Raw genomic sequence first — 1,026,683 nt, forward strand, 5'->3', positions numbered from 1 at the left:
ACTGGCAGCAAGTCAGCCGTATGTACCCCGACGGGCCGAACGTGGTATTGGCATGTATCCCGGGGTTTTTCCAAGGAGGACTTGGTACCATCCGAGGGGCCTCCACCAAGATCTCAGTAGCCAGAGAACCTGCCACGGTATTTTCAGGCCGCCCTGTCCCTTATGCACTGAAACCAAAGGTGGATGCAGAATTGTACCGCCTCAAGCAGTTGGGAATCATCTGCCCAGTGCAATTCGCGGATTGGGCTGTGCTGATTGTGCCAGTAATGAAGCCTGATGGTTCAGTCCACCTTTGCGGGAATTATAAGATGACAATCAATCGAGAATCCCATTTGGATCGTTATCCGGTACCCAAGATTGAGGACCTATGCGCGAGGCTCAGCGGAGGGTATACCTTCACCAAGCTTGACATCTGCCACGCTTATCTTCAATTAGTCCTGGACTCAGCCACAAGGAAATATGTAACCATCAACCCACACAGGAGTTTGCAAGAGTACACCAAGCTACCATTTGGAGTATCTTCAGCATGTGCCATGTTCCAACGAGTGATTACCAAAGATAGGAGTTTACCTGGATGACGTATTAATCACCGGTTCTCCCAACCAGGAACTCATAGAAAACCTAGAGGACGTGCTGTGTCGATTTGATGCAGTCGGGTTCCGCCTACGACGTAAAAAGTCCGTATTTCACTCAAAAGAGGGCGTCCACGTAGGCTACAGGGTGGACAAAAACAGGTTACACCAGGTGGACAATAAGGTCTGGTAGGCACCTATGCCCAAGGGTCAAACAGAAATCTGCTCCTTTCTTGGGCCGTATAAATTATTACGGCAAGTTCATCCCAAATGTGGCAACAGTGTTTGAAGGGCCAACATGAGTTTTGGGACCCGCCACAGTAGACAGCGTTCGGCGACGTAAAGCGATGACCATCATTTGTCACATCGACCCGTCAAAATCTTTATTGCTAACAGGCGATGCCTCACCCTACGGCATCGGGCCCATCCTGGCGCACCAGATGGATAGAGGCATGGAAAGGCCCATAGCATTCGCTTCACGCACTTTGGTGGCAGCAGAGTGAAATAATGCTCAAATAGTGAAAGAAGGGTTGGCGCTGGTTTTCGGAGTAAAACGGTTCCACCAATATGTCTATGGATCACAGCTTATACGGATTTTAAGCTCCTATTAGGAATGAAATGAAATAAAAATTGCTTATTGTCACAAAGCCCCTAGTCGCCACATTCCGGCGCCTGTTCGGGGAGGCTGGTACGGGAATTGAACCCGCACTGCTGTCCTGCTTTAAAAACCAGCTATTTAGCCCTGTGCTAAACCAGCCCTTAAAGCCCCGAGTCGCCACATTCCGGCGCCTGTTCAGGGAGGCCGGTACAGGAATTGAACCCGCGCTGCTGCTGGCATTGTTCTGCATTATAAGCCAGCAATTTAACCCACTGTGCTAAATCAGCCCTCCAATGTTCAAAGAGGACAGGGCAATCCCCCGAGTGGCATCCACCCACATTCAGATTTGGGCTCTGCTCTTGACAGCATACGAGTTCGTCTTGGAACACCGCCCAGGGATGAAGATTCCACATGTGGACGCCCTCAGCTGCCTCCCCCTGCCCACCAGTACGCTAACGGCAACAGTGTCAGATGAGATGATCATTGCCCTACACTTTATGGACTCTTTATCTGTGATGGGGGCCCAAGTAAAGGCATGGACACAGACAGATTCACCATTAGCTAGGGTCCGCCACATGGGGTCCAGCATCGCGCCCTCCCAGAAGATCTATGTGCTTTTACCACAAAAGTGGCCGAATTCAGCGTGGTGGATGGCATCCTACTGTGGGGTTCCCGAGTGGTCCTTCCTGAGCGCGGACAGGGGTTGATCTTACACAACCTCCACAGTGGACACCCGGAAGTCCCTAAAATGTAAATATTGGCCCGAAGCTATGTGTGATGGCCCAGAATGGAAGCAGATATCAAGAAGTTAGCAAAGCAATGCACACGGTGCCAGGAACATCAAAAGTACCTCCCGGCAACTCCACTTCACCCATGGAAATGGCTGGGCCGGCCATGGTCCCTCATCCATGTGGATTTTGCGAGGCCTTTTGACGGGGCGATGCATCTAATCATCATGGATGCATATTCCAAAGGGATAGATGTTCACCGAATGGTCTCGACGACATCCTGAACTACCACTGAGTGACTCCTGTAATCCTTTAGTGTTCACGGACTCCCCGAAGTACTGGTATTGGACAATGGCACCACCTGTATAAGTTCCGAGGTCGCAGATTTTCTAAAACAAAATGAGGTCCGTCATGTTCGAACCGCACTTCACCACCCGTCATCCAATGGGTTGGCCGAACGAACAGTGCGATGTTTTAAGCTCGGGATGCGGAAACAGATCTCGGGTTTCCCAGAAACCCGCATCGCACATTTCCTTTTTTACTCTGGAACCACACCGCACGAAACTACCGGGATAGCAGCAGCAAAGCTTTAGATGAGCCTTGTTTCATAGAACATAGAACATAGAAAATACAGCACAGAACAGGCCCTTCGGCCCACGATGTTGTGCCGAACATTTGTCCTAGATTAATCATAGATTATCATAGAATTTACAGTGCAGGAGGCCATTCGGCCCATCGAGTCTGCACCGGCTCTTGGAAAGAGCACCCTACCCAAGGTCAACACCTCCACCCTATCCCAGAAACCCCACCCAACACTAAGGGCAATTTTGGACACTAAGGGCAATTTATCATGGCCAATCCACCTAACCTGCACATCTTTGGACTGTGGGAGGAAACCGGAGCACCCGGAGGAAACCCACGCACACACGGGGAGGATGTGCAGACTCCGCACAGACAGTGACCCAAGCCGGAATCGAACCTGGGACCCTGTGAAGCAATTGTGCTATCCACAATGCTACCGTGCTGCCCTTAAGAACAAATTGATCTACACTATAGTGTTCTACCGTAATCCATGTACCTATCGAATAGCTGCTTGAAGGTCCCTAATGTTTCCGACTCAACTACTTCCACAGGCAGTGCATTCCATGTCCCCACTACTCTCTGGGTAAAGAACCTACCTCTGACATTCCCCCTATATCTTCCACCATTCACCTTAAATTTATGTCCTCTTGTCATGGTTTGTTCCACCCGGGGAAAAAGTCTCTGACTGTTTACTCTATCTATTCCCCTGATCATCTTATAAACCTCTATCAAGTCGCCCCTCATCCTTCTCCGTTCTAATGAGAAAAGGCCTAGCTCAACCTTTCCTCGTAAGACCTCCTCTCCATTCCAGGCAACATCCTGGTAAATCTCCTTTGCACCTTTTCCAAAGCTTCCACATCCTTCCTAAAATGAGGCGACCAGAACTGTACACAGTACTCCAAATGTGGCCTTACCAAAGTTTTGTACAGCTGCATCATCACCTCTCGGCTCTTAAATTCAATCCCTCTGTTAATGAACGCTAGCACACCATAGGCCTTCTTCACAGCTCTATCCACTTGAGTGGCAACTTTCAAAGATGTATGAACATAGACCCCAAGATCTCTCTGTTCCTCCACATTGCCAAGAACTCTACCGTTAACCCTGTATTCCGCATTCATATTTGTCCTTCCAAAATGGACAACCTCACACTTTTCAGGGTTAAACTCCATCTGCCACTTCTCAGCCCAGCTCTGCAGCCGACAACAGCCCTCTTCACTATCCACAACTCCACCAATCTTCGTATCGTCTGCAAATTTACTGACCCACCCTTCAACTCCCTCATCCAAGTCATTAATGGAAATCACAAACAGCAGAGGACCCAGAACTGATCCCTGCGGTACGCCACTGGTAACTGGGCTCCAGGCTGAATATTTGCCATCCACCACCACTCTCTGACTTCTATCGGTTAGCCAGTTCGTTATCCAACTGGCCAAATTTCCCACTATCCCATGCCTCCTTACTTTCTGCATAAGCCTACCATGGGGAACCTTATCAAATGCCTTACTAAAATCCTTGTACACTACATCCACTGCTTTACCTTCATCCACATGCTTGGTCACCTCCTCAAAGAATTCAATAAGACTTGTAAGGCAAGACCTACCCCTCACAAATCCGTGCTGACTATCCTTAATCAAGCAGTGTCTTTCCAGATGCTCAGAAATCCTATCCTTCAGTACCCTTTCCATTGCTTTGTCTACCACCGAAGTAAGACTAACTGGCCTGTAATTCCCAGGGTTATCCCTAGTCCCTTTTTTGAACAGGGGCACGACATTCGCCACTCTCCAATCCACTGTTGACAGTGAGGACGAAAAGATCATTGCCAACGGCTCTGCAATTTCATCTCTTGCTTCCCATAGAATCCTTGGATATATCCCGTCAGGCCCGGGGGACTTGTCTATCCTCAAGTTTTTCAAAATGCCCAACGCATCTTCCTTCCTAACAAGTATTTTCTTGAGCTTACCAGTCTGTTTCACACTGTCCTCTCCAACAATATGGCCCCTCTCATTTGTAAATACAGAAGGGGCAGCACGGTAGCATTGTGGATAGCACAATTGCTTCACAGCTCCAGGGTCCCAGGTTCGGTTCCGGCTTGGGACATTGGCTGTGTGGAGTCTGCACATCCTCCCCGTGTGTGCGTGGGTTTTCTCCGGGTGCTCCGGTTTCCTCCCACAGTCCAAAGATGTGCAGGTTAGGTGGATTGGCCATGATAAATTGCCCTTAGTGTCCAAAATTGCCCTTAGTGTTGGGTGGGGTTGGGTGAGGTTACTGGGTTATGGGGATAGGGTGGAGGTGTTGACCTTGGGTAGGGTGCTCTTTCCAAGAGCCGGTGCAGACTCGATGGGCCGAATGGCCTCCTTCTGCACTGTAAATTCTATGTAAAAAAAAAAAGTACTCGTTCATGACTTCTCCTATCTCTTCCGACTCAATACACAATCTCCCGCTACTGTCCTTGATCGGACCTACCCTCGCTCTAGTCATTCTCATATTTCTCAAAAGTTCAACTGCACTCTCTCCCTATTCCTAGCCTCGCTATCACGTGGCACCGGCAACAAACCAGAGATGACAACTCTGTCTGTCCTGGCTTTTAACTTCCAGCCTAACTCCCTGAACTCGTTTATTACCTCCACACCCCTTTTCCTACCTACGTCGTTGGTACCAATGTGTAAAAGGCCTTGGGGTTTTCCTTGATCCTATCCGCCAAAGATTGTTCATGCCCTCTCTTAGCTCTCCTAATCCCTTTCTTCAGTTCCCTCCTGGCTATCTTGTATCCCTCCTTTCTGAACCTTGTTTCCTCAGCCTTACATAAGTCTCCTTCTTCCTCTTAACAAGACATTCAACCTCTCTTGTCAACCATGGTTCCCTCACTCGACCATCTCTTCCCTGCCTGACAGGGACATACATATCAAGGACACGTAGTACCTGTTCCTTGAACAAATTCCACATTTCACTTGTGTCCTTCCCTGACAGCCTATGTTCCCAACTTATGCACTTCAATTATTGTCTGACATTGTATTTACCCTTCCCCCAATTGTAAACCTTGCCCTGTTGCACGCACCTATCCCTCTCCATGACTAAAGTGAAAGTCACAGAATTGTGATCACTATCTCCAAAATGCTCCCCCACTAACAAATCTATCACTTGCCCTGGTTCATTACCAAGTACCAAATCCAATATGGCCTCCCCTCTGGTCGGACAATCTACATACTGTGTTAGAAAAGCTTCCTGGACACACTGCACAAACACCACCCCATCCAAACTATTTGATCTAAAGAGTTTCCACTCAATGTTTGGGAAGTTGAAGTCACCCATGACTACTACCCTGTGACTTCTGCACCTTTCCAAAATCTGTTTCCCAATCTGTTCCTCCACATCTCTGCTACTATTGGGGGCCTATAGAAAACTCCTAACAAGGTGACTGCTCCTTTCCTATTTCTGACTTCAACCCATACTACCTCAGTAGGCAGATACTCCTCGAACTGCCTTTCTGCAGCTGTTATACTATCTCTAATTAACAATGCCACCCCCACCTCTTTTACCACCCTCCCTAATCTTATTGAAACATCTATAACCAGGGACCTCCAACAACCATTTATGCCCCTCTTCTATCCAAGTTTCCGTGATGGCCACCACATCGTAGTCCCAAGTACCGATCCATGCCTTAAGTTCACCCACCTTATTCCTGTTGCTTCTTGCATTGAAGTATACACACTTCAACACATCTTCGTGCCTGCAAGTACTCTCCTTTGTCAGTGTTCCCTTCCCAACTGCCTCACTACATGCTTTGGCGTCCTGAATATCGGCTACCTTAGTTGCTGGACTACAAATCCGGTTCCCATTCCCCTGTCAAATTAGTTTAAACCCTCCCGAAGAGTACTAGAAAACCTCCCTCCCAGGATATTGGTGCCCCTCTGGTTCAGATGCAACCCGTCCTGCTTGTACAGGTCCCACCTTCCCCAGAATGCGCTCCAATTATCCAAATACCCGAAGCCCTCCCTCCTACACCATTCCTGCAGCCACGTGTTCAACTTCACTCTCTCCCTATTCCTAGCCTCGCTATCACGTGGCACCGGCAACAAACCAGAGATGACAACTCTGTCTGTCCTGGCTTTTAACTTCCAGCTTAACTCCCTAAACTCGTTTATTACCTCCACACCCCTTTTCTACCTACGTCGTTGGTACCAATGTGCACCACGACTTCTGGCTGCTCCCCCTCCCCCTTAAGGATCCTGAAGACACGATCCGAGACATCCCTGGCCCTGGCATCCGGGAGGCAACATATCTTCCGGGAGTCTCGCTCGCGACCACAGAATCTCCTATCTATTCCCCTAACCATTGAATCTCCTACTACTATTGCTTTTCTATTCTCGCCCCTTCCCTTCTGAGCCCCAGAGCCAGACTCAGTGCCAGAGACCTGGCCGTTAGGGCCTTCCCCCGGTAGGTCATCCCCCCCCCAACAGCATCCAAAACGGTATACTTGTTTTGAAGGGGAACGGCCACGAGGGATCCCTGCACTGTCTGCCTGTTTGTTCTCTTTCCCCTGACTGTAACCCAACTACTCTTGTCCTGTACCTTGGGTGTGGTTACCTCCCTGTAACTCTTCTCTATCACCCCCTCTGCCTCCCGGATGATCCGAAGTTCATCCAGCTCCAGTTCCCTAACACGGTTTTGAGGAGCTGGAGTTGGATGCAAGGTATAGTCAGCGGGAACACCGGTGGTATCCCTCACCACCCACATCCTACAGGAGGAGCATGCAACTGGCCTAGCCTCCATCCCCTCTTACCTTACAGAATATAGCTGCCCTGTGGACCAACTAAACCTCCGCCCTCCGACTCTGCTCCCAGTCAGCTGCACTGTCTGTAAACTCCTGGCTCCCTTCTCGCTCTTTGTGGAAATGTAGGAAACAAAATGAAAGGAGCACCTGACTCCCTCCTCACCTAACTCCCTCAGTCACCAAACTCTCACTATAACACTCAAATGCACCAAATTCAGCATTCCCTCAGTCACCAAACTCTCACTATAGCACTCAAATGCACCAAATTCAGCACTCTCTCAGTCACCAAACTCTCACTATAGCACTCAAATGCATCAAATTCAGCACTTCCTCAGTCACCAAACTCTCACTATAGCACTCAAATGCACCAAATTCAGCACTCCCTCAGTCACCAAACTCTCACTATAGCACTCAAATGCACCAAATTCAGCACTCAGTGCAAACAAAGTCTGCACTGTAGGTGGATCACTTTTATACTGTGAATCTAGCCTCTGAAAACTGGCCTAATCCAATTAACTAATTAACAAGCTCCAGCTGCAAGTACCTACAAGTAGAACCTTTGTTTAAAGCTGATTGAAAATTCACCTTCTTTTAAACCAAACAGCAAATTTTAAGTTAATTAACTAAATAAAAGAAAGACTAGACTTTAGATAAAAATGAAGCCTTTATATCCCTCAGTCACCAAACTCTCACTATAGCACTCAAATGTTTTGCTGGACATTGGGGAATGGATTCGCAACCAACAGGAACACGTCGTAACAAAATGAACCAGACCCATTAGGGAGTTTGTAGCGGGTAACGCCGTTTACGTCCGTAATTTCACAGACGGAGCATTGTGGATCCCGGGAACGGTAATAAAACAGTCCGGTCCAGTCTCATATTTGGTACGGATACAAGGAAAGGACTCAAACTGACACATGGACCATTTCTGAAGCCGGGTGGTACAGCTGCCCGAGGACTGGCCAAGACACCCAAGGCTGATGATCCCCCTTCCTCCAGAACAACCGCTGTTGATTCCCAGCGAGGTGGCAGAGCCCCTCGATTCAGAGATGCGGGAGGTCGACTCGTTCGACCCAGAGTCAGACTTAGAGATTTTACCCACAGAAGTCGAAACAGGTCCGGTGATGACAGCAGGACAAAGCACAACAGAACCACCCAGACTTTTGGCCCGAAAATGACACTCCCCAGCCCATTATACCACTCCAGAACCGGAACAGCGGACCCTGGATAGACAGCCCCGGTCAAAGGGAGCAAAAAGATTCCCTCTCCTGCCGTTGAAGTGGAAGGTGTATCAGACTTGGGGGGGGGGGGGAGGGGGCTTAAAACCATCCAGGAGGCCCAGGGATCTGCAGCCTCAGAGTCCCTGTGGCCTCACATGAGTATGATCTACCCAGTTTTGGGGGGGGGGGGGGTCTGGACTCCCCCTTCAACCAGAAACTGCTGGGACATAAATACCCCGGGTCAAGTGTGGGCCGAGCGCGGGAGACCTTCGGGGAGGTGTAAATATATAAGGAAATAAATCTAACTATTTCTACAGTTGTCGCCTCTGATTGGTCGCTTGCCTGAGACTTTACAGCAGGGGAGATTGAGGCGTGGGCTGATAGGGGAGGGGGAGATAGGGGAGTGAGAGATGCGTGAGGGGGAGATGGAGAGGTGTGGAGGAAGGAGATGGGGAGGGGTGGAAGGGAGATGGGAGAGGGTTGGAGGGGAGATGGGAGAGGGGTGGAGGTGAAATGGGGAGGGGTGGAGGGGAGACGGGGAGGGGAGACGCAGTCAAATGGGGAGGGGTGGAGGGGAAATGGGGGAGGGGTGAAGAGGGGAGAGATGGAGATGGGGGAGAATGGGGGGGTGGGAATGGGAAAAGTTTTGAGGGGGAGATCGGGAAAGGGCCTGTAACCCTCGCAACCGGGTCACGTGAGGGAGGGACAGAGTGAGGGAGGGTCAGTGAGGGAGAGACAGAGTGAGAGAGGGACAGTGTGAGGGAGGGACAGAGTGAGGGAGGGACAGAGTGAGGGAGGGTCAGTGAGGGAGGGACAGATTGAGGGAGGAACAGTGTGAGGGAGAGACAGTGAGAGAGGGACAGAGTGATGGAGGGTCAGAGAGGGAGGGACAGGGCAGCACGGTGGTGCAGTGGTTAGCACTGCTGCCTCACGGCGCCGAGGTCCCAGGTTCGATCCCGGCTCTGGGTCACTGTCCATGTGGAGTTTGCACATTCTCCCGGTGTTTGCATGGGTTTCACCCCCACAACCCAAAGTTGTGGAGGGTAGGTGTATTGGCCACGCTAAATTGCCCCTTAATTGGCAACATTAATTGGGTACACTAAATTTATAAAAAAAGAGGGACGGACAGAGTGATGGGAGGGTCAGAGTGGGTGGGAGGGTCCGCTCCTCCTGCTGGAGCCGGGCGATGCTGAGAGTTGGTTAGAGGGAGAGCGGGAGGCGTGTCCGGGAGCTGGGCCCAGTCACCATGGCCATGGAGGACCCGTTCTTCGTGGTGAAAGGGTAAGGACCGGGACCGGGACATCTGGATAGAGGGGGGGGGGGGGGGGGGGGGAGAGTCGGGATGGAGGGAGGGAGGGAGGGGAGTCGGGAGGGGAGTCGGGATTGGGCGATCCGGTAGTCTGAGATGAGGGATCCAGCTCTGGGGTCTGGAGAATCCGGGTGGGGGGCCGGCCCTGGTCGGGTCGGCGCTCAGGGGCTGAGCCGCGGTTCTCAGTCTGGCTGAGGGCCTCTGTTGTGTGAAGTTGGACAGAAACCGGGTCCAGAAGAGCAGACAAACCTCTCCCTCCCTCCTACCCATCCTGCTAAACCCCAGCTCCTCATCGTCATGGATGTTTTCCTAACCTCTTGTTATGAGTAAATCTACCGATGATAATTAATGGAGCGTCCCTTTCCTTTAAAAAAACCCTAACGGAGCTAAAATGTATTTTCTCTGAATGTCCCACGGAATATTTAGCATTGTCCAGCCCTGGCTGACCTATCTGGTTGCTGTTGTGGTGTTACAGTTGACTTCACTGCCCGCCTGTTCCTAAAGGGCAAGGTTCCAGCTCAGGTTGTTATGCATTGATTCCTGCTGTGGTTAGTGAGGGTAGTATTGTGTTACACCCACACCTATGTGTATTTTTCCAGCATATTATTTGCAGACTGAATAGTTTGACTCTGCAACCACCTTTCCTTGACGGACCAGAAAATGTGAAGGCAGAGTTGGGCTAAAGCAATGAGTTGAAATAAGATAAACATTCAAATTATCTGGGGGGGAATAAGTGGGGAGCACTTGGGCAGTAGTGATCAGAAACCAGGGTGTGACCTAATTGCCTCGTCGTGCCTGACTCAGTGAAGCGACAAGGCATTTAAATTTTGCGAGAGGCCCCTTACCTCAGAACGCCTCGCAAGATCGAACTTTAAATCTAGGTGTTAAAATAAAAAATTGTACCCCAGGATTAGAATGAAATGGAAAAGGACTAGCAACAATCAGGCTTAAAAGGCTCACTAGAGGAGAGGATTTTTTTCAGTCAGAGAAAGAGACTTGCATTCCTATACCACCTTTCACGACCACAGGCTGTTCCAAAGCACTTCATAGCCAATGACGTGTATTTCACTATTGTTGGAAATACAGCAGCCAATTTGTGCTAAGCAAGTTCTCACAAACCACAATGTGATCATGACCAGATAATTAGTCAGAACTCTCCTGCTTCCACCCGAGAAGGAAGATGGGAGCCTCGGTTTAATGTTTCGCCTGGAAGACAGTGCCTCTGACAGTGGTGCACTCCCTAGATTGTTATGGTCAAGTTCTGGAACGGCACTTGAACCCACAACTTTCTGACTCTTGAGACGAAAGTGCAAACAACTGAACCAGAGCCGAGGTGGATTGGAATCAAAAATTTGGTCAGTAAAACAGTGATTTAAAAATGAAAGAGGAAATGGTTCAGCTACAGACTAGTAAGACACATTACCACCAAGGGGGCAGGGGATGGAAAGGGATTCAAAGCTAGAGCTCCTGAATCACTAAAGATATAGCAACTAAAATAAAACAAAAAAAGGAGGTTCAGAATGAATGTCTGGTTCACAGAAGAGAACCAAGATTCATACAAAAAGGTACATAAAGATAAAATTATATTTAAACATAATTAGAAAAAAATAGTTAAAAGAAAGGGGCCAATGTAGTTTCAGCAGGTGAGACGGATCTTGTCCAGTTAAATTGGAATCAAAGAATAGCAGGCAAACCTGTAACAGAACCAATGAGCTGCCTTTAAAGAGGAGATAGTTCAGGTGCAATTGAGGTACAGCAATCGAGGTACATTCCCATGAGGGGGAAAGGGAGGACAAACGAAGCCAGCGGTCCCCGGATAAGAAAGAGATAGAGAGTAAAGTGAAGCAGAAGAAGGATATATATATACAAATCGAGTCTCTCAGTCTAAAGGACAATTAGGGATGGGCAACAAATACTGGGCCTTGCCAGTGATGCCCACATTCCATTGAAAGAATAAAGAAAAAAAAAGATGAATGGTAAAAGAACCCAAGTCATGAAGGAAATCTGGATTATACAGCGAATGGTTAGGATCTGGACTGCACTACCTGAGAGTGGTGGAGACAGGGTCAATCATGGCTTTTGAAAGGGAATTGGAGAATTATCTAAAGAAAAAGAATTGGGGAAAGAGCAGGAGAGTGGAGCTAGCTGAATTGCTCTTTCAGAGTGTTGGCAGGGACACAAAGGTCCAAATGGCTTCCTTCTGTGCAGTAAGCATTTTATGATTGTATACATGTGGAGCTAGAGAGTGGTCCTAAATGAGTGCTTTACATCTGGTTGAGAGTGGAGACGGGACCTCAGGTTAATGTTGTCTCTGAAAGACAATTTGATACTGCAGCACTCTCTCAATACTACACTGAAGTGTCAGCCTGGTTATACTCCTATTTCTGGAGTAAAGACTTGAAACCATAACATTCCGACTCTTGAGGAATAAACATTATCCACTAAACCACAGCTGACTCTAAAAAGCTACTTAAAAATGCACAAGTGAGATAATGAGGATATGAGCACAAGATTTGTACTAGGAGCCAATATGTACCAGTTTCATACTGTCCTCTTTCTTCCAGAGAAGTGCAGAAAGCAGTGAACACTTCTCAAGGACTGTACCAGCGATGGACTGAGCTCCTGGCAGAGCCCTCTTCGGCCAGCAAGGAGGAATGTGACTGGACAACTAATGAGCTTCGGAATAGCCTCCGTAGTATCGAGTGGGACCTGGAGGACCTCGATGAGACTATTAATATCTTTTAATTACAGATGTTCAGAGTGAGGGGTCCTCCTTCAAAGCCCCAGCAATGTGACATTTTTATCTCCGTGACATCGCAATTGCTAATTACCATTTGGAGTTTTCTAATGTTTGTATCAACCATGCGTGCCCAGTTTAGCTGATCTACTTTAAGAGGCCATGTTGTCTATAAAGCCAGAGTGCCGTGGTCTGATGAAACCTCCAGAGTTTTGAAAGCTAACTTTTTGCGGGGTTACAAGAGGCTCGTTGGGATTGGTGTATTTGCCACGCTGGTTAGTGCAAGTCAGGCCATGTGTTTACTTGTATATGTAGCCAGCTGCAGGTGAGTTTCAGCACACAGTGAAAGTGGCAACATGCAGGTATAGCAAAGGAACTGAATACATCTCAAACATTAGAGTTTCTAATGGCTAATACTTGGCAGACGAGAATAGAGCCTAGAACTAGACCACTTTCCTATTAAATGTGATCTTGCAACAATACTGTGACAGTACTTGTGATTCATGAAACAAATTGAGCTTCTTATTTATTTATTTATTTTTTAATTTTTCCAATTAAGGGGCAATTTATCATGGCCAGTCCACCTAACCTGCACATCTTTGGGTTGTGGAGGTGAGACCACGCAGACACGGGGAGAATGTGCGAACTCGACAAGGACAGTGACCCGGGGCCGGGATTAAACCTTGGTCCTTGGCACCTTGAGAGAGCAGTGCTAACCACTGCGCCACTGTCTCCCTCAAATTGAGCTTCTTGATAGTGCTCATGAAGTGAGTTACTGCAGTATAGTTTGGGAACAGAATGGATCTCTTACCAGGTTATCAGGTGGAAAAAATCAATGGTTAGAGCAAATTAATTTTCTGCAATGGTGGTTATAACCCGAGGTGAAATCGGATTTGCCATCTTTACAGTAAGTAGTTTGCACCATCTTTGGTGCCCTCATACCATTGAGGAGGTTATGGGGTGGGAGTCATCAACGAGTCACCGTCTTATGGACGAGCTAAGGACAGGTCTTGAGAGAAACAACTTGAGAGAAGTTACCTCTTGCATCCTTGACTGGGAAGATTTGTGGTGCGGAAAGAGGAAGGGAAAAGCAGCATTGGAAGATTGTGTTAAAAGTATGTGCACACATTTTGTAGTGCCACTGTTGTGCCAAATTGCAAAATTTGTTTTGGATTGTACAAGGTGCTGCAGTTATCCAAGTAATATTTTTTTTGTTGGGTCTGATTAAGCTCCTTGAGGCATTTAAAAAAAAAAAAATTTAAAGTACCCAATTCTTTTTTTCCAATTAAGGGGCAATTTAGTGTGGAAATCGACCTACCCCACACATCTTTAGGTTGTGGGGGGAGACCCAAGTAGACATGGTGAGAATTTGCAAACTCCACACGGACAGTGTTCCGAGCTGGGATGGAACCCGGGTCACTAGTGCTGTGAGGCAGCAGTGCTAACCACTGTGCCACCGTGCTGCCCCTCCTTGAGGCATTTTGTCACAAAGGTGCTTTGTCAATGCAAATTATTGAGGATAAAATTGCTATCCACTGTAGGTACACCATTCTACTGTAAACACACGATTTGACTTAACTGCAGTGTACGTATTGTGGAGACGAATCCTCGGAAGTTTAATCTCGATCCAGCAGAACTGAGCAAAAGGAAAGCATTCATCACAAGTACGAAGCAAACTGTAAAGGTAAATCCTGTTGATGTGTTGCAGGCAAACAAGGAAGTGAAGATAACTAGAAGCAATGATCCAGAGGGACTGGAGCTATGGGAATATTCGCTCTGGTTCCTCTCACTGCTGGGGACGGGGAAGTTGGAGATGCAGAGCAGGACGCACATGCTTTTCTGGAAAGGCAGGAGGCTTTTGTGGTCTCATTTATATCTTTTTTTAAAAATCCTATATGTTTGTATCTGAAGTTTCCTATATGTTTGTATCTGGAGTTTATTTGGAGAACGGCAGTGTAGTGGTTATGTTACCAGATTAACAACCCAGAGGTTGGACTAACAATCCATGTGCGCTCAAATCCCATTTTAGCAGGTACGATACTAGCATCAGTAAAAATGTCCACAAAGTTGTTGAATAGTTGTTAAAAACCTCAACTGGTTCACTAACGCCCTTCTGTGACGGGAATCTGCTGTGTTTACCCAGTCTAGCTGTGCTGTGACTCCAGTCATGGATGACTCTTAACTGCCCCAATCTTGCTGTCCACTTCAGTCAACCATCAGGGCAATTAGGGGTGGGCAATAATTGCAAGACCGAGTGTGAAGTTGGAAGATCAAGTTTCCTGACGTTGTATGGGTGTCTTCACTTTTATGTCTCTTACAGGAGACAGACATAGCTGGGAAAGCCCTGAGCAGATGTCATGTCTTCTGCAGTCGGGTTTGCATGGATTTCATATCATTTTTTTCTGAGCATCACACCACTCGAATGTGGGTTTGTAGCCATGATTTAGTCTTACAACATGAGGTTGAGCTTTCAGACAGCAGAGTAATGAGCAGAGAGAGAAGGTATGAAAATCAGAGGGCATGTCACTAAGTGCCTGATCCAAAGTTTCTGGGAATTGTTATGGAGAGGTTGAATGAGTATTGGAATGCTAGCCGCCTGGGTCGTTTCACAGGAAGATCTTGTGTGAAATGCAAGAATGTCATTAATGCAGTAGAGATGTTGGGTGGCACCGTATTGGTGACTATGTGCTGCCGGTGGTGGAGAAACACGGTAACTGCGTGCTGCCGCTAGGAACGCTGGCAGGGAGACGTTCATCTGATGCAAATGGGCCAACACTTAGCCCACATGCAGCCCGCTGGAGTCTCGGGCCCGCAGGCAGCTAATGCGCTGGGGTCGGGATTTGCATTCAGAGCCTGACAAGCTGGGGCAGCTTCTAAGCGCTCCACTCAGCACAGACCGTCATTCCAGCCAAGAAGATGGCTGCTAAAAGACCAGCACCAAGGTACCTGGATCCTGACATTGAACGTATGCTGGACAGTGTTAAAGAGCGGAGGGACACCCTCTTCTTCAGGGTGAGGCAGAAACTCCTGCCCGCTATCCTAAGAGAGGCCTGGGATGAAGTAGCACAGGCTGAGTGCTTGCAGCCTCACCAAGGGGACCGGCATGCAATGCAGCAAGAAGATGAACGACCTTCGAGCAGTTCAGGTGAGTAACATATGAACTCGGTAAAGGAGTAGGCAATTCAGGCCCTTGAGCCTGCACTGTCATTTGATACGATCATGGCTGATTTCATCTTGGCCTCAACTCCACTTTCCTGCCCATTCTCCATAACTCTTCAGCCCAATTCTAATAAAAAATCTGTCTAAAGATAAACGGCGGGATTCTCTGTTAGCCGGCGCCGAAATTGGGAAAGACGTTTGGGCGGAGAATCGGTTCCGACACTGAAATCGCGGCAGGCGCCGATTTGACAATCGCGATTCTCCATCACCTTGAAAACGGCGTCAATGTGTTTCCGCACATCCAGTAGGCACCATTTGAATATCATTAGCGGGCCCAACCCAGTACTCTCCGGGGCCTCCGCGATTCTCCCCCTCCGATGGGCCGAGTTCCCGATGGCGTGGTTCACTTGTGCTTTTTAAAATCGTGAAACCGGCATGGTGGCTGCTGAGGGAGAGAGAAGGGATACGGAAGGTGTCCAACATCGCCATAGTTTGCTGACAGTTGTGCTGCTGGCTGGGGGGAGTAGTGGGAGGTGGCCAGGAGGTGGGCTGTGGGGTCGGGTTGATGTGCACGGAGCACCATTGCCACAGCCGGCCACGCAGCTCCGCACAGAACTAACAGTCTGTTTTGAACCTGGTGCCATGGATCGTATAGGTGTCCCCCCCAGGGCACTCCCCTGGGTGCCCTCTGGACCCAGGCGACCCATCAGATGTATGGATGCACCGCCAGTGCAATCTTTTTGTCTTGGATAAGTGTGTGTGGGGAGTGTCATGTGTATGTGCGGCTGTAGCTTGTCAGCCTCCCAGTGACAGTCGTGGACCTGGCGAATCCCGCACCGTTTTTCATTGGAATCGATTGTGTTCCACACGGCACCTGTGCTAGCCCCTCAGCAATAATGGAATCGGTCCAGGTGCGGCGCCGGTTTTTCTGCTGTAAAAGTCCAAGGATTCTCCGTTGGCGTCAACACTTAGTCTCAGAAATGGAGAATCCCGCCTAAAATCTGTCTCTCCTTCTTACATTTACTCAATGCCCTGTCATCCACTGCACTCTGGAATGGTGAATTCCACAGATTCACATCCCTTTGAGAGAAGAAATTTCTCCTCTGTTTTAAATCTGCTACCCCTTATCCTATGTTCTCTCACTGGACCGGAATTGCACCAGTTTTTCAATCCCCTTGTGGTAATAAAGCAGGATAGAATTCTGTATCCCTTGCCATGAAAGAATATGCATGGCATGGAGTACGATTGAAAATGAAATTAAATGAAAATCGCTTGTCACAAGTAGGCTTCAAATTAAGTTACTGTGAAAAGCCCCTAGTCGCCACATTCCGCCGCCTGTTCGGGGAGGCTGGTACGGGAGTGATTGCAATGCACTTAGTGCTTGAGAAGCACTTTCCTCTCTTTGATGTGGTCATTGTAAACATTGGGGTTTTACAACTTCGAGTCATTGAAGGTGAAGGGAAATTAATTGATCAAAGCTGCAGACTGTGTGGGGAAACTGTCAATCACAGCCCACGGCAAGAACGTTTTAAAAAAAATAATTTTTAAATTCGACTCCTTTTTCACATTTTCTCACACATTTACATTCATCAACAATAAACAATAGTCAGCAAGATTGGGCAGCACGGTAGCATTGTGGATAGCACAATTGCTTCACAGCTCCAGGGTCCCAGGTTCGATTCCGGCTTGGGTCACTGTCTGTGCGGAGTCAGCACATCCTCCCCGTGTGCGCATGGGTTTCCTCCGGGTGCTCCGGTTTCCTCCCCCAGTCCAAAGATGTGGTTAGGTGGATTGGCCATGATAAATTGCCCTTAGTCTCCAAAATTGCCCTTAGTGTTCGGTGGGTTTACGGGGATAGGGTGGAGGTGTTGACCTTTGGTAGGGTGCTCTTTCCAAGAGCCGGTGCGGACTCGAATGGCCTCCTTCTGCACTGTAAATTCTGATTCTGTGATATGTCAATCCCCATAATAACAACGATCCCATCTACCCACTGACCCCCAAACCTCAACCTGCATGTTTACATAAATGACAAAAAGGAATCCGGGATTACCCGTAGTCACCCTTAATCTTACACAGCTCTCTCTCTCTCTCTCTCTTCCCCCCCCCCCCCCCCCCCCCTCCCCCCCAAGTCTCCAGCTCCTCCCGTCCACTGCCTCTTGTAAAACTCCTCCTCCCAACCTCGGTTCCTCCCCCCCCCCCCCCAACTTTCCACCCCGGCTAGACCACTCGGACCCTGTTCTGCCAGGCTCCGATGGCCGCAGCCCCTCCCCCCACCTCCCGTTCACTGGCCGGCTTAAGCCGGCCAGCGTGGAGGCCCCTGCCCGGGTCCCCTTCCCCCTTGCCCGGCCCTAGGAAAGCCCAAAGATCCCCTTTTAGCACACAAACCCCGCATATCCACCTGCACCCCAAAGAACTCTCATTTCGAGTGAAAGTCCCGTCCCTTCCCTTGTCCAAATATATACAACATTGGCTCCTTTAGCCTCTACACCTGCGCGCAGTGATACAAAAAAGAAGAAAATACAGTCATGAGGTTACATCGGCACATGGCCATTCCTCAATTTGTCAGTTCTGCCACAGTCCTTCTGCTTTCGCAAACTCCTCCGCTGTTTCCGCCGTTCCAAAATAAAAGTCCCTGAGCTTGTAAGTCACCCTCAGCTTCGCTGGATATACAATGCCGCACCGCACCTTGCTAATGTACTGTGCCCTCTTCACCAGGTTGAAGGCAGCCCGCCTCCTCGCCAGCTCCAACGTAACGTCCTGGTATACACGTATACCAGCTCCAGCCCACTGCACCACCCGCTTCTGCTTGGCCCAGCTCAGGACCTCCTTCACTCTGTACCTACGGAAGCACAGAGTCACTGCCCTTGGTGGCTCACTCGCCTTTGGTACAGGCCTCCACGACCGATGAGCCCGATCCAGTTCATATCGGGAGGGATCCTCCCCCTCCCCCAATAGTTTTGCCAGCATCGGGGCAAAATACTCAAGTCGGCTTCGGTCCTTCAACTCCTTCGGGCAGCCCCACAATCCTCAAATTCTGTCGCCTGGATCTGTTTTCCAGGTCTTCTATTTTTCCTCGCAGATCCTTGTTAGTGCCCATCACCTTCCGCATCTCCTTCCCATTCCCCATCGAGGCAAGTTGATCACCGTGCTGCAATAACGTCTCCTCCACTTCCTTCAGCGCCTCCCCTTGCGCTCGCACCTCCGCCACTGCGCTCGCTACCTCCGTCCTCACCGGGGAAACCGCCTCCTCCACCAGCACACTCACAACCTCCCTCATCTCCTTCCTCACGGTCTCCATGCATTTCGCAATCTGCGCCAACTGCTTTTCGAATTCCGCCGCCATCACCTTAGTTATTTCTTCAGCCGTAAGCAATGCGGCCTCCCCTGGTGCTCCAGCCTCCATTTTCCTTGGTGACCCCGCGGTGACCTTTCCACTCCCCGACAGACCTTCAGCTGTTTTTTTCACGGCCGTTTTTTTGCTCACCCTCGACATTTTTCTTTTTCCCTGTGCCTTCACTGTGCCTCCTCCGTGCCTTCTCCCTGCTTCTGGCGCCTCCGTGGACCCTGGGACCGGGCTTAAAGCCCCAAAAATGCCGTTCCCGAACGGGAGCCCTCCATTGTGCGGCCGCCTCCCGCCCGCCGTCACCGGAAGCCCACTACAAGAAAGTTATGAATAGCTTGCAGCTCATGGACCAAGTGTTCTCCTTCCAGGAATGAACTCGTGGAGCTTCAAGTGAAGTGTTACAGCTGTAACCCCTGTCTGGGCTGCTCTCTTAACTTCTAGACAGGGGTTTCTTTTCTGGGTGGGGTGGGGCGGGGGGGGGTTAGTCCGGGGGTCCCTTTAGTCAGGGGGTCCCCTATTATAGTGGTCCCTGGGCGAGGTCTCCCTATTACAAGGGTACCTGTGGAAGCGTCCCTCATTACAGGGGTTCCTAGGGGCGGGAGGGGGTGGATCTGGTAGAGGAGGCATAGGTAGGCAGTGCATTGTTGGGACGGGGAGGTGGCCCTCAGAAGGGCTCAGATGGTCTCCCAAAGTGACCCTGGAGTGATGGACCTCACAGTGGGCCAAGGGGACACCATGAGGTCCACATCAGGTTTACAATTGTTGAGACCACAAGAGATCTGCGCCCTCCTGATTCTCGGCCATAGGAACCGAAAATCACATGTGGCCAGAGAATAGGGTGCTGGGCCCGCTAAATAGATGCACATGGGTCATGAAGACCCATTTGCATTTATTTACATCCCCCTGCCAGCACTCATTGTGGCCATTGTTCACGCCGCCAGCTGGGGGTTACAGCATCATGTTCGGGCGCCAATCCCGATTTTTCCCATGATGTCCGATTCTCCGTCCCATCGAGGAATGCATTCCGGGTGTCCCGGGACTGAAAATCCCACTGCCCCTCATCTCTGGAATTAATTCTAGTGAACCTCCTCAACTGCCTCCAGTGCAACTACAGCCGTCCTCCAATAAGGGAACCAAACCTGTACACAATACTCCAGGTGCAGTCTCACCAATGTTGTGTACAGTTGCAGCAACATTTCCCTGTTTGTATACTCCTGGAGCAACACGGTAGCATGGTGGTTAGCACAGTTGCTTCACAGCTCCAGGGTCCCAGGTTCGATTCCCGGCTTGTGTTACTGTGCGGAGTCTGCACGTTCTCCCCACGTCTGCGTGGGTTTACTCCGGGTGCTCCGATTTCCTCCCACGGTCCAAAGGTGTGCAGGTTAGGTGGATTGGCCATGATAAATTACCCTTGGGTTAGGTGGGGTTACGGGGATGGGGTAGAGGTGTGGGCTTAGATAGGGTGATCTTTCCATGGGCCTGTGCAGACTCGATGGGCTGAATGGCCTCCTTCTGCACTGTAAATTCTATGATCTATGATTCCTTGAAGCATAAATGCCAAATTTCCTTTGCCTTATTACCTGCATACTAGTTTTCTGCGATTAATGCACAAAGACACCCAGATTCCTCTGCACTGAAGCATTCTGAAGTTTCTTTGCATTTAGATAATACATTTCCAATGCCACGTTATTATCTTCACACCTATCCATGTTAAACTCCATCTGCCATCTTTTGGCCCACTCAACTAATCTATCCATATCTATTTGTAAATGTCTTATTTCCTCATTGCAACTTACTACCCCACCTATTTTAGTTTCATCTGCAAATTTAGCTAAAGTAACTTCTGTCCCTGTATCCAAGTCATTAACATAGATTGTAAATATTTGGGGCTGAGGACTGAACCCTGTGGCACCCCACTAGTTACATCCTGCCATCCAGAAAAATACTCATTTATCCCGACTCTCTGCCTTCTGTCGGTCAGCCAGTCCTCTATCCCAGCTATTAAATTACTTCTCACTCTGTGATCTTAATTTAACCTTCTGTGTGGCACCTTATCAAATGCCTTCTGGAAGTCCAGATATACTACATTTACAGGATCCCCATTATCCACTTTGCTTGTTACATCTTTGAAGAACCGCAGAAAATTTGTCAAACATCATTTTCCCTTCATAAAACCACGCTGACTGATGGATTGTGTTTTGACTTTCCAAATGTCCTGTTATTACTTAATAATGGATTCTAACAATGTTCTAAGATGTTAAAGAATTGGTCTATAGTTTCTTACTTTCTGCCTCCCTTTTTGAATAAGGGCTTTACATTAGCATTTTTCCAATCCACTGGAACCTTTCCCACATCCAGGGAATTTTAGAATATCATAACCACTAATCCACTATCTGCTGGCACTTCCTTTAAGACGCTAGGATGCAGGCCATCAGACGCTGGAGACCTGTCTGCCCTCAATCCTAATAACTTGTTTGTTACTCTTTCCCTATTGATGATGATTGTTCAAAGTTTCACCCTTTCTATTGCCTCTTCATTACCTGCTACTATAGGGATGGTACAAGTGTTCTCCACTGTGAAACCAGGCAGAATATTGATGTCTCTGCCATTTCTGTGTTCCCCACTATTAACTCCCCGGTCTCAGGGCAGCGCGGTGGCGCAGTGGTTAGTACTGGGATTTCGGCGCTGAGGACCCGGATTCGAATCCCCGCTCTGAGTCTCTGTCCGTGTGGAGTTTGCACATTCTCCCCATGCCAGCGTGGGTTTCACCCCACAACCCAAAAAGGATGTGCAGGTTAGGTAGATTGGCCACACTAAATTGCCCCTTAATTGGAAAAAAAATAATTGGGTACTCTAAATTTATTTTTTTTAAACTCCCCGGTCTCAACCTCCAAGGAATCAACATTCACCTTTGCTACTCTCTTCCCTTTTATATACTTATAGAAGCTTTTTCGATTAATAAAAATAAAAATATATATATATATTTTGCGCTAGTTTTCTTTCATAATTTTTCATAAACAGCAGGGGCTGTTTAGCACAGGGCTAAATCGCTGGCTTTGAAAGCAGACCAAGGCAGGCCAGCAGCACGGTTCAATTCCTGTATCAGCCTCCTGAACAGGTGCCGGTATGTGGCGACTAGGGGCTTTTCACAGTAACTTCATTTGAAGCCTACTTGTGACAAGCGATTTTCATTTCATTTTTTTCATAATTTACCTTTGCTTTTTTAATTGCATTTTTAGTAACCTTTTGTTGATCTTTAAAATTTTCCTATTCTTCCAGCCCCCCACTGGTCTTTGCCATATTGTATGCCTTAGCTTTTGTCTTTGTGTTATCTTTAACTTCCTTGTTTAGCCATGGATATTTTTCCCCCTCTTACAACCTTTCTTCCTCTCTGGAATACATTTTAGTTCAGAGAATCATAGAATTTACACTGCAGAAGGAGGCCATTTGGCCCATCGAGTCTGCATCGGCTCTTGGAAAGAGCACCCACTTAAGCCTCCACCCCATGCCCGTAACCCAGTAATCCCACCTAACCTAAGGGCAATTTAGCATGGCCAATCCACCTAACCTGCACATCTTTAGACTGTGGGAGGAAACTGGAGCTCCCGGAGGAAACCCATGCAGACACTGGGAGATCGTGCAGACTCCGCACAGACAGTGACCCAAGCCGGGAATCGAACCTGGGACCCTGGGGCTGTGAAGCAACTGTGCTAGCTACTGTGCTGCCCTCAAGTTGGGAGGAATTGAATATCTCTTGAAACAACTGTAATTGTTCATCAACTGCCCTGCCCAGTCCACTAGGTCCAAATCTGTCCTCATGCCAATGTAATTACCTTTGTTTAACTTCAGAATGCGAGTGTGGGACTCCAGTTTTTCGCCCTCAAACTGAATTCAGAATGCGAGTGTGGGACTCCAGTTTCCCGCCCTCAAACTGAATTTAGAATGCGAGTGTGGGACTCCAGTTTCCCGCCCTCAAACTGAATTTGACATTCTATCATGTTATGATCATTCTTCCCTAGAGGATCTTTAACTATGAGGTAATTAATTAATCCCTCCTCATTACATAGTACCAAATCCTGAACAGCATGCTCCCTGGTTGATTCTAGACCATATTGTTCCAAGAAACAATCTGATGCATTCAATGAACACTCCCTTGAGGCTACCGTACCAATTTGATTGACCCAGTCAATATCCATATTAAAATCACCCATGACTATTGTCGTATCTTTCTCACCAGCCCCCAGTATTTCCTGATTTATACTGAGCCCTATTGTGGACCTACTGCTTGGTGACCTATAGATTAATCCCACCTGGGAATTCTTTCCCTTGCTGTTTCTTATTTCTACCCAGACTGATTCCATTTCTTGATCCCCAGTGCCCATGTCATTTCTCACTACTGCACTGACCCCTTGCTTTACCAGCAAAGCTACACCACCTTCCTTACCTTTCGGTCTATCCTTCCAAAACACTACGTACCCTTGGATATTCAACTCCCAGACCTGGTCTTCTTGTAACCATGTCTCTAGTAATCGGCTCCAAATCATGCTACTTTGTCTCTATTTGCGCTGTTAACTCATTGATTTTATTCCGAATGTTTCATGCATTCAGATACAAAGTCTTTAAGTCTGTTCCATTATCAAATTTCCCGACTCTTGCATGATTCCTCGGTGAAATATTTTTGTACATTCTGTCTCTTTTATTTTTTGGTTACAATCCACCTCATCACTAATGTGCACTCCTACCTTCTCCTTTAACTTTGATTTTCCAATTTTCCATGCAACTGAACCCTCCCCACCACTATTTTGTTTAAAGCCCTATCTACAGCCCTAGTTATGCAATTCACAGGACTCTGGTCCCAGCATGATTCAGATGAAGACCGTCCCATCGGAACAGCTTCCTCCTACCCCAGTACTGGTGCCAATGTCCCATGAATTCAAACCCATTTCTCCCACACCAACCTTTGAATTTACCTCTTTAATCTTATTGAAGTTGTGCCAATTAGCCCATGGTTCAGGTAGTAATCCAGAGATTATTACCCTATTTGGTTATGCTTTTTAATTTAACCCCATGCCACTCATATTTCCTCAAGCAGAACCTCTATCCTTGTTCTATATATGTCGTTTGTACCTATGTGGACCATGACAACTGGATCGTTGCCCTCCTACTCCAGGTTCCTCTGTAGCCCAGATGAGATATCCTGAATCCTGGTACCAGGTAGGCAACACGACCTTCGGGATTCTCGATCCTGGTCACAGAGAATAGTGTCTATGCCCCTAACTATACTATCCCCAATTCAGACTACATTTCTTTTCTCCCTCAACTTGACTGCCTCCCTGTACCACGGTGCTGTGGTCAGTTTTCTCATCCTCCTCATAGTCTTCGCTCTCGTCCACACAGGGAGCAAGAATCTCAAACCTGTTGGACAAGGATAAGAGCTGAGGCTCCTGCAACCCTACCTCCTGGATCCCTCTACCTGCCTCACTTGTAGTCACACCCTTCTGTCTCTGACAACTGGCCGAATTCAAGGTAGTTATTCTAAGGGGTGTGACTGTCTCCTGAAACACAGCGCCCAAGTAACTCTCCCCCTCCCTGATGTGTTGCAGTGTCTGAAGCTCAGACTCCAGCTCATCAATCTGAGCAACCAACACTTGCTACAGATGTGTTCACTGGGAAACACAATGGAGTCCACCAGCCCCCACATCATGTAGGTACAACACACCGCCTGGCCCTGCATTATTTTAATTAGTTTTAATTTGCTTTTGTCTAATTTCTGATAGGTCTTTAGTTTTTTAATCTGTAAAATGTTTCTCCTTTTTACCTATAATCTGAAACTGAAAGCAATTTAGAGTAGGTAATTCAAATTAGCAGTTACTTACCCTGTGCTGTTCTCACTCTGAAGCTGCTCTCCCGCCGCTGTTTAAACTCACCTGGCTCGCCTTTCTCCCTGCTGTTTTGCGCTCTGAATCTGCTCTTTCTTCCCCCTCGGTTTTAACTGGAATGGGCTGTCTCGCTCCATGTTGTTTCTAGCTCTGAAGCTCGTCATAGAATCACAGAATTGTTACAGTGCGGAAGGAGGCCGTTCGGTCCGTAGAGTCTGCACCGACCTTAGAACATAGAACGATACAGCGCAGTACAGGCCCTTCGGCCCACGATGTTGCACCGAAACAAAAGCCATCTAACCTACACTATGCCATTATCATCCATATGTTTATCCAATAAACTTTTAAATGCCCTCAATGTTGGCGAGCTCACTACTGTAGCAGGTAGGGCATTCCACGGCCTCACTACTCTTTGCGTAAAGAACCTACCTCTGACCTCTGTCCTATATCTATTACCCCTCAGTTTAAAGTTATGTCCCCTCGTGCCAGCCATATCCATCCGCGGGAGAAGGCTCTCGCTGTCCACCCTATCCAACCCCCTGATCATTTTGTATGCCTCTATTAAGTCTCCCCTTAACCTTCTTCTCTCCAACGAAAACAACCTCAAGTCCATCAGCCTTTCCTCATAAGATTTTCCCTCCATACCAGGCAACATCCTGGTAAATCTCCTCTGCACCCGCTCCAAAGCCTCCACGTCCTTCCTATAATACGGTGACCAGAACTGTACGCAATACTCCAAATGCGGCCGTACCAGAGTTCTGTACAGCTGCAACATGACCTCCCGACACCGGAACTCAATCCCTCTACCAATAAAGGCCAACACTCCATAGGCCTTCTTCACAACCCTATCAACCTGGGTGGCAACTTTCAGGGATCTATGTACATGGACACCTAGATCCCTCTGCTCATCCACACTTTCAAGAACTTTACCATTAGCCAAATATTCCGCATTCCTGTTATTCCTTCCAAAGTGAATCACCTCACACTTCTCTACATTAAACTCCATTTGCCACCTCTCAGCCCAGCTCTGCAGCTTATCTATATCCCTCTGTAACCTGCTACATCCTTCCACACTATCGACAACACCACCGACTTTAGTATCGTCTGCAAATTTACTCACCCACCCTTCTGCACCTTCCTCTAGGTCATTGATAAAAATGACAAACAGCAACGGCCCCAGAACAGATCCTTGTGGTACTCCACTTGTGACTGTACTCCATTCTGAACATTTCCCATCAACCACCACCCTCTGTCTTCTTTCAGCTAGCCAATTTCTGATCCACATCTCTAAATCACCCTCAATCCCCAGCCTCCATATTTTTTGCAATAGCCTACCGTGGGGAACCTTATCAAACGCTTTGCTGAAATCCATATACACCACATCAACTGCTCTACCCTCGTCTACCTGTTCAGTCACCTTCTCAAAGAACTCAATAAGGTTTGTGAGGCATGACCTACCCTTCACAAAGCCATGCTGACTATCCCTGATCATATTATTCTTATCTAGATGATTATAAATCTTGTCTCTTATAATCCCCTCCAAGACTTTACCCACTACAGACGTGAGGCTCACCGGTCTATAGTTGCCGGGGTTGTCTCTGCTCCCCTTTTTGAACAAAGGGACCACATTTGCTGTCCTCCAGTCCTCTGGCACTATTCCTGTAGCCAATGATGACCTAAAAATCAAAGCCAAAGATCCAGCAATCTCTTCCCTGGCCTCCCAGAGAATCCTAGGATAAATCCCATCAGGTCCCGGGGACTTATCTATTTTCAGCCTGTCCAGAATTGCCAACACCTCTTCCCTACGTACCTCAATGCCATCTATTCTATTAGCCTGGGGCTCAGCATTCTCCTCCACAACATTATCTTTTTCCTGAGTGAATACTGACGAAAAATATTCATTTAGTATCTCGCCTATCTCTTCAGACTCCACACACAATTTCCCATCCCTGTCCTTGACTGGTCCTACTCTTTCCCTAGTCATTCGCTTATTCCTGACATACCTATAGAACGCTTTTGGGTTTTCCTTGATCCTTCCTGCCAAATACTTCTCATGTCCCCTCCTTGCTCGTCTTAGCTCTCTCTTTAGATCCTTCCTCGCTACCTTGTAACTATCCATCGCCCCAACTGAAACTTCACACTTCATCTTCACATAGGCCTCCTTCTTCCTCTTAACAAGAGATTCCACTTCCTTGGTAAACCACGGTTCCCTCGCTCGACGCCTTCCTCCCTGTCTGACCGGTACATACTTATCAAGAACACGCAGTAGCTGATCCTTGAACAAGCCCCACTTATCCAGTGTGCCCAACACTTGCAGCCTACTTCTCCACCTTATCCCCCCCAAGTCACGTCTAATGGCATCATAATTGCCCTTCCCCCAGCTATAACTCTTGCCCTGCGGTGTATACTTATCCCTTTCCATCATTAACGTAAACGTCACCGAATTGTGGTCACTGTCCCCAAAGTGCTCTCCTACCTCCAAATCCAACACCTGGCCTGGTTCATTACCCAAAACCAAATCCAACGTGGCCTCGCCTCTTGTTGGCCTGTCAACATATTGTTTCAGGAAACCCTCCTGCACACACTGTACAAAAAACGACCCATCTATTGTACTCGAACTACATCTTTTCCAGTCAATATTTGGAAAGTTAAAGTCTCCCATAATAACTACCCTGTTACTTTCGCTCATATCCAGAATCATCTTCGCCATCCTTTCCTCTACATCCCTAGAACTATTAGGAGGCCTATAAAAAACTCCCAACAGGGTGACCTCTCCTTTCCTGTTTATAACTTCAGCCCATACTACCTCGGAAGAAGAGTCCCCATCTAGCATCCTCTCCGCCACCGTAATACTGCTCTTGACGAGCAGCGCCACACCTCCCCCTCTTTTGCCTCCTTCTCTGAGCTTACTAAAACACCTAAACCCCGGAACCTGCAACATCCATTCCTGTCCCTGCTCTATCCATGTCTCCGAAATGGCCACAACATCGAAGTCCCAGGTACCAACCCATGCTGCCAGTTCCCCTACCTTGTTTCGTATACTCCTGGCATTGAAGTAGACACACTTCAAACCACCTACCTGAACACTGGCCCCCTCCTGCGACGTCAAATCTGTGCTCCTGACCTCTATACTCTCATTCTCCCTTACCCTAAAACTACAATCCAGGTTCCCATGCCCCTGCTGCATTAGTTTAAACCCCCCCAAAGAGCACTAACAAATCTCCCCCCCCAGGATATTTGTGCCCCTCAGGTTCAGATGTAGACCATCCTGTCTATAGAGGTCCCACCTTCCCCAGAAAGAGCCCCAGTTATCCAAAAATCTGAATCCCTCCCGCCTGCACCATCCCTGTAGCCACGTGTTTAAATGCTCTCTCTCCCTATTCCTCATCTCACTATCCCGTGGCACGGGCAACAACCCAGAGATAACAACTCTGTTTGTTCTAGTTCTGAGCTTCCATCCTAGCTCCCTGAAAGCCTGCCTGACATCCTTGTCCCCTTTCCTACCTATGTCGTTAGTGCCAATGTGGACCACGACTTGGGGCTGCTCCCCCTCCCCCCTAAGGACCCGGAAAACACGATCCGAGACATCACGTGCCCTTGCACCTGGGAGGCAACATACCAAATGTGAGTCTCTCACGCTCCCACAAAATCTCCTATCTGTGCCCCTGACTATCGAGTCCCCAATTACTAATGCTCTGCTCCTCTCCCCCTTCCCTTCTGAGCAACAGGGACAGACTCCGTGCCAGAGGCCCGGACCCTATGGCTTACCCCTGGTAAGTCCCCCCCCCCCCCCCCCCCACAAGTATCCAAAGCGGTATACTTGTTTCTCAGGGGAACGACCGCAGGGGATCCCTGCACTGACTGCTTCTTCCCAGTCCCTCTTACAGTTACCCACCTATCTCCAATCTTTGGTGTAACTAATTCCCTGAAGCTGCTATCTATGACCCCTTCTGCCTCCCGAATGATCCGAAGTTCTTCCAACTCCAGCTCCAGTTCCCTAACTCGGTCTTGGAGGAGCTGGAGATGGCAGCACTTCCTGCAGGTAAAATCAGCAGGGACACTAACTGCATCCCTCACCTCAAACATCCTGCAGGAGGGACATTGCACTCCCTTCCCTGCCATTCCTCTAACTTTCTACCAAGATCTGGCTAACAACTAAATTACATTTTTTATAAAAAATAATAATAATATAATAAAATATGGTACTTACCTCAGACCAATGGGTTTTATTATTAGGTTAGAGGAGGAGGGCGGGTGGGAGACACTACACGTGTAGTGTCTCGGGTTTCCTCTCCACCAGAATTTATTGCTGAGGGTCTTCCCAGACGTCCGCGGGTCGACTTCCTGTTCCCGCCTAAAAAACTCCCAGCAACCTCCTTCCGCAATGCTCCCGCTGAAACTGACTCACCAGCTGTTCTCCCGCCGAAATCGACCTTCTGAAAGAGCAGACTACCTAGGCCCATTCCCGCGCCCTATCCCCGTAATCCTGTAACCCCATCTAAACTTTGGACACTACGGGGCAATTTAGCATGGTTAATCCACCTAACCCGCATATCTTTGGACTGTGGGAGGAAACTGGAGCACCTGGAGGAAACCCACGCAGATACGGGGAGAAACTGCAAACTTGACACAGGCAGTCACCCGAGACCGGAATTGAACCGGGGTCCCTGGCACTGCAAGGCAACAATGCTAACTAGTGTGGCATCATGTCGACCGTTCTCTTCTCCCTTCCCCCGCTGTTTAGACTCACCGGGACTGCCTCTCTCCGTGCTGTTTCTCGCTCTGAAGCTCCTCTCTCTTCCCCCGCTGTTTTAACTCACTGGGCCTGCCTCGCTCCGCACTGTTTCTCTGTTACCCGGCATTACTCCTGTTCCTCACTCCTCATTTCTGCCCCCAATCCCTTAGAGGCCAGTAACACCCCACCTGCTTGCCCCCTTACAATCCACCCTCCACAAACCCCCAACAAATGTATTGCCCTCATTGGCCAGGAACCTTGCACACACATGCCACCAGCAACAAACCCCGCATAAAACACGCCTCCCATCGACTCGCTATTTCTTTTCTGTGTCCCCAAGGATAAAGCCGGCCATAATCACCGGGAGCACCAGCAGACGGCATCCCTGATATGCAGGTCCGAACCCTCTCTGAGGAAAGGGCTCTGCAACTGGTCAGGGAGGTTGAGGAGGGGGCTGTGGTTGGAATGGAGTTCGACATGCACCGAACAAGTGAGAGCCCAAAGCAACACAGTCCCTATATCAAGTGAGTTATCCTCGCCCACAGACCAGTCCTTCCCAACATCTTACCCCATGTCTTTTGTCTTTCACGATCCCACTCAGACGAGACCGGGCCATCCAGGGTTGTTGCCCCGCATCTACACCCTCAGAAATCCCCAGAGCATGACTCCGGGGAAGACACCGAAGTCTTGGCATTGCTTTCAACTGCACCATCTACCATCGCAGAGACTATCACCTTGCTGGGTAATGTTAGCAATCAGGCTCCTGGGACACCTGATGAGCATCACAGACATGCTGCAGCACATCAGATGGAGGCAGGCATTCCCGAAGGAATGGACGGTTGGACGGCTGCCTGATCCCAGGGAACCGCTGTCGTCCATACAGGTGTCGCACTTCTGGAAAAGATGATCCCATCACTGGTGCAGATACAGAAGCAGAGCCAGAATTTACAGGAGTAAATTGCAGTGCCTGCAATCCAACTGAAGGAGTTCACTCATCTTCAGGCGCAGGAGATGGTGCCGACAATGTGTGGCACTCAGACCAACACTGAAAGGGTCAGAGACATGTGTCAGGACACCCAAAGCTTGGGACACACTGTGCTGTCCACGGCTGAGGCGCAGGACGGTTTGCCCAGTCACAGGCGGACATGTCCGGACGTAGCTGTGGGACTCCAGAGCTTGGCCCATTCGCAAAGGGCATTGAGAGTATTGGCTGGGTGCTGACTGACCTTAGCCAGTCACAGGGGGACTTGATAAAGGCAGTGAGGGACATGGCTCACTCACTGAGGGACATGTCCCAGCCTCAGTGCGCCATGGCTGAGGACGTCGACACCATGGTTCAGATGAGGACGGGCCTCCAGTACTGGCAGCGCCAGGTGGCAAAGGGACCACCGGAACTTACTCTGGCCTCCCCTTCGTTCCATGGAGTAGCCCACGGGCCAGCAAACACCCCAAAGGAGGAGGAAGTGATGGGGCCCATCTCTGGAACACCTCAACCCTTCCAAATTCCTCCCACCTGACATTGGCCCATCTGCTGGGCAGCGGGCTGAACAGACTGACACGTCGTCACCTGTGACACTCAAAGGTTGGCCCGGCCCATCCAGCCCCAGGCCCTCCAGAGGATAAGCGACAAGAGCATCACAGGGCAGAAAGTGAGACACGCAGCAGGTTGCCACCACTCCTGATGTTCTACCTGGGGAAATATGCAGAAGAAGCGGTGGGCCACGAAAGATAGATGACATCTAAGTTGGCACGGTGTAGTAGATAGTTAGTGGGGAAGGGAACACTTATTGTAAATACTCACCATTAAACACTTTCTCTACCAGTCCGATGTGCCTCTAATTTTTGTCTCACGGGAGCGAAGGACGGGCTGGGGCAGTGTGTTGAGTTCTGGCCAACCGGGTGGAAGCACAGCACGCCCCACTCGGTTACACCCTCACTGAGAAGTAGCAGGGCATGTCGGCAGCAGTGTGAGCCCATCTTGTATGACCGCATTCTAGTGAGTGAGCCCTCACTGGGATCATCCGGCCAGACAGTGGTATGTTATCTTAAAGAGAGGAGTCAGACTATGTCAGACACAGAGATCACCAGAGCTCATCTTGCAGCGAGTAGTCATCATCCTTCCTCTGTGGACAAGACCACTGATCAAGCCAACCCAGGGCCATTAACCTGTGATGATCCTGATTTGACCTTCGGAGGGGAGAGGGAGAGCTGTAGTAATGGGAAAGAGTGGATGGCTTGGGGGAAGAGAAGGGGTGGAAGATCTAAGGGAGCAAAGGGTTGAGAGGCTCAGGGAGATTTTGGCTGGGGTGGGTGTTGAAGTGGGGATGAGGTGCGCCACCATCTGGCACAGGTCTCCTTGGGGAGCCGAAGTCTTGGCGACAAATTAAGTCTAGCAGCTCCTCGATGGACCGGCGCCAATGTATACACATGGCTTGATGCAGCACCACCGTTACACCTCCTCCTCGACTTGGTAGATGGCTGCCACTTGAGCCTCACCAGCTGGTTCCTGCTGGTCTGGGGCAGGCTACTCTCGGGCAGGGTCATCTCTGGGCTGGCCCTGGTGCTCTCGTCACTGTGCAGCCATGACAGCAGCAGCGACCAGATAGATAGCTACCATTGCTGGCTGTACTCTAAAACCCATGTCTCTGCTGGTGAAGAGGGGAGAGAATGTCAGAAATATGAGGATTCACTTGACCATCCAATGCCACCAGGTTTCATGGTTATCCTAAGTTGTACTGCTGCGCCACCCTCAACATATTCCCCCCCCCTCAATCCCCAGCTCCTTCGAGATGATGCAGTCCTCACTGCGTCCCTGTCTCTATCGGTGACTGGCACCCGGCCTGTGATGTGGGGAGCCTCTCTCCTTACCACCTGTCCCTTTGGAGTACCAGTGGCTGCCGCAACTGCTGTTGGCGATACACTTTATGGCCCATGTCCTGTTATTCCCAGTGTGGTCTACAGTGGGTCTCGCCACCGGTGAGCCTTGTGCTCTCCCACCAGAAGGGTGGCAACTGGTTGCATGTTGGAGTCCTTCATACTGTGCAGGCATGCGGCTCAAAGCTAAGAAACCTGTGTGTAGACAGGCCCTCCAGATGGGTGTGAGTTGCAGGGGGGTTTAAATGAAATTATGCAGTAATGGGGGTCCACGTCAGGACACCCTAATCCTGAGGGGGATACCCTGAGTCCACACATTTGCACCCAAGTCATTCCCCTCAGGCCCAGGCTTACATCTTCCGGCAAGCCCCAAAAGGTTAAATGGTTTGCTTACCTCCTTGCTTCCCCCTCACCTGCCATGGCGCCTGGGCCCCACTTTCTTTTATTCGTTCAAGGGATGTGGACGTTGCTGGCTTGGCTAACACTAATTGCCCATCCTTAATTGCCCTTGACTGGGCAGTTGAGAGTCTGCCACATTGCTGTAAGTCCCAAAAGACATGTTTGTTAGGTGAATTGGACATTCTGAATTCTTCCTCTGTGACCCGAACAGGCGTCGGTATGTGGTGACTAGGGGCTTTTCACAGTAAGTTCATTGCAGTGTTCATGTAAACCTACTTGTGGCAATAAAGATTATTATTATCATGACTGATGTCACAAGGAGACCAGACCAGGTTTGGACGGCAGATTTCCTTCCCTAAAGGGCATTGGTGAACCAGATGGGTTTCTGCAACAATCGAAAATGGTTTTATGGTCATCATTCGACTTCTAATTCCAGATTTTTATTGAACTTCAATTTCACCATCTGCAATGGTGGGCTTTAAACCTGGGTCCCCAGAGCATTACTCGTGTGTCTGGATTAATAGTGCAATGATTATGCCACTGTCTCCCCTTGTAAATCATTGCACCAAATCACCCCCCCTCCCCCCGTGACTCCTGGCTGTGAGGGGTGGAGCATCATGGGCGGGGGGGGGGAGGTGGAATCGGGCTTCCAGCCCACTAATCCGATTTAAATACATGCAGAATCGCGGTTTTGCACGGTGGCACCAACGGTGGGTGGGCAGCTCGCTGCTGCTGCCAGAAGGAGATCCTGGCGCAATCCCGTTTTTTTGGGTGATCGGAAATCCCGACACCGCCGTTGGGCATTGAAGAATCTACCCCATTGTTGTGCTGCATGTTTCTGAAAGAGTGTAAAAAGAGCCTTACTGTATATCTAACTCCGCGCAGTACCTGCTCTGGGAGTGTTTGATGGGACAGTGTAGAGGGAGCTTTACTCTGTATCTAACCCCGTGCTGTACCTGTCCTGGGAATGCTTGATGGGGACAGTGTAGAGGGAGCGTTACTCTGTATCTAACCCTGTGCTGTACCTGCCCTGGGAGTGTTTGATGGGACAGTGTAGAGGGAGCTTTACCCTGTATCTAACCCCGTGCTGTCTCTGTCCTGGGAGTGTTTGATGGGACAGCGCAGAGGATGGAAAGTATGCACGGTATTCTTTTTTTATGATGGGGAGTTTAAAAGGAAAAATTAATGATTTTATAAATGGGACTGAGTGGGTGGCTGTTGGTTCAAGACGTGTAGATATAAGCCCTAGACTGTGAGAGTGAGAGGCTGGCCCACTGCAGTTGTTCATATTCCTTTTTGATGAATGTTTCCATTATCTGTTAGAGTGAATACCAAACCTGTAATTGCAGGAGATGAAGGATCACATGTCCAGTTCCTCAGTGCAGGCATTGGCGGAACAGAAGAACAGACAGGTGAGTGGTCTGCTTTTAACTCTTATCACCAACCAGTGTCATGTGGCATTACAGGGGCAAACTATGAAAATTCACGAGGACTGGTCAGCAGAGCTGCATTTCTAAAGGTATTTTGCAGACGATAAGATATCTCAGTGGGAAAAATGCCAACCATGGCCTTTCAGTCGGTTTTCCAGACTGGATATTTGTGGATACTGTCAACATTACCGTCAGTAATTCACAGATTGGCCAAGAACACCATTCACTGAGTGGGGAAATAAACGTTTCGCAGTGTGTTAAAGATTTGAAGAAAGGGCATTCCTTCAGACACACATACACATACGCCCCACCCCCACATTGAAACTCAGGTAGACTCGCACTTACTTTGCAGATCACTGAGCAACTTTAACCTATTTAGCAAAGTTAAATATACTTGAAATTTCATCGACATGCCATTCTTAACTCCCCTGTGTTTTTCTTTGAGAGGCACTCGGACTTGAGGAACTCCTTTGATGGTCCAGCACAGGCTGATGTGGTATCAAGATACCAGAAATGTTGCAGATTCGATCCCTTGGGCGAGTTGACAGATTTCAACTGGGCAGCGGTTAGGTGCTCGAGTGGGGAAAATGCGGTGGATTTTCTTGCTGCCGATTACCCCTGCGTGAAATGGTGTGCCACAGAACTCTGGTGAACCTCCACTTCCTGTCACGTGCTGGGCATTATTTCCTCAAGCCAATGCCACTAAAACCAGATTGTTTGGTCATTAATATGTCGGTCATGGCACAGGAGGTAGCACTGACACCTGTCTCAGAAAGTTCAACTCCCACCCCAGGAACCTCCGCATATAATCCAAGGCTAAAGCACTCCAGCACTGAGCATGGTGGTGTAGTGGTTAGTGCCTCACAGCACCGAGGACCCGGGTTCGATCCCAGCCCCGGGCCACTGTCCGTGTGGAGTTTGCACAATCTCCCCGTATCTGCTTGGATCTCACCCAACAACCCAAAGATGTGCAGGATGGATGGATTGGCCACGCTAAATTGCCCCTTAATTGGAAAAAAAAATAATTGGGCATTTTAAATTTAAAAAAAGTGTCAGAGGTGCCATCTACAGGTGAGATGTTAGACTAGGGATGGGATTCCCTGTCCAGCGATGCCGAAATTGCAAAACCTGAGCCGAACATTTGTGGCCGGCGCCGGGCGCCCGAAGGAATGCCAGTGCCTTGACAGTGACATCAATGCATTCTACTGCACAAGTACAGTAAACGCCGTTGGCATATCATTAACCGGCCCAGCCCGGTATTCTCCAGGGCTCCCGCCAACAGCAAGGTTCACTTGTGGTTTTAAAAACCTGGAAACAGGCATCTTGGCTTCGGAGGGAGAGAGAGGAGGTGGGACATGTTCCCAGAGGGACGACCGTGGGCTGCCGGTCCAGCTGCTGGCAGGGCTGGCTTGGGGGAGGGGCGGTGGGGGATAAACCGGATGGACGTATGCCAAGGTCGGCGGGGGAGGGTGGAGTAGCGGGGGGCAACCTGACGATGGACCATGACCACCCACCATGGTCTCTGGTTGCACAGACATCAGTCGTCTGGTGCCCCCACTGCACTATTTCCCCCCCCCCCCCCCACACACACACACAGAAACGGGCGCCATCGCGGCCCACCCAAGGGCAAAGGCCACAGTAGCCTCTACAGGAGGGTGCAAGACAGGTAAGCATACCTCTTACATGGGTAGGGCCATCCACTGGTACCCTGCCAGCAGGGACAGGTGCTGGGGCCAGTGGCACCTGCGACGCCGGGCCCCGCTGATGCCAAGTGTGCGGTGCTGAGGACAGAGTGCCGGGGGAGCTGCTGGGGTTGGGTGGGATGGAGGAGGATGGGGGTGGTGTGTGGTGGAGCTGTACATGCTGGGGCACTACTGGTTGGGCACAGGGATACGCACCATGCTAACCTGTCTGCCTTTCACCCCCTGCAGACAATAGACTTCGGAATTCAACTGGGAATGGTGGCCTTCATCATGGCCGCCGCAGCCCTGGGGGATGCACTGAAGCGGTACAAGCAGGAACTGCTTGGGCAGGAACCTGCAGCAGCAGAGCTTGCCCCAGGGGAACAGGAGCCAGCAGGTGAGGTTGGAGAGCCGGCCGCCAATAGGCTCAAGAAGGAGATGGGAGGGAAGTGACGCATCAGGCCTCATCTGTACCGGCAACACCTGTCATTTGAGGACCTGCAGGATCGGGTATGCAATTGAGACTCCGGCTGAGCAGGGGACTGGGTGGCACATCTGCCAGATCATAGCGCACCGTGGGGGTATGGGGAGGACAACCGCTCGCAGTGTCTGCCAACGCAGCGATTTCCCTGAGCCTTTACGCTACGGGGTCCTGCCGGGCGCTGAATGGGAACCTGTCTGCAATCTCAAATTCCTTGGTGCACAGGTACATCCGCGCTGTCGCAGAAGCCCTATGTGCCTGGTCAGCACAATATATCAAATTCCATGTGGACCGAGCTCACCAGGATGCCCGGGCAGCGTGGTTCGCTGACATCGCCGAGATCCCCAGGTCCAGGGACACATGTCGCCCTATGAGCACCGGCCCATGATGGACCGGTTTTCACAAACCGAAACGGGTTCCACTCTATGAACTTGCAGCTGGTGTGTCTCATGAGATGCACTGCATGCACGTCTGTGCCCGATACCCGGGCAATGAACACGACGCCTTCATCCTGACTCACTCAACGGTTCCTGACACCTTTTGAGGTGCACCCTGGGTGAGGGGTTGGCTCCTGGGCGACAGGGGCTATCCGCTACGGTTGAGGCTGATGATACCTACACGGAGGCCACAGACCCACGCGAAATCCGCTACTACGATGCCCATGCAGCGGCCAGGGGCGTGATTGAGCAGTGCTTCGGCACCTTTAAGATGCATTTTAGGTGCCTGGACCACTCTAGAGGGGGTTTCCAGTATATCATTCGGAGAGTCTCCTACATTGTGGTGGCCTGCTGCGTCCTCCACAAGATCGCAGAGCAGATGGACGTTGTGCTGGAGGAGGATGATGAATGCCAAGCCTTGTCCGACGAGGAGGATGCAGAGGGGTCAGGATGGGCAGGACATAGGGCCCGGTTAGATACAGGAGCCCGCACAACGTGTGCGCCAGGGCCGGCGCGCATGGGACACTAATCGTCTCCAGGTTCTCTGCCCCCCCCCGGCAACTTCCTCCTTGATTCCTAACCAGGTGTGGGCCCTGGGCTGGCAGTGACAGCGGGTCTGGTCCATCGGATCGAGGATGATGACGACCTTCTCTGAGCCATAAGCCGTTGTGACTGGGCCAAGCTCTGGAGTGCCGCTGCAATGTCCAGGTGGCCCTGGTACATAGCTGCCTGTGACAGGGCAGCCTGGTCCTGTGCCTCGGCTACCACCCACTCAGAGTGTCCCAGGCCTTGGACATCCTGACTCATGGCCAATGCCTTCGACCTAAGGCCTCCAAGGGCACGGTGCTGACTACTCACCCTGGCTGCCCTGAGGAAGTTTTGCAACTTCTTCCTGCACTGCTGTCTATTCCTGGCGGTAGGGTAACGGCTCTCACAGTCTTGCCTCCTTTGCCCAGGCCTGGTGTACGGTGACAAGTGGTAGCCTCCTTCCCACCCCAATCATGAAACCGCTCAGTCCATCACGCGAACCTACCTCCCATCCATTGACTATGTCGGGATGCAAATTGGTTTTATGCCGACCTCCAGCAGGTTTCCTGATCTGCCATGGCGGTGACCAACGGAAGTTGCTGTGGGAAATTCACATTGGCATGAAACCTATTTTTACACTCGCGCCAAATCCATCCCCCCCAGCCCCTCATTGAACCCACCAGTGGGGGCATTGGAGAATACCACCCATTGCCATGCAGAACAGAAAAGCTCAGTCTGCTATTTACCAGTTGCTGGCAGCCTGACAGAAAAGGAGCTCTGCCCCATGTTGAACCCCTGTCACCATCTACGTTGCTTCTGCTGGAAATTCTCTTCTGCTGGAAATTCTCTTCCATTATCTTGTACACGAATGAATCATCTCGGCATGCCTCTCTCATGTGACACCAACATCCCTGGAAAAGTGAATTATCCAGCATTGGTTTCTAGCCCACCGGTTTCTGTGAATTGGATTTTGATTCTGGACTCTGGAAGACACAGGAAACAATATTTATTTTCTCTGTGGTCTCTGCACTGTAAATCTTTCTTTTCTTTACTGCTTGAGTGTGGAGGATTGTGACCCTCCTTTTGCATTTTGATAAAATAAACTGACCCTTGGAATTCATCCTTCCTTTCTCAAGTTTGCTGTGGGGTCATGAATATAGAGTTGGATCACACCAAAACTGGGAGGTTGGGAAACACTCCATCACTTATAAACAAATCAAAAACACCTTTCTGTTTATGAGTGGGTGGTGAGGGGGCAGCACGGTGGCGCAGTGGGTTAGCCCTGTTGCCTCACGGCGCCGAGGTCCCAGGTTCGATCCCGGCTCTGGGTCACTGTCCGTGTGGAGTTTGCACATTCTCCCCGTGTTTGCGAGGGTTTCACCCCCACAACCCAAAGATGTGCAGGTTAGGTGAATTGGCGACGCTAAATTGCCCCTTAAGTGGAAAAAATGAATTAGGTACTCTAAATTTATTTAAATTTTTTTAAAAAATGAGTGGGTGGTGAGAGGAGGAATTATTACTGTTAACCCCCCCCCCCCTCACATACATGAGCGGCAAGGTAGCACAGTGGTTAGCACTATTGCTTCACAGCGCCAGGGTCCCCGCTTGGGTCACAGTCTGTGTGGAGTCTGCATGTGTGGAGTCTGCACATTCTCCCCGTGTCTGCGTGGGTTTCCTCCGGGTGCTCCGGTTTCCTCCCACAAGTCCCGAAAGACGTCCTGTTAGGTAACTTGGACATTCTGAATTGTTCCTCTGTGTACCCGAATAGGCGCCGGAATGTGGTGACTGGGGGATTTTCAGTTTCATTGCAGTGTTAATGTAAGCCTACTTGTGACAATAAAGATTATTATTATAACTGGATATAAAAGATTCTAAGCTATTGGGCAGGTTTTGCCAGCCTTCCAGCTGCGTGTTTCCCGGCAGCAGGAGGTGGCGCACCATTCGCTGGCGACGGGATTCTCTATTCCCGCCTCTGTCAATGTGAATTCTCGTTGAAGCCACCCCATGCCGCCGGGAAACCCACAAGTGGGGGGTGTGCTGCTGGTGGGACCAGGGAATCCTACCGCCAATGAACGGCCAGAGAATTCCGGCTGTTATTTCAATGAAGAGTAGCTATTTGGAACCTTACTGTGTTGGCTGCCAATTTTCCTTATGTGACACAATGACTATCGGAAATCCTTCATTAGCTGTAAAGTACTTTGGCCTATCCTAATGTCGCAAGCATGTGTTGCCCTATTATGTATTTTCTTTTTTCTTTTCATGTGCTTAATGATCTGTTGAGCTGATCGCAGAAAAATACTTTTCACTGTACCTCAGTACACGTGACAATAAACAAAATCTAATCCAAGCAGCACTATATTAATGAAAGCTCTTCTCAGTGTAATGAAGGATCTATTTGCGTGGAAAATAGCGACAGCAAATTAATTCACCTGATCATGATTCACAGCATGAGAGAGTTAACTGTGGTTTCATAAGTACAAGCTTTTTTCTTCCAGCCAGTGAGATCCAAGGCCCATATAGTCCATTGAATGATTTTAATTTCATTTTGGATGTCTGTGTGCAGACCCTGCTGAGCACCAAGGGAAGCCAGGGACTCAACTCCACTTCAGACAAATACAACAGGCTGGACCAAGAGCTGCAGGCAGTGAATTCACATTTCATCGAGGACCAGCACGCCCAGCAGCAGGTACCTGGACCGGGAATGAGCAATGTGTCTGCAAACTGAGAGCTGGGCACAAGACAGGAATGGAGGAGTAACAGCCTGGGTGAGGTCAGTGCAGGTACTGGGAGGGGAAGGGGAGATGGGTGACAGCTTGGTAGGTGTCTTACTAACTTAATGGAATATCTTGAGGAAATAAGAAGAAGAATTAATGAGGGTAGTGCGGTGGATCTTGTCTATATGGATTTCAGTAAGGTATTTGACAAGGTCCCACATGGCAGATTGGTCAGAAAAGTGAAATCTCATGGGGCACAGGGAAAGGTGACAGGTTGGACCCAAAATTGACTCATTGACAGGAAACAAAGGGTAATGGTCGATGGGTGTTTTTGCGAATGGAAAACGGTTTCCAGTGGTGTTCCATAGAGCTCCGTGTTGGGGCCCTTGCTGTTAGTTGTATCTATTAATGATTTGGATTTAATATGGGTGGCATAATTGTGAAATTTACAGTTTACACAAAGATTGGCCATGTAGTAGATAGTGAAAAGGATAGCTGTTGACGCCACAATTATATCAATAGTTTGGTGGAGTGGGCAGAGAAGTGGCAAATAGGACTTAATCCGGAAATGTGTGAGGTAATGCATTTGGGAAGAGCAAACAAAGCAAGAGAATACTCAATAAACAGGAAGATAGTGAGAGGGGCTGAGGATGTGAGAGACCTTGGAATGCATGTCCACGGGTCCTTAACGGTGGCAGGACAGGTTGTCAAGAAAGCATATGAAATGCTTTCATTTATTGAGCGAAGTATTGAATACAAATGTAATAATGGAACTGGATAAAATACTGGTTAGGCCACAGCTGGAGTTTTGTGTACAGTTCTGGTCACCACATTATAGGAAGGACGGTGACACAGTGGTTAGCGCTGCTGCCTCACAGTGCCAGGGACCCAGGTTCAATTCCGGCCTCGATTAACTGTCTGTGTGGAGTTTGCACATTCTCCCTGTGTCTGCGTGGGTTTCCTCCAGGTGCTCTGGTTTCCTCCCAAGTCGAAATATGTGGAGGTTAGGTGGATTGGCCATGATCAATTGCCCCTTCATGTCCAAAGGGTTGGTTAGGTACGGTTATGGGCTACGGGGAAAGGGTCGGGCCATGAGCTGAGGTAGGGTGCTCTTTCGAAGGGTCAGTGCAGGCTCGACGGGCTGAATGGCCTCCTGCACTGTAGAGATTCTAGACATAATTGTTCTGGAGAGAGTGCAGAGGAGATTTATAAGAATGTTGCTAGGGCTTGAAAATTGCAACTATTAGGAAAGATTGGATAGGGTAGAGTTGATTTTCTTAGAACTGAGGGGTGAAGTAATAGAGGGGTACAAAATTATGAGGGACCTAGACAGGGGTAGTCAGGAAAGACTTATTTCCCCCAGCTGAGCGGTTAATAATCAGGGGGTATAGATTTAAGGTGATTAGCAGGATTAGAGAGAAAAGGAGGAAAATCTTTTAAACCCAGAGGGTGGAGGTTGAGGCTGAAATGCTCAACTCATTTAAAAGGTACCGGGATCTGCATTTGGAAGTACAGTGACCTGCAATGCTACAGATCAGCTGCTGGAAAGTGGGATTAAAATGAGCGGCTACGTTCTTTTTTCTCTTTTTTTTAGTTGGCGCAGACACGATGGGCTGAATGGCCTCCTACTGCATCATTACTTTTCTGTAGTTCTATGGTATGACCCCTGTCTCCTGTCCTCATACAGTTGATCACGGAGCAGCAGGATGATCAGCTGGAGCTGGTATCGGGCAGTATTGGCGTGTTGAAGAACATGACGCAGAAGATTGGCAATGAGCTGGACGAGCAAGCAGTGTGAGTCTCGTTTCAACCGTTCTCTTGCTTTACGTTCCACCCTTATTCCGTCAAAAATGGGTTTTGCCCGGAGTGAAAATTGTCCCTCCCTTGCATGTAGTTTTCTCCCCCTTTTGCCTGAAGGGACTGAGTGACTGACTGATGTGGGTTGGAGTTTAATTTCACAACTCTTAGCTGCACGCTGATCAGACAGCACTCTAAATAGCAAGTGTTGGCAGGCTATTTGATCAGCACACCCCAATCTTGCCCTATTCTCATTCATTGCATTCGCCAACACCCGCGTGCTTTTCATTAGAGGTTCTGGATGTTGTCTTTAATGTAGAGAGACATCCCAAGGTGCCGTATGGTTACTGTATAAGGAAAGTGATGGTGAGTTACATGGTGAAAGTCGAAGAGGGCTGACTGAAAGGCTTTGTGTGGGTTCTGTTTGGACGCATGGAGGTTTAGAGCACAATTTCAAGGGAGTAGGCCCAAATGGGTTCTAACTTCTGCCTCCAGTGAAGACCTGAGGGGACAGGAGGAATATGTGGAACACTGGATGCGGTGCATTTGGGAGGAAATTTAAAACTGGATGCAGGTGACAAGAAACATTGAAAAAGTTTATAGTTTTACGAGGGTATAAGTTGTAAGGCCAACCAGGAGAGCATTAGTGTCAAATGTGAGGTGCGGGAGATACAGATGAGGGTTTCTGTGGCACAGGCAGGATGCGGGTGAATCTATTCATACAGACGGGAAATATTTCTTCACAAAAAGGGTAGTGGCAATCGAGAACCCTCCCTCGGGGGTTGGGCTACTGGAAACTTTCAACACTGAGATTGATAGACTTTTTAAATGTTCGGCAAAAGCATTGAGAGTTACAGAACCAAAGTGGATACATTAAGATACAGATCAACCTTGGTCTAACTGAACGCCTGAACAGGTTGAAGGGACTGAATGGTCTCCGCCTGTCCTTGTGACCCTCCTAAGGTGGAAGTAAGCATTGTTGGTTTCAGAAAGGATGTTGGGTTTAATGTTTGGCTCACGTTAAAGGGAGCGACGGTGTTGATTGTGGGTGCCGGGGTTGTGGAATGGAGTTAATGTCCGGGGTTGAAGAGAGTTGGTCGGGAAAGTTGTGGCACATCCCAGAGTGGATGTCAGTCCTGGTGCACAGAAGCGACGTAAGAATAGTTAGAATTGGGTATTGTCAGCGTGCGTGAGAAAACTGAACTTTGTCCTGTGGGTGAAGTCACAAAAGACTTTTTGGTGCGTACCTCCGTTGGACCTGGTTGGGCACGGGGGTATGCACCATGCAAACATGTTTGCCACTCACCCCCTGCAGACAATTGAATTTTGGAATCAAACCAGGAATGGTTGCCATCTGTCTTGCCGCCGCAGCCCTGGGGGATGCACTGAGGCTGTATGAGCAGGAACTGCTCGCGGAGGGTCCTGCGGCAGTGGAACCTGCCCCAGAGTTACAGGAGCCAGCTGGTGAGGATGGAGGGGCCACCCAACAGGCTGAGGAGGAGGTGGAAAGGAGGTGCCGCTATAGGCTTCGCCTGTCAATCGAGGACCCTCCGGACCTGGCAGGTCGTTGAAGACACCCGCTAAGCAGAGTGACCGTTCGGCACATCTGGCGCATCTAGAACTGTGGGGTATGGGGGAAGACACCTGCTTCCAATGACCATCAGGGTGAACCTATTTGCCACGGGATCCTTCCAGGCGCCGAGTGGGGATCTGTCTGGGATCTCGCAGGCTTCGATGCACAGGTACATCCGCGCAGGCCTTATATGCCTGGTCGGCACAATATGTCAGCACCAATGTGGAATGAGCCCACCAGGTTTCCCGGGCAGCCCCAGGTCCAGGGGTGATCAATGTCATGTCCCCTTATGAGTGCCGGCGCTTGAGGGGTTGACTTTACAAACTGAAAGGGTACCACTCCATGAACGTGCAGTTGGTGTGTGACCACGAGATGCACATCATGTACATCTGCGACCGATATCCAGGCAGTGTGCAGGGTAGGGTGCGAGCAGACTGCTGGCGGCTGGACTTCGGTCGCCCTTTTGGGGAGGGGGGGGGTGGTACTGGTGTGGGGGGGGGGGGGGGTTGTGTCAGCGGCACAGTGTTGGTTACTCACCCTGGCTGTCCTGAGGAGGTTGCGTGGCGTTCTACGCCACTGCTAGTTAGTGATTGGTGACAGCCTCCTTCCCACCCCAGGGAACAGGGTGCCCCGCCTCTCCTCATTCGGCAGGGTCTCGAGCTCCGCATTGGCAAAACGAGGTGCCGCTCTTTGAGGTGCCATCTTCATGGCTGGATGGACTGTGTGTGGGGAGCGGAGTGCTGCAGCTTGTCAACCTCTCGAGTGTCAATCCCAAACCCGGTGAATCGGACACTCTTATGCATTGGAACTGTACTAGGTCCACGTGGCATTGGTGCTAACCCAATAACAGATCCTGAATTGCTCCGGGTCCGACTCCGCTTTTGGGGTTGTCGAACATCACAGATTCAGTCCCAGCGTCAGCACTTAGTCTCCCAAACAGAGAATCCCACCCAATTTGTTTGTGTATGGGGGCTGAGGAGGGCATTTGTTTCAACTCTTGATACTTTTGTCTAACATTAAAAAATCTTACAACCTCAGTGTCAAAATTTTCCACTGATAACCCCCCCCCCCATTTTCCCCCACAGCCTCGGCAGATTTTTTAGGGAATTTGTTTTTGGGGTATGTTATGGGCCAGGGTTTAGAGAACCCCAAAGTGTATCATGGCGTTCACCTGACCCACAACATTTACTAGATTGTGGTTTGGGAGCTCACGGCCCACTCTACAGGTATGGTACAGCAGAAATGGAAAAGTATTTTTTAAAGCAAAACAATGTTTATTCTATGAACTCAAGTTAACCTTTTTAAAACATACAGTGAACATCTTAGCAACCATTAATTCAAATACAACCCCAAAAGACTACAACACTGAGTAATCCTTTAAACTTTCCTTTTAACGCCCATAAGACTGAAAACACCTTTCACCAGAAGCACATTAGGTTCACATTCACTACTGAGAACATTTATAATTCTGAATTCACCAAATGATCAAGAGATAGTCTTTTGATGGCAGAGAGAACAGCAGTACACCTGCTTGGTCTGGCTTCAGCTCCAATGCTGAAAATGAAACTAAAACACACCCTGCAGCCTGTTCAAAAACGAAAGTAAAAATCTGACAGACAGCCCAGATCCACCCACTCTCTGACATCACTGCAATAGTAAACACCCATTTCTTAAAGGTACACTCACTACAGATATTTATATACACACCCACTTATAAACACCCATTTCTTAAAGGTACTCCCACATGACGACACCCCCCAAGAAGAAAAAAACATCAACTTCAAGATGGTTTCATTTTTCACCTTTTCACCATCCTTTAAGAAATGCACACAGTAAATATACTTTATCATTTCAAAAACAACACACACAAACAGGTATAATAATATAGTCCATTTTTTTTCGTTCTTCCTCCAACTGAAATCCTTTTCGATTGACAGTCTCTTTGAACAAGAAGGTCTCTGCACAATCCGTCCATTTCTCTACACCTCGGCATGATACTTTAGTTCAATCTGATCACAGAGTCCCTTGTAATTCTCCAACACATGAGCATGTGGCGGCTAGGGGCTTTTCACAGTAACTTCATTTGAAGCCTACTTGTGACGATAAGCGATTTTCATTTCATTGGTTATCACAGCTTTCAGGCAGTCAAATGCCCGTTGAAATTCCGTTGTCCACTGAAATTTTTTACGCTTCGTCAGCAAGTCAGCAAGTCTATCAGTGGAGCAATCGCGCTACAAATCTTTTGCACAAATGTTCGATCAAATCCACTCAAGCCAAGAACTCGCATTATTTCCCTTTGTCTCGAGGGTATTGAAAACTCCTCAATAACTTGGTTTCACATCCCGTGGGACCATTCGACCCTGTCCGATTGTATGGCCAAGGAAAGCGACTTGGGCCTTTCCAAATTCACTTTTGACTAGGTTTATCACTAAACCCGCCTCCTGAAGTCGATCGAATAACTCCATCAGATGTTTTAAATGTTCTGTCCATGTCTGGCTGAAAATTACCAGATCGTCGATGTATACCGCACAATTGGGTAATCCTGAAGCAACTTTGTTAGTTAACCGTTGACATGTGGCTGGTGCATTTTTCATGCCAAATGGCATAACTTTGAATTGGTATATACCATCTGGAGTCTCAAAAGCTGAAATCTCCTTTGCCCTTTCGGATAGAGGTACCTGCCAGTAACCTTTAAGTAAATCCAATTTGGAAATAAAAGCTGATTGCTCCACTTTCTCAATGCAATCCACCAAAAGTGGGATAGGATAAGAGTCCGTTCTTGTAACTGCATTAACCTTTCTATATATAGTCCACACACAACCGTTGGGTACCGTCTGGTTTAGGTACCATCGCTATGGGTGAGCTCCATTGGCTGCAACCCACTTCAATTATGCCATTTTTAAGCATGCTCTCAAATCTCTTTGTTAACCTGTGCCAATTTTAAAGGAAGTCTGTATGGATGTTGTTTAATTGGAACAGCATTTCCCACATCTACATCATGTACAGCCATTTTAGTACTTCCCAATTTATCTCCACAAATATGCCCCTGTGATATCAATAAATCTTTCAGGGCAGTCCGTTTATCCTTTGGGAGGTAACTCAACAATTTATCCCAATTTTTAAGAACATCCTCGTTTTCCAATTTAATTTGAGGTATGTCAAATTCACAGTCATCTGGATTTGGTTTGTCACTTTGAGTTAGAATCACTAAAATCTCCTCCTTTTTCGCCCCTTCCATTTCAAAGTACCTTTTAACCATATTCACATGACACACCTTGGTGAGTTTTCCTTCTGTCTGGTGTTTTTACCACCTAATTCGCCTCACTTAATTTCCTTTCAATCTGATAATGTCCACAAAACCTTGCTTTTAAAGGTTCACCTACCACTGGTAACAACACTAAAACTTCATCTCCACTGGCAAAATTACGAATTTTGGATTTCTTATCTGCTACCGTTTCATCACATTTTGTGCAACTTTTAAATGTTGTCTAGCCAATTCACCTGCTCTATTTAATCGTTCCCTAAAATTTGACACGTAATCCAATAATGTAGTTTCCGATTTCTCACTCACCAATTTTTCCTTAATCAATTTCAGTGGTCCTCTTACCTCATGATCAAAAATTAGTTCAAAAGAACTGAATTTGGTTGACTCATTAGGTGCATCCCTAATTGCAAACAGTATGAATGGAATTCCTTTATCCCAATCCTCCGGATAATCTTGACAATAAGTCCTCAACAGTGTCTTTAATGTCTGATGCCAGCTTTCTAACACTCCCTGCAATTCTAGATGGTGCGCAGTTGATTTAAATTGTTTTATTCCTAAGCTATCCATAACTTCTTTGAATAACTTTTGAGGTAAAATTTGATCCTTGATCCGATTGTATTTCTATGTGTAGTCCATATCTAGTAAAGAATTTAAGTAACTCCTCCACAATCTTTTTAGCTCTAATATTACGTACTGGAATACATCCATTATCGTCAAAAGATATTGATTCCCACTTTTTGTTTTGGGAAGCAGTCCTACGCAATCAATTAGGACACTTGTAAAAGGTTCCTTAAATGCTGGAATGTATTAAGGGTGCTGGTTTTATCACTGCTTGAGGTTTCCCTATCACTTGACATGTGTGACATGATTGACAAAATTTAACAACATCTTTATGTAGTCCAGGCCAATAAAAATGTTTCTGGATTTTAGCTTGAGTATTCCTTCTTCCCAAATGACCTCCCACTGGTACCTTATGTGCAACTCGGAACACCTCCTTTCTATACCCTACCGGCAATACTACTTGATGAACTTCTGCCCACTTTTCATCTGCCTGCATATGTAAAGGTCCCCATTTTCTCATCAAGACATCACTTTTATGTTAATAACACTCTGGTATACTCTCTGATTCCTCCTCCGTATATGCTTTCTGATACATCCATTTTATTTCTATTTTTTTTGTTGTAACTCCGCCAATTCTCCTGAACTAAAAATATCCACCTGATCCTCCACCTGTTCTTGTTCTTTTTAAACCATCTGATCAAAAATCGTTTCTGATAATTGCACTTCAACGTCATCTTCACTCTTTGATTTCTCCTCTTGTCTTAACCTGTGATTTTGCGACCTTGTTACTACACAATCCGGAAAAATCCCAGGTTCGTCCTTCAACACTTCTGTTGTCTGATTTTCCACTGGCTTATCAACCACAGTAGTCATCGCTCTCACCTGCGATCCAGCTATATGATTACCCAAGATAAACTGTATTCCTGGACAAGATAGTTTCTCTATTACTCCTACTACCACTTTACCACTCTTCACTGGACTTTCCAACCTTACCTTATATAATGGAACACTACTCCTCGCACCCTGAATTCCACATATTACCACCTTTTCTGGCAACATTCTTCCCAAACTACATGGGTGGAATTCTCCCGCCCCCTTCACGCCGGGTGGGAGAATTTCCGGGGTGCCACCGTGTCCCGCCAAGCTGCCCCGATGCCCGCTCGCGATTCTCCCACCCCCCAAACCGGCGCGGCGAGAATCACGGCTGGCTGCTGGGAGAATCGCCGCGCGGCGTTTGCAACGGGCGAGCGGCGATTCTCCGGCCCAGATGGGCCGAGCGGCCTGTCCAATACGACAGGTTCCCGCCGGCGCCGTCCACACCTGGTCGCTGCCGGCGGGAACAGCGTGGCAATGCTGAGGGGGGGGGGCGGCCTGTGGGGGGGGCGGTTCCTGCACCGGGGGGGGGCCTCAAATGGGGTCTGGCCCGCGATCGGTGCCTACTGATCGGCGGGCGGGCCTCGCAGTTTTAACCCTCTTCTTCCACATGAGTTCTCACTACATCAGGAATTGAATTTTTAAACTCCTCCAAAAGTATAATTTCTCTGAGAGCTTCATACGTTTGGTCTATTTTCAAAGCCCTTATCCACCTATCAAAATTACTGAGCCTTTCAAACTCCATGTATGTTTGACCAGGTTCTTTCGTTAAATTTCTAAACCTTTGCCTGTAAGCTTCAGGCACTAGTTGATATGCACCAAGGTGGATTTTTTCACCTCCTCATACGTCCCAGATACCTCCTCCGGTAGTGATACAAACACTTCACACTAGCCCTACCTACCAGCTTTATTTGAATCAGTAATACCCATATGTCCTGTGGTCATTTCATTTGTTTAGCTACCTTCTCAAATGAAATGAAAAAGGCTTCTACCTCCTTCTCATCAAACCTTGGCAATGCTTGGACATATTTAAATAGATCCCCACCAAGCCTTCGACTATGACGCTCTTTCTCACTATCCTCATCACTATCATCCAACTGTACGTTTCCCTTTACACCTGCCAATTTTAACTGACTGTCATGTTTCATGGCCATTTTCTGAAGTTCAAACTCTCTCTCTTTATCATTTTCCCTGATCTGTATCTCCCTTTCTCTTTCTTTTTGTTCTGCTAGGGCTATTCTTTCTGTTTTCCTTTATTCTCTTTTTCCTCTCTCTTTTTTCATCTCTCTCTCTCTCTCTTTCTCTTTCTCTTTTTCCTCTATCTCTCTCTTTCGTATTCAAGCTGCTTTAATTCTTTCTCATGTTCCATTTGTTTAATTCGTAACTGAATTTTTGCCATTTCCAATGAGTCAAACTGTATCTCAGGCAACTTTAAATGCTTAGCCACCGCCATAATTACCTCATCTTTTTGCATTTTGTCAGGTAATGTTAACTGCAATGTTTTTGCCAAATCTAACAGTCTGCTTTTAGTCTCTGTCCGTAAGGTACTGCGTGTGACCGTCTCCACCCTCAAAAACTTCAGAGCCTCTGAAAGAGCCATTGTCCACAACACACTCACTACTTAAACTTAAATACCACACCTGAAAAGCACCCACAATATGCTCGCCCCTCACTGTCTTTAAGTTCATTAAGCCAATACAATAGATAGAGTTTTATCCCAGACGAGCCCCCAATTTGTTGTGGGCCAGGTTTAAGAGAACCCCAAAGTGTATCATGGAGTTCACCTGACCCACAACTTTTAATAGATTGTGGTACGGGGAGCACAAGGTCCACTCTGCAGGTGTGGTACATCAGAAATGGAGAAGTATTTTTTAAAGCAAAACAATGTTTATTCTATGAACTCAAGTTAACCCTTTTAAAACATACAGTGAACAACCTAGCTGGGGGCGGGGGGGGAAACTGGGTTGCTGCTGAATTGGCCAAAGGGGAGCTGGAGCCTGAAGAGGGAGTCAGGGTGGGGCCTGCCGCTGGGTGGAACGGAGAGTGCGGGAGGCACGGGCACGTGACTGGCCTAGAAAGGGAGATGGCTAAGCGGCAGGAGGGGGGGGGGTGGGGGCGGGCAGCCCCCTGACCTGATCCAGCTGATAACTTGGAATGTGAGAGGCCTGAACTGACCGGTCAAGAGGACCCGTGTGTTCGCGCACCTGAAGGGACTGAAGGCAGATGTGGTCATGTTCCAGGAGACACATTTGAGGGTGGCAGACCAGGTTAGGCTGAGAAAGGGATGGGGAGGGCAGGTTTTCTATTCGGGGTTGGACGCAAAGAATCGAGGAGTGACTATTTTAATGGGGAAGCGGGTGTCGTTTGAGGCGCTGAGCATCGTGGCAGACAATCGAGCTAGGTATGTGATGGTGAGCGGTAAGCTGCAGGGGGTGCGGGTGGTCTTGGTGAATGTGTATGCCCCGAATTGGGACGATGCCGGATTTGTGCGGCGCCTGTTGGACCAGATTCCAGACCTGGAGGCAGGTAGCTTGATAATGGGGGGGGGACTTTAATACGCTATTGGATCCAGCATTGGACCGCTCTAGGCCGGGGACAGGTAAGAGGCCGACGGCGGCCAAGGTGTTGAGGGGGTTTATGGACCAGATGGGAGGAGTGGACCCATGGAGGTTTGTTAGGCTGGGGGCCAGGGAATTCTCTTTCTTTTCCCACGTCCATAAAGCCTACTCCCGGATTGACTTCTTCGTTTTGAGCAGGGGTCTGATCCCAAGGGTGGAGGACACATTCGGCCATAGGCATCTCAGACCATGCCCCGCACTGGGTGGAGCTCAAGCTAGGGGAAAGAGAGGGACCAGGGCCCGCTGTGGCGCCTGGAGGTGGGTTTGCTGGCGGATGAGGAGGTGAGCGGGCGGATCAGGGGGTGCATTGACAGATACCTAGAGGTTAACGATAATGGGGAGGTGCAGGTAGGGGTGGTCTGGGAGGCGCTGAAGGCGGTGATTAGGGGAGAGCTAATCTCCACTAGTGCCCACAAGGAGGGGAAGGAGAGGAGAGAGAGGGAGACGGTGGGGGAGATTTTAAGGATAGATCAGAGGTATGCAGAGGTTCCCGAGGAGGGACTACTCCAGGAGCGACGAAGCCTCCAGGCCGAGTTCGACCTGTTGACTACCAAGAAGGCAGAGGTGCAGTGGAGGAAAGTGCAAGGGGCGGTGTACGAATACGGGGAGAAGGCTAGCCGGATGCTGGCACATCAGCTTCGGAAGCGGGAGGGAGATTGGGGGAGTTAGGGATAAAGGGGGGAACACGGTGCGGAGTGCGGTGGGAATAAATGGGTTATTTAGAGACTTCTATGAGGGGCTGTATCGGTCTGAGCCCCCGACGGAGGAGGGGGGGATGCGTCGTTTTCTGGACCAGCTGAGGTTCCTGAGGGTAGAGGAGGGGCAGGTGGCGGGGCTTGGTGCACCGGTAGGGCTGGAGGAGCTGACTAAGAGGCTGGGGAGTATGCAGGCGGGGAAGGCACTGGGGCCAGATGGGTTCCCAGTGGAATTTTACAGGAAGTATATGGACCTGATGGGCCCACTACTAGTGAGGACTTTCAATGAGGCGAGGGAGGGGGGGGGGGTCCTACCCCTGACGATGTCCAGGGCGCTGATCTCGCTGATCGTGAAGCGGAACAAGGACCCTTTACAGTGTGGGTCGTATAGGCGAATCTCGCTCCTCAACGTGGATGCGAAGCTGTTAGCGAAGATGTTGGCTACCAGAATTGAGGACTGTGTCCCGGGGGTGATCCACGAGGACCAGACGGGTTTCGTGAAGGGAAGGCAGTTAAACACCAATATGCGGAGGCTCCTAAATGTAATCATGATGCCTGCAGTGGAGGGGGAAGCGGAGATAGTGGCGGCTATGGATGCGGAGAAGGCCTTCGATAGGGTGGAGTGGGGGTACCTGTGGGAAGTGTTGAGGAGGGTCGGGGAGGGGTTCGTTAGTTGGGTTGGGTTACTGTATGAAGCCCCGGTGGCGGGTGTGGCCACAAATCGGAGGAGGTCGGAATACTTTCAGCTGTACCGGGGACGAGGCAGGGGTGCCCCCTATCCCCCCTGCTATTTGCGTTAGCAATTGAACTTTTGGCGATGGCTTTGAGGGAGTCCAGGAACTGGAAGGGGCTGGTGCGGGGGGGGGGGGGGGGGGGGAAGGAGGAACACCGGCTTTCGCTGTATGCCGACAACCTGTTACTGTATGTGGCGGACCCGGTGGGTGGGATGCCGGAGGTGCTGCAGATCCTCAGGGAGTTTGGAGACTTTTCCTGGTATAAGCTCAACATGGGGAAGAGTGAGCTATTCATGATACACCCAGGGGACCAGGGAAGGGGGATAGACGAGCTTCCACTGAAGAGGGCGGAAAGGAGTTTTCGGTACCTGGGGATCCAGGTGGCCAGGAGCTGGGGGCCCTACACAAGCTCAACTTGACGAGGCTGGTGGAGCAGATGGAGGAGGAGTTTGAAAGGCGGGATATGCTGCCACTCTCCCTGGCGGGTAGGGTGCAGTCGCTGAAGATGACTGTGCTCCCGAGGTTCCTTTTTATATTCCAGTGCTTCCCCATCCTGATCCCTAAGGCCTTTTTTGAGCGGGTCAGCAGGAGCATCATGGGGTTTGAATGGGCGAAAAAGACCCCGAGGGTGAGAAGGGTGTCTCTGGAACGGAGCAGGGACAGAGGGGGGCTAGGGTTGCCTAATCTCTGTGGGTATTACTGGGCTGCCAATGTGGCGATGGTACGCAAGTGGGTAATGGAGGGGGAGGGGGCGGCATGGAAGAGGCTGGAGATGGCGTCCTGTGTGGGCACGAGCCTGAGAGCGCTGGTGACGGCACCGCTGCCGCTCATGCCGACAAGGTACATCACGAGTCCAGTGGTGGCGGCGACCCTCAAAATTTGGGGGCAGTGGAGACGCCACAGGGGGGAGGCAGAGGCTTCGGTGTGGTCCCCGATCCGAGAGAACCATCGGTTTGTCCCGGGGAGAATGGATGGGGTGTTCCTGAGCTGGCACAGGGCAGGTATTAGAAGGATGGGGGACCTGTTTATAGATGGGACGTTTGCGAGCCTTGGGGCGTTGGAGGAAAAATTCGGGCTCCCCCCTGGAAATGCCTTCAGGTACATGCAGGTAAGGGCGTTTGTAAGATGGCAGGTGAGGGAATTTCTGCTGCTGCCAGCACATAGGATCCAGGATAGGATGCTTTCGGGGGTGTGGGTTGGAGAAGGCAAGGTCTCGGCGATCTACCAGGAGATGCAGGAGGAGGAGGAGGCCTCGGTGGAGGAGCTGAAAGGTAAATGGGAGGAGGTGCTGGGGGAGGAGATAGCCGAGGGTACGTGGGCGGATGCCCTCCTCTTGCGCCAGGCTTAGCCTGATACACTTTAAGGTTCTGCACATGACTGGGGCAGGGCTGAGTCGTTTTTTTTGAGTAGAGGACAGGTGTGTGAGGTGTTCGGGGAGCCCAGCAAATCACGCCTACATATTCTGGGTGTGCCCAGCGCTGGATGGGTTCTGGAGGGGCGTTGCGAGGACGGTGTCTAAGGTGGTAAACACCTGGGTTAAGCTGAGTTGGGGGCTCACACTATTTGGGGTATCAGATGAGCCGGGAGTGCAGGAGGTAAAAGAGGCCGGTATTCTGACCTTTGCGTATCTGGTAGCTCGGCGGAGGATTCTGCTACAGTGGAAGGATGCGAGGCCCCCAAGCGTGGAAGCCTGGATCAGCGACATGGCAGGGTTCATTAAATTGGAGAGGGTAAGATTTGAGGGTCTGTGCAAGGGTTCTTCAGGTGGTGGCAACCGTTCCTAGACTTTCTAGCGGAGCGTTAGGAGGTGGACAGTAGCAGCAGCAACCCGGGGTGGGGGGGGGGGTACTTTGTGTTTACTACTGTGTTTATTATTGTTTAATGGGGGGCTTGTATATTGGGGGAATATGTGACAGAGCTATAAGATGTTTATTTATGTGTTCTTTGTTTTTTCTCATTTCTGTAAGTGTTTTGTTGAAAATATGTAAAAATTTGAATAAAAATATATTTTTAAAAAACATACAGTGAACATCTTAGCAACCATTAATCCAAAAACGACCCCAAAAGAATACAACACTAAGTAATCCTTTAAGCTTTTCTTTTAACATCCATACGACTTAAAACACCTTTCACCAGAAGTACGTTAGGTTCACATTCACTACTGAGAACATTTATAATTCTGAATTCACCAAATGATCAAGAGATAGTCTTTTGATGGCAGCGAGAAAAGCAGTACACCTGCTTGGTCTGCCTTCAGCTCCAACACTGAAAACAAAACTAAAACACACCCTGCAGCCTGCTCAAAAACAAAAGTAAAAAGCTGACAGACAGCCCAGCTCCACCCACTCTCTGACATCACTGCAGTAGTAAACACCCATTTCTTAAAGGTACTCTCACTATAGATATTTATATACACATCCATTTATAAACACCCATTTCTTAAAGGTACTCTCACATAACAGGTAGTGGATGTTTTTGTGACGAAGATATGTTGGTGTGTTTTGAGTGGGGGTTGTAGGTGTTTTTGTGTGGAGGGGTGGTGTTTGGGGAGGCACTGGGCTATGTTTGTGGCAGGGTATGTCAGTGCGTTTTGTGTGGTGGGTGGTTGTATGGGGGGATATGTTTGTGTATTTATGGGGAGGGGGGGTTGGTTGGTGACATTTTGCAAGGGAGAGGAGGGTTTATGTTTGGGTTGGGTAACTTATTTGTTTGTGCCATGGTGAGGGATTTCTCAGAGACTTGATAAGGATATTGGAGAGGAGAGGTTGATCCACTTTGTAGGTGAGAGGTCCAGTTTGGAGAGTAGCAGGAGTTAAGAGTTAAATTAATTAAGTGACAATAAAATTACTCTGTAGATTATTACCTGAGCCATGTGCAAATATTGCATAGAGATAAACAGATTAGGATGGTGAACATGTGGCTGAAAGAATATTTTAGGGAAGAGGCATTTTATTTCATGGGACAAGAAGGAGCTGTAGCATTGGGATGGGTTCTACCAAAACTGCCGGGTCCAGGGTCCCAGTGGAAAAGATAAATAGGATGTTCACAGGGACCTAATGGGGAGGCAGAGAAATCAGGTGTAAAAGGTAGTATAATAGTTTGAAAACAATTTAAAGTGGGAGTAGCATAACAGATTGAAACTGTGCTTTAAACACTGCCGATGAAGGGAAAACTAAAGTTGTAAGGCGAGAGAAATAGATACGCCCAAGTGAAACATTGGAGCTGGAGGACAGATGAGGGTGTGGGGCCCAATTAAGCATTCTTGATCTAAATTCACAGGTATGAGGAACAAATTGAATGAATTGCAGGAGCAAATTCAGCTTGGAGGGTATGACATAGCCATTTTGACAATGTATGGCTGTGAAAGCTGGACCGCTAAGAAGAGGAATAAGAACATTTGAAATGAAAGGACTCCGACGGATATCAGGCACGTCCATGGACGGCCAAGCGGCAAAACGAGCGGGTGTTCGAGAAAGCTGGTGTTAAGAACTTGCTTGAGGCAGTGATATCAAGGAAGCTGACATATTTTGGACACGTGATGCAAATTGGAAGTAAATGTTTGGAGAAAGAGGTGATGCAAGGCAATAGAGCTGGAAAATGTGCACAAGGGAGACCCAAGATGGCATGGATGGATAATATCAGAAGGTGGACTGATCTCTATTATGGGACAGGCAGTGAGGGCAGCAGAGAATAGAGCTCAGTGGGGAAGGATTATTCATAGTACAACCAACCCCCGATACGCGGAAGGATGAAAGAACAGGCGAGATTGTAAGGCAGTCGGGTCGACAGGGGAAGTAGGGAAACTGGTAAAGAAGCAGCCTTATTTATAAAGGATAAGATCACTTCCACCTTAAGTGAGGGTGTAACGAGGTAAGCCGGCAATGAAGACTTTTAAGGGTAGAATTACGAAATATAAAGGATATAAGACAGTAGTGGGAGTTGTGTATAGGTCTTCTGGAGGTTGCTGTGAAGAGGTAGCTTATATAAATGCTGAGACTAAAGTGGGTTTTAATGAGGGGTTTTGGCTTTCGTATAGATTGAAATAAACAGACAAACACATGTCAGAAAAATGGTGAATTTCTTGAGTGTGTGCAGGATAGTCTTTTGCAACGTTGTGCTTAATTCGATCTCGAGGTAGATGGGTTAAATTCAGGTCCAATATATCCTGCAACCAACATAAAATTTTGTAATGAGTCAGATATAATTAATATCCTCCAAAGCTACTAAGATACTAGATTTAGGTATGGCTGATTTCAGTAGGGCGAGACAGACAGAAAATTTCAGAAGATCAATGGGACGTGCTTAAAAAAGAATTTAACTTGATGCACATACAATTCCTACCCATAAAGGGCAAGAGTTATACTTGTCAAACCAAGCATCCAAGGAGACAAGCAGGGAAAGGGACAAGATTAAAGAAAAAACATACAAAAATGCAAACAATTGCACAAGTTGTAGTGAATGGGAAAGACAGAAAGAGCAGCAAAAGATGACAAAATTGAGCGAGGGGACCTCACCTTGTCTATTTTTTATAAAATAGATGATACCCTCGTGGCTATTTCTAAAATTCAGAAAACCTGGACTAACTTCAGAAAACCTTTTGAAATAGCTGAAACTATGCCTGTCTGACCCTCGAACAAACCCAGTGGATAGTCAGAGACTTTTTCCCAAGGTAGAGGGGTCAATTACTAGGGGGCATAGGTTTAAGGTGCGAGGGGCAACGTTTAGAGGAGATGGGCGAGGCAAGTTTTTTTTTTTTTTTTTACACAGAGGTAGTGGGTGCCTGGAACTCGCTGCCGGAGGAGGTGGTGGAAGCAGGGACGATAGTGACATTTAAGGGGCATCTTGACAAATACATGAATAGGATGGGAATAAAGGGATACGGACCCCGGAAGTGTAGAAGATTTTAGTTTAGGAGGGCAGCATGGTCGGCGCAGGCTTGGAGGGCCGAAGGGCCTGTTCTTGTGCTGTACTTTTCTTTGTTCTTTGTGATGGAGGCAAAGATCACATAACATTTAAGTATTTAGATGTGCACTTGTGATATGACTATATATTTCCAAATCAGGATGTTGAGTAGCTTGGAGGGGAACTTCCAGGTGATGGTGTTCCCAGGGCAGCACGGTAGCATGGTGGGGGCAGCACGGTAGCATGGTGGTTAGCACAATTGCTTCACAGCTCCAGGGTCCCAGGTTCGATTCCCGGCTTGGTTCACTGTCTGTGCGGAGTCTGCACATCCTCCCCGTGTGTGCGTGGGTTTCCTCTGGGTGCTCCGGTTTCCTCCCACAGTCCAAAGATGTGCAGGTTAGGTGGATTGGTCATGCTAAATTGCCCTTAGTGTCCAGAATTGCCCTTAGTGTTGGGTCGGGTTACTGGGTTATGGGGATAGGGTGGAGGTGTGGGCTTGGGTAGCGTGCTCTTTCGAAGAGCCGGTGCAGACTCGATGGGCCGAATGGCCTCCTGCACTGTAAATTCTATTAAAAAAAAAAAAAGATGACCTGGCAGTATAGCAGAAACACGTATCTCGTTATCCCTAAAGAGACTCTAACTGGGCTTCACAGATTAAATTCAAAGAGAGCTTTATACAGACCGTCTGCATTTTAGAACTCAGGTGGGCCAACCAGAGTCTACTCTTCTGCTTGGACAAAGGACCCCGCAACCTTCCTTTCAATTCTTAATAGTTGAGATATTTGACCAACTCTGGGACCGAGGCAAGGGATGCACCCCCTTTGTTAAAGCTAGAGTGAAGAGCGATATAGACCCGGCTGTGAACCAGTAATATTGTCTTGTTTAACTGGTAACTGAGTCTGATGTTTACCATCCTCGAAGCAGACTCACAGAAAATAAGCTCTGCCCAGAAACACTGGCCCTCATCTATTGGAAATTCTGTGTCATCGTCTACAAGACTGATTCATCTCTGCATGCCTATCTCATTGTGTGAAGTCAACACTATCAACCTCGGTTGTCAGCCCACTAACCTCCATGAAGGAATACCTCATTGGATTTTGATTCTGAACTCTGGAACCCGTATTAAACAATATTTATTTTCTCTGTGGTCCCTGTACTGTAAATATTTATTTTCCCTATCCCTCTTTCACTGTATGAATGCAAAGGAGAAACACTGTGACCCTCTTTCCACATATGAGAGTGTACAAAGCAACTAACCCTTTGAGTTCATCCTGGCTCAAGTTTTCTGTGGGATTATGAATAGAAAATAGATTGCACCAAAACCGAGGGGTTGGGAAATATGCCACTGCTTATAAAGGGGCAATAAATCAAAGTACCTTTCTGTTTACAGATGGACAGTGAACGGAGAAATTAGTACTGTTTATATGAATCCCATTCCTGTCCGTAACAACTGCTAATAAGAGATACTAAAAAGTAGAATGAAAATAAACTTGCAAGGAGGGCTATTAAAATCAATTCTCAATACATTTACAATGATATTCAGAAAAAAGTGTGACCGGTGAAAATGAGGAAATGGTGGATACGCTGAATAATTAATTACTTTGTGTCAGTATTTACAGTAGAGGAAGAGGTCAGCCTGGCAGACATCCTAAGGAAACTAGTATTGAATTGGGGACAGGGATTCAACACGGTTAACGTAAACAAAATAACAGTAATGCAAAAAAGTAACGGCACTAAAAGTGACATCCCCAGGTACAGATGGTTTTCATGCCAAGTACAAAAGAACAAAGAACAAAGAAATGTACAGCACAGGAACAGGCCCTTCGGCCCTCCAAGCCCGTGCCGACCATACTGCCCGACTAAACTACAATCTTCTACACTTCCTGGGTCCGTATCCTTCTATTCCCATCCTATTCATATATTTGTCAAGATGCCCCTTAAATGTCCCTATCGTCCCTGCCTCCACTACCTCCTCCGGTAGTGAGTTCCAGGCACCCACTACCCTCTGCGTAAAAAACTTGCCTCGTACATCTACTCTAAACTTTGCCCCTCTCACCTTAAACCTATGCCCCCTAGTAATTGACCCCTCTACCCTGGGGAAAAGCCTCTGACTATCCACTCTGTCTATGCCCCTCATAATTTTGTATACCTCTATCAGGTCGCCCCTCAACCTCCTTCGTTCCAGTGAGAACAAACCGAGTTTATTCAATCGCTCCTCATAGCTTATGCCCTCCATACCAGGCAACATTCTGGTAAATCTCTTCTGCACCCTCTCTAAAGCCTCCACATCCTTCTGGTAGTGTGGCGACCAGAATTGAACACTATACTCCAAGTGTGGCCTAACTAAGGTTCTATACAGCTGCAACATGACTTGCCAATTCTTATACTCAATGCCCCGGCCAATGAAGGCAAGCATGCCGTATGCCTTCTTGACTACCTTCTCCACCTGTGTAGCCCCTTTCAGTGATCTGTGGACCTGTACTCCTAGATCTCTTTGACTTTCAATACTCTTGAGGGTTCTACCATTCACTGTATATTCCCTACCTGCATTAGCCCTTCCAAAATGCATTACCTCACATTTGTCCAGGTTAAACTCCATCTGCCATCTCTCCGCCCAAGTCTCCAGACAATCTAAATCCTGCTGTATCCTCAGACAGTCCTCATCGCTATCCGCAATTCCACCAACCTTTGTGTCGTCTGCAAACTTACTAATCAGACCAGTTACATTTTCCTCCAAATCATTTATATATACTACAAAGAGCAAAGGTCCCAGCACTGATCCCTGTGGAACACCACTGGTCACAGCCCTCCAATTAGAAAAGCATCCCTCCATTGCTACCCTCTGCCTTCTATGGCCTAGCCAGTTCTGTATCCACCTTGCCAGTTCACCCCTGATCCCGTGTGACTTCACCTTTTGTACTAGTCTACCATGAGGGACCTTGTCAAAGGCCTTACTGAAGTCCATATAGACAACATCTACTGCCCTACCTGCATCAATCATCTTAGTGACCTCCTCGAAAAACTCTATCAAGTTAGTGAGACACGACCTCCCCTTCACAAAACCGTGCTGCCTCTCACTAATACGTCCATTTGCTTCCAAATGGGAGTAGATCCTGTCTCGAAGAATTCTCTCCAGTAATTTCCCTACCACTGAAGTAAGGCTCACCGGCCTGTAGTTCCCGGGATTATCCCTGCCACCCTTCTTAAACAGAGGAACAACATTGGCTATTCTCCAGTCCTCCGGGACATCCCCTGAAGACAGCGAGGATCCAAAGATTTCTGTCAAGGCCTCAGCAATTTCCTCTCCAGCCTCCTTCAGTATTCTGGGGTAGATCCCATCCGGCCCTGGGGACTTATCTACCTTAATATTTTTTAAGACACCCAACACCTCGTCTTTTTGGATCACAATGTGACCCAGGCTATCTACACCCCCTTCTCCAGACTCAACATCTACCAATTCCTTCTCTTTGGTGAATACTGATGCAAAGTATTCATTTAGTACCTCGCCCATTTCCTCTGGCTCCACACATAGATTCCCTTGCCTATCCTTCAGTGGGCCAACCCTTTCCCTGGCTACCCTCTTACTTTTTATGTAAGTGTAAAAAGCCTTGGGATTTTCCTTAACCCTATTTGCCAATGCCTTTTCATGACCCCTTCTAGCCCTCCTGACTCCTTGCTTAAGTTCCTTCCTACTTTCCTTATATGCCACACAGGCTTCGTCTGTTCCCAGCCTTTTAGCCCTGACAAATGCCTCCTTTTTCTTTTTGACGAGGCCTACAATATCACTCGTCATCCAAGGTTCCCGAAAATTGCCGTATTTATCTTTCTTCCTCACAGGAACATGCCTGTCCTGTATTCCTTTCAACTGACACTTGAAAGCCTCCCACATGTCAGATGTTGATTTGCCCTCAAACATCCGCCCCCAATCTATGTTCTTCAGTTCCCGCCTAATATTGTTATAATTAGCCTTCCCCCAATTTAGCACATTCATCCTCGGACCACTCTTATCCTTGTCCACCAGTACTTTAAAACTTACTGAATTGTGGTCACTGTTACCGAAATGCTCCCCTACTGAAACATCTACCACCTGGCCGGGCTCATTCCCCAATACCAGGTCCAGTACCGCCCCTTCCCTAGTTGGACTGTTTACATATTGTTTTAAGAAGCCCTCCTGGATGCTCCTTACAAACTCTGCCCCGTCTAAGCCCCTGGCACTAAGTGAGTCCCAGTCAATATTGGGGAAGTTGAAGTCTCCCATCACCACAACCCTGTTGTTTTTACTCTTAAAGTATTTAAAGGAAGTAGGTGAGAGCATTGCAGATGCTCTAACTATGATCTTCCAACGGTCTCTTGATTCAAGAATAGTTCCTTTAACTTGGAAAATTGCATTTAAATAAGGCGACAGGTGGAAACCAGGGAAATATAGACCAGTTAGCTCAATATCTGTTGTAGGGAAACCATTAGGGTCTGTAATTAAGGATAGAGTGACTGAACACTGTGAACATTTTCAGATGATTAGAGAGAGCCAGCATGCATTTGTAAAGTATGAGTTACGCCTGACAATTTGATTTGAACAGATGACTAAGGGATTTTCTGCACATGTGAACATAAAATCAGGAACAGGAGTTGGCCACTCAGCCTCTTGAGCCTGCTCCACCATTCAGTAAAATCATGGCTGTACTGATTGTAACCTCAACCCCAAATTGCCACCTGTCCCCGATAACCTTTCACCCCTTTACTTATCAAGAATCTGCCTAGCTCTGCCTTCAAAGTATTCAAAGACCCCGCTTCCACTGCCTTTTGAGGAAGAGAGTTCCAAAGACTCAAGACCCTCAGAGAAGAAGTTTCTCCTCATCTCTGTATTAAATGGGCGACCCCATATTTTTAAACCGCGACCCCGAATTGTAGATTCTGCCACAAGAGGAAGCATCCTTTCCACATGGATGGTTTTGCATATGGACTTCTGGTAGGCATCTGATAAAGTCCCTCTGTTAGCTAAACTCATAAAACTGAAGGTAGATTATTGACCTGGTTAGGAAATTGAAAGGAAGCAAGATAGGGAGGAGCAATAATGGGCAGGAACTGTAATTGGCAGATGTGAAGAGTAGTGTCCTGCAAGGATCATGTTGAGACCTGAACTATTCACTGTATCTATTAACAACGAGATGATGGGAAGAAAGTTGCATCTCTGATTTAGCGATGACTCAAGATAGGCAGTATTGTGAGCAGTGCAGAGGGTAGCAAGTGATTTTAGTAGATTAAGTGAATGAACGCAACCATAGAAAATGGATTTCTGCTCAGCGTAGGCAAATGTGAGGCCATCCACTTTGGACCTTAAAACAAAAGGTAGACCAGGGTCCAAAATGATGGAAAGTTAGAAATAGTGGAGGCCTACAGAGACTTGGGGCGCGATTCTTTGGCCTCGTTGTACTCTCGCTCAAGCAAAACGCAGCCAGAGAAGAGCAGGAGAGGCCGAAAACGAGAACTGTGCCAGGCGCCCAACAGATTGCAATGCAACCGACCCGCTTCCATAGGCAAAATCGAGCTCGCGCCATAGCGTGGCAAGAAACCAATTATCACCACTTAAGCCCTATTTCCATACAATTAACGAGAGCCAACCCTCATCCAACGGCTTCCCATCATTCAGCGGCCTCCCCAGCAGGTGGTCATGCTGGCACCGATTAATATTCCGTTTGAAAACATGAACCTGGCGGAAGGGCTTCTGTGGGAAGCCAAGGTGGTGAGTAGCCATCTTTGCTCACATTTAAAAAGGCCACGGGTGCGGGGCTTGCCACTCCAGTGCTTGGCAGGGGGTGGGGGACCCTCCACAGGGGTAGGCCATGGGGAGGGATTGGGGGGTGCAACCGCGCACAGCACCAGCATGCCAATCCCTGGGTCGTGTGTACCCGTTCCGGGGGCAACTCTTGTCCCTACCCGTCTGCCCCATCGACCACCCCTAATCCCCACAGACTGCCGAGGCCTCTGGCCATGCGGCTGAAGGCTATTGTTAATAAGGAATTGGCAATTGTGGTTAAGTGAGCACTACACACAACCCAAGTGGATTCCCTTGGGTGGGCGGGCCATGTAGCATGTGCAGCTGATTGCCTATTATCCCAATCACACCTTGATGCTTGGACACTGCTTGAACATTGCGGGAGGCACCACCACACACGCAGCAGCCAACATCCGAAACACCAGGGGATGGGACACAGCTTGGGGGACTGTCCATGGCCGTAGGGTGGGTGAGTGCCATGGGGAGGGGGAGATACCTGGAGAGATGGGCCAAGTGTTCAGAGGTCGGCCAGCATTGCAGAAGAAAGTGACGAGGCATGATACCATTTGTGCACAATGGTATTTATTAAGTGTAACAATTCCCCACGCTCCCGATAGTGCCCCCCCCCCATCTCCACCCCCTTCTGCACCCCAACTTTCCCCCGGTGCCCTCAGTGATCCTCAGTGCCTTGCCTTCCTAGCTCTACCACCACATCCAGGTGTGTCCCCAGAGCTGCTTACCATATCCTTCGAAGCCCCTGGCGGGACTCCTCTTGGGCCGGAGGGCCCTGACTCACTTGTCGGCGGCACATGCACAGCCGTGCCGCCCTGTCCCATGTGCTGACCCAGAAATGCGGCCTCATCAGAGGAGTGAAACTCGAGCGGGCTGGTGGCCACCGTCACCACTCCATAGGATGGGTCCCTGTTGGCACCCAGTACCCACTTCTGCTTGGTGCCCATAGGGCCCTGGGGTTCACCTTGGGATGGGGAGGACAGCTGGTTCAAGCCCTGTCTGCCCCGTATCATCTGGCTCTGCCAGCCCTGACAGTTCCCCGATGTCTGCACCAGTGTGTTGACGCCCTCGGCAATGCTCCTCAGTGATTGGGACATGCTCTGCAACACTTTGACAATGCCCACCTGCGACTGGGACAAGCTCCGCAGCGCCTCGGCCATTCCCATCTGAGTTAGTACATGTCCCGCAGAACCTCATCAAGGTCAGCCTAGTACTTGGTCACATCCCCCAGCAAGTCAGATATTCTGCTGAGACCCTCAGCCATGACTGCGCAACACCTTGGACACATTTACTAATGGTGCCGGTGTCGTGCACCAGGCTCTCCACTGTGGTTGCCACCCTAGCAGTGTTGGCCATGCATTGCCGGCGACATCCTCATTCGCCCGTGGCCTCTGGGACTCTGCCAAGCAGCTATGGATCTGCTGGAGTGTCACTGACATTTCCCTCTGAATGTCCCAGCCACTCCCTAACGTCTCCGGGATAGCATGTCCCATAGGCTCAGCATCAGGCTGGGACCCAGCTGGGTCCTGGGATCTAGCAGACCTCCGACTGCTGTCTCGCATGGGGGTTCCTGTGTCTACTCACTCGTGCTGCCTGGTGTACGTCATTGACCTTTTTCCGGCACTGGAGGCCAGTCCTGGTCACCCTCCCGTCACTCATAGCCGCCGCTACTTCGTCCCAGGTAGCACTGGCTGACCCTCCGGGACCCTCGGGGGAACAGGGCATCCCTCCTGGTCTCCACTGCATCTGGCAGCCTCCCCAGATCTGCATCCCCGAATCTTGGGGCTGGTCTGGGTGCCATTGTTGAGAGCTGGCTGAGCAAGTGCTGCTTAAATGCTGCTCGACCTCTGGGCAGCATGGTAGCGAAGTGGTTAGAACAGCTGCCTCACGGTGGCGAGGACCTAGGATTGATCCCGGTCCCAGGTCACTGTCCGTTGGAGCTTGCACATTCTCCACCTCTCTGCGTGGATCTCACCCCCACAACGCAAAGATGTGCAGGGTAGGTGAATTGGCCAGGCTAAATTGCCCCTTAATTGAATAAAAGAATTAGGTACTCTAAATTTTTTTTAAAGTGTTGCTCGACCTTGTTAGCAGGGGGGGCTGGTGAGCGTGGTGCCACTGAATCAGCTGGCGAGCCTTCGTTTGCGGCGAGGAGCCCGTGCTGCCTCGTTAAGTAGACCAATTAGCATTGCCGCCCTTGCTAGGCCAAGCGCCGGGAAGCTCACGGCATTTCCCGCTCACTACAACTTTCCGGGAATCGCACCCTTGGAAACTTTTCAGTTAAATTGCGTCCTATTTCTGAGTATGTGTGAGTGTTTTGGAAGTGAGGTCTTACTTTATTGTAAAGTGGCCCTAGGAGAAGCATAGTAACTAGGTTTCTTATCTGAGCGAAAGAAGAAAAATTAAATACAAATTGGAGCCGAGAGCAAGTTCTCTAAATAATGCAGCGGCTTTGAAGGGTGAAATTGGAGCCTGCTCCTCAGTTTTGTGTTTCAGCTTGTGTATCTTCTGTTCTCCCACAGTATGCTTGATGAGTTCTCCTATGAGTTGGATAGTGCCCAGTCACGGCTGGATAATGTAATGAAGAAGCTGGCCACGGTATCTCACATGACCAGTGGTAAGTTGGAGATGACTGAGCCTTCATCGTAAGTTGATGTGCATGGGTGCAGGCACTTGCTTAACTCTCATGTTCCCAGGAATTAAAGAAATTATGTCAGAAAGTTTGTTGTTCCTAGGCCTTTCCCTCCTGAAGAATGTGGCAAGGAGGGAGGGCGAGATGATGGCGGTGGGGGGGGGACACAAATAAAATAAGGCACGGTGGTGGAGCTGGCCCTCATCAACATGTTCTGCATGTTGCAGTACCTGCGCAATATTTAATTTTGTGTACTAAACCTTAAAATGAAAGGAAAATCTACTTACCAACCACCAGCCAATCACCTACCTGCTGGTCGAGGTGACTGAGTTGACTTCTCCCAGAATCAATCCACTGACCGTGATATCCTTCACCCTTGCTTGTCCTCCTCACAGTGCCTTTTTTTTTTGGTTAGAGGAGGAGGGAGGGATGGAAACACTAATGTAGTATTTCGGGCTTAACCGCTCTGACACCAGTTTTTCGGCTACCCAAAGTACAGTCGAGGTGACTGAGTTGACTACTCCCAGAATCCCGCCACCTCTATTGGACAATAATGCATTTTCCCAATCCACCTCAACCAATTTGCCCTTCACAATTTTGCAACTTTAACACCCTTTAAGGAGTTCGCGACAGAGTTGGCGCCACATTTAGTGGAGATGTTTAGCGAGGCACTGGTGAAGGGGGGGACATACCGGAGACACAGATCCAGGCCTCGATGCCGCTAATCCCGAAGAAGGGAACGACCTGTTGGAGTGTGGGTCATATCGGCCCATTTCACTGCTAAACATGGATGTGAAAGTATTGGCCAATTAGTGGCGGGGAGGATGGAAGGATGCATTCCGGGGGTGATCGCAGAGGACCAAACGGGTTTCGTAAAGGGCAAGCAGCTTTCCAGTAACATCAGGAGGCTATTAAACATGCTCATGACCCTGTCGATGGGGCGGGTACCAGAGGTAGTGGTCTCTATGGACGCGGAGACGGCTTTCGACCAGGTGGAGTGGTGGTATCTGTATGAGATTCTGGGGGGGTTCGAGTTTGGCCCGAAGTTTCTGCCATGGGTGCATCTGTTGTATGTGGCCTCGGTGGCGAGTGTACAGACAAGTGAGATGAGATCATGGAGTTTAAAGTTGCACAGGGATTGCACGGGTGAGTAAGGAACGCCGGTTGTCGCTATATGCAGACGACTGCTGCTCTTTGTGTCGGATATATTGGAGAGTATGGGTAGGATTATGGACATACTGGAGAGATTTGGGGCCTTCTCGGGTTATGTTAAATGTTGGAAAGAGTGAGGTGTTTCCGGTGAATGTGGCTGGTCTGGGATCCAATCTGCGGGGGGGCGGTCTTGCCATTTAGGTTTGCCAGGGACAGGTTCAGGTATCTGGGTGTCCAGGTGACTGGGGAGTGGTCGGCCACACACAAGTGGAACCTGACAACGTTGGTGGAGGAGGTCAGGGGGTATTTTAGGAGATGGGTAACGTTACAGCTGACATTGGCGGGGAGGATCCAGGCGGTTAAAATGAACGTCCTGCCGAGGTTCGTGTTTGTATTCCAGACCCTCCCGATCTTCATCCCGAAGGCCTTCTTCTGGAAACTGGATGCAGCGATTTCAGAGTTTATATGAGTGGGGAAGGTACCTAGGGTGAAGAGGCCCCTGCTACAAATGCAGAGACAGAAAAGGGGATTGGCGTTACCAAACCTGCTGTATTACTACTGGGCGGCGAATGCAGAGAAGGTGAGGAAGTGGTGGGAAGGAGAGGGGTAGAGTGGGTTCGGACGGAGGAGGAATCCTGTGGAGGGTCCAGACTTAGGGCCATAGTGACGGAGTCACTTCCGCTGGCACCGAGGAGGTACACAGTAAGCCCAGTGGTACAGTCCACGATCAGGGTGTGGAACCAGTTGAGACACTTACGAATGTAGGGGATATCGGTGCTGACATGGTTGTGTGGGAACCATGAGTTTAAGCCGAGGGAGACAGATGGCATGTATAGGAATTGGAGGGAGGTGGGGCTGGTGAGGGCGAGGGATCTACATCTGGAGGAGATGTTTTCGTGTCTGGAGGAGCTGCTGGAGAGGGTGGAGCTGCCGAATGGAAGCGAGTTCAGGTATATGCAAGTGAGGGACTTTGAGTGGAAGGAATGGGGAGGGTTTCCCAAGCTGACGGAGAATTCCCTGTTGGAGCGGTTGCTGCTCCTGGATGCGGAAGGGGAGGCTAGAATTGGTGATATATAGGGGGGAGCGCAGGTTGTCAGGATTAAGAATAAATGGGATGCGGAGCTGGGGGGGAGGTGGGGGAGATAGGATGGGGAAAGTGGAGTGAGGCGATGCACAGGGTAAATTCGATCTCGACCTCCTCGTGTGCGAGGATGAGTTTCATCCGATTTACAGTGGTGCATAGGGTACATATGACTCGGGTGAGGATGAATGGGTTTTTCTAGGGGGTGGCAGATTCGTATGAGACGTGTACGCGAGGACCAGCAAATTAGCCGCATATGTTCTAGGGCTGCGAGAAATTGGAGAGATACCTGGTGTCGGTATTCGGGTCGCTCTCTAGGATAGTGGGGGTAGAGGTCAGGCCGGACCCAATGGTGGCGATTTGTGGGGCATCGGAAATGCCAGAGCTGATGGAGTGGAGGAGAGCTGATGTTTTGGCCTTCGCCTCTCTTATTGCCTGCCGAAGGATATTGTTGGACTGGCGATTTGGCAACGCTGCCCGGTGGAGGGGGGGTGGGGGGCTGGCTGGGTGGCCTGTACGACATTCTCCAGCTGGAAAAGATCAAGTTCGAGTTGAGGGGATCAGTGGAGGGCTTTGAAACACGGTGGGGACTGTTCATGACCATGTTTGAGGAATTGTTTGTCGGGGGAGAAGGGGGTGAAAGGGGGAAAGATTTGCACAAACTGTGAACTGTGTGGGTGTTGATAATGTTTTTTGACTTCCTGTTTTTGTACGTTTGAATATGTTTGGAATAAAACATATTTAAAAAATAAATAAGATTAACACCTGAGCCCCACACAAATAGGGATAAGTGGGTTAGAGAACCAAACACGTGGCTGAAAGTTGTGGAATGACAGGGGGCTGGATTGTCCGGTCAGCGATGCCGAAATCGCGTTTGGCGACAGGCCGGAGAGTCCAAATTCCCGACAGAATCGGGGGCGATGATTCCGTGATGCTCTGCCCCCTGCAAAGTGGCGTACTCGCCACCTATCCACGGCCTCTGGCCATTAAGAACATAAGAACTAGGAGCAGGAGTAGGCCATCTGGCCCCTCGAGCCTGCTCCGCCATTCAATGGGATCATGGCTGATCTTTTTTGGACTCAGCTCCACTTTCCGGCCCGAACACCATAACCCTTAATCCCTTTATCTTCAAAAAACTATCTATCTTTATCTTAAAAACATTTAATGAAGGAGCCTCAACTGCTTCACTGGGCAAGGAATTCCATAGATTCACAACCCTTTGGGTGAAGAAGTTCCTCCTAAGATCAGTCCTTAATCTACTTCCCCTTATTTTGAGGCTATGCCCCCTAGTTCTGCTTTCACCCGCCAGTGGAAACAACCTGCCCGCATCTATCCTATCTATTCCCTTTATAATTTTATATGTTTCTATAAGATTCCCCCGCATCCTTCTAAATTCCAACGAGTACAGTCCCAGTCTACTCAACCTTTCCTTGTAATCCAACCCCTTCAGCTCTGGGATTAACCTAGTGAATCTCCTCTGCACACCCTCCAGCGCCAGTACGTCCTTTCTTCGGTAAGGAGACCAAAACTGAACACAATACTCCAGGTGTTTCCTCACTAACACCTTATACAATTGCAGCATAACCTCCCTAGTCTTAAACTCCATCCCTCTAGCAATGAAGGAAAAATTTCCATTTGCCTTCTTAATCACCTGTTGCACCAGTAAACCAACGTTTTGCGACTCATGATCAGAGGATTGGATAGGGTGGACAGTGAGAGCCTTTTTCCTCGGATGGTGATATCTAGCACGAAGGGACATAGCTTTAAATTACGGGAAGATAGATATAGGACAGATGTCAGAGGTAGGTTCTTTACTCAGAGAGTAGTAAGGGTGTGGAATGCCCTGCCTGCAACAGTAGTGGACTCGCCAACACTAAGGGCATTCAAATGGTCATTGGATAGACATATGGATGATAAGGGAATAGTGTAGATGGGCTTTAGAGTGGTTTCAGAGGTCGGTGCAACATCGAGGGCCGAAGGGCCTGTACTGCGCTGTAATGTTCTATGTTCATGCACTAGCACACCCAGGTCTCGCAGCACAGCCCCATGTTTTAATATTTTATCATTTAAATAATAATCCCTTTTGCTATTATTCCTACCAAAATGGATAACCTCACATTTGTCAACATTGTATTCCATCTGCCAGAACCTAGCCCATTAACTTAACCTATCCAAATCCCTCTGCAAACTTCCAGTATCCTCTGCACTTTTTGGTTTACCACTCATCTTAGTGTCGTCTGCAAACTTGGACACATTGCACTTGATCCCCAACTCCAAATCATCGATGTAAATTGTGAACAATTGTGGGCCCAACACTGATCCCTGAGGGACACCGCTAGCCACTGATTGCCAACCAGAAAAACACCCATTAATCCCTACTCTTTGCTTTCTATTAATTAACCAATCCTCTATCCATGCTACTACTTTACCATTAATGCATGCATCTTTATCTTATGCAGCAATCTTTTGTGTGGCACCTTGTCAAAAGCTTTCTGGAAATCCAGATATACCACATCCATTGACTCCCTGTTATCTACCGCACTGGTAATGTCCTCAAAAAATTCCACTAAATTAGTTAGGCACGACCTGCCCTTTATGAACCCATGCTGCGTCTGCCCAATGGGACAATTTCCATCCAGATGCCTCGCTATTTCTTCCTTGATGATAGATTCCAGCATCTTCCATACTACCGAAGTTAAGCTAACTATAATTACCCGCTTTCTGCCTACCTCCTTTTTTAAACAGTGGTGTCACGTTTGCTAATTACCAATTTGCCGGGACCACCCCAGAGTCTAGTGAATTTTGGTAAATTATCACTAGTGCATTTGCAATTTCCCTAGCCATCTCTTTTAGCACTCTGGGATGCATTCCATCAGGGCCAGGAGACTTGTCTACCTTTAGCCCCATTAGCTTGCCCATCACTACTTCCTTAGTGATAACAATCATCTCAAGGTCCTCACCTGTCATAGCCTCATTTCCATCAGTAACTGGCATGTTATTTGTGTCTTCCATTGTGAAGACCGACCCAAAAAACCTGTTCAGTTCCTCAGCCATTTCCTCATCTCCCATTATTAAATCTCCCTTCTCATCCTCTAAAGGACCAATATTTATCTTAGCCACTCTTTTTTGTTTTATATATTTGTAGAAACATTTACTATCTGTTTTTATATCTGAACAAGTTTATTCTCACAATCTATCTTACTCTTCTTTATAGCTTTTTTAGTAGCTTTTTGTTGCCCCCTAAAGATTTCCCAGTCCTCTAGTCTCCCACTAATCTTTGCCACTTTATATGCTTTTTCCTTCAATTTGATACTCTCTCTTATTTCCTTAGATATCCACAGTCGATTTTTCCTCTTTCTACCGTCCTTCCTTTTTGTTGGTATAAACCTTTGCTGAGCACTGTGAAAAATCGCTTGGAAGGTTCTCCGCTGTTCCTCAACTGTTTCACCATAAAGTCTTTGCTCCCAGTCTACCTTAGCTCGCTCTTCTCTCATCCCATTGTAATCTCCTTTGTTTAAGCACAAAACACTAGTGTTTGATTTTACCTTCTCACCCTCCATCTGTATTTTAAATTCCACCATATTATGATCGCTCCTTCCGAGAGGATCCCTAACTATGAGATCATTAATCAATCTTGTCTCATTACACAGGACCAGATCTAGGACCGCTTGTTCCCTCGTAGGTTCCATTACATACTGTTCTAGGAAACTATCGCGGATACATTCTATAAACTCCTCCTCAAGGCTGCCTTGACCGACCTGGTTAAACCAATCAACATGTAGATTAAAATCCCCCTTGATAACTGCTGTACCATCTCTACATGCATCAGCTATTTCTTTGTTTATTGCCTCCCCCACCAGAATGTTACTGTTTAGTGGCCTATAGACTACTCCTATCAGTGACTTTTTCGCCTTACTATTCCTGATTTCCACCCAAATGGATTCAACCTTATCCTCCATAGCACCGATATCATCCCTTACTATTGCCCGGATGTCATCCTTAAGTAACAGAGCTACACCACCTCGTTTACCGTCCACTCTGTCTTTTCGAAAGGTTTGATACCCTTGGATATTTAACTCCCAGTCGTGACCATCCTTTAACCATGTTTCAGTAATGGCCACTAAATCATAGTCATTCACGATGATTTGTGCCATCAACTCATTCATCTTATTCCGAATACTACGAGCATTCAGGTAAAGTACACTTATGTTGGCTTTTATACCTCTGTTTTGAATCTTAACACCTTGATCAGTAACCTCTCCTAAGTTATTTTTCCTCTTAACGTTTCTCCTAATTTTCCTTGTTGTTGAACCCATATCTTCATGTAACAACCTGCCGTGTCGCTTTCCATTTAAGTTTTTACTTCCCGTTTTATTCCTTTTAGTATTACTGGGCCTATTCACTGAGCTCCCCTCAGTCACTGTACCTTGTACTGTCGCCCTTTTTGATTTTTGACAATGGCTTCTCTGCCATACACTTTCCCCCTTACTGCCTTTTGTTTCTGCCCTTGTTTCACTACCTTCCGACTTCCTGCATCGTTTCCCATCCCTTTGCCACATTAGTTTAAACCCTCCCCAACCGCTCTAGCAAATAGCCCCCCTAGGACTTCAGTTCCAGTCCTGCCCAGGTGTAACCCGTCCAGTTTGTACAGGTCCCAGCTCCCCCAAAACCGGTCCCAATGCCCCAGGAATCTGAACCCCCCCCCCCCCGACAACATCCCTTCAGCCACGTATTCATCCTACATATCCTGTCAGTTCTACTCTGACTAGCCTGACATTGCCTGAGGCCCACCCCCCTGATGCTCCGCCCCCGACCGGCCGAGTTCCCGACGGCGTGGATCTCTCATGGTCTCATCCGTCGGGAACTCGGTGTGACGGCTGCGGACTCAGTCCAGCGCCGTCACAGTCGGGGGAGGGCCGATCCGCGGGCGGGGGGGGGGGGGACGGACATTATTCGGGGCTGGGGTCACTGTGGTGGGGTGGTCCGGAGTGCGTGAGCCGGCCGAGGGGGGGGACTATTTCACGGGCTGGTCCCGCGAGCGGCATCCGCCATGAAGCATGGCGCAGCCACGGACCCGGCAATTCTCCAGGCCGTATATGCAGCTAGAGCTGGGTGCTCTACACTGGCTTCCTGCTAGCCCCCAGCAAAACGGGGACTCGGTGGACACTTTACGCCAGTTTACACCGTTCCCATGCCAGCGTGGGACATAGTCTCCAAATCCAGCCCAGGGGTTTAATTTGTTGATATCATATGGGAGAAAAAGGAACGGGCTCCATTTAAAACAAGCTGAGACTGGCATCCTGGATAATTGTATAACTTGATTGTGGATAGGCTTTAGACTAAAAATAGGGGTGGGTTGGGAGCAGTGAGGTGAAGGATGATTTAGAAATATAAAGAGTAAAGTTGAGGCAGTGTAGCCGCACCAGAAAACGAGTGCGACAGGACGGAGAATCCTGCCCATTTTGTTAGCAGATATGGCCCATGCATAGAGTGGTGGTTATAAAATAAAATTAAAAGCTCTTATTACAAATGCATCATGCATTCAGTTAAAGATAGAGGAACTAGCAACTCAAGTAATGATAAGCAGGTTTGAATTGATTGCCATTACGGAGAGAGTGACCAGCATTGGGAAGCACCTTCCAAACCCACGACTGCTAGCATCTAGAAGGACAAGAGCAGCAGATAATTGGGAACACCACCTCCTGGAAGTTCCCCTCCAAGTCACTCACCAATCTGACTTTGAAATATGTTGCTGTTCGTTCACTGTCACTGGGCGGGATTCTCCGACCCCCTCGCCGGGTCGGAGAATCGGCAGGGCTGATGTGAATCCCGCCTCCGCCGGTTGCCGAATTCTCCGGCACCGGATATTCGGCGGGGCGGGAATTGCGCCGCACCGGTCGGCGGGCCCCCCGGCGATTCTCTGGCCCGCGATGGGCCGAAGTCCCGCTGCTGGAATGCCTGTCCTGCCGGCGAGAATCAAACCACCTCTCTTACCGGTGGGACTAGGCGGCGCGGGCGGGCTCCGGGGTCCTGGGGGGGATCCTGGGGCGATCTGGCCCCGTGGGGTGCCCACACAGTGGCCTGGCCCGCGATCGGGGTCCACCGATCCGCAGGCGGGCCAGTGCCGTGGGGGCACTCTTTTCCCTCCGCCTCGGCCACAGCCTTCACCATGGCCGACGCGTAAGAGACACCCCCCACCTGCGCACGCGCGGGGATGACGTCAGCAGCTGCTGACGCTCCCGCGTATGCGCGGACTTCCGCCGGCCGGCAAAGTCCTTTCGGCCCCGGCTTGCGTGGCACCATAGGCCTTTCCCGCCGGCCGGCAGCCCGCCAACCACTCCAGCGCGGGCCTAGCCCCTCAAGGCCCCTAAAAGTTCGGAGAAATCCGCGCCTTTGGGGCAGCCCGATGCCGGAGTGGTTCCCGCCATTCCATCCCGCCGGGACCCCCCGCCCCGCTGGGTAGGGGAGAATCCCGGCCAATGTGTCCAAATCCTTGAACTCCTGACCTACACCTCAGGGACTGCAGCGGTTCAAGAAGGCAGCTCACTAACACCTTCTGAAAGGCAACTAAGGAAGACAATAAATGCTGGCCTGGCCAATGACTCCAACATCTCTTGAGTGAATTTTAAAAATGTAATCACTCCAGGTTAGATATTTCAATAAGATAGAATGGGATAGGAGGAGGAGTAAACCGACAGTTAATGATAACATTCGGACAGTAATAAGAAAGTATCAGAAGATCAGCAAGTAGAATCTTATTGTTGAGATTAGGAAAATAAGGATCACAGATCTCTGGTGAGAGTAGTTTATAGGCCTCCAAACATAGAACATCATTGACATTTTCCCACACAAAGAGATTGTTTGGCTCATTGTGTCCATACTGGTAGTTATTCTGTTGGGCAGAACATTATACAAGAAATAATTGGAGATTGAAACAAAGGCAATGTAATAATCACGGGGGATTTTAATCTTCATATGGACTGGACAAATCAAGTTAGTAGAAGGTAGTCTGGAAGATGAGTTTGCAGAATACTTTGTGACAGTTTCCTGGAACAACTAGGCATAAAGTTACTTTAGGTCTAATATTTTGTGATGAGGCAGGGTTGATTTGCCATCTGAGGAAAAAGTGATCATACTACAATTGAATTAATTGCCTTCCATATTAAGCTTTAGAGCGACATACTCAAGTCCAAAACAAGAATCTCAAACTTAAACAAAGCCAATTGCATAGATATGGGGCTGGATTCTCCGTTGTGAGTCCGCTGCTAAGCAAGGATGGAGAATTTGGCCGTGCCATTCTCTACTCCCGTCACTTGTCAATGGAATTTCCCATTCAAATTACCCCTCACCACTGGAAAACCCACGGAAAATGATGCGCTGCTGGTGGCACCAGAGAATCCCGCCGCCAGCGAATGGCCAGAGAATTCTGGCCATGAAGAGAGACTGGCTAAGGTTGATTGGGTGAATAGACCCATTGTACCATTGTATAGTGATCAATAGACAGTGGAAAACACTTGGAGAAATTATTCAAAATGTTCAACAAAAATATGTTTATTCAGAAACAAAAACTCAGCAAGAAATATCCATCTTCAGGAAGTTAAGGATAGTAGTAGATTAAGAAAAGAGATTTATACTATTGCAAGAAATAATAATAATCTTTATTGTCACAAGTAGGCTTATATTAATACTACAATGAAGTTACTGTGAAAATCCCCGAGGCGCCACATTCCGGCGCCTGTTCGGGTACACAGAGGGAGAATTCAGAATGTCCAATTCACTTAATAGCACGTCTTTCGGGACATGTGGAGGAAACCGGAGCACCCAGAGAAAACCCACACAAACACAGGGAGAACCTGAGACTCAGTGACCCAAACCGGGATTCGAACCTGGGTCCCTGGCGCTGTGAATCAGCAGTGCTAACCACTGTGCTACTTTGCCGCCTGTTGGTAGTGAGCTTGAGACTTGGGAGTTTTCGAGACCCAGCAAAAGGCAACCTAAAAGCTGATTAAAAGAGAAAAAATAGAGTATGAGAATGAACCAACCAGGAATGTAAAAACTGATTGCAAGTACTTAAAAAGGAGAGAGAGTAGCTAAATTAAATTTGGTCCTTTAGAGACAGGAGAAATTATGGGGAATGAGGAAATGGCAGAGATGCCGGACAAATATTTTGTCTGTCTTCACAGTAGAAGACACAAATTACATCCTAGAAATGGTGTGTAATCGAGGAGTTAATAAGAATGGAAAGAAAAGAAAGATTTTCATTTATGCAGCATTTTTCACAACCACCGCATGTCTCAAAGTGCTTTACAGTCCACAAAATGCTTTTTAAAAAGTGCGATCACTGTACAATGTAGGCAACTCATGTACACTCAGCAAACTCCCACGAGCAAAAATATGATTATGACCAAACAACCTGTTTTTATGATGTTGATGGAGGGACACATGTTAGCTAGGACATTGTAGATAGCCCCCGCTCTTCAGAATAGTGCATGGGACCTTTTGCATTCACCTGTGCAAGCGATTGGGCATTCAGTTTAACGTCCCATCTGAAAGTTGACACCTCCAACTGTGCAGCACACTGTTGCCATTTACTGGAGTGTCAGCTTTAATTATTTCACTCAGGCCCTGGAATGGGACTTGAACCTGGAGCCTTGTAACTTAAGAGGTGAGAGTGTTCCCAACTGAGCCATGACCGACTTGGGGAATGGGCAACTTAATTAATGTCAGTAGAGAAAAAGTATTGGGGAAATGTAAGGGACTAAAGTTCAACAGCTCCCCAGGACTTAATGGCTTATATCCAAGGCAAAAGAGAGAGTTATGATGCACTAGTTATGATTTTCCAAAATTCCCAAGGTTCTACAACTGTCCGCAGAGTCTGGAAGTTAGCAAATGTAACATCGCTGTTAAAGAAATGGGAACAGAAGAGAGCAGAGATGTACAGACCAGTTAGCCTGACATCATTCATTGGAAAAAGGCCAGAGGATGTTATAACCATGCACATGGATCATCATAGTATGATCAGACAGAATCAACATGGTTTTGCATTAACAAAATCATGTTGACAAATTTACTGGGTTTGTTTTGAGGATGTTACCAGCAGGGTAAAGGGGAACCCGTAGATGTACTATATCTGGATATCCAAAAGTGCAAAATAAGGGCTCGTGTTGTGGCTAATTTATCAGCAAGGATTTGTTAACGGACAGGAAAAAAGAGTGAGTAGGGAGAAACAGGTTCTTTTCAAGTTGGCAGATTTTGAAAGATGGAATAGTGCAAGGATCAGTGCTGAGGCTTCAGCTATCTATAATATAAATGACTTGGACAAAGTCACAGAGTAATGCGTCCAAGTTTGCCATTGATGCAATGCCATGAGAGGCATGTTGGTGCTAACATGAGTGTGCTGAGTCACACAATACAAGAGTTTTTTTGAGGCTCAGCTCGAAGAAAGGATTAAGCTAGACTAGAAATACGTATTAGAATTAAAACAAAAATCTGAACAGGTCAGACAGCATCTGTGGAGAAAGTAACACCGTTATCATTTCATGTGGATGTGCTCCTGTCAGAACTGTAAGAAGTTGGAGATTAAATGAGGGCCCGGGTGGAGAAGAAGGAGAGGAAGGACTGTAATGGAGTTCTCGACAGGAGTATTTCAATGACAGAAGGATGATGGTGCAAGAGGAGATGGCAATGGGACAAGGAAAGAAACAAAAGAAGGGTCCAACAAAGTGTCAATGACAACAGCAGACACATCAGCTATCTGAAAAGCTGGGAGCGAGGTCATGATCTGAAATATTTGAAATCAGCGCTGGAACAGTGTAGCAGGCTGAGGATAGTGAGAGCAGCACAATTGCTATTTTAGTCTCTATACAATTAGAGGCTGTTTAGCACAGGGCTAAATCGCTGGCTTTGAAAGCAGACCAAGGCAGGCCAGCAGCACGGTTCAATTCCCGTACCAGCCTCTTCGAACAGGTGCCGGAATGTGGCAACTAGGGGCTTTTCACAGTAACATCATTTGAAGCCTACTTGTGACAATAAGCGATTTTCATTTCATTTCATTTCTTAATCTTGGGTGGGATTCTCTGTCCGTTCACGGCAACGGGATTCTCCGGTCCTGCGCAGTGAATGGGAGATTTGGCTGAGCGCCAAATTCTCCGTCCTCGCCAGCAGCGATAGCGAGGTGGACTCGCAACGGAGAATCCCGGCCCTTACCTCTCTGTCTTCAGTGAGGTAGGGAAGAACATGCTGGCCTCTTTGGTCTTGTGGCCTTCAGGACAGGAAGGAAGCAGATTGAAAACGAGAAATAAAATCCTGTTGGTTATTACCGAGAAAGAAGCAGCAGTTCCCTCCAATTAAAACTACTTCTTACACCAGTAATAGAAACGGTGTTTGTTGTCATTTATGCCAACAAACTGTTGTATTTAAACTCACTGAATGGGGGAAAAGAAGGAAACTGATTTGCTTGTTTTGCTGTGAGAAGTTGATGTCAATAAGATTGACTGTCAAATGTTTCACATTAATGTGGTTTCTGCGTTCATCAGGTCTGGCTCAAACTTCTGATAGAGGGGAGTTGCTACGTGGTGTCTGCTCAGACACCAGGAATGTGTAGGCTGCTGCTTGGAAATTCCCCTAATATGGTGCTGGTTTTGATTCAGAGAACTGAACCACAGACGGCAGGAAGTTGTGGAATGGAACAGGAAATGTGAAGGGGGAATTTTCCAGGAAGTGACACCGGGGCGTATGTGGTTTGTTTTCAGCTTGGTCGTTGACTCATTGTTTTTTTTTTATAAATGTTTTTTATTGGGTTTTTGAACAAAGTATATTTACCGTTATGTACACAGAATAAGAAAAACACAAACATACCAAAAAGAAAGTAAGAATAAAAAAGAAATACAATAAAGTTACTGGTAAGGTATTATGCACCAGCTCAACAGCAGCAACTCTGTACAATTGGCAATATTATTTACAATACATAAGTAGGCATAAGTCTCTGTCTGAGAAACTTGCAGCAAGCAGTGGTCTCATTGCAAAATATACCAACTAACAGTACAGACACAGGCTCTAATGCTATGACAAGGATTGATCAAGATTTGGGATTGGGTTACTCTCATTTTCTTGTCCTTTTCTGGACCAATGGGGCACAAAGACAGCATGTGATATCATACGGTTGGGTGCTCCTTGGGCCGGGCCTGCTACATCTATTCCTGATCGCTGAGGAATCCTGCTGGAAAGATGCAATTTTGCATTGTATGAAGAAACGTACAGCTCTGTCCCCACATTGATTGCATTGCCTGCTGCCAGGTAACTGGGGTTACTGTGTGAAAACTAGTGATTTCTGCAAAGCAGTGATGGCCCGCTAGCAACTATGGAACTGTTACCCCAGCAGGAGATCACACTTCAGGGAAAGCAGTGAGGGAATTAAACTTGGGGCAGCGAAGATCCACTGGCATCAGTAAAAATGTTCCCTGGAAAGGAATAGGCATCTCGAAGGAAAAATTAAAAAGATTAGAGGGAAAAATAAGAACACGACCGTGTCAAACCTCACTGTTTGTAATCTCAATATAAACACTATAGTGAGGGTCCAGTCTGTGTTTGTAATCTCAGTATAAACACATAGTGAGGATTCAGTTTGTTTGTAGTCTCAGTATAAACACTATAGTGAGGATTCAGTCTGCGTTTATAATTTCAGTATAAACACTATGGTGAGAACTGAGTCTGTATTTGTAATCAGTATAAACACTATAGTGAGGATTCAGTCTGTGTTTGTAATCTCAGTATAAATACGATAGTGAGGATCCAGTCTGTTTGTAGTCTCAGTATAAACACTATAGTGAGGATTCAGTCTGTTTGTAGTCTCAGTATAAACACATAGTGAGGATTCAGTCTGTTTGTAGTCTCAGTATAAACACATAGTGAGGATTCAGTCTGTTTATAGTCTCAGTATAAACACATAGTGAGGATTCAGTCTGTTTGTAGTCTCAGTATAAACACTATAGTGAGGATTCAGTCTGTTTGTAGTCTCAGTATAAACACATAGTGAGGATTCAGTCTGTTTGTAGTCTCAGTATAAACACTATAGTGAGGATTCAGTCTGTGTTTGTAATCTCAGTATAAACACGATAGTGAGGATCCAGTCTGTTTGTAATCTGAGAATGGACACAGTAGTGAGGATCCAGTCTGTTTTTGTAATCTAAGTATAAACACCATAGTGAGAATCCAGTCTGTGTTTGTAATCTCAGTATAAACACCATAGTGAGAATCCAGTCTGTGTTTGCAATCTCAGTATAAACACCATAGTGAGAATCCAGTCTGCGTTTGTAATCTCAGTATAAACAGTATAATAAGGATCCAGTCTGTGTTTGTAATCTCAGTATAAACACTATAGTGAGGATCCAGTCTGTTTGTAATCTGAGAATGGACACAGTAGTGAGGATTCAGTCTGTGTTTGTAATCTCAGTATAAACACTATAGTGAGAATCCAGGCTGTGTTTGTAATCTCAGTATAAACACATAGTGAGAATCCAGTCTGTGTTTGTAATCTCAGTATAAACACTATAGTAAGAATCCAGTCTGTGTTTGTAATCTCAGTATATAAACACCATAGTGAGAATACAGTCTGCGTTTGTAATCTCAGTATAAACAGTATAATAAGGATCCAGTCTGTGTTTGTAATCTCAGTATAAATACTATAGTGAGAATCCAGTCTGTGTTTGTAATCTTCAGTATAAACACCATAGTGAGAATTCAGTCTGTGTTTGTAATCTCAGTATAAACACTATAGTAAGAATCCAGTCTGTGTTTGCAATCTCAGTATAAACACCATAGTGAGAATCCAGTCTGCGTTTGTAATCTCAGTATAAACACTATAATAAGGATCCAGTCTGTATTTGTAATCTCAGTATAAACACTATAGTGAGAATCCAGTCTGTGTTTGTAATCTCAGTATAAACACCATAGTGAGAATCCAGTCTGTGTTTGTAATCTTCAGTATAAACACCATAGTGAGAATTCAGTCTGTGTTTGTAATCTCAGTATAAACACTATAGTAAGAATCCAGTCTGTGTTTGCAATCTCAGTATAAACACCATAGTGAGAATCCAGTCTGTGTTTGTAATCTCAGTATAAACACCATAGTGAGAATCCAGTCTGTGTTTGTAATCTCAGTATAAACACCATAGTGAGAATCCAGTCAGTGTTTGTAATCTCAGTATATACACCATAGTGAGAATCCAGTCTGTGTTTGTAATCTCAGTATAAACACCATAGTGAGAATCCAGTCAGTGTTTGTAATCTCAGTATATACACCATAGTGAGAATCCAGTCTGTGTTTGTAATCTCAGTATAAACACCATAGTGAGAATCCAGTCTGTGTTTGTAATCTCAGTATAAACACCATAGTGAGAATCCAGTCTGTGTTTGTAATCTCAGTATAAACACCATAGTGAGAATCCAGTCAGTGTTTGTAATCTCAGTATAAACACCATAGTGAGAATCCAGTCTGTGTTTATAATCTCAGGAAAACACCATAGCGAGAATCCAGTCAGTGTTTGTAATCTCAGTATAAACACCATAGTGAGAATCCAGTCTGTGTTTATAATCTCAGTATAAACACCATAGTGAGAATCCAGTCAGTGTTTATAATCTCAGGAAAACACCATAGTGAGAATCCAGTCTGTGTTTGTAATCTCAGTATAAACAGCATAGTGAGGATCCAGTCTGTGTTTATAATCTCAAGAAAACACCATAGTGAGAATCCAGTCTGTGTTTGTAATCTCAGTATAAACAGTATAATAAGGATCCAGTCTGTGTTTGTAATCTCAGTATAAACACTATATATAGTGAGAATCCAGTCTGTTTGTAATTTTAATATAAACACTATAGTGAGGATCGAGTCTGTGTTTGTAATCTCAGTATAAACACTATTGTGAGGATTCAGTCTGCGTTTATAATTTTAATATAAACACTATAGTGAGGATCGAGTCTGTGTTCGTAATCTCAGTATCAATGCTATAGTGAGGATCATAGAATTTACAGTGCAGAAGGGGGCCATTCTGCCCATCGGGTCTGCACCGGCCCTTGGAAAGAACACCCTACTTAAGCCCCACGCCTCCACCCTATCCCCTTTATCCAAGTAACCCCTCCTAACCATTTTGGACACTTAAGGGGAATTTATCATGGCCAATCCACCTAACCTGCACATCTTTGGACTGTGGGAGGAAACCGGAGCACCCAGAGGAAACCCACGCAGACATGGGGAGAACGTGCAGACTCCAGATAGACAGTGACCCAAGCCGGGAATCAAACCTGGGACCCTGGAGCTGTGAAGCAACTATGCCAACCAATGTGCTACCATGCTGCCCCTGTCGAGTCTGTGTTTGTAATCTCAGTGCAAACACTATAGTGAGAATCCAGTCTGTGTTTGTTTTCGTTGTTGGAGCTCTCTGGTGGCTGATAGATTTCCTCTTTAGTCGGCTTTCTCTTCAGATTATTGGAGAGGATGGCCAACTATATCATGAAATAATATTGTTTCGACATGATGCAGTGGGAAATGTAATTTCAAAACTGACAGCTGTCTAGCTTTGATGTTGAAATTTTCATTGAATCCATAGAATTCTTACAGTGCAGAAGTAGGCCATTCAGCCCATCATGTCTGCATTGAGCCCCTGAAAGAGCACCCTACCTAGGCCCACTCCCCTGCCCTATCACCAGAGCCTAACCTGCCAGGATTCATACAATCATTGAATCCCTACAGCGCAGAAGGAGGTCTTTCGGCCCATCGAGTCTGCACCGACTCTGAAAGCGCACCCACCTAGGCCCTCACCCTGTCCCCGTCACCCCACCTAACCTTTGGACACCAAGGGGCAATTGATTTTTTGAAAAGTATGTAAGTATGTTTATTGGAATTTTAACACTTAATATCAAAATTCACATGACACATAAATAAAAAAAGATAACAGAACAAGAACATCAACCACATGAACAACATCTATACCCCAGGTTGTCACTGCGTCTTTGACCATAGTCTTCATAAGCATGTTTACAATAGTGTACATAGTTACAAAGGCAACATTTTATTTACATTTACCATGACGGGAAGAGTCATGTAAAACCGTTGATTTTTGAGGATGAATAGGATGTTCTGCTTCCCCGATTCTTTACGCCTGGGAGGGGCCTGTGTCCATCCAGGCGTAGGGCCCCACTCCCCGTCTCTCCACTGTGTCGTGCGTGTATTTCCCTCCTCCCTGGCGGTTCTCCCCCCCCCCCCTTCCCCCCCCAGTTCCTGTTTACAAACGGGTCCTCAAAATGTTTGGTAAACCTTCTCCATGTGTCATGGACTCTCCCCTCGGACCCCTGATTGGGGATTTTATTATTTTTTAGCTTGTGGAATTCAGCCAGACCTGAGAACTATTCTGCGGCTCTGCGTGATGCTGCCGCCCTCCATCCTAACAGAAGTCTCCGCCGGGCGATCAGAGAGGCAAAGGCCAGGGTGTCCTCCCCTTTCCCTGTGAAGAGCTCTGGATGTTCTGACACCGTGAAGACCTGGCTCCATCTTCACCACCACAACCCTGGCCATGGCCTCGAAGAAGGCTGTTCAGAAACCATTGAGTTTGGGGCAGGACTAGAACACGTGGCTGTGGTTGGTTGGGCCCCCCTGACACCACACACTCTTGTCCTCCACCTCCAGGAAGAATCCACTCCTCCTTTTCTCGGTTAGGTGTGCTCTGTGAACCACCTTGAGCTGCACCAGGCTTAGTCCTGCAGATGAGGAGGTGGAGTTGATCCTGTGCAGTGCCTCGATCCAGAGTCCTCCCCATCTCCATTCCCAGCTGCTCCCCCCCCCATTTCCCTCACGTTTTGTCCAGTGAGATGCTGACCTTTTCCACGGGTTGTCCGTATATGTCGCCACATTTGTCCCCCCCTAGCCAGTCCAGCCCTCCCATTGTGTCAGAGTGTGTGTCTGGGTAGCTCTTTGTCTCTTTGCGGAGAAAATGGCACAGCTGCAAGTACCGAAGCTCAAATTGAACCCGGGTCCCTGGCGCTGTGAGGCAGCAGCGCTAACCACTCCACTGTGCCGCCCATAATCCTAGCATATATGCGCTGGGAGGCCGGGAATGAGGCGGTGGCCAGCGCCCGGAGAGACGTCTCTGTGCAGGAGATCTCCTGCATTTGGACCCAGCCCTGAACTTGGCTTGGGCCATCTTAAAAGCAGTAGTTCCTCCAGCTCCGCTCCTCCCCCTCAGGGACTCACCGGGAAGATTTTGCTTTTCCCCAGGTTGAGTTTGTAACCTGAGAAGGCGCCGAACTCCCTAAGGAGTTCCATTATCTTGCCCATGTTTTCCACGGGCTTTGACACATAGAGGAACAGGTCATCTGCATAGAGTGAAACTCCCTGCCTCCTCTCTGAATGCTGGTCTACCACTCTGCCAATCTATGGGTGATTGCCAGTTGCTCAATTGCCAGTGCGAACAGGAGCGGGGATAATGGGCACCCCCGCCTCATTCCCCTGTGCAGCTGAAAGTACATGGGAGAGCTGTACAGAAGTTTCACTCACATGGTGAACCCTGCTCCAAATCAAACCGTTCAAGCACTTCCATGTAATAATAATTGCTTATTGTCACAAGTAGGCTTCAATTAAGTTACTGTGAAAAACCCCCAGTGGCCACATTCTGGCGCCTGTTCGGGGAGGCCGGTATTGTACTTCCATTCTACTCAATCGTTTTCTCCGCGTCCAGGGAAACGATCACTTCTGGTGTCTCCTCCTCGGATCTGGTCATTATTATTTTCAAGGCAACTGATGTTTGCTGTTAACTGGCTGCCTTTGACAAATCCAGTCTGATCATCTGCAATCTCTTCTGGCAGGCAACTGTCCAGTCACCTCGCCAGTGCTTCGCCAGGACTTTAACATCAGTGTTTAAAAGAGAGATAGGTCTGTATGACCCACACTCTGTTGGGTCCTTGTCTTTTTTGGGGATCAGTGAGATCAAGGCCTGTGGGCGTGGGCGGCAGGTCCCCGATCGACAGTGAACCGTTAACCATCTCCCTGAAGTGTGGGGCTAGCGCTGAGACGTCCCAGTTTGGGGCGTATATATATACCAGAACTACCTTTCAGGGTCCCACTGACCATAACGAATCACCCCCCTGGGTCCAGCAACGTATTCATCGCCGTGAATGAAACTGTCCTGTTAACTAGTATGTCCACCCCTCTTGTCCCAGTGTCGAAGCATGCATGCAATGTTTGTCCCATCCAGTCTTTCCTTACTTGCAGTCGGTCCCTCTCTCTTAGTTGGTGCGCCAGCATGCGGCTGGCCTTGTCTCCATGTTTGTAAAAGGCCCCCTGTGACTGGTGGAGCTGGTGGACTGCTTTCCCCGTGGAGAGCAGAAGAAATTCCGAAAGCGGCTTTTTCCTCTCTGCCAGTAGTTCCATGATTGGGGTTGTGGAGTACCGCCGATCCAACTCCAGTATGGAGTCGATCAGCCGCTGCCTGGGTATCCTCTTCTTCTTTTCCCTAAGGGCCCGATAAGCTATTATTTCCCCCCTGGTCATCGCCTTCTGTACCTCCCAGAACGTGGAGGGTGAGACCTCCCCATTCTGGTTGCAGGCTACGTAACCGTCGATGGTTTGTACAGAATTCCTTATCGGCGCGGAGGGCAGTATCCAGCCTCCACGGGGAACATTGGGCTCGGCCCTTCTCCAACTTCATGTGCATGTAGTGCGGCGCGTGGTCGGAGATTACGATTGCGGAGTATTCTGCCTTTACTAGCCCTGGAAGCACCATTTTCCCTACGATGAAGAAATCTATACGAGTGTAGACCTTGTGTACGTGGGAGAAGAAGGAGAATTATTTTTCCCTCGGGTGATTGAACCTCCATGGCTCTCCCCTCCCCCCTTCCCCCATCTGCTCCATAAAGGAGTAGATCTGTCCATTTTTGGGTCCTGCACGCAATTGAAGCCACCCCCATGATGAGTCGGTGGGTGTCTAGGTTAGGGATTTCGGGCATAGTTTTCTTGACGAACTCTGAGACATCCCAGTTTGGGGCCTATATATTTCCCAGAACAACCGTGGCCCCTTTCAGGGTCCCACTGACCATAACGAATCACCCCTATGGGTCCAGCAACGTATTCATCGCCGTGAATGAAACTGTCCTGTTAACTAGTATGTCCACCCCTCTTGTCCCAGTGTCGAAGCATGCATGCAATGTTTGTCCCATCCAGTCTTTCCTTACATGCAGTTGGTCCCTCTCTCTTAGGGCGTCTCTTGTAAGAAGGCTACATCCACCCTTAGACTTTTGAGATGGGCCGGGACTCTGGAACTTTTCATTGTCCTGTTGAGGCCTCTCACGTTCCATGTAATTATGTATGAATGGGGAATGGGGGGTCAGCCATACTCACCCTACAGCCCTGGCCCTATTCGTCCACCCCACCTCTGCCCATCCCCCTGCCCTCCTTGGCTCTAGACCCTCCCCAAATCCCCCCTGTGCCCTCCCTTCTTGCTCTTTGTTTGCCCTGGACATCTGTTTTCCCCTCCCTCCCAAGAGGTGCGCCGCGGCCTCCTCCATTGCTGTACCTCCGTACACCAGCCTGTTTGCCAGAGTAGCGGCTCGCCTCAATGATCAAATTCCCCAATTTAACCCCACCTACTTCTCTCCCCCTTCTTCCTTCACCCACCGGCATGTGATCCCTGTCCATCTTGAGTACCTAAAGCCCACGCTACGATCATTGCCTTCTACTGCCGTTTCCCCAGTTCATTTTTCTTCATAAACTTGTTGGCCTCCTCTGGGGCGTCAAAGTAGTCCTTATCCTGATAGGCAATCCATAGTTTGCCAGGGTAGAGCATGCCAAACCGCACCTTGCTTTTATCCAGCTCGAATTTGGCGCAGTTAAATTCTGCCTGGTGTTTGGCCAGGTCTGCTCCAATGTTTAGCACAGGGCTAAATCGCTGGCTTTGAAAGCAGACCGAGGCAGGCCAGCAGCACGGTTCAATTCCCGTAACAGCCTCCCCGAACAGGCGGCGGAATGTGGCGACTAGGGGCGTTTCACAGTAACTTCATTTGAAGGCTAGTTGTGACAATAAGCGATTTTCATTTCATTTCATTCACGTCCTGGTACAAGCGGATTGACTGTCCTTCCCTTTTGCACGCTTTTGCTCTTTTCGCCCACCTCAGGATCCGCTCCTTATCCAGGTATCTGTGGAGCCTCACAATCATCACCTAAGGTGATTCCCCAGCCTTGGGCCGCTGCCGGAGCGGCCTGTGGGTGCGGTTTACCTCCGGGGGCTTGGCAAAGCCCTCCTCACCAACCAACTTCCCGAGCACCTCTGCTAATTACTCCATGGGGTTCCTCCCCTCCATGCTCTCTGGTAGCCCCATGATCCGCAGGTTTTGCTGACATGATCATGGGCTAAAAAGCTGGCTTTTAAAGCAGACCAAGGTAGGCCAACAGCACGGTTCAATTCCCGTACCAGCCTCCCCGAACAGGTGCCGGAATGTGGCGACTAGGGGCTTTTCGCAGTAACTTCATTGAAGCCTACTTGTGACAATAAGCGATTTTCATTTCATTCATTTCATTTCATGATCCATTTTCCTGGTCATCTACTTTTGATGATTGTGGAAAATTTTTGTGGGCAACACGGTAGCATAGTGGTTAGCACAGTTGCTTCACAGCTCCAGGGTCCCAGGTTCGATTCCCGGCTGGGTCACTGTCTGTGCGGAGTCTGCACGTTCTCCCCGTGTCTGCGTGGGTTTACTCCGGGTGCTCCAGTTTCCTCCCACAGTCCAAAGATGTGCGGGTTAGGTGGATTGGCCATGCTAAATTGCCCTTAGTGTCCGAAAAATGTTAAGTAGGGGTTACTGGGCTACGGGGATAGGGTAGATACATGGGCTTCAGTAGGGTGCTCTTTGTAAGGGCTGGTGCAGACTTGATGGGCTGACTGGCCTCCTTCTGCACTGTAAATTCTATGATTCCTTCAGTCCTTCCTGAGTCCTGACCAGCCTCGTCCCCTTGGCTTTGAATGCTGCAATTCGATCACCCTGATCCATGGCAGCTTTCTAGTGGTCTCGCGTTGTCACCTCTTCGGCCGCAAGCCTTCGCTCCATCTTGCCCATGGCCTCATTAATGGGGGCCGTCGAAGCCTCCACTGCTGCCCCCAAGGCTGCCATGAGGTCCTACTTCATTGCCTCCCTGTGTTTCTGGAACTTGGAGGTGATGAAACTCATAATTTTTCCCATCAGCACCTGGGCCTGAGCTGGAAATTCCATGGGGATGGCAGTCGCTGGTTCTGTGTCGCCATGCGGGCTTCCTTGCTCCGAGGCTGAGGTTTCTCTCTCCTCGTTTTTGCTGCTTTTCCGGCTGGGTTGCCCCACAGTCACCCAAGGCCAGAAAATTGAACCCATGTCCTGTGAGGCAGCAGCACTAGCCACCATGCCACCCTAAAATCTTTGAGGTGAAAATTCAGTTCATGTGAGGTGAGAGGTCAGGTGTGTCACATAACAGGTGCGATGACTGCCAATCAGCAATCAATCTGAGCAAAGCCAATCGGGGGGTTGGGCATGAGGTAGCAGCCAAGGCCTCAATCCTCTTTGGAGTCCTGGTTGAGAATACCTGTTTTATTATATTGTTTCTAGGTGTTTTCCTGTTACTTCTTTGAGAAAGTGTTCCATTATCCTTTCCACTACTGTTGTTTTTGTTTTTTTAAATGTGAAATAAATTTAAAGTTTCCAATTCTTTTTTTTCCAATTAAGGGACAATTTAGTGCGGCCAATTTACCTACCCTGCACATCTTTGGGTTGTGGGGGTGAGACCTATGCTGACACAGAGAGAATGTGCAAACTCTATATTGACATGACCCGGGACCGGGACCGAACCCAGGTCCTCGGCACCATGAGGCAGCAATGTGTGCCACTGTGCCTCCCACCCCTGATGTTAAGTTAATTAATGCATAGAATGCACTTGTTCTATTTCCCCTTTTGAATATAGGAATTGCAGGGCAGAAGCAAATGTTATAATCCCGGGAAGAAACAGGAATATGTTTAGATATTTTTTTAGAATCCAAAAACCCAGGTATTTATTCAAAGAATGAGGCCACAAAGTTCACTTTATAAATCAAAAGAATTTTACTACATAAAAATCAAAGAACATGAATATTGATAACTTCATTCTGTCTAAATAGTCAATTACATTAGAGATAATAGGCGCAATTCTACCACTGCGTTGCGACTGGCGCAAATCTGGGCACGCCCGGTGATTCGCAGGAGAGGCCAAAATTGAGATTCGTGCCGGGGGCAAACCATTTTGCAATTCACTTGGCCCACTCCCAATGGCTATTCCAGATCTCGCCCAAAAATGGCGAGAAGATCATTAAGCCTAATTTACATTCATTTCAGTCTCATCAACGAGATTGAAGTCGAATGCAGCGGACTCCCAGGAAGTCACGCGGGTGTCGTTTAGTACTCCTCGACAAAAACGGGGACCTGGCGCAGTGGCTACCGAGGGGAAGTGAGGAGGTGAGTAGCCCTTTCCATTTGGCAGCATGCAGGTCAAGGTCACCAGAACTGCTGCCACAGTGCTGGGGGAATGGGTTCAGGGGGATCCAGGGCTCGAGGGGTCAGGTTGAGGATCGCCTCTGGGCCTGGGGAGGGGGGGGGGGGGCGGCGGGGTGCGGTGCCTTACTTCTGTGAGGCGCCTTGCTTCTGTGAGGCCTTCAAGCCAACTTTAGATATTGTGGAGACCCATAACAGGGGCAACCACAGCTGCAGCCTGTCTGCCCTACCAAACTCTTCCAGGACACAGCTATGCTGCAACTTCTCTCCTGAAAGTCAATTTCACCCCATTTGACTGTGAGCAACCTCCAGCTTCACAGCTGAAGGTTCTTTCAAAGGAAAGATTAGCCTTATTAGTTGTGATAGCACTTCTGACTCAACTCTCAAGTGCCTCTTCGAAGGCACAGGTGCCATGTCTGAGAGGATGATTCGTGGACTGGATGTCCAGCACTCTTTAATGCCTGAAGAGTGTGCCAGAAATCCAGGAGCATGAGCACCATGGAGGCAGCTGCCAACAATCAAACACTAAAGAGCAGGGCACTTTGGACCACTGAAGACACTCCCGCGGCTACAGGGTAAGTGTCTGGATGAGCAGAGGACAGCTGAGCACAAACTCCCGAATGTTGCTGGCAGAGGTCTGGGCTCTAAGGGTTTCTGATCTGGCCGGGAGTGAGAGTGCAGAGGTTTGCCAGCACAATTGGTTCACTGGATGGCACTTCGAGAGAAGGCGGGACAGTCATGGTAAGGGTGGGGGAGGCTTGGGGGAATTTAAAGGTCCTGGGATGGATTGTTGGTCTCTCTCCTTTTCCAATTCCTTCCAGATACAAAACTGTTTGCTGGTGTGTTACGTTCTAGTGCATTGCAATGATTGAGTCACTGCACAAAAGAACTAGTTTATGACTAGTTAAGGTTTATTAAATGACAACCTGAGTGCAGGTGCAATTTCTCATTATTGCCTAACGAGTATGGTGCATTTTTGTTTGCCTCTTCTTGTTCTTTTCAATTCATGTTTATTGCTCACACTTTTGACCCTCTGTCTTCCTCTTGCGACATCCAGGTTAAGGACAGCCACTTTTGCACCAATGGAGATTCCACTCTCCTCCCATAAAACTGAGGCCGGTGCATGTTACAAAGAAAGGACTTGTGTTCCTGTAGCTCCTTTTCCTACCGCGGGACAGCCCAAAGCACTTCCCAGCCAGTGAAATACTTTGTGAACTATGGTCATTTTTGGCAGCCAATTTGTGCATGGCAAGATTCCACAAACAAAAATGTGCTCTTGACCAGATTTTTTTTTAAGGTGTTGGTTGAGGGATAAATACTGGCCTGGAACACCGGGGAGTCCTCTGCCCTCCCCAAAGTCATGCCATCTCCTGGTAGAAGTGAACAAAAAGACAACTCTCCGAGTCTGATTATGGAAAAAAATAGTCTGGAAAATCATCCTGAAGCAGTTCAGGAGATAACATAAATGTTGTCTCAGGTTATATATGATGAGATCTCTGGCGCAGTAAGAAACCGGCCCAGCTCCCTTTTGAAGGCCTGCAGAGGTGTTGTGAGGAAGATTAATAATGCATTCAAATGTCTTTTTTTACATTGCCTTTTCTTTACTCCTTCAGATCGGCGTCAGTGGTGTGGAATCATCGTTTTACTTGCCATCCTGGTCGTAGTGCTGATATTACTCTTCACAATCTAAAGCAGTGCAGCCGAACTTGAGCTGTTTGCCTCAGAGAGAGAGAGGAAGAATACATGAGGGGGTGGAAAGAGGAAAAACAAAAGAACAGCCTTCCATTCTGTGGGGCATGCTTTCCATGTGTTAATCAGTCAGACCAGGCCGTGGGCATTCTCACGGAGTGTGAAGTGTTTCTCCAGTAACTGTGTCCTCCTAGCTCTGACCATTGGATTTCCCAGCTGCAGAATATTACGGAATTTGTTTTGTTATATTTCAAACTGGTCATTTGCAGAAACGAGGAAAGGTTAAAGCATGGTCTCACATGCGGGCACACAAGATCAGTGATCAGACTGCCTTTCTGGAACTTGAAGCAGAGGATTTCTATCTTTTTAACAGTTTTCTCATGTACGTCACTCTTTCTGGGTTAAGGAAGCTGCCAGGCCATTCAGACCACAAGGCCTCCCAGTTTTGGTCCTGATTTTCCCCGAGTCTGCTGATCTCAGTCAGGGCTGAACAAGGGGAAAAATCGAGACCGGGCCCCACTCGCTATCTTGCTGGATTGTCTGTGGGTGTGAGCGGCAGACACAATTGGGCTAGGTGGCGAAGCCTTTCAAATAGTTAACTAACTTGTCAACGCTCACACCGTGCAAAGTACCTGAAGGCTGCCATTCGTAGAACAAAAACACCCCCGGCTCCATCTAACACCTTCTGCATTGGGTATTGGAGCGGGAGAGATTGGGTTTGGACTAGTCTCCATTCGGGCAGACTCGGGGGCGAGGCAATGTCCAGATTATTGAGGGGGAGTGTGAATTCAGTGAAGAACATGCATTTCTTGCAAACCTCTGGCATCAACCAGTTCCCACTTCAAGTTATCGCCCAATTCCTATTCAAATTATTGCGCATTTTTAAAAAAAGATGCATTTCAGATCAACCTTTTTTAGTGCCTTTCTGGTGTCTCAAGGCAGTGAAATATATAATTCCCAATTGTAGCTTACTATAGCCTGTGAGGACTGTGTGTCTGACCTGTATTGTACAGTCCATTAGCGTTTGAATTCATGCGATCAGCAGTGAGCGTTTGGCTGTTTCTGGCTGCATGGCTGATAAGCCGTCAACAACTTTCATGCTTTCAACCTTGGCTAACCTGTTCTCGAGAGGCACAGGGTGAGTGGGGAACAAGCAGCAGAAAGCTGTGGAAGCATCCCAGGGCTCCTAGGTGTGACTGACATCTAGGTGTCCACTAGGTGTACATTCTGAGCACGGGGGAGGGGGGGGGGCATGTACATTCTGCAATCCCATCACGCTTTTCTTTATCTGCATTGGGAAGAGCTGATATTAGTCAAATATACACCTCCATAAAACCATCTCACCCTGTTGCCCACCATAGTTAAAGATCAACTAGGTTATAATGTGGCACAACCCTTTAAAAAGCAGGGGTGTAATGAGCGAGTAATATTATGGTGGGGGGGTGGGGGAGGGATGGTGGGGGAGTGCAAGTGGATTATTCTGTGTTTGTTGCATTTCAAGTAAAAACTTGAGCAGAGGTTTAATCTTCAAATGCCTACTTCACGTTCTCAACCAACTTTCCCCTTCTGCCCGCCCCAAAACTCCTCTTTCAGACGAGTAAAGTTCAGCCATAAGTTGTTCTGCTGTGATGTTTGCCTTTGTAATCAGCTCTTATCTAGCCGTTCAGATTTCAGAGGGTATTGCAGAATATTCCCGAGAGTAAACCTTTACTCTGTACACAAAACTCCACACTGCAGTTGTCAAAATTAAGATGTTCTTGTGATTAGACTTTAGCCGAGTGTGTGTGTGTGCCGCCTGCACTTTGTACTTTGGTTTTGCACTGACAGTAATGCGGCACAATATTTTTCTGTTATCTTTGTATCTCTCTGTGGAGAAATAGCAGCCAAAGCAATTCTGCTGCCAGTGAATGCCACTTGAAGAACTTTCCTTATCAGGGCCGGTTTGTGCCTGTCCGACCATCCAGTTTTCTTCTTTTGTCACTTGTAGTCTGCACTAAAACTCTTCACTGCCACCCTCCGCCAAACCCCAGTGGCTTCCAGTGCGTAACTAGGATTGTTCCCAGTTCAATCTCAGCTTTGTACATACCTCAGTGCGACAGTTGAGGTGCCAAGATTTTCTTCTGTGTACCTTGACTTTGGAGAAAGAGAAGTGGTGAGAGGAGGTTACATTAAGCCAACCAGATTGTCCACTGCTGACCATTAGCCTAGTGCACAATGCGTCTGGACTTTGGGGGTGAGCAGGACCAGGCCTGTCTGTAAACATCCTTCGGATGAATGCACGCAAGATCATGACCTTTAAAATTATAGCTGCTTTATTTCGCTGTGAAGTTAGGAAGCACCTCCCTCACATACACAGTGGTGAAAATCTGAAACTGTCACACAGCCTCAGCAATGTTTTGGGATTCAATTGAAAGATGATTTTTTTTTTGTTAGGCCAGGGCATTAAGGGTTATGGAACAAGGGGGTAGATATAGTTAAGATAGGGATCAGCCACGATCTAATCTAATGGTGGAATTAGCTTGAAGGGACTGAAAGATCTATTATTCTTGTTATTCTCTTTTTACCAGAATAAATGTTTTAACTTTTCCAATACAGTATTCGCAGCAATATTCAGCTGTTTAATTTTTTTGAAATAGTGTTAGGATTATTGCAATAAATGGAAAATTTAAATCATTCAAAGGTATTTTAATATGGTCTAAAGCTCACGGCACAGATGTGATGATCCATTGCATCACCTTTGGGTCAGACCGTAGATGGAGCTCGATGACGTTTGTCTCGAGTTTTGCCAGTCTAAGGGGCTCATGCGCCTAAGCACTAAGTAAATACCTGTGATCCCTGCAGCTAGTTGGAGTTTTGGTGGCTGTTTTTTTGGCAGGGAGGAGAGAGGAAATATCAGCAAATTCTGACAGACACTCCAAGCCACATTGCAGATGTTTCACCCAGGGAGTTTGGTGGGGTGCTGGAGGGTCACAGACTTGAGAACGGCGCTGTTCTGAATATTTGTGGCTTGTAACCCTGATCAAAACATACCCCTCAACCAATTGCTTTTTTTGGGAGGGTCCTTATGTTAACTGTTCTCAAGCAATTGTCCTCCATTCAGCCTTGACTAATTCCCACATGCTGTATGTTAAATGGGTGCCAGCTGTGAGACTGGATAGAAATCTCCTCTGAGTCAGATTGTCATGGGTTCAATTCCCACACCAGACACTTGAACACATAATTTAGACAGACACTCCCAGTACAGTGCCGAGGGAGTGCTGCACTGTCAAAGTACTGTAATTTGGCTGAGGTCCTAACTGGTCTGAGGAGGACCCACTGCACTATTTTGAAGAGCAGGGTGTGAACTGGGCAATATTCATCTCTCAACTAACAACATTTTGAAAAGAAAACAGGTTCTATGGTCATTTTCGCATTGCTAAATGTGAGAGCTTGCTGAGTTCAAATACATTACAAAATGACTACACTTTAAAAGCACTTAATTGGCTGTTACAATGCTTTGGTTGTTCTCGAAATTGTGAAAGGCTTCATATAAATGCACAATTACAAGATTACTTTGCATCTTCTGATCTCCATGTTCACAGTCTGGTGTGTAAATAAATCTTGTACAGTAATATCCTTCTACATTTTATCCTGACTGTCCATCGATACACTTGAAAATAAATTTCTAGGGAGTGAGGGGCAGGAACAGTCAGATGTAGTGGGCATGATTCAGCACAAGGTGACAACCTCACAGACCGCATGGACAATGTGGGAAAAGGCCTCATTTTGCAGCGTCCCCTGGGGGTATAGCTCTTTGTAAAAGGACATTTACTCTGCATCTAACTTGATTGCTGACTATAGCAGGACCCCTCACTCACAATTATTGTACATGGAATTCACCATAATTCACTATTATTGTACCAGAGACCAGCATTGGAGGAGTTTTTACCCTTGCTAATTGCCCTTAAGTGCCAAGAACTCTGACGATAGTAGGGATGGATGAAGTTACAGAGGCTGGCTGGAAAGGGCTGAGGAATTGCCGTGCCGGGAGAATAAGAACAGAGAAATACATGGGAGCAGGAGCAGAACATTCAGCCCTTGAGCTGACTGCAGCATTCAATAAGAGCTGGTTTTCCATCTCCGCTCCAATTTGCCATCCAATCCCCATATTCCTTGATTCCCCGAGTACCCAAAAATCAATTGATCAAGAGTCCCTGTCATGGCTCCCCTCAACAACTCAACATCCACAGCTTTCTGAGGTGGAGGATTTTTAACAATCGCAATCATTCCAGTGAAGAGATTGCTCCTCCCTCAGCCCATATTCCGAAATGGCCAATCTTTATTCTCAAACAGAGGTCCCCATGTTTCAGATTTCCCAGCTATGGGAAACATTCGCCCGGCATCCACCCCATAAGAATTTATTCAGCAGGATTACCCATCAGCGTGATTCCCCCCCTGGCCGCACGCCCGCGCGATTCATGATGGCATGGGGTGGCCCACAATGGGAAACACCATTGGCCCGCTGCAGGAATGGAAAATCCCGCTGACGGTGGGGCACGCGCACCAGAAACGGAGTTGGTGGGATGGAGAATCCTGCCCTATGTTTCATTCTCTCATTCTTCCAAATTCCAGGGAATAATGCCCCAGTCTACTCAATCTCTCCTCATAAGACAATCCCCTAATCAAAGGAACCAGTTGAGTGGAATATCATTGTACTTTCTCTTATGTCACTATCTTTCCTGAGGTGAGGAAGTCCAGACTGCACAGTACTCTCGGTATGGGACGGGATTCTCCATCAGCCGACGGCGGAATCGGGGAATTCAATTGGGTGGAGAATTGGTTCCGATGCCGAAAGCTGCAGGGATTTGTTAGCTGAGGAAAGTTGCTCACGTAAGGTCTCTGTCTCTCTTTGAACCACCTCTGCCCTCTGATTGGCAGAAAGCTGGATCTGGGTGGCCGCTTTCACGTCAAATCGCAATTCTCTTGTCGCCTCGATAGCGGCGTCAATGTATTCCAGAATGCACGTGCAGTAAATGCCGTTGGCATATCATTAGTGGGCCCGACCCGGTATTTCCTGGGACTTCTGTGATTTTCCGCCTCTAATGAGCCAAATGCCCGACAGTGACGTTCACCATTGCCGCAGCCTGAAAGGCAGCCATGCAGCTGCGCACGATGCTGTCTGCATACTGTGAATTTAGGGCCACGGGTCATATAGGTGTGACCCCAGGCCACCCCACCAGGTGCCCTCTGGCCCCAGCCGACCCATCAGCCTTATGGGCGTGCTCCAGAGCAGCTAGTGTCATCTTGTTGGCTGGGATGGTGTGTCTGGGGAGTGAAGTGTGTATATGCGGCTGCAGCTTGTTGGCCTCCTGAGTGTCAATCCCGAATCCGGCGAATCTGGCACCATTTCTTATTGTAATCTATTTTGTTCCACGTGGCATTGGTGCTAGCCCCTTAACAGTCACTGAATTGGTCCAGGTGCGGTGCCAGTTTTGCTGTCGTGGAAGTCCGTGAATTCTGCCCCGGCGTCAACACTTAGTCTCAGGAACAGAGAATGCAGCTGATGTTCTCATCAAGGCCCAGTGAATTGTAGTGATACTTCTCCAGTCCTATTCCAATCCCTTTTGTAACACAGTAAAGGATTTCCTCATTGGTTGCAGGATGGTAACTTTCTCTTGAGTTGTGTACAAGGACACGTAGGTCATACGAATACCAACATTTTCTAGTCTCAGTAAATAATCTATTATTGGTCAATATTATCCCCAATCCCCTTAGCTTTAACCTTGTGCAACCATTTCTTGTGCGCCATCTTATCAAATGCCTTCTGAAAATGCAAATATATAATATTGACTTTCTCCCTTATCTCCTGTGCAAGTTACATTTGTCAAGATTGACTCGGAATATAGGGACAGGGGCAGACCATTTAGTCCCTCAGGCCTGCACCACCATTTAACGAGATTATGCCTGATCTAAAAATAACTCCATCAAAATGAGGGGCATAGACAGAGTGCATTGTCAGAGACTTTTTCCCAGGGAGGGGGATCAATTACTAGGGGGCATAGGTTTAAGGTGCGAGGGGCAAGGTTTAGAGATGTACGAGGTAGGTTTTTTACACAGAGGGTGGTGGGTGCCTGGAACTCGCTGCCGGAGGTGGTGGTGGAAGCAGGAACGATAGTGACATTTAAGGGGCATCTTGACAAATACATGAATAGGATGGGAATAGAGGGATTCGGACCCCGGAAGTGTAGAAGATTTTAGTTTAGACGGGCAGCATGTTCGGCGCAGGCTTGGAGGGCCGAAGGGCCTGTTCCTGTGCTGTACATTTCTTTGTTCTTTGTAAAACACCCTTTGTTCCATTAAAATAAACACTGCTGTGGTTGGATTTGAGCTCACAATCTTCTGGAATAATTAATATTTACTAGTCCAGCATATAACCACTACACAAAGCTTGTGCTACCTTTTTGTATGGGCGACCATAATTCAAACCTTTTCTCACTCAAGGGGCTGATGAGAAAGTTCCAGAAAGATAAAGTTTTGCAAAACATTAAAAAAAAAAAATTTTTTAAACTAAAGTATGAAAAGAAACAGCTTGGTGAGCAAAAAATCAATGAGTAATTAATAAAGATGAGAATTGGGATGAGAGAGTGGGCGGGATTCGCTATCCTGCCACACCTGCTTCCTGGTGTGGCGCGCTTCTGCCCGTAGCGGGGTTCTCTGTCTGCCAGCCAGGGTGATGGATGTGTGTGTGGGTGAGGGTGAATGAGAATGAGCCAGACTTACAGACACACTCCTCTCACACTCTCCTTCCCCTCACCCTCTCTTGCTCCCCTCTATCCCATCTCACCCCCTCACACTCTCAACCATCCCCCACATTCTCTCACTAACCCCCCCCACCCCCAACACGCTGTCACCCACCCACACTCTCTCCCCTCCCCCACACTCTCACACAGCCTCCACTCACTTAATCAGTTGCCTGTGGGCTCCACTCCTGGCTGTCTCATTTCACTCTCCAGCCCACGTGGGCCCTGCTCTGGATGCCTGGGCTTTGGTCCCTGGCACCTCTGCTCCCTGGACCCCAGCATTTATACTCCCTGGGGTCTGCGCCCTGGAATTACTGCTCCCTGGGCCTTGCTCCCCAGCTTTCCAGACTTTGGCTCCCCAGACCCTGCCCCTTTGTTCCCTGGCCCTTGGCTCCCTGGCTCTTAGCTCCCTGGACCTTTGTCCTTCACTCCACGGTCCTTAGTTCCTTCAGTCCTTGATCCCTCACTGTACGGCCTTTAGCTCCCTCAGGCCTTGCTCTTTCGCTCAGGGCCTTTAGATCCTCAGCGCGTCTCCTCAGGCTCCGAACTCACTGCCATTGGCGTTCACTGCTCCAATTGCAGATTGTTTCTCTCCCACATTTGCTCACTAGTGAGCCTATCAGCAGCAAACATGGGAAAGAAACAGCCCTGTGGCTGTAGGAGCAGCTCCTTGCAGAATCTTTCATTCAAATTTACCCATTTGACTGGAATTTTGAAAATTGCCTCCAGCGACCTTGTAGATGGCCTTTCCCCGCGGGCAGCACATTTATTGTTTATTGATAACATCTGTCACGTACCAAGTGAAAAGTGTTATTCTACACAGAGACCTGACCGATCACTCCATACATATATACATAAGTACAACATACAAAAAATAATTACAACTGTAAAATAGGAAAAATGCATCGAAAGATCAATTTATTATATGGATGGGTCATTCAAGAGTCTAGTAGCAGCAGGAAAAATGCTGTTTTTGAATCGGCTAGAACGAGTTCTCAAGCTTTTGTATCTTCTGCCCGATGGAAGAAGTTGGAAAAGAGAATAACCAGGATGGGAGGAGTTTTTGATTATGTTGTCCGCTTTCCCAAGGTAATGAGGAATACAGACAGTAAATAGATGGAAGATGAGTTTGCGGTATGGATTGAGTTGTGTTTACAACTTTCTGTAATTTCTTACAATTTTGGCAGAACAGTTGCCATCCCAGGCTGTTATGCAGCCAGATAGAATGTTTTCTATGGTGCATCTATAGAAATTGATATGATTGTGGACATGCTGAATTTTCTTAATTTCCTGAGGAAGTAAAGGTGTTGATATGCTTTCTTAATCGTAACATTGACTTGGGTGGACCAGGACAAATTATTAGTAATATTCACACCTAGGATCTTGAAACTGTCAACCATCTCCGCCTCAATATCATTGATATAGATAGGGGTTGTGATGATAGGTAGACTATCATCTGTATATAATATGAGTAGATCATCATTATCTGTATGTGCATTATAAGTTATATGTTTTACTGTGTAGTTCTAGCATCTGACCAGCAAGTGGTGCGAGTATGCAGGCACGTGACCGGGATGCAGCATGTGTTCAAGGCAAGGTGTTAGTAAGGAATTGACAGCAGTCGCATATTAGAGTCCTGTAGTATCTTAGTGTAAGTTAGTGTTAGACCATTATTTTCAACTGTATTAATCTTCGATATTATAGTAATCCTTTAGAATAGTGCTAGTAATAAATAGTTTTGTTGTAAAACAAAATCTAATGTTCTTTGTTAACATTACCATATCAAGAATCAACATCAGTATAATCAAAGAACATTACATGGTACCTAGGAGTGGATGTCGAAAGAGAACAGTTAGGTACGGCGAGAAGACACAAGAAAACAATCGAAGACTCGGAGAAAATTGGCTGCAAAACAACATACTACCTATATTGTCGAAGCGAGATGGAAGCATTGAAGACTCCCAGCCAACAGCTCACGATTGGTAATGTAGATGCGAACTGGCATCCTTTCAAACAACAGTTCACTTTTTACGTGCAAGCTCTTGGTCTCCAGGAAGCTTCAGGCTTGAAAAAAATAGCGCTCCTAATGACAATCCCCAAGCAATTGATCTGCTTAATACTTTTCAGTTTGCTTCGGAGGAAGACAAGAAGAGCTACTGAAAAGTAATCAAGCAATTCGATAACTATTGCCATCCGCAAAAAAAAACTTTTGAGCGTTATGCATTCAGGATGAGACCGCAAAAATCGGGCAAAACCTTTGACTGTTTTGTCACGGATCTAGGTCTCAAAGCACAATCCTCCAATTTTGAAAACCTCCATGATTCATTGATAAAAGACCAAATTGTATACAGTCTGCAATGTGATAAATTGCACGAGCGATTGCTGAGGGAAAACGATTTAAAACTAGCTGATGCCATAAAAATATGCAAGGCCAATGAGATTGGACAAAAGCAAATCACTGAGACGCAGGCACAAGAAAGTGGTGAGAAAAAGGAGGGCACGGCCGACGCCATGTTTGCTGTGTCACAGCGGGATCCGAAACGTGGTCATGGCGGCAACCATTTTCAGAGAATGCCATTTTGTGCTGGAGGTGCGGCAGAACGCACAGTCCGAGACTCAGGCCACAACTCCGCACACAGGAATTACAAAAAAGGTTCCACTGAAACAGTGGACCTAGAAGATACGGGTGCCCTCGAGAGTGTGAAACAATGCATAAATACAAAGTTGGACGTCGACAGAAACAAAGTCTTCAAAGCAAAGCCAAAGGCTGCTTCAGAAGATGACTCTACGGATTCTGGAGGCAAATGTCTCCTCGAAAAGAAACACGACGGTGATGTCCCCCATCATTGACGACGGGTTTGAACAGTAAGAAGTCTTACACCACCAGGTTAAAGTCCAACAGGTTTGTTTTGAATCACTAGCTTTCGGAGCACTGCTCCTTCCTCAAGTGAATGAAGAGGTGGGTTCCAGAAACACATATATAGACAAAGTCAATGATGCAGGACAATACATTGAATGCGAGTCTTTGCAGGTAATTAAATCTTTACAGGTCCAGACGGAGCGACTGGAGAGAGGGATAATCACAGGTTAAAGAGGTGTGAATTGTCTCAAGCCAGGACAGTTGGTAGGATTTCGCAAGCCCAGGCCAGATGGTGGCGGGTGAATGTAATGCGACATAAATCCAAGGTCCTAGTTGCGGCTGTACTCATGTGTGCGGAACCTGGCTATCAGTTTCTGATCGGCGATTCTGCGTTGTCACGCGTCCTGAAGGCCGCCTTGGAGAACGCTTACCCGAAGATCAGAGGCTGAATGCCCTTGACTGCTGAAGTGTTCCCCGACTGGAAGGGAACATTCCTACCTGGCGATTGTCACGCAATGTCCGTTCTTACTTTGTCGAAGCGTCACGCCTCGGGACATCCTTTCCTGCAGCGTATGAGGTACACAACGTTGGCCGAGTCGCAAGAGTATGTACCGCGTACCTGGTGGGTAGTGTGCTCACGTGTAATGGTGGTACCCATGTCGATGATCTGGCACGTCTTCCAGAGGTTGCCATGGCAGGGTTGTGTGTTGTGGTCACTGTTCTCCTGAAGACTGGGTAGTTTGCTGCAAACGATGTTCTGTTTGAGGTTGCGCGGTTGTTTGAAGGTAAGTAGTGAGGATGTTGGGATGGCCTTGGCAAGATGTTCGTAGCACAAATGGCTAGCACTGTGGCTTCACAGCGCCAGGGTCCCAGGTTTGATTCCGGCCTGTGTGGAGTCTGCACGGTCTCCCCGTGTTTGCGTGGGTTTCCTCCGGGTGCTCCGGTTTCCTCCCACAGTCCAAAGACGTGCAGGTTAGGTGGATTGGCCATGATAAATTGCCTTCTAGTGACCAAAAGGATTAGGAGGGGTTGTTGGGTTATGGGGATAGGGTGGAAGTGAGGGCATAAGTGGGTTTGTGCAGACTCGATGGGCCGAATGGCCTCCTTCTGCACTGTATGTTCTATGTCTTCATTCATGATGTAGTTTTTTTTTTAACAAACAATTTTATTGAGGTATTTTAGGCATATAGAAAAAGTACAGTACAAAAGCAAAGAAGTCAAGACACAAATTAAACAAAGCAAACCACGACACTGTTCACGCAAGGACCTGCCTCAATATCCCCCTACTCTACCCTAGTCCCCCCCCCCCCACTGACGCTTACTCCTCTGCGAAGAAGTAAATAAATGGTTGCACCTTCGGGCGAACCTTTACCGCGAACCTCTCAAGGCGAACTTGACTTTCTCTAGGCCAAGAAAGCTCGCCATGTCCGATAGCCATACCTCAGCCCTCGGGGGCTTTGAGTCCCTCCATGCTAACAGTATTCGTCGTCGGGCTACCAGGGAAGCAAAGGCCATAATGTCGTCCTCTCTCTCTTCCTGGACTCCCAGGTCTTCCGAAACCCCAAAGATTGCCACCTCGGGTCATTATCACCCCAGTTTTCAATACCCGGGACATGACATCTGCGAATCCCTGCCAGTACCCCCTGAGTAAAGGGCACGACCAGAACACGTGTACATGGTTAGCCGGCCCTCCAGCGCATCTAGCACACTTGTCCTCCATCCCGACGAATCTGCTCATTCGGGCCACCGTCATGTGGGCCGGTGCACAACCTTAAACTGGATCAGGCTGAGCCTGGCGCATGTTGCGGTCGTGTTTACTCTGCTCAGGGCTTCTGCCCAGATACCGTCCTCCATCTCGCCCCCGAGCTCCTCTTCCCACTTAAGCTTCAGGTCCTCGGTCTGCGTATCCTCAGCTCCCATTAGTTCCTTGTAGACATCTGAGACTCTACCCTCTCCCACCTCTCCCCTAGTAACTACCCTGTCCTGCCTCCTCTTCGGCGGGAGACGTGGGAAGGACGGCACCAGTCTGCGTACAAAATCCCGCACCTGTAAGTATCTAAAGTTCCCTCTCGCCAACCCAAACTTCTCCTCCAGCGCCCTCATGCTCGGAAAGCTCCCTTCCAGGAACAGATCCCCCATCCTCACAATCCCTGCCCTCCTCCACAGTCGATACCCCCTGTCCATGTTCCCCGGGGCAAATCAGTGGTTGCCGCAGATTGGGATCCACACCGATGCTCTTACTTCCCCTACATGCCTCCTCCACTGACCCCAGATCCGAAGAGCTGCCACCACTATCGGGCTGGTGGAGTACCGTGCCGGCGAAAGCGGCAGAGGCACCGTGACCAGGGCTGCTAAGCTAGTGCCCCTGCACGAAGCAGCCTCCAGCCGCTCCCAAACCGACCCCGCACCCACCATCCATTTCCTTATCATCGCTATGTTGGCCGCCCAGTAATAGTTGCTGAAGTTCAGCAATGCCCTTCTCTTCTGTTCCTTTCAAGCATCACCCTCTTCACCCGCGGGGAATTCCCTGCCCATACAAATCCCAGAATAATTTTATTCAGCCTCTGAAAAACAAACAAGAACCGCGGGAGAATCGTCCTCTTAACAATCTGCACCCTCCCCGCCAATGACAGCGGGTGTGCATCCCACCTCCAGACCTCCTCCCGGACTCGTTCCACCAATCGGGACAGGTTGAGCTTATGCAACTTGCCCCAGTCCCGTGCCACCTGAATCCCCAAATATCGGAAACTCCCCCCCCACTAGCCTGAACGCCTGCCCCATCTCCTGAATTACAATCATCTCGCTCTTAGCCATGTTCAGTTTGTATCCAGAGAACCAGGGTTGCCATAATACCATCCATCCCCACCATTGAGTCCGATACATATAACAGCAGATTGTCTGCGTATAACGAGACGCTATGTTCCACTCCCGCCCCGGACCAGCCCTTTCCAGCCCCTAGAAGCTCTCAGTGCAATTGCCAGCAGCTCTATGGCCAGCGCAAACAGCAGTGTGGAGAGAGCGCAGCCCTGTCTTGTCCCACGATGCAGTCTAAAGTAGTCTGATGTCGTCCTGTTTGTCCTTACACTCGCCTCAGGGGCCTGATATAATAGCCTAACCCAGTCGCTCAACCCCGCTCCGAACCCGAACCGTCCTAGTACCTCCCACAGATAGTCCCACTCGACCCGGTCAAAGCCTTTTCAGCATCCATGGCTACCACTATCTCTACCTCCCTACTCTCCGTGGGCATCATAATCACGTTGAGCAGCCTTCTTATGTTGGCCAGCAGCTGCCTCCCCTTTACAAACCCGGTTTGGTCCTCCACAATTACATCCGGTACACAGTCCTCAATTCTAGTCGCCAAGATCTTGGCCAGTAAGCTGGAGAAGTGGAGCATCGTGAAGTTGTCCGTGGGCTTGCGGTAAAGCGAAGTGCTGAGGTGACCGTCCTTGATGGAGATGAGTGTGTGCAAGAATGCAACTGATTCTGGAGAGTAGTCCATGGTGTGTCTGACGGTGGGATGGAACTTATTGATGTCATCGTACAGTCGTTTCAGTGATTTTTCACCGTGGGTCCAAAGGAACAAAATGTCATCGATGTATCTGGTGTATAACGTCGGTTGAAGGTCCTGTGTGGTGAGGAGGTCTTGTTAGAACTTGTGCATGAAGATGTTGGCATATTGAGGTGCGAATTTGGTCCCCATGGCTGTTCCGTGCGTCTGGATGAAGAACTTGTTGTCGAAGGTGAAGACGTTGTGATCCAGAATGAAGCGGATGAGTTGCAGAATTGCACCTGGAGATTGGCTGTTGTCGGTTTGAGTACTGAGGCTGTTGCAGCAATGCCGTCGTCATGGGGTTGCTGGTGTAGAGTGCCGAGACGTCCATTGTGACAAGGAATGTTCCTGGTTCAACTGGTCCTTGAGTGCTGAGTTTCTGTAAGAAGTCAATCGTATTGCGACAGAAGCTGGGGTTTCTTGTATGATGGGTTTCAAGATGCCCCCAATGTAGCCAGAGAGGTTCTCGCAAAGGGTTCCATTGCCTGATAAGATAGGACGTTCTGGTGTGTTGGCCTTGTGTATTTTTGGGAGGCAATAGAGATCTCCAATGCGGGGAGTGACTTGAGAGCACGTAGCGTGCTCTGAAGGTCTGGATCCAAGGTCTTGATCAGTCTGTTGAGTTGACGGGTGTGTTCTTTGGTCGGATCTGCGGGTAACTGTCTATATTGTTCCTGGTTGTTGAGTTGTCGGTACACTTCATTGCAGTAGTCCGTTCTATTCAGTATGGCGGTGGCCCCTCCTTTGTCTGCTGGTTTGATGACGATGCTGCAGTTGGTCTTGAGAGCGCGGACGCCGTTACGTTGTGATTGGGTGACGTTTGGGGCTGTCTTGTGAATGCAATTGATGAATCTGGCATTGATGCGGGTTTGAAGGCAGGGAGGCTCATTAAACCCAGCTGGCAACTTTCCCACTGCCAATTTGCCTGTCCCCACCGCAAATGTGCCAGCGGCGGGGGTGCACACGGGTGGCCTATGTTGTCAGTGAGCCAATTTGGGCATTTAAATGGCTAGTTAATGCCCACTTCAGGATCTCACCCCGCCAATGCCAAGATTTAATTGGTGGGTGAGAGGCCCACACCAAGCAGTCAGCCCAGCAGTTTTCTCTGAGTGGACTGGTGGTGGGTGGACAAGTTCCTTCTTTAATGGGCTCCTTGGGCTCATTGAAGGGTGTGGTAGTATGTATTGGGGGTCATGTGGGACTGGAAGCCCTAATGTCATTGGCTGACAGATCCCGGGTCCTGGTTGGCCGTTGACCTCATACTCCGCCCTGAAGGCGAAGTATAAGAAGCCGGTGCCTTCCCCCGCAGGCCAGTTTACTATCGGGCTGCTGGGGAACAGACACGCTTAATAAAGCCTCATCGACTTCACTCTGTTTGTCTCACGGAGTCTTTGTGCGCCACAATTTATTAAGCGTGCCTAAAAAGGACTATGGAGCTCAGGATCATTCCAGAATGCCTGAGGATCAGCCCCCACGCAGTGAATGCAGCAGCAGCCTTCAAACACTGGCAGACTTGCTTTGAGGCCTACATCACATCGACCACAGGCCGAGTCTCAGATGAACAAAAACTGCAGGTCCTGCACTCGAGGGTGAGCACGGAGATTTTCACCCTCATTGAAGACACCCGCGATTTCCAGACGGCGTTCGCAGCACTGAGAAGTCTCTACGTTCGCCCAGTTAACCAAATCTACGCTCGCTACCAGCTCGCGACGAGACGGCAAGCTCCCGGAGAATCGATGGACGAGTTCTACGCCGCGCTGCTGATTTTGGGACGAGCCTGCAGCTGCCCGTCGGTGAATGCAAACGAACATACGGACATGTTAATGCGCGATGCTTTTGTTGCAGGTATACAATCCTCCCAAATCCGCCAAAGACTTCTAGAAAAAGAGTCACTAGGACTCTCAGAGGCACGGGCCCTGGCAGCCTCGCTGGACGTAGCCGCGCGTAATACCCGCGCCTACGGCCCCGACCGCGCGGCAGGCCATTGGGCCCCGTACGTACCCGCCGCGGCAAACCCCCTACCCCCCCCCCCGGACACCCCACAGGCTTGCGCAGTCCAAACGCCGAGTCGCACCGGGGGCGCCCGCTGTTATTTCTGCGGCCAGGCGAAGCACCCCCGACAACGCTGTCCGGCCCGCGCAGCTATCTGCAAAAGCTGCGGGAAAAAGGGCCACTATGCGGTGGTGTGCCGGTCCCGCGTGGTCGCCGCCGTCCCGGGAGAACAGGGAGCCCTACAGGCAGTCTATGCCTCCCAACCCCCCCAGCACGCCATGTGCGACCCCCAGGCGCCGCCATTTTGGGTCCCGACCACCGCGGCCCCGGGAGAACTGGGAGCCCTGCACGCCGCCTACGCTCCCCAACCCCCCTCCCCGCAGCCCATGTATGACCCGCCGCCGGCGCTCCCGATTTGGGTGCCAGCCAACACTCTCCACGGAGAGGAAGGGGTTTTCCGTATCCCGAACGCCACCCTCACCCCCGTCCCGCGCCCCACGCCTGACCCGCCGGCGCCACCTACCTTGACCCCGACCACCGCTGTCCCCGGCGAGGGAGCTCCGCGCGGTGCCAGCGCTCGCGGCCCCACGACTGACCCGCCGACCTGGGCCCTCGCCCCCGTCCCGCGCCCCACGCCTGACCCGCCGACCTGGGCCCTCGCCCCCGTCCCGCGCCCCACGCCTGACCCGCCGGAGCCGCCGACCTGGGCCCTCGCCCCCGTCCCGCGCCCCACGCCTGACCCGCCGGAGTCGCCGACCTGGGCCCTCGCCCCCATCCCGCGCCCCACGCCTGACCCGCCGACCTGGGCCCTCGCCCCCATCCCGCGCCCCACGCCTGACCCGCCGACCTGGGCCCTCGCCCCCATCCCACGCCCCACGCCTGACCCGCCAACGCCGCCGACCTGGTCCCTCACCCCCGTCCCGCGCCCCACGCCTGACCCGCCGGCAATACAACTCACCTGGACCCCGACCTCCGTCCCCGGCGAGGGACCTCCTCACTGTCCCAGCGCTCGCACTGACCTGCCGGTCCCCAGCGAGGGAGCTCCGCGCGGTCCTAGCGCCCGCGGCCCTGGAGCTCGCACCAAAGGAACTCCGCGCGGTCCTAGCGCCCGCGGCCCGGGAACTCCGCGCGGTCCTAGCGCCCCCCAGACCCCCCAGCACTCAATGTGCGACCCGCAGACGCCGCCATTTTGGGTCCCGACCACCACGAGGGGAGGAGGGGACCCGCCATCTTGGACCGCCCCCGACCTGTACGACGCGTGGGGGCGGCCATTTTGTCCACCCCCGACGCCATCTTGTGACCCCTCATCTACGGGCGAGGTATGGGGGCGGCCATTTTATCCATCCCCGACGTCCTCTTGGACGGCAACAACGGACCCCACCCCACTACTACAACCACGGCTCGCTTCGGTTACGCTCGATCAGGCTCGGCCCCGGACTCTCCAGACGACGACGACAACGGTCCTAATTAACGGCCACGAGACGCCATGCCTAGTCGACTCCGGGAGCACGGAAAGTTTTATACATCCCGACACGGTAAGACGCTGTTCCTTAACTACCTACCCCAGCGCACAAAAGATTTGCCTAGCCGCAGGATCCCACTCCGTACAGATCCAGGGATTCTGCATAGTTACCCTAACGGTACAGGGGAGGGAATTCAAAAACTACAAACTTAACGTCCTTCCCCAACTCTGTGCCCCCACCTTGCTGGGCTTAGATTTTCAATGTAACCTACAGAGCCTTACGTTTAAATTCGGCGGCCCCATACCCCCACTCACTATCTGCGGCCTCGCCACCCTCAAGGTGCAACCCCCGTCCTTGTTTGCGAACCTCACCCCGGATTGCAAACCCGTCGCCACTAGGAGCAGACGGTACAGCGCCCAGGACCGGACCTTCATTCGCTCCGAAGTCCAGCGGCTACTAAAGGAGGGCATAATCCAGGCCAGCAATAGTCCCTGGAGAGCGCAGGTGGTAGTAGTGAAGACAGGGGAGAAACAAAGGATGGTCATTGACTATAGCCAGACCATCAACAGGTACACACAACTAGACGCGTACCCTCTCCCCCGCATATCCGACATGGTCAATCGGATTGCCCAGTATAAAGTCTTCTCCACCGTGGACCTCAAGTCCGCCTACCATCAGCTCCCCATCCGCCCAAGTGACCGCAAGTACACAGCCTTCGAGGCAGACGGGCGATTATACCACTTCCTAAGGGTCCCTTTTGGCGTCACAAACGGCGTCTCGGTCTTCCAACGGGAAATGGACCGAATGGTTGATCAACATGGGTTACGGGCCACGTTCCCGTACCTCGACAATGTAACCATCTGCGGCCACGATCAGCAGGACCACGACGCCAACCTCCAAAAATTCCTCCAGACTGCCAAAGCCTTGAACCTCACGTACAATGAGGACAAGTGCGTTTTTAGCACCGATCGGCTAGCCATTCTGGGCTACGTAGTGCGCAATGGGATAATAGGCCCCGACCCCGAACGTATGCGCGCACTCATGGAATTTCCCCTCCCGCACTGCCCAAAAGCCCTGAAACGCTGCCTGGGGTTCTTTTCATACTACGCCCAGTGGGTCCCCCAGTACGCAGACAAGGCCCGCCCCCTAATACAGACCACTGCTTTCCCGCTGTCGACAGAGGCTTGCCAGGCTTTCAGCCGCATCAAAGCGGACATCGCAAAGGCCACGATGCGCGCCATCGACGAGTCCCTCCCCTTCCAGGTCGAGAGCGACGCCTCTGACGTAGCTCTCGCGGCTACCCTTAACCAAGCGGGCAGACCCGTGGCCTTTTTCTCCCGAACCCTCCACGCCTCAGAAATCCGCCACTCCTCAGTGGAAAAGGAAGCCCAAGCCATAGTGGAGGCTGTGCGACATTGGAGGCATTACCTGGCCGGCAGGAGATTCACTCTCCTCACTGACCAACGGTCGGTTGCCTTCATGTTCGATAATGCACAGCGGGGCAAGATCAAGAACGACAAGATCTTGCGGTGGAGGATCGAACTCTCCACCTTCAACTATGAGATCTTGTACCGGCCCGGAAAGCTGAACGAGCCGTCTGATGCCCTATCCCGCGGGACATGTGCCAACGCACAAATTGACCGCCTCCAAGCCCTCCACGAGGACCTCTGCCACCCGGGGGTCACTCGGTTTTACCACTTCATCAAGTCCCGCAATCTCCCCTACTCCTTAGAGGAGGTCCGTACAGTCACAAGAGACTGCCACATCTGCGCAGAATGCAAACCGCATTTTTTCAGGCCAGATGGAGCGCACCTGATTAAGGCTTCCCGTCCCTTTGAACGCCTCAGTCTCGATTTCAAAGGGCCCCTCCCCTCCACCGACCGCAACGCGTATTTCCTTAATGTAGTGGACGAATACTCCCGCTTCCCTTTTGCCATTCCCTGCTCCGACATGACCGCGGCCACAGTCATTAAAGCCCTGAACAGCATATTCACACTGTTCGGTTACCCCGCATACGTCCACAGCGACAGGGGGTCCTCTTTCATGAGTGACGAGCTGCGCCAGTTCCTGCTCAGCAAGGGTATAGCTTCAAGCAGGACGACCAGCTACAACCCCCGGGGGAACGGGCAAGTAGAAAGGGAGAACGGCACGGTCTGGAAGGCCGTCCTACTGGCTCTACGGTCCAGGGATCTCCCAGTTTCACGGTGGCAGGAGGTCCTCCCGGACGCTCTCCATTCCATCCGGTCGTTATTATGTACGAGCACTAATCAAACGCCTCACGAGCGTCTCCTTGTCTTCCCTAGGAGGTCCTCCTCTGGAACGTCGCTGCCGACCTGGCTGGCGGCCCCAGGGCCCATCCTGCTCCGAAAGCACGTGCGGGCACATAAGGCGGACCCGTTGGTCGAAAGGGTTCACCTCCTCCACGCAAACCCCCAGTACGCCTACGTGGAGTACCCCGACGGCCGACAGGACACGGTCTCCCTGCGGGATCTGGCGCCCGCCGGCACCACGCACACACCCCCGGCACCATCAACCCAACCGCCCCCCTTCCTGCCACCGCCGCACCCCGCGACCGCCCCCTTCCCAGGAGGATCAGCCCCCCTCCCCTTTGCACCGACAGCTAAAACCGTGCGGTTCCCGGAGGCGACAACGCTGGTACAAGCACTACCACCACCGCCGGGGCCGAGGCGATCGACACGGACGACCAGACCGCCCGACCGACTCGTGGCGTCGATGTAAAACAAAGATGGACTGTCCAATGAACATTTTGTTTTCATATCTCCTCTGTAAATAGTTGTAACAGGACGATACTGTCCAATACGGTCCTACCATGTAACTGTTCTCTCCTCCCAGGACCAGTACTGTAAACCCTTACCACCATACGAAGCATCACCCCGCCGGGTTCATTTTTGACAAGGGGTGAATGTGGTAGTATGTATTGGGGGTCATGTGGGACTGGAAGCCCTAATGTCATTGGCTGACAGATCCCGGGTCCTGGTTGGCCGTTGACCTCATACTCCGCCCTGAAGGCGAAGTATAAGAAGCCGGTGCCTTCCCCCGCATGCCAGTTTACTATCGGGCTGCTGGGGAACAGACACGCTTAATAAAGCCTCATCGACTTCACTCTGTTTGTCTCACGGAGTCTTTGTGCGCCACAAAGGGCCCATCCAAGGTTTCCCTGAGCCACTGTCTCCCAATCCCTAGCCCCACATCTCCATAACCCCTCTCGCTCCCCTCGCTGAAGTATGCCAGCTTGGCATCCAGCGAGACCCCCCCATACATTAACCCACACCCCGGTGCCACATTGCAGGCCTCTGTCCTGAAGTGCTGGAGAATCGTTGGCCTCGGAATGCCCAGCAGCTCTCTCTAAGATGGGTCTTCAGAATCTGTAAGGGCAGAAGTCCCGCCTCCAGCCTACCAATAGCCAATGAACTGTTAAATACCTAGAGGGCAGCTGTTCCCTTCACCATTGCCCACCATGCCAACTTTTTAACTGGGGCGGGAGGTGGAGAATCAGGCATGTTTCCTGATATAGATTTCAGCACTTTCCCTACAACTGATGTCAGGCTAACTGGCTTTTAGTTCCCCTCTTTCCTCTCTCCCTCCTTTCCTGAATAGCAGAGATGTGTTTGTTCCCCTCCACTCCATGTGGATTGTTCAAAAACCAAGGGAACTCTGGAAGATCAAAACCCATGATTCCAATATCTCCAGCTACCACTTTTAACACCCTGGGACATAGGCCATCAGGTCCAGGGTATTTGTTTATTTTTAATTCCATTAATTTCTCCAGTACTATTTCTTTACTAATGTTACTCAATCTCACTGGACACTTGTTTCCCCATATTTCCAAACTGTTATATGCTTTCGACGAAGAAGACCAAAACACAGTATTAATGTCCTTGCCATTTCTATATACTCCATTCTAACCTCTGCTGTCTCTTCTATGTTTACTTCTGCTAATCCCTTCCTTTTTACATAACTGACAAAACTTTTACTTCCTTCATTTTAACTTCTAAAGGGAAGTATAATTGTTGTAAATTAGGAATTATTTTTTTAAAGGTTTTCCATTGACTATCTACTGTTACAACTATTAATCTTGATATCTATTTTAGTCAATTCCCCTCATTCCTACACAGTTTTCTGCAGCACAGTGGCTAGCATTGCTACCTCACAGTGCCAAGGACCCAGGTTCAATTCCGACCTTGGGTTACTGTGTGGAGTTTGCACATTCTCCCCGTGTCTGCGTGAGTTTCCTCCTGGTGCTCCGGTTTCTTCCCACAGACAAAAGATGTTCAGGTTAGGTGGATTGGCCATGCTAATATGATCCTTAGTGTCCAAAGATGTAGAAGTTAGGTGGGGTTACGAGGCGTGGGCTTAGCTGGAGTGCTCTTTCAGAGGGTTGGTGCAGGCTTGATGGGCCAAATGGCCTCCTTCTGCACTGTAGGGATTCTCTGGAGGTTACTTTGTTCAGCATATGGTCTCTGTATGTGGACAACCTGCTGTTATACATTTCGGACCCATTGGGTGGTATTGACGGTATTATGGGGATTTTGGAGGACATTGGTCCACTCTTAAGGGCATTGTGAACAGTGCCTCTGCCGTTCTTTTTGGCCAGGCACTCCATGAGCCCAGTGGTGGTGTCGGCCTTGAGGGTGTGGGGGCAGTGGAGGCAGCATTTGGAACTGGAGGGGTGGGCCTCAGTGTGGGCAGCGATTTGTGACAAACATAGGTTTGCACCGGGGAGCGTTGGATGCAAGGTTGCGGGGGGTGGCGGCAGGCAGGGATTGATAGGGGACAGATTTGCAAAGTTGGAGGGCCTCGAGGAAGAGTATGAGTTGCCCAGGGGGAATGGTTTCAGGTACTTGCAGGTCTGGGATTTCATGAGGAGAGAGGTGTCGACTTTTCCTGGACTACCGTCCGTGAGGTTGCAGGATAAGGTACTATCAAAGGAGGAAATAGAGGAGGGGAAGGTGTCAGAGATCTTCAAGGAGCTGGTGGATTGGGAGACGGACCTGATGTGGGATATAAAGTATAAGTGGGAGGTGTGGCTGGGTGCGGAAGTGGAGACCTGGACGTGGGCTAAGGCCCTGCGGAGGGTGAATGCGTCCTCGTCGTGTGCCTTCAGTTTAAGGTAATTCATAGAGCACATATGATGATAGCATGGGTGAGTAGGTCTATTGAAGGGGTAGAGGACAGGTGTGGGTGGTGCGTGGGGAGGCCCGTGAATCACGTCCACCTGTTTTGGGCATGTCCGAAGCTAAGGAGGTTCTGGCAGGGGTTTGCGGACGTAATGTCTGAAGTGCTGGGAGTGAAGGTGCCCCGAATCCAGTGGTAGCGATATTTGGGGTGTTGGAAGACCCGAGAGTCCAGGGGGTGAGAGAGGCTGATGTCTTGGCCATTGCCTCCTTGATAGCCCGGAGACGGATCATACTTGGATGGAGGGACTCGGAGCCACCGGAAGCAGGGGTGTGAGTGACCTGGCAAAATTCCTGAGACTGGAGAAGGTCAAGTTGATCCTGTGGGGGTCGTTTAATTGGTTCCCTTAGAGGTGGAAGTCGTTCATTGACTTCTTTAAGGGGTCGGTAAGGGGGCTAAAATGGGGAAGGCAGGATGGGAGAAGGGGACGATGGTGGGGAGCAGTGGGGCGGAAGTGGGTGTTGGTTATTTATAATGTATGAGTTTTCTCTGCTTTGGTTTGTTGTTATGAAAATGCATGAATAAAATATGTTTAAAAATAAATACTCCACCAGAAAGTAACCGATGGTCAATTTACATTCCTCAATTGGCTATAGTGGCTATAGTGCAAGTGTGGGCAGAAAGCGTTATTCTCTGAGCCCGCTTCTGTTTCTTTGTGTTTCCTGGGCCTACCTACAGTTTACATGTTGTCCGGGTTCTGCGTGGTCACCTGCTATCCTTGGTATTTGGAGCCTATTTCCCCTTTTCCTCTCTGTGATGAGGGTGTTCTCCCTCCCTATCTCTTGTTGTTCTTCCCTTCCAGGTCCTTAATGTGGCCACTATCACCGGGCTCCTCGAGTATGTGGTTGGTGGGGGGTTGGAATTGTGGCAGTAGTCAGTGCCCGGAGGGACATCCCCGTACAGGAGGCCTCCTCCATTTGTACCCATTCCGCCTCCAGTTTTCCCAACCATCCCCACACCCTCTTTGTGTTCGCTGCCCAGTGGTAGAATAGGAGGTTTGTGGGGCGGTTTTCTGTATCCTAGGGTTCTTTCCCACAAGGCCATGATTAGCTTGTCAACCCTGGTGAAGAAGGATTTGAAGATGAAGATATGGAGTGATCTGAATAAGAAGAACCTTAGCAGCACGTTCATTAAAACATTTTTTTTTACAGTACACAATTCATTGTTTCCAATAAGGGGCAATTTAGCGTGGCAAATCCACCTACCCTGCACATGGGCAGCACGGTAGCATTGTGGATAGCACAATTGCTTCACAGCTCCAAGGTCCCAGGTTTGATTCCGGCTTGGGTCACTGTCTGTGCGGAGTCTGCACATCCTCCCCGTGTGTGCGTGGGTTTCCTCCGGGTGCTCCGGTTTCCTCCCACAGTCCAAAGATGTGCAGGTTAGGTGGATTGGCCATGATAAATTGCCCTTAGTGTCCAAAATTGCCCTTAGTGTTGGATGGGGTTACTGGGTTATGGGGATAGGGTGGAGGTGTGCCCTTGGGCAGGGTGCTCTTTCCAAGAGCCGGTGCAGACTCGATGGGCCAAATGGCCTCCTTCTGCACTGTAAATTCTATGATAATGTATGACATCTTTGGGTTGTGGGGAAAAACCAAGGCAAACACGGGGAGAATGTGCAAACTCCACATGGACAGTGACCCAGAGCCAGGATCAAACCTGTGACCTCGGCACCGTGAAACAGCAGTGCTAACCACAGCCACCGAGCTGCCCACAGCACGTTCATTTTTATCATCTGCACCCTTCCAGCCAGGGAGAGCGGGAGTGAGTCCCAACTCCGCAGATCCCTCTTCGTCTTCTCCACCAGGCCAGGCAAGCCGCGTCCAGTCGTGAGTTTTCTGGATTTCCAGGTACCTGAATTTGGTCTGGGTCAGTTTAATGGTAGTGCTTCCAGCTCTGCTCCTCCACCCTGGGGGTTCACTGGGAAGATTTTGCTCATATTCAGGTTGAGTTTGTATCCTGAGAAGGCTCTGAACTTCCTTAACACATAGAGCAGCAGGTCATCCGCACAGAGTAAAACTCTGTGCTCACTACCCCCTCTTTGAATGCCTGTTCACCCCTTCGATGATCTAAGATTGATGGCCAGTGGCTCAATTGCCAGTGTGAGCAGCAGCGGTGACAATGGGCACCCCTGCCTCATGCCTCTGTGTATTTGGAAATATTCAGAGCTGGTGGTGTTTGCCTGTACGTTCGCCATGGGAGCGCTGTATAGATGTTTCACCCAAACCCAAACTGTTCAAACACCTCCATTCCACTCGGGAAAAACATTCCTCAGCGTCCAGGGAGACGATCACTTCTGGTGTCCTCTCCCCAGGTGGGGACATAATCACGTTCAGCAGGCATCTGATGTTCGCTGTTAGCTGTCTGCCCTTGACAAACCCGGCCTGGTCTTCCACAATCACATTTGGTACGTGGCTCTCCAGTCGACTCGCCAGAGCTTTCACCAGAACAATAGCATCTGTGTTTAGGAGCGAGATGGGTTTGTATGACCCGCACTCTGCCAGGACGTTGTCTTTCTTGGGGATCAGTGAGATCGAGGCCTGTGCCATTGTGGACGGCAGGACCCCCCCCCCCCCCCCTTTGACAGTGAGTGGTTGAACATCTCCCACAGGTATGTGGCCTGTGCCAGCGTGGACGGCAGGACCCCCCCCCCCCCCCCCCCTTTGACAGTGAGTGGTTGAACATCTCCCACAGGTATGTGGCCAGTGCTGCCGCAAATTTCTTGTAGAAGTCCACTGGGAACCCGTCTGGTCCCGGTGCCTTCCCTGACTGCATGAATTAAGACATTCCATGATCTCTTCCTGCCCTAGTGGCGCTTCTAGCTCCTGTCTCCTCTCCTCCCCCACAACTGGTATGTCCAGCCCCCCTCCCCCATTCCCTTGCTTGCCGCCCCTTGTCCTCCCTGGTTTTTCGCTTTAACCCACCCACTCTTTTCTGGTGCTCCCTCACTCCCGGGTGATGCGCCACCGCACTCACCCCCTTTTACTTTCATACACCAGCTTGTTCGCTAGTGTAGCGGCCCCCCCAGAACCAAATTTCAATTTCTACCTCCCCGTCTGATTCTCCCCTCCCCTCCACATTGCCTAGTACCCTTTTCCCGCCTGGATTGTTGAAGTCTACATTTAGTTTGTTGTCTTTTATGGCTGGCTCCCAAGCTCGTTCTTCGGAATGAACTCGTTAGCCTCCTCCTAGGAGTCAAAGTAATGTCGCTTTACCGGTATGTGACCCATAGTCTGGCCAGGTACAGCATACGAAAACACACCTTACTCTTGAACAGTGCGGTTTTGACTCCTGGCCCATCCTGGCCAGGCGCTTGCCCAGATCTGCTCCAATGCTCGGTACAAGCGGATGTGTGTCCTTCCCTCTTGATTGACTGCCTGTTTTTTGCCCACCTCAGAATCCACTCTTTATCTTGGAATGTATGGAGCCTCACTTTCATCACCCGTGGTGCTTCCTCCGATTTGGCCCTCTGCCGTAGTAACCTCTGGGCCTGGTCCACCTCTGGGGCTTGGCGAAGCCCTCCTTCCCGACCAGATTTCCAAGCATCGATGCTGCACACTCTGTCGGGTTCCTCCCCTCTGCGCCCTCCGGTAGCCCGGCAATTCTACCAGCGGGGCCTGTTCTCTTGGTCATCGGCCTTTCCCTTCGCTACCTTCTGGGTTGTGACCAGCCTCACCATCTTGGCTTCAAGTGAGATGATTCAGTCGCCCTGGTCCATGGCGGCTTTTTCTAGGTCCCACACCATTGACTGTTGCGCCTCCAAATGCCTCCTTTATGAGGACCATCGTGGCCTCTACCAATGACCTCACCATCGCCATGAGGTCCTCTATCATTGTTTCCCTGTGCGTCTGTAGATCTGTTGTGATGAACTCCAGCACTTTCTTCATCATTGTCTGGGTCAGTGTTAGGGATCCTGTAGAGTTAGCTCCCGTGGATCTCCCTGTTCAGAGACCGAAGTTTTCCTTTTCCTGCCTTTTGGGGGGGGGGGTTAAATTTGGGGAACCTTTTGACCTTTTGGTGCCCACTTGGCGGGGTTGAAACGTCTAATCCAAAGTTCCTAAGCGAGAGCCACCTTCCACTCAGCTCATGGCCGCCACCAGAAGTCATGTTTCACGAACTTACAGGAGCTATACGAGTGGTGCCTCTGTACATAATTTAATGCGACCATTTGCAGAGTTGTGGCAACTGTTTACAGCATGCAAAGGGTTAACCATGAAATAAGGAAGCCTGGCTCTGCCAATGATATCAATGCCTGAAATGGAAATGGCCCACAGCAGGTGAGGGCGGACTTGCAAAGCATCAGGATCGTCGGGTGAGATCGACAGCCAGCAGCTGGGGCCCAGGCAACAGCCACCTACCCACCCCCCCCTACCTCACGTCCTCTCGAGACAGCAGGACAAGCTGTCAGGCCAGCTGGGTTCATTGGCATTGTTATGCAGCCGGAGGGGGTGGCTCAGAGTCGCTGCATGGCATTCGCTGAGAGGCACTTCACTGACACCCCAGCCTCTGACCCTGGGGCATTGTCAGTGTCTCTTCACTCCCAGCACCTCGGGCTCCCACACATCTGTCGCCTGCTTCCTTCTCTCACTCGGGCATCACAATATACGGACCGTTGTAACCATTAATCACAGAATAACATAGAATGAAGAGTGCAGAACCGAGCCAGAAGTCCCATTCTATTCCGGTATTTACACCCAGCACACCAGCCTCCACCAACCCCACTTCAACTCATACCCTTATATTCCCTTCTGTCTCATCTACCTGTCCAGCCTCCCTGTAAATACACCTAAACTATTCACCCCAGCTGCTCCTTCTGGTTGTGAGTCCCGCCTTCGCACCACACTCTGGGTCAGGATGTTTCTCCTGAATTCCCGATTGAATTTATTAGTGGGTGCTATATATTTACCCCCTCCCCAGATTACGTCTATGCACAGCGAGAAACTCCTTCTCCACACCTACGCTAATTGAACACCATTTTAATTTTAAAAAGATCCAATCTTGTCTGGGCCGGGAGCCAGCGGGTGGAATAGGGTGGCAGGTGCCACCGATAAGGCAGCCGGTGCAGCCTGGCCCCAGGCCCTCCAGAGGATGCCCGTCAGGGGCATCAAATGCGACAGGGCGCAGTATGCAGCAGGCAGTCTCCACCTCTGATGTGTACCCTGGGGTGACACCTAGTCATAGCGGCAGAATATGGAGGGCTAAGATGATTGAGGATCGCTGAGTGGGCACCGGGGAGGAGGAGGGGGGGGGGGCATCGGTAGCTCGGGACGGATAGGGTTTCGATTTTCACCATTAAAACATGTTACACCTGAGACCTGTGAAGCCTCTGTCACGTGATTCCGTACTGTGGGCCGGCCTGCAACCCCCCTTTTGCCCTCTGCTCTCTCCCAGCCCCTGCCACCTAGGCACAGGGGTCCTGGATCTGGAGCCCCCGAAGCAGACCATGTGCAGGTGATGGATGTGCGCGCATTGTCAGCAGAAAGACAGGGAAGACCAGAACTTTGCTCACAGTGGGTTATCATCATCCTTCTGCCTTGTATAATGGCCCACGGACAGTGCTGACACAAGCCCATCACCCTGGTGTGATGCTACACAGACCCTGGGAGGGTGAAACAGAATAGTCGGGTAGAGAGGGGGGAATGGGTGGGGGTGGGTGGGGAATGGGTGGGAGGTGCGGGAAAATGGGTCAGAGGGTAGGGATGGAGACGGGTGGGAAGGGGGTTGGAGGGGGAGCGATGACAGACAAAGCTCCATTCTATGAGAAGCGGGTGATGATGACGGCCTCCCTGGTCCTCCGGGCATGCCAGATACTCACCGCTGCCTGTCCTCCATCCACCGGCTTCTCCCTCGGGTCCTCTCTGGCTAGTCCTCCGGACCCTCCTTGTCTAGCTCCTCCTCGACCTCCTCAGAAAAGGCTGCACATCCCTCTTCCCCCACCTCCAACATGTTGCCCTGCTGCTGTGCCAGGTTGTGGACACAGCAGACCACCACAAAGCAGGCAACCTGCTGAGGGGTATACTGCAGTGAACCACCAGAGCAGTTGAGACATGGGAATAGCATTTTCAGCAGTCTGTGAACTGCTCAATGACAGCAAGGGTGGCAACATGGGCCTCATTGTATCGTGTCTCCTCATCAGTCTCTAGCCTCTGTACTGGTGTCATTAGCTGGGACCTCAGAGGGTACCCCTTATCTACCACGAGCCAACCTGTCATCATGGGGTGGTCCTCGAAGACGCCGGGATCTCCGAGTGTCCCAGGGTTTAGTTGTGATGCACACTCCCTGGGAAGTGTGCACACAGGTACATGATCCGGAGGTGATGGTCGCACACGAGTCGAACATTCAGAGAGTGGAACTCCTTCCTGTTAATGAAGGGCATGCCCTGTTGCCGCTGTACACACAAGGTGACATGCGTGCCATCAATTACCCCCTGGACCTGGGGCATCCCGGCGATGGCGGAGAATTCTGCTGCTCGGGCATCCTGATTAGCTTGGTCCAGCTCGAAGTTTATATAGTCTGAGGCCCAGGCATACAGGGCATCCAGGGAATTCATGGATGCACTCGTGGGCTATACGTTGGGAAATGCTGCACAAGTTTCTGCTTGAGTCCTGGATTGAACCCGAAGCATAGAAGTTCAGAGCTGCGGTGACCTTGCCCGCCACCAGGAGTGGGTGTCCTCCTCTTCCACGTGGTGCCAAGTCCGCAAGGTCATGGCACAGGTGCCCCAGCGTTTCCTTGTTGAGGTGGAGTATCCTATGGGGCATGCTGTCTGACATCTCCTCAAACAACTTGCGACACCTGTACACTTTGGGCCATCGTTGCCCTCCCCCTTGGAGTCTCTCCCTGGCCTGATGGTGTCCGGGTCCTCAGGCTATGGGGCGGACCTCTGCACATGGGCTGCCGCATCGAGCCTGCTTTGACACTGCTGCCGCCGTCTTCTCCGGTATCTGGCCGCCTGGACTGCCACCATGACCACAAGAGCAGCTGCTGCAGGGTCTGCGACACTATCCAATGTGATATCTGTAAGACCATAAGACATAGAAGCAGAATTAGGCCACTCGGCCCATCGAGTCTGCTCCGCCATTCAATCATGGCTGATATTTTTCTCATCCCCATTCTGCTGCCTTCTCCCCATAACCCCTGATCCCCTTATTAATCAAGAACCTATCCATCTCTGTCTTAAAGACACTCAGTGATTTGGCCTCCACAGCCTTCTCCGGCAAAGAGTTTCACAGCTTCACCACACTCTGGCTGAAGAAATTCCTCCTCATCTGTTTTAAAGGATCGTCCCTTTAGGGAATTGGGGAAGGTGAAAGTCCAACAATCAGTTATGGTTTCCAGGCCCCCAGGCTTCCCCAACCCTTACATTTCCCTCCTTCTCTCTGCCATCCACCCAGTCGGTTGTGCAGGACCCCAGACCCTGGATCCCAGATCCCTACCAGGAACATTTCTTGGACCTGGCTTAGGTTCCCTCCCCGCTCCACACACTCACCCTCTGGTCGCGGGGATATCCCAAGGGCTGAAGCCCAGCTCTAGAGTGTTTGATTGTTGGCTGCTGTCTCTGAGGTATTACATAGAACATACAGTGCAGAAGGAGGCCATTCGGCCCATCGAGTCTGCACCGACCCACATTAATCCCTCACTTCCACCCAATAACCCCTCCCAACCCTTATGGACACTACGGGTAATTTAGCATGGCCAATCCACCTAACCTGCACGTCTTTGGACTGTGGGAGGAAACCGGAGCACCCGGAGGAAACCCACGCGGACACGGGGAGAACGTGCAAACTCCGCACAGACAGTGACCCAGCGGGGAATCGAACCTGGGACCCTGGCGCTGTGAAGCCACAGTGCTAATCACTTGTGCTACCGTGCTGCCCTATTGATGCCTTCAGAGTACAGGCAAAGGTGTCCGGCCTGACAGTTTGATTGGGATACTAGGCATTGTGGCTGCTGAGGGGGAGAGAGGAGGTAGGACACAGAGAGCAACGACTGTGGGCTGGATGTTGGCCGGACTGGCTGGGGTGGGGAGAACCCTGCCAGGGAGTCAGGGGTGAGGGGGGGAAACGGCTGATTGGCCAGGGTGACCCCCCCATGGGACTGGGGCGGTGTCCAGGCACGGACCAACATTGCCGCGGCCTGCACGGCAGCCATCTTGCTGCGCACCCCACTGACCACCCACCTTTGTCCCTGGTTCTGCAGCGTGACACCAGCCTTATGGGTGCCCCAGCCCCCCCAACTCTGCACCCCACCCTCCGTCGCACACCCCCCCCCCAACCGGCCGTCACCCTTCGGCGGGGCATCAGACAGCCCACCCTGGGAAATGCGCACAGTAGCCCCTACGAGGATGCCGGCCAATGGTACCCCTGGCATCAGAGATGGGCGCCAGGGCCAGAGTCCCCACGGTGCTGGGCAATGATAGGGGCAGGGCAGAGCCCGCCGCTCGGTGTAAACCGGGGCCACCATGTCGCCTGGTGGATCTGGTTGTGCACGGGGGTACGCATCATGCTAACATGTCAGCCTTTCACCCCCTGTGGACAATGGATATTGGAATACAACCAGCAATAGTGGCCTTCCTGCTGGTCGCCGCAGCCCTAAGGCTATACGAGCTGGCACTGCTCGAAGAGGAGGAGGAAGCTGTAGCAGCAGAGCGTGCCGTAGAGGGACAGGAGACAGCCGCCCAGGATGGTGAGCCGGCCGCCAAACAGGCCGAGGAGGAGGAGGTGCAAAGGAGGCGCCGCCTGAGGCCTCATGTGTACCAGGAGCGCCTGTCATTCGATGACTTGTCGGACCGAGCATGCTGTCAAAGACTCCGGCTGAGCAGAGAGACAGTGCGACATATCTGCCAGAACATGGCACACCTGGCACCGCGGGGGTATGGGGGAGGACACCCGTTCCCGGTGGTCGTCAAGGTGACGGTCGCCCTGAATGTTTACACCACGGGGTCCTTCCAGGTGCCGAGTGGGGACCTGTCCGGGATCTTACAGACCTCGGTGCACAGGTGCATCCGCGCCATCACAGAGGCCCTATATGCCCAGTTGTCTCAATACATCCATTTCAATGTGGACTGAGCCCACCAGGATGCCTGGGCAGCAGGGTTCACCGCCATCACTGACATGCCCCACGTTCAGGTGTGACCATTAGCTGCGCATCATGCATGTTTGTCCAGGCCAGTATGCACGGCGTCTTCATCCTGGCACACTCGCGATTCCTGACATGTTCGAGACGCCTCCCCACTGGGGGGTTGGCTCCTGGGCGACAGGGGTTATCCACTGTGGGCATGGCTGGTGACACCTAACCAAAGGCCACAGACCGACGCGGAGACCCGCTACAACAAAGGCCATGCTGCAATCAGGGGCGTGATTGAGCGGTGCTTTGACCTTCTGAAGATGTGGTTCAGGTGCCTGGACCGCTCTGGAGGGGCCCTCCAGTATGATGCTGAGAGGGCTGCCTGCATCATGGCGGCCTGCTGCGTCCTCCACAATATCAGGCAGCAGAGGGGCGAGGAGGAGGAGGAACACTAGGCCTCATCCGACAAGGAGGATGCGGTGGAGGGGGTGGATGTGCAGGACATGGAGCCCAGGTAGGCACGGGAGGCAGCACAACATGTGCGCTTGAGCCAACGTAAACGGGACTCTCTGATCGCCTCCAGGTTCACCAACTTGGGGGTGGGGCGGGATCGGCGAAGGGCACAGACACTGCATCCCACCCCTGCACCTCTCCCCTCCCCTCCCCACTCCCAGCCACCCCCCTGCCTCCAACCCCCTCCGTGATACATACCTGCCGCACTGCAGAGTGCGGGCCCTGGGTTGGTAGTAACACCAGTCTGGTCCATGGGATGGAGGATGATGCGTTCTGGAGCTCCGCATCGTTTGACAACATCTGACTCCTGCGCACTGTAGCATTTTCCACTGTTCTCCTGGGGAACCCCTGCATGCGAGCTGGCCATTCCGTCACATGGTGTCATCGGATCACTGGAGTGGCAGTGGTGGGGATCCTGCCCCAACATCAATGATTAGTCTCAGGAATGGAGAGAGTGTGTGTGGGGGGGTGGGGTGGGGGTGGGGGGGGTGAGGGTGGCCCTCAGATGTACTTTGGGAGCAACTTCCTTAAGGAGTTATTCCCTTCGCCCACCAAATGATCCACCATGTCAGGGCCACGCTGGGGAATACCAGTAGTAAATCCTGCCCATGTGATCCCCAGCCCAAAGGACTGGGGAATCACACGGGCCTGGAGTATGGTGTCCGGCCCGCTAAGTGGATGCAAATGGGTCATTCAGATCCAATTGCATCTTCCAGCTGGCATGCGGGTGCAACCCCTGATCACGCTGCCAACAGGGGGCTAGAGCATCACAAACAGGCATCAAACCCGTTTTTACCCTGGACGGCCAATTCTCCGCCACATCGGGGACCCCATTACCGGCAGCGGGCAGCAGAGAATCCAGGCTAGTGTCTCATTCGCCCATGTCCAAATCATCTGCATGTATGGGGAGTGCGTGGGAATTCCTCACCTGCTCCGTGTTTCCAACATTTTCTGTGTTTATTTCAGAATTCCAGCATCTGCAGTAATTTGCTGTTGTAGAAGTACAACTATTTCTTTCCATTCATTGAATAAGAGGCTGTCGCCATTGCTGTTGAATAAATAGCTGCTTTATTTCATGAGTAATGTATTTGTGATGGAGTTTTTAAAAGTATTACTGCGAATGGAGAGGCAGTTTCAACAACGAAACTACTCCGACTGTATGCATAAAGGAGCAAAGTCTGAAGGTGAGAATGTGTGAGGATCTCTTATTTTATCAAATTCAAAAGGATGGAAATGATGGTTCACAGTAAATCAATGTCCCCTCTTTGACAATTCTGACCTTGGCTGTCTGTATGGAGTTTGCACGTTCTCCCCGTGTCTGTGTGGGTTTCCTCCGAGTGCTCCAGTTTCCTCCCACAGTCCAAAGAGGTGCAGATTAGGTAGATTGGCCATATCTTTTTATTAAAACAATAAAAAATATATACAAGGCCAAACGGTACAAATACTAATTTTGTGTTGGAGAAACAGGAGGGGGGGGTGGATACTAAATTGCCTCTTAGTGTCCAAAGATGTGCAGGTTAGGTGGGGTCAATGGGGTAGTGCAGGGGAGTGGGCCTGGGTAGGATGCTCTTTCAGAGGGTTGGTGCAGACCCGATAGGGCTCCTTCTGCACTGTAGGGATTCTAAGGAGGACGAGAGCTCAGTGCTTTTGCCCGGCCCTAAATCCTTAATTAATTTTGTCATTAGTGTTGAGTTTCACGTAGTCTGTGAGGAAGGTACAATCCTGGTCCATTCTGTGTTTGGGTTCATTAAAATCCTCAGTGCCAAGGGATTAACAGAAAGGATGCTTGGGAAATACAAGGGTCTGTCTGAGTGGTGAGTGCAAAAAAAAGACCCAATTTCTCCAGAATTAGAAGATGATGTTCAGAACTGAGAAATCAGAACTGTCTGCGCAATCAGACATTGAGGAAGGTTTCAGAGGTTAGGAAAAGGAGCTAATTCAGTTACCTACTCAGGGTCCTAGCCTTTGGTAGGGATGCCGGAATGGAAACTGTTACTGTCTCTTTCCCATGTTCCAGGTATGAGAATTAATGCAGATAAATACTGGATTTAGAAGCACCAGGGCACGTGGTCAGGTTAGAGGTGATTTTCATCCTTGTGCATCTGTGTGTTGTGAACACTGATAGTACTTTTAATGAACAACTTGCAGTGGCTGTAAATCCAAGCCATGGAGCATTATTGTTACTCTTCATGTTGTTGTCTGGTCCCATTGTGTCTTCTGATCCAAAGGGACACAGTGCTGTCCTGTAGCATCAAAGTGTTCACCTCATTGAAGCTGAGATCTTCAACACGTTCCCTGTTGATCTCCAGAATTTCATCCCCCAGCTCCAGCAATCCAGCGTACAGTTTCTCAGCATATTGGTCTGCCATTTGGTGAATAAATAAACCTAGAGGCAGGAGACAAAAAAATACACAAATTAACTGTGACAAAAATGGTGCAGCCCAGTGCCCGAATTTCCGCTGAGTCGTGGAGAGGCCACGGACCTTTAAAAATGGTGGATGAGACCCGGATCTGTAAGTCCCACCCCAATTTCCAGTGGACCCCATTCTCACTGGTTGTGGAAAGGAGGTTTCCCTCATGTGATTCACTCAAACACAAATTCAGCAGGGCCACTGGGTGGCATGGTGGCACAGTGGTTAGCACTGCTGCCTCACAGTGCCAGGGTCCCAGGTTTGAGGGGGTGCAGACCCGATGGGCTGAATGGCCTCCTTCTGCATTGTAGGGCTTCCAAGATTTGAACTCGGTGCTGAATTCTATCAGACCCCATTTTCACTGGAGCTGGGGCCTTAACCCCAGAGTATAGGAGGTACGCATTTATGGAGTAAACATAAATTCTGTTGAAGGGTGGGTAAACTCTGTAGAACTGTCCAGCTGTCAACTTTTAAAAATCTCCAGCCCTTTAAAATGAAAATTAACAGGCTGATTGTGTCTGTGAGAGGTTAAAAACACTGTGGACTTTTTAAATCACCAGTCCTTTAAAATTGAGAGTTGAAAAAATCTGTTCCCACAGTTATGTTTGTTCACATTACCCCAGAGGATTAATTTTTTAATTCATTCATGGGATGTGGCCGTCGCTAGCTGTGCCAGCATTTATTGCTCATCCCTATTTGTCCTTAAGGAGCAGTTATGAGTCAACCACTTGCTTCTGTGGATCTGGTGTCACATGGAGGCCAGACCAAGTAAGGACAGCAGATATCCTTCCCTCAGGGACATTAGTGAACCAGATAGGTTTTTACAACAATGGACAATGGTTTCATGGTCATCATTACATTTTTAATTCCAGATTTTTATTGAATTCAAATTAGACCATCTGTAGTGGCGGGATTTGAACCTGAGTCCCGACAGCATTACTCTGGGTCTTTGGTTAACTAGTCCAGTGACAATACCACTACGCCATTGCCTCCCTGTTATGTCATAATTAATACATGGCTGCTTTCCACATTTTCCCTATCATTATATCAGTAGGGGGTCCTAAGTTCACAGTTTGATTGACAGCACAAAGAGGTTATTAAAAGATTAGCTGTCTTTGATTTGAGGTTATTTCAGTTTGCTTGTTTTTATAACGGATTAAGTACTGGGAACATTTAAATATTTTTAAAATATATAGTAAAGGCTGTTATAGATATTTAGAACAATTTTATTTTATCTCAACATGCCCCTGAGTTCTGTCCATGGTGGATACTGGGTGAGATGACACAGGGGGTGTAACATCAAAGGGTAATGGTGGGCCAATTTGTATGCGTTGGTAATAAGTTGGCATGCAGGCTACATGTAGCCATGGGAGTTGTGTGTGAGGCATGAGTTGGCAAGGAGCATATGAAGGGCCGTTCAGGGTGGGTGTGGGGCATGCGTTGGCATGGATGAGGCATGGGGAGTGGGTGGGAGGTGAGTGGGTGTAATGGGTGAGAGCTCGAGGGCCTAATATTTAGCAGAACAACTGGGCCCAAGACTGAGAACTGAGGCAAGCCTTTTAAGCAGCCGACCTCCATAGGCAGACCATATGGCCACCTCTGATCTGCATCAAGGGGCAGCAGGCTTGACTCCATCCTGCCTCCAGTCCTCCCCAAAAGCAAAGGTCCCACTATTCGGGTAAGTTCCCCGGCTCAAGCTACCCACCTCAGGAGTAAAAATCCACACCAATATTTGTTTCTCAGACTGTACCTGTGTGAGGCCTGCAGTAGGTATTGTTTGATATATACATTTGTAATGGAGATGATAGTGGAAATGAAAAATGTAACAAAAGCATTGCAAAAAATCTTGTTAGTAACTGATTTTAAGGGTCCCAATACTAATCGCTAATACTAAATAAAATCTGGTGCAGCAATTTCTGGGTGTAAAATAATTTCATAGAAAGTCAGGCAACTGGTCAGTAAGGAGTGTCTTTGGCTGTGACGGTAGATGAACAATCTAGATCACACAGCTGTAGACTGTACATAAGGTGTGGAAATGGATTAAATGGGTGTGTAGAGACTGTGATAGGGTAGAGTGCACATGTGGTGTGGAAGGGGATTAAATGTCTGGGTAGAGTCTATGATAGAGTAGAGTGTACATGTGATGTGGAAGAGTATTAAATGGGTGGGTAGAGTCTACGATAGGATAGAGTGCACATGGGTGTGGAAGGGGATTAAATGGGTGGGTAGAGTCTACGATAGGATAGAGTGCACATGGGGTGTGGAAGGGGATTAAATGGGTGGGTAGAGTCTATGGTAGGGTGGAGTGTACATGGGGTGTGGGAGGACGAGATGCTGGTGGGAAAAGTTTTTAACCACCATGATAAGGCACTGCAAACTCAATATAAGCAAGACTCGCAGCATAGGATAAATGTCCGGATCTGGGAAACGCAAAGATTTTAACACATTAATCGGACCAGAGTTGGGAGACCTCCTGGTGCCTGGCCAAGATTCCTCACTCAACCAAACAGCAACAAAAGCTGATCAGTTGAGCATTCACCTCACTGCTATTTGGGTTCCTGCCATATTTCCAGATGGAACTGCAGGCAGTTCAATTAATAAAAAATTGTGTTGAATGCTCTGATATATTTCTACATGAGGTACATAAATGAAATGACTGGTTTTATAAATGTATATTTATTCTGGGATGTGGGTATCACTGGCTAAACCAGCATTCATTGCCCATCCCTAATTGCCTTTGAGATGGCGGTGGTGAGCTGTCTTCTTGAACTGCAGGTCTACAAAACTATGAGGGGCATAGACAGAGTGGATAGTCAGAGGCTTTTCCCCAGGGTAGAGGGGTCAATTACTAGGGGGCATAGGTTTAAGGTGCGAGGGGCAAGGTTTAGAGTAGATGTACGAGGCAGGTTTTTTACACAGAGGGTAGTGGGTGCCTGGAACTCGCTACCGGAGGAGGTGGTGGAAGCAGGGACGATGGTGACATTTAAGGGGCATCTTGACAAATACATGAATAGGATGGGAATAGAGGGATAGGGACCCAGGAAGTGTAGAAGATTGTAGTTTAGTCGGGCAGCATGGTCGGCACGGGCTTGGAGGGCCGAAGGGCCTGTTCCTGTGCTGTACATTTCATTGATCTTTGTTGTTTGCTGCAGTATCTGTGGTGTAGGTACACCCACAGTGCTTTTAGGAGGGAGTTCCAGGATTCTGACCCAGCGACAGTGAAGGAACGGCCATTTATTTCCAAGTCTGGATAGTGAGTGACTTGGAGGGGAACCTCCAGGTGGTGTTCCAATGCATTTGCTGCCATTGTGCTTCTAGATGTTAAAGTCGCGAGTTTGGAAGGTGCTGTCGAAGGATTTTGGTGCATTGCTGCAGTGCCTCTTGTAGATGGTACACATGGCTGCCACAATGCGTCGGTGGTGGAGGGAGTGAATGTTTAAGTTGGTGGGTGGGGTGCCAATCAAGCGGGCTGCTTTGTCCTGGATGGTGTTGAGCCTCTTGAGTGTTGGAGCTGCACTCATCCAGGCAAGTGTGGAGTATTCCATCACACTCCTGACTTGTGCCCTGTAGATGGTGAACAGGCTCTGGGGAATCGGGAGATGAGTTACCGCAGGATTCCTAGCCTCTGACCTGCTCTTGTAGCTCGTGTTTATATGGCTGCTGCAGTTCAATTTCTGGTCAATGGTAATCCCCCAGGATATTCACAGTGGGGGTTTCAGCGATGGTAATTCCATTGAATGTCAAAGGGTAATGGTTAGATTCTGTCATGTTGGAGATGGTAATTGCCTGGTGCTTGTGTGGTACAAATGTTACTTGCCAATTATAATGAGGGCTCATCAAGAGGCATTCTGATATATCAACTTCAACAATTAATGGGCAGTGTCGCTGAGACCCCCATTACCCTCAAAGCAAGACCATGATGTCTTCAAAATCAGACAAAAGATGCACTTCCCACAGAAATTTGGGGAAGAGGAGATGGCACTAATCAGACCGTGTACCAAACAACTGCAAGATTCTGGGAGGGGTGGTCGTTCTGCAGGCTGTATCCATAACCATGGAATCTAAGAGAGAAGACATAAAATAACCAGAAGTGTGGAGTGGAGACATCAGCCCAGAATTTTGCTCGAGTGTTCTTCCTCAGAAAAGTGCTCACAACTTGAATGTGCAAGTTCTTATTGAATGGCAGAACAGGCTCGAGGGGTCATGGACAAACAGGATTTGTATCACACTTCCCAGTCAAGTTACTGCGGTGCAATGGATCAGTGCCAAGAAAACCTCAGGCCATTCATAGCTAATAGATGGTCCTATAAATGAAAAAAAACCTTAGGTCTTTCACGGGGGCTAAACTCCGCATCCCAGTACTCACGTCCACACGATCTAGAGATGAGAAATCCAAAAGGTCCATGGGCCGGTTTGGACAGTTCAAGAATGAAGCTGGCATCAGCGAATGTCTGAGTCACTCTTGGGTGATTGGGCAATCTAGTGTCTTCCACTCTGAGCGATGTGATTGACCTGTGGCCAGAAGGCTTGGCCTCGCTGTCAACAATGGAAAGAAGACATTTGCACAAAGCATACACATCACAACACAACTACGCCCACCTCCAATGTCCTGTGTAGACCCACCTGACTAAACATTATCTTCTTGTGAGACAGAACCACACAAAGGTGTTGGTGTCTCCGTGGCACGGACACAAACCCACATTGGCACAGTTACATCATTTCCTGTTGCGTTTCAAGCCTACCTTTGGAATCCCAAGGGAATAAAGCGGAAGAGCAGAAGGATGGCCAAGCCACTCCCTGTCCAATACTCCAATAATGCTAACAGCAGCTGCTGGCCTCAGAGATCAACAGGAAGGCTGAGGATGTAAACCCAACTGTGAAGCTGTGTGGCTTGATGGGTCATACTCTTGCTTTGGAGTACAAAGGCCACGGGTTCAGGCTGGCCTCCAAAGCCTCAAGCACATGACCCAGGCTGACCCTCCAGTGCAGTGCTGAGGGAGTGCTGCATAGTCGGAGATGCTGTCTTTCAGATGAAATGATAAAACAACGATTCCTGTGCCCTCTCTGATGTAAAAGTTCCCATGACACATCCCACGGAACTAACTTGTCAGGGCGCTGGGACCCTGAGAGAAGGTACGGCAGGAATAGATGCACAGCCAAAATTAGAAGAAACATCCAGTGAGTCAGGAAGGCATTGAATGTCTAGACCATTTAAATCACCAGGAAGATAGGCAAGATTGGATGGTATTTATTTTAATGCAAGATGTCTGACGAACAAGGCAGTCTGAGTCTATACGGGATAGACCATTTAGGACAGGGATGGAGTTGAGGCCAAAATACTGCATGTTTTCAAGAAGGAGTTAGAAATTGCACTTAGGGTGAAGGGGATCAAAGGATATGGGGGGAAGGCAGGATTAGGCTATTGCGTTGGATGATCAGCCATGATCATAATGAATGGCGGAACAGGCTCGAAGGGCCGAATGGCCCCCTCCTGCTCCTATTTTCTATGTTTCTATACCAGTGTTTCTAAGGCAGATGAATTGAGGGTGCAAATTAAAGCATGGAGATATGATATCATTGCCGTCACTGAGACATGGTTGAGAGAGGGGCAGGATTGGCAGCTCAATATTCCAGGATACAGGATCTACAGGCGAGATAGGAAAGGAGGTAAAAGAGGAGGTGGTGCAATTTTGATCAGGGCATTAATTACAGGACATGCTGTTCGGTAATTTGGACATTCAGAATTCTCCCTCAGTGTGCCGAGACAGGCGCCGGAATGTGGCGACTAGGGGCTTTTCACAGTAACTTCATTGCAGTGTTAATGTAAGCCTACTTGTGACACTAATAAAGATTATTATTATTATTTTATAGACGGGCTGGTCAGATGGGCTGAACAGTGGCAAATGGAATTCAATTGGACAGGCGTGAGGTGATGCACTTAGGCAGGACAATGGAATACATGATAAACGGCAAGATCCTGGCAAGCACCGAGGATCAGAGAGGGACCTTGGTGTGCATGTACACCTGTCCCTTAAGGTAGCAGAGCAGGTGGATACAGTAATTAAGAAGGCATATGGTATACTTGCCTTTATTAGCCGAGACATAGAGATTAAGTGCAGGGAGGTTATGCTTGAACTGTATAAAACGTTAGTTAGGCCACATCTGGCGTATTGTGGCAGTTCTGGAATCCACATTAAGGAGAGATGTGATAGCACTTCCAGTGCCAAGGAGATTTACCAGGATGTTGCCTAGTCTGGAGAGTTTTAGCTCTGAAGGGAGATTGGACAGACAGGGGTTGTTTTCCTTGGAGCAGAGGAGACTAGGGGGAAACATGATTGAGATGAATAAAATTATAAGGGGCATAGATAGAGTCGGCAGCTATAAATATTTCCCTTTGGTGAAGGGGTCGGCGACAAGGGCGATTTAAGGTAAAAAATAGATGTGGGGAAAACCTTTTTACCCAGAGGGTGGTGAGAGTGTGGAACTTCCTGCCTGAGAGGGTGGTGGAGGCAGAGACCCTCATAACAGTTTAGAAGTGTTGAGATGTGCACTTGTGATGCCAAAGCATACAAGGCTATGGGCCAAGTGCTGGAAAATGGAATTAGAATGGTTAGAACATAGAACATACATTGCAGAAGGAGGCCATTCGGCCCATCGAATCTGCACCAACCCATTTAAGCCCTTGCTTCCACCCTATCCCCGTAACCCAATAACTCCTCCTAACCTTTCCCTGCTTTGTGAGGCAGTCTTAAGTTGCCTGGAATGCTAGCAGCACTGTTTGGAGCTGCTCTTGTGTATAAGTTATTGCAAATTATTACTGGTGTGGTGACGGAACCCCTGCCTCCTGTGGATTAATACAGGGATGAAGGCTTAACTGAACCCCGAGAGATGGTGGTGGTGGGACTTCATCTTGCACTGTTTGTATCTCTGGAGCAATGAACACGCTCAAGAGAGAGACTATTTTTTTTCCAATTAATGGGCAATTTAGCGTGGCCAATACACCTAATTGCACACCTTTGGGTTGTGAGGGTGAGATCCATGCAGACATAGGGAGAATGTGCAAACTCCACATGGACAGTAACCCAGGGCCGGGATCGAACCCAGGTCTTTGGTGCCATGAAGCAGCAGTGCTAACCACTGCGCCACTGTGCCTCCCCCACCCCCAAAGAGAGAAACTAAAAGAGAAATAACAAGGGTAAATAGTCACAGTGGGCTGATTAGGCCTGTAATTCTCCTGCCTTACATTAAATAAGTGGATTTGTTAGGTACTAGTCTTAGCATATTGAGGGACAGTGGGTAGTGCCTCTGCCCCTGAACCAGGAGCTCCGGGTTCAGGACTTGTTGGCCAAGGAAGGTGCGGTCAAACAGATTGATTATCAACCTGCAAATCCTTCTAAACATGCCAATGGCAGATGGGGTAAGAGTGCCAATCCTCAGTAACGGCAGTCTGCATCCTATACTCAAGTCTCCAAAGCGGGAGTTGAACCTACAACCGCCTGACTGGGTGGTTAGAGTGCTATCACCGAACCCACAGCTGACACCAGTACCATGGATCACTCTCAAGAGGAAGTTTCAGCCAATCAGAGCTTGAGTTAGGAAACGCTCTCCCAGAAAGTCTCAAACTCATGGACAGATGCAACTAGGAAATCCCCCTCAGGAAAATATTCTACTTTACTTTACTGAACCCCGGGTTAAAAAAAACATCTCCAGCCATTGATAACCCATCAACTCTCACCATCTGGGCTCAAATCTACAAGAGGAGGTGCCAGGTAAAGCTGCAGCTCACCCCAGCCATTGAGCATCTGAAAAAAGGGGTTGGAACTGGTCAAAATTGAACTGTGGATGTTAAATTAAAACGGTGCCGACAAGGCCTCAATGGGGGTGATGCCCCCTTCACACTGAAGCTTAAACTGGGCAATGCCAACATTAAAATTGGGGAAGTGTAAGAATTGGAGGTGTGAGACATTTTGAAGATTTGTTGGGCTTTAGGCGATAGAGATAGAAATATAAAGATAGAGATAGAGGCAGTTACAGATGCCATGGGGAGGATTTGAAATCCTCAAAGGCTCCTATTTTGGGGGCAGCACGGTGGCACAGTGGTTAGCATTGCTGCCTACGACGCTGAGGGCCCGGGTTCGAATCCCGGCCCTGGGTCACTGCCCGTGGGGAGTTTGCACATTCTCCCCGTGTCTGCGTGGGTTTCACCCCCACAACCCAAAGATGTGCAGGGTAGGTGGATTGGCCACGCTAAAATTGGCCCTTAATTGGAAAAAATAATTGGGTACTCCAAATTTTTAAAAAACGGCTCCTATTTCATCTTTGCCTTTCCCATGCCTTCACCACGACTCAACCTTTACTGGCACCACCGACCTACCTGCGTCCCAGGCTGGTCTCTGCCACCTCCCCCACCACGTATGAACTATATCGATTCTTCTTCTGCAGGAAGTGAAGAGATTGAAAAGATGCAGTTTTCCTCAACTGGGCCAATGGGGACACCTAGTGGGAGATAACAGAACCGCATTATCCAGCCAATCCATGCATTTTCATTCATAGAGCCATAGGCTGGTATTCCCGAGGCCCACCCGTCAGCCGTAGGATTCACAATGGCCCCCTGAATCCCCCAGCGGGCCAAGATCGGGCATCAAACTGGCCCTGAGACTCCCAGCCCACCCCGCCCACCATAACGGGTTTCATAATGTCCCCGACGAGCTTCCTGCCCCAACCCAGTGGGAACGTGCAAATAGCTCATTGGAGCCGCTTTGCATGCATATACAAGCGGCGGCCAATTCACCCTGCCTCCTGGGATTCGCCACACCATCACCACCCCCCCCCCCCCCCCCCCCCCCCCCCAAACCTGAGAATCCTGCTGGTGTGAATCGGTACAGGTGCTGAGAAACATAGACTTACAGTCCAAGGGGGGGGGCGGTGTCCAGAACCAGGAGTCACAGTCTGAGGATTCAGGGTAAACCATTTTGGACAGAGATGAGGAGACATTTCTTCACACAAAGAGTGGTGAGCCTGTGGAATTCATTACCACAGGAAGTAGTTGATGCTAAAGCATTGAATATATTCAAGAGGCGGCTAGATATAGCACTTGGGGCGAATGGAATCAAAGTTTATGGGGAGAAAGCAGGACTAGGCTATTGAGTTGGATGGTCAGCCATGATCGTGATAAATAGCGGAGCAGGCTCGCAGAGCCAAAGGCCTCTTCCTGCTCCTATCTTCTATGTATCTATGTACCTCCCAACAATTTCCTCCAGGGTACCGAGGAGGGCCCTTCATGGAAGGTGGGGGTCAGGGGGCTTGTCCTGGGCTGGAGGGGCTCAGGTCAGGGGCCTTTCCTGGGATGGGGCTCGTTTGGCTGCTCTCCCCATTCTGCAGGCTTTAAAATCCATTAAAAAAGTCATTCAGTATCTCAAAAATACACGTCTCTCACAATAAAGTGAAAGTAATTCTATCTGTACCCCTAAACCTTTTAAAACGTCTGTCAGCATGCCACATTCAAAGATCTTTGAGATGAAGGTCAAAGTTATCCCTTTAATGTGGTGAAAACCTTTGAAGTAATGTTCTCAGTCAATTTCATTGCCCTTTAAAGTATAGAAGCCTGTTTGTATGTCTAGAAGGCTAAAAGCTTTGAACTGCATTGTTTACATTCAATTTCACGCCCCCCCCCCCCCCCCCCCGCCCCCCACATCCCACACACACACACATGGTTAGTGACCTTCCTGCCACTGGAAACTATTTCTCCCTCTTATCAAAATCCCTCCTAATTGTAATCATCTCGATGACTTTGTACTTAAGGAGATTTTTCCCAGCTGGAGGTGCCACTGTAACAAGGAGATGTTGAATTATTTGGATTGTGTAACACACAAACAGGACATTCGGCCTAACCAGTCTCGGTGTTTATACACCACACAAGCCACCTCGCATTTGAATGATCTCTTCCCACCCAGCCCCCCTCTGTTCTCAGTCACGTCCACATCAAGCCTTCCCTGGAACACCTCGATGAAATCTCTTTCTACTCTTCAAACCCGTGCCCCTTATTTTGGACTCCTACCCCATCTCCCTGTCAGAGTCCTTCCTCATTTTAAAGGCCTTAATCAGACTTGTCAGCCTCTTCCTTTCTAGAATAAAGAGCCCCTTCACCCCCACGCGCCCCGACCCCCACCATTCAATCTTTCCTGAGATTGGCATCCAGAAATTCTGGAGGGTAGAGTTTATTGTCTGCACCTTTTTCAGTACTTTTCCAATGTTGGAAAGACAGGATATCCTTGAGGGGAGGCAAGGGCAGAATCCATTTGGTTAGAGTTGAGAAGCAAACAATCACGCAATCTGAGGGCATCCTATAGGCTTCAGAAACAAATATGCAGGGAAATGATAAAAATATACAAGAAGTGGTGATTGTGGTGACTTCAATTCCCCAAATACTGATTAGGATAATGTTGGAGTAAAGGGTAAAATGGAGTTGTAATTCCTGAAATGTGCTCGGAATAACTTCCTTGATCAGCAATTCTTGGCATAACTGGAAAGAATCTGCTGTTGGAAAATGAGGTGGGCCGATTGGACCGTGTGCCTGAGGGGGAACATTTGGGTAAGAGTGATCAGGGTTTAGCATAGTAACAGAGAAAAGCAAGGGACAATATAATATAGAATTTCTAAATTGGAAGTGGGTTCATTTCAGTGCAATGAGAAGAGATGTAGCAAGAGTAAAATGGAAACCAGAACTGACAATGGGTGGTCTTTAAGGAAGAGATACTTCAGGTAAAGGCTAGGTACATTCCAACAGGGTGAAAGGTAAGGGAGCCAAATACAGGGTATCTGGGATGATGAAAGAGATAGAGATTATTAATAAACAAAAAAATATTGATGCATGTCAGGTGAATTCTTCAAGTGAGAACCAAGGTCAAATACAATAGGTGAAGAGGTGATATGAAGAGGAAAATAAGACAGACAAAGAGAGAATATGAGAATAGAATGACAATCAACACAAAAAGGAATCTAAAAACCCTGGTTTAAAATACATACAGGCAGTATGTATGATAAAGCAGTAGTTAAGGTGTCGTAAAAGGTGAGGTCATTATTCATTCCAACCACTTGGTTGGTTACAAATAAAGAGCTAATGGAACATAGTTTATATTTTGGATGGTTCCCTGGAGGGTAGATAATTTATGAGGGAATGTATTTAGTTCATAGAACTTAGTGGGATACAGATGGTATAATTAATGGGTGGAGCCAGGTCTGTCTGTAGTTTTGCAGTCTATTATAAGATTTAAAGTTGAACAGCAATTTTGCCAAATGCTGTTAGGTTGAGAAGTTTGCCACAGGAGTTGGGTCTGACAAGACAGAGTGTGCTGGATTTGTTCTGGAAAGGGTCTCTCTTTAAAAGTATTTATACAGAAGACCGCAAGTAAACCTACTGTGTTAACTGTATTTATAAGTGGAACTATATTGGGTTGTTTAATTGGAATTAATGGCAGGTGTAGATAGTAAGCTCAAGTTTTTCCCTTTTATTTAAGAACTGTTCAACTGATCATTTTAAAGCTATTTATTTGATGTTAATGTGGTTATCTGTGTTTCAATTAAAGATTATTTTAACATAAAAGATACCTATCGATCAGAGTCATCATTCCTAGGGTGAGGTATCCTTTCCTCACAGTTTACAAATAGAAAAATTCTTTGGGGCTCTCATTCTAACAAAAACTGGGGGCCTGGTTCGGTATCCTAACACTTAATACAGATGGCTTGCATCCCAGGTTGCTAAAGGAAGTGGGGGTGGAGATAATGGATGAGTTTGCCATAATCTTTCAATCTCTCCTATACAAGGAGCTCACCCCAGTCCAACGCCGGCATCTCCACATCATACAAGGAGGTGACAGAGGATCGGAGACTGGCAAATCTGATAACAGTCCAAGGAACTTGAGAGCAGCACGGTAGTACAAGTGGATAGCACTGTGGCTTCACAGTGCCAGGGTCCCAGGTTTGATTCTCCATTAGGTCACTGGCTGTGCGGAGTCTGCACGTTCTCCCTGTGTCTGCGTGGGTTTCCTCCGGGTGCTCCAGTTTCCCCCCACAGTCCAAAGACGTGCTGGTTAGCTGGATTGGTCATGATAAATTGCCCTTAGTGCCCAAAAAGCTTAGGAGGGGTTATTGGGTTACGGGGTTAGGGTGGAAGTGAGGACTTAAGTGGGTTGGTGCAGACTCAATGGGCCAAATGGCCTCCTTCTGCACTGTATGTTCTATGTTCTATGATCTACATACCAATTAATTTAACTTCAGTGACGGCTAAGGTTTTGAAAACCATAATCAGGGAAAAGAAAAATCAACAAGCACTCTGCGAGATTTAAGTTAATTAAGGAGAGCCAGCATAGATTTGTAAAAGGCAGACTTAACTAATTGAATTTGTTGATGAAGTTACATAAAACTAATTAAACTCCATAGCATAACTAAGGATAATGTTGAGTGATATTTTTTTTTTTTTAGTTTAGAGTACCCAATTGTTTTTTTCTCCAATTAAGGGGCAATTTAGCGTGGCCAATCCACCTAACCTGCACATCTTTGGGTTGTGGGGGTGAGACCCACACAGACACGGGGAGAATGTGCAAACTCCACACAGACAGTGACCCGGGGCCGGGATCGAACCCGGGTGCTCAGCGCCGTGGGCAGCAGTGCTAACCACTGTGCTGCCCGATTGAGTGATATTTCTAAAATGAAAACCTAATTAAGTAAGACATAATAAGGATGGCAGGACAGGTGACGTGTTGCCGCTGTAGCATGTGGGAGCTGCTGGACACCAGTGTCATCCATGGTGACAGTAAGTGCGGCTCGAGGAACTTCGGCTCAGAGTTGATAAGTTGGGGTCTGAGCTTTGGACAATGCAGTGCATCAGGAAGGGGGAAAGTTACCTGGACACTTTGTTCCAGAGGGTAGTCACACACCTTAGGTAAAGTATTTCAGATATGGTCGATAGTCAGGGACAGTATGGGAACCCAAAAGGTAGCAATGGAGCAGACTCAGCCCTTGTTATTTCACCAAGAGGTTTGACGTTCTTGCAGCTTGTATGGGCGAGGGCCAGGGCTGCAGGGAGGATGAGCAATCTGACTACGGGACCATAGTTCAGATGCCAATCACATTGGGGGAGTAAAAAGAAATGTAGTTGTGGTGGGGGATGGTATAGTTAGGAGGGTGCCTGTGAGAGGAGGTTTGGAAAGTTAAAGAGCAAGAGTAAAGCGATAGAGCAAGACAGAGATACAGGTAATGCTAACCAGAGTGTGACAGGAAGGGCCGAGTGTACAAGCAGGAGGGTGCACCAACAAATAAGGTCAGAGCAGGGACAAATGGTTGAAAGACAGAATTAAAAGCTCTTTATCTGAAAGGTGGATACATTGACAGAGCAAACAGAAATGAATGTATATATGATATGGGGCTAGATTCTCCTTTCTGGAGACTAAGTGCTCCCGCCAGCAGGGACTCATGACTGGTCTCCACTGGCACTAGGAGTGGCGTCCAGGTGCAGTTCATTCTCCTTTTCCATGCTAATTGATGCCGGATTCCCAGCAATGGGCCGCCATAATGCAAATCCTGCACTCCCCCCTGCGCTGCCAAGTAGGGGTATCCTCCCCTCCCCCACCACAACTGGAATAACGGGTCAGCCACACATGCATGAGGGTGGCTCAACCCCTCCCCAGCCACCCCATCAGAACCCCCATCAAAGAACCCCCAACAGAGTTGGGAGGTCCAAAACGTAGGACCTCAAAGGTAGTAATCTTGGGATTGCTACCAGTGCCACGTGCTGGTCAGAGTAGGAATGACAGGATAGACAGGGTGAATGCACGGATTGAGAGATGGTGCAGGAGGGGGGATTCAGATTTTTGTGACATTGGAACTGGTTCTGGGAGAGGTGGGACCATTCCAAATCGGACGATCTACACCTGGGCAGGACTGGAACCAATGTCCTAGCCGGGTTGTTTGCTAGCGCTGTTGGGGAGAGTTTAAACTACATTGCAGGAAGTCGCAGGGTAGTAAAGAGAGGATAGAAACAAAAGTCAGTAAGGAGAAAAGTGGAAGGCAGAGAAATAGATTGAACTGCATTTATTTCAATGCAAGAGGCCTAACGGGCAAGGCAGATAAACTCAGGGCATGGATAGATACATGGGACTGGGATATTATAGCTATTACTGAAACATGGCTAAAGGAGGGCAGGACTGGCAGCTCAATGTTCCGGGGTACAGATGCTATAGGAAAGATGAACCAGGAGATAGGAGAGGTGGGGAGTTGTATTATTGATGAGGTACAGTATCACGGCAATACAGAGAGAGGATATATCCGATGGTTCGTCCACTGAGTCTATATGGGCAGAACCGAAAAATAAGAAAGGTGAGATCACTTTGAGAGGACTGTACTATAGGCCCCCAAATAGTCAGCGGGATATTGAGGAGAAAATATGTAAGGAGATTACAGATAGCTGCCGGAAAAATAGGGTGGTAATAGTTGGGGACTTTAACTTTCCCAACATAGAACATAGAAAATACAGCACAGAACAGGCCCTTCGGCCCACGATGTTGTGCCGAACCTTTGTCCTAGATTAATCATAGATTATCATTGAATTTACAGTGCAGAAGGAGGCCATTCGGCCCTTTGAGTCTGCACCGGCTCTTGGAAAGAGCACCCTACCCAAACTCAACACCTCCACCCAACACCAAGGGCAATTTTGGACACTAAGGGCAATTTATCATGGCCAATCCACCTAACCTGCACATCTTTGGACTGTGGGAGGAAACCGGAGCACCTGGAGGAAACCCACGCAGACACGGGGAGGATGTGCAGACTCCGCACAGACAGTGATCCAAGCCGGAATCGAACCTGGGACCCTGGAGCTGTGAAGCAATTGTGCTATCCACAATGCTACCATGCTGCCATTAAGAACAAATAAATCTACACTATATCATTTCACCATAATCCATGTACCTATCCAATAGCTGCTTGAAGGTCCCTAATGTTTCCGACTCAACTACTTCCACAGGCAGTGCATTCCATGCCCCCACTACTCTCTGGGTAAAGAACCTACCTCTGATATCCCTCCTATATCTTCCACCTTTCACCTTAAATTTATGTCCCCTTGTAATGGTTTGTTCCACCTGGGGAAAAAGTCTCTGACTATCTATTCTATCTATTCCCCTGATCATCTTATAAACCTCTATCAAGTCGCCCCTCATCCTTCTCCGTTCTAATGAGAAAAGGCCTAGCACCCTCAACCTTTCCTCGTAAGACCTACTCTCCATTCCAGGCAACATCCTGGTAAATCTCCTTTGCACCTTTTCCAAAGCTTCCACATCCTTCCTAAAATGAGGCGACCAGAACTGTACACAGTACTCCAAATGTGGCCTTACCAAAGTTTTGTACAGCTGCATCATCACCTCACGGCTCTTAAATTCAATCCCTCTGTTAATGAACGCGAGCACACCATAGGCCTTCTTCACAGCTCTATCCACTTGAGTGGCAACTTTCAAAGATGTATGAACATAGACCCCAAGATCTCTCTGTTCCTCCACATTGCCAAGAACTCTACCGTTAACCCTGTATTCCGCATTCATATTTGTCCTTCCAAAATGAACAACCTCACACTTTTCAGGGTTAAACTCCATCTGCCACTTCTCAGCCCAGCTCTGCATCCTATCTATGTCTCTTTGCAGCTGACAACAGCCCTCCTTACTATCCACAACTCCACCAATCTTCGTATCGTCTGCAAATTTACTGACCCACCCTTCAACTCCCTCATCCAAGTCATTAATGAAAATCACAAACAGCAGAGGACCCAGAACTGATCCCTGCGGTACACCACTGGTAACTGGGATCCAGGCTGAATATTTGCCATCCACCACCACTCTCTGACTTCTATCGGTTAGCCAGTTCGTTATCCAACTGGCCAAATTTCCCACTATCCCATGCCTCCTTACTTTCTTCAGAAGCCTACCATGGGGAACCTTATCAAATGCCTTACTAAAATCCATGTACACTACATCCGCTGCTTTACCTTCATCCACATGCTTGGTCACCTCCTCAAGGAATTCAATAAGACTTGTAAGGCAAGACCTACCCCTCACAAATCCGTGCTGACTATTCCTAATCAAGCAGTGTCTTTCCAGATGCTCAGAAATTCTATCCTTCAGTACCCTTTCCATTACTTTGCCTACCACCGAAGTAAGACTAACTGGCCTGTAATTCCCAGGGTTATCCCTATTCCCGTTTTTGAACAGGGGCACGACATTCGCCACTCTCCAATCCCCGGTAACACCTCTGTTGACAGTGAGGACGAAAAGATCATTGCCAACGGCTCTGCAATTTCATCTCTTGCTTCCCATAGAATCCTTGGATATATCCCGTCAGGCCCGGGGGACTTGGCTATCCTCAAGTTTTTCAAAATGCCCAACACATCTTCCTTCCTAACAAGTATTTCCTCGAGCTTACCAATCTGTTTCACACTGTCCTCTCCAACAATATCGCCCCTCTCATTTGTAAATACAGAAGAAAGGTACTCGTTCAAGACCTCTCCTATCTCTTCAGACTCAATACACAATCTCCCGCTACTGTCCTTGATCGTCAATCTCATATTTCTCACATATGTGTAAAAGGCCTTGGGGTTTTCCTTGATCCTACCCGCCAAAGATTGTTCATGCCCTCTCTTAGCTCTCCTAATCCCTTTCTTCAGTTCCCTCCTGGCTATCTTGTATCCCTCCAATGCCCTGTCTGAACCTTGTTTCCTCAGCCTTACATAAGTCTCCTTTTTCTTCTTAACAAGACATTCAACCTCTCTTGTCAACCATGGTTCCCTCACTCGACCATCTCTTCCCTGCCTGACAGGGACATACATATCAAGGACACGTAGTACCTGTTCCTTGAACAGTTCCACATTTCACTTGTGTCCTTCCCTGACAGCCTATGCTCCCAACTTATGCACTTCAATTCTTGTCTGACAACATCGTATTTACCCTTCCCCCAATTGTAAACCTTGCCCTGTTGCACGCATCTATCCCTCTCCATTACTAAAGTGAAAGTCACAGAATTGTGGTCACTATCTCCAAAATGCTCCCCCACTAACAAATCTATCACTTGCCCTGGTTCATTACCAAGTACTAAATCCAATATTGCCCCTCCTCTGGTCGGACAATCTACATACTGTGTTAGAAAAGCTTCCTGGACACACTGCACAAACACCACCCCATCCAAGCTATTTGATCTAAAGAGTTTCCACTCAATATTTGGGAAGTTAAAGTCACCCATGACTACTACCCTGTGACTTCTGCACCTTTCCAAAATCTGTTTCCCAATCTGTTCCTCCACATCTCTGCTACTATTGGGGGGCCTATAGAAAACTCCTAACAAGGTGACTGCTCCTTTCCTATTTCTGACTTCAACCCATACTACCTCAGTAGGGTGATACTCCTCGAACTGCCTTTCTGCAGCTGTTATACTATCTCTAATTAACAATGCCACCCCCCACCTCTTTTACCACCCTCCCTAATCTTATTGAAACATCTATAACCAGGGACATCCAACAACCATTTCTGCCCCTCTTCTATCCAAGTTTCCGTGATGGCCACCACATCGTAGTCATAAGTACCGATCCATGCCTTAAGTTCACCCACCTTATTCCTGATGCTTCTTGCGTTGAAGTATACACACTTCAACCCATCTCCGTGCCTGCAAGTACTCTCCCTTGTCAGTGTTCCCTTCCCACTGCCTCATTACATGCTTTGGCGTCCTGCATATCGGCTACCTTAGTTGCTGGACTACAAATCCAGTTCCCATTCCCCAGCCAAATTCGTTTAAACCCTCCCGAAGAGTACTAGAAAACCTCCCTCCCAGGATATTGGTGCCCCTCTGGTTCAGATGCAACCCGTCCTGCTTGTACAGGTCCCACCTTCCCCAGAATGCGCTCCAATTATCCAAATACCTGAAGCCCTCCCTCCTACACCATTCCTGCAGCCACGTGTTCAGCTGCACTCTCTCCCTATTCCTAGCCTCGCTATCACGTGGCACCAACATTAATTGGGACACCCATAGCACTAGGGGTTTCGATGGAGATAAATTTGTCGCATGTATTCAGGAAGAATTCCTCAATCAATATGCGCTGGCCCGACTAGTGCGGGGGCAAAACTTGACCTCCTCTTGGGGAATAAGGAAGGGTAGGTGACGGAAGTGTTAGTGTGGGATCACTTTGGGACCAGTGACCATAATTCCATTAGTTTTAAGATAGCTATGGAGAATGATAGTTCTGGCCCAAAGGTTAAAATTCTAAATTGGGGCAAGGCCAATTTCGATGGTATTAGGCAGGAGCTTTCAAAAGTTGATTGGGGTACCTGTTTACAGGCAAGGGGGCAGCTGGTAAGTGGGAGACTTTCAAAAGTGTGTTTGCTAGGGTTCACATTCCTCTTAGAGTGAAGGGTGAGGCTGGTAAAAATAGGGAACCCTGGATGACTCGGGATATTAAGGCCATGGTCAAAAGGAAGAAGGAGCCATATGACATGCATAGGCAGCTGGGATCAAGTGGATCCCTTGAAGAGGATAGGGCTTGTCGGAATAGAGTTAAGAGAGAAATCAGGAGGGCAAAAAGGGGACATGAGATTATGTTGGCAGATAAGGCAAAGGAAAATCCAAAGAGCTTTTACAGACACATAAAGGGTAAAAGGGTGACTAGGGAGAGGGTAGGGCCTCTTGAGGATAAACAGGGTCATCTATGTACGGATCCACAAGGGATGGGAGAGGTCCTAAATGAATATTCCTCGTCAGTATTTACTGTTGAGAAAGGCACGAATATTAGGGAAATTGGGGAAATAAAAAGTGATGTCTTGAGGAGTGCACATATTACAGAGAAGGAGGTGCTGGAGGTATTAAAGCGCATCAAGATAGATAAATCCCTGGGACTTGATGAAATGTATCCCAGGACGTTGTGGGAAGCTAGGGAGGAAATTGTCGGCCCCCTAACTGAGATATTTGAATCATCGACAGCAACAGGAGAGGTGCCTGAAGATTGGAGGCTAGCCCAAATTGTGTGCCCTTGGTTTAAGAAGGTGTGTAGGGATAAGCCTGGGAACTGCAGACCGGTTAGCCTTCCTTCTGTAGTGGGTAAATTGTTAGAAGGTATTCTGAGGGACAGGATCTACAGGCATTTAGACAGGCCAGGGCTAATTAAGGAAAGTCAGCGTGTCTTTGTAAGGAGAAAATCATGTCTCATGAATTTGATTGAGTTTTTTTGAAGGAGTAATCATAGATTATCATAGAATTTACAGTGCAGAAGGAGGCCATTCAGCCCATCGAGTCTGCACCGGCTCTTGGAAAGAGCACCCCACCCAAGGTCAACACCTCCACTCTATCCCCATAACCCAGTAACCCCACCCAACACTAAGGGAAATTTTGGACACTAAGGGCAATTTATCATGGCCAATCCACCTAACCTGCACATCTTTGGACTGTGGGAGGAAACCGGAGCACCTAGAGCAAACCCACGCAGACACGGGGAGGATGTGCAGACTCCAAGAAAGTAGATGAGGGCAGTGCAGTTGACGTTGTCTACATGGACTTTAGCAAGGTCTTTGGCAAGGTACCGCTTGCTCGGTTGTTGCAAAAGGTTAAATCTCACGCAATCCAGGGTGAGGTAGCCAATTGGATACAAAATTGGCTTGGCGACCAAAGCCAAAGGGTGGTTTTGCAGGGTTGTTTATCAAACTGGAGGCCTGTGACCAGCGGTGTGCTTCAGGGATCGGTGCTGGGTCCACTGTTATTTGTTATATATATTAATGATTTGGATGAGAATGTAGAAGGCATGGTTAGTAATTTGAAGATGACACCAAGATTGGTGGCATAGTGGATAATGAAGAAGGTTATATAAGATTGCAACAGGATCTTGACCAATTGGCCAGTGGGCCGATGAATGGAAGATGGAGTTTAATTTGGATAAATGTGAGGTGATGCATTTTGGTAGTATCAAATCAGGGCAGGACCTACTCAGTTAATGGTAGGGAGTTGGGGTGAGTTACAGAACAAAGAGATCTAGGGGTACAGGTTCATAGCTCCTTGAAGGTGGAGTCGCAGGTGGACAGGGTGGTGAAGAAGGCATTCAGCATGCCAGGTTTTATTGGTCAGAATATTGAATACAGGAGTTGGGACGTCTTGTTGAAGTTGTACAAGACATTAGTAAGACCACACATGGAATACTGTGTTCAGTTCTGGTCACACTATTATAGGAAGGATATTGTTAAACTATAAAGAGTGCAGAAGAGATTTACGAGGATGCCCAGGACTTGATGGTCTGAGTTATAAGGAGAGGCTGGATAGGCTGGGACTTTTTTCCCTGGAGTGTAGAAGGCTTAGGGGTAATCTTATAGAGGTCTATAAAATAATGAGGAGCATAGATAAGGTAGATAGTCAGCCTCTTTTCCCAAAGATAGAGGAGTCTAGAACTGGAGGGCACAGGTTTAAGGTGAGAGGGGAAAGATACAACAGAGACCAGAGGGAAAATTGTATCACACACAGGGTGGTGAGCCTCTGGAACAATTTTCTCCTTTAAAAAACAGTTGGACAGTTGCATGGGCAGGGTGGGTATAGAGGGAAATGGGCCAAATGTGGGCAAGTGGAACTAGCTCACTGATAGAAACTGGGCGGCATGGACAAGCTGGGCCGAAGGGCCTGTTTCCATGCTGTAAACATCTATGACTCTATGAACAGAGACCCTGATCAGACCCCCCTATCAGAGATCTCCCAAAAGAGACCCCTCCAAAAGATACCCCCCCAAAAACGACCCCCCCAACAAAGGGCCCCATCGAACTCCCTATCAGAAACCCCTTAACAGAGACCTCCATCCTAGCTGCCTGATGACCAACTATATTATAAAGCAAGAGTGCCTGTTCTTATAATATCCAGCAGGTGGAGCTCATGTGCTATTTATATTCAAGGCGAGCAAATTAACAGCAGGGACAGGCCATTCAGCCTTTATAATCCACACAAGCCTCCTCCCACCGTCTCCCCCTGTCGCCCTCTCAGAATATCTTTCTATTTCTTTCTTCCTCGTCTGTTTATCTCGTCTATTGGATCATTGTGTGATAACGAGTTGCACATTCTCAGGGTAAAGAAGTTTCTCTGACTCCCCAATGGGATTTATTCATGTCTATCAAAGGCCGGCTGCAGAGAGTTATGTTGCAGATCTTTCATCATCAATTTTAATGCAGGGACAGGCTCGAGGGGCTGAATGGCCTCCTCCTGTCCCTAGGATCCTATTTAATGTTTATGGCCCCGTCCCACAGCACAAGTGGAAACAGGTTACCTGACATTCTCCTCTTTCCCAGATCTCCAAATGTTCCTGATCGTTATGTATTCTCAGTATCACACTTGTCAATCTTGTTTATTACCTTCTCCAGTATTTCAGTGTCCTATTTCTAATAAGAGCTCATTGTCTGTCAAGTGTGACGTAACTAAGATCCCAAACCCAGTTTAACAGAATCTGGTCTGTACTTTAATGCCAAGTCTAGGTGAAAGTGAGAAGTCTGGATTACCAACCAGCCGAAGAGATTGTAGGGAGGGGGTTTTCCTCAGGGTGGCTTGAATCTCCTCGCACCTTAGTTCCCCAGACGCACTGTCTGCTGACCGGCTGTTAATCTGCTCCAGGCTGGATGAACGGAGTCTGTTCAGTTTACTGACCGTGCTGTGTCTAATCGTGGAGAAGAATGCCTTCAGGGAAGAGCTGGATTTCTGGTGGCTCTTTGGACTGTGCCGAGCTCCAGACTGACTCTCAGCAACACTGAACAAGAAAGCAGAGAGTCAGCCACATGATGCTCACACACACGCTCATCAATGCTTTACATTAGAGACAAGAAAGGCAGTGGTCCCACAACCCAGGCAGTGGGCAGCAGGATGGGTCACACAGCGGGTCAGGGTCGGGGTGTGGGTCACACAGCGGTTCAGGGTCGGGGAGTGGGTCACACAGCGGGTCAGGGTCGGGGTGTGGGTCACACAGCGGTTCAGGGTCGGGGAGTGGGTCACACAGCGGGTCAGGGAATGGGTCACACAGCGGTTAAGGGTCAGGGGGTGAGGGTGGGTTACACAGGGAGTGAGGGAATGAGTGTGGGTCACACAGGGAGTGAGGGAATGAGGGTGGGTCACACAGGGAGTGAGGGAATGAGGGTGGGTCACACAGGGAGTGAGGGAATGAGTGTGGGTCTCACAGGGAGTGAGGGAATGAGGGTGGGTCACACAGGGAGTGAGGGAATGAGGGTGGGTCACACAGGGAGTGACGGAATGAGTGTAGGTCACACAGGGAGTGAGGGAATGAGTGTGGGTCACACAGGGAGCGAGGGAATGAGGGTGGGTCACACAGGGAGTGAGGGAATGAGTGTGGGTCACACAGGGAGTGAGGGAATGAGTGTAGGTCACACAGGGAGTGAGGGAATGAGGGTGGGTCACACAGGGAGTGAGGGAATGAGGGTGGGTAACACAGGGAGTGAGGGAATGAGGGTGGGTCACACAGCGGGTCAAGGATGGAGGGTGGGTTACACAGGGAGTGAGGGATCGAGGGTGGGTTACACAGGGAGTGAGGGATCGAGGGTGGGACACAGGGAGTGAGGGATCGAGGGTGGGTCACACAGGGAGTGAGGGATCGAGAGTGGGTTACACAGGGAGTGAGGGATCGAGGGTGGGTAACACAGGGAGTGAGGGATCGAGGGTGGGTCACACAGGGAGTGAGGGATCGAGGGTGGGTCACACAGGGAGTGAGGGATCGAGGGTGGGTCACACAGGGAGTGGGGGATCGAGGGTGGGTCACACAGGGAGTGAGAGAATGAGGGTGGGTCACACAGGGAGTGAGGGATCGAGGGTGGGTCACTCAGGGAGTGAGGGAATGAGGGTGGGTCACACAGGGAGTGAGAGAATGAGGGAGGGTCACACAGGGAGTGAGGGATCGAGGGTGGGTCACACAGGGAGTGAGGGAATGAGGGAGGGTCACACAGGGAGTGAGGGATCGAGGGTGGGTCGCTCAGGGAGTGAGGGAATGAGGGTGGGTCACACAGGGAGTGATGGATCGAGGGTGGGTCACACAGGGAGTGAGGGATCGAGGGTGGGTCACACAGGGATTGAGGGAATGAGGGTGGGTCACACAGGGAGTGAGGGAATGAGGGTGGGTCACACAGGGAGTGAGGGTGGGTCACACAGGGAGTGAGGGATCGAGGGTGGGTCACACGGAGTGAGGGATCGAGGGTGGGTCACACGGAGTGAGGGATCGAGCGTGGGTCACACAGGGATTGAGGGAATGAGGGTGAGTCACACAGGGAGTGAGGGATCGAGGGTGGGTCACTCAGGGAGTGAGGGATCGAGGGTGGGTCACACAGGGAGTGAGGGAATGAGGGTGGGTCACACAGGGAGTGAGGGTGGGTCACACAGACAGTGAGGGATCGAGGGTGGGTCACACGGAGTGAGTGATCGAGGGTGTGTCACACAGGGAGTGAGGGATCGAGGGTGGGTCACTCAGGGAGTGAGGGAATGAGGGTGGGTCACACAGGGAGTGAGGGATCGAGGGTGGGTCACACAGGGAGTGAGGGATCGAGGGTGGGTAACAAAGGGAGTGAAGGATGGAGGGAGGGTCACACAGGGAGTGAGGGATCGAGGGTGGGTCACACAGGGAGTGAGGGATCGAGGGTGGGTCACACAGGGAGTGAGGGATCGAGGGTGGGTCACACAGGGAGTGAGGGATGGAGGGTGGGTCACACAGGGAGTGAGGGATTGAGGTAGAGTCACACAGGGAGTGAGGGAATGAGGGTGGGTCACACAGGGAGTGAGGGAATGAGGGTGGGTCACACAGGGAGTGAGGGATCGAGGGTGGGTCACACAGGGAGTGAGGGATTGAGGTAGAGTCACACAGGGAGTGAGGGAATGAAGGAGGGTCACACAGGGAGTGAGGGAATGAGGGTGAGTCACACAGGGAGTGAGGGATCGAGGGTGGGTCACACAGGGAGTGAGAGAATGAGGGTGGGTCACACAGGGAGTGAGGGATCGGGGGTGGGTCACACAGGGATTGTGGGAATGAGGGTGAGTCACACAGGGAGTGAGGGATCGAGGATGGGTCACTCAGGGAGTGAGGGATCGAGGGTGGGTCACACAGGGAGTGAGGGATTGAGGGTGAGTCACACAGGGAGTGAGGGATCGAGGGTGGGTCACACAGGGAGTGAGGGTGGGTCACACAGGGAGTGAGGGATCGAGGGTGGGTCACACAGGGAGTGAGGGATCGAGGGTGGGTCACACAGGGAGTGAGGGAATGAGGGAGGGTCACACAGACAGTGAGGGATCGAGGGTGGGTCACACAGAGTGAGGGATCAAGGGTGGGTCACTCAGGGAGTGAGGGATCGAGGGTGGGTCACACAGGGAGTGAGGGATCGAGGGTGGGTCACACAGGGAGTGAGGGATCGAGGGTGGGTCACACAGGGAGTGAGGGATCGAGGGTGGGTCACACAGGGAGTGAGGGATCGAGGGTGGGTCACACAGGGAGTGAGGGATCGAGGGTGGGTCACTCAGGGAGTGAGGGATCGAGGGTGGGTCACACAGGGAGTGAGGGATCGAGGGTGGGTCACACAGGGAGTGAGGGATCGAGGGTGGGTCACACAGGGAGTGAGGGATCGAGGGTGGGTCACACAGGGAGTGAGGGATCGAGGGTGGGTCACAAAGGGAGTGAGGGATCGAGGGTGGGTCACACAGGGAGTGAGGGATCGAGGGTGGGTCACACAGGGAGTGAGGGATCGAGGGTGGGTCACACAGGGAGTGAGGGAATGAGGGAGGGTCACAAAGGGAGTGAAGGATGGAGGGTGGGTCACACAGGGAGTGAGGGATCGAGGGTGGGTCACACAGGGAGTGAGGGAATGAGGGTGGGTCACACAGGGAGTGAGGGTCGAGGGTGGGTCACACAGGGAGTGAGGGATCGAGGGTGGGTCACACAGGGAGTGAGGGAATGAGGGAGGGTCACAAAGGGAGTGAAGGATGGAGGGTGGGTCACACAGGGAGTGAGGGATCGAGGGTGGGTCACACAGGGAGTGAGGGAATGAGGGTTGGTCACACAGGGAGTGAGGGTCGAGGGTGGGTCACACAGGGAGTGAGGGATCGAGGGTGGGTCACACAGGGAGTGAGGGAATGAGGGTGGGTCACACAGGGAGTGAGGGAATGAGGGTGGGTCACACAGGGAGTGAGGGAATGAGGGAGGGTCACACAGGGAGTGAGGGAATGAGGGAGGGTCACAAAGGGAGTGAGGGTGGGTCACACAGGGAGTGAGGGAATGAGGGAGGGTCACACAGGGAGTGAGGGAATGAGGGAGGGTCACAAAGGGAGTGAGGGTGGGTCACACAGGGAGTGAGGGAATGAGGGTGGGTCACACAGGGAGTGAGGGATCGAGGGTGGGTCACACAGGGAGTGAGGGAATGAGGGTGGGTCACACAGGGAGTGAGGGTCGAGGGTGGGTCACACAGGGAGTGAGGGATCGAGGGTGGGTCACACAGGGAGTGAGGGATCGAGGGTGGGTCACACAGGGAGTGAGGGTGGGTCACACAGGGAGTGAGAGAATGAGGGAGGGTCACAAAGGGAGTGAAGGATGGAGGGTGGGTCACACAGGGAGTGAGGCATCGAGGGTGGGTCACACAGGGAGTGAGGGAATGAGGGTGGGTCACACAGGGAGTGAGGGAATGAGGGTGGGTCACACAGGGAGTGAGGGAATGAGGGAGGGTCACACAGGGAGTGAGGGAATGAGGGAGGGTCACAAAGGGAGTGAGGGTGGGTCACACAGGGAGTGAGGGATCGAGGGTGGGTCACACAGGGAGTGAGGGAATGAGGGTGGGTCACACAGGGAGTGAGGGAATGAGGGTGGGTCACACAGGGAGTGAGGGAATGAGGGAGGGTCACACAGGGAGTGAGGGAATGAGGGAGGGTCACAAAGGGAGTGAGGGTGGGTCACACAGGGAGTGAGGGAATGAGGGAGGGTCACACAGGGAGTGAGGGAATGAGGGAGGGTCACAAAGGGAGTGAGGGTGGGTCACACAGGGAGTGAGGGAATGAGGGTGGGTCACACAGGGAGGGATCGAGGGTGGGTCACACAGGGAGTGAGGGAATGAGGGTGGGTCACACAGGGAGTGAGGGTCGAGGGTGGGTCACACAGGGAGTGAGGGATCGAGGGTGGGTCACACAGGGAGTGAGGGATCGAGGGTGGGTCACACAGGGAGTGAGGGTGGGTCACACAGGGAGTGAGGGAATGAGGGAGGGTCACAAAGGGAGTGAAGGATGGAGGGTGGGTCACACAGGGAGTGAGGGATCGAGGGTGGGTCACACAGGGAGTGAGGGAATGAGGGTGAGTCACACAGGGAGTGAGGGTCGAGGGTGGGTCACACAGGGAGTGAGGGATCGAGGTTGGGTCACACAGGGAGTGAGGGATCGAGGTTGGGTCACACAGGGAGTGAGGGAATGAGGGTGGGTCACACAGGGAGTGAGGGTCGAGGGTGGGTCACACAGGGAGTGAGGGATCGAGGGTGGGTCACACAGGGAGTGAGGGATCGAGGGTGGGTCACACAGGGAGCGAGGGATCGAGGGTGAGTCACACAGTGAGTGAGGGAATGAGGGAGGGTCACACAGGGAGTGAGGGATCGAGGGTGGGTCACACAGGGAGTGAGGGAATGAGGGAGGGTCACACAGGGAGTGAGGGAATGAGGGTGGGTCACACAGGGTGTGAGGGATCGAGGGTGGGTCACACAGGGAGTGAGGGAATGAGGGTGGGTCACACAGGGAGTGAGGGATCGAGGGTGGGTCTCAAAGGGAGTGAAGGATGGAGGGTGGGTCACACAGGGAGTGAGGGATCGAGGGTGGGTGACACAGGGAGTGAGGAATCGAGGGTGGGTCACACAGGGAGTGAGGGATCGAGGGTGGGTCACACAGGGAGTGAGGGATCCAGGGTGGGTCACACAGGGAGTGAGGGATTGAGGGTGGGTCACACAGGGAGTGAGGGATTGAGGGTGAGTCACACAGGGAGTGAGGGAATGAGGGAGGGTCACACAAGGAGTGAGGGATCGAGGGTGGGTCACACAGGGAGTGAGGGAATGAGTGTGGGTCACAAAGGGAGTGAGGGATCGAGGGTGGGTCACACAAGGAGTGAGGGAATGAGGGTGGGTCACACAGGGAGTGAGGGATCGAGGTTGGGTCACACAGGGAGTGAGGGATCGAGGTTGGGTCACACAGGGAGTGAGGGAATGAGGGTGGGTCACACAGGGAGTGAGGGATCGAGGGTGGGTCACACAGGGAGTGAGGGAATGAGGGAGGGTCACACAGGGAGTGAGGGATCGAGGGTGGGTCACACAGGGAGTGAGGGAATGAGGGAGGGTCACACAGGGAGTGAGGGATCGAGGGTGGGTCACACAGGGAGTGAGGGATCGAGGGTGGGTCACACAGGGAGTGAGGGAATGAGGGTGGGTCACACAGGGAGTGAGGGATCGAGGGTGGGTCACACAGGGAGTGAGGGAATGAGGGAGGGTCACACAGGGAGTGAGGGAATGAGGGAGGGTCACACAGGGTGTGAGGGAATGAGGGTGGGTCACACAGGGAGTGAGGGATCGAGGGTGGGTCACACAGGGAGTGAGGGAATGAGGGTGGGTCTTACAGGGAGTGAGGGATCGAGGGTGGGTCACACAGGGAGTGAGGGAATGAGGGAGGGTCACACAGGGAGTGAGGGAATGAGGGAGGGTCACACAGGGTGTGAAGGTCAGTAGGACAGGTATTGTGGTCACCATCTCATTGTTGTTGGATCTTGCTGTGCACATTAGCTGCCCCGATCTCTGACATTGCACCAGTGACCATATGTGAAAAAGAATAAATTTTCTATGAACTAGTTTGGATTATCCTGAGGTTATGAAAGGCAAAAAATACAAATCCATTATTTAAATGCATGAATTGCCATGACGATGAACTATCCATAGTGCGATGGCTGTTGGTGAATATAAATTTTTAAAATAGATCTGGAAATTTAAATCCACGGTTTGTGAAGTGATCGTGCAGCTGTCATGTTCTGGGGAAGACCCAAATGAAATCTGCCACTCCTACTATTGCCCATTCCTAATTGTCCCTTGAGAAGGTGGTGGTGAGCTGCCTTCTTGAACCACTGCAGTCCATTTGGTGTAGGTACACCCACAGTGCAGTTAGGGAGGGAGTTCTAGGATTCTGACCCTGCGATAGTGAAGGAATGGTCGATATATTTCCAGGTCAGGGTGGTGGGTGTCTTGGAGGGAGCTTCTAGGTGGTGGGGTTCCCAGGTATCTGATACCCTTATCCTTCTAGCTGGTACAGGTTGTGGATTTGGAAGGTGCTGTGAAGGGGCCTTGGCGAGTTCCTGCAGGGCATCTTGTAGATGGTACACACGGCTGCCACTGAGCATCGGTGGTCAATAATTGTGAACACCTCGATTAAATTCCCTCTCGACCATCCCTGTTCTGAAGAGACCAAGCCCAGTTTCTCCACTCACTCTCCACACAACTAACGTACCTGTCAGTAAGACGCCCCCTCCCACCCCCCAACTACAGGATTGGCATTCCTGTCACGCCTTTCACAACACCAGGATCGCCTCCAAAGCTCTTTCCAGCCAATGAAGTAATCTTCGATGTATAGTTTCTACCGTAATGCAGGAACCATGGCAGCCAATCTGCACACAGCAAGATCCCCCAGACAGCATTGAGCTATCCCTTTTGAAGAGACACTGTGTCAGGGGAATAATGACAAGTCCCGGAACCACCCCCCACTGCTCTCCAAAACATGTTCAGGGATCGTTTACATCCACCTGAGAGGGCAGAGTTTTGATGCTTTGTCTGAGAGACAGCCCCTCTGACAGTGCAGCACTCCCTCAATACTGCACTGGGGTCTCAGCCTGGATTACACGCTCAAGTCTCTGCAGTGGGATTTTGTACCCCGTGGCACTGTGACTCAGAGGCGACAGTGCTCCCTGCTCGAGGCAGGGCAGCCCCAGTTCCGGATGGTGTTCACCGTCACTGAGGTGTGTTTCGTACAGGGCTCTCTCCAGTACCTCAGCCAAGCGTCCATTATCATCCGTCCACCAAGGCAGCAAGTGTCTAACTGACATCCTAGCCAAGTCTGCCTCGACCCATTCAGACAGGGCCGTTGATCATGAACCACGATTATTTATAATCCATTCCTTTTGCCCCTGCTGTTGCCAGACTCTAGACCAATATTAACTCATCCACCGCTTCCGGGCCTTAAGATAGGCCTGGGATGGAGCCTGAGGCCTACTCAGGTAACAGACCGACTGTCTTCACCATGTGGGGCGGGGGAGAATGAATTGGAACTGAGACTCACACTGGTACCCGATGGCCCTCTGAAGGCCCGCTGGCTGGGTGCTGGCTGGGCCCCTCCCCACAGCAGCCTGCTCGGGTCTCGGGTTCGCTGGCATTGGGTCCTGGCCCAGGAGGCCGGGCCAAGCTCCGGTGCTCTCCCGGGTCTGGAGCTGGATCCTCCTGACAGGTAGTGTTGTCCTGGATCTGAGCTTTCACCATCGTGGTATGACTTTCTGCTTAAAGGATAGAGGGAAACAGAGAGAGAGAGACTGTAACAAAATGTGATCAGGATCCCGTGACTTTAACTTATTGACAATGGAAATACGTGGTGGGCAAATGGAGTAGAAGCAATTTAATACTCGATGTCCAACTAAACCTCTGGGCCACAATAATATTTCATCCTCTCACTGAGGTCCCCAACTCTGGCTGAATGTACTCCCCAAGGTTTCATCACAGAACAGGGGATGGGGGGAAAGAGTAGGGGAGTAGGTTGGTTAGTCATTCAACCAGCCAGCAGAGGTACAATGGGCTGAATGGCCTCTCTCTATGCTGAGGAATCTATAATTCAGCCACCTCCTCCATCCAACCACCCTCCATTGGTCAATGACACATCCGTGTTTGTGATGTCCCACCTTCTCATAGCCAATGGGAAAGCTAACAGCCCTCTAGGAATGGACCTGGATCATCGGTCAAACCACACTTTCCTGCCACCCTCCATTAGGAAGAATTGTGTAAAAACAAAATGGTTCTTTGTAAAGCCCATTATAGTTTTCTAATAATCAAAACGCCGCAGGTGCTGGAAATCTGAAATAAAAACAGAGAATGCTGGAAAACCTCCGCAGCATCTGTGGGGAGAGAGGCAGAGATAACAGGCTGGATTTGCGCCTCAGACTCGTCAGGTGCGTGTTGGACCCTTTAGCGACTTCAGAGATGCACACTCAACTCATGCTGACTTTGACTGGGGTTTTCGTTCCTTCACGCGAGGGCAACGAGCAGCGTGCAAGCTGTGGTACAGTGCAGGAGGAGTCTGGGTGCTGAGGTGGCCTGGTGAGAAGGCCAGCCTCACAAGACCAGCAGCCAATGTCGTTCCAATGGTCTCTGAAGCTCGTTGCGCCCTTCCCTTCGCCGCCTACACAGCTCTCCCCATGCCTCCTCAATGCTCCCTCATATCCACCACGCCAGTGCACCTTAAAACCCTATACCCCCTTCATGTCACGCACCAAACCATGTGAATAATGAGATTAAGGCTGAAACATGCAAATAAAAAGAAAGATAATCTTGTTTTAGGTTTTGGACAACTATTGTTCATCATTCTTCCATTCACCCCTCCTCTTGTTTCTTTACTAGTCCTGTTCACATGCCCCTTGGCTATTCCCACCAACTCTTTTGCCATTTAATATCTCTAATCTTCCATCATATCAGAATTTCCCTCTGTCCTTTTTTCCACCCTCCTGCTTTTGTCATGTGAGAGTACCTTTAAGAAATGGGGGTTTATAAAATAGCTGTAGTGGATGTACCTTTAAGAAATGGGTGTCTATCAGTGATGTCAGAGTGTGGGTGGAGCTGCGCTGTCTGTCTGCATTTACTTTCACTTTGGGCTTGCAGCTACAGGGTGTGTTTAGTTTTGTTTTAGATTTGGAGAAGCTGCAGTCACAGCAAGATGTGTATGAATCTCTGCAAGCTAAAGAATGTTCATTTGGTGATTTCAAAGTAGTAACTGTTCTCAGTAGTGAAGTTGAACCTGATGTCTTTCTGTAAAATGGTTCTTTTTGTCTTATGGATGTTGCAGGGAAAGATTAAGAGTTACTTAGAGAGTACTGTATTCTTTAGGGGATTTATTGGTGTTGGTAGTTGTTAAGATGTTTACTGCGGGTTTATAAAGTGTTAACTGGTTTCATAAATAAACAGTGTTTTAATTTAAAAGTACTGTAGATTTTTGTTCAATCACACCTGCAGAGTGGGACCGTGTGCTCCCCATAACCACAATCTATTCAAAGCTGTGGATCAGGTGAACTCCATGATACACTTTGGGGTTCTCTAAACCGTGGCCTATTACAAATTGGGGGCTCAAGGGGGATACAAGTCTATCTATTGGATTGGCTTAGTGAACTTAAAGACAGTGGGGGGGTGAGTATATTGTGGTTGCTTTTCAGGTGTGATATTCCAGTTTAAGTAGGGAGTGTGTTGTGGACAATGGCTCTTTCAGAGGCTCTGAAGCTTTTGGGGGTGGAGACGGCCACACGCAGTACCTTACGGACAGAGACTAAAAACAGTCTTTTAGATTTGGCAAAATCATTGCAGTTAACATAACCTGACAAAATGCGAAAAGATGAGGTAATTATGGTGGTGGCTAAGCATTTAAAATTGCCTGTGATACAGTCTGACTCATTGGAAATGGCAAAAATTCAGTTAAAAATTAAACAAATGGAACATGAGAAAGAATTAAAGCAGCTTGAATATGAAAGCGATAGAGAGGAAAAAGAAGAAGATAGAGAAGAAAGGAAAACAGAAAGAATAGCCCTAGCAGAACAAAAAAAAAAGAGAAAGGAAGATGCAGTTCAGGGAAAAAGAAAGAGAGAGAGAAAGAGAGAGAGAGGAAAAAGAGAGAGAGAGTTTGAACTTCGGAAAATGGCCAAGAAACATGACAGTCAGTTAAAATTGGCGGATGTAAAGGGAAATGTACAGTTTGAGGATAGTGATGAGGATAAAGAGAAAGAGCGTCAAAGTCGAAGGCTTGGTGGGGATCTATTTAAATATGTCCAAGCATTGCCAAGGTTTGATGAGAAGGAGGTGGAAGCCTTTTTCATTTCATTTGAGAAGGTAGCTAAACAAATGAAATGGCCACAGCAGATGTGGGTATTACTGATTCAAACAAAGTTGGTAGGTAGAGCTAGTGAAGTGTTTGCATCACTATCAGAGATGGTATCTGAGTCGTATGAGGAGGTGAAAAGATCCATCTTAGGTGCATATGAACTAGTGCCTGAAGCCTACAGAGAAAGGTTTAGAAATTTAAGGAACAAATTTGGTCAAACATACATGGAGTTTGAAAGGATCAAACAGAGTAATTTGGATAGGTGGATAAGGGATTGGAAAATGGACCAAATGTATGAAGCTCTCAGAGAAATTATACTTTTGGAGGAGTTTAAAAATTCAATTCATGATGTAGTGAGAACTCATGTGGAAGAGCAGAGGGTTAAAACTGCGAGGTTAGCAGCAGAAATGGCAGGTGATTATGAATGAGTTCATAAATCAAAGTTTGGTTTCCGACATCAGTTTCAGCCTGTGAGGGATGGAAACTGGGGAAAAGAGAAATACTCAAGTGGTAGAGGTAAAGGTGATCTGATGGGAAATAATAAGGAGAGTGTACCTCAGATTAAAAAAGAAATCCAGGAGGGTGGAAGAGACATGAAAAGTTTCAAATGTTTTCCCTGTAATAAACTAGGCCATGTAAAGTCGTCGTGTTGGTGGTTGAAGAAAAACACTGGGAAGGCTGATGTGGTAAAACAGGATAAGGCAGTGGGGTTTGTTAAAGTAGTAAAGGAAAGCCCAAGTGAAGCGAAGGAGGTGCAAAAAGTTGTACAGCCTGGTCTGGAGGTGATTGATAAGAAGGTGCCAGATGTCTTTAAAGAATTTACTTGTGTGGGTAAAGTTTACTCATGTGTATCACAAGGAAAAGGTAAAGAAAGTCACAATTTAAAGAGATACGGGAGCTACTCAATCTTTAATGGTAAAAGATGAGGAGTGAGGAGTTATGTAGTTTGGCAAGAATGTTGCCAGAAAAGGTGGTAATATGTGGAATTCAGGGTGAGAAGAGTAGTGTTCCATTATATAAGGTAAGGTTGGAAAGTTCAGTGAAGAGTGGTGAAGTGGTAGTAGGAGTAATAGAGAAACTATCTTATCCAGGAATACAGTTTATCTTGGGTAATGATATAGCTGGATCGCAGGTGGGAGTGATGCCTACTGTGGTTGATAAGCCAGTGGAAAATCAGACAACTGAAGTGTTGAAGGACGAATATCCTGGGATTTTTCCGGATTGTGTAGTAACAAGGTCGCAAAGTCACAGGTTAAGTCAAGAGGAGAAATCAAAGAGTGAAGATGAAGTTGAAGTGTCATTATCAGAAACGATTTTTGATCAGATGGTTGGAAAAGAACAAGAACAGGTGGAGGATGAGGTGGATATTTTTAGTTCAGGAAAATTGGCAGAGTTACAACAGAAAGATATATCAGAAAGCATACAAGGAAGAGGAATCTGAGTGTATAACGGAGTGTTATTACCATAAAAGTGATGTCTTGATGAGAAAATGGAGACCTGTACATATGCAGGCGGATGCAAAGTGGGCAAAAGTTCATCAAGTGGTATTGCTGGTAGGGTATAGAAAGGAGGTGTTGCGAGTTGCACATGAGTTTCCAGTGGGAGTTCATTTGGGAATTAGGAAAACTCAAGCTAAAATACAAAAACATTTTTATTGGCCTGGACTACATAAAGATGTAGTTACATTTTGTTGATCATGTCACACATGTCAAGTGATAGGGAAACCTCAAGCAGTGATAAAACCAGTGCCCTTAATACCCATTCCAGCATTCGAGGAACCTTTTACAAGGGTCTTAATTGATTGCGTAGGACCGCTTCCGAAAACGAAAAGTGGGAATCAATATCTTTTGACTATAATGGATGTGTCTATTAGGTTTCCAGAGGCCATTCCAGAATGTAATATTACAGCTAAAAAGATTATGGAGGTGTTACTTGAATTCTTTCCTAGATATGGACTACCCACAGAAATACAATCGGATCAATGATCAAATTTTACCTCAAGGTTATTCAAAGAAGTTATGGATAGCTTAGGAATAAAACAATTTAAATCAACCGCGTACCATCCAGAATCGCAGGGAACATTAGAAAGGTGGCATCAGACATTAAAGACAAAGTTGAGGGCTTATTGTCAAGGTTATCCAGAGGACTGAGATAAAGGAATTCCATTCGTACTGTTTGCAATTAGGGATGCCCCTAATGAGTCAACCAAATTCAGTCCTTTTGAACTAATTTTCGGCCATGAGGTAAGAGGACCACTTAAATTGATTAAGGAAAAATTGGTGAGTGAGAAATCGGAACTTGCATTGTTGGATTACGTGTCAAATTTTAGGGAACAATTAAATAGAGCAGGTGAATTGGCTAGACAGTATTTAAAAGTTGCACAAAAGGTGATAAAACGGGTAGCGGACAAGAAATTAAAGTTTGTAGTTTTCCCAGTGGAGATAAAGTTTTAGTATTGTTACCAGTGGTAGGTGAACTTTTAAAAGCAAGGTTTTGTGGACCTCATCAGATTGAAAGGAAATTAAGTGAGGTGAATTATGTGGTACGAACGCCAGATAGAGGGAACACTGGTGAGTGTATCATGTGAATATGCTGAAAAGGTACTTTGAAAGGGAAGGAGAGCAAAAGGTGGAGATTTTAATGATTCTATCTCAAAGTGACGAACCAAGTCCAGAATACTTTTCATTTGACATACCTCAAATTAAATTGGAAAATGAGGATGTTCTTAAAAATTGGGATAAATTGTTGAGTTACCTTCCAGAGGAAAAACGGACTGACCTGAAAGAGTTATTGATATCACGTGGGCAAGTTTGTAGAGATAAATTGGGAAGTACTAAAATGGCTATACATGATGTAGATGTGGGACATGCTGTTCCAATCAAACAACATTCATATAGACTTAACCCTTTAAAATTGGCACAGCTTAACAAGGAGATTGAAAGTATGCTTAAAAATGGCATAATTGAAGTGGGTTGCAGCCAATGGAGCTCACCCATAGTGATGGTACCAAAAGCGGAAGTACCCAACAGTTATGTGTGGACCATAGAAAGGTTAATTCGGCTACAAGAATGGACTCTTATCCTATCCCACGTTTGGAGGATTGCATTGAGAAAGTGGGACAATCAGCTTTTATTTCCAAACTGGATTTACTTAAAGGTTAATGGCAGGTACCTTTATCCGAAAGGGTGAAGGAGATTTCAGCTTTTGTGACTCCAGATCGTATATACCAATATACCATTTGGCATGAAAAACGCCCCTGTCACATTTCAACGGTTAACTAACAAAGTCGTTTCAGGATTACCCAATTGTGCGGTATACATCGACGATCTGGTAATTTTCAGCCAGACATGGAAAGAACATTTAAAGCATCTGATGGAGTTATTCGATCGACTTCAGGAGGCGGATTTGGTGGTAAACCTAGTCAAAAGTGAATTTGGAAAAGCCCAAGTCACTTTCCTTGGCCAAACAATCAGATAGGTCCCACGGGTTGTGAAAACAAAAGTTATTGGGGAGTTTCCAATACCCTCGAGACGAAGGGAAATAATGCGATTTCTTGGCATGAGTGGATTTGATCAAACATTTGTGCCAAATCTTTGCAGCGTGGTTGCTCCATTGACGGATTTGCTGAAGAAACGTCGAAATTTTAAATGGACAGTTTGTTTCAACAGGCATTTGACTGCCTGAAGGCTGTGATAACTAATGCTCGTGTGTTGGAGAATTACAAGCGACTCGGTGATCAGATTGAACTAAAGTATTTGACTTTAAAGAGAAATGCTGAGGCGTAGAGAAATGTGCAGAGACCTTCTTGTCCAAAGAGACTGTCAATCGAGAAGGATTCCAGTTGAAGGAAGAACAAAAATGGACTATGTTATTATTAAATGTTTGCATGTTTTGTTTTGTTACAAAAATGTGTATTCATTGTCCATATTCTTTAAAGGAAAGTGAAAAGATGAAAAATAGAACCATCTTGAAGTTGATAGTTTATTTATTTTTTCTTGGGGGGAGGTGTCATGTGAGAGTACCTTTAAGAAATGCAGGTTTATAAAACAGCTGTAGTGGATGTACCTTTAAGAAATGGGTGCTTATCAGTGATGTCAAAGTGTGGGTGGAGATGGGCTGTCTGTCTGCTTTTACTTTTGCTTTGGGCTTGCAGCTACAGGGTGTGTTTAGTTTTGTTTTAGATTTGGAGAAGCTGCAGTCACAGCAAGATGTGTATGAATCTCTGCAAGCTAAAGAATGTTCATTTGGTGATTTCAAAGTGGTAACTGTTCTCAGTCGTGAAGTTAAACCTGATGTCTTTCTGTAAAATGGTTCTTTTTATCTTATGGATGTTGCAAGGAAAGATTAAGAGTTACTTAGAGAGTACTGTATTCTTTGGGGGATTTATTGGTGTTGATAGTTGTTAAGATGTTTACTGCGGGTTTATAAAGTGTTAACTGGTTTCATAAATAAACAGTGTTTTAATTTAAAAGTACTGTAGATTTTTGTTCAATCACACCTGCAGAGTGGGACCGTGTGCTCCCCATAACCACAATCTATTCAAAGCTGTGGATCAGGTGAACTCCATGATACACTTTGGGGTTCTCTAAACCCTGGCCCATGACACTTTTCATCTCCTTCAAATCTGTTACATTTCTAACGGGTCCCAGTTGTATTGAAAAGTAATTGACTCGAAACATTAACTCTGTTTACCTCGACCTAGATGTTGCTGGGTTTTCCCAGCAGTTTCCTTTTTGGAGAACCGCAGAATTGGTGCTGGGACCCCATCTAATCACAATGTATATTAATGACTTTGATTAGGGAACTAAATGTAATATCTCCAAATTTGAGCGTGAGGAGGATGCGGAGATGTTTCAGTGTGATTTGGACAGGTTGAGTGAGTGGGAAAATGCATTGCAGATGCAGTATAACGTGGTTGAATGTGAGGTTATCCACTTTAGTAGCAAAAATAGGAAGGCAGTTTATTATCTGAATGGTTATAGAATGAGAGAGGGGAATGTGCAGCGAGACTTGGGTGTCCTTGTGTACCAGTCACTGAAAAGTAAGCATTCAGGTGCAGCAGGCGGTAAAGAAGGCAAATGGTATGTTGGCCTCTGTGAGAGGGTTCGAGTACAGGAGCAGGGATGTCTTGCTGTAATTATATAGGGGCTTGGTGAGGCCACATCTGGAATATTGTGGGCAGTTTTGGTCTCCTCATCTGTGGGAGGATGTTCTTGCTATGGAGGGAGTGCAGAGAAGGTTTACCAGACTGATTCCTGGGATGGTGGGACTGACGTATGGGGAAAGATTGAGTCAGTTAAGATTATATTCGCTGAAGTTCAGAAAAATGAGGGTGAATCTCATAGAAACCTGTAAAATTCTAATAAGACTAGACAGGGTAGATGCAGGAAGGATGTTTCTGATGGTGGGGGTGTCCAGAACCAGGGGTCACAGTCTAAAGATGTGGGGTAAACCATTTTGTACTGAGATTTTAAAAAAAGATTCAGAGTACCCAATTCCTTTTCTTCAATTAAGGGGCAGTTTAGCGTGGCCAATCCACCCACCTGCACATCTTTTTGGGTTGTGGGGGTGAAACCCACAGAGACACAGGGGGCTGGATTCTCCCAAAATGGGACTATGTCTCCACGCCGGTGTAAGAATGCTGGCGTTTTACTCTGAAGGTTCCTGGGAAAAGGTGGAGCTGATTCAATGACCTGCAGGGGGCTAGCAGGGACCCAGAGTAGTTCACACAGCTTTAGCTATGGGTACGGGCACCTGTACTTCCAGTTTTGAGTCCGCGCATGCGCACGGCAGCGGCCTCCAGCGGCCACGGCGAGCGCCATGGTGGACTCAGTTTGCGGAGGCAAACATGGAAATTAGAGTCCCCTGATCGGCCGCGCGCCCGAGGATCTGACCGTGCGGATATGGCCCCCGGCCGCCTATAAGGGACCCCCCCCTCACCCAGTGTCCGATCCCCCCATCCCCACCAGGGCAGCTGCGGACTCTGCCTCTCGAGCATCCCGACCGGCAAGCTTATTTCCAGGCCGTCGGGAACTCGGCCGGTCGGGAGCGGAGGATCGCTGGGCGGGCCTCTGGCAATGGGCCCCCAGTCGCGCGGAGTACTCCGTGATCACGCCGATTCTCGGGTCCTGGAGAATCGCCGGGCCCGATTTCGGCGTGAAATTGGATTCTCTGCCCTCATGCCGAACGCGGTTTTGGTGCGGGGCTGCGGAGAATTCAGCCCAGGGAGAACGTGCATTTAGTACTGAGATGAGGAGAAATCTTTTTACCCAGAGAGTGGTCAGCCTGCCGAATTCATTACCACTGAAAGCAGTTGAGTTTTCCAGCAGGAGTTAGATATAACTCTTGAGGCTAAAGGGATCAAAGGATATGGTGGGAAAGCAGGAACAGGTAACTGAGTTGAATGATTAGCCATGAACATAATGAATGGCGGAGTGGGCTCGAACCTCAAATGGCCTCCTCCTGCTCCTAATTTCTATGTTTTTATGTTTCTGTTTTCATTACTTATGTTGCCTTACGGACTTGTTTGATGTCTCAATTGATCAGATCTTGAATCTTGTATGTTTAAACATGAATCATTTATTTTTAATCTTTAATTACCTACAGTTCCCAGATAATATCATGCATGGTGCTGCTACTGCCATGCAGGCTGCTTTTAGAGTGTTCGATCATTCTATTACCATGTGAATCTATACATCATACTATCGACAGTGCTATTCTTCAGTCCCACATTAACCCTTTACATGACAATGGCATGCAGGCACATACCACATCCAGTTGGTGGACAATTAATCAGCTCACTGGAGGAGGAGGCTCCACAAATATCCCCATCCTCAATGATGGGGGAGCCCAACATATCTGTTCAAAAGACAAGGCTAAATAGAAGTCATAACAACCTTCACCAGAAGTGCCGAGTGGATGATCCATCTCGGTCTCCTCCTGAGGCCCCCTGCATCACCGATACCAGTCTTCAGCCAATTTAATTCACTCCACGTGATATCAAGAAATGGCTGAAGACACTGGGTACTGAAAACGCTTTGGCCCCTGATAATATTCCGGCAATAGTGCTGAAGACTTGTACTCCAAAACTTGCGCTCTCCTAGTCAAGCTGTTCCAGTACAGCTGCAACACTGGAATCTACCCGGCAATGTGGAAAATTGCCCAGGTATATCCAGCACACAAGAAACAGGACAAATGCAATCCAGCCAATTCTCACCCTATCAGTCTATTCTCAATCATTAGCAAAGTGGTGGAAGAGGTCATCAAAAGTGCTATCAAGTGGCTCTTACTTAGCAATAACCTGCTCACGGACACTCAGTTGGGGTTCCTCCAACGTCACTCAGCTTCTGACTTCAATACAGCCTTGGTTCAAACATGGACCAAAGAGCTGAACTCCAGAGGTGAGGTGAGAGTGACGGCCCTTGATATCAGTCATTTGGTCAGATACGGCAGCAAGGAGCCCGAGAAAAACTGGAGTCAATGGGAATCAGGGGGGAAACCCTCTGCTGGTTGGAGTCATATCTGGCACAAGGAAAGATGGCTGTGGTTGTTGCAGGTCAGTCATCTCAGTCCCGGGACATCACTGCAGGAGTTCCTCAGGGTAGTGCCCTAAGCTGAACTATCTTCAGCTGCTTCATCAATAAACTTCCTTCCAACATAAGAAGTGGGGATGTTTGTGGGTGACTGCACAATATTCAGCACCATTCACAACTCCTCAGATAATGAAGCAGTCCATGTGCAAATGCAGCAAGACTTGGCCAATGTCCAGGCTTGGGCTGATAAGGGGCAAGTAACACTCACGCCACACAAGTGCCAGGCAATGACCATTTCCAATAAGCACCTTTACATGACAATGGCACATTGACATGCCACATCCAGTTGGGAAGTTGGTGGCCCCATAACATTCAATAGCACTACCCCATCCCTGCATCCCCCACTATCAACATCCCCATCCCTGCATCCCCACTATCAACAACCCCATCCCTGCATCCCCCACTATCAACATCCCCATCCCTGCATCCCCCACTATCAACATCCCCATCCCTGCAACCCCACTATCAACATCCCCATCTCTGCATCCCCCACTATCAACATCCCCATCCCTGCATCCCCCACTATCAGCATCCCCATCCCTGCATCCCCCACTATCAACATCCCCATTCCTGCATCCCCCACTATCAACATCCCCATCCCTGCATCCCCCACTATCAACATCCCCATCCCTGCATCCCCATTATCAACACCCCATCCCTGCATCCCCCACTATCAACATCCCCATCCCTGCATCCCCCACTATCAGCATCCCCATCCCTGCATCCCCCACTATCAACATCCCCATTCCTGCATCCCCCACTATCAACATCCCCATCCCTGCATCCCCCACTATCAACATCCCCATCCCTGCATCCCCCACTATCAACATCCCCATCCCTGCATCCCCCACTATCAACATCCCATCCCTGCATCCCCACTATCAACATCCCCATCCCTGCATCCCCACTATCACCATCCCCATCCCTGCATCCCCCACTATCAACATCCCCATCCCTGCATCCCCCACTATCAACATCCCCATCCCTGCATCCCCCACTATCAACATCCCATCCCTGCATCCCCACTATCAACATCCCCATCCCTGCATCCCGACTATCAAAATCCCCATCCCTGCATCCCCCACTATCAACATCCCCATTCCTGCATCCCCCACTATCAACATCCCCATCCCTGCATCCCCCACTATCAACATCCCCATCCCTGCATCCCCCACTATCAACATCCCCATCCCTGCATCCCCCACTATCAACATCCCATCCCTGCATCCCCACTATCAACATCCCCATCCCTGCATCCCCACTATCACCATCCCCATCCCTGCATCCCCCACTATCAACATCCCCATCCCTGCATCCCCCACTATCAACATCCCCATCCCTGCATCCCCCACTATCAACATCCCATCCCTGCATCCCCACTATCAACATCCCCATCCCTGCATCCCGACTATCAACATCCCCATCCCTGCATCCCCACTATCAACATCCCCATCCCTGCATCTCCACTATCAGCATCCCCATCCCTGCATCCCCCACTATCAACTTCCCCATCCCTGCATCCCCCACTATCAACATCCCCATTCCTGCATCACCCACTACCAACATCCCCATCCCTGCATCCCCACTATCAACATCCCCATCCCTGCATCCCCCACTATCAACATCCCCATTCCTGCATCACCCACTATCAACATCCCCATCCCTGCATCCCCCACTATCAAGATCCCCATCCCTGCATCCACCACTATCAACAACCCCATCCCTGCATCCCCACTATCAACATCCCCATCCCTGCATCCCCACTATCACCATCCCCATCCCTGCATCCCCCACTATCAACATCCCCTCCCCCTGACTTCCGGGTGCGGCGATGACCAGCTGAGTCGCACGTTTCGGCAGCTCCCTGTGAAACGGACTTTTGGGCTCTTGATAGGAGCCCCAACGGCAATTTTGACGGCTAAAAACACTGTGCGGTAAACCAGAAGGGAATCCCCCCTGGATACGGATGGAAAAAGGAGGAGAGAGTGGCCAGATTGCAGTGGATCCTTTAGAACAGCGGCAAGGAAGGCAAGCAAAAACCAAGATGGCGTCGGAAGGTGGCAGTTTAACATGGGGCCCTGAACAACAAGAGTTCTTGAAATGCTGTGTGGAAGAGATCAAAAAGGAAATGAAGAAAGAGCTGTTGGCCCCGATACTACAGGCGATCGAAGGGCTAAAGGAGGAACAAAAGACCCAGGAGCGGGAGCTTCGGGTCGTGAAGGCAAAGGCAGCCGAGAATGAGGACGATATACAGGGCCTGGTGGTGAAGACGGAGACGCAGGAGGCACATCAGAAACGATGTGTGGAAAGGTTGGAGGCACTGGAAAACAACGCAAGGAGGAACAACCTGAGGATTCTTGGTCTTCCTGAAGGTGTGGAGGGAGCGGACGTCGGGGCATATGTGAGCACGATGCTGCACTCGTTAATGGGGGCGGAGGCCCCGGCGGGTCCGTTGGAGGTGGAGGGAGCATACCGAGTGATGGCGCGAGGACCGAGAGCAGGAGAAATTCCCAGAGCAATAGTGGTGAGATTCCTCCGTTTTAAGGATAGAGAAATGGTCCTTAGATGGGCGAAGAAATCTCGGAGCAGTAAATGGGAGAACGCGGTGATCCGCGTTTATCAAGACTGGAGTGCGGAGGTGGCGAGAAGGAGGGCGAGCTTTAATCGGGCCAAGGCGGTGCTTCATAAAAAGAAGATAAAATTTGGAATGCTGCAACCGGCAAGACTGTGGGTCACATATCGAGGGAGGCACCACTACTTTGAGACGGCGGATGAAGCGTGGACCTTTATTGTGGAAGAAAAACTGGAATGAGCGGGTTATTAAAAAGAACGTTCGAACAAAGTGGTGGGGCGAATGTGGGGGGCAAAGAGGGGTTTTATGTACTAATCCTGCGATGTGGTAACTTTTCTCTCTCCCACAGGTGGTGATGGGGGGAGGAGGGGAGGTGGAGGAGATGGGGCGTTGGCCATTGGGGGCGGGGCCAAGGGAGAAGCGCGGGCTTGGTTCCCGCGCTATGATAATCATGGCAGGAATAGAGAAGCAGGAAGGAGGGGGCGTCGCACGGTGCGAGCCGAGGTCACGGGGGGAAGCCGAGGTCAGCCAGAGTTTGCTGACTTCTGGGAGCAACATGGGGGGAGTAATTACGCTAGCGGGGGATCTAGCGGGGGGGGTGGGAGGGGGGAATTACTGGGTTGCTGCTGCTGGGGAGAGGGGGGAGCTGGTATGGGAGAGGATGGGCGGGGGGGCACCGCCTGGGGGAGATACAGCTGCGTGGGAACCGGGTGAGGAGCTGGAAAAAGGTGATGGCTAATCGACAAGGGGGGGGGGTAGGAAGCCCCCCAACTCGGCTGATCACGTGGAACGTGAGAGGGCTGAACGGGCCGATAAAGAGGGCACGGGTACTCGCACACCTTAAGAAACTTAAGGCAGATGTGGTTATGTTACAGGAAACGCACCTGAAACTGATAGACCAGGTTAGGCTACGCAAAGGATGGGTGGGGCAGGTATTCCATTCGGGGCTAGATGCGAAAAACAGGGGGGTGGCTATATTAGTGGGGAAGCGGGTAATGTTCGAGGCAAAGACTATAGTGGCGGATAACGGGGGCAGATACGTGATGGTGAGTGGCAAACTACAGGGGGAGACGGTGGTTTTGGTAAACGTATATGCCCCGAACTGGGATGATGCCAATTTTATGAGGCGGATGCTAGGACGCATTCCGGACCTAGAGATGGGAAAGCTGATAATGGGGGGAGATTTTAATACGGTGTTGGAACCAGGGCTGGATAGGTCGAAGTCCAGGACTGGAAGGAGGCCGGCAGCAGCCAAGGTACTTAAAGATTTTATGGAGCAGATGGGAGGTGTAGACCCGTGGAGATTTAGCAGACCTAGGAGTAAGGAGTTCTCGTTTTTCTCCTATGTCCATAAAGTCTACTCGCGAATAGACTTTTTTGTGCTGGGTAGGGCATTGATCCCGAAGGTGAGGGGAACGGAGTATACGGCTATAGCCATTTCGGATCACGCTCCACACTGGGTGGACTTGGAGATAGGGGAGGAAACAGGAGGGCGCCCACCCTGGAGAATGGACATGGGACTAATGGCAGATGAGGGGGTGTGTCTAAGGGTGAGGGGGTGCATTGAAAAGTACTTGGAACTCAATGATAATGGGGAGGTCCAGGTGGGAGTGGTCTGGGACGCGTTGAAGGCAGTGGTTAGAGGGGAGCTGATATCAATAAGGGCACATAAAGGGAAGCAGGAGAGTAAGGAACGGGAGCGGTTGCTGCAAGAACTTTTGAGGGTGGACAGACAATATGCGGAAGCACCGGAGGAGGGACTGTACAGGGAAAGGCAAAGGCTACATGTAGAATTTGACTTGCTGACTACAGGCACTGCAGAGGCACAATGGAGGAAGGCACAGGGTGTACAGTACGAATATGGGGAGAAGGCGAGCAGGTTGCTGGCACACCAATTGAGGAAAAGGGGAGCAGCGAGGGAAATAGGGGGAGTGAGGGATGAGGAAGGAGAGATGGAGCGGGGAGCGGAGAGAGTGAATGGAGTGTTCAAGACATTTTATAAAAAATTATATGAAGCTCAACCCCCGGATGGGAGGGAGAGAATGATGGGCTTCTTGGATCGGCTGGAATTTCCCAAGGTGGAAGAGCAGGAAAGGGTGGGACTGGGAGCACAGATCGAGGTAGAAGAAGTGGTGAAAGGAATTAGGAGCATGCAGGCGGGAAAGGCCCCGGGACCGGATGGATTCCCAGTCGAATTCTATAGAAAATATGTGGACTTGCTCGCCCCGGTACTGACGAGGACCTTTAATGAGGCAAAGGAAAGGGGACAACTGCTCCCGACTATGTCTGAAGCAACGATATCGCTTCTCTTAAAGAAGGAAAAGGACCCGCTACAATGCGGGTCCTATAGACCTATTTCCCTCCTAAATGTAGATGCCAAGGTCCTGGCCAAGGTAATGGCAATGAGAATAGAGGAATGTGTCCCGGGGGTGGTCCACGAGGACCAAACTGGGTTTGTGAAGGGGAGACAGCTGAACACGAATATACGGAGGTTGTTAGGGGTAATGATGATGACCCCACCAGAGGGAGAAACGGAGATAGTAGTGGCGATGGATGCCGAGAAAGCATTTGATAGAGTGGAGTGGGATTATTTGTGGGAGGTGTTGAGGAGATTTGGTTTTGGAGAGGGGTATGTTAGATGGGTGCAGCTGTTGTATAGGGCCCCAGTGGCGAGCGTGGTCACGAATGGACGGGGATCTGCATATTTTCGGCTCCATAGAGGGACAAGGCAGGGATGCCCTCTGTCCCCATTATTGTTTGCACTGGCGATTGAGCCCCTGGCGATAGCGTTGAGGGGTTCCAAGAAGTGGAGGGGAGTACTTAGGGGAGGAGAAGAGCACAGGGTATCTTTGTATGCGGACGATTTGCTACTATACGTGGCGGACCCGGTGGAGGGGATGCCAGAAATAATGCGGATACTTGGGGAGTTTGGGGATTTTTCAGGGTATAAATTGAACATGGGGAAAAGTGAGTTGTTTGTGGTGCATCCAGGGGAGCAGAGTAGAGAAATAGAGGACCTACCGTTGAGGAAGGTAACAAGGGACTTTCGTTACCTGGGGATCCGGATAGCTAAGAATTGGGGCACATTGCATAGGTTAAATTTAACGCGGTTGGTGGAACAGATGGAGGAGGATTTCAAGAGATGGGATATGGTATCCCTGTCAATGGCAGGGAGGGTGCAGGCGGTTAAGATGGTGGTCCTCCCGAGATTCCTCTTTGTGTTTCAGTGCCTCCCGGTGGTGATCACGAAGGCTTTTTTTAAAAGGATTGAAAAGAGCATCATGGGTTTTGTGTGGGCCGGGAAGACCCCGAGAGTGAGGAAGGGATTCTTACAGCGTAGCAGGGATAGGGGGGGGCTGGCACTACCGAGCCTAAGTGAGTATTATTGGGCCGCTAATATTTCAATGGTGAGTAAGTGGATGGGAGAGGAGGAGGGAGCGGCGTGGAAGAGATTGGAGAGGGCGTCCTGTAGGGGGACTAGCCTACAGGCTATGGTGACAGCCCCATTGCCGTTCTCACCGAGGAACTACACCACAAGCCCGGTGGTGGTGGCTACACTGAAGATTTGGGGTCAGTGGAGACGGCATAGGGGAAAGACTGGAGCCTTGGGGGGGTCCCCGATAAGAAACAACCATAGGTTTGCCCCGGGGGGAATGGATGGGGGATATGGAATGTGGCAAAGAGCAGGAATAACGCAACTGAAAGATCTGTTTGTGGATGGGAAGTTCGCGAGTCTGGGAGCGCTGACCGAGAAATATGGGTTGCCCCAAGGGAATGCATTCAGGTATATGCAACTGAGGGCTTTTGCGAGGCAACAGGTGAGGGAATTCCCGCAGCTCCCGACACAAGAGGTGCAGGACAGAGTGATCTCAAAGACATGGGTGGGGGATGGTAAGGTGTCAGATATATATAGGGAAATGAGGGACGAAGGGGAGACTATGGTAGATGAACTAAAAGGGAAATGGGAAGAAGAGCTGGGGGAGGAGATCGAGGAGGGGCTGTGGGCAGATGCCCTAAGCAGGGTAAACTCGTCGTCCTCGTGTGCCAGGCTAAGCCTGATTCAGTTTAAGGTATTAGACAGGGCACATATGACTGGAGCACGGCTCAGTAAATTTTTTGGGGTGGAGGATAGGTGTGCGAGGTGCTCGAGAAGCCCAGCGAATCATACCCATATGTTTTGGTCATGCCCGGCACTACAGGGGTTTTGGATGGGGGTGACAAAGGTGCTTTCAAAAGTAGTAGGAGTCCGGGTCGAACCAAGCTGGGGGTTGGCTATATTTGGGGTTGCACAAGAGCCGGGAGTGCAGGAGGCGAGAGAGGCCGATGTTTTGGCCTTTGCGTCCCTAGTAGCCCGGCGCAGGATATTGCTAATGTGGAAAGAAGCCAAGCCCCCGGGGGTGGAGACCTGGATAAATGACATGGCGGGGTTTATAAAGCTAGAGCGGATTAAGTTCGTCCTAAGGGGGTCGGCTCAAGGGTTCACCAGGCGGTGGCAACCGTTCGTCGAATACCTCGCAGAAAGATAGACGGAATGGGAAAAAGAAGGCAGCAGCAGCAGCCCAGGATCGGGGGGGGGGGGGGGGGGGGGGGGGGGGGGGAGGAGGAACCAGAAGGACTCTCAGGGTTGTTAATATATACTGTATAGTATGTATAGGTCGTTGCTACAGATAATGATATATTGGACTGTTAAATTATATTTTTGGAGAGTGTTACTTGTGACAAGGCAGTTGCCAATTAGGGCTAGTTTTCATTTTTGTTATTTATTATTTATTCATTTTTTGTTTATAAAATAGGTCATTGTTATTTGTGTTGTTATAATATTGTGTAAAGGATGCACAATGTACTGTGTTGGTTGACCAAAAATTTTCAATAAAATATTTAATTTAAAAAAAAATCCCCTCCCTGCATCCCCCACTATCAACATCCCCATCCCTGCATCCCCCACTATCAACATCCCCATCCCTGCATCCCCCACTATCAACATCCCCATCCCTGCATCCCCACTATCAACATCCCCATCCCTGCATCCCCACTATCAGCATCCCCATCCCTGCATCCCCCACTATCAACATCCCCATCCCTGTATCCCCACTATCAGCATCCCAATCCCTGCATCCCCCACTATCAACATCCCCATCCCTGCATCCTCCACTATCAACATCCCCATCCCTGCATCCCCACTATCAACATCCCCATCCCTGCATCCCCACTATCAACATCCCCATCCCTGCATCCCCCATTATCAACATCCCTATCCCTGCATCCCCCACTATCAACATCCCCATCCCTGCATCCCCCACTATCAACATCCCCATCCCTGCATCCCCACTATCAACATCCCCATCCCTGCATCCCCACTATCACCATCCCCATCCCTGCATCCCCACTATCAACATCCCCATCCCTGCATCCCCCACTATCAACATCCCCATCCCTGTATCCCCACTATCAACATCCCATCCCTGCATCCCCCACTATCAACATCCCCATTCCTGCATCCCCACTATCAACATCCCCATCCCTGCATCCCCCACTATCAACATCCCCATCCCTGCATCCCCCACTGTCAACATCCCCATCCCTGCATCCCCACTATCAACATCCCCATCCCTGCATCCCCACTATCACCATCCCCATCCCTGCATCCCCACTATCAACATCCCCATCCCTGCATCCCCCACTATCAACATCCCCATCCCTGCATCCCCACTATCAACATCCCCATCCCTGCATCCCCACTATCAACATCCCCATCCCTGCATCCCCACTATCAGCATCCCCATCCCTGCATCCCCACTATCAACATCCCCATCCCTGCATCCCGCACTATCAACATCCCCATCCCTGCATCCCCACTATCAACATCCCCATCCCTGCATCCCCACTATCAACATCCCCATCCCTGCATCCCCACTATCAACATCACAGGGGAAACTGAACTGGACAAACCGTATAAATATTGTGGTACAAGGGCAGGTCAGAGGTGACAAATCCTGTGGTGTGTAACTCACCTCCTGACTCCCCAAAGCCTGTCCACCATCTACAAGGCACATGTCAGGAGTGTGATTGAAGACGTCTCCAACAACACTCAAGAAGCTCAACACCATCCAGGACAAAACAATAACTTGATTGGCACCCCATCCACAAGCATTCACCCCCTCCACCGACGAACAGTGGTAGCAGTGTGTACCATCTACAAGATGCACTGCAGAAACTCACCAAGACTTCTTCGACAGTGCCTCCCAAAACTACAATCTCTACCATCTGGAAGGATAAGGGTATCAGATACCTGGGAACCCCACCACCTGGAGGCTCCCCTCTAAGTCACTCACCATCCTGACTTGGAAATATATCGCCGTTCCTTCACTATTGCTAGGTCAGAATCGGGGAACTCCCTCCCTCACAGCATTGTGGGTGTACCTACATGGACTGTAACAGTTCAAGAAGGCAGCTCACCACCACCTTCTCAAGGACAATTAGGGAAGGGTAATGAATGCTGGCCCAGCCAGTGATGCCCACAACCCGTAAAAATGATTAAAAAACATTAGCCAACAAGTTATGAATTCTGCTGCATTTCTCACAGCATTGACGTGGAGATCAGTTTTGCAGAAAACAGGGGTAATCCTGGAAGGGTTTGATGATCCAAACCAGTGCGAGTATTTAAAACGGCAGATTACTGATAGCACAAGGACTCATCTAACTGGAGCAAAGTACCATGAGGCGGTCGGTAAGGAAAGGAACTGTACCTCAGCCAGAGTCACACTGTGGGGAGTGGAGGTGCGGGGGGTGGGGGGGGGGGGGGGGGGGGGAGGGGGGGGGGGGGGGGGGGGGAGAGAGAGATCGAGGAGTCTACCAGGAATTTGGAAACATCAACAACGTAAGTAAGCGGGCAGAGGTTTATCTCAAACACATCCTGCACAAAATGAGCCACAGCCAATTTGTCAGCAATGGGCCCCTTGCCAGCAAACTGTGCTGTGACTAAATCTGTGCTAATTGCAACACATAATTTGTAATTTCGTGTCACATTTGCAAAATTCCCTCAGACAAGCCTCTAATGAAGTTTACACCTGTTATTTTGGTTCCTGCTCTGCTCCAACAAGCTGGCGAACCCACCTGAATACAGCATGAGTTTGGTATACGGTCTTCAATTCAAACACATCCTCCCAATTCAATGCCTTTACCAAGTTCCCCAAAATAAATATTCTGGAGCTTACTATTGACCAGAAACTGAACTGGACCAGCCCTACAGCACATGGACTGTATCGGTTCAGGCTGACAGCTCACCACCACCTTCTCATTAGTAATTGGAGATGGGCTGTGAATCCAACAAAAGGACCTCCCAACGACAGATGAAGAACATCAGGATCAAATAATGATGCTTCCACAAAACATGGACCAGGTCTCTACTTAAACCTCTTGGCAAACTATAACCGCACTGACTTTGGGACACACTGCAATCTAGCACTGACCTTGGGAAACACTGTAATCCAACACAAACTTTGGGGCACACTGTAATCCAGCACAGATTCTGGGTACACTGTAATCCAGCACAAACTCTGGGGTACACTGTAATGCAGCACAAACTCTGGGGTGCACTGTAATCCAGCACAAACTCTGGGGTACAGAGTAATCCAGCACAAACTCTGGGGAGCACTGTAATTCAGCACTGACTCCGGGACACACTGCAATCTAGCACAAACTCTGGGGTGCTCTGTAATTCAGCACTGACCCTGGGACACACTGCAATCTAGCACTGACCCTGGGAAAAACTGTAATCCAACACAAACTTTGGGGTACACTGTAATCAAGCACAAACTCTGGGGTGCACTGTAATCCAGCACAAACTCTGGGGTACACTGTAATCAAGCAGAAACTCTGGGGTACACTGTAATCAAGCAGAAACTCTGGGGATACACTGTAATCCAGCACAAACTCTGGGGTACACTGTAATTCAGCACTGACCCTGGGACATACTGCAATCTAGCACTGACCCTGGGAAACACTGTAATCCAACACAAACTTTGGGGCACACTGTAATCAAGCACAAACTCTGGGGTACACTGTAATCCAGCACAAACTCTGGGGTACACTGTAATCCAGCACAAACTCTGGGGTACAGAGTAATCCAGCCGAACTCTGGGGTACACTGCAGTCCAGCACAAACTCTGGTGTACAGAGTAATCCAGCACAAACTCTGGGGTGCACTGTAATTCAGCACTGACTCTGGGACACACTGCAATCTAGCACTGACACTGGGAAACACTGTAATCCAGCACAAACTCTGGGGTACACTGTAATCCAGCACAAACTCTGGGGTACACTGTAATCCAGCACAAACTCTGGGGTACACTGTAATCAAGCAGAAACTCTGGGGTGCACTGTAATCCAGCACAAACTCTGGGGTACAGAGTAATCCAGCACAAACTCTGGGGTGCACTGTAATTCAGCACTGACTCTTGGACACACTGCAATCTAGCACTGACACTGGGAAACACTGTAATTCCGCACTGACCCTGGGAAACACTGCAATCCAGCACAAACTCTGGGGTGCACTGTAATTCAGCACTGACTCTGGGACACACTACAATCTAGCACTGACACTGGGAAACACTGTAATTCAGCACTGACCTTGGGACACACAGCAATCCAGCACAAACTCTGGGGTGCACTGTAATCCAGCACAGATTCTGGGTGCACTGTAATCCAGCACAAACTCTCGGCTACACTGTAATCCAGCACAAATTTTGGGGCACACTGTAATCCAGCACAGATTCTGGGCACACTGTAATCAAGCACAAACTCTGGGGTACACTGTAACCCAGCATACATTCTGGGGTACACTGTAATCCAGCACAAACGCTGGGGTACACTGTAACCCAGCACACATTCTGGGGTACACTGTATTCAAGCACAAACTCAGGGTACACTATAATCCAGCACTAACTCTGGGATACACTACTCCACCACTGACCCTGGGACACACTGTAATCCAGCACTGACTCTGGGACACACTGTAATCCAGCACAGACCCTTGGATACACTGTAAACCAGCATTGACTCTGGGGAACACTGTAATATAGGACTCTCTCTGGGGCACACTGTAACCCAGCAACAACTCAGGGCTACACTGTAAACCAGCATTGACTCTGGGGAACACTGTAATATAGGACTCACTCTGGGGCGCACTGTAACCCAGCAACAACTCTGGGCTACACTGTAAACCAGCACTGACTCTGAGGTACAATACAATTCAGCACTGACTGTGGAGAACACTGTAAACCAGCATCGACTCTGGGGCGCACTGTAGCCCAGCAATAACTCTGAGCTACACTGTAAACCAGCACTGACTCTGAGGTAGAATGCAATCCAGCACAGACTTTGGAGAATTCATAGAATGTACAGTGCAGAAGGAGGATATTCAGCCCATCGAGTCTGCACCAGCATTCGGAAAGAGCGCCCCACTTAAACCCGCATCCCCATCCTATCCCCGTAACCCAGTAACCCCACCTAATCTAAGGGCAATTTAGCACGGCCAATCCACCTAACCCTGCACATCTTTGGACTGTGGGAGGAAACCAGTGCACCCGGAGGAAACCCACGCAGGCACGGGGAGGATGTGCAGACTCCGCACAGACAGTGACCCAAGCCGGGAATCGAATCTGGGACCCTGGAGCTGTGAAGCAACTGTGCTAACCTCTATGCTAACGTGTTACAGAACACTGTAAACCAGCATTAACTCTGGGGTACACTGTAATCCAGCACTGACTCTGGGATATACCATTAATCAGCACTGACTCTGAAGCACACTGTGATCCAGCACTTGTTCTGGGGTACACTGTAATCCAGCACTGGCCCTGGAATACACTGTAATCTAGCTCTGACTCCGGGATACACTGTAACCAGCTCTAACTCCGAGGCACATGTAATCCAGCAGTGACTCTGGGGTACACTGTAATCCCGAACTGATTCAGGGGTACCCTGGTTTGAATTTTACAGGAATACAGAACGTTTGGGATATTCTGGGACACACTGAAATCCAGCCCTGACCCAGAGATGCACTGCAATCCAGCCCCAACCCTGGGACACACTGTAATCCAGCTCTGACTCTGTGATGCACTCTAATCCAGCTCTGACTCTGCGATACACAGTAATCCAGCTCTGACTCTGCGATACAGTAATCCAGCTCTGACTCTGTGATGCAGTAATCCAGCTCTGACTCTGTGATTCACTCTAATCCAGCTCTGACTCTGCGATACACAGTAATCCAGCTCTGACTCTGTGATGCAGTAATCCAGCTCTGACTCTGTGATGCACTCTAATCCAGCACTGACTCTGTGATTCACTCTAATCCAGCTCTGACTCTGCCATACAGTAATCCAGCTCTGACTCTTTGATGCACTCTAATCCAGCTCTGACTCTGTGATACAGTAATCCAGATCTGACTCTGTGATGCACTCTAATCCAGCTCTGACTCTTTGATGCACTCTAATCCAGCTCTGACTCTGTGATACAGTAATCCAGCTCTGATTCTGCGATACAGTAATCCAGCTCTGACTCTGTGATGCACTCTAATCCAGCTCTGACTCTGTGATACAGTAATCCAGATCTGACTCTGCGATACACAGTAATCCAGCTCTGACTCTGCGATACAGTAATCCAGCTCTGACTCTGTGATTCACTCTAATCCAGCTCTGACTCTGCGATACAGTAATCCAGCTCTGAATCTGTGATGCACTCTAATCCAGCTCTGACTCTGTGATGCACTCTAATCCAGCTCTGACTCTGCGATACAGTAATCCAGCTCTGACTCTGTGATGCAGTAATCCAGCTCTGACTCTGTGATGCACTCTAATCCAGCTCTGACTCTGTGATACAGTAATCCAGCTCTGACTCTGTGATACAGTAATCCAGCTCTGACTCTGTGATACAGTAATCCAGCTCTGACTCTGTGATACAGTAATCCAGCTCTGACTCTGCGATACAGTAATCCAGCTCTGACTCTGTGATGCACTCTAATCCAGCTCTGAATCTGTGATGCACTCTAATCCAGCTCTGACTCTGCGATACAGTAATCCAGCTCTGACTCTGTGATGCACTCTAATCCAGCTCTGACTCTGTGATGCACTCTAATCCAGCTCTGAATCTGTGATGCACTCTAATCCAGCTCTGACTCTGCGATACAGTAATCCAGCTCTGACTCTGTGATGCAGTAATCCAGCTCTGACTCTGTGATGCACTCTAATCCAGCTCTGACTCTGTGATTCACTCTAATCCAGCTCTGACTCTGCGATACACAGTAATCCAGCTCTGACTCTGCGATACAGTAATCCAGCTCTGACTCTGTGATTCACTCTAATCCAGCACTGACTCTGTGATGCACTCTAATCCAGCTCTGGCTCTGTGATACAGTAATCCAGATCTGACTCTGTGATGCACTCTAATCCAGCTCTGACTCTTTGATGCACTCTAATCCAGCTCTGACTCTGTGATACAGTAATCCAGCTCTGATTCTGCGATACAGTAATCCAGCTCTGACTCTGTGATGCACTCTAATCCAGCTCTGACTCTGCGATACACAGTAATACAGCTCTGACTCTGCGATACACAGTAATCCAGCTCTGACTCTGCGATACAGTAATCCAGCTCTGACTCTGTGATGCACTCTAATCCAGCTCTGACTCTGTGATTCACTCTAATCCAGCTCTGACTCTGCGATACAGTAATCCAGCTCTGAATCTGTGATGCACTCTAATCCAGCTCTGACTCTGCGATACAGTAATCCAGCTCTGACTCTGTGATGCAGTAATCCAGCTCTGACTCTGTGATGCACTCTAATCCAGCTCTGACTCTGTGATACAGTAATCCAGCTTTGACTCTGTGATACAGTAATCCAGCTCTGACTCTGTGATACAGTAATCCAGCTCTGACTCTGCGATACAGTAATCCAGCTCTGACTCTGTGACGCACTCTAATCCAGCTCTGAATCTGTGATGCACTCTAATCCAGCTCTGACTCTGCGATACAGTAATCCAGCTCTGACTCTGTGATGCAGTAATCCAGCTCTGACTCTGTGATGCACTCTAATCCAGCTCTGACTCTGTGATACAGTAATCCAGCTCTGACTCTGTGATTCACTCTAATCCAGCTCTGACTCTGCGATACAGTAATCCAGCTCTGACTCTGTGATGCAGTAATCCAGCTCTGACTCTGTGATGCACTCTAATCCAGCTCTGACTCTGTGATTCACTCTAATCCAGCTCTGACTCTGCGATACACAGTAATCCAGCTCTGACTCTGCGATACAGTAATCCAGCTCTGACTCTGCGATACAGTAATCCAGCTCTGACTCTGTGATGCACTCTAATCCAGCTCTGACTCTGTGATTCACTCTAATCCAGCTCTGACTCTGCGATACAGTAATCCAGCTCTGACTCTGTGATGCAGTAATCCAGCTCTGACTCTGTGATGCACTCTAATCCAGCTCTGACTCTGTGATTCACTCTAATCCAGCTCTGACTCTGCGATACACAGTAATCCAGCTTTGACTCTGCGATACAGTAATCCAGCTCTGACTCTGCGATACACAGTAATCCAGCTCTGACTCTGTGATTCACTCTAATCCAGCTCTGACTCTGTGATACAGTAATCCAGCTCTGACTCTGCGATTCACTCTAATCCAGCTCTGACTCTGCGATACAGTAATCCAGCTCTGACTCTGCGATACAGTAATCCAGCTCTGACTCTGTGATTCACTCTAATCCAGCTCTGACTCTGTGATACAGTAATCCAGCTCTGACTCTGTGATGCACTCTAATCCAGCTCTGACTCTGTGATACAGTAATCCAGCTCTGACTCTGTGATGCACTCTAATCCAGCTCTGACTCTGCGATACAGTAATCCAGCTCTGACTCTGTGATACAGTAATCCAGCTCTGACTCTTTGATGCACTCTAATCCAGCTCTGACTCTGCGATACAGTAATCCAGCTCTGACTCTGCGATACAGTAATCTAGCTCTGACTCTGCGATACAGTAATCCAGCTCTGACTCTGGGATACACTCTAATCCAGCTCTGACTCTGTGATGCACTCTAATCCAGCTCTGACTCTGGGATACACTCTAATCCAGCTCTGACTCTGCGATACACAGTAATCCAGCTCTGACTCTGTAATTCACTCTAATCCAGCTGTGACTCTGCGATACAGTAATCCAGCTCTGACTCTGTGATTCACTCTAATCCAGCTCTGACTCTGTGATACAGTAATCCAGCTCTGACTCTGTGATACACAGTAATCCAGCTCTGACTCTTTGATGCACTCTAATCCAGCTCTGACTCTGCGATACACTCTAATCCAGCTCTGACTCTGTGATGCACTCTAATCCAGCTCTGACTCTGCGATACAGTAATCCAGCTCTGACTCTGTGATACACAGTAATCCAGCTCTGACTCTTTGATGCACTCTAATCCAGCTCTGACTCTGCGATACAGTAATCCAGCTCTGACTCTGCGATACAGTAATCCAGCTCTGACTCTGCGATACAGTAATCCAGCTCTGACTCTGCGATACAGTAATCCAGCTCTGACTCTGCGATACAGTAATCCAGCTCTGACTCTGCGATACAGTAATCCAGCTCTGACTCTGGGATACACTCTAATCCAGCTCTGACTCTGTGATGCACTCTAATCCAGCTCTGACTCTGGGATACACTCTAATCCAGCTCTGACTCTGCGATACACAGTAATCCAGCTCTGACTCTGTAATTCACTCTAATCCAGCTGTGACTCTGCGATACAGTAATCCAGCTCTGACTCTGTGATTCACTCTAATCCAGCTCTGACTCTGTGATACAGTAATCCAGCTCTGACTCTGGGATACACTCTAATCCAGCTCTGACTCTGTGATTCACTCTAATCCAGCTCTGACTCTGCGATACACAGTAATCCAGCTCTGACTCTGTGATACAGTAATCCAGCTCTGACTCTGTGATGCACTCTAATCCAGCTCTGACTCTGCGATACACAGTAATCCAGCTCTGACTCTGTGATGCACTCTAATCCAGCTCTGACTCTGCGATACACAGTAATCCAGCTCTGACTCTGTGATGCACTCTAATCCAGCTCTGACTCTGCGATACAGTAATCCAGCTCTGACTCTGTGATGCACTCTAATCCAGCTCTGAATCTGTGATGCACTCTAATCCAGCTCTGACTCTGCGATACAGTAATCCAGCTCTGACTCCGTGATGCACTCTAATCCAGCCCTGACTCTGTGATGCACTCTAATCCAGCTCTGACTCTGCGATACACAGTAATCCAGCTTTGACTCTGCGATGCACTCTAATCCAGCTCTGACTCTGCGATACACAGTAATCCAGCTCTGACTCTGTGATGCACTCTAATCCAGCTCTGACTCTGCGATACACAGTAATCCAGCTCTGACTTTGTGATACAGTAATCCAGCTCTGACTCTGTGATTCACTCTAATCCAGCTCTGACCCTGCGATACAGTAATCCAGCTCTGACTCTATGATGCACTCTAATCCAGCTCTGACTCTGTGATGCACTCTAATCCAGCTCTGACTCTGTGATTCACTCTAATCCAGCACTGACTCTGTGATACAGTAATCCAGCTCTGACTCTGCGATACACAGTAATCCAGCTCTGACTCTGTGATACACTCTAATCCAGCTCTGACTCTGTGATGCACTCTAATCCAGCTCTGACTCTGCGATACACAGTAATCCAGCTCTGACTCTGTGATGCACTCTAATCCAGCTCTGACTCTGCGATACAGTAATCCAGCTCTGATTCTGCGATACACAGTAATCCAGCTCTGACTCTGTGATGCACTCTAATCCAGCTCTGACTCTGTGATTCACTCTAATCCAGCTCTGACTCTGTGATACAGTAATCCAGCTCTGACTCTGTGATACAGTAATCCAGCTCTGACTCTGCGATACACAGTAATCCAGCTCTGACTCTGTGATGCACTCTAATCCAGCTCTGACTCTGTGATACAGTAATCCAGCTCTGACTCTGTGATGCACTCTAATCCAGCTCTGACTCTGCGATACAGTAATCCAGCTCTGACTCTGTGATACAGTAATCCAGCTCTGACTCTTTGATGCACTCTAATCCAGCTCTGACTCTGCGATACAGTAATCCAGCTCTGACTCTGCGATACAGTAATCCAGCTCTGACTCTGCGATACAGTAATCCAGCTCTGACTCTGGGATACACTCTAATCCAGCTCTGACTCTGTGATGCACTCTAATCCGGCTCTGACTCTGGGATACACTCTAATCCAGCTCTGACTCTGCGATACACAGTAATCCAGCTCTGACTCTGTAATTCACTCTAATCCAGCTGTGACTCTGCGATACAGTAATCCAGCTCTGACTCTGTGATTCACTCTAATCCAGCTCTGACTCTGCGATACACAGTAATCCAGCTCTGACTCTGTGATACACAGTAATCCAGCTCTGACTCTTTGATGCACTCTAATCCAGCTCTGACTCTGCGATACACTCTAATCCAGCTCTGACTCTGTGATGCACTCTAATCCAGCTCTGACTCTGCGATACAGTAATCCAGCTCTGACTCTGTGATACACAGTAATCCAGCTCTGACTCTTTGATGCACTCTAATCCAGCTCTGACTCTGCGATACAGTAATCCAGCTCTGACTCTGCGATACAGTAATCCAGCTCTGACTCTGTGATACACAGTAATCCAGCTCTGACTCTGTGATACACAGTAATCCAGCTCTGACTCTGTGATGCACTCTAATCCAGCTCTGACTCTGCGATACAGTAATCCAGCTCTGACTCTGTGATACACAGTAATCCAGCTCTGACTCTTTGATGCACTCTAATCCAGCTCTGACTCTGCGATACAGTAATCCAGCTCTGACTCTGCGATACAGTAATCCAGCTCTGACTCTGCGATACAGTAATCCAGCTCTGACTCTGCGATACAGTAATCCAGCTCTGACTCTGCGATACAGTAATCCAGCTCTGACTCTGGGATACACTCTAATCCAGCTCTGACTCTGTGATGCACTCTAATCCAGCTCTGACTCTGGGATACACTCTAATCCAGCTCTGACTCTGCGATACAGTAATCCAGCTCTGACTCTGTGATTCACTCTAATCCAGCTGTGACTCTGCGATACAGTAATCCAGCTCTGACTCTGTGATTCACTCTAATCCAGCTCTGACTCTGTGATACAGTAATCCAGCTCTGACTCTGGGATACACTCTAATCCAGCTCTGACTCTGTGATTCACTCTAATCCAGCTCTGACACTGCGATACACAGTAATCCAGCTCTGACTCTGTGATACAGTAATCCAGCTCTGACTCTGTGATGCACTCTAATCCAGCTCTGACTCTGCGATACACAGTAATCCAGCTCTGACTCTGTGATGCACTCTAATCCAGCTCTGACTCTGCGATACACAGTAATCCAGCTCTGACTCTGTGATGCACTCTAATCCAGCTCTGATTCTGCGATACACAGTAATCCAGCACTGACTCTGTGATGCACTCTAATCCAGCTCTGACTCTGCGATACAGTAATCCAGCTCTGACTCTGTGATGCACTCTAATCCAGCTCTGAATCTGTGATGCACTCTAATCCAGCTCTGACTCTGCGATACAGTAATCCAGCTCTGACTCCGTGATGCACTCTAATCCAGCCCTGACTCTGTGATGCACTCTAATCCAGCTCTGACTCTGCGATACACAGTAATCCAGCTCTGACTCTGCGATGCACTCTAATCCAGCTCTGACTCTGCGATACACAGTAATCCAGCTCTGACTCTGTGATGCACTCTAATCCAGCTCTGACTCTGCGATACACAGTAATCCAGCTCTGACTTTGTGATACAGTAATCCAGCTCTGACTCTGTGATTCACTCTAATCCAGCTCTGACTCTGCGATACAGTAATCCAGCTCTGACTCTGTGATGCACTCTAATCCAGCTCTGACTCTGTGATGCAGTCTAATGCAGCTCTGACTCTGTGATTCACTCTAATCCAGCACTGACTCTGTGATACAGTAATCCAGCTCTGACTCTGCGATACACAGTAATCCAGCTCTGACTCTGTGATACACTCTAATCCAGCTCTGACTCTGTGATGCACTCTAATCCAGCTCTGACTCTGCGATACACAGTAATCCAGCTCTGACTCTGTGATGCACTCTAATCCAGCTCTGACTCTGCGATACAGTAATCCAGCTCTGATTCTGCGATACACAGTAATCCAGCTCTGACTCTGTGATGCACTCTAATCCAGCTCTGACTCTGTGATTCACTCTAATCCAGCTCTGACTCTGTGATACAGTAATCCAGCTCTGACTCTGTGATACAGTAATCCAGCTCTGACTCTGCGATACACAGTAATCCAGCTCTGACTCTGTGATACACTCTAATCCAGCTCTGACTCTGTGATGCACTCTAATCCAGCTCTGACTCTGCGATACACAGTAATCCAGCTCTGACTCTGTGATGCACTCTAATCCAGCTCTGACTTTGCGATACAGTAATCCAGCTCTGACTCTGTGATGCACTCTAATCCAGCTCTGACTCTGGGATACACTAATCCAGCTCTGACTCTGCGATACACAGTAATCCAGCTCTGACTCTGTGATGCACTCTAATCCAGCTCTGACTCTGCGATACACAGTAAATCAGCTCTGACTTTGTGATGTACTCTAATCCAGCTCTGACTCTGTGATACACAGTAATCCAGCTCTGACTTTGTGATACAGTAATTCAGCTCTGACTCTGTGATTCACTCTAATCCAGCTCTGACTCTGTGATACAGTAATCCAGCTCTGACTCTGTGCTGCACTCTAATCCAGCTCTGACTTTGCGATACAGTAATCCAGCTCTGACTCTGTGATTCACTCTAATCCAGCTCTGACTCTGCGATACAGTAATCCAGCTCTGACTCTGCGATACACTCTAATCCAGCTCTGACTCTGCGATACACTCTAATCCAGCTCTGACTCTGTGATTCACTCTAATCCAGCTCTGACTCTGCGATACACTCTAATCCAGCTCTGACTCTGTGATTCACTCTAATCCAGCTCTGACTCTGCGATACAGTAATCCAGCTCTGACTCTGCGATACACAGTAATCCAGCTCTGACTCTGTGATGCACTCTAATCCAGCTCTGACTCTGTGATTCACTCTAATCCAGCTCTGACTCTGTGATTCACTCTAATCCAGCTCTGACTCTGTGATGCACTCTAATCCAGCTCTGACTCTGTGATTCACTCTAATCCAGCTCTGACTCTGCGATACAGTAATCCAGCTCTGACTCTGCGATACACAGTAATCCAGCTCTGACTCTGCGATACACTCTAATCCAGCTCTGACTCTGTGATGCACTCTAATCCAGCTCTGACTTTGCGATACACAGTAATCCAGTTCTGACTCTGTGATGCACTCTAATCCAGCTCTGACTCTGCGATACAGTAATCCAGCTCTGACTCTGCGATACACAGTAATCCAGCTCTGACTCTGTGATGCACTCTAATCCAGCTCTGACTCTGCGATACACAGTAAATCAGGTCTGACTCTGTGATGTACTCTAATCCAGCTCTGACTCTGCGATACACAGTAATCCAGCTCTGACTTTGTGATACAGTAATCCAGCTCTGACTCTGTGATGCACTCTAATCCAGCACTGACTCTGTGATTCACTCTAATCCAGCTCTGACTCTGTGATGCACTCTAATCCAGCTCTGACTCTGCGATACACAGTAATCCAGCTCTGACTCTGTGATGCACTCTAATCCAGCTCTGACTCTGCGATACAGTAATCCAGCTCTGATTCTGCGATACACAGTAATCCAGCTCTGACTCTGTGATGCACTCTAATCCAGCTCTGACTCTGTGATGCACTCTAATCCAGCTCTGACTCTGCGATACACAGTAAATCAGCTCTGACTCTGTGATGCACAGTAATCCAGCTCTGACTTTGTGATACAGTAATTCAGCTCTGACTCTGTGATTCACTCTAATCCAGCTCTGACTCTGTGATTCACTCTAATCCAGCTCTGACTCTGTGATTCACTCTAATCCAGCTCTGACTCTGTGATACAGTAATCCAGCTCTGACTGTGATTCACTCTAATCCAGCTCTGACTCTGTGATGCACTCTAATCCAGCACTGACTCTGTGATTCACTCTAATCCAGCTCTGACTCTGTGATACAGTAATCCAGCTCTGACTGTGATGCACTCTAATCCAGCTCTGACTCTGTGATGCACTCTAATCCAGCTCTGACTCTGTGATTCACTCTAATCCAGCTCTGACTCTGTGATGCACAGTAATCCAGCTCTGACTTTGTGATACAGTAATTCAGCTCTGACTCTGTGATTCACTCTAATCCAGCACTGACTCTGTGATTCACTCTAATCCAGCTCTGACTCTGTGATGCACTCTAATCCAGCACTGACTCTGTGATTCACTCTAATCCAGCTCTGACTCTGCGATACAGTAATCCAGCTCTGACTGTGATGCACTCTAATCCAGCTCTGACTCTGTGATTCACTCTAATCCAGCTCTGACTCTGTGATTCACTCTAATCCAGCTCTGACTCTGTGATTCACTCTAATCCAGCTCTGACTCTGTGATGCACTCTAATCCAGCTCTGACTCTGTGATTCACTCTAATCCAGCTCTGACTCTGCGATACAGTAATCCAGCTCTGACTCTGCGATACACAGTAATCCAGCTCTGACTCTGCGATACACTCTAATCCAGCTCTGACTCTGTGATGCACTCTAATCCAGCTCTGACTTTGCGATACACAGTAATCCAGTTCTGACTCTGTGATGCACTCTAATCCAGCTCTGACTCTGCGATACAGTAATCCAGCTCTGACTCTGCGATACACAGTAATCCAGCTCTGACTCTGTGATGCACTCTAATCCAGCTCTGACTCTGCGATACACAGTAAATCAGGTCTGACTCTGTGATGTACTCTAATCCAGCTCTGACTCTGCGATACACAGTAATCCAGCTCTGACTTTGTGATACAGTAATCCAGCTCTGACTCTGTGATGCACTCTAATCCAGCACTGACTCTGTGATTCACTCTAATCCAGCTCTGACTCTGTGATGCACTCTAATCCAGCTCTGACTCTGCGATACAGTAATCCAGCTCTGACTCTGCGATACACAGTAAATCAGCTCTGACTCTGTGATTCACTCTAATCCAGCTCTGACTCTGCGATACACTCTAATCCAGCTCTGACTCTGCGATACACTCTAATCCAGCTCTGACTCTGTGATTCACTCTAATCCAGCTCTGACTCTGCGATACACTCTAATCCAGCTCTGACTCTGTGATTCACTCTAATCCAGCTCTGACTCTGCGATACAGTAATCCAGCTCTGACTCTGCGATACACAGTAATCCAGCTCTGACTCTGTGATGCACTCTAATCCAGCTCTGACTCTGTGATTCACTCTAATCCAGCTCTGACTCTGTGATTCACTCTAATCCAGCTCTGACTCTGTGATGCACTCTAATCCAGCTCTGACTCTGTGATTCACTCTAATCCAGCTCTGACTCTGCGATACAGTAATCCAGCTCTGACTCTGCGATACACAGTAATCCAGCTCTGACTCTGCGATACACTCTAATCCAGCTCTGACTCTGTGATGCACTCTAATCCAGCTCTGACTTTGCGATACACAGTAATCCAGTTCTGACTCTGTGATGCACTCTAATCCAGCTCTGACTCTGCGATACAGTAATCCAGCTCTGACTCTGCGATACACAGTAATCCAGCTCTGACTCTGTGATGCACTCTAATCCAGCTCTGACTCTGCGATACACAGTAAATCAGGTCTGACTCTGTGATGTACTCTAATCCAGCTCTGACTCTGCGATACACAGTAATCCAGCTCTGACTTTGTGATACAGTAATCCAGCTCTGACTCTGTGATGCACTCTAATCCAGCACTGACTCTGTGATTCACTCTAATCCAGCTCTGACTCTGTGATGCACTCTAATCCAGCTCTGACTCTGCGATACACAGTAATCCAGCTCTGACTCTGTGATGCACTCTAATCCAGCTCTGACTCTGCGATACAGTAATCCAGCTCTGATTCTGCGATACACAGTAATCCAGCTCTGACTCTGTGATGCACTCTAATCCAGCTCTGACTCTGTGATGCACTCTAATCCAGCTCTGACTCTGCGATACACAGTAAATCAGCTCTGACTCTGTGATGTACTCTAATCCAGCTCTGACTCTGTGATGCACAGTAATCCAGCTCTGACTTTGTGATACAGTAATTCAGCTCTGACTCTGTGATTCACTCTAATCCAGCACTGACTCTGTGATTCACTCTAATCCAGCTCTGACTCTGTGATGCACTCTAATTCAGCTCTGACTCTGTGATTCACTCTAATCCAGCACTGACTCTGTGATTCACTCTAATCCAGCTCTGACTCTGTGATACAGTAATCCAGCTCTGACTGTGATGCACTCTAATCCAGCTCTGACTCTGTGATGTACTCTAATCCAGCTCTGACTCTGTGATTCACTCTAATCCAGCTCTGACTCTGTGATACAGTAATCCAGCTCTGACTGTGATTCACTCTAATCCAGCTCTGACTCTGTGATGCACTCTAATCCAGCACTGACTCTGTGATTCACTCTAATCCAGCTCTGACTCTGTGATTCACTCTAATCCAGCTCTGACTCTGTGATGCACTCTAATCCAGCTCTGACTCTGTGATGCACAGTAATCCAGCTCTGACTTTGTGATACAGTAATTCAGCTCTGACTGTGATACAGTAATCCAGCTCTGACTGTGATGCACTCTAATCCAGCTCTGACTCTGTGATGCACTCTAATCCAGCTCTGACTCTGTGATTCACTCTAATCCAGCTCTGACTCTGTGATGCACTCTAATCCAGCTCTGACTCTGTGATGCACAGTAATCCAGCTCTGACTTTGTGATACAGTAATTCAGCTCTGACTCTGTGATTCACTCTAATCCAGCACTGACTCTGTGATTCACTCTAATCCAGCTCTGACTCTGTGATGCACTCTAATCCAGCACTGACTCTGTGATTCACTCTAATCCAGCTCTGACTCTGCGATACAGTAATCCAGCTCTGACTCTGCGATACAGTAATCCAGCTCTGACTCTGTGATGCACTCTAATCCAGCTCTGACTCTGTGATTCACTCTAATCCAGCTCTGACTCTGTGATTCACTCTAATCCAGCTCTGACTCTGTGATTCACTCTAATCCAGCTCTGACTCTGTGATGCACTCTAATCCAGCTCTGACTCTGTGATTCACTCTAATCCAGCTCTGACTCTGCGATACAGTAATCCAGCTCTGACTCTGCGATACACAGTAATCCAGCTCTGACTCTGCGATACACTCTAATCCAGCTCTGACTCTGTGATGCACTCTAATCCAGCTCTGACTTTGCGATACACAGTAATCCAGTTCTGACTCTGTGATGCACTCTAATCCAGCTCTGACTCTGCGATACAGTAATCCAGCTCTGACTCTGCGATACACAGTAATCCAGCTCTGACTCTGTGATGCACTCTAATCCAGCTCTGACTCTGCGATACACAGTAAATCAGGTCTGACTCTGTGATGTACTCTAATCCAGCTCTGACTCTGCGATACACAGTAATCCAGCTCTGACTTTGTGATACAGTAATCCAGCTCTGACTCTGTGATGCACTCTAATCCAGCACTGACTCTGTGATTCACTCTAATCCAGCTCTGACTCTGTGATGCACTCTAATCCAGCTCTGACTCTGCGATACACAGTAATCCAGCTCTGACTCTGTGATGCACTCTAATCCAGCTCTGACTCTGTGATGCACTCTAATCCAGCTCTGACTCTGCGATACAGTAATCCAGCTCTGATTCTGCGATACACAGTAATCCAGCTCTGACTCTGTGATGCACTCTAATCCAGCTCTGACTCTGTGATGCACTCTAATCCAGCTCTGACTCTGCGATACACAGTAAATCAGCTCTGACTCTGTGATGTACTCTAATCCAGCTCTGACTCTGTGATGCACAGTAATCCAGCTCTGACTTTGTGATACAGTAATTCAGCACTGACTCTGTGATTCACTCTAATCCAGCTCTGACTCTGTGATGCACTCTAATCCAGCACTGACTCTGTGATTCACTCTAATCCAGCTCTGACTCTGTGATACAGTAATCCAGCTCTGACTGTGATGCACTCTAATCCAGCTCTGACTCTGTGATGTACTCTAATCCAGCTCTGACTCTGTGATTCACTCTAATCCAGCTCTGACTCTGTGATACAGTAATCCAGCTCTGACTGTGATTCACTCTAATCCAGCTCTGACTCTGCGATACACAGTAATCCAGCTCTGACTCTGTGATGCACTCTAATCCAGCTCTGACTCTGTGATGCACTCTAATCCAGCTCTGACTCTGCGATACAGTAATCCAGCTCTGACTCTGTGATGCACTCTAATCCAGCTCTGACTCTGTGATGCACTCTAATCCAGCTCTGACTCTGCGATACAGTAATCCAGCTCTGACTCTGCGATACACAGTAATCCAGCTCTGACTCTGTGATGCACTCTAATCCAGCTCTGACTCTGCGATACACAGTAAATCAGGTCTGACTCTGTGATGTACTCTAATCCAGCTCTGACTCTGCGATACACAGTAATCCAGCTCTGACTTTGTGATACAGTAATCCAGCTCTGACTCTGTGATGCACTCTAATCCAGCACTGACTCTGTGATTCACTCTAATCCAGCTCTGACTCTGTGATGCACTCTAATCCAGCTCTGACTCTGCGATACACAGTAATCCAGCTCTGACTCTGTGATGCACTCTAATCCAGCTCTGACTCTGTGATGCACTCTAATCCAGCTCTGACTCTGCGATACAGTAATCCAGCTCTGATTCTGCGATACACAGTAATCCAGCTCTGACTCTGTGATGCACTCTAATCCAGCTCTGACTCTGTGATGCACTCTAATCCAGCTCTGACTCTGCGATACACAGTAATCCAGCTCTGACTCTGTGATGCACTCTAATCCAGCACTGACTCTGTGATTCACTCTAATCCAGCTCTGACTCTGTGATGCACTCTAATCCAGCTCTGACTCTGCGATACACAGTAATCCAGCTCTGACTCTGTGATGCACTCTAATCCAGCTCTGACTCTGTGATGCACTCTAATCCAGCTCTGACTCTGCGATACAGTAATCCAGCTCTGATTCTGCGATACACAGTAATCCAGCTCTGACTCTGTGATGCACTCTAATCCAGCTCTGACTCTGTGATGTACTCTAATCCAGCTCTGACTCTGTGATGCACAGTAATCCAGCTCTGACTCTGCGATACTGTAATCCAGCACTGACTCTGTGATTCACTCTAATCCAGCTCTGACTCTGTGATTCACTCTAATCCAGCACTGACTCTGTGATTCACTCTAATCCAGCTCTGACTCTGTGATACAGTAATCCAGCTCTGACTGTGATGCACTCTAATCCAGCTCTGACTCTGTGATGCACTCTAATCCAGCTCTGACTCTGTGATTCACTCTAATCCAGCTCTGACTCTGCGATACAGTAATCCAGCTCTGACTTTGTGATACAGTAATTCAGCTCTGACTCTGTGATTCACTCTAATCCAGCACTGACTCTGTGATTCACTCTAATCCAGCTCTGACTCTGTGATACAGTAATCCAGCTCTGACTCTGCGATACACAGTAATCCAGCTCTGACTCTGTGATTCACTCTAATCCAGCTCTGACTCTGTGATTCACTCTAATCCAGCTCTGACTCTGTGATTCACTCTAATCCAGCACTGACTCTGTGATTCACTCTAATCCAGCTCTGACTCTGCGATACAGTAATCCAGCTCTGACTCTGCGATACACAGTAATCCAGCTCTGACTCTGTGATACAGTAATCCAGCTCTGACTCTGTGATTCACTCTAATCCAGCTCTGACTCTGTGATTCACTCTAATCCAGCTCTGACTCTGCGATACAGTAATCCAGCTCTGACTCTGTGATGCACTCTAATCCAGCTGTGACTCTGTGATACAGTAATCCAGCTCTGACTCTGTGATTCACTCTAATCCAGCTCTGACTCTGTGATACAGTAATCCAGCTCTGACTCTGTGATTCACTCTAATCCAGCTCTGACTCTGTGATTCACTCTAATCCAGCTCTGACTCTGTGATACAGTAATCCAGCTCTGACTCTTTGATGCACTCTAATCCAGCTCTGACTCTGTGATTCACTCTAATCCAGCTCTGACTCTGCGATACACAGTAATCCAGCTCTGACTCTGTGATTCACTCTAATCCAGCTCTGACTCTGTGATACAGTAATCCAGCTCTGACTCTGTGATTCACTCTAATCCAGCTCTGACTCTGCGATACAGTAATCCAGCTCTGACTCTGCGATACACAGTAATCCAGCTCTGACTCTGTGATACAGTAATCCAGCTCTGACTGTGATGCACTCTAATCCAGCTCTGACTCTGTGATTCACTCTAATCCAGCTCTGACTCTGTGATGCAGTCTAATCCAGCTCTGACTCTGTGATGCACTCTAATCCAGCTCTGACTCTGTGATTCACTCTAATCCAGCTCTGACTCTGTGATGCAGTAATCCAGCTCTGACTCTGTGATTCACTCTAATCCAGCTCTGACTCTGTGATGCACTCTAATCCAGCTCTGACTCTGTGATTCACTCTAATCCAGCTCTGACTCTGCGAGACAGTAATCCAGCTCTGACTCTGTGATGCACTCTAATTCAGCTCTGACTCTGCGATACACAGTAATCCAGCTCTGACTCTGCGATACACTCTAATCCAGCTCTGACTCTGTGATGCACTCTAATCCAGCTCTGACTCTGCGATACACAGTAATCCAGCTCTGACTCTGTGATGCACTCTAATCCAGCTCTGACTCTGCGATACAGTAATCCAGCTCTGACTCTGCGATACACAGTAATCCAGCTCTGACTCTGTGATGCACTCTAATCCAGCTCTGACTCTGCGATACACAGTAAATCAGCTCTGACTCTGTGATACAGTAATCCAGCTCTGACTCCGCGATACACTCTAATCCAGCTCTGACTCTGTGATGTACTCTAATCCAGCTCTGACTCTGCGATACAGTAATCCAGCTCTGACTCTGCGATACACTCTAATCCAGCTCTGACTCTGTGATGCACTCTAATCCAGCTCTGACTCTGCGATACACAGTAAATCAGCTCTGACTCTGTGATACAGTAATCCAGCACTGACTCTGCGATACACTCTAATCCAGCTCTGACTCTGCGATACAGTAATCCAGCTCTGACTCTGCGATACACTCTAATCCAGCTCTGACTCTGTGATGCACTCTAATCCAGCTCTGACTCTGCGATACACAGTAAATCAGCTCTGACTCTGCGATACAGTAATCCAGCTCTGACTCTGCGATACACTCTAATCCAGCTCTGACTCTGCGATACACAGTAAATCAGCTCTGACTCTGCGATACACAGTAAATCAGCTCTGACTCTGCGATACACAGTAATCCAGCTCTGACTCTGCGATACACTCTAATCCAGCTCTGACTCTGCGATACACAGTAATCCAGCTCTGACTCTGCGATACACTCTAATCCAGCTCTGACTCTGCGATACACAGTAAATCAGCTCTGACTCTGCGATACACAGTAAATCAGCTCTGACTCTGCGATACACAGTAATCCAGCTCTGACTCTGCGATACACTCTAATCCAGCTCTGACTCTGCGATACACTCTAATCCAGCTCTGACTCTGCGATACAGTAATCCAGCTCTGACTCTGCGATACACTCTAATCCAGCTCTGACTCTGTGATGCACTCTAATCCAGCTCTGACTCTGCGATACACAGTAAATCAGCTCTGACTCTGCGATACAGTAATCCAGCTCTGACTCTGCGATACACTCTAATCCAGCTCTGACTCTGCGATACACAGTAAATCAGCTCTGACTCTGCGATACAGTAATCCAGCTCTGACTCTGCGATACACTCTAATCCAGCTCTGACTCTGTGATGCACTCTAATCCAGCTCTGACTCTGCGATACACAGTAAATCAGCTCTGACTCTGCGATACAGTAATCCAGCTCTGACTCTGCGATACACTCTAATCCAGCTCTGACTCTGCGATACACAGTAAATCAGCTCTGACTCTGCGATACACAGTAATCCAGCTCTGACTCTGCGATACACTCTAATCCAGCTCTGACTCTGCGATACACAGTAAATCAGCTCTGACTCTGCGATACACAGTAAATCAGCTCTGACTCTGCGATACAGTAATCCAGCTCTGACTCTGTGATGCACTCTAATCCAGCTCTGACTCTGCGATACACAGTAAATCAGCTCTGACTCTGCGATACACAGTAATCCAGCTCTGACTCTGCGATACACTCTAATCCAGCTCTGACTCTGTGATGTACTCTAATCCAGCTCTGACTCTGCGATACACTCTAATCCAGCTCTGACTCTGTGATGTACTCTAATCCAGCTCTGACTCTGCGATACACAGTAATCCAGCTCTGACTCTGTGATGTACTCTAATCCAGCTCTGACTCTGCGATACACAGTAATCCAGCTCTGACTCTGCGATACACAGTAATCCAGCTCTGACTCTGTGATGCACTCTAATCCAGCTCTGACTCTGTGATTCACTCTAATCCAGCTCTGACTCTGTGATTCACTCTAATCCAGCTCTGACTCTGCGATACAGTAATCCAGCTCTGACTCTGCGATACAGTAATCCAGCTCTGACTCTGCGATACACAGTAATCCAGCTCTGACTCTGCGATACACAGTAATCCAGCTCTGACTCTGTGATGCACTCTAATCCAGCTCTGACTCTGTGATGCACTCTAATCCAGCTCTGACTCTGTGATACACAGTAATCCAGCTCTGACTCTGTGATACACAGTAATCCAGCTCTGACCCTGCGATACAGTAATCCAGCTCTGACCCTGCGATGCACTCTAATCCAGCTCTGACTCTGCGATACACAGTAATCCAGCTCTGACTCTGTGATGCACTCTAATCCAGCTCTGACTCTGTGATGCACTCTAATCCAGCTCTGACTCTGCGATACACAGTAAATCAGCTCTGACTCTGTGATGTACTCTAATCCAGCTCTGACTCTGCGATACACAGTAATCCAGCTCTGACTTTGTGATACAGTAATCCAGCTCTGACTCTGTGATTCACTCTAATCCAGCTCTGACTCTGCGATACAGTAATCCAGCTCTGACTCTGTGATGCACTCTAATCCAGCTCTGACTCTGTGATTCACTCTAATCCAGCTCTGACTCTGTGATTCACAGTAATCCAGCTCTGACTCTGCGATACAGTAATCCAGCTCTGACTCTGCGATACACAGTAATCCAGCTCTGACTCTGTGATGCACTCTAATCCAGCTCTGACTCTGTGATGCACTCTAATCCAGCTCTGACTCTGTGATTCACTCTAATCCAGCTCTGACTCTGCGATACAGTAATCCAGCTCTGACTCTGCGATACACAGTAATCCAGCTCTGACTCTGTGATGCACTCTAATCCAGCTCTGACTCTGCGATACACAGTAATACAGCTCTGACTCTGCGATACACAGTAATCCAGCTCTGACTCTGTGATTCACTCTAATCCAGCTCTGACTCTGTGATTCACTCTAATCCAGCTCTGACTCTGCGATACACAGTAATCCAGCTCTGACTCTGTGATTCACTCTAATCCAGCTCTGACTCTGCGATACAGTAATCCAGCTCTGACTCTGCGATACACAGTAATCCAGCTCTGACTCTGTGATGCACTCTAATCCAGCTCTGACTCTGTGATTCACTCTAATCCAGCTCTGACCATGCGATACAGTAATCCAGCTCTGACTCTAGGATACACTGTAATCCAGCACTGACTCTGTAATACACTGTAATCCAACACTGAATCTGCAATATACTATAATGGAGGACTGACTCTGGGGCACACTGTAATCTGGCACTGACACTGGGATACACTGTAATCCAGCATAGGCCCTGGGACACAGCCTTAATCCAGCTCTGACTCTGGGTGCACTGTAATCCAGCACTGACCCTGTGATACACTGTAATCCAACACCAAATCTGAAATATACTATAATTGAGGACCGACTCTGGGGCACACTGTAATCTGGCACTGCCACTGGGATACACTGTAATCCAGCATAGACCCTGGGACACAGCCTTAATCCAGCTCTGACTCTGGGTACACTGTAATCCAGCACTGACCCTGGGATGCAGTGCAATCCAGCACTGACCCTGGGCTGCATTGCAATCCAGCACTGCCCCTGGGGTACATCATAAACTAGCATTGACACTGGGATACACCGTAATCCAGCACTGACACTGGGGTACATCGTAATCCAGCACTGATCCTGGGGTACATCGTAATCCAGCACTGACCCTGGGGTACATCGTAATCCAGCACTGATCCTGGGGTACATCGTAAACCAGCACTGACCCTGGGGTACATCATAATCTAGCATTGACACTGGGATACTCCGTAATCCAGCACTGACACTGGAGTACATCGTAATCCAGCACTGACCTTGGGATACATCGTAATCCAGCACTGACCCTCTGGTACTCTGTAGTGCAGCACTGACACTGGGGTACACCATAATCCAGCACCGACTCTGGGCTACACTGTAAACAAGCATTGACTCTGGTGCACACTGTAACCTACCACTGATACTGGGGCACACTGTAATCTAGCACTGACACTGGGGTACTCTGTAATCCAGCACCAACACTGGGCTACACTGCAAACAAGCACTGACACTGGGGCACACTACAATCTAGCACTGACACTGGGGCACACTGTAATCTAGCACTGACTCTATGGTACAATGCAATCCAGCACTGACTATGGGGTCCTGCGTAATCCAGCATTGTCACTGGAGCACACTGTAATCCAGCACTGACCCTGGGTTGCACTGCATTCCAACACTGACCCTGGGGTATACCGCAATCAAGCACTCAATCTTGATCACACTGTAACCCAGCACTTACCCTGGGACATACTGCACTCCAGCACAGATTCTGGGTACACTGTAATCAAGCTCAAACTCTGGGGTACACTGCAATCCAGCACAAATTCTGGGGTACACTGTAATCCAGCTCAAATTCTGGGGTACATTGTAATCCAGCACAAACTCTGGGGTACACTGTAATCCAGCACAAATTCGGGGGTACATTGTATTCCAGCACAAACTCGGGGTACACTATAATCCAGCACTAACTCTGGGATTCACTGTACTCCACCACTGACCCTGGGATACACTGTAATCCAGCAGTGATTATGGGGCACAGTCTATCCCAGCATTGACTCTGGGGCAACAGTAATTCAGCACTGACACTGTCATACACTGTAATACAGCACTGACACTGGCATACACTGTAATCCAGCACTGACACTGGCAGGCACTGTAATACAGCACTGACTCTGGAATACACTGTAATCCAGCACTGGCATACCCTGTAATCCAGCACAGACCCTTGGGTACACTGTAATCCAACACAAACTTTGTGGTACACTGTAATCAAGCACAAACTCTGGGGTACACTGTAATCCAGCACAAACTCTGGGGTACACTGTAATTCAGCTCTGACCCTGGGACACACTGCAATCTAGCACTGACCCTGGGAAACACTGTAATCCAACACAAACTTTGGGGTACACTGTAATCAAGCACAAACTCTGGGGTACACTGTAATCCAGCACAAACTCTGGGGTACACTGTAATCCAGCACAAGCTCTGGGGTACAGAGTAACCCAGCACAAACTCTGGGGTGCACTGTAATCCAGCACAAACTCTGGGGTACACTGTAATTCAGCTCTGACCCTGGGACACACTGCAATCTAGCACTGACTCTGGGAAACACTGTAATCCAACACAAACTTTGGGGTACACTGTAATCAAGCACAAACTCTGAGGTACACTGTAATCCAGCACAAACTCTGGGGTACACTGTAATCAAGCACAAAATCTGGGGTGCACTGTAATTCAGCACTGACCCTGGGACACACTGCAATCTAGCACTGACCCTGGGAAACACTGTAATCCAACACAAACTTTGGGGTACACTGTAATCAAGCACAAACTCTGGGGTACACTGTAATCCAGCACAAACTCTGGGGTACACTGTAATCCAGCACTGACTCTGGGGTGCACTGTAATTCCGCACTGACTCTGGGACACACTGCAATCTAGCACTGACACTGGGGTACACTGTAATCCAGCACAAACTCTGGGGTACACTGTAATCCAGCACAAACTCTGGGGTACACTGTAATATAGCACAAACTCTGGGGTGCACTGTAATTCAGCACTGCCCCTGGGACACACTGCAATCCAGCATACACTGTAATTCATCACTGGTACTGGGGCACACTGTAATCTGGCACTGACACTGGGGCACACTACAATCTAGCACTGACACTGGGGCACACTGTAATCTAGCACTGACTCTATGGTACAATGCAATCCAGCACTGACTATGGGGTCCACCGTAATCAGGCATTGTCACTGGGGCACACTGTAATCCAGCACTGACCCTGGGTTGCACTGCAATCCAAAACTGACCCTGGGGTATACCGCAATCCAGCACTCAATCTTGACCACACTGTAACCCAGCACTGACCCTGGGACACACTGCACTCCAGCACAGATTCTGGGTACACTGTAATTAAGCACAAACTCTGGGGTACACTGTAATCCAGCACAAATTCAGGGGTACACTGTAATCCAGCACTAATTCTGGGGTACATTGTAATCCAGCACAAACTCTGGGGTACACTGTAATCCAGCACAAATTCTGGGGTACATTGTATTCCAGCACAAACTCGGGGTACACTATAATCCAGCACTAACTCTGGGATTCACTGTACTTCACCACTGACCCTGGGATACACTGTAATCCAGCACTGCATCTGGGGCACACTGTAATCCAGCAGTGACTATGGGGCATATTTTATCCCAGCATTGACGCTGGGGCAACAGTAATTCAGCACTGACACTGTCATACACTGTAATACAGCACTGACACTGGCATACACTGTAATACAGCACTGACTCTGGGATACAGTGTAATCCAGCACTGACACTGTCATACCCTGTAATCCAGCACAGACCCTTGGATACACTGTAATCCAACACAAACTCTGGGGTACACTGTAATTCAGCACTGACCCTGGGAGACACTGCAATCTAGCACTGACCCTGGGAAACACTGTAATCCAACACAAACTTTGGGGTACACTGTAATCAAGCACAAACTCTGGGGTACACTGTAATCCAGCACAAACTCCGGGGTACACTGTAATCCAGCACAAGATCTGGGGTACAGAGTAATCCAGCACAAACTCTGGGGTGCACTGTAATCAAGCAAAAACTCTGGGGTGCACTGTAATCCAGCACAAACTCTGGGGTGCACTGTAATTCAGCACTAATCCTGGGACACACTGCAATCCAGCACAAACTCTGGGGTGCACTGTAATTCAGCACAAACTCTGGGGTACACTGTAATCAAGCAGAAACTCTGGTGTACACTGTAACCCCGCACAGACCCTGGGACACACTGCAATCCAGTACAAACTCTGGGGTACATTGTAATCCAGCACAAACTCTGGGGTACACTGTAATCCAGCACAAATTCTGGGGTACATTGTATTCCAGCACAAACTCGGAGTACACTATAATCCAGCACTAACTCTGGGATTCACTGTACTTCACCACTGACCCTGGGATACACTGTAATCCAGCACTGCATCTGGGGCACACTGTAATCCAGCAGTGACTATGGGGCATATTCTATACCAGCACTGACTCTGGGGCAACAGTAATTCAGCACTGACACTGTCATACACTGTAATACAGCACTGACACTGGCATACACTGTAATACAGCACTGACTCTGGGATACAGTGTAATCCAGCACTGACACTGTCATACCCTGTAATCCAGCACAGACCCTTGGATACACTGTAATCCAACACAAACTCTGGGGTACACTGTAATTCAGCACTGACCCTGGGACACACTGCAATCTAGCACTGACCCTGGGAAACACTGTAATCCAACACAAACTTTGGGGTACACTGTAATCAAGCACAAACTCTGGGGTACACTGTAATCCAGCACAAACTCTGGGGTACACTGTAATCCAGCACAAGCTCTGGGGTACAGAGTAATCCAGCACAAACTCTGGGGTACACTGTAACCCAGCACAGACCCTGGGACACACTGCAATCCAGTACAAACTCTGGGGTACACTGTACGCCAGTACAAACTCCGGGGTGCACTGTAATCCAGCACAAACTCTGGGGTGCACTGTAATCCAGCACAAACTCTGGGGTGAACTGTAATCCAGCACAAACTCTGGGGTGCACTGTAATCCAGCACAAACTCTGGGGTGCACTGTAATTCAGCACTGACCCTGGGACATACTGCAATCCAGCACAAACTCTGGGGTGCACTGTAATTCAGCACAAACTCTGGGGTACACTGTAATCAAGCAGAAACTCTGGGGTACACTGTAACCCAGCACTGACTCTGGGATGCACTGCAATCCAATACAAACTCTGGGGAACACTGCAATCCAGTACAAACTCTGGGGTACACTGTAATCCAACACAAACTTTGGGGTACACTGTAATCAAGCACAAACTCTGGGGTACACTGTAATCCAGCACAAACTCTGGGGTACACTGTAATCCAGCACAAGCTCTGGGGTGCAGAGTAATCCAGCACAAATTCAGGGGTACACTGTAATCCAGCACAAACTCTGGGGTACACTGTAATTCAGCTCTGACCCTGGGACACACTGCAATCTAGCACTGACTCTGGGAAACACTGTAATCCAACACAAACTTTGGGGTACACTGTAATCAAGCACAAACTCTGAGGTACACTGTAATCCAGCACAAACTCTGGGGTACACTGTAATCAAGCACAAACTCTGGGGTGCACTGTAATTCACCACTGACCCTGGGACACACTGCAATCCAGCACAAATTCTGGGGTACATTGTATTCCAGCACAAACTCGGGGTACACTATAATCCAGCACTAACTCTGGGATTCACTGTACTTCACCACTGACCCTGGGATACACTGTAATCCAGCACTGCATCTGGGGCACACTGTAATCCAGCAGAGACTATGGGGCATATTCTATACCAGTACTGACTCTGGGGCAACAGTAATTCAGCACTGACACTGTCATACACTGTAATACAGCACTGACACTGGCATACACTGTAATACAGCACTGACTCTGGGATACAGTGTAATCCAGCACTGACACGGTCATACCCTGTAATCCAGCACAGACCCTTGGATACACTGTAATCCAACACGAACTCTGGGGTACACTGTAATTCAGCACTGACCCTGGGACACACTGCAATCTAGCACTGACCCTGGGAAACACTGTAATCCAACACAAACTTTGGGGTACACTGTAATCAAGCACAAACTCTGGGGTACCCTGTAATCCAGCACAAACTCTGGGGTACACTGTAATCCAGCACAAGCTCTGGGGTACAGAGTAATCCAGCACAAACTCTGGGGTGCACTGTAATCCAACACAAACTCTGGGGTGCACTGTAATTCAGCACTGACCCTGGGACACACTGCAATCCAGCACAAACTGTGGGGTGCACTGTAATTCAGCACAAACTCTGGGGTACACTGTAATCAAGCAGAAACTCTGGGGTACACTGTAACCCAGCACAGACCCTGGGACACACTGCAATCCAGTACAAACTCTGGGGTACACTGTACTCCAGTACAAACTCCGGGGTGCACTGTAATCCAGCACAAACTCTGGGGTGCACTGTAATCCAGCACAAACTCTGGGGTGAACTGTAATCCAGCACAAACTCTGGGGTGCACTGTAATCCAGCACAAACTCTGGGGTGCACTGTAATTCAGCACTGACCCTGGGACATACTGCAATCCAGCACAAACTCTGGGGTGCACTGTAATTCAGCACAAACTCTGGGGTACACTGTAATCAAGCAGAAACTCTGGGGTACACTGTAACCCAGCACTGACTCTGGGATGCACTGCAATCCAGTACAAACTATGGGGAACACTGCAATCCAGTACAAACTCTGGGGTGCACTGTAATCCAACACAAACTTTGGGGTACACTGTAATCAAGCACAAACTCTGGGGTACACTGTAATCCAGCACAAACTCTGGGGTACACTGTAATCCAGCACAAGCTCTGGGGTACAGAGTAATCCAGCACAAACTCTGGGGTGCACTGTAATCCAACACAAACTCTGGGGTGCACTGTAATTCAGCACTGACCCTGGGACACACTGCAATCCAGCACAAACTCTGGGGTGCACTGTAATTCAGCACAAACTCTGGGGCACACTGTAATCAAGCAGAAACTCTGGGGTACACTGTAACCCAGCACAGACCCTGGGACACACTGCAATCCAGTACAAACTCTGGGGTACACTGTAATCCAGTACAAACTCCGGGGTGCACTGTAATCCAGCACAAACTCTGGGGTGCACTGTAATCCAGCACAAACTCTGGGGTACACTGTAATCCAGCACAAGCTCTGGGGTACAGAGTAATCCAGCACAAACTCTGGGGTGCACTGTAATCCAACACAAACTCTGGGGTGCACTGTAATTCAGCACTGACCCTGGGACACACTGCAATCCAGCACAAACTCTGGGGTGCACTGTAATTCAGCACAAACTCTGGGGCACACTGTAATCAAGCAGAAACTCTGGGGTACACTGTAACCCAGCACAGACCCTGGGACACACTGCAATCCAGTACAAACTCTGGGGTACACTGTAATCCAGTACAAACTCCGGGGTGCACTGTAATCCAGCACAAACTCTGGGGTGCACTGTAATCCAGCACAAACTCTGGGGTGCACTGTAATCCAGCACAAACTCTGGGGTGCACTGTAATCCAGCACAAACTCTGGGGTGCACTGTAATTCAGCACTGACCCTGGGACACACTGCAATCCAGCACAAACTCTGGGGTGAACTGTAATCCAGCACAAACTCTGGGGTGCACTGTAATCCAGCACAAACTCTGGGGTGCACTGTAATTCAGCACTGACCCTGGGACATACTGCAATCCAGCACAAACTCTGGGGTGCACTGTAATTCAGCACAAACTCTGGGGTACACTGTAATCAAGCAGAAACTCTGGGGTACACTGTAACCCAGCACTGACTCTGGGATGCACTGCAATCCAGTACAAACTATGGGGAACACTGCAATCCAGTACAAACTCTGGGGTGCACTGTAATCCAACACAAACTTTGGGGTACACTGTAATCAAGCACAAACTCTGGGGTACACTGTAATCCAGCACAAACTCTGGGGTACACTGTAATCCAGCACAAGCTCTGGGGTACAGAGTAATCCAGCACAAACTCTGGGGTGCACTGTAATCCAACACAAACTCTGGGGTGCACTGTAATTCAGCACTGACCCTGGGACACACTGCAATCCAGCACAAACTCTGGGGTGCACTGTAATTCAGCACAAACTCTGGGGCACACTGTAATCAAGCAGAAACTCTGGGGTACACTGTAACCCAGCACAGACCCTGGGACACACTGCAATCCAGTACAAACTCTGGGGTACACTGTAATCCAGTACAAACTCCGGGGTGCACTGTAATCCAGCACAAACTCTGGGGTGCACTGTAATCCAGCACAAACTCTGGGGTGCACTGTAATCCAGCACAAACTCTGGGGTGCACTGTAATCCAGCACAAACTCTGGGGTGCACTGTAATTCAGCACTGACCCTGGGACACACTGCAATCCAGCACAAACTCTGGGGTGCACTGTAATTCAGCACAAACTCTGGGGTACACTGTAATCCAGCACAAACTCTGGGGTGCGCTGTAATCCAGCACAAACTCTGGGGTGCACTGTAATTCAGCACTAACCCTGGGACACACTGCAATCCAGCACACACTGTAATTCAGCACTGATACTGGGGCACACTGTAATCTAGCACTGACACTGGGGCACACTACAATCTAGCACTGACACTGGGGCACACTGTAATCTAGCACTGACTCTGTGGTACAATGCAATCCAGCACTGACTATGGGGTCCACCGTAATCAGGCATTGTCACTGGGGCACACTGTAATCCAGCACTGACCCTGGGTTGCACTGCAATCCAAAACTGACCCTGGGGTATACCGCAATCCAGCACTCAATCTTGACCACACTGTAACCCAGCACTGACCCTGGGACACACTGCACTCCAGCACAGATTCTGGGTACACTGTAATTAAGCACAAACTCTGGGGTACACTGTAATCCAGCACAAACTCTGGGGTACACTGTAATCCAGCACAAGCTCTGGGGTACAGAGTAATCCAGCACAAACTCTGGGGTGCACTGTAATCCAACACAAACTCTGGGGTGCACTGTAATTCAGCACTGACCCTGGGACACACTGCAATCCAGCACAAACTCTGGGGTGCACTGTAATTCAGCACAAACTCTGGGGTACACTGTAATCAAGCAGAAACTCTGGGGTACACTGTAACCCAGCACAGACCCTGGGACACACTGCAATCCAGTACAAACTCTGGGGTACACTGTACTCCAGTACAAACTCCGGGGTGCACTGTAATCCAGCACAAACTCTGGGGTGCACTGTAATCCAGCACAAACTCTGGGGTGCACTGTAATCCAGCACAAACTCTGGGGTGCACTGTAATCCAGCACAAACTCTGGGGTGCACTGTAATTCAGCACTGACCCTGGGACACACTGCAATCCAGCACAAACTCTGGGGTGCACTGTAATTCAGCACAAACTCTGGGGTACACTGTAATCAAGCAGAAACTCTGGGGTACACTGTAACCCAGCACTGACTCTGGGATGCACTGCAATCCAGTACAAACTCTGGGGTGCACTGTAATCCAACACAAACTTTGGGGTACACTGTAATCAAGCACAAACTCTGGGGTACACTGTAATCCAGCACAAACTCTGGGGTACACTGTAATCCAGCACAAGCTCTGGGGTACAGAGTAATCCAGCACAAACTCTGGGGTGCACTGTAATCCAACACAAACTCTGGGGTGCACTGTAATTCAGCACTGACCCTGGGACACACTGCAATCCAGCACAAACTCTGGGGTGCACTGTAATTCAGCACAAACTCTGGGGCACACTGTAATCAAGCAGAAACTCTGGGGTACACTGTAACCCAGCACAGACCCTGGGACACACTGCAATCCAGTACAAACTCTGGGGTACACTGTAATCCAGTACAAACTCCGGGGTGCACTGTAATCCAGCACAAACTCTGGGGTGCACTGTAATCCAGCACAAACTCTGGGGTGCACTGTAATCCAGCACAAACTCTGGGGTGCACTGTAATCCAGCACAAACTCTGGGGTGCACTGTAATTCAGCACTGACCCTGGGACACACTGCAATCCAGCACAAACTCTGGGGTGCACTGTAATTCAGCACAAACTCTGGGGTACACTGTAATCCAGCACAAACTCTGGGGTGCGCTGTAATCCAGCACAAACTCTGGGGTGCACTGTAATTCAGCACTAACCCTGGGACACACTGCAATCCAGCACACACTGTAATTCAGCACTGATACTGGGGCACACTGTAATCTAGCACTGACACTGGGGCACACTACAATCTAGCACTGACACTGGGGCACACTGTAATCTAGCACTGACTCTGTGGTACAATGCAATCCAGCACTGACTATGGGGTCCACCGTAATCCAGCATTGACACTGGGGCACACTGTAATCCAGCACTGACTCTGGGTTGCACTGCAATCCAGCACAGATTCTGGGTACACTGTAATTAAGCACAAACTCTGGGGTACACTGTAATCCAGCACAAATTCAGGGGTACACTGTAATCCAGCACAAATTCTGGGGTACATTGTAATCCAGCACAAGCTCTGGGGTACACTGTAATCCAGCACAAATTCTGGGGTACATTGTATTCCAGCACAAACTCGGGGTACACTATAATCCAGCACTAACTCTGGGATTCACTGTACTTCACCACTGACCCTGGGATACACTGTAATCCAGCACTGCATCTGGGGCACACTGTAATCCAGCAGTGACTATGGGGCATATTCTATCCCAGCATTGACTCTGGGGCAACAGTAATTCAGCACTGACACTGTCATACACTGTAATACAGCACTGACACTGGCATACACTGTAATACAGCACTGACTCTGGGACACAGTGTAATCCAGCACTGACACTGTCATACCCTGTAATCCAGCACAGACCCTTGGATACACTGTAATCCAACACAAACTCTGGGGTACACTGTAATTCAGCACTGACCCTGGGAGACACTCTAATCCAGCTCTGACTCTGGGATACACTCTAATCCAGCTTTGACTCTGCGATACTGTAATCCAGCTCTGACTCTGGGATACACTCTAATCCAGCTCTGACTCTGCGATACACAGTAATCCAGCTCTGACTCTGTGATGCACTCTAATCCAGCTCTGACTCTGCGATACAGTAATCCAGCTCTGACTCTGTGATTCACTCTAATCCAGCTCTGACTCTGCGATACAGTAATCCAGCTCTGACTCTGGGATACACTGTAATCCAGCACTGGACCTGCAATATACTATAATTGAGGACTGACTCTGGGGCACACAGTAATCCATCATAGACCCTGGGACACAGCCTTAAACCAGCTCTGACTCTGGGTACACTGTAATCCAGCACTGACCCTGGGATGCACTGCAATCCAGCACTGACCCTGGGCTGCACTGCAATCCAGCACTGGCCCTTGGGTACATCTTAATCCAGCACTGACCCTGGGATACATCGTAATCCAGCATTAACACTGGGGTACATCATAATCCAGCACTGACCCTGGTGTGCATCGTAATCCAGCATTGACACTGGGATACATCGTAATCCAGCATTAACACTGGGGTACATCATAATCCAGCACTGACCCTGGGATACATCGTAATCCAGCACTGACCCTGGGGTGCATCGTAATCCAGAATTGACACTGGGGTACTCTGCAATCTAGCACTGACACTGGGGCACACTGTAATCTAGCACTGACACTGGGGCACACTGTAATCTAGCACTGACTCTGGGGCACACTGTAATCTAGCTCTGACACTGGGGCACACTGTAATCTAGCACTGACCCTGGGGTGCATCGTAATCCAGCATTGACACTGGGGTACTCTGCAATCTAGCACTGACACTGGGGCACCCTGTAATCTAGCTCTGACACTGGGGCACACTGTAATCTAGCACTGACCCTGGGGTGCATCGTAATCCAGCATTGACACTGGGGTACTCTGTAATCTAGCACTGACACTGGGGCACACTGTAATCTAGCTCTGACACTGGGGCACACTGTAATCTAGCACTGACTCTGGGGCACACTGTAATCTAGCTCTGACACTGGGGCACACTGTAATCTAGCACTGACCCTGGGGTGCATCGTAATCCAGCATTGACACTGGGGTACTCTGCAATCTAGCACTGACACTGGGGCACCCTGTAATCTAGCTCTGACACTGGGGCACACTGTAATCTAGCACTGACCCTGGGGTGCATCGTAATCCAGCATTGACACTGGGGTACTCTGTAATCTAGCACTGACACTGGGGCACACTGTAATCTAGCTCTGACACTGGGGCACACTGTAATCTAGCACTGATACTGGGGCACACTGTAATCTAGCCCTGACACTGGGGCACACTGTAATCTAGCACTGACACTGGGGCACACTGTAATCTAGCACTGACACTGGGGCACACTGTAATCTAGCACTCACTCTGCGGTACAATGCAAACCAGCTCTGACTATGGGGTCCACCGTAATCCAGCATTGACACTGGGGCACACTGTAATCCAGCACTGACACTGGGGCACACTGTAATCCAGCACTGACACTGGGGCACACTGTAATCTAGCACTGACCCTGGGGTGCATCGTAATCCAGCACTGACACTGGGGTCCACCGTAATCCAGCATTGACACTGGGGCACACTGTAATCCAGCACTGACACTGGGGCACACTGTAATCTAGCACTGACCCTGGGGCACACTGTAATCTAGCACTGACACTGGGGCACACTGTAATCTAGCACTGACACTGGGGCACACTGTAATCTAGCACTGACACTGGGGCACACTGTAATCTAGCACTGATACTGGGGCACACTGTAATCTAGCCCTGACACTGGGGCACACTGTAATCTAGCACTGACACTGGGGCACACTGTAATCTAGCTCTGACACTGGGGCACACTGTAATCTAGCACTGATACTGGGGCACACTGTAATCTAGCCCTGACACTGGGGCACACTGTAATCTAGCACTGACACTGGGGCACACTGTAATCTAGCACTGACACTGGGGCACACTGTAATCTAGCACTCACTCTGCGGTACAATGCAAACCAGCTCTGACTATGGGGTCCACCGTAATCCAGCATTGACACTGGGGCACACTGTAATCCAGCACTGACACTGGGGCACACTGTAATCCAGCACTGACACTGGGGCACACTGTAATCTAGCACTGACCCTGGGGTGCATCGTAATCCAGCACTGACACTGGGGTACTCTGCAATCCAGCACTGACACTGGGGCACACTGTAATCCAGCACTGACACTGGGGCACACTGTAACCTAGCACTGACCCTGGGGCACACTGTAATCTAGCACTGACACTGGGGCACACTGTAATCTAGCACTGACACTGGGGCACACTGTAATCTAGCACTCACTCTGCGGTACAATGCAAACCAGCTCTGACTATGGGGTCCACCGTAATCCAGCATTGACACTGGGGCACACTGTAATCCAGCACTGACACTGGGGCACACTGTAATCCAGCACTGACACTGGGGCACACTGTAATCTAGCACTGACCCTGGGGTGCATCGTAATCCAGCACTGACACTGGGGTCCACCGTAATCCAGCATTGACACTGGGGCACACTGTAATCCAGCACTGACACTGGGGCACACTGTAATCTAGCACTGACCCTGGGGCACACTGTAATCTAGCACTGACACTGGGGCACACTGTAATCTAGCACTGACACTGGGGCACACTGTAATCTAGCACTGACACTGGGGCACACTGTAATCTAGCACTGATACTGGGGCACACTGTAATCTAGCCCTGACACTGGGGCACACTGTAATCCAGCACTGTCACTGGGGCACACTGTAATCTAGCACTGACACTGGGGCACACTGTAATCTAGCACTCACTCTGCGGTACAATGTTTCACCTCCTCCAAATCGGCGTTATCGGGACACGCGCCGCACACGGTTGCGAGGCCATTGGCGCGTCATCAGCCGGCCCATCTGCGATGCTCCGTCCCAGATTGGCCGGGTTTTCGTCGGCGCGGGCCACGTGTGGTCCCAGCGGTCGGGAATCTGGCGTGCCAGTGCGGACAGTGTTCAGCGCCGCCACATTCTGGGATCCGTGCTGCTGGCCAGGGGGCTGCTGCTAGGGCTGGGGCAGTGGTGGGGTGTAGCCAGGGGGTGGGCTATGGGGTCGGGGTGGACAGGTTAGGGTTCCAGCACGGCCAGCACCATGTTGTCTGGCGCGACTGGTGCTGCTCGTCAGGCCTACACATGTGTGGCCCTGGACTCAGCGGTTCTGTAGCCGTTTTCTGCGCGACCCACGGGTGTTCCACGTGGCGCCGGTGCTAGCCCCACACCGGTTCCAGAAACGGTGAGGGGTTCGCACCGATTTGCCCGCGTGAATCACCCGTGGATTCTCCGATGTCACCCAAAGACCCTCCCCCGATGCTCCGCCCCGATGGGCCGAGTTCCCGACCACGAGGTTGACGTGTGGTCACAGCGGCCGGGAACCCAGCGTGGCGGCTGCGGACTGTGGTTCTCAACTGTATTTGCTACCTGACATTTGCCATAAGCATACTTTGGCTTCCTTATCTTAATTTCCATCCCCCTTGTCATCCTGGGAACTCTGGATTTGTTTGTCCTACCTTTGCTTTTTTAAAATAAATATTTTTATTCTCCTTTTTCACATTTTCTCCCACATTTACATCCATCAACAATAAACAATAATCAGCAAGATATGTCAATCCCCATAATAACAACGATCCCATCCTCCCCCCAACCCCCAAACATCAGCCTGCATGTTTACATAAACAAATGACAAAAAAGAATCGGGGATCACCCATAGTCACCCTTAATATACACAGCCCCCCTCCCCACCCCCCCCCCAACTAATGTTCGATGTTATCCAGTTCTTGAAAGTGCATAATAAATAGTGCCCATGACTTGTAGAACCCCTCCGAGCTTCCCCTCAGTTCGAACTTAACCTTCTCAAGGGTCAAGTATTCCAACAGGTCCCCCCACCACGCCAGGGCACTGGGTGGAGAGGCTGCTCTCCATCCCAGCAGGATCCGCCTTCGGGCGATCAACGAGGCAAAGGCCTCCGCTCCCGTTTCCAACCCTGGCTGGTCCGACACCCCGAATATGGCCTCCTGGGGACCCGGATCCAGTTTCACATGCACCACCTTGGAATTTACCCTAAACACCTCCTTCCAGTGCTCCCCTAGCTTTGGACAGGACCAAAACATATGAACGTGATTCGCACACCCCACCGCGACGCTCACACACATCCTCTGCTTCAAAAAATCGGCTCATCCTCGCCCTCCTGAGGTGCACTCTATATACCACCTTCAGCTGTATCAGCCCCAACCTCGCACATGAGGTGGAGGCATTCACTCTCCGGAGCGCCTCACACCAGGCCCCCTCCTCTATAGCCTCTTCCTCCCATTTTGCTTTGATCCCTTCCAGTGGTGCCTTATCCTCTTCCAGAATAGCTCTGTACACCGCTGACACTGCCCCCTTCTCCAGTCCCCTTGTCGTCAGCACCTCCTCCAGCAATGTGGAGACCGGTTCCTCTGGGAAGCTCTGTATCTCCTTCCTGGCAAAATCTGAACCTGCATGTACCTAAACTCTTCTCCCTGCTCTAGCCCATACTTTGCTTCCAGCTCCCTCAATCCTGCAACCGACCCCGAAGAAACAAATCTTTTAGCGTCTTAATCCCCTTCTCTTCCCATTTCCGAAATCTTCCATCCCACCTCCCTGGCTCAAATCTGTAGTTCCCCCGAATCGGCATTTCCCTTGACCCTGCACCCAACCTGAAGTGTTGGCGAAACTGCCTCCAGATTTTCAATGAAGCTATTATTACCGGACTCCCTGAATATTTCCCAGGAGCTATCGGGAGCGGCGCTGTTGCAAGTGCCTTCAGCCCCGACCCCCTGCACAAACTCTCCTCCATTCTGACCCACTGGGAATCAACCCCTCTGACCCAGCTCCGCACTTTCTCCACATTCGCCGCCCAGTAGTAGTACAACAGGTTCGGGAGACCCAAACCCCCTGCCTGCCTGCCCCTCTGTAACAGCACCTTTCTCACTCTGGCCACTTTCCCTCCCCACATGAATGAGGTAATCCTTCCCTCAATCTCCCTGAAAATAGACTTTGGCAGGAAAATCGGTAGGCATTGAAAAATAAACAGGAATCGCGGCAACACATTCATTTTAACCGCCTGTACCCGACCTGCCAGTGACAGAGGAAGGCCGTCCCACCTTACCAGATCGGCTTTCACTCTCCCCACCAAACTAGTGATGTTGTCCCTGCGAAGCCTCCCCCACTCCCGGGCAACCTGCATCCCCAGTTACTTAAAATGAGTCCCTGCCCTACGGAATGGCAACCCCCCACCACTGCCCCCACCCTCGGCCGAGACACCACAAAATACTCACTCTTGTCCAGGTTCAGCTTGTACGCCGAGAAAGACCCAAATACCCGCAGTAGCTCCAATATTCCTCCTATCGACACACTCGGTTCCGACACATGCAGCAGCAAGTCATCGGCATATAAGGACACCTATGCTCTATCCCCCCCCCCCCCCCCCCCGCACTATTCCTTTCCATGCTCCCGAACTTCCCCCCCCCCCCCGCACTATTCCTTTCCATGCTCCCGAACTTCTCAATGCGATGGCGAATGGCTCAATCGCGAGTGCAAACAGCAGGGGGGACATAGGACATCCCTGTCTAGTCCCACGGTGGAGAGAAAAGTATCTCGAACTGAGATTATTTGTGCGGACACTCACCTTCGGCTCCTTATATAATAGCTTTACCCAGTTCACAAATCTTGGTCCAATCCCAAACCGCTCCAGCACTGCCATCAGGTACCCCCATTCTACCCGATCAAACGCCTTCTCGGCATCCAATGCCACAACAACCTCTGTTTTCTTTCTTTCCACCGGTGCCATAACAACGTTCAAAACCCTCCTAATGTTCGAAAACAGCTGCCTCCCTTTCACGAACCCCGTCTGATCCTCCCCTATTACCTTCGGAAGGCACTCCTCCAGCCTACCCGCCAGTACCTTCGCCAACACTTTTACGTCCACATTCAGAAGTGATATGGGCCGATACGACCCACACTCCATCGGATCCTTATCTTTTTTTAGCAACAGGGAAATCGATGCCTGTCCCAAGGTTTGCTGCAACATCCCCTTCCCTATCGCCTCCTCAAACATCCCCACCATCAGGGGTGCCAACCTATCCTTGAATTTTTTATAATATTCCACCAGAAACCCATCCGGCCCTGCCACCTTCCCTGACTGCATCCTCCCAATCGCATCCTTTATCTCCTGCTCCACTATTGCTCCTTTTAATGTAGCACTGTCCCCCTCCCATAGCCTTGCGTACTCCAACCCATCGAGAAGTTCCTGCATCTCACGGTCTCCCCCGGGTGGCTCTGACTTGTACAACCTCTCATAAAACTCCTCAAAAACCTTGTTAATCAGATCCGGAGCCACCACCAACTTCCCTGCCCTATCGCTCACCTGAAGAATTTCCCTTGCCGCTGCCTCCCTCCGGAGCTGACCTGCTAACATGTTCATAAACTGCACCCCTTGCTCGTCTCAGTTGGCACACCGCCTTCCTGGTGGACAGTCGGTCGAAGCTCGCCTGAAGTTCCTTCCTCTTTTCCAGCTTCGCCGGGTCCCCATCCTCTGCATACCTGCTGTCTACCTCCAACATCTCATCTATTACCCTCTGCCGCTCCAACCTCTCCTCCTTATCCACCCTAGCCTTAAACAAAATTACCTCACGTCTCACCACCGCCTTTAGAGCCTCCCAGACGACTGCCTTCGACACCTCACCCGTACAATTGAAACCTACATATTCCTTAATTACCGTTTCAATTTTCTCACAGAACACTTGGTTCCCCAAAAGCCCCACATCCAGTTTCCACCCCGGTCTCTGCGCTGCCCCCTTCTCCAGCACCATATCCACCCAATGTGGAGCTTGATCTGACACTGCAATTGCAGAGTATTCCGACCCCTTGACTCCAGCCAGCAAAGCCTTCCCCACCACAAAAAAGTCGATCCGCGAGTATACCTTATGGATTGCTGAGAAAAACGAGTACTCCCGTTCCCTTGGGTGCAGGAACCTCCAAGGGTCCACCCCTCCAATTTCCACATATCTACCCCCCTGATCTGCCACCACCTTCTCCATCTGGAAGCGTACCCTTTTGCTGACCAGCACCGCTACCCCTCGAGCCCTTCCATCAAATCCGGAGTGAAACACTTGGCTAACCCAGCCCTTTTTAAGTCTCAACTGGTCCTTCACCCTCAAGTGAGTCTCCTGCAGCATTGCTACATCGGCTTTCAAACTTTTAAGATGTGCAAGCACCCTTGACCTCTTGACTGGACCTCCTAGCCCTCTCACGTTCCACGTGACTATCCTTACTGGGGGTCTCTCACCCCCCCCCCCCCACCTTTCTTATCCCATATCACCATACCACCGGGCACTGCCCCATAAGCCTGACCCGCCCCTGTCCATTGTTAACATCAAACTCCTTCCCCCCCTCCCAAGAACCCCCCCCTACAAAAACACCCCCCAACATCCATCCCTCCACCCCCTCTTGCTCGCCTCGTAGGCCCATTGAAGCCTGCTATCCAGGCTCCAACGTCCGCAGTCCTCCTCTCACCTCACCTCCATTCACTAACTGACTTTAGTTAGCTAGCGCAGGTGGCTCCCCCCACCAAGACCTCTCGCCCCCTTCCACCCAGTCCCAGAGAAAGAAACACCAAACCAAACCCAACAATCCAACCCCTACAATTCACTAACATAACATTTAACCGTCGCAACACAGAACGCCATTAACTTGAACTCTGTAACAATGCAAAGAGAAGTAAATTCCAATACAAATCAGTAAAAAGAAAGTTGTAACATCTGTACATTTTCCAGCCGCTCAAACACAGTCCACAGTCTATCTTCCAGTTCCGCTCTTCACATCTGTCTCAAGCCTTCTGCCCTCACGAACGCCTCAGCCGCCTCCGCTGTCTCAAAATAAAAGTCTTTGGCGTTATATGTTACTCTCAACTTCGCCGGGTACACCACACCAAATCGCACCCCCTTCTTGTACAAAGCCGCCTTCACTCGCCCAAATGCCACTCGTCTTTTTGCCAACTCCACCGTCAAGTCCTGGTAGATCCGAACCGCAGTACCATCCCACAGCACCTCACGCTCCTGCTTCGCCCAGCTTAATACCTTCTCCTTCATGCAAAACTTATGGAAGCAGATAATTACTGCCCTTGGCGGCTCGTTCATTTTGGCCTTTGGCCTTAATGACCGATAAGCTCGGTCTAGCTCGTACAGGGTGGGGCTCTCACCCTCCCCCATCAGCTCCGCCAACTTCTTAGCGAAGTATTGCGTTGGCCTTGGGCCCTCTGTCCCTTCGGGCAAGCCCACAGTTCTCAAATTGTGCCGCCTTGAGCGGTTTTCCAAGTCTTCCAGCTTTGCTCGGAGCCCTCTGTTAACCTCCACCACCCTCCGCAGCTCGTCCCCCATCGAGGTGACCTGGTCGCTGTGTCGTGTCACGGCCTCCTCCACCTCCTTCATCTTCTCGCCCTGCTCTCTCACCTCGGCCAATGCCTTTGCCACCTCCACCCTCATCGGGCCGATTGCCTCCTCCACCAATGACCTCAACACGACCGCCGTCTCCTTGCTCAAGGCCTCCATATGCCTCACAAACTGTTTTTCCAGCTCCACCGCCATCACCTCGGTCATCTTCTCCACCGTAAGTAGTGCGGCCCCGACTTGCAGTTCGGCTTCCGCCATCCTGTCAACACTTTTGCTCGTCTTCTCCTTCGGCGGCAAACCCACGTTTCCTCCTTTCTTCGACGCTGCTCTTCGCATCCTTTAGCGGCTTATTGTTTTTTATCTTCTTTCTTTTCTCCTCTCTCCCCCTTCACCCTCCTGTCCTTCACCAATCTGACATTCTTTTTTTTGAAAAAAAAAAGGGGGGGGAGAGAAAAAAAAACTTTCACCAAACTTCCTTAAATCTTCTTTCTTTCTCCTCTACATTCACCTGGGACCAGGCTTCAACCTTCTTTCTTCTTCCTAGGTGGGAGCCATCCGATGTGGAGCACCCTCCCTACATAGTGCCCTGGCCTGGCGCCTGCCGCCTCGGCCTCCTCGTAGCTGCGCCCCCGCTGCTCTGACCTGCCGCGCCGAGCCCGGCGCCTCAGCCCCCGCCGCCCGACACCCGCGCGGTGTTCTTCGCCGGTTTTTAAACCGGCCCTGCTGGCTGCTCGTGGCGGCCCCAAAGGCCGACGATAGTCGGGGGGTGCGTGAGGACTCGGGGATTTCTCCGAAATTCGCCGCGAATCACGGCCATCGGCGGGAGCTCTTGTTGTTGCGGCCGCCCTGCTCGCCCACACCCCTACCTTTGCTTTTTAAGGAAATATCCCTTGACTGCGTCCAGATGATTTCTGTTTTGAAGTTAGCTCATTGTTCAGTTAGTGTTTCCCACCAACCCTTTAGCCAGTCTATCCGACCAAGCTCCGTTCTTGCCCCATTGCAGTCAATTATTTTACTCTGGATTGCTAACTTTTCTTTTTTTTCCTTTTTAGGGGCAATGTAGCGTTTCCAATCCACCTCCCCTGCACATCTTTGGGTTGTGGGGGTGAGACCTGCGCAGGCACAGGGAGAATGTGCAAACTCCACATGAACAGTGACCCGGGGCCAGGGTCTAACCCGGGTCTTTGGCGCCGTGAGGCAGCAGTGCTAACCACTCCGCCCTTATTTTCCTTTTCTATCATCATCCTAAATCTTGCAAAACATTGGTCACTGTCTCCTCTAACACGTGATCTACTTGGCCCACCTCATTTCCAAGAACCAGCTCCATCAGTGCATCCTGTCTTGTTGGACTGCACACAGACTGCTGTAGAAACTGTTCCTGAACACAATCTAGGAATTTTTGCCACTCGCCGCCCTTTACAAGATCACTGTCCCAGTCTATATTTGGGTAATTAAAGTCCCCCATTATCATTGCACAATAATGTTTGCATCTCTCTGTAATTTCCCTGCAGATTTGTTTTTCTACATCCTCCTCACTAGTTGATGGTCTATAGATGGCACTGAGCAATGTAATTGCCCCATTTTTGTTCCTTAGCTCCAGCCAAATCGATTCTGTCCTTGAACACTCTGGGACCTCCACTTTCCCCAGCACTGCAATATTCTCCCTGAACAATACCGTCACCCCACCCCCCCCTGTTGTCCTTTCCTATCTTTTCTGAACATATTATACCCAGGAATATTCCTTGAGCTAGATCTCTGATTTTGCCACAACGTTATATTTCCACACTGCAATCTTTAACTCACCAATCGTGATGTAATACCCTCACGAGACCCATGGGGACACCCCAATTGATCTCTTTGTGGAACTCATGGGATACGAGCTCTCCCACTAGTGGGCAGAGGCCCATCAGCTGGGGATCGTAGAAATCGCCTCATAAAAGCCAGCCCAGGCTGGGGCCCGCGTGGTCGGAAGTCCCGATTGGGACCTTGGAACTATAAGCCGCGTTACGGCCCTTATTTTTGTTGTCGAATTAAAGTTCTTTTGGATTTACCTTCTCAACTGGATTATTGTGTTTGAGCCTGAGCACACAGACGTCAATGCCTCGGTAAGGGTGATGTGGAGATTTACCAGAATAACACCAGGCACAAGGGACTACAGTTACGTGGAGAAACTGGGGGAGCAGGTCCTGTTTTCCCTGAGTTGAGAGGGCAATTGGAAGGAAAGGAACATGGCGGTAGAGGTGACGATCATTTGGCTTTTCGATTAGCATAGTTTCCTGATCATAGCTGGCGTCATGACAACTCAATGTGGCAGAGGGGGCCTCAAACAATGGTTAGGCCCTATTATTTACATATACAAGGAATGTAACATCTGTTTCTGGGAATAGACACCTGTGTACACTAAATCAGCGGACCACCTACTTCCTAGCTGCCATCTTGGAAATACAGGATGCTATTCAAAACCCCAAAACAGGTAGTTCACATTGAATTTCAAGGCCATAAGCTCCATTTTTGCATTGATGATTCAGCAGATGTGGTACCAATTGTCCACTTACCTGTTTTATTATTCTGTTTTCGAGCTTCCTCTTCAAGAGAGGAGATTGTCTCAGCACTGGCACTGATAGGACAGTTTCGGTTCTTGGTGGCCTCGATTGAATCATGGTGCTCAGAGTGCGACAGCCTCCCATTTGGTTTGATTAATTTATTGGCTACCTGTGAGTTTCTCACCCTGACCTCTGACCTGCAGTTTCCTGAACTTTGACCTGTGCCATTGGTCACTGTACTCCTTGGCAGTCGAATGGCAGGATTTGATGGACAGTGAGCAGGAATGTCTGAAGCACACAAGGCAACTGAATGGTCATTTGGCATTGGTTGCAGAGGTTGGAGGGAAGAGGTTTCTGGAACAGCTGGCCTTCCATCATCCGATGGGTCTAAGTGAACGAGCCGGTACTGAGGAGATGGGCAGGTATCAAGGTGTGTTACAGGTTGGCTCCTCAGGGTTAGTGGCATCCCGCTCTGATGGGCACTGGGTAGGATTGTCAGGTTAGCTTTGTTGATCATAGGCCTTTTGAGAAGTGGCTGTTGACAGGAAGTCTCATCTATAAATTGTGGGTCGGTCAGATGTGAGTTTAGCACGCTGGGTCTGTCTTGGGAATGGAGAGCGGGCGGGATCTCCTTGACCTGACCCTTTCTCTGAGGAATCACTGGGCCGTGTACAGTGGAGCTCTCCCTACTCTGCCTCGAGTTTTGATCTGACACTGGAGTTGGGGAATGCGGAGTAGGTTGGTGCCCATAGGAGATCTCTGGAACCTGCCCTGAGTTTGGATTTGCTCCGTGGCTGTCCTTTGACACACAAACACTGACAACTGCCTTGGGATCAGCAGAGCTCCTCAGCTCCTGCCTGCTCTCAATAGGTCCCTCTCTTTGACAGTGGATTTGTTGGGCGTAATCCCCCCCCTTCTCCATGATTTTCCTTCTAGACTTTGATTTACAATCAGCTGCAGTGCTTACAGGTTCAAAGGTGACACTGTCCTCCCCAGTGCTTCCCCTTGGACAATCAATGTCTTTGGCATTTGGCTCCAAACTATCTGTTGTCCTCCCAATCTTGCCGGACACTATGGCATAGTAGTATGGCGCTGAGACCTGAGTGCCTTTTCTCTCAGCAACATTGTCTTGGCAAGAAACAGACACTACTCCACCATCCATCACAGAAATGTCATCAATGGAGGTCACATCTCCAATATACGTTTCCTTAATGGGTTCGATTCTGACCCTGTGCTCCGATGGAAGGACCCAGCATGGAATGGCTCTGGGAGTAAAAGACCCAACATCTCCAGCATCCACTGTAAGGTTAGTCTTCAAGCCTAACGCAGTATCTGGGGGAGGTTCCTTGTCTTGGGGGATGATCCTAACATCTGGAAATTTATAAGATGGAGGCTCACAGCTTCCAGCTTTGGAATCTGATATGATGTAAGACCCACAAGAACTGCACTTGCCATCAATGCAGATTGCTGTGTTGATCTGGGGGTTATTTGCCCTATAAGTCACTCTTTCTCCACTGGTTACTGGATTGCTCCCACTTCTCCAGGCCATCTGTCTCTGTGTATTTTTACAGTAAGGTCTGCTGGCATCTCCTGAGCCAGCCTTCAGCAAGCATTCCTTCCTGGGCAACCCATAGGCTGGAAGGCCAGGCTTTGGTAGCAACCCCCTTGGGCCACGACGGACTGAGTACTCAATGCCGCACTTCCTTCGCAACTGGTAGCGGACTTCGGCCTCCTGTGTGGACTCGTCCTCGAATCTCACGCGGCTCGGTGACTGGCTTCGCTTCATCCGCAGTCTGCAAAGCGACTCACCGCTGGAGGAGTCGCTGAGGTTGCCGCTGTTGTGGAGGTTTGAAGAGAATCCATCTCTGGAGAATGGACCTTTGTTCGGTGAAGAGGTATCATTTATACTGGTTTCCCTGTGGAGTGAGTGGAAACAAGTGGTTATTTTACCAGGCTGCACTATTATTAAACCAAGAGTCCAGCTTGGGGAAGTACCGGGGCAGGTCGGTGGCATAATGTGGGTGACAACACACAGTGCCACAAAGTGGCAATACATTGCTTGTGATGGTTACTCCCTCGCACTCTCTTGGAAAGTCACAGGATCAACTGGGATTAATGGAATAGAGAATGGAAAGACTATTATTGTTCATTAGTCGTGGCACTTCTCTTGCCTCTGAGTTAGAAGGCCATGGTGTCATGTACTCACTCCAGACCCGTGATGGGCAACCTAGGCCAGTGACTGGGCCGCATGAGTGGCCCTCCTTCATCTCAGTGGGTCACAAGATTGAAATCGGGCATGTACACTAACCATGACCCCATGAATAAGATTAAATACATTTAATACAGGCTGAATGTTTCGGTCTCGGTCTACAAAATTATGAGGGGCATAGACAGAGTGGATAGTCAGAGGCTTTTACCCGGGGTAGAGGGGTCAATTACTAGGGGGCATAGGTTTAAGGTGAGAGGGGCAAGGTTTAGAGTAGATGTACGAGGTAAGTTTTTTTACGCAGAGGGTAGTGGGTACCTGGAACTCACTGCCGGAGGTGGTGGTGGAAGCAGGGACGATAGGGACATTTAAGGGGCATCTTGACAAATACATGAATAAGATGGGAATAGAGGGATACGGACCCAGGAAGTGTAGAAGATTGTAGTTTAGTCGGGCAGCATGGTTGGCGCAGGCTTGGAGGGCCGAAGGGCCTGTTCCTGTGCTGTACTTTTTTTTGTTCTTTGTTCTTTGAATATTTACTAGCTCAGTTTTTGAAAATGCTTAATTATTTCTATATTAATAGAACTGTCATCAACTTCAAATAGTAAAAACAAAAGAAATATTTACACTTTGGATGGAGAGTAAGTGCACGGCTCCCACAGTAAATGTTGTGAGCAATCAGCTTGCACCTCACTTCACTTGTCCTTGTTCTATGTGTGAATCACTTCGGTCAAACCAGCAGGAACAAAATGACATGACTGGAAATCAGCAGAATGTGACAACCCTGTGCAAGGGCAACGATCAACAACATGTCTCGTGGGCGGCACTCTGGACCCAGATGGGCCACATGAGGCCCCCGGGCCACAGAATGCCCACCACTACTCCAGAGACTAGGCACAGAAGCTAGGCTTAAATTCACACTGCAGTACTGAGGAAGTGCGACACTGTCAGAGGTGCCATCTACCAAATTAAACATTTAACCTAGGCCCGTCTAACCTCACAGGTCAATGTGGATCCTGAGCCACTATTTCAAAGATGAACGAGTTTGAAAGTAAGGCCCTCTGTCTGCCAGTCTCATTATCTTCATTAAGCTTTCCATCGTGTGAGGGAACAACAGTGGCAATGATAATTGGAATGTAAAGACAAAAAATGTACCTATTCATATTTCAATTATCCCATTTTCAAATCTATGTAAACAACATCACCCTGCTCATTGCAGAAATATATTTTTGTGTACAGAGTCACACACATCTCCAGTTCCCACTTGTTCAATCAGAAAAATTTAATTTGCATCATGGAAGAGAATGGGCAGAAAGCAAAATGATCGCATCCCATTTATAGAGCCAGGGACCCCCAAAGTATGGATTGTCTTATCCTTAATGAGTTTCCCTGTCATCCGCTGACTCTCACTGGGATACAGTTCCATAGACCCCACTTCCCTCCTCTCCTGAAGGTGCTGACTCTCACTGGGATACAGTTCCATGGACCCCTCCCTTTCTGAAGGTGCTGATGCTCGTTGGGGAGCACAGGACCTCGGTTTAACATCTCATTGAAAGACATTGCAGCACTCCCTCAGTACTGCACCACAGGTATCAGCCTAACTTATGCATCTTGGAATATCTCAGACATGGAGTAGAGAAAGGACACAAAGCTCATAGAGTGTCCACCCCCATAGCCTGTGTGCTGATACACCAGCACTTTGTAAATGGTCACAACTAGAATCATAGGATAAAACAGCACAGAAGGAGGCCATTCGGCCCATCCAGCCTGCTCTGCCATTCAGTAAGATCATGGCTGATATGATTATGTTCTTGATGCACTATCAATTACGGCGAGATGAGAGTAGAGAGTAATTGAGGCTTTATTACACAGAGATGTGTGGCCTCCTACAGCTGCTGCCGAAATGGCTGCAGTTCGGAGAGCACACACATTTATACTCTGCCTACTGGGCGGAGCCAGCAGGCAGGGATCTACGCCCGTACCTGTAGTACAGGGGCCTTACCGTAATACCCTCGTATGCAGTGCAGTATATACAATATAATACAACAGTGGTGACTACCACAGTTCTCAACTCCATTCCCCCCACCCCCCCAGCATAACCCTCACCTCCCGAGACCATCAAAAATCTGTCTGACTCAGCCTTGAATCAATTCAATGCCTCAGTCTGCACTGCTCGCTAAGAGAGAGAATTCCACAGACCCACTGAGGGAAATAGAATTCTCCTCATCTCCATCTTCAAAGGGAGGCCCCTCCTTTTAACCGGTGCCTGTCCCCTGGTTCCAGACACCCACATGAGGGGAAATATCCTCTCAGCATCCACCCAGTCAAGGCCCCTCAGGATCTTATGCCTTTCAAAATGTCACCACTCGATCTTCGAAAGGGCTTTCTTATTCAACTGTACATCCAACCCATCTGAAAGTTATTACTGAACCTACGTCCGGGTACTCTGTTCCAGATTGTCGTAACAAGGCACATCGCCAATATTCACTCAAAGCTGTGTGGCCTTGTGTCTTCCACGACAGGCCACACACAAAACAGCCCCTTTCAATTGCTGCATGTGAGGAGCCTCGAACAAAAAATTTAAAGGACCCACGACCTTAAACAAATCAGTCACTCACAAGAAAAGTCAATCAAGCATGTTGCTATGATCGTGTTACAGCCTGCAGACCTCTTCCCAGCAGTCTTATCAGTTTGATCAATTACGTTGTGATTTAACGGATAACAGTTCCCTCAGAGTTTACTTTCTGTTTCCTGCATCCTCCCCAAACTCTAATCCCTCAGTCATCAGGGCACCAGCTTCTGCCACAGTGGTAATGTCTCTGGACTAGGAATCCCGAGGCTGAGGACACGAGTTCAAATCCCACCATGGCTCTGGTAGAATTTAAATTCACTGAATACAAATCTGGGATTTAAAGACAGTAGTGACTCTGATTTAAAAATAAACCCCATCTGGTTCACTAACGTCCTTTTAGGGAAGGAGACCTACCACCCTTACCTGGTCTGGCCTACATGAGGTGAACTCTTAACTGCTTAACTGCCTCTGAGATGGCCAAGCTAGCCACTCAGTTCAAGGGCAAATAGAAATGGGCAATAAATGTTTGCCTTGCCAGCGACACTCTGCAACCCAGGAAATAAAAATAATTGGCCACAACTTTAATAGAACCTCTGATGGGGAGAGACCATCACCCTAAGTGAAAGGTTACTGTTCACGATTATGCGCTGCAATCAAATCCGCACAGGTATAACAGTAGCATGGGAGCTGTCAGTCGGAGTTAATTGTGAAGCTGCCCTCACAGCGTCGCGATAGGGCAGTGGGGGTGAGGAGGGTAGTACATGTGGCTCTCTCGATATCTGCCTCCATCAAGGGGGGCTCAGCAGTTTAAAATGGCCTCCCCCCGTTGCTAGGTTATAGCCCAGAGATTGCTCAATTTTAGCTTGTGGTTAGCGATTGGTCGACTGATGTTAGTAGTCTTACTGGGGCCCACCTACTAAACCTGACAAGTTCACCGGGATTGAAGAAAGCTAAGACTGGCACTTACAGATGGCTCCTCTCTATGGGTCGGATGCTGTGGTCAGCTTTGAGAGGGCTGGCTCGGGCCTTCATTCGAGCTCTCTCCAGGAGTCGCTTGGCCTGCTCGTGTCTGCGACTCAGTGGCAGCTGGCTGGACGACACAAAGACTCTGTCGGGAAGATTAGGTACACACAGTGATTAGCAGAGTTAACAAAGCTACAAGGCAGCATACACACACACAGACACACAATCTCAACAAATCTTACAGGCAGAAGAGAGCGAAAGAGAGAACCAGGGGCTCAACGTGGAGAAAAGTGAGGACGATTTAATTGCCGATAATCGTTACTTATCTAAATAAAGAAAGGCAGCAGGTCAGAGAAAAGCAAGGCAAACAGGCAGCTTAACATACAGAGAGACAGGCCTCTGGCTGCAGGAGAGATTCATCACACTGGCTGCTTTCGATTGGACTCAGGATTTAGCCTAAAACCCAGGAAACCATCACTGCCCAGTGAGTTAACAGGCTGCCTGAATTACATCACGGTAACGTCACTGAAAAAAGCAGCAGCATGGGGGGGTGGGGAGCAAATCCAGAAGTGAGCATTCACACATTTCAGGGTCCCCGAAAACACTCAATCCTGGATTAGACTGTATACACTGATACGCAGTCCTGGAATAGAATGTGTGTACTGATACATTATCCTGGAATAGGACATGTTCACTGACAGCCAGTCCAATATTAGACTGTGTACACTGACATCTAGTCCTGGATTAGACTGTGTACACTGAGACCCAGCCCTAGATTAGAATGTGTACACTGATACGCAGTCCTGGAATAGAATGTGTGTACTGATACATTATCCTGGAATAGGACATGTTCACTGACAGCCAGTCCAATATTAGACTGTGTACACTGACATCTAGTCCTGGATTAGACTGTGTACACTGAGACCCAGCCCTAGATTAGACTGTGTACACTGACAGCCAGTCCAATATTAGACTGTGTACACTGACACCCAGTCCTGGATTAGACTGCGCTCACTGAGACCCAGTCCTGGATTAGACTGCGTACACTGAGACCCAGTCCTGGATTAGACTGCGTACACTGAGACCCAGTCCTGGATTAGACTGTGTACACTGAGACCCAGTCCTGGATTAGACTGCGTACACTGAGACCCAGTCCTGGATTAGACTGTGTACACTGAGACCCAGTCCTGGATTAGACTGCGTACACTGACAGCCAGTCCAATATTAGACTGTGTACACTAACACCCAGTCCTTGATTAGACTGTGTACACTAATGCACAGTTTTGGATTAGACTGTGCTCACTGTTACGCCATCCTGGAATAGACTGTGTACATTGATACACAGTCCTGTATTTAGACTGTGTACACAGATACACAGTCCTGGATTAGACTGTGTACAAGGATACACAGTCCTGGAATAAACTGTGTACATGGATACACAGTCCTGGAATAGACTGTGTACACTGATACGTATTCCTGGAATAGAATGGGTACATGACATCCAGTATGCACTGACACCCAGTCCTGGATTAGTCTGAGCTCACTGATATGCAGTCCTGGATTAGACTGTGTACATTGATAGGCAGTCCTGGATTAGATTGTATACACTGATAAGCAACCACTGAATAGAATGTGTACACTGAGATCCAGTCCAATATTAGATTGTGTACACTAACACTCAATCCTGGATTAGATTATGTACAGTGATACGCAGTCCTGGGTTAGATGGTGTACATTGATATTCAGTCCTGGATTAGACTGTGTACATTGATATGCAGTCCAGTATTAAACTGTGTACACAGATACACAATCCTGGATTAAACTGTATACACCGATACACAGTCCTGGATTAGACTGAGTACACTGATATGCAGTCCTGGGATTAGACTGTGTATACTGTCACGCAGTCCTGGATTACGCTGTGTACACTGACTCCCATTCCTGGATTATACCGTGTACACTGATATATAGTCCTGGGTCTAACTGAGTACACTGATACGCAGTTCTGGATTAGAATGTGCACACTGACACCCAGTCCAAGATTAGACTGTCCTCACTGATACGCAGTCCTGCAATATACTGTGTACACTGATACGTATTCCTGGAATAGAATGCGAACATGACATCCAGTCCAATATCAGACTGTGTGCACTGACACCCAGTCCTGGATTAGACTGTGCACACTGATTCTCAGTCCTGGATTAGACTGTGCTCGCAGATACCCAGTCGTGGATAAGACTGTGTACATTGATGCGCAGCCCTGGATTAGACTGAGTACACAGATACACAGTCCTGGAATAGATTGTGTACATGGATACACAGTCCTGAAATAGACTGTGTAAATTGATACGTATTCCTGGAATAGAATGCGTACATGACACCCAGTCCAACATTATACTGTGTGCACTGACACCAAGTCCTGGATTAGTCTGAGCTCACTGATACACAGTCCTGGATTAGACTGTGTATGTTGATATGCAGTCCTGGATTAGACTGTTTACATGGATACACAGTCCTGGATTAGACTGTGTACATTAATATGTAGTCCTATATTAGACTGTGTACACTGATGTGCAGTCCTGGATTATACTGTATACACTGATACACAGTCCCTGAATATAATGTGTGCACTGAGATCCAGTCCAATATTAGATTGTATACACTAACACTCAATCCTGGATTAGATAGTGTACAGTGATACGCAGTCCTGGGTTAGATGGTGCACACTGATACGCAGTCCTGGATAAAACTGTATATATTGATACACAGTCCTGGATTAGACTGATTACACTGATATACAGTCCTGGGTTAGACAGCGTACACTGATACGCAGTCCTGGATTAAACTGTATACACTGATGCGCAGTCCTGGACTAGAATGTGTACACTGACACTCAGTCTGGGATTAGACTGTGTACTCTGTCATGCAGTCCTGGATTACTCTGTGTACACTGACACCCATCCTGTATTATACTGTATACAGTTATATATAGTCCTGGATTTGACTGAGTACACAGATACACAGTTCTGGATTAGAATGTGCACACTGACATCCTGTCCTGGATTAGACTATGTACACTGACACCCAGTCCTGGATTAGACTGTCTACATTGACACACAGTCCTGGATTAGACTGTGTACATTGACACCCAGTCCTGGATTAGACTATGTATATTGGCACACAGTCCTGGATTAGACTGTGTACACTGACACCCAGTCCTGGATTAGTCTACGTATATTGACACACAGTCCTGGATTAGACTGTGTACACTGACACCCAGTCCTGGATTAGGCCACGTATATTGACACACAGTCCTGGATTAGATTGTCTACACTGATACACAGTCTTGGATTAGACTGTGTACACTCACACACAGTCCTGGATTAGACTGTGTACACTAACTAACACACAGTGCTGGATTAGACTGTGTACACTGACACACAATCCTGGATTAGACTGTGTACACTGACACACAGTCCTGGATTAGTCTGTACACAATGACACACAGTCATGTATTAGACCGTGTTCACTGACATAGAGTCCTGGATATGACTGCATACACTGAGACCCAGTCTGCGATTAGACTGTGTACGCTGGCACAAAATCTTGGATTAGACTGTGTAGAGTGAAACACAGTCCTGGATTAGACTGTGTACACTGACACCCAGACCAGGATTAGACTGTGTACACTAACACCGAGTCTGAGATAAGACTGTGTATATTAACACTCAGACCGGGATTAGACTGTGTACACTAACACCAATGCTGAGATTAGACTGTGTACACTGACACCCAGACTGGGATTAGACTGTGTACACTAACACCAATGCTGAGATTAGACTGTGTACACTGACACCCAGACTGGGATTAGAATTTTGCAATGTAAGGAATGCCACAGCAAAGGTGTGCACCGCATGATCCCGCAAACAGCAATGCATTCATCAGAGGATCTGTTTTGGGTTGCCCGTGTTTGATGAATTTTGCCCATGATATTGGGAGCTACCACCTAGCAGGACAAGTACTGCAGATACCTGGGATCACCACCACCTCCAAATTCCCCATTATCCAATCACTGCCCTGACTAGGAAGTATATTGCTGTTCTTTCACTGTCACTGGGTCAAAATTCTGGAACTCCCTCCCTAACAGCACTGTGGGTGTACCTACACCACATGGACTGCAGAGGTTCAAGATTCTCAAGGGACAATTGGGGATGGGCAATAAATACTTGCCTGGCCAGCGATAACCACATCTCAAAAATGATTATAAATAAGGCTTTGGTGATATGGCGGCTATGTGGTCCGGGTCTCATCTCAGAGTCCAGTACAACATCCATGTTGGAAACAGAGTGGTTCAGTCAAGGCAAGGGATGTGGTCATAGCCAGGCAGCAGAGTTATTGTCAGGGCCCAGATATCAGGAGGAGGGAGTTGGGGAGTAATGCCACTGGACTAATAATCCAGAGGCCAAGGTCATCCTCTGGGGACACACGTTCAAACAAAGGGAAATCCCGGAGTGCAGGGGCTCACCCTCATGGCGTACACATGGATGGCGGCCATGTTGAGCGGCCCTTGGACATCGGGAAACCCCGGAGCGCAGGGGACCCGGCCTCATGGTGTGTACGGTGGCCGTGGCCATTTTGGATGGCCCCCTAACAAAGGGAAACCACGGAGTGCAGGGGCACATCCTCAAGGTAATTATGGTTGATCCTGCAGGAGAGGGAGGGACAAAACCTTCCATCAGAATAGTCACCTGGAAGCAGGTTCTTTGGTGTAGAAGACAGGTGTGCAAGGTGTGCGGGGGGACCAGCAATCCATGTCCACATGTTTTGGACATGCCCAAAGCTCAGGGGATTCTTGCAGGGTTTTGCAGACGTCATGTCCACGGTGTTAAAAACAAGGGTGGCATCGAGTCCAGAGGTGGCGATTTTCAGGGTGTCAGAAGATCCGGGAATCCAGGAGGAGAAAGAGGCAGGCGTTCTGGCCTTTGCTTCCCTGGCAGCCCGAAGACGGATATTAGCTTGGAGGGACTCAAAGACCCCGAAGTCAGAGACCTGGCTATCGGACATGGCTAGCTTTCTCTGTTTGGAGAAAATCAAGTTTGCCTTGAGAGGGTCACTGTTAGGGTGTACCTACACCACATGGACTGCAGAGGTTCAAGATTCTCAAGGGACAATTGGGGATGGGAGGTGGCAACCGTTCGTCGACTTCTTCGCGGAAAATTAATCATCAGCAGAAGGGGGGGGGGGGGTTAGTTTATCTTAGAGTAGGGGGTTACTAAAGGTAGGACTTGAAATGGAGGGAGATGGCTTTTGCACTATGGTTATAGATTTATGTATATTGTTTATTTTGTTGTTATTGAAAAACCAAAAATACCTCAATAAAATGTTTATTAAAAAAAAGAATAGTCACCTGGAAAGTCAGGGGACTTAACAGCCCAGTGAAAAGATCCAGAGTCCTCGCCCACCTGAAAAGCAGACTTCCTCCAAGAGACACACCCAAGGGAGAAGGACCGACTGCGCGTACGAAAGGGCTGAGTGGGACAGACTTAGCATTCTTGCTATGGGATGAGAGCTAGGAGTGGAGCCATACTGCTTAATAAGTGGACGATGTTCACAGAGACGAGGATGGATCCGGACCCAGGGCGATGGTATGTTATGGTCAGTGGGGTCCTGTACAGTTCTAACTGGGACGACGCAGAGTTTATAAAGAAGATCATGGTGGAAATCCCCGACATAGATTTTAAAAAAAACATTTTATTAAGACATTTATGATTTTCTAACAACAAATACAAATGTAAATGTACCTCAGTAAATAACACTTTCCCCAACCAACAACCATACCCAACCACCATGGCTTATACACACAGGCCGGGATTCTCCGGTATCCGGCGGGCAGGCCGTACCGGTGCCAAGGAGTGGCGTGAACCACTCCGGCGTCGGGCTGGCCAAAAGGTGTGGGATCCTCCACACCTTTGGGGGCTAGGCAGGCACTGGAGTGGTTGGCGCTGTGCCAACCAGCGCCAAAGGGCCTCCGCCGGCTGACGCGAGTTGGCGCATGCGCAGGAGCGCCAGCGTGTTCCCAGAACCACTGCCGTGTTTCCTGCGCATTGCGCGGGGGGATTCTTCTCCGCGCCGGCTATGGCAGAGCTTTACACAGGCCGGTGAGGAGGGAAAGAGTGCCCCCACTCGGTGGGCCCCAATCGCGGGCCAGGCCACCGTGGGGGTGTCCCCCCCCCTCGGGGCTGGATCACCCCGCACCCCCCCCCCCCCCCCCCCCCCCCCGAGGACTGAGCAGGCCGGCCTCAGAGCCAGGGCCCGCCGGTACGGACCTGGTCTAACCCACGCCGTCGGGACTGCCGAGAACGGGTGGCCGCTCGGCCCATCGGGGAACCGAGAATCGCGGGGGGGGCACTGCCAACGGCCCCCGACTGGCGCAGCGCGATTTCCGCCTCTATAAGGCACCTCACAGGCCATAGATTGGTATATTACCAATAACCAGAATGGGAATGTCTCATCCTCCACGTTCTGGGAGGTGCTGAAGGCTGTGATCAGGGGTGAAATTATCGCCTTTAAAGCAAATAAATACAGTGAAGCGAGGGTGGCTGAGCAACAACTGGTCGGATCCATACTGAAGTTGGACCGGCGAAACTCTGAGGCCCCGACCATAGAGCTTCTGGTGGAGACGAAAAAGCTACAAATGGATTTTGACCTGCTCTCCGCTAGGAAGGCAGTGCACCAGCTCCGCCAGACATGGCAGACCCTCTATGAACACAGAGACAAAGCCAGCCGCCTGCTGGCTCACCAGCTGAGAAAGCAGGCAGCCACCAGGGAAATAGTACAGATTAGGGATAACAACGGCAGGTGTGGTGGTATGTATTAGGGGTCATGTGGGACTGTGAAGCCGAGATGCTATTGGCTGACAGATCCCGGGTCCTGGTTGGCTGCCGACTCCTGGCTCCACCCTGAAGGCGGAGTATAAGAACCCGAGCTTCTCCCCGCCGCTTCATTCTGTTGCTGAGCTGCTGGGGACAAGCATCGCTTAATAAAGCCGGAATCGACTTCATCACTTCTCATCTCTCGTAAGTCATTGTGCGCTACAATTTATTAAGCGAGCTTAAAAGACTATGGATCTCTGGATCGCCCCGGAATGCCTGCGGATCAGCCCCCACGCAGCGAACTCGGCAGCAGTATTTAAACACTGGCAAGCATGCTTTGAAGGCTACCTCCGAACGGCCCCCGGCCGGATCACAGAAGACCAGAAAATGCAGGTCCTGCATTCGAAGGTAAGCCCGGAAATTTACCCTCTCATAGAAGACGCAGAGGATTTCCCAACGGCGCTCGCATTGCTGAAGAGCATCTACGTTCAGCCTGATAACCAGGTCTACGTGCGCCACCAACTCGTGACGAGACGGCAAAGTCCCGGAGAATCGCTAGAGGAATTCTACGCCGCGCTGCAAATTTCGGGACGGGGCTGCAGCTGCCAGCCGCCGGTGAACGCGATCGGACATGCTAATTCGCGATGCATTTGTGGCAGGTATGAACTCTCCCCAAATCCGCCAAAGACTTTTAGAAAGAGAGTCGCTAGGACTCTCAGAGGCATGGGCCCTTGCAGCTTCCCTAGATGTGGCCTCGCAAAACGCTCGCGCCTACGGCCCCGACCGCGCGGCAGCCCCTTGGGCTCTGTGGACCCCCGTCGCGACAAACTCCCCCCTCGCAAGCTTGCGCGGTTAAAGCGCCAGACCATCCCGGGGGGGCCCGCTGCTATTTCTGCGGACAAGCGAAACACCCCCAGCAGCGCTGCCCGGCCCGCGCAGCTATTTGTAAAAGCTGCAGCAAGAAGGGCCATTACGCGGCAGTGTGCCGGTCCCGGGGGGTCGCCGCAATCCCCGGAGAAGAACGAGCCCAGCACATCCCAAACGTTCCCCAACCCCCCCAGCGCCCCATGTGCGACCCGCGGGCGCCGCCATTTTGGGTCCCGGGCACCACGAAGGGAGGATGGGCGCTGCCATCTTATGACCCCCCCAGCCACGTGCGATTCATGGGGGTGGCCATTTTGTCCACCCCCGATCACGTGCGATCCATGGGGCGGCAATTTTGTCCACCCCCAGCCGCGTGCGAGTCATGGACGCCACCATCTTGGATGACAACAAAGGACCCCAGCATCGACGGCTCCACGGGGTCCGAAGAAGACGCCGAGACACTACTACCACGACTGGCTTCGGTGACACTGGATCAATCGCGGCCCCGGACGCTCCAGACGACGACAACAACGGTGCTGGTCAACGGATACGAGACGCCGTGCCTTATCGACTCCGGGAGCACTGAAAGTTTCATTCACCCCGACACGGTAAGACGCTGTTTTCTGATCATACATCCAAGCACGCAAAAGATTTCCCTAGCTGCAGGATCCCACTCCGTAGAGATCAAAGGGTTCTGCATCGCGAACCTAATGGTGCAAGGGAGGGAGTTTAAGAACTACAGGCTCTACGTCCTTCCCCAACTCTGCACGCCCACATTACTGGGATTAGATTTCCAGTGTAACCTGCAGAGCCTAACATTCCAATTCGGCGGCCCAATACCCCCACTCACTATCTGCGGCCTCGCAACTCTCAAGGTTGAACCGCCATCCTTGTTTGCAAACCTCACCCCGGATTGCAAACCTGTCGTCACTAGGAGCAGACGGTACAGCGCCCAGGACCGGATATTTATTCGGTCTGAAGTCCAGCCGTTGCTGAAGGAAGGCATAATCCAGGCCAGCAATAGTCCCTGGAGAGCCCAGGTGGTAGTGGTAAAGACCGGGGAGAAGCAAAGGATGGTCGTAGACTATAGTCAGACCATCAACAGGTACACCCAGCTAGATGCGTACCCTCTCCCCCGCATATCCAACATGGTCAATTGCCCAGTATAAGGTCTTCTCCACCGTGGACCTCAAGTCCGCCTACCACCAGCTCCCCATCCGCCCAGGTGACCGCAAGTACACCGCCTTCGAGGCAGACGGGCGTCTATACCACTTCCTAAGGGTCCCATTTGGTGTCACAAACGGGGTCTCGGTCTTCCAACGGGAGATGGACCGAATGGTTGACCAGCACGGGTTGCAGGCCACGTTCCCGTATCTCGACAACGTAACCATCTGCGGCCACGATCAGCAGGACCACGACGCCAACCTCCAAAAGTTCCTCCAGACCGCTAACGCCCTGAACCTCACATATAACGAGGAAAAGTGCGTTTTTAGCACAAACCGGTTGGCCATCCTGGGATACGTAGTGCGCAATGGGATAATAGGCCCCAACCCCGAACGCATGCGCCCCCTTAGAGAATTCCCCCTCCCCCACTGCTCCAAAGCCCTGAAACGTTGCCTGGGTTTCTTTTCATATTACGCCCAGTGGGTCCCCCAGTATGCAGACAAGGCCCGCCCGCTAATACAGTCCACTACCTTCCCCCTGTCGACAGAGGCTCGCCAGGCCTTCAGCCGCATCAAAGCGGATATCGCAAAGGCCACGATGCGCGCCTTCGACGAGTCCCTCCTCTTCCAGGTCGAGAGCGATGCATCCGACGTAGCTCTGGCGGCCACCCTTAACCAAGCGGGCAGACCCGTGGCCTTTTTCTCCCGGACCCTCCACGCCTCAGAAATCCGCCACTCCTCAGTGGAAAAGGAAGCCCAAGCCATAGTGGAAGCTGTGCGACATTGGAGGCATTACCTGGCCGGCAGGAGATTCACTCTCCTCACCGACCAACGGTCGGTAGCCTTCATGTTCAATAATGCACAGCGGGGCAAAATTAAAAATGACAAGATCTTAAGGTGGAGGATCGAGCTCTCCACCTTCAACTATGAGATCTTGTATCGCCCGGAAAGCTGAACGAGCCGTCCGATGCCCTATCCCGCGGCACATGTGCCAATGCACAAATAGGCCGCCTCCAAGCCCTCCACGAGGACCTCTGCCACACGGGGGTCACTCGATTCTACCATTTCGTAAAGTCCCGCAACCTCCCCTACTCTGTGGAGGAGGTCCGTACAGTCACCAGGAACTGCCACATCTGCGCAGAGTGCAAACCACACTTTTTCAGGCCAGATAGAGCGCACCTGATCAAGGCTTCCCGCCCCTTTGAACGCCTCAGTTTGGATTTCAAAGGGCCCCTCCCCTCCACCGACTGCAACGCATACTTCCTGAACGTGGTGGACGAGTACTCTTGTTTCCCCTTCGCCATCCCCTGCCCCGACATGACAGCGGCCACAGTCATTAAAGCCCTTGGCACCATATTCACACTGTTCGGTTGCCCCGCGTATATCCATAGCGACAGGGGGTCCTCCTTCATGAGTGACGAGCTGCGCCAGTTCCTGCTCAGCAAGGGCATAGCCTCGAGCAGGACGACCAGCTACAACCCCCAGGGGAACGGGCAAGTAGAGAGGGAGAACGGCACGGTCTGGAAGACCGTCCTACTGGCCCTACGGTCCAGGGATCTCCCAGTTTCCCGGTGGCAGGAGGTCCTCCCGGACGCTCTCCACTCCATCCGGTTGCTGCTGTGTACCACCACTAACCAAACGCCCCATGAGCGCCTCCTTGTCTTCCCCAGGAAGTCCTCCTCCGGAACGTCGCTGCCGACCTGGCTGGCGGCCCCAGGACCCATCTTGCTCCGGAAACATGTGCGGGCGCACAAATCGGACCCGTTGGTCGAGAGGTTTCACCTTCTCCACGCGAACCCGCGGTACGCCTACGTGGCGTACCCCGACGGCCGACAGGACACGGTCTCCCTGCGGGACCTGGCGCCCGCCGGCAACACACACACACCCCCGATGCCGATCATCCCCTCCCTGCCACCGGCGCACCCCGCGACCGCCCCCTTCGCGGGGGGATCGGTCCTCCTCCCGTGCCCGCCCAGGAGTAAAACAGGAACAAACACCGAAACGCTCCCGGAGACGACAACGCCTGAGCAAGCACCTGCACCACCACCGGGGCTGAGGCGATCGACGAGGAAGACCAGACCGCCCGCTCGACTTGTGGAATCCGCGTGACACCAAGAATGTTGTTGTAACAAAAAAAAAATGTTTTTGCCAGTATTGTAAATAGTTCTCACAGACTTGTACATAGCCCAGTGTAGGGCTAAAACTGTAGTAACACTGTCCGAAATTTTCCTTCCAGGGCCAGCCTTGTAAACCCGTACCACCATGCGAACCACCACCCCGCCGGGTTCCTTTTTAACAAGGGGTGAATGTGGTGGTATGTATTAAGGGTCATGTGGGACTGTGAAGCCGAGATGCTATTGGCTGACAGATCCCGGGTCCTGGTTGGCTGCCGACTCCTGGCTCCGCCCTGAAGGCGGAGTATAAGAACCCGAGCTTCTCCCCGCAGCTTCATTCTGTTGCTGAGCTGCTGGGGACAAGCATCACTTAATAAAGCCTGGATCGACTTCCGGGTGCGGCGATGACCAGCTGAGTCGCACGTTTCGGCAGCTCCCGGTGAAACGGACTTTTGGGCTCTTGATAGGAGCCCCAACGGCAATTTTGACGGCTAAAAACACTGTGCGGTAAACCAGAAGGGAATCCCCCCCTGGATACGGATGAAAAAAGGAGGAGAAAGTGGCCGGATTGCAGTGGATCCTTTAGAACAGCGGCAAGGAAGGCAAGCAAAAACCAAGATGGCGTCGGAAGGTGGCAGTTTAACATGGGGCCCTGAAAAACAAGAGTTCTTGAAATGCTGTGTGGAAGAGCTCAAAAGGAAATGAAGAAAGAGCTGTTGGCCCCGATACTACAGGCGATCGAAGGGCTAAAGGAGGAACAAAAGACCCAGGAGCGGGAGCTTCGGGTCGTGAAGGCAAAGGCAGCCGAGAATGAGGACGACATACAGGGCCTGGTGGTGAAGACGGAGACGCATGAGGCACATCAGAAACGATGTGTGGAAAGGTTGGAGGCACTGGAGAACAACGCAAGGAGGAACAACTTGAGGATTCTTGGTCTTCCTGAAGGTGCGGAGGGAGCGGACGTCGGGGCATATGTGAGCACGATGCTGCACTCGTTAATGGGAGCGGAGGCCCCGGCGGGTCCGTTGGAGGTGGAGGGAGCATACCGAGTGATGGCGCGAGGACCGCGCAGGAGAAATTCCCAGAGCCATAGTGGTGAGATTCCTCCGTTTTAAGGATAGAGAAATGGTCCTTAGATGGGCAAAGAAAACTCGGAGCAGTAAATGGGAGAACGCGGTGATCCGCGTTTATCAAGACTGGAGTGCGGAGGTGACGAGAAGGAGGGCGAGCTTTAATCGGGCCAAGGCGGTGCTTCATAAAAAGAAGATAAAATTTGGAATGCTGCAACCGGCAAGACTGTGGGTCACATATCGAGGGAGGCACCACTACTTTGAGACGGCGGATGAAGCGTGGACTTTTATTGTGGAAGAAAAACTGGAATGAGCGGGCTATTAAAAAGAACGTTTGAACAAAGTGGTGGGGCGAATATGGGGGGCGAAGAGGGGGGTTAAAAAGGGGGGAAAGAGGAGTTTTATGTACTAATCCTGCGATGTGGTAACTTTTCTCTCTTCCACAGGTGGTGATGGGGGAGGAGGGGAGGTGGAGGAGATGGGGCGTTGGCCATTGGGGGCGGGGCCAAGGGAGAAGGCTTGGTTCCCGCGCTATGATAATCATGGTGGGAATAGAGAAGCAGGAAGGAGGGGGCGTCGCACGGTGCGAGCCGAGGTCACGGGGGGAAGCCGAGGTCGGCCAGAGTTTGCTGACTTCTGGGAGCAACATGGGGGGAGTAATTACGCTAGCGGGGGATCTAGCGGGGGGGGGGTGGGAGGGGGGAATTACTGGGTTGCTGCTGCTGGGGAGAGGGGGGAGCTGGTATGGGAGGGGATGGGCGGGGGGCACCGCCTGGGGGAGATACAGCTGCGTGGGAACCGGGTGAGGAGCTGGAAAAAGGGGATGGCTAATCGACAGGGGGGGGTAGGAAGCCCCCCAACCCGGCTGATCACGTGGAACGTGAGAGGGCTGAACGGGCCGATAAAGAGGGCACGGGTACTCGCACACCTTAAGAAACTTAAGGCAGATGTGGTTATGTTACAGGAAACGCACCTGAAACTGATAGACCAGGTTAGGCTACGCAAAGGATGGGTGGGGCAGGTGTTCCATTCGGGGCTAGATGCGAAAAACAAGGAGGTGGCTATATTAGTGGGGAAGCGGGTAATGTTCGAGGCAAAGACTATAGTGGTGGATAACGGGGGCAGATACGTGATGGTGAGTGGCAAACTACAGGGGGAGACGGTGGTTTTGGTAAACGTATATGCCCCGAACTGGGATGATGCCAATTTTATGAGGCGGATGCTAGGACGCATTCCGGACCTAGAGGTGGGAAAGCTGATAATGGGGGGAGATTTTAATACGGTGTTGGAACCAGGGCTGGATAGGTCGAAGTCCAGGACTGGATGGAGGCCGGCAGCAGCCAAGGTACTTAAAGATTTTATGGAGCAGATGGGAGGTGTAGACCCGTGGAGATTTAGCAGACCTAGGAGTAAGGAGTTCTCGTTTTTCTCCTATGTCCATAAAGTCTACTCGCGAACAGACTTTTTTGTGCTGGGAAGGGCGTTGATCCCGAAGGTGAGGGGAACGGAGTATACGGCTATAGCCATTTCGGATCACGCTCCACACTGGGTAGACTTGGAGATAGGGGAGGAAACAGGAGGGCGCCCACCCTGGAGAATGGACATGGGACTAATGGCAGATCAGGGGGTGTGTCTAAGGGTGAGGGGGTGCATTGAAAAGTACTTGGAACTCAATGATAATGGGGAGGTCCAGGTGGGAGTGGTCTGGGAGGCGTTGAAGGCGGTGGTTAGAGGGGAGCTGATATCAATAAGGGCACATAAAGGGAAGCAGGAGAGTAAGGAACGGGAGCGGTTGCTGCAAGAACTTTTGAGGGTGGACAGACAATATGCGGAAGTACCGGAGGAGGGACTGTACAGGGAAAGGCAAAGGCTACATGTAGAATTTGACTTGCTGACTACGGGCACTGCAGAGGCACAATGGAGGAAGGCACAGGGTGTACAGTACGAATATGGGGAGAAGGCGAGCAGGTTGCTGGCACACCAATTGAGGAAAAGGGGAGCAGCGAGGGAAATAGGGGGAGTGAGGGATGAGGAAGGAGAGATGGAGCGGGGAGCGGAGAGAGTGAATGGAGTGTTCAAGACATTTTATAAAAAATTATATGAAGCTCAACCCCCGGATGGGAGGGAGAGAATGATGGGCTTCTTGGATCGGCTGGAATTTCCCAAGGTGGAAGAGCAGGAAAGGGTGGGACTGGGAGCACAGATCGAGGTAGAAGAAGTGGTGAAAGGAATTAGGAGCATGCAGGCAGGAAAGGCCCCGGGACCGGATGGATTCCCAGTCGAATTCTATAGAAAATATGTGGACTTGCTCGCCCCGGTATTGACGAGGACCTTTAATGAGGCAAAGGAAAGGGGACAACTGCCCCCGACTATGTCTGAAGCAACGATATCGCTTCTCTTAAAGAAGGAAAAGGACCCGCTACAATGCGGGTCCTATAGACCTATTTCCCTCCTAAATGTAGATGCCAAGATCCTGGCCAAGGTAATGGCAATGAGAATAGAGGAATGTGTCCCGGGGGTGGTCCACGAGGACCAAACTGGGTTTGTGAAGGGGAGACAGCTGAACACGAATATACGGAGGCTGTTAGGGGTAATGATGATGGCCCTACCAGAGGGGGAAACGGAGATAGTAGTGGCGATGGATGCCGAGAAAGCATTTGATAGAGTGGAGTGGGATTATTTGTGGGAGGTGTTGAGGAGATTTGGTTTTGGAGAGGGGTATGTTAGATGGGTGCAGCTGTTGTATAGGGCCCCGATGGCGAGCGTGGTCACGAATGGACGGGGATCTGCATATTTTCGGCTCCATAGAGAGACAAGGCAGGGATGCCCTCTGTCCCCATTATTGTTTGCACTGGCGATTGAGCCCCTGGCGATAGCGTTGAGGGGTTCCAAGAAGTGGAGGGGAGTACTTAGAGGAGGAGAAGAACACCGGGTATCTTTGTATGCGGACGATTTGCTACCATACGTGGCAGACCCGGCGGAGGGGATGCCAGAAATAATGCGGATACTTGGGGAGTTTGGGGATTTTTCAGGGTATAAATTGAACATGGGGAAAAGTGAGTTGTTTGTGGTGCATCCAGGGGAGCGGAGTAGAGAAATAGAGGACCTACCGTTGAGGAAGGTTACAAGGGACTTTGGTTACCTGGGGATCCAGATAGCCAAGAATTGGGGCACATTGCATAGGTTAAATTTAACGCGGTTGGTGGAACAAATGGAGGAGGATTTCAAGAGATGGGATATGGTATCCCTGTCACTGGCAGGGAGGGTGCAGGCGGTTAAGATGGTGGTCCTCCCGAGATTCCTCTTTGTGTTTCAGTGCCTCCCGGTGGTGATCACGAAGGCTTTTTAAAAAAGGATTGAAAAGAGCATCATGGGTTTTGTGTGGGCCGGGAAGACCCCGAGAGTGAGGAAGGGATTCTTACAGCGTAGCAGGGATGGGGGGGGGGCTGGCACTACCGAGCCTAAGTGAGTATTATTGGGCCGCTAATATTTCAATGATGAGTAAGTGGATGGGAGAGGAGGAGGGAGCGGCGTGGAAGAGATTGGAGAGGGCGTCCTGTAGGGGGACTAGCCTACAGGCTATGGTGACAGCCCCATTGCCGTTTTCACCGAGGAACTACACCACAAGCCCGGTGGTGGTGGCTACACTGAAGATTTGGGGACAGTGGAGACGGCATAGGGGAAAGACTGGAGCCTTGGGGGGGTCCCCGATAAGAAACAACCATAGGTTTGCCCCGGGGGGAATGGATGGGGGATATGGAATGTGGCAAAGAGCAGGAATAACGCAACTGAAAGATCTGTTTGTGGATGGGAAGTTCGCGAGTCTGGGAGCGCTGACCGAGAAATATGGGTTGCCCCAAGGGAATGCTTTCAGGTATATGCAACTGAGGGCTTTTGCGAGGCAACAGGTGAGGGAATTCCCGCAGGTCCCGACACAAGAGGTGCAGGACAGAGTGATCTCAAAGACATGGGTGGGGGATGGTAAGGTGTCAGATATATATAGGGAAATGAGGGACGAAGGGAAGACTATGGTAGATGAACTAAAAGGGAAATGGGAAGAAGAGCTGGGGGAGGAGATCGAGGAGGGGCTGTGGGCAGATGCCCTAAGCAGGGTAAACTCGTTGTCCTCGTGTGCCAGGCTAAGCCTGATTCAGTTTAAGGTATTACACAGGGCGCATATGACTGGAGCATGGCTCAGTAAATTTTTGGGGGTGGAGGATAGGTGTGCGTGGTGCTCGAGAAGCCCAGCGAATCATACCCATATGTTTTGGTCATGCCCGGCACTACAGGGGTTTTGGATGGGGGTGACAAAGGTGCTTTCAAAAGTAGTGGGGGTCCGGGTCGAACCAAGCTGGGGGTTGGCTATATTTGGGGTTGCACAAGAGCCGGGAGTGCAGGAGGCGAGAGAGGCCGATGTTTTGGCCTTTGCGTCCCTAGTAGCCCGGCGCAGGATATTGTTAATGTGGAAAGAAGCCAAGCCCCCGGGGGTGGAGACCTGGATAAATGACATGGCAGGGTTTATAAAGCTAGAGCGGATTAAGTTCGTTCTAAGGGGGTCGGCTCAAGGGTTCACCAGGCGGTGGCAACCGTTCGTCGAATACCTCGCAGAATGATAGATGGAATGGAAAAAAGAAGGCAGCAGCAGCAGCCCAGGATCGGGGGGGGGGGGGGGGGGGGGAGGAACCAGAAGGACTCTCAGGGTTGTTAATATATACTGTATAATATGTATAGGTCGTTGCTACAGATAATTATATATTGGACTGTTAAATTATATTTTTGGAGAGTGTTACTTGTGATAAGGCTGTTGCCAATTAGGGTTAGTTTTCATTTTTGTTATTTATTATTTATTCATTTTTTTTGTTTGTTTATAAAATAGGTCATTGTTATTTGTGTCGTTATAATATTGTGTAAAGGATGCACAATGTACTGTGTTGGTTGACCAAAAATTTTCAATAAAATATTTATAAAAAAATAAAAAATAAAGCCTGGATCGACTTCATCACTTCTCGTCTCTCGTAAGTCATTGTGCGCTACAGCAGGCTAGTAACCGAGCTGAAAAAGTTCAACAAAGCATTCAAGGCCTTCCCCCGGGGACTGTATACCTCCGAGCCCGAAGGGGACTCGAGGATGAAGTAGTTCCTCGATAGACTGGTCATGCCAGTCGTGGGGGAGGATAGAAAATGGGGGCTGGAAGCACCATTAGAACTGAGGGAAATGATGGAGAGCATTAACTCCATGCATGGTGGTGTGTGTGGTGTTTGTGGGGTCTATGTGTGTGTTTGAGTGGTGTGTGTGTGATTGGTGTGTGTGTGTGTGGTGTGTGTTTGTGTGTGTGGTGTGTGTGTGTTTGTATGCTTGTGTGTGTGTGTTTGTGTGTGTGGTGTGTTTGTGTGTGTGGTGTGTAGTGTGGTGCGTGTGTGTGGGAGTTTGTGTGTGTGGGAGTTTGTGTGTGTGGTGTGTTTGTGTGTGTGGTGTGTTTGTGTGTGTGGTATGTGGTGTGTGGTGTGTGTTGCCATGGTCTGGCCCTTGCAAACCTGCAATACTACCACGGGTCCTCACCACAGCAACACCCCCATCCCCGCCAGCCAAACACTCTACAAGCCCAGTCATAATAGCCACGCTACGGACATGGAGCCAGCTAAGGCTACACTTCGGTCTGATCGAAATGTCCAACACGGCCCCCATCTCCAACAACCACAGGTTCGCGCCAGCCACAGTGGATGCCACCTTTAAAAAGTGGAGACAGGACAGGGGGACGCTGACAGTTAGGGACTTCTGCAAGGACGACAAACTAGCGACATAAGTGGAGCTGACGGAGTGGTTGTAACTGCCCAAAGGGAATGAACTGACACAAACTTCTGCCGTAAGGAGACAACAAAATACCCATGGCACCAGTACACTCAATGATAGAGGAACTGTTGGATGCGGGTGACCATGGAAGGGAAACTGTGGGCACCTGTATGGGCGACTGTTAGAAGAGGCATTTTCCCCGCTCGATGAGACACAGGATTAATGGGAGGAAGAATGAGGGATAGAAATAGGGTGGGGACTCTGGAGCGAAGCACTGAACAGGGCAAATTCCATCTCTACATGGACAAAGCAGCTGAAAGTGGTTCACAGAGCGCACCTAACTGGAACCCGAATGAGCAGGTTCTTCTCGGAGGTAGAGGACAAGTGTGAACGGTGCCAGGAAGGCGCGGCCAACCACACCGACATATTCTGGGCATTCCCTAGACTTGTCGGGTTCTGGAACAGCCTTCTTTGAGGCAATCCAAGGTTGTGGGGATGAGGATGGAGCCACGCCCGAAATGGCAGTCTTTGGGGTATGGGACCAGCCAGACCTCTTCATGGGGAGGGGGGGCTGATGCCCTTGCCTTCACCTCCCAAATCGCCCGCCGAAGTATCTTACTAGGATGGAGATCAGCAGCACCACCCAAAGCTGCAGACTGGCTGTCCGGAATTTCTCCAACTGGAGAAGATCAAACTCGCCATCCGAGGGTTGGAAGAGGGCTTCCACAAGAAGCCATTCACCAACTTGTTCCAGGGCCTGTTTGCAGCCAATCAGCCAATAGAGCGGGGGGGGGGGGGGGGGGTCAAAAACCCACAAGAAGACCCTGAAACACAAGAGGCACAGCCACATTAGGTTGACCCAAGGGTAAAAAGAAGACCAGAGGGAGTAGCAACAAGTGGGCAAGCACAAGCCAGGGCCAACAACAGGCAGGGCAGCAGAGGTAGACCGGCCAAATGAGGCCCACAGCCCCCAAAGGGAGACAAAGCACTATATGTAAATATGTAGCCTCGCCTGTTGGTACTTGGGTTGACTTTTTAATTTTCTCTCTTGTGTAAACCAGAACAATACCGATTGCCATTGTAAAATACTGCACACGGGTACGACACCTGTAACTCAACTTTCAAACTATAAATATGTAATATAAAACATGAAAACCAATAGAAATATTTTTTTAAAAAGAAGAAACCGATATCAGGACCAAACCAGTATAAAGATGATTTCTTGAGGTATGGCATTGTTAATTTTGCCAATGCAAATCAGGATGCCAAGCCCGTGAGTCTATGCAGCCTCTCCTGATAAACCATCAAGTCCCGGTAGCATACCAGTAAATCTTTTCTGCACTCTTTCTAGTTTAATAATATCCTTTCTATAATAGGGTGACCAGAACTATACACAGTGTGCCAAGTGCGGCCTTACTAATGTCTTGTACAACTTCAACAAGACGTCCCAACTCCTGTATTCAATGTTCTGACCAATAAAACCAAGCATGAGAGTGTCTTCTTCACCGCCCTGTCCACCTGTGACTCCACTTTCAAGGAGCTATGAACCTGTATCCCTCGATCTCTTTGTTCTATAACTCTCCCCAACTCCCTACCATTAACTGAATAGGTCCTGCCCTGATTCGATCTACCAAAATGCATCACCTCACATTTATCTAAAATAAACTCCACCTGCCATTCATTGGCCCACTGGCCCAATTGATCAAGATCCCATTGCAATCCTAGATAACCCTCTTCACTGTTCACTCTGCCACCAACCTTGGTCTTATCTGCAAACTTACTAACCATGCCTCCCACACTCTCATCCAAATCATTAAAATAAATAACAAATAACAGTGGACCCAGACTGATCTCTGAGGCACACCGCTGGTCACAGGCCTCCAGTTTGGAAATCAATCCTCTACAACCACCCTTTGTCTTCTGTTGTCAAGCCACTTTTGTATCCAATTGGCTACCTGACCCTGGATCCCGTGAGATTTAACCTTATGCAACAAGCGCGGCACTGTTGCTTCACAGCGCCAGGGTCCCAGGTTCCATTCCCGTCTGTCTGTGTGGAGTCTGCACGTTCTCCCCGTGTCTGTGTGGGTTTCCTCCGGGTGCTCTGGTTTTCTCCCACAAGTCCCGAAAGACGTGCTGTTAGGTAATTTGGACATTCTGAGTTCTCCCTCTGTGACCCGAACAGGCGCCGGAATGTGGCGACTAGGGGCTTTTCGCAGTAACTTCATTGCAGTGTTAATGTAAGCTTACTTGTGACAATAAAGATTATTATTATGAAAACACCTACCTTGTCAATGGCCTTGTAAATATACACTTCTCTCATCTACCTTCTTGGTTACCCCTTCAAAAAACAAATTCGTGAGACATGATTTTCCACTCACAAAGCCATGCTGACTGTCCCTAATCAGTCCATGCCTCTCTAAATGCCTGGAGATCCTGTCTCTCAGGATACCTTCGAACAACGCACTGCTCTGTAGATCCCAGGCTTTTCACTGTGGCCCTTCTTAAACAAAGGCACAAGATTTGTTGCCCTCCAATCTTCAGGCACCTCACCTGTGGCTGTTATATTATGAAATTTGAAGACACTGGCTCCCCTAGTGGACACAAGGTATAAGCATATATTGCACCATGGCATCATCTAAGTGTCATGTTGACATAGAGGGTGAGATTTTCCAGCCCTTCCTGCCAGCGGGACCTTCTGGTACAGCTGAGACCAGGACCCCTCCCCCCCCCCCCCCCCCCCACCGTGGTGGGTGCCTCTGCGGCAGGGCGGGCGAGCCACACAAAATGCCATAGACTTCAGCGGGAGTGGAAGATCCCACAGCACAAACATCAAAATTATGGGGGAAGGGCTTAAAGAACTACTAAAACCGTTGCAAGAAAGGATTATTTGCAAAGTTGAGAGGTGACTTTGTCGAATTGAAGTGTTTAAGATGCTTAAAGGACAGATGTCTGGTGGGAAGTGTTGTGTTATGCTTCTTCGTGTAGCATAAGCTGCTTCTTTGATGTATGCTCTGACAAAGGAAGGTTCAGACTTGGAGAGAGGTTTAACACATTTATTGAACAGTTAACAATTCTCCTACTTGAGTTCGACTGTCCTGCTATCCTTGACATAGTAACTTAGTCTAACTAACCAGTCTGCTCTAAGCCATACGTGTGGGTGTGATGCTTCTGATCTGCCCCTGTCCTTCTCTCTGAGTGTCGCCTGTGGAAAGAGAAAGAGCATGTGTGCCCTGTCCTTTTATATGGGTTGCCCCCTTGTGGTAGTGTCACCTCTAGGTGTCTTGACTGCCCATTGGTCGTGTCCTATTCGATGTGTTCATTAGCTGTATGTCTGCATGTCATGATGTCTCTGGTGCTCCCTCTAGTATTTACTTAGTATAGTGTATTTACATTAACTCCTTGTGTATTTACAGTGATGCATATCACCACATCCCCCCTTTTTTCATGTTACATATTTTCTGTACAGTACTGAAGAAAATTGAACAAAATAGGTAGATAAGTGATGACATATACAAAGCATGATGACAGTGATGATTATACAATGCCAAATAATATGTATAAGTCCAAAGTTCATGAATTTATATGGTCGAGTGGCTTTCTTGTTTTGTTATTGAAGTGTTGATGTTGATGTTGTCATTCCCTTGTGAACGCCGTCAGTGTCCCTGTGCTTAAGGAACCAAGAAGTCATCAGGAGGTGTGCAAATGGTCAAATCACTTCGTTGTCTGATTTGGACTCTTTTTTTTTCTATGCTTGTGGTGGCGATGCAGTATGTCATCTGTGTTGTCCGACCTGGACTGTTTCTTGTGATTGTGATACTGATGCAGTATGTCATCTGCCTTGAAAGCTGGTCTGCTTGTTCATAGTGGAGCAAACTCATCTGCCTTGAAAGCTGGTTTGCTTCTTTGTAGTGGAGTAAACTTTAATCGGTGAGATTTGCCGTCATGCCATGGTATGTCTGTACTCTTGCCAGTGTTAGGAACTATGTTGTTACATTGTCCTGCATTTGCAGAGTTGTGTCATGTTGTACCAGTCGTTGTTCCAGTGTAGTTGTTTTTGTCGTGCTTGTTGTTAGCGTTGGTGCCTTTGGTACGCTTCTTGTTGTTGTCTGTGTTGTTGTTTTCATAGGTTTTGTTGTTGTGTTTGTTGCGCTCAATGACCACACCGAGAGGAGAATTCGAGTCCTTCACAAAGTTACTTGTGGCACTGTCCTTTGTGGCATCTGCTGTTTCATTGAGTGTTTCGACTTTGATTCCGCGGCACTCCCTGTCTGGAGTCATGTCCGGTTCACTAGAATCATCTTTGGTTTGTCGATGCTCCCCGTCTGGAGTCCTTTCTGGTTCACCTAATTCAGCTTTGGTTTCTTGATACTCCCCGTCCGGAGTCATTTCAGGTTCACTTGAATCATCTGAGGTGTCACTTGAATCATCTGAGGTGTCTTGATGCTTCCCGTCCGGAGTCAAAACGTTCAGGAATGCATTTTCTTGTGGAGAGGCTCGAGTGGATGAGGTTTGAATTAACGTGGTGTCACTGGAGTCACTAATAACCTCACTTTGATTGTCGAGTGCCTCTGTACATACTAGCTGAGATCTGTCAGTCTCGCTGAGATGTTGCACATCTTGTATGGGAATTGTGAAGCCTTTGTCACTTGTCGCACATACAGTGGGTAGACCTTCAGTGTCTTCTTGTCGGTTAGATGAGCTGGGTAGACTGTCAGGGTCTTCTTCTGGTGGCTCAAATAATCTGGGTAGACTGTCATAGTCTTTTTGTTGTTCACGTGAGCGTGGTAGACTATCATGGTCGTCTTGCTGTTCATTTGAGCGTGGCAGACTTGCATCGTCTGCTGCTGGTTGCTCAGATAAGGTTGCTAGACCTTCATGGTCTTGTTCATGCAAGGACTGCGCTCTGGAGTCTTGCGTTGCTTCCATCGTGAAGTCTGTCAATGAGCTCGCTGTGGAGGCTTGTACCGCTCTCTCCGTGGAGTCTGGCATCATTCCCTGTGTGGAGTCATGCAGTGGTCTCGCTGTGGAGTCGATCTGTGTGCTCTCAATGTAGCCGTGCAGTGGTCTCACTGTGGAATCTTTCTGTGTTCTGTGTGTGGAGACGTGCAGTGGTCTCGCTGTGGAGTCTGTCATCGCTTTCTGTGTGGAGTCGGGGACACTTTGTGGTGCATGGACCACCTTTCGTGTGGAGTCGGGGACTCTTCGTGGTGCGTGGACCACTCTCTGTGTGGAGTCGGGGACTCTTTGTGGTGCGTGGACCACTCTCTGTGTGGAGTCGGGGTCTCTTCGTGGTGCGTGGCCCACTCTGTGTGGAGTCGGGGACTCTTTGTGGTGTGTGGATCACTCTCAGTGTGGAGTCGGGGACTCTTCATGGTGCGTGGACCACTCTGTGTGGAGTCGGGGACTCTTCGTGGTGCGTGGACCACTCTGTGTGTGGAGTCGGGGACTCTTCGTGGTGCGTGGAGCACTGTTTGTGGTGCGTGGGCCACTGGTGTGGCGTCAGGCCGCTCTCTGTGGGCTTGTACCTCTCTCTGTCTCTTGGCGTCAGGCCGCTCTCTGTGGGCCTGTACCGCTCTTTGTCTCTTGGCTTCAGGCCGCAGCAGAATCCTGTACTCACGGGTCAGGATGATGTCTATGCTGGGCTGAGGATCCTCAAATCCGAAGAACTCATCCATGCCTGTGTCGGATTCTGTAATGTACACATCATCTCGTTGTGGTTTGGATTTGGTACTGAGGTTGCCATGTCCAATGATTAAATCATCTTCCGAGTCGTAGTCTTCAAGGACCATATCATCACTTTTTGTGTCGGAGCTGTCATTGTGCTCGCTATTTCCAAGGAAGAAATCAACGTCTGAGTCGTAGTCTTCAAGGACTAAATAATCTCTTAGGGCGGTGCTAACTGCTTGTTTCAGGGTTCTGCGGAGGTTACTTTCAGCTACTGGTCGAAGTTCAGGCATTGTGCTGTTGCTCCAGGTGAAAGAATTGTGTTTTCCAGCTTTAAATTTTTTTTCTCACTATTTTGGGACATTTCCCCTTTAAGTGGGCATGGTCCGGGGCCTCTGACTTCATGACGATTGTGACATAGAGCGTAGGAATGGATTGCGCTTGCGCAGATCGCTTTTCCTTTACTGTGTGCTCTTTGCGGAACTGCGCATGTGCAGCTTTTCGCGCATGCGCAAAACACTGTTTTGCCGATTCGCGTCTTCTGAGGAACTGGGCATGTGCGGCTCCTTTCTCAAGATGGCTGCCAATCAAAAAGCCTACCTTTGCCTCGTGTTGAGTATTTGCGCCAGTTTAACGATTGCTTCTGTTGTGCTGACCTCGCAGTAGTTTTTAAACTTGTCCAGGACTGTCTGGAAGTCTCTCTTGTCTTGCCCTTTTGAGTATCTGAAGGAGTTGAAGATTTCTGTTGCACTATCACCCGCAATGGTGAGTAGAAGCTTTATCTTCTCAGCATCTAGGTCGGATGCTACCATGTAGATCTCAAATCTCTGTTTGAATGCACGCCAGTTGGCACTGAGATTGCCGTGGTACCTGAGCTGCTGAGGAACCGGAATCTCGATCATCTTGCCTGGGTGCTGTTGCTGGTAGTCACGGATCTTGCTGAGTTGAACTATATCGATTCAACAGGCACTGCTGGTACCATGTTGTGTTATGCTTCTTCGTGTAGCATAAGCTGCTTCCTTGATGTATGCTCTGACAAAGGAAGGTTCAGACTTGGAGATAGGTTTAACACATTTATTGAACAGTTAACAATTCTCCTACTTGAGTTCGACTCTCCTGCTAATCTTACTATATTAACTCAGTCTAACTAACCAGTCTGCTCTAATCCATGCGATGGGTGTGAAGCTTCTGATCTGCCCCTGTCCTCCTCTCTGAGTGGAAAGAGAATGTGGGCCCTGTCCTTTTATATGGGTTGCCCCCTTGTGGTAGTGTCACCTCTGGGTGTCTTGACTGCCCATTGGTCGTGTCCTATTTTATGTGTTCATTAGCTGTATGTCTGCATGTCATGATGTCTCTGGTGCTCCCTCTAGTGTTTACTTAGTCTTAGTGTATTTGCATTAACCCCTTGTGTATTTACAGTGATGCATATCACCACAGGAAGGTACAGAACGAGGCAGCACAAGTTTAATATTAGAGCTCAGCTGCTCAGGAGTAAAATGAGAAAACATTTCTTGATGTAAAGGTTACGAGAAATCATAGAATCACTACAATGCAGAAGGAGGCCGTTGGGCCCATCGAGTGCACTGACCCTCTGAAAGAGTTCCCTACTTGGGCCCACGGCCCCACCCTATCCAGTAATCCCACTTAACCTTTTGCACACTAAGGGGCAATTTAGTATGGCCAATCCACCTAACCTTCACATTTTTGGTCGGTGTGAGGAGCGGAGCACCCGGAGGAAACCCACGCAGACACGGGGAGAAAGTGCAAACTCTCTAGCACCATCTTCCATGATGGGTTATCAGACAATGTTGGGTAAGGATATAAAGATAAATGGAGTAAATTTTGGTTAATATGTTTGTGGATCAGGCTTATGAGTACGAACCATCTACTTCACTTCCTGTAGGTGATCCCATTAGAAAGATTTCGACATCTGGCAGAGTGCACTTCAAACCCTGAAAATAGCATCAACAGGCCGACAGCAATATTCTCCATACCTCATTCCTCGATTAGACTCCTGCAGTGAAATCCCTGAATCCCAGTCGCTGTCACTCTGCTCCGCCCTGCAAACTAGGGGGAAAGGACACAGAAAAAAAATGCATTGTTCAGATCAACAAATTGAACCCGGCATTGAGGATCACAGTGTAGAAAACACCTGCCATTATGAAGGCAGGATGTGGAGATGCCGGCGTTGGACTGGGGTGGGCACAGGTTTGTTTGGAATCACTAGCTTTTGCAACGCAGCTCCTTCATCAGGTGAGTGAAGAGGGGGGTTCCAGAAACACATATATAGACAAAGTCAAAGATACAAGATGGTACTTTGAATGCGAGTCTTTGCAGGTAATTAATTCTTTACAGGTCCAGATGGAGGGACTGGAGAGAGGGATAATCACAAGTCAAAGAGGTGTTAATTGTCTCAAGCCAAGACAGTTGGTCGGAGTTCGCAAGCCCAGGCCAGATGGTAGGGGGGGGGTGAAGGTAATGAGACATGAATCCAAGGTCCTGGTTGAGGCCATACTCATGCGTGCGGAACTTGGCTATCAATTTCTGCTCGACGATTCTGCGTTGTCGCGCGTCCTGAAGGCCGCCTTGGAGAACGCTTACCCAAAGATCAGAGGCTGTATGCCCTTGACTGCTGAAGTGTTCCCCGACTGGAAGGGAACATTCCTGCCTGGCAATTGTCGCGCGATGTCCGTTCATCCTTTGTCGCAGCGTCTGCATGGTCTCGCCAATGTACCACGCTTCGGGACATCCTTTCCTGCAGCGTATGAGGTAGACAACGTTGGCCGAGTCGCACAAGTATGGTGAGTCTGATGGTGGTAGCGCACCCCAATACGACAACATCTTCATGCACAAGTTCGAACAAGATCTCCTCACCGCATAGGACCTTCAACCAACGCTATACACCAGATACATTGATGACATTTTTTTCCTTTGGACCCACGGCGAAGAATCACTGAAACGACTACACAATGACATCAATAAGTTCCATCCCACCATCAGACTCACAATGGACTACTCTCCAGAATTGGTTGCATTCTTGGACTCACACATCTCCATCAAGGACGGCCACCTCAGCACTTTGCTTTACCACAAACCCACGGATAACCTCACAATGCTCCACTTCTCCAGCTTCCATCCTGAACACATTAAAGAAGCCATCCTCTATGGAAAGGCCCTTCGTATACACAGGATCTGCTCAGACAAGGAGGAGCGTAACACACATGTACAGACGCTGAAAGACACCCTCATAAAAACAGGATATGGCGCTCAACTCATCGATCGACAGGTCCAAAGCGCCACAGCAAAAGAACGCACCGACCTCCTCAGAAGACAAACACAGGACACAACCGACAGAGTACCCTTCATCGCCCAGTACTTCCCCAGAGCGGAGAAACTACGACATCTTCTTCGCAGCCTTCAACATGTCATCGATGAAGACAAACATCTTGCCAACGCCATCCCCACACCCCAATACTTGCCTTCAAACAACCGCGCAACCTCAAACAGACCCTTCAGGAGAAACCAGCCTTCATGAGAACAGCGACCACGATACCACACAACCCTGCCGTGGCAAATTTTGCAAAAATTGCCAGATCATCGACATGGGTACCACCATTACACGTGAGAACACCACCCACCAGGTACACGGTACACACTTGTGCGACTCTGCCAACGTTGTCTACTTTATACGCTGCAGGAAAGGATGTTCCGAAGCGTGGTACATTGGCGGGACCATGTAGATGCTGCGACAACGGATGAATGGACATCGCGCGTCAATCACCAGGGAGGAATGTTCCCTTCCCGTCGGGGGACACTTCAGCAGTCAAGGGCATTCAGCCTCTGATCTCCGGGTAAGCGTTCGCCAAGGTGGCCTTCAGGGCGCGCGACAACGCAGAATCGCCAAGCAGAAACTTATAGCCAAGTTCCGCATACATGAGTACGGCCTCAACCGGGACCTTGGATTCATGTCTCATTACATTGACCCCCCACCATCTGGCCTGCAAAATCCTACCAATTGTCCTGGCTTGAGACAATTCACACCTCTTTAACCTGTGATTATCCCTCTCTCCAGTTGTACCGTCTGGACCTGTAAAGACTTAATTAGCTGCAAAGACTCGCATTCAAAATCTCATCTTGCATCATTGACTTTGTCTATATCTGTGTTGTGGAACCCCCACTTCACTCACCTGATGAAGGAGCTGCGCCCCGAAAGCTAGTGATTCCAAACAAACCTGTTGGACGTTTACCTGGTGTTGTAAGACTTCTTATTATGAAGGTAGGATGCGGCATCAGAAAACAGTGGTTGGGCATGTGAAAGGCTTCAGGAGGACAAAGACAGGGTGGAGAGTGGGCAGGCTGGTGGCAACAATAAGTCAATGAGGAGAAGTCTACAGTTTGAGGGTGTACTCAAGAATGGAAGTAGACACTCAATGTCAAGAGGTGTGCGAATAAGCACAGGGAGCTGAGATCTCATTACATAGAGGTAGAAATCAGTGTACACCATGCCCATTTATTCAGTGTACAATGGGCAATGTGGGCTCACAGGCTTTTACCCCATTGCTGAAGTTGTTGGGCCCAGTTGTTAGTTGATCTGTACGTTCAACTACCTAGGCCGGCCTCAACTCTGGAATTCCCCCTCAAACCTCTGCACCTCTCTATCTTCCTCACTTCTTTTAAGATACCCCGTACAATAAATGTCAACCCCACCACCTTCTAACTCATGGGGCAATCTTAAAATCAAGAGATTTGGGATAAAAATCATGAGTGTCTACTTTTTTCAAACATAAACAAAGACAGGTTGCTTGTTGGTTTATAAAGCTCATTAGTGGCTTACTTAATCTCTGCATCTGAAAATGCTTGATGAGAAAACATCTTAAAAATCTAACTTGTTACCCTCCTACATATGAAGGAAGGGATCCTAGCAGTGTAAACATTGAACATACCAGCTGTCTCCTCCCAGGTAGGACCCTACTCCATGTGCCCCAGCATTAATACATTCAAAATACATCAACCTATGGAGGAGTAACTGCTCACACTTCTACATTTGAGTTATTCAAAAAATGATAGCTGCAGTTACATCAATATACAATATAAAAATTAATGGACAATTTAGCGTGGCCAATCCACCTACCCTGCACATCTTTGGGTTGTGGGGGCGAAACCCACGCAGACACGGGGAGAAGGTGCAAACTCCACACGGACAGTGACCCAGGGACGGGATTCGAACCCAGGTCATCAGTGCCGTAGGCAGCAGTGCTAACCACTGTGCCACCGTGTTGCCCTAAACGAATAATAACTAATATAATATCAAATCTATGCCACCCAGTAACAATATCTTGCACATTACATTTTCCTTATCAATTTTTAATTTATAGGAAAAAAATTAACAGATTTACATATATCAACCATAAAAAATAGAAAAATACAACAGCCCCTCACAGAACCAACCCCCCCTTTCTTTCTCCCCCTCCTCCCTTAACAACTAATGGTGATCAATTCCTTGAAATAAACAATAAACGGCTGCCATCTCGGTAAAACCCCTCGATTGCTCCCCTCACCGTGTGCTTGACTTTCTCGAGGTATAGGAACTCAATCATGTTCCCCAGTTACACCAAGGCACTGTGTGGAGATGGAGGCCTCCACCCCAGCGGTACTCGCCTCTGGGCAAACAGCAAGGCGAAGGCCAGGACATCGACCCCCACGCCCATCTGCAGCTCCGGTGAGTCTGACACCCCAAATATGGCCACTAAAGGACAGGGCTCCAGCTCAATCTCAAGAATCGCTGACATGGTGCTAAAGAAGGAGACTCAAAAACCCACGAGCTTGGGACAGAACCAGAACATGTGCGCATGGTTAACCAGACCTCTTGAACAGTGCTCGCACCTGTCCTCCACCCCTAAAAAGAAGCAACTCATTCTGGACTCGGTCAAGTGTGCCCTCAGAACTACCTTAAATTGGATCAAACTAAGCCTCGCACACGAGGAAGTGGAGTTCACCCTGCGAAGGGTCTCACTCCACACCTCATCATCTAATATGGCCTCCAACTCCTCCTCCCACCTAGCCTTAACCCCTCCACTGACACCGAATCTTCCGACAAAATCCGTCCATAAATACCAGCAATGCCCCCTTCCTCCAACTCTGCAAGCGGAATGACCCTCTCCATAAGAGATGTAGGCGGCGCCAAGGGGAAATGTTGGGAAAATCCATCTCGCAAAGTTGCAAACTTGGGGATATCTGAATGCATTTGACCCCGAGTGCCCAATGTTTTCCTGTATACTGGCAACTACTGGAGTCATGGTAGCACAATGGTTAGCACTGTTGCTTCACAGCGCCAGAGGCCCAGGTTCGATTCCTGGCTTGGGTCACTATCTGTGCGGAGTCTGCACGTTCTCCCGGTGTCTGTGTGGGTTTCCTCCGGGTGCTCCGGTTTCCTCCCATCAATCCCAAAAGACGTGCTTGTTCGGTAATTTGGACATTCTGAATTCTCCCACTGTGACCCGAACAGGAGCCGTGGTGTGGCAACTAGGTTCTTTTCGCAGTAACTTCATTGCAGCGTTAATGTAAATGCCCCTCTAGGAACAAATCGCCCACTCTTTCCAGCCCCTTCCGTTCCCACTCCCCGAATGTGGCATCCAATCTCGCAGGCTCGAACAGATGGTTAGCACAAATGGGAGCCAGCTTTGACGTTGACCCCAATTTAAAATGTTGTCAAAATTGTCTCCATATCTTTAAAATGGAAACAACCACTGGGTTTGACAAATACTTTGCCTGTGAGAATGGGATCAAGGTTGTTGCCAATGCCCCCAGATCCCCTACATGAACTTGATTCTATCTGCACCCACATAGCCCCTGGATCATTACACCAACCCAACACTTCTGCATTAGCTGCCAGTAATAAAATATCAGGTTCGACAACATCAGGCCCCCGGACTGTCTATCCCTTTGAAGGACTCCCCGACAAATCCCCGGGGTCTTGCCATGTACAGGATGATATCAACTTCTCAACCCTCCCAAACGTTGCACATTACATTGCTCATTACCATAACATGTAAAGATTTCAATTACCAGTATCAATCATGAGTTTTAATCATTATTTTCATTTTCAATATCTTCAAATGATTTAATGCAACAAATGTCTGGATGAGTGTAGCTCCAACAAATTTCAAGAGGCTCAACACCTTCCAGGACAAAGCATCCCGCTTGACTGGCACCCCATCCACCACCTTCAACATTTACTGCTAACTGGCAAAGATCCAGACAGGGGAATCATAGAATCCCGACAGTGCAGAAGGAGGCCATTCGGCCCATTGTGCCTGAACCCACCCTCTGAAAGAGCACCCCACCCAGTCCCACTCCCCCACCCTATCCCAGTAACCCCACCTAGGGGCAATTTAGCAGAGCCAATCCACCTAGCCTGCACATCTTTGGACTGTGGGAGGAAACCGGAGCACCCGGAGGAAACCCACGCAGACACGGGGAGAATGTACAAACTCCACACAGACATTCACCCGAGGTCGGAATCGAACCCAGATCTCTGCCGCTGTGAGTCAGCAGTGCTAACCACTGTGCCACCGTGCCACCCATAAATGTGAATGTTCTTTTTACACAGTGAGTTAGTCTGATTGAACTGCCCTGCAGGTAAAGGCAGATTCAATACTGAATAAATAGTTGAAGGGGAAGAATTTGCAAGGCTTAGGTTGACTATCTCATCCAGAAGATGAGGTAGCTGCCGCTTCACATTCTCACCTACAGGGAGACTGACCTTCTGGCAGTCCCTTACCCCCACCAATGGAGACCACAGCTGCCAATAGGACAGTCACCATAATGAGGCTCGGATGTAGATGGGAATGCAGTACAAACATAAACAACAGAGTGTGACAGCGGAGGCTCAGTGTACATACAACTCTCATGCCTGAGCTAGATAGATCCTGGACTCAAGTTCCACTCTATAGACTTGAGCGCATAATCCAGGCTGAGAGTCTCTGAATTTATTACTGAGGTAGTGTGGGACTGTCGGAGGTGCCATCTTTCATTAAATCAAGGCCCTGTCAGGTTATTATGAACAGTAACATGGTTCTCACTTGACCAAGAGTAGAGGAATTCTTGGGCAGCACGGTGGCGCAGTGGTTTGCACTTCTGCCTCACGGCGCCGAGGTCCCAGGTTCGATCCCGGCTCTGGGTCACTGTCCGTGTGGAGTTTGCACATTCTCCCCATGTTTGCGTGGGTTTCGCCCCCACAATCCAAAGATGTGCAGGGTAGGTGGATTGGCCATGCTAAATTGCTCTTTAATTGGAAAAATGAATTGGTTACACTAAATTTATTTTAAAAAAAGAGTAGAGCAATTATCCCCAGTGTCCTCATCAATATTTATCCCTCAACAAACATCAGTCTGGTCACTAACTCAGTGCTGGCTGCGGGATGTTGCTGTCTTCACATTGGCTGCTTCATCTCCTGCCTTACAACAGTTCAAAAGTGCTTCATTGGGTGTGAAGCACTCTGGGATGTCCCGAGGTTGTGAAAGGTGCTATAGAAATGAAAAGCTTTCTTTCAAATGAGTGGAGACCTCTGTGGGGCTGAGTGAATGGGTTCAGTTCAGCACTAATATTTTTGATTCTTTTCATGCGATTGGCTCGACCAGCATTTTGGGAGCCAATCAAGAGGCCGCTTTGATCTGGATGGTGTTGATCTTGAGGGTTGTGGGAGCTGCACTCATCCAGGCATGTGGGGGCTAATGGCTAAAATGCAGGAGTAATATCTGAACAAACTCACCTTTTTGTAAAGTTAGATTTTCACCTTGCATTACAGTTTGAACATAGTGTGGAATGTTGCCCAATTTTAATATCCATAATCTGCACTATTGTTGACTCTCTCTCTAGTTTATTTAAGCTCCCAAGGGCCACTGAAAGGCAGCATCAATTTCCACTGCGTCAAAGGCAGAAAATTGTAGCAATGGGTCTTCAGTGACGCTGTTAGGTAGGGAATCCCAGGATACCGACTCATACAAAAATACTGAAATGACTGCATGGTAGTAGTACAGTGGACGTATTGTCCACAAACCCAGCTAATCCATTGAAGAAGACTTGAATGTTCTAGACCCTGACAAGCACTATTTACCTTGCTTGATACATGTGTTCCCAGGTAAGATGTCATCCAGTAGATCTGGTTGGAATTGGCAGCCAGGTGCTGCGAGTTTCTCCTGGGGCAGACTTTCAACATCAGAGCCCGGTTGGAGAGGAGCAGATCTTAGTGTACGCTTGAGGATGGAGCGGTTCAGCTCCACTCTTTCTGTCAGAGATAACAGACTAGCATTACTGCTGACACTTTCCCAACTGTCTGTCCTCCAAAGGCCCTCCAGATGGCTGAGTTTGCGTGCATTCCAGTTCTCTGCAGTGCACTCTCCATATCTGAGTATGGAACTGTCAAAGCTATCAGCCCTCGTCAGCTTCTGTGCTGGACCAGATCCATTGCTGTAATCTGCATTGGGATGCTCTGGGCCATTGCCATTCCAAGTTTCCTTCTGGAGAATTTGATTGTTAAAAGGGTCCGCCTTGTCACGTGACATTGCGCTTTCCGATCCGAGAACTTTCCAGAACCCTTTTGGCGGACTCCAATTCTTCGCATTAGAATTTTGAGGAGGAAGATTTTCCGAGTTGACCATTTCTGCTGCTCCTCTCAACACACCCTGTGTGGTGTACATCCCTAAGGCACTTTTGCCTCCTTCGGGTGGACCCTTCTCACGGCGAAGGATCCGTTTCTGTAAACAGGGTGGCAGCTCTCCCTCCTGGCACCTGTCTCTCTGACCAACTCCCGAAGGGATACTGTCTCCTGGTTTGCCCGGTTCAGGACAGCCTCGATTCTCTGACTGTTGGTTGGCAGCTCTGCCTGCTGACGTGTTAGCTTTCTCGAGCCGCTGACTGGGCTGCAGGGCCAAGACGTTTGGACCCGGCATCCACTGGCAGATTCCGGGGTCGTTTCTGGAGAACTCCCAGGATGGGTTCATCTCTGACTCGCTGGCAGAATTTGTCACTCTCTTCCCTTTGTGAGGAGCGATGCCAATGGTACCCCTTCGGTCATGTGACCTTGGAAGCTGCCCATTGGGCGAGACACCACTCTCTGCCATCTTGATATCCCACAATCTCTGATAATGACAAGGCTTAGAATGGTTTAAATGTACCTGAAAAGAAAACAGACAGAAATCAGGTACAGGTGAAGAAAAATGTTACTTCATTTATAGGTTATAGCTGCTGGTTTTCAGGAACCCCTTCTTATTAAATGCTTGGCACTGTAGGACCCGAGGACCCGGCTAGTGGATTGAGCAAGTGAAGCAGGCTGGTAGTAGTATGGTAGTATGGAGGCAGTTAGTATTGGATCATCCGATACCAATCAGATAGAAATTCCTGCTGCAAAAAATGCTTTGGGATAAAGTGCATGAGAGATTTGAGACGACATGTGGTAAGTGCTGGGGATTCCTTTTTCCAGAGTTACAAATTCTGGGAGCTCTCCTAGTCTTTATCACTTGTAGGCAGGTGTCATGATTAGTTAACAGTTCTGTTAGTGTATCGTGCATCTATCAGGATGGTCAGACGGTGAACTAAACCGACCTTGGTCTTTTGCTGACTGACAATTCCTATATAAATAATTTTAAAAACATTTCCTGCTGAATTCCTCCTGCCGAGGGACAGTGTTGAGTTCATCGGAACTGCACAGGAACAGAAAGAATTTTCTCAATGTTCTGAGTCTATAAGCCACATCTTGATAAGCATACTTCGGGTTCTGCCATACCGAGTTCACAGAGCAAATATTCCCTTTGATTTAACAGCTGTGTGTCAGTAGGCAGCATTCTCACCTCTGATTCTGAAAGTTGTGGATATAACTCAACCACATAATCTGGGCTAAAGCTCACAGCGCAGCACCGAGGGTGTGCTGCACTGCATGAATTACCGGCTTTCTGCTTGCAGGGCCTTGCTGAGCCCAAATTACAGCAGCATCTATACTTCTTAAGGAATTGGCTAATAATAATCGCTTATTGTCACAAGTCGGCTTCAATGAAGTCACTGTGAAAAGTCCCTAGTCACCACATTCCGGCGCCGGTTCAGGGAGGCCGGTACGGGAATTGAACCCGCGCTGCTGGCATTGTTCTGCATTACAAGCCAGCTGTTTAACGTTCTGTGCTAAACCAGCCCCTAACGCATTGGGACTGTCTCTAGTTGTGCAAGGTGCTTTATAAATGCAAACTCTTTCTTATGTTACGGACAGGAGTAGCTATTAATTTAAACAGCCCTGATGTCACCTTTCACTACCCGTGTGTAAAGAAAAAGGTGTTTTTGATTTTTCATATCCCCTGTATAATTGTAAATATAATTATGTTCCCTCATGCTTCAGTTTGGAGTGTTCCAATTCTTTATGAATAAAGTAAGGTCGCCATAGCCTCAGATGGCCTTCGGCTGCTCTGCTTTCCCCTTTGAGGGGGAGAGCTGACTGGTTGTGATTTAACCTAAGGGTCACCACACCTCAGGCAAGGGGCAAGGTTGAGAAGGAATAACCTCAGTCAGTACGGGGATTGAACCCGTGCTGTTGGCCTCGCTCAGCATCACAAGCCAGCTGTCCAGCCATTTGAGCTAAACCGGCCTCCTAGGCCACGGCACCAGTTTCCAATGTTCCAGTGGTTCACAGTGTGGTTGAGGGCCAGGAGATTGTACCTGGGAAGAACTTCTTCTACTGCTACCTGTTCTTCAATGATAAGATGGTAGACAGACACAGTCTGTAGTCCCGCCCTCTTCGGAGGTCAAACAGATACTGAAGATATGACAGACTGTGGGGGTAATGGGTAATTTCTCAAATTGGCAGGGGATGACTAGTGGAGTACCACAGGGATCTGTGTTGGGGCCTCAATTGTTCACACTATCCATTGATGGCACAGAAAGTCATATTTTCAAATTTGTGGATGATACAAATTTAGGTGGCATTGTAGACAGCCTAGATGATAGCATAAAATAGCAAGAAAATACTGACAGACTAAGTGAATAGCCAAATTTGTGGCAGATGGAATTTAATGTAAGAAAGTGTGAGGTTCTCCATTTTGGACCCAAAAAGGAGAGTGCACAGAACTTCTAAACAGAAAGTTTAGGTGCAGTGGATGTCCAAAGAGATTTGGGGGTTCAGGTGCATAGATCCTTTAAATGCCAGGAGCAAATGCAGAAAATAATCAAAAATGCTAATGGAATGCTGGTCTTTATATCTAAAGGATTGGAATATAAAGACACAGGGGTTATGCTGCAAAACCCTGGTTAGACCCCACTTGGAGTATTGTGAGCATTTCTGGGCACCACACCTTAGGGAGGATATTTTAGCCTTGGAGGGGTTGCAATGTAGGTTTACAAAAATGACACCTGGATTACGGGGTTGAGTTACGAGGAGAGATTACTCAAATTAGACCTGTTTTTGTTAGAATGTAGGTGGTTAAGAGGTGATCTGATCAAAGTTTTCAACATGTTAACAGGGAAAGACAGCGTAAATAAAGATAAACTGTTTCCATTGGTTGGAGACTCTAAAACTAGGAGACAGAGTCTAAAATCTAGGGCGAGACCATTCAGAGATGTTCGGAAGGACTTCACTCAAAGGGTGTGGTTTGGAAGTCTCTCCCACAAACACAGCAGAAACACAGCAGTTAAAGCTAGACCACTTGTTAATTTTAAATCTGAGAGAGATAGATTTCTGTTAAGCAAAAATATTCAGGGATATGGGCAGGTATAGGTCACAGATCAGCCATGATCTCATTGAATGGCGGCAGAGACTCAAGGGGCTGAATGGCCTACTCTTGTTCCTATGTTCCTCGCCAACATCTTATTAATTAAAAGAATTCAGATAGCTCAAATCTTGGTCGGCCTCAGAACCCCGGGATCGACGATGACCTCAAACTTCTACCTCTTTCGATTCAGACATTTATTGAAATGCAATTCAAATGTTGATTTGTGTTCCGTATATTGAGACCCAGGGTTTTCAGAAAGAAATACTTGCCTTTACACAGCAGTTTATCAGGGATGGAAACTCTCAAAAGGAGGTGAATTTTAAGGTTAAATATTAAGTGGACAGTTATAATCCCCATGAGGAAACAATGACCAAAATAACCAAATTTACTGAAGAGAAGAAATTATCTACAGGATTTCACTTTTTGTAACTTTTACTGAAACACAAATCAGAACCAATGCAAGCTGCACATGAATTAACAGGCAAATTATATTTCAGATAAAAAGGTAAATTTCACTTTAAATAGTTGATACAACAATGATATATCTTATGCCACAGCAAGAACCTGCATCACCCCATGGACATGTGACACCATGTGCAGCTCCAAGGTTTTCTAACTTACTCTCTGGTACATTGGATCTCGCACTTTTACACTGATTCGGCCCTTGAGTCTCATTCATAGAATTTCATAGAATTTACAGTGCAGAAGGAGGCCATTCGGCCCATCGAGTCTGCACCGGCTCTTGGAAAGAGCACCCTACCCAAGGTCCACACCGCCACCCTATCCCCATAACCCAGTAACCCCACCCAACACTAAGGGCAATTTTGAACACGAAGGGCAATTTTGGACACTAAGGGCAATTTTATCATGGCCAATCCACCTAACCTGCACATCTTTGGACTGTGGGAGGAAACCGGAGCACCCGGAGGAAACCCACGCAGACACAGGGAGGATGTGCAGACTCCGCACAGACAGTGACCCAAGCCGGAATCGAACCTGGGACCCTGGAGCTGTGAAGCAATTGTGCTATCCACAATGCTACCGTGCTGCCCTGGCAATCAAAGTCCATTTGAAATCCCTGGCTGTTACCCGAATGGCACATTCCTACAGAACTTCCTTAGCTAGGTTCACAGCAGTCTTGATGGCACAGATTACCCAGAAATTCCTTTATCTGACCCTTTTAATCCCATTAAACAATCTGGGTGGCTCTGGCAAAACTGAAGGAGTAGCAGTAAAATTGTCCAATTGGCAATCCCTGCTCTAACCCTTTCTTCTGCTTCTGTCCTGTGCAGAGGAGATTTACCAGGATGTTGCCTGGTATGGAGGGAAAATCTTATGAGGAAAGGCTGATGGACTTGAGGTTGTTTTCGTTAGAGAGAAGAAGGTTAAGAGGAGACTTACTAGAGGCATACAAAATGATCAGGGGGTTAGATAGGGTGGACAGTGAGAGCCTTCTCCCGTGGATGGAAATGGCTAGCACGAGGGGACATAGCCTTAAACTGAGGGGTAATAGATATAGGACAGAGGTCAGAGGTAGGTTCTTTACGCAAAGAGTGGTGAGGCCGTGGAATGCCCTACCTGCAACAGTAGTGAACTCGCCAACATTGAGGGCATTTAAAAGTTTATTGGATAAGCATAAGGATAATAATGGCACAGTGTAAGTTAGATGGCTTTTGTTTTTTGAATTCCCATGTCGGTGCAACATCGTGGGCCGAAGGGCCTGTACTGCGCTGTATCGTTCTATGTTCTATAACTGTATTATGCACACATGCACACGCTCCTTTTAAACGTGCCTTCTCTATTCCCTTCTGTCTGCAGCTCTCCTTTATGTCTGGCCACAGGTTTTTGGTCGGAACCCCCTTCCTGTTCATATTGCTTCCATGTCAAGTGACAGATGGGCCAATATTTCCTTTTATCAAACAAGATCATGGTCGATCTTTTTACAATTGATACAAACTCTTAAAAGTTCTTTTCAAACGTTCTTCAAATCTGTTATAGTTTCCACAGAACTTTTGAAGAAATTACATATTTTCCTTACAGTACTACCTGGGTTAAAGATCGTCACAACAGTGAGTGTTATGGGTGGGTAGCCCACGATCATCCCATAAATGTATGCTTCCTTTGACCTCAACAAAATAACTCACTTTTAGCACTAGGCCCGAATTTGAGCCTCAGTCCTCGTTAAAATTAAAGGTGCAGGATAATGAGGCCTATAGCTTCTCCACAGTCAGCTTGCCCTGTTTGAAGAAATGAATTTCAAGCCAGCTATCTCTCCAAGTTTAGGTCCCAGGAAGATCGCTCCAACAGCTAAGATTTACTTCTGGTGACGGTCGCCTAGCAACCATTTATGAACCCCAACCAGAGCAGGCCCAGCTTCTATATTGTTGAATATCGGCGGATGGGCCTGAAAACAGGAGCTAGGCCCTTCATTTACTTACACCTCCATCAGCAATGCCTGTTAATATGGCCCAACGCAATAATGAGTTGGGTCACACAACGATGCCCAATTTTATCTCAAAATGTTTCCATCAAACTGCACCTTTATAATTCTGATATTTTAAATCACCCCCACCCATAGCCTTGACTCTATCTCTATGACCACCTCTAATTGAGATCAACAGTGTCTACATTTTAAAAACATCAAGGGATACGCAATAGAGCAGGAACTTGGAGATTAGTCATGATCTCATTGAATGGTGGAGTGGGCTTGAAGGGCTGAATGGCCTACTCATGCTCCTACTTCGAATGTAATCCTATCTCTCTCTCCTGTGCATTTACTCCTAGCCTTCACTCGAACAGCGGCTGCTGAGCCTTCAGTTAGAATTCCCTTTCTAAACCCCTTCTACCTTCATTTGTTTCTTTGAGAACCTTCCTTGCGAAGCCACGTCTTTGAGCAGGCGTTTAATCTGTCTGCCCATACAACTCATTTCCAACTTGGCAATGCATTTTATATCCCATTGAACTTGTGAGGGGCTTCTCGGGATACTTTTCAATGTTAGGGATAGGCTGCGCAGGCATCCTAGTTTTTCATTAAATGTCCCCACGTTTTCCTAAAAATAGTCAAATGTCCCGGTTTTCACCCTTTCCCAATTGTCAGATGCAATCTGGGCCTGGGGAGGAAGAAAGTCTGTGTGAAAGGTTGTGCTTGTAAACACCCAGCATGTCACACTGGTTTTGATGCTGTAGGCCTGTATCCCACCTCCCACCATAACCCCCTTGACATCTCCAAGGGAGTTGTCACTACCCCTTTTGGCCCCAGTGCTGAAGACGTCTTTTAAACGATCTACAGGAGAGTGTCACCAACTCTGACTGGGTATATGCCAGTAGATGTAATCACATGACCTCCCACCTTCAACTGCTCCTCCCCCAGACTCCCGCCGTTGGTCTCCTGTCATGTCAATCATCATGGAGCCCTGCCTTCCCGAGGCTTTTTCAATGTTGTTCTGGGTTTGCCTTTTGAAAATCTGGCCAGCCTAATTGGAGGTGATTTATAAATGTTGCTGAGGGAAGATTAGGCACGGCGTGATCAAAGTACAATGTTTGACTGCACATACACATGCAAATACCTTTGTTAAAAAGAAGCCACACAAGCTCTTTACCTGGGCCTTCTGTTCGTTTCAGTGGTGCGAGCGACCAGTGACTCCTGATCGTGAGAGATTTCTGGTGAACAGCCAAGTCAACATTTGGATCCGCTCACACAAGCTGCAGTTTGTAGCCTCAGTTACTGTCACGCCAGCTATTCCGTTTTGCAGATTTTCTCTTCGTGTTCCGCGCACACACACACCTGAGTAAAAGCCATCTCACCTTCAGCTCCTGTGCACGGCACAGTGGATCCCTCACCATTACCGACAATCGTGTCTTTTCAAAACAAACTGTTTTTCCAGTGGCTGCAGGCATGCAATGCATGTGTGAGAGAGAGAGCGAGAGAGAGTAGCTGTATTAGTTCAAACTGCATACCAACGCACCCAACTAATACCCAAAGGGGAAGAAAAACCTACTGACTATAAAAGGCAAAAAACGTGTGTAAATCTAACTGGTCTCCATGGTGACAGGCAAAACTGACACGGGCAGACGATTGGAGGCAGCCCAGAGACAGCCTGAAAAGTTCAGCTGCCAACTAATTCATTTCCTGAGAGTGCTGAGGTTCAGTTTAAGGAGTGGTGTTGTTGTAATTCTATACCTGCGGGCCGAGTTTGCTACTAGCAATGATCGAAAAGGGACTGCACTTTGAGATTGCTATGTAAATGAATCCCGCCTTTGTCACAACGGTCACTGGGTTTCGCAACTGAGGTTTTTGACATATTTCATACTTTCTCTTCTGATTGTTTTTCGGAGCCTGCAGGACAGACCCAGAGCCGGCAATAGGCCCGAAGTCTGCAGGATAGACCCGCAACCTGCAGGAATAAAGGTCAATCGCTTGGACAACTCTGTAGGCCAAACTAAACACAGGGAGAGGAAACTTGATGGTGATTGGATAGCAATTAAGTGTTTATTTTAATTTCTTTGCAGGTTTCTGTTTATTGATTATAAAATATCAAGGGAGAGGGAAACTGGCTGATGAATCTCTGGTAGTGTGATCCCTTTAAGGGAGCAGACTTTGCGGTCAATGTGACCGGCCTGGGACTAATCACGCAGCAGCAAGCAAACCCCAACCCATAGAGAAAAAGCACAGGGATCCTGGGAGCAGGGGCCCAGGCAGTGTGGACTCCGGAGCTGGAGAGTCAAGACTTATCCAACATTGCTCTGTGCTTGTATATAGATCCCTTTGCCGACTGTTGATAAACCTCTTTTAGTTGTTGTCATGTTCTTGTACACTGGCCGGTAGGAATAATGCACAACAGAACTGTAGTGATCTCTGTATATGTAAATACATAAAGGGTTAATGTGTAGTCAGTACAGTCAGATGATCACTAGAGGGCAACACTAACAGGGGGTATAAATACAACCTCAATCTGTTTTCCCGCACTCTTCGGGTGTGTTATGGCTAGAGAACAGAAGTGTATAGTTAGCTCAGAGTGCAAGTATAATATTCACAGTTAATCTAATTCTATCTTGTTTAATTTAACTACTGGTAAAAGTATTGAATAATCAAATTCACAAGTTAATTGATTAGTAACTCAATAAATTATTTGTTCTCACTGGACGACTTTGAGTATTCATCATCATCAACGTTAAGAACTTTTCGGCATGAGTAGCACATATTACTTCAAGTAATATAACAAGAACATCTAGTTCTTGACTAGTTAAAATAAGTTATTATAAAACAAATGTGTGATAAAGATAACTGGAATAAATATATTACAAACTACTAACACTAACAAATTATCCTAGAGCTCCTGCTAATATGACTATCCACCAACACAACTTACTCTCAACTCCCCCAGGAGTCACATAGTAGGTTTACACTGCCACCTGCTGGTCGGAGGTTGTGTACATTATCAAATAGAAAATTGCTTATGCATATCATCACAGTTGTTACTGGAAGTCTCCAGTGTATTGAGCAATCACATTGGTAACAAGGTAAACAGTTTGATCATTAGTCTTCAGCTGTTGAGGATTTGAGGGGGGAAGGAAGAAACCACCAAAGTATAATGATAATCTTTATTATTGTCACAGGTAGGCTTACATTAACACAGCAATGAAGTTACTGTGAAAACCCCTAGTCGCCACACTCCAGCGCCTGTTTAGGTACACTAAGAGAAAATTCAGAATGTCCAATTCACCTAACAACACGTCTTTCGGGACTTGTGGAGGAAACCGGAGCACCTGGAGGAAACCCACGCAGACATGGAGAGAACGTGCAGACTCCACACAGACAGTGACCCAAGCCGGGTATCGAACCTGGGACACTGGAAAATTAGGTCCGTTCGACCAGGAAGCCAAAAGCTGGAGACAGTACATCGAACGGCTCTGCGATTTCTTCACAGCGAATGAGATATCATGGGAAGACAAGCAGAAAGTCATACCTCTGACAGTTTGTGGGCCTCATACCAGCATCTTGGCAGCAATCTAACCAAAGAGACTGGTTTTTTTTGAGAGTTTGTCACTTTATTTGAAAAAGCTCTAAGTATTGTACAGTTTTTATGGCTTCTGCCTTTGTGTTCTGTGGAGTGAGGGAGGAGGGGTTGAGTTTGGGGGTTGAGGGGCAGGGGGGATGTTAGGAGCTGGGGGGAAGAAGGGCTAAGGTTGGGCGGGGGCCCAGGAATGAAGGTGAGCAACTTCCGGGTGCGGCGATGACCAGCTGAGTCGCACGTTTCGGCAGCTCCCAGTGAAACGGACTTTTGGGCTCTTGATAGGAGCCCCAACGGCAATTTTGACGGCTAAAAACACTGTGCGGTAAACCAGAAGGGAATCCCCCCTGGATACGGATGAAAAAAGGAGGAGAAAGTGGCCGGATTGCAGTGGATCCTTTAGAACAGCGGCAAGGAAGGCAAGCAAAAACCAAGATGGCGTCGGAAGGTGGCAGTTTAACATGGGGCCCTGAACAACAAGAGTTCTTGAAATGCTGTGTGGAAGAGCTCAAAAAGGAAATGAAGAAAGAGCTGTTGGCCCCGATACTACAGGCGATCGAAGGGCTAAAGGAGGAACAAAAGACCCAGGATCGGGAGCTTCGGGTCGTGAAGGCAAAGGCAGCCGAGAATGAGGACGACATACAGGGCCTGGTGGTGAAGACGGAGACGCATGAGGCACATCAGAAACGATGTGTGGAAAGGTTGGAGGCACTGGAGAACAACGCAAGGAGGAACAACCTGAGGATTCTTGGTCTTCCTGAAGGTGCGGAGGGAGCGGACGTTGGGGCATATGTGAGCACGATGCTGCACTCGTTAATGGGAGCGGAGGCCCCGGCGGGTCCGTTGGAGGTGGAGGGAGCATACCGAGTGATGGCGCGAGGACCGAGAGCAGGAGAAATTCCCAGAGCCATAGTGGTGAGATTCCTTCGTTTTAAGGATAGAGAAATGGTCCTTAGATGGGCAAAGAAAACTCGGAGCAGTAAATGGGAGAACGCGGTGATCCGCGTTTATCAAGACTGGAGTGCGGAGGTGGCGAGAAGGAGGGCGAGCTTTAATCGGGCCAAGGCGGTGCTTCATGAAAAGAAGATAAAATTTGGAATGCTGCAACCGGCAAGACTGTGGGTCACATATCGAGGAAGGCACCACTACTTTGAGACGGCGGATGAAGTGTGGACTTTTATTGTGGAAGAAAAACTGGAATGAGCGGGTTATTAAAAAGAACGTTTGAACAAAGTGGTGGGGCGAATGTGGGGGGCGAAGAGGGGGGTTAAAAAGGGGGGAAAGAGGAGTTTTATGTACTAATCCTGCGATGTGGTAACTTTTCTCTCTTCCACAGGTGGTGATGGGGGGAGGAGGGGAGGTGGAGGAGATGGGGCGTTGGCCATTGGGGGCGGGGCCAAGGGAGAAGCGCGGGCTTGGTTCCCGCGCTATGATAATCATGGCGGGAATAGAGAAGCAGGAAGAAGGGGGCGTTGCACGGTGCGAGCCGAGGTCATGGGGGGAAGCCGAGGTCGGCCAGAGTTTGCTGACTTCTGGGAGCAACATGGGGGGAGTAATTACGCTAGCGGGGGATCTAGCGGGGGGGATGGGAGGGGGGAATTACTGGGTTGCTGCTGCTGGGGAGAGGGGGGAGCTGGTATGGGAGGGGATGGGCGGGGTGGCACCGCCTGGGGGAGATACAGCTGCGTGGGAACCGGGTGAGGAGTTGGAAAAAGGGGATGGCTAATCGACAAGGGGGGGGTAGGAAGCCCCCCAACCCGGCTGATCACGTGGAACGTGAGAGGGCTGAACGGGCCGATAAAGAGGGCACGGGTACTCGCACACCTTAAGAAACTTAAGGCAGATGTGGTTATGTTACAGGAAACACACCTGAAACTGATAGACCAGGTTAGGCTACGCAAAGGATGGGTGGGGCAGGTGTTCCATTCGGGGCTAGATGCGAAAAACAGTGGGGTGGCTATATTAGTGGGGAAGCGGGTAATGTTCGAGGCAAAGACTATAGTGGCGGATAACGGGGGCAGATACGTGATGGTGAGTGGCAAACTACAGGGGGAGACGGTGGTTTTGGTAAACGTATATGCCCCGAACTGGGATGATGCCAATTTTATGAGGCGGATGCTAGGACGCATTCCGGACCTAGAGATGGGAAAGCTGATAATGGGGGAGATTTTAATACGGTGTTGGAACCAGGGCTGGATAGGTCGAAGTCCAGGACTGGAAGGAGGCCGGCAGCAGCCAAGGTACTTAAAGATTTTATGGAGCAGATGGGAGGTGTAGACCCATGGAGATTTAGCAGACCTAGGAGTAAGGAGTTCTCGTTTTTCTCCTATGTCCATAAAGTCTACTCGCGAATAGACTTTTTTGTGCTGGGAAGGGCGTTGATCCCGAAGGTGAGGGGAACGGAGTATACGGCTATAGCCATTTCGGATCACGCTCCACACTGGGTAGACTTGGAGATAGGGGAGGAAACAGGAGGGCGCCCACCCTGGAGAATGGACATGGGACTAATGGCAGATGAGGGGGTGTGTCTAAGGGTGAGGGGGTGCATTGAAAAGTACTTGGAACTCAATGATAATGGGGAGGTCCAGGTGGGAGTGGTCTGGGAGGCGTTGAAGGCGGTGGTTAGAGGGGAGCTGATATCAATAAGGGCACATAAAGGGAAGCAGGAGAGTAAGGAACGGGAGCGGTTGCTGCAAGAACTTTTGAGGGTGGACAGACAATATGCGGAAGCACCGGAGGAGGGACTGTACAGGGAAAGGCAAAGGCTACATGTAGAATTTGACTTGCTGACTACGGGCACTGCAGAGGCACAATGGAGGAAGGCACAGGGTGTACAGTACGAATATGGGGAGAAGGCGAGCAGGTTGCTGGCACACCAATTGAGGAAAAGGGGAGCAGCGAGGGAAATAGGGGGAGTGAGGGATGAGGAAGGAGAGATGGAGCAGGGAGCGGAGAGAGTGAATGGAGTGTTCAAGACATTTTATAAAAAATTATATGAAGCTCAACCCCCGGATGGGAGGGAGAGAATGATGGGCTTCTTGGATCGGCTGGAATTTCCCAAGGTGGAAGAGCAGGAAAGGGTGGGACTGGGAGCACAGATCGAGGTAGAAGAAGTGGTGAAAGGAATTAGGAGCATGCAGGCAGGAAAGGCCCCGGGACCGGATGGATTCCCAGTCGAATTCTGTAGAAAATATGTGGACTTGCTCGCCCCGGTATTGACGAGGACCTTTAATGAGGCAAAGGAAAGGGGACAACTGCCCCCGACTATGTCTGAAGCAACGATATCGCTTCTCTTAAAGAAGGAACAGGACCCGCTACAATGCGGGTCCGAAAGACCTAATTCCCTCCTAAATGTAGATGCCAAGATCCTGGCCAAGGTAATGGCAATGAGAATAGAGGAATGTGTCCCAGGGGTGGTCCACGAGGACCAAACTGGGTTTGTGAAGGGGAGACAGCTGAACACGAATATACGGAGGCTGTTAGGGGTAATGATGATGGCCCCACCAGAGGGGGAAACGGAGATAGTAGTGGCGATGGATGCCGAGAAAGCATTTGATAGAGTGGAGTGGGATTATTTGTGGGAGGTGTTGAGGAGATTTGGTTTTGGAGAGGGGTATGTTAGATGGGTGCAGCTGTTGTATAGGGCCCCGATGGCGAGCGTGGTCACGAATGGACGGGGATCTGCATATATTCGGCTCCATAGAGGGACAAGGCAGGGATGCCCTCTGTCCCCATTATTGTTTGCACTGGCGATTGAGCCCCTGGTGATAGCGTTGAGGGGTTCCAAGAAGTGGAGGGGAGTACTTAGAGGAGGAGAAGAACACCGGGCATCTTTGTATGCGGACGATTTGCTACTATACGTGGCAGACCCGGCGGAGGGGATGCCAGAAATAATGCGGATACTTGGGGAGTTTGCGATTTTTCAGGGTATAAATTGAACATGGGGAAAAGTGAGTTGTTTGTGGTGCATCCAGGGGAGCAGAGTAGAGAAATAGAGGACCTACCGTTGAGGAAGGTAACAAGGGACTTTCGTTACCTGGGGATCCAGATAGCCAAGAATTGGGGCACATTGCATAGGTTAAATTTAACGCGGTTGGTGGAACAAATGGAGGAGGATTTCAAGAGATGGGATATGGTATCCCTGTCACTGGCAGGGCGGGTGCAGGCGGTTAAGATGGTGGTCCTCCCGAGATTCCTCTTTTTGTTTAAGTGCCTCCCGGTGGTGATCACGAAGGCTTTTTAAAAAAGGATTGAAAAGAGCATCATGGGTTTTGTGTGGGCCGGCAAGACCCCGAGTGTGAGGAAGGGATTCTTACAGCGTAGCAGGGATAGGGGGGGCTGGCACTACCGAGCCTAAGTGAGTATTATTGGGCCGCTAATATTTCAATGGTGAGTAAGTGGATGGGAGAGGAGGAGGGAGCGGCGTGGAAGAGATTAGAGAGGGCGTCCTGTAGGGGGACTAGCCTACAGGCTATGGTGACAGCCCCATTGCCGTTCTCACCGAGGAACTACACCACAAGCCCGGTGGTGGTGGCTACACTGAAGATTTGGGGACAGTGGAGACGGCATAGGGGAAAGACTGGAGCCTTGGGGGGGTCCCCGATAAGAAACAACCATAGGTTTGCCCCGGGGGGAATGGATGGGGGATATGGAATGTGGCAAAGAGCAGGAATAACGCAACTGAAAGATCTGTTTGTGGATGGGAAGTTCGCGAGTCTGGGAGCGCTGACCGAGAAATATGGGTTGCCCCAAGGGAATGCATTCAGGTATATGCAACTGAGGGCTTTTGCGAGGCATCAGGTGAGGGAATTCCCGCTGCTCCCGACACAAGAGGTGCAGGACAGAGTGATCTCAAAGACATGGGTGGGGGATGGTAAGGTGTCAGATATATATAGGGAAATGAGGGACGAAGGGGAGACTATGGTAGATGAACTAAAAGGGAAATGGGAAGAAGAGCTGGGGGAGGAGATCGAGGAGGGGCTGTGGGCAGATGCCCTAAGCAGGGTAAACTCGTCGTCCTCGTGTGCCAGGCTAAGCCTGATTCAGTTTAAGGTATTACACAGGGCGCATATGACTGGAGCACGGCTCAGTAAATTTTTTGGGGTGGAGGATAGGTGTGCGAGGTGTTCGAGAAGCCCAGCGAATCATACCCATATGTTTTGGTCATGCGCGGCACTACAGGGGTTTTGGATGGGGGTGACAAAGGTGCTTTCAAAAGTAGTGGGGGTCCGGGTCGAACCAAGCTGGGGGTTGGCTATATTTGGGGTTGCACAAGAGCCGGGAGTGCAGGAGGCGAGAGAGGCCGATGTTTTGGCCTTTGCGTCCCTAGTAGCCCGGCGCAGGATATTGCTAATGTGGAAAGAAGCCAAGCCCCCGGGGGTGGAGACCTGGATAAATGACATGGCAGGGTTTATAAAGCTAGAGCGGATTAAGTTCGTTCTAAGGGGGTCGGCTCAAGGGTTCACCAGGCGGTGGCAACCGTTCGTCGAATACCTCGCAGAAAGATAGATGGAATGGAAAAAAGAAGGCAGCAGCAGCAGCCCAGGATCGGGGGGGGGGGGGGGGGGGGGGGCGGGGGGAGGGGGGGGGGGGGGGAGGAGGAACCAGAAGGACTCTCAGGGTTGTTAATGTATACTGTATAATATGTATAGGTCGTTGCGACAGATAATTATATATTGGACTGTTAAATTATATTTTTGGAGAGTGTTACTTGTGATAATGCAGTTGCCAATTAGGGTTAGTTTTCATTTTTGTTATTTATTATTTATTCATTTTTTGTTTATAAAATAGGTCATTGTTATTTGTGTTGTTATAATATTGTGTAAAGGATGCACAATGTACTGTGTTGGTTGACCAAAAATTTTCAATAAAATATTTATTAAAAAAAAGGAATGAAGGTGAGCCACTAACTCTAAATCCGCCTTTGCTTGTCAGTGTAGCCTTAAATTCCTTTCTCCCAATGTGCTGATCTCGCTTTCCCTGAAATGAATTTATGTCATCGACTATCTATCCTAGTGGTAGTGCAACAATAAGTTTTACTGATTTTTTTTCAAATATTTCCAATGAAGGGGCAATTTAGTATGGCCAATCCACCTACCCTGCACAGCTTTGGGTTGTGGGGGTGAGACCCAAGCAGAAACGGGGAGAATGTGCAAACTCCACACAGACAGTGACCCGGCGCTGGGATCGAACCTGGTACCTCAGCGGTGTGAGGCAGCAGTGCTAACCATCGCGCCACCATGACGCCCGTTTTACTGCTGTTCTTAATGGTTTTTTAAAAGTGTTTTTATTGGTATTTTTCAGTTTTTACAGAGTAACGGCTCAAGTGTGTCTGATATTTACAAATAAAATTGTTTCTTATTTACACAGCTTTTTACATGTGGTTTCCCCCATCTGCCTCCCAACCCCTGCTCACTCTGCCGCCCCACTTCCTTTGTTGGTGGCTTGGGTCCCTCTTAGTGATGCCTTCTGCCTTTGGCGTCACACACTGCGTTCCGTTTCTTTTTATTGCGGTCTTTAGTTTTTTTGTCGGTGGGGGGAGGGGGTCTGAGCGGCCCCTCCCCTCATCTCCTTTTACCCCCTGTGTTCCACTCTGTGGCCCCCTTTGGATTCCCTTCTTCCCTTCCCCTCCTCCGCTTCTTTCTCTTGTGTGTGCCTTCCCTTGTCTTTCTCCCTCTTCCCCCCACCCACCCTCGTCTTCCTAGTCACTGTTGTAGTGATCTCTGTAGGTGCATGCACACAAGGGGTTAATGGGTAAATAGCAGCACCACATGATCACTAGAGGGCTGGACCAACAGTGGTATAAAAAGCAGCCACACAGGGTCTCTGGCTCTCTCTCTCATGGGTGCACTGTGAACAGGGTAACATCAGAGTCACATAGATAGTGGAGTTACGTTTAGTTATTATTGTTAAATCTTGTTAACCAATTCCTAGTTTCCATGTTAAGGTAAAGAATTCATGCATTAATAATTATAATTACTCAATAAATCTTTGTTGTTACCGGACGAGTTCGAGTCTTCTTCAACAAGATTCAGAGACCTCACCATCAACCAAGGATTGAGTAACACATGTTATCGACCACACAGGTAACATAACATGGTACCAAGGAGTGTTGGCCTTAACAACAAAAACAGAAACTAGCTAGATTAGGTTCGACAGACAAAAAAAGAAGAAAACCTCGGATAGATATTCGACCTCGGAAGGCATCGCAGCAGTCGGACCTCTCGGGCAAAAATAAACCCGGTAAGATGGACTCACTTCCAGCGCCAAAACTTACCACGAGGCAGAGGCAGGATCTCCCTCAATGCAACAGCACTTTTTGCTTGGCAGCCAGCTTGAGCGAGAGCGTTCCGGCCAGTACGCACCTGCGCACTTCTCAAACAGAAAAAACAGCAAAATACACTTGCGCGCATGCGCAGTTGCGAAAAGAGTGCACAGTCGATTCCTACGTGTTACGTCACGGGCATCATGACGTCAGAGGACCCGGACCATGCCCACTTAAAAGGGAAATGCCCAAAAATTGCAAATCAGAAATTTAAAGCTACAAACCACAGATTTTTTCCTCGAACGACAAAATGAAGACCGAGCCTCCACCCACAGTTAAAGATTACCTCTGCACCACCCTGAAACATACAGTTTGCAACACCCAAAGAGAAGAGCACAATGACAAATCAATAGCAAAAGATTTGTTCATTGACGATGATTACTCAGGAGATGAGTTCCTCATTGGACAAATAGAGCACCATGACACATCCTTGACAAGAAGAGATGATTTGCTCGCTGACGAATGCCACTCAGCCATGGATCAGTTCTCTGGATCTGATGGTCATTGCAGCAGCAACATGGGTGCCAAGTTCCATGCAAATCTCATGGTGGGAGAATCCAGTACCATGACAGCTCGTCGACAAAATGGATGACAACCACTTGTCACATATCCTAGCAGAAGGCGACACCATGCAGAGAGCACAGATTGACTCCACTGAGGGAGTGATACCGGCCTCCATAGCGAGCTCGTTGACAGGCTCCAGAATGGTCGCAAACAACGACTCCGGAGCGACAGCCTTGAATGAGGAAGACTATGAAAGTCTACTCAGCTCATTTAATCGGCAAGAAGACACTGAATGTCTACCCACTGTATGTGAAAACTGTGACAAAGTGATCACACTCGACATACAGAGTGTGCAGGATCACAGCGAGACTGACAGATCTCAGCTCGACTGTACAGAAGCACAGAGTAGGACTACTCTTGAGTCCAGTGAGTTCACATCAATTGAAATCTTGAAGATTTTAACTCCTGAAGAGGAGCATAAAGAGATCACAGATGATTCAAATGTACCAGAAATGTCTCCATCAGAGGAGCACCGAGGCAGCAAAGAAGAACAATCAAATCCACCACAAATGACTGATGTCACCAACATCAATACAACATCAGATCATTCTCACAGTTCTCAAAATGAAATGCTCAATGTAACTGACACCAATAACTGTGACAATTACTCAAATTATCCACACGGGACACACATTGAGCGCAACAATAGTACAAACATGCCATGGCATGGCAACAAATCTCACAAATTCGCAATTGCTCCACAACAAACAAGCAAACCAGCTTTCAAGAAAGATGCAACACAGAATCGCTACCACAAGCATAAAAAAAAGTACAAATCAGACAACAAAGTGATTCGACCATTCCGATGTCTCGTGATGTCCTCACGGACACACATCAACACTGACGGTGGTCACAACAACATGACGGCATCAACACTGCCACCTCAACGACAGTTAACGAGATCAACCCACTTGATCAACCCCATACAGTCTGGACTCACAAGGTTTTTCATTAGGAATGGACATTTTAAACGTTGATTGACTTTGTACAGTCATTATTACCATCAAATTCTGTACACACCATTACTTGTTTTATCTGTTCCCAGTTGACTTAATTCATTATGTTTGTTCAATTTTTGTTACAACATACAGAAAATCTGTAACACATTAAAAAGGGGGAGATGTAGTGATCTCTGTAGGTGCATGCACACAAGGGGTTAATGGGTAAATAGCAGCACCACATGATCACTAGAGGGCTGGACCAACAGGGGTATAAAAAGCAGCCACATGGGGTCTCTCTCTCTCTCTCATGGGTGCACTGTGAACAGGGTAACATCAGAACCACAAAGATAGTTAGTGGAGTTACTGATGCACTATCAATTACTACAAAGACAACAATAGTGAATAATCGAGGATTTATTGAGCAAGGATGTGTGGCCTCCTGTAGCTGCTACCAGAATGGGAGCAGCACCGGCGAGCACACACATTTATACTCCGCCTACTGGGCAGGGCCAGCAGGAAGGGATTTACCCATGTACCTCTAGTACAGGAGTCTTACCGTACTACATCTAATATGCATCTAATACAGTTAGTGGTGACTACCACAGTTACGTTTAGTTATTATTGTTAAATCTTGTTAACCAATTCCTAGTTTCCATGTTAAGGTAAATAACTCATGCATTAATAGTTATAGTTACTCAATAAATCTTTGTTGTTACTGGACGAGTTTGAGTCTTCTTCAACAAGATTCAGAGGACCTCACCATCAACCAAGGATTGAGTAACACGTGTTATCGACCACGCAGGTAACACAACAACTGTCGGCCTTGAACAGGTCTTGGAACAGGCTGATGAATGGCCCCACACTTTGTGGAAGCTCTTGCCCATCCCTCGGATGGTGCATTTAATCTTCTCCAAATGGAGAAATTCCAATAAGTTTGCCAGCCAGTCTGCAGCTGTGGGTGGCGCTGCTGATTGCCAGCCGAACAGGATTCTCCAGCGTGCGACTAAGGAAGCAAAAGCCAGGGCGTAGCCCTATTCCCTATGTATAGCTCTGGCTGTTCCGATACCCCGAAGACTGCCACTCTTGGCACGGCTCCACCCTCACCCCCACAACCTTGGACATAACCTCAAAGAAGGCTGCCCAGACCCCGACAAGCTGGAGCAGGCCCAGAACGAGTGGGTGTGGTGGCCGGGCCTCCTTGGCACTGTTCACATTTGTCCCCCACTTCCGAGAACAACCTGCTCATTCGGGTTCTGGTTAAATGAGCTCTGTGCACTACTTTAAACTGCATAAGGCTGAGCCTAGCGCAGGAAGAGGTGGAGTCGGCCCTTTCCAGTGCTTAGCTCCAGAGTCCCCAGCCCACTTCCGTCCCCAATTCATCCTCCCATTTCAGTCTGGCTTCATGCAGTGGTAGTCTTGCCCTGTTCAGCTACCGTCCATCTTTGTTCCCGCAGTTTCCCTCTCCTTACTGTCCATGTTTATTAGTTCCTCCAGTAGTGTGTCTCTCGGGGCCCTGGGGTATTTTGCCATCTTCTTGCGGAGAAAGTGTTTAATTTGGAGGTCTCGGAGTTCCTGTCCTGTCGGCAGGTCCAGGTCCCCCGTCAGTTCGTCCAATGTCGTGAGTTTGTCTCCTATGTAAAAGTCCCTGACGATTAGCGTACTCCTGTCTCCATTTTTAAAATGTGGCGTCGAGCATGGCTGTTGGGAATCTGTGGTTGCTCAGATGGGGCCATGGGGGACATCCCAGGTTGTGTACTTTGTTGGGGGAATGGGAGTGCTGCCGTGGCGAGGACTCAGAGGGTCGTTCCCTTGCAGGAGGACTCCTCCAGCCTCACCTATTCCATACTGTGTCCTCGTATCCATCCCCTCACCCTCTCTGCTGTGGCTGCCCTGTGGTAGTATTGCAGGTTTGGTAAGGCCAGGCCGCCCATGTTTTGTCTCCTTTGCAGTGTCGTCTTGCGGATTCTTGGGTTCCTGACCCCCAAGCAAACACCAAGATCATTTTGTCCACTTTGCGGAAAACGGCCTTGGGGATGAAGATGGGTATGGATCTAAACAGGAAAAGGAACCTCAGCAGCACGTTCATTTTGATCGGCTGCATCCTCCCTGCCAGGAAAAGCGGGAGCGCATCCCATCTCTGTAGGTCCTTTTTAACTTCATCCGCCAGGCTGGCCAGATTCCACTTGTGAATCCGTGTCCAGTCATGGGCGATCTGGATCCCCAGGTAGCGGAATTTGTTTGAGCTTGTTTGAATGGTCATCCCTCAAGCTCAGTCCCTCCTCCCTGAGGGTTCACCGAGAATGCCTCGCTGTTGCTCAGGTTGAGCTTGTAGCCCAAGAAGTCCCCAAACTCTTCCAGAGGTTGCATGATTGCTTTCAGGCCGTTCTGTGGGTCAGAGATGTAGAGGAGCAGGTCATCTGCATGGAGTGAGACTCTGTGCTCTCTGTGTCCTCTTTGGATGCTCTTCCAGCTTTTCGCATCTCGCAGGGCAATTGGGGTTCAATTGCCAGGGCGAACAGAAGCGGGCATCCCTGCCTTGTGGCTGGAGATATTGAGAGCTGGTGGTGTTGGTCCGAACACTCACCTTGGGAGCGTTGTACAGGAGTTTCACCCACGAGGTGAATCCGCCCCGAGTCCAAATCGCTTTAGCAGTACTTCCACTCGACTCTGTTGAAGGCCTTTTCTGCGTCCAGCGAGACAATCACCTCGGGTGTCCTCTCGCTGGAAGGCATCATTATTACATTCAGCAGCCACCTGATGTTTGCAGTTAGCTGCCTACCCCTGACTAAGCCCGTCTGGTCCTCTGTGACCACCTCTGGTTCTCCAATCACTTGGCCAGAACTTTTGCAAGTATCTTTGCATCTACATTGAGCAGCGAAATGGGTCTGTGTGATCCGCATTCCGTCGGGTCTTTGTCTTCCTTGGGTATCCACGATATCATGGCCTGTGTTAGCATAGGAGGCAGGGTGCCCCTCACTAGCATGTTTGCGAACATGTCCCGTAGGTGTGGGGCCAGGGTTGGCGCGAATCCCCATCGGGTCCTAGCGCCTTCCCTGCCTGCATGGAGCTGATGCTCTCCATGACCTATCAGTGATTCCAGCTCCCTCCACCTATCGTAACCCACAACTGGCATGTTCAGTCCATCGAGGAACTGTTTCATCCCTACCTCCCCGTAGGGGGGGGGTTGGAGGTGCACAGCCCTTGGTAAAAGATCTCGAACACTCGGTTGATCTCATTTTGCTCAGTTACCAGTTTGCCTCTGCTGTTCCTCACCTGAGTTATCTCCCTCGTGGCTGCCTGCTTTCTCAGCTGGTGAGCCAGCAGGTGGCCAGCCTTTTCCTCGTGCTCATAGAAGGTTCCCCGTGTCTGGCGGACTTGGTGACTCCTTTCCTGAAGCAACGCGGTTTCATGACTCCTCTCCCTGCCATGCTCCTGGCAAACGTCCAAGCGATCGAAAACAAGCTGGATGAACTTAACGCCAGACTTACTTCTCAGAGGGAAGTAAGAGGCTGCTGTGTGCTCTGTTTCACAGAGACATGGCTCACCCCTGCCTCACCGGACTGTGCCATACAACCTGAAGGCTTCTCAATTCAGCGAGCGGACCGCATCGTGTCATCAGGCAAAGCGAAGGGCGTAGTGAGGTTTGCCTCCTCATCAACTCCTCCTGGTGCTTGGGTGTGGTGACCTTGGCGATCTACTGCTCCTCGGACCAGGAATACCTGACCATGAAATGCCGCCCATACTATCCTCCACGTGAGTTCACTTCAGCCATTATCACAGCGGTCTACATCCCACCCCAGGCAGTAGTGAGGAAGGCGCTGGACGAACTATACACAGTTATAAACAACTACGAAACAGAACACCCGGAGGCCTGGTTCATCGTGGCCGGAGACTTCAACAAGGCCAACCTCAAGAGTGTACTGCCAAAATTCCACCAGCACATCTCCTGTCCCACTAGGGGTGACAACACTCTTGACCACTGCTGCTCAAATATCAAGGGCGCCTACCGTTCCAGACCCCAACCGCTGTTGTGCGATTTCTCTTTACGATGCTCTTTACTGTGGCTCTGTTCCAATTAGGGCAATCAGTGAATTTACCTTCTTTCTATATTGTCTATGGCCGAATGCTTAGTGTCGCCAGGTCTCGAATGATACCACCACAAGTTTCAACCGGATATCGATCAAAGAGCCAAACATCAGTTAGTTAGTTCAAGGTCAAGGGTACTTTATTTACAGACAATCAATCATGCAACACGCACACAACTAGTTAACTACACCTATTACTAAGACAACCTGTACTTAACTTCGGGCACCCGGTTTAGGTCAGGAAACAGTGGCCGCTGTTCAGGATCTCTTGGGTTCGACGTGGTAACTGCTGCTCGGCTGGGCTCGTCCTTCTGGTAGTGAAATGAAATGAAATGAAAATCGCTTATTGTCACGAGTAGGCTTCAATGAAGTTACTGTGAAAAGCCCCTAGTCGCCACATTCCGGCGCCTGTTCGGGGAGGCTGGTACGGGAATTGAACCGTGCTGCTGGCCTGCCTTGGTCTGCTTTAAAAGCCAGCGATTTAGCCCAGTGAGCTAAACCAGCCCCGTTGAACTCGAACTTGCTTCTGGTGTTGCTGCAGTTGGCAATGGCCGTGACCGGGGTACCAAGGCCAAAAGAGAGCGAGAATATGGCAAACTCTTCCTTTATACTGGGAGGCTTTTGCGCTCTTTTGGGTGGTCCTCCGGTTTGGGCCCCACTAATTGGGTGGTCCCTGATCACTCCGTTCGATTCCTTAGCCAATAAGTGGGCGGGGATCTGGATGGCTGAGTGTGTCTCAAGCGATAATTGGCCCCGTTGTTTGTGTTTCCCTTGGACAGGGAGTGGCGCCAAAATGTCTGGGACTGTCCCGGTTGCTGGAGTACCAGTCCTTTGTGTTGGGGGAGATGGGCCATCACCTGCTATTCAGCTTGATTAACATGGCTAATGGGACGGGGTTTCGATACTGTCTGGTCTTTGCTGGCAGATATGCATTTCAGGCTCAGAACCTGCCTGACTCTTGGCTTGTCCATTTTACCCATCAGTCTTTGCGAGTTGCTCTGTGCTTAATTGGAAGTGGCCATGTCAGATGGCTACACTCCATCCTCTTGATCCACAACCCGAAGCGTGAAGGATCACAATACTGGGTCTTCTTTGTTCTCTTGGGATACCGGGTACCCTTAACCAAGGACAGGTTCTACTCTACTCTGTCCTATGGGTCCAAAAACATTTACCTAATTTCTCTAAGAATCTCTCGGGGGCCATTTTTACATTCAGTAAAAGGGGAACCTCTAACTGCCTCTAACTAGACTACCCTCATGCTGCTATTTACAATCCAAAACTTATGTTACAATACAAAAAATATCCGATAGCAGCATCGCATTTCTTCCTATCACTAAGACTTACATACACAGAAAAATAAACTTTATTCACAAAACAACAACCGTGGAATTTATTAAAGAAAAGGTTCAGAAAGTGTGTGGGGTCTGTTGGGGTATGAGGAAAGGGGCTCTGAATATATATACTGGGGGGCGGGAAGCTCTCCGGTTCCATTTCCGCAATCTAATTGTCTGAGTGACGCTGTACAATATGGTTATTACTCGTAAGGCTTCCACTGTGTAGGGCAGGGAATACCACTTGATGTGGTTCTCACACCATATGGGGGTATCGGTGGCTGGGTATGTGTGGTGGGTGGTCGTGTTCGGGGCCTGTGTGGTGAGGGGGGTGGAGGGGGTAACACGCGCAACTGGACTGTTCCAGCGACGATCATGATGCCGATCATCAGGGCCGTCTTCATCTTGTTTTTGTTTTCCTTCACCGTCGAGTGTCTTTGTATCTCTCTAAGGGAACAAACATAGTGTCTGTTATCATCGCGTTGTTTAATATCTCGTATATCCGTCTGTGTCTCCTTAACGTCAATTCTCCCATTATAATCGGCACCATATGTGACTCCCTCATTTATTTTTTTTAACAACCATTTGTGGAGATAAGGCATTCCAAAAGTTCCGTGTCACAGCGCGAGCACTCTCGCAGCCTGTGGTCGATGAGCTGAGAGGGCGGACAATTTCTCCGTCCTCTGCAAACTTATTTTTCCAACCAAGTAATTAGTATGTGGGGGGAATAGTAACCGAAGGGTTGCCAGGAAGGGCAAAAGTAGTGGCAAAGTGCATTCTTTAAAACAACAGGACTAGAAAAGAACAGAAAGAGTTTAGAAACCAAGTAGTCGAATGGGGTGGTGCGTATGATCCGCGGCAGGGCAAGAATGGGTGGGATCCCTGGGTAGGGCGGTGATCAGTGCCGTTGCTCCACTACCCGGGCTTGGCTGACCAAATGTATAGGGGGTCCCCAGGCAGGGCGGGGATCAGTGCCGTTACTCCACTGCCTGAGTGACCTTCCAAGAGCGGAACAAATTTGTACCTATATGGGTTGCCGCCAAACTTGTTTCACTAACTGCCATGTGGCGTCAGACGAGTAATTATGACTGTATCAAGAACATTGGTGTGAGACCGAAAGAAGAAACTGTATCAAGAAATTAAGTGAGATCGAGATGAGTAGTTGCACAAATAAACAAACATTCAACATTTAAAAATAACAAAGTAAAGGAAAAAAACGTGCAGGCTCCATCAGGGTACAGGACACCGTAAATCACCATCGGTTCCTGACTCTCATTGTCTGGACACCTCAAGATTCCATTCCAAAAAGATTTGCAAAGGGGTTACCATGGTGGGAGTCAGACTCGTAGCTGTCTCCATCTCCCGGGTGCCAAACTCTTTCACGGAGTTTGCGTGCTAACGCGGCGTGCGCCGATGTGGGGTCCATTTCATCATTTCTCATCAAACGACAGGAATTGTCGCGGTGCCAGTGCTTCATGGTCCGTAGAGAGGTTGTCAGGGGGCGTGTCGCTATCGTCGGGTGGCGGGTCAGGTTCCGGAGTGGGCAGATAAATTGTTTCAAAGGGGCTGAGTGTATCATCGTCAGGGTCTCTGGCCTGTAATGACTAGGGCCTGGTTCGTGGGATCTCTGTTCGGGTCTCTCAGGGGCGTCAATGGTGCTGTCGCTGTCGTTAGCAGCCAAATCAAGCGTCAGGGTGAAATTTGATTCTGGGGGCGTGGTCAAGGTCTTGTCTGTGGACGTGCTGCTGTTGCTGGGGGAGGGGGAACTCGTGTTGTCAGTGGGCGGGTCCTCATTGTCTGCCTTCACCAATGAGAGGTGGTGCGAGTGGCTGCACTGCGTTCCATAAACCTTACGCTGATTTACATGGAACCATCCTGATTTTCCGTTGGGAAACGTGATTTTGTAAACCGAGGGGCTTGCCTTGTCTGAAATTGAATAGGGTCTTGCAAATTTCGGGGAGAGGAACGAAGTAGGTTTGTACAAGGTGATCATTACCTGCTGTCCGACTGTATACTCCGTTGGGTGTACTGTTTTGTCAAAGCAGGCCTTACTCTGCTTTCGTTTAGCGCCTAGTCGAACAGCTGCAGCGAGCTGTGCTGCTTTAATATTCTCTACCATGTGCTGGACTGCTTTCTCATGGGTCAGGGCGGTGACTGCGGGGCTGGCCAAATCAAGTCCGAATATGTTTTCGGTACCCTTCATGGATCGTCCGGTCATGAGGGTATGGGGGGTATATCCTGTAGAGCTCGACACTGTGTTCCTAATAAACATCAGTGCGAATGGGAGCACCGTGTCCCATGTATTGTGCTGCTGCACCATTTCCTAAGGGTGGCTTTTAGCGTATGATTCATGCGCTCCACTATGCCGCTGGACTGCGGGTAATAGGCAATGTGGAACTTTTGTTTAACTCCAAATATTGTCATAACATTTTTCATGATTCTTCCCGTAAAGTGGGAACCTTGGTCCGACTCAATAGAACGGGGGAGTCCCCATCTTGTAAAAATCTGTTCTGTTAAGACCTTTGCGGTGGCCTTGGCTGTGTTCGTTCTCACTGGGAATGCTTCGACCCATTTTGTGAATGGGTCTATCACTACTAAGACGTACTTGTAACCATTTTTGCAAGGGGGGAAGGGGCCAATATAATCTAATTGGAGGTTTGTCCACGGGCCATTTACAGGGGGGGGTGTCGTAGCTGGGCTTTCCTCGCATACGTATCGGGGTTGTTTTGGGCGCAAATTAAACAATTCTCGACGTAGTGGGACACGTCGGTTTTCAAATCAGGCCACCAGCAGAAGGGTCTGAGGTGGGCAAGGGTAGATTTGATCCCTTGGTGTCCATGTCCGTCATGGAACTTGCAAATGATCTCATTCCTGTCCTGGGTGGGGATTACATAAACTCCATCTTTTAAAACAATTCCCTCATGGACCGTCAAAGAATTTCTAAACCTTTCACAGGGAGCTGGGAAGTTTCCTTTTAAAATCTCCTTTAATGCTTCGTCTTCTTTTTGTGCCTGAGCTAAGTCTTGGATGTTGGTCTGTGAGACCTGAACTGCATGTACTGGGGCACTCTCGGGGGGTTGGCAAAAGTGGCCATGTTGTGAGCCTGCTTTCCCTAGGGCGTCTGCTTTCATGTTACTGGGTGGGAGGAGCGATGGTGACTTCTTACTTTGATGATGCCGTATTTGCTGCCTTTAGCTGTCTGAAGGATATATTTGAGCAGTGGGGCTGAGGGTAGAGGTTTTCCGTCCGCGGAAATAAATCCTCTCGATTCCCACAGGGGTAGGGATTCTGTCAGGCTGTTGCTGACGTACAAACTGTCTCAATATATGTCCGCAGGGGTGGGGAATGAATCGGGGTGCTGGACAATGCAAGCGATGGCCGCTAACTCGGCTGCCTGCGAACCTAAGTGTGCAGGCAACTTTAAAGCTATCTCTTCTAAAGTGCATCCCTGCGCATCCTCTACATAAATACCACAGCCTGTTATCCTTTTTCCCTCAAGGACTGTGGAGGATCCGTCTACATAAATTCTTAGGGCATTGTCTGTGGGCTGGGGTCCGATACCTGTCTTTCTTGGCACCCAACTGGGAACAAAGAGGCCTGTGCTGTGCTTGGAGGCTATGATCTCGCACTCATGTGGGGTTCCTGCATAGTGCAAATTATCAGGCAGAAATGTATGCGTTTTGGTCCGTTTTACCGGGATGTCGCGTCCCTGTGGGAGTAGGGTCCATCGTGCTGCTCAAATTTGGCTTGCTGTGCCGTCTTTTAGTCTGCCGTCCAATAAAAGCTGTGTTGGGGTGTGCTCGGTCAAAATGGCTACTGGGTTGAGTCCGGTTCTGTACGAGAAGTACTGTGCCGCCCAGAAAACTGCCAACAGGTGCCTCTCGCAGGCTGAAAATCCTTGTTTACCGGATCTAAGACTCATGAAGCGTAGGCCACGGGTCCCAGACGATCGTGCCTTTCCTGCAGGCGTACAGCCAAAAGGGTGCGATCTGTGGTCGCTACCTCTATCGTGTACGGGGATTTACTAAAGAAACAGGCACCATGGACCTGGGGCTTGCAAAGCGGGGGCTGTGCTCAGGGCGCGTTTCAATGCATCCACGGCATCCGTGTGCTGTGGAAGCCATTTCCATGGGGCCTATTTCTTTAGTAAATCGGAGAGTGGGGCTGCCTTTGTGGCGAATCCGTCGATATGGTTCCGACAATAGCCAACCAGTCCTAAAATTGACTGGAGGGCTGTAACGTTCAGGGGCAAGGGCAAATTTACAATGGAATCAATCCATTTGAGTTCTATTTCACGCTTCCCAATGAGTGATGACTGTACCTAAATAAGTGACCTTTCCCTAAAGAATTTGGGCTTTCTTGGGGTTAATTTTGCATCCAATCGTTGTAAGGAGTTCCAATAATTCCGAAAGAAGCGAGATGTGCTCTTCTTTGGTGTCGGTCTGTAGGAGCAAGTCGTCCACATACTGAACAAGAAAGGCATTCAGGGCGGGAAAATTTAGATAATCCGTTTGCCAATTGTCTGTGAAAAATGGAGGGGGTGTTGTGGAAGCCTTGTGGAAGGCACGTCCACGTGTACTGCTGTCCCTGGAAGGTGAACGCAAATTTATACTGGCATGCTTTGTCCAGTGGTATGGACCAAAAGCCATTACTGATGTCTAAAACGGGAAAAAATTTCGACTGGAGTCCCTGTCTCAACATGGTCTCGGTTCTCGTGGCAATAGTGGGGGCTGCACAAGGGGTTACTTTGTTCAATTCCCGGTAGTCGATGGTCAGTCGCCATGATCCATCGGGTTTTCTTACGGGCCAAATCGGGGCATTTTTTGTCGATGCAACAGGTCAAATGATGCCTTGCGTCAATGAGCTTTGGATTACCTTGGCTATCTCTCCCTCGGCTTGCTGGGGGAAGCCGTACTGTTTCTGGGGCTTGGGATCGGGACCTGTAATGTTTGCAACACCTGGGATTTTATCGCAGTCGTGCTTGTGCTGGGCAAATGCTGTCTTATGTCTTTTCAAGACCTCTCTAACTGCTTTGTCTGTGGTAATGGTTTGTGGATCAAACCAGTACTCTCCTACTGAGCTGATTCTATGGGCATAATCTCCTACTATGAGCGTGGCGGGGGCTCGTGCTGCTCTAGTCATTTTCCAGATGCATCGGTTAACTGGGTTGAATGAGAGGTTGTGTGTACTCATGAAATCGATGCCTAGAATGTGTTCTGCTGCCTGGGGCAAATCTACTAAAACAACCCAGTGTTTTGTCTTGCTATTCCGAGCTGTACGTCCACAGGGGCTGTGATGTGTCCATGCTGGAGGTGACCTGTACAGCCACCAAGGATAATGGTATCCGTCGTGGGCCATATCTCTTTCTGGAACATGGTGGAGGAGTTTAACGTGGTTCGGGACCCTCCTGTGTCCCAAAGGAACTCGAAGGATGTCCCCGGACTGTGCCTGCAATGACCGGTCTTCCGGACTTGTCCCAAAGGGTATCGCAGACCCATAGAACATAGAACAATACAGCGCAGTACAGGCCCTTCGGCCCACGATGTTGCATCAAAACAAAAGCCATCTAACCTACACTATACCATTATCATCCATATGTTTATCCAATAAACTTTTAAATGCCCTCAATGTTGGCGAGTTCACTACTGTAGCAGGTAGGGCATTCCACGGCCTCACTATTCTTTGCGTAAAGAACCTACCTCTGACCTCTGTCCTATATCTATTACCCCTCAGTTTAAAGTTATGTCCCCTCGTGCCAGCCATTTCCATCCGCGGGAGAAGGCTCTCACTGTCCACCCTATCCAACCCCCTGATCATTTTGTATGCCTCTATTAAGTCTCCTCTTAACCTTCTTCTCTCCAACGAAAACAACCTCAAGTCCATCAGCCTTTCCTCATAAGATTTTCCCTCCATACCAGGCAACATCCTGGTAAATCTCCTCTGCACCCGCTCCAAAGCCGCCACATCCTTCCTATAATGCGGTGACCAGAACTGTACGCAATACTCCAAATGCGGCCGTACCAGAGTTCTGTACAGCTGCAACATGACCTCCTGGCTCCGGAACTCAATCCCTCTACCAATAAAGGCCAACACTCCATAGGCCTTCTTCACAACCCTATCAACCTGGGTGGCAACTTTCAGGGATCTATGTACATGGACACCTAGATCCCTCTGCTCATCCACACTTCCAAGAACTTTACCATTAGCCAAATATTCCGCATTCCTGTTATTCCTTCCAAAGTGAATCACCTCACACTTCTCTACATTAAACTCCATTTGCCACCTCTCAGCCCAGCTCTGCAGCTTATCTATATCCCTCTGTAACCTGCTACTTCCTTCCACACTATCGACAACACCACCGACTTTAGTATCGTCTGCAAATTTACTCACCCACCCTTCTGCGCCTTCCTCTAGGTCATTGATAAAAATGACAAACAGCAACGGCCCCAGAACAGATCCTTGTGGTACTCCACTTGTGACTGAACTCCATTCTGAACATTTCCCATCAACCACCACCCTCTGTCTTCTTTCAGCTAGCCAATTTCTGATCCACATCTCTCAATCACCCTCAATCCCCAGCCTCCGTATTTTCTGCAATAGCCTACCGTGAGGAACCTTATCAAACGCTTTGCTGAAATCCATATACACCACATCAACTGCTATACCCTCGTCTACCTGTTCAGTCACCTTCTCAAAGAACTCGATAAGGTTTGTGAGGCATGACCTACCCTTCACAAAGCCATGCTGACTATCCCTGATCATATTATTCCTATCTAGATGATTATAAATCTTGTCTCTTATAATCCCCTCCAAGACTTTACCCACTACAGACGTGAGGCTCACCGGTCTATAGTTGCCGGGGTTGTCTCTGCTCCCCTTTTTGAACAAAGGGACCACATTTGCTATCCTCCAGTCCTCTGGCACTATTCCTGTAGCCAATGATGACATAAAAATCAAAGCCAATGGTCCAGCAATCTCTTCCCTGGCCTCCCAGAGAATCCTAGGATAAATCCCATCAGGTGCCGGGGACTTATCTATTTTCAGCCTGTCCAGAATTGCCAACACCTCTTCCCTACGTACCTCAGTGCCATCTAATCTATTTACCTGGAGCTCAGCATTCTCCTCCACAACATTATCTTTTTCCTGAGTGAATACTGACGAAAAATATTCATTTAGTATCTCGCCTATCTCTTCAGACTCTACAAACAACTTCCCATCCCTGTCCTTGACTGGTCCTACTCTTTCCCTAGTCATTCGCTTATTCCTGACATACCTATAGAAAGCTTTTGGGTTTTCCTTGATCCTTCCTGCCAAATACTTCTCATGTCCCCTCCTTGCTCGTCTTAGCTCTCTCTTTAGATCCTTCCTCGCTACCTTGTAACTATCCATCGCCCCAACTGAAACTTCACACCTCATCTTCACATAGGCCTCCTTCTTCCTCTTAACAAGAGATTCCACTTCTTTGGTAAACCACGGTTCCCTCGCTCGGCACCTTCCTCCCTGCCTGACCGGTACATACTTATCAAGATTCCCCGCTGGGTCACTGTCTGTGCGGAGTTTGCACGTTCTCCCCGTGTCCGCGTGGGTTTCCTCCGGGTGCTCCGGTTTCCTCCCACAGTCCAAAGACGTGCAGGTTAGGTGGATTGGCCATGCTAAATTACCCGTAGTGTCCATAAGGGTTGGGAGGGGTTATTGGGTGGAAGTGAGGGATTAATGTGGGTCGGTGCAGACTCGATGGGCCGAATGGCCTCCTTCTGCACTGTATGTTCTATGTAATCTATGTAACACGCAGGAGCTGATCCTTGAACAAGCTCCACTTATCCAGTGTGCCCAACACTTGCAGCCTACTTCTCCACCTTATCCCCCCCAAGTCACGTCTAATGGTATCATAATTTCCCTTCCCCCAGCTATAACTCTTGCCCTGCGGTGTATACTTATCCCTTTCCATCCTTAATGTAAACGTCACCGAATTGTGGTCACTGTCCCCAAAGTGCTCACCTACCTCCAAATCCAACACCTGGCCTGGTTCATTACCCAAAACCAAATCCAATGTGGCCTCGCCTCTTGTTGGCCTGTCAACAAACTGTGTCAGGAAACCCTCCTGCACACACTGTACAAAAAACGACCCATCTAATGTACTCGAACTATATCTTTTCCAGTCAATACTCCACCCATGTTGGGGAGCCCGAACACCGTCAATCAGTGCCATTCATGGCCAAATTATCTGGTCGGGCGCTAACTCTGTGAATGGATCGGATATTGTTTCTGGGGGGGGGGCGTTTGGGTGCTGATTCCTTTGCTGCTTCGGGGGGGGATTGCATTCTCGGGCATAATGTCCTTTGTGTCCACAATTGTAGCATTCCTGTGTCTTGGGGTGCTGCGCTGTACCTCTGCCTTCATTTACCCATGCGGGTCTTGGTGTGCCTTTACTGGGTTCATGGTGGCATCTACTCTCTCATGTTTTGTCTTTTTCAGTGCCAACTGTTCCCAAGGTTTGGACAATCGTTTCAGAACCCACACTTCATTGTGTGCTGGGTCTGAGGGGTCATAATTGGCGCAAGCCTTCTGTCCTGCCTCTGTGGCATGGGACACTAACGTACGGGTCCACTTGGCCGTATTGTCTGCTGATAAATGGGCGCGGGCCAACTCACCGAATACCGCAGTGAAATGGATCCAAAGGCGTCCAGCAAACGCTGTTGGGTGCTCTCCCTTTTTCTGCCTGCAACGGTTGAGTCTGTCTACCGGATCTCCTCTGTTATATCCTTTGGCGTCTAAAATGGGGTGGTGTATACAAAATCGGGTTGGCCTTCCGTAGTAACCCTGCACTGCATGGTAATGGGGTTCATTGGGTTGGGTGCTGCCTGTGCAGTCGGTGTGGGTGCTTTTCTTTTCGGGGCCTGGGGGGCTCTATTTTGATTCTCGGTCTCACTTACATACCATTGGGCCGTTTCACTGAGTTTCTGCCAATCGGGGCCGTCTTCCTGGTCTAGCTGTGGGCCAAAGGTGTCTCTAAAACCATTTTGAACTGATAGCAGGGATTGCAACCTTGCAATTCTGCCTGCATTTGGCATGATCCACCGAACTCTGCCTCTGTTCCGTGGTGGAACTGTGGAGTGCTCGGAGGGCTGCTTTTAAATCATCGCATTGTTTCTGTAGGATCTGTACCTGATTCTCTGTCTCTTCTCTAACCGTACAGCACGCTGTGTGTCCTGTTAGGCCTTATCATATTGGGTTTGGTAGCTGCTAAGGTGAGCGAGACAAGATTGATGTGTCCTCTTGACATCATCCATTTCCTTGTCCCTTGTTGCTAACTGCTCCCGGAGCTGTACATTTAATTTCTCGCATTCACTTAAATCTCCCTCTCTGCTTTTCTCCTTCTCCTCAAGCTGCTTGCGGAGCGTCCTCACGACCTCCTCTGTGCCTCGCAATTGTGCCAGACAGGACACGATTGCCATCGGCTTACGAACCTACGCTAAACTCTTTTTATGGATCTCGGTCAGGCTGTCCCACCAAGTCTGTCCTATGCTGCCAGGACCTGTCTCTTTGTTCGAGCAAAATTCCGACCTTAGGGGCCATCCTTTCCCCTTTAGGTATTTCCTAATCCCTTCTTCCCATATGGGACATTGTTCTGATCTCTTGGTCGCTGCGACCTCGGGCTCTTGTGGATGCATAAGGTGTTCCATTGCCTTCATGGCCATCCTTACAAATGCTTCTTTCTACTGGAAATTTGGAACAAGGGGGAATAAAGCGGGGTGCAAACGCGGGTATGGCTTACGCTATTTTCCGGTTTACGCAACTCCCGAAAGTTTCATGCAACAAAATCTATCGAGTTTACCTTCTATCCCTTTGTTAGTACGCATGCAAATTACACGCTCCTGAATTCTGGGTGTTTGATCGATACTGGTTTCGCTTGTGGTTTCTTTACTTTGCCAATTTGGATTCTAATTCAAATGCTTTGGTGGGTTCTCGCGGAGTGACACGGTCACTTCTGGGTCGAGTCCCGTCAGATGTCGCCAATAACTGTTGCCGATTCCTCTTTACAATGCTCTTTACTGTGGCTCTGTTCCAATTAGGGCAATCAGTGAATTTACCTTCTTTCTATATTGTCTATGTCCGAATGCTTAGAGTCGCCAGGTATCGAATGATACCACCACAAGTTTCACCACAGGTATCGATCAAAGAGCCAAACACCAGTTAGTTAGTTCAAGGTCAAGGGTACTTTATTTACAGACAATCAATCATGCAACATAAACACAACTAGTTAACTACACCTATTACTAAGGCAACCTGTACTTAACTTCGGGCACCTGGTTTAGGTCAGGAAACAGTGGCCGCTGTTCAGAATCTCTTGGGTTCGAAGTGGTAACTGCTGCTCAGCTGGGCTCGTCCTTCTGGTAGTGGGTGTTGAACTCGAACTTGCTTCTGGTGTTGCTGCAGTTGGCGATGGCCGTGACCGGGGTAGCAAGGCCAAAAGAGAGCGAGCATATGGCGAACTCTTCCTTTATACTTGGGGTTTTTGCGCTCTTTTGGGCGGTCCTTCGATTTGGGCCTTACTAATTGGGTGGTCCCTGATCACTCCGTTCGATTCCTTAGCCAATAGGTGGGCGGGGATTTGGATGGCTGGGCGTGTCTCAAGCGGTCATTGACCCTGTTGTTTGTGTTTCCCTTGGACAGGGAGTGTTGCCGAAATGTCTGGGACTGTCCCGGTAGCTGGAGTTCCAGTCCTTTGTGCTGGGGGAGATGGGCCATCACCTGCTAATCGGCCTGATTAACATGGCTAATGGGACGGGGTTTCGATACCGTCTGGACTTTGCTGGCAGATATGCATTTCAGGCTCAGAACCTGCCTGACTCTTGGCTTGTCCACTTTACCCATCAGTCTTTGCGAGTTGCTCTGTGCTTAGTTGGAAGTGGCCATGTCAGATGGCTACACCGCACTTTGGAAAATCAGACCATAAGACGATGCTCCTTCTCCCGGCATACAAGCAGAAACTCAAGCGGGAGAATCCAGCTAAGAAGGTTGTGCAGTGCTGGTTCGAGGAAACAGAAGTGTTCTTACGTGACTGCTTAGAGACAGTGGACTGGTCCATATTTAAGAACTCAGCGACCAACTTAAATGAGTATGCTACCACCGTCACAGACTTCATCAGCAACTGCGTGGATGACTGTGTGCCAAAGAAAGCAGTACGTACGTTCCCCAACCGGAAACCATGGCTCAATCGCGAGATTCACTCCCTATTGAAGGACAGGTCTGAGGCGTTCAAGTCAGGCGACCCTGACCTATACAAGAAATCCAGGTACGACCTCCGCAAAGCCATCTGAGATGCCAAGAGAGAATATCAAACCAAGCTAGAGTCACAGACAGACTCTCGGTGGTTGTGGCAAGGCTTAAACAACATAACATAGACAACAAAGTGAAGCCGAGCAGTATCTCCAGCAGCAGTGCACCCCTCCCCAATGAACACAATGCATCCGATGCTAGGTTCGAGCAGGAAACCAACAATCCGCTGTCGAATGCCCCAGCAACCCAAAACACACACATGCCCACCATCACAGCTTCCGAAGTCAGATCGGCCTTCCTGAAAATGAACCCTCGGAAGGCGACGGGTCTGGATGGGATCCCTGGTCGTGCACTCAGAGCCTGCGCGGACCAGCTGGCAGAGGTGTTCGTGGACATCTTTAACCTGTCCCTACTCCGCTCCGAGGTCCCCACCTGCTTCAAGAAGACCACCATTATACCGGTACCAAAGAAGAACCAGGCAACGTGCCTCAATGACTACCGACCAGTGGCCCTGACTTCAGTCGTAATGAAGTGCTTCGAGAGTTTGATCATGAAGCGCATCACCTCCATACTCCCACAACACCTTGACGCACTGCAATTTGCATACTGCCTCAACTGGTCCACAGCAGATGCCATATCCCTGGCCCTACACTCATCCCTAGAGCATCTCAGCACCGAGACTCCTACATCAGACTCCTATTTATTGACGACAGCTCTGCCTTCAACACCATAATCCCAGCCAAGCTCATATCAAAGCTCCAAAACCTCGGACGTGGCTCCCCATTCTGCAACTGGATCCTCGATGTTCTGACCTACAGACCACAATTAGTAAGAATTAACAACACCTCCTCCACAATAGTCCTCAACACCGGGGCCCCGCAAGGTGGCGTACTTAGCTCCCGACTCTACTCCCTGGACACACACACGACTGCGTGGCAAAATTTAGTTTCAACTCCAGCTACAAGTTTGCTGATGATATGACCATAGTGGGCCAGATCTCGAATAACGACGAGTCAGAATACAAGAGGGAGATAGAGAACCTAATGGAGTGGTGCAGCGATAACAATCTATCCCTCAATGCCACCAAAACTAAAGAGCTGGTCATTGACTTCAGGAAGCAAAGTATTGTATACACCCCTGTCAGCATCAACGGGGCCGAGGTGGAGATGGTTAACAGCCTCAAATTCCTAAGGGTACACATCTCCAAAAATCTGTCCTGGTCCACTCACGTCGACGCTACCACCAAGAAAGCACAACAGCGCCTATACGACCTCAGAAAACTAAGGAAATTCGGCATGTCCACATTAACACTTACCAATTTTTACAGATGCACCATAGAAAGTATCCTATCTGGCTGCATCACAGCCTGGTATGGCAACTGCTCGGCCCAAGACCGCAAGAAACTTCAGAGAGTCATGAACACAGCGCAGTCCATCACACAAACCTGCCTCCTATCGATTGACTCTATCTATACCTCCCGCTGCCTGGGGAAAGCAGGCAGCATAATCAAAGACCCCTCTCACTCGGCTTATTCATGCTTCCAACTTCTTCCATCAGGCAGGAGATACAAAAGTCTGAGAACACGCACGAACAGATTCAAAAACAGCTTCTTCCCCACTGTCACCAGACTCCTAAATGACCCTCTTATGGACTGAACTGATTAACACTACACTCCTGTATGCTTCACCCGATGCCGTTGTTATGCAGTCACATAGTGTACCTTGTGTTCCCTATTGTGTATTTTATTTTATTTTATTTTCATGTACTTAATGATCTGTTGAGCTGTTCGCAGAAAAATACTTTTCACTGTACCTCGGGACATGTGACAATAAACAAAAACAAAATCCAATCCAATCCCTGTGGATTGCAGGTTAAAGTCCATTTGTAGCTTCTTTCCTCTCTGCCAGAAGCTCTACGGTCAGGGCATCGGAGCACTTTCTGTCGACCTCCAGAATGGAGTTGATCAGTTGCTGCTTGGCCACCCTCTCTTCCCTATCTGTACGTGCCTTGTAGGCTATAATCTCTCCCCTAGTCCCCGCCTTCAGTGCCTCCCAGAACATGGAAGGTGAGACCTCCACGCTCTGGTTATTTGTGATGTACTCGCCTATGTCTTGTGATGTTTTCTGGCAGAAGCCCTTATCAGCCAGTAGGCCCCTGTCCAACCTCCACGTGGGGCATGGGCACGGCCAGTCTCAAGCCTCACATCCATGTAGTGTGGAGCATGGTCAGAGATAACTATTGAGGAATATTCTCCCTCTCCCTCGAACGCTCGTTCTTCTCCCTCAGGTGTGTATCCTGCAGGAAGACTATGTCTTCCTTCAAACCTCTGAGGTGGGTGAATGGCCACGGTCCCCGGCCTCACCATGAGGTCAGGCCCTTGTGCTCCGGGGTTTCCCTTTTCCCAGGGACCCTCCAAAGTTGCTGCTTGAGGCACTACCTTCTTTCCTCAGCCCGTTCCTCACCCGCTGAAGCCGATGTGAAAACCAACCCATTCTCCCTGTTCTATTTATTTTGAGCTCAACCCCCTGCCCCACCCTCCTCATACCCCCACAGCCCCTGCCCCTTCCCTATTCCCCCCTTCCTAGGATTGCAATTTCCCTGTCCCCCCTGTGCTTTCCCCTTCCTTGTCCCTGTACACCCGCCCCTCCTCCACCAGACGCTCCCTCCCTGCTGGGGGTGCGCCGTGGTCCCCCTTGCTTTCCATCTTCCTGTGCGAGCTATTTCTGCTAGTGTGGTAGCCCCCCTCCAGGGGCTGGTCTCACCCCTTCCTCCTGCCTGCTGACTGCCCATTTTCCCTGTTTAAACCCTCACCTGCCTTCTCCTGACCTCGCTTCCTTCTGCAACCCAGTCTTCCCATTTACTATCAGAGCGGGGCTCATAGTCCAATGGGTCTTTGATTTTCCCTCTCACAGTCTTTCTCTGCACAATCCTCACCTTGTCCAGACCATTGTTTTTTCCGAATTTGTTCGCTTCGTCTGGGGTGTTAAAGTAATGTTCTTTATTCTGGTATGTGATCCAGAGTTTGGTCAGGAACAGCATACCGAAACATACCCCATTCTTGAGCAGGGTCAACGTCGCCTGGTTAAACTCGGCCCTTCATTTTGCTAGGTCTGTCCCAATGTCCTGATCGATAAGGATTTATGTCCTTGGATTCGGGCAGACGTTCATTCAAGGAGTGGAGGGGGAAGGCTGATGCTCGGGTCATTGGTCTCCCTCTCTCCTGGGGGAGAGGCCAGGGCTCCTTCGCCTTGTGGGTCTATCACCTCGTCAGCCTGATACTCGTGGCTTTTTCCACCATTTCTGCCATCCTTTTGGCCCCTCGAGTTTCTATTTGCCGGCATACTCTTGTGGTTGTTTTCTTCTCGTTGTTGAGGTAGTTTAGTCTTCTGATCTTGGGCAAAATTTGACTAAAAGTGCCCTTTTTGGTTCTGGTTTGGAGCAGCACATCACCATCACCGGAAGTCCAAAGAGTCCGTTCTGGGTGGGATTAGAGGGGTTGTTCCTGGTACTTGTAATGCAGGGAACAACCTCTCTATCTACCAGAACTCATCCATACAGATGCTGCCAGACCTGCTGAGATTTTCCAGCATTTTCTCTTTTGATTTCAAATTCCAGCATCCGCAGTAATTTGCTTTTATCCAAGGTAAATGAGCTTGTTGCGCACATCGAAATTGGCCAGTACGATGTTGTGGGCATCACAGAGACGTGGCTGCAAGGGGATCAGGGCTGGGATCTAAGTATACAAGGATATGTGTCCTATCAAAAGGACAGGCAGATGGGTAAAGGAGGCAAGGTTGCATTGTTAGTAAGGAATGAAATTAAATCGAAAGCAAGAAGTGATATAGGATCAGAAGGTATAGAATCTCTGTGGGTTGCGTTGAGGAATTGCAAAGATAAAAAGACCCTGATGGAGTTATGTACAGGCCCCCTAGCAGTAGTCAGATGTGGGGCAGAAAATAAATCAGGAGATAGAAAAGGCATGTAAAAAAGGCAATATTGCAATAATCATGGGGGACTTCAATATGCAGGTGGACTGGGAAAATCAGGTTGGTAGTGGATCCCAAGAAAAGGGATTTGTGGAATGTCTAAGAGATTTTTTTTTAGAGCAGCCTGTGACAGAGCCTACTAGGGAACAGGCAATTCTGGATTTGCCCCGGGTCTGATAAAATATTAACCGCAGAAAATCACAGTCTCTTATTGATCAACACAGCAGTCTCCCCTGCCCTACATTCAAACCTGAATGATATACCTGCCCCACCCAGCCCTTCCGCAACGTTGTTTGATCTTTGATTCTTAAATTTGTCTCCTGTAAAAAAAAAACACATCAGTCTTCAAACCTCTCAGGTGCGCAAACATCCGGGACCTTTTTGCTGGGCCATTTAACCCCCTCAGATTCCAAGTTACATGCACCCATGAAATGAACTTCTGCCCGAATCCAAACCTCCCAAGAACCTCAATGAGGTACTCCCAGTCCACCCTGTCGAATGCTTTCTCTGCATCCATAGATATAATCACCTCCAGCTCAGAGGCTGAGGTAGGTGGGAGGACAACGTTCAGAACCCGCCGTATATTAGCCAACAGTTGCTTACCCTTCACAAATCCTGACTGGTCTTCTGCAACTATACCCGGGTCACATGGCTCTAACTGCAAAGCCAGCACCTTAGCCAATACCTTGACATCCACATTCAGCAGCAAAATGGGCCTGTCAGAACCACACTCCATGGGATCCTTATCTTTCTTTAAGATGAGGGAGATGGAGACCTGTGACAGTGTATCAGGCAGGGAACCTTGAGCTAAAGAGTCATTATATATCTATCATTAATGGCACTAGCTGGTCTGAAAATTCTTTGTAAAACTCAACAGTATACTCATCAGGGCCTGGAGCCTTATCCGTCTGCATCAACCCAATCGCCCTCAGCACCGCCTCCAAGCCTAGCGGAGCCTCCACCTCCTCCCTCTCTACGTTCGGGAAGGACAACCTGTCCAGAAACCCCACCATGTCTGACCCCCCCCCCCCTCCCCCCTCCAGAGGCTCTGACTTATAAAGATCCCAATAGAAAGCCTCAAATGCCGCATTGACTTCCCCCAGCGTAGTCACTAAGCTGCCCCTTGAGTCCCTGACCTGTACACTCTCCCGGGAGGCCACATGCTGCCTCAGCTGGTGCACTAGCAGACGACTTGCCTTCTCCCCATGCTCATACTGCACCCCTCACATGGCACAGCTGTCTCACAGCCTTTCCGGTGCATACTAAGTCAAACTACATTTAGAGCTGCTTCCTAGTTGCACTTTATACCAAATTACTTCTCCTCTTATCACCAACTTAAATAATTTGGAGGGAGAGACCAATCCATTCCCATTAAACCCAATGTACTCTTCCATGGCTACGGCTCTGTGTTCACATACCACCTTCTCCGCCAGTAGCACCACATCCAATCTCCAGGTGCCCACTGGGTGGGATCTGTCCCCAGCTCAAGGTCCACAAAATGGAAAGCATGATCAGACATTACTATTGCCGAATACTCCAACTCTCTGACCCCACCAGGAGCAGGGACTTACCCAACAAAAAATAGTCTATCCTTGAGTAAACCTCGTGCACATGTGAAGAAAACAGGAATTCCCGATCGTGTGGGTGCAGGAATCTCCATGGGTCTGCTCCCCCTATCTGCTCCATGAGGGTCTGAAGCACTTTTGTCATCCCTGCGGGACTCAACGTTCTTTAGATGAGAAAACCCTCTCTATCTCTTCACTGGGCCACCCTAACCCCTGATGTACCAGGCAACAAGCCGAATTGATCAGCCATTTCCACTGTCAGGAACAAACAAACAAATTTTTCAAAGGTATCAGTCAAAGATCCTCCCAAGATGGCAGCCAACTCCACACCCAGAAAAAGAATGTTCCTGATCAACCATCAGCCAGCTAACCCCTTACCCTTACCCCATCCCCCCTTATTCCCCCCAAATCCCTAAACTGGAAACAGACCCACAGCTTCAGCACTCTTTCTCCACCCTGCCCCCCCCCAACCCCGACACTAAGCACGCCAAATCAGATCGAACTGGTTTGAGACAATAATAATAATCTTTATTGTCACAAGTAGGCTTACATTAACACTGCAATGAAGTTACTGTGAAAAGCTCCTAGTCGCCACATTCCAGCGCCTGTTCGGGTCACAGAGGGAGAATTCAGAATGTCCAAATTACCTAAAAGCACGTCTTTCAGGATTTATGGCTGCAGTTCCTCCCCCCGCCTCACTCCCACTCGCCAACATTATACACCGCTAGCAAGGTAGCTCCCACCAGGACAATGAAAAGGACAACAGCATTGCTCAACATGGGGATCAACTATTCCTCAAAAGAAAAGGGACCCATAAATCATACAACATCGAGAATCCCCCATCATCCCCACAAACAGAGAAAACAGACTTCAACAACAGAATGTCAACAACTATATACAGAATATCTCTACTACCCCCTTTAGCCGCTAACCCTCACAGGAAACCGCAAAGAAATCCACCATAAATACCTTTCGTTTATTTGGACCTCAGTCCATGTTTGTTAATAAAATCCTCCACCATCTCAGGTGTCTAGAAATAAATGTCCTTAGCCTCGTGTGTGGCCCGCAACCTCCCTGGGTACACCAGTCCGAATCGAACGCCCTTCCTGTAGAAAGCTGCCTTCACCTTGTTAAAGGCCGCCCGCTTTCATGCCAGTTCTGCCCCCACATCCCCATAGATCCTTATCAGATTTCCTTCCCATTTCGTGTTGCGCTGCCCCTTGGCCCACCGCAGGACCTTCCCCTTATCTCGAAAACTATGGAACCGGATGATCATCGCATGAGGTGGCTCATTTGGTCGAGGCTCTTCCTGAGCGTCCGAAGGGCCCGATTGAGTATCGGGAGGAGGAGAGACCACTGTCGCCCGGCACCTTCCAAAACATCCGTGCTAGATATTCGGTGGAATTCAGGCCCTCCACCCCCTCCAATAGCCCCACAACTCGGAGGTTCTGCCTCCTTGACCGTTTTTCCGGGTTGCCAACTTTCGCCTTCAACCTTTTATTTTCATCAGCCGCCATTGCTATCCCGGCCTCTAACGATGCAAGTTGCTTCATGAGCGCCTCCTCGACACCTTCCAGAATCTCACCATGTTTGTCACCGTCACAACGGCGTGATCAAGCTCGGACCAGGCCCTATGCTTCTTCAATTGACTTACATATTGATGCACGATCAATTACACTCAAGACGAAGTAATTTTATAACTGAAGGCTTTAATCGACTAGAACTTGTTCCCCTGCAGCTTCGGTACAGAAAGGGAAGGCTGCTGGGACGGCACCGGTTCTTATACTCGGCCTGTCAGGGTGGAGCTACGTATCAATGGTAAACTCCTAGATTTAACCAATGGTCATCAACCTCTTAGGTACCGCAATACCTGATAATACCACATTCACCCACTGTTAAAAAAGAGTCTGGCGGGGGTGGTGGCCAATGGTAACAGTCGCCTTTAACATGGTATGATCAGCTATGGAGGTACCGTGATACCTCCTTACAGGGCTGTCGAGAATATTTACAAAGTGTTCATTTACGGTTAACGTCTCAGCGAGAGCAGTCAGTTGATCGGGTGGTCTGGTCGTCCTTCTGGATCACCTGGGCTTCGGTGGTGATTCTGGTGGGGGTCCAGGTGGTTGCGATTCCGGGAGCGTGGTTTCGGCCTCCCTGGCAGCTTTGTCACCCCTAGGCGGCGCTGTTGGGGCAAACGGTTGACACGGGGGGGGCGCCTGTAGGGGGCGTCGCTGGGTGGCGGGCCTAGGCACAGGAGCGGCGGGAGTACTGACCCTCCAGTGAGGTGCTGTGGGGGGGGGGGGGGTAATGGTTCGGGTGCGCGTGGGGTTCCGGCGGGCGCCAGGTCCCGTAGGGAGACCGTATCTTGCCGGCCGTCAGGGAACGCTACGTAGGCGTACTGGGGGTTAGCGTGCAGCAGGTGGACCCTCTCGACCAACGGGTCCGACTTGTGCGCCCGCACGTGCTTCCGAGGCAGGATGGGTCCGGGTGTCGCTAGCCAGGTTGGGAGCGAGGTCCCGGAGGAGGACTTCCTGGGGAAAACAAGGAGACGTTCATGAGGTGTCTGATTTGTGGTTGTACAGAGCTGCGACCGGATGGCGTGGAGGGCCATCGGGAGGACTTCTTGCCAGCGGGAGACTGGGAGATTCCTGGACCATAGGGCCAGTAGAACACTCTTCCAGACCGTTCCCTTCTCCCTCTCCACCTGTCTGTTTCCCCGGGGGTTGTAACTGGTCATCCTGCTTGAGGCAATGCCCCCGCCGAGCAGGAATTGACGCAGTTCATCGCTCATAAAGGAGGACCCCCTATCACTGTCTATGTAAGCGGGGAAACCGAACAGTGTAAAGATACCCTGGAGGGCCTTGATGACGGTGGTTGTGGTCATGTCTGGGCAGGGGATGGCGAATGGGAACCGGGAGTACTCATCAATCACATTCAGGAAATACGTGTTGCGGTCGGTGGAGGGGAGGGGGCCTTTGAAATCCATGCTGAGGCGTTCAAAGGGACGGGAAGCCTTTATCAGGTGCACCCTCTCTGGCCGGTAGAAGTGCGGTTTGCACTCCGCGCAGATTTGGCAGTCCCAGGTGACTGTCCTGACCTCCTCGATGGAATAGGGCAGGTTGCGGGTCTTGATGAAGTGGAAGAAACGAGTGACCCCCGGGTGGCAGAGGTCCTCGTGGAGGGCTCGGAGGCGGTCCACAAGTGCTGCGGGACAGGGCATCAGGAGGCTCGTTTAGCTTCCCCGGACGGTACAAGATCTCGTAGTAGAAGGTGGAGAGTTCTATCCTCCACCGCAAAATCTTGTTATTTTTAATCTTGCCCCACTGTGCATTATCGAACATGAAAGCAACCGACCGTTGGTCCGTGAGGAGAGTGAATCTCCTGCCGGCCAGTCTGTCTCAATGTCTCACAGCTTCAACTATGGCTTCTGCCTCTTTTTCGACCGAGGAATGGCGAATTTTGGAAGCATGGAGGGTACGGGAGAAGAAGGCGACGGGCCTGCCCGCTTGGTTGAGGGTGGCCGCCAGAGCTACGTCGGACGCATCGCTCTCGACCTGGAAGGGGAGGGACTCGTCGATGGCGCGCATCGTGGCCTTTGCAATGTCTGCTTTGATGCGGCTGAAGGCCTAGCGGGCCTCCATCGACAGGGGGAAGGTTGTGGACTGGATCAGGGGTCTGGCTTTGTCTGCGTAGTTAGGGACCCACTGTGCGTAATAGCTGAAAAACCCGAGGCAGCGCTTCAGGGCCTTGGGGCAGTGAGGGAGGGGGAACTCCATAAGGGGCGCATGCGCTCAGGGTCGGGGCCTATAACTCCATTTCGCACTACGTAGCCTAGAATGGCCAGACGGTCGGTGCTAAATACGCATTTATCCTTATTGTACGTTAAGTTAAGGATTTTCTCGGTCTGGAGAAATTTGCGGAGGTTGGTGTCGTGGTCCTGCTGGTCATGGCCGCAGATGGTGACGTTATCCAGATACGGGAACGTTGCGCGTAAGCCGTACCGGTCAACCATTCGGTCCATCACTCGCTGGAAGACTGAGACCCCATTAGTGACACCAAAGGGAACTCTTAAAAATTGATAGAGCCGCCCATCTGCTTTGAAGGCAGTGTACTTGCGGTCACTATTACGGAGGGGTAGCTGGTGGTAGGCGGACTTGAGATCCACCGTGGAGAAAACCTTGTATTGCGCGATCCTGTTTACCAGGTCGGCTATACGGGGGAGAGGGTACGTGTCCAGCTGCGTAAACCTGGTGATGGTCTGACTGTAGTCATTGACCATCCTATGTTTCTCCCCGGTCTTTACCACCACTACTTGAGCTCTCCAGGGACTGTTGCTCACTTCGATAACCCCTTCCCTCAACAGCCTTTGGACCTCTGACCCGATGAAGGTCCGGTCCTGGGCACTGTACCGCCTGCTCCTGGTGGCGACGGGTTTGCAATCCGGGGTGAGGTTCGCAAACAGGGAAGGCGGGTCGACCTTAAGGGTCGCGAGGCCGCAGGCAGTAAGGGGAGGTATAGGGCCGCTGAATTTAAAGGTCAGGCTTTGCAAGTTACATTGGAAGTCCAGCCCCAGGAGGGTAGCCGCGCAGAGGTGCGGCAGGACATACAGGTGGAAATTGTCGAATTTCCTGCCTTGGACAGTGAGGGTCGCTAGGCAGAACCCCTTTATCTCCACCGAGTGTGACCCGGAGGCCAGGGAGATCCTTTGGTTTACAGGGTGGGTTACAAGTGAACAGCGCCTTACCGTGTCGGGGTGAACAAAGTTTTCCGTGCTCCCAGAGTCAATCAGGCAAGACGTCTCGTGGCCGTTGATGAAGACCGTCGTTGTTGCTGTTGCAAGTGTCCGAGGTCGACTTTGGTCCAGTGTCACCGAGGCCAGATGAAGCAGTTGCGAGTTCTGATCAGGCAGCGTGTAGTCGGCCGTGCTGGGGGCCTGGGGCCCCATCCAAGATGGCGTCTCCCATGGGTCGCACATGGTGGCCGGGGTTGGACAATATGGTGGCGGGGATGGACAAAATGGCGGCGCCCACCCGTCCAGCATGGTGTCCGGGGGGCAAGATGGCCACGCCCGTGGGTCACACGTGGCCCTAGGATAGGGGGGTGGCGGTGAGCGCTGGCTGGTCAGGGCCTGAAGGGGGGGTTGCCGCGGCGGTCCGGAGTTGCTGGAGACCACGGCCACGGAGCGGGCCTGGCAGACCCCCACAAAGTGGCCCTTCTTGCCGCACCCTTTGCAGGTGGCGGTGCGGGCCGGGCAGCATGGGCGGGGATGATTCGCCTGCCCGCAGAAGAAACAGCGGGGCCCGGCGGCGGGAGCGGGCCGTCTCGCCGTGCAGGCCTGCGGGGTCAGGGGGAAGGTCTGTGGGGCTGCCGCTGTGGGATGCCATGCAGCCAAGGGGGCCGCCGCGCGGTCGGGCGCATAGAACTGCACGTTTTGGGAGGCTACGTCCCTGGACCCTGCCAGGGCCCGTGCCTTTTTAAGTCCCAGGGTGTCCTTTTCTAGGAGTCTTTGGCGGATCACTGAGGAGGTCATACCTGCTACGAAGGCCAGCCCTGATTAAAAGTTCCGTGTGCTCGCTCCCCGAAACTTGTGGGCAGCCACAGTTTTGGCCCAGCACCAGTAGCGCCCGGTAGAAATCCTCCAACGATTCCCCGGGGCTTTGCCGTCTAGTTGCAAGCAGGTGACGTGTGTAGACCTGATTTACAGAGCGGATATAATGTCCTTTTAGCAGTTTGATCGCGGCATCATCGTCCTCCGCCTCCTCGATAAGGGTGTAGATCCCAGGGCTGACCCTTGAGCGCAGGAGATGCATTTTCTGTCCTTCTGAGGGGGTGCCTCCGGCCGTCTCGAACAAAGAACAAACAAAGAACAAAGAAATGTACAGCACAGGAACAGGCCCTTCGGCCCTCCAAGCCCGTGCCGACCATACTGCCCGACTAAACTACAATCTTCTACACTTCCTGGGTCCGTATCCTTCTATTCCCATCCTATTCATATATTTGTCAAGATGCCCCTTAAATGTCCCTATCGTCCCTGCTTCCACTACCTCCTCCGGTAGTGAGTTCCAGGCACCCACTACCCTCTGCGTAAAAAACTTGCCTCGTACATCTACTCTAAACCTTGCCCCTCTCACCTTAAACCTATGCCCCCTAGTAATTGACCCCTCTACCCTGGGGAAAAGCCTCTGACTATCCACTCTGTCTATGCCCCTCATAATTTTGTATACCTCTATCAGGTCGCCCCTCAACCTCCTTCGTTCCAGTGAGAACAAACCGAGTTTATTCAATCGCTCCTCATAGCTTATGCCCTCCATACCAGGCAACATTCTGGTAAATCTCTTCTGCACCCTCTCTAAAGCCTCCACATCCTTCTGGTAGTGTGGCGACCAGAATTGAACACTATACTCCAAGTGTGGCCTAACTAAGGTTCTATACAGCTGCAACATGACTTGCCAATTCTTATACTCAATGCCCCGGCCAATGAAGGCAAGCATGCCGTATGCCTTCTTGACTACCTTCTCCACCTGTGTTGCCCCTTTCAATGACCTGTGGACCTGTACTCCTAGATCTCTTTGACTTTCAATACTCTTGAGGGTTCTACCATTCACTGTATATTCCCTACCTGCATTAGCCCTTCCAAAATGCATTACCTCACATTTGTCCGGATTAAACTCCATCTGCCATCTCTCCGCCCAAGTCTCCAGACAATCTAAATCCTGCTGTATCCTCTGACAGTCCTCATCGCTATCCGCAATTCCACCAACCTTTGTGTCGTCTGCAAACTTACTAATCAGACCAGTTACATTTTCCTCCAAATCATTTATATATACTACAAACAGCAAAGGTCCCAACACTGATCCCTGTGGAACACCACTGGTCACAGCCCTCCAATTAGAAAAGCATCCCTCCATTGCTACCCTCTGCCTTCTATGGCCTAGCCAGTTCTGTATCAACCTTGCCAGTTCACCCCTGATCCCGTGTGACTTCACCTTTTGTACTAGTCTACCATGAGGGACCTTGTCAAAGGCCTTACTGAAGACCATATAGACAACATCTACTGCCCTACCTGCATCAATCATCTTAGTGACCTCCTCGAAAAACTCTATCAAGTTAGTGAGACACGACCTCCCCTTCACAAAACCGTGCTGCCTCTCACTAATACGTCCATTTGCTTCCAAATGGGAGTAGATCCTGTCTCGAAGAATTCTCTCCAGTAATTTCCCTACCACTGAAGTAAGGCTCACCGGCCTGTAGTTCCCGGGATTATCCTTGCTACCCTTCTTAAACAGAGGAACAACATTGGCTATTCTCCAGTCCTCCGGGACATCCCCTGAAGACAGCGAGGATCCAAAGATTTCTGTCAAGGCCTCAGCAATTTCCTCTCCAGCCTCCTTCAGTATTCTGGGGTAGATCCCATCAGGCCCTGGGGACTTATCTACCTTAATATTTTTTAAGACACCCAACACCTCGTCTTTTTGGATCACAATGTGACCCAGGCTATCTACACCCCCTTCTCCAGACTCAACATCTACCAATTCCTTCTCTTTGGTGAATACTGATGCAAAGTATTCATTTAGTACCTCGCCCATTTCCTCTGGCTCCACACATAGATTCCCTTGCCTATCCTTCAGTGGGCCAACCCTTTCCCTGGCTACCCTCTTGCTTTTTATGTACGTGTAAAAAGCCTTGGGATTTTCCTTAACCCTATTTGCCAATGACTTTTCATGACCCCTTCTAGCCCTCCTGACTCCTTGCTTAAGTTCCTTCCTACTTTCCTTATATGCCACACAGGCTTCGTCTGTTCCCAGCCTTTTAGCCCTGACAAATGCCTCCTTTTTCTTTTTGACAAGGCCTACAATATCACTCGTCATCCAAGGTTCCCGAAAATTGCCGTATTTATCTTTCTTCCTCACAGGAACATGCCTGTCCTGTATTCCTTTCAACTGACACTTGAAAGCCTCCCACATGTCAGATGTTGATTTGCCCTCAAACATCCGCCCCCAATCTATGTTCTTCAGTTTCCGCCTAATATTGTTATAATTAGCCTTCCCCCAATTTAGCACATTCATCCTCGGACCACTCTTATCCTTGTCCACCAGTACTTTAAAACTTACTGAATTGTGGTCACTGTTACCGAAATGCTCCCCTACTGAAACATCTACCACCTGGCCGGGCTCATTCCCCAATACCAGGTCCAGTACCGCCCCTTCCCTAGTTGGACTGTTTACATATTGTTTTAAGAAGCCCTCCTGGATGCTCCTTACAAACTCCGCCCTGTCTAAGCCCCTGGCACTAAGTGAGTCCCAGTCAATATTGGGGAAGTTGAAGTCTCCCATCACCACAACCCTGTTGTTTTTACTCTTTTCCAAAAACTGTCGACCTATCTGCTCCTCTATCTCCCGCTGGCTGTTGGGAGGCCTGTAGTATACCCCCAACATTGTGACTGCACCCTTCTTATTCCTGATCTCTACCCATATAGCCTCACTGCCCTCTGAGGTGTCCTCTCGCAGTATAGCTGTGATATTCTCCCGAACAAGTAGCGCAACTCCGCCTCCCCTTTTACATCCCCCTCTATCCCGCCTGAAACATCTAAATCCTGGAACGTTTAGCTGCCAAACCTGCCCTTCCCTCAACCAGGTCTCTGTAATGGCAACAACATCATAGTTCCAAGTAGTAATCCAAGCTCTAAGTTCATCTGCCTTACCCGTAATGCTCCTTGCATTAAAACATATGCACTTCAGGCTACCAGACCCGCTGTGTTCAGCAACTTCTCCCCGTCTGCTCTGCCTCAGAGCCACACTGTCCCTATTCCCTAGTTCTCCCTCAATGCTCTCACCTTCTGACCTATTGCTCCCGCGCCCACCCCCCTGCCATACTAGTTTAAACCCTCCCGTGTGACACTAGCAAACCTCGCGGCCAGGATATTTATGCCTCTCCGGTTTAGATGCAACCCGTCCATCTTATACAGGTCACACCTGCCCCGGAAGAGCTCCCAGTGGTCCAGATAACGGAAACCCTCCCTTCTACACCAGCTGTTTAGCCACGTGTTTGTCTGCTCTATCTTCCTATTTCTAGCCTCACTGGCACGTGGCACAGGGAGTAATCCCGAGATCACAACCCTCGAGGTCCTGTCTTTTAACTTTCTGCCTAGCTCCCTGAACTCCTGCTGCAGGACCTCATGCCCCTTCCTGCCTATGTCGTTAGTACCAATATGTACAACGACCTCTGCCTGTTTGCCCTCCCCCTTCAGGATTCCCTCTACCCGTTCGGAGACATCCTGGACCCTGGCACCAGGGAGGCAACATACCATCCTGGAGTCTCTTTCACGTCCACAGAAGCGCCTATCTGTGCCCCTGACTATAGAGTCCCCTATTACTATTACTCTTCTGCGCTTTGACCCTCCCTTCTGAACATCAGAGCCAGCCGTGGTGCCACTGCTCTGGCTGCTGCTGTTTTCCCCTGATAGGCTATCCCCCCCGACAGTATCCAAAGGGGTATATCTGTTCGAGAGGGGGACAACCACAGGGGATTCCTGCACTGACTGCCTGCCCTTTCTGGTGGTCACCCATTTCTCTGCCTGCACCTTGGGCGTGACCACATTTACATAACTGCGATCTATGACGCTTTCCGCCACCTGCATGCTCCTAAGTGCATCCAATTGCTGCTCCAGCCGAACCATGCGGTCTGTGAGGAGCTGCAGTTGGGTGCACTTTCTGCAGATGAAGCCATCCGGGACGCTGGAAGCCTCCCGGACCTGCCACATCTCACAGTCAGAGCACAGCACCCCTCTAACTGACATTGCGTCAATTAATTAAAATTAAAATTTGTCTTTTTTTTTTATAAATACTTTTTTTTTAAATTGCAAAGTTACTGTCAACTATCTGTTTCCTAGCACTAGATTTCTAATAGAAATGCGATAGCTAACTATAATACTCTCCGATCTCTGGCTTAGATATCCTCTAAATTATAATTAAGTTATTATGTTTAATTAGTTCCCAAATACTCAAATTTTTTTAAAATTTAGGTTAGAATCCCAACCAGCCACTCAGGTCACAGCTTTTCTGTGATGTCACTTCAGTTTCCCCCCGACACACACAATTTGAAAAAAGGTATAAAAGTAAAAATCACTTACTTACCTTCTTACCTTCTGAGTGTCTGAGATGTTCTCAGGTTCTCTCGCTGACAGAGACTGCTCCTCCACCTCCGATCCTTGACCTGCACAATGCTAATAATATAATATGGCACTTACCTTACACCAATGGGTCTTATTATTAGGTTAGAGGAGGAGGGCGGGTGGGAGACACTACACGTGTAGTGTCTCGGGTTTCCTCTCCACCAGAATTTATTGGTTGGGCGGGGGGGGGGACTTGCCAGAGGTCGAACTTCCGGTTCCCGCCTTATATAAAAACAAATAAAACAGAAAAGAAGAACAGACACGGGACCAGGCAAGGCTTTTTAAACTCACTACTCACCTCCCAGAAGGCCCCTGCGCACCGCTGCCGCCGAAATCCAAAGGGCTGCTCCTGTAAAGGTAAGAGCTTTTAAACTCACTACTCACCTCCCAGAAGGCCCCTGCGCACCGCTGCCGCCGAAATCCAAAGGGCTGCTCCTGTAAAGGTAAGAGCTTTTAAACTCACTACTCACCTCCCAGAAGGCCCCTGCGCACCGCTGCCGCCGAAATCCAAAGGGCTGCTCCTGTAAAGGTAAGAGCTTTTAAACTCACTACTCACCTCCCAGAAGGCCCCTGCGCACCGCTGCCGCCGAAATCCAAAGGGCTGCTCCTGTAAAGGTAAGAGCTTTTAAACTCACTACTCACCTCCCAGAAGGCCCCTGTGCACCGCTGCCACCGAAATCCAAAGGGCTGCTCCTGTAAAGGTAAGAGCTTTTAAACTCACTACTCACCTCCCAGAAGGCCCCTGCGCACCGCTGCCGCCGAAATCCAAAGGGCTGCTCCTGTAAAGGTAAGAGCTTTTAAACTCACTACTCACCTCCCAGAAGGCCCCTGCGCACCGCTGCCGCCGAAATCCAAAGGGCTGCTCCTGTAAAGGTAAGGTTTTTAAACTCACTACTCACCTCCCAGAAGGCCCCTGCGCACCGCTGCCGCTGAAATCCAAAGGGCTGCTCCTGTAAAGGTAAGAGCTTTTAAACTCACTACTCACCTCCCAGAAGAGGTAGCCTTTAAAGCACGCCAGCCAGTGTTTAAATATTGCAGCCGAGTTCTCCGCGTGGGGGCTGAGTTGTAAGCACTCCGGTTTGATTCAGAGATCCATCCTTCCAGCTTAAGTCTAGTCGATGAAATTGATGCACGATCATTTACACTCAAGACAAAGTGATTTCATAACTGAAGGCTTTAATCGACTAGAACTTGTTCCCCAGCAGCTTCGGTACAGAAAGTAAAGCCTGCTGGGACGGCACCGGTTCTTATACTCCGTCTGTCAGGGCGGAGCTACGTATCAATGGTAAACTCCTAGGTTTAACCAATGGTCATCAGCCTCTTAGGTACCGCAATACCTGATAATACCACACATAATCTCTCCGAGACCAACTTCCACGGTCTCTCAAAGTGTATATTAAATTCTTTAGCCAGCGTTTCCGAGAGCATGTCCATTGTAATGGGGACAGCCGATGACTGCATCTCTGCCCTCACAATCGTAGCTATCAAGGAATTCCATGAGGCCCCCAAGATCATAGAAGGAATATCTACTCCAGGTTTCCTGGGTTGTTCCCCATTTTGGCATGAATTTGGCCTGTTGTACCAGTCTAAAATGTTTTCTAACAAAGATCACCCAAATAAACAGACGAAAATGCCTCAAAAATGCAGGTCCCAGTTGGCGTTACCAAAAGTATGAGCTTCCTCTTACATGGCAATGTGCCTCAATGACTACCGACCAGTGGCCTTGACTCCAGTCGTAATGAAGTGCTTCGAGAGGTTGATCATGAAGCGCATCACCTCCATACTCCCAGAACGCCTTGATCCACTGCAATTCGCATACCGCTGCAACCGGTCCACATCAGATACCATTTCCCTGGCCCTACACTCATCCCTAGAGCATCTCGAAAACAAGGACTCCTACATCAGACTCCTATTTATTGACTACAGCTCCGCCTTCAACACCATAATCCCAGCCAAGCTCATATCAAAGCTCCAAAACCTAGGACTTGGCTCCCCACTCTGCAACTGGATCCTCGATTTTCTGACCAACAGACCACAATCAGTAAGAATGAACAACAACACCTCCTCCACAATAGTCCTCAACACCGGCGCCCCCCAAGGCTGCGTTCTTAGCCCCCTACTCTACTCCCTGTACACACACGACTGCGTGGCAAAATTTGGTTCCAACTCCATCTACAAGTTTGCTGACGATACGACCATAGTGCGCTGGATCTCGAATAACGACGAGTCCGAATACAGGCAGGAGATAGAGAACCTAGTGGAGTGGTGTAGCGACAACAATCTCTCCCTCAATGCCAGCAAAACTAAAGAGCTGGTAATTGACTTCAGGAAGCAAAGTACTGTACACACACCTGTCAGCATCAACGGGGCTGAGGTGGAGATGGTTAGCAGTTTCAAATTCCTAGGGGTGCACATCTCCAAAAATCTGTCCTGATCCACCACGTCGACGCTACCACCAAGAAAGCACAACAGCGCCTATATTTCCTCAGGAAACTAAGGAAATTTGGCATGTCCACATTAACCCTTACCACAGCCTGGTATGGCAACCGCTCGGCCCAGGACCGCAAGAAACTTCAGAGAGTCGGGACACCGCCCAGTCCATCACACAAACCTGCCTCCCATCCATTGACTCCATCTACACCTCCCGCTGCCTGGGGAAAGCGGGCAGCATAATCAAAGATCCCTCCCAACCGGCTTACTCACTCTTCCAACTTCTTCCATCGGGCAGGAGATACAGAAGTCTGAGAACACGCACGAACAGACTCAAAACAGCTTCTTCCCCACTGTCACCAGACTCCTAAATGACCCTCATATGGACTGACCTCATTTACACTACACCCTGTATGCTTCATCCGATGCCAGTGCTTATGTAGTTACATTGTATATGTTGTGATGCCCTGTTATGTATTTTCTTTTATTCCCTTTTCTTCTCATGTACTTAATGATCTGTTGAGCTGCTCGCAGAAAAATACTTTTCACTGTACCTCTGTACACGTGACAATAAACAAATCCAATCCAATCCAATCCATGTCGCCACCCGGTGGTCATCCAGGATCAAAGTTGAGGACTCCCAGGGCAATTCCCTCCTGACTGCATACTTCTGTGCTGCCACCTCTGTTGGGTCTGTCCTGCCAGTGGGACAGGACATTCCAGGGAATAGTGATAGTGTCTGGGACATTGTCTGAAAGGTATGATTCCATGAATGTGCCTATGTCAGGCTGTTGCTTGACTAGTCTGTGTGACAGCTCTCCCAATTTTGACTCAAGCTCCCAGATGTTAGTAAGGAGGACATTGCCGTTGGTAGGTGCCTAGGTTGATGCCGAGTGGTCCACCCGATCTCATTCCTTTTATACTTTGTCATGGTTTGATACACCAAGAGGCTCGCTAGACCACTCCAGAAGACAGTCAAGAGTCTTATTGCTGTGGGTCTGGAGTCAGGTGCAGGCCAGCCAGGTAAAGATGGCAAATTTCCTTCCCTAAAGGACATTAGTGAATGAGATGGTTGTTTGCAACAATTGACAATGGCTTCATGGGTACTGTAATGGAGGCTAGCTTTTTATGCCATGGTGGGATTTGAACCGCTGCTCCTAGAGCATTAACCTGGGCCTCTGGATTACCAGACCACTGCACCACCTTCCCCGTAGTGATGGGCAATACATGCAGGCCTTGCCAGTTAATGGCCACATCCTGAAAATGATTGAGATATGAATGAATACATTTTTCTCAAGCTGGGAAGGAATGAACACTCTGGACATATGAACTGTTTTGAGACACTGCCTATGTTGTCCTCTGTGGGGCAGTGCTGATCTCTGACTGAATGGGGCACATGCATTAATAAAGAGTTAGTTTGGTTTCCACATTTTGGGAGCTATTTAATGATCGCGTTGCGCTTAAGTGAGAGCACGAAAGGGCAGTACGGTGGCGCAGTGGGTTAGCACTGCGGCCTCACGGCACTGAGGTCCCAGGTTCGATCCCAGCTCTGGGTCATTCTCCCCGTGTTTGCGTGGGTTTCGCCCCCACAAGCCAAAAATGTGCAGGCTAGGTAGATTGGCCACGCTAAATTGCCCCTTAATTGGAAAAAAAGATTGGGTACTCTAAAAATAATATATTTTTTTAAAAAGTGAGAGCACGAGGAGGCCATTAGATCGCGGGAGAGGCCAAATCCACACCCGGCGCCGATCTGTTTGCGGTCTAACCGGCCCGCTCCCGTTGTCGAAATCAGCCGTAGCGTGGTGAGCACCCAATAATCACCACTCAAGGCCAAACTCCATGCTAGTAACGGGAACGACCCCCTATCTATCGGCCTCCCGTGATCTAATTGCCTCCCCAGCAACTGGTCACGCGCCGCTGATTAGTACTCCATTTTAAAAACATGCAGTGCCCGGTCCAGGTAACGTTACGTGCGGGTATCTGGAGTACAGGAAGTGGGGTCCGGTGAGCAGGGTGTGTGAGTAGGGTGTGTCAGATGGCAGGGGATGTGGGGGTAGGGGGAGCAATGGGGAAATGGGGGGGTAGGGGGAGCAATGGGGGTCTGGGGTGTCCTGGGTGGGGGACACCGCTGGTCGTCAGTCTCTCATCACTCCCAGTTCCTCACAGATATTACATACAATGGATGATATCTTGGACCCTGCAGAAGCTGTCCTCGTGCTGCTGCTGACAGGCCAGGCAGCCAGACGGTGGAGGAGGCGGCAGCAGCAGCGTTGACAGAGACCCAGGGCGGCGGCCCATGTGCGGGACCCCACCCCACATCCTGAGGACCCGGCCGCCCATCAGGCCAGATGTCGAGCGTGGTCACGAATGAACGGGGGTCTGCGTATTTTCGGCTCCATAGAGGGACGAGGCAGGGATGTCCTCTGCCCCCATTATTGTTTGCACTGGCGATTGAGCCCCTGGCAATAGCATTGAGGGGTTCCAGGAAATGTAGGGGAGTACTCAGGGGAGGAGAAGAACACCGGGTATCTCTGTATGCGGACGATTTGTTGTTGTATGTGGCGGACCCGGCGGAGGGGATGCCAGAGATAATGCGGATACTTGGGGAGTTTGGAGAATTTTCAGGATATAAACTGAACATGGGGAAAAGTGAGTTGTTTGTGGTGCATCCAGGGGAGCAGAGCAGAGAAATAGAGGACTTACCGCTGAGGAAGGTAACAAGGGACTTTCGCTACTTGGGAATCCAGATAGCCAAGAATTGGGGTACATTGCATAGGTTAAATTTAACGCGGTTGGTGGAACAGATGGAGGAAGACTTCAAGAGATGGGACATGGTGTCCCTGTCACTGGCAGGGAGGGTGCAGGCGGTTAAAATGGTGGTCCTCCCGAGATTCCTCTTTGTGTTTCAGTGCCCCCCGGTGGTGATCATGAAGGCTTTTTTCAAAAGGATTGAGAAGAGTATCATGAGTTTTGTGTGGGCCGGGAAGACCCCGAGAGTGAGGAAGGGAGTTTTGCAGCGTAGTAGGGATAGGGGAGGGGCTGGCACTACCGAGCCTAAGTGAGTACTACTGGGCCGCCAATATCTCAATGGTATGCAAGTGGATGGGAGAAGAGGAGGGAGCGGCGTGGAAGAGATTGGAGAGGGCGTCCTGCAGGGGGACTAGCCTACAAGCTATGGTGACGGCGCCGTTGCCGTTCTCACCGAAGAAATACACCACAAGCCCGGTGGTGGTGGCTACTCTGAAAATTTGGGGGCAGTGGAGACGGCATAGGGGAAAGACCGGAGCCTCGGTGTGGTCCCCGATAAGAAATAACCATAGGTTTGCTCCGGGGAGAATGGATGGGGGATTTGGAACATGGCAAAGAGCAGGAGTAACACAATTGAGAGATCTGTTTGTAGATGGGACGTTTGCAAGTCTGGGAGCGCTGACCGAAAAATATGGGTTGCCCCAAGGGAATGCATTCCGGTATATGCAACTGAGGGCTTTTGCGAGGCAACAGGTGAGGGAATTCCCGCAGCTCCCGACGCAGGAGGTGCAGGACAGAGTGATCTCAAAGACATGGGTGGGGGATGGTAAGGTATCAGACATATATAGGGAAATGAGGGACGAGGGGGAGATTATGGTTGATGAGCTGAAAGGGAAATGGGAAGAAGAGCTAGGGGAGGAGATTGAGGAGGGGCTGTGGGCTGATGCCCTAAGTAGGGTAAACTCATCGCCCTCGTGTGCCAGGCTGAGCCTGATACAATTTAAGGTGTTACACAGGGCGCATATGACTGGAGCACGGCTCAGTAAATTTTTTGGAGTAGAGGATAGGTGTGCGAGATGCTCGAGAAGCCCAGCGAATCACACCCACATGTTCTGGTCATGTCCGGCACTACAGGGGTTTTGGGTGGGGGTGACAAAGGTGCTTTCGAAGGTGGTGGGGGTCCAGGTCGAACCAAGCTGGGGGTTGGCTATATTCGGGGTTGCAGAAGAGCCGGGAGTGCAGGAGGTGAAAGAGGCTGATGTTTTGGCCTTTGCGTCCCTAGTAGCCCGGCGCAGGATACTGTTGATGTGGAAGGAAGCCAAGCCCCCGGGTGTGGAGACCTGGATAAATGACATGGCAGGGTTTATAAAGCTGGAACGGATTAAGTTCGTCCTAAGGGGATCGGCTCAAGGGTTCACCAGGCGGTGGCAACCGTTCGTCGAATACCTCACAGAAAGATAGAGGGAATGGAAAAGAAGAAGACAGCAGCAGCAACCGGGGGGGGGGGGGGGGGGGGGGGGGGCGGGGACTCTCAGGGATGTTAGTGTATAAGTATAATATGTATAGGTTGTTGTTATAGGTAATTGTATACTGGACTGTTGAATTGTATTTTTGGAGAGTATTTATTTGGGACAAGGCAGTTGCCATTTAGTTTTGTTTTTTAATTTTGATGTTGTTTATATATTATTTATTTCTTGTTTAAAAAACTGGCCATTGTTATTTATATTGTTATATTACTGTGTAAAAGATACACAATGTACTGTTATGGTTGACCAAAAATTTTGAATAAAATATATATTTTTAAAAAACTTCTCCTGGGGGGCACAGAGGGGGCATCGTGAGTTGCACATGTTGTACATCGCGGAGGTGTTGAGGTGGGTGGTTTCGATGGGGGTGAGAGATGGGGCATTTGGGAGGGTGGGGTGTATGGGGGATTGGGACACTCGGCGGTGGGGGATATGGGGTTTGGGCCGGCGTGGGCGGCACTGTTGGGCAAGGGTGGGCAGGCAACAGAACGGTGCTGGGCGAGGACGGTGCCGGGCGCATTCCCGGAGGGGGGGGAAGAGGGGTTTGGGGTTCCGGTACCGATGGAGGTCATTGATCTTTTTTATGGCACTGGGTGCTGGTCCTCCTGGTCACATTCCCCGAGCTGACGGCCGCTGCTACTTCTTCCCAGGCGGCACTGGCTGCCCTGTTGCTGACTCTCGGAGACCCTCGGGGGAACATTCCGTCTGGCCCCGGCCATGTCCAAATAGCTGCCCAGGTCGGCACCCCGAATCATGGGGGTGGTCTCCTTGGTGGCATAGCTCCGAGTTGTGTGGGGTTTGCTCTGCAGGGTTTGTTTAAGTGCTGCTCCTCCTCGTTAGTGGGGGGCTGATGAACGCGTTCCCGGGGAATCAGCGGTGGGACCATCATTTCTGGCATGAAGCCCGTGGGGCCTCGATAAGTGGACCGATTAATGTTATATAGCAGTGACGGCCTCATCGGTCCGAGTGCCGGGAAGCTTGCGGCAGTTCCTGCTGATACTACACTTAGAAACATCTCGGTTAAATCAAGCCATCATCTTAAAGCAATTAATGAAGGCCAATTCCAACTAATTAACAAGCATTCTCCACATGTCAAGAAGCCGCTACATCAACGTACTTTTAGAAGATTTTTTTCGTAGAAGTGCATACGAAATTATTCGATTAATCCATGTAATAATTTTTACCAATTAGCTCCCACAATGCCAGTCACTCTGGGCTAGCACACCTGACCCTGACTCTAAACGCCCAGGGTTTGAGCTTAACTCCAAAGACCTGAGTACAAAATCCAGGCTGGCAATTCCAGTCCAGTACTGAGGGAGGGCTGGGCTGTACATCATGCTATCTATTAGATGGAATATTAAACCGAGATGCATCGGCCTTCCCAGGTGGAGCTGAAAGGTCCCAATCCACTATTTTAAAGAGGGGCAGGGGGGTTTGGTGGCCAATATTAATCCACCTGATCATCATTACCACCACAGATTAACTGGTCGTATGTCTCATTGCTGTTTCAGGGAGCTTGCTGTGTCTCCTACATTACGACAGTGACTGTATCCCAAAAGTAGAGTCATCGGGTTTTTACAGCACGGAAATGTCCCTTTGTTCCATTGTATCTGTGCTGGCCATCAAACACCTATCTATTTGTATCCCACTTTCCAGCACTCAGTCCAGAGCCTTGGACATTGGCTGCACAGCACGTTGGAATGCCCTGACATCATGAAAGATGACAGAAAACTTGTGCTTTTTCTTTGGGTCTCACTCTGTTGTTTCCCTTCCTGTTCGATGATCTAATATATCCCAAACACCAGCGTGTCTTGAACAGAGAAGTGAATATTGCAGATACTGACCATTGCACCAGAGCCACTTAGTTGATCTGGGAGGCTGCACTTGTTGAGAGCTTTGGGATTCTTGACCTCAGAGGTTTCTAGATTCTCCATCGTTGAATATATTGCAGGCTGGGATTGACAGATTTTTGGTCTCTTGGGGAATTAAGGGATACGGGGAGTGCCTGGGAAAATGGAGTTGAAGACAAAGATCAGTCATGATCGTACTGAATGGTGGAGCAGGCTCGATGGGCGGAATGGTCTAATCTGTTCTTCTGTTCTTGCCCGTGTGGGCAAGGAGAATATTTAGGTACAAAAAACTGGAAGATACTGCCAATGAACGGGACTTAAATAGGGACAGGAATAAAGGGGAAGGGTGGTGGGGGTGTGGACAATACTGAGATGGACGGGAGGAAATGATTGAATGGCAGTAGTGACCTGCACATGAGAAAACAGAAGGTGCAGCTGGCAGTAAATTGGACTTTGTACAATAATGTGAAATGGGTGATATTGATTCAGACTGCCGGTATACAACTTGGCTGCCTTCACTTCCTTTGACTTCAGTTAGGCATGATGTACAACATTCAACCAAATCAATATTATTTTATTCTTCTGTTCAGAGTCAAAATGACCTCCAGCTAGAAAAAACAATGAACTGAAAAATGTATATAGGACACAGAACGTGGTGTTATTACCTTGACCCGACTGGTGGAAGAGAGGCGGGGATAGTTAAGGGGGTGGGGTCAGCACTCGAATGTTTTAAATTCATTCTGACAGTGTGGGTGTGACTGGCAACACCATCATCTATTGCCCGTTCTTCATTGTCCTTGAGCAGGTGCTTGTTGAACACCACACGACGGCTGATTGTCCGGTCCCCCAGCCGCGTGTTTCTTGGCGGCACGCCGTTTCCCACGGCTTGTCAATGGGTTTCCCATTGAAGACGCCCCACGCCACCGGGGAACCTGCGGGTGGGGGTGTGCTGCCGGGGGGAAGAGAATCCCAACGGTCGAAGAATTCGGGCCAATGTGGTTGCAGGCCATCTCAGAAGGCAGTTAAGAATCACATATAGACCAGACCAAGTTTGGACTACAGATTTCTTCCCCTAATGGACATTGGCAAACCAGATAGGATTTTGGCCACAATCCGGTTATTTTATGGTCACTATTACTGATACCTGCTTTTTAATTTCAAATTAATTGAGTTAAATGAATTTAAATTCCTCAGCTCGTAAGGAAGGATTTGAACTCACGCGTTCAGATCATTATGTCCGAGCATTTGGATTACAAGTTTAGTAATGAAACCACAATTCTACTGCACCACCCACCCCTCTCCTGCACCTTCCAGCAGATGAAGCAGCCCAGGTGTCTATGGAGGGGCGGATGGCTGAAACCAGTGTAGATGAAGAATGCAGACTCTCCTGTCGGTGTCCCGTTAGAAATGATTGGTGGTCTCCACCACAAAGACCCTTCCAATGTCCTCAGCTCCTGCAATGTGCTGCTTTAAGTTTTAAAAAAATTCAGTTACGGGATATGGGCCTCGTTGGCAAGACCAACATTTCTTGCCTATCTCTAGTTGCCCTTCAGAAGGTGGTGGTGAGCCCCCTTTTTAAACCACTACAGTCCCTAAGGTGTAGGTACACCCACAGTGCTGTTAGGGAGTGAGCTCCAGGATTTTGACCCAGTGACAGTAAAGGAACGGTGATATATTTCCAAGTCAGAATGGTGAGTGACTTGGAGGGGAACCTCCAGGTGGTGGTGTTCCCAGGTATCTGCTACCCTTGTCCTTCTAAATGGTAGAGATCATGGATTTGGAAGGTGTTGTTGAAGGTTCCCTGCTTACAACCCTGTATAGCTCTGCAAATCCTCACCATGCAAGAGGTGGTTGCTAACAGCAACATTTAAATCTCCTCACTGTGTTTTGTGGGATCTTACTGTGCACAACAAGGTTACCATTTTAACTCCGAGAACTGTACTGATAATTACTATGTGATAATAAATATGTGATAATTACTATGTGATCATTTAAAAAAAATAAATTTAGAGTACCCAATTCTTTTTTTTTCCAATTAAGCGGCAATTTAGCATGGCCAATTCACCTACACTCTTGTGGGGGTAAGACCCACGCAGACATGGGGAGAATGTGCAAACTCCACACGGTCTGTGCCCTGGGGCCGGGATCGAACCCGGGTCCTCAGCGCTGTGAGGCAGCAGTGCTAACCACTGTGCCACAGTGCCGCCCTGATAATCTTTATTAGTGTCACAAGTAGGCTTACATAAACACTGCAATGAAGTTACTGTGAAAATCCCCTAGGCGCTACACTCCGGCGCCTGTTCGGGTACACAGAGGAAGAATTCAGAATGTCCAATTCACCGAACAAGCACATCTTTTGGGACTTGTGGGAGAAAACCGGAGCACCCGGAGGAAACCCACGCAGACATGGGGAGAACGTGCAAACTCTGCACAGACAGTGACCGAAGCTGGGAATCAAACCCGGGTCCTTGGCGCTGTGAAACAACAGTGCTAACCACTGTGCTACCGTGCTGCCTAATTACTATTTGATAATTATTATGTGCTTTGAAACATTTGAAGGTCACGAGCGAATGCTGATCGATGCAAATTTATTTTGTATTCAGGGAGAGTTAGAGACAAGGGATTAATGGCCTTTCCATATTACACTTCCTCTCATGATGCCAGGAATCTTCTAAGGAAGGCACTGACTGGCCAGCTGAGTACAAAAGCTGTCAAATCACCTTAGATTCATGTGGCAAACTGATGGAGGTGAAAAACATGAAGTGAAGTGGTTGCTGTTTTAATTTTAAAACCTCAATTTGTTTTTAAACCTGATTCTATTCATTGCATTCAATAAACTGAGATATATGAGTGTCATCTATTCGAGGCGTGCTTACATTTTGGTGTCATTTTAAACACAATGTATTTTCATGTGTACAGCTTTATGTAGCATTTTCCAGGTGTAGAAGATTGATTCTGTTAAGTCTTTTATCAAAGAATAACTGGAAATAAAGAAGCCTTGTTGCAATAAAAAAAACTACTTGCAATAGCACCCTCTTATGGCAATTGTGTGTGCATGTATATCCAGTCAAACTGGAATAAACTAGTGCACATGGGGCAGTGGACCAATGGCGGTTCCTAAACCCCGGTGAGAAGGAATTCTCTTTCTTTTCGAAGGTGCACAGGGTGTGTACCTGTATTAACTTTGTTGCAGTGGGGAAATCGGTGCTTCCAGAAATAATGTGGAGATGCCGGCATTGGACTGGGGTGAGCACAGTAAGAAGTCTTACAACACCAGGTTAAAGTCCAACAGGTTTGTTTCGATATCACTAGCTTTCAGAGCGCTGCTCCTTTCTCAGGTGAATGAAGAGGTAGGTTCCAGAAACATATATATAGACAAATTCAAAGATGCCAGACAATGCTTGGAATGCGAGCATTAGCAGGTGATTAAATCTTTACAGATCCAGAGATGGGGTAACCCCAGGTTAAAGAGGTGTGAATTGTGTCAAGCCAGGACAGTTGGTAGGATTTCGCAGGCCAGATGGTGGGGGATGAATGTAATGCAACATGAATCCCAGGTCCCGGTTGAGGCCGTACTCATGTGTGTGGAACTTGGCTGTAAGTTTCTGCTCGGCGATTCTGCGTTGTCACGCGTCCTGAAGGCCGCCTTGGAGAACGCTTACCCGGAGATCAGAGGCTGAATGCCCTTGACTGCTGAAGTGTTCCCCAACTGGAAGGGAACATTCCTGCCTGGTGATTGTCGCGCGATGTCCGTTCATTCGTTGTCGCAGCGTCTGCATGGTCTCGCCAATGTACCATGCTTCGGGACATCCTTTCCTGCAGCGTATGAGGTAGACAACGTTGGCCGAGTCGCACGGCATGTACTGCGTACCTGGTGGGTGATGTCTTCACGTGTAATGGTGGTATCCATGTTGATGATCTGGCACGTCTTGCAGAGATTGCCATGGCAGGGTTGTGTGGTGTCGTGGTCACTGTTCTGAAGGCTGGGTAGTTTGCTGCAAACAATGGTTTGTTTGAGGTTGCGCGGTTGTTTGAAGGCAAGTAGTGGGGGTGTGGGGATGACCTTGGCAAGATGTTCATCTTAATCGATGACGTGTTGAAAACTGTGAAGAAGATGTCATAGTTTCTCCGCTCCGGGAAAGTACTGGACGACGAAGGGTATTCTGTCGGTTGTGTCCCATGTTTGTCTTCTGAGGAGGTCGGTGCGGTTTTTTGCTGTGGCACGTTGGAACTGTCGATCGATGAGTCGAGCGCCATATCCCGTTCGTACGAGGGCATCTTTCAACGTCTGTAGATGTCTGTTACGCTCCTCCTCGTCTGAGCAGATCCTGTGTATACGGAGAGCTTGTCCATAGGGGATGGCTTCTTTAATATGTTTAGGGTGGAACCTGGAGAAGTGGAGCATCGTGAGGCTATCCGTGGGCTTGCGGTAAAGCAAAGTGCTGAGGTGACCGTCCTTGATGGAGACGAGTGTGTCCAAGAATGCAACTGATTCTGGAGAGTAGTCCATGGTGAGTCTGATGGTTGGGTGGAACTTATTAATGTCATAGTGTAGCCGTTTCAGTGATTCTTCGCCGTGGGTCCAAAGGAAAAAAATGTCATCGATGTATCTGGTGTATAATGTTGGTTGAAGGTCCTGTGCGGTGAGTAGGTCTTGTTCAATCTTGTGTATGAAGATGTTGGCGTATTGGGGTGTGAATTTGGTCCCCATGGCTGTTCCGTGCGTCTGGATGAAGAAATTGTTGTCGAAGGTGAAGACGTTGTGATCCAGAATGAAGCGGATGAGTTGCAGAATTGCGTCTGGAGATTGGCAGTTGTTGGTGTTGAGTACTGAGGCTGTTGCAGCAATGCCGTCATCATGGGGTTGCTGGTGTAGAGTGCCGAGACGTCCATTGTGACGAGGAATGTTCCTGGTTCAACTGGTCCATGGGTGCTGAGTTTCTGTAGGAAGTACGTTGTGTCGCGACAGAAGTTGGGCGTACCTTGTACGATGGGTTTCAAGATGCCCTTGATGTAGCCGGAGAGGTTCTCACACAGGGTCCCATTGCCTGAAACAATAGGACGGCCTGGTGTGTTGGCCTTGTGTACTTTTGGGAGGCAGTAGAGATCTCCAATGAGTACGTAGGGTGCTCTGAAGATCTTGATCCAAGATCTTGATCAGTCTGTTAAGTTGGCGGATGTGTTCCTTGGTCGGATCTGCGGGTAACTGTCTGTAGTGTTCTTGGTTGTTCAGTTGTCGGTATACTTCTTTGCAGTAGTCCGTTCTGTTCAGTACGACAGTGGCCCCTCCTTTGTCTGCTGGTTTGATGACGATGCTGCGGTTGGTCTTGAGAGCGCGGATGGCATTGCGTTGTGCTTGGGTGACGTTCGGGGCTGTCTTGTGAATGCGACTGATGAATCTGGCATTGACGCGACTCCTGACGGCTTGAGCATGCATGTCGAGTCTAGGGCAGCAGCCTTCCGGAGGGGTCCAATTCGACTCTTTCCTCTTCGGTTGCCGCACCGCAGATCTCTCGGTCTGCTGTTCCGGTTCATTGATAGTCTGCTTGGGTTCGCTGTTGGCCTTTTGGGGTCTGTGGAAGAATTCCCGGAGCCTCATTCGCCTGATAAATTCTTCCGTGTCTGCCGCAAGACTGATGGGGTCCATTTTGGTGGTGGTGCAAAAATTAAGCCCTCTGCTGACGACTTCGATTTCGTCTGGTTGAAGGGTGTAGTCCGACATGCCCTTTATGAACCCATGCTGCGTCTGCCCAATGGGATAGTTTCCATCCAGATGCCTCACTATTTCTTCCTTGATGATAGATTCCAGCATCTTCCCTACTACCGAAGTTAAGCTCACTGGCCTATAATTACCCACTTTCTGCCTACCTCCTTTTTTAAACAGTGGTGTCACGTTTGTTAATTTCCAATAGTCCAGAAATAGTCAGAGCGGAATATTCCACGATAGTCATCTCTGACTATCCACGCTCCACATTACATGGATGTGAGGTTGGAGACTGGCCGTGTCAAATACCCCACGTGGAGGTTGGGCATGGATCTCTTGGCAGACAAGGTCTTCTGCCGGAAAACATCGCAGGCCGTAGGTGAGTACATCACTAACAACCAGAATAGGGATGTCTTGCCTTCCATGTTCTGGGAGGTATTGAACGCGGTGATTAGGGGAGAGATTATAGCCTACAAGGCATGTAGAGATAGGGAAGAGTGGGCGACCAGGCAACAACTGATCCATTCCATCCTGGAGGTCGACAGAAAATACTCTGGGGCTCCGACCATAGAGCTTCTGGCAGAGAGGAAAAAGCTACAAATGGACTTAGAACATAAGAACATAAGAACTAGGAGCAGGAGTAGGCCATCTGGCCCCTCGAGCCTGCTCCACCATTCAATGAGATCATGGCTGATCTTTTGTGGACTCAGCTCCACTTTCCGGCCTGAACACCATAACCCTTAATCCCTTTATTTTTCAAAAAACGATCTATCTTTATCTTAAAACATTTAATGAAGGAGCCTCAACTGCTATACTAGGCAAGGATTTCCATAGATTCACAACCCTTTGGGTGAAGAAGTTCCTCCTAAACTCAGTCCTAAATCTACTTCTCCTTAATTTGAGGCTATGCCCCCAGGTTCTGCTTTCACCCGCAAGTGGAAACAACCTGCCCACATCTATCCTATCTATTCCCTTCATCATTTTATATGTTTCTATAAGATCCCCCCTCATCCTTCTAAATTCCAACGAGTACAGTCCCAGTCTACTCAACCTCTCCTCATAATGCAACCCCTTCAGCTCTGGGATTAACCTGGTGAATCTCCTCTGCACTCCCTCCAGCGCCAGTACGTCCTTTCTCAGGTAAGGAGACCAAAACTGAACACAATACTCCAGGTGTGGCCTCACTAACACCTTATACAATTGCAGCATAACCTCCCTAGACTTAAACTCTATCCCTCTAGCAATGAAGGACAAAATTCCATTCGCCTTCTTAATCACCTGTTGCACCTGTAAACCATCTTTTTGCGACTCATGTACGAGCACACCCAGGTCTCTCTGCATAGCAGCATGTTTTAATATTTTATCATTTAAATAATAATCCCTTTTGCTGTTATGCCCACCAAAATGGATAACCTCACATTTGTCAACATTGTATTCCATCTGCCAGACCCAAGCCCATTCACTTAACCTATCCAAATCCCTCTGCAGACTTCCGGTATCCTCTGCACTTTTTGCTTTACCACTCATCTTAGTGTCGTCTGCAAACTTGGACACATTGCCCTTGGTCCCCAACTCCAAATCATCTATGTAAATTGTGAACAATTGTGGGCCCAACACTGATCCCTGAGGGACACCACTAGCTACTAATTGCCAACCAGAGAATCACCCATTAATCCCCACTCTTTGCTTTCTATTAATTAACCAATCCTCTATCCATGCTACTGCTTTACCCTTAATGCCATGCATCTTTATCTTATGCAGCAACCTTTTGTGTGGCACCTTGTCAAAGGCTTTCTGGAAATCCAGATATACCACATCCATTGGCTCCCCATTATCTACCGCTCTGGCAATGTCCTCAAAATATTCCACTAAATTAGTTAGGCACGACATGCCCTTTATGAACCCATGCTGCGTCTGCCCAATGGGACAATTTCCATCCAGATGCCTCGCTATTTCTTCCTTGATGATAGATTCCAGCATCTTCCCTACTACCGAAGTTAAGCTCACTGGCCTATAATTACCCGCTTTCTGCCTACCTCCTTTCTTAAACAGCGGCGTCACGTCTGCTAATTTCCAATCCGCCGGGACCACCCCAGAGTCTAGTGAATTTTGGTAAATTATCACTAGTGCATTTGCAATTTCCCTAGCCATCTCTTTTAGCATCTGGAATGCATTCCATCAGGGCCAGGAGACCTGTCTACCTTTAGCCCCATTAGCTTGCCCATCACTACCTCCTTAGCGATAACAATCATCTCAAGGTCCTCACTTGTCATAGCCTCATTTCTATCAGTCACTGGCATGTTATTTGTGTCTTCCACTGTGAAGACCTACCCAAAAAACCTGTTCAGTTCCTCAGCCATTTCCTCATCTCCCATTATTAAATCTCCCTTCTCATACTCTAAAGGACCAATGTTTACCTTAGCCACTCTTTTTTGTTTTATATATTTGTAGAAACCTTTACTATCTGTTTTTATATTCTGAGCAAGTTTACTCTCATAATCTATCTTACTCTTCTTTATAGCTTTTTTAGCAGCTTTCTGTTGCCCCCTAAAGATTTCCCAGTCCTCTAGTCTCCCACTAATCTTTGCCACTTTGTATGCTTTTTCCTTCAATTTGATACACTCCCTTATTTGCTTAGATATCCATGGTCGATTTTCCCTCTTTTTACCGTCCTTCCTTTTTGTTGGTATAAACCTTTGCTGAGCACTGTGAAAAATCGCTTGGAAGGTTCTCCACTGTTCCTCAACTGTTTCACCATAAAGTCTTTGCTCCCAGTCTACCTTAGCTAGCTCTTCTCTCATCCCATTGTAATTGGCCCCAGATCCGCAAGGTGGCCACCACCATAGTGCTGGTGGAGTACCGAGCCGGCGGGAGCGGCAGGGGCGGCGTAACCAGGGCTGCCAAACTGGTGCCCCTGCACGAAACAGCCTCCATCTGCCTCCAAACTGACTCCGCACCCACCATCCACTTCCTGATCATCGCTATGTTGGCCGCCCAGTAGTAATTACTAAAGTTTGGCAGCGCCAGTCTCCCTTCCCCTCGGTTCCTCTCGAGCATCAATCTCCTCACCGCAGGGACTTTCCCGCCCACACAAATCCCATAATCATTTTATTGACCTTCTTGAAAAAAGACCGCGGAATGAAAATGGGGAGACACTGGAATACGAACAGGAATCTCGGCAAGATTGTCGTTTTAACCGTCTGCACTCTCCCCGCGAGTGTCAGTGGGAGCGCATCCCACCTCCGGAACTCGACCCTCATTTGCTCCACCAACCAGGATAAGTTCTACTTGTGCAACCGGCCCCAGTCCCGCGCCACCTGTATCCCTAAGTATCTAAAACTGTCCCCTACTAACCTGAACGGCAGCCCCCTCAGCCGACCCTCCTGGCCCCTCGCCTGAACTACAAACAACTCACTTTTTGCCATGTTCAGTTTATACCCCGAGAACCGGCTGAATTCCCTCAGGATTCCCATGATTTCATCCATCCCAGCCACTGGATCCGCGATGTATAAGAGCAGGTTGTCAGCGTACAACAAAACTCTGTGTTCTACCCCCCCCCCCCCCCGTACCAGCCCCTTCCAACCCCTAGAAGCTCTCAGGGCAATTGCCAGCAGCTCGATTGCTAGCGCAAACAGCAGTGGGGAGAGGGGGCACCCCTGCCTCGTCCCTCGGTACAGTCTAAAATAGTCAGACGTCGTCCTATTCGTCCTAACACTAGCCTCCGGAGCCTGGTACAGCAGTCTAACCCGGTCGATAAAGCCCTCCCCGAACCCAAATCATCCCAGCACCTCCCACTCAACCCGGTCGAAAGCCTTCTCGGCATCCATTGCCACAACTACCACTGCCTCCCTACTCTCCGGGGGCAGCATGATCACATTCAGCAGCCTTCTTAGGTTGGCCACCAGCTGCCTGCCCTTGCCGAACCCGGTTTGATCTTCCATAATGACGTCTGGCACACAGTCCTCAATCCTAGCCGCCAAGAGCTTGGCCAGTATTTTAGCATCTACATTGAGCAGAGAGATCGGCCTATGGGACCCACATGCCTCTGGGTCTTTGTCCCGTTTCAATATCAGGGAGATGGTGGCCTGTGACATCGTCGGGGGTAAAACCCCTCTGTCTCTTGCCTCATTGAAAACCCTAACCAGCACCGGCCCAGTAGTAATTACTAAAGTTTGCTATGACAGGTGAGGACCTATCTCAGAACTTTTTATAAAACTCTACCGGATACCCATCCGGCCCCGGGGCTTTACCCGATTGCATGGCCCTCAAGCCCCCCAATATTTCTTCGGTCCTAATCCCATCCCCAGCCCGTCCACCAACCCCCTACCCACTTTTGGTCCTCCTCCTGTCTTCTCCTGCTCCTGGCGGTTGTGCATGGCCTTCTCCTGGAGGCGGAGTGGGGGGGTGACAGTTTTAGATAGTCTGACTCATGCGGCCCAGGGTATGGGTAGCTGGCGGCCTCAGTGGTCAGGGCACCCGGCCATGGTGGCCGGTATGGGTATTGGCATGTGGGACAGAATGGGGGTTTGGCCACCCTCCGGGTTGGGGGGGAGGGTAGGGTTACAGGTGTGTGGGACATGGGTTAGTGGCAGGGGCACAGTTCTGCTTCTCACCCTGGACGCTTGAGGAGGTTATGCAGTTTCTTCCGGCACTGGTGGCCGGACCGGACGGTGTTGCTGGTGGCGCTGGTGGTGATGACCGCCTCTGCCACCTGCATCCAGACACGACGAACGGCGGCAGCTGGCAGCCTCTTTCCCGGGCCGGGGTACAGGGTCATCCGCCTCTCCTCCTTGGCGTCCAGGTAGGTCTCCAGCTTGCTCTCCTTGCTGCCATCTTGTTGGCTGGGATGGTGTGTGTGGGGAGTGAAGTGTGAATATGCGGCTGCAGCTTGTCAGCCTCCTGAGGGTCAGTCCCGAACCTGGCGAATCCCACATCGTTTCTCATTAGAATCGATTGTGTTCCATGTGGCGCCTGGCCAGCCCCTTGACGGTAGCGGAATTGGCCCAGGTGCTGTCGTGAAAGTCCATGAATTCTGCGTTGGCATCAACACAGTCTCAGAAACGGAGACTCCCGCTGCCTGTGTTACACACAGCCTCTTTTCTGTCCTTCAATGATACCACACTACCTTGTTCACAATTTATTTTTACCAGTCTGTGTGACAGCACACAGAGAGGAATGTGCGGCTCAGGGAGGATAGGAACCAATGATCCACGTACAGCTGCCAATAGTTGGTGATGATGTGTGATGTGAGGAGTGGTGCTGATGGAGAAAAAGAATAGTAGAAGGTAAGGGGAGTCTAACAGTTACTCTGGCTGGAGAGATTAGGGAGAGGAGGAGACAGCATGATTGGTGTCATTAATGATGGCAGCTGGGTTTGGGGGAGTCACAGTTAATGGAATTCAGAAAGCAGCAGAAGGTATGGGGAGCCCACAAACTAAGCTGCCCTGGCTGGAAGGATTGAAGGCGGGGGGGGGCTGCCTGTCATGGGGGGTGAAGAGGATTGCACTTGCTGCCCACAATGTGGTCTCCTCCACATGGGGGAGACGAAATGCAGGTTGGCCGACCACTTTGCGGAACGCCACTATACACTCCATTCAAACTTCTGATCACCTGCCATTTTAATTCTCAGCCCCACTCCCACACTGACCTCTCTATCCTCAGTCTGTGACGTTGTTCCAATGAAACTCAATAAATAATACTTTATCTTTCAATTCAACATTTTACCATTGTTGCAAACTCATCATTGAGTTCAACAATTTCAGACTGTGATCTCTGTCGCCATTTATTTTTTATACTTCGTGAGTTTGGGCGGCAACAACAGTGTTCATTCTGATTTTCCCAAGGGGTGAGAATACGCGTGCGGGAAACAGAACAGACATGATCAAGGGTCAAACCATGGCGGAAGGAATCCCCAATGAGGGCAAAGTGGATTCTTCTAATGTGCCAGCAAACAACATTACTATAACAAATGATCTGGTCATTATCACATTGCTTATGTGGGATTGTGCTGTACGTTTTTCCCACACTGAACAGTGACACTGCACTTCAAAAGTATTTCGCTGGCTGTGGAGAACTTTGGGATGTCTGTGCAACATAACAGGCCCTTCTTTCATTCATTCAATATTACTGTATTTAAAAATAAACCATAGAAATTGTGTTATATCAAAGATTGTGAGGCAGCACATCAGAACATTTGATTTAGTACATATTAATTTATGTTGTACCGAAGGGCACACAATGTATTAGTGGGAAATATACTGTGAGTCAAAGTTATGAGATGGACAGTGATGAATGTATTTTTCACCGTGCACTGAATAACACAAACAGACATCTCATTTTAACAGCTGTGTGCTCAACAATTTATGTTCCAGTCTGATCTATGTTTGAAGTTTCCCTGCAACCAGTGAATACAATGCTTGCATTTGAGAGACAAGCGAACTACTGTGGATGCTGGAAATCTGAAATGAAAACTCAGAAGAGGCTTGCGAACTCGAAACGTTAACACTGCTTCTCTCTCTGCTGCCAGGCCTGCTGAGCTTTTCCTGCATTTGAGAGGCTGTCTGGTAGTCTGCTCTCTAGCTCCTACACCCTTGCTCAGTCACAGTCCTTCTTCTCTCTTACGCAATGAACACCACTGCAATAAAACCATTCCTCCAAACTAAACTCTGTTGATCCTTGTGTTAACCCTCATGACGATCATGAGGATTCACTCATTGGTCTCTCTGTGGGGCTCATTGGGTACGAGTTTCCATGGTAACGGGCTGAGGCCTGTCCAGCTGAGACTTGTTATCGAGCCTTTCAAATACGGTCCCAGGCCCGGACTGGGAGTTCCTGTTAGTCCCGGGCTGGGACATTAGTGTTGTATGCCTCGAGTGCGGCTTTCCTTTTGAGTGAAAATAAATTTGGGTTCACAGCGTCACGGTGGCACAGTGGTTAGCACTGCTGCTCCACAGCACCAGTGACCCGGTTCAATTCTGGTCTTGGATGACTGTGTGGAGTTTGTTTGTTCTCCCCGTGTGTGTGTGGGTTTCCTCCGGGTGCTTCAGTTTCCTCCCACAGTCCAAAGATGTTAGGTTAGGTGGGTTATGGGGATATGGCGGGGGAGTGGGCCCAAGTAGGCTGCTCTTTCGGAGGGTCGGTGCAGACTCAATGGGCCAAATGGCCTCCTTCTGCCCTGTAGGGATGCTATTATTCTTTATCTTCATGTCTAACCATTTACTACAAACCACTTAATAGATTTTGTGTCCTACCTTCATCACCATTTTGATGTGGAATCCTTGTTTGTCTTTGTTTTCCCAAATCCTTAGCTGTATCAAAAATAATAAGCTGAACAGCACCAATTAATTCTTCCTGATTCTCCATTTCTTATTCTTGCTGTGGGCTGGAATCTCCTATATATTGTATACAGGATGGGTAAGGAGATCACATTTTCTTCACTGAAGAACATTGGTGAATCAGATGCGTTTGTACACCAATCCAAACATTTTCTGATCACTTTTTGGAGAAATGTCTTAACACACGTTGGCTTGCCGCACTCATGTGACCACTAATGTCGCCTTTTGTAAATAAAGGCTTTGAGGGCAGTAGCCATTTTACATGAGACAATCACCATTACCCGGGCTGGGTTTTTTAAAATTATGCAAGACTTTAGTTTTAATTAATCAAATTTAAATTCTCCAGCTATGATGGTATTTGAACCCATACCTCCAATTTATCCAGGCTTCAGGATTGTAAAGTCAACAGCATTTCGGCTATACCACTGAACAAACAGGAATTGGTACAAGGTCAGAGATGCCAACACATGTACAGTCAGGCATTTGGGAATAAGGGCACTTTATATCTGTGTCATCTTTTTACATGAGGTGTTTGCTTGAGCTCAAATTGCCAGCCATTCCTACAAATGGCCTTGTGTGGCCTCTGATCCAGAGTGTAATTTTTATCTGTCTACTGTCGAGATAAGTGACAGAGCAATCCAGCAATCATAAACAAAGCACTTAACTCTGATCATATGTGAAGTCACTTCTCTGAAATGCTGATTGGATTTCAACCAAATTACATTTTGGGGCTCATGCAAACAGGTGATTTTATTTGGATCAGATAGTCATTTATGGCACAGAAGGAGGCCATTCAGCCTCTTGAATCCATGCCAGCTTGCTGTGGAGCAATCTATATAATCCCAATTCCCTGTAGCTCTGCAAGTTTATTTCCTTCAAGTTCCCATCCAATTTTCTTTAGAAATCATTGATTGTGTCCATTTCCGTCATCCTCGTAGGCAGCGAGCACCAACTCATTACCACACGCCATGTAATAAAAGGTTTTCCCCACCTTCCCTCTGCATCTCATACTGCAAATCACTTTTCCCCCATCTCCCAGCCCTTGTACCATTATAAGGGGACAGCTAGAATATTGTCCTCCTCTATTAAATCTCCCCTCAATCTCCTCTGCCCCAAGGAGAACAACCCCAGCTTCTCCGACATAACCTTGCTGGAGATGGTCGTTTTCCAGCAGTTGTGTGGCACAAATGTTACTTAATGTTAAGGTTATTAGCCCAAGCCTGAAACCAGAGAGAATCTAACCAACACAGCTTGACATTCAGTGGCATTGCCATCACTGAATCCTCCACTATCAACATCCTGGGGGTTACCATTGACCAGAAACTGACATGCACTAGCCATATAAATACTGTGGCTACCAGAGAGGTCAGAGGCTGAGAATTCTGTGGTGAGTAACTCACCTCCTCACATGCTCCAGAATTTGCCACTCCCCTAGCCAAGCTGCCCCAGTACATCTGGCACCTACCCGTCAATGGGGAAAATTGCCCAGGTGTGTCCTGTACAGAAAAAGCAGGACAAATCCAACCCGGCCAATTCCCGCCTTATCAGTCTACAGTCCATCATCACTTACACTGCAATAACCTGTTCACTGACGCTCAGTTTGGGTTTGGACAGGGTCACTCAGCTCCTGGTCTCATTACAGCCTTGGTTCAAACATGGGCAGAAGAGCTGAAGCCAGACGTGAGGTGAGAGTGACTGGCCTTTACATCAAGTCTGCATTTGTCCGAATGTGGCATCAAGGAGCCGGAGCAAAACTGGAGTCAATGGGAATCAGTGGGAAAACTCTCCATTGGTTGGAGTCATACCCGGCACAAAGGAAGCAGGTCAATCATATAAACTTCCCATATAGCACACAGAACAATATTAGAGGATTTAATATGTCTCATGTAACTTCTACTTTCAATCTGACAGTGATCACCTACTTTAGTATCAACAATCATTATAGAACGTATTATTATTCTTTTAGATTGATCAGATTTTAAATCAACCTCTACTGCAAAGCAACATTTCAATTTTAAACTTCCCATAAAATCTGTCCATGGCCTCACCCTTACTTAACTTTGTTGTCTCCTGGAGCCCAGAACCCTTGGAAATAGATGGAGCTGGATTCTGTGGGTCCCTGCTAGCCCTCTGCAGGACTAGGAATATCAAAGTGCAGGAGGAGGCCATTCGGCCCATCGAGTCTGCACCGGCCCTTGGAAAGAGCACCCTACCTAAGCCCACACCTCCACCCTATCCCCATAACCCAGTAACCCCACCGAACCTTTTTTTTGGACACTGAGGGAAATTTAGCATGGCCAATCCACCTAACCTGCACATCTTTGGACTGTGGGAGGAAACCGGAGCACCCGGAGGAAACCCACGCAGACACGGGGAGAACGTGCAGACTCTGCTCAGACAGTGACCCAAGCCGAGAATCGAACCTGGGACACTGGAGCTGTCAAGCAACTGTGCTAACCACTGTGCTACCGTGCTGCCCATGGCTGCAGATTTTCTGACGTGAAAGTCCACAGTTTTTACGGCGGCGTGGGGACATAGTTCCAACAACAGAGAATCCAGCCCATGGTCTTTTGCACATTCCCATTGCCTTGGTCAAACAATTGTCGGCCGTGCCTTCAAACTGTCCATGCCCAAATCTCCGGAAATCCCTCTCTAAGTCCCTCAATTTTTCAGATGACCCTTTAAAACCACCTCTTTGACCAAGCTTAGTGTCATATTCTGCCAGACAACACTCTGTGAAGCATCTTGGGGCTCGTTACTTTATTAAAGTTATTGTGTAAATGCACGTCAAGTCACCTGAACTTTAATGCTACCTGTTAATCTGTATATTGGTGCCTGTTTGAGAAAGTGGTGAAGTTTGCCTCATGTCTTGTAAATCCTGCAGCATGCTATCTTTGGAAAAATCATCGACTAACCTGTCCTAATCCTCGTCTCTGGCACCAGATGGCTATGGCTGCTGCAGCCTAGGAATTTTCTCTTGGAATTCCAGGGTTGGGTATTTGAGATCGAGTTCCTGGCAATTCCGAGCAAACAGCTTGAATGTTCCTGGCAAAGAGGTGGAAGTTTGAAAGGAGAGTGAACTTGCATTTCTATAGAACCTTTCATACCTCAGGTCAATCATAAAATGCTTCACAGCCTGTTGGAGAATTTATAAAGTGTGGTCACTGTTGTAATGTATGAGATGCGGCAGCCAATTTGTGCACAGCAAGATCCGACAGACAGCATTGTGATAACGACCAAATAATCTGTAGGTTATGGGGTAAATATTGAATGGTTCTCTCTGGAGAACTCCCTTACTCTTCTTCAAAATGCTGCCACAGGGTCTTTACCATTTACTCAAGAAGCAATGAAGAAACCTGCTTTTAATGTTTCATTGGAAAGTGCTTTTTAGTCAAATCCAGCAGCTGTATGCACTCCTGCCTCTGGTGGAACATGTGATAGGCACAAACGCAAGATTAGGTGGTAGAACACATTAGCCCAGCAAGTGCGAAAAAGGATGATGGATCCAAACCCTGATGTGTTCTGCGTGAGATGAAGACACCATAGGCAAAAGCATATTTATTAAGAGCTTTGAAGGTGGACAGCTGGTGCAATGAACTGAAGGGGTAAACAGGAGAAGGTGTTATCAATAAGAACGTATTGTAGGACTCCAGCATCTTTTGCCGCTAGTTCTGCAGCTGCCCTTCCAGCCTGCCCTGTTATGCCAACATGATCTCATGGCTGCTATTCATTGCTTTCCCCTCCTGGGTACTCCATGGTAATGGTATCGGCCGCAGCTCAATGGTATCACTCTCACCCTTCGGTCAGCAGGTTGTCCATTCCACTCCAGAGGCTAGAGCTCATCATATAGATTGGCGCTCTAGTGAGGACGTTCTCTGGAGTCAAAATCTACCATGTCAACAGAGCTTCCAATGCTAACATTGAGTGAAATCCATCACATTGTCCACCATGGCGGCTGGTGGAATTGAAATTCAATTCAAATAAAGTCTGGAATTGAAAGCTAGCCTCAGTAATAATGACCATGAAACTATCGGTGATTGTTGCAAAAACCCATCTGGTTCACTAACGTCCTTTAGGGAAGGAAATCTGCTGCCCTTATCTGGTCTAGCCTACATGTGACTTCATGCGGTTACTCTCAACTGCCCTCTGAAATGACCTCGCAAACTGACCTCAGTTGAAGGAATGCCCATATCCCATGAAAGAATAAATGATTTTCTTGCACAAAGCATTCAGCTGTTGTTAGGTAATGGGCAGGGAACAAGCACGAGTGATCCCTGCTAATATTTCATTCTATTACTCGACACTCATTTCAGCGACTCAGCGGATTTGAAAACCAGACCCTATTATCTCTAAAATATCCAGCATTGAACTACTTCACCCCCACCGTGTTCTCGCTGCAGTCAGATGGCTGGAATAGTCGTTCAGGCAGCTGCCTTATTATGATTGCTAAAGCGAACTTCACAACTGTAAATGATCGACCAACGTGCCATTATGGTTCAGGGGGCAAGACAGGCCACCATCAGAAAGCTTTTACCTAGGGATTTATTGCAAAGCACATCTATCAAAACTGTTCACAAATTGCACATCACACACAACACCACTGGCAGAAACTCTGAATGAGCATAGCATTCAAAATTGGACTCATTTTCCCCTGGCATCAGCCTGCACTAAAAGATAGCCTGAATCATTTTCAGCAATACATTTCAGATCAAGAAATCTCTCAACAGTCCAACCTGCTTCATTACAAATTATAGAGGATGCTGGAAATATAAGAACAGAAAATCCAGCAAATATGAGGCAGCATCCGTACCAGCCTCCCCGAACAGGCGCCAGAATGTGGCGACTAAGGTCTTTTCACAGTAACTTCATTGAAGCCTACTCGTGAAAATAAGCGATTTTCATTTCATTTTCATTTTCAACTCTAAAACTATTTCTCTCTCTATCGATGCTACCTGACCTGCTGAGTATTTCCACTAGTTTTGGTTTTATTAATTAAACCCCTGCAGATGTTCACAAAGTGGAGGGGAATAGATAGAGGGGACAGGGAATAGGGTGTCCTTATATGCGGACGACCTGTTACTGTATGTAACGGACCCTTATTCCATTGCAGAGGGGATAATGAAACTTTAGCTCCTTTTCATGATACAAATTGAACCTGGGTAAAAGCGAATGTTTTCTGGTGAATGCCTCAGTAAGTGGAGCCGACATGAGAAAGTTACCTTTACGCCTGGCCAGGTCCAACTTTCGTTATCTGTGTTTTGTTATGCTCTTGTCGTAGCATAAGCTGCTTCCTTGATGTGCACTCTGACAAAGGAAGGTTCAGACTTGGAGATAGCTTTAACACATTTATTAAACTATTAACAATTCTCCTCCTTGGATTCGACGCTACTGTTAATCCTGCTATAGCTACTCAGACTGACGAACCAGTCTGCTACAATCCATGTGGTGGGAGTGATGTTCAATCAACCCCGTGTCTGTATTCACTGAGAGTCTCCACTGGAAAGAGAGTGAGCATGTGTGATGTGTCCTTTTATATGGGTTGGTGTAATGCCCTCCTGTGGTAGTGCCACCTCTGTGTATTGTGACTGCCCACTGGTCGTGTCCTATCTTACTGACCTATTGTTTGACTGCCTGTGTGTCATGTCTCTGGTGTTCCCTCTAGTGTCTAGCTAGGTGTAGTGTATGTACATTAACCTTTTGTGTACTTATAGTGATGTATATCACCACAATCTGGGGGTCTAGGTGGTCCACGACTGGACCTCATTACAAAGTTAAATATTGGGGTCCTGGTTAGAGCGGTGAAGAAGGCCCTGAAGAAATGGGATAGCCTCCTGCTGACTGGCTGGAAGGATCCAATCGATTAAAATGAATATCCCTCCAAGATTTCTGTTTTGTTTTTGTGCCTTCCAGTTTTCCTTTCGAAGTCTTTTTTTTCCTGGAGTTAATAAGATGATTCCATCTTTTATTTGGGCGGGTAGGCCCCTGCGGATCCATAGGAGGTTTTTACAAAGGAATAATCAATCAGGAGGCCTTATTATCGGGGGGCGGCGAATATTGAAAAGGTGCAGGGATGGCATAGAGGGACGGAGTCCATGCGAGCACGAATGGAGAAGAATGACTATAAAGGTACCAGCCTGATGATATGGTTCTGGCCCCCCTTCCATTTTCTCCAATGAAATGGACTGCCAATCCAGTGGGCACCTTGAAAATATGGGGACAGTTTAGTCGGCACTTCAAACTGGGTGCTGTGTCAATGTTGGCCCCAATCTGTGGAAACCAATGTTATGTGCCGGCGATTTTGGATTCGTCCTTTGGGGTTTGGAAGGAGGAGGGCTCGGAAAGGTTTAGGGATCTGTTTGTTGGTGGTAAGTTCCTGAGTTTTGAGGAGTGGCTGGAGAGGGGCAAGCCCTCAAGGGCTAGCCAGTTTTAATATTACCAGGTTAGAAACTTTGCGTGCAAGGAGGTTGCTTCCTTCCCATTGGCTCCCCTCCCTCATTGATGGGCAAAGTTCTTTCGGTAGCGTGTAGGGGAGGGAGGGGTGTTGGAGATCTGTGGTCAGCTGATGTCGACGGATCAGGTCCTGTTGGACAAAATTAAAAGAAAATGGGAAGAGGAATTGTGCCAGGAACCTGAGGATGGGGAGTGGAGTGAGGTTCTATATCGAGTGAACTCTACCTCTTTGTACGGCAGCACGGTGGCACAGTGGCCAGCACTGCTGCCTCATAGCACCAAGGTCCTCATGGCTCTGGATCACTGTCCATGTGGAGTTGTATATGTTCTGGTCCTGCCCTGGGCTCTGAAACCTTTGGGTCTGTTTCTTCAGCACCATGTCAGGCATTCTTGGGTAGACTTGGAGCTAGGCCCTTTGGTGGCTATTTTTGTCACAAACTTGCCTGAGTTACAGACAGGGTGAAGGCAGTGTCATAATATACACCAGTATATCATGGTGCAGACACACACTGATGGACACACAGTGGGACCAATCAACATACACAACACCGCAGCCAATCACCAGTGAGAGCACACACACTATAAAGACAGGGGGCATCAGAATTCCCGCTCATTCGAGTAGCAGCTAGCTAGGCGCACAGAGCTCACAGCCTGCAACACAGACATTCACCATGTGCTGAGTGCATCAACTGGTTAGGACAAGGCAAAGGTCTTTAGTTAAAGCTAGTATCGTATTTACCCACAGTACATGTATGTTTAGATAGTTAACCTTTTAATAAAATAGTGTTGCACTACTTCAAGTGTTGGTGACCTGTATGTGATCCAGAACACCCAACACATCAGGCAGATGGTCTTGCCTTTGCTTCCTTGATAGCCCATAGGGGAATCTTGTTTGGCTGATGGTCCTCGTCCCCACCCAGTACAGCAGCTTGGCTCAGCGACCTGATGGAATTTTTACACTAAAAAAGAATAAAGTATCTAATGAGAGGGTCGGCTGAGGGATTCTACCTCAGGTGGCAGCCGTTTATTTCATTTTTCAGAGTGTTGGTCACCATCAGATGTTGGGGGGGTGGGGGGGGGGGGGCTTTGGGGATTGGTTGTTGTTTCTTTTGGGTTTGTGGGGGGGGGATGAAAAGGTTGGAATACTGTTCACTGTTGTACATAAATGGTTGTAATGTTGATATTCTGGAAAATTGTTAACAAAATAATATTTTTTTAATTGGGGGTATGGGTTGGGGGCTGGTTGAATATTTTATATGTTTGTACATTGAAAATTTGAATTAAAATATTTATTTAAAAAAACATCTGCAGATATTCTCTATTTCCTGCGCCTCCACCAAAATATAAATACCCACCCATTTCAGCTATATGTGGGATTGTATAAATGATTTTCTATCAGCTTTTAGGTAGTGGTTAGAATTTGTGATCAAATTTTATAATAATAATCTTTATTGTCACAAGTAGGCTTACATTAGCACTGCAATGAAGTTACTGCGAAAAGCCCCTAGTCGCCACATTCTGCCGCCTTTTCGGGTGCACAGAGGGAGAATTCAGAATGTCCAAATTACCTAACAGCACGTCTTTTGGGACTAGTGTTCATTGACCCTTTTGGCCAATTTTGATCAATTTGGCCCTAAAAGCTGGTCTTCTTTTACCTTAAGCATTGGTATTGCGTTAGCTGGAAATAACCACAATCATGCTATGCTTTGAATACATCCATGAAAAATTCAAGAATTGATCAATACCGCAAAATGGCATTTTGTTCACAAAGTGAAAAGTCATTCCAATTTCATCTAGCACATAAGCACTGGCTACTTAATCAGTTATCTGCATCTCCAGGAGCGGGATTCGCTGATCCTGAAGCTAAGTGTTGACGCCGTCGGAAATGCTGTTGCGTTTCTCGACGGCGTCAACACGGCCCCAGGATCAGCAATTCTGGCCCCTACAGGTAACCAGCACGGTGCTGGAGAGGTACACGCTGCTCCAGCTGCTGATCCGCCTGTGGAATGGGTGCCGGGGGATGCGCGCATGGGCAGTAGATCTGGCGCGAACCTGCGCAGTCCCACCGGCGGTGTCTCCCTTGTCCTCCCCAGCCCAACGCAACATGGCGCGGGAGTACAGGGGCCGACGCGTTGGAAAGGAGGCCGGGAGACAGAGAGGCCGGGCCAGGCCTTATCGGAGACCCCCCCCCGGGGTCGGACCCCCCTCCCCCGCCACAGGCCGCCACCCAATTCTTCAACGCTGAGTTCCCGCCGGCTGAGAGCAGGTGAGGACGCGCCAGCGGGACTCTGCGTTTCCACGATGGCCGCTCGGCCCATCCCAGCCTGAGAATCGGCGGGCCGGTCGCATAGAGCAGCCTGCGACTGGCGCCACGCCAACCACGCCACCGCCAATGGCGCCGATTCTCCGCTCTGCGCGATTCGCGCTGGTCGCGGGGATTCTCCGGCCCGGCCCCGGGCTGGGAGAATCCCGCCCCAGATCTCCAAGTTACAACAGTGATAGCATTTCTCTTACCATTGTCCAAAGGTTCTCAGGTTAGGCATACATGAGGGGCATGAGACATTGCCTTTGACAAGGGATGTGTATCCCTCGTCTGGGCTCTCAAGATGGTTAAATGTCTCAACCATTAAGAATGGCAGGTGGTGCGGCCCTCTGCCTAGAAGATGGGTAGACCCTGATTGACCAACCTGGGTTATGAAATGCAGAAGGCCTTTTTATAGTTCTCTTTGAATTTGGTCTGTGCAGCCCACAGGGATGTCATTAGTGTCTCTTCAGAGATAACGAGGTGCAAGTTTCTTTGCTACTGCTGGGGAGCTCCTTTCATTCAAGAGTCACAGGCAGACATAACTTTCGTAATTTTAACAGTTTTTTCACCAGTTTGTATAATTTTAGAAATAGCTATGAGGGTATGAATGTCTATTTTTAAAAAATTTACAGGTTCTTAGTCCCCTGACAGGAACTTCAGATGCCAGGGCTAATGCAGGGTTAATGTTGTTGCAAGGTTGTTAATTGATGAACACCTGGCAGCATTGATAGAAATCTTATTTCACTACCTTCTATGGGCTTCTAGTGATTTTGATTCAATAGAGTGGTCTTTGGATTAAATCAAATCTGACAAAGGTATTCATGGAAGTGCTCCTGGATTATTGTTACAAATATGAAATTTGTAAGATTGTTGCATTTTAGGACTGTATTTATTTTAGGGTAAAATGGAGGAACCTGCCAGTAACCTGCACTGAATTCTGCCCAACAGGTTGCCTCAGTGGCTTTGTTGCTTTGGGAATGGTGAGGCCCAGGTAATTTTATTGTCCATCAACGGACAATAGCAAGGTCATTTATGAATCATCTAGGCAGAGTGTTAGTCTTCAAGTCTCACAGAAAGATGTTATGAATACCAGGCTCTATAAATGGTTAAGCTTTAAACTGTCTATTTAATTCCAGGGTAAAATGGAATTGTGGATCTGGGGGATAATAAATTAGTATTTATACCTGGATATAAGATGCATGTAATTCACGTTGCCATGGAGATGGCCAAACTGCAATCATCAGATAGAGAGAGAAAACGGGAAAGAAAGAGAAAAGGAGAGAGAGAGAGAGAATAGAGAGTAGTCTCCATTATTCACAAGGCTATGCAGGTCAATCTCACACTCGGATTGAAGAGACCAAATTTGTGAGGATTTAAAAGAGGCTGGAATATTTACCTTTGGCTAGAGGGAGGAATTTACAGGTAATCCCTTATTGTGAAAGTCAGTTTGTGGATTAAATGCTACCTGGCTAGAAAAGGATAAAAAGAAGTAACCCCTCAGGAGCTAAGAATCACTTTGGACTGGTTTCGGGAGACTGCTGTGTTCACCTAAGTGACAGTGCAAAATACAACTGTAACATGGAATTTTTGGTCATTTTAAAAGTTAAATGTAGTTTAATGTATAAATTGCCTGTGAAAATAGTGTTTATTCAATGTTCCTTTTAATTTGTTTGTTACAGTAAAGAGTCTTAACACTTAAAATCTTGTTGTATGATCCTGTCAGTCAGTCACTGGATGTTCTAATTTCTTTTCACAGATTTCACAGAAGTAACAGTGCAGAAGGAGGCCATTCAGCCCATCAGGTCTGCACCAGCCCTTGGAAAAAGCACCCCACCCAAACCTACGCATCCACCCTATCCCCATAACCCAGTAACCCCAACTAACCTCTTGGACACGAAGGGCAATTTAGCATGGCTAATCCACCTAACCTGCACATCTTTAAACTGTGGGAGGAAACCCATGCAGACACAGCGAGAAAGTGCAAACTCCACACAGACAGTCACCTGAGGCTGGAATTGAACCCGGGTCCCTGAAATTGTGAGGCGGCAGTGCTAACCACTGTGCCACTGTGCTGCCCCGTCAAAATGCGGCTTGCAACAAATTGGAGACTTGTTGGGATCTCGAATCAGGCTGAGACGAGTGCACTGCAATTTTCCAGAGTTTAAACGAACAAGATTTTACATGAACTTTGCTGTGTGAATTGAAAAGTTCAAAAGGCTATCTATTGCATTCCGAGAGAGAGACAATTCTGTAAGTTCCTTGCAACTGTTAACTGAGGTTATTTTGAAGGCAATTGCAGAGAAGTTGAAAATAGATTTAAAAGTGGGTGCAAAAAGACAATAATTGGTTCAGTCTCTGGATCCTGAGGAGGAAAAATCTAATGCAGATAGCATTCAGATTGAGCTGCCTAGGATTGAGTTAAAAATGGAACTCAACAAAGAATGGGAGATGCAAAAACTTGAATTAGAATTCCAAAGAGCAAAATTCAGAGAGAAAAATAAAGAGAAAAGGAACAATTAGAAAAGTAAGTTTTCGAATTTCAAAGAGAAAGGGAAGTCAAAAATTTGGACTGGATAGAGAAAGATTTTGATTACGCGAATGGGAATTGTGAGGCAGACTGGAAGATGAGTCAGCCATAACCTTTGGACAAAATTTGGCAAGGAATATTTGTTTAGTGCCTAATTTCAGTAAGGATGGAGTTCAAATTTAGTTTGTATCATTTGAGAAAATTGGTAAAAGGTTGTAATGGCCAAGAGAAATTTGGACCTCCCCTAACAAAACCATGCTGACTGCTCTTGATTAATCCTTGCCTCTCCAAACACAGATTAATTCTGTCTCTCAGAATTGTGTCCAATAGTTCCCCCACCACTGAGGTTAGACTGACTGACCTGTTGTTTAAAGGTTTATCCCTTCTTGACCAATTATGATATGCTTACGGCTGTTGTGCTTGATGCGTAAGTATGAAATCCAGAAGGTCACAGCCACAATTTTAGAAATCTGAGGAAGACCTCTGTGGAATTTGCGAGAGAAGTATAAATGGTATATGACAAATTGTACAGAGCTATGGACCGTGAGCAAGATTTTGAAAACTTTGAGGTGTGGGCCGGAATTCTCAGGCATTTGGGATTCTCTTTACCCGCCGGCATCAACCCCCTCCCTGCCCGTGGGTTTCCTTGCTGGCGTGAGGCAGTTTCACTGGGAAATCCCATTGACAAACGATGGGAGAGGAGAATCCCGCCACCAATGAACGGTGCGCCACCAAGAAACATGTGCTGGGGACTGGGGTACTTCACCTGTGATGTTAATGGAAGAATTTCAAAACAGTATTCCTTTAGAAATAAAATCCCGCCTAAGAGTCTATAAAACCGCTAAAATAAAAGAAGCTGCAGTTGTTTCTAATGGTTACGAACTATCCAACAAACATGTAGGTGGCAAAAACCATTGTTTGCAACCCCCCCCCCACCCCCCCCCCCACACACACACATAAGCTGGAGAGACAAGAGATAATGAACAGAACATCAATTACATCAGAGTAGTTAAAAAAAGACAAGATGTGAGATAAGTATGATTCATGGGGCCAACATGTTATTTTTGCCTGAGGACAGGGCATGCAAAAGCAGACTGCCATAAATTAGAAACAAAGCTGGTGGAGTTTCTAGGTATGTTTGGTGTTTTTTTCCCAGAAAATGTTGTACCAGTGAGTGAATCTTGTGATAAACCAATATCATCTAATGTTTGTCAGTAAATCAGAACATAAAATATTAGGGGAGTTTTATATTTGAGGGTGAAGTAACTCTATTTCTGTCCGATAATAGGACCAAAGGGATCACTATTCTTAGAAATACGGGTTCAGGCCAATGTCTGATGTCAGCAAAAGATGTGAATTTCTCCTCAGAATATTTGCTAAATAAAAGGGCTAAGTACAGGACATTGATAGGAATTGTTTACCTGAGTAGAACATAGAACATACAGTGCAGAAGGAGGCCATTTGGCCCATCGAGTCTGCACCGACCCACTTAAGCCCTCACTTCCACCCTATCCCCGTAACCCAATAAACCCCTCTTAACCTTTTTTGGACATGAAGGGCAATTTAGCATGGCCAATCCACCTAACCTGCACATCTTTGGACTGCGGGAGGAAACCGGAGCACCCGGAGGAAACCCACGCAGACACGGGAAGAACGTGCAGACTTCGCACTGTTATGGGCCAGGGTTTAGAGAACCCCAAAGTGTATCATGGAGTTCACCTGAGCCACAACTTTTAATAGATTGTGGTATGGGGAGCACACGGCCCACTCTACAGGTGTGGTCCAGCAGAAATGGAAAAGTATTTTTTAAAGCAAAACAATGTTTATTCTATGAACTCAAGTTAATCTTTTTAAAACATACAGTGAACATCTTAGCAACCATTAATTCAAATACAACCCCCAAAGAATACAACACTAAGTAATCCTTTAAGCTTTCCTTTTAACATCCATAAGACTTAAAACACCATTTACCAGAAGCACATCAGGTTAAAGTCACTACTGTTTTAGTTTTAAATCACCAGGGTCAATTTACAGTCATTAGATTACAGAGAGAGACTCTAATACACTTTCTGGCTGTGACTGCAGCTATCCAGCTCTGAAAATGAAACTAAAACACACCCTGCAGCAAACAGCCTAAAACGAAAGTTAAAAGCTGACAGACAGCCCAGCTCCACCCCCTCTCTGACATCACTGCAGTAATAAACACCCATTTCTTAAAGGTACTCTCACTTCGGATATTTATATACACACCCATTCATCAACACCCATTTCTTAAAGGTACTCTCACATGACACCTCCCCCCCCCAAGAAAAAAAAAACCCATCAAGATGGTTTCATTTTTCACCTTTTCACTATCCTTTAAGAAATGTACACAGTAAATAAACTTTTTCATTTAAAAAAACAACACACGCAAACAGGTATAATAATATAGTCCATTTTTTTTTTCGTTTTTCTTCCGCCAACTGAAACCCTTCTTGATTGACAGTCTCTTAAATCACCAGAGGAGACTGCAGGTTACAAAAATAATAACAGGAAAGACTAAAGGCTCTGTATCTGAATGCACATTGCATTTGAAAGAAAACAGATGAACTGAAATAAATAAGTACGATCTGACAACCATTACAGAAACTGCAGAATGACTTAAGCTGGGATCTGAATAATGAATACATGACATTTAGGAACGGCAGGAAGCTAGGAAAAGGTGGCTTTGTTAAATAATGATTGTATTCGCGTAATAGAGTGGCATGACCTCTAATGCAGGAAAGCAGGATGTAGAAGCAATTTGGGTAGAGATGAGAAATAATAAAGGCAAGAAGTCACTTGTGGGAGTGGTGTTCAGGCCCCCTAACAGTAATCACACGATAGGAACAGGTGGTACGGTAACACAGTGCTTAGCACTGTTGCTTCACAGCTCCAGGGTCACAGGTTCGCTTATTCCCGCTTGGGTCACTGTCTGTGCGGAGTCTGCACAGTCTCCCTGTGTCTACGTGGGTTTCCTCCGGGTGCTCCAGTTTCTTCCCACACTCCAGAGATGTGCAGGTTAGGTGAATTGGCCATGCTAAACTGCCCTTAGTGTCCAAAAAGGTTGGATGGGGTTACTGGGATAGGGTGGAGGTGTGGGCTTAGGTAGGGTGCTCTTTCCAAGGGCCGGTGCAGGCTCGATGGGCTGTAGGGCCTCCTTCTGCACTGTAAATTCTATGATTCTAGGAAGAAATAATGGGGGTTTTAATCTATATATAGGCTGGAAAACTCAGATGGGCAAAGGTAGCCTAGATGAGGAGTTCATAGAACTATCATGGGGATAGTTTCTCAGAGCAGCACATTCTGGAGCCAATCAGACAGCAGTCTATACAAGATCTGGTATTGTGCAAAGGGATATGATTATTTAATGACATCATAGTGAAGACGCCCCTAGGTAACAGTGATCATAATATGACTGAATTTTACATTCAGAAGGATCCAAGACTAATATTTTAAATTTAAATATGGGATATTATGAGGGCATTAAAGAAATATATAATTATGCAAAGGTGGAATAACATGGATAGAAGATTGATTGACTAACAGGAAACAGAGAGGAGGCATAAATGGGTTGTTTTATGGTTGGCAAAATGTGTTGAGAGTTATGCCATAGGGATCAGTGCTGGAGCTCAACTTATACAATACACACAATGACTTGGGAACAAAGGTGTGGCTGCTAAATTTGTTGATAGCACAAAGATAGATGAGAAAGTACGTTGTGAAGAGGACATAAGGAGGTTACAAAAGGATAAAGTTAGGTTAGGTGAGTGTCCGGTAAATGGAGTATAATGTGGAAAAATGTGTGGTTGTACATTTTGGCAGGGAGAATAAAAATGAAGCATAATATCTAATTGCTGAACTCTGAGATGCAGAGGGAACTGGGTGTCCTAGTGTGTGAATCACAAAAGGCCAGTGTACAAATACAACAAGTAAAAAGGAAAGTGAATAGAATGTTATCATTTATTGTGAAGGGAATTGATTACAAAAATTGTGAGGTTATCCTTCAGTTGTACAGGGCACTGGTGAAACCACATTTGCTGTACCGTGTACTCTCCTTATTTTAGGAAAGATGTAAATGCATTAGAAGCAGTTCAGAGAAGGTTTAATAGACCAGGCATTGTCAAACACAGGGGTGTGACCCGCGGGTGGATCGTGGGCGGGTGTCGGGAGGGTCGCGGAGCCGTCCGTCGCAGTGCTCCCGATTGTGCAAATCCGCGCGCAACAGCCGCAGCAGCCAGCTTTTAATAATGACGGCTGCGAGCGGCCTTCAAAATGGCCAGGAACAGATTTAAAAAATTCGCCCAGCCTGCGCATGCGTGCCCAATCAACGTGCGCAAGCGCAAAACTGTGGCCGCCTTTTTTTTATATGGTCGCAGCCTTTTTTTTTCAAGTTCGGGGGGGCCAAAGAGACCAAAGGGACAAAGGGACCATTGGATTGGGGCCAAAGGGACCCAAAACCATTTCCTCCATTTTTGTCAGCAACAAACAAGGGAAGAGAAAATGGTGGGTCATGCAGGTCGGCCTGTGTGGGCCGCGAAGGTTGGCCAGCGTGGGTCGCGAAGGTCGGCCGAGTTGGTTCCCCGAAGGTTGGCTGGTTAGTAAAAATGGGTCCCCGGAAAAAAAGTTTGAAAAACATATACTAGACTAATACTTGGAATGGGTGGGTTACCTTATGAGGAAAGTTTGGACAAAAGAGGTTTGTATCCGCTGGAGTTTAGAAGCGTAAAAGGTGGCTTATGATTGAAACATAAGAACTTGAGGGGATGACAGGATGAATGTGGAGAGGATTTCCTAGAACTAGGAGTCACTATTTACAAATAAAGGGTCACCTATTTAAGACAGAGATATGTAGTAGTCTTCTCTCAGAGGGTTGTGAGTCTTTGGAACTCTCTTCCTCAAAAGGCAGTGGAAGCAGAATCTTTGAATATTTTTAAAGTAGAGTTAGATACATTCTTGATTAACAAAGGGGTGAAAGGTTAGTCATGATCTTATTAAATGATGGGGCAGGTTTAAGGGGCCGAGTGGCCTACTCCTGCTCCTTGTTTATATGTTTGTATGTTCCATTTAGTCAATTTAAACTGTGCTTTAGTCAATGGTTGTGACATTGTGTGAGTGGTTTCACAATTGCTTATTAATAAAAGAACGCAAGGGACAAGCAGGAGGGACAAAGCCGCAAGGGACGAGAACATCGAACATAGAACATTACAGCGCAGTACAGGCCCTTCGGCCCTCGACGTTGCGCCGACCTGTGCAACCACTCTAGAGCCCATCTACACTATTCCCTTATTGTCCATATGTCTATCCAATGACTATTTGAATGCCCTTATGTTGGCGAGTCCACTACTGTTGCAGGCAGGGCATCCCACGCCCTTACTACTCTCTGTGTAAAGAACCTACCTCTGACATCTGTCCTATATCTATCTCTCCTCAATTTAAAGCTATGTCCCCTCGTGCTAGACATCACCATCCGAGGAAAAAGGCTCTCACTATCCACCTTATCCAATCCTCTGATCACCTTGTATGCCTCAATTAAGTCACCTCTTAACCTTCTTCTCTCTAACGAAAACAGCCTCAAGTCCCTCAGCCTTTCCTCATAAGATCTTCCCTCCAAACCAGGCAACATTCTGGTAAATCTCCTCTGCACCCTTTCCAATGCTTCCACATCCTTCCTATAATGCGGCAAGCAGAATTACATGCAATACTCCAAATGCGGCCGCACCAGAGTTTTGTACAGCTGCAACATGACCTCATGGCTCCGAAACTCAATCTCTCTGCCGATAAAAGCTAACACGCCGTACGCCTTTTTAACAACCCTCTCAACCTGGGTGGCAACTTTCAGGGATCTAAGTACATGGACACCGAGATCTCTCTGCTCATCCACATTGCCAAGAATCTTACCATTAGCCCAGTACTCTGTCTTCCTGTTATTCCTTCCAAAATGAATCACCTCACACTTTTCTGCATTAAACTCCATTTGCCACCTCTCAGCCCAGCGCTGCAGCTCATCTATGTCCCTCTGTAACTTGTAACATCCTTCCGCACTGTCCACAACTCCACCGACTTTAGTGTCATCTGCAAATTTACTCACCCATCCTTCTACGCCCTCCTCCAGGTCATTTATAAAAATTACAAACAGCAGTGGCCCCAAAACAGATCCTTGTGGTACACCACTAGTAACTGGACTCCAGTCTGAACATTTCCGAGGGCAAGCAAAGGCCCAAACCAAACTGTAAATCAACGCTTGTAAATAGTGTTTTAGCCATATTGGGCAATGTACAATATGTATGTCGACTAAAGTGGGGGTCACGGCCATAGTTGTAGTGAAGATACTTTCTTGTGAATATATGTGATGGTTTTTGGCGTGGTTTTGTAATTTATAAATTATTGGATATAAAATATGAAAGCTCAATAAAAACACTTTTTAAAAACTGCTTATTAATGATGTTGATCTTAAGTTACTGAACCATCTAACTAAAATGACTTTCTGCCTCCGGGCATTTCCTCAAAATCCATTGAGATTGTTAAAGATAAGGATGTTTCAGCAGGATCAATGAACTTGGAAAAACATATGCCTGCCTTTGAATCTCATGTAAAGAACAATGGCTTGACTGGAGAGGTGTCAAAAGAGTCAAAAGCTCAGACTTCTGGGATTAAAAAGACACTGAAACCTAAGACAGAAAACAAATAGTTCAAAAGGGCTCTAAATGAATTGAAGTTGCCTGAATTCAGCTTGCTGGCAGAACCAAAGTCAAAGATTTCAAAGTAGAATGCAACAGTGGCACTCCAGGCTGATAATAAACAAAGCAAGGTGTGCTTTGGACAAAATGACTTGGCTGTACCTATTGCTGATACTGTGGAACTACGAGGGAAAAATTAGAGCTCTAGAATTCAAATTAAAATTTCAGAATGATGAAGCTGTTGCTCTTGTGAGGGAGGAATTGAACAAAATTCATGCTGAGTGGGAGAAAGAATTTAAAATAATTTGTGAGCATGATAGAAAAGAGCATCAGGATTCTCTGACAATCATCAACGTTTCTTTTTATACATATTTTTATTCCAACCATGGCAAACACACACCAAACAACTCGTGAGCACCAATAAAACAAGGTACATATAGTGCAAATAGTTTGTATCCCCCTCCCCCTTCCTCCTCCTCCACACCTCTTCCTTGTTTCGTCCAGTTAGGCGTTTAATAATAATAATAATCGCTTATTGTCACAAGGCTTCAATGAAGTTACTGTGAAAAGCCCCTAGTTGACACATTCCGGCGCCTGTTTGGGGAGGCCGGTACCGGAATTGAACCGTGCTGCTGGCATTATTCTGCATTAGAAGCCAGCTGTTTAGCCCACTCTGCTAAACCAGCCCAGCAGTTGCCCATATATGTCTGAGCTCCTTCCCTTTCCCATCTCAACCTGCAAAATCAATCTGCCCAGCAGGATGTGCTTAGGCAGCTGAGGGTACGAGAGGGGCCTCCCTGCGGAGAAAGTCCCGCATCTGGAGTTATCTGAACTCGCTTTCTTTCACGGTTGAAACATTTCCGTTAGTTTCATCAGATTTGCCAACACGCCGTCCATGTATATGTTCCTAAACCTCATCAGCGCACCTCCCACTTCCAGGTTTTGTAGGTTGTGTCCATTCCCGCTGGTATGAATCTGTGGTTGTGACAGATTGGTGCTGAGACGGACATGCCCCTCAGCTTGAAGTGGTGTCGTGAGTTAGTTCCAGGCCTTTAATGATGCTACCACTGTCGTGTTATTCACCTTGGGGTAACAAGGACTGCAACATGATGCAGTGAAATGATCAAGCATACACCAAACGTAGGCGTTGGTTCAATAAGATTTATTGAACTTCAGTAACGAAGCACACAGCTGCCTGTGGGTTGACTCTCTACTACTCTAAGTAAACTAACATTAACTATCTAGACCAGGCTAGCTCTGATCCACGTGTAGAAGGTGCTGAATGATTTGTACACCCTGACTGTCACTACAGTTGTCACCAGTAGAAAGAGTCAGAGTGCTGATGCCTCGTGTGTTTTATAGTTGGAAGCCCCCCTCTGGTGTTCTATCTGGTGATTGGTCGTGTTCTGTTCTGTATGTTGATTGGCTCACCTGGGTGTCTGTCACTGCCTGATTTTACCTCATTATGTGCATGGGTCCACAACCACCACCGGGTTCGTTGAGAACTTGGTCGGAGAGAACCGGAGAGGGGCAGTAACCAATGCCCGCAGAGAGGTCCTGAGACACGAAGCTTCCTCCATCTGCACCCACTCGGCCCCCAGCTCCACAAGTCAACCCTGCACCTTTTCTACGTTCGAAGCCCAATAGTAATACAGAAGGTTTGGTGGTGCCAGACCTCTCAAGCGTTGTCCCCTCTGCAAGATGGTTCTACGTATCCTGGGATTCTTCCCGACCACACAAAGGCTAAGATCAGTCTATCCACCTTGGCAAAGAATGATTTGGGGAGGAAAATTGGGAGCAACTGAAACAAAAACAAGACGTTCATTTTTATCGTCTGCACTCTCCCCATCAGGGAGAGTGGGAGTGAGTCCCACCTTCACAGGCCCCCCTTCACCCCTTCCACCAAATTAGTGAGGTTCAATTTGTTGAGCCAGGCCCAGCTGTGGGCTATCTGTATCTCCAGATACCTAAACTTAGTTTGGGCCAACTTGAACGGCAGTGCTCCCAGCTCAGCCTCCTCTCCCTGGGGGCTGACCAGGTTTAGTTTGCAAACCCCCTCAGGAGCTCCATTATCTTTTCCATGCTGTCTAGGGGGTCTGAGATGTAGAGCAGCAGGTTATCCACATAGACAGAGACTCTATGCTCCCTGTCTCCTCTCTCAGTGCCAATCCACCCACCTGATGACCTGAGCACAGTAGCCAGTGGCTCAATTGTCAGAGTGAACAGCAGCGAGGACAATGGGCATCCTTGTTACGTGCCTCTGTGCAGCTGGAAGTATTCTGAGCTTGTGGCGTTCATCCTGACGCTTGCCATGGGATCGCTGTAGTTTCAGCCACAAGGTGAACATTGGCTCAAACTGTTCCAGTACCTCAAAGAGGTACTTCCACTCCACCCGGTCAAAAGCCTTTTCTGCGTCCAAGGAGATGATCACCTCAGGTATCGCTTCCCTGGGTGGGGACATGACCACATTCAGCAGTCATCTGATGTTAGCCAACAGCTGGCAGCCTTTGACAAACCCAGTCAGATCCTCCACAATCACTTCTGGCAAGCAACTCGCCAGTCATCTCACCAGAGCATTCACTGGAACCTTCGCATCGGTGTTCAGGAGTGAGAAGGGTCTGTATCGCCCGCACTCCACCAGGTCTTTGTCATCCTTTGGTTATCAATGAGATTGAAGCCTGTGCCAATGTGGATGGCAAGACCCCATTCGACATCGAGTCGTAGAACATCTCCAGCAGGTCTGGAGCCAGCACTGCCACAGACTTTTTATAGAAATCCACCAGGAACCCACCTGGTCCCGCCGCCTTCCCGATTGCATCGAGTTAAAGCACTCCATGACCTCCTCCAGACCCAACAGTACTTCCAGTTCCTGCCCCCTTTCCTCCTCTACCACCGGGAAGTCCAGTCCACCCAGAAATTGCATCATCTTCGAGTTCCCCCTCCGGGGGCTCAGATGTGTACAGCCCTCGGTAGAAGGTTCCAAAGGCACCATTGATCTTCCCTGGAGCCGTGACCAACCGTCCCCCCTCGTCCCTTGTCCGTGCTACCTCCCATGCGGCCGCCTGCTTCTGCAGCTGGTTAGCCAGCAGGCGGCTGGCCTTGTCCCATATTCATAAAATGTCCGCTATGTCCGGCAGAGCTGGCTCACTGCCTTTCCGGTTGAGATTAGCTCGAACTCCATTTGTACTCTTTTCCTCTCCGTTAACAGCTCCAACCTTGGTGCTGCAGAGTACTGCCGATCCACCTCCAGTATGGAGTCGATCAACCACTGTTTAGTTGCCCTCTCCCCCCATCCCTATGCATCCTGTAAGCTACTAACTCCCCCCCCCCTTGACCGCAGCCTTCAGTGCCTCCCAGCGTGCGGAGGATGATACTTCCCCGGTTTGGTGCCAACTCACGTAGTTGTCGATGGCCAGTGCCATCTTTTCACAAAATGCCTTGTCGTGTCCAACCTCCACGGGGGGCACTGGGTCCGGCCTGTGCCCAACCTCACATCCACATGCTGTGGTGCATGGTCTGAGATCACTATTACTGAGCATTCCATCCCTGCTACTCCTGGGAGCACTGATTTTCCCACTACAAAAAAGTGTATTGGTGAGCAAGTTTGCAAACGTGTGAGAAGGAGAACTCCTTCTCCCTCGGTGGAGGAACTTCCAGGAAATTAACCCATCCCCCATCTGTCCCATGAAGCCAGTCAGTTCTTTCGCCATTCCCAACCTTGCAAATGACCTGAGATCCCACCCTTGGGTCCAGGACACAGTTAAAGACACTCCCCATCTTCCGGGTGCGGCTATGCCTAGGTAGGTCGCACGTTCGGCAGCTCCCGCCGGGAACGGACTTTTGGGCTCTTCAAAGGGGCCCCAACGGCAATTGTTCAACGGCTCCCAGTGTGGGAAGGTGACAGCAAGGTTCCCCCGACATTATATGGATTGGACCAGGAGTGGAGCGGTTAAAAAAGTGATCCTGGTGCAGCGAAAAGTGCGAGGGTGGAAAAGCAAGATGGCGGCGGGTGGAGACCAAGCAGCATGGGCTCAGTGGTCGCAGGAGCAGCAGGAGTTTCTTAAACGCTGCTTTGAGGAGCTGAGGACAGAAATGCTGGCGCCAATGAAGGCGGCGATTGAGAAGCTTGTGGAGACCCAGAAGGCCCAAGGGGCGGCGATCCGGGAGGTGCGGCAAAAAGCCTCGGAGAACGAGGACGAGATCTTGGGCCTGGCGGTGAAGGTGGACGTGCACAAGGCGCTGCAAAAGAGATGGGCGGAAAAATCCGAGGACCTGGAGAATAGGTCGAGGAGGAAGAATCTTCGGATTCTGAGTCTCCCTGAAGGAGTGGAGGGGCCCGATGCCGGGGCATATATGAGCACGATGCTCAATTCGCTGATGGACGCGGGAGCTTTCCCGAGGCCCCTGGAGCTGGATGGGGCTCATCGGGTCCTGGCAAGGAGACCCAAAGCCAACGAGCCGCCAAGGGCTGTAGTGGTGAGGTTCCACCGCTTTATGGACAGAGAGTGTGTCCTGGGATGGGCCAAAGAAGAGCGGAGCAGCAGGTGGGAGAACACGGAGATCCGAATTTAACAGGACTGGAGTGCGGAGGTGGCTAAGAAGAGGGCTGGTTTCAACTGGGCTAAGGCGGTGCTCCATCGGAATGGGGTGAAGTTCGGGATGCTGCAGCCAGCGCGATTGTGGGTCACATTCCAAGATCGGCACCACTATTTTGAAATGCCTGATGAGGCATGGAACTTTATACAGACTGAAAAGTTGGACTCAAACTGAGGGTTTGTCATGGGGGGGATGTTTACTGTGTTTACTGCTTTTGGGGTATGTTCTTTTTGTTTTGGGGCTGGGTGGGGACGGGTGAATGGATTTCATGTGGGGGCAGTGGGAGAGTGTGGGCGTCGGTGTTGGAGGGGCAGGGCCCCACGGAGGAAGAGGGGGAGTGGAGGTGCGGGGATGGGGAGTTGGGGTAAGGCCGTAAAAAGGAGCTGCGCCAGAGCGGGCGGGGCCGGCTCAGGAAAGCGCGGGGCCCGCTCAGGAAAGCACGGGCTTTTTCCCGCGCTAGGGAAGGATGGGGGCGGGGCCGGGGGGAAGGGCGGTGCTGAAGAGGAGTGCGCACTGACTGCCAAGGGGTGGGGGGATTCTCACACTGGGGGGTCGATGGAATGGCTGGAGAGGCCAGGGTCAGCAGGAGTCAGCTGACTTACGCGAGTGTCATGGGGGGAGCAAAATGGCTAGATGAGGATCTAGTGGGGGGAGGGGGGGGGGAAACTGGGTTGCTGCTGCATTGGCCAAAGGGGAGCTGGAAGTAGGAGAGGTAGTCGGGGCGGGGGTCCACCGCCTGGGGGACTGGAGGGTGCGGGAGGCGCGGGCACGTGGCTGGCCTAGAAAAAGAGATGGCTAGTCTGTAGGGGAGGGTGAGTAGCCCCCCCATCCAGCTGATAACTTGGAATGTGAGGGGCCTGAACGGGTCGGTCAAGAGGGCCCGGGTGTTCAAGCACTTAAAGGGACCGAAGGCAGACGTGGTTATGCTCCAGGAGACACATTTGAAGGTGGCAGATCAGGTTAGGCTGAGAAAGGGATGGGTAGGGCAGGTCTTTCATTCAGGGCTGGAAGCGAAGAACAGAGGGGTTGCAATACTGGTGGGGAAGCGGGTGTCGTTTGAGGCACTGAATATTGTAGTGGATAATGGAGGTCGATATGTGATGGTGAGTGGCAGGTTGCAGGGGGTGCGGGTGGTACTGGTGAACGTATATGCCCCAAATTGGGATGATGCCGGATTTATGAAACACATGCTGGGTCGGATTCCAGACCTGGAGGTAGGAAGCTTGATAATGGGGGGGGACTTCAACACGGTGCTGGACCCAGCACTGAACCGTTCTAGGTCCAGGACGGGTAAGAGGCCAGCAGCGGCCAAGGTGCTTAGGGGGTTTATGGACCAGATGGGGGGAGTGGATCCATGGAGGTTTGCCAGGCCGCTGGCCAGGGAATTTTCCTTCTTTTCCCACGTCCATAGAGCCTACTCCCGGGTAGATTTTTTCATTTTGAAAACGGCGCTAATCCCGAAAGTGGAGGGAACAGAATATTCGGCCATAGCCATCTCGGACCACACCCTGCATTGGGTGGAGCTGGAGTTGGGGGAGGAGAGGGACCAGCGCCCACTGTGGCACCTCGATGTGGGACTGTTGGCGGATGAGGGGATGTGCGGGCGGGTGCAGGGGTGTATTGAAAGATATTTGGAGGCCAACGACAACGGGGAGGTGCAGGTGGGGGTAGTCTGGGTGACGCTGAAGGCGGTGGTCAGGAGAGAGCTAATCTCCATTAGGGCCCACAGGGAGAAGAGAGAGGGGTGGGAGAGGGAGAGGTTGGTGGGGGAGATTTTAAGGGTGGAGAGGAGGTATGCAGAGGCCCCCGAGGACGGGCTACTTAGGGAGCGACGGAACCTCCAGATGGAATTCGACCTGTTGACCACGGGAAAAGCAGAGGCACAGTGGAGGAAAGCGCAGGGGGAGACGTATGAGTATGGGGAGAAGGCGAGCCGGATGCTGGCACATCAGCTTCGTAAGAGGGAGGCAGCGAGGGAGATTGGTGGAGTTAAGGATAGAGGGGGGAATACGGTGCGGAGTGCGGTGAGAATAAACGAGGTATTTAGGGACTTCTGTGGGGATCTGTACAGGTCTGAGCCCCCAGCGGGGGAGGAGGGGATGCGACGATTCCTCGATCAGCTGAGGTTCCCGAGGGTGGAAGAGCAGGAGGTGGCTGGTTTGGGGGCACCGATTGGGCTGGAGGAGCTGGTTAAAGGATTGGGGAGCATGCAGGCGGGGAAGGCCCCGGGGCCGCATGGGTTCCCGGTTGAATTCTACAGGAAATACGTGGACCTGCTGGGCCCGTTGCTAGTGAGGACTTTTAATAAGGCGAGGGAGGGGGGGACCTTGCCCCCGACAAAGTCCAGGGCGCTGATTTCTTTGATCTTGAAGCGGGACAAGGATCCATTGCAATGTGGGTCGTCTAGACTGATCTCATAGATTTCATAGATTTCATAGAATTTACAGTGCAGAAGGAGGCCATTCGGCCCATCGAGACTGCACCGGCTCTTGGAAAGAGCACCCTAACCAAGCCCACATCTCCACCCTATCCCCATAACCCAGTAACCCCAGCCAACGCTAAGGGCAATTTGTCATGGCCAATCCACCTAACCTGCACATCCTTGGACTGTGGGAGGAAACCGGAGCACCCGGAGGAAACCCACGCACACACGGGGAGGATGTGCAGACTCCGCACAGAAAGTGAACCAAGCCAGGAATCGAGCCTGGGACCCTGGAGCTGTGAAGCAATTGTATTAACCACCATGCTACCGTGCTGCCCTGCAGGTTCTCGCTCCTCAATGTTGACGCTAAGTTGCTGGCAAAGGTGCTGGCTACGAGAATTGAGAACTGTGTCCCGGGGGTGATTCATGAGGACCAGACGGGATTTGTGAAGGGTAGGCAGCTAAATACAAATGTGCGGAGGCTCCTCAATGTGATTATGATGCCGGTGGATGGGGAAGCGGAGGTAGTGGCGGCTATGGACGCAGAGAAGGCCTTTGATCGGGTGGAGTGAGAGTATCTTTGGGAAGTGTTGCGGAGGTTTGGGTTCGGGGAGGGGTTCATCAGCTGGGTCAGGCTGCTATATAGAGCCCCAGTGGCGAGTGTGGCTACGAACCGGCGGAGGTCGGAGTACTTCCGGCTGTACCGGGGGACAAGGCAGGGGTGCCCCTTATCCCCCTGGTTGCTTGCACTGGCAATTGAGCCGTTGGCCATGGCACTAAGGGAGTCCAGGAAATGGAGGGGACTGGTCCGGGGGGAAGAGGAACACCGGGTGTCGTTGTATGCTGACGACCTGTTGTTGTTTGTGGCGGATCCAGTGGAGGGGATGACAGAGGTCATGCGGATCCTTAGGGAGTTTGGTGACTTTTTGGGGTATAAACTCAACGTAGGGACGAGCGAGCTCTTTGTGGTGCATTCAGGGGACCAGGGAAGGGGGATAGACGAGCTACCGCTGAAGAGGGCAGAAAGGAGCTTTCGGTATCTAGGGATCCAAGTAGGTAGGAGTTGGGGGGCCCTGCACAAGCTCAATTTGACGCGGTTAGTGAGCAGATGGCAGATGGGATATGCTGCCACTCTCACTGGCGGGTAGGGTGCAGTCGGTCAAAATGACGGTCCTCCCGAGGTTTCTCTTTGTGTTCCAGTGCCTTCCCATTATGATCCCCAAGGCCTTTTTCAAACAGGTAAGCAGGAGCATTATGGTAGTACCAGGTATTGAGGTACCTAAGAGGTGGATGACCATTGGTTAGACCCAGGAGTCTACAATTGGCTGTTGTACATAGCTCCGCCCTGAGAGGCGGAGTATAAGAACCGGTGCCATCCCAGCAGCCTTCACTTTCTGTATCAAAGCTGCTGGGGAAGGGTTCTAGCAGATTAAAGCCTTCCGTTATGAATCACTTTGTCTTGAGAGTAATTGATCGCGCATCAATTTAATCTGCTACAACTTCAGTTGGAAGGATGGAACTCCGTATCAAACCGGAATGCCTTCAGCTCAGCCCCCACGCGGACAACTCTGCTGCTATTTTTAAACATTGGCTGGCGTGCTTTAAGGGCTACCTCGACACGGCCGCCGACACCCCCATGGAAGGACAAAAGATGCATCTCCTACGCTCACGGGACAGCCCTGGGATCTACCCTCTTATCGAGGAGGCGGAGAATTATGCTGCCGCGATCGAACTGCTAGAAGGACATTATATCTGCCCTGTGAACCAGATCTACGCTCGTCACCTACTGGTGACTAGGTGGCAAAGCCCCGAGGAAACGTTGGAAGACTTCTACCGGGCGCTGCTGGTGCTGGGCCGAAACTGTGGCTGCCCACCAGTTTCGGGGAGTGAGCACACGGAACATTTGATCAGGGATGCTTTCGTGGCAGGTATGAACTCCCCCGATATCCGCTGAACACTCTTAGAAAGGGACACTCTGGGACTTACTGAGGCAGGGTCCATGGACGTTGCCTATAAAAACGCGCAGTCCTTTGCGCCCGAACGCGCGATGGTCCCCTGGGCTGCGTGGCACCCCGCAGCGGCAGCCCCACAGGCCTTCCCCCTGACCCCGCAAGCCTGCGCGGCGAGATGGCCTGCTAACGCCTCCGGGCCCTGCTGTTTCTTCTGCGGGCAGGCAAATCATCCCCGCCCGCGCTGCCCGGCCCGCACCGCCGCCTGCAAAAGGTGCGGCAAGAAGGGCCACTTTGCGGCGGTCTGCCAGGCCCGCACCGTGGCCGCGGTCTCCAGCGACTATCGGAAACCCCCCTTCAGGCCCCGACCGCCCAGCGCTTACCGCCACCCCCCTATCCTGAGGCCACGTGCGACCCGCGGGCGCGGCCATTTTGCCCCCCGGACACCATGCTGGACGGGTGGGCGCCGCCATTTTGTCCCTCGCCGCAGCCATCTTCTTCATCCCCGGACACCATGTGCGACCCATGGGTGATGCCATCGTGGATGGGGCTCCAGGCCCCCAGTACAGCCGACTACACGCTGCCCGACCAGAATCCTCAATTACTTCAGCTGGCTTCGGTGACTCTGAACCAGAGTTAGCCCCAGACGCTTGCAACAGCTACAACGACGATCTCCATCAATGGCCATGAGACGTCTTGCTTGATTGACTCTGGGAGCACGGAAAGCTTTGTTCACCCTGACACGGTGAGCCGCTGTTCTCTTGTCACCCATCCTGTAAATCAAAGGATCTCCCTGGCCTCCGGGTCACACTCGGTGGAGATAAAGGGTATCTGCCTAGCGAACCTCACTGTCCAAGGCAGGGAATTCAACAATTTCCGCCTGTACGTCCTGCCGCACCTCTGCGCAGCCAACCTCCTTGGGCTGGATTTACAATGCCATCTGCAAAGCCTGACCTTTAAATTCGGCGGCCCTATACACCCCCTTACTGTCTGCGGCCTCGCGACCCTTAAGGTCGACCCTCTTTCCCTGTTTGCGAACCTCACCCTGGATTGCAAACCCATCGCCACCAGGAGCAGGCGGTACAGTGCCCAGGACCGGACCTTTATCAGGTCCGAGGTCCAAAGGCTGCTGAGGGAAGGGGTCATCGAAGCGAGCAACAGTCCCTGGAGAGCTCAAGTAGTGGTGGTAAAGACCGGGGAGAAACATAGGATGGTCATTGACTACAGTCAGACCATCAACAGGTTTATGCAGCTGGATGCGTACCCTCTCCCCCGTATAGCCGACCTGGTGAACAGGATCGCGCAATACAAGGTTTTCTCCACGGTGGATCTCAAGTCTGCCTACCACCAGCTATCCCTCCGCAATGGCGACTGCAAGTACACTGCCTTCGAAGCAGATGGGCGGCTCTATCACTTTTTAAGAGTTCCCTTCGGTGTCACGAACGGGGTCTCGGTCTTCCAGCGAGAGATGGACCGAATGGTTGACCGGTACGGCTTACGCGCAACGTTCCCGTATCTGGATAACGTCACCGTCTGCGGCCATGACCAGCAGGACCACGACACCAAGCTCTGCAAATTTCTCCAGACCGCGAAAATCCTTAATTTGACATACAAGAAGGATAAATGCGTGTTTAGCACCGACCGTCTAGCCATTCTAGGATACGTAGTGCGAAGTGGAGTCATAGGCCACGACCCTGAGCGCATGCACCCACTCATGGAGTTCCCCCTCCTTCACTGCCCCAAGGCCCTAAATCGCTGCCTCGGGTTCTTCAGCTATTGTGCACAGTGGGTCCCCAATTACGCAGACAAAGCCCGACCCCTGATCCAGTCCACAACCTTCCCCCTGTCGACGGAGGCCCGCCAGGCTTTCAGCCGCATCAAAGCAGACATTGCTAAAGCCACGATGCGCGCCATCGACGAGTCCCTCCCCTTCCAGGTCGAGAGCGATGCGTCCGATGTAGCTCTGGCGTCCACCCTCAACCAAGCGGGCAGGCCTGTGGCTTTCTTCTCCCGTACTCTCCATGCTTCCGAAATTCGCCACTCCTCGGTCGAAGAGGAGGCCCAGGCCATAGTAGAAGCTGTGTGACACTGGATCTTGCGGTGGAGAATAAGGCATCTTGCGGTGGAGAATAGAACTCTCCACCTACAATTACGAGATCTTGTACCGTCCGGGGAAGCTGAACGAGCATCCTGATGCCCTGTCCCACGGCACTTGTGCCACTGCGCAAGTGGACCGCCTCCAATCCCTCCATGGGGACCTCTGCCACCCGGGGGTCACTCGTTTTTTTCATTTTATCAAGACCCGCAACCTGCCCTACTCAATCGCGGAGGTCAGGACAGTCACCAGGGACTGCCAAATCTGCGTGGAGTGCAAACCACACTTCTACCGACCAGAGAGGGTGCACCTGATAAAGGCTTCCCGTCCGTTTGAACGCCTCAGTATGGATTTCAAAGGCCCCCTCCCCTCCACTGACCGCAACACGTACTTCCTTAACGTGATTGATGAATACTCCCGGTTCCCATTCGCCATTCCCTGCCCATACATGACCACAACCACCGTCATCAAGGCCCTTCAGGGTATCTTTACACTGTTCGGTTTCCCCGCATACATTCACAGTGATAGGGGTCCTCCTTTATGAGCGATGAACTGCGTCAATTCCTGCTGAGCAAGGACATCGCCTCGAGCAGGATGACAAGTTACAACCCCTGGGGAAACGGGCAGGTAGAGAGGGAGAACTGAACGGTCTGGAAGACCGTCCTGCTGGCCCTACGGTCCAGGAATCTCCCAGTCTCCCGCTGGCAGGAAGTCCTCCCTCCACTCCATCCGCCACTGCTCTGTACAACCACAAGTCAGATACCTCATGAACGTCTCCTTGTTTTCCCCAGGATGTCCTCCTCCGGGACCTCGCTCCCAACCTGGCTAGCGACACCCGGACCCATCCTGCTTCGGAAACATGTGAGGGCGCACAAGTCGGACCCGTTGGTCGAGAGGGTCCACCTGCTGCACGGCATCCCCCAGTACGCCTACGTAGCGTTCCCTGATGACCGCCAGGACGCAGTCTCCCTTCGGGACCTGGCACCCGCTGGAGACCAACGCGCACCCGAACCATTGCCCCCACCCCCACCCTCCCCACAGCACCTGACTGGAGGATCAGTACTCCCACCGCTCCTGCCTAGGCCCGACCACACACCGACGCCCCGTACAGGCGCTTTCCCCCCCTGTCCACCTTTTGCCCCAACAGCGCCGCCTAGGGGTGACGAAGCTGCCAGGGAGGACGACATCACGCTCCCGGAGTCGCAACCGCCGGGACCCCCATCAGAATCACCGCCGACGCCCAGACGCTCCAGAAGGACGACCAGGCCACCCGATCGACTGATTGCTGCACTATGAACATGTTGTAAATTCCCTCGACATCACGGTGCCTCCATACCTGGTCATACCATGCGAAAGGCGACTATTAACGCTGGTACCACCCCCGCCGGGCTCTTTTTTAACAGGGGGTGAATGTGGTAGTACCAGGTATTGCGGTACCTAAGAGGTGGATGACCATTGGTTAGACCCAGGAGTCTACCATTGGCGGTTGTACATAGCTCCGCCCTGAGAGGCGGAGTATAAGAACAGATGCCATCCCAGCAGCCTTCACTTTCTATATCGAAGCTGCTGGGGAAGAGCAGCACGGTAGCATTGTGGATAGCACAATTGCTTCACAGCTCCAGGGCCCCAGGTTCGAATCCGGCTTGGGTCACTGTCTGTGCAGAGTCTGCACATCCTCCCCGTGTGTGCGTGGGTTTCCTCCGGGTGCTCCGGTTTCCTCCCACAGTCCAAAGATGTGCAGGTTAGGTGGATTGGCCATGATAAATTGCCCTTAGTGTCCAAAATTGCCCTTAGTGTTGGGTGGGGTTACTGGGTTGTGGGGATAGGGTGGAGGTGTTGACCTTGGGTCAGGTGCTCTTTCCAAGAGCCGGTGCAGACTTGCTGGGCCGAATGGCCTCCTTCTGCACTGTGAATTCTATGATAATCTATGATAAAGTTCTAGCAGATTAAAGCCTTCAGTTATGAATCACTTCGTCTTGAGAGTAATTGATCACGCATCAATCATCATGGGATTTGTGTGGGCGAGTAAGACCCCAAGGGTGAAGAGAGTGTTTCTGGAGCGGGGTAGGGACAGGGGGGGACTGGCGCTGCCGAATTTGTGTGGCTATTATTGGGCAGCCAATGTAGCGATGATCCGTAAGTGGGTAATGGAGGGAGAGGGGGCGGCGTGGAAGAGGCTAGAGATGGCGTCCTGTGTGGGCACGAGCCTGAGGGCGCTGGTGACAGCACCGCTGCCGCTATCGCCGACAAGGTACACCACGAGTCCGGTGGTGGCGGCGACGTTGAAGATCTGGGGGCAGTGGAGGCGACACAGGGGTGAGGTGGGAGCCTCGGTTTGGTCCCCGACTTGGGAGAATCATCGGTTCGTCCCGGGAAGGATGGATGGGGGGTTTTGGAGCTGGCATCGGGCAGGGATTAGAAGAATGGGAGACCTGTTCATCGATGGGACGTTTGCGAGCCTTGGGGCGCTGGAGGAGAAGTTTGGGCTACCCCCGTGAAACGCTTTCAGGTACATGCAAGTGAGGGCGTTTGTGAGGCGGCAGGTGAGGGAATTCCCGCTGCTTCCGGCACGTGGGATTCAGGACAGGGTGATTTCGGGTGTATGGGCTGGAGAAGGCAAGGTTTCGGCGATTTACCAGGAGCTGAAGGAAGAGGAGGAGGCCTCGGTGGAGGAGTTAAAGGGCAAGTGGGAGGAGGAGCTTGGGGAGGAGATAGATGAGGGTCTGTGGGCTGATGCCCTGAGTAGGGTTAATTCTTCCTCCTCTTGCGCCAGGCTCAGCCTAATACAGTTCAAGGTTATTCACAGAGCGTATGTGACAGGGGCGAGGTTGAGTAGGTTCTTTGGGGTGGAGGACAGATGTGGGAGGTGCTCGGGGAGCCCAGCAAATCACGTCCATATGTTCTGGTCGTGCCCGGCGCTGGATGGGTTTTGCAGGGGATTTGCGAGGACTATGTCCAAGGTGGTGAATGCCCGGGTCAAGCCAAGCTGGGGATTGGCATTATTTGGGGTATCGGACGAGCCGGGAGTGCAGGAAGCGAAAGAGGCCGGTATTCTGGCCTTTGCGTCCCTGGTAGCCCGGCGGAGGATTTTGCTGCTATGGAAAGATGCAAAGCCCCCGAGTGTGGAAGCTTGGATCAATGACATGGCAGGGTTCATCAAGCTGGAGAGGATAAAGTTTACCTTGCGAGGGTGTGTGCAGGGGTTCCTCAGGCGGTGGCAACCGTTCCTAGACTATCTCGCGGAGCGTTAGGAGGAGGTCAGCAGCAGCGGCAGCCCAAGGGCGGAGGTGGGGAGGGAGGGGGGGGGGATTCTTTTGGGGGGCGTTTGGGTGAAGGTGTTTTTTTTCCCCTATTTGTGTTTTTAAATGTTATATGGGGGGTTATTGTATGTGGGGGAAATCCAATGTATAATTTCTGATTGTTGTGTTCTTGTTTCTTTCTTTTTGTTGGGGGGGGGGTGGGTTTGTTGAAAATTTGTTGAAAAATTTGAATAAATATATATTTTTTAAAAAGACACTCCCCACAATCAGTTGGTGGGAGTCAAGGTTGGGGATCATTGGCAGTGTGTTCTGAATAAGCTCTGTATCCTCCCTGTTCAGGGGGTACACGTTCACCAGTACCACTGGAGTCCCCACCAGAACCCCACTCGCCATTATGTACCATCCCCCCAACCCACGAGTCCATCACCACATTGGTCACCGTAAAGATTATCCACGATGGCGCAGTGGTTAGCACCGAGAACCCGGGTTCTATCCCGGCCCCGGATCACTGTCCGTATGGAGTTTGCACATTCTCCCCATGTCTGCATGGGTCTCACCCCCACAACCCAAAGGTGTGCAGGGTAGGTGGATTGGCCATGCTTAATTGCTCCTTAATTGGAAAAAAAAAGAATTGGATACTCAAATTAATTTTTTTCAAAAAGGATTGCCACCCCTCTCGTCCCCGCATGAAAATTCAATTTATACGCCTGCACCTCCCAGCCCTTCCTTAACCTCATCTGGTCCTTGATACTCATGTGTGTCTCTTGTAGAAAGATTACGTCAGCCCTCATATATTTCAAGTGGTAGAAGACTCAGAAACTTTTGACTGGGCCATTGGGCCTCCTCACTTTCCAGGTGACTATTCTGAGTGTGTGTGTGTGTGTGGGGGGGGGGGGGGGTCTCTCTGCACTCCTCTCTTTTAGGGTCAGACATGGTCGCTTCGTGGGCCTGTCCCTGCATGCCTGGGCTTACCTTTGTCCGAGGTCCATTCAAGATGGCCACTGCCCGCATTCACACTGTTCAGCCACAAAACCTGTGTGACCAGCCTTCTACCGTCGCCCCCCCCCCCTTCAGCTAAACCGCACCCTCCCCCGCTCCCCCCCTTGTCCCCTTCAATCGGACAGTCTACTACCCCCTCTCTGTGCAGGCCCTTCCTTCCTCCCCCCAGTTCCCCAAGGCCCCAAACCACTGACGCCCCCCCCCCATTCCCCCTCCCTCACGCATTACTCCAGTTTACTAGTATGCTCGGTTGCATGGTGCCCCCCCACACCCGGAAACAAAGCCCATTAACCCCAACCTGGTCAATCCCCAACCGCCCCGTACCTCCTTTCTTGCCATTTAAATGTTTCTGTGTTGGCAGAGGAATACTCCAGAAGTGCCAGACTCCCCTTTGCCCAGATGGACTGCCCCTGACAACTGTAGGGTTCAGTTGTAACCTCAGACAGCAAAAAACAACACAATCTAGAGGGAAGAAACCAGAACAAATACAGGTGGAAATTCCCGACTCAATACATAAAAAAAGGAAAACAACAGGATAGAGAAATATCCATGGTTTTACACCCCTCCGCTTAGTTCTTTCCCATTTCCAGTTTATTCTTTTGTACAAAGTTTTTTGACTCCTCCAGCATGTTAAGGAAATGGTCCCTGTCTTTATAAGTGACCCAAACTTTCACCGAGCGCAGCCTGCCAAATCGTACTTTGCTTTTGAAAAGAGCCTACTTAGCTTTGTCAACATCCGCTCACCATTTAGCTAGGTCGGCCCCAATGTCCAGGTAGACATGAATGGAGTGTTCCTCCCAGTCGCAGGTCTGTGTGGTTTTCGCCCAACCTAGGATACATTCCTTGTCTTGGTACCTGTGCAGTCTCACAATTACTGTCCGCGGTGGTTCCCTGGCTTGTGGCGGAGCGACTTGTGGGCCTGGTCAATAAACCCTCCTCCCCGACCAGCTTCTCAAGCATCTTTGAGATGTACTTGGTCGGGCTCTTACCTTCTGTGCTCTTGGGCAGCCTGACAATCCGGAGGTTCTGGTACCGCAGCCGGTGCTCCTGGTCATCTACTCTGGGCTTCAGGAATTTTTAAGTTCGCCGCTAACATTGTTCATCCTACTCCATGACCAGTTTCCCCATTTCTTGGATATTGCCTCTTGGGCTTCCAGCCACTGCTCTATCCTGTCCATCTGCCCACATAGGGAGGCCATTGCAGCCTCGATAGCCAACTGCATTGCTGACAACAGGTTTCCTTCACTGCCTTTCTGTGCTCTGGGAGTTCACTAAGATGATTTCCATCAGCCTCTCCATCAAAGACTGGGATTGCATCAACAACTCAGCAAGATCCAGCATGCTCGGAATCACGCTGCCACATGGGTCTACTGATTCCAATGCGGGGGTTTCATTCTGTCTGCTTTTGTTTCCTTTGGATCTCACTTGGTAGCCCACTGATACACCAAACTGGCCGAGCTATCAATGAGGGTCAGGTTAGTATGTTTTTTTTCAGGTTTGGTGTTGATTCCTCAGGTTAAGAAGGTGCAAAAAACGAGTTTCCAGATGGGAGCCACCTTTTATGTGACCGCTTACTTCATGGCCCCACCAGAACAAGAATCACCAACATGACTTTCAGCATATTCTTAAAGCAGCAAGCGAACCATAATCCTGAATTTAAACAGGAGGAGAACAATTCAATTGTTATCTCATGCTGACACTTTTTTGACCGACCTGGACAATGGTAAACCTCAAGTCATGAAAGTGAATAGAGCTCCAGAGTTAAACCCTGAGCACGCTGTACTTAAATTCAACACCCCGTTGATAAGGCAATGCCTTATTCTAAATAAGAACAAAAAGACCTACTGAAGCCAAAAGACACGTTGTCATGGGAGATTTCACCTCAGATTACAGTTTTCACTTGATCGAACTGTCAGCAAGTAACAGTGTCGTTCTTGACAATGTTACCCAGGTTGAGCGAATTGTGCTAGATTTTGGACGGCATGGTAGCACAGTGGTTATCACTGTTGCTTCACAGCTCCTGGGTCCGAGGTTCCATTCCCGGTTTGGGTCACTGTCTGTGTGGAGTCTGCACGTTCTCCCGTATCGCTCCGGTTTCCTCCGGGTGCTCCTGTTTCCTCCCACAAGTTCTGAAAGATAGGTAATTTGGACATTCACCGCCCAGGGACCCAGATTGCACATGCTGATGCATTGAGCCGTCTTCCCCTGCAGGTCGAATCCACAAACTCTCCTACTATTTTTCTGTCCTGACTTTCATGGACTTCTTGCCCATCATTGTCTCGTGTGTACGCGACTGGACACAAACCAACCTTGTACTTGCCAAGGTGCGTCATTTGTGCAATACAGTGGGCAGCTACCAGGGGAGTTGAAGGTGTTCACCACAAAATTGTCAGAGCTGACTATGGGGCACCAGGATTGTAGACCCAGCAAAGGACCTTCACAACGGACATCCCGGAGTGTCCAAAATTAAGATGCTGGTGAGAAGCTATGTCTCATGGCCGCGTTTGGACACAGATAATGAGACATTGGCCCAACAGTGCTCCATCTGTCAAGAGCACCAGAAGCTCCTTGCGACAGCACCCCTACATCCTCGGGAGTGGCCGGGACGCTCATGAGCCGGCAAGCACGCTGGTTTTGCTGGTCCCTTCTTGGGTTCAATGTATCTCGTCCTGGTAGAAGCCCACTCAAGTGGCTGGAGGTCCACAAGATGGCATTGATCACCTCCTGGGTGACCATCGAGCGATTGTGCATTTCATTTTCTACCCATGGAATCCCAGAGGTCCTCTTTCACGAGTGAAGAGTTTGCCACTTTTGTTAAGAGCAATGGGATTTGCCACATCAGCACCACCCCATGCCATCCAGCATCGAATGGTTTTGGCAGAGACGGTTGTGCAGACGGTTAAATTGGGGCTCAAGAAACAGACGTCCGGCTCAATGGGCACAAATTTGGAGTTTTGGAGATTAAAAGTTTTAATCTCCAGTTTGGAGATTAAAAGTTTCCTAGCTTGAAAAGGTAAAAGATAGACAACCCTCAGGAGCTAAGAATCACTTTGGACTGGTTTCTGGAGTGTACACTTAAGAGAGTAAAATACGAACGTAATGTGGGATTTTTCGTTGTTTTAAATATTAGATTCATAGAATCATAGAATTTACAGTGCAGAAGGATGCCATTCGGCCCATGAAGTCTGCACCGGCCCTTGAAAAGGGCACTCTACCTAAGCCCACATCTCCTTTTCTGTAGTTTAAAGTATATGTTGCCTGCAATGTTGTTTTTCATTCATTTGTTACAGTAAAAGTCTCAAGAGAAATCTTGTCATGTAATCTCTTCAGTCAGCCGTTGGAAGTTCAAATGTCTTTTTAAAAGTTATTGGTCTCCATTGGGATCATAACAGTATACCACTTGGCACTGGGCTCCTGAGGTCAGGAGATCAGGATATCATCTGCCAGGCTTCACCATTTGTGTGTCCTCAGGTGACTCAACAGGCTAATCCTGGAGCCACTGTTCTTTGGCAGAGAGGACGAGAGTTGTCCTGTGGGAGGGGTCTCAAGCTAGGTTTCTGATCTATCTGCTTTCACTTTTGGCCCAACAAGGTACAAAGATAAACACCAATGCTGCGAGTAAAGAGAAGTGAAAGATGAGGTCAAGGCTCTTATGCAGTCAATGACCAGCACAGAAAGCTCAGTTCTGCAGCCATTTCATTCACAGATATCACTTGAAGATTCAGCTTTTTTAAGACTCTGGTTGCAAATAAATTCTCAAAGCTCACTCATGCATCAGTGATATCACCCTAACTTAGGAAAATCTTCCAGCCCGAGCCATTCATGGCATGCAGAAAATTAAGGCATCCTTTACATTCTCCGGGGTTACATCTGGCAGTACAATAATGTAGGCACCACAATAAAGAAAAATGGAGCTCGGGCAACTTTCAGTGGTTTCACATATCACGACAGATCTGTAAACTCTAACATGTTAGTTCATCACTTACCAGAAACACAGCTCTTGAACACCTCTTGATGGATGATGGGTCAATGCTTTGTCAATAGTTGATCAGAGGTTCAGGGAATCTCACATCCAGGGAGAATATGGTTCCTCCATTCCTGTGACTCCCGAGTTGTTGAGAAAATGCGGCTGCTTTAAGGTAGTGGGAGGAGGGGTTTTCAAAAGGCATTTGAACACCTACCAACGCAAGGCTTTCAACACCCTATCTGGCAATTTAGACATATTAATGAATCAGTATCCCCACTATACAAAGTTCATGATTTTGCTGACTGTTCCTCGATTTCCGCCTGACAATGTCCTCTCCTTGCTCCTTTCTATCAGCAAGTGCCAGAATACCCAGTTGGGTCTGCTGTAAGCTTAATATTTTTGATTGGTTTACTAATCCCTTAAAATGTTGTTGGGGATTTGTGTTTTTTTTTATTCCCAGTGCGCTGTTGCCTGAATTACTTTAAGCTGCTCTATCAGTGAGAGCCTGTCATTTTCTCAAATTCAATTTTAGTCATGAAAACTGATTTTCAAAAATGGCTTACAGCTTCCAGATAAAAGAAGCTGCTGTGTGCCATCTGGTACTGTCCTCAAAGTGAGTGACTGAAATTGCCCACATTAATGAATTAAGGAATGAATTTCCTGTTCTCTCTTGTTTTTAACTCACTTCCTATTTCGATCTTGGTCTCATATATCTCAATATTGTTCTGCCATACAAAAAAATCAATAAAAAGATATTGCAACAGGATATTGTTGATTTGGTTTTATTTATAGAAATTCCGAGTTCATGATTGTCACCCTGCACCTGGCAGGAGGAAGATGATCTTTAGTCCTGCCTGGCATATATTCCAATAGCCGTGTTGAATTGAATAATAAGGAACAGACATTGAACAAAATGAATGAAGGACCAAATCCATTTTGCTCTCGACTGGCCTCATTTCTTTTTTCAACAAAGCTGTGCTATTTTTAGTGAGGATGATGCTGACCATTAACCATCTCCAGTAAAGTATAAATCCAGTTAATGAGAATCCTACATCTGTGGGCACATAAATAGGCCAAATCCTCCAGGAAAAAGAACTGCGAGTTCATGATATGCACTATCATTAATGTGCAAATTAGCCAGCAAGTCCAGGAGTTTAAGAGGTACAATGTGAGTTATAAATCTCCAGAACTTGCTGGGTGATGTACATTGCTCAGTTGTTTGCCTGTTAAAGATAGGGCATCTGACTCTCAGTTGCCCCATTATTTTCAAGTACTTGTTGAATTAATTCAGCATTAATTGCCCATTAAACTCACCTCAGGGCTTATACTTAACAGCGTAAGTACCTTTTAAATGATGTAACAATTATTAATCCAATGCCAATCATTATCTCTTGTGGGGAATGGGAACAATTTAAACTGTTAAACCTCATTCCTTAAGGTCTAAAACTCTTAAATATTTTTTGAAAGGTAAATTTAAATGTAAATTTTTTTTGTCTTAGATTTTGGTGTCTCTATTTCTCTTCGGTTCTTGATTAGACTCAAATGTGTTTCTGTTACTTTCCTGATCTTTGTCATGTATCTGGGAATGCATTCCTGCTGGTTTTCCATCATGCGATATGTCGTGACTTCAGCAGAATATTTGTGTGGGGTTTAGGCAGTACACCATCTTTGATTGTATGAGTAACGCCTCTTAATAAACCTGTCATCGTATTTTACAAGAATCCAGATTGTGAGCACCTCCATACTTTTTTTCTTTACGGTAACAAAGAAATAGAGCAGAAGAGAAAACCGGCGACGAGGATTGAGGCAGAAGAATTACATGAAAAAAATAGTTTTTTTAATATTCATTTTTTAATGGGATGTGGGCTTCGCCGACAGTGAAGGAACAGCGATATAGTTTCAAATCAGGGTGGTGAGTGACTTGGAGTGGAACGTCCAGGAGGTGGTATTCCCATGTACCTTCTGTTCTTGTCCTTTTAGATGGTAGTGGTCATGGGTTTAGAAGATGCTGCCTAAGGAGCCTTGGTGAGTTCCTGCAGTATATCACTTAGATGGTACACACTGCTGCTACTGAGTAGTTGTGTCTGCCAATTAGTGAATGAAGCTCAAGATCGCTCAAAACACAGTGTAACCGAGCTGCTGCAAGTGCTAAAGCTGGGTCTTGTCAATGTAGGGTAATCAACTACATTTTTGAGCATATCCAAAACTCAAAGTCATGAAATTAAAATGGAAATGGAAATGGGTACAGCAGTGTCGCTAATACCTGAGATAATTTATCATCAAAAGCTGAAGTACCTGTCTTTAAATCCTATATGTAAAATGTACACTGAAGATGTTGTACCATTAAAAGGATGCATTATGGTGAAAGTAGAGGCAAATGGAGAGACAGCTAAGTTACCTCTTCACGTTGTCCGTAGACATTTTCCACTCTGTTTGGCAGAGCATGGTTGGTTAAGATTAGGCTTAACTGGGAAGCAGTAAATCAACTGGTGGATTCAAAGAGCAACTTGCAACAACTTCTGATGAAGTATGAGAAGGTGTTTGAAGATTCACTCAGGTCTATGACTGGAGTTGAGGTACACCTAAAATTCAAGTCAGACAGCCAAATGTGTCAAAGCTAGAACAATACCATACGCCATCAGGCCAAAAGTTGAAGAAGAACTAGAAAGACTAGTATGAACAGAAGTCATTGAACCTGTTGCTACAAGTGACTCGGCAACATCAATAGTTCCTGTACTAAAACAATGGCTCAATGAGAATTTGTGGAGATGTTAAAAGAACTATTAACCCAGTTTTGTACATAGATCATTATCCACTACCACTTATTGAAAGCTTGTTTGCTGGATTTTCTGGAGGACAGAAATTCAGTAAAATTGATCGTTCACAGGCATATCTGCAGGTGAATGTGGCTGCTGAATCACAGCCACCACTCACCACTGTGACGCACAAAGGTCTGTTTCATTACAGAAAACTTCCTTTTGGGAATAATATCTGAACACGCACTTTTTCAAATATCCATGGACCAAATCCTAAGTGGGTTGAATAGAGTGCAATGTCATTCAGATGACATACTCATCACCGGTTCGAGAATTGGAGAATTGGGAAGCTACCTTGAAGTGATTACAAAGTCACAATCTGAGAGTTAAAAAGGAAAAGTACAACTTTTTCAAGCCATCCATGAATTACCATGGTCATACTATCGACAAAGATAGCTCACACAAGGAGCCAAATAAAATGTAAACAATCTTAGAAGCACCAAGTCCTCAATTATGACACAATTAAGGTTATTTTTAGAATTGATCAATTTTTATGGTAAATTTGTACCAAATTTAGCAACATGATTGAAACCTTTACACAGTTTGCTATGTGTCAAACAGGCATGGCAGTGGTCAGAAGAAAGTGAAAATGCATATAATGAAGTAAATGAAGCTTTACAGAAGTCAGAGCTGTTGGTTAGTTATAATCCAGAGCTGAAGTTGCAGCTTTCTTGATGCCTCATCCCATGGGGTTGGTGCAGTTGTCTAGCACATTGTGCCTTCAGGAGAGGAACAACCAATAGCATTTGCTTACATGACCTCTTATTAGTGTGGAAATAAATTACGCTCAACTAGAAAAAGAGGGTTTGAGCATGAGTTTCAATATAAGAAGGCCAGCATTTTACTCTTTTGACAGATCATCAACCCTTGACTACAATCTTTGGACTATATAAAGGTATACCTTCTTTGGCAACTAGTAGAGTGCAAAGATGGTTATTGATATTATCAGCACACTGTTACGATATCCAATATCGTAAGTCAGAGCAGCATGCAAATGTTGATGCTTTGTCATGATTGACATTACAAGTCAGGCATGACCCTGAAGAACATTTTGCCAGTATTTTGTATTTATCTGGGTTTATCTGGGTTGAAATGGACCAGCAAGGCCGACAGCTGTTTGACCTGATCAAAAGACTTCCTCAGGGAATCTTCCCACTTCCAACATTGATGGCTTCTTCAGCAGTTGACACCGGAGTGCCAAACAGTAGTCAGATTTGGTAAAAAAAACGGCAGTGATAATTGACCTTCCCTAAAAAGGACTTCAATTCTGACATATTTCTTTGTTCAGGTACACCTTTTATTGCCTTTATCTTATCTTCAAGTGGGTTAATTCCTTCGCATCAACTCTAACTCTGAAACCTAAAGACACCACTTCATCAGCCTGAAACGAGCCTTCTCTCACTTTAACCGAATACCGGCTTCTTTAAACCTTTTGAGGACTTCTTCCAAATTTTCTCTGTGTTCCTCTGGTGTTGCCCCCATCATTAGGACATTGTCCAGATACACAACAACCTTCGAAATTCCCTGCAAGTTCTCTCCATCGTGCGCTGAAATATAGTGCAGAGAGATGAAATGCCAAAGGGAAATCTTGTATATTGGATCAAGCCTTTGTGGGTATGTATGGTAATGAGCTTTTCTTTAAAAAAATTAATTGATTGAAATTTTTATTTTATAACCAACACCACATCAACATCAAACAGCCCAGAAAACTAATATTACACAGTACAATATCGCAAAAAAAGAAAAAAAAACCCACAACTGATCAGATAAATTCCACCCAAAGAAAGACAAAAATAACTTGCCCCCAATAATAATAACCCCCCTCCCCCGCCACACCCACTCTTTACAGCTGATGGTGACTAACTCTTTAAAGTAGGAAATGAATGGCTGCCACCTCAGGTAGAACTCCTCCACTGACCCCCTAATGGTGTACTTGACCTTTTCCAGATATAAAAATTCCATGAGGTCACCCAACCAGGCCAAGGCACTGGAAGATCCCCATCCCAGCTGAACTCACTTCCGGACTATCAACGAGGCAAAGGCAAGAACATCCGCCTTCACCTTGGTCTGCAGACCCAATGGGTCCGACACCCCGTAAATGGCCACCAACGGACAAGGATCCAGATCAATGTTCAGAATCGCTGACATTGTGCTAAAGAAGGGGACCCAAAATCTTACAATCCTTGGACACATAGAATATAGAACATACAACATACAGTGCAGAAGGAGGCCATTCGGCCCATCGAGTCTGTACCGACCCACTTAAGCCCTCATGTCCACCCTATTCCCGTAACCCAATAACCCCTCCTAACCTTTTTTTTTGGTCACTAAGGGCAATTTATCATGGCCAATCCACGTAACCCGTACGTCTTTGGACTGTGGGAGGAAACCGGAGCACCCGGAGGAAACCCACGCAGACACGAGGAGAACGTGAAGACTCCGTAGAGTGACCCAGTGGGGACTCGAACCTGGGACCCTGGCGCTTTGAAGCCACAGTGCTAGCCACTTGTGCTACTGTGCTGTCCACTGGCACAACCAGAATATGTGGGTGTGGGAGCGGGCCTATGAGACCACCGCTCACACCTGTCGTCCACTCCCATGAAGAACCCACTCATCCTAGCCTTTGTTAGGTAAGCCCAATGTACCACCTTGTGTTGAATCAGGCTGAGCCGTGTGCAGGAGGTGAAGTGAAGTTCATCCTACGATGGGTGGTCGTGCTAATGAAGTCAACGGCCACTGAGCAGACCATTGAGAAACTAAACAAAATATTCACAAGATTTGGAACACCGGAGCAGATTGTCAGTGATTAAGTTTACTTCAAAGGTGTTTGAGGATGACTTGAAGGGAAACAATATACACGATAATCAAGACAGCTCCATATCATCCTGCAGCAAATGGATTGGCAAACGTTTTGTGCAATCATCTAAACATTCTATCCAAGTGTCAAAGGGCTGGGGGACATTATCAAGAAGAGTAAACAAATTTCTAATATCTTGCTGGAACACTGGACATGCTCAAATGTAGAGTTCACCAATGATGCTGTTGTTCAGGAAGAAACTACAAATACAGTTTGATTTGTTAACTCCATCAGATACTTCAGAGATTGTCAAACAACAACAACAAACACAAATTGCTAGGAGGGAGAAAATCACTAAAATGCGAGTTTTTGACCAGGGAGAGAACATGTTTACTGGGAGCTACACAACCAATGAGAAATGGGTACCTGCTGTGATCCTAGCAAAGACAGGTCCAATATCAGACACCATATAGACGATGGTGAAAGAGTTTGGCGACATTATGCAGATCAGCTACTTGCTTCACGAAGTGAGTTCACAGAAACCTCTTAAGAGGCTCTTCCCTTGGCAAATCTAGAGAGCAATAACAGAGGCCAGACACAGTGACGAGTTCAGATTCTGTTTCTGAGGACTTTTCAATACCGACAGTGACAGATACTGGAATAATTAGCCAGGAAGTACCATCTACAGAAAGGAATGAGGACACTTCCGAGGTCTCAAGTAGCCAAGTTGCAGAACGTTGAATTCCACCAAAAAAGAATCGACATCCATTACCAAGACTGTTTTATTGAATTGTATATATGTACAAAAATAATACAGAAGGGGTTCTGTTGTATAAATGTTATTCATTGTTGCTGCACTAATGAAGGAAAGGGAAGTGATGTTATGTATCAGAGAGCACATGCCTGCTGGTTTAGCATCACTTGATGTGTAGTGACGTCCGCAGAGTGTTTGTGTGGGCTTTAGGCAGTTCTCCATCTTTGATTGTATTGAGCAGCACCGCTTAAAAAACCTCTCATCATGTTTTACAAGAATCCTGAGTGCGAGCACCTCCATATGAGGCAACAAAGAACTATCACAATCCTGAAATCTTATTGGTTCAGGAGGTAAACTGTTGGCCCCATTGTTCACTGAGGTCCCTGATACCCCATTGCCCTCACCATTGTATGTTTCTGCTTCCAACAAGTTACAATGCAAATTGTATTGCACTGACGGGTACAGGAAACACCTGAACAAACAGCACATATACATGAAATATCCCATCCCATTTGCCCTAATTATGGATTGGTCGAAGTTTCTGTGTCTGTCCCCCTCTCCCTTCCATGTACATATCTCATTGCCTCTCTCAATGTGCTGTTTGTTGCTCTCTCCATGCCTGTCCGATTACATTGTTTGATTTCTCCATGTGTGTCGCATTCACAGTTTTCTAACCATTTACCTGTCGGTGTTTTCCTATTTTCGGGCCACTCTTTCTGCCCTGTGAAAAAGAGGAGCAAATTCCTTCTCCTACTTTTCAAACATATTAAAAGTACATTTGAAACAATGGTAAGAGGGGCGTAGAATGGTATCAGTAATCCAGAGGCCCAAGTTAATGCCCTGCGGATATGGGTTCAAATCTGCCATTTCATTTAAATTCAATTAATAAATCTGGAATTATTACAACTCAATTGTTGTAAAGATTCAGCTGGTTCACTAAATGTCCTTCAGGGGAGGGAATCTGCTGTCCTTACCTTTTTTTAAATTTAGAGTACCCAATTATTTTTTTCCAATTCAGGGGCAATTTGGCATGACAATCGACCTACCCTGAACATCTTTTGGGCAGTGGGTGCAGTGATCTCTGTGTATGTTAATACATGATTAGTGAATGTGCAGTCAGTACAGTCAGATGATCTTAGATGGCAACACTAACATGAGCCATACAAGGAGTTTCCCGTTCTTTCTGTAGGTTAATGATAGTGCAGCTCTAGAGTATAGATGTGACCAGTGTGGTGTTGGGTGCTCTGGTGCACAGATGAGCCAACACAGTTGTATGTGGTACAACTCTATTTTATTTGAACTCTTATAATACAGTTCGTTCTGGATACTCTGCACGTGCTGTCTCCCTGAGTGTGTTGTGTAGCAGGTCTGTCCTGGTCCTCCTCTCCAGCTAATACTGACCACCAGGTGTCGTGTTTGTGCTTTTATATCTTTCTGTGATTGGTTGTGGTGGTGTGTGTTCTGATTTGTCTGTTGGTGTGTCTATCATGATGTGTGTGTTTGAATATCATGACATCCCCCCTTTTTACAAAGATATGTGCCTACGTGGTTATAAATATAATCGTGTCGTGAGTGCATCTAAGAGTGTGTGCGTGTGTTGTGTACAGCGTGTGTATATGACGTAACTATTTACATGGGGCGATGTCGGGTGCGTCACACTAACAAGGTTGTACCATAACAAAACATGAATGCGAGAGAAAAAAAAACAACTTGAACAGTGGTCCGGTCAGACGATATCTGGAACGATAAACAACAACAGGTTATAATACAGAAGTGTTTGACTTTTTGAACGTATGAACAGCGTTATAAGTCCAGTCTAATGGGTGACCGCCTCAAGAATAGGCTGGTCCTCAAGCCGGTTCAGCTGTGGAGATTTGGGTTCACACTGGTTCACCTTGGACTGTTGGAGGTGATGCTGTTGCCGAAGTCTCTACTTTTCCATTTGTTGTACTTCGTGCAGTGCTTGGTTTTTCATTCGTGCAAATATAACATTCAACATCTTTGTTAGTGTTGCCTTGGCTGTGGTTTGGTTCTGGTGGCGATGGAAGGGGCATGATCCGTGGCATCTCCACGAAGTCATCCTTGGGAACCAGTGGAGGATCCGGCGTGTGCATACGGTTCAGTTGCGAGCGTGGAAGGCGGCGCAAAGCTCGCTGATTGCGCCTACGCACCAATCCATCCGCCCTGCATGCCAGGAACAAGGTGGAGTCTTTTTTCTTTTTATGTTTGTGGTGGATGGCATCTTGTAGCCGATGGGTCGTTGCCATCGAAGTAGCACCATCACTAATATCATGCAAGGCGATGACTGTGCCAGATGTGGAAGTTGGCCGAGACCGTGCACGCTGGTTCCGGCCACCTGCTGTGCCGGAAGGGCGACTCCGCAGAGAAACGTCGAAGCATGTCGCCTTGGAGAGAGAATTGTTGCTCGCATCAACGCCTGGCGATGGCGGGAATTGGTGTGTCCGTCTTGGACCGCCGGTGCTGGTCGCCACTGCCGACCCAGTGGGACTGCCACGCGATCCATTCCCTGTCGCCGTGGCATCCGCCGTCACCCTGAGCGTGCCATCACCGAGGCCGCGACACCGACCGTCCGGAGCAAGGTCTGGCGTGCGCGAATCAGAGTCGGCGCTTGGCTGCTCCCCATCTGGAGTCCGGTCTGCCTTCCGTCGATGCTCCCCGTCCGGAGTCCCAACAGGTTCCCTGGAGGCAGCCGAGATTCCCTGAAGCTGCACTTCTGGAGTCGGAACATGCAGGAATGCACCAACCAGTGGAGAGGCTCGAGCCATCGAGGGTGGAAGCGGTGCGCCGCCACCGCAGTCGTCAGTGGTCCCACCGTGATCGTCGAGTGCCTCGGTACGCACTAGGCGAGGTCTGTCACCTTGCATCTTTTGCATGGGAAGTGGGATGCTGTCGTCACTCGTCTCACATCCCGTGTATAGATCCTCATTAGTAGCTTGCTGTTCACTAGGGTTGGGTAAATTGTCAGAGGTTTCATCTGGTGGTGCACACCATGTCGGTGGACTGTCATTGTCTTGCCGTTGTCCTTCATTTGGGCTTTTCTTCTTTGGAATTTTAAATCTTCCCCCAGACATTGCAGAACCTTGGGCGTCATTCTCCGACCCCCCGCCGGGTCGGAGAATGGCCGTTGGCCGCCGTGAATCCCGCCCCCGCCCCCGCCGAAGTCTCCAAAGGGAGAAAAGTCGGCGGGGCGTTAATGGCGCCGCTGCCGCGGAGAATGTCACGGGTCTGCGCAAGGCAGCCGATTTTCGGCCTGCCGATATTCTCCCTTCCGGATGGGCCGAAGTCCCGTCGACGTGATGACCGTTCACGTCGACGTGAATCAAACCTCCTTTTCATCGGCGTGACCCGGTGCTCCAGGCTCACGCCGACCAGCGAGGAGGTGAGTGACGGCCTGGGGGGTTGGCTCTGGGCAGGAAATGGCGTGGCCGCAGACTGATTGCCTGAGGAGAGGTGTGTCTTGGCTTGTGTGTGTGTGTGTGCGGCGGGGGGGGGGGGGGGGGTGGTTAGAGTAGGCTGGGCTCCGGGGGAGTGCAGGGAGGGGGTCCGTGCCGGGGTGGAGGTTGGGGGTTGTGGAGGGGGTCCGTGCCGGGGTGGAGGTTGGGGGGGGTCCATGCTGGGGTGGAGGTTGGGGGGGGGTCCGTGCCGGGGTGGAGGTTGGGGAGGGGGTCCGTGCCGGGGTGGAGGTTGGGGAGGGGGTCCGTGCCGGGGTGGAGGTTGGGGAGGGGGTCCGTGCCGGGTGGAGGTTGGGGAGGGGGTCCGTGCCGGGGTGGAGGTTGGGGGGGGGTCCGTGCTGGGGTGGAGGTTGGGGGTTGGGGAGGGGGTCCGTGCCGGGGTGGAGGTTGGGCGGGGGTCCGTGCTGGGGTGGAGGTTGGGGGTTGGGGAGGGGGTCCGTGCCGGGGTGGAGGTTGGGGAGGGGGGTCCGTGCCGGGGTGGAGGTTGGGGGGGGGTTCGTGCTGGGGTGGAGGTTGGGGGTTGTGGAGGGGGTCCGTGCCGGGGTGGAGGTTGGGGGGGGGGGTCCGTGCTGGGGTGGAGGTTGGGGGGGGGTCCGTGCTGGGGTGGAGGTTGGGGTTTGGGGAGGGGGTCCGTGCCGGGGTGGAGGTTGGGGAGGGGGTCCGTGCCGGGGTGGAGGTTGGGGAGGGGGTCCGTGCCGGGGTGGAGGTTGGGGAGGGGGTCCGTGCCGGGGTGGAGGTTGGGGAGGGGGGTCCGTGCCGGGGTGGAGGTTGGGGGGGGGTCCGTGCTGGGGTGGAGGTTGGGGGTTGGGGAGGGGGTCCGTGCCGGGGTGGAGGTTGGGGAGGGGGTCCGTGCCGGGGTGGAGGTTGGGGAGGGGGGTCCGTGCCGGGGTGGAGGTTGGGGAGGGGGTCCGTGCCGGGGTGGAGGTTGGGGAGGGGGTCCGTGCCGGGGTGGAGGTTGGGGAGGGGGTCCGTGCCGGGGTGGAGGTTGGGGGGGGTCCGTGCTGGGGTGGAGGTTGGGGAGGGGGTCCGTGCCGGGGTGGAGGTTGGGGAGGGGGTCCGTGCCGGGGTGGAGGTTGGGGGGGGGTCCGTGCTGGGGTGGAGGTTGGGGGTTGGGGAGGGGGTCCGTGCCGGGGTGGAGGTTGGGGGGGGGTCCGTGCTGGGGTGGAGGTTGGGGGTTGGGGAGGGGGTACGTGCCGGGGTGGAGGTTGGGGAGGGGGTCCGTGCCGGGGTGGAGGTTGGGGGGGGGTCCGTGCTGGGGTGGAGGTTGGGGGTTGGGGAGGGGGTCCGTGCCGGGGTGGAGGTTGGGGGGGGGTCCGTGCTGGGGTGGGTGTTGGGGAGGGGGTCCGTGCCGGGGTGGAGGTTGGGGTGGGGGGTCCGTGCCGGGGTGGGTGATGGGAGGGCAAATGAGTTGGTCCACCTGGTAAGGTGCCAGCCTCCAACAGTTGGACCCATGCGGTCCATGCCACCTGGCTGGGGGGAGGAGGGGATATGGGGAATATGGGGGAGGGGGGATATGGGGGATATGGGGGAGGGGGGATATGGGGGAGGGGGGAATATGGGGGATATGGGGGAGGGGGGATATGGGGGATATGGGGGAGGGGGGATATGGGGGAGGGGGGATATGGGGGATATGGGGGAGGGGGGATATGGGGGAGGGGGGGAATATGGGGGATATGGGGGAGGGGGGATATGGGGGATATGGGGGAGGGGGGATATGGGGGATATGGGGGAGGGGGGATATGTGGGAGGGGGGATATGGGGGAGGGGGGATATGGGGAATATGGGGGAGGGGGGATATGGGGGATATGGGGAGGGGGGATATGGGGGAGGGGGGAATATGGGGGATATGGGGGAGGGGGGATATGGGGGAGGGGGGGATATGGGGGAGGGGGGATATGGGGGATATGGGGGAGGGGGGATATGGGGGAGGGGGGAATATGGGGGATATGGGGGAGGGGGGATATGGGGGAAATGGGGATATGGGGGGGGATATGGGGAGGGGGGATATGGGGGATATGGGGGAGGGGGGGTATGGGGGAGGGGGGGGGATATGGGGAGGGGGGATATGGGGAGGGGGGATATGGGGGATATGGGGGATATGGGGGAGGGGGGGGATATGGGGGAGGGGGGATTTGGGGGAGAGGGGATATGGGGGATATGGGGGACGCTCACCCTGCCTGCTCTGACGAGGTCGTTCACCTTCTTGTGGCACTGGGTGCCTGTCCGTGGTGTTAGGGCCACAGCGGTGACGGCCTCTGCCACCTCCCTCCACAGACGCCGGCTGTGGCGTGGGGCAACTCTGCGGCCGTGCCCGGGATACAGGGCGTCCCTCCTCTGCTCCACCGCATCCAGGAGCGCCTCCACATCGCGTGACTCGAACCTCGGGGCTGAGCGACGGCCAGCCATCAAGTCGGGTGTTGCGGTCGGCTGTTCCGGTCGGGTGGGGGGGAGCTGCGCGGCCTTATGAGCCGTCACGCCGTGCAGCGCGTATGACGCTGCACGGCATGAACCACTGCGCAAGCGCGGATCCCGTTACGTCGCTGCTAGCCCATTTCGGGCCGCAGACTATCGGCCCATTTTTATGACGTGACGCAAGTGGGATTTGCGCCGTTTTTTGCGCCGATCGGCGGAGTTTCCGCCGATAACGGAGAATTTCGCCCCTTGTTTATTACCCCCAAATTCTCCCATATGTATGGTCTCGAATATAGGATCCAATGTTTCTATCGACATTGTACTATTTTCCAAAGAACATTCCGTTTCACTTTTCTTCTCAGGTACCTCATATGTATCTTTGTCTAATGTACATGCCTTCATGGTCTCTGGGTCTGATTTTGCTGGGACTGGCATGGTCACAGTCTCTCTTTTACTGTTCTCAATTGCCACATTATACTCCCCATACATAACTGCTTAATCACTGGGGTTAGTGTGGTACAATGGATAATCGGGTCGACCTTATCTGCATCTTCACCATTAGTGGAAAGCACACTTGGTTCACTTGAAACTGCTGTGGGTTTTAAATTCGTTATCTGGCTACTCGATGTCGGTGTCCTCAGGATTCTTGCTCCAATGTTCTGCTCATTTATCAGTGGAGTGTGTATAGGTTCAATGCAATTAATGTTCCCCTCAAGGTTTGAAGAGTCATTACTGACTAACTGCTGGTCTCCGAAGTTGGGACTTTGCGGCGTTGTGTTGAAGGGAGACATTTGTCCCTGCTGTAGATATGATTCAGGTTGTGTTGTTTCCATTACCTGAGGATCAATGTCTTGTCCATTTTTTCGATCCGTACTAAAACACTGGCAATTCTCAGTCTGCTCCTTGCAAGTTAAACATTCAATTAATTTCTTTAGCAAATCCTCAGCATCCTTCTGTGACCGTGCAGCATTATTAATCTCTGTTCGGCTATAATGATCCTGAAGGTCAGCGCATAAACCTTTTTTCTTCGGGCTTGGAAGAGGCGATTCCTTTGGCTTGTCTTCAGTTGGGCTTGAACAGTCTTCAGCGCTGTGCCCTTTATTGTAGCATGAGAGACCGTCATGGTCATGCTGCTGTGTAGTGGAGCATGGTAGGCTGTTATAGCCTTCTTGCTGTTCACGTGAGCATGGCAGACTTGCATCGTCTACCGCTGGTTGGTCAGGAGAGGTTGGTAGACCCTCATGGTCTTGTTCCTGCAAGGACCGCACATTGGAGTCTTGCGTTGCTTCTATCGTGGAGGCTGTCCACGAGCTCTCTGTGGAGGCTTGTGACACTGGAGTCACTTCTTGTTCGTGCAAGGACTGCGCTCTGGAGTCTTGCGTTGCTTCTATCGTGGAGGCTGTCCACGAGCTCCCTGTGGAGGCTTATGACTCTGGAGTCACTTCTTGTTCATGCAAGGACTGCGCTTTGGAGTCTTGCGTTGCTTCTATCGTGGAGGCTGTCCACGAGCTCTCTGTGGAGGCTTGTGACACTGGAGTCACTTCTTGTTCGTGCAAGGACTGCGCTCTGGAGTCTTGCGTTTCTGCAATTGTGGAGTCTGTCCATGAGCTTGCTGTGGAGGCTTGTGACACTGGAGTCACTTCTGGTTCATGCGAGGACTGCGCTCTGGAGTCTTGCATGTCTTCTTTCATAGAGTCGGGAACGTTGAACGGGACGTGGACCACGCTCTGTGTGGCAGCAGGGCGCTCTCCGTGTGCTTGCAGCGCTCCCTGTCTGTTAATGTCAGGCTGCAGCATCATCCGGTACTGATAAGTTGGGACGTCATATCTGCTGGAATGAAGATCCTCAAATCCGAAAAATGAATCCGCATCTGCGTCGGATTCAATGTGGGGGCCGCCAATGTGCAACACGAAAGGTTCGTCCGAGTCATAGTCGTATAGGACCACGGAGCTATCATTGGGCTCGCGAGGTCCGGAAACACTGTAAAGATCGTCATCGAAGTATTCGAGGTCGGAATCATCGGCTTGTGCGTAGGTAACTGCTTGTCGGAGGGTTCTTCGGAGGTCAAATTCATCTCCTGGGTCAATTTGCGGCAATGTGCTGTCATTCCAGGTGAGGGAAGGTTGTTTTACAGCTTTAACAGATTTTTGTTTTTTTGATTTGGGACGTTTCCCTTTAAAATTGGATTTGGGACGTTTCCCCTTTAAATTGGTGCGGTCTGGGGCCTCTGACATCCTGACGCTCGATATGTAGCACGTAGGAAGCGACTGCGCATGCTCAGATCGCTGTTCCTTTACCGATGGCCGTTTTCTTGACTGCGCATGCGCAGCATCTCGCGCATGCGCAAACGAAACTTCCGGTTCTGCGCACTGCTCGCGCAACTGTGCTAGCGTGATACCTTTAGCAAGATGGCCGCCGACCTCGACCCAGCCCTCTCTCAGGCCTGGGATTTCGGCCTCTGGGAATTCGGGCTCCGGGATCCCAGCCACGAGGTGAGTACTGCCGCTTTTCTTACCTTTACTTGCCGATTGGATTGCGTTTTCTTCACAGTACTTGGAGAATTTGTCCAGGACTGCCTGGTAATCGTACCTTTGCTGCCTCCTGAAGAACCTGAACCTTGTGAATATTTCTCTTGCCCTTGCACCGGCGATGGTGAGGAGAAATTCAATTTTTTCGCTGTCATCCAGGTCTTGGAGTTCAGCTGCCACCAGGAACAATTCGAACACTTGCCGGAATCGCCGCCAGTTTTCGCGAAGATCGCCGTAGCACTGGAGCGGCTGCGGAACCGGGAGCTCTATCATTTTGCCTGGGCACTGCTGGTTGTCTGTGTACACTGAGGTATGCCGGCAGGTATCGATCCACTCCTGTACCATGTGGTGTTGGGTGCTCTGGTGCACAGATGAGCCAACACAGTTGTATGTGGTACAACTCTATTTTATTTTAACTCTTATAATACAGTTCGTTCTGGATACTCTGCACGTGCTGTCTCCCTGAGTGTGTCGTGTAGCAGGTCTGTCCTGGTCCTCCTCTCCAGCTAATACTGACCACCAGGTGTCGTGTTTGTGCTTTTATATCTTTCTGTGATTGGTTGTGGTGGTGTGTGTTCTGATTTGTCTGTTGGTGTGTCTATCATGATGTGTGTGTTTGAATACCATGACAACCAGCTCAGAGTGTATTATCTTAATTGTTAGTTTAATCTAATCTTAGTTAATTCTATTACTAGTCAAAGTATTAAAGTGAAAGAACTCACAAGTTTATTATTTTGTTGCTCAATAAATAATTTGTCATCAACTGAAAGACTTTGACTGTTTATCATCAAGTTAATTACAACTCGGCAAGACAAATGAGTAATATCTATATTACATTTCTGTAATATAACAGTGGGGGTGAAATCCACACAGACACAGCAAGAATGTGCAAACTCCACACGGACAGTGACCTGGGGCCAGGATCGAACCCAGATCCTCAGCATCGTGAGTCAGCAGTGCTAACCACTGCACCACAGTTCCACCCTCTGCTGCCCTTACCTACACGGAACTCCAGAATCAGAAAACTGTGGTTGACTCTTAACTGCCCTCTAAAATGGCACAGAAAGCCACTGAGTTCAAGGGCAATTAGGGATGGGCAATAAACATTGGTCGAACCAGCAATCACACATCCCATGAAAGAATAAAGGAAAAAAAAACTTGCTGATGGCCAGATCCTCTCCATGCACACCCAGAATAAACATGAAACAAGCCAACAGCCAGGCCAGGTTTCCATCACTTTGTTGTGTCCCAATCTCTGGGGAAAAAAATCACATTAATATGTACATAGCTGCAGGTGATAGAAACTCTGAGAGGAGCACTGTCCGCTGAGCACGTCTATCTTAAATACCTGTATGTTGATTTGTAAAGCAGATGAGTCCGAGTAATGACATTCTGAAGATATCATGGCTCGGTTATTTTTTCAGTGAGGGTAAAAACCGTGACAAGATTTCCAAAGGAAGGGACATCAACAATGACCTATTCTTCCCAGAAACATTACATCAGATGATTTAATTTTTATTTAGTGGTATTATGGGAACCATAAATAAAGTCTGTCTCACGCAGCAGTGTTCTAATCTAAAGGACAAGCAGGGCAGCAATTGAAATGATTGCGAAAGGATTTATGAGTTTAGATCAAAGCCATAAATCCTCTTCCATCGTTCAAATAGGCAGAAATCTTTAATAAACAGATCAATGTTTTCAATGCATCAAAGGATAACACACAAGAGAGAGACAGGCAGAGAGACAGAGAGAGAAAGGGAGAGAGGGAGAGACACACGGAGAGAGGCTAACAGAAAGATCAGTAACCAGAGGTCCCAGGTTTAAGGTAATAAAGAAAACTGGAGAATCATTTGGGGGGAATACTTCTTATACAATGAGTTGTGACCGCAAATGCACTGGCTGTAAGGGTGGTGGAAGTAGGTTCAATAGTAACTTTCAAAAGGGAATTAGATAAATACCGAGAGAAGGAAATCTGAGAGGGGAAAAGGGTAGGATTAATTAGCTAGCTCTTTTGAAGAGTCAGCATACGTTCAATGGGCTGTGAATGGGCTCCTTCTGTGCTCTGTGATTCAATTATGATTTTGTGAAGCAGTTCAGCATGCAGAATGCTCAGCAAATTGAAAAGCATTACCACCAAATGCCAATTCATGTCAGGGACAACCCTCCGGTTCATCGCCCAGGAGGCCCATTTATCATTAATGTGGTTCGCGCAGCAAATGGCTGCAAGCTATTTGTGGTAGCGTGGCCCCTTTAAGGGGGTGACCTTGCAGCCCATGTGATTGGCTTGGGGTCTATCGCGCTGGAGCACGTGAATTCTGACCAATAAGGGATCAACGCACTTCCCGGGGAGCGGAGTTCTAGTCGGAGTGAATCTGGGACCACAGTGTTTTTAAAAAAAATCTTTTTATTGGCATTTTCTAAATTTAGAAACAGTTATGTACCTTGTTGGCCGTGATTATTCACTGTATTATACAGAAAGGTTGAGCTTGTCCTTCCCTTAATTTCACCTATTTACATTCTGTCGCCCTCTGGCTCAGCGTGTGGTCCCTCCTCCCCACCCCACCCCCACCCCACCCCCCCGAGCCCACCCCTCCTTGCCCCACCCTCCTTGTGTTCCCCGATTGGTTTTTGGGGGCGGTCCCCTCCCTTTTTCTCCCCTTCCTCCCCCCCCATTTCCTTTCTTCCCCCATCAATTTTGGCTGTGTTTCCCCTGTGATTGGGGGGGGGGGGGTTGCCCCCTCCTTCCCACATTGTCCCTTTTTTGTCCCTCCAGCCTTTCCTCCTCTTCCCCCCACCCCCTCCCCGCTGGGTTGCGTGTTCCGATCGTTTCCCCCTGTCTTTCTTTTTCTTTTTCGCTCCCTTTTCTTTCTATCTTTCCCGTTTCCCCATCTTGCTCGTTGTTGCTGGCCTCGAACAGGTTCTGGAACAGGCCGCCGAACAGCCCCCATGTGTTTAGGAAGCCTTCCTCCGACCCTCGGATGGCATATTTAATCTTCTCCAGGTGGAGAAATTCCGAAAGGTCAGTGAGCCAGTCTGCAGCTGTTGGTGGTGCTGCTGATTGCCAGCCGAGCAGGATTCTCCGGCGTGCGATTAGGGAAGCGAAAGCAAGGGCGTGAGCCCTCTTCCCCATGTGTAGCTCTGGCTGTTCTGATGGAAGCAGAGTGTTAACAAACACCTATAGTAGAGACTCTGTGCCTTGTTAGTTGCCAGTGAACACTTCATTCTTCTTTACCATCTACCTGGTATTGCCTCGAGCTACCACACTATTGGGCTGCAGAAGTGTCACAACCAAGTCCACACGCTTGTCCACACTGTGAGCAAGATGCTCACAGGACAGCCATTAAGAAGCTAGGCTAATTTCTCCCTGTCCTAACACTGAAGTGCTGAAAGAAAGAATATACATTTATAAAGCACTTTTCACAAGTTCAGTGAGGCCCAATGCATTTTACAGTCGAAGGGCTTCTGAAGCATAATCACTGTTGCAATGTAGGAAACTTAACAGCTGATTTTCACACAGCAAGATCCCACAAACAGCAACATGATAATCTGTTTCAGTTGGTTGGGGGATGCATAGTGGCCAGGATGCCAGGGAGATCTCCCTCGCTCTCTTTTTGAAATTGTGCTACATAATCCTTTACGTCCACCCGAGAGGTAAGACAGAGCTTCAATTTGGCATCTCATCCAAAAGATGGCATCTCCAGTGGTGCAGCACCCAATCTGTACTGCACTGGAGCATCAGCTTGGGTTTGTGCTCAAGACTGGATATGAGTGTGGGGTGTTGGGGGGGGGTTGCAAACAGGCTAGGGAACAAGAAGTGTCAGTACATCTGGGGGAATTAGAGATGCAAAGAAATGCTAACATATCAAGGACCCAAAAGAAACCAGCCGACTTCTGAATTTCACTGGTGCCCTTTTGAAAGTGTAGAGTAAATCCTTGTGGGATTTAAATATGTTTACAACCAACTGACCGACTCCCTAAAGTCTGTCCACCATTCACAATGCACGTCAGCAGGGTGATGGAATATTCTCCACTTGCCTGGATGGATCCACGGTTAAAAATCCATTGAAAAAACGGTTAAATGGTGAAAAGGTGCAGCATGCTGCTGTGCAGAGGGACCTGGGTGTCGTTGTGCGTGAATCGCAAGAAATTGGTTTGCAGGTGCAGTAGGTAATTGAGAAGGCAAATGGAATTTTGTCCTTCATAGCTGGAGAAATGGAATTTAAAAACAGGGAGGTTATTTTGCAGCTGTATAGAAAGCAGGCACGGGGGCCGGATGGCCTACTCCTGCTCCTCGATCTTATGTTTTTATGAATCAATACAATCCCTACAGTGCAGAAGGAGGCCATTCAGCCCATCGAGTCTGCACCGGCCCTTGGAAAAAGCACCCGACTTAAGCCCATGGCCTCCGCCCTAGCCCGTAACCCAGTAACCCCACCTAATCTTTTGGACATTAAGGGGCAATTTAGCATGGCCAACCCACCTAACCTGCACTTCTTTGGACTGTGGGAGGAAATCAGAGCACTCGGTTGAAACCCAAGCAGACACGGGGAGAAAGTGCAAACTTCACACAGCTGAGTGGAGCTCCAACAACATGCAAGAAGCTCGGCGCCATCCATAATATTAATAATAATCTTTATTATAATCACAAGTAGGCTTAAATTTTTTTAATAAACACTTTGTTGAGGTATTTATGGTTTTATAACAATAACAGAAGAAACAGTGTACATACAAATATAAACATGGTACAAAGGCCGTCTTCCTCCCTCACAGGTCCTACCTTTCTTACACCCTAATCTAAACTAAACTAAATGCCAACCATCCCCTCCTTCTGCTAATTTTCCCCAAAGAAGTCAACGAAAGGCTGCCACCTCAGGACAAACCCTAACATTGACCCTCTCAGGGCGAACTTGATTTTCTCCAAACAGAGAAAGCTAGCCATGTCAGTTAGCCAGGTCTCCGACTTCGGGGGCTTTGAGTCCCTCCAAGCTAATAATATCCGTCTCCGGGCTATCAGGGAGGCAAAGGCCAGAACGTCTGCCTCTTTTTCCTCCTGGATTCCTGGATCTTCCGACACTCTGAAAATCGCCACCTCTGGACTCGGTGCCACCCTTGTTTTTAACACCTTGGACATGACATCTGCAAACTCCTGCCAGAATCCCCTAAGCTTCTGGCATGCCCAGAACATATGGACATGGTTCGCTGGTCCTCCCGCACATTTTGCACACCTGTCTTCTACCCAAAGAACCTGCTCATCAGGCCACTGTCATATGGGCCCGGTGAACGACCTTAAACTGTATCAGGCTGAGCCTGGCACATGTTGTGGACGCGTTGACTCCACTCAACGCATCCGCCCAGAGACCATCCTCTATCTCTCCTCCTAACTCCTCTTCACATTTGTGTTTCAGCTCCTCAGTCTGTGTTTCCTCTGACCCCATGAGTTCTTTGTAAATGTCCGAAACCCTTCCTTCTCCCACCCACATTCTGGAAACTACCATGTCCTGTATCCCCCTTGGTGGTAAGAGCGGGAAGGTTGAGACCTGCCTGTGTAGGAAATCTCGCACCTGCAGGTACCTAAACTCATTTCCACCCGTCAGTTGAAATTTCTCCTCCAACTCCCTCAGGCTGGGGAAGCTCCCCTCTATAAACAGATCTCCCATCCTCTCGATCCCTGCTCTTTGCCATCTCTGGAACCCTCCATCTAGCCTCCCCAGGGCAAACCGATGGTTATTGCAGATTGGAGACCAGACCGATGCTCCCTCTGCTCCCACATGTCTCCTCCATTGCCCCCAGACTCTCAGGGCTGCCACCACCACGGGGCTGGTGGAGTACCGTGCCGGCGGGAACGGCAAAGGGGCCGTTACCAATGCCCCCAAACTCGTGCCCTTACATGATGCCACCTCTACTCGCTCCCACAGCGGAACCCCCCCCCCCCACCCCCTCCCCCCCCCACCCCCTCCCCCCCCCACCCCCCCCCCCCCACACCCCCCACCCCCCACCACCCACTTCCTAATCATGGCTATATTTGCCGCCCAATAATAATTGGGCGCTCCAGCATCCTCTTTTTTACTCACGGGGTGTTACCCGCCCATACAAAGCCCGAGATCACGTTGTTGACCCGTTTAAAGAAGGACCGTGGAATAAAAATGGGGAAACACTGAAACACAAACAGGAATCTCGGGAGGACCGTCATTTTCACTGTATGTACCCTACCAGCCAGTGACAACGGGAGCGCGTCCTACCTTCGGAAATCTTCCTTCATTTGTTCTACTAGTCGGACCAGATTTAACTTGTGCAGCCGTTCCCATTCCTGCGCCACCTGGATGCCTAGGTACCAAAAGCTTCCCCCATCACTCTAAACGGCAGCTCCCCCTGTCGCCTCTCCTGCCCCCTTGCCTGGATCGCGAACATCTTACTTTTCCCCATGTTCAATTTATAACCCGAAAACCAGCCAAATTCCCCCAGAATCCTCATAATTTCTTCCATCCCTTCTAGTGGGTCCGGAACATATAGGAGCAGGTCGTCTGCGTATAGCGAGACTCTGTGTTCCACCCCTCCCCGGACCAGTCCCTTCCAGCCCCTTGAGGCTCTCAGCGCGATTGCCAGTGGCCCTATGGCCAGCGCAAACAGCAGTGGGGAGAGGGGAGCATCCCTGCCTTGTCCCCCGGTGCAGCCTAAAATAGCCCGACGTCAACCTGTTCATCCAAACACTTGTCACTGGCGCCTGATACAGCAGCCTAACTCAGTTGATGAAGATCCGTCCAAACCCAAACCGCCCCAGCATCTCCCACAGGTAGGTCCATTCCACCCAATCAAGTGCCTTCTCTGCGTCCATTGCGACCACTACCTCCACGTCCCTACCCTCTGGTCATGATCACATTCAGCAGCCTTCTAACGTTGGCCGCCAACTGCCTGCCCTTAACGAATCCCGTCTGGTCCTCCCCAACCATGTCCGGAACGCAGTCTTCGATCCTAGAGGACAAGATTTTGGCCAACAGTTTGGCGTCTACATTTAGTAGGGAGATCGGTCTGCAGGACCCGCATAGCTCTGGGTCCTTGTCCCGCATCAGGATCAATGAGATAGTGGCCTGCAACATCATCGGGGGAAGCATCCCTCTCTCCCTTGCCTCATTAAATGTCCTCATCAACAGTGACCCCAGTATCCCAGAGAACCTTTTATAAAACTCCACTGGGTACCCGTCTGGCCCCGGGGCTTTACCCGACTGTATGGCCTTAAGCCCATCTGCTATTTCTCCCATCCCGATCGGGCCCCCAGCCCTTCTACCAACTCTTCGTCCACCTTCGGGAACCTCAGCCCCCCTAAGAATTGCTTCATCCCCTCCGGCCCAGCTGGGGGTTCCGACTCATACAGTCTGCTATCAAACTCTTTAAACGCCCTATTAAACCCTGCTGAATCTCCAACCAGGTTCCCATCCCTGTCCCTTACTTTCCCAATCCCCCCGGCTGCCTCCCTCTTTCTGAGCTCCTGCGCAAGCATTCTGCTGGCCTTCTCCCCATATTCATATATCGCCCCCCTTGCCTTCCTCAGCTGCTCCGATGCCTTCCCTGTAGTTAATAAGCCAAACTCCGCCTGTAACCTCGGTCGCTCCCTTAGAAGCCCTGCCTCTGGGGTCTCCGCATATCTCCTGTCGACCTGGAGTATTCCCCTTATCAGTCGGTCCGTCTCTGCTCCATCTACCTTCTCCCTTGGGCCCGTATCGAGATCAGCTCCCCTCTGACCACCGCCTTCAACGCCTCCCAGACCATTGCAGCCGAGCCGAGACTTCCCCCGTATCATTAACTTCCAGATAGTTCTGGATACATTTCCTCACCCGCCTGCACATCTCCTCATCCGCTAACAGACAGACATCCAATCTCCAATGCGGGCGTTGGCCATCCCACTTGCTCACCTGTAGGTCCACCCAGTGCGGGGCATGATCTGAGACCGTGATCGCTAAGTACTCAGTCACTGGAGTAGTAGTACTCCACTACTCCCGTCAGTAAAGCCCTGTTCAAGATGAAAAAGTCGATCTGGGAGTACACTTTATGCACGTGTGAGTAAAAGGAGAACTCCTTCACTCTCGGTCGCCCAAATCTCCATGGGTCCACCCCACCCATCTGCTCCATAACCCCTTTAGCTCCTTTGCCATTGCTGGCACCCTGCCTGTCCTTGAGCTCGACCAGTCTAGCCTTGGGCTAGTGTTGAAGATCCCCCCCCATGACCAACTTATGTGAATCCAGGTCCAGGATCTTCCCCAACATCCTCCTTATGAACTCCACATCATCCCAATTTGGCGGGTACACATTCACGAGTACCACCGGCAGCCCCTCCAGCTTCCCACTAACCATGATGTAACGGCCTCCCACATCCACAACTATTCTACCCGCCTCGAATGACACTCACTTATTAATCAGGATCGCGACCCCTCTAGTCTTAGAGTCCAGCCCCGAGTGAAATACCTGTCCGACCCATCCCTTGCTTAATCTAATCTGATCAGTTACCCTAAAGTGCGTCTCCTGCAACATTGCCACGTCCGCCTTCAATCCCCTCAAATACGCGAACACATGTGCCCTCATAACCGGCCCATTTAGCCCTCTAATGTTCCATGTGATCAGCCTGGTTGGGGAGCTTCTCGACCCCCTCCCTCCTCCATCAATCAGCCATCGCCTTTTTAGGGCCAAGCTCCAGCCTGCGCCCCACGCATCCGCAGGCCCGTCTCCAGGGCAGCCTCCATCCCTGACCTCCCTTTTGTCCCTCAGCAAAATTCCTCCCCCGTCAGCAGAACAGTTCCCCCCCTCCCCTCCCCAATAACAGCACTATGCAAACCATCCCCCTTCAACAAGCACAACATCTGCTCACCCCCCACTGCGCTTCCGTGAGCCAGCCCGCCCAGCTAGCATGGTAGCCCCCACCCATTGCGCCAGACATTTTCCCACCTATTGTTCCCCCCTCCCCCACTCGGCCACACATATGCAAAAGAAAACAATCCCAGCCCAGTTGGCCGAAAGAACCACAAAGAAAATCAAAAACCCCACATCGAAAATTCACACCTCCATCCCCCATCAGTACAAATGCAAACTTTAACTTACACAAATATGCGGCAGCCCCAGGATCAATACAGAAGGCATTACAGATAAACTCCAAAAACAAAAACTTTTTTTACATGAACGCTGCAGCAAAGTTCAGACACCTCAGTCCCCTGCCAGCCCTTTCCTTCTGGCGAAGTCCATTACTTCCTTGGGCGACTCAAAGTAAAAATGTTGCTCCTCATAGGTGACCCAAAGACGGGCCGGATACAGCAGTCCAAACGTGACCTTCTTCTTGAAAAGGGTCGACTTTATTTAGTTGAATCCCGCTCTTCTCCTGGCTACGTCCACGCTCATATCTTGGTATATACGCAGGATGCTGTTCTCCCACTTACAGCTCCGTGTCTGCCTGGCCCACCATAAAATACACTCCTTGTCCAGGTGACAAAATACAAATTTCTTTACCCGTCAGTCTGGCCTCAATAAAAGTCGAGATGGATTTGCAGGTACAGCATTAGTTATTTTATTTGGCTTGCAAGCTTGATTCATTTCACAGAGGCATAAGACACATCCAGTCTCCTACACCCCGGAAAGCAAATGAACAAAGAGACAAAGGGATCTCTGCAAATCAATTCAAATGGTATCAAGTTTCACATACACGATTCCCATAGGTCATCCTATACCCCTCCTGACCTGGTCATACATTCTGATTGGCTCACTTCCAATCCCTTCCTCTGGCCCCTATTACCCAGCATCCTTTTCTCCTCCTTTGCTGGACACACCTCCTCCTTGCTTTGCCATGCGGTCTGAAATCCTTTGTCTGTGAACTCACCAGAATGAGACTGGCCTATCTCTACATTACAGTAACTAATATCTCTAAAGTAACTATTTTATATCACATTCGTCACAGGTACCTGTGGAATCTCACCACCATCGCCCTCGGGGGGGTCCCCTACACGCAGCTTCCTCGCGAGAGATCTGTGAGCCCTGTCCACCTCCAAGGGTCGGATGAACGTCCCATCCCCCATTAACTTCTCAAACATGCCCTCTATATATGCCCCTGCAACCGCTCCTTCGGACTCCTCCGGGAGACCAACGATTCTCAAGTTCTGCCGGCGGGACCTATTCTCTAGATCCTCCACCTTCTCTTGGAGCCTTTTCTGTTGGTCTCTCAGCATCCCCACCTCCAACTCCACTGCAGCTTGGTGTTCCTCTTGCTCAGTCAGTGCCTTCTCCACTTTCTGGATCGCCCGATCTTGAGCATCTGGTCTATGTTCCAGCCGAGCGATCGATTCCTTAATCGGGTCTAAGCATTCCTGTTTCTGCTTGGAGAAACCCTCCTGTATGAACTGTATCAACTGCTCCGTCGACCGCTGGGTCGTAGAGGCAAGACCCCGGTCCTCTGCCATGCTTTCTCCCGGTGCAGCTTCAGCCCAAGCCTTCCCTGTTTGCCTATTTCTTCCTTTGCAAGCTCTCCTGGTCCGCCTTTCCATGCACTGATGTAGAATTCCTCCTTACAATTACGTCCACCATCAATTTTCCGAGTAAAATCAGAGCAAAAATCGGGCAAAAGATCCAAAGGTCCGACCCGAGTGGGAGCCACCAAATTTGCGACCTACTCCTTCATAGACGCCACCGGAAGTCCAAGTAGGCTTACATTAACACTGCAATTAAGTTACTGTGAAAATCCCCTAGTCGCCACACTCCGGCACCCGTTTGGGTATACTGAGGGAGAATTCAGAATGTCCAATTCACCTAACAAGCACGTCTTTCGGGACTTGTGGGAGGAAACCGGAGCACCTGAAGGAAACCCATGCAGACACGGGGAGAAGGTGCAGACTCTGCACAGACAGTGACCCAATCTTGGAATTGAACCTGGAATCCTGGCTCTGTGACGCAACAGTGCTAACCATCCATTGGCTCATCAAAACCCTTAGTTACTTGCCTTATAAGTCCCATCTTGTAGTAATTGGATTAGTTGGCCCACCCTCCTGTCAATCACCCAGGGAGGCAACACTAAAAATGTGGCTTTAGGTAGAAAGGTGGCGACAAGCAGGCAAGCATCGCAATGCGTGTTCTCAATAAAAGTTAAGTTTATCTGCTCTTCCTTCAAGTTAATACATATCTGTAAATAATTTTTCATTCTAATCATAGAATTTGCAGTGCAGAAGGAGGCCATTCGGCCCATCGGGTCTGCATCGGCCCTCTGAAAGAGCACCCACCCCAAGCCCACACCTCCACCCTATCCCCGAAACCCAGTAATCCCACCTAACCTTTTTTTTGGACACTAAGGGCAATTTATCATGGCCAATCCACCTAACCTGCACATCTTTGGACTGTGGGAGGAAACCGGAGCACCCGGAGGAAACCCACGCAGACAAGGGGAGAACGTGCAGACTCCGCACAGGCAGTCACCCAAGCCGGGAATCAAACCTGGGACCCCGGAGCTGTGAAGCAATAGTGCTAACCACTGTGCTACAGTGCCGCCTATGTGGATTGACTACCCATAACAGTTACTTCAGAATAAACCCCAAACTCTCACCAATCATCCAATCCCTTTGTTTTACCTCTCTTATTACTTTAACCTCCAAAATTGCACGATCGTGAGGATTTCTGCTTCTAGTTTTGTTCTGAGCCTTTATTTATTGTTTAAACTATTCAACCTACCATCTCTACTTGCACTTTGATCTCATCCTATCACACTTTTGAAGATCCTTCTCCATATCTTGGCCATCATCCTGAATGTTCAACCGATATTTAAACTTGTCAAAATATTTTCCAGCACATCCCACTATTGTTGCATCCCTCCAATCATTTGACCCTCTGGGCCTTGGTCGAGCATGTTCTGTTCCTATGGACCTTTATCTTAAAGTACACAATTATTTGTGGTACCATGTGCCTTGATTATTTCTGTAAGCTGCTCTGGGCCCAAGATATTGTAATTAATCACAATTAATCGCATGCTTGATAAGTACTGCCTTCCCATCATGACTCATGGCTTACCATGGCCTTTCCATTCCTGGGGCGGGATTCTCCGATATCGGCGCAATGTCCGCCGACTGGCGCCAAAAACGGAGCGAATCAGTCCGGCATCGCGCCGCCCCAAAGGTGCGGAAGTCTCTGCATTTTGAGCGGCCGAACCCTCACCTTGAGGGGCTAGGCCCGAGCCGGACTGATTTCCGCCCCGCCAGCTGGCGGGAAAGGCCTATGGTGCCCCGCCAGCAGGCGCAAAACTGACTTTGCCGGGCGGTGCATGCGCAGGAGCATCAGCGGCTGCTCACGGCATCCCCGCGCATGCGCAGTGGAGGGGGTCTCTTCCGCATCCGCCATGGTGGAGACCATAGCGAAGACGGGAGGAAAAGAGTGCCCCCACGGCACAGGCCCGCCCACGGATCGGTGGGCCCCGATCGCGGGCCAGGCCACCGTGGGGGCACCCCCCGGGGCCAGATCGCCCCGCGCCCCCCCCCCAGGACCCCGAAGCCCGCCCGCGCCGCCGTGTCCCGCCGTCCCAAAGGTGGTTCAATCCACTCCGGCTGGCGTGGGTTGACAGCGGCGGGACTTTGGCCCATCGCGGACCGGAGAATTGCCGGGGGATTCCCGCCGACCGGTGGCGGAGAATTCACAACACGGCGGGGGTGGGATTCATGCCGGCCCCCGGCGATTCTCCGACCCGGTGGGGGGTCGGAGAATCGCGCCCGAGATCTCAGTTCGCTGATCGGTTTCTGATAGTTGACTTCTCGAACTGAGTGACACATACTGTTTCCAAATGAGAGACAGGAAAGAGAGCCCAGCTTTTCAGCTCATTTCCTCGGCTGAAATGTTTCTTGACACTCCCTGTGTCACTTGCAATTTCTCTGCAGTGGTTGCAGACTGGCCTATGATACGTCACCCATCCTGTACTTTGGCTGCGCCTGTCCGTTGCAGCCATTGGGCGGAATCCTCCCAAAAAAGGTTTAGTGTGGTCTCCAGTGGGAAATGGGGTATGATCCCTGCTGGGTGGATCAGCATGATCCAGATCACAATCCATCCACACCTAGCAGGGAAGGGGGGAGCAAGCAGGAGCATCCCGGGAGAGCGCAGCATTCCATTACAATCCCACAATTGAGATTGAAATGGATGCTGGTGAGTTCTGATTGCGTTCTCACCGTTCCTGGGTGAGAACCTGATTTCGCCAGGGGTGGGGGATGCAGGCCAGGAGACCTGCGATGAGTTTGAAGCCCTGCAAGATACCTGTTTTGGGCCTCACACCTGATTTCATGTGCCAGCGGGAATCCCAGGTAGGACTAACGGAGAATCACCTCCATTGCTTCAATATCCAGCACTTTGCATTTTAATGTTACTTTCTTAGACAACGCCGGGTTTTGATGGAACTTTGAATTATAGGACTTCGTGTGAAATGCCACTGAGGATGCCCAATTTGCTTTCGCACCTTCACCTTGGAAGGTGGCCTTGCATTTTCAATAGTTGTTCTGTCTCATTTCAAATTGCAAAATTTCCAGTCAGTTGAAAACTGAAAAATTATTTTTCAAAATTCAACCTGCATTGTGGCAGGTTGGTTGTTGACATAAAAAACAAACCCGACACCTGCTCTCTGCCTCTAACAAAACTCAACCCAGAAACACTCATAGAATCCCTACAGTGCAGAAGGACACCATTCAGCCCATTGCATCTGCACACACCTTCCGAAAGAACGCCCTTTCCCCGTAACCCCACCTAACCTTCTGGACACTAAGGGGCAATTTAGCATGACCAATCCACCTAACCGGCACATCTTTGGACTGTGGGAGGAAACCGGAGCACCCGGAGGAAACCCACGCAGACAGGGGGAGAACGTGCAAACTCCACACAGACAGTCACCCAAGGTCAGAATCGAACCCGGGTCCCCGGCACTGTGAGGCAGGAGTGCTAACCACTGTGCCACCCTTTTAAAGTGCAGCAAACTTGGTAGATGGCAGTAAAAGACAGCGTATTGAAAAGAAGTTGATCTGAGAAAGATAGAAGTTCTTCAAGTGAAGGTTTGTGAAATGCAGAACTTGGTCTTCAGATGCGTACCTGATATCAGTCACAGGACCTAAGGAAAGAACAAATAACATTTGAGAATATGCTGATTGTATAAATTACATCAACATTGCCAATTTGGAAGTAAACCCATGGGTATTTTATTGAAACAACTCCCCACCCCACAAATTGTAATCTGTGGTAGGACAGCCGTGTAATAGCTGGATCTTGCAGATTAGTTTCATATTTTCATTGATAAGCTTCGCCCATAACTGAGAAATTAATGCAATATCAGATCGTAATAAATTTTTGCAGATTTTCTAGACTTAGGAGTGGCAGGATGCGCTGTGAACCTGTCCTACTGAAATGAATGTTCGAATTTCCGAAGTTGTGGGACACGAAGGCAGAAAGCCAGAGTTGTTACTCTCTGCACATTAACGTCAACGGGCAACAAACCATAAGCTGTGCAACTCTAATTTTCCAAAACGTCGCCAATTGTGTATGAGGCCTTACTGCATGATATGAAAAACTGAATTAGACCAAGGACAAAATATTTTCTGTCAGTGAAGCAGTGTGACTGGCAATCAGAAAATGCACAGGAGCGTAGGTTATTAAACCCCTTGAGCCAGTTCCGTCATTCAATTACTTTATGGCTGATCTGAGACGTCTATTGTACATACTGATGTAAAGTAATCATTCAACACATCCATCATTTCTTTATTTTCATTAATAGTGTTAACATCATCAGTTTTTACATTGCTCCTGACAACTCTCTTTCTCCTATTATAATTGTATAAACTTCTGCACTAACTTTGACGTCCCTGGCAAATTTATTTTCATATTCCATTTCTTGTAACTCTTACTATCTGTTTTGTCACCCTTTGCTGTTTTTCGTATCTTTCCCGTTGGTCTTCTTTGTGTCTTGCTCCCATTTTCAAGGATTTGTATTGTTTTTTGCATTTTTGTACGCATTGTCTGTTAGTCTTATACTGGCCAGGATTCTCTGTTGCGGTGCTGCTAGCGAGGATGGAGAATTTGGCTAGCCGTTCACTGGTGGTGAGATTCTCTACTCCCGCTGCATGTAAATGGGATTTCCCATTGAAGCCACACCATGCCACCGGGAGACCCTCAGGACTGCCAGCGGGACCAAAGAATCCTGCCGCCAGTGAAAGGCTGGAGAATCCCACCCATAGTTTCTGACCTCTTCAGTCGTCCATGGCTGTTTCTCATGCCATATAGCTCATGCTTCTTTTTTTAAAAAAAATTTAGAGTACCCAATTCATTTTTTCCAATAAAGGGGCAATTTAGTGTGGCCAATCCACCTATCCTTCACGTCTTTGGATTGTGGGGGAGAAACCCACGCACACACGGGGAGAATGTGCAAACTCCACACAGACAGTGAGCCAGAGCCAAGAGAGCTCATGCTTCTTAAGGCTATAAACTTTCTCTGTATCATGTGATACTCTTTTCTGAACACAGCCCACTTATTTTCTGTTCTATTATCCAGGAACAGATCTTTCCAATCTAAATTGGACAGTCTCTGCAACTAGAATCTTAGTTGTTTCATCTTTATCCTTTTCGAACACCATGTTGAACTTAATCATGCCACCATTAAATAAATGTTCATGCTCTGTAAGCTTGTTAATCATAACAAAAGGGCCACTGCACATATTTGTTGTTTGTTCTGGGACATACTATTACAGAAACACACTCACAAAATGTACCACCTTTCTGATATGCACTAGTCTGCTTGTCCCAGTTGATATTATCCCCCTTTAAAACCACTCAGCCTTAACTGCCACATACTTGCTTGATCTCTGCATTTAAAATATATATATTTTTATTAAACTTTTGTCATTTTGTACCAAAATATACACAATATAAAAAATACCCAAACAACAATAAACTAATGTCAGGAAACCCTCAATGGCCGGCAGGGTGGGCACGGAAACTTACAATGGGTCTGCAAATCCCGATTTCAGTCTGACATGGGATTCTACAGACCATCGCGAATCCCGCTTCAGGTGGGCAGACCCGGAGGTTTTGGCCATAATGTTTCCACTACTTATTAAAACATACTGAATTCAACAGTTTGCTACTGTAATGTTCTTGTCGGATATCCTGATTTATATTACAAGAACACTTGTAATATAGTTAGAGCTATAAACAATTTATTGACATTAACTGTGGGTCAACTATATACAAAATAATAGAAGGAAAACAGTATGATCATGCACAAGCAACCTTTCTCCCAGCTCTCCAGTCAGTGTAAGGTCACCTGACTCTAACATTCACTTATATACTAATGAGACTCCTAATGGTCAGTCGGTGAATTACAACACAACCGTGGTATCACTACATCCCCTTTCCTTTGAAGGCATAAATTAATACAGTATCATCAGTATATTTACATGTAATATCACAAGCTTGTGAGTCTAACAGCATTGCTTCAAAAAAAATAATTATATACACACACATACACACAAGAACAGCAAGCATAGTATGTACAAGTAGTCCAAATCTACAAATTGAGTCGATCAGGTTTACTTCTGACTCTGGTTGATCTTCTCAAAGTTTGACCTTGCTGCTCAGAACTTGTAGATTCAATGTTCTCCATGACATTCTCATGTTCAGGAACTGCTGAACTATTTGACACTGCAGCTGACGTTGATTCTGACATAGGTTCGTCATCCATGACATTGTTGTGAAAGTCTTCTCTGGTTTTCAAGAGTGCGCAATGATATCTTCTAAAAACCAACCCGTCCTCTGCCTGTACATTGTAGGAACGAGGTGCTACTTCTTCAAGTACAATGGCTTTTTCCAAGCAATTGCCTGAATCTTCTACTCTCACAACATCATCAGTACTCAGAGGTGGTAAAATTCTTGGTGCTCTATCATAGAACTGCTTTTGTTTTGCATTTCCTGCAGTACCACTGCATTCTCCTCCTTTGCCAAGTCTGGAAGTGTGGTACGGAACCTTCCATTCATGAGTAACTCTGCTGGCAATCTACCATGTGACAATGGTGACGCTCTGTAACTCAATGCTGCGAGATATGGATCAGATTGGCTAGCCATCGCCTTCTTCAACAATTGATTAACAATATGTACACCTTGTTCGGCTTTTCCATTGGCTTGAGGGTACAACGGACTCGACGTGACGTGATTGAAATCATACGTGACTGCAAAGTGTTGCCGCTCTTTACAACTAAAACATGGGCCGTTGTCACTCACGACAACTTGAGGAATTCAGTGCCTAGCAAAAATTGACTTGGTATGCAGTGTTTCACTGCTCGCTGTCATGCTTGACAGTAGAGCCATTTCGGGATAGTTTGAAAAGTAATCCATGATGATTAAATAATCTTTCCCTCGAAGGTGAAAGAGATCAATAGCTATTTTCTGCCACGGTGCCGTAGGTAAATCAGATATTTGCACAGGTTCTCTTGTTTGCTTCCAATGATGCGTCTGGCATGTGTCACAACAACTGACCATCCTGTCAATATCCTAGTTTATGCCTGGCCAGTAAACAGTGTCATGAGTTCTCAGTTTACACTTCTCAATCCCGAGATGTCCTTCATGTGGGGCAACACGGTAGCACAGTGGTTAGCACTGGTCCTTCAAAGCTCCAGGGTCCCAGGTTCGATTCCCGGCAGGGTCACTGTCTGTGCAGAGTCTGCACATTCTCCCCTTGTCTCCGTGGGTTTCCTCCGGGTACTCCGGTTTCCTCCCACAAGTCCTGAAAGATGTGCTGTTAGGAGCACACAATGACTTACGAGAGAGACGAGAAGTGATGAAGTCGATTCAGGCTTTATTAAGTGAGACTTATCCCCAGCAGCTCAGCAACAGAATGAAGCGGCGGGGAGAAGCTCGGGTTCTTATACTCCGCCTTCAGAGCGGAGCCAGGAGTCGGCAGCCAACCAGGACCCGGGATCTGTCAGCCAATAGCATCACGGCTTCACAGTCCCACATGACCCCTAATACATACCACCACATTCACCCCTTGTTAAAAAGGAACCCGGCGGGGTGGTGGTTCGCATGGTGGTAGGGGTTTACAAGGCTGGCCCTGGAAGGAAAATTTTGGACATGTTACTACAGTTTTAGCCCTACTGGGGCTATGTACAAGTTTGTGAAAACTATTTACAATATTAGCAAAAAAATTTTTATTGTTACAACAACATTCTTGGTGTCACGCAGATTCCACGAGCCGAGCGGGCGGTCTGGTCTTCCTCGTCGATCGCCTCAGCCCCGGTGGTGGTGCAGGTGCTTGTTCGGGCGTTGTCGTCTCCGGGAGCGTTTCGGTATTTGTTCCTGTTTTACTCCTGGGCGGGCACGGGAGGAGGACGGATCCCCCCGGGAAGGGGGCCGTCGCGGGGTGCGCCGGTGGCAGGGAGGGGATGATCGGTATCGGGGGGGGGTGTGTGTGTTGCCGGCGGGCGCCAGGTCCCGCAGGGAGACCGTGTCCTGTCGGCCGTCGGGGTACGCCACGTAGGGGTACTGCGGGTTCGCGTGGAGAAGGTGAACCCTCTCGACCAACGGGTCCGATTTGTGCGCCCGCACATGTTTCCGGAGCAAGATGGGTCCTGGGGCCGCCAGCCAGGTCGGCAGCGACGTTCCGGAGGAGGACTTCCTGGGGAAGACAAGGAGGCGCTCATGAGGCATTTGGTTAGTGGTGGTACACAGCAGCGACCGGATGGAGTGGAGAGCAACCGGGAGGACCTCCTGCCATCGGGAAACTGGGAGATCCCTGGACCGTAGGGCCAGTAGGACGGTCTTCCAGACCGTGCCGTTCTCCCTCTCTACTTGCCCGTTCCCACAGGGGTTGTAGCTGGTCGTCCTGCTCGAGGCTATGCCCTTGCTGAGCAGGAACTGGCGCAGCTCGTCACTCATGAAGGAGGACCCCCTGTCGCTATGGATATACGCAGGGCAACCGAACAGTGTGAATATGGTGCCAAGGGCTTTAATGACTGTGGCCGCTGTCATGTCGGGGCAGGGGATGGCGAAGGGGAAACGAGAGTACTCGTCCACCACGTTCAGGAAGTATGCGTTGCGGTCAGTGGAGGGGAGAGACCCTTTGAAATTCAAACTGAGGCGTTCAAAGGGGCGGGAAGCCTTGATCAGGTGCGCTCTATCCGGCCTGAAAAAGTGCCGTTTGCACTCTGTGCAGATGTGGCAGTTCCTGGTGACTGTACGGACCTCCTCCACAGAGTAGGGGAGGTTGCAGGACTTTTCGAAATGGTAGAATCGAGTGACCCCCGTGTGGCAGAGGTCCTCGTGGAGGGCTTGGAGGTGGTCTATTTGTGCGTTGGCACATGTGCCGCGGGATAGGGCATCGGATGGCTCGTTCAGCTTTCCGGGACGGTACAAGATCTCATAGTTGAAGGTGGAGAGCTCGATCCTCCCCTTAAGATCTTGTCATTTTTAATTTTGCCCTGCTGTGCATTATCGAACATGAAGGCTACCGACCGTTGGTCGGTGAGGAGAGTGAATCTCCTGCCGGCCAGGTAATGCCTCCAATGTCGCACAGCTTCCACTATGGCTTGGGCTTCCTTTTCCACTGAGGAGTGGCGGATTTCTGAGGCGTGGAGGGTCCGGGAGAAAAAGGCCACGGGTCTGCCCGCTTGGTTAAGGGTGGCCGCCAGAGCTACGTCGGATGCGTCGCTCCCGACCTGGAAGGGGAGGGACTCGTCGATGGCGCGCATCGTGGCCTTTGCGATATCCGCTTTGATGCGGCTGAAGGCCTGGCGAGCCTCTGTCGACAGGGGGAAGGTAGTGGTCTGTATTAGCGGGCAGGCCTTGTCTGCATACTGGGGGACCCACTGGGCGTAATATGAAAAGAACCCCAGGCAACGTTTCAGGGCTTTGGAGCAGTGGGGGAGGGGAAATTCCATAAGGGGGCGCATGCGTTCGGGGTCGGGGCCTATTATCCCATTGCGCACTACGTATCCCAGGATGGCCAACCGGTTTGTGCTAAAAACGCACTTTTCCTCGTTGTATGTGAGGTTCAGGGCGTTACCGGTCTGGAGGAACTTTTGGAGGTTGGCGTCGTGGTCCTGCTGATCGTGGCCGCAGATGGTTACGTTGTCGAGATACGGGAACGTGGCCTGCAACCCGTGCTGGTCAACCATTCGGTCCATCTCCCGTTGGAAGACCGAGACCCCGTTTGTGACACCAAATGGGACCCTTAGGAAGTGGTATAGATGCCCGTCTGCCTCGAAGCCTGTGTACTTGCGGTCACCTGGGCGGATGGGGAGCTGGTGGTAGGCGGACTTGAGGTCCACGGTGGAGAAAACCTTATACTGGGCAATCCGATTGACCATGTCGGATATGCGGGGGAGAGGGTACGCATCTAGCTGGGTGTACCTGTTGATGGTCTGACTATAGTCTACGACCATCCTTTGCTTCTCCCCGGTCTTTACTACTACCACCTGGGCTCTCCAGGGACTATTGCTGGCCTTGATTATGCCTTCCTTCAGCAACCGCTGGACTTCAGACCGAATAAATATCCGGTCCTGGGCGCTGTACCGTCTGCTCCTAGTGGCGACGGGTTTGCAATCCGGGGTGAGGTTTGCAAACAAGGACGGCAGTTCAACCTTGAGAGTTGCGAGGCCGCAGATAGTGAGTGGGGGTATTGGGCCGCCGAATTGAAATGTTAGGCTCTGCAGGTTACACTGGAAATCTAATCCCAGTAATGTGGGCGCGCAGAGTTGGGGAAGGACGTAGAGCCTGTAGTTCTTAAACTCCCTCCCTTGCACCGTTAGGTTCGCGATGCAGAACCCTTTGATCTCTACGGAGTGGGATCCTGCAGCTAGGGAAATCTTTTGCGTGCTTGGATGGATGGTCAGAAAACAGCGTCTTACCGTGTCTGGGTGAATAAAACTTTCAGTGCTCCCGGAGTCGATCAGGCATGGTGTCTCGTATCCGTTGATCAGCACCGTTGTTGTCGTCGTCTGGAGCGTCCGGGGCCGCGATTGATCCAGTGTCACCGAAGCCAGTCGTGGTAGTAGTGTCGCGGCGTCTTCTTCGGACCCCGTGGAGCCGTCGATGCTAGGGTCCTTTGTTGTCAACCAAGATGGTGGCGTCCATGAATCGCACACGGCCGGGGGTGGACAAAATGGCCGCCCCCATGGATCGCACGTGGTCGGGTGTGGACAAAATGGCCACCCCCATGAATCGCTCGTGGCTGGGGGGTCACAAGATGGCGGCGCCCATCCTCCCCTCGTGGTGCCCGGGACCCAAAATGGCGGCACCCGCGGGTCGCACATGGGGCGCTGGGGAGGTTGGGGAGCGTTTGGGATGTGCTGGGCCCGTTCTTCTCCGGGGATTGCGGCGACCCCCCGGGACCGGCACACTGCCGCGTAATGGCCCTTCTTGCCGCAGCTTTTACAAATAGCTGCGCGGGCCGGGCAACGCTGCCGGGGGTGTTTTGCTTGCCCGCAGAAATAGCAGCGGGCCCCCCCGGGATGGTCTGGCGCTTTAACCGCGCAAGCTTGCGAGGGGGGAGTTTGTCGCGACGGGGGTCCACAGAGCCCAAGGGGCTGCCGCGCGGTCGGGGCCGTAGGCGCGGGCGTTTTGCGAGGCCACATCTAGGGAAGCTGCAAGGGCCCATGCCTCTGAGAGTCCTAGCGACTCTCTTTCTAAAAGTCTTTGGCGGATTTGGGGAGAGTTCATACCTGCCACAAATGCATCGCGAATTAGCATGTCCGTGTGTTCGATCGCGTTCACCGGTGGGCAGCTGCAGCCCCTTCCCAAAATTAGCAGCGCAGCGTAGAATTCCTCTAGCGATTCTCCGGGACTTTGCCGTCTCGTCGCGAGTTGGTGGCACGCGTAGACCTGGTTAACGGGCCGAACGTAGATGCCCTTCAGTAATGCGAGCGCCGTCGGGAAATCCTCTGCGTCTTCTATGAGAGGGCAAATTTCCGGGCTTACCCTCGAATGCAGGACCTGCATTTTCTGGTCTTCTGTGATCCGGCCGGGGGCCGTTCGGAGGTAGCCTTCAAAACATGCTTGCCAGTGTTTAAATACTGCTGCCGAGTTCGCTGCGTGGGGGCTGATCCGCAGGCATTCCGGGACGATCCGGAGCTCCATAGTCTTTTAAGCTCGCTTAATAAATTGTAGCGCACAATGACTTACGAGAAGTGATGAAGTCGATTCAGGCTTTATTAAGCGAGACTTGTCCCCAGCAGCTCAGCAACAGAATGAAGCGGCGGGGAGAAGCTCGGGTTCTTATACTCCGCCTTCAGGGCGGAGCCAGGAGTCGGCAGCCAACCAGGACCCGGGATCTGTCAGCCAATAGCATCACGGCTTCACAGTCCCACATGACCCCTAATACATACCACCACATTAGGTGAATTGGACATTCTGAATTCTCCCTCTGTGACCTGAACAGGGGCCGGAATGTGGCGGCAAGGGGATTTTCATTGTAACTTCATTGCAGTGTTAATGTAAGCCTACTTGTGACAATAAAGATTATTATTCTTATTATGTATCCTCTTTAGTACATCCTTGCGAAGAGATTGAGGTATAACTATAGTGTTCAAAGGACGTACTACTCCATTAATGATACTGAGTTCAGATCTTATACTGTAGAACTCAATACATTGACCTCTGGGCCAGTGTGACATGGACTCGCAACCATGGTTACCTGGGCCACTCCCAGGGCGCATCGCGACTGCCGGCAGAACATTTTGGTGTTCCTCGCGTACAACGCAGTTATGGGCCACCCTCTCGATCTCGGAGTCTAATCCAGGCCACCAAATATAATTGCGAGCCAGCATTTTCATCTTCGCCATGTGGAGGTCGTTCAGCAAAGATGCGCACCCCTGCTTGAGCACAATCGCTTGCATCCCCCACAAAAGGACGCTGTCCTTAACATTCATTTCCGGCAACTTTGAGGTGTAGGCCTTCAGTTCGTCTGGAAGTGCCCTATGCTGGGCGCCATATTGGACATTGAGCCAGACCCGTGATAATTTCAGGTCTGTCTGGGTCCACTCTTTTATGCGGGCTGCCATTACCGGCAGGGTGTCTAAAAATTGGAGGGCTGCTATCACCCCTGCGGCCATGGCAGGTGCTGGCGGTTTTGTGGAGAGGGGCAGGCGGCTTAATGCATCGGCGAGCAGAATCCTTATGCTTGGATGATGCTCCAGGGTATATTTGTATGTGGCGAGCAGCAACGCCCATCGCTGGACCCGGGCAGACACAATCGGCAGGATCACTTGGTCCTTTTTAAACAACCCCAGCAGGGGCTTGTGGTCCATGTACATCGTGAATGTGTATCCAGAAATGTATTAGTGGAAGTTTTGCACCGCAAAAATGACGGCCAAACCTTCCTATTTCACCTGCAAAGTTCAGTTCGATGCCTGCAAGTCAGCGGAACGCAAAGGATATCGCCCCCTCTGAACCAGGACATGTGGTGTACCAGGACCGCTCCGACGCCATGTGGTGAGACATCATACCCAAGTAACAACAGTTTTGATGGGTCAAAATGGGCCAGTAAAATAAATCTTGATTATTGTCACAAGTAGACTTACATTAACACTGCAATGAAGTTACTGTGAAAAGTCCCTAGTCGCCACATTCCAACACCTGTTCGGGTACAGTGAGGGACAATTCAGAATGTCCAACTCACCTAACAATCATGGGCAGGATTCTCCGACACCCCACCAGGTCGGAGAATCGCCGGGGGGGGGGCGGCGTGAATCCCACCCGGCGGCCCCGACGTCAGCTGCCAAATTCTCCGGCGCCGGGGTTTTGGCGGGGGCGGGAATCACGGCGCGCTGGACGGCGGCCGTTTGCAGTGGCCCCCCCCCGGCGATTCTCCGGCCCACGATGGGCCGAGCGGCCGCCCGTTTTTGGCCGGTCGCGCCGGCGTCAATCAAACCAGGTCCGTACCGGCGGGACCTGGCACCACGGACGGCCTGCAGAGTCCTCGGGGGGTGCCCCCACGGTGGCCTGGCACGCGATCGGGGCCCAACGATCCACGGGTGGGCCTGTGCCGTGGGAGCACTCTTTCCCCCCGCACTGGCTGCTGGCAACCTCTGCCATGGCCGGCGCGGAGAAGAACCCCTCTGCGCATGCGCTGGGATGACGCCAGCACACGCTGGCGCTCCCGTGGATGCGGCAACTCGCGCCGCCCAACGGAGGCCCTTCGGTGCCGGTTGGCACAGCGCCAACCCCGCCGGCGCCGGCCTAGCCCCTGAAGGTGCAGAGGATTCCGCACCTTCCTGGCGGCCGAGTGGTTCACGCCTCTTCTCGGCGCCGGTACGGCCCGCCCGGCCGGGTAGGGGAGAATCCCGCCCCCTGTCTTTTAGGACTTGCGGGAGGAAACTGAAGCACCTAGTGGAACCCCACACAGACACGGGGAGAACATGCAGACTCCACATAAACAGTGATCCAAGTGGGAATTGACCTTGGGACCCTGGTGCTGCAATGCAACAGTGCTAACTACTGTGCTACCCTGCCTCCCATACCTCATCCGATGAAAGGCACCATTTTACTCAAGTCGCATCGCTGTCCTTTCTTCAATAGTTGGCGAAGCGGGCTGAGCAACATAGCCATCCAGGGAATTCATTTTCCGTAAAAGTTCACCAGACCTAAAAAAGGGCAGAGCTCAATCAGATCACGAGGGACGGGGACTTAACGAATTGCCCCTACCTTTTCTTCCACCAGATGGAGGCCCCTGCTGTCTACACGGTAGCCTAAATACATGACCGCAGGCGCATGAAAAACATACTTCTCTCTCCGGAGGCAGACCCCGGCCTGAGCAAATCGCTGGAGGACCTCGGGGAGGTTTTCCATGTGTCCCCTGTAGGAGGTTCCGATAAAGAGGACATCATCAGGTAGACGGCCATCGTGGAAATCCGCGTAATATGTTCTCCATGACATGCTGGAATATGGTGTAGGTCGAGGAGACCCTGAATAGAAAATGTACTCGTACAGACCTCGGTGGATGTTGATCGTTATATATTTCCGTAACCCCAGGTCTAGCATCAACTGAAGGTAAGCGTGGCTCATGTCCAGCTGTCAGAATGCCTTGCCCCTGCTGAGCCTGGTGCAAACGTCTTCGGTCTTCAATTTGAGAGACCGGGTAACGGTCGAGACGGGACGCTAAGTTGACAATCATCTTGTAGTCGCCACATAGTCGCATTGACTTGTCGGGCTTCATTACTGGGACCACTGGTGTGGCCTAATGATGTCCAACTGTTCCAACCATTCTAGTTCATGGTCGGCCTTGGGTTCAAGTTCGTATGGCACAGGGCGGATGCAGAAATACCTGGGCTGAGCGTTCTCATCCACACTGACTGCTCCCTTTATTGTACCGAGGCCTTTGGAAACATCCAATGAAAATTTAGCCAGCACCCCTTCTAGCCCACGGGGGGTACATCTGCCAATCCAGTCACATCCAAATGCACCACAATAGGCTTGGTCTTTCGCCGCTTACATAGAACATAGAAAAATACAGCACAGAACAGGCCCTTCGGCCCACGATGTTGTGCCGAACCTTTGTCCTAGATTAATCATCGAATTTACAGTGCAGAAGGAGGCCATTCGGCCCATCGAGTCTGCACCGGCTCTTGGAAAGAGCGCCCTACCCAAGGTCAACACCTCCACCCTATCCCCATAACCCAGTAACCCCACCCAACACTAAGGGCAATTTATCATGGCCAATCCACCTAACCTGCACATCTTTGGACTGTGGGGGGAAACCGGAGCACCCGGAGGAAACCCATGCACACACGGGGAGGATGTGCAGACTCCGCACAGACAGTTTGACCACCAATGGTAGGCACACGGACTGATCTCCATATACCATGGGCACATGTGCAGTGCCCTCGATCGCCAAAGACTTCCCAATATAGGTGGCTAATTGGGCTCCTGTGTCCCAAAGTTCCAACGTCTGGAGGCCGATCCAGATTGCCATGAATGTGTGGTGGCTGATGACGGAGACTGCCATCCCTGTGGCCAGCTCCATCTCGGTGCAGTGTCCATTAGTCTGTACAGTCACCCAGAGAGGAGTGGTCCTGGGGTCATGACATAGTGTAGTGGCAGGGGTGGTTCCTCAGCCTCCAGGTCTTCCAGGAAGTGTGTTTGGCCACTCAGGAGGAGATAACGACTGGCAGTTTGCTGGGAATGGCTCCTTCATAAGCCTCGTTCCTGGCCGCAGTGGCCCACTCGATGTGGACGGCCGCCTTCTGTGAGTGTTGGGTTGGGGGACGCTCTCCGGTCACTCCGGGGCAAGTCTCAGGGGTGATTGCGTGACCTGTGATGGCTCCCACCCTGCAATGAACCCGGCTGCTCGTTTCCGGGAGCTGTCTGCCGGTGGCCCTGCCGCCGCTTACCAATGTTGAGGACTGCTAGGCCCTAGAGCTCCTGGTACCCACATTAGGCGCTCTCCCAGGAAATAGCTATGTCTATGGCCCTCTGGAGGGTCAGGGGTGTCTCCATCAGCAACTTTCACTCCGTCTCCCGGTCCCGCAGTCCACAAATGAAGCGGTCCCTCAGCGACTCAGCTAGGGTTGCTCCGAACACGCAGGGAGCGGCGCAATCCCACAGGCACGTCGAATATTCCCCGTTTGACTCAGTCGAGGCCTGTGAAGCTGTATGAAACCGATACATCAGACCATGATAGGGGGCTGCAGATTCAGGGGAGGGCTGACCAGGTCGATCAGCATTGCGAATTCTAGTTTATTTGGTTTGTCCAGGTAAGTGAGGTTGTGGTGAATGTATTATACCAATAATCCACCATTGTATCAGTACCATGCTTTGCCTTTGTATTTGCATCTACACTATGCTGTTGCCCTGGTGGGCTCCACCTATGGGCCATTGTATGGCATTATCCATAGGGGAACATGTTGGGACGCGTATGGGCTCCGCCCAGGGCTCCTCCCCTTGAAGGAGGGGTATAAAGAGCAGTCGACCTGTAGGCGGCGCACAGTATTGTGTCAGTCGCAGGCAGGCACTGTTCTAAGTTGATTAAAGCCACGATTTACTTTTACTCTTGTCTCGAGTGAATTTATGGTCGCATCAATTTAATCAACTTTAACGCCCTCAATCGGCCCTCAAACCTGACCGACTGGAACTCAATCCGCAGGCCGTGGAGGCGAAATAAATTTTTTTGCACTGGCTTCGATGCTTTAAGGCTTATCTCGCAGCCGCCTCCACGCCTTCCGTCACTGATGAACAGAAGCTTAGCCTCCGCCACGCACGGGTGAGCCATCAAATCTCTGTTCAACTCGACGAGGCCTCCTCCTACGCAGACGCCCTCGTGATGCTCGAACGGCTCTATGTACGACCCGTGAACAAGGTCTACGCGCGACACATCCTCACCACTCGCCGCCAGCGTCCCGGGGAGTCGCTAGATGACTACCTACGTGATCTCAAAGCCCTTGCACACAGCTGCAACTACCAGGCCATTACGGCCACTTAACATATGGAACTCGCCGTCCGAGACGTCTACGTGGCGGCAGTCCGGTCTAATTACGTGAGACAGCACCTACTCGAAAAGGGGGCCCTGGATCTGGATGAGACGGTAAAGTTAGCCTCCTGTCTGGAAGTGGCGTTCCAGAGCCTTACCGCGTTCCCGGCTGACCACGCGACCCCCTCGTGGACCCTCAACCACAGACTACCCCAGGCCTGTGCCACACGGCCGCCCGCCCACCATGGGGGGCTACCCTGCCATTTCTGTGACAAATCAAATTTCTTTACCCGTCAGTCTGGCCTCAATAAAAGTTGAGATGGATTTGCAGGTACAGCATTAGTTGTTTTATTTGACTTGTAAGCCTGATTCGTTTCACAGAGGCACAGGACACAGGACTAGTCTCCTACACCCCGGGAAAGCGAATGAACAAGGAGACAAAGGGATTTCTGCAAATACATTCAAATGATATCAAGTTTCACATACACGATTCCCATAGGTCATCCTATACCCCTCCTGACCTGGCCATACATCCTGATTGGCTCACTTCTCATCCCTTCCTCTGGCCCCTATTACCCAGCATCCTTTTCTCCTCCTTTGCTGGACACACCTCCTCCTTGCTTTGCCATGCGGTCTGAAATCCTTTGTCTGTGAACTCACCAGAATGAGACTGGCTTATCTCTACATTACAGTAACTAATATCTCTAAAGTAACTATTTTATATCACATTCGTCATCTGCGGCCAGACCCAACACCCCCGGCAGCACTGCCCGGCCCGTAACATGAACTGCAGCAGCTGCGGGAGAAAAGGACATTTCGCCAAATGCTGCCTGGCCAGGTCCAAGAACTCTAACTCACAGGCCCGATCCTCAGACTCACAAGCCCGCAGACCCCACAGCGTGGCAGCGTGTCTGCCGAATCCGCCCCCCTCATCAGCCTCGTGCTATCAGTGGGGGCAGCCATCTTCCAGTCCTCACAGCACGTGCGACTCACGGGGGCCGCCATCTTGGCCATCCTCCCCCACGCGGCCAGCCACGTGCAATCCATGGGGGCCGCCATCTTGGACGCCATCTGCTACGCCGCTCGACACATACGATCAACATGGGCAGCCATCGCGGAGCCGCCTCAGCACCTCCGACCACGCCGGCTACCCGCAACTCAGTGTGGTCACCCTGGACCAGTCGCGACCCAAGCACCTCCGGAGCTCCATGATGACCGTCCGGGTTAACGGGTACGAGACGCTTTGCCTCTTCGACTCTGGGAGCACAGAGAGCTTCATTCACCCGGACATGGTAAGACGCTGCTCGCTCCCAATTTTCCCGGCGCACCAAACAATCTCCCTCACCTCTGGGTCGCACTCGGTGAAAATCCAAGGGTGCACTACTGCAACCCTAGCGATACAGGGCGCTGAGCACGCTAATTTTCAACTATATGTGCTCCCAGACCTCTGCGCTCCTCTCCTATTGGGAATCGACTTCCAATGCAACCTCAGGAGCCTAACCCTGAAGTTCAGGGGGCCCCTGCCCAACTCACCATATGCAGCATCCCGACCCTAAAAGTCGACCCTCCCTCACTCTTCGCAAATCTCACCGCCGACTGCAAACCAGTCGCCACCAGAAGCAGGCGGCATAGCATACAGGACAGGACTTTTATTAGGTCCGAGGTCCAGCGTCTATTGCGGGAGGGGGTCATAGAGGCCAGCAATAGCCCCTGGAGAGCTCAGGTGGTGGTCATCAAGACCGGAGAAAAGTTCCGGATGGTTGTTGATTACAGCCAAACCATAAACCGGTACATGCAACTCGATGCGTACCCCCTTCCCCGGATTGCAGACATGGTAAACCAGATCGCACACTGCCGTTGTTCTCCACCAGCTCCCAGTCCGCCCGGAGGACCGCCATTACACGGCTTTTGAGGCAGACGGCCGCCTTTTCCACTTCCTCCGGGTCCCCTTTGGCGTCATGAACGGGGTTTCAGTGTTCCAAAGAAGAATGGACCGAATGGTGGACCAGTACGGGCTGCGGGCCACATTTCCGTACTTGGACAATGTCACCACCTGCGGCCTTGATCAGCAGGACCATGACGCCAACCTCCATCGATTTCTCCAAACCACCCAAACCCTCAATCTCACCTACAACAAGGAGAAATGCGTTTTCCGCACGACCAGACTAGCCATCCTCGGCTACGTCATGGAAAACGGGGTCCTAGGGCCCGACCCTGACTGTATGCGCCCCCTCCTGCAACTCCCTCTCCCTCACTGCCCCAAGGCCCTGAAGAGGTGCCTCGGGTTATTTTCGTATTATGCCCAGTGGGTCGACAACTATGCGGACAAAGCCCGCCCACTAATCAAGGCCGTCATCTTTCCCGCAAGGCCTTCAGCTGCATCAAGGCGGACATCGCCAAAGCCGCGATGCGCGCGGTAGACGAGTTCATCCCCTTCCAGGTGGCGAGCGATGCATCAGAGGTCGCTCTCGCCACTACCCTTAATCAAGCAGGCAGACAGGTGGCATTTTTTTCGCGCACTCTCACCACCTCTGAAATTCGACACTCCTCGGTCGAAACAGAAGCCCAAGCCATTGTGGAAGCCTTACAGTACTGGAGGAACTACCTCGTTGGTAGGAGGTTTACCCTCGTCACCGACCAACGGTCGGTAGCCTTCATGTTCGACAATACGCAGCGGGGCAAAATCAAGAACGATAAGATCTTGAGGTGGAGGATCGAACTCTCCACCTATAACTACAATATAGTATATCATCATGGGAAGCTCAACGAGTCCCCAGATGCCCTGTCCCGCCAGCGCCCAAGATGACCAACTACGGGCTATCCACGATGACCTCTGCCACCCGGGGTTCACCTGGCTTATCCACTATATCAAGGTCCACAACCTGCTCTACTCCACCGAGGAGGTCAGAGCCATAAGAACATAAGAACTAGGAGCAGGAGTAGGCCATCTGGCCCCTCGAGCCTGCTCCACCATTCAATGAGATCATGGCTGATCTTTTGTGGATTCAGCTCCACTTTCCCTCCCGAACACCATAACCCTTAATCCCTTTATTCTTCAAAAAACTATCTATCTTTATCTTAAAAACATTTAATGAAGAAGCCGCTACTGCTTCACTGGGCAAGGAATTCCATAGATTCACAACCCTTTGGGTGAAGAAGTTCCTCCTAAGATCAGTCCTAAATCTACTTCCCCTTATTTTGAGGCTTTGCCCCCTAGTTCTGCTTTCACCCGCCAGTGGAAACAACCTGCCCGCATCTATCCTATCTATTCCCTTCATAATCTTATATGTTTCTATAAGATCCCCCCTCATCCTTCTAAATTCCAATGAGTACAGTCCCAGTCTACTCAACCTCTCTTCGTAATCCAACCCCTTCAGCTCTGGGATCAACCTAGTGAATCTCCTCTGCACACCCTCCAGCGCCAGTACGTCCTTTCTCAAGTAAGGAGACCAAAACTGAACACAATACTCCAAGTGTGGCCTCACTAACACCTTATACAATTGCAGCCATGTCCAGGGACTGCCAGATCTGTGCGGAGTGTAAGCCGCACTTCTATCGACCACTTAAGGCCCACCTGGTAAAGGCATCCCGGCCCTTTGAGCGCCTCAGTATCGATTTCAAAGGGCCCCTCCCCTCCAATAACCACAATACATATTTCATCACTATTATTGATGAATTCTCCCGCTTCCCCTTTGCAATTCCTTGCCCCGATATGACCACGTCCACCGTCATTAAAGCCCTACATAGTGTCTTCATCCTGTTTGGTTTCCCCAATTATGTCCACAGTGACCGGGGCTCGTCGTTCATGAGCGACGAACTGCGTCAGTGCCTGCTCAGTAAGGGCATTGCCTCGAGCAGGACTACCAGTTATAACCCCGGGGGGAAACGGGCAGGTGGACAGGGAGAACGTGACGGTCTGGAAAACCATCCTACTGACTCTGCGGTCCAGGAATCTCCCAGTTTCTCACTGGGAGGAGGTCCTCCCCGATGCGCTCCACTCTATTAGGTCCTTACTTTGCACGGCCACAAACGAGACCCCTCATGACCGCCTATTTGTTTTCCCTAGGAGATCCACCTCAGGGGCCTCGCTTCCATCCTGGCTGAAGACACCGGGGCCAGTCCTACTCAGAAAACACGTCAGGAGCCAAAAGGCCGATCCTCTGGTAGAGAGGGTCCAGCTCCTACACTCAAACCCTCAGTACGCTTATATCGAACACCCCGATGGCCGACAAGATACAGTCTCCCTCCGGGACTTGGCGCCTGCCGGTTCCACCACCACCACCACTACCACCACCACCAGCCCTCCACTTTATCCCGCCCAACCTACCATGATCACTGCCCCGCCCCTTTATGGCTCCCGCCCGCCATCCCCCCTTCACCGACCCACAGGAATGAAGCTCCAGAAGAGACGATCCCGGAGTCCATGTCTGTACCCGCACCGGTGCCCCCACTACCGATGCCAGCACCGATGAGCTCGACACCCGGGCCAGCACCGACGCCAGAGCTTCGGCAATCACAGCGCACAATCCGTGCGCCGGACCAGCTGAACTTATGAACCCGTCACCCCTGCCGTACTTCATTTTTTTAACAGGGGGTGAATGTATTATACCAATAATCCACCATTGTATCAGTATCATGCTTTGCCTTTGTATTTGCATCTACGCTCTGCTGTTGCCCTTGTGGGCTCCACCTATGGGCCATTGTATGGCATCATCCATAGGGGAACATGTTGGGACACGTATGTGCTCCGCCCATGGCTCCTCCCCTTGAAGGGGTTATAAAGAGCAGTCGACCTGTAGGCGGCGTACAGTATTGTATCAGTCGCAGGCAGGCACTGTTCTAAGTTGATTAAAGCCACGGTTTACTTTTACTCTTGTATCGAGTGATTTGATGGTCGCATCAGAGGTTTTTAATTAAAGCGTAAATCAGACTGCCGACAGCGATCCCCAGGTCGCTGTTTATACCCTGTGGGGGATCCTCCAATTGGGAGGAAGCTCCATCCCCTAATCACCTGGGGAGTTCATATTCCAAGGGGTAGGAGGGGAATCCGACACAATGTAGGTTCAAACCCCTTAGGGGGTCGTAACAGAGTCCTAACCTCATCTGCCTTTAACAGGACACTTCCATCATGCTACACCCTTGAAATCCCCACTCACGTGGTCCACTTCATGACAAATATAAGTAGGAAACGAAAAACATCCTACCTTGATGTAGCTATCACACTGATGCCGAAGCTGTATCTTATTTTTATTCACTTTAACGCCCAACATCTTCAGACATTTTCCTATCTCACAGGAAAATGCTTTTGGTGGTTTGAATATGATAACATTAACCTCATCGAAGCAACCTGCTACAGTGTTACGAAGTGGAGATTTATCTCTTCCCTTGTTTGGAAGTGAAAACTGTAACAAAACAAATCACACACAAAAACAAGCTATTCAAATGTACAACAGTTTGCTTGTCTATCTCTTATTTAAAAATAATTTTAACTTGACCTTGTCTCATTCAGTCAATAATGAATCAAAATTAAATTGCGTAATGATTGATTGAAGTATACAAGACCCTGAACAGTATTTACAAGGTGGACGTGGAAAGGATGTTTCCTCTTGTGGGTGAGTCCAGAATTATGGGACACTGATTTAAAATGAGGGGTTACCCTTATGGGACGGAGATGAGGAGGATTGTTATCTCCCTGAGGGCTGTGCGACTTTGGCACTCTCTGCCTCAGAAGACAGTGGAGGCAGCGTCACTGAATAGTTTTAAGGCAGAGGTAGATAGATTTGTGTTAGGCAAGTGAATCAAAGGCTATCAGGGTAGATGGAAATGTGGAATTTAAAACACAAGTTGATCAGCCGTGATCTTATTAAATAGCAGAGCAGGCTTAAGGTCCACTTCTAGAACCATAGAATACCTATAGTGCATGAAGCCGTTCGGCCCATCAAGCCGGAACCAACCCTCCGAAAGAGCACCCTACCTAGGCCCACTCCCCCACTTTATCCTTATTGCCCCACCTAACCTACGAGTCAATTTCATCATGGCCAATCCACCTAACCTGCACATCCTTGGATTTTGGGAGGAAACCAGAGCACCCGAAGGAAACCACGCAGGCACGGGAAGAATGTGCAGACTCCACACAGACAGTCCCCGAGGTCAGAATTGAACCCGGGCTCCTGGCGCTGTGATGCAGCACTGCTAACCACTGTGCCATCGTGCCGCCCTACTTCTGCTTCTATTTTGCATGTTTGCATGTATATAAATACTAAGAAAGGAACAAGCACTTATATTATGCTTTCCACCACCTCAGCTCAACCCAAAGCACTTCACAGCAATTAATTGATTTTGAAGTAGTCGCTGTGGTTTTTCTGGCTACTAGCGATGTAACAATGTGCCTCTGCTGTAACAATTTACACCTCCTCTGGACCTGCCTTTTATTTCTTTACTTGTTTCATTGCTCCCCCATCCCCAACTCAGTCAAACATTTTGCTATTTAATCATTGTTGCCAAACACAGACCTAACCTTAGTTCTTTAGCAGACTGCCCCATTTCCCAGGCTCTGCACTCGCTTGAAACCTGCTAATTATCAATGTCACAGTAAGAAGGAGAAAAATGGATAGAACAAAAATATGGAAATGACCTACATTGGTCATTATATTGGTCAATGACCATGGCAGCAATCAAAAAGGGAAAGACTACTATGATTCTACCAGATCCAGATGGAATTCATCCAGGGCTGCTGAGTGAATTCAGGGTGGAAATTATGGAGGCTCCCAATCTAATATTTCTTTAAATGGGAGTGCTGCCTCAGTAGAGAATTGTACACTTCCGTTCGAAAAAGGGAGTGGAATAATCCTAGCAATTTAAATGCCATTCAGTCCAACACCGCTTGTGGAACGTTTTTAGAGATAATAACCTGGGTCAAAACTATATTCTGCTTGGAAAAATATGGCTTATTAAATGAAAGTCAGCACAAGCAAGTTCTTTTTGACTAACTTGATTGATTAAGTAACAGTGAACATTGGTGGCCTTTTCAAAATGATGAAGTGTCACATAATAGTCTTGTTGGCAAAACTGAAGGGTGGGATTTTCCGGTCTTTCCCACTGGCAGGATCTTCCGGTCCCGCCAAAAGCAACCTCCCGCAGCAGGTTCCCTGGTGGCAGGACGGCCGAACCACCTCAGCAACTGGAAAAGACGCCGCAAAGTTCATGAGATTGGAGGGGCAGTAACTGTGTGGAAACAGGACTGGCTAAGGGACAGGGCGTACAGGTGAGTTTTTTTTTTTGACTAGAGGGAAGAGTGTGCTGGTGTCCCCTAGGGGACCACTTCTCTTTTTAATCCATACTACTGACCTGGATTTTAGTATAATATACCAGGGCATAACAATTTTAGAGTTTTCACATGAAATGCAACTTGGGATAGTAACAGACCTGAAGACTGGAGAAATAGACAGAAACGTGGCAGAGTGTAAACGGTGCAAATTTTTAAAAAGTTATTTTTTATTTTTTCCAATTCAGGGGCAATTTAGCGTGGCCAATCCACCTACCCTGCACATCTTTGGGTTGTGGGGGTGAGATCTACACAAACATGGGGAGAATGTATAACCTCCACACGGACAGTGACCCGGAGCCAGGATCGAACCTGGGTCGTCAGCGCTATGAGGCAACAATGCTAACCACTGTGCCACCATGCCGGCCTGTAAATGGTACAATTTTAAGGGTGCAGAAACATGTACACAAGTACTGGAAGGTGGCAACACAAATTGAGAAGTCTGCTAATAGGGATGTCAAAAACAGTGGGCGCGATTCTCCACTCCCACGCCGGTTGGGAGAATCGCCTGGGCCGCCAAGATTTCCGGGGCCGCCGGTCCGACGCCCTCCCGCGATTCTCCCAAGCGGCGGGAACGGCCCGGTCGAGTTTCGCGGGCCGCAGGCCGGAGAATCACCAGAGATATCCAAAATGGCGATTCTCCGGCACCCCCGCTATTCTGAGGCCTGGATGGGCCGAGCGGCCAGGCCAAAACGGCGGGTCCCCCCAGCGCCGTCGACACCTGGTTGCTACAGTCGTGGGCGGTGCGTGAACACTGGGGGGGCGGCCTGTGGGGGGGCGAGGGGGGATCCTGCACCGGGCTTCACCTGGAATGTGGGGTGGCCCTCGATCAGTGCCCACCGATCGTCGGGCCGTCCTCTCTGAAGGAGGACCTCCTTCCTTCCGTGGCCCCGCAAGATCCATCCACCATCTTCTTGCGGGGCGGACTTAGAGCGGACGGCAACCACGCATGCGCGGATGACGTCCGTTATGCGGCGCCGGCCGCGTCATCTATGCGGCGCCGCTTTTACGCGGGCGGCAAGGCCTGGCGCGGGTAGATGACGCGGCCCCGATACTGGCCCATTGTCAGGGCCTGAATTGGTCAGGACCGGGGCCATTCCGCGCCGTCGTGAACCTCGACAGCGTTCACGACGGCACGGCCACTTCGGTGTGGGGGTGGAGAATCCCGCCCAGTGCCTTTACGAATGGAGGATAGAATACAAAAGCATCAAATGATGCTATAGCTATGCAAAATGCTGGTTCAGGCTAAACTGGAGTATTATGGACAATTCTGGAATCCCTACTTTGGGAAGCGCTGTTCAGCATCATCACGAGGATGCAGGAGGGTTATTCAGTTATGTAGAGAGACGAGAGAAACGGGTTCGCACCTTCATATAGAGCAGGTTAAGAGAGCTGTAATGAAAATGCTCAAAATAATTAAAGTTTATGAGCGAGTAAATGGGGAGAAACTGTTTCTGGTGGCAGAAGGATCCCTAACCAGAGGACACAAATTTAAGGTATTTGCCAAACAACTAGAGATGACATGAGGAGAGAAGAAGTCCCACAGACAGTTGTTATGATCTGGAACACACTGCCTGAAAGGCTGATGGAAGCAGATCCAATAGCAATTTTAAAAAAATGGAATAAATACTTAAAAGAGATAAAGCTTGCAGGAAAGAGCATGGGAAGGGGGGGGGGATCAATCGGATAGCTATTTGAAATAACTGATGCAGTCAGTCAAATGGCCTCCTTCAGTTATTTGACATTCTATAATACGTCTCTAATTTGTTCCACTTCTGGACTGGAACTCCATTTGTCTGTCGAACGTGCCGCCTGAGCTGAAGTGTGTTTCCAGCATTTTCTGTTTTTTATTTCAAGTTTCCAGCATCCTCAGAATTTCTCTTATTACTTTTTCTCTTAATTAAAAATGGTTAAATGGGTTTAAATAGTATTTTATTAAACAACAATAAATTAATTGAATTATTAAGATTCCGGACCAGAACCAACAGTTGCTACAATATTGGGCAGAAACACCAATATATTATTTTAATTTTGGGAGACTGTGAGGAAAGTGTACCTCGTTCCAGGAGTTATTTCACGCAAAATAGGGATATGATAGATTAAAACAAACTTTATTACTAACAGTGTTAAAATATCTTTAACATCACGCAAGAAAAATAGCTTACCCTTGAAACACTGGTAATCATAAGACCATAAGACATAGGAGCAGAGATAGGCTACTCGGCCCATCGAGTCTGCTCCGCCATTCAATCATGGCTGATATTTTTCTCATCCCCATTCTCCTGCCTTCTCCCCATAACTCCAGATCCCCTTATTAATCAAGAACTTATCTATCTCTGTCTTAAAAACACTCAGTGACTTGCCGTCCACAGCCTTCTGTGGCCAAGAGTTCCAAAGACTCACCACCCTCTGGCTGATGAAATTCCTTCTCATCTCTGTTTTGTAAGATGGTCCCTTTAGTCTGAAATTGTGTCCTCAGGTTCTAATGTTTCATGCAAGTGGAAACATCCTCTACACATCCACTCTCTCCAGGCCTCACAGTATCCTGTAAGTTTCAATAAGATCCCCCCCTCATCCTTCTAAACTCCAATGAGTACAGACCCAGAGTCCTCAACCATTCCTCATAAGACAAGCTCTTCATTCCAGGGATCATTCTTGTGAACCTCCTCTGGACCCTTTCCAAGGCCAGCACATCCTTCCTTAGATATGGGGTCCAAAACTGCTCATAATACTCCAAATGGGGTCTGACCAGAGCCTTATACTGCCTCTGAAGTATATTCCTGCTCTTGTACTCTAGCCCTCTCGACATGAATGCTAACATTGCATTTGCCTTCCTAACTGCCAACTGAACCTGCACGTTAACCGTAAGAGAATCCTGAACTAGGACTCCCAAGTCCCTTTGTGCTTCTGATTTCCTAAGCATTTCCCCAATAGTGACACATCAACCCTTAACTGCTATCTTGATTCCCACTCAAACAACAAAACCATCTCAGCTCTTAATCCACTTTCATATACAGTTAACGCTCAAGAATACCTGCTGTACTCAGATGTCTGGATTCTCTACTTTAAGAAAGAAAGATCTTTTGACACTGCTTTAAAGAAAGAGACCTGACCTTGTCAGAACAATGCAGGATTTTGTGGCCATCTAAATTGGCCACCGCAAAGGATAATGGGAATTGTGGTCAGGTTGGGATACAGATGATACACAGCCCCTGTGTATTGTGCAGAAGAAACCAGACCTACACAGAAACTTGCACCTGCTAAAGGTCAATCAATGATTTCTCCAGGACAAGAGGTCACAGATTGAAAGATAGCAGCAGTAACAGACTTGGGGGGGGGGGGGGGGGAGGGGGGGGCCTAGTTACCTTATTTGGGAGTGCCTACATGCCTTGGACAATAACAACTAGGACACGCTATCAAGGTAACCGCCCCAAATTGGCCAGAATCGATTAGGGTGATCGAAATTCTATCGATCCACTGGATCCCGGGTTGGGACCGCCCAAAAGAGCTGGAAAGATTGGAGAATAAGAACTGTGCGACCAATAGTCTGTCTCTTTTGGGACCGGCCTCTGCCCCACCAACTGCAGCACATCGACCGGCCAAGTTCAAGGAGTCGCGATCGATCCCTGAAGGGCGAAACACAGCCTAGACGTACCTGACGACTTCCAGCCGCCACATGTGGGGATTCAGACAAAGGTCTTGTCTAACCTGCACAGAGCCGGTCACTTGAAAGTTAAGTAAAGGTAATTTAAGCTGTTAGGTAGAGTTTAATGTATAGCCGCGTGTAGGCTATTACTAATAATAAACAATAATTGAACTAATATATTGGTTGTGTGGTCATTTGTCCAATACACGGAACCTACTCGCGTCTTGTGGTTATTATTAATAAAGATAAAAGAGCAACAATTTGTATCTAAAGTCTTTAGAAACTCTGGCGGTATTTTTTCAGGCTGCTTCTCAGCTTGTTTCAAATCACCTTCCAGTGCCAGGCAATGACCATCTCCTACAAGAGAGTATCTAACCATCATCCCTTCATATTCAATGATATTACCATCATTGAATCCCCCACAATAAACATTCTGGGGGTTACCATTGATCAGAAACTGAACTGGACATTCCATATTGGGGCTGGTTTAGCACAGTGGGCTATGGGAGCTGGCTTGTAATGCAGAACAAGACCAGTAGCGTGGGATCAATTCCTATTCCAGCCTCCCCGAACAGGTGCCGGAATGTGGCGACTAGGGGTTTTTCACAGTAACTACATTGAAGCCTACTTGTGACAATAAATGATGATGATGATATTAATACTGTGGCTACCAGGGCAGGTCAAAGGCAAGAAATCCTATAATGAGTAACTTACCTCCTGGCCCCTCAAAGTCTGTCCACCATCTACAAGGCACAAGTCAGGAGCATAATGGAATATTCTCCACTTTCCTGGATGAATGCAGCTCAGCAACACTCAAGACGCTCAAAATCATCCATGTCAAAGCAGCCCACTTGATTGCTACCCCTTCCACAAACATTCAATCCCTTCACCATTGACGCACAGTGGCAGCCGTTTATATCATCTACAAGATGCACTTTAAGAACTCGCCATGGTTCCTCAGGCAGCACCTTCCAAACCCACGACTGCTATCATCGGGAACGTGACCACCTGGAGGTTCCCCTTCAAGTCATTCACCATCCTGATTTGGAAATATATTGCCGTTCCTTCACTATTGCTAGGTCCAAATCCTCAAACCCCCTCCCTAACAGCATAGTGAGTGTACCTAGACCTTAGGGACTGCAGTGGTTCTTCAAGACACCTAACCACCACCTCCTGAAGGACAACTAGGGATGGGTAATAAATGCTGGTCTAACCAGTGAAGCCCACATCCCTTAAATTAATTTTTTATTTAAAAATCTCCTTACCGAGCTGAAACACGAATGTTTCTAATTAATTCCACAGGGAACCCTCTTATTCCAAAAAAAACTTTATTAGCCCAAGCTTTTATGGTCCCTTAATTTCACCTCTGGCCACCAAACCTTTCAAACCAGGATTCTTTAAAACCACTACTGCATCAGTCACACACATTCTAACCTCAGCTTTTAATCCTTACTGCACTAAAAACAATAACATAGTATATCTGAAATGCCTTAATTTATCACAGAATGTGTATGGTCACTCTTTCCCTCGTTCTATATCTGTTGCCTCTATCCCAATTCCGCTGTCCCAGTTCCACAGCCCCTGCCCCCTCAAACCCAATATAGATATGTCCCAACATTTGCTATAAATGATTAATCAAACCTGGGACCAGTCTGACCAGCATAGAGTTCATTGATACACTATGCAGTACTCTTATGCAGCGTGCAATGTTCCCAAACTAGTCCAGAATTTGAAAAGGACCGCTTACCGAAACATACCTTTGTGATCATGAAACATCCATTTACAAATGTTCCTTCAGGCTTTTGTTTGATCTCTTGCAGACTGAGGACTGGCACCTTTTTTATTGCGTTGATCACTTGTTTTTCGGCTTGTTGATTTTAGAGTGTTTTTTTACCTCCATCACTCCATTTGAAAATCTAAAATTGGTGATCTGAACATTGGCACCTTTACAAAATTCCTTTGGTTCTCTGTTGTACACTTTCACTTCAACGGTGTCACTTTCACCTGATATTGTTGCATGGAATACATTAATTTTCTTTCCATTGTTTATGTAATTGTGTTTCATCTTCTCAATAATCTTCCCACTGACAGTCAGATCCTTCTGATACTCCATTTCATTTAATTCCAATGTTTTTAGTTCCCTTAAAGTTGTGATGCATGGTCCAAAGGCCTGTGTGAAATATAAGCCAGTGGCTGGTAAATTTGTGCAAAAAGCACCTTTAATATTAATTAACACACCTTCCGAAAATTTCTTTCAATCTGTCAATATGATTTAAAACATAACACATACCTTTCATCAATATCCCTGTTAACTGATAATATAGTTTACAGCAATCGCTTCTCGGCCTTTTGGCTAGGATGAGCGTGAGGTCAGGTGTAATGCCTGGACCTGGTGTGTCTTTCTTGTGGGGACCGTGAATTGGATTCAATTTGAATCCGGAATGGCAGTATTTGGAGATCTAAACCGTGCTAACTTAGATGCTGAAGACACTACTAAATGGTCCCACGCTTTAGTTTCACATGCCACAGAAGCAGGTAGGAAGACTTGCGCAAACTACGACCCAGCAGAACAGACGCATAATGAAGCATGGGTACTCGGACGTCTATCTAGGGCATGGGAACAGTCGCTGCAGAAACAAATACAACAGAATGGCTTAGAAGATCCCATGCACCCAGTTAGGACTAGTCAGGAACCCGCATGGATAAATGAGGGCAGAGGAGAGGTACAACATCCAAGGGAACAATACCCCTGAGAGCAATACACCAGAGCACCAGGTCCACCCCACATGCCCCGAGGGTCATGTTATAATTGTGGACACTTCGCCCGTGACGATAGACAAAATCCTCCACCGTACAACCCACACCAAAGACCGCAGGGACACCCTAACCCCCCCGCCAAGAAACAATAGGCCTGACCCCGATCGCCAACCACGCCAGCTAGAAGGCAATTCTCTCCCCATGCATACCGTAAACGCCCGTGCAGATGACCTAGCATTTAATTCCCTCGACTGACGGTGTCCGGCCTCTCCAACGTGGGTCTGTGATACACGCTGGGATAATGTCGGAAGGCCGATAGTCACAGGCAAAGTCCGGGGTCAGTCAGTTGATTTCCTCTGGGACACAGGAGGCTCCTGGACCATGCTAAATTTGTGCAGCCTGTTCCTCAAAACCCCCTGGCCAATTTCTTTTTAAAAATATGTTTATTAAGAGTTTTTTAACAAAATTTTCAACCATACAGACAAACCACCCCCCCCATAACAAAAAGAAAGAAAGAAAGCTCACATAGCAAGACATGAACATGGCAAGTCAATATGTTACAGAACTTTGTACATTGGATTCCTCCCTTACATGTCAGTTTTCCGGATCATTCATGTGTTTTCTTGCTCAAATGCCCCCCAGAAAGGCCCCCCTTCCCCCTCCCTCCCTCCTCCCCCCCCCCCCCCCCACCCTTCCTCTAACGCTCCGCGAGATAGTTTAGGAACGGTTGCCACCGCCTGTAGAACCCCTGCGCAGACCCTCTCAAGGCAAACTTTATCCTCTCCAGCTTAATGAACCCAGCCATGTCGTTTATCCAGGCCTCCACGCTGGGGGGCTTCGCCTCCTTCCACATTAGCAAGATCCTTCGCCGGGCTACTAGGGACGCAAAGTCCAGAATGCCGGCCTCTTTCGCCTCCTGCACTCCCAGCTCGTCCACTACTCCAAATAGTGCTAGCCCCCAGCTTGGCTTGACCCGGACTTTCACCACCTTAGATATTGCTCCCGCCACTCCTCTCCAGAACCCCTCCAGTGCCGGGCATGACCAAAACATATGGACATGGTTCGCCGGGCTTCCTGAGCACCTCCCACATCTGTCCTCCACCCCAAAGAACCTACTCAGTCTCGCCCCCGTCATATGCGATCTGTGAACTACCTTAAACTGTATCAGGCTGAGCCTGGCACACGAGGAAGAGGAATTAACCCTACTTAGGGCATCAGCCCACAGCCCCTCCTCAATCTCCTCCCCCAGCTCCTCTTCCCATTTACCTTTCAGCTCCTCTACCAAAGCCTCCCCCTCTTCTTTCATCTCCTGGTATATCGCCAACACCTTGCCCTCCCCGACCCATACGCCCAAAATCACCCTGTCTTGAATCCCCTGTGCCGGGAGCAGTGGGAATTCCCTCACATGCCGCCTCACAAACTCCCTCACTTGCATGTACCTGAAGGCATTTCCCGGGGGTAGTCCAAATTTCTCCTCCAGCGCCCCTAAGCTCGCAAACATCCCATCGATGAACAGGTCCCCCATTCTTCTAATCCCTGCCCGATGCCAGCTCTGAAACCCCCCGTCCATCCTTCCTGGGACAAACCGATGGTTATCCCTAACCGGGGACCACACCGAGGCTCCCATCGCTCCCCTGTGTCGTCTCCACTGCCCCCAGATCTTTAGTGTTGCCGCCACCACCGGACTCGTGGTGTACCTTGTCGGCGAGAGCGGCAGCGGTGCCGTCACCAGCGCCCCCAGGCTCGTTCCTTTGCAGGATGCCATCTACAACCTCTTCCACGCCGCCCCCTCTCCCTCCATCACCCACTTACGGATCATCGCCACGTTGGCTGCCCAGTAGTAGCCACCCAAATGCGGCAACGCCAACCCTCCTCTATCTCTGCTACGCTCCAGGAACTCCCTCCTTACCCTCGGGGTCTTGCTCGCCCACACAAATCCCATGATGCTCCTGCTTACCCTCTTAAAGAAGGCCTTGGTGATCACAATTGGGAGGCATTGGAATACAAAAAGAAACCTCGGGAGGACCACCATTTTAATCGACTGTACCCTGCCCGCCAGCGAGAGTGGCAACATGTCCCACCTTTTAAAATCCTCCTCCAGCTGTTCCACCAGCCGCGTCAAATTAAGTTTGTGTAGTGCCCCCCAGCTCCTAGCTTCCTGAATCCCCAAGTATCGAAAGCTCCTTTCCACCCTCGTCAACGGTAGGTCGTCTATCCCTCTTCCCTGATCCCCCGGATGCACCACAAAGAGCTCACTCTTTCCCACATTGAGCTTATAGCCCGAAAAGTCTCCAAACTCCCTCAGGATCTGCATGGCCTCAACCATCCCCTCCACTGGATCCGTCACATACAGTAACAGGTCGTCTGCGTAAAGCGACACTCAATGTTCCTCTCCTCCTCGGACCACCCCCTTCCATTTCCCCGGCTCCCTTAACGCCATGGCCAAAGGTTCAATTGCTAATGCAAACAGCAGAGGGGACAGGGGGCACCCCTGCCTCGTCCCTCGATACAGCCGGAAATACTCCGACCTCCGCCGGTTCGTGACCACACTCGCCACCGGGGCTCTATACAGGAACTTAACCCAACTAATAAACCCTCCCCCGAACCCAAACCTCCTCAACACTTCCCAGAGATACTCCCGCTCTACTCGGTCAAAGGCCTTCTCCGCGTCCATGGCTGCCACTATCTCCGCCTCTCCCTCCACCAATGGCATCATTATCACATTTAGGATCCTTCGCACATTGGTATTCAGCTGCCTGCCCTTTACAAACCCCGTCTGGTCCTCGTGAATCACCCCTGGGACACAGTCCTCAATCCTCGTAGCCAACATTTTTGCCAGCAACTTAGCATCTACGTTGAGGAGCGAGATCGGTCTATACGACCCACATTGCAGTGGGTCCTTATCCCGCTTCAAGATCAAAGAGATCGTCGCCTCCGACATTGTCGGGGGCAGGGTCCCCCCCTCCCTTGCTTCATTGAAGGTCCTTACCAGTGATGGGGCTAACAGGTCTACATACTTCCTATAAAACTCCACCGGGAACCCATCCGGCCCCGGGGCCTTCCCTGCCTGCACGCTCCCCAGTCCTTTAACCAGCTCCTCCACCCCAATTGGGGCCCCCAAACCAGCCACCTCCTGCTCCTCCACCCTCGGGAACCTCAGTTGGTCCAAGAATCGTCGCATCCCCTCTTTTCCCCCTGGGGGCTGGGACCTATACAGCTCCTCGTAAAAGGCCTTGAATGCCTCATTCACTTTCACCGCACTCCGCACCATAGTTCCCCTTCCATCCTTGGCTCCACCTATCTCCCTCGCTGCCATCCTCTTACGGAGCTGATCTGCCAGCATCCGACTCGCCTTCTCCCCATATTCATATATCGCCCCCTGTGCCTTCCTCCACTGTGCCTCTGCCTTCCCTGTGGTCAACAGGTCGAACTCCGTCTGGAGACTTTGTCTCTCCCTGAGTAGTCCCTCATCAGGAGCCTCTGCATAGCTCCTGTCCACCCTTAAAATCTCCCCCACCAACCTCTCCCTTTCCCTGCCCTCTCTCTTCACCCTATGAGCCCTGATGGAGATTAACTCTCCCCTGACCACCGCCTTCAGCGCCTCCCATACTACTCCCACATGCATCTCCCCATTGCCGTTGGCCTCCAGATACCTTTCGATGCACCCCCGCACCGTCCCACACACTTCCTCGTCTGCCAGCAGTCCCACATCCAACCGCCACAATGGGCGTTGGTCCCTCTCCTCCCCCAGCTCTAGCTCCACCCAATGCGGGGCATGGTCTGAAATGGCTATGGCCGAATACTCCGTTCCCTCCACTTTCGGGATCAATGCCCTGCCCAGAACAAACAAATCTATCCGGGAGTAGGCCTTATGTACGTGGGAGAAGAAAGAAAATTCTCTGGCCAAAGGCTGGCAATTCTCCACGGATTTACTCCCCCCATCTGATCCATAAACCCCCTAAGCACCTTGGCCGCAGCCAACCTCTTCCCCGTCCTAGATCTGGAACGATCTAATGCTGGGTCCAGCACCGTGTTAAAATCCCCACCCATTATCAAGCCCCCTACCTCCAAGTCTGGAATACGCCCCAACATCCGTTTCATGAATCCAGCATCGTCCCAGTTTGGGGCATATACATTCACCAGTACCACCTCCGTCCCCTGCAACCTACCGCTCACCATCACGTATCGGCCTCCATTGTCCGCTACTATGTTCTTGGCCTCAAACGACACCCGCTTCCCCACCAATATTGCCACCCCTCTATTCTTCGCATCCAGCCCCGAATGGAACACCTGTCCTACCGATTCCTTCCTTAACCTGACCTGATCTGCCACCTTCAGATGTGTCTCCTGAAGCATGACCACGTCTGCCTTCAGTCCCTTTAGGTGCGCGAACACTCGGGCCCTATTAACCGGCCCATTTAGGCCTCTCACATTCCACGTGATCAGCCGGATTGGGCCCCCCCCCCCCCCCCCCCTCCGCCGCCGACTAGCCATCTCCTATCTTAGGCCAGTCCCGTGCCCGCGCCTCCCGCACCCTCCAGTCCCCCAGACGGGGAACCCACGCCCCGACCAACTCTTCCATTTTCAGTTCCCCCTCGGACAGTGCAGCAGCAACCCTAATGTCACCCCCTCTCCCCCCCCCTTCCCTCCCCCCCTCCCCGCTAGATCCGCATCTAGCACTTTTGCTCCCCCCATATTACTTCCGTGAGTCAGCTGTCTTCTGCTGACCCCGGCTTCCCCCGCCTTCCCGTTGATCTCCCCGTGTGGGAGTCTCTCCTCCTCCTTACCTTCCTCCATTCCACCCCCCCCTCTAGCGGGAAAAAGCCCGCACTTTCCTGAGCCAGCCCCGCCCCCTGTGGCACAGCTCCTGTTGTGGCCATTATCCCAGTTCCCTCATCCCCGAGTCTCACCTCCCTCCAGCACCGACGCCCACATTCCCCACCATCTCGTCTACAGAAAAAAAAAGAATTTTAACCAGAACTCTACCCAGATCCCCATCCATCATCCCACCCATGAAGTATTCATTACCCATATTTACAACCCCGTATACAACCAACATTCCCCCCCACAACTGCAGCCCCTCAGTTCGAGTCCAATTTTTCCGTTTGGATAAAGGCCCAAGCCTCTTCTGGCGTTTCAAAATAATGGTGTCGGTCCTGATAAGTGACCCACAGTCGCGCAGGCTGCAGCATGCCGAACCTGACTCTTTTTTTGTGCAGCTCCGTCTTGGCCCGGTTGAAGCCAGCTATCCTCCTTGCCACCTCCACGCTCCAATCCTGGTAAACTTGGATCACCGCATTCTCCCATCTACTGCTCTGCACCTTCTTGGCCCATCTCAGAACACTTTCTTTGTCCGCGAAGCGATGGAACCTTGTCACCATCGCCCTTGGCGGCTCATCAGCCTTGGCTCTCCTCGCTAGGACCCGGTGATCCCCTTCCAGCTCCAGGGGGCTCGGAGAGGCCTCTGCACCCATCAGCGAATGGAGCATCGTACTCATGTACGCCCCGGCATCGGCCCCCTCCACTCCTTCGGGGAGACCCAGAATCCGGAGATTCTTCCTCCTCGACCTGTTCTCCAGGACCTCGAGTCTCTCGGCCCACCTCCTGTGCACCGCCTCGTGCGCCTCCATTTTTACCGCCAGGCCCAGGATCTCGTCCTCGTTACCCCCTGGCCAATTACGGATACCATTACGCTGAGCGGATTTACTGGCCACATGCAGGAAAGATACATTACAGCCTCTATACCTGTCCATGTTGGAACTATAGCCACTAATCATCCTGTTGTTCTGGTCGAATTACCCCCAATCGCAGAGCACATTTTAGGAATGGATTTCATGAACTCTAATAACCTCTCATTTGACCCTGTAAATAGGTGTGTTTGGCAGATGTCCACAATAACAAGGGCTTCTGTAATGCTATCAGTAGGTGATTATGTAAGTAGGATCTGCTCAGTGGAAGAATACTGGTTCAATCCTTTTACGATTAGCGCTGACTCGACCCTCAGGGAGGTGCTCACCACACACGAAAGCGTCTTTGCAATGCACAAACACGATTGTGGGCAGATATCAGGGGACGTTATGATCTCAGGCACAGAACTTAAACCGCAGAAACAATATGGCTTTCCCCAGCAGGCTGAGAACGAAATCTCTAAGGTGATAGACAGTGTAGCACCATCGATCACACACGAGGCGAGACGTAAAGAACTTCAATCGAGGCTTTATTGAGCAGACTTGTTCAGACTCGTTCCCCAGCAGCTCAGTCACAGAATGCAGCTGCGGGGATTAAACCCAGGTTCTTATACCCCACCTATCTGGGTGGAGCCCAGTAGGCGGCGCATCCAATCGGGATCCAGCCTCTGTCCTCCCATGGCTCCTCAGCATTCATGGTGTACCGTATTACCCCTAATACATACCACCACATTCTCCCCTTGTTAAAAAAGAACCCGGCGGGGTGGTGGGTGGTATGGTGGTAGGGGTTTACCGGGTCGGTGCCTTAACCATTGAACTATATACAATCATGCCGCTTTTATTGGGCCATCGAATTATTCACATTTTACCCGATTTGCAGCGTTAACTATTTACAACAATGCCGCTTTACTGGGCCACTGAATTATATACATCTTAAGTCGATTCGATGAGTCGAGATGGTGCTTGGTCGCCCTTTCCGATCGTCTCAGCCCGGGTGGTGGTGGTGGTGCTGGCTCGGGTCCGGTCGACTCTGGGAGCATCGCGCTGTCCCCTTCTGTTTCCTTACTCCTGGACGGGCCTGGGAGGAGAACCGATCCCCCCGGGAAGGGGGTGGCTGTGGGGTGCACCGGCAAGAGTGAGGGGGAGGTGATTTGTGTTGGGGGGGGGTGGGGAGCTCCGGCGGGCGCCAGGTCCCGCAGAGAGACCGTGTCCTGTCGGCTGTCTGGATACGCCACGTAGGCGTACTGCGGGTTGGCGTGGAGTAGATGTACCTTTTCCACCAGCGGGTCTGATTTGTGCGCCCGCACATGTTTCCGGAGCAGGATGGGTCCCGGGGCTGCCAGCCAGGTTGGAAGTGACGTTCCAGAAACGGACCTCCTAGAGAAGACAAGGAGGCGCTCGTGAGGCGTTTGGTTAGTGGTGGTACACAGCAGGGACCGGATAGAGTGAAGAGCATCTGGGAGGACTTCCTGCCAGCGGGAAGTTGGGAGTCTCCTAGACCGTAGGGCCAGTAGGACGGTCTTCCAGACCGTTCCGTTCTCCCTCTCTACCTGCCCGTTCCCCCGGGGGTTGTAGCTGGTCGTCCTACTCGAGGCTATGCCCTTGCTGAGCAGGAATTGACGCAGCTCGTCACTCATGAAGGAGGAGCCCCTGTCGCTGTGGATGTAGGCGGGGAAACCGAACAGGGTAAAGATGGTGCCGAGGGCTTTAATGACCGTGGCCGCGGTCATGTCGGGGCAGGGGATGGCGAAGGGGAAGCGGGAGTATTCGTCAAGACGTTAAGAAAGTACGTGTTGCGATCGGTGGAGGGGAGGGGGCCTTTGAAGTCCAAACTGAGGCGGGAAGCCTTTATCAGGTGCGCTCTATCTGGCCTGAAAAAATGCAGTTTGCATTCTGCGCAGATTTGGCAGTTCCTGGTGACTGTTCGGACGTCCTCGGCGGAGTACGGGAGGTTGCGGGCCTTTATGAAGTGGTAGAAACGAGTGACCCCCGGGTGGCAGAGGTCCTCGTGGAGGGCTTGGAGACGATCCACTTGTGCATTGGCACAAGTGCCGCGAGATAGGGCATCGGACGGCTCGTTCAGCTTTCCGGGACGGTACAAGATCTCATAATTGTAGGTGGAGAGTTCGATCCTCCACCGCAGGATCTTGCCGTTCTTTATCTTGCCCCGCTGTGCATTATCGAACATGAAGGCTACCAACCGTTGGTCAGTGAGGAGAGTGAATCTCCTACCGGCCAGGTAATGCCTCCAATGTCGCACAGCTTCCACTATGGCTTGGGCCTCCTTTTCTACTGAGGAGTGGCGAATTTCTGAAGCGTATAGGGTCCGGGAGAAAAAGGCCATGGGTCTGCCTGCTTGGTTGAGCGAGGCCGCCAGAGCTATGTCGGACGCGTCGCTCTCGACTTGGAAGGGGAGGGACTCGTCGATGGCGCGCATCGTGGCCTTTACAATATCCGTTTTGATGCGGCTGAAGGCCTGGTGGGCCTCTGTCGACAGGGGAAAAGTAGTGGACTGGATTAGTGGGCGGGCCTTGTCTGCGTACTGGGGGACCCACTGGGCGTAATAAGAAAAGAAGCCCAGGCAGCGTTTCAGGGCTTTGGTACAGTGGGGGAGAGGGAACTCCATGCGTTCGGGGTCGGGGCCTATCACTCCATTACGCACTACGTAGCCAAGGATGGCTAGACGGTCGGTGCTAAACACGCATTTTTCCTCGGTGTAGGTGAGGTTGAGGGCGTTAGCGGTCTGGAGGAATTTTTGGAGGTTGGCGCCGTGGTCCTGCTGGTCGTGGCCGCAGATGGTGACGTTGTCGAGGTACGGGAACATGGCCCGTAAACCGTGCTGGTCGACCATTCGGTCCATCTCCCGTTGTAAGACCGAGACTCCGTTCGTGACGCCGAATGGAACCCTTAAGAAGTGGTATAGCCGCCCGTCTGCTTCGAAGGCAGTATACTTGCGGTCACCGGGGCGAATGGGGAGCTGGTGGTAGGCGGACGTAAGGTCCACGGTGGAGAAGACCTTGTACTGTGCAATCCGATTGACCATGTCGGATATGCGGGAAAGAGAGTACGCATCTAGCTGCGTGTACCTGTTGATGGTCTGACTGTAGTCTACGACCATCCTTTGCTTCTCCCCTGTCTTCACTACTACACCTGGGCTCTCCAGGGACTATTGCTGGCCTGGATTATGCCTTCCTGCAGCAGCCACTGGACTTCGGACCTGATAAACGTCCGGTCCTGGGTGCTGTACCGTCTGCTCCTAGTGGCGACGGGTTTGCAATCCGGGGTGAGGTTCGCAAACAAGGAGGGCGGTTCGACCTTGAGTGTCGCGAGGCCGCAGATAGTCAGTGGGGGTATAGGGCCGCCAAATTTGAATGTTAAGCTCTGGAGGTTGCATTGAAAGTCCAACCCCAGGAGGGTGGGAGCGCAGAGGTGGGGAAGGACGTACAGCCGGTAATTTTTGAACTCTCTCCCCTGCACCGTTAGGTTTGCGATGCAGAACCCTTTGATTTCAACGGAGTGGGACCCCGCCGCAAGGAAAATTTTTTGGGTGCTTGGCCGAATTACAAGGGAACAGCGTCTTACCGTGTCCAGGTGAATAAAACTCTCCGTGCTCCCCAAGTCGATCAAACACGGCGTCTCGTGCCCGTTCACCTTTGTCGTTGTCGTCTGGAGCGTCCGGGGCCGCGACTGGTCGAGGGTCACCGATGCCAAACGTGGTTGGTGTATCAGATCGTTGTCTTCAGGCAGTGTGGAGCCGTCCACGCTGGGGTCCTTGCCTGTCAGCCAAGATGGCGGCGTCCATGGATCGCACGCGGTCGGGGGTGGACAAAATGGCCGCTCCCATGAGTCGCACGCGGCCAGGGGTGGACAAAATGGCCGCTCCCATGGATCGCACGCGGCCCGTGGGTAGGAAGATGGCGGTTCCCGTCCCCCCCTCGTGGTGTCCGGGGTCCAAAATGGCGGTGCCCGTTGGCCGCCCGTGGGTCGCTGGGGGGGTTGAGCCCGTGGTCCCATTTGTTCCCCGGAGATAGCGGCGACCCCACGGGACTGGCACACCGCTGCGTAGTGCCCCTTTTTACCGCAGCTTTTGCAGGTGGCCGAGTGGGCCGGGCAGCGCTGGCGGGGGTGTTTTGGCTGCCCGCAAAAGTAGCAGCGGGGCCCCGCCGGGTGGTCTGGGATTCTGGCTGCGCACGCTTGCGGAGGGGTTGGGGTTGCCGGGGGGTCGGTCGCGGCGGGGGTCCACGGAGCCCAAGGGGCTGCAGCGCGGTCGGGGGCATAGGCGCGGGCGTTTTGGGAGGCCACGTCGAGGGAGGCTGCAAGGACCCGTACCTCTGTGAGTCCAAGAGAGTCTTTCTCTAAAAGTCTCTGGCGAATTTGCGACGATGCCAAACCTGCTACGTAAGCGTCTCTGATCAGGAGGTCCGTATGTTCGTTCGCCGTAACCGCTGGGCAGTTGCAGTTTCTTCCCAGGATCGTTAGAGCATTGAAGAATTCATCTAGCGATTCCCCGGGGATTTGTCGTCTCGTCGCGAGCTGGTAGCGTGCGTAGACCTGGTTGACGGGCTTAATGTAGATCTCCTTCAGCAAGTTGAGCGCCGCTGGGAATTCTTCCGCGTCCTCGATGAGTGAGTAGATTTCGGGACTCACCCTGGAATGCAGGACCTGCATCTTCTGGTCTTCTGTTGGTCTGCCGGGGGCCGTTCGGAGGTATCCCTCAAAGCACGCCAGCCAGTGTTTAAACGCCGACGTTGCGTTAGCTGCGTGGGGGCCGATTCGCAGGCACTCCGGGGTGATCCGGAGCTCCATATTCCTTTTTAAGTCTGCTCAATAAATTGTAACACCATCGATCACACACGAGGCGAGACGTAAAGAACTTCAATCGAGGCTTTATTGAGCAGACTTGTTCAGACTCGTTCCCCAGCAGCTCAGTCACAGAATGCAGCTGCGGGGATTAAACCCAGGTTCTTATACCCCGCCTATCTGGGTGGAGCCCAGTAGGCGGCGGATCCAATCGGGATCCAGCATCTGTCCTCCCATGGCTCCTCGGCATTCATGGTGTCCCGTATTACCCTTAATACATACCACCACAGACAGTTTATTAAAACAAGGTGTAATTCAACCCATAGCGTCCACCAACAACTCTCCAATTTGGCCAGTTAAGAAACCAGATGGCTCATGGCACCTCACAATTGATTACCGTGAATTGAATAAAATCACCCCTTTAACAGCCCCTACCGTTGCCACGAGTCCCGCAACCATGCTTAAACAGGGAGTGCAAGTGAATTATTTCACCATGCTAGATATTAGCAATGGTTTCTGGTTCATTCCTTTAGACCGAGCTTGCCAATATAAATTTGCCTTTACGTTCCAAGGTCGGCATTACACGTGGACGTGTCTCCCACAAGGTTTCCACAACTCCCCGTCCATTTTCCAATGACAGTTAGATGTTGGTCTCTCCAAATTCTCCCACCCTGAATGCCTAGTACAATATGTAGATGACCTGCTCTTGCAAACCGACACCAAGGAAGAGCATGTCGCTCTGCTAGCTGAACTGCTAGCCCTGCTCCATTCCATCGGATATAAGGTAAACCCCAAGAAAGCTCAAGTAATGAGAGATAAAGTACTCTATTTAGGGACAATTATCACCCACGGCAAAAGGGACATTGAGCAGAAGCTCTTGGACACCATTGTAAAATTGCCCCTGCCCCGTAATGTAAGTGCACTCCGTTCATTCCTAGGTTTGGTAGGATACTGCAGGAATCATATTGATTTTTTTGCCACTAAAGCCGCCCCACTCTCAGAACTTCTAAAAAAGAACACCCCCTGGAATTGGCTTTCACAGCACACAGACGATTTAAAGCGCACTTTAGCAACAGCCCCTGCTTAACATGTTCCTGACCCTGACTTGCCATATGCCATAGAGCAACCCTTTCAGCAGTACTCCTACAAGAATGACATAACAGATTAGGACCAGTAGCATATGCGTCCAGAGTTTTAGACCCTGTAGAACAAGGATTTTCTGCCTGTGAACGGCACCTGCTTGCAGTATTTTGGGCAGTTCAATACTTTGCATACATTACGGGCCCCAACCCAGTCACAATCCTCACTGAGCACACCCCGATGCAACTCCTGTTAGATGGCAGACTTAAGGATGGTTCAGTTAGCCAGGTTAGAGCAGCGTGCTGGACACTACTGCTGCGAGGCAGGGACATCTCTGTAAAGCACACCAAGGTCCCCACATTTTTAGCAGACAATTTACAATACACAGGTACCCCACACGAATGCCAGATCATTACAGCCAAACACCACACAGGACCCTTTATTCCCAAGTCACTACAGCCACGAGCAGGCAGCAAGAAACATGGGGCAGGATTCTCCCCTACCCGGCGGGGCTGGCCGTACCGGCGCCGAGGAGTGGCGTAAACCACTCCGGCATCGGGCCGCCCGGAAAGTGCGGAGGCTAGGCCGGTGGGGTTTGCGTGCGCAAACCGGCGAGGAAGGGCCTCCGCCGGCCGGCGTGAGTTGGCGCATGCGCAGGAGTGCCAGCGTGTGCTGGCGTCATCCCAGCGCATGCGCAGGGGGGTTCTTCTCCGCGCCGGCGATGGCGGAGGTTGACAGCAACTGGTGCAGAGGGAAAGTGTGCCTCCATGGCACAAGCCCGCCTGCGGATCGGTGGGTCACGATCGCCGGCCAGGCCACCGTGGGGGCACCCCCCGGGGCCAGATCTCCTCGCGCCCCCCCACCTGCGAAGACTCTGCAGGCTGCCCGTAGTGCCAAGTCCCGCCGGTACGGACCTGGTTTGATTTATGCCGGCGGGACCGGCCGAAAACGGGCGGCCGCTCGGCCCATCGCAGGCCGGAGAATCGCCGGGTGGGCCACTACCAGCGGTCGCCAACCGGCGCTGCACGATTCCCGCCCCCGCCAAAACCTCGGTGCCGGAGAATTCGGCAGCCGGCTTCGGGGCGGCCGGGCGGGATTCACGCCACACCTCCCGGCGATTCTCCGACCCGAGCGGGGGGTCGGAGAATTCCCCCCCCCAGATTCCCAACACTCAGGGGACACATTTAAAATCTCTGTAAATGGCTCCTCCACTTTTGAAGATGGTGTTAGGATAACTGGATGTGGTATATAAATGGAGAATTTACAGGGATGTTCACGGGACGAAGTAGCTTTAAAATTACCAGGACATCTAGGAGCCCAAGCAGCAGAACTAGCAGCCATAGCATATGTAAACACCCACCAATGCCTGCGGACATACACTCAGACAGTTTGTATGTTTGCAATAGTTTGACCGAATTCCTCCCCCTATGGGAAGCTAGTGGTTTTGTGTCCGCCGACAGAAACCCCCTACCCTCAGCCCCTTTATTGAAACACATCCTTAAGGAAGCCACTGGCCGCACATACGCAGGTATCATTAAAGTTAAAAGTCACCATCGCACCTCCCCACCCGGTAACTGCAAGGAGCCCACAATGGTCCCTTCTGGCAGCCACCCGAAGGTGAGCAAATGCATGCAATCCAGGTACCCCAAGCAAACATCGCAGATCTGTCCCAAGCCCAGAATGCAGATGAGTTCCTCAAACAAGTTTTAAACGCCACCTACCCAGCCCCTTATTATAAATGGAAGGACACCCTCACTATACATGGACTGGGGATGGTATGCTATGTGGAAATTCTGTTTTATCCCAAAGATAGCCATTACATTTTGCATTATCCTGCCGGTGAAGTGTGTGCCTTGGTCGAGCGAATGAACCGCACTTTAAAATCGATTATCAGAAAAACGGTGCAGCAAAACAACACCACTTGGGACACCGTACTTCCCTTCGCCCTCATGTTCATCAGGAACACGATTTCCAGCTCAACAGGCTTCATCCCTCACACACTTATGACTGGCAGGCCCGTGAAAGGAATTGAGTATTTGTTAGGGCTTGATTTGGATAACCTCGCATAAACCACCCTCACCCACGAAAAAGCAGTGCAACAGATTACAGCGAACATTAAAGTGGCACAACTGGCTGCTGCTGTCTGACTAGGTGCTAGGAAAAGGCAGAGTAAAGCCTACTTTGACAAAAAGATCCATCCCATAGAATAGACAGCAAGTTATGATTTCGCTGTACAACCCAAGCTCCTTCCTATCCCCTAAATTCGCCGGCCCCTACGTCATTTCAGACAACGTAAGCCCCTCCATTTACAAGATAGCGTACCCTAACGGCAAGACTGGTTGGTTCCACATCAATCAACTCAAAACGTATGGCGCCCAATGTACTCACGCCCACCACGTCACCTTGGCAATGGGAGAGGATGATGCCCCGCCTATTGACCAGCCACTCCCCCTTCATGATGACATCCTTCCCTTAGCCCCGCCCACACAGGGTGCCCACTCAGACGATGACCTCCTTGATCTTCACAGTAACCCTAGCGACTTGCTCGATCTCTCTGAGGACAGCGACCCTCGCAACGTACTTGACCCTCTACAGGACACGGACCCACCCGACCCACTTGAGACAAATGGTTGGCTTGACCCTCCCCAGAGCAACGACTTGGTTCATTTAGGCCCCATGACTGCCTGACGCCATCACCAATTTATCCACACTCCCCTAGCAGCATCGCTTCCACCTCCATGACCCCAGACCAGGACTACCCTCCGCTACCCAAAACCCAAACCCCCCACTCTGGTACCGTGACCCTGCTCACAGATTGGTATGAACTGACGGATCAGACAACTTACAGGCCCACAAGGCACACAGTATGAGTAACGTTATGAACCTGCAGACGCGAGTCTGGCGGCTAGGAGAGGGAGATGATTCAGGGAATGATCCTCTTCTGGGGAATTTAACAGAACAGCTGAGGCATGCACTGTTCTAAGCAGATATCTGAGGTGTCCAGATGATGATAAGCGGACACCTACTAAGAATTAAGGTGTCCAATTTCTGATGGAACCTGCCCTCCTACTTCTTCTTCCTCAACTTTTCTTTTTCAACCGATGGTTTTAACTCAAGTCGGCATGAGACAATGTATCAAACTTTTACAATTTTACAGCCTCTTCATTCTGCGAGCAGAGCAGATGGTTCAGTAGGCCACAAACACTTTGCCCGCTTTCCGCATTGTAGAAATACACTGCGTAATTGCCTCCCGCACTCAGTACACCGCCGAATTAACATTCTGCATGGAATTTCACCCACATGAATACACACTCTTCCAGTTCTTCACGGTCTCTCAGGTTGGGAGACACGGCACTGATCCCCACCCTGCCTGAGGACTCCAAAATGGTCAGGTAACGCTCAGGTAGTGGAGAAACGGCATTTCCCCCACCCTACCTGGGGATCCCACACATTCGTCACCGTAGCGGCCCATATGCATCTCATGTCACCTTCAAGCTATCTGGAATGGCTTTCTGCGCACTACATTGACCTGGGCAGGTCTTAATCTTCTCTTCTACTCTGACTCCATACTCTCCAGCTGGTTGTGGGACGAGGAATGTATTTCCACAACGCTTAACACTCTGAACCCTTATCTCTTCACCTCTTTCTTTCTAGACCCCTTTGGGTCGTTCCCATGTGCTATTTACACTTGATATCGCTGCTGCTATGGCAACACGGGCTGTCCTGAACTCAGCCGTTACAAGGTTGGAACTTCCGTGCCACACTAAACTCCTCTGTGCTCCTGGGACAAAACTTTATAAAACTGGCCGCCCTGAAATTTGTCTGGTTAATCTAAGCCTCAACCACCCATGGTACTGAGTAAGATGGAGACTTGTCCAAGAAAGTGTCCGACCACTCCACGCCTCGGCCAGGCAGGCTGTGAGAAACATGCATACTTGATTTCCAGCACTTTACTTTGCATCTCTTGTCTCTCTCTGATAGAAATCAGCTTTTCTGGTTAGCTATAGATGAGATAGATAAAAGGTTTAATTGAGAAATCATTAAGAGTAATTGACTAAATCATATTAACCATGAGAGTGAGGAAAGCTGACCAGCTGGGAACTAATCAGATAAGACTCTAAATTTTCACATTTTGCAAGTTGCTCGAGGCTTGCCAGAGACCAAGGCCAGTGACAAAAGACTTCACTGTACGCAGCTATCTTCCCAAGCCTGGACTGTTCCGTTTCCATGGTAACGGTCAGTCAGGGTCATAATGACTTTTCGAAAACTGTATTAATCTAATTAATGTGAGAGGCATAATTGGCAAGCCAGGGTATGGAAAATTACACCAAAACATTTATCTCTTGAATTGACAGACAGACAGTTTGGTTGAATTAGTTGAAGCCAATCACAGCTGTAAAGAAGGCGAAACTTCAAGATAATGATCTCCTTAAAAACCAATTGTCGGGATGGAAAAATCCATTCCGGAATCAATCTATCACTTTCTGAAACCTATTTCTTTCCTGCATGCTTTTGCTAAATCGCCATTTTTCTTTTGTTTAAATTAATCAGTAATTTTGTACTGTGTATTTGAAGAATTACCACGATTTGTATTTTAAACTCAACCACTGTATTCGCTAAAGACAATAATCTGACCTAAGTTTGTATTGTAACCAAAGTTTACAGTAGGCACTAAAGCTGACAAATAAAGTTCAACAAAACTTTGCCAAAAAGCACAGCCTGAATCTCTATCATTTGGAAACTAAGAAGGGATAACGCATATCCAGGGTTCCGAATAGACACAGAGATCCATCACTCTCCTAAACTTATTTAAAACAAAAAATGGGGGAGTCACACATGGTGACAATTATAACGGGTAATTGGAATAAGGGAGAGAGAGAAATAAATACAGATGTTAAACAAAGCTGATAACACGATACTATGCTTGATTCCCTAGGAATACACGGAAGACAGACAAAATTACAGGATGAATCCAGGAACACTTCTCCTCGTCAACATTATGATCGGAGTCACCGGGCTCAACTTACAGGATAAATTAAATGTACAGGATAATGTAAAACCGTTACCTTTACACTCAGGGTACCTATGGTTTGCACCACCTAGTGCAGGGGAATGTGATAACGGCACTTTATGGATAAGCCCCGATATAAGCATCCTATTTGGGTCTAAAAATTAAAGGACAATATACAGAAGGCCCAATGGGACCACATCTGAATGCTACATCAAAACAAGCGGAAAAGGGGATTGGTGGGAACATACTAATGAAGGGTCTCCCGAAATTGGATGTTTAAGGAAAAGCCCAGGAAAAGGATTGGGAATTGGACAAAATTGCCCCGGGACACTCACTACGGGTAACTTGGCCCTGTACAAAACAAGATGGGACATAAGCCAGACCCAAACACCACCACCCGACGAACTGAGACCACTACCATCCAACAACTGTTGGAAATCGACACCAAAACCCCCACCTGGTAGAAGACATGGCAAATTGGAACCCCCTCTCCGACATAGTCGAGGCCTTCCTCCTGATTTCAGTAATATATATTGTCATCCTCATATTCCAGCTCCGCAAATGGAAGACAAAAGCCTCGTCCGAGCCCCACTTTTTGGAATTTAATAAGAAGGTACCCTGAGAATGTATACCTCATGAACGAATGTAAACAACCACTGCTGAAATGAGCCATTTATGCCTTTGTATTAATGTTAAGATAAATAGAATGAAATATGATGCTACTGGTTTAAATTTGTGTTGCAAATGAGTTCTTTAATGTATGAGCAAGCAGCATGAGAGTAGGTTAGTTTAGAAGTGAACTGTCTTTAAAATGAATGTTATTTAGATGTGAAACAAATTAATTTATAGACTATGTATGTAATAATGACTTAGGTAAAATTGTGCAAAAACATTTTGGATAGAGTAGAGTAGGACCTGAATTGACCGACAAGTGACTGGGGAAAACAGGGCAGGTATTGGCTCGAGTCTGTGGTCCACCACGCTTCGCATTCAGGATCAAGAGGATGGAGATGTAGCCATCTAAAATGGCCGCCCGCAAAAGATAATGGGAATTGTGGTCAGGTTGGGACACAGATGATACATATCCCCTGTGTATTGTGCAGAAGAAACCAGACCTACACAGAAACCTGCACCTGCTAAAGGTCAATCATCGATTTCCCCAGGACAATGGGACACAGATTGAAACATAGCAGCAGTAACAGACTTGGGGGGGCCTATTTACTTTATTTGGGAGTGCCTATGTGCCTTGGACAAAAACAACTAGGACCCGCCCAGCTATCAAGATACCCACCTCTAAATGGCCAGAATCGATTAGGGTGATCAAAATCCTATTGATCCATTGGATCCCGGGTTGGGACCACCCAAAAGAGAACAAAAGATCAGAGAATAAGAAGAACTGTGCGACCAATATTCTGTCTCTTTTGGGACCAGCCTCTGCCCCACCAACTGCAGCACATCGACCGGCCAAGTTCAAGGACCCGCGATCGATCCCTGAAAGACGAGCCGCAGCCTAGACGTACCTGACGACTTCCAGCCGCCACACGTGGGGATTCAGACAAAGGTCTTGTCTAACCTGCACAGGGCCGGTCACTTGAAAGTTAAGTAAAGGTCATTTAAGCTGTTAGGTAGAGTTTAATGTATAGCCGCGTGTAGGCTATTACTAATAATAAACAATAATTGAACTAATATATTGGTTGTGTGGTCATTTGTCCAATACACAGAATGTACTCGTGTCTTGTGGTTATTATTAATAAAGATAAAAGAGCAACAATTTGTATCTAAAGTCTTTAGAAACTCTGGCTGTATTTCTTCAGGCTGCTTCTCAGTTTGTTTCAGATCACCTTCCAGTGCCAGGCAATGACCATCTCCTACAAGAGAGTATCTAACCATCATCCCTTCATATTCAATGATATTATCATCATTGAATCCCCCACAATAAACATTCTGGGGGTTACCATTGATCAGAAACTGAACTGGACATTCCATATTAGGGCTGGTTTAGCACAGTGGGCTATGGGAGCTGGCTTGTAATGCAGAACAAGACCAGCAGCGCGGGTTCAATTTCCGTTCCAGCCTCCTCGAACAGGCGGAATGTGGCGACTAGGGGCTTTTCACAGTAACTACATTGAAGTCTACTTGTGACAATAAATGATGATGATGATATTAATACTGTGGCTTCTAGGGCAGGTCAAAGGCAAGGAATCCTATAATGAGTAACTTACCTCCTGACCCCTCAAAGCCTGTCCACCGTCTACAAGGCACAAGTCAGGAGCATAATGGAATATTTTCCACTTTCCTGGATGAATGCAGCTCAGCAACACTCAAGACACTCAAAACCACGTCAAAGCAGCCCAATTGATTGCTACCCCTTCCACAAACATTCAATCCCTTCACCATTGATGCACAGTGGCAGTCGTTTATACCATCTACAAGATGCACTTTAAGAACTCTCCATGGTTCCTCAGGCAGCACCTTCCAAACCCACGACTACTACCATCGGGAACGTGACCACCTGGAGGTTCCCCTTCAAGTCACTCACCATCCTGATTTGGAAATATATTGCCGTTCCGTCACTGTTGCTAGGTCCAAATCCTCAAACCCCCTCCCTAACAGCACAGTGAGCGTACCTAGACCTTAGGGAATGCAGTGGTTCAAGAAGACAACTAACCACCACCTTCTGAAGGGCAATTAGGGATGGGTAATAAATGCTGGTCTAACCAGTGAAGCCCACATCCCTTAAATTAATTTTTTTTTTAAATCTCCTTACCGAGCTGAATGTACCTAATTAATTCCACAGGGAACCCCCTTAATCTAAACAAAACTTTATTAGCCCAAGCTTTTATGGTCCCTTAATTTCACCTCTGGCCCCCAAACCTTTCAAACCAGGATTCTTTAAAACTACTACTGCATCAGTCACACACACATTAACGTGACAGTAAGGCTTTTAATCCTTACTGCACTAAAAACAATAACACAGTATATCTGAAATATCTTAATTTATCACAGAATGTGTATGGTCACTCTTTCCCTCATTCTATACCTGTTGCCTCTATTCCAATTCCGCTGTCCCAGTTCCACAGCCCTTGCCCCCTCAAACCCAATATAGATATGTCCCAACATTTGCTATAAATTATTAATCAAACCTGGGACCAGTCTGACCAGCATAGAGTTCATTGATACACTATGCAGTACTCTTATGCAGCGTGCAATGTTCCCAAACTAGTCTAGAATTTGAAAAGGACCGCTTACCGAAATATACCTTTGTGGTCATGAAACATCCATTTACAAATGTTCCTTCAGGCTTTTGTTTGATCTCTTGCAGACTGAGGACTGGCACCTTTTTTATTGCGTTGATCACTTTGTTTTTCGGCTTGTTGATTTTAGAGTGTTTTTTTACCTCCATCACTCCATTTGAAAATCAAAAATTGGTGATCTGAACATTGGCACCTTTACAAAATTCCTTTGGTTCTCTGTTGTACACTTTCACTTGAACGGTGTCACTTTCATCTGCTATTGTTGCATGGAAGACATTCATTTTCTTTCCATTGTTTATGTAATTGTGTTTCATCTTCTCAATAATCTTCCCACTGACAGTCAGATCCTTCTGATACTCCATTTCATTTAATTCCAGTGTTTTTAGTTCCCTTAAAGTTGTGATGCATGGTCCAAAGGCCTGTGTGAAATATAAGCCAGTGGCTGGTAAATTTGTGCAAAAAGCACCATTAATATTAATTAACACACCTTCCGAAAATTTCTCTCAATCTGTCAATATGATTTAAAACATACCACACACCTTTTATCAATTTCGCTGTTAACTGAGGCAACCATCTCAGATGGCCACCTGCAAAGGACCATGGGAATTATGGCCAACCCAGGACTCAGACAGACTCAGAGCTTGTCTGTGTATTTGCAACTGAGACATCTAGACGCGATCGAAACCCCCGCTTGTTTGCATTCTAATGGCCCATTTCCCCAGAACAATAGGACTGTACTCAGGTAACTGATACAGCCACAGACTGATCGGCGCCACCCCCTTTACTCAGGGAGCCCAAACAGCCAAGGTCAATGACCGCGAAGGACACGTCCAGCCATCAAGGCACCCGTCCCTTTATTGGCCAAAATCGAAGGCAGTGATCGAAGCCTGTTGAATTATTGGGTCCAAGTTAAGGACCGCCCCAAAGAGCGCGGAATCCCAGAGGGATAAGAAGAGACGCAGCCATGTGCTCGCTCTCTCTTGGATCCGGCCTATGCCACCCAAGTGCAGCATAACGACCAGACAGACAAGTTCAAGACTAACAATCACTACCAGACTGATGAGCCCAGCAGCAACAGAGCCACTTCTTCCACCCAGCCACGCAAGATCCGGACAAAGGCCTTGTCCATCTGCATAAAGCCGGTTGCCCTGAAGTTAAGTATAGGTTATTGAAGTTGTTAGGTGTAGTTTAACTTGTAGTGTTTTGTGTTGCATGTTGAAGTAATCCTTGTGTGTAAAGAAACCATCTTTGAACTTGAACTGACTAACTGGTTGTGTGGTCCTTTGATCGATATCCGGTAAAACCTTGTGGTGGTATCATTTGATACCTGGCGACTCTAAAGAGCATCATTATTAATTGGCGACATTACTCCGGTGCCAAAAGAGCAACACTGATAATATAGTTTACAGCAATCGCTTCTCGGCCCTTTGGCTAGGATGAGCATGAGGTCAGGTGTAATGCCTGAACTTGGTGTGTCTTTCTTGTGGGGACTGTGAATTGGATTCAATTTGAATTGGTTTTTGGAGCGGGCGGGGAGCTGGATTAGGGGTTTGCCTCTGTCCAAACTCTTGAGCTCTGGCTAGTTCTGATAAGATAATTTTTTTAAACAAAAAAATAAATATATATATATATATATATATATGTAGTTTACAGCAAATTCTGGTGGCTTAGTGCATCAAATCCCCACTAGCTAAAATGTCAAGCCATAGGGAACACAGAAGGTTTTATTTATTGAGTAAACTGAATTTAGGCAGCAGTGCTGCAATTGGCCATCCATCTTCTGGGATGGGCAAGTAAAAACTCAGATGCTTCAGGGGCAGGTGCAGGTGGGGAGATTCGCCTGGGGCTGTGCACTTGTTGCTCTGTAACACAGGTGTCCGAAACGAGCTCAGGGAGAACTGAAAACTCCCATGGAGCAGAAGGGCACAAGATTGCTTGATCTTGATTTCCAGTACTATGAGGGTCTCCTCATCACATTCACTTTAGACAAGAATGGACTTGGTTGTCAAGCTCTGCGCCGTCTAACAGTCTGGTGACCATGTTTCACTTGATGAAGTATTGATTACTCGGGTGAGAGTTTGGAGAGTTTTTTATCACCAAAGTATTATCCCGGGGGGGGGGGGGGGGGGGGGGGGGCGTGGAAGGTACAGATACAAAAGAACTCAGATTAATGTACGGGTTAATAGGGCCATAACAAAGCACCGGGACTCATTTCTAGTGTCATGGAATTGAAAAGCAAAGCAGTTATGTTAACCTTGTATAGAATTTTGGTACGGCCACACTTGGCCCACTGTACAGATTTCGGGGGCGTCATTCTCCGACCCCCCGCCGGGTCGGAGAATGGCCGTTGGCCGCCATGAATCCCGCCCCCGCCGCCGCCGAAGTCTCCGGTACCGGAGATTGGGCGGGGGCGGGAATCGGGCCGCGCCGGTTGGCGGGACCCCCCGTTCAATTCTCCGGCCCAGATGGGCCGAAGTCCCGCCCAGAAATTGCCTGTCCCGCCGGCGTAAATCAAACCTGGTATTTACCGGCGGGACCAGGCGGCGTGGGCGGGCTCCGGGGTCCTGGGGGGGGGCGCGGGGCGATCTGACCCCGGGGGGGTGCCCCCACGGTGGCCTGGCCCGCGATCGGGACCCACCGATCCGCGGGCGGGCCTGTGCCGTGGGGGCACTCTTTCCCTTCCGCCTCCGCTATGGCCTCCACCATGGCGGAGGCGGAAGGGACTCTCCCCACTGCGCATGCGCGGGAAACTTTCAGCGGCCGCTGACGCTCCCGTGCATGCGCCGGGAAACTGTCAGCGGCCGCTGACGCTCCCGCGCATGCGCCGCATTTCCGCGCCAGCTGGCGGGGAAACAAACGCCATTTCCGCCAGCTGGCGGGGCGGAAATCCCTCCGGCGTCGGCCTAGCCCCTCAATGTTGGGGCTCGGCCCCCAAAGATGCGGAGCGCTCCGCACCTTTGGGCCGGCGCGATGCCCGTCTGATTGGCGCCAGTCGGCGGACATCGCGCCGTTGGGGGAGAATTTCGCCCCAGGTCTCCCTATGACACAAAACTTGGAGTATTGTGAACTGTGAGGAGGATAATAATCGATTTCATGACAACATATACAGGCTGGTGGAAATGGAATTGGACATAGCAAATGAATTTTTAACACATAAAAGTATGAAGAACAAGCTGAGATAATATGACATAAAGGATACAATTATATTTATCATTTCAATATTAAAATTGTAATTAATGGTACCCTTGGTATTGAGTCAATTTTTTGTTTCTTTGCACTTTGCTTCCATTGTAGTTTGGCTGGTTTATTTTGAGATGCTTTGCGTTTTAATGAACCTGTAATGCAAAAGCTGTTACCATACTGGAACACAGGAACAGGAGTAATATATTAGTGTCTATTGTATCAATCCCAATGCCTTTTCCCACACTCCCCTCCCCTAGTCCCATTCATGTGCCATATTAATTTATCTACCAAGACATTCAATTGATTGTCATCTTTAGCGATGTGGCTACATTCTCACAAACATTTGTGAGAAAAATCATTGCCATAGCTTGCTGTGAAAATGCTTAACTCAGATGAAGTTTGTTTTGGATTCCCCGACTAAAAGGAAAGTTAGCATTCCTCTACTCAGTCTGCTTATTTTATTATTTTAAAGTTGAGGATCACAATCTTCCTCGGCCTCCTCAAACAATCATCGTAGCTTATCCCTTTCATCTCAGGTACCACCCTGGTGCAGCATTATTGGACTTTCTCCAAGAGCAGCATATCCTTCAAAAAGATGTCACAAAACTGGTTAGCATGCCATAATTTGAAAATAATTAAAACTAAGTACAACTATAATTATAATCTGGAAAGAACCAAAATCTGGCTTTTGAGTTGAAGCTGATCAATCTCAATGCTTACATAGGCATACTGGGAAAAGGAAAGGGCTGCAAAATTCAAGAGGACATACTCTGACAAGCAGCCAAAAAGAAGCATGAAGCAGTGTTTCATCCAGACAGTGGACACCAGATGTAGAGACTGCGTGGAGGTAAGACCCTGTAAGAACAGTCTTCTATCTTCTGAGGGCAAGATAAATGATCTCTGGGATCGTGTGAATGATGTAATGTATATTTACATATTGGAATTAATGATATAATGGACAGAAACCATCTTGTTTTCCAGGTCTCAACAAAAGGTGTCATAATATACACCAGTATATTATGGTGCAGACACACACACACACGCTGATGGACATGCAGTGGGACCAATCAGCATACACAACACCACAGCCAATCACCAGTGAGAGCACATGCACTATAAAGACAGGGGACAGGAGAGTTCCCGCTCATTCTAGTAGCAACCAGCTCAGAGCACAGAGCTCAAAGCCTGCAACACAGACATTCACCATGTGCTGAGTGTATCACCTGGTTAGGACTTGGCAAGGGTCAACAGTTAACGCTGGTATTGCATTTACCCACAGTTCAAGTATGTAAATATAGTTAACCTTATAATAAAATAGAGTTGCACCACTTCATGTGTTGGTGACCTGTTTGTGATCCAGAACACCCAACACATCATGATATCAAGAGTGAACTGGTTCAGTCCAGATAGCCATACCTCAGCGTACAGTGACAACCAGCAACGATACCCAGGCAGGATGTTCAAGATCCGGGTTCCGCAGCAGCTCCAGTGCCACGGCGATCTCTGCGAAAACTGGCGGGCATTCCGGCAAAAGTTTGAAATCTTCCTGCTGGCAGCCGAACTAGAAGAAGTGGCCGATCCTGAAAAAACAGAGCTTCTCCTCACCATCGCCGGTGCCAGAGCAGAAGAAATCTTTAAAAATTCAAGTTCTCCAAGGGGCAAAACAGGAGCGACTTCCAGGCAGTCCTGGACAAATTCGACAAATACTGTGAGGAAAATACACTCCAACCAGCAAGAAAAGGTAAGAGAAGTGCCAGTTCTCACCTCGAGTACTGACGCTCCCGCGCATGCGCCGCCCCGATATGTCATTTCCGCGCCAGCTGGCGGGGCAACAAACACCATTTCCGCCAGCTGGCGGGGCGGAAATCCCTCCGGCGCCGGCCTAGCCCCTCAATGTTGGGGCTCGGCCCCCAAAGATGCGGAGCATTCCGCACCTTTGGGGCGGCGCGATGCCCGTCTGATTGGCACCGTTTTGGGCGCCAGTCGACGGCCATCGCGCCGTTGGGGGAGAATTTCGCCCCTGGAGTCAAATAGGCCAGACCAGCAGATTTCCTTCCCTAAAGGACATTAGTGAATCAAATAGGGCTTTACGACAATCATTTCCTGATCATCATTGGACTTTTAATTCCAGATTTTTATTGCATTCAAATTTCACCATCTGTGGTGGGATTTGAATCTGGGTCTGCAGAGCATTACTCTGGGTCTCTGGTTTACTAGTCCAGTGACAATACCACTATGCCACTACCTCCCCAATGGACAACAACATGGCCGATGGAATATAAAGTCGAAAAATGTGAGGTAATCCATTTTGGTAGAAGGAACAGATGTGCAGAGTACTTTGGAAAGGTAAGAGATTTGAAAGTGTAGATGTACAAAGGGACATGGGTGTCCTTGTCTACAAGTCGCTGGAGGCTAACATGCAGGTGCAGCAAGCTATTACGAAGGCTAATGGAATATAAGCCTTTATCGTAAGAGGATTTGAGTACAGGAGTAGTAAAATCTTTCTTCAACTGTACAGAATCTTGGCAAGGCCCCACCTAGAGTATTGTGTGCAGTTTTGGTTCCCTTACTTTAGGAAGGATATTATTGCCAGCGAGGAAAGAAGGGTTCACCAGACTTGTTCCCGGGATTGCGGGACTGTCTTCTGAAGAGCGATTGGGGAAACCTGGGCCGGGATTCTCCCCTACCCGGCGGGGCGGGGGGTCCCGGCGGGATGGAGTGGTGTGAACCACTCTGGCGTCGGGCCGCCCCAAAGGTGCGGACTTCTCCGCACCTTTAGGGGCCAAGCCCTCACCTTGAGGGGCTAGGCGCGCGCCGGAGTGGTTGGCGTGCCGCCAGCTGGCAGGAAAGGCCTTTGGCGCCACGCCAGCCGGGGCCGAAGGGACTGCGGCGGTCGGCGGAAGTCCGTGCATGCGCGGGAGCGTCAGTGGTTGCTGACGTCATCCCCGCGCATGTGCAGGGGGGGGGTAATTTCCCATTTGGCCATCACGGAGGCTATGGGCGAGGTGGAAGGAAAAGAGTGCCCCCACGGCGCAGGCCTGCCCGCGGATCGGTGGGCCCCGATCGCGGGCCAGGCCACCGTGGAGGCACCCCCCGGGGCCAGGTCACCCGCACCCTAGTAAGGTAGGTGGTTTGATTCACGCTGGCAGGACTGGCATGACAGCTGGACTTCGGCCCATCACTGGCCGGAGAATTGCCGGTGGGGGGGCCCGCTGACCGGCGCAGCGCGATTCCCGCCCCTGCCGAATTTGCGGTGCCAGAGAATTCTCCGACCCCCCCCCCCCCGGCGATTCGACCCGGCGGGGGGGTCGGAGAATCCCACTGTCTGTATTCTCTGGGTCTCACAGAATAAGAGATGATCTAATTGAAACCTCCAAAATCCTTAACGAAATAGACAGGATAGATGCAGTTAAGATAGTGTAAGGGTCGTTCCTGTTTATTCCCTGTGTATTTCCCTTTTATTTTTGTCATTGCACGGGTGGCACGGTGGCATAGTGATTAGCACTGCTGCCTCATGGTGCTGAGGACTCGGGTTCGATCCCGGTTCTGCGTCACTGTCCGTGTGGAGTTTGCACATTCTCCCCATGTCTGCGCGGATCTCACCCCCACAACCCAAAAAGATGTGCAGGGTAGGTGAATTGGCCACGCTAAATTGTACTTAATTGGGAAAAGAAATAATTGGTTACTCTAAATTTTAAAAAGACAAATGTTGTCATTGCACTTTTTGATCCATGGATGATCCATGGGTGATTGATGGACATGTGCAAGCAGCCTGTATCTTTAACTCAGAAGAATACAGAAGCCTATGCTGGTTTAAACTGGAGTTGTCGACTGGCCGGCACCAGCGAGAAAGATGGGTTGGGACTTGGTTTGATTGATTTGGCTGGTGACCAATGAATTGGCCCAAAAGGCTATGCTCTACTGGGTAATGGGTAGTGATTGGATCGTATCCCACTGAAATTGTTCTCAGAGACCTGAAGGGTTCAGTTTTGACTCTGGCAGCATGGTGAACAGACACAGCTAATTCTCTCCAGAAAGATCCAGCTAATTCTCTCCAGAAAGATCCAGCTAATTCTCTACAGGAAGCCTGCCTTAAGGGGTGTCGCTCTCTCTCTCTCGCTCCAGTAGACTGTAGGTGTTATGTCCCTGAAACTGCAGAGGCCTGAAGACAAACCATGAACTGAAAGCAAAGTTTGATGCGCCAGCAAAATTGTGAGTACTATATTTCTAATCTACAGTAAAGATCAGTACAGGCTGCACAAATACTTTAATCTGCAAGCTTTCTGAGAAGGAAAGACTCTTTCTTCCTTTCACCTACAATTTTTACCCCTTTCCACATCTCTGTGTTTGTCTGTCTTGTGTGTGTAGAGGGTGGGGCAAGTTAAAGTGGGGTTAGGTATTAGTTAATAGTTAACCAACTGTATTGCTGCGTATCTTGTGTAGTTGTTGTTATAAATAGACAGTAATTGTGTTTACATTTACAACTCTGATGATTGTAATTATTGGGCAGCCAAAGGCCAAAGACTTTGGGTATTTTTATAAGGATTATTGGTTAATTCACTTGTGTTGTGACTCAGGGATGAGTGGGGCTGGAATTGACCGCACACTATCCCAGGGTGTCGGAATGATATTTCTCCTGACTGGGGAGTCCAGAAGGCACTGCTGCTTCACAGTGCTGAGGACCCGGGTTTTGCTAGGACCGAGATGAGGATAATGTTTTTGCTCAGAAGGTTGTGAATCTTTGGAATTCTCTACCGCAGAGGGCTGTGGAAGCCCAATTATTCAGTATGTTTAAAGTAGAAATTGATAGATTTCTGGATGCCGATGACATAAAGGGATATGGGGATAGTATGGGAAAAACGCATTGAAGTAGGTGATCAGCCATGGTCACACTGAATTGTCATGTGAGAGTAACTTTAAGACATGGATGTTTAAGCAATGTACCTTTAAGAAAACAGTGAGGTCAGAGAGTGGGTGGAGCTGAGGTCAGGTCAGACATTTTGCAGTTTAGTTTTGCAGTTTTTTAAAAGCAGCTTGTGTGTGTCTGTGTGTTTCCAGAGAGCTGCAGTTTTGCAGTTTGAAAAGAGCTTGGGGAGTGTCTGTGTTTGCAGTGAGCTGGATCTCTGCCATGAAAGACTATCTCTGGATCATTTGGGTGATTTAAACTCATAATTGTAAAGCCTTTAACCTGATGTGATTCTGTTTAAAGGTGTTAAATCTCTTGGAAGTTTGAAGGAACATTTTGATGAATTATTTACTGTTGCAATATTTTCTGAGTTAACTTTGAAGTAAAGGGTGTTAAGAGATCCAATGTTTATTTAAGATGTTAAGTTGAGTTCATGGAATAAACAGTGTACTGTGTTTTTAAAAACCCACGTGTCCATAATTGTAATCCCACCCCGAGGGAACAAGCCGTGTGCTAGGAAAAGCAACAAATACATTAAAGGGAGAGGTTGGTTGAACTCCATGATACATTTTGGGGTTCTGAAAACGCCTCGCCCATAACAATTGGAGGCTCGAGGGGGATAAAAGTCTATCTATTGGATTGGCTTTTGTGAACTTAAAGACAGTGAAGGATTGTTGCTTTTCCGGTGTGGTATTTTAGTTTAAGTGGGGAGAGTGTTGTGAACAATGGCTCTTTCAGAGGCTCAGAAGTTTTTGGGGGTGGAGAATGTCACACGTAGTACATTACGGACAGAAACGAAAAGCAGACAGTTAGATTTGGCAAGAACATTGCAGTTAACATTACCTGACAAAATGCGAAAAGATTAGATAATTATGGCGGTGGTTAAGCATTTAAAGTTGCCTGAGATATAGTTTGACTCATTGGAAATGGCAAAAATTCAGTTGTAAATTAAACAAATGGAACATGAGAAAGAATTAAAGTGGCTTGAATACGAGAGAGAGAGAGAGAGGAAAAAGAAAGAGAAAGAGAGAGAGAGGAAAAAGAAAAGGAGAGAGAAGAAAGGAGAAAAGAAAGAATAGCCCTAGCAGAACAAAAAGAAAAGAAAAGGAGATACAGATCAGGGAAAAAGATAAAGAGAGGGAGTTTGAACTTCAGAAAATGGCCATGAAACATGACAATCAGTTAAAATTGGCAGAAGTAAAGGAAAACGTACAGTTGGATGATAGTGATGAGGATAGTGAGAAAGAGCGTCATAGTCGAAGGCTTGGTGGGAATCTATTTAAATATGTCCAAGCATTGCCAAGGTTTGACAAGAAGGAAGTGGAAGCCTTTTTCATTTCATTTGAGAAGGTAGCTAAACAAATGAAATGGCCACAGGACATGTGGGTGTTACTGATTCAAACAAAGCTGGTAGGTAGAGCTAGTGAAGTGTTTGCATCGCTGCCGGAGGAGGTATCTGGAACGTATGAGGAGGTGCAGAAATCCATCTTAAGTGCATATGAGCTAGTGCCTGAAGCTTACAGACAAAGGTTTAGAAATTTAAGGAAAGAATTTGGTCAAACATACATGGAGTTTGAAAGGTTCAAACAGAGTAATTTTGATAGGTGGCTAAGGGCTTTGAAAAGCTTTGGGGTTCTGAAAACGCCTCGCCCATAACAGAATGATGGAGCAGGCTCGACGGGCTGATTGGCCTAATCCTGTTCCTTTGTTCCATGCTCCAAAGCGTAGTTTTTAGTTGCAACATATGAAATAATCTACACTTATTAAAATATTTGGATCAGTCAGGCAGTTAACACGTTTCCTTTCATTCACTTCAACATTCCTTTATCTGACCAGTCGGCTAGTAACTTCCAAGTATCGGCGGAAAGCCATGGCCCACCAAACCTGGAAGAGAAAACTGTGCGCTTACTTGCACTCAGAAATCACGGCAATCTTTCCAGTTCCAGTGGCAGTCTCGGGCCTCCAGCGTGACAGTTTGCACAAGCTCCAGCACAGCGCAATTTTGATGTAGCCGCACCCCTTGTGATGCAGTTGCTCCGGGAACATTGTCCATTGAGGGCAGGCATTTAAACTGCAGATTTATATTGAAGACAACAAGCAACAAGTTTTACAAGCGTTTTAAAGGTATGTAGAAGTTTGTTTTAACAGGTTTTTTTTGTTCTTTCTTTTTTGCAGGCATTGCTGTTGTTATTGGTTTTTCTTAGAAAACATTTTATTGACGCATTTATAATTTTAACATTTTAAACAAAGAGATCCAACACACACAAAAACCCCACAATAACATACCCACCCCCCCCCCCCAAGAGTAAACCCTAACTACCCATTCATTACATTCCTACCCCTATTCATCACTTCCGCACCTCACCTCCGCAGCCCCCCCCCCCCTCCCCCCCCCCGCACCCCGCCCTACCCCCCTGCTGACGGTCAATTTTCCTTGAAGATACCACCTCAGCCAGCAGCGTCTTGTCCATAACGAAAAAGTCTATCCGGGAATATACCTTACGCACATGGGAGTAGAATGAATACTCCTTATTCCTCAGCCTCCCAAATCTCCACGGATCAACCCCCTCATGTGCTCCATGAACCTGCGGAGCCCCCTCGCCATAGCTGATACCTTCCCAGACCTAGAACTCGACCAGTCCAACCTTGGATCAAGGAACGTATTGAAATCTCCCCCCCATAATCAGTCGATGTGAATCTAGGTCTGGGATCTTTCCCAGTACTCCCAGTTTCACAAACTCAACATCATCCCGGTTCAGGATATATATATATTTACCAACACCATGGCCATTCCTTCCAGCTTCCCACTAACCATAACATATCTACCCCCCGGGTCTGCTTCTATATTCCCCACTTCGAATGTCACCAGCTTATTAACCAAGATCGCCACCCTCCTCGTTTTAAAATCTAATCCCGAATGGAACACCTGTCCAACCCATCCCTTCCTTAACCTAATCTGATCCCCCACCTTCAGATGTGTCTTGCAACATGGCCATGTCCGCCTTCAGTTGCCTCAAGTGTGCGAGCACACGGGCCCTTTTGACTGGCCCATTCAGTCTCCAAACGTTCCACATGACCAGCCTGGTCGGGGGGCCTTTCACATCTTTTGTTCTCTCTGGGGACTGCCATTAGCACTCTTTCCCCTTGGTTTCTGCGGCCATTAGCACCCGGTTTCCCTGGGTTTCTGTGGCTATGACTCATCTTTCATTCTCACTCTACAGTATAAATATTTCCCACTTCCTCTGTCTGTTAGCTATGACAAAGTGTCATCGGACTCGAAACGTTAGCTCTTTTCTCTCCCTACAGATGCTGCCAGACTTGCTGAGATTTTCCATCATTTTCTCTTTCGTTTCAGATTCCAGCATCCGCAGTAATTTGCTTTTATCCGGGGGGGGGGGCATTCCGCCCCCCCCCCCCCCTCCCCTGCCGATCAACCATAGTCTCTCCTAGGCCAGTCTTCAGTCCATGTTTATTGTTTTTTTTAAAGTGATTTTTTTATGATTAAAGGGGATTATTACTTATTTATAAGTGAACAAAGGTTTTGTTATTTGTTTTAAATCTGTGAAACTATTTAAATCTGCACTATGTTATTATATAACTTTACGTGTGGCATGCTTTAATTTAGACTATGGTCATAAGATTTTAAAAGCATCCCAGGGCTTTTTGCAGTCACTGTCCTTGTAACATCCGATATTTGTGGATTTGTGTTCGTAGAATCATAGAATCACTACAGTGCAGAAGAAAGCCATTCAACCCTTCGAGTTTGCACCAACGCTTCAAAAGAACACCCTATCCAGGTCTATGCCGCCGCCCTATCCCTGTAACCCCACCTAACCTTTGGACACTAAGGGGCAATTCACCTAACCTGCACATCTTTGGACTGTGGGAGGAAACCAAAGCACCCAGAGGAAACCCATGCACACAGGGGGAATGTGCAAACACCACACAGTCACTCAAGGTCTGAATTGCTCCCTGGTGTTGTGGCGAGCAGTGTGCCACTGTGTTACCCGTGATATTATGTTTCTGCCTTGTTTACTTCAATGATCTTATTCATTTATAATTATCTCAGAATTAAATGTTGTGTTTTCATGTTCAGTAAGACATTTGTGGGACTTCTGGGTGCGGCGATGACCAGCTAAGTCGCACGTTTCGGCAGCTCCCGGTGGAACGGACTTTTGGGCTCTTAACAGGAGCCCCAACGGCAATTTTAACGGCAAAAAACACTGTGCGGTAAACCAGGAGGGAATCCCCCCTGGACACGGATGGAAAAAGGAGAGGAAAGTGGCCGGATTGCGGTGGATCCTCTAGAGCAGCGGCCAGGAAGGCAGGCACAAAGCAAGATGGCGTCGGAAGGAGGCAGTTTAATATGGGGCCCTGACCAACAAGAGTTCCTGCGGCGTTGCGTGGAAGAACTTAAAAAGGAGATGAAGAAGGAGCTGTTGGCCCCGATATTACAAGCGATTGAGGGGCTAAAGGAGGAGCAAAAGACCCAGGAACAGGAGCTTCGGGTCGTGAAGGCAAAGGCTGCTGAGAATGAGGACGGCATACAGGGCCTGGTGGTGAAAACAGAGATGCACGAGGCACAACACAAAAGGTGTGTGGAAAGGCTGGAGGTGCTGGAGAATAATGCGAGGAGGAAGAATTTAAGGATTCTTGGTCTTCCCGAAGGTGTAGAAGGGGCGGACGGCGGGGCATATGTGAGCACGATGCTGCACTCGTTAATGGGATCGGAGGCCCCGACGGGTCCGCTGGAGGTGGAGGGAGCCTATCGAGTTATGGCGCGAAGACCGAGGGCTGGAGAAATTCCTCGAGCCATAGTGGTGAGATTTCTCCGATATAAGGACAGAGAGATGGTCCTCAGATGGGCAAAGAAAACTCGGAGCAGTAGGTGGGAGAACGCGGTGATCCGCGTATATCAAGATTGGAGTGCGGAGGTGGCGAGAAGGAGGGCAAGCTTTAATCGGGCCAAGGCGGTGCTGCACAAAAGGAAGGTTAAATTTGGAATGCTGCAGCCGGCAAGACTGTGGGTCACACATCAAGGGAAACACCACTACTTTGAAACGGCAGATGAGGCGTGGACATTTATTGTCGAGGAGAAACTGGAGTGAGCGGGCCAGAAAAAGAAGTTTGGGACAAAGTGGTGGGGTGATTATGTGGGATGAAGGGGGGGGGAAAGGGGGAAGAGATGACTTCCCAAGTTGTTAATCCTGGATGAGGAGCTGAGGGCGCCGGCCATTGGGGGCGGGGCCAAAAGGGAAGCGCGGGCTTTGTTCCCGCGCTATGGTAATCATGGCGGGAACAGGGAAGCAGGAAGGAGGGGGCCTCGCACAGTGTGAGCCGAGGTCACGGGGGGAAGCTGAGGTCGGCCAGAGTTTGCTGACTTCTGGGAGCAACATGGGGGGTGCAATTACGCTAGTGGTGGATCTAGCGGGGGGGGGGGGGTTAACTGGGTTGCTGCTGCTGGGGAGAAGGGGGAGCTGGTATGGGGTGGGGTGGTCGGGGCGGGAGGGCGCCGTTGGGGGGAGATACGGCTACGTGGGAACCGGGTGAAGAGCTGGATTAAAAAGGGGATGGCTAGTCGACAAGGGGGGGGTGAAGAGCCCCCCAACCCGGTTGATCACGTGGAATGTGAGAGGGCTGAACGGACCGATTAAGAGGGCACGGGTACTCGCACACCTAAAGAAACTTAAGGCAGATGTGATTATGCTTCAGGAGACGCATCTGAAACTGATAGACCAGGTCAGACTACGCAAAGGATGGGTGGGGCAGGTGTTTCATTCGGGGCTAGACGCAAAAAACAGGGGGGTGGCCATACTAGTGGGGAAGCGGGTAATGTTTGAGGCAAAGACCATAGTGGCGGATAGTGGGGGCAGATACATGATGAGTGGCAAATTGCAAGGGGGGGCGGTGGTCTTAGTGAACGTATATGCCCCAAACTGGGATGATGCCAACTTCATGAGGCGTATGTTAGGATGTATCCCGGACCTAGAGGTGGGGAAGTTGGTAATGGGTGGAGATTTTAATACGGTGCTGGACCCAGGGCTGGACAGATCGAGGTCCAGGACCGGAAGGAGGCCGGCTGCAGCTAGGGTGCTTAAGGACTTTATGGAGCAGATGGGAGGAGTAGACCCCTGGAGATTTAGTAGACCTAGGAGTAAGGAGTTTTCGTTTTTCTCCTATGTCCACAAAGTTTATTCACGAATAGATTTTTTTGTTTTGGGAAGGGCACTGATCCCGAAGGTGATGGGGACGGAGTACACGGCTATAGCTATTTCGGATCACGCTCCACATTGGGTGGACCTGGAGATAGGGGAAGAAAAACAACAGCACCCGCCCTGGAGAATGGACATGGGACTATTGGCAGATGAGGGTGTGTGTTTAAGGGTGAGGGGGTGTATTGAAAGGTACTTGGAACTCAATGATAATGGGGAGGTTCAGGTGGGAGTGGTCTGGGAGGCGCTGAAGGCAGTGGTTAGAGGGGAGCTGATATCTATTAGGGCACATAAAGGAAAGCAGGTGGGTAGGGAAAGGGAGCGGTTGTTGAAAGAACTTCTGAGGGTGGACAGACAATATGCGGAGGCACCGGAGGAGGGACTGTACAGGGAAAGGCAAAGGCTACATGTAGAATTTGACTTGTTGACTACGGGTAATGCAGAGGCACAATGGAGGAAAGCACAGGGTGTACAGTACGAATACGGGGAGAAGGCGAGCAGGTTGCTGGCCCACCAACTGAGGAAAAGGGGAGCAGCGAGGGAGATAGGGGGGGTGAGAGATGAGGAGGGAGAGATGGAGCGGGGAGCGGAGAGAGTGAATGGAGTGTTCAAGGCATTTTACGAAAGATTATGTGAAGCTCAGCCCCGGATGGGAAGGAGAGAATGATGTGCTTTCTGGATCAGCTGGAATTTCCTAAGGTGGAGGAGCAGGAGAGGGTGGGACTGGGAGCACAGATTGAGATGGAGGAAGTAGTGAAAGGAATTAGGAGCATGCAGGCGGGGAAGGCCCCGGGACCAGACGGATTCCCAGTTGAATTCTATAGGAAATATTTGGACTTGCTGGCCCCGCTACTGATGAGAACCTTTAATGAGGCGAGGGAAAGGGGGCAGCTGCCCCCGACTATGTCAGAGGCAACGATATCGCTCCTCCTAAAGAAGGAAAAAGACCCGCTGCAATGCGGGTCTTATAGGCCCATTTCCCTCCTGAATGTGGACGCTAAGATTCTGGCCAAGGTAATGACAACGAGGATAGAGGATTGTGTCCCGGGGGTGGTTCATGAGGACCAAACTGGGTTTGTGAAGGGGAGTCAGCTGAATACAAATATACGGAGGCTGCTCGGGGTAATGATGATGCCCCCACCAGAGGGGGAAGCGGAGATAGTGGTGGCGATGGATGCCGAGAAAGCATTTGATAGAGTGGAGTGGGATTATTTGTGGGAGGTGCTGAGGAGATTTGGCTTTGGGGATGGGTATATCAGGTGGGTACAGTTGCTGTATAGGGCCCCGATGGCGAGCGTGGTCACGAATGGACGGGGGTCTGAGTATTTTCGGCTCCATAGAGGGACGAGGCAGGGATGTCCTCTGTCCCCGTTATTATTTGCACTGGCGATTGAACCCCTGGCCATAGCATTGAGGGGTTCCAGGAAGTGGAGGGGAGTACTCAGGGGGGGAGAAGAACACCGGGTATCTCTGTATGCGGATGATTTGTTGCTATATGTGGCGGATCCGGCGGAGGGGATGCCAGAGATAATGCGGATACTTGGGGAGTTTGGGGATTTTTCAGGGTATAAATTGAACATGGGGAAAAGTGAGTTGTTTGTGGTGCATCCAGGGGAGCAGAGCAGAGAAATAGAGGATTTACCGTTGAGGAAGGTAACAAGGGACTTCCGGTACTTGGGGATCCAGATAGCCAAGAATTGGGGTACATTACATAGGCTTAATTTAACGCGGTTGGTGGAACTAATGGAGGAGGACTTTAAGAGATGGGACATGGTGTCCCTGTCATTGGCAGGTAGGGTGCAGGCGGTTAAAATGGTGGTCCTCCCGAGATTCCTTTTTGTGTTTCAGTGCCTCCCGGTGGTGGTCACGAAGGCTTTTTTCAAAAGAATCGAGAAGAGTATTATGAGTTTTGTGTGGGCTAGGAAGACCCCGAGAGTGAGGAGGGGATTCTTGCAGCGTAGTAGGGACAGGGGGGGGGCTGGCACTACCGAGCCTAAGTGAGTACTACTGGGCCGCAATATTTCAATGGTGTGTAAGTGGATGGAAGAAGGGGAGGGAGCGGCGTGGAAGAGATTGGAGAGGGCGTCCTGTAGGGGGACTAGCCTACAAGCAATGGTGACGGCGCAGTTGCCGTTCTCACCAAAGAAATACACCACAAGCCTGGTGGTGGTGGCTACATTGAAAATTTTGGGGCAGTGGAGACGGCATAGGGGAAAGATGGGAGCCTCGGTGCGGTCCCCGATAAGAAATAACCATAGGTTTGTTCCGGGGAGAATGGATGGGGGATTTGGAGCATGGCAAAGAGCTGGGGTAGTACAATTGAGAGATCTGTTTGTAGATGGGACGTTTGCGAGTCTGGGAGCGCTGACGGAAAAATATGGGTTGCCCTAAGGGAATGCATTTCGGTATATGCAACTGAGGGCTTTTGCGAGGCAACAGGTGAGGGAATTCCCGCAGCTCCCGACGCAGGAGGTGCAGGATAGAGTGATCTCAGAGACATGGGTGGGGGATGGTAAGGTGTCGGACATATACAGGGAAATGAGGGACGAGGGAGAGATCAAGGTAGATGAGCTGAAAGGGAAATGGGAAGAAGAGCTGGTGGAGGAGATTGAGGAGGGGCTGTGGGCTGATGCCCTACGTAGGGTAAACTCATTGTCCTCGTGTGCCAGGCTAAGCCTGATACAATTTAAGGTGTTACACAGGGCGCATATGACTGGAGCACGGCTTAGTAAATTTTTGGGGTTAGAGGATAGGTGTGCGAGATGCTCGAGAGGCCCAGCGAATCACACCCACATGTTCTGGTCATGCCCGGCACTACAGGGGTTCTGGGTGGGGGTGGCAAAGGTGCTTTCGAAGGTGGTGGGGGTCCGGGTCGAACCAAGCTGGGGGTTGGCTATATTTGGGGTTGCAGAAGAGCCGGGAGTGCAGGAGGCGAGAGAGGCTGATGTTTTGGCCTTTGCGTCCCTAGTAGCCCGGCGCAGGATATTGTTAATGTGGAAGGAAGCCAACCCCCCGGGTGTGGAGACCTGGATAAATGACATGGCAGGGTTTATAAAGCTAGAGCGGATTAAATTCGTACTAAGGGGTTCGGCTCAAGGGTTCACCAGGCGGTGGCAACCGTTCGTCGACTACCTCACAGAAAGATAGAGGGAATCGAAAAGAAGAAGACAACAGCAGCAACCCGGGGGGGGGGGGGGAAGAGGAATCGGACGGACTCTCAGGGATGTTATTGTATATGTATAGGCATTTGTTATAGGTAATTGTATATTGGACTGTTGGATTGTATCTTTGGAGAGTTTTTATTTTTGACAAGGCAGTTGCCATTTAGTTTTGTTTTTGTTTTTGTTTATATATTATTTATTTAAGTTGTTCAGACTAACACCTGAAGAAAAACAAATAGCAGGGTTATGGGGAAAAGATGGTCAGCTTCGGACTAGCTAAATTGCTCATGAACAATCTGTAACCCGGTATTTCCTTCACACTAGGGCGGCATGGTAGCACAGTGGTTAGCACTGTTGCATCACGGCTCCAGGGACCCAGGTTCGATTCTCGGCTTGGATCACTGTCTGTGCAGAGTCTGCACATTCCCCCTGTGTCTAGGTGGGTTTCCTCTGGGTTCTCTGGTTTCCTCCCTCAGCCCAAAGATGTGCAGGTTAGGTGGATTGGCCATGCTACATTGACCTTGGTGTTCGGTGGTGTTACGGGGTTTGGGGGGATGTGTGGGCTTAAGTAGGGTGCTCTTTCCAAGGGCCGGTGCAGACCCGATGGGCCGAATGGCCTCCTTCTGCACTGTAAATTCTATAATTCTATAATTAGTTTAAAACTGGCCACTGTTCTTTATATTACTTTATTGTTGTGTAAAAAAAACACTACGTATTGTTATGTTTGGCCAAAAAATCTTGAATAAAATATATATTTTTTAAAAAGTAAGACATTTGTGGAAGCTTGTGAAGTTTAATGGAAACATTAATTAACAAAAATAATTTTATAAATACCAAACTTTGAAAGTAGTTAACATTTAACTTAACATTTAACTTATCAGCTGAACAATGACATTTTGTGTAATAACAACCTGAAATTTTACAAATTTCTTGCAATAAAATCTCACTTAAAAACAGTCAATAAAGTATATTTTTCCACATAAACACAAAGGTTCTGTCTATTTGTAAAGGGGAGGGGAGGGAAGGGAAGAGGGAGGGGAAGGAAGAGGGGGAATGGGAGAGAGGGGGGAAGGGGAGAGAAGGAGGAGTGAGATGAGGAGAAAGTGTTTTGACACATCAATTGTTAATTTTACAAGCTCAAAGTCCGAAAGCAGCAGCTGCTGAAGTGCAGTATCCTGGCATACATCTCTTCTGGCTTCATTTTGGAATGTCCTTTGGCTTAGGGGTGGGTATTTGATTCCCTTCCTCGCCAGGCGAAGATGTAGCCTGATTCTTTTTTCATGATTCACTTAGTTAGGTGCTGATAGAAATCTATCACGTGACTCAACATACCCGGCAGTTGGTAGTAACACGTACAAGAAGATAGTCGCACCTAGAGTAGCTCCAGGAGAATTCACTGAATTCATTTAGTAGCCATTGTCTGTATTGTAGTTCCTTAGTTACCTTTACCACGTGTTTATTAATAAATCATCTTTATAGTTAAACAACTATATGTTCTGTGTACATCATTACAACGGTTACAACCCAGAACATAACAATACCTACTTGAAGGAACCTCCTGATTGAAGGGACACAATTCTTCGAGGACACCCGATGACAAGAGGAGGTCTGGAAAAGTAATGCCTGTGACCGAGAGTCCAAGGACTGATTCCACCTTTTGGAAACCCCTGCCAAGTGAGTGATTGAAGATGCGGCTCTGGGACCGGGCTCATCAACAACGCAAGGACCCACAGAACCTATGACCAGTAACACAGAGTATCTTAGGTGGACAAGCATACTCGTTAGCGATTGATTGCTAATGAGCATCTGTTTCTTCAGCGCATAGGTGGAAGGAAAGCAAGTGAAAAAAACTGCACTGGGAGTTTAAACGTGGCGCCTTTCCATGGTGCTTGCCCGTGCTGTACACTTCTGGCTGGTCGTGCCACACATGCGCGGTGGACAACCAACTTAAGTCCGAAAACGGACAGGAAGTTACGGGTCCATATGGCACTGTTCATCAACAGCTGATATTCAGCCAGTGTTTAACCTTTTCATCTGCAGATGGAGCTATTGCTAGTGGCCTGGAGTTTCTCAACAGAATGTTCGTAAAAAATGTTTATGTGGTTGATAAATGCTAAATCAGAAGACCAATATTCATGAGTATTCATAACTTAAATAGTTGCAAATTACCAGGAATGGTGAGTTAAACGGTTGAAAATGTGCATGGGTATATATCAATGCAGTGCTTAGAGACAAAAGCTTGGACTAGGAAAAGGAAAATCCACTTATGGATGTTATGTAAAATTCAATGTGCCTAGCAAACAGAAATAGACGAGGTTTAGCTGTGATGTTCCATTTTGTGCAATACCTACTGAGCTGTTTATTATTAACAAAATATGATAAGTAGTTATTTCTTAGGAACAGGAAGAGAGGGCTTGGACCTTTCAATCTTTTCCACTGCCATCAGTTAGATCAAGTTTGTTCTGTACCGTCCATCCACCTCTGCCACTTAATACACGTACCTAATAAAAACCTATTGTTCCTGATTTTGACATTGTTAATTGATTCTCCAGCCTCAACAGCTTTTTGGTGGAGAGAGTTGCAGATTTCCACTAGTTTTTGTATGAAGAATTGCTGACTGACATCACCCCTGAATGACCTAGCTCTAATTTTAAGGTTATGCCCCTTGTTCTGGACTTCCCAACGGAAAATACTTGATAGTGGGACAAGTTGAGTTGCTCATGCAAATGGCTGACATGAACATGACTGGCCAAATGTTCTTCTTCTGCACTGTAACCATTCTATGAAGCTTTCCCATCATAGATGATGAGCATCATAGAATTTACAGTGCAGAAGGAGGCTATTCGGCCCATCGAGTCTGCACCGGCCCTTACAAAGAGCACCCTACTCAAGCCCACGTATCTACCCTATCCCTGTAACTCCCACTTAACCTTTTTGGAAACTAAGGACAATTTATCTTGGCCAATCCACCTAACTTGCACATCTTTGGACTGTGGGAGGAAACCGGAGCACCCGGAGGAAACCCACGCAGACACGGGGAGAACCTGCAGACTCCGCGCAGACAGTGACCCAAGCCGGGAATCGAACCTGGGACCCTGGAGCTGTGAAACAACTGTGCTAACCACTATGCTACCGTGCTGCCCCCGTGCTGATTCTATCTATCTCATCAAATCCTTATATTGCCTTAATCACTTCAATTAGATCAAGATTATCAAGTCTCATATGGGGCGAAATTCTCCTACCCGCCCCGCCACATTTCTGCGCCGACCGGCCGGCGGGAGTCTCCGTAACACCGGCCGGTCAATGGGGTTTCCCATTGTGGGGCAGCCCCACGCCGTTGGGAAACCCCCGGGCGCCGGCAAAACGGAGACACCCGCCGGCGGAGAATGACGCCCGAGGTGTTTCAAAATCATTACACGGGATCTGTAACAACAGAAGGGACAAGCAGTCAGACAAATTTGTCTGCCATTTTGTAAAGCTCTCACTTTCAAGACTGCAAAACGTGGACTCCAAATGTGAGCAGAAATTCTGGGTTTACAATCCACTGCAGTCCTGAGAGAGTTCAGCACTTTTTGCACGACTATCTATCACATGCAATGTCTACCCGTTCAAGCTGATGAAGACAAGCAGATCAGTTCTCCTACAAAACAGACTGTAAACACCCTCAAAATAGATTCCATGCTGAACCTTCTCCCAATGCCAATAATATCCTTCCTCAGAAGTGGTGCCAAAACTGAAAACAGTACTTCAGAAGTTAAATCAGAAAATGCTGAAAATACTCAGCAGCTTTGACAGCATCTGTGAGGAGAGAAAACAGAGCTACTGCTTCATCAGATGAAAGGTCACTGATCTGAAATGTCAACCCTCCCTCTTCCATTAGCCGACGGCGGAATCAGGACGTGCGATCAGGCGGAGAATAGCTTCTGACGCCAAAATCGAGACAGGCGCAGGTTTGACGCCAAATCGCGATTCTCCGTCACCTCGAAAACGGCGTCAATGCGTAGTTTAAACACTGTTTCCATATCATTAGTGGGCCCACCCGCAATTCTCTGCCACCGATGGGCCGAGTTCCCGACGGTGCGGTCCACATGTGCTATCAAAAATCGTGAACCTGCCGTGGTGGTTGCTGAAAGAGAAAAGAGAGAGAGAGGAGGTAGGACACGGAGAGGAGCGACTGTGGGCTGCCAGGCTGGACACTGGCCGTGCTGGCTGGGGTGGGGGAAGCCCTGCCAGGGCCAGGGGAGAGGGGAACGGGGGGCTGGAAAACAGGCCGAGTGGCTGGGATGAACCCCCCCCCCCACGGGACTGGGGCAATGTCCAGGCACGGACCGCCATTATGGCGGCCATCTTGCTGCGCACCCACTGACCACCCGCCATGGCCCCTGGTTCTGCACAGTGACACCGGCCGTATGCGAGATGCCCTGCGGTTGTATGAGTAGGAGCTGCTTGAAGAGGAGGAGGAAGCTGCAGCAGCGGAGCGTGCAGCAGAGGGGCAGGGGCAGGAGTGGGGGGAGAGGCTGAGATGCTACAGTGTTCCGGCACCTCCCCTGCGGAAGTCTCCGGTGGGGCCCCATCACCTCCTCCTCCCTTGGGGTGCCTGATGGCCGCTGGACTATTACATGGGACAGGGGTGTGAGCAGAACTGCCCCCTGAAGCTCCCCCGCCACCTGGTGCTGCCAGTCCTGGAGGCTCGCTCTGGTCTCGACCAGGGTTCGCAGGCTCGTGGCCATGGAGCACAGGGAGTGGATAATCTCCACCTGGGTCTGCGCCACATCACGCTGTGACTGTGCCACCATACATAAAACGACAGTGTTAGACAGTCTGATGCATGCAACCCAGGGGGTGGGTAGCTGGTGGCCTCAGTGGCCAGAGCACCTAGCCATGGTGCCTGGTATGGGTGTTGGCATGTGGGGCATGATGGGGGTTCAGTTATCCTACGCAGGGGGGGGGTAGGGTTACGTGTGTATGTGGGGGGGGGGGGGCGGGGTTAGTGCCAGGGGCACAGTGCTGCATACTCACCCTGGCCGCCCTGAGGAGGTTGTGAAGTTTCTTCCGGCACTACATGCCGGTCCAGACGACGTTGCCCACGGCGCTGACCAATTCTGTCACCTGCGCCCAGGGATGACAAACAACGGCTTGCAGCCTCCTTCCTGGGCCGGGGTATAGGGTCATCCTTCTCTCCTCCACTGCGTCCAGGAGGGTCTCCAGTCTGGTGTCCGTGAAGCGTGGAGTTGCTCTCCTTGCTGCCACCTTGTTGGTTGGGATGGTGTGTGTGTGGGGGCAGATAATCGTTTATGTGCGGCTGCAGCTTGTCACGGACCCGGCGAATCCGGCACCATTTTCATTCGAATCGATTGTGTTCCACCTGGTGCCGGTGCTAGCCCCTTAAAAGTCCACGGATTCTCTGTTGATGCCAACACTTAGGTCTCAGAAACAGAGAATCCAGCCCCATATGTTTCAGAAGCAAAGAATAACCTCCACAGTCAGATCAAAACCTCATTGTTCATTAAAAACGTTACATTGACTGTAATTCCTCCTGTTCCTACTTGTCAAGACAAGAATAATGTAGGTCAATTTTGATCTTTAATGGGGAGGAACTGACCGATTGGGGTGCTGTTGGGTGTGGAGAGGTTCCTTAATAAAAACATGATGTGGAGATGCCAGCGTTGGACTGGGGTGAGCACAGTACGAAGTCTTACAACACCAGGTTAAAGTCCAACAGGTTTGTTTCGATGTCACTAGCTTTCGGAGCGCAGCTCCTTCCTCAGGTTAATAAAAACAGAGAGAGACATATAGACAATAAATGCATGAGAGGCATACACTCCCAGTTACCCCTTCTGTCAGTTCTTAACTTTAGGAATTTTATAATATACTTATACAGACACAGGGTTTTAGGCTCAACCACAAACTTGTTTACTTAAAAGAAACACTCCTAATGCCCTAATGCATGAGCTTTAAACTAGTATTATGATGCTGCACTACACGTGGAACCACAACTTATTAATAACACATCCATTGAAAAACCGCAGGCAAAACCACACATTTCTGCCCAAACCTAAGGATTTAACCTAGCCTTTAAACTATCCTTAAACGTCAGCTCCAATCTCCCCCGGATCTGGCTGATACAGCTCCCTGCACAGTTGGTCGTTCCAGTGCGAGCTGTAGGTCCATGGATCACATTGACCCTTCCTGACTCTCCCTGGTGACTGCAATGCTTGCTGTCTTGGCTTTTTTATTACAAAATATTATCAAAAATGTCAAAGCATATTTCCTGGAGAAATCCTGTTTGGGTTGTTGGTGTTCAGCACCTTTTTCATCTCCATTTAGCCTGGTTCCTGCCTTGGTCCAGACAAACTCATTCATTGAGATGTTGTTCCCATGACCGAAACAATGGACCCCATCCAGGTGTGATGTCTCTGGGTCCCGAGTTGATGTGAATGTGATAAAGTCCATTTCCCCTCAGCTGTTGTCGATGTTTGTTTGTGTAATAATGGCTGTTGTCTGGGGTCATCAGCTCTGATGGTCTCCCAGTTACTGCAATTGGATTGTCTGCTGGTCACTGCTTTGTATCTTTGAGATGATAATGACCTAGCATCTTTACAGAGTATCGACTTGGTTTTGGTATGGACATGCTTTGAAGATTAACCCCTAACAGTACAGCTTGCCTCGGTGTGCTGAGGTTTGGCCTGTTTGTTTGCAGTGTTTAGGTCCATGAAGCTTTTGGGGTTTTATGTTTGGTAAAAGTCCAGTTGGAAGGATTCTGATCCATCCTACAATGGCTGGTATGGCTGCTACTTCCTGCATTACCTTTAGAATTATTTTAAGAACCATGTTTGGTGTGCTGGGCGGGTATGCTTTAGTTGCAATAATTCCCTCAAAAGCATTACCCATGTGAAAGTCAACACCTTCACCTTTTGCCTAAAAAAAAATAGTTTCAATAATTTGGCTTTTACAAGACTATACATTGTATTTTTGTACTACCAGTTTTTAGTGCTTTCTGAATTTGCACCCCTCAGTCTCTCTACTCATCCACAGTTCCCAGCTTCTCACTATTTACAATGTACTCAGAGCTATCTTTCTTAGGTCCAAAATGGGTGGCCTCACAGTTTTTTGCACTCACTTAATCTGTTATTGTCCCTTTTCAACTTTCTTCTTCCATCTACATTACTTAATGTGCCTCTTAGCTTCAGTGTCATCAGCAAACTTGGATATACAACTTTGTATTCCTTCATCTCAAAGCTTGATATGTGCAGTGAAAAGCTGAGACTCCAACACAGAGCCCGGGAGGACATTGCAAGTTACATTCAGCCAATCAGAGTACATACTCTTTACACCTACCCTGTTCCATACCTCCTAATCAATTCACTACTTATGTTAAAAGGTTGCCTCACATTTTAGAGTTAAATAGTTGGTTTCTACACAGGGCGTGATCGAATGGCCATGCTACGCCCAAAAAGCAGCTCGCCGATAGAAGTCGTGGCCAATAGAAGTCGGGAGACCCCGCTCCCGGGATCAACCAGGTTTTCAACGCAATGTAATTTCTGCCCACTGTGGGCGAGATAATTTTTAAACAAATTTGCATCCATGTTAAAGTGAGACAGCTAGCCTCACTTTAATATGCAGATTCTCGAGGTAACCAAGGCATGGGATCTATCCTCTTTGCCTTGGAGACCTTGGGTGAGTGCTGTTCAGTACTGGTCTCCACAAATGGGGACCAGATGGAATGGCATTTGTGGGGGTTTCCCAGGGGATTGGAGGTTCCAAGGTGCATGTTGTTTGGGCAGGGTGGTTCCCTGGCACTGCTGGTGCCACCTTGGCAATGCCACATGGGTGTCAGCCTGTACTGGCAGGGGCCAAGATGCCATTTTTTGTGCACTGGTGATTGGGCTAGAGGTGCCCTGTGTGCTTCACAGCTCCAGGGTCTCAGGTTTGATTCCTGGCTTGGGTCACTGTCTGTGCGGAGTCTGCATGTTCTCTGTGTCTGCGTGGGTTTCCTCCCACAAATCCAGAAAGATGTGCCGTTAGCTGAATTGGACATTCTGAATTCTCCCTCTGTGTATCTGAGCTGGTGCTGGAGTGTGGTGACTAGGGCTTTTTTTTACAGTAACTTCATTGCAGTGTTAATGTAAGCCTACTTGTGACAATAAAGATTATTATTTTCTCCACTCATTTTGATGGATGGCACGCCAAGGGCAGTGTGCGGTCGGGCACATCAATCGACAGTCCCCAGTGATCAACCCTAACGTTTTTCTTTCAGATCTACAATAATAAAAAGTCCCCCTCAGGGGGGTACTGCTGCTGCGCGCATCAACACCTCAGCTCAGCGGCCGGCCGTTGGACAGCTCGAGACCGAGCCTGGTGTAGGGGGCGGGGCGGGGGGAGGAGCGTGAGGCGGACACGGTTCGCGGGGCGGACGCTTCAAATCGGAGGCGGCGACAAGCTGGCAGGTGACGCGACATTGGACAGGCGCGCGCTCTGGCCGCGCGCCCGCCCGCCTCCCCGCGCGCCCCCGCCTCCCCACCGCCACTGGCCTGCGCGCTCTTGTGTAGTATTGTCAGTAAGATGGCGGATGAATGATCGGCAGTGAGTGACGATCCCCTTGTTCCGTCTGAGGGAAGCGAGCGACACCAACAAGGCAGAGGGACAGCGAGAGATCTGCAATTCGCTTCCGTAGTCTGCATCAGGAAATGGTGGTTATTCAGCGGAAGCCCCCAACTCATTGCTGGGATTTTTAATTTGCGTTTCTTTTGAACGAACCATCTTCAGAAAGCACCAATCATGAAATTCGCCGAGCATCTATCAGCCCACATCACGCCGGAATGGCGCAAACAGTACATCCAGTATGAGGTGAGCAGCGGCAGGAAAGGGGCAGAGAGGGAGGTGCATGGGTTAATGGCACAATGGACAGATCGCATCTGAGGGTTAGGGACTGAGGAGGGAGAGTTGGAGGGCGAGATGGGGATGGAGAGGTACAAAGGTGGAGGAAGCAGTGGCGAGGAGTGAGGGCAAGGGGCAGGTGGGTGTGGGGCAGGAGGGTGAGGGAGGGGGCAGGAGGGTGAGGGAGGGGGCAGGAGGGTGAGGGAGGGGGCAGGAGGGTGAGGGAGGGGGCAGGAGGGCGAGGGAGGGGCAGGAGGGCGAGGGAGGGGGCAGGAGGGCGAGGGAGGGGGCAGGGGATTGAGAGGGTGAGGGAGGGGGCTGGAGGGTGGGTGGAAGGGGGTCGGGAGGGTGGGTGGGTGGATGGGGGTCGGGAGGGTGGGTGGGTGGATGGGGGTCGGGAGGGTGGGTGGGTGGATGGGGGTCGGGAGGGTGGATGGGGGTCGGGAGGGTGGGTGGGTGGATGGGGGTCGGGAGGGTGGATGGGGGTCGGGAGGGTGGGTGGGAGGGGGTCGGGAGGGTGGGTGGGTGGGAGGGGGTCGGGTGGGTGGGTGGGAGGGAGGGTGGGGGTCGGGAGGGTGGTGGGAGGGTGGGGGTCGGGCGGGTGGGTGGGGTGGGAGGGGGTCGGGTGGGGTGGGTGGGTGGGAGGGGGTCGGGAGGGTGGGAGGGGGTCGGTGGGGTGGGTGGGTGGGAGGGGGTCGGGAGGGTGGGAGGGGGTCGGGAGGGTGGGTGGGTGGGTGGGAGGGGGTCGGGAGGGTGGGTGGGTGGGAGGGGGTCGGGTGGGTGGGTGGGAGGGGGTCGGGAGGGTGGGTGGGTGGGAGGGGGTCGGGTGGGTGGGTGGGAGGGGGTCGGGAGGGGGTCGGGTGGGTGGGAGGGGGTCGGGAGGGTGGGTGGGTGGGAGGGGGTCGGGAGGGTGGGTGGGTGGGAGGGGGTCGGGAGGGTGGGTGGGTGGGAGGGGGTCGGGAGGGTGGGTGGGTGGGTGGGTGGGAGGGGGTCGGGAGGGTGGGTGGGTGGGTGGGTGGGAGGGGGTCGGGAGGGTGGGTGGATGGGTGGGGGTCGGGAGGGTGGGTGGGTGGGTGGGAGGGGGTCGGGAGGGTGGGTGGGTGGGTGGGAGGGGGTCGGGAGGGTGGGTGGGAGGGGGTCGGGAGGGTGGGTGGGTGGGAGGGGGTCGGCAGGGTGGGTGGGTGGCTGGGAGGGGGGGAGGGGGTCGGGAGGGTGGGTGGGTGGGAGGGGGTCGGGAGGGTGGGTGGGTGGGTGGGAGGGGGTCGGGAGGGTGGGTGGGTGGGTGGGAGGGGGTCGGGAGGGTGGGTGGGAGGGGGTCGGGAGTTGAGGGTGGGTGGGTGGGGGGGTCGGGAGGGGAGGGTGGGTGGGTGGGTGGGTGGGAGGGGGTCGGGAGAGTGGGTGGGTGTCGGGAGGGAGGGGGTCGGGAGGGAGGGTGGGTGGGTGGGGAGGGGGCTGGAGGGTGGGTGGGAGGGTGGGTGGGAGGGGGCTGGTGGGTGAGTGGGAGGGGTCGAGCTGGAGGGTGGGTGGGAGGGGGTCGGGCTGGAGGGTGGGTGGGAGGGGGTCGGGAGGGGGCTGGAGGGTGGGGGTCGGGAGGGTGGGTGGGAGGGTGTCGGGAGGGGACTGGAGGGTGGGTGGGAGGGAGTCGGGAGGGGACTGAAAGGTGGGTGGGAGGGGGTCGGGAGGGGGCTGGAGGGTGGTCGGGAGGGGGCTGGAGGGTGGGGGTCGGGAGGGTGGGTGGGAGCGGGTCGGTAGGGTGGGTGGGAGGGAGTCTGGAGGGGGCCAGAGGGTGGGAGGGGGCTGGTGGGTGGGAGGGGGCCAGTAGGGGGCTAGAGGGTTGGAGGGGGTTAATGGGTGGGTAGTGGCCACGGTGGGTTGGGGGCGAGAGGGGGCTGGTGGTTGTATGGGTGGGGGGCGCGAGGGGGCTAGTGGGTGGGAGCCGAGAGGGGGCTAGAAGGTGGGTGGGTGGGGGCCGGGAGGGGGCTAGAGGGTGGGTGGGTGGGAGGGGGTCGGGAGGGAGGCAGCTAGAGGGTGGTTGGAGGCGGTTGTGAGGGGGCTAGAGGGTGAGTGGGTGGGGGCCAGAGGGTGGGTGGGAATGGGCTAGAGATTGGGTGGGTGGGAGAGCGTCGGGAGAGGGCTTGAGAGTGAGTGGGTGAGAGGGGGCCGGGAGTGGGCTAGTGGATGGGAGGGGGCCGGGAATGGGCTAGTGGGTGGGTGGGGGCCGGGAGGGAACTAGAGGGTGGGTAGGGGCAGTGAGCGGGCTAGTGGGTGGGTGGGGGTCGTGAATGGGCTAGTGGGTGGGTGGGTGGGGGCCGGGAATGGGCTAGTGGGTGGGTGTGTGGGAGCGGCGAGGGGGCTAGAGGGTGGGTGGGGGCATGGAGGGGGTTAGTGGGTGGGGGCAGGGAGGGGGCTAGTGGGTGGGTGGGGGCAGGGAGCGGGCTAGCGGGTGGGTTGGGGCCGAGACGGGGCTAGAGGGTGGGTGGGTGGGGGCCGGGAGGGGGCTAGAGGGTGGTTGGTGGCCAGGAGGGGGCTAGAGGGTGGGTGGGGGCCAGGAGGTGGCTAGAGGGTAGGTGGGAGAGGGCTAGAGGTTGGGTGGGTGGCTGGGGGCCGGGAGGGTGCTAGAGGGTAGGTGGGTGGGAGGTGGTCGGGAGGGATCTAGAGGGTGGGTGTGAGGGTGTCATGAGGAGGCTAGAGGGTGGGTGGGAGGGGGTCGGGAGGGGGCCAGAGGGTGGGTGGGAGGGGGCTCGGGAGGGGGACAGAGGGTGGGAATGGGCTAGAGAGTGGGTGGGTGGGAGAGGGTCGGGAGGGGGCATGAGAGTGGGTGGGTGGGAGGGGGCAAGAGGGTGGGTGGGAGGGGGTCGGGAGTGGGCTGGAGGGTGGGTGGATGGTGACAGGGTGATTCTTGGAGGGAGAGGGCAGAGGAAGGTTGGCAGGTGTTTGGGGAGATGGCAGGCAGAGAGGGGAAATGGCAGGCAAGAAAAGATGAAGGTGGAGTGAGGGTGGGGTGCGAGAGTGAGTTGATGGGAGAGAGAGGTTGAGGGAAGGGGGCTTGCAGGGTATTTGGTTGTTGGGAGTTAGGATTGAAGTTCTAGGGAAGAAAGAGGTTTGAGGGTGAGGTGGGTGTTTTGAGGAAGACAGTGGAAGAGGGAACTGGAATGTGACTGGCAGACGGGTTGCAGGATGAGGGTGGGAGTGAGGGAGCAGTAGGGTTGGAGGATGAGGGTGGGAGTGAGGGAGTAGAGGTTGGGGGGATTTGAGGGAATGATTGGGTGGGTGAGCATGAATGGTGGGTGAGGGGTAGTGGTGAGGGATAAGGAGACTGGGAGTGGAGGTGGATCAGAGTTGGTGGAGGGCAAAGGTTTAAGGATAATTGGGATAGGAAGATTGGAGGATGTGGCAACGGAGTGTTCAAAGGGAGATGCAGAGTGAGTAGTTGAGTGAAGGTGATGGGAGGGAGGGGGGGACAGTGGGGTGTTGGAGACAGATTTAGATTGTGGTCAAAACATAATAATGTCTTTTGGAATATGCTAAGAACTGCAAATAACAATGTCCAATGATAAAGTGTTGAGTATGGGAGGAGATTTTATATAATTATGAGGTAAGGGTTGAATACTGTAAATTGATCTTGGAGGAATGAAAGGGTGTAAGGCAGTGTTGATGTGAAAAGCAAACACAATTTGTATTACATTCCAAGACATTAAGGTTTGAAATTGCATAAACAGCTTGAACAGTTTATTGCACTCTTTCATTGAGCTGCTTCAGGATCTATTTCGGAATAAATTCTTCAGTGTAAGCCATTAGTGGTTTTGTTTTTGTATCTTTGTGTTACTGCTGGGGAGTGGGATTGAACTGTCAGACAGAGTCAAAAGCAAGTCTCCGTGAATGAACATCATTGTGGCCAGAATATCTTGTGTGATATTGTGATGCCTTTTATTAATAATAATAATCACTTATTTTCACAAGTAGGCTTCAATGAAGTTACTGTGAAAAGCCCCCAGTCGCCACACTCCGGGGCCAGAATGTGGCGACTAGGGGCTTTTCACAGTAACTTCATTGAAGCCTACTTGTGACAAGCGATTATTATTAATAAAAGGCATCACAATATCACACAAGATATTCTGGCCATAATGATGTTCATTCACAGAGACTTGCTATCTGGTTGACAGGTGGGAATATGATATATTTCTATAGATTATAAATGAACATTATTACAGTGTACCTAAATTTGTGCCTGCAAGGATTGGGGAGAGTAATTAATATTGACTATAAAAGTCCCAGAATTCTAAATGCTGGGATATAACCACAGCCCAGCATGATTAGTGGTGCATCTGGGATTCTCAGTATTTTGCAGGTAAATTAGCTGAAGGAAAGAGGATTTGATTTGATTTATTATTGTCACATGTATTAGTATACAGTGAAAAGTATTGTTTCTTGCATGCTCTATAAACAGTGCATACCGTTCATAGGGAAGGAAGGAAAGACTGCAAAATATAATGTTACAATTATAGCAAGGTGTAGAGAAAAGATCAACTTAATACGAAGTAGGTCCATTCAAGAGAGTTTAAAAGAGTTAGAATGAAGTTTTAGAAGCATAGAACGAGAGTAAAAGATAGAATTAGAGGGTATGCTGGGCACAGCTTCCAAGAAGTCGCCTCGCTCCGGCGTCATCTTAATTCGGCTTAATTACATCTACAAAGAAATGAGAGAAAAAGGAAAACAGTGATAGAGGGTAGAACTCGTGGCAACGGAGGCATTTGGCCCAGCGTGCCTGTTCCAGTTATTGGAAAGAACTATTCACTCCCTTGCTTTTCCACTGTAGCCCTGTCAATCTTTTTTCCTTTTCAGTTATATATCCAGTGCCCTTTTAAAACTTATTGAATCTGCATCCATTCCAGTCAGTGTATTCCACAACATTATAACTTGCACAAAACATTTTTTTTGTTGTTTGTCAATCATTACCATCTCTTCTCAAAATGTTGCTAGTGACATGGAACGATGTAAACTGTGAGACAGAGAAGGAGAAAAAAAAATCTGTTTTTTGCGGGTTGTCGGTGCTTCTAAAATGTGGATAGGATATTCACAGCATTCTTCAACCAACCCCAAACCAATTGTCAGTGCATTGGACTTAATTAGATCCAGCACTTATGAGTTAATTAGGTATGTTAGTCTATAGCTATTTATAATTCAGCAAAATATGCTATCATTATTCTAAAGTTTGCTTTTACTTGTCATTTGTCGGTGTATGTGTATTCCACCTCGCCTGCAAAATAAATTTTGTAAAAGTGGTCAGGAGCCATTGTATCGATGAGTAACGGTGTACATAATGTGAAATAGAAACTAGCCATACAGTTTGTAAAACCGTGCACAATCATATTCGAATGAAGCAGACAGCACAGTTATTTGAGATTATGCGCGATGAAAGCTGAATTTTCATCATGTTTCCTGCAACTCCACTTCCTGATTTCAAGCAAAGCTCAGCAAGCAGGGAAGAATTTGAAACATAAACATTCAACTTGTGTTTTGTTAACTTGGTGGCTCACCTTTTTTATTGGCATGCTTTTTACAAAATACTGTTGCAGCTTTCGGCGAGGTGAGATGGAATGTTTACAAAAACTAAAACGTGCCAGACATTAAAATAATGAAAGCATTATATCATGGTATATTATAAATAACTATATGGGGGAGACCGGCATACCTAATTGAATCATAAATGTTGGTTCTGCAATTAATCCAAATTGTTGGTTTGGTGATGGCTGATTATGTGCCTAAGAATGATATGTGTATCCTATCCCAGATTTTAAGACCATGACAGCCATGACAAAGGGATCTTGTTTTCTTGGCTTTAATGTTGAGAGGATTTTCTGGACACCAGCATTTGAGCACAGCTGTGCAGGTGGTTGCAAAGCCTGAACTGTAGGAGAATGTATCCTTGGCCAATCTTTCACATGTTACCTTCTGGAAACACACTTTTGCCCATGTCCTTATTCACACCAAATATTATTCACTTATCGCTCCGGTGCTTGCTGACCTACATTGATTCTCTGTTAAGCAATATCTTTATTTCAAAATTATTACTGTGTTTTCAAGTCCTTCTTTCCTTGCCCCTCTCTATCTATGTCCTCTCCTTCAGCCCCATAACCCTCTGTTATCTGGCATTCATCGAATTCTGATCTCTTGAGCATTCTTGATTTTAATTGCTCCACCATTGGTGGCTGTGCCTTCAGCTGCTGAAGACTTAGGCTCTGAATTTTTATCAGCCCTGAACCTCTCTGCCTCTCTACCCTCTTTCCTCCTTTTAAGACACTCTTACAACCTACCTCTGATCAGCATTTGACCAGCTGCTCTGCTATCGCCATGGGTGACTTTGTGTCAAATTTTGCTTTCTGTGAAGCACCTTGGGACAATTTATGTTAAAGGTGCCATCCAAATGCATGTTGTTGTTGTTGATGCTGGGGAAACTATTCTCAGTGTGGAGATGTATCCCCTGTGACCTCATAGCACATATCATAACAACTAGGAGCAGGAGTAGGCCATCTGGCCCTTCGAGCCTGCTCTGCCATTCAATGAGATCATGGCTGATCTTTTGTGGACTCAGCTCTATTTTCCCGCCCGAACACCATGAACCTTTATTCCTTCTAAAAACTATCCATCTTTATCTTGAAAACATTCAATGAAGGAGCCTCAACTGCTTCACTGGGCAGGGAATTCCATAGATTCACAACCCTTTGGGTGAAGAAGTTCCTCCTGAGCTCAGTCCTAAATCTACTTCCCCTTATTTTGAGGCTATGGCCCCTAGTTCTGCTTTCACCTGCCAGTGGAAACAACCTCCCCGCATCAATCCTATCTATTCCCTTCATAATTTTATATGTTTCTATAAGATCCCCCCCCTTCTAAATTCCGAGTCCCAGTCTACTCAATCTCTCCTCGTAATCCAACCCCCTTAACTCTGGGATTAACCGAGTGAATCTCCGCTGCACACCTCCAGCGCCAGTACGTCCTTTCTCAGGTAAGGAGACCAAAACTGAACACAATAATCCAGGTATGGCCTCACTAACACCTTATACAGTTGCAGCATAACCTCCCTAGTCTTAAACTCATCCTTCCAGCAATGAAGGACAAAACTCCATTTGCCTTCTTAATCACCTATTGCACGTGTAAACCAACGTTTTGCGACTCATGCACTAGGACACCCAGGCCCCTCTGCACAGCAGCATGTTTTAATATTTTATCATTTAGATAATCCCTTTTGTTGTTATTCCTACCAAAATGGATAACCTCACATTTGTCAACATTGTATTCCATTGCCACATCCTAGCCCATTCACTTAAACTATCCAAATCCCTCTGCAGACTTTCAGTATCCTCTGCACTTTTTGCTTTACCACTCATCTTCGTGTTGTCTGCAAACTTAGACACATTGCACTAAAATATGCTCCTTCATTTGTGGCTATCAACTATATGTCTGATACCTGAAATTCATAGCCTGTCAGGTCTGGAATGTTAAATGACAGTATCTTTTTTTTTAAAAAAAAGGTTACTGTATAGGCTTGTACAAATGGTCCTCAAGAAAACTGCAACCAATGTCGTCAACCACCACCGCCCTGCTCCCAAGCTGCTGATTCCTTTCACTTCTCTGGCCAATGTCTTGGGTTCAGCTGAATTATTTTCAATCTTGTCAGGTCCTGGTCAGCTGATCTTAGCTTTAGACCTTCACTCTTGACACTATAAAGAAAGGTTGCTTTCACCGTTGCAGTGTCGTCTGCTTCTGCACTTATGTCTTTGGTGAAACAGCTTGTTTGCTGCAAGGTTCTCCTTACTGCCTTTTTTTCTCCAACTTCAGCGAGACTTCTACTGCACACATGCTGTCCCACACTAAATTTTGTTTGCCCATCATCTTGTTACTCAAGTCATCAACCTCTTCAATATTCTCTGGTTCTTCCTCCCCCATTGAGCATTGTTCCTCTGATTTGGGATTTTTCTATAATGCCCCTTTATCCTAGCAATGGTAACAAAGCCATCAGCTGCATTGATCCTAATCTGGTATTTTCTCCCCAAGCCCACACACTGCTCAATCAGAAAGATCTAAAGTCCACCTCTTTGATCCAAGCTCATGGTCACCCTCACAATCTCTCTCCCTGGCTGGCACTGTACCCAATTTTCTTAAAGCTCTGTCAATTGTCTTTTATATTGGAATCACTTCACAAATGCAAGTTGTTACTGAATGTATTATAGTACTCTGCACCACTTCAGATATTTTTAAGTTATTTAAGTATGATTTGGGGACTTTATATGACGATATACATATTTCAGTAGTAGAATAAGAAATGTTCAAGATTTTGACTGCAGACAGCAGTGGTTTCCACTAAAGGAAACCCTGTATCTGTATAATTATGGAGAGGAATACGCCTTAGTAATTCAGCAGGAACTTTGAAATGAGTGTTTAGGGATATTGTTATCACTGCTTATGTATAGTACAATTGAAGAGTACGGATGATGTCAGCAATTCTGTGTGCTTAGCTATTGTGGCTTGTTCTTCGGTTGAATCCTAAAATTGGAGTACTGCATGCAATAATTCAGGAGGCTAGCTTCTATTGTATATTATAAGCCGGTGGAGCGAATTTTAGAAATAAAAATTAATTCTTTCATTGCCATGGCATCTTTGACCCAGGCGTGTCAGGAAATCAGTTGTAGTACTTGTGACGTGGGGCCAGATTTGTATTGGGACATTTTTAGATAACTGAAAAGTTTCTTTCCCCCCTCTGTTCTCAAAACCTTGCTGTGGCAGGATAGCGATTCTAGCTGGACAAACCAATAGAATCATTGCCCAGTGGGTACTCTCTTCTAGTAATCTGCACGGTTTTAGCCTGTTAAACCCCCAGTTGTACATTTGCACACACCTGAGGATGCTCAAATTGTAGAAGCTGGCATCTCAGTTCTCTGGACTGGGGTGAGTGAGGCATATTTCAAAGGTACAGTGTTGTTCACCTTTGTTGGCTAAAAATAACTCTCTCTACCTGTATGATTTTCAATATCTTGAATTCGAGGCTCTTGTGCATGATGATGGGTTTACATGCTTTAGACACGTGATTTATCAAAAATATTTGAGTGAGACAGTCAGCACATTCAGCAATTCTATCAAGGTGTGAAGTGTGACAAGCACCCACCCTATTGAATGAGTTGTTTCCATACTCCTTTACTGGAGTGCAGAGCTTTAATCTGATAATGATAAAATTATATGCTTACGAGGAAATTATACCATGTGTGGTCTCCGAGGCAAATGTTTGTTTGCCACACCTATTTGACACGCTACATACCATAAGTGTATTTCAACTACTTCACATACTAGCATGTACCACTGGCCTCTTCGCCACCATGTTGTCACTCACTGCCCTTAGCTTTTGACTATAAAGAAAGACATTACTTCCATCTCTACAATAGTGTCTGTCTGACTTATCCCAGTTAAGGACGATTCTCCGTTGCCTGACGCTGAAATCATGTTCGGCGATTGGATGGAAAATGGGCTCTGACGCTGGAATTGGGGCTGGCGCTAGTTTGACGCCGGTCAGCCATGCTCCCCCCTCCACGAAATGGAGTCACCGTGACGCATGGCGCGCGCAGTCGCAATGCCGATGGAGCCTCATTGGCCGGCCCACTCACGATGCTCCACCCCTGATGGGCCTAGTTCCCAGTGGCGCTGTACATGTGTGCTCACACAAATCGTGAACCTGCTGTGGCGGCTGCGGACTGTGTCCAGCGGCGTCACACTCGGCCGGGATCCGTGCCGCTGGCCGGGGCGGCTGGTGGGGGGTTGCGGATGGCGTGTTGGATCCGCGCATGGCCAGGGCCATGTTGTACGGTACAATCGCTGCAGGTCGTCAGCCGTGCACATGCAGAGCCCGAGATCCGGCCATTCTTCGGCCATATTCGGTACGGGAAACAGGAGTTTCGGTTGGCGCTGGTGCTAACCCCTCACTGGTACTGGAATCGGTGAGTGGTTCATGCTGATCTTTTTCACATAAACCTCCCGTGGAGTCTCCTTTCGAGCTGGCACATTAGCTGCAGAAACGAAGAATCCAACCCAAGGTCTTTCTTAGAGTTACCCCTTTGTGATTGATTGTTTACACTACACACTTGCTTGTTGAAATGCAGCACAGCATTTAACTCAAGTTGCAGAAAGTAACCAACTAAATATCAGAGCAGGCAAAACAAGATAATCTTTTATTTTGGATGGTCCTAAATTTGATCAAGAGCTGATCATGAAAGAGAGTGTTAACATTGGAGATGATCAGTGAAGCATTGTAGAATTTTTCATTCGAGTTTGAGATTTGAGCTCTGTAATAGATTGTTTCACATACAATAGACAGCACTAAATAAGAGGCAATGTGAATGGGGCAGATAGTGAGTGAGACCACAATGAAACAGGACATTTATGATCTTGGCAGAATGCTACTTTGTATGAGAGACTGTCTAACAGTTGATTCTGTACAAAGTGAGGAGCTGAGAACAGTATTAACATTGTGTTGTGTATACAGCAGAGAGTGTAAAAAATAGTCTTATTAGAATAGAGCCAGTATCACAGTGCAGAGGGGAAGGTATTGGTTTGCTTAAGGGCCAACAGCTTAGTACAGTACAGGGAATTTATTCAGTACACTGAGAGTTAATTATGTTATTTTTCAATCAACAAGAAATATGGAGATGAAACAATCATTGAAGATATTTTTACTGGAGTATTATATCCAATACGAAGCACCACATTTAGGAAGGATATGAGAGAGTGCAGAAAGATTCATGAAAATGGTCCCCGGGATGAGGGACTTACTTCAGTTACATGTTTAGAGGGCTGGTTGAGCTCAGTGGGCCAGACAGCTGGTTTGTGATGCAGAACAGCAGCGTGGGTTCAATTCCCATACGAGCTTACCCGAACAGGCGTCGAAATGTGGCGACTAGGGGCTTTTCACAGTAACTTATGTTCATACTTGTGACAATAAAAGGTTATTATTATTAGATGGGAGAAGTTGGGGTTTAAGACTGAGAAAGTTGAGATTTCACAGAGATTGACAGAATTGTTACAGTGCAGGAGGAGGCCATTTGGCCCATTGTGTCTGCACCGGCTCTCCACATGAACATTGTGACTTAGTGCCATTCTCATGCCTTTTCCTGTAATTTTTCACATTGTTCTATTCAGATAATCATCCAATACCCTTTTGAATGCTTTGATTGAATCTGTCTCCACGATACTTCGAATAATAATCTTTACTATTGTCACAAGTATGCTTACATTCCCACTGCAATGAAGTTACCGTGAAAATTCCCTAGTTGCCACACTGGCGCCTGTTCGGGTACACTGAGGGAGAATTCAGAATGTCTAATTCATCTAACAAGCATGTCTTTCGGGACTTGTGGGAGGAAACCGGAAAACCCGGAGGAAACCCACACAGACACTGGGAGAACGTGCAAACTCTGCACAGACAGTGACCCAAGTCGAGAATCAAACCTGGGACCCTGGCGCTGTGAAGCAACAGTGCTACGGTGCTGCCCATAAATATTTTTTCTTGGCATTCTGCCCAGCTCCCCATGATTTTGAACATCTTTGCCAAATCTTCTCTTAGCCACCTTCTCTCCAAGGAGAAAAGTCCCAATCTCTCCAATTTGTCTTCATTACCAAAGTTTTCCATCCCTGGAATCGTTCTTGGAAACCTCTTCTGCACCCTCTCCAACTCGTTCATATCTTTCCTAAAATATGGTGCCCAGAAATGTACACCGTATTCCAGCTGAGGTTAAACTAGTGCCTTCTACAAGCTTAGCATAACCTCCTTGCTGTTGTACTCTATGCCACAAATTATTATTATTATTAATAAAAATAAATTTAAAGTATCCAATTCATTTTTTGCAATTTAGCGTGGCCAATCCACCTATCCTGTACATCTTTTGGGTTGTGGGGGCGAAACCCATGCAAACACTGGGCGAATGTGCAAACTCCACATGGACAGTGACCCACAGCCGGGATCGAACCTGGGACCTTGGCACCGTGAGGCAACCTTGCTAACCACTCTATGCCACAAATAAATAAACCGAGGATACCATGTGCTTTATTATCTGCATTCTCTACCTGTCCTGCTACCTTTAATGACTTATGCACACATACATCCAGATCGCTCTGCTCCTGCACACACTTTAGAAGTGTACCCTTTATTTTATATTGTCTTTCCATGTCCTTGCTAACAAAATTAATTCCCTCACAATTCTCCACATTGAACCTCATCTGCCACCTATCTGTCCTTCTGAAGTTCTGCACTGTTCCCCTCACAGTTTACAATGCTTCCAAGTATTGCATCATCTGCAAATTTATAAGTTGTCCCCTGAACACTCAGGGGACAGATCATTACTATATATCCAGAAAAGCAAGGGCCCCAATACTGATTCAACACCACTACAAACCTTCCTCCAGCCCAAGAAGTATCCATTAACTATTAGTTTCTGTTTCCTATTACTTGGCCAGCTCTGTATCCACATTGCTACTGTCCGTTTTATTCCATAATCACAAAATTGTTACAACACAGAAGGAGGCCATTCAAAGTCGTGTGCACCAGCTCTCCGGATGAGCAGATCAGTTAGTGCTAATCTGCTCTTTCTTCCTATGAAACTTGCACAACCTTCCTTTTCAGAAATTCTAATTCCCTCTTTGATACACAATCAATACTCTTGAGTCCACGTGGAGCCATATCGATTCAGCTTTAATCAGATAGAACTGTACCCAGCAGCGAAGTTACAGAGGTAAAGGCTGCTGGGACGGCATTGGTTCTTATACCCCGCCTCTCAGGGCGGGGCTATGTACATTGCCCAATGGTAGACCCCGCGGCCTAGCCAATGGTCATTCCCCTCTCTGGTACCGCAATACCTGGTATTACCACATTCACCACCTGTTTAAAAAAAGAGCCAGCGGGGTGATGGCCAGTATTACTGTCGCCTTTTGATGGTAGGACCAGGTATTGCAGGTACCATGCTATCGAGGGTTGCGGAGAAAGTTCTTGCGTTGTTAATTTTCTTCACGGTGCTGCAATCAGACGATCGGGCGGCCTGGTCGTCCTACTGGAGCGTCTAAGTTTCGGCGGCGATCCTGGTGAGGGCCCCGGCGGTAGTGACTCCGAGAACGTGATGTCTTCCTCCCAGGCACTTTCTTCACCCCTAGGCAGCGCTGTAAGGTCGAAGAATGGGCAGAAGGAAGGGGTGCCTGCTCGGCTCTGGGTTGGGGTTCTGGCGGCAGTACTGACCCTCCGGTCAGGTGCGGTGTGGGGGGGGGCTGGGGGCAGTGGCTCGGGTCGCGTGGGGCTCCGGCGGGCACCAGGTCCCGGAGGGAGACCGTATCTTGGCGTCTGTCGGGGAATGCTACGTAGGCGTACTGGGGGTTAGCATGCAGCAGGTGGACCCTTTCGACCAGCGGGTCCGACCTGTGCGCCCTCGCATGTTTCCGCAGCAGGACGGTTCTGGGTGTTGCTAGCCAGGTTGGGAGCAAGGTCCCCGAGGAGGACTTCCTGGGGAAAACAAGGAGACGTTCATGAGGTGTCTGGTTCGTGGTAGTACATAGCAGTGACCAAATGGAGTGAAGGGCCACTGGGAGGACTTCTTGCCAGCGGGTGACTGGGAGATTCCTGGATCGAAGGGCCAGCAGGACGGTCTTCCAGACCGTTCCGTTCTCCCTTTCTACCTGCCCGTTTCCCCGGGGGTTATAGCTGGTCGTCCTGCTCGAGGCGATGCCTTTGCTAAGCAGGAACTGGCGCAGCTCATCGCTCATAAAGGAGGACCCCCTATCACTGCGGAGTTAGTGGGTAAGTCTGGGGGTTAAGCGGGTAGGTCTGGGGGGCTGCTGCGACGGGGTGCCACGCAGTCCAGGGGGGCGCGGTGCGCGCGGGGGCGTACGCAAGGGCGTTTTTGTACGCTTCATCCATGGACCCTGCCAGGGCCCGGGTCTCGGTGAGGCCCAGCGTGTCTGTTTTGAGTAGCCTTCAGCGAATGTCGGGGGAGATCATACCTGCCACAAAAGCGTCTCAAATTAAAAGTTCTGAGTGCTCGTTCGCCGTCACCGCTGGGCAGCAGTTTTGGCCCAGCACGATCAGTGCCCGGTAGAAATCTTCTAGCATCTCATCTGGGCTCTGCCGTCTCGTTGGCAGCAGGTGACGGGCATACACCTGATTAAGTGGATGAATGTAGTGTCCTTCCAGTAGTTCCGTGGCTTTATCATAGTTCGCCGCCCCTTCGATCAGGGGGTAGATCGCCGGGCTGACCCGCGAGCGTAGGTGTATTTTCTGCCTTTCCATGGGGGTGTCGGCAGCCGTATCGAGGTAGCTCTGGAAGCATGCCAGCCAATGTTTAAAAATCGCGGCAGAGTTTTCTGCGTGAGGGCTGAGCTGAAGGCACGCCGGCTTGATGCGGAGATCCATCCTTCAAAGTACTTATCTGATTAAATTGATACACAATCAACACTCTTGAGTCCACGTGGAGTCATATCGATTCAGCTTTAATCAGATAAAACTGTACCCAGCAGCGAAGTTACAGAAGTGAAGGCTGCTGGGACAGCATTGGTTCTTATACCCCGCCTCTCAGGGCGGGGCTATGTACATTGCCCAATGGTAGACCCTGCGGTCTAGCCAATGATCATTCCTCTTTCTGGTACCGCAATACCTGGTATTACCACACTCTTGAATGCTCGAATGAATTTTCCTCCACTACACTCACTCAGGCAGTACATTCCAGTTCCTAACCACATGCTATGTGGAAAAGATTTCTCCTTCCGCCTCCATTGCTTCCTTTGCAAATTATCTTAAAAAGCTGTGCCCACTTGCCCTTGATCCTTCCACCAGTGAGAACAGTATTTCCCTGTCCAGAAATTCTATGATTCGAACCTCATGATTTTGAATACCTTTACTAAATCTCTTCTCAATCTTCTCTTCTCCAAGGAAAACCATTTCAACTCCTCCAGCAAAAGCAAAATACTGTGGATGTTGGAAATCTGAAATAAAAACAGTAAATGCTGGATAAGCTCAGCAGGTCTGGCAACATCTGTGGAGAGAGAAACCGAGTTAACTTTTTGTGCCATGTGACATCTTCAAAACTGAAGAGGGGTAGAAATGTAATAGATTATATCGCTGGAGAATGGGTGGAGGAGGTGGGCCAGAATAGAAGGTCATAGAGAGGTCGGTGCTAAGGGGGAATTGACAAAGTTGTCGTGGACACAACACAAAGGGAGTGCTAATGGTAGCATTAAGGATGAAATAAGGTGCTGATGGTGGCATAAAGGTATGATAGCAAAATAGGTTAGTAGGAGAACAAAGGTCAGTGGCTGCATGAAAGCAAAGCTGAAGAACAAGTGACAAATGGCCCTGGGGGGGGTTGCATCGGTACAAAGAAACAAAAATCAAAATGGGGTCAAGATGGAGGGGAAAGTTAAAAGCAAATTATTGCAGATGCTGGAATCGGAAGTAAAAATAGAAAATACTCTTTGTAAAAGCTGGAGGGAAATGGGGTCAGATTTATACTGTTGTGGGGGGTGGAGTGGAACTGTGGGGATGGATAGAGGGCCAGCTATAGGTAAAGATTGACAAAGATGTTGTGGACAGAAAGACAAAGGAAATGTAATTGGGGGTGATTAAGACTATGAAGCGTGCTGATAGTGACACAAAGAGATTAAAATGTGTCAATGGCAGGTCAAAGGACAACTAGGAACAGGGAACAGATGGGCCAAGTGAGGGACAGTAGTGACGGAAACACAGATCAAAATAAAATAAATTGATAGATATAAAAATGAGGTAAAGGAGGAGAGACTGTTCACAGTCTGAAGTTGTTGAACTTTAAGTCCGGAAGCAGAGCCTTTGAATATTTTTTAAGACAGAGCCAGATAGATTCTTGATTAACAAAAGGGTGAAGTGTAATCTGGGTAGACAGGAATGTGGGACTGGGGTTAGAATCAGATCGGTCATGTTCTTATTGAATGACGGAGCAGGCGTTAGGGGCCAAGTTGTCTCCTGCTCCTGATTTGTATGTTCATATTTAAATAGTTGTTCAATTCCAATAAACCTTCAGAATGTAAATCTTTCAATGTTTTTTCAATTTAGAGTACCCAATTCATTTTTCCCCATTAAGGGGCAATTTAGCGTGACCAATTAATCTAATCTACAATCTTTGGGTTGTGGGGGTGAGACCCACACAGACACGAGGCGAATGTGCAAACTCCACATGGACAGTGATCCGGGGCGGGATCGAACCCGGGTCCTTGGTGCCGTGAGGCAGCAGTGCTAGCCACTGCACCACCATGCATCCCTTGGAGTACGAGAGAAATCTAAGACTAGACAATAAAACCTTTTACGGTAATGGGAAACAAAACAGCAGAGGCTTTTGTGATGAATGGATGGTTTTAGGAAAATTGGATTCTAAATATTGGGCAATTTAAAGGGTTAAAAGCCTGTGGTTTTATGTGTTTGATTGCAGTGGTCATGTTTCTTATATTGATTTTGTTTGCAGGGTCTGGGAGCTTTTAGGAGGCAGAAGGAGAAATTAATCAGAGGAATATGTTTTCAATCTGAGCTAATGCACTGTGGTTTGAATGAGGAAAGACCATGGGGAGTTAATGTGCTTTTACTCTGGATAAGTAGTGCTTTTAGCCTGGATGCTAATTTGTTTTTCAGCTTTGGGAGATTATGTCATTGCTGGGTGGAGCTAAGGGACAGAGACACATTTTGAGAAAGCTCTGGAGAAGATTTGAAGTCTGATCTGGCAATCCTTGACCACAAGTAAAGGCAGTTTTCTCTTACAGTAGGATAGTTATAAAAAGAGTAATAATATTTAAAACAAAGCAGTCTTGTCTGAGGACAAGGAAGAAGCTGAAGCATACCAGATAAACCAGCGTTTTGAAGATATTCAGCCAGAGTCTGAAGGGATTCTGAAGTAGCCCAAATCTGTTCTGTGAAGCCAAATCTGTTCTGTGTACTGAGAGATGTATGTTTCTTTTCTTGTTTAATGGGGAATTGAGTAGTCATGTTTAAGAGGTCATTGTAAGCTGTTCTTTTTGTGTGTTAAATTAAAGAGTTTAATATTGTATCCATAATAAAGTTTTGTTTTCAAAATACCATAGCCCTATTTCTTCATGCAATCAGTCCTAAAGCTAATCATTCGTTCTGCACAGTCTTACAAAAATAACTAAAATATTGGGGTTTCAGTCCAGTATCCTAGCCACTGTTTGGGCCTGGTCTGGGACCGTAATACTTTGAACAAGTGTTTTACTTCCATCTTCGGTGGAAACGTGTTCCAATGTTCCAATGGAATACAATGTTGACAAATGTGAGGTTATCCAATGGAATACAATGTTGACAAATGTCAGGTTATCCATTTTGGTAGGAATAACAGCAAAAGGGATTATTATTTAAATGATAAAATATTAAAACATGCTGCTGTGCAGAGAGACCTGGGTGTGCTAGTGCATGAGTCGCAAAAAGTTGGTTTACAGGTGCAACAGGTGATTAAGAAGGCAAATGGAATTGTGTCCTTCATTGCTAGAGGGATGGAGTTTAAGACTAGGGAGGTTATGCTGCAATTGTATAAGGTGTTAGTGAGGCCACACCTGGAGTATTGTGTTCAGTTTTGGTCTCCTTACTTGAGAAAGGACCTACTGGCACTGGAGGGTGTGCAGAGGAGATTCACTAGGTTAATCCCAGAGCTGAAGGGGTTGGATTACGAGGAGAGGTTGAGTAGACTGGGACTGTACTCGTTGGAATTTGGAAGGATGAAGGGGGATCTTATAGAAACATATAAGATTATGAAGGGAATAGATAGGATAGATGCGGGCAGGTTGTTTCCACTGGCGGGTGAAAGCAGAACTAGGGGGCATAGCCTCAAAATAAGGGGAAGTAGATTTAGGACTGAGTTTAGGAGGAACTTCTTCACCCAAAGGGTTGTGAATCTATGGAATTCCTTGCCCAGTGAAGCAGTAGAGGCTCCTTCATTAAATGTTTTTAAGATAAAGATAGATAGTTTTTTGAAGAATAAAGGGATTAAGGGTTATGGTGTTCGGGCCAGAAAGTGGAGCTGAGTCCACAAAAGATCAGCCATGATCTCATTGAATGGTGGAGCAGGCTCGAGGGGCCAGATGGCCTACTCCTGCTCCTAGTTCTTATGTTCTTATGTTAAGAACAGTTGAAAACCAAGAGATAAAAGGGAGGGAGGAACTTAAAACAATCACCATCACTGAAGAAAAAGTAATGGGAAAACTAATGGGACTTAAAATTAACAAGTCCCTGGACAGGATGTCTTGCATCTTGGGTCTTAAAAGTAGTTGCAGAGAGTGGATGCATTCGCTATAACCTTCCAAAATTTCCTAGATTCTGGAACGGTCCTCGTAGATTGGAAAACTGCATATGTAGCATCTCTGTTCAAGAAATGAGGGAGACAGCAAATGGGAAACTATAGGCCCGTTAGCCTAACATCTGTCATTGGAAAAATGCTAGAATCCACTATTAAAGAGGTTGTAATAGGATATTTAGAAAATCATGATACAATCAAGCAGACTCAACATGGTTTTGAGGACGTGACAAATACAGCATTGTGTATTTCATATTCCAAAGTTGTTTAATTGAGGTGCCACATAAAGGGTCACTATACCAGTTGAGAGCATATGAAGTTGGGGTTTTATATTAACGTGGTGAGGAGACTGGCTAACTAAGAGGAAACACAGTTTGGTTAAATGGGTAATTTTCAGCGTGGCAAACTGTAACTAGTGGAGTGCCTCAGGGATCAGTGCTGGGGCCTGAACTATTAATGATTTATATTAATGACATTGATCACTGTATTGTAGCCAGTTTTGCTGATGCTATAAAGGTAGGAAAGTTGTGAGGTAGATACAGAGTCTGCAAAAGGATGTAAGTAAGTTAAGAAAGTGGACAAAAAAATGTGCAAATGGAGTATAGTGTGGGAAAATGTGAGGTTGTCCACTTTGATGGGACGAATGGAAAAGTAGCATATTAAAATAGAGATTGCAGAATGCGGGGTACAAAGGGATCTGGATGTCCTTGTATATGGAAAAACAAAAAAACAGCATGCAGATAATCTTGATTAGTGTCAAAACTAGGCTTGCATTAACACTGCAATGAAGTTACTGTGAAAACCCCCCAGTCTCCGTACTCCGGCGCCTGTTCGCGTACATTGAGGGAGAATTCAGAATGTACAATTCACCTAACAAGCACGTATTTTGAGACTCGTGGGAGGACACCGGAGCACCCGGAGGAAACACACGCAGACACGGAGAATGTGCAGATTCTGCACAGACAGTGACCAAAGCTGGGAATCGAACCCGGGTCCCTGGCGCTGTGAAGAAATAGTGCTAACCACTATGCTACCGTACCACCCAAGATACAACAAGTAATTAACAAGACAGAATATTGGTCTTTGTTACAAGAGGGATAGAGTATAAAAGTAAGGAAATCTTGCTGCAAATGTACACCGAGTGCTGCATGCAGTTGTGGTTGCCTTACCGAAGGAGGGACAATTAAGCTGATTTTGGGGATGAAGGATTGCCTTATGAGGAAAGGGTAGGCCTATAATCATTGGAGTCTAGAAAAATGAGAGGTGACCTTATTGAGGGGGTGTGATCGGGTAGATGCTGAAAGGATGTTATCGTTCTTGGGGGAGTCTTGAACTAGGGGACCACCGTTTCAAAATAAGGGGTCTCACATATAAGACTGAGAAGTGAAGAAATATGTCCTCTGAGGGTTTATATTGTTTGGAATTCGCTTTCTCAGAGAGCAGTACAGGCTGGGTTATTGAATATATTCAAGAAGGAATTAGACAGATTTTTGATTGACAAGGGAATCAAGGATCATATATCATAGAAACATAGAATTTACAGTGCAGATGGAGACCCCACTTAAGCCCACATCTCCACCCTATCCCCATAACCCAGTTACCCCACCTAACCTTTTTGGACACTAGGCAATTTATCATGGCCAATCCCTAACCTGCTAGAGTTAAGGCCACGTCAGATTAGTCATGATCTTCTTGACTGAAGAAGCAGGCTCGAGGGACCGAGTGGCTTACTCTTAACATCTTAAATCTTATGTTTGTATCCAATAATGCAATGCTGATCCATTCTATATTATCCAATATTACATTACTGATCCACGGTGCTTTGTGGCATACATTATTGAATAGTCAACTTTGGTTTATACACTCCCGAGTTTTATGTGAACACATCTGAAACTGATCACCGTCCAGTCTGTTTTGTGTGTTTGCCCATCCACACATGGAAGTGGGTGATTTCATGCCAAGTTAGTACAATGTTATCAACATGAATTAAAACCCACAGTTGAATATAAACTATCCATGGAGATGAGTAAATAAAGAATGTTACTACTTGTATCCATTGGATCAGCAGCAGGTATCCACTAACCCTATAGTAGGAGATTGTGTATTCACAGAAAAAGTGACAGTCATTAGTAAAATCCAAATTTATTGTAATCATTTTTTTTGTAACTGTCATCATAAACGTCCAGCAACAGGCAGAGATTTATCAATATTTATACTGTGCAACTCTTTTAAATTATCTCTTTTGGGATTGTATCATATCACTGTAGCTAGAAGTGAAATAATGGTGGTAAATATCGACATACTTGGTTTACTGTATATAACATAAACAGTGATTGTGATGGTGTTTGAACTTGTCTGCTTAATACAAACATAGCTTTTGTTTACATGATTTATCTGCTTTTTTATTTCCACCAGTGACTGATTGTAATTTGCCTGTTTAATCCAACTGCTAACTCTGTGTTGCTGACTTTCCTTGGGAACTATATTTTCAAATCTTTTTTGAAAGCTTATTGCAATATAAGAGTTGTGTTCTGATGCTATGATATGAAATCAAATAAATGCCTAGGACCATCAGAAACTTTTACAATATTTGAATAAAGTGGATATTCTGGCCTGATCTTTTACCTGAGTGCTGGATTACTGTTGAGTGTCTGGAAAGGTTTTGTGCAGTAAATCTAGGATGATGGCAGTTTGAAACTTCCCAGTGGTCTAATAGGTTGTTTGGAATTCACCTGCAAGTGAGTTTCTGCGTAGTCGGGTAGCAAAATCCGAAATGTGTTTGCAAAAAACACATTTATAAATTAATCACACCAGCTAGCACACAGAGGAAATCATCCCAGCTGGCTTAATGCTGAAACACTGAGACCTGAGGGTCACACCTTTGAATGCTGTTCTATGCTGAATTAACTGATCACGTGTGAGAAACTAGCAAACTTCCCTGAGCTAGGGAAGAAACTAGGGATAGCTGAGACTCACTGCTCCTGACCTCTGTTCAGCGGTGCACAAAGAATTGTCTATTGAATACTCTTGTGGCAACACTTCCATTTGCAGCACCTGACCCATGGATCTGTATCTCAGCAAAAATCATGGGGCGGAATTCTCTGTTAATGGGGCTATGTCCCCCATGCCCGCTAGAAAACAGGCGCGAGTCACTCTGGACTGTCCTGGAGAGTTCTCCATTTTGAAGGGGGCTTGCAGGGCCCCAGAGTACTCCACGCAGCTCCGGCTGCCGATACGGGGCCCTGGCCGTCTTGGAGACACCCCCCCCTTCCCGGTGACTGATTTCCCCCCCCCCCCCCCCCCCCGCCTCCCCCACCAGGGAGGCCACGGACTGTGTCTGCAGCCGCCACTCCGAGTGCCCGCCTGGTGGAACCATGAGGGAACCACGCCAGCGGAAACTTGGCCAGCTGCCGGCGGAGAATCGCAGGGGCCTCTTTCAATTGCCCCCGACCGGCGCCGTGTCGACCGTGCATGCGCGACTGGCGGTGATTCTCCGGTCCGCGGAGAATCGCGGGAATGCGTCGGACCCGATCGCGGGTCTGACACCCCACTCTCCACCCCCGCGCCGAACGTGATTTTGGCGCAGACGCTCGGAGAATCCCACCCATTGTCTTTAGGAGCGTAGAAAGAGACAAATGGTGCGAAGCCCTCAGCACCCTAATGTCTAAAAATGCGTGCACAGTGAGTAGCATGTATGCTCAAAGTGGATTTTTGGCGCAGTAAATTGGTATTTTTGACTGGAAAGATGTAGATTTGGCCCATGCCTGCTGTACTTGTTCACAGTGAGGAAGAAAGGGAGGTGTTGAGTGGAGGCAACCAATGCCAGGGAGGGCTGCCATGGAGCGGAAGAATTGAGAAGATGGGCACCTCGGCAATTCGTTTATCTCCAGTGGCAAGCTTGGAGTGTCCATGAGATCTTCTCAATGACATCTGTCTCAGTCCCAGTTTTGCTGCCATTTACTCTCCTATACATGGCTTTGTCCCAAGCTCACTCGATCATTCCCCACAGCTATTGCTCAAGTTTTGCATTTGATTACGGGCAGCACGGTAGCATTGTGGATAGCACAATTGCTTCACAGCTCCAGGGTCCCAGGTTCGATTCCGGCTTGGGTCACTGTCTGTGCGGAGTCTGCACATCCTCCCCGTGTGTGCGTGGGTTTCCTCCGGGTCCTCCGGTTTCCTCCCACAGTCCAAAGATGTGCAGGTTAGGTGGATTGGCCATGATAAATTGTCCTTGGTGTCCAAAATTGCCCTTAGTGTTGGGTGGGGTTGCTGGGTTATGGGGATTGGGTGGAGGTGTGGATCTTGGGTGGGATGCTCTTTCCAGGAGCCAGTGCAGACTCGATGAGCCGAATGGCCTCCTTCTGCACTGTAAATTCTATAATAATAACTTAAATTCCACTGGATGAATTATATTCTGAAATAGGTTTTGTTTTTCTGTCATCCCTTAACCTTCATTTTCTATTGGGTCCAGCACATTGATTGCCAGGTTTTTGTCTTCATCAACAAATCTCCCTGTACCCTCATCCCTCATCAGCAACCCATGTTCCGACACTCCCTCTCAACTCCAGTTTCTGTTGCAGCTTATTTGCCTGCATACTCCACATTTGATAAAATAAACCTTCAGCCATCTTATCTCCAAGTTTTGGAATGCTCCCTCCCACCTTTACCTTGCTATCTTTCTCCTCTCATTCAAATACCCCCTCAAAACCAATCTTGTTACTCACAATTTTTGCTACCCTCTCTAACCCATCTTAATAACAGCTGCGAGTTGTCTGGTTATTTTTACATTTAAACAATGAAAATAGCAGGGATAAACTATTGGCCCTTTTAGCCCGCTCCGCCATTCATTATGACCATGACTGATCATTCAACCCAGTAACCTGGGGTGAAATTCTCCGGAAACGGCGCGATGTCCGCCGACTGGCGCCCAGAACGGCGCAAATCAGTCGGGCATCGCGCCGCCCCAAAGGTGCGGAATGCTCCGCATCTTTGGGGGCCGAGCCTCAACCTTAAGGGGCTAGGCCCGCGGCGGACGAATTTCCGCGGAAAAGGCCTTTGGTGCCCCGCCAGCTGGCGCGGAAATGACATCTCCGGGCGGCGCATGCGCGGGAGCGTCAGCGTCCGCTGACGACATTCCCGCGCATGCGCAGTGGAGGGAGTCTCTTACGCCTCCGCCATGGTGGAGACCGTGGCGAAGGCGGAAGGGAAAGAGTGCCCCCACGGCACAGGCCCGCCCGCGGATCGGTGGGCCCTGATCGTGGGCCAGGCTACCGTGGGGGCACCCCCCGGGGCCAGATCGCCCCGCGCCCCCCCCCCCCCCCAGGACCCCGGAGCCCGCCCGCGTCGCCTTGTCCCGCCGGTAAGGTAGGTGGTTTAATCTACGCTGGCGGGAAAGGCATTTTAGCGGCGGGACTTCGGCCCATCCGGGGGTGCCCGCCAACCGGCGTGGCGCAATTCCCGCCCCCGCCGAATATCCGGTGGTGGAGAATTCGGCAACCGGCGGGGGCGGGATTCACGCCAGCCCCCGGAGATTCTCCGACCCGGCGGGGGATCGGAGAATCTCGCCCCTGTTCTCCCTTTCCCCTCCATATCCCTGATCCCTTTAGCCACAAGAGCTATATCTCACTCCTTCTTGAAGGCATACAATGTTTTGGAGGGTAGAAGGTGTCTGGAATTCACTGCCTGAGTTGTTGGTGGAGGCAGAGACCCTAAACTCTTTTTAAAAAAACTACCTGGATCTGCACCTTAAGTGCTGTGAGCTACAGGGCTATGGACCGGGTGAAGGAAGGTGGGATTAGAAAGGGCACCTGGGTATTCTTGGGCTGGCATACACTAAATGGGCCAAATGGCCTCCTCCTGTGCTGTAACCTTTCTATGGTTCCATCAACTGCTTTCTGTGGTGAAGAATTCCACAGACTGACCACTCTGGGTGAAGAAATCTCTCCTCATCTTGGTCCTAAATGGTTTACCCCTTATCCTCAGATTACGACCTCTGTTTCTGGACTCTCACACCATCAGAAACATCCTTCCTGCATCTACCCTGTCTAGTCTTGTTAGAATTTTATACGTTTCTTTGAGATTCCCTTTCATTCTTCTGAAGTTCAGCGAATATAATCCTAACCAACTCAATCTCTCCTCGTACATCAGTCCCGTAATCCCAAGAATCTGTCTAGATTGGCTGTCCAGGTGTCCTCCTCTCACACTGTCCTTTAGGTGCTGCTTACTGCCTGTCCCAGTGTCCCCTCAAAGAACAGAGAACAATACAGCACAGAAACAGGCCTATTGGCCCTCCAAGCCTGTACCGGTCATGATACCACCCTTGGCCAAAACCCTCAGCACTTCCTAGTGCTTTATCCCTCTATACCCATCCTATCCATGTATTTGTCGAGATGCCTTTTGAACGCCGTTAATGTATCTGCTTCCACAACCTTCTCTGGCAATGTGTTCCAGGCAGTCACTATCCTCTTGTATAAAAAGACCTGCCTCGCACATCTCTAAACTTTGCCCCACGGATATTAAACCAGTGCCCGCTGGTGAATGACCCCTTCCACCCTGGGAAAGAGTGCTTGCCCATCCACTCTATCCATGCCCTTCATAATCTTGTAGACCTCTATCCCGTCACCCCTCAACCTCCATCGTTCTAATGAAAACAATCCAAGTCTATTCAGCCACTCCGCACAGCTAACAACCTCCAGACCAGGCAACATCCTGGTAAACCTCCTCTGCACCATCTCCAAAGCCTCCACATCCTTCTGGTAGTGTGACAACCAGAATTGTGCGCAATATTCCAAGTGTGGACTTACCAAGGGTCTATACATGACTTGCCAGTTTTTATACTCGGTGCCCTGCCAAATGAAGGCAAGCATTCCCTATGCTTTCATTTTTAAAATGAATTTAGAATGCCCAATTCATTTTTTCCAATTAAGGGGCAATTTAGCATGGCCAATCCACCTACCCTGCACATCTTTGGGTTGTGGGGGCGAAACCCATGCAAACATGGGGAGAATGTGGTCACTCCACATGGATAGTGATCCAGAGCTGGGATCAAACCTGGGACCTCGACGCCTTGAGGCAGCAGTGCTAACCACCATGCCATTGTGCTGCCCTTGCTTTCTTCACTATCTTGTTCACTTATGTTGCCACTTTCAAAGACCTGTGGACCTGCACACCCAGATCTCTCTGACTTCCTATATTCCTAAGGGTTTTGCCATTTACTGTATATTTCCCCTCTGTTAGACCTACCAAAATGCATCATCTCACATTTGTCCAGATTAAACTCCATTTGCCATTTCTCTGCCCAAATCATCAACCTATTTATGTCCTGCTGTATCTTCTGACAATCCTCAACACTATTTGCCACTCCACCAACCTTGGTGTTATCTGCAAACTTACTAATCAGACTAGCTGCATTTTCCTCCAAATTGTTTATGTATACTACAAACGACAGAGGCCCCCAGCCCAGATCCCTGTGGAATACCACTAGTCACAGTCTTCCATTCAGAAAAACACCCTTCTACTGCTACCCTTTGCCTTCTGTGACCGAGCCAGTTCTGGATCCATCTTGCCACCTCACCTCTGGTCCTGTGTGACTTCACCTTTTGTATCTACCATGAGGCACCTTGTCAAAGGCTTTACTGAAGTCCATGTAAACAACATCCACCCCATACCAATCATTTTTGTCACCTCCTCAAAAAACCCGATCAAGTTAGTGAGGCATGACTTCCCCTTCAGAATATCATGCTGTCTATCACTAATGAGTCCATTTGTTTTCAAATGGGTATATATCCTGTCCCTGGGAATTCTCTCCAATAATTTACCTACTACGGATGTGAGGCTCACCGGCCTAAAGTTTCCAGGATTATCCCTAGTGCCACATTAGCTATTCTCCTGTTCTCTGGGATCTCACCTGTAGCCAATGAGGATACAAAGATGTCAGTCAAGGCCCCAGCAATTTCCTCCCTTACTTCCCTCCGTATTCTGGGGTAAATCCCTTCCGGCACAGGAAACTTATCTATATTAATGTCTTTTAAAACACCCAATACCACCTCCTTTTTGATGTCAACATGACCCAGACTGTCTCCTGTATGTCCTGCTGACTGTCTGTCCCAGTGTCCTCCTCTCGTACTTTCCTCTAGGTGCTGTTGGCTGTCTGTCCCAGTGTTCCAGGGTCAGTCTTTCGCACTCTCCTCTGTAAAGTGCCCGTGGGGGAATTCTATTGCATTTAGACATTTCTCTAAGTGAAAGGTAGAAACGATTATGTATTTGAATAGTGTGGATATCCTTTATTGGGCAAAATAAATGAACGGGCAGAAGGAAATGTAAATTTCACAGATTAAAAAAAAATACTGTCAGTATGCCCCACGGTCATTAAATGAGTAACCAGGGGCCATGTATCTTTTAAAGTATATATCTGACTGTCTGCTGTGTTTTATGATAGCACACGTGCCTAGAAAAAGCATGACTAATTGCTGTGTCAGTTTGTTTGGAAGATAGTTACTGGAAGTTACTTCAGCTGAGTTGCAGTAAAACCTTGGGGCACTGCCCGTCCATAGTACACCACATTGCATTGCCCAAATAAATATTTTATCATTTAAATCATATATTTTACCCCTCTCTCATGTCTTGGTATAAATTATGCTTCAAAGAGGATTAAAGAATTGCATCACCAGCTAGTAAAAGAAATGTGCAGGCCTGAGATTATTCAGATTGGCGTTCATTTGTACTCATTTGAATTGAACCCAGAGCTAGTTTTGCATTACTTCCTTTTTCCCCTTTCCCACTCATACATTCTACAGAAAAAAGTACAGTATTGCTCCTTTTTACCTATAATATTGCATTTTCTTTTTTGTTTTGTGACTGAATTCTTTAACTTTGAGAGGCACATACAGCTTTGTGTAAGCCAGGAGTGAAATCAGATTCACAGTCGAATGCAGCTGCTCAGTTTGAATACTTTAATGGTAACATAATTTTAGAGTTTATGTTCTCTTACTTATTGAAACTTGAGCGGAAGAATCCAGCTAAGAAGGTCATGTAGTGCTGGTCCAAGGAAACAGAAGAGCTCCTACTTGACTGCTTAGAGACAGTGGACTGGTCCATATTTCAGAACTCGGCGACCAACTTAAATGAGTATGCCACCGCCATCACAGACTTCATCAGCAAATGTGTGGACGACTGCGTGCCAAAGAAAGCAGTACGTACGTTGCCCAACCGGAAACCATGGCTCAATTGTGAGATTGACTCCCTACTGAAGGACAGGTCTGAGGCGTTCAAGTCAGGCGACCCTGATCTATACAAGAAATCCAGATACAACCTCCGCAAAGCCATCCGAGTTGACGAGAGAATATGAGACCAAGCTAGAGTCTCAACCTAAACAACGTAACGGGCTACAAAGCGAAACCGAGCAATATCCCCAGCAGCAGCGCACCCCTCCCCGATGAACTCAATGCATTCTGTGCTCGGTTCGAGCAGGAAACCAACGATCCATTGTCGAGTGCCCCAGCAACCCATAACACTCCCATACCCACCATCACAGCTTCCAAAGTCAGATCGGCCTTTCTGAAGGTGAACCCTCTGAAGGCGACGGGTCCGGACGGGATCCCTGGTTGTGCACTGCGCGGACCAGCAGGCCGATGTGTTCGCGGACATTATTCTGTCCCTACTCCGTTCCGAGGCCCCCACCTGCTTCAAGAAGACCACCATCATACCGGTGCCAAAGAAGAACCAGGCACCATACCTTAATGACTATCGTCCGGTGGCCCTGACTTCAGCCGTAATGAAGTTCTTCGAGAAGTTGGTCATGAAGAGCATCACCTCCATACTCCCAGAACGCCTTGATCCACTGCAATTCGCATACCGCCACAACCGGTTCACAGCAGACACCATCTCCCTGGCCCTACACTCATCCTCAGAGCATCTTGACAATCAGACTCTTATTTATTGACTACAGCTCCGCCTTCAATACCATAATCCCAGCCAAGCTCATATTACTTAAAGGGGTATAAGTGGATAGGCAATGGCAAACATTCAAAGAGCGCATCGAGGAACTGCAACAATTGTTTGTTCCTGTCTGACATAAAAGTAAAATGGGAAAGGTGGCCAATCCATGGCTTAGAAGGGAAGTTAGGGACAATATTCAATCCAAGGAAGGTGCATATAAATTGGCTAATAGAAACAACAGGTCTGAGGATTGGGAGCTGTTTAGAATTCAGCAAAGAAGGATCAAGGGATTGATAAAGAAGGGGAAAATAGAGTACGAAAGTAAGCTTGCAGGGAACATAAAAACTGACTGCAAAGTTTTTTATAGGTACATGAAGAGAAAAATATTGGTGAAGACAAATGTAGGTCCCTTACAGTCAGAAACTGGAATGTATTGTGGGGGGGGGGGGGTACGGGACAAAGAAATGGCTGAGCAACTAAATACATTGGTTGTGTCTTCACAAATGAGGACACAAGATATCAGAAATGTTGGGGAATGCAGGGTTTAGTGAGAAGCAGGAACTGAAGGTGATCAAAACAGTTGAGAAATGGGGTGAGATTCTCCGACCCCCCGCCGGGTCGGAGAATCGCCGGGGGCTGCGTGAATCCCGCCCCCGCCGGTTGTCGAATTCTCCGGCACCGGATATTCAGCGGGGGCGGGAATCGCGCCGCGCCAGTTGGCGGGCCCCCCCAACCCCCCGCGATTCTCCGGCCCAGATGCGCCGAAGTCCCGCTGCTAAAATGCCTGTCCCGCCGGCGTAGATTAAACCACCTACCTTACCGGCGGGACAAGGCAGCGCGGGCGGGCTCCGGGGTCCTGGGAGGGGGCGCGGGGCGATCTGACCCCGGGGGGTGCCCCCACGGTGGCCTGGCCCGCGATCGGGGCCCACCGATCCGTGGGCAGGCCTGTGCCGTGGGGGCACCTTTTCCTTCTGCCTTCGCCACGGTCTCCACCATGGCGGAGGCGGAAGAGACTCCCTCCACTGCGCATGCGCGGGAATGCCTTCAGCGGCCGCTAACGCTCCCGCTCATGTGCCGCCCGGAGATGTCATTTCCGCGCCAACAAGCGGGGCACCAAAGGCCTTTTCCGCCAGCTGGCGGGGCGGAAATTCGTCTGGCGCGGGCCTAGCCCCTTAAGGTTGGGGCTCGGCCCCCCAAGATGCGGAGCATTCCGCACCTTTGGGGCGGCGCGATGCCCGACTGATTTGCGCTGTTTTGGGCGCCAGTCGGCGGACATCGCGCCGATACCGGTGAATTTCGCCCATGGTGTTGGGGAAATTGATGGGATTGAAGGCTGATAAATCCCCAGGGCCTGATAATCTACATCCCAGGGTACTGAAAGAGGTGGCTCTAGAAATATTGGATGCTTTGGTGGTCATCTTCCAGGCTTCTGTAGGCTCTGGAACAGTTCCTGCAGATTGGAGGGTGGCTAATGTTTAAAAAAAAATTAAATTTAGAGTGCCCAATTCATTTTTTCCAATTAAAGGGCAATTTAGTGTGACCAATCCACCCACCCTGCACATCTTTGGATTGTGGTGATGAAACCCACCCGGGCAATGATCTAGGGCAGGGATTGAACCTGGGACCGCGGTGCCTTGAGGCAGCAGTGCTAACCACTATGCTGCCCGAGGGTGGCTAATGTAACTCCACTATTTAAAAAGGAGGTTAAGAGAAAGCAGGGAATTATAGACCTTAAGCCTGATGTCAGCAGTGGGGAAAATTCTAGATCCATTATCAAAGATTTTATAGCAGAACACTTAGAAAATAGTGGCAGGATTGGACAGAGTCAGCATGGATTTATGAAAGGGAAATTATGCTTGGGAAATCATGTTTGACAAATCTATTGGAATTCTTTGTGGGTGTAACTAATAGAATTGATGAAGGGGAGCCAGTGGATGTGGTGTATTTGGACTTTCAGAAGGCTTTTGACAAAATCCTGCATAAAACTTTAGCGTGTAAAATGAAAGCACATGGGTTTCGAAGCTATTGAGATGGATTGAAAACTGGTCGGCAGGAAACAAAGAGTAGGAATTAACGGGTCTTTATCAAGTTGGCAGGCAGTGACTAGTGGGGATCGGTGCAGGGACCCCAGCTATTCACAATATATGTTAATGATTTAGATGAGGGAACAAAGTGTTATAGCTAAGTATAAACTGCAAAATTCCAATAAAAATATTTATTAAATAAAAGTTAAATTCATCAGAATCTGAAGAGACATTCTAGAATGAGAGACCTTGGTTTTAGGCCATGGGGTGGCAGATTTAAAACAGAAATGAGGAGGAATTACTTTACTCAAAGTAAATCTGTGAAATTCTCTATTTCAGAGGGTAATACGAAACAAATTTCAGGAGGAGATAGATGGATTTTTAATTAGTAGAAGGATGAAGGTTCATGGGGAGCAGACAGGAAGGTGAAGATGAGGCCGAGAGGAGATCAGCCATGATCATATTGAATGGCGGAGCAGGCTCGAGGGGCTGAATTGCCCACTCCTGCTCCTAGTTCTTATGTTAATTGCACCTTCTTTTCAGAAAGCTGTCTTAGTGAGCATCTAATGGCTCTCTAGATGAGGCAATTGAGTTTGGAAATTTAGTTGGAGGAAACTTTACAAATGGAAGCTGTGAGCTCCATGTACCCATTGATTTTGCTGTGTTTATGCACGGGAGCTAAAGACCTCCTGTGTTTCATGGTTTTATGGTCAACTATGAATGAACAGTGCTAGCTAGCCATTCATTACCCTTGTGCACACAATTTCTAAAAGCGGTTTTGTATTGAAATTGTTGTAATTAGAAACATAGAAAATTAAAATAGACAACAATGTTGCTAAATAATGATGTAGAGCAGCTGTGAAAAACATGTAAAAAGGTGTTCAGGGAAAAATATATTACACAAAAAAGCAAGAACAAACTAAACATTAATGAGACACCATGGATGAATAAAAACATTAGGGAAAAATTGAAGGTAAAGAAAGAGGCCTAAACTAATTCATGAACAGCAGGGCAGAGTATGACATGGGAGAATATGGAGAGATTAGGAAAGAAATCGAAAGAGCAGTTGGGAGGCGACAGGAGCTATGAAATCAAATGATCAAAGAATATAACTAAAACTAGGGACCATAGGCATTTATAGCTTGACGTGCACCACTCTGCATCAAGCAAGAATGAGAATTGAACTTGCGCTGTTGACGTTACTCTGAACCATATCTTTGCCATCAAGCCAACAGAGCTCACCAATCCCTGCAATAAAATATTTAATAAATATATAAATTAAAAAAAGAAAAGTCATGGTGGTTTTAGGACTACTAAGGGACGAGCATGGTAAAATTATGGCAGCAACAGTAAAATGCACCAAATATTAATTATTTTGCTTCAGTATTTACTAGATTGGTGTATTAGGTGGAAATGTCATAGGATGAGATTTTGGCGGCATGGTAGTGTTGCTAACTTTTGGTTGGTTCAATTGGCTCTGTTTTATAACCTTTGCTCTCGAGTCGCCAGGTATCTTTATGATACCGCCACGAGGTTCATGTTCAAGTAATGATCAATAACTCAATACACCGATTAGTAAGATTCAAATCAAAGCACATTTATTATACACAGTAATCGCTACTCATGCACAAATTCTACATCTAAGCTACTTCTACGACTAACAGGCCTATACTTAGCTTTGGACTGGCCCACCAGGTCAGGGGAACAAATGGCCTTTCGTTCGGGTTCTGAGTCTGCGGGATTCGAAGTTGGTACGGATTGGTAGCTAGGAGCGCCTGTCTCGTAGCGAGCGTTGACTTAAAACTTGCTGGATTTCGGCTACAGTTGAACCGGTCACGGTCGAGGTTGGTTCGTGTTGCTGAGTGACCCGATCAAGAAGAACGATTTGCACTTGGGGGCTTAACTTTATAGTCCCCAGGGGCTCCCCGCCTTTCGGGGCGGACCCTGTACCTGGTTCCAGGTGATTGGACTTTGTTCCAATCGCTTGGTTTGATTTCTCCAATACTGGAGCGGTTCCCTGATCGATGGGCGGTCTTGAGGTGTCCGTTAACCTCTTTTGTGTTGGCTCCTGCTGGCACCAGGGAGTCTGGCTTAGCTTTGTTTGTCCTAAATGTTGCGATTGTTCCCGGGGATCGCTCATCAGTATGTAGATGGCTGCTAAATTATTATGCAGATGGCTGCTTGTATCGATGCTGTCTGGGCTTTTGCAGAGTTCAATACACAGTAACTGGCACCTGCTGGTTTCTGCCTGTGTTGGCTGAATTTCCCTTCAGCCTTTGCTGTTCTGCATTTTACATCGTGAGTTGGCCAACTCGGGTGGCTACAGTAGCACAGTGTTTAGCGCTGTTGCTTCACACGCCAGGGACCTGGGTTCGATTCCTGGCTTGGGTCACTGTACGGAGTCTGCACGTTCTCACCATGTCTGCGTGGGTTTCCATGGGTGCTCCGGTTTCCTCCCACAAGTCTCGAAAGACTTACTGTTAGGTGAATTGGACATTCTGAATTTTCTCTGTGTACCTGAACAGGCGTCGGAGTGTGGCAACTAGAGGATTTTTACAGTAACTTCATTACAGTGTAAATGTAAGCCTACTTGTGACCTAATAAAGATTATTATTATTATTATTAATAAAAACTTATAAACCACATTTAAAATTAAAATAAAACTATTCAATACAAACTAAACTCAGAGGATAGAAACACTGGTCGCAGACTGATTGGAAAGAGATAGCATACGCTATTACAAATATTTAATAATTTGTTAGGAAAATGTGTAGTTTTAGAGGACTGGCAGATAGCTGATGTCTAGGGAACTTTAGACCGGTCAACTTAACATTGGTGATAGGGAAGGCAATGGAATCTCAGCTGAAAGAGAAGGAAAAACAGTTGGAGACCAAAAATCAAATAGTGAACAGCCAGCATGCATTTCTAAAGGAAAAGTCTTGCTGAGCTCTGAATTCTTCAAGACAATAATGGTAGATGTGGGTAATGCAAAATGTATAATGTATCTAATTTCTAAAAGACCATCGATTTGAGGTCCCACATAATAGAACAACAAACAAGGTAAGAGTATTCAGAATCTGTGTTAATTGTCAGAAGGGGTAGCTTTCTGGGAGCAAAACCAAGAAGAGAGTAGACATAAAGGGTCTCTATTCAGACAGGTAGAAAGTAGAATCTAACAAGGGTCAAACCTGAGAGCAGTGTTGTTCACAATTTATATGAACTATTTAGATAGACCTTTGAACCATGAACACAATTTCTGATTTGCAGATCACACCAAATTAGGGGAATAATTAATAGAAATGCATGAAACACTAATGATGGTAACACAGGTTAATAAAAGCAAACTAAGCACTAGAGTTTATTTTGAGAGGGATAGAATTGAAAAGTAGAACACTTGTATCAAACCTTGGTTAGTCCGTACCCTTGGAGTACTATTGTGTTCTGGTCACTATGTGACCAAGGGATTTAGAGGCACACGTTTAAAGATTTTTAAGGATGATATCAGAACTACTGGCTATATCTTTCGGGAAACATGAAAAGCCTGGGTCTCATTTATCTTGAAGGGAGAATGCTGAAAGGTTACCTGATAGAGGCTTTTAACATTGTGGAAAATTTTGATAGAATAAACACAGACGGGTTTTACATTTGTGGAGCACAATAGGGAATTCAAAGGAAGCATTTTTACTCAGAGTAATGAGAATGTAGAACTCATGACCACAGAGAGTAGTTGAGGCAAGTAATATAAGGAAAAGCTAGATAAACATGCGAAAGAGAAGGGATTAGAGGGAGTATGCTGATGGAATTAAATGAGGAACGATGAAAAGAACCATAGGATCCCTACAGCACAGAAGGGGGCCATTCGGCTCATGAAGTCTGCGCCGACCCAGTGAAAGAGTACCCTACTTAGGCGCACTCCACTGCCCTATCTTCATAATCCCACCTAACCTGCGCATCCTTGGATACTGAGGGGCAATTTAGCGTGGCCAATCACCTAACCTGGACTATGGGAAGAAACCGAGCACCTGGAAGAAACCCACGCAGAGATAGTGAGAAAGTGCAAACTCCACACAGACTATTACCCATGGCTGGAATTGAACCGTGTCCCTGGCACTGTGAGGCAGCTGTGCTGACCATTGTGGCACCGTGCCGTCCCAGAGACTCGTGGAGCATAGACATCGACTGGCTGGTCTGGATAGCCTGTTTCAGTGTTTTGAACCAGGAAGTTAGAGCACCTAATTTTCGAAGGAAAATAATGTATCAACAGTGAAATAATGAGTGAAAGACAGGATTGCAAGAGAGATCACAGAACTGTTACAACACAAAAGGAGGCTATTTGGCCCAGTATGCCTGCACCGGCTTTCCAAATGAGCTTAGTTCCATTTTTTTGCTTTCTCCCTGTAACCTGTGCATTGCCACTTTTCAGATAGTATTCAAAAGGAAATTAGACTGTTTTGATGGAACCTGTCTCCACCACACACTCGGGCAATGCATTCTATACTGTAACCACTTGCTGCAAGACAAGGTTTTCTCTCAAACCACATTTGATTCTTTTGCAAATTAGTTCAAAGCTGTAACATGGATTCCATGTGAATTGAGCAGTTTGAGAATTCCCTTGCTCCCGAAAACCCTCTGAAAATGTCTACAACTGTGAATTACAGTTGGAGACTTCGGGCGGTTCTGGCCTACTATTGGTTATAGTTACCCAGGAAATGTTAGACCAAAAAATGCTCCTCCAAAACATGGGTAACTGTTACGACTACCTACCTACAGAGACCGAACTTGTTTCGACCCGATTCCCCTCCTACACTTCAGAGTATGAGCTACCCAGGTGACTAGAGGAAGGAACTCGCCATAGGATATAAACCCCAATCTGGAAGCAGGTCGGGGAAGGTGACCCTGCGGGGAGTGGAAAGGAGTGATTGTGTATCTACTGTGAGAATATAGAGAGTTGTATCCTGTCAGCCTGGCCTCTTATAGAAGTCATAGAAGTTTACAGCATGGAAACAGGCCCTTCGGCCCAACCAGTCCATGCCGCCCAGTTTTTACCATTAAGCTAGTCCCAGTTGCCCGCACATGGCCCATAACCCTCTATACCCATCTTACCCATGTAACTATCTAAATGCTTTTTAAAAGACACAATTGTACCCACCTCTACTACTACCTCTGGCAGCCCATTCCAGACACTCACTACCCTCTGAGTGAAGAAATTGCCCCTCTGGGCCCTTCTGAATCTCTCCCCTCTCACCTTAAACCTATGCCCTCTAGTTTTAGACTCCCCTACCTTTGGGAAAAGATTGACTATCTACCTTATCTATGCCCCTCATTATTTTATAGACCTCTATAAGATCACCCCTAAGGCCTCCTACGCTCCAGGGAAAAAAGTCCCAGTCTATCCAGCCTCTCCTTATAACTCAAACCATCAAGTCCCGGCAACATCCTAGTAAATCTTTTCTGCACTCTTTCTAGTTTAATAATATCCTTTCTATAATAGGGTGACCAGAACTGCACACAGTATTCCAAGTGTGGCCGTACCAATGTCTTGTACAACTTCAACAAGACGTCCCAACTCCTGTATTCAATGTTCTGACCAATGAAACCAAGCATGCCGAATGCCTTCTTCACCACCCTGTCCACCTGCGACTCCACCTTCAAGGAGCTATGAACCTGTACTCCTAGATCTCTTTGTTCTATAACTCTCCCCAACGCCATACCATTAACTGAGTAGGTCCTGGCCTGATTCGATCTGCCAAAATGCATCACCTCACATATATCTAAATTAAACTCCATCTGCCATTCGTCGGCCCACTGGCCTAATTGATCAAGATCCCGTTGCAATCCTAGATAACCTTCTTCACTATCCACTGTGCCACCAATCTTGGTGTCATCTGCAAACTTACTAACCATGCCTCCTAAATTCTCATCCAAATCATTAATATAAATCACAAATAACAGTGGACCCAGCACCGATCCCTGAGGCACACCACTGGTCACAGGCCTCCAGTTTGAAAAACAACCCTCTACAACCACCCTCTGCCTTCTGTCGTCCAGCCAATTTTGAATCCAATTGGCAACCTCACCCTGGATCCCGTGAGCTTTAACCTTCTGCAACAACCTACCATGCGGTACCTTGTCAAAGGCTTTGCTAAAGTCCATGTAGACAACGTCTACTGCACTGCCCTCATCTACCTTCTTGGTCACCCCCTCAAAAAACTCAATCAAATTTGTGAGACATGATTTTCCACGCACAAAGCCATGCTGACTGCCCCGAATCAGTCCTTGCCTCTCTAAATGCTTGTAGATCCTGTCTCTCAGAATACCTTCTAGCAACTTACCTACTACAGACGTTAGGCTCACCGGTCTGTAGTTCCCAGGCTTTTCCCTGCTGCCCTTCTTAAACAAGGGCACAACATTCGCCACTCTCCAATCTTCAGGCACCTCACCTGTGGCTGCCGATGATTCAAATATCTCGGTTAGGGGACCCGCAATTTCCTCCCTAGCCTCCCACAACATCCTGGGATACATTTCATCAGGTCCCGGGGATTTATCTACCTTGATGCGCTTTAAGACTTCCAGCACCTCCTCCTCTGTAATATGCACACTTCTCAAGACATCACTATTTATTTCCCTTAGTTTCCTAACATCCATGCCTTTCTCCACCGTGAATACCGATGAGAAATATTCATTCAGGATCTCACCCAACTCTTGTGGCTCTGCACATAGATGTCCTTGTTGATCCTTAAGAGGCCCTACTCTGTCCCGAGTTACTCTTTTCCCCTTTATGTATCTGTAGAATCTCTTTGGATTCTCCCTTGCATTATTTGCCAAAGCAATTTCATGTCCCCTTTTTGCCCTCCTGATTTCCCTCTTGTGGAGTCTTTGCCTCTGTCTACAACAGTAAGAAGTCTTACAACACCAGGTTAAAGTCCAACAGGTTTGTTTCGATGTCACTAGCTTTCGGAGCACTGCTCCTTCCTCAGGTGAATGAAGAGGTATGTTCCAGAAACATATATATAGACAAATTCAAAGATGCCATACCTCTTCATTCACCTGAGGAAGGAGCAGCGCTCCGAAAACTAGTGACATCGAAACAAATCTGTCGACAACAGTAAAGATGCAACGGAACCCCCAGTCACCTACTGACACCCTCTCAACCTCTCCCTGAATTCCTGACCACCCATCCTGACACCCCCCTCCAACTCCCAAGACCATGCAGCCTGACCCCCACATGACCTTGACTGCCCCCCCTCTGCCCATGACCATACACCTTGACTCCTTTCTTAACCGACCATACAGCATGACACTCCTGCCCCACACAACCATACAGTCTGACCCCCGACTACCCAGTAAGCTTGACCCAGCTCTATCCAGCTACACCTTTTAAATGTTTATTTTGGTACTATGCAAAATACGAAGGATTATTGACTTAACTAATTTTCTGTTCAATAATCTTGCTTGCTTATCACAGATTGTTTCCTGCCTTCCATTTGGAAACTCATTGCAGCCACTAAGCTACAGTTTAAAAAGCTGAATCAAAGACTGAAAATCTTTGTCACACCAAGATAATATAGCCCATTGGAAGGAACTTGATAGGTTGAACAGTCTTTTCTCATTTCACAGTTTACGTTCTGGTGCCCCTAACTTATTTCATGCTGTTAAATAAAATGAATTGCAGTTCTATTTCTGGATAGAAAATGCAGGGCAAGTAGAGTGCAGTTTGCAAATTGCAGAGTCCTGGAACTTGCATTAAATTTATATACAAAAGGAACTGCAAATAATTAATTTTGCAGTTGACTTTTCCAACCAGGAACTGCCTTGTTAACAAATTCTTCAGGGATTCATGGTTATTAATTGATCAACAGTTTGGTGTGTTGCTGCCTGTGAACAATGTTTAGAGCTATCCTTTAGTGCAGTGAACAGTAAACTACTCTGCAGTAGGAAATTCTAACAGCTACTTAATTTTAAGCAGGGCACTGGAAGAATACTCTCGACATAAAGCATTGCACAACTCCCAATATAGCATTAATCTTTCTCGTCAACAAGAAATACGTGAGGCCTTTACTTCAGATGAAAGAGAAAGGGACTTCTGAATTTGCAGAAGTGTATTGCAAAAGTGTGATTAATTTTGGAAGGCACATTTCAGCAGTTTTCTTTTGCAGATGGCACAATGTGGATGAATGCAAAGTTATGCCAAAACAGATAACTCATTAACACTTGGAACTATCTCCTATAAATCAAACTGTCTCATCTGTGTTGTAGATTGGATTCACTGAAAGGAGAGCACTTAAAAATAAACTCAAATGTATTACATTTTACAAATTAAATTATTATTTACCATGTGATTCTTACGTTATCTGACCCAATCCTTGATTGTAGTATGGATGCAAACATATGCACATGTGCAAATTTTGTTTTTTGACCTCTAAGAAAGACTTATAAAGTAAGTGCTTGACATTGTAGTGCAAAACTACTGGCACCAAGTGTTTTTTAACGTGCCCTTTCCTTAATTAAATTTTCGTCACACAATTGACCTTTGAGAGAATATTGCTGCATTTTCATATTTATAATTTTCAAAGTAGTACTTTGTTTGTTTATTCCTTGGAAATTGAAGTAACAAAACTTCCAACCTTCATATCGGGAAATACTTTTCACCCCAGATTAGTTTGACCACAATTCATTTTATTTACGCACAACCTCATTCACTCTCTCTCCTCCAGGCAGTGATCTTGCAGTATTTTCTGAATTGTGATATATATTCAGTTGTCAGACTGTCGCTTGGATCTATATTTTTATCCTGCTCCCTGTATATTTTGGAGGTGAAGACTCTTGATGCATTTAGTTCCACTGGTGCTGGCAGATTTTCACATCAATTCAAGTGGCAGCTCAGGTGTTGAGTGTCAGTGAGCATTACAGGCAAGCCTTATCTATCCTCAACTGATGACAGATTTTCACAGGAGGTGTTGATTTTTGATCCTTATTGGCACAAAGAGCTCCTACGATGCAGAAGGAGGCCATTTGGCCCATCGAGTCTGCACTGACCCTCTGAAAGGGCACCCTACTTAAGCCCACTCCCTCGCCCTATCCCCATAAACCCATCTAACCTGAACCACTTTATACACTAAGGGACAATTTATATGGCCAAATCACCTGACCCGTGCATCTTTGAACAATGGGAGGAAACCTAAGCACCCGGAGGAAACCCGTACAGACACGGGGAGAACGTGCAAACTCCACACAGTCACCCAAGGCCGGAATTGAACCCAGGTCCCTTTCTCTGAGGCAGCAGTGCTAACCACTGAGCCACCGTGTCACCAATTGTAGCAGTTAGCTGAGATCAGATAACTCCGCACATACCTGCAGTTAAACCTAGTAACCAATGATCTGTGAGATACAGTAATTGTCTAGACTGTACAAAGAATGCTGGTGGCTAAACTGGCTTATAATATTTGTATTGGAAGAAGGAGGCACAAAGCAAATAATTATTTACCAGGGAATCTGATAGGGAACACCGTATATTGTAACTGATTTATTGACGTAGGGTTTTTAATAGTTTCTGTTTTAAATGATATCCAGTGTTTAATGCTGAAATTTTTGTATTGCAGGCTTTCAAAGAGATGCTGTATACAGCCCAAGACCAAGCACCATCTTTAGAAGGTAATGGATTTTCATGTAATTCCTCTGATGAGCAAAGCTGGTTATTGCAGCTATTGACTGCAAAACCGAATATCTGCAACCCAATTTATGGGTCTTTCACAGATCTACCAGTTTCATACCATAGCAAAATAAAACTGAAAGTAAAACGGAGAGAATACATTTCATTGGAAGGGAAAATGTAGGAGTTAAACTAAGATTATCTTTAATAATTGAAAGTTGTTTATATTTCAGTGGAAAAACGATTCTGACCAGTCATTCCACATTAATACCATGCAACACAATTGGAGCACATAAATGGAATTGAATAGAATTCAAATTTTTGAAGTAAGTTAAAAGTTAGCTAAAGCAAAGAGGCTGTATGTTGGTTATCATGGAACATAGTGTCAGTAGTGGGACGTCAGAGGGGTCATCAATCAAGCGAGTGCTGTTTACAGTATAGATGTGTATGGTGACTCTAACCAAGCTGTCTTAAGTTTGAAAATGGCACCAAATTGTGATTTTGGAACTGGAGGATGGGGTGTGAGAAAGGGAAGAAGGGTTTCAAGCAAAAGAAAGGAGGCGGAAAAAATGTGGATTGATCTGGAGAGATTGAGAAGTGGTTGTTAAATAATCAATAGAAATACAAAGTAATGGCACTGTTCTGGGTTCAACAAAGAAAATCATGAAGTAATTTGTTTTTTTTTAAATCCTCTGCAAATTCTGATGGAGGTTAAACAAAGATTTAAGAATAGGGAGTGGCTCTTTGAGGTGAATCGAAATCTAGCATTATTTTCACAAGCCTGTTTTCTCCTTGTGTCCGAGTTGATTTGCGCTTCAGAACTGGGTAAAGTGGGGCAGCACGGTGGTGCAGTGGGTAGCGCTGCTGCTTCACGGCACCGACAACCTGGGTTTGATCCCGGCCCTGGGTTACTGTCTGTGTGGACTTTGCACATTCTCCCCATATCTGCGTGGGTCTCACCCCCACAACCCAAAAAGATGATCAAGGTTGGTGAATTGGCCATGCTAAATTGCCCCTTCATTGGGAAAAAAAATAATTGGGTACGCAATTTTATTAAAAAAAAAGAACTGGGTAAAGTGATTTCTAGTTAGGTTTTTCTGATCTTAATATCACCCTGGATGTCACATTGTTCTGGTAAGATAAACACAATTTCACTCTACACTACAGTTTAATAGTATGTGATGTTTTTAATTTGTCATCTCAAATTATTCCTACTGACGGTATTTAGCTAATATTATGGTATAATGTTCTCTCCAAATGCAAGCTGTAGAAGGACTATATCTATAAATGCATTGTGGAGTTTTTCCGCAGTTTAGATGAGCAAAGAATGAAAATATCTCATGCACTTTGAAATGAAAGTTGCCACAGACCCAGAGGACCATAGGCTGCTCTCCCCTTTGAGAGAGAACTGAGTGGTGGTGATTTAATCTGAGGGTCACCACACCTCAGGTGAGCGGCAAGGTTGAGAACCTCAGCCCTTATGGGAATTGAATGCATGCTGTTGGCGTTGCTCTGCATCACGAACTAGCCGTCCAGCTAACTGAGCTAACCAAACCCCCGCTTCACTGAAATCCTAGCAACAGTTAGACTGGTTCAAATTTCATTAGACTCCTATGAAATACTCTGTCACCATTAAGCAATGAAACCATACTAGAAATGCATTTTGTGCTTTTGAAGGAGTGTGTCTACTTCGGCTGCTATCCCACATGAAATACTGTTCCATGTGAGCAGTCCAATTAGACCAAACAAGTTCTAATAATTTCTAGTGTGGTTGTAGCTATTAATTAAACTTCACAAACATCTTTTATTTTGAAAAAGCATCTTTGTTTTGTATTATTTCCATGCAATGAGGTGCATCTTATGTAAACTAGTTGTTATTATGAATTGGAGTGTGTTTTTAATTAGCTTGGTGGAGTGCCATTGACAGATTGTGAAATTCCAGCCTGAACGAAAATGGTCTTTTTGCAGCATGTACAACAAATGCGAAACAGTGTAGTTTCACACATCACTTTTAACTGTGGAGTTCTTTTCCAGATATAATTTGTGGCTCAGTGATTGTACATTGACCTCTTAGTCAGAGGGGTTTGTGTTCCAGTTCCGATGTTGCTGTTTTCATAAAGATTAAAGTCACGGAACAGCTGCCTTGTTCATCATCTCATGTTGTGCACCCAGGTATTTTGGAGATTCCATTCAAGCTCAAGTCTTTTTTGACCGTGAACTAAGCTTCAAACTTCTGGTTCTCGAAATCAAAATGACCACCTACTTTTCCTCATTGCCCTTTCTCAGTTGTCTATTTTTCCATGAAAATCATAAATCGGTAATGTTGAACATTAGTGACTTCACCTAGACTGTCTGGGGGGGGTGGGGGGGGGGGGGGGGGGAGGAGATCACATGGAGATGAGGGTCCTTGTAGGAAATCTGTCATAAACCAAAAGAAATAGATCTTGTAAGATGGCACAGAAATCTACATTTCAAATGTTTATTTCTCAGAATGTTGAATCCTCTAGGAAATTCAAATGTGAATACTGCACTGAGAATGTCAGCAAATAAATTGCCATCTAGCTTTTTAAATTGCTTTAATGTGGGGGAACCACACAATTTATGACAATTTATGCAATACCATAAAACCACCAACTAATAAATAACCAACCGAATATGATGACACATGGATGGATGGATTTGTTTTACTGTCACGTGTACCGAGGTACAGTGAAAATTATTGGTCTGCGTACAGTCTAGACAGATCATTCCATACATGAAAAAAAACATAGGTCATACATAAATACACGATGTAAATACATAGACACAGGCACTGGATGAAGCATACAGGAGTGCAGTACTACTCAGCAGAGAAAATGTTTGAAGAGATCAGATCAGTCCATATGATGGTCATTCAGGAGTGTGGTAACAGTGGGGAAGAAGCTGTTTTTGAATCTGTTGGAACGTGTTCTCAGACTCTCCTGCCCGATGAAAGAAGTTGGAAGAGTGAATACTCGGGTGGGAAGGGTCTATGATTATGTTTCCCGCTTTACCAAGGCAGTGGGAGGTGTAGACAGAGTCAGTGGATGGGAGGCGGGTTCACAAATGGACTGGGCTGCGTTCACAACTCTCTGTAGTTTCTTACGGTCTTGGGCCGAGCAGTTGCCATACCAGGCTGTGATGCAGCCAGATAGGATGCTTTCAATGGTGCATCTGTAAAAAATTGGTAAGAGTCAGTATGGACATGCCGAATTTCCTTCGTTTCCTGAGAAAGTATAGGTGCTGTTGTGCTTTCTTGGTCATAGCGTTGACATGGGTGTAGCAGGACAGATTGTTGGTGATGTGCACACCTAGGAATTTGAAGTTGTCAACCATCTCCATCTCGGCACCATTGATGCAGACAGGGGTGTGTATGTTACTTCACTTCCTGAAGTCAGTGACCAGCTCTTTAGTTTTGCTGACATTGAGGGAGAGATTGTTGTCGTTACACCACTCCACTGGGTTCTCTATCTCCCTCCTGTAGTCTGACTCATCGTTGTTCGAGATCTGACCCATTACGGTTGTGTCATCAACAAACTTGTAGATGGAGTTGGAGCCAAATTTTGCCATGCAGTCGTGTGTGTATAGGAAGTATAGTGAGGGGCTACGTACACAGCCTTTTGGGGCCCTGGTATTGATAACTATTGTGGAAGAGATGTTGTTTATTATTACTGATTGTGGTCTAAGTAAGTCGAGGATCCAGTTGCAGAGGGAGGAACCAAATCCTAGGTTTTGGAGCTTTGATATGAGCTTGGCTGGGATTATGGTGTTGAAGGCGGAGCTGTAGTCAATGAATAGGAGTCTGACATAGCAATCCTTGTTGACGAGATGCTCCAGGGATGAGTGTAGTGTCAGGGAGATGGCGTCTGTTGTGGACCGGTTGTGGCGACATGCTAATTGCAGTGGATCAAGGCATTCTGGGAGTATGGAGTTGATGCATCTCATGACCAACATCTTGAAGCTCTTCACAATGATCAGTGTCAAGGCCTGGTACTGGGAGGTGCCAGGAGGTTCACTGTAGTTCATCCTTGGCTGTGTTGTGCAGCAGTACCTCCCCACCGCCGCCGAAACCCACAGTTTGTTTAAAGTGATATTTTGCGTTACCATTGTGACTTTACATGTCTGTGAAATATGGGAAATATCCTGACAATGTCCCTGGTCACTTGTAAAATATCTGTGTATTTCAGGGATGGAAACATGGCTCAAAATAGCTGTTTCAATGCAGCTGTTCTGTTCTTACCCTTTGAGGTTATATAATGAGTAATTATTCCTTTCTGTTTTGTTCCTGATGATCCTCTTTACAGTAGCAATGTTGTTTGCCAGGTAGACCGTGCTGGGCTCTGCCATAGGATGAAATTCCTTTACGAAAGTTAATTAAATCTTCAAAGCTCTCAAATGAAATAATTGCTTGATGCAAGGGCTTGAAATTGGAACGAGATAAAAGGGACCTGTTAAAAGTAGCGGCTATAAGCCTTTCAATGGAGAGAAATTTATCTTTTGCTGCAGCTTTGGCTTAACAGTGCTGTAATCCCATATAATTCCCTGTGCCAGTAAAGAATACTCTCTTCTCTGGTGTCTTCGCTAGCTTTTGGGAGATTTTACAGTTAAGATTATGGTCTTTTAGGCTAAAATCAGATCCAAAAATTTATATAATTCTTTGCCGATAGTAACTCCTCACTAAGAAACCTTCAAAAAGCCAAGCTGTGCTAATATTTTCAAAATAAACGGAAGAAACCATATGCTAAAGTATAAAAACATGGCAGGACTATCAACATCTGGACAGAAAGAAAACTTGACCTCTCACAAAACAATTATAACTGAACCCACGTCCAGTTCATGACCTTGGGAAAATATTAGTGTTCCTCCATTTTCCAAAATGATCCTGGAGTTCTGGTGTCCAGAGTTCTTTTTCCATTGTTTATGCGAAGAAGGATTTCTTGATATCTATGCCAGATTTGCCTTTTATTAGACTTGCAGTTTGTCAACTTGAGTTCAGTTAGTACCACCCTTGCTTCTGATTCGGAAGGTCGTGGACTTGAGCTCCATTCCAGAGATAGGAACGTATAATATAGACCGATACTCCAGTGCAATACTGAGGGGGTGGTCTGTTTGCCCTTTCAGATGGATGACACTATTCAAAGAAAGGCAGTGGAATGTCAATCCCTCGAAGCACCATGTTATCTGGACATTGTCACATTACACATTCTCCCTGTGTCTGCGTGGGTCTCACCCTCACAACCCAAAGATGTGCAGGGTAGGTGAATTGACCATATCTTTTTATCACAATAAATTGCCCCTTAATTGGAAAAACATTATTGGGTACGATAAATTTAAAATATTTTTTTAATACCGGATTTACTTCTTTCCAGTCCTGTCAGCTGCCTTCCTTACCTCTAAGCTCACTTTTTGGGTGTTACCTTTCAAGGCAGAAAAGTCTAAGTTTCTTCAATTACTCTCCAGAAATGTGTCTAAGCATCTCCTCGAGCCATTCATACAAATGGCTTCAATGGCATTCCCTGATAAGTTACTTTACAAGTTGATTACCCTGTGTGTAGCTCTTTTTTGCTATTTAATGATCTAATTTTTAACTTGTGCCCCTGATATAGCTAATAGACCAATAGTCTTTACACATGCAACATGGATAAGTTGCAGGAGAAGACCACTTGGAATATAAACGGAATGCTGGAAATGTACAGCAGATCTGCCCTGCATGTGGGAAGAGCAAAGAGAGTTTAATTTTTCATGTGTATCAGAATGGGAAACTGGAAGACTGGCAAGTCTTTAAATCGTTCTGATGGAGACTGTCGTGTTGGGTGTTCCGATGCACAAATGATCCAACACGGCTGTAGATGGTACAACTCTGTTTTATTGTCTTAAACAATGACAACTACTAACTGCTGGCTAAGGTTCGTGCTTCACCAGCTAACCTGTGGACCCAGCCCTATCACTATCTTGGTGAGGCAATCAGCACATGATCTGTGTCTGAGTGGCACGCTGTGAGCTCTGAGCTATCTCTTGGTAGAATGAGCGGGAACTGTGGTGTTCCCTGTTTTATAGTGCGTGTGCTCTCACTGGTGATTGGCTGCAATGTTGTGTGTGTGTTGGTTGGTCCAACTACCTGTCCATCAGTGTGTGTGATTGCACCATGATATGCTGATGTGGATATCATGACATCCCCCCCCTTTCACAAGGATATGTGCCTACATGCTAATAAATAGAAATGTGTACTGAGTGCATCTGAGTATGTGTGTGCAATATTTACAACATGTACATGAGGCTAAACTACAGAGGAAGGTGTCAGGTGCAACAGAGCAACGAGGTTGTACCAATAACAGAACAAATGCAATCAGCAAACGACGAGAGAGAACTTCTGGGACGACAAGAAAGAAACACGTTAACAGTACTGTAAAACAACTAGGTAGCATTATGGATCGCACAATTGCTTCACAGCTCCAGGTTCTTAGGTTTGATTCCGGCTTGGGTCACTGTCTGTGCGGAGTCTGCACATCCTCCCCGTGTGTGCGTGGATTTCCTCCGGGTGCTCCGGTTTCCTCACACAGTCCAAAGATGTGCAGGTTAGGTGGATTGGCCATGATAAATTGCCCTTAGTGTCCAAAATTGCCCTTAGTGTTGGGTGGGGTTGCTGGGTTATGGGGATAGGGTGGAGGTGTTGACCTTGGGTAGGGTGCTCTTTCCAAGAGCCGGTGCAGACTTGATGGGCCGAATGGCCTCCTTCTGCACTGTAAATTCTGTAACTTCAGTGAGTCCAATGTGCTAACAGGCTCATAAATCAAGTCTATTAGGTGGGCAACGAATTCGGGTTGACCGTTAGGGTGGCACACTACTCATCGCTCGGATCAATGCTGTCCACTGGCAGCGGCTGGTGGTTCCGACTTGGGGACATCCGGTTCTTGTGGATTACCACAACGCGGAAGGGTTCCCTGTCTTCGGCATCGCTGGGCTGCATGCTGTCAGGATATGACTGTGTATGGGGGCTGAATTGCCCGCACGTCCCTGCGAGGCTGGCGGAATTGTTGAGAGTTGGCAGGTTGAGCTGCTCGACAGCAGGCAGCGTAGTGGCCCATCCTGCCACAGCGGAGGCATTGTCGCGCTTTGGCCGGACATTTAAGTGGGCGGAGCCACAGTTGCCGCACGTCGTGACGTCATGGCGTTCGTTGCGCTACCGCGCATGCGCGGTGCGGTCCTGCGCATCATGTCCCTCTGCGTCAACGTCCCCTCTTTTGGCACGTACAAGCGTCTGAGCCCTCGGAAAGAGCGCAAAATGGCTGCCCTCGTCCGGGCCGTGGGCCGGGAGGAACTCGATCGACTGGACCCGCTCCGCCTCGTAGGACCCCTGCCGTGCTGTTTTGGCCGCCTAGATTTGGGAGTACCGGCTGGTCGCATTCTCGTGGAGGACGCAGGTTTCGATTTCAGTCGCTAGGGTGAGGCGCTTAATTTTGAGGAGCTGCTGATGCAGGGTGTCCGAGATAACCCCAAAAACTATCTGATCCTGTATCATGGAGTCGGAGGTGGCCTCATAGCCGCAGGACTGCGCGAGGATACGGAGGTGTGTCAAGTAAGATTGAAAAGGCTCATCCTTACCCTGCAGGCGCTGCTGGAAGAGGTACCTCTCAAAGCTCTCATTGACTTCCACGCTGAAGTGTTCCTCGAACTTTAGAAGCACCGTCTTGTATTTTGTCTTGTCCTCGCGTTCCGCGAATGCCAGGGAGTTGTAGATGTGGATGGCGTGTTGCCTCGCCGTGGAGAGGAGGAGGGTGATCTTCCTGGTGTCCGATGCATTCTCCCTGTCTGTGGCTTCAACGAAGAGCTGGAAGTGCTGTTTAAACAGCTTCCAGTTGACACCAAGATTTCCAGCGATTCGGAGTGGCTGCGGCGGGCCGATGCTTTCTATGGAGCAGGATGGCAGATTTCTTAAACAGTGCAGGTAGGTCTCACAGTCACTGGTTAGCTTCCACTACTGGTATCATGTCGTGTTGAGTGTTCCGATGCACAAATGATCCAACACGGCTGTAGATGGTACAACTCTGTTTTATTGTCTTAAATAATGACAACTACTAACTGCTGGCTAAGGTTCGTGCTTCACCAGCTAACCTGTGGACCCAGCCCTATCACTATCTTGGTTAGGCACTCAGCACATGGTCTATGTCTGAGTGGCACGCTGTGAGCTCTGTGCTCTGAGCTATCTCTTGGTAGAATGAGCGGGAACTGTGGTGTTCCCTGTTTTATAGTGCGTGTGCTCTCACTGGTGATTGGCTGCGATGTTGTGTGTGTGTTGGTTGGTCCAACTACCTGTCCATCAGTGTGTGTGATTGCACCATGATATGCTGATGTGGATATCATGACAGAGACGAGCAAGGAAGTGAAAAGCAATAAAAGGGAAACGTGAATCAGGAGTTGTAACTCCAGTTGTGAGGAGATAATGAGTTAATGCTGCTTTGTACATTGTAATGTCGGAGAGACCCAGCGAAACCATGTCAAGGAGGGTTCTTGTACCAAGTTGTTAATACCGTGGCCCTGAACTTTGGACCTCCCAGGATCGTTGTATCCCAGAGGTACCCCCACAAGACATGTTGGGGGGATCCCCTTAGAAGTTCAAATGTACTGAATGCATGGAAATTTCCCAGGAAGTCTGAAACCCTCCAAAAAAGTCTCCAACTCTGAGTTAGTGTCAGAAACTTTGGATGATTCAGCATTCATCTGCCAGAATGGTTACCCAGGAAAAGTTACAAGAATTAAACCAGTTTCAGCTCCTGAATTGCTATACTACTGACAACTAGTCAGCTACCCTGAACCCCTAAGCGCCTTCTCAACCCTCACAACTACCCAACCTGATTCCACAAACCAACCTGCGACCCTACCCCCTCACCCTCCCACCTGCGACCCTACCCCTCACCCTCCCACCTGCAACCCTACCGCAACACTTGCCCACTCTCTGTAATTTCTCAAAGTGGCTTTAGGATCTTTCAGCTCGCTACTTACTGGAGGAATATGACAGTAGATTGCTGTTAAATTGGGGCATGGCTTCAATAATGGTTCTGCTGCTCCCTGCGAGGATTGCTGCACTGTGTGAATTTGGAAAAAGCCTCCATCAAAACATGGGTCCAAAAATGGTAAGTATGTCACTTTCTGTCTGATCTGGGTGTGAAACCGGCATCCCGCTGCAGATCAGAAGTTCTGGTCCCTCATTGTTATCATCTGTCGTCATCACAGGCAACTTTGATGAATAGATACCAAACTTGAGACTGAAAACGTAGATGCAGGAGCCTCTTACATACTTTGGGATGCCATTGCATGATATCCACAAAGCTGTGTGGCTCTCCAGGGTTAAAAGTCATAATGGATTTTAAACTGGTATTACATCAGATAATTTTATAAATGTTAGTGCAATTAAATATGATCTCAGTGGCAGCTTTACAATATGTTGGAGAAAATCCAGGCAGAGAAAAATAAGATGCAGTATGAACACTCAAAATGTAACAATAAAAGCAATAGAACAAACTGGAAGCAGTTTTTGTGTGTCAGAAAATTGTACATTCAAGTGTTGAAGGAGGCCATTTGGCCCATCACTTAACTCCTTTTTTGCCAATTACTTTGAATATGTGCCCCTTTGTCCTTGATGCCCTCGTGGGAACAGTTTCTTTACCCCTCAGTCTTGAATCCCAATCAAGATTCTATCAAGTCTCCTCTTGGCCTTCTTTTCTCCAAGGAAAACAGTCCCAACCTCTCCAATCTATCCCTGGAATCATTCTTGTGAATCTCCTCTGTACTCTCTCCAATGCCTTCACATCCTCCCTCCAGTATGACACCTAGAATTGGTTGCAGTACTCCAGGTGAGGCCTAATTAATATTTTGTACAAGTTCAACATGACTCCTTACTACGAAGTCCAAGTTACTGTATGCTTTATTAACTGCTCTCTCAACATGTCGTATCATTTCAATGACTTATGTACATACACAGAGGTCCCGCTGTTACTGTGCCTCCTTTAGAATTTCTATCTTTATTTTATACTGGGTCTCCATATTAGTCCTGCCAATATGAACTCTGCATTGAACTTCATCTGCCACCTGTCTGCCCAATACATCAACATGTCTATGTCCTTTTGAAGTTCAAGACTATAATCATCACAGTTGACAACGTTTCCAATCTTCGTATCATCTGCAAATCTTGAAATCATGAACATTGTCACTTCAGGACTTGACCACACAGTTTAGGCTGACAAATTCAGTAATAATAATAATCTTTATTATTGTCACAAGTAGGCTTACATTAACACTGCAATGAAGTTGCCGTGAAAAGCTCCTAGTTGCCACATTTCGACTCCTGTTCGAGTACAGGGAGGGAGAATTCAGAATGTCTAAATTACCTAACAGCATATCTTTCGGGCCTTGTGGGAGGAAACCGGAGTACCCGGACAGTGACTTAAGACGGGAATCGAAATTGGGACCCTGCCGCTGTGAAGCAACAGTGCTAGCCGCTGTGATGCAACAGTGCTAACCACTGTGCTAGTAGAATGCTAAGGGATCATAGTATTGAATATTTCATCTTTTGAATGATTGAGTGAAACTGAACTTGTTCAGGTGAGTGTGAGGGGCACATGGCATTATTTATGGAGAGCTGTGGAGCCAGCCTTCAGCCCTTAAAACAAATCAACCGCTCAATTATCTACTTCACTGTTTCAATCCCGCTGTGCATGAATTGACTGCCATATATTCCTAACAACAGTGACCACACTTCAACATTCACTCATTGCCTGTGTAATGACTGTGACCAAGTCCAAAGGATGTGAAAGGAATTTTTCTAAATTTTCATTTCTGTTGGTGCCTATTAACTATCCAATTAACTGTACATTCCATTTGAAGGTCAGTTACTTCTGTACCAATGACACCAAGTGGTTAGAAATGTTAGAGTACTATAACAATCACCCATGCTGTCCTGTTAGCCTTGGTTATTTCACTTTTGACATACTGATGACAGAATGACAAGGTACATTCGATTTCAACTTCATTCTTCTGGCCTAATGTAACTAATCTTTTCCATGCAGCTAACAACTCGTGTTCAGTTGTCTTCATGAAATGTTGTTTTTTAAGTTTTTATTTAGTTCTATAAATATTGTAGATGTGTTCATATAAAACTGATTGTTGTTTTCATTAGACTTGTGTAGTACATTGATACCAGTGTTGTTCAGTGTTAGAAGGTCATAATGGATTTTATAACTGGCATCCATTACATTAAACGTAAACCTGCTGTAGAAAAGCCATTCTTAAATCAATACTCTTAAATTGTGCAACTAAGGTTCTTGTGTAATCTGACCAGTGTTAGGTTTGAAACTGAATACTTCACCCTGCTATTATTATTATTATTTTTAAATGTTTCCAATTAAGGGGCAATTTACCGTAGCCAATCCTCCTACCCTGCACATCTTTGGGATGTGGGGGTGAGACACGGGGAGAATGTGCAAACTCCCCACTGGCTGGGATCGAACCTGGGTCCTCGGCGCCGTGAGGCAGCAGTGCTAATCACTGCGCCACCATGCCGCCCTTACCCTACTTTTATGTAGCTCTAAATATTCTCCAAACAGTACAAAATCTATAGTTGTACTGTTGACTGTCCCTAACGCTTTGAGTGGACAAAGATTAAAAATTTCACTCACCAACTTCACAATTATCTGCTAATAGTACCAAATAAGCAAGCTACAAAGCAGTAAAGATGGCGAAAGAACATAGGACATAGAACATACAGTGCAGAAGGAGGCCATTTGGCCCATCGAGTCTGCACCGACCCACTTAAGCCCTCACTTCCACCCAATCCCCGTGACCCAATAACCCCTCCTAACCTTTTTGGACACAAAGGGCAATTTATCATGGCCAATCCACCTAACCTGCACGCCTTTGGACTGTGGGAGGAAACCGGAGCACCCGGAGGAAACCCACGCACACATGGGGAGGACGTGCAGACTCCGCACAGACAGTGACCCAGCAGGGAATCGAACCTGGGACCCTGGCACTGTGAAGCCACAGTGCTATCCACTTGTGCTACCTGCTGCCCGTGAAAGGGCAAACAACATTTCATATGCAGCAAAATGTTAACATAATCAGCCTTTGATGTGTATTCATGTTCCAAAGTTTTGTGTGCTCCCATTCCCTAGAATCAAATTTTATTAAATTTTACTTTGATATGTCAAAGGTTTTTTGGTTTCTTTATTCATTTTCACTCACCTGCTCGTCCATGGTCCAATTTCACTTCATTGACAAATCCCAAATCTCTTGGGCTGCTATGTGCAACTTCACCTGCAGCAACAGAGGTAATTGCTGCATCAGTTCCCTGTGTTACTGTCTAGTCCTGATTTGGCACATTCCCAATCTGCTGTCTGTGGCATCCAGTCAGCACAAGATCCATATTTGGAACAGGTAGATTTTCCTATTTATGCCATTGATTCTATTAGACCTGTCTAATTCAAATAGATAAATCCAGTGAGATAAGAGGAGTGCTCACTTTTCCAAGTCACTCGTGCTAGCCAAGACTCAAAGTCAAAAGAGTGGGGAAGCAGTAAACTGATCTGGAGAGTAATATGAAGAACAGTACGGTATTGATATCAGATGATTTGGGTCAGGTTTATATCTGGTGTGATGAAACTAGTGTAAGTATAATTAGTTATAGCGTGAGAGAGTAGAAGAATGGAGCCAAACATTTTGATGCATCAAGCCGAACTACGTCAATCTCTTTGGTATTTGATATCATAGAATTTACAGTGCAGAAGGAGTCCATTTGGCCCATCAAATCTGCACCGGCCCTTGGAAAGAGCATGGTAGCACAAGTGGATAGCACTGTGGCTCCACATCGCCAGGGTCCCAGGTTCAATTCCCCTGGGTCACTGTCTGTGCAGAGTCTGCACGCTCTCCCCGTGTCTGCGTGGGTTTCCTCAGGGTGCTCCGGTTTCCTTCCACAGTCCAAAGACATGCAGGTTAGGTGGATTGGTCATGATAAATTGCCCTTAGTGACCAAAGAAAGGTTAGGAGGGGTTTTTGGGTTACGGGAATAGTGTGGAAGTGAGGGCTTAAGTGGGTCGGTGCAGACTTGATGGGCCGAATGGCCTCCTTCTGCACTGTATGTTCTATGTACTTAAGCCCATGCCTCCATCCTATCCCTGTAACCCTACCTCGCCTTTCTTTTGGCCACTAAGGGCAATTTAGAATGGCCAATCCACCTAACCTGCACATCGTTGGACTGTGGGAGGAAATTGGAGAACTCTGAGGAAACCCACTGTGCTACCGTGCCGCCCAAAGTTTCTTCTGTATATTTTTTATTATTTGGATGTGGGTGTTGCTGGCTGGGCCATCCCAAATTGCCTTTGAACTGAGTGGCTTGCTATTCAGCATTTAAGAGTCAACCATGTTGCTCTGCATCTGGAGTCACATGTAGGTCAGACTAGGTAAGGGCAGCAGGTTTCCTTACCTAAAGGACATTAGTGAACCAGATGGGCTTTTAGGACAGTAGTTTCATGGTCATCAATTCCAGGTTTTATTGAACTCAAATGTCATCATCTGTCGAGGTGGGATTTGAACCCCAGAGTACCACACTTTTCTCAAAGTGAAACTAAAAAGCAGAACCAGAGCTCAGCTCCACCCACACTCTGATATCACTGCAGTAACATGAGCAGCCAAACATTCCTTAAAGCGACATTCTCATGACACAATTTTGAATCAAGTTACCCTGTATTCTCTGTGCATTTGCCTCTTTTTAAGTCTCCCATGTGGGACCTTGTCAAAGGCTTTTCTGAAATCCATGTAAACTGCATCAATTGCACTATCCTCATCTACACACCTGGTCACATGCTCAAATTTGTTAGGCATGACCTCTCTCTGACAAAGACATGCTGGCTATTCCTGATCAAATCCTGCGTCTCCAAGTGGAGATAGATTCTCTCCTAGTTTCCCTACCACTGCTGTGAGACTTACTGATTCGTAGTTCTCTGGCTTATCTCTACAACATTTCTTAAATAGTGGAACCATATTAGCTGTTCTCCAGTCCTTTGGCATCTCCCCCGAGGTCAGAGATGAATTAAAAATTTAGGTCAGAGCCCTTGCAATCTCCTCCCTCACTTCCCACATCATCCTGGGATACAATTCATCTGGACATGGAGATTTGTCCACTTTAAGCTTGCCAACACCTCCCAATACCTTGTCACTCCCGATGACAAATTCGCAAGAACCTCACAGTCTCTGTCCCTGAGTTCTGCATCTGCCTCCTCAAGAGTATTGAAAGTCAAAGAGATCTAGGAGTATAGGTCCACAGGTCACTGAAAGGGGCAACACAGGTGGAAAAGGTAGTCAAGAAGGCATACGGCATGCTTGCCTTCATTGGCCGGGGCATTGAGTATAAGAATTGGCAAGTCATGTTGCAGCTGTATAGAACCTTAGTTAGGCCACACTTGGAGTATAGTGTTCTATTCTGGTTGCCACACTACCAGAAGGATGTGGAGGCTTTAGAGAGGGTGCAGAAGAGATTTACCAGAATGTTGCCTGGTATGGAGGGCATTAGCTATGAGGAGCGGTTGAATAAACTCGGTTTGTTCTCACTGGAACGAAGGAGGTTGAGGGGAGACCTGATAGAGGTCTACAAAATTATGAGGGGCATAGACAGAGTGGATAGTCAGAGGCTTTTCACCAGGGTAGAGGGGTCAATTACTAGGGGGCATAGGTTTAAGGTGAGAGGGGCAAGGTTTAGAGTAGATGTACGAGGCAAGTTTTTTACGCAGAGGGTAGTGGGTGCCTGGAACTCGCTACCGGAGGAGGTGGTGGAAGCAGGGACAATAGTGACATTTAAGGGGCATCTTGACAAATACATGAATAGGATGGGAATAGAGGGATACGGACCCAGAAAGTGTAGAAGATTGTAGTTTAGTCGGGCAGCATGGTCGGCACAGGCTTGGAGGGCCGAAGAGCCTGTTCCTGTGCTGTACATTTCTTTGTTCTTTGTACTACAGTCTTTTAAATTCATTTATGGGATATGGACGTTGCTGGCTAGGCCAACATTGCTAATATTGCCCAATCCTAGTTGCCCTTGAGATGGTGGTGGTGAGTTGCCTTCTTGGACCGCTGCAGTATCTGAGGTACAGGTTTTCATTCATTCATCCACAGGGCTGTTTGGGAGGGAGCTCCACGATTTTGACTGATAGTGAAGGAATGGTGATTTATTTCCAAGTCAGGATGGTGAGTGTCTTGGAGGGGAACCTCCAGGTGGTGGTGTTCCCATGTATCTGCTGCTCTTGTCCTTCTAGTTGGTCATGGGTTTGGAAGGTGCTGTCTAAGGAGCCTTGTTGAGTTCTGGCAGTGCAGTTTATAGACGGTGCACAGTGCTGCCATTTTGCATCAGTGGTGGAGGGGATTGACTGTTTGTGAAAGGGGTAGAATCAAGCAGGCTACTTTGTGTTGAGCTTCTTGAGTGTTGTTGAGCTGCACTCATTCAAGCAAGTGGAGGGTATTCCATTACACTCCTGACTTGTGCCTTGTAGAAGATGCACAGACTTTGGGGAGTCGGGAGGTGAGTTACTCACCGTAGGATTTTTAGCCTCTGACCTGCTCTTGTAAACACAGTATTTCAATGGCTTGTCCATTAGATTACTGGTCCAGTGACAAAGCCACTACACCACTGCCTCCCTGCTATTGTGCACTATAAGAGGGCATATGTTACAATGTACCTTAGGATTCAGTGACACATATTAATCCTTTCAGGTTTTAATCTTGTAGTATATAATAATTGTGTGGACAAGGAAATTGATGATGTGTAACTCTCCCCTTGTATTGCGCATGCCACACCTTGAATTAAGATCATAAAGAAATGATTGGCAGCATAGTAGCACAGTGGTTAGCACTGTTGCTTCACAGCGCCAGGGTCCCAGATTTGATTCCAGCTTGGGTCACTGTCTGTGCGGAGTCTGCATGTTCTCCCTGAGTCCACGTGGGTTTCCTCTGGGTGCTCCAGTTTCCTCCCACAAGTCCCGAAAGACGTGCTGTTAGGTAATTTGGACATTCTGAATTCTCCCTCTGTGTACTCGAACAGGCGCCGGAGTGTGGCGACTAGGGGCTTTTCACAGTAACATCATTGCAGTGTTAATTTAAGTCTACTTGTGACAATAATAAAGATTATTATATAGAAAGCTACCAAGCCTGAATCGTAAATTTGTGAAAGCTGTTGCAGAATGTGACCCCTTTCTGTGTTCTGTGCTAGGGATGTTAAATACTGATACAGCAGAAGTTTCTGGCTTTCCATAAAGGTAATGTCTGGTAGTCTTGATGGATTGGATGCACTTGTCATAATTCTCAACAGAATTCAATGTCCCCTTTCTCTCTATTCAAAATACAGACTTTCTTAAAGAAAACATAGTGACCCACAAATATGTGTATGTGTTGCGGGGAACTCCTGTCTTCACAGAATGCTCTGCAATTTGTGGAAATTATATATTGCCCCTGAAAAGGTTGCTAGATTGTGTTATTGAAAGAAACCCTGCTGATGGTAGCATTTGATTGGCAAATGTGCAGGCATTTCCCCAGGCTCCTTTCCCCTTCAATTAGCTGTTTGGTTAGTGCAGATGAAAGTACATGTATACGTTATTCATTGGAGTTATCTGTTTGAATAGCTGATGAGGGCTGATATTTTTAACGTCCTGTTCCCTTTGTAATAACAGTGTCCATCTCAGTTGTTGTGCTTTTGCCCCCAATAAAATTGGTTCATATTTAATAACTTTTAGATTGCTCAGTGGGATGAAAGGTTTCAATTGTAGTCTAGCTCTGGGAGTAAGTATTAAAGCAAGTAAATATTGCAGCAGGGAGGTAAGACAAAGCAAGATGTTACAATGTACCTTAGGATTCAGTGACACATATTAATCCTTTCAGGTTTTAATCTTGTAGTATATAATAATTGTGTGGACAAGGAAATTGATGATGTGTAACTCTCCCCTTGTATTGCGCATGCCACACCTTGAATTAAGATCAAAAAGAAATGATGGGCAGCTGAATACAAAAGTTAAACATAAAACAATACCAATCATCCTGTGGGTTAATTAGGTGGGCGGGGACATTAATAAATGAAAATAATCAGTGTCTCTGTAATTAGTGATATAATATAAGGTAGCAACAATTTGTCCACTTGCCAGAGAAGCAGTGCTAAACACCATGTATTGGGAGGCATTCTGTGAAAACCGTCAGTCAGATGTAAATCCAATTCAGACAAACTGCTAGCAGAACTTTGAATTGTTTATAGCCTTTGAGTTGGCATCAAAATGTACAGAGCCGCATACTGATACTTGGTGGATTTAGCTTGGCAGTCTGCCATAGTGTGACTTAATGTAAATTGTCATCTTGTCTTTACTTTCCATCTTGTCTAAAGAGTCTGCCAGGCTTCATTGAGGCATCTGCCATTGGCATTGTCCATATCACTGCTGTTTGGCTTGTTCCGAGTTTCCCTTGCTTCTTGTTGGAAGTGCTGCTCAGAGTGTCTTGACAGCTTGGCTTCGCATATGGGAAATACTTAATGTAGATAGGCAACACTGTGCACATACGTGAGTAGACTGATGGTCAGATTATTATTTTGTCGTGGAGCCACTTAACATGTAACTATGCTTATATAGAGCTTCAAGAATGCAGTGCGTAAATTAAAGTCATCTTTGTGTTTGCCTTCTGAATCTGGGAACCCAACATTTATAAGCTGGATCTCTGTTAATACCGTTAAATTTAGTTTCTGTAAGCTTGCAGCATGCATGTAGACCAATTAAAGTTAGGTACTTTTATAATATCTTAAGAACAGCAGCTCCCATAGCATGGGTTTACCACAAGTGGCAACCTGATCAAGGTAGCCTGCTGGAACCAGAAATGGGGAATATTTGTTTTTCAAGAGATTCCTGGTTGTTGTTTGGCCCAAAATGTAGCTGGTAATCATGCTGCGATGGTGGCACCAGCATGGTTCTGCAGTAATGTAGGACCTGACTATACACACTGGTTAACCAAAACATCCCATTCCCCGACAGTGATGTCCCTCACCTTGAGGAACACCAAGATCACCAAAATAAACCAAGCTGATTGCTCTGATAGTATAACAGACTGGTGAGAAAAACATCATAGAATTTACAGTGCAGAAAGAGGCCATTCGGCCCATCGAGTCTGCACCGGCTCTTGGAAAGAGCACCCTACCCAAGGTCAACACCTCCACCCTATCCCCATAATCCAGTAACCCCACCCAACACTAAGGGCAATTTTGGACACTCAGGGCAATTTACCATGGCCAATCCACCTAACCTGCACATCTTTGGACTGTGGGAGGAAACCGGAGCACCCGGAGGAAACCCACGCACACACGGGGAGGATGTGCAGACTCCGCACAGACAGTGACCCAAGCCGGAATCAAACCTGGGACCCTGGAGCTGTGAAGCAATTGTGCTATCCACAATGCTACCGTGCTGTCCATAAAACATGCCTACATTCGTACCTAAACATACTTCAGCTTTAAAAACAAGCACATCTGCTGCTGAAATCCTCATTCATGCTTTTGTTACTTCTAGACTTGACTATAACAACATATTCCTGGTGACTCTCCCACAATCTATCCTCCATAAACTTGAGATCATTCAAAACTCTGCTGCCCGTTTCCTAACTTGCATCAAATCCCATTTCCTTGTCACCCCTGTACTCATGGTCCTACATTGGCTCTTGGTCGAGCAGTGTCTTAATTTTAACATTTTCATCCTTGTTTTCGAATGACCTCGCCCCTCTCTATCTCTGTAGTCTCCTCCAGCCCCACATCCATTTTTTGAAATGTATTTTATTGCAAACATGTATCAAAACAGGTTACAGTGAACAAACACCCTGGGAAACATGCTTCCCAACAAACAGATTATACAGTCTGTACAAATCCCCCCCCCCCCCCCCCCACCCCCACCCCCCCCAAACTCCTCAAGCACGGTCACAAACATCCCCCACCTTTCCTCAAACCCCCCTAAAGAGCCCCTTAACACATACTTTATCTTCTCTAATCGCAGGAAGTCGTACAGTTCACCTAACCAATTCGCTACCCCTGGTGGCAATGCCGACCACCACTACAGCAAAATTTGCTGCCGTGCAATCCGAGGTGAGGGCCAAGACATCAGCCTTCTTCCGCTCAATGAGCTCCGGCTTCTCTGAGACTCCAAATATCACCACCAAAGGGTCAGGGTCCACCTCCTCCTCCACTATCCTGGCTAAGACTGCGAGCACTCCTCCCAGAATCTTACCAATTTTTCACATCCCCAAAATATGTGCACGTGATTCGCTGGCCCCCGCCCACACCTCTCACACTCATCTGCTCTCCCCTGAAAGAACCCACTCATTCTCGCCCGAATCATATGCACCCTGTGCACCACCTTAAACTGTATCAGGCTTATCCTTGCACAAGAGGAGGTCCCATTTACCCTACGCAGTGCCTCACTCCATGCTCCCCAATTGATCTCCCCTGCCGAATCCGTTTCCCATTTCTCCTTGATCTTCACCACCCGCTTGCCTCCCTGCTCCCCCACTTATATATATCCCCACTTCTCCAGCCCCACATCTAAGTTATTTACGTTTCTTTAATTCTGGCCTCTTGAGCATCCCCAATATTAACCGCTCCACCATTGGTGGCTGTGCCCTTAGGCCCCAAGCTCTGAAATTTCCTTCTTAACCTTTCCACCATGCTTTCTCTTTTAAAACACTCACTAAAATCTGTTTGACATAGCTTCATAATTTTCAGGTTCATGTCAAATGATTGTCAGAGCAAAGTTGTTATCTTCACTAATTTTGATCAGTAAGTTGGTATGGGGTAGCACGGTGGCGCAGTGGGTTAGCCCTGCAGTCTCACGGCGCCAAGATCCCAGGTTTGATCCCGTCCCTGGGTCACTGTCCGTGTGGAGTCTGTACATTCTCCCCGTGTTTGTGTGGGTTTCGCCCCCACAACCCAAAGATGTGCAGGGTAGGTGGATTGGCCACGCTAAATTGCCCCTTAATTGGAAAAAATGAATTGGGTACTCTAAATTTATTTTAAATAATAGAAAGTTGGAATGGAACATTTGTATACTAGCAGATAGATCAAGTAAGAATTGGAGTTTCCCAGGTTTGTTCTAATTCATTTTTCCCTTTTGAATTTGTGAAATCTTCGCTCTTTTATCTAATCTGCCATGCAAAAGTTATTTTTGCTCTTTTCTTGAAGTTAGTAACTTCTTTTTTTTTTTTAGAAAATATTTTATTGAAGCATTTAAAATTTTCACAGTTTAACACATTAACATTTCTTAAAACAGTCGCGTGGGCTGACACGTGTGTGTGTGTGTGTGTGTGTGTGTGTGTGTGTGTGTGTGTGTGTGTGTGTATATATAAAACATGGGGCCATTCTCCAATATTGGCCCAAGAGTTTCACAACGACGCAAACCGGGCGTGGTTACGTACAATTCTGGCCCCCACAGGGGGCCAGCACGGCGCTGGAGCGGTTCACGCCGCTCCAGCCTGCTTTCGCGGTGCCAACCCTCGCATGCGCAGTTGGGCCAGCTCAGTCCTGCGCATGCGCAGTTGGGCTGCGCCATCCTGCGCATGCACGGGGGACTTCTTTAGCGCGCCGGCCTCGACTCAAAATAGAGTTGATGTTCAGGGACTGGCCGCGCCAGAAAGTAGGCCCGGGTGGGGGTGGGGGTGGAGGGGCGATTCCTGCGGCCGGCGGTGCGCCAAACGCACCGGCGTAAATGGCGCTGATTCTCCGCACATCGGAGAATCCCGGAGTCGGGGCGTCGTGGCGCGGTTACGGCGATTCTCTGGCCCGGCTCGGAGAATCGCCCCCACAATGTCCCCAACTGCCCGTGCCCTATTTCCTAGCTACCCGTCTACTGAGTTCCCTGTCCTTATTTAACACTGCCATGCCTCCTATTTTCTTCTCCCCTCCCCCGTTACCGCTGACGTTCAATTTTCTTTGAAGACGTCGATGAACGGTTGCCATCTTTGGGCGAACACCTGAGTTGATCCTCTCAAGGCGAACTTGATTTTTTTCCAGGCTGAGAAACCCTGCCATATCGCTGACCCACTCATCTGACTTTGGGGGCTCTGAGTCCCTCCATCCCAGCAACATCCGTCTCCGGGCCACCAGGGAGGAGAAGGCCAGAACTTCGGCCTCCCCACCCCCCCCCCCCCCCGCATCCCATGGCCCCCGGATCATCCGATACCCCAAATATTGCCAGTTCTGGACTCGAGGTTACTCTCCCTTCTAGGACTTCTGACATAACGTCTGCAAATCCCTGCCAGTATCCCCTCAATTTCAGAAATGCCCAGAACATATGCACATGGTTAGACGGACTACCCCCACACCGTCCACATCTATCCTCCGCCTCAAAGAACCTGCTCATCCGGGCTACCGTCATGTGAGCCCTGTGGACCACTTTGAACTGGATCAGGCTAAGTCTGATCCAGTCTCTTCAAGGCTTTTTCCCACTTTCCATTTCCAGCTCTCTTCCCAGCTCCTCTTCCCACTTCTGCTTCACCTCCCTGATCGGGGCCAGTTCCCACTCCATCAACTCCTTGTATATCTCCAAAGTCCTCCCTTCTCCAACCCCAGGTTTTGACATCACCTTGCCCTGTAGTCCCCTCTGGGGGAGGCGAGGGAAGCTTGGAACCTGCCTCTGGACAAAGTCCGGAGATATCGAAACCCATTCCCACCTGGTAACTCAAACTCCTCTAGTGCCTCCAAGGTCGGAAAGCCCTCCTGGATAAATACGTCCCCAAATCTCTCGATCCCTGCCTGCTGCCACCTCTTGAAGCCCCCATTCAGCCTCCCCGGGATAAATCGCTGAATGTTACAGATCGGAGACCACACTGACGCCCCCTCTAATCCCATGTGCTGCCTCCATTGCCCCACACCCTTAGGGCTGCCACCACCACAGGGCTTGTAGAGTACCGAGCCGGCGAAAACGGCAGGGGTGCCATTAGTAAAGCTTCCAAACAGGATGCCGCTTCCACTCGCTCCCAGGCCGACCCCTCCCCACTACCCACTTCCTGACCAGTAATAATTAATAATGCTCAGGAGGGTCAGGCCCCCCTCCACGCGACCTCGCTCCAGAAGTGCCCTCTTTACTCTCGGTGTTTCCCCCGCCCATACAAAACCTGTAATCGCCGCATTTAGTTTTCTAAAAAAAGCCTTTGGGACAAAAATCAAGGCATTGAAAAAAGAAAAGCAATCTTGGGAGGACTGTCATCTTCACCCTTTTGGACCCTTCCCGCTAACGTCAGCGGGAGCATGTCCCATCTGTGGAAATCCCTTTTCATTTGGTCGACCGCTTTGCCCAGATTTAACTTGTTGGGCTGCCCCCACTCTTTAGCCACTTGAATCCCTAAAAATCTGAAACTCCTCGCCAACACCTGAAAAGGTAACTCCCTCAGTCTCCTATCCTGTCCCCACGCCTGGATCGCAAACATCTCGCTCTTTCCCATATTCAGCTTGTAGCCTGAAAATAGCCCAAATTCTTCCAGTGCCTCCATGATTTCGGTCATTCACCCCACCGGGTCTGTAACATAAAGCAGCAAGTCACACCCCCCCCCCCCCCCCCCCCCACTATCCCCCACCACGCACTCGATGCTCCAATGGCCATTGCTAAAGGGCAAACCGTTATGGGGAGAGCGGGCATCCCTGCCTTCTCCCTCTCCCGAGATTAAAATATTCTGACCGGGTTCAGTTGGTTCTCACATTTGCCACCGGGGCCTGATACAACAGCTGGACCCAGTCCACAAATCCCTACCTGAATCTGCCTAAGATATCCCATAGGTACTTCCAGTCCACCCTGTCGAAAGCCTTCTCCGCGTCCATGGCTACTACCACCTCAGCCTCACGCCCCTCGGCTGGCATCATTATAACATTGAGAAGCCGCCTAATATTAGCCGTCAGGTGCCTGCTCTTCGCGAACCCCGTCTGATCCTCACCTATTACCTCCGGGACACAATTCTCTATTCTGATAGCCAAGATCTTTACCAGTAATTTAGCATCCTCATTCAAAACGGAATTGGTCTGTACGATCCACAGCTCTCCGGGTCATTGTCTCGCTTCAGGATGAGAGAAATTAATGCCTGTGATAGTGTTGGGGGAAGCATTCCTAACTCCTTGGATTCATTGAAAGCCTTGACTAACAGCGGTCCCTCTAGTCCCGAAAAACTTTTTTAGAATTCCACTGGGAATCCGTCAGGTCCTGGGGCCTTACCGTTTGCATTGCCCCCAATCCGTCTTTCACTTCACCGGGCCCAATTGGGCCCCCCAAGACTTCCACCAGCTCCTCATCTACCTTCGGGAACTCTAGCCTCCCCAGGAATTGGTTCATCCCCCCCCCCCCCCCCCCCCCCCCGGGGTTCAGGCTTGTATAAACGGCTATAAAATTCAAGGAACACATCATCAACCGCCCCCGGGTCCCTCACTCACATCCTTGATTTTCCCTATCTCTCTTGCTTCCTCAGCTGATGCGCCAACATCCTACTAGCTTTCTCCCCATATTCATACACTGCCCCTTTTACCCTCCTCAGCTGTTCCTCCGCCTCGCCTGTGGAAAGGAGCCCAAAATCCATTTGGGGTCTCTGGCGGTCCTTCAGGAGCTCCTCATTCGGGGACTCCACATATCTCCTATCCACAAGCAAGATTTCTCCTACTAGCATATCGAGCTCCGCCCGTTCAGCCCTCTCCCTTTGGGCCCGAATCAAAATATAATCCCCTCTGATGACCGCTTTCAATGCCTCCCACATCATCCCAGCCGCGGTCTCTCCCGTGTTGTTGGTGTTTATATACCCCTGAATGGCTGCCCTCACTCGCTCACATATCTTATCGTCTGCTAACAACCCTGCGTCTAGCCTCCACTGTGGATGCTGAGAGTTTCCCGTGTTCACCTGTAGGTCTAGCCAATGTGGCGCATGGTCCGATAGCACGATTGCTGAATACTCTGTGTCCACTACCCCCGCTAATAATGTTTTGTCCAATATTAAAAAATCGATCTTGGAGTACACCTTGTGAACATGGGAGTAGAATGAATATTCCTTACTCCTTGGCTTCTCAAATCTCCACGGATCAGCAACTCCCATGTGCTCCATGAACCCTCGCAGCTCTTTTGCCATTACTGACACTTTCCTCGACCTAGAACTAGACCGGTCTATCCTAGGATGTAAGACTGTATTAAAGTCACCCCCCATGATCAACACCGGGTGTGAGTCGAGGTCCGGGATTGTTCTCAGCATCTTCCTAACAAACGCGACGCCGTCCCAGTTTGGGGCATATATATTCACCAGCACCACTGCCATTCCCTCTAATTTCCCACTCACCAAGATAAATCTGCCTCCCGGGTCTGTCACCATTTTCCCCACCTCGAACGCCATCCGTTTATTAATCAGGATGGCCACCCCCCCCCTGTTTTGAAGTCCAATCCTGAACGAAACACCTGCCCGACCCATCCCTTTTTCAGCCTAAATTGATCCCCCGGCTTGAAGTGTGTCTCGTGTAACATGGCCACGTCCGCCTGTAACTGTCTCAAGTGTGCGAGCACACGGGCCCGCTTGACTGGCCCATTCAGGCCACGAACATTCCACGTAACCACTCTGGTCGCGGGTGCTCTTGCCCCCTTCCCTGTTGATCAACCATGACCTTTCCTAGGCCAGCCCACGGCCCGCACCTCCCAGATCCGCCCATCGTCGGCAACCACCATCTAGTCTCCATCTCCAGCCTCCTGGAAGTCCCCAAATCGCCAGCAGTAATCCCCCTCCCTCCTCCCCCTACCTCGTCACTTTTCAGCTCACCCCCCACTTCTCTTCCATGAGTTAGCCTTATCAGCTAACCTAGCAGCTCCACCCCTGAAGTCTAAAAGTCTACCGGCTGCTGGATCTTTTACACCCCAGCTCTTAACATAAGTTTTCAGAACGTGCGACGACTATTAGGGGTGATAATGATGCCCCCAGTGGAGGGGGAGGCAGAGATAGTGGCGGCAATGGACGCAGAGAAGGCATTTGATAGGGTGGAGTGGGAGTATTTATGGGAAGTGTTAAGGAGGTTTGGGTTTGGGAACGGGTTTATTAGCTGGGTTAGACTTCTTTATGGGGCTCCAACGGCAAGCGTAGTTACAGGTCGACATAGATCGGAGTATTTCCGACTATATAGGGGAACAAGACAGGGATGCCCGCTGTCTCCATTGTTGTTCGCGTTGGCAATTGAACCTCTGGCCATGGCGTTGAGAGACTCCAGGAAATGGAGAGGGGTGATTAGAGGGGGAGAAGAACACCGAGTCTTGTTATACGCGGATGACCTATTGTCATACGTGTCGGACCCAGCGGGGGGGATGATAGAGGTTATGCGAATTTTGAGGGGGTTCGGGGATTTCTCGGGGTATAGGCTAAACATGGGGAAGAGTGAATTATTTGTGATACATCCAGGGGACCAGAGTAGAGAGATAGAAGGCTTGCCTCTAAGGAAAGTGGAAAGAAACTTTCGATACCTGGGGATTCAGATCGCTAGGAGCTGGGGAACCTTGCACAGACTTAATCTGACACGGTTGGTAGAACAAATGGAGGAGGACTTCAAGAGGTGGGACATGCAGCCTCTATTGCTGGCGGGCAGGGTGCAAGCAATTAAGATGATGGTCCTCCCGAGGTTCTTATTTGTATTTCAATGTCTGCCTATACTAATCACCAAGACCTTTTTTAATAAAATAGACAGGAGCATCACGAGCTTCGTGTGGGCAGGGAAAGTTCCGAGAGTAAGGAGGGGGTTCCTTCAGCGTAGTAGGGACAGAGGAGGATTGGCACTACCGAACTTGGGCGATTGCCACATTGGCGGCCCAATAGTAATGATACGTAAATGGATAATGGAGGGTGAGGGAGCGGCGTGGAAAAGACTGGAGAGAAAGTCCTGTAAAGGGACGAGTTTAGAGGCGCTGGTAACGGCGCCGCTACCGATCTCACCTAAAACGTTTACCACGAACCCGGTGGTGGCGGCAACATTGAATATCTGGGGACAGTGGAGGCGACAGAGAGGGGTGCGGGGAGCCCTGGTGGGGTCCCCAATCAGGAACAACCATAGGTTCGCCCCAGGAAGAATGGATGGAGGATTTCAGAGCTGGTACCAGTTGGGAATTAGGAGGGTAGGAGATTTATTTATAGATGGGACTTTTGCGAGCTTGGGAGCATTGGAGGAAAAGTATAAGTTGCCCCGGGGAAATGTCTTGAGATATATGCAGGTGAGGGCGTTTACTAGACAACAGGTGAGGGAATTTCCGTTGCTCCCGACACAGGGGATACAGGACAGGGTGCTTTCAGGGGTGTGGGTCGGAGAGGGCAAGGTGTCAGAGATTTACCGAGAAATGAGGGAAGAGGGGGAGGAGTCGGTGGGCGAACTAAAAGGAAAGTGGGAAGAAGAACTAGGGGAGGAGATAGAGGAGGGTATGTGGGCTGATGCCCTAAGCAGGGTAAATTCCTCTTCCTCATGCGCCAGGCTTAGCCTGATTCAATTTAAGGTGCTACATAGAGCACACATAATGGGAGCAAGATTGAGCAGGTTCTTTGGAGTGGAGGACAAATGTGGGAGGTGTGGCGGGAGCCCGGCAAACCACGCACATATGTTTTGGGCGTGCCCGGCACTGGGAGGGTATTGGAAGGGAGTGACGGGAGTGATTTCGCAGGTGGTGAAGGCCCAGGTCAAACCAGGCTGGGGGTTAGCTCTATTTGGAGTTGTGGAAGAGCCGGGAGTGCAGGAGGCGAAAGAGGCCGACGTTGTGGCCTTTGCGTCCCTAGTAGCCCGGCGCAGGATCCTACTCGTGTGGAAGGAGGCGAAACCCCCCGGACTGGAGGCCTGGGTAAATGATATGGCGGGGTTCATTAAACTGGAGCAGATAAAGTTTGCCCTGAGAGGATCGGCTCAAGGGTTCACCAGGCGGTGGCAGCCATTTCTCGACTACCTAGGGGAACGTTAGAGGGAAGACCGATGACCAGCAGCAGCAACCCAGGGGGAAGGGGGGGGGGGGTTAGTTTAGTTTAGGTCAAAGATAAAGGGGTTTTGTTACTTGTGTATTGTTAAAAATTTCTGTATTATTGTTGCGTTTGCTTTGTAAGAGGGGAAAAATTGTTGTTTGGGGAAAAAATTTCAATAAAACATATTTTTAAAAAAACATAAGTTTTCGGAACAATAGCACCGAGTGCAAAAAGCAAACACACCCTCCACTTAAGGCCCAAACTCAATGGCCCACCCCTCCCCCTTTATAACATCTTATCAATCCCATCACCTTCAAACAGAGCCCCAAACAATAGAAGTGTAAACAAACAGGGTAAATGGTGAGACAGAAAAAATTATATATGTAAAAACTCGGAACAGATGTCTTTCCCTCCTAGACCATCTTAATTTGAAAACTCTTCTTTTCCCCCCTCCATTCTTTTCTTTTCCTTTATTATTATTTTCTCTTTTTTACCTTTTTTTTTTTTTACAAACACAAACAAAAAGGAAGAAACTGTACCTTGTACATATATTGAAAGGTCAAAGTTAGGTAACTCAAAAAGGGAAAACAACCCCCCCTTCTCTTCACGGTCATCGCAACTCAAGTTACAGTGCAGCACAGAACCTTTTGATGTAAGTCGCTACCGACCAGTTTTCTATTTTTATTAAGTCCTAATGGGTCCCCCAGGTTGTTGTCTTTCATAAAGCCTGCTACTTCTTCCGGCGAGCCAAAATCCAGTTCCTGTTCCTCGTAGGTTACCCAAAGACAGGCTGGGTAGAGAAGTCCAAATTTTATTCCCTTCGCATACAGTGCCGCTTTAACTTTATTGAAACTTGCTCTCCTCTTAGCAAGTTCTGCTCCCAAGCCCATGTAGACCCGGATCCGAGCTTCTTCCCATACGAACCGTTTTGTCTCCCTAGCCCATCTCATGATGCTTTCCTTGTTCAGGAATCGGTGAAGCCTCACCACCAATGCCCTCGGGGGCTCACGACCCTGGGGCTTGCGCATAAGTGCCCTGTGAGCCTGGTCCACCTCCAACGGCCTGTCCGACGCCTCTGCCCCCATCATTTTCTTGAACATCCTCACAACATACGCACCGGCATCCGATCCTTCCTTTCCCTCTGGGAGACCGACGATCCGAACGTTCTGCCTGCGGGAACGATTCTCCAGGACCTCCACCATTTCCAGCAGCCGCCTTTGCCGATCTTGTAAAATACCAATTTGCAGTGCCATCCCAGTGGACTGCTCCTCTTGTTCCGTCGCCTGCTCCTGTAGCTTTTGGATCGACTGTGCCTGGGCCGTCACTGTCATCTCCATCCGGTCGACAGCCTCCTTAATCGAGGCACCCACCTTGATCAGGTCCTCCGCACACTCCTTCTGGTGCCGGGCGAACTTCTCATCCAGGTATGCAACCAACTGGTCTGTCGACCATTGGGCTGACTGGGCCGGATCTCGCTTCTCTGCCATTGCAGCCACCAAGCTTAGATCCTCACTTCCATCCAACTTTTGATTCCTTCTTTTGCAAATATTTTCCAACTTAATTCCATAGGATAGGGGTCGCCTTTTCCTCCTCTCGCTTTAATCCACTTATGTTAGAAAAAGTGTCCGCGAAAATTGACAGCTTAAAAGCCGTCAAAAAACCACCAAGAGAGGGAGCTACTAAATGTGTGACTGTTCACAGCATATTCGCCACCGGAAGTCGAAAGTTAGTAAGTTCTGCCACAGCAGAGACTATAAGATTTGGAATCATTACAAAGTGATTAGAAGGAAGATCTCTGTAATTTTCCCCGTATTCCATCCCTGTCCAGCCTAGGATTACTGAGGTCAATGTACACCCAACTGAGATCATGTCAGTTTGTCGTTACATAGTGATCGTCCTGGTTTCTTTATGGTTCAGTAGTACACTAAACAACATATTAATTCTCTACGCCATTGAAGACACCCTTCCTCCGATAAATGCTGAACAATCTGATGGGATTAAAGGTACTTAAATTCAGTCCAAGTAGACCAACAAATTATAACCTGCAAAACATATAGCATTATGGGTAAACTCCAGTTGTTTAATTAGATGCCACCATTTGAGGCTCAACCTAAATATTTAATTGTAAGAAAAACATAAAATATGGGACCATTGCAACAGGTCTGAGTGCATCTGTGGAGAGAAAAGGGAGCTACCATCTAGAGACTGGATGACTCTGTCAAAGCTTTTACATTTTTTTCCCCCAATCAAGGGGAAACTTAGCCTGGCCAATGCTGCACATATTTGGGTTGAGGGGGTGAGACCCACGCAGACACGGGGAGAATGTGCAAGACACAGACAGTGACTTGGGGCTGGGATCAAACCTGGTTCCTCACGCCGTGAGGCAGCAGTGCTAACCACTGCACCACTGTACCATCCTCCTGACTCTTTGTCAAAGCTGGAGAGCTGGAAATAGGGTCAGATTTATACTTTTGTGGAGAGGGGGGGGGGGGGGCATGGAGCGGTAGAGTTGAATAGGGGGCCAGCGTTAAATGGAGATAGGGCTGGGGAGTGGGTTTAGGTAGGGTGCTCTTTTGAAGAGTCGGTGCAGACTCGATGGGTCGAATGGCATCCTTCTGCACTGTAGGGATTCCAGTGTTTCCAACCTCCTTGTATGTTACTGGTTGAATTTTTGTTTCTCTTTGAATTTATTCTGCAGTCCTCGCTCCTTGCTGAAGGCATTGACACCCCTGATGAAGTCTTTTTCCAAGACTGTCGATCTTTCAGCACTTTGCAAATTGATCATTGTAGATGTATAGACCTTGACACTAGTGGTTGAAGATAACTCTACCCGATCCAGTTTTAGCCCAATGTCAACCTCTAGGAGGAAACTCTATGGTTTAATCAGGAGTGTGCCAATTGATCCCTCTCTGACTCTGATGATCTAGCTACTTGTGCCATTGTTATAAATTTAGTATGGCCTGTGGATTAACCTGATCTGCCTGCTTCAGTGATGGAGATTTTACCTCTTAGCCATAGAAGTGAACACTGTTGCGATTTTTAAATTAAAATGTAAATTGCTGTCGACCAAAGAATAATTTATTCTCTTTGATTTGCTTACTATTGTAACAGGCGCATAAATGAAATCCTGCTTTCTAAATAGAAACATGTTCTATTATGGATGATAATGGTATAGTGTAGGTTAGATGGCTTTTGTTTCGGTGCAACATCGTGGGCCGAAGGGCCTGTACTGCGCTGTATTGTTCTATGTTCAATGTTCTAAATGCAGTTATCAAATTAAGTTATAATCAAAGTCAATAAATGTTGAATTGACATACGTAATCAAAAATGAATATGTTTGAAAACGAGAGAAAAATGATCCAAATGTTTTGGAATCTTTTTAACTCCACAGAGTTCAATATTTAATAACAATATTTTCTTTGTAGCCAAACCAAATGATTGAGGACTGGAAGATCTGAACAGCCTGAGGTAGAATACACATTGCTCAGAAGCCAGGTTTACATCAGTAGAATTAGTGTCGAGGGACCATGGTGTGAAGATGACCACATGAGCAGAGGGGAAACTACAGGCTAATTTAGGTTTAATCTATGTGTGGTTTGGAGTGTTGCCTAGGAGACCACTAGACATCCGCTGTGATTGCAAATTGAAAGGGTTGGCTTCAGAGTGTGCAGAGCAAGAATTATTGTGATACAAAATAAATGTGGCTAAGGGCTTAAGAAACATATCTGCAAAATGTCAGGTTGAAGTTTGTGAACTTCAGATTGTACAAGGTTATACAGTAAATATAAAAAAATGTGAATTCAAAACCGAAGTTTCTGGAAATACACAGCTGGGACACTCGTATCTGAATGGAATGGCACGTTTTTGAGCCTGATGCTTCTTTTGTAGGACAAAGGATCATTTTGAAACTCAAGCCCATCTATTTTCAATTCCCAAGAGGCCTGCTGTGTATTTGTGATTTTCTGTTCATTATATACTTGTATTTTACTAATCCATTGCAAAATAGCCCAGTTAAAATCAGTATGATGTCTTGCAGAAATGTACGTGACAAAAATTAAATTTCTTTCTTTTACATTCGTAGTATTATATAGTCACAATTAAAAATGATTTCCACCAGATATGGGGGTGGTAATAGTCATGTGGTCATGACATTCATGGACTAACATTGTTCTCTTTTGTACATGCATGTACCTCAGAGAACATATTAAACATACAAATTTGACTACAGCCTATTATTTCAAATTTTCTGATTCCTGAAAACATTTAGTTTCCATGGAATCCTCCACAGGGCTAGTTTTTGTGACTTAATCTTGCTGATAGTCAAAAAATATAATTTCCAACTGCTGGATTGTGAAACTGGTCGAGGTGAAATTTGAATAGTACTAAGAAACAGGATTCTAAGATCATCAGCTTGTCAGTATGTTAGTTGGAGTCCGTCTTCAAGCAAACTAGCTACATAGGGGTGGGCATTGAAATTCATATCCCATGATTGACTGTAAAAACAAAGGCATTCTTCAGTTTTCATGTTTGAATTATAGATGGGATATGATCATTTTTTAAATAGTGCTTGCATGTGTACCATCAGAGTCTAACCTTTCCAGAACTGTTCAAGTGATGGATTGTATGGATTCTTCAAGCTGCCAACCCAGTTTATATCTAGCATAAACTGTTCAATAGATTCTACAGTACATCTGGCCCTTTGCTTCTGCTCATCATATATTTGTAACTAAATCAGCGCTGTAGTTTAGCATGTGTAGAAACATCTAAGGGAGTGGAACTTTCTATCGTCTGAATTGACAGATGCATTGAGATCCCACATTTTCTCCTGTGAGCATTCTACAATCACAAACAATTATTGGAATGGAGCTTTGCCAATTAGCAGAGTGAAAGATGCTGGTTTTGGTTTGTAGGTGTTTTTGTTATTATGCTGTGTGCATGTGGAAAGAAGTGCTAGACAAATCTCAAAGGTAAGCTTGAAATTCCAGGAGTGCTCATTAGTATTCAGCACATATATTTATTTGCAGCTGGATAGTTGTTTAATTCGTTTTTTTTGATAATTTTCCTCTCCCCTTCCCCCACCCCTTATACATGTCCCAGCATTCAGTTAGACAAATAATTGATTCCTATGTTGCTGTCACTTCTTCATTTGAACTGGTTGCAAAAGAGCAGCCTCGGATGTGGCAGTTACTGGGAACTCTAAGATGGATATCATGATGCTACTTTTGTATCGTTTCAGAAATATGATTCATGATTTTAATTTCATCAAAAGAATGTGCACTGTGTTTTTAAAAAAAATTACTTTATCAGAGTTACAAAGCCAGAGCTCAAGAAAACAAATTCAAATTGAATCCAATTCATGGTCCCCACAAGAGAGACGTACCAGATCCAGGCATTCTGCCTGACCTCACGCTCACATTAGCCAAAAGGACCCGGGAAGTAAGGGAGTGTGCACCATCCAGTTCCTATTAACTCATAACGTGTATGAACTCACCCGGTAATTGGGGGCGAGCTTCCCCCTTAACAGGGAAGACTCCACAGTATAAAAACCCCAGCCTGGGTGCAAGTCAGGGAGGGTGACCCTTCGGGGCTTGGGAGTTTAATTGTATATCTAAATAAATCTGTTTCTTTGTATCCTACCCTGCGTCCAATGAGTGTTTCCCCGGAATTGGACTGGCGACAAGGGTGTGATGGAGTTGCCGCCGGCATCACATGTTCCATACCCGGACCACTTCTAGGCCGCAAGAGGCCTTACATCAACCGACCAAGATGCTTCATAAAGCTGGAGGCCTTTGTTGTGAGTAACGATGATTGGGCTTAATTTATAGAGGGTATACAATTATTTTTTTGACTAACGGCATAATTGGAGTTGAACGACAGACCGTAACCCACTAACGGGCGGTTGGCGGGCCAATGTATGCACTTATCAAAAGCCTGACACAGCCAGACATGGCTGACTCCCGGTCTTTTGCTGCTTAGGTGGACTTGGTAGAAAACCACTTAAATCCAAAACCGTCCCTCATTGTTTGCCGTTTCCACTTTCACATGGCCATCCAAGCGCAAGATGAATCAAACAGCGATTTGTGCTGCGTTTAAGGAAGCTGGCTGAGACTTGTGCGTTAGGGCCTACCCTGAGTGATATTCTTTGCAACGGTTTTGTCTGCGGGATCCGAGACTCCGCCACACAGAGGAGGTTGCTGACCGAAACCCAGTTGACTTTGCAGTGCGCAATTGAGATTGCCGTCTTCCGGAGAGCGTGGAACTGGGAGTCCAAGAGCTTCAAAGGATGGCGGTGTTGAACCTGGGGCACGCCGAAGACACTGCCAAGGTCTATCCTGGCCAGGTGACAGGGAGACCTGGCAGTGGAGTGCTCGCCCAAAAGATGGCGGCCGCCGTAGAACAACAATGGAATGCAGGGACAAATCCGTGGAACAAGGGTATCCAGACAGACATTCTGACTCCAGGCCCAGTGAGCCACACGACGACCAGCCCGCCCACCGCCCCTCCACATGGTTCCACCCCCCTCGTGATGGGGTGTACTATGTCGACAACCGCAAGGAAGGCCCGTGCCAACAACTCCACAGTGGGCATCCCATCGACATGGAGCTGGATACAGGAGCAGCTGTGTCCTTGATCAGCCATCACACATTTGAGGACATCAGCAACGGCCTCCACAAATTGACTCTCTGTGACACTGAGTTGGCCACCTACACCAGAGAGCTGTTGGCCATTGAGGGCACCACTCAGATCCTGATGACTTATGAGCACCAATCCGCTAACCTACCATTGGTGGTAGTCTGTGGTGGGGGACCAAGTTTCCTGGGTGGGACTGGCTGCGCCATTTGAAATTCGACTGGCAGAGGTTATGCTGCATGAACCTGCATGGTCCCGAGGGGGTCCTGGCCAGATACCCCAAGGTCTTCGCAGATGGATTGGAACTAATCAAAGGGGCTATGGCCCGAATCAGCATAGACCAGCAGGCACAACCTCGTTGTTTCCACCCAGTCCCCTACGCATTGTGGCCAAAGTTGATGATGAATTGGACTGGCTCGAATATTTAGGATCATCTGCCCTGTACAATTCTCCGAATGAATCGCCCTAGTTGTCTCAGTACGCAAACCAGACGGTTTTGTGCGTCTCTGCAGGGTCTTTAAGATGATGGTGAACCATGTTTCCTGTTTGGACTGATACCCAGTCCCTTGCATCGAGGACCTCTATGCAAAGCTGAGCGGTGTTCACGAAACTGGACATGAGTCATGTATATCTACAGTTAATATTGGACCCGGACTCCCACTGGTTCGTCACCATGAGCATCCACAGCGGTTTATACAAATATACTCGGTTGTCATTTGGGGTCTCGTCCACATGTGCTATTTTCCAGCGGGTGATGGAGAACATCCTACAAGGGTTACCCAGGGTGGCTGTCTACTTGGACGATTTCTTCATCACCGGGTGTCCAACCAGAAACATCTGGTGAACCTGGCCAAAGTCTTACGCCGTTTTGAGCAGGTGGGCGCCTGCCTCTGGCGGGGAAAAAAAAACCTGTTTTTCATGCCCCTGAGGTCACGTATTTGGGGTACCGACTGGACTAGAATGAGTTGCACCCTGTACAGGATAATGTGCGAGCAATAAAACAGGCCCCTATCTCCGGGAGCCAGACAGAACTACGCTCTTTCCTCGGATTAGTGAATTATTACAAGAAATTCATCCCAAACCTGACAATCCCCTTCAGTCCCCCCACCTCTTGCTAAAAAAAGAGTAAACTGTGGGACTGGACACTGTCTCAACAGGAGGCATTCAACATGGTGAAACGGCAGCTGTTGTCCTCGAAAATACTAACGCACTTCGACCCCCCCCAAGCCCCTGCTGTTGAGATGTAACGCTTCCCCTTATGGGGTGGGTGCAGTCCTCGTCCATTGCATGGCTGGTGGATCAGAATGACTGATCGCATTTGTATCCCGAACGCTCACCAATGCTGAATGCAATTATGCGCAGATTGAAAAGGAAGGGTTGGCGGACACCTTTGGAGTCCGCAAGTTCCATCAATATGTTGACAGGCATACTTTGTAAAATAATAAAAATCTTTATTAGTGTCACAAGTAGATTTACACTAACACTGCAATGAAGTTACTGTGAAAATCCCGTAGTCGGCACACTCCAGCGCCTGTTTGGATACACCGAGGGGGAATTCAGAATGTCCAGTTCACCTAACAAGCATATCTTTTGGGACTTGTGGGAGGAAACCAGAGCATCCGGAGGAAACCCATGCAGACATGGGGAGAAAGTGCAGACTCCACACAGACAGGGACCAAAGCCGGGAATTGAACCCAGGTGCCTGTCGCTGTGAAGCAACAGTGCTAACCACTATGCTACCGTGCCACGGTCTACTGACTATAAACTATTATTGGGCCTATTCAAAGAATATCAAGCAATTCGCCCAATCACAATCACCAGGATTCAGCATTGGGCCCTATTGCTGGGAGCATATGAGTACCGCTTGGAACACCGCCCTGACGCAAAGATCCTGCACGCGATTGCATTAAGCTGCCTCCCCCTCATCACACAGCCGCCGACGCCCCCATTCTGCGGAGGCGGTGGTGGCTGATCATTGTCAAAGTCAATATTTTCCCGCTTCTGTCATCGAAAGATACAACACACTCGTTAAGACAGAATAACAAGCTTTATTTTCGAAAACAACTGCCTGCAGTAATGGCTGAAACTTGAAGTCAGAGAGCAGTCAACAAAACTGCTCAGTCTTTCACAAGTTCCGCGCTTTCACGGAGAATTAGCTCAATATTTATACATTATCTTTATCAAGATTATGTGACAACAGTATGGTCAGGAGTTTGATCGGAAATACAAACGGAAGCAAAGACCAGACCATGTTTGGTCATATCACTCATACCATTATTTAGTCCTCGAAGGGAACATTGAAAGGTCAGAATAGACTTGTTTCTTCCTGAACTTATCTTTGTTTTAAATTCCTACGGCCCTGGGTTATGACGAGTTAGTTTTATCAGGAGTTGCCAAGGTCCGGTGTTTTGGAATGGCTTGACCTTCGCTGATATTTAGGGGCTGTTTAGCACAGGGCTAAATCGCTGGCTTTGAAAGCAGACCAAGGCAGGCCAGCAGCACGGTTCGATTCCCGTAACAGCCTCCCCGATCAGGCGCCGGAATGTGGCAACTAGGGCTTTTCACAGTAACTGAGTTGGCCTACGGCCATACTAGTCTGAAAATGGTTAGGTCAGCATTCTTTACCTGGGCCTGGTGAGCTGGAATGAGTAGTTTCAGTCTTTCTTATATTGTATCAAACCTTTTGACCAGTCTTCCCATTGACCAGTTTTCCCATCATGCCATCACTTAATTCGTACCATATCACACGCATCACTTTCTGGACTCATTGCTGGTGACGGCCGCCCGAATAAAGAGGTGGACCCAGATAGACCCACAGTTGTCTTGGGTCCACCACATGGTGTTGTACGGGGCTCAGCACCCGGCGTTACCTGACGATTTGAAGGCCTACCTCACCAAAACTCCAGTGCTTAGCATGAAGGATGTTGCCCTCCTTTGTGGGACAGGGTGGTTATCCTGGAACGCGGGTGAGCTAACCTTCTACAGGACCTCCATAATGGACTCCTGGGGATGTCCAAGATGAAGATGCTCGCCTGCAGTTATGTCTGGTGGCCAGGTATCGACATGGCTATAAAGAAGCTGCCCAACGATGTGGGCCATGCCAGAAATACCAGAAAGCTTCACCAGCGGCACGGTTTCACCCTTGGGAATGGCAAAGCTGACTATGGTCGTGGCTTCACATAGACTATGGTCTTATAGTCTATGACTGTTTATAACTTTGGTTCTTTCCAGGGATCGATGTTCCTGACCATTGCAGATGTACACTCGAAGTGGCTCAACATCCACAGGATGCAGACAACGATTGCAGGGACAACTGTGGACCACCTGCCCTACACCTTCAGCACACATGGTATCCCGGAGGTACTGGTCTCTGACAATGGAGCTGCTTCCACTTGTGCGCAGTTCGAGGCATTCATGGCCACGAACAGGATCTGCCACATGCGGACCTCCCGGCCTCAAATGGACTGGCCGAACGGGTGGTCCGTACAGAAACTGACCGTAAGAGGGGGATGAAGAAACTGACCAACGGAACCTGGGAAATCCGATTGGCCCGCTTCCTGTTTAGGTGCAGAACCACACTGCATGCGACCATTGGGGTGGCACTGGCTCAGCTACTCATGGGTCGACGCCTCCAGACGTGGTTAAGCTTGGTCATTCTGGACATTGGGAAGAAGGTCCAGCAGGGTCAAGAGCGGTCCGAAGCCGACATTGAACGTCGGAGACCGCTCTGCAGTTTCATTCTTGGGGACGCTATCTACGTCCAGAATTTTGGTGATGGAGCCATGTGGATCCTGGGAATTGTGCTACGCCAAACTGGTTTGGTACCTTACTCTGTACGGGCATTGGACCAGGAATCTAACCGCCATATGGAACACATCTGCGGATGTCTCCATGAATTGCCAGCACCCGCCACCAACGTGCAAATTCTGCGGATCCCCCAGCCTCAACCTCCGCAGAAACTAGTGTCCCCTCCGCCCGTCGATAGCCAGAAAGTTGAGATGCCCAACGCCGTTTTCTAGGGTGGTGACTTGGACTCCGACATGGACATCCAGCCGCAGGAAGAAGCAGATCTGCGGATGTCTCCATGAATTGCCAGCACCCGCCACCAACGTGCAAATTCTGCGGATCCCTCAGCCACAACCTCCGCAGAAACTAGTGTCCCCTCCGCCTGTCGATAGCCAGAAAGTTGAGATGCCCAACGCCGTTTTCTAGGGTGGTGACTTGGACTCCGACATGGACATCCAGCCGCAGGAAGAAGCAGATCTGCGGATGTCTCCATGAATTGCCAGCACCCGCCACCAACGTGCAAATTCTGCGGATCCCTCAGCCACAACCTCCACAGAAACTAGTGTCCCCTCCGCCCGTCGATAGCCAGAAAGTTGAGATGCCCAACGCCGTTTTCTAGGATGGTGACTTGGACTCCGACATGGACATCCAGCCGCAGGAAGAAGCAGATCCGCGGCCATCGATACCAATGCTGATACTCGCACCCGCTTCTCCCGACACCAGCCCCACTGGTCCAACGCTCACCGATAAGGTATACGCCTCCTGGGCCAACCCATTCAACACCGGAACGCTAACACCATGAAAACGAGCAAAGGGTCCCACAGATTGGCCAGAGGACATGGACATTTCTCTGGACTTGGGGGAGGTAGGTGTATGCGATTGAGAGGGGGTGTGTTATGACCCTCTGGGAAGTAAGGACGTGTGCACCATCTGGTTACCATTAACTTCTAACAAATCTGAATTCCCCTGGGAATTGGGGGTGGAGCTTCCCCCTTAACAGGGAAGACTCCACAGTATAAAAAAACAGGCCAGGGTGCAGGTCGGGGAGGGTGACCCTTCAGTGTGTGGGAGTTTAGTATTGTATCTAAATAATTCTCTTTCTTTGTATCCTACCATGCATCCTATGAGTGATTCTCGCCCATCGGATGCTATACTAATGTCAATTTTGCAGTATGTGTCTTTTAGATTTTACCGTAAATGCCATGATTGAATGGTGAAACTTTGTTATTTGAACTGTAAGTAGTACAGTGAATGCTATCAAGTGCACATATGGGATAATTCCTCATCATGGATGGACCATCAGGAGGAGGTTCTCAAAGGAAAACAGGTGGTGAAATTATTCCTGTGCATCACCTGATAAACTAGTTACAGAGTGGAGTTTGAGATTAGGCATCAACTCACTTGTGCCAGTGAGATATTTTTTAATGGAGCATACATTTTAAAGCTTGCTCACTGCCTGCCTATAAGAAGTATAATAAATAGTGAAAATATATGAGTAATGTATATTTACAGCGTGTGTTGTACATTATGTAATTTCATAAATATCAATCATCACAGTTAGTGAGTCACAATAGGCTGTTGTCTGGTTATTTGTTTATTTCAGTGAAGAAACAGAATGAAAATGGCAACCATTGTTTCTATCTTGCTCCCATGGGAAGTTTGTTTCTTGTGACTGACATTTGCTTCAATGCAGTCTTTATACTTGCTTTGTTGCTAGCTAATTAAAATGCTCAACTACCCTCTCAGTTGATGTTAACCGTAATATTATTGGTGGCTTTGTAGCCGAGGTTACATGTTTTAAATTTCAAGTTTTGCAGGAAAATGTCACCTTTTCCAGCTATGTACAAAGAACAGTTATTCAGTAAAGTTGTAACTGACTAAACATCCATACTTTTATTTATTTGGTTTCTTCAGCTTTCTTATAAGGCTGTTGCTGGATTGCAGTTGCATTGATTCCTGTAATGCTCTAGTATATTGTCTCAGTGTAAATCCTAAAGTGTTGTACCAGGAGCTGGCTGTTCAACCATGGCAAGCATTATCACTGAGCTGGATTCTGACCTCATCCAATGTTTGCACACTCACTTTCTAATCAGGTTACTAGATAGCAATGAGGAATAGGGACCCGTTACTAGATAGCAATGAGGAATAGGGACCCGTTACTAGATAGCAATGAGGAATAGGGACCCCTTTTCCATTTCAGAGCGTACAAAAATGTCACATAGTAAGAGGCAATCTGATCTATCGAGCCTGTCCCATATGGTTGTGATGCATTATGCATCACCTTGACATTCTTTATTTCTCAGTTGCCATGAAAGATTGGCACCATTACTTACGATGTTTGGTACATGTTTGTACGATATGATTATTGCCCCAGCCAAAAAGGTAAGCAGTGACTCATTCAAAACTCGTGTTCCACAGGTCTATCCTGTGGGAAAGGTTGTTGTATAATATGTGATGCTTTCCTGGAATACTCTAAATGAGCAAGGTCTGTAAATTCAATTTACTCTTGTACTTTTACTGAAATAATTCTTATGAGCAGTTAGTGATTTGAACCCTTTTTCTTCCGTAGGATTTTTCAATTTATTGATGCTGCCATTCAGTATCTGGGGAATTTTTTTTAGTCCTGGCTATTTAAAAAGCTGTGACAAAGTTGACATTGCTCTGCATGAATAATATAATGGATGTCAATGGCTTTTACAGTTGCATAACTCTTGAAGTGGCTATTTAAAGTGGAGAAAAATCACCTGAACACTTCGGTTATGAGTTAACTCTGAGGGGAATGTTCCGTAGATAAATTTAGAAAAAAATGAGAGTATCTGATTCTTTTTTTTTTCAATTAAGGGGCAATTTAGCCTGGTCAAATCACCTACCCTGCACATCCTTTTGGGTTGGGGTGAGACCCATGCAAACATGGGGAGAATGCAGGAAATACGCTGCAGGAAAGGATGTCCCGAAGCGTGGTACACCTGGAGGAAACCCACGCAGACATGGTGAGAATGTGCAGACTCTGCACAGACAATGACCCAGGGCCGGGATCGAACCTGAGTCCTCGGCGCTGTGAGGACAGCAGTGCTAACCACTTTGCCACCGTGCTGCCCTGTAGATAACATTTGAAGCGAAACATACTTTATCCAAACTACTTCGGGGCAGCACGGTAGCATTGTGGATAGCACAATTGCTTCACAGCTCCAGGGTCCCAGGTTCGATTCCGGCTTGGGTCACTGTCTGTGCGGAGTCTGCACATTCTCACCATGTCTGCGTGGGTTTCCTCCAGGTGTACCACGCTTCGGGACATTCTTTCCTGCAGCATATGAGGTAGACAACGTTGGCCGGGTCGCACGAGTATGTACTGCGTACCTGGTGGGTGGTGTTCTCACGTGTAATGGTGGTATCCATGTCGATGATCTGGCACGTCTTGCAGAGATTGCCATGGCAGGGTTGTGTGGTGTTGTGGTCACTGTTCTGAAGGCTGGGTGGTTAGCTGCAAACAATGGTTTGTTTGAGGTTGCGCGGTTGTTTGAAGGCAAGTAGTGGGGGTGTGGGGATGACCTTGGCAAGATGTTCAGCTTCATCAATGACGTGTTGAAGGCTGTGAAGAAGTTGTTGTAGTTTTTCCGCTCCGGGGAAGAACTGGAGGACGAAGCGTGGTGCATTGGCGAGACCATACAGACGCTGCGACAGCGAATAAACGGACATCGCAGGGCAATCACCAGGCAGGAATGTTCCCTTCCAGTCGGGGAACACTTCAGCAGTCAAGGGCATTCAGCCTCTGATCTCCGGGTAAGCGTTCTCCAAAGCGGCCTTCAGGACGCGCGACAACGCAGAATCGCCGAGCAGAAACTTATAGCCAAGCTCCACACACATGAGTGCGGCCTCAACCGGGACCTGGGATTCATGTCACATTACATTCATCCCCCACCATCTGGCCTGCGAAATCCTACCAACTGTCCTGGCTTGACACAATTCACACCTCTTTAACCTGGGGTTACCCCATCTCTGGATCTGTAAAGATTTAATCACCTGCTAATGCTCGCATTCCAAGCATTGTCTGGCATCTTTGAATCTGTCTATATATATGTTTCTGGAACATACCTCTTCATTCACCTGAGGAAGGAGCAGCGCTCCGAAAGCTAGTGACATCGAAACAAACCTGTTAGACTTTAACCTGGTGTTGTAAGACTTCGTACTGCGCTCACCCCAGTCCAACGCCGGCATCTCCACATCATTGCTGATCCAGTTCACGATTACCCACATTAATGTTAGAATAGCTGTGTTTTTTTAATAAACATTTTATTGAGGTATTTTTTGACATTGTAACAGCAGCAATATGTACACAATATAACCATAGTGCAAATACCACCTCCCTCCCCCACAGGCCCCACCATTAATTAACGCCCTAATCTACGCTAACCTAACCCCCCCCCCCCTTCTGCTGACGATTACTTCTCTGCGAAGAAGTCGATGAATGGTTGCCACCTCCGGGTGAACCCTAACAATGACCCTCTCATGACAAACTTAATTTTCTCCAGGCAGAGAAAGCAAGCCATGTCCTATCAGGTCGGAGACCAAGCCAGGTCTCCGACTTCGGGGCCTTGAGTCCCTCCATGCTAGTAATATCCGCCTCCGGGCTACCAGGGAAGCAAAGACCAGAACTTCTGCCTCTTTCTCCTCCTGGATTCCCGGATCCTGCGACACCCCGAAAATCACCACCTCTGGAGTCAATGCTACCCTTGTATTTAATACCTTGGACATGACATCAGCAAACCCCTGCCAAAATCCCCATACCTTTGGACATGCCTCGAACATGGGAACATGGTTCGCTGGTCCTCCCGCACACTTTGCGCACCTATCCTCCACCCCAAAGAATCTCCTCATCCGGGCCACTGTCATGTGAGCCTGGTGCACGACCTTGAATTGAATCAGGCTGAGTTGTGTTGCGGTCGTGTTGACTCTATTCAACGCGTCCGCCCAAAGGCCCTTCTCTATCTCTCCCCCCAGCTCCTCCTCCCACTTTCGTTTTCGCTCCTCGGTCTGCGTTTCCTCTGATCCCATAAGCTCCTTATAAATGTCAGAAACGCTCCCCATACCTACCCATCCTCTAGAAACCACCCTGTCCTGAATCCCCTTATCGGCAGGAGTGGGAAGGTTGGCACCAGTCTATGCAGAAAGTCCCGCACCTGCAGATATTGAAATTCGTTACCCCGCCAATGCAAACTTCTCCTCCAGCGCCCTCAAACTCGCAAAGCCCTCCCTCTATAAACAAGTCCCCTACCTCTCAATCCCCGCTCTCTGCCATATTTGGAACCCCCGTCCATCCTCCCCGGGGCAAACCGGTGATTATCGCAGATTGGGGACCAGACCAATGCTCCCGCTGCTCCCACATGTCCCCTCCATTGCCCCCAGACTCTTAATGCCGCCACCACCACGGGGCTGGTGGAGTACCGCGCCGGCGGGAACAGCAGAGGCGCAGTTACCAGCGCCCCCATGCCGACCCCCCCCACCCCTCCCGACCAGCCACTTCCTAATCATGGCTCTGCGAGCCGCCCAGTAATAATTTGCTCAAGTTTGGCAGTGCCAGCCCGCCCTCCCCCCAACTCCGCTCAAGCATTATAGAATAGCTGGTTTTAATCTTGGCTTTTGCTATTAGTTTTTTTTTGGAATAGTTTATCTCCGCTGAGGATTTTGCTGATTCTACACTTGGTTTGATAATGTTGCACGTGGTCTTGCATGGATATTGGAATGTGGAAGGAACTTGCACACGCCCAGTTGTATATCTACATAATTTATGAAATTGATTTTAAAATATTTTATTTGCAAGAAAAATATCCTGGTTAACCTGAACCTGTTCCATTGGGAATAAAACAGCACTAAAACTATAGTGCATTAAGAACCATGTTAGTGGCACCAGCTAGCAGTGTTCAAGTGTCATGTAGCCAGCTGCAACCCAAAAGTCAATTTTCCGGGTCCATGAGATGTTGATTTACTTGTACTTCTTCCAACCTAGTTTTGCTGCTCTTGGTGTGATCGCCAATACATTGGAGAAACTAAATACAAACTGGGTGATTGTTTTGCTTAATAGCTCCATTCTGTTTGCAAGTGTAACCCTGAGCTTCCAGTTGCCAGTTTGAATCCCTCTGCTGCCATTCCGACGTTTGTCCTTAACTTCCTACACTGTCCTAAATAGTTCCAGCCCAAGCTCAAGGAATAACACTTCATCTTTCTAGTAGGCACTTTACAATCCTGTGGCCGTAATTTTGACATGACCAAGTTCAATCTTTCCTTAGTCCCCATCTTTTCACTTTTGCACAACAAGTCAATATTGTAGGATGGGCACACCGATTTTTCCGGGAATTGGTGTAATTGTGGGGTGGTTCTTAAGATGGGAACCTACCTAATGGCTAATTGCAGATGGGTTGACCACTCACCTTTTCTTTCCTCAATACCCTCAAGCCTCTGGGGTTTTGTTTTGCAAATTTTCTATCCACCCCTCCCTCTGTTATTCTTTCTTCAACGACCAAAATTTCTTTAATTATTACCTCCTTTCACCATTTCTTTTTGGTCACCCTCACCCCTTCCTATTATGTATTTTCTTTTATTCCCTTTTTTCCCCATGTACTTAATGATCTGTTGAGCTGCTCGCAGAAAAATACTTTTCACTGTACCTCGGTACACGTGACAATAAACAAATCCAATCCAATCCGTTCCCTGGCTTTCTTTCGCCTTGTGTACTGTTAATTTGTCCAATCTCTAGCTTCCCCTCTCAACAGCTGCTGCCTGACCAGTTTCCAGTGTTTTCTGTTTCAGCATTTGCAGTACTTTGTTGTCCTTGCAAAATTTCTCTTTGGGTTGTAGCTAAAGCATGAAAATTTACTAATAATTCCAACAACAAATTCAGGACCCAGAGAATGGTGACAATGTGAATCTGCTGCCATGTAGCATTGAGGCAAATTGCATGGGTGCTTTTAAGTACATGAAAGAGAAATAAATAAAAGAATATGTCAAGTTCAATAAAGTAAATGGAGTGGCCAAAGGCTGGTGTGGGCTGAATTGTCAGGTCTTGTACTGTAAATTCTATTCTGTAGTCTAAAGCTCCAGTCACAAGGGTAACTGCATAATATAAAAAGAACTTTTATGCCGTGTGTTGTTCTCCAGCACTGATGGCAAGCAGGGGAGCAGTTCCTCTGCAATTTATAAGTTGACCGTGAACTTTCTAAGGGATGCCAATTTTCACCCCTCCCTATCTTCCTTGTCAAGAAGTCTGTGATTCTTGCTGGAATACACTTGTTGACTGCCTTCTAAAAATTCAACCAAGTCTATTTTTTTTGAGTGAGTTCTAGTGGTGCATGGTGGCAGGTTGCTCACTTGTGGTGGGCTATCACGGCTAAGCTCGACCTGAGAACATACTCAATGTCCTGTCTACATGTCATTATTAGATCAGGAGTGGGAATTGATGAAAGATTTTGCATTTACGGGTTATACTTCCTGCTGTTCAGGTCATTGATGCTCGGATGATGGAAGGCCAGGCTGCCACCTCCATTTCTTCCCTGCCTTCGCCCATCAATGCTTATTATCAAGTCCCAGTGATAACTGTATCTTGTGGACCGCATTGTCTTCATGTTTCAGTATGACATGATGTAATACATCTATCTACCCACTGTCAAAAGGAAACTTCTACCACTCGAGCTACGAGCCTGAAATTGTAGGAGGGTCACTTGAAGAATAGAAGATTCAAATTTATTTTTGAAAATATGTGGCCATATTATCATTCCAGTTGTGTAAAGCATCCAGTTGTGGCCAACTTTCAGGCTGTAGATGCTTCAGTGCACAGGCTGGCTGCTTCTTGATTTGAAGATGTCCAGGGTGATGTATAGAATCATAGAATCATAGAAGTTTACAGCATGGAAACAGGCCCTTCGGCCCAACCAGTCCATGCCGCCCAGTTTTTACCATTAAGCTAGTCCCAGTTGCCCGCACATGGCCCATAACCCTCTATACCCATCTTACCCATGTAACTATCTAAATGCTTTTTAAAAGACACAATTGTACCCACCTCTACTACTACCTCTGGCAGCCCATTCCAGACACTCACTACCCTCTGAGTGAAGAAATTGCCCCTCTGGGCCCTTCTGAATCTCTCCCCTCTCACCTTAAACCTATGCCCTCTAGTTTTAGACTCCCCTACCTTTGGGAAAAGATGTTGACTATCTACCTTATCTATGCCCCTCATTATTTTATAGACCTCTATAAGATCACCCCTAAGCCTCCTACGCTCCAAGGAAAAAAGTCCCAGTCTATCCAGCCTCTCCTTATAACTCAAACCATCAAGTCCCGGCAACATCCTAGTAAATCTTTTCTGCACTCTTTCCAGTTTAATAATATCCTTTCTATAATAGGGTGACCAGAACTGCACACAGTATTCCAGGTGTGGCCGTACCAATGTCTTGTACAACTTCAACAAGACGTCCCAACTCCTGTATTCAATGTTCTGACCAATGAAACCAAGCATGCCGAATGCCTTCTTCACCACCCTGTCCACCTGCGACTCCACCTTCAAGGAGCTATGAATCTGTACTCCTAGATCTCTTTGTTCTATAACTCTCCCCAACGCCATACCATTAACTGAGTAGGTCCTGGCCTGATTCGATCTGCCAAAATGCATCACCTCACATTTATCTAAATTAAACTCCATCTGCCATTCGTCGGCCCACTGGCCTAATTGATCAAGATCCCGTTGCAATCCTAGATAACCTTCTTCACTATCCACTGTGCCACCAATCTTGGTGTCATCTGCAAACTTACTAACCATGCCTCCTAAATTCTCATCCAAATCATTAATATAAATCACAAATAACAGTGGACCCAGCACCGATCCCTGAGGCACACCACTGGTCACAGGCCTCCAGTTTGAAAAAACAACCCTCTACAACCACCCTCTGCCTTCTGTCGTCCAGCCAATTTTAAATCCAATTGGCAACCTCACCCTGGATCCCGTGAGCTTTAACCTTCTGCAACAACCTACCATGCGGTACCTTGTCAAAGGCTTTGCTAAAGTCCATGTAGACAACGTCTACTGCACTGCCCTCATCTACCTTCTTGGTCACCCCCTCAAAAAACTCAATCAAATTTGTGAGACATGATTTTCCACGCACAAAGCCATGCTGACTGCCCCGAATCAGTCCTTGCCTCTCTAAATGCTTGTAGATCCTGTCTCTCAGAATACCTTCTAGCAACTTACCTACTACAGACGTTAGGCTCACCGGTCTGTAGTTCCCAGGCTTTTCCCTGCTGCCCTTCTTAAACAAGGGCACAACATTCGCCACTCTCCAATCTTCAGGCACCTCACCTGTGGCTGCCGATGATTCAAATATCTCTGTTAGGGGACCCGCAATTTCCTCCCTAGCCTCCCACAACATCCTGGGATACATTTCATCAGGTCCCGGGGATTTATCTACCTTGATGCGCTTTAAGACTTCCAGCACCTCCTCCTCTGTAATATGCACACTTCTCAAGACATCACTATTTATTTCCCTTAGTTTCCTAACATCCATGCCTTTCTCCACCGTGAATACCGATGAGAAATATTCATTCAGGATCTCACCCAACTCTTGTGGCTCTGCACATAGATGCCCTTGCTGATCCTTAAGAGGCCCTACTTTTTCCCTAGTTACTCTTTTCCCCTTTATGTATTTGTAGAATCTCTTTGGATTCTCCCTTGCATTATTTGCCAAAGCAATTTCATGTCCCCTTTTTGCCCTCCTGATTTCCCTCTTAACTCTATTTCGACAATCTCTATACTCTTCAAGGGATCCACTTGATCCCAGTTGCTTATGTACGTCATATGCCGCCTCCTTCTTTTTGACCAGAGTCTCAATATCTCGAGTCATCCAGGGTTCCCTACTTCTACCAGCCTTGCCCTGGTGTTAAATTTTGTTTGGATATGGGATTGTTAGTCAGCCAGCATTGTTTAATTACCTCTCTCTTAATATCCCTAAATATGGAGTGAAGAATCATAGGTACCTGATTATCCAATCCTGGGCAGTGCACATATGTGGCTGCCACTAAAGGACAGCTCAGCTGTGATGCCTGCTATTATATAACAGCTTGTCAATATTTAATATCTAATTTCACACACAAAGATTGGCCACTTGGGTAAGTAACCAGAGAATTGCCTGTACCAGGATTGCCTGTACCATGTATCCTAACAAGAGAGCAGCTTCAGGAGAGGAGTGTGTTCCGGTTTCATTGCAGTGGTAATGTAAGCCTACTTGTGACAACAATAAATATTATTATGTGGGTGGCACGGTAGCACAGTGGTTAGCACTGTTGCTTCACAACGCCAGGGTCCCAGGTTCGATTCCCGGCTTGGGTCCCTGTCTCTGCAGAATCTGCACGTTCTCCCCATGTCTGCGTGGATTCCCTCCGGGTGCTCCGAATTCCTCCCACACGTCCCGAAAGACGTGCTTGTTACATGAATTGGACATTCTGAATTCTCCCTTAGTGAATCCAAACAGGCGCCGGAGTGTGGCGACTAGGGGCTTTTCACAGTAACTTTAATTGCAGTGTTAATGTAAGCCTACTTGTGACAATAGTAAAGATTGTTATTATTATTATCTTGAGGTTAGGAATGATTTTTGGCAAATGAAATGTTTTGCGGTGTTGTTTAATTTTGCTATTGTGTGTTGTTTCTGGAAGAGATTGGATGTTTCAGAAGTGACTTACATCTTCTTGCTCCAAATACCCAGGAATTCTAGATTACATATTGAATGAATTTTAGCTATCAGATTCTGAACACAGGAGATTCCCTCTCATTCTCATTACAGCCTGGTTTGATAGATCTGTAGAAATCACATATGGGATTAGTGTTGTGGACAGACATTATTTCTCACAAAGGCCTGCTTTTTGGTAAAAAGACTTCAGACTTGCTTAAAGCTCATGGCTGTTGTTTTGGGGAGTAAACCTCTGGGCTGGTTGGACAGGAGAGTATCAAATATTCTATTGGTTAATCAGGCCTCTCCAACTTTGTGTGAGTCATTTCCAGGTTTCTCAGGAAACTGAATTTAAAAATATCAGGCATGGCTTGCTGATGAGCCTTCAGAAAATAGGCAGCATTTTTTCAACGCAAGCAAATAAAAGAAATTAAAGCACTGCCATTTTGGTTGTACAGTAAAACCAGGCCTCAAATCTTAATTCCTATGTGGCCGCAGAGAGAGTAAATAATGCAGGTGAAATCAGTAATGGCACAAATTGCGATTTTACATAAACTGCCCAAGCTGGGTTGTGATCAGACTTCAGGCACTTGCCCACATAATTGTAACATACTAGATGCTCTCTCTGTCCACACTGGTATCAACAACAACTGCTTGCATGTAGATAGAGCTTTTATTGCAGTAAACCCCAAGGTAGTATATCGGGGCGGCAGTGGGTTGCACTGCTGTCTCACAGCGCCAGGGACCCGAGTTCAATTTTGAACTTGGGCGATTGTTTGGAGTTTGCACGTTCTCCCTGTGTCTGCGTGGGTTTCCTCCAGGTGCTCCGCTTCCCACAGTCCAAATATGTGCAGGTTAGGTGGATTGGTCATGCTAAATTGTCCCTAAGTGTCAAAAAGGTTAGATGGGGTTACATGGGTTACAGGGGTAAGGTGGGGGCATAGATGGGGAACACTTTCAGAGAGTTGCTGCAGACCTGATGGACCGAATGACCTCTTCTGCACTGTAGTAATTCTATAGGAGTGATTATCAAAATCTGATATTGAACCATGTAAGGGAATATTGACAAAAATGCAAACACTGTCAAAAAGCAGGTTTTAAGGAGCATTTTAAAGGATGAGAGAGAGGTGGAGAGATTTGGGGAGGAAATTCCAAAGCTTAGGGCCTTGGCAGCTGAAGGTGTGGTTACCAAGAGTGAAATGAAGTAAAGTCGGGGATGTGCAATCGGCCTGAATTGGAATGATCTTTGAACTTTGTGGGCTGAAGGAGTTGGAAAGATAGGGTTCAATAAATGCAGAAGTACAAAACGTGTCATCATAATTGCTGATGCACAGAACTTTTCTGTAAAATGTTTCTTGCCTAAAGATGATCTGAGTTCCTCAGTCAAGTTCATGAAATGCACCAGTAAACAATAGCTGAACTGTTTCCCTCTTATCAGAGTAAGATAGATGAGCACAGTAAGCCTACAAAATTAACTTGTCTCCATACTGATTTCCGACATTGGCCACATTGTATTGGGCACCCTTTTTAGTGCATCTGTCTGCTGAGACCCGAGCACACTGAATAGACTGAAAGGGTACACATTGGGATGTTTGAATTTTCTGTAAATTATGACTTGTGTTTCTGTAAAATAAGCTGGATCACATGATTATCCGGCCCTCAGCTCCAAACTATTGGACATCCTCAGCATAAAGTGTAATTTTAAGGCATCGCATGCTATAATTTAAAAATTAATTTTGTCAAATCTTTTGGTAAAGAGTACATTCCATTTTTTCTATTCTTGGAAATATTCGGGGATCACTGATATTCTAAGAGAAAGCGAACCTGAAGACAAAAAAATGGATAATGAGTGCAGACTGATGTGAATGATTGTGAAAATTAATGTTTAAAAAAAATAATAATTTAGAGTACCCAATTCATTTTTTCCAATTAGGGGACAATTTAGCATGTTCAATTCACCTACCTTGCACATCTTTGGGATATGGGGCTGAAACCCACGCAAACACAGGTGAAAATTAATGTTGCTAGCAAACCTTTATTTTGTAACAAGAACAAAGCAGCAAATTCAAACAATCAGACGCGAGTCATATATTTCACTGTGGGGGATGATGCCCCTGTCTAGCTTACTTAGTGTTCTGGCCACTCATAGAATTTACAGTGCAGAAGGAGGCCATTCGGCCCATCGAGTCAGCACCGGCCCTTGGAAAGAGCACCCCACCCAAACCCACACCTCCACCCTATACCTGTAATCCAGTAACCCCACCCAACCAAAACGTTTTTGACACTAAGGGCAATTTAGCATGGTCAATCCACCTACCCTGCACATCTTTGGACTGTGGGAGGAAACCGGAGCACCAGGAGGAAACCCACGGAGAGAACGTGCAGACTCCGCACAGTGACCCAAGCCGGGAATCAAACCTGGGACCCTGGTGCTGTGAAGCAACAGTGCTCACGACTGTGCTACAGTGCCGCCCCCGTTCAGATTGTCTGAAATGTGTCAAATAGTGTGATGTACCTCAGTGTTATCACACAACCAGCAGAAGGTGGGGAAGGGGGAAAAACACCTCCTTTTGTAAGGAATTTGCTAAATCCTAAAGGCAAGGATCAAAATAATGGGGATTAAACTCGATGTGAGATACTGAGCATCTGCGCTGCTGGGGTAGTGGTCTTTGCGTGTTTCCTGGTTCTCTTTTCAATTTCTGTCCTGCAACATTGCAGATTTTGTTTTAAACTGCAGACTTTGGCCAAACTGAAAACAGCCCTGGTCTAATGTACTGGCCCAAGACCTCCCTTGATGCTCTGTGGCATAGCCCATGCTGTCATTTTGATGGACTTGGCAATCAGCCAAACAGGGCTTGTGAAATTCTGGGACATCTGTTCTTGATTGCGATTGGTGGAACTATTCAGTACCTCATGGAAGAAAGGCTGGTCAGAAGGCAGACTCCATTTTGTGTCTCAGTTATGTCCAGACCTCCAGAATAGCTAGTAGTTGGTTTAGGCACTCTCTTCCTATCAGGCCTGTAAAGGTTTAAATCTCGACTGAAGGTGAAGGAGCTGAAACTGACCTTCCTCTCTGCAGTCAAAAAAACAAAGAACAAAGAAAAGTACAGTACAGGAACAGGCCCTTCGGCCCTCCAAGCTCGTGCTGACCATGCTGCCCGACTAAACTGCAATCTTCTACACTTCCTGGGTCCGTATCCCTCTATTCCCATCCTATTCTTGTATTTGTCAAGATAAATTTGTCAAGGATTTGTCAAGACAGTCAATTTAACCTGTGGAAGTTCTCCTGGAAGTAATCTTGATCTGCAAAAACGGCAGACAGGTGGTCAATGTGTGGAGCGGTGGACAACCTTTGTTTAAATTCTTAGGGAGAGAATACTAAAATTGTCTCAATGAGACTGGGAGTCAATCTGGTGGAGGCTGGTCAGGACTGAGCTGACCTCGGGGAATTCTCTGTGAAGACTCCGATTGTTAAGAGTGAAAGTGACTTATCAGAGAGCATTCTACAGCCTGCAGGTTCTAGTTAAAGACCACCATTAGAAGATCACGAGCTGAAAAGACCACTACCCCAGCAGCGCAGATCCTCAGCATCTCACATCCAGTTTAATTCCCATTATTTTGAATCTTCGCCTTTACCCCTGTGTGTCTGTCTTGTGTGTATGTGGGTGGAGGGTGGGATAGTGTTTGGGGAATGGTTAGACTGTTAAACCATTGTTCCCTATTTCCATTGTATGTTCATCTTTGCTCTTGGTATAAATGAACATTTTAAAAATGTTTTACTTACAAATCTGGTGCCTGTAACTCATTGGAGCAGTCAGGGGTCAGAGGTTTCAGGAAAATTTACAAATTATTGGTCAATTTACTTATGTTGGGACTCTGGGGTCTGTGGGGCTAGAATTGACCACGCACTCGCACAGTGTCGTAATGCAATACAAATATGTTGAACAATTTAAACCTGACCTAAAAGTGGGTAGGACAGCTTTATTGAAAACCATAAAGATTACAAACCTGGTCGGGAGGCTGGGCCTAAGAACACATCACTAGAATGTTATCATGTTGGTGTTGTGACAAGTGGTAGAAAATGACTTGGAACATGGTGTTAAATGTACGATAAAGCACGCAGGCATTTCCCTGTGAGCTTGGGACAACTGTCAAAACCTGCAGGATAAACAGGACGCTGTTTCAGATTATTGATTATTCGCATAGCTAAAGATTCAAATGCGATAAACTGAAAATAATCAAAGCTGAATGTGTCTATGCAGCTTATTCTAAATTTGCAGTGCCTATACCTCCCCCACCTGGCATGTTTTAAAAGAGGATTTGTACACATTTTGACTGCTGGAAGTTATAAATTATGGATAATTTGCCACTGTTGAAAGCTGCTTCATGGGGCAGATGTGCTAATTGGGTGACATTGACTTGTTGGGTTTTACAATGTCAGCAATGAGGGGCTAAAGTTACTCACTTCCTTGTATGCTGCTGTGATGGAACATCTTATTAAAAGCGTGAATATGATATTCCATTTTTTGTGGAAATTTGTGAATTGAGTGTCTCCCTTCTATTTTAATACTTATGATCGTTAAAATGTTTGGGACCATGGTTGATTTGATTAAAATGCTCTTGATGGGCTAATGGAATAAGTAGTTTGCAATGAATCATAAATATAACATTGGCATTAAAGTTATAAATGTTGAGTGCCATCTATAATTCCTTTCTTCATTGCACCTTTTAGTCTGGTCACAATCACCCTGGGATTGTATTGTGATGTGGCCTGAGCTGTAACTATTGACAAAGGGACAACTTTGCATGTGACTACTTTGATTTGTGTATGATCAAGGAATGGGCACACACTGCCGTTTCAGTTTGAGGTCTGCATATTTAAAAATCCTGGAATGGTTTGCATTGAATAACAGAACTTAATGTTTTGATATAAGGCTGTGAGCTGTGAGGCAAATTAAAGAAACACTTGGATCATTTGAAGTTAGCATGGTGTGTCTGTGTATATGTGGAAAGATATAAGTGCAAGAGGCCAGCCAGAGACATCTTTTTATTAATTTTAAACAAAATAAGTGTTTATTAAACAATAAAAGACACGACAAGAAAGCCAACTAGAAACACGCTTATCTATGTTAATGGCTATCCACAGTATCTTTAAATTTCCCCATTTTTCAATCCTTCTATTTCTTAACTTCAGAGCCAAACATTTACCAAACAATATCCCATGGGTTTCAAAACTATAGGCAAACGCCAGCAATGATCACCACACCAAGCTTTGGGGGTTTCTTCCAATTTGGGGGTTACTTCCATTTTAGAATAGAACAACTGGTTTCTCAAACAGGATTTCCACCAAGCACAGCATATTGGGAGTTGATGGAACATCCTGCTGTGTTCTGAATTCTCAAAAACAGCTAGTTTGCATAGGCTAACCTTACCCTTGATATACTGGTTTCCCTTTGGTCTTTCCTTTTCTGAGTGAGCCTGCTCAGAAGCCACTCTTAATTACCTTCACTTTGTGAATTCACCTTTTAGAATGTAATTGTGCAATTCCCACCTCATCACTTCTTTTAAGCTTCTAACATCTTTTTTATATATAAACGCATTTTATTCATACTTGTATCAAAGTAGATTACAGCAAATAAACACCCCAGGAAACATTCTTCCCAAGAATCAACTATGCAGTTTGTACAGATTTTTCTCCTTTTTCATCCTCCCCCTCCCCATCACCCACACCCCCACCCCCCTGCGACGAACAGCTCCTCAAACACGGTCACAAACATCCCCCACCTATTCTCAAACTCGCCTGCTGAGCACCTTAACTCATACTTTATTTTCTCTAACCGCAGGAAGTTATACAGGTCACCCAACCATGCTGCTACCCCCGGTGGCGATGCCGATCGCCACTCCAGCAAAATTCGTCGCCGTGCAACCAGAAAGGCGAAGGTCAAGACATCAATCGGCCTTCCTCCTCTCCATGAGCTCCGGCTTCTCTGAAACCCCAAATATCGCAACCAAAGAGTCCGGGTCCACTCCCTCCTCCAAGACCGCGAGCACTCCCGTCCAGAATCTTCCCAATTTTTCACAACCCCAAAACATGTGCGCATGATTCGCTGGCCCCCGCCCACACCTCTCACACTCATCTGTTACCCCCTGAAAGAACCCACTCATTGTTGCCCGTTTCATATGCACCCTGTGCACCACCTTAAACTGTATCAGGCTCATCCTTGCACAAGAGGAGGTCCTGTTTACCCTTCGCAGTGCCTCACTCCGTGCTCCCCAATTGACCTCCATTCCCAACTCCGCTTCACATTTCTCCTTGATCTTCACCACCCGCTTACCTCCCTGCTCCCCAGCCACTTATACATATCCCCAATTCTTCCCTCCCCTTCCACATCCGGAAACAGCAGTCGCTCCAGCAGGGTGTATCCCAGCAATCTAGGGAACCCCTTCCAGACCTTACGTGCAAAGTCCCTAACCTGTAGATACCTGAACTCACTACCCCTCGGCAGCTCTACCCTCTCCCTTAGCTTCTCCAGACTGGCGAACCCTTCCTCCAAATACAAATCCCTCCACTTGATCAGCCCCACCTCCCTCCACCTCCTGTATACACTATCCATCCCCTCCCGGCTCAAACCCATGATTCTCGCCCAATGGCGTTAGCACCGACATCCCTTCCACCCTAAAATGCCTCCTCAGCTGATTCCATATCTTCACCGTGGACTGCACCACTGGGCTCCCTGAATACCTACTCTGAGCCATTGGTAATGCTGCCGTCACCATAGCCCTCAAACTAGACCCCTTACAAGATTCCTCCTCCATCTTAACCCACTCTACCCCTTCTCCTTCCCACCACCGCCGCATCTTTTCCACGTTCGCCGCCCAATAATAATGAAGCAAGTTTGGCAATGCCAACCCCCCCTGCTGCCTCTGCCTCTGTGGCAGGGTCCTCCCCACCCTCGGCACCTTCCCCACCCATACAAAGTCAGAGATGATTGTGTCCACTTTCCGAAAAAAAGCCTTTGGTATAAAGATCGGGAGAGCCTGGAAGATAAACAAGAACCTCGGCAGAATATTCATTTTCACCACTTGGACCCTCCCCGCCAACGTTAAGTGCAGTGTATCCCACCTCTTAAGATCCTCCCTAGCCTCCTCCACCAGCTTCGTTAAGTTCCACTTATGGAGCCCGTCCATTCCCTCTCTACCTGAATCCCCAAGTACCCAAACCGATCCCTCGCTACCGTAAATGGCATTCCCCCCCTAAATTAGCCCACTGTGCCAGCTCATTGACCGGGTATACCTCGCTTTTTCCTACATTCAGCTTGTATCCCGAGAACCCTCCAAACCTCCCCAACAGGCCCATAATCCTTCCCATACTCTCCAACGGATCCGAAACATACAGCAAGAGGTCATCGGCATAGAGCGACACCCGATGCTCCCTCTGTAGCCAGAGACATCTTAAAGAGCTGCCTGGAGGGTGAATGAGATGTGAGATCTTGTGGTTAAGCCCAGGAACTGAGTGACAACGTTTTACGCAATCTTGATACCATTGCTATCGACACAAAATACAGTGTGCACTTTAAAGCATCTGGAGTCATGGTTGCAGGGCTGTTCTTTGGGCTTTAAAATTTCTCCGCAGTCAAATGTGGAAAGATAGCAGTGGTCGATACATAATTCATGTAATTATTTACATAACTTGGGTAAATCAGTTTCAGCAGTGGCTGTCTTACTATGTTGCAGTTTTATTACAGAAAGCTGACATTGCTTGCATTAAACTACAATCAAATTGACGAGGGGTATTGCTTCTGGAATAAAGGAATGATGCGATATAGAATGTAGGAATTCTGGCAATTTTCATATTCAATAACTGCTGTTCCATGTCTTACTGAGGGCTATCTATTCTTCGTTGCACCTTGCCAAATTATACCGCAATGAGGGGGGGGGGGGGGCGGGGAGAGAGAGACCAATGATAACTATTTGCAAAATGTAGTTTATTGATCTAGTATTTGATGAGATGGTTACACGTGTATTATGGCACTGTATTGATAGTGTGAGGAAGATAAGTTGCTGCAGATAATCTTATGCCGCTGTGCTTTCATGTATTGATGCATCATTGGAAAGTGGGAGAAGACAGGCTCACTCCACAGTCCAGCTTGGAAGAATTAAGAGTTCCAGAGATGGTGCTTGTTTACCGGTAAGTGACTATCTCGGATGTAGTGTTGACTGGGACAAAATGTTGGTGCAGGGGTTAGCCAATTGTGAATCCAGGCTCTGCTGATGGAATGTCTTTGCTGGTAATAAAATGAGAGCAGACAATGTGATTAAAATCCATAGTGAAAGTTTAAAGGGATAGCTTGTGAGGAATAGAAATGCATTACCAGTGCAGTTTTGGATTAGCGTGATGGATACAAACAAAAATCACTCGGTAATATTGGAAAATAAAAAGGCCTTGCATTTACATAGCACTTTGAGATGTCCAGCTCTTTACAGCCAATGAAATATATTTTTTAAAAACGCGTAGCCATTGTTGTGATGTAGGAAATGGAGCAGCCAATTTTCACACAGCAAGATCCTACAAACCGAAATGTGATATTATTCAGATCGTTTTTGTGAAGTTGATTGAGGAATGAATATTGTCCAGGGCACTAGGAATAACTTTCCTACTCTTCTTTGAAGTCATAGAACATAGAACTGTACAGCAAGTACAGGCCCTTTGGCCCACGATGTTGTGCCCAACTAGTCTGAAACTAAGATCAAATCAACCTACTCCCAATCATTCTAGTGCACTCCATATGCCTATCCAATAACCGCTTGAAAGTTCCTGAAGTGTCCGATTCCACTACCATAGCTGGGAGTGCATTCCACGCCCCAACCACTCTCTGAGTAAAGAACCTACCTCTGACATCCCTCCTATATTTTCCACCTTGAACCTTATAGTTATGCCCCTTGTAACAGCTACATCCACCCGAGGAAAAAGTCGCTGAACGTCCACTCTATCTATCCCTCTCATCATCTTATACACCTCAATTAAGTCACCTCTCATCCTCCTTCGCTCCAATGAGAAAAGCCCTAGCTCCCTCAACCGTTCCTCATAAGACCTACCCTCCAATCCAGGCAGCAACCTGGTAAATCTCCTTTGCACCCTTTCCAATGGTTCCACATCCTTCCTATAATGAGGTGACCAGAACTGCACACACTACTCCAAATGTGGTCTAACCAAGGTCTTGTACAGTTGCAGCATAACCTCACAGCTCTTAAACTCAATCCCCATGTTAATAAATGCTAACACACTATAGGCTTTCTTCACGGCTCTATCCACTTGGGTGTCAACTTTCAGAGATCTATGGAATGGAATCTTTTGCCTCTGCCCAGGTGAGCAGATGGGGCCTTGGTTTAAAGGCTCATCTGAAAGACGGCACCTCCGACAAAACAACGCTCCATCAGTATTGCATTCGAGTTTCAGTCTTGATTGTTGGGCTCAAGCTTGAGTGGAACTTGAACCCGTAACCTAGTGACTCAAAGGCTCCCAACTGGGCCATGGCTGACACATTGAGCATGAGGTGCTGTGCATGAGGTGCTGTCCTAGTGAAAAGAAGGAACACTGGAGTGAATGATGCATTGCAAAAATTAATTATTGATTTCTCATTGCTAGCTATCTTTCATCTATTGGATGGACAGATAGGATCAGAGTGCCATGTATGAAATAACATGGAGGAAATCCATATTGTTTTGGTATTCAATCCTCATCAAATCCTCAATGATGTTTTTATGTTGTGCCTTTTCATTTTAAAGTGCAGAGACTAATTGACCTGCAGTGTTTGAGACAGTGAAATTAAGCAGGCATTACGGCTTGCAGGGAAGAAAAAGGAAGAAAAACAAGTCTTGAGTCACAGAAATATTGAAATCGCAGCAAGAAGGAAGACGTCATTCAGGCCATGTCACCAGTGCTGGCTCTTGAACTGTAGTATCGAGCCCAATTGTCCTCCACTTTCTTTCTCCCTATTTTATATTCTTCCTTTTCAAGTACATAACAAATTGCCTTTTAAGTGGTATAGTTTCGATATCAGTAGACCAGACAACACTCCGTGTGAAAACATTTCTAACTTCCCCATTCAATTTTGTGATAATCATGAGTTTTTCACCTCAATAGCATTTTATCAGCCAGTGGAAATAGTCTTCCGCTATTATGCTTATAAAGGCTTTCATAATCTTGACAACCATTTTCAAATTTCTCTTTGACCTCTGTTTCAATTACTTTTTTTCTTTGAAACTATGGCCTTCCATTCTCCATTTCATTGCAGTGAATTGTTTGCTTTACTACATGGCCCAGAACTGCGTGTGCAAGCAGTGCTCAAGTCGTCTAACCAATGTGTTCAACAAATTTAATATTACTTCCTTCTATATTCAAATTAAATATAAAATTTTACGTCCTTTTTATTACAATTAAAATTTACTGTCACAAATAACACCCTTATTTTACTGCATTAAATTTTTTTTTTTTTTTTAAAGAGTACCCAATTAATGTTTTCCAATTAAGGGATAATTTAACGTGGCTAATTCACCTACCCTGCACATCTTTGGGGTGTTAGGGCGAAACCCACGCAAACACGGCTAGGCCAGCATTTATTGCTCATTCCTTAATTGCTCTTTGGAAGATGGTGGTGAGCTACTTTCTTGATCTGCTGCAGTCCACAGTGCTTGTTGGGGATGGAATTCCAGGATTTTGAACAACTGACTGTGAAGGAATGGGGATATATTTCCAAGTCAGGATAGTGAGTGAGTTGGAGGGGAACTTCCATGTGTTTGCTGCCCTTGGCCTTCTAGATGGTAGAGGTTGTGGGTTTGGAAGGTGCTGCCTAAGGAACCTTTGTGAGTTCCTGCAGTGGAGGGGGTGAATGTTTGTGGGAGGGCTGTCAGTCAAGCGGGCTGCTTTGTACTAAATGGTGTCGAACTTCTTGAATATTGCTGGAACTGTACTCATCCAGGCAAGTGGGGAATATTCCATCACACTCCTGACTTGTGCCTTAAAGGTAGCGCACAGGCTTTGGGGAGTTACTCGCTGCAAGATTCCTAGTCTGTGACCTGCTCTTGTAACCACAGTATTTCTATGAATAGTCCAGTTTAGTTTCTGGTTAATGATAAACCCCAGAACGTTGATAGTGGGGGATTCAGTGGCCGTAATTTCATTGAATGTCAAGGAGTGATGGTTTGATTTTATCTTATTAGAGATGAAGATGTAACCAGTAGATGTGACCAGTAGAGGGAGAATCGGTGGACATGGTTTATTTAGACTTTCAGAAGTCTTTCGACAAGGTCTCACATAGCAGATTACTATGTAAAGTTAAAGCGTATGGGATTGCGGGTAGTGTCTTCAGTTGATAGACAGCTGGTTAGCATGCAGGAAGCAGAAAGTTGGAATAAATGGGCTTTTTTTCTGATTGGCTAGCAGTGACTAGTGGGGTACTGCAGGGATCTGTGCTAGGAGCCCAACTGTTCACTTAAATATGAATGATTTGGGCGAGGGAAATAAATGTATTGTCTCCAAATTTGCAGATGATACAAAGTTGGGTGGAAAGGTGAGCTGTGAGGAAGATGAAAAGATGCTTCAGCGGGATTTGGGCAGGCTGAATAAGTTGGCACATGCACGGAAGATGCAGTATAATGTGGATAAATGTGAGGTTATCCGAAATAGGAAGGCAGATTATTATTTGAATGGGTGTAAATTGAGAGATATGGATACTCATCGAGATCTTGGTATCCTTGTACATCAGTCGCTGAAAGTAAGTGCGCAGGTACAGCAGGCAGTAAAGAAAGTGTCGTGGTTCCCCAGGACGACAATTCGTGTTTATCGATTAAATCAGAGAGTCTGAACAGCGATCTTCCAAGCAGCAGATTTTATTCAGCTAGTACAAGAGAATAAAATCGGGATGTCCGGAACAATCCGAAGAGCCCTCAGGCTTACAGGCTTTTTATATACATTTTAGTTCCATATCTCAAGGTCCTCATCTCTCTTATCTTACTCTACAGCCGGACCTCGCTTTTGGCCACTATTATTTTTAGATGCCTTTTATCTGTTTTAGTCACGATTGGTCGCTTCCTTTTTCCTCTCTCTGTCTTTTAAACCATAGTGGTTATAACTCCTGCTCTTATCTATACTTTTCTGCTTGTGCAACAATCGTGGTTTAGCTGATTTAGGCCGAATGTATAGGAAACATCTGCTTTCTTTATTCTGTTTTATTATGTTTTATTATTAAAGTAAGTCACGAAGCAGTATTCACTGTATTCCCAAGTGATTAGTAGTTGCTTTTATTAATTAGTAATTGCTAAGCTACTTTTCTGGGTCTTCTGCTTTGATTATATCAACTATACTTGATGACATTAGGTTGTCTATGCTGTGTTTGATTATGTTACTTCACACAGGGTTATTCTAAATTACATCAGGTTACATAGGTCACACATTCATTTCATTGCTCACCTAACTCTACTTTATTATTTCACTAAACCCTATGATTCTTTATACCATATCTAGGTTATATCATATCTAGGACAAGTTACCTATACTTATACAATACTCAGTACAAATTCCCAACATGTCCCCCCTTTGAGGCTACCTCCTAGCCTCATCACAATTTACCAAGCTCAAATAACCCCTCATTGTTTTGAAAACAAATCGCTCTTTGCAGGCAATGTGGAGGAGCTGAAAATTTTGGCCAGGGACCAATGCCCCTGTTATACTTTTTAACATAATGCGGTTAGACAGATTCAGATTCAGAGGTTGCTCCCCCAGGTTGCCTGCCCCTAACAGTCATCAGCCAAAAACCTCCCCATATTTGTTAAGGAAAGGAAAAAAGACTGATTCCTGTTTACAGACTAAGTTCTTTTGGGCAGTCGCGTTGTTCAACAAGGTGCGTATCCATGTCACTAGGCGATCGTCCAGAACCTCAGTTAGTTCACAGAGTGACGAGATTCAACTTCAACCAAAGCCATGGTAAATTCACTTCGTGGGGGCGACTTAAAGCCTCCCCATTCCTCTGTCGTTCGTCCTGGGCGTGAACTGCTGAGCACCCGAGTTACCATCTGTCGTGCCGCGATCTTGGAAAGGAAGGATCTCAGAACGGGTAGGAAGCAACAGAAGATTAATCCCAAAATAACTATTGTTGTGACTGCTATAGCTCCGGCCTTGGCAAACCATGCCCCCCATTTTCCGAACATTCTATCCAGCCAACTCCATACCCCCTGTCCAAACCCAGCATTATCTTTCATTTCTGTCGCAAGATTCTTTAACTTATTCATGGCCTTTGTAAATGACCCCTCTGGACTAGTGTTATTAGGGATAAAGGTGCAACACTGATCTCCAAACATAACACACACACCTCCTTTTTCAGCTAGAAGCCAATCTAATGCCTGTCGATTTTGCCATGCCATTTTACTGGTTGCATCCAACTGCTCTCCCAAAGCCGCCAGGGCATCGTTCGAATAATTAATAAACCTCTGCTGATTATAATAAATATAATTGATCCACTCGGTATTCTTATTGGGTGATATCCAGAAAAAGATGGATTCAAACCCAGCGGCTATTTCATTCCTAGCTTTAAACTCATTCGGGATACCCCGGGGTTGGCCAATTGCATCCAGTTTCACGTTAGGGTCAAGAGTATATGCTCTCTTAGCTCTATGTGATGTAATACCGCTTTCCACCGGTAGTATCACAGTGCTCTGAGCCAGCATTACTCGAGCACACAGGCCATGCCAATCTGGTGGTAACGTAGCCAGCAGCCCTTTTTCCGGGCCACAAAGCCACCAGAGATCGGCTAGTTGATTTAATTGATATTCTAATACATAGGGAGGGGGCGACATTCCCCCTGTCAGTCTGGCATTAGCAGGGTTAAGAAGGCCACGGATATCGGAAATGTCCCAAATCCGTTCACACTGTCCTGTGTAGTTTCCCAAATTACTTCCTGCCTTTTCTTCCCGCCAATAGCAATCTTGGACGCGTAAGTTGGGCTTTACCTGCCATTCCTCTGGGGCTGCATCCACAGCCGACTTTGGCCATATTGGACACTCGCGGGCCACATGGGAGGAGAGATGTTTTGCCCCAGCACGGAGGATGCATTCAACTTGACATCTAGGCATTTGCCCCTTACAAAGGTTATCACATGCGTTTCCCGAACAGTTTATTGTATTATACTTGTAAGTTCGATTCTTATGTACATAGATACGTGGGATTGTGCTATATGGACGACACATTTCTTTTTTCCATTTTAATATCATGGTCCAACAGTCTCCTGACCCCCATGGTATATCAGCTACCTGGGTGCGTGGTCTGTCCGCCGCACATATCACACAGTCTTTCCCATCATTATTTTTCTCACCAGTATATGCAGCCCATTTCCACCAGGCGTTTGTCTGTGCTTTCTCCCATACAGTATCTGTGCTAGCTGATCGCTTACGTCTTGCTTGTCTTAATGCTCCACTTCCCTGAATCTGCACCCTTATGGTCTCTGTACCCCATTTCCCGTTGTCATGGTTCAAGGAAGTCCTCAAAGGAAATAGTTTCCAAGTCCCAGGTAGGGAATGAGGGCCCCTCCCTGTTCTCACCTTCCTCGGCACCTTGACTAACAGGCTCAGGCTGGGCATTTGTACCATCAGCCAGCCCATGCACAGGACTACTTTCATCATCATCTACTCCTGCCTGTCTACTTTGATTCTGTTCTACCTCCCCACGAGTCTCCTCGTCTTGCTCTATGTCTTCCTCACTGCTACTTTGATCCGCACCGGCACCGTCCTCAACCTCCCCTCTCTCTTCTACCCCTGTTACCGTTCTGGTACAATGGTTCAAGTGATACCACAGTGTGCTGCCTTCAACTTGCAACGCCGTGGGAGACACTTTAGTGACTTCAAATGGTCCTTCCCTTCTCGGCTCGTTCCAACGTCTCCGGAACTTCCTGATGTATACTCGGTCTCCAGGTCTGATCTGGTGTTCTGCTGCAGGGCTCTCTTCCTCTTTGGCTTTTTCCTGTTCAAATATAGTTCTATGTATAATAGTTAATTGTCGCACATACTCTCTTGCGTCCTGATCTAAACATTCCAGCGCAGGGCCACCTGCTCCCCTGATCTTTGGTACCGGCATTACTCTTCCTGTCATCATCTCATGTGGGCTCAGATGTGTGATTCTGTTCTCCTGACACCTGTATTGCATTAAAGCTAATGGCAGAGCATCCATCCAATTTTTTCCTGTGTCACTGCAAATTTTGCTGATTTTAGCCTTAAGGGTCCCGTTTGCTCTCTCCACCATCCCTTGGGATTGAGGATGATACACACATCCAAACCTCTGCTTTATTCGGAGTGCTGAGAGCGTTTCCCTTAGTGCCCTCCCTATAAAAGCAGACCCATTATCGGAACTTAATTGCATGGGTATGCCAAATCTCGGGATAAGTTCTCGTGACAGGAAGTTAATGACAGTTCCAGATCCTTGATCCTTGGATGGTATTGCTTCTATCCATCTGCTGAATCGATCAATAATCACTAGCATGTATCTTTTCCCCCTCACCACTTTTCCCATATCTACATAGTCCATGCATAAATGTTGAAATGGTCCCTCGGGAATGGGTATATGTCCTATTGGGGCAGTAATGCCCTTCCTGATATTATTCTGAGCACACACCTCACACTGACTCAATATGTAATCAATTGAGTTTTGCAGGTATGGTGACCAGAATCCTTCTTTCTTGATCTTCCTAGCCACCTCTCCTCTGGCACAGTGGTCCACTCCATGTGCTTCGCTGATTAGTACGGTCAGCAATGTTGTGGGTGCTATGACCAATCCCTCCCCATTTCTCCACACTTGATCATGTTGTCCTTGTATCGCTCCTCTGTCTTTCCACATTGTCTTTTCAGCTACAGGGGCTTCCTCCTGTAATTGTGCCACATCCTCTAAAGTGATTTGAGGTTCAATATTCCCCACTCCTGGCCCTGGGTGTGGCCTTGCTATCTCTACTGGGGCTATTGTAGCCTCAATGTATCCTGATGCTTCCTTAGCTGCCTGGTCTGCTTTGATGTTTCCCTTTGTGATGCTATCCGTCCCCTTTTTGTGCGCCTGACACTTAATTATGGCTAATTCTTTTGGGCCCATCATGGCCTTTATTAAAGCTCTAATTTGACCCTCGTGGTGTATTGGTCCTCCTCCACTTTTCATGAATCCCCTCTGTTTCCATATTGCCCCAAACAGGTGGCAGACCCCATGGGCATAGGCCGAATCAGTATAAATTTCCACTGCTTCTCCGTTTGTCAACTCACATGCTCTGGTCAATGCTTCAAGCTCCGCTAACTGGGCTGAACATGGCTGTTCACATTCTTTCGCCTCTATTACCTCAAACGATTCCCCTTTTTGTTCAACTACTGCATAGCCAGCATGATTTCCCTTATGATCCCTACAACATGAACCATCCACATACAACGTCCTCTTCTCTTCGGTGCTTAAGCTTTCTGCCTTCAAGTCCTGCCTTAATTTCATAAATGCCCTGGTCTCTCTTACGCACTCATGCTCCTCTCCCTCATGTGGTAGTGGCATATAGTCAGCTGGGTTGGCCCTATTACACTTCACTATCGTAATGTCCGGGAAAGTGGTCAACATTTGAAAATGATGAATTCTAGCCGGTGTTAAAACAAATTTTCCTTTCTCAATCAATTCAGCTACCTTATGGTACACATGTATGTTTATCGGATATCCCATTGTGACTGTAGATGCTTTTTCATACGCCCACCAAGCTGCTGCCAGGCCTTGGTAGCACGGAGGATATCCCATTGCTACGTCGTCCAGCCTGGTACTGTAATATGCTACAGCCTGCCTTCGTCTACCCTTGCAATTTTCCTGTGTTAGCACTGCTGTAGCAAATCCGGCTTCCCTGTTACTCACAAATAAGTCAAAGGGTTTGTCATATGTTGGTAAAGCCAATGCTGGAGCTTGTGCCATTTCTGTCTTTATTTTCTCAAATGCGTCTGAAGCATCGTTATCCCATTTCAGCTTGGCTCTCAATTCTTCGCAACCTGCCTCCTTCATCACCTTTCGTAGTGCATGTGTCTTTTCTGCATAATTTTCCACCCATTCTGAACTGAATCCTGTCATTCCCAAAAATGTCATCATTTGGCCCACTGTCTGCGGTTTCGGAATCTTTAATACAGCTTCGATCTGTTGAGAAGCTATCCCTTTCTGTCCTGCTGATATTTCTCTTCCCAGGTATTCTACTTTCTCCTGGCACATCTGCAGCTTTTTCCTGGACACCTTGTGGCCCCCTTCTGCTAGTCTTTCTAACAGTTTTAAACTATCCTTCCTGCATTGTTCTTGTGTTTCTGTGCATAATAACAAATCATCCACATATTGTATCAGTGTTCCTTCCAACTGCACTCCTGTTAAATCTTCTTTCAACACCTGATTGAATACATGTGGAGAGTGTTTAAATCCTTGGGGCATCCTGTTGTATGTGTATTGTTTCCCTTCGAACGTAAATGCAAAGAGATACTGACTTTCTGGAGCTAATGGTACACTAAAAAATGCCGAACACAGGTCTATCACAGTAAACCATTTACTTTCAGGTGGTATATTTGTCAACAAGGTGTAAGGGTTTGGAACCTCTACCGGCATATCTTCCACTACCTCATTAATTGCTCTGAGGTCATGCACCAATCTCCATTTTTCTCCGTCCGCCTTCTTCACCGGTAGCAGCGGTGTATTACACCTGCTCCGGGTCTCTTTTAATACCCCTGCTTCTATCAATCCCTTAATTGTTCCTCTAATTCCCTCAATTGCTTCTGTCTTGATTGGATATTGGGGCCTATAAGGCCCCTGGCGTCCTGTCTTTAATCTAACTTCAACTGGATTAGCAGTTTTGACCCTTCCCACATCCGTGTCCTGTCTGGACCACAACTCCTGTGGGAGGGAGTTCAAATCCTTCTCTAAACTCTCTCTCCATTCCAGTTCCTGTCTCTCACTTTGCACTCCTATTGTTACTTGCTTTGGTTTCCCAAGCAACTTAACATCCAAAATTATCTTCGTCATTTGTCCGTCACTGGACGTCCAAATATTTTCATTGTCTGTCTGAACAAATTCTAAGTCTTGTGCTCTCAACACCATTGGCCCTAGGTCTTTTGATCTATATTGCGGATTCACTTTCAATGTGACATGTGGCTCTGATCTAGGTACAGAAAACCATTTATCAACCCATTTATTCCTAACGATTGTGAGGGCTGCTCCCTCTAGTCCAATTAAAATACTTCCTGTCTCTATTTCCTGTTCTTGTCCCGCCTCTCTTTCCCATTTCTCCTGAATCTCAGGTTCCTGCTTCTCATCAAATATCATTGTACTGTGTAATTCTGTTCTTGGCCATTTGGCTTGTGGTATCCTGGCATCTATAAGTTTTCCCCAAATTTCCCATATTTCTCTTTTAACTTGTTCTTCTATATCTCCCAACCAATATACATTAACCCTTTCATCTCCTGGTATCTCAAGTGGATATATTCCCATCAAATCAATTCCCTGTTCTGTACATTCTAATTTTAGTCCCAAACCTAGGATTGCATCCCTTCCCAATAGATTTAAAGGAGTTTTATCATATATTAAAACAGGTACATGGGTAGTCTTATTTCCAATGGTAACAGGCACCGGCGTCGTCATTCGAGCTAATGTTACTTTTCCCGAGAACCCCACAGTTTTTATAAACTGGTTTGACAATGGTAAGTGATCCGCATATTTCGTTTGTATGCACGTACATGTGGCGCCGGTGTCTATCATCATGGGGACCTCGATCCCTCCTACTCTAACGTTAACTATAGGTTCTTGCTCTGCGGTTTCTGTTATTTGTACGTACTGTCCTACCATTTTGGGGTTCTCTGGGCCTCCCTATGGGGAAATTTGATGATTTACCGGCCCTTGAAACGTCGGGATGCTGTTTGGTGACACTTGGATCATTTGCTGGCTTGTCTGCCGCTGGTTCTCTCCCTGCCTATAGGAATTTCGCGGGCAATTCCTTTTTATGTGCCCTGCTTCCCCGCAACCCCAACACACACCTGGAGGGCCAGGCAATGGTCCCTGTCTTGGAGCCTGATTACTAACCTGTCCCTGTCCTCTTTGATTCTGATAGGGTGGCCTACCACCTCCCTGTCCTCTCCCATTTCTATTCCAGTCATTTTGACTTTGCAGGGCGTACGGGTTTTGATAATTTAGGCCACAAGCTTCTGGGTTCATGGACAGCGGGAAGGCAGAAATGTTATAGGTTACGATGGGTTGGCCTCCATCTCCGCTCCCCCCTAATATTATTGGTGCTGGTTGTTCCTCCAATTTTTGTTCCACCACCACCGGTGCTATCTTTCTGGGTACGAGATCCTCTTTTGCCTTTATCTTATCCTTGTTTTTGATCTCCTCCAACTGTGCTTGAAGGAGTTTACGTTGTATCTCCTTCAACTGTTTATCTGCATTCTTTTCATCTTTGCGATATCTCTCCACTGCATGGGCAACATAATCAACAAACTCTCGGTAACTTTTTGAGTCCAAGCCCACTACCTCCTCCAGTCTTGTTTTAGCTGGGGCTGGCAAGCCCTCCAGCACTGTAGCCCGAAACATGGCATTGGTCAGTGGGTCTATTAGAATGTCCCTTTCCGTGTCCCTTCTCCATCTTCTTAATTGTTTTTCCACATACACAGCCGCATTCTCCTCCTCACCCAATGGCTCCCCCTTTAGGGTTTTTACATCCATTCGGTTGGGGTATGTATCCCGCAATGCCTGCCATATGTCTTGGCGATACGGGTCCATGGGTGTCCCATCTACGTCTGGGTCATAAGCTGCCATCGGGATACCTGCACGTCTCATTATCTCTGCCATTTGGTCCATTCCTAGCACCTTTGTCAAGAGAGCTTTGATGTCACCCAGTGCCATCCTTTTCCCCATCATTCCCGCCTCCAACTGTCCAATCCACCTTCCAGCTCCATCCAAAATATTAGGTAATTCATTAATTAAACTAGGCAGATCCTGTCCTGACCAAGGGATATACTGCAGTCTGCCACCCTTCAGAATCACCGGGAACACGCTCTTTTCTCTCCTATCCTCAGCCGGAAACTTCACAGGTTTGTGTTTTTTCCGCATTGACTTTCTTCGTCCCCCTAACACTGATTGTCCTCCTTCATCTTCACTACTTGCTTCTGTCTCTTCTTCCATCTTTCCCTTTGTTCTACTTTTTTCCGGGTACCTCTCTGGGTGTTTCCATGTCCATGGTTTTTCCAATCTTTGTCTATTTGTCCCTTCGGGTGCTTCCCAGCCTATCTCTTCTTTTTCCTCTCTGTTCCATCCTACTCTTTTTCCTTCTATTTTTTCCTGTGCCGCCTCACTCCCATACTTGGAGAGATCTTCTTCTGTCCTCCACTTGCCTCCATCTCTAACATTCTTTCCTTTCCTTTCTCTTTCCTTATCCTCTTTCATTGACTTCTTTGCCCATTCCAAAAGTTCTACCATATTTACTTCTTCTGTCAATTCCTTTCTTTTTTGACTCAGCTCATCCAAATCCTCTTCTACTTTCCTTGCCGCTTCTTCTATATCTTGTCTCTTTTCTCTCTCCCTTTCTTTCCATTCATCCTTTGTCATTGGTTCCATGTTATATTCTCCCTCAAAGTTCATTGTACCTGATATAACTGGGTACAGCCCCTTGGAGCTCTGTTCCCCTAAATATGGGGGCGGGGCTTCGTTTGGATCTTCCAACTCTGCTTTTTCCCGAAATTGTACTGGCATCTGCCTCCTGTCTCCCCTCCATGCCCTTCTTTTCTCTTTCCCCTCTTGTTCAAATAGCGCTAGTATCTCTAACTCCTTTTCTCGCTTCTCCCTTCTTTTGCTCGATTTATCCTTAATTTTATAATTCTTTATCATTCCTTTCTGGTCCTCACACCTCTCTACATCCCATGTGCCTTCCTCCGGCCACTGTGTATTGGTCTTACTTGTCCTTTTGGCCCATTTTTTAGAAACGTGTTCTATATCTCCCCTAAGGGCTGGGAACTTCTCCCCTAATTTCTCCACTGGTGTTCTAAACTTGTGTTCCATTATTCGTCTTTTTGGGTTATTGTCACAATCTTTATCACTCAATTCGTCAGAGTTAGGTATCACAGTGATGATTACTTGCTGTATTATTTTCCCTTGTTTAGTCCCCTGTTTACCTTTCTCTTGGGTTTCCTTTGTCAATATCTGTAACTCTAACCGGGGTTCCGATATCCACTTCCCAGTAGTCCCCTGTCCCGGTACTATCTTCCTCTCCCGGGCTATGGGGTAGTATGTTCTCACTTGTTTGTCTATTTGCACAGAAACCCTGTACCGGTCAGATTCCTTTATTAATTTCTCTAGAGTTTCTAATTCTATCTCGTCTATCCAATTTCTGTCAGTTATTTCTTCCCAGTTCACATACGGCCACTCATTTTTTATCTCTTCTAAATTAGTTACATGTGTAATCTTTTCCCACTCCAGGGTTGCTTCTGTTTTTTGTTAATTTTTAATCCCCTGATTTTTCTTCTCAGCCTGTTATATCAATCTCTCCACTAGGTGGTCGTGTCAGTGTAATGTGCTTTTAATTACCGTATTAGGTCAGAGAGCGATCTCTCACTGATCTCTCTCCCTCTCGGTTGACGTCCGTTTCCCGAGGTCCTGGGTAGGTTTGGACTGGCAGATTCTTCCACACTTACTCTCTTCCGGGCAAGTCGTGACCTGAAAAACCCGCTCCAAACCGCTTGACTTAACCTAATTGCATCAATTTAGCGTTCGGTCTTTTTTCCCGTCTCACTTTTTACCCATTCACAGACAATACAGTATTCTCAGCGCGCTTTTGCATGCAATGCTCCACTCTTCAGATCAGGCTCAGTCTCTCAAAGTACTTTACACAATTTAGCTTCACCTTTGCAGGATATCTTTTGGGTTTGGGGAGATCCAGGACCAGCAAAGAGCCGGGTACGCCGGGCCTCGAGATCCCTTTTCCGACAACAAGGATTTACATGCAATATAAATTTGCTCACCTTGCTGTCGGAATGCCGGCTTTGGGATGTCCAGCCCCGGTCGGACCTCCGTCTCCGCCACTCCTTCCAGATGTTTTTCTGGGCGATCTCGCTCCAACCCTGCTCGCAGCGCCAATTCTGTCGTGGTTCCCCAGGACGACAATTCGTGTTTATCGATTAAATCAGAGAGTCTGAACAGCGATCTTCCAAGCAGCAGATTTTATTCAGCTAGTACAAGAGAATAAAATCGGGATGTCCGGAACAATCCGAAGAGCCCTCAGGCTTACAGGCTTTTTATATACATTTTAGTTCCATATCTCAAGGTCCTCATCTCTCTTATCTTACTCTACAGCCGGACCTCGCTTTTGGCCACTATTATTTTTAGATGCCTTTTATCTGTTTTAGTCACGATTGGTCGCTTCCTTTTTCCTCTCTCTGTCTTTTAAACCATAGTGGTTATAACTCCTGCTCTTATCTATACTTTTCTGCTTGTGCAACAATCGTGGTTTAGCTGATTTAGGCCGAATGTATAGGAAACATCTGCTTTCTTTATTCTGTTTTATTATGTTTTATTATTAAAGTAAGTCACGAAGCAGTATTCACTGTATTCCCAAGTGATTAGTAGTTGCTTTTATTAATTAGTAATTGCTAAGCTACTTTTCTGGGTCTTCTGCTTTGATTATATCAACTATACTTGATGACATTAGGTTGTCTATGCTGTGTTTGATTATGTTACTTCACACAGGGTTATTCTAAATTACATCAGGTTACATAGGTCACACATTCATTTCATTGCTCACCTAACTCTACTTTATTATTTCACTAAACCCTATGATTCTTTATACCATATCTAGGTTATATCATATCTAGGACAAGTTACCTATACTTATACAATACTCAGTACAAATTCCCAACAAAAGCAAATGGTATGTTGGCCTTCATAGCAAGAAGATTTGAGTATAGGAATAGAGATGTTTTACTGCAATTGTATAGGGCATTGGTGAGGCCACATCTGGAATATTGTGTGTAGGTTTAGTGTCCTTATCTAAAGAAGGTTGTTCTTGTTTTGGAGGAAGTGCAGCGAAGGTTTACCAGGGTGATTCCTGGGATGACGGGTCTGTCATATGAGGAGAGAGTAAGTCGGTTAGGATTATATTCATTGGCGTTTAGAAGAGTGAGGGGGGACCTCATAGTAACTTACAAAATTCTAACAGGATTAGACAGGGTAGATTCAGAAAGAATGTTCCTGATGGTGGGGAAGTCCAGAACTAGGGGTCATAGTTTGAGGATAAGGAATAAACCTTTTAGGGCTGAGGTGAGGAGACATTTCTTCATCCAGAGAGTGGAGAACTATGGATTCACGGACACAGAAAGTAATTGAGGCCAAAACATTGTGTATTTTAAGAGGGAATTGGATACAGCTCTTAGGGTGAAAGGAATATGGAGGTACGGCGGGATCAAGGTATTGAACTTGATGATCAGCCATGATAATGAATGGCGCAGCAGGCTCGAAGGGCCCAATGACCTCCTCCTGCTTCTAATATCTATGTATGGCTGTTGCCTGGCAATTGTGTGATGTGAATGTTACTTGCTACTTGTTGGCTTGAGCCTGGATATTGTCCAGGTCTTGCTGCATTTGCACATGGACTGCTTTGGTACCTGAGAAGTCAAGAATGATGGTGAACACTGTGCAATCATCAGCGAACATCCCCACTTCTGACCTTATGTTGGAAGGAAGGTCATAGATGAAGCTGATGAAGATGGTTGGGCCTAGGATACTACCCTGAGGAATTCCTGCAGTGATGTCCCGGGCTGTGATAACGGGCCTCCAACACCGTCTTCCTTCGTGATAGGTATGACTCAAACTAGTGGATTCCCATTCCCCTGATTCCCATCGACTCCAGTTTTTCTAGGGCTCCTTGATACCATACTCGATCAAATGCTGTCTTGATGGCATGGGCAGTCGTTCTCATCTCACTTCTCGAGTTCAGCTCTTTTGAACATGTTTGAACCAAGGTTGTTATGAGTTCAGGCGCTCAGTGACCTTGGGCGGAACCCAAAATAAACGTCTGAGCAGGTTATTGATAAATAAGTGCTGCTTGAAAGCACTGCTGATGACTCCTTTCTTCGCTTCACTGATGATCGAGAATCGACTGATTGGACGGTAGTTGGCCGGGTTGGATTTGAGCCAGTGTGTTTTGCTTTCTTGAAGAGGAACCATTTGTACAACAAGAATTTGCACGCGTCAGTGACTTTAATTAAGCAGAGCATTACAATAGACAATTACAGCCCCATTTGACAGATAGACTCCAGTTTCAGTCTAGGTCTCCAGTTGATGTCTTTGCTTTCAGTCTGTAATGGTTTTCACTGTAGGTTAGGGTGAGGGAAAATCATCTCGGGTCCCACCCCTGATCACTGTCAAGTGACCCTGTAGAAGCTTATGCATGTGAACATCAAACAAGAATTGTAACAGGCTCTTTGGTGGTGCATTCTGTAGATGGCAACATCACTATCTAGACGTGCACATGAAGAGTGATCGCTCAAGGTGTACCGGAGGATATCTGACACTTATGGAGCTTTATGCTAATACATACTGTTAGTATGGTTTATAGCAGTGAAAGACCAAGGCGTGCTGGCAGTTGTCCAGTGGGTATTTGACTTTGATGTAGTATAATGTGATATTGTTCTGCCACATCATCTTATCAGGAGAGAGAAAAAAAAATGAAGACTTGTCAGGAACAGTAGCATCATGACTCCAGAACTTGAACACACAGATCAAGTGGTGGCCTTATGCTCAGTTGAGTGTATGTGCGATATACAGAGAACAATGATCTAATCGCAGTAGCCATTATCCTGCAGGATAAGTTTGACACACCCTATTTCGGTGTCAAACTTGTACGGCGAGCAAATATCTCGGGCTCTATTTACGAAAGTTCAGAGGGTCTAAAGTCTCCGCTTTCTTTCATTAAAAGTAAATTTAGAGTACCAATTCTTTTTTTCCAATTAAGGGGAAATTTAGCGTGGCCAATTCACCTACCCTGTACATCTTTTTGGGTTATGGGGGTGAGACCCATGCACACACTGGGAGAATGTGCAAACTCCACATGGACAGTGACCTGGGGCCAGGCTCGAACTTGGGTCCTCAGCGCCATGAGGAAGCAGTGCTAACCACTACTCCACCGTGCTACTCTTTAGGCCGCCATTTTCGACCCTGAAAAGTGCTGAGTCTACTTCAGATTATCCTTGAAGGGCAAGATATCCCAAAAGTTTGAGCAGCAGGTGAAGCTAGTGGTTTACGCCACTACAATACAGTAGCAACACAAATGCATTTTTTCCACTAACAAGGTGATTTTGTCAAGCCAAAAAGACATTCTGCCCCACACAAATGAGTAATATGCTATATGAATTTCAATGTTGGTGAGATGCCAGTTACACGCGCCATAAATGTCCAAATGATTGGCAGATCTTATCAAACAGCATTGCCCTTTGGCTGTTTGCAATAGGCAGAGTACAAACCATACTCAACCAGAGCCGGTGTGTTCAAAACTGAGAACACAATGTCTAACATTAGATGTGATTCCACGATTGGGCAGCACTTGCTGAACAATTCCAAGTGTTCTAAAAATTACACTAACAATCAATTTAAAGTTATCTTCAACCACCAAAACCATACAGGTTCCGTTCCTGGCCCTTAATTGCATACACAACATCTATGGCTGTCATCGTTTTGCACTTGATGCATTCAGTGTAGGTCAGAGTCCCTGATGACATTTTCCAGGTTAATTTTAAGGACCCCACAAACTACCTTGTGGATTCGCCTGGATGTGCACTTGATGCCCCCGTGGCATGCCAAGTGGCGAATGGCTGGCTTAGTGGTGCACTGAATGTTGTCGCAAAACACTTTGTGGTGTTGTTTGGCTCGGTCTTTGCCCAGCCCCTTACTGCCTTTCTACCTGACATGAGTTGCTGGATTTGCAGTGTGGTTCATTTATACTTGCTATAATCTACATACATTCCTAAGTAGGGAGCTGGCCTCTGCAGGCATAATGGACATGTCTAGGAAATTCTCGTTTTTAATTAGACAAAAGCACAGGGGACAGTTGCTTCCTGGTGCATTCTCCATGTCAACACCTGGGCCAATCAGAGCCAACTTGCCTACCAATCAACACCCTATTCTCATGTATTATAAATTGTTGCTCCCGTTGAAATTTTGTAATCCTGCATTTGTCCCGATGAATGTAAGAACAAAAGCTTTTACATCATGTCACTTTTGTCAGCAATATTCTGGTTCTGTTTTGCCATGCCTACTAATTTAAAATAATAAATTTAAGAGCACCCGATTCATTTTTTTCCCCAATTAAGGGGCACTTTAACGTGGCCAGTTCACCTACCCTGCATATCTTTGCATTGTGAGGGTGAGACCCACACAAACACAGGAGAATGTGCCAACTCTATACAGTCAGTGACCCGGGGCCAGGATCGACCCCGGGTCCTTGGCGCTGTGAGGCAGGAATGCTAACCACTGCGCCACCGTGCCACCCTAGTAATACATTTTTAATCGGATAGCTTTATTTTCCAGAAAGTGAAGGATATGACAGAAACCAAATGTAGGATTAATCTTTGATGTGCCACAGTGTTTTTTCCATGCTTTACAGATAGTTGATAGTGTTATAATGGGAGTCAACCCATGATCTGTGCTCTGAAAGAGCAAGACAGCTCTGCAGGTGTACTGATAATTGCTGAGTGGGCACATGACATTGATGTAGTATAGTGTGCTATTGTGTTGACACATCTGCTTGCATGGAGAGAATTGACTTTAAATGCTTTGGCTTTCCTTATCTTATTCTCATCACATTGTCCCCGTCCCTCCCTCCCATTATATTTTGGACTTGGGGTGCATCCCTGCATTTATATTCTGGCATCTATACAAAAAGATCGGAATTACTTTGAATTTCAGCAAATAGGCACATTACTGTTGCTTCTCCATAGTTCTATTTAGGTATAGTATAAAGTATTGATACTTCATTTTTATTTGGAGCAGGGCACTTGCTTAGAATCTCTAATATTGGAGTGATGGAAGTGAACTTGAATATAAGACTGTATGTATGATCCTGTAGTCTATTGGCTACAGTCAATATTGAGTCCAAAAAATTAAAAGCGAAGTTTATAAGATCCGAATTCTCAGGATTCACCACACAGTAAATTTGGAAGAGTCAATATTATTGCATTTTGAGGAAAAATATAATCACTTTAGGCATTTTAAAGTTTATGTTTTCCGATTATTGCACTTTCCCATACCCACGCAGTATGAAGACTGCCAAACACAAATTAGAATACATCCTGACTACCTTATTTGTTGGATCATCATTCTTTTGAAAAGATTGCACATTTTTTCTAGTCCTAGTCTACTTTCAAACTTGCACAAATATCTCAATGATTTTAAATTTACTGATAGATCTGCCGTGATGTCTAAAAACACAATGTTCGAGCACTTGATTTGTTGTAGAACCACACTCTTATGAACCACATAATATACATTGTACAGACTTCGAGATGAATGGATAAAAATGATGTACTGCTATCACTTAACGATGTTGAAGTACATTTACGGGACGTGGGCATCGCTGGCTAGACCAACATTCATTGCCCATCCATAATTGCCCTTGAGAAGGTGGTGGTGAGCTGCTGCCTTGAACCACTGGAGTCCCTGATGTGTAGGTACACCCACAGTGCTGTTAGTGAAGGAGTTCTAGGATTTTGACCCAGCGACATTGAAGGAACGACGATATTTTTCCAAGTCAGGATGGTGAGCAACTTGGAGGGGAACTTTCAGGTACTGGTGTTCCGGGGTATCTGCTGCCCTTGTCCTTTCAGATGGTACAGGTCATGTGTTTGGAAGATGCTGCTGAAGGAACCATGGTGAGTTCCTGCAGTGCATTTTCGAGATGGTACACGTGGCTGCTACTGTGTGTCGGCGGTGGGCGGATTGAATGTTCGTGGAAGGTGTCGTAATCAAGCGGCTGCTTTGTCTTGGATTTTTGAGTGTTGTTGGAATTGCACGCATCCAGGAAAGTGGAGAGTATTCCATTATACTCCTGACTTGTGCCTTGTAGATGGTGGACAGATTTAGGGAGTTAGGAGCTGAGTTACTCACCGCAGGATTCCTAACCTTTGACCTCTTGTAACCACAGTATTTCTATGGCTAATTCAGGTCAGCTTTTGGTCAATTATACCCCCCCCCCCCTTTCTCTCCCCACCACCACCAAGATGTTAATAGCGAGGGATTCAGCAGTGGTAAAACCAATGAATGTTATGTGGTGATGATTCGATCCTGTCTTGTTGGGGAGCGTCATTACTGGACATTTGTGTGGTGCAAATGTTACTTGCCAATTTCAGCCAAGCCTCGATATGGACATGGACTGCTTCAGTATCAGAGGAATCATGAATGGTGTTGGATATTGTGCAGTCATCAGCAAACATTCCAGCTGAGATAATTACCTCCAAACACCGTAACAACCATCTTTTTGCCAGGTATGGCTCCAACCAGCAGTGGGCTTTCCACTTGATTCCCAGTTTTATTAGGGCTCCTTGATGCCATACTCGTCAAATGCTGCCTTGATGCCAAGGGCAGTCACTGACCCCTCATTTGTGAAGTTTTATCCATGTTTGAATCAAGGCTGGAATGAGATCAGGAGCTGAGTGACCCTGGCGGGACCCAATCTGAGTGTCCGTGAGCAGGTTATTGCTCAGTAAGTGTCACTCGATTACACTGTTAATGACTCCTTCCAGAATTTTGCTCACGATCAAGTGTAGACCGATGGGGCTGTAATTGGCCGGGTTGGACTTGTCTCCTTTCTTGTGTGCAGGACATGCCTGGGCAATTGTTCACTTTACTGGATAGATGCCAGTGTTGTAGCTGTACTGGGACATACTGGGCATTTTGGTTTGTTGCAAAACTCATTGTGTCACTGAATTTGCAGTTGTGTGTGATTATTGTGCAGCCTGTATTTGTAGTGCTTTCCAAATTCAGAGCTTGCCATGAAAAATAACTGAACCAGAAATGAAGTTGTGCTCTCACCATGTTTCACTTGCTCTGACTATTTAATTATAACTACATACCATGTAGCCATCTCATCCTGAATTACACCATGAATGTAGATTTTCCTTCGCATTTTTGTTTATGTGCTTGAATTCTATACCTGCAAATGACCATGCGGGCAGCACGATAGCATAGTGGTTAGCACAGTTGCTTCACAGCTCCAGGGTCCCAGGTTCGATTCCAGTCTTGGGTGACTGTGCAGAGTCTGCACGTTCTCCCCGTGTTTGCGTGGGTTTCCTCCGGGTGCTCCAGTTTCCTCCCACAGTCCAAAGATGTGCAGGTTAGGTGGATTGGCTATGCTAAATTGCCCTTAGTGTCCAAAAACGGTTAGGTGGGGTTACGGGGATAGGGGATAGAGTACCCTACCTAAGGGCCGGTGCAGACTCGATGGGCCGAATGGCCCCCTTCTCTGTAAATTCTATGATTCTATATGATTATTATGATGCAGTATCGGCATTGTGAAATCTGTGATTGCATTTGCATGACTTTTTCTTCAAAAGTACATCAACTTTTATTTTATTCTTGAATTTTGAAATTCTCTACTGCAGAGAGAATTTCCAGCTGTTGAGTATATTCAAGTTCAAGACTGACAGATGGTTGGCAACTCGAGGAATCCGGATATGTGGGGATAGAGCAGGGAGGTGTAGCTGAGGTACAGCCATGATCTTACTGAATGGCAAAGCAATGTTGAAGCTGACTGACCTACTCTTATTCCTGATCGTGTTTAAAGTTTCAGGACACTCCCAACAGAAAGGAAAGAAATAATCACATGAACCATCAATTAATCATTCAGGATTTGATGTTTACAACATTCTGTACCAGTCTCTCAACTATTGGACTATACATTGCCTACTTTATTCTACAGATATGAAAAGCCTTGTGTTTGGTTTCATACTTGTAACAGAACAATCGGGCAGACCCATTTATAGACAATTGAACATACTGCACTGCACCGTGGTGTAAGTCACAGGCATCATGTGGCGGTAGGTAGCTGCTGTTCCTCAAGAAAGATCAATAATTGTAAAATGTGTCATCCTGGCTACCACATCTGTAGCTTGTTACAGATTGCCATTGATAGACCCAGTAAATGCAGTCTTGGTTAGATCATAATGTGAGAAACCTAACATTAATAATTGGCTTTTATAACTGGGGAATTACTCATAAAGTATTGTGAATTGGCTGTTAATATTTTCAACAGCGCAAGTCATTTTGCTTTTAATCCTCCTCCCCATCATAAAACTCTTAACTCTTGCAGTGGCATTCCAGGAGTACCGACAGCTTTTCCATATCTCGTCTAAACCACTGTTCTTCACTTGTGAAGCTAGAAAATTAGTAGAATATCGAACTGTCTGTTGGGGGAGGTGGGAGATGGCTGGATCACACCTGATCCTCTCATGACCCAACATATAAAGATCAGCAGATGGAATCTTGGTTAATTTCCCCAGAGCCACTGAGCCTAAATTGTCATTCCTCCCAATGCCTCGGCTTCCATCAGTTAACTCAGCAAGACCAAAAGTGGAAACCCTTTGGGTCCTCATGGCCCATTGATGCTCTGCATTCTCTCACTGAGCTATCAGAAGAGCATTGTGTAAGGGCTACTGGGCGAGAGTGTAGAAAACAAAGTATAGAAAGAGACAGTGAAACTAAACAAAGAACACATAGTCATTAATGCAGATTGCTGTCATTCTGTGCAGTACACTTCTGTTTAATTATTGTTATCCCACTTAGGGCTGCAGATTTTAGATGAAGAAACATAATTTTTAACCTCCTTGTATAATGAACAGCTTATGGAAGTTTTTGGAGAAATACAGAGCATTCTATACTGGAAGATTATGGTAAGCACTGAAACATTGGCACAGATGGTTTGTCCTTATGAATTAGTTTCAATCTTCCTCAGTGGATTTTGCACCTGGTGTATGTGTTAAAACAGATTTAACACTGATTAAGCCATGGTCATCTGTTGTTTGTTCGTTGTTAGTTCTCGATGATGTGCCCAAGTATGGATTAATTTTAATTCCTCAGTATGAAGAGTTGAATGTAGGAAATAGCAGGGCATTGACCCTACACCCAGTTTGCTTCATGCAGTTAGTTGTGATGACAAGCCACTGCGCGAGATAACCCTTTCGCATAAATGAACTGCTGTCAGCCAGTGCTGTCCGAAATACCCAAGCCCTTCTCAGGAAATACTTTGCCTTTGTCAAGGGCCATTGCCATGGGTCTATTTATATTTTGAATGTTGAGCTTTTGGCCCACCCATTCAGATCTGCACTGACGTTTCTATATTGCTAATTTGTATGGATCTCCCCTTGACATTGAATAAAGATGTTATTAAGCAAGTTGCCATTTTTTTTTATTGTTGCCAGCATAATATATATTTGGGCAAACTTAGCTCCAAAGTGTATATACACATGAAAGCAGGTTTGCACATATATGGCTATACGGTAAACTGAAAAATCAGGGTTCCATCATATGTCTCAGTTTAAACTTGCTGGGGATTGAGAATGCCATTCTGTATAATGGCATTGTTGGAGTACACTTGCATCAGTGTAATTTGTAAGCTGTGCTTACTGACTTTACATTGTATACAGTGGGCGTCACTGGACATGTCCTATATTTCTTTATTTACTTTTAAATTCCTTACTGTGACTTGAAACCTGGTTTGATGTGTATCTTCACATCTAATCATTCAGTGCAAAGACAGCTTTGTATTACCTGGGGTGATTTCCAGTGAAAATCATGTGACAGTTATAAACCATTTATTTTGAGTGGTGGTTATGCAGCACCAATTATCTGCAGACAGCCAGATTCTAGTGAAGGTCAGGTTTGAGAGGACATTTGTTCCACAAACAAGGTACTAATGCGCGTATCCTTGGACACAGCATGAATAGCTTCAAATTGTTTCTGTCCTTTGATGCTTTTATTGAAATTGCTAGCTTATTATGCCGTGTTATTTCACAGCTTTCAAAATAAAGATCATCCACTGTATCTGGAAAAATCATTAACTCCTGAGGTACAGTCAGGATTTGTCCTCTGTATTTTGCAATTTTTCAGTTAAATAGTCTTTTGTATGGATTAGCAAAACAACCGTGTATCTTGATTTGTGAAAGTGAAATTGCAAGGCTTTTGTTGTTCCACTGCCGTTAGTTCATCTTTGAATCATAGAATGGTTACAGTGCAGTAGGAGGCTATTTGGCCAGTTGTGTCTGCTGGTCCTCTGGAGGAGCAATTCACCTAGAATCATTCTGTAGCACTGCACATTCTTTCTTTTCAGATCATCCAATTCTCTCTTGAATGACGCGATTGAATCTGCCGCCACCGCACTCTCAGACTGCGCATTTCATATTTTCACATACTGTGCGAGAAATTTTCCCTCCTGTTACCTTTGTTTATTTTGCCAATTACTTTCAATCTGTGGTAAGGTATGCAGGAAACTGGGAGAGACAAGTAGCACTTAGAGTGAGACATTGCAAGGTATTAGGTGGGGTCAGACTAAATAGGAAGTATAGTAAGATTTAAATCAGGTTTACAGTGCATGTATGTAAGCTTGGTAGGGAAAATAACCGCAACCAGGTATATAATACTGTGGTGAAAGCAAACGTGTGGCTCTAAAAATAGCAGGACTGGGTACTAATACACCTGCATACAAGTGTTCAGGAAAGTTAGAAAAGGGGGCGGGGGGTGGCATTGGCTGAGTTTATGAGGGAGATGGGAAGGGTTGACCTGTGGAGGTTTTAACAGCTGAGGAATCGGGAGTATTCACTTTTTCCCCCGGTGCACAAGGCGTTCGTGAGGATTGATTTTTTTTTTGGTGGGGAAGGCACTGTTGACTGGAGTTAGGAGGGCAGAGTATTTGGCAATTATGATTTCGGATCACACTTCACATTGGATGAACGTGATCCTGGAGAAGGGTTACCTCAATCCGGGGTGGAGGCTGGATGTGGGGTTGTTGGCTGATCTGAGTTTCTGTGATAGGTTGGGGAAGGTGATGAGGAATATATGGGGTTTAATTGTACTGGGGAGGTCTCGCCGTCAGTGGTTCGGGAGGCTCTGAAGGCGAGTTCCAGGCACCCACTACCATCTGTGTAAAAAAGACTTGCCTAGTGCATCTCCTCTAAACCTTGCCCCTCGCACCTTAAACCTATGCCCCCTAGTAATTGACCCCTCTAGCCTAAGAAAAAGCCTCTGATTATCCACTCTGTCTATGCCCCTCATACTTTTGTAGACCTCTATCAGGTCGCCCCTCAACCTCCGATGTTCCAGTGAAAACGAACCGAATTTATTCAACCGCTCCTCATAGCTAATGCTCTCCATACCAGGCAACATCCTGGTAAATCTCTTTTGCAGCTTCTCTAAAGCCTCCACATCCTTCAGGTAGTGTGGCGACCAGAATTGCACACTATACTCCAAGTATGGCCTAACAAAGGTTTTGTACAGCTGCAACATGACTTGTCAATTCTTATATTCAATGACCCGGCCAATGAAGGCAAGCATGCCGTATGCCTTCTTGACTACCTTCTCCACCTGTGTTGCCCCTTTCAAGTGACCTGTGGACCTGTACACCTAGGTCTCTCTGACTGTCAATACTCTTGAGGTTCTACCATTCACTGTACATTCCCAACCTGCATTAGGCCTTCCACAATGGATTAAGATTGGAGTTGTGCCCACCAAGGGTGATTAGGGTGATCAGACTGGGTTTGTTAAGGGCAAACTGCTGCCGTTGAATGTGCGGCAGCTACTGAATATGGTGCTTTCTCCGGCAGAAGGAAGGGAGTTGGAAGTGGTGGTGGCATTGGATATGAAGAAGGCGTTTGGTCGGGTGGAGTTATCTGATTGCGGTATTGGAAAAGTTTGAGATCGGGCCTAAGTTTGTGGCATGGGTGAAGTTGCTGTATAAGGAGTCGATGCGTGCGAACGAACGATATGAATTCAGTGTATTTTTGTTGCACCTGGAACGAGAATGGGATGCCCCATTCTGTACTCTTCTGTACTCGTTGGCGATAAAGCCCTTGGCTATTGCGCTGAGGAGCTTGGGAGTTGTGGAAGGGGCTGGTGAGTGTAGGGGGGGGTGGAACGGTGAGGGGTGGGGGGCGGTGAACATAGGGTGTCCTTGTATGCGGATGATTTGCTGTTGTACATTTCACAGCCGAGCTCCTAGGTGGGGGCATAATGGGTTTGCTTCAAAGGTTTGAGGTGTCTTTGGGGTATTGGCTCCAGGGAACTATTCCAGAGGTCCGGTGGTGGTGGCCTTGCTGAAGATCTGGAAACCGTTTTGGTAGCACTTTAGGTTGGGAGCGGAGTCGAGGGCAATACCGATCAGGGGGAATCATGGATTTGAGCCGGAGAGGTTGGATGTGAGATTCAGGGGACGGGAGGAGAGTAGGATCTGGAAAATGAAGGACCTGTTTCTGGGAGGGTAGTTTGCGAGCTTGGAGGAGTTGCACGGTAGCACAGTGGATAGCACTGTTGCTTCACAGCGCCAGGGACCCGGGTTCAATTCCTGGCTGGTCACTGTCTGTGTGGAGTCTGCACGTTCTCCCCATGTCTGTATGGGTTTCCTCCGGGTGCTCCGGTTTACTCCCACAAGACTTGAATGACGTGCTGTTAGGTGATTTGGACATTCTGAATTCTTGCTCCGTGTACCCGAACAGGTGCCGTAGTGTGGCCACTAGGGGATTTTCACAGTAGCTTCATTGCAGTGTTAATATAAGCCTATTTGTGTCACTAATGAAGATTACTATTATGATGAGAAGTTTGGGCTGGCGCGGGAGGAGAGTTTCCGGTACATGCAGCTGCGGGGCTTTGTGAGAAAGCGCCTGCCTCTTCGTTGTTGGAGGAGATGTTGTTAGTAGGGGTGGTGGGAGGTCGGGGTCGTCTCGACAATTTATGGAGGATTTTGGAGGAGCATAAGGTGTCCAAGGAGGGGATTAAGGCTAAGGAGGAAGAGGAGTTGAGGGCAGCATTGGATGAGAGACTGTGGTGCGCAGTGCTGCGGCGGGTGAAGGCCTCGATCTCGCGTGCGAGGCTGGGGCTGGGGCTGATACAGCTGAAGCTGGTGTACAGGGCGCACCTGCTGAAGTCAAGGATGAGCCAGCTGTTTGAGGGGCAGAGGACATCTGTGAGCCGGGGGGGGGGGTTCCTGCCCGAAGTTGGAAAGGTTATAGGGATCAATTTTCAGCACCATCTCGGTGGTTTTACACGTAGATGTGGAGCCCGGTCCCTGGAGGCCATATTTGGGGTGTCGGACCAGCTGGAATTGCAGACTGATATGGGGGCAGATGTTTTAGTCTCACTGATTGCTCGCAGGAGGGTCTTGTTGGGATGGAGGCCAGCTTCTCCACCCTGTGCCTTGGCATGGCGGGGGCACCTGTTGGAGTTCATAGCCTTGGAGAAGGTGAAATTTGCCTTAGGGGGCACGAGTCATGGGTTCCACAAGACTTGGGGTTTGTTCATTTTGTATTTTGGAGAGTTGGTTACCGTCGACTTTTAACAGGAGCAGGGAGGGGGTTCTTATTGGGTGAGGGGTTTAATATGTTGGGTGTGTTTTTTTGGTAAAATGTTGAAAATTGGAGTTAAAATACTTTGAAAAGAAGAAAATATATCCATAAAATAATTGTATTGTCTACTGAAATGAGTTGTATGTGGCTAAAACATTTGTCGACATAGTCATTCGCCATACTATGGTGCATGATTCTCAAGTCCAGTGTTGGACAATGCTGCTGTGTAAGAAAATGTGGACCAGTTCTCTAACTTGGGACGCTCCCCTTATCAAAGGCAGACATAGGTGACTCAATTCATCATCGCCTCCTATGTGCCAGCTCAGCTTTCGGCCGACTGAGATAAAAAGGATTTGAGGATCAGGATCTCAAACACAAGAGTAAGATCATGGTTTACGGTACAGTATTGATCCCTACACTGTTATATGCGTCAGAGACATGGACACCGACAACAGGCACCTCAAAGCACTGAAGAAGTATCACCAGTGGTGCCTTTGCAAGATCCTCCAAATCTGGTGTCAAGAAAGGCTGCTGAACAGCAGCATCCTCCCAAGCCAATGTGCCTTACATCGAGATGCTAATCTCTCAAAACATGTCTATATGCCTGACACCAAACTCGCAAATCAACTGATTTACTTGGAACTCAGTTGCAGCAGGGGACTCCCAGGAGGACAGTGGGCTTTAGTGATGTGCTCAAAGCATCCCTGAAAAGGTTAAATATACACATCGACTCATGGGAGTCCATGGCTTGTGATGGACCAAAATGGGGAAAGTTCATTTGGGAAGGCACCAAACATTGAGGGACCCAATTCGGGAACATGTCGGGGTGAGGTCAAGGCATCAGAGAGAGCGCACAAACAAACCTTCAAACACCTCACCTGCCGCATTGCCTCACATGTGGCTGAGTCTGCAGATAGCGAATTGCACTTCTCAGCCATCTCAGAACCCACTGAACAAGAGGGGAAGCAAGACGTTCTCGATCCCCAGGGACTGCTGAAGAGAAGATGATTCCAATGTAAAATGGTAAAGGCTGACTGGTAAATATAAGTTGTTAGTGCATATTATTTTTTGATCCAACCCTGCATTTGCCAACCTGTACCTGGCACTATTCCCACGCATGGCTGAGATTGGCAATTTACTGTTTCTGGTAATTTCCTTGAGCGAAAAACAAACTGGTGGCAGTCAGAAAATTCAAATGGGAAAGACTGTGCCCATCATATTTTTGTATCAATGTGTGTGTGTGTGTGTGTGTGTGTGTGTGTGTGTGTGTGTGATGCTCACTTATATCCTGCATGTTTGGATGCATATGAAGAAGTATATTTAAAAGATAGTGCCCCCCCCCCCCCGGCCGCTCCAGTTTATGTGGAAGATGCTTGAATGATTGCAAATTGCTGCTTGAATTTCATTCGCAATTTAGTTCTGGTGTCAGGAATTCACCTTGTTGAGGTTGTCTAGAATTATTGTGTGAGCATGATGTTTTTTTTTTGCGGTGTTAGATTGTAATTAGGAATGACAGCACTGGTGGAATGATAAATATCATGTTGTCGTCTTCCGACACTGTTGGTGGGTTTCTAACAGATTAACAGCAGAACATTTCCAGACTACTGGTTGTTGGCATTAGCCAGAGACAGAATTTAGTTATTGTGTGATCCAAAGTTATCCTGGATTGGATTGGATTTGTTTATTGTCACGTGTACCGAGATACAGTGAAAAGTATTTTTCTGCGAGCTGCTCAACAGATCATTAAGTACATGAGAAGAAAAGGGAATAAAATACATAATAGGGCAACACAGCTTGTACAATGTAACTACAAAAGCACTGGCATCGGATGAAGCATACAGGGTGTAGTGTTAATGAAATCAGTCCATAAGAGGGTCATTTAGGAGTCTGGTGACAGTGGGGAAGAAGCTGTTTTTGAGTCTGTTCGTGCGTGTTCTCAGACTTCTGTATCTCCTGCCCGATGGAAGAAGTTGGAAGAGTGAGTAAGCTGGGTGGGAGGGATCTTTGAGGGATAATCAACAGTTTTTAATCATGTTCAGTGTTCCGAAAAATATATGGCCCTGTATGTTTTGCACGCTACACTAAAATCCTTCGGTGAGATATTAAGGTGACTCATTCACTGGTTTAGGTAGATATTAAAGATCCCATGGCATTGTGTGAAGAAGTGCAGGATGTTCAGGGAATTCTGGTTAGAATCCTTTCCTTCGTTCACAACAACTTACATTTAAAATAAACTTTAATGTTTCTTTAAAGAATGTCCCCAGATTTTTCACAGCGGCACAAGGAAAAAGTAGTTGCCAAGCATAAGGAGGGGATAAAATCAAAAAGATTTAACTGCCGTTTATCTCATTGCTTTACCATCATATTCTTTTTCATATCCGTTCTCCCATTGCTCTCTTTAGAGTATCCATTGTTAGGTGTTTTATTCCTCAATCCTTAAAAGTAGCCAGTACCATACATTCCACATACAAAACATGGCTACAGTGGACAACTGCTTACAAATGGGCACAACCTTAAATCCAAACCTGAAGCAATAGGAGTTTGGTAGTAAATCTAATGTTTAGGTTGGATGCTGGTTTCATTTTAATTGGCGAATGAAGCAATTAATTTGGTTTTTAGTTTGGAATTTGGGATCAGCTGTTAACTCTTGTGGTGCATCTAGTTATTGTCTCTGAGTAAGAGTGACCTGCATTGATCTCGGATCAGTTGGGAAGGAACTACTTTGGGAGTTGGATCAGCTGTAGTGTGTTGGTTCACTGTTGTATTGTCTTGACAATGCACTCAGCCCCAACCATCTTTTACTGCTTCATCAATCACCTTCCCTTTACTGTATATTGAGTGCTAAGAATGTTTGCTGATGTACACAGGGTTCAGATCCATTTGCAACTTTTCAGATCAAAATCCGGACAACATTTTGACTTGGGCTGATAAATGGAAAATAATATTCGTGCCGCACATGCTAACAAGAGAGGGTCTAATCACTTTCTCTTGACTTTCCGTTGCAGTACCATCATCGAATCCCCAACAGTCAACATCCAGGGAATCACTATTGACCAGAAATGTAATTGGAGTTGCCACATAAATACAGTGCCTACAATTGCAGATCAGAAACTGGGTAATCTAAAAGCAAAATTCTTTGGATGCTGGAAACTGAAATAAAAACAAAAATTGCTGGAAAAACTGAGCAGGTTTGCTCGCAGCAGGGCAGCACGGTGGCGCAATCGTTGGCACTAGCTGTGTCATGGCACTGAGAACCTGGGTTTGATCCGGGTCACTGTCCATGTGGAGTTTGCGCATTCTCCCCGTGTCTGCATGGGTCTCACTCCCACAAACCAAAGATGTGCAGGGGAGGTGGATTGTCCACACTAAATTACCCCTCAATTGGAAAATAATAATTGCGTACTCTAAATTTATATTAAAAAATGTTTGCTCACAGCATCTATCGATAGAGAAACAGAGTTAATGTTTCGAGTCCGATATGACTGTTCTTTGGAAAGTTCTGAAGAAGAGTTATATTCGACAGGTAAAGTTATCTGTGTTTCTCGCCGCAGATGCTGCCACACTTGTAGAATTTTCCGAGCAATTTGTTTTTCAGAAAATGTGTAATCTCACCTTCTGACGTTTCAAAGCCCTTCCACCACCAACAAGTGCAGGTTAGAAGGTAATGGAGTACTCTCTTCCTGTCTCGATAAGTGCAGCTTCAATAACATGCGAAGCTCAATACCTTCTGGTATAAATCATCCCATTTGATTGTCAGCAGCATCTATCTCTCGAGGGCAATTATTGATGGGCAATAAATGCTGCTTTGCCGGCAACACCCACATCCCAATAACAAATATGAAGGAAAGATCACCAAGACATTTTCAACAGCAATGCCTAAATTGATGATCTCTAACCGCCTAGAAGGACCTGGACAGCAGGTGCAGGTGCACCACTGATGACTGGGAGAAGTTAGGAAATTGGATCAAAAATGTAGTGGGTAATTTAAGGGTTAAACAGCCTGAGGGTAGGGTGGCGCAGTGGTTAGTACTGCTGCTTCACGGCACTGAGGACCAGGCTCGATCTGGCCCCAGGCCACTCTGGAGTTTGCACATTCTCCCTGTGTTTGCGTGGGTCTCATCCCCACAGCCCAAAGATGTGCAGGCGAGGTGGATTGCCACGCTAAATTGCCCTTTAATTGGGAAAAGAAAAATTGGGTACTCTTAAAAATTATATTTTAAAAAAACAGCCTGAGGGTAAAACTGCTAGCACTGAGTCAGAGGTATATGCCTAAACCTGATTGAGCTACATTGTCCCATTCAGACTTAGACTCGCTGATGGGTATAAACAGGAAATTCCTGTTCAGCCGGGGTGATTTAGTCAAGATCCATTGTCCTCTGGGACACTCTTGTCTGCCCAGCCATAAGCCCCTTAGGTAGCCTGATGGCCTCTTTGTCTGTAAATTGGAGGTTAGTTGCATATTCATAGCATGGCCTTGTTCTTTTGTATAAACGGGAGTGGGCAATCAAAAGTTCCGATAGAAGGGACTTCCGGTTGCGGCCATGCCTGGATAGGTCGCACGTTCGGCAGCTCCCGCCGGGAACGGATTTTGGGTTCTCTAGAGGGCCCCAATGGCACTTGTTCGACGGCTTCCAGTGTGGGAAGGTGACAGCAAGGTCCCCCTGACAGTATATGGATTGGACCAGGAGTGGAGCGGTGAAAAAAAGGATCTTGGAGCAGCGAAAAGTGAGAGGGAGAAAAAGCAAGCTGGTGGCGGGTGGAGACCAAGCAGCATGGGCGCAGTGGTCGCAGGAGCAGCAGGGGTTTCTTAAACGCTGCTTTGAGGAGCTGAAAACCGAAATGCTGGCGCCAATAAAGGCGGCGATTGAGAAGCTAGTGGAGACCCAGAAGGCCCAAGGGACGGCGATCCGAGAGGTGCGGCAAAAAGCCTCGGAGAACGAGGATGAGATCTTGGGCCTGGCGGTGAAGGTGGAGGCACACGAGTAGCTGCACAAGAGGTGGTCGGAAAGATTTGAGGACCTGGAGAATACGCCAAGGAGGAAGAATCTTCGGATTCTGGGTCTCCCTGAAGGAGTGGAGGGGCCCGATGCCGGGGCATATGTGAGCACGATGCTCAATTCGCTGATGGGCGCGGGAGCCTTCCCGAGGCCCCTGGAGCTGGATGGGGCTCATCGGGTCCTGGCAAGGAGACCCAAGGCCAATGAGCCGCCAAGGGCTGTAGTGGTGAGGTTTCACCGCTTTATGGACAGAGAGTCGGCACCACTATTTTGAAACGCCTGAGGAGGCTTGGAGCTTTATTCAGACAGAAAAGTTGGACTCAAATTGAGGGTTTGTTGTTGGGGTGGGGGGGGGGTTGGATGTTTGCTGTATATATGGTTTCAATTACGTGTAGGGAATGTTCCCTTGGTTGGGTGCTGGATAGGGATGGGTGAAGGGATTTGATGGGGAGACTGTGGGAGAGTGTGGGCGTAGGTGTTGGAGGGAGGGGAGGCCCGGGGATGCGGAATTGAGGTAAGGCCGCAAATGAGCTGTGCCAGAGGGGGCGGGGCCGGCTCAAAAAAGCGCGGGCTTTTTCCCACGCTAGGGAAGGACGGGGGCGGGGTGGGGTACTGGAGAGGAGCACACACTGAGGAGGGGCAGGGGGATTCCCACACTGGGGGGGTCGATGGGAAGGCGGGAGAGGCCGGGGTCAGCAGGGTCACAATTGCCTCATCTCAAGAATATTAACAAGAAAAATATTAAATATGCCCACATATTTGTAGTTGTCAAATTGATGAAAGTACCAATCTCAAAGAATCAGAATTGCAACAATGCAAAAGGAGGCCATTTGGCCCATCGAGTCTGCACAAACCACCTGAAAGAGCACCCTACCTAGATCCACTCTCCCACCATGTTCCCGTAACCCCACCTAACCTTTTTTGGACACTAAGGGACAATTTAGCATTGGCAATCCATCCAACTTGCACTCCTTTGGACTGTGGGAGGAAACCGGAGCACCCAGAGGAAATCCATGCAGACACTCGGAGAATGTACAAACTCTATAGTCACCCAAGGCCGGAATTGAACTCGGATTCCTGTGCTGTGAGGCAACAGTGCCGCTCTTTCGGAGGGTCAATGCATAATCGATGGGCCAAATGGCCTTCTCCAATGGGGATTCTATAGATTTGGCCCATCGAGTTAGCACTGACCTTCCGAAAGAGCCCCCTAACTAGGTTCATGCTCCCACCCTATCCCCATAACCCCAATTAACCTGCACATCTTTGGGCACTAAGGGGCAATTTAGCATGGCCAATCCACCTAACCTGCACATATTTGGACTGCGGGAGGAAACTGGCACGCGGAGGAAACCTATGCAGTTACGGGAGAACATGCAAACTCCACACAGGCTGGAATTGAACCTAGATCCCTGGCGCTGTGAGGCAGCAGTGCTAACCACTGTGCGACTGTGCACATACTCTTGGCTAACCCTTGAGTGTAGTGCTAAGGAAGTGCTGCACTGTCAGCGGTGACTTCTTTTGAATGAGACTTTAAATTGAAGGCCTGCCTGCCTCTTCAGGTGGATGTAAAATATCCCAGGTTGTTGTTCCAAAAAAACGTGTGTTCTCCTGATCAGTGGTTAGCAATCAATAGCACTAAATGCAGATCACGTTTTCCATGAATCTAATTGTTTCTGTGGGACTTGGGTATAAGCAAATTGGCTGTTGTGCTTATGAATCTAACTATACTGAGAACACAAGTAATTAATTGTCTACAAACTGTTTTGGATGTGAGATGATACATAAAATGCAAGTTTGCCCTTTAATTGTTTTCCCTTTTAAAAAGTGTGTTGGGTTTGGCTGGTTAGTACAGTAACATCAGGGTTATCTATGCTATGGCATTTTCAAGAATTTCTGTTACTTTTATTGCTGTGATGGGTCTAGAGGCCAATAAGGCTTTTTAACAGTTGGGACAGAGCAGTCAATCTCATAGGTTAGAGGTGCCTGGAATTTAAACATAGTGGGCGTGATTCAACTGAACCATTTCTCAGTTCATTTGTGGCAGGTTTTTCAGCCGGCGAGTTCCCCACCTCTATCCAATGACACTTCGTCACTTTTTTGGGCCCTGGGGAGTTTCTCACTGGCTTAGCTCAAATTTCTTTCAGCACTGGGAGCTGAACTCCGAGATTGGGCCGCCATTTTGAAAGGGTGTTCCGATCTCTAAGTGAGCTAGTGGATCCCCCCCCCCCACCCCCCACCCATGGACAGTGTCACCCCCACACACATGGGCACTACCTGGCACTCGGGCATCCTGGCACCCAGGGAGTTCTCCTGCCAGCTTTACAGTGCCAAGGTGCCAGCTGGCAGTTCCAAGTGGACCACGTTCCAGGGAGAGGACCAGGGAGCCACCCTGCACTATCCCCGGCCACCCAGAGGCCAGCGTTGTCCCTGGAGAATCCCCCTGGTGCCGTTCCACCTGGTCCACGTTTGTGGAATGGCGCCCGGCTGTGGCCTCGCTGGGAAGAACAAAGAACAAAGAAATGTACAGCACAGGAACAGACCCTTCGGCCCTCCAAGCCCGTGCCGACCATGCTGCCCGACTAAACTACAATCTTCTACACTTCCTGGGTCCGTACCCCCCTATTCCCATCCTATTCATGTATTTGTCAAGATTCTCCTTAAATGTCACTATCGTCCCTGCTTCCACCACCTCCTCCGGTAGCGAGTTCCAGGCACCCACTACCCTCTGCGTAAAAAACTTGCCTCGTACATCTCCTCTAAACCTTGCCCCTCGCACCTTAAACCTCTGCCCCCTAGTAATTGACCCCTCTACCCCGGGGAAAGGCCTCTGACTATCCACTCTGTCTATGCCCCTCATAATTTTGTAGACCTCTATCAGGTCGCCCCTCAACCTCCTTCGTTCCAGTGAGAACAAACCGAGTTTATTCAACCGCTCCTCATAGCTAATGCCCTCCATACCAGGCAACATTCTGGTAAATCTCTTCTGCACCCTCTCTAAAGCCTCCACATCCTTCTGGTAGTGTGGCGACCAGAATTGAACACTCTACCCCAAGTGTGGCCTAAGTGTGGAGGTTGGTAGTTCTATGGTACGTTTGCCAAAGTCGGTTTAAAACCAACTTCGATGCTTGCCGTTTTGTCCTGCCCGTTTTGGGTGTGATTCTGACTCTGATACCTCGCAGGACCTGGCTGGATCCCGTGAGCCGGGAAACACATGGGCGGCCCGGCCCCTCCCGGCATCAACAGGCCACACCGCGCTTGAGCCAGACCGCACTGCGGATGGTCGCTCACTCCCAGTGGTATTGTAAATCGGCCCTGCATTACTTTATCTCTCTGGAAAGTTAATTGAAGATTTAATGTTTGGACAAGTGAGATGATGTTGACAGATAGTGGGATTTATTCAAACTCCTTTTCATGGTTTTAATGTTTGTGGCCCACTTCATTCCATGCTTCGTTTCCTCTGGCTTTTTGATTCATTGTATTTGAACTTGTAAAGCAAATTGTCAGAATTGTTTGCTGTTAGCTTTTCTGCCTGTGGGGTAAGTGAATGTTTCTGCAACTCCAAACTACTGCATTGTTGGATTTTGGTTTAGTTTTGTAATTTAAAACACCACTTGACATCGATTTGTTTTGTAAAACAATGCGTATTTGTTTTAAAAAAGAGTCTAGGTTTCAATTTCACAGCAGTCAGTTTTTGTCAAATAAATTCTTATCTTTGATTTTGGGTTCTTCTGGCATGCCTCTCTCCAACTGGGTAACTGCGAAAACCCTACAATTGTGAGTATTATCATGAAAAAGGTCTAAGAAAAATTAACTCAAGAAACAAAGAACCAGATGGTAACTCATTTGTTTAATCAAAAATGCTGCCTCCACACTGTCAGACTTCAAAAAAGCATTTTTAGGGATTATTTCAGAAAATATATGGTAACTGTTCTCTTAAAAGATAAAAAGCTCAAACTATACTTAACAGCGTGATCACCTAGTTGTTGACAGTTTATCTCATGATTCCAAATCCTAGATATTAACATTTTTATCATTTCCAATTATTTAATACTTAAATTATATAAATTATAGTGGGCAATATACCTCCTCAGAATTATTTCACTTGCTGAAGATTTGAGAGCCATGTTTTTATTGTGAGGCTAAAACGCTAATCATTATGCTGCAATTTATGGTTTCAAATGATTATTTTAACAAAATATACAGTTGCATTCTAAATGAACTGGGTCAAGTAGTATAGGACAGTGGCCGAATGGTTAGCACCACTACCTCACAGCGCCAGGAACCCGGGTTCGATTCTGGCCGTGAGTCGGTGTGGAGTCTGCACTTTCTCCCCTGTGTCTGTGAGGGGTTCCTCCAGGTGCCGGTCTGGTTTCCTCCCACCGTCCAAACATGTGCAGGTTAGGTGGATTGGCCATGCTAAATTGCCCATTGGTGTCCAAAAACAGGTTAGGTGGGAATATGGGGATGGGATGGTGGAGTGGGTCTGGGTAGGGTGCAGACTCGATGGGCCAAATGGCACTGCACTGGAGGTATTCTATGATAGCTATACTTGTGTTATGGGTAACACACAAAAAATAAACATGGATGGATTGGAGATGGGAAGGTTCCAAGGATGTAAAACTGGATTTTTACCCAATCTATACAGAAGGTTGAAATTACGTGGTAAATGCTCTCATTTTTATAAGCAAGAGAGAGAAGTTGAAACAATTTACTTTTGACAGTATCAAAATAAGTGTATAATGCTCCTTAGATTCTTGATGAACAATTTTTCCTTGAGATATTACTATACGTTTACTTTATTCCTTAATCTTTTTGCCTTGTGTGTCCCATTGGTGAAATGGCTCTTCAGGTAAAAAAGGTTGCCAACACCTGGCCTCGGCCCAAGGCTCTGGTATTTCCTCCCCACCTCTCATTTTCCTTTTAATTGGTCTTAAAATCTACCGCATTAATCAAAATTATTTCCAAATATCTCTTCCTCTGGCTCAGTATCAATTCTTCCTTGATTATGCTGCTGTAAACCTTCTTTACTACATCAGAGATGCTGTCATTATCGTGTTGTCTAACCTGACAATCTAGAATAGCAAAGGGTGTTTCCGACAATGCATAGACCTGAGGCACGCAAAAGAAAATTGCTGTTTCCAAATTCATAATTATAATTATTATATGCTGTTGATCTTCGCAGTTATGAGTAATAAATGGACTAGTATTGAAAGTTTATTTATAATTAGCCGTTGAGTAAGTATTTATTATCCTGGACTGGTTCACTGTTACTATATTATTGACATTACAGCTGTAGCAATGGCCCATCCTGTTATATTATTTTGTTTGGCTTATCAAGCACACTTTTCGGTGATAATGGGATTTTTTTATTGAATTACCCAATTTTTTCAAAGGAAAACATTGGTACTTGTACGCTTGCCAATGTGTATTCGTTAATTGTACAAATGAAGAATGCTGTTCAAAATTCACTGTCCCATCTTCATTGTGACATGAGGGGCATGTTGCTTGGTTATTTAAAAAGCTTTATTCCATGTGTAAACAAACTACTTGAGCAAAGCTCTACCACTGGCCTTGGCTTGGCTAATTGTGAGTAATTCAGCTACTGAGAACAGTAGAAGCAAACTAATAGCTCCCTTTGCTGTTAGGAATGGCACTGCTATGTTGCGTTAGTCTAATGCAATCAACTTCTCACGCAGCCTCTTCTGTTGACCGCCCCAAGATTGATACCACCAATTAAATAAATGAGACGTCCTTCATCTCAAGACACCCCTCTGGATCACTCTTCCTCTTCACCTCCCTCTGATTCTATCCCTACTTCCTACCTTCCAGATGCTGTATATTCACAATACTCTCCAATCTTCCCCTTTCTCAGCCTGAATGCATTGCTTTTGGAAAATGCCTCAATTCACACCTATTCCCCATTATAAATTCTCATGTCTCTGCCTGTAAACTCACATTTATTCTTACTAATCTTTTCCCTTTCACACATTTAAAGAAACTTTTACAATCTGCAGTTATGTTTCTCGATAGCTTGCATTCATGTTTTAAAAAAAAATTTAGAGTACACAATTCATTTTTTCCAATTAAGGGCAATTTAATGTGGCCAATTCCCCTACCCTGCACATCTTTGGGTTGTGGCGGCGAACCCACGCAAACATGGGGAGACTGCAAACTCCACACGGACAGTGGCTCAGAGCTGGGATCGAACCTGGGACCTTGAGGTCATGAGGCAGCAGTGCTAACCACTGTGCTGCCCTCTTATTTTTCCTTTCTTTTTCAGTTTCTTGGTTGTCATTTGCTAGATTCTAAATTGTTCCCAATCCTTGGGCTTACCACTTTTTCTGGCAACCTCAAATACCACTTTCTTTGATCTAATGCAATCTTTAACTTCTTTTGTTAGCCACAATTGATTGACCTTTCCTATTGGGTTCTTGTGTCTTAGAGGAATGAATATTTGTTGTAGACTTTAAATACTAACCATTGCTTATCTGCCATCAAATTGTTGTGTATTTTCCCAATCCACCATAACCTACCTGCCCCTCATATCTTCATAGTTTCCTTTGTTAAATTTAAGAAACTAGTTTTAGAATTAAAGACATCCCTTTCAATCTTAAGGTAAAAATCTTTTATATTATGGTTATTATTTCCTAAAGGCTCCTTTACAACAAGATTATTGTAATAATAATCTTTATTGTCACAAGTAGGCTTACATTATCACTGCAATGAAGTTACTATGAAAAGCCCTAGTCACCACATTCCGGCGCCTGTTCGAGTACACAGAGCGAGAATTCAGAATGTCCAAATTACCTAACAATATGTCTTTTGGGACTTATGGGAGGAAACCATCTTGTAACCACGTCTCTTTAATTGCAATTAAATCGTATCCATTTACCTCTATTCGTGCCTTCAAAGCATCTGTCATATTGCGAACACTGTGTGCATTCAGATAGTGCCCTTAACCTTTCTTTTTAATATTATCCTATGTTTTGATCCTATTTGATGCCTACCGTCACTTCCTCTGCTTTATAATTTTCCTTACTATCTATTTCATTTTCTTTTTTTAAATTTAAAGTACCAAATTCTTTTTTCCCATTTAAGGGGCAGTTTAACGTGGCCAATTCACCTACCCTGCACATCTTTTGGGTTGTGGGTGTGAGACCCATGCCAACACTCGGCGAATGTGCAAACTCCACACGGATAGTGATCCAAGGCCAGGATCGAACCCAGGTCCTCAGCAATGAGAGGCAGCAGTGTTAACCACTGCGCCACCCTGCCGCCATTCTCTCTTCCTCTTCCCCCTCCCCCCATTTCCTTATCTAAGAATGTGCCTTAGAGGAAGTGCAACGGAGGTTCACGGACTAATCCCTGGGCTAGAACATAGAACATAGAACATTACAGCGCAGTACAGGCCCTTCGGCCCTCGATGTTGCACCGACCTGTGAAACCACTCTAAAGCCCATCTACACTATTCCCTTATCGTCCATATGTCTAATAGAACATAGAACACCGGGTTTGTCTTTATGAGGAGAGATTGTGAAAACTGGGCCTGTATTTTCTAGCATTTTGAAGATTGAGAGGTGATCTCATTGAAACATTCTAAATGGAGTATAATGTGGGCCAATGTGCAATTATACATTTTGGAAGAAGAAATAAAAAAAGCATATTATCTAAATGCCGAGAGATTGCAGAGCTCAGAGATTTGGAGGGATCAGGCTGTCCAAGTGCATGAATCCCAAAAGACTAATATACAGGTACAGCAAGTAATTAGGAAAGCTAATATAATGTTATTATTTATTCTGAAGGGAATTGATTACAAAAGGCGAAAGTTCTTCAGTTGCAGAGGGTATTGGTGAGACCGCATCTGGAGTGCTATGTACAGTATATGTCACTTTATTTAAGGAATATGTTCGAAGCAGTACAGAGAAGGTTTACTAGACTAATACCAGGAATAGGTGGGTTGTCATATGAGGAAAGGTTGGACAGGCTAGGCTTATATCCGCTGGAGTTTAGAAGAGTAAGAGGCAATTTGATCGAAACATTACAAGGTCCTGATGGGTTCTTGACAGGGTGGAGGTGGAGAGGATGTTTCCTCCTGTGGGAGAATTTAGAACTAGATGGTTTAAAAATAAGGGGTGGATCATTTAATACGGAGATGAGGAGAACATTTTGTTGAGACTGATGAGTCTCTGGAACTCTTGTCATCAAAAGGCAGTGGAAACAGCATATTTGAATATTTTTAAGGCAGAGCTAGACAGGCTCTTGATTAACAAGGGGGTAAAAGGTTATCATGGGTAGGCACGAACGTGGAGTTGAGGATACCACCAGGTCAGCCATGAACTTACTGAATGGCACAGTAGGCTTAAGGGGCTGAGTGGCCTACTCCTGCTCCTAATTTTTATGTTCGTAAAATTCTAACATGGCAGGTAGATCTAAATAGGATTTTTTTCCCCTGACTAATAAGTGTAGAACCAGAGAGCAAAGTCTCAGAATAAGAGCAAGCAATTTAGGACTGAGGTGAGGATTTATTTCATTCAGAGGGTGGTGAATCTTTGGAATTCTCTACCCCTGAGGAAGCTTAATCATTGAGCATGCTTAAGACTGAAATTGGTAGATTTCTGGATACTAGTGACATCAAGGGATAGCGCAGAAAGTGGCTTTGAGCTTGATGATTAGCTGTGTTCTAATTGAATGGCAGAGCAGACTCGATGAGCTGAATGGCCTGCTGCAGCTCTGTGTTCCTATATGCATTCCCTTGTACTCCACCTTATTGAATTTTGAGCTCAGTATGATATTGAGTTTTTCTTCGGTTTCTTTTGCCTCTGCACCCACTTCTTTGGCCAGGAGTCTTCGTTTTGTTCTTTTGCCCATTTTCTAGACTTTGACTTGCTTAAACCTATCCCATTTCTAACGTTTTTCTCAGATCTGATGAAATGTCACAAACTTGAAATATTAACTGTGTTTCTCTCCCTAGAGCTGCTGCCTGACCTGCTGAATATTTCCAGCATTTTCTGTTTTCACTCCCAATTTTCCGCTTCTTCATGTTTTGCTTTTGTGTCAAAGTAGTTGTACAACACTATTAACTCTGTGGTTTGCATATTTCCCAGTGCCTGAGGAGGGTCTGTACATTTCCCAATGCCTGAGGAGGGCCTGTACATTTCCCAGTTGTTGGGGAGGGTCTGTATATTTCCCAATTGTTGGGAAGGGTCTGTACACTTGAGGTGGTCTGTTAGTTCAGTTGGCTGGACAGCTGGTTCGGGATGCGGAGCAGCGCAAGCCGCATGGGTCCAATTCCCTTGCCGGCTGAGGTTATTCTTGAAGGCCCCACCTTCTCCCTTGCCTGAGGTATAGTGACCCTCAGGTTAAATCACCACATGTCAGCGCTCTCTGAAAGGGGAGAACAGCCTCTAGTCCTCTAGGACTGTCACGACTTTTGCTGATTTACATTTCCCACTGGGCTGAGGAGAATCTGTAGATTTCCAAGGGCTGAGGAGGGCCTGTACATTTCCCATTGAGCTGAGGAGCCTCTGTACATTTCCCAATGGGCTGAGGCGGACCTGGACATTTCCCAATGGGCTGAGGGGGATCTGTACATTTCCCAATGGGCTGAGGGGGATCTATACACTTCCCAATGGGCTGAGGGGGATCTGTACATTTCCCAATGGGCTGAGGGGGACCTGTACATTTCCCAATGGGCTGAGGGGGATCTGTACATTTCCCAATGGGCTGAGGAGGACCTGGACATTTCCCAATGAGCTGAGGAGGGTCTGTACATTTCCCAATGGGCTGAGGGGGGATCTGTACATTTCCCATTGAGCTGAGGAGGGTTTGTACATTTTCCAGTTGGCTGAGGAGGGTCTGTACATTCCCATTGAGCTGAGGAGGGTTTGTACATTTTCCAATTGGCTGAGGAGGGTCTGTACATTTCCCAATGAGCTGAGGAGGGTCTGTACATTTCCCAATGGGCTGACGAGGGTCTGTACATTTCCCAATTGGGCTGAGGAGGACCTGGACATTTCCCAGTGGGCTGAGGAGGATCTGTACATTTCCCATTGAGCTGAGGAGGGTCTGTACATTTCCCAATGGGCTGAGGGAGGACCTGGACATTTCCCAGTGGGCTGAGGAAGATCTGTACATTTCCCAATGAGCTGAAGAGGGTCTGTACATTTCCCAATGGGCTGAGGGGGATCTGTACATTTCCCAATGGGCTGAGGAGGACCTGGACATTTCCCAGTGGGCTGAGGAGGATCTGTACATTTCCCATTGAGCTGAGGAGGGTTTGTACATTTACCAGTTGGCTGGGGGGGGGATGTTGGATTATTGGCGGATGAGGTGGTGTGCGGGGGTGCATCCGAGTGATATTTGGAGGCCAATGACAACGGAGAGGTGCAGGTGGGGGTAGTCTGGGAGGCGTTGAAGGCGGTGGCCAGGGGAGAGTTAATCTCCATCAGGGCCCACAGGGAGAAGAGAGAGGTCAGGGAGAGGTTGGTGGGGGAGATCTTAAGGGTGGAGAGGAGATATGCAGAGGCCCCCGAGGAGGGACTACTCAGGGAGCGGCGAAGCCTCCAGACGGAGTTTGACCTGTTGACCACAGGGAAAGCAGAGGCACAGTGGAGGAAAGCACAGGGGGCGAATTACGAGTATGGGGAGAAGGCGAGCCGGATGCTGGCACACCAGCTTCGTAAGAGGGAGGCAGCGAGCGAGATAGGTGGAGTTAAGGATAGCGGGAGGAATACGGTGCGGAGTGCGGTGAGAGTAAATGAGGTATTCAAGGACTTCTATGACGAGCTGTACAGATCTGAGCCCCCAGCGGGGGAAGAGGGGATGCGACGATTTTTGGATAAACTGAGGTTCCCGAGGGTGGAGGAGCAGGAGGCGCCAATTGGGTTGGAGGAGCTGGTTAAAGGATTGGGGAACATGCAGGCGGGGAAGGACCCGGGGCCAGATGGGTTCCCGGTCGGGTTTAATAGGAAATAAGTGGACCTGCTAGGCCCGTTGCTAGTGAGGACTTTCAATGAGATAGGGAGGGGCGGGTGGGGCGCGGGGCGGGGCTGCCCCTGCCCTTGGCCCCGCCCCCGACAATGTCCGGAGCGCTGATCTCTCTGATCCTGAAGCAGGACAAGGACCCACTGCAATGTGGGTCGTATAGACCGATCTCGCTCCTCAATGTGGATTGCTGGCAAAAGTGCTGGCTATGAGAATTGAGGACTGTGTCCCGGGGTAATCCATGAAGACCAGACGGGATTTGTAAAGGGCAGGCAGCTAAACACTAATTTGCAGAGGCTCCTCAATGTGATTATGATGCCATCGGTGGAGGGAGAAGCGGAGGTAGTGGCAGCTATGAACGGGGAGAAGGCCTTCGACCGGGTGGAGTGGTAGTATCTTTGAGAAGTGTTGCGGAGGTTTGGGTTCGGGGAGGGGTTCATCAGCTGGGTCAGGCTGCTATATAGAGCCCTGGTGGCGAGTGTGGCTACAATCCGGCGGAGGTCGGAGTACTTTCAGCTGTACCGAGGGACGAGTGAGGGGTGCCCCCTGTCTCCCTTGTTTGCATTGGCAATTGAGCCTTTGGCCATGGCACTAAGGGAGTCCAGGAAATGGAGGGGATTGGTCCGAGGGGGAGAGGAACATAGGGTGTCGCTGCATGCGGACAACCTGTTGCTGTATGTGGCAGATCCAGTGGAGGGGATGGTGGATCCTAAGGGAGTTTGGGGACTTCTCGGGCTATAAGTTCAACGTAGGGAAAAGTGAGCTCTTTGTGGTGCATCCAGGGGACCAGGGAAGGGGGATAGATGACCTACCATTGAAGAGGGCAGAAAGGAACTTTCGGTACTTGGGGATCCAGGTGGCTGGGAGTTGGGGGGCCCTGCACAAACTCAACTTGACGCGGTTGGTGGAGCAGATGGAGGAGGATTTCAAAAGATGGGATGTGCTGCCACTCTCGCTAGCGGGCAGGGTACAGTCGGTTAAAGTGATGGTCCTCCCGAGGTTTCTCTTTGTGTTCCAGTGCCTTCCCATTATCATTACCAAGGCCTTTTTTAAATGGGTAGGTAGGAGCATCATGTGTTTCGTGTGGGCAAATAAGACCCCGAGGGTAAAGAGGGTGTTTCTGAAGCGTAGCAGGGACAGGGAGGGCTGGCGCTGCCGAATCTGTGCGGCTATTATTGGGCAGCTAACGTGGCCAAGGTGGTGAAAGTCCAGGTCAAGCCGAGCTGGGGATTGGCACTATTTGGGGTAACGGATGAGCCGGGAGTGCAGGAGCCGAAAGAGGCCGGTATCCTGGCCTTTGCGTCCCTGGTAGCCCGGCGGAGGATCTTGCTATTATGGAAGGACGCGAAGCCACCCAGTGTGGAAGCCTGGATAAATGACATGGCAGGGTTCATTAAGTTGGCGAGGATAAAGTTTGCCTTGAGAGGGTCTGTGCAGGGGTTCTTCAGGCGGTGGCAACCGTTCCTAGTCTATCTCGCGGAGCGTTAGGAGGAGGTCAGCAACAGCAACCCAAGGGAGGGGGGGGGGTCTCTTTTGAGGGGGGTATTTGTGTGGGAGGGGGGGGCTTCCCCAAGGGTACCTTTGAATGTCATATGGGGGGGTTGCTATATACGGGGGAAATCCAATGTATACGTTTTGTATTATTTTCGATTGTTGTGTTTGTGTTCTTTTTTCTTTTTGTTACGGGTGGGGGGGGGTGTTAAATTTTGTTGGAAAATCGGAATAAACATTTTTTTTTTAAAAAACAAAAAAGTTCTGAGAGAAGTCTGGACAGAACCATCTTTGAAGGACTGGTCGGAGCCAGAGAGATAAAGGAATTCTGTTCAAACAGGTTGGGGGAAAGAAGGATTTGGAGAATGATCGAGGGAGGCCATAAAAAAACTGCCGCAGAGACAGGTTTTCGGACGGGTCTGGGACAGCCTCACTACCAGTGCAAATATGTTCTGTAATGCAAGTATCATTTTTGCCTGTCTGTTGTAAGTGGAATTGAGAGCTGTATGTTTATTTTACGTGCTGTTTAATGGGAAATCATGTGTTAGGGTTAAGAGATACATGTAAGCAGTTCTTGTTAGGTTTGAAATCTAAGTTTAAATATTGTTTTTCTTCTGTTATTATAAAATTTTGTTTGTAAAAATAACCAAGCCCTATTTCTCATGCAATCACTCCTGGAGTGAATCGGTCTTTCCGCACAATCTTAAAAATAAAAAAAAAAACATTGTTGGGATCTGATCTGGCATCTATAGCACCACCGTCAAGTCCCCTCCAAGTTGTACAGAATCTAATTTGGAAATATATTGGCATTCCCTAATTGTTGCTGGTTCAAAATAATGAACTTACTACCTGCCAGTACTGTAGGAATATCTTCACCACGTGAACTGCAGCAATTTAAAGAGCAGCTCACCACCACCTACTCGATGCCAGTTTGGGCTGGGCAATAAATGCTGACCTTGCCAGCTACGCCCACAACCTGTGAATGAATTTTTAAAAAAATCCTGAAACTCTGTACGTTTATTGCTCAGTTGATCTCACACACCACCACTGATTAGCCATACAAATTAGAAGCAGCAGAGGAGAGAGTGTGGAAACTTAATGTTTGAGGACCTGGGTCAACAGCGTAATGTCTAATCTAATACTACCGATTCTGTTTCAAAACAGAAAAATCACAGAACTTTATAATAGAACACCCAAGTATTAACTTGTTCATTATAAAAGGTTTAGGTTGGTTAAATACATTCCCAGCTTGGTTTTAAATGGCAATATAAGACAAGTATATCTGTTTTTATATACTTGGTAAATATTAGGATTGAACAGTGACCAATGGCAGTGTGCAGTGACTTGTAATTCTCTTGATTGTGGATTCCTATCCCATTGCAGAAGCTTCAGCACAAAAATCCACGCTGACGCCAGCGTTCCTTTTAAAAGTCAGTTGTGCACCGCTTCAGCTGTGTTGTATTTGTCACCGCACATGGCTGCACTGTACTTACTAAGCTGCTGTGCGACTTAGTTAAAAACATTGGCTGACACTCCAATGGGATACTGAGGGAGTGCGACATTGTTGGAGATGCCATCTTTTGTTTGCGATGTTAGGTAATGCCCTGACTGCCCTGTCTAGTGGGTGAAATTAATCCCATGCCAATATCTCAGAGGGAATCGTGGGTGACCTGGCCTGTACTTACCCCTCAATCAACATCACAAAAAAAATGTATGTTTGTGGAATTGTGTGTGTGCAAATTTGCTGCTGTGTTTCATGTATTACAGCTGTACTTCAAACACACCAAAAGTACTTAATTGGCTGTAAAGTTCTTTTGGGATGTTCTGAAAAGCAAAGTCTTCAAATGCAAGTCTTTTTTTTGTGTCAGACGTGCCTCAGTTCGTAGTGCGTATCAGGAGGTTGTAAATTCAATCCCACTCTTGCATTTGAGCTCAATAATGTAGGCTGACACTTAGTGCAGTACTGAGGAAATGCTGCACTGTCGGAGGTGCCATCATTTGGGTGAGGTGTTAAACTGAGGCCTGTCAGGTGCTCATAAGAAGCCATCACACAATTTTGAACAAGAACAGGTGTTGTCCCTGGTTCATATCTATCATTCAATCAACATCACAAATAACAGATTATCTGGTCATTATCACATGCTGTTTATGTGAGTTTGCTGTGCTCACATTACATTGACCATGGAGGGAGTACAACAAAGGTTCACCAGACTAATCCCTGGGATGGCAGGATTGCCCTTTGAGGAAAGATCAAGGAGGCTCAGCCTATATTCTCTACAGTTTGGAAGAATGAGAGGTGACGTCATTGAAGCGAATAAAGGTTTTACAGGGCTTGACAGGGTAGATATAGGAAGTATTTTTCTTCTGGTTGCGGGGAGGTCTAGAACTAGTCTCAAAATAACAGATCGTCCATTAATAAAACCGAGATGAGGAAGAATTTCTTCAATCAGAGGGTGGTAAATCTTTGGAATTCTCTAAGCCGTAGAAAACGGGAGCAGGAATAGGCCATACGGTCCGTTGAGCCTGCTCTGCCATTTATTGTGACCATGGCTGATCCTCTATCACAATGCCATTTTCCTGCTTTCCCCCCCATACCCTTGATGCCTTTAGTGTCGACAAATCTATGTTTTTCTTGAATACATTCAGTACTTGGCCTCCACAATTTGAAGTGGTAGAGAATTTCACTGGTTCACCACTCTGAATGAAGGAACTTAGTCATTGAGTATGTTGAGAAAGCTGAGGGGAGATTTAATTTGGGTGTATAAAATTGAAGGACTTCGATAAAGTGGATAGGAGGGGCATATTTTCCCTTAGCCGAGATTAAAAAGATACTTGGGTATTCGCATGAAGTGCTGTAACCTACATGGCTACGGACCAAGAAAGTAGAATTAGGTTGTATTGTATGGTTCATTTCCTGCCGTCGCAGATAGGATGGACTGAACAGTCTCCTTCTCTGCCACCACACATACACACACATTGGAGAGATACGCTACATTCAAGAATGAATATTCAGGCCATGTTTGGAGTGTTCACTAAACCTGGCAGATGTCAGTATTGATGTTAACAGGCAATATGTAACTACAGGAAACCTATTGTCGCAAGCAGCATGAAAGCTGCTGCTCTATATAGTTCAGTGTTTAAGATCTTTTATATTTGCGTTGCAAAGAAAAGGGTATATCGACTTTGATAGGGGATGTGATATCTCTTTGCATCAGGTCTGAATTAATCGTCAGCAATGCCAGTAGTTTGTGTTTCCTTCTACTTTTCTTCGGTCTTTGTTACAGAGACGTTGATTGTTGTGACTCTGACTATGTAGATTGTGACATACTTCACAATTGCCTCGTCTCGAGAATATTAACACGAAAAATATTAAATATGCCCACATATTTGTAGTTGTCAAATTGATGAAAGTACCATTCTCAAAGAATCAGAATTGCAACAATGCAAAAGGAGGCCATTTGGCCCATCGAGTCTGCACAAACCCTCTGAAAGAGCACCCTGCCTAGATCTACTCTCCCACCATGTTCCCGTAACCCCACCTAACCTTTTTTGGACACTAAGGGACAATTTAGCATTGGCAATCCATCCAACTTGCACACCTTTGGACTGTGGGAGGAAACCGGAGCACCCAGAGGAAATCCATGCAGATACTCGGAGAATGTACAAACTCTATAGTCACCCAAGGCCGGAATTGAACTCGGATTCCTGTGCTGTGAGGCAACAGTGCCGCTCTTTCGGAGGGTCAATGCATAATCGATGGGCCAAATGGCCTTCTCCAATGGGGATTCTATAGATTTGGCCCATCGAGTTAGCACTGACCTTCCGAAAGAGCCCCCTAACTAGGTTCATGCTCCCACCCTATCCCCATAACCCCAATTAACCTGCACATCTTTGGGCACTAAGGGGCAATTTAGCATGGCCAATCCACCTAACCTGCACATATTTGGACTGCGGGAGGAAACTGGCACGCGGAGGAAACCTATGCAGTTACGGGAGAACATGCAAACTCCACACAGGCTGGAATTGAACCTAGATCCCTGGTGCTGTGAGGCAGCAGTGCTAACCACTGTGCGACTGTGCACATACTCTTGGCTAACCCTTGAGTGTAGTGCTAAGGAAGTGCTGCACTGTCAGCGGTGACTTTTGAATGAGACTTTAAATTGAAGGCCTGCCTGCCTGTTCAGGTGGATGTAAAAGATCCCAGGGTGTTGTTCCAAAAAAAACGGGTGTTCTCCTGATCAGTGGTTAGCAATCAATAGCACTAAATGCAGATCAATTTTTCCATGAATCTAATGGTTTCTGTGGGACTTGGGTATAAGCAAATTGGCTGTTGTGCTTATGAGTCTTGCATTTGTGGCAGGTTTTTCAGCCGGCGAGTTCCCCACCTCTATCCAATGACACTTCGTCACTTTTTTGGGCCCTGGGGAGTTTCTCACTGGCTTAGCTCAAATTTCTTTCAGCACTGGGAGCTGAACTCCGAGATTGGGCCGCCATTTTGAAAGGGTGTTCCGATCTCTAAGTGAGCTAGTGGATCTCCCCCCCCCCCCCACCCCCCACCCATGGACAGTGTCACCCCCACACACATGGGCACTACCTGGCACTCGGGCATCCTGGCACCCGGGGAGTTCTCCTGCCAGCTTTACAGTGCCAAGGTGCCAGCTGGCAGTACCAAGTGGACCACGTTCCAGGGAGAGGACCATGGAGCCAACCTGCACTATCCCCGGCCACCCAGAGGCCAGCGTTGGCCCTGGAGAATCCCCCTGGTGCCGTTCCACCTGGTCCACGTTTGTGGAATGGCACCCGGCTGTGGCCTCGCTGGGAAGAACAAAGAACAAAGAAATGTACAGCACAGGAACAGACCCTTCGGCCCTCCAAGCCCGTGCCGACCATGCTGCCCGGCTAAACTACAATCTTCTACACTTCCTGGGTCCGTATCCCTCTATTCCCATCCTATTCATGTATTTGTCAAGATTCCCCTTAAATGTCACTATCGTCCCTGCTTCCACCACCACCTCCGGTAGCGAGTTCCAGGCACCCACTACCCTCTGTGTAAAAAACTTGCCTCGTACATCTACTCTAAACCTTGCCCCTCGCACCTTAATCCTCTGCCCCCTAGTAATTGACCCCTCTACCCCGGGGAAAAGCCTCTGACTATCCACTCTATGCCCCTCATAATTTTGTAGACCTCTATCAGGTCGCCCCTCAACCTCCTTCGTTCCAGTGAGAACAAACCGAGTTTATTCAACCGCTCCTCATAGCTAATGCCCTCCATACCAGGCAACATTCTGGTAAATCTCTTCTGCACCCTCTCTAAAGCCTCCACATTCTTCTGGTAGTGTGGCGACCAGAATTGAACACTCTACCCCAAGTGTGGCCTAAGTGTGGAGGTTGGTAGTTCTATGGTACGTTTGCCAAAGTCGGTTTAAAACCAACTTCGATGCTTGCCGTTTTGTCCTGCCCGTTTTGGGTGTGATTCTGATACCTCGCAGGACCTAGGTGGATCCCATGAGCCGGGAAACACATGGGCGGCCCGGCCCCTCCCGGCATCAACAGGCCACACCGCGCTTGAGCCAGACCGCACTGCGGATGGTCGCTCACTCCCAGTGGTATTGTAAATCGGCCCTGCATTACTTTATCTCTCTGGAACGTTAATTGAAGATTTAATGTTTGGACAAGTGAGATGATGTTGACAGATAGTGGGATTTATTCAAACTCCTTTTCATGGTTTTAATGTTTGTGGCCCACTTCATTCCATGCTTCGTTTCCTCTGGCTTTTTGATTCATTGTATTTGAACTTGTAAAGCAAATTGTCAGAATTGTTTGCTGTTAGTTTTTCTGCCTGTGGGGTAAGTGAATGTTTCTGCAACTCCAAACTATTGCATTGTTGGATTTTGGTTTAGTTTTGTAATTTAAAACACCACTTGACATCGATTTGTTTTGTAAAACAATGCGTATTTGTTTTAAAAAAGAGTCTAGGTTTCAATTTCACAGCAGTCAGTTTTTGTCAAATAAATTCTTATCTTTGATTTTGGGTTCTTCTGGCATGCCTCTCTCCAACTGGGTAACTGCGAAAACCCTACAATTGTGAGTATTTTATATTTTTCTCTTGTGCATCCCAGACTCTCTACCCCACTGTATCTTCCCCTTCAGCAGTCTAAATCGGGGGCTCACAACCTGTGACTCTGGAGCAGCAGACGGCTCTTTAACATCTCATTTGTGCTTCCCGACCTTTTAGAGCCAGATGCATTATCATGAAAAAGGTCTAAGAAAAATTAACTCAAGAAACAAAGAACCAGATGGTAACTCATTTGTTTAATCAAAAATGCTGCCTCCACACTGTCAGACTTCAAAAAAGCATTTTTAGGGATTATTTCAGAAAATATATGGTAACTGTTCTCTTAAAAGATAAAAAGCTCAAACTATACTTAACAGCGTGATCACCTAGTTGTTGACAGTTTATCTCATGATTCCAAATCCTAGATATTAACATTTTTATCATTTCCAATTATTTAATACTTAAATTATATAAATTATAGTGGGCAATATACCTCCTCAGAATTATTTCACTTGCTGAAGATTTGAGAGCCATGTTTTTATTGTGAGGCTAAAACGCTAATCATTATGCTGCAATTTATGGTTTCAAATGATTATTTTAACAAAATATACAGTTGCATTCTAAATGAACTGGGTCAAGTAGTATAGGACAGTGGCCGAATGGTTAGCACCACTACCTCACAGCGCCAGGAACCCGGGTTCGATTCTGGCCGTGGGTCGGTGTGGAGTCTGCACTTTCTCCCCTGTGTCTGTGAGGGGTTCCTCCAGGTGCCGGTCTGGTTTCCTCCCACCGTCCAAACATGTGCAGGTTAGGTGGATTGGCCATGCTAAATTGCCCATTGGTGTCCAAAAACAGGTTAGGTGGGAATATTGGGATGGGATGTTGGAGTGGGTCTGGGTAGGGTGCAGACTCGATGGGCCAAATGGCACTGCACTGGAGGTATTCTATGATAGCTATACTTGTGTTATGGGTAACACACAAAAAATAAACATGGATGGATTGGAGATGGGAAGATTCCAAGGATGTAAAACTGGATTTTTACCCAATCTATACAGAAGGTTGAAATTACGTGGTAAATGCTATCATTTTTATAAGCAAGAGAGAGAAGTTGAAACAATTTACTTTTGACAGTATCAAAATAAGTGTATAATGCTCCTTAGATTCTTGATGAACAATTTTTCCTTGAGATATTATACGTTTACTTTATTCCTTAATCTTTTTGCCTTGTGTGTCCCATTGGTGAAATGGCTCTTCAGGTAAAAAAGGTTGCCAACACCTGGCCTCGGCCCAAGGCTCTGGTATTTCCTCCCCACCTCTCATTTTCCTTTTAATTGGTCTTAAAATCTGCCGCATTAATCAAAATTATTTCCAAATATCTCTTCCTCTGGCTCAGGATCAATTCTTCCTTGATTATGCTGCTGTAAACCTTCTTTACTACATCAGAGATGCTGTCATTATCGTGTTGTCTAACCTGACAATCTAGAATAGCAAAGGGTGTTTCCGACAATGCATAGACCTGAGGCACGCAAAAGAAAATTGCTGTTTCCAAATTCATAATTATAATTATTATATGCTGTTGATCTTCGCAGTTATGAGTAATAAATGGACTAGTATTGAAAGTTTATTTTCAGCCGCGGAATAATTAGTCGTTGAGTAAGTATTTATTATCCTGGACTGGTTCACTGTTACTATATTATTGACATTACAGCTGTAGCAATGGCCCAGCCTGTTATATTATTTTGTTTGGCTTATCAAGCACACTTTTCGGTGATAATGGGATTTTTTTATTGAATTACCCAATTTTTTCAAAGGAAAACATTGGTACTTGTACGCTTGCCAATGTGTATTCGTTAATTGTACAAATGAAGAATGCTGTTCACAATTCACTGTCCCATCTTCATTGTGACATGAGGGGCATGTTGCTAGGTTATTTAAAAAGCTTTATTCCATGTGTAAACAAACTACTTGAGCAAAGCTCTACCACTGGCCTTGGCTGGGCTAATTGTGAGTAATTCAGCTACTGAGAACAGTAGAAGCTCCCTTTGCTGTTAGGAATGGCAGCAAATGTTGTGTTAGTCTAATGCAATCAACTTCTCACGCAGCCTCTTCTGTTGACCGCCCCAAGATTGATACCACCAATTAAATAAATGAGACGTCCTTCATCTCAAGACACCCCTCTGGATCACTCTTCCTCTTCACCTCCCTCTGATTCTATCCCTATTTCCTACCTTCCAGATGCTGTATATTCACAATACTCTCCAATCTTCCCCTTTCTCAGCCTGAATGCATTGCTTTTGGAAAATGCCTCAATTCACACCTATTCCCCATTATAAATTCTCATGTCTCTGCCTGTAAACTCACATTTATTCTTACTAATCTTTTCCCTTTCACACATTTAAAGAAACTTTTACAATCTGCCGTTATGTTTCTCGATAGCTTGCATTCATGTTTTAAAAAAAAATTTAGAGTACACAATTCATTTTTTCCAATTAAGGGCAATTTAATGTGGCCAATTCCCCTACCCTGCACATCTTTGGGTTGTGGCGGCGAACCCACGCAAACATGGGGAGACTGCAAACTCCACACGGACAGTGGCTCAGAGCTGGGATCGAACCTGGGACCTTGAGGTCATGAGGCAGCAGTGCTAACCACTGTGCTGTCCTCTTGTCTTTCCTTTCTTTATCAGTTTCTTGGTTGTCCTTTGCTAGATTCTAAATTGTTCCCAATCCTTGGGCTTACACCACTTTTTCTGGCAAACTCAAATACCACTTTCTTTGATCTAATGCAATCTTTAACTTCTTTTGTTAGCCACAATTGATTGACCTTTCCTATTGGGTTCTTGTGTCTTAGAGGAATGAATATTTGTTGTAGACTTTAAATACTAACCATTGCTTATCTGCCATCAAATTGTTGTGCATTTTCCCAACCCACCATAACCTACCTGCCCCTCATACCTTCATAGTTTCCTTTGTTAGATTTAAGAAACTAGTTTTAGAATTAAAGACATCCCTTTCAATCTTAAGGTAAAAATCTTTTATATTATGGTTATTATTTCCTAAAGGCTCCTTTACAGCAAGATTATTGTAATAATAATCTTTATTGTCACAAGTAGGCTTACATTATCACTGCAATGAAGTTACTATGAAAAGCCCCTAGTCACCACATTCCGGCGCCTGTTCGAGTACACAGAGCGAGAATTCAGAATGTCCAAATTACCTAACAATATGTCTTTCGGGACTTATGGGAGGAAACCGGAGCAAATCCACGCAGACACAGGGAGAACGTGCAGACTCCGCACAGAGAGTGACTCATGCCGGAAATCGAACCTGGGACCCAGGCGCTGTGAAATGACAGTGCTAACCACTGTGCTACCGTGCCACCCATAATTAGCCTTTTCTCATCATACAAAAGTACATTTTTTAAAAGCCCAATCCGTGGGTGGTTCTTCAATGTACTGCTCCAGAAATCCAACTCGTATACTCTCCAGGAATTCATCCCCCACAGCATTAATGCTAATTTGGTTTACTAATCTATATGTAAATTGAAATTGCCAATTATGACTATATTTCCCATGGTACATGCGGCTCTACTTTCCTAATTCATACTGTGCCCAAGGCAATCGCTAACAATTTGATGGCGTATAAGCAATTTCCACGAATGTTTGCTGCCCCTTTCTTAGCACCATCCAAACAGATTCTGCATCTTGATCCATCACTCAAAGATTCTCTCTCACTAATGTACTGATCTCATTCCTTATTAACAGTGCTATACCACCTCCTTTTCTTTTTTACCTATCTTTCCTAAATGACAAATATCCTTGAATATTTAGTTCCCAGTTTCAGTCATCTTGTAACCACGTCTCTTTAATTGCAATTAAATCGTATCCATTTACCTCTATTCGTGCCTTCAAAGCATCTGTCATATTGCGAACACTGTGTGCGTTCAGATAGTGCCCTTAACCTTTCTTTTTAATATTATCCTATGTTTTGATCCTATTTGATGCCTACCGTCACTTCCTCTGCTTTATAATTTTCCTTACTATCTATTTCCTTTTCTTTTTTTAAATTTAAAGTACCAAATTCATTTTTCCCATTTAAGGGGCAGTTTAACGTGGCCAATTCACCTACCCTGCACATCTTTGGGTTGTGGGTGTGAGACCCATGCCAACACTCGGCGAATGTGCAAATTCCACACGGATAGTGATCCAAGGCCAGGATCGAACCCAGGTCCTCAGCGATGAGATGCAGCAGTGTTAACCACTGCGCCACCCTGCCGCCATTCTCTCTTCCTCTTCCCCCTCCCCCATTTCCTTATCTAAGAATGTGCCTTAGAGGAAGTGCAATGGAGGTTCACGGACTAATCCCTGGGCTAGAACATAGAACATTACAGCGCAGTACAGGCCCTTCGGCCCTCGATGTTGCACCGACCTGTGAAACCACTCTAAAGCCCATCTACACTATTCCCTTATCGTCCATATGTCTAATAGAACATAGAACACCGGGTTTGTCTTTATGAGGAGAGATTGTGAAAACTGGGCCTGTATTTTCTAGCATTTTGAAGATTGAGAGGTGATCTCATTGAAACATTCTAAATGGAGTATAATGTGGGCCAATGTGCAATTATACATTTTGGAAGAAGGAATAAAAAAAGCATATTATCTAAATGCCGAGAGATTGCAGAGCTCAGAGATTTGGAGGGATCAGGCTGTCCTAGTGTATGAATCCCAAAAGACTAATATACAGGTACAGCAAGTAATTAGGAAAGCTAATATAATGTTATTATTTATTCTGAAGGGAATTGATTACAAAAGGCGAAAGTTCTTCAGTTGCAGAGGGTATTGGTGAGACCGCATCTGGAGTGCTATGTACAGTATATGTCACCTTATTTAAGGAATATGTTCGAAGCAGTACAGAGAAGGTTTACTAGACTAATACCAGGAATAGGTGGGTTGTCATATGAGGAAAGGTTGGACAGGCTAGGCTTATATCCGCTGGAGTTTAGAAGAGTAAGAGGCAATTTGATCGAAACATTACAAGGTCCTGATGGGTTCTTGACAGGGTGGAGGTGGAGAGGATGTTTCCTCCTGTGGGAGAATTTAGAACTAGATGGTTTAAAAATAAGGGGTGGATCATTTAATACGGAGATGAGGAGAACATTTTGTTGAGACTGATGAGTCTCTGGATCTCTTGTCATCAAAAGGCAGTGGAAACAGCATATTTGAATAATTTTAAGGCAGAGCTAGACAGGCTCTTGATTAACAAGGGGGTAAAAGGTTATCATGGGTAGGCACGAATGTGGAGTTGAGGATACCACCAGGTCAGCCATGAACTTACTGAATGGCACAGTAGGCTTAAGGGGCTGAGTGGCCTACTCCTGCTCCTAATTTTTATGTTCGTAAAATTCTAACATGGCAGGTAGATCTAAATAGGATTTTTTTCCCCTGACTAATAAGTGTAGAACCAGAGAGCAAAGTCTCAGAATAAGAGCAAGCAATTTAGGACTGAGGTGAGGATTTATTTCATTCAGAGGGTGGTGAATCTTTGGAATTCTCTACCCCTGAGGAAGCTTAATCATTGAGCATGCTTAAGACTGAAATTGGTAGATTTCTGGATACTAGTGACATCAAGGGATAGCGCAGAAAGTGGCTTTGAGCTTGATGATTAGCTGTGTTCTAATTGAATGGCAGAGCAGACTCGATGAGCTGAATGGCCTGCTGCAGCTCTGTGTTCCTATATGCATTCCCTTGTACGCCACCTTATTGAATTTTGAGCTCAGTATGATATTGAGTTTTTCTTCGGTTTCTTTTGCCTCTGCACCCACTTCTTTGGCCAGGAGTCTTCGTTTTGTTCTTTTGCCCATTTTCTAGACTTTGACTTGCTTAAACCTATCCCATTTCTAACGTTTTTCTCAGATCTGATGAAATGTCACAAACTTGAAATATTAACTGTGTTTCTCTCCCTAGAGCTGCTGCCTGACCTGCTGAATATTTCCAGCATTTTCTGTTTTCACTCCCAATTTTCCGCTTCTTCATGTTTTGCTTTTGTGTCAAAGTAGTTGTACAACACTATTAACTCTGTGGTTTGCATATTTCCCAGTGCCTGAGGAGGGTCTGTACATTTCCCAATGCCTGAGGAGGGCCTGTACATTTCCCAGTTGTTGGGAAGGGTCTGTACATTTCCCAGTGCCTGAGGAGGGCCTGTACATTTTCCAGTTGTTGGGAAGGGTCTGTACATTTGCCAGTGCCTGAGGAGGGCCTGTACATTTTCCAGTTGTTGGAGATGGTCTGTACATTTCCCAACAGTTGGGGAGGGTCTGTACACTTGAGGAGGTCTGTTAGTTCAGTTGGCTGGACAGCTGGTTCGGGATGCGGAGCAGCGCAAGCCGCATGGGTCCAATTCCCTTGCCGGCTGAGGTTATTCTTGAAGGCCCCACCTTCTCCCTTGCCTGAGGTATAGTGACCCTCAGGTTAAATCACCACATGTCAGCGCTCTCTGAAAGGGGAGAACAGCCTCTAGTCCTCTAGGACTGTCACGACTTTTACTGATTTACATTTCCCAATGGGCTGAGGAGAATCTGTAGATTTCCAAGGGCTGAGGAGGGCCTGTACATTTCCCATTGAGCTGAGGAGCATCTGTACATATCCCAATGGGCTGAGGGGGATCTGTACATTTCCCAATGGGCTGAGGGGGATCTGTACATTTCCCAATGGGCTGAGGAGGACCTGGACATTTCCCAATGGGCTGAGGGGGATCTGTACATTTCACAATGGGCTGAGGGGGATCTGTACATTTCCCAATGGGCTGAGGGGGATCTGTATATTTCCCAATGAGCTGAGGAGGGTCTGTACATTTCCCAATGGGCTGAGGAGGATCTGTACATTTTCCAATGGGCTGAGGAGGGTCTGTACATTTCCCATTGAGCTGAGGAGGGTCTGTACATTTCCCAATGAGCTGAGGAGGGTCTGTACATTTCCCAATGGGCTGAGGGGGATCTGTACATTTCCCAATGGGCTGAGAAGGACCTGGACATTTCCCAGTGGGTTGAGGAGGATCTGTACATTTCCCATTGAGCTGAGGAGGATCTGTACATTTCCCATTGAGCTCAGGAGGATCTGTACATTTCCCATTGAGCTGAGGAGGACCTGGACATTTCCCAGTGGGCTGAGGAGGACCTGGACATTTCCCAGTGGGCTGAGGAGGACCTGGACATTTCCCAGTGGGCTGAGGAGGACCTGGACATTTCCCAGTGGGCTGAGGAGGACCTGGACATTTCCCAGTGGGCTGAGGAGGGCCTGTACATTTCCCATTGAGCTGAGGAGGGCCTGTACATATCCCATTGAGCAGAGGAGGGTTTGTACATTTCCCAGTTGGCTGAGGAGGGTCTGTAAATTTCCCAATGGGCTGAGGAGGGTCTGTACATTTCCCAATGAGCTGATGAGGGTCTGTACATTTCCCAATGGGCTGAGGGGGATCTGTACATTTCCCAATGGGCTGAGGGGGATCTGTACATTTCCCAATGGGCTGAGAGGGATCTGTACATTTCCCAATGAGCTGAGGAGGGTCTGTACATTTCCCAATGGGCTGAGGAGGATCTGTACATTTCCCAATGGGCTGGGGAGGGTCTGTACATTTCCCAAAGGGCTGAGAAGGACCTGGACATTTCCCAGTGGGTTGAGGAGGATCTGTACATTTCCCATTGAGCTGAGGAGGATCTGTACATTTCCCATTGAGCTCAGGAGGATCTGTACATTTCCCATTGAGCTGAGGAGAGTCTGTACATTTCCCATTGAGCTGAGGAGGGTCTGTACATTTCCCAATCGGCTGAGGAGGACCTGGACATTTCCCAGTGGGCTGAGGAGGGTCTGTACATTTCCCATTGAGCTGAGGAGGGTTTATACATTTCCCAATGGGCTGAGGAGGGTCTGTACATTTCCCAATGGGCTGAGGGGGATCTGTACATTTCCCAATGGGCTGAGAGGGATCTGTACATTTCCCAATGAGCTGAGGAGGGTCTGTACATTTCCCAATGGGCTGAGGAGGATCTGTACATTTCCCAATGGACTGGGGAGGGTCTGTACATTTCCCAATGGGCTGAGAAGGACCTGGACATTTCCAGTGGGTTGAGGAGGATCTGTACATTTCCCATTGAGCTGAGGAGGATCTGTACATTTCCCATTGAGCTCAGGAGGATCTGTACATTTCCCATTGAGCTGAGGAGAGTCTGTACATTTCCCATTGAGCTGAGGAGGGTCTGTACATTTCCCAGTGGGCTGAGGAGGACCTGGACATTTCCCAGTGGGCTGAGGAGTACCTGGACATTTCCCAGTGGGCTGAGGAGGGCCTGTACATTTCCTATTGAGCTGAGGAGGGTTTATACATTTCCCAGTTGGCTGAGGAGGGTCTGTACATTTCCCAATGAGCTTAGGAGGGCCTGTACATTTCCCATTGAGCTGAGGAGGGCCTGTACATATCCCATTGAGCAGAGGAGGGTTTGTACATTTCCAAGTTGGCTGAGGAGTGTCTGTACATTTCCCAATGGCTGAGGAGAGCCTGTACATTTCCCAATGAGCTGAAGAGGGTCTATACATTTCCCAGTTGGCTGAGGAGGGTCTGCACATTTCCCAATGGCTGAACCTGTACATAACCAAAATATCTTGCTGCCTGTGTGGCTCTTCAATTGTTCAGCCTTCAGATTTGAAGCCTTTGCTCACCTCTGCCTTCAGTAATAACATTGGCTCGGAAACCTGGTAACTGTTGAGGACTACAAATTGGCTGCTGTGTTGGTCTGCTTCACCTCTGATAGCTCAGTTACTTTGTTTGCTCTCTGAGTTTGCTGCTGTTATACAAAGTAACATTGCCAAACCAAGAATGTAAAACCAGTATTTTAAATTATGGAGGACTGTAAGAAAGAACTGCCTTTGGTAATGTGTGTAGTCTAGGAGGTCTTGCATATTTGTTTGAAAGGATTTCTATTCTAAATGTTTTTTAATTTGCCTCTTCCATAATCTCAAATTGTCCCAAAGCTAATCATGTCCTTCTTGAAGTGATCCACACTATTTAATGAAATGTGGCTGCCAATTTGTGCCGAGTGATCCCATACCAATAATAAAATGTGGCATTGGTTGAGGGATAAATAAAGGTGAGATCTCCTCTGCTTCTTTATGAAGTGCTGTTGAATCTTTTACATCCATTTTGAAGAGCAGGGTAGGGCCTAGATTTAATGCCTCTTCTGAAAGATGGCACCTGTGATATTGCAGCATTCCTTCAGAACTAAACTGTGCTGCCTGCGTTAGATTGTGTGCTTAAGTCTGTGGAGGAGGGCCTGAACTTGTTGTGATGCACGACAAATTGAGAAATGCCTTTTTTTCAAAGTACCCTTCCTAACAATCTCTTGAAATTTAAAGGAATGCTTCTTGTCAGTGTTATGTGAAAAATAAATACTTTTTTGGTACTTGCTATGCTGTGCAGCTGAATGATGGACATCGGAGCCTTGAACATGGCAATTGCGTGATCCCAATTGGACAATCAGGGATGCAGAGTGGATACAACAGGTCCCCTATGATAGATTGGGAGAAGGGCTGGATGAATTGTCTTGAGCATCTTTCTTGAGCCCTTTAGTTCTCTAGCCATATGGGCAGGAAATGTTAAACCAAATATCTTGCTTAAAATGCTGAAACAACTGCTATTAAGACAAACTGAAAGACCCGTGTTTCACAGGCACACTATCCAAACCTGATTACATTTGTTAACTAGAAAATTGTGATGGTGCATGACCATTTTAGTTCTCCAGCATTGAGTTGTCACATTATTCTTTCAGTAATGATCACTGTGAAATTGGAGATTTGCACCAGCTTTCTGTGAATGCACAGCAGAAAATCTGTATTAGTAACATTCATGGGAACGTGATGCACATATCTTAAAAGTCAAGTAGTTAATGTACAAAAAAATCCACTAAGTAAATGGCTCTTTTGTTGCTGAGGTAATTTATTCTGGCTGTAAAACTGCACACAGCCCATGCATTTTGAAAATTGTTAAAAGCCAGTCAGAGGTACAGAAGCATTGTTGGTCAGTCCATATACTGTATAAATGATTTGCCATTGACGAGAGGTAGGAAAATCTTCATTGTTAGAATAACAGTGTCATTTTACATTTCTGCATTAGATTAATATTTTAGGTGGCAGAATATGTTTTTGCTGATGCAGTTTACTTTCTATCATTTTGTCACTTACATTATGCTATCTCTGAAACAATAGCTCAAAGATGGACACTAAATTGTAGCTTTGACAAATCATAGCTTTGACAAAGAATCATCTAGAAGCGAAACATTAGCTCTGTTCTCTCTCCAGAAATGCTGTCAGATTTGCTGAAATTGTCCAGTATTTTCTGTTTTTGTTTCAAATTCCAGAATCCGCAGTAATTTGTTTTTATCTTGCTGAATTGCATCTGCCGTATCCTAACCGGTTAACTTCCCCATTTCTACTTCATCTGAAGTCTACATTTAGTCTTGTGTATAATACCAGACAAGATCAACGAGTGGATCATATTTTCAAATATTGAATATTCAATGTGTTATTTTGTATCGAATAAAAAAACACTGAAAATCAATATCAGTCACTCAAATACTGAAACATTATCCTAATTCAATTTTTTCTCCAAATCAATCGCAGAAGGAGCTGAGCCATGCCTAATGTCCTCACAGAATAAAGAATGTAGGCAATACAGAGCAAGAAGAACTGTTTAAAGACCATTCACAGTTTATATTTTGTTTGTCGAGATGCCTTTGCACATGTCAGATTTGAATTCACAAATCATGTCTGCTCAACAATAGCCAGGGCTTTTGTGTATTTTAAAATTAGATTAGAATTTCACTTGCTAAAGTAATGATTCACAAATTTCTTTAGAAACGGTCTATTTAAAAATGTTACTTCATATTGTAAAGCAGTGTTTGACGTAATGAAAATATATATTTACGTTGTGAAATTGGAATAGTAAAATTTTGTTTGGTTTGTAAATCTCATGAAACAATAGTAATTTGTGTGGAGTTTGCACGTTCTCCCCGTGCCTGCATGGGTTTCCTCCGGGTGCTCTTGCTTCGTCCCACAGTTCAAAGATGTGCAGGTTAAGTGGATTGGTCAAGATAAAATTGCCCTTTGCATCCAGGATTACGGGGATGGGGTGGGGGAGTAGGCCTGGGAAGAGTGCTCTTTCAGAGGGTCTGTTCAGATTCGATTGGCCAAATGGATTCCTGCGCTATAGGAATTCTATGATTTAATTTATATGCTGTTAATTATCTACTTTGGATATAGACTGGCAACATCAGTTGATATTAATTGAACTGCACAAGTAACAAGTCTGCACTGCGGACATTTTCCCAACGGCCCAAAAAGAACGGACATTACCTGGAATATACTAAGCCTCCGTGGTTAGCACTGCTACATCACAGCGCCAGGGACCAGGGTTCGATTCTGGCCCTGGGTGACTGTTGGAATTTGCTTTCTCCTGATGTCTGCGTGGATTTCCTCCGGGTGCTCCCATTTCCTCCCACAGTCCAAAGATGTGCAGGTTGGGTGGATTGGCCACACTAAATTGTCCCTTAGTGTCCAAAGATATGCAGATTAGGTGGGGTTGTAAGGATAGGGTAGGGGAGTAGGCCGAGGTCTGGTGCTCTTTCAGAGGGTCAGTGCAGATTCAATGGGTTGAATGATCTCGTTCTGCACTGTAGGCATTCCATGGATTCTATGGATACAGTCTTGAAGGTCCCAGGTTCTGTCTCTAGTCTGCATTGGGTTGACTATGGCAGTAATTAGGATGCCACAATTGAATACTGTGCCTCAGGTGAGGAAGGAAATCCAAGGGTTCCTTCTCATGGCTACTATCTCCATCCTACACCAACCCTCGTTTCCAGTTGTCTCGGATCTCCCTGCCTCTGTGTCAAGACCTCGCACTGCTGGGATCGCATGGTGGTTGCTTGTGCAGCGACCACCCCACGTTAAAAGAATCCAAGCATGGGCATCTTCCACCCCACCCACCCAAATTAATTTTTCGACCTGGAACGCCCGGATCCTCGTGGACAACACCAATAGCAACAGACGTGAACTTCGCACCACCATCATAGCCCAGAATTCCAACACCACAACATTGACATCGCTGCCCGAGCGAGACACGACTGGCAGGAGATGGCTGGCTTAAAGAACAAGGTGGCGGATATACCTTCTTCTGGAAAGGCAAACGACAGGATCGGCCTTGCCATAAAAAATTAGTTGGCTGGACGTCTCAACAAACACCCCTGCGGGGTGAGCAAAAGACTCACGAACCTACAGCTCGCCCTAGTCCAGAAACAGCACATCACAACTGTCACGGCTATGCCCCAACCTTTGTGGCAACGGTTGAGACAAAAGAGGCATTCTACTTCAACCGTGACCAATCGCTATCCCGCATTCCAAAGGGAGACTAACTAATTCTCCTCGGCGACTTCAATGCTAGAGTTGGGAAGGATAAAAAGCTTTAGAGAGGTGTGTTCGGCAGTGAAGGCATGGGGAAAACAAACGGCAAAGAGTCCTCATCTAGGCAAAATGTTTAGAACATGGCCTTCTCATCACAAACACCCTGTTCCGCCAGAGGGACATGCAGCCGACCTCATGGCATTCCCCTGCTCCAAGCACTGGCACCTCCGGGTGCTCCGGTTTCCTCCCTCAAGTCTCGAAGGACGCACTGTTAGGTAATTTTGACGTTTTGAATTCTTTCTCCATGTTCCCGAACAGGTGCTGGAATGTGGCGACTAGGGGCTTTTTCACAGTAACTTCATTGCAGTGTTAATGTAAGCCTACTTGTGACAAAGATAAAGATTATAATAGACTATATCATCGTCCGGGCAAGGGACCGCAAAGACATGCGCATCACCTGCGCCACAACCGGAACCGACGACTGCTGGACTGATCACCGCCTGACCCACTTTATCATCTTCTTCACCCTGGCCCAAAACCGATACAGGCTGAAGAAACTGCCGCAGGTGATTCAATGTTGCTGGACTCAAAGACCCTGAGAAGAAAGAGCTATTCAACCAGCGTGTCTCAGCTAACCTGATGAAAACCAACGAGCCACAGCTCCTGGTCTGCCTTAAAAGCCACCATAGTCAGCCTTAAAAGCCACCATAGTCAGTACCTGCGAGGAGACACGCGGGCTCTTGACCAGAAAACACAAAGACTGGTCCGATGAGAACGATCAGGAGATCCAGGTCTCCTTGACAGCAAGCACAAGACGTTCCTGAACTGGCAGCTCCATCCGTGAGAGGAAGCAAGCCTACAGGCAACTGAAGGCCAAGGTGCAACAAAGAATCCTCGACGTACAGAACAGATGGTGGGTGGAAAGAGTACAGGAGACTCAGCAACTCGCTGACAATCACTGTGTGTGTGGCTTCTTCAGCACAATCAAAACCATCTCCGGTGCGAATGTCCAGGGGCACACCCCACTGAGAGGCAGTTAAAGCCCGCTGGAGAGAGCACTTCAAGGACCTCCTCAACCATGACACAGCCTTTGCCACAAGCGTCCTCGACACCATTCTGCACACGCTACCCGACACCATCTCGGCACGACCCCAGCTGTTAATGAGGTCAAAAAGACCATCCGACAGCTGAACAACAAGGTCTCTGGTGTAGATGGAATCCCCACAGATATACTAAAATGTGGCGGAGGTGCACTCTTGACAATAATCCACAACCTTGTCTGGAAGGAAGAGAGCATGCCGGTTGATCTCAGAGGTGCCTCCATTGTGACCATTTTTTTTCCTTTTCAAAAAATAAATGTAGAGTACCCAATTCTTTTTCTTTCCAATTAAGGGGCAATTTAGCATGGCCAATCCACCTACCTTGCACATCTTTTTGGGTTGTGGAGGTGAGACCCACACAGACACTGGGGAATGTGCAAACTCCACGCGGACAGTGACCCGGGGCCAAGATTGAACCCGGGTCCTCAGCACCGTGAAACAATTGTGACCATCTTCAAGAAAGGTAACCGGTCCTACTGCAGAAATTACAGAGGGAATTCCCTACTCTCTGCTATGGGAAAGGTTATCGTGAGAATACTCCTCAACTGCTTCCTCCCAGTGGCTGAAGAGCTTCTCCCTGGGTATCTGTGCGGCTTCCACCGAACAAGAGGCTCAATGGACATGATCTTCTGCGTGACAAATTCAAAAGTGCAGGGAGCAGCATCAACCTCTGTACAGGCCTTCTTCGATCTTGCAAAGGCCTTGGACTCTCTCAACCATGAGGGATTGTGGAGCATTCTCCTCAAATTTGGCTGCCCACAGAATTTGTCATCATTCTCTGCCTGCTCCACTGTGACATGCAAACTGTGATCTTCACCATCGGAACCACCACAGAATAATATGTGTGCAAACTGACGTCAAACAGGACTGCGGCATCGCACCAACGCTCTTCTCCATCTTCCTTGCAGCAACACTCCACTTCGTCACCCTGAAGCTCCTCGCTGGAGTGGAGCTAACTTGTCGGTCAAGTGAGAAACTGTTCAGCCTTCGATGCCTCCAGGCCAGAACTAAGACCACCCTATGCAGACGACACCTGTGTGTGCGCACATTCAGAGGCCGAGCTACAAACCGTCATCGACTCATTCATCGAGGCATATGAGAGAATTGGGCCTCAGACTAAACATCGGAGAACAAAGGTTCTCTAGCAGCCCGCTCCTGCCACACACAACTGCCCCCAATCATCAATTCCGTGGTGATTATTTCCCATGACTCTGGAGCTTCCTCTCGGTTCGAGCAGAATTGACGACAAAATCCAACATCGACTCCAATGTGCCAGTGCAGTCTTTGGATGCCTGAGGAACAGACCTCAAACCCAGCACCAAACTCTCTGTTCTACAGAGCAGCCGTGGTCCCCGCCCTCCTGTATGCATCAGAAACATGGACAATGTACAGCAGATACCTCAATCCTTGGAGAGATATCACCAGAGCTGCCTCAGATAAATCCTGCAAATCCACTGGCAGGATAGGCATACCAATGTGAGCATCCTCTCCCAGGCCAATATTCTCAGCATCGAGGCACCGGGCACGCTCGACCAGCTGCGATGGGTTGGCTACATTGCCTGCATGCCTGACACAAGACTCCCAAAATAATGCTCTACTCTGAGCTCTGAACTGGCACGTGATCACTAGGTGGGCAGGGGAAAGGCTAGAAGAACACTCTGAAAGCCTCCTAAATAAATGAAACATTCCCACCGATACATGGCAACTGCTTGCCTTAGAATGCACAAGCTGGAGAAAACGCATCTGCGATGGCGCCAATCACCTCGAGTATCGTAGAATATAGCACGCGGAGGCCAAGTGTAAACAGCAGAAGGAGAACGCAGAATCCAGAGAATCCCACCCACCCACCTCATGATGGAACACCTGCCAAACCTGTGGCAGAGTCTGTGGATCCAGGATCGGACTTTTCAGCCACCGCAGAACCCACAGTCATCCTCGATGCTGAGGGATTGCCCAAGAAGAAGACTTTCCTGTGACTTGTGTGTGGCGATGTCAGGTGAGCACTATATTTTGTTAGTCATGATGCCTTCCTGACGAGGCAGAATTGGGTTCAGCTATGAAGCAACCCATTTTGAAAAAAGCCTTCTGACTGTTTCTCTCTTCACTGATACATGGAGAGACGACCACAAGGCACACAGTATACCCCATCAGGATTTATAGCTCAGTGGACTTGGTTCCCAGTCAGAAGATTGTTCCACAAGTTCCACTTCAGCACAAAATCTAGGCAGACAGTAAGGGAGTGATGTGCCGCACTGTCGGAGATGCTGTCTTTGGAATGAAACGTGAAACCTGAAGAGCGTGAAAATTCTCCCTGGTGTCCTGGCTAATATCTATCCTCAACCAACATCATTGAAACATTATATCATTATCTCAGTGGTTAGCACTGCTGCCTCACCATGTCGGGGTCCTGGGTCAATTCTGGCCTTGGGTCATTGTCTGGAGGTTGCACATTCTCCCCACGTCTGCGTGGGCTTCCTCCGGGTGCTTCTGCCTCATCACATCTGGTTTCCTCCCACAGTCCAAAGATGTGCAGGTGAGGTGGTTTGGCTATGCTAAATTGCTCCTTCATGTCCAATAAATAATAATAATCGCTTATTGCCACAGGTAGGCTTAAAAGACGATACTGTGAAAAGCCCCTAGCCGCCACATTCCGGCGCCTGTTCGGGGAGGCCGGCACGGGATATGTAGGTTATGTTAAGGGGTTATTGGGATAGGGTGGGGGATTGAATTGGGTGGAGCCCTCTTTCAGAGGATCGGTGCAGACTCAATGGGCCGAATGGCCTCCTGCACTGCAGGGTTTCTGTGATTCTATGATTATCATATCCTGTTTGTGGGATTTTGCTCTGCTCAAATTGCCTGTGAAGTGCTATATAAACACATGCCTCTCTTTCCTTTGTTCGCAAAAGAAAGGAAGCAGTTACATCCATGCGTTTTCCTGCACATTGCCAGCTGGCCTGGACCACGATACTGTGGTTCATTAATATATCATAGCAGCATGCTCTAGTTTTTCCAAAGAAAACAAAAAACCTAGAATGAATGCAGAGTCACTCTGTATAGAAGTGACAGGGCTGAATATATGTACCAATACAATGTGCTGATCATTCAGAATTTTGTGTTACAACATTTGAATATCCAACAAGTTGAATTACGTGACTTAAATATTAAACATCAAAGATGACAATTCAGTGCTGTAAAAACAATTGAATGAGAAGGTAAGTTAATAAAGTGCAGTTATCTCCTTACACCTTTGCAATCTTTCTCTGCCTTGAGATCTTTTAAAAAAAACATTGCGTTGGTCATTTGTCCCAGCTGCTTATTATGTGGCTTGGTGTCATTCTGTTTGATTGTTCCTGTGAAGCAGTTTAGGTTTGTACTATGTTTGAAGGTGCTGTTATAAATACAAGTTGTCTTTTATTTTTCTCCTTACTTTTGTCTGGGTAGTTATTAGTAGGGCCCTGATGAGTTGCAATATGGCTCCACAGACACTGGGAGCACAACCTTGACACACAGTTATGTCTATCAGGACCAGCTACCTTCAGTGCACTGCCTCATCACATCCGGTTTCCTCCCACAGTCCAAAGATGTGCAGGTGAGGTGGTTTGGCTATGCTAAATTGTCCCTTCATGTCCATTAAATAATAATAATCGCTTGTTGTCACAAGTAGGCTTAAATGAATCAAAATTGGGACAACCTGATCTTTATGGCTCAGAGCCACCTATAAGCTACATTTATATTTTAACTTATGCTCTGGGAATCAATTCCAGGTGAATATGCTGTTAAAATAGTTTTCCTAGATCTAGAAAAGCTTCCGGAATCCAAATTAAAAGAGCAATTTGGAAGCAGCTAATGTGGCATATCTAGACCCTGAGGAATGTGAGCGAAGGAAAAACATTTTTTAAAAAAGTATTGAATAATTTTATTGTAAAGGTAATTTGAAAGATTGCTGTAATTGAACCTCATTTTGATTAAAGTTTGGGTAATTCATGTTTAGGCGAGTGTGGTGGCCCTGTTTGTACCTCTACAAGATGAATTATTTTCTTGGCTGTGCACATGTCGCAAGCTGGCAGCTGTAAAAATAAATGCATCCGTTAATTGTGTTTTTATGTATCTAAAAGGAATTGAGCTGGTTTTCCCTCTTCATGTTAAGATTATTATGGAAAGCATGACTGTAATTAAACAATTTGTAAGGACTTCAACTCCTTTCAAACAATGTGAGGAGCCATATTTGCCAGATTTACATTCATGAAGATGGCACGCATTTAATGGTAACCGCCTGCCTCTTCCCAACCCCCACTTATTCTCGAATGAACCTGCTCCCTTAACTCCATTCCCACTAAACTCTAATCACCACACTTCATTTCCTGATATCTATATGAGTTGGTAAATCCTCAGATGCCATTACTCTCTTTCAAAATCACTGCCACCAATCCCTTCCTCAAAAAAACATCTCCATCGTCCCATCTGACTTCACTATCAACCATCCTGTCTCCAGCTTCCCTTTCTTCTCCAAGGTACTTGAATAACCGCCAGGTCCCAGATTTATGCCCATTTCTTGCTGCAATTCCTTAATAAATTCAGTTACATGCTCAATTTTCCCAATCTCTCCTTTTGCCTATCTCCGTTACCCCACATAACTTGCACATGTTTTGACACTAAGGGGCAATTTTCCTTCTGGCCAATCCACCTAACCTGCGCATCTTTGGACTGTGGGATGAAACCAGAGCACCCGGAGGAACCCATGCAGACACTGGGAGAAGGTGCAAACCCCACACAGTCACCCAAGGCCATAATCAAACCCGGGTCTCTGGAGCCATGAGGCAGCAGTGCTAATCACTGTGCCACAGTGCTTCTAACTCCATCCTCTTATCACAAAGACTGCCTACTTTCAACTCTATAACAACACCGTCTCAGCCCATCTGTTCTGAAGCCTTCATCCATATCTTTGTTTCCTGCAGACTCGATTTCTCTGGTACCCTCCTGCTCAGCCTCCCATCCTTTACCTTGAATAAACTTTACCAGTTTCAAAAGCACACACCACTACGTGCATTCTATCTAACCTCCATTCTCTCTTGGCCCCCTTTCTGTCTTACACCTCTTCAAAGCAATGAGGGGTGGTTTTCTACATTAAAGGTATTAGACAAATAGAATAACTAACAGCTTCTATGTCCTTAATACTTGTATTTAGTTGTAAATTCATATTGTCCATTACCTTTATTCTGAATTTTTCAAAAAAATGTATAAGCTAGTTCGAGAACTTTATTGTTAAATCCTTGTCATGATCCAGCAATGAAACATAGGCATTTTCCAACGAGGTAGTATAAGCAGGAGTAGCAACCCTGGCTGATGTTTCTCTTTACCCTCCGACCCGTTCTCCCTAGGGCAATGAAGCAATTGTAATATAATGACTGCTGAGATCAACTAACACTGTATATACTGTGAAGTAAACCACCCTGTGGATATTTTGTAAATCTAATCAGGTAAAATACATTTGGAACGTGTTTTATGAATTATTCCACAGTTCTGCTTGTACAGAATTGTGTATAGACTTATAATTAATTTGGAATAAAAAACAAACTTATTCCATCTTGGAAACTAACAGAAGAGAGAATGGAAAATAATAGCAGCTGCTTGTAGAAAATCAAATTGTTGCATCTGCAAACTTAATTTAATATGATTTTATATCAGCTGTGTCAGGTTTCAGCCATTCCAATTGCATTTAAGTTTGCAGACACTTGTCTTCACTGTATCCTGAAGTATTTTCTGCAGTTCCTCTGTCACATCAGGTTTCCTACTAATCAGAAGAAACGCCATAGAGCCATGGAATAGTTTGTGACGAATGGAGGACATTAGGAATATTGGCTTCTAAATATTGGGGCAATTTAAGGGTTAAAAGCCTGAGGTTGTAGTGTGTTTGACTGCAGTGGTCATGTTTTTAAAAAGGATTCTGTCTTGCAGGGCCTGGAAGCTTTTAGGTGCCAGAAGGTTAAATTGACCAGAGGAATATGTTTTCAGTCTGGGCTAATGCACTGTGGTTTGACTGGGGGAAGATCCTGGGAAGTTAATGTGCTTTCAGCCTGCAGAGTTTATTTGTTTTTCAGCTTGGGGAGATTGTCATTGCTGGGTGGAGCCAACGGATGCAGAGAGACATTTGGGAAAGAGTCCAAAATTCTCTCTTAGTAGGATTGTGAGCACAAGAGTAATAATATTTAAAGCCGAGTAGTCTGATCTGAGGACAAGGAAGGCGCTAAAACTCACCAAGTGAACCAGCTTTTGAAGATATTCAGCCAGAGTCTGAATGGGGTTCTAACATTAGCCATTTTTGTAAAGCAAGTAGTAGTCTTTAGTCTATGCCATGCTGATTTTAAGATGGATTGCGAGCTTTATGTTTCTTTTCATGAAATTTATGGGGAATTAAGTAGTAGTGTTTAAGGGGTAATTGTAAGCTATTCTTTTTGGGTGTGAAGTTGGGGTTTAGTATTGTATTCCTAATAAAGTCCTGTTTTAAAAATCCCAAATCCCTATTTCTCCACACAATCACTACTGGAGTGAATCATTCTTTTGCACGGTCTTACAAAATAAGCTGAAATATTGGGGTTTTGGTCCAGTGTTCTAGCCACTGTTGGGGTCTAGCCTAGGATCCTAATAAGTTACAGCGCAGGATGAGGCTATTCAGCCTGTCGGATCTCTTCAAACACAGCTCAAGTAGTCCTGCTCACCTGCTTTTCGTTAGCAGTAGCCCTGATTTTCTTCCTCTTATCTGAGATTTGTAAACGTTTTTACTAACCAAGGGCTAGCTCATAGAACAGCATAAAGAACAATATATTGTTTACATACTGTGACATCCAAGCTTGGTTCTAAATATATTGTTCATTTCTTCTCTTCAAGTTTTATAATGTACATTTTTTAACCTCCCTTTCTTCTCCCGAATGTGCTGACTCCTGGTGCTGTGGCCTGAAATTTTGTCCAGTTGAGAATGAAAACTCTTTTTTTTTCATCCCTCTCCTCACCCACCAACACACAGTGCGCCAATACCACTTGATGAGACCCAAGTGCACAGCTCCTTAGATGAATCATAGAATCCCTACAGTGCAGAAGGAGGCAATTCGTCCCAGCAAGTCTGCACCAACCCTCTGAAAGAGCACCCTATCCCCGTAACCCCACCTAACCTTTGGACATGAACGGGCAATTTAGCGTGACCAAGCCACCGAACCTGTACTTGTTTGGACTGTAGGAGTAAACAGGAGCACCCAGAGGAAACTCTCGCAGACACGGGGGGAATGTGCAAACTCCACATAGACAGTCATCCGAGGTCTGAATTGAACCCGGGTCCCTGGCGCTGTGAGGCAGCCATGCTCACCACTGTTCCACTAAATCCAAATTCGGAGTTTGTGTCTTAGCGTCATAACACATTGTGCATTTGTCTGTTTTGCCATTTGAATCTGTACTGGAATATCGCTAAGCAATGACATAACTTTAAGAATTCTGCAGTTTGTTGGGGAAAAAAGTAACAAAATGTTTGCATGCTAAAGAATTTCTATCACACTCATTTGACCATTATCTCTATTTTATTTGTAGCCCAAGTTTCTTCCCTCTCCCCTTAAAGGAATTGGTGCCTTAAAAGATTTGGTCCCGAGGTGTAGGGTAGTTCCCAGTGTTTTGCCCAAATTACCATTATCTGCATGTTATCCTTGACAGTTGGATGTTGATGGGCTAGACTATTTGAGCCCATCAAAGTTGAACTCAATCTGCTCTCATCCAGAATCCACAACAGTAGATATCCAACAATGCCATTGCATAGGGAGAAGTAAAATCCTTGGCTGTTGCTGTTCTTTCCTCCACACATCTCCTCCCGCCTCAGTAACTTCAGGGCACTGAAGCCTCTGCGAGTTAATTTCAAATAGGCCAGGAACCAAATGCGAAACCTTTCTTCCTTGTCTGTGTGGCTCACTAATCCATGAGGGAATTCATCTTTTAAAAAAATTCTCCAGAAGTCATCGCTGCATACATGATGTAGTCTGCCATTGTGACCAAAGATTGAAGTCCCTCTGGCTGTTAAACAGCTGGTCATTAGACAACAGTCTTTGACATTTGTTCAGGGCTGGCAAATAATTGATGAGAAACTTTAATGGACAGAAAAAATTGATTTTGATGAACAGCAAACCAGTGCGAGGCAGGTATTCTTTTTAATGTCAATTGCATACACAGCACGGTTTGAAGCTGCAATGCATGTTCTGCACAAGGTGCAACACCAGTTGGACTTGCAAAATATTTTTTTACTTTCGCATCTGTCAAATATTGTTCTTGATGAAAATATCCAGTAATTGTTGCTAAAAAGCTTTTCACTGTCAGCAGCGTTTGGTAGAGGACTTATTTGTATGTGGCTGACTTATCTTGTGTGACAGTAATGTATATTAAACAAGGTGCTTGAGCCCTTTTGCAATATTCACAAATTCTGCACTTAGTATTGCCAATGCCTACAGCACTGACTGAAATCAATAAACTGAATGAAAGCAGGCAATTGTCATTCCTGGGGGAATTTAGTCACTTCTCATACATTTACTGTCCGTTTTAGAGTAATATCACATTATTTTCAAATAGAGAGCATGAGCTGTGTCTTTACCCACATTCACATTTTTATCCATAATCACATCTGTTTTCTCCTTTCTTTGCTTCCCTGCAGTGGGGACTTTCCACCGCAGGCTGCGAGCTGTTGTATCTGCTTTGTTAGTTTAATCTTAATATTTTCTGAAAAGTGGAATTGCTGCAAAGAAATCACAATCCCCAGGCAGTTCTACGTTAATGATTAACACACATTGGCTCTAGTTCACCCTGTCTGGTTTATGATCCCAGTTGGTATTAAATGTCCCACTGACCGAGATGTTCTAGTGTGGGCAGTAAAGAAACCTGGTAAAGGAAAAGCCCATTTTCAGGACAGTGGGCCAAGAAAATTCCACTTTCCCCCCAATCATTGATTTTTACAGCCTTCTGAATATAGAGACTGAAGCTACAAATCCTATTGACAACCCATCAAACAGTAAAGGTAGAAAAATAAGCATCCCAAAATAATATCAGTCTGGCACTGAAGCAGGATGGGTTGCAGGAAAATTGGATGTTTAGAAGTGACATATTCTTATGAAGATTTTACATGTAGCATGACTAAGCTCTCTTGATATGGATAATAGTTATACATGATTCTGCTTTTATTCCATGATGTAAAGGTTCATTTCTAGTTTCCCTTGCCCTTTTCATGTTACTGGGAGTAATGCTTCTCGTTGTGGTTTGGGTCCACAGGCATCAACAGACTCCAGATGCCACTGCCAAGTTACATTTTTTTGTGAACCCAGTGAATGATGGAAGGTTGTTTATAGCCAGGCTTGGTCGTTCTCTCTCTGAACATCCATACACACAAAACGTTTGCAGCAATCATTGCACCAAAACTAGGAAGAAGCATACTAGCTGTTTTTCTTTTTTCCCTTCTCCCAACTCTGTTGCCACTTTCTTGGCCCAAGACCTTTTGAGACCAATTATGCCAAGATACCTTCAATTGTCCCATCACATATGAAGATTTGTACTTGGAACCGTAAATCAATATGGGCTTGTTGTTTGCCCTTAGCCTGTGATTCAGTACCACAATGCATGAAACATTCAATAATTCTGCACCAGCATATTCAAAGACACTCAGTGGGATTTAGTGAGCCCATTAGTCATGGCTGCAAAATATCACGAGAGGCCAAAAACGGGATTTGTGGGTGTGATCAAGGGCGGGGGGGGGGGGGGGGGGCCTCTGGGATGCCTGCATCATTTAAATATTTTCTTTTAGAGCACTGTGTCAGTCTGCTGCCTGTATTATGAATAAAAATTTAATGAGCGCTGAGTTAATCAGCTGTTGGGGGTATGGGGCACCTGTGGGTGCTGCGCTCATAAGGTGGGGGAGGAGGAAGGGTATGATGAGACTGAAGGAGCCAGACCTAAGGGGCTGGATGGATGAGTCCTCAAAAGAGAAGGCAACACTGAGCCTAGCAGCAATAGATCTCAGGATGGTGCAGCCTGAGTAAGAAAGGTGCCTATTAGTCTTGCCTGATGCAGAAAGTAATTGTGCCCTCTAACATTCCTGAGACTCATGCTCGTCAAAATAATTGGTCCTCATGATTTAACCCTTAACGACGTTAGCTGCCCACATTCTTGGCCCTTTTTAATTTGGCCCTCAGTTTGTTGATTTAGTTTAATTGGTTGAACTCTAAAATAGTTCAAATTCGAGTAGAGAGGTGGTAACTCAGGGTTCACCTTACTGATGAAGACTTGGAGGAATGAAACGTCTCATCGGATGAGGAGGAAGACCTGGAGAGAATGGAGGAAGGAGACGAGTTTTGGGCGAGGGCAGAAGGATCAGGGCTGTCCTCCTCACTTCCCGCTTCACACTATCGGAACATCATGTTGTCCGACAGCAATCTCCCTGACTGTGCTAACCTCCGTGACCACAGAAGGAGAGCCACAGTAAACCTTAGTCACAGGGTGCTAGGCCTGGGGGCCATTATGCCTGCTTATCAGAAAATGAAGGAAGGTGATGACGCCTCACAGTGAGGAAAGCTCTATGATGCACCTCAGCTAATGCTTATGTCTGACTCCTATTGGCATCACATTGACACCCTGGCTCATGTGCGAGTGAGTTTCGGCCCTAGATCCCTTTGTCACATAGCACCCGAGTGGGATTAGGGGCGAGGGTCTAAAACTCACTGATTAATGCCCAAGATCCTTTCAGGAATTATGTTATTTTCATTTTGAATGGGCCTAACTGTTTGCCTGAAGTTGAGCGCCTCTGCGAAGATCTGTATCCAGATGGGGTGAAGCACTATCCACTGTGAAGAGGATTAACAGTGGGACCTTAAGGTTGTGCGTTTTTAATCTGGTAACATGTGTATTTGTGACACTTGATAAAGATCCTCAGCTATCAGTTCCTAACTTCACCCGTGCCCACTCTGTGCCCCTACAATTCCTTTGCCTTGTAAACCCTCCCACTACATCTAGGTGTACTCCCAGGATACACAGTGGAGGCGGCTTCCACCTTCCATGCCCGTTGCCTGAGATGCTCTTGGCTGGCATCGTCTGGAGGGCCTGGAACTGGAAGGCTCCAACCTACTCTTCAGTGGCATTGTTCAGCCCGCTGCCCCTGAGGTGTGGCAATATCAGGTAGGGGGGATTCAGAAGGGCTGGTCACTCCCAGGCACTCCTGGGTGGAAGGCCCATGGAAGTGCTCCAGCGGTTCCTTCTCCCACCGGGTGCTCATGGGCCCCTGGGTTACCACATAGGATGGAGGGGCAGCTGGAGTGGGCTCCATAACCCTCCGCATCACCTGGAGCTGCCAGTCCTGGAGGTCCACCATTGTCTGGACCATAATGTTGAACCCCTCAACCATTGTCTTCATGGATTGAGCCATACTTTGGAGCTCTCCAGCCATGGATCTGACATTTTTCTCCATGTATTCCACTGCCGCCGCCACCCTTGCAGTGTTGGCCTGGGCGCCATGCATCCCCGGCAACATCTCCTGTGGCAGGAGGCTTTGGGATTCCTCCATTCGGCCTCGCAGTCTCAGGAATGTCGCTCACAACAACTCCTGGTTTTCCCGGCTCTGCCGTTGCATTTCAAACCATTTTAGCACATGGCCTGGTCAAGGGTTTGGACAGCAAAGCACTCACTTGAGACTGGTCATTTGGATGAAAGTGCAGTGGCTCTTCACTTTTTTCTGCACAGACCCACCTCACTGTCGGTGCAGGTCCGCTCCTGCTCCTTCCCCTGTGTGCTCTATAGAGCGTGCGCTGTCACTCTCTCTCTCTCCCTCTCTCTTGTGCTCTCTCTTTCTCTCGTGGACTCTCGTGCTCTCCCTCGTGCTCTCCCTCGTGCTCTCCCTCGTGCTCTCCCTCGTGCACTCCCTCGTGCTCTCTCTCTCTCGCGCTCTCTCGTGCTCTCTGTCTCCGGTTGTGAGCTACCTTTGCTTGCAGGAACACAATAGGAGATAACGTGAGCTAGACGCCTAGTGGGTCAGAGGTTGATGACAACAGGTACATGTGGGCACTGTGCCCAAGTAGGAAGGGGTTCTGATGAGGAGTGTCGGGCGGGCTCGAGGATGATGCTGGGAAGCTGGGTGCTGGAGATTTGCGAGGTGGTAGCTTGTGGGTTTGAGGTACCCTCAATAATGATGCTTAGAGATTAAACTGTAAAGAAGGCTTTATTAGGCTAATAACTATGCTACAGATTTGGACGAGAGCTGACTGCTATACAGACCATGAGGCAGGCCTTTATGTATGGCTCCCAGATGGGCGGAGCCAGAGGCGGACTCCCCAGTGTTCCAAGCCTGGTCTTAAAGGGGACATCACCTTACATGATGATAAGGCAGTAACCGTTCATCACAGGGTTCCAGGTGATTTTCCAGGGTGACGGAAGGCTGGAGTGCCAAAAAGAGAGCGAGAGCACTTCCCTTGTTGATCATAGTAGGTCGTTCGACACTGCACTCTCATCCTCTTGGTCGGGCTGCTGGCATTCACCAGTACGGGATTTGTTACGTTGATGGGGGGCCTCCTGCCAGCCTGAGGGTATATTGTTGCCCGGCTCGCTTCCACAGCATACGGGTGAGGACCCCGTCTGTAAATTGATGAGCTGGTTTCCTTGCTGTCATCCTCATGACTTAAATCAGATCACATTCTGTGGAGCCACTTAAATGCAGCACCACCTTGATTAAAATGCTCAGATGATCCCCGGGGCAGATGAGTCTGACGCTTTGTACCTTGGGTATGGGGTTTTTCTCCTGGGGAGAAATTCATTTCGGAGTGCCTAAAGATTGTGATCCAGATTGCACTGCTGTGGTCAGCTGGAATCGCACCGATTTTCTTGCCGTAAATGGCGCTTTGCCATTTATTGGAAAAATCCCACCCACTGTTTTTACTGGGTTCCCTAAATCCCCAAAACTGGCAACTAAGCATGTGATCCCTAAAGCAATTCATTCAACTGATTCTCAGTGAACATTTTATCGATAGTTTTATTCTTTGTGTGTGATTTTGAGGCTCCTTACAAAAATTGTTTGTTATATTGCATAGCTCTACAATGAATCGCCAAGTTAATAGAATAATTTGATGTAACTTTCAGTGCCAGTGTTTGTTTGAAAATATAATGTTGCAAAACTGTACAATGCACCTGAACTTCCTTGCAAGTTTGCACAGCTGCAAACATGGGCTGCAATGCAGATGAGTCACTGCCACTGGAGTGGTGGAGAATTTCCTCAATGGCTCTGCCTTCACTTCAATCTATACCGGCTGTGGAGCATTTGACCTGCCAGTCCAAAACTTCAATCACTTGAATCTGTGTTCTTCAAACTTTTTTGCCCGGAACCCATTTTTACCAACCGGACGACCTTTGCGACCCGCGGCGGCTGACTTTTGTGACCCACGCCGACTGACTTGTGACATCAGCATACGGGGCATGTGACCTGCTCGCTGCCACGCTCTCTGCCGCCACTTCTGGTGGGAGGACACCGTCATCTGCTGAAAAAAAAAGAGGAGGCGGTCCACCCCGCTCGGCTCCGGGCCTCCACACTGCTTGATCTGGCATGCATGCGCGGGGGCCAGCAATCTCAAAGGTCATAGAATCATAGAATTGCAGAAGGAAGGAGGGCGTTGAGTCTGCACCAGCCGTTGGAAAGAGCCTACGTCTCCAACCTATCTCTGTAACCCAGTAACCCCACCTAACCTTTTAGACACTAAGGGGCAGTTTAATATGGCCAATGCACTGAACCACATCTTTGGACTGTGGGTGGAAACTGGAGCACCCGGAAGAAGCCCACGCAGACACGGGTGGAAAGTGCAAGCTTCACTCAGACAGTCACCCGAGGCCGCAATTGAACCCGGAATCCTGGAGCTGTGAGGCAGCAGTGCTAACCACTGTGCCTCCGTGCCGCCTCTTCTAACAAACTACTGCGGCCGGCATTTTTAAAAGTCGGTCGCCACCTTTGGCCGTTTCTCCCGCAATCTGGAACGGTGCGACCAATCATGCTGCGGCCCACGTGACTCCGAGTTTGAAAACTCCTGACTTAAATATTACTGGTTAAGCTGTCATTCTACCAGGAAAGTCAGTTTCCATAAGTGAAGACTACAATCCCATGACTTGTAAGCAACTGTGTATCTTCAAGCCTATGTAGATAGTTTCCCTCACTGCGTGTGGAATCTATCCAGCCTTGTAATTTGGATAGATTCCATAGCTCTGAAAAACAGTGGCGAAGTTCTGTAAAACGGTCATTGAGCAAGAATTTTAGTAGTTAGCACCTTAACGCTGTCTCCTTTTAATGAAGCCTCTCAAATCATCAGATTAAATATATAGTGATATCATTGTATTTTTAGACGTCATGAGTAAATTGCTGGCAGATTCAACTAAAATCTCTTCCCGTAAGCTTTTCATTCAATCTCATTGCAGCCATAACCTATACTGAATTTTGAAAGAGGTTTTACTGTGTATTTTCCAAGCTTATTCATGAATTCAGTGGATCTAGATATAGAACTAGGAAAAATGCTTCTTATTTTTGTTTACTGGAATCAATATGTTATCACTCGCGTGTAAGGTTTGGTACTTGAACTTCATACTTCTGCAAAATGGCTACGTTGCACTTCTGCAGAAAATTAATTATTCTCTTCAGACTGTGACACTTTAGCTCGTTCTGATGTTGCTGCTTGGACATCTTCTGTGTTTGTGCTGATTGGCCCAATTTCACTGTAGGTGCTCTTCGTACATTTTGCTGTCTTTTTCATCCAGTGTTATTATGGAGAGGACTATGGACTGCTTTCTGCTTTGAGAGAGAGCTGACTGGTGGTGATTTAACCTGAGGGTCTCCAGACCACAGGCGAGGGGCAAGGTTGAGAAGCCTTATGATGACTAACCTCAGATGGTATCCACGCTGTTGACCTCATTCTGCATCACAAAACAGCAGTTCAGACAACTGAGCTAACAGACCCTATGGCTCATATTTAAATATGGGTTAATATGGACCTTGTCATGACCATCCGAATTGATTGGGAGCAAATAAAATCCACTTGGTTGCCTCAATGGCGATATAATGTAAATTGCACATGTGGATATCCTGATTTAGTAATATGACCTGCATAAGGTAAGTTGGCAAATACTTTCTAATACTGAAAATCTGAAATTAAAACCAAAGTACTCAGCATCTGTGGAAAGAAAAACACAGTTAATGTTTCAGGCCTATGACTGAAAACCTGCTGAGTATTTCCAGCATTTTTTGACTTTATTGGCAATTATTTTGTTTAGATGATCAAGGAACAGCATCCATTTGCCATCTGCCACTTGCAAAATGGAGCTAATTTTAATAATGTTAAACACGCTGATGCTCCTCTTCAATGTTTTAAACTAAAAAGCTAATCGCAGAATTGTTACAGCACAGGAGGAGGCCACTTGGCTCATCGTGTTTGCACTGAAAGTGCAACTGACATTCTATTCTCCAGCCTTCGCCCCATAACTTTGCACGTTCTTCCTTTTCAGATAACAGCGTGATTCTCTTTTGATTCACTCAGTTAAATCTGCCTCCATCACACTGTCAGTCAGTGCATTCCAGACCGTAATCACTTGTTGTGTGAAAATGTTTTCCTCATGCCACTATTGCTATTCAGCTTTGCTGCCCCAACAACATGTGTCGTGTTATGTTGCTGGTTTGCCTCTGGTGCCAGCGTTGAGCACAACAGATCAGCAAAAAAGGTGGCTTTAGGCCGAGCTGCTGACTGCACCAGTCCTAAAAGGTTTATCTCTTATTCTCAAACTATGACCCCTAGTTTTGGACTCCCCCACCATCGGGAACATTCTTTGCGAATTTACTCCGTCTAATCCTGTTAGAATTTTGTAAGTTTCTATGAGATCCCCTCTCTCTCTTCAAAACTCCAGTGAATATAATCCCAACCGATTTAGTCTCTCGTACACACGCCTGTCTGCATCAGTGGTGCCGAGGTGGAGATGGTTGACAGCTTCAAATTCCTAGGTGTGAACATCACCAGCAATCTGTCCTGGTCCACTACCTATACTTCCTCAGGAAATTAAGGAAATTTGGCATGTTCACATTGACTCTGACCAATTTTTGCAGATGCACTATAGAAAGCATCCTATCTGGCTGCATCACAACTAGGTATGGCAACTGCTCGGCCCAAGACCGTAAGAAATCAGAGAGAGTCGTGATCACAGCACAGTCCATAAAGCGAACCCGCCTCCCATACATTGACTCTGTCTACACCTCCCGCTGCCTTGGGAAAGCGGGCAACATAATCAAAGGACCCCTCCCCCACCCCCATCTCCTGAATGATCCTCTTATGGACTGAACTGATTTCTTCACACACATTCTCTGTTGAGTAGCACTACACTCCGTATGCTTCACCCATGTTCTATGTTTTTTGGAATGTTCTATGGAATGATCTGTGTGGACTGTCCGCTGTACAATACTTTTCACTAAGTACCTCTGGCAATAAATCAAATCCAAATCCAGTGAAGCTGAATTTGATTAAGGAGTTAGTTTGAGCACTGCCTAGCTACATTCGACTTTACATCCTTACTGCCAGCAAATGAAGAGGGCTGTTCCATCCTGCCTGTTGAGGCTGGATTCAAATTATGTTCTCAGTAGATGTTATAAATATGCTAAAATCCATGCTACCATAATAAAAACTCAGTGTTAATTATGTTATATGTTACAATCAATGAAGGGCAAGGCCAAAGCTAACCTGAGAGTTCAATATGTCATAGATTGAATTGTCTGTACATTGAACCCATTAATTATGTTGAACATGTGACAGTGCAGACTATGCGGGCTCCTCTCTCCTTTTTTCAAACTTCTGGACGGCTGTGTTCAATGAAAAGGGCTTTTGTTTGTAGTTTAGCACAATGCTAATATTTACTTACTTCGATATGGGGGAGGCAGTGCAAATAATTATGGCATTCTGCAGTATTAGTTATGATTATTATGCAGTTCCCAGGAGATAGTGACTGAATACTTCATGTTGCTTTGGATTTTATTGGTGCGAAAATCTTTAGGAGTACAATAACAACTTACTACATGTATTTATATAATACTGCTAACATCGTAATGCATCCTAAAGCAGTTCATTTATTTTTTTTTTTTTAAATATTTTTTGTTCTCCTTTTTCACATTTTCTCCCAAATTTACATCCGCTAACAATAAAAAATAATCAGTAACAAATATGTCAAACCCCATCAATAACAATGATCCCATCCTCCCATCAAACCCCAAACATTAGCCCGCATGTTCACACAAACAAATGACAAAAAGGAATTAGGGATCACCCATAGTCGCCATTAACACACACAGCCCCCCTCCCCCCAACCCTCCCAACCATCCACCCCAACTAAAGTTCGATGTTACCCAATTCTTGAAATAATGAATAATGCCCATGAATTGTAGAACCCCTGCATCCTTCCCCTCAGTTCAAACTTAACCTTCTCAAGAGTCAAGAATTCCAACAGGTCCCCCTGCCACGGCACAGGGTGGAGAGGTTGCTCTCCAACCTATCAGGATCCGCCTTTGGGCGATCAACGAGGCGAAGGCTACAACATCTGCCTCCACACCCGTTTCCAACCCTGGCTGGTCCGACACCCCGAATATGGCCTCCTGGGGGCCCGGGTCCAGTTTCACGTGCATCACTTCAGAAATTACCCTAAAAACCTCCTTCCAGTAATTCTGTGGCTTTGGACAGGACCAAAACATATGAATGTGATTAGCCCTCCCCCCCGCAAAGTTCAAGTTCACACACATCTTCTACTCCTTCAAAGAATCGGCTCATCCTCGCTTTCGTGAGGTGTGCTCTGTATACCTGCCTTCAGCTGTATCAGCCCCAACTTCCCACACGAGGTGGAGGCGTTCACTCTCCGGAGCACCTCAAACCAGAACCCCTCGTCAATATCCACTCCCAACTCTTCCTCCCACTTTGCTTTGATCCCCTCCAGTGGTGCCATCTCCTCTTCCAAAATAGCTCCGTAAACCGCCAACACTACCCCCTTCTCCAGTCTCCCTGTCGTTAGCACCTCCTCCAGCAATGTGGAGGTCGGTCCACCGGGAAGTTCTGTATCTCCTTTCTGGCAAAATCTCGAACCTGCATGTATCTAAACATTTCCCCCTGCATAGCCCATACTTTACTTCCAGCTGCTTCAATCCTGCAAACCGACCCCTAAGAAACAAATCTTAATCTCCTTCTCCTCCCATTTCCGAAAATTTCCATCTCATTTCCCTGGCTCAAATCTGTGGTTCCCCCGTATCGGCATTTCCCTTGACCCTGCCCCCAACCCGAAGTGTTGCCGAAACTGCCTTCAAATTCTCAGTGAAGCTATTATTAACGGGCTCCCTCAGTATTTCCCCTGGGCCATCGGGAACACGCTGTTGCTGGTGCTTTTAATCCCGACCCCCTGCACAAACTCTCCTCCATTCTGACCCACTGGGAATCAACCCCTCAGACCCAGCTCCGCACCTTCTCCACATTCGCCGCCAGTAGTAATACATCAGGTTCGGAAGGCCCAAACCCCCTGCCTTCCCCTCTGTAGCAGCACCTTTCTAACTCTGGCCACCTTCCTCCCCATATGAACAAAGTAATCCTTCCCTCAATCTCTCTGTAAAAAGCCTTTGGCAGGAAAATCGGCGGGCATTGAAAAATAAACAGAAATCACGTCAACACGTTCATTTTAACCACCTATACCTGACCCCCCAGTGACAGAGGGAGACCATCCCACCGTGCCAGATCAACTTTCACTCTCCCCACCAAACTAGAAATGTTGTACCTGCGGAGCCCACCCCACTCCCGGGCAACCTGCACCCCCAGGTACCTAAAGTGAGTCCCTGCCCTACGGAATGGCAACCCCCCCACCCCTGCCCTACCCCCGGCCGAGACACCACAAAATACTCACTCTTGTCTTAGATTTAGTTTGTACCCCGAGAAAGACCCAAGCACTCTAAGCAGCTCCAATACTCCCCCTATCGACACACTCAGTTCTGACAACGTAAAACAGCAAGTCATCGGCATATAAGGACACCCTATGCTCTATCACCCCCCCCCGCACTATTCCTTTCCATACCCCCGAACTTCTTAATGCGATGGCCAACGGTTCAAGCGCGAGTGCAAACAGCAGGGGGGACATAGGACATTCCTGCCTGGTCCCACGGTGGAGAGAAAAGTATCTCGAGCTGATGTTGTTTGTGCGGACACTTGCCCTCGGCTCCTTATATAGTTTTACCCAGTTCACAAATTTTGGTCCAATCCCAAACCGCTCCAGAACTGCCATCAAGTACCCCCATTCTACCCGGTCAAATGCATTCTCAGCATCCAATGCCACAACCACCTCTGTTTCCTTCCCCTCTGCCGGTGCCATAACGACGTTCAATACCCTTCTAACGTTTGAAAAGAGCTGCCTCCCTCTCACGAATCCCGTCTGATCTTCACCTATCACCTTCGGGAGGCACTCCTCCAGCCTACCCACCAGTACCTTCGCGAATACTTTTGCGTCCACATTCAGAAGTGATATGGGCCTATACGACCCACACTCCGTCGGGTCCTTATCTTTTTTTAGCAACAGGGAAATCGATGCCTGCCCCAAAGTTTGTGGCAACACCCCCTTCCCTATTGTCTCTTCAAATATCCCCACCGTGCCAGCTGATCCTTGAATTTTTTATAATATTCCACCAGAAACTCATCCGGCCCTGCCACCTTCCCCGATTGCATCCTCCCAATCGCATCCTTTATCTCCTGCTCCACTATCGCTCCTTCTAATGTAGCCCTGTCCCCCTCCCCTAACCTCGGGTACTCCAACCCATCCAGAAATTCCTGCATCTCCCGGTCTCCCCTAGGTTGCTCTGACCTGTACAACCTCTCATAAAATTCCTCAACGACCTTGTTAATCAGATCCGGAGCCACCATCAACTTCCGTGCCCTGTCCCTCACCTGAACAATTTCCCTTACCGCTGCCTCCCTCTGGAGCTGACCTGCTAACATACCTTGACATGCCTTATCTCCACGCTCATAAACTGCACCCCTGGCTCGTTTCAGTTAGCGCACCGCCTTCCTGGCAGATAGTCGGTCAAAGCTTGCCTGTAGTTCCTTCCTCTTTTCCAACTTCGCTGGGTCCCCATCTTCTACATAGCTCCTATCTACCGCCAACATCACATCTATTACCCTCTGCCGCTCCAACCTCTCCTCTTTGTCCACCCTGGCCTTAAACAAGATCACCTCACCCCTCACCACCACCTTTAGAGCCTCCCAGACAACTGCCTTCGACACCTCACTCGTACAGTTGAAACCTACATATTCTTCAATTACCTTTTCAATTTTGTCATAGAACTCTTGGTCCCCCAAAAGTCCCACATTTAATTTCCACCCCGGCCTCTGTGCTACCCCCTTCTCCAGTACCATATCTACCCAATGCTGAGCATGATCTGACACTGCAATTGCAAAGTATTCTGACTCCTTAACCCCAGCCAGCAAAACCTTCCCCACCACGAAAAGTCGATGCGCGAGTATACCTGATGGACTGCTGAGAAAAACGAATACTCCCGTTCCCTTGGGTGCAGAAACCTCCAAGGGTCCACCCCTCTCTTTTTCCACCATTAGCCCAGCCAACTGCTTCGCCCCAACCGATGGGACCAGCGTGCGCGGCCGTGACTTGTCCAATCTTGGCTCCTGTACCAAGTTCCAGTCCCCTCCACTATCAGTTTGTGTGTGTCCAAGTCGGGCATGGCCCCAAACACCATCTTTGCGAATCCCACATCGTCCCAATTGGGAACGTATTCACTTAACAGCGCCACTAACCTCCCCTCCAGCGCCCCTGTCACAATCACATATCTACCCCCCTGATCTGCCACCACATTCTCCATCTGGAAGCGTACTCTTTTGCTGACCATTACCGCCACCCCTTGAGCCCTCCGTCAAATCCAGAGTGAAACACTTGACTCACCCAGCCCTTTTTAAGTCTCACCTGGTCCTTCACCCTCCAGTGAGTTTCCTGCAGCATTGCTACATGGGCGTTCAAACTTTTAAGATGCACGAGCACCCTTGACCTCTTGACCGGACCTGCTAGCCCCGTCACGATCCAAGTGACTATCCTAACTGCCCCCCCCCCCCCCCCCCCCAAACCACTCTTCTTACCCACCATCCCCATACCACTGGGCCCTGCCCCATGAGCCTGACCCGCCCCTATCCATTATTACCACCGAACCCCTTCTCTCCCACCCCCCCCTCTCCCAAACCCCCCCCCCAAACCACTCTTCTTACCCACCATCCTCATACCACTGGGCCCTGCCCCATGAGCCTGACCCGCCCCTATCCATTATTACCACCGAACCCCTTCTCTCCCACCCACCCCCTCTCCCAAACCCCCCCCACATCTCCTCTCGAAAGAAACATCTCCCAGCATCAATCCGTTTCTCTCTCTCTCTCTCTCTCTCTCTCTCTTCCCCCCCCCCCCCCCCCCCCCCTTTGCTCGGCTCTTAGGCCCATCGAAACCTGCTAACCAGGCTCCAATGTCCGTAGCCCTCTTTTCACCTCACCTCCGTTCACTAGCCGGTTTTAGTTAGCTAGCGCGGGTGGCTCCCCCTGCCAAGGTATACCATCCCCTCCCACCCAGTCCCAGAGAAAGAAAAAACAAAAAGAACAATCCAACCCCTACCATTCACTGAAATAAGATATAACCGTCGCAACACCGAATGCCAATCAACCCAATCAATAACTTGAACTATGTAATAATGTGAAGTATAGTAAATTACAATACATGTCAGTAAAAAGAAAGTTATAGCATTAATACATTTTCCAGCTCCCCAATCACAGTCCACAGTCTCTCTTCCAGCTCCGCTCCTCACGTCTGACCCAAGCCTTCTGCCCTCACAAACGCGTCAGCCGCCTCCGCTGTCTCGAAATAAAAGTCTTTGGAATTATACGTCACCCTCAGCTTCTCTGGGTATATCATACCAAATCGCACCCCCTTGTTGTACAGTGCTGCCTTCACTTGCCCGAATGCCGCTCGTCTTTTTGCCAACTCCATCGTCAAGTCCTGGTAGATCCGAACTCCAGCACTATCCCACTGCACCTAGCGCTTCTGCTTCGCCCAGCTTAACACCTTCTCCTTCGTGCAGTACTTATGGAAGCAGATAATTACTGCTCTTGGCGGCTCATTCACTTTGGGCTTCGGCCTTAATGACTGATGAGCTCGGTCCAGCTCGTACCGGGAGGGGTTCTCACCCTCCCCCAACTTCTTAGCGAAGTACAATGTTGGCCTTGGGCCCTCTGTCCCACGGGCAAGCCTACAATTCTCAGATTGTGCCACCTTGAGCGGTTCTCCAAGTCCTCGAGCTTTGTTCGGAGTCCTCTGTTGACCTCCACCACCCTCCGCAGCTCGTCCCCCATCGAGGTGAACTGGTCACTGTGCTGCGACACTGCCTCGTCCACTTCCTTCATCTTCTCGCCCTGCTCTCTCACCTCGGCCAATGTCTTTGCCACAGCTACCCTCACCGGGGCAATTGCCTCCTCCACCAATGACTTCAATACGACCGCCATCTCCTTCGTCAAAGCATCCATGTGCCTCGCAAACTGCTTTTCCAGCTCCACAGCCATCACCTTGGTCATCTTCTCCACCGTAAGTAGTGCGACCCCACCATGCGGTCCGGCATCCGCCAACTTGTCAGCGCTTTTGCTGGTCCTCTCATTCAATGGCGAGCCTGCGTTTCCTCCCTTCTTCGACGCTGCGTTTCGCATCCTTTAATGACTTAGTATTTTTCCCCCCTTTCCTTCTTCAATCTTTTTTTTGTAGAAAAACAAAAAATTCTTCCTTCAAAAAAGAACTTTCACAAAGTTTCTTTAAAACTTCTTTCTCTTTTTTGTATTCCTCAAGAATTCCCCTGGGACCGGACTTCAGTCTTCTTACAACATTCTAGGCGGGAGCCACCCGATGTGGGACATCTCGCCTACACCCTGGCTTCGGGCCTGCCGCCTCGACCTCCGTTTGGCTCTGCCCCCGCTGCTCCGACCACCTGGCGCGCTAGGCCCGACGCCTCAACTCCATCCGCCTGACACCTGCGTGGTGTTCCTCACCGGTTTTCAAACCGGCCCCGCTCGCTACCCGGTACGACCCCAAAGGCCGACAACAATCGGGGGGGAGAGCGAAGAATCGGGGAAACTGCTTGGACTTCTGGTGGCGTTTGCGAGCGGGTCGGCCTCATCGAGAGGAGCTCCCGCCGGTGGCCACTATTTGCCACCGGCGGGAGCTCCTCTCGATGCAGCCGACCCACTCGCAAACGCCACCGGAAGTCCAAGCAGTTTTTTTTTTTTAAACTATATTTTATTCCAAACATGTGCAACATCATAACACAGTCTTAACACACAACAGAGTATACAGTTTGTACATTTCCACCCCATTTACATTTTCCCCAATGCGACAAACTGCTCCTCAAACATAGCCATGAACAGCTGCAACCATACCTCAAAGCCCTCCTCCGACCCCCACTTAAGGCAAATTTGATTTGATTTTCTCCAACTAAGGAACTCGTACAAGTCTCCCAACCATGCCGTCACCCCCAACGTCGTGACCGGCCTCCAATTTAAAGATATCCATCGCTGGGCAATCAGAGAGGCGAAGGCGAAGAAATAGGCCCCCCCTACCCTCCAGCTGCTCCGGCTCCTCTGACACCCCAAAGATCGCCATCCTATAGTCCGGCTTTATTTCAACCCCTACAATCCTCGAGAGGTTCCTGAACACTGCCTCCCAAAATCTCTCCAAATCGGCAACATTTTCTCTAAAAGCGTACTTGAGGGAACAAAGACAGCTCCTTGTGCACAAAGTCCCACAACTGCCAATATCGAAATTCACTTCCACGTGCAATCTTCGCCCGCAGCTCCTCTAACTCCGTAAACTTTCTCTCCGGAAACATGTCCCTGACCCGGAAAGTTCCACCTATGCATCATGGCCCATTCATGAGTCACAGGGACTGCTCCCTTGCCACCTTAAATGGCAGAACCTCTAGGTTCGCCCCCGCCCTTGCTTTTGCCAATATTCAATTTAGAGAGGCCCGAAAAGGCCCCAAACCTCTCAAGTAAGCCCATGATTCTGACCATGCTTTCTAATGCACTGTGCCCCCCCTCTCAATCCCCCACCACTCAGCCAATGCCATCGCTCAATGCGTCTCCTGCAAGAAAATCACCTATGCTCTCAAACGTTTTGAGTGTGCGAACACCCGGGACCGCTTAACCAGCCCATTTAGCCCGTGGACATTCTATGTCACCATTCTCACTGGAGGCTTCATAATAAAAATACTGTAATCTGTGGTTGTGAGTTCTGTTGTGAGAACTGTAAACATTTGCTGCTAGGGTAAGAATTCCAGGATTTTGACCCAGTGACTGTAAAGGGGTGGCGATATATTTCCAAATCAGGATGTTGAGTAACTTGGAAACGTCCAGGTGGTGTTTCCATGTGTCTGCTGCCCTTGTTGTTCTAGATGGTAGTGGTTGTAGGTTTGGAAGATGCTGTCTAAGGAACCTTGGTGAGTTCCTGCAGTGGGATTAAATGTTTGTGGAAGGAACCTTGGTGAGTTCCTGCAGTGGGATTAAATGTTTGTGGAAGGAGTAGCAATCAAGCAGGTTGCTTTGTCCTGGATGGTGTCGAGCTTGTTGAGTGTTGTTGGAGCTGCACTCATTCAAGCAAGTGGAGAGTATTCCATTACACTCCTGACTTGTGCCTTGTTGAAGGTGCACAGACTTTGGGGAGCCAGGAGGTGAGTTAATCACCACAGGATTTCTCGCCTTTGGCCTGCTTTGTAGCCACAGTATTTATACGGTTAGTCCAGTTTGGTTTCTGGTCAACGCAGGCTGTTGCTACTGGGAGATTCAGCAATGGTAATTCCATTGAATGTCAAGTTAGATCCTCCCTTGTTGGGGATAGTCATTGCCTGGCACTTGTGTGGTGCAAATGTTATTTGCTACTTGTCTGCTCAAGTCTGGATATTGTCCAGATCTCGCTGCATTTGGGCAAAGACTACTACTAGAGTTGCAAATTGTGCTGAACATTGTGCACTCATCATCAAACATCCCCACTTCTGACTTTATGATGGAAGGAAGGTCATTGATGAAGCAGCTGAAGAGAGTTGGGTCTACGATACTACCCTGAGGAACTCCTGCAGGTGATGCCCTGGAGCTGAGATCATTGACCTCCAACAACCATAATCATTTTCCTTTGCGCCAAGTATGAATCCAGCCAATGGAGGTTGTGGTTGAGTACAATTCTGCTGCTGCTGATGGCCCACAGCACTTAAGTTACTCGATCAGTTCAAAGTTTATTCCCTTTAGTACAGTGGTAGTGCCACACAAGACGAAGGATATTGAAGGCGGGACTTTGTCTCCACAAGAGCTGTGTGGTGGCCGCAACTACCGATACTGACTTGGACTGATCCAACTGCGGCAGGCAGGTTGGTGAGGATGGGGCCAAGTATGTTTTTCCCTCTTGTTTGTTCCCTCACCACCTGCAGCAGTCCCAGTCTAACAGCTATGTCCTTTAGGACCCAGCTAGCTCAGTCAATAGTGGTGCTACCGAGCCACTCTTGGTGGTGGACATAGTACCCAGAGTACTTTCTGCCCCATGCCACCTTCAATGGTTCCTCCAAGTGGCATTCAACATGGAGGAGTACTGATTCATCAGCTAAGGGGGGACGGTACGTGATAATCAGCAGGAGGTTTCCTTATCTATGTTTGACCTGGTGCCATGAGACTTCATGGGCCCAGAGTTGATATTCAGATCTCCCAGGGCAACTCCCACCCAACAGTATACAATTCTGCCACCACCTCTATTTAAAAAGGTAATGTTGTGGTTATGTTATTGGAATAATAATCTGGAGAATGAGGGTTTAAATCCCACTATGAAAATTTGAGAATTTAACTTCAGTTCATAAACGCTGGAGGTAAGAAACTGGTGTCACTAAAAGTGCATATGAATCTTTAGATTGTTGCAAAAAACCAATAAAGTTCTTTCGAGATGGAAGGAGACCTGCTGTCCTTGTCCAGTTTGGCTACATGTGGCTCCAGTTTCACACCCACAATTACCTCTGAAGTAGTTCAGCAAACCACTCCGTCGTCAGGACAGCACGGTAGCACAAGTGGATAGCACTGTGGCTTCACAGCTCCAAGGTCCCAGTTCGATTCCCCGCTGGGTCACTGTCTGTGCGGAGTCTGCATGTTCTCCCCGTGTCTGCGTGGGTTTCCTCCGGGTGCTCCAGTTTCCTCCCACAGTCCAAAGACGTGCAGGTTAGGTGGATTGGCCATGATAAATTGCCCTTAGTGACCAAAAAGGTTAGGAGGGGTTATTGGGTTACGGTGAAAGGGTGGAAGTGAGGGCTTAAGTGGGTTGGTGCAGACTCGATGGGCTGAATGGCCTACTTCTGCACTCTTATGTTCTATGACAGCTGTGGATGTGCTGGCTTTATCAGTGACATCCTGATTGCCAGAATGAATTTTTAAATATTCTGTCGGAGGGCTTCTCACAGCGACCTCAAATCTGGCCTCATGTATGCCAGAGGTATGATGTCCAGCAGGAGGTACCAAATAAGTATAAAGAGCAGAAAACATATCTGATTCTGTCTGCCCTGTGCCGGTTGTAGTGTCCCAACTGTAGTCTCGGCCTGTTGTTGTAACAGTAAAACCTGATACTTCTAATTAAAAATGCTGCTATTTAAACTGCTGTAAATCTAATTAAATCCTTTGGAAAGCAGTATACATTTAGTCTTCAGGTTACAAAAAGATTACTCATCACTTACTAATGCTCTTTATCCCCTATGTAGGAAACGCCGATTTCCTTGTTTTGCTAGGCTGGCTTTGGTAGCTCCCGTGTTCAAATAACCTGTTGACATTCACGGTCTTGAATGTGAATAACAGGCACCTGCGTCATATTACTGTCACTCCGAGTAAAGCTCCAAAACTTCTCCGAATCATAAGAACATATAAACATGAAATGAAATGAAAATCGCTTATTGTCACAAGTAGGCTTCAAATTAAGTTACTGTGAAAAGCCCCTAGTCGCCACATTCAGGCGCCTGTTTGGGGAGGCTGTTACAGGCTGCTGGCCTGCCTTGGTCTGCTTTCAAAGCCAGCGATTTAGCCCTGTGCTAAACAGCCCCTTGTAGCATGGGAGAAGATCATACAGCCTCTTGAGCTTGCTCCATTATTTAAAATGATCAAGTCTATCTTTTGCCTCAGCCTCATTTTCCCACCCGTTCCAGATATTCCTTTATTCACGCGAAACCTCTTCTCATCCATTGATTCTGTCTAAACCTCGCTTTGGGAAAGCGGGCAACATAATCAAAGACCCTGCCCACCTGGATTATTCTCTCTTTCTATCTCTTTCATCGGGCGGGAGACACATCTCTTTTACTGCGGTGTACTGCACTCTGTATACTTCACCCAATGCCTGTGTCTATGTATTTACATTGTGTATTTATCGTATGTCCTATGTTTTTTCATGTATGGAATGATCTGTCTGAACTGCACGCAGAACAATACTTTTCACTGTACCTCGGTACATGTGACAATAAATCCGAATCCTTGATTGACAATAAATTTCTCTTATCACAGCTTTATATATTCAATGATGGAGTACGGCACGGTAGCACAGTGGTTAGCACTGTTGCTTCACAGCGCCAAGGTCCCAGGTTTGATTCCCGGCTTGGATCACTGTCTGTGCGAAGTCTGCACGTTTTCCCTGTGTCTGTGTAAAACTATGTTAGCTTTGTCTGACCAGATTTTCTAAATTCATTGTAAAGACTTCCTTAGTGACAAATTCCAACATTTTCTTGATGATTGATGTCAGGTTAATTGGCTTGCAGATCCATGTGGAAACTTTACACATAACATTGGAAACGTCATCAGCAGAGGAACTTTAAGCAGTTCAAATAGACTCAGAACCACCTTCTGAGGACAGTTTAGAGACCTAAACATAGACATAGAATTTACAGTGCAGAAGGAGGCCAATAGGCCCATCGTGTCGGCATCGGCCCTTGGAAGGAGCATCCCACTTAAGCCCACACCTCCACCCCATACCCGTAACTCAGCAACCCCTCCCAACCCCATGGGACACTAAGGGCAACTTAGCATGGTCAATCCACCTAACCTGCACGTCTTTAGACTGTGGGAGGAAACCAGACCTCCCAGCGGGCAGCATAATCAAAGATCCCTCCCACCCGGCTTACTCACTCTTCCAACTTCTTCCATCGGGCAGGAGATACAGAAGTCTGAGAACACGCACGAACAGACTCAAAAACAGCTTCTTCCCCACTGCCGCCAGACTCCTAAATAACCCTCTTATGGACTGACCTCATTAACACTACACCCTGTATGCTTCATCCGATGCCAGTGCTTATGTAGTTACATTGTATATGTTGTGTTGCCCTATTATGTATTTTCTTTTATTTCCTTTTCATGTATTTAATGATCTGTTGAGCTGCTCGCAGAAAAATACTTTTCACTGTACCTCGGTACACGTAACAAGAAACAAATCCAATCCAATCCAGAGGAAACCCACGCAGACAGGGGAGAACGTGCAAGTTCCGCACAGACAGTGACCCAAGCCGGGAATCGAAACTGGGACCCTGAAGCTGTGAAGATTATTATAAATGTTGCTTGCTTTTCCTGAAAAAATAATGAAGTAGTTACCTTCAAAAAATTATCCATGAAAACTTGATTCCGATTCAATGTTGTGGGTATAGCCCACAACAGAAATAGTCATTAACAGCCTCCCCGAACAGGCGCCGGAATGTGGCGACTAGGGGCTTTTCACAGTAACTTCATTTGAAGCTTGCTTGTGACAATAAGTGATTTTCATTTCATTTCATTTATTAAAATACCTTGACTGCCTTCATGTGCGTGTCCATAGCTTGCCAGTACAATTGCAAAAGACGATCTATTTCCATGTTGTATTGCCAGCTATCCAGTATTGGCTGGTTGAAGTAGGTTTGCAGTAAACTGAGGAAAGCAATTTACTAATCTTTTGTTGCAACTAAATTTATTTCAACTTTAACCCCTGAAAGTCTGGAGTTTAAGTACAGGGGGCGGGATTCTCCGAGCCCCCCGCCGGGTCGGAGAATCGCCGGGGGCTGGCGTGAATCCCGCCCCCGCCGGTTGCCGAATTCTCCGGCACCGGATATTCTGCGGGGGTGGGAATCGCGCTGCGCCGGTTGGCGCCCCCCCCCCCCCCCCCCCCCCCCCCCCCCCCCCCCCGGCGTTTCTCCGGCCCGCGATGGGCCGAGGTCCCGCTGCTGGAATGCCTGTCCCGCCGGCGTGGATTCAACCACCTTTTGAACGGCAAGACAAGGTGGCGCGGGCGGGCTCCGGGGTCCTGGGCGGGGGCGCTGGGCGATCTGGCCCCGGTGGGTGCCCCCACGGTGGCCTGGCCCGCGATCGGGGCCCACCAATCCGTGGGCGGGCCTGTGCCGTGGGGGCACTCTTTTCCTTCCGCCTTCGCCATGGTCTCCACTATGGCGGAGGCGGATGAGACCCCCTCCACTGCTCATGCGTGGGGATGCCGTGAGCGGCCGCTGACGCTCCCGCGCATGCGCCGCCGAGCAAAGTCATTTCCGCGCCGGCTGGCGGGACACCAAAGGCCTTTCTTGCCAGCTAGCGGGGCGGAAATCAGTCCGGCGCGGGCCTAGCCCCTCAAGGTAAGGGCTCGGCCCTTCAAGATGTGGAGAATTCCGCACCTTTGGTGCGGCGCGATGCCGGACTGATTTGTGCCGTTTTTGGCGCCGGTCGGCGGACATCGCGCCGATTGCGGAGAATCGCGCCCAGGGTTTGAGCATTTTGTTCTAGTTTTTTTGGTAATCGTGACCTGATTAATTTTTGCTAATTATTTATGGCTTACTAATTTGAAATATTATTGTTTTGACATAAGTACAATAATCACTCAACAATGAATTCTGCAGCATTGTCCTTTGCATCTGAGTGTTGCTGAGATGTAAAAATCCTTATTCTTTTCTTGATGCTTTCAGTTGGAAGGTTACATTAAATAGACATTCTGTTTTTCTCATTTACTTCACATTATTTGCTAGCTGTGGCAGATATTTATGCATTCTCTGATCTTGTAAGCATTTTTGATGTAACATTTAAATAGGACTGATCTTGTAATCTTTTATGACAGCATGGTTTGTTCAGTAATCCACTTTAAGCCATTTTCTGGAAATTTCCTCGGAATAAATTTAAACCTGATGCACCCAAGTTATTTGCATCTTGTTATATGTTATACGTGACCTATTTCACAGTAATTCAGAGAACCCACTACTAAACAGGACTGCAATATTGGGATTTGGCAGCTGAAGATTGCTTGCCAGTCTCCTCCCCCCCCCCCCCCCCCCAAAATAATTCCTCTTTGCCCCTCGCATCCTGAAGAGATTAACATTTGTCAGGGTGCAGTCTCGCAGACTCGGGCCATCCTCCAGTAACTCACTCCAACTCATCATTCTTCATGTGTGGTTTTCTTTGAGGGTGTCGCAGACCGGACTGATGTAATTCTCACTGGATCGCCACACAGGTACTTTCCAGCAGGAGTCACTGGATAACAGAGAACTTGAGCTTTATTTTCCTCCTTTTCCCTAGTTCAAGGCAAACACAATTTGTTGTCCCCTCAGTTATTATCTGGCTGAGATCAGCTGTTTCAGAACAAACTGAAGATTAAATTAGGACTCTGTACATTTGTTCCTACTTCACCAATTACAAGGTGGACCACTGGGAAGCTAAAGAATGTATTGCCATAGCATCAGTGACATGATGGTAGCTACCCTCATGTCCTATAATCCATTTTTTATGCCCTTTTATCTTTGTCATTTGCCTATACCCAGCACATTCACAGCATTACACAGTGTCTTTCAAACTTGTTTTCCTCGAGACCCACTTTTACCAACTGACCGTCCTTTGCGACCACACCGCCTGACCTTCGCGACATACTATTATCTCTTACCTTTAATGCGGCAGGTAAGTCTGCTTGGTCCTCACACAATCTAATTTGCTTTGTCATTCAATATTACATTTCTGCGTCAGCTGTTTCTGTTTCAGGACTTCAACTGACAATTTAATTTTTCGCAGAAACCTTTGAAAAAAATCAACTCGCCATTCTTAGTCTTCAAATACCTTTGAAGTTTTGAAGGTTTTAAACTTTCATTTATCAGTATTTCCCTGCATATATCACACATGGGCATTGCATCCTGATTTACATTGGCACAATTAACAAAGCCACAGCTCAAGAAATCATTTTTATACTGCTTTGTTCCCGATTTAATTTTTTTCTTTGTTGGCTATTCACCAGAGGCCCTGGAGCTCTGCATACAGCTCACACCAGCACTGCCTTGTCCTGCTGTGGACTCCTGCGAAGCTCACTCCAGATTCAGTTGGGAGATCTTGGCCGGTTTGTGTCTCTGGCCCTCTCTTCCTTATTACAAAATGACCCATCTTCAGTTCTTCACCTGGTCATGTTGCTTGCTGGCAGCTACAAAATGGAGGGATCTCTCCAAAGCATGGATGCACAGGGAGCGTCAGTGACGTCAGTGTATGTGCTGGGCATATGACTTCCCTGCCGCCGCTCCTGGTGGGAAGAAGCCATCGTTTGTATTTAAAGACCGGTCACAGCCGGTATTCTCAACTTCAAAGCCGGTCGTGGCTGGCATTCTTAAAAGCCAGTTGTGGCTGTTGGAAGCTTGTTCACCGATCGGGAACACCATGACTGATAGCTCCATGTCGCTCCTGACACTTGCGGGTCACGGCCCTGAGATTGAAAACTCCCTGGCATGACAGAAGGAAAAAGAAAACATGAGCTGGTTGGCAGTGTGTGTCAGGTTGGCTCAGTGGTAGCACTCTTGTGTTTGAGTCAGCGAGGTTTAAAAAAATTAATTTGTGGGTTGTAGCTGTAGATGGCAATGACAGCACTTACTTGCCCATTTTTAATTGCTCTTGAGCTGCTGAATTCCGTATGGTGCAGGCATTCCTACAGCCCTGTTAAAGTATGGTGTTCTTGGATTTTGAACCATTAAAAACGGAGGAACAAGAATATTATCATTTAATTCAATCTTGGAAGTCAGCGTTGTGCCCATTGCATCATAATTACAATGTGCTAAACCTATAAAGATGCAACATGCCACAATTAATATATAACACACATTATCTAATGAGTTGTGATCGACAACTAATCGCAACACATAAATTCATAGACATTTACAGCACAGAAGGAGGCCATTCGGCTTATCATGTCCATGCCAGTCAACAAAGATCTGACCAGACTAATCCCATTTTTTTTATTGTTCATAAATATTTTTATTAAAGCATTTATAAATAAACATCAAACATAACCAAACCCAAGAACAAATAGGAGATCACATCATAACTAAAAAAGTAACCAACAACCACAGCCTGCCCTCCCTACCACGTCCCCCCCACCCTCTGCCTCTGGGGTTAATAAGGAGAGGTGGAGGCAGAAGGTGTGCGGGGGGGGGAGGGGGGCGCCAACCATGTCCACATGTTTTGAGTCTGTCCGAAGTTGGAGGATTTTGGCGGAGATTCGCTGATGTGATGTTGGAGGTTCTGAGGGTGAAGGTGGCAGTGTTTGGAATGTCTGCAACCCTGGCAGCGGCAGATTAGGAAAGGAAGGATAGAATCTACCTTTTTTTAGTTTAGAAAAGAACAAGTGTAAAGGAATAAATGGCCCAAAATTTAAAATGGCTTCTTGAAATAGATTGTTAAAATACCCACATTTCAAACAAGACAGTAAAAAAATGATGTTTCCCATGGGAATCATCAAGATAAGAAAGCCAGACAGACCAAGGACACATTTGGCCAAGTCAAAGTTTTTGGGCACACTCCCAGAAGCTCTTTTCATGACAACGGATAGGACTCATAAGAAAGACGCATTTCATCGCCTCATGTTAAAATTGGACGGACAGATGTTGATCAAATTGAATTAACTGTGGAATAACTTTAACCCAATCACAGCCAGAAAGGCGGGTACCATTAGTGACAGCAATAATCTTTTTAAAAATACGTGCCGGTTTGAACAACTCATTCCGGAATCACCTATCTGAAACCTCTGAAGCTACTTTTCTGTGCTATCGCTTTGAACAGCCATTTTGTTTTTATTTTCAATTTTTCTGTATCGTGTATTCAATTAGCAGAAATATCAAGAGCTGTATTTGTATTGAATTCAACTCCGTACTCTGTATTTGCTTGGACAAAACAAACTTTTAAAAACTCTGTATTTGAATGAAAACTGACCTCTGATAAGAGACATCTACAAAGCTAAATGAATAAAGACAATTTACTTCAAGCAAAAAGCTCAGTTTCATAATCTGACGAGTAGTGTATATAGTGCGGAGACACAAGACACACTAACCAAAGTTCAGATCTAATAGGGGCTCACTGGTCTCCCTTGCCTCATTAAATGCCCTCACCAGCCGAGGCCCCAGTTCTCCCGAAGACTGTAAATCGATCCTTGGGTGATTTAAAACTAATGACTGCTCTCAATAGTGAATTTAAACCTGATCTTTGTGTTTTAAAGATTTTTTTAAAAAGTCTTATGGATGTTAAAAGGAAAGCTTAAAGGATTACTTAGTGTTGTATTCTTTGGGGGTTGTATTTTAATTGATGGTTGCTAAGATGTTCACTATGTTTTAAAAAGGTTAACTTGAGTTCTTAGAATAAACATTGTTTTGCTTTAAAAAATACTTTTCCATTTCTGCTGTACCACACCTGTAGAGTGGGCCGTGTGCTCCCCATACCACAATCTATTAAAAGTTGTGGGTCAGGGGAACGCCATGATACACTTTGGGGTTCTCTAAACCCTGGCCCATAACAAATTGGGAGCTCGAGGGGGATAAAAGTCTGTCTATTGGATTGGCTTAGTGAACTTAAAGACAGTGAGGGGTGAGCATATTGTGTGGTTGCTTTTCAGGTGTGGTATTTTAGTTTAAGTAGGGAGTGTGTTGTGGACAATGGCTGTTTCAGAGGCTTGGTGGGGATCTATTTAAATATGTTCAAGTATTGCCAAGGTTTGATGAGAAGGAGGTGGAAGCCTTTTTCATTTCATTTGAGAAGGTAGCTAAACAAATGAAATAGCCACAGGACATCTGGGTATTACTGATTCAAACAAAGCTGGTAGGTAGGGCTAGTGAAGTGTTTGCATCACTACCGAAGATGGGGGGACGTATTAGGAGATGAAAAAAATCCATCTTAGGTGCATATGAACTAGCGCCTGAAGCCTACAGACAAAGGTTTAGAAATTTAAGGAAAGAATTTGGTCAAACATACATGGAGTTTGAAAGGCTCAAACAGAGTAATTTTGATAGGTGGGTAAGGGCTTTGAAAATAGACCAAACGTATGAAGCTCTCAGAGAAATTATACTTTTGGAGGAGTTTAAAAATTCAATTCCTGATGTAGTGAGAACTCGTGTGGAAGAGAAGAGGGTTAAAACTGCGAGATTAGCAGCAGAAATGGCAGATGATTATGAATTGGTTCATAAATCAAAGCTTGATTTCCGACATCAGTTTCAGCCTGTGAGGGATAGAAATTGGGGACATGAGAAATACTCAAGTGGTAAAGGTGATCTGATGGGATATAATAAGGAGAGTATACCTCAGATTAAAAAAGTAATCCAGGAGGGTGGAAGAGACATGAAAAGTTTCAAATGTTTTCACTAATAAACTACGCCATGTAAAGTCACAGTGTTGGTGGTTGAAGAAAAGCACTGGGAAGGCTGATGTGGTCAAATCGGGTAAGACAGTGGGGTTTGTTTAAGTGGTAAACGAAAGCGCAAGTGAAGCGAAAGAGGGGCAAAAGAGTGTACAGCCTGATCAAGAGGTGATTGATAAGAAGGTGCCAGATGTCTTTAAAGAATTTGCTTATGTGGGTAAAGTTTACTCATGTGTATCAGGAGGAGCAGGTAAAGAAGTCACAATTTTAAGTGATACGGGAGCTAGTCAATCTTTAATGGTAAGAGCTGAGGAGTTATGTAGTTTGGGAAGAATATTGCCAGAAAAGGTGGTAATATGTGGAATTCAGGGTGAGAGGACTGGTGTTCCATTATATAAGGTAAGGTTGGAAAGTCCAGTAAAGAGCGATGAAGTGGTAGTAGGAGTAATAGAGAAACTATCTTGTCCAGGAATACAGTTTATCTTGGGTAATGATATAGCTGGATCACAGGTGGGAGTGATGCCTACTGTGGTTGATATGCCAGTGGAAAATCAGACAACTGAAGTGTTGAAGGACGAATATCCTGGGATTTTCCCGGATTGTGTGGTAACAAGGTCGCAAAGTCACAGGTTAAGACAGAGGAGAAATCAAAGAGTGAAGATGAAGTTGAAGTGCAATTATCAGAAACTATTTTTGATCAGATGGTTGAAAAAGAACAAGAACAGGTGGAGGATGAGGTGGATATTTTTAGTTCAGAAAAATTGGCAGAGTTACAACAAAATGATATAGAAATAAAACGTATGTATCAGAAAGCATACATGGAAGAGGAATCTGCGTGTATACCAGAGTGTTATTACCGCAAAAGTAATGTCTTGATGAGAAAATGGAGACCTTTACATATGCAGGCGGATGAAGTGTGGGCAGAAGTTCATCAAGTAGTATTGCCGGTAGGGTATAGAAAGGAGATGTTGCGAGTTGCACATGAGGTACCAGTGGGAGGTCATTTGGGTGTAAGGAAAACTCGAGCTAAAATACAAAAACATTTTTATTGGCCTGGACTACGCAAAGATGTAATTAAATTTTGTCAATCATGCCACACATATCAAGTGATAGGGAAACCTCAAGTAGTGATAAAACCAGCACCCTTAATACCCATTCCAGCATTTCAGGAATCTTTTACAAGTGTCCTAATTGATTGCGTAGGACCGCTTCCTAAAACGACAAGTGGGAATCAATATCTTTTGACTAGAATGGATGTGTCTACTCGGTTTCCAGAGGCCATTACAGTGCGCAAAATTACAGCTAAAAAGATTGTGGAGGAGTTACTTAAATTCTTTGCTAGATATGGACTACCCACAGAAATACAATCGGATCAAGGATCAAATTTTACCTCAAGGTTATTCAAAGAAGTTATGGATAGCTTAGGAATATAACAATTTAAATCAACTGCGTACCATCCAGAATCGTAGGGAGTGTTAGAAAGGTGGCATCAGACATTAAAGACAATGTTGAGGGTTTATTATCACGATTATCCAAAGGAGTGGGATAAAGGAACTCCATTCGTACTGTTTGCAAGTAGGGATGCACCTAATGAGGCAACCAAATTCAGTCCTTTTGAACTAATTTTTGGTCATGAGGTAAGAGGACTACTTAAATTGATTAAGGAAAAATTGGTGAGTGAGAAATCAGAACTTACATTATTGGATTACGTGTCAAATTTTAGGGAACGATTAAATAGAGCAGGTGAATTGGCTAGACAACTTTTAAAAGGTGCACAAAATGTGATGAAACGGGTAGCGGACAAGAAATCCAAAGTTCGTAGTTTTGCCAGTGGAGATAAAGTTTTAGTGTTGTTACCAGTGGTAGGTGAACCTTTAAAAGCTAGGATTTGTGGACCTTATCAGATGGAAAGGAAATTAAGTGAGGTGAATTATGTGGTAAAAACACCAGATAGAAGGAAGACTCACTGAATGTGTCATGAATATGCTTAAAAGGTACTTTGAAAGGGAAGGAGAGAAAAAGGAGGTTTTAATGATTCTAACTCAAAGTGACAAACCAAATCCAGATGACTGTGAATTTGACATACCTCAAATTAAATTGGAAAACGAGGATGTTCTTAAAAATTGGGATAAATTGTTGAGTTACCTTCCAGAGGAAAAACGAACTGACCTGAAAGAGTTATTGACATCATATGGGCAAGTTTGTAGATATAAATTGGGAAGTACTAAAATGGTTATACATGATGTAGATGCGGTAAGTGCTGTTCCAATTAAACAACATCCATGCAGACTTAACCCTTTAAAATTGGCACAGGGTAACAAAGAAATTGAGAGTATGCTTAAAAATGGCATAATTGAAGTGGGTTGCAGCCCATGGAGCTCACCCATAGTGATGGTACCAAAACCAGACGGTACCCAACGGTTGTGTGTGGACTATCGAAAGGTGAATGCAGCTACAAGAATGGACTCTTATCCTATCCCACGTTTGGAGGATTGCGTTGAGAAAGTGGGACAATCAGCTTTTATTTCCAAATTGGATTTACTTAAAGGTTACTGGCAGGTATCTTTATCCAAAAAGGCGAAGGAGATTTCAGGTTCTGTGACTCCAGATGGTATATACCAATTCAAAGTTATGCCATTTGGCATGAAAAATGCCCCAGCCACATTTTAACGGTTAACTAACAAAGTTGTTTCAGGATTACCCAATTGTGCGGTATACATCAACGATCTGGTAATTTTCAGTCAGACATTGAAAGAACATTTAAAACATGAGATGGAGTTATTCGATCGACTTCAGGAGGCGGGTTTGGTGATAAACCTAGCTAAAAGTGAATTTGGAGAAGCCAGAGTCACTTTCCTTGAGGGGTTTCCGATACCCTCAAGACGAAGGGAAATAATGCGATTGGCATGAGTGGATTTGATCGAACATTTGTGAAAAAAGTTTGTAGTGTAGTTGCTCCACTGATGGACTTGCTGAAGAAATGTCAAAAATTTCAGTGGACAGCGGAGTTTCAACATGCATTTGACTGCCTGAAAGCTGTGATAAGCAATGCTCCTGTGTTGGAGAATTACAAGGGACTCTGTGATCAGATTGAATAAAGTATCTGACTTTAAAGAGATATGCCGAGGTGTAGAGAAATGGATGGATAGTGCAGAGACCTTCTTATTCAAAGAGACTGTCAATCGAGAAGAATTTCAGTTGGAGGAAGAAGAACCAAAAAAAAAGGACTATTATTATACCTGTTTGTGTGTGTTGTTGTTTTTTGAACAAAAAAGTATATTTACTGTGTGCATTTCTTAAAGGATAGTGAAAAGGTGAAAAATGAAACCATCTTGAAGTTGATGATTTTTTTTTCTTGTGGGGAGGTGCCATGTGAGTGTACCTTTATGAAATGGGTGTTTAAGAAATGTACCTTTAATAAATGGGTGTTTATCAGTGATGTCAGAGTGTGGGTGGAGCTGGGCTGTCTGTCCGCTTTTTACTTTTGTTTTAGGCTGTTTGCTGCAGGGTGTGTTTTAGTTTCGTTTTCAGAGCTGGATTGCTGCAGTCACAGCCAGAAGGGGTATTAGTCTCTCTGTAATCTAAAAACTGTAAATCAATCCTTTGGTGATTTAAAACTAGTAACTGCTCTCAGTAGTGACTTTAACCTGATGTGCTTCTGTTGAAGGTTTTGTTTTTAAGGGATATGGATGAAGGGGGGCTATGGGGCAAGGGGGATATGGGGGAATATGGGGGAAGGGAGCATGGAGGGGATATGGGGGAAGGGGGGATATGGAGGAGGGGGTATGGGGGGATATGGGGAAGGGGGTATGGGTGGGTAAGGGGGAAGGGGAACGGGCAGGCCGTGGGGGGTCTCAGTTGGCGCTGCGCGGCGGGTGGACATTTTGTCAGGGGGTGGGGGGGCGTCTTTTGTGCAGTGACGCCGCGCACGTCTGTGAGAGGTGATGCCGTCGCGAATGGCGCCACGCCGCTACTAGCCCGTTCCGGGCCGGAGAATTTGCAACGTTTCGGGGGGCCTGACGCCGGAGTGATTCACGCTGTTTTCGTACCCGGGTTCGGGCCATCGCGCCGATTCACGGAGAATCCCTCCCCTGTTTTCCGATTGTCGTTGACCCCCCCCACTCCCCATCCCACTTGGGCCATCAGTTCCCTGTTCCTAGTCACCCTTTGACACACCGTTCACCTTTGTTTGGAGTGACTATTCTGGAAGTTCATCACTAAAAACTAGGTCTTACTCTGGCTTCTTTTCCTGCAACCGCCTTGTCTCATGTGAGAGTACCTTTAAGAAATGGGTGTGTATATAAATATTTGTAGGGAGAGTACCTTTAAGAAATGGGTGCTTATTACTGTGGTGATGTCAGAGAGGGGGTGGAGCTGGGCTGTCTGTCAGCTTTTTATTTTTGTTTTAGGCTGTTTGCTGCAGGGTGTGTTTTAGTTTCATTTTCAGAGCTGGATAGCTGCAGTCACAGCCAGAAGGTGTATGAATCTCTCTCTCTAATCTAAAGACTGTAAATCGACCCTGGTGATTTAAAACTAACAACAGTAGTGATTTTAACCTGATGTGCTTCTGGTTAAAGGTGTTTTAAAGTCTTATGGATGTTAAAAGGAAAGCTTAAAGGATTACTTAGTGTTGTATTCTTAGGTGGTTGTATTTGAATTGCTGGTTGCTAAGATGTTCACTGTATGTTTTAAAAATGTTAACTTGAGTTAATAGAATAAACATTGTTTTGCTTTAAAAAAAAAAGTTTCCATTTCTGCTGTACCACACTTGTAGAGTGGGCTGTGTACACCCCATACCACAAACTATTAAAAGTTGTGGGTCAGGTGAACTCCATGATACACTTTGGGGTTCTCTAAACCCTGGCTCATAACAAAACACAAAAGGTACACTGCCCCCCCCCCCTACACCCCCCTCCATCGCAGCGAAACATCTTGGAGGAGAAAAGTTCCCCTACCACCAACAGAACAAAAGATACAGGGATTACCAAACAATGGCGAGAAAACAACATTCATCTCCACACCCCTCCTCCACAGTTTAATATCCTCCTTCGCCTGCCAGTCCATTGTCTTTCAAAAACCCCATCGCCAGGTACAACATCCTGAACTTCACCCCCTTTTTAAAGAGGGCAGCTTTCACCCGGTTAAAACCGACCGTCCTCTTCGCCAGTTCTGGGCCCAGGCCCTGATACACTTGCAGCTCACTCCCCTCCAAGGTGCATCTCCTTGCTTGGTTCGCCCATCTCAGAATCTTTTCATGGTCTAGGAATCGGTGAAGGCACACCACCATTGCCCTCGGCACGTTCGCATGCGGCTTCCTCATCAGCGCCCTGTGCGCTTGGTCAACCTCCAGGGGCCGGTCAAGGCTCCCTCTCCCATCAGCTTTTCCAGCATTCTGGCCAAATACGTGGCAGCGTCTGCTCCCTTGATGCCTTCAAGCATCCCTACAATTCTCAAGTTCTGCTTCCGGGAACATTTCTCAATGTCCTCTACCTTCTCCTGTAGCCGCTTTTAGGTCTCCCACATTACTCCTACCTCGACCGCTAACAAAACCAACTGCTCTTCGTGCTTCGTGCTCCTCCACTTTCCGGATAGTTTGGCCTTGGGACACCAGCCTCTGCCCCACTCGATTGATTCCCGACTTCAGATCTAAACCCTTGGTTAAGTCCTCATGGGCCTCTTACCTCTGCCCAGGTGTAACCCGTCCAGTTTGTACAGGTCTCACCTCCTCCAGAACCGGTCCCAATGCCCCAGGAATCTGAAACCCTCCCCCTGACACCATCCCATCAGCCACGTATTCATCCTATATATCCTGTCATATCTACTCTGACTAGCATGTGGCACCGGTAGTAATCCTGAGATCACTACCTTCGAGGTCCGATTTCTTAACTTTCTTCCTAGCTCCCTGTATTCTGCTTTTAGGACCTCATCCCTTTTTTTTACCTGTGCCGTTTGTACCGATGTGTACCATGACCACTGGCTGTTCACCCTCCCCCTCCAGAATGTCCTGTACCCGCTCCGAGACATCCTTGACCCTAGCACCAGGGAGGCAACATACCATCCTGGAGGCTCGTTTGCGGCCACAGAAACGCCTGTCTGTTCTCCTTACAATTGAATCCCCTATAACTATTGCACTGTCACACTTATCACCCCTCCCCTCTGCAGCAGAACCAACCGTGGTGCCACAAGTTTGGCTGTTGCTGTTTTCCCCTGAGAGGCCATTCCCCTCAACAGTATCCAAAGCGGTATATCTGTTCTGCAGGGGAATGGCCACAGGATATTCCTGCACTAGCTGCCTCGCTCTCTTGCTCTATCTGGTGGTCACCCATCCCCTTCCTGCCTGCGGAGCCTGAGCCTGCGGAGCCTGAGCCTGCGGTGTGACCACCTCTCTATACGTGCTATCCACCTTTCCCTCCAAAAGCTCCGCCACTTCCCATGCCGCAATAACCACCACCATTGGGTCCAGCTTGACCTCCACCCCCACTATCCTTTATTAAAAATAAATTTAGAGTACCCAATTCATTTCTTCTAATTAAGGGGCAATTTAGCGTGGTCAATCCACCTACCCTGCACATCTTTGGGTTGTGGGGGCGAAATCCACACAAACACGGGGAGAATGTGCAAACTCCACACAGACACTGACTCAGAGATGGGATCGAACCTGGGACCTCAACGCTGTGAGGCAGCAATGCTAACCACTGAGTCACCATGCTGCCCTCACCCCCACTACCCTAGATAGTGTCCCAAACACGCCTCCCAATATCGCTCCAGCTTCCCGCAACTCCAGAACATATGCGCATGATTCACTGGCCCCTGCCCACACTTCTTGCACCCATCGGCCACCCCCTTGAAGAACACACTCATCATCGCCTGAGTCATGTGTACCCAATGCACCATCTTGAACTGAATCAGGCTCATCCTCACGCAGGAGAAGTTTGAGTTAACCCACTGCATCACCTCTCACCACAGCTCCCAACCTATTCCACCCCCCCCCCCCAACTTCTCATCCCACTTATTCTTCCTCCTCACCATTTGCGCCCCACCCTGCATCCCCAGCCTCCCATATATCTCTCCATTCTGCCCTCCCCCAACTCATCCAGGAGCAGTAATTGCTCCAACAATGTCCAAATCATTCATGTGCACCACAAATAGTAAGGACCCCAGCCCTGCGGAAGCCCACTGGAAATGTACTTCCAGTCACAAAAACATCCCTCTGCCATTATCCTCTGCTTCCTGCCTCAGCCAATTTTGGATCCAATGTGCCACTTTACCTTGGATCCCATGGGCCCTTACTTTCATGACTAGCCAGCCATGAGGGACCTTCTCAAAAGCCTTGCTGAAGTCCATTTTGACCACATCAAATTAGGTTCATCAACACTCCTAATTACCTCCTCAAAAAAATCAATTAAATTTGTCAAACTTGATCTTCCGTTAAAAAACCCATGCTGAACATCTCTATTATTCCGTGCCAATCCAAGTGCTGATATATTCTATCACTCAGAATTCTTTAAAGTAACATCATCACCACCTAGGTTAGACCTACAAGCCTATAATTTCCTGGTATGTCCCTACCTTCCATTTTTAATAATGGGACAGTGTTAGTAGTCCTCCAGTCTTCTGGCAGCTCACCTGTGACCAGACAGGATTTGAAGATTACTGCCAGTGCCCCTGATATCTCACCTCTTGCCTCCCTCATCCATTCCTGCAGATTAATCTAGTTCTAAGGCTGCTAAACTTGCCAATACCTCCTCTCTGTTAATTTTCTCTAATATTTCAGTCCTCTACCCTGATGTCTTATAGAATCTACAGTGCAGAAAGAGGCCATTCGGCCCATTGAGTCTGCACAGGTCCTTGGAAAGAGCACCCTACTTAAGCCCACGCCTCCATTCAATCCCGTAACCCTACCTAACCTTTTGGACACGAAGGGGCAATTTACCATGGCTAATCCACATAATCTGCACATCTTTGGACTGTGGGAGGAAACTGGAGCACCCAGAGGAAACCCACGCGCAGACACGGGGAGAAAGTGCAAACTCCACACAGACAGTCACCCAAGGCTGGAATTGAATTCGCATCTCCACCTGCATCCTTTTCCATTGTGAAGACCGACACAAAATATTTGTTGAGGACCCATGTCTTCTGGTTGCAATGGGGAACCTGTTACTCCTAATTGGCAGTGATTTAGACTCAGCAACGATAAAGGAACAGTGATGTATTTCCAAGTCGGAATAGTATGTTACTTGGGTGGGAATTTGCATGTGTCAATGTTCCCAGTGTGCCTGCTGCCCTTGTTCTTCTGGGCAGTAGAGTTCATAAATATCTTCTGGGCAGTAGAGTTCATAAATTTGGGATGCTATTATTCAACCATGCTGTTAAAATATGCAGGGTTTATGCTGAAGGTATTCTGTGATTGTTATGTATGCAGTTCCAAAACATAATAGAATGTGAATTCTCTCCCTCATCCGAATAGAATTCACCATCTTGCGTTAATTTGACTGGAGGGCAATTTGATTTTCAGTGTTTCTCAATGAAGTAAGCTCTTCAAAGAAATAACTTTGCCGAATAATGCCTGTCGGCTAGTGTATTAGTCTGGCAATTCAAAATCTTAACATATAAACAAAAAATGCTGGAAATACTCAACTGGAGAGAGAACCAGAGTTAATGTTGTAGGCCGTGAACTTTCACCAAACAGATGCTGCGTGACTTGGCTAGTATTTCCAGGATTTTCTATTTTTATTTCAGATTTCCATCATCCACAGTATTTTGCTTTAGTGAATCCTAACACTATGTGCGATGACAGGGCCACATTGTTGCTAAATGTCACATATTCAATGAAAAACTAGTTTACACACTCTTATTTGCTAAGTCATTAAGAATTAAAGTGTAAAATTTCATGTGCTTGGTTGCTTCTTTAGCATATTGCCTGAATGCTATAATGACTACTTATAAGAGTTCCCTGCCATATAGTATCAAACAGTATTATTTATTTATTCTTCAACGCTCCTTCCCTTTCACGAACCTCAAGTTAGTACTTGGTAAGTGTTTAAAAAAGAGATTTTAACATGCAGCTGGATCCCATTTGTCTGCATGCACATGTCTCTCCCTCACTCTCTCTCTCAATATATGTTGACAGTCCTTAATGCTAACATGAGTTACTTTCAAAATATCACCCGTGGCTCAGCAGTAGCTTTTCTTCCTCTGAATTAGAAGGTCACGGTTTCAAACTTCTCCAAGACTGGCAGCCCATTGTAGTACTGAGGGAGTGATGCATTGTTGGAGGTGACATCTTTCATATTCTCCCAACACTCAACCAACATTACTGAAACAATGTTTAGTGTGCTAATGTGTCCCTAAATACCAGCGTACTAAACAAAAATAACTTTCCCATGGGAGAATATGTAATAATGGTGGGTTATATTCCTTTACATTTAGATTAAAAATCTATTTTTCTGTATTAGTTAATATATTATGCAATTTTGTATAAATTAAACTAGGAAACATGCATAAGTGACAAATAATAACTCCCAAATGTGCACCAAATGCAGAAACTGGGGTGATTAATTACAGGATGCTGTGACACATCAAATCACTTGCCTAACTACCGGGGTCAAAATTCTTTGTAATGAAGCTCAGGGGATGGAAGTCGAACCCCAAAAGACCACTAGAGGTGGGATTTTTGACAGCGCCTGGGAATGTGGATTTTTTCTTAAAATCCTATATACTGCCATCTTATATAGGGGCCTGGGCAAGTATACATTTTGTCCAGCTCAAAGATGGCCCCTGATGTCAGAAACGGTGGAGTTGATGCCCATCTAAAGGTCCAAAAGTGGACCACTCGTCAGAACACCAATATCAAGGGAGTTACTTGGGCAAGTCAAAGATTGTAGAGGTGGACTAAAGAGCATTTCAACTGTGCCATAATACCCACCCTCTCAAGAGCCCATTGAAATAAGGTGACCCAGCAACCCAGACTGTATAATGAGACCAGAAGCATGTCCAGTAGTGACTGATCAAATGTGCTTCTTGTCACATATGCAGTAACTGTTCTTAATGGAAAGGGGAGGCCATGGCTGGCAGCAGTAGCTTTTGGGAAAGATCTCTTCTTATTGTAAAACTGCTATAAAACAAATGGTATTAGCATGTGCTCTAAAAGAGCATAAAAAAACATTTGGGACATTCCAGTTGCTGTTTAAATGCAATTCTGTCTGGCTGTCCTTTTTGTTTCTCTCTCCTCCCTCCCTCCTCTCTCCTCGCTCCCTCCTCTCTCTCTCCATCCCTTTCTCTCTCCATCCCTTTCTCTCTATAATTACCCACAGTACACCCCCCTCTCCAATTGTAGCCTCAATTTTATTTTCCAGTCTACTCCCAGTAACCATTGACACCCTTGTCATTCAAGAATTATGTAGCTCAGTCTTAAAAATATTCAATGACATTGCCCCCACTGCTCTCTGGGGAAGACGGCCGACCAAACAACCCTCCGAGAAATATTCTCCTCACCTTCATCTTAAATTGAAGGTCCCTTATTTTAAAATTGTGTCTCCTAGTTCTAGTGAAACATCCTTTCATCATCTCTCCTGTCAAGACCCCTTAGGACCTTATATTTTCCAATAAGAGCACATTTCATTCTTCGAAATACAGGCCAAACCTGTTCAAACTTTCCTCATAACATAACCTCTTTTTCCCATTCCTCTTGCAATGGGTGATAACATTCAATTTGTCTTCCTAATCACTGCTGTGCCTGCATACCAAACTTGTGTGATACATGTATCAAGACACCTAGATTCCTCTGTACTACAGAGTTCTGCAAACTCTGCCAATTTAAACAATATTCTGTTTTTCTATTCATTCAACCAAAACCATCAGGTTCACATTTCCCAACATAGTGTGCATTTCCCAAAGTTTTGCCCACTAACTGTCCGTTGTCCCCTCTGTCCGCCTGCCTGCATGCCTTCCAAGTACAACATAAATCATGTTCTCCAGTCTGTGGTTCTAGGGCCACTTCCCCCAACCTTCTCACTCAGTTGACAGCACTATCACTGTGACATGGTTTGTGCTATTCATATCATCTTTTTATCTCATTGCTATTTGTGGAATCCTACTCTGCTCAAATTGATAAAATACATTTATGATGATGACCACTTTTCAAAAAGAATTCAATGTCTGTAAAGGGCTTTGGCACATCCTGAGGAAATGAAAGGCACTATGGAAAAATCACAATTGAAAATTGATTTTTAAAAAAGAATAAAAGTCTTATTTCTGCTGGATCTACTGAAAGCACTGTAAAGTTTTCTAAATGTTATGGGGCTTGTTTGGTGCTGTTTGCTCTTTGTGTTTTTTGATTGTTTTTTCACTGCACATGTTGGATTGTGTTGTGGGACGAGAACTCATGACCTTTATCAGGCAAGAGTGCAGTTACTGAATAATGATGGAATTGATTGTATTTGCACGTAATGCGTGCAAAGTCATTGAAGTCGCAATATAAATCTGATAAACAAACCCTAAAGAATGACTAATAAAACCAAACAATGTTAAGCGAGCGACTTAAAGGGAGGACTTACTGTAATAGGTTTTCAGCAGTTGGAAAGGGGGACGGGCAGGGAGAACAATCTATGATGGGGTGGAGGACAGGGGAGATTAAATGGAAAAAAGGTTTCCGGTACAAAAGCCAAAGGGAGTGATAATGCGTATAGCAAAGAAACTGTATCTGAATCATTAGAACAAGCAGCTAAGGCTTCAGCTTAATATTTAATCCAAAATGTTGATTACATTTCAGTCAACTGTTACTCCTGCTGTTTCATAGAATCCTTCCAGTGCAGAAGTATGACCTTCAGCCCATCAAGTCAGCACTGGTTCTCTGAAAAAGCATGCTTGCACTTGAAGTAATGCAATAGAAAAGAGCAAGACTATATATATGTTATGGGCGAGGTGTTTTCAGACCCACAAAATGTATCATGGAGTTCAACCAACCTCTCCCTTTAATGGATTTGTTGCTTTTCCCAGCACACGGCTTGTTCCCTAGGTGTGGTATTACAATTATGGACACATGGATTTTTAAACACAAAACTCTGTTTATTCCATGAACTCAACTTAACATCTTAAATAAACATTGGATCTCTTAACACCCCTTACTTCAAAGATAACTCAGAAAATATCGCAACAGTAAATAATTCCTTAAAATGTCCCTTCAAACTTCCAAGAGACTTTAAACAAAATCACATCAGGTTAAAGGCTTCACTATTATAAGTTTAAATCACCCAAACGATCCAGAGATGGTCTTTTATGGCAGACATCCAGTTCACTGCAAAACACAGACACACACCCAGCTACTTTCAAAACTGAAACTAGAAACCTGCAAAACTCAACTGCAAAATCAAACTGCAAAATGGCTGGACTGAGCTGAGCCCCACCCACTCTCTGACATCACTGTTTTCTTAAAGGTACATTGTTAAACATCCATGTCTTAAAGGTACCCTCATGACATATAACTGTCTGAATCAAAACTAAAACTCTTGGAGGCAAAAACTGCACATTTACTTGGAAGCCACCTACCCCTCTTCAACAGGCTTCAATTATGTTCATAAAAGAAGACAGACACACAGCATCACCTGGGCAAGTGGTAAATATTTTGCCTTGCTCCTTAACTTGAAATTTGTACATGATGGAGAGGCTTTGAAGGTAATGAGAAGCTGCTCATCATAAAGTACCCCATCTCTGCTATATTGTGGGCACATTGTGATGTGGTTGACACATTTAAGCTTCTGGTCAGTAATGATCCTCAACATTTTGATATGGGGGTGTGATGATTGTGGTCTCTTTGAAAAATGTTTGAAGTTTCGCTTATGGGCGATACTCATTGCTTGATGTTTTTGCATGAATGTAACCCGCCATTTGCACAAGGCTAATGCTGACCAGGTCTTGGCATAGCCTGTCGAGGACTACTTTATTATCATAAGGGTCGACACTCCTTTTAAGTTCTACATTGTAAATTTTGTGTGTTTGTATATGCCAGAGGTTCAGCACCAAATGGCAAAAGATTTACTAGCTGCAAGAAAGTCAAACATATGGCGATCATTCAGCCCAGCTGCTAGTTGCACTGCCTCAACTCTCCCATTATATTTTATGGTTTTGTCTATGCTACCATTTGATAATTGTTTCTGGGTCAAATCTCAACACTGAGTAAAAAGGTCAAATACAGTAAACTTTGTATTATCTGGCACTGTACCAATTGGAATGTTCTAAAAACCAACATTTTCAGAATTTTCCCAATTCCTGATTGGAAACCCAAGAAGCTACCCGAAAGTCGGAAGCAGCAGTTACCATTCGGAACACTGACAGTTTTTTAAAAAAGTCTGCAGGATAGTGGATGTGAGGGTGTCACTATCTTGCGGTGCCCTCTGAAGAGGCTTGAATTCTTTAAAAAAACCTTAGCTTCAAATGCCAGACCTCACCCCTCCACAGGATGGATGGCTGGCGACTACAGTTGTGGACCACTAATCAATACTGCTCTCAATGGCAGGGGAAGAACAGGAGGCCTTTTGTGCTTCCCTGGCCAGCTGCCAGCGCAGCACCTCAAGTAAACTGCTGGGCATGGCACTGAGTGTATAGTCCTTCTGTCACTCGGAAGGTCCTTCTGGAGTCCCCAATCAACTGAAATAGGCAGCCAATTACTCATTCGCCACATATTGCTGCTGAGTGAGTAGCCTTTGCTAGTGAGGACTTGCTTCTGGGAAGATCATCAAGAGGTGCACTGGTCTGCTGACCCGACATTGGGATATATGTATTTTCTCCCAGTGCGACTTTTCTGAGCCGGCAGGACTGGGAAGGTTCCAACCTCTGTGTTACTTTCCTGTTCCTTGCCCTCCACAAGCTCCATCCTCAACAGCCAACTACTTTGCCTATATCTTATAGCAGGCTGGCAAAGAATCATCTGGTGATTCAGGTGATAATTGTCTCTATCAGCAGCATGGCCATTATGATCCCCACTGAATCGTACAACTGCCCTATGTTTCTGCACTGCTGCATTTGCCAAGCTACAATATCATCATTGCCTCTTGATGACAATGATGTGAGCATCCTATAATCTATCCTGCATGTTTAAAATAGATAATTTATCAGGCAGGTACACAGTACAGGCCCTCGACTGCCCAGCTGCTTCCCCACTTCCTTCAGCCCCTCAAAGACAGAGCATCACTTTGTTTTGTATCTGCAGTAATGTAATCGGCATTTTTGATTAACCGTCATTGCCCGTTCCTGGAGCATGCCGGATAACCAAACTTTTTGCTACATCTGATTTTAAATTCACGTTTAAATTTTTTAAAATTAGCTATCTTGTTTTGCCTTTCTAACTAGATCTGATGTACTTATTGGCATTTACCTTATTTATCATATTAGTACCTCAACAAGCTCCCCTCTTTCTCCATAAACCATAGAACTTTAACTTCTGACCTGTCCAATTACCTTGTTGCTTTCCACTTGGTAATCAGTGTGTTTTGCTTTTGCTCATTCCCTCCAATATTTGTGTTGTTTGTAGCAGTAGAGTCAAACACTTGCTTTAAATTTACAGTAGTTATGCTTCATTAAAGTGCGCATGCAAAGCCCTTTCTTCTAGGGTTCAGACTGATTTTATTACAGTAACTCCTTTGCATTGTGGCTTAAATTTACTGACTTTTATAAGACCACAAAGGAGTCTACACCGAGCAGTTCAAAGAAACTTAGTTTATTTACAGTAACTATTATATACATCACACTGTATCCCAGCTGGGTTTGCCTTGCAGGTGTCCTAACTGGCCAGCTTTATATATCATCCAACTAGACATTGTTTAGAGGTCCCTTGCCCCCTTAATGGGGGAAGCTTGTATTCTGGAATTTAATTGTTCCTACCCCATAAGATACTTGTGGTTTATAATACTGACCATGCAGATTGTTCAGAGATTGTTCAGAACAGTCATGCACTTGGGGAAAATTGTGGACATAATGAAATTGGCTGTTTTTAATTGTGAAGTTAATCATATTTCTAATTAAATGGATTTGTAGCTCTATTTCAAAGTCTTGAAGAATTCCAACAATGTGGTATGGTTGTCATATAATAAACAAAACTGCGAATAATGAGGTACATCCACAGCAGAAATAATGGTGGGGCTATCACTGCTCATCGTTATTGAGGAGTAAATTGGACAGAAACTTTCAACAACCACAGATGCATAAATCAGGAGTTTACTGCATGGGTTACCCTACTACTCCAGAACTTTAGCTTCAGCAGTATCTCACTGAGAGACTCCACATTAAAATACATGAACGGATGTTAAATTGCGCTACTTCCCAATGAGATGTCCATTAAATATTCCATAAAAAGTTTGAGATTGTTCAAGGTGTTAAGGAATTTTTAACAGGAAGATCAATCTTAATCAGTGAAAAACAACCCCTCTGGCATTGAAAATATCTTCTGTAAGTGTGGAATCCCATACTTTTAAATTTTAATTATGTTGGAGATGTTAAAACATGAAAAGATATTATTTCATTTTTTTTTTCAGTCTCTTTATCTCTTAATCCCTATTTTTCTCTCTCACTTTTGCTTTCTGGACATAATATGGCATTGATTAAATATTCTAGCGACGCTTGCTGGTTCAGAGAATGCTGTGTGTCTCAGTAAGGAGTCTTCATTTTGATTAGTTAAAGTTCACACAGGCCCGAAATACAAGCTGTTTTTGATTTCTAATTAACACATGTTCCAGGGGAGAATCCCAATGAAAGTTTGTGGGAAGTTTGAGAAGTGAATGGCTATCACTGTTTGTTCACTGCTGGCTGCAAAATGCTGGACAATCCGCATAAGCCAAAAGTTTGAAGTTGATGTTTTTCTGTTTTCTCCTAGGATACAGTACCATTGACACCTTCCACTACCTTACCCAAATCACCACTCTCCCATCACTTATTGGAGACTTTTTTTTACCATGGGCATCACAAGCAAGCCTAGCTCTATCCTCAATAAACACTGTCACAAGTGCACTTTCCATCTGGGAATGTTGGCTATCAGTCAGGAAACCAAGCTGATTTTTCTCCTCCCTGTTCCAGGAGCACTGAATATTTTCAATCAATATTTTGATCTCAACTGATATTAACTCATTCAGCTCATCTTGGGAATCAAATCCAGGAACTTCTGGTTTGTGGAGTTTAGTGGTGCACCTAAACAAGAATATTCAGCTTCTCCTAAAAACTAGCACGCAAAGAATTGAGTGCATTATTAGCTGAAAGTTATGACTGATTTGAATGTTGCACTTAAGGATATGAAATGGCCACTGAACTAACACATGTTTCAACACAATTACGATATTTAGCCTGGTAAAAATAACTTTCCACAGCAGTGTAAACACAAGATACGAAAGAGAAAATGCTGGAAAATCTCAGCAGGCCTGGCAGCATCTGGAGGGAGAGAAAAGAGCTAATGTTTCGAGTCCGATGACTCTTTGTCAATATACAGGTGCTGGTTGAGGAACAGGAAGTTCCTTAGACAGCACCTTCCAAACCCATGACCACTATCATCTAGAAGGACAAGGGCAGCAGATACATGGGATCAGCACTACCTGGAAGTTCCCCTCCAAGCCACTCATACTGACTTTGAAATATATCAGCCGTTTCTTCACTGTCATTGGATCAAAATCCTGGAACTCGTTCCCTAACAGCACTGTGGGTGTACCTACACCACATAGACTGTAGCAGTTCAAGAAGACAGCTCATCACCACCTTCTCAAGAGCAATTAGGATTGGACAATATATGCTGGCCCAGCCAGCGAAGTCCACATCCCTGGAATGAATAAAATAAATGTCAATCACCACCTTAAAGCCCTCAATACAGTGCATCAGCTCTTTCACTCCAGTGATAAATTAGGTTGTGTAATATCAGTGATATGGTAGATGACAAACGATCATGTAAGGAGTGATATTCATGAAGTTCTCTTTCACTATGCTTTCTTAAATCTGGTAGACCTTGACTAAATGTCATCATTGCAGACTCCAAACATTTAGAGCTTGGAATATTCCCATTGGAGCACTTCGGAAGCTAAGTTATTGTCAAATAGCTCACTTTGGGTATGAGACTTCTGATTAACTGAATTTCTTCTGCATGTTTTAACAACTACTGTTGCTTCTCTTATGAGTTTCAGTTCTTGAATTAAATTTGGTTTCGTTGTACAGAAGGTTCAAAAGGCTGCAATGCAGAAATAGTTTTGTTAAGGACTTACTGTTTGGAAGTACAGATCTGCTATTGGAACAATCTCAGTTCGATATATGTTAGCCTAATTTTTCTTTTAGATTTCTTTCTCACAATATCAGAAGATATTTTATAGTGACAGTGGGGTGCTGGAGAGAATGGCGCACAAATAAAGACCTGCATCTTGTTTTGCAGTGTGCTGCTAGTTTCTAGAGAGGCAGTAGAATAGAGCAGCGTTTTTCCAACTTTTTTTGCCGGGCCCACTTTTGCTAACCGGCCGGCCTTTGATGCCCACGCGGCCGACCTTTGGGACCCACACCGACCGGCCTCTGGGACCCACGCTACATTTGCTTATCTTTAATGTGAACGGGGAGCCTGCATGATCCTCACATTCCCACTCCAATCAGGTTCACAGGAGGAGAGGGCAATGCACATAGCAGGTGCAGGCTTCAGCCAGTCCCTTTCTGACGCCGTCTTCTTTGTGAGAACGGAAAAAGCAACCTCGCACATGTAGGTTGTCGTGAAGGGCAATAGCAACAAAATGCCTATTTTACTCCGGGATACTTTTGGGAGATACTACTGTACTGAAGGGCCTGTACTGCGCTGTAATGTTCTATGCTCTATGTTCAATGTACGATGTTGACAACCTCATGGGTTTTAGGTGTATCACAGGTCAGGTACAGCAGTGTAATCTTTTCATTTGGAGTCAGCTGTAAGTTAATAACACTCTGGGGTATCAATCTCAAAAATAATTCCCCCCACACACACACACACACACACTCACTCACTGGTTGCAGGTTATGAACAGGTCTAGGAACAGACTGGTGAATAGCCTCCACGTGCTGTGGAAGCCTTCCTCTGAACCGTGGATGCTGTATCTTATTTTCTCCAGGTTGAGAAATTCTGCCAAGTCCATGAGCCAGATCGCGGCCTTGGGTGGCGCTGCCTATTGCCAGCCGAGCAGGGGCTTCTGCTTCAGGGAGGCAAAGGCTAGGGTGTCTGCCCCTCTCCTCATAAAGAGTTCTGGCTGTTCCGACACCCCAAAGATTGACACTAATGGACATGGCTCCGCCATCACCCCCACAACCCTGGACATGGCCTCAAAGAAGGTTGTCCAGAACCCGACAAGCCTGGGGCAAGACCAGAACATGTGGGGCAGTACGGTAGCACAGTGGTTAGCACAGTTGCTTCACAGCTCCAGGGCCCCAGGTTTGATTCCTGGTTGGGTCACTGTCTGTGCAGAGTCTGCACGTTCTCCCCGTGCATGCGTGGATTTCCTCCGGGTGCTACAGTTTCCTCCCACAGTCCAAAGATGTTCAGGTTAGGTGGATTGGCCATGCTAAATTGCCCTTAGTGTCCAAAAAGGTTGGGTGGTGTTATTGGATTACGGGGATAGGGAGGAGGCTTGGGTTTGGGTAGGGTGCTCTTTCGAAGAGCCGGTGCAGACTTGATGGGAAGAATGGCTTCCTTCTGCACTGTAAATTCTATAAGTGTGGTTGGCCGGGCCTCCCTGGCATGGTTCACACTTTTCCTCCACCTCCAACAAGAAACCACTCGTTCTCGTTCTGTTAGGTGCGCCCTGTGCATCACCTTTAGTTGCATACGGCTCAGCCCTGTGCATGTGGAGATGAAGTTTGCCCTGTGCAGTGCTTCGATCCAGAGTCCCTCCCTGATCTCCCTCCCCAGTTCTGCCTCCAATTTTTCCCCCTCCTCCAGTGGTCGTCTGGACATGTCGGGCAGATTTGGTTATGAGATCCTGTCCAGTAGGTACACTGCCTATTTGTATCGCTGACCGTCTCTTTCTTGTAAGAAAACAATTCATATTCACAATCCACTTGTCTTGCTTGCTAACAGCTAGAAAATGAAAGAAGATCCCCCCTGTGATATTGCACCATAAACTGTTCCCAATTTGCGCCGGAGACGCCAATAAGGTTGCCCCTATTAATATTGAGTGATACTGCTTTTCAGAGTCGCCAGGTATCGAATGATACCACCACAAGGTTCAACCGGATATTGATCAAAGACCCAACAACCAGTCAGTTAGTTCAAGTTCAATAATGGTTTATTTACACACAAGATTAACTCACACATGCAACATAAAAACACTACAAGCTAAATTACACCTAACACTATAACAACCTGTACTTAACTTTCAGGCACCCGGCTTTGGCAGAGGAACAAGGCCTTTGTTCGGATCTGGAGTAGCTGGGTCTGGAGAAGTAACTTCGGTTCTGCTGGGCTCATCTGTCTGGTAGCGATCGGTGATCTTGAAATTGCTTCTGGTCGTGGTGCTGCAGTTGGCTTCAGGTATAGGCCGGGCCGAAGAGTGTCGGTGTGCCAGGGCCAAAAGCGATCAAACACATGGCAGTGTCTCTCTTTATTCTTTGGGGTTTCGTGCTCTTTTGGGCGGTCCTTAGCTTTGGACCCAATAATTCGGCAGGCTTCGATTACTGCCTTCGATTTGAGCCAATAATGGGGTGGGTGCCTTGATGGCTGGGCGTGTCCTGAGCGGTCATTGACCATGGCTGTTTGGGCTTCCTGGGTGAAGGGAGTGGCGCCAATGTGTCTGGAATTGTATCTGATACCTGAGTACCAGTCCTTTGTCCTGGAGAAATGGGCCATTAGAATGCAAATCGGCTAGGGGTTTCGATAGTGTCTGGTTCTCTGTTAGCAAATATACATTTAGGCTCTGAGTTTGCCTGAATCCTGTAATGGCCATATTTCCCTTGAGTCTTTGCAAGTATCCATATTTCCTTTGTAAGTGGCCATCCCAGATGGCTACGGTCCGTCCTCTTGATCCTAAACGCGAAGCGTGGTGGATCACAATACTGATCCTTCATCTGTTCTTTGGTGTGCCGGGTACCTTTGGTCAAGGACAGGTTCTATACTACTCTGTCCTATGTATTGTAGCATTTACCCAAGTTTTTAATACATCACGCATTTATAAATTCTAAGGGAGCACTATAACATTTAATCATTCAGTTAAATTCTTTACACAAGGGAAATCTCCAACTGTCCTTACACTTATGCTGCTAGCTAATAACCAAAAAGAACTTATATTACAGTACAAAAATTTTAAACAATAGCAGCATCACATTCCTACTTAACTTATTACATTTACCGAAACGCAAACTTTATTTATCAGAAAAGGGTTCAAAAAGAGTGTGGGGTCTGTTGAAGTCCAACAGAGGGGGCTCGGAGTGTGTATATCGGGGAGCGGGAGGCTCCCCTTCGCCATTTTCGAAGTCTAAGTGTCTGAACGACACTGCAGAGTATTGCAATAACTAATGGGCTTCTACCATGTATGCGAGGGAATAACATTTTATGATGTTATCGCACCATGTGGGGGTATCAGTGACATCGAAACAAACCTGTTGGACTTTAACCTGGTGTTGTAAGACTTACTATTTTCATGTGAGGTGTGGTGTCTGAGCTAGGGGTATCGTGTTTTATGGTTATGCTTGGGGCCAATGTGGACTCGTGCAACTGTAGTGATCCAACGATGATCATAATGGAGGTCATCAGTTCTATCTTCATCTTGTCTTTTGTTCCTTGTATCTTCGCATATTCCTGGGGGTGCAAGCATAATATCTGTTGTTACCTTTGTTTAATATCTCGTTTGTCTGTCGGTTTCTCCTTAATATCAATTTCCCATTAGAATTGTCACCATGTGTGACACCCTCATTTTTTTTTAAACCAGCCATTTTGGAGACAAAACATCCGAAAAGAACATTCTGTTAAAGTGCAGTGTGGTCGATGTGTTGAGTGGGAGGACAATTTCTCCATCCAGCACCGAGGTAGTTTTTGTAATAGCAGCAAATTTTGTTTCAACCAAGTGTGTTGAACATGTAAATAGCAGTTGGGGTTTGCGATTGAAGGGTCGCCGGAAACCAAAGTTGAGTGCAGAGACTGTGGCAAAGAGCATTCTTTAAACCACACGCAAAAAAGAACAGATCGGGGAAACAAAGACCTGCCAGAGATAGTAAAGAGTTTTAAAAACATTTTTTCCCCAAATCAGTGACGGGAACACGTGGCAGGGCAAGAATGGATGACATTAATGAAGCATCCGACACCGGAAGGATAAAGTGTATCAAGAAATTCGAGAAATAAAGGCGGGCAGACTCCATCAGAAAATAGGACACTGTAAATCTCAATTGGTTCCTTTTTCTCATCATCTGGACACCTCAGGGTTCCATTTCAAAAAGCGTCGTAAAGGGGTAACCATAACTGGAGTCAGACTCTGAGTCATCACCATCTCCCGGTTGCCAAACTTGTGCCTGGCGTTTTCGCGCCGTGCCCGCGTGGGCCGTCGTGGGATCCGAATCGTTCCGTTTCAATCGACAAGAGTTATCGCGGTGCCAATGGGGAATACTTTGGTCAGAAGGGGCGGTAGCTGCAAAGGGCAAATTTCCATCGTTGGGCGGTGGCTCTGGTTGTGGCAATGAAAGGGGGTATGAGGGGCCAAACATATCTTGGTCGGGGTTCCTGGGGCTGGAGCGACTGGGGCCTGGGCGGTTGTGCCATTGGTCGTTGATTTCAAACAGGTCTGGAGCGCTGTCGCTAGCGTCCGAATCAAGTTTAAGGTGGAAAGTTGTTCCTGGGGGTGGAGACAAGGTCGGGTCTGTGGACGTGCTGCCCTGGCTGGGGGTAGGTCGGGCTAGGTTGTCAGTGGGCGGCGCATAATCGTCTGCTATTGCCAGGGAGACGTGGTGTGAGTGGCTACACTGGGTTCCATAAACCTTAAGTTGGTTGATATGAAACCATCCTGACTTTCCATTAGGATACGTTATTTTATGTACCGAGGGGCTTACTTTATCTGAAATCGAGTAGGGTCCTGCAAATTTAGGGGAGAGGAATGAACTGGGGTTATATAGGGAAATCATCACCTGCTGACCGACTGTATACTCTACGGGGTGTACTGTTTTATCAAAGCAGGCCTTACTCTGCTTTTCTTCTAGCGCCAAGTCAGACAGCTGCAGCGAGCTGGGCTGCCTTAACATTTTCCATTACCTGTTGGATTGCTTTTTCGTGGGTGAGGGTGGTGACTGTGGGGCTGGCCAAATCAAGTCCTAATAAATATTCAGTTCCTTTCATGGGCCGTCCGGTCATAAGGGTGTGGGGTTTGAAACCTGTGGAACTTGATACTGTGTTCCTAATAAACATAAGTGCAAATGGGAGAACTGTATCCCATGTAGTGTTGTGCTGTTGCATCATTTTCCTGATAGTCATTTTTAGGGTTCTATTCATACGTTCCACAATACCGCTGGATTGTGGGTGATAGGCACTATGGAATTTTTGTTTTGCTCCAAAAATCGTCAAAACATTCTGCATTACTCTTCCTGTAAAATGCGAACCTTGGTCCGATTCAATGCTGCAGGGGAGTCCCCAGCGTGTAAACATTTGCTGTGTTAAAATCTTGACTGTTGCTTTAGCCATGCTTGTCCTGGAGGGAAATGCTTCCACCCATTTTATGAAGGTGTCGATCACCACCAACACATATTTAAAACCATTTCTGCAGAGGGGGAGGGGACCAATATAATCTAGCTGTCAATTCGTCCATGGGCCATTAACAGGGTGGTTGTGTCTTAACTGACCTTTCCTGGAATATCTGTCTGGATTATTTTGAGCGCAAATTAACCAATTTTCAATATAATGTGTGACGCCTGCTTTTAAATCGGGCCACCAACACAAAGATCTTAAGTGGGCAATGGTGGTTTTTATCCCCTGATGTCCGTGTCCGTCATGAAATTGACAAATAATCTGGTTCCTGTCCTGGGTGGAGACCCCATAAATTCCATTCTTTAATACAACTCCGTCCTGTACCGTCAGTGTGTCTTTGAATTTGTCGTAGGGGACTGGGAAGTTACCGTTTAAAATTTGCTGAAGTGTCGTCTGCCTTTTGGGCCTGTGCTAAATCTTGGATATTCGTCTGTGAGACCTGGACCGCGTGTACTGGGGCACTCTCGGGGGGGCTGCCAAAAGTGGCCGTGTCGTGATCCTGCCTTTGCTAGGGCATCTGCTTTTACGTTACCAGGTGGGGAGGAACGATGATGGCTTCTGACTTTTATTATGCCATATTTGCGGTCTTTAGCTGTTTCAAGAATGTGCTTCCGTAATGGCGCTGAGGGTAGGGGTTTACCGTCGGCGGATATGAATCCTCTAGATTCCCACAGGGGCAGGAATTCCGTTATACTGTTACAGACATATAAACTGTCCGAAAATATATCTGCGGGGGTCGGGAAAGAATCTGGGTGCTGCACTATGTATGCGATGGCTGCCAATTCGGCCGCCTGCGATCCTAAATATCCTGGTAATTTTAGCAATATCTCCTCTTGTACGTCTTCCACATATATACCACATCCTGTAATCCTTTTTCCATTATCAATGGTGGAGGAACCATCTACAAAATTTTTAAAGATTTATCCGTGGGCTGGGTTTTCTGCGGTCTGATGCCTGCTTTTGTGGGTAGCGATTTAAGAATAAAGGATCCTGTGTTGTGCCTGGCTGCGATGATTTCACACTCGTGGGGTTCCTTCATACTGCAAATTATCTGCCAAAAATCTGTGTGTCTTTGTCCTTTTTACTGTGATGTCCCTTCCTTGTAAGAGTAGGGTGCAGCGCGCTGTTCTAATCTGACTAACTGAACCGTCCTTTAACCTACCATCTAACAGTAGTTTCATTGGGGTGTGCTTGATTAAAATCGTATCGGGGTTGAGGCCTGTGATGTATGTGAAGTACTGCACAGCCCAAAAAACTGCGAGCAAGTGCCTTTCACAGGCTGAAAATCCTTGCTCCACTGGGTCCAAAACTCGTGAGGCATAGGCTACGAGTCTTAAACAATCGTGCCTTTCTTGGAGTAGTACGGCCGATAGGGTTCGGTCAGTGGTCGCTACTTCTGTGGCGTATGGGGAGCGTGGGTCTGGTACCTGCAAAGCGGGGGCTGAACCTAGGGAGCATTTTAATGCATCAATGGCATCCGTATGCTGTAGAAGCCATTCCCAAGGGGTGTTCTTTTTCAGGAGCTCGGAAAGTGGGGCTGCCTTGGTGGCAAAACCGTTCCTACAGTAACCAACCAGTCCTAAAAATGACCGTAGTGCAGTGACATTATGGGGTAAGGGCAATTTAACAATCGAATCGATCCGATTTTGCTTTATCTCTTTTTCCGTGCGTGATGACTGTGCCTAAATAAAATACCTTTTCTTTTAGGATTTGGGCCTTTTTTGGGTTGACTTTATATCCAATTGAGTGTAGGAGACCTAATAGTTCGGAAAGAAGCAAAATGTGCTCTTTCTTGGTATCAGTTTGTAGGAGCAAGTCGTCCACATACTGAATGAGTCATTTGGATCGGGAAAATTTGGATAATCCATTTGTCAATTGTCGGTGGAAAATGGATGGGGAGTTGTGGAAACCTTGCGGAAGGCATGCCCACGTATACTGCTGTCCTTGGAACGTGAAGGTGAATTTATATTGGCAATTCTTTTCTAATGGAATGGACCAGAAGCCATTGCTAATGTCCAGTACCGTAAAATACCTTGACTGTAGTCCCTGCTTCAGCATTGTCTCGGGACTCGTGACAACGGTGGGGGCTGCTCATGGGGTTACTTTATTGAGTTCTCTGTAATTGATGGTCAGTCTCCATGAACCATCTGGTTTCCTTACGGCCAAATTGGGCCATTGTTTGTTGAGGCTACAGGCCAAATTACACCTTGGTCTAGCAAACTTTGAATTACTTTTGCAATTTCTCCCTGGGCTTGCTGTGGGAGCCGTATTGTTTCTGGGGTTTGGGATCGGGACCTGTAATGTCGACTTCCTGGAATTTTTCCACAGTCATGCTTCTGCTGGGCGAAGGATGCTTAGTGTTTCCTTAGGAGCTTTCTAATTGTCCTATCTGTACTAATGGCTTGCGGATCAAACCAATAGTCACCTACTGAGCAGATTCTGTGTTCGTAGTCTCCTACTGTGAGCGTGGCGGGGGCTCTCGCTGTTCTAGCCATTTTCCAAACACACTTATTCACGGGGCCAAAGGAAAGGTTGTGTGAGCTCATGAAGTTGATCCCTAAAATGTGTTCTGCTGTTCGGGACAAATCTACTAAAACAACGGGGTGCTTGGTATTAACGTTTCCGATTTGGGTATCTACGGGGGCCGTAATATATCCCTGCTGGATATGTCCTGAAAATCTGCTACGGGTGATAGTGTCTGTAGTGGGCCATTTGTCTCGGTGAAACATTGTGGAGGAGTTTAAAGTGGTGCGGGACCCTCCTGTGTCCCAAAGGAACTCTATGGGGTGTCCCCGGACTGTGCCTGTGACTACTGGTCTACTTGACTTGTCCCAGAGTGTGTCGCAGACCCAAGTTGGGGAGTCTGAACACCGTCAATCTGTGCTACTTATGGCAGAATTGTCTGGGCGGGCGCTAATACTGTGTATAGGCCTGACATTGTTCCTATATGGGGCATTCGCTTGCTGATTCCGTTGCTGGTTCGGGGGGGCATTGCAGTCACGGCGTAATGTCCCTTTTGTCCGCAATTATAGCATCCCTGTGCTCTGTGGTGCTGTCTATCATGTCTACCTTTGTTTACCCATGGGGGGTCCTGATGTGTCCTTACTGGATTCATGTTTGCTTCTATTTTCTCCTGCTCTGCCTTTTTATATAGGCATTGTTCCCAAGCTCTAGAGAGTCTCTTCAGAACCAACACTTCGTTATGTGTGGCGTCTGAGGGGTCATAATTCGCACAGGCTTTTTGACCTGCTTCTGTGGCATGGGAGACTAAAATACGGCCCATTTGGCTGTATTTTCGACATTTAAGTGTGCGCGGACTAAATCTCCAAATACCGCTTTGAAGTGTATCCAAAGGCGTCCTGCATATGCAGTCGGATGCTCTCCTTTTGTCTGCAGCGATTTAGACCACCTATGGGATCTCCTGTTATAACCAATTGCATCTAAAATAGCTGCCTTCATCTCCTGGAGGCTCCCTCCTCCTACATTCTGTGGATCGGGTAATGCTGAACTAACAGATGGGTCAAGGCTCATCACTATAAGTTTCACTTCCTCCGGTTCGTCCAGACCGTACATAACTGTCTGTTGTCTTACTCGCTCAAAGAAATGGTGTGGGTCTGCTGTGGGTTGGAGTGGTTCAATTTTGGCGCAAGCATCTCTCAATTGTATGATGGATAATGGGGTGGTGTACACAAAATCGGGTTCGTCGTCAATTGGTGACTGGATTCATGGGGTTGTGGGCTGCCTGTGCAGTCGGTGGTGCGGGTGCTTTCCTTTTCGGGGCCTGGGGGGCTCTATTGTGATTTTCGGTATCTTCTACATACCTTTAGGCAGTTTCATTGAGTTCCTGCCATTCGGGGCCATCTTCCTGGTCTAAATTTGGTCCAAAGGTGTCTCTGAAACCATTTTGCACTGAGAGCAGTGGCTGTAACCTTGAAACTTGCTGCCTGCATTTGGTGTGGTCTACTGAACTCTGCCTTTGTTCCGTTGTGGAACTCTGGAGTGCTCGTAAAGCTGCCTTCAAGTCTGTGCATTGCTTCTTTAACTGTTCTACCTGTTGTTCCGTCTCTTCTCTTACCAAGACTGCGCGTTGTGTATCTTGGTAGGCCTTATCGTATTGTGTCTGAAAGCTGCTTAGGTGGACTAAACAAGATTGGTGTGTCTTTTGCTGCTAGCTGCTCTCTGAGTGCTCATTAATGTTTTCACACTTGCTAACATTTCCCTCACTCTTCTCCTCTTTCTCTACAAGCTGTCTGCAGAGCGTCCTCACGACCTCCTCTGTGCCTCGCAATTGTGCCAGACAGGACACGATTGCCATTGGCTTACGAACTTTCCCTAAACTCTTCTTGTGTTGTCCCACCAAGTTTGTCCTATACTACCAGGACCTGACTCTTCATTCGAACAAAACTCAGACCAAAGGGACCATCCTTTCCCCTTTAAGTATTTCCTTAGTTCCTCTTCCCATATGGGACACTGCTCTGCTCTACTGGTCACTGCGACCTCGGGTTCTTGTGGGTTCATAAGGTGTTCCATTGCCTTTGCTGCCATTTCTACTGGTATCTTTTTTCTGTATCCTAAATTTGGGACGGGGGGAATAGGGCGGCGATGCAAACACGCGGGTATGGCCTTAAGCTATTTTCCGGTTCACAAAACTCCCGATAGTTTTACTCAACAAAATCTAACGGGTTTACCTTCTATCCCTGTTAGTACGCATGCAAATTACGACACACTGCCGAATCTTGGAGGTTTGATCAATACGGGTCTTATACTTGTGGTTTCATTTACTTTTCCAATTGGTTTCTAATTCAACGTTTTGTGGGTTCCCTCGGAGTGACAAAATTACTTCTAGGTCGAGTCCCGTCAGAGTCGCCAATAACTTGCCAATTTGCGCCGGAGATGCCAATAAGGTTGCCCCTATTAATATTGAGTGATATTGCTTTTCAGAGTCGCCAGGCATCGGATGATACCACCACAAGGTTCAACAACCAGTCAGTTAGTTCAAGTTCAATAATGGTTTATTTACACACAAGATTAACTCACACATGCAACATAAAAACACTACAAGCTAAATTACACCTAACACTATAACAACCTGTACTTAACTTTCAGGCACCCGGCTTTGGCAGAGGAACAAGGCCTTTGTTCGGATCTGGAGTAGCTGGGTCTGGAGAAGTAACTTCGGTTCTGCTGGGCTCATCTGTCTGGTAGCGATCGGTGATCTTGAAATTGCTTCTGGTCGTGGTGCTGCAGTTGGCTTCAGGTATAGGCCGGACCGAAGAGTGTCGGTGTGCCAGGGCCAAAAGCGATCAAACACATGGCAGTGTCTCTCTTTATTCTTTGGGGTTTCGTGCTCTTTTGGGCGGTCCTTAGCTTTGGACCCAATAATTCGGCAGGCTTCGATTACTGCCTTCGATTTGAGCCAATAATGGGGTGGGTGCCTTGATGGCTGGGCGTGTCCTGAGCGGTCATTGACCATGGCTGTTTGGGCTTCCTGGGTGAAGGGAGTGGCGCCAATGTGTCTGGAATTGTATCTGATACCTGAGTACCAGTCCTTTGTCCTGGAGAAATGGGCCATTAGAATGCAAATCGGCTAGGGGTTTCGATGATATCTGGTTCTCTGTTAGCAAATATACATTTAGGCTCTGAGTTTGCCTGAATCCTGTAATGGCCATATTTCCCTTGAGTCTTTGCAAGTATCCATGTTTCCTTTGTAAGTGGCCTTCCAGTTAGCTACAAAACACGTACAGGGTGCTTGACGTCAAGGATACGTGCAGGGCGCTTAACCTGCTCATGGTCGGAAGGCTGCATATAGTCTCATTTCCTTCTCATTTAAAAGGTGGCAGCGGCCACCATTCTCAATAAAAATGTTGCTAGCGGCCGATGACGGCTTCTCCCGCAATCAGGACCGTTGCCAGAATGCCGCAACCGATTGGTCTGGGACTCTCCCGATATCCGTCTGTGACCCACCCACTGGTTGCGACCCACACTTTGAAAAATCTTGGAATAGAGGGTGCAGTTTTGTGCTGCCCTGATGACAGCTCCTAGGTCATGCATTACCTGATGACCAAGAAGTATCATTCAGACAGCACAAACGTTCTATTGATGTGTTATTGGCATTGGGAGTATGACGCACATCTTTCCATGTTTGTCAATACCTAGCTGTTTTAATATTCATTACAAATCAAACACTCCACTAGCATGAATTGCTTAACTTTTAGAATATACATAGAACATACAGTGCAGAAGGAGGCCATTCGGCCCATCAAGTCTGCACCGACCCACTTAAGCCTTCACTTCCATCCTATCCCAATAACCCCTCCTGACCTTTTTGGACACTAAGGGCAATTTAGCATGGCCAATCCATCTAACCTGCACGTCTTTGGACTGTGGGAGGAAACCGGAGCACCCGGAGGAAACACACGCAGACACGGGGAGAACATGCAGATTCCGCACAGACAGTGACCCAGCGGGGAATCGAACCTGGGACCCTGGTGCTGTGAAGCGACAGTGCTAGCCACTTGTGCTACCGTGCTGCCCCCCTAATTAGTCAAAGGGCGACAAGGGTAAAGGGCATAAGCAAGAACATCGAGATACAAACTACTTCTGTTTAATAATTATTTGTAATTTAAGAGGAGTCTTTATTGACATATTACAATCCTGTAGGTTTTCACAGGATCATATGTCACATTCTTTTGAATGCGAGTCAGAGTGAACTAGGTCACCAGCAAAGAGAATTGTGAGACACCATTCATTTTAGTATGTGACATGGATGTAGCTTACGTGATGCTCACTTTCTGTCCCTTATTGAGTGGGGCCTTCTCGTGGACTTACTTCATTTCTCTGGTGCCTTCTCAGAGGCATCTTCTGAATCTGTGCTAAACTGAATGTGCCACCTTGTGTCTTTTCCTTTCATTTATAAAATCATCAGAAAACTGCATCTACCAAGACATTAAAAATCATTTGAAATGCCTGTCCACTTGTTAGCCAGTTGACTTCTGTTTAATTTTCACCAGCTCCTAGAACCCAAAATTGCTACAACCGTAGATTTGTATCCATCCACCAAAAAGAGTTTTTGGCTTTAAATGCTGATCTCGGCAAGCCATGGCTGTATTTGTGGACAGAAACAGAATTAACATCTTGAGTCTGCTATCTTTCATCAGAACTGGGGTAAGTTACAGATGTAATGGGTTATGGGACAGAGGTGGGTTGGAGAAGAACAACAGGAAGGCCTGCAATAGGGGGGAAGACAGGAGTGATTAAATAACGTCCTTCTTCCACGGCCAAAGAAATGGTTTTTTAGAACATAGAACATACAGTGCAGAAGGAGACCATTCGACCCATCGAGTCTGCACCGACCCACTTAAGCCCTCACTTCCACCCTATCCCCCTAACCCAATAACTCCTAACCTTTTTGGACACTAACGGCAATTTTGTGTGGCTAATGCACCTAACCTGCACATCTTTGGGCTGTGGGAGGAAACCGGAGCACCTGGAGGAAACCCACACAGACACGGGGAGAACGTGCAGACTCCGCACAGACAGTGACCCAGCAGGGAATCGAACCTGGGACCCTGGCGCTGTGAAGCCACAGTGCTAACCACTATACTACAGTGCTGCCCAATGATGGGGTGATGGGGCAAGAAAAGAAACAAAAGATGTGCCTAAAGTAGGTGTGCTGCTGACTGAAATTGGGGAAAAAAGCCGAAACAAACAAAGAAAAGAAAATACACGGAGCAGAGATTATGGTCTGAAGATCGTTGATCTCCATGTTGAGCCTGGAAGGTTGTGAAGTGCCTAATTGAAAGATGACGTGTTGTTCCTGAAGATAATGTTGAGCTTCACTGGACCAGTGCAGTATGGGACAGAAATACCAATGTGAGAGCCAGGTGGAGAATTAAAATGACAGGCAACCCGAATCTTGTGACATGTTTGTGGACTGAACCAAGGTGTTCTGCAATGTGGTCCCCAATCTGTGTTTGGTTTTAGCGGCCATGGTGAACAGCAAATAAAGTTGGCTAGATTGAAAAACGTACACGTAAATTACATGTTCACCTGGAAGGAGTGCTGGGGACTTTGGACACTGACGAGGTGGGATGTAAAAGGGCAGGTGTAACATCTCCTGCATGGAAAGATTCTGTGGGAAGAGAACTGAGCGCTGGGGGTGACTGAGGAGTTGACCAGGGTTATCACTGAGGAACAATCCCGTTGGAATGATGAAAGAAAGTTTTGTTAAATGGTGGAATCACACTGGAGGTAGCAGAAATGATGGGAAAAAAATCCACTGAATACAGAGACTGGTGGTGTGGTTGGGTATGAGGATAAGAGAACCCCTATTGTGCTTCTGGCAGTGCGGGAAAGATGGTGGACACAGTTGAGGGGCCTGTCAACCACATTAAGGGGGATGAGGCAGCATCTGGGTCAAGGGAAAAGATACTTGAGAAGTGGTGTTGTGGAAAGGGCAGCACGGTAGCCCAGTGGATAGCACTGTTGCCTCACGGCATCGAGGTCCCAGGTTCGATCCCAGCTCTGGGTCAGTGTCTGTGGAGTTTGCACATTTTTCCCATGTTTGCGTGGGTTTAGCCCCCACAACCTAAAGATATGCAGGGTTGGTGTATTGGCCACGCTAAAGTGCCCCTTAATTGGAAAAAATGAATTGGGTACTCTCAATTTATAAAAAGAAAAGTGGTGTTGTGGAAGGTAGCAAGGTCAGAACAGCTGCGATAGAGACAGAGAAACTTGGAAAATGGAATGGAATCCTTTATAATCCCCACTGGACATTCAAACTTAGTTATCTTTAATATTAAGCATAGTAATGTGTATGCTCTATAAAGAATTTGGGCCCAAGTAGTGATGAACGATGAATTTTATATGTATTTTGTTTCTATATAATGAACTAAAAAAAAATCTCATGGACCAAATAAATATAATTTATCCCCAAGCTCCTTACTTCTGGGAACTTGGCTTTAGGGGATCAGTTAGCTCAGTTGGCTGGATGGCTGGTTCGTGATGTGGAGCGACGCCATCACTGGTTAATCCGCTGAGGTTATTCGTGAAGGCCCCGCCTTCTTAACCTTGCCTCTCGCCTGAGGTGTGGTGATCCTCAGGTTAAATCACTACCAGTCAGCTCTCTCTCAAAGGAGAGAGCAGCCTATGGTACTCTGAGACTGTGGTGACATTTATATTTTTCTTAGCAGTATCTCTTGGCTGTAGAGAGGTTTCGCATCCAACAGCCACCATCACATGCATTATTATCAATATAACAGGATCCTCTCTCCAGCCCCAGGGCATTTTACAAAAATGTTATGGCTGTGAATATCTAAGCCCGGTTCCTGGGCTTATAAAGCATACTCAATGATACAAATCTGACTCTCAGTCTTCTCATCTGTCTATCCATCTTACACCATCTCAACAGAAGCAGGACACTCAATAATTATTTGCCCAAATCATTTAACTTTGAAGAATGCAGTCACATTTTTGCACAACAGCAATAAATCTATTTTTAATGCTACAAATCTTTCCTAAACTGTTAACTTTGCACGTTGGTGAATCATTTGGAATGACAATGTATTGTACGTTAAATTCTAACCAATCCTCAGTATAAATATCTAATTTCCTAAAAAATAAATCTCAAAGAACAATACAGCACAGGAACAGGCCCTTCGGTCCTCCAAACCTGTACCGGTCATGATACCACCCTTGGCCAAAACCCTCAGCATTTACTAGTGCCGTATCCCTCTATACCCATCCTATCCATATATTTGCAGAGATGCCTTTTGAACACCGTTAATGTATCTGCTTCCACAATCTCTCCTGGCAGCGCGTTCCAGGCACTCACCACCCTCTGTGTAAAATACCTGCCTTGCACATCTGCTCCAAACTTTGCCCCACGGACCGTAAACCTATGCCCCCTAGTGACTGACCTCTCCACCCTGGGAAAGAGTGCCTGCCCATCCACTCGATCTATGCCCCTCATAATCTTGTAGACCTCTATCAGGTCACCCCTCAACCTCCGTCTTTCTAATGAAAACAGTCCGAGTCTATTCAGCCTCTCTGCATAGCTAACACCCTCCAGACCAGGCAACATCCTGGTAAACCTCCTCTGCACCCTCTCCAAAGCCTCCACATCCTTCTGTTAGTGTGGCGACCAAAATTGTGCGCAATATTCCAAGTGTGGCCACGTTTAAAAATATATTACAAGTGACCCTAAGCGATATCGTCTGAGGGGGACACAGTTGCACTTTTGATATGCTTTACCACAAGCAGTCTCAATAGTCTATATGATCTAATTTAATGCTGCACCATTTGGAAACTTAAATGAAAAGAAAAAGTGAAAATCGCTTATTGTCACAAGTAGGCTTCAAATGAAGTTACTGTGAAAAGCCTCTAGTCGCCACATTCCGGCGCCTGTTCGGGGAGGCTGTTACGGGAATCGAACCATGCTGCTGGCCTGCCTTGGTCTGCTTTCAAAGCCAGCGATTTAGCCCTGTGCTAAACAGCCCCTAAACCACAAATCATTGAGAGATGGCCTCCCCAATCTCACATATTTAGTATAAAAACAGAAAATGCTGGAAAAATTGAGCAAGTCTGGCAGTATCTATGGAGAGCGAAACAGTTACAATCTAAAAATGTTATGACTCCTCTTCAGAGTTTTTGTTCAAGCCTTTAATATACTGGTAATCTTTTGTGAAATGTTGCCACATGTATGTAGATCTCATCCAGAATCATGTGCAGTTCATGGTGCAAATGAAGCCATAGTGTGTTCTAAAATCTGATTTCATTCAGTATTCAGTAATGGAGTAAGGCTGCTGCGGCTGGCATCAGTGCTCTGGAGTTGAGGACTAGCAAACTGATCCTGCTCAGTGCCTCGTACTGGAAAGTACATGTTAGATCTTCAGGTATAGGCAGGATTAAACTCAGCTGCGATGCCTCTCAAAGCCTGCCAAAGTTTTACTGTCCAGGTTAAAGGAAGAATCGGCATTCTGATCAGGTACTGGAGGGCAGGTGATTTCTGTGGGAAGATGCTTTGGAAAGGAAAATATAAAAATGAATCGGGGAAGTGTGATATGAAAAGTCCCACCCAATCTGGTGTGAATTAGTGAATTCCATATCTGACCCCGATTTGACGAGCACTGACCTCCTATATTAACTTTCTAGCTGTATTTGTACTGTTGCTGGATGTACAAACTATATGGTGGAGTCAGGTCAAATCAAATAAGTTCAGTGCTTTTTAACTGACTGCATAGGTAGTGATTAAGGCAGCAATTTTTAATTGTTAGTTTTATAGCATAATGAATCTTTGATTCTGGCATCCGAATGGGTGAGTTACAAATGCACTTATAAATCATTTATAAATGAATTGAGAACCATGAACACAGGTGGCAAAAACATGCAGTGACTCAATAACTGTCAGTGTAGCCCTTGTATACAATGTATTTTCATTGTGCACCAGTAAATATTCCACCAACTGTAATCACAGTTGTTCAGACTAACACCTGAAGAAAAACAAATAGCAGGGTTATGGGGAAAAGATGGGCAGCTTCGGACTAGCTAAATTGCTCATGAACAATCTGTAACCCGGTATTTCCTTCACACTAGGGCGGCACGGTAGCACAGTGGTTAGCACTGTCGCATCACAGCTCCAGGGACCCAGGTTCGATTCTCGGCTTGGATCACTGTCTGTGCGGAGTCTGCACGTTCCTCCTGTGTCTAGGTGGGTTTCCTCTGGGTTCTCTGGTTTCCTCCCTCAGCCCAAAGATGTGCAGGTTAGGTGGATTGGCCATGCTAAATTGACCTTGGTGTTCGGTGGTGTTACGGGGTTAGGGTGGATGTGTGGGCTTAAGTAGGGTGCTCTTTCCAAGGGCCGGTGCAGACCCGATGGGCCGAATGGCCTCCTTCTGCACTGTAAATTCTATAATTCTACCATTACCCTGATGCAATGAAAAGTGTAGGAGGGCATGATAGGAGCAGTGTCAGGCATATCTAAAAATTAGATATTAACCTGGTGAGACTACAGCATAGGACTACATGCAAAAACAACAAGATAAATCTGAGTGATCCCACACCGATGAATCCGACCTACGTTCTGCAGTCCTGCCACATCCAGTCGTAAATGATGGTGGAAAATTAAACAACTAATTGGGGGAGGGGACTCCACAAATACCCCCATCTCCAACACATCAGTGCAATACACAAGGCTAAAGCATTTGCAGTCATTCTCAGCCAGAAGTGCCGAGTAGATGATGCATCTCGGCCTTCTCATGAGGCCTGCAACATCACAGATGCCAGTCTTTCGCCAATTAGATTCACTCTACGTGACATCAAGAAACGGCTGAAAGCATTGGATACTGCAAAGGCTGTGGACGTTCTGACAATAGTACTGAAGACTTTTACCCCAGAACTAGCCACACTCCTACCCAAGCTGTTCCAGTACAGCTGCAACATTGGCATCTACTCTGCAATGTGGAAGATTGCTCAGGTATGTCCTGTACACAAAAAAATAAGACTAATTGAATCTGGCCGTCCCTTTAAACTATTCTCAATCATCAGCAAAGTGATGGAAGATGCTACCAACAGTGCTATCAAGTGACACTTATCCAATAATAACTTACTCACATAAGTTCAGTTTGGTTTCCACCTGGCTCCTGACCTCATTACAGCCTTTCTCCAAATATTGACAAAAGAAATTAACTCAACAGGTGAGAGTGACTGCCCTTGACATCGTGTCAGCATTTGACCATGTGTGCGGCATCAAGGAACCCTGGAAACCCTCCACTGGTTGGAGTCATACCTAGCACGAAGGAAGATGGTTGTGGTTGTTGAAAGCCAATCGACTCAGTTCCAGGACAGCATGAGTTGCCATCTTTGGCTCAACCATCATGAGCATCCTTGGCTCAACCATCTTCAGTTTCGTCAATGACTCCCTCCCAACATAAGATCAAAAGTGGGGATTTTTGTTGATGATTGCACAATGTTCAGTACCATTCTTCTCAGATACTGAAGCTCTCCATACCAATAAACCGCAAGTTCTGGACAACATTCAGTCCTGGGCTGATAAATGGCAGGTAACATTTGAACCACACAAGTACTAGATGATGACCATCTCTAACAAGAGAGAATCTAACCATCGCCCCATGACATTCATAGAACATAGAACAATACAGCGCAGTACAGGCCCTTCGGCCCACGATGTTGCACCGAAACAAAAGCCATCTAACCTACACTATGCCATTATCATCCATATGTTTATCCAATAAACTTTTAAATGCCCTCAATGTTGGCGAGTTCACGACTGTAGCAGGTAGGGCATTCCACGGCCTCACTACTCTTTGCGTAAAGAACCTACCTCTGACCTCTGTCCTATATCTATTACCCCTCAGTTTAAAGTTATGTCCCCTCGTGCCAGCCATATCCATCCGCGGGAGAAGGCTCTCACTGTCCACCCTATCCAACCCCCTGATCATTTTGTATGCCTCTATTAAGTCTCCTCTTAACCTTCTTCTCTCCAACGAAAACAACCTCAAGTCCATCAGCCTTTCCTCATAAGATTTTCCCTCCATACCAGGCAACATCCTGGTAAATCTCCTCTGCACCCACTCCAAAGCCTCCACGTCCTTCCTATAATGCGGTGACCAGAACTGTACGCAATACTCCAAATGCGGCCGTACCAGAGTTCTGTACAGCTGCAACATGACCTCCCGACTCCGGAACTCAATCCCTCTACCAATAAAGGCCAACACTCCATAGGCCTTCTTCACAACCCTATCAACCTGGGTGGCAACTTTCAAGGATCTATGTACATGGACACCTAGATCCCTCTGCTCATCCACACTTTCAAGAACTTTACCATTAGCCAGATATTCCGCATTCCTGTTATTCCTTCCAAAGTGAATCACCTCACACTTCTCTACATTAAACTCCATTTGCCACCTCTCAGCCCAGCTCTGTAGCTTATCTATATCCTTCTGTAACCTGCTACATCCTTCCACACTATCGACAACACCACCGACTTTAGTATCGTCTGCAAATTTACTCAGCCACCCTTCTGCGCCTTCCTCTAGGTCATTGATAAAAATGACAAACAGCAACGGCCCCAGAACAGATCCTTGTGGTACTCCACTTGTGACTGTACTCCATTCTGAACATTTCCCATCAACCACCACCCTCTGTCTTCTTTCAGCTAGCCAATTTCTGATCCACATCTCTAAATCACCCTCAATCCCCAGCCTCCGTATTTTTTGCAATAGCCTACCGTGGGGAACCTTATCAAACGCTTTGCTGAAATCCATATACACCACATCAACTGCTCTACCCTCGTCTACCTGTTCAATAGCATTATTATCACTGAAGCCCCCACTATCAACATCCTGGGGGTTACTATTGACCAAAGACTGAACTGGACCATCCATGTAAATACTGTGGCTACCAGAGCAGGTCAGAGGTTGGAAATTGTGAAATGAGTAACTAATCTCCTAAATCCCCCAAAATCTGTTGTCCTCTACAAGGTGCAAGTCAGGAGTGTGATGGAATTCTTTCTACTTGCCAGGATGAGTACAGCTGTAGCAACAATCAAGAAACTCAACACCATCTGGGACAAAGCAACCCATTTGATTGAAACATCATCCCTTCCGAACAAAGAGCAGGCATAGGCCATAAGGCCACTCAAGCTTGCTGTCATTTGATAAAATCACAAACATTAACCCCCTCCGCTGCCGACAGTGGCAGTACAATGCACTACAGCAACACACTTAAGGCTCCTTCAACAGCACTTCCCAAACCTGTGAATGGCAAATACATGGAAACACGACCATCTGCAAATTCCCCTCCAAGTGCAACACCATCCTGATTTGCAAATATGTCGCTGTTCTTTCACTGTCGCAAGGTCAAAATCCTGGAACTCCCTCTCTAACAGCAGATTGACCTACACCACAGGGACTGCATTGGTTCAAGAATGCAACTCACCAAGTTGCATCAAGGGAATTGGGGATAAGCAATAAATGCTGGCCGAGCCAGAGCCATCTACATCCCGTGAAAGAATGAAACAACCAGCACAGACCGAGTGGGACTAATGTCCTCTACCTGTGCTGTAACTATTCTATGATATATCGATCAATTCTGTCAGGTAACTGCCACCCGTGGTGATTATAGTGTCCCTTATAGGATTGGTCTCCTGGGCTGCCGAATGCTTCCAATATTTAAAAAAAATTTTTTAGAGTACCCAATTCATTTTTTCCAATTAAAGGGCAATTCAGCACATCCAATCCACCTACCCTGCACATCTTTGTGTTGTGGGGGCGAAACCCACGCAAACACGGGGCGAATGTGCAAACTCTTCACGGACAGTGACCCAGAGCCGGGATCGAACCTGGGACCTCAGCGCCGTGAGACTGCGCCACTGTGCTGCCCCGAATGCTTCTAATATGATCCTCGGTATAAAATAGAGTTGTTTTGGTATAAAGGAACATCTGCATATTAGTTGTATTGAGTGCAATTTTTACACACATCTCTGCTATTTTTTCATTGAGATTTTTTGAGAAATGAGTGAGAACAGGTTGCATAACTGTTATTACTCTGAAAGATTTTGGAAGTGATTTTACCCCCAATTGATTTCTATTGCTGTGAGTTTAATAAGCAGTATAGTGCATCAATTGAGCTGCACTTATATGTGGAACTGTTCTAAATAGATAAGAATGCTTTTTATGCACACTCCAGTCATTGTTAAATGTTTTCTTTCAAGTGCTGCACTGTGTTCTAATGATAGGATTTCAAAGAACTTTCACAGGGCTGAAACGTTATTCATTGCATATTCAAGGCACGTCAGTCACATTTCTCTGATAATCGTTCATCAAAGTGCTTTCACAGTGTTCCGAAAATGAAATTTGTCAAGAAAGACTTCTTAACCCCAGGAACTATTTCCCAATTCTCCAGCAGTTTATCATCTTTGTCATAAACTAGCTGGTTGAATGCATGCATTGTATCTACCCAGGGGAGAGAAAGAGCAAAGGACATTGAAGCTACTGCCTAACCCAGTTTATAAACGACTTCACTGAAATCACATTACCTACTTATGAAACAGCAACCTCTATCATGAAGTAGAGGGTTAAAGTGGTTTAAACATTTCTGTTTTTAACACCCGTTTTAATTCCAGGTAGTAAACAATATCAAGTCTTTCGAATAGTCAGATGTTTTTGATGATTTATTTTGTTGTGAGCGTACCTCAAATGCCACTTAATAATGTAAGAACGTAAGAAATAGGAGCAGGAGTTGCCTGAGCCTGTTTCACCATTCAGTGTACTCAAGGCTGAGCTTCTACCTCAACTGCATATTCCCATCTGCTCCCCATATTCTTGTGAGACCAAAAATCTGACTATCCTAGCCTTAAATATGTTCAATGATGGATCATCCACAATCCTCGTGTACCTCCATCCGTCCATCCAACTTCCCCATGGTCACTCGGAGAGGGGCCAAAGCCCCCTCCATTGCCTTCTTTAGATCCTCAGTCATCGCCTGACTTAGAGCCCCAACATGGTAGCGACATCAGCGGATGCTGAGGCTAGGGCCCCTCAATGGACGACCAAGGAATTGGTTAGCTTCCTGGCCAATTAATTTAGAAAGCAACGACAGGCGATGATGGAGGTACACGAGGAGATGATTCAAAAGATGGAGGGGGTGCTTTCTGATCATCATGATCGGATTGCCTCATTGGAAGCAGAGTTGACTGTGCTGGCAGAGGAGCAGTGGGTGCTTTCGGCCAAAGTTGCCAATCTGGAGAACTGCTCCAGACGGCAAAACGTAAGGATCGTCAGACTGCCGGATGGCCTGGAAGGCCCCAGCTCCACGGACTATATGTCTAAGATATTTGGAAAGTTGGTGGGGAAGAGGGTCTTTTCGACTCCTCCTGAGTTGGAACGTGCCCATAGATCACTGAGGCAGAAGCCCAGGTTGGGTGAGCCATCTTGGGCGGTCATAGTCAGGCTCCATCATTACCTGGGCAAGGAGTGAGGTCCTGAGGTGGGCGAAGCCCAGATCTGGGAGTCACCTCATGTGGTTATGGTCAGGGTCCATTGTTACCTAGACAAGGCACGAGGTCCTGAGGTGGGTGAAGGACCTTCAGGACTGGAGACCCATTTAAGAATTAAGGATCAAATAAGGTTGCGGAAGCGATGGGTGGGGCAGGAATGCCACTCTGGTTTGAATTGTAGGGCGCGGGTGTTGCGGTATTAATTAGGAAGGTGGATTCTTGACTACAATATACTAGTGGACCCAGGAGGGAGTTGTGTAATAGTCAGTGGATTATTGGCGAGGGCGCCGGTAGTGCTGGTCAATGTATATGTACCGAATTGGGATGAGATGGCTTTTATCAACAACGTGCTGCCTATACCCGTGTCATGCTCCTCGTGTGCGATGTGGGAGCTTAGGGACACGTCCACTGTCCCTGGCTCCTTCACGTGCAAGAAGTGTGTCCAGTTGCAGCTCCTGTTAGACCGCTTGACGGCTCTGGAGCTGCGGATGGACTCACTTTGGAGCGTCCGCGATGCTGAGGACGTCGTGGATAGCACGTTTAGCGAGTTGGTCACACTGCAGGTGAAAGGTACTGAGGGAGATAGTAAATGGGTGACCAAAAGACAGAGCAAGAGTAGGAAGGCAGTGCAGGTGTCCTCTGCGGTCATCTCCCTGCAAAACAGATATACCGCTTTGGATACTGTTGAGGGAGATGGCTCACCAGGGGAAAGCAGCAGCAGCCAGGTTCATGGCACCGTGGCTGGCTCTGCTGCGCAGCTGGGCAGGAAGAAGAATGGCAGGGCTATAGTGATAGGGGACTCAATTGTAAGGGGAATAGACAGGCGGTTCTGCGGACGCAATCGAGAATCCAGGATGGTATGTTGCCTCCCTGGTGCAAGGGTCAAGCATTCTCTCGGAGCGGCTGCAGGACATTCTGGGGGGGGGGAGGGTGAACAGCCAGCTGTCGTGGTGCACATAGGCACCAACGATATAGGTAAAAAACGGGACGAGGTCCTACAAGCTGAATTTAGGGAGCTAGGAGTTAAACTAAAAAGTAGGACCTCAAAGGTAGTAATCTCAGGATTGCTACCAGTGCCACGAGCTAGTCAGAGTAGGAATGTCAGGATAGATAGGATGAATACGTGGCTCGAGAGATGGTGCAAGAGGGAGGGATTCAAATTCCTGGGACATTGGAACCGATTCTGGGGGAGGTGGGACCAGTACAAACCGGACGGTCTGCACCTGGGCAGGACTGGAACCGATGTCCTAGGGGGGGGTGTTTGCTAGAGCTGTTGGGGAGAGTTTAAACTAATGTGGCAGGGGGATGGGAACCAATGCAGGAAGTTGGAAGGTAGTAAAACAGGGACAGAAATAAAAGGCAGTAAGGGGGAAAGTGTAAGGCAGAGAAGCCATAGTCAAAAATCAAAATGGGCGACAGTACAAGGTACAGTGACTGAGGGGAGCTCAGTGAATAGGACCAGGAATACTAAAAGAAATAAAACGGGAAGTGAAAACATTAATGGTAAGCGACGCGACAGGTTGTTACAGGAAGATATGGGTTCGACGACAAGGAAAATTAGGAGAAAGGTTAAGAGGAAATATAACTTAAGAGAGGTTACTGATCGAGGTGTTAAGATGAAGAACAGAGGTAAAAAAGCCAACATAAGTGTACTTTACCTGAATGCTCGTAGTATTCGGAATAAGGTAAATGAGTTGATGGCGCAAATCATCGTGAATGACTATGATTTAGTGGCCATTACTGAAACATGGTTAAAGGATGTTCACGACTGGGAGTTAAATATCCGAGGGTATCAAACTTTTCGGAAGGACAGAGTGGATGGTAAGGGAGGTGGTGTAGCTCTGTTATTTAAGGATGACATCCGGGCAACAGTAAGGGATGACATCGGTGCTATGGAGGATAAGGTTGAATCCATTTGGGTGGAAATCAGGAATAGTAAGGCGAAAAAGTCACTGATAGGAGTAATCTATAGGCCACCAAATAGTAACATTATGGTGGGGCAGGCAATAAACAAAGAAATAACAGATGCATGTAGAAATGGTACAGCAGTTATCATGGGGGATTTTAATCTACATGTTGATTGGTTTAACCAGGTCGGTCAAGGCAGCCTTGAGGAGGAGTTTATAGAATGTATCCGCGATAGTTTCCTCGTAACAGTATGTAATGGAACCTACGAGGGAACAAGCGGTCCTAGATCTGGTCCTGTGTAATGAGACAGGATTGATTCAGGATCGCATAGTTAGGGATCCTCTCGGAAGGAGCGATCACAATATGGTGGAATTTAAAATACAGATGGAGGGTGAGAAGATAAAATCAAGCACGAGTGTTTTGTGCTTAAACAAAGGAGATTATAATGGGATGAGAGAAGAACTAGCTAAGGTAGACTGGGAGCAAAGACTTTATGGTGAAACAGTTGAGGAACAGTGGAGAACCTTCCAAGTGATTTTTCACAGTGCCCAGCAAAGGTTTATACCAACAAAAAGGAAGGACGGTAAAAAGAGGGAAAATCGACCGTGGATATCTAAGGAAATAAGGGAGAGTATCAAATTGAAGGAAAAAACATACAAAGTAGCAAAGATCAGTGGGAGACTAGAGGACTGGGAAATCTTTAGGGGGCAACAGAAAGCTACTAAAAAAGCTATAAAGAAGAGTAAGATAGATTATGAGAGTAAACTTGCTCAGAATATAAAAACAGATAGTAAAAGTTTCTACAAATACATAAAACAAAAAAGAGTGGCTAAGGTAAATATTGGTCCTTTAGAGGATGAGAATGGGAGATTTAATAATGGGAGATGAGGAAATGGCTGAGGAACTGAACAGGTTTTTTGGGTCGATCTTCACAGTGGAAGACACAAATAACATGCCAGTGACTGATGGAAATGAGGCTATGGCAGGTGAGGACCTTGAGAGGATTGATATCACCAAGGAGGTAGTGATGGGCAAGCTAATGGGGCTAAAGGTTGACAAGTCTCCTGGCCCTGATGGAATGCATCCCAGAGTGCTAAAAGAGATGGCTAGGGAAATTGCAAATGCACTAGTGATAATTTACCAAAATTCACTAGACTCTGGGGTGGTCCCGGCGGATTGGAAATTAGCAAACGTGACACCACTGTTTAAAAAAGGAGGTAGGCAGAAAGTGGGTAATTATAGGCCAGTGAGCTTAACTTCGGTAGTAGGGAAGATGCTGGAATCTATCATCAAGGAAGAAATAGCGAGGCATCTGGATGGAAATTGTCCCATTGGACAGACGCAGCATGGGTTCATAAAGGGCAGGTCGTGCCTAACTAATTTAGTGGAATTTTTTGAGAACATTAACAGTGCGGTAGATAACGGGGAGCCAATGGATGTGGTATATCTGGATTTCCAGAAAGCCTTTGACAAGGTGCCACACAAAAGGTTGTTGCATAAGATAAAGATGCATGGCGTTAAGGGGAAAGTAGTAGCATGGATAGAGGATTGGTTAATTAATAGAAAGCAAAGAGTGGGGATTAATGGGTGTTTCTGTGGTTGGCAATCAGTAGCTAGTGGTGTCCCTCAGGGATCAGTGTTGGGCCCACAACTGTTCACAATTTACATAGATGATTTGGAGTTGGGGACCAAGGGCAATGTGTCCAAGTTTGCAGACGACACTAAGATAAGTGGTAAAGCAAAAAGTGCAGAGGATACTGGAAGTCTGCAGAGGGATTTGGATAGGCTAAGTGAATGGGCTAGGGTCTGGCAGATGGAATACAATGTTGACAAATGTGAGGTTATCCATTTTGGTAGGAATAACAGCAAAAGGGATTATTATTTAAATGATAAAATATTAAAACATGCTGCTGTGCAGAGAGACCTGGGTGTGCCAGTGCATGAGTCGCAGAAAGTTGGTTTTCAGGTGCAACAGGTGATTAAGAAGGCAAATGGAATTTTGTCCTTCATTGCGAGAGGGATGGAGTTTAAGACTAGGGAGGTTATGCTGCAATTGTATAAGGTGTTAGTGAGGCCACACCTGGAGTATTGTGTTCAGTTTTGGTCTCCTTACTTGAGAAAGGACGTACTGGCACTGGAGGGTGTGCAGAGGAGATTCACTAGGTTAATCCCAGAGCTGAAGGGGTTGGATTACGAGGAGAGGTTGAGTAGACTGGGACTGTACTCGTTGGAATTTAGAAGGATGATGGGGGATCTTATAGAAACATATAAGATTATGAAGGGAATAGATAGGATAGATGCGGGCAGGTTGTTTCCACTGGCGGGTGAAAGCAGAACTAGGGGGCATAGCCTCAAAATAAGGGGAAGTAGATTTAGGACTGAGTTTAGGAGGAACTTCTTCACCCAAAGGGTTGTGAATCTATGGAATTCCTTGCCCAGTGAAGCAGTAGAGGCTCCTTCATTAAATGTTTTTAAGATAAAGATAGATAGTTTTTTGAAGAATAAAGGGATTAAGGGTTATGGTGTTCGGGCCGGAAAGTGGAGCTGAGTCCACAAAAGATCAGCCAGGATCTCATTGAATGGTGGAGCAGGCTCGAGGGGCCAGATGGCCTACTCCTGCTCCTAGTTCTTATGTTCTTATGTTCTATACCCCAGGTCTAGGTTCGCATCAGCTAATTATGGGGGGGAGACTTTAATTGTGTTTTGGATCCGAGCCTGGATGGGTTGAGTCCCAATTTCTGGAATCCAGCGTGTGGGTGGGGTGGTGGGGGAGGGGGAGGAGGAGGGGGGAGGGAATGTGTGTGTGTTCCCTTTCCCTGGCACAGGTGTTGGTTTCCCTGCAACTCTACATGCCGCTGCACTGAGTTCTGGTTATTTCGAATTGGGTAGAGGAATCGAGCCGCTGCCCATTGTATTGAGCTCGTCAACCGGGTGGGGGGGATAGAGCACAAGAGTTAGGTAGTGTTGCTAACTTTGGCTGTTTCTTAATTTAGCTCTGTTTAATTACGTTTGCTCAAGAGTCGCCAGGTATTTTTCGACACAGCCACAAGGTTCAGAACCAAATACTGATCAATGACTCGATACACCAGTTAGTATGTTCAAAAGCAATGCTCATTTATTTACACACAGTCAAATCTATTCATGCATAAACTCTACAAACTAAACTACCACTATTACTAAAGCTAATACTTAGCTTCGGGTGCCCACTCAGGCAGAGGAGCAATGGCTGTTGCTCGGTTCTGAGGCTGCTGGGTTGAGCTGTTTACAGGGTAGCAACTAGGAGCGTCTATCTCGTAGCGTGCGTTGACTTGGAACTTACTTGGTCTGATGTAGCTGCTAGGCTGGTCTCTCTCTTCGTTGAGAGCCAAAGCCAAAGAAGAAAGATTCTCCCTTGGGGAATACCTTTTATACTAAAAGGGGCTTTGCGTGCTTTTGGGCGGGCCTTGAACTTGGCCTCAATTAATTGGGTCTTTCCCAATCATTCGTATCGATCTTCCTCCAATAGAGGGGTGGTTCCCTGATTGCTGGGCGTGTCCTCGGTGACTGTTGGTCTGCTTTGTTTTAGTCTCTTCTGGCACCGGGGTGTCTGCCTTAACATTGTGTATCTAAATGTTTCCCTCCTGTCCCCGGAGATGGCTCATTAGTATGTAGATTGCTTGGCAGTTTCTGTCCTGTCTGAGAGCTTAAGGTTCTAATCAACAGACAGAGCTTGCACCTGCTTGTTTCTTAGTATTGTCCAATTTTCCCTGCATTCTTTGCAAGTGTCCATTTTGTAATCGGGACGTGGCCATCCCAGATGGCTGTAGGAGCATAGGGTGTCCTTGTATGTGGACAATCTGTTATTATATATTATGCACCCTCTCACTAATGTTGGGAATATAAGGAGGTTTGTCTCATTCTTGGGTACAAGCTAAATCTGAGTAAGAGCAAAGTTTTTGAAGAGAAACACGCAGTTGGGCTTTAACCAATCTGTTATGAAATTACTGGGCAGCAAAAATTAATACGGTGCGGGAGTGGTTCGAGTATCCGGGCTCTATTTGGAGGAGATTTTGCACAATGGGTCTAGTCTGAGGGCTTTGGCTACAGCGCAGTTCTCATTCCCCAGTTAGATTCTCTTCTGATCTGCCTTGAGGATTTGGAATCGGTTTAGCCAACATTATAAACTGAGTTCCATGTCTCTTCTGGCCGGTCCGGTCTGTAGAAACCATTGTGTTGCCTGGCTTAGACTCATCTTTTAAAGCATGAGAGAAGGGAGGGGTGGAGAGTTTTAGAAATGTGTTTTGGGGGGTAATTTTGTCGGCCTAGACGAGCTACTGGAGAAAAGCAAATTATTGCGGATGCTGAAATCTGAAATGAAAAAGAAAATGCTGGAAAATCTCAGCTGGTCTGGCAGAGCTACTGGAGAAGTTTCAGCTCCTGAGGGGGAATCTATTATGTACTTGCAATTGTGCCATTCTTTGCACAAGAAACTTCCTTCTATTTCCTCTGGTGCCGTTACGCTTGCTCATGGATAGGATTAGTGGCCGTGGGTGAACTAGGGGCGGGTAAGATCTCGGAGGTTTATGGATGGTTGATGGCAATCGAGCAGGCTTCGTTGGAGGAGATTAGGAGGAAGAGCTGGGTTTCGTCAGGAGGGGGATGGATATGTGGAGTGAGGCTCTGCATAGGATGAACTTCACAACCTCATATGTGATATTAAGTCTGATCCAGTTTAAGGTGGTGCATAGGGTGCACCTGACTCGGGGCATTTTTGAGTGAGTTCTTCTCAGGAGTAGAGGATAGGTGTGAGTGATGTTCTCGGAGACCGGCGAATCGCACGCACATGTTTTGTCTTGCCCAAAGCCTGTCAACTTCTGGGTCGCCTTTTTTGATACGCTACCAGGGATTTTGGCCGTTCAGTTGGAGCAGTACCTGTTGGTGGCCATCTGGAGTGTCTGACTCACGGGGGCTGCAGATGGAGACGAAGGCGGGTGTCTTAGCCTTCGACTCACTAAAAGCCTGGAGGCAAGTTCTATTTGATTGGAGGTTCCCATTGCTGCCTCAGTCCTCGGCTTGGTTGGGGGATTTTACGGAATTTCTACACCCTGGAGAAGATTAAATGTACCTTGAGGGGGTCGGTGAAGAGTTCTACTCGAGATGGCAACCTTTCATCTTTTTTAGGGAGTTGATTACCTTCCTGACCACACGAACCCCTTCCCACCCCCGTAAAGAAAACTAAACCCAATTAAGACGACGAGCCCTGTCCCCTGCCTCTAACTGTTGACGGTAATCAACTCCCTAAAAAAGATCCGGCCTTGGGTGACTGCGTGGAGCTTTCATGTTCTCCCCGTGCCTGAGTGGGTTTCCTCTGGGTGCTCCGGTTTCCTCCCACGGTCCAAAGACGTGCAAGTTAGGTGGATTGGCCATGCTAAAATTGTTCCTTGGTGTCTACGGATGTGTGCGTTAGGTGGGTTATGGGGATAGGGAAGGGGAGTGGGCCTAGGTCGAGTGCTCTTAGAGGGTCGGTGCAGACTTGGCAGACCGAATGACCTCCTTTAGCACTATGGTTATATAGCAGTTCCCTGTTTTTTTTCTCCTTACATTCTTAAATAGGGGTGTTGCAGTTGTTAACATCCAATCCACTAGGATCTAGAGAGCTTTGGAAAGTCATATCTAATGTATCTGTTATCTCTGCAGCTACCTCTAGGATGTAGGCCATCAGATCCAGGGGATTTGTTGCCATTTAGTCCCTTACGTTTCTCCAGTACTTTTTCTTTACTAATATTCATGATCTTAAGCTCCTCACTCTTATGAACTCCTTGCTTACTCTCTATTTCTGGTCTGTAATTTGCTACTGTGAAGGCAGACACAAAATATTTATTCAATGTCTCTGCCATTTACTCGTTCCCCATGATTATTTCTCCTGTCTGTCTCAAACTGATCTGTGTTTACTTTAGCTAACCTTTTTCTTATTGAAAACATTTTTTTTTAATCATAAATTTAAAGTACGCAGTTTTTTCCCCCCAATTAAGGGGCAATTTAGCATGGCCAATCCACCTACCCTGCACATCTTTGGGTTGTGGGGGTGAGATCCGGACAGTGACCCGGGGCCAGAATCAAACTGGTCTTAGGTGCCGTGATGCATCAGTGTCTCCATTTTTATTTCTATCCATTTATCTTCATTTCTTCCATAGATCTGTTTTTCCCTCGTCATTGTCCCCCACCCCCCATCCCACTTGGGCCATCTGTTCCCTGTTGCCAGTCGCCCTTTGACACACTGTTTGTTCACCTTTGTTTGGAGTGACTATTCTGGAAGTTCATCACTAAAAACTAGGTCTTAAACTGGCTTCTTTTCCTGCCACCGCCTTGCCACCTCTGGAATTCTATAAGGATATTTCTTTGTCCAACTTCCATGCCTTATCTCCATGTTTCCTTTTAGGCAACAACATTTAAAAACATGAGGTCTGATGACATCTGTTCCACATCTTACTCTACCTCGCTGCGTTATCAGACTGCTTGATTGACATCCAGTCCTGGAGGATCCTCCATTTCCTTGGGTTAGGCATTTTGAATTATAATTTTTAATTTATTATTTTAAAAAACATTTTTCCAATTAATGGGCAATTTAGCGTGGTCAGTCCACCTACCCTGCACATTTTGAGTTATGGGTGTGAGACCTGCGCATACACTGGAGAATGACCCTGGGCTGGGATCGAACCAGGTCCTTGGTGCTATGAGGCAGCAGTGCTTACCACTGCACCACCGAGCTGCCCCGGCATTTTGAATTGTCGTGACTCTTATGATGTAGAGAGAAACAGGGGCAGTTTGAACGCATCAAGTTCCCACAATCAGCATTGAGGTAATGGCCAGATAATCGGTTCTAATTTTAAAGATGTTAGCTTTAGGGACAAGGATTGGACAGGGCATTGAGTAGAATTGCTCTGCTGTTTGAAATAATACTGTGGGATCTTTTGCATCCACCTGAGAAGACACGTGATACTTTGGTTTATCGTCTCCTCTGAAAAATACCTCAGACAGTGCATCACACCCCCAGTACTGCACTGGGAGTGAGAGCCTAGGTAAAATGTTTCCTAACCATCAACAAATTACACTCGAGCACCATTCCCTGTGCTTGTTGACCTTCATTGGTTTCTGGTCCACCACAACTTGAAAATCTTCAGTCCTGCAATTAACTGAGAAGGCTGCATTCCTCCAATACCTTGTATACGACCCATTGTCTTCACCCCACCATTGGCGCCCATGTCTTCAGCTGCCTAGACCCCAAGCTCTGGAATTTCCTCCCTAGATATCTCTTCACCCTCTTCTCCTGAAACACACACATAGAACTGTTTTTGGTAACCCTTCCTCACATTTCTTCCTTGGCTCCGTTGATGTGGGCTGATAGGGGCTGGTTTAGCACACTGGGCTAAATCACTGGCTTTTAAAGCAGACCAAGGCAGGCCAGCAGCACGGTTAAATTCCCGTACCAGCCTCCCCGAACAGGCGCCGGAATGTGGTGACTAGGGGCTTTTCACAGTAACTTCATTGAAGCCTACTTGTGACAATAAGCGATTTTCATTTTTCATTCATTTCATTTCATGTTTTTTTGTCTAATTACACCTTGGAATATTTTTAACCTTGTTGAAGGCGCTATATCAAGACAAATTCTTCTGTCCAGTTTTGTAAGATCATCAATACCTTAAAAATCAGACTGACACCATAAAACCAGGTTGCTAGTCACTACTTACCCTGGAATTGGGGAAGGCTTGTGGTTGGAAATAAAAGGGGCAATCTACCAATTTTGCTCTGGAATCTGCCCTGCAATAGAAGTGGCTTCTGTGTCACGAGGATCCTGATACTCTTTTGCGTGACTGCCTCAAGAAACATTTTAATATGGTGGCTTAAATTTTCATTCTCTATTGCCCACCTACTGCAGAAGCTTATTGAACAACGTAAAACTGACCTTAAGAGGTGATTTCTACATCAGGTATGACCTTCACAAAGAATGTGAAAGATGGTCATTGCGATTAGTTTTTCCACCTATTTGATATTGCTGGCATCAATGGGCACTGGTACGTGAAGGACAAGGATTTCTTGACTTCTTACCACTCTTCCAAGACCTCTCTGATTTAAATAACATCTATATGCTGCACAAATGATGTTTTCTGAAGTACAGTACCTCTTGCTAGGGAATGAAAGAATGGCAATTAATCACGAGAAAATAGACTCAAAAGTAAATAACCATTTATCTGGTTTGGTGCCAGTTGTAGGATTCAACTGCAACTCTCGCAGTGCAGCATTCATTCAATAGTGTTTTGATTTGTTAGCCCAGATTACATGCTCAAGTTTCTGGAGGGGAGCACAAACCAGGTCTGATTTTTTCCATGTTTTATCTCTAGGACCTTGCAGTCCAGGATGCCGCACTAACTGAGCCCAGACTGTAAATTAAACCAGGCATTTATTCTGTATGATGTAGTGCCATGCCAAGCAGTACCTTTACCCACAAGGCCATTAGGGTTGTTCTGCTAATCAATTTTAAATGTATTGGTCATATTTTCATCGCTCAGATTTGGAATCCTGCCTACATTAAAACTCTCCTCTTTCTTCCCCTACTGAACAGGGACTAAGCAGCTGCTAAACGGTTAAAATGAATTGAGATGATCACTCCTCCCCAAGGAAAAGTCCTAGCAAACAATCTAATTAAATTCTACCCCTTTCCTAATCCCAGAAGTAATGATGGCTGTAAAGAAAGGCATTTTGCAGCAGGTTACATAAAGCATTATCTTCAATCTTAGTAACAATGTGCTGACCACTGCTGACCTGTTTGCACAGATAACCATACATTTGTTAGTGAGTTTAAGATTTTTCTATTATACTCGTTAAAATGTGGATTAGCTGGTGTTGCAAGCTATCGGAATCTGAGCCTAAGGCTCTGCCCTCATGCATGCACACTTTCTAACATGGCCCATGGAAAACAGTCACAAGTAAAAGCCATGGCAGGATTTAGGACATTAAGTCCAGCTGCTGTATGTCAACTGCTTTCTCACTGAGATCCACTAACTCAGCACAGACTGGAAAACAGACAACTTTGTTGAACCCATAATTGAACTGATACCCCCTTACAATAACTGTTTCGGGTAGCTTAAGAATTGTCAATGTTATTGAGTCAGTAACCCAGGTGCTTGGACAGAACTGATTTATTGTACCATATGATCTAGATTTGGCTGGCGTTGTGGCATCTTGCCTGTGTGTTCTGTGAGCTGAATTTTTTACTTCACCCCTCCGCTCGAAAAGTTTCACTATGCAAGTTGCCAGGAGTGCAACCTGATCATGATACGTACAAGGAGATAATAGGGCGACTGAAACTGATGAACATCTTAAGATCAGACATCTTAAAAGTGCTTTATAGCCAATGAAGTACCTTTTGAAGCGTAGTCACTGTTGTAAGGTAGGAAACATTATGCGCTCAGGAAACTTCCATGAACAGCAATGTGGTAATAACAAGATATTCTGTTTTTGTGCTGTTGATTGAGGGATAAATATTACATAATAGTAACTAATAGTGAAAGCCCTGACTTTCTGCAGTGATTTGCAATTCACAGGATAGCTTTCCCTCACCGTAAATTACTGAAGGATTTGCGCAATTAATTTTCTTGATTTCATTAATTTCATTGACCAAAATTTTGTTTAATAGCAATGTGTTCCTGTGCCTTGTAAATCTATTCCCCCTAGTTAAGCAATTCTGTTCAATTATACCAAAAGATAAAACAAGTGTGTGCTTGTAATTGATTCTAAGCTTATGTATGTGTGTGTATATAAATATCTGCAATCTTTTAATAAACCTCTTCTAGGTAAATGGATGCTGATTGGCATTCAGTTCTGTTCTTCATGTTCCTATAGCTTGGCAGATTTGTTGAAGTAAATGTGATTCTAATTCACACTCTAGCTGAAAAGATGGCCTACTGCAATAATGCTTTTGAATATTTTGAATGTCTATGCACAGTGCTTTTGTTTGATCGATGCCCAGCTTTGGAGATTAGAAGAGTGAGAGACTGTCTTTCATTTACTTGAATTTGAGGGAATATGAATACAGGATAAAAGATGCCTGTTTGGCCAGGCAGATTCCTCTAAAATTTGAGGAAATTTATTTTCCAGTTAAGTATGCAGTTTATTTTTAAATTAAATGGCAAAGAAGCATAATTGCCTAAATGACTATTGCGGGGTTCTCCTTCATATAGTTAACAAGTTTGTTTAAGGAAGCTCTTTGCTGTACCACTGCAACAATGCTAAATTAGTGCTTGTGTGCAGTGCTTGATTTTGTTTAAATTAGATTACTGATTTGGATATCTTGTAAAGTTAGCTTCTGAGTACCTCGTCCATGGAGGTTATAACAGTGGTGGACATCCTGCAGCCCATCAGGGTTCTGAGTTTTTCCCACGAGGCATTTTGTTGATCGTCGCCCACATGCAGGGTTGCCACATTCCACTGGTTTCCATCCACATAGCTTTTTTCCTACCGGTGTGACTGAAGTGACATGCAAAAGCATGTGAAGTGAGCCCTGTGCTGATTGCACACAACATTGACTGTGAGCAGTGTATTCCCTCTGCTCCTAATCAAGCATAACTATTTATTTTGTTTGAACCACTTGAAGGTAATGACAGTTCTATTAATATACGAACGATTAAGCATCTTCGATGTTATGAAATATTTGGCATAAATTAAGTGTATTCGATCCTACTCAAGGTAGTGAATATGCCCGATTTCAATCTTGTGGCCCACTGCGTTGAAGGAGGGCCACTCATGCAACCCACTTGCTAGCCTAGGTTGCCCATCACTGGATTATAAGGACAGGTTACTACAGATAGTAATGGGTAATTTGTTGTTTAATTAGTTTCTGACTTGGAATGTAGAATAAAGATTGGCAGCAATATCTATAATGTAGATGCGTTGGGCATCTTTTGGATGCACGTACCTCAATGAGTCAACACAAACAGACATTTCAGAAATTTGAAAGCAAATCTAGTTAAGGAATGAATAATTGGCATGCTCACATTGGGTTATCATATAGGATAGATGTATTCAATGGAAAATGTAAATGGCTTCCTATTTATATTACTCATGCTAAGATTGTTCAGCTTAGTATTCAAACTGGCAGTTGACTCGCATGGGTTACCAGCGATGTGCAATTGGCTAATAATTGCATTACAATGCAAATGCGCACACTGTACATATCTAGTTAATTTACTATGGTAACAACACTACTTAAAGAGAATACTTTATTTTTACTTTTCATATTATACTTTCATGAATACTTTTCATTTTTCATTTCATTACTGGCACAAATGTGCACACTGTCTCTCTGTTTATGGTTAATATCTCTTGGGCATCCTAAAGGGTGTTGCAGCAGAGTGGTTAGCACTGTTGCTTCACAGCCACAGGGACCCGGGTTAGATTGCTGGCATGGGTCACTGTCTGTGCGGAGTCTGCACGTTCTCCCCATGTCTGCGTGGGGGTTTCCTCCAGGTGCTCCGCTTTCCTCCCAAAAGACGTGCTGTTAGGTGAATTGGACATTCTGAATTCTCCCTCAGTGTACCCGAACAGGCGCCGGAATGTGGCGACTAGGGGGTTTTCACAGTAACTTTATTGCAGTGTTAATGTAAGCCTACTTGTGACACTAATAAAGATTGATATTATTTACATACCACTTTAAATGTGAGGAGGAATATAACATGGCTTAGTACTTTCAAATTGACCAATCTTTAAGTTTCCTTCCTTTTTAAGAAAACCACAATTAAGTGACTGTTTGAGGGAAAGACAATGCCTGCTTGCTCTTGTGTCTCAGCATTCAGGTTCCGAAAACGTACTGGGTTGTTAACTAACAAATTAACTTTAACATGGTGGATGTGAGGTGCTACACTTTGGCAGGAAAAATAAAGCAAAACTAACACCATAGAAAATAAACGATGAATCGGGTAGAAGAGTAAAGGCACACTAATAAACAATCATTAACAGCTGAATTGTTGGTTGAAAAGGCAATTAGAAATATTAATAAAGCCCAGTGATGTATTTCTATGGGTATAGAATTCAAAAATAGTTCCATATTAAACACACTAGTCAGGCCACACTTCAGAGTACTGTGTACGGGCCTGGTATTCATAATATAAAAAGGACGTAGAAGCACTGGGGGAAATGAAATGATTTACAAGGTACCAAACCTTGACAAATATCGGGAAAGCCTGAACATGTTGGGGCCTTTTGCTTTACAAAATAGAAGATTATCAGTCTTTAATATTATGAATTGGTAACAGGAGATGTGCAATGAATGTTTCCAATTGTGGGGAGAGTCCAAAAGTAGGGGTTTTAAATACAAGACCATGTCACGTGTGCTCTGCCCAAAAGCAGGGCCTTGGTTCATTATCTGCTGATGCATCAAATAGTTATTAATAAATGCGATAGGGGAAAAGGGGGAAATGTCTTCGCTTAGAGTGATTAGAATGTGGTTCGGGTGAGTAGCTCAGAATGTCAACATAAATGTTGTTGCTCGCCTAATGAGAAATAAAGCAAAAACAGAAAATGGTGGATAGTCTCAACAGGTCTGACAGCATCTGTGGAGAGGGAGCGGAGATAAAGTTTTGAGTCTGGATGAATTTTTGTCAGGTCTGTCAGACCTGCTGAGATTATCCAGCATTTTCTGTTTTAATTTCAGATTCCAGCATCTGCAGTAATTTGCAGTTAACTTGGTGAGAAACGGTTGGTTTGGGAGCACAAATTGGGCTGGAGGAGCTGAGTAAGGGCTTGGGGAGCATGCAGGCGGGGAAGGCCCCGGGGCCGGACGGGTTCCCGGTGGAGTTCTATAGAAAATATGTGGACCTGCTGGCCCCGCTGCTAGTGAGGACCTTTAACGAGGCAAGAGAGGAGGGAACCCTGCCCCAGACAATGTCGGAGGCGACAATCTCCTTGATTCTTAAGCAAGACAAGGATCCACTGCAATGTGGATCGTACAGGCCGATATCGCTCCTCAATGTGGACGCTAAGTTATTGCAAAAATGCTGGCCACGAGGATTGAGGACTGTGTCCCGGGGGTGATTCATGAGGACCAGACGGGATTTGTAAAGGGCAGGCAGTTAAATACCAATGTGCGGCAGCTCTTAAACGTGATAATGGTGACATCGGAGGAAGGAGAGGCGGAGATAGTGGCAGCTATGGACGCGGAAAAAGCCTTTGACCGAGTAGAGTGGGAGTACTTCTGGGAGGTATTGCGCAGGATTGGGTTCGGGGGAGGGTTTATTAGATGGGTTAAGCTCCTTTATAGCGCCCCGGTGGCGAGTGTAGTGACGAACCGGCGGAGGTCGGAGTACTTTTGGTTGTACCGAGGGACGAGGCAGGGGTGCCCCCTGTCCCCCCTGTTGTTTGCACTGGCGATCGAACCCTTGGCCATATCACTTAGGGAGTCCAAGAAATGGAGGGGAATAGTCCGCGGGGGAGAGGAGCATCGGGTATCGCTATACGCAGATGACCTGCTGCTATATGTGGCGGACCCAATAGAGGGGATGGTGGAGGTCATGCAGACTCTGAAGGAGTTTGGGGAGTTCTCGGGCTACAAGCTTAATGTAGGGAAGAGTGAGCTTTTTGTATTACAGGCAGGGGACCAAGAAAGAGGGATAGGGGACCTACCGCTGAGGAGGGCGGAGAGGAGTTTTCGGTATCTGGGATACAGGTGGCCAGAAGTTGGGGGGCCCTACATAAACTGAATTTGACGAGATTGGTGGAGCAAATGGAGGAGGATTTTAAAAGATGGGACATGCTCCCGCTCTCGCTGGCGGGTAGGGTGCAGTCGGTCAAAATGGTGGTCCTTCCTAGGTTTCTGTTCGTGTTTCAGTGCCTCCCAATCGTGATCACCAAGGGCTTTTTCAAGAAAATAGGTAGGAGTATTATGGGGTATGTGTGGGCAAATAAGACACCGAGGGTTAGAAGAGGGTTCTTGGAACGCAACAGGGACCGAGGAGGGTTGGCTTTGCCAAACCTAGAGAGTTAGTACTGGGCAGCAAACGTGGCGATGATCCGCAAGTGGGTCATGGAGGAAGAGGGGACGGCATGGAAGAGGATGAAGATGGCGTCTTGTAAAGGAACGAGCCTGGGAGCGTTGGTAACGGCACCGCTGCCGCTCTCGCCGACAAAACACACCAGAAGCCCGGTGGTGGCGGCAATGCTAAGGATCTGGGGCCAGTGGAGAAGGCACAGGGGTGCAATGGGAGCATCGGTGTGGTCCCCGATCAGGGGTAACCACCGGTTTGTCCCGGGGAAGATGGACGGGGGGGTTCCAAGGCTGGCATCAGGCGGGGATTAGAAGAATGGGGGACCTGTTCATTGATGGGACATTTGCGAGCCTAGGGGCACTGGAGGAGAAATTTGAGTTACCCCCGGGAAACGCATTTAGATATATGCAGGTGAGAGCTTTTGCGAGGCAACAGGTGAGGGAATTTCCGTTGCTCCCGGCACAAGAAGTTCAAGATAGGGTGATCTCGGGGGTATGGGTCGGGGAGGGCAAGGTGCTGGAAATATACCAAGAGATGAAAGCAGAGGGGGAAGCGCTAGTAGAAGAATTGAAAGGTAAATGGGAGGAGGAGCTGGGGGAGGAGATTGAGGAAGGGCTATGGGCTGATGCCCTGGGCAGGGTTAATACCACCTCCTCGTGTGCCAGGCTCAGTCTGATACAATTTAAGGTGGTTCATAGAGCGCATTGGGCGAGGCGGAGTAGGTTCTTTGGAGTAGAGGATAGATGTGAAAGATGTTCAGGGAGCCCGGCGAACCATGTCCATATGTTTTGGTCATGCCCGGCATTGGAGGGGTTCTGGAGAGGAGTGGCGGGAGTAATATCTCAGGTGGTGAAAGTCCGGGTCAGCCAAGCTGGGGACTAGCAATATTTGGAGTAGTGGATGAGCCGGGAGTACAGGAGGCGAAAGAGGACGGAATTCTGGCCTTTGCGTCCCTAGTAGCCCGGCGAAGGGTCTTGCTATTGTGGAAGGAGGTGAAACCCCCTAGCCTGGAGGCCTGGATAAACGACATGGCGGGGTTCATAAAATTGGAGAGAATTAAGTTCGCTTTGAGAGGGTCTGCACAAGGGTTCTACAGGCGGTGGCAACCGTTCCTAGAATACCTTGCGGAGCGTTAGAGGAAGGTCGGTCAGCAGCAGCAGCAACCCTGGGGGCGGGGGGGGGGGCGGGGGGAACGAGAGATTGCTGGAGGGGACGGATGAGCGGGGGATAACATGGAGGGTGGGGGAAACTGGCACAAATGGGCGAGAGCCAGTGTATAAAGCTATGTAAATGTACCATCTTGCCATGTATATATCTTGCTCAGGGAGAATTTGCGTTATTTTGTTACCGGGGGGGGGGGGAGGGGGAAGAGAATTATTATTTGTAAGGGGGAAAAAAATTGTGTTGTTAAAAAACCTTAATAAAAATATTATAAACAAAAAAAAACTTGGTGAGAAATAAAGCAGTTTGATGATGTGTGTCAAGTCTGCTCTCTGCAGATATTCACACAATTTACCTTCCGAGAAATTGAAGAATTCATGTGAGATGCTGAAATCTGATTCAGAGCACGAGGGATTATCATTTAATATCCCCAAGTCATAACTCTCTGAACAGGCTAAACATAAGATAACTCCGTTTATCTACTGGTGCAACTGAACCTGAGCGAGAACTGAATTTGAAATATGCACAGATAAAGTTTGAATGTTAATAAAACTGTTTGTTTTGCTTTCACAGTCACAGATGAAGATACGGTTAAGCGATACTTTGCCAAGTTCGAAGAGAAGTTCTTCCAGTGTTGTGAAAAGGAACTTGCCAAAATTAACACGTTCTATTCAGGTAATGCTCGCCGAAGAAGGAAAGTCTAGGCAGAGTACTTTTTGTTTATGATTCTATACTTATTGGCAAAAATTAGGAACAAATAAATATTGTAATTACATATTGTTGATTTTGTTGTCTCACAAAAATCAACCATTTCCCTCCATATCTATCCTGATGTGAGTTATATGGAAGGTTGTGGTGAATCCTGGATTATGGACTTATGAACAGTGACGGATAAGAGAAGGTCATCCAGTTTGTCTCACAAAATTGTGGTAACTTTTTTATCAAAATGGTATAAAGTTTCCACCCCATCTGAAACCATGTGCTCTCCCTGGAGAAGCGAACAAACCAGACAAAATTCAGACCAAAAGCTGGGAAGTTCCTCCACTTTGATGTTCAAAACTAGCCCAGAAATCACCCTGGCTCTGATAATTCCTTGCAATTACTTACCTTTTCAACGAGGTAATCTCCACCTCAGCTAGATACATATTAGAAAAAGAATTATGCAAATCAGCACCAACCCCACAAACCGACAGCCAGTTCTACTGGTCCCTATTCCCTGGGAAAAGAACCACCAAATTTATATCTAGCCTTGCACAACTTACAAATGTGACCTCTGGTCCTCCCTCACCAATTTAATTGGAACAAGCTATCTACTCAAACACAATCCAATCCCTTCTTCATTTTACAAACCTTTTAACAAACAGATCACCCACTAAGTCTACCTTTCTCAAAGATATGGGGTCCCGGTTCTCAATCCACCTCAAAATATTGCCGCTGTTGTAATCGGGCGAGGAGAGGTAGGTTGGCTCCCTCTTTTCCCATTCCTCATTTGACCGCAATAAGTTTTTTTCAAAGAAGGATATTCTTGCCAATTTGCTAAGTATTTAACTTTGTAAGTGCAGTGACTAAATGACACGCACACGCACACACACACACACACACAGGTTTCCAGATTATTTTTCTCAAGGATTTTCATAATCTTCAGTAAAATGCTTGTTTATAGTGATTATGGCGAGTGTTGCTTAAAAAAAAAAATTGCAGCAAGCGTGTATATTTTAATATTTATTATAGATGGTTACAACATAAAAGGAGGCCATTATATGGGCCGGTCAAGAGGGCACGTGTGTTCGTGCATCTGAGAGGACTGAAGGCGGACGTTGTAATGCTGCAGGAGACGCACCTTAGAGTAGCTGACCAGATTAGATTAAGGAAAGGTTGGGTCGGATAGGTTTTTCACTCGGGACTGGACTCGAAGACCAGGGGGTCGCGATCCTGATCAACAAGCGAGTGGTGTTTGAGGCGGGTAGAATAGTTTCAGATGTGGGAGGCCGGTACATTATGGTCAGTAGGAAATTGGAGGGGGTGCAGATGGTACAAGTAAATGTGTACGCGCCAAATTGGGATGATGTGGAGTTTATAAAGAGGATGCTGGGGAAGATACCGGACCTGGACTCGCGCAGGTTGGTCATGGGAGGGGACTTCAACACAGTTATTGACCCTGATTCAGACCGGTCAAGCTCAAAAATGGGCAGGGTGCCAGCAATGGCAAAGGAGCTAAAAGGGTTCATGGAGCAGATGTGGAGGGGTGGACCCATGGAGATTTGGGCAGCCGAGGGTGAAGGAGCTCTCCTACTCACACGTGCATAAAGTGTACTCCCGGATCGATTTCTTCATTCTGAGCAGGGCTTTACTGACGGGGGCGGTGGACATGGGGTTCTCGGCGATCACAATCTCAGACCATGCCCCGCACTGGGTTGACCTACAGGTTAGTAAAGACAGTAACCAGCGCCCGCACTGGAGGTTAGATGTGGGACTTTTGGCTGATGAAGGGGTGTGCGGGCGGTTGAGGAAATGTATTCAGAACTACCTGGAGGTCAATGACACGGGGGAAATTTCGGCAGCGGTGGTCTGGGAAGCACTGAAGGCGGTGGTTAGAGGGGAGCTGATCTCGATACGGGCCCATAGGGAGAAGGTAGACAGGGCAGAGACGGACCAGTAAAGGAGATACTACAGGTCGACAGTGATGTGTTGGGTGTTCTGGATCACAAACAGGTCACCAACACTGGAAGTGGTGCAACTCTATTTTATTATAAGGTTAACTATATTAACATACTTGAACTGTGGGTAAATGCAATACCAGCTTTAACTGTTGACCCTTGCCGAGTCCTAACCAGGTGATGCACTCAGCACATGCTGAATGTCTGTGTGTAGGCTGTGAGCTCTGTGCTCCGAGCTGGCTGTTACTAGAAAGAGCGGAAACTCTCCCGTCCCCTGTCTTTATAGTGCGTGTGCTCTCACTGGTGATTGGCTGCGGTGTTGTGTATGCTGATTTGTCCCACTGCATGTCCATCAGTGTGTGTGTGTGTGTGTGTCTGCACCATAATATACTGGTGTATATTATGACAGACAGGAGGTATGCGGAGACCCCAGAGGCAGGGCTTTTAAGGGAACGGTGGAGGCTACAGGCGGAGTTGGGCGCAGACACTCTGGCCTTTGCTTCCCTGGTAGCCCGGAGACGGACATTATGAGCTTGGAGGGAATCGAAGCCCCCGAAGTCGGAGACCTGGCTATCCGACAGGGCTAGCTTTCTCTGTTTGGAGAAAATCAAGTTTGCCTTGAGAGGGTCATTGTTAGGGTTCGCCTGGAGGTGGCAACTGTTCGTCATCTTCTTTGCGGAAAATTAATCGTCAGCAGAAGGGGGGGGGGGGGGGGGCTTAGTTTAGCTTAGCGTAGGGGGTTAATAAAGGTGGGACCTGTAAGGGAGGAAGCAGGCATTTGCTCTATGTTTGTAGACTCCTGTACATTGTTTATTTTGTTGTTGTTGTAAAACCAAAAATACCTCAATAAAATGTTTATTAAAAAAAAAGGAGGCCATTGTGTGGCCATGCTGCCTCTCTGTAAGGGCAGCCCAGCTAGTCCTATGACCATGCCCTGCAATTTCTTTCTCAGGTGCTTATCTAATTCCAATGTAATAGCCATGATTGAATCTACCTCCGCCACACTCAGTGCGTAACTATTCATTGTATAAAATTTTGCCCGTCGTGTCAGCATTAAATCTTCTGGTTCTCAACCTTTCCACCAATGGCAACAGTTTCTCTCTATTTATTCTGTCTAGACCGCTCATGATTTTGAGCACCTCTATTAAATCTCCTCTCAGCCTTCCGTTTTCCAAGGTGAGCAATTGCAGTTTCTCCAACTTATCCACATAATGGATGCCCCTTATCCTTGGAACCATTTTTGTAAACCTGTCTTGCACACTGTCGAAATCCTTCATATCCTTCTCTAAATGTAATGCCCAGAGTTTTAGAAAGGTTCACCATAACCTCCTCGCTTTTGTACTCTACCCATGTTTATGAAGCCCAAGACCCCATATATCTTTTAAACCATTTTCTCAACATGCTCCGCCACCTTCAGTGATTTGTTCAGATATGTCCCCGGATGTCACCGATATCCCTGTTCCTGCATCCCCATTCGAATTTTACCTAATTGAAAAAGCCGTACTTCATTCTTCATACCTCATTGTGCTTCTCTGCATTAAATTTAATCTGCAAATTTTGAAATTTGGGCCTTGCATCCCAAATCGAAGTCATTGCTATATATCAAGAAAAACTGTGTTCCTAGTATCTAACCGCTGTGTACCTTCCTCCAGTCCAAAAATATCACCACTATTTTTCTAGTCACTCATCCAATGTCATATCCGTGTTGCCCCTGTCCCTTCTGTCCCATGAACTTCAATTTTGTTTTGTATGTAAATATATTAAGCTGGCTCACAAAGTATCAGCAAGGCAATTGTCCATTTCTTGGTAGGATATTGATACAGTGCAGAAGCACTTTTAAGTTTGGAGTAATAAATAGAAAAGAAGAGTTGGACTCCACCTGGTGGTGTACTGATCACAGGCTAGAAAATCCAAATAAGTCAAACCATAATACTAGAAATCTGAAATAAAAGCAAAGTGTTGGAAATGCTCAGCAGGTCTGGCAGTATCTGTGGAGAGAGAAATACAGAGTTGATGTTTTGAGTCGATCTGACTTTTTTTCAGAAAATCCCATGTTTCATTCTCGTTTTTTTCTGAATAAATTGACCTCAACATGAAATGAAATGAAAATCGCTTACTATCACAAGTAGGCTTCAAATGAAGTTACTGTGAAAAGCCCCTGGTTGCCACATTCCGGCGCCTGTTCGGGGAGGCTGGTACGGGAATTGAACCTGCGCTGCTGGCCTGCCTGGGTCTGCTTTAAAAGACAGCTATTTAGCCCTGTGCTAATCTGATCCTGGGCAACAGTGTTTCAGTCAACCTCAGAATCTTTGGACTCAGGAGGGCGAAGCTCGGTCAGAAAGCACAGCCATGGTTTTCATTCCATGATCCATTTATGCATTAAGGCCACCCAGTGAGGAGGACAGTATCAGCCTCCACAATGATACCCCTCACAGGCAAAACAGTTTGCCTGCACTCACTTTTTTTATTCTCACACTGAAGAAATAGTTACTTGCTCACGTACCAGATTGAAGGCTGCAAATGCAAAAATAAACTATTTCCTTGGAAAGGATGGAAGAAGACTTTTTTAAAAAAATGCCTGGGTGAGGAAAGGAGAGGAGAAAAAAGGCAGAAAGAATTGCGGATGGTGTGTCAGTAGATCTGCATAACTTTGTATAATCCAAAAGATTTAATGGTTTTGGGAAGATAAACATGCAATTTTCTTGGGTCTTATTTTGTGGCAAGCAGCCAGAGAAAGATTACACAGTTGGATCTCTACTTTACAAAATCATTCCAATTACTGTTTCATAAAGGCGTTCAGTACATTGGATTCAACATCATTCCTAATTTGAGAGGGGTGAGTGAGTGGTTGTGGGGAGGGGAGGTGTGGGGGAGAGGGGTCTTTCAAATAGTGTAATTTGGCTTGTTGGGAGTCAAAGCTGGGATGTTGGAATTATTAGTACCACATGCAGATTAATTTCTAATCTTCATTAGTTCACAAGTAGGCTTACATTAACACTGCAATGAAGTTACTGTGAAAATCCCCATGTCGCATACTCCGGCGCCTGTTCGGGTGTATGTAGGGAGAATTCAGATTGTCCAATTCACCTAATGAACATATCTTTTGTGCCTTGTGGGAGGAAACCGGTGCACCCAGAGGGAACCCATGCAGTGACCCAACCTGGGAATTGAATCCCGGGTCCCTGGAGCTGTGAAGCAACAGTGCTAACCACTGTGCTACCATGCTGCCCATTTCAGTACAAGTTCTCTGTAACTTTAATGCTGGATTAATTAGTTCTCTTTTTACTCTCACTTTCTTTCCCACCCCTCACTACCTGCCAAAATAAAAGCCAGCAAGAAGTCAGCACTCCATTGCAGGCATGGATAGCCGTGTCTCATTATCTCCCATGTGACTGGCTTGGTGCTTCTAGGGACTGTTTGCCAGGCTCAAGCTATGGTTTGACCAAGTCAGTTGCATTGCCAACATCAAATACCTTGCAGAAAGCTCCTATTGTCTGATTTTTGATCGTCAGTAACCATGTTTAATTTTCAATGGCAAGTTAAAGCAGCCATGAAATTGGCCATTAAATGATGGAAAGTAACATTTTGTGGTATTGCTGGAAGCCATCCACTGGAATGTGTGAGCTGCTGAGAGGCAGTTTACATTTACATATTAAAGAAAATCCTTACCAGAAACCAGACAGAAAAAACAAATTCACTTCTGGAGTATTTTTCTGTTTCTGCACAGATGGTGGGTGAGAGAAGCCCATTGTCTACTTAGACTTACAAAAGGTTTTCTATAACGTAAGGTACAAATTCTCTACAAAGCATCTAATGTTACTGGTAATATATTGAGCTGAATGAAAACTGACTGACAGGACATAGACAAAACACATGGTTATAGGTGAGTTTGGATCTTTTGGAGATTGGAATCCCACTGGTATCAGGGTTGGGCTGTTGCTCTTTACTTTATGTTTAGTGATCTGGGTGTTAGTGTACAATCAAGTTCTCAGTGTTAGGACGTAGACAGTGTAGATGAAGATGGATCTTAATCTGTTGTGAAATTAGGGTCACGCTTGGCAAATCATGTTAAATTTGGATAAGTGCAATATTATGCATGTAAGCAGTGTGAATGCACAATATTCACATACCCTTCTGAAAAAAAGCATGAGAAAAAAGTTGTGGATGAAAATGGGAAAGGTCTAGCACAGGCTTGTCCAGGGTATGGCTCGACCTCAAGGCGGTTTTCAAAATTCCTGTCAATCTGTTGAATTCCAATGTAAGATTCTGCTTGGAGGTACTCCTCCAATCACAGGCTGTTATCCCACATTTGCTGCTGATAGGCTCTCTAGTTTGTTGCTGCTAGGCTCATTAGCCAATGATCAACAGCAAATGAGGGAGATAAGCAGTCTCTGATTGGCAGAGCAGCAAACAGTGTGGTCTGCGGGTTGAGATGTGAGAGAGAGAGTGGTTGTGTATGTATTGCTATATTTATTGCTCTGCATTTGTTCAGTAATTGTTTCTTTCCTTAAAACCTCAACTTTTTATGAAGTTTAGTTTATTGTTTTGCCAAACCTTATCTTTCTAAAATTAACTCATCGGCCCAGAGTGAAAAGATTGTACAAGTCTGATCTAGTGCATAGGTCATATGAGCAATACCATGGGCGTGATTCTCCGCTCCCGCGTGGGTTGGGAGAATCGCCTGGCGCGCCATTTTTCCACGCGACGCCGGTCTGGCGCCCTCCCGTGATTCACCCAAGTGGTGAGAACGGCCCCGTCGTGTTCTGTGCAGCGCAGGCCGGAGAATCGCCCGAGACACCAAAAATGGCGATTCTCCGCTATCCCCGCTATTCTCCAGCCCGGATGGGCCGAAGTCCCAGACGGCGTGACCCCAGTTCACGCCGTTGCCGTTCACACCTGGTAAATAAAGTCGTCAGCCAGTCGTGCTGGCCAACGGGGGTGGGTGGGAGGGGGGGTGAGGGAGAGTTTGGAGGGGGAGGGAGGGTGTGGAGGTTGGAGGGGGGGGAGGGAGGGGTGTGGAGGGGGGAGGGTGTGGAGGTGGGAGGGGGGAGGGAGGGTGTGGAGGTGGGAGGGAGGGAGTGGAGGTGGGAGGGGGGTGAGGGAGGGAGTGGAGGTGGGAGGGGGGGTGAGGGAGGGAGTGGAGGTGGGAGGGGGTGAGGGAGGGAGTGGAGGTGAGAGGGTGTGAGGGAGGAGTGGAGGTGGGGGGAGGGAGGGAGTGGAGGTGGGGGGGAGGGAGGGAGAGGAGGTGGGAGGGGGGGGAGGGAGGGAGTGGAGGTGGGAGGGGGTGAGAGAGGGAGTGGAGGTGGGAGGGGGTGAGGGAGGGAGTGGAGGTGGGAGAGCGTGAGGGAGGGAGTGGAGGTGGGGGAGGGAGGGAGTGGAGGTGGGGGAGGGAGGGAGTGGAGGTGGGGGGGAGGGAGGGAGTGGAGGTGGGGGGGGGAGGGAGGGAGTGGAGGTGGGAGGGGGTGAGGGAGGGAGTGGAGATGAGAGGCTGTGAGGGAGGGAGTGAAGGTGAGAGGGTGTGAGGGAGGGAGTGGAGGTGAGAGGGTGTGAGGGAGGGAGTGGAGGTGGGGGGGAGGGAGGGAGTGGAGGTGGGAGGGGGGGAGGGAGGGAGTGGAGGGGGGAGGGAGGGAGGGAGGGAGTGGAGGTGGGAGGGGGTGAGGGAGGGAGTGGAGGTGGGGGGGAGGGAGTGGGAGGGGGTGAGGGAGGGAGTGGAGGTGGGAGCGGGTGAGGGAGGAAGTGGAGGTGGGAGCGGGTGAGGGAGGGATTGGAGGTGGGAGGGAGGGAGTGGAGGGGGGAGGGAGTGGAGGTGGGAGGGGTGAGGGAGAGTGTGGTGGGTGTCGTCCATCCGCGGATGCCACATGTCAACCGCCCTGATATTGCAGCCATCATCAACACAAAAGCAAATATACACACCCACTCAAGGAAAACAAACCAAACACCACACCCCCCCCCCCCCCCCCCCCCCCGGGTTGCTGTTGCTGCTGACCATCTTCTGACGCTCTGCCAGGAAGTCTAGGAACGGTTACCACCGCCTGAAGGACCCTTGCACCGATCCCCTTAAGGCAAATTTCACCCTCTCCAATTTAATAAACCCCGCCATATCGTAGATCCAGGATTCCACGCTTGGGGGCCTCGCATCCTTCCATTGAAGAAGAATCCTTCGCCGGACTACCAGGGACGCAAAGGCCAGAATTCCGGCCTCTTTCGCCTCCTGCACTCCCGGCTCCTCTGCCACCCCAAATATTGCGAGCCCCCAGCCCAGCTTTACCCTGTAACCTACCACCCTCGACACCGTCCTCGCTACACCCTTCCAAAAGTCCTCCAGCGCTGGGCACGTCCAGAACATGTGGGTGTGGCTTGCTGGGCTCCCTGAGCACCTAACACACCTGTCCTCGCACCCAAAGAACCGGCTTATCCTTGCCCCGGTCATGTGAGCCCTATGCAGTACCTTAAATTGTATGAGGCTGAGCCTCGCGCAAGAGGAGGAAGAGTTCACTCTCCCCAGGGCATCCGCCCACGTCCCCTCGTCAATCTCCTCACCCAACTCCCCCTCCCACTTACCCTTTAGCTCCTCCACCGAGGCCGCCTCCTCCATCACCTGATACATTGCCGAGATCCTCCCCTCTCCAACCCACACCCCTGACAGCACCCTGTCCTGGACCCTGTGTGGCGGCAACAGTGGGAACTCCACCACCTGCTGCCGAACAAACGCCCTGACCTGCATATATCTGAAGGTGTTCCCCGGGAGGGAGCCCAAACTTCTCCTCCAGCTCACTCAGGCTCGCGAACTTCCCGTCCACAAACAGGTCCCCATCCTTCTAATACCTGCCCTGTGCCAGCTCAGGAACCCTCCGTCCATCCTCCCCGGGACAAACTGGTGGTTCCCCCGTACCGGGGACCATACCGAGGCCCCCACCTCCCCCCTGTGACGTCTCCATTGCCCCCAAAGTTTGAGGGTAGCCGCCACCACCGGGCTTGTGGTATACCTCATTGGAGGAAGCGGCAGCGGCGCCGTCACCAGTGCCGCCAGGCTCGTGCCCACACAGGACGCCATCTCCAGCCTCTTCCATGCCGCCCCCTCCCCCTCCATCACCCACTTACGCACCATCGCCACATTCGCGGCCCAATAATACCTACAGAGGTTAGGTAGTGCCAAACCCCCCCCCCCCCCATCCCTGCACCGCTCCAGGAACACCCTTCTCACCCTCGGAGTCTTCTGCGCCCACACAAACCCCATAATGCTCCTATTAACCCGCCTGAAGAAGGTCTTAGGGATCAGGATGGGGAGGCACTGGAACATGAACAAAAATCTCAGGAGCACCGTCATTTTAACTGCCTGCACCCTACCCGCCAGGGAGAGTGGCAGCACGTCCCACCTCTTAAACTCCTCCTCCATTTGCTCCACCAGTCTCGTGAAGTTAAACTTATACAGAGCCCCCCAACTCCTAGCCACCTGGATCCTCAGGTACCTGAAACTCCTCTCTGCCCTTTTTAGTGGGAGCTCGCCAATCCCCCTCTCCTGGTCCCCTGGGTGAACAACGAACAACTCGCTCTTCCCCATATTGAGCTTATACCCCGGAGAAATCCCCAAACTCCCTGAGAATCCCCATCACCTCCGGCATTCCCCCCACCGGGTCCGCCACATATAACAGCAAATCGTCCGCATAGAGTGACACCCGATGTTCCTCCCCACCTCGCACCAGCCCCCTCCAATTACTCGACTCCCTCAATGCCATGGCCAGGGGCTCAATCGCCAGCGCAAAAAGCAGGGGGGACAGGGGACCCCCCTGCCTCGTCCCCCGGTGTAACCAAAAATACTCTGACCTCCTTCTGTTCGTGGCCACACTCGCCACCGGGGCCTCATACAGCAACTTAGCCCACCTGACAAACCCCTCCCAAACCCGAACCTTTTTAGCATCTCCCACAGGAACCCACACTCTACCCTATCAAAGGCCTTCTCCGCATCCATCGCCACCACTATCTCCGTCTCCCCTTCCACCGCCGGCATCAAGAGCCTCCGTACATTCGTATTCAGCTGTCTCCCTTTCACGAACCCCGTCTGATCCTCGTGAATGACCTGCGGCACACAGTCCTCTATCCTCGTGACTAAAATCTTCGCCAACAATTTTGCATCTACATTTAGGAGTGAGATCGGCCTGTATGACCCACATTGTAGGGGATACTTGTCCCGCTTCAGGATCAAGGAGATCAGCGCCCGAGACATCGTCGGGGGCAAAGCCCCTCCTTCCCTCGCCTCGTTAAAGGTCCTTACCAACAGAGGGCCCAGCAGGCCCGCATACGTCTTATAAAGTTCGACCGGGGAACCCATCTGGCCCCAGTGCCTTCCCCGCCTGCATGCTTCCTATCCCTTTGACCAACTCCTCCAACCCAACCAACACCCCCAGCCCCGTCACCTGCCCCTCCTCCACCCTCGGAAATCTCAACCGGTCCAGAAAGCGACCCATCCCTCCCTCCTCCAGTGGGGGCTCGGACCGATACAGTTCCTCGTAGAAGTCCCTGAAGACCCCATTGATACCCACCCCACTTTGCACCATGCCCCTTTCCCCCATCCTTAACTCCCCCGATCTCCCTAGCTGCCTCTCGCTTCCGAAGCTGGTGTGCCAGCATCCGACTCGCCTTTTCTCCATATTCATATACCGCCCCCTGCGCCTTGCTCCACTGCGCCTCCGCATTCCTGGTGGTCAACAGATCAAATTCCGCCTGGAGGCTGCGCCGCTTCCTAAGCAATCCATCCTCCGGGACCTCTACGTACCTCCTGTCCACCCTCACCATCTCTCCCACCAGCCTCTCCCTCTCTCTCTTCTCCCTCCTCTCTTTATGGGCCCTAATGGAGATCAGCTCTCCCCTGACCACCGCCTTCAGCGTCTCCCAGACCACCCCCACTTGGACCTCCCCATTGTCATTAGCCTCCAGGTACCACTCTATGCACCCTCGGACCCGCCCGCTCACCTCCTCGTCCGCCAGCAACCCCACCTCTAAGCGCCACAGCGGGGCGCTGGTCCCTCTCCTCCCCCAGCTCGAGGTCTACCCAATGCGGAGCGTGATCGGAAATGGCTATCGCCGAGTACTCAGTATCTTTCACTCGCTGAATCAGCGCCCTACTCATAACAAAGAAGTCAATCCGGGAATAGGCCTTGTGGACATGGGAGAAGAATGAGAATTCTCTGGCCCCTGGCCTCGCAAACCTCCATGGGTCTACCCCTCCATTTGGTCCATGAACCCCCGTAGCACCATGGCCGCCGCCGCCTCCTACCCGTCTTAGACCTGGAGCGATTTAGTGCCGGGTCCACCACCATATTGAAATCCCCCCCCCATTATCAGGCCCCCTGTCTCCAGGTCCGGAATCCGGCCCAACATACACCGCATGAAGCCTGCATCGTCCCAATTCGGGGCGTATACATTGACCAACACCACCCGCTCCCCCTGCAGCTTGCCACTTACCATCAGATACCTACCGCCTTTGTCTGCCACGATGCTCGACGCCTCGAACGACACTCTCTTCGCCACCAAGATCGCCACCCCCCTGATTTTTTGCATCCAAACCCGAGTGAAACGCCTGGCCTACCCCACCCCTTTCTCAACCTTACCTGATCCGCCACCCTCAGGTGCGTCTCCTGAAGCGTGGCCACATCTGCCTCCAGCCCCTTCAGATGCGCGAACACCCCGGGCCCGTTTGACCGGCCCGTTCAGTCCCCTTACATCCAGGTTATCAACCGGATCAGGGGGCTACCTGCCCCCCTCCCTCGCCAACTAGCCATATCCCCTCCTAGGCCAGCCACATGCCCGCGCCCCCCGCCCGGCCCGTTCCCCACAGTGGCAGACCCCCGCCCCGATCTCCCTTACCGGCCCCAGCTTTCTCTTGGCCATTCCAGCAGCAACCCGGTTCTTCTCTCTCTCTCCCCCCCCCCCCCCCCCCCCCCCCCCCCCCCCCCCCCCCCCCCCCCCCCCAGGCTAGGTCCCCCCCTAGCTGCATTGCTCCCCCCCATTGCACTCCCGTAAGTCAGCCGACTCCTGCTGACCCCGGCCAATCCTGCCACTCCCTCGACCCCTCCCAGTGTGGAACCTCCCCCCTCTCTCTCCCCCCCCCCCCCCAATTGCCCACCAGCAGGCTCTCACCCTCCCCCTCACTCCCAGCGCGGGAAAAAACCCGCGCTTCCCAGCTCTGGCCCTGCCCCCTTCAGCCCCTAGCACGGGAAAAAGCCCGCGCTTTCCACTCGCCTGGCCCCGCCTCCTCTGGCGCAGCTCCCTTTTCAGGCCCGGTCCCCTTGCCCCCAACTCAGGCCTCACCCCCCCCCCCCCCCCCCCCCCTCTGCAGGCCCCACATCCCCCCTGCCGGCCATCAACCCCCAAGCCGTTTACCTGCCCCCCTCCACGAGCCCACCCGGCGGCCCCAACCGCAACAGTGCCCAACCAACCCCCGAAAAACAAAGAACCAACAATGAACAAAGAACCCCCCCCCCTCAAAATACAACACAACAATCCCCACCCATCACTTCACCGCGGCCCCCCACCCCTGACCCTCAGTCGAGTTCAATTTTTCGGCCTGGACAAAGGCCCACACCTCCTCCGGGGATTCAAAATAATGATGTTGGTCCTTATAGGTGACCACCAGACACGCCGGCTGCAGCATGCCGAACTTCACCCCATTCCTGTGCAGCACCGCCTTCGCCCGATTGTACCCGGCCCCCCTCTTCGCCACCTCCGCGCTCCAATCTTGGTAGATCCGGACCTCCGCGTTCTCCCACCTGCTGCTCTGCTCCTTTTTGGCCCACCTTAGCACGCACTCCCAATCAGCAAACAGGTGGAACCGCACCAGCACCGCCCGCGGAGGCTCGTTGGGCTTGGGCCTCCTCGCCAGCACTCGGTGGGCCCCCTCCAGCTCCAGGGGCCCCTGGAAGGACCCCGCTTCCATCAGCGAGTTCAGCATGGTGACCACGTAGGCCCCCATGTCCGACCCCTCCAGCCCCTACAGGAGTCCCAGGATCTGCAGATTCTTCCGCCTCGACCGGTTCTCCATCTCCTCGAACGTCTCCTGCCATTTTTTATGGAGCGCCTCGTGCACCTCCACCTTCACCGCTAGGCCTAGGATCTCATCTTCGTTCTCAGAGACCTTTTGCCGGACCTCCTGGATCGCCGCCCCTTGGGCCATCTGGGTCTCCAGCAGCTTATCGATTGACGCCTTCATCGGCTCCAGCAGATCCGCTTTCAGCTCCCTAAAGCAGCGCTGAAGAAACTCCTGCTGCTCCTGCGCCCACTGCATCCACGCTGCCTGGTCTCCACCCGCCGCCATCTTGGTCTTCCTCCCTCGCACCTTCTTTTGCTTCACTGCCACATTTTTGATCGCCCCACTCCTGGTCCAAGCCATACACTGTTGGGGGAATGTTGCTATCTGCTTCCCACACCGGGAAACGTTGAGCAAGCGCCGTTACAGGCTCTAAAAAGAGCCCAAAAGTCAGTTTCTAGCAGGAGCTGCCGAACGTGCGACTTAGCTCTGCATAGCCGCAACCGGAAGTCCTGCCAAACATATCTGACGTAAACCAACAAAGTTGCGCAATTTGAAAAGTCTGTACTTTCATCCAGCTCTCTTGTGCTAACTTTAAATGAAAAATAAACTGCACTTGTAAATTCTCAAGCAATATCATAAATTTGGCGAGCCACTGTGTTATCACTTAGCGGGAGGAATTTCAGATTTTCAACTGATATCTCATCTAGGACCGTGCAAGCCATGTCTAATGTAGAGGGGAGAATTAATCCCTCTGCAACAGTGTCCAGCATTTTGTCATAGCTATGCGGTAAGCTACCATGTAAGAGACTAATTGTGCTTTGTCATTCAATGTTACATTTCTGCTAATGACTTCAGCTGATGATTTCTGTTCTTGCTACATCCTTTGAAAGAAAAAAAAATCAAGAGTTTGATCTCCAACTCACCATGCTTAGTCTACAGATGCTTTTGCAGTTTTGATGTTTTTAAACTCTTATCCGCCAGTGCTTCCCTCCATATAAAACACTATGGATTTTTGCTTCCTGATTTTCATTAGCACAATTAACAGAACCATACTTCAAGAAATCATCTTAATACTGCTTTGTTCCAGATTTAGGTTTCTCCTTTGTAAGATGTTCACCAGAGACCCTGGAGCTCTGTACAGAGATAACGCTAGCACTGCTCTGTCCTGTTGTGGACTCTCCTGAGAGGCAACCTTCAGGAGATTCTGATGCGAGATTCTGCCTATTTGTGTCTCTGGCTGTCTCTTTCTTGTGACGAAACCATCCATGTCCATTGTCCTCTTGTCTTGTTTGAAAGTGAAAGAAGTTGGCCTCCAAGTGCATTTGCGGCAAAAGCACGTACATACGGAGCACTTGGCACCATGTGTACGTTCAGGGCATGCTGACCTACTCACTGTTGCTGCTTATGATTGGAGACTGCAATGCTGACTATGCAGCCGTTCTCAGTCTCAATGCTGTTATCAGCCAATACATACAGCGAGAAGCAATTTGATCAATCAGGAACACCACAACAATTATCTCTGTGACTCTACTGACACCCATCTGTGACCCATCCGCCAGTCGTGAACCACACTTTGAAAACACTGCCATAGACAACTAATGTCAGCAGTGTTGATGGCATGTTTCAAAATGTCTGTTTTTTTCTTAATTTTAAACAAAATAAACCCAATGCAACCAGACGAGACTACTTGTATGACATTGCTAACTGTCAGGAGGTATAATGAAGAGATACACTAATCTCACCAATGGTCACCAGCATACTGTAAGTAATAATTACACTTCTACTTCAGGGGTGCCTCTGGGACTGGTGGTGCATTTGAACAAACATTACATCAGTTGTTTTCAGGAGACACGAGAGTTACTTTGGTTGCCATTTACTCAAAGCTATTGAGAGAACTGCAATTGATTTTTATGCCTTCATATTAGAGGTGGGGGAGTGGGGAGAGAGTCAGTGGGAGACAAATATGTTAAAATTTCAATAGCTGGAAAGCTACTCCTGATTTTGAGGGTTCCTAAGTATGGTCAAGTCTATTTTTTTAAATTCAAAGGCACCTGCTTGTTTTTTTAAAGTCACTCTGTACTAGAGATGTACAGCAATATGTGTAATGTACTTTTCAGTATTAGCTAATATCAAGTTAGGAAACATCACTTGCCGAGTGTCATTGTCCTATAGAACAAAGCAGCATAGAAGGAAGCCATTCGGCTCTTCGTGTCTTTGGCAGCTATAGGGAAGGATGATCCAGTAAGTCCCATTCCCTCATTCTCTGCTCCCCTTAAATCACAGGCCTGTATACAGAGAGGCTACAATAATGCTGTTTGTGTTAGTGTTATTTACACACTAGATAGAAACAGTGCCATGTAACAAACTAAATATTTATCACTATTTTAAAAAGCCAACAATGGTTAACTTGCACTTTTAAAAATGTATTAAACAAAATAGAACTTCAAAAATTGGTTTAATATGGATCACATAAATTATAGTCTATTCATGAATTTAAAGAAAAAATTCAGAGTACCCGATTCATTTTTTCCAATTAAGGGGCAATCTTTGGGTTGTGGGGGCGAAACCCACGCAAACACGGGGAGAACGTGCAAACACCACATGGACAGTAACCCAAAGCCAGGATCGAACCTAGCACCTCGGCGCTGTGAGGAAGCAGTGCTAACCTCTGTGCCACCATGCTGCCCTTCTATTCATGAATTTGAGGAACTTTCAACTGCCAAACAATTCCATTGTTCTTGTGTAAAAGCAAAATACTCCAGGTGCTAAAATCTTAAATTAAACCTAAAATACTCAACAGGTCTGGCAGCATCTATGAAGAGAGTTAATGTTTTAGGTTGAATGTGACTTCAAAATAGAAGGAAGGTCGAAATGTGATGAATTTTATGTTGTTGAAAGAGGGGAGGGGAAGGAATAACATGAGGAATGGTTTGAGACGGGGTAGAGGGTGGTAGACATCCAATGACAAAGATGTCGAGGAACAAAAGGCAAAAGGGAATTGTAATGGTTGTAGTAAAGAGGCAATGCATTTGTCCAGACAGAGTGATTATGAATGGCAGAATAAAGAACAGCTCTGTATTGTCCTTGTACCATGTTAAAATCTCAGAAGTTGATTCTGTCAGTCACTTCTGATCAAAGACACAATACTTTCTTTGGAACTTTAATAAGCTGATGAATTTATGTTGTCTGAGTTCCAAATGCATACTTTGCCCCAATACTGTAGAATTTAAATATACACTTTCCCTTAGTATCCCTATTAAACAAACCTTGTTCGGTTCCTATAGAAGATCTATCTCCCATTCTCCACTTTGAAACCTGAGAGGGAGAAGAGTATTTTCACTACTTGCTGCACAGGAGAGTTGAAAGTGATTTGTCTGTACTGCCAGTAAAGTTATGGTGCACAGCCTGTGGAGCCTTTGGAAGAGGTTCTGATAAACCACAGGAAAGAGTGTGCCACATTTATCATGCTGCTTGTTTTATGAAAGATTATACTTTTTTTTTTAAAAAGTAAAATAATGGGGATGCTGGAAATCTGAAATAAAAACAGAAAGTGCTAGAAATATTTAACAGATCTGACCGCATTTGTGAAGAGAGAAGCAGATGTAGCCAGAGTTCTAAGAAAGGTATCACCAGTTTTCAACACCTGGATTGCACAGCCTGTGGCAAAACCAGAGTAACTGTGCTGCATTCATTAATGCATCAACTGGGAAGAGACCATATAAAAGATGGGTCTTCTTAGTCAATTTGGCACCTTTACTATGTTGAGTCCCAATTAGTGCTAACCTGTGCATTAACTAATGAAGGTGCTTGGAGCACTATGATTAAGAGTACCAGTCATAAAGAATTATAATTTTACAGGCGCCAGTCTGCTTTAGGTAACAATTAAATTGTACAGTGCCTACCTAAGTTCTTTGTGCTGAGAAACTATATAATTATATTTAGCATAGAGTTCAATCAATGTGTACCTTTCACCATTACGTAAGTCTTATGGAGAACATTTAGGATATTTAAATGAACCGTGATTTCTTTTGAGGGTTTTGCTATGCGCCTTGTAAATGAATCTCTCATCTGCTCTGACCTGGACCCCTAAGATTTTTACTCATAGCAATCTTACATCTTAAAATTCAGGAATTCTAGGTGGCTGCTCCCCTCTGCACACTTGCCTTTAAACCAAGGTTTTTTCAGAAGACAGAAACATTAAAACTTCATCCTAGTTCGTTTGAGGCTCCACTCTTGAGGTATTCTGATTATTCATAGGGATACTAACAAATAATGCACATGCAGAACACTGCAGTTGTTAACCAATGACAGCAGTAAATGACCCAGCCTCTTGATATTACACTATTCCATCAGTCTACTACACACAAGTTGCGTTCTAACTTTTTTTTACAATTAATCAAATACCCATTCTCATATCCCATGTGCACTTAACCCTATTGCCAAGGTTTAAGTTCCATATTTTGTCTTTGATTTTCCTGAAGTTTCGAACAAATTCAGTGCAATCAGAAAGTGCACATTTGCCTTAAGTTATCTTGTTTGCTTAACTGCTTATTTACAATCTTCCAAATTGAATGATTCCCAGGATGTTTGTATATCCAAACTAAGGCCTTCCTGCCTCAACTAGAATATCAAATCAACCTGAACATCAAGAACTAAGGACATCCCTTGGCCGCAGAAAAATACTTTTCACTGTACTTCGGTACATGTGACAATAAATCAATCAATCAATTTCTGAAAGCCATAACAATTGATAGTGATCAACCATCATAGGCCGACCCTTTTTTCCTTTAAATATATACAGCATGCAAATGCTATTCCTACACCTATCTATCATAATACAGTGACAAGTCCTCTGAAATCCCTAACTTGGACTAGAAATTTCTCATCATATAACCAAAAGGATATGAGACCAAAGCAATGTTTGAAGTGCAGTCACTGCTGGCAAGTGTAGCAGCCAATTGGTGCTGATAAAAGTGCAGTTAACAACAGGGAGGTGAATGACAGGTAATCTGGTTTGATGGTGGCTGAGGGGTGAAGGTTGGCTGGAACATTAAAAGAAGTCCATGCTCATTTTTTGCATGCCCTTTATTGATGGGGCCTTGGTTTAAAATCTCATCATAAAGGCATCATCTTTAAACATGTCTTTACTGAAATGACCAGTGTTGACCAAGTTTTTCTTATACCACTTCTAATAAGATCATTGGATGGATATCTTAAGAAAAAGTGTAGGCCAATTTTTCTCTCTCTCGCTTTGACCAGGTAATTGGAAGACGATGGAATCAAATTCAGTAATAACTTTTAAAAGGGTATCGGTATTTGAAGGGGAGAAATTTTCAGGGCTTTGGGCTCTGTCTGGCACAACAGTAAGATGGGGAAGGTGGTTCAACCATGGCTAACAAGGGAGATCAGGGATAGTGTTAAAGCCAAAGAGGAGGCAAATAATTTGGCCAGAAAAAACAGCAAGCGTGAGGACTGCGAGAAATTTAAAATTCAGCAGAGGGGGACAAAGGGTTTAATTCGGAAGGGGAAAATAGAATATGAGAGTAAGCTTGCAGAAAACATAAAAACTGACTGCAAAAACCTCTGGAGATATGTGAAGACAAATGTAGGTCCCTTACAGATAGAATCAGGTGAATTCATAATTGGCAACAAAGAGATGGTAGACAAGTTAAACAAATACTTTGAATCTATCTTTACTAAGGAAGACACAAATAACCTTCCTGAAATACTAGGGGATAGACGGTCTAGCATGAAGGAGGAACTGAAGGAAATCCATTAATCAGGAAATTGTATTGGGGAAATTGATGGGATTAAATCCCGATAAATCTCCAGACCCTGATGGTCTGCATCCCAGGGTACTTAAGGAAGTGGCCCTAGAAATAGTGGACGCATTGGTGATCATTTTCCAGCATTCTATAGACTCTGGTAGAGTTCCAGTGGATTGGAGGTTAGCTAATGTAACCGCAGTTTTTAAAAAAGGAGTGAGAGAAAATGGGGAATTATAGACCGGTTAGCCTGACATCGGTGGTGGGGAAAATACGGGAGTCAGTTGTTAAGGATTAAATAACAGCATTTGGGAAGCGGGGACAGGATCGGTCCAAGTCAGCATGGATTCACCAAAGGGAAATCATGCTTCAGATCTTCTAGGACTTCTTTAAGGATGTGACCAGTCGAGTGGGCAAGGGTGAACCAGCTGATGTTGTGTATCTGGACTTTCAAAAGGCATTTGACAAGGTCCCACATGAGATTAGTGAGCAAAATTAAAGCTCATGGTATTGTTGATAATGTATTGGCGTGGATAGAGAACTGGTTGGCAGACAGGAAGCAAAGAGTGGGAATAGATGGGTCCTTTTCATAGTGGCAGGCAGTGACTAGTGGGGTATCGCAGTGTTTTGTGCTGGGACCACAGCTGTTCACAATATACATTACTGATTTGGACGAAGGATTTGCATGCAATATCTCCAAATTTGCAGACGACAATAAGCTGGGTGGCAGTGTGTGCTGTTTCTCTTCACATATCTACAGTGTGTCCCCCTTAGTAAATGCAATATAATGTGGATAAATGTGAGATTATCCACTTTGGTGGCAAAACCAGGAAGGCAGATTATTATCTGAATGATGGCAGTTTAGGAAAAGAGGAAGTGCAACGAGACCTGGATGACATGGTGGAACAGTAGCTGAAGGGCAGCATGCAGGTACAGCAGGTGGTGAGGAAAGCTAATGGTATGCTGGCCTTCATAGTGAAAGGATTTGAGTATAGGAGTAAGGATGTCATGGCGCAGTTATACAGGACCTTGGTGAGGACATGCTTTGAGTATTGCCTGCAGTTTTGGTCTCCTGGTTTGAGGAAGGACATTTTTGCTATTGAGGGTGTACAACGAAGGTTCATCAGATTAATTCCCGGGATGGCAGGACTGACGTATGAAGAAAGACTGATCAACTGGGCTTGTACTGGAGTTTAGAAGAATGAGAGGGGATTCATAGAAACATATAAAATCCTGATGAGACTGGACAGGCTAGATGTGGGAAGAATATTCCCGATGTTGGGGACGTCCAGAACGAGGAGTCACAGCCGAAGAATAAGGGGCAGCCATTCAGGTCTGAGATGAGGAAGAACTTCTTCTCTCCGACAGTTGTGAACTTGTGGAATTCTCTACCACAGAAAGCTGTTGGGGTCAGTTTGTTGGATATATTCAAGAGGGAGCTGGACATGGCCCTTGCAGCTAAAAGGATTAAGGGGTATGGAGAGAAAGCGGGAGTGGGATACTGAATTTGCATAATCAGCAATGATCATATTGAATGATGGTGCAGGCTTGAAGGACCGAATGGCCTATTCCTGCACCTATTTTCTATGATTGACAGAGGAATGGGACTAATTAGATACACCTTTCGAAGAGCCAGAACAGGCACAATGGGCTTGAATGGCATCCTGTGCGTGATTCTGTATTAAAAGTTCAGGGACTAAACTTGGACCAATATGAGCTGTACCACAGCATTCCCCCTGAACCATTGGTCTCTTCTGGCCTTTGGTTGGTCACAAATATTGACTGTGGAGAGGCTCCTTTGTCATTTTTTCCACTTCCTCTTCTGAAGGGTTTTGCTTGAAATGGAGCAAGAAATATTTGTGTATTCCTTTGCAGCTATTGCTGTGATACCGTTGGGGAAAGTTGACTCTGAATACTGACTGAAAATGACACCACTATAAATGGCATTAGCCTAGAACATTTCAGCTTTTAACTGACCATATAAGTAATCTACTTCCTACTGCCAGCTTGCACATTTAAAATTAGCTCCATAATGAAGTCCGCATTCACTGTATGGACATATAATTTTCAGTATAATGACCAGGGTGCAAAAACAAGGGGCGGGAATTTATGGCCCCTCCCGCTGACGGGAATTTTCTATTTCTGCCAAAGTCAATAAACTTTTGAACGACTTGCTGCATATTCTGCTCAAGAATACCAATAGCTTGATCAGATCTACTGCAAAAAGTCTTGATCGACCTGACAAAATAAATTGCAAATGTTCCTCGTACACACGGATGTGTGAAAATGGTTTATAAAAGGCTTGCACGAAAAACTGCATGTATTTAAGAACCCAGTGCATTAATTGGATATTGTTTTGAATGCATTCACAGTCTCTTTCAGACTATGTATAATATTGATGCTGATCAATTAGTATTGAGTTTTGCTCAAAAGAACCAGTGACAACCTTAAGTCCTGCAAAATACGTCTTTGTAACTGTTTGGAAGCAAATATGTCAACTTTTCAATCTCCCTCCTGTGGGATACAATTTTATGTCTCTGACAGTTGGCTGTTGGCTGTGCTCTCACCCAATTATCTGTTCTCCAAATGTCTAGACAGCGAGTGTTGAACTGCTGGATAACTGTAAATCTTTAGAATTAGTCAGCGCTGACGTTTGGTAATATGCAACCAGCCTGCGATTATGACAATAATGTTTGAGGAATGTATTGGAGTGTTCGCACCAGAAACCCGAGACATTTAGTCTGTGGCAGCTCATTTTCAGTTCTTTGCCAAGTGCATTCTCCCTGTCAATTTCCTTGTAGTTAAATGTAGCACATCTGTCAACTATGGATAATGTAGTTAGCAAGTTCCAAATGCAGTTTTTAAATCCTCCTCTCTCTGTCTCGGGGATAAGTACGGTGCCCATGCAATGAACTCTTTTATAAATATGTTTGCGAATGGAATCCGGCAGTGTCTTAGTTTAATTTCACGGTTTTAATCCTAAACCTATTCCTGGGACTGTATAAAGCGTTTTTTGAGGAACAAAAATCCAAATTCAAATTTGAAGTCATCTTTCATGTGGCAACTGGAAAAAGATTCTCAGAATTGATGAATAGTGAAGAGAAATTTGTATTTGAGATATGTGGAACACAATGAGTAAACAAATAAATAAAAGTAACTCACTCTCACTGCCAAACTGCATTTCAGACAAAGGTTTGATTCTGAAATTTTACTCCAGCCTAAAGTGGTTCATACTGGCTTCACTGTATGGTCTTTCACCTGACAAGTATTTAAGAGACCAACAAAATCCAACATGGTTTATCATTATTGAGATTAGTAATATTTTATTTTACATGTTTTCCGTCACAAATTCAGACTGGAGAGTGATTGCTTTAACTTATGATGGGTTTCATCCCATTTCATTGATAAAGGAGCAGTTTTAGAAAGGAAAAGTCACTGCTTTATGGGCCTGGAGAACCTATAGTGAACTAAGAAAGTAGCAGAAAGGTGAAACAGATTCAATCAGTTTGGCTCGGTGGTAACACTTTCATTTCTGAGCCAGCAGGATCTGGGTTCAAGCCACTCCAGGACTCGAGAGTGGAAGGAGTGAATGTTCTTGGAGCCGCTCCACCTCTGGAAGTTTGGCAGAGATCCCATTTCTCTACCTAACCTCTTGAGGAAATTCACCTCAGTCCTGTAGACTGATATCAATTAAGGGAGCGCTACTTTCTACATGATGTCATCTTTCAGATTAAAAGTCAAATCAAGTGCAGCATGGTGGCGCAGTGTTTAGCACTGCTGCCTCACGGCGCTGAGGACGCGAGTTTGATCCTGGTCCCGGGTCACTGTCCATGTGGAAGTTTGCATATTCTCCCTGTGTCTGCGTGGGTCTCACCCCCACAACCCAAAAAGATGTGCAGGGTAGGTGAATTGGCCATGCTAAATTGGGGAGGGGGGGGGGGGGGGAATTGGGTACTCTAAATTATTAAAAGGATAAAAAAGTCAAACCAAAGTCACAGATAAATATAAGATACGCTACAGCGCTATTCAAAGAAGAGTACAGGGTTTGCCCAGTAGGCACGCCAACATTTATCCCTCATCTGAGAAAAGATTATAAATGAAGGAATGACTAGTGAGGTTCCTAAGTGAATTTGATTTGATCTTTCTGAATCCAGTTGCAGTTCTGCAGTGAAGTTGCAGTACCGAACTATCTTTAGTTTGCCATTATATTGTGTGCTTCCCACACTTAGGCCACAAGGGGAATTTCTGTGGGAAACTGATGTTTCACAGGTGCAGTAGTGTTGTTGTTCCGAAGAAAAGCCAGACGGACTCAAAATGTTTACTCCACAGATGCTGCCAGACGTGCTGAGTCTTTCCAGCGTTTTCTGGTTTTATTTCAGATCGCCAGCATTCGCAGTAATTTACTTTTATATTATTGTAGGGTTGTTGTACCCTAGCTGGAACAGAGTAAATAAATTTTTATCCCTGCATTTTTAATGGGACCTTATGCTGTCCTGATTTCTCAGTAGAATAACTTGTCTTCCTGACTGAGTGAGTAACCTGGTGCAAAATTTTCCCCTCTTTATGGCTTTGACATACTGACATAATAGTACTGTTTTATCTCTCCTTGGTGAATGATCACATTTTATGATTGTTTGCTTCCAAACTAAAATTACAAAAGAGTGTTCTGTAATGCTGTAACTGTTACGAGTTGCATTTTTAGTGGCCTTTGGACAGAAATTCATTTGTGTATGCGTTATTCACCTAACTGATGCTGGGCATCAAAAAACTCTGAAAAGTAATGGTGAGATGGATGTTTCAAACTGACCCTGTCCAGTAACAAAGACCTGTCCAGCATGAACTGGCAAAAGCTTGATGTGGAAGGTTCAGCACAACATGAGGCAAGTGAATGGCATATACACACATTGTAGGTATTATTATTATTAGGATTTTACACATTACTTTGTGTATCTACATAGTTTTTATTAGCCACATAAATCATTCTTTCGTCCTGTTTCTGGAAATAGTAAATTCTCAACAATTTGATCTGCGAGATTCAATTTTGCCTCATTTGATGTCCTTGTTGCTTGAACCTTTGGCTGCCTAATGGAAAAGAATTCAGCAAGATGTAGCTTCCGCCAAAGCCATTCATGAATGCTACATTTCATTCAAGTTGTCTGCTTTAGGAGAGATAATGAAGCCCTGTCCTGCAGATGGGCGATTAACTTTAATGTTAGGTGTGAACAAAGGAATTTTGATTGATGAGATGCTTTTAAGGGGTAATTATTACAACTTAGCGGTGAAATATAATAGTAGTGGGAAAGATGGGCAATAATATTCTTCTTATTCACTATTTTGGCACTAATTCCAATAGGAAATAAATTGTACCATTTTATCTTGACCCATTATTTAATTGTTAGGATTTTAGACAGTGAACTGATTGAAATGTTACTGTTGATGTATGCACCATCAAAGTGCGATTGTGACTGCCCCCTCTGTTACAGCCAGAACAAGGTATTGGGATAATTTTTCCCTTTTTCCTTCCCACCTTGGTTTGCAGTATGATGTGGTTTTTTTTTTTAGAAGGCGTGTTTTAAACCTTTTTGGAGTGTTGTGATTTTAAAGGATAGACAAAAACATGCTTTCTGGTGAGTTTAAATAAAAAGAAATAATAAACCTTTACTTACACAACATCTGAAATATAAATGCAATGGAAACAACCACTCGCTCAAATACACAGAGCAATGCACACAAAAGACGAGTTCTCAAAAAGATGCATACACTTAAGCATATATGCACTGATGTCGTCTTTTTGAAGGTGGCAGGACAAGTTGAGAGTATAGTTAATAAAGCATTTAGCATCCTTGGCTTTATTAATAGGAGCACAAAATACCAAAGGCTGATGCAGTGCAGAAGGAGGCCATTTGGCCTATCGAGTCTGCAACGGTCCTTGGAAAGAGCACCCCACTTAAGCCCACCCCATCCCCGCAACCCAGCAACCTCACCCAACCCTTTTGGACACTAAGGGCAATTTAGCATGGCCAATCTACCTAACCTGCACATCTTTGGACTGTGGAAGGAAACCGCAGCACCCGGAGGAAACCCACACAGACAAGGGGAGAACGTGCACACGCACAGACAGTGACCCAAATCGGGAATCGAACCTGGGACCCTGGAGCTGTGAAGTGACAGTGCTAACCTATGCTATTGTGCCGCCCGAGTGTTATAGAACACTGGTTCGGTGCCAACTGGAGTATTGTGTCCAGTTCTGGGCACCACATTTTAGGAAAGATGTGAAGATATTGGAGAGAGTGCAGAGAGGATTCATGAGATCGAATCTGCATTGACCCTATGAAAGAGCACCCGACCCAGGCCCACTCCCCATAACTACACCTAGCCTGCACCAAGTGTTTGTTTCCCTTTTAAGTGCTTCAAATTGACTTTGCATCTAATGTCTTCTGAGGGTACTCTAAGTAAAGATACAGCTCATATAAAGATATAATTGACACAATGTATCTAAAACATAATAGATGGGTAGGAATGAGGAATAATACTGCAATTTCAACCTCTGGTTTCAAATGACGTATTTAAGTTATTCAGGCTTTCCTTTTATGACTCAAGATATAATTGAATCCCTTATTATACCAGTTTTATTACTCACATCCTAACCAAATGTAATTCTGTGCATAACTGAAGGATCACTCTGATTGACATGTGGACTGAATTTTGAGCTTTAAAACTCTTGAAACCACAAGATATATAAAACTGTGGAAATCGATTTTTCCTCTCGGCTTATCTGTGCTTTGTCATCTACTGGCATCTTGAATGAGTCTTAAGATTTTCACTAGCTGACCCAGAAGGCAATTCTAAGTGACCACTGTTTGCATAACTAAGTTCCTCCTGACATCTATCCTAAATTTACCTATGCATCCTGCTCTAATATCCAAACGGAAGGAAGTGGAAGCATTGGAAAGGCTACAGAGGAGATTTACCAGAATGTTGCCTGGTATGGAGGGAAGATCTTATGAGGAAAGGCTGAGGGACATGAGGCTGTTTTCGTTAGAGAGAAGAAGGTTAAGAGGTGACTTAATTGAGGCATACAAGATGATCAGAGGATTGGATAGGGTGGACAGTGAGAGCCTTTTTCCTCGGATGGTGATGTCTAGCACGAGGGGACATACCTTTAAATTGAGGGGAGATAGATATAAGACAGATGTCAGAGGTAGGTTCTTTACTCAGAGTAGTAAGGGCATGGAATGCCCTGCCTGCAACAGTAGTGGACTCGCCAACACTAAGGACATTCAAATGGTCATTGGATAGACATATGGACGATAAGGGAATAGTGTAGATGGGCTTTAGAGTGGTTTCACAGGTCGGTGCAATATCGAGGGCCGAAGGGCCTGTACTGCGCTGTTATGTTCTATGTAACATGAAATAGTGTTCCGAATTAACTATCTGTATAATTACTATCTTGTCTTCTTTCATAAGATCATCTTCTTTCAATCCAGTCGGGACCATTTTTTATCATTGTTTCCTCATATTCCTCAATGACGTCTTGTAGTTCTTCTCTTACCACTTAAACATTTTCCTGTGACTTGGTGGCCAAGACACTATAGGCCAGACCACCATATAATTTTAGCAAGTTATTTCCTGATTTGAATTCATCTGACACAGCAGAATAATTCAACATTGTTTTTTTTAAAATTACTACCTTACAGTGATTTGACTTATTAATTAATTGTCCATACCTATTATCTCATCCCTTCCTGCTCCACCTTCAGCTACTTTGGTGCAGCATTGAGGGAATTTCCCAATTCCTAATCAATTGTATCAAAGGCTTTTTAAAAATTAAATTATCCCACATTAGTTGATTTTTTTTTTTCATTGTCCATCTTAGACTTCCTCAATAGTCTCAGACATTCATTAATCGACATTCATTTTCACCTAAAGTCATGTAAACAAGTATGATTACTTTCATACTAATACTCCTCAATATTACCCCTGATAATCATTGTCATTATTTTTTCCATGATGTGGAGATGCCGGCATTGGACTGGGGTGAGCACAGTAAAGTGTCTTACACGCCAGGTTAAAGTCCAACAGGTTTGTTTCAAATCACTAGCTTTCGGAGCACAGCTCTTTCCTCAGGTGAATGAAGAGGTAGGTTCCAGAAACATGCATATATAGACAAAGTCAAAGATGCAAGACAATGCTTTGAATGCGAGCATTTGCAGGTAATTAAGTCTTTACAGATCCAGAGATAGGGGTGTGAATTGTCTCAAGCCAGGACAGTTGGTAGGATTTCGCAAGTCCAGGCCAAATGGTGGGGGATGAATGTAATGCGACATTAATCCAAGGTTCCGGTTGAGGCCGTACTCATGTGTGCGGAACCTGGCTATAAGTTTCAGCTCAGCGATTTTGCATTGTCGTGTGTCCTGAAGGCTGCCTTGGAGAACGCTTACCTGGAGATCAGAGGCTGAATGCCCTTGACTGCTGAAGTGTTCCCCGACTGGAAGGGAACATTCCTACCTGGCGATTGTCCGTTCATCCGTTGTCACAGCATCTGCATGGTCTCGCCAATGTAAAACACTTCGGGACATCCTTTCCTGCAGCGTATGAGGTAGACAACGTTGGCCGAGTCACACGAGTATGTACTGCGTACCTGGTGGGTGGTGTTCTCACGTGTAATGGTGGTACCCATGTCGATGATCTGGCACATTTTGAAGAGGTTGCCATGGCAGGGTTGTGTAGTGTCGTGGTCACTGTTCTGAACGCTGGGTATGGTAGTTTGCAGCAAACAATGGTTTGTTTAAGATTGCGTGGTTGTTTGTTAGCGGTGGGGGGTGGGGATGACCTTGGCAAGATGTTCATCTTCATCGATGACGTGTTGAAGGCTACGAAGATGTCGTAGTTTCTCCGCTCCGGGGAAGTACTGGGCGACGAAGGGTACTCTGTCGGTTATGTCCCGTGTTTGTCTTCTGAGGAGTTCGGTGCGGTTTTTTGCTGTGGCGCGTTGGAACTGTCGATCGATGAGTCGAGCGCCATATCCCGTTCGTACGAGGGCATCTTTCAGCATCTGTAGATGTCTGTTACACTCCTCGTCTGAGCAGATCCTGTGTATATGGAGGGCTTGTCCATAGGGGATGGCTTCCTTAATGTGTTTAGGGTGGAAGCTGGAGAAGTGGAGCATCGTGAGGTTATCCGTGGGCTTGCGGTAAAGCGAAGTGCTGAGGTGACCGTTCTTGATGGAGATGAGTGTGTCCAAGAATGCAACCGATTTTGGAGAGTAGTCCATGGTGAGTCTGATGGTGGGATGGAACTTATTGATGTCATCGTGTAGTCGTTTCAGTGATTCTTTGGAAAAAAATGTCATCGCTGTATCTGGTGTATAACGTCGGTTGAAGGTCCTGTGCGGTGAGGAGGTCTTGTTCGAACTTGTGCATGAAGATGTTGCATATTGAGGTGCGAATTTGGTCCCCATGGCTGTTCCATGCCTCTGGACGAAGAACTTGTTGTCGAAGGTGAAGACGTTGTGATCCAGAATGAAGCGGATGAGTTGCAGAATTGCGTCTGGAAATTAGCAGTTGTTGGTGTTCCTGGTTCAACTGGTCCATGGTGCTGAGTTTCTGTAGGAAGTCCATCGTGTCGCTACAGAAGCTGGGCGTTCCTTGTATGATGGGTTTCAAGATGCCCTCGATGTAGCCGGAGAGGTTCTCACACACGGTCCCATTGCCTGATACGATAGGACGGCCTGGTGTGTTGGCCTTGTGTATTTTCGGGAGGCAGTAGAGATCTCCAACGCGGGGAGTACGTGGGATGAGAGCACGTAGGGTATTCTGAAGGTCTGGATCCAAGGTCTTGATCAGCCTGTTGAGTTGGCGAGTGTGTTCCATGGTTGGATCTGTAAAGTGTTGAACATTTAAACAAATTTTCTATTTATCAGAGCTCCTCCCTACGAAAGGAAATGCCAGCAGTGTTTAATATTGAATCAGTTACTGACCCCTCGGATTAATAGTTTGGCTGAGCTGTGTTTACTCAATTGGAAATTTATTCAGCCTTCTGTTTATTAATGTCCTCATGGGTGCTGTCTCTTGTTCAGCTACTCGGGACTGACCACTCACTGATATCTTACCAATAACGGGCTGGTTTAGCACTGGACTAAATAGCTGGCTTGTAATGCAGACAAGGCCAGCAGTGCGGCTTCAATTCCCGTACCGGCCTCCCCGAACAGGCGCCGGAATATGGTGACTAGGGGCTTTTCACAGTAACTTCTTGAAGCCTACTTGTGACAATAAGCGATTATTATGCTTGATGGTGTGTGTTAACAGCCTATTTTACCATGAAACTGCATCCTTCACCATAAAGCTGGTTTTAGTACTTTAATATATTTGTCTTTGGTAGTGCAATAGTTGTGAACTTCCGTTGCAATGTTTCAGTTGCGTTCAATACTGAGTTAATCTAATTCCAAAACATTAGCCTGGAGAATTAATCACTGCTAACTGAAATATTACCTCAAATAGGCCCCCCATTTTCAAGATATTGTATATTGAATCCATGCGCATGTTGTAACCCTTCCCGAATAGATTTATAAACCAGTGGCGCTATTTGGAGATCCAAATTATGTTACAGTCAGCTGAGAAAATTCTTCATTCTAATATTAAACCGTTAGCTTGCTTTTTGCAACAGCTTGGTTTTCGAAAACCTATGAACTAAATTGATTAAGTTTAAATAATTGAGCACCTAGCGAGAAATGTAAGAGTGAGCAACCAACCTTCAATTAGTGATGTATCAGTAAGTGATGCACACTAAGCTAACAGGTTATATAGTTGAAAGCTGTGAACTAGTAATACAATGAGCGCAAAATGGCAGTGTTTCCATTTCTGGCTCCAACAAGTGATGGAGAAGAATTTGAATGTATCACAATTTTTTAAAAGACTTTGCGAAAATCATAGAATTTGCACTATATTTAGACATTGTGAGCTCTTCAATTGGTTTTCTATACTGTCCTATTTCCCTGTCTTTTATTTTCTTCCTTTTACATCCTTGCTGAGGTGATCTTTAAATATTCTCGCAGTCTCTGCCTCAGCACTCACTTATTGTAATAGCCAATGTGGAGTTTGTGCAATGAAGGCTTTATTTTATAATTACTGCTGTTAGGAAAACAAAGGTAGTGTTAAGGAAATTAGATTTGTATTGGCAAACATTAGAAATAAGGTATAGTTTTAAGCGAGCTCAATTTAATGTTCCTGTGCCTGGAAGGGTAAGACCTTTAGTTAGATTCATGCTGGACAATGGTGTTTGTATGTGTGGGAGTTGGTTAAGTTACAACCCCCATAGGGGGACTCAAAGATGAAGCGGTTCATCGATAGATTGGACATGCCAGTCGTGGGGGAAAATAGGAGACGGGGCCTGGAAATGCCATTAGAACGGAGGGTAGTCATGGAAAGTCTCGACTCCATGTAGGTGGGGAATGCGCTGGGGCCAGATGAATTCCCAGCAGACTTCTACTAAATATTCACACCAGTACTGGTCCCGCACTTGCGGGAGATGTTAGCAGCTGGCTAGTAAGGGGTACCCTGCCACCAATGCTGACCCAAGCCTCAATATCGCTGATACTCAAAAAAGCCAAAGGCCTGACGGAATGCAGTCCTACAGACCCATCTTACTACTAAACGCTGACTCAAAGATCCTGCCAAAGGCCATTGCGAGGCGGCTGGAGTGCTGTGTGCCAGAGGTAGTTGTGAAAGATCAGATGGGCTTTGTCAAGGGCAGGCAGCTAACATCGGGCACCTGCTGAATGTGATAATGACTTCTTCTGGGGAGAGAACACCAGAAGTGGTCACCTCCTTGGAGGCAGAAAAGGTCTTCAACAGAGTCGAATGGAAGTACCTCTGGGAGGTACTGGAATGGTTTGGGTTCTGGCCTGGGTTCACCTCCTGGTTGAAACTACTATACAGTGCTTCCATGGCGAGCTTAGGGACAAACATCACCAGCTCTAGATACTTCCGGCTGCACAGATAACCTTTATCCCTGCTACTGTTTGCCATGGCAATCAATCCACTGCCGATCACCCACAGAGTGGCGAAGGGATGGAGGAGCATCCAAAGGGGAGATAGAGAGCAAAGAGACTCGCTCTATGTGGATGACCTGCTCCTCTATATCTCGAACCCTCAGGCCAGCGTGGAAGAGATAATTAAACTCTTAAAGGAGTTTGGAGTCTTCTCCGGTTACCAGCTTAACCTGAGCAAAAGCGAGATCTTCCCTGTGAACCGACAAGGGGGAGGGACAGAGCTGGGGGACTGCCGTTTAAACTAGGTCAAACTAAATTCTGCTACCTGGAGATCCAAATAGCCCAGGACTGGACTTGGATCAACAGATGGAACCTGATGAGTCTGGTGGAGGATGTCAAACAGAACCTGCAGGGGTAGGGCTTGTTCCCACACTCCCTGGCAGGGAGAGTGCGGACGATCAAAATGAACGTGATGCCCAGGTTCCTCTTCCTGTTCAGATCCCTCCCGATCTACATCCCCAAGGCCTTTTTCAACTCAGTCAAGAGGTTAATCATGGCACGTGTGTGTGTATGCACGTGTGTGTGCGTGTACATACATACATGCTCAGATATCCCGATGGTAGTAACCTATATCTAATGAACTAATGGAGCAAGAGGAGCAAAACCAGACTTCAAGCTCCCCTTCCATGACTTCCCTTTAAATTAAACCTTTGGAAGATGCTTGAATTTAGATTAAATCCAATTCTCTATGGCCCTTTTTTCCTTGTCCTCGTTACAACAATTTTAGCCCTAACTGAATTTTCCACTTGAAGTGATAGTGGACTTTACACACTACTTACCAATCAGCTCTCCCTTGTAGCTTTAGCTGCAGCAGGGCAAGAATTCAGTCCAAAGATGTGCAGGTTAAGTGAATTGGCCACACCAAATTGCCCTTTGTGTCCAAAAGGGTTAGGTGGGGTTACGGGGATAGGGTGGAGGTGTGGGGTGTTCTTTCCAAGGGTCGGTGCAGACTCGATGGGCCAAATGGTCTCCTTCTGCACTGTAAATTCTATGTCTATGTCTAACACTCTCTGAAGATTTAAAAGTTACAAGCAAGGAGAAAAAGCAAAATGCACATCTTCCCACTCTGCACTGAATTCCCACTCTGTTTCAAATTTCCTAGGTTAAAACTCACTGGCTGTGCCTCACTCCGGATGTGGTTTCTCCCACTGCTCGTGCGCAAATCTCACTGTTGATATGAATATGAAATGAAATTAATGAAAATCGCTTATTGTCACAAGTAGGCTTCAAATGAAGTTACTGTGAAAAGCCCCTAGTCGGCACATTCCGGCGCCTGTTCGGGGAGGCTGTTACGGGAATCGAACCGTGCTGCTGGCCTGCCTTGGTCCGCTTTCAAAGCCAGCGATTTAGCCCTGTGCTAAACAGTTGATAGATTCACTGTCATTATTAGAGGGGAGGCATATTAGAAATGCAGACTTTTCAACATGCCTTAGCAGCCAAAAATAATACTACGAGCTTGTTTCCAAAAAAATGTGCTCTTCCCAGCAGAGCCACTGGAGATGAGTTAGTTTCCCGGTTCTCCAAAGCATTTGCCCCCTCGTCCTGTTACCAGTCTTTTCTTCTTACTCCATTTTTTAAAGCAAATATACATTACTTTCACAAAGCTTTTCTAGATTCTGTTCCCACCACTGTTCCAGGTAGGACAATCAAACCCTCTGCATTAAAAAATCTTCCTACTTCTCTGTGGTTTTGGCCATGATCTTAAATTTATCCTACTTCATCTGATATGGAAATAATTTTTTGCTAATTTACCTACCTCCTCAACGCCCCTCAATTTTAAACACTTCAATCAGATTTCTTCAACTTAAAGGAAAAAATGCTTGTTTCAGCTCAAAACAAAAGTCTCTTTCCCTGATATCATTCTTAGTAAATCTGATTATACACTGTGTCCTTGCTATCTTCCCCAGAGTGCCACAACTGCAGTAATTTAGTGGAAGCTTCGCTAAGAATTTGCTTATATTTAGCAATAGCTTTGATTTTTACTGAGTAAGTCGGATCCCATCTGGAGTACCATGTGTCGCTCTGTTTAGTAAATAATAGCACATAATAATACTGCTCTTGAAAAGGGATAGAATGAAGCAGCAGGGTATGATATGATTTTAAGGAATATAGTCTTAGGATTTGAGTAAAGTTTTGAGAAAAATGTTTAGATCTCAAGCTTGGGAAGGAATGGACAGTCTGTCTTGGGCACATTGGTGAGCATACCAAATGTTGGGACATAGGATTACATTGATGTATTTTGGAAGCTAGGAGGGAAAATGAACAGCACACGCCTAACAGACTTCTGAGAGTAGCTGTCAGGGAGGCAAATCAATCTGACTGATAAATTTCTGAAAACTAGCAGTTGAGGGTTATGGAGAGTACCTCTACGAAACAGGCAGGATTCATCGACTTAATTGGTTTCTCCTATTTCTAAATCTTTCTCTACTAGCTTGTGCAGGGAGAAAGAATGGATATGCACTTCAGAAAAATGAGAACAGAATTGTCCAATATAAGTTCCAAACTTTATCTTTTCTTTCATTGAGCAGGGTAACAGTGACTCTCTGTTGCCCTGTGTTTGATGCTGCATAATGAGCAGGTTGCTTGACCATTATTTTACAACCAAACCATTTTGTTTTCTGTCTCCCCTTCTCATTTTCTCTCTTTCCACGATTCCACGGATTGATAGTCGATTTCACCTTGCCCAAATCACCAGTGTTTAATTGCAAACTCACTGATGAGTATTGGCAGGTGAAGCTGACTGCAGAAAATATCAGGTCCTGTTCTCAACTGCCAGCAATGGGGATGAGCACTTTTCACTCATTCTGATAGATATTATTAGGGCATGAACCCGTTCCTTAATCCACAGCTAAATTGTTTTTTGGCATCGCCCATGTCCATTCACAGATAATGGTCTTTGAAGTCAGAGTAACTGCTGTGTGGCTGAATTCATAAATAGCAATCATGATAAAGGAGAAACTCAGGAACCAAAGGACAGTTCTTGGGAAGAAAATACAGGTTTGAGAAAGGATTTCTGCTGATGCAATTATTTGTTTGCCTTCTAGAAAAGCTTGCCGAGGCTCAGCGCAGGTTCGCTACACTTCAGAATGAGCTGCAGTCAACGCTTGAAGTGCAAATGGACCGCAACACAGTTAGCAACTTGCGTCAAAGGAGGACCGTGTTCCCTCTCTCCCATAAGGAACGTGTAGAACATAGGAACATTCGTGACCTGAAGTTAGCCTTCAGCGAGTTCTACCTCAGTCTGATTTTACTCCAGAACTATCAGGTAAGAAACACCTACCAATCCCGAAGGCAGTGAAATATCCACAGACTGTAGAATAATCTTTTTTCTGCAGTCTGAGCTATAATTTTAAACTGCTACTTTTGGCTGTGCAGTTCCCCTGATAGCGAGTAGAGTTTTGTAGGCGTGGAACTCAGCTTCTATCTGTATATTGACATCACCTAGGCTGTAAAGATGCTCTCTCTGTAGTAGGGTCTTTTACGATATTGGCGTTGCTAGCATACTGATGGAAGATGACTAGGGAAATATGGCACCTTAGCAGCGCATTTAAAACTGAGAGTGGCAGAATTTTGTTTGTGTTTTTATAATGCTGGAATGTAGGATCAAGCATCGACCTTCATCCTCGTAAGCCTGTTCTGCCATTCAGTTCAAACATTACTGATCTGTGTCTTAACTCCATCTACTTGGCTTGGTTCCATGATCCTTAATATCATATCTCAAAAAAATGTTAGCAAGCTCAGTTTCAAAAGTAACATTAACCATCATAATTGTCAATTTTATTGGGAATTACATTATTATGGTTTAATGACAATTACAATGTTAAACAGGTGAAGGGCATTTGAACACCTATAAATGGGGATAATTGGGACACTGGGGTGAGTAGTGTTGACTGTGAGCTAAGTCAATAAAATCTCCCAGCAAAGAAAGCTGTTAAGTCTTAATTTTAACTTCACCCACAGGTGTAGATCCAATTAACACAAATGTCAATTGCCTTTTGCAGAAGAGAAGTCAAAGCTTTTATTGCCCTTTGCATGTAGAAGTGTTTCAAATTTCACTCCAGAACGCTCTGGCTCTAATTTTTAGATTTCTATTTTCATTCTTCATGGGATGTAGGCATTGCTGGCTAAGCCAACATTTATTGTCCATCTCCCATTTTCCCACAAGTAGGTGATATTGGTGAGCCATCTTCTTGAACAGCTGTAGTCCATTTGGTGTAGGTACACCCTCAGTGCTGTTTGGGAGGGTGTTCCAGGATTTAACCAACGAAATGAAGGAACGGCAATATATTTCCAAGTCAGAATGGTAAGTGGCTTGGAGGGGTACTTGCAGGTGGTGATGTTCCCATGTGCCTGCTGCCCTTGACCTTCTAGGTGGTAGAGATCTTGCGTTTGGAAGGTGCTGTCAAAGGAGCCTTGGTGAATTGCTGCAGTGTATCTTGTAGATGGTACATACTGCTACTATTGTGCATTGGTGGTGGACGGAGTGAATGTTAAAGATAGTGGATGGGGTACCAATCAAGTGACTGCTTTATCTTGGATGGTATTGAGCATTTTGAGTATTTTTGGGACTGCATCTGTCCAGGCAAGTGTGGCGTGTTCCAGCGCCCTCCTGACCTGTGTCTTGTAGATGGTTGACAGGCTTTGGGGAGTTAAGAGATTAATTACCTTCTGGGAGTTCCCAAACTCTGACCTGCCATAGGCTCTGGCTGGTCTAGTTCAATTTCTGGTCAATGGTAACTCCCAGAATGTTGATGGTGGGGGATTCAGTGAAAATAATGCAGTTGCAGATGGTTAGATTCTGTCTTGTTTGAGATAGCCATTGGCTTTCACTTGCGTGTCCTGGATAATACTTGTCAGTTATCAGCCCAAGCCTAATTGTTGTCCAGGTCTTACTGTATATGAACATGCACTGCTTTAGTATCTGAGGATATTGCAGCTAAACATTGGCCAATTGTGCAATCATCAGTGAACATCCCCACTTCTGACCTTAAGATGGAGGCAAAGTCATTGAAACAACTGAAGATGGTTAGCCTAGGACACTACTCTGTGGAACACCTGCAGTGATGTCTTGGGACTGAAATGATTGACTCCAACGACCGCAAAAATCTTCCTTTGTACTATGACCGTTGTAATTTAGCCCTTGGAGTCCAGGTGTAATTTTAAAAATCTATGTTACTGTCCTTTCGAGACCAACATAACCGTCCTAAGTTATGTTGTCGAGAATTTCTCATAATCATGCAGGTATTGCCGAACTAAGGATTTGCATCCACTTGAATTGTAATCTTTTTAGATATGAAGATCAGCATTCCATTAGCCATTTTGATTATTTTTTGTACCTATTCAAGACCATTTTAATGTTGTATATAGCTGGACCATGCACCCAAACTCTCTCTATGCCTCTATCTTCATTGTTTACAATGCCATCTATCTTCATGTCATTGGCAACTTGGATATTGTGGCTTTTTAATTCCTCTATATAAGTAGGTACTAAATATGGTAAGGAGTTGAGGAACCAAAACAGACCCTTCTGAGGCACCACTCATCACTAATGGTCTGTATAATTTTTTTAATTGTGCCAGTCTGCTCATTTCAATGCACTGTACCTTTTAATTTTTTTGTGTGGCTGTGCACGCACATATGCGCATAAACGCGGACACAAACTTTCACACAAACACTTTCTCTCTCACACGGTCATAGAACATTACAGCGCAGTACAGGCTCTTCGGCCCTCGATGTTGCGCCGACCTGTGAAACCACTCTAAAGCCCATCTACACTATTCCCTTATCATCCATATGTCTATCCAATGACCATTTGAATGCCCTTAGTGTTGGCAAGTCCACTACTGTTGCAGGCAGGGCATTCCATGCCCTTACTACTCTCTGAGTAAAGAACCTACCTCTGACATCTGTCTTATATCTACCTCCCCTCAACTTAAAGCTATGTCCCCTCGTGCTAGACATCACCATCCGAGGAAGAAGGCTCTCACTGTCCACCCTATCCAATCCTCTGATCATCTTGTATGCCTCAATTAAGTCACCTCTTAACCTTCTCTCTAACGAAAACAGCCTCAAGTCCCTCAGCCTTCCCTCATAAGATCTTCCCTCCATACCAGGCAACATTCTGGTAAATCTCCTCTGCACCCTTTCCATTGTTTCCACATCCTTCCTATAATGCGGCGACCAGAATTGCACGCAATACTCCAAATGTGGCCGCACCAGAGTTTTGTACAGCTGCAACATGACCTCATGGCTCCGAAATTCAATCCCTCTACCAATAAAAGCTAACACACCGTACGCCATCTTAACAACCCTCTCAACCTGGGTGGCAACTTTCAGGGATCTATGTACATGGACACCGAGATCTCTCTGCTCATCCACACTGCCAAGAATCTTACCATTAGCCCAGTACTCTGTCTTCCTGTTATTCCTTCCAAAATGAATCACCTCACACTTTTCTGCATTAAACTCCATTTGCCACCTCTCAGCCCAGCGCTGCAGCTTATCTATGTCCCTCTGTAACTTGTAACATCCTTCCGCACTGTCCACAACTCCACCGACTTTAGTGTCATATGCAAATTTACTCACCCATCCTTCTACACCCTCCTCCAGGTCATTTATAAAAATGACAAACAACAGTGGCCCCAAAACAGTTCTTTGTGGTACACCACTAGTAACTGGACTCCAGTCTGAACATTTCCCATCAACCACCACCCTTTGTCTTCTTCCAGCTAGCCAATTTCTGACCCAAACTGCTAAATCTCCCTGAATCCCACACCTCCGTATTTTCTGCAGTAGCCTACCGTGAGGAACCTTATCAAACGCTTTACTGAAATCCATATACACCAGATCAACTGCTTTAACCTCATCCACCTGTTTGGTCACCTTCTCGAAGAACTCAATAAGGTTTGTGAGGCACGACCTACCCTTCACAAAACCGTGTTGACTATCTCTAATCAAATTATTCCTTTCCAGATGATTATACATCCTATCTCTTATAAACCTTTCCAAGATTTTGCCCACAACAGAAGTAAGGCTCACTGGTCTATAGTTACCGGGGTTGTCTCTACTCCCCTTCTTGAACAAGGGGACAACATTTGCTATCCTCCAGTCTTCTGGCACTATTCCTGTAGACAAAGATGACTTAAAGGTCAAAGCCAAAGGCTCAGCAATCTCCTCCCTACCTTCCCAGAGAATCGTAGGATAAATCCCATCCGGCCCAGGGGACTTATCTATTTTCACACTTTGCAGAATTGCTAACACCTCCTCCTTATGAATCTCAAGCCCTTCTAGTCTACTAGCCTGAATCTCCGTATTCTCCTCGACAACATTGCCTTTTCCTGTGTGAATACTGACGAAAAATATTCATTTAGCACCTCTCCTTTCTCCTCGGACTCCACGCACAACTTCCCACTACTGTCCTTGACTGGCCCTACTCTTACCCTAGTCATTCGTTTATTCCTGACATATTTATAGAAAGCTTTAGGGTTATCCTTGATCCTACCTGCCAAAGACTTCTCATGTCCCCTCCTGGCTCTTCTTAGCTCTCTCTTTAGGTCCTTCCTAGCTAACTTGTAACTCTCGAGCGCCCTAACTGAACCTTCGTGTCTCATCTTTACATTAGCCTCCTTCTTCCTCTTGACAAGTGTTTCGACTGCTTTAGTAAACCACGGTTCCCTCGCTCGACCACTTCCTCCCTGCCTGACAGGTACATACTTATCAAGGACACGCAGTAGCTGTTCCTTGAACAAGCTCCACATTTCCATTGTGCCCATCCCCTGCAGTTTTCCTCTCCATCCGATGCATCCTAAGTCTTGCCTCATCGCATCATAAATGCCTTTCCCCCAGATATAACTCTTGCCCTGCGGTATATACCTATCCCTTTCCATCACCAAAGTAAACGTAATCTACAAAATTATGAGGGGCATAGACAGAGTGGATAGTCAGAGGCTTTTCCCCAGGGTAGAGGGGTCAATTACTAGGGGGCATAGGTTTAAGGTGAGAGGGGTAAGGTTTAGAGTAGATGTACAAGGTAAATTTTTTACACCGAGGGTAGTGGGTGCCTGGAACTCGCTACCGGAGGAGGTGGTGGAAGCAGGGACGATAGTGACATTTAAGGGGCATCTTGACAAATACATGAATAGGATGGGAATAGAGGGATACGGACCCAGGAAGTGTAGAAGATTGTCGTTTAGTCGGGCAGCATGGTCCAAGCACGGCTTGGAGGGCCGAAGGTCCTGTTCCCGTACTGTACATTTCTTTGTTCTTTATTCTTTGGAGTAACTACATCCCTGAAGCTTCTATCTATGACCACCTCTGCCTCCTGAATGATCCGAAGTTCATCCAGCTCCAGCTCCAGTTCCCTAACGCGGTTTCTGAGGAGCTGGAGATGGGTGCACTTCCCACAGATGAAATCAGCAGGGACACTGACGGCGTTCCTCACCTCAAACATTCTGCAGGAGGAACATTGCACTACCTTCCCTGCCACCCCCTCTAGATAAAAAGAAAAAGAAAGAAAGGGCTTACCTGTTATTCACTCCCCTTTTCAGCAAGCAGTCACTCAGCAACCTCTGCGCCCGGCACGATAACACCTCTCACACATGCACTCTCACACACTCCACCTCTCACAACCGCCCTCTCACACATGTGCTCTCACACACTTTCTCACATTCTCTCTCTCTCTCAGCGCAACCAATTTCCTAACCACGTCAGTATGCAGTTATTGCCCATCCCTAATTGTCTTTGAGGTTTTGTGAACCGCTGCAGTCCATGTGGTGTATGTACACTCACAGTACTGTTAGGCAGGAAGTCCTAGGATCTTGTGACAGTGACGGAACGATGATGTATTTCTAAGTCAGGATGGGGAGATGAAGGCTTGGAGAGGAACATTCAAGTCGTGGTAACCATGTGTCTGTAGTGAAGAGGGGGCGGTTAGAGCCAGGAAACTGGAAACTGTTGATGGGGCATAGGACATCCGAGGAATCACAAATATAAGTGGAAAGAGACTGACAATAGAAGAGAGAATGGAGTCAAGATAGAAAGAAATGAGTTTGGTGGGGCAGAAACGGGTTGAAGGCGGCATGGTAGGATAGTGGTTAGCACTGTTGCTTCACAGCGGCAGGGACTCAGATTCAATTCCCGGCTTCGGTCACTGTCTGCACATTCTCCCCGTGTGTGCATGGGTTTCGTGCTTGTTAGGTGATTTGGACATTCTGAATTGTCCCTCAGTGTACCCGAGTTGATGTTGTAGCGTGGCGACTAGGAGATTTTCACAGTAACTCAATTTCAGTATTAATGTAAGCCTACTTGTGACAATAAATAAAGTCATGGGTCTGCCAGGACATCCTGTTGTGGATTTTGGGAAGGAGGTTCTGTTGGGCTCATAGATTATCATAGAATTTACAGTGCAGAAGGAGGCCATTCGGCCCATCGAGTCTGCACCGGCTCTTGGAAAGAGCACCCTACCCAAGGTCAACACCGCCACCCTATCCCCATAACCTGTGCGGGATTGGGGGACTGTGAGATTGGAGGCCAAGGAAGGAAGATTTCCAGAAGCGACTAGGGTAGTGACAGTCCTGGAAACAATGGCTTGATGTTCGGTGGTGGGGCCATGGTCCAGGGGAAGGTAGGATGAAGTGTCTGAGAGTTGGCAGCAGGTTTCTAGTATCCTGGTCCTAACCGTCATCTCTTCACTATGGATGACCAATCCCTCAACACCTCCATCCCCCATTAGGAGAGGCTCTCTGTATCAGTGTCGCTTCATGCTTGCTTCCGGAACTGGAAAAAAATGATCAATTTTGCTTCCACCACTCTCCCAACTTCGCCTGGTCCATCTCCGACACTTATCTTCTCTTCCATTACTTCTCTGACTCCGTGTCTGGTCATAGACTGGCTCACCGACTCCCACAATAATCTTGACGACAGCTCCTTCCCCACCTCCTGTAAGAACAACATCCCATTCTCCTAATTTATCTGCCTCCGTTGCACCCGTCCTGATGATGGTCCTTTCCAAAACAGTGGTTCTGACATGTCTTCCTTTTCTCTGAACCAAGGTTTGTCCCCCACTTTTTACCACACCTACCACCGATATTGACAGGGATCTCAACTGTCTTCGGTCCATTTCCCGCACCTCTGCCCTCACCCATTCTCCTCCCTCCCAGAACTGTGATAGGTTCCCCTTGTCCTGGCTTTTCACCCCACCAGCCTCTGCATCCAAAAGATCAACACCTGCCAACTCTAGTATGATGCCACCACCGAATACACCTTCCCTTCACCTTCCCCTGTCAGCTTTTCCGAGATTGCTCCTTCCGTGACACCCTTCGCCACTCTTCCATTACCCTCCAAACCACATCCCCATCCCTTGACACCTCCCCCATGCAATTGGAGAAGGTGTAACACCTGTCCCTTTACCTCTTCCCTCCTCACTGCCCAAGGTCCCAAACACTCCTTTCAGGTGAAGCAGTGTTTCACTTGTACCTCCTTCAATTTAGCCTACCTATTCCATGCTCACAATTCTGTCTCCTCTACAATGGGGAGATTAAATGCAGACGGGTGACCGCTTTTGGTGCACCTTCACTCTGTCCGTAAGCATGAGAAGAGGGGGAGCTGGACCTTGTCCCTGGACCTTGTCCCTGTGTGTCCAGAATTCAAACTGAGCTCCTTGGGTCACTGAAAATCATTCCACTGAGGCAGGATCCAATCACCACCTGTTACCGGGCAATATACAGCCTTTTGGCCAATTCATTAGTCACCAGCCAATCGATTGAACAGTGTCCTGCCCCATCTTTCGGCTGCTGAAAAGTCTGGATCTTGCTGTCCAAAGCTGGCAGCACCATATATTATGTTGCAACTTCTTCAATTTCTCATTCTCTCTGCTGCTTGACTTAAAAATACATGTCCATTAAGCAGCCATGGATCAAAAATGATAATGGCAAAATGAAGAAAGGGGAAATACGGAATCAGCAGGAAGGATCCTTAAATACCTCCCTCCCGAAAGGGAATGAAATGACAGGGCACAGATGTTTTGTTGAGGTATGCAAGACACAGATCAAAAACACATTCATCCATCCATCCCCATTATATTATATAAGTTTCCTTCCCAGTCACTACAGTGGTAACTAGTCAGCCCTTAAACCCGTGACAAAGCATCTGTAATCACATTATCCTTTTCAGGAATGTGTATAATTTGAACATTGAACTGTTGTAATAATAAACTCCAACAGAATCATCTTGTGTTCCGGGTTTTAAACTTTTCTTTCAACAAAAGTGGATTATGTTCCGTATAAACTAAGCTTTGTTTATTGTCATGCTGGACGTATACTTCAAAATGCTGAAGGACTAGTAGCAAGGCTAAGGCTTCCTTTTCAATGATGGAATACTTTCTTTGGCACAAAGAACAAAGAAAAGTACAGCACAGGCACAGGCCCTTCGGCCCTCCAAGCCTGTATCGACCATGCTGCCCGTCTCAATTAAAATCTTCTACACTTCCTAGATCCATATCCCTCTATTCCCATCCTATTTATGTATTTGTCAAGATGCCCCTTAAATGTCACAATCGTCCCTACTTCCACCACCTCCTCCGGCAGCGAGTTCCAGGCACCCACTACCCTCTGTGTAAAAAAACTTGCCTCGCCCATCTCCTCTAAACCTTGCCCCTCGCACCTTAAACCTATGCCCACTAGTAATTGACCCCTCTACCCTGGGAAAAAGCCTCTGACTATCCACTCTGTCTATGCCCCTCATAATTTTGTAGACCTCAATCAGGTCACCCCTCAACCTCCGTCGTTCCAGTGAGAACAAACCGAGTTTATTCAACCGCTCCTCATAGCTAATGCCCTCCATACCAGGCAACATCCTGGTAAATCTCTTCTGCACCCTCTCTAAAGCCTCCATATCATTCTGGTAGTGTGGCGACCAGTTTTGAACACTATACTCCAAGTGTGGCCGAACTAAGGTTCTATACAGCTGCAACATGACTTGCCAATGCCCCGGCCAATGAAGGCAAGCATGCCGTATGCCGTCTTGACTACCTTCTCCAGCTGTGGTGCCCCTTGCAGTGACCTGTGGACCTGTACACCTAGATCTCTCTGACTGTCAATACTCTTGAGGGTTCTACCTTTCACTTTATATTCCCTACCTGCATTAGACCTTCCAAAATGCATTACCTCACATTTGTCCGGATTAAACTCCATCTGCCATCTCTCCGCCCAAGTCTCCAAACGATCTAAATCCTGCTGTATCCTCTGACCGCAATTGCTATCCGCAATTCCACCAACCTTTGCGTCGTCTGCAAACTTACTAATCAGACCAGTTACATTTTCCTCCAAATCATTTATAAATACTACGAACAGCAACGGTCCCAGCACTGATCCCTACGGAACACCACTAGTCACAGCCCTCCAATTAGAAAAGCACCCTTCTATTGCTACTCGCTGCCTTCTATGACCTAGCCAGTTCTGTATCCATCTTGCCAGCTAACCCCTGGTCCCGTGTGACTTCACCTATTGTACCAGTCTACCATGAAGGACTTTGTCAAAGACCTTACTGAATTCCATATAGACAGCATCCACTGCCCTACCTGCATCAATCATCTTTGTGACCTCTTCAAAAAACTCTTAGCAAGTTAGTGAGACACGACCTCCCCTTCACAAAACCATGCTGCCTCTCGCTAATACGTCCATTTGCTTCCAAATGGGAGTAGATCCTGTCTCGAAGAATTCTCTCCAGTAATTACTGACGTATGGCTCCCCGGCCTGTAGCTCCTTGGATTCTCCTTGCTACCCTTCTTAAACAAAGGAACAACATTGGCTATTCTCCAGTCCTCCGGGACATCACCTGAAGACAGTGACGATCCAAAGATTTCTGTCAAGGCCTCAGCAATTTCCTCTCCAGCCTCCTTCAGCATTCTAGGGTAGATCCCATCAGGCCCTGGGGACTTACCTACCTTAATATTTTTCAAGACGCCCAACACCTCGTCTTTTTGGATCTCAATGTGACCCAGGCCATCTACACGCCCTTCTCCAGACTCAACATCCACCAATTCCTTCTCTTTGGTGAATACTGATGCAAAGTATTCATTTAGTACCTCGCTCTTTCCTCTGGCTCACACATAGATATCCTTCAGTGGACCAACCCTTTCCCTGGCTACCCTCTTGCTTTTTATGTACGTATAGAAAGCCTTGGGATTTTCCTTAACCCTATTTGCCAATGACTTTTCGTGACCCCTTCTAGCCCTCCTGACTCCTTGCTTAAGTTCCTTCCTACTTTCCTTATATTGCACTCAGGCTTCGTCTGTTCCCAGCCTTCTAGCCCTGACAAATGCCTTCTTTTTCTTTTTGACGAGGCCTGCAATATCTCTCGTTATCCAAGGTTCCCGAAATTTGCCGTATTTATCATTCTTCCGCACAGGAACATGCCGGTATTGAATTCTTTTCAACTGACATTTGAAAGCCTCCCACATGTCAGATGTTGATTTGCCCTCAAACATCCGCCCCCAATCTAGGTTCTTCAGTTCCCGCCTAATATTATTATAATTAGCCTTCCCCCAAGTTAGCACATTCACCCTAGGACCACTCTTATCCTTGTCCACCAGCACTTTAAAACTTACTGAATTGTGGTCACTGTTCCCAAATTGCTCCCCTACTGAAACGTCTACCACCTGGCTGGGCTCATTCCCCAATACCAGGACCAGTACAGCCCCTTCCCTAGTTGGACTATCTACATATTGTTTTAAGAAGCCCTCCTGGATGCTCCTTACAAACTCTGCCCCATCTAAGCCCCTAGCACTAACTGAGTCCCAGTCAATATTGGGGAAGTTGAAGTCTCCCATCACAACAACGCTGTTGTTTTTACTCGTTTCCAAAATCTGTCTACCTATCTGCTCCTTTATCTCCCGCTGGCTGTTGGGAGGTCTGTAGTAAATCCCCAACATTGTGACTGCACCCTTCTTATTCCTGATCTCTACCCATATAACCTCGCTGCCCTCAGGTGTCCCCCCCGTAGTACAGCTGTGATATTCTCCCTAACCAGTAGCGCAACTCCGCCACCCCTTTTACATCCCCCTCTATCCCGCCTGAAGCATCTAAATCCTGGAACGTTTCGCTGCCAATCCTGTCCTTCCCTGAACCAGGTCTCTGTAATGGCAACAACATCATAGTTCCAAGTACTAATCCAAGCTCTAAGTTCAGCTGCCTTACCCATTATACTTCTTAGTTTTTTGAATAATATCCCACTGGCCTCTCTATTCATGCGTCGTCATCTTGTAGTAGCACAGCCATTACTCCCAGGTCACTGACATCTGTGGCTATTTTAAGTGGTCTGGAAAAGTCCGGGGTGACTTGCACTGGTGCGCTTATTAAGATAACCTTCCACTTCTCAAATGCGACTTGGCAGTCTGCAGTCCACAACACTTTTGCTTGCTTCCCCAGCTCATTGTTTAAAGATACCGCCATGGTAACGAAGTTCAATACGAATTTCCTATAGAATCTGCACATACACAGTGACCTCATAATTTCCCGTTTTGTTTCGGGAACAGAAAGTCTATCAATGCCCTTACTTTGGCTGTTCTGGGCACCACTTCCCTGTCCCACCACTTGGCCTAAATAGGTGACTTTTGCCTTGGCGAACTCGCTTTTGGCCAAATAGATTACTAGCCTGGCCAACTCCATTTGTCGGAATAGCTCCTGCAATTGCTCCATATGTTGTTTTCATGTGACACTATACAGTGCCACATCGTCCAAGTAGACCATACAGTTAGGCACTCCAGCCACTACTTGGGACATAAGCCGGTGGAATGTTGCTGGTGCATTTTTGAGTCCAAACTGCATTACCCTGCATTGAAACAACCCTCGTGGCGTTACAAAAGCAGATATCTCCCTCGCCCTGTGTATTAATGGGACTTGCCAACATCCTTTCAACAGATCAATCTTTGACAGGAAGGAGACACTACCTATTCTATCAATACAGTCCTCCAATTTTGGAATTGGAAATTAATCTGTTTGGTGATTTCATTTATTTTCCGGTAATCTACGCAGAGCCGTGTGGTTCTATCCGGCTTAGGCACTAGTATACCGGGGAGCTCCAATTACTCCTCCTGGGCTCAATTTAGACATTTTCCAATGTATATTGGATCTCTACCTCTAACTGAGCCAGCTTTTGTGGATTCAGCCAACACGGATGTTGCTTTATTGGTTCGGAGTTTCCTAAGTCTACGTCATGACTAGTTAATGGTGTGTCCATATTTTTTCAGTATGTTTCTTAGATCTATTCGCTGTCCTTCTTCAAAATAGGCAAACTGACCCTCTAGTTGTCCTGAGATGTCTGTATTTGTTAATCGTACTACCGAAAGGTCATTCTGTGTACCATCTCCCTCTTCTGCTACATCACTTCTTCTGACTCCTTCTGTCTTCCTCCACTACCTGTACCACCTGGCTTAAAAATATATTTTTATTGAGTTTTCATATTTTGTATCCAACAATTTGTCAACCAACACATATGTTCACACCAGAATACATCCTAACACATACATCCCAACAACTGTGGCCGTGACCTCTACCCCCCACACATATACACACACAATTTAACAGACGTACTTTTCGTACATACGTGACATTCTCCAACATGGCCAAAACACAAATTTACAGAAACTTATGTATAGTTTGGTTCGGGCCTTAGCTTGCCTATGAGCCGGTCTTCTGCAGCTTTTATCCCTCCTGCTTGTCCTCGCGTTCCACTTGTGTATGTGTCCACCTACCCTCTTTCTCCTCTCTGTGCCGTGGCTAGTCACACGTCTCCCCTCCCCAACTACTTTATTGGTTGCTACAAACGGGTCTTGAAACAAGTTGATGAATGACTTCCATGTCTTGTCGAAGCCTTCTTCTGACCCATGGATGACAAAGTTTATTTTCTCTAGCCTGAGAAATACCGCCAGGTCGGACAGCTAGTCTACAGCCTTGAGTGATGCTGCCAGTTGCCAGCTGAGCAGGATTCTCCACCGGATGATCAGGGAGGCAAAGGCTAGGGCTTCGGCCCTCACGTGAAGAGCTGTATGATACCCCGAACACCGCCACTTTTGGGCACAGCTCCACCTTCATCCTCCACAACCCTGGACACGGCCTCAAAGAAGGACACCCAGTACCCAACCAGTCTGGGGCAGGAACAGAACATATGGGTGTGGTTGGCCGGACCTCCCTGGCCCTGTTTGCATATGTCCTCCACCTCCAAAAAGAACCCACTCATTTGGTTCGGTGTGCTTTGTGCACCACCTTTAGCTGCATCCTATGCATGTGGAGGACAAGTTTGCCCTGTTCAGCGCTTTGAAACAAAGGCCTCCCCCTATTTTTCCTTGTCTCATCCAGGGGTGAGAGTACTTCCTCCAACAGTCTACCATACATGTCCTCACAGTTCTCTTCCTCACAGGGAAGACAGTGGAACAGCAATGGCAGGGGATTTTGGGGATTATTCGGGAGGCACAACAGAAATTCATCCCAAGGAGGAGTAAACATGCTAAAGGGAGGACGAGGCAACCATGGATGACAAGGCAAGTAAGGACAGTATAAATGCAAAAGAAAAAGCATGGTGGTGGGAATTAGTGGGAAGCAAGAGAATTGGGAAGACTTTAAAAGTGAGCAGAGGACAACTAAAAAAAATAAGTGGGTGGGGAAAAGACGAAATATGAGTGTAAGCTAGCTAGTAATATAAAATAAAATAGGAAGGGGACTTCCGGTGGCGGCCATGGAGGGGTAGGTCGCACATTTGATAGCTCCCACCTGTGACGGACTTTTGGACCTTTCCCCCCCCATTTTTTTCTGGATTTTATGGGATAAATTGATGAAGAGTGAGACAGTGAAGAGAAATCCCCCTCCGGTGTATGGCGAATTGGACCAGAAGTGGCCGTGTGAGAAGACAAAGTCCTATAAGGAAGACACGGGCAGAGCTGGTAACGGGGGAAAGCATGGTGGAGAAGCAGGGCCGCGGGGAGATGGCACAGAGGTCCACGGAGCAGCTGGTGAAGCTTTTTGAAGATTGTTTCGCCAAGCTGAAGAAGGACACGCTGGACCCCATTAAGGCTTCGATTGATCAAGTTGTGCAGAATCAAGAGACCCACGGGAGAGCGATCCAGGAGGTGGAGAAAAAGGTGTCCGAGCACGAGGAGTACATAACCGTGCTGGAGACAAAGGTGGAGATGATGAACGACCGCCAGAAAAGAATGCAGGAGAAGCTGGAGGACCTGGAGAACAGGTCCAGGAGGCAGAATCTTAGAATTGTCGGCATCCCTGAAGGCAGTGAGGGATCGGATGCGAGGACTTATGTGACGGACATGCTAGAGCAGTTGATGGGAGCTGAGGCGTTCCCTTGGCCCCTGGAAGTGGATAGAGCGCACAGAGCCATCGCGAAGAAGCCCCGAGCGAACGAGCCGCCGAGGGCGATGATGGTACGCTTTCACCATTTCCTGGACAAGGAAAACGTTCTGCGATGGGCCAAGAAGGAACGGAGTAGCAAATGGGAGAATTGTGAGCTGCACATTTATCAGGACCTGGGCGCGGATATGGCCAAGAGACGAGCTGGGTTTAATCGGGCAAAAACGACCCTCTTTAAGAAGGGGGTGAAGTTTGGGATGCTGTACCCAGCCTGTCTCTGGGTCACACATGAGGAACGGGCCTTCTACTTTGAAAGTATGGACTTTTATTAAAGAAAAGAGACTGGAGTCGAATTAAAAGACATTGAAGCCTTGGAGAAGTACTGTGGCTGCGATTTGTTGCGTGGGTTGTACAAATATAAGTAGTGCTATGTGTAATAAGGGCTGTTTGGATGGCTAAAGGTAACTTTGTCTTGCAGGGAGCTGGTTAGAGGGGGGTTGGGCTTTGGGGTTGGTTCTGTTTTTTGGGTGATTATTTTTCTAAAGTGGCTGTTTCTTCACTGTTTTTTCTGATGTTTGTTTACTGGGGAATGTGATGCTTTTAAAATGTTTGTCCTTGTGGGGAGAGAGGGGAGAGAAGAATGGGGAGACAGACTGCTTGGTGTCAGGGGAGGGCGCTATCAAGTCAGCATGGGCTCTCGGAAGCGCAGTGGGGGGTGAGCAGGTGTTAAGCTGGAGCTTGACTTGGGGGGTTGGGTTTCTAGTGTTGTTGCTAGGGGGGGAAGGGAGGGGGGAGCTGCTTCGCTGACAGGGAAGGAACTGTTACTGGGGGACAAATGGGAGGTCGGGAATGGGGACTGCCCAAGGGGGGGGCTTGAGGAGGCGGAGGGCGCGAGCTAGAGGCTGCCCAAAAAAGGGTGATGGCTAGTCGGAGGGGGGGGGGGCTGGAAGCCCCCCAACCAGGCTGATTACATGGAATGTCAGAAGACTGAATGGGCCGGTCAAGAGGGCTCGCGTGTTTGAGCATTTGAGGGAGCTGAAGGCGAACGTGGCAATGCTACAAGAGACTCACCTAAAGGTTACAGACCAGGCGAGATTGAGAAAGGGGTGGGTCAGCCAAGTATTCCACTTAGGGCTGGACTTAAAGACCAGGGGTGTAGTGATCTTGATCAGCAAATGAGTGGCATTCGCGGCAGGGATAATCGTGTCAGACAAGGGGAGTAGGTACATAATGGTGAGTGGGAAGCTGGAGGGGGTGCATGTGGTACTCGTGAACATTTATGCTCCGAATTGGGGTGAACGTGGAATTTATGAGGCGGGTATTAGGTAAGATCCCAGACTTTAGAGTCACAAACCTGATCATGGGAGGGGACTTCAACACAGTCATTGATCCGGAATTGGACCGGTCAAAATCCAGGACAGGGAGGAGGCCGGCTGCGGCAAAGGAATTGAAGGGGTTTATGGAACAGATGGGGATAGTTTACCCATGGAGGTTTGCATGGCCAAGGGTGAAGGAGTTTTCCTTTTTCCCACATGTCCACAAGATATACTCTCGCATCAACTTTTTTGTTCTGAGCAGGGCGCTAATACCGGAGGTGGTGGATACTGAGTACTCGGCAATCGCAGTGTCGGATCATGCCCCGCATTGGGTGGATCTGCAGGTTAGTGTGGAGAGAGGGAAACGCCCGCTGTGGAGACTGGATGTGGGGTTGCTAGCGGACAAAGCGATCTGTGGGCGGGTTAACAAGTCCATCCAGGACTTCGACTTCCGGTTGCGGCTATGCAGAGCTAAGTCGCACGTTCGGCAGCTCCCGCTTGGAATGGACTTTTGGGCTCTTTTCAGGGCCCCCAATGGCATTTCTTCGACATTTCCCAGTGTGGGAAGAAGACTGCAACATTCCCCTGACAGTGTATGGCTTGGACCAGGAGCGGGGCGACTAAAAAAGTGGTGGTGAAGCCAAAGAAAGCTTCGAGGTAAGAAGAGCAAGATGGCGGCGGGCGGGGACCAGGCAGTGTGGATGCAGTGGGCGCAGGAGCAGCAGGAGGTTATCCAGCGCAGCTTCAGGGAGCTCAAAGCAGACCTGCTGGAGCCAATGAAGGCTTCTATTGATAAGCTGCTGGAGACCCAGACAGCCCAGGGGGTGGCGATCCGCGAGGTCCGACAAAAGACCTCGGATAACGAGGACGCGATCTTGGGCCGAGCGGTAAAGGTGGAGGCGCATGAGGCGCTCCACAAGAAATGGCAGGAACAGTTCGAGGAGATGGAGAATTGGTCGAGGCCGAAGAATCTGTGGACCCTGGGCCTCCCGGAGGGGTTAGAGGGGTCGGACGTGGGGGCCTATGTGGTCACCATGTTAAACTTGCTGATGGGAGCGGGATCCTTCCAGGGGCCCCTGGAGCTGGAAGGGGCCCATAGAGTGCTGGCGAGGAGGCCCAAGTCTAACGAGCCGCCACGGGCGGTGCTGGGGTGGGTGGCCGGGTTGCTGCTGGTATGGTCAAGGGGGAGCTGGAGCGAGTAGAGGCGGTTGGGATGGGGGTCTGCCGCCGTGGGGAACGGGTCGGGCGCATGGCTGACCGAGGAGGGGTTATGGCTAGTCGCCGGGGGAGGGCAGCACGGTAGCATTGTGGATAGCACAATTGCTTCACAGCTCCAGGGTCCCAGGTTAGATTCCGGCCTGGGTCACTGTCTGTGCGGAGTTTGCACATCCTCCCCGTGTGTGCGTGGGTTTCCTCCGGGTGCTCCGGTTTCCTCCCACAGCCCAAAGATGTGCAGGTTAGGTGGATTGGCCATGATAAATTGCCCTTCGTGTCCAAAATTGCCCTTAGTATTGGGTGGGGTTACTGGGTTATGGGGATAGGGTGGAGGTGTTGACCTTGGGTAGGGTGCTCTTTCCAAGAGCCGGTGCAGACTCGACGGGCCGAATGGCCTCCTTCTACACTGTAAATTCAATGATAAATTGGGTAGCCCCCTGATCCGGCTGATAACCTGGAACGTAGGGGGACTGAACTGGACGGTTAAGCGGGCCCGGGTGTTGGTGCACCTGAACGGGCTGAAGGCGGATGTGGTCATGCTCCAGGAGACACACCTGAAGGTGGCAGACCAGGTAAGATAAAGGAAGGGGTGGGTAGGTCAGGTGTTTCATTCGGGGCTGGATGCCAAAAATCGGGGGGGTGCCGATCTTGGTGGGAAAGAGGTTGTCGTTCGAGGCATCGAGTATTGTGACAGACAATGGCGGCAGGTATGTAATGGTAAGTGGTAAGCTGCAAGGGGAGAGGGTGGTGCTGGTCAACGTGTATGCCCCGAACTGGGACGATGCAGGTTTTATGCGGCGCATGTTGGGTCGGATCCCGGACTTGGAAGTGGGAGGCCTGATAATGGGGGGGGGGACTTTAACACGGTGTTGGATCCGGCATTGGATCGCTCCAGGACGGGCAGGAGGCCGACGGCGGCTAAAGTGCTGAGGGGGTTTAGGGACCAGATGGGAGGGGTGGACCCTTGGAGATTTGCAAGGCCGGGGGCTAGGGAATTTTCATTCTGCTTGCATGTTCATAAGGCCTATTCCCGGATCGACATTATTGTTATGACCAGGGCGCTGATTGCGAGAGCAGAGGATACCGAGTACTCGGCGATAGCCATTTCGGATCACGCCCTGCATTGGGTAGACCTAGAGCTGGGGGTGGAGAGGGACCAGCGCCCGTTGTGGTGCTTGGAGGTGGGGCTGTTGGCGGACGAGGAGGTGAGCGAGCGGGTCCGAGGAAGCATATAGAGATACCTAGAGGCCAACGATAACGGGGAGGTCTGAGTTGGGATAGTCTGGGAGGCGCTGAAGGCGGTGGTTAGGGGAGAGCAGATCTCCATTAGGGCCCACAAGGAGAGGAGAGAGCAGAGGGCGAGGGAGAGGCTGGTGGGGGAGATGGTGAGGGTAGACGGTGAGGGTAGACAGGAGGTACGCGGAGGTGCCGGAGGAGGGACTGTTGAGGAAGAGGCGTAGCCTCCAGGCCAAATTCGACCTATTGACCACCAGGAAAGCAGAAGCGCAGTGGAGGAAGGCCCAGGCGGCGATTTATGAATATGGGGAAAAGGCAAGTCGGATGCTGGTGCATCAGCTTCGGAAGCGGGACGCAGCTAGGGAGATCGGGGGAGTTAAGGATAGGGGAGGGAGTGTGGTGCGGAGTGGGGTTGGTATCAATGGGGTCTTCGGGGACTTTTATGAGGAACTGTATCGGTCCGAGCCCCCACTGGAGGAGGGAGGGATGGGCCGCTTTCTGGACCAACTGAGGTTCCCGAAGGTGGAAGAGTGACTGGTGGCGGGATTAGGGGCCCCAATTGTGCTGGGGGAGCTGGCCAAAGGGATAGGGAGCATGTAGGCGGGGAAGGCACCGGGGCCGGATGGTTTCCCGGTCGAATTTTACAAAATTCATCCACGAAGACCAGACGGGGTTCGTGAAGGGGAGGCAATTGAACGCGAATGTGCGGAGGCTCCTGAACGTTATTATGATGCCGTCGAGGGAGGGGGAGGCAGAGATAGTGGTGGTGATGGACGCTGAGAAGGCCTTCGATAGGGTAGAGTGGGGGTACTTGTGGGGAGGTGCTGAAGAGGTTTGGGGAGGGGTTCGTCTGGTGCCGATGGCGAGTGTGGCCACGAACAAGAGGAGGTCTGAGTACTTTCGGTTGCATCGAGGGACGAGGCAGGGGTGTCCCCTGCCCCCCCTGCTCTTCACACTGGCGATTGAACCCCTGGCTTTGGCACTGAGGGAGTCGAAGAACTGGAGGGGGCTGGTGCGGGGTGGGGAGGAGCATAGGGTGTTGCTCTATGCGGACGACTTGCTGCTGTATGTGGCGGACCCGGTGGGGGGAATGGCGGGGGTAATGAGGATCCTCAGGAAGTTCAGGGATTTCTCAGGGTACAAGCTCAACATGGGGAAGAGCGAGTTGTTCGTGGTTCACCTAGGGGACCAGGAGAGGGGGATTGGCGAGCTCCCACTAAAAAGGGTGGAGAGGAGCTTCAGGTATTTGGGGGCCCAGGTGGCCAGGAGCTGGGGGGCCCTGAATAGATTTAATTTCACGAGGCTGGTGGAGCAAATGGAGGAGGAGTTTAAGAGGTGGGATGCGTTGCCGCTGTCCCTGGCGGGTAGGGTGCAGTCAGTCAAGATGACGGTGCTCCCAAGATTTCTGTTCCTGGTCCAGTGCCTCCCCATTCTTATCCCGCAGTCCTTCTTTAGACGGGACAACAGGGGCATAACGGGGTTTGTGTGGGCGCGAGGGACTCCGAGGGTGAGAAGGGTGTTCCTGGAGCGGGGTAGGGATGGGGGGGGGGGGGGGGCTGGCGCTGCCCAACCTCTGTGGGTACTACTGAGCCGCCAATGCAGCGATGGTGCGCAAGTGTGATGGAGGGGGCGGCATGGAAGAGGCTGGAGATGGCGTCTTGTGAGGTACGAGTCTGGAGGCGCTGGCAACGGCGCCGCTGCCGCTCCCCCCAATGAAGTATACCACGAGCCCAGTGGTGGCGGCTACCCTCAAAATTTGGGTCAATGGAGGCGGCACAGAGGGGGAAGTGGGGGCCTCAGTGTGGACCCTGATACGGGGGAACCACTGGTTTGTCCCAGGGAGAATAGATGGAGGGTTTTCGGGGTGGCACAGGTCAGGGATAAGAAGGTTGGGGGACCTGTTTGTGGATGGGAAGTTTGCGAGCCTGGGTGAGCTGGAGGAGAAGGACGGGCTCCCCCCGGGAAACACCTTTAGGTATCTACAGATAAGGGCGTTTGCCAGGCGGCAAGTGGTGGAATTCCCGCTGCTGCCGCCACACACGGTACAGGACAGGGTGCTCTCGGGGGTGTGGGTTGGAGAGCTTGAAGATCTCGGCAATATACCAGGTGATGCAGGAGGAGGAGGGCTAGGTGGAGGAGCTGAAAGGTAAGTGGGAGGAGGAGTTGGGGGAGGGGATCGTGGAGGGGATGTGGGCAGATGTCCTAGGGAGGGTGAACTCTTCCTCTTCGTGCGCGAGGCTCAGCCTCATACAGTTTAAGGTGCTGCACAGGGCACACATGACCGGGACAAGGATGAGCCGGTTTTCTGGGGGCGAGGACATGTGTGTTAGGTGCTCAGGGGGCCCAGCAAACCACACCCATATGTTCTGGGCATGCCCAGCTCTGGAGGAATTTTGGAAGGGCGTAGCGAGGACGGTGTCGAGGGTGGTAGGATCCAGGGTCAAACCGGGCTGGGGGCTCACAATATTTGGGGTGGCAGAGGAGCCGGGAGTGCAGGAGGCGAAAGAGGCCGGTATTCTGGCCTTTGCGTCCCTGGTAGCCCAGCGAAGGATTCTTCTTCAGTGGAAGGATGCGAGGCCCCCAAGCGTGGAATCCTGGATCAGCGATATGGCGGGGTTTATTAGATTGGAGAGGGTGAAATTTGCCTTAAGGGGATCGGTGCAAGGATTTTTCAGGCAGTGGCAACCGTTCTTAGACTTCCTGGCAGAACAGTAGACAATGGTCAGCAGCAGCAGCAGCCCCGGGGGGGGGGGGGGGTGTTTGTTTTTGTTTGTCTGTACTGGGGGATCTGAGGGGGTGTATATATTTGCTATGTTTGCTATGTGTTTCAGCGGGTGTTAATTTATTATTTATGTATAGGGGGGGAGAGGGGCGCTGGGTTGTTTTGTTTTGTTTTGTATTTAATTCTATTGGGTTCCTTCTACATTTTGTTGTTGATATTTTGTGAAAACTTTAATAAAAAATTTTTTTTAAACCAGTCCATCCAGAACTACCTGGAAACAAATGATACGGGGGAGGTCTCCGCAGATTTGGGAAGCTCTGAAGCCAGTGGTCAGAGGGGAATTAATCTCGATACAGGCCCACAGGGAAAAGGCGGAATGGGCTGAGAGGGATAGATTAGTGGAGGAGATACTCCAGGTGGACAGGAGATACTCGGAGGCCCCGGACGTGGGGCTACTGAGGGAGCGGCGGAGGTTACAGGCGGAGTTTGGGCTGTTGACCACAGGGAAAGCAGTGGAACAGTTGAGGAAGGCAAGGGGGGCGATTTATGAGTACAGTGAAAGGGCAAGCAGAATGTGGCGCACCAGCTCAGGAAAAGGGAGGCGGCCAGGGACGTAGGTAAAGTAAAGAGTAGAGACTGGATACTGTCCTGGACCCAGTGGGGGTGAACGAGGTGTTTAAGGACTTCTGTAGTGAATTATATGAGGCAGATCCCCCGGCTGGGTGAAGGGGATGAGGCAGTTTTTGGATCAGTTGAGGTTCCTGAGGGTAGATGAGGATCTGGTGGAAGGGCTGGGAGCCCCAATCGAGATTGAGGAAATAATCAAGGGGCTGGAGGGCATGCAGTCGGGCAAGGCCCCGGGGCCTGACGGCTACCCGGTGGAATTCTATAAGACGTTTTCAGAGATATTTAGCCCACTGCTGGTGAGGACATTTAACGAAGCAAGAGAGAAGGGAGTCCTCCCCCCAACAATGTCGCAGGCCTCGATTTCATTGATCCTGAAACGGGAGACGGATCCGGAGCAATGCGGGTCATACAGGCCAATTTCTCTACTGAATGTGGACGCCTAACTGCTGGCTAAGATATTGGCCACAAGGATAGAGGACTGTGTCCCGGGGGTGATAGGGGAAGACCAGATGGGATTGGTAAAGGGCAGACAACTCGAGACCAATGTTCAAAGGCTTTTAAATGTTATTATGATGCCCTCAGAAGGAGTGGAGGTGGTGGTAGCGATGGATGCGGAGAAGGCTTTTGATCGGGTGGAGTGGACTTACCTGTGGGAGGCGCTGGGAAGGTTTGGGTTTGGTGAGGGCTTTATTGACTGGGTGCGGTTGCTCTATCAGGCACCAGTAGCGAGTGTGGATACGAACCGGCTGAGGTCGGGGTATTTCGAACTCCACCGAGGCACAAGGCAAGGGTGCCCTCTTTCCCCGTTACTGTTTGCTCTAGCCATAGAGCCATTGGCCATGGCGTTAAGAGCCTCTAGGAACTGGAAAGGGCTGGTTCGGGGCGGGGGGTGGAGCACTGGGTATCGCTTTACGCAGATGACCTGCTCTTGTATATTTCAGACCCGTTGGAGGGGATGAGGGAAGTAATGTGAATCTTGGGGGAATTTGGCAATTTTTCGGGGTATAAATTGAACATGGGGGGGGAAAAACGAGATGTTCGCGATCCAGGCAAGAGGACAGGAGAAGAAACTGGGAGAGCTGCCGCTTAGAATGGTAGGGAAGAGCTTTCGATATCTGGGAATCCAGGTGGCCCGGGAATGGGAGGCACTGCACAAGTTAAACCTATCCCGGTTGGTAGAACAAATGGAAGGGGACTTTAAGAGATGGGACATGCTCCCGCTATCCCTGGCGGGGAGGGTACAGACCATGAAAATGACGGTCCTCCCCAGATTTCTGTTTGTCTTTCAGTGCCTTCCCATCTTCATCCCAAAGGCCTTTTTCAAGAGGGTGAATAAGGCTATTTCGGGTTTTGTATGGGCGGGTAAAACCCCACGAGTGAAGAAAGTGTTGCTGGAGCACAGTCGGGGGGAGGGTAGGTTGGCGCTGCCAAACTTCTGCAATTACTACTGGGCACCTAATGTAGCCATGATTAGGAAGTGGGTAGTGTGGGAGGGGTCAGCATGGGAGCGGATGGAGGCGGCATCATACAAAGACACCAGTTTTGGAGCACTGATAACGGCACCTCTTCCCTTCTCCCCGGCCCGATACTCCACTAGTCCAGTGGTGGTGGCGGCTCTGAGAATCTGGGGGCAATGGAGGAAATATAAGAGTGGAGGGAGCATCGGTTTGGACCCCGATTTATAATAATCATTGGTTTATACCGGGTAGGCTGGATGGTGGGTTCTGGAGTTGGCAAAGGGCAGGAATTAGAAGGATGGGGGAGCCTATTTATAGATGGGAGCTTTCCCAGCTTGAAAGCTTTGGAGGATAAATTTGAATTGCCAGCAGGGAATGGGTTTAGGTATTTGCAGGTACGAGACTTCTTGAGAAAACAGGTGCTGGCCTTTCCGCTGTTGCCTCCACGGGGGATACAGGAGAGAGTAGTCTCCAGTACCTGGGTGGGAGAGAGGAAGATTTCAGATATTTACCAGGAGCTTTCGGAGGCGGAGGAATCTCCCGTGGAGGTGCTTAAGGGCAAGTGGGAGGACGAGCTAGGAGGTGAGATAGAGGCGGCGGGTCTATGGGTGGATGCCCTAAGCAGGGTTAATACCGCCTCATCATGTGCCAGGTTCAGCCTGATACAATTTAAGGTAGTCCACCGGGCACACATGACAGCGGCTAAGGTGAGCAGATTTTTCGGGCTAGAAGATAGGTGCCCGGGAAACCCAGCAAATCATGTCCACATGCTTTGAGCATGCCCGAAGCTTAGAGGATTTTGGCAGGGTTTTTCTCAGGCAATGTCCACAGTGCTAAAAACGCGGGTGGTGCCGAGTCCGGAGGTAGTGATCTTTGGAGTGTCGGAAGAGCTGGGAGTTCAGGGGGCGAAAGTGGCTGACGTCTTGGCCTTTGCCTCCCTGGTAGCCCGGAGACGGATCTTGTTAATGTGGAGGGACTCAAAGCCCCCAAGTGTAGAGACCTGGGTTAGTGACATGGCTGGGTTTCTCAGTCTCGAGAAAATAAAGTTCGCCTTAAGAGGGTCAATGGTCAGGTTCACTCGGAGGTGGCAGCCGTCGACTTTCTCGGGGGGAAATTAAAATGTCAGCAGATGCAGTATTCCGGGTGGGGGGGGGGGGGATTGCTGTTTTATGGTTGGGGTGTGTGAAGATTGAGATGGGGGTGGAAATGTTTATTATATCATGTTGATATCATTGTTATTTTTATTAAAAATTTCAAATACCTTAATAAAAATATTTTTTAAAAATAAATAAAATAGGAAGAGTTTTTTTCAATATATAAACGGTAAGAGAGAGGCAGGAATAGACATTGGACCACTGGAAAATGAGGCTAGAGAAGTAGTAATAGGAAACAAAGAGTAACTGAATAGTTGCTTTGCATCAGTCTTCACGTTGGAAGATACCAGTGGGATACCAGAACTCCAGGAGAATCCGAGGGCAGTGAGTGTAGTGGCCATCACTAAGGAGAAGATTCTGGGGAAACTGAAGTGTCTGAAGGTGGATAAATCACCTGGACCGGATGGACTACACCCTAGGGTTCTAAGGGAGATAGCTGAGGAGATTGTGGACGCATTGGTGGTTACCTTTCAAGAATCACTGGAAGCAGGAAGGGTCCCAGAGAACTGGAAAGTGGCTAATGTGACACCGCTGTTTAAGAAAGGAGGGAGGCAGAAGAGGGGAAATTATAGGCTGCTTAGCCTGACTTTGGTCCTTGGTAAGATGTTTAAGTCCATTATTAAAGATGAGATTGTGGAGTACTTGGAAGTGCATGATAAAATAGGACTGTGTCAGCAAAGCTTTGTCAAGGGGATGTCATGTCTGACAAATCTTTGAGGAAGTAACAAGGAAGTTGGACAAAGCGAACCAGTGGACGTGATTTATTTCGATTTCCAGAAGGTCTTTGACAAGGTGTCACATAGGAGGCTGTTAAATAAGTTAAAAGTCCAAAGTGTCAAGGGTAAGATACTGGCATGGATAGAGGATTGGCTGACTGGCAGAAGGCAGAGAGTGGGGATAAAGGGGTCTTTTTCAGGATGGCAGCCGGTGACTAGTGGTGTGCCTCAGGGTTCGGTGCTGGGACCACAACTTTTCACAATATACATTAACAATCATAGAATTTACAGTGCAGAAGGAGGCCATTTGGCCCATCGAGTCTGCACCGGCTCTTGGAAAGAGCACCCTACCCAAGATCAACACCGCCACCCTATCCCCATAACCCAGTAACCCCACCCAACACTAAGGGCAATTTTGGATACTAACGGCAATTTATCATGGCCAATCCACCTAACCTGCACATCTTTGGACTGTGGGAGGAAACCGGAGCACCCGGAGGAAACCCACGCACACACAGGGAGGATGTACAGACTCCGCACAGACAGTTACCCAAGCTGGAATCGAACCCGGGACCCTGGAGCTGTGAAGCAATTATGCTATCCACAAGGCTACCGTGCTGCCCGAAGAAGGAATTGAAGGCACTGTTGCTAAGTTTGCAGATGATACAAATGTATGCAGAGGGACAGGTAGTATTGAGGAAATAGGGGACTGCAGAAGGATTTGGACAGGCTAGGAGAGTGGGCAAAGTGGCAAATGGAATACAATGTGGAAAAGTGTGAGATTACGCACTTTGGAAGGAAGAATGGAAACCTAGACTATTTTCTAAATGGGGAAATCAGAAGCACATAGGGACTTGGGAGTCCTTATTCAAGATTCTATTAAGGTTAACGTGCAGGTTCAGTCGGCAGTTAGGAAGACAAATGCAATGTTAGCATTCATGTCGAGAGGGCTAGAATACAAGAGCAGGGATTACGTCTGAGGCTGTATAAGGCTCTGGTCAGACCCCATTTGTAGTATTGTGAACGGTTTTGGGCCCCGTATCTAAGGAAGGATGTGGTGGCCTTGGAAAGAGTCCAAAGGAGGTTCACAAGAATGATCCCTGGAATGAAGAGCTTGTCATATGAGGAGCTGTTGAGGACTCTGGGTCTACACTCATTTAGAAGGATGAGGGGAGAATCTTATTGAAATTTATGAGGTGCGATAGAGTGGAAGTGGAGAGGATGTTTCCACTAGTAGGAAAAACTAGAGCCAGAGGGTGGTGAATCTGTGGAACTCTTTGCCGCAGAAGGCTGTGGAGGCCAAATCACTGAGTGTCTTTAAGATAGATAGATAGGTTCTTGATTAATAAGGGGATCAGAGGTTATGGAGAGAAAGTAGAATAGGAATGAGAAAAATATCAGCCATGATTGAATAGTGGAGCAGACTCGATGTCCCTCGTGGCCTAATTCTGCTCCTATGTCTCACGGTCTTATGGATTTCAGCTTTTACTTATGGTTGGGTTCCACTTTCCATGTTCACAGCGGCTGGGTGGGTCGAGTATATAATGTGATCTCAATGCACATGAGTAATAGTTTCATCTCTTCTACATTGTCCAAACCATGCAGAGTCCTCTGCTCATGGACCCGATTGAACAACTCATTGGGGTCTGATCCAGGATGGCAGATGGGAATTAGTTTCTCAGTTTCTGATATTTAGGTTGCTGTATATGGGGTTGAATAGGTCATTGGATTTGCCGTAGCCTCTGCATTCGTGTCAGTTCTTTGGGTGGTTATGTGGTTCATGGACAGAGGGTCTGTGGGGGTCAGGGCTTCGTAATAGGGTCCACTGTCCGTAATCCTCCTGTTTTTCCCCATACTTACGTGTAGCGTTGTCCAAGAAGCCTCAATGTACTCTGTCATCCTCGTCATCTCCCAACTCCTTTTGGGTGAGAAAAGCATACATCATCCCTCCCTTGATCGACAATTGATGTCTTAACCTATCAATCTTTTGAATGGTTGGCACAACATTTGGCGTTGTCAAGCACCGTCTGATGTAAGGCCTTAAGGGCCACTTGTAAGTTATCACATTTCTCCTCAAATGATCTGATCCGTTTATCCTTTCCTTCCACATCCTGTTTTGCACAGTCTCCCTATAAGCTTGGTTACACTGTTGTTGAAACTGGTTCAAATGTATCATATCCATTTCATTTCCACAGTCGACACCTTTATGCAATTATCAGCACCTCATTTGGTCTTTAACACTGCCATTAACACTCCTTTGTCTTGTGTCCATGTCACTTTTGACACTTTCCCTGATTTATTCTGCTCCACCTTCTCCACCCATTTCCCAGATATAACATCCAGCACATTTCTGCCACTCTGTCATACGGACTCGAAACGTTAACTCTATTTCTCTCTCCACGGATGCTTCCAAACCTATTGTGTCTTTCAAGCATTTTCTGTTTTTATTGATGCTCCTTTCTCTCTTATTGGAGATGGTCATTGCCTAACACTTGTGTGATATCTGGTGCAAGTGCTACTTGCCAGTTTCAGTCCAAGACTAAATGTTGTCCAGGTCTTGCTGCATATGGACGTGGACCGCTTTAGCATCTGCGGGGTTGTGAATGGTGCTGAACATAGTGCATTATGTTAACTTTGGTGAGAAGCCACGTCCTTGATTTGGTATTAGTTCCTTACCACATCCAGCAAGTCATCCTCTCCCTCTACTGTAAATCCTAATGCAAAGTCTATTCAACATGTCTGCCACTTCTTTATTTTCTTTTTTTAATAAATATTTTTATTCTCCTTTTTCACATTTTCATCAAAATTTACAACAGATAATCAACAATAACAACAAGTACAATTGTAATCCCCCAGCCAACAATCCACCTATCCCACCCACCCTCAAACAGCTGCCAACATTTTAAATAGAAAAGACCAATGAAAAAGAATCATCAATAACTTATACATTCCAGCCCCCCCCTAATGTTCAATGTCATCCAATTCATGAAAATGCATGATGAACAAGGCCCATGAGTTGTAGAGCCCTTCCATTCTCCCCCTTTTTTTAAACATATTTTTTATTCTCCTTTTTCACATTTTCTCCCAAGTTTACACCCACAACAATAAACAATAATCAGGAACAAATATGTCAATCCCCATATCAATAACAACAATCCCATCCTCCCAACAAACCCCAAACATTAGCCCTCGTGTTCACATAAGCAAATGACAAAAAGGAATCAGGAATCACCCATAGTCACCATCAACACACACCGCCACCCTCCCCCAACCCTTCCACCCACCCCCCCAACTAATGTTCGATGTTCTCCAGTTCTTGAAAGTGCATGATGAATAATGCCCATGAATTGTAGAACCCCTCCATCCTTCCCCTCAGTTCAAACTTAACCTTCTCAAGAGTCAAGAATTCCAACAGGTCCCCCCGCCCTGCCAGGGCACAGGGTGGGGAGGTTGTTCTCCAACCCATCAGGATCCGCCTTCGGGCGATCAACGAGGAGAAGACTACAACATCTGCCTCTGCACCCATTTCCAACCCTGGCTGGTCCGACACCCCTAATATGGCCTCCCGGGGGCCCAGGTCCAGTTTCACGTGCACCACTTTAGAAATTACCCTAAAAACCTCCTTCCAGTAATCCTCTAGCTTTGGACAGGACCAAAACATACGAACGTGATTAGCAGCCACCCCCCTCCCCCACCGCAACGCTCACACACATCTTCTACTCCTTCAAAGAATTGGCTCATCCTTGCCCTCGTGAGGTGTGCTCTATATACAACCTTCAGCTGTATCGACCCCAACCGCGCGCACGAGGTGGAGGCATTCACTCTCCGGAGCACCTCACACCAGAACCCCTCCTCCATAACCTCTCCCAACTCTTTCTCCCACTTTGCTTTGATCCCTTCCAGTGGTTCCTTCTCCTCTTCCAAAAAAGCGCCGTAAACCGCTGACACTACCCCCTTCTCCAGTCCCCCTGTCGTCAGCACCTCCTCCAGCAACGTGGAGGTCGGCTCCACCGGGAAGCTCTGTATCTCCTTTCTGGCAAAATCCCGAACCTGTATGTATCTAAACATTTCCCCTTGCTCCAGCCCATACTTTGCTTACAGCTCCTTCAGACCTGCAAACCGACCGCTAAGAAACAAATCTTTTAGTGTCTTAATCCCCTTCTCCCATTTCTGAAAATTTCCATCCCACCTTCCTGGCTCAAATCTGTGGTTCCCCCGAATCGGCATTTCCCTTGACCCTGCCCCCAACCCGAAGTGCAGGCGAAACTGCCTCCAAATTCTCAATGAAGCTATTATTATCGGACTCACTGAGTATTTCCCCGTGGCTTTCCATTCTCCCCCTTAACTCAAACTTTACTTTCTTGAGCTTTAAGAATTCCAGCAGATACCCCCCGCCATGCCGAGGCACAGGGTGGAGAAGACGACCTCCACCCCAACATAATCCACCTTCGGGCGATTAGCAAGGCAAAGGCCAAAACATCCAACTCCGCACCTGCATCCAACCCCGGATGATCTGACACCCCGAATATGGCTTCTAGGGGACCTGGTTCGAGTCTCAGATGCACCACCTTTGAGATTACCTTAAAGACCTCCCTCCAATACCCCTCCAGTTTTGGACAGGACCAAAACATATGAATGTGATTAGGGGGGCCCCCTAATCAGCGTTTACTTCCTTATTTTCGTCAACTATTTCCATTTTCAGTTTTCAAGAGTATCAACATTCCTGAACATTCCCTTTTTTCCCCTGATATAATTGTGAACACTGTTTTGTGTTGATTCTGATGTCTCTTACTTCTTAGTTGTCCATGATGATTTTGGGGGGGAAGTAGAACTCTAGGCACCTAAACTGATTTTGCATCACATTACATCATTTTTTTGAACCCCTACCAATTATCTTTATTTTTAAATAACCTTAGAGTACCCAATTCATGTTTTTTTTCCATTTAAGGGGCAATTTAACGTGGCCAATTCACCTACTCTGCACGTCTTTGTGTGGTGGGGTGAGACCCAGGCAGACACGGGGAGAATGTGCAAACTCCACACGGACAGTGACCCGGGGCCGGGATCAAACCCGGTCCTCGGCACCGTGAGGCAGCAGTGCTCTCCACTGTGCCACCCTCCTCCCAATGATCTTCTGTCATATTATTCATTGACTGATTGGTCAACTTAATTGTGAGCAATCTCTGTCAAATTCCATTGACGTCAGCATTATCATCTATGCCTAGAGTTTAAGGAGAGACCTGTCTCCTTCAATCAGAATTTTCTTCCACTTTTTAAACAAGAGTGGTCACTGCACAAACACAGAAGTCAATTGTTTTTTTCATAGGTAACAAGTGAAGAGGGCAATCAAAAGAGGACATACCTCTACTACGCTGTGTTAATTCACGCTGTACGAATTCAATATTATATACAATTGCGCAGCACTCCCCTGAGGCTTTTCCCAATCTGATTGATGCTCTGTAGCTAGAAAGCTGAAAAAAATATTTTTATTAATAGCTTTTAGCTCACTGACACCAACCCACATTCAACAACCTGCTCTGAATACTCTGCTCATGTTTTGACTGACTGATTCTACCAGAGTGGCGAAGATAATCCACAACAGAAACAATCAACGGCATTCTAAATCAAACACCTACAAAATTATTTTTAAAGCAAATGGTCAATTCGCCCTATGTCCCAATGTTAACGGGATCCTTTAAAAATGAAAATTCAGGATCTGGATTTGCATCTTCGCCAAAAACGAATCAGTTCTTTCAGTTCTTTGGCCCATATCCAAGGTGTATACCAAGTTTCATTGAAATTTATTCATTAGATTTTGTGATATATTGTTTGGAGAGAAACAGACCAAGAGGGGCAAAAACATTACCTCTACTCGCCTTAGGTAGTGAAGGTAATAACTTAGAGCAGTGCTATTCAAACTTTTTTGTCTCGAGACCCACTTTTGCCAACTGGCTGATCTTCGCAACTATGCTGTGTTCACTTACCTTTAATGCAAAAGGGGAGCCTACTTGGTCTTCACGATCTCACTTGAATTAGGTTCGAAGGAGGAGAGGGCAATGCTCATATCAGGTACAGACTTCAACCAGTTCCTTTTTACCACCTTCATCTTTATGAAAACGGAAAATCTAAATCCACACATTTAGGTCATTGTGAAGAGTAATAGCAACAAAATGCTTGTTTTATTCCGCACTGGATACTCCTGGGAGATGCTACTCTAGAATGCTGACCACCTCATAAGATTTTGGCGTCTTTTCAATGCGGTCTCACAGGTCAATTGCAGCAGCGTAGTCTTTTAATTTGGAGTCAACTCTAAATTAAGAACTGACTCTGGGGTCTCGACCTCAAAAGGTATTTTTTAACCCACCACTTCTCTTTCAAAATCTGAAACTTCTCCTCCAATTTCCCTGAATATAACACACAATTGACAAAGCCATAACCCCAAGAAATCATCTTTATACTGCTATGCTCCCGATTAAGTTTCTTCTTTGATGGCTATTAACCAGAGACCTTGGAGTTCTGTACAGAGCTAACTCTAACACTACTCTGTCCTGCCCTGGACTCTCTTGAGCAGCTCTCTCCAGCAGATTCTGTTGTGAGATCTGTCTTGTAGGTCCACTGCCTATTTGTGTGTCTGGCTGTCTCTTACTTTTAAGAAAAACATTTATCGGGCAGCACGGTGGCGCAGTGGTTAGCATTACTGCCTCACGGTGCCGAGGTCCCAGGTTCGATACTGGCTCTGGGTCACTGTCCGTGTGGAGTTTGCACATTCTCCCCGTGTTTTCGAGGGTTTTGCCCCCACACCCAAAGATGTGCAGAAAGGTGGATTGGCCACGTTAAATTGCTCCTTAATTAGAAAAAAAATGAATTGGGTGCAATAGATCTTTTTTTAAAGAAAACCATCTATCTTCACGGTCTTCTTGCCAGCAGCTAGAAAATGGAAGAAGCTCTACTCCGTGATTTGGCATCAAAGGCAAGTCCATGGAGGGTGCTTGATGTCATGCGTACGTGCAGGGCGGCACGTGGCACAGTGGTTAGCACTGCTGCTTACGGCGCTGAGGACCCGGGTTAGAATCCCGACCCTGGATTACACGTCTGGAGTTTGCACATTCTCCTCGTGTCTGTATGGGTTTCACCCCCACATCCCAAAGATGTGCAGGTTAGGTGGATTGGCCATGCTAAATTGCCTTTTAATTGGGGAAAAAAAAATAATTGGTTACGCTAAAAAAAAATTTTAAAAATAAAAATTTTAAGGTGTACGTGCAGGACGTGTGACTTGCTCACTGCTGCTGCTTCTGGCCGGAAGACTCCACACAGCCTTATTTCTTTTCATTTAATAGGCCGCAGTGGTCACCATTTTCATGGTTAAAGCCGGTAGCGGTTATTGGGCGCGTCTCCCACAATCGGGACCACCGCTGGAATGGCGCGACCGATCGCTCTCCGTCCCCTTTCTGTCCCCACGACACCCACCCGTGGGTCGTGACCCACACTTTGAAAACCCTGCCTTAGAGCATCAGTAGCTGCTGGCCTGAAGAAGTTCAGGTTGGCTTTTAGCTTCATATTAAATTCAGATTTTTGAGACCCAAGAGAAAAATGAGGTAGAGTAAGAGGAAGTGATGGGGCAAATCTTTTGAGTCCATGATAAGCAGTCGACACCTTTTGATACGAGACCTGAGGTGGGGAAGATCAGAGGAGCAATGAATGAAAAGTTGACTGATAAAATTGAGTAAGAAAGGCTTTGATGGGCAGAGGAGGCTGGAGGGGAGTAAGAGATCACTTATCAGAGAGCATGCTTTATCTTGTATTCTGTTCTTGAGGAAGCGGATTACGGCTGAGGAGCAATATTTGAGCTGTAGCTCGGATTTTGTTGTAAAGATATAAATGTTGAGGAATTCAGAAATGGGTAGTCCTGTGACCCTGGGCTTGTAAAACAGAATATTGATCAGAAGTGAGGTTTTATATCATGCAGCATTGTTAAAAGCAATGCTGGTTTGACATTGTATACCTATTCAACAATTTCAATTACATCTGCAGATACATTTGAATAGCTAGTTTTCCAAAATGTATCCCTTCTTGCTTTAAATGTGAGTTTTACAGCTGCAATGTGTGTTGAGCACATTGATTGGAATTGCTTCAACAGTGTGTCAATTGTCCAGAACCTGTAACTGCTATCATCTGCAGAACAGTCTCTGAGCAAACAGCTCACATGTATGTCCTGAGACATTGGCCACCAAGCCAGTATCAACATACCAATCAGTTGGTTGATACTCTGTGCAAAAATGCTGACTGCACACTAGCATTGTAACCTTACTTTGTCCCTTACAAGATGCCACTTGTGTTTGCACGTGGCCCTAGACTGCAAAGCTGACATCAAATGCTGGTTTTGTCAGTGATGGAAAGTGTTTTGCTTTTTGCTAGTGACCCCACGAGCTGCTGAATTGTATCTGTGGAATTATGCACACTTAATGCGATGGCATTCTGTGGTATTGACATACTGCTACACTGGCCAGCTGGGTGTGTATTTTAGCAGCTCATATCATTGTGCCTTGTTGGCAACAGCAGCATCTCCTCTTCAAAACATTATTTCAAAAATGCCAATTCTGCAATGTTTTCAGTATTTACATGTAATCCATCTGTTGAGGGAATGAATAGAAAGTTTTTTGCTCTGGTATATTGAAACAATTTTAAAAGAGCCTAGATCTTTGAGATTTAATATCTTGTGGAATGCTTCGGGCATCTCGGTAGACTACGTACATGCAGTAATATCCATTGATCAGTAACTCTTACAACAATAACAACTTGCCTCTATTAGTGTCTCTACCATAGTCGGTATGCAGGTACACGATGTAATTAAAAAAGCAAATGGAATTTTTCCGTTTGTTGCAAAAGGACTGCAGTTGAAAAGTGCTGTTACAATTGTATAGGGTGTTGGTGAGACCACATCTGAATTATTGTGTCCAGTTTTGGTCTCCATATTTCGGTCTCCATATTTCAGGAAGGATGTGGTGGCATTGGAGGCAGCTCCGAGGAGATTCACCAGATTGATTTTGGGGATGAAAGGGTTGATGTATGAGGAGAGATTAAACCGTTTGGGCTTATACGTGCTGGAGTTTAGAAGGATGAGAGGGGATCTGATTACGGTATATAAAATACTGAAAGAAATTGATAAAGTAAACGTAGACCCTCTTGTAGGGCTGACGATACAACCATAGTGGGCCGGATCTCGAATAACGACGAGTCCGAATACAGGAGGGAGATAGAGAATCTAGTGGAGTGGTGTAGCGACAACAATCTCTCCCTCAATGCCAGCAAAACTAAAGAGCTGGTAATTGACTTCAGGAAGCAAAATACTGTACACACCCCTGTCAGCAATAACGGGGCCGAGGTGGAGATGGTTAGCAGTTTCAAATTCCTAGGGGTGCACATCTCCAAAAATCTGTCCTGGTCCACCCACGTCGACGCTACCACCAAGAAAGCACAACAGCGCCTATATTTCCTCAGGAAACTAAGGAAATTCAGCATGTCCACATTAACCCTTACCAACTTTTACAGATGCACCATAGAAAGCATCCTATCGGGCTGCATCACAGCCTGGTATGGCAACTGCTCAGCCCAGGACCGCAAGAAACTTCAGAGAGTCGTGAACACCGCCCAATCCATCACACAAACCTGCCTCCCATCCACTGACTCCATCTACACCTCCCGCTGTCTGGGGAAAGCGAGCAGCATAATCAAAGATCCCTCCCACCCTGCTTACTCTTCGAACTTCTTCCATCGGGCAGGAGATGCAGAAGTCTGAGAACACGCACGAACAGACCCAAAAACAGCTTCTTCCCCACTGTCACCAGACTCCTAAATGACCCTCTTATAGACTGACCTCATTAACACTACACCCTGTATGCTTCATCCGATGCCAGTGCTTATGTAGTTACATTGTATATGTTGTGTTGCCCTATTATGTATTTTCTTTTATTCCCTTTTCTTCTCATGTATTTAATGATCTGTTGAGCTGCTCGCAGAAAAATACTTTTCACTGTACCTCGGTACACGTGACAATAAACAAATCCAATCCAATCCAATCTAGAACAAGAGGTCACAAATATAGGTTGACAGGCAATAGATTTAGAACTGAGATGAGGAGGAACTACTTCTCGCTGCCCCATAGTGCAGTGGAATCCAAGTCATTAAATGGTTTCAAAAAGGAACTAGATATATTTCTGATATTAAAAATTGGTTCAAAGGATATAGGGAACAAGTAGGGAGGTGGGTTTGAGACCAGGAAGAGATCATACCCTATCTGATTGAATGGCAGAGCAGACTCGAAGGGCTGAATTGCTGATATCCGCTCTTAATTCCTATGTTCCTATATGTTCCATAGTAGGTTTATTCCTGTCTGACACAAAGGTAAAACGGGAAAGGTGGTCAATCCATGGCCTACAAGGGAAATTGAAGATGGTATTCGATCCGAGGAAGAAGCATACAAATAGGCCAAGAAAACAACAGGTCTGAGGATTGGGAACAGTTTAGAATTCAGCAAAGAAGGACGAAGGGATTGATTAAGAAGGGGAAAATAGAGTACAAGAGAAAGCTTGCAGGGAACATAAAAACTGACTGTAAAGGTCTCTATAGGTACATGAAGAGAAAAAGATTGGTGAAGACAAATTTAGGTCAAAAAAATGGCTGAGCAACTAAATGCATACTTTGGTTCAGTCTTCACGAATGAGGACACAAATCAGATACCAGAAATGTTGGGGAAGGGAGGGTTTAGTGAGAGGGAGGAACTGGAGGAGATCAATATTAGTAGAGAAATGTTGTTGGGGAAATTGATGGGATTGAAGGCTGATAAATCTCCAGGGCCTGATAATCTACATCCAGAGTACTTAAGGAAGTGGCTCTAGAAATAGTGAAGGGATATATCCAAGGATTCTATGGGAAGCAAGAGATGAAATTGCAGAGCCGTTGGCAATGATCTTTTCGTCCTCACTGTCAACAGGGGTGGTACCAGGGGATTGGAGAGTGGCGAATGTCGTGCCCCTGTTCAAAAAAGGGACTAGGGATAACCCTGGGAATTACAGGCCAGTTAATCTTACTTCGGTGGTAGGCAAAGTAATGGAAAGGGTACTGAAGGATAGGATTTCTGAGCATCTGGAAAGACACTGCTTGATTAGGGATAGTCAGCACGGATTTGTGAGGGGTAGGTCTTGCCTTACAAGTCTTATTGAATTCTTTGAGGAGGTGACCAAGCATGTGGATGAAGGTAAAGCAGTGAATGTAGTGTACATGGATTTTAGTAAGGCATTTGATAAGGTTCCCCATTGTAGGCTTATGCAGAAAGTAAGGAGGCATGGGATAGTGGGAAATTTGGCCAGTTGGATAACGAACTGGCTAACCGATAGAAGTCAGAGAGTGGTGGTGGATGGCAAATATTCAGCCTGGATCCCAGTTACCAGTGGTGTACCGCAGGAGTCAGTTCTGGGTCCTCTGCTCTTTGTGATTTTCATTAATGACTTGGATGAGGGAGTTGAAGGGTGGGTCAGTAAATTTGCAGACGATACGAAGATTGGTGGAGTTGTGCATAGTGAGGAGGGCTGTTGTCGGCTGCAAAGAGACATAGGTGGGATGCAGAGCTGAGCTGAGAAGTGACAGATGGAGTTTAACCCTGAAAAGTGTGAGGTCCATTTTGGAAGGACAAATATGAATGCAGAATACAGGGTTAACGGTAGAGTTCTTGACAATGTGGAGGAGCAGAGATCTTGGGGTCTATGTTCATACATCTTTGAAAGTTGCCACTCAAGTGGATAGAGCTGTGAAGAAGGCCTATGGTGTGCTCGCGTTCATTAACAGAGGGATTGAATTTAAGAGCCGTGAGGTGATGATGCAGCTGTACAAAACTTTGGTAAGGCCACATTTGGAGTACTGTGTACAGTTCTGGTCGCCTCATTTTAGAAAGGATGTGGGAAGCTTTGGAAAAGGTGCAAAGGAGATTTACCAGGATGTTGCCTGGAATGGAGAGTAGGTCTCACGAGGAAAGGTAGAGGGTGCTAGGCCTTTTCTCATTAGAACGGAGAAGGATGAGGGGCGACTTGATAGAGGTTCATAAGATGATCAGGGGAATAGATAGAGTAGACAGTCAGAGACGTTTCCCCCAGGTGGAACAAACCATTACAAGGGGACATAAATTTAAGGTGAATGGTGGAAGATATAGAGGGGATGTCAGAGGTAGGTTCTTTACCCAGAGAGTAGTGGGGGCATGGAATGCACTGCCTGTGGAAGTAGTTGAGTCGGAAACATTAGGGACCTTCAAGCAGCTATTGGATAGGTACATGGATTATGGTAGAATGATATAGTATAGATTAATTTGTTCTTAAGGGCAGCATGGTAGCATTGTGGATAGCACAATTGCTTCACAGCTCCAGGGTCCCAGGTTCGATTCCGGCTTGGGTCACTGTCTGTGCGAAGTCTGCACATCCTCCCCGTGTGTGCGTGGGTTTCCTCCGGGTGCTCCGGTTTCCTCCCACAGTCCAAAGATGTGCAGGTTAGGTCGATTGGCCATGATAAATTGCCCTTAGTGTCCAAAATTGCCCTTAGTGTTGGGTGGAGGTGTTGACCTTGGGTGGGGTGCTCTTTCCAAGAGCCGGTGCAGACTCAATGGGCCGAATGGCCTCCTTCTGCACTGTAAATTCTATGTTAATCTAGGACAAAGTTTCGGCACAACATCGTGGGCCGAAGGGCCTGTTCTGTGCTGTATTTTTCTATGTTTTATGTTCTATTGGTGGTCATCTTCCGGGTTTCTATAGACTCTGGACAGTTCCTGCAGTTTGGAGGGTAACTAAGGTAACTCCGCTATTTAAGAAGGGAGGTAGAGAGAAAACCGAATTATAGACCAGTAAACCTGACGTCGGTAGTGGGGAAAATTCTAGAATCCATTATCAAAGATTTTATGGCAGAGCACTTCAAAAACAGTGACAGGATTGGACAGAGTCAGTATGGATTTATGAAGAGGAAATCATGCTTGACAAATCTACTGGAATACTTCAAGGTGTAATTAGTAGAGTTGATGAGGGGGAGCCAGTGGCTATGGTTTACTTGGTCTTTCGGAAGGGTTTTGACAAAGTCCTGTATAAGAGATTAGCGTGTAAAATTAAAGCGCATGGGATTAGGGGTAGTGTATTGAGATGGATAGAAAACTGCTTGGCAGACAGAAAACAAAGAGTAGGAATTAATGGGTCCTTTTCAAATTGGCCGTGATTAGTGGGGTACCACAGGGGTCGGTGCTATGACCCCAGGTATTCACAATATATATTAATGATTTAGATGAGGAAACAAAATGTAATATCTCCAAATTTGCAGATGACACCAAGTTGGGTAGGAGGTTGAGCTGTGAGAAGAATGCAGAGATCCTTCAGTGTGATTTGGACAAGTTGAGTGAATGGGCAAATGAATGGCACTGCAGTATAATTTGGATAAATGCGAGGTTATCCACATTGGTGGCAAAAACGAGAAGGCAAACTATTATCTGAATGGCCATAAATTAGGAGAGGGGAATGTGCAACGAGACCTGGGTTTCCTCCTTCACCAGTCACTGAAGGTAAGCATGCAGGTAGAGCAGACTGTAAAGAAGGCAAGTGGTATGCTGGCCTTACTTGCGAGAGGATTTGAGTTGAGGAACAGGGATGTCTTGCTAGAATTATACAGGGCCTTGGTGAGGTCACACCTGGAATATTGTGTGTAGTTTTGGTTTTCTTATCTGAGGAAGGATACTCTTGCTGGAGAGGGAGTGCAGTGAAGGTTTACCAGACTGATTTCTGGGATGGCACGACTGATGTATGAGAGGTTGAGATGGTTAGGAGTCTATTCGCTGGAGTTCAGAAAAATGAGGAGTGACCTAAAGAAAAATTATAAAATTCGTACAGGACTAGACAGGATAGATGCAAGAAGGATGTTCCCGATGGTGGGATGTCCAGAACCAGGGATCACAGTCTGAGGTTACAGGGTAGACCATTTAGGATGAGATGAGGAAAAACCTTTTCACCCAGAGAATGGTCAGCCTGTGGAATTCATTACCACAGTAAGTAGTTGAGGTTAAAACATTGCATGTTTTCAAGAAGCAGTTAGATACAGCACTTGGGGGGGAAGGACATCAAATATTATGGGGGGAAAGCAGGATTTGGCTATTAAGGTGGATGATCAGCTATGATCATAATAAATGGCAGAGCAGGCTCGAGGGGCCAAATAGCCTCCTCTTGCTCCTATTTTCTCTATTTCTAAGTCCCAAAGAACTTCAAGAAATGTTATCCAACAATATTTGAGAGTTTCAGCAATGGAGGATATTGTATAGATGGGCAGGAAAGCAGCCATGAAGGGATTTGTAAACAAGGATGAGAGTTTTAAAATGCAGCTGTTTCAGATTTGGGAGCCAGTGTAGGGCAGTGAGCACAGGGATGATGGATGAACTTGGCACCACTTAGGGTGTGAGGCAGCAGAATTTGGGGTAAATTCAAATTTATGGAAGATGCAAGGTAGGAGACTGTTCAAGAGAGCATGGGAATAGCTGAGTCTAGAAGTAACAAACGGCATGGGTAGAGTTTCAACAGCAGATCAGCTGAGTTAGAATGGCACAGATGATGGAAGGTGAAAGCAGGAAGTCTTGGTCATGGAGAGAAAATGGAGCCAGAAGCTCAGGTCAGAGTCAAATGGGGCAAGAAGGTTATGAATGTCTGGTTGAGCCTCACTTTGGCTGGGGAACTGGTAGATCCATTGGCTAGCAAAGGGAGTTTGTAATAGGAAATGAAGACAAGGTCTTCACAGTATTTAGAGAGGGAGGAGATTAGTTTCAATTAGTTTGAGGAAGATTTTGCTCATCTCAAATGTTGATTAAGCAGCATAGCAAATCACCCTGTGGAGGGTCAAGAGAGATGATGGGGAGGTAGGTTTGGGTGCCATCATATACATATACATCGTACTTAGTCTGACTCTTTTTCGATTATGTCAGGTAAGGAGCAACAGACAGAAAAAAATAGAAGGGGACCAAGGAAATCATTGTGCTCAGAAGTTTCTCTCTTTCTTGTTTTCCCGGTAAATCCTAGTCTTTCCTAAAGTTCACTTATTTAAGTTGCTGGAGAGCCAGCAACCTTCTGACTTGCCCATAGTCCATATGATGGCACCGGGCTATTTAACTGTGCAGGACCTGATTACTAAACCACAACAACACTTGACATTCACACATGAGCTCAGCTTCCAGGATAGTGACCATGGATGAAAACGCTGATTGACTTTTTTAATTTTATAGTGAACTAACTGTGGCTACCTACAAGCTTAACAAAAAAGCATAGATCAAACATATACGGCGTTGCATTGCACTAAAAGCAGACCATGGATAGGATTCTCCATCGGCTGACGCAGGAATCGGGAAACGTGATTGGGCGGAGAATCGTTTTTGACGCAAAAATCATGGCTGCCGCCGGTTTCACACCAAATCACAATGCTCTGGTGCCTCGACAGTGGCGTCAATGCGTTTCACTCCGCATGTACAGTAAACACTGTTGGCATTTGTCTGGACGTTCTCCCCTTGTCTGTGTGGGTTTCCCCTGGGTGCTCCGGTTTCCTCCCACAGTCCAAAGATGTGCAGGTTAGGTGGATTGGCCATGCTAAATTGCCCTTGGTTAGGTGGGGTTACGGGAATAGGGTAGAGGTGTGGGTGCTTTTTGCAGGGCCGGTGCGGACTCGACGGTCCAAACGGCCTACTTCTAGACAGTAGATTCTATGATTTATATCATTAGTGGGCCTGACCTCTCATTCTCCTGGGCCTCCACGATTCTCCACCTCCACCAGGACGAATTCCCGATGCCGAGGTTCACTTGTGCTTTTAAAAATCGATAAACAGGCGCTGAGGAGGGAGAGAGAGCGGGGGTGCGGAAAGTGTCCAACATCGCCATAGTTTTCCAACAGTCGTGCTGCTGGCTGGAGGGGCTTCTACCAGTGCCGGGGGGGGGGAGGGGTTAGCGGGGGCTGGCCAGGAGGTGGGCTGTGGGGTCGGGGTGGAAGGGCATGAAACACCATTGCCGCGGCCGGCAAGGCAGCCATGCGGCTGCGCACGCCGCTGACTGCCCACTGTGAACTTAGTGCCATGGGTCGTATGGGTGTCTGCTCAGGCCACTCCCCCTAAGTACCCTCTGGCAGCAGCCGACCAATCAACGGGATGGGCACACTCCAGCGTAACCAGTGCCATCTTCTTGGCTGGGATGGTGTGTGCGGGGGTGAAGTGTGAATTTGCGGCTGCAGCTTACCAGCCCCCTGAGTATCAAGTCACGGACCCAGCGAATCCCGCACCTTTCCTCATTGGAATCAATTGTGTTCCATGCGACGCTGGTGCTAGCTCCTCAATGGTCGCTGAATAAGTCCAGGTGCGGCGCCCATTTTGCTGTCGTGGAAGTCCGCAAATCCTGCCCTGGCTTTAACACTTAGTCGCAGGAACGGAGAATTCTGCCGCATATCTTTACACAAAGCTATTATGAGTCTATCTAGTTAGAGGTCTTATAAAAAATAAATAACCACAAGAAAGATGAATGTTCATTCAGATCACAATTTCAGAGACATGAGTTCCTTTTAGCTCTAAAATGGTTATGTATTTATAATGTATTTGTCATGCTCAGTACAAGCATGAGGATATTAGGTACTTTGGACTGTAAGGTCATACTCTGTAAAAGTGGCCACAAAACCTGTTAAGGTAATAGTAACTTTATATGTGACTATGGACATTTAAACTGTGGACAGTATTCGATTCTGTGGCCAATTTTTAGTTAAAAATGGATCTGAATTAAGGGTACTTTGCAGCCACTTATGAAATTTACATATCTCATTGTGCAAGGATGAACCAGCGTTTGAGGAATATGAGATCTCTAGACTATTGGTCTCCAAGTGTATTTGAACAAAGGAAGAAATTTGAGCTCAAGTTGGGGCAGGGATACAAGTGAATTGTTAACTGCTATCGTATTCTGGTGGTCTGGGCCCAAGCCATGTTAACCCTGCAATCATGTGACTGAAACTAGCTTTCAAGGACTGCAGTTTAAAATACCCTGAACAAAGCAAATCCAGGAGAAATATCTGAAACAGCTGAACCATCATAGCTAAATATTTTCAAATGCAGTCAAAGTACTGTACTTCCAACTTCCATGTGCACCTGAGAACCAATTTCCTGGCTATTCATTTACAAGAGACTTCATAGCTTCATGTGAATCCTTTGTTTCTAAAAGACATTCACTCCACCTAAAGTATTAACTATGAAGGCAAACAGGCCTTCATCAACATGGAGACTGAGTTATAAATTCCATTTTTATAATTATGGCTTTAACCTCATCTGTATCTCATCTTTGTTTGTGTGATGGTGAGATTGAGATGTGTGGTTTAAACATCTGTGGAATGTATGTGACAATTTAAAAAAATGTGTTTTTTTAAATCACCAAAAGGTGCATCAGAAATTTATTTTAAATGAGGAAAAAATGATCTGAAGGTAAGGAAATACAACACGTTATATAAGCATTCTGATTATGGACTGGAAGGGAACACACTGTAGCATATTTTTCAGAATGACGATCAACTGTGTAATCTTGCTTATATGACTCTTGGCATTCCTTTTATCATCCTTAGCTCAGGCTTGTTGCTAATAATCTGTTGTGACTGTAGAAATGAATGTTTGACAGTGACAGTTATACTATAGTATTGACCCAAGATAGTGCTGTGTGTGTGTAATGTGTGACTTCAGTTATACAGATCTGAATAAATTTCTATCAATTGTAATGATTGCGGAGGACAGGAATTTATGCAGAGCTGCTTGTAAGCAATTCCAATTCTATCCAAGTCTGTCACTCAATGCAAAGTGGAAACTCAATTATGGAGCAAGCGATAAATTACAGGAAAATGCAGATCAATGATGATGCCAGTCCAGGTGACAGTAAAAATAAAGGATAAGAGTCTGACGTAAAATCACTGCAGCCTTAAGCTCCTACACTGCTTTTGAGTAAACAACAGTCCCTTCTCCTGTAGATGCTTTTATTTAGCTTGTACCTGAACACAACTCTCTCCCCATTCTTGCATTGCTTTATGATTCTCAGCTTCTGGTTCCTCCACTTGGGCGTGGTGCCAGAGCTGCAGCATTAGTGCCCCCAAAGCCAGTGGCTGCAGAAAAGGGGTGGCAAAGATGCCCTGAATGCTTGCTCGTTATACAAGGTTGCTTTTGAAAGGGGAGTTATACTGAGTCTAAGACAATGGAAATTGCTGCTGCTCTTTGATTCTATCCAGTGAATTTTGTGTATCATCAGTAACTAAATTCATCCGATCAGACAGAAAATTAATGATGAAGAGCTGTGCAGAATTAAGTTTTGTCTATATTCAAAACTCCTATTTAATTTTTTTGCTAGATTCATCAATTTTCTGAAAATTTGATTTGAGGTTTTTTTAACCACCTCTGCTGTTCTGATTTTCCCATAAGCTGCATAATTTTATTTGATATCTGCAGAAACTGAGAGTCAGGATTGTAGCAATGTGGCAAATGAATTTTTTAGCTTTAACTGATGCACTCTTATTTCTCTTCGGTCTTCAAGAAGCTCACAGATGCTAAATGTTTAGGTGTAACCAGCAATCTAGCTCCCCACAATGCACATCTACAGCTATCCAGTTCTCGGCATGACATAATTTCAGAGTAATTTCTCTTCAATAGCTCCAAAGTGTAGTTCTCCACTTTTTAACAGCTTTGTCACGAGTCCTGGTTTGACCATTCTACCATTTAATGTGGACTCAAAGGCATGACATAGTTCCCAGGAGGGTAGTACCTAAACTGGCAATGTGTTATACATATTGAGCAGGGATATCTTACTTATTGCAGCGCAATGTTTTTGTTATATCCTGCCAAACTGACTGGGAGCTAAGCCGATAATGATTTTTTCACCAGAGAGATTTCAGACATCCTCTCAAAGAGAGCTTTATTAGAACAATTGTTTTGATTGGAGAATCAGACCCAACTCTGTGTGCTGCCCTACACGTGGGCACAGCTTCTGCAACTTTGTTGTTTGGCTGTCTCCTTGCATATTTCAAGCAAAGGTAACAGAATGGACCTGCAGCTGACAGTCAGAGTTGTAGGTCTGATGCCTCGGGCCTGGTTCAACAGTGCAGTACTGATGGAGTGCTTCACTTTTGAACATTTGGTTAAGAAACTAAACTGAGTTCCTGTTCCATCTGCCAGTTCAGATGGATTCTTGCTCTCAAGAGTAGGAATCCCTGTTTAACTAACATCACCAAACATCTCATTCTGGTCATAAAATCAGAAAATACAACAGCTTGGAGAAATGTCATTGGCATTAACTCTTGTTAACTCCTGAAATGCTGCCAGTGTTGTGTGTGTTTCCAGCATTTCCAGTTTTCATTTTGTTTATTATTGTTTGTTTATTGATAAAATCTGTCACGTGCCAAAGTACAGTGAAAGGTATTATTCTGCGTACAGACCTGACAGATCACTCCATACATATATACATAAGTGCAACATACAAAAAATAATTACAACTATAAAAAATAAAAAATGCATAGAAAGATCAAGCTAATTTATAAACGGGCCATTCAAGTGTCTAGTAGCAGCAGGAAAACAGCTGTTTTTCAATCTGTTAAACGAGTCCTCAAGATTTTGATTTCCAGCATCCATAATACTTTGCACTTGATCTTATCGCTGGTTGTGTGATCTTACTGTGAACAGAATTTATTAAGTTTATTAACTCACTATCCTACATAACAACTCATTGTGCATGAAGCCTTTTGAAATATTTTTGTACGGTATAGTATGACTCTATAATAAATATGCATTATTTCTCTCCGTCACTGGCTACTGTACATGATTTTACCATTCTACGCTGGGTCAGTGAGCTATTAATTATCTCCTCAAGGATTCTATAGCCAGGGACTTTGGTGGCGGCCATGGAGTGAGTGGTCGCACATTTGGTGGCTCCCACTCGAGATGGAATTTTTTGGTGCTTTCACACCAGATTCAAGGGCTGTTTGCTGGTGTGACGTTAATGAGCCCTTAGGAATTGCAGTACTCCATCAATGGGGCCGTTTATGGCTTAATAGATGAGGAGTGTAACAAATAAGAGGCAGCAGCTTGAGCGAAGGTTTATATAACATAATCTTTATTGTCACAAGTAGGCTAGCATTAACACTGCAATTAAGTTACTGTGAAAAGCCCCTAGTCGCCATTTTCTCGATAAGGGGAAGATACTGAGGTGGGTGAACCAAACGACAAAGTGCACCTGGGAAGGAAGTGGTGTTTGGGGTGTTGTATCCTGCTCACCTGTGGGTCACACAAGCGTGTCAGGAGTTCTATTTCGACATGCCGGAGGAGGTGAGTGAATTTATAAGAGACCATGCACTGGGAGGTGTGTGAGGACACTGAACTTTGGAGATGCTAAAGTGGGGAATGTGGGTTTACACAATCGGCGGATTGTTCTATTTAATGAATATGGGCGTGGATGGGTACTGTGGTTTTTTTTGATTTTTATTGGGTTTGGGGATTTGCAAATTGTGGGGAAAGGGGGATAAATGGAGGCCTCAAGTGGGGGCCACCATGCTAGCTGGCTGGCTAGTTAATGGGAGTGAAATGGGGGTTTGACCTGTGGAGGAGGAGGAGGGGTGGTTGGATTTTCTTTGTCTTTTTTTATGGGGGGGAGGGGGGGGAGAGAGTGAATGCTGACGTGAGTGGTGTTGATGTGGCATAGTTGGTTAAGAGAAGATGGCGGTGAATAACTTGGGGTAGGCCCGAGGGTGACTTAGGCATGGACCTGGGGGATCTGGCTAATGGGGGTTATGGCTGATCGAGGCGGTGGGAGCCCTGACTCAGGGCCGGATATGAAGACGAGAGGGTGCTGGGCAACAAGAGGGTTACCTTTGAGGTCGGCGATATTGTAACCGATCCTAGGGGTAGGTTTGTGATGGCTAGCGGGAAGCTAGAGGAGACACCCATCTTGTTAGTCAATGTATATGCCCCAAATTAGAATGATGTGGATTTCTTGAGGCGGGAAATATTCCATACCTGGACATGCATCAAATGATTATGGGGGGAGATTTCAATACAGTTCTGGATCCTAGGTTGGACCGGTCATGCCCTAGGTCCCTGAAGCTTTTGGCTATGGCGTGGGAGTTGTTAGAATTTATAGGCAGACCCATAGCAGTTTGAGAGGCGAGACCGAAGGAGTTTTCGTACTTCTCGCACGTGAACCGGGTGTACTCCCGGATTGATTTCTTTGTGTTAGGCAAGGCGTTGTTGGTGGGGTTGGTATTTGACCATATGCCGCACTGGGTGGATTTGCGGATGATGCAGGGGAGGCTCAGCGGCTGCAGTGGAGGTTGGATGTAGGTTTGCTGGTAGACAAGGGGGTCTGTGAGAGAGTGAGTGTATGTGGAGCTGAATAATATGGAGGAGGTTTCTGCCTCCACGTTGTGGGAGTGCTGAAAGCGGCGGTAAAGGGGGAATTTATATCAATTTGGGTGCACAGGGAGAGAGTGGAGCAGGCTGAGAGGCTTAAGGTTGGTGGTGGACAATCGGAGAGTGGACCAGAGATATTCGATGGTGCCTGAGGAGGCGTTATAAAGGGAGAGGCTGGGCGGTACAGTGGCACAGTGGTTAGCGCTGCTGCCTCATGGCACCGAGGACCCGGGTTCGATCCAGGCCCCATGTCACTGTCCGTGTGGAGTTTCAACTTCTCCCCATGTCTGTTTGGGTCACACTCCCACAACCCAAAGATGTGCAGGATAGGTGGATGGTCCACGCTAAATTGCCCCTTAGTTGGAAATAAAATGAATTGGGTACTTTAAATTTATTTTAAAATTTAAAAAAGCAAAGGGAGAGGATGGAGTTTGGGCTGGTGTCCACTGGAAAGGCAGTGTGACAGCTGCATTGAGCCAGAGGGGTGGCTTATGAGTATGGGGAGAAAGCGAGTAGGATGCTTGTGTATCAGTTGAGGAAGCAGGTGGCGGTGAGAAAGATTGGAAGGGTGAGGGATGAGAGGGGCACAGTGCTATCGGAGCCGGAGGGGGTGAATGATGTTTTTGAAGCCTTCTATTGGAGATTGTATGACTTGGAGCCTACAGTGGGGGATGAAGGGATGAGGAGGCTTTTGGACGGGTTGGAGTTCCCAAGAGTTGATGAGACGAAGGTGCAGGGTTTGGGGGCCCTGATTGGGCTAAAGGAGGTGATGGATTGCTTGGGGTCAATGAAGGCGAGGAAAGCACCGGGCCGGATGGGTTCCCAGACAATTTTTAGAAGTTGTTTAGAAGATTGGAGCTGGGGCCGCTGCTCTTTGGGATGTATAATGGGTAGATGATGAAGGGGGAGCTCCTCCCCCACCCCCTCGCCTCAAACACTTTCGCAACCTCTATATCGCTCATTTTAAAGAAGGACAAAGACCTGGATCAGTGCGGATCGTACCATTCGATCTCGCTGTTGAATATGGACGAGATGTTGTTGCCGAAGGTGCTGGGGTCGTGGAGAGGATTGCGAGCCGGGGGTGATGGGAGAGGACCGGACGGGGTTCGCGAAGGGGCGGCAGCTGTCGGCGAATGTATGGGGGCTGCTTACTGTTATTATGATGCCCTCAGAGGGCTGAGAAGTAGTGGTGGCAATGGACGCAGAGAAGGCATTCGATTGGATTGAATCGGCACATCCGTTTGAGGTGTTGGGTCAGTTCAGTTTTGGGCAGGGGTTTGTGGATTGGTTTTGGTTGCTGTACAAGGCGCCTAAGTTGATTGTTCAGACAAACAATGTTAGTTAGGATTGCTTTGGGTTACACCGGGGGACGAGGCAGGGGTGCCTGCTCTCCCTGCAGCTCTTTACCCTAGCGAAAGAGCCATTGGCTGAGGGGGTGAAGGGTGATTGAGAGGGGTTGGGGGGGCGGAGTTGTGTTCCGCTGCTCAAGCTAAACTTGCCGTGGCTGGTGGAGGGGATGCAGGCAAACTTTGAGAGGTGGGATGTGCTGCCATTGTCTTTGGTGAGGTGGCTGCCGACGGTGAAGATGATGGTGCTGCTAAAGTTTGTTCGTATTTCAGAACGTCACGATTTTTAGTTCATTAGTTATAAAAATGTTGAAGATGGAATAAAAGGCAGTTTTAACAGGTAAGACAGCTGGAGGCAGGAGGTTAGGTGTGAAAACTTTGAGGAATACGTCCAGAAAGAGATGGTAGCCCCACATAACTGAATGTTTTATCTTGCCCAAGGTGCTACAGTCTTCGGGATAGTGAAGATGGTGGTGGAATTACAAGTCTGCTTTCTTCAAACAAGGCATCATAATGTGATGCATTTCTCTCCTGATTTCTGCTGGTATCCTCACCCTTACTACTAACCTTCCCTAATAAAATTGAATAAGTAGTTAGTAAAAAGGAGCCATAAATGATGTCAGCCCCTAAAAGATGGTCCTTAATTCATTGCAAGCAAGAAGGACTGAGTGATTTCCTTCTAACCTAATTTCTTTACTTCATCCTTTCTTCTTATGTATCTTGTTTAAATTCTGTCTTCCAAAAACTATGCTGCAAATGTGTAAACATTTAATGTACGGACGTAAAAGCTCATTTTAGCCCATCAGTTTGTTCAGTGTTTCAGGATAATGATCTTTCTAATCCGGAGGCGCTAGGGTGACACAGTGGTTAGCACTGCTGCCTCGCAACGGCAGGGATTTTGATCTTGGGTGATTGTGTAGAGTTTGTACGTTCTCCCCGTGTCTGCGTGAATTTCTTCCAGATGCTACGGTTTCCTCCTACAGTCCAAAGATGTGCAGGTTAGGTGGATTAACCATGCTAAATTGTTTCTTGGTTTCCAAAGGCTGTGTGGGGTTACGGGGATAGGGTGGGAGAGTGGGCCAAGGTGGGTTCTCTTTCAGAGGGTCGGTGCAAACGTGATGGACAGAATGGCCTCCTTCTGCATTGTAAGGATTCTATGAGTTTCAGGTTAAAGGTTTAACATCGTTGCCTAAAAATGTTCTAAAGCATAAATAACATATTGTCTCAGGGTCTTGGCTGCCTCATTTTGTAATTCCGTTCTGATTCTTTTATGTTGCATTCAAGATGAAACACCTCACTGCATCCAGCTTTCTATGTCTCCTAATTGTGTATCTTAAGCATCCTCCCCATCTGCAGTTTTTATTTTTCTCAAGTGCAATGACTGCACATGGATGTGGTGCTCCTGATACAATCTCAGGCAATTTTATTTGACGATTCCCATTTGGCCTCACAGTGCAGTGCATTGCAACACCGATTCTGATTCATCTGGGAATCTTGCTAAAATGAGCTCATTTAATAACATTCTTTTCATTTTGTAATCATTTGCTTTATTAGGAATGATTTTTAATATCTTGTGTATTTTTAAGTGGTATGTGCCTGGGTAATAAATCTCTGATCAGCAGAAGCGTGGCAAATGAGATTTAGTGCAACAAAGTATGAAATGATGCATTTTAGAAGGAAGAATGAGGCATCTAGACTAAATGGTACAATTTTAAAGGACGTGCTGGAAAAGAGAGATGTGGATATTTACATATCCAAATCTTTGAAGGGATGGTACAAGTTCATCGGGCTGTTAAAATATGGCGTTCATCATTTTTTAGTCATGGTGTGCAAAAGCAAGGATGTTGCGCTAAACCTTTATAAAACACCGGTTAGGCCTCAGTTTGATTATTGTGTCAAATTCTGGGCACCACATTTTAAAAAGGATTCTAAGACCTTGGTGTGGGTGCAGAGGGGATTTACAAGAATTGTATGTGAGACCAGTTATGTGAAGAGATTGGAGAAGCTGGGATTGCCTGTCCTAGAGTAGAGAAAGCTTTGGGGAGATTTAAAAGGGGTGCTCAAAATTATACGGGATTGTGAGAGAGTACTGAAGAAAAGCTCTTCCACTGGCCGCAGAGCCAGTAACCAGAGGACACCGATTTTTTCAGGCAGTAAGACGTTGTGACCTGGAATGTACTGGCTGAAATTATACTGGAAGCAGATTGAATAGGAATTTTTTTTTTAGAAAATGTTTTAATTCGGGTTTTTATTTTTGTACAAACCAAAGTTAAAAGTGAACATACACTGACTATATACATCGGTTAAAATTCACATTTTTTACAAGTGCCCAGCTTTGATTTGGCCTCCTAACCCCAATTTCCAGTTACTTCCAGATCCCCCTCCCCTTCTTGCTAGCTGGTGTGTCTTTGTTCGTTGGTTCATCAAACCTGGATCTATTGGGGTAGTTTAGTGCTACGAATGCTGCTTTGTATTAGGCTGCTTGTGTGGGCTATGGTTGGGTTCTGTGCCTCTTTGTTCCCTCCCTCCTTCTCTCTCTCTCCCCCCCCCCCCCCCCCCCCCCCACCAACCCTTTTCCGTTGGTGCCTGTGGTTCTTCTGTAGTTCCCCCCTCCTGGCTTATTGGTTGCTGGCTGCAAACAGGCCTTGAAACAGGTTGGTGAATGGCTTCCATGTCTTGTGAATTTTATTTTCTCCATTTGGAGAAATTCAGATAGGTCGGCCAGCCAGTCCGCAGTTCTGGGTGGTGCTGCTGATCGTTAGCCAAGCAGGATTCTCCGGCGGAAGATTAGGGAGACACAGGCTCTGGCATCGGCCCTCCTCCCCACAAAGAGTTCTGGCTGTTCTGATGTCCCGAAGACTGCCACTTTTGGGCATGGCTCCACCCTCATCACCACAACCTTGGACATTGCCTTGAAGAAGGCTGACCAGAACCCAACAAGTCTGGGGCATGACCGGAACATGTGGGCGTGATTGGCCTTGGCTGGGCCTCCTTGGCACCATTCACATTTGTCCTCTACCTCCGGGAAGAACCTGCTCATTCGGGTTCTGGTTAAGTGTGCTCTGTGTACCACTTTCAGCTGCATTGCGCAAGTGGAGGTGGAGTTGACCCTGTGCAGTGCTTCGTTCCAGAGTCCCCGCCCAATTTCAAACCCTAGGTCTTCCTCCCATTTTTCTCATGTCCCGTCCAGGAGAGAGTGTGCCTTTCCCAGTAGTCGCCCATACAGGTCCCTGCAGTTACCCGCCAGGTTGTCCGCGTCCCATCGGTCCACTAATCACCATTGTTGCGGCGCCCGTGAGAATGTCTCTGTTTCCCAATGTAGGAAGTTTTTAATTTGCATGTATCTTAATTCATTTTCCCCAGTCACTTGGAACTTCTCTGTCCGTTCCTCTAGTGTTGTCAGTCTGTTGTCTGCATAGAAGTTCTTAACTGCCAGTCCCCCCCCCCGTCCTGTCTCCACCATTGGAATGTGGTGTCCATTTTGGCTGGCGCAAACCTATTGCTGTTGCAGATGGGGGCCTTGATGGACATTTTGGTTAGACCACGGTGCTGTCTTAGTTGGTTCCATCACCAGAGTGTGACTGCCACCACAGCGCTCGGTGAGTGCATAGTCGGTGGGGATGGGAACGCTGGCGTGGTTAGGGCCCGGTGGGATGTCCCTGTGCAGGAGCCCTCCTCCATCTTTACCCATTCGGTCTCCGGTTCCTTTATCCATCCCTTCACTCTTTCCGCTGTTGCTACCCAGTGGTAACATTGCAGGTTTTGGAGGGCCAGGCCTCACCATGCTTCTTGTCTCTCTCCACCTCCGCCCCCACCCCGCACCCCCAGCACTACGCACACACACGCCCAAATGCCATGATCAATTTTTCCACTGATTTGAAAAAGGCCTTGGGGATATCGATTGGTATGGATCTGAATAGGAAGAGGAACCTGGGCAGTGCGTTCATCTTGATTGTCTCACCAGGGAGGGTGCAGACGATTTTTTACTTCCTCCACCAGGCTGGTCAGGTTCCACTTGTGGATCCGTGTCCAGTCATGGGCGATTTGGATCCCCAGGTAGATGAATTTGTGTCGGGCATGTTTAAATGGCAATCCATCCAGCTCTGCCCCTCTCCCTTGCGAGAAGATCTCAGTTTTGCTCAGATTGAGTTTGTAGCCCGAGAAGATTCCGAACCCTTTCAAGAGCTTAATGATCCCCTCCATGCTGCTTTGTGGGGTCCGCGACATAGAGGAGTAGGTCATCTGCACAGAGCGAGACTCTGTGCTCTCTGTCTCCTCTCCGGATCCCCTTCCAATTTATCGCTAGTTGCTTGATCGCTAGGGCGAACAACAGCGGGGAGAGCGGCCTTTCCTGCCTGTGCAACCGGAAGGACTTCGTACTGGTGTTCATCTGCACGCTCACCATGGGAGTGCTGTACAGGAGTTTTACTTGAGCAGGGAACCCTGTTCCAAGCCCAAACTGCTCCAGTACGTCTATGAGGTATTTCCATTCGACTCTGTCGAAGGCCTTTCTGCGTCCAGGGAGATGATCACCTCTGGTGATCTCCTCCTGGGTGGGGTCATGATCACGTTCAGCAGGCGCCTGATGTTCACCGTTAGCTGTCTACACTTAACAAAACCCGTTTGGTCCTCTGCAACCACCTTCTGTATGCAGTTCTCCAGTCGTCTGGCTAGGATTTTGGTCAGTATTTTCACGTCAACATTGAGCAATAAAATGGGCCTGCAGGGACCCACTTTCTGGTGGGTCCGTGTCCTTTTTGGGTATCAGCGAGATTTCAGCTTCTGCAAGTGTAGAGGCAGGGTGTCCCTCGCCAGTGAGTCCATGAACATCTCCGCAAGAGCGGTGCCAGTGCCGTCATGAATTCTTTGTAGAAGTCCACTGGGAATCCGTCATGTCCTGGCATCTTTCCCATCTGCATGGAGTTGATGCTCCCCATGACTTCTCCCTTTTCCAATGCTGTTTCCAGCCCCCGTCCCTATCCTCACCGAAAACTTTGAGGAACTGCTTCATCTCCAAGTCCCCTTCGGGGCTTTCAGAGGTGTACAGCCCCGGTAGAAGGCCTTGAATGAGTCGTTGACCTTTTCCGTCTCTGCTACTAGTTTGCCTCAGCTGTCTCTAATCTCTGCTCTTTCCCTCATATTTCCTTTTTCAGCTGGTGAGCCAACAGGCGGCTGGCTTTGTCTCCATGCTCATACAGAAGTCCATTTGTAGCTCCTTCCTCTCCGCCAGGAGCTCTACGGTCGGGGCCGGTCTAATTTCAGTATAGAGTTTTTTTGGTTTTTAAAAATATATTTATTAAAGTTTTTAACACAATTTTTCTCCCTTACAAACAATAACCCCCCCCCCCCCCCACCCCGTAACAAACAAAAATTAACGAGAAATCGCGCGGAGCAAGATATATACATGGCAAAATAGTATATTTACATAGCTTTGTACACTGGCTCTCTCCCGTACGTGCCAGTTTCCCCGATTCTTCATGTTATCTCTTGCTCATCCACCCCCTCAGGCAGCCCCCCCCCCCCGGGCAGGTTGCTGCTGCTGCTGACCGACCTTCCTCTAACGCTCCGCGAGATAGTCTAGGAACGGTTGCCACCGCCTGTAGAACCCCTGCGCAGACCCTCTCAAGGCAAACTTAATCCTCTCCAACTTTATGAACCCAGCCATATTGTTTATCCAGGCATCCACGCTGGGGGGCTTCGCCTCCTTCCACAGTAGCAAGATCCTTCGCCGGGCTACTAGGGACGCAAAGGCCAGAATGCTGGCCTCTTTTGCCTCCTGCACTCCCGGTTCGTCCACTACTCCGAATATTGCTAGCCCCCAGCTTGGCTTGACCCGGACTTTCACCACCTGAGATATTGCTCCCGCCACTCCTCTCCAGAACCCCTCCAGTGCTGGGCAAGACCAAAACATATGGACATGGTTCGCCGGACTCCCTGAGCACCTTCCACATCTGTCCTCTACCCCAAAGAACCTGCTCAACCTCGCCACCGTCAGGTGAGCTCTGTGAACCACCTTAAATTGTATCAGGCTGAGCCTGGCACACGAGGAGGAGGAATTAACCCTACCTAGGGCATCCGCCCACAGACCTTCCTCGATCTCCTCCCCCAGCTCCTCCTCCCATTTACCCTTCAACTCTTCTACCAGCGCTTCCCCATCTTCTTTTCATCTCCTGGTGTACTTCCGACACCTTACCCTCCCCGACCCATGCGCCCGAGATCACCCTGTCTTGAATTTCTTGTGCCGGGAGCAACGGGAATTCCCTGACCTGTCGCCTCACAAAAGCCCTCACCTGCATATATCTAAAGGCATTTCCCGGGGGTAACTCAAACGTCTCCTCCAGTGCCCCTAGGCTTGCAAACGTTCCGTCAATGAACAGGTCCCCCATTCTTCTGATCCCCGCCCGATGCCAGCTCTGGAACCCCCCGTCCATCTTCCCCGGTACAAACCGATGGTTACCCCTGATCGGGGACCACACCGATGCTCCCATTGCACCCCTGTGCCATCTCCACTGGCCCCAGATCCTTAGCGTTGCCGCCACCACCGGGCTCGTGGTATACTTGGTCGGCGAGAGCGGCAGCGGTGCCGTCACCAACGCCCCCAGGCTCGTTCCTTTGCAGGACGCCATCGCCATCCTCTTCAATGCCGCCCCCTCTTCCCTCCATAACCCACTTACGGATCTTCGACACATTTGCTGCCCAGTAGTAGCTCCCCAGGTTTGGCAGCGCCAACCCTCCTCGGTCCCTACTGCGTTCCTGGAACCCTCTCCTTACCCTCGGGGTCTTATTCGCCCACACAAACCCCATAATACTCCTCCTGCCTACTCTCTTAAAAAAGGCCTTAGTGATCACGATGGGAAGGCACTGAAACACAAACAAAAACCTCGGAAGGACCACCATTTTGACCGATTGCACTCTACCCGCCAGCGAGAGCGGTAGCATGTCCCATCTTTTAAAATCCTCCTCCATTTGCTCCACCAACCTCGTCAGATTCAGTTTATGTAGGACCCTCAGCTCCTGGCTATCTGGATCCCCAGATACCGAAATCTCCCCTCCGCCCTCCTCAGCGGTAGATCCCCTATCCCTCTTTCTTGGTCCCCCGCCTATAATACAAAGAGCTCACTCTTCCCTACATTGAGCTTATAGCCCGAAAACTCCCCAAACTCCCTTAGAGCCTGCATGACCTCCACCATCCCCTCCATTGGACCCGCCACGTACAGCAACAGGTCACCCGCATATAGCGACACCCGATGCTCTTCTCCCCCTCGGACCACCCCCCTCCATTTATTAGACTCCCTCAATGACATGGCCAATGGTTCGATCGCCAATGCGAACAACAGGGGGGACAGGGGGTACCCCTGCCTCGTCCCTCGGTACAGCCGAAAGTACTCCGACCTCCGTCGGTTCGTCACTACACTCGCCACCGGGGCTCTGTAAAGGAGCTTAACCCAACTGTTAAACCCTCCCCCGAACCCAAACCTACGCAGCACCTCCCAGAGGTATTCCCACTCTACTCGGTCAAAGGCCTTCTCCGCGTCCATAGCTGCCACTATCTCCGCTTCTCCCTCCACCGATGGCATCATTATCACATTGAAGAGCCGCCGCACATTGGTGTTTAGCTGCCTACCCTTTACAAATCCTGTCTGGTCCTCATGAATCACCCCCGGGACACAGTCCTCGATCCTTGTGGCCAGCACTTTTGCCAGCAACTTTGCATCCACATTAAGGAGCGAGATCGGCCTGTACGATCCACGTTGCAGTGGGTCCTTGTCCCGCTTTAGGATCAACGAAATTGTCGCTTCCGACATTGTCGGAGGTAGGGTCCCCTCCTCTCTTGCCTCGTTAAAGGTCCTCACTAATAGCGGGGCCAACAGGTCTACGTACTTCCCGGGGCCTTCCCCGCCTGCATGCTCCCCAAACCCTTGCTCAGCTCCTCCAACCCAATTGGTGCCCCCAGACCAGCCACTTCTTCCTCCTCCACCCTCGGGAATCTCAGCTGGTCTAGGAATCGTCTCATACCCTCTTCCCCCGCTGGGGGCTGGGATCTGTACAGCTCTTCATAGCAGGCCTTAAATACCTTGTTTATTTTCGTCGCACTCCGAACCGTGGCTCCCCTTCCATCTTTGACTCCCCCTATTTCCCTCGCTGCCATCCTTTTACGGAGCTGGTGTGCCAGCATCCGACTAGGCTTTTCCCCATACTCATAGGTTGCCCCCTGCGCTTTCCTCCACTGTGGTCAACAGGTCAAACTCCGGCTGGAGCCGTCGTCTTTCCCCATGTAATCTTTCCTCCGGGGCCTCTGCGTATCTCCTGTCCACTCTCAAAATCTCCCCCACTAACCTCTCCCTTTCCATGCCCTCTGTCTTCTCCCTGTGAGCCCTAATGGAGATTAGCTCTCCCCTGACCACCACCTTCAACGCCTCCCATACCACCCCTACTCGCACCTCCCCGTTGTCGTTGGCCTCCAGGTACCTTTCGATACACCCCCTCACCTTCCCACACACCCCCTCGTCCGCCAGCAGTCCCACATCCAGCCGCCACAGTGGGCGTTGATCCCTCTCCTCTCCCAGCTCCAGTTCCACCCAGTGCGGGGCATGGTCCGAAACGGCTATGGCCGAATACTCCGTCCCCTCCACCCTCGGGATGAGCGCCCTGCCCAGAACAAAAAAATCTATCCGGGAGTAGGCTTTGTGTACATGGGAGAAGAAAGAAAATTCCCTGGCCTGCGGCCTTGCAAACCGCCATGGATCCACTCTCTCCCCCCTCCCCCCCACAATCTGATCCATAAACCCCCTTAAGTACCTTGGCCGCCGCCGGCCTCTTTCCAGTCCTTGATTTGGAGCGGTCCAGTGCTGGGTCCAACACTGCATTGAAGTCCCCTCCCATTATCAGGCCTCCTATCTCCAGGTCCGGAATGCGCCCCAACATGCGCTTTATGAATCCTGCATCATCCCAGTTCGGGGCGTACACGTTTACCAACACCACCCTGGGTGATCCCCAGTCCTTCGATTGCCGAAAGCATAGGTGCCAGCATTTTGTTACGCATCTCCTCGCGATGCTCCTTGAAGCAGTGCCTAATAAACTCCTGCATCTCCACTTTGTCTCTGGCCGCCGCCATTCTTTCTTCCCCGGTCCTTCCCGCTGCTCCAGCTCCTGCAGCTCACCTTTGTCTCTGGCTGCCGCCATTCTATCTTTCTTCCCCGGTCCTTCCCGCTGCTCCAACTCCTGCAGCTCACCTTTGTCTCTGGCCGCCGCCATTCTATCTTTCTTCCCGGTCCTTTTCGCTGCTCCAGCTCCTGCAGCTCACCTTTGTCTCTGGCCGCCGCCATTTTTTCTTTTTTCCCCGCTTTTTCCCGTTGCTTCAATGCCACTTTTGTGGCCGTTGTGCTTCAAGTCCGTTTCATGCAAGTTGGAGGGGGACCTCCCTCTTACCTTCCACGGGTTAGTTTAAAAAAAAATCCCATTGGGACTCTTCTAGCGAGCCCGAAAGTCCGTGGTAGCGGGAGCTGCCTAATCGTGCGGCTCAGCTCCGCATTGCAGCACCCGGAAGTCCTCCAGTATAGAGTTGACTCGCTGTTGCCTAGTCTCTCTCTTCCCTGTCTTTTTGTGCTTTGTAGGCAATAATTTCACCCATGCACACAGCCTTCAGCGCCTCCCAGAGCGTGGAGGATGAGACCTCCCTGTTCCAGTTGTTAGTTGTTTTTTTCTTTTTATAAATGTAGAGTACCCAATTCATTTTTTCCAATTAAGGGGCAATTTAACGTGGCCAATCCACTTATCCTGCACATCTTTGGGTTGTGGGGGCGAAACCCACGCAAACACGGGGAGAATGTGCAAACTCCACACGGACAGTGACCCAGAGCCGGGATCGAACCTGGGACCTCGGCGCCGTGAGGCTGCAGGGCTAACCCACTGCGCCACAGTGCTGCCCATTCCAGTTGGTTATATACTCATCTATGGCCTGTGATATTTTCTCGCAGAAAGCCTTGTCGGCCAGGAAGGCTGTGTCCAACCCTCATGGGGGGCATTGGACATGGCCCTTCTTCAACCCTACATCCAAATAGTGTGCAGTGTAGTCAGAGATTATGATCGCAGGGTATTCTGCTCTTACTATACCTGGAAGCACCAATTTTCACACTACAAGGAAGTCAATCCAAGTGTGTGTCGGTGTCGGGGATTTCTGCCATGGTCTTCTTTATAAATTCCGTGTCGTCCCAGTAGGGACTTTATTCAGGACCCACTGGTGCCCCGTCCGGGACACCACTGACCATGACATACCATCCCCCTGGGTCCGTAATCGTCCTTGTCGCAGTAAACATCATCCTCTTATTTAACAGTATGGCTACCCCCCTGGCTCTCGTCCCATAGCAGGAATGGTAAGTCTGTCCCACCCAGCCCTTTCTTAACCACAGTTGGTCCTTCTCCCTCAGGTGAATCACTTGGAGGAAGACTATGTCAGCTTTAATAATTTTCAGGTGGGTGAAGACTCTGGATCTTTTCACTGGGCCATTGAATCCCCTGAAATTCCAGGTGATTATTCTAATAGGGGGTCTTTGTTCCTCCCCCACCCCTTCCTGCGGGATCAACCATACTTACTGGGGTGGACATGCCCTTGGACCCCAGGGGTTCCCTTTTGTTAGGAGGCTTCCCAAAATGGGCTCCAACTGTGTGTACGCCATGTGGGTTTCCCTTTGTCCAGGGGCCCTCCAAAGTGACTGCTTGCGATGCCATTGTGTTCCAAGTCACCATGTGTGGCCTGTTGTAGCCAGCCTAGAGCTCTTGCCATCATTTTCCCTATGTTTCACCAATGATCCTTCACCCCTGCTTGTCTTCTTACCCCCCCCCCCCTCCTGTTACTGTCCCCTCTCCCTACTCCCATTTACCCCAATAGCTGCCCCCATTGGTGTTGTGTAACCCCCCCATTTTGCCCCAATGTTCTGTATATCCTGATCCGGTATCCTTCCCAGTTGTTTGCCTGGCCTAGTGCAGGAATCTTTCTGTGTTCTGGTACCACTGCATTTTGGCGACTAGCGCTCTCAGCTACTCTCCAGCCTTGGATTTTGGCCGGAGCACTCGTGGGCTCTGTCTATTTCTGGCGGGTTGGGGAATCTGTCCCTTCCCACCAGGATTCCCAGCATTTGGGCCACATAGTCCGTGGGGTCCCTGCCTTCGATCCCTTCCGGCAGGCCCATTGTCCTTAAGTTCTGTGCTGTGACCGGTTCTCCTGGTCCTCTATTTTCCCTTTCAGACTTCCCTACATCACGACCAACCTTGCTATTTCCGTCTCTAGGGCGGCCATCCGGTCCTTCGGATCTGTTAAGGCTTTTTCTCATATCTTGATTGTGTTCCTTTGGGCCTTCCGTCACCTCTCTGCCTTATTCAGGACTACCTGTATGGTGGCTAGGGCCTCCGTCACCGCCACCTTGACCGCAGCTTGAATGTCAGTCTTCATATCTTCCCTGAGCTCCCTTAGTTCCCCGGAGAGAAACTTCCTCCATTCGCCCTCTAGTGAGGGAAGCCCCGTGTGCGATTTGCTGGTCCCTCTCGTTCTGGTGTGGTCGGCACTTCATCGCCTCTTGCACCTGCCGTCACAACCGCTTGTTTCTCCTGGTTTCTGTCGCTTTTTGTCTCTTACGGGCTCTGGAGCTACTTTATTCGACGTCTTCACTTGTTCTGTTGTTAGATAGGATGAGAGGATACTTTTTCTCTCCTGTTTTAGCAGGCTATTTTGGGTATGAGAGCCTAATTTTGGGTTCTTAGGAGAAGAGCCATCTGATGTCCGACTACTCAGCACATCCCCGTCATCAGAAGTGAATAGGAACTTTCAAAAGGGAATTGGATAAATGTTTAGGAAAAAACTTTGCAGGACAATGGGAAAGAGGAGGAGAGTGAAAGTAATTGTCCCAAAGAGCCAGAACAGGTGCGATAGATAACAAGGCCATCATCTGCTGTGCTGTATTACTCTAGGAGCATTATTTATTTCCTCTCATACCCCAATGACCTACATAACTTTGTGCCTTTCCCTGTATACTCTGTGTTTTTGTGAGGGGGGATAACATTGTGGGAATAGAGACAGTTTAACAATCTGTAGAGATCAGACATGAATAGCTATGATCATCGTTACGAGCTGACAAACAAGGGTGGTCTTTCTTGTGTTCTTTTGTAATGCTTCGAAGTTAGAAGGTTAAGGTGCAATTGAACCAAAATTTTCAAAATACTAAGGGAAACTGAGAAAGAAAAACTATTTCAGCCAGTTAATATATCTGAAGCGAGGGAAATATTAGAGCCAGGCTTTTCCAGGATGTAGTCAGGAAACACTTCGACAAAGGGTGGTAGGCATTAGGAGCTCTCTTATGAAATAGCAATTGATGCCAGATGAATTCCTGAATTTAAAACTGAGATTGATAGAATTCTGTTAACCAAAGGTAGTAATGATTATGGAGCAAAGGACAATAGAATTTGGATATATAGAGTTAGGTTACCAGTTATGATCTGATTAAATGGCAGAACAGACCCGTGGGGTTAATTGGCTTACTGCTGTTCATATATAAGAACAGTAAGGCAAAAATAAAAGCCTGAGAGTGCTGAAGGTCTGAAATATGTAGAAGTTGCAACATGGATCAGGCAATTTAACCCAGCCTGTTGGGTCTTGAGTTCCGTGTCAGCCAGACCGGGTAAGGATGGCAAATTTCTATAAAGGGGTGAGCGAACCAGATGGGCTTTTGCAACAATTGATGGTAGTTTTGTGGTCACCATCACTAAGACGAGCTTTATAATTGCAGATTTTATTAACTGAATTAAAATTCCACCAGCTGCTGTGGTTGGATTTGAATCCATGTCGCCAGAGTATTAGCCTGTAAACTATGTTGTTCCAGCAACAGACGACTCCAGCTTTTCAAGTGTTTTCTCATACCAAGCAGCATTTCCGTGAAGTAAAAGCAGGAAATGTAAAAATAAACTGCCAGAAACTGAAAGAGAAAGAGCATGTTAGATTTAGATTTATTAAATTTATTGTCACGTGTACCGAGATACAGTAAAAAGTATTGTTCTGCATACAGTCCTGACAGATCATTCCATATATGAAAAAAATAGGACATACGATACATACACAATGTAAATACATGGACATAGACATCGGGTGAAGCATACAGAGTATAGTAGAATGTTAACATTTCTGGGAGAGATCCTTATTGACAACTTGCAGCAAAATTATAGCCAGTGTTAAGACATTTACAGTTTCACAATAAATAGCAAATTACAGCAAATTTTGTTTAAAAAAAAAAAAAAAAAAATTAAAAAAAATTGTCGATTCCAGGAATGTTTCTGAAAATCAAAGTTCCCCGCCAAATCACTCACCAACCTGACTTAGAAATATATCACTGTTCATTCACTATCACTGGCTCAGAATCCAGGAACTCCCTCCCTAACAGTTCTGTGGGTGTACTTACCAGTGACTACGTAGTTCAAGAAGGCAGCTCACCACCACCTGCTCAAGGGCAAGTAGGGATGGGCACAAAATGCTGGCCTCGCCTGCGAAGCCCACATCCAGTAAAAAGAGATTTTTTAAAAATGAATTTACTGAAAATTTGATGAATCCTGAAGTAACATTGCTATCAGTGCTTTGGACACCATTTGCAGCTTAATGCCTGCCGAGTTTCTTATTAATATCGATCACTAAAAAGTAATGACTGGGATAATAGGCCATTCCAAGATGAAACTCTGGAGTAATGGATATTTGCAAATATACTTTTTTGTGGGGTGACGAATTCCTATTCTCAGAGCTACACCGTTGTCACTTAGGAAAAGTAGCCCAGTCATCGTATGCACTTCCCTGTGGTGGCATCTCCAGAACAATTTCACTGAGCAGCAGACCTGATACCAAATTACAAGTCAAAATTGAATCCAGGAATGGCAGCTCAAAAATGACAAAATGCATTCAGCAAAATATGAGTGCACTAACGAAATTTAATTTGGGCACGTGCAAGCTACTGACCCACAGGAAGAAAAAAAAGGAGAGCTTGATGGAGTGGACCACTGTCCAGTCAATGAACATCGCTGGTTAGCAAAGCTAATAACGTTAAGTATACTTTTGAGGTGATTGGCAAAAGAACCCAGAGACAGTATAGAGAGAATACCTTTTAAGCAGTGAGCTCTGGAATATTCTAAAATCAACTGCTGAAAAGATGGTAGAAGCAGGTTCAATAGCAACCTTTGTAAAGGAATTGCATAAATAGTTGATGGAAAATAATTTACGGGGCTATCGGTAAAGTTGAAGTGAGTGGGACTAATTTGAAATGCTTTTTTAAAGGACCAGCACAAGGACAGTGGGCTGAATGGCAACCTACAGTGTTGCATCATTTAATGATTCTATGAAATTACCGAACAGTGGAGTCAGTCTAAAAGTTTATAATCAAACTATTCAATGCTCCAGTCAAACTGCACCCCAAGTACTGTGTCTAATTCTGGTCCCAAGATACAAGGGAGCCATTGAAACAGACAGTGCAGAGAAGAATCACGAGGCTGATTGCTACGTCAGAGGTCTGAATTGTAAAGAAAGATTGGTTAAAGTTGGGCGTTTAGCTTGGAAAGAGAGGCCATTTTGTAGAGCGATCTGGAAGAATAGCGCGGACAAGGTAAGTCTGAGAAAAGGGGAGAGGTTAAATTTAGCACCGATATCAGGAAGTTGCTCTTCGCATACTCGGTAACTACATTTGGAAAGAACTCTCAGATAGATTAGTGGAAGCACAAAACCCTATGTTTACATTAACCCCAATTGAACGCTGCACTTTGAAGCCTTCAGGCTGTCTCTGGAGGGATGCATTAAGATGGTCCGAATCACCTTCCTCTGCTTGCAATCTTTTAAAGTTTTATTTAAAAGGCAACAACTGTACTTGTATAGATGTTTGCAGACAGATTTTTTTGGAGTATACTTTGAATAAAATTACTTTCTCCTTTAGACTATTTGTCAACATTCTACATGCTGTCAAAAGTATAGGCAATTAACTTTGCACAGGCCAAATGTTCTGCTGCAAGTCTGTATAGTTGTAATTTTTAAAGAACAGATAGAACCATTTTCTGTATTTGGCATTCACAGTATTTACTTAGACTTGCTAGAGGATGAAGAAAAGTGTTAACTGTATTTGTTTTTACAAATATATACAACAAAAAAGAGTGGCTACGGTAAATATTGGTCCTTTAGAGGATGAGAAGGGAGTTTTAATAATGGGAGATGAGGAAATGGCTGAGGAACTGAACAGGTATTTTGGGTCGGTCTTCACAGTGGAAGACACAAATAACATGCCAGTGACTGAAGGAAATTAGACTATGACAGGTGAGGACCTTGAGATGATTGTTATCACTAAGGAGGTACTGAGGGGCAAGCTAATGGGGCTAAAGGTAGACAAGTCTCCTGGCCCTGATGGAATGCATCCCAGAGTGCTAAAAGAGATGGCTAGGGAAATTGCAAATGCACTCGTGATAATTTACCAAAATTCACTAGACTTTCGGGTGGTCCCGGCGGATTGGAAATTAGCAAACATGACACCACTGTTTAAAAAAGGAGGTAGGCAGAAAGCGGGTAATTATAGGCTAGTTAGCTTAACTTCGGTAGTAGGGAAGATGCTGGAATCTATCATCAAGGAAGAAATATCGAGGCATCTGGATGGAAATTGTCCCATTGGGCAGCCGCAGCATGGGTTCATAAAGGGCAGGTCGTGCCTAACTAATTTAGTGGAATTTTTTGAGGACATTATCAGTGCGGTAGATAACGGGGAGCCAATGGATGTGGTATATCTGGATTTCCAGAAAGCTTTTGACAAGGTGCCACACAAAAGGTTGCTGCATAAGATAGAGATGCATGGCATTAAGGGTAAAGTAGTTGCATGGATAGAGGATTGGTTAATTAATAGAAAGCAAAGTGTGGGGATTAATGGGTGTTTCTCTGGTTGGCAATCAGTAGCTAGTGGTGTCCCTCCGGGATCAGTGTTGGGCCCACAATTGTTCACAATTTACATAGATGATTTGGAGTTGGGGACCAAGTGTCAATGTGTCCTAGTTTGCAGATGACAATACGATGAGTGGTAAAGCAAAAAGTGCAGAGGATACCGGAAGTCTGCAGAGGGATTTGGATAGGTTAAGTGAATGGGCTAGGGTCTGGCAGATGGAATACAATGTTGACAAATGTGAGGTTATCCATTTTGGTAGGAATAACAGCAAAAGGGATTATTATTTAAATGATAAAATATTAAAACATGCTGTTGTGCAGAGAGACCTGGGTGTGCTAGTGCATGAGTCGCAAAAAGTTGGTTTACAGGTGCAACAGGTGATTAAAAATGCGAATGGAGTTTTGTCCTTCATTTCTAGAGGGGTGGAGTTTAAGACTAGGGAGGTTATGCTGCAATTGTATAAGGTGTTAGTGAGGCCACACCTGGAGTATTATGTTCAGTTTTGGTCTCCTTACCTGTGAAAGGACATACTGCCGATGGAGGGTGTGCAGAGGAGATTCACTAGGTTAAACCCAGACCTGAAGGGGTTGGATCACGAGGGGAGGTTGAGTAGACTGGGACTGTACTCGTTGGAATTTAGAAGGATGCGGGGGGATCTTATAGAAACATATAAAATTATGAAGGGAATAGATAGGATAGATGCGGGCAGGTTGTTTCCACTGGCGGGTAAAAGCAGAACTAGGGGGCATAGCCTCAAAATAAGGGGAAGTAGATTTAGGACTGAGCTTAGGAGGAACTTCTTCACCCAAAGGGTTGTGAATCTATGGAATTCCTTGCCCAGTGAAGCAGTTGAGGCTCTTTCATTAAATGTTTTTAAGATAAAGATAGATTGTTTTTTGAAGAATAAAGGAGTTAAGGGGTATGGTGTTCGGGCCGGAAAGTGGAGCTGAGTCCACAAAAGATCAGCCATGATCTCATTGAATGGCGGAGTAGGCTCGAGGGGCCAGATGGCCTACTCCTGCTCCTAGTTCTTATGTTTACAGGTTCCAGGATTCTGATTTGTAGCTTGTGTATTTGCTGCAGTAAGAGAGTTCAGTTTTGACCACCTTGCTGTTTCAACTCCCGGTTGCTACTTTCAGCAGTAAGTGTACATTCGAGTCTTGGACACATCAATTATTTTTTATTAATTCACAGAACGTGGGTGTTCTTGGCATGGCAAGCATGTATTGGCCATCTAATAGCCCCTGAGAAGATGATGGTGAGCCACTCTAGTCCTTGCAGTGAAGATACAGCCACGGTGCTCTTAAATAGGGAGTTCCAGAACTTTGACCAAGTGATATTGGTCTGGAATAGACCTCCAATTTTTGGTTCAGATCATGGGTTAGAACCCAACTATTTGCATTTGGTTAAACTGTGAGGAAATATTACTGTACCATAGGAGGGATAACACTGCCCAAGAGACAGATTTTATATTAAAACAAACTTTAATTTGAACACAGAATTAAGCACATTAGCAACAAATAAATGGCTTTACAGTTAACAGGTACAGCATCTTAACTTGCTTCCTGAAACCTGCCTCTACATTCCAATTAAGCAACTCCTATATTTCGAATAATATTTATGTATGAAGTTAACAACCAGGTTTCAGTGCTTAACTTAGTGCAGAGTCCTAGGAGAGAGAACCCTTTTTTAGGACCAAGCTGAAAACCTTCTGCTCAGCTTAGAGCCGTGACAGCAACTCCCTTTTACAGACAGACTTGGCCTCTCCCAATAGTTGCACCAGCTGCACTCAAAGCACGCAGCATTCTTTTGTCTCTTTTTACAAGGTGGACCTTGATTTGTTTAGCCAGGCTCAAACTGTTACAACATTACATTAGCTGCCTTTCTGCAAACAGCCAAAACGGCTTTTAATATTGATTAGCTAAACACTGCCTTGCAAAAATCATTGATTAAATCATTTATAATCATAGCTCTAGCAGACATACTGTCTAAAAGCGTTTTAGCCTAGGATTTAATAATATTACTGCAAAAATACAAACTGTAAAGTATGACAATTTCTTATATTCATCATATAGACGATGAAGGAGCAGTAACATATTTCCAAGTTAAGATGGCATATAACTTGGAGAGCTTGGAGTTGTGGTGTTCCCATGCATCTGCTGCCCTTGTACTTCTGGGTAGAGTTTGAGGGTTTGGAATCGCTGTTTCAGATGCTACGGAATGTTATGACAGGTACACACTGCAGGATCATTTGTGCCACTATGAGAAGGAGTCGATATTCCAGGCGAGATGCTGATCAAATCAGCTGCTTTGTCTTGGATGATATTGAGCTGCTTGAGTGTTGTGAAGGACTTTTATGGGATTTGGGCATTGCTGGCTGAGCGAGCATTTATTGCCCACCTCTAATTGCCCTTGATGAGGCCTTTGATCAACATGGGCACATGGTTTGACTGTTGCTGTATCCAGAGTGTGCAGCAGTTTCATGCTATCACAGAGTCAATCAAAATCGCATCCATGCGGTGGCGCAGTGGGTTAGCCCTACTGCCTCACGGCGCCGAGGTCCCAGGTTCGATCCCGGCTCTGGGTCACTGTCTGTGTGGAATTTGCACATTCTCCCTGTGTTTGCATGGGTTTAGCCCCCACAACCCAAAGATGTGCAAGGTAGGTGGATTGAACACGCTAAATTGCCCCTTAATTGGAGAAAAATGAATTGGGTACACTAAAAAAAATTTTAAATAAAAAAAAAAATAGCATCCACAATGATGGAGGCCTCAGGAGTCAGCCAAAATGGTTAATCTATTCAGCACTCCTGGCTGAAGATGCTCATGGCCACTGCAACATTGCCTCGTAATGCGAGGCAGATGTGTTCAGATGGTGTTCTGGACTCCACCATCATTGAGCATGGGAGTGTTCCTGGAGCCACCACTATTCATGACTGGACATGGCAGGCTTTCCGATCTATTGATTGTGGAACTGCTTAGCTCTGTTTATAGTATGTAACTTCATGTAGTCTGTTATAATTGCACGAGGTTGGCATCTCATTTTCAGGTATGCCTGATGCTGCTCTTGATATGCCCTTCTACATTCCTCATTGAATCAGGGTGGTAATCTGACTAGGACAAATAGTGGTACAAAACTCTGGTGCGGCCGCATTTGGAGTATTGCGTGCAATTCTGGTCGCCGCATTATAGGAAGGATGTGGAAGCATTGGAAAGGGTGCAGAGGAGATTTACCAGAATGTTGCCTGGTATGGAGGGAAGATCTTATGAGGAAAGGCTGAGGGACTTGAGGCTGTTTTCGTTTGAGAGAAGAAGGTTAAGAGGTGACTTAATTGAGGCATACAAGATGATCAGAGGATTGGATAGGGTGGACAGTGAGAGCCTTTTTCCTCGGATGGTGATGTCTAGCACGAGGGGACATAGCTTTAAGTTGAGGGGAGATAGATATAAGACAGATGTCAGAGGTAGGTTCTTTACTCAGAGAATAGTAAGGGCGTGGAATGCCCTGCCTGCAACAGTAGTGGACTTGCCAACACGAAGGGCATTCAAATGGTCATTGGTTTCACAGGTCGGTGCAACATTGAGGGCCGACGGGCCTGTACTGCGCTGTTATGTTCTATGGTGGAAATCTGCTGCTACCCACATCACGTAAATACCCAGTTTTGAGCTGCTCAATTTGTTCTGAATCTGTCCAGTTGGCATAGTGGGAGTACTACACAGCACCATGGAAAGTGGCCTCGGAAAGGGGCTTTCCCGACTATGATAGTCGCTCCTGTCAATGCCGTCATGAATAGGTGTAGCTCCAACAGGTAGTTCGGAAAGAAGGAGATCAAAATGGATCTTTTCTTAGGTTGGTTCTTCACTTAAGTTAGCTCTGACACCGTTTGCTACAGGTCCAGTCTGTCATCCAGCATTCTCAGCAGTTTTGAGAAGGGGCTGGTTTAGCACAGCAGGCTAAACAGCTGGCATGTAATGCAGAACAAGGCCAGCAGCGCGGGTTCAATTTCCGTACCGGCCTCCTCGAACAGGCGCCGGAATGTGGCGACTAGGGGCTTTTCACAGTAACTTCATTGAAGCCTTCTTGTGACAATAAGCGATTCTTATTATTAACGCACTGTGGACTAGGCAACATATGTGCAACAGATAGGTGGTAGGATAAAAGCAAATTACTGCAGATGCTGGGATCTGAAACCAAAAAGAAAATGCGTGAAACTTTCAGCAAGTCTGGCAGCATCTGTAGGGAGAGAAGAGAGCTAACGTTTCCAGTCCAGATGATCCTTTGTCAAAGCTTTGTGAAAAGTTGACAACGGGTCATCTGGACTCGAAACGTTAGCTCTTTTCTCTCCCCACAGATGCTGCCAGACCTGCTGAGATTTTCCAGCATTTTCTTTTTGGTTTCAGATAAGTGGTAGGAATGGGATGATTATGCCAAAAAAATCCACAAGTGCTCTTTTTTGCGCCCACACAGGTAAACAAAAAGGAACCCCAGAACAACTCGCAAGTTCATGTACTGGAGAGTACCTATGTGAGACATGTAGAAAACTACCAGACTGACCAATATAAAAAACCTTCTGCTTTACTTTTCTTTCAGAATCTGAATTTCACCGGTTTTCGAAAGATTCTGAAGAAACACGATAAGATGCTGGAGACGAGTCGTGGTGCTGACTGGAGAGTGGCACATGTAGAGGTGGCTCCATTCTACACCTGCAAGAAAATCACCCAGTTGATCAGTGAAACGGAGGTAAAAAGCACAAAGTATTTTATACAGTGTGATAAAATTAAGGCCCAATAAGCTTCTTGAAAGTGCTCTGTCTACAAGTTGTATAATGCCAGAATACAACTTTGGCCAAATACTGGGTGTATTCCATGGGTCATCCGCTAATGGGAAAGAAAATGACAAATATGTGCAAGAACGAATGAGTACTGAAATGGGGACTTAATTAGCCTAACATAGACTGGATACTAATCGCATAAAGGGCAGAGAGGGAGAAGAGCTACTGAAGTGTGCTCAGGAAGACTTTTTTGATTCTTGGCATGATCTATTTAGATTTCCAGAAGGCCTTTGACAAGATGCCATATAATTTGCTGTTAAATAGGTTAAGAGCCTATGGTGTTAAGGGTAAGATACTGGCATGGATAGAGGATTGACTGACTGGCAAAATGCAGAGACTGGGGATAAAGGAGTCTTTTTCAGGGTCGCAGCCGGTAACTACTGGTGTGCCTCAGGGGTCAGTATTGAGACCACAACTTTTCACAATATACATTAACGATCTGGGAGAATGAACTAAGGGCACTGTTGCTAAGTTTGCAGATTATACAAAGATATGCAGAGGGACAGGTAGTATTGAGGAAGCAGGGGGGCTGCAGAAGGATTTGGACAGGTTAGGGGAGTTGGCAAAGAAGTGGCAGATGGAATACAACGTGGAAAAAGTGTGATGTTATGCCCTTTGGTAGGAATTGAGGCATAGACTATTTTCTAAATTGGAAATGGCTTAGGAAATCAGAAGCACAAAAGGACTTGGGAGTCCTTTTTCAAGATTCTCTTAAGGTTAATGTGCAGGTTCAGTCGACACTTAGGAAGGCAAATGCAATGGTAGCATTCATGTCGAGAGGGCTAGAATACAAGAGCAGGGATGTACTTCAGAGGCTGGGCACACCCCATTTGGAGTATTGTGAGCAGTTTTGGGCCCCATATCTAAAGAAGGATATGCTGGCCTTGGAAAGGTTCCAGAGAAGGATCGCAAGAATGATCCCTCGAATGAAGAGCTTGTCGTATGAGGAACGGTTGAAGACTCTGGGTCTGTACTCATTGGAGTTTAGAAGGATGAGGGGGGAATCTTATTGAAACTTACAGGATACTGCGAGGCCTGGATAGAGTGGACGTGGAGAGGATGTTTCCACTAGTAGGAAAAAATAGAACACAAAGGCATAGCCTCAGACTGAAGAGATGATCGTTTAAAACTGAGATGAGGATGAATTTCTTCAGCCGAAGGGTGGAGTATCTGTGGATTTTTTTTACCGCAGAAGGCTGTGGAGGCCAAATCATTGAGTGTTTTCAAGACAGAGATAGGTGGTGGAAAGTTAAATAAAATATTAATAAATTAAAAAGATAAAGGATAAAGTGGGGCAACATGGTTGCACAGTGGTTAGCACAGTTGCTTCACAGCTCCAGGGTCCCTGATTCGATTCCCGGCTTGGGTCACTGTCTGTGCGGAGTCTGAACATTCTTCCCGTGTGTGCATGGGTTTTCTCCGGGTGCTCCGGTTTCCTCCCACAGTCCAAAGATTGCAGATTAGTTGGATTGGCCATGATAAATTGTCCTTAGTGTCCAAAAAAAGGTTAGGTGGGGTTACTGGGTTACAGGGATGGGATAGGCTTACATGGGGTGCTCTTTCCAAGGGCCGGTGCAGACTCGATGGGCCAAAGGGCCTCCTTCTGCACTGTAAATTCTATGAATCTCTGTACTGGGATGATTTCTCTCCGAAGTTCAGCTCTTATTTTGGCTCTTCCTTTTTCTAGGCTTGAGATGGTTTTCTTTGGCAAGCTTGGCAATCTTCTTTGCAGACTTGGCATCATTCCAAGTTCACAGTAAAGGATGGGCTGGGCACCCACTGCTTTCAGAGCAATAGAGCAGTTCTTTCACCTCAGTAAGCAGGGGAGAGCGAAAGAGAGCATTGCATCTCCTTAATAAAAGCAAATTACTGCAGATGCTGGAATCTGAAACAAAAGAGAAAATGCTGGAAAATCTCAGCAGGTCTGGCAGCATCTGTAGGGAGAGAAAAGAGCTAACGTTTCGAGTCCAATCAAAGCTTTGACAAAGAGACAAGCTTTGTAAAATGAGGCTTTGAATACAGAGGAAGGAAGTTATGAATCATTCTAAAACATTGTTTCGGCCTCAACTGTGCCCAATTTATGAACTGCACTTCTGGAGGAATGTGAAGGCTTTTGAGAGGGTGCAGAAAATATTTACGGAAGTAGTCCTAAGGCTGAGCAACTTCAGATTGGAGATGCTGGGGTCATTATTAGAGATGAGAAGATTGCGAGGAGATTTTATAGAGGGGATGCGGGGTACAGAAAGAAACTGTTCTCATGGGCATAAGGATTGAGAAGCATAGGACGGCATTTTAAAGCGAATGGCAAAAGAACAAACCAAAACAAGACGACTAACATTTTTACACAGTGAGTGATTAGGATGTGGAATGTAAGATCGTGGTGAAGATAGATTCAATCGTGGTTCTTAAAAGGGAATGGGATACGCACCCGAAGAGAGGAAACCCCACCGCACATACTCATAAAAGTCTAGCTTGCTATATATTTTATTATGTTTATAGGCGCATACAGCAAAGAAAAAGACGATTCAACCCTTTGTATTTGTGTGAGCATTTTGAAATTCTCCCTCTTCCTCACTTCCTATTCCTGACAATATTTTCCCATAAAGTATCTATCCAATTCCCTTTTCAAATCTGCTTCCATCACCCTTCCAAGCAATGCACTACAGATCATACCAATTTGCTTTGCGGATAAAGAGAAATCCCTCCACTCTGAATTGTTGCCAATTATAAAACACCTGTTCCCTCTGGTTGCTATTCCTCTATCAGAACCATTCACAATTTTGAATACTTATTAAATCTCTGCTCTAAGAAAATCACACCCAGTATTCAGGGTGTTAATTTAATTTAATTTTTTAATTTATCTGTGCGAGCACAGTTGTGAGGTTCCTCGCGCAGTTGAGGGCCAACCCATGTCGACATCTGGCTCGGGTGTTGCTTCGAGTGACCGACTCTGAATGTTCACTCACAGCTGCTCATTTGTAAAATAGCTGCTGTTGGTAACTTTGGATGGGCAAAAAGTGTGACCATTACAAAAAATAAATAATAAAAATGTAATCATTATGTATCAGTTAGGAATTAGTCACTTCAGGTTTGATGACCAGTTATTTACAACTTTTATTTGATGTGTTCTGGTGACACCTATACTGATCTTTTTTTCTCGGTAGGCTCTTGTTACTGCAGAATTGGAAGGAGGTGACAGGCAGAAAGCCATGAAGAGATTGCGAGTACCACCCCTCGGAGCTGCTCAGGTTAGTCCTGGTTGTATTAAATTTCAAGTTGAGGTAACTTTCATTTTTCATTGTTTCTCGCCGTGAGAGATATTAGTTATGTAGTCAGTTGCTGCGATGTGTATCTTGAACACTTTGCAGTTAATTTATTTTTGTGTGTCCAGGGTGAAAGTTGCATCTGTTTGACCCAAAGAGGTTTACACATCTGAGTCAGTAGGGAGTGATTGACTGTTCATTCCAGGACTTGAGGTGTTACTGCAGACTAAGGTGCAGTGTGGCACTGGAGCAGTGCATCAGTGTCACAGATGACATCTCTCGGATGAGCCATAAACCAAGGCCCTATCTGCCCCCTCAAGGCACAATCTGTCCCGTGGCAACTATTCAGCTATTTGGTTCCAATAGTAGCTTTAATATAGTAAAACATTACAAGCTGTGTCACAGGAATATTAATAGTTAAATTTGATTCTGAGCCACGTAAGGACAGGTGACCAAAAGCTTACTCAAAGAGATAGGTTTTAAGGAGCGTCTTACAGAAGTTAGTGATGTGCAGAGGTTTAGTGAGAGAATTCCAGGATTTAGGGTGTTGACAGCTTAAGGCAAGGCGCTAATAATAATAATCTTTATTGTCACAAATAGGCTTACATTAACACTGCAATGAAGTTACTGTGAAAAGCCCCTAGTCGTCACATTCCGGCGCCTGTTCGGGTACACAGAGGGAGAATTCAGAATGTCCAAATTCCCTTAAAGCACGTCTTTCGGAACTTGTGGGAGGAAACCGGAGCACCCGGAGGAAACCCACGCAGGCACAAGGAGAACGTGCAGACTCCACACAGACAGTGACCCAAGCCGGGAATCGAACCTGGGACCCTGGCGCTGTGAAGCAACAGTGCTACCCACTGAGCTACCTTGCCACCCAATAGGAATGATAGATATTTTGGCTGCGCAGAATGCTTAGATCTTGGAGGATTGGTGGAGGGTACAGAGATATTGAAGGAAGGAATTTGAACATTAGGGTGACATTGTTAAATTTGAGCCATTGCCAAACTCGGAACTAATGTAGGTCGGTGACCACAGGGGTGATGGGGGAACAAAATTAAAAATAAGTTGAGGCTAAAGGCAACAGAATTTTGAATAAGCTCAGTTTTACAGAGAAAAAGAGCAATGAAGTTTTCACTGTAACACGGCCAACATTTACCCCTTGGCCAACATTTACCTTTCAACCAGCACAACCAAAATATATTAAATGGTTGCTTATCCTATTGATATCTGGGTAAAGTGAAACCTGCTGTTTGCAGGATAACTGGTATGTCTGTCTATATAACAATGACTCAACTTCGCAAGTTATTGGTTGGCCGTGATGTATTTTTGCCTGCCTTGATATGAAAAGTGTTTGTAAAATGCAAACTTTTTGTTTTCTTTTGCTGGTAAATGGCACAATTTCAATTTCAGGAACATACTGTTATTATTGAGGCTGTCCAGGTCATGGACAGCGCAATTATCTGCAAAAACAACTCCCTCTACTTCTCCTTAACAATGTACCTCAGCCTCCTCACATCTGGAGGGTACCTCTGGCTAGATCAGTAATTTTCCATAGTAGCTATGATCTGAGTGAGATTCCCAATTATGGAAGGTTTTAAGTTATGACTCATTTGGAACTAGACTGAGATTACCGAATCTCTACTTACAGTGGACCTTTTAACCAGTAGGCGTGCACTATGCTTGAAAATGGGTCCAAGAAGTAAAAGACCTGGGTGTAATTCATGGGTTAACCAATTTTGCGTTCATCTGCTGATACTTATTACTTTCATTCTATTTGTTCACTAAACCAATTTTGGTGCCCGATTCAGGTTCCTATGAGGGTAAATTCAACACAGATTGGCGTTGTGACGCTATAATGCAATAGGTTAGTACGATGGCATGTTAGCCTCACAGTGCCAGGGACCTGGGTTCAATTCCGGCCTTGGTGACTCCCTGTGGAGTTTGCACTTTGTCCCCGTGTTTGCATGGGTTTCCTCCAGGTGCTCTGGTTTCCTTTCACAGTCTAAAGATGTGTGGGTTAGGTGGATTGGCCATGCTGAATTTCACCTTAGTGTCCAAAGATGTGCAGGTTAGGTGGGATAATGGGGTTTCAGAAATATGGTGGGGTAGCGAGCCTGGTTAGGGTGCTCTCTCAGCGGGTCAGTGCAGACCTGATGGGCCTAATGGCCTCTTTTTGCACTGTAGGAATTCTATGATTGAATAGTTCTAATATATACACCCATCTGGAATCCGTCTCATAACTTGAAAGATGTGTGTGATTCAATTGCATGATCATATGAAGACAGCTTTAGCTTGTTAATTGATCTACTTGCTGTGCAGGTTCACAGCAGGGCAGGAGGTGACGTTGTGCTATTGTCACTGAACTCGTAATCCAATGAATTAAATCAATCAATATTATTCTGCAATTAAAAGGCTAATGATAACCATAAAACCATTGTTGATTGTTGTAAAAACCCATCTGGTCACTAATATCCTTCAGGGAAGGAAATCTGTCCTTACCTGGCCTGGTCTACATGTGGATCCAGATTCACTTTGAAATACCTCTGAAATACCACTCCGTTGTATCAAACTTCACAAAAACCAATAAGAAATGAAACCAGGCAGCCCGCCCAGCATTGTTCTATGCACCAGAAAAGACAATGGCAAACTTAACCATATCGACCCTGCAAAGTTCTTCTTCCTAACATTTGGGGGCTTTTGCCAAAAGCAGTCTTGCAGACTATACAAGCAACGGCCCGACAATGGTCATACTCACGGAATCACAGCAGATATTCTCCCAGACACCACCATCACCATCCCTGGGTATGTCCTACATTTGGGAGGGAGTTGCCCTGGAAATCCTCAGCATCAACCCCAGACCCCATGAAGTCTCATGGCATCAGGTCAAACATGGCTGAGTACCACAAAATGATCCCTTCCCCGTCAGCTGATGAGTCAGTACACCGCCATGTTGAACATCAGTGAGAGTGGCAAGCGTGTACTCTGGATGTGGGACTTCAATGACCATCACCAAGGGTAGCTCAGTCGCACTACTACAGACTGGGGTGGCTGAATCCTAAAGGACATAGCTGCCAGAGTAGGTCTGGGGAAAGTGGTAAGGGAACCAACAAGGGGGGAAAATATACTTGACCTTTCACTAACTTTTAAAAAAAAAAAATCTATTTTATTCAAGATTTTTGGCCAAACATAACAGTACGTAGTGTTTCTTTTACACAACAATAAAGCAATATAAATAACAGTGGCCAGTTTTAAACAAATAAATAAATAATATATAAACAAAAACAAAACTGAATGGCAACTGCCTTGTCCAAAATAAATACTCTCCAAAAATACAATCCAACAATCCAATATACAATTACCTATAACAAATACCTATACATATTATACATATACAATAACAACTCTGAGAGTCCGTTCGATTCCTCCCCCCTGGGTTGCTGCTGTTGTCTACTTCTTTTCCATTCCCTCTATCTTTTGTGAGGTAATCGACGAACGGTTGCCACCGCCTGGTGAACCCCTGAGCCGAACCCCTTAACACGAACTTAATCCATTCTAACTTTATAAACCCTGCCATGTCGTTTATCCAGGTCTCCACACCCGGGGGTTTGGCTTCCTTCCACATTAACAATATCCTGCGCCGGGCTACTAGGGACGCAAAGGCCAACACGTCAGCCTCTCTCGCCTCCTGCACTCCCGGCTCTTCTGAAACCCCAAATATAGCCAACCCCCAGCTTGGTTCGACCTGGACCCCCACCACCTTCGAAAGCACCTTTGCCACCCCCACCCAGAACCCCTGTAGTGCAGGGCATGACCAGAACATGTGGGTGTGATTCGCTGGGCCTCTCGAGCATCTCGCACACCTATCCTCTACACCAAAAAATTTACTAAGCCGTGCTCCAGTCATATGCGCCCTGTGTAACACCTTAAATTGTATCAGGCTTAGCCTGGCACACGAGGACGATGAGTTTACCCTACGTAGGGCATCCGCCCACAGCCCCTCCTCAATCTCCTCCCCCAGTTCTTCTTCCCATTTCCCTTTCAGCTCATCTACCATGATCTCCCCCTCGTCCCTCATTTCCCTGTATATGTCCGACACCTTACCATCCCCCACCCATGTCTCTGAGATCACTCTATCCTGCACCTCCTGCGTCGGGAGCTGCGGGAATTCCCTCACCTGTTGCCTCGCAAAAGCCCTCACTTGCATGTGCCGAAATGCATTCCCTTGGGGCAACCCATATTTTTCCGTCAGCGCTCCCAGACTCGCAAACGTCCCATCTACAAACAGATCTCTCAGTTGTACTACCCCAGCTCTTTGCCATGCTCCAAATCCCCCATCCATTCTCCCCGGAACGAACCTATGATTGTTTCTTATCGGGGACCGCACCGAAGCTCCCGTCCTTCCCCTATGCCGTCTCCACTGCCCCCAAATTTTCAATGTAGCCACCACCACCGGGCTTGTGGTGTATTTCTTTGGTGAGAACAGCAACGGTGCCGTCACCATTGCTTGTAGGCTAGTCCCCCTGCAGGACGCTCTCTCCAATCTCTTCCACGCCGCTCCCTCCCCTTCTCCCATCCACTTACACACCATTGAAACATTGGCGGCCCAGTAGTACTCATTTAGGCTCGGTAGTGCCAGCCCCCCCCTGTCCCTACTACGCTGCAAGAATCCCCTCCTCACTCTCGGGGTCTTCCCAGCCCACACAAAACTCGTAATACTCTTCTTGATTCTTTTGAAAAAAGCCTTCGTGATCACCACCGGGAGGCACTGAAACACAAAAAGGAATCTCGGGAGGACCACCATTTTAACAGCCTGCACCCTACCTGCCAATGACAGGGACACCATGTCCCATCTCTTAAAGTCCTCCTCCATCTGTTTCACCAACCGCGTTAAATTAAGCCTGTGTAATGTACCCCAATTCTTGGCTATCTGGATCCCCAAGTATCCGCATTATCTCTGGCATCCCCTCCGCCGGGTCCGCCACATATAGCAACAAATCATCCGCATACAGAAATACCCGGTGTTCTTCTCCCCCCCCCCCCCTCTGAGTACTCCCCTCCACTTCCTGGAACCCCTCAATGCTATGGCCAGGGGTTCAATCGCCAGTGCAAACAATAACGGGGACAGAGGACATTCCTGCCTCGTCCCTCTATGGAGCCGAAAATAGTCAGACCCCCGTCCATTCGTGACCACGCTCGCCATCGGGGCCCTATACAGCAACTGTGCCCACCTGATATACTCATCCCCAAAACCAAATCTCCTCAGCACCTCCCACAAATAATCCCACTCCACTCTATCGAATGCTTTCTCGGCATCCATCGCCACCACTATCTCCGCTTCCCCCTCTGGTGGGGGCATCATCATTACCCCTAACAGCCTCCGTATATTTGTATTCCGCTGTCTCCCCTTCACAAACCCAGTTTGGTCCTCATGAACCACCCCCGGGACACAATCCTCTATCCTCATTGCCATTACCTTGGCCAGAATCTTAGCGTCCACATTCAGAAGGGAAATGGGCCTGTAGGACCCGCATTGCAGCGGGTCTTTTTCCTTCTTTAGGAGGAGCGATATCGTTGCCTCTGACATAGTCGGGGGCAGCTGCCCCCTTTCCCTCGCCTCATTAAAGGTTCTCATCAGTAGCGGGGCCGGCAAGTCCATATATTTCCTATAGAATTCAACTGGGAATCCGTCTGGTCCCGGGGCCTTCCCCGCCTGCATGCTCCCAATCCCTTTCACCACTTCCTCCGTCTCAATCTGTGCTCCCAGTCCCACCCTCTCCTGCTCCTCCACCTTAGGAAATTCCAGCTGATCCAGAAAGCACATCATTCTCTCCTTCCCATCCGGGGGCTGAGCTTCATATAATCTTTCGTAAAATGCCTTGAACACTCCATTCACTCTCTCCGCTCCCCGCTCCATCTCTCCCTCCTCATCTCTCACCCCCCCTATCTCCCTCGCTGCTCCCCTTTTCCTCAGTTGGTGGGCCAGCAACCTGCTCGCCTTCTCCCCGTATTCGTACTGTACACCCTGTGCCTTCCTCCATTGTGCCTCTGCATTACCCGTAGTCAACAAGTCAAATTCTACATGTGGCCTTTGCCTTTCCCTGTACAGTCCCTCCTCCGGTGCCTCCGCATATTGTCTGTCCGCCCTCAGAAGTTCTTTTAACAACCGCTCCCTGCCCTTACCCTCCTGCTTTCCTTTATGTGCCCTAATAGATAACAGCTCCCCTCTAACCACTGCCTTCAGCACCTCCCAGACCACTCCCACCTGTACCTCCCCATTATCATTGAGTTCCAAGTACCTTTCAATACACCCCCTCACCCTTAAACACACCCCCTCATCTGCCAATAATCCCATGTCCATTCTCCAGGGTGGACGCTGTTGTTTTTCTTCCCCTATCTCCAGGTCCACCCAATGTGGAGCATGATCCAAAATGGCTATAGCCGTGTACTCCGTCCCCGTCACCTTTGGGATCAGTGCCCTTCCCAAAACAAAAAAATCTATTCGTGAATAAACTTTGTGGCCATAGGAGAAAAACGAAAACTCCTTACTCCTAGGTCTACTAAATCTCCAGGGGTCTACTCCTCCCATCTGCTCCATAAAGTCCTTAAGCACCCTAGCTGCAGCCGGCCTCCTTCCGGTCCTGGACCTCGATCTGTCCAGCCCTGGATCCAGCACCGTATTAAAATCTCCACCCATTACCAACTTCCCCACTTCTAGGTCCGGGATTCGTCCTAACATACGCCTCATAAAGTTGGCATCATCCCAGTTCGGGGCCTACACGTTCACTAATACCACCGCCTCCCCTTGTAATTTGCCACTCACCATCACGTATCTGCCCCCACTATCCGCCACTATAGTCTTTGCCTCAAACATTACCCGCTTCCAAACTAGTATGGCCACCCCCCCCCCCGTTTTTTGCGTCTAGCCCCGAATGAAACACCTGCCCCACCCATCCTTTGCGTAGTCTGACCTGGTCTATCAGCTTCAGATGCGTCTCCTGAAGCATAACCACATCTGCCTTAAGTTTCTTTAGGTGTGCGAGTACCCGTGCCCTCTTAATCGGCCCATTCAGCCCTCTCACATTCCACGTGATCAACCGGGTTGGGGGGCTCTTTACCCCCCCGCCCCCCCCCCCCCCCCCCCCCCCCCCCGACGACTAGCCATCTCCTTTTTCAATCCAGCTCCTCACCTGGTTCCCACGTAGCCGTATCTCCCCCAAGCGGCGCCCCCCTGCCCCGACCCCCCCCCCCCACCCCCATACCAGCTCCCCCTTCTCCCCAGCAGCAGCAACCCAGTTAACACACACACCCCCCCCCCCCCGATCCCAAACTAGCGTAATTGCACCCCCCATGTTGCTCCCAGAAGTCAGCAAACTCTGGCCGACCTCGGCTTCCCCCCGTGACCTCGGCTCACACTGTGCGAGGCCCCCTCCTTCCTGCTTCCCTGTTCCCGCCGTGATTACCGTAGCGCGGGAACAAAGCCCGCGCTTCCCTTTTGGCCCCGCCCCCAATGGCCGGCACCCTCAGCTCCTCATCCTCCCTCCCCCCCTCCCCCACTACATGGGGAAGAGAGAAAAGTTACAGGGTCGCAGGATTAACAACTTGGGAAGTCATCTCTTCCCTCTTTTCCCCCCTTCATCCCACATATTCACCCCCCCACTTTGTCCCAAACGTTCTTTTTATGGCCCGCTCACTCCAGTTTCTCCTCGACAATAAATGTCCACGCCTCATCTGCCGTTTCGAAGTAGTGGTGTTTCCCTTGATGTGTGACCCACAGTCTTGCCGGTTGCAGCATTCCAAATTTAATCTTCCGTTTGTGCAGCACCGCCTTGGCCCGATTAAAGCTTGCCCTCCTTCTCGCCACCTCCGCACTCCAATCTTGATACACACGGATCACCGCATTCTCCCACCTACTGTTCCGAGTTTTCTTCGCCCATCTGAGGACCATCTCTCTGTCCTTATATCGGAGAAATCTCACCACTATGGCTCGAGGAACTTCTCCAGCCCTCGGTCTTCGTGCCATAACTCGATAGGCTCCCTCCACCTCCAGCGGACCCGTCGGGGCCTCCAATCCCATTAACGAGTGCAGCATCGTGCTCACATATGCCCCGACGTCAGCCCCTTCTACACCTTCGGGAAGACCAAGAATCCTTAAATTCTCCCTCCTCGCATTATTCTCCAGCACCTCCAGCCTTTCCGCACACCTTTTGTGTTGTGCCTCGTGCATCTCCGTTTTCACCACCAGGCCCTGTATGTCGTCCTCATTCTCAGCAGCCTTTGCCTTCACGTTCCTGGGTCTTTTGCTCCTCCTTTAGCCCCTCAATCGCTTGTAATATCGGGGCCAACAGCTCCTTCTTCATCTCCTTTTTGAGTTCTTCCACGCAACGCCGCAGGAACTCTTGTTGGTCAGGGCCCCGTATTAAACTGCCTCCTTCCGACGCCATCTTGCTTTGTGCCTGCCTTCCTGGCCGCTGCTCTAGAGGATCCACCGCAATCCGGCCACTTTCCTCTCTTTTTTCCATCCGTGTCCAGGGGGGATTCCCTTCTGGATTACAGCACAGTGTTTTTTGCCGTTAAAATTGCCGTTGGGGCTCCTATCAAGAGCCCAAAAGTCCGTTCCACCGGGAGCTGCCGAAACGTGCGACCTAGCTGGTCATCGCCGCACCCGGAAGTCGACCTTTCACTAACTTGACCGCAGCAGATGCATCTGTCTATGAGTGACCACCACACAGTTCTTGTGGAGACAGAGTCTCATCTTCGCATTGAGGATACCCTCCTTCGTGTTGTGCAGCACGACCACCATGCTAAAAGGGAAAGATTTTGAACAGATCTAGCACCTAAAGACTGGGGAAAACAAGAGACACTGTGGGCCATCAGCAGCAGCACATGGCCTGGCATATCCCCTACCACCAGTCCTGGGGGTAAACCCTGGTTCCATGAAGAGTGCAAGAGGGCATGCCAGGTTCAACACAGGCATACCTAAAAATGAGGTGACAACCTGATGAAAGGCTACTTGCATGCCAAGCAGCAAGCGATACACAGGGCTAAGGAATTCCACAACTAATTAATTAGATCTGAGCTCTGCAGTCTTGCCACTTCCAGCCGTGAATGGTGATGAACAATAAAAAAACTCAGCGGAGGAGGAGGCTCCACAAATAACCCCATTCTCAATTATTTTTTAAAAATGTATTTTATTACAAACATGTATCAAAACAGGTGACAGCGAATAAACTCTCTGGGAAACATACTTCCCAACAATCTATACAGTCAGTACAGATTTCTCCCCTTTTTCACCTCGCCCTCCCCGTGACTAACAGTCCCATAAACACGGTCACAAACAATCCCCACCTTTCCTCAACCCCCCCCCCCCCCCCCCCCCCCCAACGAAGAGCCCCTTAATTCATACTTTATAGAATTTCATAGAATGTACAGTGCAGAAGGAGGCCACTCGGCCCATCGAGTCTGCACCGGCTCTTGGAAAGAGCACCCTACCCAAGCCCACACCTCCACCCTATCCCCTAACCCCACCTAACCCAATCTTTTTGACACTAAGGGCAATTTAGCATGACCAATCCACCTAACCTGTACATCTTTGGACTGTGGGAGGAAACTGGAGGACCCGGAGGAAACCCACGCAGACACTGGGAGACCGTGCAGACTCCACACACACAGTGACCCAAGCCGGGAATCAAACCTGGGACCCTGGTTAGCACAGCTGCGAAGCAACTGTGCTAACCACTGTGCTGCCGTGCAGGAACAATTATCTACTCTAATTGCAGGAAGTTGTACCGAACCAAGCCGCTACCCCCGGTGGCAATGCCGACTGCCACTCCAGCAAACTTCGCCGCCGTGCGATCAGAGAGCCAAAGGCCAAGACATCGGCCTTCCTCCTCTCCATGAGCTCCGGCTTCTCTGAAACCCCAAATATCACCAGCAAAGGGTCCGGGTCCACCTCCACCTCCTCCACTATCCTGGCTAAGACCGCGAACACTCCCGCCCAGAATCTTACCAATTTTTCGCAACCCCAAAACATGTGCATGTGATTCGCTGGCCCCTGTCCTCACTTCTCTCACTCATCTGTTACCCCCTGAAAGAACCCACTTATTCTCTCCCGAGTCATATGCATCCTGTGCACCACCTTAAACTGTATCAGGCTCATCCTTGCACAAGAGGAGGTCCCGTTTACCTATGCAGTGCCTCACTTCATACTCCCCAATTGATCTTCTCTCCCAACTCCCCTTCCCATTTCCCATTCTCAATGATGGAAAGCCCAGCACATCAGTGCAAAAGATCAGACTGAATCCCATAATCTTCAGTCGGAAGTGCTGAGTGGATGATCTTCTCGACCCGCGCCGGCTGACCTCGACCCGCGCCGGCTGACCTTCTCGACCCGCGCCGGCTGACCTTCTCGACCCGCGCCGGCTGACCTTCTCAACCCACGCCGGCTGACCTTCTCGACCTGCACCGGCTGACCTTCTCGACCCGCGCCGGCTGACCTTCTCGACCCGCGCCGGCTGACCTTCTCGACCCGCGCCAGCTGACCTTCTCGACCCGCGCCGGCTGACCTTCTCGACCCGCGCCGGCTGACCTTCTCGACCCGCGCCGGCTGACCTTCTCGACCCGCGCCGACTGACCTTCTCGACCCGCGCCGGCTGACCTTCGCGACCCGCGCCGGCTGACCTTCGCGACCCGCGTCGGCTGACCTTCGCGACCCGTGCCGGCTGACCTTCGTGACCCGCGCCGGCTGACCTTCGCGACCCACGCCGGCCGATCTTTGCGACTCATGCCGGCCGACCTTCGCAGTCCACGGCAGCTGACCTTCGCGACCCACCATTTTCTCTTACCTTGTTTTCTGTTGACAAAATGGAGGAATCACAATTGCACCCAAAGCACGTGATGTCAACGTTCGGCTGGGCGTGACCTGCTCTCTGCCTCCCTTCAGGCAGGACGATTACATAGAATTTGTATTTTTATTTTCTGCGTCTCTGATTGCGCAAATCCGTGGGCAAAAGCCGCCGCAGTTTTTTTTTTACAAGTTCAGGTGGGGTTTTTAATTGATAAAATTTCACAGGTCAAAAATGCGGAAACTGAAAATGTTTTCATCCTCTAGGAATTGGAGGTTCACCACATTTCACCTAAACATTATAATGTAAATGTAAAAAGAATAAAAGACACTTAAAAATCAATTAATTGATAACGTTTCCAAATACAACCTGCAGGCACTTTGTTTCGGAATGTTTTAAAGTCAAGATTTAGAAAGTTGACATATCTTGGTTGAAGTTGCAGCTGTGGTGTAACCATCGTTGGATCAGTCACTGCTGACCCTAGTGGTAGTCTTTGTTATACTGATTGCTGTACTGACTCCAGAACTTTTGAAGTCACGCCTGCTGCTGACGGCTCCAGTTCTGTTTGAAGCCCTGACCTTGGAGGAAGTTTTCATTTCTGTAGCCTTGGTTAAAGCCACGATTTCCTCCGCCCCAGAAATGTTGTCCATAGCCTCCTCGGTTGCTGCCTGGACCCCTGTGGTTGTCTGCTGCGCCCCTGTGGTTGTAGGCACCTCCGCGGCCACTGTAAGAGGGTCTTTCGTTGTTGCCTGCCATCGGAGTGAAACGCTGATAGTGAGCATAGCCACGATTCTATTGATTTCCTCTTCTATTATATTGTCAACAGTTTGAACCCCCTCGGTAATTGGCGTGGTTCTGATATCCACCTCACCCTCCTCTCTGACCACCTCTATTGTCCTGGTTCATTCCACCCTGTTGACCACTTCGACCCCGATTCATCGCTCTATTCCCAGAGCTGGTATTGGGTTTTTTCTCTGGTGGTAGGGTGGTTTTACTTTCCTCCTTGTATTCCTCGAGCAATTTCTGAGCATCTTCCTTTTGCAGCTCTGCATAGTCACCTCATCCAGAAAGTCATCTGACTCAGGCAGTGTGAAGATACCTTTCATTTTCAGAACAGCATGCTCTGGAATATCCTTTCCCTCTTCCTCTGCTTTCTTCTTTGAATGCTCCTTAAATTCTTCATCTGATGGGCAAATGGCAACCGCTTTACGCTGGAAGCCTGCAAACAGGCACATCTTCCTTCTCTGTGCAGCTGCACACACATTTGTCTGATCGAGAATGTAGTTGCGATCCTTGCGAGCTGCAATCTCAATAAACTTGCTCAAACATTGTGTAGCTTTCTGAATCAATGTAGTTAATTTACCCCTGTCCGTCTTCTGATGCTTGAAGCTCAAAACCTTCATTATATCCATGATATTGTTTGTCCCCAAAATATTATATTTGCCTGGATGCTCTGCTGCATGCTTTGAAACCCAAACTGATTTTCCAGTCCCAGGCAAGCCAACCATCATCAAAACCTCACATTCTCCTTTGGTTTTGGATCCCTTTGGCCCTCGTATATGCTCCTCCAATGGAACCTGTTGGACGAAGGTGAAGCCTTCCGGTGTCGGAAAGTATGGAGTCTCCATCTGTCCAAAGTTAAGCTCCATAGCACAATTGTGGCACAGAATATAGGGAAATAAGGCTCTGCCAGCGAGACTGTCTTTCCCAATCTTTAGTGCGACACCCAGATCCTGACCATTCTTGGAGTAAGAGACATCCACTTCACCAGCATCAAAGTTCAGAAAGCAACCAATCACATCATTCTCCCTGAACTTTTTGCAGCCGGCTTTTAACAATGCCGGCTGGAAGCGGCCTTCAATACGGCTGCACTGTGCATGCATGCCCGCACATCGGTGTGTATGTGCAAAACTCTGCACCGGCTGTCGCGTGCAAATTTACTCAATCAGGAGCGCTGCGATGGACGGCTCTGCCACCCCCCCGAAATCCACCTGTGACCCACCCACGGCTTTGAAAATGCCTGTCCTGGGCCCAACCATTTTCAGCTGCTTCATCAATGACCTTCAATCCATCATAAGGTCAGAAATGGGGATGTTCGCTGATGATTGCATGACGGTCGGCACCATTTATGACAAATCCAAATGCAGCAAATCCTGGACAATATCCAGGTTTGGACTGATGAGTGGCAAGTAATATTTATGCCTCATGTCCCAGGCAATGACCATCTCCAACAAGAGAGAATCAAACCATCGCTCCTTGACATTCAATGGCATTAACATCATTGAATCCCCCACATCATTGACCAGAAATTGAACTGTACCAGCCATATAAATATTGCGGCTACAAGAGCAGGTCAGAGGCTGGGAATCACCTGACTCCCCAAAGTCTATCCACCATCTATGAGGCACAAATCAGGAGTCTGATTGAATACTCCTCATTTGCCTGGGTTAATGTTGCTCTGACAACTGAAGAAGCTTGCGTCATCCAAGACAAAGCAGCTCGCTTGATTGGCACCCCATCCACAAACATTCATTCCTTCCACCACCGACGCACTGTGGCAGCAGTGTGTAACATCTACAGAATGCACTGCAGAACTCGTCAAGACTTCTTAGATAGCACCTTCCAAACCCACGACCGCTACCATCAATGAGGACAAAGGCAGCAGGTACATAGAAACACCATTACCTAAAAGTTCTACTCACCGTTGTGACTTGGAAATATTTCACTGTTCCACAGAATCCCGACAGTGCAGAAGGAGGCCATCCTGCCCATTGAGTCTGCCTGACCCACTAAAAGAGCATGCTACCCAGGTCCACTCCCGCGCCCTGTCCCCATAACCCCAACTAACCTGCACATCCCTGGATATGAAGGGGTAGTTTAGCATGGCCAATCCACCTAACCTGCACATCTTTGGACTGTGGGAGGAAACTGAAGGGAATCCACACAGGGAGAATATGCAAACTCCACACAGTCACCCAAGGCCACATTCAAATCCATGTCCCTTGCGCTGTGAAATAGCAGTCCTGATCACTGTACCACCGTTTCCTCACTGTCACTGGGGGAAAATCCCCTCCCTAACAGCACTATGGCTGTACATCACATGGACTATAGCGGCTCAAGAACCTTCTAAAGGGCAATTAAGGACGGGCAATAAATGCTGGTCTAGCCAGAGATGCCCATATCCCATGAATTAATTAAAAAAACAGGAGTGTTTGTGTGTGAAAATATTGTTTGGACCTCCTTAGGTTTAAGTAAGATTTTGTTATTGTAGGTGTTGGTACTTTTGAAAAGATCCAGTGTAACATCTCTTATAAATTCAGAATTGAGCAATTCTAGGGCATTTACTCCTAACACAGTGACATGACTGGTTTCATTGCCTTCCAAAGTTTGGTTCTTGATACATCACAACATCAAAGATGCCAAAATTGCAGCAGAGGGTGAGGTTGTTTCACCCCATTGTTTTTGTTAAATGAGTTGGATAAAATCTGCCTTGGGCGACATTGTGGCACAGTGGTTAGCACTGATGCCTCACGGCGCCTATGTCCCAGGTTCAATCCTGGCCCTGGGTCACTGTCCATGTGGAGTTTGCACATTCTCCCTGTGTCTGTGGGTCTCAGCCCCACAACCCAAAATGATGTGCAGGGTATGTGGATCAGCCATGCTAAATTGCCCATTAATTGGGGAAAAAAAATTATTGGATACTCGATCTATATATAAAAATAAAAAAATGGATAAAATCTGCCTTGCATTTTCTAAAGCTCAGCAGAGATCTGTTTGAGGAGTTTAGACATGTGAATTAATCCTGTTTCAGAACACCTGGAATTGTGTTATGTATTTTAATGAATTGAAGTATTGTTCCTTTGTGTTTCACCCTCACTTATCTGCTTCATTTTATTTTCTTACAGCCAGCCCCTGCGTGGACCATATTCAGGGTGGGAATGTACTTTGGAATTTTTGTTGTACTGCTTGCTGCTCTGGTACTCGTAGGTAAATGTCAGGACCATGTATGCACAGGTCTTTTGTATTCAAAAAGATTTTGGTCTGTTTAACTGTTTATTCAACCCCTCAGCCAACCTTGCTTCAGGGGATAATATGTCTGTGCTCACACTAAAATAGTCAATACCAAACTTCTTTTCTTATTTGCTTTCATGCTCCACCCAGTTTTCCCTTTTGTATCCAAGAAGATGCCGTCTCATTCTGAGGGGTAGTGCGCACTGGAGCTGGCCACCTCAGCCATTGAGTATTCAATTGTGGGAATAATGATACAACTGAACACAAACTTGTCCTCATTTGACACTCCCCAGTGTCTCCAGCAAGGCTGGCTGAATTGGAATCAGGAGTGAGAACCCACTATGATTTATCAATCCAAAGCTCCGCAAACTGAGAACAGTTATAATGGCGGGTTAACTCAGCACACACTGGAAAGGGAAAATGTGATTTGTGCTGCCCAGTTTCACACCCAGCAGACTTTCTATCCACTCCCCCATTGGGGATCTGCTTCTCTTTTTAAACATGTGCAAATTTCTGCCCAAAAGTAATTTACACAAGATGTGAGCAATAATAGCATAATGTACTGGTAATGTTCTGAAGTCATGCAGGTTGAGAAGATTTCGGTGTTCTAGACTTCCCATCTTGTTCCATTTTCTGCTCATAATGGAGTCAAGCAGTTGCTGATTGTAACAAAAACAGAAAATGTTGGAAAAACTCAGCAGGTCTGACAGCATCTGTGGAGAGAGGAAATGGAGTTAGCGTTTTGGGTCAATTGACTTCTTCAGTTGCTAATTGTGATACTTATGCATTTTCGGAGCTTCAAGATAAAGGTACCAGGATGACCAGAGTTCACTAATTTTAAACTGAGGATCATTGTCATGGTCTTATTCACATTTACGTCACACCTTGCTTCTCATGCAGGAAATACTCCCTAAATATATCATTAACAAAAGTAGAGGATAACTAGCAAATTGAGGAGGTGCAGGTTCTGCTGTGCTGTCATTACATGAGCCTCACTGGGTAAGACTGGTGCCCAGGCTCTCACGCAGTGCAGTGAGTCAGTAATGTGCATCCTCTGTTTATAGTGTGGCTTTTGTATCTCTCTGCCCTTCCCAATAGACAGTTTGTGGATCAAAAGACTAATCTGTGGTGTATGATTTTTATACCATGGCTCCACAAACCAGGCCCAATGTAAAAATAACAATACTGAGTCACACAGACAAAAAGGTCCTATGATGAATTACCTCATCAGTTCTGAATCAGCTGTTCCCAGCCGACACAGCAGTTAGTGGAGGAGCTAACAGTTGCCCTCAGGGCCACTGAGCTAGGGAGGGGCGAACCAACAAGCATTCTCATTTGTGATTGACAACCAGTGACCCCTGGCGAGGAAATGTGTGATCGTAGAGTGAGGACAGTTTCAGGCTTGGCTTCTTTGGTTGAATAGGGCAGCACGGTAGCACAAGTGGCTAGCACTGTGGCATCACAGCGCCAGGGTCCCAAGTTCGATTCTCCACTGGGGCACTGTCTGTGCGGAGTCTGCACGTTCTCCCCCTGCGTAGGTTTCCTCCGGGTGCTCTGGTTTCCTCCCACAGTCCAAAGATGTGCAGGTTGGGTGGATTGGCCATGCTAAATTGCCCTTAGCGTCCAAAAAAGGTTAGATGGGGTTATTGGGTTATGGTGATAGGGTGGAAGTGGATCAGTGCAGACTCGATGGGCCGAGTCTTCTGCACTGTATATTCTATGTTCAATAGCCTACCAGAACTCACTGCTAATCAATTTTCACTGCCTAGTATTTAACCTGCCCTACTATATTTGGCTAATCTCAGTAATAAATTGCTCCTGCATCCTGGTGTCATATGTTATTTTTACAGTCTGAGGGCGCAATTCTCTCTCTCTCTCTCTCTCTCTTTCCCCCCCCCCCTCCCCCCCCCCCCCCCCCCCCCCCCCCCCCAAAGCCGGGTGGGAGAATCACCAGGGCACCGTGCGGATCGCGCCACGTCGCCCCGACCCCCGCACGCGATTCTCCCACCCCCCACCCCCAAAACCAGCGGCGCGCGATTCGCGCAGGGCCGCTCGGAGAATCGCCGCAAACGGCGAGCGGCGATTCTCCGGCCCAGCTGGGCCGAGCGGCCGTTACGACACGACAGGTTGCCGCCAGCGCCGTCCACCCCTGGTTGCTGCCGGTGGGAACTGTGTGGGAACACTGGGGGGACGGCCTGTGAGAGGGGGAGGGCAGCTCCTTCACCGGGGGAGGGCCTACGATGGGGTCTGGCCCGTGATCGGGGCCCACCAATCGGCGGGCTGGCCTCCTTCCGTGCGCGGCCCCAGAACACCGGCGCCATGTTGGTGAGGGTCCGGCGCGCGTAAGAAGTTCCCCGTGCATGCGCAGCATGGCATGGCCCAACTGCGCAGGATTGGGCTGCCCCAACTGCGCATGCGCGGGTTGACGCGGCGCCCATTTGCCACGCTGGAGTGGCTTGAACCACTCCAGCGCCGTGCTGGCCCCCTGTGGAGGCCAGAATAGGTCGTGCCCGGGCCCTGTTCGCGCCGTCCTGAAACGCGACGGTGTTCACGACGGCACGGGCACTTGGTCTGCGCTGCGGAGAATCACCCCCTATATGTGAATTTTGATTTACGCAGCAGAAGACTCGGAGCGCATTGACAGGAAATAAAATTGAATCTGCCTTAAAAATAAAGAAATGAACAGATATTCTGGTGCAATTCTCACCCAATGTGCAAATATTGCCATGACTACGTGCGTGTCCCACAATGGGGCATTTGATGACTGAAAGGTATTGGCTGTGGTGTTGCACTATGCCACATTTGTCCTTGATTTTGTCCATCAGTTGCAAGGAGGTGTTATTGGGCAGGGGGAGGAAGGAAGCAAGGCTTGATCCTTTCCCCTAGTAAACTAGGTAGAGACAGAAAGTATCAAAGTACACATACAAAATCGATACAAGCTGGAAAAAAACCACAAACCTTATGACTTGATTTGGAACTAATAGAAATGTGCAGAAAGTGGTGAATTACGGCACAGTTTTCCTTGCAAGCCAGTAATTCTGTCTCCTATAGATACAATGCTTTGACACATTGTTGATGAAAGGAAATTCCTGCTCTTGGCATCATTTTTCGTTAAATGTGAGATCCATAAATGTGTACAGATGAGGAAAACCTAATATATGCATCCTAAAAGACTTTACATTCACCTCATGTTGTCTCCAATTGTGCATTGAACAATTCCAGAGGTTTTACTACCACTGCCCTGCCTCCAGGTCCAATCCAACTATTACTAATTTTTTCCATCACGAATTATCTCGTGATATCAATTCTACCATTATCATTTACTATTTTGATTCTTCTCCCCTTCACCTGGCAATGTCAATTTTAAGTAATTATATAAATTGATCCCATCCACACAATTTATTATCTTGTGTAACTCTCTAAGATGCCCCACAGGCAGCTTCATTCCTCGTGGAAAAAGTATTCACTTTTTAAAAAAATAATAATTTTTATTAATGGTTTTCATAAAATATCAATAACAAAATGAAAAAGGAACCCAACAGGGTTAAGTACAAAACACAGTCCAGAAAAACAACCCTCCATACCCCCCTCCCCCCTGTACATAAATAATAAATTAACATTAACACCCCGACTTAATACAAGTATATACACCCCCTCAGACCCTCCAGTGTAAATAACAAAAACAAAAAATAATAACGTGACCCCCCACCCCCCGAGTTCCTGCTCTGCCAGGAAGTCCAAGAACGGTTGCCACCGCCTAAAGAACCCTTCTACCGACCCTCTCAAGGCGAATTTCACCCTCTCCAACTTAATAAACCCCGCCATATCATCAATCCAGGATTCCACGCTTGGGGGCCTCGCATCCTTCCACTGAAGAAGAATCCTTTGCCGGGCTACCAGGGACACAAAGGCCAGAATTCCGGCCTCTTTCGCCTCCTGCATTCCCGGCTCCTCTGTCACCCCAAATATTGCGAGCCCCCAGCCCGGCTTGACCCTGAATCCTACCACCCTCGACACCGTCCTCGCTACGCCGTTCCAAAATCCCTCCAGCGCTGGGCATGCCCAAAACATATGGGTGTGATTTTCTGGGCTCCCTGAGCACCTAACACACCTGCCCTCCCCCCACCCCCCAAAAAAACCCGGCTCATCCTTGTCCCGGTCATATGTGCCCTGTGCAGCACCTTAAACTGTATGAGGCTCTGCCTCGCGCACGATGAGGAAGAGTTCACCCTCCCCAGGGCCTCTGCCCACGTCCCTTCCTCAATTTCCTCTCCCAACTCCTCCTCCCACTTACCTTTTACCTCCACCACCGAGGCCTCCTCCTCCTGCATCACCTGGTAAGTTTCCGAGATCTTCCCCACTCCCACCCACCCCCCGAGAGCACCCTGTCCTGTACGGTGTGGCCGTAGCCATGGGAATTCCATCACCTGCCGTCTGGCAAACGCCCTTACCTGTAAGTACCTGAAGGTGTTCCCCGGGGGGGAGCCCGTACTTCTCCTCCAGCTCAAGCAGGCTCGCGAACTTCCCGTCCACAAACATGTCCCCCATCTTTCGTATCTCTGCCCTGTGCCACCCCACAAACCCTCCACCTGTTCTTCCTGGGGCCAACCGGTGGTTCCCCCGCAATGGGGTCCCCGCCGAGGCCCCCACTTCCTCCCTGTGCCGCCACCACTGCCTCCAAATTTTGAGGGCAGCCACCACCACCGGGCTCGTGGTATACCTCCTTGGAGGGAGCGGCGCCATTGCCAGCGCCCCCAGACTCGTATCCACACAAGATGCCGTCTCCAGCCTCTTCCATGCAGCCCCCTCCCGCTCCATCACCCACCTGCGCACCATCGTCGCATTGGCGGCCCAGTAGTATCCACAGAGGTTGGGCAGCGCCAATCCCCCCTATCTCTACTCCGCTCCAGGAACACCCTTCTCACCCTCGGAGTCCCTCGCGCCCACACAAATCCCATTATACTCCTGTTAACCCGCCTGAAAAAAGCCTTTGGGATAAAAACGGGGAGGCACTGGAACAGGAACAAAAACCTTGGGAGCACCGTTACTTGGATTGACTGCACCCTACCCGCCAAGGACAGCGGCAGCGCGTCCCACCTCTTGAACTCCTCCGCCATTTGCTCCACCAGCCTTGTTACATTAAGCCTATGCAGGGTCCCCCATCTCCTGGTCCCCTGGATGAACTACAAACAGCTCGCTCTTCCCCATGTTGAGCTTGTACCCCGAAAAGTCCCCGAATTCCCTAAGAATCCTCATTACCTCCGGCATTCCTCCCACCGGGTCTGCCACATACAGCAGCAGGTCGTCCGCATAAAGTGACACCCTGTGCTCCTCCCCACCACGCACCAACCCCCTCCAGTTCCTTGACTGCCTCAGTGCCATAGCCAGGGGTTCAATCGCCAGTGCGAAGAGCAGGGGGGATAAGGGACACCCCTGTCTCGTACCTCGGTGCAACCGAAGGTACTCGGACCTCCTCCTGTTTGTGGCCACACTCTCCATCGGGACCTCATACAACAGCCTAACCCACCTGACAAACCCCTCCCCGAACCCGAACCTCTTCAACACCTCCCACAGGTACCCCCACTCTACCCTATCGAAGGCTTTTTCAGCGTCCATCGCCACCACTATCTCCGCCTCCCCCTCCCTCGCCGGCATCATGATAACGTTCAAAAGCCTCCGCACATTCGCGTTCAATTGCCTCCCTTTCACAAACCCCGTCTGGTCTTCGTGGATGATCTGCGGCACACAATCCTCGTGGCTAAGACCTTCGCCAGCACCTTGGCATCTACGTTTAGCAACGAAATCGGCCTGTAAGACCCACACTGCAGGGGATCCTTGTCCCACTTCAGGATCAAGGAGATCTGTGCCCGGGACATCGTCAGGGGCAAAGCCCCCCCCCCCTCCTTTGCCTCATTGAAGGTCCTAACTAACAACGGGCCCAACAGGTCCATATATATTTTTTATAGAATTCGACCGGGAAACCGTCTGGCCCCGGTGCCTTCCCCGCCTGCATGCTTCCTATCCCTTTGATCAAACGACACCTTCTTTCCCACCAAGTTCGCCACCCACGATTTTTGGCATCCAGCCCGGAGTGAAACACCTGACCTACCCACCCTTTCCTCAATCGTACCCGATCTGCCACCTTCAGGTGTGTCTCCTGAAGCATAACCACACCCGCCTTGAGCCCCTTCAGGTGCGCAAACACGCGGGCCCGCTTAACCGGCCCATTCAGTCCCCTTACATTCCAGGTTATCAGGGGGCTACCCGCTCCCTCCCCCGCCGACTAGCCATGACCCCTCCTCGGCCAGCCACACGCCCGCACCCCACACCCGGCCCGTTCCCCACAGCGGCATACCCCCGTCTCGACCCCCCCCCCCACTCGCTCCAGCTCCTCCTTGACCATAGCAGCAGCAACTCGATTCCCCCCCCCCCCCCCCCCCCCCCCCCCCCCCCCGAGCTAGGACCCATCCTAGCTGATTTACTCCCCCACTTCCGCAAGTCAGCTGACCCCGGCCACTCCTGTCTCTCCTTCGACTCCTCCCATTGTGTGGCACACCCTCCTCTCCCATCCCCATCCATAGGCTCTCCCCCTCCCCCTTCCGTTCTAAGCGCGGGAAATAACCCTCAATTCCCCGCCCTGGCCCCGCCCCCTCCAGTCTTCAGCACGGGAAAAAGCCCACGCTTTCCACCTACCAGGCCCCGCCACCTCTGACACAGCTCCTTTTACAGGCCCGGTCCCCTCACCCCTGACTCGGGCCTCCCCCTCCCCCGCGGGGCCCCATCTCACCGCCATCCACTCCCCTGTTCCGTTTACCTACCCCCCTCCAAGAGCCCCCCCCGACCAACCCAACCAAAACAGTGCCCAACCCGCCCCAGCCACCCTCACCGACCCAAAAGAAAAAAACACAGAATAAGAAACCCGGAGCAATACAAAGGCCCCTTCCTCGAAACAGAAATAAACATAGCATATCAACCGCAGTCCCCAATCGCCCACCCGACCCTCCATCTGTGTCCAACTTCTCGGCCTGAACAAAGGCCCACGCCTCCTCCGGAGACTCAAAATAATGGTGCCTGTCCTTGTAGGTAACCCACAGTCGCGCCGGCTGCAACATGCCAAACTTCACCCCCTTCCTGTGCAGCACCGCCTTCGCTCGATTGTACCCGGCGCTCCTCTTCGCCACCTCCGCACTCCAGTCCTGGTATATCCAAACCTCCGCGTTCTCCCACCTGCTGTTCCTCTCCTTCTTGGCCCCCCTGAGCACACACTCCCGATCGACGAACCGATGGAACCTCACCAGCATCGACCGCGGAGGCTCGTTAGCCTTGGGCCTCCTCGCCAGCACTCTATGGGCCCCTTCCAGCTCCAGGGGCCCCTGGAAGGGCCCCGCTCCCAACAGCGAGTTCAACATGGTGACCACATAGGCACCCACGTCCGGCCCCTCCAGCCCCTCTGGGAGGCCCAGAATCCGCAGATTCTTCCGCCTCGACCGATTCTCCATCTCCTCGAACCGCTCCTGCCATTTCTTGTGGAGCGCCTCATGCGTCTCCACCTTTACCGCTAGGCCTAAGATCTCGTCCTCATTGTCAGAGATCTTTTGTCAAGCCTCGCGGATCGCCACTCCCTGGGCCGTCTGTGTCTCCAGCAGCTTATCAATAGACGCCTTCATCGGCTCTAGCAGGTCCGTTTTAATCTCGCTGAAGCAGTGCTGGATACCCTCCTTCTGCTCTTCCGCCCACCGCATCCACGCTGCCTGGTCTCCACCCGCTGCCATTTTGTCCTTCTTCCCTCGCACCTTCTTCGGATCCACCACCACCTTTTTTGTCGCCCCGCTCCTAGTTGAAGCCATATACTGACGGGGAGCTGTTGTAGACTCCTTCCCACACCGAGAAATGTCGAGAAAGTGCCGTTGGGGGCCCTGAAAAGAGCCCAAAAGTCCGTTTTTGCGGGAGCCGCCGAATGTGCAGCTTAGCTCCGCATAGCCACAACCAGAAGTCAAATATTCACTTTTTCTAGTTGACACCAAGAATACTGCTTCCTTTCATCTGATAATCAACCCAACATACTAAGTGGTCAGTTCTTTCCAATAAGCTGACAGATGAAGCAAGTTACATCCAATAATTCGCTATATGTTTTTAAATCCCTATTTGAACTAACTATTTCCAACTTTCAGTTGTTGTGATTTGTTGCAAGGGCCACCATCATGTTGAATTGATTAGCACCATGCAGGACAATGTACTCTGTGGTGTAGTATCAGGTGCCAATCTTTCTTTTTATTGTCCTCCCCAGGAGAAAGATGCAAGCAGAAACTCCTCAAATAGGGCAGCAGTATTCCAGTTTTGGCCAAACTTTCAGAGACTTGAGTATTTTTGAGGAGGAAATTGTGTTTTGTATAAATTATAACACCCAAACTTCTTTAAGCAGTTTCAACAATGCTTTGGATGTTGGAGTTTTATCTGAGATTCAAACATAGACAAGGGGGTTAGTAGGTTAAAGAGTCGACTAATCCAAGTCGAAGCATGATAGCTGTTGGCTAGAATTGCCCCTTCCTATGTCTCATCACTTAAAACCCTAATATCTATGCTTCTCCAATTCTACTCTCCCACACTTACTGATTTTCAGTGATCAACCACTTTCAGCCATGCCTCCAGCTGCCAAAGCCCTAAGCTCTGAAATTCCTTTTCTAAACCTTTCAACCGTGCTCCCCTTTAAGATGCTCCTTAAAACCTACCTGTTTGACTAAACCTTTGGTCGCTTGACCTAATATCTTCTTGTATGGCTCAAATTCAAGTTTTGCCTGATACTGCTCCAATGAAGTGTCTTCAGACACCTTGCTGTGCACTATATAAATGCAAATTGTTGCTGCTTTACAAATGATTTGAAACAACTATGCCTTCCAAAGTTAAAAGAAACGTGATGATCAAAGCCCAATTGAAGGACATAAAGGCAATTAAGATTTAGTGATTCAGCAGTTATATTGAGATGAATATTGGGTTCAGTGCTCTGAGGGTGTGTAAACCGGACTAGGTGAAGACATTGCTGAATTTAGGCGGACTCCTCACCAAAGCAGTGACTAATAGGATGGTGATATAGAGAAAGAACTGAATCTTAGAAGTTGGATAAAGTGAATCAGAGGACGATGCATCAATTACACACCATGGTAAGCGAGACATAACTTGATCACTTAAATGTGGATTTGATGGAGCTTCATACAGCGATGACTTGTTTAGAAATGTTGTTTAAAAGCGAATAAAAGGTTTTGTAGATGTCAAAAGTCAATTACAAATAAGCATTATACATAAACTTTGACAAAGAAGGTAACTAATGATACGGCCAAGCCAGAAAACCATAATAGTGGTCATTGGTTAGACCAGAATGTCAAAGTAGACGATTTGAGTGTGAAAAACTTTCATTACTACAAAACTCACAGATATTAGGTCAATTGTACGGTAGTTGGGAGTTCCAAGACATAATATTCATCCAAGGAGTTTTTGGAAGGGTAGGTGCTGATTAGACAAAATATATGGCACAGGACAGAGGCAAGTTTGCAGCTACACCTTTTCAGGGCAACAGCATAGTCAGACTGAATACTTAAGGACCAGTTTAGAAAAAAGTTGTTCAGCCCAGTAAAGAGAGTGTAGGTTCTAGTATAACAATAATGCGTTTCTAATTCTATTGCGCAGCTCAGTACAGTTGCCATTTGTGTTTTTTCTGTCAAGCACCAATCATCTCCAAGAGAGATAGCTAAAGTGAATAAAGTCTAATGTTAAGTGAGAATTAAGAGGTCTGTGTCAGTCTTTGGTTTGGTTCATCCTGTTTCATTATATTTTCCATCACCTTAACTGTAACAAGCCCCTCATGAAACATAAGAAGGCTGATTATCTTTTACATGAAAATTAGACTTGAAAATTGTCTTTTTTTGTATTTCTAATTTTATCTATTCTAATTCACTCGATATAATCTAACTTGGGTAGTTAGTGTCTAACTGGCAGCTCAATTGCATTAACACTGTGTTCCATCTTCCAGCTAAATCAAAAGAGGGGAACATTTGGCCCTTGGTGCGTATTTATCGTGGTGGATTCCTTCTGATCGAGTTTCTTTTCCTGCTCGGCATCAACACATACGGTTGGAGGCAGGCTGGAGTCAACCATGTGCTAATATTTGAACTGAACCCCAGGAGTAATCTGTCTCATCAGCATCTCTTTGAGGTTAGTCACTTCAGATGTGATTGACAGGCCGACGGAAAGTATTACATTTCACAGTAATGTGATGTTTTTTTAATTTGTCCATAAAGTCCAGTTTGGTTGTTCAGTATTCCTAGCCAATAATCACAATGCTTACTGTAATCTCATTTTAAATCGCTATGCTTAAGACTGATTTCTTCTCCTGTTTTGTGTATTAATCATAGCTGCACATCTTTTTTTAGGCACATGAGTTTGGGTCAACCCTCAATAAACATCCTCAATCAATCTCGATTCAGTTTCCAGTGGAAAAACTGTTCTCTTAAATGCGTGTCTTGACATTGGGAATCTGTGTACTGCCTGTGTTGGTTATTTCATTTGCTGCCTGTGCAGTCCATTCAGAATGTTTTTCGCAATTTCTTGTAATCTTATGGATTCCCCCTGGGCTCATTTCAAACATTATAACTAATGTTTCACAGAACCCCAGTGGGCACATGACCACCTTAGAAAAAGCAGCATTCAACAGCACTTGACTTAATGCCTGAGCTTGAATGCAATGTCAAGGATTACAGTTATCCAAGCTCCAAATGGCCTTGTCCTATTGCCAAGGAGGCATTCAACAGTTGCCTTTGTTTGGGACTGGACCCCGTGCTCAGGGAATGATGATTTTGCCTGCTTTCTTTATAGTCTTGCAGTAGCCTCAATGCCACCAAAGCCCTATTTCCAGCAGGACATTTTTTTTTCACTCACTGGAAAGCAGAACTTATTCACTCCCATGTTACACTAAATCACTTTGTTCCCTATGTTATAAATTCTATGTGGCAGGTGGCTAGGGTTTGTTTCCATGTCCAGGGAAGGGAAAGGCATGATTACCATGAGGTCAAGGTTTAAATTCAATTAATGCTTTGATCTGTCAGCATTATGGTCCTCATTCCTTTTTTTGGAGAACCTCCATGTACCGTGGCACCATCAAATTGAAAGAACCTGCCACAGCTACAGAGGATGGCTTGGAGATGAACAACTAAACAACTGGGGTATTGGAACTATGACTCCTGTTGCCATGGCAGAGTGATTCAATGCAAGTGGAATTCCTTCTAGGTTTTGACCACCTCTTTGTAGAGTGTAAATGACTCTTGGAAGAAAATTAAAGCAGCAGATTAAAAAACAGGCTAGGGGAAAATTAGATGACCTTGAGAAATCACTCTTGAACTAATTATCCTCTTGGTTTGGAAATACAGGTTGAGTGGGTGCGAAATAATCCAATATCATTACCGACTTCGACCATAACAAGAATCTATTTTCTCAGAAAACCTGAGAGTAAGAAGGCACTTTGAAGCTCAAATTCCTTCATAAGATGTATATGATCAAAAAATCAAAAGCATGTCCTGATCATAAACATAGAGCAACATAATCAAGGAAGCACTTATTTTGGGTTATTGAGTAACAGATTTCCTATTGTCAGATTTCCTTTCCAAATTTGTAATTTTGGAAAATGTTTGTGCTATGTGTAAATTCGCTTATAAAAAGACTGTTGAAAAAAAAATGAAATAAATCGCTTATTGTCACAAGTAGGCTTCAAATGAAGTTACTGTGAAAAGCCCCTAGTTGCCACATTCCGCCGCCTGTTCGGGGAAGCTGGTACGGGAATTGAACCCGCGCTGCTGGCCTGCCTTGTTCTGCTTTAAAAGCCAGCTATTTAGCCCTGTGCTAAACCAGCCCCTGTTAGCCCCACCAGTGGTTTTCCAACTATTAAATAATGCAACCCTGTGCTAATAAAGCAAACACCTGGGAGTTGCAAGGAAGAGAAAAGTTCATACATTCATCTTTTCTCATCCAAGCTAAAATCTATGTATACTTGTCCTGGATGCTGTGTTAAACTTGGATCATTGCATCATACGTATCTGGTAAAAGTTCCATTTAAGACTATTTTCTTTTAATGAAGGCTATTTAGTCCTTTCCGCACACAGCCCAACTAGCATCTATTCCAAATGCACAATGGGATAATAGTGGATTAAATGTTAATTGTATCATATTTTCAAATGCATAAGGGAGGGGAATTAGCTTATTGATATACAAATGTGTTTGTCTGTATAAGATAGATAAAATTATTTATCCTTTTACAGATTGCTGGTTTTCTAGGTGTCCTCTGGGGTTTGAGTCTGTTCATCAGTTTGTATGGGTCATACAACGTAATTCCAATGCAGGTCAACCCCCTCATACTTTATGGGTTCATGTTCCTGTTTCTGATCAATCCCACAAAAACCTGCTACTACAAGTCTAGGTTCTGGCTGTTAAAGCTCCTGGTAAGTAAGGAGGGTTTTTTTCCCCTGCAGTTATTCATACTTTTATCTGGATTTATATATTGTTATAGTGGAAATGAAGTACTAGATTGCCTCTGCAGCTTGGCCACTTTTAGAAACCAGATAACCTATTCAAAACCATGATGCTATTGGTGATCTTGGTAAAAGTTGGATTGTTGTTTGCCTTAAGCTAAACATGGTTTGAAAATTGGTCAACCTGAAAGAGTTATTTAACAATATGGTATATATGTGCATAAATCATTGAAGGTGGCAGGACCGGTTGAGAGAATAGTTCATAAACTATAAGGTATTCTGGGCTTTATTAATAGGGACATAGAGTGCAAGAGCAAGGAGGTTATGTTGAATTTGTATCAATCACTAGTTTGGTCTCAGGTAGAGTATTACAGTGGAGGTGATAGAGGAAAAATTCACAGGAATGGTTTCAGGGATGAGGAACCAGCTATGAAGATAGATTGGAGAAGTTAGGTTTGTTTTCCTACGTGAAAAGAAGGCTGAGAGGAGATTTGAAAGATGGATTTAAAACTATGAGGGTTCCAGACAGAGTAGAGAGGGAGAATAAGCAAAATATTGCAGATGTTGGAATCTGAAACAAAAACAGAGAATGCTGGAAAAACTCTGCAGGTTTGGCAGCATCTGTAAGGAGAGAAAACTAGAGTTAACATTTCGAGTCCGTTTGGCTCGTCAATGAGAACTAAAGAGAGGGAGAATGTGTTAGATATTAAACTTTAACTCTGAGAGATTACAACAAGATGCAACAACTTGAATAAGAACAAAAGACAGCCTGGGGTAGGAGGGAGGGTTTTTGCATTGAGACAGTAAATGTTTGGGATATTTTTTTAAAAGGGATTTAAGGTGGAGGAGGAAGGTCACAGTCTAAAGTTGTTAAACTGTGATGCAGTGTGCCTAATCGGAATATGAGATGTTGCTCCTCCATCTTGTGTTGGGCTTCATTGGAGCATTGAAGCAGGCCAAGGACGGACATGTGGGCATGAGAGCAAGGTGCTGACTTAAAATGGCAAGCAACAGGAAGGTTGGGGTCATGCTTGTGGACTGAGCGAAAATGTCCTATGAAGTGGTCACCCAGTCTGCGTTTAGTCTCTCCGATGCAGAAGCGGCCACATTGGGAGCAATGAATACAACAGAGCTAAGTGGAGGAAGTGCAAATGAAAAGCTGCTTAGCCTGAAAGGAGTGTTTGGGACTTTGAATGGTGAGGACGGAGGAGGTAAAGGGGTAGGTGCCATACCTTCTGTGGTTGGAGAGTTATGTGGATATCAGAATACAGTGAGAACAGCATTCTGAGGTTGCACGCCCAGAGATACCTGTAATCCTGGGTGATTCAAAACATGAGGGATGGAACTTGAATTGGTATATCCGTGGGATGAGTCAGAGATGGAAAGTCACTGAGGAAGGAAATATGGCAATGGAAGCGAGAAACAACTCATCAAATATCAAGAGGGAAATGGAAATTAATGAAGGTGAACGTATTAAAAGAGACAAACGTAAATTCTGTTGGAGAGAAAAGCAGTACCTTTTCAAGAAAGACATTCCTGAAAGAGAAATGTCAGTGAATTAAGTTACAGAATGCTGGAAAACCTGAGCAGCCTGGCAGCATCTGTAGGAAGAGGTTAACGTTGAGAGCCCTTTGGCTCTTCATCAGAACAAAAGAATGTGTTAGATACTTAACTAGCTGTGAGAGATTGCAACAAGATGTAGCAACTTTAAAGAACAAAAGGCAAAAGTCCTGGTGTGGGAGTGGGGGTCAGAGAGAAACTGTTCCTGCTTGAGAGAGGATCGAGAACAAGCGGGCACAGATTTAAAGGAAAAGAAGCAAAAATGATATTAGGAGAAATGTTTTGATGCAAGTGGTTAAGATCTGGAATACAACTGTCTAAGAGTGTGGTAGAGGCAGGTCACTTGAAGCATTCAGAAGGGAATTAGACTGTTATCTGTAAAGGGAAAATGCGCAGGTGTTAAGAACCCCACTGATGTTACATGCGAGGGTATCCCAAAACCCAGAAGGGTAACTTGGAACACCGGTTCTTTATGGTGTATATTTTCAATTTGGTAGACTGTGAGAAGAACATGTGAACCAGGGAGGAATAATCCAGTCATTTTGAGATCATTAGAAAAAATATTTATTAACTTAAAAGAAAAACACACAACAAAAAGGACTATAATACAGTACAACAGTATGCTTAACTATACTGGCTGTACACAGACAGTATTGCATGAAGTTACCCCTTTGTTCCCTGCTACCTACATTTCCTGAACTCTTGACATGCCCCTTGGTAGACAAAACGTCCTTTTGCTCAATCATTTTGATTTGTTCTTGTGTGACTTCCAAAGGTGGAACTTCTACATGCTTACTGTACTGATCATCATTAGGATGCATGCAGTATTGATGCTCTACTCTTTTAAATTAGCAATATTATTTCACTGCCACTTTTCACCTTGTCTGGGCACATATAAATACACTGGATTGAAAAGCTGGTGGAGTCTGCACAATCATTAGATTATCCCCACATCCCAAATTTTTGGCACTATTCTTTATTATTGAGTAATCCAAGTGAAGGACTTAAGTGTCGTAGCGCCAGGTGAAAGGGAGAAAAATGGTAGATAAAAATAATGCAGAAAATAGTGCACAGGAGTTTACATTCTTCAGCATTAATCAGCCAAAGATCCCTGCAGAACCCTCAACATTGAGGGCAAGTGGATAATTGTATATGCCGATTTGTTCTGATATTGAAAAGTGTTTGGCGTTGTCCTAATCTTTGCCGACCTCAACCGAGACAAAGTACTGTTTTTCTTGTTCAGAGAATCTAGTCAATGTCAAGTGTTGTGTGTAGGCGATGGGATTTCCATCCAGCCCCAAACACAACCAAACCAAGCTCAGCAAATGGGTCAGATGTTGGAAATTAGCAGAAGTGAAGCAATCATAGAATTTACAGTGCAGAAGGAGGCCATTCAGCCCATCCCAGCTCTTGGAAAGAGCACCCTATTTAAGCCCACGCCGACACCATAACCCAGTAACCCCCCCCTAACCTTTTGGACACTGAGGGGCAATTTAGCATGGCCAATTCACCTAACCTTCACATCTTTGGACTGTGGGAGGAAATCGGAGCACCCGGAGGAAACGCACGCAGACACGGAGAATGTGCAAACTCCACACAGATAGTCACCTGAGGCTGGAATTGAACCCGGGACCCTGGAGTTGTGAGGCAGCAGTGCTAACCACTGTGCCACCATGCTGCCCAGAATTCATGTTGTTTGTACTATTTGTGCAAGATTAGGCTGTTTCTAGGTTCAGTTGCAATGGAATTGTAGGGAATTAGCATTGTGTGGAACAATAGCACCCACTAATTTGGAGAACAAAAAACCAAGCCAGTGATCACTGTAAAAACTGTTGTACATAATTATCAGATGTGCCTCTATTTAGTTCAGTGGAAAATTGTAATGCTACTTTTATTTTGCTTCCGCAATAATGGTCCAGCAGCTGTCAAGTGCTTAAAAGGAAAATCATTGCAAGGACAGTTAATGGCAATACTGAGTTAATTTTTATAAACCAAAAGTGATTTGAAATGAAAATATCTTGTTATTATGCTGCAGCGTGTCCTATGGAGCCGAATCACATAAGGAAATATCAGGACAAATGGCCAAAAGCTTGTTCAATAAGATAAATTTTAAAGAGTGTCTTAAAGGAGGAAGGAGATGTACAGAGACGGAGAAGTGTATGGAATGAACTCCAAACCGTAGAGCTTTGGTAGCTGAAGGCACAACTGCCGGTGTTAGATCGTTTAAAATCGGGAATGCTCAAGTGGCCAGAATTGGATGGCACAGATATCTGAGAGGGTTGTGGGTCCAGAGAGGATTACAGAGATAGAGGAGGGGAGACCAGAAAACAAAGATAAGAATTTTAAATCAAGTGTTTATCTGGAACCCAGTCAGATCAGCGAGTACTAGGAATGTAGAACTTGGTACAAGTTAGGACACAGACAGCATAGTTTTGGATGAGCTTAAGTTTATAGTGATTGAATGTGGGAGGTTGGCCTGGAGTGTTTTGGAGTAGACAAGTCTAGAGATAATGAATGCATGAATGAGGGTTTCAACAGCAGATGAGCTGTGGCAAGGTAGAGTCCAGCAATGTTACTGGAGTTACTTGAAATGAACTAAGGTGTAACTGCAGCTGGATATAACCATTGTTTCACAGGCACATTAGGTCAATTAAGTAATCACCGTAATGAGACACACCAGGGCTTTGCTCATACCATGGGTTTTTTTGGGGTAGTGTTGTTATGTGTAATTGACATCAAAGGGTGAGGCTGGGTTTATGCAGCCCTGGGGAAATTTTCAATATTGTAAGTGCAAAATTGTTCCATCCAATGCATGTTATGAATATAAAAAAGACTATTTGCAATCATAATTTCTTATTTAATTTTCATAACTTATTAGAGATATCAAAATTTAATAGAGTTAGAATTGCCTGAGGTGGTGTGCATTCAAAATGAATGCAGGCCAAGGTCCCCCACAGCATATACTGCACCCTAAGGAAATAAAACAGGAGCTTCAGGCATGGAGGCATGGGGAATTATCTTTTTGTGTGTGTGTTTTGGGGGGAGTCCGTTTGGAATGAGGTTGGTAAATGTTCCAGCCTTTAACATAATTCTCAGTATTGATTCCCCCACCTTCCACTCATCATATTTTCCTACTTGGTGTTTACTCTTTCCTTCATGCTTTCCCCTCTGTTCATTTCTTTTTTTCTCTCCTTTTATTCCCTTTGTTTATCTCTTATGTTCTTATGCTCTTGCCTTTACCTGGCCCAATTCACTCTCCCAATCCTTTCTCTCTCTACCCTTCTTTTACTCCCATTCTCACTCTCTTCCTCTCACCCATTCTATTACCTGCTCATCTGTTCCACCTTGTACCCCTCTTCTCTCCTTTCTTTCCTCTTGCCTCTCTTATTTTTCCCTTCCCACCCCGTTTCCCAATTCCTACCTCCCTATAATTAACACCAGTGTCCCTCCACTCAGAAGAACCAGCCAGCTCAGTGCAGATAATTAAAATAATAATCTTTATTATTATCACAAGTAGGCTTACATTAACACTGCAATGAAGTTACTGTGAAAAGCCATATTCCGGCGCCTGTTCGGGTACACTGACGGAGAATTCAGAATGTCCAATTCACCTAACAACATGTCTTTCGGGACTTGTTGGAGGAAACTCACGCAGATATAAGGATAATGTGCAGACTCTGCACAGACAGTGATCCAAGCAGGACCCTGGCACTGTGAAGCAATAGGGCTAACCAGATTACTATCCAGTGACTCCTGATGCCCTCCATTGCTGATTGTCTGACTGACATTTCTAGTCCAAGTTCACGCCTGAGAGTGATGTCACGAGCATGAAGTACCTGTACTGCTGACAGTGATGACCTGCCCTTATGCCTGAGTGATTACACGAGCTCATGACGTTGGTCTTTATCCTCACGAGCAGTAACGTGCCTTCCCTGTTACCATATCTGTCTCTTCAACCACTACTCTAAACTACAAGTTGTTAATAGTTTATATAAGACCATAAGACATAGGAACAGAATTCGGCCGCTCGGCCCATCGAGTCTGCTTCGTCATTCAATCATGACTGATATTTTTCTCATCCCCCTTCACCTGCCTTCTCCCCATAACCCCTGATCCCCTTATTAATCTGTCCTACGGGATACTTCATGTGACCACTTATCTGCTACCATTCCAGTCAAACAGATTTCATTCCTGTTTAGCTCAGGGCTAAATCGCTGGCTTTGAAAGCAGACCAAGGCAGGCCAGCAGCACGGTTCAATTCCCGTAACAGCCTTCCCGAACAGGCGCCGGAATGTGGCGACTAGGGGCTTTTCACAGTAACTTCATTTGAAGCCTACTTGTGACAATAAGCGATTTTCATTTCATCTTCAGTATTTTGTAACAAAGAAATGAAAGTGTTCAATGGAAATAAAAATATTTTTTTTAACTCCCAGATTTTTTTGCTCACTTGAATGTCCAGGAGATAAATCTTTAATCTCTGGAGACTCCAGTCAATCGGGTAGGATAAGTGACCCACACATTAACCCTGACCTTAATTCCCAAAGTTTGGGTTGTAAGCCTGAGAAATTGCATTACTTTTATCAGTCCACTGTGTGATCATCCATTTTGATCAGGATCTGTAAGTGTCAATAATATGCAATACATTTACAGAAGATTGTTCTTGGAGATTCTGTGGTGAAGAGGGATGTACTGAGGGGGAATAAAAGCAATTGAGTGCTTTTTGTAATTAGTTTTCTGAAAGGCCACTGTAGCAGCTGGCTGAAAGCAGAATTTCTAATAGAGTGTAATATGCACATTTACAAACAATGGCAGATGATTGACAGGCCAGTAATTGCATGAATTGAATGCACTGTACCTTGCTAAAAGAATACAAATTCTACAAAGGCCGATGAGCATTTCTATGTGTTTCAGTAATATATTTAGCCAGTGAATTACGAAGGAGAGGAACAAACATCTAAACAATTGAGCTATCCTTGTAATGTTGAAGTGATGTTATTTTTCCACTGAAGTAGTGGTTTCTGAATAGCAGTTCCAAAGAGCCATCATTTTGCTTTAATCTCCTAGTTTTTGTCACCTCCTCTACTGAAGACTTGCCAATAGGATATAATTCCACCATCTGCTGGATAGCCCAAGGAGCTATAGTTCATGGAATTAATTTGACATTGGGGTCAGCTCTGATACGAACACCCAATGTGCATGCACACATACTGGCAGCAAAGAGGAGGTAGTCACTCCCTGCTCCCCACAAACGCCTGTGCCATGTCCTCACATTTTGTGTAAAAATGAAGTAGCTAACATTCATACAGTAATGCACTTGGATCAGCTAATGAGTTATCACAGTGGCCAGGTATATCTGCCACCTCCCTGTCACAATTGGTGGTATTCAGTTAAAACATTCCAGTCCAAGCTCTGCATTTTATTCGAGCGTGACACACAATTCTAGTAACACCATATTGTGCAACAGGAACAGAGAGTGTATGCCATTGTGTGATGTTTTGTATTTTCAGCTTTGCTGCATTACCAGCACCTTGCACTTTCAGGTGGAACCGTACCCTAATAAGTGAGTGCATTTTAGAAGTGCAGTCGTATAAGAACGTGAGGGGGAGACAGGATAACAAAGCAAATGTAGAATGGAAGGACTTTGATTTACTGTAGCTGTCTTTTTTCCTGTAAGCATTTTGAGAGGCTAGAATCATTGAAAGGATGCTTTAGAAACCATAACCGGGAATTTCCGGTCCTTCTGGTGATGGGCATCGTAGCGGACGGGGCCCAGAAAATTTGGAGAGAGGGCAAAAATCCGTTGACTTTGGACGGGAATCAGCAGGTCCAGAGCATCTCATCCCATGTCTTTTAACATCTTCGACTATTAGAAAATATATGGAGACGGGATATCTTCATGTTTTGTCAAAGATATATTTTACTTTGAATATACATGCCTGCACTTAAAATATATTTAAGCAATTAGAACCACTGGAGTATTAGGTGTCAGACATGGCTCACTGGTAGCACACATTAATTTTGGCTGACACTCCAGTGTAGTACTAAGGGAGCATTATACTGTCAGAAGTGCCACCTTTCGGATAAGATGTCAGATTGTGGCCCAATCTACCTTGCAGTTGTATGCAAGGCCCCCATAGCACTATTCAAAGAAGAGCAGCAGAGTCCTCCCTGGTGCCTTGGCCAATATTTAACCTTCAATTAAATCGATCATTTATCTCATTACTGTATGTGGGATTTTACTCAGCACAGATTCGCTGTTGTGTTTCTCTACTACTATATCTCGAAAACAATCATTAGCAGCAGTACTTTGGAATATCTTGAGTTATGAAAAGTACAACCTTTCTAAGTAGAGTTTTATAACATCAATCACTTCCAATATAATATGTCAGCTGAGTTGCTGGAGTGTTTGTTGATATAAGGATCCTTTACCCCACAATGCTGAGTTGGAGCATAAACCTACTTCACTTTGACCTTTATTAGAATAGGCAAAAGATCAGGAAGTGATCACGAAACTCGGTTAGTGATGTTCCTTCCCGTTGCTCACCAAGGAATATGATTGTCTAATCTGTCATGCAAGATCCGTATAATCTACCTTTTCGTGACGTTTTACAGTTGTAAGTCACAGTTGGAAAGAACCTGGTATAAGGATGGATTTTTAAAAATATTTTGATGGGATATTGTGCTATTTTGTAAAGAAATCTGTACAATTAAAGTGGGGAAAGGTTAATGAAGACTCCCTGTCCAGGAGAATTGAGATATGAAAAGGAATAGAGGTGCTAAATTCATGCATTTGTAATGAAGCTGGAGTCAAGTAAATTTATAAGTAAAATTTAAAAATTAGTGTTCGGAGATAGATTGGGATATTTTTTTCAGCTGTTAAATTTTAAAGGGGATTAAAAGTCTTTTACAGCTTTCAAAGGTTCCATAAGTACACCAGGGAAAGTTACTAAATTTTATTTGACCGAAGGGGGAGCAAGTAGAAAAAAGATGGAAGATTTTTATGTGTTGGAAAAGTTAACTTCAAAGAGGTGCTGAGGACACTGGAATCAATGATGAAAGGGGAAAAGAATACTTAGAAAAGATGTTGAGCAGAGTTGTGTTGGCTGTGTGTGGGGAAGTCATCCTGGAAACAGCACTGTGCTGGGAGAAGGTGTAAAGTCGGAAGTAGCCAACTAGAAAAGCCTTGGGTTTCAGAAAGCTGTCTTGTTTCTGAAGTATCCTTGGATTTCCAAAGCAGAGTGAATGTAAGTGAGAAGTCGTGTAGTATACCTGTACTAAAGTGACAGCAGTTGGGCTTTGGCTTAACAGAACCCATGGGCGGGATTCTCCGAAATGGAGGCAGAGTGTTCGCGCTGTCGTGAACGCCGTTCGTGAATCCCGACCGATTCAGGGCCCGACAATGGGCTAGGAGCGGCACCGTGTCATTTACGCGCGCCAGGCCTTGCGCCGCGTAAAGGCTGCGCCGCGTAAAGGCGGCGCCGCATAATGCCGCCACCCGCGCATGCGTGGTTGCCGTCCTCTCCGAGTCTTCTTGCGGGGCTGCGGAAGAAAGGAGGTCCTCCTTCAGAGAGGACAGCCCGACGATCAGTGGGCACCGATCGCGGGCCACACCCCATTTCAGGCCCCCCCCCACCCCCCCCGGTGCAGGATCCCCCTCTTCTCCCCCCCCTCCCCCCCAGCGTTCCCACGCTGTTCCCGCCGGCAGCGACCAGGTGTGGACGGCACCGGGGGGAACCCGCCGTTTTGGGCTGGCCGCCCAGCCCATCCGGGCCTGAGAATAGCAGGGGTGCCGGAGACTCGCCATTTTGGGTGTCTCGGGCGATTCTCCGGCCTGCGCCGCGCGGAACTTGACGGGTCCGTTCTCGCTGCTTGGGAGAAACGCGGGAGGGCATCGGACCGGTGTCACGGGAAAATTTGGCGACCCAGGCGATTCTCCCAACCGGCGCGGGAGTGGAGAATCGCGCCCCATGTTTCCATTGGTTAGTAAAACTATACTTGATTCAACAGAGCTTACAGCCAAATCCGTGCCACTGATTCAACCACAGAGGAGGATCTGGTCAGGGAGGTATAAAGTGATGCTTTCACTGATGTGACATCAGTTCCGTTCTTAAAATGGTGTGTTTTTGTATGAAATGTTAAGTTGTCTGTTTTTAGAATTCTGAAGCTTTAAGTTGAAAATCATTTACTTAAATAGATTTTAGCTTTTCAAGCTGAATCACAAACCAGCTACAATTACCAGAAAGACATTTAAGAAGCAGTGTGTTCTCCACACCACCATGACCTCATCTAATGAGTTGCTGAACCATATAACAAAAAAGAACTCTACTTTGTTCTGTGGTCAGTGCTGAGTTACCAGCTCTCAGCTGAGACTGCAGTAGAGAGTTTCAGGTTCAGAAGGTGACCAGGTTCCCCTTTGCTGATTTGCTTGAAAGTAGAGGACAGGAATCCTATTTCGACAATAGGTATCAAACATCATGCAAGAATAATGGGCACTGGGACAAAGTTAAATACGGTAACGGGCGCCTGTGGAACAGTGTCTTATCAATGTGTCAATGACTTCAGCAGCTGAGAGTGAATATAGTTTTTAATACAAATTAATATTAACTTGCTCCTGGGACAGGGTGGCACGGTAGTGCAGTGGTTAGCACTGCTGCCTCATGGCGCTGAGGACCCTGGTTTGATCCTGGCCCTGGTCCATAGCCTTGTGGAACATAGAAAAAATAGGACCAGGAGGAGGCCATTCGGCCCTTTAAGCCCACACCGCCATTCATTATGATTATGGCAGATCATCCAACTCAATCGCCTAATCCAACTTTCCGCCATATCCTTTGATCCCCTTCGCCCTAAGTGCTATATCTAACTGCTTCTTGAAACCATACAACGTTTTGGACTCAACTACTTCCTCAAGTAACGAATTCCATAAGCTCACCACTCTCCAGGTGAAGACATTTCTCTTCATCTCTGTCCTAAATGGTCTTCCCCGTGTCCTCAGATTGTGACCCCTGGTTCTGGACACACCCACCATCGGGAATATCCTTCCTGCATCAACCCTGCCCCCTCCTGTTAAAAGTTTATGGGTTTCTAGGAGACCCCCTTATTCTTCTCAACTTCAGCGAATACAATCCTAACCGATTCAATTTCTCCTCGTACGTCAATACTGCCATCCCAGAAATAAGTCTGGTAAACATTCGCTGCGCTCCCTCTATAGCTAGAACATTGTTTCTCTGATAAGGAGACCAAAGCTTTATACAATATTCCAGATGTTGCCTCACCAAGGCCTTGTATAATTGCAGCAAGACATCCCTGGTCCTGGACTCGAATCCTCTCGCAATGAAAGCCGGCATACCATTTGCCTTCTTTACCGCCTGCTGCACCTGCATGCTTACCTTCAGTGACTGGTGTACGAGGACACCCAGGTCTCGTTGCTCATTCCCCTCTCCTATTTTATGACCATTCAGATAATAGTCTGCCTCCTTGTTTTTGTTACCAAAGTGGATAACCTCACATTTATCCAAATTATACTGCATCTGCCATTCATGGATGTTTGCACATTCTCCCCAAGTTCGCATGGATCTCACACACACAACCCAAAGATGTGCAGGATAGGTTGATTGGCCATGCTAAATTGCCCTTTAATTGGAAAAATAGAATTGGGTACTTTAATTTTTTTTTAAAAACCTGCTCCTGGGACAATGCAATTCTTCAAAGTGGACTCCGAGCTCTTGCGCAGCGTACCTGCAGATTGAATCATCATCCATTTTATTCCACTTAAACCTACCTAAACCTCAGCTTCAAAGTAGCATTTTCCTATATTGTGGCAGTTCAGTTTCATTCATCAGTCATCTATGTATGGGTAATTTGCTAATTTCAAGTAGAAAATACCCGATGCAGCAGAGGGAAGAAACCTGGTAGGACTGAATTTGAATCCAGGCCCCAGGTCTGAAAGGATACTGTTCCCCAGCACAGTATCAGTTTGTGTTCCATGAGTGAACTGAACCATTCCACCAGTAACTTGTTGAAAAGTGATATGGGGGAGTTTGCTATATAGCTACGCAATCACAAACCTTATTCATTGCCTGTGAACTAGGCATCAATCTGCTGATTTAAAAAAAGGAAACTATGGTGTATGCTTGTAACTTGCTGAGTAGCAAGTCCAATTGACTTTCCATCATTTGAAACTCTTGTTATTTACAAAATGTTGGCAGTCTCTGATATTCCTATCTTTGAAAACTCTACTCTGTAGTACGAATGTTCCCAGAATGTTCTTAATTTCAGAGAAATAAAACTTCACTGCTACTTCATAGGTAACAGTCTCACCTATTTATTTGCTTGTCTTTGCTGCCCTTTCTACTGGCGTGTTTTATTTCATAATTTTATTGGTACTGCACATAAAGTGACTGTGATTACTTGACAGTCATGGGATGTCCCCAGGCCCAACAAGTGGCAGCACAGTAGCCAAGGGAGTACTATGTGAAGGGGTTGTATGATGACGGGAAAGGGGAGCGAGGCTATACGTATAGATTGTTGCTGATTAATGTTTGTTTTCTGTTCTTTTCATAGTTCAGAGTCTTCACAGCTCCATTCCACAAAGTAGAGTTTGCAGATTTCTGGCTGGCCGACCAATTGAACAGCCTAGCTACGATCCTGATGGACCTAGAGTACATGATCTGCTTTTATAGCTTTCAACTGAACTGGGGCTTGAGTGATGGACTGCTCGATACTCCAGGTAATATATTGCACTAATTAGTCACTTTGAGGCTCCAAATCAGTGTGGTTTCTGCCTTATATTGTCTACATCTAAAACAAATAGTAGCTGCTAGAAGCTGACGGTCCAAGGTTGCAATTAGGGCTTTCATTTTTAACAATCTTTTTGAGACATCTCTAAAATCCTGGCAAGAGCGTATCTGGAGTGCTGTGTTCAATTCTGCACTTCATAAAGGATATAGTGGCCTTGGGGGGAGTGAGAGCACACTCTTCAGAATCCGACTTTGGGTTAAAGGATTAAATTTTACGGGCAAGTGTATAAATATGTTGTATTCCCTTGTGTTTGAAAGTTTGAAGGGTGATGCGACTGAGGTGTATAAAATGAGAAGGACTCAGTGGCATAGAAGCAGAGAAACTATTCCGGGGGGGGGGGGAAATCTAGAATAAAGGGCCATAGTCTTAAAATTGGAGCTAGACCATTCAGAATTGAAGTCAGGAGATACCTAAAGAGTAATAGGATTATAGAATTGTCTCCCTCAAAAGTCTGTGGGTGTGGGTCAATTAAAATTTTCAAGATTAAGATCAACAGAATTATTATTAGGTAAAGGTATTGAGAGATACGAAGCAATGGAACCAAACTGAAGGGCAGTTAAAATCTAATTAACAGAACCAGAAAAGATCAACAAAACCTTCAAGGCCTTCTACCAAGGGCTGTACACCTCAGAGCCCCCAATGGGGGAGTCCGGGATGAAACGGTTCCTTGATGGACTGGACATTCCAGTCGTGGAGGAGGGCAGAAAATGGGGCTTGGAAGCACCACTAGCACTGGGAGCGATCATGGACAGCATTAGCTCCATGAAGGCGACGGGTTCCCGGCGGACTTCTACAAAACATTTGCGACAGCACTGGCCCCGCACCTGCGGGAGATGTTCACAGACTCGCTAGCGAGGGGCACACTGCCGCCCACGCTAGCACAGGCCTCAACCTCGCTGATACCTAAGAAAGACAAAGACCCAACGGAATGTGGGTCATACAGACTCATCTCACTGCTGAATGCAGACGCCAAAATACTTGCCAAAATCCTAGCCAAAAGGCTAGAAGACTGTGTACCTGAGGTGGTCGCAGAGGACCAGACGGGCTTTGTCAAAGGTAGACAGCTTACCTCGAACATCAGGCGCCTGCTGAACGTGATAATGACCCCCTCCGGGAAGAGAACACCAGAGGTGATTGTCTCCCTAGATGCAGAAAAGGCCTTCGACAGTTGAATGGAAATACCTCATAGAGGTACTGGAACAGTTCGGGCTTGGAACAGGGTTCACCTCCTGGGTAAAGCTCCTATACAATGCTCCCATGAGCGAGTGTACGGACCAAGAATACCAACTCCCGATACTTCCAGCTGCACAGGGGCACCAGACAAGGATGCCCACTGCCCCGCTGCTGCTCGCTCTAGCGATCGAACCACTAGCAATCGCGCTCAGAGCAGCAAAAAGCTGGAGGGGGATCCGAAGGGGAGGCAGTGAGCACAGAGTCTCACTCTACGCAGATGACCTGCTCCTCTACAGTTCGGATCCACAGAGCAGCGTGGATGGAATCATCACGCTCCTGAAAGAGTTTGGCGCCTTCTCGGTCTACAAACTCAACATGAGCAAAAGCGAGATCTTCCCAGTACACCCACAAGTAGGGGGGGCAGCACTAACGGGACTGCCGTTTAAACCAGCCTGACACAAATTCCGCTACCTGGGGATCCAAATAGCCCATGACTGGAAAGGGATCCACAAATGGAACCTTACCAGTCTGACAGAGGAAGTAAAAAAGGACCTGCAAAGATGGAACACACTCCCACTCTCCCTCGCGGGGAGCGTCCAGACGATCAAAATGAATGTACTGCCCAGGTACCTCTTCCTACTTAGATCCATTCCGATCTACATCCCCAAGGCCTTTTTCAAAGCGCTGGACAAACTAATCATGGCATTCGTATGGGGGGGGGGGGGGGGGGGGGGGGGGATGCTAGGATCCCAAAGAAGGTCCCACAAAAAACAAAATCCGGGGGGGCTAGCCCTCCCAAACCTACAATTCTACCACTGGCCGGCGACGGCCGAGCGAATAAGGAGATGGATCAAGGAGCCAGAAGCCGAGTGGGTGCGCACGGAAGAGGCCACCTGCATGGGGACCTCCCTCCGGGCTCTCTCTACGGTGGCACTCCCATCCCCACCCACAAAACATTCCAGCAGCCCGGTGGTGATAGCCACCCCCCATTCCTGGAACCAACTACGGCAGCAATTTGGCCTGACCAAAATGTCAGACAGAGCTCCCATCTGCAATAACCATAGGTTCATGCCAGCGCTGACTGACGCCACCTTCAAAAAGTGGAGACAGGGGAAGGACAGAGGGACACTGACAGTCAGGGACCTATACACGGACGGCAGGATCACAACACTGGACGAACTGACAGAGAAATTCCAGCTAGCCAGGGGGAACGAGCTAAGGTATCTACAGCTCAAAAACCTCCTACGAAAGGAGACAAGGACGTACCCACAACCGCTACGACAGACACTACTGGAAGAACTGTACACAAGCATACTAGACAAAGGAAACTGTAGTGACAAGTATGACCGACTGATGGAAAGGGCCGACACCGTACTGGACGCAACAAGAAAGAAATGGGAGGAGGACCTGGGGATTAAGATAGGGTGGGGACTCTGGAGCGAAGCACTGCATAGGGTCAACTCCACCTCCACGTGCTCAAGGCTCAGCCTGACGCAACTAAAAGTAGTACATAGAGCCCACTTAACAAGAACCCGTATGAGTAGGTTCTTCCCGGAGGTGGAGGATAGATGTGAACAGTGCCAAGGAGGCCCGGCCAACCATGCCCACATGTTCTGGTCTTGCCCCAGACTTGTAGGGTACTGGACAGCCTTCTTCAAGGCAATGTCCAAAGTGGTGGGGATGAGGGTGGAACCATGCCCGAAAGTGGCGGTCTTCGGGGTTTTGGACCAGCCAGATCTATTCCTGGGAAGGAGGGCGGACGCCCTTGCCTTTGCCTCCCTGATTGCCCGCCGTAGAATCCTGTTCGGCTGGCGGTCAGCAGCTCCGCCCAAAGCTGCAGACTGGCTGTCCGACCTCTCGGAATCTCGCCAAATGGAGAAAATCAAATTCGCCATCTGAGGGTCAGATGACGGCTTCCACAGAACGTGGGAGCCATTCACGCAATTGTTCCAGGACCTGTTTGTGGCCAACGAACGAGGGGAAGAATAACCAGGTAGCCAAGAATCAGGGGGGAGTAGTCAGGGCATGTGGGGGGGGACACAACTAAGCCTACAAGGAAAGAAAGGCGAACCACGGGAGGAGGGGAGGGGAGAGGGAAGAGACAGGGAACAAGAGAGGAGAATCAGGGAGGTGGGGGGGAGGCAGGGAAATGAGAGTCGGAAGGAAGGCACCGGATACAATAACGAACATGGCATCTCCAGGAGTAGGGAACGAGGAGAATGAAGACGAAGGACGGGAGGAACGGCAGAAGTGGCGGTGAGCACGAGACAGCAGCGAGATCCGTCCGGGAGAAGCGACAACAACACCAAACCCATTTGAGTATTGCCCACTGTAATTGTCTCTCCGGCACCCAAATGTATATTTACCTCCCCGGTCTCCACCCCCCCCTCCCTCCCGCAAACAGTCGCCTACTTATGTGTTATAAATCATTTTGCCAGTTTACAGAGTTGCTGCTGTTGAGCTTGTGCACAATACCCTACCAATTATCCTATTTCATTTTTTTAATTGTATTTTTTTTTTACTATTTACTATTTTCTTCTCTTTGGTATGTTTGGGTGTGCCCTTCTCTTCTATATTTGTGTGTGTGTGTATATATGTTTCTTATCCTGTGTACATAACGGTAAATATACTTTGTTCAAAAACCCAATAAAAAACATTTATACATTTTTTTAAAAAATCTAATTGTATAACAGAACAGACTTGAGGAGCTGAACGGCCTACTTCTGTTCTTAGTAGTCAAGTGTGTTAGGACTCTCTGGGCTTGGGCGAGGTCAATTCCAGCCCCCTTGACCCGGAGTCACAACACAATTGGATTAACCAAAAATACCCAAAGTCTGTGACCTTTGGCTGCCTAATAATTACAGTCACAAGATTTGTAAATTTAAACACAATTACTTTTGATTTATACCAAGAACTATAATGAAATATGCAGCAAATACAACTGGTTTACTGTTATCAAATTCCTAATTCCCCCACTTAAACTTAAACACACACACACTCTCTCTCTCTCTCTGTTTAGATTTATATATATGTGTTTCTTTTATTTAAAAAACACAAGGGACAAACACAGAGGAGAGAAGAGGGGTGTAAAATAATATGTTAAAAAAATGATTCAGGGAGTTACTTCCAACACGCCTTCCTTCAAGGCTTTCAGTTTGAGATTTCTGTTTCCAATCTGTAATGGGTTTCACTGCAGATTCATTCATTCAGGTTCTCTGTAGGTTCAGAAATAGAAAAGCTCACAAATTTTCTGGAGATAGAGAAGAAAGAGAGCAGGCACTCACAGCTCCTTCCTCCTTGAGCGTCCAGAACCCAATTCCCTTTCCTTAGGTCTCTGGAAATCACCCCACTCAGGATATAATCACTTCCTGGTATTAGACAGTATAAGGCCTTTTAGCCACTAGCGAATCAATCGAACCAAGTCCCACCCCATCTCTTGGGTGCCACAGAGTCTGAGTTCTGTTGCTTGAAAACTAGTACCATATACTATGTTGCAACTTTTTGAATGCCTCATTCTCTCTGCTGCTTGACTTAAAGTTGCATGTCCATTAAGCATCCATGGATCAAATTGATCATGGCAAAAAAATAAAGAAAGGAAAAATAAAGGAATCATCAGGAAGGATCCTTGCAAGTGTACAATGTGATTTGGTTTGTAACTACTGAAACTAGCTAAGTTCCTTGTTTGATTCCTGTGTTAGCTGATCTTGACTAGCATGATACAATTGGAGTCAGGAAACGGCCAGTATTTCCTATATTGTTTGCTGCCTAGTGCAGGGTTTTTCAAATCCAGGGTCACGCCCCATGGGCGGGTTGCGGGCGAGTGTTGGGAATGTCACGGAGCGATCGGTCGTGGCGTTCCCAATCGCGAGAGAAGTGCCCAACAGCCGAATCGGATTTTCAGAATGCCGGCTGAGACCAAATTTTAAGTTGAGAATGTCAGCCATGACCGGCCTTTAAATGCGAACGCTGGAGTCTTCACAGAGTGTAGGTTACCGACCTGGTATGTAGACTGATGTCACACGCCCTGTAGGTCCGTGCTTTGGGCGTGAAATCAAGGAGGAGAGATTGTTCCATTTCGTAGCTGCGAGCAAGCAAGAAATCATTTTGTAATAAGGAAGAGAGGACCAGAGCCATAAACAGGCCAAGATCTCACAATTTAATCTGCTGGAGAGCAGTTCAGGAGAGTCCACGACAGGACAAAGCAGTGCAGGTGTGAGCTGTATCCAGAGCTCCAAGGCTTCTGGTGAACAACTTATTAAGAAGATACTGAGATCAGGAACAAACCAGGATAAAGATGATTTCTTGAGGTATGACATTGTTAATTTTGCCAATGTAAATCAGGATGCAAAGCCCATGTGTGTTATATGCAGGGAAGTACTGGCAAATGAAAGTTTAAAACCCTCAAAACTTGAAAGGCATTTGAAGACTAAGCATGGCGAGTTCCAGGACAAACCTCTCGATTTTATTCAAGGGATGCCTTGAGAACTTAAATCATCAGCTGAAGCCCTTACCAGAAATGTAACATTGAATGACAAAGCAAGTGAGGTAGTGAGGACCAAGCAGGCTCATCTGTTGCATTAAAGGTAAACAAACATGGTGTGTTGCGAAGGTCGGCCAGCATGGGTCGCAAAGGTCGGCCTGCATGGATCCCAAAGGTCGTCCGGTTGGTAAAAGTGACTCCCGGGAAAAAAGTTTGAAAAACACTGGCCTAGTGAAATGATTTATTGAATATGTACCATATGTATGCTTTGCTATGATGTAATGCACAGTAGAATGTCCTTGTTGCTCCCACACATGAAGCATGACATTTTGGCCAAAATATCAAATGGCTACAGGTACCCATGCAGCTGTACCTCAATATGATCACCCTAGATATAGAAGGGAAAGAAATCTTATTTCCCCAAAGTCTTCAAGGCGTCAAGTGAACCATTATTCGATACATGTTGACTTTCCTCAGTTCTGTGGATATTGAAACAATAAGGAACTGCTCACTGTTGCACCTGCTCACCAACATTCCATATAACATTTGCTGTTCATTTCAGTGTGTGAGCTCTTTAAATTCTTTTGTGTGGTTTGCACAAACACTAACTTAAAGGAGTCAACTTGTGCTCAGCCTGCACAGGAATGGTTGGGTTGCCACACAGGTTAGAGGGAGTGTCAATGCTCATCTGTAATCTGACTCGGAACTACAAGCATTAGCCTTCTGTAAGTAACGCCAACCCTTTGTGCTGGCCAAGGATTGATACAAGGGAGCTCAAGAAAAGAGCAGCTTCAGTTGCTTAATTCATCACTGCAGTCTTTCAAAAAGTTCTGAGCGACTCCGTCCAATAATTCTATTAAGAGATTCAAATGGAAGGGTTGTGAATTGCAGGCCAAATTTAACTTAATTCAACCCATGAAAATGCTATCAACACACAGTTATTTCATGCTTAGTTTATTTTACTGCTGTTATGCATAATCTGTTCAGAATTTTGGAAGCCAAGGAAATCTATGTATTTACATATGTGGTCAGATTGTGCGCCTAGAAGATCTTCAACTATCTATTATGAGGAATGCTCAAAATTGATTTGGATGTAAGCATTAGCTATCCTATTCCATTTGCATTATCCACTTGAAATACATGTTAAAGACTTCCGGTTGCGGCTATGCCTAGGTAGGTCGCACGTTCGGCAGCTCCCGCCGGGAACGGACTTTTAGGCGTTTCAGAGGGGCCCCAACGGCAATTGTTCGATGGCTTCCAGTGTGGGAAGGTGACAGCAAGGTCCCCCCGACAGTAAATGGATTGGACCAGGAGTGGAGCGGTTAAAAAAGTGATCCTGATGCAGCGGAAAGTGTGAGGGTTGAAAATCAAGATGGCAGCGGGTGGAGACCAAGCAGCATGGGCGCAGTGGTCACAGGAGCAGCAGGAGTTTCTTAAACGCTGCTTTGAGGAGCTGAGGACAGAAATGCTGGCGCCAATGAAGGCGGCGATTGAGAAGCTTGTGGAGACCTGAAGGCCCAAGGGGCGGCGATCCGGGAGGTGCGGCAAAATGCCTCGGAGAACAAGGACGAGATCTTGGGCCTGGCGGTGAAGGTGGAGGCGCACGAGGCGCTGCTCAAGAAGTGGGCGGTAAAATTTGAGGACCTGGAGAATAGGTCGAGGAGGAAGAATCTTTGGATTCTGGGTCTCCCTGAAGGAGTGGAGGGGCCCGATGCCGGGCCATACATGAGCACGATGCTCAATTCGCTGATGGGCGCGGGAGCTTTCCCGAGGCCCCTGGAGCTGGATGGGGCTCATCGGGTCCTGGCAAGGAGACCCAAAGCCAACGAGCCGCCAAGGGCTGTAGTGGTGAGGTTCCACCACTTTATGGTGTGTGTCCTGAGATGGGCCAAAGAAGAGCGGAGCAGCAGGTGGGAGAACACGGAGATCCAAATTTACCAGGACTGGAGTGCGGAGGTGGCTAAGAAGAGGGCTGGTTTGAACCGGGCTAAGGCGGTGCTCCATTGGAAGGGGGTGAGGTTCGGGATGCTGCAGCCAGCGCGATTGTGGGTCACGTTCCAAGATCGACACCACTATTTTGAAACGCCTGATGAGGCATGGAACTTTATACAGACTGAAAAGTTGGACTCAAACTGAGGGCTGGTCATGGGGGGATGTTTACTGTGTTTACTGCGTTTGGGGAATGTTCTTTTTGTTTTGGTGCTGGGTGGGGATGGGTGAATGGATTTGATGTGGGAGAGTGTGGGCGTTGGTGTTGGAGGGGCAGGGCCCCGCGGAGGAAGAGGGGGGGTGGAGGCCCGGGGATGAGGAGTTGGGGTAAGGCCGCAACAAGGAGCTGCGCCAGAAGGGGCGAGGCCGGCTGAGGAAGGAGCGGGGCCGGCTCAGGAAAGCGCGGGCTTTTTTCCCGTGTCAGGGAAGGATGGGGCCGGGGCCGGGCGGTGCTGGAGAGGAGCACACACTGATTGCCAAGGGGTGGGGGGATTCACACACTGGGGGGCCGATGGAATGACTGGAGAGGCCGGGGTCAGCAGGAGTCAGCTGACTTACGGGAGTGTCATGGGGGGAGCAAAATGGCTAGATGAGGATCTAGCGGGGGTGGGTGGGGGGGGGGGAACTGGGTTGCTGCTGCATTGGCCAAAAGGGAGCTGGAAGTAGGAGAGGTAGTCGGGGCGGGAGTCCGCCACCTGGGGGACTGGAGGGTGCAGGAGGCGCCGGAACGTGGCTGGCCTAGAAAAGGAGATGGCTAGTCGGCGGGGGGGGGGGGGGGGTCCATCCCCTTCCCCCCCCGATCCGACTGATAACTTGGAATGTGAGGGGCCTGAACGGGCCGGTCAAGAGGGCCCGGGTATTCGCGCACTTAAAGGGACTGAAGGCAGACGTGGTTATGCTCCAGGAGACTCATCTGAAGGTGGCAGATCAGGTTAGGCTGAGAAAGGGATGGGTAGGGCAGGCCTTTCATTCAGGGCTGGATGCGAAGAACAGAGGGGTTGAAATACTGGTGGGGAAGCGGTTGTCGTTCGAGGCACTGAATATTGTAGTGGATAATGGAGGTCAATATGTGATGGTGAGAGGTAGGTTGCAGGGGGTGCGGGTGGTACTGGTGAACGTATATGCCCCGAATTGGGATGATGCCGGATTTATGAAACGCATGCTGGGTCGGATTCCGGATCTGGAGGTAGGAAGCTTAATAATGGGAGGGGACTTCAACACGGTGCCGGACCCAGCACTGGACCCGTTCTACGTCCAGGATGGGTAAGAGGCCGGCTGCGGCCAAGGTGCTCAGGGGGTTTATGGACCAGATGGGGGGAGTGGATCCATGGAGGTTTGTCAGGCCGCTGGCCAGGGAATTTTCCTCCTTTTCCCACGTCCATAGAGCCTACTCCTGGATAGACTTTTTCATTTTGAATAGGGCGCTAATCCCGAAAGTGGAGGGAACGGAACATTCGGCCATAGCCATCTCGGACCACACCCCGCATTGGGTGGAGCTGGAGTTGGGGGCGGAGAGGGACCAGCGCCCGCTGTGGCGCCTCAATGTGGGACTGTTGACGGATGAGGGGGTGTACCGGCGGGGGTGTATTGAAAGATACTTGGAGGCCAACGACAACGGGGAGGTGCAGGTGGGGGTAGTCTGGGAGGCGTTGAAGGCGGTGGTCAGGAGAGAGCTAATCTCCATTAGGGCCCACAGGGAGAAGAGAGAGGGGAGGAGAGGTTGGTGGGGGAGATTTTAAGGGTGGACAGGAGTTATGCAGATGCCCCCGAGGGGCTACATAGGGAGCGACGGAACCTCCAGACGGAATTCGACCTGTTGACCACGGGGAAAGCAGAGGCACAGTGGAGAAAAGCGCAGGGAGTAGCGTATGAGTATGGGGGGAAGGCGAGTCGGATGCTGGCACATCAGCTTCGTAAGAGGGAGGCAGTGAGGGAGATTGGAGTCAAGGATTGGATTTCGGCGGCAGCGGTGCGCAGGGGCCTTCTGGGAGGTGAGTAGTGAATTTAAAAACTCTTACCTTTACAGGAGCAGCCCTTTGGATTTCGGCGGCAGCGGTGCGCAGGGGCCCTCTGGGAGGTGAGTAGCGACTTTAAAACCACTTACCTTTACAGGAGCAGCCCTTTGGATTTCGGCGGCAGCGGTGCGCGGGGGCCTTCTGGGAGGTGAGTAGTGAATTTAAAAACTCTTACCTTTACAGGAGCAGCCCTTTGGATTTCGGCGGCAGCGGTGCGCAGGGGCCTTCTGGGAGGTGAGTACTTACTTTAAAAAGCCTTACCTGGTCCCGTGTCTGTTCTTCTTTTCTGTTTTATTTGTTTTTATATAAGGCGGGAACCGGAAGTTCGACCCGCGGACCTCTGGGAAGTCCCCCCCCCCCCCCAACCAATAAATTCTGGTGGAGAGGAAACCCGAGACACTACACGTGTAGTGTCTCCCACCCGCCCTCCTCCTCTAACCTAATAATAAGACCCATTGGTGTAAGGTAAGTGCCATATTATATTATTATTATATTATTAGCATTGAGCAGGTCAAGGTTCGGAGGTGGAGGAGCAGTCTCTGTCAGCGAGAGAACCTAAGAACATCTAAGACACTCAGAAGGTAAGAAGGTAAGTAAGTGATTTTTACTTATTTTTACTTTTATACCTTTTTTCAAATTGTGTGTGTCGGGGGGAAACTGAAGTAACATCACAGAAAAGCTGTGGCCAGAGTGGCTGGTTGGGATTCTACCCTAAATTTTTGAAAAAATTTGAGTATTTGGTAACTAATTAAACATAATAACTTAATTATAATTTAGAGGGATATCTAAGCCAGAGATCGGAGAGTATTATAGTTAGCTATCGCATTTCTATTAGAAATCTAGTGCTCGGAAACAGATAGTTGACAGTAACTTTGAAATTTAAAAAAATATTTTTTTTTAAAAAAAGACAAATTTTAATTTTAATTAATTGACGCAATGTCAGTTAGAGGGGTGCTGTGCTCTGACTGTGAGATGTGGCAGGTCCGGGAGGCTTCCAGCGTCCCGGATGACTTCATCTGCAGAAAGTGCACCCAACTGGAGCTCCTCACAGACCGCATAGTTCGGTTGGAGCAGCAATTGGATGCACTTAGGAGCATGCAGGTGGCGGAAAACGTCATAGATCGCAGTTATGTCAATGTGGTCACACCCAAGGTGCAGGCAGAGAAATGGGTGACCACCAGAAAGGGCAGGCAGTCAGTGCAGGAATCCCCTGTGGTTGTCCCCCTCTCGAACAGATATACCCCTTTGGATACTGTCGGGGGGGGGGATAGCCTATCAGGGGAAAACAGCAGCAGCCAGAGCAGTGGCACCACGGCTGGCTCTGATGTTCAGAAGGGAGGGTCAAAGCGTAGAAGAGTAATAGTAATAGGGGACTCTATAGTCAGGGGCACAGATAGGCGCTTCTGTGGACGTGAAAGAGACTCCAGGATGGTATGTTGCCTCCCTGGTGCCAGGGTCCAGGATGTCTCCGAACGGGTAGAGGGCATCCTGAAGGGGGAGGGCAAACAGGCAGAGGTTGTTGTACATATTGGTACTAACGACATAGGCAGGAAGGGGCATGAGGTCCTGCAGCAGGAGTTCAGGGAGCTAGGTAGAAAGTTAAAAGACAGGACCTCGAGGGTTGTAATCTCGGGATTACTCCCTGTGCCACGTGCCAGTGAGGCTAGAAATAGGAAGATAGAGCAGATAAACATGTGGCTAAACAGCTGGTGTAGGAGGGAGGGTTTCCATTATCTGGACCACTGGGAGCTCTTCCGGGGCAGGTGTGACCTGTATAAGAAGGACGGGTTGCATCTAAACCGGAGAGGCATAAATATCCTGGCCGCGAGGTTTGCTAGTGTCACACGGGAGGGTTTAAACTAGTATGGCAGGGGGGTGGGCACGGGAGCAATAGGTCAGAAGGTGAGAGCATTGAGGGAGAACTAGGGAATAGGGACAGTGTGGCTCTGAGGCAGAGCAGACGGGGAGAAGTTGCTGAACACAGCGGGTCTGGTGGCCTGAAGTGCATATGTTTTAATGCAAGGAGCATTACGGGTAAGGCAGATGAACTTAGAGCTTGGATTAGTACTTGGAACTATGATGTTGTTGCCATTACAGAGACCTGGTTGAGGGAAGGGCAGGATTGGCAGCTAAACGTTCCAGGATTTAGATGTTTCAGGCGGGATAGAGGGGGATGTAAAAGGGGAGGCGGAGTTGCGCTACTTGTTCGGGAGAATATCACAGCTGTACTGCGAGAGGACACCTCAGAGGGCAGTGAGGCTATATGGGTAGAGATCAGGAATAAGAAGGGTGCAGTCACAGGGGTATACTACAGGCCTCCCAACAGCCAGCGGGAGATAGAGGAGCAGATAGGTAGACAGATTTTGGAAAAGAGTAAAAACAACAGGGTTGTGGTGATGGGAGACTTCAACTTCCCCAATATTGACTGGGACTCACTTAGTGCCAGGGGCTTAGACGGGGCGGAGTTTGTAAGGAGCATGCAGGAGGGCTTCTTAAGACAATATGTAGACAGTCCAACTAGGGAAGGGGCGGTACTGGACCTGGTATTGAGGAATGAGCCCGGCCAGGTGGTAGATGTTTCAGTAGGGGAGCATTTCGGTAACAGTGACCACAATTCAGTAAGTTTTAAAGTACTGGTGGACAAGGATAAGAGTGGTCCGAGGATGAATGTGCTAAATTGGGGGAAGGCTAATTATAACAATATTAGGCGGGAACTGAAGAACATAGATTGGGGGCGGATGTTTGAGGGCAAATCAACATCTGACATGTGGGAGGCTTTCAAGTGGCAGTTGAAAGGAATACAGGACCGGCATGTTCCTGTGAGGAAGAAAGATAAATACGGCATTTTTCGGGAACATTGGATGACGAGTGATATTGTAGGCCTCGTCAAAAAGAAAAAGGAGGCATTTGTCAGGGCTAAAAGGCTGGGAACAGACTAAGCCTGCGTGGAATATAAGGAAAGTAGGAAGGAACTTAAGCAAGGAGTCAGGAGGGCTAGAAGGGGTCACGAAAAGTCATTGGCAAATAGGGTTAAGGAAAATCCCAAGGCTTTTTACACGTACATAAAAAGCAAGAGGGTAGCCAGGGAAAGGGTTGGCCCACTGAAGGATAGGCAAGGGAATCTATGTGTGGAGCCAGAGGAAATGGGCGAGGTACTAAATGAATACATTGCATCAGTATTCACCAAAGAGAAGGAATTTGTAGATGTTGAGTCTGGAGAAGGGGGTGTAGATAGCCTGGGTCACATTGTGATCCAAAAAGACGAGGTGTTGGGTGTCTTAAAAAATATTAATGTAGATAAGTCCCCAGGGCCTGATGGGATCTACCCCAGAATACTGAAGGAGGCTGGAGAGGAAATTGCTGGGGCCTTGACAGAAATCTTTGGATCCTCGCAGTCTTCAGGGGATGTCCCGGAGGACTGGAGAATAGCCAATGTTGTTCCTCTGTTTAAGAAGGGTAGCAAGGATAATCCCGGGAACTACAGGCCGGTGAGCCTTACTTCAGTGGTAGGGAAATTACTGGAGAGAATTCTTCGAGACAGGATCTACTCCCATTTGGAAGCAAATGGACGTATTAGTGAGAGGCAGCACGGTTTTGTGAAGGGGAGGTCGTGTCTCACTAACTTGATAGAGTTTTTCGAGGAGGTCACTAAGATGATTGATGCAGGTAGGGCAGTGGATGTTGTGTATATGGACTTCAGTAAGGCCTTTGACAAGGTCCCTCATGGTAGACTAGTCCAAAAGGTGAAGTCACACGGGATCAGGGGTGAGCTGGCAAGGTGGATACAGAACTGGCTAGGCCATAGAAGGCAGAGAGTAGCAATGGAGGGACGCTTTTCTAATTGGAGGGCTGTGACCAGTGGTGTTCCATAGGGATCAGTGCTGGGACCTTTGCTCTTTGTAGTATATATAAATGATTTGGAGGAAAATTTAACTGGTCTGATTAGTAAGTTTGCAGACGACACAAAGGTTGGTGGAATTGCGGATAGCGATGAGGACTGTCGGAGGATACAGCAAGATTTAGATTGTCTGGAGACTTGGGCGGAGAGATGGCAGATGGAGTTTAATCCGGACAAATGTGAGGTAATGCATTTTGGAAGGTCTAATGCAGGTAGGGAATATACAGTGAATGGTAGAACCCTCAAGAGTATTGAAAGTCAAAGAGATCTAGGAGTACAGGCCCACAGGTCATTGAAAGGGGCAACACAGGTGGAGAAGGTAGTCAAGAAGGCATACGGCATGCTTGTCTTCATTGGCCGGGGCATTGAGTATAAGAATTGGCAAGTCATGTTGCAGCTGTATAGAACCTTAGTTAGGCCACACTTGGAGTATAGTGTTCAATTCTGGTCGCCACACTACCAGAAGGATGTGGAGGCTTTAGAGAGGGTGCAGAAGAGATTTACCAGAATGTTGCCTGGTATGGAGGGCATTAGCTATGAGGAGCGATTGAATAAACTCGGTTTGTTCTCACTGGAACGAAGGAGGTTGAGGGGAGACCTGATAGAGGTATACAAAATTATGAGGGGCATAGACAGAGTGGATAGTCAGAGGCTTTTCCCCAGGGTAGAGGGGTCAATTACTAGGGGGCATAGGTTTAAGGTGAGAGGGGCAAGGTTTAGAGTAGATGTACGAGGCAAGTTTTTTACGCAGAGGGTAGTGGGTGCCTGGAACTCGCTACCGGAGGAGGTAGTGGAAGCAGGGACGATAGGGACATTTAAGGGGCATCTTGACAAATATATGAATAGGATGGGAATAGAAGGATACGGACCCAGGAAGTGTAGAAGATTGTAGTTTAGTCGGGCAGCATGGTCGGCATGGGCTTGGAGGGCCGAAGGGCCTGTTCCTGTGCTGTACATTTCTTTGTTCTTTGTTGATAGAGGGGGGAATACGGTGCGGAGTACGGTGAGAATAAACAAGGTATTTAGGGACTTCTATGGGGATCTGTACAGATCTGAGCCCCCAGCGGGGGAGGAGGGGATGCGATGATTCCTGGATCAGCTGAGGTTCCCAAGGGTGGATGAGGAGGAGGTGGCTGGTTTGGGAGTGCCGATTGGGCTGGAGGAGCAGGTTAAAGGATTGGGGAGCATGCAGGCGGGGAAGGCCCCGGGCCGGATGGGTTCCCGGTTGAATTTTACAGGAAATCCGTGGACCTGCTGGGCCCATTGCTAGTGAGGACTTTTAATAAGGCGAGGGAGGGGGGGGACCTTGCCCCCGACAATGTCCAGGGTGCTGATTTCTTTGATCTTGAAGCGGGACAAGGATCCATTGCAATGTGGGTCGTATAGACCGATCTCGCTCCTTAATGTTGACGCTAAGTTGCTGGTGAAGGTGCTGGCTACGAGAATTGAGGACTGTGTCCCGGGGGTGATTCATGAGGTCCAGACGGGATTTGTGAAGGGTAGGCAGCTAAATACAAATGTGCGGAGGCTCCTCAATGTGATTATGATGCTCTTGGTGGAGGGGGAAGCGGAGGTAGTGGCAGCTATCGACGCGGAGAAGGCCTTTGACCGGGTGGAGTGGGAGTATCTTTGGGAAGTGTTGCGGAGGTTTGGGTTCGGGGAGGGGTTCATCAGTTGGGTCAGGCTGCTATATAGAGCCCCGGTGGCGAGTGTGGCCACAAACCGGCGGAGGTCGGAGTACTTTTGGTTGTACCGGGGGACGAGGCAGGGGTGCCCCTTATCCCCCTCGTTGTTTGCACTGGCAATTGAGCCGCTGGCCATGGCACTGAGGGAGTCCAGGAAATGGAGGGGATTGGTCCAGGGGGGAGAGGAACACCGGGTGTCGTTGTATGCCGATGACCTGTTGTTGTGTGTTGCGGATCCAGTGGAGGGGATGGCGGAGGTCATGCGGATCCTTTGGGAGTTTGGGGACTTTTCGGGGTATAAACTCAACGTAGGGAAGAGTGAGCTCTTTGTGGTGCATTCAGGGGACCAAGGAAGGGGGATAGACGAGCTACCGCTGAAGAGGGCAGAAAGGAGCTTTCGGTATCTAGGGATCCAAGTAGCTAGGAGTTGGGGGGCCCTGCACAAGCTCAATTTGACGTGGTTGGTGGAGCAGATGGAGGAGGATTTTAAAAGATGGGATATGCTGCCACTCACTAGCGGGTAGGGTGCAGTCGGTCAAAATGACGGTCCTCCCGAGGTTTCTCTTTGTGTTCCAGTGCCTTCCCATATAGATCCCCAAAGCCTTTTTCAAACAGGTAAGCAGGAGCATCATGGGATTTGTGTGGGCGAATAAGACCCCGAGGGTGAAGAGAGTGTTTCTGGAGCGTAGCAGGAACGGGGGAGGGGGGCTGGTGCTGCCGAATTTGTGTGGCTATTATTGGGCTGCCAATGTGGCGATGATCCGTAAGTGGGTAATGGAGGGAGAGGGGGCGGCGTGGAAGAGGCTAGAGATGGCATCCTGTGTGGGCACGAGCCTGAGGGCGCTGGTGACGGTACAGTCGCTGACAAGGTACCCCACAAGTCCAGTGGTGGCGGCGACGCTGAAGATCTGGGGGCAGTGGAGGCGACACAGGTGGGAGCCTCGGTTTGGTCGCCGATTCAGGAGAATCATCGGTTCGTCCCGGGAAGGATGGATGGGGGGTTTCGGAGCTGGCATCGGGCCGAGATTAGAAGAATGGGGGACCTGTTCATCGATGGGACATTTGCGAGCCTCGGGGCGCTGGAGGAGAAGTTTGGGCTCCCCCCGGGTACATGCAAGTGAGGGCGTTTGTGAGGCGGCAGGTGAGGGAATCCCCGCTGCTTCCGGCATGTGGGATTCAGGACAGGGTAATTTTGGGTGTATGGGTTGGAGAAGGCAAGGTTTCGGCGATTTACCAGGAGCTGAGGGAAGAGGAGGAGGCCACGGTGGAGGAGTTAAAGGGCAAGTGGGAGGAGGAGTTTGGGGGGGAGATCGATGAGGGTCTGTGGGCTGATGCCCTGAGTAGGGTTAATTCTTCCTCCTCTTGCGCCAGGCTCAGCCTAATACAGTTCAAAGTTATTCACAGAGCGCATATGACGGGGCGAGGTTGAGTAGGTTCTTTGGGGTGGAGGACAGATGTGGGAGGTGCTCGGGGAGCACGGCAAACCACGTCCATATGTTCTGGTCATGCCCGGCACTGGATGGGTTTTGGAGGAGTTTTGCGAGGACTGTGTCCAAGGTGGTTGTCGCCGGGTCAAGCCGAGCTGGGGATTGGCATTCTTTGGGGTATCGGATGAGCCGGGAGTGCAGGAGGCGAAAGAGGCCGGTATTCTGGCCTTTGCGTCCCTGGTAGCCCGGCAGAGGATTTTGCTGCTATGGAAAGATGCGAAGCCCCCTAGTGTGGAAGCTTGGATCAATGACATGGCAGGGTTCATCAAGCTGGAGAGGATAAAGTTTGCCTTGCGAGGGTCTGTGCAAGGGTTCTCCAGGCGGTGGCAACCGTTCCTAGACTATCTCGCGGAGCATTAGGGAGGCGGTCAGCAGCAGCAACAGCCCAGGGGAGGGAGTTTCTTTTGGGGTGGCGTTTGGGTGTAGGTGTTTTTTTGTACCTATTTGTGCTTTTAAATGTTATATGGGGGGTTATATATGGGGGAAATCCAATGTATAATTTCTGATTGTTGTGTTTTTGTTTCTTTTTTCTTGTTGGGGGGGATTTCTTGTTTTGTTGAAAATTTGTTGAAAAACTTGAATAATTTTTTTTTTTAAAGAAATACATGTTAAAGAGGAAATTAACACAATAGTGAGAAAGGATATTAGCTCTGACAATGTGGAATCTGTATGGGTAGAATTGAGAAATACCAAGAGACAAAAAAACATTAGTGGGTGTCATATATAGGCCCCCAAACTACACTGGTGAGGTAGGGAATGGCATTAAACAAGAAATTAGTGATGCATGTAATAAGGGAATATCGGTGATCATGGGTGATTTTAATCTTCACATAGATCGGGCAAATAAAATTAGCCACAATGCGGTAGAGGAGGAATTCCTGGAGTGTATACGGGATGGTTTTCTTGACCAATATGTGGAGGAACCAACTAGAGAGCAGGCCATCTTAGACTGGCGACTGTGTAATGAGAAGGGAATTATTGCCAATCTGGCTGTACGAGACCCCTTGGGGATGAGCGACCATAACATGATATAGTTTTTTATCAAGATGGAGAGTGAAGTAGTTGATTCGGAGACTAGGATGTTGAATCTTAATAAAGGGAACTATGACATATGAGGCGTGAGTTGGCCTTGATAGATTGGGGAGAGTTACTTAAAGGGATGACAGTGGATAGACAATGGCAAACATTTAAGGAACGCATGGAAGAACTACCGCAACTGTTCATTCCTGTCTGGCACAAAAGCAAAGGGGGTAAGAGGGCCAATCCATGGCTTACAAAGGAAATTAGAAATAGTATCCGATCCAAGGAAGAAGCATATAGATTGGCCAAGAAAAATAATAGGTCTGAGGATTGGGCACAGTTTAGAATTCAGCAAAGAAGAACGAAGGGATTGATTAAGAAGGGGAAAGTACAGTACAAAAGGAAGCTTGCAGGGAATATAAAGACTGACACTAAGAGTTTCTACAGATATGTGAAGAGAAAGAGATTGGTAAAGAGAAATGTAGGCCCACTGCAGACAGAAACAGGGGAATGCATAATATGGGACAAAGAAATGGCTGAGCAATTAAATACATACTTTGGTTCTGTTTACACAAATCAGATTCCAGAAATGTTGGAGAATGAAAGGTTTAGTGAGAGGGAAGAACTGAGGGAGATCAACATTAGTAGAGAAATGGTGCTGGGAAAACTGATGGGATTGAACAACAAAAGAACAAAGAAATGTACAGCACAGGAACAGGCCCTTCGGCCCTCCAAGCCCGCGCCGACCATACTGCCCGACTAAACTACAATCTTCTACACTTCCTGGGTCCGTATCCTTCTATTCCCATCCTATTCATATATTTGTCAAGATGCCCCTTAAATGTCCCTATCGTCCCTGCTTCCACTACCTCCTCCGGTAGCGAGTTCCAGGCACCCACTACCCACCTGGGGATAAATCCCCAGGGCCTGAGAATCTGCATCCCAGAGTGCTTAAGGAGGTGGCTCTGGAAATAGTGGGTGCATTGGTGGTCATCTTCCGGGATTCCAAAGGCTCTGGAACAGTCCCTGCAGATTGGAGGGTAGCTCACGTCACTCCGATATTCAAAAAGGGAGGTAGAGAGAAAGCAGGGAATTATAGACCAGTAAGCCAAACATTGGTAGTGGGGAAAATGCTTGAATCCATTATCAAGGACTTTATAGCGGGACATTTAGAAAGCATTGGCAGGATCAGCCAGAGTCAGCATGGATTTATGAAGGGAAAATCATGCTTGACAAATCTGTTGGAATTCTTTGAAGAGGTAACCAGCACAGTCGACAAGGGGGAGCCAGTCGATGTGGTATATTTGGACTTACAGAAGGCATTTGACAAAGTCCCGCATAAGAGATTATTGTGCAAAATTAAAACGCATGGGATTGGGGGAAATGTATTGAGGTGGATAGAAAACTGGTTGGCAGAGAGGAAACAAAGAGTAGGGATTAATGGGTCCTTTTCAAATTGGCAGGCAGTAACCAGTGGGGTACCACAGGGATCGGTGCTGGGACCCCAGCTATTCACAATATATATTAATGATTTGGATGAGGGAACAAAATGTAACATCTCCACGTTTGCAGATGATACCAAATTATGTGTGAGGGTGAATTGTGACGAGGTGCAGGGATCCTACAGCAAGATCTGGACAGGTTGGGCGAGTGGGCAAACCAATGGCAGATTCAGTATAATTTGGATAAGTGTGAGGTTATTCATTTTCAGCAAAAACAGGAAGGCAGATTACTACCTGAATGGTTGTAAATTGGGAGAGGGGAGTGTGCAGCGGGACCTGGGTGGCCTTGTGCACCATTCACTGAAGGTAAGCATGCAGGTGCAGCAGGCGGTAAAGAAGGCTGATGGTGTGTTGGCCTTCATTGCAAGAGGTTTTGAGTATAGAAGAAGGGATGTGTTGCTGCAATTGTACAGTGCCTTGGTGAGGCCACACCTAGAATATTGTGTGCAGTTTTGGTCTCCTTCTCTGAGGAAGGAGGTTCTTGCCCTCAAGGGAGTGCAGCAAAGGTTTACCAGACTGATTCCAGGGATGGCAGGACTGTCATATGTAGAGAGATTGACTAGGTTGGGATTGTTCCCGCTGGAGTTCAGAAGAATGAGGGGGGATCTGATAGAGACTTATAAAATTCTAACAGGACTAGACAGGGTAGATGCAGGGAAGATGTTACCAATGATAGGTGTGTCCAGAACCAGGGGTCACAGCCTGAGGATTCAGTGTAAACCATTTCGAACAGAGATAAGAAGACATTTCTTCACACAAAAAGTGGTGGGCCTGTGGAATTCATTGCACAGGAAGTAGTTGATGCTAAAACTTTAAATATATTCAAGAGGCGGCTGGATATAGCACTTGGGAGAATGGGATCAAAGGCTATGGGGAGAAAGCAGGATTAGGCTATTGAGTTGGATGATCAGCCATGATTGTGATGAATGGCGGAGCAGGCCTCCTCCTGCTCCTATCTTCTGTGTATGTATGTGCTCACTAGGTGTTTTTATGTTGGTCCCTGGGTCTCCTGGAAGTGACCTGTGAAAAGGAAAGTTTGAGGGATTAAGGAAGCTGCAGAGCCCAGGAATGTGGCTGAGCTCAGGTAATTTGTAGGTTAGATAAACTATTATGGAAAGTTTTTGCCAGATCTGTCTACAGTGTTGGCTCCACTCGCCTACTTCTGCCCAAAGAAACCAAATAGAAGTGGGAGTCTCCACAAAAGAAGGCTTTGAAAGATATGAAGCACTGTGGCCATCAAAAAATCTACTCGTCCATTTTGATCCAGACAGGGAATTTATTCTGTCATGCGATGCCTCGCCCTCCAGGTCTTCAGTATGGCCACCAGCACCAGGTTTCTCAAGTACTTGGCTGGGGGAACTGAGACCATAGTCAGCGCTCAGAGGGATGACCCCATACTGGAGGTATCTTCCATTTGCACCCATTCCACCTCCGGCTCTTTTACCCACCTTCACACACTTTCTGCGTTCGCCACCCAGTGGTAGAATAGGAGGTACGACAGTGCCAGGCCCCCAATGTTCCTCCTCCTTTGCAAGACACTTTTACGGATCCTGGGGTTTTATCCCACGCACACAAATACTATAATTAATTTCTGTAGATTGGTGAAGAAGGCTTTGGGGATCAAGATCGGGGCAGATCTGAATAGGAAGAGGAATCTTGGCAGCACATTCATTTTTATTGTCTGCACTCTTCTCGCCAGGGTGAGTAGCAGTGAGTCGCAACTCCGCAGGCCTCTCTTTACCTCTTCCACCAGGCTTGTCAGGTTCTACTTATGGATCCATGTCCAGTTGTGGGTTATCTGAATTCCCAGGTATTGGAATTTGCTTTGGGCCAGCTTGAACAGCAGCTTCCTCAGCTCAGGGATTCTCAGGGAAGATTTCGCTCCTGTTCAGGTTAGGTTTGGAACCTGAGAAGGCTCCGCAATCCCCTAGGAGTTCCAATATTCCTTCCATGCTGCCCGGGGGTTTGAGACGTAGAGGAGCAAGTCATCCGTATATAGTGAGACTCTGTGCTCTCTATTTCCCCTTTGACGACCTGAGGGCGATTGCCAGTGTCTCAATTGCTGAGGTAATGGGCATCCCTGCCTCGTATCTGTGCAGCCAAAAGTATTCAGAGCTGGTGGCATTTGTCGGAACGCTCGCCGTGAGAGTGCTGCACAGTAGTTTCACCCAGGAGGTGAAACCTGACCCAAACCCATACTGTTCCAGTACCTCCATGAAGTACCTCCATTCGACTGTCTTAGAATCATAATATCCCTACAGCGCAGAAGGAGACCATTCGGCCCATCGAGTCTGCACCAACCCTCTGAAACAGCACTCCACCCAAGCCCACTTTCCTATCCTATCCCTATAACCCCTTAATCTAACCTACACATCCCTGGACACTAAGGGGCAATCCATTATGGCCAATCCACCTAACCTGCACATCTTTGGACTGTCAAAGACTTTCTCTGCATCCAGGGATACGATCACTTCCTCCGAATGCATGGAGCTGATGCTCTCCATGATCTTCCCCCAATCCTGGCAGTGCTTCCAGTCCCTGTTTCTTTTTGTCCCCCACATCTGGTATGTTCAGCCCTTCGAGAAATTCTTTTATCTCCAAAATCCCCTTCAGGGACTGGGAGGTGTCCAGACCCCAGTAAAAGGTCGTGACGGCCTCCTGGATTTTACTTGTCGCTGTCACGAGCCTGCCATTGCCGTCCCTCACCTGCGCTATCTCTCTCGTGGCCGCCAGCTTTCTCAGATGGTGCGCCAGTAGATAGCTGGCCTTGTCTCCATGTTCATAAAAGGTCCGCCGTGTCTGGTGGTTCTTGGGCCATTCAAGATGGCTGCTATTGTCTTCCTCTATCCAGCCATCTCCATGTACGATGTGTTCTAACCAGCAGTCGACTTTCTCCCAAACTCCAACCAGATCGGCGCCAACGTCCTGGTAGATGCGGATTTCTTTGTCTTTCCCACATATCCAACTGCGTGCTTCTTGCCCAGTTAAGCACCCGCTCTTTATCTTGAAACTTGTGCAGATTTGCGATTATCACCCGAGGTGGATCGCCTGGCTTGAGCTTTTGCTGGAGCGACCTGTGGGCCCAGTCGACCTCTGGAGGTTTGGCGATATCTTTCTCTCCAACCAGTTTCCCGATCAACCTCACGATGTCTGCCGTCGGATTCCTGGCTTCTGCGCCCTCGTCTGACAATTCTCAGGTTCTGCTGGCAGGACCTGTTCTCCTGACCGTCTACTTTCCCCTTGAGTGCTTTCTGGGTTATAAGAATATAACATAAGAACTAGGAGCAGGAGTAGGCCATCTGGCCCCTCGAGCCTGCTCAGCCATTCAATAAGATCATGGCTGATCTTTTGTGGACCCAGCTCCACTTTCCGGCCCAAACACCATAACCCTTAGTCCCTTTATTCTTCAAAAAACTATCTATCTTTACCTTAAAAACATTTAATGAAGGAGCCTCAACTGCTTCATTGGGCAGGGAATTCCATAGATTCACAACCCTTTGGGGAAGAGGTTCCTCCTAAGGTCAGTCCTAAATCTACTTTGAGGCTATGCCTCCTAGTTCTGCTTTCACCCACCAGTGGAAACAACCTGCCTGCATCTATCTTATCTATTCCCTTCATAATTTTATATGTTTCTATAAGATCCCCCCGCATCCTTCTAAATTCCAACGAGTACAGTCCCAGTCTACTCAACCTCCCCTCGTAATCCAACCCCCTCAACTCTGGGATTAACCTCGTTAATCTCCTCTGCACGCCCTCCAGCACCAGTATGTCCTTTCTCAGGTAAGAAGACCAAAACAGAACACAATACTCCAGGTGTGGCCTCACTAACACCTTATACAATTGCAGCATAACCTCCCTAGTCTTAAACTCCACCCCTCTAGCAATGAAGGACAAAACTCCATTCACCTTCTTAATCACCTGTTGCACCTGTAAACCAACTTTTTGCGACTCATGCACTAGGACACCCAGGCCCCTCTGCACAGCAGTATATTTTAATATTTTATCATTTAAATAATAATCCCTTTTGCTGATATTCCTACCAAAATGGATAATTTCACATTTGTCAACATTGTATTCCACCTGCCAGACCCTAGCCCATTCAATTAAATAATCCAAATCCCTCTGCAGGCTTCCAGTATCCTCTGCACTTTTTGCTTTACCACTCATTTTAGTGTCATCTGCAAACTTGGACACATTGCACTTGGTCCCCAATTCCAAATCATCTATGTAAATTGTGAACAATTGTGGGCCCAACACTGATCCCTGAGGGACACCACTAGCTACTGATTGCCAACCAGAGAAACACCCATTAATCCCCACTCTTTGCTTTCTATTAATTAACCAATCCTCTATCCATGCTATTATTTTACCCTTGGCACCATGTACCTTTATCTTATGCAGCAACCTTTTGTGAGGTATCTTGTCAAAACCTTTCTGGAAATCCAGATGTACCACATCCATTGGCTCCCTGTTGTTTATCCCGTTGAGGTAATTTCCTCTAAAAATTCCACTAAATTAGTTAGGCGCGATCTGCCCTTTATGAACCCATGCTGCATCTGTCCAATGAGACAATTTCCATCCAGATGCCTCGTTATTTTTTCCTTGATGATAGATTCCAGCATCTTCCCTACTGCTGAAGTTAAGCTAACTGGCCTATAATTACCCATTTTCTGCCTAATTCCTTTTTTAAGCAGTGGTGTAACATTTGCTAATTTCCAATCCACCGGGACCACCCTAGAGTCTCATGAATTTTGATAAATTATCTCTAGTGCATTTGCAATTTCCTGAGCCATCTCTTTTAGCACCCTGGGATGCATTCCATCAGGGCCAGGAGACTTGTCTACCTTTAGCCCCATTAGCTTGCCTATCACTTCCTCCTTAGTGATAACAATCGTCTCAATGTCCTCACCTGTCATAGCCTCATTTCCATCAGTCACTGGCATGTTATTTGTGTCTTCCACCATGAAGATCGACCCAAAAAACCTGTTCAGTTCCTCAGCCATTTCCTCATCTCCCATTATTAAATATCCCTTCTCATCCTCTAAAGGACTAATATTTACCATAGCCACTCTTTTTTTGTTTTATATATTTGTAGAAACATTTACTATCTGTTTTTATATTCTGAGCAAGTTTATTCTCATAATCTATCTTATTGTTCTTTATAGCTTTTTTAGTGACTTTCTGTTGGCCCCTAAAGATGACCCAATCTTCTAATCTCCCACTGATCTTTGCCACTTTGTATGCTTTTTCCTTCAATATCCACGGTCGATTTTCCCTCTTTCTAGCATCCTTCCTTTTTGTTGGTATCAACCAACCTTGCCACCTTGGCTTCGAGCAAGGCGTTCTGCTCGCCCTGGTCGGTGGCCGCTTTCTCCAGTTCGCGAACCGTCGCTTCCTGGGTCTCCAGTCTTCGCTCAGTTTTCTGTATCGCTTCATTTATGGGAGCCAGTGCGGTTTTTATCGGCAACCTCATGGCCGACATAAGGTCCCCTTTTACTGAGTCCTTGTGTTTCTGGAGCTCTATTGAGACAAGCTCCATCAACAGATCTATTTATGGGTGGGCCGGCGTTTGTGTTGCTGACCTGCTCGATCCACCATGCTCCACTCTGCTTCTTCCCGCATATCCAATTGGATACTCTAAATTAAAAAATAAAAAATTTTTTAATGGGCCTGGTACAAAGTTCCTAAAGAGAACCACCTTGCGATCGCTCTGCTCATGGCCGCCACCAGAAGTCCTACCTATCGTTTCTCGGTAAAAAGATTCCATCAGCACCTCTATGACCTCTTGTTCACCATATGTACCAAGCACAAGCCGTTGATGAGCATTTTCAGTGAGTCAAAATGTAATCCACCCATGGCCTCATCAAGAATACAGTGCTGGGCGCTTACATTGTCAGTGTATCAGTACAGCATTGTGTATAGGGCAGGGGAAAATAATGCTAACGCAGACGCTTTAAGTCGTCTCCCTCATACTTGTGACAATAAAAGATTATTATTATTAACCAGATTTGCCAACCCAGGTATTGTGTCCTCCCAAGACTAATTTTTATTTGAGTGACTTGCCCAATCTCCAGTGAGTGCTAAACAAATTAAGCAGTGGGCGGACAGAGATCCTATTCTGTTACAAGTTAAAAGATTTCTGATGCAGGTTGGCCATCAATCACTGGAACCATAGAATTCCTACAGTGCAGAAGGAGGCTATTCGGCCTCTGAAAGAGCACCCCAACTAGGCCCACTCCCCCTCCCTAATCCTATTGCCTAACCTGAACATCCCTGGACGCCATGGGGAAATTTAGCATGGCCAATCCACCTAACCAGCACACCTTTGGACTGTGGAAGGAAACCGTAGTACCGAGAGAAATCACACGCAGAAGCGAAAGTGAATTGAACCCAGGTCTCGGGCACTGTGAGGCAGCAGTGCACTGTGCCACTGTGCCTGGCACATAAAAGATGGTGGGTTGAAGCCTTATGTGAGGCACAAACATGACTGTGCAGGCTGTTTGCATACTGTGGGGGTCGAGAGTGGTTGTTCCAGCCCCTGATCGGTCGCAAGTAATGGATGAAATGTAGATGACATTCATGAGGCTCATCCAGGTGCCTCTCGAATGAAAAGTCTTGCCAGGTTGTATGTTTGGTGGCCGAATATGGACCAGGATTTGAAGAACAAAGTGAAATCTTGTTCTGCATGGCAATCTAACCAATGGATGGCGCCACTAGCACCATTACAACCTTGGGAGTGGCCTGATTGTCCTTGGTCAAGACTTCATGTGGATTTTGCAGGCCCTTACGTGGGTCTCATGTTTTTAGTCACCATGGATGCACATTCTAAGTGATTAGAAGTGTACATTATGAGCAACATTCCAGCTCCCAGTACATTGAGAAGTTTTTGCAGCTCCTGGGTTACTGTGTTCTCTTGTTTCTGATAATGGTGCAACATTTACGAGTGAGTTTTTCCAAAAGTTTATGGAAAGGAATGAAATACGGCATGTGCTTTCCACGTCTTTTCATCGAGCATCAAATGGTTTGGCAGAGTAATGCTTTCGGGACCAAGCTTTCGAAGTTCTTATTTCAATATCGCATCACACCACAAATGACCACTGGACTCAGCTGCTGAAATATTGATGGGTAGAAGAACAAAGTCTCACCTGGATCTGCTGCATCCAGATGTTAAAGAAAAAGTGATAAGGAGACAAGAAAAGCAGAAGGAGTGACAAGCTAAGGCAAGACATTTTAACCCAAATGACGGCGTTTTTATCAAGAACTTTGGCAGTAACCAACTTTGGCTACTTGGAGTTATTCTTAACCGAAGTGGTCCGGTATCTTTGATAGTGAAATTGAACAATGGAAAACTTGTTCGCAGGCATCAAGATCATTTTCATCTATGCCATGACTCAGAGAGCAGAAATTCGAGATAGCACGATAGAAGGAAATGTTGCTGTGGAACTGTGGAAATTCAACAATAGGTGGTTCCTGCTGTCCAGGACTTCCAATGGGCTCTACTTCATGAGAGCAACACTCATGCACATATACTCCACCTACTCCTGTGCCCACACGTTTAGTTGAATTAAGTCCAGCGTCATCAGAGTTGACCAGTGGTACTGCGCAGATCACAGTCTAATTGCAAAGCTCCTGAAAGACTGCCGTATAATTAAGGCATTAGTTTAATTGTATTTCTGTCATTAAGGTGATTAAAATTTATGGGGATAAAAGTGTTAACAAGGGTGGCAGGATGGCTCAGTGGTTAGCACTGCTGCCTCACAGCACCAGGGACCCGGGTGACTGTCTGTGTGGAGTTTTCACTTTCTCCCCTTGTCTATGGGTTTCCTCCGGGTGCTCCGGTTTCTTCCCACAGTCCAAAGATGTGCAGGTTAAGTGGATTAACCATGTTAAATTGACCCCTGGTGTAGGTACGGTTAGGGGTTATTGGGATAGGGTGGGCTTGGGTGGAATGCTCTTTCATCGGGTTAGTGCAGACACAATGAGCTGAATGGCCTTCTGCACTGTAGGGATCCTACTATGCGTCCTCTTATTTAAATCCATTGCTGATGCCATCAGTCAGTGCTACAATGCCATTAGTTTTGTTGTTGCTTGTGTATATTTGTATTGAACTGCCGTGAGTTCTAATTCTATCAAGTTACTGTTATTTCTGTGTTTAGCTAGTTGCTCCCTTTTTGAGTCCATGCTGTATTTTAAACTTCATTATTTTTATATATTAATGAAGATTAACTTTATTAATAACATGCTTTTTTGTGGTCAAATTACCACCAAAACTTTATTCTGAATTTTAAGATTTAGTGACACCTGTTTTAAGATATTATAGAATAATTTAACAACAACATGATTATATTGTACTTGATTATGTATTGATATGGCAGTCATACAGTGTTGGACAATGGTATGAACTGTGGGTGACAGTCTCCTTACGCTGGCACAAGTGGCTGGTTATAACGGGAAGGCTTGCATATTTGGTGTGAGGAAAGTATTCTCAGGTTCTTTCTTCACTGGTTGGGTTAGCTTTCCATATGTATAAGTGTCCTTCATTGTGTAAAAAACAATTAAAGTCATTCTCATATCTTGAGTTCAAGCATTATGTAGTTATGGCAATTCATTGTTGAGATTGGCCTCTGCAGCAAGGTAGTGTTGTTCTTTATGGTAGGAAAGCGAAATCAGTGTAGATTTTAAATATCTTTGTTTAATCTGACCACCTATTGCTGTTGAACTGGTATCCTAGTCAAGATATAAATGGGAAGAATGACTAATTTGCAAACAGACTAAAGGTGATGGGCAAACCAATAGAGACAGTGAAATATTTGAGACCTGATGTCATAGGCGGCACAGTGATAGCACTGTTGCTTCACAGCCCCAGGGACCCGGGTTCGATTCACTATCTGTGCAGAATCTGCATGTTCTCCAAGTGTCTGCGTGGGTTTTCTCCAGGTGCTCCGGTTTCCTCCCACAAGTCCCGAAAGACGTGCTTGTTAGGTGAATTGGACATTCTGAATTCTCCCTCCGTGTACCCGAGCAGGTGCCATGGTGTGGCGACTAGGGGCTTTTCACAGTAACTTCATTGCAGTGTTGATGTAAGCGTACTTATGACACTAATAAAGATGATTATTTATGCTGTTGCAGTTGCTGATTCTATTTCCGTTTTACTTGTTATAGGCGATCACATATGTCACAGCTACTCCTATGGAGTAAGAGCCATCATCCAGTGTCTACCCGCTTGGGTGCGCTTCACCCAGTGCCTGCGCCGCTACCGAGACACCAAGCGAGCGTTCCCTCATCTGGTCAATGCCGGGAAATATTCCACCACCTTCTTCGTGGTGACCTTTGCTGCTCTCTACAGTACACACAAAGGTAAGCTGATGAGAAACAATTACTTCCTCTGCCCTATGCAGTGATCATTTGGAACATGACTGAAAGCAGTGGGTTAAGAATCATGAATTAAAGAATTCTGAGTGGGATACAATAAATTACATAGGAAAGTGGTAACTCGTTTTATTGTTCTTCAGATATTGCCCTCTTCACGGTATAATGTGAACAAATTCTCTATCTTTAATCTGCTGTTTCCCTCATTTCCCTTAGCAGCCTCTGGCTCTGAAATCTACTTTCAATATGATGAAAAGCATTTAGTTTGGTGCCTGTAGGCACATCTGATGTATATAAGTTTCTCTCATGGGTTGTCCCCCGAGATCAGAATAAAGGAATTATGTAAAAACCCCACCAGAAGTCACTGAGCTAGTAAGAATTTCTTATTATTGCAGCTGCAAAAACATTATAAGTCTGTACTTGTATGCCATTTTTACAGATCATGTTTGGGTTTATGGTAAATCTCAAATCTTCATTGCACTCTCCACCTCTTTTATCTGAATTCAAAAATATTTAATACAAATGGGAAAATTGATGCTTTAACTGGTATTTTTTGGTTTGAGTATATTTGTACTCCAGCAATGTGCTCCACACTCATAAGATTGCACCTTTTGTACCAATGTGCCATTGTGCCACTTGCCATATACACCATCCTCTAGCCCATGAACTAGAACGAAAACAAGAAATACAAGCAGAAAATGCTGGAAACACTCAGCTGGTCAGGTAGCCTCTGTGCAGAGAGAAACAGAGTTAATGTTTCAGGTCAATGATCTTTCATCACAAGTGAATGTAAATACAGATTTAACAGTTTTACCCACGCTGTTTACTTGCTAATAAACTGATAAATCTCTAACTTCTTCCAATCCTGATGATAGATTTTTAATTGGAAATGTTAACTTTATTTTTTCTCATCACAAAAGCGGCCAGACTAGTTGCGTGTGTCTCCAGTATTTTCAGTTCATATTTCAAATTTCTGGCATTCACAGTATTTAGCTTTTGCAGATTTTAAACAGCGAGACCAAAAAAAAACAGGAATAGAATTTAGGCTTATTTCATACAGAAGACCTGCATCGACATCCTTGGGTTCATCATTGACCAGAAATTGTACAGGACCAGCCTACTGAGGCTACAAGAACAGATCAGAGGCTCAGAATTCTGTGGCGAGTAATGTACCTCCTGACTCTGTCCACCATTGACAAGGCCCAAGTCAGGAGTGTGTTGCAACACCCTCGATTTGCCTGGGTGAGTGCGGTTCCAACAACATTCAAGAAGCTCGCACCATCCAGGACAAAGCAGCCTGTTTGATGGGCATCTCACACCATCTGAAACATTTCCTCCACCACCGACGCACACTGGCGGCAGTGTGTACAATCTACAAGTTGCACTGCATAACATGCCAAGCCTCCTTAGACAGCACCTTCCGAATCTATGATCTCAATCACCTATAAAGACGAGGGCAGCAGATGCATGGAAATGCCTCCATCTGGAAATTCCCCTCCAAGGGACCACAACTTTTTACAATATACATTAATGATCTGGAAGAAGGTACTGAAGGCACTGTTGCTAAGTTTGCAGATGATACAAAGATCTGTAGATGGACAGGTAGTATTGAGGAAGCAAGGGAGCTGCAGAAGGACTTGGACAAGCTAGGAGAGTGGGCAATGAAATGGCAAATAAAATACAATGTGGAAAAGTGTGAGGTTATGCACATTGGAAGGAGGAATCTAGGCATAGACTATTTTCTAAATGGGGAATTGCTTCGGAAATCCGAAGCACAAAGGGACTTGGGAGTCCTTGTTCATGATTCTCTTATGGTTAATGTGCAGGTTCAGCCGGCAGTTAAGAAGGCAAATGCAATGTTAGCATTCATGTCAAGAGGGCTAGAATACAAGACCAGGGATGTACTTCTGAGGCTGCATAAGGCTCTGGTCAGACCCCATTTGGAGTATTGTGAGCAGTTCTGGGCCCCATATCTAAGGAAGGATGTGCTGGCCTTGGAAAGGGTCCAGAGGAGGTTCACAAGAATGATCCCTGGAATGAAGAACTTGTCGTATGAGGAACGTTTGAGGACTCTGGGTCTGTACTCGTTGGAGTTTGGAAGGATGAGAGGGGATCTTATTGAAACGTACAAGATACTGCTAGGCCTTGATAGAGTGGACGTGGGGAGGATGTTTCCACTTGGAAAAACTAGAACCAGAGGACATCATCTCAGATTAAAGGGACGATCCTTTAAAACAGAGATGTGGAACTCTTGCCGCAGAAGGCTGTGGAGGCCAATTCACTGAGTGTCTTTAAGACAGAGATGGATAGGTTCTTGATTAATAAGGGGATCAGGGGTTATGGGGAGAAGGCAGGAGAATGGGGATGAGAAAATATCAGCCATGATTAAATGGCGGAGCAGACTCGATGGGCCAAGTGGCCTAATTCTGCTCCTATGTCTTATGGTCTTAAGCCACTCACCATCCTGACTTAGAACTATATCACCATTCCTTCACTGTCACTGGGTCAAAATCCTGGAGCTCCCTCCCTAACAGTACTGTGGGTGTACCTACATCACATGGACTGCAGCGGTTCAAGAAGAGAACTCACCACCTTCTGCCCAAGGACAATTTGGGATGGGCCACAAATGTTGGGCATGCCAGCGATACTCACGACCCATGAAGGATTAAATGGCACAGATAGAGGTGATTTTGATTCCATCAAGCTGCACTAGCTATGAAGTCAATTCCTGAGGTGAAAAGCCAATGTCTAACCACTGTACCATGCAGTGCCCTGGCACAGAAAACAAATTATCAGTCCACTGAAGAGCTGAAATGTTTAATGTTGTGGTTATGACTCCAGTGCTCAATTATTAGAGGCTTGTGTATGGTAGGTGTATATATAATATGCAACAGATTACAATTCAATTTTGCTTTAAATGGCACAGGGCAATATATTTCATGGTAACGGTGCATTAGATTACAATCATAGAATCCCTATAATGCAGAAAGAGGCCATTCGGCCCATCGAGTTTGCACCGACTCTCTAAAGGAACAGTCTACCTAGGCCCACTCTCCCGTAAACTCATTGCTTAAGGAACAATTTACCATTGCCCTTCCGCCTAACCTGCACATCTTTGGACCGTGGGAGGAAACCGGAGCACCCGGAGGAAACCCACGCAAACTCCATGCAGACAGTTTCCCAAGGCCGGAATTGAACCCGGGTCCCTGTCACTGTGGGGCAGCAATGCTAACCACTGTGCCACCGCAATATATACTTAACAACAACCTGCATTTATATAGCACCTTTAACGTGCAAAACACCCCAAAATGCTTCACAGAAGTATTGGCAGACAAAATTTGACACCAAGCCACTTAAGAGATTAGGTTGGATGACAAGAAGCTTGGTCAAAGAGCAAGGTTTAAGGAATACCTTATAGGAGGGAAGAGAGGTAGAGTGGCTTAGGGAAGAAGTTTCAGATTTTGCCCCCCAGGTAACTGAAAGTACAGTCGCCATTAATTGTGCACTCAAAAGCGCCGATATGCAAGAGACCAGAATTGGAGGGGCTAAGATACATTGGAAGGCTTTAAGGCTGGAGGAGATTACAGAGATAGGAATGGGCCAGATCATGAAGGAATTTGAAAACAAGGATTTTAATTTTAAAATTAGGATGTTGACAGACACAAAGAAAAGAAGAAAATGCAAAAGCAAAACACTTTAGCAGATCAAGCAGCATCTGTGGAGAAAAGAACAGAGTTATGTTTCCTATCAATGAAAGGTCAGCGACCTGAAACATTAACTCTGTTCTTCACTCCACAGATGCTGCCTGATGTGCTGAACATTTACAGCATTTTCTATTTGTTATAGATTCCACCAGCAGAGAAAGAACAATAAATTGGGTAGCACGGTAGCACAAGTGGATAGCACTGTGGCTTCACAGCTCCAGGGTCCCAAATTCGATTCCCCGCTGGGTCACTGTCAGTGCGGAGTCTGCACGTTCTCCCCGTGTGTGCGTGGGTTTCCTCCGGGTGCTCCGGTTTCCTCCCACAGTCCAAAGACGTGCAGGTTAGGTGGATTTGCCATGATAAATTGCCCTTAGTGACCAAAAAGGTTAGGCGGGGTTATTGGGTTACGGGGATAGGGTGGAAGTGAGGGCTTAAGTGGGTTGGTGCAGACTCGATGGGCCAAATGCCGCCTCCTTCACTGTATATTCTATGTTCTACGTTTAATAGCAAAGTGTCCACTTCCGAGAATTCTCATCAGGGATGAAAAGTGAACAGCATATGTCACTGTGCAGGAGATTAACAAACTGTGCTGAACCGCCTGACATAGCCAGCACACTTAATCCCCACCTTTGTTGTTATAATTTATAATTAGAACAGGAACTGTTTTATCACAAGTTGTTATTGAGGCAAAGACTATAGGAATCATTTAAAAGAAAATTAATAAAGGAGTTAAAGAGGCATAGGTATGATGGGCTGAAAGGTTTCCTTGTGTGCCAGTGGCTTCAAGGGGGATGAAACAAACATAAAATGAGACAGCAAACTTTTTTGATGCTGACTGCAGCCTCCTTGCTTGAAGAATTGTTTGTGGCTTTATTGCTCATGCTTTGCAGCATGCTCATTTGTAGAAATTGAAATGCTGTCACTCAGTTCGCCAAGAATGTCCCCCATTAGCAGCAAACATGAACCCACACGTGTAGTAAATGTAGCTGTTCTCATTTAATTGCTTCATTTAGTCTTGTTAAGGAGCGTGTTTAATTTGATAAGGCACTATATTCATCTGCACGGCACTGGAAAGGTTCAGACTGTTTTCTCAAGGTCTTGCGCTCTTCTGTGACATGATTAGAGAAGAGGATTTTTCATCATTATTTTCAAGCTAATTTGACAGTTGATTTCCATTTGCTTGTTCAAAGAACCTCATCATTTTGGAGACAGAGACATTGGATGCACATACCCAAGCACAGTAATCTGAAGCTGAACGTAATAATTTGTGAGGTTTTAACCCATCATCTTTAGAGCAAATCATCCTGACGGCTCTGTGTTCAAATTGGGCCAGGATTAATGGGCAAGGCCACAGTGACTGAACAAGTCAAATTCCATTTCCTTTACACAGAATTATGAAATTATTAACAGTATTTTCAGATCGCATCCTGGGATTCTGACCTTTTCTTTCCTTGAAAAAGGCAAACCAGTGATTTTACTCACAGGACGCAAGTCCCTCATCAGTTACTTAAAATGACTTGGGACACTCTGAACCCAGATTTCATCGGACATCTTGCAACACAGAACTGTAATTCATAAGGAGTCACATAATTCACCTGGATGGCTGGGGATGTGGAATGCTGTGGAATTCATACTAGGGATTTAAACCATATTGGCATAAAATTAATTGAATTTCTTTGCTACATTTGCAGTTCATTGTGGGTAAAGCCTAGGTGGACAAAAATCACAAATGCAACGGTTTTCTCAAAAGCAGAGCTCCCATGTTTATTAACACTGATCAAAAAGAAACCGCTTCATTGGCTCGAAAAATTCGAACCTAGGCTGATGACAGAGGAAAGTAGAAGCAATAGCATTGTGGGCTAGTGTGCACCACTTCAATGACCATTGGCTACAATGGCTTGACCAATGCTGAAATAAACAACAATGGCAGTTAGTAGCCTGATGTGCAGCACTTGTGACGGAATCTGTCTCACAAAGATTGGCCTCTTCAATCGTCAGCAAAATTGTCCCTCATGAAGACTCCTCATCTGAAATGAATTTGTTTGCTGCATGTTCATCGTGCTTTGCAGATGGAAGGATCTGATGACCACTGGGTTGATGGGCTGTACATAAACATCTAAAAGCTTTTGATAAAATGCACAAGGCTTGTCAGCAAAGTTAAAGTCTATGGACTAAAATGAACTGTGGCAGGAAACAGTAGGATCAATGTTGCTTCTCACACTGGTGGAAGGTAAATAGTGGGGTTTCTGAGGGTTCGGTGTTAGGACCATTGCTTTTCTTGATCGGTATTAATGACTTAGAAATCAATACACGGAGCACTATTTCAAAGTTTGTGGATGATGCAAGATTTGGGAGTGGTACGAACAGTGAGGATGGTAGTGATAATCATCAAAAGGACACAAACTGATTGATGGAATGGGGGTACATAGGTATAAAATAAAGGATACAATTGTCAAGAGGGTAGAAGAGCAGAGTAACCTGGGGGTATATGTGCACAAGTCATTAAAGATGGATAGAGAAGGTTGAGAAAGTGGTTAATAACACCTGTAAACGGGGCGGCACGTGGCGCAGTGGTTAGCACTGGGACTACGGCGCTGAAGACCCGGGTTCAAATCCTGGCCGTGTGTCACTGTCCGTGTGGAGGTTGCACATTCTCCCCGTGTCTGCGTGGGTTTCACCCCCACAACCCAAAGATGTGCAGGTTAGGTGGATTGGCCGCGCTAAATTGCCCCTTAATTGGAAAAAAAAGAATTGAACCGAAAGATGTGCTGGAGAATGTCCACGGAACCCTCCCCCACACACGGTAACCTGACCCCAGCTGACTGGCCACCCGACACTCCACCACCTTCTGACCATCCCGCTGACCACTTGACCCCTCCCCCCGACTTTGCACCCCAATTCTACCCACTTAAGTCAGAAACCTAACTTCTCCCTGGCTTCTACCTTTAAACTTAACTGCTTTGCAGCAGCTAGTGCTGTAAAAAGGAGATGTTGGTTCCTTATCTCCAACTCTCCTGCCCTCGACACAAGAATTTGGAACCACTGCACGACACAGTTCTCACCTTGCCTGAGTCAGAAAATTGGTTGAGAAAGGAGCAGCTTCATTTCTAGGTATGTAAGTAGGTGGGGAGTGGTAATCCGGGCCATTGTGTCCAATTCTGAGCACCACACTTTAGGAATGATATGAAGGTTTCAGAGAGGGTGCAGAAAAGATTTTTTTTAATGGTTTCATGGAAGAAGGACTTCAACTATACACACACGGTAACACAGTGGTTAGCACTGTTGCTTCACAGAGCCAGGGTCCCAGGTTCAATTCCCGCTTAGGTCACTATCTATGCGGAGTCTGCAGATTCTCCCCGTGTCTGCGTGGGTTTCCTACGGGTGCTCCAGTTTCCTCCCACAAGTCTCTAAAGACATGCTTGTTAGGTGAATTGGACATTCTGAATTATTCCTCTGTGTACCCGAGCAGGTGCCGGAATGTGGCCACTAGGGGATTTTCGCAGTAACTTCATTGCAGTGTTAATGTAAGCCTACTTGTGACAATAATTAAAAGACGATGATTAAATTGGAGAAACCCGGGTTGTTCTTGGAGAAGAGAGGATTGAGAGGAGATTTAATGGTCGTGCTCAAAACCTTGAAGGGTCTGAAGAAGGCAGTGGAAGTGAAACTGTTCCCAGTAGCGGAAGAGTCAAGGACCATGGACACCTAATTAAGGTGAATGGCAAAAGAACCAAAGGCGACATGACAAAAAACGTTTTTAAGTAGGAGTAGTTGTGATGTGGAAGTTACTGTTTGTGGTTCTGGAGGAGATTCATTCATGTTGTTCAAGAGGCTATTGGATAATTACCTGACGAGGTTTTCAAGGCTACAGGAAAAGGTAGGATAGTAGGACTTGCTGAATTGCTCCTTCAGAGAGCAGGCATGGATATGATGGGCTGAATGGCCCATCATATCCATGCTTTCTGTGCCGTAACCATTCTATGTGCTTAGACCTTTGGAGTGGGACTTGAACCAAAACCACCTGTCTGAGATAAGAATGTTACCCAGTGAGTCAAAGCTGACACCTCCTGGTTCAATTGTTCTATTATCCTTTTTGGTAGAATAAGTTTTATTACTTTAATCTGAGTTCAATTGTATGCAGCCTTCAAACATCCAGCAAACTGTCAGATTGTGCAGACCCTGTACTGTTCAATTGTGTCCCCACCCACCATCTGTACAATTGTGGAGATCCGCAACTGATCTTTGTGTCTGATTAGCCCAATGGGAATGCAATTATTTGTAATGTCTGCCGTATTTTAGAACAGGTCAGCAAACCAGGGATGAAATTTGAGGCATATTATGATCTGTCTGGCTGTGCTACCTGCTGGAGAACCTCGACAGAAGCCGAGAGTGTGCAATTGTGTCATTCCCATGATGCTTTATGATTATCTTGGGTTACATTTGACACAACAAACCATTGAAAGGGATTAGGACATGGTCAGTTCCCTAATACTAGGAGGCTTTCCTCTCGGTCATTAAATTGATGAAAATGTATCCTTTTTTCACAGACTGTGCAGTGCCTTTCTTCCAAGAGTGGTCTAAAATTTCCCAGCTGTTGTCCCAGTTAGATTGTAAGATTGGAAACAATCTCTGAGATTAAAGTAAAATGAATATGCCATTTCTTCTGATAAAAAAGTAAACATTCTGACTCAATCCCATAGGTCACCTTTTGGTATAGATTTCACTATGTAGCAATGGTGACATTTTTTATTCCATTCATCATTTTATGTTTTGTTCAACAGGCTGAGTGCTTTCCCATAACCCGCATGTAGGATTTGTAATCTAAGTCTGTCTGTTGAAGTTCTGGTTTATTGAAATCCCGAATTTTCACCATTAGTCATTTTCACCATCGGGCTTTAGTTGGCTCGGCACTACACTCTGGAACTATCTCTGTATCTCTCCCTCTGTCTCTTTCTTTCTTTTAAGGTGCACCTTAAAACCTGCTTCTTCGGCCAAGCTTTTAGTCACCTGTCCTATTCTGCAACAGTGCCAAGTTATATTTGATAACACTACTCTGAAGGATGTTAGGACGTTTTCCTACATTAAAGGTGCTCTATAAATTACTTCCAAACCCACAACCTCCACCACCTAGAAGGACAAGGGCTGCAGACACATGGGAACACCACCGCCTGGAGGTCCCCTCCAAGGCACTCACCATCCTGACTTGGAAATATATCAGCCATTCCTTCACTGTTGTTACAAAAACTAGAGCATCCTTCCTAACAGCACTGTGGGTTTACCTACACCACATGGACTGCAGCAGTTCAAGAAGACAGCTCACCACCACTTCTTGAGGTGAATTAGGGATGGGCAATGAATGCTGGCCCAAACAATGAGGCCCACATCCCATGAATGAATTTAAAAAACACCAAGATAGAGTTTGATTGCTAATTTACCATAGAGGGCATTGCTGTCTTTGCTGGACAGCAAGCCCTGCACCCAAATAAAAAATGCCACAGATGTTGCTCAGTAGAAACAGAAAATACTGGAAATACACAACAGATCTAGCAGTGCTGTGGAGCGAGAAACGGTTCATATTTCAGGCCAATGATATACTTGATTCTGATGATAGCTCATCAAACTGAAATGTTAACTCAGTTGCTGCCAGGCCTGCTGTATATTTGCAGCATTTTATGTTAGTAAAGCCGGCACAGTTTGATAACTATACACATTGTGTGTGATAAGACAATCACCACCCCACAATCCAGGCTAATGTTCTGGTGGGCAGTAATTAAATGCATATAAGCCAATTAAAATTCAGAAATTTAATTCAATGCACAGTGGTTGTTCCAAATGCAATCATTACAGTGTGTATATTAGGAGACTGAGAGAGACGAGTGGGAGGCCAGGGGACTGAGCGAGGCGAGTGGGAGGCCAGGGGACTGAGAGACGAGTGGGAGGCCAGGGGACTGAGAAAAGCGAGTGGGAGGCCAGGGGACTGAGAAAAGCGAGTGGGAGGCCAGGGGACTGAGAAAAGCGAGTGGGAGGCCAGGGGACTGAGAAAAGCGAGTGGGAGGCCAGGGGACTGAGCAAGGCGAGTGGGAGGCCAGGGGACTGAGAAAAGCGAGTGGGAGGCCAGGGGACTGAGAGAGACTGGTGGGAAGCCAGGGGACTGGGGGAGACCAGTGAGAGGCCAGAGAACTGAGGGTGACGGGTGGGGGCCAGAGGACTGAGCGAGATGGGTGGGAGGTCAGGGGACCGAGAGAGGCGAGTGGGAGGCCAGGGGACTGAGAGAGGCGAGTGGAGGCCAGGGGACTGAGAGAGGCGAGTGGGGGGCCAAGGGACTGAGCGAGGGGAAGGCCAAGGGACTAAGCGAGGTGAGTGCGAGGCCCGGGGGCTAAGCGAGCGAGTGGGAGGCCAGGGGACTGAGCAAGGTGAGTGGGAGGCCATGGGACCTAGCGAGACGAGTGGGAGGCCAGGAGACTGAGCGAGGCGAGTGGGAGGCCAGGACTCTGAGACGAGTGGGAGGCCAGGGGACTGTGGGAGACGGGTGGTAAGCCAGGGGTCTGAGAGAGGTGAGTGGGAGGCCAGGGGACTGGGAGGCGGGTGGTAAGCCAGGGGACTGAGAGAGGTGAGTGGGAGGCCAGGGGACTGTGGGAGACGGGTGGGAGATCAGGGCACTGAGAGAGGCGAGTGGGAGGCCAGGGGACTGAGAATTGAGTGGGACGCCAGGGGACTGTGGGAGACTGGTGGTAAGCCAGGGGACTGAGAGAGGTGAGTGGGAGGCCAGGGGACTGTGGGAGACGGGTGGTAAGCCAGGGGACTGAGAGAGGTGAGTGGGAGGCCAGGGGACTGTGGGAGACAGGTGGGAGATCAGGGCGCTGAGAGAGGCGAGTGGGAGGCCAGGGGACTGAGAGATGAGTGGGAAGCCAGGGGACTGCGAGAGGCGAGTGGGAGTCCAGGGGACTGAGCGAGGCGAGTGGGAGGCCAGGGGACTGAGAAAAGCGAGTGGGAGGCCAGGGGACTGAGAAAAGCGAGTGGGAGGCCAGGGGACTGAGAGAGGCGAGTGGGAGGCCAGGGGACTGAGAGAGGCAAGTGGGAGGCCAGGGGACTGAGCGAGGGGAGTGGGAGGCCAGGGGACTGAGAGAGGCGAGTGGGAGGCCAGGGGACTGAGAGAGGCAAGTGGGAGGCCAGGGGACTGAGAGATGAGTGGGAGGCCAGGGGACTGAGAGATGAGTGGGAAGCCAGGGGACTGCGAGAGGCGAGTGGGAGGCCAGGGGACTGAGCGAGGCGAGTGGGAGGCCAGGGGACTGAGAGAGGCAAGTGGGAGGCCAGGGGACTGAGAGAGGCGAGTGGGAGGCCAGGGGACTGAGAGAGGCAAGTGGGAGGCCAGGGGACTGAGAGAGGCGAGTGGGAGGGCAGCGGACTGAGGGAGAAAGATGGGAGACCAGGGGACTGTGAGAAGATAGAAGGAGGCCTGGGGACTGAAGAGACTGGTGGGAAGCCAGGGGACTGGGGGAGACCGGTGAGAGGCCAGGGGTCTGAGGGAGACGGGTGGGGGGCCAGGGGACTGAGGGAGACGGGCGGGGGGCCAGAGGACTGAGCGAGACGGGTGGGAGGCCAGGGGACCGAGAGTGGCGGGTGGGAGGCCAGGCGACCGAGAGAGGCGAGTGGGACGCCAAGAGTCCAAGAGAGGTGAGTGGGATGCAAGTTGTCTGAGGAAGATAAGTGGGAGGTCAGGGGACTGAGGCGAGTGGGAGGCCAGTGGACCATGAGAGGTGGGTGAGAAGCCAGGGGACTGAGAGAGGCGGGTGGGAGGCCAGGGGACTGAGAGAGGCGAGTGTAAAGCCAGGGACTGAGGGAGACGGGTGTGGGGCTAGGGGACTGAGGGAGACGGGTGGGAGACCAGGGGACTGAGGGAGTCGGGTGGGAGGTCAGGACGCCGAGAGATGATTGGGAGGCCAGGGTGCTGAGAGAGGTGAGGGGAGGCCAGGGTGCTGAGAGAGGCGAGTGGGAGGCCAGGGTGCTGAGAGAGGCGAGTGGGAGGCCAGGGTCCTGAGAGACGAATGGGAGGCCAGGGTCCTGAGAGACGAGTGGGAGGCCAGGGTCCTGAGAGACAAGTGGGAGGCCAGGGACCTGAGAGACGAGTGAGAGGCCAGGGCCCTGAGAGTCGAGTGGGAGGCCAGGGCCCTGAGAGACGAGTGGGAGGTCAGGGGACTGAGAGAGGCGAGTGGGAGTCCAGAGGACTGTGAGAGATGGCCGAGATGTCAGAGGACTGAGGAGTGAGTGCAGCACGGTAGCACAGTAGTTAGCACAGTTGCATCACAGCTCCAGGGTCCCAGGTTCGATTCCTGGCTTGGGTCACTGTCTGCGGAGTCTGCACGTGTCTGCGTGGGTTTCCTCCGGGTGCTCCGGTTTCCTCCCACAGTCCAAAGATGTGCAGGTTAAATGGATTGGCCATGTTAAATTGCCCTTAGGTTAGGTGGGGTTACTGGTTCACGGGGATAGGGCGGAGGTGTGGGTTTAAGTAGGGTGCTCTTTCCAAGAGCCGGTGCAGACTCGATAGGCCGAATGGCCTCCTGCACTGTAAATTCTATGTTTCTATGAGTCGGATGGAAGGCCAGGGCGCTGAGAGACGAGTGGGTGGCCAGGGCGCTGAGAGACGAGTGGGAGGCCAGGGCGCTGAGAGACGAGTGGGAGGCCAGGGCGCTGAGAGACGAGTGGGTGGCCAGGGCGCTGAGAGACGAGTGGGAGGCCAGGGCGCTGAGAGAGGCGAGTGGGAGGCCAGGGCGCTGAGAGACGAGTGGGTGGCCAGGGCGCTGAGAGACGAGTGGGAGGCCAGGGCGCTGAGAGAGGCGAGTGGGATGCCAGGGCGCTGAGAGACGAGTGGGAGGCCAGGGCGCTGAGAGAGGCGAGTGGGTGGCCAGGGCGCTGAGAGACGAGTGGGAGGCCAGGGTGCTGAGAGAGGCGAGTGGGTGGCCAGGGCGCTGAGAGACGAGTGGGAGGCCAGGGTGCTGAGAGAGGCGAGTGGGTGGCCAGGGCGCTGAGAGACGAGTGGGAGGCCAGGGCGCTGAGAGAGGCGAGTGGGAGGCCAGGGCGCTGAGAGACGAGTGGGTGGCCAGGGCGCTGAGAGAGGCGAGTGGGAGGCCAGGGCGCTGAGAGACGAGTGGGAGGCCAGGGCGCTGAGAGAGGCGAGTGGGAGGCCAGGGCGCTGAGAGAGGCGAGTGGGAGGCCAGCGTGCTGAGAGAGGCGAGTGGGTGGCCAGGGCACTGAGAGAGGCGAGTGGGAGGCCAGCGTGCTGAGAGAGGCGAGTGGGTGGCCAGGGCGCTGAGAGACGAGTGGGAGGCCAGGGCGCTGAGAGACGAGTGGGTGGCCAGGGCGCTGAGAGACGAGTGGGAGGCCAGGGTGCTGAGAGAGGCGAGTGGGTGGCCAGGGTGCTGAGAGAGGCGAGTGGGTGGCCAGGGCGCTGAGAGAGGCGAGTGGGAGGCCAGGGCGCTGAGAGACGAGTGGGTGGCCAGGGCGCTGAGAGACGAGTGGGAGGCCAGGGCGCTGAGAGACGAGTGGGAGGCCAGGGTGCTGAGAGAGGCGAGTGAGAGGCCAGGGCGCTGAGGGAAGCGAGTGGGAGGCCAGGGCGCTGAGAGAGACGAGTGGGAGGCCAGGGTGCTGAGAGAGACGAGTGGGAGGCCAGGGTGCTGAGAGAGGCGAGTGGGAGGCCAGGGTGCTGAGAGAGACGAGTGGGAGGCCAGGGTGCTGAGAGAGGCGAGTGGGAGGCCAGGGTGCTGAGGGAGGCGAGTGGGAGGCCAGGGGACTGAGAGACGAGTGGGAGGCCAGGGGACTGAGAGAGGCGAGTGGGAGGCCAGGGGACTGAGAGACGAGTGGGAGGCCAGGGCGCTGAGGGAGGCGAGTGGGTGGCCAGGGCGCTGAGGGAGGCAAGTGGGTGGCCAGGGTGCTGAGAGAGGCGAGTGGGTGGCCAGGGCGCTGAGGGAGGCGAGTGGGAGGCCAGGGTGCTGAGAGAGGCGAGTGGGAGGCCAGGGTGCTGAGAGAGGCGAGTGGGATGCCGGGGCGCTGAGAGACGAGTGGGAGGCCAGGGTGCTGAGAGAGGTGAGTGGGAGGCCAGGGCGCTGGGAGGCCAGGGTGCTGAGAGACAAGTGGGAGGCCAGGGTGCTGAGAGAGGTGAGTGGGAGGCCAGGGCGCTGAGAGACGAGTGGGAGGCCAGGGTGCTGAGAGACGAGTGGGAGGCCAGGGCGCTGAGCGAGGCGAGTGGGTGGCCAGGGCGCTGAGGGAGGCGAGTGGGAGGCCAGGGTGCTGAGAGAGGCGAGTGGGAGGCCAGGGTGCTGAGAGAGGCGAGTGGGTGGCCAGGGTGCTGAGAGAGGCGAGTGGGAGGCCAGGGTGCTGAGAGAGGCGAGTGGGAGGCCAGGGTGCTGAGAGACGAGTGGGAGGCCAGGGCGCTGAGCGAGGCGAGTGGGAGGCCAGCGCGCTGAGGGAGGCGAGTGGGAGGCCAGGGTGCTGAGAGAGGCGAGTGGGAGGCCAGGGTGCTGAGAGAGGCGAGTGGGTGGCCAGGGTGCTGAGAGAGGCGAGTGGGAGGCCAGGGTGCTGAGAGACGAGTGGGAGGCCAGGGCGCTGAGCGAGGCGAGTGGGTGGCCAGGGCGCTGAGGGAGGCGAGTGGGAGGCCAGGGTGCTGAGAGAGGCGAGTGGGAGGCCAGGGTGCTGAGAGAGGCGAGTGGGAGGCCAGGGTGCTGAGAGAGGCGAGTGGGAGGCCAGGGTGCTGAGAGAGGCGAGTGGGTGGCCAGGGCGCTGAGAGAGGCGAGTGGGAGGCCAGGGTGCTGAGAGAGGCGAGTGGGTGGCCAGGGCGCTGAGGGAGGCGAGTGGGAGGCCAGGGTGCTGAGAGAGGCGAGTGGGAGGCCAGGGTGCTGAGAGAGGCGAGTGGGTGGCCAGGGCGCTGAGGGAGGCGAGTGGGAGGCCAGGGTGCTGAGAGAGGCGAGTGGGAGGCCAGGGCGCTGAGGGAGACGAGTGGGAGGCCAGGGTGCTGAGAGAGGCGAGTGGGAGGCCAGGGTGCTGAGAGAGGCGAGTGGGAGGCCAGGGTGCTGAGAGAGGCGAGTGGGAGGCCAGGGCGCTGAGAGAGGCGAGTGGGAGGCCAGGGCGCTGAGAGAGGCGAGTGGGAGGCCAGGGCGCTGAGAGAGGCGAGTGGGAGGCCAGGGCGCTGAGAGACGAGTGGGAGGCCAGGGTGCTGAGAGAGGCGAGTGGGAGGCCAGGGCGCTGAGAGACGAGTGGGAGGCCAGGGTGCTGAGAGAGGCGAGTGGGAGGCCAGGGTGCTGAGAGAGGCGAGTGGGAGGCCAGGGCGCTGAGAGACGAGTGGGAGGCCAGGGTGCTGAGAGAGGCGAGTGGGAGGCCAGGGTGCTGAGAGAGGCGAGTGGGAGGCCAGGGCGCTGAGAGACGAGTGGGAGGCCAGGGTGCTGAGAGAGGCGAGTGGGAGGCCAGGGTGCTGAGAGAGGCGAGTGGGTGGCCAGGGCGCTGAGGGAGGCGAGTGGGAGGCCAGGGTGCTGAGACAGGCGAGTGGGAGGCCAGGGTGCTGAGAGAGGCGAGTGGGAGGCCAGGGCGCTGAGAGAGGCGAGTGGGAGGCCAGGGCGCTGAGAGAGGCGAGTGGGAGGCCAGGGCGCTGAGAGAGGCGAGTGGGAGGCCAGGGCGCTGAGAGACGAGTGGGAGGCCAGGGCGCTGAGAGACGAGTGGGAGGCCAGGGTGCTGAGAGAGGCGAGTGGGATGCCGGGGCGCTGAGAGAGGCGAGTGGGAGGCCAGGGTGCTGAGAGAGGCGAGTGGGAGGCCAGGGTGCTGAGAGAGGCGAGTGGGTGGCCAGGGCGCTGAGGGAGGCGAGTGGGATGCCGGGGCGCTGAGGGAGGCGAGTGGGAGGCCAGGTCCCTGAGGGAGGTGAGTGGGAGGCCAGGGGACTGCGAGAGACAGGCAAGAGGACAGGGTACTTAGAGTGATGGCCCGGGAGGGTAGGGAACTGAGGGAGACGGGTAGGAGGCCGGTGGACATAGGGAGACATGATGGTTCCAGCCTTCCTTACCAGCCTTAATGCCAAGGACTAGCAGAGCTTACAATTTGGGAAATCTAGTATAAAACTGTTATTGCTCTGTCACGAGTAAAATACCGCACAAAAGATTAAAATATGTACAGTTTTTGTGATTTGCACCTGTCTAATTTTGTGTGTGTCCCTCCACTCCCCATTTGAAACTGATCAGGAGCCAAATGCATTCATGTAATTCAAGCCCCTCCTACATCTGCCCTGATGGAAGATTAAGTAGATAATGTGGAAGTGCTTCCAATTTCCAGTTAGCAATTACTTCATCCAAGGCTCTGAAAAGGCTTAACAGGATTTTGTCTAAAACTCTCGGCAGCTCTTCCTGGCTCTCATTATACACTGAAAAATTACTGTCACCAATAGTACTGCAATGAGAGCCGTACTGATAATATTAAATAAAAGCAAACCAACCCAGCAAGTTTCAACCCTCAAGATCCAGTGGCAATAACATCAATGTTTATTATTCATATTGAAGCTGTCACTTTCAACGAACCAGACGTTGTCAATTCCAGCCCCATTTGACCCGGGAGTCACAACACAGGTGAAATTAGATGTTATTTTCAAATACCTGAGGTTCTTGGCTGAGCCCACTAAATTGCAGTCACCAGGTTTGTAACTTTAAAACAAGTAACCTTTTGTTATGTACAGTATTACAATTAAACTGGCAGAAAAATGTATCCACTACCCCTTTCTGAAACCACCCCCATTCCAACTCTTCCCCCCCCCCCCCCATTCTATTTTTATATATATATACACACACACACACACACACACACACAGACAAACAATACAGGGAAACGGGTGATTGAGAGGTAAAGAAAATATTAATAAAAATAGAAGGATAAAGGATCTTTGGATTTGGGTTTATTGTCACGTGTGCCGAGGTACAATGAAAAGTATTGTTCTGCATACAGTCCATACAGATCATTCCATACATGAAAAACATAGGACATACAATCGATGCACAATGTAAGTACATAGACCATCAGGTGAAGCACACAGAGTGCAGTATTACTCAGTGGAGTGACAAATGTTGAATTCTTTACCCGTCAGTCTGGCCTTAATAAAACTCGAGATGGATTTGTAGGCATAGTATTATTTATTTTTAACCAACTTGCAAGTCTGAGTCGCTTCTCAGGGACACAGAACACAGAACCAGTCTCCTGGACCCCTTGGAAACGAATGAGGAAGGAGACAAAGGGATCTCTGCAAATACATTCAAATGGCATCAAGTTTAACATACACGATTCCCATAGGTCATACTATACCCCTCCTGACCTGGCCATACATCCTAATTGGCTCACTTCTCATTCCTTAACCCTGGCCTCTTGTTACCCAGCATCCTTTTCTCCTCCTCTACCAGACGCCCCTCCCCCTTCCTTGCCATGCTTTCTGAAATCCTTTGTCTGTGAACTCACTAGAATTAGACCGGCCTACATCTACATTACTGTAACTAATATATTTAAACTAACTATTTTATATCACATTCGTCAGGAGAAGATACAGTTGAGTTAATAAGAGGGTCATTCAGGAGTCTGGTAACAGCAGGGAAGAAGCAGTTTTTGAATCTGTTGGTGCATGTTCTCAGAACATAGAACATTACAGCGCAGTACAGGCCCTTCAGCCCTCAATGTTGCGTCGACCTGTGAAACCACTCTAAAGCCCATCTACACTATTCCCTTATCGTCCATAAGACCATTTGAATTCCCTTAGCGTTGGCGAGTCCACTACTGTTGCAGGCAGGGCATTCCACGCCCTTGCTACTCTCTGAGTAAAGAACCTACGTCTGACATCTGTCTTATATCTATCTCCCCTCAACTTAAAGCTATGTCCCCTCGTGCTAGACATCACCATCCGAGGAAGAAGGCTTTCACTGTCCACCCTATCCAATCCTCTGATCATCTTGTATGCCTCAATTAAGTCACCTCTTAACCTTCTCTCTAACAAAAACAGCCTCAAGTCCCTCAGCCTTCCCTCATAAGATCTTCCCTCCATACCAGGCAACATTCTGGTAAATCTCCTCTGCACCCTTTCCATTGTTTCCACATCCTTCCTATAATGCGGCGACCAGAATTGCACGCAATACTCCAAATGCTGCCGCACCAGAGTTTTGTACAGCTGCAACATGATATCATGACTCCGAAACTCAATCCCTCTACCAATAAAAGCTAACACACCGTACGCCTTCTTAACAACCCCCTCAACCTGGGTGGCAACTTTCAGGGATCTATGTACATGGACACCGAGATCTCTCTGCTCATCCACACTGCCAAGAATCTTACCATTAGCCCAGTACTCTGTCTTCCTGTTATTCCTTCCAAAATGAATCACCTCACACTTTTCTGCATTTTTGTATCTTCTGCCCGATGGAGGAGAGAATGACCCAGGTGGAAGGGGTCTTTGATTATGCTGCTCGCTTTCCCAAGACAGTGGGAGGTGTAGACAGAGTCAATGGATGGGAGGCGGGTTCATGTGATGGACTGAGCTGTTTTCACGACACTGTCGCTTCTTACGGTCTTGGGCTGAGCAGTTGCCATACCAGGCTGTGATGTAATCAGATAGGATGCTTTCAATGGTGCATCTATAAAAATTGGTAAGAGTCCATGTGGGCATGCCAAATTTCCTTAGTGTCCTGAGAAAGTATAGGTGCTGTTGTACTTTCTTGGTCATAGTGTCAACGTGGGTGGGCCAGGACAGATTGTTGGTGATGTGCACACGTGCACTGGAATGACTTCTCGTTAATGTTTTTGAGGTTCAGCTTTCGTTTTGGTACTTCGTCCTTGGCGTGAGATGGTTTTCTCTAGTATGGTTGTCTATTTTTTTCTGTAGATTCAGGAACATTTCAGGTTTATAGCAAAGATGTGCCAGGCACTCACTCGTTTTAGAACAATAAAGCAGTTCATTCAGCAAGAGAGAGAGAGACTGTTCCATCTCCTTCCAAGGTCTAATCACTTCTGCCAAGCACTCTCAGAAAGCAGGAACCAGTCACTGACTATTGACAGGCAGGACACTGCCTGGCAAACCCAGAGGTTGCCAGCTAACCAATCGACCCGACTCCCTCCAAAGCTGGTTCCTAAGGATCGGCTCTGGCGAGTCTGTTTCTTCTCTCCAAAATACAAAACCTAGGAACACATTGTCTTGACAAGCATTCTTCCGCTCTTTTTTTTAAAAAAAGGAGTGGGTTTAAGATGGAGGAGAAGGGTCAATATCTAAAGCTTCTGAACTCAACGTCGGGTCCTGAGGTCTATAACGTGCCTGATAGGAAGATGAATAGCTGCTCCTCCAGCTTGTGCTAGGCTTCACTGGAGCATTGCAGCAGCCAAGGACGGACATGTGAATGTGAGAGCAAGGTGCTGAGTTAAAACGGCAAGCAACAGGAAGGTTGGGGCCATGCGTGCAGGCTGAACAGAGGTGTTCCGCAAAACGGTCACCCAATCTGCATTTAGTCTTCCCAGTATAGAGGAGACCACATTGGGAACAGCGAATACAATAGGCCAGATTGAAGGAAGTCCATGTGAAAAGCTGCTTAACCTGAAACGAGTTGGACCCGGGTTCGATCCCGGTCCCGGGTCACTGTCCGTGTCACCCCCACAACCCAAAAAAGATGTGCAGGGTAGGCAAATTGACCATGCAAAATTACCCCTTAATTGAAAAAAAAAGAATTGGGTACTCTAAATTTATTTTTTAAAAACATGAAATGGGTTTTGGGGCCTTGAATGGTTAGGAGGGAGGAGGTAAAGGGGCAGGTGTTGCACCGCCTGCGAGTGCATGGGAAGTAGTTGGGCATGATGGAGGAGTGGACCAGGGTATCACGGAGGGAGCAATCCCTGCGGAAAGCTGATGGTGGGGTGAGGGGAAGATGTGGTTCGTGGTAGCATCGTGCTGGAGCTGGCGGCAATGGCGGAGGATAATCCCTTGAACGTGGAGGCTAATAAGGTGAGGACAGGGGGCATACCCTATCATGGCTCTGGGGGAAGGGGTGACGACAGCATGCTTTCGGGAAATGGCTCAAATCCAATTGAATCCCCTGTTAACCGGGGGGGGGAGACTATTTTTGTTGCTGCTCATTGGCTACATTTGGAAACCACAGTATAATGCATGCATTTGCCCCTTTTTCATCGTCACGCCATTGAACATTGCTTTATAAAGATCTAGATATGAAATTACTCAGCTAAGTAACTTGGCAGCAGAGAGTAGGCACTTTTCACCAGTGTTATAATTGTCCTTGTAACGGTGCTGTCACCAGTGGAATGCAGTTGAGATTAGAATTTTTTTCTTTACACAGTATTTTATGTTATAATCTGGAATGCTTGGTCTGAAAATGTAGTGTAAGTAGATTCAATAGTGATTTTCAGTAGGGAATTGGGTAAATATTTGAACAGGAAAAATTAACAGCATAGTGGCTAAAGATCAGAGGAGTGGGAATAATTGAACAGTTCTTTCAAAGATGGTACAAATGACCTCATTCTGTGCTGAGAGATTCTACAGTCAGGAAATTCATCATTTCAGAAGTGCAAAGTTTCTTCCACCCACCCATGGTTTGTGTTGGATGAACATTGCAGAACCCAATATTCATGTTTTTATTTGATTGATCCAGATAGCACTGTACCGAATATTTGAAAGTTTTTGAAACACATGAGGTTGGACACACCAGCTGCTTGCATCAACCTGTCCTATATATGACGTCCTCGACACGTCAACGAGTCAGGCGCGACGAGGCCGTTCGATCATGCTCACTGTTTTATAAAGCAATGGATATTAGTCCATTTCGTACAAAATGCATTATTTTGATATTATTCAGTATACCAATGCAGTGTGTAATCTGATGTTCCTCATTTAGGCCAGAGAAGGTGAAGCAGAATAGAAGGCCAGGGATAGGTGAGAATTCAGGTCAGTTTGACAAATATGTCATGAACACAAGACAAAGGGAGTGTTAATGACAGTGTTAAAGACTAAAGAAGGTGTTACTAGTGACATGAAGGTGATTTAGCAGAATGTGTTACTAGCAGAACAAGGAAGAGTCTGTTCCTATTTAACTGGTTCTATTCTTCCGATGAATCACCCTGTAACCTCCCAACAAAAGCTGTCTAAATTTTTCAAGTGTTTATTTTTATATTTTCCTCATATAAGATAGTATCCGAATGATTCAACCTGGTATCCACACCATTGCTTCAATAGTCATCCTGTAGTGAGACTCCAGAACTGTTAGTTCATCATTCCATCATGGCTTTAATATTCTATACCTCTTGCCATTTAATTCAGATTTCTGTAAAATAAGAACTTGTGTAAAGCCTTTCATATCCTCAAGCTGCCTTAAATTGTTTTGTAGCCAATTGACATTTAATGCAATGTATTGGAGACAAACACAGCAATTGATTTGTGGCCTTACAAAAAACAACAGAAGGGAGCAGTTCATCTACTTTTGCTGGTGGCAGTTGTCAGATAACCCTTAGTCAGAACACAAGAACACCCCCCTGCTTCTCCTCTTTATCTATCTCAGGAGGCAGACAGTCTCAGTTCAACGCCCCACCACAGTCACCATATCCAATGACCTGCATCGCACTTCTCCTGGAGTCAGATTAGTCTAAGGTATGCACTCAGTCTTTAATTGGGTTGAAAAACTAAAAGACGCTGAACGGATTTATAGCTTATTATCGGCATATCTACTTGACATGTTGCTTTGCTTTGTGAGCCTTACTCCTCTTCCCACAACCCCAAATTACGTAAATAGAATTATATAGAGTTCACAAATTCATAAGATACAGGAGCAGAATTAGGCCATTCGCCCATCGAGTCTGCTCTGCAATTTGATCATGGCTGAACTCACCCTGCCCTCAACTCAACAGTCCTGCCTGTTCTCCATAACCTTTCAACCCATTCCCAATTATAAATCTGTCTAACTCCTCCTTAAATTTACTCACTCCCAGCGTCCACCGAACTCTGGGGTAGCGAGTTCCACAGATTCACAACTCTTTGAGAGAAGTAGTTTCTCCTCAACTCCGTTTTAAATTTGCTATCTTTTATTCTAAAACTATGACCTCTTGTTCTAGAATGCTCCACAAGAGAAAGCATCCGCTCCATGTCAACTTTATCCATACCTTTTATCATCTTGCACACCTCAATTTGATCTCCCCTCATTCTTCTAAACTCTAGAGAGTATAGGATGGAACTGTTCAATCTCTCTTCATATGACAAACCTCTCATCTCTGGAATGAACCAAGTGAACCTCCTCTGAACTATCTCCAATGCCACTACATCTTTTCTCAAATAAGGGGACCAAAACTGTGCATAATTCTCCAGGTGTGGTCTTACCAATCCTTGTACAGTTGCAGACTTCCTTACCTTCATACTCTATTCTTTTAGCTATAAATGCCAACATTCCATTTGCTTTCCTTTTTTATCTGATGTACCTGCATGCTAGTTTTCTGTGACTCGTGATCGAGGACCTCCAGATCCCTCTGCAACTGAGCACCCTGATGTCTCTCCCTACTTAGGTAATAAATTGCCTTCCCATTTTTCCAACCAAAATGCATGACCTCACACTTATCCACATTAAACTCCATCTGCCACATTTTGGCCCACTCTCCTAACCTATCTATATTCATTTGTAAGATTCTTATTTCCTCCTTTTCTGCAACATTTATCCAGACTCTCTGTCTCCTGTCCATCAGCCAGTCTTCTATCCAAGCTAATAAATGACCACTGATCTAACCTTGTGAATTAACCTTCTGTGCGGCACCTTATCAAGCCCCTTCCAGAAGTCCAGATATACTACATCTACAGGATCTCCATTATCAACTTTGGTTTTGCATCTTCGAAGAACTCGAACAAATTAGTCAAACATGATTTGCCCTTCATAAAACCATGCTGACTCTGATGGATAACACGTTGGCTTTCTAAATATCCTGATATTACTTACTTAATAATTGATTCTAACAATTTCCCAACAACAGATGTTAAACTAGTCTGTAATTTCCCACATTCTGCCTCCCTCCCTTTTTGAATAAAGGAACAACATTAGCATTTTTCCAATCCACTGGAACCTTTCCCATATCCAGTGAATTTTGGACCCACTATCTCCGCTACCATTTCCTTCAGCAGTCAAGGGCATTCAGCCTCTGATCTCCGGGTAAGCGTTCTCCAAGGCGGCCTTCAGGACCCGCGACAACGCAGAATCGCCGAGCAGAAACTTATAGCCAAGTTCCGCACACATGAGTGCGGCCTCAACCGGGACCTGGGATTCATGTCACATTATATTCATCCCCCACCATCTGGCCTGCAAAATCCTACCAACTGTCCTGGCTTGAGACAATTCACACCTCTTTAACCTGGGGTTACCCCATCTCTGGATCTGTAAAGATTTAATCACCTGCTAATGCTCGCATTCCTAGCATTGTTTGGCATCTTTGAATTTGTCTATATATGTGTTTCTGGAACAGACCTCTTCATTCACCTGAGGAAGGAGCAGCGCTCCGAAAGCTAGTGACATCGAAACAAACCTGTTGGACTTTAACCTGGTGTTGTAAGACTTCGTACTGTGCTCACCCCAGTCCAACGCCGGCATCTCCACATCATCACAATTTCTTTCAACACCCTAGGATGTAGGTCATCAGGCCCGGGACTTGTTTGCCCTCAATCCCAATAGTTGGTTGTGTACCGTTTCCCTATCATTGTGTCCTATCTAGCACACTGCTTGCATGTCATCACCAACTTCATCTCCCGCCATATATGGATTTAAAAATCCTTCTTGTCTTCAATTAATTCCTAGTCCTGTGCCATCCTACCTCCATGATCTTCCCCAACAATGTCACAGCATATGTCCTGTTTTCCAGCTCTTCCACAATATACCTCCCTGCATATGTCCCATCATTATTGGGGGAAACTGCAAAAATGGAACCTTAACCACCTCCCCCTGCATTCTAAATCTGAGTGCCCTTCCACTTGTCTTTCAACGCTTCGACAAAACCAACCTATTTTTCCAGACATTTCTCCTTTGTATCCACTCTATCTCCTGTTTTGTACCATGGGATGTTTTGTTACATGAAGGTCCTGACAAATAAAAGATTTTCTGCAACATTTCATTCACCTATGTGAAAGTTCTGTTAAGGTCGGAAGGTTATTTTCTATAAGTGGCGGTGGCACAGTGGTTAGCACTGCTGCCTCACAGCACCAGGGACCCGGGTTGCATTCCGGCTGTGGGTGACTGCCTGTGTGGAGTTTGTACATTCTCCCTGTGTCTACATGGGTTTCCTTCGTGTGCTCCAGTTTCCTCCCGTGGTCCAAAGATGTGTAGGTTAGTGGATTGGCCATGCTAAATTATTCCTTAGTGTCCAAAGATGTTCAGGTTAGGTGGGGTTACAGGGGTAGGGCAGGTGAGTGGGCCTAGGTCGAGTGCTCTTTCAGAGGGTCAGTGCAAACTCGATGGACCAAATGGCCTCCCTCTGCACTTTGCCTTTTTGTGGTAAGGCTGGAATTTATGCTCTTTATCAGAAATGATAGTAGGCAGCTTCATCTGTAATCTCAGTCTCAATGCTCACACCACTCTAGGGGCAGCACGGTAGCATAGTGGTTCGCACAATTGCTTCACAGCTCCAGGGTCCCAGGTTCGATTCCGGCTTGGGTCACTGTCTGTGCGGAGTCTGCACGTTCTCCCCGTGTGTGTGTGTGGGTTTCCTCCGGGTGCTCCGGTTTCCTCCCACAGTCCAAAGATGTGCAGGTTAGGTGGATTGGTAATGCTGAATTGCCCTTAGTGTCCAAAATTGCCCTTAGTGTTGGGTGGGGTTACTGGGTTATGGGGATAGGGTGGAGGTGTGGCCTTGGGCAGGGTGCTCTTTCTAAGAGCCGGTGCAGACTCGATGGGCCGAATGGCCTCCTTCTGCACTGTAAATTCTATGTAAATTCTTTTTTTTTTTAAATATGTTTTTATTACGGATTTTTCAATAACAATATTTTCCACCTTACAAACAGCCCCCCCCCCCCCCCCCCCGTAACAAAGAAAAGAAAAAGAACTTGCGTGGCAAGACATGAACATGGCAAGTCAATAAGATCCCAAACTTTGTACATTGTATTCTTCCCGTACATGTCAGTTTCCAGATCATTCATGTGTTTTCTTGCTCAAATGCCCCCCAGAGAAACCCCTCCCCTTCCCCCCCACGAACGATGTCCCCCTTCCCCCCCCCCCCCGGGTTGCTGTTGCTGCTGTCCGACCTTCATCTAACGCTCCGCGAGATGGTCTAGGAACGGTTGCCACCGCCTGTAGAACCTCTGCGCAGACCCTCTCAAAGCAAACTTTATCCTTTCCAACTTGATAAACCCAGCCATATCATTTATCCAGGCCTCCATGCTGGGGGGCTTTGCCTCCTTCCACTGTAAAGCAAGTAGCCGGGCTACTAGGGACGCAAAGGCTAGAATGCCGGCCTCGTTCGCCTCCTGCACTCCCGGCTCGTCCACTACTCCAAATAGTGCTAGCCCCCAGCTTGGCTTGACCCGGACTTTCACCACCTTAGATACTGTTCCCGCCACTCCCCTCCAGAACCCCTCCAGTGCCGGTAATGACCAAAACATATGGACATGGGTCGCCGGACTTCCTGAGCACCTCCCACATCTGTCCTCCACCCCAAAGAACCTGCTCAGCCTCGCCCCCGTCATATGCGCTCTATGAGCCACCTTAAATTGCATCAGGCTAAGTCTGGCACACGAGGAAGTGGAATTAACCCTACTTAAGGCGTCAGCCCATAGCCCCTCCTCAATCTCCTCCCCCAACTCCTCCCATTTACCCTTCAGCTCCTCTGCCAGAGCCTCCCCCTCTTCTTTCATCTCCTGGTATATTGCCGACACCTTGCCCTCCCCGACCCATACGCCCGAAATCACCTTATCTTGACTCCCCTGTGCCGGGAGTAGCAGAAATTCCCTCACCTGCCACCTCACAAACGCCCTCACTTGCATGTACCTGAAAGCGTTTTCCGGGGGTAGCCCAAACTTCTCCTCCAGCGCCCCTAAGCTCGCAAACGTCCCGTCAATGAACAGGTCCCCCATTCTTCTCATCCCTACCCGATGCCAGCTCTGAAATCCCCCGTCCATCCTTCCTGGGACAAACCGATGGTTGTCTGATCGGGGACCACACCGAGGCTCCCATCGCACCCCTGTGCCGTCTCCACTGCCCTCAGATCTTTAGCGTTGCCAACACCACCGGGCTCGTGACCCCCGGGACACAGTCCTCAATCCTCGTGGCCAACATTTTTGCCAGCAACTTAGCATCTACATTAAGGAGCGAGATCGGTCTATACGACCCACATTGCAGTGGGTCCTTATCCCGCTTCAAGATCAAAGAGATCGTCGCCTCCGACATTGTCGGGGGCAGGGTCCCCCCCTCCCTTGATTCATTGAAGGTCCTTACCAGCAACGGGGCTAACAGGTCTACATACTCCCTGTAGAACTCCACCGGGAACCCATCCGGCCCCGGGGCCTTCCCTGCCTGCATGCTCCCCAGTCCTTTAACCAGCTCCTCCACCCCAATTGGCGCCCCCAAACCAGCCACCTCCTGCACCTCCACCCTTGGTAACCTCAACTGGTCCAAGAATCGCCGCATCCCCTCTTTTCCCCCTGGGGGCTGGGACCTATACAGTTCCTCATAAAAGGCCTTAAAATCCTCATTCGCTTTCTCTGCACTCCGCACCGTAGTTCCCCTGCCATCTTTGACTCCACCTATTTCCCTCGCTGCCATCCTCTTACGGAGCTGGTGTGCCAGCATCCGGCTCGCCTTCTCCCCATATTCATATATCGCCCCCTGTGCCTTCCTCCACTGTGCCTCTGCCTTCCCTGTGGTCAACAGGTCGAACTCCGTCTGGAGACTTTGTCTCTCCCTGAGTAGTCCCTCATCAGGAGCCTCTGCATAGCTCCTGTCCGCCCTTAAAATCTCCCCCACTAACCTCTCCCTTTCCCTGCCCTCGCTCTTCACCCTGTGAGCCCTGAAGGAGATGAACTCTCCCCTGACCAGCGCCTCCCATCCTTCTCCCACCTGCACCTCCCCGTTGTCGATAGCCTCCAGATACCTTTCAATACATTCCCACACACTTCCTCGTCTGCCAGCAGTCCCACAACCAACCTCCACAACGGGCGTTGGTCCCTCTCCTCCCCCAACTCCAGCTCCACCCAGTGCGGGGCATGGTCTGAAATGGCTATGGCCGAATACTCCGTTCCCTCCACTTTCGGGATCAATGCCCTGCCCAGAACAAACAAATCTATCCGGGAGTAGGCCTTATGTACGTGGGAGAAAAAAGAAAATTCTCACGCCAAAGGCCTGGCAGATCTCCACGGATCTACTCCCCCCATCTGATCCATAAAACCCCTAAGCACCTTGGCCACAGCCGGCCTCTTCCCCGTCCTAGATCTGGAACGATCTAATGCTGGGTCCAGCACTGTGTTAAAATCCCCACCCATTATCAAACTCCCTACCTCCAGGTCCGGAATACGCCCCAACATCCGTTTCATGAATCCAGCATCGTCCCAGTTTGGGGCATATACATTCACCAGTACCACCTCCGTCCCCTGCAACCTACCACTCACCATCACGTATCGGCCTCCCTTGTCCGCTACTATGTTCTTGGCCTCAAACGACACCCCCTTTCCCACCAGTATTGCCACCCCTCTATTCTTTGCATCCAGCCCCGAAGGGAACACCTGTCCCATCCATCCCTTCCTTAACCTGACCTGATCCGCCACCTTCAGATGTGTCTCCTGAAGCATGACCATTTAGGCCTCTCACATTCCACGTAATCAGCCGGATTGGGGGGTTGCCTACCCCCCCCCCCCCCCACTAGCCATCTCCTATTCTTAGGCCAGTCCCATGCCTGCGCCTCCCGCACCCTCCAGTCCCCCAGGCGGGGCACCCCCGCCCCGACCACCTCTTCCATTTTCAGTTCCCCCTCGGACAGTGCAGCAGCAACCCTAGAATCCCCCCTAGATCCACAGCTAGCTCTTTTGCTCCCCCCATATTACTTCCATGAGTCAGCTGACTTCTGCTGACCCCGGCTTCCCCCGCCTTCCCGTTGATCTCCCCCGTGTGGCAGTCTCTCCTCCTCCTTACCTTCCTCCACCCCCCCCCCCCCCCCTTTTGGCGCGGGAAAAAGCCCATCCCCGAGTCTCACCTCCCTCCAGCACCGACGCCCACATTCCCCATCATCATCATCATGTCTACAGAAAAGGAAAAAGGAAATTTTAGGAATTTTAACCAGAACTCTACCCATATCCCCATCCATCATCCCACCCATGAAATATTCTTTACCCATATTTACAACCCCATATACAACCACATCCCCTCAGTTCAAGTCCAGTTTCACCGTCTGAATAAAGGTCCAAGCCTCTTCTGGTGTTTCAAAATAATGGTGTCGGTCCTGATAAGTAACCCACAGTCGTGCAGGCTGCAGCATGCCGAACCTGACTCTTTTTTTAATGCAGCACCGCCTTGGCCCGGTTGAAGCCAGCTCTCCTCTTTGCCACCTCCGCGCTCCAATCCTGGTATAGAAGTTCTCCCATCTACTGCTCCGCACCTTCTTGGCCCATCTCAGCACACTTTCTTTGTCCGCAAAGCGATGGAACCTTGCCACTATCGCCCTTGGCGGCTCATCAGCCTTGGGTCTCCTCGCCAGGACCTGGTGAGCCCCTTCCAGCTCCAGGGGGTTCGGAGATCCCTCCTCAACCATCAGCGAATGGAGCATCGTATTCACGTACGCCCCGGCATCAGCTCCCTCCACTCCTTCGGAAAGACCCAGAATCTGGAGGTTCTTCCTCCTCGACCTGTTCTCCAGGACCTCAATTCTCTTGGCCCATCTCCTGTGCACCGCCTCGTGCGCCTCCATTTTTACCGCCAGGCCCATGATCTTGTCCTCGTTGGTATTCACTTTATCATTCACCTCACGAAGCTCCACCGCCTGGGTCTTCTGGGTCGCCTTCAGCCCCTCGATCGCCAACAGCATTGGCGCCAGCACCTCCTTTTTCAGCTCCTCCACACATCGCTTGAGGAACTCCTGCTGGTCTGGCCCCCACGCTGCTCGCTCTTCGCCCTCCGCCATCTTGCCTTTTTCCCCTCGTTTTGGTCTCTGCTCCAGGGCCTCTTTCCTCGTCGTTACACCGCTGATCTCTGCCATATATTGTGAGGGAGGACCTCACTGCACCTTCCCACACGGGATTAAATCGAAAAAAGCTCCGTTGGGGCTCCTCTGGAGAGCTCGAAAGTCCGTTGTCGCGGGAGCTGCCGAAACGTGCGGCTTAGCTCCGCATCGCCGCAACCGGAAGTCTTCTATGTAAATTCTATGTAATGATGTCAAAATAGTAACAGAGCCAGCTTGCAGCAATAGTTCTAGTCAAAACTATGCAATCTACTACATCTCAGTTGCAGCCAGTCAGATAGCTGGTACGTTTCCTCAGTTAGAGTAAGTTATGCTACATTGATGACACAATAGTGAGGAGTTTCATTGGGTTCAATAGCCAGAAACACCCTGGTATTTATCATCGGACACTATTTCTGCAATGCAAATAGCATTTAGAGAAAAATGGGAATGTAGTACTAATGTCACTGGACTAGTAATCCAGAGACCCAGGCTAATGCTCTGAGGGCACGGATTCAAATCGCACCATGGCAGCTGGTGGAATTTAAATTCCATGAATAATTCTGGAATTAAAAACTTGTCTCCAGTAATGGTAACCATGAAACCAATGTTGATTGTCGTAAAAACCCATCTGGTTCACTAATGCCCATTAGAGAAGGAAATCTGCAGTCCAGACCCACAGTAAGGTTATTGACTCCCAAATCTCTCTGAAATGGCCCAGCAAGCCACTCCATTCAAGGGAAATTAGGGATGGGCAGCAAATAACCTCACAGCCCATTAAAGGAAAAAGAGCTTAAATATCATGGTCCACCTTGATCATGGCAGCAGGATCAAACACACTATATACAGGTTAGCTCTCTCCCCATTACTTGCATTAGTGATTTCAGTAGGTATAAATTGGGGTAGGTGTTGACATAAAATCACTGCTACAGGAGTGTTGGTGCAACGTTAGCGCCACCAATACTACATAATAGCAACTGCAGTGACTGAGAATCTACCATCAGAGAGAAGAATCAGGGGCGGGATTCTCCGACCCCCCGCAGGGTAGGAGAAACGGCGGGGGGGGCGGCGTGAATCCCGCCGGCCGCCGAATCCTCCGGCATCGGAGATTCGGCGGGGGTGGGAATCCGCCACTCCAGTCGGCGGCCCGCGAATGGCCGAAGTCCCGCTGCTGCTATGCCGGTCCTGCCACCGTGAATTGAACCAGGTCCCTTACCGGCGGGACCAGGCGGCTCGAGCGGGCTCTGGGGTCCTGGGGGGGGGCGTGGGGCGATCTGGCCCCGGTGGGTGCCCCCACGGTGGCCTGGCCCGCGATCGGGGCCCACCGATCCGCGGGCAGGCCTGTGCCGTGGGGGCACTCTTTTACTATGCGTCAGCCGTGTAGGTCTCCGCGATGGCCGACGGGTATGTGAACCCCCCCCCCGCGCATGCGCGGAGATGACGTCATCAACCGCTGGCGCTCCCACGCATGCGCGGACTCCCGCCGGCCGGCAGAGTCCCTTCGGCCCCGGCTGACATGGCGCCAAAGGCCTTCCACGCCAGCCGGCGGGGCGCCAACCACTCCGGGGCGGGCCTAGCACCTAAAGGTGCAGGCGTGGCCCCTAAAGGTGCGGAGGAATCCACACCTTTGGGGCGGCCCAACGCCGGAGTGGTTCACGCCACTCCATCCCGCCGGGACCCCCCGCCTCGCCAGGTAGGGGAGAATCCCGCCCCAGATTAGGTCATGTAATAACAGGCTGATGTATAGTACCAGACTGCAACTTAAACAATTGGCAGTATAAAAAGAGAAGCAAATTGCTTAAAAAATGAGTGCTTTGTCATCAATTGTAAGCAAAGAAACAGTGTGCTTAAAAATGGAGGAAGTACTCCAGAGAATGCTATGGAAACTAAAGGAAGAGAAAGTGGCAAATTTGCTCAATGGTCTGATTTCCTCCATTCATTTGAAAGGTGAGCACGAATATAAAGTGGGATAATTTCTGTCCACCACCTTAGGGAGACGGGGACTCCACTTAACGACAACTCTGAAAGACAGCAGCTTCAATTGTTTGTGCTCACAAACCCCAAAGCAAGGGTGATTCCTTGACCTATTTTCTGCAGTAACTGAGTATAGAGAACGATAGGGCTGGACTGAGCTGCTCTAATCTCCCCTTCCTGACATGCAGATTCCCACTGTACAGTCTCAAAGAACCATACAGCAAAGGAACGGGCCTTTCGGCCCTCCAAGCCTACGCTGACCATGGTACCTGCCTAAACTAAAACCGTATGCACTTACGGAGTCCATATCCTTCCATTCCCACCCTATTCATATATTTGACTAGATGCCCCTTAAATGCCGCAATCGTACCTGCTTCCACCACCTCCCAAGGCAGTGCGTTCCATATATTTACCATAAATAAACTTGACTCGCACATCTGTTCTAAACTTTTCCCCACGCACTTTAAACCTATGTCACCTAGTACTTGACTCTCCTACCCTCGGAAAGAACATCTGACTATCCACTCAGTCCATACCACTCATAATTTTATAGACCTCTATCAGGTGGCCTCTCAACCTCTGTTGTTCCAGCGAGAACAGACCGAGTTTATCTAACCTCTCCTCATAGCTAATGCCCTCCATATCAGGCAACACCCTAGTAAGCCGCTTCTGTACCCTCTCCAAAGCATCCACATCCTTCTGGTAGTGTGACAACCAGAATTGTATACAATATTCCAAATGAGGCCTAACGAACGTCCTGTACAGCAGCAACATGACTTGCCAATTTTTATATTCAATACCCCGACCGATGAAGGCCAGCATGCTGTTTGTCTTCTTGATCACATTTTAGTCTTGAATGGTCAGTAAGTTGGTGCATTGGGTAATTCTTAAACCTGTAACCCCTAACCTACAGAATCAGGAGGGTGGGGGAGTGAATAAGGAGTTAAATTGGGGGGGGAATTATTGTTCACTCGCTTGCTGCGGTATTTTATAATTGGAAAGTGGTAATAATGTTTTTCTTGTACCCTTTAAGGGTCCTGTGGAATTCAACTGATTGAGAAAGTGGGCAAGCAGTCTGTGCTGCAGTTTTAATTCAAGCCACTGAAGTAGCCAGTCTTTTGGAGCTAGTGTGTCATATGGTCCCTGCTCCCAGTGTGGCACTGATGAGATGTAAACTCCTGCCATGCAGGTATGGGGTCAGCCAGAATCCAGTTGTCTGGCACGCTGCATCTGATTCCAATAACCTGGCTAACTTCTTACTTTTACTCTGACTGGACTATTTCCCAAATCGTAATAATTTGATTGTTTATAATTGCTAAAGATTACAAACGCTATTGATGTACATTTTTTCATGATAAGGATGGTACATGAGACAAAATAGGAAAGAATTATGCACTTAGACACATCTATGGATTGAAATGCCAAATTCCCTGATACTAATGGCACAAGTAGATAAAACTAGAAATATCAGTTGGGAGGATTGTCGTAACTCAAAAGTCTATTTCAAACTGATGGAATGTGAATCTGTTCCTTATCCTGAGTCTTATCCTGAATCCATTAACTAGGAAGGCTAAGCAGGTCTCCATCTCATTGTAGGGGTCCAACAGACATTCACACCCATTGTGGTTAGGATGAGACTGGTCACATAAAAGGAGTTTTTGGAGAATATACTCCTGCGAGAAAGGGTAATCCATTTGATTGACAGCTTGAATAGTGTCTGCTTGCATGGGGAAATCCAGAGACACCACCCAACCCCTCAAAATTCTAGGACATACAATTAATGGAAGGACAGGATACAGAGACGGGCAGGTTTTGGTCAGATGACTGAGGTGTAGGCCTAGGCACAACTGGAAGCTCAAAACATGAGGTTAGCCCTTTTAATTAGAAGTTGTTTACAGCGGTCATGTCAAAAACAAGCTAGTTTTATTTTTCTTTATTAATCACTTATGGCATGTGGGCATCGCTGGCTAAACTGGCATTTATTACCTATCCCTAGTTGCCCTTTAGAAGGCGGTAGTGAGCTGTCTTCTTGAATCCCTACAGTCGCCGAGATGTAGGTACACTTATCTGGTGCTAGAGAGCGAATTCCAGAATTTTGAACCAGAGACAATGAAGGAACGGTGATATATTTCCAAGTCAGGATGGTAAGTGACTTGTATGGGAGCCTCCAGGCGGAAGTCCTCCAAGTATCTGCTGCCCTTGTCCTTTTAGTGGTTGTTGGTTTGGAAGGTGCTGCCTATGGAGCCGTGGTGAGTTCCTGCAGTACATCTTGTAGATGGTACACAAGGCTACCAAGTGCATCGGTGGTGGAGGGATTGAATGTTTGTGGAATTGGCACCAATCAAGCGGACTGCTTTGTTCTGGACGGTGTGAAATTTCTTAAATGTTGTTGGAGCTGTACCCATCCAGACAAGTGGGAGTATTCCATCACACTCCCGACATGTGCCTTCCAGGTGCTAAACAGGCTTTGAGGAGTCAGGAGGTGAGTTACTCACCGCAAGAGTCCTAGCCTCTGATCTGCTCTTATCTCAACAGTATTATTATGGCTAGTACAGTTCACTTTCTGGTCAGTGGTAATCGCCAGGATGTTGATAGTGAGAGATCCAGCAATGATAATGCCGTTGGATGTCAAGGGAAATTGTTCGGTCCTCTCTTGTTGGAGATAGTCATTGCCTGACACTTGTGTGGTTCAAATGTTACTTGCCACTTATCAACCCAAACTTGGATATTGTCCAGGTCTTTCTGCATTTGGGCTCTTTTGGTAGTACTCTTGCCTTTGAGTCAGAAGGTTGTGGAGTCAAGGCTGACACTCCAATTGCAGGATTGAGGGAGTGTCAAACTGTTGGAAGTGCCATTTTCAGATGAGGCCCTGAATGTGAGTCAGGTAGATGTAAAAGATCCCATAGATATATGTTGAAGAGCAAGGCAGTTACTCACAGTGTCTTAGTCAATATTTATGTTCAATCAACGCAAAAAAAGGATTATCTGGTCATTATCAGATTGCTGTTTGTGGGAAATTGCTGTGCACAAATTGGCTGCCACTTTCCTACATTACAGTCGTGTGCACCCTTCATCGGTTGAAAAGTGCTTTGGGATGCCTGGTGGCCATGAAATGTGCCAAATAAATGAAAGTCTTTCTTTACCAACACATCACTACTTGCATGTAGAGCACTTCCTAGGGATGCAATAGGAACTATGAGAGTCGTTGCAGTAATACAAGGGCCTCCTGTGAAGTTCCCAGTACTTCTGTGAAAATTATCTTAGTGAAATCTAAATAGTGAATATTCCAAAATTAGCTCATTAGAACCCGCCCATTTTAATCAAAAGATTTGATTAAGCTGACTTACTTGCCTCTGGGGTCCTGCACAATATAAAAACTGAAATTGTTTTATTTTTCTCTGATGAAGTACAATTTTTGCTATAATTAACAGTTGTGATTTTAGATGAAAAATGTACTTAGGTGCTCAAAGAAACACAAATCTCGAGTATTGCACAGAAACATTGGTGCATAAATCATTTGGTGTTATTTATTTGATTGACAAGCAATGGAAATTATCATTCAAGCAGCCTGTGCAGCTGCGAAGTGCCCTGCGGTAAAGATGGAATGATTTTATGAGTTTTTGTGGAATAAATGGAATGCATGGCAGGGCAGAAGAGCAATGTTCTTGTTTTTTCCTCCAAATGCTAGCAGTGTGCAGGGGCACGAGGACAAGTCAGCAATGAATGACTTGTAATTGCTTGCCTGTAGCGATAATAGCTTGTAAAACCTGCTCTGAATGTTGATGAGATAAAATGGATTGCAAAAATACTAAATGAAGAAAAGAGCACCAAAATCTGGGCTAGCAGCATAAAAGCCTTGCTGCAGCATCAGTAGCAGCAGCCTTGGATAAAAGTGGAAGAGACTGCATCCGGATCCTGTATTCTCACTGGGGCTCAAAACTGAGTCTCATTTGACTGGACAAGGAAGCCAGTAACGTAACCATAGACTAATTGAACAAGGTTCTTACCATGCTTTTCATAACCTCGGGGGGCTGGATTCTCCGTTTTTGGCCCACGCCATCGTGAAAACTGTGGTCTTTTACGCCAGGAAAACTGGCGTCAAACGGCCACAGATTCACCGTCTTGCAGGGGGCTAGCAGGAGCAGTTGTCGAGCTCGCAGCTCTAGCTGCCAATACGGACCCCGCACTTCCGGGTCAGAGGCCGCGCTTGCGCACGGCGGCGGCTTCCAACAGCTGCGCTGTGCTCCATGACGGATTCAGCCCCCAGACCTGGACCACCGAAATAGTGCACCGCATCAGCCGCTCACCCACCTCGGACCTCCTGCACACATAGCCCCCAGTCCCGACTATGGCGGCCCCGGACTGAGTCCGCAGCAGCCACGCAAGGTTCCCGAACTGGAGGACCATGTTAGAACCATGCCGTCGGGAATTCAGCCAGTTGGGGACGGAAAATAGCGTGGTGGGCCTCGGGCAATGGCCTGAGGCGGTGGATAATCGGCGCGGCATACTCCACGAGTATATCGCTTTTCAGGGGGCGGAGAATAGCGAAACCTGCGTCAGTCCCGATTTCGTGCACGAAAACGGATTCTCTGCCCCGTCGCCGAACACGATTTTGCCGTCGGGGTGCGAAGAATCCAGCACCGGATTTCCCAAATAGCTTTTTAGTACTTTTGACATGCAGCCACTGCTGTCATGTAGGAAATACGGCAGCCAATTTATGCACCTTAAAGTCCCAGAAACAGCATTGTGATAACCAGATTTTTTTTAAACTAATGCCGATTGAGGAATATTATTGGCTAGGAGAGCTTCCCAGCCCCTCTTCGATATAGTGCCATGTCATCTTTTAAACCCACTTGAGAACAAGAATTTCATCTGAAGGACAGCACCTACAACAGTGCAGTGCTCCCTCAGTACTGTGCTGGATTGTCACCCTAGATTTTATGCTCAAGTCTTTGGGGTGGGACTTCTGACTGAAAAATTCATCAGCCTGTTGTTGTAAGTAAAGTAATCTTTATTGTCACAAGTCGGCTTACATTAACACTGCAATGAAGTTACTGGGAACTACACCACCTGCCAGGCAGGTTCAATACAAGATATTTATGGAGTGATTACGAGCATAGAAGGCTGCAACAAACACAGACCCACAAATAAACCTATTTCTTGATTGAGAATGCTTTACTCAATCAGAGCCAAATATATTTGATTTGATTTATAATTGTCACATGTATTAGTATACAGTGAAAAGTATTGTTTCTTGCATGTTCATTCTTATTTAAAAATGCAACCTCCTTTTAGTGATTTTTCTGCAAAACAAACACACGTGTGTGTGTTTTCTATCCAGCTTTTTCCCTGTTCGCATCAATCTCATCCCTAACAATTTAACATTGCTGACTGCTCCAAATTTGTCCTGAATTTCAACTTTCCTCTGTCACTGAAAGCTGCCTGAACCACTACCTTTAAAATTAGTTAAGTATTGCAACACCCATGGCAGGGTCAGGTCCTGCCCTCGGGCGATCTAAACCAGTATGTCTGAATTTCTGCTGCCGCCTCTTCGCCTTCTGGTTAAATAAAAATGATTTTCAAATTCTTACTGAGTCAGATGTGCATTGTTTGCTTTTTAAATATGATGGTTCTTTGGAACCATCTGTCGGTCCAGCTGAATGATGAATTACTTCACAGTCCCTGGTTTCAGCATCAGTGCAGAACAATACAGAGAGCATTTTGTTTACAGCACTGGAGTACCAACTCTATTTGAGCAAGTCTATCCCCCAATTGAGAATTTGGACCTCCTAGCATAAATGCTAAGTTCTTATGGCCTGTTCTTGCTTGCTGTTATTTTGGCTGTTCTGAGTCATAGCACAAGGGGTCTTTTCCAGTCCAGGGAGATCAAGAATCAACAAAGTTTCCCACTCTTCTTTGCTTCATGCTTGCTGGGTGTGTGCACAAATCTTGGGTCAGGAAAAGATTGGGATCGAATTTGATGAAAACCACAACTAAATAAGCTGTAGATGTTTACTGTCTTGGGTCACACGAAGAATTGCAGTTTGCGAGGGCTACTGGTAACTTTAGAACCGTACCCAAGTGCAAGTCATCATCTTCAGGAGTCCCTTTTTGAATAATGAAATAACGTTAGCCATGTGCCTCATTCCCATTTCTATTGAATTTTCATATGTGTTGAACCTTTCTCTCCCACACTGCACTTTCAGCCAGGTTTTCTCTTTCTTGAACAAAAGAAAAATATTTCAGATGCTAGAAATCTGAAATGAAAGCAGAAATCCCTGGATATATTCAACAGGCCAGGCAACATCTGTGGAGAGAGAAACAGGTAACATTTCAGGTTGGTGGCCTTGCATCAGAACTGGAGATTTTATTGTTTAGAAGCAAGTACAGATCCTAGGAACAGTAAGAAGTCTTACAACACCAGATTAAGTCCAACAACCTACCTTTCGGAGCACTGCTCCTTCCTCAACAGGTCCTAGGAAGGAATGGGTAAGGAGGGAAGGCTTGTGATGGGTGGAGGGCAGGATTCGTTAGATGACAAAAGAAAGAGGCATTAGATTTCTCTCCTTGACCATATAAAGTTTATGAACTGTATTGAGAAACAAATATTTCATATCTACTGCTGTTATAAACAGCACAGAGCAGGCATGCAACATCATCTGATTTAATTCCATCTTAACAAGCTCTTATTCTTCCATCTATCCTGGTGAGTTGAAAATTATAAATAGCTGAGGGTTGATCTGTTGGAACTTGTCTAAGAAAAAGAAAAAGAAGCGGTGGGTCTCATGTGCTATTGCGTGACATGTCAGTTTGTTCCATTGTCACGAAACCTGATGCACTACATCTCTCTAATAGGCCACATTTTCAAGCCAATTGCTATTGATCTACTAACATTTATTCAACTAGAATGGTTCATGGAACGTAGTGTAAATATGTCCCAGTCCAAGAGCTGATATGTCATTGTCCATTACAGTTTGTGGAACTTGAACCCTTCCAGTGGTTAAACAGATTTTGTCACATCTGTCAGAACAGTACTTCTGATTTAAAATCATAATGCTGACTGGAATAAAGTAACCGTTAAATGGGTCCTCACGTCTTGCCTCTAGCAAGCCACATTGTCCAGTGACAGATGGCAATAATGGACTGGATCTTACTGGAAAAATGGCAGCATGTGAATAACGTTCAAGTTGTTAATGTACAAACTGGTCGTCACGTTCAGGTGATTGAGATGCAGCATGAATCTCTAAAACCTGCTGGTTGGTTTTTACTGCTTCATTATTTGTCTCCCATTATTAAGAATTTCCACATTTGTTTACCATTAAACTCACCAGAAAGCTAAGTCCAGTAATTAAGGGTGTCACAATCCTCATGGGGAATCGCAAACTAAAATAACCAAATTTCCCAAATGACCTGCAAATGAAGAAATTACCAATACAATTTCACTTTTGTAACTTTTACCTTAACATCTGAACCAATGCAAATTATACTAATTAACAGGTAAATGATACTTCAAATAAAAAGGTAAATTTCACTTTAAATAGTAGTCTGTGTGGAGTTTGCACATTCTCCCCGTGTCTGCCCCCACAACCCAAAGGTGTGCAGGTTAGGTGGATTGGCCACACTAAATTGCTCCTTAATTGGAAAAAAAATAATTGGGTACTCTAAATTTATTTTAAAAAACAGTGGTTAGCACTGCAGCCTCAGCGCCAGGGACCCGGGTTCAATTCCAGCCTTGGATGACTGTTAGTGTGAGTTTGCACTTTCTCCCGTGGCTGCGCGGATTTCCTCTGGGTGCTCCAGTTTCCTTCCACAGTCCAAAGATGTGCAGGTCAGGTGGATTGTCTATGCTAAATTGCGCTTAGTATCCAAAAATGTACAGATTAGGTGGATTGGCCACTCTAAATTGCCCCTTAGTGTCCAAAGATGTACAGGTTAGGTGGGGATAGATCAGTGGAGTGCTCTTTCAGAGGGTTGGTGTAGACATGATGGGCCAAATGGCTTCCTTCTGCACTGGAGGAATTCTATGATTCCATTCTATCTTATGAATAAGATTCATCTTGTAAAATCACAAGAATTTGCATCAATCCCTGCACATTAGCTTTGTGGTACCATCTTTCACTAAGGTCCCAGATGTTTTATAAGCTTGTACTTGCATCAGGTTACAAGAGAAAAAAATCTCAAGCTGAAGAGTTAAGGAGCAAGTCTAACTAACAGCACCAACAAGGAATTTAAGGGGGGAGTCGGACCAGGACAGTTACTTACTGCAATGTTTCTGGAAAGTTTTCTTCTTACAATAATTATAATGCACAGTTAATTAATTATAGCTCCGCCACTGCTGATGGAACATTTAGTGGATGGTAAAAGGGATGCATAGCAGGTCAGAGGGCCAGACGGTACTGGCTTGTACATTGCGCTGAGACAGGTTGCAGAGGTCTTGTGGCATCAAGGTTGCAAAAGTAAGATAGTGTTTCAAAGTGGGCATGTTAGTCTGATGGCTTTGTTACAAAACTAATAATCCGGGCTATAAGTTCCAAGAACGTGAATTCAAATCTTACAATATATTTTAAACTTTATCCCTTAGCTGCCCTCAAGTCGCCTAACAAACTACTCGGTTGTATCAAACCATATGCAGTGACTCAAAAAGAAGGCCCACCACTACCTTCTTGGGGCAACTAGGAATGGGAAATGCATGTTGGCTCCGCTGGTGAAGCCCACATCCTTAGAATGGATGTAAAAAAAGTAGGTCATGGGATTTGAATACTAACTCAGGGTAAAAAGTGGCTAATCATATGAAATGAAGTGACAAAAACAAGGGCTCATTACCATTACCAGGCATCTGCCTCGATGAACATTTAGCATTTAAAGCTTTATGCATACTTATTTAATCATTGCTTTAGGAAATGCATTGTTTGGAAGAAAAATATGTATGTTTATATTAATTTAATCAAAGTGTTTCTTTCACTTAACATTAATTTGTTCTCCAGTCGACTTACCTGCTCCAAATTAAACTCATAGAAGGTCCAGCCAGAGTTGTCTGTAGTAAATGACAACTCAGGGCAGCACGGTAGCGCAGTGGGTTAGCACTGCAGCCTCACAGCGCCGAGGTCCCAGGTTCGATCCCGGCTTGGGTCACTGTCCGTGTGGAGTTTGCACATTCTCCCCATATTTGCGTGGGTTTCATCCCCACAACCCAAAAGAGGTGCAAGCTAGGTGGATTGGCCACACTCATTTGCCCCTTAATTGGAAAAAAAAATGAATTGGGTACTCTAAATTTATAGAAAAAAAAAGTAAATGACAACTCACTCCAAAGCAGCTATATACTGATATTTGCAATGGACAGTGGGGCTTGGTGTTCACTTGTAACCATATCTTATTGCACATGTTGCCATAGCAGCAGTTAGGGGCGCCACAATTGAACTCTTGGGCAAGAGGAGTAGGAATCAACTCTGTTTTTCACTCCTGAATGCTATCCAGCAGCCCTGGCTGGACGACGTGCGCTTGAGATTTAGGTGAATCGGACCTTGGCTGTAATGTTGTCCACATTAACGGTCTCTTAGTTGAGATAACTGAAGGGTTAACAAATTCTGGAACTATCCTTCAACAGACTCTGCATGGAGAGAGACTTGAGATTTTACAAATCATCATACTACTCTATCATTTTTTTCTGCAGTTACCCATCTAAATCTCTGGGATTGATTAATGGCATTATTCCTCATTTCATACGTTTACAAAGAGGGCTGTGAATGTAAGAAGGACGTCCCAAACCACATCGACAAGGAGACTTGGTTGTGTCTCTGGATAAACCTTTGGTACACGGGCATGAGAGGAGCAATGAGATATTGGGCGGGATTCTCCGACCTCCCGCCGGGTCGGAGAATCGCCGGTGGGCGGCCTGAATCCCGCCCCCGCCGGCTGCCAAATTCTCCGGCGCCAGGGATTTGGCGGGGGCGGGAACCGCGCCGGTCGGCGGCCACTGGAAGTGGCCCCCCAGCGATTCTCCGGCCCGCGATGGGCCGAGTGGCCGCCCGTTTTCGGCCGGTCCCGCCGGCATAAATTAGAGTAGGTACTTACCGGCGGGACCTAGCTGCGTGGGGGGGGGGCGCAGTGGGATCTGGCCCCGGGAGGTGCCCCCACGGTGGCCTGGCCCGCGATCGGGGCCCACCGATCCGCGGGCAGGCCTGTGCCGTGGGAGCACTCTATTCCTCCGCGTCGGCCGCTGTGGTCCTCCACCATGGCCGACGTGGAGATGAACCCCCCCTGCGCATGCGCTGGGATGACACCAGCACAGACTGGCGCTCCCGCTCATGCGCCAGCTCGCGCCGGCGGAGGCCCTTTGGCGCCGGTTGGCATGGCACAAACCACCCTGGCACCGGCCTAGCCCTGAAGATGCGGAGGATTCCGCACCTTCGGGGTGGCCCGATGCTGGAGTGTTCACGCCACTCCTCGGCGCCGGAGTTGCCCGCCCCACTGATTCCCACAGAATCCCGCCCATTATCTTTACAAACGGACTGGCAGGTTAATGACAATGGACATTTCCAGTTGTCTACATTCCTATGTTCTTTTTGTGAATGGAAAATTGATTTTTCCCCATTGTTTGTTTTTTGATGGTGTTTGAATCAGCTAATGTAGACCATGAGATAAAAATCAGTCATGACCTGATTGAATGGCAAAACTGACTCGAGGCTGAATGGCCTATTCCTGTCCCTTTGAGAGATATGTAATTTCCACTGTAGTATTGAAAACTGGTAGTTTATGGGTTTGACATGCTTGCTCTGCATTTATGGCAAGTTTCTAATAACAAAGAACAACAAAGAACAAAGAAAAGTACAGCACAGGAACAGACCCTGCGGCCCTCCAAACTTGCGCCGACCATGCTGCCCGTCTGAATTAAAATCTTCTACACTTCCGGGATCCGTATCCCTCTATTCCCATCCTATTCATGTATTTGTCAAGATGCCCCATAAACTTCACTATCGTCCTTGCTTCCACCACCTCCTCCAGCAGCGAGTTCCAGGCACCCACTACCCTCTGTTTAAAAAAAAAAAAAAAAAAAAAAAATTCTGACTATCCACTCTGTCTATGCCCCTCATAATTTTGTAGACCTCTATCAGGTCGCCCCTCAACCTCCTTCGTTCCAGTGAAAACGAACCGAGTTTATTCAACCTCTCCTCATAGCTAATGTCCTCCATACCAGGCAACATCCTGGTAAATCTCTTCTGCACCCTCTCTAAAGCCTCCACATCCTTCTGGTAGTTTGGCAACCAGAATTGAACACTATTCTCCAAGTGTGGCCTAACTAAGGTTCTATACAGCTGCAACATGACTTGCCAATTCTTATACTCAATGCCCCGGCCATTGAAGGTATGCATGCCGTATGCCTTCTTGACTACCTTCTCCACCCCTTTATGTGACCTGTGGACCTGTACACCTAGATGTCTCTGACTGTCAATACTCTTGAGGGTTCTACCATTCACTGTATATTCCCTACCTGTATTAGACCTTCCAAAGTGCATTCCCTCACATTTGTCCGGATTAAACTCCATCTGCCATCTCTCCGCCAAGTCTCTAACCGATCTATATCCTGCTGTGTCCTCTGGCAGTCCTCATCACAATCCGCAATTCCACCAACCTTTGTGTCGTCCGCAAACTTACTCATCAGACCAGTTACATTTTCCTCCAAATCATTTATTTATACTACGAACAGCAAAGGTCCCAGCACTGATCCCTGCGGAACACCACTAGTCACAGCTAGACAACATCCACTGTCCTATCTGCATCAATCATCTTTGTGACCTCCTCGAAAAACTCTTATCAAGTTAGTGAGACACAACCTCCCCTTCACAAAACTGTGCTGCCTCTCACTAATACATCCACTTGCTTCCAAAAGGGAGTAAATCCTGTCTCGAAGAATTCTCTCCAATAATTTCCCTACCACTGACGTAAGGCTCACCGGCCTGTAGTTTCCTGGATTATCATTGCTACCCTTCTTAAACAAAGGAACAACATTGGCGATTCTCCAGTCCTCCGGGACATCACCTGAAGACAGTGAGGATCCAAAGATTTCTGTCAAGGCCTCGTCAATTTCCCCTCTCGCCTCCTTCAGTATTCTGGGGTAGATCCCATCAGGCCCTGGGGACTTATCCACCTTAATATTTTTCAAGACGCCCAACACCTCGTCTTTTTGGATCTCAAAGTGACCCAAACTATCTACTCACCCATCTCCAGACTCAACATTCACCAATTCCTTCTGTTTGGTGAATACTGATGCAAAGTATTCATTTAGTACCTCACCCATTTCCTCTGGCTCCTGTTGCTCATTGTGCCTTTACTAAATTTGCTCTGTTTTATAACCTTTGCTCTAGAGTCGCCAGGTATCTTTATGATACCACCACGAGGTTCAAGTTCAAGTACTGATCAATAACTCAATACACCAGTTAGTAAGTTTCAAATCAAAACACATTTATTACACACAGTCAATCACTACTCATGCATAAAACTCTACTTACTAGACCATCTCTAACACTAAGAAGCCTATACTTAGCTTTGGAACTGGCCCACCAGGTCATGGGAACAAATGGCATTTTGTTCGATTCTGAGTCTGCAAGCTTCAAAGCTGGTATAGACTGGTAGCTAGGAGCGCCTATCTCGTAGCGTGCGTTGACTGGAGACTTACTTGGTTGGTGCAGCTGCTAGGCAGGTCACGGTCAAGGGTTGTTTCGAGCTGCTGAGAGGCCCTGCCAAGAAGGACAAATTGAACTTGGGGTCTCTATTTTATAGTCCCCAGGGGCTTCGCGCCCTTTTGGGCGGACCCCGTACCAGGTTCCAAGTGAATGGACTAAGTTCTGATCACTTGGATCGATTTCTCTAATACTGGAGCTGTTCCCTGATCGCTGGGCGGTTCCTAAGTGTCCATTGGCCTTCCTTTGTCTTGGCTCCTGCTGGCGCCAAGGAGTCTGGCTTGTCCTTGTTTATCTTAACTGTTTCCAACTGTTCCCGGGGATCGCTCATCAATATGTAGATGGTTGTTAGTTTCAGTGCTGTCTGGGTTCCTGCAAGTTCTGATATACAGGAAACTTTGCACCTGCTTGTTTTTCTTGCGTTTGACTGAATTTCCCTGCATTCTTAGCGGATCTCCATTTTAAAGTCGGGAAGTGGCCAACCCAGGTGGCTACACTCCACACATAGATTCCCTCCCCTGTCTTTCGGTGGGCCAACCCTTTCTCTGGCTACCCTCTTGCTTTTTATGTACGTGTAAAAAGCCTTGGGATTTTCCTTAACCCTATTTGCCAATGATTTTTCGTGGCCCGTTTTAGCCCTCCTGACTCCTTGCTTAAGTTCCTTCCTACTTTCCTTATATTCCACTCAGGCTTTGTCTGTTCCCTGCCTTCTAGCCCTGACAAATGCCTCCTTTTTCTTTTTGACGAGGCCTACAATATCCCTCGTTATCCAAGGATCGCAAAATTTGCCATATTTATCCTCCTTCCTCACAGGAACATGTCGGTCCTGAATTCCTTTCAACTGACATTTGAAAGCCTCCCACATGTCAGATGTTGATTTACCCTCATACATCCGCCCCCAATCTATGTTCTTCAGTTCCCGTCTAATATTGTTATAATTAGACTTTTCTCAATTTAGCACATTCACCCGAGGACCACTCTTATCCTTGTCCACCAGCACTTTAAAACTTAATGAATTGTGGTCACTGTTCCCAAAATGCTCCCCTACTGAAACTTCTATCACCTGGCCGGGCTCATTCCCCAATACCAGGTCCAGTACAGCCCCTTCTCTAGTTGGACTATCTACATATTGTTTTAAGAAGCCCTCTTGGATGCTCCTTACAAACTTTGCCCCGTCCAAGCCCCTAGCACTAAGTGAGTCCCAGTCAATATTGGGGACGTTAAAGTCTCCCATCACAACAAACCTGTTGCTTTTACTCCTTTCCAAAATCTGTCTACCTATCTGCTCTTCTATCTCCCACTGTCTTTTGGGAGGCCTGTAGTAAACCCCCAACATTGAGACTGCACCCATCTTACTCCTGATCTCTACCCATACAGCCTTATAGTGAAAGGGCAGGGAGCCTTTAATGTCAGGAGTGTGTTATTGGAAGAGCCAACAAAGTGAAGAATTATCATTTACCTGTGTCATGTGAGAGTACCTTTAAGAAATGGGTGTTTAAGAAATGTACCTTTAAGAAATGGAGCTGCTCATGTTACTAGAGTGATATCAGAGTGTGGATGGAGCTGAGCTCTACTTCTGCTTTTTAGTTTCAGTTTGAGAAAAAGCTTGGGTGTGTCTGTGTTTTTCAGTGAGCTGCATCTGAAGTTTAAACCAAGAGCTGTACGGTTGATCTCTGCCATCCAAAGACGATCTATGGATCATTTGGTGAACCCAGAATTGTAAATGGTCTCAGTATTGAATGTAAACCTAATGTGCTCCTGTTTGAAGGTTTGTTAAGTCTTTTGGATGTTAAAAGGACAGTTTACAGGGTTACTTAGTGTTGTAGTCTTTGGGGTTGTATTTGAATTAATGGTTCCTTAGATGTTCACTGTTTGCTTTAAAAAGGTTAACTTGCGTTCATAGAATAAACATTGTTTTGCTTTAAAAAATACTTTTCCATTTCTGCTGTACCACACCTGTAGAGTGGGCCATGTGCTCCCCATACCACAATCTATTAAAAGTTGTGGGTCAGGTGAACTCCATGATACACTTCGGGGTTCTCTAAACCCTGACCCATAACACCTGTGGAAAAGTTACCAAAGTCCTTTCAAAAGAAAGGAATTTAAATAAATGTAGGTCCTTCCCCATTGTTGAACAGGAAAGGAATCAAATGGCAAACCACCTCCGACTGCATTTGTTTTTTCTCCACAATTTTTCCCCTGTTCCTCCTGAAGGCATTGATTTTTACAGGGGTACTTTTCCACAGGGAATGTTAGCGTCAAGTGCCATTCTTTTCCTAATGTAGGATGTTGAAGCTAAAAGGCATATCCCACCTTGCTCCAGTGAGATCACGAAGCTCCAGCAGCACGGTTCAATTCCCGTGGCTGTTCAGCCTTCCAGAACAGGCGCCGGAATGTGGCGACTAGGGGCTTTTCACACTAACTTCATTTGAAGCCTAATTGTGACAATAAGCGATTTTCATTTCATTTTTCATTTCAAATAGCAGTTTCCAGAGTTATCATTGTGATATTGTATAAGTGAAGTACACATGAAAAATCGATGCATGTTTTTTAAAATATAGTTTTTCAATTTTCCTTCCTCTCTGGATCTTGCTAAAAATAGTAGAGACTAAAACAAACACTCATAGTTGCCTACACTTGAATTGGAAACAAAAGGTGGGAGATAAGCCTACGTCGCATCATTACAATGCACAGCCTTGATTTTTATCAGCTGTCTGTCAAATAAACTTCTAATGGAGCTTATCAAGGCTCTCCCAGTACCATTAAAGATAACATTAAATATTTATGGTAGTCAATCGATTGATCATTGGATTCAATTTGACATGAATAAAACCAGACTGATGTGGCAAAAAGAGTCAAACCAAGAGCTTTTCTTTTAGGTTGCAACAAAAATAGTTCTCTTGGAAAATTGAAAGGAAAAGACAACAAATACAGGAATTTGTTGAGTTGGAAAGCGCACACTTTTTGTCTGGTTGCATTGTCCAGGCAGCACCAGCATGTTTATTTTTTCTTGTTATGCAGCTTCTCGTATTCATGCCTGGAGCATACCTTATACCCTATTCTAGTTTTACACCATGGACAGCAGCAACGGTGTTGCTCACCAGAAGCGCCAGGACTGGCCACTGTCCAACGGGCAGATCAGGTTTACAGGAACATGGCTGATGAAGGCATTGGGGGGCTGTATTAATGGTAGGCCTGAGGCTAGCTATCCTGCCTGGTGCAATTCCGGTTGACCTAGATCTGGAGATAAAAACAGAAAATGATCTATTGGACAAAGATTACATTCAGCAATGGTCTCATCGCTTTTATCAGTATAAGCAGCTGTTTTACTAGAATTGCCATATATTTTCAAAACCATGGTTACAATTTGGTGTCTCTTTATTTTTCATGTTGCATTGATGCACTCACAACAATAACAAGGGTAATGGAAGCAATCTGACAAATTATACAATTCACACACTTATGACAATATCAGACAAATTTCTTAATTGCACAGTCTAGTGCAAAACCTCCAATACTATCTCCACAGTGGGCGAGTTCAATAGAGAAACGTATTGCAACGGGTCAATAATAATCCATTTAGTAAACAACACTATATTCAGCCCAAGAGTGACTGAGAAATTATACTGGGATCTATTCACATCCAGATAGAGAAAGTTGTGTCATTTTGGTCAGCAATATCCTGTTATTTAATGAGGACCTCCCAACGTTTTATTGCATTCCAGGATATGTTCCCATTTATCATCACATTTAGCTTGAATAATGTTTAATTCCTGTACTCTTATCTAGCTGTACTCACCTTTCCTAATTATTTTGAATGATAAAATGAGAATTATGTTATTGGCAGAAAGCCCTTTAATAAAGTTTGAGAGATGCACACTAAAGAACTGAGCCGGAATTCTCCAGTCGCTGTGATTCAGTTTTCCCGCCGACAGCGTGTTTCGTGGCGGCGTGGAGTGGTTACAGTGAGAAATCCCATTGACAAGGGTGGGAAGATAGAATCCTGCTGCCAGTGAATGGTGCATGGCCGAGAAACACGAGGCTGGCAGACCGGAGAATCCCGCCCCTGATGTTTTAGCCATGCTTCTGTGCCTCATCGAATTACAAAAATAATTTATTCAGCTGCTGTTCTGTCAGATTCTTAGGTGCCTATTGGGGAGCTTATTTGTGGTCTGGTAAACATGGCTTTTCTACTTTATAAAAAGTAAATATTTTTGCCTGCGCCTTGACTAGAAATAGGTTATCGGAATTAATTTAAGATTAGCAATACCTGGTGACACTTAACTATCCTTTAAGATATTTGTATTTATTTTGAAGAATTCTATCGTTTTGGGGCTAGGGAGTCACTAGGGTATCAATGCTATGCTCGTGACTTTAATTTCACTAATTTATTCAGCTCTGAGATGTTTCACAGCACTTCACATCCATTGAGTTGCTTTCAAAAAGCTGTGACCGCCGCGGTTTAGGCCACGGTTGGAGTGGCAAGATCCCGCGAACAGAAGTGAAGTGAATCATCCTGGAAAACATGTTGGTCAAGATTCTGGGAGAACTGCCCTGCCCTTCGAATAATGTCACAGAAACTTTTACTTTCTCTTAAGAGAGCAGTTCTGGGCTTGGTCTAATGTTTCATTTGAAAGCGTGCAGCACTCTTTCACTACTGCACACGTCTCTGTTGTGGGACTTTAGCAAGAATGGCACCCACTTAGTAAATACTGGCACGTCAACTGCAGAGCACTGACTCATCAACTGATTGTGGTGGAGCTTTTCTAATGGGGCAGATTTAATGCTGGGGTCCTAAACCTTTCAGCCTCTCTATCTCTCTGTGATCAATTAAGATGCTGTTTAAAACTTAACTCTTTGACCAAACATTTGGCCACCTGTTCTAACATCGTCTTTGACTCAGCATCAGTATTTATGCTGTTGTAAAGAGCCATGGGATGTTCTGCAAGATTAAAGAGATTATAGAAAGTTATTGTTAATGCTGTGGTCGGACAGCAACATTTTTTCTTGTGTAGCAGAATTGTACACCTGTCTAGTAGACCGACCCCTAATTAAGGTTGGAAATCCAAATTCCATGCACGGTTCGGATCAAATTTGTATAACACACTCTGGTTAACGATGTAAAGTCCATCTTAAAATAATGCATATAGCTTACTGAAACTGACTCCACCTTTGTTTAGCAAGCTCAGGAGAATGGGTCATGTGAGAGTACCTTTAAGAAATGGATATTTAAGCAATGTACCTTTAAGAAATGGAGCTGATCATATTACTGAAGTGATGTCAGAGGGTGGGGGGAGCTGAGCTCACTTCTGCTTTTTGAGTTTCGGTTTGAGAACGCAGCTGGGAGTGTCTGTTTTGCTGTGAGCTGCATGAAGAAACACAGCTGGTCTGTTGATTTCTGCAATCCAAAGACTATAAATATATTGAATATAACCTAATGTGCTCCTATTTTTGAAGGTTTGAAGTCTTTTGGATGTTTAAAGGAACATTTTGAAGGATTATTTAGTGTTGTAATGGGTGTTAAGATAGTCAATGTTTGTTTTAAAAGGGTTAACCTGAGTTCATTGAATAAACATTGTTTTGTTTTAAAAACCACTTGTCCATTTCTGCTGTATCACACCTGGAGAGTGTGCCGTGTGCTTCCCACACCACAATCTATTAAAAGTTGTGGGTCGGTTGAAACTCCAAGAAACACTTTGGGGTTCTGTAAACCTGGACCCATAACAAATGAAACAGACGCCATCTTAATATAACAACACAGGTAAACAATGCAGACTCCACATTAGTGTAACACAACTTGAGTTAACAAAGTGGACTCCACTTTATAAAACGTTTAGATTAATGATGCAATTTGCAGCTTAGTTAGGTTCAGCTAAATATAATGTAACTCAGTCCAAAATTTTGTTTTGAGGATTACAATGCAGATTAACCTGAGTCTGTGCTGCCAAAGAAGAACCTTGCTGTCAGAAAGTCATAGGTACATTGTCCATCACTAATGTTAATGGGCATAAAATCAGCTGCAGCAAAAACTTAACTCCCCAAAACATTTAGCTGGTGGTATAGGCTCAAAAAGAGCCTATACCACGTGTCGTTTAAAGTGTACCCGAGGGTGATGTTATTTCTATTTAACCTAATAATACTAGTAAAAATGGTTATAGGGCAGTACGGTGGTGGCGTAGTGATTAGCACTGCTGCCTCACAGTGCTGAGGACCTGGGTTCGATCCTGGCTCCGGGTCACTGTCATAGAATCATCGAATCAACAGTGCAGAAGGAGGCCATTCGGCCCATCGAGTCTCCACCGGCTCTTTGAAAGAGCACCCTACCCAAGCCCACACCTCCACCCTATCCCCATAACCCAGCAACCCCACCCAACACTAAGGGCAATTTTAGACACTAAGGGCAATTTAGCATAGCCAATCCACCTAACCTGCACATCTTTGGACTGTGGGAGGAAACCGGAGCACCCGGAGGAAACCCACGCACACACGGGGAGAACGTGCAAACTCCGCACAGACAGTGACCCAAGCCGGGAATCGAACCTGGGACCCTGGAGCTGTGAAGCAATTGTGCTAACCACCATGCTACCATGCTGCCCTCAGTGTGGAGTTTTCACATTCTCCCCGTATCTGCATCGGTCTCACTCCCACAACCCAAAGATGCGCAGGGTAGGTGGATTGGCCAATCTAATTTGCCCCCTAATTGTAAAAAAAAATTGGGTACTCTAAATTTATAAAAAAATAAAAATGCTTATGATGTTGAAGCTGGACCACCTGGTCAGTATTGAATCACCTTTTGCAATTTAGTTTTTGACTGAGATGAAGCAGTTATGCCATTTAGATTATACCTTCCCCAATGCTTAATATGTTTTCCTAGTTTATCAGGTGCCTTCTGTCAATATCTTTCTGGGTATTCTGTATAAGCAGTCCTTGGCTTAAACTGAACCTCACTTAAAGCTGACCCTCTGCTGGCTGTTGTTTACATAATTTAGAAAGACATTTTCTTTTTAAATTGATTTCCCTGTCGCTGGCAAGGCTGGCTTTTATAGGCAATTCTCATTTGTCTAAGGTGGTAGTGGGCCTTCTCCTTGAACCACCACGTTTTTGTTTATAGCATTGATTCAACTGAGTAACTTTCTGGTCCACTTCAGAGTCAACCACGTCCGTATAATATTGAAGACACATAGAGGCAAAAGGTAAGTTTCTGAAGGATATCTGTGAATCAGTTGGTAACAGAGAAATTGTTCAGACTCCACTGTGGGAGTTTGAGAATTTGAATTCAGTTAAAATAAAAAAGGCTGAAAACAATAAGCATCATAAAAACCCAACAGGTTCACTAATTGTTGCTGGTTTCAGAAAGCTGTTTGGTTGAATCAGATTATAGAAAAAAATGCAGTGGTTCAAGAGGTGACCCACCACTAGTTTCTTGGATCAACTAGCAATGCCCACAACCCAGGAATGAATTACATTTAAAAAAAAAGAGAAAGATTGGGACACAGCAAGGGCTCTGTCTTTTGATCTTGGATCTCTTGATGTCCAGCTGAACCACCACAATAGCTGGGTGGGACCTTAGTTTAATGGCTGATCCACATCACTTTTTGATAGTGTTACAATCCCTCAATAGTGTTGTGCAGAATGAGTCGCGTTACTGAGCTCAAACTCCCGAGTGTAGACCTAAACTTCAAACTTTCCAATTCGAGCAACTGTACACCCAACACAACCAAGCTGATTTATTTTTCCTCGGTGTTTGGAAGATGTAAAGTTTTATAAAACTTTGCATGATTCTGTTCAGTTCTGCATAATGCACGGTCATGTTATAGAACATAGAACGATACAGCGCAGTACAGGCCCTTCGGCCCACAATGTTGCACCGAAACAAAAGCCATCTAACCTACACTATGCCATTATCATCCATATGCTTATCCAATAAACTTTTAAATGCCCTCAATGTTGGCGAGTTCACTACTGTTGCAGGTAGGGCATTCCACGGCCTCACCACTCTTTGCGTAAAGAACCTACCTCTGACCTCTGTCCTATATCTATTACCCCTCAGTTTAAAGCTATGTCCCCTCGTGCCAGCCATTTCCATCCGCGGGAGAAGGCTCTCGCTGTCCACCCTATCTAACCCCCTGATCATTTTGTATGCCTCTATTAAGTCTCCTCTTAACCTTCTTCTCTCCAACGAAAACAACCTCAAGTCCATCAGCCTTTCCTCATAAGATTTTCCCTCCATACCAGGCAACATCCTGGTAAATCTCCTCTGCACCCGCTCCAAAGCCTCCACGTCCTTCCTATAATGCGGTGACCAGAACTGTACGCAATACTCCAAATGCGGCCGTACCAGAGTTTTGTACAGCTGCAACATGACCTCCTGACTCCGGAACTCAATCCCTCTACCAATAAAGGCCAACACTCCATAGGCCTTCTTCACAACCCTATCAACCTGGGTGGCAACTTTCAGGGATCTATGTACATGGACGCCTAGATCCCTCTGGTCATCCACACTTCCAAGAACTTTACCATTAGCCAAATATTCCGCATTCCTGTTATTCCTTCCAAAGTGAATCACCTCACACTTCTCTACATTAAACTCCATTTGCCACCTCTCAGCCCAGCTCTGCAGCTTATCTATGTCCCTCTGTAACCTGCTACATCCTTCCACACTGTCGACAACACCACCGACTTTGGTGTCGTCTGCAAATTTATTCACCCACCCTTCTGCACCTTCCTCTAGGTCATTGATAAAAATGACAAACAGCAACAGCCCCAGAACAGATCCTTGTGGTACGCCACTTGTAACTGAACTCCATTCTGAACATTTCCCATCAACCACCACCCTCTGTCTTCTTTCAGCTAGCCAATTTCTGATCCACATCTCTAAATAACCCTCAACATCCTCGAACAAAAATGTAACTAAAATATTTGAGGGTATATTTCAGGAAGAGGAGGAATATTTCAGTTCTGCAAACATTATGAAGCATTACTGAATATAGCATTGGCTTGAGTTATCCTTCATACCATGGAAAATATGCCATAGTTTACTTTGTAATGCATTAAAAGATCATAAAAGAACAAGAATAATTACAGAGCCCACAGTACAAATTGTGGTTATTTAGCCCAACTGTTCCATGCTAGTGTTTATTCTCCACAGGGGTCTCCTTTCACCTTACTTCATCTCATCCTCTATACATATTCTTCTATTCCTGTCTCCCTCCATCACTTATCTAATTTTGCCTGAAATGCATCTATGCGATTTTCCTCAACTGCTCCTTGAGATAGCGAGATCCACATTCTAACAATACTCCTGACTGCTATATTGAATTTATTATTGATTATACTATATTTATGACCAAAGTAAAATACTGTAGTTACAGGAAATCTGAAATAAAAGCAAAAAATGCTGAAAATGCTCAGCTCTGGCAGCATCTGTGGAGAGAGAAACAGAGTTAAAGTTTCAAATGTTCTGATGAAAGGTCACAACCTAAGGTATTAGAAAACAGTGGGAAATTGCCCAAGTATTCCCTGCCCACAAAAAGCAGGACACACGTATCATGGCCAATTACCATCCTTGAGTCTACTTTTGATCATCAGTAAAGTGATGGAAGGGGTCTTCAACAGTCAAACGGCACTTGCACAGTAATCTTCTCTCTGGTGTTCAGTTTGGCTTCTGCCAGGACAACTCTGCTCTTCACATCATTACAGTCTTGATCCAAATATAGACAAAAAAGCTGAATTCAAGCCTTAAGAGGAAGCGATGGTCCGAGACATCGAGGCAACATTTGACCAAGTGTGGCATCAAGGAATCCAAGCAAAATTGAAGCCAGTGGCAATCGGGGAAAATTCTCCACTGGCTAGAGTCATACCTAGCACAAACGAAGATGGTTGTGGTTGTTGGAGACCAATAATCTCAATCCCAGTGTTTTTCTGCAGGAGTTCCTCAGAATAATGGCGCAACCACCTTCAGCTGCTTCATTGGTGAGCTTCCTTCCATCATAAGATCAGAAGTAGGGATGTTCGCTGGTGACTGCACAATGTTCGGCAACATTTGCGACTCAGATACTGAAGCTGTCCATTTCCATTTACAACAAGACCTGGACAACATTTAGGTTTGGACTGACAAGTGGCAAGAAACATTCATGCATCACCATACCAGGCAATGACCATCTCCAACAAGTGAAAATCTAACTATCTCTCCTTCACATCCACTGGCATTACCATTACTGAATCCCCCACGATCAACATCCTGGGGTTTACCATTTACCAGGAAGTGAACTGGACCGGCCATATAAATACTATGGCTACAAAAGCAGGCCAAGAGGCTGGGAATTCTGTTGCAAGTAACTCACCTCCTGACTCCCCAATGCCTGTCTACCATCTGCAAGGCACAAATCAGGAGTGTAATGGGATACTCTCCACTTGCCTGGATGAACATTCAACAACACTCCAGAGTCTTAGCAGCCCGCTTCATTGGCATCCCATTCATCACCATAAATATTCACTACTGACACACACTGGCAGCAGTGCATACCATCTGCAAGATGCAGCAACTCACCAAGGCTCCTTCAACGGCCCCTTCCAAACCGACAACCTCTTACAAAAACAAGGGCAGCAGATGCATGAGAACAGCACCACCTGCAAGTCACACAACAGCTTGACTTGGATATATATCGCTGTTCCTGCACTGTCGTTGGGTCAAAACCCTGGAACTCCCTAACAGCATTATGGGTGTACCTATGGGTGTTCAAGAAGGCAACTCACCACCACCTTCTCAAGGGAAATTACAGATGTGCAATAAATGTTAGCCTCGCCAGCAACGCCCACATCTTGTGAACGAATAAATAAAATAAAATTAACTTTGTCGGACCTGCTGATTTTTCCAATGTTTTCTGTTTTCTATATTTTTGAACTCCTCCACAAGTGGAAATATCTTCCACACATCTACCCTCAGGATAATGTCTCCTAAAGGAAGCTATTTGAATGAAAACCCTCACTTCCATAGTGTTGATTTCTTCAAAAAAAAGTAGCTACACAAATAAATCCCCTCTATCTATTAAATTGTGTTATTAGCGATTCCCGCACATTAGTCAAATTGTCATTGTCATTTTTCATCTGTAAACCTAGACAGTGACTTCAGATGTCGAGGGCATGACAGCCAAGTGTAATCCTGCCTTCAGCTGATGTACATGCAAGTGCGCTTACCGCGAGGAATCCTAACTATCAACTGTGAGGGGGAATCCATTTGATTTCTTTCCCCCCCCCCCCGGTGTATAAGTGCCGATGCCAATTGTATCAATCTAGCTGCTGGGACTATTCCATTAGTCATTGAATTGGAACAAGGGACTGTAAATTTAGGCTGAACTTGGGTCACCCATAGTACGTTCATTCCTGAGTCAGAAGCCTTGTGTTCAGGTTCCAATCCAAAGACTTGAGCACATAATCAAGACTGACACTTCAGTGCAGTCTTGAGGGAGTGCTGCATTGTCAGAGGTGCCACCTTTTGGATGAGATGTTGAACTGAGGTGCTGTCTGCCCCCACAGGTAGATGTAAATTATCCCTTGACACTATCTGACGAGCATGGGAGGTCTCCAATATTTATCCCTCAACAAATTCCACCAAAACTAACAGGGATTCTATGATTCTAATGTTACACATTTTTCTAATTTTTTTTAAATACATAAAATTCTGATACAAACAAAATCACTATTTTAGTTGTGGAAATAAACTTTGTTCAATTAATTGGTTATGGTGTATGACCACCACCTGGAAGTTCCCCTCCAAGCCATCCTGACTTGGAAATATATCAGCCATTCCTTCACTGTGGCTGGGTCGAAATCCTGGAACTCATCTCTAACAGCACTGTGGGTGTACCTACACCACATGGACTGCAGCAGTTCAATAAGGCAGCTCACCACCGCCTTCTGAAGGGCAATTAGGGAAGGGCAAGAAATTCTTGCCTAGCTAGTGATGCCCACATCCCATGAATGAATTTTTAAAAAAACATTGGTTCTCCTCATTCTGCCACAAACGCACCAATTATCTGCATTGAATTTCATTTGTCATGTGATCACCCATTGCGTCAGCATGTTTTTATCCTTTGAGCAGCCTCTGCACTGTTCATAATGCTTCCAAGTTTTGTCTCATTTGCAGATATTGAAGTTGTGCCCTGCACACCCAAGTCTAGGTCATCAATATAAATAAGGAAAGCTGTGGTGCTAATACCAACTCCCGGCGAATTCGTATGAGTTGAAGGCAAAGGCTGTATCCAAATGGCAGAAGGTAATGGTGTCACTTATGTTTGTCTTTCAGAACAGAAACATGATGACGCAGTGGTGTTTCTCTACCTGTGGATCGCCTGCTTGTTGGTCAGCTCCTGTTATACTCTCACCTGGGACCTGAAGATGGACTGGGGCCTCTTTGACAAAAATGCTGGAGAGAATACCTTCCTGCGTGAGGAGATTGTCTACCCTCAGAAAGTATGTGTTTATGTAGTCCCAAACATTGCTCTCTCTGATTTCTGGGGTGGTAGAAACCTGGGCCAATAATATTGCGGAACATGATTGTGCATACTTATCTGTACCCAGGTATTCCCAATAACTTAACAAGATCCAGGTTATTATGGGTGAATCTTGCTGGGATGTTTATCTGTGCACACCGAGGAGGGCAGGTTTGGCTGTGATGCACCCCCACATGGTGAGAAAGCTACCTGATTCCTCCTTCCTGGCATAACAGTTGACCTGACACACCAAAGGGTTACCTTGTAAAACTGCACCTTGTCAAGAGTCAATGACTTGAAGGAGGAGAGAAAGCTGGGGACCAAATCAGAAGAAATAAAGGACATTATCTTCAGGCAAACATTGGACACTTATGTTGAGACTGTCACTTTCTGCACTTAAGGACATTATATTATTGCAAGTTGTTGATTTATCTTCAGCTTCCCTAACATTTGCAACACTGGCTTCATTGGACAAGCTATGGTTACATTTCTGAAAATCACAACTTTGAGTGAATCATGGGTTCCCATCGGAATTAATGTTAAAACCGAAGTAAAAAGGGTCGAGAGCTTTAAGTTCTTAGGTGTCCAGATCACCAACAACCTGTCCTGGTCCCCCCCATGCCGACACTATAGTTAAGAAAACTCACTAACGACTCTACTTTCTCAGAAGACTAAGGAAATTTGGCATATCACCTACGACTCTCACCAACTTCTACAGATGCACCATAGAAAGCATTCTTTCTGGTTGTATCACAGCTTGGTATGGATCCTGCTCTGCCCAAGACCGCAGGAAATTAGAAATGGTCATGAATGTAGCCTAATTCATCACGCAAACCAGCCTCCCATTCATCGACTCTGTCTATAATTCCCGCTGCCTCGGAAAGACAGCCAGCATAATTAAGGACCCCACGCACCCCGGACATACTCTCTTCCACCTTCATCCGTCAGGAAAAAGATACCAAAGTTTGAGATCACGTACCAACCGACTCAAGAACAGCTTCTTCCCTACTGCCATCAGACTTTTGAATGAACCTACCTCTTATTAAGTTGATCTTTTCTCTACACATAACTGTAACATTATATTCTGCAGTCTCTCCTTCCTATGTACGGTATGCAATGTTTGTACAGCATGAAAGAAACAATATGTTTCACTGTATACTAGTACATGTGACAATAATAAATCAAATCAAAATATTATATATTTTGAAATAAGGTAACACAAAATCACCCAAATAAACTTTGAGTAACTCCTGAAACTCAGCTTAACTTTTTGCTTGCTTTTTTTTCCCCACTTTGTCTCTCTGTCTCGCTTTCTCTCTCTCCTTTCCCATTCTCTGTGGCTGTGGGTGCGGAGGGCAGGTGAGTGGTCAGCAGAAGAAGCTGGAGCCCCAGTCCTTCCTCCCTCCCTCAGTGTCCGGCAGCTTCCCATCCGTGCCCTGTACTCATTCCACATCTCAAGACTTGCTCTCTCCAAACAGCTTGGGTTTCTGGTGACTGGCCAGGGTTTTGGCATCAGAATATGGCAGCGTGTCTGTATTACTAGTCCAGTGCCACTGTGCCACTGCCTCGCCTTATTAGGGGCTGGTTTAGCACAGTGGGCTAAATAGCTGGCTTGTAATGCAGATTCAATTCCCGTACCGGCCTCCCCGAACAGGCGCCAGAATGTGGCGACTAGGGGCTTTTCACAGTCACTTCATTGAAGCCTACTTGTGACAATAAGCGATTATTATGTTATAAAAGGGAGGAAAATTGGTTTATTCAGACTTGCGCTTGTATCTCATTATATCCTGAAAATGTACTGAGGGGTTGATATTTTCCTTTTATTTGCAGAGCTATTACTACTGTGCCATAGTAGAGGATGTCATCCTGCGATTTGCTTGGACTGTGCAGATTTCCATCACCTCAATGAGCACTTTTGCTTCTGCAGGAGACGTCATTTCCACCGTGCTGGCACCACTGGAGGTCTTCCGGTAAACAGAATTTCAAACCTTGAAATGATCCAATGGCGGTTTTATGCAGCATTATATCCTAGAGCCAACAAGGGGACAGGCCTTACTAGATGCACTCTTGAGCCAGATTTATTTAATAGCCTAACGGTGAACATATTGTGATCAAGTTCAATGTATTGTTTGAAAAGAAATACAAGCACAGTTACTAAGATTCTAAATTTGGATAAGGCTGACCAATGGAGTGAGGCAGAGACTGTCCACAGTAAGCTGGGAACATCTGTTAATGGGTAAAATGACAGAAAATCAATGGGAGGTGGTTTTTTTTAAAAATAATATGATGCAGAACCAGCAAGAGCTTTACTTGTCAAAAAAGCAGCCATGGATGACTAAAGAGCTAAAAGACAGTATAGAACTAAAAGGTAAAGCATAATTTTTTTTTTTTAAAGCACATCCTGGCAATTGGGGAAGATGTAACGGGTAACAGAAGATGACAAAACATATATTAAGAGCTACAAAAAGGGAGTATGAAGAGAAACTTGCAAGCAATATCAAAATCAACACTATTCTTACTATTACATTATGAAAGAGTCGTCAGAAGCAATGTGGACCCTTCAAAACCTGATAATGGTGATTTTTGTAAAATAAAATAAGGGAATACTGGCCATTATTTACAGTAGAGAAAGATGTCAACTATCATTCCAAGGAAACTAATATTGAATCAGGGACGGGGACTCACCAAATTAGCATTAGCAAAATAACCGTAATTTTAAAAATAATGAATAACAAATCCCCAGAACCAGATAGTTTCCATCCTAGGATTTTAAAGGAAATAGTTGAGAATATTGCAAATGCTCCGACTATATTATCTTCCAAAGTTCTCTCAATTTGGGAACATTCATTTAAATTGGAAAATTGTGCATGTCACTTCACTACTTAAGAAAGGAGAGAAATAAAAATCAGGGAACCAATTAGCCCAACATCTGTAGTCAGGGAATTACTAGAGTCTAAAATTAAGAAACACCTTGAAGACTTTCAGCTGGAAAATCAACATAATTCGCAACGGGAGGAGGAATCTGATGTATTTTATTTTGAAGAGGTGCCTAAAGTAGTGAACAGGGAATGTCTCTGGCTATATTTATATGGACTTCAGTCGAGCTGGTTAGCTAAAATTGAAACTCATGGAATGGAAGTCAAATAGATAAACTGGTTAGGAAATTGGCTCAGCAGCAGAAGATAGGATAACACACTGATTAGCAGGATGTGACGTTTTCATGGAGAAGAGGAGGAGGAGGATGGAGAAACTGGAACAGACGAAGCAGAATTGGGTTCCGATGGTGGGTGGGGTACACTTTAATCACCCAACATGTTACTAAAATACTTTTTAAAGTAAAAATAAATAACTTTCTACCCAGGTGATTAATTCATTATTGCCTATGCTCATAATTAGCAAAATAGGCCTGGAGATTAAGCTGTGGGCAACACTTTGTTAAAAGGCAGCCAGTGTTTGTTAAAACTCAGGAACACACTAGTGCTTGTACACTCCGGTTGACAGAGTGTAATTTTATGACAGCAACAAGCATAATTTTGAACTGTTTGGGAAAGGTTTGGTGTATACTGCACGCTGAAACATTTCTCCTGTGCTCGGTTATCACAATGGGGTGGAGTGAGGCAACCCAGGGGCAATTTTTAAGGGTTTCAGTATTTGCAGCTAGCTGCATGCAAGACTGGCTCAACGATTTGAACAAAAACATAATTTACTTTGCAGTGCCGTGCATTTTGGGGCTGCCATCATCACACTGCTGCTCATTAATGTTGAGTTGTGTTTTGCTGCAGCCGGTTTGTGTGGAATTTTTTCCGTCTGGAGAACGAACACCTGAACAACTGCGGTGAATTCCGTGCCGTACGTGATATCTCGGTGGCACCTCTCAATGCCGACGACCAGACTGTCCTGGAGCAGATGATGGACCTCGAGGATGGCGTGCGGAATCGCCAAAAAAGCAGAGTGTGGAAACGCACTTACAGCATCTCTCTGCGTAAAACACTGTACGTATTGAATTCAAGGGACTCACTCTCAGGCTGCACAGTAACCACAGCAGCAGGGGAATTTGGAATGGAAAGAAGCAACACTTTACAGAACCTAGTAAACAACAAATCAACTTACAGTTGTATTGCACCTTTCGCAATCTCAGCATGTATATTCCAGCCAATTAAAGCAGAGTCACTGTTGTGATGTAGGAGACACAGCTTGCACGCTTAATGCCTAGATAAGATTTTTTAGTGCTGTTGAGGGATACATTTTGGCCAAGACGCCAAGGTGACTAAAGTCACTGTAGTCCCGTGACTGACATTTCAGTTTAATCCCCACTTCCCAAAAGGTGCAGTCTCTGGCTGCAGTGCAATACCAATGCATTGTCATGGATGCTGTCATACTCTGGTGCTCCATTCACAAGTACCTTGTCTACCAGATAACTTGCACCGTGATAATGGAGCTTTCTTTAAGATGGCAGTGTTTGAGAGTGGGATATAGAAAAGGCAGGAAAGCAGCAGACAAGATGGTGCGTGATTGAAGGAGACTTTCATTTCATTTCATCTGATGGGGCCTATCAGTGTACTGATAGAAAAGTGACAGGCCTGGCAACTAAGTCCTTGACTTCTCCATAGCTACCCTATCTGGTTGCACAAGTCACACTCGTGTGTAGCAACATAGCCCACATCTTCAACTGTACTGCACTCCCGTCCGCTCTCCCTCTCCAAGTCCCACAGCTTGCTAGGCCCCCAGAAAATTAACTTCTCTCCTTTAATTTGAAACGCTCATGGCCTCCTCCAGCTGTCCATTTCCATATTCTGACTCCAGGTTATCCCGTCACTCTTCAGGTCACTCTGTTCCTGTCTACGAAGCTCCTTGTTGCGATCCTTCACTTTGCTATCTCCTAAATACCCATTTCAAAACTCCAAGGACTTCTTTGTCACAAAGATTGACTATCTGATCAGCTCCCTCTGCCACCTTGCTCCATTTCCATAGCACACAAAGCCAAACGTCCTCGTCTAAGGATCCACCCCTTTCCTAGCCCTGAACTCACATCCTTCTCCTATCTCTGCTCTTGCCCTCTCCAAGCTCACCTCCTCCTTTGATCCTATTCTAGACAGTTGACCACACAGCCTCCCCATGTTCGGTGATATGGTAAACGGTTCTTTCTCTTAAGATGTTGTCGCTTTCTCCTTTAAATCTGCCGTCTTCACTCCCTCCTCATAAAATCACCCCTGGACCCCACTCCAAACTCAACAGCAACACTTTCCTTCCCCTTAGTTATTATCTGAACCAGACTGTCCACAATCTTGATGTTTGATCTGAGATGAGCTGCTAACCAAATATCCTCATCATCAATCCATAAGACCACCTATTTCCAGCTCTGCTTCAGCTATTCTACAGCTGAATCCTCAAGTGCACATCCAAATACGTAGTTAAATGTTGAGTGTTCCCGCCTCTACCACCATTTCCGGCATTCCCATCATCCTCTTGAGTGAAAACGTTTTTCCTCACATCCCCTCTAAACATTCTGCCCCTTACCTTAAATCATAAAATCCCTACAGTGCAGAAGGCGGCCATGCGGCCCATCGAGTCTGCACCGATCCTCAAAGAGCACCTGAGCTAGGCCCACTCCTCAGCCCAGTCTCCGTAGCCCCACCTAGCCTGAACGCCTTTGGACTGTGGGAGTGAACCAGAACACACGGAAGAAATCTACGCAGACACTGGGAGAAAGTGCAAGCTCCACACAGTCACCCAAGGCCGGAATTGAACCAGTGTCCCTGGTGCTGTGATGCAGCAGTGCTAACAACTGTGCCTCCTGGTTATTGACCCCTCCGCTAAGGAGAAAGGTTCCTTCCTATCTACCCTATCTGTGCTCCTCATATTTTTATATACTGCACTCAAGTCGCCCTCTCATTTTTATACACTTCGCTTCATCCATTCTATGGACATGCATCCCAAGGTCGCTCTGATCCTCTGTACTTCCTAGGATTACTTCATTTGATGCCTTTGTTGCCTGCAAACATGCTGTTCCAATGCATCCTTGTCAGCCTCCCATGTTCTGCACTCAGTAAACTGGCAGCAAGATTCTCTCTTCATGCTGTTTGACAATGAGATTTCCAATTAAAGCCATCCCATGCCGCCGGGAAACCCACTGGTGGGGGGTGCACTGCCAGCAGAAAAGAGAATTCTAAAGGCCAGAGAATTCCGGCCAATGTTATCCAAAGCTCAACAACCCATGTTCTAACTTACACCAAATCCCAGTCACCCGTCATCTCATTGTTCACTGACCTACATTGCAGTGCCTTGATTTTAAGATTCTCCTCCTTGTTTTCAAATCCCTCTATTGCCTCAACCCTCCCCAGCTCTATAATCCCCTCCAGCCCTCTCAACCTTCCTAAGCTGTCTGCGCTCCTGTAATTCTGGTCTTTTGAGCATGCTCCATTTTAATTGTTCCACCATTGATGCCATGCCCTTAGCTGAAAAGGCCCTAAATTATGGCATTCCCTCCCTACATCTCTCCACCTCTCTACATCTTTGTACTCCTTTAAGACACTCCTTAAATCCTACTTCTCCCAATATCTCTATGTGGCTCGTGTCAAGTTGTTTTGTAATGCCCCAATGGGATGTTTTATCAAGTTAAAGGCACTAACTATATAAATATGATTTCTTGTTCTCTCTGATTGCATCATCCCTCCCTTCTTATCGTATCCCTCTTCCCTGCCTTGTGTTGCTTTGAGACATGAGGTACGCTAATTTTAAAGTACCACATTTCTAAATATATATCTGTGGAACTCTTTGTCGCAGAAGACTGTGGAGGCCAAATCACTGAGTGTCTGCAAGGCAGAGTTAGATAGGTTCTTGATTAATAAGGGCATCTGGGGTAATGGGAAGATGGCAGGAGAATGGGGATGAGAAACATATCAGCCATAGTTGAATGGTTGAGTAGACCCGATGTACCGAATGGCCTAATTTTGTTCCTATATCTTATGGTCTTATATTGGCTGTGAAGTGTTTTGAGTGAGGATGTGAAATATGCTATATAAATGCAAGTTTTTTCTTCAGAGCAATTTGGAAGGAGCATACTGCCACCATATGGCGGGAACCTGCACTGCAGCAGCAGTCTCTTCTGCATTATCTTTTTTGTCTGGACTTTACATAATTGATTCAGAGAGGCCTTACCAAACAGAGAAGGGCTTGGTGTGCTTATTTTTGGGCTGAGAAACTTCCTCACGTTCTCTTTATTTATTGTTTTGAAAAAGCAACATTGTATGTTGAAATTTGTGAGATTCACAATTTACTACCTTCGTACTTTTCTTGGGAGTGTAATTTTGAATATGGGATACAATAGATTCTAGTGTGTACATCGAACTGGCAATAAGAATTCTAAAGTTGGCCACAGCGCTCCCAGATCAGTAAAGGGAGAATAGTTAGAATTCTCACAGGTCATTGCTATCCAGTGATTTCTCCTACAAAGTTTGAGGATTTGTGAGCAACAGGAGAGATTAAGATCAGTGATGCCATTGCAGTCAAATATCCTGACAACTATTGAGGTTTGCCCCCTTCACTTAGATGTGCCATGCTTCCTGTCAGTTTACATTCTCCTAATACCATTGCCACTATCTGGGCTCACTTCAGGATCTGGCATCCTCAGAAGGCCAATGAAAGGGATCCCTTAATGGATCCATTTGTTTTGATTGCTGTTGTCCCAGTGAATGAGAATCCTTCAGGTACAAGCTCCTTATCTAAATGGGCAGTAATGTGTGAAACAGTAATTTGTGATATCCCTGCAAGACTAAGACTGAAATGAGAACCTGAATCACTGTTAGTCCACAGGCAGTTTTAACATGCTGCTGGGTGTATATTTAACATGCTGCTGGGTGTATATTTACTGTCCCAACTCAGAAGGGGAGAATTTCCCATTGTACCCAGTTCAAATGGACTTTTAAAATGGCATTGATCTGAAACCCCAAACAGTCAAACAACCAAATCACTTTTCTTGCAGTTTAAAACTTTGTAGATAGTCGGAAATCAGCTTCCTACTGTTGTGTGCTAGGCTGGAGTGTCTTGTGTTCTGCAAAATCTCCCATTGGTGCCGCTTGCCTGTGGTGCTAGCTATTTGGAACAAGCCTGGTCCATCATTCAATTCAGTCAAACTCCATACTGGCAGACCTGATTTAATGTTCCAGCACTCCATTTAGGACACCTTCAGTAAGAGCTGTTTAGTCACACCAGGGGTAGAAATTGGTATGCAAAGAAAAGCCCTGTACCTATTTCAAAACTCTTCAGCTGCATGTATGAAGAACTTACTGGAGCATGCACTGTGTAAGCTACCAGGGTTTTCAGTTATCCAACCTAAACAGCAGCCACTGAAAAATAGTAGAAGTTTATTTTTGAACTTCCTCTTATTTACACCATGAAAAAGCAAGAACGCTGTTCACAACGCCACCTCAATGTTGCCAACCTGTACTTGAACCTCCTGAGTCTCACTTCTCCCATTTATTGGAACTTATGATGCTCCCTGAGCTCAGTGAGAATCTTTCACCCCCTTCGCCTTGTTCCACATACATTTATCTACCAGTGGAAGCAATCTTTCAATGTTTGCCATTGTAAGATCCACGGGTTTCACTCGGGTGTAGTTCTGCAAAGTGGTTAAAAGCCACCCTTATATAATTTACAATGCAGAAGGAGGCCATTCGGCCCATCGAGCCTGCACCAGCCCTTGGAAAAAGCATCCTACCTAAGCCCACACCTCCACCCTATCCTCGCAACCCAGTAACCCCACCCAACCTATTTGGACATGAAGGACAATTTAACATGGCCAATCCACCTAATCTGCACATCTTTGGACTGGGAGAGGAAACCGGAGCACCCGGAGTAAGCACACGGGGAGAACGTGCAGACTCCGCACAAGCCGGGAATCAAACTTGGGACCCTGGAGCTGTGAAACAACTGTGATAACCACTGTGCTACCATGCAGCCAATAAATTCTTACAATTTTTAAAATCACAAATAGGACTCTACATTAATATTTTTCCTCCCTGTAAAGAAACCATCCCTCCCCAACCACAAAACTGTATGAACACCAGTGAAAATGTTGAACATCATAAATATCCAACTCATAGTTTCACAGTCAAAAGAATTACATCTGGGAGTAGACCATTCAGCTCTTTGAGCCTGCACTGCCATTCAGTGACTGATCTTGTACCTCAACTTTCTGTGCTATCCCCATATTTCTCAATTCCCTTAGCAGATAGAAAACAATTGATCTCTGTTTTGCGCCACACAAGTACCAGGCAATGACCATCTCCAACAAGAGAGAATCTAACCACTGTCCCTTGATATTCAATGGCATTACCATCGCTGAATCACCCACATCAACATCCTGGAGGTCACCATTAACCAGAAACTGAACTGGACCAGCCATATAAATACTGTGACTACAAGGGCAGGCCAGAGACTGGGAATTCTGTGGAGAGTAACTTATCCCATGATTCCACAAAGCCCGTCCACCACCTTCAAGTCACACGTCAGGAGTGTGCTGGAATACTCTTCACTTGCCTGGATGAATGAAGCTCCAACAACATTCAAGAAGCTTTACACCATCCAGCAGCCTGCTTGATTGGTATCTCATCCACAAATATTCACTCCCTTCACCATCAATGCACAGCAACAGCAGTGTGTACCATCGACAAGATGCACTGCAAGAATCTCCTTGGGTAGCATCTTCCAAACCCATGACCATTACCATCTAGAAGGGCAAAGGCAGCAGATACATGGGAACATCACCATCTGGAAGTTCCCCTCCAAGTATTCACCATCCTGCCTTGGAAATATATTGGCCGTCCATTCACTGTTGCTGAGTCAAAATCCTGGAACTCCCTACCTAACAGCACTGTGGGTGTACCTACACTACATGGACTGCAACAGTTCAAGAAGGCAACTCACCACTACCTTCTCAATGGGCAATTAGGGCTGGACAATAAATGCTGGCCTAGCCAGCAACACCCACATCCCATAAATGAATACGAAAAGCCACCGCTGAGCATCCACAACTCTGGGGTAGAGAATTCCAATGATTCACACACACCTTTGAATAATGACTCCTCATCTCAGACCTAAATGGCTGCCCCTTATTCCGAGACCGTGACCCGCTATTTCTGTACTCGCCAGACAGGGGAAGCATCCCCGCAGTATATAGTGTCGAGACCTTTAAGAATTGTACATGTTTGACTGAGGTCACTCACATCTCTTAAATTTCAAGGCATTTAAACTCATTTCACAACATCTTAAACATAACGTGCTGCAGGAAGCAACTCTATTCCAAGCCATATTTTTGTCATCTCCTGAGTGAGAACATGGCGAATCTGAACGTCATCTCCATTTTCCTGCTTTTGCTCCATAATCTTTAATATCCTAACCTTTTTTGTTATAAATTTAGAGTATCCCATTCATTTTTTCCAATTAAGGGGCAATTTAGCGTGGCCAATCCACCTACCCTGCACATATTTGGGTTGTGGGGGTGAGACCCACGGAAACATGGGAAGAATGTGCAAACTCCACAAATATCCTAACCTAACAAAAATTTGTCTACCTCCATCTTCTAAATTTTAATTGGCTCCCATCATCCACAGCCTTTTGGAGGAGTTGGTTTCAGATTTTGACAGCTTTGTGTTTTCACCTGACACCAATTTTAAGCCTCTGTCCTGCCCCACTAAAATAGATGGATTGTCTGCATCTACTTTTAACATCTTAAGTGCCTCAATCGCATATCCTGGTGTGTGTGTAACTTCACAGGTGAGGATGTTTTCTGTCAGCAAGGCACAGAAGGGCAGTCAGGTTCAATGGATCCACGGCAAACGGCAAATCAAAGCTATAAAAAGCGCAAACAAAAGCACGGGTTCAAGACTAGAGAAACTGAATTCAAAAGCTGAGAAGTTAAGTTAAACTGACAAAGAACTTTATTTAGACACGCTTGAGGACACCATGTACAGATCAGGTCTTCCCTATTACGAAAAAGGAACTTTGGAGAGGATGCAGAAAAGATTTGTACGGATGATACAAGAAATGGAAAGAAATAACTATCTGGAAAGTCTGAAGAGGGTCTCTTTTACTTTAGATGTGACCTGATCGGGGTCATAAAATTATGAAGCGATTTCGTAGGGTAGATATACAGAGCATGTTTTCACTTGTGAGAAAGTTCAAAACTAAGAGCGATTAACGCAAGATGGTCACTAATAAATCCAGCAAGAATTCAGGATAAATGTATTTACCCAGAGAGTTGTTCAAATGTAGAACTTGCTGGCGCATGGACTAGTTGAATCGAATAGAATATATGCTTTTATGGGGAAGCTAGCTTTAGATGAGGGAGAAAGGATTAGAAAGATGTACTGACAGGGTGACATGAAAAGGGGAGGCTCGTGGAGAATAGACACTGACGTAGGTCAGGTGGGCAGAAGGGCTGTTTCTGTGCTGTAAATTCCCTGTAATTCCATCAGAGGGCAGACATTTCTTTGGGGGGGGCGAGGTGTGGGTCGGCAGGTGATTTGATTGATGCTGTGCATTCTAGCCATTAATTCTTACATTGACCTGTTTCTCGCCCCCAGAGTGAAGCCCCGTGACGCGGCCGTGTTAATCGAAGACACAGATGACGAAGCGTTCACATGAAAGTCAACACCAAGCAGTCACTGTCTTCACACGTTCCAGTTCTACCAGGCACTGAACACAATCTGCCACTGTGTGTGGCAACAGACTCGATTCCATTTTTTCCCCTTTGTTTTAATATATTAATTTAAACCAATTATTAAAAAAAACGTTGTAAAGAACAATTTTACAACCAACAACAAAACATATCCACAAGGATCAAATCTAAACCGAAGAAACTCTGTGCTGGAAAATACCAATTTTCTTTTTGTTTTGTCTGTACTTTTTTTTTCTTCTCTCAGGCTCAGTATAGCTAGGGCTGGTTTAAGCTGGTTTAAACTGGTTTCTTCAAGTCTTTCTGACTGGCTCATGGCCCTGGTTGCACTTGCAGGGAAAGTGCACTTAATTGTACTTCCTACGTGAAGTTATGGTGTTTAAAAAGAAAAATTCATTTTGATATGCATTTGTTCTGTTCCGACTAGAAATGTTCATATTATTTATGAAAGAAATTTGTGTCCTGTCTGTTGATGCAGAAGTTAGTGTCAATGTTCGTTGAACTTTATTTTGTTTTGTGTTTTGGTCAATGCTTAGCTTTCCTCTTGCAAGAAAGCTAAGCATCTTTATTAAGAGTACTTCAAAGCTTTCTAGGTGGCAGTTCCTGCAGAGCTGCCAAACGCAGAGGCCCTGCACCCAACACAGTCCACCAGGTTACATTCCACTGGAACAAGTTACCTATGGCAGGCTGGTCTAATAAAAAAACTTTACCGATGCCACAAAATACATTTGTATTATTTATAAATCATATCACAGCCAGTGGTATCAAGGACTGTTGCAATCATTCTTCATTTCAAATTCTTCTATCAGTGAAATGTTACAATTTACATAACCCAGACATTTCATGGGAAATTCAACATGAATAATCTATTAATTTTTTTGACCAGAGTTTGAATGTCAAATGATGGATTCCTTCAGTGCATGAGTTTAATCTATTATTTAATCCGCTGATCTTCCTTATCATTTCCTGGTATCACTCCGAGATCCTGCTGCTTTCTTGCTGCATGCCCAGCCTGTCATAGTGGCTGCGATGTTGATTGGTGCAGTGAAGATTTTCCCAGGAACCATCAGCACTATTGTTCCAAGAGCTGCCCTTCCTTCCCCATTCCCTGGAGATAGTGCCACAATGAGTTTCTCCAGTAACAGATTCATGGCAGTATGTGACATTTAACCCCATGGGTGGATGTTTCAGTGGAGCCACCTTAAGACCCAGTTCAGTCAGCCAAAGCCTAGATCAGTGGTGAGGTTTCAATGCAGTGAGTTTGTGTTATTGTGCTAACGATCTGTTGCACATTTCAGGGTTTAGAATTCACTGTTAATGTATGTCACTGTGAAAGTTAGTAGTAGTGAAGTTGGAAATTGCTCATTGATCGCTCATGTCATGTTCTGAATTCATTCCATCTACCTAATCGTAACAGGGATTTTTGTTTTTTAATGTAGTTGATTTAGCTGGATTGGGACAATCAGAAAGTACCTTCTAATAATGAATCTCTTCTGACATAGTCTTAAGAGGGCTCCATTGTAGCAAAGAACCTGTGACCCTGGGCGTACGCAAAAGAAATCAAGGTAAGTGCGGGCCTAGGCAAGGACATTTAAGTCTCGCTCTGTGTCAGAGATCTCAACGTCTCATGACTGAGCCTGGTTAAACAGTGGTTCACAATTTGTTACCGATGTCGAATGGGTGGGGGAAGACTTCATTGTAAAGGAGCTCTGAGTTTGGCTCGCTTGTATGCAGGACTGCCTTCACAACAGAGTATATAACTTAGCACAATCATTTGGAACTGGAAGTTGAAGCAAATGCGTGAGCATTGGATATGATCAAAGTTTTGGGTGAATGAATCATTCATAAACAAAATAATGGCTTAAAAAACACTTTCCAAATCTCTTTCACTGGCACAAATTCACAATATTCACCCATGTTTCGGTTTGCAGCAGTAGCTTGTATTATATGGAATTTGACATTCCTGTTGCCTTCTGTTAATAAAATGTACAGAAAAATGGATGTGATTAAGTCATATGGTAACACCTGAAAAGGAAGCGGGAGAAAAGGAGCACCAGCTAGCTAGGCTGAATGTGAACTTCTCTGAATGCGGTAGCTCAGGAAACCTGATTCAGGCAATTTCACAGCGCAAGCATTGGTAGCCTTTTATTTCTTGGGTCCGCTTCCATTGAAAGCACTTACATAATGGAGTGAGTTCCTGTTGTGGTTGAATCTGGCTTGTTTATATTTGTGGGGGCAGACTCAACAACAAGGGGAACTGCGCAGACAAAGTAAGTAGCCGGTCACATTGGCGAATCCAGCCTAGCATGAATGCTGAATGAAGCTTTGTATTGCTCAGCAATAGGGCAAGTGAGGGCTGGAAGTTGTCTGCAACATAAGCTCCTGTATGAGATGTGAGAGCGCAGAGATAGAAGGAAACTTTTGAGAGGTTACTTTGAGAAAACTAGCCAGGAAAATAAATGGATGTGCGCTAGCATTGTTATGACGCTGTGTCAGGTGACCATTATGACAAATGCAATGCTCTGTGACCAACAATAGAATTGAGGTTTGATGAAGCAATACAAGAGTTCAGAATTAATGCAGGACGAGTGTGCATTATTCGATCTCTTGGTTTGGGTTCAATAGCCTAATTATGAATGAGACTCAACCTAAACCTAAATGTAGAAGCAAAAGGTGAACCAACTGCAAGTCCAGATTGCCAAATATTTTTCAGGGAGCAATTTTATATTTTTTCTTAATTTTAATCTGGTGGTCAATTTGCTAAATGGAATTGTGACACAATGATTAGCTTTCACTAAAAATTCTGAACATGCATTATATATTTTCTTTTCTGAATTGGGGATAGAGTTTGCTGATTTTCTGACAGTCCCATTCTATGTGGTTTACCCTTCCCCTCTCCTTCCACCCCACAGATATAAATAAAAGCCAGCCAACCTTTGTAGACTCACTAGCTAAAAAATCTGCCTCTGTGGGTAGCAAAGTTGCAATAGCGCAGGTAATAATGGAGAGCAGCAGAAGGTTACTGTCCATGTTTGGAGGTACATGTTTGGAGACACATGTCTCATCCCTTTACCTCCTTTATTAGTTCCTCACAGAGACTGGATAAGCTTGGATTGAGGGACATGGGACATTCCATCGCCTGCTCTGCACAATCACCCAAAAGCTAAACGCATCTTTTGCTTGTAGGAAGATTTCATTGCTGGAAGTTTTGAACAAGGAGACTAAGCATAGGATCAATCTTCCTTTTTATTGTTAATATACAAAGACACGGAACTCTTCAGGGTGGCATATTTATATTTTATACCGTTGAAGGGAATGGTGCCACAGGGTTGCTTGAAGTCACTGCTCAACCTACATCGCTTTCTTGTGTATAGAGAACTGGAGAACCCAAGAAGATTCATTAATTTTTTTTTAAATAAGAATCAAATCCATGAGCATTGATGATTTATGTTCTTGGATAGAGATAATCATCTAGCCTATTCTAAACTACACATCATTTTAAAACCAGTGACAGGGCCATTCTGAAACACACCCTCTCTGAAACCAGTGACAGATCCATTCTAAAACACACACCTCTTGAACCAGTGGCTGACCAATTCTAAAATACACACCCTTTAAAACTAGTGACTGGCCCATTCTATAAAACACACGCTCTCAAATTATTCTGAAACACACACTTTCTCGAACCAGTAATTGGCCATTCTAAAACAAACCATCTCTAAGACTCTTGACTGGCTATTCTAAAACACCCCCCCTAGAACCAGTGACTGGCCCATTCAAAATCACACTCCTCTAGAACCAGTGACTGGCCCATTCTAGAACCAGTGATCGGCCATTCTAAAATACATCCTCCTCGAGAACTTGTTACTACTCTATTCAAAAAAACACACCACCTGGAACCAGTGACTCTAAAAGACTACCCCCCCCCTCCCAGAAGCAGGTATTGGCCTATTCTAAAGCAATAACATCTATTTTTATTTATTTACAGGACATGGATGTCACTGGCTAGGCATTTATTTCCTATCCCTAATTGTCCTTGAGATGAACGTATGTTTCACTGGTGTTGCCTATTCGTTAGACACTGCTCTATTTCATGCGCTCTCAGCAATTGTCATCCCACAGTCAATATATTTGCCGTCAGCTGATGGAATGGTCACTATCAATTAGGCCACCAGTTGGAAAATTGTATCCAGGAAAATGCAGAAATATATGCAGTGTCATTGTGTTTGATAGTTCTAACAATTATTTATAAAGATATGAAATTAATTAGAGGAGATTAACTGTGTTGACCATCAAACACCCTTGATTTCCTACTGGCAGAGTTAGAGTACAGTGGGGGGAGTATTCAAGCTGTGATATCAACACTAGGAGATGAGTTGCTCCAATTACTGGTCCAAAGTTGTCTCCTTTTTTTTAAAAAAACTCCATTATTTTCTCCCTCTTTAGTTTGCCACCCATTGGTTCCTAAAACAGTTGGATCTGGCTTACATCCTAAATCACCGTCCCCGCCCCCCCCCCGGAAAAGAACTCCACCGACTAGCTCTGGAATGTTCGTAGGAACTGAAGCAAGGGATGCCTGGCTTGACGTAATCTCATAAGTAGAACATCCATACCATTCACCACACTTTCCTGCTGAAGGGCCTGAGAATGCAGGAACTCACTCTGCCTGAAATTAAGAGTGCAAAGAGCATACTAGTCTTAACAATCTTGGACTGCTGCAGGATAGGAATTCTCTCTTTGTTGGCATCGGGTAGCAGCAGAGAAGTACAGGCAAAGCTGTCCACAATTGAGATCATCCCATTCCACCCAACAGAGTGGCAAATTAGATTGGAGTGATAGAGAATTAAGGCCAAAATCTTAATGGTCACACAGTGAAAAGATGTAATCTGCTCCATGCAGGTAATTTAAAAGGTGTTATCACAACATCATTGTTTGCAGATAGTTAAGTGCCAACCTGTCTAATAACCTAAACCAAAAATTAACTCTGGAAAAAGTAACGGGTAGCTGAGCTATTGTTTTCCTAATATTTCATGAAAGTGGATGTTATTGTGAAAACAAGATCTTTGTTGTGGTTTTTGTGGACCTTGTGTATTCCCATTCTTGGCCGCAAAGATACACCTTTGTTACTCTTTTACAGAACATCCACAGTGAGCATTTTCGAACTGCTGTTTAATCCGTGAAAGAAGATTAAGTTCACCTATGTGGCAACGAGCCAAGCAAAGCTGCATGCGATCATAACCTGTGCAGTCAGCTTGTCCTAATTAACCTACACAGTAATTAATACGTTCTCAACTCCCAATTGTTGGAAAGAACTGTCACAGTTATAACCAATTTAAAAACCCAAATGGCAGAAAATTCCATGAGACAAAGCTCAGCTTTATTACTGGCGCAGTCGTACTGATCATCCCCATTTGGTGCTGCTCCATTCTCTGATTCACTTGCCTGGTCCTGGATTTGGTTTTAGAAAGTCTGGCAAAATGGCCCCGACTCCTCCCCAACAAATGCCTCTTCACCTTACCAGCAAGCACCACATTCTCAGACAGAAGGGATGAGCCTTACACTGTACTTCAATCACTGATACTGCTAAGCCAGCTTCGGGGAGCTGTGTAATTTGGGTACTGCCCCTTTGTTCCTCCAGGGAAGAGCCAGGGCTCAGTAAACATCACTTCCATTCTCGTTCCCTTAGTCCCAGAATGTGGAATGAAGAGCGGAAACTTCAATTTTGCTGGGCTCTGCAAAGTAGCATTAGCATCTGGCTGTCTTATTCAGAAGAGCCAGGCTACTAAGCCATTGGTCTGTTTTAACGTTAAGGGTACACACTCAATTGTCTCTGATAGCTGGACCATTTATGCTGCATTAAATCAGTGTCTCAGGAGTTGAGCTTGATCTCAAAAACTGCAAAAAAAAAAGGTTAAGATAACAGCGAATCCCATCTGTAAATATTCTGAAGCCAGCTTTAGTTCCAACAGTAGCCTTGGTTTTCATGCTGCTATATTGCTCCGCACAGATGATGAAAGACTTGAGCCTTACAAAGAGCAGAGTCCGTGATTTCCCCAATAGTGACCCAAATCTTTCACCTCTACTAATGTTGCCACCCTCTATTGGCAGTTATTGGGACGTCTGACTTTTGCCTTTGTTCTTTGTCACCTATGCTCTAAACATTGCTTTCGCTTCACCAAATGCAAATGTCCGAAAAGAAAATCTGCTTTTTCTATGTCTGTCTCTGTTGACGAAAAAATTGTGAAAGTTTAGTTGTGGAGTTAGGATGATTTTTAGTTGTAGCTGTCGCTAGCACCAGAGTCATATGTTTCGAGACTGCACCAGTGTAGCAGTGTCTCATAATTATTATTTTCCCCTCGGATCTGTTGCCTTTATCTTTAAGGATTTCCTGTTAACAAAGAAACATTCATTCAAATACAACAAAGTTACTTGCAGCTACAATGCGATTGGACAACTGTAGCTACCAGTAGCACTGTAATCTGAGGGGACAGCTGATTCCCCTGTGTTTTATTTCTCTCTTTAATTTATATTTATTTAAAATGTAGTGTTTAGAATCCTTGAGCACCGGATGAGCAGAAGAATAGAGAGCTGTGTAATCATTTAACATCTGGGCTCTAAATATACAGCTGCATGTTAATAAAGAGACATGGTGGGCACACTGAGAATGAAGAGAACAACTCAATCAGGTTACTACTGAGCACACGTCCACAGCACACGTCCACAGCGCTCAGACACCCACAGCCTGGTATTAGACAGAGGTTTGCGAATTGGAAGGAGTGGGTGCCCTTTGGAGATTTGAATTAAACCACATCATTAATTTGCACCTCACCAATGCTGCTGACACTGGCTTGAAAATTTGTGAGTGGGACTATTTGCATCCTCTCTACTGCAATTCCATAGGAGGGAAGAAGGCCACAAACGGTCTTACTGTAGACATATAAAAAATGGTTACTGATGTTTGCTTCATCCTCACTGTCTGAATCATTTTCTTTGTTATTGTCCTAAATGTCTGATCTTTGTCCTTCTGCCCATCCGCTCACCCCAACGCAATTAAATCTATAGCCATCTTAGTGATGACACTACACACACACACACACACATGTCCTGGCCTAGTATCAGGGTTAATGCACAGGTCGTTATTGGATATGGTTAAAACCTGCACTGTAAAATGACTCTACTTGGGGATATCATTCTTGTAGCTACCTTGTGAAGCAGTACAGACAAGTTTTGATTTATTTTTTTAAATTGAGACTGTCCTGCAGAGTGTTGACTTTGAGTTCTATCTGGTGCATCCTAAATAAATATTTCCCCTTTTGCTTATTTGTAATCTTTTCCATTAGGTAGCAAGATTCCTCGATGCATAGTCTGACACTCTTTTATTTCAGAGGTTGCGTAGAATAGGTTTCTATAGATCTGATTCATGTTAACAAGACCTATAAGTGTCACTCTTAACAGCACGGGTCAAAGGTCAGCAAACCAAACCATGCTGTCATCACAGTTGATTTGAATCACTTTGGTCATTTCATTTACAATATCCACATATTAAAGGAGAGTTTAAAAAGTAATATGGTCATGTTTCTACCTTATAATGTAGCATCATGCCCTTGAGCCACCATCTGAGCTGATTAATCATTGCTTATGGTCCAAGGGGTCAAAATGAGTGACCAGGGTGTTTTATGAGTAAAATACTAAAAAAACTGACATTTTTCTGCTAGTTTTTAAATGGAGGATGGTGTCACATGACCAGTGAAAGTAGCTAATTCTGAGTTTCAATTTATAAAATGACAAGAAAAGATGGTCATCAGTTAGAACATGGTGTCCTACTTATCAAATTCTCACTAAATCAGGTTATAGGGTGATCTTTAAGGATTGTATTGCTATATTAATACAAGATGATGGTGTAAATATTTATTGATGCTCAGCAAGGTTAAGTGATTTTCCTACATTATAGTATTAAGTACACTCCAAACCTGCTTCATTGGCTGTAAACCGCTTGGGATGTCCTGTGGGTATGAATGGCTGCATAAATGCACGACTTTCATTATTTTTCCTATCTAAAGTGGGTTATTTGTCCAAGTTTCAAGCAGTTCTGGGTCACATGTTATCTAAAAGCCTCAACACGCTCTTCTCACATGTTCTTGTATCCCAGTGTCTGATTGCCCCCTTCTATTGCGAGGCTGGTCACAATTAGTCACTCCAAACATTCACTATTCTCCCTCCTCAAACATAATCCATCTAAAAACCCCTCACCTTATCCAACTACGGGCTTTCTTGGTGAAAGTTGCCTGAATGCCTATGTAAGCTTTATCAAAATGCATTGAACTCTGCCCTTTTCTTCAAATGGTTTAGTAAGGAGAGAGTTCCCATTGTTTACCCATCATAGCACCTGCTATCAAACATCATGTTGAATATTCTCTCCGCATTAATCTCATTGTCTCCTTCCCTTCCTGGAACTTCCAAATCCGAATGCACTAATAATTCACGTGGGAATAAATGGAACAGGATGATCATCTTGGTAATGGGTGAAGCCAAGCATTAAAGGGATACAGCCCTCTTTTCATCCACAGCCTCCATGCATTGATCCATAACATTTTCTAAACAATCAGTAACAACATTCAGCAACCTTGCAGAAACAAAACTGAAATATTTTCAAATGCATATGGTTGTAGCAGCAGGCTAAGTGCAGACACAAAAGTCCAATTATATTAATCCCAGAGCTTGTATAATGGGATGATGGAGGGGGGGGGGTGGAATCTTGAACCTATTAGTGATCATTATGATATTATTCAGTTCTGGGTTAGGTTTCTCCTTCCTGCGCACACAATTTCAAAGGTAGCTCTTCACCGTGGGTTGAAATACCAAATATTCCCATTAGCACTTACTGTCAGTCCCTGTGATATAGCCCCAAGGTGTCCACCTCACAGATGGTTAGAAGCTTCCACAGAACAAAATTCAGAGCCCAGATGACAAGTAGATTATGAAAATAAACATGCAGCAGTGTTTTTAGTGTGTTTTAACATATATATATATATACTTGTGTCCTTGGCTATTTCATCTGTTTTTTTGCAGGACACTATTCCACGTTTGACATGTACAGTAGCTTTCCCCTGCCAGCAGCACTGTTGATAGTATGATGCTTATGAGTCCTGTTATTTGAACAAAGTGAATATGGAATGTGATTCGTCCTATATTGATGCTCTTTTCCTGCTCCCCTCACTATTGCTGACTAGTTGCTTGCAATTCCATAATGTAAAAGCAAAGTTTGCCATGCGGTCTTTGTAGTCTGTGGCGTGCCCTGTTGATGATGCGCATTGTGATAATTGATGTCTGTGGAAGATAGATGGTGAATAGATTTCTGTGGTTTAAGTGTTGATCTCGGAGAAGGATACAATTTCTCCGCCTCCCTTTAATAGAATAGTTTGTAAAAATGGTGATTGGTTTCTCTGCACTGTATTCTGATGGTCTCTGGTGATCTTGAGTTGTACTTCTGTACCCACCACAATCCTGGCATTGTTGGTTTTATAAACCACTTTGTTTATTTTTCTTTCAGTGGGGAACACTTGAAATGTACAACTCCTTCCTCTTCTTTTTCCCATTTGTCTTCCCTGCATTTCTTTTTGCAAATATTGTTTTGATACGATTATACTATAAAATGTACCAAGTTTTAAAAGTACCTAACTTACTTTGGCACTAATGTCACACCCTAGTTCTATCTGATTCATGAACATGCCAACACCTACACTAATTGGGGTGAATCCAGTAATAGCTCTTCAACCAATTCCCCATCACTTTCTGGTGTGGTGAGATTTCTGAGCAAGTTTTCTATTCCATTGGGGAAAGCAGACCCACAAAGGGTTACTTCTCCTCTTTGATCCTTGCTGAAACCTGCTTGTGTGTGAGGGCAGGATTAGACTGGGCTTCGATGCCCTGTAACCACTTCGCTCACTGATAGTGTGAAGAATAGTCAACTTTAACGCCATGTTTTACCTTGCAGTTACCTACCAGCAGACAGAATCAAGCACGGGAATCTGTTGTTCTCTATGGCTTAGTTTTACACCAGATATTAACTTTGCCATTAGCCTGTTGTAGGGAAGATGTGACACTCCGCAATAAAGTGAATATGAGCCCTTGATGAAAAACCAAATCCCAACGGTCAGAGTGCTGCTGATGGGCAACTTTCAATAGAACTTGAAGTGTAGAGGAGGCATTCAGCCTATTTGTCCAAACCTGTGCCTATGTTTCAAACAAACCTCTGCCACCATTCTTCATCTAATCCTATCAGCACACACTTCTGATCCTTACTTTTTCTCTTGTACTTAGCTAACTTTCCCTCAATATGTCAAGTGTTTAAAAACATTATGACAATATTGCAAACCCAGATTTATATCTAGAATGTAACCCCTCATTTTCCCCAATAGCTTGGTTGCAAAAGGCAACATCATTTTGAGGCTACTTTGGACAGTGTTGTCGCCCCCAGTTGAGTTCTTGGTCTGAACTCCATTATCTTGATCCAAGTAGAGCGGACAGTAGGAAACGGACAGTCGGCCTCAGTGCCCATACCTTAAAAAGAGGGGAAAAATCAGCTTCTGAATGCTGGTTAACCCAGCAACTCCAGTTGGTGTTTCCCTTTGTAAGGATGGGGATAAGAAGCCCTTGCAGTCAAATGTGTGCTGGCACTCACTGACCAAGGCAGTGGGGATAGCTGATGCCCTGGAATTGTACACCAACAGCCAGAACAAAACCAGAGTAAGCAAACCTGACCAAACTCTCTGGTAACTGGGTCTCCACATAGAGTCTTCATCCTGAACAGAAACCTCATCAAAGAGGATCAAATTGTTGTGTGTTTTTCACACTGTCAATAACTAAGGTTTAACAGCAACATGTTTTCAAATCCTTCAACTGTCATAATTCAGTGGCCAGGTTGGATTTTAAATGGCTCTTCTCCTGACTGGCTAACATGGATTAGATGCAATAAATCCCACAAGGACGATGTGGCAAATCTATCGAATCAAGTTTAGTTGCCAAAGTTGATAACCCATTATCAGTGACCAAACAAAAATTGCAGAACTTTTGATTCTCTCATCCCTCTGTTCCTTCTCTGACTTGGTGGGGCAAGTCACTTTCAGCAGGCACCACTTGTGATCATTGGACCACTGATCCGCTTGAGTCTGTACGTACACTGTGACTGCAGCACTGGGTTGCGAGAGTTGGAACATAGGTTTCAGGCTGCTGCTAGAGGGAAGTAGGGTAGAGGCTGGTGGAGGGCGGACTCTCACTCTACTTTGCTCCAGAGTCCATTGAAGGTTGGCCTCTCGAGTTTACTCCTTAACCTTTTAACGATCGGACACAGCTTCTGTGGGTGGACTATAAATGCAGTCTAAGAGTAGTCGTGGCATGTCTTGACCAGTGAAAAAGTGATTAAATGTTTCCTCATGCCAACCTTTGACCCATATCATTGACTGGTTTATCAGCCTAACTCGGAGTTGTATATCGCATGTGTTCCCTTTGGGATCTTTTCCCATTGTCACGAGTGCATCCGTCTTGCCAGCACTGCATTTATCCTTGCCTTTCACCTTCCCATGATCCATTTAAACAACAAAAGGTTTTGTTTTTGCCAATTTTTTGATACAACGCACCAGAAAATCCAAAGGAAGTCACAATCAAAAATAAATCTGTACTAGTGAAGGTTTCTGTCGTACAGCTGTAATCAGTGTTTGTTTGTACAAAGTATCAATGATCAGCAATCAGTATTACCTCTAATGTACAAAGATTGGTGTAAAATTTGTTCTTGTTAGTTTGTTTTTAGAGGATAAAACCATTGATTTCCAAACCACTCCCACCTTTTCTAGGAAATTAAGCTGTTTCTCTTCATGTCGCCTGTACTTTCTTGTGCAACATTTTAATCCTCTAAAAATTAGGAGTGATTGTGTTGGTTTTTTTATTTGTAAATAATTAACGAGCTAATGTAAGATGTCAGGATAAGATGCTTTTGGCTTGTTTCATTCCTAATAACAAATATTGGAAAGTGCCATTCACCTTCACCCTACTAATCAAGTCCCAAATTGGGGAGATGGACAACCTGTGAAGCGTTGAATGTTCGATTTCTCAAAGTTAGAAGGTTATAAATGCTCTTCAAGAAATAGGGATGATAATCTTTGGTTTTATATATTACAGCGTTCTGACATTCCTAGAACTGTTTCTGATGAGTGTTTTCAATAGATTTGTCCTTATGCCATCTGTATGTATTTATTTAGTTGCTCTTTAACTGGTTAATGTTACCCTAGGATGACTGTGTCTCTGATCCCAATTTTCTCTCAGTCTCAGAGATGTGCTTGTGACAATGGGGGGGAGGGTTTAGTTCTGATTTTGATGTTAACACTTGTGAAATTTTATATTGTACCGTCTCTGCATCTTATTCTGCTGAACGGGATTTTTACTACCGCAGATTGTTACCCGTTAGTTCTGAAATAAAATTTTACTCCTGCATTCAGAATTGGAATATTTGCCTGATGTCACATATTAAGCTGTCTTTGCCCCGTGGTGTTGCAGTAGTGTCAGCATTAACCATTCACATTTGAACCTGCATCATGTGTGAGATACTTCGAATCTCAACAAAAGTCAGTTGAAGAAATGGTAACCAGTGTTGTGATATTAGGTAGGTACCGCTTACCAGGTACAAAAACCCAACTGAAGTGGGGCCATGGTTTGAGGTTCGATCAGAGAACATTGCAGGTGGGGCAAGAATATAAAAGAGAAAACATAGGTTAAGACCATAGGAGCACACGTCGGCTATTCGGCTCATCCAAGTCTCTCTGCCATTCAATTAGATGATGACTGATCTGATATAATAATCCTGAACTCCACTTTCCAGTCTTAACCCCATTACCCTTGATTCCCTCACTGATTAAAAAACTGTCTTTCTCAGCCGTGAACATGCTTCGCCATCCAGCCTCTACTGCAGCAAAGAATTCCACAGATTCACTACCTCCTTAGAGAAGAAATTCCTTCTCATCTCTGATTCCTTACTCTTGAGACTCGCCCACTAGGGAAAACAACCTCTCAGCATCTACCTGTCAAGCCCCTTGAAAATCCCATATATCTCAATAAAGTCGTCTCTCATTCCTCTAAACTCCAATGAGTACACGGACAACCTACTCAACCTCTCCTCATAAGAAAATCCCTCCATACCAAGGATTAACCTCTGGACTGCCTCCAATGTCAGTATATCTTTCCTTAGATAAGGGGATCCAAACTGTTCAGTGTTCCAGGTGTGGTCTAACTAGCGCCTCATACAATTTTAGCAAGTCTCTCTTTTTATATTCCATTCCCTTTGAAATAAAGGCCAGCATTCCATTTGCCTTCCCTATTGCCTGCTGAGCTTGCATGCCAGCATTTTGTGATTAATGCACAAAGATCCCCAAATCGTGGTTACCACCGTTGCCTCACAGCGCCAGGGTCCCAGATTTGATTCCCGCATGGGTCGCTGTCTGTGCGGAGTCTGCATGTTCTCCCTGTGTCTGTGTGGGTTTCCTCCGGGTATTCCGGTTTCCTCCCACAAGTCCCGAAAGACATGCTTGTTAGGTGAATTGGACATTCTGAATTCTCCCTCTGTGTACCCGAACTGGAGCTGGAATGTGGCGACTAGGGGATTTGCACAGTAACTTCATTGCAGTGTTAATGTAAGCCTACTTGTGACAATAATAAAGGTTTTTATTAAATCCCTCTGTGCTGCAGCTTTCTACAGTCTTTCTCCATGTAAATAATATTCAGTTCCTTTATTCTTCCTACCAAAGTGCATTACTTCACAGTTTCCGGCTTAATATTCCATCTGCCAAGTTTCTATCCACTCATAAATTTAAAGGGTGCAATTCTTCCCCAAAATTTCTATGTTCATTTGTGGTAGGTTTTAAAGGGAGTTTTCTGCCGGCAAGTTCCCCACCACTATTCAATGACATTTAGTCACTTTTCTGGACCCTGAGGAGTTTCTCACCAGTTTAGCCAACACTTTAAAAAAAAAAATTAGCTCTGGGGAGCTAAGTGGGCTTGTGGATTCCCCCCACCCAAGAGCAGTGTCACCCCCCCCCCCCCCCCCACACACACACATGGGCATTATCCCACCCCACCACCCTCCCGCCCAAGTAAGGACACCCTGCTATGCGGTCCCTGCGGGTCACCCCTCTTAAGCCCCCCCACGCCCACTTACAGGCGCAGCCACTTCCACGACCCCTACCCGACACCCCCAACCTCCCAGAGGCCCCTACCTACCTGCCCTGCGCGCGTCCACCCTCCTTTCATGGGCATGGCCTCGCTCAGGCCTGGAACCTTGGCAGTGCCACCTGGGCACCCTTACACTGGCACCCAGGCAGTGCTCCTGCCGGCTTGGCGGTGCCAAGGTGCCCATGTTCCAGGGAGAGAGCCGAGGGCTACTCTGCACTGATGCTGACCACCCAGGGGTCTCCAATGGTCCTGGGTGCCATTCTGCCTGGCCCACATGTGGACCAGTGGTGAAAGGGGCCCCGGTGCTGCCTCACTGGAGGGCCGTGAATCCAGAGAGGCCAGTGGATCGTGGTAACTTTGCCAGAGTTGGTTTAAAACTGGCTTCGCCGCGCACTGTTTGGTCACACCCCTTGTGGGTGTATTTCTGACTCGGACACCTCACGGGGCTTGGCTGGATCCCGTGAGGTGTGAAGACCACCGGCAAGCCCTCAAGGGGCCTCTCCACTGCGGCCAATCCCCCTACCCTGCACATCTTTGGTTTTGGGGGTGAGACCCACACTGACACGAGGAGAATGTGCAAACTCCGCATGGACGGTGACCCGGGGCCGGTGCTAACCACTGCGCAGCCGTGCAGCCCTTGTCTACTCACTGTAACCCGTCTGTCTCTCTCTGCAGACTTTTTGGGTGGAATTTCCTGACCAAATTACAAAGTGACAATTTTGGTACGATTCCCACCGGTGCAATCCAGACAGCAATTTTCCAGCACTTAGAATAATAGTTCTTTTCCCCACATGAAAAATGCCATGCCTGAGTGCAAAGTGTCTGATTTGCCTGTCCTGGGGGTCATCAATGTAGAGGGTGCTGCATTTAAGCAGTTTCACAGCACTTGCCCACTCAAGCCAGGGAGATGGCAGCGAAGAAACCAGCTCCTTGATTCATGGAGAGGGCCCTTGTCCATATGCTGGATGCCGTGGAGAGGTGGGCTCGCAGGAGATCCTCTAACAATGTGGCGACAAAGCCTGCCTGAGAGATGGTTAGTGCCAGCAGCCTGACCAAATGGATGTGTGTGCAAAAGATGAATGACCTACTCCGTTCTGCCAGGGTAAGTTCTCCGTCTCCTCTCTGCACTCTACCTTGCCGTCGGCCTTCTCGGATTGTCACCTCGATCCCACATGCTGCACCTAGGAGGGTCTCATGACCTAACCTACCACAAGATTCCTCACACCTGCCTGGCACTCAGAACCCCTCCCTGTTTATGCGCAGTGCCCACACATGCCAGGTCTCATCGACACCTGATACATTAGGCAGCAAATTCACATCATCCCCATTTGTGATCCTGCTCGTCCACAAACACCGCAAATGAGAGAAGATATGTGAAGAGATGCCTGAGCTGAGAATCCTGACTTATGAGGAGAGAGCCATAGAGCTTGCAGAGGAGGAGCAGGCATATGCCTGCGCTCAAAGCGAGGTGGGCCTGTGAGAAAAAAATGAGCTACTACAGCTTCATCCAGATGACCAAGCTCAAGTGAATTCTGTATAGTACAAACCCTTGAGCAGACCTTGTATGAATAACATCTTTCTAGCCCCGCAGGAACATCACTCGAAGAGCCTGGCCCATCTATCAACTGTCCCATCACTTGCCCTCAACATGATCTCGGAAGAGGACACGGGTTGTTACGACACCCTGGGCGAGTGCGTGGTCAATTCCAGACCCCAGAGTCCCAACAGAAGTGAATTAACAAATAATTTGTATTTTCCAAAAATCTTTAACCCTTTACTGCTCCAATGAGTTACAGACCCCGGATTTATAAGTAAAACATTAACAAACCATTAATAGGAGAAAAGATGAACATGTAAGGAAATAGCAGGATAACCATCTACCAGACTACCTAATCCCAAGATCTTGACTAACCCTCTGCCCAGACACATACAAGACAAACCAGATAAGGGTCGGTGGGGAATAAAATAAAAGTGGGATTAAAGGGGTAGGTCTGAGATGAGTCTTCACTCTGTGGTTGCAGTTTGTGGGAAATAGGCTTAGTTGACAAGTTCAGGTTGGTGTAATTCTGTCCTTTGACCACCAGATGGTGGTTCACCTAAGAATTCCAGGTCAGTGCAGTTCTTGTCACTGGCCACCAGGTGGTGCTGTATACAGGATGCTCAGGTCGGTGCACTTCTGCCTTTCTATCACCAGATGAAGCTTTTGCAATACAGCTCTGGTCCTGGAGGTTTGTAGCTTTTAGCTGCCTGATTCTTGTACAAAACTCTGGCGGCTTTATCACAACTGCTCCCACCTTAAGTTTAATTCTTCAGCTCTTCCCAGCCCCTGACACACACAGTTCGAAGGTTACTAACCTTTGGGGAAACGTATACTTTCACACTCAAGGGATGGGGTCTTCCGGCCACGCTGGCTTGCAATGCCTCGTGAGATTCAATGCAATCTCAGGAGACGTTGCAAGGAGAATCCCGCCCACAATGAGCTTTTTGGCAAATCTGTATATTAGAGCGAGACAGTATATTAGAGCCTTACTCTAACGTGCAGAGTCCAGAGGTACCTGAGACTTTGGGATTCAATCCCTTCACCTCAGGCGAGCGCTGTTTAGCACTGGACACCACAAACGGGGACCAGACGGAACGGCACTCGGGGTCTCCAAGGATATCGAAGGCCCCCAAGCTGCATGCACTTTGGGCAGGGTGGTACCCTGGGTACCCTGGCAGTGCCAGCCTAGCACCCTGACAGTGGTACCTGGGTTCATTCTTGGCACTGCCCAGGTGGCACTACCAATATGGCATTTTTGCACATGTGGTTGGGCCAGGGTTGTCCGTTTGGAGGGGGGCGGGGGGGAGGTCAGGGAGGGGTTGTGGGCCTAGGATAAAAATGGCATTGGCCTCTCGCTACAATGGACAGTTCCGGCAAGCAGAGCTCCCCGCTGTAAAAAGCGGGGGTATGTGCGGCCTCGGCCATGCATTTCCCATTTAGGTCCTGATGCACGATCAATCACTACTGAAGCGAGATTGTAGTCCAATTGAAGGCTTTAATGAACAAGTAGTTACCCCAGCAGCTCCGGTACAGAATGACTGCTGTGGGTGAAACACAGACTCTTATGCTCCGCCTGCTGGGCGGAACCAGCAGGCAGGTTCCACCACTCAAACTACAGTATAAGGTACATCCCACCTAGGTACCGTGATACCCCTAATATAGCCTACCACAGGCCCCTTATTCAACAAAATAGCGTTGAATAGCCACGTGTTTCTCAGCACTGTGAGTGCCGGGAAGCACGCGGCTAAACGTACTCACTCGGGAACTTTGTTCCTTTTTGGGAAGATCGTGCCCAAGATCTCTTTCCCAGATCTGTTGATGTCTGTGCTCCTTTAAATTAGGAAAATCTTCACAGATTTGGCTACAATGCTTCTTAAAATCGACCAGTGCGGAGAGAGGGTGACTTCTGGGTTCTTACGTCACTGGCTGCTTAACAGAATTGAACAAAAGGTGGCACTCTTCAGAAGTCCTGCCTTCCTCCCAGAAAGTTACTGACTGGCTTCACCAACCACAGGTCCCGATAGGAGAACATTGAAAAACCTACATGCACTGATTGACTGCTTGCCCAGTCCATCAAACGATATCACAGATTCTGCCACAGAGCCTAAAGAGGATGTTTTCGGACCAGACCATCTGAAAGGGGGTTTGTCCCAGTCTCCAAAGACGACAATTTAAACAGAAAACCCAAAGGCTGTAGTAACTTTGCAGCAGCCAATCCCAAAGAATGTTTAGCAGAACAGACAGCAGGACGGATATTAAAAGGGAACACAGGACAGACAGACACTATCTGTGAGGGATACGGTTTGACTAAATCATTATAATGGGCCATAGGATGTGGAGATAACAGGATGTAGTAAGGAAGTGGGTCAACTACCACAAACAATTGCACTACTGCGACTGCGTAATAAACTAATGCATATTGTAAAATACGCCCCTAAGGCGAGCAACTGACGTTAACGTGAACATGCAATGTAACATATGGTAGGCGTACCGGAAAGAAAGTGAACCTCGACAACCTGAACCAATCAGGCAAGAGCGGAGGGAACTGGGGCGACGGGATTAGGATAAAAGGGATAGAACAATTGCCGTAGAGTGTGCTTCTCTAGTGGAGGCACCCGACTCTGCAGACTCGAAACTAATAAAGGAACTTGCTTCTACGACTTTGTCCTCGGTGTGGAGATGCCGGCGTTGGACTGGGGTGAGCACAGTACGAAGTCTTACAACACCAGGTTAAAGTCCAACAGGTTTGTTTCGATGTCACTAGCTTTCGGAGCGCTGCTCCTTCCTCAGGTGAATGAAGAGATCTGTTCCAGAAATCTGTCTATATATATGTTTCTGGAACATACCTCTTCATTCACCTGAGGAAGGAGCAGCGCTCCGAAAGCTAGTGACATCGAAACAAACCTGTTGGACTTTAACCTGGTGTTGCAAGACTTCGTATTTTGTCCTCGGTGTCAGTGATTGTGAGCACATCCACATCTCACACTATCCTAACAGGTTGAAGCGTCACGGCTATCACCCGCACCATCCACCATCACAGAGACACATGTCTTGGTGGGCGACCTTAGCAAGCAGGCTTCTGGGTCACTATCTGGTGAACACCACATGGCTTCACCACATGATGATGCACATCAGGCGGAGGCAGGAGCATCCCAGGGATCGGACAGTCGCAGGTCAGCTGTGCCCCAGCCAGGTACCGTGCCTCCGGACACTTTTGTTCCTCAGCTGCTGGAGATGCAAAAGTAAAGCTGGGAATATCAGGAGGAGGTGTCAGCGACACTCCGGCCACTGCAAGTCCACATGGAGGAGTCCCACAGCCTTCTGTCGCAGGGGATATTGCCAGCAATGCATGGCACCAGGTCAACACTGTAAGGGTGGCATCTGCAGTGGAAATCCTGGGACAAGAAGTCAGATCCATGACAGGAGAACTCCAAAGTATGGCTCAGTCCCTGAGGACCATGGCTGAGAGTTTAGACCATAAGTCATAGGAGCAGAATTAGGCCACTCGGTCCATTGAGGGGCTTCGCCACTCAATCATGGCTGATATTTTTCTCATCCCCATTCTCCGGCCTTCTCGCCATAACCCCATATCCTTTTATTAATCAAGAACCTATCTATATCTTAAAGACACGATTTGGCCTCCATAGCCTTCTGCGGCAGAGTTGCACAGATTCACCACCCTGGCTGAAGAAACTCCTCATCTCTGTTTAAAAGGATTGTCCCTTTAATCTGAGTTTGTGTCCTCTAATACTAGCTTTTCCTACAAGTGGAAACATCCTCCCCACGTCCACTCCATCCAGGCCTCGCATGTAGGTTTCACCTCGCATATAGGTTCCACCTACATGGTTCAGACAATGCCGGGCCTCCAGGGCTGGCAGCACCAGATGACGTTGAAGTGTCTGGAGCTTACTCACTCCAGCTGCTCCTCTGTCCCATGGAGTAACCCAGTGGCCCCGAGCACCCGTTGGGAGGAGGAACCGCTGGAGCACATTCCGGGGCCTTCAACCAGGTGAGCCTGGGAGTGACGAGCCTTTCTGAATCCCCCTTCCTGATACCAATGCAGGGGCAGCGGGCTGAACAGTGTGATGCAGCAACACTGGTGCCACCCAAGAAGCGGTCGGGGCCCTCCAGAGGACTCCCATTAAGCACATCTCAGGCAACAGGACGTGGAAGGCAGCAGGCCGCTTCCACTTCTAATGTGCATTCTGGGAACACACCTGGACACAGTGGGAGAGTTCCCAAATGTAAGGAATTGTAGGGCACAATGTGGGCATGGATGAAGTTACACGGAGGTAGTTGGACATTCTCACTTGTTAAATCTTTATATGGCACAATATTAAATATTGTGCTTCACGACCTTAACACCTCACATTCTTTAACTCTCCTCCCAATGTCATAACGCCTCTCCGGGACAGTTTTTCTCATTGGCTCTCAATGTCTGCCACATGGTTAGGCACTCTGTGCGGCTGGTTTATTTGCAGTGATAGGACTCAGGCATGATTCAGTGAACCCAAGAGCCTCATCCCCAATCCCCCTTTAAAGCAAAGGGGCAAAGAAATGTAGGGCAGAACTTCAGTCAGACATGAGCTGGGGAGTCAGACATAAGCAGTAGCTGAAGAGCATTACAGACCATTCCTCACTGTGAGTTGTCACCACCTTCCTGCATTAACTGGGCAGCAGATCCTCAAGAACTAGCCAGCGCCCTGATGATCGATAACTCAGCCAACGTCATTGTCTGGTCACAGAAGGACCACAACATTATGCGGATGTGGGGGGGGTGGGGGAAGAGAGAGAGAGGTCATCCTGGCGGACAACAAGCTACTCCTCCATAAAGTGGGGTGTGATCAGGGTGTCTCTCACCCTCCTCTCCAATCATGCGCCCTTGCCCCGACCTGGCCTCCTTCCTCCAGATCCTCAGCAGTCTCCTCCTCGACTCCCTCCTCGAGATTGTTCTCAGAGCCCGGGTTTGTAGACCATGATATTGCAAGAGACTCTCGGGGGGGTTGTATTGGATGGCCCCACCGGACCTGTTGAGGTAGCAGATCCTCATCGTTTGGAGGCTGATGCACCGCTCAAATACAGATTGGCTGCCACTGTGAGCATTGTTGTACCTGGCCTCTGCTGTGTTGTCTGGCCTCTGCGCTGACACCATTAGCCAAGACCTGTGGGGCTATCCCTTGTCCACTATGAGTCATTCCTGCGGCCTGGGGTGTACCCTGAAAATGACAGTGGTCTGCGATTGTCCGAGGATGTAATTATCATGCACACTCCCTGGAAAACATGCACACACGTGCATGAATCACATTGGTCACACACCAGCTGCGCATGAAGGGAGTGGAACCCCTTCCAGTTCATGAAGGGAACACCCTGGTGCTACGAGGAGAGTGAAATGGGTGCAGTCACTCGCCCTCTGCACCTGTGGCATCTTAGCTATGTAGCTGAAGATCATAGCCCTCTCCTCTGCTGGGCCTGCTCCAGGTCGAAATGTATCAAGTCCAAAGCCCTAGCATGAAGTGTATCCGTGACCTCACCGATGCACTTATAGCTGGATGTCTGCGAAACGCCACAAAGGTCACACATGGAGCCTGGAAGGACCCCGCAACGTAAAGGTTGAGGGCTGCCACAGTGAGCAGAGGGAGCGGGCGTCCTTCACCACCATGTGGCGCCAAGACCGCAGAGTACTCTATGCCACGTTTGTCCGACAGCTCCATGAAGGATACACAAGTCCTGTACACCCCAGCCTCATGCGCCTTGGTACCTCCTGCATGGCTGGTGCGTCTTCGGCCCCTGAGCATGACCTGCAATCTCCTTCTGCAGGGTCTTCCCGCAACTGCAGTCTGTGCTCCTCCAGCGCTATAAAAAGTAGAAGTACCAGCTCCATACCAATATCGACGGGATTAATGCGAGTGGTGAGAGAGAGTCAGGTTGGCACCGCAGCTGGACAACATCACTACCTCCCTGACCCATTGGCCTCCCGGACCTGGAAGTAGCCAGTCCCAGACCTTATCCTGCGGCGACAGTTGATTCACAACTCGGGTGCCCTCCATTTCTATTACAGGACTGATTCTGGCCCATGCCCTCGCCCAATAAGACCCGATACCATCTACCATGCTACCATCTGGTTCTCTCCTACCTTATTCTCTATAACGCTGGGTGCTCTGACTGGAGGGTTATATGCTTGCACATCCCCAATGGCCAGAGTCTACTGGACTGTGATGTCTGCCTTGGGGGATAATGGATCCTGACTGGCAGGCATGGGGTCTGGCATAGAAGTGAGCACAGTCCCTCCAGTGCAACCAAATGTTGAGCACTGACCCCTGAGTACTCATCCCATTCCTTAGCTTTTGAGACCGTAAGCAGCTGATATTGTTCAGGATTAACTTGGTGGCAGCACGGTAGCACAGTGGTTCGCACTGTTGCATCACAGCACCAGGTTCGATTCCCAGCTTGAGTCACTATCTGTGCGGATCCGGCCTGCACATTCTCTCCGTGTCTGCGTGGGTTTCCTCCGGGTGCTCCGGTTTCCTCCCATAAATTCCGAAAGACGCTGCTAGGTACTTTGGACATTCTGAATTCTCCCTCTGTGACCCGAACAGGCGCCAGAATGTGACGACTCGGGGATTTTCACAGTAACGTCATTGCAGTGTTAATGTAAACCTACTTGTGACACTAATAAAGATTATTATTAAATTAGTTTGATGAACATGCCTCTCAGGAATGGTAGAGATGCCTCTCAGGAATGGTAGAGAGAATGGTAGGAGGGATAAGCAAAGCTAATGGGCACCCTTCTTACTCAGGCTGCATCATTCCGAGATCTCATTGATGTCACACTTGAACCTCCTGTGTAGAATCCCAAGTTTCTTTACCCGTCAGTCTGGCCTCAATAAAAGTCAAGATGGATTTGCAGGTACAGCATTAGTTATTTTATTTAGCTTGCAAACTTGTTTCATTTCACAGAAGCATAGGACACATCTAGTCTCCTACAAGCGAATGAACAAAGAGACAAAGGGATCTCTGCAAATCAATTCAAATGGTATCAAGTTTCATATACACGATTCCCATAGGTCAGCCTATACCCCTCCTGACCTAGTCAGACATTCTGATTGGCTCACTTCCAATCCCTTCCTCTGGCCCCTATTACCCAGCATCCTTTTCTCCTCCTTTGGTGGACACACCTCTTCCTGCTTTTCCATGCGATCTGAAATCCTTTGTCTGTGAACTCGCCAGAATTAGACTGGCCTACCTCTACACTACATTAACTAATATCTCTAAAGTAACTATTTTATATCACATTTGTCACCTGGACAGCCACTTGAGTTTGTGCACCGCCCTTAGGCTGGACACTGTTACATTCTCTTTCGGAGTCCAATCCTCCCAGTCCATTTGGTCCAGCTCCATGACTCACATCACCCCCCATCCCCCACACCTGCCCCTTACCGCCATGCCGACCCCATGATAGCAGCCTCCAGGACCACCCACACCAATGCGACTCCCACCCCAGACCCCCCCCCCCCCCCCAACCACCACCACCCCCAGCCCCCTCCTTTCGGACACCTCAGACCGGAGGTTTATTTAGTATTTTGGAATGTTATTAGTGTATTCCATCATGAAGATTGATGCAGAGTATTTATTTAACTCCTCTGCCATTTCCTGGTTCCTCATGATTGTTTCCCCAGTTTAATTCTCTAAGGGGCCGATGTTCACTTTAGTTTCTCTCTTCCTTTTTATATATTTGAAGAAGTTCTTTCTATTTGTTTTTTGTTTAATGTATTTTATTACAAACATGTATCAAAACAGGTTACAGCAAGTAAACAGCCCAGGAAACATACTTCCCAACAATCAACTATACGCTCTGTACAGATTTTTCCCCTTTTTCACCCCCCCCTCCTCACCCCCCCCCCCCCCCCCCCTTGCGACGAACAGCCCCTCAAACACGGTCACAAACATCTCCCACCTTTTCTCAAACCCCCCTAAAGAGCCCCTTAACTCATACTTTATCCTCTCTCACCGCAGGAAGTCGTACAAGTCACCCAACCATGCTGCTACCCCCGGTGGCGATGCCGACCGCCACTCCAGCAAAATTCGCCGCCGTGCAATCAGAGAGGCGAAGGCCATGACATCGGCCTTCCTCCTCTCGATGAGCTCCGGCTTCTCTGAAACCTCAAATATCGCCACCAAAGAGTCCGGGTTCACCTCCTCCTCCACTATCCTGGCTATGACAGCGAACACTCCCACCCAGAATCTTCCCAATTTTTCACAACCCCAAAACATGTGCGTGTGATTCGCTGGCCCCCGCCCACACCTCTCACACTCATCTGCTACCCTCTGAAAGAACCCACTCATTCTCGCCTGAGTCATATGCACCCTGTGCACCACCTTGAACTGTATCAGGGTCATCCTTGCACAAGAAGAGGTCCTGTTTACCCTTCACAATGCCTCACTCCGTACTCCCCAATTGATCTCCCCTCCCAACGCCACTTCCCATTTCTCCTTTATCTTCACCACCCGCTTACCTCCCTGCTCCCCCAGCCACTTATATATATTCCCAATTTTTCCCTCCCCTTTCACATCCGGAAGCAGCAGTCGCTCCAGCAGGGTGTATCCCGGCAACCTAGGGAACCTCTTCCAGACCTTTCATGCAAAGTCCCTACCCTGTAGATACCTGAACTCCCTACCCCTCGGCAGCTCTACCCTCTCCCTTAGCTCTTCCAGACTGGCGAACCTTTCCTCCAAATACAAATCCCTCACCTTGACCAGCCCCACTTCCCTCCACCTCCTGTATACACGATCCATCCCCCCCGGCTCAAACCCATGATTCTCGCCCAATGGCGTTAGCACCGACATCCCTTCCACCCTAAAATACCTACTCAGAGCCATTGGCAATGCTGCCGTCACCATAGCCCTCAAACTAGACCCCTTACAAGATTCCTCCTCCATCCTAACCCACTCTACCCCTTCTCCTTCCCACCACCGCCGCACCTTGTCCACATTCGCCGCCCAATAATAATAAAGCATGTTCGGCAACGCCAACCCCCCTGTTGCCTCTGCCTCAGTAGCAGGGTCCTCCCCACCCTTGGCACCTTCCCCACCCATACAAAATCTGAGATGATCATGTCCACTTTCCGAAAAGAGATCTTTGGTATAAAGATCGGGAGAGCCTGAAATCCTTCCCTTACTCTCCAAAGGATCCGAAACATACAGCAAGAGGTCATCGACATAGAGCGACACCCTATGCTCCCTCTATCCCTTCATTACTATCTGTATTTATATTGCTTGCTAGACTACCCTCAGTTTATCTTCACCCTCTTTATTTTTCGGTCATCTTTTGTTGGTTTTTAAAACTTTTCCAATCCTCTGCTTACCACTAATCTTTGCCACATTGTATGTTTTTTCTTTCAGTTTAATACTATCCTTAACTTCCTTGGTTAACCATGGTTGGTTTATCCCCTTCCTAGAATCCTTCTTCCTCACTGGGATATATCTTTGTTGTGAATCATGAACTATTTTCATAAACGTATGCCATTACTGATCGACCACCTTTTCTGGCTTAACTCCTTTCCTAATTCACATCAGCTAACTCTGCTCTTATTCCTTTGTAATTTCCCTTATTTAGGTTTCGCACAGTTGTTTCTGACCCATGTTTCTCACTCTCAAACTGAATGTGAAATTCTACCATATTATGGTCACTGGGGATCTTTTACTCTAAGATTGTTCATTAAATCTGCATCATTACACATTACCAGATCAAAAATACAAAATAGGGGCTGGTTTAGCACAGTGGGCTAAACAGCTGGCTTGTCATGCAGAACAATGCCAGCAGCACGGTTCAATTCCCGTACCAGCCTCCCCGAACAGGCGCCGGAATGTGGCGACTAGGGGCTTTTCACAGTAACTTCATTGAAGCCTACTTGTGACAATATTATTATTATTATTATTATTATTATTAAAATACACTGATCCCTGGTTGGATCCACAACATATTGTTCCAGAAAACTGCTCCAAATGCACTCTTTATACTTCCTCATGTCTACCTCTGCAATTTGATTTTTCCAATCCACATGAAGATTAAGGTCACTCCTGAATAATCTGCTGTATTTTTTTACAATGCCATCATTGTAAGGGCAGCACGGTAGCATTGTGGATAGCACAATTGCTTCACAGCTCCAGGGTCCCAGGTTCGATTTTGGCTTGGGTCACTGTCTGTGCAGAGTCTGCACATCCCCCCCGTGTGCGCGTGGGTTTCCTCCGGGTGCTCCGGTTTCCTCCCACAGTCCAAAGATGTGCAGGTTAGGTGGATTGGCCATGATAAATTGCCCTTAGTGTCCAAAATTGCCCATTAGTGTTGGGTGGGGTTACTGGGTTATGGGGATAGGGTGGAGGTGTTGACCTTGGGTAGGGTGCTCTTTCCAAGAGCCGATATAGACTTGATGGACCAAATGGCCTCCTTCTGCACTGTAAATTCTATGAAATCTATTATCTCCTGATTTATTGTCCATGTATTGCTGTATTTGGGGCATATAGACTACTCCCACCAGTGTCCTCTTCACCTTGTTATTTGTTGCCTCCACCCATATGGATTTTACATCTTTCAATCCAAGATTTCTTGCTGTTGTACTTATTCCATCTCATACTAACAAAGCTACTCCATTCCCTTTCCTTCTTGCCTTCTAAATGGGTGTACACACTCTGTCTATTCCGGTCACACTCTGGCTATCATTACCTAAATAGCTGCCTTGCAATGCTGCCATATCCTTTTGCTTTGTAAGCCTAAGTATCCCCTCTCCAGAACCTCCCCCCCCCCCCCCCCCCCCCCCACCCTAGTTTAAAGTCCTCTCAACCTCCCTAGTTACGTGTTTTGCAAGAACACTGGTCCCAGCATTGCTCAGATGCAGGCCATCCCAACGCTACAGTCCCCACTTTCCCCAAAACTGATGCCAGCCCCCACTTCTCCCACACCAGTCTATGATCCGTGTATTCATCTCTCTAATTTTATGTAGTGTATTCTAATTTGCACACGGCTCGGGTAATAATCCAGAGATTATAATCTTGGAGGAGGCTCTGTTGTTTAATTTAGTGCCTAGCTCCTCAAACTATACAGAACCTCTTTCTTCATTCTACCCATGTCGTTGGCATTTGCATGGACACACATACCAAACCCCAACACCGGGCAGGCAACACAGACATCTAGACTCTGGCGTTATCTTGAAGTGAGAAACCACTTTGTAGGACTGAATGGAACATGGAAAAGAAGAGAATGGGAGACTGCCATCACGCATACCTGCTCGGTGGGTTTTACCTTGATAGTTTGTGAAATTGGAGGGAGGTGAAAAAGCACTGCATTATTTACTGTGTCTAATTCATACTTAAGACATTTCAAATAAATAGTTGAAACACCAAAACTAGATAAATGAAAATGAGACTCTTGTATAGGATGGTTACAAGATTTTGCAAGCAATAATCATTGGTTCCCCCCCACCCAGTGCCTTCAGCTATTTCTTTAAGTCTTCTATGCTGTGCTCCCAATTATGTAAGTACATGGGAGCTAGTGGATTCCTCTTTGAACTTTAGTTTAGGACTTGCATGTGATCCCAGAATCACATAGGACGGAGGAAGACCTTTTAGCCCATTTAGACTGTGAAAGCACTCCCTGACCCCTGTTCCCTCATATGCAGGTTTTTGTTTTCCAGTACATATGAAAACCTTTGTGGCATGCCCAGAGAAGCTGTGGTCCATATCTTTTGAGCAGTGGAGGTTAAGGGGTGATTGATTAAAGATATTAAAATGGAAATGTTTTGAATGAGTAAACCCGCTGGCAAGATGGTTAGTAACCAGAGGAATTAAGGTAATTGACAAAAGAATGAGAAGGTAGATGAGAAGAATATTCTTTTACGCAGCAAGTTATGATCTGGAATGCACCGCTTAAAAAGGTGGGCGGAAGCAGATTCAATGGTAACTTTCAAAAGAGAATTGGAAAGGATCGGGGTTTGGAGGGTGGGGCTGTGAAACATGAGAGCGATGGGGAAAGAACAAGGAGGTGGGACTAACTGGCTAATTCTTTCGAAGAGCTTGTCATGATATTCAGGTAAACATCATGGTGCAAACATACATACACACTGATAGACAGATCAACGGACCAATCAATACACACACAACACCACAGCCAATCACAGGCAAGAGCATACACACTATAAAACGGGGAACACGACAGTTCCCGTTCATTCCAGCAGGTGACAGCTCAGGGCACAGAGCTCACAGCAAGTCACTCAGACATTCACCATGTGCTGAGTGCCTCTCCAAGATAGTGTCAGGGAATAGGTCCACAGATTCAAGGGTAATGAACGAACCACAGTAACCAGCTTACCATTGTAAATATTGTTAGTAATAAAACTGAGTTGTACCATCCGCAACCGTGTTGGTTCGTCTGTGTAGCAGAGCACCCAACACGACAGAGCTGACACAGGCAGAGGGGCTATAATGTGCCGTATGATCCCATGAATTTACCTTTGAGAGTTATTGATCAATCTGTTTCCATCACACTTTCGGGCAGTGCCATGATCAAGTGTGGGTTTCACCCAGCTGAGCTTAGATTGCCCGAACTCCTACCTGCTGACATCAGATTCCACGTGAGAACAAGCATCGCAGTTTTGTAGGATAAGTGAACATTGTCCTGCAGCCACTTGCAGTTCTGATAGCATCACTGAGATTGACCACACGAATACAAGAAAGCAAAGGACCTCCTGGTCCATCAAGTCTACGTGGACTGGTCCGGGTGCGGTGATGACCAGCTAAGTCGCACGTTTCAGCAGCTCCCAGTGGAACGGACTTTTGGGCTCTTAATAGGAGCCCCAACGGCAATTTTAACGGCTAAAAACACTGTGCGGTAAACCAGAAGGGAATCCCCCCTGGACACGGATGGAAAAAGGAGAGGAAAGTGGCCGGATTGCGGTGGATCCTTTAGAGCAGCGGCAAGGAAGGCAAGCAAAAACCAAGATGGCGTCGGAAGGTGGCAGTTTAATATGGGGCCCTGAACAACACGAGTTTTTGAAACGCTGCGTGGAAGAGCTTAAAAAGGAGATGAAGAAGGAGCTGTTGGCCCCGGTATTACAGGCGATTGAAGGGCTAAAAGATGAGCAAAAGACCCAGGAGCGGGAGCTTCGGGTCGTGAAGGCAAAGGCTGCCGGGAATGAGGACGATATACAGAGCCTGGTGGTGAAGACGGAGATGCACGAGGCACACCATAAACGATATGTGGAAAGACTGGAGGTGCTGGAGAATAATGCGAGGAGGAAGAATTTAAGGATTCTTGGTCTTCCTGAAGGTGCAGAAGGGGTGGACGTCAGGGCATATGTGAGCACGATGCTGCACTCGTTGATGGGATCGGAGGCCCCGACGGGTCCGCTGGAGGTGGAGGGAGCCTATCGAGTTATGGCGCGAAGACCGAGGGCTGGAGAAATTCCTCGAGCCATAGTGGTGAGATTCCTCCGTTTTAAGGACAGAGAGATGGTCCTAAGATGGGCAAAGAAAACTCGGAGCAGCAGATGGGAGAACGCGGTGATCCGCGTATATCAAGACTGGAGTGTGGAGGTGGCGAGAAGGAGGGCGAGCTTTAATCGGGCCAAGGCGGTGCTTCATAAAAAGAAGATCAAATTTGGAATGCTGCAGCCGGCAAGACTGTGGGTCACATATCAAGGGAAGCACCACTACTTTGAAACAGCGGATGAGGCGTGGACATTTATTGTTGAAGAGAAATTGGAATGAGTGGGTTATTAAAAAAGAACGTTTGAGACAAAGTGGTGGGGCGAATATGGGGGGCGAAGAGGGGGGAAAAAGGGGGTAGAGATGATTTTTATGTTGTTAATCCTGCGACCCGGTAACTTTTCTCTCTTCCACAGGTTGTGGGGGAGGGAGGAAGGGAGGTGGAGGAGTTGGGGGCGTTGGCCATTGGGGGCGGGGCCAAAAGGGAAGCGCGGGCTTTGTTCCCGCGCTATGATAATTATGGCGGGAATAGGGAAGCAGGAAGGAGGGGGCGTCGCACGGTGCGAGCCGAGGTCACGGGGGGAAGCCGAGGTCGGCCAGAGTTTGCTGACTTCTGGGAGCAACATGGGGGGTGTAACTACGCTAGTGGGGGATCTAGCGGGGGGGGGGGGTGGGGGGGGAATTACTGGGTTGCTGCTGCTAGGGAGAAGGGGGAGCTGGTATGGGGTGGGGTGGGCGGGGCGGGGGGGCACTGCCTGGGGGGGACACAGCTGCGTGGGAACCGGGTGAGGAGCTGGGTAAAAGGGGATGGCTAATCGACAAAGGGGGGAGGGGTAAAGAGCCCCCCAACCCGGCTGATCACGTGGAATGTGAGAGGGCTGAACGGGCCGATAAAGAGCACACGGGTACTCGCACACCTAAAGAAACTTAAGGCAGATGTGGTTATTTTACAGGAGACGCATTTGAAACTGATAGACCAGGTTAGACTATGCAAAGGATGGGTGGGGCAGGTGTTTCATTCGGGGCTAGATGCGAAAAACAGGGGGGTGGCTATATTAGTGGGGAAGCAGGTAATGTTTGAGGCAAAGACCATAGTGGCGGATAGTGGGGGCAGATACGTGATGGTGAGTGGCAAATTACAGGGGGAGGCGGTGGTCTTAGTGAACGTATATGCCCCGAACTGGGATGATGCCAACTTTATGAGGCGCATGTTAGGACGTATCCCGGACCTAGAGGTGGGGAAGTTGGTAATGGGTGGAGATTTTAACACGGTGCTGGAACCAGGACTGGACAGATCGAGGTCCAGGACTGGAAGGAGGCCGGCAGCAGCCAAGGTGCTTAAAGACTTTATGGAGCAGATGGGAGGAGTAGACCCATGGAGATTTAGTAGACCTAGGAGTAAGGAGTTTTCGTTTTTCTCCTATGTCCACAAAGTTTATTCGCGAATAGACTTTTTTGTTTTGGGAAGGGCGTTGATCCCGAAGGTGAGGGGGACGGAGTATATGGCTATAGCTATCTCGGATCACGCTCCACATTGGGTGGACTTGGAGATAGGGGAGGAAAAAGAACGGCGTCCACCCTGGAGAATGGACATGGGACTAATGTTGGATGAGGGTGTGTGTCTAAGGGTGAGGGGGTGTATTGAAAAGTACTTGGAACTCAATGATAATGGGGAGGTCCAGGTGGGAGTGGTCTGGGAGGCGCTGAAGGCAGTGGTTAGAGGGGAGCTGATATCAATCAGGGCACATAAAGGAAAGCAGGAGAGTAGGGAACGGGAGCGGTTGCTGCAAGAACTTCTGAGGGTGGACAGGCAATATGCGGAGGCACCGGAGGAGGGACTGTACAGGGAAAGGCAAAGGCTACACGTAGAATTTGATTTGCTGACTACGGGTACTGCAGAGGCACAGTGGAGGAAGGCACAGGGTGTACAATACGAATATGGGGAGAAGGCGAGCAGGTTGTTGGCCCACCAATTGAGGAAAAGGGGAGCAGCGAGGGAAATAGGGGGAGTGAGGGATGAGGAGGGAGAGATGGAGCGGGGAGCAGAGAGAGTGAATGGAGTGTTCAAGGCATTCTATGAAAGATTATATGAAGCTCAGCCCCCGGATGGGAAGGAGAGAATGATGTGTTTTCTGGTCCAGCTGGAATTTCCTAAGGTGGAGGAGCAGGAGAGCGTGGGACTGGGAGCACAGATCGAAATGGAGGAAGTAGTGAAAGGAATTAGGAGCATGCAGGCGGGGAAGGCTCCGGGACCGGATGGATTCCCAGTTGAATATGTGGACTTGCTCGCCCCGCTACTGATGAGAACCTTTAATGAGGCGAGGGTAAGGGTACAGCTGCCCCCAACTATGTCAGAGGCAACGATATCGCTTCTCCTAAAGAAAGAAAAAGACCCGCTGCAATGTGGGTCCTATAGGCCTATTTCCCTCCTGTATGTAGACGCTAAGATTCTGGCCAAGGTAATGGCAATGAGGATAGAAGATTGTGTCCCGGGGGTGGTCCATGAGGACCAAACTGGGTTTGTGAAGGGGAGACAGCTGAATACGAATATACGGAGGCAGCTAGGGGTAATGATGATGCCCCCACCAGAGGGGGAAGCGGAGATAGTGGTGGCGATGGATGCCGAGAAAGCATTTGATAGAGTGGAGTGGGATTATTTGTGGGAGGTGTTGAGGAGATTTGGCTTTGGAGATGAGTATATTAGATGGGTACAGCTGCTGTATAGGGCCCCCGATGGCGAGCGTGGTCACGAATGGACGGGGGTCTGCATATTTTCGGCTCCATAGAGGGACGAGGCAGGGATGTCTTCTGTCCCCATTATTGTTTGCACTGGCGATTGAGCCCCTGGCAATAGCATTGAGGGGTTCCAGGAAGTGGAGGGGAGTACTCAGGGGAGGAGAAGAACACCGGGTATCTCTGTATGCGGACGATTTGTTGTTGTATGTGGCGGACCCGGCGGAGGGGATGCCAGAGATAATGCAGATACTTGGGGAGTTTGGAGAATTTTCAGGATATAAACTGAACATGGGGAAAAGTGAGTTGTTTGTGGTGCACCCAGGGGGGCAGAGCAGAGAAATAGAGGACTTACCGCTGAGGAAGGTAACAAGGGACTTTCGCTACTTGGGGATCCAGATAGCCAAGAATTGAGGTACATTGCACAGGTTAAATTTAACGCGGTTGGTGGAACAGATGGAGGAAGACTTCAAGAGATGGGACATGGTATCCCTGTCACTGGCAGGGAGGGTGCAGGCGGTTAAAATGGTGGTCCTCCCGAGATTCCTCTTTGTGTTTCAGTGCCTCCCGGTGGTGATCACGAAGGCTTTTTTTTAAATGGATTGAAAAGAGCATCATGGGTTTTGTGTGGGCCGGGAAGACCCCGAGAGTGAGGAAGGAATTCTTACAGCGTAGTAGGGATAGGGGGGGCGCTGGCACTACCGAGCCTAAGTGAGTACTACTGGGATGCCAATATCTCAATGGTGAGTAAGTGGATGGGAGAAGAGGTGGGAGCGGCGTGGAAGAGATTGGAGAGGGCGTCCTGTAGGGGGACTAGCCTACAGGCTATGGTGACAGCCCCATTGCCGTTCTCACCGAAGAAATACACCACAAGCCCGGTGGTGGTTGCTACTCTGGGGGGGAGGGGGGTGGGGGGGAGGGGGAGGGAGGAGGGAGGAGGAGGGGGGAGGGGGAGGGGGAGGGGGAGGGGAGGGGGAGGGGGAGGGGAGCGGGAGGGGGAGAGGGAGGGGAGGGGGGGGTGGGGGAGAGGGGGGAGAGGAGGGGGGGAGGGGAGGGGGAGGGGGAGGGGAGGGGGAGGGGAGGGGGAGGGGGGAGAGGGGGGTGGGGGAGAGGGGGGGTGGGGGAGGGGGGGAGGGGAGGGTGGGTAGAGGGGGGTGGGGAGAGGGGGGAGAGGGGGTGAGTGAGGGGGGAGGGGAGGGGAGAGGGGGAGGGGGGAGGGGGGTGGGGGTGGGGGAGGGGGGTGGGGAGGGGAGGGGGGGTAGAGGGGGGTGGGGAGAGGGGGGAGAGGGGATGAGAGTGAGGGGGAGGGGGGAGGGGGAGGGGGGAGGGGAGGGGGGGAGGGGGAGGGGGGGAGGGGAGGGGAGAGGGGGGGTGGGGAGGGGGAGGGGAGAGGGGGAGGGGAGGAGGGGGTGGGGAGGGGGGAGGGGAGGGGGGGAGGGGAGTGGGGGAGGGGGGTGGGGGGAGGGGGGGAGGGGAGGGGAGAGGGGGGGAGGGGGGGTGGGGAGGGGGGGAGGGGGTGGGGGAGGGGGGAGAGGGGAGAGGGGGGTGGGGGAGGGGGGAGAGTGGGGGAGGGGGGAGGGGAGGGGAGAGGGGGGGTGGGGGAGGGGGGGAGAGGGGGAGAGGAGGGGGGTGAGGGGGGTGGGGTGAGGGGGGGAGAGGGGGGTGGGAGTGAGGGGGGGGGAGGGGAGGGGAGAGGGGGGTGGGGGAGGGGGGAGAGGGGGTGGGGGAGGGGGGAGAGGGGGGGAGAGGGGAGGGGGGGAGAGGGGGGGGAGAGGGGGGGGAGGGGGGGTGGGGGAGGGGGGAGGTGGGGGAGGGGGGGTGAGGGGGGAGGGGAGGGGAGAGGGGGGGTTGGTGGTGGGGGAGGGGGGGGAGGAGGGGGGGAGGTGGGGTGGGAGAGTGGGGGGAGGGGAGGGGAGAGGGGGGGTGGGGGTGGGGGGAGGGGGGGGAGAGTGGGGGGGAGGGGAGGGGAGAGGGGGGGTGGGGAGGGGGGGAGAGTGGGTGGGGGGAGGGGGGAGAGGTGGGAGGGGATGGGGGAGGGGGGAGGGGAGGGGTGAGGGGGGAGAGTGGGGGGGAGGGGGGGATGGGGGGGGAGGGGGAGGGGGGGTGGGGGGTGGGATGGGGGGTGGGGGGGTGGGATGGGGGGGAGGGGGGGGTGGGGGGGGATGGGGGGAGGGGGGGAGCTGGGGTGGGGGGGGTGGGGGGTGGGGGGAGGGAAGGGTGGAGGGGGGGTGGGGGGAGGGAAGGGAGGAGGGGTGGAGGGAGGTGAGGGGAAGGGGGAGGGGGGAGAGGGGGGTGGGGGAGGGGGAGAGTGGGGGAGGGGGGGATGGGGGGAGGGGAGGGGAGAGGGGGGGTGGGGGAGGGGGGGAGAGTGGGGGGGGGTGGGGGAGGGGGGAGAGTGGGGGAGGGGGGGATGGGGGGAGGGGAGGGGAGAGGGGGGGGAGGGGGGAGGAGTGGGAGGGGAGGGGAGGGGAGAGGGGGGTGGGGGAGGGGGGAGAGAGTGGGAGGGGATGGGGGGGGGGGAGTAACTTCACATCCCATCCCTTGCTTGAAAACGATTAATTTCTAACTTCCCGAGTTATGATGAAAGACCGGAATGTTAATTCTGTTTCATCTCCACAGATACTGTCCGACCAGCTGAGTATTTCGAGAATTTTCTCTGCTTTTAAATTATGATTTCCAGCATCTGCAGTTTTTGTTTTTGAATTTTTCAGACCCAAGGGGTGGGATTCTCCGCCGGCAGGTTGCACCATTTTGCCGGCAGCCCGGGGGGCTCCCGACGGCGTGCGCGCTGCCCCACAACGGGAAACCCCATTGACCGGCCGGCGTAACGAAGCATCCCGCCAGCGGGGTGAAACAGAAATGTGGCGCAGCGGGCGGAGAATCCAGCCCAAGTTGTCTGTCATCCCTTCAAGTGTATATCGTCACCACAAGCATCATCCTGCCATTCCTCTTTTGCGGGTCATTATTGAGACATGACGCTTTCTGGGTAACACTCTAACACTTTTCCCACTTTCTGCACACTCCTGATCCCACAGATAACAGGAAAGCTGTGCAGTGATACGCCACAGTATTGTGGAGAAAAATATAGCCAGAAAGGAATTGCTTCATCAGCTAAATGTGGAAGTGCTGTCCTCTACTCTAATAGAAATTTAAGCAATTTCTCATTCTGACACAACAGATCAAATTTGCGCCCAGTTTGGCAAGTTTTAGCACAAAAAAGTTTATTCTCTGAAAGTTCAATCTCGCTGCACTGGCCCGGGAATACCATATTTCCGAGTGAACCAAAGGTCTGGCTAACGCATTTTCATCACAGCCGAGTCACCCAAGCACGCAGGTGTCAATGAGTCCAACGTCGTAAACATGGTATGGAGAAATACTTCCACCCAGAGGGTTCCAGGGGTCTGGAACCTTCCACCTGAAAGGCCAATATAAACATTTTAGGCACCTGGATGTACACTTGAAGATGGACCAAGAGCTGGAAAGTAGGATTAGGCTACTTAGACTTTGGTTCAGGCAGCACAACACGATGGGCCAGATGGCGACCTTGTGACCCATAAATGTTCTATATTTGTATGTCTTCCATATCATACTTTGCACAGGCTTTGCATTAAAACGTCTCTGGTTCCCACCTGTTGTTTTATAATGGTTTTAAATGTATTCACTCTTGTTACCAACTTACTGAGCAGTGGGAATAGTTTATTCCGATCTATCAACACCCTTCATAATTTTACAACAATCAATGATAGTTTGTCGCACCACCATTACTGAGACAAGCTTTCAATGGCCGGGTTTTTAAAATTGATGACATGAGCTTAAATTCCACCAGCTGCCGGGGTGGGAATTTCCCCAGGACATTAGCCTGAGCCTCTGGGTTACTTCTTCAATGACATCCCCACCTCCTTATTCCTAATGCTATATGGGGCAACATAGTTTTCCAGATTTATGAACCAAAATCTGCTTGATACTAATTAATATGTCTCTCTGGGAACAATCCCCACCTTTCCTAGCAGTCCTGGTGTGAATGCTTTGCCTATTATATGCATTGGTGAATGGCAGAGATCCTTGGTGATGGTGGGAAGACAGGAAATCCTCAATAAGGCCAAAGACGTAGGAATAGAAGTAGGCCATTCAGCTCATCGAGTCTGTTCCGCTATTCAGTGAGATCATGACTGATCTAATTTGATAATCCTGTCATATCTCCATAACTTGCTGATTAATAAGATTAATTCTCTTACTGATCCTCATAACCCTTGATTCCCTCACTGATTAAAAATCTATCTATCTTAGCCTTGAACATATTTAATGACCCAGCCTCTACAGCTCTCTGTGGTAAAGAATTCCACAGATTCACTGCACTCTGAGAGAAGAAATTCCTCCTCATCTCTGTCTTAAATGGGCGAACCATTACTCTGAGATTATGCCCTCTGGTCCCAGACTCTCCCACAAGGAGAAACAACCTCTCAGCATCTACCCTGTCAAGCTCCCTGAGATTCCCATAACATCTCAATAAGGTTGCCTCATTTTTTTCAACTCCACTGCGCAAAGGCCCAGCCAATCGCGAAGGCCCTGGAGAATACCGGGTCAGGCCCACTAATGAAATGCAAACTATCTACTGTATGTGCGTTCTGGAACGCATTGATGCCGCTGTTGAGGTGCTGGGGCATTGCGACTTGGCCTCAATACGGAGCCTGCCGCGATTTTGGCATCGGAACCAATTCTCCGCCAAATCGCCTTTCCTGATTGTGGCGTCGGCTAACGGAGAATCCCGCCCAGTTTATCATCTTGACCTTCATATATAACAGCAACCTCTGTGCTGTCCTTACATCAGACCCCTTTGCACTACAGCAACCTTACAACAATCTGCTGTTAGCAAAACCTCAGACATTTCGACCAGTTTATTACTCAAACATTTTACCCAGGAGTCTTTCTTTATGAGATGAACAATAGACAAATACAAGTGTATGATTCAACCAAATTTATTTATCAAACAGTTATGTTAAAACAGTTACCCTTCTTAAATTATCCCAAAACAATACTAAACGATCCCAAGATTCTTCATACTACCTGAGGTGATGGGACTCGAGTCAAGCTACAGGTCCAATTCTTGGAGTCTTGGTTAGCACTGTTGCTTCACTGTTGTTTCCTGCTTGCTTCACTGTCTGTGAGGAGTCTGTACATTCTCCCCGTGTCTGCGTGGATTTCCTCCGGGTGCTCCGGTTTCCTCCCACAAGTCCCAAAAGGCATGCTTGTTAGGTGAATTGGACATTCTGAATTCTCCCTCTGTGTACCCAAACAGGCGCCAGAATGTACAACTAGAGGATTTTCGCAGTAACTTCATTGCGTTGTTAATGTAAGCCTACTTGTGACAATAATAAAGATTATTATTATTATATAGCTATCACTACATCTTTTATTTTGCTTCAAAGGAATTCTTGAATTTCCATCCCAAGCTATCTCAATTTTGGCAAAGGGATCACATAGCAATTCCCAGGCCTCACTAATCACTAATTGAATCCTGTGGTTTCTGATTACATTCTCCCTGAATTGCTCGGGCCCTCAACTCTCCAAGATTGTCTTGGAGCCTCCAAGAATTGAAGATCAACCTTCAGGACATTGCTGTTTGCGACCCGGTAGAAAAATCATCTGGCCATTTAAAAATATATGTTTTTTAATTTTCTTTGAACATTTCTCTTTACCAAGTCTAAAAATATTGAAAATGGTGGAACAATTGATGTTTGCCTGACAGTCGAACATCATCCAATTGGGTAACAAGTCTGTTTGCTTTCCAGTTGGTGTCGGACGGCCCTACATCACAAGGATAGATGTGTTGGCAGAATGATGGCTGGAGTGTGCGGGCAAGTCATGTGGTGAAACATCCAGGAATATATTTAATCGCAGTTGGCAACCTTACCTCCAGACTCCACTGGATTTTGATCAAAGAAAATAATTTAATAATGTACGGAATGCTGGAGAGCTGGAATAAAAAAGGTTGGAAGTTACATTGACTTAAGCTGTGCCCTGTTTCAACCTCTCCGGAACAGCTCATTTGATTCTGAACACACCTCAGGGATGATAGAGCGGAGGGGTTACGATGCACATTCACCAGAATTAATTAGTGTAAATGGTTTAATCAGGGTTTCTCAAGCTTACTAAAATGCGGAACCCCTAGTGACGTCCTTTGGGCAGTACGGTAGCATAGTGGTTAGCACAGTTGCTTCACAGCTCCAGGGTCCTAGGTTCCATTCCCGGCTTGGGTCACTGTCTGTGCGGAGTGATGCACTATCAATTACGAGACGAGAGTAGAATGTAATCAAGGCTTTATTACACAGAGATGGGTGGCCTCCTACAGCAGCTTACGAAATGGCTGCTGTTCGGAGAGCACACACATTTATACTCCACCTACTGGGCGGAGCTAGCAGGCAGGGATCTACCCCTGTACCTGTAGTACAGGGGCCTTACCATAATACCCTCGTATGCAGTATATACAATATAATACAATAGTGGTGACTACCACATGGAGTCTGTACATTCTCCCTGTGTTTGAGTGGTTTTCCTCTGGGTGCTCCGGTTTCCTCCCACAGTCCAAAGATGTGCAGGTTAGGTGGATTGGTCATGCTAAATTATCCTTAGTGCCCAAAAAGGTTGGGTAGGGTTATTGGGTTATGGGGATAGGGTGGATGTGTGGGCTTGGGTAGGGTGCCCTTTCCAGGAACCGGTGCAGACTCGATAGGCCGAATGGCCTCCTTCTGCCCTGTAAATTCTATGATAATTCTATGATTCTCCCAACAGCATCGGGGAGCCCCAAGCATTCTCAATGTCGACGCCACAAAATAGGTACGAACACAAATCCAATTTCTAGCTACATCTATCTCTCATACATATTCACCTCTTTCACACGCACTTAGCTCTCACACACACACTCTCTCTCTTACACACATATTCACCTCTCTCTCTTACATATGCCCACATCTTTTGAACGCACAGTCCGAGGACCATCTACTCGCTGCGAGGCCCGCCTTCTCCCCATGAGGGCCGACCACCTGTTCCCTTGCCCCAAGGAGTGCCCGCTCGTTCTGAAGCCCCGTCACGTCGCCTCTCTTCCATGAGATCCTTGCTGTTGGACACCAGATTTTCTGCGCAACAACAGTGCAATCGAAGAAATCAAATGGGTCAGTCATAATTGGCCTATTTGTTTTTCCGAATAATTCTTTTTTAGCTTTCAAACCAGCATTTGCCGATCACGAGGCGGCTGCCAGTTTCAAAGACCCCCTGGAGAGCCTTTGCGGACCGCAGTTTGGAAACTCCTGGATTAAATTATGAGGGAAGAATGCTTCGACCAGACTCGTTCCATTGAATATAGGAGAGTAAGGGTTGATCTCATTGAGATGTTTAAGATGGTTACATTGATATGGCAGCACGGTAGCATTGTGGATAGCACAAATGCTTCACAGCACACTGACCTGAGCTGAGATTGTCTTCTCCATTGTCTGTATCATCATTCTGTTCAGAAAGTAAGGTTATTGGTTGTCCATGGTCCTTTTATTTTAATGCATGTTCCATTAGGGATGTGGGGCTGGATTCTCCATTTCTGAGGCTAAGTGCGGAGGATCTGTGGCGTTTTACGTGGAGAAAATCGGCGGCGCCCCTTCACCGATCCTGCGACTAGTGAGGGGCTAGCAGCCACGCCACGTAAAACTCCCGATTTCCACGAAATAAACGGCCGGAGAATGGTTGGGTCCGTGGCCGCGCACGGCGATGACCTGCAGCGGTCGCCCCGGTAAAACATGGTGCCGGCTGTGCGTGGACCCAATCTGCCAGATAATGCCCCCTGTCCACCCCCTCGCCACCCCCCTAGCCCTCGCGGAAGCCCCCCCACCCCCCAAGCTGGCAGCACGGCTCCCGCCTGACTGTGACGGTGCTGGACACAGTCCGTAGCCGCCATGCCGGGTTCCTGCACGGCTGAGACCACACATGTCCCGCACTGTCGGGAACTTGGCCCATCGGGAACAGCGCATCGGGGGAGGACCTTCAGGTGACATGCTGAGGCTGTCCTAACAGCGTGCGGCACGCGCCGTGATTATTCCATTTTGGAGGGGGCAGAGTATACGGAACCTGCGTCAAACAGGCGCCACCACTGATTTGCGGCGTTAAAAGGGGTTCTCCGCCTGATCGTCAATTACAAAATCGCCATCGGGGAACGGAGAATCCCACCCATGATATTTCTGGATTAATTTATCCCAAGAATTTTGGTAATCGATGTTGGGTTGCAAAGCAGCTATTTGGAATAGTTGTTGCTTTTTGGCAGTATAAAGTACTGCAGTTTGAGAGGATTGAGTTTACCCTGGGTCAGTGGTTACACCAAGTCATTGATTTTCATTAGAAATGGTATTTTTAAAAACTGGATAGCTTGAGATATTTGGCTCAGTTTCAATGTAGAGCATGATTTTGATCTGGGATCTCGGAGGTGCTAGCAGAAGCCCTGACCCACTTCATAATGAGGTGATTCTGTCTCCATCACAGGGGGGAAGAGTGTTAATCTTGATTGGCATGTCCAAGGTATTCAAAGTATGGTAAATGTAAAGAGTCATTTATCTGCTCCAGGTGTCAGTTTAGTTCTTTGATGATGCATGTAATGTGTTGTAATTTCCAATCCTCCACCCCCCGCCCTCTTGGGTAGGTTTTCTATCTTTCAGATGAGATGGAGCACTATTTGAAGGTCAGTGGAATTCTGCTGTGTGCACCAATATTTATGCCCAAGTCAACATCTAAAAACAGATGATATAATCATTATCTCACTGCTGTTTGTGATAACTTACTATTTGCAAATTGCCTGCTACTATTCCAACAGTGCCAGCGCTTCAAAAGTACTTTGTACTGATGAAATGGCATCAAATCGAGACATTAACTCATTACACAGATGCTGCCTGTCCTGTTGAGTGTTTCCTGTTTTTATTTCAAAGGGAATTCATTGTGTTTGGGCCATTCTTTGGTTGTTGAAATAATTTTTAAAAATTATTATCCAGACAATGGGGTCTGATTTAGTGGCGATTACTGAGACATGTTACAAGGAGACCAGGGGCGCGATTCTCCACTCCCACGCCGGTTGGGAGAATCGCCTGGGCCGCCAAAATTTCCCGGGACGCCGGTCCGACGCCCAAGGCCCAGTCAAGTTTCGCGGGCCGCAGGCCGGAGAATCGGCGGAGACACCCAAAATGGCGATTCTCCGGCACCCCCGCTATTCTCAGGCCCGGATGGGCCGAGCGGCCAGGCCAAACGGCGGGTTCCCCACAGCGCCGTCCACACCTGGTCGCTGCCGTCGTGAGCGGTGCGAGAACGCTGGGGGGAGGGCGGCCTGCGGGGGGATCCTGCACTGGGGGGTACCTCAAATGTGGGGTGGCCCACGATCGGTGTCCACCGATCGTCGGGACGTCCTCTCTGAAGGAGGACCTCCTTCCTTCCGCGGCCCCACAAGATCCGCCAGACATCTTCTTGCGGGGCGGACTTAGAGAGGACGGCAACCACGCATGCGCAGGTTGGCGCCGGCCAACCTACGCATGCGCGGATAACGCCGCCCGTTATGCGGCGCCGCCTTTACACGGGCGACAAGGCCTGGCGTGTGTAGATGACGCGGCCCCGATACTGGCCCATTGTCAGGGCCTGAATCGGTCGGGATCGGGGCCGTTTTGCGCCGTCGTGAACCTCGACGGCGTTCACGACAGCGCGACCACTTCGGCGCGGGAGTGGAGAATCCCGCCCCAGGTCTGGGAGTTGAATAGCCAAGGGTATTCAGTGTTTAGGTAGGATAGACAGACAGGAAAAGGAGGTGGTGTAGATTTCTTTAGTCAAGGAAGGGATCAGTGTTGTAGTGAGAAATGATATTGATACTGGAGATCAAAACATGGAATCAGTCTGGGTAGAAATAAGAAATAGCAAGGGAAAGAATTCCCCGGTGGGAGTAATCTATAGGTTACCTAATGGTAGTTCCACAGTAGGACACAATATGAACCAGGAAATACTGGGAGCTTGATTGGATTGGATTGGATTGGATTTGTTTATTGTCACGTGTACCGAGGTACAGTGAAAAGTATTTTTCTGCGAGCAGCTCAACAGATCATTAAGTACATGAGAAGAAAAGGGAATAAAAGAAAATACATAACAGGGCATCACAACATATACAATGTAACTACATAAGCACTGGCATCGGATGAAGCATACAGGGTGTAGTGTTAATGAAGTCAGTCCATAAAAGGGTCATTTAGGAGTCGGGTGACAGTGGGGAAGAATCTGTTTCTGAGTCTGTTCGTGCGTGTTCTCAGACTTCTGTATCTCCTGCCCGATGGAAGAAGTTGGAAGAGTGAGTAAGCCGGGTGAAGGAAAGATATAACAATTTCTTGAGTTGGGGGAGGGGGGGTGGTTAGGGGTAGAGTGCTGACAGTGACTGGAGTTTTTTCTTTGTCTCACTTTTTGGGTGGGGCTGGCGGCCATCTTGGGTGGCCTTGGCTCTCGGAACTTGGAGTAAGGCTGGGCTAATTCCTCATGGTGGAAATGGCTGATGTGAGGAGAGTGTGGGTGAGACACCCCCGGATCAGATCAGTCACTTGGAACGTTAGAGGTCTGGGAGGTGGGTGGGTGGGGGGAGGGGAACAGCGAAATGACTCAATTTAAGGACCAATGTGGTGCTTGGGGGTTGGGGGGGGGGGGGGGGGAGGTTTACTTACGAATATGGGGAGAAGACCCAGTTGTCTCTTGGCTTGCCAGTTGAGGGGGCAGGTGGGCTCCCGGGAGATTATCCAGGTCAGAGATTCGGGTGGCAGGCTGGTGCCGCTCCAGATAAATTTAACGGAGCCATTGAAACTTTATAAGAACCTTTATAGGTCGGAGCCACCGGGCCTGGGGGGCAGGTATGTTGGAGATATTGGAGGGCATAGAGTTTCCTGAGGAGGAAGAGCGCGAGGAGCAGGAAACGTTGGGCCCAGAGGAGGTCTTGGCAGTGAGGACGGATGCGAACAGGTAAGGTGTTTGGTGCCGTTATAGATTGGGATGTTTGAAGACTCTGTAGCACGGGGTTCCTTGCTTGTGACATGAATGCAGGTGTCAATTTCACTTCTATTGAAAAAGGACAAGGACCCTGTGGAATGTGGTTGTACTGCCCTATTTCATTGCTTAACGTGGACACCAAGATATTGGCCAAGGTGTTAGTGCTGAGGTTGGAACCCTGCCTTCATCGGGTAATTGGGGAAGATCAGGCAGGATTTGTCAAAGGCTGGTAATTGTGGGTGGCGATTGCTAAATATGGTGCATTCCCCATTTGAGGGGCTCGATCCAAAGGTAATCATCTTGTTAGATGCCAAAAAGGCATTTGATAGGGTAGAATGGGGGTATCATTTGCGGTTCTGGAGAGGTTTGGGTTGGGGCCCAAGTTTGTGTCTTGCATACGCCTGTTGTGTAAAGTTCCCTCGCCGAATGTCTGCACCAATACCACGGGCTCGGGGTACTTTCAACTACGCAGGGGAATAAAAAGGGGTGCCCAATTTCGCCCCCCCCCCCTCCTGTTTACATTAGCAGTACAGCCTTTAGCTATTGCTTTAAGGGCTTCGGGTAAGTGGAAAGGGATAATCAGGAAAGTAGTGGAGCATAGGGTGTCACTGTACACTGATGACCTTTTACTTTACGTGACAAACCCTGTCCCCACCATGGGTGATATAATGGAACTACTGAGGTGCTTTGGCTCCTTTTCAGGATTTAAGCTAAAATGGAAAAGAGAGTTGTTTCCTGTGAACCCCTCGGCGAGGGGAGCCAATCTGGGTGCGCTACCATTTCATATGGCTGCTTCCAGTTTTAGATATCTAGTGGTCCAAGTTGCTCGGGATTGGGCCCGACTTTGTAAACTGAATTATACTATTCTGGTAGGTAGAGTCAAGACTAACCTGCGAATGTGGGAGAACCTTCCCCTGGCCTTGCTAGGTAGGGTTCAGTTGATCAAGATGAACATTTTGTCACGATTCTACTTTTGTACCAGTGTCTACCGATTTTCTTCCTAAATCTTTTTTTGAGGGTTGAGAAGTTGATATCATTCTTTATATGGGTGGGCAAGACCCTGAGGATTTATTGGACAGTCCTTCAAATGGATAGACAGTTGGGGTCCTGGCATTGCCAAACCCAATATTTTATTACTGGGCAGCTAATGCAGAGCACGTGATTGGTTGGTGTAATGATCCAGGGGTTCCGAGGGTGCAGGTAGAATCGAGGTCATGTAGGGGCTCTGGGGGCATCAGCGACAGCCTCGATCCAGTTCTCTCAGGCAAAGTATTCATCAAATTCAGTGGTTGTTTCACTTTGAAGATATGGAAACAGTTTCAACAACATTTTAATTTGGGGTCAATGTCGAAGTTGGCTCTCATCTGTGCTAACCATCTGTTAAGCCTATGGGATTGAATGCTTATTCAAGGGGTGGGAAGGGAATGGACTGGCGAGAGTGGTGATTTGTACCTAGAGGGGTGGTTTGCCAGTCTAGAGGAATTGACAGAAATGTTTGAGCTCTCGGGTTCAGATTCATTCAGATGACTTCAAGTTCACAACTTCACGAAACGGATTTTCCCGACGTTCCCTGGGGCGCTACCAACATCTCTAGTGGAGAGGGGTGTAAGACTCACCGGAGCTGCAGGCAAGCGCGGGGGCCGATGTCCTGGCCTTCGCCTTGTTGATTACCCAGAGGCGAGTACCGCTGGGGTGGAGGCCTCCATCTCCACAGTGCCTCGTGTGACTGGGGAACACGATGGAGTTCCTATACCTCGAGAAAGTCAAGTACACTGAGGGGAGAAATTGAAGGGTTTTACAGAAGATGGCAGCCATTTAGTTCAAAGAATTGGGCACCGTTAGTTGTTAGGTTTTTTGAGGGGTGTGTTTTTTTTTAATGTATGTAGCTGTGTTTACTTTTTCTTGTTATTTTGTATTGTATAAAGTGTAAAAGGTTAAAAAAAAAAATTTAATGGATACAACAATAATCATATATGCCTATTTTTGTAATATTTTTATTCGTTTTTTAACATTTTAAACATACAACACAACGCAAGACAACAATTTACATGCAAGATCACAGACATGGTGCTGAAAAACGTTCTTCCCCAATCACCTGCAGGAAGCGCTCTTCCAAACTAAGCGCCAACACCGTGGCCAGGATCTTAGCATTGACAGTTGGCAGATAATTTGGCCTATACGACCCACACAACACCAGGTCCTTATCCTTAAAAACGAGATGGATGCCTGTCCCATCATCTCCAGGAACGTCCCCTTATCCACAGCATCTTCAAACATCTCCACCAACAGCAGTACAAGCCTGCCCAAAACCTTTTATAAAACTCCACCAGGAACCCATCTGGCCCTGGTGCCTTACCCGTTTGCATCTTCCCTATTGCCCCCCCGAACCTCCTCAATCCCCACTGGCTCCTCCAGTCCTCCCCTCTTCTCCTCTCAGACACTCCAACCCCCAGAAACAATCCCTCATATCTGACTCTTCTGCTGGGAGCTCCGACCTATACAACTTTCTCTAAAACTCCTCAAATACCTTGTTCACCTGTTCCGGCGTCGCCACCAACTCCCTTGCCCATCCCACACAATCTCTCTGGCAGCCTCCTGCCTGCGGAGCTGGCCTTCTCCCCATACTCGTACACTTTGCCCGCCTTAACTGGCGAACTGCCTTTCCTGTGGACAGAAAGTCAAACCGTGCCTGCAATTCCTTTCTCCTCAACAGAGGTTCCAGAGTGGGATCTGCCGCATGCTTCCCATCTACTTCCAAAATTCCCTCTACCAGCTACTGCTGCTCCTCTCTTGCCTCCCTGTCCACCTGAGCCTTAAACAAGATGATCTCACCCCTTACCACTGCTGATGGTGAGCCCTCCCTATTCCTATTGAACCACACATAGTCATCAATCACCTTCCCCACCTTTACACAAATATTCAGATCTGCCAGCAGCCCCACGTCTAACCTCCACACAGGCCTCTGTGCAGGTCCCGTCTTGGAGCATAATCCAAAACAACAATCGCCAAGTATCCTGCCTTTCTCACCCCCGACAACCACTTCCCCATAATAAAGAAGTCAATCCTTGAGTGCACATTATGATGCACCAGTGAAAAAAAGGACTACTCCCTACCCATGGATGCAAAATCCTCCATGGATCCGTTCCCCCAATCTCCTTCTTAAACAAAGCCAACATCTTCCCCCCCCCCCCCCCCCCCCCCGCCGCGAGGGAGTCGGTGAATGCGGCTTAGACCGATCCACCTTCTGATTCAACACTGTATTCAAGCCGTGTCCTCCCCCACCCCTGCCACAGTAAGAACTGATGCATGTAAAAATTTGGTATGGCAGCCACCATCCTCTTCCTAAACCCTACATCTTCCCAATTCAGGGCATACACACTAACCAACACCACCAACCTCCCCCCCAAGGCACTCATTACAATAACGTACCTGCCCCCCTGGACTGCCACCATCTTCTCCATCCTCTTACCCACCAGTATCGCTGCCCCAGGGCCCTGCTATCAAAGCCTGAATGGAACACCTGACTCAGCCCTTCCGAAGCCTCATCTGGTCCTTCACCTCAAATGGGTCTCCTGCAACAGCAGCACATCCACTCTCAAGCTCTTCGAATGCGAGAAAGCTCTCACTCACTTTACCACCCCCCCCGCACCCAACCCTCACACATTACATGTTACCATAAGGACCCAACCCTAACCCTCATCACCTTCAGCCAACTGCCCCATCCCCTCCCTCCTTCCCAGAAACCCCACAGCCACATCCTCTCAAAACCACGTCTCCCTGCATAGTCCCCTTCCCCTGACCATTCACACCTCCCAGGCCCATCAAAACCTGTCCACACAGACTCCGATGGTTGCGGCCCCTCCCCTTACCTCACTCCTGTTCACGAGCCAACTCGCATTTGTTAGCGAGGTGGCCCCTGCCAGAGACCCCTACCCCACATGCCCAATACCAAGAAAACCCCGCACACCTAGTCCTCCCAAACAACCCAACATAATTAACCTCCAAACGGAAACAAAACCCAACATATTATCCCAATGTCCCCAAATCATCCTCTCCCAACCACATCATGAAGAAAAGACAAATTCCAAACTCAATTCAGTCCCAGTCCTTCAGCCTTCATGAACGCCTCCGCCTCCTCCAAGTAATAGTCCCTGGAATTATGTGTAACTCTTAATATCGCCAGGTAGACCCCAAACCGCATGTTGCTCTTGGACAACGCTGCCTTCGCCCTACCAATGTCAGTCCACCATCTTGCAAGCTCCGCCATGAGATCTTGGTATATACGAATACCACTGCCTTCCCACCTTACCTCTCAATTCTGCTGAGCCCATCTCTGCACCTTCTCCTTCACTTGGTAGCTATAAAAACAGATTATCACAGCGCTTGGTGGTTCAGTCATCTTCAGCTTTGGCCGGAGCGACTGGTGAGCCCTATCCAGCTCATAGAGGAAGGAGTCCTCCTCCTCCCACAACAACTTAGTGAACATGTCCGCAAAATACTCCGCCAGCCTCTGGCCTTCCAGCCTCAGGCAATCCCACAATCCGCAGATTCTGCTGCCATGACCTGTTCACCAGGTCCTCCACGCTTGCTCTCAGCACTTTGTTGCTCTTCCTCCCATGGAGATGAACTGGTCGCTGTGCCGTGACAATGCCTCCTCTACCTCCTTCAACACCTGTCCTTGCTCCCGCACCGCTGTTGACATCTTTCCCATCTCTATTGGGGCCAGCATATCATACACCAACTCCTTGAACTAAGCCATCATCTCCTTCCGATACCTATCAAAATGTTTGGCAAACTGCCGGTCAAACTCCATCGCCATCACTTCAGCCAGCTTGTCCACTCTAATGGGTGCAGCCCCACTGGAGAGCTTGCTCCTGCCATCTTTCCTCCTACAGAACTCCCCATTGAACACGAGCTCTCAGGTGGACTATCGCTTGCACCTTTCCGCCCCATATTCTTCTTCTGGGTTTTCGACATCCAAATCTGGGTGAAAAATGAAAGCTCTAGCAGGAGCTACCCAACGTGTGACCTCCACCTACATGTCGCCACCGGACGTCTTCATAGATGATTTGTTTTTTTTTAAATTTAGAGTACCCAATTTATTTTTTCCAATTAAGGGGCAATTTAGCGTGGCCAATCCACCTATCCTGCACATCTTTGGGTTGTGGGGGCGAAACCCACACAGACACGGAGCGAATGTGCAAACTCCACACGAACAGTGACCCAGAGCCGGGATCGAAGCTGGGACCTCGGCGCCGTGAGGCAGCAGTGCTAACCCACTGCATCACCGTGCTGCCGTTCATAGATGATTTTAATATGCGTATAGATTAATCAAATTGGCAAGGGTAGCCTTGAGGGAGAGTTCATAGAGTGTATTAGAGATTGTTTCTTAGAGCAATATGTTGTTGGAACCAACCAGGGAACAGGCTATTCTGGATTTAATATTATGTAATGAGATGGGATTAATTAATGATCTTGTAGAAAAGGGAAGAGTGATCATTTCATGTTTGAATTTCAAATTCAGTTTGAGCTCAATAAACTTGAGTCTCACACTAGTGTTCTGGTGTGCAACCAAGATAATAGACATGAGGACAGATTGGTCCTGGTGGACTGGGCAGAAATACTGAAAGGTAGGATAGTTGATGAACAGTGGCAGACATTTAAGATATTCAACCCTTGGTTATTGACCCTTCTACTAAGGGGAAACATTCCTTCCTACCTATCCTACTTATGTCCCTCATAATTTTGTACAGATCAATCAGGTTCCCCCCACATTTTTCTCTGCTCTGAGGAAAACAACCTCAGCCAAACCGGACTCTTCATAGCTGAAACACTTGTTGATAAGTAAATTATCATTATCTCAACTTCCAAGTCAGCCTTCGCTCAGTTGCAAGCATGCTCAGCTCCAAATCAAAAGGTAGTGGCTTAAAGTCCTTCTTCAGAGACTTAAGTACAAAATAAATGCTGATGCTCCCCCTGCAGTACTGAGGGAGTACTGCGCTGCCAGAGATGCTGTCCTTTACATGAGACATTATACCACAGCCCCAACTGTCCTCTCAGGTAAAATATTTTGAAGAACTGACATCTTAATGTTGGTGGTCTGGCCTTCAGGAGAGATGGTGGTGTAGTGGTTCAAGGAGGGTTTCGTGAGATGAGATCCCTTAAAACCAGATAGCTAGGATAACATTAGCATAGTTCTACATAAATTAGATTATTAAGCATCGAGACTAATCATTGAAAGTATACCCAGTATTCATTATTAACCATTAAACATGTATTTTTAGGACATAGCAGTAAAAAGCATTTAAACTCTTGCTAAAAGCAGTGGCCACGATGCATGATGGGATTTAAGCTAGCTAACTTGCCCATGTTTTTAGGACAAACAGGATTAGACAGAAATAGTGTGGTCAGCAATAACACAGTCAGCTCAGTAAACAGTTCTTATCGGTGTCCGCAACATCCTGTCTCAGACAATCCATGATGAAAAGAGGTACCAACTTCAACAGCCTGCCCCTAGACGAACATTGAGGTGGGCAGGAATTGGTTGAGATAAGTAACATGGAAATGGCAACAAAAAAATTCATAACGGAGAAAGTTACCCGGTAAACAACAGGGGGCAGGATGGAGTTAAATCATGAGCTGATCACAGTCATCATGTTGCTTCAAGTAAACTTCATTGATCAATATAAAAGTGACAGCTCCAAGGATTGGATCAAGTCCAACTGGGGTGGGCTATTTATTTTTGGAAAATTATATAATTGGGGCATCTGCACCAGTGTAGAGTGGTTTTGACATTTATCCAAATCACTCTCCCTCGTACGTTGACCAAGCTTGGAAAAATAAAGCCGTCTTAACCAAAGTTGAAGTGTCTGCAGGCCTTTGTGTTCAGCTGAGCTGTAATGAAGCGGGAGGAGCTTAGCTAAAAGCCAGCTAATACTCAGTCCTTGAAAACGCTCCGACAGTGGCAATGTCCCTGGGACTAGCAATCCAGAGGCCCAGGCTAAAGCAGGTTCAAATACCACAGTGGAATTTAAATTCAATGAATAAATCTGGAATTAAAAGCTTCTTTCAGTAATGGTGACCATGAAGCCATTGTCGATTGTCGTAAAAACCCATCTGATTCACTAATGTCCTTTAGGGAAGGAAATCGGCATTCCTTACGTGGTCTGGCCTACATGTGACTCCAGACCCACAGCAATGTGGCTGACTCTGAAATGGCCGAGTAAATCACTAATTTATATCAAACCACTACAGAAAGGAATAAAAGTAGACCGGCACCTGTCAACTCTACAAAATCCTGATTTCCAGAGGGCATTTGATAAAGTGGTACATCAACGGTTGTTGCGGAAAATAAAAGCTCATGGTGTAGGGGGTAACACATTGGTATGGATAGAAGATTAGCTGACTAACAGGAAGCAGAGTAGGCATAAATGGGTCTTCTTCATGTTGGCAAGATGTAACGAGTAGTGCGCCACAGGGATTAGTGCTGGGACCTCAACTGTTTACAATTTATATAAATGACCTTTGTTAAGGGATGGTTGCCAAATTTGCTGATGACACAAAGATAGGTCGGAGAGTAAGTTGTGAAGAGGACATAAGCTACAAAAATATATAGATCGGCTAAGTGAGTGGGGAAATATCTGTCAAATGCAGTATAATGTGGGAAAATGTGAAGTAGTCTATTTTGGAAGGAAGAATAAAAAATAAGTTTACCATCTAATTGGTAAGAGATTGCAGAGCTCTGAGATTTGGAGGGATCTGGGTGTCCTCGGCATGAATCACAATAGGCAAGTATGCAGGCACATCAAGTAATTAGGAAAGCCCACAATGTTATTGTGAGGGGAATTGATTACAAATGTAGGGAGGTTATGCTTCAGTCGTACATTGGTGAGACCTCATCTGGAATACTGTATAAAGTATTGGTCATCTTATTGAAGAGAAGGTGTAGATGCGTTGGAAGCAGTTCAGATGTTTACCAGATTAGTACCTGGAACGGGTGGGTTGTCTTATGAGAAAAGGTTGGACATGTTAGGCTTGTTTCCACTGGAGTTTAGAAGGTTAAGAGACAACTTGATTGAAACATGTAAGACCCTGAGGGATTATGACAGGGTGAATGTAGAGAGGACATTTCCACTTGTGGGAGAATCTAGAACTAGGGTCACTACTTAAAAATATGGATGGAGTTGTCCATTTAAGATGGAGATGAGGCAACGTTTTTCGTTCAGAATCATGAGTTTCTGGAACTCTCTTTCTCAAAAAGCAGTGAAAGCAGAACTTTTGAATATTTTTATGGCAGAACTGATAGATTCTTGATTAACAAGGGGTATGTTATGGGGGGGGGGGGGGGGAGAGGGGGTAGGCGGGTTGCAGATTTGAGGTTATCAGATCAGTCAAGGCCTTATTAAATAGAGGAGCAGACTCGAGGGGCTAAATGGCCTCCTCCTGCTCCTTGCTAACATCTGGGGGCTTGTGCCAAAGTTGGAAGGGCTGTCCCACAGGCTGGTCAGCCTGACAATGTCCTGGACATCACCATTCCCTGGGTATGTCCTGTACCACCGGCACGACAGACCCAGCAGAGGTGGCGGCACAGTGGTATACAGTCAAGAGGGAGTTGCCCTGGGAGTTTGCAACATCGACTCTGGGTCCCATGAAGTCCCATGGCATTAGGACAAACATGGGCACAGTCTGCAGCAGGTGATTAGGAAACCAACGAGGGAAATGCCTACTTGACTTCATCCTCACCAATCTGACTGCCACAGATGCACCTGTCCGTGATGTATCAGTAGGAGTGACCATCGCACAGAACTTATGGAGGTGAAGTTCCATTCACATTGAGGATACCCTCCATCGTACACTGTGGCACTTCCACTGTGTTAGTTGCAATGGATTTCAAACAGTTCTAGCTGAGCTTCCATGTGGTGCTGTGGGCCATCAGCAGCAGCAGAATTGTATACAAGTGCAATCTGTAACCTCATGGCCCGGCATATCCTCCACTCTACCATTACCACCAAGCTAGGGATCAAATCTGGTTCAATGAAGAATGCAGAACAGCATGCCAGGAGCAACACCAGGCATTACTATAATGTAGGTGCCAACCTGGTGAAGCTACAACACAGGACTGCTTGCGTACCAAACAGCATGAGTAGCAAGTGATATAGAGCTAACGAATTCTACAACCATTAGATCAGATCAAAGCTCTGAAACTCTGCCACATCCAGTTGTGAATGGTGATGGACAATTAAACACAAAACAGGAGGAGGCTCCACAAATATCCCCATCCTTAATAATAGTGCATCAGTGAAAAAAGCTAAAGCGTCTGCAATAATCTTCAGCTAGAGGTGCTGAGCGGATGATCCATCGTGGCCTCCTCCGGAAGTCTCAAGCATCACAACAGTAGTCTTCAGCCAATTTGATTCACTCCACATGATCACAAGAAATGACTGACAGCATTGTATACTCCAAAGACAATGGAACATGAAAACATTTGAGAACAAAGCAGCCCAATTGATTGGCACCCCATCCACAAACATTCGCTCCCTACATCACCGACGCAGTGGCAATAGTGTGTACCATCTACAATATACACTGCAGGAACTCATCCAGACACCTTCCAAACCCACGACCACTACCATCTAGAAGGATAAGAGCAGCAGATATATGGAGAATACCACCAGCTGGAAATGCCCCTCCAAGTCACTCACCACCCTGACTTAGAAATATATTGGCCATTCCTTCACTGTTGCTGGGTCAACGTCCTGCGACTCCCTCCCTAACAGCACTGTGTACCTACACCACATGGACTGTAGTGGTTCAAAAAGGCACCTCGCCATCACCTTCTCATGGGCAATTAGGGATGGGTAATAGCCAGCAATGCCCACATCCTGTGAAGGGATATAGTTTTTTAAAACCCTCAACCATATCTAAAACACATGATCACATTGTTGTTTTTGTGTGGAAACTGACTGCCGTATCCCCCTGAATTACAACACTGACAACACTGCATTAATGTATTTAATTGGTACATTGCTGGGTGCTGAAGTCAGAAAAGTTGATAAATATATGCATGGGTGCCTTTTTGAATTGGCCACTTACTAGTTTATACCCTCTGGTGAGGGTGCACTCTGGCCTGCTCTGCTCTCCCCCCCCCCCCCCCCCATGTGCATAGAACCACCTCAATATAAAGTCGGATGAATTGCTTGGAGTTTAATCTAACACTAAGACGAACGGGGGATGGTTGGTTCTGACTAGTGCAGCTATCTCCACAGCATCTCGAATGATCAAATATGCTCTCCTGCTGGCTGGAAGAAGTGGGGAACCTTATCTGGCTGCACATAAACTCAATCCCATCCTCAATGTGTGGCTGCAGAGATAGGAATATCTCTCTGCAGGAGACCATGCTGTAGGTAGTCGGTAACATCAGTGAAGTGAGCATTCAATCATTTTATTAGTCAGTAATTAAGCTGGTATTCAATTGATTTTGTGGTATTCAAATATGGTATAGTATTGTAAATAGTTACGATACTGACGAGTAAGCCACGAGGCGTGGACTAATCACTCAGAGAATGAGTTCAAATCTCACAAGAGCATTTTAGGAATTGGAATGTTTTAAAACAAGAGGCTAACATTGTACAGAATACTTCAGGTATAGTCTTACCAAGCCTCTAAATAAATGATTTCCTCACTCTTAGGTCTGGTCTATATGTGACTCCAGTCCAACACCAATGTGGTTGTCTCTTAACTACTCTCAACTACCGTCTTTACCTAGCCAAGGTAACTAGGGCCAGGTAATAATTGGCAGCATTGCCAGTGATGTACCACATCCTGAAAATGAATTTAAAAATGCTATAAACTCCATGCAGTCAATCCTCGAAGCCCATGCACTCAGTCCCATTTTCTTCGTAGGGAACGGTTAACCAAACTGTCACCCAGCATCCCCTGCTCAGCTGCAATAAGACCCATCGAGCAGGAATTCAGGCTGATTATTTGCTCAGCCCAAGCTCTGGGTCGTGTTTCAGGGGCGGGATGGGGGTAGGCAATACTGAGATCCAGAAATATCCTGCACCTTATGGACTTGCTGCCACAGCACACCCAGGGTGATCTATAGGAAGAAGCTATTGTATCCCTACAGGGCAACATAAAAATCCAATGTGTAGCAAATGCTTCTAGTGTGAAGGACCATGCTATATGAGACTGTTGAGCTATTTATGCATGTTACCTGTTTAAAATTATACATACAACAAACGAGAGAGACAATGCCGCACTAACAATTAGCAGGTTTCATTGCAGACCATGACCCATATTTAAACGGGCTGGTGTCCCATTGTGTCGGTAAGGCCACTGGAAAAGGGATATGAGTTTGAAATGGTTCATCAGAGTGATTGGCACACCCAAGCACAGCTGTAGAAAAAGAGACTACTCGCGACGCATCTCTCACCACTCAATCTCTCACCACTCAATCTCTCACCACTCAATCTCTCACCACTCAATCTCTCACCACTCAATCTCTCACCACTCAATCTCTCACCACTCAATCTCTCACCACTCAATCTCTCACCACTCAATCTCTCACCACTCAATCTCTCACCACTCAATCTCTCACCACTCAATCTCTCACACTCAATGGGAAAGTGAGAAATCTTCCAAACATCAAAACTCAAAATTGTCCGTATTCATCAGAAACCGGGTTCAAAATACACTTTACATTCCTAATTGCCAAAAACACACAAGCACATTTTCACTGCTGACTGTTCATCCATGTAAAAAGGGAATGAAAGCCATTCCGATTTGCAACAGAGGCACTTTCTGACCCCAAGCCCAAAAGTGTATCAACAAGTCTATGTGCGACGCAGGTTCCAGAAGCATTTCAAACAGCAAGGTGGGGCACGTTTCAGTGTCCAGTCCTACCTGCAGTGTAAGCCAAGAGCTCTTTGAACAAGTGCAGCATTCCTGACTTCAGCTGCTTTCCGTGATTCAGAATTGACTCCATGAATGCCGACATGTTCTGCCACCTCTGCCAGTTCTATCCCCCCATCTCCACACCATTACCATTTTACCTGGAGTATCCATGGTGCCAGGCTGGGTTACAGATGTTTAATGACCAACATATTTAACTGTTAGTATCTCAGACGGGAAGAAAGGAACAGACCCAGGAACTTGCCAGTGAGGGCAACGAGAAACTGGACCAGACCCAATGACCTGGCCAGAAAATTATCATATGGTCGCTTATTTATAATGAAGAACACCAAGATAAACGAATTTTAGAAGGCATTACTTAACCTGCTAATTTGAAAAGACTGAGACTTGCATTTGTAAGGCATTTTATTACATCCCTCAAACATCTCTCAGTCCCTGACAAACAATGAATTACTTCTTTGACTGACTGCCATTATACGTGTGAAAATGGGAGCTATTTTGTTCAAGCAAGATCCCAGAATCAGCAACATGGTGAATGAACTTTTGCTTTGTTCTGTGAATGCCTCCACCATGAGTGAAATCTCTGCTGTCCCTTGAATGGTGCCACAGCATTACGATCACCCAGGTGAATAGGCATGGTCTAGTGTGCATATCCAGGAAGGTAGTCTCCCACAGTACTAAACACAACTGCTCTGTTCGGTTGACTGGAGACTGCTGCACAGTGGTTAGCACTGCGGCCTCACAGCACCAGGGACCCAGGTTCAATTCCAGCCTTGGGTGATTGTGTGGAGTTTGCACATTCTTCTCGTGTCTGTGTGGGTTTCCTCCAGATACTCCGGTTTCCATCCATGCGCAGGTTATGAGAATTGGGCGGGGGAGTGGGCCTAGGTATTGTGCTCTTTTGGAGGTTGGTGCAGACTCAATGGGCCGAATAGCCTCCTTCTGCACTGTAGGGATTCTATGGATAATTACAGTTATGTTGTACGCTTTCCCTCCCCCACACTGCCCCCCCCCCCCCCACCAAAAATATACAATCGGTTGTTTCACTTATAGATCTCCTTTCCTACATTATTCCTAAAAGTAAATTCTGCTTTGTGGGGCTTCAGCAAGGGCATATACAAAAATACCCAAACAATGGGTATATGTGAATTGACACAATGTCTATACATTAGAAGTTATAAGATAGGTACTAGTAAATTCAGTAAATAATTCAGGAGTAGTTTCTTTACCCAGACAGTGATGAGAATGTGGAACGCACACCCGCAGTGAGTGGTTGAGACAAATAGTATTGGTATGAGGAGAAGCTTGATAAATACATGAGGCAGAAAGGAATAGAAGGACACATTGATGGGGTTAGCTGGAGAATGAGGGGAGGAATGGCCTGGTTTTTGTACTGTAAATGTATGCAATACTGGAAATCCAGGATTTGGACGGGGGAAGGCCGAGAAGCATTGCAATAGATTTCGGGTGATTTGCTCACAACGTTATTACTTGAGTGAAGATATGGAACAATTCCGTTAGTATTGAACGGGGAACATGCTCTGTGAAGTGTGACCAGGATACCAAACAATGTTGGTCAGGGAGAAAAGGATGGGGCCAAGTGAATGATCCATTCGTCCGAACAAGGCGAGATCCACCTCTTTGTCCTTGCCTAATGCACAACTTTTTTCTTTTTAAAAGTAGGATTTATTTATTTTGATGATGTGCCCAATCAACATTCCATATCTCCATGTGGACTTTCTCCCTGAACTGTAAACGCACTGAGTTACTGGGCATTAGTGAGGAGAGTGGAGATCAGCAGTGTATTCCCCGTTCTTTAGTGCATTGTCAGGTCCACTAATGTGTCAGCTGTGCCTCATTGGGTAACACACGCCTGAGTCACAATGTTGTGGGTTGGAGTCTCACTTCAGAGACCTGGTCCCATAACCCAGTTTGACACTCGAGGCAGTACTGAGGGAGTGCTGCCCGGTTGGAGGGTCAGTACTGAGGGAGTGCTGCACTGTCAGAGGTATTACCTTTCAGATGAACCTGTATGTCCTCAGGTGATTGTGATGTAAAATATATCATCGCACTACATGAAGAGCAGGGGAGTTCCTCCTGTGCTCTGGTCAATTCATATTCCTCAATCAACATCACAGAACAGATTATTTGGTCGTTATCACATTGCAGTTTGTGGTTACTTGCTGTAAGCAAATTGGCTGGTGCATTTCCGACAACAGTGACTGCACTTCAAAAGTACTTCATTGGCTGAAGCGCTTTGGGATGTTTTGAGGTCAAAGGCGCTATAGAAATGCAAGTCTTTCTTAATTTACATTCATGACAATCCCACCCCAATCGCAATTTATCCAAAACAGTACATGGGTATTTGGCAGTAAGAGGGTTAAGTGTCAGGCACAGTGCAGTGATACCCTCTCCCCCACTGCCCAGTACACATTGGCTATCTAATTTCCAGATTGAGTCACCACTAACAATCGCCAAGCACTAAACCCCACGACCTGCCTGACTCCCTACGTAGCATGTGTCCTTTTTCTGGGAATGCCTGTTGGGCTTTGTTAGTTTGGAGCCTCCATGATACCGTTCCCGGTGTCTTCCAGACCCTCTGGGAAACCCGTCTCGTATCGGTGGCCGGTACCACCAGGTCTCATCCCACTGGTCTCGTGCCTCTGCCCAGCGCCTGGCAGCTCCATCTCCTGGCTCCCGGACGCCCCATCTGGCAAACCCCCAGTCGCCCCGTCAGTGATGACCGAGCGGTAGACGCCATCTCCCTCAGCCAACATCAGCTTGAGCTTGGGGATCCAGTGTTTGCGAACTACTCTCCTGGCATTGGTGCACATATCCGCGGCGATGGCATTCATCTCACTCTCCTTGAAATTCGGAGCAAAGTTCTGACAGTAAACTGCAAAAGAGTAAACAAGAATTTGCGTTTAACTCGTTCATATCTTTCACAACCTCAGCATGTCCCAAAGCACTTGACAGTCAACGAAACACTGCTATTGTAACGTGGCAGCCTATTTGCAGATGGCAAGCTCCCACACACACCAATGACCAGATAATCCATTTTTAATAATAATGGTAAAGGGATAAATATTGGCCAGGACACGCCCCTCCTCTCAAAATAGTGCCATGGAATCTCTTACGCACATCTGAGTGAGCACACTGACATCTGTTCAATGCCCCATCTGGAAGGTGTCACCTGCAACAGTGCAGCACTCCCTCAGTACCGCAAGAGGAATGTTGGCCTGGATTATGTACTCGGGTACATCTGTGGGGCTTGACTCAGATGTGAGCGCTCTACCCATTGAGCCCAACTAACAGAGAGGGCGATATTTTGCAAAATGAACAAGGGTTAAGCAGGCAGCTGACCTGGAATCGCAACGAATCCCAGTGAGGCCTCTCTCTACCTCACTCTGACTATAGAACCGGAGAACACAGGAAGAGGCCATTCAGCCCATCATGCCTAAGGGTTATCTCATTAGTCCCCACGCCTTGCTCTTACCCCATAGCCTTTTCTAATTTTCCCTGGAAAGTTATTTTTGAATCAGCTTTCAGGCAGTGCATTTCAGATTGTAACCATTGTTATAAAAATTCTCCTGATCTCCTCCCTGGTTCTTTCACCACCGTGTCCTTTCAGTTTTTCCCCTATGAACTCTATCCAAACCCTCATAATTGTTGAATTTTCTAGCACCCACAAGCTTGAAATATCTTCTTGGGACACAGTAAATTCTCAGCTTCTTACGTTAATTCTATTCCGATCTGCCCCTGCATTAACCTGGTGCACACAGGAGCGGTCAGTCCTGGTCGCAGCTCTCGAGTGCTGTTCTTTTCAGCTGAATTCTGGAATGACCCAGTTCTGCGTCATCCACTCCCCCCTTTACCGCCACCTCTTTCAATATTATCTTCATTGGGGATAGGATGCAGAATCACCAGAATGATACTCAGGTTTAAAGCGTTAAATTGGGGAGGTCAGGTTGCATATACTAGGCTCATGTATAGAAGGGTGATTTAGGAACAGGAGGAGGCCATTCAGCCCCTTGAGCCTGTTCGTACATTTCATGAGGTTATGGTTGATTTGCATCTTAAATCCAACTAGCTAACCAGGGGGACGGCATGTGGCAGTGGTTAGCACTGCAGGCTACGGCGCTGAGAACCCGGGTTCGAATCCCGGCTCTGGGTCACTGGCCGTGTGGAGTTTGCACATTCTCCACGTGTCTCTGCGTGGATTTCACCCCCACAACCCAAAGATGTGCAGGTTAGGTGGATTGGCCACGCTAAATTGCCCCTCAATTGGAAAAAAAAAAAATTGGGTACTCTTTAAAAAAAAAAATTTTTTTTTAAATCCAACTAGCTGCCGTGATTCCATATCCTCTTATAACCCACCAAATCTTTGGGTCTCCAGGCTATCCTCCACTGTTTTTATGAGAGTGTGTTCCACACTTACACCCTCCTTTGTGGAAAAAGTGTTTCCTAACCTCTCTCCCAATTAGCCCCCAGTCCTCGACTCCCCTACCAGTGAAAAACCATTCGAACCACCCAACTCCTTTCAAAATCCAGAAACCTCAGTCAAATCACTCCTTAACCACCATATTCTAGAGGATACAAGCTTTATTGTAACTTTTAAAACATTATTTAATTATTATAATAATAATAATCTTTATTGTCACAAGTAGGCTTACATTAACACTGCAATGAAGTTACTGTGAAAAGCCCCTAGTCGCCACGTTCCGGCGCCTGTTCGGGTCACAGAGGGAGAATTCAGAATCTCCAAATTACCCAATAGCACATCTTTTGGGACTGTGGGAGGAAACCGGAGCACCCGGAGGAAACCCGCACAGACACAGGGAGAACGTGCAGACTCCGCACAGACAGTGACTCAAGCCGGGAATCGAGCCTGGGACCCAGGTGCTGTGAAGCCATAGTGCTAACCACTATGCTACCGTATTACTCCAGGCTTGGTAACATTCTGGATCTGCACTGCAATCCTTCCATAGCCAACATATCTTTGCGAAGTTGTGCAGCCCGGATCTGTATATATGGATTCCTAAACCTCTTTGAACCTCCATTTTCCACCGTTTGAAGTACTCAGATGTTACCTTTATCCATCCAATTGGATAATGACCTCACACCTTGCTGTGCTGAACTTCATCTATCATCATTTTGTCCACTCATTTAATCTATCATCGTCTTCTTTGTCATTTTATGCTATCATCTACACTTCTTATTAATCCACCAGTCTTCGTGACATCAGCAAATGTGGGAGATGATTTTCTATTGTGATATCCAAGTCATTAATTAATACAATGAATAGTAGCGGTCTCAGCACAGATCCTGGTGGGCCACCACTAATCAATCCCTTCCAATTCCATTATAACCCCATTATTCCTATCTCCGTGCCTTCAATACCTCTTGTAGGAAGAGCATAACTAGAGGTCATGAATACAAGATAGTCCCCGAGAAATCCAATAGGAAATTTTACCATGTGCTATTTGACTGCAGAGTGCACCACAGCCAGCCTGACAAGTTAAATTCAACATCTCATTATGTACACCTTCACTGTACAGAGATCAGGACCAGGGCTGTGGCCAGGTCAAGAGTATTAATGATCCCTTGGACAGGTAATAATCTTTATTCTTTATTATTCTCACAAGTAGGCTTACATTAACACCGCAATGAAGTTACTGTGAAAATCCCAAAGTTGCCACACTCAGGCACCTGTTAGGGTACACTGAGGGAGAATTCAGAATGTCCAAATTACCTAACAGCACGTCTTTCAGGACTTGTGGGAGGAAACCGGAGCAGCAGGAGGAATCCAACGCAGGCACGGGGAGAACGTGCAAACTCCGCAGACAGTGACCCAAGCCGGGAATTGGACCGGAGACCCTGGTGCTGTGAAGCAACAGTGCTAACCACTGTGCTGCCGTGCCGCCTTAGGTAAGGCTACACTGGGTGGTGATGGGTCCTTGATTCAGGGGAGAAACACTAACATTACTTTGACATTTCTCTTTCACATGTGTCTGGTGGATTTCTCAGTGCCCATTTCCTCCTCACTACCGTTTTCACCATTAACACCTTTCTATAAACACACCATTATCCTCCACGCTTACCTTTAATGGCATTGAGTATCCTGCTGTCCAGTGGTTTTCGACTGGGATCGCAGAGTGAGGAACGGATCCCAGTGCCACAGCTGTTAGCCAGAGTATTTCTATAGGGACCAGACGAATAACCAGTCAAATCAGGTGAGGGAGATTCACAGACACATCTTCACCAAACAATGAGCACGATCTACCAGCCTCATTGCGCCGGGTGCAAAAACAATTTTGTTGGTTAGATAGCGGGAGGCCGAAATCAGGAACCACGCCAGATGCAGATTGGTTTCCAAATCTAACCGGCCCACTTCTGTTGGCGAGAACCGGATCCCGCGGTGGCATGGCGAGAAACCAATAATCACTAATTAAGTCCAATCTCCATCTCATTAATGGGAAGGACACCCTATCTAACGGGCACCCATGATCTAACCGCCTCCCCAGTGAGCGGTCACGTGGATGCCCTTTTCCATCCCTATTTAAAAACGTGAAGCCAGCGCAATGGCTGTTATGGGATCAAAGGAGGCGAGTAGCCATCTTGGAAATCGGGCAGTATACAGAACAAGGTAAATGAGCTTGCTGCGCACATCGAAATTGGCCGGTACGATGTTGTGGGCATCACAGAGACGTGGCTGCAAGGGGATCAGGGCTGGGATCTAAATATACAAGGATATGTGTCCTATCGAAAGGACAGGCAGATGGGTAAAGGAGGCGAGGTTGCATTGTTAGTAAGGAATGAAATTAAATCAAAAGCAAGACGTGATATAGGATCAGAATGCATAGAATCTCTGTGGGTAGCGTTGAGGAATCGCAAAGGTAAAAAGACCCTGATGGGAGTTATGTACAGGCCCTCAGCAGTAGTCACTGTGAGGCAGAAAATAAATCAGGAGATAGAAAAGGCATATACAAAAGGCAATATTACAGTAATCATGGGAGACTTCAACGTGCAGGTGGACTGGGAAAATCAGGTTGGTAGTGGATCCCAAGAAAAGGAATTTGTGGAATGTTTAAGAGATGTTTTTTTGGAGCAGCTTGTGACAGAGCCTACTAGGGAACAGGCAATTCTGGATTTGGTGATGTGTAATGAGGCAGACTTGATTAGGGAACTTAAGGTGAAGGAACCCTTAAGGAGCAGTGACCACAATATGATAGAATTTACCCTGCAGTTTGAGAGGGAGAAGCTGCAATCAGATGTAACGGTGTTACAATTAAATAAAGGTAACTACAAAGACATGAAGGAGGAGCTGGCCAGAGTTGATTGGAAGGGGAGCCTCGCAGGGAAGACAGTAGAACAGCAATGGCAGGAGGTTTTGGGGTTATTCGGGAGGCACAACAGAAATTCATCCCAAGGAGGAGGAAACATGCTAAAGGGATGCCGATGAGGGAAGTCAAGGACAGCATAAAAGCAAAGGAGAAGCATACAAAGTGGCGATGATTAGTGGGAAGCCAGAGGATTGGGAAGTCTTTAAAAGTGAGCAGAGGACAACTAAAAAAACAATAAGGGGGGAGAAGATTAAATATGAGTGTCAGCTAGCTAGTAATATGAAGCAAGATAAAAATAGTTTTTTTCAATATATAAAAAGTAAGAGGGAAACAAGAATAGACATTGGACTACTGGAAAAAGAGGCTGGAGAAGTAGTAATAGGAAACAAAGAAATGGCAGAGGAGGAACTGAATAGTTACTTTACATCAGTCTTCACCAGTGGGTTGCCAAAACTCCAGGAGAATTAGGGGGCAGAGGCGAGTGCAGTGACCATCACTAAGGAGAAGGTTCTGGGGAAACTGAAAGGTCTGAAGGTGGATAAATCACCTGGACCGATGGACTACACGCCAGGGTTCTAAAGGAGATAGCTGAGGAAATTGTGGAGGCATTGGTGGTGATTTTTCAGCCATTGGTGGTGAATTGGAAGCAGGGAGGGTCCCAGAGGACTGGAAAGTGATTAATGTAACATCCCTGTTTAAGAAGAGAGGGAGGCAGAAGACAGGAAATTATAGGTCGGTTAGCTGGACTTGGTCATTGGTAAGATTTTAGAGTCCACTATTAAAGATGAGATTGAAGGAGCACTTGGAAGTGTATGATAAAATAGGACTGAGTCAGCAAGGCTTCACTGTATGGGTTGTCATGTCTGATAAATCTTTGAGGAGGTAACAAGGAAGTTAGACAAAGGAGAACCAGTGGACGTGATTTATTTAGATTTCCAGAAGGCCCTTGACAAGGTGCCGTATAGGAGACTGTTAAATACGTTAAGTTCCCATGGTGTTAAGGGTAGGATACTGGCATGGAAAGAGGATTGGCTGACTGCAGAGGGCAGAGAGTGGGGATAAAGGGGTCTTTTTCAGAATGGCAGCTGGTGACTAGTGGTGTGCCTCAGGGGTCTGTGCTGGGAGCACAACTTTTCACAATATACATTAATGATCTGGAAGAAGGGACTGAAGGCAGTGTTGCTAAGTTGCAGATGATACAAAGACATGCAGAGGGACAGGTAGTACTGAGGAAGTAGAGGGGCTGCAGAAGGACTTGGGACAGGCTAGGAGAGTGGGCAAAGAAGTGGCAGATAGAATACAATGTGGAAAAGTGTGAGGTTATGCACTTTGGAAGGAGGAATGGACTATTTGCTAAATGGGGAAATGCTTAGGAAATCAGAAGCACAAAGGGACTTAGGAGTCCTTGTTCAAGATTCTCTCTGCAGGTTCAGCCGGCAGTCAGGAAGGCAAATGCAATGTTAGCATTTATGTCGAGAGGGCTAGAATACAAGAGCAGGGACAAACTTATGAGGCTGTATAAGGCTCTGGTCACACCCCATTTGGAGTATTGTGAGCAGTTGTGGGTCCTGTATCTAAGGAAGAATGTGCTGGCCTTGGAAAGGGTCCAGAGGAGGTTCACAAGAATGATCCCTGGAATGAAGAGCTTTTTGTATAAGGAACGGTTGAGGACTCTGGGTCTAGACTCGTTGGGAGTTTAGAAGGATGAGGGGGGATTTTACTGAAACTTACAGGATACTGCGAGGCCTGGAAAGAGTGGACGTGGAGAGGATGTTTCCATTTGTAGGAAAAACTAGAAGCAGAGGACACAATCTCAGGCTAAAGGGACGATCCTTTAAAACTAAGAGGAGAAATTTCTTCAGCCTGGGAGTGGTGAATCTGCGGAACTCTTTGCCGCAGAAAGCTGTCGAGGCCAAACCAAAGAGTGTCTTTAAGACAGAGATAGGTTCTTGGTTAATAA

The 1,026,683-nt window shown here is 47.6% G+C and overlaps 6 protein-coding genes across 12 annotated transcripts in view; 2 read left to right on the forward strand and 4 right to left on the reverse strand.

Annotated features, from left to right (window-relative positions):
- The first annotated feature begins 9,627 nt into the window (after positions 1-9,627).
- stx6 (syntaxin 6) lies at positions 9,628-92,511 on the forward strand. 2 transcript variants are annotated; one of them, XM_072511729.1, is made up of 8 exons: positions 9,628-9,752; positions 12,345-12,514; positions 14,107-14,201; positions 34,256-34,318; positions 40,028-40,150; positions 41,866-41,972; positions 65,504-65,598; positions 90,991-92,511. In XM_072511729.1, the coding sequence occupies exons 1-8, from the start codon at positions 9,718-9,720 to the stop codon at positions 91,065-91,067; spliced, it is 765 nt and encodes a 254-aa protein (XP_072367830.1). In that variant the 5' UTR covers positions 9,628-9,717; the 3' UTR covers positions 91,068-92,511. The 2 variants fall into 2 exon arrangements, with proteins under 2 accessions (XP_072367830.1, XP_072367831.1); XM_072511730.1 differs by lacking the exon at positions 65,504-65,598.
- A 31,024-nt stretch (positions 92,512-123,535) lies between these two features.
- Positions 123,536-263,720, reverse strand: LOC140426651 (uncharacterized). Of its 4 annotated transcripts, none has more exons than XM_072511732.1 (10): positions 263,604-263,720; positions 256,166-257,225; positions 249,045-249,117; positions 223,518-223,658; positions 217,785-219,688; positions 154,263-154,473; positions 146,445-146,685; positions 133,270-133,391; positions 129,262-129,431; positions 123,536-124,870 (listed from the first exon to the last, which is right to left on the reverse strand). In XM_072511732.1, the coding sequence occupies exons 1-10, from the start codon at positions 263,703-263,705 to the stop codon at positions 124,665-124,667; spliced, it is 4,230 nt and encodes a 1,409-aa protein (XP_072367833.1). In that variant the 5' UTR covers positions 263,706-263,720; the 3' UTR covers positions 123,536-124,664. The 4 variants fall into 4 exon arrangements, with proteins under 4 accessions (XP_072367833.1, XP_072367832.1, XP_072367834.1 ...); XM_072511731.1 differs by having other exon boundaries at positions 154,263-154,476; XM_072511733.1 differs by lacking the exon at positions 263,604-263,720 and adding an exon at positions 263,399-263,539 and having other exon boundaries at positions 154,263-154,476.
- Positions 263,721-467,668: 203,948 nt separating this feature from the next.
- Positions 467,669-974,957, forward strand: LOC140426653 (xenotropic and polytropic retrovirus receptor 1 homolog). The gene is made up of 15 exons (XM_072511735.1): positions 467,669-467,995; positions 507,932-507,983; positions 720,877-720,978; positions 754,845-755,065; positions 822,935-823,084; positions 826,340-826,423; positions 841,188-841,269; positions 851,318-851,499; positions 853,596-853,775; positions 865,926-866,091; positions 894,574-894,768; positions 950,604-950,770; positions 952,621-952,760; positions 954,573-954,782; positions 962,373-974,957. Exons 1-15 carry the CDS (start codon positions 467,927-467,929, stop codon positions 962,431-962,433), a joined length of 2,061 nt encoding a protein of 686 aa, XP_072367836.1. The 5' UTR covers positions 467,669-467,926; the 3' UTR covers positions 962,434-974,957.
- Positions 581,775-584,718, reverse strand: LOC140427227 (histone H4-like). The gene is given in 4 exon segments (XM_072512830.1): positions 581,775-581,877; positions 581,879-582,069; positions 583,142-583,245; positions 584,619-584,718. Coding segments are annotated over 4 exon segments (498 nt in total).
- Positions 838,141-839,165, reverse strand: LOC140427228 (heterogeneous nuclear ribonucleoprotein U-like). The gene is given in 2 exon segments (XM_072512831.1): positions 838,141-838,337; positions 838,340-839,165. Coding segments are annotated over 2 exon segments (1,014 nt in total). The 3' UTR covers positions 838,141-838,149.
- A 42,810-nt stretch (positions 974,958-1,017,767) lies between the features above and the next one.
- LOC140426654 (nucleus accumbens-associated protein 1-like) overlaps positions 1,017,768-1,026,683 on the reverse strand; it is a 92,140-nt gene continuing 83,224 nt past the window's right edge. For all 3 annotated transcript variants that reach the window (XM_072511738.1, XM_072511736.1, XM_072511737.1), the window contains 2 exons: positions 1,023,482-1,023,579; positions 1,017,768-1,020,276 (listed from right to left, as the gene is read on the reverse strand). In XM_072511738.1, coding sequence (XP_072367839.1) covers positions 1,019,933-1,020,276; positions 1,023,482-1,023,579 — 442 coding nt within the window. In that variant the 3' untranslated portion in view covers positions 1,017,768-1,019,932. The remainder of the gene's footprint in view (positions 1,020,277-1,023,481; positions 1,023,580-1,026,683) is intronic.

Source organism: Scyliorhinus torazame, chromosome 7, assembly GCF_047496885.1.
Source record: "Scyliorhinus torazame isolate Kashiwa2021f chromosome 7, sScyTor2.1, whole genome shotgun sequence".
Classification (NCBI taxonomy): domain Eukaryota; kingdom Metazoa; phylum Chordata; class Chondrichthyes; order Carcharhiniformes; family Scyliorhinidae; genus Scyliorhinus; species Scyliorhinus torazame.

Bases quoted from the DNA above. Each gene is read 5' to 3' on its own strand.
- stx6 (XM_072511729.1), top strand. From the start codon at position 9,718: ATGGCCATGGAGGACCCGTTCTTCGTGGTGAAAGG. The intron at 9,753-12,344 runs GTAAGGACCGGG...TCTTTCTTCCAG, and splicing joins CCGTTCTTCGTGGTGAAAGG to AGAAGTGCAGAAAGCAGTGA. The intron at 12,515-14,106 runs ATATCTTTTAAT...ACTGCAGTGTAC, and splicing joins GGACCTCGATGAGACTATTA to GTATTGTGGAGACGAATCCT.
- LOC140426651 (XM_072511731.1), bottom strand. From the start codon at position 263,705: ATGCATTGCATGCCTGCAGCCACTGGAAAAACAGTTTGTTTTGAAAAG. The intron at 249,118-256,165 runs GTAAATAGTGCT...CTTTCCCCCTAG, and splicing joins GAACACATGTATCAAGCAAG to TTTGCAGGGCGGAGCAGAGT. The intron at 154,477-217,784 runs GTAAGTGGACAA...CTATCCTTTAAG, and splicing joins AAAACAGAATAATAAAACAG to CAGAAAGTCATACCACGATG.
- LOC140426653 (XM_072511735.1), top strand. From the start codon at position 467,927: ATGAAATTCGCCGAGCATCTATCAGCCCACATCACGCCGGAATGGCGC. The intron at 467,996-507,931 runs GTGAGCAGCGGC...TTTGTATTGCAG, and splicing joins AACAGTACATCCAGTATGAG to GCTTTCAAAGAGATGCTGTA. The intron at 853,776-865,925 runs GTAAGTAAGGAG...TTCTTTTCATAG, and splicing joins TCTGGCTGTTAAAGCTCCTG to TTCAGAGTCTTCACAGCTCC.